Below are 1,152,136 nucleotides of genomic sequence, written 5' to 3'. Positions count from 1 at the left end.
GGTTGCAGTTCCCTGGCCTACAGACTAAATGTAAAAAAATTACCAGATTCCTTCATTCACACTAAACAGCACAGATGGGCAAAACTTCCGCTGAGGCTATTGCATTCTGACAGCCAGCACCAATTACTGTCAGAATACAATGGGTGCTGCCAAACAATAACTGCAGCTGATTGGCTAGAAAAGCACTTTAACATTTTTTATTTCTTCAATACCAAACTTACCTGCTCTGGGAAATCCTGCCCCACCCCCCTCGCTCCCGAGCCGCTTCTTTGTGTGTCCATTCACACACAGAGCATGGCTCAGCTCCACCCCCACTCTCTCCTCATTGGCCCACTGGTTGTGATTGACAGAAGCAGGAACCAATAGCTCCCTCTGCTGTCTCAGCCAATGAGGAGGAAGAGAGCTGGGAGAGCGTTGCTCTTGTGCAAATTGCTGGATCAAGATGGGGCCTGGGAAAGTATTAGAGGGGGCTGGGGGGCTGCTGCTTGCAGAAAGTGTTTTACCTTCAGGGCCAGTTCACACCACATGCAGTCAAGTGTTTTTTTTTTCTGCTTCAAAAATGCATGGAAAGTAGGTTATATGGTTTCCAATGGCATAGTTCACACCAGTGCATTCAGTTCCAGGGCTTTCCAGTTCCAGAAAAAAAGTAGAACATGCGGCATTTTTCCTGCACTGGACTGTACTGGAATGTAGTAAAATACTTCAAAAATGCACCAGAATGTACTGGAATACATAAAAAATGCATACAAAATGCACCAGACAAGTAAAGTGAAAAAAGATGAAAAAAAAGAAGGAAAAAAGTACGTAGAATGCATCCGGAAACGCATCAAAAATGTACTGGAAGGTGCCAAAAAGGCGTTAAATACGCGCATGCAAAAACACATCCATATTGGATTTGGAATGTGTTTTTGTGGTGTGCGGCGGCGTCAGCTCTTGTGCATAGAATGCAGGTAGGTAAAAAACCTTGAGCCTGTAAAACAAAGGGAAGATGGCTTAATAACTATATGCTGGTGTTACGCGCCTGATTGACTGTTACAGAAGGTTTGCTCTTGTATATGGCAATTTGTGCCAAATAATTCTGTCAATATGATAAAATGATGGTACAGGCCACTGCCATCTTTGAACAGTCTTTGTAAAGTGCGTGAAATATAACTCTTGTATGGACATTACTTTACTTTTATGAATATAAAGGCTTAAGGGGGGGGATGTCGTGGGGGGGGGGGAGGGGGGGCTATGGCCAGGAGTTGGGCACTAAATGGCTTCTATCTACCTGCAGTGGTTCATTGTCCTATACTTGAAGAAGAAGGGTGGGGGTGCTAGTAAAATGGGGACAACACCCTGCCAATTGTGATGCCCCTTACAAGCTAGTCTGACTTTTGGTTCTAAGGACATTGGGCAGTAGAGTGGCGACAGAGCTACCCATTGCTCAAATTTAGCTTGTTCATCAGAAACCAGATAAAATGCAATCAGTTCATGCCCAGTTTAAAGTAGAATCAATATCAGAATTTTTGAATTTACGTTGACTACAAAGTACTTGCCCATAATAGATGTATATATTTCTTCAGACTAATTTCCACCACCCTGACTTCTAACATGTTTTTTATACACCCTACATCTGGAGGTCCTCTATAAAGAGCCTCAAACTTCATTTTGTCTATATTTTGGCAGTATTACCTGATTTCCCCAGGTTTTGAAAAAAACTAGACATGTGCAATTAGTCTAGTTCCCAATTCGTTTTTTAACACATTTTGACAAATTCGTTAATTCGGAAATATCCGAATAAACGTAAACCCGTTTAACAAATTTTTCAGAATATTCCTAAATTCAAATATTCGTAAATTTGTAAATTCGTAAATTTGAAAATTCAGAAATTCGAAATTTGAAAACCCAAAAATTCAAAAATCTGAAATAACAACTAACTAATAATAACTTAACTATTACTAGCTATTAAATTATAGTAAATGGAATTTCCTTTCAAATTTGGCTGTTAGTGAACTTAACAAATGCAAATTTATATGAAGTTCCAAATTATCCAAGATAACGAATGCCATATCTAAACAATTGGAACGTAACAAATTAATAACAATAAATAACAATAATAAAAATAAAATGTTTTTATTATTATTATTTATTATTATTATCTCATTCCGTTCCATTTGTTTAGATGCGGAATTTGTTATTTCAGATAATTCGTAACTTTGGATCAATTCGTATTCATTACGTTCACTAACAGCCAAATTTGAAAGGAAATTCCAATGCCTATAATTTAATAGTTAGTTATTATTAGTTAGTTACCGTATATACTCGAGTATAAGCCGAGATTTTCAGCCTCTTTTTTGAGGCTGAAAGTGCCCCCCTCGGCTTATACTCGAGTCATCGCTGTCTGCCTGCTCGATCAGCGTGTCGAGCAGACAGACAGCGGCCATTCTATAATTCAAAAGCCGCGCCTCCGGCTCCGCCTTCGCCTGTGATAGGCAGAACACTGAATTTCCCAGCAGCCTGTGTTCCGCCTATCACGGACATCGTCTCATCCTCGTACTACGGACGAGGATGAGACGATGTCCGTGATAGGCGGAACACAGGCTGCTGGGAAATTCAGTGTTCCGCCTATCACAGGCGAAGGCGGAGGCGCGGCTTTTGAATTTTACAATGGCCGCCGAGGCGCCGACGAAGAGGGCACGGGACGGAGGCAAGGCACGGCACGGCACGGCACGGGACGGGACGGGACGGAGGCAAGGCACGACACGGGACGGAGGCAAGGCACGGCACGGCACGGGACGGAGGCAAGGAGGCAAGGCACGGGACGGAGGCTCGGGACAAAGGCTCGGGACACAGGTAGGCTGGACACACACACACACACACACACACACACACACACACACACACACACACACATGGACACACACACACAGGGATGGATGGATGGATGGAGACACACACACACAGGGATGGATGGATGGATGGACACACACACACACAGGGATGGATGGATGGATGGACACACACACACACAGGGATGGATGGATGGATGGACACACACACACACAGGGATGGATGGATGGATGGACACACACACACACAGGGATGGATGGACGGACACACAGGGATGGACGGACACACAGGGATGGACGGACACACAGGGATGGACGGACACACACACAGGGATGGACAGGCATGTCTCACCCTCGGCTTATACACGAGTCAATAAGTTTGCCAGTTTTTTTGGGGGTAAATTGGGGGCCTCGGCTTATATTCGGGTCGGCCTATACTCGAGTATATACGGTATTCTTTATAATTTTCAGATTTTTTCATTTTCAAATTTACAAATTTTTGAATTTAGGAATTTACAAATTTACAAATTGCGATCATGGCAAAAGACCCAAAAAACAAAAAACAAAAAAGGAATGAAACAAAAACAAACAAATTTTTCGTAGTGCACATGTCTAAAAAAAAAACTTGTAGTGCTGACACATTTAAAAGGTGTAAACGCAACTCAACTTTCTCTTTGGCCACTATCTCCAACCTCAGCATACAAGTAGGATAATAAAGGTCAGTAGAGGATGTGGCAGCAATGTCTGAGGATAGCAAAGTCAATTTTGAAATTCTTAGCCCTTGTGCACAGGGTCAGACATTCCGACAACAAAATCCTTTGGATTTTGTCCGAAACTGGTGTTGCATACACACAGTCGGACAAAGTTGTAGGAAAATCCGATAGTTAGTAACGTGATGATGTTATTTCATTTCGACGGGACTACGTTCAGGCTAGTAGCCAATAGCTTTGGTCTAGGAATTTGATCTGAGCATGCGTGACACTTTGTCCGATCGGACCATGTTGTCGGAAAATTTTATCGCCCAGCTCTAAAACTTTGTCGGTCGGATATTCCGACAGAAACAGGAAACACGGAATGTCCGACCGTGTGTACAAGGGCTTAGTGTATTTGGGTATGGGGGATTTACCAGGATTTAAAAATAAGAAATGTAAAATTTGGAAATTACATCTAGAGCAGCATAAATATGGTTATATGGTGCAGAAAAAGAGATGCACAGGAACGAGAGAAATAACATTTGCTTGTAGGGTAGGAGCTTCCTTCCAAAAGTAATGGAAATACAATATAATTTACCTTTTAGAAAAAAGTCTGTCTTGATTAAAACAAAACATGTGAGCACAAGTTTATAAATCAAAACTTGGGGGTAGTAAGAGCAAAGGGGCCCATTTACAGACATATCAGGGCAGCATATTGGTGTAGTGGCTAGTACTTTCCCCTTGCAGCAAAAAAGGTTGCTGGTTCGAATCACGACCACAACACCTGTGCCTGCATGGGTTTCCTCTGGGTACTCCCACAATCTAAAGACATGCTGGTAAGTTAATCGGATCCTGTCTAAGTTGGCCCTAGTATGTATGAATGTGTTAGGGACCTTAGGTTGTAAGCTCCTTGAGGGCAGGGACTGATTGTTCGCAAGAAGACTATTGTAAATAAAATCAGATGACCAGGACAGGAACGGAGGTGGAAATGCAGAAGACACAGAATCAGTCTTGGCTCTGTGAGGGAAGCAATCAGCACCTTTTTCACCATTATTTTTTTAAATAACAAACATGTTATACACACGCATCCTCGGGCTAGCCTGCATCTAGATACACACAGGCGACCCTTCTGCATCTGTCACTGAGAGGACTATCAGGCATTCGTTCCACTCTGAGGTCTAGTGTCTTCTGTTATATTACCAGGGGTACTGAGCCAAAGGTGTAAGAGATGCCTACCTCTCCATGTCTGGCTCCATCACCAGGTACATGACCCTCTGACTACCACTGTTTTGTTCATGTTAGTCTTGATGTTGATTTTTTTTGTGTATTTGATTATTTATATTAAAAAATAAAGCTGTGGCACTGCCCTTACAACTAATAGTTTTTGTGTAGTTATTGAACAAGAAGGGGCATGGTAGTATATAACATTGTAAATGTGTTAAGTCTATGCTTCTTAGTAATCATGAAAGCTTCCTTTTGAAATAAGTATTCCCGGTTAATCTTCTTACAGTAACAATAATTCCTGTTAAGTACTATTACATCTCTGTGGTTGCAAACGTGATTACATATATTTTGATGTGTTTCCACTGAAATGTTTCACAATGGACACATGGAGCAATGGTAGCTATCAATGTCTCCAATGTCGCATTATAAAATGTTATGTTTGCAGAAAGGTGACATTAACAATAGGAACTAGAAATTTACTTACAAACAAAGATCCAAAAGATCATCAATTAAAAAAAAAATAATAAAAACTTTTTGTTCAAACTTTTATATTTAACAAAATTGATAACATTTTGCTTTGTGTTAACAGTGATCCTCACAGAAAACCTATGCCATTTAAAAAATAGTACTTAGAGAGAATTCACATTTAGTTGACATATTTCATGGTTTACCTAGTGCACAAAAGAATTAATGGAACCCTGAAATTCAACTTTATTTTGTTAGTTTTTTTTCTTCCCCTTCTCACTTTCTACTCAAGGACTTGCATTTGTGCACAACCAAATACGTTTGTATGCAAATTTAACAAGGGGCCCTCAGATCCCCCCCCCCCATGTGAATGGGTATCGGGTACATCATACCCCTACCCATTCGCCAAAAAAGTGTCAAAATGTAAAAACCCCAAGAGACAGTTTTTGACAATTCTTTTAATAAAAAAGAAAAAAAAAGTTTCCCATGATGTACATCCACCATCCATCACACGACCCGACGAACTTGAAAAAAAAACACATCAAACACAGCTCCACCGTGATGGGAGGCCTCCTGCCAACTGCTGTCTCTTCTCTTTGACAGCTGTTATATAGGCAGGGGCGGGGCCATCAGAAGGGATGGGGTCATCCGGTTACGTCACAGGGTGGCCCCGCCCTTGCCAATATAACAGCTATCAAACCGAAGAGACAGCAGTCGGCGGGAGGCCTCCATAGAGCTGTGTTCGTTTTTTTTTGTTTTTCGGGTTCGTCGGGTGGTGTGATAGATGGTGGATGTACATCATGGGACACATAGTTATATAGTTACATAGTAGGTGAGGTTGAAAAAAGACACAAGTCCATCAAGTCCAAACTATGTGTGTGATTATATGTCAGTTTTACATTGTATATCCCTGTATGTTGCAGTCGTTAAGGTGCTTATCTAATAGTTTCTTGAAACTATCAATGCCCCTCGCTAAGACCACCGCCTGTGGAAGTGAATTTCCACATCCTTGCCGCTCTTACAGTAAAGAACCCTCTACGTAGTTTAAGGTTAAACCTCTTTTCTTCTAATTTTAATGAGTGGCCTCAAGACTTGTTAAACTCCCTTTTGCGAAAAATGTTTATCCCTATTTGTGGGGTCACCAGTATGGTATTTGTATATTGAAATCATATCCCCTCTCAAGAGAATAGAGAATAAGTTCAGTGCTCGCAACCTCATATTCCTCATAGCTAATATCCTCCAGACACTTTATCAGCTTGTTTCCCTTCTTTGTACTCCATTTCCAGTAATCCTTCTGGAGGACTGGTGCCAGTACTGGATATAGCATATTCCAGGTGCGGCCTGACCAGAGTCTTGTAGAGCGGGAGAATTATCGTTTTATCTCTGGAGTTGATCCCCTTTTTAATGCATGCAAATATTTAGTTTGCTTTGTTAGCAGCAGCTTGGCATTGTATGCCATTGTCTATCATCTACTAGGACCCCCAGGTCCTTTCCAACCTAGATTCCCCCAGAGGTTCTCCCCCCATTAATTTGTTCAGATCTTTTTCCAAGGTTTCCACATCCTGTGGAGAAGTTTTTATGACAAAAACTGTCTCTTGTGGTTTTAACATTTCAAAATGTTTTTGGTGCATGGGTAGGGGTGTGATATACCCGATACCAATTCACATGGAGGGGCAGGATCTGGGGGCCCTCTTGTTAAAGGGGACTTCCAGATTCCGATAAGCCCCCCACCCGCATACCCCGATAACCACAGCCCAGGGTTGTTGGGAAGAGGCCCTTGTCCCCATCAACATGGGGACAAGGTGCTTTGGGGTGGGGGTGCACCCTAAAGCACATATGCCCAGGTATGGTTCAGGAGGGGGGGAGCTGGCTTGCCCCCTCCATCCTTACCTGCAAGGCTGAATGCTTGGATAAGGGTCTGGTATGGATTTTGACGTGACGTTTCCCTTAAAATGTATACCGTACCCGAAGGACCTGGTATGGACTGGAGAGGTAAGTATTTTTTTTTTGCATTGATTCATGTCCCCTAGGGCATTACCCGGGTCCCTATACACTTTAAATGGCAATAACTTGCATATAAGCCTTTAAAATTAGGATTTTGGATTTTTCATGTTCATGTCCCATAGAGTTTAATGGCGTTCGCATCTTCGCTAGAACTTTTTTCCCCCTGCAGTAGGCAAGTGCCTATTTGCCATGGGTTCAAATCACACACATGGTATTACCTACTTAAAGCTGAAATTTTAATCAGCAGCATATTCTGAAAATAGGCGAATGCCTATTAGCCAATGCCACATCAGCATGGGAATGGTTGTTACCATATTAATGCCTCAAATGCAAAACATTATTGCATAGAATTAAAAGAATCAAACACTAGTAAATGTATTTTCTATGTACGATTGTACTCAACTCAGTAGCCTAGTGATCTGCCTTTTCATTTGGGTAATAGGTTCAAATCCCACACATAGTATCACCTACTGAAAGCTTGCATTGTACTCAGCAGGATATGCTGAAAATAGGAAAATGCCTAATAGCCAATGCCACATCAGTTTGGTTGATTAAAAAATATTAGTTCTTCAAATGCATGCAATGGTATGTAAGTATTCAATAATATTATGTTGTGGAATTTTCAAAAATAACACACTAGTTAACGTGCAGGGTGTTAGTTTATATATATTTTTGTTTTTAATTTGCTTGCCCACTGGAAAAATCAACACAGATATCTTAGAGTCCATTCACACAGGGGCAACACGACTTGTAGGCGACTTGAGTGAGGCAACTTGGACACGACTTGAGTTAAGATCACAGCGCGACTTGGGACGACTTCAACACGACTTGTGCTGACTTCAACCTGACTTGGGACGACTTACAAGTCGCCCCAGGCCAGGCGACTTTTGCCGTGGCCAAGCAGAGAATGAGCTCAAAGGGGAACTCCACGCCAAATTTCTGAAAAAAATTTGGCGTGGGTTCCCCCTCCGAGAGCATACCAGGCCCTTAGGTCTGGTATGGATTCCAAGGGGAACCCCCCTACGCCGAAAAAACGGCGTGGGGGTCCCCCCCAGATCCACACCAGACCCTTATCCGAGCACGCTACCCGGCCGGCCAGGAAAGGGGGTGGGGACGAGCGGGCGCCCCCCCCCTCCTGAGCCGTACCAGGCCGCGTGCCCTCAACATGGGGGGGTGCCTTGGGGGAGGGGGGGCGTGCAGCCCCCCCACCCCAAAGCACCTTGTCCCCATGTCGATGAGGACAAGGGCCTCTTCCCGACAACCCTGGCCGTTGGTTGTCGGGGTCTGCGGGCGGGGGGCTTATCGGAATCCGAGAGCCCCCTTTAATAAGGGGGCCCCCGGATACCGGCCCCCCACCCTATGTGAATGAGTATGGGGTACAATGTACCCCTACCCATTCACCTGTGAAATAAAGTACAAAAAAAAAACACAACACAGGGAAAAAATATTTTATTGCACAGCTCCGGGGGTCTTCCGTCTTCGGGGGTCTTCTCGCCGGACTCCTCCGCTATCTTCTTGTAGCTCTTTTGCTAGCGGAGGAGTCCGGCTTTCTTCCTCGCCGCCGGCCTCTTCTTCCGACTTCGGGGGTCTTGTCCCCCTCTTCGGTTCTTCTGCCGGGCCACCGCGCCTTCTTATAGCTCTTTTAGAGGCGGTGGCCCGGTCTTCTGTCGCCGCCGTCGCCGCCGCAGCCTTCCGTTCTTCTCCTTCTTCTTCTCCTGGAGATGTTGACTCGACGAGCTCTCCGGCCACAATGCCAGGGACGCGCTCCGCTGCCACTTATATAGGGACAATGGGGCGGTGTCACATGGGTTGATGTCACATGGGTTGGTCACATGGGTTGATGTCACATGGTGACCCCGCCCCTTACCATGTGACATCAACCCATGTGACCAACCCATGTGACATCAACCCATGTGACACCGCCCCATTGTCCCTATATAAGTGGCAGCGGAGTGCGTCCCTGGCATTGTGGCCGGAGAGCTCGTCGAGTCAACATCTCCAGGAGAAGAAGAAGGAGAAGAACGGAAGGCGGCGACGGCGGCGACAGAAGACCGGGCCACCGCCTCTAAAAGAGCTATAAGAAGGCGCGTGGCCCGGCAGAAGAACCGAAGAGGGGGACAAGACCCCTGAAGTCGGAAGAAGAGGCCGGCGGCGAGGAAGAAAGCCGGACTCCTCCGCTAGCAAAAGAGCTACAAGAAGATAGCGGAGGAGTCCGGCGAGAAGACCCCCGAAGACGGAAGACCCCCGGAGCTGTGCAATAAAATATTTTTTCCCTGTGTTGTGTTTTTTTTTGTACTTTATTTCACAGGTGAATGGGTAGGGGTACATTGTATCCCATACTCATTCACATAGGGTGGGGGGCCGGTATCCGGGGGCCCCCTTATTAAAGGGGGCTCCCGGATTCCGATAAGCCCCCCGCCCGCAGACCCCGACAACCAACGGCCAGGGTTGTCGGGAAGAGGCCCTTGTCCTCATCGACATGGGGACAAGGTGCTTTGGGGTGGGGGGGCCGCACGCCCCCCCTCCCCCAAGGCACCCCCCCATGTTGAGGGCACGCGGCCTGGTACGGCTCAGGAGGGGGGGGGCGCCCGCTCGTCCCCACCCCCTTTCCTGGCCGGCCGGGTAGCGTGCTCGGATAAGGGTCTGGTGTGGATCTGGGGGGGACCCCCACGCCGTTTTTTCGGCGTAGGGGGTTCCCCTTGGAATCCATACCAGACCTAAGGGCCTGGTATGCTCTCGGAGGGGGAACCCACGCCAAATTTTTTTCAGAAATTTGGCGTGGAGTTCCCCCTTCAGAGCTAATAATTCTGTCAGAGTCGCCTCCGTATAGACGGAGATCCGACTTGGAGGCGATCTCCATTGAAATCAATGGGTACCGGTCGCCTACAAGTCGGATAGAAGTAGTACAGGAACCTTTTCTGAAGTCGGAGCGACTTCAGTAGTGTGCATTAAGACGGCTCTCATTCACTTACATTGCTTTTTAAATGTTGTCCGACCTGAGGCGACTAGGGGCGACCTGAAGTCGGATCAGGAGTTGCCCCTGTATGAATGGACTCTTAGGTGGGTGGTAGTTTGGCTGGAATTTAAACGCATAACCTGAGTGCTTTGTAAACATCAGTGCACACCACCAAACCATTGTGCTAAGTAGACTGAGACCTGCATAGTAGTGTAGGATGATTATAGAACGAACATAAATGATTACTGCTTTATTATCTCATAAAAAACTAAATTAACATAAAAAAATATATATAACATATATGTAACTTGCAATCCCAGGGTAGGTAGAGGGTGCAGGGTCTGTGGAATGAATGAAGATATCTATGTGAAAGATCTATGAGAAACAGACCACATATGGATCTGTATATGTGTTGTGTGTGAGATATATGTGTTGGATATAAATGTAGTGAAGTGACAAAGGGGCAGAAAGGAAACCGTGATAAAACTATCAAACTAACAAAGAACAAAGGCCACCATAACAAAAGAAAAAAAAGGGGGGAAAACAAAATGGGGAGTGAGAGCATTAGGGGGAACTTAATGTGATAGGGTAAGGGAAGTTTGTGTGAAAATTATATGTGAATGTGCTGGGAAGGGGAAGGAAAGGTGTATAGCCCAACCTGTGAAGTGCCTACAATGGAGAACCATCCTGGTTCCAGACACGGACGCCACGCTGGCGACCACACTGCCGGAGAGTGGGACCGCCTTTACCTGGGCGGCTCAGCCGTCTGGCGATTAGCGCCGGTCCATCTCCCCAGTGTGTTCGCTAAGGGATAGCAATCCGACGTCACCAGCGCGCCATGAGGACGCCTAGTGCCCGGCACATATAGCATGACGTCCATGAAAAGAGACCAAGTATCCGCCCCCTCCACGTGACTAACAGGCGGGGAGAGGGGAGGAGATCCACAAAGCATACCTCCGCACATAGAGGCCGGCAATGACGGACAGGTCTGCGAGACCCGAGTCACCGCCAAGGGCCCGCGGATGCAGTCCAAGCGGGATGCATTTGCCTAGTTAAAACTAAATAAATAGTAACAATAGGACCATTTATAACAACAGCCCGTACATACTAGTAAAAATAATGTGCAAACTACTGATGTGTGCTTCCATCCCGGGTATTTGATAAAAATAGAAGGAGGATTTTTGGGACTTTAAATGTTTTACTGGCCCGCTGATGCAGACGTGAGTTGGACGCCTAGATTTCAAATTTAATTATAATTATTCAATTATTCTGCTAATTTTTACCTAATTTATATATTAAATACATTTTGTAGAATTATGCCATGATGTATGCTCCTGATGAGCGGTTGGAATACCGCGAAACGCGTAGAGCTTTTAGCTATTATCATCTACCCCAATCATGGAAAATCAAGATTCATATGATCTTTTTTGATTCATTAATCATTATTCAGGCATTTTTAATTGATTTATTTATTATTCAGTTACCATGGTTATCTTGGCCATTTTGGGTTCAACCACAGCAAAATAATGTATATACATGCATACTGTTTTTTTTTTGTGTTTTATGAGAATGCTTTTTGGATTGTAAATTATTGTGAAATATTAGTCCATGACTCATTGTATGGAGGCTGTATGCCCAGAGCATTTTAGAGGTTGATGCCCAAAATGTTTGTATGACTTATCATGGACTATACAAAATAAATATTCATTGCAGTCACTTGACTTATTCTCTTACTGATGTGTGCTTCATTTAAAGTCCCAATTCTGTTCTCTCCTCTCATATAACATTGATAGGGATGGAGGCAGGCATTCCTTTAGTGCCAGCCTCATTTAAAGTCCCAAAAATCCTCCTTCTATTTTTATCAAATACCCGGGATGGAAGCACACATCAGTAGTTTGCACATTATTTTTACTAGTATGTACGGGCTGTTGTTATAAATGGTCCTATTGTTACTATTTATTTAGTTTTAACTAGGCAAATGCATCCCGCTTGGACTGCATCCGCGGGCCCTTGGCGGTGACTCGGGTCTCGCAGACCTGTCCGTCATTGCCGGCCTCTATGTGCGGAGGTATGCTTTGTGGATCTCCTCCCCTCTCCCCGCCTGTTAGTCACGTGGAGGGGGCGGATACTTGGTCTCTTTTCATGGACGTCATGCTATATGTGCCGGGCACTAGGCGTCCTCATGGCGCGCTGGTGCCGTCGGATTGCTATCCCTTAGCGAACACACTGGGGAGATGGACCGGCGCTAATCGCCAGACGGCTGAGCCGCCCAGGTGAAGGCGGTCCCACTCTCCGGCAGTGTGGTCGCCAGCGTGGCGTCCGTGTCTGGAACCAGGATGGTTCTCCATTGTAGGCACTTCACAGGTTGGGCTATACACCTTTCCTTCCCCTTCCCAGCACATTCACATATAATTTTCACACAAACTTCCCTTACCCTATCACATTAGGTTCCCCCTAATGCTCTCACTCCCCATTTTGTTTTCCCCCCTTTTTTTTCTTTTGTTATGGTGGCCTTTGTTCTTTGTTAGTTTGATAGTTTTATCACGGTTTCCTTTCTGCCCCTTTGTCACTTCACTACATTTATATCCAACACATATATCTCACACACAACACATATACAGATCCATATGTGGTCTGTTTCTCATAGATCTTTCACATAGATATCTTCATTCATTCCACAGACCCTGCACCCTCTACCTACCCTGGGAGTGCCCATTTTGGTGGTTACCTGTTCTGCAGGCTGCCTCGGTGCTTGGCAGCTATGCACTGCGGCTCTTTCTGCGGACCCTGATGCCGTTTTACTGGCCCGCTGATGCAGACGTGAGTTGGACGCCTAGCCTTCAAATTTAATTATAATTATTCAATTATTCTGCTAATTTTTACCTAATTTATATATTAAATACATTTTTTCTTTTCATACATTTTGTAGAATTATGCCATGATGTATGCTCCTGATGAGCGGTTGGAATACCGCGAAACGCGTACAGCTTTTAGCTATTATCATCTACCCCAATCATGGAAAATCAAGATTCATATGATCTTTTTTGATTCATTAATCATTATTCAGGCATTTTTAATTGATTTATTTATTATTCAGTTACCATGGTTATCTTGGCCATTTTGGGTTCAACCACAGCAAAATAATGTATATACATGCATACTGTTTTTTTTTTTTTTTTGTGTTTTATGAGAATGCTTTTTGGATTGTAAATTATTGTGAAATATTAGTCCATGACTCATTGTATGGAGGCTGTATGCCCAGAGCATTTTAGAGGTTGATGCCCAAAATGTTTGTATGACTTATCATGGACTATACAAAATAAATATTCATTGCAGTCACTTGACTTATTCTCTTACTGATGTGTGCTTCATTTAAAGTCCCAATTCTGTTCTCTCCTCTCATATAACATTGATAGGGATGGAGGCAGGCATTCCTTTAGTGCCAGCCTCATTTAAAGTCCCAAAAATCCTCCTTCTATTTTTATTATATATGTAACTTAAATGTTCATAAAAATCCAGTCCATAAAAATAATCTGCCATACAAAACAGGTTATAGGTGGGAAGTGGATGGTGAATGGTTTGCATGGTTCCGGGAATGGTAAGAACCATTTACCATTCCTTCACCAACTACAGCTTATTTGTCTAATTCTGTTGATCCGTAAGGAGGCTATATATAAAATATTTATGTACTTCTTCTCCCTGGTAGGCTGAGCTGTCACAAATAATTTTAAGTTAATCCCAGCTACCAATTTTTTGTTTTTAAACTCTTTTTATTGACGAATAGGTATTGCATCTGTAAATTCAACAAGATTCTCAACGTGAGCACAATAAGGTACAACACATCGTTTACAGACATGAAACAGGTCAAACACATACATGTATAAAAGATTGTTTAGTATACCAAAGTAAAGATCAATACCAAACACTCTCCTGAGCTCCTAAAAGATTTCAATACCAGCAGGTGAGAACCTGGGTCATAATATGTAAAGGTACATCTTCCCCTAGGTCACAGATCAATTATCTCCTTACAACTTTAGTCATTAATTATGGTAAGAGAAGAACACCATGCATCCAAAATCGTATTGTATTTCTTCCTCAATGCTCTATTTCTTCCTCCATCCTCTATGTTCAAGACTGAGTTTTTCGTATGGTAATGTGTAGTTCACCATCTGTATCCATTTCTAAAACAGATGGGGAGTAGGTTGAATCCACCATTTTTTATTTTACAAACAGGCTGACTTTAGAATGCCATGGCAGAGTAATAAAACAACAGTAGAGAAGAACATTAAAAAGAAAGAGTTTAAAAAAATGTCTATCTGGTGTGCTACAAATCAAAAATGCAGCAATGTTTCTACTGTACGTAATCCAATTCTATCATTTTCTATAATGTATAATCCATTAATGATAATAAATACATTGATATTGTGATTCCATTTCCATCGCAATAATCTCTCCTTATCTCTCCCCATAGTATGATGAGCAGTGAGGTCACATTTATCAGTCACTTTATGGCTGTCTGTAGATAAGCAGTTATGACTTTACCAAAGTAAATGAAAATAAGGATATAATAATCAATTATACAGATACTGCAGAAGGGCCAAAAAACTATTATCTCTGTGGAAAACCTATATTTGTCTAAGAGGGTGGGAAAACAGGAAATAACAATATCTAAGATCAAGCTTTGATTATGGGGAATATTTTTTTACTACTCACAGCTGACTTCCTGTACAGTAAGTCATTACAGTAAATTCTTATCAACTTAAAATAGTTTGTAGGTGGGGCAAACACAGTGGTGGTGATTTTAAGGGACCAGTTGAGCCAATGTCTTCTAAGCCCTTGTACACACGGTCGGACATTCCGACGGAAAATGTCCAGTCGGACCATGTTGTTGGATAATCCGACCGTGTGTGGGCTTCATCTGACTTTTTCCGTCGGAATGTCCGACCGACAAAGTTTGAGAGCTGGATATAAAAATTTTCCGACAACATGATCCGATCGGACTTTGTCCGATCGTTTGTAGAGAATTCCGATCGGACAAAGTGCCACGCATGCTCAGATCAAATTCCTAGACCAAAGCTATTGGCTACTAGCCTGAACGTAGTCCCGTCTTAACTAAATAATGTCATCGTGTTACAAACGATCAGATTTTCCGACAACTTTGTCCAACTGTGTGTATGCAACACCAGTTTCGGACAAAATCTGTCAGAAAAAATCCGACGGATTTTGTTGTCGGAATGTCCGACCGTGTGTACAAGGGCTTAGAGTTTTCTGGTTTATGTAATGCTTACTAAATAGTACAACACTGCAGTAATGATCCCAAAGCATCCATATGTACAGTAAGGTACTTTTACAGTTCTGTAACAAGGCAGTTCAAGTAGGAAGACTTAAATGTGGCAGTATGCTGGAGGATTGCCTCTTTAGAGGGATACCAAAGTCTATTTTTTTTATTTCTTTAACCACTTAAGGACCGAGCCTCTTTCTGAGATTTGGTGTTTACTAGGGATGAGCTTCGTGTTCGAGTCGAACGTACGTTCGACTCGAACATTGGCTGTTCGGGCGTTCGGCGAATTCCGAACGTTTGGGCCGTTCGCGTCAAAATTCGAGTGACGCGCACGGACCACAATGCACTGCGGTGGCGCAGTGCATTGCTGCCCCATGATTGGCCAAGCATGCACTGTGACCCCGCATGCTTGGCCAATCGCAGCGCCGGCAGCGAGGAGAGCCATGATTGGCCACAGGCATCCTGCCTGTGGCCAATCATAGCTCAGGCTGTGTAGTGCACGCCCCACACTATATAAGGCCGCCTTTGAGGCGGCTTCGTGTAGTGTGTTACTTAGCATCTGAAGCAGTGGGTGTTCTGTGTACCTTCAACACAGTACACACCAATCGTTTTTGGCTGATTTCCTATCTTGCTGCTGTGTAGTGGTTGTTGTCTGTGCCCTGACTGCAGTATACACCACTATATTCACCTCACCTATATAGCTAGTGATCTAGCTTTAACCACTTAACAACTGCCCATTGCCGATTAACGGCTTCAGGGGGGTTGTTTAACTCTGAGAGGCCGTTAATTAACGGCCTCCCAGAATTCTGCTCTCGCGTGCCCCGAGGTGTGCGCACTCGAGAGCATCCGTGACCGCCGGGTCGCATCACGGATCACGGTAAACGGCCGCTCATAGCGACCGTTTACCACGTGATTGCTCCGTCAAATGACGGAGTGATCACTTGGAAACAAACCGGCGTCATGTTATGACGCCTGTTCCTCCCTCCCCTCTCTGTACCGATCGGTACAGCGGAGGGGAAAGAGATCGGTGTCAGCAGCGATGTGGGCTGCATCTGCAGTGCCCACATCGCTGCTCACCGAATTTAACCCCTCAATTCCCTGCCAATACTCTGCAATACCAGTGCATACTCTGCAGTACCCTGCCATTACTCTGCAGTACCCCGCCATTACTCTGCAGTGCAGTACCCTGCCATTACTCTGCAGTGCAGTACCCTGCCATTACTCTGCAGTACCCCCCATTACTCTGCAGTAACCCCCATTACTCTGCAGTACCCCCCAATACTCTGCAGTACCCGCCATTACTCTGCAGTACCCCCAATACTCTGCAGTACCCCCCAATACTCTGCAGTACCCGCCATTACTCTGCAGTACCCGCCATTACTCTGCAGTAACCCCCATTAACCTGCAGTACCCCCCAATACTCTGCAGTACCCGCCATTACTCTGCAGTACCCGCCATTACTCTGCAGTACCCCCAATACTCTGCAGTACCCTGCCATTACTCTGCAGTACCCCCCATTACTCTGCAGTAATCCCCATTACTCTGCAGTACCCCCCAATACTCTGCAGTACCCGCCATTACTCTGCAGTACCCGCCATTACTCTGCAGTACCCCCAATACTCTGCAGTACCCTGCCATTACTCTGTAGTACCCCCCAATACTCTGCAGTACCCTGCTATTACTCTGTAGTACCCCGCCAATACCCCGCCAATACTCTGTAATACCCTGCCATAAATTGCCATACCCAGCCATACTCAGAGATACCCAGCCATACTCGGTGATACCCTGAAATACCCAGCCATAGACGCCCCCCACCCCTCACTGCCCTCCGGTGCTTCTACCAACTCGCCAGTACGATCAAAGCCAGAATCTTTTTTTTATTTTTTATTTCAGGCTTCCCAGCCTAGAGGTGAGATGTGGGGTCATATTGACCCCCCAGATTTCACTGTAAAGAGGACCTGTCACCCCATATTCCTATTACAAGGGATGTTTCTTGTAATAGGAATAAAAGTGATCAAAAATATATTTTTGGGGAAAAAAATGTCAAACTAACATAAATAAAGTAAAATGAACAATAAAAAAATAAAATAAAAATTAAAGCGCCCATGTCCCCATGTGCTCGCATGTGCCACACATGTGAGGTATCGCCGAGAATGTTAGAGCGAGAGCAATAATTTTAGTCCTAGACCTCCTCTGCAACTCAAAACATGTAACCAGTAAAAAAAAAATTAAAGCGTCGCCTATGGGGATTTTTTAAGTAGCGACGTTTGGCGCCATTCCACGGGCATGTGCAATTTTGAAGAGTGACATGTTTGATATCTATTTACTCAGCATAACTTCATCTTTCACTTTATGCAAACATTGGGCTAACAAGTGGTTAATAATAGAGCTTGCAGTCAGTAGTGTTAGGAGATAGTGCGTGCTGTCTGCGTGCTCTGTACCCAGTACATACCGCTATAATATAGGGCAGGCCCCTACTTTCAAACATCCAACTTACAAACATCTCCTACTTGCAAACGCAAGGAGACAGCAGCAAGTGAGATGAAAAAAGATGGACGACAAAACAAATTATACAGGGGTGATAACCCTTCCCTATGTTTTCCAAAAAGCTTAAAGATAGTTTTTTTGACTGGAGCTACACTTTAAAAATGTACCGGTTGAAAATGACAAACAGATTCAACTTAACACAACAAACCTACACAGTCCCTGTCTTGTTTGCACCGCCTGTATACTGCTGTTCTGAGTATATAGGGCCTGGGGGCCACACGCATTTCCTTTTTTTAATATGGGTACGGGGTTCCCCTTAATATGCGTACAAGACCCAAATAGGCTGGTAATGGGCAGGGAGGGCTACCCATGCCATGTTTCTCAATGATTTTCAACCATATTGCAGGCACCAGATATAACATTAAAACCGCAAGCAGTTTTAAATGGTGTTATTTCCGTTTAATGTCATTTTGTGCAGGGACTGTTCTAAACACGGGAAACACGTGGCACTTCACAGGCATACTACAGACACCCCCCAGGCACCATATTTAAAGGAATATTTCACTTTTTTTTTTTTCACTTTAATCGTCATTAAAATCAGTGCTCCCGCCAAAACGGCAGTTTTTAAAACTTTTTTTTGCAGTGACCCATGTCCCCTGAGGCAGGAGGCAGATCCCCAAACCCTTTTTAGGACACTATCTTGCATATTAGCCGTTAAAATTAGCACTTTCCAATTCGAACGTTCGAGTCCCATAGACTTCAATGGGGTTCTAACGTTCGTACCGAACGCGGGGTCGTTCGCAAGTTCTGGTGCGAACCGAACCGGGGGGTGTTCGGCTCATCCCTAGTGTTTACCAAAGACTAGAGAATAAAATGGCGGTCGTTGCAATACTTTGTCACGCCATATTTCTTTTATATATATTGTGAAAGATGATATTTCAACAAGTAAACTGATATCCAACATGTCACGCTTCAAAATTGCGTCCACTCGTGGAACGGCGACAAAATTTTACCCTAAAAATCTCCATAGACGACATTTAAAAAAATCTACAGGTTGCATGTTTTGAGTTACAAAGGAGATCTAAGGCTAGAATTATTTCTCCTGCTCTAACGATCGTGGCGATACCTCACATGTGTGGTTTGAACACTTTTTTCATATGCAGGCGCCACTCACGTATGCGTTCAGTTCTGCATGCGAGCTCGGAGGGACGGGGTGAGTTTAAAATGTTTTTTTCCGTTATTTATTTAACTTTTTATTTTTACACTGTTCTTTTAAAAAAAAATGGTGTCACTTTTATTCCTATTAAAAGCAATGTAAACATCCCTTGTAATAGAAAAAAAATCATGACAGGACCTCTTAAATATGAGATCTGGGATCAAAAATGTCTCAGATCTCAAAATGCAATAAAAAAAAGAAAAAAAAATGTATTCATTTGGGGAGAAAAAAAAAGAAGTTCCTTTAAGAGCTATGGGCGGATGTGAAGTTTTGATGTCACTTCCGCCCTACAATGATATGGAGACAGGTGGGGGCCATCTTCCCAGTAGAGGGCACCAGAGCACGGCGGGAGGTGTGGCACCCTCACAAATCCACTACAAAGATCACTTTTATCTTAAAGCGGACTGCCCACTAAGGAAGAGGATACGGGGGTTATGACAGCTAGCTGCTGCCATAACAGCGATATTCCTCTTCAAAGTAGCAACATAAAACAACGTCGGGCGGTCCGTAAGTGGTTAAAAATAACAAACATGTTATACTTACCTGCTCTTTGTAGTGGTTTTCCTCAGAGTAACCCTGATGCTCCTCTTCTTGGGTCCCTCATCGGCTTTCTTGGCCCCTCCCTTCTGTCTATTGGCCCCACAGCAAGCAGCTTGCTATTGGGGCACCCGAGCTAAGCTGCAGCTCTGTGTGTCCATTCAGACACAGAGCCGCTGTTTGGCCCCACCCCTTCTCCTGATTGGCTAACTGACTTTGATTGACAGTAGTGGGAGCCATTGGCACCGCTGCTGTGTCACAGCCAATCAAGAATAAGAGTCCCGGACGGGCAGGCACTCGTGCACATCAAAATGGGGCTCAGGTAAGTATTAAGGGGGCTGACAGGGGATGCTACACACAGAAGGTTTTTTATCTTAATGCATAGAACAAAATAAATAAGTGTGTTATCCCACGCTATCTCCTCAGAGGATCCCAAACTTTTAATGTGTGACAGCTGCAAACCAAATTATTGCGTTTACACAACTCAAAAAAGTGTAAATACAGGCATACCCCACTTTTAAGTACACAATGGGGATTATTTACTAAAGCTGGGAAGTGCAAAATCAGGCTCACTTCTGCATTGAAACCAATAAGCTTCTAACCCCAGCTTGCTCAACTACGCTTTGGTAATAAAACCTGGAAATGTATTGGTTTCTATGAAGAAGTGAGCGTGATTTTGCACTTTCCAGATTTAGTAAATAAACGCCATTGTGTACTTAAAAGTGGTGTATGCCTGTACGATATTGTATATTGTAGGGATGAGCCGAACACCCCCCGGTTCGGTTCGCACCAGAACTTTCGAATGGACCCCAAATTCGTACGAACTTTAGAACCCCATTGAAGTCTATGGGACTCGAACGTTCGAAATGAAAAGTGCTAATTTTATCGGCTAATATGCAAGATACTGTCCTAAAAAGGGTTTGGGGACCTGGCTCCTGCCCCAGGGGACATGGGTCAATGCCTAAAATGTTTTTAAAAATGGCTGTTTTGGCGGGAGCACTGATATTAATGACGATTAAAGTGAAAAACAAGTGAAATATTCCTTTAAATATCGTGCCTGGGGGGTGTCTGTAGTATGCCTGTGAAGTGCCACGTGTTCCCCGTGTTTAGAACAGTCCCTGCACAAAATGACATTAAACGGAAATAACATCATTTAAAACTGCTTGCGGTTTTAATGTTATATCTGGTTCTTGCAATATGGTTGAAAATCATTGAGAAAAATGGCCTGGGTAGCCCTCCCTGCCCATTACCAGCCCCTTTGGGTCTTGTACGCATATTAAGGGGAACCCCGTACCCATATTAAAAAAAGGAAATACGTGTGGCCCCCAGGCCCTATATACTCAGAACAGCAGTATACAGGCGGTGCAGGGACTGTGTAGGTTTGTTGTGTTAAGTTGAATCTGTTTGTAATTTTCAACTGGTACATTTTTAAAGTGTAGCTCCAGTCAAACAAAATATTTTTAAGCTTTTTGGAAAACATTGGGAAGGGTTATCACCCCTGTATAATTTGTTTTGTCGTCCATCTTTTTTCATCTCACTTGCTGTTGTCTCCTTCCGTTTGCAAGTAGGAGATGTTTGTAAGTTGGATGTTTGAAAGTAGGGGCCTGCCCTATATGCTCTGCAGAAATGGCGGAACAAGGTGTTGGTTTTGCCACAACATTGTAAGCCCTCAAAGTGATTCTTGGTGGGCGCTGGAGCGCCCTGCTGTGAACGATTATATCAAGAATTGTAATTACATGCCATTGTTGAACAGTGGTAGAAAAATTGACCTTTGGTGGTTGTGGTGCTGGTGTCACAACACTATAAGTCCTCACAGTTACTCTGGGTGGGCACAGGGACGGGCCCTCCTGTGAAATATTATATCAAGAATTGTAATTACATGTCCCTGTTAAACAGGGGCAGAAAAATTGGGCCTTAGGCACTGGTGCTGGTGCCACGACACTGCAACCTCTCCCATATACTTTAGTTTTATTGCAGGAATTAGCCCTGCTGCAAAGCATTGCATCAAAAATTGTAATTAAACGCCCCTGTTAAACAGGGGCAGAAAAATTGGGCTGATGGCATCACCCAGAACCAGAAATGTTCTTCCAACATATCAGCGGAGGAGGAAGAGGATAGACAATCAACATAACAGGACAGTCACTCAGCATCAGCATAGGCAGTCTTGAAGGGATGTGATATTTCAAAAAAAACTATTCGGTTATATCAGCTTCAGGTGCTTGGTAGCTGTGGGTGATCCAAGACTGATTCATCTTGATGAAGGTCAGTCGATCAACTGATTCGGTAGACAGGCGCACCCTGTGATCGGTAACAAAGCCACCAGCAGCACTGAAGGTGCGTCCTGAAAGAATGCTGGATGCAGGACAGGCCAGTAGCTCAATTGCATACTGTGCAAGCTCTGGCCAGTGATCCATCCTCAAGACCCAGTAAGCCAGAGGATTTTCGGTGGGAAAGGTGTCCAAGTCTGACCTTGCCCCTAGGTATTCCTGCACCATGTAAATCAGACGCTGGCGATGGTTGCTGGAACCGATCATACCTTGGGGCTGCGGACTAAAAAATTGTCTGAAAGCATCAGTCAGACGGCCACCTTCTCCACCGCTCCTTCTGACCGATGCCTCAGCAACACGTTGTCCAGGACCAGGAGTTTGTAACCTCCCAGTCTCTGGAAACGCGTTGCACAGACCTTTCTGCAAGGCCTCCCAGAGATGTCTCATCCTCTGCTCCCTCTGCGATGGCAAGATAAGGTCGTCAACCTTACCCTTGTACCGTGGATCAAGGAGAGTGGCCAGCCAGTAATGGTCCCTCTCCTTGATCCGAAGAATACGAGGATCCTTCCACAGGCTTTGCAGGATCAGGGAGGCCATGCAGCGTAGGTTAGCTGAGGCATTCGGTCCGGAGTCCTCTGGGTCACTAAGGACAACATGATCCGCAGCTACCTCCTCCCAGCCACGTACAAGTCCACGTGTTTCTTGGGACTGTAAATCATCCCTACAAGACTGATGCTGCTGCTGCTAATGATGCTGAGTGCCAGCCTTCACCTCCATGCTGACACAATCATCCTCCTCCTCCTCATCCTCTTCCTGTGTGATGGGTGGCACAGCAGGAACACTGTCTGGATAAAGGGGGCCTTGAGAGGCAAAGAAGTCCTTCTCTTTCTGCCTCTGTTCTGCCTCAAGTGCCCTCTCCATTATTCTACACAGCGTATGCTCCAAGAGGTGGACAAGAGGTACAGTGTCACTGATGCATGCACTGTCACTGCTCACCATCCTTGTGGCCTCCTCAAACGGTGACAGGACAGTGCATGCATCCCTGATCATGCCCCACTGGCGTGGTGAGAAAAAACCAAGCTCCCCTGACCCTGTCCTGGTGCCGTAGTCGCACAGGTACTCATTGATGGCCCTCTGCTGCATGTGCAGCCGCTGCAGCATGGCCAACGTTGAGTTCCACCTGGTGGGCATGTCACATATAAGGCGGTTCTTGGGCAGGTTCAACTCCTTTTGGAGCTCAGCCAGCCGAGCACAGGCATTAAATGATCGGCGGAAATGCACACAGACTTTCCTGGCCTGCTTCAGGACATCCTGTAAGCCCGGGTACCTGCCCAAGAACCGCTGCACCACCAGGTTAAGGACGTGAGCTACACAGGGCACATGGGTCAGTTGTCCCTGTCGGAGGGCAGAGAGGAGGTTGGTGCCATTGTCGTAAACCACCATTCCTGGCTTAAGCTGGCGTGGCGTCAACCACCTCTCGGCCTGCCCCTGCAGAGCTGACAAAACATCCACCCCAGTGTGGCTCCTGTCCCCCAAACAAACCAGCGCAAGCACGGCATGGCATCGTTTTGCCTGCGTACTTGCGTAGCCCCTGGAACGCCTACGGAGCACCGCTAGTTCTGAGGACAGAGCACTGGAAGAGGCCATGGAGGAAGAAGAAGAGGAGGGGGTGGAGGAGAGAGGTGTGTCACAACCAATAGTAGCATTTTGGAGGCGTGGTGGCGGAACAACCTCCAACACTACTGCACCTTGTCCTGCATCCTTCCCAGCTGCCAGAAGAGTGACCCAATGGGCCGTAAAAAACAGGTAACGTCCCTGTCCATGCCTGCTGGACCATGAGTCAGCGGTAATATGCACCTTACCACTGACCGCCCTGTCCAGCGAGGCAAGGACATTGCCTTCCACATTCCGTTAGAGAGCCGGAATCACCTTCCGTGAGAAAAAGTGGCGTTTGGGGACCTGCCACTGAGGAACCGCACATTGTACAAACTCACGGAAGGGGGCCGAGTCTACCAACTGGAAAGGCAGCAGTCGAAGTGCTAGCAATTTAGCCAAGCTAGCATTCAACCGCTGGGCATGTGGATGGCTGGGAGTGAACTTCTTTCGCCGGTCCAGCAGCTGGGGCAGGGACATTTGCCTGCTATAATCGGACGTCGGTGTACTGCTAGCAGAGTGCCCGGAAGCACTTGGCTGTGACACACCTAATTCTACACCTTCATTCCTCTCAGAGCAGGTTTCAGAGAGGACTGAAGGTCTAGTGGGGTAGGAGATGCCAGCTGATGAGGAGCAAGGAGAGGTCCGCTTTGTTCTTTGGTGTGGGTCTTTGAGGTACACTTGCCAACGAGCTGCATGGCAGGTCAACATATGTCTGGTCATGCATGTGGTGCCCAAGCGGCTGATGTTTTGGCCACGCGAGATACGCTTGAGACATATGTTGCAAATAGCAGCGGTGCGATCTGATGCACTCGTCTCAAAAAAGGCCCACACCAAAGAACTTTTAGAATAACGCGCAGAGGCAGCGCCCTGCACAGGCGGAGCTCTGCGGTGTGATTCAGTCGGTGTGCTGCCCCTAAGCTGGCCCCCGGAGGGCATCCTGCCTCATTGGACATGTGCCTCCTCCTCCTCCTCTCTCCTACCAGGCACCCACGTGGAGTCAGTGCCCTCATCATCCCCTCCCTCTTCATCGCTGTAGCAAACCTGGCAATATGCTGCAGCTTGTGGAACATGACTGCCAGATTGCTGTCCTTCTTGAGCATCCCCTCTCTCTGCATTCACGCTACTGCCTTCCTCTAGCTGAGTGTCATCATCAGAGCCTACAAAACACTGGGCATCCTCCTGGAGCATGTACCCAACACTGTGCTCAAAGAGTTCAGGAGACTCCTCAGGAGGACGTGGTGGGTCTAGGGAAGGAGTCACTGATGATGACATTGAGAGGAGGGAAGACGATGCGTTGGCAGCTGCTTTGCTAGTACCCTGAGACTGGGTGAGAGAGGATGAGGAGGATGAAGAGGGCTTGGTCATCCACTCCACCAAGTCGTTGGTATGTTGCGGTTCAACATGTCCAGCTGCCGAAAAGAAGGACAAGCATGTCCCATGGCCATGTGCTGATGACAATGCACCGCGTCCACGACCAGCACTGTTGTCTCTAGACACAGAGCCTGCTTGCCCTCTTTTATCGGCTCGCGCCTGTCTGCCTCTCTTTGCTGGCCTTCCAGACATGGTAATGGCCTGAAGGGAGTTGGGTAAAACAGCAGTTGGGTAGTATATATTGTGCTGGAGGCACACAACACCCACTAACTCCTGCAGATGCCTTTATTATAGAACACCAGAGATAAAGGGGTATACTGTAATGGAGTCACACAACACCCACTAAGCCCTGCAGATGGTTCTATTAGAGAACAGCAATAAAGGGTAGATACAGGTGTATATTGTGCTGGAGGCACACAACACCCACTAACTCCTGCAGATGCCTTTATTATAGAACACCAGAGATAAAGGGGTATACTGTAATGGAGTCACACAACACCCACTAAGCCCTGCAGATGGCTCTATTAGAGAACAGCAATAAAGGGTAGATACAGGTGTATATTGTGCTGGAGGCACAAAACACCCACTAACTCCTGCAGATGCCTTTATTATAGAACACCAGAGATAAAGGGGTATATACAGATGTATACTGTGCTGTGCTGGAGGCACACACAACTTCCAACAACTTCTGCAGATGGCAGATGGCTCAAATAGAGAAGAGCTATGTAGGTGGATATAGCAGTGTGTACTGGGTACAGAGCACACAGACAGCACGCACAAGCTCCTAACACTACTGACTGCAAGCTCTATTATAAAAGATAGATCACTAGCTATATAGGTGAGGTGAATATAGCGGTGTATACTGCGGTCAGGGCACGCAGACAACAACCACTACAGAAGAGCAAGATCGAAAATCGGCCAATAACGATCGGTGTATACTGTGTTGAAGGTACACAGAACACCCACTAACTGCTTCAGACGCCAACACACTACACAAGGCCGCCGCGCTGGCGGCCTTATATATTGTGGGGCGTGTACTACACAGCCTGAGCTATGATTGGCCACAGGCATCCTGCCTGTGGCCAATCATGGCTCTCCTCGCTGCTGGCGCTGTGATTGGCCAAGCATGCGGGGTCACAGTGCATGTTTGGCCAATCATGAGCCAGCAATGCACTGCGATGACGCAGTGCATTGTGGGCCGCGAGCCCCACACGAATTTGGCGCGAATGGCCCATAACGTTCGGAATTCGTCGAACAGGCGAACAGCTGATGTTCGAGTCGAACGTATGTTCGACTTGAACACGAAGCTCATCCCTAGTATATTGGTTGGGCTTGTCCACATGACATGATAAATCATCGTAGGTGAATCACAACAACAAAATCCTTTAAAAGTGCGAATATGATGGAATGATCGAAATGTTCATCCAATAACCATTTCTTTTTTAAATATAGTTCATAAGTAATAATAAATTCTTCAAACATGGTGCTCCTAAATTGTGACCTTCAGCAGCCTTCACCCTGCGTGGGTCAAAAAATACATGCATGTTCAGCAATCCCCGACACCTATTCACCACTGCGTTCACCTCAATATTAGACCTATATTAGGTCCAACCTCGCCTTCTCCAGCTGGGGTTTACTGTGGGTTTTAGACGGCTGGTTGATATCCTTCTCTACCTATGCTGGAAAAAAAACAGCCCCCTCCCCTCCTCCCAGTTGGTTAATAATGCACTCCCCTAGTACAAAGACACTTGGCTAGTGGAGCCTTTCCAAGGCTGTGGATAGTTAAAGAGGTTCTAAACTCCAGGAAAAAAAATAAAAAAATCTGCAAAGACATATTGAGCTACTATGCATCACATACTAGCCCATTATGAAATACTTACCTTAGATTGAAGCAGTGGTCCCCACACACCACTGTGACCGGTGTTCTGCCTAATAGAGTCCGGCCATCCATATGTGTCCGCTCCGTACTGCGCATGCGCAGTACGGAGCAGACGAAGCTTCGGAAAATCTCCGAAGCTGAACGGCGCCTGCGCCGTGAGTGGAGGAGGTAGCCCCACTATCCAAGCGGACATAGGGTTTAGAATTTTAGAGGGCCCCTCGCGGGCGAGCTTCGCTCGCCACGCTTCGGGCTCGGCCTCGCTGCGCTCGGCTCTTTTTTATTCTAACTCTATGTCCACTTGGATAGTGGGGATAGAACCTGGACTCACGGCGCAGGCGCCGTTCGTCCTCGGCAATTTTCGGAATCTGTGCTCCTGTGTACTGCGCATGCGCAGTACGCAGAGGACAGCATCTGATGGAGGACCCTATTTGACAAGACACCGGCAACATGTCTCCCGGAGTTATTTCCGGTTTTGCGGGCTCCAGTGCTGTGATTGGCCAGACCTGCGATGACGTCACATGCGCGTGGGAGCCAGCAGTCACGGCACTGCTACTGTAGAAAGGGCACAAGCGGGCATGTGCCGACATGTGATGACGTCGGCACATGCGGATATAGTTAATATTTCCTAAACTGTGCAAGTTTAGGAGATATTCATGGTGCCTACAGTTAAGCCTTATTATAGGCTTGCCTGTAGGTAAAAGTTGTGTAACAGGGTTTACAACCACTTTAATACAGGCACATGTTATTTACAGTTTAATCTTTCTAGCTCAGTAAGTTTATTAAGATCTCCTGGCTTTCAGTAACTGATGTGAATAGAGTGGTTAGATGTACACAGGTCTTCTAGTGTGTTTTTTTTCATGTGATTACAGTCCTCAAGGCCACTATTTATTACAGTATATACTCAGCCTTTTCTGCCTTTGTGCCTCTGCGTGGGCTCAGTGCCTGAAACTGGAAGGTTTTGTTGTGTTGTATATTCATATGCATGTTGAAATACACCAAAATCTAATAAAATGAATTAAAAAAATAAAAATAAATTAGAGACAATGCATTCATTCCCTATTTCCAGTGGGGCTGTGGCTCTGGTTTATTCCCGATGCACTACGTCACCCGACTACACGCAAAACTTATTGTCACTACCACGTCACTTCCTCAGGCTGTTTTTTTTCCAAAATGGTCTGTATTTTTTTGTTTATAGTGCAAAACATAAAAACTGCAGACGTGATCAAATACCACTAAAAGAAAGCTCTATGCATGGGAAATAAAGGGCATCAATTTTATTTGAGTACAGTGTTGCACGTCTGCGCAACTGTCAGTTAAAGTAATGCAGTGCCATATCGCAAAAAATGGCCTGGTCATGAAGGCAGGGCCAAAATAATATTGATTGGACCCTGGGCAAACATTTTCTTGCCCCCCCCCCCCCCCTGTAATTTGGCTCTATACCCCAACATCCTACAAACAGATAAGCATGCACATAGACTTATCTTAAAAAGTTTAATAATGTAAACATAAAGAACTGGTTCACACTCATTGAATGGCTGCTAGAGGTTACTGCACATCCCTACTGCTCACTGATTGGTTGCTAAAGTATACTGCACATCCTTAAAGCTCACTGATAGGTTGCTAGAGGTTACTGAACATCATTACCACTCACTGATTGGGTGCTAGAAGTTACTGCTTATCATTGCCACTCACTGGTTTCTAGAGGTTACACCATATCATTAACGCTCACTGATTGGTTGCTAGAAGTTACTGCACATCCTTATCACTCACTGACTGGTTGCTGCTGGTTACAGCCTTTTATCCATTTTTATAATTTTTTTACAACACATGCCTGTGGTATAACAATAATTACTATACATACACACCAAAACCATGTCAGCAGACACGAAATAGGTACCAAATGTACAGACCAGAAATACGTCCGCAAACACCGACTCAGTTATAGAGTCAGTACCATACTGACACATCAGAAACATGTCCGCAGATATAGAGTCAGTACCATACTGACACATTAGAAACATGTCCACAGATATAGAGTCAGTACCATACTGACATGCCAGAAACATGTCTGCAGATACAAAGTCAGTACCATACTGACACACCAAAAACATGTCCACAGATACAGAGTCAGTACCATACTGACACACCAGAAACATGTCCCCAGATACAGAGTCAGTACCATACTGACACACCAGAAACATGTCTGTAGGGCAGTTTACAGAGGTGATTAGAGTGTAGGGCAGTGTACAGGGATCAGTAGGGCAAAGGACAGGGGATCAAGACAGCACAGTACAGGAGGATCAGCATGGTACAGTAAAAGGGGTCAGGAGAGCGCAGGACACAGTGCAGGGAGCCAGGGAAAAGTATGGAGGGGAGCAGGAGGGCGCACACCACGGGGTCAGGAAAGCACAATATGGGGACTGGTAGGGCACACACCAGGGTGGGTCAGGAGGGAACAGAGGGGGATGGAAGGACAGGCACCAGGGGGTACAGGAAGGCACAGTACGGTGGGGGTGGGAAGGCAAAGTATAGGGTCTTAGAGGGCACAGTACGAGGGCAGGATGACACAAATCAGGGGAGTCAGGAGGGCACAAACTATGGTGGTAGGAAGGGCACATACCAGGGGGGTTGGCACAGAACAGGGATGAGGAGGGCACACACTAGGGGGTTGGAAGGGACAGTATGGGGGCAGGAGGACACAAATTGGGGGGGGGGGTCAGGAGAGCACACACTACGGTGGTAGGAAGGGCACACAACAGGGGGGTCAGGAAGGCACACACCGGGGGGGTCAGGAGGGATCACACTAGGGTGGTCGGGAGGGCACACACCAGGGGGGTTGGAAGGGCATACCTGGGGGCAGTGACAATGCTTTAGTTAATGCTACATGAAAAAGCCATCTTCCCATTTTTCATCCAACAGCCAGCACTTCTATGCTATACTGCAGTAGCTCAGTAGCTCAGAAGACTTATCATAGAGGTGCCTGCAAGCTAAGCCACAATGAACCGTTAGGTGATTTTACCTTCTGGGACACTCACGGGGACCCACTCAATAGCAGAAGTCTGAAGGCTCCACCTCTGGGATGGTCCTTAGTCTTGCTGGAGAGCAGCAGGAAAACTGCTGATGAGCGAGGTAGGGGGAGGTGCAGGCGGCGGAGATGTACGGACAGTGGACAGCACAAATCTTAAGCAACAAAAGAAATGGGTGTAAGCTGTCCAGACCACAGCTCTGCTTTCCGTAAAGCAGCCGGGGACAGGAGCACAGCGGGACAGGCAGCAAGTATGCCTAGTGTGGGCTAAGGAGGCAGCAGCTGCTTTGGGCCCCCAACAGTGACAGGGCAAAGGGCAATTGCACCATTTGCCCTGCGTTAAAGATGGCCCTGCATGAAGGGAGTAAAACCTTCCTAGAGCTTAAGTGGTTAATAACCGGTGGGTCTTTTAATTTTCCTATAAAAGGGAAAAAAAGACCATACATTTTTTTTTGAAATTTTTTTAATGTTCTATTTATATAAAAATGTCAGTTTGAAACCCGCTGAAATTACCCTTTTTTTGTAAAGTAGATACCGCGGGGTGATCTAATTTTTTTAAATAAACAAAATGTTAAAATGACCTGCTCTGTGCAATGGTATTGCAAGGAGTGGCCCCACACCTCCTCTTCTGGGGTCCCCTGCCGCGGTGCTCCTGGCTCCTCCTCATCTCCACACTCAAGCATAGGAAGCTGCTTTCTATGGGGGCACACCTTCGGGCTCACTCCTGAGACACACACAGGATTTGTTTGACAGCAGCAGGAGTCAATGGCTTCTGCTGCTGCCTCTTTGCCCTGTGAGAAGAAAGAGAGACCAGCACAGCTGCAGTCGGGCACAGCGATGGATCGAGATAGGATCCAGTTACATTTAAGGGGGGTGAGGGGGCAATACTTCTGGGAAATTTTTCACCTTAATGCAGGTAATGTGTTAAGGTCAAAAATGTTCTACCTTTAAAAACATTTTTTTTTTTTTTTTGCCTTTAAGTCCACAAGTGCTTTATTTAACCTTACATTTTTATTTTATAAAGACATTTAAAAATAAGAAATAAAATAAATAAAATAAAAAAATAATTTAGAGATTGGAATCAAAACATTTTAGTTCTATACAGTCAGTCAAAAAGAGGGACAGCTGTGAAGGTAAAAGGGGATGGTTCCTAAAGAGGGACAGTTCTTCCAAGTTGCAAGCTGTTATTGAGGCCATTGAAGGACACGCTAGAGATAATATCACTATAATAGTGTTGTGGTCGTGCTGGATGCAGAACTTCCGTACATAAAAATAGCATCTCTGAGATTATGCGGTGCATCTGGATAACATGTTGCAATAACAAATGAGTAAATAAACACAATGCACACAGACTACACAATGACGCCAGCACATACTAAAGTGAAATCTCATGTCATCCTTCTTGGAATTATACATAGCTACTGCTTGAGGGTTCTGAAAACTGGGGCTTAGCATGAGTATAATCATTACCAGTAACCCTGGAAGGAGTATCAATATTTTCCTAATAATGTTATAAACTTTTGACTACAAAAAGCTAACTTATTATGGGTTTACATGCTATTCATTATTTGATTAATGTCTAATTTTTTATTATGAATTATTATGAGGACCTACACTGGAAGCTTTCCCACAATAGGCAGGGGACTAATCACCTGTGCTGCCTGTAGGCTCCATGTAGCTGATCTTTTTCCTTATTACTGGCTTAATATGGCATGTTCTGCATTGTTTTTCTCATAGCTCCCAACTGTCCCTTATTTCAAAACCAAATCCCTCTGTCCCTCATGCAGTCTCAATTTTATATTTTATCAGTCTGCTGTGTACAGTACATCTCTATACAAAATGTACTATTATTATATTACTAGTTTTACTATACCTTAGGTGTTATGCTGCCCTAAACTTTTTATCCAATTTTTATATCCTGCAGTTTGTTATTTTGAAATGGCAATATAAAGGAAAAATAAATAATACTCTACTTACACGCTGCTAAGTATAAATCAAGTATATATGAATCATGAATACATGATAGAACAGCTGCTACCATTGATTAATGAACCAAAACACTAGCTAAAAATAGATAAAGGGTCATATAATGGTGTTCTCTACATATAAATAACACAGTGAACGATTAAATACATAAACCTTCAAATTTCAATGCAATATATACTCAAAAATAAAAACAATTGAAAAAATATATATAAATACAAAAGTCCAAGTGTAAAACAATTAATTCCAGTCCATAACGTGATTTTAATCAGCCATATTCAGTGAAAAATTATATAAGGCACAAAAATATAGATTGAGAAGATGTTGCATCCACCGCCACCAATGGATGAAATGGCCGCTCATCTCAGGTAATGACCATAAGGCCAAACAAAGCTTTGATAGCCAAAAGGATAAATGGACTTTACACTGCACAGCTCCAAAGACTCAGCTGTATTGCTCAACGCCCACAACTCACGGTCCACAAACACGATTCTGCTGCCAGTTGCAGAAATATCTCCCTCCACTTCCTGCAAGTTTTCCTTGCTCGGGGCCCAGCAGATACCCTGTTGGCTTTCAAAGCTTTATTTGGCCTAATGGTCATTACCTGAGATGAGTGGCCTTTTCATCTATTGGTGGCGGCGGATGCAACATCTTTTCACTGGATATTTTTTGCACCTTATATATTTTTTCACTGGATATGGTTGATTTTAATCACATTATGGACTGGAATGAATTGTTTTACGCTTGGACTTTTGTATTTATATATTATATATATATATATATATATATATATATATTTTTTTTTTTTTTTTTTTTGAGTATATATTGTAACTATGGAGTTTGAAGGTTTACTGTATGTGTTCAATCGTTCACTTTGTTATTTATATGTAGACTTAGGAATTTGAACAAGCGCACCATTATACACCCATTTATCTATAAAGGAAAAATAGATGAGAAAAAAAGTCCAGAAAGCTGCACTCTTTGATCACCTTCGATCTGTTGATCCATCTGTATTACAAACGCGGGGGGGGGGGGGGGGGGGGGCACAGAAGCAGCACAGAGATGATCACTAAATCTTGTGAGAATAGTAATCAGAGAGACACAGTGATTTCACACTGCTAATATATAACATGAGGCTGTAGATTCAGCTGTAAGACAAAAACTGAGGAAAATCCCAGATCAACTCACCAACCAGTCTGCTTACCAACCAAATTAACCTGTCTAACAGTCTGCGTTAAAAACAGGGGTATAGTTAGCACACATTTGCAAACGCATGCGTAAGTTGCAAGGCCTCTTCATGGCACCCCGTGTATTGCTTGCAGTCCTAACACTACTGAATTTATGAGAGTCTCCACAGTGGAAGCACATGCATTCTAATGGATAGATAAGGGGCACATTGGACAACCCAGCCCATAGCACAATGGAAGCAAAATTTCCCAGTGTATCCCCTGAGCAAAGTTACACCATGCTTACGCGTGCATTTGTAAATGTGTGCTAACGAAACCCCTGTTTTTAATGCAGACTGTTGGACAGGTTAATTTGGTTGGTAAGCAGACTGGTTGGTGAGTTGAACTGGGAATTTCCTCTGTTTTTTCTTTCAGGCATTTGCCCTTCCATGTGCTTCTTGCTGTGAAGGCCAGTTATAGGTGGGGACAGGGGCCATCTCTTTGTTACTGGTGTAAATGGAGATGTGCCTAGGCATAGCTCACATTCCAGGAAGTGCACTGCTATATTTTGAGGGTACTACTTAATCAAAAGTAACATTTCTAGCTATCTTTTCCAAACTGCCAATTGCCCTGCACTCCATGTAATGGAGATGAAATGTGGACATGTTTCATATCAAAAAGGGGCCTAGGATGACAGCCGTAGCACAGGGACAGGAAGTGGGTTATTTTCAGGATAACCAGGTGAAAATAAAGCAAAAAAAAAAAAAGAAATGAAAACAAATGCAGCCACCACACCAACGACTAGTAATCTGCAATATACCGTATTTATCTGTGTATAACATGCGCTGGCGTATAACACGCACCCCAAGTTTAGGTGGGAATTTTAAGGAAAAAAACTTTTAGGAGGGAAGTTTAAGGAAAAAAAAACTTACATTTAAATGCCCATCAATGCAGCCTTATCAGTGTCCAGTGGAGTCTTGCCAATGCAGCCTTGTCCCCAGTGCAGCCTTGTCCCCAGTGCAGCCTTGTCTCCAGTGCAGCCTTGTCCCCAGTGCAGCCTTGTCCCAGTGCAGCCTTGTCCCCAGTGCAGCCTTTTCCCCAGTGCAGCCTTTTCCCCAGTGCAGCCTTTTCCCCAGTGCAGCCTCATCCCAGTGCAGCCTCGTCCCCAGTGCAGCCTTGTCCCCAGTGCAGCCTTGTCCCCAGTGCAGCCTTGTCCCCAGTGCAGCCATCGCTTGGCTGAATTTAAAATTGGCACCGCCGAGACTTGGAGAAGCGGAGCGAACACCAACGAGATCGCAGGGACTGGGCAGAGCCGAGATACACATAGCCAAGTGTACTCGGCTCTCCACTCAGCACTGTATCTCGCGGCGATCGCTCCGCTCACAGTCAGTGGGGATAGGTGGGATCGGCGTATATAACAGGTACCCACGATTTTCCCCTGACTTTAAGGGGAAAAAAGTGTGTGTTATACATCGATAAATACGGTAATACAATTGTGGCTTTGGGTTTAGATGCGCTTTAAGTCCAATGAGTTTTGCCACTACAGTCCTGTGGCTGAAAACAAATATCCTTTGATTACTATATTGACCTGCGACTATGCACTGTCAAAGGGACCCTCTGAATGCTATGTCCATTGACCCTCTGTGCCCTTTGCTGTGCCCTTTGCCTTTGATGAGAAATTTTCCAAGTCTTCTTCTGGGTTCAGCATCTTTGGTTATCTTGATTGGCCAGCCCAGGATGAAGTAAAACACAAGCTTGCAAACAGGTCCTGGCTTCCAAGATGCACCTCAACATTTCCAAAAAAATAATGCCGGAGGGCAGGTAAGAGATAATAGATAGAGATAGAGTCTCTTCTGCAATAAAATCCAGCCTGCCAGCAATGTATTTACACTTTGTTTCTGCCTACAAGTGTATGTGGACCCCTGCAACAGCTTTGAAGTAAGGTAAGTATTTCATAATGAGCTAGTATGGAATGCATACTAGCTCATCATGCCTTTGTCTTGCAGGTTGTTTTTTTTTTTTTTTTTTTTAAGCGTTTACAACCACTTTAAGGCCAACCATCATAGGAGTGAGTTCTCAAATGCTGAGCTCAGAGCTACTGCACCAGGGATGAGAAAGCTCAAGTGAGGAGGTTTTAATCAGAGTAAGAGCTCACTCTTGTGATGGTGAAGGTGAGCATTAACACTAGCCTTCCCTTAGCAACGTCCTAGAAGCATTCCAGTCAGGCTTCATCAGGAATATAAAGGGCCTGCACCTACAGCAAGGGCAATATTCAATTTTGGGCGAAGCTGCATAACTTGTTTTTATCTATAGATGCATAAAGGTGAACTAACCCTTTAGGGCCAATTTACACTATATACAGTGACAGACAATTTACTTAAGATATGGCCAGACCAGAATTTTTGTAAAGTGGTAGAACTATAAGTTTATCTGTTGAGTAGATACCCTTTATAATACATGCTAAATGTAAGGTAAACCGGACCTCCACCACCAAAAGGCCAGTGTGGATACCTGCTCCTGCTCGCACACATTGCACCTGTGCTAATATTCATAAGCAAAAGACCAACATAATGCCTGCAATGCCAATTTGTCACACACGGCTATGTGTGTGTGTGTGTACATTGTGTGCGCAAACGAGTGTACATGTGCAAGCGTGTGCACGTGTGAACGCACCAATTAGCACTTGGTGCCCAGTGGCCCTTTTTAAACTGCTCTGTCACTGCAAACAAGTGCTGGATGATCTTCAGCTCCTTCCTGACCCTCCAAGTCCTGATCTGTTGTTCCTGTTTGTTTGTGTATGACCCGACTCATCTTTGGACTTCCCCTCTGCTTGCTCCTTTACTCTGTTACCTGGTATCCTGATTTCGGCCTGTTTATTGGACTTGATCTGCCTGCTGATTTGGTACCGCATTGCCTGGCTGTTACCCGACCTTGGCCTGTCCTTTGGACTTACTTTTGCCTGCTGTTTCGGTAACCTCCTGCCCGGTTATTCTTGACTACTGCTCTTCTCCTGGTTTGGCTCCTGTCCATGCTCTGGTGCCCAGCTGCTTCTACTTCCTACTCCAAGGACCGTGACTGCCAGCTCTACCCACCTTCAGAGGGGACATCATCAGCCAGTTACCCGGCACTCATGCCACTCCTTGCCTTTACACTTTCTGCTCCCACCTTCAGGAGCATAGGCAGGAGGAGCAAGGGAGGCCTCCGTTACATTCCAGTCTCCACCAGGTACATGATACTAATAATCTGTTAGCCTTGGTTGCTGCAGCTTTGCATTGCATGCCATTGCTGAGACTATGGTCTACTAGGACCCTTAGATCTTTTTTCCATCCTGGATTTCCCCAAAGGCTTATCCCCTAGCGAGTAACTTGCATTCATATTTTTAGCCCCCAAGTCCATTACTTCACATTTTTCAATATTAAACTTCATTTGCCATGTAGTTGCCCAACCCCTTTCTTTTATTAGGGTCTTCTTATAAGCTTTCTGCTGTGAAGCTATTTCCCTGCTTAGTTTTGGGTCATCAGCAGACACTACATTTGAACTATTTATACCAACCTCTATATCATTTATAAATAAATTGAACAGAAATGATCCCAGGACAGAGCCTTGGGGTAGCCCACGTACCACTCCAGACCATTCTGAATAGAAGCTATTTATCCCCACTCTTTGGACATGCTTTTCTAACCAGAGACATACACTATTGACCATGCCAACAGACCCCAATTGGTAAATTAGGTGCTTATGGGGAACTGTATTGATTGCTTTGTCCAAGCTAGACCAAATTAACTATGTAATAAAACAATACCTGGAGTTCATCCTTAAGGTCTTCATCTAAAAAATAAGAATAGCACATATGATTTAATAGGGCATTTCAATATAACCAGTTAATGAATAATTAAAATATTTTTTTTGTACCAGTTATGTACTAACCACCAGCTCATAAATTAAACTTAATGTGTATTTATACTGTAAGAATAAATATAATAGTATTTGGATAACTTGGTATCATGGGGCCTGTAAACCAACCATAATTAGTTTGTCAAAACAAAGAGAGCAATTACTTTTCTACACTGCTGATCGGAAGCTAACGTAAATACGTAATTGGAATTGGAGAAAGCAAAGATAATATTTTGTCAGTGGTTGGCAATAAATGCAGAAAGGTTCTTGGAAAGGTCAACGAATAAGCCAAAGAGACATGTATTTTTTTTTTGTTTAAATTGAAACTTCCATGAAAATAAAAGGTCTGCTTGTACAAAGGAGGGGTCAGGCTAGAGGCCACTGCCTGCTACATCTAATGCCGCGTACACACCACCGGACTTTTCAACGGACTAGATCCGACGATCTTCCCAACGGACTTTCGGCAGAGTTCCGAAGGACTTTTTACGAATTAACAGACTTGGCCGCACACAATCACACCAAAGTCTGACTGATTCGAACGTGATGACGTACGACCGGACTAGAATATGGAAGTTCATAATAGCCAGTAGCCAATAGCTGCCCCAGCGTTGTTTTTTGTCCGTCGGATTAGCATGCACGCAAACAGATTTCTCGATAGGAACTGGGTCCGGTGGAGCCGAAAAATGTGAAACATGTTCTAATTCTAAAGTCCGTCAGATTTTTAGACAGCAAAGGTCCGATGGAGCCCAAACACAATCACATTTTCTGACGGATTTGTTCCGTCAGATCTTTGCTGATGAAAAATCCAGTTGTGTGTAAGTGGCATAAAGCAGCCTTTTTCATCCAGGGTGCCCAGGCACCCGGGGATACCTTCAGATTTTTTTCAGGGGTGCCTTGGCAAATGTCTAAAACATGGCTAAAAACTGTATAAAAGCCAGCAGGTGGATGAAGCCTGCCTGGATTTTAGTTACACAAAGTCACAGGTTTTCATTGTGCACCATTACAATCTTCTAATCACCAACATCCTAACAACCAATGACCTTGAACATTTATAAGGAGGATGTCATGCTCAACATCCTTGTTTGCACCTCTACTGCCCCTCTCTGTCAGCCCTGAGATCACATTAGCCGAGTGAAGGAGATAGACTGAGGGGAAGGAGAAACTTTGGAATACTAGTCAGTACCAGTATTCAAAGGTGTACTTGCTTTGGAAGAATAAATCACCTCTAATGTTGGGTGATCTATAGAATGATTTTGTGCTTCGTCTAGTTAGTTGCACAGGAAAGTGATACAGCGATCCTATGATCGTTAACCACCCTCTGCACACTTTATTAAAAGCCGCCTCGGCCCCAAAATCAGATTGCCTATGAGGGTGTTTTAAACATAAATCAGTTTTTTTTTTTTTTTTTAAATACTTCAGCCCTGGCTTTTAATGCCTCTGAGAGATGCAGGTTATACCATTGTGTCTCACTGCTGCCTTCTCTGAAGAGCTGGGTTGTTGACCTCCCATGATAATACACCCCAGTCCATTGTTTTCCCAGGAGGCAGTGATGAGGCACAGTGACGTCAACTGCCGGAAGCATCAATAGCTGGGGTCAAGGTACTGTAAGTATATTTTTCTTCTTTTTTTTTATAGCTTTATATTTTAAAACTCATTTGCAGGTAATCTTAAGGGGCTTTTAAAAGAGTGGACCTTCTATTTACATTGCAAGGCCATTTTAATTTCTGTTTTGATCCCCTGATGAAGTCACGTGATGTGATGTCACGCGTAGGGACGGGAAGGAAGCTGACTGTGGATGCACTTTCTGCTGATTACTAGAAAAAGGCTTTTTTCTATCTATTAATGTGTGAGTACCCTGTGTATGAAATTTTTTAATAAATGCTATTTGTGAAATACTACACTATGGTATTCCCTCTCTATTAATCTATTGGGTCCTATGGAGCAATAAGAATACAATTTAAAGGAGAAGGTGACCGAATTTACCAGGAGAGAAGACATATAAAGAAATCTATATACCTCTATGCGAATGCCTCCTTGCTATAGGTAAGGGGCCACTGCCCACTAAAGTGTGATCACAGCGGGATTAAGCACTGAGAGACCCACACCTCAGTTGAATTTGCACAAGTTTGCACAAAGCACTTGCACTTAAAGGAGACTGTTGTTTATTTATGGACTTGAATATTTATATCTTTTTATTTTCTTATTTTTGATGGATTTCAATATGTATATTTAATCTATAGAGGCCGGATTCATTCTGATATAACGTATGTTACAGCCGGCTCTGTAGTGCGTTTACTACTATATATATTTTTTGTTTAATTCTAAAGTTTATTTCCATGTGATCAGGAGAGGGTACCCTCTTTTTGGTCTAGGTATACTCTTTCTTATTTTCTTGTATATCATTTGTTTATTATTAGGGTGGTTCACTTATATCACCTCTGGAGAGTGTTTACTTATTTGCACATTTATAAGATGCACTTGGCACTTTATGATCAATTAAGATCCCTCAAGGGCACCATTCGCACAGGAGATTTGGCCCGGTGTGAATTGCAGAGGCAGGAATCTTCTGCTGCTGTGATCAGATAGCTGAGGTCACTGAGCTGAGGCCCCCTGTGATCTGTCATTTCAGTGAACGGGCTAAGTGGCCGCAGCTAGCCACTCACAGCAGCAGCTGGAATCAGCATATTCCTGCAGCTGCAATTTGCACCAAGCTAAATTGCCAGTGTGAATGTAGCCTTAAAGTGTAACTTAATGGGGTTGTAAAGGTTCGTGTTTTTTCACCTTAATGCACCCTATGCATTAAGGTGAAAAAACACCTGTCAGTGACCGCCCCCCCCCCCCCCCCGTTTTACTTACCTGAACCCTCGAACTTGACCCACTGGAACGCGCTCTCTCTGCCCGGGGTTCTCGGCTCTTGATTGGATAGATTGATAGTAGCACAGCCATTGGCTGCTGTCAATCAAATCCAATGATGCGGGCGTCAGGGGCGGGGCCGAGTCCTGAATTCGGCCTCTATGGACACCAAATGCTGGACACAGGAGCGCGCCCACAAGGTAAGCGCTTCTCCTGGGGGGGTTATCTGATGTGGGGAGGAGCCGCAAGAGCCACCAGGGGACCCCAGAAGAGGATGATTCTGCGCAAAACGAGCTGCACAGTGGAGGTAAGGGCCGGTTCACACAGCGAGGCGCGGCGAGGCGTCTCCGACTTGCCTCGCCGCGACCTGCGGGGACCTCAGCGGCGACTTGCAGAGGACTTCTGTATAGAAGTCAATGCAAGTCGCCCCCGAAGTCGCCCAGAAGTAGTACAGGAACTTTTTTCTGAGTCGGAGCGACTCGAGTCGCTCCTCTCAGAACGGTTCCATTGTACAGAACGGGGGCGACTTGCGGGAGCGAGGCGAGGCGAGCCGTGTCGCCTCGCATCGCCTCGCTGTGTGAACCCGGCCCTAAGTATGGTATGTTTGTAATTTATTTTTTTTATTAAAAAACAAACCTTTAGTGTCACTTTAAAGTTTAGGTATGTCCAAAAACAAAATTGGACAACATAATTGTATCGCCTGTTGACCCATAGAAGTAGTATTTTTGATTTTTTTTTTCAAATAACATTGTAAAGATTAAAATTTTAGTAATTGGGTTTGCATATGATATCCTTTAATGCACGGGTAGGCAACCAGTAGCCCTCCAGCTGTTGTGAAACTACATTTGCCATGAGGCATTGCAAGGCTAGCAGTTACAATTACTCCCAGAGGCATGATGGGACTTGTAGTTCTGCAACAGCTGGAGGGTCCCAGGTTGCTTATCCCTGCTTTAATGGTCGTGATAGAAGCAATTTGCTTACATTTAGCACAGGCATAATAAGCTGGCAAAAGATTCCAAGTGACCATGTGGAGTCTATATTTGAAATTAAAATATCCCTTGTTCACCATGAGTCTTACAAGATAACATCTGGGATGAACAACTGGAATTCTTGTGAAAGGTATCCGATGTAGAGAAATAAAAAATAAAAATAGAAATAATTCCTAGCTGGTTTGTAAATAGCTTTGAGGGATTATTTGAGCCTAACTGTAAATGAAAGAACTCTAAACAGAATAAGGGGAATGCCCCTCGCTTTGGCGTAATAAGATTAATATAAACGAATATCATTGAGCTAACATGCTAAAGGCTAAAATAAGATATTCTTCGTTGCGTGTGTCCGTTTCTCCTTTCCCCCTTTTATATTATTGTGGATATGGTAAGGAATAGTAAGATAGTATTTACCACCACCCGTTGTGTTCCTTTACTATTTTTAGGGTTTATGAGTACAAACATTATATATATATATATATATAGGGATTGGCCTGTTAGGTATAATGAGGAACGAAAAATGTAAACAAACCTGTAGCCCCACCCAGACCAGCTATTGGTTGGAGTCTGGTAATGGGAGGTACAGGCATCTTCAAAGACGTGGGTGTGAGTGTGTGCAGTATTGCTGCTGAGGACGTCTATGACGAAACGCGTACAGCGTCATCACGCACACCACGTCACTTCCGGTGCGCCTGACCCGTTGGAGCGCAGCTGGAGAGCACGCCGCTCACTCAGGGGGATCACTCTCGTATGCTGGCGAACCGGTGTGTTGTTCTTGTATCTTAGCTTCCATTTGTGCAAGGATGCCAAACTTTTATGAGGCTAAATAATAATTTTTCATTCAGCATATAAGTAGCCTTATAGAGCCTGAGATTAGAGCTCCCCACCATAGAAGGAGGGTGTAAATTTGGGGAAATAGGCTTTATATGACTGAGTACAGCGCTGCTTTGTCTATATATAAAAAAGGACTGGATTGTTGTTTTTTTATATATATTTTTTATATTTTTATTTTTATTGTTTTTTCAGATTTTTATTTTTTCTTATTTTTCGAGCTGTATGACTGCTATATATATACAACTTTGCAGATCTGCAGTACAACTGTTATAGATTGTAATTTTTTTTGAAAAATCTTTCTTGTACAAAGTGTCGTGCAGAATTCTTTTTTTGACATATGGAAAAGTTTAATATTTAATATTTTTTGTAATAAAGCATGTTTTAAGTGGCTATCAGTCTCCCACTATATATACATATATATAAAGAAAACCTTTTTTAAACCATAAGAGGTTTTTGCAGCTTGCTCCCCTTCCCCCAACTAAAAGTGTTCAGTGTATCAAAATACTACACCATGAGCGGATTTTTTTCATTTTGAGGAACTACTGATGGACAAAAGAGCCCTTTTTCATCTCCTCTAAAAAACCTGGGAAGGACCTGTTGAAGACAGAGCCAAGCAGTGGAATCCTCAATAAAGTGGAATACAGATTACAGGTAGTGATGGACGAACTTCCGACGGGACGTTTCGCGAACGCGAAATGCGAACGGACCCAAACGTTCGCGAAACCGAACGTTCGCCGCGGGCCCCATTGACTTCAATGGGAGGCGAACTTTGCAAACCTTCATGTCGAATTTGCGGCCACGTGGTAATTATTAGGGGGTAAAACGTAGTCCCACCATCTGGACAATGACATAATACATGTATGAGGTGAATTTGGGATCGATAACTACAAGCATTTTTATTTTATTTGGGAAATTGTTCTAACAATTCAGGACTATGGAGCTAATGAAGGCAATGGAGGAGAGGGAAGGTCAGGGACCAGGGTAGGCAAAGAAGAGGGTGCAGGAGATGATCACCAGCAGCGTGACATACCGGAATGACACATGCACCGTGATAGAGGCATCTGACAGCAGCACCGTAATACAGAGCACTGACAGCAGCACCGTGACATACAGCGCTGACAGCAGCACCGTGACATACAGCGCTGACAGCAGCACCGTGACATACAGCGCTGACAGCAGCACCGTGACATACAGCGCTGACAGCAGCACCGTGACATACAGCGCTGACAGCAGCACCGTGACATACAGCGCTGACAGCAGCACCGTGACATACAGCGCTGACAGCAGCACCGTGACATACAGCGCTGACAGCAGCACCGTAAGCAGCCCCAGGAGGAAGTCAGCACAGCACAGGGATGGTGTGATCCCCTCATAATAAGAACCCCCAGGAGGAAGTCAGCACAGCACAGGGATAGTGTGATCCCTTCATAATAAGAACCCCCAGGAGGAAGTCAGCACAGCACAGGGATATCATAAGCAGCCCCAGTAGAAATATGACACCGCTCAACCTCTTCAAAGAGGAGGGTAGGGGCATATAGTACGGTGTGCTTTTTTGGGTCAAGGAAGTGAGCCAAATGAATTAAGAAGGTCTGTGTGCTTGATTAAAAAAATAGTTTATAGACATATACATGGTCTACTGGTCACATGTGTTGAATTCCTCCGAGATCCATGCCTCATTCATTTTTAGAAATGTGAGGTAGTTAACACTGTGGTGAGCTAGGCGAGTACGCTTATCGGTCACAATCCCCCCTGCTGCGCTGAACGTCCTTTCGGACAGGACACTGGATGAGGGGCAAGCCAACAGTTCGATTGCAAATTGGGCAAGCTCTGGCCAGAGGTCAAGCCTGCCCACCCAGTAGTCTAGGGGTTCATCACTCCTCAGAGCGTCCACATCGGCCGTTAACCCAATGTAGTCGGACACCTGACGGTCTAGGCGTTCCCTGATGCTGGATCCGGATGACACCTGTCGATGGGTCGGCTGAAAGAATGACCTCATATCCGAAGTCACCAACACATCTTCAAACCGGCCTCTTCTTGCAGGCGCTGTTGGATTGGTACCCGCAAATCCTTCTCTGGGAGTGGGAATTGCTCCTCTGCCAGCGCACGCAAAAGCAGAATGCAGCATTTCTCGAAGCAAGGCCTGGAAGTGCTGCATTCTGACAGCCCTCTGCGACGGCGGTAACATTTCCGCCATTTTGTGTTTGTACCGGGGGTCTAAGTACGTTGCCACCCAGTACTGGTCCTTGACCCTCATGCTTTTTATACGGGGGTCCCTATTAAAACACTGGAGCATGAAGGCCCCCATTTGCACTAAAGTGGAAGCGGTGTGGTGGCCTGGCTCCTGCTCATCATCCAGGATAATGTCGTCCTCTTCATTCTCCTCTCCCCATCCTCGCACAACAGGGATCCCAGAAAGGTTTAAAGCATGCTCTTCTTGCTCCTGCTCATCCGCCCCGGCACCATCCTCCTCTGACTCCTCATCAGACTCCTGTTGTTGACTTGTCTCAGATAGAGTAGCCCCCCCTGGGAATTCATCCAGCATTGCGACTTCCTCATCTTCCCGCTCCTGCTCCTCCACAGCCTGATCAATGACACGACGCAATGCACGCTCCAGAAAGAAGGCATAAGGTACCATGTCACTGATGGCGCCATGGCTGCGACTGACCAGTTTGGTGATCTCCTCAAATGGCCGCAGAAGTCTGCATGTGTCGCGCATGAGCAGCCACTGGCGCGGTGAAAAAAAACCCAGCTCCCCAGAACCGTTTCTTTCGCAGAGTTCATACAGGTAGACGTTAACTGCACGTTTCTGCTGGAGCAGCCTATCAAGCATATAGAAGGTTGAGTTCCATCGCGTCGGGCAATCGCAAATAAGACGTCTGACCGGCAGATGGTGTCGCCGCTGAATGTCAGCAAGGCGAGCCATGGCCGTGTAAGATCTTCTGAAATGGGCCGAGATTTTCCTTGCCTGCCGCAAGATGTCCTGGACCCCAGGGTATTTGACAAGGAATCGCTGCACGACCAAGTTTAAGACGTGTGCCATGCACGGCACGTGCGTGATTTTGCCCTGTTTCAATGCGCTAAGCAGATTGGCACCGTTGTCACACACCACTTTACCAACTGTCAAATTGAGCGGTGTTAGCCACTCATCTGCCTGTGAACGCAAAGCTGAAAGGAGTGCCGGGCCAGTGTGGCTCTTTGCTTCCAGGCACAACAGACGCAGCACGGCATGGCAACGTCTCACCTGGCATGTGGAATAGGTTCTGGGGAGCTTGGGCGGTGCAGTGGAAGAGACGCTAGCAGCGGAAAAGGAGGAGGCAGCTGAGGAGGAGAGGGAGGAGGATGGAGTAGGAGGAGGAGAAGAAGAGTCAGGCCTGCATGCAATCCGTGGCGGTAAAACCAAATCTACACGGGTGCCACGGGTTACATGCTTGACGGCCGTCAGAAGGTTCACCCAGTGGGCAGTAAAACTGATATACCTTCCCTGCCCGTGTTTGCTAGACCACGTGTCTGTGGTCAGATGTATCTTGGCACCGACACTGTGTGCCAGAGATACATTCACTTGCCGCTGAACATGGCCATATAGCTCTGGGATGCCCTTCTCTGAGAAATACTTCCTTCCTGGGACCTTCCATTGTGGTGTTCCAATGGCCACAAATTTGCGAAAGGCCTCCGAGTCCACCAGTTTATATGGCAGTAGTTGGCGGGCTATGAGTTCTGACAAGCCAGCCGCCAACCGTTGGGCAAGAGGGTTATCCGGCATCATCATTTTTTTACGCTCAAACATTAGGCCCACGGAAGCCTGCCTTTTTGCAGAAAAATGTGAGCTTGGCGTGATGGAAGGTGGAGTGGAGGACAATTGTGAGGAGAGAGGAGAAGGAGAAGTAGAAGACGAGGCTGGACGGTGAGAGCCTGCAGTGTGGCTTTGTGTGTTCCGTTGCTCCCACTGGGCTCGGTGATGGCTGCTCATGTGCCTTCTTAAGGCGGTCGTCCCTAGGTGAGTATTGGGCTTACCGCGACTAACGCGTTGACTGCAAAGATTGCAGATGGCAACGCTATTGTCAGCAGCGGACACGTTAAAAAAAGCCCACACTGCGGAGCCATGTGCCGGTGTCCTGGGAGCGCCAGATGTGACCGTACATGGTCGATGACTCGCTCCTGATACATTTGCAGTCTGCTTTGTCCCTGCTGTGCAATGTAAGTCATTGCTGCTTCTCCTCCCTATCTGCTGGTCCATATCTCCCTCTGAACTCCCCTCCTCTTCCTCTCTTGTGGGCACCCACGTGACATCACTAGACACGTCATCATCAACGTCACCTTCCCCACCGCTATAAGTAGAGATCTCGGAGTAGGCAGCAACACCGGGGACCAACCTCCTCCTTGGGCTGATCTGGGTACTGGCGTCAGACTGCTGAGTAGCGCTTGTTGCTACCTCCTCTTCCTGATCCAATACCAAGAGTGGCTGCGCATCAGAAATGTCCTCTTGATATGGATCGGAAAATAATTCCAGTGACTCAAGCGGAAGGTATGTGGTGGTGGTGGTGGTGGTCGTGTTGTTGGTGGTAGTGTCTTTGGGGGTGCACATAGCAGAGAGTGAAGAAGAGGGTGCAGATCGAGAGGATGAGGAGGGTGCAGAAGAGTAAGGCTGAGCGAGCCACTCAACCAAGTCTGGTGCATCCTTTAAAGTAATTGAACGCACCTTCTGCAACTTCCCACTTTGGCTCAAGCCTGTTGCTCCTGCCCTACCCCTACCACCCCTGCGGAAGGGCCTGCCTCTTCCTCTGCATGTCATTTTTTAAATGACCCTGTGACAAAACTCTTAGTCCCTATACCGCTGAAGGACTGCTGCAGTATAGGTGAGCGGTCAGCAGTGGTGCACGTCAACCCTATCTATTGTGGACCTATAGCGGTCCTTACAGAACAGCAGACTGTACCGCACTCAAGCCTATGTACCGTAGCACCCTATACCAAGTTACCAGTCCTTATAAGAACTTTTGTGGACCAAGCAGGTTGTGTATTAGTGTTTAGCAGACTGTACGTCAGTCCCTATACCGCTGAAGGACTGCTGCAGTATAGGGCAGCGGTCAGCAGTGGTGCACGTCAACCCTATCTATTGTGGACCGATAGCGGTCCTTACAGAACAGCAGACTGTACCGCACTCAAGCCTATGTACCGTAGCACCCTATACCAAGTTACCAGTCCTTATAAGAACTTTTGTGGAACAAGCAGGTTGTGTGTTAGTGATTAGCAGACTGTACGTCAGTCCCTATACCGCTGAAGGACTGCTGCAGTATAGGTGAGCGGTCAGCAGTGGTGCACGTCAACCCTATCTATTGTGGACCGATAGCGGTCCTTACAGAACAGCAGACTGTACCGCACTCAAGCCTATGTACCGTAGCACCCTATACCAAGTTACCAGTCCTTATAAGAACTTTTGTGGACCAAGCAGGTTGTGTATTAGTGTTTAGCAGACTGTACGTCAGTCCCTATACCGCTGAAGGACTGCTGCAGTATAGGGCAGCGGTCAGCAGTGGTGCACGTCAACCCTATCTATTGTGGACCGATAGCGGTCCTTACAGAACAGCAGACTGTACCGCACTCAAGCCTATGTACCGTAGCACCCTATACCAAGTTACCAGTCCTTATAAGAACTTTTGTGGAACAAGCAGGTTGTGTGTTAGTGATTAGCAGACTGTACGTCAGTCCCTATACCGCTGAAGGACTGCTGCAGTATAGGTGAGCGGTCAGCAGTGGTGCACGTCAACCCTATCTATTGTGGACCGATAGCGGTCCTTACAGAACAGCAGACTGTACCGCACTCAAGCCTATGTACCGTAGCACCCTATACCAAGTTACCAGTCCTTATAAGAACTTTTGTGGACCAAGCAGGTTGTGTATTAGTGTTTAGCAGACTGTACGTCAGTCCCTATACCGCTGAAGGACTGCTGCAGTATAGGGCAGCGGTCAGCAGTGGTGCACGTCAACCCTATCTATTGTGGACCGATAGCGGTCCTTACAGAACAGCAGACTGTACCGCACTCAAGCCTATGTACCGTAGCACCCTATACCAAGTTACCAGTCCTTATAAGAACTTTTGTGGAACAAGCAGGTTGTGTGTTAGTGATTAGCAGACTGTACGTCAGTCCCTATACCGCTGAAGGACTGCTGCAGTATAGGGCAGCGGTCAGCAGTGGTGCACGTCAACCCTATCTATTGTGGACCGATAGCGGTCCTTACAGAACAGCAGACTGTACCGCACTCAAGCCTATGTACCGTAGCACCCTATACCAAGTTACCAGTCCTTATAAGAACTTTTGTGGAACAAGCAGGTTGTGTGTTAGTGATTAGCAGACTGTACGTCAGTCCCTATACCGCTGAAGGACTGCTGCAGTATAGGTGAGCGGTCAGCAGTGGTGCACGTCAACCCTATCTATTGTGGACCGATAGCGGTCCTTACAGAACAGCAGACTGTACCGCACTCAAGCCTATGTACCGTAGCACCCTATACCAAGTTACCAGTCCTTATAAGAACTTTTGTGGACCAAGCAGGTTGTGTATTAGTGTTTAGCAGACTGTACGTCAGTCCCTATACCGCTGAAGGACTGCTGCAGTATAGGGCAGCGGTCAGCAGTGGTGCACGTCAACCCTATCTATTGTGGACCGATAGCGGTCCTTACAGAACAGCAGACTGTACCGCACTCAAGCCTATGTACCGTAGCACCCTATACCAAGTTACCAGTCCTTATAAGAACTTTTGTGGACCAAGCAGGTTGTGTATTAGTGTTTAGCAGACTGTACGTCAGTCCCTATACCGCTGAAGGACTGCTGCAGTATAGGGCAGCGGTCAGCAGTGGTGCACGTCAACCCTATCTATTGTGGACCGATAGCGGTCCTTACAGAACAGCAGACTGTACCGCACTCAAGCCTATGTACCGTAGCACCCTATACCAAGTTACCAGTCCTTATAAGAACTTTTGTGGAACAAGCAGGTTGTGTGTTAGTGATTAGCAGACTGTACGTCAGTCCCTATACCGCTGAAGGACTGCTGCAGTATAGGGCAGCGGTCAGCAGTGGTGCACGTCAACCCTATCTATTGTGGACCGATAGCGGTCCTTACAGAACAGCAGACTGTACCGCACTCAAGCCTATGTACCGTAGCACCCTATACCAAGTTACCAGTCCTTATAAGAACTTTTGTGGAACAAGTGAGTTGTGAATGTTTAGCAGACTGCAGCAGAAGGGCAGCAGTCAAGTATAATATCCTTTCTATATTTGGAAGAAAGAATATTATACATGTACAAGCCTATTACTGTACCACTGATACCAGTCCTGAAAAGAACCTTTGTGGAACTAATAATAACAGCAAGTCTTTAAAATTACCCTCACTGCCTGACAACACTGCTTCCTTCCTGTCCCTATACAAATTGGCAAAAAAAGAGAACGATTAGTGGTTACTGGAACAGCTCTTTTGTGGACCTTGATAGTAACAGCTAATGATGATGATGATGATGATGATGATGAAAGACTAATCTGGCTGTCCCTGTAGCATACACCGTCCTTTCCCTTTCTCTAAACTAACAAAAGACACTCAGGCTGCTGCAAGAATCAGCAGCACAGCAAACCTATCAACACCTAACACCTATACCAGTCCTGAAAAGAACTTTTGTGTACCAAATAGCTAGTGGTTTATCTCTCCCTACTCCACACAGGAACCTGTCCCTATCTTAACAGAAGAAAGAATGTAAAATGGCCACCGGATCGGGTGTATTTATAGGTTAGGGGGAATGTACAAGTGTCCATGTGCTGTCATGTCTCAATTGGCTGTCCTGTATCACATGATAAACGTGTCACCAAAGGTTAAAGTTCTTGTATACATTAAACACGTAAGTCCGCCGCGGCGAACGACGGAAAAAGGCGTTCGAACGTGCGGACCGCGAATGTCGGAAATTCGCCGCGAAACGACCGCCGGGCGAACCGTTCGGCCATCACTAATTACAGGCATATAACCCCCTAGGGGGTACGTGGATTCGGTGAGTGGGGACCCTTGAGGGGGAATGAGCACGGAAGTCACCAATAAGCAGGCATAATCACAAAAGTCACCTTCCTGTTACCTGAAGCAGAATAATTGTACATCTGGGAATACCTGATAGAAGATCTTTTCTGTGGACTATATATACATATATATATAATCTTTTGACATATAATTATATGTTTTTATTCACATTTATTTTTACACAATTTTTTTGTATTTTTGTTTTATTATTTTTTTCTTTTTGAATGAGGTTGCATTTTTCATAACTTTTGGTGTTTCACACGAACCTATTATTTATCAAACCTCGGGGGGTTTTTCAGTATAAATAACAACTAGCACAAGGATTGTGCACGTGCAGTGGAGGTTTAGGTGTTATACCTCCCATATATGGGGATTTTTTTCAGTATCACAGAATAGTTTAAGTATTACTTGGTTATTTTTGATTTTTTGTTTTTTGTTTGTGTTTTTTTTAGCTCTTTGTTGAAAGAAGTGATGAACTCAGTGAGTTTACTTATGGTGATTAATATAAGTGTTGTGTAGTCACATTTAGTTGGATTAAGGATATAAGGGGAAAAAAACGTTTTTTGCATAATCACAGTAATTGGGATATAATATTAAACACGGTCTCAACACATGTATAGTCTTTAGGGATAATAAATGGTTAATGTGGGTTCGAACTTAACATCAGCCTGAGGTAGCGCCAGCAGCCCATAACAATTATTCAATTTAGCACAGGCATAATGGGGCTCATTTATTAAAATTGGAAAGTGCAAAATTTGATGCAGCTGTGCATGGCAGCAAATCAGCTTCTAACTTTAGCTTGTTCAATTATTCTTTGACAATAACACCTGGAAGCTGATTGGTTTCTATGCAGAGCTGCACCAGATTTTTCACCACCCCCAGTCTTAGAAGAGATAGGACTCCCTGATGCCAGCCTATTTCCCTGACTGCCACAGCAAGCCATACAGAAGGCCAAAATATTTCTTTCCATTATATGCTATAATAGATCGCATTAGCCCTTAATAGAGCTTCCCAGAGCATTGGAGGTTAACAAATAGCTAGCAACTTATACTTGGCAGCAACTCAACAAACACGTGGGTTCCCTTGGCATGTATGCATTTTCACAATATTATATTATATGATGTAGAATTTGCCCCATATCCTTTTTTACCCCAATAAAGTGAGCAATCACCAGACAGACTGTTTTGATGCCCAGACACATTTACACATATTCTGATTCAATGAAATACAAGTGCTATGGATTCTGCAGAACATGTGATGGCAGCAGCTCAAGTCACGTATTCATGTTGACACATCATAGATCTTAGTCACAGAAAGCTAACTATTCGAGCTTCATAGCCAATCTGCTAGTGGCTTGTGTGGTTTAGTCACGTTCCCATACACCTTTTCCTGTGACATCATTCTTACTTTTAAGGTTTTTTTAATTAAAAAGAATATTGTGTCATAATGGGCATTTTCCTTACATTAACCTCTTGCTTACTGGGCACTTAATCCCCCCTCCTGCCCAGACCAATTTTCAGCTTTCAGCGCTGTCACACTTTGAATGACAATTACACTGTACCCAAATAAAATTTTTATCATTTTTTAACACAAATAGAGCTTTCTTTTGAAGGTATTTAATCACCGCTGTTGAGGACTCAAAGCCTCAGTAAAGCCTTTGTTTGTTTTTTTAATTGCAGTCAATAAAGTATAAATAATAATAATAATAATAATAATAATAATAACTAAATAAATTAAAAATAAATAAATCAGTAATAAATAAACATTAATAAATAATAATATTTTTTCAATAAGTAAAGAAAATCGCATCATTTTTTTTTCTACTATGTGTGTGTAGTAGTGTAACAAGTACAGGATATTGCGTTATTATGTTATAACTTTGTGTGTTTAACCTTTTCGCGTAGAGCATGCGCAAATATTTGGCCTATCGGCGGCCGGGCCTTGGCACAGATCGGCCACATATTTGCGTGCATTAGCGCCGACAGTGCTTGTGCCGAGAGTGCACTTCCGGCACAGTGATCGGGACTGGACAGTCAATCACGGCGTTCAAGTGGCCATAAGCCCCGCCCTGCCTCCCGGGAAAGGGCCTGCGGTAGTCAGCTCCAAGGGGTTAATGTCACATGCACACTAGCTCTTTGGCCATGTGCATCAAATTCCAACATTTTCAGGTTTCAGAGAGACACAGGTGCAGCATCCATTTCTTCTGCCAGCTGCCTATCAAAATCTTTAGCAGGCTGAAATTCTCAGAGGTTGTACGCTGTACCCAGTGATACTGACATTTAGGGCCGTATGTGTTCTGGGACCTATGGCCACTTGATAAAGCATCTGGATGCTGCACCAATGCCTTCCAGGGGCCCGGAAATGTTGTGATTGATGCACATGGGCCAAAGCGCTAGTGTGCATGTGGCCTAACTGTACCAAGCCTTATATTAGCAGCACGCTGGAGAACTAGACCGCCGCTCTCACAAAAGCTCCCTGAGCAACGTTGCTGATTGGATTACTGTGAAGAGGCATGTCAGACAACTGGAGACCCGGACCACTGCACTTTGTGTGAGAACAGCGATCTGGCTCTCTTGTGTGCTGCTGACTCAGTGCTGCTTAGTACAGTTATCCTCAAGTAGTACAGTTAACACCTTACCACCCAGCCTATAGTAGAATTATGGCCAGGCAGGAGCACTGTTGTTCTGGAACATCATATGACGTCCTCCCAAAATGCACCACAGGCAACCGCAGGATCACTGTACCAGCCTGCTGCCAGTCCCATGTGATCACTGTGACCAATCACAGCAGATCACATGACAATGGTAAACAATAGATGGCTTCCTTTCATGCCATCCATTGTAGATATCGCCCAAATTGTCCTCTCTGCTCCTCCCAAGACCTCCTGCTCTCTAGCTCCCTTGTTACCTCCTCCCATGCAAGCCTCCAGGACTTCCCAAGAGCCTCTCTCGTCCTCTGGAACTCATTGGCCCCAGTATGTCATGTCAGCCTCTACTCTGTCTGCCTTTAGATGATCCCTGAAAACTCACTTATTCAGGGAAGCCTACCCCACCTCCACCTAAGCCCTGTCCCCAAGCCACCTCCATCAGATCACCCCCTGCAGCTATTACCTTTTTTACCACTTCCCTTTAGAGTGTAAGCTCCAGGAGCAGGGCTCTCCTGTCCATTCTGTATTGAAGTTTATTAAACCTATAGTGTCCCCCCTCTACATTGGAAAGTGTTGTGCAAACTGTTGGGGCTATATAAATCCTGTATAATAATAATATACAATTGTGTTGCTAGCTGTAATTGACCACAGTGATCACATGGTACAGATAGGGCCAATCACAACCTATCTGTACCATGTGATTAGGTCTGGCCAATCACAGCTAATCACAACAAAACAAACTGAATGAATCAATTTTTTTCAGTAAATGCTCAATTATAGCAATAAAATTCACTGCTATAAGCAATCAAAATGTGTAAAAAAAAAGAAAGAAAAAAATGATCACTCACCTGTTCTGGTGAGTGATGTACTGTCACCAACAGTCAGTGTCCCTGATCACTGCCACACCACCACCATGATAATGCACTGGTGACAGTATGTAAAAAAAAAAAAGTGTGACAATTTTTTTTTATCTCTTTATTTTCCAAATAATTGTGACAAGAAAATTTTTACTTCAAAAAACTTGCAATGCCTCATACTAAATACCCTGGACTATCTACTTCACAAAAAGGGGTCATTTGGGGTAGTACTGTCCTGGCGTTTTTGGGCTTCAAGAAATAACGTCAGTACATCAGATATATACCATAGTTTGTCGTTTTCCTACAGACTAAATAATAAACACTGATCGGGGTTATTTTTACCAAAGAAATGTACCAGAATATATGTTGACCTAAATGTATGAAGAAAGATTATTTATTTACAAAACAAATTCCAAAACTGCAATTCTGTCTTTTTTCGTTTATTTAGCAGAAAATAAAAACCCCAGTGGTAAATAAAATACCACCAAAAGAAATCTATATTTGTCATTGTCATTCAAAGTGTGACAGCAGGCAGGAAGGAAGAAAGGAAGGGGGTAAAAGTGCCCAGTATTGAAGTGGTTAAATTCAGTTAACCTCCCTAAAGCCGCGTACACACGGTCGGAGAATCCGTCGGAATGCGTCTTATCGGACCGTGTCGTCAGATAATCCGACTGTGTGTGGTATGCATCGGACTGATTCCGTCCGAATCTCCGTCCGACCCAATTTTCCAACATGTTGGAAATATTTCCCGACCAACTGGGCCGGTCGGACGTAATCCGATCATGTGTAGAGAATTTTGATCGGACCAAGTGCCACGCATGCTCAGATCAAATTCCTACATCAAAGCTATTGGCTACTAGCCTGAATCTAGTCCCATCGTAACGAAATTACGTCATCACGTTCTGAAAGATCGGATTTTTCGACAACTTAGTCCGACCGTGTGTATGTAACAGTTTCGGAGACAATCCGTCAGACTAAATCTGACGGACAAAATCCGACGGATTTGGTTGGCAGAATCTCCGACCGTGTGTACAGGGGCTAAGACTCTTGTTTGGACAGATTAATTGATAATGCCCTGTACACACGGTCGGACTTACCGACGACAAAATCCGTCAAATTTTTTCAGACGGATTTTGGCCCAAACTTGACTTGCATACACACGGTCGCACAAAGTTGTCGGAAAATCCGATCGTTCAGAAAGGGGTGACATACAACACTTACAATGGGACTTTAAAGAGGGCAGTAGCTAATAGCTTTCGTCTCGTAATTTATTCTGAGCGTGCGTGGCACTTTGTTGCCGATCGGAATTTAAATGATCGGATTTTGTTGCCGGAAAATTTTAGATCCAGATCTCAAACTTTGTGTGTCGGAAATTCCGATGGAAAAAGGCCGATGGAGCCCACACACGATTTACTTTCCGACAACATGATCTGATTGCACATTTTCCGTCGGAAAATCCGACCGTGTGTACGAGGCATTACAGGTCTACAATATAAAATGCCAAATTTCTATGCAAAACAATTGTACCACTTTGAGATGCAAAAATTTGACATAATCATACCGCCAGGGAGGCTAAACACAAAGATAATAATAATGCAAAATCCCTTTTGTTATGGGACCCGGACTATAAGCAATAAGTAAGGCTTCTATTGAGCTTTAAAGACCAATTCCAGGTTAATTTTGTTTTGGCCAAAGCAGGTTTCTATAATGTCAGGACAGGAAGTGATGGGATGTCTCCAACAGTAAAAAAATAAAAATGAGTAGAGTGAAGAAGGGTTGGAATGCCTAATGCCGCGTACACACGATCGGGAATTCCGGCCAGAAAAAGACCAATGAGAGCTTTTCATTGGAAAATATGACCGTGTGTATGCTCCATCGGAATTTAGCTGTCCCAATTTCCAGTAACCAAACATTAATAGCATGTTCTCAATTTTCCCGATGGAAAAACATTCTATCGGAAATTTCGATCGCGTGTATGCAATTCCGACACGCCAAAAATCACGCATGCTCAGGTCCAACTACGAGACGGAAGCTATTGGTTACTGGCTATTGAACTTCCTTTTTCTAGTCCCATCGTACGTGTTGTACGTCACCGCGTTCTAAACAATCGGAATTTGGTGTGACTGTGTGTAGGCAAGACAGCTTGAGACGAATTCCATCGGAATTCCGTCGGGAAAACCATCAGAGATTTTTCCGACGAGAATTCCGATCGTGTGTACGCGGCATTACAACGATTTTTTTCTATCTGTGCCCGCAATTTCATGTACAGGCATTAAAGGGAAAGGAAGTAAGGAAAACTCTTTCCAAATCTATTCAAAACTAAGAAAACCACTGGGAAAGGAAGGAGTTGGGCTTTATGAAGTGCACTAATAATATACAATTCAATGGTTGGTAGTTACTCAGAGTCATTGATACTGATCTTTGATTTGCCAGATCTTGTTCAATCCAGATCTGGGGATGTATTTTATTGGGCATGATGCATTCATTTCATTTCCTAACGTTTGTCCTTATATGGAATTGACCACAAACACGTCATGTTTGTACCAACAAGTGTACAAATGTCTGCTCTGTCATCCTCTTTCCTCTGTTGTCTAATTTATAGAGTCGTTAAGGAAGCAGTTTGGTCTAGTATTGCCGCAGGGAAATGTTTTCAGCCCAACAACTAGAAGAATGGGACGTATCTCCTCAAATGTTCTCTATGTCTGCAAGGTGATTGTCACTTTTTGGTATTTAAAATATTTTAAATAACAAAGAACTTCTGAAATAGGCCTAGAGGCTACAAGATAACATCCTGAAGATATTGCTGTGTAACGCAACACTCAGTTGTTTTTCAATCTATGTAACATACACTATAACCAAAAGTATCGAGACGTCTGCCTTTACACGCACATGAACTTTAATGTCAACTCTTCTGGGAAGGCTGTCCACAAGATTTAGGTGTGTGTCTATGGGAATGTTTTACCATTCTTCCAGAAGTGCATTTGTGAGGTCAGGCACTGATGTTGGATGAGAAGGCCTGGCTCACAGTTCCTGTGCTAATTCATCCGAAAGGTGTTCTATTGGGTTGAGAATAGGACTCTGTGAAGGTCAGCCAAGTTACTCCATCCCAAACTCGCTCATTTATGTCTTTATGGACCTTGCTTTGTGCACTGGTGCTCAGTCATGTTGGAACAGGAAGGGCCCATCCCCAAACTGTTCCCACAAAGTTGGGAGCATGAAATTGGCCAAAATGTCTTGGTATGCTGCGTCTTAAGAGTCCCCTTCACTGAAACGAAGGGGCCAAGCCCAACCCCTAAAAAATAGCCCTGCCTTATAATCCCCCCTCCACCAAATGATTTGGACTAGTGCACAAAGCAAGATCCATAAAGACATGGGATGAGTGAGTTTGGGGTGGAGGAACTTGACTGACCTGCACAGAGTCCTGAACCCAATAAAACACCTTCAGGATGAAGTAGAGTGGATACTGCGAGCCAGGCCTTCTTGTCCACATCAATGTCTGACCTTACAAATCATCAAACATTCCCATAGACTCCTAAACCTTGTGGACAGCCTTACCAGAAGAGTTGAAACTGTTATTGCTGCAAACGGTGGGCCAACTCAATACTGGACCCTGACTGGGATGCCATTAAGTAATGTGTGTGTAAATGCAGGCGTCCCAATAATTTTGGTAATATAGTTTAAATCAGTAAACAGATAATTCTAGTAGCTCTGAAATCTGGGAAATGGGGGAATCCTGTAAAAATTATGAACCCTATAACTATAGGCTTTCTATAACTTCATAACTACTCACTTTAGAGGCATTATCTAATAGTATTTTGTGTCCATCGCTAATACCACCGCCTGTGGAAGGGAATTCCACATCCTTATAGGTATAGGTATATAGTCCCTTATCTTCCCCTCCAAGAGCTTGCATACTATTTATGTCAAGCTACCTGGTCTGTAATTCCCAGGGATGTATTTTGGGCCCTTTTTTAAATATTGGTGCTATATTGGCTTTTCTCCAATCAGCTGGTACCATTCCAATCAGTAAACTGTCAGTAAAAATTAGGAACAATGGTCTGGCAATTACTTGACTGAGTTCCCTAAGTACCCTCGGGTGCAAGTCATCTGGTCCCGGTGATTTATTAACTACTTCCCACCCAGCCACTGCACATTAACGGCCGGGTGGTCCTTTCCTCATTCTGAGTGGACGTTCAGGAATGTCCCTCAGAACGAGAGCTCACAGTGCAGCCATGAGGCACGATGCGGATCGATCCTGTGAACATTCTGATCACAGGATCCAGCTGAGCAGAGATCGGGGATATGGGCGCTGTGATTGGCCCTCTCAATCACCGGATGGCTGTGTCCAATCACAGCCGATGTAAACAGAGACGCACGTCTCTGTGATAGGTCTCCCCGCCGAGCTCAGTGAGAGCTCAGAGCGGGGTGGGGGGGGAGAGGAAGAGGGGGAATCTGCAGATCTGTGACAGCTCTCTGTGTGAGGATGATTTTACACAGAGAGCTGTTACAGATCACCACATACAAAAGTACACTCATACACCCCTGTCCCTATACACATTTATTGTCCCAATAAAAATTCTGTCTGCCTGATTTGGGTTATTTTTAACAAAGAAATGTAGCAGCATCATTTTTGGTCAAAATGTATCAAGATAAATTACTTATTTGCAAAATTTTATAACAGAAACTAAGAAAAATGCATTTTTTGGGGAAAATTTTCATTCTTTTTTTATTTGTAGCATAAAAAATAAAAACCCCAGCGGTGATTAAATACCACCAAAAAGAATTTGTGTGAAAAAAATGCTAACAATTTCATTTGAGTGCAGTGTTACATGACCGCGCAATTGTCATTGAAAGTATGACAGCGCTAAAGCTTAAAATTGGTCTGGGAAGGAAGGGAGTAAAGGCGCCTATTATTGAAGTGGTTAATGTTAAGTTTCCCAAGTCTAAGATTAATTCTGTCCTCTGTTAACCATGGAGGTGCTTTCTGTGATGTGTCATGAGGATAAACATTGCAGTTTTACTGAAGCCCCCCGATTCACTCATGAAGACTGAGAAGAAGAATAAATTCAATACCTTCACCATCTCCCCTTCCTTTGTAACCAGATGACCTTCCTCATTCTTTATGGGGCCAATATGGTCTGTCCTCCCTTTTTTACTGTTTACATACTGTACTTAAAGAATTTCTTAGGGTTTTTTTGCTTTCCTCCACTATGTGTCTTTCTTGTTCTATCTTAGCCGCCCTAATTGCACATTTACATTTCTCGTTGCATTCATTATAAAATCTGAATGGCAATGATGACCCCTCAACCTTGTATTTTTTGAAGGCCTTCTCCTTTGCTTTTATATGAATTTTTACATTGGAGTTAAGCCATCCAGGACTTTTGTTTGCTCTTTTAAATTTATTATGGATGGGATGCATTGGCTAATGCCCTTATTTAATATGCTCTTAAAGCAAACTCATCTCTCCTCCGTGTTCTTTGTTCCTAAGAATTTATCCCAGTTTATTTAATTTAGGGAAGTTGGCTCTTTTGAAATTCAGTGCCTTTTTATTCCCCTTGTGTTTCCTATTTGTGTGATTTATACTAAAGCCAATTGACCTGTGATCACTGTTTCCTAAATTGCCCTGTATTTCCACATACGTGATCAGGTCTGTATTGTTGATAATCAGTAGATCCAGGAAAGCTTTATTTCTAGTTGGTGTGTCCAGCAACCATCTGAACCATGAAATTGTCCTGCAAGACATTTGGGAACTGGTGAGCCTTAGACATATGTGTGGTTCCCTCCTCCCAGTCTATGTCTGGATTCCACCTCCTCCCTAACTTCCTTAGTGATGTCATCTCTCACATTCACTTGTATATTATTCTTGATATATAGGTATACCCCTCCCCCTTTTTTAGCCTCTCTATCCCTGCGATACAGTGTATACTATTGAATGGTTGCCAGACAATCATGAGAGCTGTTGAACCAGGTCTCTGAAATTCCCACAAAATCCAAATCCTCCTCGTACAACAGTATCTCTAGTTCACCTATCTTGTCCACCAAGCTCCTAGCATTGGTGAACATGCTACGTAGTTTAGACCGGTTGCATACTATCCTCTTATTGGGTGGTTCCGAGATTGCAACTAGGACTTGTTCCTATACTTACCATGGGTTTATGTGCTTTAGTCAACCTACCACTAATGCCCCCAATACTACCCTCTGGAATATGTCCCATGCTGACTATCTCTACCTCTGGGCCCTCCCCCTGTTGCCTAGTTTAAAAACCCCTCTAACGTTTTGGACATTTTTTTTTTTTGTCTTTCATGTTATTTTTTTATTAATTGTACAATGTAGAATTCCAGCTTTCATTTTACTTTAAATAGTTCATTTGTGCCAAGGTTGACGAAACAAACTATGTGGACGCTGTGTGCGCGGCAAAGCACTGTAGCAATAGCTACATATAGTAAGTGGTGCTGTGTTCCAGCAGTACGGACGACTTCACAACTGCTGCCAGGATTTTAAAAAAGTCATCATGAGTGCTTCTCTGCCATTCAGGATAATCCATGTATTTTTAGCAATGAATACAAAGCTTCTTCTGTGCATGCTTCGCAGACTCATCCCTTTTATCCCAACGAATGACAAAGCAGTGGTAGTTGGAACAATCATTAATTCACGACTGGACTCCGCAAACTCGCTTTACATAGGATTACCACAATATCAAGGCTGATAACAGGAAAAAAACCCTGGGAATCCATCTCTCCTTCGCTGAGGAGCTTACATTGGCTAACCGTAAAAAATCGGATCACGTTCAAGACCCTTTGCCTCACCCACAAATGCGTGCATAGAGAAGCTCCGCAATACCTAATGGAGAAAATAAATCATTACACACCAAACCGCAGTCTTCGATCAGCCAACAAAAACCTCCTCCTCGTGCCCAAAGCCCGTTATAAATCCAAGGGGGATCGGAGATTCGCTGTCCAAGGACCGCGGCTATGGAATGCTCTACCAATCGATATCCGCCTGGAAGAAAATCCCCTGGCTTTTAGGAAAAAACTCAAGACCCCTTCTCTTCTAGCTGATGATCAAAGCTCGCCACAGCGCCTAGAGGCGATTCAGTTTGCATTGTGCGCTATACAAGTATTTCATTCATTCATTCATTCTTCTGATTGGCTGAGGTGGAAATCATGATGTCATCCACTTTTTTTTATTTTATTTTTGCATTGATTTATGTCCCTTTTGACAGTGCCCAGTTTCCCATGCCTTTTTCACCAAATCTATGCAGATTCACCTGTCACTGATCATAGTTAAATGTGGTTTTGTGGTTCACATCTCTATTGGGGGACTCAGCCCCCCAGCATCCACTTATCACTAAAATATCACTGCTGAGTAGTCTGACCCTTTAAATGCTTTCTCATCACACTCCGTTTTTGAACAAACCTTTATAATCCTTTTCTTTCCTAATGAGACAATAAACTGAATTAGAGGTATAGTAGAAGTATAGGATTTTAAGATTTCCACAGAACTGCACAATTATAGAATATGTTGTGACTTGAAAAGTACACAAATGAGAAAAAGAATGCTTCAGTTTATAGGATTAGATTGATTGACATTTAAAAGGTAAAGCAAGGGTGAAAGTATTTAGAAAACTGTGATCAGTTTACTGAAAATGAACACATCAGTTTATGAACGTCGACAACACTGGCAAGCTATTGCTTTATAGAGGTGTATCCCTATAGTTCACTTACCGCTAACCTAACCTACGTCATTTCTGAGTTGAACTAAATGCCATTCCCGTATTCTTCCAAAGGTTGTTTGGTAATTACTAATAAATATGGTTAACATGCATTGAAGTAACCCACAAACCTGGCCCTGTTTCTTGGCTTCTAATAAATCACTGTATTGTTACTGAATCTGACCCTTGACAATCTTTATTAATTGCTTTTGGTAAAACAGTAACCCAGTACCTGGCATAGCTGTCTTACAATTCTGTGGTCCAAGTTTATATTTAAAGAGCCATCTAACCAAAAGCGACATGACAAGTTATTTTTTGTTTTTGGGACCTCATTGTTGAAATCTCTGCTTTTGAGCTAATGGGTCTGCATACCAGCCGTGGCCATGGATATTAGTAAAATAAAGATCAGAGATATTTAAAAGGGTTACCTTATAGCAGAGTTTCTCAACCAGGTTTCCATGGGTGGTGCCCAGAAGTTCCAACACGGAGTTGGCGGCGCAGGATGAGGAAAAAAGCGGTTACCGGTATATAGAAGGCGCAAACTGTAAGGAATGTGCAAGGGGACAACTGTGCGCATACATAGTAAGAGGTCCAGATACAACTTTAGTTCATTAAAGTCAGGATTGTAGGAAAGGATTGTAGCCCCTGACTTTTAATGGAAAAAAGTTGTATCTGGACCTCCTAGCAGTGGTGAGGCACTTCAATTTCAATTCTCGTTACATTACACTACAAGTCAAGGAGACTGTGGACATCCTCTGGACTGTAGAAGCTGCCTGCTTGGGAACCAGATCATTTACTAAACATGTGTGCCGTCAATAATTTTGTTTAGTTTCGCTCCGTTCCATATTAGCCGTTAATTCGTATTTCGTAATTCATGTCCGAAATTCAATTTGGATTCGTATGGAATATGAATTTTCGTTAGGTTCATTAACTTTTCATAACAATTACAAACAGTTCGTTATGATGAATTTAAAAAGCAAAAATACCATTCTCAATATGGCAGTCATCGACTCATTATGCTCATTATGAGGGGAACCCACCATCCCTGTGTTGTGCTGACTTCCTGGGTTTGTACCCCTGCTGTGCTCATTATGAGGGGTTCCCACCATCCCTGTGCTGTGCTGACTTCCTCCTAGGCCTGTACCCCTTCTCTGTAATTAACCCTCACTCAGCAGCAGAAGAAAACCTCTGATTGGTCAACAAAACACCAGTCACGTTTCCGCAACGGAATTTGTAACCGAAATTCGGAAGCATAGAAATTCGTATTTCGGATGCTTACGAATTTTTGGAAATTAGTAAGAATTTTCGATTTGTGCGAAACAAACTGCACGTCTATCATTTACGCCAACATCAATACTCTAAGGCCGCGTACACACGCGGGGACTGTTCGCCCAACTTTGTCCGTCAAACAGTTTCAGCAAACAGTCCGCTCAAAATTAGCATGGACGGACATGGCCACACACGACGAACGAACAGTTTGCTGAAACCGTGCGCGATGACGTGAACGGCACGTACGACGGGACGAAAAATACGACGTCCTATACACTGCATTATAACTTTCGGCGTGTAAATCCTTTCTGAGCATGCGCGGGACTTAGTTTGACGAACAAGCCTACACACGAGGGGACTGTTCGTTGAAACAAAGTTTCAGCAGACAGTTTTTCGGAATTTCCCTGATGGGTTTACTTCTTCTTTGTCTACCTGCAAAGGTAAAGTATAATGGGCTACTTTGCATCGCATAGTAGCCCATTATGTGTCACTTACCTGACACAGGAGCAAGCGATGTCACCGTTGTCCCCTGTAGTACGGAGCATCCATCTTCTTCCGGGTATTGCTGCTCCGGCCACTCACGCAGGGCCGGAGCAGTGATGATGTCACTCCCGCACATGCGCACGGGAGCCGCCACTAACGGCATATCGGCGTTAGTAGCGGCATGCTGCCAACGGCAATAGTGCGCCTGTGCAATGCTGTCTACGGCGCATGCGCCGTAGACAGCGGTGACTGTCTTTTAGTAAATATCTCCTAAACCGTGTAAATACTTTATTAAAGTGATATTAAAGGCAGATAAAAAATCCATTAAAAATAACAAACATGTTATACTTACCTGTTCTGTGCTGTGGTTTTACACAGAGCAGCCCCAATCTTCTCGAGTCCCCCGCCGGCGCTCCTGGCCTCTCCCTTCTGCAGAGTGACCCCATAGCAAGTAGTTTGCTATGGGGGCACCCAAGTAGGTCTGCTTTCAAGCTCCTGCTCTGTGTGTCCATTCACACACAGAGTGCACACAGTAAGGCCGCGTACACACGGGCGGACTGTTCGTCCCAACCTTGTCCGCTGAACAGTGTTTGGGCGGACAGTCCGCTCGTGTGTGGGGCTTCAGCGGACAGTTTCAGCGGACAGTTGGACGAACAAGGTCTTACGGAAATTCCGAAAAACTGTCCGCTGAAACAAGGTTTCAGCGGACTGTTCGCTCGTGTGTAGGCTTGTTCGGCCAACTAAGTCTCGCGCATGCTCAGAAAGGATTTCCACGTCGGAAGGTTGCATTGCAGTGTATTGGACGTCGAAATTTTCGATCCGTCGTGCGTGCCGAAACGTCATCGCGCACGGTTTCAGCAAACTGTTCATCCGTCGTGTGTGGCCATGTCCGTCCATGCTAAGTTTGAGCGGACTGTTTGCCGAAACTGTTGGACAGACAAAGTTGGGCGAACAGTCCGCGCGTGTGTACGCGGCCTAAGATAAACAGAAAGCAATGGAATCTTCCATCTGTAAATCACTCATCCCCCCACCCCATGTAATGGAGTTACAACGGGATAGATAGGTTTAAAGGGTTACTAAACCCTTATTTTTGTTTTTGTCATACTTACCTCCACTGTGCATTTGGTTTTGCACAGAGTGGCCCGATCCTCCTCTTCTGGGGTCCCTCAGTGGCGCTAGTGGCTCCTCCTCTTCTCGAATGCACCATCTGAGAAGTGCTCTCCTTTGGGACACCTGTGCGGGCATGCTCCCATGTCCTACTTTTGCGTCTATTGTAACATAAAGCAGGGCTCTGCCCCGCCCGCGGCACCTGTGTCATTGGATTTGATTGACAGCAGCAGGAGCCAATGGCTGCACTGCTATTAATCTAGCCAATCAGGACATGCAACACCAGCCATAGCTTCTTTTTTCTTCGCACGAGAAAGACATGGCTCAGGTAAGTAAAACGGGGTGTCTGGGGGGGCTGAAGCATGAGAGAAGGTTTACAACCCCTTTAAAACTGGGTTCACACTTGCAAATTGGATGGGGGTTTCCCAGCATCCAATTCGCATGACAGGAGAGTGTGACCGGCTCGCAATGGAGCTGGTTCACTTAGCTCTGGGGCAGCCGCAGAGTGCACAGCAGAAGGGTCCTGTGCGTCTTGGGCTCCATTTCAGGTCTGAATTCAGGCAAAAATTCTAACCTAAATCACCCCTGAGGCTGGGTTCACACTGGGTGTGGCAAGGCTCGCAGCAGGGGGTCTGGTGTCCGCTGAATTCGGACCTGAAACTGTGCCAATGACGCACAGGACTCTTCTGCAGTACGCTCCGCAGCCGCTCTGGGGATGTGTGAACCAGTTCCATTGAGAACTGGTCACAATCTCCCATCATGCAAATTGGATGAGGAGAAGCCACATCCAATTCGCAATAGTGTAAACCCAGCCTGAAATGGTGAACAGGGACGCACTGGACCCCCTGCTGCGAGCTGCTCCACACATAGTGTGAACCCAGCCTTAAAGTGTAAGTAAACCCACCTACCGTTTTCAGCCAAGGAAGCTGCCATCTTTGCATCTGTTTAATCTACAAATGCCATGATGCTGCACATGTGATCAGTTATGACACCAGCCATTGGATGGTTTGACAGTTTGGTTGAGAGCACAACGAATGGGAGTGTTACATTTCTGGCACATGCCGTATATGAAACGTTTTTTCGAAACTGGTAAATGGATTTTTCTTCTGCTTTAAGTCCAGGCTGTGTGAGGACCGGGGATTTCTCCATAGATACAGTGGAGTGTGTGACTGCAGCCCCCCAGGGACAGAGAGCGTTTTCTTGACAGAATTACTTAAAAAAGAAAACCAATGCAGTCACCACAGCAAGGGACTGCAATATATTAAAATCTTTTCTTGGGTTTTGATAAACTTTATAGTTTGAGCAAAAAAAAAAAAAAGCGAACCATTGTGCCCTCAATTCTTTTTCTAAAGTGGTTAAAATATGTGTTTATCATTGCAGACGGTAGTTTAGTAAGAAGTAAAATCACATCATCATAACTGATAAAGAACTTGTATTAATGCCTCAGTAAACAGATAACATATCTGAGCACCACTCCTCCCCAGTCAGTACCTGTATATAGTAGACACATTCATACATGAGTCATACATAAGTGGAAAAGGTGTTACTACTGTAAATTTGATTACGACTTAAAACGTCTCTTGGTTGTCAGTGCAGTGTGTGTGGGCCAAGGCTCTTTCTTCTGAAGGCTGCACGTAGCTGCGCGGCTCTCAGTTAGTTCAAGATTAGCAGCGAGCAATCTGACGTATGTAAGATGCGCAACTATAACAAAGGCGCACATTTTACAATATAAAAAGTCTGATCATGTTTCTGCATGTTCTTTAAAAGTATTTTACATAAGAAATACGAAAGGAAGTGGTTTGGGGGTAATTTCCCAGAATTGCTATTAGTACAAAGATATTGCAACTTTGAGTTTATTTTATGTGTCTGTACATGAGTTCTTTATCCACGTAGCCAGTCCTTGGTTCTGTAACGTTCCCCATGCAGAATGACTGTTTCACCCTGAAGCCTGAGAATACTATTACCTGAAGCTCAGGTAAAGCTATGCATGGCAAGCCATTGGATGCCAATGTCTCTGGTCTCTTAAAGTGGTTGTAAACCCTTACAAACCACTTTGACCTACAGGTAAGCCTAGATTAAGGCTTACCTGTAGGTCCAAGCAATATCTCCTAAACCTATATGGTATAGGAGATATTTGCCCGAAAACGGGCACCGCTATCTACGGCGCATGCGCCGTAGACAGCGGCGCGCAGGCGCACTGAGCGCGGCATTTCCAAGAATGGAGCTGCCGCGAGTGACGTTATCGCGGCTTCGCCGAATGACAGCGGCGGAGCTGCGAGACGCCACCAGCAAGATGGATGCGGCGGACTACAGGGGACAGCGGCGACTTCGCTGGCTCCTGTGTCAGGTAAGTGACACATAATGGGCTACTATGCGATGCATAGTAGTCCATTATGCTTTGCCTTTGCAGGGAATGAAAGAGGAAGTAAACCCATCAGGTGGCGGCCCATCCATAGGGGGTGCCCAGACGCCGCCGCACCACCCCCCCCAGACATTCAAAAGAAAAATGTTTAAAAAAATATTTTTTTTTTTTAAACATGTCCCTTTAAAAAAAAATGTTAAAAATGTCCTTATGTGCACTGTGTCCCGGCGCCAGTCGCAGTACAATATAGGAAGCGCCACGTCAATGCAATCATGAGATTGCAGACGAGGCGCTTCATTGGCCCCCAAAAAACTCGCTCTGTGGCGCGGTCGATTGCGCCACAGCTTCTGGGGTGAGGGATCGGCCGGCGAGTGCAGCGCATAGCCTCAGATGCATTGAGCAGCGCTACGACGTCACTCAAGGAAGTGACGTTGGCACTCGTCTGCTCAGTCCAGCATGAGAGGAAGCTGAGCTGAGCCGACGCTGAACTGGTGCACAGACTTCTATAGATGGCAGCAGACTAGCAGACTACTTTGGAGGTTAGACGGCAGCAGCCTCCCCCCCTCGCTTATCAATATCAGTAATGTTTTTCGGAGGTAGGACGGCAGCACATTTTTTTCATGTGCAGCATGTTATTTGTGGAGGTTGGACGGCATCCCCCCGCTTATAACAACCCATTTATGTGCAGCCTGTTATTTGTGGAGGTTGGACAGCAGCACACAATCCCCCTCCCCTGCTTATCAATTCTTTCATTTTCCTTTTTTTCATGTGCAGCATGGTATTTGTGGAGGTTGGACGGCAGCTCACATTAAACCCCCCCCCCTCTCACTTATCAATTTAACTACCAAGCCTGGTATATGATGTGCAGAGCCCGGTGTATAATTTGCAGCCTGGTATATGATGTGCAGAGCCCAGTGTATAATGTACAGCCTGGTATATGATGTGCAGAGCCCGGTGTATAATGTGCAGCCTGGTATATGATGTGCAGAGCCCGGTCTATAATGTGCAGCCTGGTATATGATGTGCAGAGCCCTGTGTATAATGTGCAGCCTGGTATATGATGTGCAGAGCCCTGTGTATAATGTGCAGCCTGGTATATGATGTGCAGAGCCCTGTGTATAATGTGCAGCCTGGTATATGATGTGCAGAGCCCTGTGTATAATGTGCAGCCTGGTATATGATGTGCAGAGCCCGGTGTATAATGTGCAGCCTGGTATATGATGTGCAGAGCCCTGTGTATAATGTGCAGCCTGGTATATGATGTGCAGAGCCCTGTGTATAATGTGCAGCCTGGTATATGATGTGCAGAGCCCTGTGTATAATGTGCAGCCTGGTATATGATGTGCAGAGCCCGGTGTATAATGTGCAGCCTGGTATATGATGTGCAGAGCCCGGTGTATAATGTGCAGCCTGGTATATGATGTGCAGAGTCCTGTGTATAATGTGCAGCCTGGTATATGATGTGCAGAGCCCGGTGTATAATGTGCAGCCTGGTATATGATGTGCAGATCCCTGTGTATAATGTATAGCTTGGTATATGATGTGGATTCTATAAGGGGTGTGGCTTATGAGAAGTGCGCCCCCCATCCTAAAACTTCACCAGCCGCCACTGAATTTGGGTGCCCCCTTTATAGTCCACAAGAGTACACTATTCTCTCCTCATACACACTCAACCATCACTCAACTATATATACCAAAAATGCAGATAAATAAACTGTAAAAGAAAAGCAATATGGGGAGCAGGAAATGCTGAATTGAATGCCCCAGTAGACGACTTTGGGGTCTAAACGCGTAGGGCTAGCGTTTCCCGCTCCCCATATTGCTTTTCTTTTACAGTTTATTTATCTGATCACGTGATTTTTTTGACTTTTATGTATTACAATTTTTAAATAAACCTTCAGTGGTCGAACTTCACTATGCGAGGCATTGTGTTCATGCTTTCCCTTACATGGTGAGTCCCTCTGGAGCCATTTGAGATTGTTGGAGGTCCGTTGAAGCCTGTAGAATTTCACATCCTGGTGAACTGACTGAGAAGTTGGACAGTAAAGAGGGTGACGGCTGATCCAGAAGAGATCCACTATCCAGTGCGTTTGGGTCCTTCGAGACTTTTGGAGCCTTTCTAAGCCTGTATGACACATTTGCTGTATGGTATTTGTGTCCACCATTTCTGGTAAGAGTACCTACCTCTTTCTGTGAGTACCCGGTTGATGTTTGAAAGCTCCCTACAGTTCGGGTCAACGGAACATCAGAACTTATTTCGTTCATTATTCTTATTGTTGGACACTTTTGAGTCACTAGTTTAAAGACTTATTGACACTATTATCATTACTTGTTATCTTCTCTTTTTTCACTATTAACCCTATCGGGCTAATAAGTCACACATTTCAGTCATTCACATTCATATGTTTTTCTAGTGCTGCATTTTTGGTATATACAGTTATTTGACTTGGTTTGTTTGTATGTCAGCTGCTGGTCTGTGTCATTCACTGATTTTATTATATTGTAAGGTTGTGAGGTAGCGCAGTGTTTTCCCCCCTTTTTCCATCACTCAACTATACCCAGTTATACTAGCCCTTTTTATGGTAAATAATCATACTTGAACATTTTTACTCCAATGGGTCTCTCTGCTCTACCTTGGCAGACACCACAAGCCACATTTCCAGCCGCATCATTTTTGACTCTAACTTTAAGATCTATAAGGCACATCCAGATATCTGGCTGATGGATACAACCATCTCTAACCCTTGATGTTCTGGATGGCTTAATACCTTTTGAAACACACTCACTATCAACTGGATCTGCATTAAGGGGAAAATACTATCCTATCTCTCCTCTATAGCTACGGTCTATATAGAGTTATACCACTAAGTTATACAATAAGACCATCCCACAATATATGGACCCCTGGCTGATGTCATTCACGTTCTCTGTTGCTTGTGCGCTGTTCTGACGGACATAGCTTTCTTTTCATTTTTGAGTTATGTTCTTTGCCTTTATGGGTGGAGCATCAACATTTGTGATATAAGCTACAGATCTGGAACCCACAAGCCCTCTGCCCCTGAAGAAGATCTGCATTTTTTTTTCTGAAACGCGTTTGACGTTCTGCCTGTCTGACAAAGCTCTGGGCTTTTCCTTGCAGCTGGTTTCCATTTCTGTTCCCAATATTTGTGTTTGTTGCGTATATCCCCATGTTCATGTTGCTCTATATTATCAATGTGTAATACATTTTGAATAGTTTTTTACCATCAAACTGTTTGTGGCCTGGTTTAAAGTCCCAATCTGAGGAATTCATGTTTTGACTCTCTTCCCCAAAGGACACCCACAGATGTTATGCAAGGTACGTACTGTCATTCTGAGTAAAGTGTGGAGGGAGATGATACCCAACGCTTCAGTGAGCAAGGAGGGGACGGGAGCTTCTGACTCAGGCTCTCAGTCGCTCACTGAGAGCCACTTGGACATTTTCACTTAGGGGTGTACTCACTGTACTCACTTTTGTTGCCAGCGGTTTAGACATTAATGGCTGTGTGTTGAGTTATTTTGAGAGAACAGCAAATTTACACTGTTATACAAGCTGTACTCTCACTACTTTACATTGTAGCAAAGTGTAATTTCTTCAGTGTTGTCACATGAAAAGATATAATAAAATATTTTCAAAAGTGTGAGGGGTGTACTCACTTTTGTGAGATACTATATGTGTGTCATGTACCTGGTGATAGAGCCTAACATGGAGAGGAATGCATTCTCTTGCACCTCCAGTTCGGTACCACTAGTAAAGTAACAGAAGGCATGAGAGCCTGGAGTGAGACGTCTGTGGGCATCCGGATGGCAGGGCTGGCAGGTCACAGGCAGCAGACACCGGACAGGCTGGCAGGTTACAGACAGTAGGCCCTTGGCAGGTCACAGGTAAGATACAGATCAGGGTCAGGCAAGCCAGGTTGACAACTAGCAGGTACGTTAGGAACAGAGCAGCAGGCAAGAAAGTAGTCAGGTTCAGGTTGGAGTTGGCAACAGTAAGCAGGTAGGCAGATACGTGGTCAAAGGACAAGCCAGGGGTCAGTTCAGGCAGAATTCAAGCGTGGTCAGACAGATCAGGATGGCAACAGAAAATCAGACACAGGAGCAGGTAGCAGATTAGCAGAACGCTGTAGACTATAAGGCAAAGTGCTAGTGCAGCAGCAGTGATGTTTAAATAGCCCACAAGGAGCCAATCTAATGGCGGGCATGCAGGTGGACATGTGCGAGGACGCGCATTAGCATGGTAGATATTTACATGCCGTTGCTTCAGTGTGCATGTGCCAATGAAGTCGGCACATGCAGATACAGGAGATATCTCCCAAACCATGCAGGATTAGGAGATATCCGGGGTAGCTACAGGTAAGCCTTATTATAAGCTTACCTGTAGCAAAAAGTGGATAGTAGGGGTTTATAAGCAATCCATATTAGTTTATACTCCAGTCCATCAGCTAAAGACTTACCGTATTTTTCACTCCATAAGACGCACCTGACCATAAGACGCACCTAGGTTTTAGAGGTTGAAAACAAGAAAAAAAAATTCTGAACCAAATGGTGTACTAAAATATTTTCCAGTGCCCATGAAATGCAGAGTGACCATTACCATAGAAAATGCAGAGTGACCATTACCATAGAAAGTATTGGCAGGGTATTGCAGAGTATTGGCAGGGTATGGCAGAGTATTAACACCAAAAAAACAAGTTGTACCGGCGCTCAACCTCCCCCCTTCTGTGCTTAAGGGTCCGCTGCAATCCCAATCCTAGTCCTCCCCCCAGAAAAACCAGGGTAAGTAAATGATGCATATATATATATCTTTAAGGGATTGCGCCTCCCACTCACTATTTTAACTACCCCCTTCTCAATAGAGTATGCTTAATAATACTTATATTCACTAAATAATCACTGTGCCCCCATATTATCCAAAATATATACACAAGACATTAATTTATAATTGCAAAAAATATTGCGTCCTTATTGTGCGATATTTTAATTTCATTGCTCCAACTGTGCCGTCTTAATCACCATTCTTCTTCTAATCAAAAGTCCATTTGTGTCAACTAAAATAACCAAATCTGTGCCACCATCACCAAAAAAAATATTCTGAACCAAATGGTGTACTAAAATATTTTCCAGTGCCCATAAAATGCAGAGTGACCATTACCATGGCTGGACTTACCATTGGGCTTGACTGGGCTCAAGCCCATGGGCCCCGCCCAATGGGGGGCCCCGTGGGCCCTGCCGAGATACATAGCCGAGTGTACTCGGCTCCGCTCCACTCACAGTGATGCTCAGTCCCACCCTATGTTGGACATAACACAGGGACTGGGCGTGACTGTGAGCTGAGCCGAGTACACTCGGCTACTCTCGGCTCAGCTCGGGACTACGAGAGGGGCCAAGAGCCGCCAAGAGCTGCCGAGATACACAGGACTCTGTATCTCGGCGGCGCCATTTTTAAACTTCAAGACTGCAATGACAAGGCTGCAAATGACACTGGGGCAAGGCTGCAAATGACAAGGCTATACTGACAAGGCTGTAAATGACACTGAACAAGGCTGCAGATGGACACTGATCAGGCTGCATTGATGGACATTTAAATGTAGGTTTTTTCCTTAAACTTCCCTCCTAAAAGTTTTTTTCCTTAAAATTCCCTCCTAAACTTGGGGTGCGTGTTGTACGCCGGCACGTATTATACACCAATAAATATGGTAATGTATAGAAGGTAGGGCCCGAAAGTGACTCAAGCCCAGGGGCCCCTACCACCCTAAGTCCTCCCTGACCATTACCATAGAAAATGCAGAGTGACCATTACCATAGAAAGTATTGGCAGGGTATTGCAGATTATTGGCAGGGTATGGCAGAGTATTGCAGAGTATTGGCAGGGTATTGCAGAGTATTGGCAGGGTATGGCAGAGTATTGCAGAGTATTGGCAGGGTATGGAGGGATGGCTGTGACTGCACAGTGCTGTGAGCACTACAGATGCAGCCCACAGCGCTGCTGCCATCCGATCTCTCCCCTCCACTGTACAGTTCTGTACACAGAGGGGAGAGAGGAACCTTCGTCATCATGATGCCGGTTTGTTTCAACTCAGTGGTCTGAGCCGCAGACAGTTGTGCAAATGGGACAGTCTGCAAAAACGCCTGAGTCTCCTGTGCCGTGGCTGACGCTCTGGACGTATATAAGTCTGCATAATACCGTCGAAACAGGTCTGCTACAGCTAGCGGGTCAGATGTCAGGGCAGCATTGTGGTCCAGTAACGAGACCACCACCGGTGGCCTGGCATCCTGATGGGCCAAATAGGCCAATAGTTTCCCAGCCCTTTCACCCTGTTGAAAGATGCGCTGCTTCGAGAAAAAATGCTTACGCCGAGCCCGCTCAAAGTGTAGTTGCTCCACCACGCGCGTTTGGAGTTTAAGTGCCGAGGCGTTGGCATGTGTGGGAATAGACATGAACGCTCTAGTCGTCGATTCTAGTTGTACCGTCGCCTGTCGCAAGGTCTCCCGGGATGCCCGCTTTAATCTATTAATCCGGCTAATTAAAACCGCGCGAGCATGCCGTTTGAACGCCTCCCACACCGTCCCCACCGCGGCTGTGCCCCTATTAACCTCAAAAAAATACTGCCATTCCCCCGCCAGGCCCCCACCCTCCTCCCCCAGCGCAGTCAGCCAAAAGGGGTTGAGGCGCCAGGATCGGGGCGATGCCGGTTTGTTTACAAGTGATCGCTCCATCATTTGCCTGAGCGATCAGATTCCAACCGGCGGGTGCACCAAGATGGCCACTGCTCCGGAGCTAGGCCGAAGCTGCGGCCTTTCCTAAGGCAGAGGCCGCGGAGTGCTCCGGAGCATAGCGGGGGCGGTGCCAAGCGTATATTCGCACCAAAAGACGCATATTTTCTGGGGGAAAAAAGTGCGACTTATAGTCCGAAAAATACAGTAGCTAATGTAATATATGTAGCTAAATGTTTGTGGAAATTTGACCTATACACCTTTAGAGCTTGCTGGACATCACATTACAAAACCATGAGTATTAATATGGAGCTCCTTTTTTGTTTTCCACTCTTCTGTGAAGGCTTGCCATGAGATTCTGCTATGAGATTGTGTTAATAATTATTCTAAAGGTGTTAAATAAGGATGCGGTAAGGGGCCTGTACAGTCTACTTGAGGCCCTCAGCGCCAGATTTGTCATTATGGACCTGGCTTTGTGCACAGTGGACATTTACGAGCAGAAACCTTTAACTATTGCTACAATGATGGAGATTTAAAAATGTTCAAAATATTTTTGTACTCCTTTCACTGAAAGTACCTGAACATAATAAGGCACATAATGTTGGTCATATAGTATATTTATATTTTAACTGGTTTACTTTGCTGAACGTTTTGTAATTCTTTTAATTGCACATTGGATAGTAAATCAGTGCCCCCCACTGATTTACTATCCAATGTGCAATTAAAAGAATTACAAAACTTTCAGCAAAGTAAACCAGTTAAAATATAAATATACTATACTATATATAATATATAATATAAATATACTATACTATATACGATGTTGTCCCAAAAAGCAGACTGATACAAATGGCTGTGATTGGTAAATGACACAATGAACGTGATAGTAAAAGCTGTCATTGAAGGCTTCCAATGCCTTTTTTTTTATTATTTGATAGATTAACAACAGATCACTTGTCATAATTAATGTACATGGATATGATACAATGACAGGCACTCGACGGGTATCTTTGTCATGTTCATTATTGATGACGTGATTAAGAACAACCATACAGTCTAAACTTAGGAAATATGTGAAAATATCTAGAAATTTCGAGTTGGGTCTGTTACTGTGCAGTAACGTCACTAATGCTTGTAAATACTGCCAGAAATTAGCATCTGTGAAGCACGTGACAGTGAATTGCATGCAGCCACTTGCATACCGACTTCAATCCCATCATGAAAAATTCACTTCCCAATGTTCAGCTTAAAAGGGAACTTTAAAACAGAGTTGGACATATGGATATGAGAACTGTTTTAATTGTAAAAAGGTTTGCAATCCTGTCTAATGTGGTGAATTACAAATCTCTCCTTTACTGCACAACCAAGATTGTGACATTACTGTTTCCTGCTAAAGCTCTGTAGCCATCAATGTGGTCAGCAGATGCCATGTCCAACAAGCAGGTGGATACAAATGACTGGAATCTATAAAGACATGATGAACGCAAGAGAGGAAGGACTGTTAGGGAATCAATTTATCTTATGTGATACCTAAAAAGTAGGTTGTCATATTTACCATGCATAGATAAGTCCTGATTATAGGCACTTTGTAATGTCTACAAAAAAATAATGTCTTTAAGCTCTGATGTAACAAGGAAGAGTGCCCCATGGATTTTATGGGCAAGGGATAATGTCAGATAAAGAAGTATAAAGCATATATAAAAAAGTACAAAATGTATTGATTTGCAAAGGTACATAAATTCAGAAATCTCAACATGTTTCGGAAATAGTTAGATTCCTTCTTCAGGGGATGGTTTGATGCAAGCTGTATTATCTATTAACACAACAGCAAAATAGGAATTGTCAAAAGTCAAATACGTATAGGTGTATTACACATAGTATGATAATAACAGAAAATTATACAAGCAACAATCTGGGAAACAGCATGGGGGATATGGAGGACAGGCAAGTATGAATCCAGGGATACATACAGAATAACCAACATTAGTAGAATGAGATACACATGAGAATCCCCTTAGGTCAAGGTCTGCGTCTCAGGTGGCCCCATTGTATGGGTCAGTCACAAGGAGGTGCTCTCTGTGGTGAATAGAAAACATACAAAATGTTCTCTAACCAAACAATGGCAAGTGGTTCACCAAAAAAGTAGTTGCAAAAAAGGAAGTAGGAAAAAGGTGGGAGAGCCTCTCTGCCTGAGACCCCCAAACACAAAAAAGTATATTTAGGGGTCTCATCTTGGCTCTACACTGATCCTCCCGATGCTCTCACCCCTTTTTCTACTTCCTTATTTGCAACTACTTTTTTGGTAAACCACTTGCCATTGTTTGGTTAGAGAAGATTGTGCATGTTTTCTATTCACCACAGAGATCCCCTCCTTGTGACTGACCATACGATGGGGCCACCTGAGACGCAGACCTTGACCTAAGTGGATTCTGACTTGTATCTCATTCTACTAATGATGATTATTACGTAAGTATCCCTGGATTCATAATTGCCTGTCTTCCATATCCCCATGCTGTTTCCCAGATTGTTGCTTGTATAGTTTTCTGTTGTTATCATACTATGTGTAATACACCTATACGTATTTGGCTTTTGACAATTCTTATTTTTCTGTAGTGTTACTAGATAAGACAGCTTGCATCTTATCATACCCTGAAGAAGGAATGTAACAATTTCCGAAACATGTTGGGATTTCTGAATTCATGTACAATTGATCGGCCTCCCACTATGAGACCAGCTCCATGATTCAGAATTTAGCTGTATATTGTTGTAACATGACCATCGCCCTTTGGTTTTAACATTTTCATATGTAAACGTTACCTTTGCAAATCAATACACTTTGTACTTTTTTATACATGCTTTATACTTCTTTATCTGACATTATCCCTTGCCCAGATGTGGCTTGGGTTTCAGCTCACAATCTATAGGTAGCTTCCAACAACAATTTTTAAGCTCTGATGTAGAGATCTCTATAAAAAAATATTGAGAACTAAAAACAATCTTGCTGTCTATAGACTTTTTTTTTGCATTTATATAAGTTTATATAAGTTATAAGTTAGGATAAGGGTGGGGGGGGGGGGGTGTTTATGTATCGAAAGAGCACACCCATATTAAAAGAGGAGTAAGCTAAAGCACACCTTCCCTGGCCACTTTCGATATCTTATCTCTTTCCCCTTTCGATCCGTCCGAAAGATCTTTTTTTTTTCATCTTTTTTTATTATTATTATTCCCCCCACACACACACACTTCCTAGACTTACGCACTGGCAGCCTCCTGTGATACCCATATCACACATTGCAGGAGGCCGCAGGGTTTTCTACTCAGCATGCTCCAAATCCAGTTTTTTTTCTTCCTGGTACTTGCAGCAGGAACATCATCGGGAAGATGACTGCAGGAATCCGTATGAGACAGAATCCCCCCCCCCCACCCCCACCCCCGATGACATCAAAGAAGAGGATGGCAGGGTGGAACTCAGGGTTCAATTCACTAAAGAATATCTCACGAGATATTTGAATCAAGTGACACATTTTTTTCCAATTATCTCATGAGACATTGAAAATGTCAATTCACTATCACCCTATGAGTTATTTACCTCACAAACCAAAAACATGAGATAAATAACTCATAAAACAGCGTTAAAGTCAATTTACTAAAAGAAATGAATAAATATATAAATGCATGAGCTAAATAAGTAGTGGTCCAGGCATGAGGTATGTAAGGTATGTAAAAATATAATAGCCAATTTGGAATAGTCTCTACTTTTTTATCAGTTTCTCAACAGTAATGCATAGAAACCTAAATTTGGAAAAACACAGAATCACCGGGGCTGATATACATAAAGTATGACTAAAGACAACAATTTTTTTTTTGTTTTGGATAGAGTGGAGATGGATTAGACCCCTGTTTTATTGCTGTCTGTGTCCCTGTTAGGAAGATTCACCATCTCTATTTGTCCTGTTTACCATTATCATTGAAAGTGAAAGAAAATAACAAATTTTGGGTTGTCCTCAGAAAAGTAATAGAGGGGAAATCTTCCAATTGGGACACTGGTGACCTGGGAATCCCCACAGGATTCTTTTAATTTGTAGGGATTTCCTCTCACTTCCTGTTTTGGCTATGTGAAAGAAGTGAATAGAAATCTCCCCAATGATAATATTGTATTTTGTATTGCTGGAAGAAGGGTTTTTTATACATGTGTGTGGTTTTTGATACTATTTTCATTCAGTATTTGACATTTATAAAAATATTTTGTATTTACTTAATTTAACTTAGTTGTTTTTGATACGTCACAAGTGTCCTGTTTACTTTGACTGGTATTCCAGTCACCTTTTTTCTTTTATATTAAAGTGGGGTGCCCCCTAAAAAAAAAAAATTAAAAGTCAGCAGCTACAAATACTGCAGCTGCTGACTTTTAATAATCGGACACTTACCTGTCCCAGGGTCCAGCGATGCGGGGGAACGAAGCCCCCCCCCTCGTTCCCCGCTCCACTTGCGGCACCGTCATTCGTACTGTGGGCACCCGGCTGTGGCTTCACAGCCGGGCACCCACTGCGCGTGCGCGAGTGACGCACGGCACCGTGATACGCCGCACAGTCACCTGGGACACGTGACAGGTCCCAGGTGACTGTGTGGCGTGAGAGGAAGTGATGTCACCAGCCCGGGCAAGGAAGAAGGCAGAATACGAGGGACCCCCTAGCAACAGGTATTTAGAAGTGAGTAAAAAAAAATTTTTTTCCAATAATTTAATTTTTATTTTTTTTAAGATTTTTAAACAATTTTGTATTTTTTGGTGGCAACACCACTTTAATACATATGCTGCAGGGATCACACTGACTTGCCTTGAGTTGCCACATTTCTATGGTTTAAACCATTTTACCCCTTTATTAGCTCTAAAAACTGACAAGGGTTCTAATCCTTCTCCACTCTATCCACCTCATTGAATATCACGTCAGGAGATATATATATATAAATACCGCATGGTTTCAAAGTAAAATTCTTCCCATTTGGAAGAAATAACTCATACTTTATTTTAGTAGTGTTTTTTTGTGAATTGCAATTTTATTTCAGATTTTAAGAGGAACAAAAACTCTTTGGGAATTGAATCCTCGGTGTGCTGGGCATGTGAGTATTTTTTTTTGTGGATTAGTCAGTGAAAAATGTATAGGAATTGAGGGAGGTAAAATTCTCTTTAAAGTCAAAACTTGATTTTTTTCTCCCCAAAGGGACACAGACTTAAAAAAAGGGGGATTTTAATATTTTCCCACTCTATCCAAACCAAAAAACAATTGGCTTTAAATTCACCTTAAAGTGGATGTAAACCTTCTCTCTTCATTTCTAAATTACTTCCACAGTCCTGATCTATAAGGATATATATGCCTCCTGCATGTATCCTTACCTGTCTAATATCTCCCCTTTAGCTGTTTGGAGCCATGCAATACTCCGGATTCTGTGGGCGGGTTTGTTTTCCAGGGCTTGGTGGGTGGAGTCCTGATGTCAGTAGACTCCCCACCCACCTCTACATTCCCCTTGACCAGGCATCGATATTTCTTACACTGAATTTCTGCTGGTCTTGTGGATTATGCCCCATGATCACTAACATCCAGTCAAAACCCAGGAAAGTCACCACATGACTTCAGCATGCCCAATCATGCTGAGGTGTAGATCTGCCAATCCTGTGAGAGCTGGAGAAGAAAGTAGGGGGGATGTGAAGTACACGGAATGCCTCTCTCACACTCCTGCATGAGATAAGGAAATCACCTCTCCGTCACAGCAAGGGGGAAGAAATGGACACCTATTTCTATGTGTGTCTGTTTTTTTCTTACTGAATAAAGATAAGAGGATTGCTCAGAGCTGGATTATCTCTTCGTGGCAAGACTTGGCACAGATGAAATGACATCCTCTGCTGTAACAAATATGATTTAAAAATACTTTTTTGGGGTTTACATCCAATTTAAATGCTTCTGCACACCCAGAAATAATAAATTATTCAATTGTTCCTGGCTGAATACATGACTCCCAACTGTCCATCGTTTAAAAGGACAATCCCTCCTTGAGAACCAAAAGCCTCTTTTCCCCTCAGTTCTTCTTTTTGGTTTAATGACCCATATATATAATGTGCTACAATATTTTATTTTACACTAACCCTTTCATCCAATCTCAAAAAAATCCCATTTGTTATTTTGAAAAGCTGACATAATGGAAAAAGGAGTGGTAATAAGAATATATGGGTTCAACCAATAATTTTTGTTGTTTTAACCACTTCAGCCCCAAACCAATTGTCAGCCTAAGGACCAGAGGTCTTTTTACAATTTTGCACTGCACTGCTTTAACTGGTAATTGCACGGTCATGCAATGTTGTACCCAAACTAAATTTGCGTCCTTTTCTTCCCACAAATAGAACTTTCTTTTGATGGTATTTGATTGCCTCTGCGATTTTTATTTTTTGCAATATAAATGGAAAAAGACCGAAAATTTCGAGAAAAAAATATATTTTCTACTTTTTGTTATAAGAAAAATCGAATAAACTCAATTTTAGTCATACATTTAGGGAAAAATTTATTCAGCCACATGTCTTTAGTAAAAAAAATGTCAATAAGCGTATATTTATTGGTTTGCGCAAAAGTTAGAGCGTCTACAAACTAGAGTACATTTTCTGGAATTTACACAGCTTTTAATTTATGACTGCCTATCTCATTTCTTGAGGTGCTAAAATGGCAGGGCAGTACAAATCCCCCCCCCCCCCCGAATGACCCCATTTTGGAAAGTAGACACCCCAAGGAAATTGCTTAGGGGCATGTTGAGCCCATTGAATATTTTTTTTTTGTTCCAAGTGATTGAATATTGACACAAAAAAAAAAAGTTTACAAAAAGTTGTCACTAAATGATATATTGCTCACACATGCCATAGTTATATGTGGAGTTGCACCCCAAAATATATTCTGCTGCTTCTCCTGAGTACGAAGATATCACATATGTGGGACTTTTTGGGAGTCTAGCCGCGTACGGCACCCCGAAAACCAATCACTGCCTTTAGGATTTCTAAGGGTGCAAATTTTTGATTTCACTCCTCACTACCTATCACAGTTTCGAAGGCCATAAAATGCCAAAATAGCACAAAACCCCCCCAAATGACCCCATTTTGGAAAGTAGACACCCCAAGCTATTTACTGAGAGGCATGTTGAGTCCATGAAATATTTTATATTTTGCCACAAGTTGCAGGAATATTACAATTTTTTTTTTTTTGCACAAAGTTGTCACTAAATGATATATTGCTCACACATGCTATGGGAATAAGTGAAATTACACCCCAAAATAAATTCTGCTGCTTCTCCCGAGTACGGGGATACCACATGTGGGGGACTTTTTGGGAGCCTAGCCACGTACGGGACCCTGAAAACCAAGTACTGCCTTCCGGATTTAAATATAAAACGCTACCAAAAAAAACTGTTAGCGATCGCAGGGATCAGGCCTGACTCTGCGAACGCTGCAGTTATGTGTTTAGTGTTTTGTAAGTGACAGTGATCGATCGATACTGCACTTGGGTGGGCTGGGCGGAGGGGCAAAACGCAGGTGCCAGCAGGTATCTGGACTGATCCCGCTAACAATGCGTTTTTTTGGAACCCTAAACTGCTGGGGACGCTAGTATAGATCTGATCAGATCAGATATTGATCTGTTCAGATTTTATACCACTACGGGAGGTTTATGCTTTGCGCGTGGGTGTTAGCGGTACTGGCACTAACCTAGCGCTGCCTGGGGTGACGCAGACCCTGACCCTAAAACCTAATTGATATCACCCATCGGGTGATCAGGGGGTTAAACCTTTATTGGGTAATAAATGGTGGGTGCCCTGATGCTATAAAAAGCAAACTAACTAACCAGAGTCATCCGTAACACTTATACAGTGATCACTGGTGAAAGGGTTAACTAGGGGCAATCAGGGGGTTAAAATCCTTATTAGGTAGTATATGGGGGACCCTGGCGCTATATAAAAACCTGACGGGGAACCTAAATAACTAACTGGCTAACCAGCGTCACCAGTGGCACTTATACGGTGATCGCTGGTGAAAGGGTTAACTAGGGGCAATCAGGGGGTTAAAACCATTATTGGGTAGTATATGGGGGTGGTACCTAGAGCTATAAAAACCTGGCGGTGAACCTAAAAAAATAACTAGCTACCTAGCGGCACTATTGACACTAATGCAGCGATCAGAAAAATGATCGCTTAGTGACACTGGCAAAAGGAGGTGAAAGGGTTAACTAGGGGCAATCAGGGGGTTAAAACCGTTATTGGGTAGTATATGGGGGTACCTAGCGCTATAAAAACCTGGCGGTGAACCTAAAAAAATAGCTAGCTACCTAGCGGCACCAGTGACACTAATGCAGCGATCAGAAAAAGGATTGCTTAGTGACACTGGCAAAAGGGGGTGAAAGGGTTAACTAGGGGCAATCAGGGGGTTAAAACCATTATTGGGTAGTATATGGGGGTACCTAGCGCTATAAAAACCTGGCGGTGAACCTAAAAAAATAACTAGATACCTAGCGGCACCAGTGACACTAATGCAGCGATCAGAAAAAAAATTGCTTAGTGATACTGGCAAAAGGGGGTGAAAGGGTTAACTAGGGGCAATCAGGGGGTTAAAACCATTATTGGGTAGTATATCGGGGTACCTAGCGCTATAAAAACCTGGCGGTGAACCTAAAAAAATAACTAGCTACTTAGCGGCACCAGTGACACTAATGCAGCGATCAGAAAAACGATTGCTTAGTGACACTGGCAAAAGGGGGTGAAAGGTTAACTCTAGGGGCAATCAGGGGGTTAAACCTTTATGGGGGGGGTAGGGGGCTACCCTGGACCTAACACTAACTGCCCTGACAGTTTTTACTGTCACAACTGACACTAAATGCAGTGATCAGTAAATAAATGATCTCTGCAATCAGTGACACTGTGACTGGGAGGGGGGGCAGGGGTGATCGGGGGGCCATCGGGGGGTGATCGGGGGGGGATTTGTGTGCCTATGTGTACCTACATGTCAGTGTAGTGTTGGTGCACACTTACTTTCTCTGTTGTCCTCGCAGTCCGGTCAAAAAGACCGCCCGAGGAGAATGACATCACTTCCTCCCTGCCTGTATTTACTATACACAGCGGGGGAAGCTTCTCATTTGCCAGGAGCGATCGAGAGGGGATGGGCAGAAACCAAGGGCCATCCCCTCATCCCGGATCGCTCCTGAAGCATCCAGCGGGAGGGGGTCCGATCGAACCCCCCACCCGCTGGAAGGCGAGCACGTACATGTACGTGCTTGTGCCTGTCGGTGCCATTGCGCCGACGTACATTGCCATGCAGCGGTCCTTAAGTAGTTAAAGTGGAAGTCCAGGATCAATCTAACTAACATGAAACCTACTCCTGCCCCTTTAGGTAAGGGTTTTACTTACTTACTTACTTATTCTGAGGGCGCTCGGGTCTGGTCACATGATCTGTTCCCTGCGCCGGATTCAGGGGAGAGGAGGAGGGGCAGCCGACGTCGGATGCCCCATAGTAAGTCTATGGCAGGGGTCTAAAACTGGCAGCCCTCCAGCTGTTACGAAAGTCCCATCATGCCTCTGCCTGTGGGAGTCATGCTTGTAACTGTCAGCCTTGCAATGCCTCATGGGACTTTTAGTTTCGCAACAGCTGGAGGGCCACCAGTTTGAGATCCCTGGTCTATGGGTAATGTCACTGCACAGGCATTGCAGCTGTGGCCGGCGATCTCTCTGCTTCACTGAAGCCAGACACTGGGGAGATTATGGGAGCGTTCTGAGAATATATAAGTATAAGCACCTTTCTTTTGCAGGGTAGTTATAAAAGGATTTAGAAAGGGATGGGAGCAGTTTTAGGCTTAGTTACATTGATCCTGGACTTCCACTTTAATTCTGCATGGTCCACTTTATTGGCAGCGTGGCAGGGAGGTGTCCTTTGCCTTTTTTATTTCTTCTATTTCTAAGAAAGATGAGAGGCATATGCATGGAATGTTAGGCCAGTGAAAGAAAGGTGAGCATATGCCTCTGGAAGATTGGTCTTCAAAACAAACATTGTTTTAAAGACCAATAAACCCAATAGAATACCTTTGGGATGAATTAGAGCGGAGACTCGAGCCAGGCCTTCCCGTTCTACATCGGTGCCTGACCCCACAAATGCGCTTCTGGAAGAATGGTCAAACATTCCCATAGACACCCTCCTAAACCTTGTGGACAGCCTTCCCAGAAGAGTTGAAGTTGTTATAGCTGCAAAGGGTGGGCCAACTCAATATTGAACCCTATGTACTAAAACTGGGATTAAAGTTCATGTGTGTGAAGGCAGGCATCCCAATACTTTTGGCAATATAGTGTATGTGTTTATTGATTTTTTTTTTCTTTCCTTGTTCATGTGTAAGACAGATTTTGTCTAGTATTGTTTTGGGGTAATTGGTGGGCTTTTGTTATACCATTAAAATTTGTCACATTTTGTATTATTGAAACTCTTCTATTAAATATATTAAAAAGAAAAAATGAAGAAAAAAAAAAGACACAGTGATAGGCAACTGAAGGGTACTTTTGTTAGGTTCTGATGACATGATTAAGAACAACCACACTGTGTGGAATAAGGAAGTGTTTTAAAAAATTGGGAAAATCCCAGTTGGGTCTATTACTGTTTATTGAAGTCACTAATGCTTGGAATCGCTGTCAGAAATTTGCATCTCTGCAGCATGTGACGGTTAATGAATTGTGTATGGCCATTTGTATGCCAGATTCAATCCCATCCAAAGGCAACGGAAAATTAGACTCATGTAATCAAATTATTTAGACAAAGTCCAGTGGAAAGCTCTAGTGTAAGCATTGCTAGGAAAGATGGGGAATCATGATACAGACAGAGTTAACCTTGGCGTACGTACAAAAAAAAAAAAAAATTTAATCCGCTGTAATTAGTATCTGGTTGATTTCACAAGGACATGTGGGTTAAAAAAAATGTTGTGGTTTGTTAAATGTGGAGTTAAATAAGATCATCTGGGAATACTTTATTCGCTCCAGAATATAAAATAATAAGTGTTACCTACCATGTCCTTGTGCATTTTGTTTAGTTATATACTTCATTTTGGAAATAACCAGTATTATATTTTTAATTCCTTATACGCATTTCATTCCTCCATACTTATGAGGATGGAAATGAGGGATGCCTTCTAGGCCAAAAAAGTTCAGACAAAAACATGCTTTTAACATAGATCCAGTCATATAAACCTTAAAGAGCTCATGAGCAAAAACACATTTTAAAAGATGTAAAGCGCATCCAAACTTTTAAATAAATATATTACAGTTGCATCAAAACAAAAAAAATGCCTTTTATTACAGTTGCATCAAAACTAAAAAAATGTATTTTTGTTTTTTTTATTTGTTTTTAAGTAGCCAACAGGTTGCAGAGAAGAACCCTTGCTCTCTGTGTGGAGGTCATGGTCTCTCTGCAGAGATCCAATACTCCTCCCACTAAGTCAGAGTTGGATCTCTCCAGCATGCAGTGCGCATAAGCTTCATTGATTGCAGAGCTATAAGCAAGGGTCCTTCTCTGCAGAATGCTGGCAGGGAAAGACTTTTCTAATCAGGCTGTGGCTGATTTCTAAAAAAAAAGAAAAAAAAAAAAAAAAAACCTGTTAGAGCCAGTTCACACAGGGGCGACTCATCAGGCGACTTAGCCGTCTGACAAGTCGCGTCCCGTTCTGTGCAATGGAACTGTTCTAATCGGAGCAACTACTTAGAAAAAGGTTCCTGTACGACTTTTGGGACGACTTGCATTGACTTCTGTACAGAAGTAATTTTGCAAGCCGCCGCTAAAGTCGGATCCCGGTCGCCTGAGGCAGTCGCGCTGCAAGTCGTGCCGCCTCAGTGTGAAGCAGGTCTTAGCATAGCTCTTAACTGTCCCTGATCTCAAGGGACTTTCCCTGATTTGGAGCAATGTCCCTCTTTCCACCTCATTTGTCCCTCATTTTGGTCTTAGACATATGCTTGTATATAAAATGCACTTTTTATCTTTTAAAAAATGCTTCCTAATGCTAAACGTTTTACTAATAATTTTTTTGTATAATTCTCTTTAGGGGACGTGACAGGGAGTGTGTCCTATACCTACATATTTATGCTAATAGGTGTCGTTCCCAAAAAGTTGGGAGGTATGTGTTAGGCAGGCCATATGCAGTTTGAACCTTGTATGAGCAGGCTGAATTTACCAAGTTGATCAATGGATTCACTTGGGTACAACCAGCATGCCAGGTTTTACTTGCGATTATGACTAGCGGCTGCTATAACCGCTAGCAAAAATCACGGTCTTCTCCCGGCGGGGACGGCTTCCCCCGCCCCCCCCCCCCCAATCCTTCCAGGAGAAGACAATGGCCCAGCAGGAGGGATTCTCGCATCAACAGTATCTGTGATGATAGGGGAATCTAGCAAATTTCTTTCCTGCAACTCGTGGTTGCAGGAAAGAAATTTGTTCCCTGTATGACTGGCTATAGTCTTTGCACACCTTTTGCTTTTATGGAACTGGAGTGTATTTAGCTGATTTAAACTGAAAAGTTAATTTGGGCTTTAAGGACTTATCTTAGTCTAAAAGAACAATGCCTTTAATTACAACTGTGGGGAAGTTAAACAGGAAGTTTTAGTTCTAAGGACAAATTCACCTTCATTAAAAAAAATTCCCCTCCTTAGCTCCTAAACTATCCTAAGCTTAAATTGCACCCATGCCAGATGCTTACTTATTCCCTCTGTGGGATTCTGTGACATCCATGGACTTCTGAGTAATTCACACTCCTGCCAGACAAATTGAGTGTGTCACTCCCTTTGCTTGTGCAATGATGTTCCATAGACTTGAATAGAATGTACTAGTGAAGGAAAGCCCCATTCAAGTCTATAGGGTGTGTAAGATTGGGGTGATCAGGCTCAAGTGGTAGGTACATTTTCAATGAGTGCAGCAGTCTAAAACTGTATTTTTAAGGGCCTGGTAGCCCACTTTTATTTAAAAGATCAGAAAAGTTCACAAGAGACATCAGTAGCCCACGCGGGGGGTTCCATAATTACTGTATCTTGTACAATCAAAATACTTCAGCCTGCTGGCTTACTCTCTTGCCACACGGCTGCTTCAGGCCTCCAACCAAGGCCTTAGGTCTGCTCCTCAGACTAAAAGAGTTTCTTAGAGTCAAGCTCTCTCCTTGCTTACTCCCAGTCAGTTCCTTGTTACTCTGTCACAAACTACTGCTTCTACTGCTCTGGCTGACCCATGCAGCCTCTGACTCCTCTCAGAGGAATGGCAGTCCACCTGACTCCCATTCACAGACCTCTTGTCTGTTGGGTGGGGCCCTGAGCCATAGTCAGGTCACAACTAAGGAGCCCGGCACACAGCTGCTCAATCAGCGTGCCTCTTTCTCCAAAATCTGGCGTAAACCAGCAATCTTCCAGGTAGCATGGGGTCCCACTGCCACAGGTGTTACTGTGCAGGGGCAGACAGCATTGCAACAAATTTTACTGGGCAGGATGTAAACAACATGGAAGGCCGCTGCCACAGGAGCAGATAAGTAGGCCACTGTGTGGAATATTTCAGCTCAAGATAGCTGTTTGGGCTAGATTGGGGAGGAGGGGGGGTCATTTAAAAATGTATTGTTCTTTGAACTCCCCTGTAGGACCAAGTCCAGGATAGAAGGCCTGTTGAGGTCGACCAGACCATGAACTCTTCTCATATGTCTGGTCAGGTCAATCCCTAAGCCTGGTGTTTGAGTGCTCCTGCCTGCCCCTGGAAGACGTTTCCAAAAATAGAGTAGGTGCATTAGCCACAGGGTTAAAAATATTTATCTGACCTCCGCCAGTCCCTGGGAGTCTGGCTCAGAAGGTGTGGCTGTGGAGAGAATAAATGTTTGGGAGGGTCGGATCTAGGGTGAACAGACGTTCCCAGTTTCTGGGGACAGTCCTTGGACTAAGGACACTGTACCCGGACCATGTTTGTCCCCGGTTTTGTCCCTCGATTCAGGGGCGGCGTTAGGGGGAGTTACAAGCACCAATCTCCCTGTATAATATAGCTTGCAATGAAGAAGCTGACAGCCACTTCTCCTCCTCTCCCTCCTGTGGCTGTCAGCTGCTTCATTGAATGCTTTACAGGAAGATTGATGCATGTAACTTCCCCCACCACCACACCAATCATCCCCAACTGCCCATCAAAATGTCCCTAATCTCTGGGCCCCCCGTGCCCTCCTCCAGTCCCCCTCTGTGCTCCTCCTGTCCCCGTCTGTGCGCCTCCTGTCCCCCTCTGTGCGCCTCCAGTCCCCCTCTGTGCTCCTCTGGCCCCCCTCTATGCCCCTCCTGCCTTCCTCTGTGCTCCCCAAGCTCCCCCTCTGTGTGCCTCCGGTCCCCCTCTGTGCTCTTCCGGCCCCCCTCTGTGCTCCTCTGTCCTCCTCCGGCTGCGCCTCTGTGCTCCTCCGAGCCCCCCCTGTGCTCCTCCAGTCCCCCCTCCTCCTGGATCTATTAAGATGGAGAGCGGAGAAAAGAGCCAGTAAATCTGTGATTTACTGGCTCCTTCCTTTTCCAAATGAACAGTGTCAGTGATCACTGATTGTCCAATCATTACTGAGCATCGTAAACTGTCTTTACAATGTCTCAGTCTATGAATGGGGAGGTGCATCTGAAGATGAATGCAGATGCTGCAGAGAAATGGACTGGGGAATCTGTGTCCTCAGTCCCTGATATCTCACCAAAGCCCCCCCCCCCCCACACCCCAACAGAGATGATAAAAAAAAAGAATTGTAATAAATATATATTTAAAAATTAAATTTTAAAAATAATAAAAAATAAAAAAAAACACTGACACCAGCCACTCCCCCGCCCCCTTCAAAATAAATAAATAAAGCATAGTAAAAAAAAAGTAACAGAAAAATCTAAATTGGAAAATATAAAATTGTAAAAAAAAAAAATTACTGACACCATCCACTTCTCAACTGACACCATGCGCTGCCCGACTGATATGATCTGATGCCAACACCCCCCCCCCCCCCCCCCCAAAAAAAAGAGAATTGTGAAAAAAAAAGAAGTTAATTTATATATATATATATTTGTAAACAATGTATAGCGCCTGCAAAACGCCCTGGTGTGAAAGGGGTCTAAATTCAGTTTCTAGATTGTAAACCGCCAAAAATAAACATATTCACCCCTAGGGAAACAAACTGTGAACAGGTCCATTCTAACATGAATAAACAAAAGAGAGAACAGGATGTCGTCTAGTAAATTGATGTATTTCAGTGAGTCAAACCAAGTCAGAAAATGAAATCAGCATAAGTCTCTGCAAGGAATAAGCAATACCAACAGGCTACCTAGTGGTAGGTTTTATATATATATATATATATATATATATATATATATATATATATATATAATGAATCTTTATTCATTCTGCTCTGCACTGCTTCTCTTTTATTTTCTGCTGTACTCTGAATTTCCTGCTTTGATACTTTACTTAGCTCTACAAAAGCATTTTGCCCAATCCATACTCTGTTATATAGGGTGGCCACTTAGTACCCGGACTGCTAGAGGAGCTAGTTGACCAGTTACAAAAACTGGTCCAGCACTGTCATCAGTGGTGGTGCGTCTATAAGGGCGCACGGCGGCTGACCCCTCTCTCCTGCCACTGCCTCTAGCACCAATAGATAGATTCTAGAGCTGCACGATTGAGGCCAAAATGAGATGAAATATTTTAACTTGAAGCCAACAAATGCCAGAAAAAGGTTTAGTGCTTAAGTGGTTAAAGTTAGACTTAAAGTCTATTCCATTGACAAATTGTTACAATGCTTATACTGTATATAAGTTCAACTGATAAAGAATGTTTTGATTCTTGGCAGACTGCCCAGTTTTTGTCCTTTCTTTTGATGGCTGTGACTTCAGAAGAGCAAAGAGAATTCTTTGCATAGAAAGAATTGTGAAACACTTTAGTCAAGATCACGATAACGATTCTTGAAGATTAATTGTGCAGCTATAATAGATCCATGCATTGCATGAATCTATCTATGGCAGCCGCTGCTCCCCCCTATTCAGGCGGCGGCCCCTTTTTAGACACTGGGCACCTGAATTACAGCGCGGGGGGTGTTCTTGAAGCACCTGATTAGAGCCATAGGCTCTAATAGGCGTCAAAAAAGGTGACCTCCAAGCGCCGTGCTGGGCACTCACAGGTCACTCAGCTGTGTTAGAAAAGTGAATGAATATTCGCTTTCCTAACACTAAACTGCCTCTCCACCAACCAGGTGCTCAGATCTGTTGCCCGTCATTTGACTGGCTGAAATGATAGGCGCTGTGATTGGATTCCATGCATCCAATCAAAGCAGAAGTCGGGAAGAGAGGACGGGAGGAGACATCGAGGAGCTATCCCACCAAGACAGGGTAAGTACAGACAGCGGGCTGGAGGGGGACACATTGGCAGCTTTTTATATGGCACAGTGGCTGCGTTTGATGGCGCACAGTAGGAGCAATTGATGGGCACAGTGGTGGAAATTGATTGGCACAGTGGCTGCGATTGATGGGTTTTTTTCTGAATTTTTCAGTTTGTTTGTGCCCCTCCAAAAATTTGGAGCACCAGCCACCACTGACTGTCATAGTACCCCCAAAACTTTTTACTGCATACCAGCTTTCTCCCTGACCACCCCTGTCTCTCATCTGGTATGTAACACAAGGAGTGTGGCTCTGCCGGTCTTCAAAATAAGAGTGGGAACTTTCTAGAAGGCTCCATCTACTACAAATCATTCCTATTAGTTACTGTTCTCTTCTGTGGGATGTGATTAATGTTGGCCATAGCGTATGCGATTTTCTTTCCATGGGTGGAAGGAAAGAAAATTCCTTGATTCCCCTATCAGCTCAGATGGGGGAATCCAGCTGCTCTATTGTATTCTACCAGCAGGGGGCGCAGGGAGCATTCCAAGATGGCAGAATATAATGGTTACTGCTAGCTGCTATAGCTGCTGGCAGTAACCATTTCTAGAGAAATCCGGCATGCTGGTTGTACTCAAGTCGGTGGATGAATCAACTGATATAATCACCCTGCCCATACATGGTTTGAATCTTGACCGAGCCCTGCTGAACCAGCAGAGATTCAAACCGTCTATGGCCAGCTTTATGTTTATGCATATACCTGCCAGTCAACCACTATCAGGAAATTAGGTTCTTTTTAGGAATGCTATTGTCCCTACCCTGAGATAAACAATGCATTGTGAGCATCTGTCTCTCCCTGCCCCCCCTCTCTGTAGCCCTACACATGAACATTTAGCCAAGCTGAGCTTTATGAGTTTATGTGCATGCCTGTAGAATCAGCTCCTCGAGGTTGGTGAGTTAGTGTCTATATGTCCAATCATCTTCACAGGTCTAATAAGAGTAGTGCTGGCACAAGGTCCCACCAAGGGCAAATAGGCCAAAGCATGCCCCATGAGCTGTGAACTACTTCAGCAGCAGAGGCTTTAAGTCCTGCCCTTTTTTAACCCCCATTTCGACTGAAGCACCCAAGGTACCTGCCTCTTTTGCCTACCCCTTGGCCTGGTCTGATCATGGGGCACCAGCAGGGACCTGGCTCATTGGATTTTCCCAGCATTACAACAAACTCTCATGAAATAAAACAAACATCAGGAAAATTGCCAAAAAAACACATTGCAGATAGACATCTGTATACACTTGTATACACTTACATATATAGCAGAAACCACGACTGTCATTCATTTCCTTTCCCAGCTGTGAATACTAGAAATTTCACAATGTCATCTTCCTTAAACCCACTGACTCCAGGCTGCACATTTCTCATAATGATGACTGAGTGTTTAATAAATAGGTATGTGTATAAGAGGATTAACATAGACAAGTGATATTGCCGTAAAGTTTATGCATCCCTTACAGGCTTGACCGATGTTTATCGTTGTTGTAACTATATAAAGCCACATTCCATTAAGACATTACTCAAAAGTACATCTTTAATGAAATTTAAAGGAATCCAGCCATTCCCAACCAGGGTTCCTCCAAAGATTTCTAGGGGTTGTTTGAGCTGTGGATGAGTGACCTCCCATTTGATTTTCATAGTTTCAGGGCCAACACCACTTTGCAAAGCCAGCAAATTATCTTTTTAGATGTTTGTAATGCCGCGTACACACGACCGGACTTTTCGATGGACTAGGTCCGGTGGACCAGAATCTGTCAATTCGAACGTGTGTGGGCTTCAGCAAACTTTTCTTTCCCAAAAGTCCGACTTTTGAGAAAGAAATCTTTCCGACGGACTCGAGTCCGGTCAAAAAATCTGCTCGTCTGTGTGCTAGTCCAAAAACCGACGCTAGGGTAGCTATTGGCTACTGGCTATGAACTTCCTTATTCTAGTCCGGCCGTACGTCATTGCGTTCGAATCAGACGGACTTTTGGAGTGATAGTGTGTGGGCAAATCTGTTCATTTGAAAGTCCGGTGGACCTCAGCTGCAAAGTCCATCGGATAGTCCGCCGGACCAAGTCCGTCGAAAAAGTCTGATCGGGTGTACGCGGCATTAGGGTGGCATTCTGACCACCACTGTAATGGTTGCATTCTTCCTACTGACGATCAATGTAAGGGGCATTTTTCCCACTGACCCCCATTGAATTGGTTTTATTAAGGGTTATCCGAGATCAGAAATGATTTTAGGAGTTCCTCTAGGGTAAACGGTTGAGAAAGGCTGCTGTAGAACCTAAATAGTAAAAGGATACAGCGCATCATGAATGCTGGGATTGGCAGTCATTGCAAAAATATTGGTTTGGGTTAAAAGGAAATAGTGAAAACAAACAACAATTCTCTGCTGAATGGACCACAAGATGGATGATGGTGAGTAGTGTGCTTACCATTTTTAGAACTAACCATAGCCTTTCTATATGCCGACCGATCAATGCATCCCTTCTTCTAAGGAACATACATAACATTGGGGACCTATATGATTTTGATTCTACTAACTACGAACATAGGCATAATCACCCTGGGAGCTAGGGTATCATCCAGTGTACAGAAGTGTGCAGACCCCGATGGAAAGGGGCCCCACTGTGGCTGTGCCCTGTCATGTACACCACAGATAATCCTTTGTATTTTACCAGCAGCACTGGATCAGCTGCATCATCTCCCCATCTCACTTGTCAGCTGGGATGGGGGGGTGCCTGTGAGCTGGGGGCGGGGGCACTGTACTGTGCCAGTGTGCCAATCCAATCGGCAGTGCCCAGTACAGTGTATAGTATAAACAGGAAGGAGGATGATGAATCTGCCCCTCGCCACACTCCACCCCCTTCTTTGCACACACTGCTCTGAAAGGGCTTGTAATGAAGGTGGCAGATTTAAATATACAGCACACAGCAGCTCTTGATCCTGGCTGCCTGAGCCTTGAGATACACCAGCCTGGGGCCATGATTGTAAATATAAGGCATACTGAACACCTTTCTTCTCTCTCTCAAACCCCCCACTCTCTCTCTCACCCCCACTCTCCCACACCCTCTTTCTCTCCAAACCACAATCTGTCTCTCACCCCCCTCTCTCTGATCCCCCGTCACTCCCCTCTTTCTTTCTCCCTTCCCCCGTCTCTCTCACCCCCCTCTCTCTCTCTCTCACCCCCTCTCTCTCTCTCACACACCCTCTCTCTCACACCCTCTCTCTCTCTCTCACCCCTTCTCTCTCTCTCACCCCCTTCTTTCTCACCCTCTCTATCTCTCTCACCCCCTCTCGCTCACTCCCTCTCTCTCTCACCCCTTTTCTCTCTCACCCTCCCTATCTTTCTCACCCCCTCTCGATCACCCCCTCTCTCTCTCACCCCTTCTCTTTCTCACCCCCTCTCTCTCTTGCTTGCCCCCTCTCTCTCTCTCAGCCCCCCTCTCTCTCAACCCCCTCCCTCTTGCCCTCCCTCTCACACCCCTTCTCTCTCTCCCCCATGTCTCCCCCCCTTCTCTCTCTTCCCTCCTAACTCTCCCCCTCTCTCTCTGCCCTCTTTCTCTCACCCTCCCCCATATCTCTCATCCCCTTCTCTCTCTCACCGCCCTCTCTCCCTCTTTTTCACCCCTTCTCTCTTTACCTACCCCCACTCACCCCCCTCAAAATTTTTGCTTACATTTATTTAAAAGAGAGTGTGTGTGTGTGTGTCTGTATGTGTGTAAAATATACAGTATCTCACAAAAGTGATTACACCCCTTACAATTTTGTAAATATCTTATTCCATCTTTTCATGTGACAACACTGAAGAAAAGACACTTTGTTACAATGTAAAGTAGTGAGTGTACAGCTTGTATAACAATGTAAATTTGCTGTTCCCTCAAAATAACTCAACACACAGCCATTAATCTACTATTTGTGACTAATAAAGTTGGCACTTTTGTGCCTTTTTATTCACTTTTTGATTTTGTTATACCTTATTTCTGCCATACAAAGTCCAAGGGGGCATCTCCTAATGCACTTTGGTGCATGCTCTCCATATGCTTCTAGCAGGCTTCAGCATTTCCCAAGGCTGGGTTCACGCTAGTTCGGTGCGAATTGCAGCTCCGTTCTCTGTGCGAAGATAAAAATAATTAATTCAGAGTTTCTTCTCCGTTGTAGTTGACCTAGGAGAGGGGGGAGTTGTAGGAGGAGGGGGAGAGCATCCCTGTTCAAAAAAGAACACATCTGTGAATCAGATGCGTTCCCATTGAAGATTATGTGCCTGCAATTCCTACCGCACTGCCTAGAAAACGCACACTTTTTTTGTGCAATGCGGAGTGCGGATTCAACGCACATATGTGAACCATACCAACTGAAAATAAAGTTTTACATTTTTTTGCCAATTGGTTGCGGTGTAAGTTGCATACAATGTGTGTGAACCCAGCCTGAAGCTTGTTGAAAGCCTGCTGAAGCCTTCTAGCCGCTTGCTTAGGCTGGATTCACACCTATGCATTTTTAGTGCTTTTTGCATTTTGCAGATTTTCACTACAGAACGTGTTCTATAGGAAACCATGTTAAATGGAATGTAGTGCAAATCCGCAAAATGTCAAAAGCACTAAAAATGTACAGGTGTGACTCAGGCCTTAAGATGGCATCAGCACTCCCATTAGGATCCATGTTCAACATTTACAAATTGGAGTTGAATGGTACTTTAACCACTTTCAGACCGGACTATTTTGCTGGCCAAAGACTAGACCACTTTTTGCGTCGCTTTAACTGACAATTGCGCAGTCCTGCGATGTGGCTCCCAAACAAAATTGGCGTCCTTTTTTCCCACAAATAGAGCTTTCTTTTGGTGGTATTTGATCACCTCTGCGTTTTTTATTTTTTGCACTATAAACAAAAAAAAAAGTGACAATTTTGAAAAAAACGCATTCTTTTTTACTTTTTGCTATAATAAATATCCCCCAAAAGTATATAAAAAAAAATTTTTTTCCTCATTTTAGGCCGATACTTATTTTTCTACATATTTTTGGTAAAAAAAAACTCAATAAGCGATTATTGATTGGTTTGTGCAAAATTTATAGCGTTTACAAAATAGGGGATAGTTTTATGGAATTTTTATTTACCATTTTTTTTACTAGTAATGGCAATGATTAGCGATTTTTATTGTGACTGCGACATTATGGCGGACACATCGGACATTTTTGGCACATTTTTGGGACCATTGTCATTTATACAGCAATCAGTGCTATACAAATGCACTGATTCCTGTGTAAATGACACTGGCAGTGAAGGGGTTAACCAGAGAGTGGCAGTGTATGGGGTTAAGTGTGTCCTGGGGGCGTGTTATTAACTGTGTGGAGCTGGGCTATGTCTTAGTGAACACTGATCTCTGCTCCAATCACAGGGATCAGAGATCAGTGTCACCTGTTTCTAGGCAGAATGGGGAGATGCTGTTTACATCGGCATCTCCCCGTTCAGCCTCCCCGGGAGACAATCACGGGTATCCCCGCAGCGATCGAGTCCACGGGACCCGCTACCGGACTCATGGGGGTCCCGACCGGCACGTGCGCGGTGGGAGGGCGGCAAATACAAATGGACGTACCTGTATGCCAATATGCCTGCCCGTGCCATTCTGCCAACGTACATCATCATGCGCCGGTCAGGAACTGGTTAAAAGCTTCAACAAAGCTTGCTGAAAGCTCTGCAAATGCTTTGTCAAAGCTTGGTGTTCACACTGCTCTTATACAAGCTGAAGCCCATGGGAAACAGGTCTAAGCAACTATTAGCTTCTAAAAATACATGTGGATTTATTAAATGTTCTGCATGGGCAAAGCAATAGGTTCTCCCTAATTAAGAGCTTTGCATGGATGCAAACAATTAATTTCTATTAGCTCATCAGTCGCTCTGTTCAGTTTCAACAGCGAGGCCTGGTTCACACCTATGCATTTTTTAGTGCATTTTCAGTTTTGCAGAAACACACTGCAGTCCATTTAACATGGTTTCCTATGGATCATGTTCACATCTGTGCATTTTATGGAAAGGGCCAGGGACTTTTTTCTGGTTTTTGGTTCCATAGACTTCAGTGGATCAAAAATGTGTATTGAAAAAGGCAAAATGCATCTGGAATATGCAAACTGCAACCTGCATAGGTGTGAAAGCAAAGCCTTGTGTAAATCTCAAGCCCCTGTTCAGACAAGTGGAAATTGTCAAATCGCATGACAAGTCGCATCCTATTGTCGGCAATGGAATTGTTCAAATCTGTGCGGTGCCCTACCAATTTGAAAAAAGTAATTCCTACACTACTTTTGGTGATTTCAGGTGCCACTTGCATAGACATCTGTGCATAAAGTCGCACCAATGTCAGCCAAGTCGCACCTGAAATCACACGGACAAGTGGCTTTGAAATTGTGCAATTTCAAGTGAAGTTGCACGATTTCAAAGTCACATTCAGTGTGAACCTAGACATAGTCAAAGTTTACACAGAATTATGGACTCCTGTGTTCAAAAACTCATTGGCTCAGTGTTGTCATGTAGAGTGAGCCACATGCATAGCTCTCAACTGTCCCTGATTTCGAGGGACTGTCCCTGATTTGGAACAAAGTCCCTCTGTCTCTCTTTCCTCCTCATTTGTCTCTCGTTTGGACTGATCTATATACCGGTAATTGTGTAAATTTCAAAAGCCAATATAAAGAAATAGTAGTGGTTAAAAAAAAGCACTTGTGGGTTTAACTAATCTTTTTTTATATATATAATTCTCCTTTTAGGGGGGAGTGGCAGGGGGTGTGTCCTATGCCTACATACTTTTGCTAACAGGTTTCCCTCGTTTCCATCTCCAAAAAGTTGTGAGGTATGGTCACATGGTCTGTTACGATTTGGGGGTCTACTCATGAGACGTTTGCCCTGGGCCTACATAGTGGGGGTGGTTCATTAAAGCATTTGCGAGACTTTTCAGGTCATATGGACCCTGTGCCTAATTCATGAAAGTCTGAAAGTGACAGTTTTATTAAGAGATCTGATAAGTGTGAAAGATTTAGGTAGGTCTTAGGCCGCGTACACACGCGGGGACTGTTCGCCCAACTTTGTCCGCTGAACAGTGTTTCGGCGGACAGTCCGCTCGTGTGTGGGCTTTCAGCGGACAGTTTCAGCGAACAGTCCGCTGAAGGCCGCGTACACACGCGGGGACTGTTCGCTCAACTTTGTCCGTCAAACAGTTTCAGCAAACAGTCCGCTCAAAATTAGCATGGACGGACTTGCCCACACACGACGAACGAACAGTTTGCTGAAACCGTGCGCGATGACGTGAACGGCACGTACGACGGGACGGAAAATACGACGTCCTATACACTGCATTACAACTTTCGGCGTGTAAATCCTTTCTGAGCATGCGCGGAACTTAGTTTGACGAACAAGCCTACACACGAGGGGACTGTTCGCTGAAACCAAGTTTCAGCGGACAGTTTTTCGGAATTTCCGAAAAACTTTGTTCAGCAGACTGTTCGCTGAAACTGTCCGCTGAAAGCCCACACACGGGCGGGCTGTCCGCCGAAACACTGTTCAGCGGACAAAGTTGGGCGAACAATCCCCGCGTGTGTACGCGGCCGAACAAGGTTTTTCGGAATTTCCGAAAAACTGTCCGCTGAAACTTTGTTTCAGCGAACAGTCCCCTCGTGTGTAGGCTTGTTCGTCAAACTAAGTTCCGCGCATGCTCAGAAAGGATTTACACGCCGAAAGTTATAATGCAGTGTATAGGACGTCGTATTTTTCGTCCCGTCGTACGTGCCGTTCACGTCAATGCGCACGGTTTCAGCAAACTGTTCGTTCGTCGTGTGTGGCCATGTCCGTCCATGCTAATTTTGAGCGGACTGTTTGCTGAAACTGTTTGACGGACAAAGTTGGGCGAACAGTCCGCGCGTGTGTACGCGGCCTTATTTGCACCACTTTTCACAATGGGCTGCTATTGTTTATTTCAGTTAATTATATAGCACCATCAATTTACGCAGCACTTTACATATACATTGAACATTCACATCAGTCCCTACCCTCAAGGAGCTTACAATCTAAGGTCCCTAACTCACATTCATACATACTAGGGACAATTTTAGACAGGATCCAATTAACCTACCTGCATGTCTTTGGAGGGTGGGAGGAAACCAGAGTACCCGGAGGAAACCCATGCAAGCACAGGAAGAACATCCAAACTCCAGGTAGTGTTGTGGTTGGGATTCAAACCAGCGACCCTTCTTACTGCGAGGTGAAAGTGCTACCCACTACACCACTGTGCCACCCAACATTGAACCAACTTCAATCAGAACCTCTAGTTCGTAAATAACACGGCATACAAAGAGAGACCAGAGTGCTCAGAGTGGGGCCAGGGTGTGTATACATAGTTGCGTGTGCCACTACTTACAAGCCCCTCCCCCATCCCCACCTGTTACTGGTTGGTAGGTTGTTGTCAGCTATACAGTGTCACTGGTTGCTAGGACACTGTCGACGGCATCCTAGCAACTAATGACACTGTGTAGCCAACAGTGTCCTGGTCAGTGGTGGCTGGTTCCTCAAAATCTTTGGGGGGGCACAAACAAGCTGAAAAATACTGAACAAAAATGCAGCCATTGTGCCATCAATTGCAGCCATTGTGCTCATCAAATGCAGCCCCTGTGCCATAAATTGCAGCCATTGTGCCCATCAAATGCAGCCACTGTGCCCATCATATTCAGTCACTATGCCCATCATATGCAGCCATTGTGCCCCATCAAATGCAGCCACTTGTGTGCATCATATGCAGCCACTGTGCCCATAATTTGCAGGCACTGTGCCCATAATTTGCAGGCACTGTGCCCATCATATGCAGCCACTTGTGCCCATCATATGCAGCTACTTGTGCCCATCAAATGCAGCCACTGTGCCATCAATTGCAGCCATTGTGCCCATCAAATGCAGCCATTGTGCCCATCAAATGCAGCCACTGTGCCCATCATATACAGCCACATGTGCCCGTCAAATGCAGCCACTTATGCCCGTCATATGCAGCCATTTGTGCCCCTCATATGCAGCCACTTGTGCCCATCAAATGCAGCCACTTTTGCCCATTAAATGCCGCCACTTGTGCCCATCAAATGCCGCCACTGTGAGCCCCGTATCACCCCCGGGTGACGATGGCGAGCTGTGGGATGGCTCCTGTGTCCTCCATGGTTACCCCACCTCTCTTTTTCGGTCTGCTGGGCATCCAATTGAGACGCCTGTTCCTTCAGCCAATCAGGTGACGGGTATTAGACCTGCGCTACCTGATTGGTCGGAGAGGCGGTTCAGTTTTAGAAAAGCAAATATTAATTTGCTTTTCTAACACATCTGGGTGGATTGCGAGCACAATGCTCTGCGCTCCAAATCCACCTTTTTTGAAGCCTATTAGAGCCAAAGGCTGTAACCAGGTGCTTTAAAAATAAACCCGCCGCTGGAATTCAGGTGCCCGGCATCCGAATAGGGGCCGAAGGCCTGAATAGGGAGTGGCAGCGGCAGCTATGGATAGATCCATGCCATGCATCAATCTACCCATTAGTCATAGACTAGGCAGCTGGAGGGAGGGGGTGGCACCCTTAATGGACGGGCCACCCCTGGCCCTGGCAGTGTCCTGGGGGCTGGACATTCACTAAGGACCGATTGTAGTCAATATGGCCTCAGTGCCACCCTCCACTATGCATCCATATGATTAATTCATGTACAATAGTCTGTCACAGGCACCAGTATTTGTTGTGTGGAGGTAAAACACAACTCTAAAGAGTGTCTGCAAAACTCTTTATGACTTTATAGGTGTCTTTAAATGGCTCTGGTGTGAGTGTGTGTGGGGGTGCGTGTATAATACATACAGTATATATATATATATATATATATATATACTGTAACATAACATAGACTGGACCAACATAATCCTAAATCCAAAGCTCTAGTCGCCTTTGTAAGAAGTAGAGTGTATACTGAATGCTAGTTGTTACTATTTATCGCATTGACAATACATATTTGTAAAATGTTTGAAAACCTCTTCTAGGTTTGCTACTACTCAGGATTTGAACTTTTTAATTATATGAATATACTAGAAACATAAGTCTTGCTTGTGTATGGTCAACCAGAATGTGTGCAGAGCAGTGCAGGAGAACCCTGGGACACTTGGCTGAACAATAAGCAAATCAACAGCACCACCAAGTGGTCAAACTAAGAAGTGCTCCATCATTTGAAATTGCATGATATAACACTGTCATTCCGTTTTTATCTACCTGAAACCACAAATACAATTTAATTATCCCATTAATTAAAATGAAGTAGAATTTACTGAATGAGGCCAGTTATCAATGCAGATGTGGTTCAGCAAAAAATAGTAATAGCTGCAAATGAAAAAAATGTCTGGTGCTTACCTACTAACAAGTAGAGGGTTTTCAAATATACCGTATAATACTCTATATTACTAAATATAATACTATTTCTTTTTTTTTTGCTATAAATGGCATTTATATGTAGTGAATGACATTTTGGACAAAGTGTCATTCATGTGTAAATTTAGTTTTTGCCTCAGAACAGTAATGGGGTTCTGGGGGTTAATTATGTAGGTTAACTTTGACATCAGTTTGGCTGGACTATGTTAGAAGTTCTGCTTGGTCACGTGTACAGTGAGGTGGACATGACAAGCCAGAACCAGGCCTGGTTGGACGTTTTGGGTATCAGCTTCCTCTAAACCAATCAGTGGGTGTGCCGGGCCCCGCTGAGGAGTCTGGGAGGGGGTACTTAAGATGTTGAGGTCACTTATTGGGAGGAGTTTGTGAGGCTCGAGTGGTCTGTTCTTGTTTCCTGGACCGGGGTAGCCCCGCGAGGGGTCCCGGTCACGGGATATTCGACATCCCACAACATGCTTCTGTTGGTTACCCCCAATAGACCCGCCTGGTCTGGGTAGGGATCCGTCTGTTCCCGAGTCTCGGAAACCGGTTAGTCCGTGGGGGGAATTATTTGAGGGTGATTGGATGTTACCCCTGCAAAATAAAAACCTTTCAAAAGGACTTTATTGGTGCCAGCGTCCAAGTTGTTGGGTATCAACTCTGGGAACCCCTAGACGTGGAAGAACAAGCCAAGCGGAGGTAACCGGTAAGCCCAATAAGTTAAGGCCGCCCTACAAAGGGTTATGGCCGCTACAAATAGTTCTGCGCATACTGATGCACATTATAGTGCTGCATGACAAAATGCATTTCTATACATCTATTGCATGTATTACATGTACAAAAGACCTACATTGAGACCCAACCAGTTCACACATGTTTAACCACTTGACCACCATGCACTTAAACCCCCTTCCTAACCAGACCAATTTTCAGCTTTTGGTGCTCTTACATTTGAATGACAATTACTCAGTCATGCAACACTTTACCCATATGAAATGTTTGTCCTTTTCTTCACACAAATAGAGCCTTCTTTTGGTGGTATTTAGTCACTGCTGGGTTTTTTATTTTTTGTGCTATAAATCAAAAAAGACAAAAAATTTGGTTAAAAAAAATGATTTGTTTCTGTTAAAATTTATTGCAGAGTATTGGTGAGTATTGGCAGAGTATTGGCAGAGTATTGGCAAGTATTGGCGAGTATTAGCAGAGTATTGCAGTGTTGGCAGAGTATTGCACAGTGTTGCAGAGTATTGACAGAGTATTGCACAGTGCTGTACAGAGTAGCACTACACATCCAGCCCACAGCGCTGCTGCCATCTCCCCCCCCTCCCCTCTCACTGTACCGATTGGTACAGAGAGGGGAGGAAGGAACCAACGTCATGACGTGACGCTGGTTTGTCTACAAGTGATCGCTCCGTCATTTGACGGAGCAATCACGTGGTAAACGGCTGCTATCAGCTGCCGTTTTCCGTGATCAGTGATGCTCATGGATGTTCCTGGGTGCACACCCCAGGGGGCGTGCTGGAGCAAGATTCTGTGAGGATGTCCAACGACGTCCATCCAGAATAAGCCGACCGTGCTGTACCTGTAATTCAGCTATGGCCCGGTCGGTATGTGGTTAAAGACTGGTCAATTTTAATCACCTTTCAAATGCAAAAATTACCAAAAGGATGAATACTACCTATCAACAATTTCTATCAACACCCTGAAAGGGTTGCCTTGATTTGTTTGTTTGTAAGCTGGTTGAAGGTGGTGAAATTGCTTAAAAGTTGCCAGCATAAAATCAGTGTCTTGGTTCACATAAACAAATTACAAAAGACTCTGTTCTTTCCTATATGGTATGTAGCTCCACCCCCCCGGGAGGCCGCTGGAATATGACTGAGCCCAAAGGTTGCCCTGACCTTGCATGCCTCCTGACACCTCTGACACTCAGGTTTTGGACATATTTCAAAGTGATAATGCAATTAGACACACACCAGACTGTAGCAAAGTAAACAAGTATTTTACTTAAAGTGGTTGGAAACTTAGTAGGTACCTGTAACCTAACTGTAGGTATCGTGAATATCTCCTAAACTTGCACAGCTTGGAGATATTCAGTATATACGCCGTTGCCGACGTCATCGGCGCATTTGCACTGAAAAAATTGCTCGCTGGTGCCCTTTCTTCAGGAATCGCGCCGTGACCGGCGGCTCCCATGCGCAAGCACGGGAGTGACATCATCACAGCTCTGGCCACTCACAGCACCGGAGCCACGAACCCGGAAGTAACTCCGGTGGAAGATGTCAACCGTGTACTGACACCGATTCAGGGCATCGATCTAAGGTAAGTATTTCATAATGAGCTAGTATGTGATGCATACTAGCTCATTATGCCTTTGTCTTGCAGGGTGTGTGTGTTTGTTTGTTTTTTGTTTTGTTTTTTCCTGAGGATTACAACCTCTTTAAGATTCTTGAAGCAGATAAGAACAAGAATAACTTAGGTAGAAATCTTTTAGTGTTAAACTCTTACTCTTGGTAAAGATGCAAAGGGTATGCAATGCAAAGAAAATCACAATAAGTCAAACAGTAGTAACCTGTAGGTCCTGAAATAACTTATGAGAACCAGGTATAAAAGGGAATATAATGACCTTTTATGTCAGACTGCTCCCTTCAAAACCTGATGCCACAGGCCCGACAAACTTTGTGGCACGATTATAAAATAACACATTACAAGAAATGCAATACTTAATCTCTGAGTAGCGTTCCCCTTAGTGTGCAGATATTCTTTTAGTGGGGGGAGAAGGGAGAGTGGAAGAGTCCTTGTGATGTAGATGTTCAGTGTCTTCAGCTAGCTCAACAAGGGCCTAGAAGGATTGCTATGCAATGGTGACCAGCAACAGAAAATAGCATGTGCATAGTGTTTCCTTTTTGAGACTTTAATGTAAAGAGATGGGGCAAAGGTGTCTGTATGCAGTGTCTTTGTAGCTGGTACACAGGGTGGGCTTTTGCACGCTCACCAATCCTGATTATACCAAGGCTAAAGAGAATGGGATGTCCTGGAACATGCTCTTGAAGAACCTGCAACCAGTGAAGGATGCCGGGCCGTGCACCTAGCGATGCTGGGATTCAGTTGGGTCTGTATCGGTGACGATGAGAGCGACCCTGACAGTCAGGGAGCTGGCAATGGTGGATCTGCTTGCTCACTCACTAGAGACTCTCCACGCTCTCTAGGCTGTGCTGCCTGCTGGTAGCCCCCAGAGTGGCCTTGTCCCTGCTCTCAGCTGTGGGCCATGGTCCTCCGTAGACCAGGCTATTTATGTCCTCACACAGCATTCTTCTCTCTTTCCCAGCTGGTTGGAACTTTTAGACGTAGCAGTCTGGCTCCAATGCAAGTGCTCCTTGGACCACAAATACCCCACGATCCCTTCCTCTCAGCTGTGGTTTCTGCTTGCTCTGCGTTTCGGAGATGATGACACAGTGTCCAGGCTGAACACTGGAGGGAAACAGGCTCACTACAGCTGGTGTTACGGAATGTCCCACGATGACACACACAGGCAAAGTTAGTCAGTACCTGGCTACAGGTGTAAAACATCAGCAGAATCCCTTTGGCTTCTTTGTATATCTTATATATATATATATATATATATATTTGTATATCTTATTGCCCCAACGGGCAATAATACTGCGGCAGGTCGGCACAATCCCACAAACCGGCATAGCTATACTTCGGCCTCGTAGGATCGGGATAGCAGGCGTGCCCGCTGCACAGCGGGGGGCGCAATGCTCATGGCCAACGGTCACGATGACTGCCAGCCACGAGCGATCATGAGCAGGAGACACAGAACAGGGATGAGTGTGTGTAAACACATACTTCCCTGTTCTCTTCTGACAGGAGTGACAGATTGTGTGTTCCTATTAGCTAGGAACCACCATCTGTCACTTCCTCTAGTCAGTCCCCTCCCCCTTCAGTTAGAATCATCTCCCAGGGAATATAGTTAACCCCTTGATCGCCCCCTAGTGTTAACCCCTTCACTGCCAGTGACATTTAAACAGTAATCAATGCATTTTTATAGCATTGATCGCTGTATAAATGCCAATGGTCCCAAAAATGTGTCAAAATCGTCCGATGTGTCCGCCATCATGTTGCAGTCATGATAAAAATCGCAAATCGCCGCCATTACTAGTAAAAAAAAAATAATAATAAAAAAAAAGGGGGATATTTATTATAATAAAAAGTACAAAATATTGGGGGTTATTTACAAAAGGCAAATCCACTTTGCACTACAAGTGCAAAGTGCACTTAAAATTGCACTGAACTTGGAAGTGCAGTATTGTAAATCTGAGGGGTAGAGCTGAAATGAGGGGAAGCTCTGCTGATTTTATCATCCAATCATATGCAAGCTAAAATGCTGTTTTTTTTTTTTCCTTGCATGTCCCCCTCTGATCTACAGTGACTGCACTTCCAAGTGAACTTTCAGTGCAATTTCAAGTGCAATTTGCACTTGTAGTGCAAAGTGGATTTGCCTTTCGTAAATAACCCCCATTGTGTTTTTTTCAAAATTGTCGCTCTTTTTTTTGTTTATAGCGCAAAAAATAAAAACCGCAGAGGAGATCAAATACCACCAAAAGAAAGCTCTATTTGTGGGAAAAAAATGACGTCAATTTTGTTTGGGTGAAACATTGCACAGCCGTGCAATTGTCAGTTAAAGCGATGCAGTGCCGAATCGCAAAAAATGGCCCGGTCATTCTGCAGCCAAAACTTCTGGGGCTGAAGTGGTTAAAGCAGAACTTAACTGTATCTGAGCACCACAAACTGAGAACGCTATTTAATTAATTTTTAATATTCAAATCAAACTCAACCATCCATCCATGTCTCCATGCTTTATTTTGTTCAGAAATCACTTTGAAAAACACCCTCTTAGCATTTCTTTCAAAAACCTACAATCTATTTATCATTCCTCCTGAAAAACATTGTCTATCCTGCATAAGGGGATTTGAACCATACGTTTACACCAGCCACATAACATTGTCAGGTTTTCCCTTAAATCCTCAATTTGTACAAAAATTCAGAAAACCAATTTTAAAATGATGACAAGGTGGTATCATACTCCCTCTTTACTACATAAATGTTTTCCTAACACCACCAACCGCTGTTGGAGATGCCAGGAGGGACGAGGAACTCTATTCCATATCTTTTGGTCCTTCCCAAACTTGAATACTTCTGGAAAGAAGTGCGGAGAATTGTCCAAAAATTCACTGATTATGAGGTTCTTAATAATTCAGACTTTTTTTCTACATTGTCTTGGTCATGTCAGCAAAAATTTTAAAAAAATCAGTTGTACATCACCTTTTGAATAGCGCCAAGTCCTGCATTCCTCTTTATTGGAAAAGCTCAAAGCCGCCGACCATTAGTCTTTGGCTTCATAAAGTGGAAAAAATAAAAAAAGATGGAGGGCTTAATCCTCATAGCACAACACAAAGGTGAAGAGTACTCTAAAACTATCTGAGTGTAATTTTTAATATAGCAGTTGATTTTTTTTAAATTAAACTACACTATGAAGCTGCCTTTTTTTTATAACATCACTTGGAGGTACTTGAGGTAGCCAAGGAGGGGGGTCCGGAGACTAATGCCGCGTACACACGATCGGACTTTCCGGCAGACTTGGTCCGGCGGACCAAAATCCGTCGGACAATTCGATCATGTGTGGGCTCCATCAGACTTTTTCTTCCCAAAAATCTGATGGACCTAGAAATAGAACATGTTATCCGAGCACGCAGCCCGGCCGGTCAGGAAAGGGGGTGGGGATGAGCGATCGCCCCGCCCCCTCCTGAACCGTACCAGGCCGCATGCCCTCAACATGGGGGCATGGGTGCTTTGGGGACCCATGTTGAGGGCATGCGGCCTGGTACGGTTCAGGAGGGGGGGTGCTCGTTCGTCCCCACCCCCTTTTCTGACCGGCCGGGCTGCGTGCTCGGATAAGGGTCTGGTATGGATTTTGGGGGGGACCCCACGCCGTTTTTTCTGTGTAGGGGGTTCCCTTTAAAATCCATACCAGGCGACCGGGCTCACAAGGTGTCAATCTCGCTGATGAAAGCTGCGAGATTGATTTCCCTTTCTAGTCCTGTCATACCTGGACTCCCGGAAGGGCGAGTCCGTTCATTTTGAAAGTCCGTCGGGAAGTCCGGCAGACTAGATACGTTCATGTGTACGCAAGTCAGCTCGTTTGGAAAGTCCGTCGGACCTCCGCCGAAAGTCCATCGGGATGACCGTCGGGACCTAGTCCATCGAAAAGACTGGTCGTGTGTACGCGGCCTAAGAGGAATTGCCATGATATGCTATAGTATATATGACTATTTCATCTATGGGTTTCCCTATTTAGTGAGAGTCTATTGCATGTGGGTGTGATAAACCAGTGGAAGAAGTGTCAGGAAAATTAGGTGCACATACGGTTTATTTAAGGACATTTAGGTGTTGCCCTTTTGCATTTGTGTGAGCACAATTTCACTTTTTTTGCTGGATTGTTTTGAAATACTACACTACGATTTTGTATTTATGAGAGAAAATAAGAAGTAAAAGAATATTGGATGCAAATATTGAGAAGAAGAGGAGGGACACCTGGTGGCCATTATTGTATTTAACTACACGCCTGATATGACAAGTTTGCTTATGAGGATCTGATCATCCTGTGAGTGACCAATTTTTCTGAATATTGCAGGACATATTGAGGATGTCACATAATTGATGATTTTTAACTGTATTTTTATGGACACTTAAAGTGTTACTATTATTATTATTATTATACAATCCACAATCAGTCTGTATATGCAGTAAAGCATGCTTGTTATACTTACTGTGGAACCTAAGGGGTTAATCCTCTGCATTGTGTAAAAGGTATGTTTGATCCTGTCTCCTCTAATCCTCCCCTTCTTCCACAGTCCCCAAACAATTTCCTGATAGAACAGAGCCTTGGGGGCAAGCTGCACATGCTCAGTTTGGTGTGTATTGCTAGACAGTTATTTTTTACCTTGTGAGGGTACATGTGATCAGCACAGGGCCAATCAGCACTGTCCAGACAGAGGGTCAGGGGTCATGCAGCCTCAAAGGACAATTAGGCGAGAATGAAAACTCCTCCTATAAGCTTTAATCAGACACTGATAGAAGTCACAAGACTGCTCTAACTACTGATGAGAAAAGGTATTTAGCAGTTTATATTTACTAAAACAATTGCATTTCCACGTTCTGTGTACTGTGGGAGACCAGATATAGTGAATGCAGGGTCCTGGGTTTAGTAACACTTTAATATAATTGAAGGACACTCTGGGGAGCCATGGGTTATACCTCCAAGCACTGGGAATAAATAATCTGTAATTGTGGAACCTGTCGGGGGAGATAGGGTGATTTGCTGCTGGAATAATTTTGTATGTTTTGATACCTGACGGATTGGGCTGGTTTTATATTTATATATATAAAAAAAGAATTTGAAGGCAATCTTTTTTTCTGTTTTTTTTTTTTTTTAATTGCTTATAGACAAACACTCCTAATGTTCTAAATTTTTAACATTTAAAAAATGTCTGCCTCAGCTAGGTGCTGACTTGACACATTTAAACCACTAAGCAATCACTTTTATCACCTCACAATTTCTGTTCTGATGCCTTTAAGCCTAGGCATAACGTATTCTCAAACATAATTGTATATTCATATTTTTCAACAGCAGATCTTTTAATTGCTGTAGAACCTCCATCATCATCAAGGCTGGATTTCCATTACTGGCAACTGTAAGCACATAGCTTCTGTCACCCAACACAACTCCGTGCCATGATATCTTCTTTTATACAAAACATTTTCTCACTTAACTAGTCCTAACCTTGTTTGCATGAACGTGACAATATGTAAATATTCTTACAGCCACCTAGATGTTGTACCCCCACACGTGCAACATTTTAGCTTATTGTCCTAAGCAGTTAAGAGATTTCTCTCTCTCTCTGTTGGATCCAGGTTTATATTCTGAAGTGAGAACTATGGACATCTAGATGATTGTTTATCTTGACAATCTGATCATCAAGGCAGCATCATTGGAGAACTGCAGACCAGCATGAAGATCACCTTGCAATGAAGCATTTCTATTGACGCATAAACCTTCAGACCCCCCATTTGGCATATCTTGGCCTGGTCCTGAATACCAGTTCAGCAAGTATTTTCTTGCCTGTGGAAAAATAGAAGACTCTGTGGTTCCCAAGTATGTATATTTTCATGCGGGGCAGATCTCCCCTACGGAGCTTATACATATTCCTTTAGAGGTGTTCCTCTTTGCTCGGTTCACACCAGGACAAGGTCAGATCTGTCTTACTGGCAGAAATAGTGTTAAAGAGCTTCATTCATATTAATATGCCCCTAGGATGTACAGTATATGTTGTACTAGATCTACATCATAAACATCCACATAATCACAAAATCCATATCTACCCCAGCATCACTCATACTACAGTCAACTCTTTCCCTATCCAAAAGCCCAGAAGACAGGAGTGTGGGAATCCCCCAAAACACATTGGCTGTATTTTACTTGACTGCTAATAAAATATTAGATCTAAACCACAGTTATATGACAGTATCAGGGCGCCATACACCGCACATACCAATGTCACTTTGCTGAAGAAACAGAATGCAGATTGGACTCAGAGAGAAGTTGGGGGTCCAAATCCTAGGCCCAATACGTCATGACCATCTAAACTTCCTGACTCATAGGTTTCAACCACAGATACCAACCCAGACCATTAGGTGAAAGAAGGAAAATAGATGTGGCGCTATACCTTATTAAACTCACTAAAAAATGTAAAATGTAATATAATATAAATAAAATTGTACAAATTTTCCAGCTTGCTGGCTAGTATTTTTTTAAAAAACAGCGAGAAACCTTAATGGACTGTATAGTAAAATCAATAGTAAAATCAATAAATAATAAAGTGCTGGGGGTTAGTCCTTATTAAATAGTGAATGCAAAGTGAATATAAATTTTCCAGCCTGCTGGTTAGTAAATGCAATAAAACTGTACGGTCCACTCAAATTAGGTAAAGGTGAATAAATAAATAGTTAAATAAATAATTAGTAAAACTATCATGAATCAATCAATATACAATAGTGAAAACTACTAAAGCTGCTTGTGACTGTGATTGTAGCACAAACAAATGAATGAACACAAGGGGAACAATCAAACCTATATAAACGTGAATACTGGTGGGGTGGTGGGTGTAAACACACTGTGTCAAATCTCAAAACATGCCAAAAATACCACAATATAAAAATAGAAAAATAGAAAATTAAATACAGTTAGGAAATGAAAAATAATAAAAGATTAAAAAGTTTTAGTCCAGAAAGTAAAAAGTAAAAAATCTTGCGGTGACAAGTCTGATATGAAAGTCCAATTGAATAAAGTTTAAAATTAATATTTAAACATGAAACGAATATTTGGTGGTGAAAAAAGTAAGTGAAGAAAGTGACTTCAATATTCGTTCGCAGTGAACGTTTGCAGTGAACGTTTATGGATTTTGCTCTCACCAGAGATATGACCCCGTCCGGGGTGGATCAGCCTCCACAGTATAAGCCACTGTGTCGCTTCTTGGGCTGTCTCTGCTATGCTGCTGGGGAGATCCCTCGTTCTTCCGTGGGGATGTTGTACCTCGTTTACATGTGATAGAAAAGAGGACTGCCCATGGTGTAGTATGTTTGAAACTCAGTTTATTTGAAACAACCTTAAAAATACTCACATTTAGTACGAAAAAAACACGTATTGTATTAAAAGCGTTCGGAACATCCACTCGGCTGACACGCCGTTTGTGCTGAAGGTGTACGTATCTGGCCACGCCCTACGCGTTTCGTCATTCAGACGTCATCTGGAGCGGCCATCTTCATACACCTTTCCACTTTTATAGGGTATAGTAACCAATCGCGCATGTGCGGGGTCACAGCCGCCATGTTTATTAAGGTATTAAGGTTTTTTCGTACTAAATGTGAGTATTTTTAAGGTTGTTTCAAATAAACTGAGTTTCAAACATACTACACCATGGGCAGTCCTCTTTTCTATCACATGTAAACGAGGTACAACATCCCCACGGAAGAACGAGGGATCTCCCCAGCAGCATAGCAGAGACAGCCCAAGAAGCGACACAGTGGCTTATACTGTGGAGGCTGATCCACCCCGGACGGGGTCATATCTCTGGTGAGAGCAAAATCCATAAACGTTCACTGCAAACGTTCACTGCGAACGAATATTGAAGTCACTTTCTTCACTTACTTTTTTCACCACCAAATATTCGTTTCATGTTTAAATATTAATTTTAAACTTTATTCAATTGGACTTTCATATCAGACTTGTCACCGCAAGATTTTTTACTTTTTACTTTCTGGACTAAAACTTTTTAATCTTTTATTATTTTTCATTTCCTAACTGTATTTAATTTTCTATTTTTCTATTTTTATATTGTGGTATTTTTGGCATGTTTTGAGATTTGACACAGTGTGTTTACACCCACCACCCCACCAGTATTCACGTTTATATAGGTTTGATTGTTCCCCTTGTGTTCATTCATTTGTTTGTGCTACAATCACAGTCACAAGCAACTTTAGTAGTTTTCACTATTGTATATTGATTGATTCATGATAGTTTTACTAATTATTTATTTAACTATTTATTTATTCACCTTTACCTAATTTGAGTGGACCGTACAGTTTTATTGCATTTACTAACCAGCAGGCTGGAAAATTTATATTCACTTTGCATTCACTATTTAATAAGGACTAACCCCCAGCACTTTATTATTTATTGATTTTACTATTGATTTTACTATACAGTCCATTAAGGTTTCTCGCTGTTTTTTAAAAAAATACTAGCCAGCAAGCTGGAAAATTTGTACAATTTTATTTATATTATATTACATTTTACATTTTTTAGTGAGTTTAATAAGGTATAGCGCCACATCTATTTTCCTTCTTTCACCTATTTTACTGTTCCATCCATCTGGATGGAAACATAATAGAGGCTGCTCTTACCTATATTATACTACATACTCTCTGTATAACAGATTCCATAGCGCACCCTATCCCTTTGTTTTAATTACCAACCCAGACCATTGTCCAGTCCATACCAACTGAAGACAACAGTCTTTGTTGTACATCAGAGGGTATGCTTAAAAACTTTACTGTAACAAAGTAATACATTTCACAACCTGCTTTGCAACAATATGTCTCTCTGTCCCAGACAGGCACTGTTGCAATGTCCTAAAGAGCAATAACCAATGAGGAGAGGAAATATTCAGTAGTACTCTGGTACATTATCCTGCAATAACCAACAAGTTTGTTGCTAGAAAGGCCGGAGAAAATGCTCACCTGTTTGAGCAGTATCACTCCATCTCCGGCCAAACAAAGGAGGTATCACTCCTTTACTGATGGCAAATCCTGCATCGTCTCAGTCAACCAGCCAGTACAAACTGGTGAGTGCTGTACAAACAGGTGAATATTTTTCCATTCCCTACTGTGATTCTGTTGCTGGTGATTTTTGTCACCAGCAACAGGATCATAAGTGTGAAATGGCCTTTAGAGAGCGAAACGTGTTGGCTATTGCAGGAAAATGTAAGTGAGCGTGAAGGTTCTTGGTGAGTTTTTGCCATCAACAGGATTGCAAGTATGACATCAACCTTAGTCCAAGGCTTTGAGACCATTCCTTCCTTTGAGGTTCACATGCTTCTCCTTTAGTTGCCTCTGTAGCAAAAGGACTTTAGGAGATGTGAATGTACTTTACTATTTAATCTGTATGCTTGTTCACAGCCAATATCTCAAAAAGCATTATAACCAGAGTCAGCCAGGCAAGTGGAAAGGAGGTCAACACTGACAGCTCTTTGTTCCTTTCAGTTCATTTTTATTTTAAGGAAATAATTTTCGAAGGATAACTCCACTTTTGTAAAAATTGTATCTAAAAATATGCAAGTGGTACACAAGCTTTCTTTTGCCATTCAATGTTATTCAAAACATTTTTCTAGTTCAGTATGCAGACAGCTAGGGCTTTCTGAAACTGGAAAAGAAATTAAAAAATGGCATCCTTTGCTACAAAACTCTCCCAGAAATGTATTTTCCTGATCATATGATTGGCTCAATGGTGCTCACAGCTTTTCTCCACCGGTAGCACAGGAGATTCATGTGACTATAGAATGAAGAGCCAATCACTGAGTAAGGCAGGAGGGAGTATAGGAAGTAGTTAGATAGTGGAAGCTCCAATATAAATGGCAGCAGGTATGATTGGAGTGTGAAATGAAATCCTAATAAAGTATGTACCTGACCAGGGAAGAATTTCTCTCACGAAAATTTGAGTTATATTTTAAAGGTCAAAGAGACAAGAGTTGTCAAATCAAGTAGGTAAGAATGCAATGACATAGGTTCCATTTATTATTTTTAATTTATTTATTAGAATTCAAAAACAAGACATATTTACTGTGGACATACCCTTGAACATACACATTTCATATTGCCTCTACACAATAAATGTGGCAATTTTGATAGCACTGTATTGATGTCAGATGTTGGTTTGGTCCACGGTATTATTTTCTCTACTGTGTGTGTTTCACCAGTATTCATTTAATATGAAATATAACCTATGTTACAGCCTCTTTTCAGTTGATTCTATTAGGGCATAGTAGTATACGGGCAGAGCCTTCTGCCAGTAATTGAGCTCATATTGCCAATTTGGCCAAAATACATCCATATAGCTACATTAGAGCTCTATGGACAAAGTTGTAGTAATGTGGAAAAGCAAAGGTTATTTCTTGGGATGGTTCTACCCTCATATACAGTATAACAACCGTAGGTTACTTAAATAAAAGTGGATATTGCTTCTAAGAGAGGTATTACTTAAATCTGTAAATACAACTCCTTATTTCACATCTATGACACCTGCACAGGTCAAGAGGCTGGTTAACAATAAAACAGGCATCTAAGGTGCAAGGAGACATTTCACCAGTATACTGGGTCTGCACAAAAGCATATGCAGATAGCTTAACCTTGGTTGCTTATAATCCAGCAGGTAGGCCATCTTGGGGATGATCATCAGGCAGGAGAGACCGTGACCATTAGCCTAAATTAAGGACCAGTTTTAATAAACAGGCAGAGCAGCTCCCCAAGGGCCATATAAGGGGATGCTATCATTTTTTATAAGCTTCTTATACCACTACACTATAAATAATTATTTTAAGTGGACAATCCCTTTAAATTAAGTAAATTACTCTATCTTATCCTTAAAAATACAGCATGTAGAGTTAATAGTAGAGACAAGAAAAGCAATCAACACATATCCAGATCAGGATTTTCCTGATTTAACCACTAAATAAGGGCAGTTTTAATGACTTGTTTATCTCTTGTTAAAACCCTCCCTTATTAAGGCTTAGCACCCTACAGGACAAGCACCCCTATTGATATCACAAAGTACCTCAAATTGAAACAAGCATGGGAAAAACATGTTATTTCTCAAAATGTGGTACAATAAATATTTAAAAAAATATCCTATAAAGAAACAGTAGCACATTAACATAAAAATTCCTACAGCAAATATATGCTGTATTGGCCCTGCCCACAATCTGTGGAGTTTATTTCCCACTCTGTATATTGCAGGTACTGGGAGTTTTAAAGTTTACAAGTAATACAGAGAGAGAGGCAATTTTGTGGTTGATACTAATATTCAAAAAAAGTTTTACCTGCAGCTAACTAAATATTTAGGCCACGTGTTCAAAGCATGGAGCCTAAATAAATGGGCCAATAAATGCTGCACTTGTAAAAAAGATTTTAAAGTGCACACTTCTGATGCTGTCTGCGTTTCCAAATGTCACTCAATTGAAGACAAAATACTCAACTAACCAAAATCTCTTCTAAAACCGAACATCTCCTGTTGATCCCATGTCCCCACTGTGCTCAATGTTTCCACCCACCAGCCATGGCATCACTACTGTGTCCTGTAATGACATGGTTGGAGGAAGGAACTACAGCACACTGCGGGGAACACAGGAGATTGACACTCCTGGAAGTTCTGATTTCCAAAGAGGTTTCAGAGGTTTTCTTCTAAATTGAAAAGTGTTCCTTTGTGCGAAGGAGGTATTTACTATTTTTATTACAGATGCAAATGTATGTATATAAAGGGCATAATTTCCACAACAGCTAGTCAGGCAGCTAGCCCTCTTTTTTCTATCCTGCATTAAAGTTCACATAAAGCCATTTTTTTCCATTTTGAGGAAGGACTAAAACCCTTATCAGTTTGTTTTTGCTGTTTCATTGGGGAGAATAAAATCACTTCCTGTCCTAAATATTCAACAGGCAATAATTGGAAATCTTCCTAAAGTGATAGAATTTTCCATCTAATACTGTTTCCATCACAACATTTGCGCCCATTGGATAATTTATCCTCCCCTCTTGCTGTAGTGCCAACTTTAAATTTTAAATGTACCCTCATTTTCTGTGAAAATGGTGACCAAGACTAATAGAGAGGGTGGATCTACCTAGTGAGGACACAAACAGCAAACAAAGCGAAAAAGAGGGTTCAATATTTCCCCAAACTATCCAAAATTAAAACAAAAAGCTTTGCCCTTACATACACATTAAACTAATGAAATCTGTAGTCTGATTGCTAATGACAACACCTTCATTGTGGAATGTCTCAATGATGCCTCCAGTTCTCAGGGAATAGTTAGGCAGTAGTCATATAAATATTATGTTCATAGGATGGTTGTCACCACAATTAGTGGATAACACAAACATTTAAAAAAAAGTAACATTAACCACCACGATCACATCTCAGACAAGGGAATGTTATGTTGTATTTTGATTTACTCTTGCAAACCAAAACCGTGAAACCTGTACGAAATATCACTGTACTGTTCAGCTATCCAGCGCTATTTAATATACAGTGTAAGATACACTAAACATAGTCTTATAAAGGACCGCTCAGCAGCCTGCTTTAAGGGGCAGAATACATTCATAGGACTAACACAGGATAGCGTTGGTCTTCATTACACGAGTGACTTTTTTGCTCCATATGCTGTATTCATATTGAAGGGGTCCAGTGAAAAAGTAAATGTAACCTAGAAAAGGAAATTTTAAAATGATTAGAAACCATTCCAAAAGAGACCACTTCCAAACCTAAAACTGCTTAAGTACCCAGTCATAAAATGGTTTTACAGGTTACAACAAATAATCTATAAATGGATTGACCAAAAATATCTTACCACATAGAAACAATTCAGCCACCAAAATCTCAGCCATCAAATACCTGACCATCACACCTATATAAGCTTATTCTATTTCAAAACCATGGACTTTATTATGACTGAACCTCCTTTTGCTGTTTAAACAAACTCCACTCTTCTCGAACGGCTTTCCACAGGATTATGGTGTGTGCCCGTGGTAATTTGTGTCAATTCATCCAAGAGAGCATTTGTGAGATCGGGTACTGATGTTGAACAAGTAGACCTGGCTCACAATCAGCCTTCTAATTCATCCCAAAGTAATCGGTTTGGTTAAAGTCTGGACTCTGTACCAGCCACTTGAGTTTCTCCACACCAAATCTATGTCTTTATGGAGCTTACTTTGTGCACAGTAACACTGTAACAGAAAAAGGGCCTTCCCCAAACTGTGGTCAGAAGGTTGGAATAGCAGAGTTCCCTAACAATAACAGCCCCCTTCACCAGAAACATTTGAACCCAATATTATGGAAAGTTGTCCACAAACTTTTGGCCACATACTGGGTGTAATGTTGAGGTATCCACAAACTTTTGACCATATCGTATATACAGTCAGGTCCATAAGATTCTAATCTTGTTGGCTCTATACACCACCACAATGGATTTGAAATGAAACAAACAAGATGTGCTTAAACTGCAGACTTTCAGCTTTAATTTGAGGGTATTTACATCCAAATCAGGTGAACGGTGTAGGAATCTCAACAGTTTGCATATGTGCCTCCCACTTTTTAAGGGACCAAAAGTAATGGGACAGATTAACAATCATCCATCAAACTTTCACTTTTTAATACTTGGTTGCAAACCTTTGCAGTCATTTACAGCCTGAAGTCTGGAACACATAGACATCACCAGACGTTGGGTTTCATCCCTGGTGATGTTCTGCTAGGCCTCTACGGCAACTGTCTTCAGTTCCTTCTTGTTCTTGGGGCATTTTCCCTTCAGTTTTGTATTCAGCAAGTGAAATGAGTGCTCAATCAGATTCAGGTCAGGTGATTGACTTGGCCATTGCATAACATTCCACTTCTTTCCCTTAAAAACCTCTTTGGTTGCTTTTGCAGTATGCTTTGGGTCATTGTCCATCTGCACTGTGAAGCGCCCTCCAATGAGTTCTGAAGCATTTTGCTGAATATGAGCAGATAATATTGCCCGAAACCCTTCAGAATTCATCCTGCTGCTTTTGTCAGCAGTCACATCATCAATAAATACAAGAAAAACAGTTCCATTGGCAGCCATACATGCCCACGCCATGACACTACCACCACCATGCTTCACTGATGAGGTGGTATGCTTTGGATCATGAACAGTTCCTTTCCTTCTCCATACACTTCTCTTCCCATCACTCTGGTACAAGTTGATCTTGGTCTCATCTGTCCATAGGATGTTGTTCCAGAACCGAGAAAGCTTTTTTTAGATGTTGTTTGGCAAACGCTAATCCGGCCTTCCTGTTTTTGAGGCTCACCAATGGTTTACATCTTGTGGTGAAACCTCTGTATTCACTCTGGTGAAGTCCTCTCTTGATTGTTCACTTTGACACACATACACCTACCTCCTGGAGAGTGTTCTTGACCTGGCCAACTGTCGTGAATGGTGTTTTCTTCACCAGGGAAAGAATTCTTCGGTCATCCACCACAGTTGTTTTCCGTGGTCTTCCGGGTCTTTTGGTGTTGCTGAGCTCACTGGTGCGTTCTCTCTTTTTAACCACTTACTCTCCGACGGAGACTCTTTACCACGTGATCAGTCATGTCCAATCACGGCTGATCACAGTGTAAATAGGAAGAGCCGGTGATCGGCTTTTCCTCACTCACGTCTGTCAGACGCGAGTAGAGGAGAGCCGATCGGCTGCTCTTCTGACAGGGGGGTTCTGTGCTGATCGATTATCAGCACAGCCCCCCCCAGGTGGCCACACTGGATCACCAGGGACGTCACCAGACCACTAGCGGATGCTCAGCACCAGGTATGCCCCCTAGACCACCAGGGATGCCAGCCAGTGCCCATAATGAATGCCAATCAGTGCCCATAATGGATGCCAATCAGTGCCCACAATGGGCATCACTGATTGGCATGCATTATTGTTTGGCACTGATTGACATCCATCCCTACAATACTTTAAATTACAATGCCGCCTATCAGTGCCCATCCATGCCGCCTATCAGTGCCCATCCTAGCCGCCTATCAGTGCCCATCCATGCCCATCTGTGCCACCTATCCATGCCGCCCATCCATGCCCATCCATGCCGCCTATCCATGCCCATTTGTGCCACCTATCCATGCCAATCAGTGCCACCTATCCATGACAATCCGTGCCACCTATCAGTGCCTATTTGTGCCACCTATCAGTGTCTATCTGTGTCGCATATCAGTGCCGCCTATCAGTGCCACCTTATCGGTGCCCATCAGTGCCGCCTTATCGGTGCCTGTCACTGCAGCCCCGTCAGTACCCATCAGTGAAGGAGAAAACTTACTTATTTACAAAGTTTTGTAACTGAAACAAAAAAAAAACATGTTTTTTTTTCAAGATCTTCGGTCTTTTTTTATTTGTTTAGCAGAAAATAAAAATCCCAGAGGCGATCAAATACCACCAAAAGAAAGCTCTATTTGTGGGAACAAAATGATAAAGATTTAGTTTGGGTACAGTGTAGCATGACCGCACAATTGTCATTCAAAGTGCGACAGTGCTGAGAGCTCAAAATTGGTCTGGGCAGGAAGGTGTATAAGTGCCCTGTATTGAAGTGGTTAAGGATGTTCCAAACAGTTGATTTGGCCACACCTAATGTTTTTGCTATCTCTGATGTTTTTTTTTTCGTTTTTTTCATCCTAATGATGGCTTGCTTCACTGATAGTAACAGCTCTTTGGATCTCATATTGGCAGCTGCCAGCAACAGATTCCAAATGCAAATAGCACACTTGAAATTAACTCTGGACCTTTCATCTGCTCCTTGTAAATGGGATAATGAGGGAATAACACACACCTGTATAGCTGAGCAGCCAATTGTCCCATTACTTTTGGTCCCTTAAAAAGTGGGAAGCACATATACAAACTGTTGTAATTCCTACACCGTTCATCTGATTTGGATGTAAATACCCTCAAATTAAAGCTGAACGTCTGCATTTAAAGTGCATATTGTTCGTTTAATTTCAAAATCCATTGTGGTGGTGTATAGAGCCAAAAAGATTAAAATTGTGTTGATGTCCCAGTATTTATGGACTTGACTGTATATTAACCAGGGTGGGGTTTACTAGAAGATAGATCTCAAAGGGGAAGGACTGCGGATTCTTTCTACAGTTCACATTGACATCATTCAAAAACCACCCAGCAGGGGTATTTCAAGATAACTCAAAATGGCCATATTGTGTTATACATAAAAGGATAGCATTGTATTAAGAAACATAAGGAGAAATAATGGGTCCCCATAAAGCATATTACCTTCAAAGTTTTAAAGGGTTTGTAAAAGGTGCATAAGGTACAAAGTAAAAATAAATGAATGGATATATGAATTAATAAATAAATAGAAGGATAGATGACACAGGCAGTCCAATATTTACCATATTTTCTATATGCTGCATCAACTTTCTCTCCAATTCCCATGAAGTCATCTGCAATGGGTCTAGGGAAGCCTTTATCCCAAGTCATACTTTCTTCATCATAACTAAATAGGAACACAAAATCATAGAACATAAATTATAATTTCTAAAAGACACCATTAGTTTACTACTAGAAGAAGGATGCTCACTAATGAAATCTGTATCTCTACGTAAAGAGATTTTTCCAGCTAAATAAACACTGGGTCTCTGGCTTAGACTACTCTATATAGTATCATGTAATTGTTCCTCTCCCACTAAATCAAAAGGCGCCTGTATTTTACTTACCAGATCCTCAGCTCCCACGGGCTCCTCTGCACTGTCAGACCTGGCCCCTGAATTTTCTTCTCCCCTGAACCCTGGTGATCTAAGGTCCTTTGACGTCATCAAGACTGATGCACAGACTATAGCCCTGAACTGGATGAAGGCGCGTTCACTGCCATGGCATAAGGGAACAACATTTGCCAGGGGAGAAGAGGATCAGGTAAGCAAAATTGTTCTTACTGTCCCCTAGACTAAAAAAGCTGTTAACTCATGCGGGTCGGGGGCAGCCCCACTGCAAGGCAGGACTTGTAGTTTTGTAGGAGCTGGGTTGGCCATATATGGGTCAAATTATAATTTCTCAAACTTAATATCATATTATATCACTGCAAGGACTCCAAATAAATAATCACACCGCATGTTGTGACTGATTAATATGTTCAGTTTCAGGTCAAATTATTTTATTATAAGATCTACCTTTTCTATCAGATTTTAAAACGCCAAAGGCAATCAATTTGCTACAGCGGGTAAACAATACATTGATTTGACAAAAGCTATGGAAAATCATAGCCAATGAAGAAACAGTTACCGAAACACTAGAAAAAAAGTCAGCCAATATTTCCTGTTTCAGGAGATCACTAATGGCTGTGTAGCTTGCCTAAATTCATGTTTACTGAACTTCTCCAAGATGTCTCCTTTGTCTGGCCACCCTTAATCCACACAGCAAATAGACACAGCAATGTAAAGAGTGAAAAAGAAAAAGAAAGTAAATGATTGCTTTCCTACCTCCAATATTTGTCCCCTGTAAAGAATAGAGTTTTCCCACTGGCATCATTATGAACAGCCGCGTCTATAGACTTCAATGTCTTTGGCAGTCCAAGTTCATGCAGTTTTTTGGGATATCCATTTACTATATCATAACCGTTTATAGCCCACACTTTTTTTCCTGGAAAATAAAATACAGAATGTAGTTTCTATGAAAACATTGCTTTTTCAGTTAACTTTTAACCCGTTTTCCTATGATGAATCATATAATGGGAAGCAAAATTAATTCAGAGTAACGATTCTTTTCATATTTATATCCTGGTTTAAGTAAGCTAATCACTTGTAGAACTGTTTTCATTTGCATGCCAGCCTGTCCAAATTGTCTTGGGCACTTATCCAATTAGGGTTACTCTGCACACGGGTTCCGTTATTGCCATTAGGCCTACAGGCAGAACTATGATTGGTGTCTTGCATCTTTTGCCCTGTGTACATGACTACAGGAGATTTGTCACTGCTCTTGCTTTTCCACAGGTGTATTGGCATTGAGAGTGTAGGAAATCCTCCTTCAATATTACATACACTCGTTTAGTAAAGTAGTATATACAGCATATATGTGTCTCCGGGGCTTTTTTTTCCTCAGAGAATAGGTGCAGGAACCCCCCCCTTCTGAATCCCCCTTCGTTTCTGCCCCCTACCCACGTCTGAGTACTGTCTCTTGGCTCCATCCCCTACCCACCTCGCAGTATTGCCCCTTTTAGAGAATAAAGAACCAAGTATAATTTTGTGCTACTAAGTAATTTGTATGGAATTTGATAGATCCCACCCCAGCAACAATAGACTCTGACAACAACAACAGACCCCACCACAGTAACAATAGACCCCCACACAACACAACCTTCCCAATGGACCTCCTGCAACAAAATACCATCCCAGCAACAATAGACCCCCAGCAGAAACAACAGATCACCCAGCAGCCAGCATCAATAGACCCTCCAGCAGCCACCAACAATAGATGTCTCCCTCAACAGTAGATCCCTCCCAGCAACAATTGACCCCCCAGCAACATAAGACCAGCAGCGAACAACAATAGACCTACCCAGGAACAATAGACTCCTACAAAAAAAAAAGATCCCCACTAGCAACAATAGATCCCCCAGCAGCCAGCATCAATAGACCCTCCAGCACACCTTGCCATAAAATAAATTCAGTGTTGGAGGTGCCAGAACTGCGTTCCTTTGCGTTCCCGTTGAAAAAAAAGCCCTGTGTGTCTCATAAGCCGCCCTGGTTCAGAATTTAAACTGGAACCATCACCATATTTTATGTCTATCCCTTTAATGGTTAAACTACCCACAAAAAGCACTTAAGTGTAGTTTGGTATTTTGAATCATATGTTAGCATTTTTGAAAGAGTCTGATAGTAAGATATCCTCACCAGAATGCCCAAATCTGCACAACTGCTCTAATAACTACTAGGTTTAACCAAGGTGTTATGTTCCATTCATGAATTTTTCATAATGTATAGTAGATACGCAACCGGACACAGCTGCAATAGACGCTTTAGCCACTTTGTGGAAGTGGATGAAGCCAAAATCAATGCATGAAAATTTCACCACCAAGCAAAAATTCCGTATGGCTGCACACTGGACTAAAAAATCCAAAATTTAGCCTTTATTGATGGCCTCATTTAAAAGCAATAACAGATGTACATGGGGAGGGGTTTTGATGAAGCACTGCTACATTGTGAAACGCGTTAACCTCTTCCCTCCCCTGCTTGTTCATTTGTATTGTTTTTACATGTGGTCATCAATAAATGCAAAATTTTGGATCTTTTAGTCGAGTGTGCAGCCATCCAAAATTTGTGCTTGGTGTTACTACAGTTACGACCGGGCTTGCACCTCGGACTTTACAGACCATACAGCCGAGTGCCGGCACACCTGGAGCAGCAGAATCATGCATTTTGAAAATTTCACCACCTGAGTCTCTGAATGAAATATTATTGGAGCTCACAGCAGGTACATAACAGGACATAGCAGTTGCGATTGGGCCCCATGAACCGATGGACTCGGGAGCTGTTACACCTTCTGCACTTTCTATGGTGACGCTTTAATCATTGACCCATGTTTGACTTCATTCTGCAGGTTTTAGTGCATATTTTAGGAAAATAATTTAATAAAACTAGGGTAAGAGAAACCCACCTCTGAAAATATACACAAGATCCGTCTGTGGGTTTTCGTATGCTGCATCAATTTTACTGGGAAGTTCAGGCCAGAAAGATTTAATCACGGTCAGCTCTGCATCTGTCATCTGTGGGTGAACCCTCCAAAAGAATCTGCATAGAAAAGATATACAACATAATTTAAAAAAGATGTATATGATTACAGGATAGTTTTTTCATACGGTATTTAAAGTGAAGTTTCCCATTCTACTAGCATAAACATAGTGGTATACTCATAACCCCCTCCATCAGCTGCTTCTTATGCATTCCTCCTTTCTACAAAACGTGCAACCCAAGGAGACTAAACAATGCTTTCTAAAATAGAGATTGTAACTTTATTTTGTCAAAAGTCAACAGCTAAAACCCCATTTGCATTTCTAACCACCCCTTTAATGACATATTCAGAGAACAGTGACATGTAACTGTCACAAGAAAGGGTCAGAGATGTCTTTGACACGTGGACTATGACTGACAGCCTGGCTTTTCCTTGTGTAAGAGGCAAGATGGCGGCACCCAATGGTGAAATACCTGGGTACCTAGGATCAGACTACAACACAACAGCAAAACAACAGACTAGAAGTCAATATTCAATGATACAGGCTTATTTACTAAAGGAGTTAAGAATGTCCACTCAACTTCTTTAGGGGCTCATGTACACTGTAGCTCAACAAAAAAAAGCTGCTTTTACATTTGCGCTTTTTTTTCAGCTTGAATAAGCTTGTACTTTTCTGGGCTCTTTTGCACGTTTTTATTGACCTTGTTTGAGCTCCTTTGAGCTTTTTTGAGCATAAGCTTTTTTATTCACAAACCCTCTTTCGCTCTTTTTGGGCACTTAGGCATCTTTTCTGCTCAAAAGCGTCTCTCAAAAACGCAAGTTTGGTGGAGGGGTTTTTCTGCCTGTAAGAGCATATGCCTGTAAACTCCTGAAAAAGTCATAGGGGGTTATTTACAAAAGGAAAATCCACTTTGCACTACAAGTGCAAAGTGCACTTGAAAGTGCACTTGGAAGTGTAGTCACTGTAATTCTGAGGGGTAGATCTGAAATCAGGGGAAGCTCTGCTGATTTTATCATCCAATCATGTCCAAGCTAAAATGCTGTTTTTTTATTTTCCGTGCATGCCCCCCTCGTATCTACAGCAACTGCACTTCCAATGCAATTTCAAGTGCACTTTGCACTTGTAGTGCAAAGTGGATTTGCCTTTAGTAAATAACCCCCATAGTGTGCATGGACACGTTTGGCTAATATAGAGGGGAGTTTCCAGGCAGAAAAAAATGAGAGCTCAAAAAAGCTCAAAAGCCTGTAGGAGTCACTTCTTTGAGCTTCTTTGAGCTGCAGTGTGCATGAGCCCTAGTAAATAAGACTTATTATGTACAGGTCAGTTGCTTATAAGCTGAGAAGTTTGTATTTGGCAGAGGTTTCTGTAGATATAGAATCCAAGAAAGTAACTTTTCTGTGCTCAGGTGTAAAGCTCAAAGGAAGATTATTGTCAAAGCACAGTCTTGCTGCCCTTTCAGGACCATGGGTACCCAAATATATTAAAAAACAAACTAAAACAAGAAAAGGGCGCACCAACCTAGTGCAATTACATTATAAACATTCATTAAAAGATAAAAGAAGATGCTCATAATACTCCACGGCTCTGAGGAAGAGGGTTCTCCCTCGAAACCTGTAAGCCAAGCCACTGTGGACCCAATCTGGTCCCCTTGCACCATTAGAATTTTCCAGCGCTACTAGTGGTGACTTGTCTTCATTTTGCTTTGACATGTGTGTATACATCATATGTTTGTGAGTATTATGTGCATCTTTTTTTATCATTTATAATTTTTATAATGGAATCGCACTAGATTGGTGCAGGCTTCTCTTGTTTTCGTTGTTTTTCTGTAAATATAAGCCAGGCAAGGGATTTTTTTTTTTTATTGTAATTATGTATATGTACTTTCAAAAGACTATTTCTTTATTAACAGTCTCCACTTATATATCCTGGATAATGTGTATTTGTTTACGTAATCATACATGCTGTATATTGGCTTGATTGCAGGCACATTGTTTAGCCTGGTCAAGTGTAAGGCTTTTACATGTAACCTGACCTGTCCTACAAATTGTCGGAGGAATGGCTTAAATAAATATCCTGCCATCATCTGCACTTGGATATCCAGCTTAATCCCTATGGCTGACAGTATTCTCATTCTATAAAATACTTTTGCCTGTGTGGTTGCCCTTTTACACATCCCCTATTCTGACCCCATTGAAGTCTCGCCCATACAGACTACAGCAGAAGATGAAAGAAGGTTGCACAAGACACCTTTTAGGCCATGAGGTTGCACCATGAAGCCTTGTGAATAGCATAGCTGTGGTCTATTTAATTACAAAATGCTCAGTTTATAGTTAAGTTAAATCGACTTCCTGATTTTAGAAGGGAAGTAAATATTTAAAACTGAAACCAACCTGTCTTTAAAGATAAACCTTTCTCCTCTGAGTTCAGTCACAGCATCGATCTCCAGCTCAGGATCACACTTCTCGGGAGTTTTTGGATGGTTGTGGTTGGGGTCTTTGTTTCCAGGTCCTATAAAAAAATATCATAAATCTTTTGATCTGTTTGAGTTATAGTGAGTCAGTGCAACTCGCCAGAAATCCCCTGCCAATAGTATGACTAAAGCAGGCTTATAAACAACAATATCTGATCACAGGGATTACTGTGCTTCAAGTTTTTTATGACTTACCGTATATACTCGAGTATAGGCCGACCCGAATATAAGCCGAGGCCCCCAATTTACCCCCAAAAAAACTGGCAAACTTATTGACTCGTGTATAAGCCGAGGGTGAGACATGCCTGTCCATCCCTGTGTGTGTGTCCGTCCATCCCTGTGTGTCCGTCCATCCCTGTGTGTCCGTCCATCCCTGTGTGTCCGTCCATCCCTGTGTGTCCGTCCATCCATCCCTGTGTGTGTGTGTGTCCATCCATCCCTGTGTGTGTGTGTCTCCATCCATCCATCCATCCATCCCTGTGTGTGTGTGTCTCCATCCATCCATCCATCCATCCCTGTGTGTGTGTGTCTCCATCCATCCATCCATCCATCCCTGTGTGTGTCTCCATCCATGTGTGTGTGTGTGTGTGTGTGTGTGTGTGTGTGTGTGTGTGTGTGTGTGTGTGTGTGTGTGTGTGTGTGTGTCCAGCCTACCTTTGTCCCGAGCCTCCGTCCCGTGCCTTGCCTCCTTGCCTCCGTCCCGTGCCGTGCCTTGCCTCCTTGCATCCGTCCCGTGTCGTGCCTTGCCTTGCCCCCGTCCCGTCCCGTCCCGTGCCGTGCCGTGCCTTGCCTTGCCTCCGTCCCGTGCCCTCTTCGTCGGCGGCCATTGTAAAATTCAAAAGCTGCGCCGCCGCCTTCGCCTGTGATAGGCGGAACACTGAATTTCCCAGCAGCCTGTGTTCCGCCTATCACAGACGTCGTATCATCCTCGTCCGTAGTACGAGGATGATACGATGTCCGTGATAGGCGGAACACAGGCTGCTGGGAAATTCAGTGTTCCGCCTATCACAGGCGAAGGCGGAGCCGGAGGCGCGGCTTTTGAATAGAATGGCCGCTGTCTGTCTGCTCGACACGCTGATCGAGCGGGCAGACAGCGATGACTCGAGTATAAGCCGAGGGGGGCACTTTCAGCCTCAAAAAAGAGGCTGAAAATCTCGGCTTATACTCGAGTATATACGGTAATATTAAACAAGCAAAGCCAACAAATCTATTCTTACTGCACTTTACAATGCAACAATGTACAATTTTAAGGCTCATCTAAAAAATCTTTAAACCCCAAATTGACCAATCAAATCATAACAACTGAACCTGAAAAAGTCCTTCAGACTTTGAGGTAAACAATGCCTCAGACTTAGTGTGGAGTAGAAAATAATGACATAATGCTTGTGGTCAATGGGACACATTGCTGGAGTTAATGAAAGGAAATGTGCCCCGTCATTGGTATCAATGGGAGGAATAATTCTCCATCAGCAGGATAAGTTGGAGAAATAGTACCCCATTATTGGTGTCAGTGGGAATATAATGCCCCATTGTTGGTGTCAGTGAGGGAAATTGTGTTGCATCATTGGTGTCATTGGGAGGAATAATGCCTCATTATTGGTGTCAGTTGGGGGGGTTAATGTTCCGTTGTTGGTGTCAGTGAGGGGAATTGTGCCTCGAATTGTGTGGGAATCGTTGGTCTCATTAAAAGGTACAGTGCCCATCGTTGGTGTCAGTGGGAAGAATAATTGCCCCATTGTTCGTATTAGTGGGGAATATTGTGCCCAATCATTAGTATAAATGGGAGGAATAGTGACCCATTATTGGTGAAATGGGAGGAATAGTGCTCCATTATTGGTGCAATGGGAGGATTTCTGCCCCATGGTTGGTATCAGTGGAAGGAATTGTACCTCAATGCTGGTGTCAGTAGGAGGAATAATCCCTCATTGTGGGTGTCAGTGGGAGAAATATAGCCCCACTGTTGGTGCCAGTGGGTGTAATTATCCCCCATCATTTGTTTCAGTGGAAGGAATAATGCTTTATTGTGTCGGGGGGGGGGGGCGGGGGGATATTGCCCCAAGGGCCAGATAGAAGTAAACAAAAGTGTGCAGTTTGGGGGCCACTAGTTTAGCCAATCAGGGCTCTGAAAATGTGACCTTACTAAGCAATATAAAGACATTTGAAATGTATGTTAATAAATACTTTGTCTGAGCCTGTTATACAAAATGTATTGTCTGACTTTTACAGGCCTTGACTCCTCTGTGCTATGACACAATCCCCACCCTAGAATATTTTAATACAATGCAGGTTTTAGGGAGCAAAAGTAAGGCACCCACATTGCATCATAGGGCACAAAATGTGATTTAAAGTCAAGTGCAGAGTAATAGTTCAAGTTTCGCAGGCGGCAAAAAAGAGAGTAAGAACACATTTAAAGTGGAGCTTCACCCAAAAGGGTGAGCACCACTTGTCTGCCCCCCCCCCTTTTGCTGCCACATTTTGCACCTTTTGGGGGGGAGCGGGTACCTGGTTTTGACAGGTACCCAATCCCTCTTCAGCGAATTGAGACAGAAATGTGCCCCCCCTACTTCCCCCACAACCAGCCCATTCACAAAGTGCAGCACATTTTGGGGATGCACAATAGGAAACCGGCTGGGATTGAAAAATCGGCTCGGGTGAGGACACCACTGGATTCCTGGATAGGTAAGTGCCCTAATATTAAAAGTCAGCAGCTACAGTATTTGTAGAGCTAAACTGGAATTCATAATATTTTCTTATACCTTTGTGTCCTCCTCCTCCACTAAATCAGTAATAGATGAATCTTAGGAGGTGAGCTTTGGATGAGAAGTTGTTGAGGATGGAGGAGAAGTGATCAAACAGGAAGTAAGTCAAATTTCTTCTAATGGATCATGGCAAATAAAGTCATGGTACAATTACTTTACAAAAAAGGACTGCAATTTCATACTTATCATGCGGTTATGTTACCATTCATTTCAATACTATACAATAGAAGGCTCTACTCACCATACAGCTCCTGGATCCCTTGTACATCATCGTCAGGAAGGATGAAGCTACTACTCTCAGCATACGAATAAACTGGATACATAAGCGATCCTGGATCCCTGGAGTGGTCCAGACCGAGGGCATGGCCAAATTCGTGGGCTGCCACAATAAACAGATTGTATCCTGCAAGATAATAGAATATGTTTGCTTATTTTAATAAAGTGAGTTCCTATTTACAATGCTGATGATTTTGCACTAAGCTTATGGACAGAATACATATGATATGCACAATAATTCTTCTCTAATGACTGTAAGCCAGGTTTGTTTTACTACACAATTTAAGCAATTTTGTTCAATATATTTTGTATTCATATTTTATACATTTTGGTAATGCTCTAATTCAGATTTTTTTTTTAGGTACATTTTCTTAAATTACAGTGTCTAATTGCAATGTTGGTTTTTGAAGGCCGGATTTCATTTCTAGTTGTTTGGACTATAGACTAGCTCTGGGCACATTTAAAAATTTCCTTTTTTTTTTTTTTTTAAATAAATGTCCTATACTTAGCAATTCTTCCAACTGATTTTCAAGCTGGGTTCACACCTATGCGAATTGGATTGTGACCGGCTCTCTATTGAGCCGGTTCATATATCTCCAGGATGGCTGCAGATCACGCTGCACAGAAACGCTGTGCGTCTTTGGAATGAAATGGAGAACAGGGACGCACAGCATTCCTGTGCGATCCACGGCCGGTTTAGGTGAGAACTGAGCCTCAGAGTCTTGTGTCATGTATCATTGAAAGTTGATATCTTTTGTAGCTAAATCTCATTTAAAACTCTATATACTATTTTACACCCTTGTGTAGTTCTGACTAGCTTGTGCGTAAAAACAGAGATTTTTTTTTCTTTTTTATGTTTTGGTTTTATAGCTCTCCTCTAGTGTCAGTTTACCCTACATTAGCACTATATTTCCACTAAACTATGCTATATGCAAGTAAGTATTGGGAATTTTGACAATTGGGCTAGGTATTGGCCTGAGAAGGATCATTTGAACACCGTTGGTCAGCTTGAACATTTTTTGTATTAGATGTCAACCAAAAATCCCTGTTTTTATCTAAAAGTTTGCTAGAAATATGTAAGCGTGTATAGCAATCTGCAGATTGTTAATTGTTTCAGTTCTACTAAAGAAAAAAACGTTGTAGACCAAGGCTCTTTTTTTGCACCAAGGAGAAGCAGATTGTAATCAGGACCAAAAATACTTGGTTCTAGTGCACTGATATCTTATAATAATGTTTTTTTGAACTGAGGCCACCAAACAGACAGACCAATTGACACATGATGAGACTCTCATCTTGGCTAATGCCAGGAGCCCACCTACAATATTTACCTTTATAGTCATTGGTGAAATGTTCATCATCATCAAAATGGGTGTCCCCTCCAAGTCTTTCACCAGGGGGGAAAGCATGAGCCAACAAGCCATTGGGGCCATCAAAAGGATAGAAATCTCCATGTTCTAGAGAAAAGAAAGATAAAAGCATGTCATTTCAGGCAATATATTTCAAATCTATATAATGCATCCAAAAATAGTGTGTAGCTCAGATGATTTGGAACAGTGTCATGTATTGGTATACATGATTATTAGAGTTACACTCTATTAGAAGGTACAATGCCTTTATCCAAGACAAAAATGAGATACTGAGGTTTAAAAATGATTGAATGAATATGTTGACTCTATAACCATCTAATCAACTTCAACTTTCCCATGAACATTATATGGACCATGCCACCCAATTTAAGAAGATCTAAAGAAACATCTTTATAAAGCTGCAGTATAGCCTTACCATTGCCATACAGTTGCTTTCAAAAACAAAACTTCACATTTAAAAACACAGCATTGTTTTTACATTGAGTGACATCCACTCTCTGTTATAAACGGAGTCATATGGCCAGGTTCACATTAGCTGCAGCTCGCGGCAGGGGGTCCGGTGTGTCCTTGTTCTCCATTTCTGGTGCGCGTGAGGTCCAAAATTTTAGCCTGAATTCAGGCCTGAAAAGAAGCCAAAGATGCACGGGACCTTTTTCCAGTGTGGACCGCGGCCGTCCTTGAGCTGTGTGAACCGGCTCCATTGAGAGCTGGTCACACTCTCCTATCATGTGAATTGGATGCAGAGAAACCCTCATCTGATTTGCATAAGTGTAAATCCAGCCTTTTCATTAGCTGGACAACTCTGAAAATAGGAGGCAAACCTCTGAGCTTCATGAACTTATTTTTATATTTTTTCTTCAATTATACATATTAAAAGTATATTATTATATTTTCCTATTAGATTTGACCTACCTTTCCTTCCAAAGGATATCATGATATCAGCAGTGCCAGAGCGCAGTCTGGTGAAATTTAAAGGGGTGACATCACTCCATACTTTAAAAGCCTTTTTGATAGCTCTATCCACATCTGCATGGGGTAAATCGGGGGTGTAGTTATTGATTCTGTCAAAACAAAGGAAAAGTAATTTAGGACTAGGCAATAATTATTAATATACATTTTTTTTTTCCTAAAAAACGTTATAGTTAAATGACTGAATTCACAACATAAAGTCCATGCATGTCTACGTTTAAGCTCCTGTTGAGAAAGAGCAGGGACTGGTGAAGGGCAAAGTACTAATTTAGTAAACACCTCCATGCTACAATAAAGCTATTTTAAAGAAAAAGAAAATAAAGATGTGGTGGAAGTGTTCCTATTCCTATTTGCATCTAAAAGAGTTTGGCTGTGTTAGTTGCCCCTGTTAATCACATGAAAGTTGACCTGTAAACTTGTGTACCATGTAATCAGCTATGGGAAATTATGCTCTAACTATAAATACAAAAAATACCTGTATGTGAGATTCAGTCTAGGCCATTTGAGCTTCCGTGGGAAGAAGTTATATTCGCCAATATCAGGAACCCCGCATCTTGGCTGTTTCATGATGTCTAAGGTCTCCTCATCCAGTTTTCCTGTCACTTCCAGGCCGAAAAAAGACTGCATGTCTTTCAGCTGAGCTTGGACAGTTTTAACACCGCTACGCCTCAGAATTCCAGCTGGGTTAGCAGGAGAACTATACAAAGTGCTGAGATATTTCTATAGGAGATGGAAAATGGTTTGTAATTATTTATAATGTACACAAATACATAACATTGGGCATTATATCTGCATGGTAACTATTTGAATGCTGTGCCTAAGTGAATATTACATTGTCATGTATAAGTAACCATAGTTGGCTTTGGGCACCTCAACAACAAATCCAATTCAATCAAATTCGACATTCCTCATTGAAAACTAAGAAAACTTCAAAATTCTTCAAAAGAGATTACCAGGTTTCAGTACACTTTAAATAGTTCAGCTGGGCCAAGCTGGCCCAAACACTACTTCCATTACCAAACAATTTCAATCACTGTGTGCTATTATGTACTGTAGTAGCATTAGCTAGTTGTGTTTTGGCAGCAGTATGAGCAACTTCCCATCTGCTGGTGGGACCAAAGAGAGTCAGGCCGAGTGCTTCTCTGCCATTCAGGAGCATCCTTGTGTTTTTATCAATGAATTGGCCAAAGTGAAGAAACAGGGGATGACATCATGACTTCCACCATCTGATGCAGCCACCATTCAGACAACAATCCCATTGACTCCTCCCCCCTTCATTTTCTCAATTAGAGAATGTCAGGCAGGAGGGGGGCAACTGGACCACTCACTGATAGAATGTTGTCTGGTTCTTCAGGATCCGGCCAAAATTTGCTCAGTGCATGTCCAGCTTAGGTACTTATTTTAGTTATTGTAAGCTTGTCTAAATGTGATTTTCTATGCTCTAGAATTTTATTTGTTGTTTTATAATATATTAAATTATGAAAATAATACCTTTCGAGATGGTCACTCTAGTACATGGGTCTCCATACATTCTAAACCAAGGGCCAGTTTACTGTCCTTTAGAATTTAGGGGGGCTGGACTGTGGCCAATGGGAGTAGAGAATGCCTCAGGCTTAGTGGTCAGGGGGAAGTAGAAAATATTACATAGGTCCTGGGGTCACTAGGAGGAAGAATAGTGCACCATCATTGGTATTAAAGTGAGGAATAGTACCCCATCGTTGGTGTCAGTGGGAGGAATGGTGCTCAATTATTTATATCAGTGAGAGGAATTCTTCCCTTTCATCTGTGTCAGCAGAAGGAATCATGCCCTTTCGTTTTTGTCAGTATAAGGAATAGTGTCTAATCACTGGTGTCAGTGGGAGGAATTATGCCTCGTTATTGGTGTCAGTGGTAGGAATAGTGTTTTGTATCAGTGGGAGGAGCAGTGCCCCAAGGGCAGATAAAGGCAAGCCAATGGCCACATCTGGTGCAATGGCCGTTGTCTGGAGACCACTGGTCTAGTGGTTATCTGTATATAAGCATATTTATTACACTGATGATCTACTGAACTATAAAATAATTTATAGAATAAGTCATCTACAACATTATTCTCTAAACAGGTCTAAATCAAAGGTGCACTAAAGCTGGCCATACATGAATCAAAATTTGGCAGGAGGGACCAGACAAATTTTGATCCATGTATGGGCAGGTTGGATGTACACAAAGCAATCAATTGATTGCCTTGTGTACAACCAACCTGTCAGGCCCGCTGGCTACAACCGGAAACACTGATCATTTTATTCTCAAAGGCTCCTGCTGTCAGAATATAATACCACAGTGGGAAGGTTTCCCCCATCCACATCAAATGTGTGGATGGGGCAATTGTATATCTTTTTTTTTTTTCATTCAAACTGCTGGTTTAATAAAAAAAAAAAATGGCCAATGTATGGGCTGCCTAACTCATATCTAGCCAATTACAATACACCTTGTGCTTGGCTGACTTCAATAGAGTGCATTCTGATTGGTTGTTATGGGTTGCTCTACTTAAGAAATAGAACTTTCAAACAGGAACTCTTTACTAAAAGGGGTCGTAAAGGCTTGTGTTTTTTTTACCTTAAAGCGGAGTTCCACCCAAAAATTGAACTTCCGCTTTAAGCACTCCTTGCCCCCTTACATGCCACATTTGGCATGTCATTTTTGGGGGGGGGGGGGAGTGGGGGCTTCGTGAGGAGAGGGACTTCCTGTCCCACTTCCTCCTTCCGCCCATGGACCGTCAAGGCGACTCCTCCTTTCACCTTAGGCGGCCCCTCCTTCTAGGCGATCTCCTGGGCCACATGACAGGTCCCAGGAGATCGCCTGTCCACTCTGGGAGCACAGCGCGACTCGCGCATGCGCCGTGAAGCCAAAGCTGTCACGTTCGGTTGACCTGAGTGGCAATGGAGCTGCCGGCGGAGAGGAGGGGGAGAAGAGCGGCGCTCCGTTTGGCCGCATCGCTGGAACGTGGAACAGGTAAGTGTCTGTTTATTAAAAGTCAGCAACTACACTTTTTGTAGCTGCTGACTTTTAATAAACATAAAAAACCTGGAACTCCACTTTAATGCATCCTATGCACTAAGGTGAAAAAACTCCTGGCAGTCACGGGCCCCCCAGCCCCCCCATTTTACTTACCTGAGCCCCTTCATCTTCTTCGGCGGGGACGCGCAGTCCTTCTCTCCATGGAGTCCTGGCTTTGATTGGATATTGGCCATTGGCTCCCGTTGCTGTCAATCAAATCCAATAACACGGGCGCCGGGGCAGGGCCAAGTCATACATTCGGCTTCTATGGATGCCAAATGAATGACTCAGGAGTGCGCCCATAAGGTAACCCCCTTGGGGGAGAGCTTCTCCTAAGGGGTTATCTGATGTGGGGAGGAGCCGCGAGAGCCTCCGGGGGAACCCCAGAAGATGATGTTTGGGGCCACTCTGTGCAAAACGAGCTGTACAGTGGAGGTAAGTATGACATGTTTGTTATTTAAAAAACAAAGCTTTAGTATTACTTTAATGTGATGGTTGGTTACAGATTATAACAATTTAGAGATCATGTACAGTCTAAACTGGAATGATTTTGGTCAGTGACAAATTAAAAGTCTGTTGAAAGAGTTAGACCTAAGCTTGCCTTGGACAGTTTTTTTTTGTTCAGCCAATGAATGGAGGAATCCTCCTCGCCAGGACATTATATTCTGACATCTTCACCCACTGCCAAGAGAATTCACTGATCAGCAGCTTCAGCTGATTGGCTGCAGCCATTGATTGAGAAATATTTTCCAACTTTCTCATTTGACAGAAGTCAATCAAATTATCAACTTCTGTGGAGCAGGGGTGGCCACACATTGCTCGAAATTTGGCTGGTCCCTGCTGTGTCGGCCCAGTTTCCATCCATCTATGGCCAGCTTTACCCTAAAGTCGCGTACACACGATCAAATTGTCCGACGTACTTAGTCCGCCATAGCGCATTTCACCGGACAACTCGATCGTGTGTGGGCTTCAGCGGACTTTCTCAGCGTAAAGTCCGGCGGACTTAGAAAGTATTTTTGCAGTCCAATCTTTCCGCCGGACTTGGGTTTCAGCGGACAATACGTTCGTCAGTATGCTAGTCCGGCGGACTAAGAATGACGCATGCTCAGAAGCAAGTACGAAAAGGAAGCTATTGGCTACTGGCTATTGAACTTCCTTTTTGTAGTCCCGTCGTACGGGCTGTACGCCATCGTGCTAGCAAACGCCGGACTTTCTGTGTGTCCGTGTGTGGCCAAGTCTGTTCAGTAGAAAGTCCGCCAGACTATCCGCCGGATTGTTTGCCAGACTAATTACTCCGGACAATTCGATCGTGTGTACGCGGCATAAGATTACTAAAACATAATAAAGGTGTTGCACCACTGAGTAAAGCATACACTTGTTTATTCCTGTATACAATTTTAATTGAACACCAGTAGCCTTGTTACATTTACGCCAGTGTTATCATTTATACTGAGGTTCAAGAGGTGGTAAGATAAGGGTACAGGTTAAAGAATATGTCAACCCAATACTTATTTTTCCTGATTTGTGCCTGCTGTACCATGTACTTGTATGAGAAAGTATCCTGTCCTTTCTGTATTGTTTCCTTTGTGTGAAATCCCTGATGTTCCTGCCAGTCCCTCTGCTTTCCTTTTAATAACTGTCCACACTAGGCATGAGAGCACCGTGTGATCTGTGTTGAGAACTGAACCCGCTCTCCTCCAATGATCAGACTTGTGCTGACACGCCCCCTCTGTGCAGCCATTCACTGGGAAGACCAGTGTACTGCTGTTTCACTTCCCCCAGCTCTCTGAGGTTCTTATTCAACTGAGAACAGTGGGAATGTGATCACTTATAAAAAGGGGGATTAAAGCAATTTATGATGTTTTTATAGCTATACACAAATGTTTTGCCTTTCCTTTCTATTTTAAGCTGAACGAGTTGTCTTACAAGGTGAAGGTTTAAATACTGCATACTTTAAAGTTAAACTAAACAGTTTTAAAAAAAAAATGATATTCAAGAGATTATTATTATTATACAGGATTTATATAGTGCCAACAGTCTGTACAGCTCTTTACAAAGTGAGGGCAAACAGTACACTTACAATACAGTTGAATACAGAAGGAATCAGAGAGCCCTGCTCATTAGAGCTTACAATCTAACAGGGGAGGGTCGAGAGATACAAAAGGTTATAACTGTGGGGTAGGAGCTGATGGGGAAAAGAAAAATACAGTTGGGTGGAGGAAGGATAGACTTCTTTGAAGAGAAAAGTTTTCAGGGATCACTTAAAAGTGGACAGAGTAGGAGATAGTTGGAGAGATTGGGGTAGGGAATTCCATAGGATGGAAGGTGCTCAGGAGAAGTCCTGAAGGTGTGCATGAGAGGGGGTAACAATAAAATTAGAGAGCAGGAAGTCTTGGGAGAAACCAAGAGAATGATTTATATTTCTAACTCAAAAGAGTCCCTTCTATTGCTCTCATCCTCCTCAAAATCGCCAAATTCCCTTTTTGTTGCTGCTAATCTGACATCCTGTCAGAGGGTGGCTATTTTCATTGTCCAGGGTCCTGTTGTATGTAGGGTTGAAGCCACCCTTTCATGGTTGCTACTGAGATGTACTTTGGGTTGTGTAATGTGCATAGAGCAGTGTATGTGACTGCAACTAATGGGCACTGCTCATTTCCAAACAAAGAGAAGTGAAGGGGGAAAAGAGAAGTTTAGGAGCGCACGGAAGGAGGCAGAAAAACACAGTTTAGGAGTTTTCTTGCCAAAGCCCCTGAACTCAACTCAATAATAGCCTATGGGGGTTATTTATGAAAGGCGAATCCACTTTGCACTACAAGTGTAAACTACAAGTGCACTTGAAATTGCACTGAAAGTGCACTTGGAAGTGCAGTCTCTAGAGCTGAGGGGTAGATCTGAAATGAGGGGAAGCTCTGCTGATTTTATTATCCAATCATGTTCAAGCTAAAATGCTGTTTTTTATTTTCCTTGCATGTCCCCCACGGATCTACAGCGACTGCACTTCCAAGTACACTTTTAGTGCAATTTCAAGTGCAATTTGCACTTGTAGTTTGCACTTGTTGTGCAAAATGAATTTGCCTTTTGTAAATAACCCCTATGTGTCTATGTTTTAGGAGTAGCAGAGTTTAGGGGCAATTAAATGTCCCTCTCCTGAGCGCATAAGAATCGCGTTCAAGAGAGGAACATTTTGGCAAAGAACGCAAATGCAGCAAAATCGGTACTGCGTTTAGTGTTTTTCTATTGCCAGGAGAGTTATGTTTAGGGGTGGCCAGTGTACATGTACATATAGCCTAAGAAACAATGAAAAACAGATTACAGGGTCATTAAAGTGGTTGTAAAGGCACAAGATATTTTTACCTTTGTGCATTCTATGCAAGAAGGTAAAAAAACCTTCTATGTGCAGCAGCCCCCCACCCCCCAGTCCCTCTAATACTTACCTTAGCCCCCCCTCAATCCAGCAATGTCCACAAGAGCCTTGCCTCTTCGGAGACTCACCTCTGATTGGCTTTTGGTAGCAGCGGGAGCCATTGGCTCTTACTGCTGTCAATCACAGCCAGTGAGCCAATAAGGAGATGGAGGGGGCGTGGGTCTGGGGCCATGGCTCTGGGGCACGTCTGATTGGATGCCCCCCAAGCAAGTTGCTTTCTGGGGGGGGGGGCACCTGGCAGGATGGAGGGGGCAGGAGTACCGATGTGGGACTCAAGAAGAGGAGGATCGGGGCTGCTCCGTGCAAAACCCTTGTACAGAACAGGTAAGTATAACATGTTTGTTATTTAAAAAACAAGGCTTTAATATCGCTTTAACCACTTGCCGACCACTGCACGCCAATATACGTCAGCACAATGGCAGCGGTGGGCAAATGGACGTACCTGTACGTCACCTTTAATTGGCCGGGCTAGCGGGCGTGTGCATCTGCTGCATACAGCGTGACCATGCCCATGGACTTGATGCCCACTGGTCTCTCGGCGATCGTGTCACAAAGCCGCGAAACGGGGAGATGCCTATGTAAACAAGGCATTTCCCCATTCTGCATAGTGACAAACAGGGATCACTGCTCCCTGTCATTGGAAGCAGTGATCGCTGTTATGTGAGTGGTAGCTCATCCCCCCACAGTTAGAACCACTCCCTATGACACACTTAACTCCTTGATTGCCCCCTAGTGGTTAACCCCTTCCCTGTGAGTGCCATTTACACAGTAATCAGTGCATTTTTATAGCCCTGATTGCTGTATAAATAAAAATGGTCCTAAAATAATGTCAAAAGCATGCGATGTGTCCACCATAATGCCACAGTCATGATAAAAACCGCAGATCACCGCCATTACTAATAAACAAAACAATGATGGGCGGCACAGTGGTGTAGTGGTTAGCACTCTCATCTAGCAGTAAGAAGGGTCGCTGGTTCAGATCCCAAGCAATACCTGCCTGTGCCTGCATGGGTTTCCTCCGGGTACTCCGGTTTCCTCCCACAATCCAAAGACATGCAGGTAGGTTATTTGGCTTCTGTCCAAAATTGGCCCTAGTATATGAATGGGGACCTTGGATTGTGGGCTTCTTGAGGGTAGGGACTGATGTGAGTGTGTGATGTACAGGGATAGGGGCAATTGTAGACACTCACTCAGGTTGAACTGGATGGACTGGTGTCTTTATTCAACCTTGCTAACTAACTATGAAACTATGAATTAATAATAAAAATGGCATAAAATGATCCCCTATTTTGTAGACACTATAATTTTTGTGCAAACCAATCAATATACGCTTATTGCAAAAAAAAATTACCAAAAATATGTAGAAGAATACATATCGGCCAAAACTGAGGAAAATAATTAGTTTTTATGTATTTTTAGGGAATATTTATTATAGCAAAAAAGCAAAAATTATTGAGTTTCTTTCAAAATTGTTGCCATTTTTTGTTTATAAAATAAAAACCGCAGAGGTGATCAAATACCACCAAAATAAAGTTCTATTTGTGAGAAAAAAATGACGTCAGTTTTGTTTGGGTACAATGTCGCGTAATTGTCAGTTAAAGCGACGCACAAAAAGTGCTCTGGTCAGGAAGAGGGTAAAATCTTCCGGGGCTGAAGCGGTTAAGTAATGAATGTGTATTGATTATTTTTTTAAATAATAAGGATATTAAGGATAATAAGGATATTGTATAGTGTCACTTTAAGCATAAAAAAGGTATTCAAAAGATTAATTGACATCTAAGTTATGAGTAGGAAGCCATGACATACCTGTGCCAAGCGAAGGTCATTGTCTGAGAACTCCGCACTGTCTTCCTGAGGAATAGGGACTGAGAGACAACAGCCCAATCCGGCCAGCAGAACTACGACTCTCAGCATTGCGTTGGTCATGTTTGGCTTCTTCATCTGAGACTCTTCTGTGGCTGTTCTGCTACAAACAAGGCTCCTTAAATAGTATGAGGGCCATGAGTCACTCCACTCAAACATGCAGCAACCCCTGACCAGAGCATGGAAATATGATTACTCCTGAATCCTCCCAATAGTCGTTCTGGTTTGTGGTGTGAGACAGAAAAACCTATACATCCGTCCCTTTTTTTTTTTTTTGAAAGGATATCTTAAAGTAAATATGCCCTCAGCAGATTCATGTGTGGGAAGTACGGAGTTGCATAAAGTACCACGCAGGGCTTGGTCTTTATTCATTAGTGTGCAGAAAAATAAACTTCCTACTCCAAGGCTGAAAGGGGAGAAAGAAAGTGCTGAGAATGAGTGTGACGGGCAGAGTGCAGCCTACATGGTGTAGACATGGAGAACCACAAACATGTCTCACACCTGGCCAATTCAAACCAAGCATATGATGAGAACATACAAAGGGTGAGCTCCCTTGCAATGAGCCCTGAAGACCACAAAGATCAAATGATCCAGGGCCTCGTTTTAGGCTGCTGTCACCCCCTCTGCAAACGTGTGGTGGATTGTTTTTCAGAGAGAGCAGTTGGTATGCGGCGCTGCGACACAATGTCACCTTCTCAGTGCCTGTTTTAACTACTTCAATACCGGGCACTTTCCCCCTTCCTGCCCAGGCCAATTTTCAGCTTTCAGCGCTGTCGCTGTATAAATGACAATTGCGTGGTCATGCTACACTGTACCCAAACAGAATTTTTGTTCCCACAAATAGCGCTTTCTTTTGGTGGTATTTGATCACCTCTGCAGTTTTTTTTCCCTAAACAAATAAAAAAAGACCAAAAATTATGGAAAAAAAAAGTTTTCTTTTGTTTCTGTTATAAAATTTTGTAAATAAGTACGTTTGCTCCTTCACTGATGGGCACTGATAAGGCAGCACTGACGGGCACTGATGAGGCAGCACCGATGAGGTGGCACTGATGGGCACTGGTAGGCGGCACTGATGGGTAGCATTGATATGCCGCACTGATGGGCATTGATAGGCGGCACTGTTGGGCACTCATGGGTGGAACTGGTGGACACTGAAAGGCTGCACTGATGGATACTTATGGGTGACACTGATAGGCGGCACTGCAGGGCACTGATACATGGCACTGATGGGCACTGATATGTCGCACCGATAGATGGCATTGATAGGCATCACTGATGGCACTGGCAGGCATTGGGTATGGGCACTGATTGGCATTTCCCTGGTGGTATAGAGTGGCATACCTGGTGGTCCAGTGTGGTGGCATCCCTGGTGGTTCTGGCAGCATCCTAGTGGTCCTGGGTGGGCATCCTGGGGGGGGGGGGTTGCGCTGATAAACATTCAGCACAGACCCCCCCCTGTCAGGAGAGCCGGCTCTCCTCTACTTGCATCGCTCAGACGCGAGTGAGGAAAAGCTGGTCAGTGGTTCTTCCTGGTTACATCATGATCAACCGTGATTGGACACGGCTGATCACGTGGTAAAGAGCCTCCTGTCAGACTGACACACCAAACCACTGATTGCAGCGATGAGTGCCCCCGTGGTCATTCTGGAGGGCTGTCATATGATAGTGGGCAGGCTGCAATTGGTTAACCATGAAAAGGCCAAACCACTCCGCCACAACAGGGCAACAAGCTGTGGAGCGACCCCATTTACTTGAAGGGGTTGCGTTCAGCAGTGGTACTGCCCACCCCATCATGGGGTTTAAAGTGATACTAAAGTCTCCTTTTTTTCTTTGTTAAAAAAAAAAACAAACATGTTATACTTACCTGCTCTGTGCAAAACAAGATCCTCCTCTTCTCGGTTACTCTTTGGTGCTCCTGGCCCCTCCCCCCGTTGAGTGCCCCCACAGCAAGCAGCTTGCCGTGGGGGCACCCAAGCCAAGCCGCAGCTCTCTGTGTCCAGTCCACTCTTCCCTCATTGGCTCACTGAATTTGATTGACAGAAGCGGGAACCAATGGCGGTCGTGCTACCATCTTAGCCAATGAGGGTCCTGCAGCATCGCTGGATCAAGATTGGGCTCAGGTAAGTATTAGACCCCTTTCACACTGAGGCAGTTTTTAGGCGTTTTAGCGCTAAAAATAGGCCCCTATAGCGCCTGAAAAATGCCTTCCATTCATTACAATGGGTGCTTTCACACCCAGGTGGTGCATAAATTTGAAAATTCGAAAATCCTAAATCCGTAAATTTGAAAATCCTAAATCTGTAAATTGGGAAATTTGAAAATCCGGTAATTAGAAATTTCGGAAATTCAAAAATCCAAAAATTAGAAATTCTGAAAATCGAAAACTCGAAATCCAGAGATTCGAAATATTAACTAACAATAACTAACTATTAAATTATAGGTATTTGAATTTCCTTTGAAATGTGGCTGTTAGTGAATGTAACAAATCAAATTTTTCCAAGGTTACGAATTATCCAAAATAACGAATATCGCATCTAAATAAATGGAATGGAACAAATTAATAATAATATTAAAACATTTTTATTATTTATTATTATTAATTCATTACTTTCCATTCCTCTGTTACATTCACTAACAGACAAATTTGAAAAGAAAATTCCAATACCTATAATTTAAGTTAGTAATAGTTAAGTTATTATTAGTTAGTTATTATTTCAGATTTCTGAATTTCCGAATTTTCTAATTTATGAATTTCTGGATTTTCGGATTTTCGAACTTCCGAACTTCCAAATTTTCTAATTTATAATTTACAAATTTTCCAATTTCCGAATTTTTGGATTTTCAAATTTCCACATTTTCAAGCTTCCGAATTTATGGATTTTCACATTTTCAGATTTTTAAACTTCCCGAATTTTCAAATTTACAATTTTTTTAATTTTGCACTTCTGAATTTCCAGATTTTCGAATTTACAAACATTGACAAATTTACGGATTTTCACATTTAGAATTTTTACAAATTTTTGAATTTACGAATTTTTGGATTTTCGAATTTTGCATTTCCGAATTTTTTGATTCTCCAGATTTTCGCATTTTCCAGATTTTCGCATTTACGGATTTTCAAATTCCCTAACTTTATAATTTTCGAATTTAGAATTTCCGAATTTCCAGATTTAAAAATTTTCAAAAATTTGTACCTTGGGGGTTTTCGAATATTCTGAAAAATTTTAAACGGGTTTTCAGTCATTCGGATATTTACGAATTTACAAATTTGTCAACATTCAGACATGTCTAACTCGAACCGGAACTAACGAATTAACATTCAAATGAATATAGCCAATCTTCTGAAAATATCTTCCAAAAATACGAATGGATTCAGAACAAATATACAAAACAAATCTAATTATATGAAATGTATTCCAAAAATGAATCATTCTAACATAACGAACATGACGAAACAAAATGATTTACTTAACCACTTCTGGAGCGTGCCACGCAGATATACTGCAGCAGGGCGGCCCAGAAGCGTGAAATCACTGTACATGATTTCGTGCACGGGGTCCCGCTCCCACTGAGATTGGACACAGCGGGTGCCAATCAGTGTGTCCAGCGGAGGAAATGTCACCGGGACCCGCCAATCCTTCTGAGGAGAGGCAGAAAGTCGGGCTGCCTATGTAAACAAGCACATCCCCACACAGTTAGAAAGCATCCCCTAGGCACAAGCTTAACCCTTTGATCGCCCCACCACTGCTGCACATCAATACCTATCACTGCTGCCCATCAATGCCACCGATCAATGCCCATCAGTGCTGCCTACCCGTGTCGCCTATCTGTGCCCACCTGTGCTGCCTATCTGTGCCCATCAGTGCCACCCACCAGTGCCCATCAGTGCCACCCATCAGTGCTGGCTATCAGTGCTCATCAGTTTCACATCTCAGTGCCACCTATCAGTACCCATAAGTGCGGCATATTCATGCCTCCTCATCAGTGCCACCTAATTAGTGCCCATATGTACCACCTCATCAGCACCCATCAGTGAAGGATAAAAATTACTTATTTACAAAATGTATTGACAGAAACTAAGAAAAAAAAAACCCAGAAGTGATTACATTAAAAATGTCACATGGTTACAGTGAAGCATGACCACGCAATTGTCATTCAAAGCGTGACAGTGCTGAAAGCTGAATAATGGCCTGGGCAGGAAGGGGTGAAAGTGCCTGGTATTGAAGTGGTTAAATAAATAAATATATATATATATATATATACCAAAATTTGACCAATTATTTTTTTTTTAAATGCATGGGGGTCCCCCTAAATTCCATACCAGGCCCTTCAGGTCTGGTATGGATATTAAGGGGAACCCCGTGCCAAAATTAAAAAAAAATATGGCACGGGGGTCCCCCTCAAAATCCATACCAGACCCTTCAGGTCCGGTAAGAATTTAAGGGGACCATCGTGCCAAAATGTAAAAAAAAAAAAAAGGCGTGGGGTCCCCCCAAAAATCCATACCAGACCCTTATCCAAGCTTGCAACCTGGCAGGCCATAGGAAAAGAGGGTGGGACGAGAGAGCCCCCCCCCCCCCCCCCGAACCATATCAGGCCACGTGCCCTCAACATTGGGAGGGTGCTTTGATGTAGCCCCAAAGCACCTTGTCCCCATGTTGATTGGGAGAAGGGCCTCATCCCTACAACCCTTGCCCGGTGGTTGTGGGGGTCTGCGGGCGGGGGGTTTATCGGAATTTGGAAGCCCCCTTTAACAAGGGGGCTTCCTGGTCCCCCCGTGTGAATTGGTAATGGGGTACAAATGTACACCTACCATTTCACGAAAAAAGTGTCAAAAGGGTTAAAAAACACAAGAGACAGTTTTTGACAAGTCCTTTATTCATTTCTTTTTTTTTTCACTTCTTCTTCCATCTTCTTTTTTCTGGTCTTCCTTCAGTGTTATCCTTCTCCATCTTCTTCTTCCTCATCTTCTTCATCATCCTCCGCTCTTCTCGTCCCGCATCTTGCTCCGGCTTATTCTCCGCTCTGTCCGCACAATCCGCCTCTGTGGGAGTCTTCTGCTGTGTGACGCTTCTGTTCTTCTGATACGTTATATAACGGAGAGCGGGCCACCCGGTGACCTCCGCCCCCCCTCTGGTGCACGGGGACTTCCCTATGGCTTTCCCCGTGTGTCAGAGGGGGGCAGGGTCACTAGGTGGCCCCAACCTCCATTATATAAGAAGTGTCAGAAGAACAGAAGCGTCTCATGGTGGAAGACTCCCACTGAGGCGGATCGTGCGGACGGATCGGAGAAGAAGCTGGAGCAAGATGTGGGACGAGAAGAGCGGAGGAAGAAGAAGATGGAGAAGAAGGATAACACTGAAGGAAGACCAGAAGAAAGAAGTTGGAAGAAGAAGTGGAAAGATAAAGAAATTAATAGAGGACTTGTCAAAAACTGTCTCTTGTGTTTTTTTAACCCTTTTGACACTTTGTTTGTGAAATGGTAGGGGTACATTTGTACCCCATTACCAATTCACATGGGGGATCTTGGGCTCCCCTTGTTAAAGGGGGCTTCCAGATTCCGATAAGCCCCCCGCCCGCAGACCCCACAACCACCGGGCAAGGGTTGTGGGGATGAGGTCTTTCTCCCCATCAACATGGGGACAAGGTGCTTTGGGGCTACCCCAAAGCACCCTCCCAATGTTGAGGGCATGTGGCCTGGTACAGTTCAGGAGGGGGGGTGCTCTCTCTCATCCCCCCCTCTTTTCCTGAGGCCTGCCACATTGCAAGCTCGGATGAGGGTCTGAAGGGCCTGGTATGGAATTTAGGGGGACCCCCACATATTTTTTTTTTAATTGTGGTTCGGGGTTCCCCTGTGGGGAAATTCCATGCCGTTTTTATCAATGAACTGTTATGTGTATTGTCGGACCGATTCATTATAGCCATGAGTAGTTTTAATTGTTTTAAATTACTTAGTTTAAATTATTTTTTTAATTACTTTTTTTCCTTTAGAAATGTCGTTTGCTGTTCTAAACACGGGAAACATGCACCCCTTTACAGGCATACTATAGACACCCCTCAGGTACGAAATTTAAAGGAATATTACACTTTTATTGTTTCACTTTAAGCATTATTAAAATCACTGCTCCTGGAAAAACTGACATTTTTAAAACTTTTTTTTGCATTGATATATGTCCCCTGGGGCAGGACCCATGTCCCCAAACACTTTTTATGACAATACCATGCATATAAGCCTTTAAAATTAGCACTTTTGATTTGTCCCATAGACTTTTAAAGCTTGTTGCGCAGCTTTCGAATTTGCCACGAACACCCAAAATTGTTCGCTGTTCGGCGAACTGGCAAACAGCCAATGTTCGAGTCAAACTCAAGTTCGACATGAACATAAAGCTCATCCCTAATCCTAACTACTAAGACTTGAGGTGTGCCTTGGCCTGGCTGGTCAGTATGCCTAAAAGAGGGCAAAAAGAGACACGAAGTAGGTGTGATGTGAAAGCTACAAAGAATGGCCAGCAACAACCATCAGTCCATAAAATGCGAATGCCTGGATAACTACAGAAAAGGGGTTTATGTATGTGGCTGCTAAACACGGAGGATCTCCAGCGCCCCCATGAACCTGATGATAAAGAAGGGACACCCTGTGCAGACCTACGAAAGTTGCCTCTGATCCAGACAAATATCCAGAAAATGGGTTTAACCTGGACATGAGAACAAACCGTTTGTAGTGAGAGAATGCATGGGGAGAGGGAGAAATAGCATACCCAAGGAATGTTGCAGAGAAGGACAAATACTTTAATCCAACACCGTTACTGTGGTACACTAATATAACCACAAACCCCTGGCTTATCCATCTATTCTAATGAAGGGGAAGTTGTAAGTGTGGTAAAAGAGAACTGCCTAGAGCACTAACTGGGAACTGCACCAAGGGTAAGAGATAGGAAGACTGCACCACCACGAAAACATGGCCAGTAACTGGTAGCCGTGCCAAAGGGAACATCCCTGACGTCCCTGAATATCCTTGACGGCTTAGAGAGGGTGAGCTGCAAAAAAAGGACAGACTGACAGGAGTTTGTAGGTCCTAAAATGCTGGTCACGGGCACCTGATAGATACTTGATAGTGTTGGTAGATGAGGCCATATTGCTGAGGCAATATGCAGCAAAAGCCTGAGACATGAACCTATAAAACCTTCCCATCCTTGGTAGAAGCCCTCTGAACACTCTGGATAAATAACTAATCCACGAAAACAACAACACCCCTACGTAGCTGACAAGTATGAGAATGTAGGTGCAGAAATGTCAAGACCAACATGTGAACCTAATGCTGACACAACCCTAGTGTATGTAGTGAGCGAGCCCGAGTAACCTGCAGCGCCAAGACAGGTAATTAAAAATGAACACTCAGGGCTGAGGTACCCACAGACTGTGGTGGGTAGTAGTAAAGGTATGGTGAACGTGCATGTATGACCTATGGTATACGGGCAAGAAGATTGTGGGACGACAATCAATTAAAAACAAAACATCAGCCCGTATGGGTCCGTAGAAATTACAGACCCTGGATGTGAGCCCTAGCTAACAGACATGCTACGAATGACAAGCTATGACATGAATGCTATGAACGAAAATGCTATGACAGAACAACAGAGACAGATAGCAAACAAACCCTCAGGGCTGGTGTACTCACAGACCGCGGTGGGAAGGCGAAAAAGTGTAATGAAATAAGCATGCAACGTATGACGTATGGTATATGGGCAAGAAGATTGTGGGACGACAATCAATTAAAAACTAAATCTCAGCCAGTACGGATCCGTAGGCATGACAGGCCCTGGATGTGAGCCCTGGCTAACAGAAATTCTATGAACGAAATGCAACGACAGAAAAACAGACAGGTAGCAAAACAACCATCAGGCCTAGTGTACCCACAGACCGTAGTGGGTAGACATACAAGTGTAATGAAATGAGTGAGCATTGTATGACGTATGTTATACGGGTGAGAAGATTGTGGGATGACAATCCAATAAAACGAAACCTCAGCCCGTATGGCTCCACAGACTTGACAGATCCTAAATGTGAGCACTAGCTGACAGAAATCTTATGACTGGAAAAAACTACGAATCAAATGCTATGAATGAGAATTGCGGCCAGAAAAAGCTGCAACAGGAAAAACCGACAGAATGCTACGAATGAAAAGCTACGACGACAGAAATTCTACGAATGAAAGCTATGATAGAACATGCTAATGACAGACCCGTTATGATAGAACATGCTGCTTGACCGAGCTGTTGACAGAACACGCTAATGACAGAATTGCTATGACAGAACCGCTATGACAGAACACGCAACTGACAGAACACACAACTGACAGAACACACAACTGACAGAACACACAACTGACAGAACACACAACTGACAGAACACACAACTGACAGAACACGCTAATGACAGAACACGCTAATGACAGAACACGCTAATGACAGAACACGCTAATGACAGAACACGCTAATGACAGAACACGCTAATGACAGAACACGCTAATGACAGAACACGCTAATGACAGGACTGCTATAACAGAACACGCATGACAGAACCGCTATGACAGAACACACTAATGACAGGACCGCTATGACAGAACACACTAATGACAGAACTGCTATGACAGAACATGCTAAAGACAGGACCGCTATGGCGAACACGCTAATGACAGAACCGCTATGACAGAAATACACTAATGACAGAACCGCTATGACAGACAATGGCGTGAGGCATGAAACATCAATTCCCCCACCTGCTTGGCTGCACCCCTCTTCCCCTAGATCTGTAGCCCCAAAGTAGCTAGAACTTGCTCCCCAAGCTCACAGAGCCATGCCAGGACACAGCAAGCAAACATGTAAAACACTAGTAACCGAGAATTCTGGTGTTCCCTGTCATGATGCAAACAACCCCCCTAACATCTATTCCCGGACAACAGCTACACCCCCTCCCTCTGATGACTGGTATGTATGGCTCTCAGACTTGCAAAATGAGCTGTATGTTTTTTTTCCAGACTCCTGAATGACCGCCATAATGAAAGCCTGAGCCTGGAGGAGTGGGAGGGTGGACAGACACCTCCCCCCCAGCCTGAGCCTGGAGGAGTGGAAGGAAGGCCCCCCTCTTGAACTCAGCATGAGCCCGGAGGAGCAGGAGGGTGGACAGACACCCCCCTCCAGCCTGAGCCCGGAGGAGAGGGAGGACGGCCCCCCTCATGAACCCAGTGTGAGTGCGGAAAAGCGGGAGGGTGGACAGACGCCCCCCAGCATGAGCCCGGGGGAGCGGAAGGGTGGGCAGACGGACTGCCCCCCCATGATGCCTGGCATGCGTACTGAGAGAAGCGCCCATACCCCCCCAGAGCTGCCGGATGAGCCCTGGGAAAACATGGACGGCGAGCAACCCCTCTCTGCTGCCAGTATGAGTACAGGAGACATATGTGGATGAGCGGGCGGGTGCTGCCCCTTTCAAGGAAAGAGTCTAGGAAGGTACATGGATGGCTTCCCCCCACCTCCAATGAAGCTCAGTGTCAGCATGGGAGAGGAACCGCCACGAGACTGTTGCGGCCGGCCGCCGCTCAGCCAAACCGGAAGTAACCCAGAAATGAGCCGACGAAGGATCTGATGGAGGAGGAGGAGGGATATAAAGCCCTCAGACTCCTCCTACAAAATCAGGCTAGCCTGCGGCCAGCCTTCCAATATATATTTTTATTTTTTTTATAAACCGTATTATACATTTTCGTTTGTGTCACTAACGGTTCTTTTATATAAACTACAAAGTCTTTTATTATGTGTATAAAGTTGCTCCAGCAGCTGTCTATAATAAAATGAGTCACATGTGAATGATGAAAGGCCATATTACCTCTTACCTCTGGGGATAATGTGTTATTTGTGACCTCGGTAAAGCCAAGGAAATGTGTTCCGATTATTTAGTATCGGATGTAGCCTGATCTTTGTTTGTTTTGCAGCAATGAATGCATACTATAGTGTTGGGTAATTTCTCAGGTTGGCATACCATACCAAAAAAAAAACAGCAGCTCTCAGTCTGATCTTCCTACGTCTGTAACATTGAATATTGATGGCAGAGGGAGGAAAACATTTAATTTTCCCAAATAAATAAGCAGTGGATGATCACTGTATGTCCTGTCAGAAAGCTGTTTACACATGAAATGAATGATTTTTTTATATTCTCGCTTACATTACTTTTTTTATTTATTTTTTCTGAAAATGAGCACACACTTCATTTCACATTCTCTGTACACATTGCCTTACAATATACTCATAATACAGTCATTTTAATAATAGAATATTATACCACATTCATTATATTATACCACTTTTCAGTACATTATGCTATACTTCATTACATTGAACTCCTTTTTAATATTTTGTAACCTCCCTTAGTATAGCCTGTTGGCCTATTGCCCGTTTTTGATATAATTTACAATGCAGCTGGATAGGTCTATTTTTTATAATAATAATAAAAAAAAAGGTTTAGGACAGGCATATTGATCCATACACATAAAATATACCTGTGAGGGACCAATGCACAGATCAGAATGCAGTCCGTCTTTTCTTTTTTTTTTCAAATTAAAATTTTATTAACACCTACCACAGGCAAAAACATGTCAATACAGCCAGTATATATATACACATCAGATAACAATGTAAACATTATATAAATATCCATACAGGCATCTGCAAAAGTATCGAAAAGGGGCATCAAAAAATTATTACTGTTTGCTGCCCTCTGAAAAAAGCTTAAATACAAGACTCAAAGTTGTCCGCATCCATTTTCCTATATTCAAACAACAAACAAAAATAACAAACACAAAAAAAAGGGGGTCATAAACAAGGAGGGATATAAAGGGAAGGGGACTTAATTATCATTGGTTTCCAGGTGCTCAAAAAGGTGTGTTTAAAAATTAACTTCCATTTTCCAGAAGAGTCAATCCTTCTGCAGACAAGACAAACTGTTTCCACAGTTTCCAAGTTATATGATACTTTTCCTGTTGGTGTTGTGTAGTCAATACTAGATCTTCCATTTTGCTTATATCATCTACTTTACATAGCCAGTCCGGCGTCGTTGGCAGTGTCTGTTTCTTCCAATAAAGCGGAATGCAGGACTTTGCTGCATTTAGGAGGTGTCTTAAATTGGATTTTTGATAGCTTTTGGCCGAAATGGTGGGCACATGTAAAGGAAAGAAAGCCGGATCACCAGAGATCTTATAATCCGTAAACTTTTGTGTCACTTCTTGGACTGTCGTTCAAAAATAGGACAGTTTAGGACAGGACCAAAATATGTGAAATAAGGTTCCTCTCCCCCCACCCCCAAACATCGCCAACAGAGGTCAGTAGTGTCAGGATAGTATCGGTGTAAAAGATGGGGGTGAGAGACCATCTAGTCAAAATTTTATAATTAGACTCTTGGATTTTCATACAAACTGAAGACTGAGGCAAATCTTAGTATGTGTTGTATTTGAGCGAGTGTAAATTTCCACCGAAAGTCTTGTTACCATTTATCCAAGAGCGTCAGATGTGGCGGACCCGCTGGACAATTCAATAGAGAGTATGTTTTAGAAAGTACCTGTGTGATGCTGCCTTCTCCGTATTCCTCTAGCTTCATCAAAGACAGAACAAAACGCATTGGGTCAGGCAATGTATCAAAAAAATGTTGCATTCTGCGCCCTGATTGGGCAAAGCATTGCCCAATCAGGGCGCAATGTAAGTTGGTTGTTAAGCAGCAGAACCGGGAAGCCGGCTGCAGTGTCTTTGACAACCGATGAGTCATCAGCTGTCAATGGGTTTCCCCGCTGACAGCTAAACAATAAAACAAAACAAAGTGCCGTTAAAAAAACTAAAGACAAAAAAACAGCGTGGGGTTCCCTCCCCCCAATCCATACCGACCTGGATTTGGAGGGAAACCCCAAGACAAAAATGTTTTAAAAATGTTGTGGCGTCCCCCCATAAGCCATATCAGACCCTTATCCGGGCATGCAGCCTGGCAGGTCAGGAAAGGGGGGCGAGTGAGTGCCCCAAGCCTTCTGAACCATACCAGGCCACATGCCTTCAACATGGGGAGTGGGAACTTTAAAGTAGGGAAGGCTCTGCCCACGTTGATGGGGACAAGGGTCTCTTACCAGCAACCCTGGGCTGTGGTTGTCAGGGGCCATGGGCAGGGGCTTAACGGAATCTGGACAAGGGGTCCCCCAGGCTTATCGGAAACAAGATCCCACCCCTCATGTGAATGAGTATCAGGTACATAGTACCACTACCCAATTCACCGAAAAAAAAGTGTAAAAAAGTAATAAACACAAGAGACAAGTTTTTGACAATTCCTTTATTAAAAAGTAAAAAAAAATTGTGTCCTTTGGTGTAAATCCATCATCAATCACACCACCGAAAAATAAACAAAATCAAAAATGGTCCCGCCCCCTGGGAGGCCTCCCACTGAATGCCTCCTCTGCGCTTTGACATTTCTTATATAGGTAAGGGGCGGGGACAACTGTCCACGTCACCCAGTGGCTCTGTCTCCTTCTGACGTCACATGCACAGCATGCATCAGTCTGTGATGTCAGAAGGGGGGCGGTGCCACCGGGTGCTGTGGCCACCGGGTGATGTGGCCCCATACCTATATAAGAAATGTCAAAGCACAGAGAAGGAATTTCAGCTGGAGGCCTCCCAGGAGGCGGGAGCTCTTTTTATTTATTTCGTTTTTTTCTGGTCGGTGGGTGGCCTGATTGCCACTATTTTTTTATTTTTAATAAAGGAATTGTCAAAAACTGGTCTCTTGTTTTTATTATTTTTTGGTACTTTTTTGGTGAATGGGTAGGGGAACGATGTACCTGATACTCACTCACATAGGGGAGGGGCCAGGATCTGGGGGCCTCCTTCTGAAAGGGGGCTTCCAGATTCTGATAAGTCCCCCACCAGCAGACCCTGACAACCATAGCCCAGGGTTGTCGGGAAGTGACCCTTATCCCCATCAACATGGGGACAAGGTGCTTTAGGGTGCCCCAAAGCACCCTCCCATGTTAAGGACATGTGGCCTGGTATGGTTAAGGAGGGGGGGCTCACTTGCCCCCCCCTTTTCTGACCTGCCAGGCTGCGTGCTCAGATAAGGGTCTGGTATGGATTTTCTTTTCTTTAGAAATGTCAGTTTTATTGCAGCATGTTTCATGCTACAGATGCGCCACTTTACAGGCACATTGAAGGGACCCCCCAGGCACTATATTTAAAGGATTCTTTCATTTTTGTTGTCGCACTTTAAGCATAATTAATATCACCATTCCCGAAAAACAATCGCGGGCACACATTTGGGGCAAAACTTGGATCCGCCATATGACGTTGTCCCAGAACGAGAGCCACCCCGTTCCCCTGTCATTTGTCTATACGTTGGGTGGGAGGCAGTTAATCATACTTACCTAGGTGGATGTAGCATTGGTCCAATGCTACATCTGTCCCCACCGGCTCCAAGACTGACAACTGAGCAATCAAACACTGCTGTTCGCTCGGTTCTCTTGCTCTGCCTCTATCCGCTCACTGGAAAGCTGGGCTGTGGTGGAGGTGGGAGGGGCCGGCTCAGGTTCTCAGAGGCTCACTGAGAGACTGAGCCAGGTGTTGTTCCAGGCATGTGGGTGGATCCCAAATTCATTGTCATGATCTTGCCTGAGCCTGGACCGGCTCTGTCACGTCACCTGACAGCAGGCTTCTGCCCTCTGTGTGCTGAAAACGGGTCACAGGAGTGCAGAACGAACTGCACTCCTGTGATCCACAGGAGAAGTACAGCCAAACAAGCTTTGGCTGTGCTTCTCCTTTAACCCCTTCCTGACCAGCCGCTGCAGTTATACTGCAGGATGGCTCCACTGCGCGAGCCGTTGTAGCTGTACATCAGCTCTTTAAGATGGTTTTCCAGGCGCACCTGCAGCTTATCCTCACGTGATGTTCGCGGGGCACACACGATTGCTCGTGACCGCGAGATCCAGGATCTGTGTGTGTAACACACAAATCCCGGTTCTCTCAGGGGAGAGGAGACAGATCGGTCTCCTCCCCTAGTCAGTCCCACCCCCCCTCCCCAGTTAGAACACACTTAAGGAACACATTTAACCCCTTGATCGCCCTCTAGTGCTAACCCCTTCCCTGCCAATGAAATTTATACAGTAATAAGTGGCTATTTTTTTTTATCTCCGATCGCTGTATAAATGTCAATCCGGTCCGGCTAAAAAAAAAAAAATGTTACCAAAAATATGTAGAAGAATACATATCGACCTAAACTAATGAAGAAATTTTCACTTTTTTTTTTTCATTTTTGGGAAAGCACTGAAAGTGCACTTGGAAGTCCAGTCACTGTATATCCGAGGGGGACATGCAAGGAAAATAAAAAACAGCATTTTAGCTTGCACATGATTGGATGATAAAATCAGCAGGTCTTCCCCTCATTTCAGATCTACCCCTCAGATTTACAGATTTCAGTGCAATTTTAAGTGCACTTGTAGTGCAAAGTGGATTTGCCTTTCGGAAATAACTGCCATAGTATAACTGGATACCAATATTTATAGGTAAAGTTGATCCAGGGAACATTTGATTGCCTTTTCAGGGATCAGGAAGGAATTTTTACCCCTGCTGGAGCAAATTGGATCATGCTTTGCTTGTTGTTTGCCTTCCTCTGCATCAACTGTGGGTATAGGATTGTGTATATAGCATTGTCTATACACACATATTATATATATATATACACAGTATATATATATATATATATATATATATATATATATATATATATATACACACATATATACACACACACAACACACACACACACACACACACACAATGTTGTTGTGGTTGAACTGGATGGATTTGTGTCTTTTTTTCAACCAGACTAACTATGTATACTTGTTTAAGTGTTTAATACTGCGTTTCCATTTTATTGTTTTACTTTGTGTTGCACAAATAAATATTTGCCCTTCAGCTCTGGTGTGTCAGAGAGTATAGCATTGCTGGGAACGTGGTTGATATCCAGAGTCAGGGGATCCAAACATCAGCAGCGACTTTAGTGGTAAGCATTTAAACACTTAAGACCCGTGCATAAGATACGAAAATCGGAAGGAAAATTTCATCTAGCGAAAGATCTGCCAATTATTTGTAGAGCAACCCACTGCTAAAAATTTGCCCAATTCTTCTGAATGGCCAGATTTAGTCTTAGAAAACAGTTAAGAACCTAGCCATTTTTTTTTAAAGTTTTCGATAGTGAGAACAATCGTTAGAACCTTTGTCAGATTCCACTGCTGTCTCAGGCCAAACATTCATAAAATGGTGACTCCTTCACTATACAGTATATTAAAATCATTGATCATTTACCAGCAGTGAATGTTTAGTGAACGTCACACTCATAGCTTTAAATTTGATTTATTCTAATGTGAACCTGTGTACCTACTTTCCTGTATTATACTCCATTATAGTAATAATGTTATACTACATACAGGGGCGGACTGACAACTCATAGGGCCCCTGGGTAATAGGAGATTATGGGGCCCCCGGGCAATAGAAGATTATGGGGCCCCCAGGCAATCAGAGATTATTGGGCCACACGGGATACACACACACACAGTATAAATCACACAGTATACACAGACATGTTTCTATTGGCTGAGAAGGTACTGGAGAGGTGGGGCAGCTATAATCTCTGGATTTTTAGACCAAAAGGATGTTGGTAAGGGACATTTCAGAGACAGGTGTAAAAAAAAAAACACAGATTTTTACATACTGTCCCTGGTTTTACTGAGGCTGGCAACCCTGATGGGGACCCCTAGTGGCCCGGGGCCCTCGGGCAGTGCCCGAGAGCCAAATGGTCATTCCGCCCCTGACTACACAGTACTCCACATGTCCAGCTAACCCATTTTATGAAAAATTATTATACAGTATGTTCCACAAACTCTTTTTTTGTATAATCAATAAAGATAATGCACAATACTTAACAGGCATTACACAACAGGTATGTACAAGACTTAAGAGTGGTTTTAATACAGGCTATGAAAATCCTATAGAACTGTATTACAAAGACATATTTTTAAATATATATATAGTACTGTGTATTGATATGTAAAAAAATAAAAGTGACATTAACATGGGTATTTTTCTGAGATATTTGTGACAACATTTCTTCTAGAGTCATATTCAATCTGTGTTGTTTGATGGTAAAAATAGATGAAACCTGTATGGAAGAAGAATAGGAGAGTATAGGTTGTAATTCTGAGGATAATGTCAGTAATGTATGCTTGTTTGAGATAATTTGAATGCACTAAGGTCACAGTGGCATGCCCGTCCATTATGGGTGCATAGGCGCCGCCACCATAGCCCATGTTTTCTTTTTTTAGCACATGATTAGAGCCAGAGGCTCCAATAGGCTATAAAAAAGGGTGGGCTTGGGGTGCAGAGCACTGTGCTCCGAGCCAAACCAGGTTTGTGAGAATAGAGAATAGAGAATGAAAATTTGCTATTTCCACACTGATTCTCCTCCCAGCCAATCAGGAAGCAGGTTGAGAGAACCATTTTCCGATTGGCCGAAAGGAGACGCGATTTTATTGGCTAAGGGGGAGGAGGGAGGAGATGCACGGCCGGAGAAGAAGTAGGGGAAGACCAACCAATCCAGCAGCCACCACAGTCAGACTCCATTTATGGCACAACATCCAGCACCCAGCTCAGCCATCCAGCACTCCCCGCCTCAGACAGGGGAGGGGAGATTGGAGTCATCCCGGGCAGGATATCTGCATCCTAAGGTAAGGAGGCCGTCCATCTCCCGTGGCAGGGGGGTGTTCCCGGTATTCCCCGCATTCCCTGCATTCATGTCCGTCTACAGGGGGGGCATTCTTGTCTCCCACCAAGGGGGGGTGGGGTTGGTTTGCTGCCCCCCCCCCAAATTATTGAGCACCAGCCGCCACTGGTTTCCGGTCCGATTTCGGCCCATATTTTTGGCTGAATTCAGACCTGAAATGGACCAGAAGATGCACAGGACTCGTGCAATTCGCTCCAGAGCCGCTACAAGGATGTGTGAGCCAGCTCTCAATGAGAGCCGGTCACAATATCCTGACATGCGATTTGGATGTGGGGAAACCTGCATCCAAATCGCAATAGTGTAAACCCAGCCTTTGTTTTCAATTCCAATAAAGAAATAAGGCTTAAAGAGGTCTCTCTCCCATTTTTATTAATGTGTTCTGTTCCCTGGTGGATAAAGTACATGTGCAGTACCTCTTCCTAGATACTGTGTAAGGTTAGCTGTGAGGTCAGACAGAGCACTCCCTACACAGCTTCTGACAACCCAGCTAGCAAGAAGATGGCTAATTTGATTTGATTTGATGTCCACTTTTCTCCATCTCCAAGCACTTGCCTGTAACATTGTAGTTGACAAGCCCTCTCCTTGCTAGCTGTGTTGTCAGACAGTCATATAGGGAGGAAGAATGCCCTGCCCTGCCCGACCTCACTGCTAATCTTATTGAAGCACATAGGAAAATGAGACAAAGTACTACATGTACTTAATCCCGCGAGGAACAGAACAAGCTAATAAAAATTTAAGTGAGACAACTTCAGACACAAAAACCTTGCCATGGTTAACATACAGTGCCTTGAAGAAGCATTCATATCCCTTAACATTTTCCACATTTTGTAATTTTACAATCAAAAAAGTAAATGTATTTTATTGGGATTATATGTGATAGACCATCACAAAGTGGCACATAATTGTGAAATGGGAGGAAAATGATAAATGGTTTTCAATTCCTTTTTACAAATAAATCTGTGAAAAGTGTGGTGTGCATTTGTATTCAGCCCCCCTGAATCAATACTTTGTAGAACTTTCACTGCAATTACAGCTGCAAGTCTTTTTTGGGATATCTCTACCCACTTTGCACATCTAGAGAGTGAAATTTTTGCCCATTTTTCTTTGCAAAAAATAGCTCAAGCTCTGTCAGATTGGATGGAAAGCATCTGTAACCAATAATTTTCAAGTCTTGACACAGATTCTCAACTGGATTTAGGTCTGGACTTTGACTGGGCCATTCTAACACATGAATATTCTTTGATCTCAACCATTTCATTTAATTGTAAAGCGCTGCGTAAACTGTTGGCGCTATATAAATCGTGAATAATAATAATAATTTCATTGTACATCTGGCTGTATGTTTAGGGTCGTTGTCCTGCTGGAAGGTGAACCTCTGCCCCAGTCTCAAGTCTTTTGCAGACTCTAACAGGTTTTCTTCTGAGATTGCCCTGTACTTGACTCCATCCATCTTCCCATCAACTCTGACCAGCTTCCCTGTCCCTGCCAAAGAAAAGCATCCCCCCCAACATGATGCAGCCATCAACATGTTTCACGGTGGGGATGGTGTATTCAGGGTGATGTGCAGTGTTATTTTTCTGCCACACATAGCGTTTTTGTCAGAAACCATGACAGAAGTACAGTTAAATCACACTTGTTTCATAAAAAAAGTAATATAGAACAAGCGTAGTCAAAACATAGCCAGGGTTCAGGAACCGGAATGGATAGACAGACAAGCCAAATGTCAGGGAGCCGGAGGTGAGCGTAGTAAAACAGTAAGCAGTATCTGGAGCCAGAAGGGATGTAAGCCAAGCAAGTCTTTTAACAGGGATGCAGGAGAGAGTCTCTGTGATGTTGACCATCTGTTCAGGTTCCTGAACTCTGGCTATGTTTTGACTACGTTTGTTCTATTTGCTTTTATTATTAACCACTTAACAACCGGCCCATAGCCGAATGATGGCTACAGGGCGGTTGTTTAACTCTGGGAGGCTGTCATATGACGTCCTCCCAGAATTCCGCTCTCGCGCGCCCCCTGGGGCGTGCACTTGGGAGCATCACGGATCACGGTAAACGGCTGCTCATCGCGGCCGTTTACCACGTGATCACTCCGTCAAATGACGGAGTGATCACTTGTAAACAAACCGGCGTCATGTTATGACGCCGGTTCCTCCCTCCCCCTCTCTGTACCGATCGGTACAGCGGAGGGGGAAGAGATCGGTGTCAGCACTGTGGGCTGCATCTGCAGTGCCCACATCGCTGCTCACTGAAATTTAACCCCTCAATTCCCTGCCATTACTCTGCAATACCCAGCCATTACTCTGCAGTACCCAGTAAATACTCTGCAGTACCAGTAAATACTCTGCAGTACCCGCAAATACTCTGCAGTACCCGCAAATACTCTGCAACACCCGCCAATACTCTGCAACACCCGCCAATACTCTGCAACACCCGCCAATACTCTGCAACACCCGCCAATACTCTGCAACACCCGCCAATACTCTGCAACACCCGCCAATACTCTGCAGTACAATTCCAGCCAATACTCTGCAGTACAATTCCAGCCAATACTCTGCAGTATAATTCCAGACAATACTCTGCAGTACAATTCCAGACAATACTCTGCAGTACAATTCCAGACAATACTCTGCAGTACAATTCCAGACAATACTCTGCCATAAATTGCCATACTAGGAGATACCCAGCCATACTCGGAGATACCCTGCAATACCCAGCCATAGTCGGTGATACCCTGCAATATCCAGCCATAGACATCCCTCTCCCGCCGCCCTCCGGTGCTTCTACCGACTCCCCAATACGATCAAAGACAGAATCTTTTTTTTATTTTTTATTTTTTTATTATTTCAGGCTTCCCAGCTTAGTGGTGACATGTGGGGTCTTATTGACCCCATATCTCACTGTAAAGAGGACCTGTCATGCCATATTCCTATTACAAGGGATGTTTACATTCCTTGTAATAGAAATAAAAGTGATCAAAACATTTATTTTTGGGGGGAAAAATGTCAAACTAAAATAAATAACGTAAAATGAACAACAACATTTTTTTTTTTTTTTTAAAGCGCCCCTGTCCACATGTGCTCGCATGCAGAAGTGAACGCATACGCAAGTCCCGCCCACATATGAAAACGGTGTTCAAACCACACATGTGAGGTATCACTGCGAACGTTAGAGCAATAATTCTAGCCCTAGACCTCCTCTGTAACTCAAAACATATAACCAGTAAAAAAAATGTAAAGCATCGCCTATGGGGATTTTTAAGTAGCGACGTTTGGCACCATTCCACGAGCGTGTGCAATTTTGAAGAGTGACATGTTAGGTATCTGTTTACTCAGCGTAACCTCATGTTTCACATTATGCAAAAATTGGGCTAACTTTACTGTGTTTTTTTTTAAGCACAAAACTTTTTTTTCCAAAAAAAAGCATTCGAAAAATTGCTGCGCAAATACCGTGCGAGATAAAAACAATGACCACCATTGTATTCTCCAGGGTGTTTGCTAAAAAAACATATATATATATATATAATGTTTTGGGATTCTATGTAATTTTCTAGCAAATAAATGATGATTTTTACATGTAGGAGAGAATGTCAGAATTGTCCTGGGTGCTCCAGAACGCCTGATGGCGCTCCCTGCATGTTAGGCCTCTGTATGTGGCCACGCTGTGTAAAAGTCTCACACATGTGGTATTGCCGTACTCGGGAGTAATAGCAGAATGTGTTTTGGGGTGTAATTTGTGGTATGCATATGCTGTGTGTGAGAAATAAACTGATAATATGACAATTTTGAAAAAAAAAAAAAGTAAAAAAAATCTTGTATTTGTAAAGAATTGTGGGAAAAAATGACAACTTCAAAAAACTCATCATGCCTCTTACTAAATACCTTGGAATGTCTTCTTTCCAAAAAGGGGTCATTTGGGGGGTATTTGTACTTTTATGGCATGTTAGGGTCTCAAGAAATGAGATAGGCCATCAGTACTTCAGGTGTGATCAATTTTCAGATATTGGCACCATAGCTTGTGGACTCTAGAACTTTCACAAAGACCAAATAATATCCACCAATTTGTACTTATTTTTACCAAAGATATGTAGTAGTATAAATTTTGGCCAAAATTTATGAAGAAAAAATTACTAATCTGCTAAATTTTATAACAGAAACAAAGAAAAATTCATTTTTTTACAGAATTTTCGGTATTTTTTCTTTTATAGCACAAAAAAATAAAAAAACTAGCGGTGATTAACCACTTGCCGACCGCCGCGCGACGATGTACGTCGACAGAATGGCACGGGCAGGCATATGGGCGTACCTGTACGTCCCTGCCTTACCGCGGGTGGGGGGCCCGATCGGGCCCCCCCCCGGTGCCAGCGGCGGTCGGTATCCGCGCAGGAGCGATCCGGGATGAGGGGGCGGCCATTCATTCATGGCCACCCCCTCGCGATCGCTCCTGACGAATGGGAGTGAAACATTGCATCACTTCTTCTCCTGTAATGTAAACACAGGAGAGGAAGTGATGTAATCTCTCCTCCGTGTCGGTATTTTTCGTTCCGGCACGGAGGAGAGAGGATCGGTGAGTTGCACCAACACGACACTTCACAGTAGAACATGCCAGGCACACTCACACCCCCCCTTTACCCCCCGATCACCCCCCAATTACCCCTGCCCCCCCAGTCACAGTGACACCAATTGCATTTTTTTTTTTTTTTGCATTGGTGTCATTTGTGACTGTAATAACTGTTAGGGCAGTTAGGGTTAGCCCCCTTTAGTTCTAATGTACCCCCCTAACCCCCCCAATAAAGGTTTAACCCCGTGATCACCCCCCGTCGCCAGTGTCACTAAGGCTGGGTTCACATTGCAGCGGTTTATGAGAACGGATGTGATTCGCACCGCACTGCAGTGCAAATCACATCCGATCTCTGTGCGATTCGAGTTCAGCCATTCGCCGCACCCGCCGCACCCGCCGCAAATTCGCACGGGACCCTTTTTTTGGTCCGCAGCAGAATCGGATCGCATGGGTGTTCACACCATGCGATCCGAGTTTGCAGATCGCACTGCGATATGCAAACTGATCTGGGGGTGTCATTAACATTTCACTGACACTCCCAGCAGTTCGCATAGGGCAGTGTGAACTGCCGCCGGGAGGCATGCGATGCGGGAACCCGCCGCAGATTCGTGGCGTTCCTGCATCGCTCCAGTGTGAACCCAGCCTAATAAGCGATCATTTTTCTGATCGCTGTATTAGTGTCACAGGTGACGCTAGTTAGGCAGGTAGGTATTTAGGTTCGCCGCAGCTTTTTATAGCGCCAGGGACCCCCATATACTACCGCATAAAGCCCCCTGATTGCCCCCTAGTTAACCCTTTCACCAGTGATCACCATATAACTGTTACAGGTGACGCTGGTTGGTTAGTTATTTTTTTATAGTTTCAGGGCACCCGCCATTTATTACCTAGTCTCACTAGTGTACCCCTAAATTTAGGGGTGTCTACTTTCCAAAATGGGGTCATTTGGGGGGGGTTTGTGCCATCTTGGCATTTTATGGCCTTCAAAACTGTAACGCCCTTAGAAAGCCTGAAGGCGGTGCTTGGTTTTCGGGGCCCCGTACGCGGCTAGGCTCCCAAAAAGTCCCACATATGTGGTATCCCCGTACTCAGGAGAAGCAGCAGAATTTATTTTGGGGTGTCATTTCACATATGCCCATGGCATGCGTGAGCAATATATCATTTAGTGACAACTTTGTGAAAAAAAAATAAAAAAAAATTAAAGTTTGTAATTTTCCCGCAACTTGTGGCAAAATATAAAATATTCCATGGACTCAAAATGCCTCTCAGCAAATAGCTTGGGGTGTCTACTTTCTAAAATGGGGTCATTTGTGGGGGTTTTGTGCCATCTTGGCATTTTATGGCCTTCAAAACTGTAATAGGTAGTGAGAAGTGAAATCAAAAATTTACGCCCTTAGAAAGCCTGAAGGCGGTGCTTGGTTTTCGGGGCCCCGTACGCGGCTAGGCTCCCAAAAAGTCCCACATATGTGGTATCCCCGTACTCAGGAGAAGCAGCAGAATTTATTTTGGGGTGTCATTTCACATATGCCCATAGCATGTGTGAGCAATATATCATTTAGTGACAACTTTGTGTAAAAAAAAAAATAATAATTTTTTTTTGTCATTATTCAATCGCTTGAGGCAAAAAAATAAAATATTCAATGGGCTCAACATGCCTCTTATCAATTTCCTTAGGGGGTCTACTTTCCAAAATGGGGTCATTTGGGGGGGTTTTGTACTGCCCTGCCATTTTAGCACCTCAAGAAATGAGATAGGCAGTCGTAAACTAAAAGCTGCGTAAATTCCAGAAAACGTACCTTAGTTTGTAGATGTGACAACTTTTGCGCAAACCAATAAATATACAGTTATTGACTTTTTTTTACCAAAGACATGTGGCTGAATACATTTTGGCCTAAATGTATGACTAAAATTGAGTTTATTGGATTTTTCTAATAACAAAAAGTAGAAAATATCATTTTTTTTTCAAAATTTGCGGTCTTTTTACGTTTATATCGCAAAAAATAAAAATCGCAGAGGCAATCAAATACCATCAAAAGAAAGCTCTATTTGTGGGAAGAAAAGGACGCAAATTTTGTTTCGGTACAACATTGCATGACCGCGCAATTACCAGTTAAAGCAGTGCAGTGCCAAATTGTAAAAAGACCTCTGGTCATTGACCAGCAAAATGGTCCGGTCTGAAAGTGGTTAAATACCACCAAAAGAAAACTCCATTTTTGTGAAAAAAAAGGACAAAAAATTTCATATAGGTCCAGTGTTGCATGACTGAGTAATTGTCATTCAAAATGTGAGAGCACCGAAAGCTGAAAATTGGTCTGGTTATTAAGGGTGTTTAAGTGCCCAGTGGTCAAGTGGTTAAACAAGTGTGATTTAACTGTACTTCTGTCTTGGTCTGTTTTCATGGTTTCTGACAGTAGGCGAAGACCAAGCTCCTCTGGACTGGGCGGCTTAACCACTTGCCGACCGCCGCACGACGATGTACATCCATTTTTTGAAGAGGGATATCTCGGTAACGGCAGCAGCTGCTGCCACAACCGAGATATCCATCTCTTCAGGCGGCGGTCGGCTGTACGATAACGGTGGTCTCCGCGGTGGATTCGCCGCAAGATCACCGCTATCGGCGGCGGGAGAGGTGCCACCCCCCCTCCCGCCGCCCTCCCGCACCTTCCGCCGCTTACCGGAGCCGTCGGTAGCGGCGGAGGCGATCGGGTCCTTCCGTCTGCTGGGTATAGAGACAAGTGAGGCTAAGATGGCCCCCACTCGTCTCTATACCATAGGAGGGTGGAAGCGACGTCAAAACGTCACTTCCGCCCATACCTCTTAAAAGGTATATTTTTTTTTTTAAATGTCAGATTTTCTTTTTTTTTCTTTTTTTTGCATTTTAGCCCAAATATGAGATCTGAGGACCTTTTGACCCCAGATCTCATATTTAAGAGGACCTGTCATGCTTTTTTCTATTACAAGGGATGTTTACATTCCTTGTAATAGGAATAAAAGTGATCCATTTTATTTTATTTTTTAAAAAGTGTAAAAATAAATAAAATAAATTAAAATAAATAAGAAAAAAAAATTTTTTTTTAAAAACACCCCGTTACGACGAGCTTGCGCACAGAAGCGAGCGCATACGTGAGTAGCGCCCGCATATGAAAACGGTGGTCAAACCACATATGTGAGGTATCGCCGCGATCGGTAGAGCGAGAGCAATAATTCTAGCCCTAGACCTCCTCTGTAATGCAAAAAATGCAACCTGTAGAATTTTTTAAATGTCGCTTATGGAGATTTTTGAGGCTAAAAGTTTGACGCCATTCCACGAGCAGGCGCAATTTTGAAGCGTGACATGTTGGGTATCAATTTACTCGGCATACCATTATCTTTCACAGTATAAAAAAAAATTGGGCTAATTTTACTGTTGTCTTATTTTTTTATTCAAAAAAGTGAATTTTTTCCAAAAAAAGTGCGCTTCTAAGACCGCTGCGCGAATACGGTGTGAAAAAAAGTATTTCAATGACCGCCATTTTATTCTCTAGGGTGTTAGAAAAAAAACAATATAAAATGTTTGGGGGTTCTAAGTAATTTTCTAGCAAAAAAAAAAACTGTTTTAAACATGGAAACACCAAGTCCGAAAAAGAGGCCTGGTCCTTAAGTGGTTAAGTAGGCAGGACTGACAAGCAGGATATCAGTGACAGCTGATTAACTGTGAAGAGATAGGAGCTGGCAATTAGCCGACAGCTGAGAGGTCTGCTCATAGAAGGAAGGGCTGAGCCCAGCCCCGACAGTTTTGCTTTTAAGCCAAAAAGTTCAATTTTGGTCTCATCTGACCAGAGCAATTTCTTCCACATGTTTGCTGTGTCACCCACATGGCTTCTCACAAACTGCAAACATGACTACTTATGACTTTCTTTCAACAATGGCTTTCTTCTTGCCACTCTTCCATCAAGGCCAGATTTGTGGAGTGCATGACTAATAGTTGTCCTGTGGACAGATTCTCCCACCTGAGCTGTGGATCACTGCCGCTCCTCTGGAGTTACCATGGGCCTCTTGGCTGCTTCTCTGATAAAATGCTCTCCTTGCCCAGCCTGTCAGTTTAGGTGGATGGTCATGTCTTTGTAGGTTTGCAGTTGTACCATACTCTTTCCATTTTCTGATGATGAATTGAACGGGGCTCTGTGAGATGTTCAAAGCTTGGGATATTTTTTTATAACCTAACCCTGCTTTAAACTTCTTCACAACTTTATCCGTGACCCGTCTAGTATGTTCCTTGGCTTTCATGTTGCAATTTGTTCACTAAGGTTCTCTAACAGTCCTCAGAGGGCTTCAAAGAACAGCTGTACTTATACTGAGATTAAATTACACACAGGTGGACTATATTTACTAATTAGGTGACTTTAGAAGACAATTGGTTCCACTAGATTTTAGTTAGAGGTATCAGAGTAAAAGGAGGCTGAATAGAAATGCACGCCACACTTTTCACATATTTATTTGTAAAAAAAAGATTGAAAAACATTTATAATTTTCCTTCCACTTCACAATTTATGTGCCACTTTGTGTTGATCCATCGCATAAAATCCAAAATGTCAAGGGGTGTGAATACTTTTTCAAGGCACGGTAGTAATACATTATTTTGCCTCAAAAGCTTGACTGTTTCTTGTGAAAAAAATTGGGAATGCTTTCTCTCAGCTCCTGAGCCTCATAATGCACATATGAATCCATGGATGGCCAAGGTTTACTGCTGTAAATGTTTGCTTGCTGGCATAGACAGATCTCACCAGCAAAACAAGCTCCCAATCATATGACAACGGTGACCGCCAATCACAGAGGCTACATGATCCAGAGGTCCTGCACCCCCTTCCCCGAGCATGAAGACCCATTTAAAGGGATGCTGGGGCTGAGTGGGAAGGAGTTAAAATGCCTATTGCAAGTCCGTTAATTTCCAGTACATGGCCCACTAAGGCCCAAAGATGGGGCATGACTGAAAAAGGTCTGCCGATTGGCATCTGATCAGCTTTCTCACCCGATGGCAGAGAGTGCTGACTGGTGTGTTCTGGCGGGGGGTTGTCCCCCTGTCAGTACACAATAGCTTGGCAGGAGAGACAACTGTACTAACATTGCATGGTTAGTACAGCGCCTCCAACCAAGCTGTCAGGTTATTCTTATGTTCAGCCAGCTGGGTTAAACGAAAAAAAAAAAAACTAGTAGTATGTACTAGGCTTTAGAATGGTGTGTCCAACAAGTCGATACAGATTTTATAGTCAAGTGCTCATAAATCTTTGGGCATGCAGTATATCTAAAAACCCTTATTTATTGGCCAGCTTACCATTATTATGCATATCAGCCGCATCTATTTTTCTCCCAATGCCAGGAAATTGTGCCTCCAGATGTACAGGGAATCCACTGTCCAGCTGCTTTCTGTCTTCATCATAACTAAACAAACATGAGCAAAATATTTTAATATTTTAAAAATCTGTTCTGCGGTTTAAAGTAGAGCTCCAGCGCAAGTGTTTGCTTTACTTCTGGGGGTGACTTGATTCAAAACTGAAAAAATAAGCTGTGGTTGCAGTTGGGCTTTGACTTTTAAAGGTTGGCTCACTGCTTTGTGTCTAAAAACCAAGGATAAAAGATGAGCAGCACTCAAGGGGCGGACTGACCATTCGGCCACTCAGGCACTGCCCGAGGGCCCCGGGCCACTAGGGGGCCCCCCCATCAGGGTTGCCAGCCTCAGTAAAACCAGGGACAGTATGTAAAAATCTGTGGGTTTTTTTTTTTACATCTGTCTCTGAAATGTCCCTTACCGACATCCTTTTGGTCTAAAAATCCTGAGATTATAGCTGCCCCACCTCTCCAGTACCTTCTCAGCCAATAGAAACATGGCTGTGTATACTGTGTGTGTGTATACTGTGTGATTGTATACTGTGTGTGTGTATACTGTGTGATTGTAAACTGTGGGTGTGTATACTGTGTGGACCCATAATCTCTGATTGCCTGGGGGCCCCATAATCTCCTATTGTCCAGGGGCCCCATGAGTTGTCAGTCCGGCCCTGGCAGCACTGTAGTTATTCTGTTTTATTCCAAAGAATATATGTTATGCTAGGGTTCCTTCAGAGGATACTAGGGTTTACTTGAGCTGTGGCTGATTTACCTCCCATCTGATGGTTCTTGCATAGTTCTAGAGCCAACACCACTTGACAGATCTGCATGACACCAATGAGCTTTTAGCTGTCCATAGCATATTGGGTCTTTAAGAGTGTATATCATTCCAAGAATGACAATCACTGTTAAGATTTTATATGCTGTGTTGTATTATAATAGAAACATATTTGTCATGCATTTACCTCCAGCACAGATCTCCAGCAATGAGAAATGTTCTTCCTTTCTTTGCATCATGAAAAGCAGCATCTATTTTCTGCACATATTTCGGGATGCCAAATTCATCAATATCTCTAGGACCTTCATTCAGCAAGGTAGATCCATTGACAGCCCAGAACTTCCTTCCTAGATGCAAGCATTCACAATTAGTGGATATTCAATAACTAGTAATAAATGGGATAATGTATTAATTAGAAATGCTGACTTTTAGGCCTAAAGATCACTTGAGTAAACTGAAATCTGATTGATTGTTCTCCAGTATAGCAGATTACACAATATCATTGCCCACAAACCACAAAAGTACAGAAAAAAAAAAAGTAAAAGGCAGTTTAGTAAATGAATTAACAGACTGACACATCACAAAGTATCCATCTGATTAGAGGGTCTGACTTCCTTAGGAGCTGGTCAGACTCTAGCAAGCATATTTATAGCAAAGAGTGGATATCGCTATCTCTTATGCCCGTACACACGGTCGGAATTTCCAATGGAAAAACTCAGACAGAAGCTTTTCATCGTATATTCCGACCGTGTGTATGCCCCATCAGACTTTTTCCGTCGATAGAGAACATGTTCTATATTTTTCCGATGGAAAAAATTCAGAAAATCCGCTAGTCTATATGCTTTTCCCACGCACCAAAAACCACGCATGCTCGGAATCAAGTCGACACATGCTCGAAAGCATTGAACTTAATTTTTCTCAGCTCGTCGTAGTGTTGTACGCCACCACATTCTTGACGGTCGGAATTTGGTGGGACCGCGTGTATGCAAGACAGCTTGAGCGGAATTACATCAGAAAAACCTTTATTTATTCCGACAGGAAAACCGGTCCTGTGTATAGGGCATTAATGCTGCAGAAAGAACTCCACCATTGGAGGCGAGGCCAACCACATGACTTTGACAGGTTAAGGTGACTGGGCTCTCCTCTTGGCTTTTTTTTTTTCATTTTTTTTTTATATATTTAATAATATCACTTCAGAAGTAAGTGGCGCTCAATGCATATCTGGAAATCGCACTGCTGTGTTTAAGAATTGTGCAGTATGATTTTTTTGCAACCGTGATATGGCTGCAAGTAAGGCCATACCACAGCTTTAGAGATGGAGTAACCAATGACAGGACTAATATAAGGAAATACAGTATATGATAACCAAAATACTTCTCACAGTTTTATAACTTAATAATGTAACAGATATGGAGCTCAGGAGAAATATTATCACTTGAATAATCAGACCAGTCTACAGTGCCTTGATAAAATATTCATACCCCTTGAAACTTTCCACATTTTGTCATGTTACTACCAAAAAAACGTAAATGTATTTTATTGGGATTTTATGTGATATACCAACACAAAGAGGTACAAAACTAGAAGGAAAATGATAAATGGTTTTCAAAAATGTTTACAAATAAATATATGAAATGTTTGGTGTGTATTTGTATTCACCCCCTTTAGGCTGGGTTCACACCGCTGCGGCAGCGAGAACCGGATGTGATTCGCACCGCACTGCAGTGCAAATCACATCCGATCTCTGTGCGATGCGAGTTCAGCCATACAGATAGTATGGCTGAATTCGCATCGCACCCGCTGCAAACTCGCACGGGACCCTTTTTTTGGTCCGCAGCAGAATCGGATCGCATGGGTGTTCACACCATGCCATCCGATTCCTGTCCGAGTTTGCAGATCGCACTGCGATATGCGAACTGATCTGGGGGTGTCATTAACATTTCACTGACACTCCCAGCAGTCCGCATAGGGCAGTGTGAACTGCCGGCGGGAGGCATGCGATGCGGGAAAACGCAGCGGTTTCGCAGCGTTCCCGCATCACTCTGGTGTGAACCTAGCCTTACTCTGATACCACTAACTAAAATCTAGTGGAACCAATTGCCTTCAGAAGTCACCTAATTCATAAATAGAGTCCACCTGTGTGTAATTTCAATCTCAGTATAAATACAGCTGTTCTGTGAAGCCCTCAAAGGTTTGTTAGAAAATCATAGTAAACAAACAGCATCATGAAGGCCAAGGAACACACTGGACAGGTCAGGGATAAAGTTGTGGATAAGTGGCCAGTGCCCACCTGCCCCCTCATCACTAAACACAATTAAAAAATAAGTTCCCCCCGTCAGTGCCACCCAGCAGTGCCCATAGTGCCACCCAGCAGTGCCACCCAGCAGTGCCCACAGTGCCACCCAGAAGTGCCCACAATCTGCCTCAACAAAGGTGATGCACCCCAGTGCCACATATCTGTGCCCATCAGTGTCATCTACCAGTGCCCATCAGTGCCCAGCAGTGCCGCCCATCAGTGCCCAGCAGTGCCACCTATCAGAGCCACCTATCAGTGCCACCTATCAGTGCCCATCAGTCCCATCTATCAGTGGTACCTATCAGTGCCCCTTAGTGCCACCCATCCGTGCCACCCATCTGTGCCACCCATCCGTGCCATCTTATCTCTGCCCATCTTTGCCCATCAGTGCCACCTTATCTGTGCCCATCGGTGCCGCCTTATCTGTGCCTATTAGTGCCGCCTTAACTATGCCTATCAGTGCCCACCAATGCAGCCTATCAGTGCAGCCTATCAGTGCCCACCAGTGCAGCCTATCAGTGCCGCCTCATCAGCGCACTTCATCGAGGAGAAAAATGACCTGTTTGCAAAATTTTATAACAAATTATTAACCACTTGCTTACTGGGCACTTAAACACCCTTCCTGCCCAGACCAATTTTCAGCTTTCGGTGCTCTCACACTTTGAATGACAATTACTCAGTCATGCAACACTGTACCCAAATAAATTTTTTGTCCTTTTTTTCCCACAAATAGAGCTTTCTTTTGGTGGTATTCGATCACCTCTGGGGGGTTTTTTTTTGCGCTATAAATTAAAAAAAGACCGAAAATTTTGAAAAAAAACGCATATTTCTTGGTTTCTGTGACAGAATTATGCAAATTATTAATTTTTCTTCATACATTTTGGCCACAATTTATATTGCTACATATCTTTGGTAAAAATAACCCAAATTAGTGGATATTATTTGGTCTTTGTGAAAGTTAGAGAGTCTACAAGGTGTGCTGCGAATCGCACAAAATTGATCACATCTGATGTACTGGTGGCCTATCTCGCTTCTTGTGACCCGAACAAGCCAGGAAAGTACAAATACCACCCAAATGACCCCTTTTTGGAAAGTAGACATTCCAAGGTATTTAGTAAGAGGCATGGTGAGCTTTTTGATGTTGTCATTTTTTTCCCACAATTCTTTGCAAAATTTAGATTTTTCATTTTTTTTTTTCTCCACAAAATTGTCATTGTAATAGGTTATTTCTCTCACGTGGCATGTGTATACCACAAATGACACCCCCCAAAAAATTCTGCTACTCCTCCTGAGTATTACAATACCACATGTGTGTGACTTTTTCACAGCCTGGCCACATAGAGAGGCCCAACATGCAGGTAGCGCCATCATGTGTTCTAGGAACATAAATTACACATCTAACTTGTTGACTATTTATTACACTTTTGAAGCACCAGGACAATGACACGTGACACTGATGACAGATAGCACTGATACGTGGCAATGATGACACTTATACGTGGCCCTGATGACAGGTGGCACTGATGACAGATGGCACTAATATGTGGCACTGATGACAGATGGCACTAATATGTGGCACTGATGACACGTGGCACTTATACGTGGCACTGATGACACGTGGCACTAATACGTGGCACTGAAGACACGTGGCACTAATACGTGGCACTAATACGTGCCACCGATGACAGGTGGCACTAATACATGGCACCGATGACGCGTGACACTGATGACAGATGGCACTGATAAGTGGCATTGATGACAGGTGGCACTGATGACAGATGGCACCACGTGGCACTGACGACACGTGGCACTGACGACAGGTAGCACTGGGGGCAGGTAGCACTGGGGTGGATGGCACTGGGGGCAGGTAGCACTGGGGTGGATGGCACTGGGGGCAGGTAGCACTGGGGTGGATGGCACTGGGGGCAGGTGGCACTGGGGGCAGGTAGCACTGGGGTGGATGGCACTGGGGCAGATGGCACTGCTGGGGGCGGATGGCACTTCTGGGGGCGGATGGCACTTTTTATTTTATTTTTTTACTCTTTTTTTTTTTTTCTTACTACAGGCAGAACGGCTGCCGCTGCAGCCGTTCATCTCTCCCCTCTCACACTGTCTGTGCGAGGAGGGAGAGCGGCGCTGAGAGATGATCTCATATGTTTACATATGAGATCATCTCCCATTGGACACGCCAATCACGCTGTAAACGGCCGCTGTGATTGGCCGTTTACAGCGATTTGTGTTTGCCTGTCCCCGGGGGACACGGCGAACACAGAACTTCCGCGATGCGCACCCGCGGCGGCGAGCATTGCGGAAGTAAACATCAGGACGTCCAGGGACGACCACCCGGACGAACGCGCCTGCTCTACGGCCGTCATTCGGCCATAGGGCGGGTGCGAGGTGGTTAAACATGATTTTTTTTTGCATCTTTTTTTGTTTGTTTAGCAAAAAATAAAACTCCGAGCTGTAATTAAATACCACCAAAAGAAAGCTCTATTTGTGGGAAAAAAATGATAAAAATTTCATTTGGGTACAGTGTTGTATGCCCGCGCAATTGTCATTCAAAGTGCATCAGCGCTGAAAGCTGAAAATTGGTCTGGGACTGAGGGGGGTTTAAGTGCCCAGTAAGCAAGTGGTTAAAGTAGGGTTAGGTTATAAAAGAAATATCCCAAGCTTTGAAAATCTCACGGAGCAGTATTCAATACATCATTCAAAAAATGGAAAGAGTATTGCACAACTACAAACCTACCAAGATATGGCCGTCCACCTAAACCGACAGGCCGGGCAAGGAGAGCATTAATAAAAAAAGCAGCCAAGAGGCCCATGGTAACTCTGGAGAAGCTGCCAAGATCCACAGCTCAGGTGGGAGAATCTCTGCACAGGACCACTACTAGTTGTGCACTCCACAAATCTGGCCTTTATGGAAGAGTGGCAAGAAGAAAGCCATTGTTGAAAGAAAGAAATCCATAAAAAGACCCATTTGCATTTTGTGAGAAGCCACGTGGGGGACACAGCAAACATGTGGAAGAAGGTGCTTTTCTTCAGCAGGGACAGGGAAGATGGTCAGAATTGATGTGAAGATGTATGGAGCCAAATACAGGGCAATCTTAGAAGAAAACCTGTTATGCCGCGTACACACGACCATTTTACTCTGACGGTTTTCCGATAGAGTTCCGCTGAAACTGTCTTGCCTACACATGATCACACCAAAGTCCGACCGTCCTGAACGCGTTGACGTACAACACGTATGACGGGACTAGAAAAAGGAAGTTCAATAGCCAGTAGCCAATAGCTGCCATCTCGTACTTGCTTCAGAGCATGCGTCGTTTTTGGTCCGTTGGAACAGCATACAGACGAGCGATTTTCCCGATAGGAATTGATTCCGTCGGAAATATTTAGAACATGTTCTATTTCTAGGTCCGTCAGAATTTTTCGAAAAAAAAAAAAGTCAGGTGAGGTCCGCACATGATCGGAATATCCGATGAAAAGATTCCTTCTGACTTTTTCTGCCGGAAAGTCCGACCGTGTGTACACGGCATTAGAGTCTGCTAAATTATTGAGACTGGGGCAGAGGTTCACCTTCCAGCAGGACATCGACCCTAAATATACAGCCAGAACTACAATGAAATGGTTTAGATCAAAGCATGTTAATGTTAGAATGGGCCAGTCAAAGTCCAGACCTAAATCCAATTGAGAATCTGTTGCAAGACTTGAAAATTGCTGTTCACAGACGCTCTCCATCCAATCTGACAGAGCTTGGGCTATTTTGCAAAGAAGAATGGGCAAAAATGTCACTCTCTAGTTGTGCCAAGCTGGTAGAGACATACGCAAAAAGAGTTTCAGCTGTAATTGCTCCAAAAGGTGGTTCTACAAAGCTGAATACAAATGCACAACAAACTTTTTACATATTTATTTGTAACAGATTTTGAAAACCATTTATAATTTTCCTTCCACGTCACAATTATGTGCCACTTTGTGTTGGTACAATATATCACATAAAATCCCAAATAAAATACATTTAAGTTTTTGATGTAACATTAAAAAATGTGGACAATTTTAAGGAGTGTGAATACTTGTTCAAGGCATTGTACACCTACAGATTTTAGTCTACTCAAAAAAACAAAAAAAAAACAAACACAGTCCAAGGCAAAGTGCCCATTTTTTAGGAACAACAGCATACAAGAAGTACTTTCTCATTTTTGAAGTTCCATTGGCAATGAGTTATGATGCTATTAATATTATCTTTACTTACCACTGAATAAATAAAGAGTTTCCTTTCCTGGAGAGTTATAAGCTGCATTTATGGTATTTGGAACATTTTTCCAAAGTGAATTTGTTGAGAATGATTTAGATACAGGAGCATTTGGGTGATGAAACCTTACTTTTCTAGAAATGATAAAAACAAAAAAAAATCTGTTGTGTTATTTTTATACATTTTATGCTATATTTTTGATTTTTTACAGTTCCTTTACCATACTGCGGGGATATGCAATTAGCAGACCTCCAACTGTTGCAGAACTACAATACCCATAAGGCATAGCAAGACTAATGCCGCGTACACATGAGCGGACTGTATGGCGTACTTAGTCCGTCATACAATCCGACGGACAGTCCGTCATACTTTCGACTGAACGGACTTGACCACACACGGATGCACAAACAGTCCGTCGAAAGCTTGCGCGATGACGTGTACAGCACGTACAATGGGACTAGAAATAGGAAGTCCAATACACAGCAAAGCACCCTTCCGCCGTGTAAATCCTTTCTGAGCATGCGCCATTCTTAGTCCGTCGAACTAGCCTACTGACGAGCGGATTGTCCGCTGAAACCAAAGTACGACGGACAGAATTTCGAAAAATCCGAAATTCTTAGTACGCCAGTCTGCACGCTGAAAAAGTCTGCTGAAGCCCACACACGAGCGGACTGTCCGCTGAAATGTGTTTCGACGGACTAAGTACGCCATACAGTCCGCCCGTGTGTACGCGGCATAACAGCCACAAGCATGACACCCTGAAGCAATGTGACTTGTAGATTTGCAACAGATGGAGGTCCACTAATTGCATATCCCTGCCATACTGTATGTCATCTACTGATATAAGGTCTTAAAGCGGAGTTCCACCTAAAAATGGAACTTCCGCTTTTCGGAACCCTTCGGTGTCACATTTGGCACCTTTCCAGGGGGAGGTGGGTACAGATACCTGTATAAAACAGGTATTTGCACCCACTTCATGGCCTAGACCCCCGCAGGGGTCTATGCCACTTCCCAGCTCCCCTGCGATGTCTGCTGGGAGACACCCGAGTCCCAGAGACAGGAGGGACCATTCGGATTGCGCAGTTCGACTCGCGCATGCACAGTAGGGAACCAGGAATTGAAGCCACAAGGCTTCACTACCTGATTCCCTTACCGAAGATGGCGGCGGCAGCATCCAAAGACCAAGGGGCGGTTCGGCCTTAGGTGCTGTCATCGCGGGCTCCCTGGACAGGTATGCTGCATTATTTGTAGCTGCTGACTTTAAAAGAAAAATTTGGCAGACCTCCTCTTTAAGCTTAAAGTGTTTCCAGTCCAGTTTTGTGTTTAGCCCCTGTGTCTAGCATAATTACCATTGTAAGTGGACTGTGACCAATATCTACTCATGCCTTGCAGGTCTCCCTGGAGCCACCCTGACTGACGAGTGTGCTCCGGGCTGGGTCTTTCTTATTTTGTGCATGCTCAGGCTTTATGCAGAAGGTGCGCATGTGTAATGTGGCTGGGCTTCTTCTCATTGTGCTTGCTCGGGTGTGTGCACAGTGAGGTTGAGGTGCTTAGCACTGTGCCCATTTGGATGCCAAGGTGTGCATACACAGTGTGGCTGGTGGCTTTATTGTATTTGGTGCACATGTGCAGTGTGAAGGATGGGCAAGGAATCATAGGACATGTCGTTTTAAAGCATCATTTCAAAGAAATTTCTCAGTGCAGTTTAACCACTTGAGATCCGCGCTATAGCCAAATGACGGCTACAGCGCGGATCTCCTTTTCCGGGACTACGTCTATTGACGTAGTCCCGTGTACGAGCGGCCTGCATGCCCCCTGAGGGGCGCGCGCGGCGCGCTCTGTGATCGGCGAGTCCATGAGACTCGCCTGATCACCGATCCGTGCAAGGGGTCGATCCCGACCCCTTATCACGTGATCAGCTGTCAGCCAATGACAGCTGATCAGGTGATATAACGGAGCCGATCACCGGCGGCCGTGATCGGGACATCAGTCCCGATCACGGCCAGCAATGCAAGAGCCCACCTGCCCCCTGCCAGTGCCCACCTGCCCCCTGCAGTGCCACCCTAATAAAAAGTAAGTGCCCCCCGTTAGTGCCACCCAGCAGTGCCCATAGTGCCACCCAGCAGTGCCCACAGTGCCACCCACAGTGCCCATAATCTGCCTCAAAGGTGCTGCACCCCAGTGCCGCCCATCAGTGCCCAGCAGTGCCACCTATCAGAGCCACCTATCAGTGCCCATCAGTCCCATCTATCAGTGGTACCTATCAGTGCCCATCCGTGCCACCCATCCGTGCCATCTTATCTGTGCCCATCAGTGCCGCCTTATCTGTGCCTATTAGTGCCGCCTTATCTGTGCCTATCAGTGCCCACCAGTGCAGCCTATCAGTGCCCACCAATGCAGCCTATCAGTGCCCACCAATGCAGCCCATCAGTGCCCACCAATGCAGCCCATCAGTGCCCACCAATGCAGCCCATCAGTGCCCACCAATGCAGCCCATCAGTGCCGCCTAATCAGCGCACTTCAATGAAGGAGAAAAATGACCCATTTGCAAAATTTTATAACAAACTATTAAAACATGATTTATTTATTTTTTTGCATCTTTTTTTGTTTGTTTAGCAAAAAATAAAACTCCGAGCTGTAACTAAATACCACCAAAAGAAAGCTCTATTTGTGGGAAAAAAATTAAACGGCAGCTTCCACGCACATGTGCGTCAGTGACGTCCTTAAGGCATCAGCCACTCACACAGCAGGTGTCTGTGAACCCGGAAGAAAGACCGGGTGAAGATGAAAGCCTTAAGGCTTTATTCTAAGGTAAGTTTCACATAATGTGCAAGTATGTGATGCATACTATCACATTATGGCTTGACTTTGCTGGTTACAAAAACAAAAAACAGCGGTTTACTACTTTACTTGTTTGTGGGTCAACCAGATTTGCAAACCAGTTTACTCAACTCATGGTAGACAGCTTCTGTTATCCATTTGTTTAAAAAAAAAAAAATCCTGTCTACTACTAAAAGCTTATTCCATACCTGCCTTTGAAGGTAATCACACTTTCTTCCCAGTGAGCTGAGGCATCCATAGGAAGCTCCTGACTACAGATTGTTGGGGTTATAATCCTTGACGGTTTGGAGCCTGGAACATACGTACAGAAATAAATAATATATTAAATTCACTATTATAACATTTATGGTATTTGGTTAAAGTTTACCTATAGATGTTAGATGATCATCAAGTAATTCATTATTATTATTATACATGATTTATATAGCGCCAACAGTTTGTGCAGCGCTTTGTATTGTCAATGCGCCAACTGTTTCCTTGTTTTTCCCCCCAGACCTGAGCAGACACTGAAATGTCAGCTCAGTGAATATACATGCCCATTCTGGCAGTACAGACGTGTATCTCTATGTAGCAGACTTGAATAAAAAACTGCTTCTGAACCATAAACATGCATCCAGCTGTTATCTCATGTCTATAGCCAGCCTATTTCTACCTTCTTCTAGTTAATGCAATTAGCAGTAATAGATCCTTACTGATCCTTAAAAACAAAGTGGTAAGGACAGGTATGGGTACAATAATATTTTACCATGGACAGCAAATTTAAAGCCCAGTGGCTTCCAATAATAATTGAAATCCTTAATTTAAAAGTCTTACGCCCGAACACACAATCGGATTTTCCAACAACAAATGTTGGATGTGAGCTTGTTGGTGGAAAGTCCGACCATTTGTACGCTCCATAGAACATTTGTTGTCGGACTTTCCACGAACAAATGTTGGCTAACAGGTTCTCACATTTTCCACCAACAAATGTTTGTTGACGGGCTTTCCGATCGTGTGTACACAAGTCCGTCGGACAAAAGTCCACGTATGCTTGGAATCAAGTACGAGCCAGAAGCGATCGGTCTTGAAAAACTTGTGTTCGTAATGGAGATATCACCTACGTCTTGTACGTCACTGCATTTGTAATTGTTGGCTAACATTTGTGTGATCGTGTGTATGCAAGACAAGTTGGAGCCAACATCCTTCAAACAAAAATCCACGGTTTTGTTGTCGGAAAGTCCGATCGCGTGTACAAGGCATAACAGTATATTTGCTTTAAGCAGCAGCCTCAGCCTGAGTAGAGAAGCCTGCCATCTGCCAACATGCTACGACAAAGGACCCTAATGCCCCATACACACGGTTGGACATTCCGACCACAAAATTTTGGCCCAAACTTGTCTTGCATATGCACGGTCGCACAAAGTTGTCGGAAATTTCCGATCGTTCTAAACAAGGTGACATCAAACACGTACGTCGGGACTATAAAAGGGCCAGTAGCCAATAGCTTTCGTCTCTTAGTTTATTCTAAGCATGCGTGGCACTTTGTCCTTCGGAATTGTCTACACACAATCCGAATTTATGCAATCGGATTTTATTGTCGGAAAATCTTAGATCCTTCTCTCAAACTTTGTGCATCGGAAAATCCGACGGAAGAAGTTCGATGGAGCCCACAAACGGTCAGATTTTCCGACAACATGATCCGATCGCACATTTTCCGTCGGAAAATCAGACCGTGTGTATGGGGTATTACTGTCTGTGTGGAAACATTGGTCTCTCTGTAGAGGTCCAACACAGCCACAGCTGAGTCATAACCATTGCTTAATAATCAGATGAGCTTTGCTGATTGCAGAGCTATAGGTAAGACTCAGTAGGGGGTGTGTTGGACCTCCACATGGAGACCACTGCCTCCACACCAAGAATGAACAACCCACTCTGCAGTTGCTGGCAGGGGACACGTTTTTCTACTCCGACTGTGGCTGCTTTCGTAAGAAAACAAACTGTAATGCTTGGTCTTTCCAACAACAAAACCATAGAATTTTGTTTGAAGGTTGTTGGCTCAAACTTGTCTTGCATGCATACACACGGGCACACAAATGTTGGCCAACAATTAGGGACGTGGGAATGTGGTGACGCAGAAGACATACGACGAGCCGAGAAAAAGGAAGTTCAATAGCCAGTGTGGCTCCTTCTGCTTGATTCCGAGCATGTGTGAACTTTTGCGCGTCAGACTTGTGTACACATGATCGGAAAATTTGAGAACCTGCTAGCCAATATTTGTTGGCAGAAAGTCCGACAACAAATGTTCGATGGAGCATACACACGGTCGGACTTTCAGCCAACACGCTCACATCCAACATTTGTTGTCGGAAAATCCGATCGTGTGTACGGGGCATAAGACTTTGAACACTTTTTGGTTTGATACACCTAGAATGCATTTAGCTGATTTAAACGCAAGGTTTGGTTGGGCTTCAGGCTGGGTTCACACCGCAGCACAGAGCAGCTCACAGTAAAGGTCCGGTGTGTCCCCATTCACCGTTTCAGGTCCGATTTCAGTCTCAATTTTTGGCTGAACTTGACCTGAAATGGACCAAAAGACGCACATGACTCCTTTACAATTCACACCGGAGCTGCTCTGGAGATGTGTGAACTGGCTCCATAAAGAGCCGGTCACAATCTCCTGACATGCGAATTGGACGCGGAGAAACCCGCATTCCAATTCGCAATATTGTGAACCCAGCCTTAAGCTGATGAATCGCACTACCACAATTCTAATTATGATGTACTTAAGTGTTTGTTAGGGACAGAAATACAGTATATACAGATTATCTATGTTAGCATCCATTATAAACAATCTTGACAAAAAAAAGCATGCAAGTTTCTATATTAGAGAGATAATTATTGACCAATATTCTGAAATATACTACTCATATATATGACACATAAGTTGAAAAAATATATGGAAACTTTACCATACAGCTCCTGTATTCCCAGGACGTCATCAGCCGGAAGGGTAAAGACCTCTGAACTAAAGTGTGTATAGAAGGGAAACATAAGAGCCTGAGGATTTCCAGAGTGATCCAATCCCAATGAGTGACCAATCTCATGTACAGCCACAGAAAACAAATTGAAGTCTATAAGGAAAATACATGTTTTAAAGGGGACACTAATACTTAAATACTGTATTATACATAGTTTAATATTTAAACTGTATTTGCGTTGATTCTAATGTTTGTTTACTGTAGATAGGTTTTTTAATTGATTGCTGCTTATGAAATCCTAGCCCCCCCCCCCCCCACAATGAACTCTCTATAGGAATATATGAGAAATGTACACTAGAGCTGGATAACGGGAAGTTTAGGTCACAGCAAAGTTTTGCCTGTCACCGTTAGTGAGGGGGCTGTATGCCCAGGCTGAACGAGAGAAGATCAATCATCTCCTCCATAGGATAGGACTCACTTTTTGGCCAATAACTGGCCGACTCACTTGAATCAACTTTTATAGAGCCAGGTGGTGCTTGCAGGGTTACACCTGGCTAGAAGTCTGGGCGATTCATCATTCTCGCCCAGGACAAAAAGTAGAAAGTATGGGTCCAGCTTCTGCAGAAAAGGCATTTAACCCCATAAAAAATGCTTATTGTCCTATTGTGTAATTTGTGAAGGGGGGAGAATTAGACCACACGATCAGGGCAGTCTTTAATATTAATTGGACCCTGGGCAAACATTTTTTTGGGCCAATCTGAACTCTCTTATCAACTATTCTTAGGCAGCGCGGGCTCAAAGGGGCAGCTGCTTTGGGAGCCACATCAATGAATGAGCCCGGGGCAGTTGCCCCTTTTGCCCTGCTTTAAAGATGGCCCTGCACATGATACAATGAAACAATGTGTAATCCCATGCTGTCACCTAAACCTAAAAGTAAATGGTGTGACCCCTGCAAACAAATATTGTGTTCTCACAACTCAAAATGAATAAAATATTGCTTATTGGTTGCGCCTGTCCAATAATGTGCAACATCAGAAAAATATAATACGCTCATCCATTACTAAAAGAGAAGGTGAAGGTACATTTTAATTTAGGGTGGCCACCCGTTTCATATTGATAATTCGAAGAAAACGTTAGAAAAAGATTATGCCTTAACTATGCCTTTTAAGGAGCGTACAAAGAGCACTACAATAAGGATGCCTCATAGCTATAATAAGTAAAGAACCTAAAAATTATTGATGCCACCTACCGGAAACATTTACACTCCATGTCTCTTCATCATCAAAATGGATATCTCCACCAATGTGGTCACCAGGAGGAAAGGCGTGAGCTAGCACACCTGAAGGGCCATCAAAAGGAAAGAAATCCCCATGTTCTAGATGACACCACAGATATAAAATATTTAATAACACGTACAAATATCCATGTCTGTTGTAAATGATATAAATTGCATATACCTCTCACACCAAAGTATATCATCATGTCTGCCGTTCCGTTCTGAAGCTGGATGAATTGAAGCGGAGTCACCTCACTCCACACTCTGAAGGCTTTTTGTATAGCTTTATCTACTTCAGCTGGAGGTAAATCTGGAGTATAATTAAAAATCCTGTAGTGCAGACCAAAAATGTCAATATATGAAGTCTTTCGCTTGAATCAAAATCCAGTCAGAAATACGAGAAATGGCTGGCTGCCACTTTGGGCAGAAATAAGGATTTGTTAGTAGTTGTTTTCCTTGAAATCATTGACTCTTTTGTGCCACCTACATTCCAGGCCCTTGAGAAAGTAATGTGATCTGTGGCGTAGCGCGCCGGAAGGAGCCAGGTGACGTCACTTCCAGTCGCGGCTGAGACCGGAAGTTCCAATATACATCGATGCTGATTGTCTTTTAATGAAATATAAGTTATTATTGTTGAATACATCTTTTTTATACTAAATACCGCACAATGGAGATTTCCTTTATCTCATATGGCCCCCACTGAATGGAGGAGAGGAGGAGTATGACGGCATATTGGTAGAGATAGTAACCATCCAAAGACTGCCGCACTTATTCTATTCTGGGTCTGTGATCTGAGGAGAGGAGATTAGATTGGTGACCAGTTGCTAGATTTTTATATACCGAAAGCGCTGTTAGACCCTTGTGGTCTCTACTTGAGGTGAGCTGCTGGAACATACTAGGTGGACTCTGGATGGTGAAAGGCAGCGTGACCACAACACTCCAAAAAATTACGTTTATTTGCACCTGGATTACCCTTTTTTTTTTATATATTTCACATTTTTCTACCGATTATGGTAATTTTACATGTGCACAATTGATTTGCTATTTGTTAATGGACTGTGTTTTATCTTATTATGTTAATGGCCACTTTTCTATATTATGTCTAATCATGTCATATACTCACTGAAATGCTGTGCGGATTTCACATATAGTAAGGGAAGTTATGTTTGTCTATTCATTTTTTTCCTACTAGAATATTTACACAGCCTACATCTATTAAAGATGCCTAATTGGGGTTAACCAGCTACAGGGTTAGTGTAATGACAATATACATTCTTAACATGGTGCAAGTGATATTTATAGGGTAACTACAAAAAATGATATACATATGAGCCACTATACATAGCATTCCCTGAATATATATATATTATACTTACTGGTAACTTATGATTATGGAGGACCACTTTAAATTCATTTGAATTATTTTATAGCCTGCAACATCAGGGACTCCACATCTTGCCAGATCCTTCATGTTAGCTTTCTTTAACACAAAATCCCAGTCCATGGGTAAGATAGTGCCAGCTTGTGTTCTATGTGCCTGTACAGAAGTAGTTGAAATGACACTATTTATTGGCTAACAGAAAATGCAAGCAATATCAGACATGTTCGGAAGGGTACAGTGTGGTGTTTTCTGGCACAATAGGTGATGTCCTATGCCTGCTGGCTGACTACTCTCAGTTTGGACCTGTTCCAATCCTACTGCGATCCAGATAAGCAATAAGAAATTCTCTCTGCTATGGGGTGACACAGGGGTGGACTGACCATTGGGCCACTCGGGCACTGCCCGAGGGTCCCGAGCCACTAGGGGGCCCCATCAGGATTGCCAGCCTCAGTAAAACCAGGGACAGTATGTAAAAATCTGTGTTTTTTTTTACATCTGTCTCTGAAATATCCCTAATGCCGCTGTGACAGAGCGAGGCTCTGTCCCTATGAAATTAGAGGTAAAGGAGACACAGAGTTTTTGTATATCTGCGGACTGCAGGACTACAGAGTGTAGAGTTTAAATGGAGAAAACTGCTCTGTCAGTTTTCTCCAGGTTTTGCTAGCTCCAGATGGGATTCTGTAGTTTGGAGATCCCTGAGAGTTATGGGTGGGACGGGATCTCCAACCCTGTGTCCGGGTCTTGAGGCTAGCGAGCAGGGTGTGTGCCCAGCTGCACACAGCCCATATAACGAGGGGATTTGTGTAGGATGGTGGTGTGTGAGCAGCTTGCTGCTTGAAGCTGTGCATGTCCAAAGCTGTGTGAAGGACTTGAAGCTGTGTGCGTCCAAGGAGCCGTGTGCTGTGTGTCGAAGGGTTGGAAGCTGTGTGCGTCCAAGCAGTTTGTTGGACGGGGCAAGTACCTATAGCAGCAGTACTGCTGAAGAGTAGCCAGGTGGGCTAGCATTTTCGTTCTGATTTTGCTGTATTTAATTTAAGCTTGGACCCCTGCGTGGGATTACTGGATGGACTAATATTTTGTTTTCTTCTAATAAACGTGGGCTACCAGGCCCTTAACCATACACGCCTGACTGATGTGGACTAAAAAAAGGCATCTACCAATTGAGCTAATTACCCCAATGTCACAAGTGGTGCTCGAATGTGGGCATGTAGACGGTGGAATCCGGGTCCTTGCTCCATGGTGAGTCGCATCAGGAACTACTGCTAGCTGTGTGTGGCAGCCAGGCGAACAGCATTGCGTATACGTTTATTTGATGGACTGTGTTGCATGCGGGTTGTGTACCTGTGAAGGAAGAATCAAACATCAGATTTTTTATTTTATTTTTTCTCTGCTGAGAACTGTTACAAGCTGCTGTGTGCATGTGATTGCAAGGATGGGACGGTCAAAGCAAAAAAAGGAAGCAATCCTTGCTAAAGCCAGGGAGCGGCTATTGTGGCTAGAGGGTATTTCACCACATGCCCCAGCCACACCAGAGAATTTGTCTGAGTCTGACATCGCTGTGATCTGGGGTAAATTGATCATGTCACCCCGAGTTAAAGGAGAAGTAAAAGAGGATGTTGTTCCTGGCAGCCTGAGCCCAAAGGTGCCACAGCATGACGCAAGGAGGCCTCTGCGCTGCATTAGTTGTAGTGAGTGGGGACATGCTGTTGCCCATTGCCCCTTGTCACAGGAATGTTTGTGGAATAACCAAGCTGGATGGGAGGTTGATGAATTCTGGAGCTCATCTACTAATGATTGTGATCATATATATCTGTGTCCCCAGAAGTGGTATCCAATGGCAACGAGTGAGAGCCAGTCATGGAAGAGATGCCAAGAAGTGAGCTCAGCATGGCCTGAGAAGATGTCTCCACCTTGTAGGACCAGTAAAAAGGGGCCAGTGACATGTGAGACAGCGAATGAATGGTTCAAGCGGAATCGCAAAGAGTCGGGTGCACTGCAAGGGGCTGAGATCTTGGCCTCTGACTATGTGCAACCCATGCTGCCTACAGAGGAGGTGGGAGACTTCCTTGTAAGATTTGAAAAAGTTGCTGTAAAGAGAAAATGGCCTAGGGACCGGTGGCCAAAACTGCTGCAAACCTTATTGCGGATAGAGTTCCGGTCGGTTTACCATTTGATGGATGGGGACCAGGATGACTACAGCAAGTTTAAAGAGGAAATTCTTCTTAGAGGAGAGTTCCATCGTATCACGGGCCGCCAGCAATGCTCCAGGACGGGAGAAGTGTCGCCGGAAGACCTAGGATTTGGAAATCCAGAGAAACGTAAAGTTTTCTGTCATGGCCGCTTAGGCAAAGGGGTCAGTCCCGAAAGGAGAGTACATCAGCCTGAATCCTGCATGAGTTATAGCCAACCAGCTTTGGAGCGCAAGTCTGCAGTTACCCCTATCAACAAGGATCTTGTGTTACCTACAGGGGGCGTCAGTGGGTTCAGAAAGGCTGCAGTTTTGCTCCATGGCCACATGGGGGAGTCAGCCTATAGAGACACCACACCAGTGAGACAACGCACTCAAGTGAAGGCTATGACATCAGCTGCAGGAACTGGTAAGACTGTTTCAGTTTATGATGCTGAACCCAGTGAAGTGGGAGTATGTCCAGTGGGGAGATCCGCAGTACAAATGGACATAGACTTTCTGCATTGTGCTACCCAGAGCAGTGGGGAGGCGCAGCGTAAAGCCCAACTAGACGCAGGGCTAAAGACTGAAAAGGACATGGGGACTCTGCATATGCCTGCTATGATCCAGCAGATGGCTGGGAAAATTGAGCTAGGGGTGACCAAAACAGTGCTGGTACCATGTTCCCTAGTGACAGCTGCTGCAGGGTTGCCCAGGGAAACTTCCAAGGAGCTTGCAGTGTTGGAGCAGAGAGTTTCCCAGGTCAGCTATGGAGCTGCCCAAATAGGCAAAAGTGCCCCTTTACAGAGAGCGGGTGCTGTGAAGAGTTGCTCAGAGGTTATGGTGGCTCATAGACAACCCACAAAAGCAGTAGCTATGTCAACACATAATGAGAATATTGATGGTCATGCTGACAATAGTGTTGGCCAATGTGATGTGATTGGTGATTATAATGCTGAAAAATGTGTTTCCTGTAATGTTACGACTGAGCCACACAGTGAGAGAGTGTGGGTGCAGCCCCACAACCCTACGTGTAGCCCAGTAGGCAAGGGGTTAATTCAGCCTGCAAAAGTTGAGGGTACAAAGCTGAATGTGTCTGTAGTGCCACCAGAAAAAGGTGTTCAAAATGGTGTGCTGCACCAAGCTTTAGGTGAAGCATCACCCCAATGCAACGTTGATAAAAGTGTGGTGTTACAAAATGATGTATATAGAAGTGAGGAATGTGCAGTTAAAGCTAATGATTCCCAGGTTTCTGTGCGGCTTTCTACAGCAGGTGATGCAACGCTGTGGAACACCCATGGTGGAACCACAATGGACTGGGACAGCTGGGCCAAACAATTGCTAGCCATGCTGGGTAAGGCTAACTTAAGTAACAAGGGTGTGGACACAACTGCTATGCCAGACAGGGGGATCGCAGAGCCGCTGGTGGTTGAGGGCGTCCTGGTCCCTGCAAAGGTTGCTGCCCTCCCCTCTGAAGAAACAGTTCAGGGCACTGGCATCGCAGATGTGTTGTCCACAGCTCCACAGCTAAATGATATTGAGTATCAAAGTGATAGTGTGACTTGTAATGACCTGCAGAGGCTCACCAACACTGGTGCAGAATGGATAAGTGTGAGACATGTGTCTGACAGCTCTCCAGGGGAACAACAGGCCGTGATGAGTACCTCCAAGGAGGATGAGGTCTCTTCAAATGTCTCACCCTCTCAACCTGCAGTCGCTGAGCCCCTCCATGTCTTGGACAGGGTAGAAGACCCTAGAAAGTTCTGGTGTTTAGACATGGGATGTTTAGAGATGACCGAAACCTTACTGGAAATGCTAGAGTTGGTAAAAATGAACTCGCTGTATACTTGGGTATCTCCACCGCAGTTGGACCAGGTGGTGCTGCGTAGCACCAATGGGTGGAGCCAGGTGGTACAGGCAGTGCTGGGAAACCATGACCAACAGTGGAATTGGTGGGACCAATGGTTAACCATTTGGCACAGGATCTCCAGATTCTCTGTGAGCGTACTTCTAGTTATTGATTGGTATGGAAGGCACGCGAGAGAACTGCTTGAGATATCAGAGGTCTCTCCGTCTGGGGCGGTGACTAGAAAAATCTCTGCTGGTGTGGTCCGAGGTGCGGCGGAGCAGTGGTCAGTAGAGGGCGCAGATACTGCCTTACCCGCTAGGCCTCATGAGAAGGAAGGGCCCAGAATGGACTCAGCAGTAGCAGAGATGCTTTCTGTCACTGGCCCAGGGGTACAAGTTAAGGTGCCCGGAGACACTATGGGAGAAAGTGTTAATGTTGGTTGCCGTAACAATGTAATGTGTACACCTGGGAAAAAATGGTTTATGCTTGGGTCAGGGTAGTTTGTTAGAACAGGTACCCATGGAGTGTTTGACAATGGGTGAGGTGGAGCTGTGCTATGGTCCCGTCGGACGTAGTCCCTCCTCAGGTCTTCTTCTAACAAACACTGAATTGGAAAGCACTGATGATATGGAAAGCTGTGATCTGTTAAGAGTTCGTTCTGTAAACAATGATTTGGTTGCAGTGGGTACCAAGAAAAACTGTTTTGAACCTGAAATACCGATGGTGAAGGGTAAAATGGGTATTTGTAAGTTGAAAGGAGGGCTCAAGGAAGGCAGAGTTCCCCCAAGAAAAGTGAATAAGCCCAGGGACCCCAAAAGAAGAGGAAGGCTGAGTATAGGACAATATAGGAACCTGTTAAGATCCAGGGGGGAATGTTCCTGGAAGCGCACCCGGAAAAAGGGTTGGGCCTACGTGGCTGACAGCCAGCACAGAGGTGTCCCAACCATCATGATGGGTGTTGGTGTTCCTCCCTCCGGATCGAAACAAAGGGGGGGGATATGTGACAGAGCGAGGCTCTGTCCCTATGAAATTAGAGGTAAAGGAGACACAGAGTTTGCATATCTGCGGACTGCAGGACTACAGAGTGTAGAGTTTAAATGGAGAAAACTGCTCTGTCAGTTTTCTCCAGGTTTTGCTAGCTCCAGATGGGATTCTGTAGTTTGGAGATCCCTGAGAGTTATGGGTGGGACGGGATCTCCAACCCTGTGTCCGGGTCTTGAGGCTAGCGAGCAGGGTGTGTGCCCAGCTGCACACAGCCCATATAACGAGGGGATTTGTGTAGGATGGTGGTGTGTGAGCAGCTTGCTGCTTGAAGCTGTGCATGTCCAAAGCTGTGTGAAGGACTTGAAGCTGTGTGCGTCCAAGGAGCTGTGTGCTGTGTGTCGAAGGGTTGGAAGCTGTGTGCGTCCAAGCAGTTTGTTGGACGGGGCAAGTACCTATAGCAGCAGTACTGCTGAAGAGTAGCCAGGTGGGCTAGCATTTTCGTTCTGATTTTGCTGTATTTAATTTAAGCTTGGACCCCTGCGTGGGATTACTGGATGGACTAATATTTTGTTTTCTTCTAATAAACGTGGGCTACCAGGCCCTTAACCATACACGCCTGACTGATGTGGACTAAAAAAAGACATCTACCAATTGAGCTAATCACCCCAATGTCACACCGCGTACACATGACCGGACTTAGGTCTGACAGAGTTCTGACAGAGTTCTGACAGAGTTCTGACAGAGTTCTGACGGACTTTCCGAATGAACGGACTTGGCCACACACAATCACACCAAAGTCCGACGAATTTGAATGTGATGACGTACGACTGGACTAGAATAAGGAAGTTCATAGCCAGTAGCCAATAGCTGCCCTCGCATCGGTTTTTGTCTGTCGGACTAGCACACACACGAGCGGATTTCTCGGTAGGAACTGGGTCCGGCGGAGTTCTTTTGGAAAAATTTGAAACATGTTCCATTTCTAAAGTCTGTCAGACTTTTGCGAATCAAAAGTCCGCTGCAGCCCACACACGATCGAATAGTCTGCCGGAATCATTCCGTCAGACTTTTGATGTTGAAAAGTCCGGTCGTGTGTACACGGCATTACTGACATTCTTTTGGTCTATAAATGCCGAGATTATAGCTGCCCCACCTCTTCAGTACCTTCTCAACCAATAGAAACATGTCTGTGTATACTGTGTGTACATGTATGTGTATACTGTGTGATTGTATACTGTGTGTGTGTGTATACTGTGTGGCCCCATAATCTCGGATTGCTTGGGGGCCCCATATTCTCCTATTGCCCGGGGGCCCCATGCGTTGTCAGTCTACCCCTGGGGTGACAACACTTTGTCCCTGTCCTAATTGTCCTCCTGCATTGTCACTCTGTCACATAGGCTCCCAATGGAAAGTACCAGTCCACTCTCATAGCTCCCAACTGTCCCTGATTTGGAACAATGTCCCTCTGTCCCTCATCCCTCCTCAGTTGTCCCTCATTTTGGTCTGATCTATATAGATGTATATAAAATGCACTTTTTATCTATCAAAAAGTGATTCCCAGTGCTAAACATTTCAACTAATTTCAAAATTGCTGCATTTGCACATTTCAAAAGCCAATATAAAGGAATAGTAGTGGTAAAAAAAAGTCCTTAAGGGTTTAACCAATCTAGTTTTTTTGTACAATTCTCCTTTAAAAGGGGTGTGACAAGGGGTTTGTCCCATGCCTGCATACTTTTGCTGATAGGTGTCCCTCATTCCCATCTCAAAAAGTTGGGCGGTATGCATTGTTGTCACTATCAAGAAATCCAACATGAGAGGAAGAGGTTGCAAAAAAAGGCCGCAGGAGGTCAGCAGCACTGAAATGCAACAAAAGACAAAAAAACCAATGTAAAAACAAATAAAAAAAGAAAACTGTATCAAATACTTACTGTAATTTTCCTGGTGCCAATCTATTGCAGCATACATGTGGTAGTATGCTGTCAGGTTGGTGCTGAGAATATGGAAAATTGTATCACATACTTACTGTAAATTTCCTTTCCTGGTGCCAATCCATGGCAGCTTACTACCACATGTGTGCTGTCATGTTGGTAAAGTGATTTTATTAGATAAAAACATAACATTCATTTATTTATGAAACGCATTGTGAATTTAGAAAACATGAATCATATCAGGCAGACAGCTTAGTGCTTTTAAAAGGGCCTCTTGCCTTCAATTTAATACAAGTTATGAAACTAAAAGCAATAAAACCGAAAACAAAATTGTAATATATTGCGGCTTACCATTTTAAAGATGTGATGGTTGCATTCGTTTCCTTTTTTTAGGCTTTTTTTTAGTTTTTTCATCTGCTGATCTTGACAGTAAATCTATTATTTTTTATCCTTTACCTCACCAAGCTGTCCATCAAAAGTGTCAGGTGGAAGGTTTAAACAAACCATTTACCACCTTACAGGGGTGCTTACAATGATGAGCTTTTATTGATTTATGTAAAGCCTTTATCCCGAAAAGGAAAACTCTGTTGCTGTAATTGTTTAACCACTTCAATACAGGGCACTTAAACACCTTCCTGCCCAGACCAATTTTGAGCTTTCAGCGCTGTCGCACTTTGAATGACAATTGCGCGGTCATGCTACACTGTACCCAAATGAAATTTTTATCATTTTTTTTCCCACAAATAGAGCTTTCTTTTGGTGGTATTTGATCACCTCTACGGTTTTTATTTTTTGCGCTACAAATAAAAAAATACCGAATATTTTGAAAAAAAAAATGTTTTTTTTTGTTTCAGTTTCAAAACTTTGTAAATAAGTACTTTTCTCCTTCACTGATGGGGCTACACTGATGGGCACTGATAAGGCGGCACTGATGGGCACCAATGTGGCACCAATGAAGTGGCACTGATAGGCGGCACGGATGGGCGACACGGATGGGCGACACGGATGGGCGACACGGATGGGTGACACGGACGGACACTGATAGGTGGCACAAATTGGCACTGATAGCTGGTACGGATGGGCGGCACGGATGGGCAGCACAGATGGGCATGGTTAGCGGCACAGATGGGCATGGATAGGCGGCACAGATGGGCATGGATAGGCGGCACAGATGGGCATGGATGGGCATGGATAGGCGGCACAGGTGGGCACTGATAGGCGGCACAGGTGGGCACTGATAGGCGGCACAGGTGGGCACACATAGGCGGCACAGGTGAGCACACATAGGCGGCATTGGTGTTATCCTATAGTAATGGATGCCAATCAGTGCCAAACAATAATGCATGCCAATCAGTGATGCCCATTGTGGGCACTGATTGGCATCCATTATGGGCACTGATTGGCACCCATTGTGCTGACTGGCATCCCTGGTGGTCTAGGGAGGATTACCTTTTCCCTGGTGGTCTGGTGGCGTCCCTGGTGGTCCAGTGTGGGCATCCTCGGGGGGGCTGTGCTGATAATCGATCAGCACAGACCCCCCCTGTCAGAGGAGCAGCCGATCGGCTCTCCTCTACTCGCGTCTGACAGACGCGAGTGAGGGAAAGCCGATCACCGGCTCTTCCCATTTACACTGTGATCAGCCGTGATTGGACACGGCTGATCACGTGGTAAAGAGTCTCCGTCGGAGACTCTTTACCGAGATCGTAGTTGCCGAGTGTCAGAGTGACACCCCGCAACAACGATCGCCGCGATGCGCGCCCCCGGGGGCGCGCAGCGGCTCATAATCCTGATCACGTCATATGACGTCCGGTCAGGATTATGAAACCACTTTGCCGCCGTCAATTGCCTATAGGGCGGACGGCAAGTGGTTAAAACCTGTTAGTTGGAGTTCAGCTTTAATTCGTTAGTCAATTCCATCTGGATCTGCTAGTACACCTAACACTACCATATAACCAGATTGACAATGCTGTCCAAAGGTGTTTCCATTTCTTCTCCATCCAAAATGGAGACACCGTGAGACAGGAAGTGTGTTACTGGTCAGATCACCAGAAAATAAAGGGAAAAGGGCTAAAAAAGAAAAACAAATGCAGCCACTGCACTTAGGGACTGGTAAAGTACAATATATTTCATTTTTGTTTATGGTTTTAATACTGATTTAATTACTGACAAAGGGAATGGAATCTGTGCAAAAGAGACAATCATGAATACATGTTTAGGATAACAGTTTTCATATACACAGCACTAAATATAGTATTCAATCTATTGCAGTGCATTTTATCTTATTCCGATAGATAGATAGATAGATAGATAGATAGATAGATAGATAGATAGATAGATAGATAGATAGATAGATAGATAGAAGCACTCACCGTTGTAGACTTTAGGCGGTCATCCAAATTTTGGTTGGCTGCAATCGGCAAGCCATTAGCGATGCTTTTTACACCCCAAAGTATGAAGTAGACTTTGATTTGGAACATGTTCCTATTTTCATAAGGACTATCATTTGGCATGAAAGCAATCAGCATAATATTATTTATAGCAGGAATCAGAGTGACTTCAACCTCTTATCAGAATGGTTGACATTCTTCATGTATGATATTTCAAAACAGCACGAAACACCAAAATTAGCATTTTTTTTTTTTATTAAAATAAAAATTCTGCAATATTCACTTAGCACTTATGGTTGTTTAGCCCTTATGGACCAAACCATTTCAGCTTTTGGAGTTTTGGCTATAACTTCATCGGGGAAGGGGAGGGGGCAACAAGGATTTTCTTGTTGGCAGTATCAAGGATGATTTTTTAGAAAAATATACTTTTTCCAGGTTTTTAGGAAAGTTTCAAAGCCTAAGATTTTTATTAATTAAATGCAAAAAGTTAATACCCTGACCGAGGTTCTAATCCTTCTCTATTTTACTTAAAAAAGGGCCACAAAATTAAAACTGGGCAGAGATCCTTTCTTTACCCTGTCTGTCTAGAGCAGTGGTCTCCAAACTGTGGCCTGCAGGCCAAATGCAGCCCTTTGCTTGCCTTTATCCTGCCCTCAGGGGAACTATTCCTCTCACTGACCCCAACAAGGGGGCACTATCCTTTCCACTGATACCAACAGTGAGGAACCATTCCTCCCAATGACACCAGCAATGGGACACTATTCCTCCCAATGACACCAGCAATGGGACACTATTCCTCCCAATGACACCAGCAATGGGACACTATTCCTCCCAATGACACCAGCAATGGGACACTATTCTTCCCAATGTCACCAGCAATGGGACACTATTCTTCCCACTGATACCAGCAATGGGACACTATTCCTCCCACTGATACCAGCAATGGGACACTATTCCTCCCACTGATACCAGCAATGGGACACTATTCCTCCCACTGCCACCAGAAATGAGACACTTCCTCCCACTGATACCAGCAATAGGACACTATTTCTCCCACTGACACCAGTAATGAGACACTATTCATCCCATTGACACCAGCAATGGGACACTATTTCTCCCTCTTATACCAGCAAAGGAACACCACCCCTCCCACTGTTACCAGCAATAGGACACTACTCCTCCCACTGACACCAGCAACGGGACACTATTTCTACCACTGACACCAGCAATGGCACACTATTCCTACCACTCACACCAGCAATGGCACACTACTCCTCCCACTGACACCAGCAATGGGACACTACTCCTCCCACTGACACCAGCAATGGGACACTACTCCTCCCACTGACACCAGCAATGGGACACTACTCCTCCCACTGACACCAGCAATGGGACACTACTCCTCCCACTGACACCAGCAATGGGACACTACTCCTCCCACTGACACCAGCAATGGGACACTACTCCTCCCACTGACACCAGCAATGGGACACTACTCCTACCACTGACACCAGCAATGGGACACTACTCCTACCACTGACACCAGCAATGGGACACTACTCCTACCACTGACACCAGCAATGGGACACTACTCCTACCACTGACACCAGTGATGGGGCACTATTCCTCCCACTGACACCAATGATGGGGCACTATTCCTCCCACTGACACCAACGATGGAGCACTATTCCTCCCACTGACACCAACGATGGGGCACTATTCCTCCTTCTACTGACTACAGGCACTGTGTAATTTTGTTACTCCCACTGACACTGGGGAATTTCCTACTTCCATTGGCCATTGAGACCCACCTAAAGTCTGAAGGACAGTAAACTGGCCCTTTGTTTAGAAAGTTTGGAGACCCCTGGTCTAAAGCTAAAAATAAAAAAAATAAAAAGTTTTGTGTGGCATTAGGTTTTAAGAAAGGTTAAGGTTGCACGTTATAAATGTTTTCACTGAAGATTGAATTCAGTTGGAAACTTGGGTAAAAGTTGTGTAAATCTTGTGTGAAAGCATTTATAGACTCCATGGGGTGTATTTCTAAAACATATGCATAGCAATTCGCCCAGTTAAACTGCATGTACATTTGTTCTGATAGATAATATGATATATGTTCTGAAGATATATACATTACATATATTCTATAATAATTTATATATATATATATATATATATATATATATATATATATACACATATACATATACATATACATATATACACACACATACTATGTAATTCTTTGTATATTTACACATCTTGGTCATTTTGATATTTAATTTTTAGAGCGCTTCACTATATTTTCTTTGATTTATGTACATTACTAGTGTGGTAGCAGCTCTATCTATCTTTATCTTTTTTTTTGTTGTTCTTTACATAATAGCGCAAGGATTCTTTTTAAACTTAAAAAACAAACGCTATAACGCTATTCTCTGTGCTGAAAAGATGTTAAAGCAGAATTCCACTGTCATAAACAACAAGTAGACATGATTTTTTATTGTAGAAGAGATACGCAATGCCTCTTCTGCAATAAAAAACACTTACCTACCTTCCCCCCGTCTTCTCCGGTGATATAAACTGAGCTGTGCATGCGCAGTTCTGCCTGAAGCCCAGATCAATCACGTGTCGAGATGACTGGCTCTTGCATAGGCGCAGGAGTGAGGTCATGCCGTGCCAGCTAATGAAGACAACCAAAAACCAGTACACAGCCAGCGCCAGCAAGGGACGCGAACCCTTGGAAAAAAGGTGAATATAGATCCCTTTATTTCCTGCATCTAAGCATAGTGGGTAATGCTGGAAAATGCAGTGTCAGGTGACCAGCCCGAAGACAGAAAAGATGTGTAAAAAAACAAAAACATCATAACATACTTGCCTCAGGGGGGAGGGGGGAAGGGGCAAGAGACACGGGGGAAGCAGGAGCCCATGCAAATTCCATACTTTTAAAGGCTACGTTCACCTTTTACATAAATTGGCCAATGCAGACAAGGGGTCCCAGTAGTCCAAAATGAACTGTATCAGTTGTAAAAAATATTGTTTAATGCAAATGCAATACATGAATGTTTTCTGCCACCTATGAAGCCTGGTTGAAACACTCCCAATTTTGACATTCCTATGTCCTGGCTTGTTTCCAGGACAAGGACTACAACAAAATGGCCACCAAGGCTGATTCTTTAAGAACAGCTAAAAAGACTTACACTTTAGTTGTCCTCAACGTAGAAGGCCCAGTGGCCATTTTGTTGTAGCCAATGTACTAGACATAAGTCAGGACTAGGGATGAGTTCAGGTGGGTTTGGACATGAGTCTGAACCCACCTAAACTATCCTGCCAGGAAGCTGTCAAAGCCGACAGTCAATCATAGGCGACAGAGGCATTCTTTGCCCCGACAACCACCTTTTTATGCTCCCCTTTGTGTGGCTGTGGGGTGGGGAATGACTCTGCCACCTATAAATGGCCGATGGCATTGCCGATTTCTTAACAGGACAGCTCATACTGGTTTGGACTTTTGTCTGAACACCCCTGATCTCATCCCTAGTTAGGACGTAGAAATGTTACCATTGGGTGTATTTCAACCAGTGTTCACAGGTGACAGAAAGTCCTACTTTTATGGAATTTTCAGTATACAATAGTTGAACAAATGGCACCGTGCATTTTTGATGGGGCCCCCAGTCTGCATAGGCCAGCTTATGTAAAAGAGGATCATAGCCTTTAACCACTTGCCGACCAGCCGCCATCATTATACTGGTCGACATGATCCCGCAAGCCGCCGTAGCTATATGTCGGCTCCTTTAAGTGGGAAAGCAGGCACGTGCCTGCCTGCTGCACTCAGGGGGTGCCGATGCTCATGGCCGACAGTCGTGATGACTGGCGGCCATGAGTGATCACTGGCACGAGAGGCAGAACAGGGACCTGTGTGTGTAAACACACAAATCCCTGCTCTGTTCTATGAGAGACAGATCGTGAGTTCCTAATAGCTATGAACCACAATCTGTCATTTCCTCTAGGTCAGTCCCCTCCCCCTACAGTTAGAAACACAGAGGGAACACAGTTAACCCCTTGATCGCCTCCTAGTGTTAACCCCTTCACTGCCAGTGACATTTATACCGTAATCAGTGCATTTTTTATAGCCCCAAAAATGTGTCTCAAAAATGTGTCAAAAGTGTCCGATGTGTCCACCATAAATGTCACAGTCCCGATAAAAATCGTAGATCGCCCCCATTACTAGTAAAAAAATAAATAATAATAATGCTATAAATCTATCCCCTAGTTTGTAGATGCTACAACTTTTGTGCGAACCACTCAATATACACTTATTGTGATTTTTTTTACCAAAAATATGTAGAAGAATACATAATCAGCCTAAACTGAAAAAAAATTGCTTTTTAAAAAAAAAATGGGCATATTTATTATAGCAAAAAGTACAAAATATTGTGTTTTTTCAAAATTGTCGCTCTTTTTTTGTTTATAGTGCAACAAAATGCAGAGATGATCAAATACCACCAAAAGAAAGCTCTATTTGGGAGAAAAAAAGGACATACATTTTGTTTGAGTGCCACGTCGCATGACCGCGCAATTGTCAGTTAAAGCGACGCAGTGCCGAATCACAAAAAAAGGCCTGATCATTCAGCAGCCAAATCTTCCGGGCTGAAGTGGTTAAGCTGTAACAATTGTCACCCTCTCTTAATTTCTCTTTCTGAAGATGTCTCTCACTTTTATTGTATTGCTGCAGGCTGCATGCTGTAAATAGACAGGTAACCACAGACATATTAAGATGACTGTCAGTAAGAATTTGATAAACTGCTCTGATGGGATAGAGATTGGGTCATGTAAGTGAATAACCGCAGACTTGACCTGACACAATAAATGATGTCTACACCCTAGCAGTACAGAGCATCGCCTACTTACTGACTCTCCCTATATTATAAATGAAATATGTTGTTATCAGGTGGAAACTCCCGCCCAATCACTGCATTGTCTACAAAGGTGATACAACCTCCTACACTGTATTGCAACATCATTCAATGAGTTTTATTACAGATGACTGGCTTCTTGCTGACCGGACACCAACAATAGGTCAACAAACAGGAGTGGAGTTCTTTATTCTTCCAAGGAAAGTCCCTTTGAGTATGGGGTCAGTTAGTCATTCGTACAGAAGAAATACCCGAGTGATGTGGGATGCTGTAAAATTTGGGATTTACAAAAAGATACCTATAACGATTCTGAGTCACCTGACACCTACTTTATATACTTGAAAACTAAGCATGAAGTGGTGGTCAGTAATGCCTTTGAAGTGCTGAACAATTGCCAAGTAATTTGATTTACTAAAAATACCCAGTCTGGTTCATCTCCAGATTGCAATGCTATAATGCATCATACGCTCTTAAACATTAACCACCTTCGCGCCTAAGGGTAAAACAAATCTAAATGCCTAAGCCCAATTTTGACGTGTTAGTCATTTAATTTTACCCCTGTACAAATTATTAGTAAGACCTCATCTGGAATATGCAGTTCAGTTTTGAGCACCAGTTCTCAAAAAGGATATCAGGGAACTGGAGAAAGTGCAGAGAAGGGCAACCAAACTGATAAGAGGCATGGAGGAGCTCAGCTATGAGGAAATATTAAAGGAACTGAATTTATTCTCTCTTGAGAAGAGGAGAATTATGGGGGATAGGATCAACACGTATAAATACATAAGTGGTCCATATAGTGAACTTGGTGTTGAGTTATTCACGTTATGGTCATCACAGAGGACAAGAGGACACTCTTTACATAGTTAGTCAGATTGAAAAAAGACACAAGTCCATCTAGTACAACCATAGAACCACCTTTACGCCTGGAGGAAAAGAGATTTCATCTCCCAATACGGAAAGGTTTCTTCACAGTAAAAGTTGTGAAAATGTGGAAAAGACTCCCTCCAGAGGTGGTTCTGGCCAGCTCAGCACATTGTTTTAAAAAAGGCCTGGATTCTTTCCTAAATATATATAGTATAATTGGGTACTGACATTTATAGGTAAAGTTGATCCAGGGAATATCCGATTGCCTCTCGAAGATGAGGAAGGAATTTTTTTACCCTACTGTAAGCAAATTGGATCATGTTTTGCTGGGGTTTTTCACCTTCCTCTGGATCAACTGTGGGTATATGATTGTGTATATGGGGTTGTGTGATTTTTTTATTTATTTTTTTCTATTGGTTGAACTAGATGGACTAGACTAGAACTGTGTAGCTATGTTAGTAAAACTGTACATATTATCACAACTTTTGTGCATCCAGGGGGATTATACCTTGTTTTTTAGGACAAATTGGGTTTTTATTTGGTGGTAAATGGTAATGGATAGCTCCTGATTTTTTTTTCTATTATCAAAGGAAAACTGGCCTAAAAAAGATTTTTTATTTTTTATTTAACTCTATATTTCTTAGTACTACCATAACCTACCACCAAAGAACAAGCCAAAATAAATGTTCCGGCGCCTAACGATCGCAGAAATACCACATATGTGTGTGTTAGTTGTTGTTTGTACCCGTAGTACAGCCTAGAAACAATAGTGCACATTTAGCATTTTGACATGATCTTTTACGAAACAGAGCAAGGTGACGCAATCTTTCACGAAACACGTTGAGTTAAACGCGGCATGTAAACGCAGCAAAAATGACGTTTTTAAACGTTGTTTACTATCTGTCAAGTTAGAAAATTGCAAAAGGGGGTGCCCCGGGGGATTTTATGGGCAAAGGATGTTAACCGGAAAAGGGAGAAACAAGCGTATAAAAATATACAAAATTGATTAAATAGTCTTCATTCTCCCCTGATTGTCCTGTGAGGCTGCAGTACCCCTGACACTCTGTCTGAACAGTGCCGATTGGCCCTGTGCTGATCACATGCACTCTCCCAAAAAAAAAAAAAAAACTCTCTAGCAATACACACCAAACTTAACATGTGCAGCTTGCCCCCAAAGCTCTGTTCTATCAGCAGATAGATTGGGGACTGTGAAAAAAGGGAAGCATCAGAGAAGACAGGATCAAACAGCCTTTTTACACAATGCACAGGATTAACCCCTTAGGTTCCACAGTGAGTATACCAAGCATATTTTACAACATATACAGATTAATCTTACTGTTGCGGGTTTAGTAACACTTTAAGCTGCAAAGGCAATGGACATGATTATACACTGTCCATTGCAGCATGGCAAACATGATCTCTCCCCCATCAAGTTCAACAAATTGGGGCTGCACCACAAGGATTATAATCTCCATCACCTGTCAATACCGTGGCTTGCTCTTTAGAGGGCCCCGCATGTGTAAATGAGCCCCTAATAGTGGCATACATTGATCCCAGAGCCCATAGACTGCAAAGTCCTAGTATTTACAGCTGCTATGTATTTTCCATAAAAGGAACATTCCTGGTACAGAAAATATATATTGTATTTAGCTGAACACAAGCTTATCCACTGACATTAAATTTAGGGCAATCCAATTAAAATATTTGGCAGTTCATCAGCCTTCAATCATACCAGACAGATAATCTTATCTGACTTTTGGAATTTGCTGATCTGGTATAAAGTGAACCATTTAAATCGTTTCTAGGTGAATGTTGTAAAGAATGTGAAATTATAGAGGAAATTGTGCTGATTCTGCTGAACACTTTTCTTTTCATGTTCAAAAGTGTTTACTACAAGTTTGTTCAAATGTTCTTTCTCTCTGCTATTAAAGTACATTACTGTCCTTGCTAAGACCTGCTGGTAAACATTAATGAAATGGAAACATAAGTGAGGTCCAGAGCTGAGGTATACAACCAGTAACATTCTGCTCAAAGTGTAAGTCCAGACAAAAGTTTTTTAACTTTGAATCAGAACCTCTCTCAAGTTTTTGCTGCTATCTGGGAATCTGTTAGAGAAACTTACCTTCACTTCCTGTCCTGGGGACAACAGCTCAGGAAGTGGGAGGCAATCTCCAACAGGGAGCAGGAGTTTTAGCCTTCCCTTACTCTACATGAAGTGCCACCCTGTTCTTTCGGGTCACACATGTGCAGTGTGTACTCTCTTCTGTCGCCTTTCATGAGCTTAGCGGCTGTACCGGGCGAGAGTACACAATGTGCACTCGCAGCCCAAAAGAACAGGACAGTGCTCCCTCCCACAACACTAGGGAGCGCTGTTCCCAACGACTTCTCTGTCCCTACAATGACTTAGGACAGAGCCATCTCTGGCTGCAGGGGATTTATAGAAGCTTTTTCTAAAGGTGGTTGTGGATGTCAACTAGAGGTGGTAGAGATTGACTAGGGACTTTAACAAAGCCATGGCCTGATAAGGTCATGTATTTCTATCCCAGGGGACTTTAAATGAAACCACGGCCTTGTGAGGTCATGTGTTTCCATCCCTATTGAGTTCAAAAAAGAGTGGGGCCAGGTGGAGTTGGGACTTTACATGAAGCACATGGTAGCAAAGGAATAAAATGGTGAACATATAGGAAATCTATTGATTATTACAGTTACATGTACATAAAATGCTGGTATCAATGGTAAACAAGGTGATAGCAAAACAAGGTAATAACATTTGTATCACATAGTAGAACCACAATAAAAGTCCAAAGTTCACCAAAACAAGATGTGATAAAAGCATATTCAAAATAATGCCTACAGGACCAATGGCATCTAGCAACTGTGGGGGTAATGCATAATAGCTTGAGGATCTGGGTAATTTTGATAGAAACACAACATTTGGTAGCTCTATGCATAAAGTCCCAACTCCCCCTGGCCCCCCTCTTTATTTTTTAAACAGAAAGGTGGTCCTGATATTTAGGTTTAGCACACTATAATGCTATACCCATATGGGATAGCATAATGTGCATTAAAGCTAAACTTACACTTTAAACTTCTGGCCGTAGAGTAGTAAAGTAGATGAGGTCCAGTAAACTCCAAGCAAGACAGCATACCTCAGACAAGGTCCCAACTATCCTTCAGCTTCTCAGGCACCTCCAGGCAAAGTTCCTCCATGGTGTTCCAGGGATTGAGAGCTTAGGCCCCAGACTATGGCCTTGTCTCATGAGCACAAAATGGTTGTCCTCTCTAGGAAGCAGGCCTAGGAGGACAAGACATCCAAAACACACTCTCTTAGTCAGGTGCCCAGGGGGAAGGACTTTCCCTAGATATTTATGTTCTCTGCCAGCCTGCACCACCGGCAATTAACTTCCTAATGGTTGGCCAGGGGGGAAATAAATAAATATTCATAAACTAGCATCATTGGGCCCTGGTGCTCTAATGCCAGGGAAACTTACTCAGCAGGCATAAGCAAACGATAACACTGGGTTTTCAGGAAACCACGTGAATATAAAACTATTAAGCTTCATGTTCACTGGATGTTATATAAACGTCAGTAGCGTTAGCTGTAGAAAGCTGTAGAATGAGCTTTGCAGTGTTTTTGCAGTAGTATATTTCAGCCTTATTTAGTGGGGGTTTTTTTTGAATTTTTTTTAGCAAGACTATACTCCCACAAAAGCTTATGGCTGAAAAACTCTGAAAAACATAGAATAGCGTTTATCAGAGTTAAAGCGCTTTTACAGCTGAAAAACTCATCATAAAACCCACTAGTTCTGGGGGGTTCTTCCAGCCAGAAAACAGGAAAACCCACCCCAGAACTAGTGGGTTTTAAGATGAGTTTTTCATCTGTAAAAATGCTCTAATGCTGATAAAAGCTGAAAAATGCAGCTATTCAGCGTTTATCAGCATTTTTGAGCCATAGCTTTTGTGGGATTATAGTTTTGCTAAAAAACAAAACAAAAAAACCCCACTAAACCGAATGAAAAAAGCTACTAAAAAAACGCTGCAAAGCTCATTCTACAGCTATAGCTTTCTACAGCTAACTCTACCGGCATTTTTATAATGAGAAAGCAGCTACCGTATATCTAATTTTCACTTAGCCTTATGCTTACATTTCTCCCTCCTGTCATATATTCTCTCTCACTTTCCTTTCCTTGCATTCCTCTCTCTCTCTCTTTTTCACTTTCTTCCTCCCCCACCACCTTTCCCTACTTGTGATATTGTACCTTCATTCCTGGTTACTATAGTGGGCGGCTTGCACCACATACCGGCTTTTCTGAGTCCCTCAGCATCTTCCTGCCCGCTCTGCGCATGCATGGACATCAGTAGAGGCTCTGTGGGCCGGGCTGGACAGCATAGGTCTTAGTGCCACCGGCTGCACATGCGCAGCCTGGTCTGAGGTCGTGGAGGCCCCAACCAGATCAGGATACAATGCAAGAGGCGAGGGTTCATCCATGAAAAGACATAGGGCTTAAGAATGGGGCTTAAATCCTGAGCATGCAGGGTCATCCCATTACCAGCTAATTGGTCTGCAAAAGCTGTTTTAGAGCCTATGCAGCAGACAAAGAGTCAGAGGGTTAACAGGTAAGCCGTCCCACTCAAAGACGGGCAGGGGATATATAGCTGAACGAGCAATAGCAGTTCTATTTCAGCAATTAGCTCAATATCCTCCAAAGAGATGAACTCTTCCTGGCCCATCCTCGAGAGAATCCTCTCACCACGCAGCAAGTATCCGTCCTAGACATCTGGATGATGGGAGCCATCGGAGGATACCTCAGAAGTGCTGGGCCCTCAGATTTCAACTTTTTCCTAGTTCAGCCCTATGTCCAGCCTGTAAAGACAGCTATTGGCTGGGAGAAAGCAGACACTACATCTAAGTAGTCAAAAGATATACTTCCCATTTCTAAAGAAGCAGGTTTCCTTCTTTCAGCTCAGTTTCCACTAGTGCAACTTGTTATGCGACTTGGGACTGCAAAGTCGCATGACGAGTCGTACCCCATGATTTCCAATGAGCACTGTTTATCTGTGTGATTTCAAGTCGCAGCGACTTCAGAGTAGTCTCTGCACTCCCAAATTGATGCGACTTGAGGTCCATAGACCTCAAGAATACACAGGCATTTTTTCAAGTCGCATCAAAAACATGGCAAAATCGTGCGACTTTCAGGTTGCAATAGTGGAAACATAGGCTTACTCTGATTAATGATATCAGAGACATTTTTGAAGAGGAAAGGGAACAAAAAAATTTTTTTTCCTCTCAATTGCCTAGGAAAACTTTATCCACGGTCGGAACAAGATTCTGCAATGCCAGGCGGTCCACCGGAAGTAGACGCAGCAGTGGTTCGTATAACAAAGAATTTCATCTCACCAATTGATAATTCCACCTCAATTGAGGATCCTTTAGACAGATGAATAAACACCTGGAAGTCAGTAATTGCCTTATCTGTATCCAAAGCCCTGTGGGCATGGACCACATGGATTCATCAAAATGTTCCCAGAGAAAATATAGTCAAGGCTTTGGACAAATTATGGCTCTCAGCAGACTTCACTGGTGAGACGACGATGCATACAATGTCACTACATTATTTCGCAAAATCAATGTCACTACTTGTGATAGCCATATGGGTACAGCATTGTGGTCAGAACTATGTGACACTGTGACAAAACAAAATTATTATAAATACCCTTTTTTTGCTGGTAAATCACCCTTTGCAGAAAGGTTACAGAAAGCCATTTCCCACATCACAGGAGGAAAGTCAGACTTTGATTCCCCAGAACTGCAGAATTAAAGCGGGAGTCCGCGTTTTTTTTTTTTTTTAAAAGCCAGCAGCTACAAATACTGCAGCTGCTGACTTTTAAAATAGTGACACTTACCTGTCCAGCGCGCCCGCGATGTCGGCACCCGAAGCCAATCTCTCGATCGTCTCTCGGGTGCTGCCGCCGCCATCTTGGGTATGGGAATCAGGAAGTGGAGCCTTTCGGCTTCATTTCCCGGTTCCCTACTGCGCATGCGCGAGTCGCGCTGCGCAATAAGGATGGACCCGCTGCCTCTGGGATCTGTGTGTTTCCCAGCAGGCAGCGGGGGACTTTCGGAAAGGGGCGTAATCTACGCCCCTTTCCGCAGAGAGCTATCCCGGAAGTGGGTGCAGATACCTGTACTGTACAGGTACCTGCACCCCCCTCCCCCCTGAAAGGTGCCAATTGTGGCGCCGGAGGGGGGGAGGATTCCAATGAGCGGAAGGTCCATTTTAGGGTGGACCTCCGCTTTAAGCCCCATACACACTATCAGATTTTTTCATTCAGATTTACCAAAAGTCCAAAACCATATAATATATGAGGTCAAACCTTAGGAGTTTCAATTTTTATGCAATCAGGCAGGCCCTTGCACTATATGGTTTTAGTAAATCTGAAGACAACAATCAGCAGAACATCTGGTAGTGTGTATGGGGCTTTAGCTGTACCCGGGGATTTGGGGATGCTTACTTGCACGCACCCATAATACAACTGTTACAGAAGTATCTGAGATTTTTGGGCGACCAGGCCCATCTACAATTCCAGAGTCTCCCCTTTGGGCCCTGCACTTCCCTCAGAGCCCTCACGAGGACTTGGGTCACTATCCAAGCTTCTTTATGAGAGCTGAGTCTCAGTTATTATCACTAACCAGATGATATCCTCCTTTTATCAAAAGATCCAGCCCAGCTGGTGGAACACAGGTGGATGCTTTGGCCTACACTATCAAGCTACGGTTGGATGGTAAATCATCAACGAGTCATCTTTTCTCCATTTTAGGTGCCTTATTCAACACCACAAAAGGGACGGTGTCCCTGCCATTTTAGAATATGTGGGCAATCATTCAGAAAGTAAGGAGAGTGAGGACATAGTCCTACATAACAGCGTCAAGCTAACTCAATTTAATAACCAGGCACCTTATAGCTAGAATTCCTGAAGCAATGGAGCAAACCGTCTAACCCAGCCCATATATCAAACAAGTTTGATGCACTAGTGGACAAAGAGGGAGATGCCTGTAATGCCACTTCCATTCAGGCATGTCTTCTTGACCACAGTTACCACAGACACTAATGCAATAGGCTAGGAGGCACATTGCAACCAGATGTTGGTTCAAGAGAGATTGGCGTTCAAAGCGGCAGACATCATCGTAAATATACTGGAAATCCAGGCGGCTTATCTCGCATCGACAGCATTTGCTCTCTCAGATCAAGGACAAACCAATTCTGATTCATATGGACAATATAGCTGCAATATCATACATACATCACCAAGGCGGAACAGTTCCTTACCAAGGGAAGTGGAGCCCATCTTCACTTGGGCAGAGGGGAATCCAAAGGAACTAAGAGTAGTCTATCTTCCAGCCCACTTAAACACAGACGCCAATCACCTATCCCAAGGATTCCTGGAACCCAAAAAATTGGCCCTACAGCCAAAGTTATCCAGTTGGATTGTGGGCCAGTGCAGGGGCGGACATACAGCTCATGGGGCCCCCGGGCAAAAGGAGAACATGGGGCCCCCTGTGTCTCCGCCCATGTATCCCCACCCACATTCAAGCTACATCCACACAAAGTCCCACCTACATATTGCACTGCCCACATTGCATGCGTTCAAAGAATTTCTCTACACTATGTTCAAAATAAATGTTTATTATAGGTATTAAAGAAAAATAAAACGTACATTAAAGTGCAACAATGGTACATTTCCAAAATAAAGGTTTTCATAAATTAACACAATATAACAGGTCAAACGCAATTTTTTGGGGGCAAAAAATAATATTGATGAAAAAACAAAACAAAAAAAACAACATATAACCCATTTTTTTTAAAAATGTGAAAGATGTTACACCAAGTAAATAGATAGATGTCATGCTTTAAATTTAATTCAATCTTATTTTATTCAGAAAAAAGGATGAGAAAGAGAAGGTTAACAACACAAGCAGTAACAAGATACACCAACAGTATGCTTCTTATGTGCCTGAACAAAAACATGTCTATGGTACATATAAATGGATTGAAAGCATGTACATAAAGCCTACTAGGAAACCGTTAATGATATCAGTCCATGTTTGGGGGAGAAGGGGAAAGGGAGAAGAGAAAGAGAAAAAAAAATATATATTATATATATTATATATATATATATATATATATATATATATATATATATATATATATATATATATATATATATACGTACATATAGACACATACATACAGATAGAGTAAAATAAATACAGCGTATAAGCTAAAGAACCTTTCGTCTTCAGTACTGCCAGGGGGAAGTCATGCTTTAAATTTGTGCACGCTCGTGGATGGCGACAAACTACGGTACTTAAAAGTCTCCATAGGCAAAGTTTTAAATGCCTTTACAGGTTACCAGTTTAGAGTTACAGAGGAGGTCTATTGCTAGAATTATTGCTCTCACTCTGTTTGCAGTGGTACCTCATATGTGTGATGAGAACACCGTTTACAAATATGTGAGCGTGACTTACGCGTACGTTCCCTTCTGTGTGAAAGCACAGAGGGATTGAGACGCTTTAAAAAAAAATATGTTTACGCTGTCCCTACAATTGTTTTTATAAGGATGACAGGTCCTCTTTATGGAGAAATCTGGGTTCAAAAATACCCCAAATCTCTTCTTTACCTTTTTAAGCTAAAAAAAAAAAAATTTGATCTTTTGCTTTAAAAATAAAAATAAAAAAATGATTTACTTTCAGCTGGAACCAGAAGTGACGTCATGACATCAGAGAATCTACTCTTTACTCACCTACGGGATCAGGTGGCCACATTGTCTGATTGTTTCTAGGGTGAACCGGTGGGGTAACCAATGTAAGGGACATTCTTCCCACTGATCACCAATGTAAGGGACATTCTTCCCACTGATCACCAATGTAAGGGACATTCTTCTCACTAATCACCAATGTAAGGAGCATTCTTCTCATTGACCACCAATGTAAGAAGCATTCTTCCCACTGACCACCAATGTAAGGAACATTCTTCCCACTGACCACCAATGTAAGGAACATTCTTCCCACTGGTCACCAATGTAAGGAGCATTCTTCCCACTGGTCACCAATGTAAGGAGCATTCTTCTCATTGACCACCAATGTAAGGAGCATTCTTCCCACTGACCACCAATGTAAGGAACATTCTTCCCACTGACCACCAATGTAAAGAACATTCTTCCCACTGACCACCAATGTAAGGAACATTCTTCCCACTGACCACCAATGTAAGGAACATTCTTCCCACTGACCACCAATGTAAGGAACATTCTTCTACGGACTATCAATGTAAGGAACATTCTTCTCACTGATCACCAATGTAAGGAACATTCTTCCCACTGATCACCAATGTAAGGGACATTCTTCTCACTGATCACCAATGTAAGGAACATTCTTCTCACTGATCACCAATGTAAGAGACATTTTTAGTGTACAGATGACATTGTTAGAGTCCTTTCCCAGTGGGGCGGCGTGGGCGCGCCGGCGGTAATGTGGTGCTATTTTTAGGGCCACTGCACCGTCGTTTTAGCAGCGATATTTGCCTGCTAGTGGGGGGTTTTCCCCCCGCTAACGGCCGAAAAGGTTAAAACCATCACAAAGCAATGCGCTATGCTGGCGGTATAGCTGTGCTGCCCCATTAATTTCAATGGGCAGGAGCGGTGGAGGAGCAGTACATACACTGCTCCTTCACCGCGCCAAAGATGCTGCTAGCAGGACTTTTTTTAGCGTCCTGCCATCGGGGCTTCACACTGGAGTGTGAGGAGCGGCTCTCTCAGGGCACTTTGCAGGCACTATTTTTAGCGTTATAGCGCCTGCAGAGCACACCAGTGTGAAAGGTGTCTTAGGGATAAGCACCCAGTGTATACATTTCAAGTGATATAATATATATATATATATATATATATATATATATATATATATATATATATATATATATATATATATATATATATATATATATATGGAATAACACTCACTTAGCCCAAGTTCACACTGACAGCAGGAATGAAAGTGTGCGAGATCAGCTTAACTCTCACAAAATCTCGCAAATGCCGCATCACACTGATTCAGGTAATGCCATTGCCGGTAATTTGCCATGCAATTTCACATGTTAAATCGCATGCCAAATTGCTACAATGTGAACCAAGGCTAAGTGCTATTCCCTATATATAACACTGATATCTATACACTGAGTGGCATTCAATGTAACAGATATCAGTGTGCACTAGTGAATAGCACCAGGTAAATAGGCACATGGAAAGAGGAAAGGAAAAAGAACACATTCATACTACACTAACTGCTGTGCTGTCATTATCACACTGACCTGCTGCTGCGCACAAGGCAGGTCAGTGTGGGTGGCCAATTCCACGATGAGTTGACTCTGTGGGCTCTGTCCTCTGTGTGCACTCTGCAGGCTCCAGCTCCATATCGACTGTACGGTGCGGCAGTGATGTGTGGCCCCGCCCCCTCTGCTGAATTCCTTGGGGGGAGAGGTGGTCAGAGCGCCTGTCTGTGCAATCATCCCTGCACGGCTGATGGGGCTCCATGATTGGTTGCACTAAGATCTATCCCATTCCTGGCCAGCTCGCTCCTCTCCTCTCCTATAGCTGCATGAGCAACTGCCAGTGCCAGCAAGGATTTGTTCACTACTGATTCCTCGGGGGTATAGTCTTAGTCTCCAATTCTGCATGTTAAGATGCGGGCACCTCAAGGGGTAGACTGAGCCGGGCCCCCCCCCCACCTCGGGGCCCTCGGTCAGCGACCGAGTGACCGAATGGTCAGTCCGCCCCTGGGCCAGTGGACCTTTCCTGAACTGCATCTTTTTGCTACAGCAAGCAATACCAAACTGCTGAGGTTTATTTGACATCTACCTCATTCTTGGGCAGAAGCAACAGATGCCCTGTCTAGTCCTTGGGCATGTAATCTAATTTAGACCTCCTACCTCGAAAATTCTCTTGAGACTTGCAATATCAACAATAAACGGTGATAACAGTCCTGCCATATTTGCAAGGAGACCCATGATTCCCTAGGGCAATATTTCTTAGTGTCCAGCCTCCAGTAAATATTCCTCTGATACCCTTTCTTCTGGCTCGAGGCATCACACCCATCAGAATACTCACAGATTGAACCTTCACATTAGAATGTTAAAATAGGCTTTAATCATTTGGATGTTCCTCCAGAGTACTTTCAACTCTGCTCAAAGCACAGGAGCCTTCGATGACAAGGTTTGGAATACGTTTAGATCTTTCGTAAAAAATTAAATCCTGATGTACCCTCTTCCTCCCAATCCTTGACTTCCTGCAAGCAGACCTTGATTTAGGATTTGGATTAAAGCGGAGGTCCACCCTAAAGTGGACCTTCCGCTCATCGGAACCCTCCCCCCCTCCGGCGCCACAATTGGCACCTTTCAGGGGGGAAGGGGGTGCAGATACCTGTACAGTACAGGTATCTGCACCCACTTCCGGGAAAGCTCTCTGCGGAAAGGGGCGTAGATTACGTCCCTTTCCGAAAGTCCCCCGCTGCCTGCTGGGAAACACACAGATCCCAGAGGCAGCGGGTCCATCCTTATTGCGCAGCGCAATTCACGCATGCGCAGTAGGGAACCGGGAAATGAAGCCGAAAGGCTCCACTTCCTGATTCCCATACCCAAGATGGCGGCGGCAGCACCCGAGAAACGATCGAGAGATCGGCTTCGGGTGCCGACATCGCGGGTGCGCTGGACAGGTAAGTGTCACTATTTTAAAAGTCATCAGCTGCAGTATTTGTAGCTGCTTGCTTTAAAAAAAAAAAAAAAAAAAAATAATAAAAACGCGGAGTCCCGGCGGACTCCCGCTTTAAGCAACATAAGGTTCAGCTGGTGGCAATCTCTGCTGTAACAACACGAGATGGGCCGAAGATCCTTTAATAATCAAATTCTTCAAGACAGTCAAGAAGATAAGCCCACCCATTAATACAAATCTTTCCCACTCTATCACTCTGGAGCCCTTATCTAAACAGCCTTTTGCCCCATCTTATTCAGCATCCTTGCAGAATCTCACTTGCAAACTATTTTTGTTTGTAGTGATGGCATTGGGCTGGGGAGTATCAGAACTTCAGGCTTTGGGGTCAGAAGACAATATTTTTTTTTGTACTTGGATAGAGTGGAACTTAGAACGGTACATGGAATCATCCCTAAGTTCTCCTCTTTCTCCACTATCTCCGAGCCTTGAGCCCTGCCAATCTTTTCAGATCCAATTTTGACCTTCTTCACGAAGATGATATTACTTTGGTACTAAGATACTATCTTCAAGCCACAACTCCCTTCAGAATTTCATGTAACCCATTTGTAATAATCCAAAATAAAAATAAAAGACGGGAGCAAAGAAGCATTATCTGGGGCCCTCCAGCCATTCCAGAACTGCAGTATCCATCATGTCTAGTCATGTCTGAATATCAGAGCTTTACAATACCTCATGGGACATGTGGTTCTGAGGGGAACAGAACCCCCTCTTCAGTTAGGCTGTATGCCACCCGATTTGTTTTCGGCTCGTTGGACGGCCAAAGCAGATGTATCCATCAAAACGATCTAAAGGGTAGCATCAAGGTCATCCCAACATACGTTTCGGAGTAGACTCGGCAGCTTTCTCATCTGTAGAAACTGGCAGACAGGCTATCAGCCTATTTTAAATGATTTAGATTTGCCTATTTTTAATTATGTTTCAAATAAATCTTTTACTATTCATCATCCCACTCATTTCAGCTAGTTATTTGTCACAGGTATGCTGCCATGGAGGCGCCAGGAAAACAGAAGATTGTTTCATGCTTACCATAATTCTTTTCCTGGTGCCTATCCATAGCAGCATACAATCCCACCCTCAGTATACTATATAACATAGAATGCTGGGAGTGCACCAATCCTTTTCTTTTATAATATTCACTGGTCCTGAGTGAGGAGCCAAGGCAGCGCTTGTCACAGGTATGCTGCCATGGATAGGCACCAGGAAAATAAATTACGGTAAGTATGAAACAATTTTCTGTTTTCATTTTGAATAGAGCGGGGGGGGTCATATTGCCTGTCAGATTTATTTTTGCAATCTGTGTCCAATTGTGGAGATTTCCCTCCACTTCCTGTCCCATAGCCAAACAGGAAGTGAGAGGAAATCCCCGCAGATTAAGGGAATTCCTTGGGGACTCCCAAGTCACCAGAATTAGTGTCCACATTGGAAGATTTATCCTCTATTATATTTCTGAGGACAACCCAAAATTTGGATTTTTTTTTTTACTTTCACTTTCAATAATAATTGTAAACAGGACACATAGAGAGGGTGAATCTCCCTAAAGGGGGCACAGCAGTAAAAACTGTCTAAAACAACAACAAAATGTTTTGCCTTTAGTTATTCTTTAAATTCAAATAGGTCAGGGTGGCTACATACTGTATACACAATTTAACAAATCTGAAAGGCCATAATATTTATTGTTGATATAAACATGTGAAGCACAAGGGGCATATCTGTATAGAAAATAACACAGGGTAGCCACATGTGTCTGAGGTTGGCATGAATTATGGTTGTGTAGCACCCTGATGTTTAGGCAGGGTTGCTATTAAATTTATTTGCCAAGTGATAGTTGTCTTGCCCAATTGTTAGGAGATCAATTGATTTCGCTCTACTTCTGGAATTGCTGCACTCCTCTCTTCTGTCGCTGGGTGGCCGGGTATCTGGTGACATTAGATAAGACAAGGACATTGCAAGGACAGATTAGGAATGAATGGAGTGTCTCAGCCAATTGGCAGGGATTTTCTTGGGTCCCTTGGCTTGCTGGGAGAACCTATTTATTTGGGTGGAGTCAGGTGATCGGGGGTTCTGTGCCACCTGGGTGGCTGTCTGGGTGGACGGGCTACTAGACCAGAAATTCACGGCCTATCTGGCTACTAGGCTGTCTGAGGGCCTATCTAGAAGCAGGAAAGCAGCGTAGGGTTGGGACTACGGGCTTGTAGTCCAACCAGAAGTAACGGTTCCGCCGGCCGGGGAACCAGTTGTGGTCAGAGGTAGAGGGGAAGCTGTTGCCACTAAGGGACCATCCACCTTGCTACCGGAGATCACAGTGAGTGAGCTGAGGCCAGTACCAGGGCAGACTCGCCAGCTGGAGACGGTGAAGAAGTGGGAAAACTTCAGAAAGTGCTAAGTCAGGGAGCCAGCGGGACAGCAGAGGTGACACTTGTGGAGTGCCAAGCCAGGGACCTGACGTGTGAGCAGGGGTGAATTTTGAAGAGTATCTGTGAGTGCCAAGCCAAGGAACCAGCAGAGAAGCGGGGTTGACGCTTGAAGAAGATGCCATGGAGGAGATTTACTAAAACTGGTGCATTCAGAATCTGGTGCAGCTATATATGGTAGCCAATCAGTTTCTAACTTTAGCTTGTTCAATTAAGCTTTGGCAATAACATCTGGAAGCTGATTGGTTTATATGCAGAGTTACACCAGATTTTGCAATCTCCAGTTATAATAAATAACCCTATGAGTGCTACAGTGAAAGAGCTCAGGGGATCCAGTGGCTAGTGGATCTGAAGTCTAGTAAGAGAGACTATGTGCTCGTTGAGTGAAGACCCACAGTGAGTGAGTGTAGGGTAAAGAGAACTGTTTGTGTTTCAGATAGTTGAATATCTTTACCGTTAGTAACAGCTACAAGATTGTTGCCATAGGAGACAGCGGTCCTACCTATACAGAAGTGGTGTCCTGCTGGAGACCGTCACCTGTATAGCTGTCTATTTATATAAGTCTCAGTGTCTGCCAATTAACATTGCATCTACCTAAGGGTGTCCTGGCCCTAACCCTCTCTCCCACAGTTCTGTTTAAGAGACAATAAATCTCTTTGCATTCAAAAAGTGTCTGGCGCCCACCTGTTCATCTTGCATTACACCCACCATGCCTCATAACCCACTCTACATTGAAGGATGTCAGCTCTCCCTAACTCTGGAGGTAACTATTAGGCCAAAAGAGGCATGGGACCATGCTACAGTTGTAAGCTTTCTGTGAAATCCCCGAAAAATGACAAGCCCAGTCCATATATTTGGTCAATTTTCTGGAAAGTACAACTAAAGGCAAAACCTTTTTTTTAGTTTTGGAGATGGATTAGAACACCTGTCAGTTTTTATTGCTGTCTGTGCCCCATTAAGGAGATTCACCCTCTATGTTTCCTGTTTACCATTATCAGTGAACGTAGAAGTAAGGCCCCTTTCACACATGCGGATGGTATGTCCGTATTTCATCCATCCGTTTGCGGATGAAATACGGACATACATTCATCCCTATGGGATAGCGGGTGTCTGCGGATGAGCATCCGCAGACACCCGATTTCGCCCGCCTCCGCAACAGTCCGATTCTGCAGACGGAGGAAAATCCTATTTTTCTATCCGTCTGCAGAGCGGATCGGACGAACACGGACAGATGGTCCGTGCTCGTCCGATCCCCATAGAGGAGAGCGGCGATCTGACAGGGCGGTCCCTGCACAGTGTGCGGAGACCGCCCTGTCCGCAGCCGGCTCAGCAGGGACAACGGAGCGATCCCCGCTGAGCGAGCGGATCTTCACGGGGCGGATCTTTACTGATCCGCCCCGTGTGAAAGAGGTCTAAAAGAAAATCCCAAAGTTTGGGTTGTCCCCAGAAAGGTAATAGAGGGGAAATCTTCCAATGGGGACACTGGTTCTGGTGACCTGGGCTGGGCGCCCCCACAGAATTCTCTTAATTTGCAGGAATTTCCTGTGTGACTACAGGACAGGAAGTGAAGGAAAAACTCCACAATGGGGCACACATGAAAAAAAAAAATGACAGTGGTTATAACCTGCCCTTACTCTATCTAAAATGAAAAAAAAAAAGTTTTGCCTTTAGTTCTACTTTAAAGCTACGTCTCCTCTTAGCTGTGTGGTAGTCTGACTCCGATTGTTGTGAAGCTATTTATCCCTTGTGAGACCTCTATGCCTGGCCTGTATAAGATATAATCACTGAGGGCAATCCTCATCAGATAGCTTGAACTCACCAAATATCGATTCAATCCACAGAGGTGCTTTTATTCTGATCAGGTTACAGCAGATGACAGGATACAAACAGATGAATAGGTTGTGGTATTAATGCGGTCAAAAGATGATTTTGTCTGTAGCTCATAATGCAGAATACATGTGTCCTGCTACATGTGGCCTGTTAGCTGCATCCATGACACAAGAAGTACAATCACAGGAAGAAGGGTGGAGCATTAAATACAAAGGAAGTGTGTCATAACATAAGGGAAAACGAACATAAGAAAACAAGTGCATTACCACAAAAGGTCACAAGATGGCAGCATGTGAATTAAATATAAACATCCATAGAAAATGGTTAGGAAAACAATCTGTAAAAATGTTATGCCCCGCTGGGGCGGTGTAGTGTCATATTTTGCTCCCCATCGTAGAATGCTCTGGAAGTGATGTTGCGGCCAAAAATGTTGTACTGCGCATGCGTGGTGCATTCCAAACACTTAAACCATGCGTTACAAAGGATTTGCGGCAATGCAGACCACTGAAACCATCAGATAATTCCCTCCCCGAATCCACATAACGGAGGTAATCCCCTCCCCGAGCCACGGTTACCCGCTCTCTCTCCGCAGCTCTCCACTCCGTCTAAAGTTTAACGTCACTTCCGTGACATTATCTGACGCTTTCACTGAACTGCATTGTCGCAAATCCTTTGGAACGCATGGCGCAAGTGTTTGGAATGCATCGCGCATGCACAGTGCAAAATTTCTGGCTGGAACGTCACTTCCGGAGCATTCTACAATGGGGAGCAAAATATGACACTACAGCGGCACATGTGGCATTACAGTACAAAGGTCACTCAATAGCATAGGGGGTGTGAATTAAGCAAACACGAATGAGCAGTACACCATTAATACATGGTTGCAGAATTTAATTCTAATACAGTGCAATGTTGAGCAAATTGGCCCAATGCCGTTTCTGGCTGCTGTTATAGGGTGGCAATGCTATGCCCCTGGTAGACTCAGCTGCCCATGTGAACATGCCATTAATGTTATTCACTTAGTATTTACATCTCCATTAAAAAAGATGAGTTATACGTCTCGTGGATTACCCTTATTAATGATTAATGTATGTCTGTGCATGCTAACAACCTTTGTATAGACAGGTACCAGAACTGAGTATGTGGATTTTGCAATCCCACGCCCTCTCCCGGGGCTTTCAACAACGATCGTCATATATCCAGCGGGATTGGTGTCTGTGTTTATATAATATAAATGCATTGTCTGCCCACAGTTCAGAATTAATCATCTAAATATTGGAGACTTCTAGTGATTGCTTCTATATATAGCTCAGATTATCTCATTATTATTATTATTATCAAATGTGTAAGAAGGAAGGAGTGATAGGGCATAATATTTGTTCAGTAAGCAAAACACTGAGTAACCGGCTGTGAGAAATACACATAATAGTATATACTGTGTGCTGAAGAAGTGGCCCACTCATTGCCTCCACAATGTCTAATGTGTGCATTAAAGCTGAACTCCACACTTAACTTGTTTCCCCCAATTCCCTGTAAACTCGTGTAGCGCTGGCTCCTGACAAGCAGGCGCTATATTTTTTTCAAAGTTAATTTTCCTGAAACCACAGTTGGGTTTTGGGGGTTAATTTTCTAAATTTCTGGTTTCAGTACCAGTCCAGCTGGGTTGCACTTGGTTCTCCTTGACAGCAGGTGTCGCTGTCATCGCTGGCAAGAGTAAGAACGCAGTTTAGCTGGATTTATTAAATGCCACTGTTTTCTCGGAACCAGCCCAGTGGGAGTGTTCTCCTACTGTGCATTCTGGGAGGTGGTATTTAAGGTACCGACATCACGTGCTTCGGGGTCCCGGAGATTGTTTTCTGTCTGCTTGGTTCTGGTGGTCCTCCTGACCAGCCCCATGGCCCACCTGGCCTGGGGTTCAGAACCATGCATTTCGAATCTCGGGACTGGCTGGCCCAAGGCAACACAACTGCAGGGACAGGCCCGAGTGGATTTCGGGGCCTATTGATCCAAGTGTGGTCCGGTGCCGTCTCATCTGAAGGGAGAGGCCCAGCAACTGAAGAACCCCAGAGGAGGACTCTTCAGGAGAAGGCCGTGTGCAAGGCTTGCTTCTCTGAAGGAGCCTGGAGGCTTAATTGAAGGACGCAACCTGGATCAACACTCATACGGTATCGCCGGATTGGCTGAAAGATACTGGTACAATATGATGGCTCTTTAAATTTGTCTACGTCCCTCAATACATCACAAGTCTGTGGCAGAGACTTTGTCAAACATCCTACGCTCAAGTGTACACCACATTTTCCACTTTCCATTTTTTTGCGTTCTAAAGTACCTGAACTTACTCCTACCTTCTACACTTCATTGAAAGACTGTTTCTATTTCAAATAGATAACCCAAAAGAAGATTCAGTGTCAGTTTCCACATTTCTTTGGGCCATCTACCATGGGAATCCCTAGACGAAGAGGTGGTCAAATTAACAGTAAGCCCAATAAAACAAGCAGCTCCTTCGGGGGTCACTGCGACACTTGCATCTCCACAATACAACCCTTTGCAGCAGCAGCAGCTATCTTCAGCCCACTTATATTTCTTGTCTAATGATTTTGGCCATTCAGTAACCCTCTACCCTCCTGATCTGCACTGTTGTTGGCCTACCTTTCAAAGCTACACTATACTACTAAAAGTATTGGGACGCCTGCCTTTACACGCACATGAACTTTAATGGCATCCCTGTCTTAGTCCATAGGGTTCAATATTGAGTTGGCCCACCCTTTGCAGCTATAACAACTTCAACTCTTCTGGGAAGGCTGTCCACAAGGTTTAGGAGGGTGTCTATGGGAATGTTTCATCATTCTTCCAGAAGCGCATTTATGAGGTCAGGTACTGATGTGGACAAGAAGGCCTGGCTCACAGTCTCTGCTCTTATTCATCCCAAAGATGTTCTGTCGGGTTGAGGTCAGGACTCTGTGCAGGCCTGTCAAGTTCCTCCACCCCAAACTTGCTCATCCATGTCTTTGTGGACCTTGCTTTGTGCACTGGTCCAAATCATTTGGTGGAGGGGGGATTATGGTGTGGGGTTGTTTTTCAGGGGTTGGGCTTGGCCCCTTAGTTCCAGTGAAGGGAACTCTTAAAGCGTCAGCATACCAAGACATTTTGGACAATTTCATGCCCCCAACTTTGTGGGAACAGTTTGGGGGTGGCCCCTTCCTGTTCCAACATGACTGCGCATCAATGCACAAAACAAGGTCCATAAAGACCTGCACAGAGTCCTGACCTCAACCCGATAGAACACCCTTGTGATGAATTGGAGTGCAGACTGCAAACCAGGCCTTCTCGTCCACATCAGTGCCTCACAAATGTGCTTCTGGAAGAATGGTCAAACATTGCCATAGAGGCACTCCTAAACCTTGTGGACAGCCTTCCCAGAAGAGTTGAAGCTGCTATAGCTGCAAAGGGTGGACCAACTCAATATTGAACCCTACGGATTAAGACTGGGATGCCATTAAAGTTCATGTGTGTGCAAAGGCAGGTGTCCCAATACTTTTGGTAATATATTGTCAGTAAAGTACAAAGGGGTATAAAGCTCAGATACTTCAATATGGTTAACTTGGCAAGATAAGGAAGGGAAATGCCATTGCTAAGAGTAACCAAGCACAAGTTCAAGACACAAAGCAACCAGTGGTTAAGTGTAGTGCCTGGTAAGGTGACAGGTCCTCCAGGAGCAAGGGGGTTGTTGTCTGGCTCCCTCCCTAGCAGTCTGTGGCCAATATTTACGAGAACAGAACCCACGTTATGGAGATCCACGGCCTGGTCACATAGGTACAGGAAGTGAAAGAGTTAAAAGGAGAGATCGCATGAGGGCCATGGTATGTGCTCGGAAGGGTCTCATTCTGTTACTGGGAGTGAGGTAACAGAGGTATGCTGGACTGGTGGACTGCTTTAAGGTCTAATGCCCCGTACACACGAGCGGACTTTTCGACATCCAAACTCCGACGGACTGAGTCCGGCGGACTATCCGATCGTGTGTGGGCTGCAACGGACTTTAGCGAAGCTAAAGTCTGACGGACTTTAGAAATGAAGCATGCTTTAAATTTTCCTGACGGAACTCCGCCGGACCCGGTCCCCTTTGAAAAATCCGCTCGTGTGTGTGCTACTCCGACGGACTAAAACCGACGCTAGGGCAGCTATTGGCTACTGTCTATGAACTTCCTACGTCGAATCCAGTCGTACGTCATCACGTTCGACTCCGTCGGAGTTTGGTGTGATGGTGTGTGGTCAAGTCCGTTCGGTCGAAAAGTCCGCCAGAACTCCGTCGGAACTCCAGCGGAACTCCGGCGGAACTCCTTTGGAGGTCTGTCAGACTTAATTCCTCTCGTGTGTACGGGGCATTATTGATTCCTACAACACACTATGGGATGTGACAAACATTTGCACATTTAGAATGCAAATCGCCTTATTTTCTGTATTATACAGTGTGTAGTTCCTATATCGTCAGTGCCACCTGGTGGTCATAATACAATTTTCCTGATTGAGGTATTTATGAAGGGAAAAAAAAAAACATTGTGGCCACTGACATGATTCTCATTCTAAATGTGCGGATGTTTGTCAGTGATGCAGAAGGATCTGGGTATTTTGTATGTCCTAAAGCAGAACTAAACCCTCCTATGGTTTTCAGCCAAGGAAGCTGCCATCTTGGCCTTCATTTGATCTTCATCTGCCGTGATGCTACACAGTGGATCAGTCATGTTTCCAGCTATTTGATGGTTTTGACAGTTTGGTTAAAAGGACAACCAATGTAATAGTTACATTCCTGGCATGAGCTGGGTCTTAACTGATTTTTGAAATTGTTAAATTGATGGGTTTAGTTGCCATTTAAAGCCCAACTTTGATCTCCATGCTTTCCCCCTCCAACGGCCAATTTCCACCACTGCAGCTTCCAACCAGTGGTATTTTATGCTTTTTCTTAATGTATTTAGCTATTTCCATTGTCTTCTGGCCAGTTGTATGACACACCAGGCTCTTTCTTCTCAGGGGTGGGACCATGTTCCCCTGTATTCATAGTATGACCTCAGTCTATCAGGTTTAATGTCACCTTTAAAGACTGAGGACATCCCGTTGTGAAAAAGTCCTTTTAGGAGACAGCTCCAGACTGAAGGTTATTCTAGGGTACATCAACACAATAAAATCTCCTAATTTTCAGTATAGTATAAAAGATGAGGCAGAGTTGTGTAGATCATAAATCTCAAGACTCAAAACTATGCATCCTCGCCACTCAACAACAAAGTACAATGCACAAAATTGTCCATAGGTGACAATTTAAAAGTCTTTACAGATCATATACTTAGCATTAACCATAAAGATGACCCTAGAAATATTTTAATTCTGGCATGGGCAGCTATACCCATCATCACCCATCTTCTGTCCGCGCCTAAATGTTGGGGGGGTGACCTTCTATGCCGTCTGCCCTGGATCAAAGCCATGAGTTGTCATGGTGCAAGCCGGCCAACTGCGAACACGAGTGAAGCAAATTACATGGTGTGCTAGGGCTTCCTTGGTTGTTTTGGTGCTGGTGGCTGCCCACTCACCCAGGGCAAACTGGGGCCTGTGCTTGCCGCACCCCAAGGGAACCCAAATGGCCCCCTGGTTGAGGAACACTGCCATGGACCTTAAAGAACAATTGAATGTAGGCATGATTGAACCACTAAGGTTACTTTCACACTGGATACAAACAAACCAAGGATAAACCGAGGAATAAAAACAAGCTTAATTTACCACCAGCCCACAGATATGTCTAACAGTATGCGTTAAAAGCAGGGGTTTAGTCTGCACACATTTGCAAACGCATGCGTAAGCCACAGAGCCCCCATCAAGGCACCCCAGTATCTGTGGTACCTAACACTAACTTATAAGTGTCCCCACAGTGGAGGCACATGCATTCTGATGGATAGGTGAGAGCAGGTGGACTGAAGGGGAGCCACCCCTTCTAAAAGGTACAGGAGCACACTGAACACCCAGCACAATGGCAACAAAGGTATCAGTGCGATGCCTGACCAAAAAATTAAAAACGGCCGTGATACAAAAAGACGCCACTTGCTCACACCTATAGCTAGCTATCGCAGTAAGAAGCTTGGAAGGCTAACAACAGATACAAACAAACCCAAGGATAAACCGAGGAAAAAAAACAAGTTTAACTTACCACGAGCCCACAAATAACAAAATAACCTGTCTAACAGTATGCGTTAAAAGCAGAGGTTTAGTCGGCACACATTTGCAAACGCATGTGTAAGCCCCGTCAAGGCACCCCGGTATCTGTGGTACCTAACACTAAAGCCGCGTACACACGGGGCAGACTGTCTGGCCAACTTAGTCCGTCAGACAATCCGACGGACAGTCCGTCATACTTTCGAATGAACGGACTTGACCACACACACCTTCTTTTTTTCGTACTAAGTCCGCCATACTATCCGCCCTACTTTTGAAATGAACGGACTCGCCCACACACGCGGAGGAAAGTCCGCTCATTTCGAGCGCGTCTCCAGGTAGGCGGGGCCCACGAAGGAGATGTCGCTGACCCCGCCGCCTGGAATGGACTTAAAGGGGAACCCCAACGCTGAAAAAAATCGGCGTGGGGTCCCCCCCAAGTCCACAACAGACCCTTGTCCGAGCACGCTACCCGGCCGGCCAGGAAAGGGGGGCGAGCGAGCGCCCCCCCTCCTGAGCCATACCAGGCCGCGTGCCCTCAACATGGGGGGTGCCTTGGGGAAGGGGGGGCCGCGCGGCCCCCCCACCCCAAAGCACCTTGTCCCCATGTTGATGAGGACAAGGGCCTCTTCCCGACAACCCTGGCCGTTGGTTGTCGGGGTCTGCGGGCGGGCGGGAAAAGTCCGCTCATTTCAAAAGTACGGCGGACTGGCACACACACGGGCGGATTGTCCGCCGAAATGCGAGTCCGACGGACAGTATTACGGAAATTCCGAAATACTTAGTCCGCCAGACTGCACGCTGAAAAAGTCCGCTGAAGCCCACACACGAGCGGACTGTCCGCTGAAATGTGTTTCGGCGGACTAAGTAGGCCAGACAGTCCGCCCGTGTGTACGCGGCTTAACTTATACTTTCACACTGGGGGAGGGGTGCATTAGCGGTAAAGCTTTACCGCTGTTATAGCCGCACTTTCCGGCTGCCAGCCGGGCACTTTAAAGACCCCGCTAGCAGCCGAATAAAGGGTTAAAAGCACCAAAGTGCCACTGCCCAAGCGCTTTTCAGGTACTTGGGAAACGCTGCCCATTGATTTCAATGGCAGGGGTGGTGGAGGAGCGATGTATACACCGCACCCCCCCAACCCCACCCCCCCAAAGATGCTGCTTGCAGATCTTTTTTTCCTGTCCTGCAAGCGCACCACTCCAGTGTGAAAGCACTCGGCCTTTCACACTGAGGTGGCTTGAAAGGTGCTGTACAGGTGCTATTTTTAGCGCAAAAACGCATGAAAAGCACCCCAGTGTGAAGGGGGTCTAAGATATATAAGCGTACCTCTTTTTATAAGAAACCAATAGGTAGTTTAGCTTTCAAATATCTCCAAAAACTGAAATATTATTATTTTGGGTGGACTGACAATTTAACATGGATGAGTTTTTTTTTTTTTTTTAAGGAATGCAGCTTTGGGTTTAGAAAAGGACCAGCTTGTTTTTCCTGTTGCATACTTTTCACTTTGCTATCTCTTTTTCCCTCACCATGACCTTAAATGTTTCTTGTGTAACATTTCTCTGTTAGTTGCTTCTATTTCATGCACAGGATTTTTATTTACACACACCTGCCTGTGACCGGTTTTAGCTCATTCACCAAAAATATGTGTAACCACATCCCTGCAAAATACATAAATCTAAAAGTAAATCAGAGACTGACCAGACCATACTAAACACAGCACAACACCCGGGAGACTGAAATAGGAATGGTAAATAGATATTACTGTCTATTCAGTTATTACCCTCCTATAGACTGTGTACTACATATATGTGGCGTCAGGAAATATGCGGCCTAATGCCCAGCTGCTGTACATTTGCGTCCATGGCGGTCACTGCTTGCTCACAGCACACTCACCAAACTGTCTCACGCAGCTCTTGGTCATGGCTTCTGATTAGGAACCAGCAGGATGGACTCCCAATCATGTGACCGCTGTAAAGCCAATTGTAATCAGGAATGTGCTCAATCTCCCTGCATTCAAGCCCACTTAAGGGGCTGGGGGGAGGTGGTGCGAAGGGGTTAACCAGTGTGCATCTAAGCCAGTTCTTAAAGTGATTGTAAAGGTTTGAATTTTTTTTGTAAAAAAATAACAAACATATTATACTACTGTGTGTAATGGTTTTGCACAGAGCAGCCCCCGATCCTCCTCTTCTGGGGTGCCCCACCAGCACCCCTTCATTGGGTGCCCCCACAGAGAGCTGTCTTCCATGGGGGCACGCGTGCGTGCTCGAGCCCTGCTGCTGTGTCTATTGACGCAGACAGTGGGACTCGGCCCTGCCCCCCCCCCCCCGTGTCACTGGATTTGATTAACAGATCCAATAAGGGCAAAGACAGTGGCTGGAGCCGCTGCACTCGTGCACATTAATTGAAGGGATGGGCTCAGGTAAGAAAAAGGGGGGCTCTGGGGGGGCAGCTGCAGCAAAGAAGGTTTTTCACCTTAATGCATAGAATGCATTACAGTGAAAAACTTTGAAACTTTACAATCCCCATGGTAATTTTGCAGCAGCTACAGAGTTGCTTACCTTAAAATGGCCATAATCTGTACAATACGATTGTACAATCACCTTTAGATTTGCCAAAACGAATGTAATATGTAATAGGAGGGAAAAAACTGAACAATTCATTCAATTTATATCAAATTAGGTAGTCTATTGCACTACAAAGTTGATGAAAGATATAAAGGAGCTTGTACAATCAGATTGTATAGTTTATGGTAAGCCTAAGCCCACGTACACACGGTCTGAGATTTTGCCAAACAAATCCGTCGGATTTAGTCCGACGGATTGTGTCCGAAACTGTTGCATACACACGGTCGGGCCAAGTTGGCGAAAAATCCGATCTTTCAGAACGTGATGACGTAATTTCGTTACGATGGGACTACATTCAGGCTAGTAGCCAATAGCTTTGATGTAGGAATTTGATCTGAGCATGCGTGACACTTGGTCCGATGAAAATGCTCTACACATGATCGGATTAGGTCCGTCCGGCCCAGTTGGTCGGGAAATATTTCCAACATGTTGGAAAATTGGGTCGGACGGAGATTCGGATGGAATCAGTCCGATGCATACCACACACAGTCGGATTATCTGACGACACGGTCCGATAAGACTCATTCCGACAGATTCTCCGACCATGTGTACAAGGGCTTAGACCTCAGGATCCGCTTGCATGGAGTCCGCCTCTGTCCGTCAGCTCAGCAGGAGATCTCTCCGTTGATCTCCGCTGAGCCAGCGGATGACAGGTCCCTCTCTGCTCACTGAGTGGGGAGGGGCTTGTGGAGCGCCACTGTATTCTATGGAGAGATCGGATGAAAACGGACAGCATGTCTGTTTTCACCAGATCTCCCCCGATCTGATGCACCAGCGATGGATCTGAACGTAGGGCCATCCATCTTCTTTTGGTGGATCGGACAGGGTCGGATGTCAGCGGACATGTCACCGCTGACACCAGTCGCTCCATAGACCAGCATGGAGCGCCTGTTCAGGTCCGCCGTCAAAACTGACAGGCGGACCTGAACGGTCCGACAGTGTGAAAGGGGCCTTAAAGTGGTTGTGAAGGCTTTATTTCTTATAAATTTTTGTTATATTTATGTAGTACCCTCTAGTCTGTTACCAGTGTGAATGCAGACAAATTTATATTTTGGCTCATGTTAACTTGTAAGTCTTTAATCTGAGTCAAACGTTTATTGCAGGTCAGCGCTGAATGATGCATACAGGCCGCTCTCTGTTGCTTCTCCCTGGTTCTGGGAATTTTTAGAAACTTCTAGAAACTGGAAGGCGGAGGCCAAGGGAGTTGATCTGCCTACTTAGGGGAGCTCAGCCAATCCCCAGGCTGCAGGCCTGGCATGGGGTCTGAGTTAGCGCTCATATATGGATGAGTCATACTGGCTGGGGAGACGGGTGGAAGATGGAGATGAAGTGCTGAGGGGACTGTCGGTGACCCTTGAAGAGAACCCCTGCCTGGGGGGCTCTACCTCGTGCCAAAGCTTGGAAGGAGCCTGACAACAGAAACAGTTTGGAGGGAGTATTTCCTGAGAGGCAGCGGGAGCAAGGAGGACAGTGTGAGTACTACAGCATGGTCAGGGACTTACAAGGGGAGAGACTGTGGCATGCAGCAGGTGTCTCTGTAAGATAGCGGTGTGCTTAAATCCTTCTTAACCTTGCCCTTGGAGATCTCTGGAGCAGTCAGAGGGGCTGGTGGAAAGACAGCCAGTGGACTGGTGAAGAAGCAGCCAGGTGGGCTGGCATTTCTTGCAGTAGTAGAGCTGGGACCATCGTCTACAAAGGAAGTTGGAGGTACTCCAGAATACAGTTTACAACACTTTGTGCTACTTTTTAAGGGACTTTTGCATCTGTCATTTATCAGAGACCACCGGTGCTCGGAAGGAGGACAGTTCTGAAGCATGTACATAGGGAGGAAGTTGTCCCTGGTTTTGTGCCTGCCCCTATTAAGTCAAGTTGGGCATCCCATAATTCCCATCCCCATCCAAGTTATTGCCCCCAATAAAGTAACAAACAAAACAAAGACTGTTCCTTGTGTCTAACAGTCTAAAGACTGTTCCTTATTGTCTAAAAATAAAGTGTGAAAAAAAAACCAAGCTCAAAGACTGTTCCTTGTGCCTGGATAAAGTGTGAAAGAAAAAACAAGCTCACAGACTGTTCCTTGTGTCTGGAGAAAGTGTGAAAAAAATGTGTAGCACCCTGGTGTTTAAGCAGGGTTGCTCCTAAATTTACCTGCCAGGTATAGTCACCTTGGCTAACTGTTGAAGATCAATTGTTTTCACTCTAAGTCTGTAATTGCTGCATTTCTCTCTTTTGTCACTAGGTGGCCATGGTACTTGGTAGCATTAAATATGAGAAGGGAAATGCAAGGTCAGATTATGGGTATATGGGTTATCCCAGCCAATGGGCAGGGGTTTTCCTAGATCCCTTGGCCTGCTTGGAGAACCTATATATTTGGGTGGAGTCAGGTGATCCGTGTTCTGTGCCACCTGGACGGCAATCTGGGTGGACGTGTGTTGTATTGTCCGGGCTGCTAGGCCAGAGATTGGGCCTATTCCAGGCACATCTGGCTGCTAGGCTGTCTGAGGGCCTATCCAGAAGCAAGAGAGGGTTGGGATTGCGGCTTTCAGTCCAACTAAAAGTGACGGTTCTGCCGACCAGACCAGTGGTGGCCCATCCATACAGGGCGCAGTGGCGACGCCCCCCTAATCCATGTACCTGGCCCCTAATCTACATGCAGGACGCTGGATGCATGGATTTTAATGGGGGTTTTTTTGCACATGATTAGAGCTCAAGGCTCTAATTGGCTTCAAAAAGGGTGGGACTCGGGGGAGCTGTGCACTGTGCCCTGAGACCACCCAGTTGTGTGGGAATAGCAAATTATTATTGTCTTCCTGATTCTCCTCCCAACCAATCAGGAAGCGGGTCCTGAGACCCGATTGGCCAGGGAGACTTAGGACTCCCGACATATCGGGTCTCAGAACCCACTTCCTGTACGGCCAGGAGGAGAAGCAACGGCCCCAAAGGAGGAGCAGCCTCCCTACCCGTGATCCTCCTCATCTGCCTCCTAACATAAGGAGGCCTCTGATCGCCGCCTTTCCATCCAATGGATGGCGTTGGTTTGCCCGCCCCCTCCAAAATATTGAGCACCAGCCCCCACTGGGTGGGACTGTTCTGGAATAGCCACCCAATGCTCTCCTACCACTCCTGGTGTAAATAGGCCAATAAAATAATTTATGTATGTCACTTACCTGTAAAAGGCTCTCTTCTGTAGATATACAAAAGCCCTGAGATTTCTGCTGGGTGCCACCATTCTGGATATGATGACAGCAAACCCAGCAGACTCACAGGTGTTAGTCAAGTGTCACAAGTGATAATCTATAGTATTCCCTTTACTCCTCCTCCTCCACCTGCAGCTACATACAGTAAAAGGTTATGTAGGGATGTGATGGGAGGGGTGATTTGTCTGAGCTTTTACAAGAAAAAAATTAGGTTGGTGACTCAAGTAGGGTCTTTTTACAAGGTTGATTTTTATTTTGTATTTCTAAACAATTAGGCACCTCTATGTATTATCAGCTTTAGGCTGATGACACACGGATGAGTCTTCCACTAGTGATCCTGCTGCTGATAATTTGCTGAAATCGCCAGCGGCAGGATTGCAAAGAGGCTACCTATTTTTTTGTAGCCAGGAGCTGACTATTATGCTCGCAATTCAGGGACAGTGTATAGTGTTATTCAATGTGGGGTTGTGTCCCTTTAGTGTCGGCTTGAGCTTTATTTGTCACTTCCTTGCAGACTAAACTTAGAGCGGAGCAAAGCATCGTGGGATTTGTAGTTCAGATGCTGAGGTTTCAATTCCAGCAGGATTGTCCTGAACTACATTTACCAGAATGCTGAGAAGACCAAACAGACTGCTGGGAGAGGATATAAAAGTGCTTGGTTGGGCCTACATCGCTCTCTTGGGACGCCGGCTTGGATTCTGCCAGCAGGACCTCTGTGTCAGTGTGAGCCACTGCTGATGTGTGGCTTGCACAGTGGGAAGTCCAACAGCTGCATCTAGAGGGATATCTGTGGACAGCATCGCTTCTCCACTACAGCGGACCGGAGACTGTTCCAAGTCTTCCAGCGATGCCTGCACTCCAGATTTGAGTAGGTCATGACATGTTGTGATGGGGTCAGACACTATTCCCAGAGCCAGGAATCAGAGGTAGTTCCTGCAAGAGCTTTTACCTTCATCATCTGCATCGCTGCCAGAATTTTCTGCATCCAGTGTGGTGAGCAGAGAGATTACATCATCTCTCATTGCCTGTCCCGCATCTCCACTCTCCTGCCCTCACTAAATGTACCCGTGCTGCCAGCCTGCCACCAATGCAGCGACAATGTGCATTTGGTGGCACTGGCTGGTATGGCATGGCAAGTGACAATATACATCAGTTGGCAAGTGACAACCCACATCTAGTGGTAGGTGATGTGGCAAGTGACAATCCGCAAATGGTGGCAGATGACATGGAAAGTGACAATCTGCAAATGGTGGCAAGTGACAATCTGTAAATGGTGGCAGGTGACATGACAAGTGACGATCTGCAAATGTTGGCAGGTGACGTGACAAGTGACCTGGCAAATGACAATCTGCAAATGGTGGCAGGTGACGTGGCAAGTGGCAATCTGCAAATGGTGGCAGGTGAGGTGGCAATCTGCAAATGGTGGCAGGTGATATGGCAAGTGACAATCCACATCTGGTGGCAGGCAACATGGCAAGTGACAATCCATATCTAGTGGCAGGTGATGGTGGCAAGTTAAAAAGTTGCATCTGGTGACAGGCAACGGTGGCAAGTGCCATGCTGCATCTGGTGACAGGAGATGTGGCAAGTGACACGCTCAGGGCTCCCACTGATTCTGCATTATGGTGAGTTGAACCACTTCATTATATATTAGAATGTACCAATAGAAACAATGCGCTTCGATCACCCGGACACCATATCAACCATGGTGTCATGTTGATTGTAACACCAACACCAGCCGTCGCCCGCAAAAAAATTCTTACCACTGGAATGCTGCCCCGCCCCCCGGGCCTGGTGCCATCATGAACACCAGCCTTTGCCTGCAAAAAAATTGCTTACCACTGGCGTGCTGCCCTGCCCCCCCGGGTCTGAAAAAAGTTTGATGACTGCTGCTATGGGCTCTAGCCCCAGATCTTTTGCAGACCTAGCAATGCCCCTGGTGTCAGAGATGATGGAGGATTTGCAGAGTCGGGGCAACCAGTGGGTACAAATTCTATCAGCGGCCCTCACGAGGGTAGCGCTACATTTGTCTCTCTGGAATTACTTCCTCTGTATCTGAGGCTGCAAGATGTCACCAGCAAACTAGATTCAGCAGCGTTCAGACTGGTAAAGCGCAATCATGCTGCATGTGGCTACAGAGGGAACAATTCTATCGGGACATACAGGCAGCCTTTTTAGCTATTTTGCTGCTGCAGGTTTGTCAATGCGACAAAATCTCCCATATATCACCAGCAGAAACATAAATGAAAACAAGATTATTGAAAGCCCATCACTGACCTAGCTAACCCAATTGGCCTCTACAAGGCTATTATATAAATAAATCCAGCTGATTATTCATAGAGGCTCCTGATTACACAGTGTGCGGTTACTGTGATAGTTTTATTATGACAGATTCTGCATTCCTCAGCAGTAAGTAAGGCACATTGCCAGGATTGTAGACCGTTTCCTTTCCATGACTGAGTATTGCAATTCACGCTTTAGGGATAAGCTAAACAACTGATTAAAATGGTACACATAAGGCCCTGGTGTCCAACCCACATCCCGAGGGCCACATGCTGCCCTTTGCTATCTGTTGTGTGACAATCAGGGCTCAACAGTTACATAGTTAGTAAGGTTGAATAAAGACACCAGTCCATCCTGAGTCAGTGTCTACAAATGTCCCTATCCCTGTACATTGTACACTCACATCAGTCCCTACCCTCAAGTAGCCTACAATCCAAGGCCCCCATTCATATACTAGGGCCAATTTTGAACAGATGCCAATTGACCTTACAGCATGTCTTTGGAGTGTGGGAGGAAACCCACGCAGGCACAGGGAGAACATGCAAAATCCAGGCAGGTAGTGTCGTGATTGGGATTTGAACCAGTGACCCTTTTTACTGCTAGGTGAGAGTGCTACCCACTACACCACTGTGCCACAAAGTTGTTGAAGCATTGATTTGTATATAGGCTGAAATAGTGGTGACCTTAACCATTTCAAACTATTTATTTTTTTGTTTCTGTTAAAAATGTTTGTAAATAAGTACATTTTCTTCTTCAATGACAGGCACTGATATGGCTGCACTGACAGGCACTGATAAGGCGGCACTGAAGGGCACTGATAGGCGGTACTGAAGGGCATTGATAGGTGGCACTGGTATGCGGCACTGATGGGCACTCATAGGCGGCACTGATGGGTACTTATGGGTGGCACTGATAGCTGGCATGAATGGGCACTGATAGGTGGGCACTGATGACACTGATGGGTGGCATTGCTGGGCATCACTGTTATTTATTGTGCCACAGAGGTGCCAGCCAGTGCCCATTTGAGGGCACTGAGTGGCATATGTTGGGCATCATTTTTAACATGTGGATTGCCATGGGGGATGTACCTGGCCATCCACATGCTGGGTGCTTCCTTGGTGGTCCTGGCGACTTCCCTGGTCGTCCAGTGTGGGCATCTGAGGGGGGTTGTGCTTATAAACAATCAGCGCAGAACCCTCCTGTCAGGAGAGTCGCCGATCGGCTCTCCTCTACTTGCGTCTGTCAGACGCGAGTGAGGGAAAGCCGATCACTGGCTCTTCCTGTTTACATCGTGAACAGCCATGATTGGACACGGCTGATAACGTGGAAAAGAGTCTCCGCCGGAGGCTTTTTATCAAGATCAGTGTAGCGATGTGTCAGACTGACACATGGGTGCGTGGCAGGACGTCATATGACGCTCAGTCAGGATAACTGAACCACCACCCAGCCGTCATTCTGCTATAGGCCGGGCGGGAAGTGGTTAAAGAGGAACTGCAGTCTGCTTACATAATTTGTAATAAAAAACATCTTTGCCATTCTGAAGCTTCCCTCCACTTTGCATATTATTTCATATATACTGTGATCCTGTACTTGCCAAATATACTGCAGAAATCTCCCTCCACTGAGTCTGGCTGCAATTATTTTAACTGTGGGAAGCTAAAGCTGCTGCCTGTTCACTTCCTGGATTTACACAGAGGCACACCCCCAGCTCTGCAGCTCTCTTAAATAATGCCCTTGCTATAGGTGTAGGCCATGTACCTTCCTAAGCCTGATTGAATAACCCCATTGTGCCTTTTTGATAGGATGATGCTAAGGCACTACCAGCTGATACAACCCCCCTTGCATGCACTCTCTCCCCTGATACGGTAGCTCTGAACTCAGCGATGCTGCAATGGAGGAGATAGCCGACCACACATGTGCAGGGGTTTGAGAGCTCGCTCCTGTGATGGTGGGCGTCAGCAGTAATAGTTGTGAGATTCTTAGCAATGTCTTAGGAATACGGCAGGATGGAATGATACCCTGGGAGTTTTTCGGTCAGGCTTCAGGAGGTATGTAAGTGGCCTACACCTAAAGCATTATTTAACTTAGTTATAGCTGCACGGTCTGTTTTTATCGACAGGTGCCCCTTACCTGCTTTAGCAGTTTTTAGTAAAGTAAAGCAGTCTCTTAAAACATGTTTTCTAAGTTTTTGCCTGTGTGTCCTTCCACATGTCTCCAGTGTCCAAACACACATGCAGTATATTCCTATCTCCTGTAGTATGTCCACAGACATAGGGTCATAATCAAAAGGTCAAGGGAGAAAATAATGAGATGTAGCGTTATCTTATTAATGAACTCTAGGCGCCAACATAAATCACATCCAATTGGGATCCCACGTTCATTGGAGTAAGGAGTCTGAAAATACATTTGCCTTGTGACCCCCTGCTCCAATTAAAGTGGGATCCCCATTGAATGTGACATATTGGCGACTGGAGTTGATTGATAAGGGAACATGGGTTTAGGATATAAGTTTACCAGTTCATTGAGTGAACCAGACCAGGAGAACCAAGGATGGGGTAGTTTGTCTGTTTTTATGTTAAGAGCAGAATAATCTAATCCTTGGTGAGTTCTAACTCATGCAAACCAAAACCACACTGAGATCTCATGCCTTGATACTCCAAGACATAGATGAGATCAATGACAAAAATGAGAAATTACAAACTAATAAATCCACAGACATCCACCCTAATTCTAGCAACTAGTGAGCTCCAAGCTGGAAACGTTTGCATTCATGTGCCTCTATGCTGACTAATGCCACGTACACGCGATCAGAATTCCGGCCAGAAAAAAGACAGATGAGAGCATATGCTCCACGCTGTGTATGCTCCATCGGAATTTAGCTGTCCGAATTTCCGCTAGCCAAAAATTTATAGCATGTTCTCAATTTTCCAGACGGAAAAACTTTCTATTGGAAATTCCGATCGTGTGTATGCAATTCCGACACGCCAAAAATCACGCATGCTCAGATTCAACTAAGAGACAGAAGCTATTGGCTACTGGCTATTGAACTTCCTTTTTCTAGTCCAGTCGTACGTGTTGTACGTCACCGCGTTATAAACGATTGGAATTTGATGTGACCGTGTGTAGGCAAGACAGCTTGAGCCGAATTCCGACAGGAAAACCATCAGAGATTCTTCCGATGAGAATTCCGATCTTGTGTCTTAATTACCTCCAGTTGAGTTATCTTTCTTTTTTCATTTGTCACAGCCACAGCGTCACATTCTTAAAATAAGCGACACATTCACAAATAAGAACTACCTGAATCTGTTGCACATGTCAGAACTGTTAAGGCAACTGTTGTAAGGTTTCCATGAATGTCCCCCATCAATTTGTATATACTTGAGTTGGTTGGGAGGAGTTTGTAAAGTATCAATTGCCACTCGGCACTTTATATGCATAGATACATGCATTGGTTTACACTTGAGTTGGTCAAGTATTTAGTGCGTTGGGGGAAGGGAGTGACCAGTGAAGTTGTTCCTGTGGCTTTTCCCAAACAAAAAATCCAACCGCATGCTAATGAAGCCCACATACCAAACCTGTGCCATCTATGGATAAATGTTCTGGTTTAGCAAAGGCCACTCTGGTTCTCCCCTAATGGTACAGAGGCTGCTCACCACCACAAGCACCAAATTGTACAAGCCACCGCGTGGATAAAGCTTGCCTTTTAGTTACACAAAGCCACAGGTTTTCATTGTGCACCATTACAACCTTCCAGGCGCATTTGTTCTAGCAACTGATGACATCATCAGTTGATAAGAGGGACATTGGGCACCTGTACAGAATCATTGTCTGCCCCTACCCTGCCCATCTCCATTAGTATTGGGGTCACATTAGCAGAGTGAGGGAGAGAAACTGAAGGGGAAGGGTACTGTTGTGCAAAGGTGTATTTGCTTCCGAAGAATAACTCACCTCTAATGTTGGGTTACATGTGTGCATTAAACTAAAGGCAGACTAATGAGCAAAACTAAAGTGAACAGCTAAAGCAATAACCCTTTGATGAAGTCACGTGAGCAGTGACGCAACGCGTCAGTGAGGAGTCAGGTGTCATCACTTACTGTCACGGCCGAGACCAGGAAGTATTGTGTTCAGTGCTGTTTTACCTTTACTTTTGATGTAAGCTTATATATTTTTTACCTATTAAATTTGTTTTAAACTACTGCACAATGGGGATGCTTTTCTTCTTCACATGCCTTTACCTCATCTGCTGAGTTTGAAGTTCCCCATTAGAGATCCATCGTGTGCTGTGACGATCGGAGGAGATCGATCGACTGCTGGCTTACCATTGCCTTCAGATTACAGGCTCATTCTGACCTTAGGGGTCTCCTTTGGAGGTAAGAGGCTGGGATAAAAGTGTAACAATCCACGGATTGCTGGTTTGGAGGAATCTGAAATCAATCACTTTCTACACATGCATTTTACATCTTCTATATGAACTGTTTGATGCAGATTCAGTACATTCACATTTGCACTTCACTGCACTGATTGGACTTTGCACCTTTCCCTTTTTTTGACATTAACTTTTATTATTTTGCATTTCATGTGATTTTTTTTTTTGCACTTTAGCAACTTTTTTGCATTTTATGTGTTTTTTTATGGTTTTGTTTGCACCTTTATGCACTTTAGACTGTCCAATTCCTATTAGATCTTTCTTGCACTTTATGTGAAGGGTTTGGCACTTTATGCGATTTTATGCGACTTTTTTCACTTTATGCAATTTTTGGGGGTAATTGTTACGTTTTGTGATTGCTATCCACTTGCATGCATTTTATGTGATTGCTATCCACTCCTTGCACTTTATGTGAAGACTTTGGCATTATATGCGATTCTAATGCGTTTTTTTTCACTTTATGCGAGTTTTGGTTAATTGTTTTGCATTGTGATTGCTATCCACTCCTATGCATTTTTAGAGCTATATTGGTTACTTTTGATCATTATTGGTTTATTTGATCATTTGGATTTAGTCAGTCTGGTGATGTTACATTGCTTATTTTTTGGTTTATTTATTTCATTCAGCTTGACCACTCACTTTTCCTCACTGCAGTTAGCACCACATATTTATTTTTATTTGACTACATGTGTGGATGTTGCTAAGTTATGTAAAACTATTTGTTTAGTTTTTTACATTTCAGAATGGGATGCCTTGAGATAATTTGAAAGGGTTCCTTGACTGAACAAAAAGGTTGAGAAACACTGGTCTAAGGCCTCACAGCTGTAGACCATAAGTCAATTGCCACTGCAAAGTTGTTGGTACCCGATGCAAATTCTAGGACACACTTTTCTCTAGGCTCACACTCCAGCATTCTGCTAAGGAAAGGGAAATGGGAAGAGCTCTGAGAATCCTATGAGAGCCACCTCAATCCACAGCTACAAATGGCACTTACATCCCCTAAAAGCACGCCATCACCAGGAATCAATTAAGGATCTTTAATCACAAGTCCCCAGGACAGCTGCCAACTTCCACCTTCCTCCAGACACATCCAGTGAGGGAGACAATCCTTCTCCAGACCAAATCACTTTTTTGGTGAAGTCCTACAGCCAACTTCTCAGGAGATCTATCCAGACCCTCAGTCTTGATATCTCTGAGGCCTCAAGAAATGGGCTGTCTCAGGTTTTGGAACCATCTTGGGGAAAAGGAACAATCTCTCTAGAGCTTCAAACTATTTATCACATTTCCAGCTCCCTTCTGGACACTCCTCTCCAGGGACTGACTGGAGCATGATAAATGTTCAAGCTGTTCTGTCCCTATGTTCTGGAAGCTTCTTCTAGGGGTAGGGTGAAGCAATCAGATTCCAAGCCTGTGAAACCCTAAATAGACCAGAATAAGCAATCACTGCCCCTTGACTACAGAAGGAGACAAAAAATAAATTTGCCTAGCATCCTTCACTAGGAGGGTGCTGCACATAAGTGGACGCAGATTTTGCAGAGTTGACCCCCTTTTTGTTCTGCTCCAATTCAGCAGGGAATCTGTTTGCCCTTAAGGCCCATATACACGATCTGACTTTTTGACAACAAACATTCAAATTAGCTGTTTTGGAGCAACATCCGACCGTGTGTACGCTCCATCGGACAAACTTTTTTGGTTTTCATCAGACTTTTGTTGGCTGAGCGAACGGATAAACTTTCTGGCAACAAAAGTCCGATGGAGCAAAGTCTGATCGTGTGTACAGAAAACCATAGGACTTTTGTACAAAGTACAAACAGGCATGCTCAGAACCAATGCAAAAGATCAGACAACAATACAGAAGTTGACCAAAGGTGGCGGTAAAGAGCAGAAAAAAACACATGGTTTGGTGAAAGTTGGCTGAAAAAGTCCTGCTGTGTGTATGCAATACAAGTTCAGAGCCGATGCCCTTTGTACAAAAATACCAAGGGAAAGTTTGTACAAAAGTCCTATCGTGTACAAATAAAGCAAAGGAAGCCCTAAAAATTATTTTTAAACCGCCACCATATCTAAGGACTGATAAGTTACATTATATTACAATTTGTTCTTAGATGTTATACGTATTAATAAAATTGTATTTGTCTTAAAGACCTGCCTCCTTTTGGACAGGCTTCTTTGCATATATTTGCTGGGGACAAAGCCTGTCTCTATCCCTGTGCTTTGTACTCCATTGCAGAAGCCAATTGGCAATTCTCGTTTTCTGTCTCTACTCAACACAGTATAATCAATGTGACCCTTTAGCATTCATCTCTTGTCAAAAACGACATATGACTTGTATTACTCCGGTGACAACAAAGAGTATCATTTCCAAGAAAAGATGGGCTGGGACACCAAAATTACATTTCTCATTATCACCCACTATGACCACGCGGCCGGTTCCAGCTGCGTATTGTCTTTCCTTTACAGTAAAACTGTGGCCAACCATAACATTGCTGTTTGCCATATGACATGCCACATACAAACACAAGACACACTGTAAAAACTTTCCAAAGTTTATTTTATGTTTACTGTTTTTTTTTACCATCACCTCAAAACCTTCAATGAACATCTAAACCCTAACTGGAGTTTGCAAAAGCACTGTTTATCATAAACAATTGTCATGTTTTTCCCATAAATTATTGTTTTCATTTATTTTTTTTAGCCTATTTTGTATTTCAGCACTGCTAATCTCCTGCAACCTATTTCAGCTACTCATTGTCCACATGCACTCGCTCAAGCATCAACTGTTCATCTTTGCTGTGGATCAGCTTCTTGATAGAAATAATCATGAATCATTATTATTATTATTATACAGGTTTTATATAGCGCCAACAGTTTGCTCAGCGCTTTACAACATGAGGGCAGACATTACAGTTACATTACAATTTGGTACAAGAGGAATCAGAGGGCCCTGTTCGTTAGAGCTTACAATCTAAAAAGGAAGGGCCAATTGATACAAAAGGTAATAGCTGTGGAGGGATGAGCTGATGTAGGAAGTAAAACAGTGTTAGTTAGAAGCAGGATAGGCTTCTTTGAAGAGAAGGGTTTTCAGGGATCGTCTAAAGATGGATAGATTAGGGGACAGTGGGACAGATTGGGGTAGGGAGTTCCAAAGGATGGGAGAAGCTCTGGAGAAATCCTGGAGGCAAGCATAGGAGGAGGTGACAAGGGAGCTAGAGAGCAGGAGGTCTTGCGATGACCGAAGAGAGCAGCTTGGTTGGTATTTTGGGACTAGATTAGTGATGTAACTAGGAGCAGAGTTATGGATGGTTTTGTAAATTATTGTTAGTACTTAGAATTTTATTCATTGGGTGAGTGGAAGCCAGTGCAGGGATTGGCAGAGAGGGGTGGAGGACACTGAATGGCTGGTAAAGTGGATGAGTCTGGCAGCGGCATTCATTATGGACTGAAGGGGGGATAGTCTATGTAAAGGTAATCCAATGAGGAGGGAGTTGCAGTAGTCGAGGCGAGAGATGACCAGGGAGTTAGAAGCTTGGTGGTGTCATTAGCTAAAAAGGGGCGTATTCTGGAAATGTTGCGGAGGCTAAGGCGGCATGATTTGGACAGGGCTTGTATGTGGGCCTGAAAGGACAGTTCAGAGTCTAAGGTTACCCCTAGCACCCTGGCATGTGGGGATGGACTGATAGATGTGCCATTTATCTTGACAGAGAAGTCAGGCTAAGGGGCACGTGGAGGAGGAAATATTAAGAGCTCAGTTTTAGATAGATTAAGTTTGAGGAAGTGGTGTGACATCCAGGCTGATATGTCTGTTAGTAGATCAGTGATGGGTGAGGAGATTGATGGGGTGAGTTGAGGGGCAGAAAGATAGTTTTGGGTGTCATCAGCATATAAATGGTAGTGAAAGCCATGGGAGGCTGACCCAGGGAGGACGTGTAGATCGAGAATAGTAGAGGTCCAAGGACAGAACCTTGGGGGACCCCAACGGAAAGGGGAATTGTAGAAGAGGAAGTGGAGTTATAAGTGAGACTGAAGGTGTGATGAGATAGGTAAGATTCAAACCAACGGAAAGTGCAGCCATGGAGACCAAGCAAATCGAGTTTTTTGAGGAGGAGGGGGTGGTCAACTATATCAAAGGCAGCAGAAAGGTCCAAGAGTAAGAGTATGGAATAATGACCGTTGGTTTTGGCTGTTAGTAAGTCGTTAGTGAGTTTTAGGAGGGCAGTTTCTGTGGAGTGCTGTGGTCGAAATCCAGACTGAAGAGGATCGAGAAGGTTATTTTCAATGAGGTGGTTGCTCAGTCGGTTGTAGACTAAACGTTCAAGGAGTTTGGAGGCAAAAGGGAGTAAAGAGATGGGTCTTAAGTTGTTAAGATTGGTGGGGTCTGAGGCCTTTTTTGGTATGGGAGTGACTAGTGCATGTTTTATAGGGTTGGGGAAGATGCCAGTAGAGAGTGAGAGGTTGAAGATATGAGTTAAAGAGTGTAGGATTGAGTCAGATGGTGACCGTAGTATTTGAGAAGGAACAGGGTCCAGGGGGCAGGAAGTTAGGTGGGCATTAGAAAAAAGTTTAGTGATTTCCTCTATATTAGCTGGGTCAAAAAAGGAAAGTATTGTTTGTGCAGGAGGACAGGGAGTGTAAGGTGAGGGAGATGTCTGTAGAGCGGAGATCTCGAGACGAATCGTCTCAATCTTATTTTTGAAGTGATAAGCAATCTCCTGGGCAGTGAGTAATTTAGTGGGTGGGGGTAATAGAGGACGAAGTAGAGAGGTAAAGGTAAAAAAGGGTGGACGGGGACTGCGTGAGAGGGTGTTAATGAGAGTGATAAAGTAGGTCTGTTTGGCAGTGTGCAGGCAGGAATGGTATTTTTGGAGGGCAGATTTATATTGGCTGAAATCTTGCTGTGACGTAGTTTTCGCCACAGACGCTCAAGAGCACGGCTACATTTTTTGAGGCTTCTGGTATTGTCTGTCTGCCAGGGTTGTAGCGGTCGGGCGTCGGGGCCTGATTCTGTGCGTAGTGAGGGGGGCAAAGGTATCCAGGGTGGATGACAGCAAACTGTTGTAGACAGAAGTAGCCAAGTTGGGGCAGGACAAGGATGAGGTTTTGTCGTAGAGACAATCTGTAGCAGAGAAAAGAAGAGAAGGGTTAAGATGGCGAAGGTTTCTACGGGTAATAGTTTGGTAGTTGGAAGGCAAGGAGGAGGCAGACAAGGAGAGATTGAAACTAATAAGGTGGTGATCAGATAGAGGCAAAGGAATATTGGAGAGGGTGTGCGGAGTGCATAGGTAGAAGATGAGGTCAAGGCAGTTGCCAACAGAGTGAGTGGAAGCACTTGTCCATTGTTTTAGATCAAAAGAGGAGGTTAGGCTCAGCAGCTTAGAAGTAGCAGGAGTGTTAAGATTAACAGGGATGTTGAAGTCACCAAGAATGAGTGAATTTCAGAGGAGAGAAAGTAGGGTAGCTAGGCGGAGAAGTCGTCAAGGTAGTTTGATACCGGTCCAGGGGGCCGATAGATCACAGCAATTCTCAATGAAACCAGAGAAAATAAGTGAATACAGTGAGCTTCAAATGAAGATGGGGACAGAGAGGGGGGTGGTTCAAGAACCTGAAAAGTGCTTTGAGGGGATAGGAGGATTCCAACACCACCTCCCTTCCGTCCACTAGGCCTGGGAGAATGAGTCCACAGGAGGCCACCATAGGAGAGAGAAGCAGGAGAAGGAAGGTCAGATTCTTGAATCCAGGTCTCAGTAATTGCAAGTAGGTTCAGGGAGTTAGTGATAAATAGGTCATGGATGGTGGTGAGTTTGTTACAAACAGAGCGGGCATTCCAAAGGGCACAGGAGAAGGGGAGGCTGGCTCTAGGCTTAAGAGGAACAGAAATGAGATTGTGTGGATTGCGGCTGCTAGCAGAGGATGGGTTGTGCCGGGTATGTTGGCCAAAGGTAAATGATTGTGGTCCAGGATTTGGGGAAATATCTCCAGAAGTTAGGAGAAGAAGGGTGAGAGAGGTGCTATGGGAGTGTGACTTATGTGGGGGGGACATGTCCCAGTGGCCTGCAGGCTTTATTGGTATATGGATTTAGAGTTAACAGGAGCTGATGAGTGCAGTAATAAGGTGAAGACAGGGGTGAGGGTGATATATATATATATATATATATATATATATATATATATATATATATATATATATATATATATATATAAGCTGTGGGGTGGAGAAGGTGGGTGAAGGAGTGAGAATTTAAGCAGAGAGGATGTAACTGTGAGAAGGAAAAATAGAGAGTGCATGATACAGAGTGATGAGATTGAGAGAAGAAAAAGTTTGGATAATCGGGTCACCTGTAGTCTGTTTAATGTTCTGCAGAAGTGTGTTGTGTATTTTCGCTTTGTGCAATCGCTGAAGTGCTGAGCGGAAGTGCAATACTTAATCCAATATGAATACTTTATCCAAGGTGATAGTGGCCAATGCAACCCCTGCCTGTGCAAACCCCTGCCTCATGCCTGTGCAATGTGTATAAGCCCCTCCAGGGTTCTGTTCTGGGACCAATTCTATTTAATTTGATCTTAAACGACCTGGAGGATGGTGTAAACAGTTCAATCTCTGTATTGCGGATGACACTAAGCTAAGTAGAGCAATAACTTCTCCGCAGGATGTGGAAACCTTGCAAAAAGATCTGAACAAATTAATAGGGTGGGCAACTACATGGAAAATGAGGTTTAATGTAGAAAAATGTAAAATAATGCATTTGGGTGGCAAAAATATGAATGCAATCTATACACTGGGGGGAGAACCTCTGGGGGAATCTAGGATGGGAAAGGACCTGGGGGTCCTAGTAGATGATAGGGTCAGGAATGGCAAGCTGCTGCTAACAAAGCAAACAGAATATTGGCATGCATTTAAAAAGGGGATCAACTCCAGAGAGAAAACGATAATTATCCCGCTCTACAAGACTCTGGTCCGCCGCACCTGGAGTATGCTGTCCAGTTCTGGGCTCCAGTCCTCAGGAAGGATGTACTGAAAATGGAGCAAGTACAAAAAAGGATAACAAAGCTAATAAAGGGTCTGGAGCATGTTAGTTATGAGGAAAGGTTTGCGAGCACTGAACTTATTCTCTCTGGAGAAGAGACGATTTCAATTTACAAATACCGTACTGGTGACCCCACAATAGGGATAAAACCTTTTTGCGGAAGGGAATGTAAGAAGACACGTGGCCACTCATTAAACTTAGAAGAAAAGCGGTTTACCCTTAAACTGCATAGAGTGTTCAGGATGTGGAATTCCCTTCCTCAGTAGGTGGTTTCAGCAGGGAGCACCGATAGTTTAAAAAAACTATTAGATAAGCACCGGAACGACCACAACATACAGGGATATACAATGTAATACTGACATATAATCACACACATAGGTTGAACTTGATGGGCTTGTGTCTTTTTTCAACCTCATCTACTATGTAACTATGAGATCAATAATTCTAGCACTAGACCTTCTCTCTAACTCAAAACTGGTAAGCTGTAGAAATTTTTAAATGTCGCCTATGGAGATTTTTAAGGGTAAAAGTTTGTCTCCATTCCACAGTTGGGTGTAATTTTGAAGCATGACATGTTGGGTATCAATTTACTCGGCTTAACATTATCTTTTACAATACAAAAAAAATTGGGCTAACTTTACTGTTGTCTTATTTTTTAATTAAAAAAAAATGTATTTTTAAAAAAAAAAAAGTGCGCTTGTAAGACCGCTGCGCAAATACGGTGTGACAGAAAGTATTGCAACGACCGCCATTTTATTAGGGTGTTAGAAAACAATATATATAATGTTTGAGGATTCTTAGTAATTTTCTAGCAAAAAAGACTGATTTAAAAAAAAATACAGAGTCTGAAAAATAGTCCTTAAGTGGTTAAAGTAACCTGGTGTTAGGCTTTAATTTTATCTTGTGCCATTCGCTCTGTGGCAGTATTGGTGAGAAGAGTTCAGCGCTGTACGGTAACAGAGTCTGTGTGGGAAGAAGGGCGTCCTTCAGGCAGAGAAATGAGGAATTCTCAGAGAATTGCAGGTCATGGGTTTTTCAATCTCTGACTGAAGTGCTCCCAAGATGTACACAGATTTCACTTCCAGCTTGTAGTCAGCTCTATTTATTGAAAACATGTGCAGTCATCTGCCGCAGCCTCAGTTTATCTGCTTGTTGTTGTTATTGGAGGTAGTGTGCCAGCGCTCGCTGCTCTGGTATGTATGACCAACTTCCTAACTCTCCTTTCTTCCTTCTTGCTGATTGCGCTCATTTCTTCTTCTTCGCTGACATGTGGCTTCCAGGATTTTGCCTTTCTGGTAAGCTGTGTCATATATTTCAGAATTTATCATTCTGTGGTCATTTTTTTAAAACTCTTTTTAATACCTTAAAAGGAAAGACTGACTATCGGGGGTTAAAAAGTTCATTTGTCGGCTATCACTAATATGATTATTGGTGAAGGACAATAGAAGCTTCCAGTGTTGGATAGATTCCTCAGCTGAGACAGGTTACTGTTATTAACCACTTGATTTTTTTTTTAACAAGAAAATTAACCACTTGCTTACTGGGCACTTAAACCCCCTTCCTGCCAAGACCAATTTTCAGCTTTCAGCGCTGTCACTCTTTGAATGACAATTGCGCGGTGTTGCAACAGTGTACCCAAATTTGATTTTTTTGATTTTTTTCACACAGATAGAGCTTTCTTTTGGTAGTATTTAATTGCTGCTGGGTTTTTTATTTTTAACTAACTAAAACAAAAAACGGCCGAAATTTTTGAAAAAAACTAAAATAAAACAGTTTCATAGTTTGTTATAAAATTTTGAAAACAGGTAATTTTTCTCCTTCACTGATGTGCGCTGATGAGGCTGTGCTGATGGGCACTGATAGGCAGCACTGATGGGCACTGATAAGCACTGATGAGGCAACACTGATGGGTGGCACTGATGATCATTGATGGGTGGCACTGATGGGCACTAGTAGGCACTGGTAGGTGACACTGATAGGCAGCACTGATCTGTGGCACTAATTATGAGTCACTGGTGTGCATTGATGGGTGGCACTGTGGACACTAGTAGTGGGCACTAGCAGCTGATACTGGTGGGCACAGAAAATGCAGTCGCAGCTTTTTGTGTGAGGGACCGATGTCCCTCTGACAGAAGCCGTTGATCGGCTTTTTTTTCCCCCTCACGCGTGAGGGAAAAAAAGTACCAATTACCAAGCTTCTGTTTACATCATGTGATCAGCTGTCATTGATTGACAGCTGGTCACGTGGTAAGGGGCCGGGATTGGCCTTACGATCAGCTGAGTCTCATAGACTGCAGAACGTCCTCCCGGCAATTAAGGCCCACGCTGTAGCCATCTTTATCGACGACTTTACCGGCTATATCGCAGGCGGCAAGTAGTTAAAAGAAAAAATATATCTGCGCTTGGAATCAAAGAATCAAAAGTTCAAGCAGCTGTACACTATAACTCAGGTATCAGGCACATTAAACATATATAAATAAAGTGCAGTGCTAAGCAATTACAAATAAAAAGGCAATAATGTGCAGTAGATTCAATATACATATAAAGTGCAAAACTGTGCAGTCAATTCAATGTAAAAATCCATAAAAAGTCCATGGCGGGTGTTTCAGGCTCCTCAAACCAATGTTATATTACCTGTATATAAGATGCTATGTTTCACAGACAAATTTCAAAATAAAATCCATAGAAAAGATCCCATAGAACAATACTTGCTGAAGGTGAAAATCACAATGCCAAACCGTAATGACAACCACCACGAAGCAATATTTGGAGGCTTACCAGAAAGCCAGCGACCACCCTTACTGGGGGGGGGGGTCAGTCTGCGATTATTCGGATTTATAAACCATTGGGTGAAAGCCCGGGCATTGTCTCTAATGGCAGCAGATGGTGTGCGGTAGAAGACTCACAGTATACCAGGAAGTAGCGTCAGAAGATCTTCAGTGGAGCTCCATGCCAAGATAAAATAAAAGACTCCGTACTGTATCGGTATCTAATTTATTAAAATCATAGTGCCATTACAATAGAATAGTAGAATTAGGCATGAAAACACATCAAATCCAAAGACAGGTCAATTTCCCTTATAAAAGATTGCCGAACATCAGTCACGCATGCGCAGTTGCATGTGTACGTAGCTCCACTGACGCGTTTCATTATAAATTACATCATCAAGGGTAAGTACACCGGTGGGCATTGTGATTTTCACTTTCAGCACAGATTCTTCTATAGGATCTTTTCTATGGACTTTATGTTGAAATTTGTCTGTGCAACATAGCACCTTATATAAACGTAATATAACATTGGTTTGAGGGGCCAGAAATGCTGTTTATGGACTTTTAATGGAATTTTACATTGATATATGCACACTGAATTGACTGCACAGGTTTGCACTTTACATGTATATAGAATTTACTGCATAGTATTGCCTTTTTATTTGTATTTGATTAGCGCTGCACTTTATTTATCTGTTACTATTATTGTTATATGGGAATTATTTAGCACCAAGAGTTTGGGTAGCATTTTACAACATTAACCACATGACCTCTGGAAAATTTACCCCTCTTCCTGACCAGGCCACTTTTTGCCATACAACACTGCATTACTTTGACAATTATGCGGTCAAGCGAAACTGTACCCAAATAATATTGTGTTATGCTCTCTTTTTTTTTTTTTTTTTTTTTGTGGTGTTTGATCGCCTCTGCGTTTTTTTTTTTTTGCATTATAAACAAAAAAAAGACTGACTTTAATTTTGAAAAAAACAAAACTATATTTTTTACGAGTTCCACTCGTTTCTGTGTTTATTAAAAGCTAGCAGCTACAAAAAGTGTAGCTGCTGACTCTTAATAAACACACACTCACCTGTCCCACTGTCCAGGGATGCGACTGTCCGAAGCCACGGCTCTCTCCCCTGCCTCTCCCTTGTACTGGCATCACTAGTGTGGGCACCCATCTGTGACCGCTTGTGACTTCCCAGCCGGGTGCGCAATGTGCATGCGCAAGTCGCACTGCGCGTCCCCAATGGCCGGGCAATCTTCTGAGACCTGTGACGTGTCCCAGAAAATTGCAGGGAGGAAGTGGGAGAGGAGAACTTATGCACGAGTTGCCTAGGCATTGAAAGCAGAAGAGGGAGCTGGCTACCTGTCAAACTAAGTAGAACTAGTTCCCCCACAAGCGGGGTTTTTAGGCAGCAAGAGACAGTAATAGAAGCCCATAGAAGTAGTATAAAAGGTATTTTAATAATAATAATTGGTAAAAACAAACAGGTAAAAACAAACATGAACTTCACCTGAACACTTGGATAACAGACAAAATCATGTATATAACGTACATATAATGTCACATGGAAGTAAAATAACAGACACAACTATGTTACACTGTATGAGTAGATAGCAGTGAGAGCATAAAGCTAACGCGTTTCGACCCCAGAGGGGGTCTTCTTCAGAGATGGTGGTCTGTTAAAAGAAAAACAAGATTACACTGAATGAATGAATCCGGTGTTATACATATTAGGGATACCCAATATTAATTTAAAAATGGTTTACCCAATAATGTACTTCCAGGTAGGTAAGATGGATTGTAGTGCTTCAGAAGAAAGATTCTCCCATAAGGCAATGTCTCAATTTCCTTTACACATCTTGAGTGGTACTTGGTCCGTATGTATTGCCAAGATGCCAGATGGAAGAAGAGGCAGTGTCACACACCCACTGGCGTGACTCACGGGAGGTCACACTATTGCCTTGCCCCCCAGAGGAAAAAACTCCGGGGGGGTAGGTGCGAGTAAGGGTACACCGAAGATATGGGCGGGTCACACCTGCAGCAAAATCCCAACAGTGGCAAAAAATTAATTAATTAAATAATTGAAAGCAAGGATTATTTAATGTTGGAGACATGGAGTGCATACATAATATGGGGATAATGGTATCATATCTTCGTTATGTATGCCAAAGGTTGTGCACATGTACACATATACATATACACACTTGCACCCCCAATTGTCCAAATGTCCATATAACATGCTTTCTAAAGTCCGGACTAAAAGAGAAAGAAGAAGGGGGGGGGGGGGGGGGGGAAATTGAAAAGGAGGTTGTGCTCGTGAAGGAGAAGAGGATCCAAGGGTGGGGGAAAAAGGAGAGAGGTAGATGGCAGGTCGGAGCATACAATCACAAAAAGCCAAGTGGAATTCACCAATCAAGTTGTATAATTCTATAATACTCTTCAAAGTTTAATGGCATCTATTGTCATGTAAATATAAGTCTCTATCAAGAGCCTGAACGGAGCAAATATGCAAACTATAGTAAAATATACATCAATTGAAACGCATGTCAATTGAAACGCATGACAGTTAAACACATGGTTTTTCTAGGTAATTATTGATATAAGGATACATTGCATATACAAAGCAATCCAGAATAATCTGTTGGCGGATACAGAAAAAGAGCCTGAGATGTAATGATGAAGGGAAAAAGGAGAGGCCCGGGTAGGGGAGAGGTGAGGCCCCCACTTCAAAGCAAGGGAGGCTTTTGGATTGTGTATTAATACTCCATTTATAGGCTCGTCTCTCTGAGAAGGCAAATTTATCCCTCCAGTATTTGGACTCCTTCTTGCGTAAAATATTTTTTTGTTATTTATTATAGATGGATAAGTCATCCCGGAGTTTGATCCGGGTTTCTACAGCTAGGGTATGTGACGCATAGGGTTATAAAGCCATTTCCAAGGTGTGAATCTCCCTGTCGAGGAGTTCAATCTGCCTGGTGCACTCCCTGACAAGGATAGTCATCATTTGCTGAGAGCAAACATTTAGGTTGGCCTCCCATTCTGTTTTACATTCATTGCTAGTTAGGTCTATATTTGGAAAAATTTTGGACCCTGAGACCCAATGGGTTAATCTTTTCATTTTTATATCTTTCGAACGATTTGATGTGCCAAAATAGTGCTGATTTTCTTTCAAGTGTTCTCATTAATTTGAAAGTCAAAGTAGTAATCTCAGTATCAACCCGATCATTTTTTCTCAAATTCTGTTTCATACCCTAACATCAACAGATCCCAATCATTACCTTGAAACATATTCATATTTACCATAACAATGTTTGCATAAAAATACACATATAAGGACAAATCAATTCCTCAATGTTAATTATGCTAGGCCAAGCTCATGTTTGACCCTCCTGTGTTCAATTCGGGGGAGAAAAAAGGAAAGGGATCATATCTCTTTTCTTTTCTCTTCATATGATCCCTTTCCTTTTTTCTCCCCCGAATTGAACACAGGAGGGTCAAACATGAGCTTGGCCTAGCATAATTAACATTGAGGAATTGATTTGTCCTTATATGTGTATTTTTATGCAAACATTGTTATGGTAAATATGAATATGTTTCAAGGTAATGATTGGGATCTGTTGATGTTAGGGTATGAAACAGAATTTGAGAAAAAATGATCGGGTTGATACTGAGATTACTACTTTGACTTTCAAATTAATGAGAACACTTGAAAGAAAATCAGCACTATTTTGGCACATCAAATCGTTCGAAAGATATAAAAATGAAAAGATTAACCCATTGGGTCTCAGGGTCCAAAATTTTTCCAAATATAGACCTAACTAGCAATGAATGTAAAACAGAATGGGAGGCCAACCTAAATGTTTGCTCTCAGCAAATGATGACTATCCTTGTCAGGGAGTGCACCAGGCAGATTGAACTCCTCGACAGGGAGATTCACACCTTGGAAATGGCTTTATAACCCTATGCGTCACATACCCTAGCTGTAGAAACCCGGATCAAACTCCGGGATGACTTATCCATCTATAATAAATAACAAAAAAATATTTTACGCAAGAAGGAGTCCAAATACTGGAGGGATAAATTTGCCTTCTCAGAGAGACGAGCCTATAAATGGAGTATTAATACACAATCCAAAAGCCTCCCTTGCTTTGAAGTGGGGGCCTCACCTCTCCCCTACCCGGGCCTCTCCTTTTTCCCTTCATCATTACATCTCAGGCTCTTTTTCTGTATCCGCCAACAGATTATTCTGGATTGCTTTGTATATGCAATGTATCCTTATATCAATAATTACCTAGAAAAAACATGTGTTTAACTGTCATGCGTTTCAATTGACATGCGTTTCAATTGATGTATATTTTACTATAGTTTGCATATTTGCTCCGTTCAGGCTCTTGATAGAGACTTATATTTACATGACAATAGATGCCATTAAACTTTGAAGAGTATTATAGAATTATACAACTTGATTGGTGAATTCCACTTGGCTTTTTGTGATTGTATGCCCCAACCTGCCATCTACCTCTCTCCTTTTTCCCCCACCCTTGGATCCTCTTCTCCTTCACGAGCACAACCTCCTTTTCAATTTTTTTTTTTTTTTTTTTATCCTCTTGAAGATCCCGGGTGGGTGCTTAGGGGGTACCTGGCTAGTCTCGGCTTTTTGACATCGCTTATTTTTATTTTTTATTTTATAAAAACTTTTTTTCTTCCGGTGAGAATATGCCTCCCTTCCCTCAAAATCTCCAATGGTCCTTTGCCGAGTTACAGAGGGGAGGAGGGGCTAATGTGTCTGCACCCTGCTCTGACTCCCCGGCAAAGGCAGGAGGGGTTCCTGCCTGTATATTACGGACAGGCCTCTCCATTGGTTCCCCCTCCCCCCTTGTGGAGGGATGGTGGACATATATTCCCTTGCCGGTGGCATCCTCGGACACTTCCGGGCGCATACCTCGGGCGCGTCCGCTCGTTTGGGCGAACGTGCGTGATATATACTTCGCGCGCGTCCGTTCGATCGAACGGACGTGCGCGACGTTGTGACGCCACGTTTTTGCGACGGAAGTGACGGAATCTCGGGGCCGGTTTCCGGCCTTCCAGGACGCCGGGGCGGCCACACGAGGCTGATCCTATTCAGGCAGCCAACATGTTTGGATACGCCGATTAATTGGTGGGCGTTTGCACCTGCAGCCAATCTCCAGGCTTTATATACGAACCTTCATTCATAGGAGGTGTATACTCATCCAGGAGGAAAGAGACCTGTACCCGTGGATAGGTGAGCACTTATTTCCCCTCTGTACCTGACCTATACTTGGTGATATATTGCACCAAAACAAGCCCTCTTTACTGGCTGTTCAATATGAGGACTGATCTAAACTAATTTACAGATCGGACTTCAGGAAATACGCTGTAGGGACTGCGCCAGTTACCACTTGTGGATTAACGCCTAAGTCGCCGTCCCTCATCTTTACCTTCTGGAACAGTTTCCTATTAGGTCTTACAATTCAGGTAATAACCTCACCACCTGCCTGGCTATTCCAATGACGCTAATACACTGGTGTGGTATTTTTTCACACACCACATTTACACACTTTTCCTATATGTATATATCATCATGCACTTGACACTCTTATTGATCATGTCCCTTATCACTGTCACCTAGCTTAGTGCATCTTGTTTTTGCACACTTTCACATGTGGTGTTTTTTGGTTTGCTTGTTATATGACCCGCATATATTATTATTTACTCATGTTTTCACTTTCTCACAATTCCATTGCGCACTTTTTCTTTCTCTGTTTAAGTGCATACTCACACCGGTTTCACACAGTCCACTTCCCATCACGTTTATTCCTCTTTTTCTTCTCTATTTCTCTTTTTCTCCCGTCCCCCCTTCTCTGTGTATTAGAGCTCACACACTGACACACATTTGCACACCCACTCATCCCAGGCCATTTTTTCCTTTGTTCCCCTCTTTCTTAGGCTCCTTGGATTCCCAGGCGTGGTTTCCTTTTTCCCCCCCCCCCCCCCCCCCCCCCCCTTCTTCTTTCTCTTTTAGTCCGGACTTTAGAAAGCATGTTATATGGACATTTGGACAATTGGGGGTGCAAGTGTGTATATGTGTACATGTGCACAACCTTTGGCATACATAACGAAGATATGATACCATTATCCCCATATTATGTATGCACTCCATGTCTCCAACATTAAATAATCCTTGCTTTCAATTATTTAATTAATTAATTTTTTTGCCACTGTTGGGATTTTGCTGCAGGTGTGACCCGCCATATCTTCGGTGTACCCTTACTCGCACCTACCCCCCTGGAGTTTTTTCCTCTGGGGGGCAAGGCAATAGTGTGACCTCCCGTGAGTCACGCCAGTGGGTGTGTGACACTGCCTCTTCTTCCATCTGGCATCTTGGCAATACATACGGACCAAGTACCACTCAAGATGTGTAAAGGAAATTGAGACATTGCCTTATGGGAGAATCTTTCTTCTGAAGCACTACAATCCATCTTACCTACCTGGAAGTACATTATTGGGTAAACCATTTTTAAATTAATATTGGGTATCCCTAATATGTATAACACCGGATTCATTCATTCAGTGTAATCTTGTTTTTCTTTTAACAGACCACCATCTCTGAAGAAGACCCCCTCTGGGGTCGAAACGCGTTAGCTTTATGCTCTCACTGCTATCTACTCATACAGTGTAACATAGTTGTGTCTGTTATTTTACTTCCATGTGACATTATATGTACGTTATATACATGATTTTGTCTGTTATCCAAGTGTTCAGGTGAAGTTCATGTTTGTTTTTACCTGTTTGTTTTTACCAATTATTATTATTAAAATACCTTTTATACTACTTCTATGGGCTTCTATTACTGTCTCTTGCTGCCTAAAAACCCCGCTTGTGGGGGAACTAGTTCTATTTGTATCTACTTGGGGTGAGCAGCACCCTCCTAGCTTCTTATAGCACTGTGTTCTTATTTGATTGTTAACCTGTCAAACTAAGTAGCCACCAGTGCTGGTGCGTCCATAAGGGTGCACAGGCCACCTCTCTCCAGCCACCCTCTCTACGACGAAATGGATAGATTCATGCATAGCATGAATCTATCCATGGCCGCCACTGCCACCCCCAAAAAGGGACCGGGCACCTGAATTCCAGCGGCGGGGGTGTTTTTGAAGCACCTGATTAGAGCCATAGGCTCTAATAGGCTTTAAAATAGGTGGTCCATCCAGGTGTGTTAGAAAAGCAAATGAATATTTTCACTTTCCTAACACTGAACCGCCTCTCCACCAGTCAGGTCCTCGGGTTTGTTACCTGTCACCTGATTGGCTGAAACGACAGGCGCTATGATTGGACGACTATCAGGAGGAGAGGAGGGGAGGACAGGAGGAGACGCATAGAGGACACCACTCGTCGTCCCCACCCGCTGCCCCACTGAGACAGGGTAAGTGCCAGGCAGACGGCGAGCGGGTGTCACAGTGGCAGCATTCAATGGCACAGTGGCAGCATTTGATGGGCACAGTGCCCCCCCCCCCCCAATAAAAAACTTGAGCACCAGCCACCACTGGTACCTGTCACCCCCACCCACCAAAAAAAAATATGACATGCCAAATGTGACATGTCAGGGGGTCAGGAGTCCTTAAAGTAGAAGATCCATTTTTGGGTGGAATTTCTTCATCAATTTAGGCCAATATGTATTCTGCTACATATTTTTGGTAAAAAAAATCCCAATAAGCATATATATTGATTGGTTTGTGCAAAAGTTACAGCGTCTACAAACTGTGGGATATATTTATTTATTATTAGTAATGGCGGCGATCAGGGACTTATAGCGGGACTGCGATATTGCGGTGGGCAGTCAGACACTAACTGACACTTTTTGGGAACCAGTGACACTAATACAGTAAAAATATCGGCATATAACACGCAGGTACTGTTTACCCTGTATTTTCAGGGGAAAAAAGTGTGTGTTATACGCCGATAAATATAAGTGTATATACTGTCACCAGCGCAGTACAGTGTTATCATTTAACAGGTGCGGTGTTGGTCAGGGACGCTGACTGGTGACAGTATGTAACAAGAAAAATAATTACATGGTACAAATAGGCTTTGATTGGTCCTGCCTGTACCATGTGATCACTGTGACCAATCACAGCTATCAACACCATAGAATACAATGAATGGCATGAAAGGAAGCCATCCATTGTTTATAATTGTCATGTGATCTGCTGTGATTGGTCACAGCAGTCACATGGAACCGGCAGCAGGTTGGTACACTGATCAGCCATCAGCTGTGTCTGATGGGCACAGTTGGTGACAAATCTTGCTGCAGTGCGGCCCTGCACGAGGCACGATCCAGGAGGTGGTCATATGATGTCCACCCGAATCGATGAATGTCCCGCTCAGGTATCATCTTGCTATAGGATCAGGCAGCAACTGGTTAAAACGTGTTCTGCTTAAATTTTTTTTGTCAAGTTCATCTAAATCTGTTAGTCTAATAGCGCGTACACACGACCGAATTGTCCAGTGGACTTAGCCCGCCGGACCGCATTACGCCTGACAATTCGATCGCGTGTGGGCTCCAGCGGACTTTTTCATCGTAAAGTCCGGCGGACTTAGAAAGTAGTTTTGACTCAAAATTTGACCGCCGACTTGGCTTTCAGCGGACAATCCGTTTTGTCAGTGTGCTAGTCCGGCGGACTAAGAATGACGCATGCTCAGAAGCAAGTACGAGATGGAAGCTATTGGCTACTGGCTATTGAACTTCCTTTTTCAAGTCCCGTTGTACGTGCTGTATGTCATCGTGTTAGAAATCGCTGGACTTTCGGAGTGTCCGTGTGTCACTAAGTCCGTTCGTTAGAAAGTCTGGCGGATTGTTTGCCGGAATAAGTCTGCTGGACAATTCGATCGTGTGTACGCGGCATTACACTACCCTCTCCCCTGCTGCTGTCCAAAGGTGTCTCCATTGTCCTCCATCCAGAGTGGAGACACCCTAATACAGGAAGTGTGTTACTAGTCAGATCATCAGGGGAAAAAAAGCCCAAACAAGAAAATTAATGCAGCCCCTACTTTGATAAGCTGCAATATATAGCATTTTTGTATTGGGGTTTAATATCACCTCAAGATACACAGTACACATACAATACAATTAAAGTGGAACTATACTTCTTTTGAGCACCACAGACCAAAAATGCTATTTAATATTCAAAGCAAACTCCTGCATCCATCCATGTCTCCATGCTTTATTTTGTTGAGAAATAACTTTGAAAAACACCACCTAGCATTTCGGACCGTGGACATCTTGAGTAAAGGCAGATGATTAATTTAGCATTTACTTCCTGGAATCCACCTGCTCTTAGCTCAGACATGCAAGTGTGCTTAGCTGAGAAAGTCCCACCTCCCCTCCTGATGACTCCTGGAATGTATGACATCATTTGCCTAGGCATAAAAACCAGAAAGTAACTGAAAAAATCTAAATTTAAGTTTAAAACAAGTAAATACGATATACTTTCCTATCTATTTACTAATGCCAGCAGCATGAGGATTAAAAATAGTCAATGTTGACTGAAAGAGTGAAGCTCCACTTTAAGAGCCCTTTCACACCACGCCGCCTAAGGCGTCAGCGGTAAAGTGGCGCTATTTTTAGCGGCACGGTTTTAACCCCCGCTAGAGGCCGTAAAGGGGTTAAATCCGCCCGCAAAATGCCACCAGATCTGCGTTTTGACTGCGGTATCGCAGCACTGCCCCATTGATTTCAATGAAGAGCAGAGGTGGAGGAGCAGTGAGGTCAACGCTCCAAAGAAGTTGCTGGCAGGACTTTTTCTGGCGCCCTGCCAGCGCACTGCTCCAGTGTGAAAGCCCTCAGGCTTTCACACTGGAGTGAATGGAGCAGCTGTTTTAGGGCGTTTTGCAGGTGATATTTTTTAAACACTATAGCGCCTGCAAAACGCCCTCAGTGTGAAAGGTGTCTTAATACAAGGCGGTTCAGAACGTGCTTACAATAATCACTTATTATTCTATGGAAGTGTTCATTATCACTCAATTATTAACCTCTGGTTGGGCAGGTTACTGGCTTTTAGACATGTGCAATTACGGTAGTTTCGTTCCGAATTAGTTTTTTATTGAATTTCGAAAAAATTCAGAAATATCCGAATTAAGGAAAACCCGTTTAATGAATTTTTCTGAATATTCGTAAATTCGAAAGTCCGTAAATTCATAAGTTCGAAAATCTGAAATACTACCCAACTAATAACTTAACTATTACTATTAAATTATAGATATTGGAATTTCCTTTCAAATTTGGCTGTTAGTGAACATAATGAATACGGATTTATCTGAAGTTATGAATTATCCAAAATAATGAATGCCGTATCTAAATGAATGGAACGTAACAAATTAATAATAATAAAAAACAATAATAATAACTTTTTATTATTTTTATTTTTTATTAATTTATACCGTTCCATTCATTTAGATGCAGCATTTGTTTTTTCGGATAAGTCGTAACTTTGTTACGTTTCACTAACAGCCAAATTTGAAAGGAAATTCCAATACCTATAATTTAATAGTTAGTTATTACTAGTTTGTTAGTTATTCTTTTGAATTTTCGGATTTTCTTTATTTCGAATTTACGAATTGCGATCATGACGAATAACCCGAAACACAAAAAAACAAAACAAACAAAAAAATGAATGAAACAAACAAATTTTTTTTGGCAGTGCACGTCTACTGGCTTTGATACTTGCAACTATATTAAAATATATTATGTAGGGTGATTGTAACTGTTTTAGGGCTTGTAACACCATGTCTGTTAAGCTGCATTGATCTGCATTGGCCACACATTCTCAAGCCAAGGGCACACAAAAAACTATTGTTTTCTATACAGTGGGGAAAATAATTATTTGATCCCCCTGCAGATTTTGTAAGTTTGCCCTCTTGCAAAGAAATGAAGGGTCTATAATTCTTATCATAGGTGTATTTTACATGATATAAACCAAAAATCCAGAAGAAAAAACACACGATACAAATGTTGAGTTGCAGTTCAGTGAGTAAAATAAGTATTTGATCCCCAAACAAAACATGACTTAGTACTTGGTGGAGAAACCCTTGTTGGCAAGCACAGAGGTCAGACATTTCTGTAGTTGGTGACCAGATTTGCTCACGTCTCAAGAGGGATTTTAGTTCACGCTTCCTTACAGATCTTCTCTAAATCCTTAAGGTTTCTTGGCTCTCTCTTGGCAACTTTAAGTTTCAGATCACTCCATAAATTATGTATAGGATTAAGTTCTGGAGACTGGCTAGGCCACTCCATAACCTTAATTTGCTTCTTCTTAAGCCACTCCTTTGTTGCCTTGGCGGTATCCTTTGGGTCATTGTCATGATGTAAGACCTATCCTCGACCCATCTTCAGTGTTCTGGGTAAGGGAAGAAGGTTCTCATCCAAGATTTTACAACACATGGCCTGTCCATTGGCCCCTCAATGCGGCAAAGTCAGTCTGTACCTTTAGCAGAGAAACAGCCCAAAAGTATCATGTTTCCACCTCCATGCTTGACTGTAGGGATGGTGTTCTTAGGGTCGTAGTCAGCATTTGAGTCGAGTTAATGCCAAAGAGCTCAATTTTAGTCTCATCTGACCACAGCACTTTCTCCCAATCCTTCTCTGAATCATTTAGATGTTCATTGGTATGTTTGTACACGTGTCTTCCTGAGGAAGGGGACTCACCGTGTTTGGAGGAAGAAAAATGCTAACTATGGCCCTATGAGCACCATCCCTACAGTCAATGGATGGGGCAATGTATTGTAAGATCTTGGATGAGAGCCTCCCCTCAGCCAGAACACTGAAGATGGGTCATGGATGGGTCTTTCAGCATAAAAATGACCCAAAACATACTGCCAAGAAAACAAAGGAGTGGCTCAAGAAGAAGCACATTAGGGTCATCGAGTGGCCCAGCCAGTCTCCAGACCTTAATCCTATAGAAGATTTATGGAGGGAGCTGAAACTTTGAGTTGCCATACGACAGCCAAGAAATCTTAAAGTGGTTGTAAACCCTTACAAACCACTTTGACCTACAGGTAAGCCTAGATTAAGGCTTACCTGTAGGTCCAAGAAATATCTCCTAAACCTATACGGTTTAGGAGATGATTACTCGAAGACAGCGGTGCAGGCGCACTGGGCAGGGCGCAGATCGCGGCGATATATGCAGAGAGACCCGGAAGCGGCGAAGAGGAAGACGGAGGACCGCTTTGGGGGGCTTCGTTCTCAGGTAAGTTATTCATAATGAGCTAGTATGCTATGCATACTAACTCATTATGCCTTTGACTTAAAGGGTGCGTTTTTTATTTTCTTTGCCTTTACTTCCTCTTTAAGGATTTAGAGAAGATCTGTGAAAAAAGTGGACCAAAACCCATCCTGAGATGTGTGCAAACCTAGTCACTAACTACAAGAAACATCTTACCTCTGTGCTTGCCAATAAGGGGTTCTCCACCAAGTACTAAGTCATGTTTTGCTTGGGGATCAAATACTTATTTTACTCACTGAACTGCAACTCACTTTATAACATTTGTATCATGTTTTTTTGGTTGATATTCTGTCTCTATCATTTAAAACACACCTATGATAAAAATGAAAGACCCTTCATTTATTTGTAAGAGGGCAAACTTACAAAATCTGCAGGGGATCAAATAATTATTTTCCCCACTGTATATTTTTTGTTGTGTATTTATAGATTATTGTCTTTATATATCTGTCTTATATTCTGCCACAGAAGATAACACATCAAATAATTATTTTCCCTACTGTATGCCCTGCTCACGATTTAATGCTGGGTTGAGGTGCATCGACCTGTGCTGTAGAAATATTCAGCATGTCTCCATTTTTATGCAATGCAACACACAGCATTGTATGTGTGTAATAAGTGATGCTGCACTATTGTTGAACTGTTGTTGACTGATGTGTCACAAGATGATGCAAAATAACGATGCTGAAAGCAATACTAAAGATGTGCACAAGGTGGCAGTGTAAACCAAACGTGCAGATGCAAAATCTTCAATAAACAAATTTCTCACAATAATAACATATGGTTTCCATCACAAAGCAAATGACATGTATAAAAAAAGGTGGGTGATTGGGATCAATCATTGCTCATGCGAACAAATAATTAACATAACACTGGATGGTGGGGTAAAGATGTGACAGATGAAAAAGTCTCTGAAATAATCTTGGAATTAGAGTAAAATATAGTGCTACAGTCTTAGCTGTGCAAACTAATAAAAATAAGTAGGTGTCTCTTCATTCCATGCAGTGACAGCTCTGTGTGAAGTGGCCTCTCACCTTACTGCTGTAGGGTAACAGACTGGAAAAACCAAAGATTGCAATCTCCTCTGGGGGTCCTTACATGGATGGCTGGTGGCTTTAAAAAAATCTCAATTTTCTTTAAGGGTCCTCTTTTCGTTGTCCCGAGAAACAATAAATTGATTCTCGGGACAACGACATGCTTTCATGAAAACCCACATTATATAGAGTTCAAAGGTAAAGCACCTAAAATGCAAGTAAAACACTGCAGTGCACAGATGTGAAACAGCTCTGGGTGTAAGAGCACAGTTGTACAATTTTATTTATTTTCTTTTTTTCAGGACAAGCTATTGAGCCTAACCCCCTCTTCTCGGTCCAGGACCACTGATTGGACTAAGATCAAGGTGGTAAACCCCCGAAAGCTTGTCCTGAAACATTAACCACTTTCAAACCGGACAATTTTGCTGGCTTAAGACCAGAGAACTTTTTATGATTCGGCACTGCGTCGCTTTAACTGACAGTTGCGCGGTCGTGCCTCCCAAACAAAATTGATGTCCTTTTTTTCCCTACAAATAGAGATTTCTTTTGGTGCCATTTGATCCTCTGCGGTTTTTATTTTTTGCGCTATAAACAAAAAAAGTGCGTCAATTTTAAAAAAAAAACACTTTTTTTTTACTTTTTGCTATAATAAATATCCCTAAAAAAATATATATAAAAAACATTGTTTTTCCTCAGTTTAGGCCGATACGTACTCTTTTATATATTTTTGGTAAAAAAAAAAAAAAAAATCGCAATAAGCGATTATTGATTGTTTGGCGCAAAAGTTATAGCATTTACAAAATAGGGGATAGTTTTATGGCATTTTTACTAATAATTTTTTTTTTACTAGTAATGGCAGCGATCAGCGATTTTTATTGTGACTGCAACATTATGGCGGACACATCAGACATTTTTGACAGATTTTTGGGACCATTGTCATTTATATAGCAATCAGTGCTATACAAATGCACTGATTCCTGTGTAAATTACACTGGCAGTGAAGGGGTTAACCAGGAGGTGGCAGTGTAAGGGTTAAGTGTGTCCTAGGAGCGTGTTTATAACTGTGGGGGGGCGTGGCTGTGTTTTACAGATCACTGATCTCTACTCCAATCACAGGGAGCAGAGATCAGTGTCACTTGTTGCTAGGCAGAACGGGGAGATGCTGTTTACATATGCATCTCCCCGTTTGATGATCACAGGTATCCCGGCGGCAATCGAGTCCCGTGGTTGGACTCGCGGGGGTCACAACCGGCACGTGCGCACGCCACCACTGGCGTGCATGCGATGGCTGGTCAATCAGGACTCCCGGGGATACTTACATCATCACCCCTGCTAACCAGACCAATATTCCCTACTACTGTACACAGACTTTTATGGCGAGTCGTGTGCCCTGGCACAGTTTGCACTCACACTGCAGTAAACTGTGGACCACAAGTGAACCACGCACAGGATCACCTCTTCCACACCTGGGTCCCAGGTGCGGTTCAGGGCACTCACACTGCACAAACAAACCGGCCAAGGGGGTGAACCATGCCCAGCCAGATCTCCAATCTCAGCCCTAAAGAGCACCTTTAGGCTCCGTTCCCACTAGTGTGACTCCAAAGTCGAGTGATTTGAAGTGTCATGTTGATACAACTTTACACTCTCTGTCACCCAAGTCGCATCAGAATAGTGCAGGAACCTTTTCAAAGTTGCATAGATTTGAACAAGTTCCACTGAAAGCAATGTGCTAAAACTACAAAGTCGCATGACAAGTGGCACAAGTGCAAATGGAGCCTTAGAGTGTATTTGAACACTGATTGCCAGTCTGATTGTCTCATTCAACATCAGTACCTGACCTTACATACAGTGCGCATAAGGAAAGTATTCACAGCGCTTCACTTTTTCCACATATTATTATGTTACAGCCTTATTCCAAAATGGATTCAATTCATTATTTTCCTCAAAATTCTACAAATAATGCCCCATTATTACAACGTAAAAGAAGTTTGAAATCTTTGCAAACTTATTAAAAAAGAAAAAAGGAAAAAATCCACGTGTACATAAGTATTCACAGCCTTTGCTCAATACTTTGTTGAAGCACCTTTGGCACTAGTTAGATCCCAAAGTCTTTTTGAGTATGATGCTACAAGCTTGGCACACCTATTTTTAGGCAGTTTCTCCCATTCTTCTTTACAGGACCTCTCAAGCTCCATCAGGTTGGATGATGAACATCGGTGTACAGCCATTTTCACATCTCTCCAGAGATATTCAATCTGGTTCAAATCTGGGCTCTGGTTGGGCCACTCAAGGACATTCACAGAGTTGTCCCGTAGCTACTCCTTTATCTTGGCTGTGTGCTTAGGGTCGTTGTTCTGGTGTAAGATGAACCTTCGCCCCAGTCTAAAGGTGCAGAGCACTCTGGAGCAGGTTTTCATCAAGGATGTCTCTTTACATTGCTGCATTTATCTTTCCCTCAATGCTGACTAGTCACCCAGTTCCTGCTGCTGAAAAAAATCCCCACAGCATGATGCTGCCCATCATGCTTCACTGTAGCTTTACTATAGTCAGCTGATGAGAGGTGCCTGGTTTCCTCCAGACATGATGCTTGTCATTCAGGCCAAAGAGTTCATTCTTTGTTTCATCAGGCCAGAGAATTTTGTTTCCTGAGAGTCCTTCAGGTGCATTTTGGCAAACTCCAGGTGGGCTGTCATGTGCCGTTAACCGAGAAGTGGCTTCCATACAGGCCTGATTAGTGGAGTGCTGCAGAGGTGGTTGTTCTTCTGGGAGGTTATTCTCTTTCCACAGAGAAACGCTGGAGCTCTGTCAGAGTGACCATCAAGATCTTGGTCACCTCCCTGACTAAGGCCTATCGCTCAGTTTAGCTGGGCGGCCCAATACAGGAAGAGTCCTGTTGGTTCCAAATTTCTTCCATTTACAGATGATGGCACTGTGCTCATTGGACCTGTGCAGAAAGTTTCAGTGCCTCCTAATCCTATCACTACCAGTGCTCATTAGTGCAGCTCATCAGTGCCAGTACCACCTATTACTGCCAGTGTCACCTATCAGTGCAGCTCATCAGTGCCTCCTATCAGTGCAGCCTGTCAGTGCAGCTCATCAGAGCCATCCGTCAGTGCCACCTATTAGTGCCCATCAGTGCCGCTTATCAGTGTTAGTGTTGCCTCATCAGTGCTGCCCATCAGTGCCAATCCAGAATTTGTTAATGGAAAGATTAAAAGAGCTTGACTTTGTAGTTTTGTTAGCTTTTTTTGTTAAGGTTATCTGAAAGATTGGGTTTCAAATGTTTTAACAGGGGTGCAGCTTCAATGCTTGCCATAGGCACCATTTTCACTAGATATGCCTCTGTGTATACTGCACTTCTCTTTTCATATGATATCCCCTATGCAAGGTTATGTTGACCTCCATTGTTTAGTAAAGTAGAGATTGCATATCACCACTGGTCTAATCATTTGGCTGATACCATTGCACATCACTTGACATCACAAACAGGATCAGCCATGCAACTTAGTGGTGAGGGGATTAAACAGTCTGCCATTACTTCCCTATTGCTGGCGGGATTGCTCTCTTAACAGCTGCCTAAGTACACAGGACCAGATCAGTATTTAGATGACCGGATCAGGAGACTTTGAGGCTTGGTCTGGTCATATGGGGTTCCCCCCGCACAGCAGGCAGATCTGGCCATTAACACCCTTGAAGGGAAAGGAAGGAAGTAAATTCTGCACCTTCCAGCAGGGAACCAGAATTCCCTGCATAAGATAATCAGCTGCTTGGAAGCATTCTACACTCCAAGTTGCATTAGAGGACCTTAAGGCTTGCTTTATCAGTAGGAAGCAGAGAGAGGGAGAATCCATTCCACAGGACGATCTGGAATTGCAGTATATAGTAGCTGAGAACACCACAAAGAGAGGTGGTGACTAAGATACCCTGGGTGGAGTGACACAGACAGATAGCTGAAGGATCGGTTTGGTGATGGGCTTCTGTGTGACAAAGTCAGAGAAAAAGTTACGGGAAAAGGACAGGAGTGACCCAAATGTAAAATTCCACAAATTATTAGAGGCAGCGATCCTGTGTTCACAGCAAAGACGTGCCAGCATGGATGTCCTCATGGCCAGCATAGGCGATAAACCATGCAAATTGCTGCAAACTGAACAAACCGCTCCATGGGAGGCGGCCATCCATAAACTTACAGAAGGGATGGCCCAGCTCCAGATGGAACTAGGCATGCTGAGGCGTGAACGAAACAAGTCAAGGGAGGACACTCCCTCCTGGAGGAAGTAAACACCCCCCGGAGAATATCTAGAAGAGAGAGGTCACTCTCCGCCTGTTGGCGCTGTCAGAAAATGGGGTATTGCTTGAAGGAGTGTCCTGATAGAATGCAGAGAGAGACACTAAACCCAGAGCAGCCTGCCGCTAGGAGTCAAGAAGTGGGGCATCCCAGTGGAATGACTCCTCGTCGCACACAAGAGGACATGGTGGTCAATTGCCCTGTGGTGTATGGATAGGAGATAGAGTGCCTCTTTGACACTGGGGCGCAAGTCACTATGCTACCAGAACCTTTCTTCCAGTGGTACTTCCCAAAATAGAAAATTAGTCAGGATACTCCATGGATCTCACTGACAGCTGCTAATGAACTTCCCATAGAAGTGGTCAGAATCACCTGGGTGAAAGTGAAAGTGAATTTGTGGGGGTAAGACCTTGACTAGAAAGGTATGGTGGTCAACTGAGCATCCAGAGAAGGACAACAGTAGGTTATATTGGGCATGAATATCATCCAGGGCCTGAGCTTTTGAAACGTTGCCCTACCTACCTGGGACCACCAAAGGTCAAAAAAATGGTTCATACCCTGGAAACACTAAAGAACTCAATAACTGTAAACATCAACGGAAAAGGCTGAAGTTGTGAGGGTTCCCTTTGGGACAGAAATCATAATTCCTCCCTGCCAAGAGCTTGTACTTCCCCTGAAGTTGGATCGTACCATCAGCTGCAAGCTGTTGCAGTCCTAGTGGAACCCTTACCCTCAGATATGGCACCGTTTGTTGCTAAAACCCTTACAGTAGTTCTGCAAGGCAGTGTTAGGATACGTAGCTGCAAAACTACTCCATTGCGCCTACCCCCAGGGACACACCCTTATTACAGGTGTGATCACTCATAAAGTGGACCACATAGAGCTCCAGAAATTCTGTGGATGATGCCATGTAGCAAAAGTGAATGTTGCCAAATAGTCAACAGGAACAGACCAAGCATGGACAGAACAGATACTCCCACTTCTACAGCTGTCCAATGAGGAACTGTCACCCACTCAAGCGGAAGCAGTAAGGCGATTGGGGGATAGGTGGTCAGAGGCATTCTCACAGGGGGGATTTTGACCTGGGCTTTAGCAATGAAATTGAACATGAGATTTCAACAGGAGAGAGTCTACCTATTCGGGAGCGCTACAGAAGCATACCCCCTCACGTTTGTCAGGAAGTCAAGCAGATGTTGGAACAAATGATGCAACAAGGCGTAATTAAAAACAGCAAGAGCCCATGGGCGGCTCATCTTAGTGCGGAAAAAGGACGGCACGTTCCGTTTCTGTGTAGATTATAGAAGTCTTAATGCGGTCACTACTAGAGACGCTTATCCTCTGCTGTGAATTGCAGAGTCCCTAGCTGCCCTAGGGAAAGCCACCTTATTTTTTCTACGCTTGACCTTGCCAGTGCATATTAGCAAATCCCTGTCACCAAAGCAGATCGCCCAAATACTGCTTTCATTACACCTATGGCAGTTCAAAAGGATGCCTTTTGGGTTGAACAACGCACCGGCTACCTTTTGAGAGGAAAATTGTCTGGGAGACAGGAACTTAGAGAACATCCTGATTTATCTAGATGATGTAGTGGTGTTCTCTGCCACCTTTGAAGAACACCTTGCCCACGTAGATGCTGTGATAGCCCAGCTACACCAGTCTGGGTTGAAGCTTAAACCAAAGAAATGCTATCTGTTCAAACGTGAGATCCAATATCTAGGACATGTCATTTGCTCCCCAACCCAGAGAAGAGCAAGGTCATACAGGAGTGGAACACCCCAACGACTGACTGCAGCTAGAGCCTTCCTAGGGTTAGCAGGGTACTATTGATGGTTCATCAAGCACTACGCTCATGCTGCTCCACTCCAGAAATTACTAAAGGAGTAGACCAGAAAAGGGAGCCACAAGGTGGTGGAATGGGGACCGGAACAGCAAGAAGCATTTGACATCTTAAAGCAGCAGTTAACGTCAGCCCCTGTATTGGCTTTTGCCGATTTCTCTCTTCCCTTCCGGCTACAGACTGATGCCAGTAACCAGGGCCTGGGGGCCGTGCAAGATGGTGAGGAAAGGGTTATTGCTTATGCCAGTCTCCGCTTTCATGCAACCGAGAGAAACCCTGCAAACTACATCTCCTTCAAGTTGGAACTGTTAGAATTGGTGTGGGCCGTCACAGAACGTTTCGCAGAACATCTCACAGGGACTAAGTTTGAAGTCTGGACAAATAACAACCCATTAGTACATCTCCAGGCAGCCAAACTTGGCGCTCTGGAACAAAGATGGGTGGCACTTCTACCGAAATTAGACTTCTCCCTGCATTACCACCCAGGAAAAGGCAACCAGGTGACAAAGGCCATATCACAGTAGCCCTACAGCAAGATAGGATGAGGAGGCGGAAGAAGAGATTACACATTTGATGGGGGCAAGACCCAATAGTAGACAACGGGTGGACCTCACCCACGTATTGGAAGAGTACAACTGGGCAGAAACGCAGAAGGATGACCCTGTGATTGCCCCAATAAAAGAGGCAGTGCAGCTATGGCAGTGGCCTAGTAGATGAGAAAGGTCAGAACTGCTACCATAAACACAGAAACTGTTGTGCGAGTGGTCCCATCTAGTCTTGAGAGATGGTGTATTGTATCACAGGATAATGTTTCTCCATGACTCATCAGTCATGGGGGAACATTAGGCAGGTCGTACTGTCATGGGCCAGAGCCCAACCAGTGGCAGAAAGAACTCATGTGGGAGGACATTGGGGCGTGCACAAGATATTTGCCTGGTTCAAAAGACAAGCCGTGTGTGGGACTCTTCCAGTTGATTGAGCAAGTATGTCAGCACTGTGTGGTATGCTCAGTGACAAAGGGGGCTGAAGGCCAGGGGTCTCCCATGACTTGGAGCACATCGTCCCCATTGGAAGTACTAACAGCTGACTTCCCAACCCTGGACATGAGTGATTGATATTGCCATGTCCGTGTTATGGTGGACCACTTCACCAAGTTTGCAGTAGCCATGACAACTTGTGACTAAAGTGCAAAGAATGCAGCTCAAACAGTATGAAAACACTTCTGTCTCTCTTATGGCTGCCCTCAGAAGATACATTTGGATCAAGGTCTCTGCTTTGAAAGGGAGTTCTTCCAAGAGTAGTGCCGCTCCTTAGGTGTCAAAAAGACATACAACCCCATACCACCCACAGGGTAATGGAGCATGCGAGGTTTAATCATACCCTGATGCAATTGTTGAGAGGACTAGCCCTTGAGAAAATAACCAGATGGACACAGCACTTGGCTGTGATCTAGAAGTCCATCTAACCTTACGGGGCACTCAATGACAGATCGCTCCCCTTACGACGTTATGTTTGGTCACACTCGTGGTGGCCCCACAGACCTATGGGGTGTTGGCCCCACTGAAGAACTAGAGCAGGGATATGCAATTAGTGGAGCAAAACTAGAAGTCCCATCATGCTTTTGGGTGTCATGCTTGTGGCTGTCAGTCTTGCTATGCCTCATGGGACTTGTAGTTCTGCAACAGCTGGAGGTCCGATAATTGCATATCCCTGAACTAGAGTATACTCTAGCATCTTGGATTCGAGAGTGGAGGCAACGGCTGTCAGAAGTCCAACAAATTATTAAGGATGGAACTTGCGTGGAACAAGAAGAGTCAAGAAGAGAGGTATATTACCTGAAACCTGGAGACAGGGTCCTGATCGGTCGCAAACTCAAAACTCCATGGGAGGAAGCTGTGTTACAGTAACCCATTCCAGAAGTGCCAGCCTAGGACACCCAGAAAGAAGATATCCAAGATGGCTGCACCACAGGTTACTTAAGCCCATTAGAAACTACAGAGAGATTCCCGAGATTTGGTCTAGAGGACCAGAAAAACAGGTTCCAGTCAGGATAAAAAAAAAAATAAAAAAAAATAAAAAAAAAAAAAAAAAAATCAGCAGGTACAGTGAGGGAAAAAAAAAAAAAAATAATAATAAAAAAAAAGTATGACCCCCCCCCCCCCCCCCCCCGATGATTTTGTACATTTGCCCACTGACAAATGATGAGTCTATAATTTTAATGGTAGGTTTATCTTAACGTAAGAGACACAACAACAAAAAAAAAAAAAATCCAGAAAAACACATTTCCAAAAAGTTATAAATTGAGTTACATTTTAATGAGTGAAATAAGCATTTGATCCCTTCAGAAAACATGACTTAGTACTTGGTGGAGAAACCTTTGTTGGCAATCACAGAGGTCAAACATTTCTTGTAGTTGGCCACCAGGTTTGCACACATCTCAGGAGGGATTTTGTCCCACTCCTCTTTGCAGTCTCTCAAGGTCATTAAGGTTTGAAGGCTGATGTTTGGTAACTTGAACTTACAGCACCCTCCACATATTTTCTATGGGATTAAGGTCTGGAGACTGGCTAGGCCACTCTAGGACTATCTTCTTCTTGTGCCACTCCTTTCTTGCCTTGGCCATGTGTTTTGGGCCATTGTCATGCTGGAATACTCATCCCTGACCCATTTTTAATGCCCTGGCTGAGGGAAGGAGGTTCTCACCTAAGATTTGACAGTACATGGCACCATCCCTTTGATGCAGTGAAGTTGTCCTATCCACTTAGCAGAAAAACACTCCCAAAAAGCATAATATTTTCACCTCCATGTTTGACGGTGGGGATGGTGTTCTTGGAGTCATAGGCAGCAATTCCTCCCTCCAAACACCGCAAATTGAGTTGATGCCAAAGAGCTTGATTTTGGTCTCATATGACCACAACACTTTCACCCTGTTCTCTTCTGAACCATTCAGATGTTCATTAGCAAACTTCAGACGTGCCTGTACATGTGCTTTCTTGAGCAGAGTGACCTTGTGAATGCTGCAGAATTTCAGTCCTTCATGGCGTAGTGTATTACCAATTGTTTTCTTGGGGACTATGATTTCGGCTGCCTTGAGATCAGACAAGATTCTCCCGTGTAGTTCTGGGCTGATTCCGCAATGTTCTTATGATCGCTGAAATGCCACTAGGTGAGATCGTGCATGGACCCCAGACAAGGGAGATTGACAGTTATTTTGTGTTTCTTCCATTTGCACATAATCGCACCAAGTGTTGTCACCCTCTCACCAAGCTGCTTGGCGATGGTCTTGTAGCCCATTCCAGCCTTGTGTAGGTCTACAATCTTGTCCCCGACATCCTTGGCCAGCTCTTTGGTCTTGGCCATGGTGGAGAGATTGGAATCCGATTGATTGCTTCTGTGGACAGGTGTCTTTTACACAGGTAACAAGCTGAGATTAGGAGCACTTCCTTTTTTTTTTAAAGTGCTCCTAATTTCAGCTTGTTACCTGTATAGAAGACACCTGAAAGCCATAAATCATGCTAATTGATAGGGGATCAAATACTTAATTCACTCATTAAACTGCAAATCAATTTATAAACTTTTTTTAAATGCGTTTTTCTAAATATTTTTGTTTTTCTGTCTTTCACTGTTAAAATGAAACCTACCATTAAAATTATAGACCGATCATTTACTTTTCAGTTGGCAATCGTACAAAATCGGCAAAGGATCAAATACTTTTGTTCACCTCACTGTAATGCAACTGGTCTGAAGATATGAAGAAAAAGTTACTTAGAAAGTATATGTGAATATATAATATTTATTAAGGAAAAAAAAAAAAAAATACATGCAGGGGGAATTGAGAGTTGAGCTTTAGGTCTTAACAGTGGTAGATTAAAAAAAATAAAAATAAAAAAAAATAAAAGCCATGAATGATTCCAAAATCAAGATCTTTAATATGGCATGTAAACTCAAAAAAACAACCGGACAATTAACATGACATTTGCAAAGGGAAAAAAAAAAAAAAAAAAAAAGTTAAGAGCAAGTATAGTAGAAATGGCCCTTTTTTTTACCCACTTGATCCCACTTCAAAATTTCAGGATTACCTGGACCATTTTCAGCAGTGAAATGTTCTTTTTTTCCCCCCCAGGTACAATAAATATAATCTACAAAACTGGAGCAGCAGATTGGCAAACTAGGGGATCTTTAATGACAAGTAGGCTCAACACGTGTTCCACAGACTGATAACACCAGTGTGGATTGAAATCCAAATCCTGGTAATACGGGATGTTCCGTTAAACAATGAATTTGAGAATAATATACAGAACTGTCCTTGACCTGCTTATAGCTCAGATATAGAAAACGACCAAAGAAATTTCATGATCCGAGACAAACAGCATAACATGTGCTACATCCACATGAGGCAGATGTTTGTTGCTCGTTAAAGTGCTGCTCCTTTATGCCATATCTTAGAACGTAAAGTATAACTAAAAGGCAAAACTTTTTTTTCCTGTTTTGGACCGAGTGGAGTGGGATTAGAATCCCTGCCAGGTCTTTATTACTGTATGTGCCTCTGTTAAGGCAATTCAAACAATTTGTCCTATTCACCATATTCAAAATGATGGGTTGTCCCCAGAAAGGTAAGAGGGGAAATTTTACAATGGCGACACTAGTTCTGGTGACCTTGGGACTTCCTTAATTTGCAAGGATTTCCCCTCACTTCCTGTTTTGGCTATGGGACAGGAAGTGAAGAGAATTCCCCCCAACAGGATGCAGATGGCAAAAAATAAAAAAGGTACAGGCGTTCTAATCCTCCCTTACTCTATCCAAAATAATAAAAAAAAAAAAAATTGCCTACAGTTCTACTTTAAAAGTAAGAGAGAAACAATCCACAGTAAAGATTATTACCCATCATTCCAAATGGTCAGCACCAGCCCTTGACATACCCATTCTTTCAGCAGTGGCAATGCAGCTTATCATCCAGTGATAAACATTAGCGCCAACTGTAAACAGTTGTAGTCTCTACCTCATAAAATATGCAAAATTGTCACGTTCGTTTTTGGCACAATGGATATTCTAAATGAGTCCACAGGCACAACTGAACAAAACAGGTAAAGGATGCTATTTACAAATTTTAGGATTTCACTGTCCTACCTTACATTATCACGTTTATGAGAAAGGCAGTGTTACACTTGAAGTGGTAAAAAGCTTTTGATTGAATATCAGAGACTATAAAAATCAGACGACTGAGCTCAGACTGATAAAACTGAGTCGCAGATAAAGATAAGGATTGGGCATGACCTTCAAGCAGCTGCTAGTTACATGGAGGTAGCGACATGGAATTCTGATATATGCAAAAAACATGACCCGTTCAAAGCGGTAACAGATATCCTAAGAACCAACAATTGCCCAATATCAGCAGCTCCTAACACTCAAACTCTGAAGAATATTCCAAATAGGTCAGAATTTGTTGATGACCACAACTGTCTTCCAGCTGTCAGTGGACCCAAGCCCTGGTATACGATGAGAAGTGTGTGTATATATTTATTTAAAAAAAAATATTAATAATATATGGATCGGCTTTTAGAATGCCATGTAGCTATAAAAGAGAACGGTAGTTACCATGTGTTATAACTTATTGCTATTACAAACACAAGATTTCATATTCTAATTTTAAATGGGAAAGAGCAAAAAAGTGTTAGATTTGATAACACATGGTCAAAACGTGAAAAGCAAACAGTATAAATATAAATAAAAATGGATCATGTAATTGTTTAATTCAACTAAATGTACACTTTTGGCCAATGAAACAAAGGGGGAACTAAGGGGAAAACAAAATGTAAAATAGGTCTTGGTCGACGTTTTCAGTTTTTCTTTTTTTTTTTTTATCCAGACTTGCATTTCTTGATGAAAGTCAATCAAGATAAAGGCAAGGGACAGTCAACTGCTGATTTCATTAGCACTGGCAAGACGTCAAAAGATTCTGCGAAGACGAGAGTATTCTTCAAACGCTTCATGTTTAGGGCTTGTGGGACATCTGAAAGTTCATATTTTGTTTCCAGAACAGATCTTGCTATAATGAGGGACGATGTTTATACCACTCAACAAATTCATCAAGAAGAACTGGCCCTGAAAGGATTTAGACAGATACAGATTAGATACATATACCGTAGTACTTTTTTTGTTAAACTTTTTGCAATCACAAAATCTGGTTAAAAACTATAGCAAAAAATAAATAAAAAAATAATACTAAATGTCGTATTGTTGGCCACAGTAACCATTTGTTTTTTTAAACTGATGGCTGGAATAAATTATATATATATATATATATATATATATATATATATATATATATATTATATATATATATATATATATGAAAGTCTTTACATACAAGTGAGGGAAAAAAGTATTTGAACGCCTGACGATTTTGTACGTTTGCCCACTGACAAAAATGTCTTATCGATTTTAATGGTAGGTTTATTTTAACAGTGAGAGACAGAACAAAAAAATCCAGAAAAACGCATTTCAAATAAGTTATAAATTGATTTCCAGTATGAGTGAAATAAGTATTTGACCCCTCAATAAACATGACTTAGTACTTGGTGGCAAAACCCTTGTTGGCAATCACAGAGGTCAGACGTTTCTTGTAGTTGGCCACCAGGTTTGCACACATGTCAGGAGGGACTTTGTTCCACACTTCTTTGCAGATACTCTCCAAGTCATTAAGGTTTTGAGATGGATGTTTGGTAACTCGAACCTTCAGCTCCCTCCACAAATTTTCCATGGTATTAAGGTCTGGAGACTGGCTAGGCTACTCCAGGAACTTAATGTGCTTTTTCTTGAGCAACTCCTTTCTGTGTTTTGGGTCATTGTCATGCTGGAATACCCATCCACAACCCATTTTCAATGCCCTGAGTGAGGGAAGGAGGTTCTCACCCAAGATTTGATGGTGCATGGCCCCGTTCATTGTCCCTTTGATACGGTGAAGTTGTACTGTCCACTTAGCAAAAAAACACCCCCAAAGCATAATGTTTCCACCTCCATGTTTGACGGTGGGGATGGTGTTCTTGGGGTCATAGGCAACATTTCTCCTCCTCCAAACGCGCAAGTTGAGCTGATGCCAAAGAGCAAGATTTTGGTCTCATCTGACCACAACCCTTTCACCCAGTTCTCCTCTGAATCATTCAGATGTTCATTAGCAAACTTCAGACAGGCCTGTACATGTGCTTTATTGAGCAGGGGGACCTTGTAGGCACTTCAGGATTCCAAACCTTCACAAGGTAGTGTGTTACCAATTGTTTTCTTGGCGACTATGGTCCCAGCTGCCTTAAGATCATTGACAAGATTCTTCCATGCAGTTCTAGGCTAATTGCTCACCATTCTCATGATCATTGAAACTCCACAAAATTAGATCTTGCATGGAGCCCCAGACCGAGGGAGACTGACAGTTATTTTGCGTTTCTTCCATTTGCGAATAATCACACCAACTGTTGTCACCCTCTCACCAAGCTGCTTGGCGATGGTCTTGTAGCCCATTCCAGCCTTGTGTAGGTCTACAATGTTGTCCATAACATCCTTGGACAGCTCTCTGGTCTTGGTGAAGAAATTTGAATCTGACTGATTTCTTCTGTGGACAGGTGTTTTTTATATAGGTAACAAGCTGAGATTAGGAGCACTTCCTTTAAGAGAGTGCTCCCCATCTCAGCACGTTATCTGTATAGAAGACATTTGGGAGCCAGAAATCTTGCTGATTGATAGGGGGATCCAATACTTATTTCACGCATTAGCTACTTAAGGACCAGCTGCCAACGTTATACATCGCTACTTTGACGTTAAATACCGTTGTTATGGCAGCAACTATTTAAAAAAATTATGGACTGTCCTCTAAGATAAAAGTGGTCTCAGCAGCAGACAGTCACCACAAGATCACTTTTATAGGGGCGGGAGATGGACCGCCGCACACCGGTCATCTCCGTCGCTTGCTGGAGCTGTCGGTAGAGGCGGAGCCGATCACGTCCACTCCCCTCACTGCCTGGAAGTTGAGTGTGGGAAAGATGGCCCCCGCTGTCACCTCCTCCATGCTCACTAACCAGCTAAACACAATGAGGGTGGGATATTACATGTACACTGATGGAGGCTTCACCTCCCTCTTATTCTAAGACAGAGGCTGCAGGGGCATATCCACCCACACCATGTTATTTTCAAAAAAAATATCAAAAGATTAGGATTTCAAATATATATTTGTATGACATTAGTTGTCATCTTTACTCTGCTCCAAATGCTGTTTTTTTTTTTTTGTTTTTTTACATCTGACCAGCAGCAGAGGACTAAAAGCTCCTCCTGTTTACGTTTCCCTGCAAACAGGCTGGGAGAGAGCTGGGTCATGCAACAGCTGTATATCGATTAGGAAAAAAAATAAAAAGTACATTTTTTAATTAAAATTACCGTGCCATCATCCACATACAGAAATAGAAGGGACAACGTAAAATAAACCGTGTGTTAAATACAGTGCATCTGGAAAGTGTTCACAGCGCTTCACTTTTTTCACATTTTATGTTACAGCCTTATATTATAAAAAATATTTTATATACACACACACACACACACACACACACACACACACACGTACATAAGCATTCACAGCCTTTTCTCAATACAGTACTTTGTTGAAGCACCTTTAATTGGGGCCAAAGCAAAGTATTTTTGAGTATGATACTACAAGCTTGGCACACCTATTTTTAGACAGTTTCTCCCAATCTTCTTTGCAGGACTTCAAGATCCATCAGGTTGGATGGGGAGCGTCAGTGCACAGCAATTTTAAGATCTCTCCAGAGATGTTCAATCGGGTTGAAGTCTGGGCTCTGGCTGGGCCACTCAGGGACAACGAGCTGTTCCGTAGCCGCTCCTTTGTCATCTTGGCTGTGTGCTTAGGGTCATTGTCCTGTTGGAAGATGAACCTTGGCCCCAGTCTAGGCAGGTTTTTATGAAGGATGTCTCTCTCTGCACATTGCTGCATTCATCTTTCCCTCAATCCTGACTAGTGTCCCAGTTTCTTTCACTGAAAAAACATAGCCACAGCATGATGCTGCCTCCGCCTCCATGCTTCACTGTACGGATGGTGTTGGCCAGGTGATGAGCAGCGCCTGGTTTCCTCCAGACATGATGCTCGCCATTCAGGCCAAAGAGTTCAATCTTTGTTTCATCAGACCAGAGAATTTTGATTCTCATGGTCTGCAAGTCCTTCAGGTGCCTTTTAGCAAACTCCAGGTGGGCTGTCATGTGCGTTTTACGGTGAAGGGGCTTCCGTCTGGCCACTCTACCATACAGGCCTGATTGGTGTAGAGCTGCAGAGATGGTTGTTCTTCTGAACGGTTCTCCTCTCTCCACAGAGAAACGCTTGAGCTCTGCCAGAGTGACCATCGGTTCTTGGTCACCTCCCTGACAATGACCCTTCTCTCTAGGAAGAATCCTGGTTGTTCAAAACTTCTTCCATTTACGGATGATAGAGGCCACTGTGCTCATTGGGACCTTCAATGCTGCAGACATTTTTCGGTACCGTTCCCCAGATCTGTGCCTCGATACAATCCTGTCTCGGAGGTCTACAGACCATTCCTTAGACGTCATGGCTTGGTTTGTGCGCCAACATGCACTGTTAACAGTGGGACCTTATACAGACAGGTGTATGCCTTTCCAAATCATGTCCAAACAACTGAATTTACCACAGGTGGACGCTAATCAAGTTGTAGAAACATCTCAAGGATGATCAGTGGAAACAGGAGGCACCAGAGCTCAATTGTGAGTGTCACGGCAAAGGCTGTGAATACTTTTGTACATGGATTTTTTTTTTTTTTTTTTTATAAATTTGGAAAGATTTCAAAGAAACTTCTTTCACCTTGTCACTATGGGATATTTTTTGCAGAATGATGAGGAAAATAATGAATTTAATACATTTTGAAATAGGGCTGTAACATAACAATGTGGAAAAAGTGAAGCCATGTAAATACTTTACGAATGCACTGTATGCTCATTTAGTACTTGTTAAAACTTACATAAAAAGTGGGGAAAGGTAACAAAAAAAAAAAAAAAAAAAAAAAAAAAAAAAAGGAAGGAGTACCCATGTAAAAATGTGAAATCATATTAATTTCCACATTTTATGTAAATTATTTCTAGTCTACTCCTATTAATCTGAATGACACTGTTGTTTGTTAACTTACTTTGTGAAGATCCCCACACATTTACCTCCTTGAATTCTGTGACACGTATTCACTATGCCCAGTCGATAGGCACTGCTGTGTCACAGAATTCACAAAGCCTGTCTTTTGAACTAGAGGTGCTGAGAGGAAGAGTTTCAGGAAGCGGAGTCAGTACAGGAATCACTGCAAGGTACCATGGGATATGTAGTCCTTAGAGATTGAATGTAAACAGGAAAAGGGGAATGCATGAATGTAGGAGGTTGTGGAAAGAGATGGCCTAGTAGACAGAGAACTCACAACATGAAAGGAGATTTTTTTTTGTAAGCTTATAATGGATTGTCAAAAATACCTATTTGTATTGTTGCTATTACAATGCTGATATTATAAAGTGAAAGTGTATATCATGACCAAAGATGTCCTTTAATATTATGTTAAAAAGAAAATTTTGAACAATCTTCAAAAAACAACCTGCAGGCATATTATTAAGGAAAAAAAAAAAGGAAGAATTGCTCAGTAGATTTTCTAAGTATAATTTTCATAAAAGACGCATTACTAGCTTTTCCATCAGACCCAGGGGGTAAACCCTGTGTATGCTATGTTACACAGGATTGATAACCTCCTCCATGTCATAAGACAGTGTTCAGGCCCAAAACTGTTTGTGTAGACCGAAATTCTTCATCCTGGGAGGTGGTCATATGCTACTCCATTATCCAGATTCACCGGCTTGTTAAGGGCACCGAAAGAGTAATATGAAGGAAATGCTATATACAGTTGAAATATATATTTTTTGTCTACAGACCCCTGTTAAAAGATATATAAATGTATGTGTACCAAAAGACACAAACACACAGCGCTACTACAGTGATAATTCAATGCTATACTTAGTGCTATATATACACATGCAATAAAATTCAGATTCATAATAAATGTCCCATAAATCAATATCAATCTTGATCGTAGTGCACCAGTGTTATTATAAAAATAGACAAAAAGATAAATAATAGCAGAACTTGTTCCACCTTTAAATGTGACCTACAAAATATACACCTCAATTGAACAACAAATTTAAATATTTTAGGCGGAGAGAAATAAAAATAAAATCATATGGTTGCATAAGTGTGCACACCCTTAAACTAATACTTTGTTGACGCACCTTTTGATTTTATTACAGCACTCAGTTTTTTTGGGTATGAGTATCAGCATGGCACATCTTGACTTGGCAATATTTGCCCACTCTTTGCAAAAACACTCCAAATCTGGCAGATTGCGAGGGCATCTCCTGTGAACAGCACTCTTCAGATCACCCCACAGATTTTCAATCGGCTTCAGGTCTGGCCTCTGGCTGGGCCATGACAAAACTTGAATCTTCTTCTGGTGAAGCCATTACTTTGTTGATTTGGATGTATGCTTTGGGTCATTGTCATGCTGAAAGAGGAAGTTCCCCTTCATGTTCAGCTTTCTAGCAGAAGCCTGAAGGTTTTGTGCCAATATTGACTGGTATTTGGTACTGGTCATAATTCCCTCTACCATGATTAAGGCAGCTGTTGCAGCTGAAGAAAAAAACAGTCCCAAAGCATGATGCTGCCACCACCATGCTTCACGGTGGGTATGGTGTTCTTTTGGTGATTTGAAGTGCTGTTTTTGCGCCAAACATATCTTTTGGAATAAATGGCCAAAAAGTTCAACCTTGGTTTCATCCGAACATAAAATACATTTACCCATATGATTTTGGGAGGCTTCAGATGTGTTTTTGCAAAATTTAGCCGGGGGGTTTGATGTTATTCTTCATAAGAAAAGGCTTCCGTCTTGCTACCCTACCCCATAGCCCAGACATATGAAGAATACAGGATATTGTTGTCACATATACCACACAGCCAGTACTTGCCAGATATTCCTGCAGATCCTTTAATGTTGCTGTAGGCCTCCTGGCAGTCTCCCTGACCAGTTATCTTCCCATCTTTTCATCACACTTATGCAGCCACATTATTATTTTTTTTTTACTTTTACACCCTAAAAGATTTTAGTTTGTTTTTTAATTGAGTTGTACAGTTATAGGTCACATTAAAAAGGTGGAAAAAGTTCGGAAAGGATTTATCTTTGTCTAATTTATTTACATTACAAAAACCTGACATTTTAACAGGGGTGTGTAGACTTTTAAATGCACTTTATATGGGTCAGGGGTGGGCTTTGAAGAGACTGTCCCTTTGCCCTGAATAGGAGACATGACAGTCACTTTAATACCCTAATTTTGTTTTCTAACCTATGTCCCCACCTCCTGCCAACCAGGTATAACAAAAAAGTGTAAAGGTCAGAGCTGAAGTGAAAATTATCTGCTTATGCTTAGTTGAGGAAAATAATTATACTCGAAGAATGTGGCCCTATCGTCCACGTTTGCATTGCACACACTAAACGTGAAATCAATTGGGAATATCCAACTACTGGAGCCCCAGAAGCCAGGATTGTCAGTCATTCAAATAACAGCCTTGGGTGAGGCAAGGTACAGGAGTCCAATTATTGTAAATTTACAGCAAGCAACATCACCTAAAATTTCTACTTAAAGTTTTTTTTTTTTGTTTTTTTTTACCACTTTAACTGCCGTTTGTATTATCCATCCCCATAGACAAAAAAAGCAAAACAAAAAATATAAAATAAACTGATCATTACTTACAGGCACCATCTTCATCATAGTTACTAAGGTCGGCATTAACGGTCCGGCTGAATTCTAATACATTATACCACTGGTCTTTGTTCATTACTCTGTATTTTGACTGCTGTTAAAACAAGACAAAACCTCATCTTAGCACGTGTTATTTACAGATTCTACAATGCTTGTATACATGAAAACGTAGAAAGAAAAAAAAAAAAAAAAAAAAAAAAAAAAAAAACACAAACAAAAAAAAAGAACTGCTCGTTATAAATGAATGCACCATAACCCCTTCTGGACCGCCCCACACAGATATACTGCAGCAGGGTGGCCCTCCTGCAAGAAATCACATACCTGTACTTGATTCCGTGCACTGGGCCTGGGGCTTGTGTTGGTGGCGGCCCGCTGTGATTGGACACAGCAAGAGACAATTATCTGGTCCGGTGGACCCGATGTTTGTTAGCACCCCGCAATCCTTCTCAATGAGAGGGGAAGGTAGAGATCCATGTTAATATGTTAATGCTTAGCAGAAATCTTCCCCTAGTAAATGCACCCCCCCCCCTTTTTTTTTAGAAAGCACTCCTAGGTACACCTTTAACCTCTTTGATCGCCCCTGGTGTTAACCCCTTCCCTGACAGTTTTTTTTTTTTTAGCACTGATCACTGTATTGGTGTCACTGGTCCCCAATATGCGTCACTGTCAGATTTGTCTGCCACAGTCCCACAAAAAGATTACTAATTAATAATAATAATTCGCCACCATTGCTAGTAAAAACAATAATAAAAAAAAAAAAATAAACATTAAAAATTCCATAAATATATCCCATAGTTTGTAGACGCTATAACTTTTGCGCAATCCAATCAACATACACTTACTGGGATTTTTCTTTTTAACCAAAAACATGTAGCAGAATACACATTGGCCTAAAATGACGACAACGTTTGATTTTTCAAAAAAAAATTTATTGGGCTTTATTGCATAAAGTTAAAAAGGTTTTTTTTTTTGTTTGTTTTTTTGTTTATAGCGCAAAAAAAACAAACAAACGCAGAGGTGATTAAATATCACCAATAGAAAGCTCTATCTGTGGGAAAAAAAAAAAAAAAAGGGACATATTTTATTTGAGTAGAGTGTTGCATGACCGTGCAATTGTCAGTTAAAATAACGCAGTGCTGTATCGCAAAAAATGGCCTGGTCCTGAAAGGGGGGGCAGGTAAAACTTCCAGGACTGAAGAGGTTAAAGCTGAGATAATAGAAGGACAGAAATTATTGCAGGTCTATTTTTATCAATGTTTAAACATATTATTTTGAATGCCAAGAATGTGTTAAGTACCTACATTCGACTCAACATTGACCCCCTGCAATCTACTAATAGTGGAGCTAAAACTGGGAATGTATAAGGTGTGCTGTATGAAACATTATGATATGCAGAGTGCGCCAAGTGATGAGAGAGATAATCAGTCTCCTGCTCTTTAAAGCTAAACTCCAGGTATTATCTTAATTACAGAAATAGATTTTATCCAAGCTGGACCATGTACATACACATATTTCATTCCTGAGGGACCACTGTGGTAGCTGACAATCATTGCTGTAATTGGTGCTACTGCAATGATCGCTAATTTAAAAAGGTCCTGTGCCGATTGGCTGGCCCACTGCATACTGAACACAGGGGGTTGCTCGCTCAGCACCGCTGCCATTCACAGAACTCCTTGCATTTCTTTCAATGGCAATTCTCTCCTCTCCACCTCATCCAATCAAAAAGCCTTGTATTAATTAAAATGTGTATAACATATGAATACTTACTTAGATATATGTATTCCTGCTACAGTCTGCCAGCATAACAGAAATAATGGTGTCATCTGCCAAGCTGTGTAAATGCCAAAAATAAGTGAACTGAAACAAATCCTTAGGCAAGTAAAACCGGTCCGTTTTATGCATTTCCTCTGTGTATTTAGCCTGAAGTTCAGATTTAAAGTGGAGTTCTACCCATTTAAAAATCAGCAGCTACAAAAAGTGTAGCATTCTAACTGTGGTTGGGCATGTACTGCGCATGTGCGAGCCACTCTGGGAATGGCCGGGCAATCTTCTGGGACCTGTTATGTGTCCCCGAAGATGGGGGGTGAACTTCCTTTCCCGCGCCGCGGACCAAGAGGAGGAAGTGTGAAATTGGTGCTCCCCCCCCCCCAATGTGGCATGTCAGGGGGTCACCATCACTCAATGTTCCATTTTTGTGTGGAACTCTGCTTTAAAGTGGAACTTCGGTCAGAAAAATAAGATTTTTTGTACTCTCTGTAAAATCCTTTTCTCTGTAATTCACCGACCGACACAGCTCCTCTCTTAGCCATTGGGTTGTTATGCCCACCACTAGGAAAATACTAGGCATTACTTGTTATTTAACACTCAGAACTCTTCAGTTCCGCCCAGGAGGTGGTCCCTTGGGCGCCTGCCATGCAGTCATCAGTACATCAACAAGCAGTATAACGTGAAAATAGAAAAAAAAAAAAAAAAAAAAAAGGAGGGGCGGGTGCTGTCGGTCGGTGAATTACAGAGAAAAGGATTTACGGCGGGTACAAAAAAAATCCTATTTTCTCTTATATTCACAACCAACACAGCTCCTTTCTTAGCCATTCGGACGTCCCCAAGCAGTGCCAAATAGGGGGTGGGAAAACAGCATAGAAACTTCATCCACCATGGCAAGTGGGAACTAGTGAAACTTTACCCACAAAAAAACAAAAACAAAGTGTGTGGACAAATACACCACAAAACCAGGGTACCCTCAAAACAGGAGTGACTACCCACAACCACACCAAAAACTGAGGAATGTGATGCAATAACTTAACGGTACTGCATTTTTAATAAAAAATAAAAAAATAAAAAAAAACACAGGAAAAAAGAAAATATATTGCATATTCAATTGCAACTATACGGCCGCCTGCAAAACTTTGCGGTCAAAACAGGCATCAGCCGATGCACTGACGTCTACCTTGTAGAACTTGGTAAACGTGTGGACAGATGACCAGGTCGCCGCTTTACACACCTGAGCGACAGACGCTTGTCGGAAGGCCGAAGACATTCCGATTGCCCTTGTAGAGTGGCCCGTGACCGGAAGAGTCCCTTCAAGGCTTAGGCTTGCACTACAATCTGTCTGATCCACCTGGAAATGGTGGCCAACGAGACCGCCATGCCTTTCTTTGGACCAGCCACCGAAACAGTGAGTCTGACTTCCTAAAAGGGAGCAGTGGCAGACAAATACACCTTCAGAGCCTGAACCACGTCCAAAGCATGAAGGGCCACTTCCTTAGGGTGTTTTGGCTTAGGACACAGAGATGGTAACACAATGTCCTCATTGATATGAAAAGCCGAGACCGCTTTCGGCAGAAGAGACGGTTGCGGACGCAACACCACTTTATCCTTGTGGATAACCAGATAAGGCGACTTGTAGGACAAGGCCGCCAGTTCCGAAACCCTCCTGGCTGATGTGATGGCCACTAGAAAGACCACTTTCTGGGAAAGAGTCAACAGGGGAATCTCCCTGATATTTTCAAATGGCGGTTTTTGAAGCGCCGATAACACCAGGTTCAGAGACTACATGTCGCACCCCCTGAAAAGGGTACTCAATAATGAGTGAGATGCCAGGGGTCATTGGGGGGTGCTGGGGAAGACAGCTAAACCTGATATTTGCCCCTTAATGGTGCTCAACGCCAGTCTCTGGTCTACTCCTTGCTGAAGAAACAGCAGGATCCTGGATATAGAAAAGGAGCGCGGATGCCATCCTTTCTCCTCATACATGGAGATGTAAGCCTTCCAGGTACGATGATATATCTTCCGAGAAGAGAAGATTTCCATGCCCTCAACATAGTTGGGATCACCGAGTCCGACAGACCCCGGTTCCTCAACACCTGGCTCTCAACAACCTTGCTGTTAAAGCCAGCGATGGTAAAGCAGGATGGAGAATCTGACCCTGAGACAGAAGGTCCTCTTGTAACGGCAGTCACCATGGGGCGTCTGCCACCTGGCATACTAGATATGCGTACCAGGGTCGCTGAGGCCAATCTGGGGTGACCAGAATCCCTGGGATCCCCTCGACTTTCACTCTGCAGAGCAGACGTGGTAACAGTTTCAGTGGAGGAAAAGCGTAGATCAGCTGGTACTGATCCCATGGAGCCACCAGCCCGTCTGACGTGTCTGCCCACGGATCTCGTCCTTGACACAAATCTCGGCACCTTCCGATTGAGACGGGAGGCCAGAAGATCCACATCTGGTGTGCCCCACCTCAGTCACTGTAGCCTGAATACCTCCGGATGCAACGCCCATTCTCCTGGATCCAGCATCTGACGACTCGGATAGTCCGCCAGCCAGTTCTCCACTCCCAGGATGTAAATGGCCGACAAGGCCGGTACGTGTCACTCTGCCCACCGAAGTATGTGAGCGACCTCACGTTTGGCGGCTGAGCTTCTTGTTCCTCCTTGGTGATTGACGCATGCCACAGCCATGGTGTTGTCTGACTGGATCCTGAGGACGCCCCTGTAGTCTCTTTGACCAAGTGGAGAGACACAGCCTGATTGCTCTTAGCTTGAGCAGATTGATCGGCAACTTGGATTCTTCCACCGACCAGAGGCCCTGAGCCAATTGAACACCCACATCACTCCACCCCTGCCTGATAGGCTGGCATGCGTGGTGATCACTGTCCACTTCAGAGGTAGGAACGACTTCCCGGACTGAATTACCAGGGACCTCAGCCACCAGTTCAGGGAATCTCTGACTGACTGGCTCACCTGGATCTGTCGATCCAGGGACAACTGAGATTTGTCCCATTTTGTCAAAATCTCCTTCTGCGGCACTCTGGTGTGGAACTGAGCATATGGTACTGCCTCGAAGGAGGCTACCATGAGTCCTAGGACTCACATGCAGAAGCAGAGCGACGACCACTTGTGGTTTATCAGCAGTTTTACCGCGGATCTGAGAGTCTGCAGTTTGTCTGAAGGGAGAAAAACTCTTGTTTCCCTGGAGTCCAGCAGCAAGCCCAGGTCCTCCAGATGCCGGGTCGGTACAATCACTGACTTCTTTAGGTTCAACAGTCATCCAAATTCTTGCAGGGTCTGTATGGTGATCGCCACATCCTCCTCTAATTCTGAGGTGTAAGATGCCCTCAGGAGGAGACCGCCTAGGTATCCCACGATCGTGATCCCACTTTGCCGCAGCAACGCTAAAACTGGAGTCAATACCTTGGTAAAGACTCGGGGGGCTGATGCCAGACCAAAGGAAGAGCCGCAAACTGGTAGTGGGCTTCCCGACTGCAAATCGCAAAAACTTTTGATGCCGAAGGCATATGGGTATGTGCAGGTACGCATCCTGGATGTCTAGGGACACCAGGGAGTCCCCTTGATGGAGTGCAGCGACTACTGAGCGAACCGATTCCATTCTGAACCTCTGCACTTTCACAAAGCGTTTGAGGGCTTTTAGGTCCAAGATTTGACGTACCCCTTCCTTCTTGGGAACTACAAACAGATTGGAGTAGAATCCCTGGAAGCGTTCCGATTCCGGAACCGGTACAATCACACCGCAAAACAGCAGGTCCCTTACTGCCCCCAAGAGGGCCTCCCGGTGAACCGGGGATATGGGTATGCTGGAGGGGAAGAATCTGTTTTTGCAGCCAAGAGAGAAACTATCTTGTAGCCTGAAGAAATCAGATCACAGACCCATTGGTCAGACAGTCGAGAGGACCACCGGGCTGCACCCTTTTGCCCACGTGCCGCCTCCATATTGGCAACGAACGAATTGAGGACTGCCGTCAGGGTGTCCAGGGGCACTGCGCAGTCCACAGGCGACCCGGCTGCAATTGCCTGGATTTCGGGGGAAGAAACACCAGTTTATGAAGCCATGCTGACCCTACATTGCCACCCGAAGGGGACTTAGGACAGTGACAGTCCCCCCCTCTTTACTGCTGCTGGCTGAGGGGCTCTTTCCCACAGGACTCACCACCCTAAGGGGTTCTACTACTCAGCAGGTAGTGCCTGTAGTCTCTGTTGGCTCCCAGGTGCAGAGGAAACAGTGCTGTGTCGGTGGAAGCAGCTACAAATGGCGCTGAAACCGCTCTGAAGTGTGCTCAGGCTTCAATAAAATGGCCGTCCAGCACAAGGACATAAAACACAGGGAAAATGGCCATCAGAGCACATGCTGCCGCTAGAGAACACTGAAAATCGTGTTCAGGCTTCAAGAAAATGGCTGCCGGTGTCCTGTAAAGGGACAACCACACGGATAATGGCCGCTGAAGCCCAAGAGAGCATGCTTTCCCTTGCCCACACTTAAGATGGCCGCCGAATGCAAGATCCATGAGGGACAGGGAGAAACAATGCCGGTGAGTACCGCGCAGCACATGACACCAGCATAGCCTCACAGACACCTCCAGGGACATGAAAAACAGGACCCAAGAAATAAATATTGGGTCTATTGATTGGTTTGCGCAAAAGTTATAGGATCTACAAAATAGGGGATAGATTTAAGGTATATATTTTTATTTTACTAGTAATGGCGGTGATCAGTGATTTTTAGTGGGACTGACATTGCTGTGGACCGATGGGACACTTTTTTGGGACCAGTGACATTTATACAGTGATCAGTGATATAAAAGTGCACCGATTACTGTATAAAGGACACTGGTTAACACTAGTGGTGATCAAGGGGTTAAATTTGTTCACTGGGAAGGGCTTCTAACTGTGGGGGGGATGGGACTGACTGGAGGAGGAGAGAGATCGCTGTTCCTGATCACTAGGAACAGCAGATCTCTCTCCACCCCCCTGTCAGAACGGGGGTGTCTGTTTACATTGACAGATCTCTGTTCTGGCTCTGGAGAGAACGCGGGTGGCTGGCAGACATCATGGCCTCCTGCCACGCGCATCGGTTCCGGCGCCATGCGCGCCCACTGTATCTATTGCACGACCGACGTACAGCTATGGCGATTCGCGCAATAGAGACCACCTGCGGCTGTGGTTGGAAGTGGTTATAAAACAAAGAATATTTTTTCTTTATATTAAGTAGCAGAAACAGCAAGCTGGGTTCTCTTACCTCCAAGTACTGGTAGAACACAGAAAATAACGGCCATGTTCTTCCGAGTAAAAGTGCCAACATAGTTTTTGCAGTATCTAGGTCCAGACTCCGCTGGACTTTGTCCTATTATAAAAATACAAAAAAATTCTAGTTACTCCAGTTCATACATTTTCTATTTACAGAAAGTTTTAAGATGAATCCCCTGGGGCAAACTAGTACATGAAATTAAAGGACGTGATAGGACTTGACTATTTTACATGTACAGAGTCTATTGGTTACATATTGGCGATACTTAAAGCGGATTATAACAAATGGTTACAATTTGCAGGAAATGGTAGCCTCTACATTACAGAAAAAGCAGCAAAATCAGAGAGACCCCTCTTTTGTCGCAAGTAAGAAACAAATCTCCTAATTGAGAGCTCAGCAGAAAAGACACGACCACAAGCATATCGCACTGCACATACATAAATGGACAATGGCCTCAATCAGCCAGAAGAAGATTCTCAAGCGATATTTGGGTTATGTATCCAAATATTACATGCAATATTAAAGAGCTCAATTCACTATATTGAGCTATATTTAACAAAAAGTGTTGGATTAGTAGTGGTCAAGTCTAAAGCCCCATACACACGGTCGGACTTGTACAAACTTTTCCGTGGACTTTTGTACAAAGTGTGTTGTCCACAAGTTTGTATTGCATACACACGGTCGGACTTTTTGACAACAAACACGAACGTGGTGACGTCACAACGTACGGACGCCACTTCAAAAGAGGACGTTCAATGACTCCAGCGCCACCTTTGGTCAACTTCTGTATTGTAGTCTGATCGTTTGCAATGGTTCTGAGCATGCATGTTTGTACCTTGTACAAAAGTCCGATGCTTTTGCATACACACGGTCGGACTTTGCTCCATCGGACTTCTGTTGTCAAAAAGTTTGTCCGTTCGCAGAGCCAACAAAAGTCCGATGAAAACAGAAAAAGTTTGTCCGATGGAGCGTACACACAGTCGGATGTTGCTCCAAAACAGCTAATTTGCATGTTTGTTGTCAAAAAGTCCGACCGTGTGTACGGGCCTTTAGAATGAGCTTAAGCGTGTTCACATGGTCTGCGTGCAGAGCCCGCCAGGAAGTCAGTGCAGCGTTGCGTTAATCAAAGGCAGCGAGACATTGCCCGATCTCTGCAGCCGTGCATCGGGGCAAGGTCTCACTGCCTGTGATTAGTGTAGGACTGCGCCAACTTCCTGGCAGGCTCTGCATGTGGACCTTGCGAACACGCCTGAGCTCATCCTTAGTCAAGTCCAATGAGGTGCATGGCATGTTGTGGACTTAACTCTTTAATTTACAGTTTACATATTTTCTGTGGAAGCATAACTATCACTATGCTCCTGCTTCTCTGATCTCAGATCCTAAGACTGTAGAGTAGAATGCAGCTGCTGCGCTATCCCTTCAAACAGAGCACTTTGTATTAAGTGAACTCATTCACAGAATACAAAGTCTTCTGTGAATGAAAAGCAGAAGTGGGGAGCAGTCAGAGATGCCGTGTGTGAGAACACCCCGTCACTCCTGTCGGAGCCCCAAGAGTGTAGGGATAGCTGCTCCCGCAGCTCTGTAATCTGGTCAGTAAATTAAAATGTATATTAAAGAAATGAGTCCGCAAGGTGGCATGCACGCTATTGGACTTAACTCATAGTATGCAAACACATTTTACAAAGTGGATGAATTCCGCTTTAATCTTGAGTCATTTTGTAGATGGCCGCTGAAGTAATGTTATCAACGGAAGAGTTTGGTATCAATTTATTGATGTTTTGAGATGGTTAAGGAGAACTGATCAGTCATATTTACCAGTCTCTTGTTTTAATTTTCTAGTCTGCCATAACAATTAACAGGCACACAAACACACTGGAAAATAGTAAGCCCTCAAAAAAACTAAAACCTTCTTTACTAAAAGTACAGATTTCTACTGCCCCATGTTCTACCTTCATATTATTTAATAGTAAAAAAAAATAAAAAAATAAAAAATAAAAAAAACAACTCTCAGCTGCCAGTGACCAATCTGCATCCCAAATGCAAGCTGACTCAATTGGGAAACTTCTTATATTACATACTGTCAGCCTTGCAGGCTGAGGCCATTCTCATGGTGTGAAAAAAAACTAAGCAGCGAATGAAACTCGTCATGGCTCAAATTCCTTTAAAAAAAAGATAAGTATTTTGTATGTGGACTGGCACTGTCTGCCAAAAGACAACTTGATATGTACTTACCCTTGCAAAATCAAAAGCATATCTGTAAATATTCTTAAAGGCAGTGTTATCGTTGAGTTGCGCCCGAAGATAGTCAAATTTACCCTGTAACTTCTCTGTGCAGTCACATCTTAAACACAAGCATGAAACACAGATTAACATCACAGAGAAATCCAGTTGTCTTTTGCTGCAGAGGCTCCAACACAGGATGAAGAAGCAGTTATAGTTGAACTATGGGTATAATCAAACTACATTATATGATGGGGAATGTCACTAGCATTAACACAGCAGTTTTAGTACCTGTTGACCTGTCCTGCCAGCAGATCCACCAATTCTCAATTTCCTTTAACAAGGTGACAGTGCAACAGAAAAGTCCTAGATGCACGTATAGTTTTAGATTATTTTTATGTAAGTAAATAAAAGCAGTTTAGAGCAAATGATTTGAAAAAAAAGGGCTTAAAACCACATAAATAAAAAGGCAAAAGAAAAAAAGATTGCACATCTCATGAGAAAGATTTAACGAGGAAGTAAAACTCCCCTTGTGTGTTTGTACCTATAGGTAAGCCTTAAAGAGGAAGTAAACCCTGATGAGTTTACTTCCTCTTTCGTTCCCTGCAAAGGCAAAGCATAATGGACTACTATGCATTGCATAGTAGCCGATTATGTGTTACTTACCTGACACAGGAGCCAGCGAAGTCACCGCTGTCCCCTGTAGTCCGACGCATCCATCTTCTCGGTGGGTCTCGCAGTTCCGCCGCTGGTCGTTCGGCGAAGCCGCGATGACATCACTCCCGCGCATGCGCACGGGAGCCGAAACGTGCGGCATTGCGCAGCATCTTCGTTATCGAGGATGCCACGATCAGTGAGCCTGCGCGCCGTAGACAGCGGTGCCTGTCTTCGGGCAAATATCTCCTAAACCATATAGGTTTGGGAGATATTTCTTGGACCTACGGGTAAGCCTTAATCTAGGCTTACCTGTAGGTCAAAGTGGTTTGTAAGGGTTTACAACCACTTTAATATGGGCTTTCCTATAGGTACTGTAAATATCTCCTAAACTTGCAACATTTAGGAGATGTTTACTGTATACTGTGCCCATTACATCATCGGCACATGCGCTCTGAAGGAATGGCCGCCCGTACCGTTTCTTCAGGGCCTGTACCGTGCTCCCACACGCATGCACGGGAGTGACCTCGCGGCCTCCAGCCAAGCACAGTGCTGGAGCCCGTGAACCCAGAACAAACACCAGAGAAGAGGTCGGCCATGTCAGCGGGGTGCTGGTGCCGCTGCAGGGCATCGCTCTAAGGTATTTCATAATGTGCTAGTATGCGATGTATACTAGCTCATTATGCCTTTGTCTTAGCGTTTTTTTTTTTTTTTTAATCTGGGTTTACAACCCCTTAAATAAGGAAAACCAATATTACACTCACAAACAATAAGAGAGGGGGTGCAGTTGGAAGCAGGGTGCTGGAGCGGATGTTAAGTCTGTGCAAGGGATGTCTGACTCCTAGTCTTTGACACAGGCTGGGGAGAAGTGATAGCTGCTGCTAGAGATACACTGCAGGAAAAGATAACAGGAGCCGCCAGGGTCCAGGAACGGTCCAGAAAAACACCTTGAAATTCGTTCCTGTTATCAGGGGAGCATTTAGGTGTACTACAGGTAGTATTAAAACTCCTATGTTAAAGTGTTTGTACCCACCCAGCCCCCCTGAAGCCAGAAGGAGACCGGCCTGCAGATCGATCTAAAACAGTATTTACAAGCTTGGTTTGCATAAAACATTAACCCTGTGTGTTATGACTATTTATAATAGAGGGGCTGGCAGCGAATAATACAATTGTGACAACAACCACTTTAATGTCATTAATAGACTGCATCTTACGCAAAATTTTAGATTTTTTCCCATAGCTTCATTTTAAAAGGGTTTGTAAAGGTAATTTTTTTTTCTGATTTTTGCTATACATGGTACACATCTGTAATCCCCCCGCCCCCTCCAATGTTGCTTTTCAATGTTTTTTACATAACTATTATATGCTCTTCCTCCTTTACATTCCCACAGCTTCCAGTTCTCGGAGCATGATCTCGGCCCCTACGTCATAGCTCATTGTGAACTACAATTCCCGACATGCGCATTGCCACTTTTTCCCATCGCCTGCTTGATCAAGAACGAACCTAGTTCTCAATAGCTAGTAAAGCCTTCTGTACACATACACCTGCCGGTAGCCACGCCCATTACCGCCTGCCCAGCAAGCCCATCTTTTGCTTAATTAAAAATTCTAAATCTAGACCTACTTGGGACAGAGACTTTTGGAGAGGACTGAATGGTAGCCTCTTGCATTGTGATTATGGGCCCCGACATTTGGGGGGGGAACGGTGCTCTTTGTGAGCTGTATGCCTTGGGACCCCTGAGGTGCTGTTACTTTGGGTTCAGTTCCATGTCCCCCCCAAGACACACAGACTCTGGGAATCCTGTATATGCCATATTAGAAATAGTGACTGATTCATAATGCTGGGACAAATACTGTTAGGAGATGCTGATGTCAACTCCAGCCACCTGTCTGTTATAATGTAAATTGGTCTAGTATGACTTGACACAGTTTCTAAGAGTCTTTCACCCATTGTTTGTTCGAATTAACCCTGCAATTGTATGAAGGCATTCTGTGTTTAGATGTTTGATGTGTATTGTATTTAGGGAGTCACATTGTCTGCTTTAAAGGGATTGATTAGCTCATATTAACTTATGTTTCTGGTTAAAGGTGTATAGTTTGAGTAGGAACCTCCTCTTTAACTGTATATAAGACTTGTATTATTGTTCTAATAAACTGTCTGATGTTTCACCCTACACTGAGCTATGACTAGTGAATGGGAAAGCCAAGGGGTCTTGGATTGTGTGGTACCGGACAGAGGAGCGATACGGCAGACCGATTCATCTTGAGTACGGGGATTCCGTCACATATACATACACAAATTAATTTTAATTTTTTTGAATGCTATAAGATGCGGACATCGCTGGATCCCGTGATGTCCTACTACGCTGGACACTGTGATTGACATTGATTTTCGGTGGTTGACATGTGAAGCAAATGACTTCCCTGGACGCCACGATTGACGCTGACTTCGCTGGAGAGGCCACACCCTCAGCTGAGGGGTTCATTCTGGTACTTTTCAGTCACTTTTGTTGGGGTCACATTCTTAGATCTCAGGGGTTCATGCTGGGACTTTACTAGTTGGGGGAGGAAGGGGGTCAGCTTTGAGGGGTTCATACAGGGACTTGTCGGCACTGCTCACACTTTATTTTCTGAAGGCCATGGAGGTACAGGTCCCCCAGGGGTCCAGGAAGGCCACCCCCCCCCCTTTTATGATCATGGAAAACAGACTTTTTCCTTGATGCCACTCTTACACCACCGGCTCTCCCCACCACCTAGCATTGCCCTGCCCCCATCTAGTACAATTATAATGCTGTATTTTATGGGTAAAGACTGTAGATTGTGTACAATTTACAGCTTCCAAACCATCCCACGCAGATATACTCTTTTACGTGACCAGCGCATCTGGGTAGTGTGCGCGCCCGCCCTTTCTGTGCTGTGTTTAGTTGCAACACACGCTGATCAGCGGTTCCTAGCCAATTATTGATCGGCTCAGTGATTCACAGAAGAAAACTGTTGGTAAACCCCTGGATTGCCCCCATATGTTAACCCCTTCCCAACCAGTGTCATTAGTACAGTGACAGTGTATAGTATTAGCTCTGATCACTGCATTAGTGGCATTAGTGCCAGTTACTGTAAACCCCTACCCAGCGTCATTTAGTATCAGATTGTCCGCCACACTGAGTCCCACATTTTTTTTTTTATTTGATCGGTTTTAAAGCAGAATGTATAAAAATGTTGTAATTTCAAAATTTTAGGTCTTTTTTTGGCTATATGAAAAAAAAAAAAAAAAAAAAAAAAAAATGCGTTCAGCAAATATACGTACCTGCGCTGTGCAATGGTTTTGCACAAAGCAGCTCATATCCTCCTCTTCTTGGGTCTCTCGCTGACACTCCTGCCCCCACAACAAGCAGCTTGCTATGAGGGCACCCGAGCCGAGCTGCAGCTCAGTGTTTCCATTCAGACAGGGAACCGTGGCCCTTCTCCACCCCCTCCCTTTCTTCAATGGCTCACTAAATTTTGTCTCAGCCAATGAAGGAGAGTACCGGTCAGCCGAGTCTCTCGTGCAACATCACTGGATAGAGATGGGGCTCAGGTAAAAATTAAGGGGGCACAGAATGTTTATCGTAGTGCTAGAATGCATTAAGATTAAAAAAAAAAAAAACTTCTGCCTTTACAATCACTGTAACCCGACCAGGTCATAGTCGAATGAGGGCTACAGAGTGGTCGGCTAGTTCTGGGAGGGTGTACAGTGACGTTCTCCCTAACTCGCACTTCCCGTTCGCACCCTGGAGCAATCACCCGGGCGTGCCAGTAAGCGCCGGGTGCTCTGGACCCAGCGCATTATGGATTGGGGTAAAGGGTCAATGACAGTGGCTCTTTACCACATGATCTTTCCGTCCAATGATGAAATGATCACTTGTCAAGAAACCGGCGCATGTCTGGTTCTGCTGTCTCATACCAGTCGGTGTGAGGCAGTGCAGCAATGCGAGTGGGCTGGATCTGAAGTGCCCACAGTGCTAATCTGTGCACATCCATTCCTCATCAGTGCTCAACTGTGCCCATCCATGCCAATCCATGTCTCACCCGATCCTCACCTGTGCCACTACAGTGCCCATCCGTGCCTCACAAAATTGTAATAGGTAGTCATGAAATTAAATGTGTAATTTATGTTCCTTATTTTGGGGAGTAATTTCTGTACATGCTATGTGTTATCAATTCTCAATCCACCCAACCCCCACAAACCAGTGCTTTGCAAATTCAGGACATAACAGGCTTGCTGGAAATGACACACGCCACTGCTTATACTTTCCTTCCAAGCTCTCTGCTAGAGCCTAATTGACATACGCTGTACTGTAAGATATGGGATAACACAAGACTCTTCTTGTCTCCCACAGTATAGTGCTCAGTCCCTGGGCTCACAGAAGAATAATGCAAGGAATGGCAATGTCAATATATGTCAGAGAAGCAAGAAGAGTAAGAGGACATCATAGAAGAATAAATAAATAAATTGCTGGCTGGGGCTCAGTCTGCAGTTAGGTTTCAAGGGCTCATGCGGAATAGTATTACTGTACTTGTCTGAGTGCGTCATTATTAGGGATGCACCGAATGGGTTTTTTGGTACCGATACCGAAAATGAAAAATACACTAGGCCGAAAACCGAAACAGCACCGATACCGAAAATGACTGTTTTCAAAAAATATTTTTATACAGGAGGTGGTCAGAGACTGGCGACGCGGTACAGGAGGTGGTCAGAGACTGGCGACGCGGTACAGGAGGTGGTCAGAGACTGGCGACGTGGTACAGGAGGTGGTCAGAGACTGGCGACGCGGTACAGGAGGTGGTCAGAGACTGGCGACGTGGTACAGGAGGTGGTCAGAGACTGGCGACGCGGTACAGGAGGTGGTCAGAGACTGGCGACCTGATAAAAGAGATAAGTGCAGCCAGTGTTGCCCCCTGTGATGCAGCCAGTGTTGCCCCCTGTGATGCAGCCAGTGTTGCCCCCTGTGATGCAGCCAGGTAATCATCATCAGGTACTTACTGTCTTGGTGCATCCCCAGTTGTAGGTGTAATTCTGGGAGGTGATCCTGTGTTTACTAACAGGGAATGTCCGCTCTTATCAATAGTTTTCTTAGATAAACACATCAGTCTAATGTAAATAATCTTATCAATATGTGGCAATGCTGTGAAAATCTCCTTCCTCTGATGCAGCCAGCGATGCCCCTCTGCAGTGAAGAGCGCCGTCTGGTTGAATAGAGCGCCGGGAACATCACAGCTTTAATTTCAATAGCTGTGTGTTCCCCGTCACGCGCCGTCACACACAGCCCCTCCCCCTTGTCCAGGCACTTTGATAGACAGATCACCCGTCCAATCTGGACAGGTGATCTGTCTATCAAAGTAACCCCGGACAAGGGGGAGGGGCTGTGTGTGACGGCGCGTGACGGGGAACACACAGCTATTGAAATTAAAGCTGTGATGTTCCCGGCGCTCTATTCAACCAGACGGCTCTCTTCACTGCAGAGGGGCATCGCTGGCTGCATCAGTCCTGCGCTATTCACCCCCATCATGGGAGGCACCAGGGGCGGGGCGGGGGCGGAGTTCCGCCCCAGGCCCCGACCCATTTTCGGCTCAATTATCGGCCGTTTTTTCCTTTCGGCAAATTGCCGAAAAGGGCATTTTCGGCCGATATGTTTCGGCGGCCGAAATTTCGGTGCATCCCTAGTCATTATAGTGAACCATTTTCAAATTTCAAAAAGTTCTGCCATTTTAGCTATTCCTGGAGTCAGACACCCCAAAAAAACAGTGCGAGACCCCAGCACCAAAAAAGCTAATGCATCAAATTGGTGTACAGTTGAGACAAGTCTGGTGTCAGGAAAAGTGTACAATATAAAAATACATTTAAAAAAATAAAAATTACGCAGACTTTCACCCAACCAGGATTCTCACAAAACGGGGTGAAATCCATGATCCTGTTGATATAGGTTATGCAACGCCATTCACATGCACAGCATTGGGATAAATTAGAAAGTCATTCTTACTGTATAGAGGTCATTCCTTTCAACCACTCCTCTTTTGTGAAAAAGCCCATATTTTCTGCCTCTAATTTCCAGGCAAGAACCAGCATAATTATCTGGGAAAGACAAGAGCAAACAGAAGACAAATAAGACAATACAGAAAAACTAATTGTACAAAATGTACCTCAGAAAAACGAATTTAGTACAAAGGTCTACCGGACTTCAAACAAATTCAATGGATTGTTTAGACAGGCCCCTGCATTACATCGTTTTACTAAATCTACGACCCCAATTCCAAAAAGGTTGGGCCCCTGTGTAAAATCTACATAAAAGAGACAGAATGCAAGGAGTTGCAAATCTCAAATCCATAGAATACCCTCTTTACGACCACTTCATAGCAGATTTACTACTAAAGGGTGGGCCACACTTCTGCGTTTTGGGGCGCGAGCGAGAAAAGCGCCAGTTATGTGTCCGACTTGTCCGCCGCAATATCGCAGTCTGGCTATAAGTCGGTGATCACTACCATTACTAGTTTAAAAAAAAAAAAAAAAAATCCCTGAGTTTGTAAATGCTATAACCTTTGCGGAAACCAATCGATATAAACATATTGGATTTTTTTTTTTTTTTTTTTTTTAACCCAAAAAAAAAAAAAAAAAAAAAAAAGAATACATATTGGCCTAGACTGATGAAGAGATTTGATTTTTTTTAAAAAAAAATGTATTGGATGGATTTTATAGCAGAAAGTAAAAAAAAATTTTTTTTTTCAAAATTGTCGGTCGTTCTTTGTTTTTAGCACAAAAAATAAAAAATGCAGAGGTGATCAAACACCACCAAAAGAAAGCTCCATTTGTGGGGGAAAAAAAAAGAACATTTTAATTTATGTACAGGATCACACGTCCACGCAATTGTCAGTTAAAACAATGCAGTGCTGTATCGCAAAAAATGGCCTTGACGGGAAGTGAGAGAAACCTCCTGAAGTGGTTAAAAATAGAAAACATATCAATTGTTCAAAAGGAGAACATTTACAATTTTAAAGAAAGTAAAAAAATTTAAAAGGTAATTTTGAGAAAGTGCTGGCAGCAACAGGTCTCAAAAAAGTTGGGAAAGGGCCATGCTTACCACAGTGTAGCATCACCTCATCTTTTAACAACACTCTGTAAATGTCTGGGAACTGAGGAGACCAGTTTCTGAAGTTCTGGGAGAGGAACTCTGTCATATTCTTGCCCAAAATAGGATTCTAATGGCTCAACAGTCCTGGGTCTTTTTTGCATCTTTCTATTTCAAGATGCTCCAAACATTTTCAAGTGATGAATGGTCTGGACTGGAGGCAGGCCAGTTAAGCACTTGGGACTCTTCTACTACAAAGCCATTGTTTTCATAGATGCAGTATGTGGTTTAGCGCTGTCCTGCTGAAATATGCAAGGTCTTGCCTGAAAAATATGTTGCCTGGATGGGAACATTTGCTGCTCTAAAACCTAGATATATCATTTAGCATTGATGGTTCTTTTCCACATGTGAAAACTGCCCATTCCATGCACCCCCATACCCTCAGAGATGCAGGCTTTTGAACTTAGCACTGATTAACAAGTCAGAAGGTCCCTCGCCCTATGGCCAGGTCATGTCATACTGTTATGTTCTACTGCATACCTTAAAGAGGTTGTAAACCGTTGAAGAAAAAAAAAAAAAAAAACACCCCTGTAAGAAAATATAATGTGCTAGTATGTATTGCATACTACCACATTATGAAATACTTACCTTAGAACAAAGCCCTTCTAGCAGCGCCCCCGCTCACAGCTGAGACGGCAGGCATCTCCCATGATGTCACTCATGGGAGCCGCCGTTTCCTACACAGGCTCTGAAGGTCTGGCACTGTAAGCAGGACAGTCAGAGCACATACGTCGATGAGATCATCAGCATGCATGCACTCTGAACATCTCCTAAACTGTGCAAGTTTAGGAGATATTCACAGTACCTACAGGTAAGCCTCATTATAGGCTCATAACAGTAGGTACGAGTGGTGTAACAGTTTACAACCACTTTAAATGAAAAATAAATAAATAAAAAAGGAAGGGGAAGGTTCTCCTCTTTAGCCTGCATGACGCGTCACCCACGGCTGCTAAAATGAAGGCCAAATTTAGATTTGTCTGACCACAGAGCAGATTTACACTTTGCAACAGACTATATATAATAAAAAGGTACATACACACAAAATCAGAGTGTACTGTATTTAGACAGCTTTAAGTTGCCCATGCAAATTACCATCCAACTGTACAATTTACTCTATATTTATTTATGAGGGGGTGCTGATAAGTACTGAGCCTTACCCTGAAAAAATAAATAAAAACCTGAGCGAGGAAGCTGTAAATTGCAGGGTGTACTGACCAATTTATCTATATTCAGAAATATACAGTGTACAACATAGGGTGCATAAAATATAAATAATATAAAAAAAGGCAATCAGCGCACACTAGACCCCAAACAGCAGTATTCAGCCATCTATCAGCTCATGAACTGTATGGACTATATTTATCATGTGACAAGTTTTTTGCTTGCTTTTTTTTATTGGGTGTTTTTTGGCACTGTAATTGTTTATGAAATGTATTAATTGAATTTAATTTGTATTGCGCTGCACTTTTACATATTTTTTTTTGCATAAAATATAAGCAGAGTAATATACAAACAGTGGTACTGGCCAAAAGTATCCATATAAATGGGATGGTCACTGATGCATGTCAAGTCCCTACATGTTTCACCAAACAATGGCTTCTTCAAGGGATTATGTAGTCACCAGTATTTAACAGTGGCTCTGATAATAAAACACAATCAATATTACAAAATCATAACAAAAAAAAAAATTTAAATTTTATGCATATAGTATGACAAAATTACAAAAAAATAATACAATTCGAAGATATCCTGGCTTGAACTAATATATTCGTTTCAAATCTTTTTTGTAATGTAGAGACTATTTATTGTTGCCTATATAAAGTGTGTGCGTTCAATCCTGGATATCGTGTTAATAATAGCAGTAGTCCTGAACCTTTTATTCCATCTTGCCTCCCTCTCTCCCACATTATATATCGCCATAACCATTTTACCATTCTGGATTAGGCGATTTGTGTCACCGCATAGCTATACACTTTAGAGTAGATTAATACATGTACATACCCTCTTTTTTTTGACAGACATTTAATAAATTTTGTTTGTTTTCTTTGGAATTGTTATTACTTTTGGTATTTTTTAAAACTCATGTGCAATTATGTTTTGTTTAAATGATTATTACTTTCATGTTTTATTGATCACATGTCAAGATTCATTTTGCCAAGATTGGTCCACGCTGGTTGGTGCACCGGTGTGGTTACCAATACCCATCTTCTGACTTATTCTCCATCCTTTCCTCTTCTCCCCCCCCCCCTGCCTTGGTGGCCCCCAGTTTTTTGGGGCAGACATTGGGCTGTCCACGTTGGCCTTGGGCGGGCATTATGTGTGGCTGCATGAAAGCCCCGGGCGTCTGTTCTTAATTAGGACAGACGCCTGTGTTTGGTTGCCGTCAGCCTTCCTCCTTTTTACTTACAGTGGGTTATATATGGTGAAGTTACAACTTTAGAGTGCTGTTTGGCTTTCCTGGTGCCCCTGTACCCATACTTTTTCTTAGCAGAGCACATGCAAGTACTAAAATGAGGCTATGTTAGCCCATCATATTAGACTGTGTTATGTCCAGTAATGTACATCACTCTTTATTTTGCCTTAATTTTAACATAGCCTGGCACCTGTATGCCCCCTGTGGTCGCAAAAACGAAACCTCCCTTTGCCGTGATTGTTGGGCTGCTTGTTTTTGTGCCCCACTGTGGGGGTCCCTTTGGTAAGTTCGGTGGAATTTATGGAGTGGGAAGGTCTGAGCCATGACATTCAATTTGTGTGTTTTTTAATTTTGTCATACTATATTCATAATATTTCCATTTTTTTGATTTTGTAATACTGATTGTGTGTTTATTATCAGAGTCATTGTTAAACACTGGTGACTACATAATCCTCTGAAGAAGCCATTGTTTGGAGAAACATGTAGGGACTTGACATGCATCAGTGACCACCCCATGCATATGGATACTTTTGGCCAGTACCACTGTCTGTATATTACTCTGCTTATGTTTTATGCACCCTATGTTTGTTGTTCGCTGTAGATTTATGTAACAAAATTTATATTTAAGTAAAAACTGTAACTTCTATACATTGGGCACTGTTATAATCCCTAGCCAACCCACTTTCTTTGTATTTACCATTATAAGGCATGAGGTGCCAGATCTTAAGAGGTCACTTAACCCACACCTTTTACAGCATTGTCTATTGTATATTCAATGGTGCAAAAATCAACTTCCTACTATTTTAACTTATCTTTCTTTTTCTGGTCTAAAGTGAACTTTGCAGCACCTCCAGAAAAATTCAATGTGGAAGAGCATAGGACCATAATCAAGTGCCAGTTTCTCCAAGGGAAAGGCGCAAAGCAAATCCATGATGAAATGTCACAAACTGTGAAATATTGGGTCATCAATTTTAAAACTGGCTATTTCAGTGTTGAAAGTGAGAAACCCAGTGGAAGGCCTGTTTCTGTCTGACTCTGTGCCTGCAAAATGTGAAAGCCATCCTTGACATGATCACGGAGGACCGCCGAATATCATGAGGAACTTGATTATGGTCCTATGCTCTCCCACATTGAATTTTTCTGGAGGTGCTGCCAAGTTCACTTTGGACCTGAAACAGAAAGAAAGAAAATCATAGTAGTGGATTTTTGCACCATTGAACATAGAAAAACTGGCCAGTACACCCTGCAATTTACCCTTCCTCACTCAATTTTTTCTGGGTAAGGCTCAATACTTATCAGCACCCTCTCGTATCAAATACACTATACACCCAAGATTGGAAGACATATGGACATCACACCTATATGCGCTTGCTGGAAATCTCACTCCAAAAGCATGGGCATTCATAGGGAGTTTTGGGGTTTGTCTGTGGGAATGTGTGCCAGTTCAGCCAAAAGATCATTTTTGGTCTGGTACTGATGTTCTATGAGAAGACCTGGTTAGCAAGCAGAATGCTTCTTCTTTTCATAAGTGTTTAGTAAGACTGAAAATCAAGGCTGTGAGCAGGCCTCTCAGGTTTTGCCACATCAAATCTTTATAGTTCTGGCTTTGTGCATGGAGCCGCTGTCATACTGAAATAGTTCTCCCAAAAGTTTGGAATCGCCTAACTGTATGCTATAGCTTTTAAAAAAGGCACCGCTACTGGAACCACCTGAAAATTTGGAGGGGTGTTCAGCCATATACTTTTGGCCATACAGGTAAGGAGTCCAAACACTTTTGATCATATGGTGTACGAAAATGTAAGGTCAGTATATAAACAACCTATTTGACGAATATCCAAATCAGGTAGTCCCTTCACAAACATACACAGAAATAAATAAATTAAAAAAAAAAAAAGGGGGGGGGGGGGGGGATTTTTTTTTTTTTTTTTTTATATTTGTATTCTTATCTCAAAAAAGTACAATTCTATTGCTCCCAGCCGCAATTACCAATTTTTTGCTGCTGTAATCCGACTTCCTGTTAAGGAGTGACTACGTTTGTTCTTTATGTAGGAATGTAGCCACCCTTTCTTGCTCGCTCCCAAGATGGACTATAGCAGGGGTAGGCAACCTGGGGCCCTCCAGCTGTTGCAGAACTACAAGTCCCATCATGCCCCTGGGAGTAATTGTAACTGCCAGCCTTGTAATGCCTCATGGGAAATGTAGTTCCACAACAGCTGGGAGGGCCACAGGTTGCCTTCTCCATGACTATAGGAGGTGCAGTGTTCATAGAGCAATGCACATGACCCCAACATACATGTGCTGCTCATTCCAAACAAATGAAAGTAAGGAGGAGACAGATTTGGGATTTCACAGAGGATGTTACAATGAGACAGAAAAACACAGTAAGAAACAAATTTCACAAAAACAGATTACAGGGCCATTAAATAGTGGATGCTTAAAAGTGTAACGTTCATTTTTTTTTTTTGTACAGACCAACACATATGGCCAGCTTATAAAAGCACAAATTGACATGGTAGCTTCTCATAATAATCATCTGTACCTGGATAAAACAAACAAAAACTATGAGCAGATTTCTTACATTTTCTGGTTCTACGCCTATGTCCTCACAGAATTTTTCCATGGCTTCTGGCCCAACAATTTCATCTGGACCTGTCAAATGAAACAAGTGTTTTATACAAAGCCACAGAGTTTTCCTTAAGAATAGAAAACTTTAGGTACTGGAGGAAATATGGCCTGCAAAAAGAATCCATAAATATAGAAAAAGAGAAGTTGGATGCATTACTCATCTGAATACTGCGACATAACAACGTTGCCCATTCTTCTTGTGAACTGCATTAAAACATGCCCGCTTATGCTCTGGAGCAAAAAGCTGGCCTCACCTGGTATTGAATCTTTTGGTTTTCCTAGCATGCGATATGTATACTACCTCCAACCCAGCCGGTGCAATCTTTACTTCAAGTATTTCTGAACACAGGATTTAAAAAGCCATAGGAAGACAGCAAATACTATTCACCAACTAGAAACAATTGTACTTTTACATAAAAATAGCTACGCAACTTTTTTTCCCCAGGTTTTATTTTGCCGTCACATGACTGCTCAGCATCCCTTTGGGTCTCCTTCCCCATAAAAAGGGGCACTCTTCTACAGCGGGTGGGCTGTGCATTACATCACTATAAGCAGCTGGCCACACACCCTGCCCAGTCCCTGCTATGTTGATTGACAGTAAGGCTCCTGCAGGGGCATGTCCAATGAACAAGAGAGAAATCTTCCAACATAAGGCTCCCTAAACATAACTGTTTACCCACCACTTATCTTTCACAAGATGCCAATCCTGGAATGGATTAAAATCAAGGCAACCATAAAAACCTTACTGGGGATTCTAAACACATGAGATTTCGTTCATCCTGGCTCCTGTTCTGCTTCTGTGCAGGATGCTGCTGAAAGGGGCAACACTCCATTCACTTGGCACTGCAGCTCCTCTCAGCATCCTGGCTCCTGCTCAGCCTGAGAGTTAAGTATTGCTTACCAGTCAGCCCAACATATAAACAAGCAGCATGGACTGGGACAGCAGTAGCTGTCAAGCTGCGGCTCAGAAAGCACTCAGTGCCAGTGCAGAGAGAAAAGAACTGCAGGGCCCTGGCAGCTGTCAAGCCACAGTCCAGCAGGTAAAAGGCTGTGGCCTGGTAGTTGAGAATCATTGTTCTAGAGTACTTAAAGAACAAAAAAAAAAAACAAAAAAAAAAAAAAAAAAAGGGAAGAAGAATCTAAGCAGTATATAGGGTCCAAGCTGTTCAATACTCACCTGCATACTCATAAAACCAGGCCAGGCACTTTTTGCTAGAAAATAGGTCTTCATTTATTATTCTACTGGCTGTCTGTGTTCTGCAATAGCTGTGGGTTAAAAAAAAAAAAAAAAAAAAAAAAAAACCACATTAAAAGCTAGATATAAAAGTATATATCACTAATAAGTGGGGGCTCTCAAACTAGACCTCAGAGATCATAGAAAGGAGGCACTATGGGGAGATTTCAAAGGGTCGATATGCTGTGTATACACTCTTATTCTTTGCATGTAAACAGTTTTCTATTTAAGATACAATAATTTAGTTTATTTAGCAAGAAACAGGGCTTAGTTGTGTAGCATGAGGCTGTATATTCTGCAATATTTACATTTTTGGTAAACTCATTCAACGAATCCAAGCTCTGCAAGCTGAGATAACTTGCACTGCATTGATGCATTCACATAATGGCACAGTAACCCGGAGATGAAACAAAGTTCAGGAATATTCCTTTATCCCATTGTTTTACAAATCTATGTACACTACAAACTGTTTGATTGAATCGGTTCTGTGATCGCCGTTTTCCTAACCTGACAGCTTATCATTTTAAAATCGGAAACATTATGTTTGCAAGTATTAAATATCCCAACTACCAGCAAGAATTAGTCCTTATATTTAAAGTAATTTCAAAACCCATCATCGCAGCGCCTGTTAGCGGGCATCCATTCACCTGCTGCCGCTATTGTCCCTCACCTTGTTGTTCCCGTCTCCTCGCCTACTCACTCCTATCCCTATACAGTTAGAACACGCTGAGAGAACACACAATTAACCCCTTGATTGCCCCCTAGCATTAACCCCCTTCCCTACCAGTGTCATTTACACATTTTTATAGCACTGATAGCTGTATAAATGTCAATGGTACCAAAAAAATCACAGATCACCACTATTACTAGTAAAATAAATAAAAAGCTCTTAAATCTTTCCCATAGCTTGTAGAGGCTATAAGTTTTGCACAAACCAATCAATATACATTTATTGTGATTTTTTTTTTTTTTTTACCAAAAATATGTAGAAGAATATATTGGCCTAAACTGATGAAATTTGTATTTGTAGTAAAAAAATAAATTGGGGATATTATAGCAAAAGCGTAAAAAAATATTGTTCTCTTTTCAAAATTGTTGCTTTTTTAGTTTTTTTTGTTTATAGAGCAAAAAATAAAAAATAAAATTTAAAAATAAAAAACGCAGAGGTGATCAAATACCATCAAAAGAAAGCTCTATTTATGGGGGGTGGGTTTGGGACACAAACTTAGTTTGGGTACAGTGTTGAATGATCGCGAAATTGTCAGTTAAAGTGACGCAGTACCAAAAATTCTAAAAAGTGCTCTGGTCAGGAAGGGAGTAAAATCTTCCGGGCAGAAGCAATTAAAGTAGAACTATGGGCAAACTTTTATTTTGGATAGAGCAAGGGAGGGTTGTAATCCCCCCCCCCAATCAGGTTTTTTCCCCCCCGCAATCAGTGTCCCATTGCGAATATTTGCCTTCACTTCCTGTCTTATAGACAAACAGGAAGTGGGAAGAAATCTCTGCAAATTAAGGCAATTCCTTGGGGACCCTCTGTTCACCAGAACTAGTGTCCTCATTGGAAGATTTCTCCTCTATTACTTTTCTGGGGACAACCCAAAATGTGGGATTTTCATTTAACTTTCAGTGATAATGGTAAACAGGACATAAAAAAAAAAAAAAAAAAAAAGGCGATTTTCATTAACGGTAAGACAACTGACAATTGTTCTAACCCCTCTCCCACTCCATGATCGGTGTTATGCCCCATACACACTAACAGATTTTCTGCTGAGTTTTTCCTTCAGATTTACCAAAACCATGTAGTGGAAGGGCCTGCCGATTGCATACAAATAGAAACTCCTAAGGTTTGACTTCATATTATATGATTTTGGTAAATCTGAAGGAAAAACTCAGCAGAAATACTGATAGTGTGTATGGGGCTTTAGATATGACATGAGTACATGAAGGCTGGAGGCTTTATTGACCAAATAAGTTTTAGGTCTGCAGAGGTCACTGCAGCCCCAACTCCTTCACACCAGTGGCCGAGTTACACGGTGGGTGCTGGTATGTGCTGTGAGGGGAGTGGTGCCAATGCGTTGTAATGACACATCACACAGTTTACTTAAGCGGCCCATACTACAGCCTGCCGTGCTAATCAGTGAATTCTGACGGTGGGGAAGTCTCCCCACTGTCAGATTACAAATAGCGTAGCGGGGAGAATTTCCCCATATCGAGTGAGAGGATGGGGGAATAAAGTCTTTTTTTTTTTTCCGTCTGCTGGTTGAAAAAAAAAAAAAAAAAACCTCATCTATGGCCAGCCTCTTTTTTTCAACTTTTTTGAAAGTCACAAAATTACATTTAATTTATCTTTACATTGTGTAGTTACAAAATAAAAAAATAAAAAGGGAGCAGGCTCTACATTCTGTCAGTGCACACCACTGCAGCACATTACTGCACCAATCCATGTTGTGTAAGAAATACAGCTCAGTTAATAAATTCATTCATTTGAAGCGGTTGTAAACTACGGTTCTTGTAAAAAATAAAAATACCTGCAAGACAATGCCATAATGTGCCAGTATGCATCGCACACTAGCACATTATGAAATACTCACCTTGAAACAAAGCCCTCTAGTGCTGTACTGTCAGCGCTCAGATGGTTGACATGTTCCCCCAGTCTTTCTTCCAGGTTCGCGCGCTCCAGCTATGCGATTGTCTGGAGCCGTGATGACGTCACTCCTGCACATGATGTCACTGGCTGCATGCAGTTTGAATATCTCCTTAACAGTGCACGTTTAGGAGATATCCATTTTACCTACAGGTAACCCTTATTATAGGCTTACCTGTAGGGAAAAAAAAAATGACCAGGCAAGCTTTACTACTGCTTTAAAAGTGTATGACATGGCAAAATAAAATGTCATATTCAGTACCGCACTCCAATACATGCACATTTACCATCATTTTATCGCTTTAAAAACACTGCAAGTGCAGAGAAATACCAGCTGCGCTGCCAGAAATACAGTGTGCACTTAAAAAGGAGAAATCCAGCCTGAGATAATTTGGCTGTACTTCTCCTATGGATCACAGGAGTGCAATTAGTTTTGCACTCCCATGACCCGTTTTCAGTAGAGAGAACACAGGAATCACAGGAGTCACAGGAATCAGTCCAGGCACAGCCAATTAAGTCTGGATCCGCCAGGTGCCTGGACTGACATCCGTCTCAGCCTCTTGGCGAGCCGCTGAGAGCCTGAGACAGCCGCTCCCCGCCCATCAACAGCTCAGCGTTCAAATGAGCGAGGAGGTGGCAGAGTGGAGAGATGCTGATCGACAGTCGGCAGCTCTCTGCTCTGGGAACTCTGAGGACCCAGCCATTGGTGGTGTTCAATCGCTCGGTTCTCAGTGCAGAGGCACCGGGGGACAGATGCAGCATCCCGCTGGGCAAGTATTAATCTGGAAAAAAATAAACCAGACTTGTCTTAACTTCCTGTTGAACTGACAACACAGTGCCTTTGCATTTGACTCCAGAACTTCACTTATGCTCCACACATTTTTACTTCATTCCAATAATATTTTGATTTATTTTCCAGCAAAACAATGCTGCTGCCTTGACTCCCAAGGCCTGTCCTCACAATGCGCACATGGAAATGCCTCCTGCGAGACGTAGTTCTAAAGGTGTGCCTGCATCAATATAAAAAAAAAAAAAAAAAAAAAAAAAAAAAAAAAAAAAAAAAATTAGAGCTCCCAGCAAATCCCCCCCCCCCCCCCCCCAAAATGTTGTTATCTATTCTGATTAATGGAATTCTCAATTAAAGGCACTCCTATTTACAAAACATTCATACCTTGTAATTCTACATTTCTTCACATTCACTTCATCGGCAGTGGATTTTCTCTTTTTTTTCACAGACATTTTAGCAGATGAATGATGAATATTGAAATACACTCTAGGCTCTGGAAAGAAGGAGAAAAAAAAAAAAGAGCAATTATTGTGAGTGAATTCACAAGGTGGGGGAAAATGTAACGGCTGCACATCCCATCACTGCTATGAAATACACAGCCCGATGATGATGATCCAAAAGGAAGTCTCAATTGAAACAGATATTTCTTTTTTGCATGGATGTTAGAATGCTAAATGACATGCCATTTTAAAATGGTGAGATTCTTACACCTGCACATATGTTGTGGCCACTGCAAAATCAAGTCTCCCCATGATGAGGTCTGCAAAATGTAAAATGAGAAAAAAAAAAAAATAACTGGAGAATTTAAAAACGTATATTATACTCACATTTTGTATTCTCCTTTTTAAACCAGGAGGTGGAGCTTAAAGTGATATTAAAGAGAAACTGCAGTCTGCTCACATACATTTCTAATAAAAACATCTTTGCCATTCTGAAGCTTCCCTCCAATGAGGGAAGAGGAGGATCAGGGCTGCCCTGTGCAAAACCATTACACAGAGCAGGTGAGTATAACATTTTTCTTTTTTTGTTAAAAATAACTAACAAAAAGAAGATTTCCCTTCACTTCCTGTCCTATAGCCAAACAGGAAGTGAGAGGAAATTCCTGCAAATTAATTTCTTGGGACCCCCAGGTCTCCAGGACTAGTGTCCCCTTTGGAAGATTCCCCCCTCCATTGCTTTTTTGGGGACAACCCAAAGTTTTGGATTTTCTTTTACTTTCACTTTCTCACAACGATAATGGTAAAAACAGAGAGGCTGAATCTCGCTAATGGAATAACAGACAGCAATAAAAACTGACAATCATTCTAATCCCCCCCCCCCACTCTAAAAAAATAAAATAAAAAATAAAAAACACAAGTTCTGCCTTTAGTTATACTTTAACCACTTTGCACCCGTGCTATAGCTGAAAGACGGCTACAGCGCGGGCTTAAAATGCCAGGATGTACATGAATATCTCCCCGTTCTCGCGCGCTCTGTGATCGCCGAGTTCTGACTCGCCTGATCACTGATTGGGGTAAAGGGCCAATCACAGTGGGCCCTTTACCACGTGATCACCTGTCAGCCAATGACAGCTGATCGCGGAAGTAAACAGAAGCTGGTTATCAGCTTTTTTTCCTCACAATGCTGGCATGAATAAAACAAAGCCGTTAACCGGCTTCTGTTAGAGCAGTGTTTCTCAATTCCAGTCCTTATGGCCCACTAACAGGTCATGTTTTCAGGATTTCCCTCAGATGAAACAGCTGGGGTAATTACTAAGGCAGTGAAACTGATCAAATCACCTGTGCAAAATAATGGAAAGCCTGAAAACATGACCTGTTAGTGGGCCATGAGGACTGGAATTGAGAAACACTGTGTTAGAGGGACATGGGTCCCCTTAGTGCCACCTCATCAGTGCCGCCCCATCAGCGAAGGAGAAAAATTACCCGTTCGCAAAATTTTATAACAAAATATAAAATACCGGTATATTGTTTTGTTTTAAAAATGTTTGTTCTTTTAGCAAAAAATAAAAAACCCAGTGGTGATTAATTATGACAAAAGTAAAGCACTATTTGTGTAAAAAAGTGATAAAGTAATTTGGGTACAGAGTTTCATGACCGTGCAATTGTCAAAGCGTGACAGCTCTGAAAACTGAAAAAAAGGCCTGGGCAGGAAGGGGGTATAAGTGCCCTGTAAGCAAGTGGTTAATGCAGAGAATGCATTAACTTCTTCAGATCCGCGTTACAGCCAAAAGTACGTCTGATTGGCCTGCGCGACCCCCTGCAGAGAGCGCGGCGTGCTCTGTGATGAGCAAGTCTATGAGACTCGGCTGATCACAAAATGGAGTAAGGGGTCGATCCCAAAACAGACGGTAATCGGCTATTTTTTTTCTCCTCACGCTGATAGTGGGAGGAGAAAAAAATAAATAAAAAGTTGATCACTGGCAGCTCCCGCCAGCTCATCTGTGCCCACCGTGCCACCTGCCAGCGCACAACAGTGCCGCCTACCAGTGACTACAGTGCCACCCATCAATGTCACCAATCAGTGCCTCATCAACAGTGCTGCCCATCAGTTTCACCTACCATATTGCCAGTGTCACCTATCAGCGGTGACCATCAGTGGTACCCATCAGTGCCACCTATCAGTGCCCACCAGTGCCACCTCAGCGCATATCAATGAAGGAGAAAAATTACCTGTTTGAAAAATGTTATAACAGACTATGAAACATGTTTTTTTTTCAAAATTTTTCATCTTTTGTTTGTTTAGCAAAAAATAAACTCCCAGCTGTGATTAAATACTACCAAAAGAAAGCTCTATTTGTGTGGAACAAAAAAATGATAAAAATTTAATTTGGGTACAGTGTAGCATGACCGCGCAATTGTCACTCAAAGTGCATCAGCGCTCAAAGCTGGTCTGGGCAGGAGGGGGGGTTTAAGCACCCAGTAAGCAAATGGTTAAAAGTAAAAGCTTAAGTTTCCTTTTCTGTGCTTTAAAACACAACACAGGTCTTTCTGCTCAGCAATTTAAACATTAATAAGGCTGTCCAAAAGGACAAAAGCTAAAACAGAACTAAGAGTAGAATACCCACCTACCTTCACTAACAGGAGCCCATCAACAATTACACTGCAGTCAGTTATTGATGACCAGAGACCGCTTTGCTTTGGAGAATAAGCTCAGTGTTACAATTATTCTGAACTGGAAAAATATACATTGTAGGGCTGAAACAACTAATCGATTAATCAAAACTAATCGATTACTATTTTCATAATCGATTAATAGGCCAGCAACAAAATGGGGTTAAAGTTAATGAGTCTGCTGATATTTACCAGATTGATCATTTAATAGTATCTCTCTCCTCTAATAGTATATGCAGTGTATATCCTCTAGTAGTATATACACTATATATCCTCTAATAGTATATACAGTATCTCTCTCCTATAATGGTATATACAGTATATATCCTCTAATAGTATATACAGTAGAGTATATCTTCAATAGTTTATACAGCATATCTCCTCTAACAGTATATATTCCCTCTAATATACAGTATATCTCTTCTGTCTGTTATTCTCAGAGTGGATTAGATATTTTGCTCCCTAACCATATAGTTGGTTATTTATAGTTACCATTGCATATAGAGATATTTAAGAATAAATTGCCTTTTTTTAAACTTTACATATTAACTAAATTATACACCACACTTTTTTCTAAGGTTATTAGCCGATTAATCAAAACAATAATCGGCCAACTAATCGATTATGAAAATAATCGTTAGTTGCATCCCTAATACATTGTGTTATTAGCCAGTAAAAAATGTAAAGGCCACTATAGGGAAACAATTGTGTTGTGATTAAGGCCATGTGTTGCCATTCCAAAGCTTCCCTCCAACCACTTTGCATATTATTTTATATATACTGTGATTTTGTACTTGCCAAATATGTTGCAGGAATCTCCCTGTCTAGCTGCAATCATTTTAACTGTGGGCAGCTGAAGCTGTTGCCTGTTCACTTCCTAGATTTATACAGACACACACCTCCAGATTTGCAGCTCTCATTGGCCCTCTTATGACTCATCTCCTCTCCCATCCTGGAAAACTCTCACAAGTGTGAGAGAAAGATGTGCATGAGGTCACAAGCCTAGACAACAAACAGGAAGTGGGCTCTATAAGGTATCCAAAGTTAAAGCAACAACGGCAGAAGATTTAATGATGGAAAAGTTGAAAAAAATAAAAAATAAAAATTACTGAAGGTCCCCTTCAACTTTCCAATCACGTGTGGGCGGTCCATGACCAAGTTTTATTGTTTTGACAGCATTAGAGAAAGGTGAGGGCAGAACCTGGCTGTGCCATCTGACTTACCTGGATTAGAAAAAAACTGGCTGAACAGACTAAATATTTGTTGGCATCCAAGACAGTTCTCTTACAGTACACTAGGAATGCATCAGTCTGGCTACATTCTGCGCTAAAAAAAGTGTTTTTAAATGGAAACAATGAAATACACCAGAAATTGTATCTCAGTCCCACACAAATAAAAAGGTACAACAGCAATTAGAGCTTAGAAGGGGGATTGCACTCCTCTGAGAACATGCTCAGTGGAGGAGAAAGCAGGGTGATGATCTCATCAGTGGGTGGTCTCTCCTCCGGGGGCCAATAAGTATATTAAGGTGTTTGTTTCAGAGGTGGCAGTGAGAGCCAAGAACCATTGAAATTTATATTGCTGGCTCAGCGTCGCCTCATCAGTGCAGCCTATCAGCGCCCAACACTTTTATAACAAACTATGAAAAAAATATAGATTTGTACAATCATATGGTTTAGTTAGCCTTGGGATCATCACCACATATGTTACAATCTGGTTTTCTTTTAGGATTTACCATCAACCATGTACTGCAATGCTGGATTGGATAGAATAAATATGTGCTCATATTAGAGCTGCACAATTAATCGTTTAAAAAAAAAAAAAAAAAAAAAAAAAAAAAAATTGTGATCTCGATTCAACCCCTCCTGATGATCTCTATTGCAGTTTGCCGATTCTTTCATATAACAAGTGGAGAGGCTTATCTGCTCACTCAGCTGTCAAAAGAAAACATCAGGGCAGTCTGCCAAGTTTTTAACATGAAACATAACTAACTTCCTTCTTAGATCAAAGGGATAAACTTCTGTGTGTAAAGAAAAAAATCCAGGCAGTCTGCCAAGTTTTTAACAATGTGTAAATGCAGGAAGTTTAACCACTTAAACAAGCATCAGAAAAAGATTTAGACTTTAAGTTAAAATCAATAATTTTTTGCTAGAAAATTACTTGGAACCCCCAAACATTATATATATTTTAGCAGAGACCCTAGGGAATAAAATGGCAATTGCTGCAATATTTTGTCACACTGTATTTGCCCAGCGTTCTTTCAAACGTAATTTTTTGGAAACAAATACACTAGACAATTTTTTGTTTGTTTTAATGCGAAAGATGATGTTACGCCATGAGAATCATGAGAGGATCGTGATCTATCTTCTAAGCCAAAAAAACGGGATTCTCATTTTAGACTAGAATTGTGCAGCTCTTGCTCATATTAAATCATTTTGGTAAATCTAAAGTTCATTGTACGCTCCTTAAAATGGAACAAACCCCTCCTATCTTTTTCAGTCAAAGAAGCTGCCATCTTGGAGTTGCATCTGCAGTTGCCACATGTGATCAATTAGATGGTGTGACAGTTTGGTTGAGGGCAGAAGCAATTGTGACAGTTAGAATTCCCAGCATGCCTTGAATGTAACCATTTTTGAAACTGTTAACCAGTTGCCGCCCGTCCACCGTCAAATGAAGGAGGGATGGTGCAGCTCTCATTCTGCGTGGACGTCAAATGACAGCGCACCCAAATGGCCACACCATGTTGCTAGGACATGACATGACCCTGATCTCTGTAAAGCGTCCCTTTTAACCATGTGATCTGCTGTGTCTAATCACAGCCGGTCACATTTAAATACAGGAAGTGCAAGTAACCGTCTCATCGCCTCACACTGACAGTGTGTGGGGAGGAGAGCCAATCAGTGTCATCTCCTCACAGGGGAAAAGATATGTAAATCAGAGCACTGATCATTGCCCTCATTACACTAAAGCGCCACCAGTGCCAGCAATCAATGCCCACCAGTGCCCATTAGACATACCAGTCAGTGCTGGCTTTCAGTGGCACCTATCAGTGCAGCACAAAAAGTACTTACCGTACTTACAAAATTTACTGGCAGAAACTAAGAAACATCCCCTTTCAAAATTTGGTCATTGGTTATTAAGGGGGCAAATCTTCCGGGGCCTAAGTGGTTAAATACCACCAAAAGAAAGCTCTATTTGTGTGAAGAAAATTATAAAAATTTCACATGGTTACAGTATTGCATGAGCGCACAATTGTCATTCAAAGTGTGACAGTGCTGAAAGCTGGTATGGGCAGCAAGGGGGTCAAAGTATTCGGTATTAAAGCAGTTAAAGCCCGATGTAAAAGGAAAAAAATAAAAAATAAAAAAGAAGGGAAAAAGACCTGCAAGACAAAGGCATAATGAGCTAGTATGCATCCAATACTGACTCATTATGAAATACTCACCTTAGATCACAGCCCTGCAGGGGCGCCCGCACACCGCCGACATCTTTTCCGAAGTTACTTCAGGGTTAGCGTGCTCCCGCGCTGTGATTGGCTGGAGCTGCAATGACGTCACTCTCACGCGGAAGCCACAGGTCACAGCATGGGTCCTTCCTTCAGAGCTCAAGCATTGATGACGTAATAGCCAGCATATACAGTAAATATCCCCTAAACGTGGGAAATATAGGAGATATTTACAGTACCTACAGGTAAGGCTTATCTATAGGTACAAACACACAAGGGGAGTTTATTTCCTCTTTAAGAGCTAGTTTACACTTGCTTCTAAACAAGGCTTCAGACAGGCTTTGTTAAAGCTCTCTGAATGCCAGTCAAAGCCTCTGTCACTAAATAAAAATGGTTAGCTTACAGTCCTGTTTACAGCTTGCTTTTGCTTGGTGCTTCGACGAAGCTTCAAGTGAGCTCTGCCATAGACTTCTATGGAGGCTTTGAAGATGCTTCGAAGCACCACTGAATCTACACGGGGTATAATTTTTGAAGCAAAGCAAAAGCAAGGTGTAAACAGGACAGTAAGGTAACCATTTAATTTAGTGACAGGAGCTTTGACTGGCGTTCAGAGAGCTTTAACAAAGCGTATCCGAAGCCTCCTTGAAGCCGAAGCGTGTCAATGAGCCCTAAATCAGTTTGTTTAGTTCTACTTTTAAAACGTTTACATTCAAAGCATGCTGGCAATTCTAACGGTCAAACCATCAAATGGCCGGTATCATAACTGATCACATGTGCAGCACCATGGCAACTGCAGATCAGAGGCCAAGATGGCAGCTTCCTTGGCTGCAAAGGATAGAAGGGTTTAGTTCTTATTTAAGCTCACCATACACTATACAATCTTCTTTAAGGCCGGGTTCACACTATAGCAAAGCGGGAACGCCGCGAATACGCGGCGTTTACACGCATCGCACACCTCCCGCCGGCAGTTCACACTGCCCTATGCGGACGGCTGGGAGTGTCAATGTTATGTTAATGACACCCCCAGATCCGTCGGCATATCGCAGTGCGATCTGCCGACTCGCACAGGAATCGGATCGCATGGTGTGAACCCCCATGCGATCCGATTCTGCTGCGGACCAAAAAAAGGGTCCCGTGCGAGTTTGCTGCGGGAGCGCTGCGAATTCAGCCATACTATCTGTATGGCTGAACTCGCATCGCTACGGAGATCGGATGTGATTTACTGTGCGAATCACATCCGGATCTCCCCCCGCAGCGGTGTGAACCGGGCCTAAAGCGGAGTTGTTTTTCCCCAGTCATCCCCTCTCACTGCATTAATAACACACATAAATGATATGTGTATATGCTAGTAGATAGTAATCATATATATATATATTTTTTTAAACTTACGATTTAGCTAATCCTCTTCTGGCCGTTGCCATGATGAGTGTGGGCACACGAAGCCCAATTGCAACCTCTGCCTGGATAACCGATCAAGAAGTGCTCGCTGGTTGCCCAGCATGCACCTCTCGGTCTCATACATGCGAGATGCTCCGTCGACCATATCGCCGATTGTTTATCAAGTTGCCATAACAAAAGGGCGGCGACAGAGGAAGGTCCCGCCCAGTTGTTATGGCAACATAGATAGATCCACCTTAAATCGCGTAATTTCCTGTCGGGAAATAAGGCAATTTTTTCACACCGTCCTGCCCACTGACTCACATTTCCCAGGAGCACAGGCGAGGGAGGAAGGGATGCAGAGCCAGAAGTGGCAGATTAGGAGCCACCACCTAGTAACAGGGCACTTCTGGCAAGTAAAAAAAAAAAAAAAAAAATGTTTTCACTCCAAATGTTTTTCATTATTAATCAAGGACTGGGAAAATGTGAAAAAAATGTTTAGGGTGGAACTCCGCTTTAATCATCAACTATGTAGAGCCAGGAGCTGCCTGATTGCAGAGATTAGATGTGTCCTCCTATTGCATAGTTGATGGTTAATCTAAAGTAGATTGTACAGTGTATGGCAAACCTTTATGATCACACTGGTGATTAATTTGTTGGCGACAACCCACCAGTGTCAGGATCGCTGTAGAATACACACCGTGTTTCAAGCTCCGCCCCCTCATTGCTTCCACGCACCAACTTCCAAGCACTGCTTCCAAGACCCCTTCCTTCCACACACACACACCACGTCCCATGCAACGCCCCTACGCCATCATCCAGGCAGCGCCACCGCACCGTCACCTTCCAAGCACCACCCCCTTACCACCTTCCACGCACAGCCTCTACGCCACCTTTCACGGACCGCCACCTTCTATGCACCGCCCCCCTCCATGCGCCAACTTCCACGCAGTGCCCCCTTCCCGCCCACTAGTCTCTTCCATGCCCCCTCACACACACACACACACGCCACCTCCAACACACCACCCCCTTCCACGTACTACATCCCACCCCCTTCCAGGCACCGCCCCTACGCCACCTTTCATGCACTGCTTCCAAGCCCCCTTCCCCCGCACCGCCACACACACACACACACACACACACACACACACACCACATTCCACGCTCGCCACCTCCCACACACCGCCCCCTGGCACCACTTCCCACACACCGCCCCCTTCCACGCACCGCCCCCTGGCACCACTTCCCACACACCGCCCCCTCTTCCCACGCACCGCCCCCTGGCACCACTTCCCACACACCGCCCCCTCTTCCCACGCACCGCCCCCTGGCACCACTTCCCACACACCGCCCCCTCTTCCCACGCACCGCCCCCTGGCACCACTTCCCACACACCGCCCCCTCTTCCCACGCACCGCCCCCTGGCACCACTTCCCACGCACCGCCCCCTGGCACCACTTCCCACACACCGCCCCCTCTTCCCACGCACCGCCCCCTGCCACCACTTCCCACACACCGCCCCCTTCCACGCACTGCTCCCCTGGCACCACGTCCCACACACCGCTCCTTCCACGCACCGACCCCTGGCACCACGTCCCACACACCGCCCCCTTCCAAGCCCACCCCCTATCACCGCTTCCCACACACCGCTCCCTTCCACGCACTGCCCCCTGGCACCACTTCCCACACACCGCCCCCTTCCACCCCTTCCATGCACCGCCCCCTGGCACCACTTCCCACACACCGCCCCCTGGCACCACTTCCCACACACCGCCCCTTCCATGCACCACCCCCCGGCACCACGTCCCACACACCGCCCCCTTCCACATACTGCCCCCTGGCACCACGTCCCACACACCGCCCCCTTCCACGCACTGCCCCCTGGCACCACGTCCCACACACCGCCCCCTTCCACGCACTGCCCCCTGGCACCATTTCCCACACACCGCCCCCTTCCACGCACTGCCCCCTGGCACCACTTCCCACACGCCGCCCCCTGGCACCACTTCCCACACACCGCCCCTTCCATGCACCGCCCCCTGGCACCACTTCCCACACACCGCCCCGTCCGTGCACCGCCCCCTGGCACCACTTCCCACACACCACCCCCTGGCACCATGTCCCACACACCAACCCCTGGCACCATGTCCCATGCACCGCCCCAGGGCACCACCCCCTGGCACCACGTCCCACGCACCGCTCCCTTGCCACCCTCATCGGGGTGATGACATTTGCCTAGGTTTTCACCATGGAGGGATCAGTGGATCTTTCATCCAACCAGCAATGGGACTGATTAATGGAACTAGGGGGGGGGGGGGGGGGGCATTTTCTCTACCACAGTCATGTTGGTGTGACATTGCCTGGTGCCTGCCAGTGAGAAACCGGGTGAGGGGTGTGGAATCAGCCAGTAATGGGGCACACATATGCCGGAACGCAGTATGACGGAATCCTGGGCACGATGCACCCCCTTCCCTCAGGCAGTGTAGACGGCCATGGCTCCCTTCCCTCCCCGGGATCCCTCCATTGTTACCTCTCTCTCCTCCGGCTCTCTACACAGCGACTCACACGGGAGCTCAGTCCGCTACAACGGCCGGTCTACAGATGATAACGTCGCAGCACTGACGTCCTCCGCACGCGCTGATGACGTCACACGGAGCGACTCTCCCGGCATGTGCAATGACTGAGTGCTGAGAGTACCGGTCACCGCACAGAGAGGCCTCACTGAGGGGACATGGACATGGACAGGGATAAGGGACAGAGACTGACACAGCCTGGCCTAGGAATATACACCCAGCTTCCCATAGACCTCATTCCTTCTCATACAGTCCATGGAAACACAGTGAGGGCAAAGCCCCCTGATGATCCTGCCAGTAATCTGGTGACTGATATCTTCTGCTCTCTAAGGGCTCAGTCACACTAGTGGTTGAAAGGGGGGGGGGGGGGGGGGTAAAACCCTGCTGCCATTGAGCCATGTTTTTACTGCCCCTCACAAGGAATTATACCCCCTGTCAGTCTCAGCGGGCCTACCGCCAGCCTGACACGACTCATTCAATTGAATGGGCCTGCACCACAACCGCATTGAATGCACAAATGTAGGCCAGCATTTAGAGGGTTAAAGCAGACAGCGAGGAGGACATACAATGCCTGACAAATCTCTCTGAGAAGAGAAACAAACACAGATCGCTCTTCAGAGAGTAAGGAAAGGTCTAAGGGCTCGTTCACACCAGCGGGTGCATATTATGGAATACTGCAACAACGCATTCTGAATGTGCCAAAAGCTGAACGGCTCCCCCAATGTGCAGCTTTTCAACAGACGTGCTTTGCAGTGCTTAGCCTGTCAAATAAATGGTACAATGGAAGTCTACCGGCAAGATGCATTGTGGGGTCATTCAAAAGTAACAGCACCACATCACACCAACGCATTTAACTTGCATTGTCACATGCGTTACCATAATACCATACTGTGAAAGGGCCCTTGCAGCTGCTTCACATCACAAAATGCTGAGCATTGTGACTCCATCCTCTGACCCCTACCACTGAGTGCTGTGGTTCCATCCTCTGACCCCTACCACTGAGAGCTGTGGTTCCATCCTCTGACCCCTACCACTGAGAGCTGTGGTTCCATCCTCTGACCCCTACCACTGAGAGCTGTGGTTCCATCCTCTGACCCCTTCCACTGAGTGCTGTGGTTCCATCCTCTGACCCCTTCCACTGAGTGCTGTGGTTCCATCCTCTGACCCCTACCACTGAGTGCTGTGGTTCCATCCTCTGACCCCTACCACTGAGTGCTGTGGTTCCATCCTCTGACCCCTACCACTGAGCATTGTGACTCCATCCTCAGACCCCTACCACTGAGTGCTGTGGTTCCATCCTCTGACCCCTACCACTGAGTGCTGTGGTTCCATCCTCTGACCCCTACCACTGAGAGCTGTGGTTCCATCCTCTGAACCCTACCACTGAGAGCTGTGGTTCCATCCTCTGACCCCTACCACTGAGTGCTGTGGTTCCATCCATCCTCTGCCCCCTGCCACTGAGTGCTATAGGTCCATCCTCTGACCCTTACCACTGAGAGCTGTGGTTGCATCCTCTGACCCCTACAACTGAGAGCTGTGGTTCCATCCTCTTACCCCTACCACTGAGTGCTGTGGTTCCATCCTCTGACCCCTACCACTGAGTGCTGTGGTTCCATCCTCTGACCCCTACCACTGAGTGCTGTGGTTCCATCCTCTGACCCCTACCACTGAGTGCTGTGGTTCCATCCATCCTCTGCCCCCTGCCACTGAGTGCTATAGGTCCATCCTCTGACCCTTACCACTGAGAGCTGTGGTTGCATCCTCTGACCCCTACAACTGAGAGCTGTGGTTCCATCCTCTTACCCCTACCACTGAGTGCTGTGGTTCCATCCTCTGACCCCTACCACTGAGTGCTGTGGTTCCATCCTCTGACCCCTACCACTGAGTGCTGTGGTTCCATCCTCTGACCCCTACCACTGAGTGCTATAGGTCCATCCTCTGACCCCTACCACTTAGAGCTGTGGTTCCATCCTCTGACCCCTACCACTGAGTGCTGTGGTCCCATTCTCTCACCCCTTCCACTGAGTGCTGTGGTTCCATCCATTCTCTAGCCCCTGCCAGTGAGTGCTATAGGTCTATCCTCTGACCCCTACCACTGAGAGCTGTGGTTGCATCCTCTGACCCCTACAACTGAGAGCTGTGGTTCCATCCTCTTACCCCTACCACTGAGTGCTGTGGTTCCATCCTCTGACCCCTACCACTGAGTGCTGTGGTTCCATCCTCTGACCCCTACCACTGAGTGCTGTGGTTCCATCCTCTGACCCCTACCACTGAGTGCTATAGGTCCATCCTCTGACCCCTACCACTTAGAGCTGTGGTTCCATCCTCTGACCCCTACCACTGAGTGCTGTGGTCCCATTCTCTCACCCCTTCCACTGAGTGCTGTGGTTCCATCCATTCTCTAGCCCCTGCCAGTGAGTGCTATAGGTCTATCCTCTGACCCCTACCACTGAGTGCTATAGGTCCATCCTCTGACCCCTACCACTGAGCATTGTGGCTCCATCCTCTGACCCCTATCACTGAGAGCTGTGGTTCCATCCTCTAAACCCTACCACTGAGTGCTGTGGTTCCATCCTCTGACCCCTACCACTGAGTGCTGTGGTTCCATCCTCTGACCCCTACCACTGAGAGCTGTGGTTCCATCCTCTAAACCCTACCACTGAGTGCTGTGGTTCCATCCTCTGACCCCTTCCACTGAGTGCTGTGGTTCCATCCTCTGACCCCTTCCACTGAGTGCTGTGGTTCCATCCTCTGACCCCTTCCACTGAGTGCTGTGGTTCCATCCTCTGACCCCTACCACTGAGAGCTGTGGTTCCATCCTCTAAACCCTACCACTGAGTGCTGTGGTTCCATCCTCTGACCCCTTCCACTGAGTGCTGTGGTTCCATCCTCTGACCCCTTCCACTGAGTGCTGTGGTTCCATCCTCTGACCCCTACCACTGAGTGCTGTGGTTCCATCCTCTGACCCCTTCCACTGAGTGCTGTGGTTCCATCCTCTGACCCCTACCACTGAGTGCTGTGGTTCCATCCTCTGACCCCTACCACTGAGTGCTGTGGTTCCATCCTCTGACCCCTTCCACTGAGTGCTGTGGTTCCATCCTCTGACCCCTACCACTGAGTGCTGTGGTTCCATCCTCTGACCCCTTCCACTGAGTGCTGTGGTTCCATCCATCCTCTAGCCCCTGCCAGTGAGTGCTATAGGTCTATCCTCTGACCCCTACCACTGAGTGCTATAGGTCCATCCTCTGACCCCTACCACTGAGCATTGTGACTCCATCCTCTGACCCCTATCACTGAGTGCTGTGGTTCCATCCTCTGACCCCTATCACTGAGTGCTGTGGTTCCATCCTCTAAACCCTACCACTGAGAGCTGTGGTTCCATCCTCTAAACCCTACCACTGACTGCTGTGGTTCCATCATCTGACCTCTACCACTGAGCATTGTGACTCAATTTTGGTCTCATCTGACCAGAGCACCTTCTTCCACATGTTTGCTGTGTCCCCCCCTGAGGCTTTCTCTCATCAATGGCTTTCTTCTTGCCACTCTTCCTTAAAGGTCAAATTTGTGGAGTGCACAACTAATAGTTGTCCTGTGGACAGATTCTCCCACCTGAGCTGTGGATCTCTGCAGCTCCTCCAGAGTTACCATGGGCCTCTTGGCTGCTTCTCTGATCAATGCTCTCCTTGCCCGGTCTGTCAGTTTAGGTGGGCGGCCATGTCTTGGTAGGTTTGCAGTTGTGCCATACTCTTTCCATTTTCGGATGATGGATTGAACAGTGCTCCGTGCGATGTTCAAATTTGGGATTTTTTTTTTTGTGACCTAACCCTGCTTTAACCACATGCTAACCGGGCCATAGCCGAAATACGACTGCAGCACAGTTGGCTTATTCTGGGAGGGGGTCCATGGACATCCTCGCAGAATCTTGCTCCCGCACTCCCCCAGGAACCTCCATGCCCCATTAGACCCAGCGCATCACGGATCATGGGAAATGGCCGCCATTTCACAGAGCGATCACTTCTAAACAAACTGGCGTCACATCCAGTTCCTCTCTCCCCTCCCCATACCTATTGGTCCAGTGCGAGAGGAGAGATCAAGTGCTGCAGCAATGTGGGCTGGATGTGTAGTGTCCACAGTGCTGCTCTGTGCCCAATCCAACCATCTATCCATCCATGCTCACAGAAGAACTCATCCACCCATGCTCATCCATGCTCAGAAGTACTCATCCATTTATCCTATCTATACTCATCCATGCTCAGAAGTACTCATCCATCCATACTCATCCATGCTCAAAAGTACTCATCCATCCCATCAATACTCATCCATGCTCAGAAGTACTCATCCATCCATACACATCCATGCTCAGAAATACTCATCCATCCATCCCATCCACACTCACCCATGCTCAGAAGTACTCATCCATCCATGCCATCCATACTCAGCCATACCCACCCAGCCATACTCATCTATCCACATTCATGGCTCAACCATGCTTAGCCATCCCCATCCACAGCTTATCCATGCCACATCAGTTCACATCCATGCCACTACAGTGCCTCAAAGTGTAATAGGTAGTCCAATTAGATTTGACATTTATGCCCTTAGAACACCTGACAGTGCTCCCTGCATGTTGGGCCTCTCTATGTGGCCAGGCTGTGTAAAAGTCTCACACGTTGTATTGCTGTACTCAGGAGGAGTAGAACAATCTATTTTGGGGTGTAATTATTGCCATGTACATGCTATGTGTTAGAAATATTGTATAAATGGACAACTTTGTGTAAATAAAAATGTGTTTTCATTTTCTTTCCACATATTCCAAAAACTTGTAGAAAAAAAATGACATTTTCAAAAGACTCATTATGCCTCATAGATTACACATTGGGGTGTTTTCTTTTTAAAATGGGGTCATTTTTGGGGAATATCCATTGTCCTGGTGCTCCAAGACCTTCAAAAATGTAATAGGTAGTCAAAAAATTAGATGTGTAATTTATAGACATGTGCATTCGTTTTCGTCCGAATGCATTTTCGTGCGAATTTCAGGTATTTTCGTTATCGTTTCAGAATCCAAAAAAAGAAAGATCCAACATAAACAAATGCTTTATTTTCGTTTTCCTTGTTACAACAGTTTGATATAGAATAGGAGATTCGACGTGACTCTGACAATAACAATCTGTGTCTATAGAACCTGTGGTCGAATGTGCCTAACCTTACCTCTATTAGTCCAAGATTATATAGAGAAAATATTCGACAGAGAAAAAAGATTTGACAGAGAGAAAAGATTCTGCAAGTTACTGTCCTAAAAAGTGTTTGGGGACCTAAGTCCTGCCCCAGGGGACATGTATCAATGCAAAAAAAAGTTTTAAAAAAGGCAGTTTTTTCGGGAGCAGTGATTTTAATAATGATTAAAGTGAAACAATAAAAGTGAAATATTCCTTTAAATTTCGTACCTGGGGGTTGTATATACCCTGTGAAGAGGCGCATGTTTTCCGTGCTTAGAACTGTCCCTGCACAAAGTGTCATTTATGCAGGAAAAAAAGTCCTTTAAAATCACTCGCAGCTATTTTGAATTGTCGGCTCCGTAATACAGAGAACACTCATTGAAAGTCATTGATAAAAAAATAAATAAATAAAAAAGCGTGGGGGTCCCCCATATTCAATCACCAGGCCCTTCAGGTCTGGTATGGATATTAAGGGGAACCCTGCCTCAAATTTAAAAAAAAATTGACGTGGGGGTCCCCCTAAAAATCCATACCAGACCCTTTATCCGAGCACGCAACCTGGCAGGCCACCGGAAAAGAGGGGGGACGAGAGAGCGCCCCCCTCCCTCCTGAACCGTACCAGGCCCCATGCCCTCAACATTGGGAGGATGCTTTGGGGGTCTGTGACCCCTCAAAGCACCTTGTCCCCATGTTTATGAGGACAAGGGCCTCATCCCCACAACCCTGGCCAGTGGTTGTGGGGGTCTGCGGGCGGGGCGCTTTTCAGAATCTGGAAACCCCCACGTCAATTTTTTTTTTAAATTTAACGCGGGGTTCCCCTTAACCACTTGCCGACCGCCGCACGACGATGTACGTCCTATTTTTGAAGAGGGATATCTCGGTAACGGCAGCAGCTGCTGCCACAACCGAGATATCCATCTCTTCAGGCAGAGGTCGGCTGTACGATAACGGTGGTTTCCGCGGCAGATTCGCCGCGAGATCACCGCTATCGGCGGCGGGAGAGGTGCCACCCCCCCTCCCGCCGCCCTCCCGCACCTTCCGCCGCTTACCGGAGCCGTCGGTAGCGGCGGAGGCGATCGGGTCCTTTCATCTGCTGGGCATAGAGACAAGTGAGGCTAAGATGGCCCCCACTCGTCTCTATACCATAGGAGGGCGGAAGCGACGTCAAAACGTCACTTCCGCCCATACCTCTTAAAGGTATATTTTTTTTAAATGTCAGATTTTTTTTTTTGCATTTTAGCCCAAATATGAGATCTGAGGACTTTTTGACCCCAGATCTCATATTTAAGAGGACCTGTCATGCTTTTTTCTATTACAAGGGATGTTTACATTCCTTGTAATAGGAATAAAAGTGGTCCATTTTTTTTTTTTTAAAACAGTGTAAAAATAAATAAAATCAATTAAAATAAATAAGAAAACAAAAATTTTTTTTAAAAAAAAACACCCCGTCACGACGAGCTTGCGCACAGAAGCGAGCGCATACGTGAGTAGCGCCCGCATATGAAAACGGTGGTCAAACCACACATGTGAGGTATCGCCGCGATCGGTAGAGCGAGAGCAATAATTCTAGCCCTAGACCTCCTCTGTAACGCAAAAAATGCAACCTGTAGAATTTTTTAAATGTCGCTTATGGAGATTTTTGAGGCTAAAAGTTTGACGCCATTCCACGAGCGGGCGCAATTTTGAAGCGTGACATGTTGGGTATCAATTTACTCGGCGTACCATTATCTTTCACAATATAAAAAAAAATTGGGCTAATTTTACTGTTGTCTTATTTTTTTATTCAAAAAAAGTGAATTTTTTCCAAAAAAAGTGCGCTTGTAAGACCGCTGCGCAAATACGGTGTGAAAAAAAGTATTTCAATGACCGCCATTTTATTCTCTAGGGTGTTAGAAAAAAAACAATATAAAATGTTTGGGGGTTCTAAGTAATTTTCTAGCAAAAAAATGTTTTAAACATGTAAACACCAAGTCTGAAAAAGAGGCCTGGTCCTTAAGTGGTTAATATCCATACCAGACCTGAAGGGCCTGATAATTGAATTTGGGGAACCCCCACACTTTTTTACTTATTTTTTTTTTTTTTTATCAATGACTTTCAATGAGTGTTCTCTGTATTACGGAGCCGACAATTCATAATCGCTGCGAGTGATTTTAAAAGACTTTTTTTCCTGCATAAATGACACTTTGTGCAGGGACAGTTCTAAGCACGGGAAACATGCGCTCCTTCACAGGCATACTATAGACACCCCCCAGGTACGAAATTTAAAGGAATATTACACTTTTATTGTTTCACTTTAATCATTATTAAAATCACTTCTCCCGAAAAAACTTCAGTTTTTAAAACTTTTTTTTGCATTGATACATGTCCCCTGGGGCAGGACCCAGGTCCCCAAACACTTTTTAGGACAGTAACTTGCATATTAGCCTTTAAAATTAGCACTTTAGATTTTGAGCGTTGGAGTCCCATAGACTTTAATAGGGTTCTAAAGTTCACACGAAGTATGCTATATACTAGCTCCGTCGAATGCTCTTTATACATTCGACAGACAGCATAAGCCTTCAAAGACAGATTCGACTGTAATTCATGTGGATTTTCGGACGAATGCAATTTTTGAACGAAAAACTAAATAAATAAAAACGAATTTCGGGAGTAACTAAATAAATTAATTTTTCGGACGAAAACGAAATTACGAAACAAAATATTTTACTCTGCACATGTCTAGTAATTTATACCCCTAGAACGCCTGATAGGGCTCCCTGCATATTGGACCTCTGTATGTGGTAACCCTTTGTAAAAGTCTCACACATGTGGTATTGCCATACTCGGGAGTATTGCTTTTCAGGAGCTTTGGAAGTGCTGCCCATTCATTCCAGTGGGCAGGGGCGGTGTAGGAGCGCTGTGTTCACCGCCTCAGACATTCTGTTTAAAGGACTTTTCTTCCCGTCCAGCAAGCGCACTGCCCCAGTGTGAAAGCACTTGAGCTTTCACACTGGGGAGTCGCGAGAGGCGCTTTACAGGTGCTATTTTTAATGCTAAAATGCCTGAAAACTTCCTCAGTGTGAAAGGGGTCTTGTGGATAACTAAAGGCAAAGCTTCTTTTTTTTTTTTACTCTTGAGTGGAGAGCCTGTTTTTATTGCTGTCTGTGCCCTCATTAGGAAGATTCACCCTCTCTATGGGGTCAATTCACTAACATTTACTGCTTGCAATAACGCAACTTCCGCCCATAGCTATTTTTTTTTAAATGACTTTTTTTTATTTTTTTTTTATTGCATTTTTGTGTAAATATGAGATCTGAGGTATTTTTGACCCCAGATCTCATATTTAAGAGGTCCTGTCAAGCTTTTATTCCATTACAAGGGATGTTTACATTCCTTGTAATAGGAAAAAAGTGATGCAATTTTTTTCTTTTTTTAAAAAAAAGAACAGTGTAAAAATAAAAGGTAAAAAAAAAAGAAAATGTATATGTGTATATATATATATATATATATATATATATATATATATATATATATATACAGTGTTTCCCTGAAAATAAGACCTTCCCTTGAAAATAAGACCTAGCGTTATTTTCCAGGAGGGCTGCAATATAAGCCCTACCCCGAAAATAAGCCCTAGTTTAAAGTGTTTGTAACATCCTATAATCCACTCTATTACAGTAGTATATAATGTACAATGTGTGTGTTTTCTGTAATATAAATGCAGGGAAGAGAGCTCTGGCGGGTCACAGAAACGCAGAACGGTGCTATAACGAAGGTATTTTTGCACAATTATATTACACACACATTATACATTATATAATACTGAAATATAGTGAATTATAGGATTTTACAAGCATTTGGTTTTTTTTGTTTTATAATTCTTTATTTTTCTTTTATTGTAACCATTTTATTCTTAATCTTACAAAACAGTGGTATACCTCTTTCATATAACAATTCCCATCAATAACATATAATCACCTCATTTAACTCACTTCCATCTCCATATTACTTATTAAGTTGCCTTCTCATTTTACCATTACAAATATATACCTTTATTATTTTTTCTTAACCCCTTCCCTCTCAACTATATCCTGGTACCGCCTCGAATAAACTGTTCTCTAAATTGAAAATATGGGGCCCATATCCTACGATATTTCTCCTCTTTTCCCTTCATTGACTTAGTCAAATCCTCCATTTGTTGTATTTCTGAAATCCTTGCCAGCCACTGAGATCTCGTAGGAGATGTATTGCTTTTCCACAATGCTAGAATACATGCTTTGGCTGCAATAAGCAGATGTTTTACTAATGAGTCTTTATAATTTACGTTCGATGTTGAAGTATCATGTAATAAATAGGCTGCAGGATTTTCTCCCAGAGACACACCCGTGATCGTTTTCTATCGTTATTTCAACCATCTTCCAAAAATCCCTTAATTTTGAGCATCCCCAGAAAATGTGCATCATGGTGCCTGCTCATTCTTCACATCTTCAGCATACATCAGATACTTGAGGGAACATCTGATGTATTGCTGCCGGGTTTCTGTACCATCTCGTAAGTATTTTATACCCTCCTTCCTGATACCTACTTTCCACAGAGGCCTTATGGGCAAACAATAGAATCTTCTCTCTTTGACTCTGTGAGAAAGACACACCTAGGTCTTCCTACCACCGCTGTAAGAAGGGCAGGGTCTTTGGGGTCTCGTCTTCAATCAGTAGGCTATATAAGTGAGACAATGCGTGTCTCACCGGTTCTCCCTTAACCACCTCGCGCCCGCCCTATAGCCGAATGACGGCTGTAGAGCAGGCGCGTTCGTCTGGGAGGCCGTCTCTGAACGACCTAATGTTTACTCCTGCAATGTGCGCCGTCGCGGGCGCGCATCGCGGAAGTTCTGTGTTCGCCGCGTCCCCCGGGGACAGGCAAACACAGATCGCTGTAAACGGCCAATCACAGCAGCCGTTTACAGCGTGATCGGCATGTCCAATGGGAGATGATCTCATATGTAAACATATGAGATCATCTCTCAGTGCCGCTCTCCCTCCTCACACAGACAGTGTGAGAGGGGAGAGATGAACGGCAGCCGTTCTGCCTTGAGAAAAAAAAAAAAGTAAAAAAAAAAAAGTGCCATCCTCCCCCAGCAGTGCCATCCTCCCCCAGCAGTGCCATCCACCCCAGTGATATCCACCCCAGTGCCACCTGCCCCCAGTGCCATTCACCCCAGTGCTACCTGCCCCCAGTGCCATCCACCTCAGTGCTATCTGCCCCCAGTGCTACCTGCCCCCAGTGCCACCTGCCCCCAGTGCCACCTGTTGTCAGTGCCATTTGTCCCCAGTGCCATCTGTCATCAGTGCCACGTATAAGTGCCATCTGTCATCAGTGCCACGTGTCATTAGTGCCACATAGTGCCATCTGTCATCAGTGCCATGTATTAGTGCCATCTGTCATCAGTGCCACGTATCAGTGCCATTTGTCATCAGTGCCACCTGTCAGTGTCACGTGCCATCTGTTGTCAGTGTCACGTGTCATCAATGCCACTTATCAGTGCCATCTGTCATCAGTGTCACGCGTCATCGGTGCTATGTATTAGTGCCATCTGTCATCGGTGGCACGTATTAGTGCCACGTATTAGTGCCATCTGTCATCAGTGCCACGTATTAGTGCCACGTGTCTTCAGTGCCACGTATTAGTGCCACGTGTCATCAGTGCCACGTATAAGTGCCACGTGTCATCAGTGCCACATATTAGTGGCATCTGTCATCAGTGCCACATATTAGTGCCATCTGTCATCAGTGCCACGTATAAGTGTCATCATTGCCACGTATCAGTGCCATCTGTCATCAGTGTCACGTGTCATTGACCTGGTGCTTCAAAAGTGTAATAAATAGTCAACAAGTTAGATGTGTAATTTATGTTCCTAGAACACATGATGGCGCTACCTGCATGTTGGGCCTCTCTATGTGGCCAGGCTGTGAAAAAGTCCCACACATGTGGTATTGTAATACTCAGGAGGAGTAGCAGAGTTTTTTGGGGGGTGTCATTTGTGGTATACACATGCCACGTGAGAGAAATAACCTATTACAATGACAATTTTGTGGAGAAAAAAAAAATGAAAAATCTTAATTTTGCAAAGAATTGTGGGAAAAAAATGACAACATCAAAAAGCTCACTATGCCTCTTACTAAATACCTTGGAATGTCCACTTTCCAAAAAGGGGTCATTTGGGGGGTATTTGTACTTTCCTGACTTGTTCGGGTCACAAGAAGCGAGATAGTCCACCAGTACATCAGATGTGATCAATTTTGTGCGATTCGCACCACAGCTTGTAGACTCTCTAACTTTCACAAAGACCAAATAATATCCACTAATTTGGGTTATTTTTACCAAAGATATGTAGCAGTATAAATTGTGGCCAAAATTTATGAAGAAAAATTTATAATTTGCATAGTATTGTCACAGAAACAAAGAAATATGCGTTTTTTTTCAAAATTTTCGGTCTTTTTTCATTTATAGCGCAAAAAATAAAAACCCCAGAGGTGATCAAATACCACCAAAAGAAAGCTCTATTTGTGGGAAAAAAAGGACAAAAAATTCATTTGGGTACAGTGTTGCATGACTGAGTAATTGTCATTCAAAGTGTGAGAGCACCGAAAGCTGAAAATTGGTCTGGGCAGGAAGGGTGTTTAAGTGCCCAGTAAGCAAGTGGTTAAGCATAATTGTTCAAAGGTCAATAAGTCCTTTAAAACCTCTGAACTTTTCATCTTAGACCGAATATACATACTCAACTGGTTCCTATGCATGAAATCTAACTCTCCTGAAAAGTTTCTTTCAATCTCTCTTATAAACATAACTCGTCCTTCTGTAGAGAAATGAAACAGCCTACTGATACCCCTACTTGCCAGAGCCCTGAGGCAGGGATCCGTCACTCCTGGTTGAAATGTTGGTGTTCCAAGGACTGGAGTCATCAGGGTTGGATCTGGCGAGATACCAGTACTTTTAAACAATCTTTTAACTGTTCGTATAGTTCCACCCACTACTGGGTGCCTCTTCGCCGACTGAGGGATATCTCTTTCTGGGATCCATACAATTCCCTACAGTGGGATGTCAATAGTTGCCTGTTCCATATCAATCCATGTTTTGTTTTGTTTTTTGGACACACCAATCCACCACCCTTGACAACTGAGAGGCCTGATAGTATTTCACTGGATCTGGGACCCCAGATCCCCCCCTCTCCTTTGGTGAAGATAGAATATTTCTGCTTAACCACTACAATACAGGGCACTTTCACCCCCTTCCTTCCCAGCCCAATTTTCAGCTTTCAGCGCTCTCGCTCTTTCAGTGACAATTGCGTGGTCATGCTACACTGTACCCAAATGAAATTGTTATCATTTTTTTCGCACAAATAGAGCTTTATTTTGGTGTTATTTATTCACGACTCCGTTTTTTTTTTTTTGCGATATAAGCGCAAAAATAGCGGAAATTTGGAAAAAAAACTATATTTTCTTTTTTCTATTTGAAAAGAAATCCAATAAAATCAAATTTTGTCATAAATTTAAGCCAAAATGTATTCTGCTACATGTTTTTGGTAAAAAAAATTCCGTTAAGTGTATAATAATTGGTTTGTGTGATCACGGACATATGTACGCAAATGATCATGTACATATGTGTGCAGGTGATCACGTACATATGTGTGCAGATAATCATTGGGACATGTGATTTTAGTGGGACATATGTGGGGGACATGTTTTTATTATTAGGGACATGTGTTTTTATTATTTGGGGACATGTATGTTTTGGGGACATGTGTGTTTTGGGGACATATGTGGGGACTGTGTTTGTACTGTGTGGTGTGTTGTGTGTGTACACTACACTGATGATCAGTGAGTAAAAAGCTGTAAAAAGCAGCCCATACTCACTGATCATCAGCCGGCTGCAGCGATCTGCTCTCTTCTCCTCAGCGGTGACTTCCGTGTGAGGAGAGGAGAGCCGATTGCCTAGCAACCGGCTGTTTGTTTACATCACATGACGGCCGTGATTGGACACGGCCGTCATGTGATCAGGAGGGCCAATCACAGAGCCCTCCTGCCGATCTGAGATGTGCCGTGTCCGGGTGACACGAGCACATCGGGATCGCGCCGCTGCGCGGGCGCGCGCGCGCGCGATCCCGCTGCTCCTGAATGACGTTCCCAAACGTCCTATCAGGAGCAGGCGGCTCCCACCCGGCCGTATATACGCATTGGCCGGGTGGGAAGTGGTTAATCTCATTGATTTTCCAGCCCAAATAAAACTCATAATCTCTGATCTAATCTCCCTCAAGAATTTTATTGGAATTTTTATGGGAATTGTTTGAAAAAGATACAACAACATTGGCATGACATTCATTTTGATAATATTAATCCTGCCAAACCAGGTAAAAGTCTCTCTGTTCCAGTGTCGGAAATCCAATCTGAATTGTCGAGCTATTGGGACATACCGTATTTATCGGCGTATAACACGCACTTTTTCCCCCTTAAAATCGGGGGAAAGTCGTGGGTGCGTGTTATACGCCGATCCCCACTGTCTGTGAGGCTAAAATACTGAGCGGCGCCGAAAAAGACTGAGCGGCGCCAAAAAAGACAGAGCGGCGCCGAAAAAGGCTGAGCCGTCTGCTCGGCTCCGCTCGTAGTCCCGCCTCCCTGCTGTTTCTGGTGCGAGTGCTGCCAAAAAAGACCGAGCCGACTCTACTGTGTGCTCGGCTCGGCTTGCAGTCCCGCCCATACTGGGCGGGACTGCGAGCCGAGCCAAGCCGAATACACAGTAGAGTCGGCTCAGTCTTTTTCGGCAGCGCTCGCTCCAGAAACAGCAGGGAGGCGGGACTACGAGTGGAGCCGAGCAGACGGCTCAGCCTTTTTCGGCGCCGCTCTGTCTTTTTCGGGGGGGCTCGCTCGGTCTGTCTCGGCGGCGGGATATTTAAACACGGGCAAGGCTGCAAACGGCGCTGGGGAGCTGGAAATGACACTGGCAAGCTGCAAATGACACTCTACAAGGCTGCAAACAGCGGTGGGCAAGCTGCAAATGACACTGATCATTCTGCAATTATGGACAAGGCTGCAGATGCACACTGATAAGGCTGCATTGACGGGCATTTAAATGGAAGTTTTTTTTCCCTTAAACTTCCCTCCTAAAACTTTTTTCCTTAAAATGCCCTCCTAAACTTGGGGTGCGTGTTATACGCCGATAAATACGGTAGTTCAATAAAAAAATTCTAGATAACTTCTTCGGTATCTTTATTCCCAAATAACCAAGATGGGATTCTGACCACTTAAAGGAGAATTGTGATCTGATGTTGTAGGGTAGTATCCAATTCCACCCCCATCGCCTCTGATTTTTCATAGTTTATCTTAAAGTTGGACAGATCTCCATACGTCCATATTTCCTGTAGCAGTGTGTCAGGAACCATGAAACAGACTGAGACAAAAGTACAATCAAATCACACTTGTTTATTAATAAAAATAAAAAGGTAAATAGAAAAAAGCATAGTCAAGCATAGCCAGAGTCCAGTAGCCAGATCGGGTAGTCGGCCAGTCCAAAGTTCATAAACCAGATCGGGCAATCAGCCAGTCCAGAAGTCAGGGATTCAAGGAGAGCAACTGCAAGCAGGATAAGAAGCCAGGAGGGATGTCAGCAAGCCAGTCTTGAAACTAACAGCAGGAGATGGTTCCTTGTGATGTGACCAATGCAAAGGCAAAGGAAAGAGTGAGCTGGAAGGCTTTAAATAGGCAGGTCAGACGAGCATCATCGGGAACAGCTGGTAACTGTGGAAAGAGAAGAGAGCTGGCAATTAGACGACAGCTGAGTGGCCAGCCCAGAGGAGGAAGGGCTAAGCCAGCCCTGACACAGTGATGGAAGAGAGGTCAGGGGGGACGTGATAAGAAACATCAGATCATCCGCATAAGCAGCAACTTTATGTTCTCTGTTCTTTGTCCATATCCCCCTGATATCCCTGTTAGCTCTAATCATTCTGAGGAGTGGCTCAAGGGTCAAGATAAAGATAATGGGTGAGAGTGGGCAACCCTGACGGGTCCCATTTAGTATAGAGAAAGGCTCCGACAATATATCATTGATCTTAACTCGGGCTGACGGTTTAGAATATACATTTAATATCCAACTCTGCATTCCCAGCCCAATATGTTGGATCATAGCCATTAAAAATCTCCAGTCAACTCTATCAAAAGCTTTCTCCGCATCAGTGAAGATCAGCACTAGAGGTCTAGGCTGAGTTTGAGATAAATGTATAGCACCCGCTGCGTATTTTCTCTACCCTCTCTATCTGGTGTAAAACCCACCTGATCCGGGCCTATCAGATTAGGGATATGACTCAGTAATCTAGAAGCAATAATCTTTGTAAAAATCTTTAGGTCCACATTGAGCAGGGATATTGGGCGGTAACTGGGACATACAGATGGATCCTTTCCTTCTTTGGCTATAACTGCTATATGAGCTAACCGTGTTTCTGCTGGTATTGTTTGCCCTTCTCGTAGATTTTACAAGCATTTTAACTCAGTTCACACTGAGGATTCCTGTCAGGCAGGGAGAGAAGACAACACATTACATGTTAAGACCTACCCTGAAAATAAGCCCTACTGTGTCTTTTGTTGCCAAAAATAATATAAGACCCCTGCTTATTTTGGGGGAAACATGGTATATATATATATATATATATATATATATATATATATATATATATATATATATATATATATATATGAAAACAGTGTTCAAACCACACATGTAAGGTATCACCACGATTGGTAGAGCGAGAGCAATAATTCTATCCCTAGCCCTTCTCTGTAACTCAAAACAAGCAACCTGTAGAATTTTTTAAACGTCGCCTATGGAGATTTTTAAGTGTAAAGGTTTGACGCCATTCCACTAGCGGGCGCAACTTTGAAGAGTGACATGTTGGGTATCAATTTAATTGGCATAACTTCATCTTTCACAATAGAAAAAAACATTTTGGGCTAACTTTAATTTAATTTAAAAAAGTGTATTTTTTTTTTTTAAATTATATTGCGCTTGCAAGACTGCTGTGCAAATACGGTGTGACAAAAAGTATTGCAACGACCGCCATTTTATTCTCTAGGGTGTTAGAAAAAAATAAAAAAAAAATATATATATATATTGTTATATATAAATATATATAATGTTTGGGTGTTCTAAGTAATTTTCCAGCAACAAAAAAAATGATTTTTAACTTTAACTCTTAATTTGCAGAGATTTCCTCTCACTTCCTGTTTGGCTATGGGACAGAAAGTTAAGGGAAATCTCAGCAATGGGCCACAGATGGCAAAAACCTGTCAGGGTTATAACCCTCTCTTACTCTATCCAAAATGAAAAATTGCCTAAATTACACTTATTTCTGACAGAGTCATAAGAGGAACATGGGGGCTGACATGACTGGGCTGTCTGTGGAAATGCCGGTGATGTGTCAAATAGTGTCCCCCATCGGATAGTGTCTGCCCTGCACTGCGCTTGCGCAGTACAGAGGACAAGGAGACGCTGAAAGTCTCCGTAGATGAACGCCGCCTGCGCACTGAGTCCAGGTGCAAGCCCCTCCATCCAAGTGGACATAGAGTTAGAATAAAAAATAGCCAAGCGAAGAGAGGCCGTGCCCGAAGTGTGGCGAGCAAAGCGAGGCCATGCCCGAAGTGTGGCGAGGGGCCCTGTTATTATGTGCCACCGTATGTCCACTTCAGGGCTGGACTGGGACAGAAATTTCGCCCTGGACTTCATCCAGACCGGCCCCCTTACATCAGAGTGTCCCATCACCAGCCCCCTTACAACAGAGTGCCTCATCAGCACCCTCTTACATCAGAGTGTCCCATCAGCACCCTCTTACATCAGAATGTCCCATCAGCACCCCCTTACATCAGAGTGTCCCATCAGCACCCCCTTACATCAGAGTGTCCCATCACCAGCCCCCTTACAACAGAGTGCCTCATCAGCACCCTCTTACATCAGAATGTCCCATCAGCACCCCCTTACATCAGAATGTCCCATCAGCACCCCCTTACATCAGAATGTCCCATCAGCACCCCCTTACATCAGAGTGTCCCATCAGCACCCCCTTACATCAGAGTGTCCCATCACCAGCCCCCTTACAACAGAGTGCCTCATCAGCACCCTCTTACATCAGAATGTCCCATCAGCACCCCCTTACATCAGAATGTCCCATCAGCACCCTCTTACATCAGAATGTCCCATCAGCACCCCCTTACATCAGAGTGTCCCATCAGCACCCCCTTACATCAGAGTGTCCCATCACCAGCCCCCTTACAACAGAGTGCCTCATCAGCACCCTCTTACATCAGAGTGTCCCATCAGCACCCTCTTACATCAGAATGTCCCATCAGCACCCCCTTACATCAGAGTGTCCCATCAGCACCCTCTTACATCAGAGTGTCCCATCAGCACCCCCTTACATCAGAGTGTCCCATCAGCAGCCCCCTTACATCAGAGTGGCCCACTGAGCCATCGGCCCACCGGGAAACTCCCATTAGTCCCAATGGCCAGTACATGCCTGGTCCACTTGGATGGTGGGGCTTGCACCTGGACTCAGTGCGCAGGCGCTGTTCATTTTCGGAGACTTTCGGAGTCTCCTTGTCCTCCGTACTGCGAGCGATGCGCCTGCACAGTACGGCCCGGACACTATCCGCTGGCTGGAAAGTTTTTGACAGAACACTGGATGTCTGGCTGTCTTCTGGCTTTAATACTTTTCACCTGGCTGGTCCTCGAACATATACATGACCATCTCTGACTTTCCTCATACACACACACACTGCTTTCATGTCAGGGGGGTCACAAGAACAGCCAGGAAACTAACATTTCCAGCCAGAGCTCCTCTTTACATTTCTCCCTGCCAGGAAAAACTTCTTCCACAGCGCTACACGCCACACACAATACAGTGCGCGTGCCCGAGGTTCCGTGTGCGAGCACGTACGGACGCGGCGCTTCTCCAAACTGTAGCGCTTATGGCCGCGTTGCTATGGTAGCGGCCCTTCAACAAGCCGCTGGCTAGTAGTGAGGTGTGGGTGCAGTGCGGGGAACATGCCGGCCGTACCCGAGGACCCGAGGAAACGTTTCCTCCTCACCACCGTGCACAATTACTTCGGGCTGCCGGCGGACGACTGTCCGGAGCTCAACCGGTTCCTGGATGATGCCAGTGAGTTCACCCTGTCCGCCAGGAGGAGCGGGGCCCGGGTCAGCTTCTCCAACAAGGTACAGACGTGGGGGAGGGGCTACACAGTGCCAGCCTTACTGACAGATGGTACACAGTGCTGTTCACCCTCTACCCATCTTCCCCTTCATCCCCTTGTGAACCCTTCTTCCCTTGTGAACCCTTCATCCCCTGCCTCCCCTTGTGTCCCCTTCACCCCCTTCCTCCCCTCGTGAACCCTTCTTCCCCTTGTTTCCCCTTGTGAACCCTTCTTCCCCTTGTGTCCCCTGCCTCCCCTTGTGTCCCCACCTTCCCCTGCCTCCCCTTGTGTCCCCTTCACCCCCTTCCTCCCCTTGCGAACCCTTCTTCCCCTTGTGTCCCTTGTTTCCCCTTCATCCCGTTCCTCCCCTTGTGTCCCATTCACCCCCTTCCTCCCCTTGTGTCCCATTCATCCCCTTGTGTTCCCTTCCTCCCCTTGTGTCCCATTCATCCCCCCCCCCCTCCTTCCCTTGTGTCCCATTCATCCCCTTCCTTCCCTTGTGTCCCATTCATCCCCTTCCTTCCCTTGTGTCCCATTCATCCCCTTCCTTCCCTTGTGTCCCATTCCTTCCCTTGTGTCCCATTCATCCCATTCCTTCCCTTGTGTCCCATTCATCCCATTCCTTCCCTTGTGTCCCATTCATCCCCTTCCTTCCCTTGTGTCCCATTTATCCCCTTCCTTCCCTTGTGTCCCATTCATCCCCTTCCTTCACTTGTGTCCCATTCATCCCCTTCCTTCCCTTGTGTCCCATTTATCCCCTTCCTTCCCTTGTGTCCCATTTATCCCCTCCCTCCCCTTGTGTCCCATTTATCCCCTTCCTCCCCTTGTGTCCCATTTATCCCCTTCCTCCCCTTGTGTCCCATTAATCCCCTTCTTTCCCCTCGTGTCCCCTTCTTTCCCCTCGTGTCCCCTTCTTTCCCCTCGTGTCCCCTTCTTTCCCCTCGTGTCCCCTTCTTTCCCCTCGTGTCCCCTTCCTCTTCTTCTTTCCCCTCGTGTCCCCTTCTTCTTTCCCCTCGTGTCCCCTTCTTCTTTCCCCTCGTGTCCCCTTCTTCTTTCCCCTCGTGTCCCCTTCTTCTTTCCCCTCGTGTCCCCTTCTTCTTTCCCCTCGTGTCCCCTTCTTCTTTCCCCTCGTGTCCCCTTCTTCTTTCCCCTCGTGTCCCCTTCTTCTTTCCCCTCGTGTCCTCTTCTTCTTTCCCCTCGTGTCCTCTTCTTCTTTCCCCTCGTGTCCCCTTCCTCTTCTTCTTTCCCCTCGTGTCCCCTTCCTCTTCTTCTTTCCCCTCGTGTCCCCTTCCTCTTCTTCTTTCCCCTCGTGTCCCCTTCCTCTTCTTCTTTCCCCTCGTGTCCCCTTCCTCTTCTTCTTTCCCCTCGTGTCCCCTTCCTCTTCTTCTTTCCCCTCGTGTCCCCTTCCTCTTCTTCTTTCCCCTCGTGTCCCCTTCCTCTTCTTCTTTCCCCTCGTGTCCCCTTCCTCTTCTTCTTTCCCCTCGTGTCCCCTTCCTCTTCTTCTTTCCCCTCGTGTCCCCTTCCTCTTCTTCCTCCTTGTTCTCGAATACCGTCCCCTTCCTCCCAGTTCCCGAATACCCGTCCCCTTTCTCCCTGTTCCCAAAGTGACAAGAATACCATCCCAACTGTATAGCATGGTGGTGGCTCATGGATGTTTTAGAGGGGTGTGTGAGCTCTAAGGTCACAGTGAATCTTGTGAAAATGAATGGCAAGATGAATGCAGCATGTTATCAGAAAATACTGGCAGACAATTTGCATTCTTCTACACAAAATATGTAAACAAATTCATTGGGGGACAGGGAGGAAGGGGACGGGTATTGGGGGACAGGGAGGAAGGGGACGGGTATTCGGGGAGCAAGGGGACTGTTATTCAGAGACAGGAAACGGGTATTCGGGAACAGGCAGGTAGAGTATGGGTATTCGGGAACGGGGAGGAAGGGAAAGGATTTTTCGAGGATGGAGAGGAAGAGGGTGGGTATTTGGGAATAGGCAGGAAGAGGACGTTGTATTGTGCTCCTTGAAACAACCACACCATCTTTTTCCAGAGCAGCCTGTATTTCTCCTGAGGTTACCTGTGGGTTTTTCTTTGTATCCCAAACAATTCTGCAATCTTTATAGGTCCACCTGACCTTGGCTTGGTATCGAGATACCTGAATTTTCCACTTTCATCTCAATGCATACTATGCATTGAGGTGAAAAACCTCTTGTAGTGCAGCAGGTCCCCCTAGAGCCCCCTTTTTACTTACCTGAGCCACGACTGTTCCTGCAACGGGCGTGAGCACACCTGCTCCAGCTGTTGTCTCGGGTCTTGATTGGATAGATTGATAGCAGCGCAGCTATTGTCTTGCGCTGCTGACAATCCAATCCAATGACACGGGAGCCAGGGGGCAGAGCCGAGTCCTGTTGTCTGTGTCAAAGGATGCAGCAACAGGACTAGGGGGCATGCCTGCACTGGTGCCCTGAGGGGGAGCAATTTCCTGACAGGGCACTCAAGAAGAGGAGGAGCCAGGAGCGCCACTGAGGGAATCCAGAAGAGGCGGATCGGGCCACTCTGTGCAAAATCAACTGCATAGAGGAGATAAGTATGACATGCTTTAAGAAAAAAAACAAAAAAACGAATGTTTACATATCCTTTAATAAGTGATTGAACAGTACTGACTGGCATATTCAAGGCTTTAGATATATTTTTATATCCTTTAACATCTTTATAAAGTTCCATTACCTTGTTACGCAGGTCTTTTGACAGTTCTTTTCTGCTCCCCATGGCTCAGTATGTTGCCTGACTAGTGTATCCTCGTGCACGTGAACGCTAACAAATTTAAGCTGGCCATACACCTATAGATTATCTGCAGATTTTCTATGGTTAGATGGAAAAAGTGGGAGATTTCTCCATCCACACAGTTTAGCTAACATGGAGAAATCTGTTGCACTTTTTCCATCTAACCAAAATTTGCAGATAATCTATAGGTGTATGGCCAGCTTTATTGACTATTTATACACAGACACTAATTGCAATTTAAAAAAAGCCATAGATGTGGGAACTTAACCTTTAATTGCCATTTTAACCTGTATGGTGCCACCTTCTGTGTCTGTACCAAGGTCAACATTCCAGGGGATGGAAACTTTTGATCAGGGCCATTTGGGTTATTTCTCTTGTCATTATGATTCAAAAAGGAGCCAAACAACCATTTGATCATTAATGGCTTCATATGATCGCTATCCAAAAGTGGAACTTCCGTTTTAAGCACTCCTGACACCCCTAGTTTTGACTGAGTACCCAGCTCCCACTTCTGGTCTCGCTGCCTAGGCGACTCCTCCTATCTCCCTCCCTCCCTCCAATCTTCTGGGACATGTCACAGGTCCCAGAAGATTGCCCGGCCACTGAGAATGCGCAGCGCAACTTGAAGGCAGCTGTGAAGCCGCAAAATGTCACAGCTGGGTGCCCACACTTGACATACGGGCGGCGCAGAGAGGACAGGGAGAGGAGCGAGGCTTCGGGAGGGCGCATTGCTGGACCGTGGGACAGGTGAGTGTGTGTTTATTAACCACTTCCGGACCGCCCACTGCAGGTTTACGGCGGCTGTTTGAAGGAGGATATTGTTGTTATGGCAGCAGCTAGCTACCATAACCCTAGTATCCTCCTTTTCAGTGGGCTGTCCGCTACAAGATAAAAGTGGTCTCTGCGGTGGATCCGCAAAATCACTTTTATCAGTGGCAGGAAAGAGGCCCCCCGCTGAGATTTGATGCCCTCCGCCACTTACCGGCGCCGCCGTCAGCAGCGGAGGGTATCCTATTCTCTTGCTGCCTCAGTATGGAGACGAGTAAGAGGAAGATGGCCCCCACCTGTCTCTATACAATTGCTGGGCGGAAGCAACGGCAAAACGTCACTTCCGCCCATAGCTCTTAAAGTGGTTGTAAACCCTTACACACTTTGACCTACAGGTAAGCCTAGATTAAGACATACCTGTAGGTCCAAGAAATATCTCCTAAACCTATACGGTTTAGGAGATATTTGCCCGAAGACGGGCACTGCTGTCTATGGCGCGCAGGCGCACTGAGCGCAGCATCGTCAACAATGAAGATGCCGCGCGTGTCGGCTCCCGTGCGCATGCGCTGGAGTGACGTCATCGCGGCTTCGCCGAATGACAGCGGTGGAGCTGCGAGACCCACCGAGAAGATGGATGCGCCGGACTACAGGGGACAGCGGTGACTTCGCTGGCTCCTGTGTCAGGTAAGTGACACATAATGGACTATGGACTACTATGCGATGCATAGTAGTCCATTATGCTTTGCCTTTGCAGGGAATGAAAGATGAAGTAAACCCATCAGGGTTTACTTCCTCTTTAAAGGGCCATTTTTAGGGCCGCCAAAAATTGCCTTTTCGGCAATTTGCCTAAAGAGAAAAATGGGCGATAATAGAAAAATGGGGTGGGGCCGGGGTGGGGCCTGGGCGCCCCCCACCCTGGTACCACCCATCATGGGGGTGTCCTATAGGGCAGGAGAGTCGCCTCCACCGCCTGGTTGATTAGAGCGCTGGGAACATCACAGCTTTCATTTCAATAGCTGTGTCTTACATGCCGCGTGCCGTCACATACAGCCCCTCCCCATTGTCCGGGGAACTTTGATAGACAGATCACCCATCCCAGGATTGGACGGGTGATATGTCTATCAAAGTGCTCGGACAAAGAGTAGGGGCTATATGTGACGGCACATGGAGGGGAACACACAGCTATTGGAATGAAAACTATGATGTTCCCAGCGCTCTAAACCAGGCGGCTCTCCTCTCTCTTCCCTTCACAGGCTGGCTGCATCTGACGGGCACTGGTGAGGCTGCATTGATCTCTTGTATCAGGTCCCCAGTCTCTGACCATCCCCTGCACCATGTCCCCAGTCTCTGACCATCCCCTGCACCATGTCCCCAGTCTCTGACCATCCCCTGCACCATGTGTAGAAACAGAACGAAACTCTGGATAGCCGCACTCCGGATTGTGTAAAAATTAGATGCCTTTATTTCTTCAAAATGCAAGTGCAAAACTTCATTGAACAAAACGTCACAGCAAAAAGGGAACAAAAAAGGATTTTTGAATAAAATAGCTAACGCGTTTCACGCTACAAACAGCGCTTACTCATAGCTAGCTTATGTTCTGAATAACAAACAAATATATACTGTTCATGTATAAGCACACCACAGTGAAATCAGAGGTAAAACCATGACAGCTGATAAGGCTATCATCATAGATTCTCCACACATGCATTCCACACCCAGTTGTTGGTTGGTGAAAATAACTGGGAAAGGAAAAAAGGGGAAAAAAAAGGTGAACATGTCTGTGTGTTGAGTTGTGTGTCAACACACAGACATGTTCACCTTTTTTTTCCCCTTTTTTCCTTTCCCAGTTATTTTCACCAACCAACAACTGGGTGTGGAATGCATGTGTGGAGAATCTATGATGATAGCCTTATCAGCTGTCATGGTTTTACCTCTGATTTCACTGTGGTGTGCTTATACATGAACAGTATATATTTGTTTGTTATTCAGAACATAAGCTAGCTATGAGTAAGCGCTGTTTGTAGCGTGAAACGCGTTAGCTATTTTATTCAAAAATCCTTTTTTGTTCCCTTTTTGCTGTGACGTTTTGTTCAATGAAGTTTTGCACTTGCATTTTGAAGAAATAAAGGCATCTAATTTTTACACAATCCGGAGTGCGGCTATCCAGAGTTTCGTTCTGTTTCTACACATTTGGCTTATGCAATCAGCCTGCACCTGGAACCCCATTTGGAGAGCTAGCAGCCTGTCAGTGGTTTTGATTTGGAGCGGTGACATCTTTGTTTGTTTTGTCGACTTTCTGGATCTTTTTGCACATCCCCTGCACCATGTCGCCAGTCTCTGACCATCTCCTGTATAAAAAATTTTCAGTTTCGGTTTTCGGCCTAGTGTATTTTTCATTTTCGGTATCAGTTTCGGCACCAAAAAACCCATTCAGTGCACCCCTAGCCATTTAAAAAAACATTTTTTAGATCATTTTTTTCTATTACATTCCTTGTAATTTTTTTTTAAACTGTGAAAAAAATAAAAGGTAAGAAAAATGCTTTTTTTCCCACTTCTGAAGGTGCGTGTTATACGGTATTTAGAATGCTTGTTTTTAGAAAGGATTTACAAGTGTGGTATGCCAGCCTCTAATAGAGGGGCTGGCAGTGACCATTGTAGGTTTGTTTTGTTTTTTCCCCAATAATAGCGTCGGGGGGAGCGGAGCAGTGGAGCAGTGACAGACACAGAGAGTGCAGTGACAGGCATGAAGGAGGGGGTGAGGGAGCAGAGAGGAGAGCAGGGCAGCATGTGGTGAAGGCATGCACTCTGACCACGTGGTCAGGGCTGAGTAGCCCTAGTTATAGTGGTCAGTATAGAGAGGGCATACAGGAAGTGGCAGGTTTAGGGAGGTTGTTTTTACAGTTTAGAGGGGGGCAGATTACACAGCCAAAGCACTGTGCTGTTTAATTTGCTTTAAAGGACCAGGATGTGTATTTATTTTTTTCAGGTTTGCATGCTCCAGCCATCTGACTGGCCGAGCCACAATGACATCATGGCCGCGACATAGAGCTCTGAAGGGACGGCACGCGAGGGATGTCACTGGCTGAATGCAGTGCAAACATCTCCTAAACTGTGCAAGTTTAGGACATATTCACTGTACCTACAGGTAAGCCTTATTATAGGCTTACCAAGTTAAAAAAAAAAAAAAAAAAGAAAAAGACTTTACTTCCCACAAAAAAAAAAAAAAGCGTGCTGCACAATGGTGAACTTTGATCTCTTCCATGTTGTTCCGGCAGGCTAAAAATAAACCACTTTGAAGAAAAATAATGGTCAGTGCCCATCAATGTAGCCTGATCTGTGCCCATCTGCTGCCTTAACTGCGCTCATCTTCCATCAATGCAGCCTGATAACCATCTGCAGGCTCGCCATCTCTCATGCAGGAAATCACCGAGCTGCCATCTCCTGTTGACTCGGCTCTCAGTTGGCAGTCACATACACAGTCCCGCCTCCGCCATTGGCATTGAACCAGCTCCTGTGATTGACAGAACACTGGTCCAATGCTGGTGGTGGAGACGGGACGGTGTGTTTGTCGTCAGAGCCAAGTGAGTGCCGATTATACAGGAGATGATGGCTTGGTGAATTCCGGCGGCGCTTGCCCCCCCCCCCCCCCCCATTATCAGTGTATAACATGCACCTGTGATTTGCCCCCTATTTTCAGGGGGAAAAGGTGTGTGTTATACGCAAATAAATACGGTAGCTATTTAGAGCTGTCTTCAGGCCAGTCACGTGACTGGCGGCCACTTTACAGCTCCGAGAAAGGACTTCTGCGGGAGGAGCTGAGCGTCCACGTGAGCTCCCTGGCTGATGTCAGAGGGAGATCATGGTGCCTCCTGCAGTAGCCATGCATCGGAGCTCAAAGACGGCCGTGAGTCATGTGACCGGCCTGAAGACAGCGCTAAATAACTATTTAGAATGCTTGTTTTTAGAAAGGATTTACACAGTGTGGTATGTCAGCCTCTAACAGAGCGGCTGACGGTTTTTAAGAAATAGGTTTAACAAACACTTTAATTCTTAATGGCTTAGATTCAACAAAGTGTTGTAAACATTCCTCAGAGATTTTGGTCCATATTGACATGATAGAATCACACAGTTGCTGCAGATTTGTCGGCTGCACTTTCATGATGTAAATCTCCCATTCCACCAAAGATGTTCTATTGGATTGAGATCTGGTGAGTGTGGAGGCCATTGGAGTGCAGTGACCTCATTGTCATATTCATGAAACCAGTGGTGAGATGATTGGAGCTTTGTGACATGGTGCATTATCCTGCTGGAAGGAGTCATCAGAAGATGGGTACACTGTAGTCATAAAGGGATGGACATGGTGGGCAACAATACTCAGGTAGGCCGTGGTGTTTAAACAAAGCTCAATTGGTACTAAGAGGCCCAAAGTGTGCCAAGAAAATACCCCCCACACCATTACACCACCACCAGCCTGAACCACTGATACAAGGCAGGATGAATCCATGCTTTATAGTTTGACAAATTCTGACCCTACCATTTTGAATGACAAAAAGGTGAGTATCGCCTCAGATTCACAAAAAAGTTCACTATATAGAAGTACCCTCATCCAAATTCATAGTTTGAAAATATTAAAAGGTATGTACACACTGGAGCAGTTGTTTATGCTGACCCCTGTGCATCCACACCAAAAGGATTGTTTGTATGGACTATCTCGGTACTTCATAGTCAATAATGAATAATAGGTGATAAAAAATATATCAAGTTTAACCACTTTCAGCCCTGGACCACTTCGCTGGCTTAAGACCAGACCACTTTTTGCGTTTTTGGCACTGCGTTGCTTTAACTGACAATTGCGCGGTCGTGCGACGTGGCTCCCAAACAAAATTGACGTCCTTTTTTTTCCCACAAATAGAGCTTTCTTTTGGTGGTATTTGATCACCTCTGCGGTTTTTATTTTTTGCGCTATAAACAAAAATAGAGCGACAATTTTGAAAAAAACGCATTTTTTTTAACTTTTTGTTATAATAAATATCCCCCAAAAATATATAAAAAAACATTTATTGTTGATTTGTTTGCGCAAAAGTTATAGCGTTTACAAAATAGGGGATAGTTTTATGGCATTTTTATTAATAACTTTTTTTTTTTTTACTAGTAATGGTGGCGATCAGCGATTATTATTATTATTTTTTTTTTCTATTGTGACTGCGACATTATGGTGGACACATCGGACATTTTTTGACACATTTTTGGGACCATTATCATTTATACAGTAATCACTGCTATATAAATGCAGTAATTCCTGTGTAAATGACACTGGCAGTGAAGGGGTTAACCAGTGGGTGGCAGTGTAGGGGTTAAGTGTTCCTAGGGGCATGTTACTAACTGTGGGGGGCTGGGCTTTGTTTTAGTGAACACTGATCTCTGCTCCAATCACATCGAGCAGAGATCAGCGTCACTTGTTGCTAGGCAGAACGGGGAGATGCTGTTTACCGCGGCATCTCCTCGTTCAGCCGCCCCGTGAGACGATCGCGGGTATGCCTGCGGCGATCGAGTCCGCGGTACCCGCGACCGGACTCACGGGGGTCCTGACCAGCACGCGAGTGCGCCGCCGGCGGCACACTTGCAATGGCAGGGCAGCATTTAAAAATGGACATACCTGTACGCCAATATGCCTGCCCGTGCCATTCTGCCGACGTACATCAGCGTGCGCCGGTCGAGAAGTGGTTAATAAGGACAAAGACATAAAGATAGACATCAAATAATTTAAAATAGTATACACCGCAGTTAACAAACTACTGGCGGGTTCCCCCATTTTTATTGTTTCATGCAATATTTCTCCAGTGACCATCATATTATATGCAGAATCCTTTAGTGAGATGACCCAATAGAACATGGGGACCAATTTTGTATTTAACGTAGAGTCCAGGGGTGAGGAGTAAGTGATGTAGTGGATCAATAGTATGTAACTTGGAGTTCAGAGATCAGTGGAAAGTGGCACAGAGTTTGGGGGCCATATTAAGTGGCGCAGAGTTTTGGAGGACCTTGGTAAGTGGCGCAGAGATTTGGAGGACTTTAGTAAGTGGCGCAGAGTTTTGGAGGACCGTAGTAAGTGGTGCAGGCTTTGGAGGACCGTAGTAAGCAATTAAAAGAGAAGTGCAGGATTTCAGAATACAAACATACATACTTGCCTAAGTGGATGCAGCATCAGTCTGACGCTGCATCTTTCCCCCGCCGCCTCTAAGACTGAGAACTGAGTGAAAAAATATTGCTGATTGGTCTTCAGTGAGCAGAGAGCCGGTGACAGTCATCGTCTCTCTGCTCCTTCCCCTCCAGTGCTTACTGGAATGCTGAGTTGTTGAGGGGGGGGGGGGGGGAGCTGCTGGCTTAGGAATCTGGGCAGATCCTGGCGCCGGTCAGAAATCTGGGCAGGTCCTGGCGTTAATGTCGGTATCCCTCTGGAGTCTGGGGGAGCTGAGTGACATCAGCCAACAGCGGCAGAACCTGAGACACAGGAGAAATAAGGGCAAAAGAAATCTGGCCCTCCTTCTCCTTCTTTAAAGTTTACAGATCAGTAGTAGGTAACACTGACTTCTGAGTTTATTAGAAAGTAATGTACAGGTCAGGGGTGAGTAACACAGAGGGGTTGATGTACTAAAGGCAGATAGACTGTGCACTTTGCAAAGGGCATTTGCTCTAGGACAAAGTAAATGAGGTAAAGCTTCACTTTGCAAAAAATACCCAATCACGTGCAAGAAACACAAAAAAAACAGCATTTTTGCTTGCATATGATTGGATGATGGAGGTCAGCAGAGCTTCTGCTCATTTACTAAACTCTGGAGCAGTTGCTCTTGCAGAGTGCAACTGCGCAGTCTTTTCGCCTTTAGTAAATCAACCCCAAAATACTTTTACTACAAGACAGTTTTGTTCCTAAAGCAGACCTCCACTCAACTGCAAATGTCATATTTCCCTTCCTCCCCTCCCTGGGATATGAACCTATTTGTTTTTTTTTTTTTTTACATTTAGGACAGTTATTTTTTTTGAGTTTTCCCCAAACATCTGTGCAAAGATATTTTATTATGATGTCCCAAGCCTTTGCGCATGAGTGGGAAATCACATGCACAAACGTGCCAGCCAAAGGGCTCTGCCAAGACCTGTAGGCCGGGCAAAGACCTGGGACACATTTGCGCATGTGCCATAATGTCGCTTTTGGGAGATGGAGCCAATACAAAGAAGTTCTTCTAAGTTTAGATACATTTATAAGCTGGTATTTGGATACTTTGGGGTTGATTCACTAAAACTGGAGAGTGTAAAATCTGGTGCAGCGCTTCATAGAAACCAATCTTCCAGTTTTGTTTTATTAGCTTAGCCTAAGTTCACACTGGATGTGGGTTTGAAAAAACGATTTAATTTTGAGTTTGTGGGGCAATTTCAGAGACATCTGTGCTGTAAAAGTAGTGCAGGAACTACTTTTGAGAATTGGAAGGGCGCTACACCGATTTGGACGGTGCTGTTGCCGGCAATGGACTTTGATTTGGCATGTGAGCTGACATGTAAAACTGGCCTAATTGAACAAGCTGAAGTTAAAAGCTGATTGGCTACCATGCACAGCTGCACCAAATTTTACACTCTCCAGTTTTAGTAAATCGAGGGGGGGGGGGGGGGGGAGGGAGAGGAAAAATCGCCTAATGCCCCATACACACGGTCTGAAATTCAGACAGAAAAAGTCAGATCAGATTATGTTGTGGGAAAATCCGATCGTGTGTTGGCTCTATCTGACTTTACGTCGGAATTACTGACAGAAAATATTTTGAGAGCTGGATCTAAAATTTTCCAACAACAAAATCCGATCGGACTTTTTCCGATCGTGTGTAGAGAATTCCGATGGACAAAGTGCCACGCATGCTCAGAATAAATTATAAGACGAACGCTATTGGCTACTGGCCTCTTTATTTTATAGTCCCATCATACGTGATTTATGTCACCTCGTTCTGAACGATCGGATTTTCCGACAATGTTGTAAGACGTGTGTATGCAACACAAGTTTCGGCCAAAATCCGTTGGAAAAAATCCAATGGATTTTGTGGTCGGAATGTCCGACTGTGTGTACAGGGCATTCGAGTTAATTCCCAAAAAACTCCCACCACATACCATAAAGAAAAAAATATAGAAAAAGGATGCCCTTGGGGGGATTGTGCGGGTGGGAGTATGAGGAGTAAATGTTCTTTGTGATCATATTACCTTCATGGACCCTCTTTTGGAGTCTATTTGTTGATCCAAGAATTAAGCAACGTTATATGCACTGTTATCCTATTTAATGATTTTAGGAATGTTTATAGTATGTTATCATTGTAATTTTGAAATAAAATTATTTAATTTTATGTATACCTTCATCTTTCATCCCTTACTCATACCCGCACAATCCCCCCAAGGGCATCCTTTTTCCATATCAGTTTTAGTAAATCAACCCTACTGATTCTTCTCCAAAGTAGAGAAGACTCTGCCGACTAGGAAAGGATTCTATGTGTAGGAATAACTATTTCAATACATGTGGCATATACAGTATAAGACAACGTCACCTATGACGAAACGTGCGTCGGGTGTTCTCGACTTGTTGACGCCATCACGTGACAGGAGCAATTGGACGCTCGTTTTGCCGGCCGGCATTTAACGCTGTTATTACCATTTTGTTTGTGAGTATGCTATTCAAATTTTAATAAAGTGTTACATATGCGGATTTACACTACGAGAGCTTTTCTTGTCTATACCCTGTGAGTAACCTTGCCAGTGGAGGTCGTTTGGAGAAGTTTTGCTGTCCTACCCTGATGGTCCTTCCGGGAGCTTTAGGGGAATTAGTTGTGAGCTTGGATTCTGTTTCAGTTTGGTAAGCGCGCATTTAGATTGATAATCAGCACACCGGTGGTGAAGGAAGACTTTTTTTGCACTGAAATTTACTGGAAGAATCACTTCTTCTTTAATTCAACGGACTGTTGCACTTTTTTTTTTCTGAAGCACTTTATTGGGCACATTAATGAATTTATTTATTTGATATATCACGGTGGGATTTAATGAGTTTTTATTTATATTATTTATCTTAATTTTATACATTCACTATTATCACGTTTTTTGATAGATATATTTACTTTCTATTATATTACAATTTAAGGTAATTTATGATTATTTATTGCTATATATCACTATTTATATGAGGTGTATATTGATTTTTTTTATATGATTAAGGGACTGGTATTATTTCATAATTAGCATTGATGTGCATACTAAATATTACTGGAGATCATATGTTCATATGGTAATATATGTCATTATAGGTGTAAATTATTTTTTAGGGTAGAAATTTGTGGGATAGCGCAGTTATATCTTTTGTTTTATATTTGTCTTTATATAATTACTTTGTTATATTAGGTGGACTCCAGTGACACAAAAGAAAAAGTTCTTGTATATTTCAAGATACGACCAGATGTTATCACAGAGGACAATCTGCATGAAAATGTATTGGTTTCATCTATGCTGGATTCCCCAATCAATACCCTATACCAGGCTGTCAGGCAGATCTTTGCTCCATTGTTATTAAAGGTAAATTGCTGTGGTGTGTCTTAAATCACATACCTGATGAAGTGCCCCTGTGCAGAACCAAAACATTACTTATCTATGTGATCATGCAATAAGAGCTTTGTCTTTTATCCAGGGCGCCAACAATGTCGCCACCATCTTTAGTAAGGGAAACCAGAAGTGAAGCCACTCCCTACTGCGCATGCAAGACTCGTGCTGCGCGCTCCCACTGGTCCCTGCTGTCTCCTGGGACCCATGTGTCTCCCAGAAGACAGCGGGGGAGGACGGGAAGTGGTGTAGATACCCATGGGTGGCGCGTGTATCTATGCCTGGAAGTGGAAGCTAAATTTCTGTATTAGATGGGTATCTGCTCCCCCCCTAAAAGGTGCCAAATGTGACACCGGAGGGGAGGGGGGGAGAATCCGAAAAGCGCAAGTTCCATTTTTGTGTGGCACTCCACTTTAAATTAAAGTGGACTCGTTTAAAAGTGAAAGTGTCATCTATTTAATTCTTCCCCCCCTGCAATTTTGGCAATTTTTTTCATCTTACAGAGCAGCAATGAGAGATGAGAGAAGGCTTCTCCCACCTGAAAACAGGGAACACATTAACATCCATTATTAAAAAAGAACAGATCACTTATGAAGCCGGGTTCACACTGATATGACAAATGCTCTGATATTGGGAGCTCATGTTGCATGACGTGTGTAAATCAATGATTACCTATGAGAGCCATCTTAACTGGTCCGACACAAGTCGTCAGACTTTGAAAAAGGTTCCTACGCTACTTTGCTCCAACTTTGGTCCTACTTCAGCCCATTGAGTATATTGAGTGTGAACCCAGCCTCAGGCCAGGTTCACACTTGTGCTCCCAAAGTCGAAGCATTTGTCGTTCCCTTTCGCATGACGTTTATAAATCAATGATTCCCTATGAGAGTGTTAGAATATTATTCCAAATTCATAATTCGGCACTTATAGGTGTTATAATATATTTATGGCAAGCTTGCAAAACATATTTGGTTTTATGATTAATCATAATAAATAGTATGTGTGAATGACCTTGATCAAGTGTTCAGTGAAACATATCCTCATCTAAAGCTGAGTTAGTAATACGTTTCTGATGTAGCCAATTTGAGTATGACATATATGGTATCTTAGTACAGAATGTCATGAGAAGACAAAAATAGACATGTGTCTATGTAGCCAAAGCAATGATACATTATGGATTATATCTTGTTAAAATAAGTTTAGAGTAGTCTCAGTCATGTTAATACATATTAGTATATAGTTACTTAATGTAAAGTTGATAATAGCTATTCATATTCTGTAAATGTATAGTTATGACATTATATGAACAGCACATGTCAAGTATGGAGTGTTACATGTGAGCTTGTCAATCAAGCTCCATATGACTCTCTGAGTTAGTATCTACTTTTGGATCGCACATTGCGGAAGTTAGCAGAAATGAATGTGTGCCATACAAGGTTCTAAGTTTGTGAGGTTATGACGTTCACATGTAGCATATAAGCCCATGTTTGATGGAGGACACTCACTGACACTCACACGGACACTCACTCACACTCAGACACCCACACACACACACACACACCCACTGAAGAAATAATGACATATTCACACAGAGACTGATGACTTGGGACAGCTGAATTCTGCCAGAAGTCTAAGAACGTCATTTCCTGTTTCTTCTTGAAGGACACACAAGACAGCGAGGCAGCAACCATTGAAACACACATGCTTTCATAAGCTTATTACAGCTTTATAACTATTCTATTTCATATATTTTTACCTACACTGAACTGAACTATTATACTTTTTACATTGTATATATGATGCCAACTGTGTGATAAATAAACTCACACTTTTTTAAGTCAGTTTGACTATCAATGCTATTGATTCGGAAACGCCTCTGAGATACAAGAATATAGACATAAATAATATTCTTACAGAGAGCCTTCTTAACTGGTCTGACACAAGTCAGACCGACTTTGAAAAAGGTTCCTGCACTACTTTGGTCCGACTTTGGTCCTACTTCAGCCTTTTGAATATCATTGAAGTCAGATCAAAGTCGGATCCTTGTCCTAACCATCCGACATGGTGATTACTGCAGCAGTAAAAGGAATTTATGTCACATTGGGATTGCTTTGATTGGTCAAAGGACAAGTCTGACTATCTCAAAATTGGAGCCAAATCTTATCTTGTTCATTCAAGTCAGATGGAAGTAGGACCGACATAGGATCAATGTCGCAGGGCAAAGTAGGATGACAGTTCTTTTGTGTTTCCTCAAGCCGCTTAGGCCGCTGTGCTAGTTGCAGGGGCCCCCTGGTTCCACTATTGGTTCTACTGAGACAACAGACCAGTGGATAGCCTCGACAGGATTCCGAGGAGAAAATACATCATTTTTTTCCCCTGTCCCTAACACTTTTTTTTTTTTTTTTTTTTTTTTGTACCCACTCCCGCTTTCTCAATTCTCACCTAGATGAGAATGACAATCACTTAGGCATGCTCCCTGCCCATTCCCCCAACCACAGCGCCGCATGATCTCACGCATGTGCAGTAGGGAGGTGACTGTGATTCCTTATGAAGGCTCACATATTCAAAATGGCACTGCCGACCTGCAGCGGTAAGAATAATGGGCACAGCGCTGGACACCAGGCACTGGTAAGTACCCCATTTTTAAAAGTCAGGAGATATATGTATGTGTGTGTGTGTGTATGTGTATGTGTATATGTATATATATATATATATATATATATATATATATATATATATATATATATATATATATATAAATATTTTTTATTATTATTATATATTTTTATTTATTTTTTGCCGTTCTGTGTTGTCATCTCTGATTATCAATGTTTTTTTTCTAAGGATGAGAAATGGAGCAAGGAGTTTGATCCCAAGCTGCAGGCTTTGCTTAGTGACCTAGAGGCTGGTCTAGGCAGTGTGCTGAGAAGGCCCGTCTCTAGCAGAGATGTGTCCAAGTCTGGTGGAGGAGACGACAGCCTGCAAGGTTTGTGTGAATTGCCTTTGTTAATTTATTATGTAAAAAATCCTGTGTAGATAGAAACGCATAAGATGTCAAAAGCTGACCTGTCTCAAAATGTAGAATGCCTCTGAATCCTTGATCATGCAATGATCATTAGCCTGGGGCGCAATTTACACAGAAAGTTATTTAGCCCAGGATTTGGTTTTATAGTGAACATGGACTTTGTCAGTTCAGCTGCTTATAATTTGCTTTTCTTCACTCCCCTGCTACTTCGCTTGCCCATGGTGGCAAAGAGAACTAGCACTATGTAAGCTGCAGGTCTCTCTCCATTCAGAGCTTACACGGAGCTAAGGAGTATTCCTGGGTCCTTGTGAAAGCATTGGTGTGTTATGATTGGCTGCTCACTGCGTTGTTGGAGGAAGGCTTCCTGTCCATGTTTCTACTAAAACTTGCCAACGATTTGCTAATGACTAAAACCAATGACCTTTTATACAGTTAACCACTCCCTCCTATTTAAAAAACAAAACAAAAAAACGATTCCTTTGTACTCTTCATTGGTTCTCATCTTGCCTATCTCGCCACACTTTCAGTAATACTTACAACTCTACCTCCTCCTCTACTCTTGGACCTCTCTTATTTTCAATCTACATCTCCTCCTTGGGTCAGATGATAGCCTCCCATGGCTTCCAGTACTATTTATATGCTGATGACACCAAAATATACACTATATTGCCAAAAGTATTGGGCCACCTGCCTTACACGCACATGAAATTTAATGACATCCCAGTCTTGGTCCGTAGGGTTCAATTTTGAGTTGGTCCACCCTTTGCAGCTATAACAGCTTCAACTCTTCTAGGAAGGCTGTCCACAAGGTTTAGGAGTGTGTCTATGGGAATGTTTGACATTCTGAAGTGCATTTGATGTATACGAGAAAGCCTGGCTCGTAGTCTCCGCTCTAATTCATCCAAAAGGTGCTCTATCGGGTTGCATTCAGGACTCTGTGCAGTCCAGTCACGTTCCTCCACCCTAAACTCGCCCATTCATGTCTTTATGGACCTTGCTTTGTGCACTAGTGTGCAGTCATGTTGGAAGGGGCCATCCCCAAACTGTTCCCACAAAGTTGGGAGCATGAAATTGTCCAAAATATCTTGGTATGCTGACACCTTAAGAGTTCTCTTCACTGGAACTAAGGGGCCAAGCTCAACCCCTGAAAAACAACCCCACACCATAATCCCCCCTCCACCAAATGTTTTGGACCAGTACACAAAGCAAAGTCCATAAAAACATGGATGAACGAGTTTGGGGTGGAGGAATTTGACTCGCTGTTGAAGCTGTTATAGCTGCAGTGAGTGAGCCAATGCAATATTGAATCTTATGGACTAAGACTAGGATGCCAATAAAGTTCATGTGCGTGCAGGCATCCTAATACTTTTGGCAATATAGTGCATCTCTCTACCCTTCAGGTCACTCAATCAGTCTCCTCACGAAATTACTAAAAAAAAATCTGTCTGAATGTCACACCACTTCCTCAAAGTCAGTCTATCCAAATCCGAGCTCATAATATTTTCTCCCCCACGTGCTCCTTCATCTAACTTCTCTGTTGAGATTGTTGGCACAACTATCACCCCTTCTCCGCATGCCAGGTTGCTAGGTGTAATCCTGGAATCTGAACTGTTCTTTCAGCCCTAAATCCAATCACTGTTCAAATCTTACCGCCTCAACATTTCCAAAATACGCCCCTTCCTAACCAGTGATGCCACAAAGCTTCTAATTCACTCCCTGGTCCTCTTCCACCTCGACTGTTGTGACTCTTCTTCATTAGATTACCTTTACATAGACTACTGTAGCCCACCTTTAGTCCATCATGAATGCTGCAGCCAGACTCATCAACATTACCTATCCCTCCATTGGCTTCCGCTCACCCAACAAAAAATTAAAAATACTAACAACAATTTACAAGCCATCCACAACTTGTCCCCCGGCTGCATCACTAACCTAGTCTCAAAATACCAACCTAATCGTTCTCTTTGCTCCCCCCAAGACCTCCTGCTCTCTAGCACCGTTGTTACCTCCAGGACCTCTCCAGATCTCCCTCATCCTCTGGAGCTCCTTAACCAAATCTGTCTGATGATCTCATACTTTGTCCACATGTAGGCAATCTCTTAAAACCCTTCTCTTCAGAGAAGCCTATTGTGCCCCCACCTAACAACTAAACTTTTATTTTCTCCATCAGCACACCCCCCCCCCCCCCACAGTTATTTTTTTTTTGTAGCACTTGACCATCCCTCTTAGATTGTAAGCTCTAACGAGCAGGGCCCTCTGATTCCTCCTGTATTGAATTGTATTGTAACTGCGATGTTTTCCCTCATTTTTTAAAGCACTTTGCAAACTGTTGCTGCTTTATAGATCCTGAATAATAGTGAAACTGCCCATTCTTGTCTTTGCTTCTAAGGGCCAAATGGAGCATTGTGGGGTGGCATGCCAGTTGACTTATGTCAGTTCTCAAAGATCTTATGCCGCGTACACACGTCGTAATGTCCAACAGAAAAAGTCAGACGGGAGCTTTTCATTGTATATTCCGATCATGTGTATGCCCCATCGGACTTTTTACTTAAAAAATTCTGACGGACCTAGCAAATGGAACATGTTCTAAATATTTCCAAAGGAAACCAATTTCTTTCGGGAAAACCGTTCATCTGTTTGCTGTTCTGATGGACCAAAAACAACGCATGCTCTGAAGCAAGTATGAGACGGAAACTATTGGCTACTGGCTATTGAACTTCCTTTTTCTAGTCCCGTCATACGTGTTGTACGTCACCGCATTCTTGACAGTCGGACTTTGGTGTGATCGTGTGTACGCAAGACAGTTTCAGCGGAATTCTGTCAGAACTCCATCTGAAAAACCTTCAGAGTTTATTCCGACGGGAAAACCAGTTACGTGTACAGGGCATAACAAGCCCTAAAATGGTTGCTGCCATATCTTGTCTTTGGCAGCACTGATGGGCACTGATAAGCACTGAAAGGTGGCACAGATAGGCAGCACTGATTGGCAGCACTGATGGGTACCGATAGACATTATACTAAATATCGTCATGCAGCATTAATGAACATCGACAGATTTCAGTTGAGCCCCAGCAAGCCGGTCCCCCCATGGACAATGTACCTGGCTGGTGAGGTACTTTCCCCACCCCTGCACTGATTGGCAGCACTGTTGAGCTCTGATTGGCAGCACTGATGGGTTCTAATAGGCAGTATTGGTTGGCAGCCCTGATGGTCACTGGCACTGATGGGCAGCACTGATGGGCACTGATAGGTCCTCCGCTACACTAACAAACATGGGGTGATTAGGGTGTGCCCAGGCACACCCTGTGCGCACGCCTAAGGATGGCACCATTCTGAAAGGTGCATTTAATTCCCCTTCAAATTCATAATTTTATTGCAGGCTAGGAAATAGAAGCAAATCTGTCTTGAATATTATAGTCAACGTCATTATTAGTTCTTTGCAGTTTTCAAAATTGGGCTTCATTGTGTTTTACCATTGAATGGAAATGTTTTTTTTTTCCCCTGTGTCTTCCAGGTATCATAACCCCCAGTGATGAGTTTAAGTTCTGGGCAGAAGTCGCAGAGAGCAGAAGTAAGCCTAACATCCGGGAAAGAGCGGGGCATTTTATGAATCTTTTTCAAACTATTGAAAAGGTATTCACTTTTTTTTTTCTCTGTGATGTTATCAAAATGTTTGTTATACTGAATGATTGGATGGCCACGCTTAAGGCTGAACTCTAGGCAGATATAAAATACACAATTTGATACAGATTTGCATTCATTAATATATCCACGCAATGGAATGGATAAGCAAAGTAGCTCCAACTTTTGCACCATGTTACATCTTACACCCATATTTAGAGTGTAACATGTAATATAGTGCAAATATGACATCCATGTAACAGCGTGTGAGGGGTTCTTATCCATACAGCTGTGTCATTCGTTCAAGGATCTGTGAATGAATGAACTAAAAGTCCTGTCTGTCACTGAGGCAGACAGATATGTAGTTCTCAATGGCACATGAATATAGGAATATAGTGGTTTCTGCACTTGTAGTCCGTTTACACAAAGTTCACAGCTCAGTACAGACATGGAGCTGGATAAAGAGTCTACAGGTGATTGACATCGCCCCCCATGGTCCACTGATCTTGGTTTGCTAACACAAGTTCCCTCTGCTCAAAGATGAGCCGCCAATGGCTATATGGTCTATGTAGTCTGGGGTGCGAGCCCAGTTGCACCTGTGTTAATCCAAGCAATGAAGATCTATGTGCACCCAACCAAAGATCCAACAATAGCCTTTTTTTGATAATCCATATAAGAACAGTACAGATGTACAGACAGGGGAGGGAAGAGGTTAAAGCATTTCACAATAGAGTAGTGCCTTTTCAAAACCAAAGTGCCCGCTGGACGAGAATTAACAAAAAAAAGCAAGAAAAAAACAAAAAACTTATTTCAGCTTTAAAATGTATTTTAAACAGCAGAGAACCAATCTATGTCAGAACACGAAGCTTTTTCATAGTATATACATTTGTACAACAGTGCCATCTAGTGATTAAAAGTGAAAATTGATTGAGAATCATTCATAGGCTTTTCTTAGCTGGATGCAAAATGGCAGTTCTATTTTTTTTACAGAAAGAAACAAGAGCTTTGACTGTAGTCCTGGTGAGGGTCAAAGCGTTGAAGGGTTATCATTAAACTAATGGGCTTCATGGAGACTTTGATTGAAATATAATGGAATGATCAGAGAAAATCTGTGAATAACTTATTTAAACACAATCTAATGTAATTAAGTGGGACAAAAAAAAGGAAAATAGGAGTTGGCAGTGGCTTTGACGATCAACCTGTTGCAGAAAAGTGTCGTCCTCCATTTTCAGGGAGTGCTTTACAAAAATAAATAAAAGTTGGCATGCAAAGTGTTACTAAACCCACAACAGTAAAATCAGTCTGTATTTGCAGTAAAGCATGCTTGTTATACTCACTGTGGAACCTAAGGGGTTAATCCTCTGCCTTGTGTAGGCTGTTTGATCCAATCTTTTCTGATTCTCCCCTTCCTCCACAGTCCCCAATATATTTCATGAAAATACGGAGCACATGTTCTGTTTGGTGTCTATTGCTAGAGAGTTTTTTTTTTTCTTGGAAGAGTGCATTTGATCAGCATAGGGCCAATAATCACTGTCCAGATAGAGGGTCAGGGGTTCTGCATCCTGATAGTACAGTCAGTGCAGAATGAAAACTCCTACAAGCTTTAACCAGAGACTGCTATGTACTGCTGACGAAAAAAGGTATTTAGCAGTTTATATTTACTAAAGTAATTGCATTTCCACGTTCTTTTACTGTGAGAGACCAGATATAGTGAATGCAGGGTCCTGGGTTTAGTAACACTTTAAGAAATCAAGTGCTGTAGTGTGTACCCTGCCCTCTTATATCCAGCAGTCTTATTCATTCTATACCTCTGTGGATTACAGCACATCTCTGCCTGTCAATATTATGGAGATGGTTAGGAGTGTTCTGTAGTGTTAACGCACTTCCTTACTTGGGGTAAGAACTTTGCTCTTCTGAGATGCAGTACAGTGAGTGTTGTCACCCTAGGATTGGCAGCTTGGTACTTGCAGGATCCACATGTTAAAATAAAGGAAAAAAGACATACAAAAAAAAAAAATGCAGCCACCACTTCTAAGGACTGATAAGATGTGGTATATAACATTTTTGAAAAATAGGAAATTGGGAGGAAGGTCTCCATAGGAGACCATCATTTGGTAGACCATGTAGATCTGGTACCTCATCCTGATTAATAATATACAAAATAATGGACCCTAACAAACTAAATATAAGGACTATAACAGTACCCATTTTTTGTAAAAACGATCAAAGTATTATATGATAAAAATTGCACATGTATACATATGGACAAAACATACAAACCACACAAAAGAGAGATGTAGGAAGACCATCCAATGTGTTTCAATTTTGAAGTTTTTGCCTATTAACCGTAAATGTTCTTGCTGAAACTTTTCCAGAAGCGGGTTACTTCCTGTGCTAGATGGTTTCGGTTATGTTTTATGTGCAGCTGTTGTGTGTTTTGCTGTTATGTATGCAATTTTTATCATATACTAAATTATCCTTCTATTTGTTAGGGTTCATTATTTTGTATATAAAATTTTTGGCCTTTGGTTTAGATACTCTAAACCAGCTTTTTAACTGGTTCCCGACCAGCGCACGCCGATGAACGTCGGCAGAATGGCAGGGGCAGGCAAATGGGCGTACCTGTACATCCCTTTAAATTTGCCGTCCTGCCATTCTGTGCTGGTCGGGTCCCCGTGAGTCTGGTCACGGGTCCCGCGGACTCGATCGCCGCGGGTATACCCGTGATTGTCTCATGGGGCGGCTGAACGAGGAAATGCCGTTGTAAACAGCATTTCCCCGTTCTGCCTAGCAACTAGTGACGCTGACCTCTGCTCCATGTGATTGGAGCATAGATCAGTGTTCACTAAATTAAAGCTCAGCCCCCAACTGTTAGTAACACACCCCTAGGAACACTTAACCCCTACACTGCCACCCACTGGTTAACCCCTTCACTGCCAGTGTCATTTACAGGAATCACTGCATTTATATAGCAGTGATTGCTGTATAAATGACAATGGTCCCAAAAATGTGTCAAAAATGTCCGATGTGTCCTCCATAATGCCGCAGTCACAATGAAAATCGCTGATCGCCGCCATTACTAGTAAAAAAAAAAAAATTATTAATAAAAATGCCATAAAACTATCCCCTATTTTGTAAACGCTATAACTTTTGCGCAAACCAATCAATAATCGCTTATTGCGATTTTTTTTTTTTTTTTCCTTTTTTTTTAACCAAAAATATGTAGAAGAATACGTATCGGCCTAAACTGAGGGGAAAAAAATGTTTTTTTCTTATATATTTTTGGGGGATATTTATTATAACAAAAAGGTAAAAAAAATGTGTTTTTCAAAATTGTCGCTCTATTTTTGTTTATAGCGCAAAAAATAAAAACCGCAGGGGTGATCAAATACCACCAAAAGAAAGCTCTATTTGTATAATACATATTGCACAGAGAAAACGATCATCTAGTTAGGGTTTAGGCAACCAAAATATTTCATTGTGGTCATTCTGATAGATCTTGTGCAGTTGATAATATAACTAATCTTGTGACGTTATGTTATGTCTATTTTGTTCCAGTATTATAATAGTCTGGATAATCTGCCCATGGCTGAGGTGGTGGAACTGGTAGAAACTACAAAGGAAGCGGTGGATGATGTGTGGAGACAAACGGAGCATGAGCCATATCCTGAGCACCGAATGAAGCACCTGTTGGAGATTATTGGTAAGTATAACGACACTGCATGGGTTTAATTACACAGTGAAATGCAGTTAAGTAATATACAGAATCAAGCAACTGGAAGGGGCCACATCTTTGAACAGGTCCTATGCAAGGATTCTTGTCTATACAGGCAAAGGTGCATTTTGCTGCTTGCCCCTCCTTGCCACCACCCCACTGTCCCCATCGGCCACCACCCCACTGTCCCCATCGGCCACCACGTGCCTGTAATGTGATGGGGCACAGTGTTAATGTTGTCACGCAACATTTGAAAATTTGAGCTGTGCTGAACGGCTACTAAACGGCAGTGTGTAATGAGTGGGTGGGGTGAGGCAAACTAAAACTTCCATGCTGCACCTAGTAGGAAAAGGGCAGAGTTGGAACGGAAAACCTTATTTTTTTTATTTTTATTTTCATTCCGTTCATGACGGAGGGTAAAACAAATCTTAATGCCTAAACAAAATTTTGCAACTTTGGCCTGAGTTTGTAAAAACTGTACATATCATCACAACTACTTGGTCTATCCAGGTGGATTATACATTGTTTTTTTGAGGACAAATTGGGCTTGCAATTATATTGTTATTGTTGTTATTATTATTATTATTTATTTTTTTTTTTTTCTGTATATTTCTTGCTGTTATCATAACTTCAGTATCTAAAGGGGAGAAGAGCTATTAATAAGTGATAAATAGTGACATGATTTCAGAAAGCAATGTGTCCATAAATATAACATAATAAACTCGATATCAGAAAAAAACAGTCCATGAAGTCAGAGGGGAAAAAAGAAAAAAAGTTCAATAATAAAGGTTTTTAATTTTTTTTGCAAATAAATGTGAAAAGTGTGGCATTTATTTGTATTCAGCCCCCTTTACTCTGATACCCCTAACTAAAACCTAGTGGAACCAATTGCCTTCAGAAGTCACCTAAATCGTAAATGGAGTCCACCTGTGTATAATTCTATCTCAGTATAAATACAGCTGTTCTGTGAAGGCCTCAGAGGTTTGTTAGAGAACCTTAGTGAACAAACAGCATTGTGAAGGCCAAGGAACACAGACAGGTCAGGGATAAAGTTGTGGAGAAGTTTAAAGCAGGGTAAGGTTATAAAAAAAAATATCCCAAGCTTTGAACATCTCACGGTGCACTGTTCAATCCATTATCTGAAAATGGAAAAGCATGGCACAACTGCAAACCTACCAAGCCACGGCTGTCCATCTAAACTGACAAGCTGGGCAAGGAAAAGATTCATCTGAGAAGCAGCCAAGAGGACCATGGTAACTCTGGAGGAGCTGCAGAGATCCACAGCTCAGGTGGGAGAATCTGTCCACAGGACAACTATTAGTTGTACACTCCACAAATCTGGCCTTTATAGAAGAGTGGCAAGAAGAAAGCCATTGTTGAAAGAAGAGACTGAATACAAATGCACTCCACACTTTTCACATATTTATTTGTAAAAAAAATGTTTTCCCACTTCACAATTATGTGCCACTTTGTGTTGGTCTATCACATCACAACACAAAATCCCAATAAAATACATTTTGATGTTTTTGGTTGTAACATGACAGTGTGGAAAATTTCAAGGGGTATTTTATCTAAAACCACTTTCTAGATTGCTATTTTCAGGACCCCTTTTGATGTTTATTGGCTCCACATCCCTCAGTGCAAGGTTTTCGAATACCAGCACTGAGGGAGATGGTTTTCCTAGGGGTTAAAAAGAGAAGCATTGAGAGTGGTATGTACATACCCATTTCTCTCAATGTTACATGTTTGAGTAGGGTTAGAAACTATATCTTTTGATGTTCAATTTCCTGATATATCTTTGAATGTCCATAAAGGTATCGAATTTATTCAGTGTCTTTTGGGGGGGGGGGGAGCAATTTTAAACCACGATTCCGCACCTATTTTTCTTCAGTAGTGAATGTGGCTTTGGACAGGTTAAATATTCCCACATCTTTTAAACCTACCTTTTTTTTTTTATGGACCATGTATGCCTCCCCCCTTTGGGGCCTCTCTAGGTTCTATGCCCTTCTTTTTTTTTTTACCTTCATTGTCTCTGGGAAAAACCCCCCGATTGGTAACCTCCCTCTTGGTTATAGTCTTGTTGATAGTAATTAGATCCCGAGTTAGTATAAGAATTATATTGATTTTGTCTGTGGTTTACATTAAAGTTTCTTTCCCTATCCCAACTCCTGTTCAGAGTATTAAGCGGCTGGCGGGTAATTACCCTATTTATAGGAGGGAGAGTCCATGATTTCACCCTCCAAATGTCACTTTAAACACTAATCCAACCAATATGTATAAAAGAACTACAAACATTAATGGGGCTTTTGAGGAAGGTATCCTAAATAAAAAAAAAAAGAGATTGTATATCATTCCAATGGCCGCACATTTATCAGTTTATATATTTTCTTCCGAAGGTACATAGAAATCTAGTTAAGCCGCCGGGATGCCCCATCATTAGTGGCATTGATTCCCCCACCTCTAGAATTGGGAAATATGTAGATGAATATTTGCAGCCACTTGTGTCTAAGATGCCTTCGTATTTGAAGGACACTTCCCATACTTTAAATTTGATATAGGATATCCATGGAAAAAGAGTTATATTATGGCCCCAGCAGATGTGGCATCCTTGTATACGATTATTTCCCATCAACAGGGTTTGGAGGCAGTAAAATGTTATTTGGATGTAGATGTTCCCTTACCGGTTAAACAAAGGGACTTCATTTTGACCCTTCTGGATTTTGCTATGCTTCTTTGGTTTGGTGGTTCTTTTTATTCAGAGTAGCAATGGGAGCCAAGTTTGCCCCCAACTTGGCGAATTTATTCATGGCCAAATGGGTGGAAGATATCATCATGAGTGATCGCCCACCTCAGCTGATTTTTTTTTTTTTTTTTGGTGGAGAGATGGCGACCAGCTCTCTTTCAATATGTATTTACAGGGATAGAATTTGAATAATGGGACATCAAGTTAGATTGCACTGCTAGTAACAGGCAAATTTCCTTTCTGAATCTAAACCTGATCATTAGGGATAAGAAGATACCTACTACCACACATTTTAAGGAAACTGATTGTAATGGATTCATTCCAGTTGATAGTTATCGTCATGCTTCTTGGCTAAAAGCAATGTATGCGCTTGAGGCAAAATTGCTCTCTTGCAGGCAATTTTCTTCTGCAGGCTCAGGAACTGAAATCCAAGTTCATGGACAGGGGTTATGATGAAAATGACCTAATGTCTACTATCAGGGAAGTTGCCCTTATTAATGGGAGATATTTGCTTAGTAATAAATGTAGAGATAATCCTAATGAGTCTTTTAAAAGTTATTTTATTACTACTTTTTCTACTCCACATTATGTTTTAAAAATAGTTTTTCAGAAGCACTGGCCGGTTCTCAAAAATGACAGTGTACTGGGACCTTTATTTCCAGAACAGCTTTGTGTTATTTTCAGAGGTGTACCATCATTAGGACATAGAATTCCTCACAATGTGATCGACCAGCGAAGACCATATTTTTTCACGATTTAAGTTTTTTTTTTCCCATGTCACAGATGTAACATCTGCGCACTTAATTTTTTTAAAGGGAGAAGAATATAAAGTTTTTGGTCCCAACAAACTGGATGAATATACCATCAATTCCTTAATTTCTTGTTCCACTAAAAAAGTGGTTTACATGTTGCAATGTAAATGTGGGAAACAATATGTGGTTCGAACTATTAGAGCTTTGCAAGTTAGACTAGGTGAACATGTTGGTAACATCAAAAAGGGTTTCCCTAGTCACAATGTGTCTAAACACTATGACAAAAGCCATCAGAGGAACCCTAATAATACCTTGTTTGTTGCCATTGATAAATTTACCCCAAGTGAGAAGAGAAATCTCTCTTGTGTGGAGACACGCTGGATATACTACCTAAAATCTTATGTCCTTTTTGGACTAAATGTCCAGTGGGACGTAAATAGTTTTATTAATAATAATTGATGTTTGGAATTTTTAACACAATTTTTCTTTTATATTATATCCTTTTTATAATTTTAAAATTAATTTATTCAAATGTTCAAATATTTATCTATGTTCTCCCTTTTTTTTTTTTTTTTGCATAATCTTGTGCTGTGATACTGTGGAGTGCTGTACCTCTTTGGTGCATGGACCCTGCTATATATATTTTTTCCGTCAGTACCATTTTAATTTTTGTTATTATTTTTTTTCTTTTCTTTTTATCACCACTAGATGGCATCTGGATATGTACCTTACTTCGTTATGGTGGATAGGTTGTTTTTGATTTATTCCTGATGCATAAATTATATTTTTATATGAATGTCCCTCTTGTGTTTGTTATAATCTTGTATATTTTGTCCTTTTTATTATTTGGATGGTGGTTGTGTTTTTCTCCTGTCGATTTGGAGAAGCCTCACCATTTTTTGCCCTTTAGCCGACTGGTTCCCCCTTCGCCCCTCTCTTTGTAGTATTTATAGCGTGGTGCACGTCTGGTAACCACGCCCCTGACGACCTAAACCATATGACAAAACGCGTTGGGTGGGACCAGACGTGACGTCACCATGCTTCTCCGGCCGCTCGTACTATGCTTATGGCCATCGCTGTAGCCTTGTATATATGATTATATGCTCGTTTTTACATATGGACTTGTGAGTGCATCTCTATTCGTACAATAAATCGCCTTTCTTACAGTATTATGCTATGGTCTTTTATATTTATTTGTATGCATTAATCAGGAATGAAATCCTGAATTGGAGCACGTCAGGACCACCGATACCACTGTGGATGTATTTTGGGAAAGTTATTTCCCTGTAGCTTGTTTGGCCCCATTAGTTTGGAGGCCAATACCATCTGGTATAATTTATATAAATCAGATATCATTATATAACAATAACATGTAATAAAAACTTTCAGCCATTGTCATATCCAGAGGACATACATACAACACGTAAGTACAACTACCTTGTCGGCATGAGATTATCCCCACATGGAGATCTCCAAGATAATCGTCAATCACAATGTAGATAGAGAGAGGCAGATTCTAACAATGCTAGTAACCATATACTGGGCTGTAATGGTCACTATAGTGGTCTAAATTAGTACCAGGAGATGCCATATTCAAGATTAAAAGTGATATAGGTATATACAGAAGCATACTTGATAGCACAGAAGTATAGATATCACTTCATACACTTCATGTTATTGTTATATAATATCTGATTGATTTGATTTGTTTTATATAGTGAGACCTGTTTTTTTTCAACTACCCCCAAGTGTGTCCTAATGAAGCAAAATGGTGAAACGCGTTGACACACAAGGGCTCACTGCTGTCTATTTGGTGCCAACTTTCTGTTCACATCATATACTCACAACCATCATGTGTTTATTGTATGTTTTTAATTCTTTTTCTACTTGACTTGTCTGTTATGGCTCATTGTTAATAAAGTATCAATTCTACTATACTCTCATCCATTTTGCCTATAAAGTTCGATCCAGTGTCCTTTTGGCTCTCAATTTTTAGACAGTTTTATAATGGGGAAAGCAAAGGGACTGGCAGGAACACCAGGGCTTTTATACTAAGGAAGCAATGCAAAGAAATACAAAGAGAACAGGATACTTTCTCATACAAGTACATGGTACAGCAGGCACATATCAGGAATAAGAAATGCAGAGGTAACAAACACTTAAAACGAAACTGTGAAGTTTCCGGTATAGAAAGGCAGATACCCCTGTGATTAGTGATCCTGAAGAAACACTTGCTAATCTGTCTTGGCAGTGTAGGTTTATTGTTTCTGGACTTCTGCTACAAATGGAAATTAACCGTGTATGCCTAATGCAGTCAAAAATTCCAGCATGTCTTCTCTGATTAATTCTTTCAGACCCTGTGCTTCATTTTTACACTCGGGGTGGCCTGGCCATTTTTGCAATTTTTCCCTTACAGCTTTCAGAGTTTGTTAAAGACCCCCAAACCATATATTTACTGAAAGCACATGACCAGTAGAATACAGATAAGGTGTTACTGATTTTTAGGGCACAATGATAATTGCGCATATGTTTATCAAAACAATATTTAAAAAAGAAATAGTACATTTTACAAAATTCCTACTAGATCTAAAAGCTTAACCTATATTGAGTTAGAAAATAACAAGTATTTGCAATTTTTAAATGACACCTTATTGCAAAATGATAAAAACTGAACGTACGCAAAAATGTAATTAACTACATTTCTCCAAAAATCTTAAGATTTTCATTGTTCCCATACAGCTTTCAGAGTTTGTTAAAGACCCCCCCCCCCCCCCCCCAAACCATATATTTTCTGAAAGCATAGAACCTGTAGATAAAAAAAAAAAAAGAGCTACTTATTTTTAAGGCCCCACTAAATTTGTGCACAATATATTTGCTAAAAATCATTTTTAGCAGATATAAACACAGCAAATTTAATTAAATTCCTACTAAATTCCTACTATATATATATATATATATATATATATATATATATATATATATATATATATATATATATATAAAGCTTAACCTGTTTTGAGGTAATAAATAACAAATATTTGTATAGGTTAAATTACGCCTTTTTGAGAAATAATAAAATTCAGACGTACGCAAAAATTTCTCTAAAAATCTGGAGGTGTTCCTTTTTCACGTACATACATTATTCAGAGTACTAAAAGACCCCCCCCCCCCCCAACCATATATTTTCTGAAAGGACACGGCCAGAATAAAAGAAGGTGCTACTGATTTTTAAGGCACAGCAATATTTGCACAAATATTTATCCAAACAATATTTTCACTAAAAAGACACTAAAATCATTAATCGTGGATTCATACATGGCAAAATATACAAAATTCCTGCTAAATTCCTAGCAAATATAAAAGTTAAAACTGTATTGAGTTGTACATTTTAAAGCGGAGTTCTATCCATATAAAAGTCAGCAGCTACAAAAAGTGTACCTGCTGAATTTTAATAATCTGACACTCGCCTGTCCCACAGTCCAGCGATGGGGGCGAATGAAGCCTCGCTCCTCTCCCCCCTCCTCTCCTTGGTGCCGGCATTGTGACTGTGGGCGCTTGGCTGTGGCTTTACAGCCGTGCACGTACTGCGCATGCGTGAGCCGCGTTGCTTGCTGTGATTGGCCGGGCAATCTTCTGGGACCTGTGACGTGTCCCAGAAGATTGCATGGAGGGAGAGGGGAGAGATGAACTTCCTTCCGGCTCCACGGAGCCCCGGGAGGAAGTGTGAGCTGGATGCCCCTAAAAAGGGGGTATCCGGTGCCCCCAAAAAATTACATGCTAGTTGTGGCTTGTCAGGGGGTCACCTTCACTTAAAGTGGAAGTTTAATTTTTGGCTTTAAATTGCACCTTTTTGTGAAATGGTGAAAACTTGAAGGTACACAAAACTGTAAATAAAAACAATTTACTCAAACTTCGGAGGTTGCCATTTTTCACTTACAGGTTTCAGAATTTTAAAAGACCCCTCAAACAAACTAGATATTTTTTGAAAGCACGTGACCTGTAGAATAAAAGAGTGGTACAGATTTTTTTGGGCCCTGCAATAGTGGAATGTTCATCATATCGCTATTTTCACTAAAAGTACAATACATTCATTGATGGTACACATAAACACAACATAACTTACAAAATTCCTGCTAAATTACTACAAAAGCATCGTTCACATATGGCATACTAAAATGTATGCCCATGGAGGACCATGGGGGGGAGGGGGCATGTTTACCCGCACGGGGATGCACAGGTGTTCCATGCATCCCTGTACAGGCAGTCCCATCTATGGCAATTTGGATGCAACGGCTGCACAGGCATAGCTGCTGTTCCCAATCTGACATCTGTGTGAGTGCTTTACCCTGAACGCAGACCTGTAAGCTCAGGGACATAAATGCGGACCTACATGGATGTAAAATTGGGAGCAATGGCTCTGTTTGTGCAGGTGCTACATCCCAAATTACATCAATGGGACTGCCTGCACAGAGATGCATGGAACACCTGTGCATCACTGTAAAGGTACGCTGTGTATGCACTGTGTGAACAAGGCCGAGGGTCACTTTCACACAAGCAGACCAATCGGATCTGCCTGTCCGTTTTTCAAGCGGGCCCAATCAGACAACCCATTGTTCTCTATGGAGAAGTTTGTGTAAATGTACATGTCTGTTTACACCCGCTTGCATCCAATCTGATCTGCTAAAAACAGACGGATGAGGATCCCATTCCCCATCCATCTATAGCAGACCGGATGGTATCCGATTAGAAATAGACAGGCAGTACGTTTCCATCTGACTGCCCCATAGAAAACAGTGGGCTGTGTCCGTGTCTGCTTTGTACCAGCACAGCGGGCGCTAGCCTGTCACCCGCCTGCTCAGCAAGAATCAGCAGACAGATCCCCCTCTGAGCAGGCGGATCTGCTTGACAGGGTCCACTCCATGTAACAGGGGTCTTACCAGGAGCGGTCGGTCCATTGAGGGTGCAGGGGCACCGCCCCCCTGCAGGGATCTGGACTCATATGTTTGTATGATTTCATTTTCATTTTTTTTTTTTTAAAAGGTTGGGCTCAAGGCGCAGAGTGCCCCAAACCCACCAACTTGTGACAATAGTGAATTATTATTCACTGTTGTCTTCCGGCTTCTCCCAGCCAACCCGATCAACCTCCTGTCTTGATTGGCCGGGAGAAGCCGGAAGACATGGGGGGGTGAGCGTGGGAGAGGGGGAGACCGTCACCTTGGAGAGGCTGAGTGCGGGCGGTCCTGGGGGTTTGCCGTCCCCCAAAAAAGTCACTGGGTCTTACTATGTTTTGTTGGTTTTTTTGTTTGTACCTTTTTAAAAAAAATGTTTTATATTTTTAAATGGTTTTTGCTCAGATATCAGAGGTCTAAACAGACCCTCATTACTTTTTTTTTTTTCTTGAGACAGAGAAATTCTGAAATAAAGGAATCTGTATAGAGATTCCTCATTCATTCATAAAATGACAGTCTGATACATGGTAACACTCACGGTTTACTATATATCAGCTGTGTATAGGAGCGATCTATAGTGAACATCTACACATGTTTACCAAGCCCCAACTTCACCCCACCCGCACCGCTATTCCCCCGCGCTCCCCAGCCTGAGAGATCGCCGGGGCTTAGTGCAGGCAGAAGCTGCAGGAGGGAAGGAGGGATGCTGCTCTGAGCAGTGATGGGTCCGGGGTGCGGGGGCACGCAGCATGGGGGCAGGCATGCAGCACCTGAAGCCGGCGGAAGTGGCAGAGGAGGGATGCTAGTTAATGATGGTAGGTGCAGGGGGTCAGTTTGGGTGGAGGGGGATAATCTGTGCTAAGGGGGGTGAAGTGGATTGGAAAGGAGAGTGGGGAGGGGGTAGTTTTAGGTGGAAGGAGGTGGAGAAGCAGGGGAAAGGGAAGTGGTGGCATGGGTGTGGGGGAGCGGTCACATTTGAGGTTAATAACTCTGATCAACGAGTTGTAATCTACTGATCCGAGTTCTAGAACTGTTCAGCAGAGTCTGCTGAACAATTCTGCTATATGTTTATGGTCATTGAAGTGACCATGTGCTTATAGGAGAGGGAGAAATGAGGTCCGTACGGTGTAGGTACAGGCACTTCTGTAGGTCCATATATAGCGTACCGACCTGGTAGTGAAAGGGTTAAACCTTAAGGGACATATGAGGTTGGTAGTTCTACAAAAGGTTCTATCAGGTTATAGAGTAACTCTGTAAAGTGTACAAGAACACAATAAGTTTGACATAATGTGAAATATTATGGTCATTACTATAGCTTTTATCCAATGCACTGGTCTCAAGTAGTCTGACTATACTGACAGCTTTCCTGTTGCCTCGCATTGATTTAGGCATACTTTCTATTAAGATCAATGACATGTTTTGTCCCTGCCAAATTCTACAGAGACATTTAACCAGGGAGCCACTTCAAAATGTTGCTATGCGGCCTCGTGATTCCTGTTTATGGCCCAGGCTGTAAATTGTTGCCTTAAGTCTTAAAGAATCTGTGCATATGAAATGGTTGTTTTTAGGGCAATCTGAGGCAAGGCAATTTGCTTCTTGTGGGGAAAGATATCCCTTATCTCTTCACCATAAAGAAGAGTAAAACATCCTGGTTTAAAAAAAATGTATATTTAATTTCTTAGAAGTTAAGTTAGAATTGCTACATAATTTTTCAGCTTAAACAGTCCTAATTTTGACTCTGGTGACGATCATTTTTTGTCTCAGGAAATGCTTTGGGCAGAAGTGTTCAGAAGAACCTTGGAGCGATGAACCTCTGGGTGGACCCGTTTCCTGTAGTGAAGGAGAACCTGCGGGCAGGGATCAGTGTCTGTGAACGGTGGACAGCAGCATGTGGATACCTTACTGGTCAGCTGTGGCAACGCTACACTCCACACCCCTGGAAGAATGAGAAATATTTCCCAGAATTCCTTTGCAAGCTAGGCAAACGCCTGGAAGAGGTATTTTGTTCTTGTATCAGGATACTTGTCTAAAGAGCAACTCCAAGCTCCAAAAAAATAAATAAAATCAATGGGTAAATCGATGATGTTATCCAGGGAACTTGGATTATCAAATTTCAAGCTGTATTGATAATCCAATTTTCTGAAACCAGGCTGCTGTATGTCGTACCAGTCATTCTATGCTATGCAACCATCTACCCAACATTTATATATAATAACGTGTAAATATTCAATTTCTAGTTAATTTCGGTACCCTTTCTTTTTCAGCTAGCGCAGAGGTCTCCAAACATTTCAAGCATGGGCCAGATTAGTGTCTCTCAGACTGTGAAGGGGCCAGACTTTGGCCAATGTGAGTAGAAGTTGCCCCAATGTCCATGGGAGTAAACAATGCCCCATCATTGGTATCATTGGAAGGAATAGTGCCCCATCATTGGAAGGAATAGTGCCCCATCATTGGAAGGAATGATACTCCAACATTGGCATCAGTAGGAGGAATAGTGCCCCATCATTGATGTCAGTGGGAGGAATAGTGCCCCATCATTGGTGTCAATGGGAGGAATAGTGCCCCATTATTGATGTCAGTGGGTGTAATAGTGCCCTATCCTTGGTATCATTGGAATGAATTGTGCCCCATCATTGGTATCATTGGAGGGAATTGTACCCCATCATTGGTATCACTGGAAGGAATAGTACCCCATCATTGACGTCAGTGGGAGGAATAGTGCCACATCATTGGTATCATTGGAAAGAATAGTGCCCCATTGTTTGTACTGTTGGGAGGAATAGTGTCGCATCATTGGTGTCAGTGGGAGGAATAGTGCCCCATCATTGGTGTCAGTGGGAGGAATAGTGCCCTAACGACTGAATAAAGGCAAGCAAAGGGCCTTTATCCAGCTCCCGTTTGGAGACCACTGATCTAGGGCATGAATAATTAGAATTAGGTTTTCATGGAGTTTGGTGCATGGTAAGACACATGCTACCTGTATGCTTCACATGTGTCTTTGATAGGTATGTTTAGTGTTCTTTGTTGTACCAGTCTGGTCTTTAATTTTTACCACTTTGGTGCTTGGCCATTCCTTCCTTTCTTGGAGATCAATGATCTCTGCTTATGCCATCTTGTGTAATGGAGTTATTTTAATTGGACAAAAAATTGGACAGAAGTGTATGGGGATATCATTGCTTATCGCTGCCGATATGCTGTGCATCTCCAGCTTCATCATGTCCTGCTTCTTTTTTTTTTTTCTTGCCGTTCCTGGGATCTCTGACAGCTACAGCCATAATCTCCTCTGCTGGGTATGGTGAGAGGACTCCTTGTCAGCAGAACGCACACAGCATCTTAAAGAAGAATTGCTTAAAAAAAAAAAAATGTATATAATATAATATAATATATATATATATGTATATGTGTGTGTGTGTGTGTGTGTGTGTGTATATGTATGTATGTATGTGTATGTATATATATATATATATATAATTATTGTTCTTACCTATTTTTCCATTCTTTGTTGCATATCAGCACAACCCTGCTGATCTCCTGCAGCCCCTTTTAAGTCTGTCTTCATGCATGCACTCTAGCAACTGCTACATAACATTTCCTACAACAGTGGTCCATGCCTGTACAGTATGAATCCTCACAGCTGCTTATAGACTTAGAGAGAGCATGTGATAGGGTGACAACACAGACAACTTTGGAGAGAAATGAATAGTTGCTGTTGTTGCCCTTTAGTAGGACGTGTTAGCAGAAGGATCTCTATGGCAGAATCATTAGGTATTCTTTAAATAAAGGCTGCAGATTTAAAAAATATTAAAGGATTTAACATGTTAAAGACTATGGGGGTTATTTACGAAAGGCAAATCCACTTTGCACTACAAGTGCACTTGGGAGTGCAGTCGCTCTTAAATTTAAGGGGTAGATCTGAAATGAGTGGAAGCTCTGCTGAATTTATCATCCAATCATGTGCAAGCTAAAATGCTGTTTTTTTATTTTCCTTACATGTCCACCTTGGGTCTACAGCAACTGCACTTCCAAATGCACTTTCAGTGCAAAGTGGATTTGACTTTAGTAAATAACCCCCTATGAGATTTTGGAGACTGGGTTTTAATATACTGTAACCCTTTAGGTACAGCTTATACAACCGTACAAATCTCAGAAAACAAACCCCTGGGATAGGACTTTAAAGGCAATTTGGAGCACAACAAAGTATTAAAAAAAACTATATTTTATTATACGTAGAAAACAACATAAAAATAGATATTTCCACATAAATGGACATGATTAAAAACATGTATTCACATCTGGGTTACCCCCAGGTGGCACATACTGGTCTTGAGGGTTTGTCAAAAGGGCCTTGCTTTTATTCTTTTTGTGTTTGACACTGCACTCAGGAATGTACTATTCATGGGCTTATACTCTGTGCCTACTTGGTTCAAATTAGCAGTGGTTCCACCGATTACCACGTATTATTTATCTAAACGGATACATCTTTTTGTGTGCAGCCATCGATCCCTCTCTATGCTTGGCCATTTGAATTTATGGGAATCCTAAAATAAACGTTTTGACAGTAGCAACTTTTTGTATACACCTGACTACGTGTGGGTCAGACTGCTTGCCTTGTATCATTGCCCCAGTGCTCGCCCAGGAAGTATTTTGTGTGCATGCTCACATCCAGGCAAGTGAGGCCTGTGTCATCCTTCTGTATGTCCTGAGGAAGCAAATCAGCGAAACGCGTTGACGCACAGGGACTCCCTTTTCTGCTACTACACAAGAAAATGAATTTGACTACAGTGGTAGGCTGTATTTTGTGCAATATGTGAATACATGTTTTAATCATGTCCATTTATGTGGAAATATCTATTTGTATGTTTTTATATGTATAATAAAATATATATTTTTTTAAATATTTTTTGTGGTCCAATTTGCCTTTAAAGTCTAATCTAATTAGTGTATTAGGATGTGGCAATGAAGTTATTTCACTACTTACATAAACAGTACCAATCTATAATGAATTTTATATTTAATAAACAAAGAATAACTATTGCTCCTTATAGGTGTTCACTATAAGAATCATGCATGAAAAGTTGGCCTATCTCCTGCCCAGCGGTGAAGATCGTACTCAGCGACATGGGAAAGTGTTTGAACCTTTTTCTGGATTGAACCCAGTGCATTACAACCCATACACAGAGGTAGTACAAAGCTGAGTTTATGATCTGTTGTCTGTGTGATGCTGAACATGGTTCTGATGATTGTGTTTAACATTCTTCCAGCCTCTCTGGAGAGCTGCAGTTTCACAGTATGAAAGAATAATTGAACCTGCGGAGGAGAAAATAGCCAGCAAACTGAAATCCTACTTTTCTGAGATTCATGACAGTCCACAACAGGTTGGTATATGTGGCTGAAAATGATATAAATAGCAACTGGTAAGAGAAAAAACATTTATCCTTTTGAGTGTGATTATATGTCAGAATTACATTATATATCCCTGTATGTTGTGCTCGATGAGGGGCTTATCTAATAGTTTTTTAAAACTATCTATGCTGCCCGCTGAGACCACCGCCTGTGGATGGAAATTCCACATCCTTTCCGATCTTACAGTAAAGAGCCCTCTACGTGGTTTAAGGTTAAACCTCTCTTCTTCTAATTTATATGAGTGGCCACAAGTCTTGTTAAACTCCCTTCCACAAAAAAGATTTTTCCCTGTTGTGGGATCACCAGTACGATATTTTTTAAATTTAAATCATATCCCCTCTCAAGCGTCTCTTCTCCAGAGAGAATAAGTTCAGTGCTCGCAACCTTTCTTCATAACTAATATCCTCCAGACCCTTTATTAGCTTTGTTGCCCTTCTTTGTACTCGCTCCATTTCCAGTACATCCTTACTGAGGACTGGTGCCCAGAACTGGACAGCATACTCTGGGTGTGGCCGGGAGTGGGAGAATTATTGTTTTATCTTTGGAGTTGATCCTCTTTTTAATGCATGCCATGCTTTGTTAGGTTTAGCAGTGGCATGCAATGCCAAGCTGCTATCAACTACTAGGACCCCCAGGTCCTTTTCCATCCTAGATTCCCAAAAAGTCCTCCCCCCAGTGTATAGATTGCATTCATATTTTGCCACCCAAATGCATTAGTGTACATTTTTCTACATTTAAACCTAATTTGCCATGTAGTTGCCCACCCTATTTGTTGAGATCTTTTTGAAAGGTTTTGGACATCCTGCGGAGAAGTTATTTCCCTGCTTAGCTTAGTATTGTCCACAAATACAGAGATTGAACTGTTTATCCCATTCTCTGGGTCATTTATGAACAAAATAAATAGGATTGGTCCCAGCACAGAACCCTGGGGGACCCCACTACCCACCTCTTACCATTCCGAGTACTCCCTATTTATCACCACCCATTGAACTCGCCCTTGTAGCCAGTTTTCAATCTATGTACTCGCCCTATGGTCCATGCCAACTGACCTTATTTTATACTGTAAACTTTTATGGGGGACTGTGTCAAATGCTTTTGCAAATACAGATACACCATGTCTATGGGCCTTCCTTTATCTAGATGGCAACTCACCTCCTCATAGAAGGTTAATATATTGGTTTGGCAAGAATGATTCTTCATGAATCCATGCTGATTACTGCTAATGATACCATTCTCATTACTAAAATCTTGTATATTGTCCCTTATCATCCCCTCTAAGAGCTTGCATACTATTGATGTTAGGCTAATTGGTCTGTAATTCCTAGTGTCTGCACCTCTTTGTCTCCACCCGCCTCTGTGTTGGCCCCTGCCAGAACCTGCCGTGTACATCATATAAATGCAATGTCATTGTTAAAACTGCACAGTACTGGTGCAAACCTGGTATTTTTTTAAAATAAAAACTTTCTGTTCTTTAATTACGAGTCCATTAAATATTCTTTCATTGGCTCCATGCTGACTTGAAAGTGGGAGCAGTTTGCTATATGGCCGAGACAGACAATGACTGTCATTTTTAACACTAACTCATACAACAAACACTTTCAATGGTATATTTAAGAAACCCAAGGGTGAAATAAGAGGTTCTTCTTTAAAGTGGTTGTAAACCCTTATAGACCACTTTGACCTACAGGTAAGCCTAGATTAAGGCTTACCTGTAGGTCCAAGAAATATCTCCTAAACCTACACGGTTTAGGAGATATTTTCAAATGACAGGCACCGCTGTCTGCGGCGCATGCACCGTAGACAGTGGTGTGCAGGTGCACTAAGCATGCGGCTGCTAACGGCAATCATGCTGTTAGTGGCGGCTCCCACCCGCATGCTTGGGGGGGACTTCATCGCGGCTCCGGCCAGTCACAGCGCCGGAGCCGTAATACCCGGAAGTCACTCTGGGTATCATGACGGCGTCGGAGGATGGCGAGGGTCGTTTTGGGGGCTTCCATCTCAGGTAAGTTATTCATAATGAGCTAGTATGCTATGCATACTAGCTCATTATGCCTTTGCCTTGCAGGGTCTATTTCTATTTTCATGTTTAGTAAGGCTTTACTTCCTCTTTAAGGTTTACTGTATCAATACACCATTGCACATTTTGTTTACTAGGGCCCAGTATACCTATTCTAGTCACTGTAGACTAATATCAAGATGTTTACCTTTATACTGTAGCCATTCTAAAATTCTGTTATATGGTACTAATGTACAGAGGCTTCAGCTGACACCTGGTGCTGTCAGCACATCCTGGAATCTCATGGATTACCAGAAGCCTCTCTGAAAAGCAATAAAGTTGTATATTCAGAAAGGTGTCACAGTGACGCAACCTTCACAAACCTCACCAAAATGAAAAAAACTTCTGTGTTTCTAACCCTTCCTTGCTTTTTCAAAAGTAAATAAAAAAAAGTTTTAATCGACTATGTCGATTTAAAAATAAAAAACCCCTTCCTTCTTTTTTAGCACTGGCGCCTCCACAGGTCTTCAGCATTTCATACTTTCAAGAATATTGGATGCCTGTACTTCCCGCTGCAAATTGTGGTTGCATTTTCTGACCCCTGTGTCCTAGCTGAGTCCTTTAGTGACATGGGGGGGGGGTCATAGAATGGAACCACAAGCATCCAAAACTACTGGAGGTTTTAAATGCTGAAGAGACAGATGGAGGCTCCAATGCTGGATCGGAGGGGAGGTTGCAGAAGAGGTGAGTGTGTTGCTTATCTTGCAGGATGCTTTCAGCTAGATGTGGTAGCTGCATAAAGTTGAATTTGTTCATGTATTCTTCTTTTTATATATAAGTGAAGTTGGAGTTTGCATAGAGTACTTCCCTAGATCACATGTAAATATTCTCTTTTTTTTTATTATTTATTTATAATTTTTTTTTTAAGCTCCTGCAAGCTTTTCAGAAACATAAAGAAATGGTCAAGAGACCAAATATTGGGAAACAGCTCATTACTGAAAGGGAAACTCTGCTGGCAAGACTCTTGGATTATATCAAAGGTAATGACGTGTTTTCAGTCATCCAGGCATGCTGTTTTTTTTTCAGTGCTTGCCACAATGGTAACTAAAACCAGCACATTTTATATGTGGTGCATCTATGATGTATTAAAGTGATAAAGCATTTTATCCTTATTGTACAGTACAGGACAAACACAGGAATCAATTCGTAGACCATGGGTTATATGCTGCTACCTTCAGGTGCTTGGACCCTCTAGTGTATAACCCCACTCATTTAGTAATGATCCAGTGTTTTTGTTTGTGTCCTTTTAGTGAATTTCTTACTTTTTATATCTTGTCACCAGATTTATTTTACCTTCTTTGGCTGAAACATCTATGAACAGTGAATGCATATGCAGCTTGGTGTACGTTTTGGCAGTGCCAAGATGACTGAACTCCCACACATGCACAGGAGTAACGCCATCTTGGCCTGGCCAATGAAAATGTCTGGAGATTGATATCTGGAAGCCGCCGAGCTCTAGATTTTAGTGGCCAGCGGGGAGCTCAGAGATATCACAGTGCTGGAGAGAGGGTGGGTATAGTTTTGCTTTAAGGGTTCATTCTCACAGGTACCTTGGCTATGTGAAAAAGTGATTTGTTCTTGGGGATGGAGCTACGTTTTAGGCTTGGCTCATACCTACAGGTATGACCAAGTGCATTTTTGATCACTTCTCGCACATGGGGCAGCCTGTTTATTTCAATAGGCAGCCATACAAGCAAAAACGTGGAAGAGAAGTGCCTGACTGTTTACAAAAACATGCTGCACTGAACTGCATGGTGCTGTAGAACGATGCGGTTTAGTGTACACAAAAACCCCCAAGATTGCAGATGCATGGGGGTGCCATTAACAGCTGGTGGCACAGCTGTGATTCTGTTAATTGGCTGCATGTTTCTGTGCATGTTAGATGTGAATAGATCATAGATTGGAACTTGGGCTTACTCTATGGGGACACAGCAGCTGTACGAACACAGCCGCAAGTCCTAATTTGGCAGGTGTGCAGGTGCACACTGTCTGTGTTCGGGGCTGTACACCTGCACCCACACGTCTGGGGGGGAAGGGGAAACCCTTCCCGGGGAGACTTACAGGTCCCATGATTCCTAACAGTAGCCCTGATTGTTTGCATTGTGAGTGCCAGAACCTGCATCCTGAGAAGGAAGCTGTAAAGACACTAGAGAAAGGGGAACATACCCCTTAGTAATCAGCGTTTGTGCCTCCCATTGGTGGTCAGTGTCTGCGTCCTCCTTGGTGGTCAGAGTCTGTGAACAGGGGGTGCTCTTTCTTAATTACCATCAATGTGGTAAAAAAAAGGCGGTTAAGAGGTTAAAAAAAGGGGTAGTTAAACACACCTCTCTCAAGAACACTCTCAAGAGCTTGGAGCAGCAACATCCAAGGAAAAGGCAACAAGATTATATAGATTTGAAAAAATTATTATAAAATACGGTATGCAAAACAGAACACTTTGGGAGCTAGAAGAGGATTTTACCCGTGTGTATGCATACACACATTTACATGCATTTATGTTTCTTTACTTGCACTTATGCACTTGCACATCTTTACTCCAGATCTTTCTTTCAACAATTAATGATGACGTCCATGTTCAAGGGGCCTAGGACTCCTAGCTGCACACTTCTCCCTGCTATTTTCTGCCAGCAAAGCAAGCTGATTATTTGCACCCCCCCCCCCCCCCCCATCTTCTGCTGGATTCATCACTCATCAGAGGCACAGCATTGAAACTTGGTTAGCTCTTAGCTCCGGGGTTATTGCCATTTTCTTATACTGGACATGCTGAACACCCTAAATCCACATCCATTCTGTGGGTACCACGCAGGGAAAGACCCTCACTTAGCAATTGAGGATTACAGGCACTTGGGATGAGCAGGAGCACACAGGACAGACAGAGGGGAGTCTGCCACAAGCTCAGAGGTTACTCCAAGTTTCCCTCAATTTAATAGTATAATATAATATATAATAATATATAATAATATAAAAAGGGATTTGGCGATTGCCTGCTTTGCTCAAGTCTTATCTCCAGTTTCCAGAATCTCTACATCCTTGCCCAGTGATTTCCTGATATCCATCAATCCCACATATTCCTTGGTTTGGTGCATCTCAACCTTTTAGTTGTATGCCACCTTTATTATTTGGCCATGCAGGTAATTTTCCCCTTGCTCGGTATTCTCTTGTAAGATGATTTCACCTAGTGGGCTGTTGGGAAACCTCATTCTTGGGTTTGTGCACGTATCCCATCCTATATATCCTTCTGCCTAGTACTGCTTACGACATGCCACTTGGTAGCCTGTAGGTTTTGTTTGACCTTTTAAATCCTCTGGCCATACATTATAACATTTTCTTATTCGTTTTACTTAAAATTTACCTTCAACTATGTAGTGCAAGGCCTGATTGCATACAAACTGAAAGTGTTCAGTTTTTGCCTTTTGCCTCATATTATAATGGTTTTGGTAAATCTAAAGGAAAATTGTACCAGAAAATTGTATAATGTATGGCCAGCCATCGATGTGGTTGTCGCTATATATAGAAGATGCATTCCCTGTTAACATGTTCATTGACTTAATTGGGTAGCATTCACCACCATTCAGTCTATATGTGGCCCATCCTTTTTTCCATGGGAGATTTGAGTCTTGGTAACATTCAGCATATTTATTATATGACCAATGATGCATTAGCCAGCAGAAATCATTTTCAGACATTTCCCTTTCAAATGGCATAACATTCATTATATCAGTTGCTCCCCATTGTATTTTTTTTTTTTGCTAGAGACTCAGTGCACCCAACTCCCTGCTATTGTCCATATCCAGCATTGTGAATGAGGATTCCAGCCTAAAATCCTCATCTGCGTATTCTGTATTGAAGCAGATCACCACTAGCTAGTATGTAAATAGCATTGACAAACAGTGGATTCATACCTATCCAGGAAAGCGAGTATGTCTGGATTTCCACGCTTTTTATAAATGTGGTATGTGCAGTACCTCTGCGCCAGCCAAGTGAAGGAAAAAAGGAGGAAGATGGGATACTGCTGCATGCACTGAAAAAGGGTTAACTCCTACCCAGTAAGATAAATGTATATGTGTGGTAGTGCTGTAATTCTCTCTTTTATCCACTCCTATTCTACATTATCTTCCTTCCCCTCCCCTTGATTTCCCCAATCTATATACTGCGCGGCACTACCACACATATACTTTTTATAAATGTGCTTAACCATACAGCAGGGGTGCCCAACCTTTTGAAGAGCGAGGGCCACTTAAGCGACTTGTGACTCACGGCCACAATGAGCAGAACGGGTGGATGACAGATCCCTGTTCACTCTGCATATACATAGCAGACAGACACAGCCCACTCTAAATTTGGGCCCTCTGATCTGCCCAGATGGAAGGGGACAGATCCCCGTCTGTTTTTTTTAAATTTTTTTATTGGATTCAAAGTAGATGGGTATAAAAAGACCATCCGTTTACATCTTCTGCCCTATAGGTGAATGGAGGGTCCAGTCATGTGAAAGGGGCCTAAGGCTACTGATGTGATGCATTTTACCTGTACAGCCAGTGCAGTACAGTGCACCTGTGGCTTTCCTGCGGGTTAGCTGCACTTTGCTATAGACTAATGCAGGTGTGGTGCACTTTCTGAAAGCGCTCCAAAACTCCTGCATTATTGCCCACGGTAATAAGAGAAGTCTATGTCTCAGTGCAGGTAACCTGGAAGTACAATGTGGTGTGGTGGATCAGTTTCAAAGCAGCCAAGTAATCACTGCACAAGAGAGATGCCCATATATACACTGTGATTTTAGAATATAAACTGACCTTTAAAAATAATTTTCCATTCAGGATTCTTCCTTGCTACAGGTATTGCTGGCTGTTGCTGTCCCAGGCGGAGTGCAATTGGTATCACTCCTGTGACAAGAGCAGGCGCTATATGGGACGTATTGGCTTATGCGGCTCTTCTCCCTTTGCAGCCATGCTTTTTCTAGCACTGGCTCCATTCAGAACACTGATGCTTTGGGATGACGGGTCGGGAACTCGCGATCTGGGCTTGCTGAACCGCCATCCTAGAGCAAAAGGTCATGGGCCACATTAGTGGCCTCCAGCGGCTGGGCTTCCCTGGCATTCAGCATATAAATTCAAATGTTCTTTTTAGAAATTTGACAGCCAGTGACAGTTTTTGCATTTGGCCACTGGATGGTGCCAAAGAGTTGCTTGCTCTGAATGATTTTTAGTTATAAAATCAGAGGTACACTTCTGCCTAATGAAACAACAAAGTGTATCTCTAGTGGAAATTACACCTTTTGTTTCTCATGCAGGCATAGCTGTATGGGACCAGTCCTCCCTACTCCTTTTGTCAGTAACCTAATGATCTGGGAACCCATTTTTCCTTTTTGTTTTGTTTGTTTTGTTTTTTTTGCAGTGCAGGCATTTCTCAAACATGGTCCCTACAGGCGCTCACATATGGAAAGCCTGATCTTTGAAAGTGTCAGCACTAAGTTCAGTATAGCCATTTCATCACAGCCCCCAATAGTGTCTTGGAACATCATGTACAGGGATGTAGGCTCTCCCCCACTCCACATGAGAAGCTCTCTGAAATCGCATTGCAGTAGTTACAGAGATCTCAGATTACTGAGCACCTGCGGTCCTATTAAATTTGTCAAGTTGGCACTTAGGCTGGGTTCACACTACACTGACACGACTTCTGATCTGACTTTGCCCTGCGACTTAATGTCCGACTTCCATGCAACTTCAATGAACGGGTTCCACCTTTGGACTTTGAGGGGAAACCCCACTCCAATTTTTTTTTTTAAAACACACCAGACCTTTATCGAGCATGCAGCCCAGCAGGTCAGGAAATGGGGGGCGGGGGGGAGGTGGGCACAAGTGAACGCCCCCCCCCCCTTCTGGACCATACCAGGCATGTGGGGGGGTCAACATGGGGGGTGGTGGATGCTTTGGGGTGGTGGTTGTGGGGGTATGCCGGTAGGAGTCTTATCAGAATCTGGCCCCCAGATCTTGGCCCCCCTAATGTGAACCTAAGGGGACGGGGTCTCCGGTTGTTGTCACCGGATGGCCACTCTCCATAGCTATATAAGAACTAGCAGACAATGGAACTGACACAACGGCAGGAGGCCAGCGTCGGAGGAGGACCGCTTTATTTTTAGCAAGTCAGCGGTGGCAGAAAACATCGGCAGAGGGAGAGGAACGGAAGAAGAAAGCGGTGGTGGAACCCAAGAAAGAAGACACGGAGCTACGACAGGGGCATTCTTTATTTTTAATAAAGGACTTGTCAAAAATGATGTCTCCTTTTTTTTTTTTTTTTTTTCTTATTGATGCTTTTTTGGTGAATGAGTAGTACAATGTACCCCATACTTATTCACATGGGGGGGCACAGGATCTGCACTCACCTCCCCATGTTGACCCACCTCCCCATGTTGACCCCCCCCCCCCCCTTTCCTGACCTGCCAGGTCCAAATTGAGCCAAAAATTCGGGCTGAAATCGGACCTGAAACGATGAACGGAGAGGCATTGGGCTCCTGCTGTGAGCTGCTGCATGCTGTTGTGTGAACCCAGCTTTAGACTACATTCTCACAGGCGATTAGGACCAGTGTGAATAGTAGCGGCAGGTATTGGAGATTTCTGCTGCAACTCCCAGCAGTCTGGTGTGGCTGCCGGACCCGTTTACTATAACAGGTTGCCAGTGGCCACATCTAGTGTATTCATGGCTCTCTGCACAGTCAGCATTTACCAGTGATCACTGCTGAATGCACTTTGTGCAATCACCGCAGGTAATTGCTGGATGTGCATAGTGAACAGGGCTGGCAGCCACAGCTAGCCTCTGAGAGACGGTCAGGAACTGCCACGACAATTCACACCAGCCTTAATGTGAATATAGCCTAAGTCCACTTGAGGTAAAAAAATAAATAAAAATACGTGTGCCATGATTCATGGCAAAATTTGCGCCCGCTTACATGATCGTGTCTCCAAATATAACAAAATCTGGCAGCCATGGATAGATAACTTTCTTCCAGTTGACTTCGATTCCATGCTGCTTAAACAATAATGATGCACTCCTGACTTTTGCTTCCACTATTGGCCTTTTCACATTGACATTTACCCTCATTTTAGTTCTCAATAACATTGGGGATCAGAACAATTAAAGTGGGTGAATCTCCCTAATGGGGACAAGTCTGTGGTCCGGGCATTTGTTCCTGAATGCATAGAGCGCCAAATGCGAGTACCACTTGGTACGGTATTCAACCACAGCCTGCCATAGAATTTGACAGACTGCAGGCTGGGTGCTGCACCTGTCCCTACTCAGCGGCCGGTGCACCAAAGCAAAGGAGGGACATACCAAAGAGGAGGGCACAGCAGCTAGACACCCTCTGTGCAAGGTGCCTTCAGGTGCATAGGAATTTAAATGGCTCCTTGGGATTCCAGAAGAACCTTTTAACTAATCAAAATATATATATTTTTTTTTATTGTCTAAAAAATGGTCCCTCTTTAAATATAAAGTAAAATAGTAAAAAAATAAATAAATAATTAAAACAGTAATAAACACAGTTCTGGTCATACAAGTGTAACATTTACAACAGGTACAATGAAGGCAGAACACTCAATCCATGTGGTCTAAACTCCTAGTGTACTATAATAATTACATAGATAGATAGGATCAGCCAATTGTGAATTATAACCATAAATCACCAGTATCATATCATTAAGATCACTAACCATTTTCCAGATTTTTGTTGGTCAGATTGTACATTGAGCCTTTTACCATTATATTTAAAAAAGTGCTGTGATGTAGAGTCTGGGCATTCCTTATACTATTCAATTTTAAATTTCAATAAACATGGGTAAAATGAAACAGAATCCTGGTACGTGTACTTATTCACCTATTATGTGACCCTTGTATTATCAACAAGTGTATAAGATCTTTTGTTACAAAAGAAAGGAGCAGTGAGCTTAGCCCAGTAATCTGTCAAGAATTAACTGCATAGGGGCTAAGCCAAAGATTTCCAGCCAGTGATTCCAAATTTCAACCATTTGTTTAAAAAAGACCAAAAAGTTGCAGTGCTATGCTAAAACAATATGCCAAGATCAACCCGATCTTACATAGGGGAGAGCGGCTCTGTGACAGGCCCGTCCCTGAGCAGTGTGCAGAGACGGACCTGTCCTCTGTCTGCTCAGTAGAGATCGCTCCGGCGATCCACGCTGTGCAAGCGTATATCCAACTGATCCGCCCCGTGTGAAAGGACCCATATTGTCAAAAGTATTGGGGCACATGACCTTTAATGGCATCCTAGTGTTAGTCCGTAGGGTTCAATATTGAGTTGGCCTACCCTTTGCAGCTATAACAGCTTCAACTCTTCAGGGAAGCCTGCCCACAAGGTTTAGGACTGTGTCTATAGGAATGTTTAACCATTCCTCCAAAAGCGCATATGTGAGGTCAGGCATGGCTCACAGCCTCCACTCTAATTCATCCTAAAGGTGTTCTAATGGGTTAAGGTCAGGACTCTGTGCTGGCCGATCAAGTTCCTCCACCCCAAACTTTCTCACCCATGTCTTCATGGACCTTGCTTTGTGCACTGGTCAATCATTTGGTGGAGGGGGGATTATGGTGTGGGGTTGTTTTTCAGGGATTGGGCTTGGCCACTTAAGGCATCATCATACTAAGATATTTTGGACAATTTCATGCTCCCAACTTTTTGGGAACAGTTTGGGGATGGCCCCTTCCTGTTCCAACATGACTGCGCACCAGTGCACAAAGCAAGCATGGGCCAACTCATTGTTGAACCCTACAGACTTAGACTGGGATGCCATTAAAGTTCATGTGTGTGTAAAAGCAGGCATCCCAATACTTTTGACAATATAGTGTATGTTAATGTGGGTGTGCACTTTTATCTTAATAAAATGGATGGTTTTAAAAGCTGCTACACTATGGGGTTGTATCCTTTCTTTTCTTCCTATTTATTCTTTTTTTTAGTACTTTTCTCCTGGTCAACTCAAAGGATAAAGCCAGAAACCGAGGCATTAACCTCAAAAGTTCTGACTCGTTTTCAATAATGATCATACAGTATTAATCTGGTAAGCAGTTTGGATGTGTTGGTTGGCACAGTGCTGAAAATAGTTTCACTCACTGGCAAGCACAGACTGAAGTTTGGAATATATGTACAGCTGCATTCACTTGTGTGGTCTTTTGATGGACACTTTTTTGATGGCACAGTTTTAAGTGGATCTGAATTCACCAATTGTTTAATGCTTGTGCAATTTTTACCTGATTAGGGTTTTCAATAAAGGTTTTTTGTGGTTACTTTTATGAATATTTTAGTCACTTTCGCACATGTTTAATATGTTTGAATTATTTATTTGCACAGATATTTTTCTGCTAAGTCTTGGCATAATTTTTGTAGCATAGCGCTGCACCTTTTTGGTCTTTTTTCTTTTTTGCAGATTGTTTGTTGGGTATTAAAAATATTGGTGCCGGCAGCTTTGTTTACTTGATTTTACCCAAGCACATTGGCTTTTAGGTTTTTTTATTTACTATGTGTTTCCACATATAAGTAGGAGCTGTTGGTGAGATCCATTTTTGAGCAATATGTGCTACAAATAATTATCAAGTAATGGCAGTGTGCACATATGGAATAAACTGCTGTTCCTCATCTAAATAGCCTAAATACTTATCTCTTAGGTTCATATTGTAGATTAATGGAAAAAAGGTATTGATGGTGTTCAGAATGCGTATCCAGTATTGAAAAAGTTTTGGACATTTCCAAAGCATATGGATCATTGTACCCGTGTCTACCGCAAATCTCATGCAAAATAACAGTACACAATGATCAACTCGAGAACCAGCAAACCGACAGAATGTTTTTCAACCTGTTGACTCCTGAAAAAATGGTCACCCCCTGCAAAGAGCCTGCACCCCTTCTAGCCAGGCTGTCTGGACTATGTAGAGCGAGATTGAACATACTGTCACCCGTGGGCGCTCTCTCCCCATACTCAATCCTGGATCTTTTGATGTGTTACTAGAGGGCATATATTTGGAGCCCACTGGTTATTATACAGATGTCATTTGGAGTGGGGGAGGTCTTTCATTCTGGGTCTTTGGGCATGATAGTGTGGGAGGATAGGGTTGTCTGGAGGGGCTGAAGGTCTTTCAGGGTGGGGGGTGTCCGCGCGGGTGGTCTGTCAGTGTAGGGGGTGAGGATCTTTCATTCTGGGTAGGTGGTGGTCCATCAATATGGAGGGGTGGATGGCTATTAGTGTGGAGGTGTCCATTTTGGAGGGTCTATCTGGGTGTCAGTCTAGGAGGCTGGGTGGGGGGTCTGTCAATAGAGGGATATCAGTCTGGGATAGTGGGGGTGTCTGTCTGGAGGAAACGATACACAGCGATAAAATACACGCACAAAAAAAAAAATACAAAGATCACTAAGCGCCGGTTTACACCAAAACACGGTGTGGGAGAGGTATGTTTCCCACACCACAGGTGACACTGCTGCCCTTGCGATTTGCATGTGAGTGCCAATGTATTGGTAATGGCACCCCAAACATGAGTTGCAAACTCAGCACCATGCAGTTGCAATGTGTTTTGAGAAAGTAGTGCTTGCACTTATTTTTTCATGTTCCAATGTGATTTTCAGCCTCTTAAAATTAATGGGCTGTCAAAATCGAACCACACTGGAACGTGCAGGATCGCACGGGATTGCACATGTTCTAGTGTTAACTGGCCCTAAACAAAAAAAACGAAACTGCTATAAATACACTCCCTAAATAAACCTTCTCTAAATATAGAGGTAAAAAAGACAAGGTCAATTTTTGTGTTTTTTGTTTTTTTCTCTAAACAGTTTTCTCTGAAGCAGCCTAAGGCTCGGTTCACACAGTAGGCGGCACGACTTGCAGCGCCGCGACCTCAGCGGCGATTTGCAAAACGACTTCTGTATAGAAGTCAATGCAAGTCGCCGCAAAAGTAGTACAGGAACCTTTTTTCTAAGTCGGAACGACTTGAGTCGCTCCTATTAGAACGGTTCCGTAGTACAGAACGGGGCGCAACTTGTCAGGCGGCGAAGTCGCCTGGACAAGTCGCCCCTGTGTGAACCGAGCCTAAAGAGCAAACTGAAAGTTTCTGGACAGCCTAATTTTGGGATGATATCGGTTTAACCAAAATCACTCCATTCATTGCAAGCTGAGATGAAAGGCTTAATTAGAACATCATGGTCATCAACATAACCAGCCACAAGCTAGAGAGTTTATACAGGCAGAGAACAGTAGAGAACAGTAGAAGAAGAGGGGTGGGATGGGAAAACAGGGACACTCTGCGAAGAGAAGACATTTAGGTAAAATAGACCTTTGGCACATTCCTATATGCTAGAGATCTTCATACTTTATGATGATCCAGGATTTTTTTAATTTAGTAACTATAAATCGACTTCAGATAAGCTGTGGCAAACCCAGATGGCAGAAAAAAATAAATGGCATACATTTCTGGGAAGAATTCAGGATATCTAGGATTATTTTATTTAAATGAAAATTTCAATACATTTTTAGGTGAGTATTTCTCTGTTGTGTTGTCCCGTTTACCAGAAAGTAATTTTCGTAAGTCATTTTTGTGACTTGCCATATTTTGCTTCATGTCAGTAAATCAGTTTATGTGAAATCCTAATACAGGTTGATAAGAATATTTGCATTCAGCTGATTGCATTAACTTTAGACCTTTAAATAGATATGTTTTAACGTGTAGAGCAGCGTTTCTCGACCTTTTTGCAGTCACCACACCCTTTAAAAGTATGCACGATCATGAGGCGCCCAGTCTAAGTAAAAAAATATAACTGCTACTTATCAATCGGAAAAAATAGCATTAGCGTATTCCCATCACAGAATTATCTCATCCCATTAGAAGGCCACCCTTCCCCCTCAGAGCTCATCCCAATCACATCAGAGTTCTCATCACAGAGTAACCTTTTTTCATTAGAGCCCTGCCTTAATCCAGCAGCATGGCAGAGGGCACGAGATGGAGCAGGTCTGGATAGAGGCGCACTTCTGTCCTCTTCTGATGGCTGGATCAGTGTCCGGCGTAGCCATGGTGTAGGCAGGACTCTGTTGTGTCCTGGCCCTAGAGGTTCATAGGTTGTTATGATGCTGGTTGCCAGCCCACCTTTACCAGGGCAACCCATTACACCGATTTAGGGAAAATGTGTCCTATGTTAACTGCTCCCCAGTGAGAAACTGCTGGAATAGAGGTTTATGCCTTCAAATGAAGCATGCTTTTTGGTGCTTTCATGAAAAATGGCTTTTACTTTAGGTCAGTTTGAGACCTGTTTAAAGTGGAGCTAAATTTACCTTACTTTCAATGGTCTTCTGGGACTGTGCTAGCAATGTAAGCTGAGCTGCGTATGTCTCGGAAAAGAGGAATAAGCAGTCCGGCATTGTGTATATGATGACTGCACAGGCCCACCCACATTTTGGGAGCATCGGAAAGTGAGGAAGAGCGCTAACTACTGGGGGGCGGGGGGGGGGGAGACTAAGGTAAATATAGCTTATGGGCAGTGGCGGCTGGTGCTGGAAGATTTTGGGGGTGCACAGGTGGGCCACTCCAGGTCCACACTCCCCTACAGTGGTGCCCTCCAGCTGTCACGGCTCCCCTGGTGCCCGACACTGCTCCTTCTGTCTTGACCCGGTCTTCTTTCCAGGTTCTGCGTCTTCCTGTCCTTATTGGGCAGGAAGCCGCTGGTAGTTACTGTTATGAGCTAGGGCTCAGGGTGCAGTGCTCTGCGCCCTGAGGACAATATGAAACTGGCCAATTGGGGCCTCGGGATGTGGTCACATACCTGTGAGGGGGTGACGGACCTGATAGAGACCTGTTGGTCCGGCGCCCCACACAGTGCATGGCCACATAGATGGGATGGGGAGGAGGGGGGCTGCACCCCTTGTGGACCGGCCGCCACTGCTTATGGCTGGTCCATTTTTTTTTTTTTTTTTTAAATAACCTGAGGTTCAGCGTTTAAATGTGCATTTGTCCTTTTTAAAAGAAACTATAATCTTCTTAACCACTTGAAGACTGGCTTGATGCATCTCCTTAGTTTCTGTTAGAAAACGTTTCAAATAAAAAAAATCATTCTTGATAAATTTAAGCCAGTCAGTATTCTGTTACATTTCTTTGGCCAAAAACAAGCAAAAAAATTCATAAAATAAGTGCATATTATCTAGTCTGTGTGAAAGGGCCTACATAAACTATGGTGTAGATAATGTACTCAGTGAAGGGACTGGCCTCAGGTGATACACAGAGATGAAACAAATCCTCCTATCCTCTACATCCATTCAAATTGCTAAATTTCTAAGCTTGTCAGAGATTTCCGAAAAAAATGGGTGAAGAGCTGAAGTTACACTCTGCAGATGTCAGTGAGGAGAACTCTGAGAGCTGATTGGAGAAGGGACACGCCCCCCTCCATACAGCACACAGGACAGAGCTAAGGCTGTGAATGAGCTAGAGGTCCCTCCCATTGCCATTTTTCTCTTGGTGTCAGGAAAACTTGTCAGAAGTGATTCATGCTGATAGCAGAGGAATGAAGCAGCAGACAGAAATTACACTTTGTGCTCTTAATTGAGACAAATACACACTATAGAGGCACATGCTTTGTTCATATTTCATGTCTGGGGTTGACAACCACTTTAGCAACCCTGATGTACTGACTACCTATCTCATTTCTCAAAGCCCCAAAATGCTAGGACAGTACAAACGCCCCCAAAATTAGCCTTTTTGTAAATTAAACACTGCTAAGTATTTAGTAAGATGCATGGGGAGTATTTTGAAGTTGTAATTTTGCCACAATTGTTTGGGAAAATTGAGTAAACAACATTTGAATTTTTTTTCACGAAGGTGTCTTTTAACAAGTTCGTTTTCACACACAGAAGGGGCATACTTAGTTGTACCCTAAAACACATTCTTCCACTCCCATAGAGTATAGGGATTCTATATAGGAATATAGGAAATTCTAAAAAGATTTCCGCACGTCTGATTTCCTGTCTACCTATCACATTTCATAGTTACATAGTCAGGTTGAAAAAAGACACAAGTCCATTAAGTTCAACCAAAATAAATAAATAAATACAATCCTATATACACAAACCTACACCCACAGTTGATCCATAGGAAGGCAAAAACCCCCAGCAGAGCATGCTCCAATTTGCTACAGTAGGGGAAAAAATCCCTTCCTGATCCCCCGAGTGGCAGTCTGATTTTCCCTGGATCAACTTTACCTATAAATGTTAGTACCCAGTTATATTGTCTACATTTATGAAAGAATCCAGGCCCTCTTTAAAGCAATCGACTGAGGTTGCGGAACAGAGAGTTCAGACTAACATACCTTGCATTAAAAACGATCGGGGGGACATTCTCACAGATCCGGTGGCTATCTTGGACACTTTTGTGGACTTCTACAGAACCCTGTATGCTCCTCTCCCGGCTTACAGCTCACTGGAGCTAGACGGGCTGTTGGCGTCCCTGGATGTCCCGGTGCTGTCTGAAAGGGACAGGGACATGTTGGACGCTGATATAACTGAGGAGGACATTGAGAGGGCCATTAGGTCCTTCCCTCCACATAAGTCTCCGGGTCCCGATGGTTTCTGTGTTGAATGGTACAGGGCACATTTAGAGGACTTGGTACCCAGGCTAAAGTGTCTCTTTCACTACTGTATTGAACATAAGTGTCTTCCTGACTCCCTATTAGAGGCGCAGGTTATTCTACTGCCAAAGCCGGGTAAGGATCCCCTGTCATGTTCGTCTTATAGGCCTATAGCACTGCTGAATCAAGATTTGAAAATCTTAACCAAAATTTTGGCTACCAGACTTTCCCAAGTCATCACTACCTTGGTGGACATAGATCAGACGGGATTTATTCCGCAGAAATCTACGGATACCAAATGCGCAGGCTGTTTACTCATCTGCAGGTCGAACATGACAGGACAGGCGAGAGAGTAGTGGTCTCCCTCGACATGGCTAAGGCCTGTAGACTGGCAGTATTTGCTGGCAGTTCTGCGGCACATGGGTTTTGGGGAGGTTTTTGTAACTTGGATTGCCCTACTTTATAGCAACCCCCGGGCGGTTATCAAAATAGGTGCCTTGATCTCCTCTCAGTTTAACGTGGGCAGGGGCACGCGTCAAGGGTGCCCGCTGTCTCCATCCTTATTTGCGTTAGCAATAGAGCCCTTGGCTATAGCTCTGTGGAGGTCCCCTGAGGTTGGAGCTTTGGAGGTAGGGGGTATCAGGGAATGCCTAGCGTTATATGCGGATGATATGCTTCTATTTCTGCAGGACGCGGGGCCCTCCTTGGAGGCTGTGTTTGGGGTGCTTGACACCTTTGCCACATACTCCGGGCTCCGGGTTAATTGGGAGAAGTCGAATGTCATGGCTATTGACGGGGGGCTCGTGCTTTGGCGACCACTAATGTCCCCATTGCATGGGTGCAGGAGTTCAGGTATTTGGGTGTGAGGGTGTCCCCAAGAGTAGGTGATTATATGTCTCTCAACCTTCTTCCATTGCTGGCCAAGGTGAAGGTACAACTGGATGCATGGAAACATTTGCCGCTGTCCCTGATTGGTAGGGTTAACCTACTGAAAATGAAGGTTTTACCAGTGTTTTTATACTTTTTGCGAAACACGCCAGTTTGGATCCCCTGCTCCTTTTTCAGGAGGGTGAACAGTCTGTTCAGTTCGTTTTTGTGGGCCGCTGCACATCCCAGGATAAGTCTCCGTGTTTTACAGGAGCCCTGGGGTCAAGGTGGCTTGGCATTACCGGATCTATTTAAGTATTTTATAGCTGGACAGATGGTGGTCGCCAGGAGATGGTTAACAAGGGATGATGGGGATTCCGCCACGGTACTAGAGGCAGCCCTTATGGGCTCGTATGAGAGCTTATCATACCTGGTGTATAGGGGTCCAGGGGCCTCTCCTTCCCTGACAGTCTCCATGCGAGTAACGATGCGAGCTTGGGACAGGGCGCAGGTCTTGATGAAGCACGGAGGGGGGTGCTGGTCGCCGGACGCCCCTCTCTGGTTCAATCCCAGGCTGCCGCATTTTGGTGCGATTCCTGACCCGGTGATATGGGCCAGGGTTGGCATCAAACAACTCAAGCACATAGTGGGGGGGACTAGGCTATACTCCTTTGATCAACTGAAAACGCAATACAATCTACCGAACTGGTATTTTTTTCGCTACCTCCTGTTGAGACACGCCTTCCTTACCCAGTTCGGTTCTGATGCTTTGGAGCTGGGTGTGTCTCCCCTGGAGAGGGTGCTGCGGACGGGGGACCTTTTGAAGCCCTTGTCCGCGGTCTACAAAGAGCTGTTCGTTGATAGACCCAGTGTGGTACAAAAATGTAGGGACACATGGAGCGCTTTGGTGCCGGACTTTGGGGGGGGAGGACTGGGACGACATGTGGGCCTATCCTTTCCAGACTCTGGTGTCGGCCAGAGATAGACTAATTCAATATAAAATTCTATACAGGGTACACTACACACCTGCAAGGCTAGCTGGAATGTATGGTACGGGTGCGGCGGAGTGTTGGAGGTGTACGGAGGACCGAGCTGGTTTTGATCATATATTCTGGCAGTGCCCACAGATTAGGGACTTTTGGAGGGGAGTGACGGACACCATACAAACAGTCCTCTTGGTGCCGATTCCTCTTACGGTCGCGGTTTGTTTGCTGGGGCTGGTGGAGGAGTTGGCTCCTAGAAGGGCACAAAGGACTATGATATCTCTGTCTTTGTTCTATGCGCGTAAAGCCATCCTGCTATATTGGAAAAAGCCTGAACCGCCTACTGTGTCCTATTGGAAAAGCCTGATCAACAAAGCACTTCCACTTTACAGGGCCACGTACCTTAGTAGGGGATGCTCCAAAAAATTTGAGAAGGTGTGGCAGGGCTGGCTGGACGCCAAAGATACTTTGAATTAGTTTGCTGAGTGGGGAGTGGACTCCTGGATAGCCAATGGGTGCACGGGGCAGTGTGATGCTATGAGACCTATGGGTCTTTCTGTTATACATTCGAAGTCAGGGTGCATCATTACTTTTTGGGGAGCCAGTTTTTCTCTGAGGGATACGGCTGATGTATATGTTCTGTGATTTGCATTTGACTGGGGGGCTGCACAGGGGTATGGGTGGGAGGGGGGGGGGGGTTCTGGGTCATATGTTTATATGTGTTGTTTGTGTTGAAAAACTGTTAATAAAAATAAATTTACAAAAAAAAAAAAAGCAATCGACTGAGCTTGCCAGAACCACCTCTGGACGGAGTCTATTCCACATTTTCACAACTCTTACTGTGAAGAAACCTTTCCATATTTGGAGATAATTTGGAGTATTTATAGACGTAAATAGTGCCCCCTAGTCCTCTGTGAATAATAAGTGAATAATTCAACACCAAGTTCACGATATGGAACACTTATGTATTTGCTAATGTTGATCACATCCCCTCTTAACCACTTGTCGACCGCCGCACGACGATGTACGTCCTATTTTTGAAGAGGGATATCTCGGTAACGGCAGCAGCTGCTGCCACAACCGAGATATCCATCTCTTCAGGCGGTGGTCGGCTGTACAATAACGGTGGTCTCCGCGGCGGATTCGCCGCGAGATCACCGCTATCGGCGGCGGGAGAGGTGCCACCCCCCTCCCACCGCCCTCCCGCACCTTCCGCCGCTTACCGGAGCCGTCGGTAGCGGCGGAGGCGATCGGGTCCTTCCGTCTGCTGGGCATAGAGACAAGTGAGGCTAAGATGGCCCCCACTCGTCTCTATACCATAGGAGGGCGGAAGCGACGTCAAAACGTCTCTTCCGCCCATACCTCTTAAAGGTATATATTTTTTTTAAATGTCAGATTTTCTTTTTTTTTTTTTTTTTTTTTTGCATTTTAGCCCAAATATGAGATCTGAGGACCTTTTGACCCCAGATCTCATATTTAAGAGGACCTGTCATGCTTTTTTCTATTACAAGGGATGTTTACATTCCTTGTAATAGGAATAAAAGTGATCCATTTTATTTATTTTTTTTAAAAAGTGTAAAAATAAATAAAATAAATTAAAATAAATAAGAAAAAAAAAATATTTTTTTTAAAAAACACCCCGTTACGACGAGCTTGCGCACAGAAGCGAGCGCATACGTGAGTAGCGCCCGCATATGAAAACGGTGGTCAAACCACATATGTGAGGTATCGCCGCGATCGGTAGAGCGAGAGCAATAATTATAGCCCTAGACCTCCTCTGTAATGCAAAAAATGCAACCTGTAGAATTTTTTAAATGTCGCTTATGGAGATTTTTGAGGCTAAAAGTTTGACGCCATTCCACGAGCGGGCGCAATTTTGAAGCGTGACATGTTGGGTATCAATTTACTCGGCATACCATTATCTTTCACAGTATAAAAAAAAATTGGGCTAATTTTACTGTTGTCTTATTTTTTTATTCAAAAAAGTGAATTTTTTCCAAAAAAAGTGCGCTTCTAAGACCGCTGCGCAAATACGGTGTGAAAAAAAGTATTTCAATGACCGCCATTTTATTCTCTAGGGTGTTAGAAAAAAAACAATATAAAATGTTTGGGGGTTCTAAGTAATTTTCTAGCAAAAAAAACTGTTTTAAACATGGAAACACCAAGTCTGAAAAAGAGGCCTGGTCCTTAAGTGGTTAATCTCCTCTTCTCAAGAGGGAATAGATTCAGTTTCTCTAATCTTTCCTCATAGCTGAGTTCCTCCATGCCTCTTATCAGTTTGGTTGCCCTTTCCTGATATCCTTTTTGAGAACTGGTGCCCAAAACTGAACAGCATATTCCAGATGAGGTCTTACTAATGATTTGTACAGGGGCAGAATGATATCTCTCTCTCGCTCTGGAGTCCATACCTCTCCTAATACAAGAAAAGACTTTGCTCGCTTTGGAAAGTGCAGCTTGGCATTGCTTGTTTATTATTGAGCTTATGATCCACCAAAACCCCCAGATCCTTCTCCACCATTGATTCCCCTATTTGTACTCCTCCCCCCCCCCCCTAGTATGTATTATTTCTTGAGGCTCTAATGTGCCAGTACAAGAGAAACACCCACAAAATTACCACATTTTGGAAAGCAGATATATGTCCTAATAGACATGGTAAGTCTTTTGAAGATCACATTTTTTGCCACAAGTTTTTGTAAAATGAAGAAGAAAATTTAAATGTATTATTTTTTACACAAGTTAGTCAATTTAATAAGATATTTCTAAAACAAAACATGGGAAATCCATGGCTTTCATACGCATATAATTTTCTGACTACCTGCACTAGGCTGGAGATACTGGCACTAGTGTGGCTAGTGATCAGGGATGTGGGAACACTAGATAGTTCCGTAATGGTGACACCCAGCTTACTCCCCGTCAGCATGGTGACCTCACTGGAATAACTTCACCTTATGTGTTGCGTCCTTACAGGACTTTACCATAGGTTTACTGGACCTTGGTCTCACAAATTGTGATAACCACTGTCCTATGTGATTGCATATGGCAAATGCCAGGTTTATTTTTATTTTTTTAAAGATATACAGGTAAAAGACATCAGCTGCATGAAAATTATCAATATATGTTGAGATATTTTAAAACCTTATTCTGTGTAAAGTAAGTAAATATAATGTACATAGTGGCAGCCATGTTTGCGCTCTAATTTTGCAGGGCCACACAGTGGTTGTACTTTACTGATTTTTCTCACTGTGCAAGCCAATGAGTTAGATGACTGTGTGAAGACCATGCACACTTTCTGTGACTGATGTCTTGTCTTAACGGTTGTTAAAGTGACTCTAAAAAAAGTAAAAGGCAGTGAATGCTTAACTGTTCTGTTGCCCACGCCAGCAAACTTTACTTCTATAAGGATAGAAACTTTGCTTGAAGAATGTTCAGTATTTAACTATTTTATTACTTTATAAATGTATAAAGGACACAATTGTCTTTCTTGGGTTTTCTTTTTTTTTTTTTTTAGAAATTCTATTGGATTTTGAAACACATTGTCATGGCTTACCTGGAGAATCTTCTGGTCCACTGTCAGGCAAGAACCTCCCTGAAGTTGTGAATAATATTGTGTGGGTCCGCCAGCTGCAATTAAAGGTAACATTTTTTCCTAAATGGCCTCTAAACAGTCACATTTGGCTGTCAGGGAGTCCTGTGTCTTGGGTATTGACAACACAGTATGCTGAATATTTTATAATCCATGAAGATGGCCAACTATTTTAGAATTAGGTAGTCTCTGTTTGTGGAAAATATGTGTTTATTGAAGGGGTTGCATAGGCAATATTCATTGATGGGGTGCTCAAATTTTTTATTTTTTTTTACATATAATGCAAATTGTACATTTAGGGAGGGGACCTGTACATGAGCTTATTATTTGTGGGGAATACAGTAGCCTTTTATGCTGATAATTTGTGGACACCTTAAAGTAGTACTAAAGCTTATTTTTGTTATTAGAAATACTTTGATATAGACCCAGCTAGCACAATACAATAAGTGATTACTTTTAACACGGTCTATAAAAACATATATTTTGATATTTTTCCAATTGCATCCTCCTGCTTACTCTGCGAGTATCCACAAACTTTTGGTTGCGGATCACATACACCCTCATAACAACATCATCATCAGTCACTTGTTGCATTACTTGGAACTACATGTCTCATTATTCTTTGTGCTGGGATGCATTCAGACACACCAATATGCACAGGCGGCCCAAGTACTACACACTTGTCAAGCCTCTGCTCCTCCTCCAAGGAAAGTTAATTAACTGTGACTCCCAATGCAGCACTGTCAATCATGTCCTTTAGAAAAGTGTCTTCAGTGTGTTGTCCTTTCAGGCTGCCTGCATGAGTCGGCGCAGGCAGTTTTCTTATGCAGTCCTCTATTGGAAGCAATAGACAAACAGGTGTCCAAAGAACTATGCGAGGTAATGTAGCAAATCTCAAACAGAAAAGATGGTAGCAGACTAATTTTGAAGAAAAGAAAGCTTAAACAGATGGGCATTTAATCTACTTAGCGATATCCACAGATGAAAGGCATAACAAAAGTAGGGTTTAACATCACTTTATTGAGAAACTCTAATGGATTTTTGTGGAGTAACTATTTTGAGATATTGTAAAGTTTACCCAAAAGTCTTTGTTTGCATTGTCCTATTTTATGACTGTATTTCATCTAATAGTTTGAAGATTCTTCCACTCGTGACTATCTGTATATCCAGCTGCCCAATTAATTACTATCCTTGTGAAGAAATGCTAAGTATAAATGCAAAGGCAGACAGAAATTGCCCATTCATTGCTTTATTGGCTTTACCTGTATGCAACAGTTTACAGTTAGCAGCCACACACAGTGTTGGCTACTAGCTGTCGAAGGGGGAATTTATATTTTAAAGTGACCCTGTTTTCAGGACTTCAAATGACGAAACACACTGCCTAGAAAGAAGCTGTTAAAAAAACGTAAATTTCCTGCTGTTTTTGCTACTGTTCTCCTCTGTATTCTTAAGATGCCAATGGCTTGAAGATTCTTCAACATCTTGCAGACTAATGGTTGTGTTGGATGCTGGCCCTCCTCTGCAGGTCTTTCCATCCGCTCCCGTGTCACTATTGTGTCCTGTGGTGATATGGGGGTTGGCAGAAGTATCCACAGAGTGTAACGGGGACGTCAACATCTTACACTCCTGGATATGTTGACTGTTGAAAAATTTTCAACCAGACTCCAATTCTCCTGTTACTACCGGGCCATGAGGCTGGAAGGGAGACGAGTTGGAAATAGGGGGGTGGGGGTTCTTTTTGCTGGTTATAGTTGGTCTTTGATATTTTTTAGATACAGGTATAAGTTTTTAAGCATTGTGAATCTTGTATGGCCCTGCGTGGCCTTAAATATAAGGCAGCGCTTTGTGATAAGCTGATATAAGCCAAGTTGTGATAAGCCTGCATTTTTGCTCTTGTACTTCTGCAAAATGTTCAATCAAAAGAAAAAAAAAAAAAGACTTTTTAACCAGAGGGGTCGCATGAATGCAGGGAAGAACAGTGAGACAGACCGCAACACTGGTGAGACAGCAACACTGGTGAGTATTAAGCAGGTTCTTTTCCAGGCAGTATGGTTTTTACAAGTACAGATGACAGGGTTGCGTAGTGCAGGGGTATTGCTTGCAGGTGGAAGCGGTTAGTTACTTAAAGCGGAGTTCCACCTAGCAGTGGAACTTCCGCTTTAGGTTCTTGCATTTAGCATGTCATTTTTTTGGGGGGTACCCAGCTCCCACTTTTGCTTGGCCTGCCTAGATGACTCATGTGGAAGTTCTCCTCTCCCCTTCCCTCCCTGCAATCTTTTGGAACACATCACAGGTCCCAGAAGATTGCCCCACCATTCAGGATGCGCAGCATGACTCGTGCAGTGCGCACTCGGCTGTGAAGCCGCAAGCTGTTACAGCCGGGTGCCCACACTAGTGATGCCAGACCCAGGGAGAGGCGGGGGAGAGAAACGAGGCTTTGTGCGGCCACATCGGTGGACCATGGCACATGTGAGTGTGTTTATTAAAAATCAGTAGATACACTTTTTGTAGCTACTGTCTTTTAATAAACACAAAAAGAACTGGAACTCCGCTTTAACCATCTACATTTCTTCTTCTTAAATCTTTACCTTTATCTGCATTTTTCTCATGGCTTTACAAATGGAGCATAATAGAATGCGTTGTCTATACCATTTAGAAAATCTTTAACCAGTGATAGGGCTCTTCTATCAGCTGTTGTCATATTGCATTTGGATTCTTCTACTTCTAGTCTCTGGGAAGAATTGACTAGTCGCATGGTGTTTCCATATACCGAAATCCTGTAAATGCTGCTACAGACTGCAGCGCCAGGACTTTGTTTGTCCTGCTTCATATGTGCATTGTATATAGACGACAGGTAACTGACTCACCAGATGATGTTCCTGCCAGAGGTTTTATTCAGATACCAGAAGTGAAAGGTAACATGATGCTGGTTGATTAAGCTCCCTATTTCGGTTTCCCTTATTTCAGTTCTATTCACATCACCAATTTCACGCTTTATGCCACAGTATAAATATGCCTCTAAAGTCAGATAAAGGTAAACATTTAAAAAAAATTACCAGTGTTAATTGAGAAAATAAAGCCTTGTGCCACTTGAAGGTTTTTTTTCCCTTTTTATTAGTTCAGTGAGAAAATTAAACCACTTGTACTGTAGGACACTTACTATGCTTTAGCACTCTCTCATTGTTTTCTGTATCTTTCTTTTGAAATAAGGTGGAAGATTCAGTGAAGATAGCGGAAGCCCTTCTGTCTGACTTGTCTGGATTTCAGTCCTTCCATAAAAAAGCTGCAGAGCTGCTGGAACAGTTCAAAGAATATGAACAAGAACAATTTAATGATTGGTCGAGAGAGATTCAGGCTGGGTTATCCGACCCTAAATCGGGTTTCTGGTCAGTATTTCTGGAAACAGTGGGTATATGACTGTGCCATGATGCCAAGCCATGAATTTTAGGGGAGAAGTTATGGGCGTGAAGTCTGATATGACACATCAGCCTGGGTATACTAAATTCTAAACTCATTTAATTTTTTTATTCTTTCTGTCCTGTTAGTGCTTTTTAAATAAAGGGCGATCAAAAACTATATGTGAAAGATTTGCTTTTAAGAATAAAATGCCTTTTGTAAAAAAAAACAGAAAAAAAAAACAGCTTTTGCTGCAAGGCTTGCCTTTAGTTCAGAGCAGCCCCCACAGTATTAAAAGCCCACCACACAGTTGAATGATGGCCATTGTCATTTCACTTTGAGTTCAGTATTTCAAGGATCCTTCCTCTGAGAAGACATCGTCGTGCAGCCTGGTGTAGGAGTACTCCATATGGTCATAACATGCAGTAACGTAATAAATGAACAGCTCAGTCCCGGAGGAAGAACCAGCCACCCTAACCCACAGAGACTGAAGCGTAAGGACTCTTGACACCACCATCACCTAATCTGCAGACTGCATGTCATAAGTATAGCATATTTGAAAAAAAAATATGAAGAGAGCCTGAGATAGGGATTGACAGGAAGCTAGACTTCCATTTTAAAGAGGAAAAAAAAACCTAGAGGAGACTTGGAAACAAAAGATGTTGACTTGAGATTTATAGCAAGTGTGGTGCAGTCTATGCAAATAATACTCTTTGCTTTTTAGATACCATCCAATGTATTTTCTATCAATAAAAGACTACAAATACTTTCCCATAAAATGTTATAGTCCTTGTCCAGTGTGATTGCACAAATTAGAATAACCTTTCCAAAAAGTTTCCTATAGTGGCCGTGGTCAATGAGACCAATTATACACTTTATGGCCAAAAGTATGTTCCTTCTGGTGTTTCCAGAGAAGGACATTGTTAATGCTACAGCATACAAAGGTATCTGAGAAAATTGTGCGTTTCCCATTTTGTGAGGTGATATAGATGTGGTGGTCAGGTGTCCACAAACATTTGGCTGTATAGTATAGAAATACATTTTCATGGGTCTAGTAGCCCCAGAACTATACTTTTGTCCTAAAAGAGTAACACTAAAAGTATCCACCCAGTGTGTTAACAATGACTTGATGTCCTGTAGTATCCAAAATGCATGTGTGGAAAGTACGAAAACCACTAACTAGACCCAAGAACCAAATTTAAGTGGAGTATACCCTCAAAATGGATTTCTTTTCAGAGAAAGATATAGCAGTTGACGTGTATTGTCTTTATTATTTTTGTGCAGCATCCAGCCCAACAATCTGGTTATGGAACTAGATCACTCTAATGGAGCATTGCAAATCCACTATTCTGACCGGCTGGTAACTCTGTTGCGGGAAGTTCGCCAGCTTTCAGCGCTCGGATTATTAATCCCAGCTAAGATCCAACAAGCAGCTAAAACTGCTGAGAAGTTCTATAAACCTGCAATGATTCTTAAACAGGTATTTAAAAGAATGTATCAACCCAACATTTCATATTCCTGATATGTGCCTGCTGTACTTGTATGATAAAGTATCCTTTTCTCCATGTATTGCTTTCTTTGTGTGAAATCCATGGTGTTACTGCCAGTCCCTCTGCTTTCCTAATAAAAAATGACCAAACTAGGCATGAGCATAGCCTGGTCAGTTTTCTGGCTGTGCTGGGAGCTTATCCAATGATCAGGCTTGTGCAATGATCACGCCCCCCTGCATTCACTGTGAAGATGTAATGCTTTTTCTCCTCCCCTAGCTTTGATGCAGCTGAGAACAGATGGTATGTGATCGCTTATAAATGCATACACAAATGTTCTGGCTTTTATTTCTATTTTAAACTGAATGGGTTGTTTTACAAGCTGAGGGTTTACATGTTCTTTAAAGAGGAAGTAAACCCTGATGGGTTTACTTCCTCTTTGATTCCCTGCAAAGGTAAAGCATAATAGTAGTCCATTATGTGTCACTTACCTGACATAGGAGCCTAGTGAAGTCACCGCTGTCCCCTGTAGTTCAGAGCGTCCATCTTCTTGGTGGGTTTCGCTGCTCCGGCGCTGTGATTCGCCAGAGCAGCGATGACGTCACTCTCGCGCATGCGCACGGGAGCCGACACTCGCGGCATATCGCCGCGATCTGCGGCTTACCCAGTGCGCCTGCGTGCCGCTGTCTATGGCGCATGCTCAGTAGACAGTGGTGGCTGTCTTCAGGTAAATATCTCCTAAACTGTATAGGTTTAGGAGATACTTCTTGGACCTACAGGTAAGCCTTAATCTAGGCTTACCTGTAGGTCAAAGTGGTTTGTAAGGGTTTACAACCACTTTAACCACTTGAGATCCGCGCTATAGCCAAATGACGGCTACAGCGCGGATCTCCTTTTCCCAGACTACGTCTATTGACGTAGTCCCGTGTACGAGCGGCCAGCACGCTCCCTGAGTCCATGAGACTCGCCTGATCACCGATCCGTGCAAGGGGTCGGTCCCGACCCCTTATCACGTGTTCAGCTGTCAGCCAATGACAGCTGATCAGGTGACATAACGGAGCCGGTAATCGGCTAGTATTCCTCCTCGCGCTGACAGCGCGAGGAGGAAAAAAAAAAGCCGATCACCGGCGGCCGTGATCGGGACATCAGTCCCGATCACGGCCAGCAATGCAAGCGCCCACCTGCCCCCTGCAGTGCCACCCTAATAAAAAGTAAGTGCCCCCCGTCAGTGCCACCCAGCAGTGCCCACATTGCCACCCAGCAGTGCCCACAGTGCCACCCACAGTGCCCACAATCTGCCTCAAAGGTGCTGCACCCCAGTGCCGCCCATCAGTGCCCAGCAGTGCCGCCCAGCAGTGACACCTATCAGTGCCACCTATCAGTGCCCATCAGTCCCATCTATCAGTGGTACCTATCAGTGCCCATCCGTGCCACCCATCCGTGCCATCTTATCTGTGCCCATCTTTGCCCATCAGTGCCGCCTTATCTGTGCCCATCGGTGCCGCCTTATCTGTGCCCATTAGTGCCGCCTTAACTATGCCTATCAGTGCCCACCAGTGCAGCCCATCAGTGCCCACCAGTGCAGCCCATCAGTGCCCACCAATGCAGCCCATCAGTGCCCACCAATGCAGCCTATCAGTGCCGCCTAATCAGCACACTTCAATGAAGGAGAAAAATGACCCGTTTGCAAAATTTTATAACAAACTATTAAAACAGGATTTATTTATTTTTTTGCATTTTTTTTGTTTGTTTAGCAAAAAATAAAACTCCGAGCTGTAACTAAATACCACCAAAAGAAAGCTCTATTTTTGGGAAAAAAATGATAAAAATTTCATTTGGGTACAGTGTTGTATGCCCGCGCAATTGTCATTCAAAGTGCATCAGCGCTGAAAGCTGAAAATTGGTCTGGGACTGAGGGGGGTTTAAGTGCCCAGTAAGCAAGTGGTTAAGTAAAACCCTGCTGAGATATTAGTTATATCTTTCTTTGGTCGTAAAAATTATAAACCGCAAATATATGTGTGTTGGATGCATCATATTTTCAGTGTTAATCAAAGCTGAAATTGTCTATGTTTATGACACGTGCAGTAATTCAGCGTGATGCAATTCCTGCAATTTGCCTCTGTGCAGGAGCTTCCTGTAATAAAGACCTTGTGGAGGATGACTGGTCTTGTCTCCGCTCCCTCCTGTAGTTTTCTTCAGGCAGCCTGTAGTCTGCGGTCCTGCTGGGTCCCTCCCACAGCTCTCCATTCTGTACAGCACAGTAATGTCACCACTACATTTTACAAAATGATAACTGGGTTTTTACAGGCATTTAATACTTACAAAGTGAATGTATATAATTTGTGACTTTAGAGTAGGGGTGTCAAACTCAACTTCATTACGGACCGCATCAACAATATGGTTGCCCTCCAAGGACCGGTTGTATCTGTGAGACTATAAATGTATTTACACTTTATCATATTAAATAATTGTGTCTGCATTTGAATATTATCGGTCTTGCAGCAGATGATGAAAAACAAGCTCTGGACTGCCGCACTCTTCAGAAGACCAATTTTATTCATAATGAATAAGCACTACAGCTACTGCGGAACATCAGCAATTTTTCCTTGTTCGCTGTGTTTGTTGAGCTGTGATGTGATTTTCCAATAAAAGAAAGTGGTCTTCTGAAGAGTGTGGCAGTCCCGAGCTTGTTTTTCATCTGTTGCTAGTGGTAATAGCCAGCACCTGTGGCTTGCCATCTGAAGAGACAGTTTACAGCCTGCATGTGTGCTCCTGGAGCGGTGAGATCCCTTCTCCTTGCAGCAGATGATGCAAGTCTGAAAACGAGGGTCACACACTGCTGGTATCGTCAACAAAAAACTTTGTTGGCGACTGCCAGAACAGGGTCTGGCCATGGTGTTCTGTCTAAGCAGTCTCCAGTAAAGTCTTTGTGGATGATATAAGTGGTGTGCAACCCTCCTTTTCAACTATAATGGTATTCTTCTCATAATAATTATAAGTAGATGTCCAGACCACCTTTCAACCCTTACATCAAATGTCAAGAGTCCCCACCCTCCCTTAAATCACAATGCACCCCTTTAACCTGTGTTGCTGTCGGGAAAAAGATGGGGTGGAGCTGTGAAGCAGAAAGTGAAGGGTCTGTGGGAGGACCAGGGGAGGGCTGGAGTAAGCTCCTGGAGTCTACTGAATGCTGAGACAAGGGGAGGTGGAGATGAGAAGATGCTGTGGCTGCATAGAGAGACACAGGATCTGTAGGAGGAGTAATGTCCTCCTCTCTACTGTCGACTGCCGGGAGGGGGGGCAGGCAGAGATGGGCCTCTCCACAGCTGCGCGGTCATTGGGATTGGAGAAAAGCCAGTCATGTGTGTCTTGAAATCTCCTGCCATTTTGTTTTTCTTACTCAATCATTCAGTAGTATTGCACTGTTGAAGACTTTGGACTCTTGAAGCCAGCCAGGGCCATCTTTATTGTGGGGTAAAAGGGGCAGCTGCCCTGGAATGAGTCATAGTTGTGGGGCCTAAAGCAGCTGCCCTTTGAGCCCAGGTAAATACTTTTCCAGGTGTAGCAGGTGCAGCCAATCCGCCTCTTGCTCTCCTGGCTGGTTAATTCAAGTGGCCACACCATGACGAGGAAGAGGCTCAGCTTTGGGCTGTATGTGCTAGAGCCTGAAAGTCAGTCTTCTCCCTTTTGTTAGTACCAGAATGGCTGTGACAGGGAGTGAGGCAGAGCTCCCCGCTCACCCCCCCCCCCTTCTCCAATCATCCATGCAGAGATAAAAGATGCACAGAGCGGGCTGTGTGTGTGGATTAATAAAGCAGCGTCAGGCCCCAGCAGCTTGCAGAGGAGGACACTGTGAGTTGCAGGCAAGCAGTGAACTGTAATAATGTGCCGTAACCTCGAGCAACCAATGGTTGAGTGTTGATGATGTGCAGTAACCGCTAGCAACCAATGGGTGAATGGTAAGGATGTGCAGTAACCTCTAGCAACCAGTGAGCCTAGACCAATCAGTGAGTGCGGACCAGTGTGTGCATCTTTATGTTTACATAAGTAAAGTTTTTTTTTTTTTAAATAAAGCCAGCAATAGAGATTTGAACCATGTATGGGCAGGCTGAATGTACCCAATTTGATGGATCAATCAACTTTGGTCCAACCAGCCTCACAGATTTTACATACGATTATCGCTAGTGGCTGTTATAGCCCCTAGCAATAATTACTGTGTTGATGGGAGAATCAAGTGATTTTCTTTCCTGCAACCGTCTATGGCCAGCTTAAGTCTGTGTTGGGGGGCCCAAGAAAATGTTTGCCCAGAGTCCAATCAATATTAAAGCTGTCCCTAAAACTAACAGAGTGCAAAACACCTCTGTGCTTTAAACATTTGCAGTGTTTTTGAAGGGAAGGGTCATCTCTCCAGTGGTACACGGACAGAAATGTATAAACTGACAGGGGTTTTAACCCTTCTTTACATTGGCCACAAAAAAAAGTGTTTTAAATACATCCGTGTGAAAGACCCCTGGGACTGTATACATTTTACCTTTTATGCTTGTGTGTGTAGGATGTATATCTGATATAAATGATGAATTATGTTGTCTTTAGGTTGCCCATTTCTACAACACAATAGATCAGCAAATGATACAAAGTCAGCGGCCCATGATGTTAAAGTCTGCACTGGCTTTTGAGCAGATAATAAAGGTGAGTTTAAATGGGACTAGCAATAAATTATATTATAGAAATAAAATAAATGTATATCTTTTAAAGAGAAGATCACTTGAGGTGCTACAGTAACATCCTTCTGCAGAGTCTGTGCATTGCCTACATGTTAAAATGTAATACATGCATTATTTGCAAAAACATATCATGGACTTTAATGGTAGGTAAGTTGTATATATACAAAACATAGTTTAAAAAAAAAAAATGGTACTAAAATGAATAAAATCAAATGAAAATAATCAAATCTAAGACAACGTATGACTCAGTCTACTAGCTGTTTTTTTCAACCTTCTGCTTGCTTAGCCCTTTACCTACTTGTTCACTAATTCAACAAAATTTTATGTTATCTGACACATTATCATATTATATATGATAAAACAGTGGGATGAGGCTAACTTTCTCTATGCATTCTATAAAACTAGGATACCCCACTTCTTTAGGAGGGCCTCAGAGATAAACGTATGTATCACATCCTCAATTTTGCCAGAGTAAAGCTGCTCCCAGGATGAGCTCATGGGCATAGGAGGGAAAGGCCTCAAAGCTGATTGTAATCACTGGCAGGGGCTGCTTATATTTGAAGCTGGGAGTAGTCTTCTTCTCTTAAAGTAATACTAAAGCCTTGTCTTTTTTTTTGCTTAAAAATAACAAACATGTCATACTTACCTGCTCTGTGCAGTGGTTTTGCCCAGAGCAGCCCAAGTCCTCCTCTTCTTGGGTCCCCCACTGGAGCACCTGGCCCCTCCTTCCTGTCGACTGCCCCCACTGCAAGCAACTTGCTATGGGGGCACCTGAGCCGAGCCGCTGCTCTGTGTGTTCATTCAGACATGGAGCCGCGGCTCAACCCTGCCCCTCTCTCTCCTCATTGGCTCAATGACTTTGATTGACAGCAGCAGGAGCCAGTGGCACCCACTCTGTGTCTCCAATCAAGAGGGAGAGTCCCAGACAGCTGAGTCTCTTGTGCAACATCGCTGGATCGAGATGTGCTCAGGTAAGTATTAGGGGGGCTGCTGCACACTGAAGGTTTTTTTTAAAACCTTCTGCCTTTAGAACCAAATTTAAAGTGGATCCAAACCTATAATTAAAAATAATTACAAGCGGACGGCTCTTTTTTTTGTGGGCTCTTTATATATTGTCTGCAATACATATGGTAACCCAAGAAAAAAAATGTTTTTGCAAGTAATTTATGTCATATTTAGAATGGGGAACCAGAGTTGATATTATCAGCGATGTAATACATGGATCCTCGATCAGCACCAGGAGCTCTGTCTCAATACCACTGAAATATGCCAAAACTGATTGATTTCTGCGATTTGTTGCTTATCCTCCAAGACTGTGAACATATACACAGATTTTGTGTTTATTTTTGTGTCTTTTTTTCTCTTATTCCTTTTGAGATGTATTAATGTTCATGCTTTCTGACAGAACTCCAGGGCAAATTCTGGTGAGAAGGATAATAAGGCACATATAACATGGGACAGTCCTAAAGAGCTGCAAAGTTATATTGAGAAGCTCCAGAGTGCTGCTGAACAGCTATCCACTGAGAACAGGAAACTCCGGAAAAAGCACTTTGACTTCTGTGAGAAGGTAAACTGTCACTTATGACTTGCAGAAGGCGAGAGGAAAGGCAATCACCTCATTAGAACTTTTGTACATTTAATATTCACTGATAACTGGTAACAAACGTAAATAAAAAGTGATTCTATATCAACCTTTGGAGGTTATACACGGTTCTGGGATCTGATGCCCATCTGGCCCCGGCGGATGCAGTATCCTCCCTGGATGCTGAAAAAGCATTCGACTCTGTCGAGTGGGAGTATCTTTGGGGGGTTCTGCTCCGCTTTGGCTTTGGCCCCAGATTTGTTTCCTGGGTGAAGGCTATCTACGGTGCCCCTAGGGCACGAGTACGCATTGGATCGGTCATCTCTCCCCCTTTTCTCCTCCGCAGGGGTACTCGACAGGGATGCCCGCTCTCTCCGGCGCTTTTTGCGTTAGCTATAGAACCAATGGCCATCATGATTAGATCTTCCATGGTGATCCGTGGCATCCCCTTGGGCCCTGTGGAGGAGAAAATTTCTCTTTATGCTGATGACACCCTTTTGTACCTCCCGGGAGGTGTCCACGTCACTGGAGGAAGCCCTCTCCTTTATCAATACCCGATACTGATATTGGCAGGTACTCAGGGGTTCGAGTAAACTGGGACAAGTCTGTCCTGTTTGCGCTTCACCCCTTGAAGGCTGGGCTCCCGATTAGAGCCCCACTGCAACTGGTCACCCAGTTTAAATATTTGGGGGTAATAATCCACAGAGACCTGTCCCGATTCATACCCCTTAACCTTGACCCGGTTCTGTCTTCACTGACGCGACAGTGCTCGGGTTGGAAGACTTTGCCTCTTTCGCCAGTGGGCAGAGTTAACTCGATTAAGATGACGGTCCTGCCCAAGTTCACCTATTTGTTTTCGGCAAACTCCAGTGCATATTCCCCAGGCCTTCTTTCGGAGGCTAAATAGTCTGATTATTTCCTTTATCTGTGGCAGCCCGAGGATAGCGCAGAGCACGCTTCAGCTTCCGCTCTCTTTGGGGGGTTTGGCTTTACCGTGCTTTGTGAAATACTAGTGGGCCGCGGTCTTGGTAACAGTACGGTGGTGGCTGTCGGATGAGCCGGCAAACGCTGCGGCTACCCTTGAGGCGGCACTCTTGGGCTCTTACTCCAAACTCCGGGGTCTGGTCCACAGAGGCCCTAAGTCCAATCCCGGGGTTACCTCCTCGATGCGGACCACACTGAGGGTTTGGGATATAGTTAGGGCTAGAATAGGGAAACCGCATAGTTTGTCCCCCGATACTCCGCTGTGGGGGAACCCACGGCTGCCCCACTTTCTTTTTTTTTTTTTTTATAAATTCTTTTTATTCGTTTTAAAAGAAAAAGTACAGAACAAAGCCTCGGGGCATTCCCCGGCTCAAACAATACAATACAACACAACAGGTAAGGCAGAACACCAAAAAAAAACTATCCGCCTAACCCAAAGAACATACAACAACCAAACCCCCTAGCTTGCTGCTAAAATTGACAGGAGCAATGTAAGTCTCAGTAATTAACATTAAGCGTAATGATGTACCATAGGCAGTCTACCAACAGAGATCTACAAGTGGGCGTCAATCGGATACTTAGGCATCCCAAACGCTACCCCAGAGAGAGCTTACCAGAGGAGTTGTCTACTGGATAGATTAGGTTGATAACCCAACAGGGCTGTCCCGTTCCCCAATCGTTGTCTCAGACTCCAACCAGATATTCCAAACCTTCTGAAACTTCTGAGGGCAACCCCGGATGGAATATGCTTCTTTGTACAGTGGTATTGCAAGGTTAACTAATGATTTCCATGCACTCAGGGTGAGGGTCGCTCTAGGGGCCCTCCACCGAAGCACAACAAGTTTCCTCGCATAGAAGAGCAGCAGCCTCAGCAATGTGCGGACTGCCCGCGAGGGAACCAAAGCATCCACCAACCCAAGCAGACATATCTCCGCCGTCTGAGGTATAGGGATCGTTGTCAGCTCAGTAATAAAAGAGAGTATGCTTGACCAATAACGTTGAACCACGGGGCAAGCCCAAATCATATGAATATACCCCGCCAAATCCGCTCCACAGCGCCAGCACTGTGACGAAGAGTCAGGGTAAATCCTATGAAGTCTACATGGGGTGTAATAAAATTTATGTAGTATTTTAAATTGAATTAGCCGATCTCTTGAGGAAATCAAATGTCTAAAGGGGGAGTCCCAAATGTCCTCCCAGTCCTCCCCATCCAATCCCGGCAGCTCCTCCACCCAGAATTCCCTAAGTTTTTCCAATCCACTATGAACCGAGGGCTGCAAAGCCTTGTATATCGTGGATAATGGTTTAAGCAGCGACTCCTGACGTAGAAGCGTCTCCATACTAGACTGGTATAAGGTCAGGGGCGAACCACCAAACTGAGTCCCAAATGCATGACGAAGCTGCAGGAATCGGAAGAAGTACACATTGGGCAAATTAAACCTAGATTTAAGCTGGTCAAATGTCAGCAATGCACCATTCTAACAAATGTGGTGTAGACACCGAACGCCCCTCGACGCCCACACAATCGGATCCGGAATAGAGTAGAATTCAGGTAGGGAGGGATTGAGCCACAATGGAGTATGGCTGCCCCACTTTCGAACCATTCCGGACCCGATGTTGTGGGCACGGAGCGGTATCAAAACCTTGGCGGATGTTTCCTTGGCGGGTTGCTTCCATATGATGAACTGAAACGTAGGCACGGGCTACCTAACTGATTTTTAGATACATTCAGCTCCGGCATGCCTACCGCACACAGTTTCCATGTGCTATTGCTCTGGAGGCATCCCCTGTGGAGACCCTTCTGACCCTACCAAATGAAAAGAAAAAGCTGTCGACCCTATATGCGGTTCTAAATAGTATTGATACATCTGTTGTCTCCCGTCTGTTCTCCAGATGGCAGCGGGATATACCGGAATTGGCGGAGGATGATTGGGAGGAGGGTGTCCAGCAATATCTACCCCTTATCTACCCCTTATGATCTCCTCTAGAGACAGATACACCCAACTTATATTTCTCCACCGAGCTTACTACTCCCCAGACCGTTTAGCCAGAATTTATCCTAATAGAACTGGTACGTGTCCTAAATGTGGCTTGACCTCTGGCACGTTCTTCCATATTGTCTGGTCCTGTGTGCATCTACAGACCTTCTGGAGGGGGGTGGTGTCGGAGATCGGCTCTATAGGCCGATTCGATGTCCCCTGTGATCCACTACCCCTTTTATTAGGGATTGTGGACACACCCCCAGCCCTGCAGGCTAAAAAAAGCTAGGAAAGCTATCCTAATCAAATGGCAGGACCCTAGCCCCCCAATGGTTTCCCAATGGAGAGCCCTGATCGATGCGGCCTTACCGCTCTATAAGTTGACGTACCTGGGAAGGAACTGTCCCAACAAATTTGACAAGATATGGTGCCCCTGGATCAAAGAGAAACCACTCCCTTAATCACTGGGCTCCAGACGGTGTGGGAATCTCTAGCTGGGAGGGTGGTAGCGGTGGGGAGGGCCGGGGATTCTGTCTGCCCTTTTAAGTTGTGTTGGGATGATTTGTGTTTGCTATAAATGTTGGTATCCCACTGTGCTGATGAGCGGCCCATGGATCTTACTCTCTGAGTGCAATTCCGGCTTACTGGACACACTGCCTGAATGTATGCTGTAATCTGATATGTTGCTATGCTGCTTTGCCCCGATTTGACTTTTTTATTTCTCTTAATGTACCACTGTAAACTGCCATAATTATCATTGTTGAGATTGTATCACTGTTCTGACATGTACTGTGAAAAATTTAATAAAAACTTTATGTAAAAAAAATAAAAAATAAAAATAAAAAAAGTGATTCTGTTGATAAATATAAATATTCAAAATAAACACTTTTCTGCAAAGAAAAACATTAATTAAAGCTGGCCATACACCTATAGATTATCTGCAGATTTTCTATGGTTAGATGGAAAAAGTGCAACGGATTTCTCCATGTTAGCTAAACTGTGTGGATAGAGGAATCTCCCACTTTTTCCATCTAACCATAGAAAATCTGCAGATAATCTATAGGTGTATGGCCAGCTTAACATTAAACATTAACTAGTCATTGCTCCCACACTTCCAGAAGTGTCGGATTGCTGGTTCCCCACAAGTGCCGTCATTTAATCTACTGGACCCCATGTCACTTTGTCTTTTATTGATATAGAGGCTGCAATATTAATACTGTTACTTTTTTTTTAACTAGGATTTTGCACTTGTGTGCCTTGCTTAAATCAACCAAAATGGTGGTCACTTACATCATTACTAACTGACCATCCATGTTCCTTTTGTAAAAACCAAAATACAGGAAGTACTCCCCTGTGCTCCACCTATCCCAGCATTTGTTGAACCATTGAAAACTTGCTTCCACTCCTCCTCTGTTTGTCCCATCCATCTTTTGGCTGATTGGTGGATATGCTGGCAAGTTTTGACAGCATTCACTTGTTCACCACTCGCTCGCCTAAGCAGCTCTGATTGGAAGAGTAATATGCTTGTCTTTTGGGTGACACTTGGGGGAAGCTTGCAATAACCAGTAAGCAAGCATGATTTGGCCAGCTGGTTAACATGTACGAGGACATCATTTGGTTGTATTGATCATAAGGCAATTTATCTCAGTTTCTCTTTTTTTTTTTTATGCAGGTTGTTGATCTTATGAATGTTGATTTACTCCGTCAACAGCAGCGATGGAAAGATGGCCTATTGGAAATGCGCACCGTTTTCTCTGATCTTGAATATAGGGTAGGGCAAAAGTCTTCTATGGGTCAAAATTAAAGCAACATAAGTCATTAAACCCATTTCATAAGCAATACCTTTTTAAAGTGACCCTGTCATTAAAATGAAACAATCTTCAAACAGATATACTTGTAAAAGAAGACTGTGAATACTTGCCTTTTCCACTGCCCACGTCATTAGAATGCCTCTCTCTTCATGGAAAAAAAAAAACACCCTGGGTTCCACCTGGAAAACAAAACTTTGGAGTGTGTCAATGTTCCCTGGTCCCCTGCAGTGCTCAGTGGTTTCTCTTCGCAGCTTCCATATCACTACAGGATACAGGAGAGATGTAGAAGTCTGTAGGATGAATCGCTGAGCGCTGTGCGAGAACTAGGAGAGCGACACTCATAGAAGTGTGAGTTAGGAATGTGAGGGAATGACACTAACCAGACAAGCCAGAATTTTGCCCATCAGGGCAGCTTGTATTTGGACGAAGCAGAATGTGCCTGCGGTTTATACCTATCAGTAGGGATGAGCCTGATGTTAGAGTCGAACGCAAGTTTGACTTGAACATTAGATGTTCGTTTGTTCGTAGAACAAACAAACATATGGGGTGCTTGCAGGATGTTCACCTGCTGACGAGCGCCCCATAATGCACTGCAAGATTGAAGGCTGCTGATTGGCCAAAGCATGCACATGACCTGTATGCTTTGGCCAATCACAGCACGATGTGCTGTGAGAGCCATGATTGGCCAAAGGCAGGGTGCCTTTCGGCAATCGTGGCTCAGGGGCTAAGTCCACTCCCAACACTGTATAGGCCTGCTTACACAGCAGCTGTGTATAGTGTATATAAATGGAGATTAGGCAGGGTAGTTGCTGTATTGTGTGGTCAGTCAGTGTAGAGTATATAATACAGTGTAGTGTAGAAAATATATAATACAGTGCAGCATAGAGTGTATGTATGTATGCGTGTGTATGTGTGTGTGTATGTATATATATATATGTATATATATATATATATATATATATATATATATGTGTATATATATATATATATATATATATATATATATATATATATATATATATATATATATATATATGCAGTGTATATGACACAGTGTGGTGTGTGTGTGTGTGTGTATATAATACAGTGTAATGTGAATAACAGTGTTGTGGTGCTACTGAAAGTTCACTAATCTTACAGGTAATAACAGAAGTCTATGGCTCAGTGTAGATAACCCACAGGTGTTCTGCGCTGCATCTGCGGATCAGTTTGAAAGCAGCCCAGTAACCACCGCAGAACAGATATGCCCATATATACACTGTGATTTAAGTAATAAACTTACCGTTAATAACAGTTTTCTATTCAGGTATTGCTGGCTGTTGTCCCAGGCAGATCGCATTTGATCTCACTTCACCTATGATAGGAGTTGGTGCTATACAGGAAGCATCGGCTTTTGAGGCTCTGCAGCCGCTTGCTTCCTCTACCAGTGGCATTTTTTTTAACATAAGCTCTACCAGTGGTTTTATTCACAACACTGATGCTCTGGGATGGCGGGTTGGCAACCCACAATCTGGTCGCGGGCCACATAAGAGGGCTCCGCCGGCCACATGTGGCCCCCGGGTCACTGGTTGGGCACCCCTGCTCTACAACTTTCACAAATAATATCCACTAATTTGGGTTATCTTTACCAAAGATATGTAGCAGTATACATTTTTGCCCAAATGTATGAACAAAAATTACTTTGCAATATTTTAGAATAGAAACTAAAAATGTTCGCTCTTTTTTACTTATATTGCAAAAAAGAAAAAATCCAGTGGTGATTAACCACTTAACCAGTTCCCGACCGGCGCACACCAATGTATGTCGGCAGAATGGCACGGGCAGGCACGTCCAATCGTCAATGCCGCCCTGCCATTGCGAGCGCGCCGCCGGCCGGGACCCCCGTGAGTCCGGTCGCGGGTCCCACGGACTCGATCGCTGCAGGCATACCCGCGATCGTCTCACGGCACGGCTGAATGAGGAAATGCCGTTGTAAACAGCATTTCCCCGTTCTGCCTAGCAACTAGTGACGCTGATCTCTGCTCCATGTGATTGGAGCAGAGATCAGTGTTCACTAAATTAAAGCCCAGCCCCCAACAGTTAGTAACACACCCCTAGGAACACTTAACCCCTACACTGCCACCCACTGGTTAACCCCTTCACTGCCAGTGTCATTTACACAGGAATCACTGCATTTATATAGTAGTAGTTGCTGTATAACTGACAATGGTCCCAAAAATGTGTCAAAAATGTCCGATGTGTCCACCGCAATGTCGCAGTCACAATAAAAATCGCTGATTGCCGCCATTACTAGTAAAAAAAATAATAAAAAATTATTAATAAAAATGCCATAAAACTATCCGTATTTTGCAAACGCTATAAATTTTGCGCAAACCAATCATTAATCGCTTATTGCGATTTTTTTTTTTTACCAAAAATATGTAGAAGAATACGTATCGGCCTAAACTGAGGGAAAAAATGTTTTTTTATATATTTTTGGGGGATATTTATTATGACAAAAAGTAAAAAATAATGCGTTTTTTTCAAAATTGTCGCTCTATTTTTGTTTATAGCGCAAAAAATAAAAACCGCAGGGGTGATCAAATACCACCAAAAGAAAGCTCTATTTGTGGGGAAAAAAGGACGTCAATTTTGTTTGGGAGCCACGTCGCACGACCGCGCAATTGTCAGTTAAAGCGACGCAGTGCCGAAACGCAAAAAGTGGTCTGGTCTTTGACCAGCAAAATGGTCCGATCTGTAAGTGGTTAAGCCCTGGACCAATTTTCAGCCAAAGGACCAAGCCCCTTTTTGTGATTCGGCACTGCATCGCTTTAACTGACAATTGCGCTGTCGTGCGACGTGGCTCCCAAACAAAATACGCGTCCTTTTTTTTTTTCCCCACAAAGAGCTTTCTTTTGGTGGTATTTGATCACCTCTGCGGTTTTTATTTTTTGCGCTATAAACAAAAATAGAGCGCCAATTTTGAAAAAAATGCAATATTTTTTACTTTTTGCTATAATAAATATCCCCCAAAAATATGTAAAAAAACATTTTTTTTTCCCTCAGTTTAGGCCGATACATATTCTTCTACATTTTTTTGGTAAAATAGGGGATAGTTTTATAGCATTTTTATAAATTTTTTTTTTTTTACTAGTAATGGCGGCGATCAGTGAGTTTTTATTGTGACTGCGACATTGCGGTGGACACATCGGACATTTTTGACACATTTTTGGGACCATTGTCATTTATACAGCAATCAGTGCTATTTAAATGCACTGATTCCTGTGTAAATGACACTGGCAGTGAAGGAGTTAACCACTAGGGGGGCGGGGAGGGGTTAAGTGTGACGTGTGTGTGTTTTTTTTTTTTTTTTACTGTTGGGGGTGTGGCTTGACATGTGATGTCACTGATCGTCTTTCCCTATAACAGGGAACAGACGAGCAATGACAGCCACACTAGGAAGCACCTGGGAGAGGTTTGTTTACACAGACCTCTTCTCGTTCTTCAACTCTGTGACCTGATCGCGGGACACCAGCGGCGATCGGGGCCACGGTCACAGAGCTTAGGACTGGGTCGCGAGCTAGCAACCCACGGCTGGGTAAAGACTTAAAGACTTAAACTTAAAGAGCAATGTACCTGTGCCCAGCTGTGCCATTCTGCCAACGTAAATGTGCAGGAGGCGGTCCTTCAACGGTTAAATACCACCTAAAAAAAGCTCTATTTGTGTGAAAAAAATGAAATGAGATTTTGTTTGGGTACAGTGTTGCATGAGTGAGTAACTGTCATTCCCTTTGGGTCTGGTATAGATTTTAAGGGGAAATCCACGGCAAAAATAAAGAAATAATGGCTAATCGCTGCCAATGAAATTTTACTTACTGGTCCTGTTTCTTCAGAATCTGTCCTGCAAAACTCTAGTGATGTCACCGGTGCATGCCCAGTCCATCTGTTCTTTCACGGCATGCTATGTGTGCCGTTTCTGTATTCTCAGCATGTTGTGTCATTTTTTCCCCCTGTAAATGGCACAGCAGGGAAGCATCATGATATGTGCCCTTCTCTTCAGCTTCCTGGTTCTTCCCTTGTGACCGTATGAGACGTCACACGGCGGGGGTAAACCAGGGCATCACAGAGCAGGCAGCTGCAGCTATTCTAATTCTAAGAACCATACAAAAGTTTATTTCTGAATGGAAGTAAAGCAATGTTTTTTCTATGGAAATGAAGCTTGATTTTAGAGATTTAGGCAGGGGGCCAGGGGGGCAAAGGAAGGGTGGAACTGACGTCCACACAAGAGACATAGATCAACAGTAAAGATGGAGCTGCCGATTCCCGGAAGAAGAGATATTTTTTTAAAGTCAAAAAAGGTATTTGCAAAGAGGATTTTAATCATGTTTAAAGGTGCAAGGCATGTACACATATAGTAAAACTATAATATTTAAAAAAAAAATAGTAAAAAAAAAAAAACAGGGTTTACTTCCTCTTTAAAAATATGACAGCATCCAAAATGGCCAAACCTGGCATTTTGAATGTTTTTAAGTGCAAATGAGGGATTTGGGGTCTTTTGGCCCCGAGACATCTCCATAAAGAGTACCTGTCACTGCCTATTACTGTCACAAGGGATGTTTGCATTCCTTGTGACAGCAATAAAAGTAATCCAAAAGTGATTTTTAAACGGACAGTGTAAAAAAAAAAAAAAATTAAGTGCCCCACCCCTCCATGCCCGTGCGCAGAAGCGACCACATGCGTACGTCGCTCCTGCAAATGTAAACATAAATAGTGTTCAAACTACATGTGAGATAGTGCCACAATCATTCATTCTCGCACAAGACTGTCTGTAATTCTAAACATGTAACCTGTAGAAATTTTTAAAGTTTCACCTATGGAGATTTTTAAGTACCGTAGTGTGCCGCCATTCCACGCATGTGCGCAACTTTAAAGCATGGCATGTTAGGTATGTATTTACTTGGCTTAACATCATCTTTCAGGTTATACAAAAAAATTGGGCTAACTTTACTGTTTTATTTTTATTTTTTATTAATGAAAGTGTATTTCTTCCAAAAAAAAATTGCATTTGAAAGATCGCTGCGCAAATATAGTGTGACATAAAATATTGCAACGATCGCCATTGTATTCTCTAGGGTTTCTAGCAAAAAATACAGATTTTAATCTGTAAGCAACAATTGTCAGAAAAAGGCTTAGACATGAAGGGGTTAAAATGGTTACAGAGCTACATTAATCTGTGCTTGGAATGCAGCTTTAACTCATATGTCCGATAGATTGGAGTAATATATATATATATATATATATATATATATATATATATATATATATATATATATATATATATATATTATGTGTGTGTATATGTATGTATGTATGTATGTATGTAAACATTGTCTCACTATTCTCATGCAAGCTGTTTTTGATTGTATTTTTCTCTTCATTTTGCTATTTTGGGTTTCAGGGGATGCGGTCAAGCGACATGAAGGCCTGGCGCCAACACTGGGATCATCAGCTTTACAAGGCTCTCGAGCATCAGTATCAAATGGGCCTGGAGGCACTTAACGAAAATCTCCCAGAAATTACCATTGATCTGACCTTTAAGTAAGAAACATTTTCTGTCTTGAAATAGATGCAGAATAGCACAAACATCAGCTTATGGTACTGATGGCTGATCTATTGCAGGCAAGGAAGATTACAGTTTAAACCTCCCTATGAAGAAATCCGTGCCAAATATTACCGAGATATGAAAAGGTTCATTTCTATTCCGAACCAGTTCCGGGGCCTGAGTGAGACCGGCGAAGAGCCAATTTTTACTGCAATGCCTGACAGGAATGCTAATGGCCTCATCACCGTGTTCAGTAAAGCAGAGGATTTGTTCCGAAGGTTATCTGCAGTCATGGATCGATTTAAGGTGCGCTCTGCATTTCAATAGGGTTTGTCTAGTATTTAAGGCTGAGCTGCACTCTACTGCGGTGACTTTTGCTGAGAGCAAATGGTAATGGGTACTCTTCCTTTTGTAGCTCTGGTCCATGACCTGCAGTGTCTTTTGTTAGGAACAAATAGTAATAGGTTTGTAGCAGAGGCCCCTGACCTTTCTTGTGAGATAGAAAATAATATCAAGTAAGGAACAGCCATTGACTTCTTTTAGTGAAGTTGTTCTTTAAAAGATCACCACATCACTTTGCGTGTATGTTCGCCAAAACATTTTTTTACATTAGCCCCCCACTCTGCCTCAGTATGCCTCAGTATTTTGCTAGCCCCTTGGAAGGATCGATGCCTTTTCTTTTTCTCTGCCATGTTAAAGACTAACCTATATTTGCTAGCACCTTTTTTTTCAATATTATTTTTTTTTCAATCAAGACTGCTATCTGGCATGTCATCCCTTGCCTGGCTTTTGGAGTACCTCATCTGAACCCGTCTGAATTGCACATTGTTTCTGGTAGGTTGAAGGTGATTTTGGGCACAAGGTTAATGCCTCAGGGGCTGCTTGCTGCATGCCTGTTCGACTGACTCCTGTTGAAGGGACATGTTGGAAACCTTTTGTCGATCAGTGGTTGACGCCACTGATCAGTTTATTCTGACAATGATGGGTTCTGATGTCAAAATACAGTGTCCGGTGGGCAGGAGTCCTCCATCTGCCTTGTTTAAGTAGATGGCGAAATCTATTATTTCTTTTTTCATTCTGCCAAAACTGACTATCTCTGGTCAGATTTAGAGTTTTTTCTGTCTTTGGAGACCTCTTAAGGTTTGTCCTTTGTGAGTGGATCCTCATCTCCCTCGGCTGTCTACTATAATAGAGATTTGGAAAGCACCAAGTCAGAGAATGGAAGACATAAAGAAAATAAACTATAGAGTATAAAGGTATATCACCAAAACAGCTGGATGGAGTTGGTGGAAAAGATAAAGCACATCTTCATCTATTTTCCTTTTTATTTTTTTATTTTTATTTTTTCACTTCTTCCTACTCCATACCACTACAGCTTCTTTTTTACACATTACTATTAACATACAGTGAACCTGGCAAGCCTGGAAATCGTTAAATCTTGGTTTGAACAGACAGCTCTACACATGTAATCATGTAATTGACAAATGATAATGAAATCAGCCAGCACAGCACAGACAGGGTTAACTGTGGCAAACACAATTCCTAACCTCCTTCTAGACCGGAAGAATTAACGTGATTGTATAGTCTCGTTTTTTTTTCCTATAATAATAACAGACATGTTATACTTACCAGCTCTGTTGCAGTGGATTTGCACAGAGCAGCCCCGATCCTCCTCTTCTGTGATCCTGGTCCCTTTCTACTATTCAGTGCCCCCACAGCAAGCAGCTTGCTATGGTGTCACGAGCCGAGTCACAGCTCCCTGTGTCCATTCAAACAGGAAAGGAAAGGAGCACAGCCAAGGCATGTGTGTCCATCCCCCTCCAGACTGCCATATTAGGTTAAGGGGGAGATAAAACCACTAATTAACCACCTGGTTTTACTCCCTCCTGCTCACAAGTGTAAATGAGTAGTTGTTATCCCAACTTGACTGCAAAAGTAGAACTATACTTTAATAATTTACTTAAATGTATGTACTTAGGGAATTTCTAGCGTGTGTGTGCGCACATCTGGAGGTTGCAGATATGTTTTAAGGTAAAGCGCACAGCACAAGGCTGCAATTGCAAATTGACTTTTAACCTGTTTGCATTTGTTTGCAGGAATGGATAGTAATTGGTCGAGTAGATGTGGATGCCCTGATTGAAAAACATTTACGCGACATTCATGACTGGGAGAAAAACTTTAAAGCCCTTAAAGTGCGAGGAAAAGAAGCTGAACGACTACCTAGGTATTTTATTCCTGTGCATCTCTTTTTCTGATACTGCTCTACCAATGAATATCTAAAAATAAAACACTAAGAAAGACTATAGTTTCCTTTTTACCTGTCTGAACTGTGTCACAAATACTACCAGCTCATTTTGAGTTTCAAGCATATTTTCAGACAAATGAAGATACAGGGCTCAAAATTTCAAGTCCTGAACTAGCCAGGCTTTAAGAGTTACTCGCCACCAGTCGCCCCAGCCAACCCCTACCCTGCCCCCGCCCCTAATTCCACCCCTAAACATAACACCTCCCAGCATTGGTGCCAGTGGATCTGTTAACCCCCAGCATTGATGTCAGTGGACACATTAATAACCCAACACAGTTATCAGAGGATACATTAATAACCCAACACAGTTATCAGAGGATACATTAATAACCCAACACAGGTATCAGAGGATGCATTAATAACCAACACAGGTATCAGAGGATACATTAATAACCCAACACAGTTATCAGAGGATACATTAATAACCCAACACAGGTATCAGAGGATGCATTAATAACCAACACAGGTATCAGAGGCTGCATTAATAACCCAACACAGGTATCAGAGGATGCATTAATAACCCAACACAGGTATCAGAGGCTGCATTAATAACCCAACACAGGTATCAGAGGATGCATTAATAACCCCCACCGCTGATGTCAGTGGATGCATTTATAACCCCCAACACAGGTATCAGAGGACGCAATAATAACCCCCAGTATTGATGTCCGTGGATGCATTAATAACGCCCAGGGTGGTTAACATTCACTGCGGTTAAGACCAATGCATGGGGGGATGGGGCTGACTTTCACTGCCTCCCCCCCATCCCCCGCTTGCATTGGTCAACCTGCTCCAGTCCCATTACTCTAGTCAAGTGCTATGGTTCTGGACAGGGAGCAGGAGCAATGAAATCAAGTACAGACAGCTGAGCTTATCTCAGCTCACACTCGCTCCTGGTAAGCTCACATCTCCCTTTCCAGGATTGCAGGCTTGGCAGGTGGCCGGATGGATGGGCGGTTTAGGCAGGCAGCCGAGCGAGTATGCAGGCGGGCTGTTCAGGCAGGTGGGTGGGCAAGCAAGCGGGCTGGATCTCAAAACCTGGCTGCCTCCCCATCCCACCCACACAGCAAGTGACCAGCGCCAGAGCTAGGAAGTAGGCAGAGGAGATGCAGTCCCAAAACTGGAGGGAGGGGGAGCAAAATCCTCCCTCCAGCAACCATCGCAGCCTGCACTGTGTGCTGTTTGTAATGACAGGAGTGACGGCAGCATAACTCCTGCCATTCAGGCAGCTGGAGAGCTGAGCGCTCATCTGCTCTCAGCGGCCCCTTGCCACTCTCCCTCGCCACTCTCACTCAGCTTATTTACGCTTGCCAAATGCGAGCAGGCGAGTGGAAATTTTGAGGGACAATAGATAGAAAGGATAGATTAAATATAGATTTCAGTCATCAACTTTTGTGCTACACAATATAGCCAAAAGTATATGGGCTTGAGGTCAGGTGTGTCCAGTGAAGGGTATTCTTAATGCTACAGCATACAAAGACATTTTATACAATTGTTCACTTGCATTGTTGTGGCAAGAGTTTGCAAAATGGCTTGCTGAAATATCACACATTTACTTTTGTTGAGCCGACAGGGTAATCCATGGAATGAATTGCAGCGGCTTCAGCAGGGATCCATGTATTGTCAACTTAAAGCTGAAGTTTAGGTGTGGCAATTTTTACATGGTTGCCGTACCAATGAAAGCATATATGTTCCATACCCGTGGGATCCCCATGGACTCTGGAAATCACTGTGCCAGACACCCCTAATACATCTCTAGCTTCCATGTCTTGTACCAAGCGGCTGCACTGCTCACTCGGCATGGACACCCTTCAGAAAACATTTGCGTTTTCTAAACGTGTAGATATGAAGTTTAGATTCCAGACAGATAAAAATCACTGAGATCGCATTGTTTCACTATTCTTGTGCTTGATGGGTAACAGAATGAGTGCAATGGAGATTTGCCCTCAAATACCCTGGTGCAATATTAATTTTGGCAGCAAATTTCGATTTAGTTTTAGTCCCATTTTAGTCTTCTGCAAGTGTTTTAGTTTTAGTCGTATTTAGTAGACTAAATCTCCAGTACATTTTAGTCGGCTAAAATCCTTTTCGTTGACTAAAATCTAATGGATTTAGTTACATTGTAATGCATTATTTAAGCATTTCTCTAAAATTTCCAAACTTCTTATATATTCCTGTAGTGAAAAATCGAATAAGTTGATATTTATGGTATTAAGGTTTGAATGTGACACAGATTTAGTCGTTATATAAGGTCTTTAAGGTAAACCAAGTTTTGTTGCAAGAACATTGCTTTTTTGACAGAAGCATAATGTTAAAATAATAAATAAAAACTCTTTGCGTGATGATACCACCAGGCAATATATATTTACATGAACTTGTCTGCTTTAAGAAAATATATAATGTTTGTGGGGTGTTTATGTACTATTCAGGCCTAAATTGATTTGTTAAGCATGGGTGCAAAAACACAAATCAGACAATGTGCTGCTTTCCTGTAGTGGACAAGCTGTGAAGCCTATTGACAGAGAGCAGGTCTCCTTCAGGGGGCCTCTCAGGGCTTGCCCAAGACATTGTGCTGCCTGGGTCCAAGAATAAAAATGTTGTCATTGGCCCTTTACCCTGATCTGTGATGCGCTGGGTCCTGCGGACCCAGTGCATCATGGCCACATCAGAGAAGTGCGAGACTGGGAGGCTTCCCAGACCTAGCCGGCCGCGCTGTAGCCGTCAATCAGCTATAGCACGGTTGTCAAGTAGGAGGGGCTTGCCCTGAGCTTAGTAAACATACATAGAGCAACCAATTAAGCCAGCCTGCCACTCGCATTACCTAGATTTACTATGAACATAGAACTCACCAGCTGGCAAAGTGATACCTGAGCCTCTTCTTCCATCTTGCAGCACTGATGGTGTCGGTGATGAGCGGGTACTTGTGCTGTGCTTTGCTGTCAAGTGATGTGCTCCTGGCCTTCCAGCCAGAAACCCGCTCTTCTCCACTCCCTAACCCATGCAACGCTCTGGCTCTGCCGCACAAGCCATGCCCACCCTACGCCGCTCCAAACCAACGCCGCTCGTTCTGCTCCCCAGCAGCAATGTACACAGGAGTAGGAGGTGACACAGACACTGTATGCTGGTCTGGAGGCAGAGACTGTACCATGCCAGTGGTATATTTTAATGCTAGCTGCCTCTTGTACCCACCCAGCCCGCAGCCTCAAAACTGAGGCTGAGCGCTAATGGCATTACTGGGTGGCAATTAGCGATACTTTTCTTCTTACACACACACAGTGGTGTCACTAGGGTTGTTGTCACCTGGAGTGGTAAAACATGGTGTCACCCTCCCCCCTTCACCAACTATAGTCGCCCCTCACTCACTACAGACCCCCCCTCCACTAAATATAGACCCCCCTCCACCAGTATAAACCCCCCCTCTACTAAATATAGACCCCCCTCCACCAGTATAAACCCCCCCTCTACTTGCACAGACCCACCTCAGGATAACCCCCCATTAGTACAGACCCCCCTCAGGATAAATCACCCCCCATCCATCAATACATTGTCCTCTGGACAAACCACCCCCTCCTCTATTAGTACAGATCCCCCCCAGGACAAACCACCACATCCTCCATTAGTACAGACCCTCTCAAGATAAACCCCCCCCAGGATAGATCACCTCCACCGCTCAGGATACCCCCCCCAATTAGTACAGAATGAATCTCCACCCTCCATCAGTACAGACCCCCCTCCAGGGTATATCTCCCCTGCCCATCAGTACAGACCCCACCTCAGGATAAATCCCCCCCCCAATCAGTGTAAAACCCCTCAGGATAACCCCCCGCCATCATCAGCACACCGGAAAGGCGAGTGGAGGAGTATCCAGTGGGGTTCAGCCTCCTGGAGAGTTGCTTGCTCAGACTGTTGCTCCCTGAGGGGCATGCTTGTGACAGGTCAAGAGGCAGCTGCATCAGTAGAGAGAATGAGGAGTCTCACTCAGAGCTAGCGTGGCGCTGGCACGTTCCAGCTTAAGAGCCCGGCCTCCAGGACCCACCGCTGCGCTTGGGATGGTGTCCCGCCCTCCCGAGACACCACAACAGTGACTGCACACACACACCTGGGACCCATGGACCCACCGGGTAGGGCCAGCCCTGGGGTCTCTATATATCAGTATGAAGTGGGGAGTGTGGCAGTGTGTGAGAGGATTAACTACACAGCCCAGCCCTCGCCATCCTAATAGAACATCCCCCTTAATGCTGCAGATAACATACATTGATAGGAGGCTGTCTGCAGAAAAGTTAGACTATCTACAAATGCCGGGCTCCATCCAGAGGAAGCAGGAGCTCCGTGGAAACCCGGAAGTTCTGGGAGTAAACGTCCCTCCTTCACATTTTCATTTAGTTTTCATTCATTAATGAAAACGGAAATGAATTTTCGTCATAGTTTTCATCAGAGGACGAAAATGTGGTGTACCTGTCTTTTTTTAGTTTTTGTAACTGTAAAAATGTCGCTGACGAAAATTATGATGAAAAACGTTTTTGTTGATGAAATTAACACAGCCCTGGAGTAATTTTTTTCCCATATATAATCGTGCAGAAATTTTTCAACAGGATGGTTAAACAGAAGTCAATCAATAGATGACTTCTGTTCAACCTCAGTGCCCATACAGGGATCAAAATTTGGCTGGTCCTTGCGGAATTGACCAATTTTCAATCTATGTATGGCCAGCTTAAGGCCCGGATTCCTTTTGATGTGTCCAGCTCAGAGTTCTGTAGGTAACACTTGTCACGAAAGCTGTGCATTGTATGCATTGCTTTTCAGATTTTACTCTTTAGCATCACTAGTTAATCTTTTAAACCCTCGTGTTTTTTCACCTTAATGCGTCCTATGCATTAAGGTGAAAAAACTTCTGACACTGACTGGACACCCAGCCCCCCCCCCCCCCCCCCCCGTTTTACTCACCTGAGCCCTTCGTTCCCTCGGCAGAGACGCACTCTTCCTTTCTGCCCAAGGTTCACGGCTCTTGATTAGATAGATTGATAGCAGCACAGCCATTGGGTCCCACTGCTGTCAATCAAATCCAGTGATGCGGGTGCCGGGGGGTGGGGCCCAGTCAGGCATTCTGTGTCTATGGATGCAAATGCTGGACTCGTGAGCATTCCTGCAAGGTAACCCCCAGGGAGAGCTCTTCTTCCAAGGGGTTTACCGATGCGAGGAGGAGCCATGAATGCCGCCGGGGAACACCAGAAGATGATGATCAGGGCCACACTGTGGAAAATGAACTGTACAGTGGAGGTGAGTATGCTATGTTTGTTCTTCTTTTTTTTTTTTTTTTTTTAATAACATAGGTTTACAATTACTTTAATGTTGCTCGATTGATCTACTAACATGAAATACCAGCATTATACGTTTTTTTGCTAATTTATTTTCCAGCACTATGAAGATAGACTGCATGACTATTAACTGCAATCCAGTAAAGGCAGTCATAGATGATCTCATTCAGAAGTTGTTTGATTCTCTAGTAATATCTTTAAAAAGATCCATCCAAGGTAAGAGACACCAGTACAAAATGGAAAACTCCAGAACAAGTTTTATGGAAGAGATTACTCCATACAGATACAGTATGCAAAATTTTCACAATTTGTGACATTTTATTTAGAACTGTTATCATGAATTATTTTAGAAATTCCACTTAAATGTGCAATTTAGTAAATACATTTTGCCAGTCTTATTGGAAGAAGTTTTAGTAGAACATTTATCTGCAAAGATTGTTTACAAATGACCAAATTACAATCAATTGTTTATTGTTATGTGTATGGTCATTATTAGCCCTATAACAGTAGTATGTATTTTCTGGAGTAGCTAATACATTGCAACACTATTTAGAAAATTAAACTCTTAAAGTTTTTATATGAGGCGCGGTTCATACTGGTGCGACATGCGCTCCGACTTTGAGAGCACATGTTGCATTACATGTATAAATCAATGATTCCCTATGAGAGCCGTTAACTGGTCTGACTTGTGTCGGTCTGACTTTGCAAAAGATTCCTGCACTACTTTGGTCCAATTTCAGCCCATTGATTATCATTGAAGTCATATCCAAGTCGGATCAGCATCTTAACTGATCCGTCCTGTGACATATGACTTCTGCTCAGAGGCAATGTTAGCACTGCAAAATGTATTGGAAAAAAAAAAAAAAATCTATACCAGACCCAAGTTGCACTACTCTCAAGTCAGATTCTGTTCATTAAAGTCTGACCGATGTCTAACCGATTTTACAGGGAAAAGTCGGATCGAAAGTCGTGGGACATTCATGTCGGAGCAATGTGAACCTGGCCTAAACCAGCAATCTTTTTTTCTTTTTCATGCATCATGGGACACAGAGTTAGGCTAATATTCATTACCTAATGGGTTATACACCATCTCTAGGTGAATGGACACTGGTAGACAAAGTCTTAGGAAGTGATCACCTATAAAACCCCTCCCATACAGGAAGTACATCAGTTTTTTACCACTGTCTGCAAGGTGGATGGGCACATTTGTTTGAGCTCTCTGAGCTGCAGGTCTCTAGTCCCACAAATGGTTATTAAATGAATCCAGGTATTGACTGATCGGATCCATTTGACACAGGCTCTATATCAGGGGTCTCAAACTGGTGGCCCTCTAGCTGTTGCGGAACTACATGTCCCATCATTCCTCTGCCTGAGGGAGTCATGCTTGTAACTGTCCGCCTTGCAAAGCCTCATGAGAGTTGTAGTTTCTCAACAGCTGGAGGACAACCAGTTTGAGACCTCTGCTCTATATGCTTAGATAAATGGTGTCCAAGCCTCGCAAAGAAGACTCAAGATCCTGCAAGGTTTTGCCTGTAATTCGACCTCCAGGCGCTGGACCCTGCAAAGTGGAATCCTGGACACCACAATGCTAAGGCATTCCTGCAGGGTGCTGTACAGGTCCAATGAAGTGCACCCTAAACATGAAAAGGGTACCCAGTCCTTGAAGGACCTCAAGTGACAGGAACCCGTCATGATGGGTAAAGATTGGGCTTTTAGTTTCTAAGCTGCCCCGTGCCTGGACGGGTAAGTGAAACCCCTTTATTTACTATTGTGGGGTGTCCCAGTGATTGTAACAATCAGTCAAGCTAGCTAGAGGCTGGACACCTGTGTGCTGTGACCATATGGGGGAGTTTTGGGCTAGCTGTGGGTGTTTGCAAGGTGTACCTTTTTTTTTTTTTTTTTTTTTTTTTTTTTGCTTGTATCTGGCTGTTTCTTACCTGTATGATGGCACACGACGGTGCGCCATTTTGTCTCCTGGTTTGCCATGGCGCACATGCATTCGCAAAAGTGCTGCTCTGTTCAGAAGTTTGGTTGTTTTTGTTTTGTAGCCATGGCACACACGGCAGAGCCACATATGCGCTGTAGCCTTTATCTTGGCGCGCGTAGATTCACTTCATACGTGAGTACAGTCGCGTCCGTTCGCCAGCACCGCGTGCGTGCACAGAATGTTCCAGCGCACAGCCCACTTATTCAAAGAGGCTGTAAAGGTTCATGTTTTTTCACCTTAATGCCTCCTATGCGTTATGGTGAAAAAACATTCGGCGATTGCAGGCCCCCCAGCCCCCCCCCCCCTGTTTAGTTACCTGAGCCCTCAAAAGTCCTGCGTCCAGTAAGTACTTGATGCAGGCCGGTCTTCTCGACTGTTCTTGGCTTATCATTGGATAGATTGCTAGCAGCGCAGCCATTGGCTCGAGCTACTGTCAATCAACTCCAGTGACACGAGGGCCAGGGGGCGGGGCCGAGTCCTGTAGTCGGCGGCTAATGGACGTCGGATACAGAACACAGGAGCACGCCCGCAAGATAACCCCCTTGGGAGAGCGCTTCCCAGAGGGGGTTAGCTGATACGGGGAGGAGCCGAGACAGCCGCCGAGAGACCCCAGAAGATGTGGATTGTGGCCACTGTGTGCAAAACGAGCTGCACAGTGGAGGTAAGTATGACATGTTTGTTATTTAAAAAAAAAAAAGTGAATCTTTACAACCCCTTTTAAGCTGTGTATGCCAAGCATGCAGTGCTTCTAGAAGGCAGCTGGCTCTGAACCAGGCATTTGCAGCAGTTCATTTCTCCTTACCCGGGTCACCAGGTGTTGCTTGGCAGGCTAAAGGTGCTTAGCAGGATTGTTGCATAGGGGCTTGGTGAGCCCTATTAAAGGGTCTCCCTTCTGAGATAATACTACATTCAGGTGCCCTCTTTTTGTGGCTTGTAAATGTCTTCAAAAAAGAAAAGCGGGACTAACTACAGGGAAGGACGCTCCTATGTCGTCAGTAGTTCATGATGAACCTAGTCATACCCCTAATGTTGTATTCCCTGAAAGACCAGAGATTTCCAGGCAATCTGAGCCACTACAACTATCTGGTATTGTGCCTACAGTAAATGCTGCTGCTTCACCCTTTATCAACAAGAATGAACTGTCCTCGACCCTACCTGGGTTAGCGCACAGGATTGTCTCTATCTTGCAGGGTTTCAAGAAGCGTGACAGATCCCCCTCCCTGGAGCCTCCTAGTTTGGAGCAGGAATGGGTTGAAGATGCGGAAGAGCTAAAACTCAGGATTCTGTGGAGGGCCCGGCGGATGAGTCTGCTTCTGAGCAATCTGGACAAGAAGATATCCAGTTTACGCTTTTGGTCCAGACAGATTGTTCGTTCTGCCTTTAAGTTGCCTCTTGCTGAGGTTACTGAGCCCACCTGGTCCTCTTTGGGGTCCCTGAGGCCTCTTCAGGCGACACAGGCTTTCCCCTTACACTGTGGGTGGTTTATGCTGATAGGAGGAACAAAAATCCCGTCAAGATGTTCCCAAAGAGGTTTTCCCTTTTATAGCCCATGGATGAAAAGTTTGTTAAGAAGTGGAGCATGCCAGCCATAGATTCAGCAGTCTCTTTCTTAAACAAGAACTTAACTTGTCCGGTGTATAACGCAAAGGACTTGAAAGACCCAGTTGACAAGAAATTGGAGTCGTTATTAAAGGCTTCCTTTTCTTTGGCCAGTTCAGCTATTCAGCCAGCTGTTGCAGCAATTGGTATCTGCCAGTCCATAAAGGATGAGGTCAGACGGTCTGACAGGTCTAACCAGGATGATGATCTGGCTGAAAATAAGACAGATATTCCTTGAGCGCTATGCTTTGCTGTTGATGCCTTAAAGGATTCAATACAGCAGGTTTCTTGTTTGGCTCTCTTATCTGTACATATGCGCAGACTTTTGTGGCTTAAGAACTGGTCAGCCGAGCTTCCTTGTGAAAAGCTATTGTCAGGTTTCCCCTTTCTTGGGGAATGTTTTTTTGGTGATCATTTGGACAAATATATTCAAAAGATTTCCAGAGGGAAGAGTTCTCTACTTCCTGTGAAGAAAAGCAGCAGGCGTCCCTCGTTTAAAACCTCAGGAACTGCTTCTTCAGGTGTCTCAGCGCCAAGGCAGTTCAGCCGCCAACAGGTCGCTAGAGCCAGGGGCAGAAAAAGCCCTGGCTCTAAAACTCTTCTAAACCCAGCACCAAGCCCTCCATTTGAGGGGCTCTATTGGGCGGGGGGTGAAGCATGCTGCACTTTGTGGACATTTGCAGAACAATGGTTCAGGACAAGGGGGTCACCTCAACTATATCCCGCGTTTACAAGCTGGAATTGGGGGGGTTCCCCCTCAGGGGTTTCTAAGATCTAGCGTTCCCTCGGATCCTCCAAAAATAAGCTTATTGTTTCAGGCACTACATCATTTAGTGCATTAAGGAGTGATTGTGCAGGGGTGCAGGGTTTTACTCAAACCTGTTTATGGTTCAAAATCCAAACAGGGACACAAGGCCCATTTTGTATCTAAGATCCCGGAACCAGTATCTACTAATCCAGTCCTTTCTGATGGATCCTATCCGCTCAGTAGTAGCCTCACTCCAGATGGGAGACTTTATAGCCTGCATTGATATAAAAGTTGCGTATTTACACGTACCCATCTTTCAGCCTCATCAGAGGTTCCTGCGATTTGCAGTAGAGGAACGTAATTTTCAGTTTGTGGCTGTACCCTTTCGACTGGCCACAGCTCCCAGGGTGTTAACAAAGTCCTAGCACCAGTACTGGGTATCTTAAGGGCCCAAGGGATCTTGGTGCTTGGGTATCTGGATGACCTCCTGCTCAGAGATCACTCACTACAAGCTCTAGAACAGGGCATAACCTGCACAGTGCAGTAATTGGAAAGCTTAGGCTGGCTCGTAAAATACCGAAAAGTCAGCCTTGAGACCAGCTCAAAGTCTGAAGTATTTAGGTCTGATCCTAGATATGGTCCAAACAAAGGTATTTTTGCCACCTGTAAGAATCTGTGCCCTGAAGAATCAGGTCCATCAGATAAGGGGGACCAGACAACCCTCCATTCGGCTCTGTATGAGTCTTCTAGGAAGGATGGTGTCCTCCTTTGAGGCAGTGCCCTATGCCCAGTTCCATTCCAGACCTATACAACAAGACATCCTGTTGGCTTGAAACAGAAGAGGACAAGCCCTGGATTATCCATTGTTCTTATCTCCTCGGGCACGGTTACGCCTAAACTGGTGGTTGCAGGATCAGAACCTGCAAAAGGGAAGATCCTTCCTCCTCGTAACTTGGAGATTACTGACCACAGATGCCAGTCTCTCAGCCTGGGGAGCAACCCTAGAGGGGCTCACAGCTCAGGGGAAATGGTCAAGGACAGAACAGATCCTGCCCATCAACGCCCTGGAGTTATGGGCAGTACGTCTGGCCCTACGGTCCTGGACAGTGGAGCTTCAGAACTGCCCTATCAGGGTTCAGTCTGACAATGCCACTGCAGTGGCCTATATAAACCACCTAGACTATACAAGGAGTCGTTCTGCTCTGAAGAAGGTGAACCACATACTAGCCTGGGCAGAGGAACATATGCAGATTCTATTGGCAGCCCATATCCCGAAAGTAGAGAACTGGAAGGCAGATTATATCAGCTGCCGGCAAATTTGCCCGGGGTAATGGTCCCTACACACAGGGGTGTTCCAGGAAATTTGCCAGCGTTGGGGATGGCTAGAGGTCAACCCATTGGCATTCAGGTTCAACAACAAGCCACAGCAGTTTGTGTCACGTACAAGGGACTCTCTGGCAATCGGAGCAGGCGCTCTAGTAGTTCCACGGAACCAGTACTCCCTGGTTTATGCTTTCCCCCGGTCTCTCTCCTTCCACATTTGTTGCGGAGGATTCGGAGAGAGGGGGTTCCACAATCTCCTTGTTCTTTGAGATTGCGAGACTGACAATAGTTGGGCCATGGACGCTTCCATGTCGCCTCTATCTACTGTCTCAGGGTCCTATATTCGACCCCAATTTAAATTCTCTAAATTTGACGGCATGGCTATTGAAGCTAGGGTGTTGGACTGTGACATCTCGGGACCAGTGGTGTCTACCCTAGTGAATGCTAGAAAAGCCGTCACTAGGAAGATCTATCATAAGGTCTGAAAGGCTTATATTGCTTGGTGTGAAGCCAAAAAATTGCATCCTCGGAAATACGCGATTGGGAGATTTCTCTCTCTTTTCTAGTGAGCTGTGGAAATCAGATTGGCTTTGAGTACAGTCGGAAGTCCGATTTCGACCCTGTCAGTATTCTTCCAAAGACCTTTAGCCTCCCATTTGCTGGTCAAAACCTTTATGCAAGGGGCAACTAATTTTGCTTCCCCCCATTAGGTCATCTATGTGTCCTTGGGACTTGAAGTTGTTGCTGTCTGTGTTACAGAAACAACCATTTCAGCCTATCAAGGAAATTCCATTAGACTTGCTGTCACAAAAGCTAGCCTTCCTGATGGTCATCACCTCAGCTAGAAGGGTGTCAGAGTTGGCGGCCCTTTCGTGCAGGGAACCATACTTGATCCTTCACCATGTCAAGGTCGTGTTTTGACCTGTTCCATTCTTTTTGCCAAAAGTGGTGTCAGGCTTTCATTTAAATCAGGACATTATTTTGCCTTCTTTTTTTCTCTCAGCTTCTTCGGCGGAAGATAGACAACTGCATTCCTTGGACATTGTCCAGGCAGTCAAGGTTTATTCGTCTAGATCTGTAGAGATCCGAGGATCAGACTCCTTTTTTGTTTTACCAAAAGGACCTAGGCAGGCAGCTCCCATTGCCAATTGGGTCCATCAATTGGTCACTCAGGCTTATGGTTTGAAACATAAAGCTCCTCCCTTTGGGGTGAGAGCTCATTCTACCAGTGGTGTAGGAACCTCTTGGGCTTTTCGCCATCAGGTATCTGGGGCTCAGATTTGTAAGGCTTCTACCTGGTCTTCAGTGCATACGTTCACAAAATGTTATCAGTTGGATGTTCGAGCAGCCAAGTATTCGGCTGCAGTGTACTGTGGGCTGCCGTATAAGGTCTGATGGCTTTTGTTTGGCAGGGTGTCCCCCTCTTTTCAAGGCTATTGCTCTGGGACAGTAGGTAATGAATATTAGCCCGACTCTGTGTCCCATGATGTATGAAAAAGAAAATAGGATTTTTTCATCATACTTACCTGTAAAATCCTTTTCTTCAAGTACATCATGGAACACAGAAATCCCTCCCCTCTTTATTGAGGATTCAATGCTTGCTACAAAACTGATGTACTTCCTGTATGGGAGGGGTTATATAGGGGATCACTTCCTTTGTCTACCAGTGTCCATTCACCTAGAGATGGCGTATAACCCAGTAGGTAATGAATATTAGTCTACTCTGTGTCCCATGATGTACTTAAAGAAAAGGATTTTACAGGTAAGTATGACGAAAAAAATCCTATTTTCAGTACGTTTGGCATTATTCCCCATTGTATATAGTTTTTATTTTGAAATGTGTTGCAACGTTTCTTACCTGGAGATTCTGCCAGTACCTGCTGCAAGCAGTCAACACTAAGCCACTGTCACTCAGTTGGCAGCAGCATTGGGCTGCTTAACTTATAAACCTGAGAATCCATAAAGAGGTGTCAGACCAAGAAACTCTAGTGAAGTGATCCCTACCCTACCTGAGAAATATTAAAGTAGAACTCCACGGAACACACAACAAAATCCTGATGTATCTTATTGTACAGTGGAGAAAATAATTATTTGATCCCCTGCAGATTTTGTAAGTTTGACAACTTACAAAGATATGAAGGGTCTATAATTGTTATCATAGGTGTATTTTAAATGATAGAGACAGAATATCAACCTGAAATCAAGAAAAAACACATGATACAAATGTTATAAATTGAGTTGCAGTTTAGTGAGTAAAATAAGTATTTGATCCCCTACCAACCAACAAGAATTCTGTCTCCCACAGACTGGCTACAGTTTGTGGTCATGTGGTATACACATTCGTTTTTTGTCAATTTAAGAAGGTGCTCCTAACGACAACTCTTTATGTGTATAAAAGACACCTGTCCACAGAATCTTTCTTTCATTCAAACCTCACCGTCATGGGCAAGACCAAAGAGCTGTCAAAGGATGTCAGGAACAAAATTGTAGACCTGCACAAGGAGACAAATATGCCGCCATGGATTGAAATCTTGCAGCACCCACAAGGTCCCCCTTCTCAAGAAGGCACATGTACAGGCCAGTCTGAAGTTTGCCAATGAACATCTAAATGATTCCGAGAAGGATGGGGAGAAAGTGCTGTGGTGAGACCAAAATTGAGCTCTTTGGCATTACCTCGACTCGCTGTGTTTGGAGTAAGAAAAATGCTGACTAAAAGACCCTAAGAACACCATCCCTACAGTCAAGCATGGAGGTGAAAATATTGGGGCTTTGGGGCTATTTCTCTGCTACAGGCTTTGCCGCAATGAAGGGTCAATGGACAGGGCCATGTATTGTAAAATCTTGGATGAGAACCTTCTTCTCTCAGCCAGAACACTGTAGACGGGTCGTGGATGGGTCTTCCGAGGCAACAAATGAGTGGCACAAGAAGAAGCACATTAAGGTCATGGAATGACATAGCCAGTCTCCAGACCTTAATCCTACAGAAAATGTATGGAGGGAGCTGAAACTTTGAGTTGCCAAGCGACAGACAAGAAACCTTAAGGATTTAAAGATCTGTAAAGAAGAGTGGACCAAATTACCTCCTGAGATGTGTGCAAACCTGGTAACCAACTACAAGAAACACTCTTGCCTCTGTGCTTGCCAACAAGGGTTTCTCCACCAAGCACTGAACTGCAACTCAATTTCTAACATTTGTATTGGGTTTTTTCTGGATTTTGGGTTCATATTCTGTATCTATCATTTAAAATACACCTATGATAAAAAAAATTATAGACCCTTCATTCCTTTGTAAGGCCGCGTACACACGCGGGGACTGTTCGCCCAACTTTGTCCGCTGAACAGTGTTTCGGCAAACAGTCCGCTCGTGTGTGGGCTTTCAGCGGACAGTTTCAGCGAACAGTCCGCTGAACAAGGTTTTTCGGAAATTCCGAAAAACTGTCCGCTGAAACTTTGTTTCAGCGAACAGTCCCCTCGTGTGTAGGCTTGTTCGTCAAACTAAGTTCCGCGCATGCTCAGAAAGGATTTACACGCCGAAAGTTATAATGCAGTGTATAGGACGTCGTATTTTTCGTCCCGTCGTACGTGCCGTTCACGTCATCGCGCACGGTTTCAGCAAACTGTTCGTTCGTCGTGTGTGGCCATGTCCGTCCATGCTAATTTTGAGTGGACTGTTTGCCGAAACTGTTTGACGGACAAAGTTGGGCGAACAGTCCCCGCGTGTGTACGCGGCCTAAGTGGGCAAACAAAATATGCAGGGGATCAAATAATTATTTTCTCCACTGTACATATTTTGTTGTGTATTTATAGATTATTGTCTTTGGAAGTATTTCATATACAGTATCTCACAAAAGTGATTACACCCCTCACATTTTTAAAATATTTTATTATATCTTTTCCTGTGACAACACTGAAGAAATGACACTTTGCTACAATATAAATTAGTGAGTGTACAGCTTGTATAACAGTGTAAATTTGTTGTACCCTCAAAATAACTCAACACACAGCCAATAATGTCTAAATCTCTGGCAACAAAAGTGAGTACACCCCTAAGTGAAAATTTCCAAATTGGGCCCAATTAGACATTTTCCCTCCTCCGTGTCATGTGTCTCAGGTGTGAATGGGGAGCAGGTGTGTTAAATTTGGTGTTATCACTCTCACTCTCTCATACTGGTCACTGGAAGTTCAACATGGCACCTCATGGCAAAGAACTCCCTGAGTATCTGAATAAAATAATTGTTGCTCTACATAAAGATGACCTAGGCTATAAGAAGATTGCCAAGACCCTGAAACCGAGCTGCAGCATGGTGGCCAAGACCATACAGCGGTTTAACAGGACAGGTTCCACTCGCAACAGGCCTCGCCATGGTCGCCCAATGAAGTTGAGTGCACATGCTCAGCATCATATCCAGAGGTTGTCTTTGGTAAATAGACGTATAAGTGCTGCCAGCATTCATGCAGAGATTGAATGGGTGGGGGGGGGGGGTCAGCCTGTCAGGGCCCATACTATACTGCATCAAATTGGTCTGCATGGCTGTCATCCCAGAAGGAAGCCTCTTCTAAAGATGATGCACAAGAAAGCCCACAAACAGTTTGCTGAAGACAAGCAGCCTAAGGACATGGATTACGGGAACAATGTCCTGTGGTCTGATGAGACCAAGATAAACTTATTTGGTTCAGATGGTGTCAAGCGTGTGTGGTGAGGAGTACAAAATCAAGCTTTACTTACCTACAGTCAAGCATGGTGGTGGGAGTGTCATGGTCTGGGGCCGCATGATTGCTGCCGGCACTGGGGAGCTACAGTTCATTGAGGGAACCATGAATACCAACATGTACTGTGACATACTGAAGCAGAGCATGATCCCCTCCCTTCAGATACTGGGACGCAGGGCAGTGTTCCAACATGATAATCCAAACACACCTCTAAGATGACCAATTCCTTGCTAAAGAAGCTGAGGGTAATGGTGATTGACTGGCCAAGCATATCTCTAGACGTAAACCCTATTGTGCATTTGTGGGGCCTCCTCAAACGGAAGGTGGCTTTGCGCAAGGTCTCTAACATTCACCAGCTCAGTGCTGTCGTCATGCAAGAGTGGAAGAGAACTCCAGTGGCAACCTGTGAAGCTCCGGTGAACTCCATGCCCAAGAGGGTTAAGGTAGTGCTGGAAAAGAAGGGCAGTCACACAAAATATTGACACTTTGGGCCCATATTGGGCATTTTCACTTAGGGGTGTACTCACTTTTGTTGCCAGCTGTTTGGACATTAATGGCTGTGTGTTTATTTTGAGTTATTTTGAGGGGACAGCAAACTTACACTATGATACAAGCTGTACACTCACTACTTTACATTGTAGCAAAGTGCAATTTCTTCAGTGTTGTCACATGACAAGATATAATAAAATATTTACAAAAAGGGGGGGTGTACTCACTTTTGTGAGATACTGTATCTGTCATATCTGTTGTGTGTTTTTTTTTTTAATACTGTTGTAAAGTGCCACAGAAGATGAGAATGCTACATACATCAGTAGTAATAAAGTGCAGCACAACCACAATACAATTAAAAAACAAAACAAAAAAAACCTATTAAAAAAGCTTTAATGAGTGGTCTGCAAAACTTAATACATGTTGTGTATATACAATAAAGAAAGCAATGGATTTGTATGGTTGAGATTCAGACATTTTCACATTCATCATTGACAGAGTAGGTAGATGCTTGGTCTAGCCACCTGTCTCAAATCTTAGAATATTTAGCTGGGCATGTTCTGTAAATGTAAATTACTTTCTTGTAAGGAAGTATAAGATTGACAGCAGCAATCGCTTCCTAAACTGTTGGTGGTAGAGCCCTAAGCCACACCCTAGTTATCATCATCCTAGCAATAAAAAGAGTTTCTTGTAGGAAAATGTAAAGGTATTTATCACTGTTCTGGTCAGTGAGTAAACCCAGCTGACACTGTTTAGAACATAGGGTTAACAGGGAGCCCATGCGATCATGCAAAAACTGTACCACCAGTAGCCAGTAATCTTGGATGACTGGGCATGACTATAGTATGTGGTAGGTGGTAAAAAGAACGGCTAGGTTCACCACACTTAAGACAGGAAGGGTTATGCTTCCGACAATACCTAGATAAATTGAGAGGAGTTAAATAGGCCCTGTGCAAAAGGTATTGATGAGTGAGTTGGTTAGAATGTTTTGGAGAAACTAACTTGCAAGATTGCAGGGCATCCTGCCGGTCTTTGTCCAGCACCTAAGGAGTTTTCAACTGGAAACCTAAAGCAGGCAATTATAAAAGGTAGACGTCAACTTTTTAGGGTCAGTTCCCAAAAACACACCGAATGGGTAGAAGGAAGCTTGAGCTGAAGGTAATGAAAAAACAGAATTAGATAGGTCAAATTCCATTTTAAGCTCTTGAAATGGTCGAATACCACATCTGGTGTATAATTGGGACAGATATAGTACTCCTTTTGTGACCCACAGCTCAAAAGTGGGTATGATGAGTAATTCTGGTAGACGGGAATATTCCCACAGCGGTGTGACCGTTTGATATTTACAGTAAAAACATTTTGTGACAGTAATTGATTTGGGGTATAAAGTGTTAACTGTATAGTTAAAACAGAACTTCACGTTGCTTTGAGACCTCCTTCCTCCCTCCTCCCCCACTTTTGGAGGTTTTCTTTTTGGGGGTGGACATGGGTACTTTGTTTAACCTGCTCTCACTTCTGCTCTGACTGGATAGGTGATCAGAGCGGAAGTTCTCCTCCCCCCTTAAGCCCCCCCTTCCTGCAACTTTCTGGGACACATCAAAGGTCCTAGAAGGCTGCAGGACCATTCATACAGCACAGCGTGGCTCATGCATGCCCAGTGGGGAGCTGGCTTTGGAGCCCCAAGAACTGGACCCCGAACAATCAAGTGCCCTTTTTTATTTATTTTTTTAAGACTGAAGATCATCTTTACCATACTCAGCGATGATCACTCTCAGTCTGCTGGCACTGAGATTGTGGTCCTTCAAGCTGGAAAATCTTTGTGAAGGGTGAGGCTGAGAGTGCCATTGTCGTGTATCAGTGACAGCATGGTTTGAGTTTGAGCCATTTGTCACAAGTTGGTTAAGGTGGCTGTGGTCTGACACCATGCCTGTCTCACATGTCTAGAAATAGTACAGTGAAAATGTATTAATCTTGATAACAAGTCAGTAGATACACCCAATGTTTGTTCAGGGATTCACAAATCCACCTTCATTAGGGTTTTTTTCTAGCGGTGATGGGAGGAGATACTGGACAATAAAAACAAAGATTGTGGACAGTGTGGTTGCTAGACTGTGAGCTGGCATTCACACTTTTAGCTTCAGAAGCCTAACTCCAGCGCTTGCCAGCCCTTTAAGAGGTTTAGAATGCTGGGGGGTGTGGCAGGGCTGGGCTTCGGGCAATCAGGAGCTTTCCGTTAGCCGCTGGTAACTGTGCTAGGAGCGCGCAGGGCGTACACTCTCGGCACAGCTCTATTTCCACGAATGCACGCAAATATGCGGCCATTCAGTGCCATGGTCCACCCGCTGAAGGGGCTGCATATTTGTGTGCTCTCACCGCCAAGCGGTTATATTAACCACTTTCAGACCGGACCATTTTGCTGGTAAATGACCAGAGGTCTTTTTACACTTTGGCACTGCGCTGCTTTAACTGGTAATTGCGCGGTCATGCAATGTTGTACCCAAACAAAATTTGCGTCCTTTTCTTCCCACAAATAGAGCTTTCTTTTGATGGTATTTGATTGCCTCTGCGATTTTTATTTTTTGCGATATAAACGTAAAAAGACCGCAAATTTTGAAAAAAAATGATATTTTCTACTTTTTGTTATTAGAAAAATCCAATAAACTCAATTTTAGTCATACATTTAGGCCAAAATGTATTCAGCCACATGTCTTTGGTAAAAAAAAAGTCAATAATTGTATATTTATTGGTTTGCGCAAAAGTTGTCACATCTACAAACTAAGGTACGTTTTCTGCAATTTACGCAGCTTTTAGTTTACGACTGCCTATCTCATTTCTTGAGGTGCTAAAATGGCAGGGCAGTACAAAACCCCCCCAAATGACCCCATTTTGGAAAGTAGACCCCCTAAGGAAATTGATAAGAGGCATGTTGAGCCCATTGAATATTTTATTTTTTTGCCTCAAGCGATTGAATAATGACAAAAAAAAAAATTTTTTTTTTTTTTTACACAAAGTTGTCACTAAATGATATATTGCTCACACATGCTATGGGCGTATGTGAAATAACACCCCAAAATAAATTCTGCTGCTTCTCCTGAGTACGGGGATACCACATATGTGGGACTTTTTGGGAGCCTAGCCGCGTACGGGGCCCCGAAAACCAAGCACCGCCTTCAGGCTTTCTAAGGGCGTAAATTTTTGAGTTCACTTCTCACTACCTATTACAGTTTTGAAGGCCATAAAATGCCAAGATGGCACAAAACCCCCACAAATGACCCCATTTTAGAAAGTAGACACCCCAAGCTATTTGCTGAGAGGCATGTTGAGTTCATGGAATATTTTATATTTTGCCACAAGTTGCGGGAAAATTACAAACTTTTTTTTTTTTTTTTTTTTTCACAAAGTTGTCACTAAATGATATATTGCTCACACATGCCATGGGCATATGTGAAATGACACCCCAAAATAAATTCTGCTGCTTCTCCTGAGTACGGGGATACCACATATGTGGGACTTTTTGGGAGCCTAGCCGCGTACGGGGCCCCGAAAACCAAGCACCGCCTTCAGGCTTTCTAAGGGCGTACATTTTTGAGTTCACTTCTCACTACCTATTACAGTTTTGAAGGCCATAAAATGCCAAGATGGCACAAAACCCCCACAAATGACCCCATTTTAGAAAGTAGACACCCCAAGCTATTTGCTGAGAGGCATGTTGAGTTCATGGAATATTTTATATTTTGCCACAAGTTGCGGGAAAATTACAAACTTTTTTTTTTTTTTTTCACAAAGTTGTCACTAAATGATATATTGCTCACGCATGCCATGGGCATATGTGAAATGACACCCCAAAATAAATTCTGCTGCTTCTCCTGAGTACGGGGATACCACATATGTGGGACTTTTTGGGAGCCTAGCCGCGTACGGGGCCCCGAAAACCAAGCACCGCCTTCAGGCTTTCTAAGGGCGTTACAGTTTTGAAGGCCATAAAATGCCAAGATGGCACAAACCCCCCCCAAATGACCCCATTTTGGAAAGTAGACACCCCTAAATTTAGGGGTACACTAGTGAGACTAGGTAATAAATGGCGGGTGCCCTGAAACTATAAAAAAATAACTAACCAACCAGCGTCACCTGTAACAGTTATATGGTGATCACTGGTGAAAGGGTTAACTAGGGGGCAATCAGGGGGCTTTATGCGGTAGTATATGGGGGTCCCTGGCGTTATAAAAAGCTGCGGCGAACCTAAATACCTACCTGCCTAACTAGCGTCACCTGTGACACTAATACAGCGATCAGAAAAACGATCGCTTATTAGGCTGGGTTCACACTGGAGCGATGCGGGAACACCACGAATGCGCGGCGGGTTCCCGCATCGCATGCCTCCCGGCGGCAGTTCACACTGCCCTATGCGAACTGCTGGGAGTGTCAGTGAAATGTTACTGACACCCCCAGATCAGTTCGCATATCGCAGTGCGATCTGCAAACTCGGATCGCATGGTGTGAACACCCATGCGATCCGATTCTGCTGCGGGCCAAAAAAAGGGTCCCGTGCGAATTTGCGGCGGGTGCGGCGGGTGTGGCGGGTGCGGCGAATGGCTGAACTCGAATCGCACAGAGATCGGATGTGATTTGCACTGCAGTGCGGTGCGAATCACATCCGTTCTCATAAACCGCTGCAATGTGAACCCAGCCTTAGTGACACTGGCGACGGGGGGTGATCACGGGGTTAAACCTTTATTGGGGGGGTTAGGGGGGTACCTTAGAACTAAAGGGGGCTAACCCTAACTGCCCTAACAGTTATTAGTCACAAATGACACCCGCCGGGTGATCAGGGGGTTAAACCTTTATTAGGTAATAAATGGCGGGTGCCCTGAAACTATAAAAAATAACTAACCAACCAGCGTCACCTGTAACAGTTATATGGTGATCACTGGTGAAAGGGTTAACTAGGGGGCAATCAGGGGGCTTTATGCGGTAGTATATGGGGGTCCCCGGCGCTATAAAAAGCTGCGGCGAACCTAAATACCTACCTGCCTAACTAGCGTCACCTGTGACACTAATACGGCGATCAGAAAAATGATCGCTTATTAGGCTGGGTTCACACTGGAGCGATGCGGAAACGCCGCAAATCCGCGGCGGGTTCCCGCATCGCATGCCTCCCGGCGGCAGTTCACACTGCCCTATGCGAACTGCTGGGAGTGTCAGTGAAATGTTACTGACACCCCCAGATCAGTTCGCATATCGCAGTGCGATCTGCAAACTCGGATCGCATGGTGTGAACACCCATGCGATCCGATTCTGCTGCGAGCCAAAAAAAGGGTCCCGTGCGAATTTGCGGTGGGTGCGGCGGGTGTGGCGGGTGCGGCGGGTGCGGCGAATGGCTGAACTCGAATCGCACAGAGATCGGATGTGATTTGCACTGCAGTGCGGTGCGAATCACATTCGTTCTCATAAACCGCTGCAATGTGAACCCAGCCTTAGTGACACTGGCGACGGGGGGTGATCACGGGGTTAAACCTTTATTGGGGGGGTTAGGGGGGTACATTAGAACTAAAGGGGGCTAACGCTAACTGCCCTAACAGTTATTACAGTCACAAATGACACCAATGCAAAAAAAAAAAAAAAAATTACATTGGTGTCACTGTGACTGGGGGGCAGGGGTAATTGGGGGGGTGATCGGGGGGTAAAGGGGGGGTGTGAGTGTGCCTGGCATGTTCTACTGTGTGTGTAGAGTGTTGGTGCAACTCACCGATCCGCTCTCCTCCGTGTCGGAACGAAAAATACCGACACGGAGGAGAGAATACATCACTTCCTCTCCTGTGTTTACATTACAGGAGAGGAAGTGATGTCACGGGGGATTCCTATTCGTCGGGAGCGATCGCGAGGGGGTGGCCATGAACGAATGGCCGTCCCCTCGTCCGGGATCGCTCCCGCACGAATACCGACCGCCGCAGGCACCGGGCGGGGGCCCGATCGGGCCCCCGACCCGCGGGAGGCAAGGGACGTACATGTACGCCAATATGCCTGCCCGTGCCATGCTATCGACGTACATCGTCGTGCGGCGGTCGGCAACTGGTTAAAGTAGAACTAAAGTTAAAACTTCTTCTTTTTAAATTTTGGATAGAGGTAGGAGAGAGATAGTTATAACCCCTGTCCTTTTTTTTTTTTCTTTTGCCATCTTTGTCCCATTGGGGACATTTTTTTTTGCTTTCTGTTCAATAGCCAAAACAGGAAGGGAGAGGAAGTCACGTCAAAGTGAAGGAATCCCTGATTGCATAAGGGTCACAAGAACTAATGGAAGACTTGTTAGAGAGCGGTGGAGCCATCATCCTAATCCATGCTCGCGTCCCCTAATCTACATGCAGGGTGCTGGACGCATGGATTTCAATCGATTGGCTTCAAAAAAGGGTGTGCTCTAAGTGCAGAGGACTGCGCCATGAGCCCACCTAGTTGTGTGACATTAGCAAATTAATATTTGCTAATGTGTTCCTGCTTCTCTACCCGGCCAATCAGGAAGTGGGTCTTGAGACAAGATTGGTCAGCCAACAAGTAAGATAAGGACATGGATGGCCGCCTTCTGGTCCAACCTGTCTGGGCATGCGTGGGGGGAGGGGATTGTGTGAGTGAGGGGGCCAGGGGCAGCTTTCAGGAATCCAGGAGCCTTTACCACTTCTGATCATGGCCCACTGTCCAATCACTGCCCTCCCACCCGCCTCCCGTGGGTGGGGGGTTGTGCGAGTGAGGGGGCAAAATATTGAGCACCAGCCTCCATTGGTAGAGAAATAAAATAGATTAAATAGAGAGAGTAAATCCCCATGGGTTTGCAGACAATAATAAAAACCTGACCGGTCTTCTAATCCCACGCCACTCTACTCAAAAAAAAACATGTTTTGCCTTTAGTTATACTTTAAATAATCTTTTTCCTATTGAGTATTGAACCATTGGCCATTGGAAACAAGATAAAATGTTTTGCTTAGGTTGGGGCTTTAGCTGTTACTGACCTCTTTATGGCTATCTCTTTTCAGCGCAATTGCATGAGATTGATGGTTTTGTGTCGGACGGAATGGAGATGTTGTCCAGCCGGCCCCAGAGTATTGAAGAGATTGGGGAAGCCAACAAAAAACATGGAGAGTTGAAACTTAGGAAACCCGAGGTACTATTTTTTTACCCTCATATCAGTCATATTCACAGATAATATGCCCTGCTTCCTGTAAAAGCTCTATGACAACTTACCTATTAAGATAGACAGATAGATAGCTTTATACATTCTGGACTTCATCTGACGTCTTCTCTTCTTTACATCAGTTCAAACAGGTATAATTTATGTAGGAGGATTTGTTTTATATGTGTATCACCTGAGTCCAGTCACTTCACTGGGTATATGTAGGCTTGACCCTGCCTGCCTTGAATAAATTTCCATCTTCAGATTCCGCTGGACACACCTAGGTTTTGCAGAGCCTACGTCTCTGGGAAGTAGGATTCCTCTGCTGGATGATGCTGAGAGTATTAGCCTCGCTCGAACAGTCTTACTGAAGGACATTGCCTTTGAAATTAGCTCTCCTCCACCCATAGCGTCTATGCTGAGACGAGATGTTTGTGCATAGGGGTGCACCTTGGATCCTGCACGGTATGCAAAAATTGTCACTGGAGAAGAGAACGCTGTACCTCTCAGGATTGTCAGCATGGGGATTACCCTAGCTTGGTGCTGCAGGTAGTCTCTGCTGGGGTCAGTATGTGTCTAGAAGACTTTGTGGGACCTCTTCTCCTTGGCTGATCAGCAGCCTTCTGGGGAAGAACTTCCAGATACCTTTTCTGTCCTGTTCTTAGGCATATGCTCTTAGTGCTTTGGCTGAGATCTCTGTCCCTTGCTTAACATCTGATGCTTTAGTGGACCTGGTGGGATCAGGAGCTCCTTAGAACCATGGCTGTGTTTGGGATCAGGTGGCTCTGCAGCATTCTTCTGTAGGCTGCAGTGCCATCTAGGGGTGTTAGAGAGGGTATCATCCCCCATGTCTTTTGGTGGTACCCATTTTACCAGTCTATGGCCAAGGCCTAATTATCATTCCTGCCTACCCTGATGGTGGTGTATTCCATGCACCCTCTTTCCCCCATCTCATTGAACGTGTGAGATTGCACCCTTCGGGAATCTGGAGGGCTCATGGGGGCCCTTAAGACCCTTGTGGGTTAGAGATACTAGTCCCTTTGCCTTTCTGTGTTAGACCAGTTAGTCTTTCTTGTTTGGACCTTTGTTTTTTTTTTGTTTTTTTTGGACCTGTTCCTCCTTGGGCTTATACCCAGTTTGTTGTTCAGTTGATCTCATCTTGTAGCGGGTCCATTTTTTCCCTGTTGGCTATTTGTACTTGCCCAACCTGTGTAAATTTCAGCTTGAGCTGCTTCACCCTGTAAACAAGCTGATCTGGTAAATGGGAAACTGTTGATGACATCTTATTCTCCACCTTGTCCAATCAGAGAACGTTTTTCATTTATGCATTTTCATTATTGCAAAGCATTATCCAAATGGTGCCTGTGCTGAATGACCGACCTCCTCTATTCACAATGTAACAGGCAAGCCTCTGATCACAGGACCAGGAAGCTGTTATGCATTGTGCATCAAGAATTGCCTGAATGATTAATTTTGAGTAATTTTAGACAAGTAGAATTTCTTTAGAATAACACATAATTGATGTGAATACATACTGAATATAGAAATAAATTTATATTTATTCACCAAGTCAAATATTCACAATAAATAGTTAGATTAGTGGATGTACATAAAAATAACAAGGTAGTATATAACACATATAACAAATTCTACCCGTGGACAAAATAACCATATATAACTATCAGACAATAGTCTGTGGTTTACGAAGTCCGACAGTTATTCCCCTGCAGAAGGAATAAGTGTTAACCTACGTAAAAAATGTATGCTGTTGTAGTGCAAAATGGAAAAGAATTAAAATTGGAAAAACAAAAATAGAATTAAAGAAATTTAAATGGTTGTAATATCCATGAAGATCAATCTGGGTATCACAAGAAATAAATCGATAGGCTTATCAAGCTAAGCAATGAATCAGTAGTGTCAATATATTATAATTACCCTTTTAAAATGGCTGCTGGCTTACAATGGTCGTTTCCTGAGTCTTCTAAAATGGCTGCTTTTCCAAAAAGCGCCTTGCTAGGTGGGAGCAACGTCTTGGTGTACCTGAGGTGTCAGATGATGAGGCATGATGATGCGTGTGCTTCTGGATGGACAGCTGACTGGATGGATAAATTGTGACCAAATGGGTGTGTATCCTGTATGGATTAAGTCCCTAACGGCCTCCCTACACTTGTCCTATATTCAGTTCCGAACAATAAGGTTATAACAATTTTAATAAGCCTAGCCCAGAAGGTGAAACTTCTTTTCATTGGTTCATCCGGTTAAACATTGACTCGTTTGTTTAAAGCGGGAGTAAACCTGTTGAAGTATTTTTTTTTGACCTGCAAAGGAAAAGGCATAATGAGCTAGTATGCGGTGCATACTAGCTCATTATGAAATACTTACCTTAGAACGAGGTCCCAACGTCTGGCCTGATCCACACCGAGGGAGCTGACATGTTCCTCGGCATGTCTTCCGGGTATCGTGGCTCCGGCGCTGTGAGTGGCCAGACCTGCGATATCGTCACTCCCGTGCATGGTCCGTCTACCGGACTTTCAGCCGAGAATTCCCTGTGCGCATGCGCCGCTGCAGTCAGCGGCGCATTGCGAGGGGAATATCTCCTAAACCATACAGGTTTAGGAGATATTTTTTTTACCTACAGGTAAACCTTATTATAGGCTTACCTGTAGGTAAAAGTGAAAAAAAAATTACTATACAACCACTTTAAGCATTGCCTCTGTTCACCACCAAGTGTCATTCTAAGAGACGGAATGTCTGTTCTGATTTAATGTAAAATAAAAAATAGGAATGTTCACTTTCTCATAATATCAAGCGTGGCCATGTGACTGATTTATATATATATAAAATCAATCACTCTTTAGGAGATCTGGTAACTGCCAATGTATAAGTAATGTATAAGCAATATTTAACCACTTGCCGCCTGCCCAACATCATATGACATTGCAGACTTTGAGTCGGGATATCTGAATGATGTCTGTAACTGCAGGCATCATTCAGATATCTTCTTTTACAGCCAGCGATTCCCTTCACTGTAAGAACAATCATAGTGGCAGTTCAGCTGCTTGATCACTCTTGCTTGCAGCCGGAGGGGGCGTTCCCTCCCACCATCCTCCGGTGCTCCCATCGGCTCGAGAGGGGATTGAACGGTTGCGGATTTTGTCCATAGAGATTTCCTGGCAGACCCGAAGTCTCTATGATCGTTCAGAGGCTGGACGCAATGTTATGATGTCACACCCAGCCTCTGCATTTGAAAAAAATGCCGCCACCTCGACTAGGAAGCTGAGATCGTTCTTTTTTTGATTTCATGCTTCCCAGTCTAGAGGAGAGATGTGGGGAATTATAGACCCCAGGTCTCTGTAAAGTGGACCTGTCATGCCCTATTCCTATTACAAGGGATGTTTACATTCCTTGTACTGTAATAGGAATAAAAGGGATAAAAAAGAAAATATCAAAATATAAAAATAAATGTAAAAAAAAAATAAAGCGCCCCCCCGTCCCCACGTGCTCTCTCGCAGAAGTAAATGCATGCGTAGATCTCTTCCACATATGTAAACAATCTTTAAACCACACATGTGAGATATCGCCACAAACGTTAGAGCAATAGTAATAATTCTAGCGCAAGAGCTTCTCTGTTATTCTGTAAAAATGTTTGTTCTCTGTAACCTGAATTGTGCGCAATTTTAAAGCATGACATCTTAGGTATCTATTTATTCGGCGTAACATCATCTTTCACATTATACAAAAAAATTAGGCTAACTTTTTATTTTATTTATTTATTTTTTTAATGCATAAAACAGTTTTTTTTTTTTTTTTAAACACATTTGAAAAATTGTTGCACAAATAATGTACAAGATAAAAAGTTGCAACAACCACAATTTAATTCCCTAGGGTCTCTGCTAAAAAAACAAACAAACATATATATAAAGTTTGGGGGTTCTGAGTAATTTTCTAGCAAAAAAAGTATGATTTTTACATGTAGACGTGTCAGAACTGGCCTGGTAGGCAAGTAGTTAACAGTACAAATTTTTGATTATCAGGTGGTGGAATTTCATATACAGCAATTGTAATTTGTAAAATACTTAGTATACTTTAAACTACTAATTGAATATAGTTACCTCACAGCACACATTTCCCTAACAATATTGATTACAGATAAACAAACTGTTGTCATATTACCACCCCTTTTTCCAGCAATGGAATATCTTGCCAGGATAACATATTTATGTACCCTTCCAACATGTATACTGTGTTACGGTTTACAATCCTATGAATATGTCCATAATGTTTGTCAGTTAAAATAGCTTATAATTCCAATAGCTTGTAAGATATATCTATAATATCTCACAGAGGGTCCTGATGATTTGCAGTATAGAGTTTGTGAAATGATTTCTATTATATGAATGCTTTGAGCTGGTGAAATTGTTGCAAGGGGAAAAAAACGTTCTTTCTGTGAGGGGGGTTCTCTTCTGTGTTTCTTTCTCAGAGCTAAGAAAATGGTTGATTACTGTATACCAAGCCTTGCTCATCAAGTCTACCTGAGCGTACGTAAAATTTTCACATTCCATATGCGTGCTAACATCAGTCAGTTTGTTTATTATCCCAGGTGTGTGAGTAAATCATAAACCATTGTTTCTATCACCAGTTCTGTAAGCAGGGTTGTTGACAGACCCCCAGCAAATTGAGAAAACCCCAAAATGTCTCTGTGTGACACTAGCATGACTTCAGACCTGGAATTAACCTTTTAATATCTCGGCCTATTAAATCCAGAAATCCGGGGTCATATTTTTAATTAATTCACCATTGCTCTGACAAAGAAAGTGGAGATTACTGAAGTTGGCGTGTCCACTTCAGTTGTTTCCAGCCTACTCATTCCTTGGCCAGTTATGGTAAATATGTAAAACTATACCTTGTCTGAAACTCTTCTTTAAATACTGTTATTTCACTTTGCGTGTGTGGTAGTGGATTGGGTTTTGTTTTTTTTCTTTGTTGCTATAGATGGCATGATATTCAGGTTGAGTTTTACTCTATTTTAGACAATTATAAAGCCAGAAGGAATATCTCCCTTTTCTTGCATATTCCATAAAGTTAAATAAGTTTGTAACAGCAGACTCTAGCAAAGATAGCCCAACTGTCTTCTTCAAGAAGATGAAGTCTCAATGTTAAAATATGTTTTATTTTGCAGATACTTCCTTTATTTAAAGATGCTGAAGACAAAAACCGGTTACTGCGCTCAGTGGCAGGAAGTGGCTTGGATACCATTAGTAATCTCAGAGCAAAGTGGGATAAATTTGAATTAATGATAGAGAGTCATCAGCTAATGGTGAAAGAGCAGGTACGATCACTCTTCCTCATCACTCTTCCTTCCTACTATTGCTCCTTATCTCACTTCCTGCCTTCTATTCCCCCCATCTCACTTCCTCCCTCCTATTCTTCCTAATCTTAGTTCCTCCCTCCGATTCCTTCCCATTCTACTTCATCCCTCCTATTCCTCCCCAACTCACCTCCTTACTATCCTTCCTTCTCATTTCCCTTCCTTCCTTCTCATTTCCCTTCCTCCCTCCCATTCTTCCCTATCTCACTTTCTCCTTCCTACTCCTCTGTCTCACTTCCTTCCTCCCATTATCCCAATATCGCTTGCTCCTTTCCACTTCTTGCCATCTCACTTCTTCCTGTTCGTTGCTTCCCATTTCACTTCCTCCCATCCTTTTCTCCAAATCTCACATCCTACTTCTTATTCCCTACATCCCTACACCTCCTCTCATTCCTCCTCATTCCTTTCCGCACTTCCTTCACTTGACATCTCACGTCTTTGTTCCTATTCCTCCTAATCTCATTTCATCCCCCTTATTCCTCCCCATCTCGTTACCTCTCTCCCTTTCCTCCCCATTCTACTACCTCTCTCCAATTCCTGCTAATTTCCCTTTCTTCCTCCCATTCCTCACCATCTCATTTACTCCTAATCTTACTTCCTCCCTCCGATTCCTACAAATATCACTTCCTCCCTCCCTTTCATAATCCTCTTTCTTCCTCCCTACCATTCTTTCCCCCATCTCACTATCTTCCTTCTTCCCATTCCTCCTCATTTTTTCTCCTCCCTTCCATTCATTACTTCCCGTCTCTATCCCCCCTCCCCATTCCTCCTTATCTCACCTTATCCCTCCCATGCCTCCCGATTTCCTTTCCTCCCTCCCATTCCTCCCGATTTCCCTTCCTCCTTTCCAAACCCCCCCCAACTTCCTTCCTCCTTTTCATTTCTTCCAATCTCTCTTCCTTCTTCCCATTCCCCCATCTCATTTCCTTCCTCCCATTCCTCCCCATCTTGTTTTTTCCATCCTGTTCGTCCCCATCTTACCTCCTCCCTCTCATTCCTTTACATTCTCTCTCCTCCTTCCCATTCCACTCAGTCTCACGTCCTCTTTCTGATTCCTTCTCATCTCGCTTACTCCCTTTCACTCCTCATTTTCCCTCCTCTCTCTCATTGCTCCTAATTTTCCGATATTCCACTTATTCCCCCCAATCTCATTTCCTCCCTCCCATTCCTACCCACATTTATAAAGAGACAAAACATGAGTAAATTTGCATGTATCACAGAGATGTATTGAATATATTTTTTGAAAGGCATGCAACAACAGAATATTTTCCCATTTTTGATTATCCATGTTGGGAACAAGTCCAGCCATAGCTCTGTTTCTTAACTTCCTAAATGTGCTTCTACATATAGATTGAAATAATGAAAGAAAATGTGAAGACAAGAGTAACGATTTACACCCAAGAATTAGAAAAATTCAAAGCCCGTTGGGATCAGTTTAAACCTGGTGATGATATCATTGAAAGTGGAAATGAAGACATTTTACAAAAAAGTGCTCAGTCTATAAAAGAAAAGAAAATGGAGTTTGATGAGCTTGAAGCCATAAAGAAGAAACTGATGTAAGCCTTGGCTATTTTATGGAATGTCTATTTAAGAACATTTGGCAAAGCCATAACAAAAAGTTCACTTAAATATTGGTCAAAATAGTTTCATGACAGAGTTTAGATGTTGAAGTTTATCCTTTCTTCAGTATCTAAACTGGATTCCTGGATGCTTTTCCTATATATATGTTTGCAGCACAAAGCAGATACATTCTTCTATTTTTTTAGGGATTCAGGTTGGAAAACTTCTAGTATAAGATAACAACTGTGTCATGCAACATCCTGGCTATCTGAGCTCTGGATAATAAAGTGGACCTTGCACTAAACGACTCCTTATCCAGGCTAGATTCCCTCACTTAATCAAAACCGAAGGTTTCCTTTTGGCGCTACTGAATTCCTCCCTAACTTCCCCCTGCCACCCTTATAAGATTTCCGACAATACCTAGTAAAGTTGTTACTTGCATCTTGCCCATGCTCCTGATGTACCAACTGTTTGGTTCATTGATTGGCTGAGTTTCTCAGTATATGGGAGTGCGGGGGATTGTCAGGTCTTTCTTTTTTTCCCCATGTGTACTAGTAGCAATGGAGAATGGGATGGTAGTAGCAGAAAATGGGACAGTGAACATCAGTAGTAAAGGTGAGGTGAAGTTGGATGGGTAGATTTAGTCGTTTAGCTCTTGACACAATGTTTCAGTTGTAGATATATTGGCAAAAAAGTTTTTACTGCTATCAGGGGCTCTGTTGGCAATACCTAGAAAAGCTGTTTCTTGCATATTATTTCCATATCCTTAATATGGTTATTAGGCCTGCCAATTGGCTGCTCAAGTTCCCAACACTTCATTATGGGAGAGCAAGAGAGTATCATGTGTTTTTCAGTTAGGCGCTAAAATTGTTTCACCGGACAGGAATTGAGGCAAAAAATCTAATGACAACACAGATCGCAGTACACGTTTTTTTTTTTCAAATATAATTTTTTATTGAGCCCAGAAAGGGCAGAACCAAGTCATTACATTAATAATGTAAAAACACTGAAAACGTCAATCATGTAACATAAAAAATGTCCAGCAAATAAAAAAAGTAAAAATAATAACAATAAAAAAAGGAAGGGGTGGGGGGGGGGGGGGGGGGGGGGGAGAGATGGAAATGATGCAGCATACCAAAGGCAGTCAGTCAATTTGACTTGTTATAGTATTTATGATCCGAAAAGGGCCTTACCCTCTTCAGAGAGTACAAACGGGTTCCAAAGCCCAGGTTTTAGACTATTTCTCACGTTTATGCTGTGCTGTAAGTATCAAGTCGTTCATCCGATTTATGATCTCTACTTTGGGAAGCCAACTCGCAATGGTCGGTGGTAGTTGTTGTTTCCAGTGAAGCGGGATACAGGACTTGGCATTTAATAGGTGTCGCACGTTGGATTTTTTCTGTATATGTTAGCTGGAATATTTGAAACGTGTAGCAAGAACGCAGTACAAATTTAGGGGGCATTCTAGTCTTCTCTCTCCCCTACACAAAAAAGAGAAAAAAATCCTGGATATTCCCTTACTTTCTGTCGAATGAAACCATTGCCTCAGTAACGGTAAGAGCTCATTTAGAACACACACCGTGTGCATTATTGTGCACATAATATGAACTGCCATGCACTGCAGTCCTTGTTGTAACACATTGCAGTTTTACTTTTTTTTTTTTCTTTCTTTTTGAACTTCTATGTCAATTTACGCCCATCAGTATGTTGCGTTACAGAACATGTCTTGTGAGACTGCGTTAAACAGCGCTGCCCAGTTCAAACCAAAAGAGCTAGTGTGAACTAGCCCTAAGTGAGGGGAAGTATCTGCAACCAAGCTCTTGATACCTGTAAAACTTGACTGGGGTTCTAACCCTTCCCTACTCTCTCTATCGAAATCTAAAGACAAACATTGGACTTGCACTTTAATATTAAACACTAAGCATGTCCTTTGCTGCTGCCTCAGTAGTAGCCCAGAAAAATGTTATTGGGTTGGGCTATCCACTTGAAAAGTAGAAGTCTGCTTAGGGACCCATTTACACCAGGCAGTTGCAGTAGCATGTGCTTCAAATAAATGGACTGTCTTAATGCAACTCACGTTATTGTGTGACATATTGCAAATGTGTTAGGCTCACACTTTGGACACATAGTCACATGACAAGTCGCAGCCCAGTGATTGCAATGGAACCCATTCAAGTCTATGCGACTTAAAGTCGAAGAAACTTTGAAAAAGTTCCTGCACTACTTTTATGTGACTTGAGTGCCAGAGAGTGTAAAGTTGTATCAGTCGTACTCGAAATCCTGCAACTTGGAGTCGCATTGGTGTGAACAGAATCTTGAATGCACACTGCACCAGATCGTATAGGTGTCACTGAGCATCCAGCCATAAATACACAGGTCTATTTGATTTACATCTTCAAGAAACTCTGCGTGGCATGCGTCAAGCAAGATACTGACAAATTAATTTACCTATCTAGTGCAAATGCAGCTGCCTTCCATTTAGCAAGCATTTTGGGGTTTTTTGCCTTTTAACACTGTACTTGCAGTATTGGTCATCCAACTTTAACAGTTTACACATATTTGAATTATATTTATCATTTTAGAGCAGTTTTTTTTTTCCCTCATAGTAGTCATATGGCATGTTTTATATCGGTTTGGTGCTACTTTGTAGCTACTGAGGGGATCATTTATAAGCCCTGCTTCACACTGATGGGAATCTGATTAGATTCAGATGCACTCCAGAATGCATAGATTTGTATGTCAAGTGAAATAACCTTGTTTTTTTGAAGGCCATTCACATCTATGCAGTGTGAATATGATGCAGTTAAAAAATGTTCCTATGTGTGTTTAGTGCAATGCGATTTTAAGCTCCATAGACTATTAAAATTGCATTACAATTGCAGCTGTCACGCGGAAATCGCACAACAAATTTGCACTCCAAGCCGCATGAAAATCACATTGCATCGCAGCACATCCAGTCACTGTGAACCTAGGCTAAATGATATTTTAAGAAATGTATTTCAAAAGATATGGCATTGCTACAGTTTTGTATTGCTGTGTGGCAAATAAGCTTCTCATATTTTTAATCCTCTCACTTCATACCTCCAGTGATGACTGTCTGCACTTTGAACTGGAGGCTCCAGACTTCTCCATAGCAGAGGAGATATGGCTTGATATTGATGGCTGTATGAAAACCTGGTCTCTGTATGAAGAGTTCTATCAAGTATTTAATGAGAAGGCAAGGGAAGACTGGATCTCCTTCAGGTACACTAGCTGCTTAAAGCAACCCAATCACCACCTAAATGTTAAAATGTATTTTCCGTAGCATTTTGTAAAAATTCAAACAGATCCAGGGCCTTAAAACCAGGCTAGTGCAACCAACTTGTATAATACATTTTTTAATAATGTATTCAATTACCATATGCTGCTGCCAACATTATTATGTTTTAAGAAACTGGTAGAAATCTAGATGAGGTAGCTTACTGTAGACTTATATCTTTGTTAAATATCCAATTTAATATCATGATATGGTGCAGCATTTGATTAAAGCAATTAGAAGCCCAATATACACAGTGAATATAAAAGTCTACATACACCTGTTAAAATGTCAGGTTTCTGTGATTTTTAAAAATGACACATAATCATTTCAGAACTTTTTCCACCTTTAATGTGACCTGTAAACTGTACAACTAAATAGAAAAAAAAAATGGAGGGGTGCTGGGGATAAAAAAAGAAAATGTGGTTCCATAAGTGTACACACCCTCATGTAACTGGGGATGTAGCTGTGTTCAGAATTAGGCAATCACATTCAAACGCATGTTAAATAGGAGTAAGTACACACCTGTCATCATCTGTTCTAGTAGGTCTTTCCTGACATTTTCTTAGTCACATCCTACAGCAAAAGCCATGGTCCACAGAGAGCTTCCAAAGCATCAGAGGGATCTCATTGTTAAAAGGTATCAGGATAAGGGTACAAAAGAATTTCCAAGGCAATACTTATACCATGGAACACAATGAAGACACTCATCACCAATTGGAGAAAATATGGCACAACAGTGACGTTACCAAGAGCTGGACGTCCCTCTAAAATTGATGAAAAGACAAGAAGAAAACTGGTCAGGGAGGTTTACAAGAGGCCTACATCAACATTAAAGGAGCTGCAGAAATATCTGGCAATTACTGGCTGTGTGGTACATGTGACAACAATCTCCCATATTCCTCATATGCCTGGGCTATGGGGTAGAGTGGCAAGATAGAAGCCTTTTCTTACAAAGATAAACATCAAAGCCCTGATACATATTGCAAAAACGCATCTGAAGTCTCCCAAAAGCATGTGGGAAAATGTGTTATGGTTTGATGATACCAAGGTTAAACGTTTTGGCCATAATTTCAAAAGATATGTTTGGTAAAAAAACAACACTGCACATCACCCAAAGAACACCATACCCACAGTGAAGCATGGTGGTGGCAGCATCATGCTTTGGGACTGTTTTTCTTCAGCTGCAACAGGGGGCTTAGTTAAGGTAGAGGGAATTATGAACAATTCCAAATACCAGGCAATATTGACATAAAACCTTCAAGCTTCTGCTAGAAAGCTGAACATGAAGAGTAACTTCATCTTTCAGCATGACAACAACCCAATGCATAAATCCAAGTCAATAAAAGAATGGCTTCACCACAAGATTAAAGTTTTGGAATGGCTCAGCCAGAGCCCAGACCTGAATCCAATAGAAAATCTGTGGAGTGATCTTAAGAGTGCTGTGCACAGGAGACACACTCACAATCTGACAGATTTGGAATGTTTTTGCAAAGAAGAGCGGGCAAATATTGCCATGCTGATAGACTCATACCCAAAAAGAGTGCTGTAATAAAATCAAAAGGTGCTTCAACAAAATATTAGTTTAAGGGTGTGCACACGTATGCAACTATATTATTTTAGTTTTTTTTTTTTTTTCCTTCCCTCAACCTAAAAGATGTCAGTTTGTTTTTCAATTGAGTTGTACAGTTTAAAGGTGGAAAAAGTTCTGAAATGATTTAACTTTGTCTAATTTTTTTACATCCCAGAAACCTGACATTTTAATAGGGGTATGTAGACTGTTTATATCCACTGTAAAACTTACTCTGGGCCATGCGCCCCTAAAAATGTAAGACAGCTAATTGTAGCAGTTGATTATTTAGTCTGTCAGATTACAGCGCTGGAGGGGCCTCAATCTGAGGCACTGATCTTCTTGGAAGATGCCGAAAAGGTCCTAGATGGTAGTATTTTTTTGAGAATATATTATAAGGACCCTAATGAGACTTGAGTTAAAAGAAAATGTCTTCCTCATCCACTGAGGGACACAATAAGCCTTAAAGTGGATGTAAACCCGATTCATGAAATTTGAGCTGGGCATAAATATCTGCAGTGTTTTGTTATCACTCTTCAAAGCCCTGTGTCTCATAGCTTTGTCCTGCTCAGTTCGTCTGTTATCGGCCTGAGAACTTTTGACAAGCTCTCCGAGACCCAGCGATAGAAGTGTGTGTTGACGGAGATTGCTATGAATTAGCAGACTGCTAAACTATAAACCTTATATCAAGGTAAAGACAGAAGATATATTTGTAAAATATATGGAGGGTTTACATCCATTTTAAACTTTCAGGTTATACTGCTGCTTTATACTATACCGCTGGTGACCAAAAAAAAATAAAATTGTAGGTAAACCCAGGGTATAATTCCTACTTCTACTAGCATGCTTCCGTTTTTTGCTAGTGTCCTAAGAGGATGAACATCATTTCTTCAGCTCTGCTGTTGTAAAGACTAACTTATTTACTAGTACTTTCGTACTAGTACTTCAAGCAAGACTCTTCTCTACAGTGCGTCCAAGGCTTTCCCTTGGTTTGGCAGCTATCTGGTGCTGTCATTTCCTGCCTGGACTTTGTATATGGACCTGCTGACTAAATGTTGTGTGACTTGCCTGAAAGTGACCTTTGGGAACTGGGTTCCTTGTGGACCTTTTTCCAGACTACGTTTTTATTAGTTAGCTGTGTGGTGCTTTGCAGGTCCAGAGGCCCTGGCACTGCCTCTGTGATTTCGCTTGTATTTGAAGACTTGCTTAGTAGGCAAGTCAAGACAAGTGACTAGGAAGCCAAGGTGCCAAGGAAGAATCTTCTGCTGCTCATGCTCGCAGAACCACATGAAACATTGACCTGTTGATCCCACAGAGACTTTGGTCACCTCTGAGGATCAGCCTGTTGCTTCTACCAGTACCCCAGTACTGCTTCAAGTCTTGAGTCATTGAGTCATTTAAGACTCCTAAGGCTACAAAGATGTTCCCCTTGTACCCACTTTTTCAGCTGTTTCTCCATGGAGATTGAAAACATCCTGACAAGTTGTTTGCTCCTCTTAAACGCTTACTGGCTTTGTATCTTTTTTGTGAGTATTTTGTTCAGAAATGGTCCATTCCCATGTTAGATCAGGTAATGCCTCACCTTTAAAAATGCGATTAGCATACCAGTAGAGGATCCAACTGCAGAGGATACACCTGCTTTTAAAGACCCAATGTATGTATGTTCCAGAGCTCTGTTCTCACTGGCGGTTATACCCTGGGCTAGCCTTCCTATTTTTTGTTTGCCAGTAAGTGTCCAATCCTGTAGGCAGCAGTATTACAGGAAGCTTTGTACAAGTCCCTTTTGGCCTGTCCCACCAGCAATGATCTGCCTGATTTAGATAGAAAAGTTCAAAGACCCTGTGATGACATCACTGGCTCTAAAATAAGGTATGTAATGAAAACAGGTTTCATTTAGGATGGGTTCACACTTATGCGTATTGGATGCGGGTTTCCCCTCAAGAGACTGTGACCGTCTCTCAATGGAGCTGGTTTGCACATCTCCGGGGTGGCTGCGAAGCCGATTTCACAGGGGTCCTGTGCATCTTTGGCTCAGTTTCAAGTTCGAATTTAAACAAAAATTTGAGCCTGAAACGGAGAACAGGGATGCACTGGACCCCTGCCATGAGCCAGATCCAAATTAAGTGTGAACCCAGCCTCAAAAATCGAATTAGTATCGGAGGGTATAGATGAGGGGCACAGGGAGAAATGAGGGAAATCAAAATGTAAGTAGAATAAACTTCGTCTTTAACACAGCAGTTTTTGTTTTTCTTGGTCTCCCCTGTAACATAGTTTTATTACCTATTGATCCTGCCGGTAGAATCAAAAGGTGACTATGCTGTTCAGTTCTGTGGTGAAATAGCAGCGTGGAAAGGGTGCTTTTAGATAGACATGTAGATTTAAATAGGATTTAAGTAACAAATGAAAGCCTACCTCAGTTTAACATTTTTTATGTTATAGCAGTAGGATTTTGGACAGCTTGGCTTGTAAATAGGGGAGAAACATACAAATACAAGTCTATAAAATGGAGAAAAAAAGGAATTCATATACAGAATACTATCAGTACAGGTTTTAACATATATAGTTGCCAACATTGTTCCCTAGAGTGGGCCTTTTTTAATGTGACTCTTTCTTGTAAGCAGTCATTTTACAGATTTTGGTTCATTGATTTTCAGCAGGGAAAACTGAAAAAGCCATAGCAATTCTCCTAGCACAACTTGAGCAATCATGGTTTCTGGAAGTGCATTATACTCCATGATCAGTTTACATAGACCAAGTATTTCTCTGTTGTGGATCAGACAACTCTGATTACCCACCGAGCCCAAAACAGCTCAACCGACACTGAAAACAGCAATTGAGATACATTTATTGATGTCAGCAATTTCTTAATTTGAGTTGAGTTCTGCTTTTTAATTGGAGCACAGTTGTTCTTTGTTCTGATGGAAGACGAACCATTTCAACCATCTGTTTCATTCCCAGGAGCAAATATTACAGCTTTGAGGAGTTTTTGCTGTCTTGGCATGACAGACTGAGGAAAATGGAGGAGCACACTACCATGTCTGTGAAGTTACAGGCAGAAATTGACAAATACAAGGTATATTATGTGTGATTTTGAAGTCTTTTCTATCCAGCCTGCCGAGATCTGTAGAGAGCAGCAGATGGCTCTTTTCTGAGCGCAGTTTGTATTGGAATCTAATTGTATTGTAAGTGTGTAATTACTTTTGGATTAAGGGAACTAGAGCCATTATTAGGGTAGTTTAGTGGTTGAAATGGGTTCAGATGTTTTCTTAAAGTTACTGAACATCAACCTATAGACAAATTAAAGGTGTAGTGAGGATATTTTACTTTTTTACTGATTGCAGAAAAATGTGGTACATTTAGGGTATATTTTTGATTAAAACCCTTAAATACAATAAATGTGTGCTCATGTGCAAAACTTTGGAAGAATCATTGTTTGCCACTAGTCAGCCAACATTAATGTTGCCAATATCCTGTTCCATCCCAGAGTTTACATTTTTTATTTTTTTTGCTGCCTTTAACTAAAAAATGATGTACTGATTATCTATTACCTTTCTTTAGAATCCTAAAGATTTTCTGCATAAATGATGAATATATACTGTAGCTTTTTACATGCAACACCTGACCTCTTAGCCCTTGTACACACGGTCGGACATTTCGATGGAAAATGTCCGATCGGACCGTGTTGTCGGATAATCCGACCGTGTGTGGGCTCCATCGGACTGTTTCCGTTGGAATATCCGACCGACAAAGTTTTAGAGCTGGGCTATAAAATTTTCCGAAAACATGGTCCGATGGGACTTTGTCCTATCGTTTGTAGAGAATTCCGATGCCACGCATGCTCAGATCAAATTCCTAGATCAAAGCTATTGGCTACTAGCCTGAACGTAGTCCCGTCATAACGAAATAACGTCACCACGTTCTGAATGATCAGATTTTCCGACAACTTTGTCCGACCATGTGTATGCAACAAAAGTTTCGGACAAAATCCGTGGGACAAAATCCGACGGATTTTGTTGTCGGAATGTCCGACCGTGTGTACAAGGGATTATAGAATTATGTGCTCTGAAGGCATTAACAGTCTGATAATCCATATCATAGGTATACAGACACACATGCTGTACTGTATGCAGTAGGGTAAGTTTAAGCAGATACCTATTAGTATTTTTTTGCTCAAGATACTAGGTAGACAAAAAAATCTTCATGCAGCTAAAGCCTTTTGGGCAACTTGCAACCAGGGTGCAGTGTCTTTCATTTTATTATGCTTTGAGTTCCAGTTGGAACAATGTCATCAGTTCAGTAAAATAAACATGCACAAATATGCACTAGTGTTTGTTACAGTCCATGTATCATTTCATTAAAGTATCATAAAAAAGTGGTTTCTTGTAAACTACAGTATATATAAAGATCATTTATAAATCCATTTTTGAATGTTTATTTTAGGTTTATAAATATCTTCAAAGTTAAGTTGACATAGTTCTTCAAAAATTTTAGACCTGGGAATGTTTGTCGGTGCACCATGTGTAATTTAGCTCTAGAAAAAAAGCATCATAAATAAGAGTCTTTCTTCATTTAAAAGGATTTTTAAACATTTTTCTTTCTTGCCCATTGAGGGACATTGGCCATCTTTCACCTTCGCAAAAGATTCTAGCCCAAAGGCGCCCCCTGAGCTGTACCAGGCCGCGTGCCCTCAACATGGGGGGTGCCTTGGGGAAGGGGGGGCCGTGCGGCCCCCCCACCCCAAAGCACCTTGTCCCCATGTTGATGAGGACAAGGGCTTCTTCCCGACAACCCTGGCCATTGGTTGTCGGGGTCTGCGGGCGGGGGGCTTATCGGAATCCGTGAGCCCCCTTTGATAAGGGGGCCCCGGATCCTGGCCCCCCACCCTATGTGAATGAGTATGGGGTACAATGTACCCTTACCCATTCATCTGTAAAAAAAAAAGTAAAAAAAAAAACACAACACACAAGGGTTAAAATAGTTTATTGCACAGTTCCGGGGGTCTTCTTCCGTCTTAGGGGGTCTTCTCGCCGGACTCCTCTGCTATCTTCTGCTAGCTCTTTTACTAGCGGAGGAGCCCGGCTTTCTTCTTCGCCGCCCTCTTCTTCCGACTTCGGGGGTCTTGTCCCTAGGCAGCTAGATAGGGAAATATAAGCATTACAATCAGTCTCCTTGAAATATGTGGTAGTGATTAGATGGTCATCTCTGACAGTAATGTTAAGATCAAGGAAATGGATCTGTGAGCAGCTCATCCCATACTGCAAGGAGATATCAGAGGGGTTAATCTTCCACCACCATCACCGGTCACACAGTCTACTCACCAGAATATAGTGACTCCCATGACAGGAGTCAAAAACGCTTATTCAAAAGTGCCAGGAAGATTGCCACGGCCACGGCTGGATCCAAATGCTGTGTAGTCAAAAGTGCTGTAACTGCATAGACACTGGATGGACTTGTTTGTGGAACCCTCAGTGCGGAATTGGTCAATAAAAAACCATCAATGCCATAGATTGGGAGAAAACTTTAGACTTTACCCAGAAGTTATCCAGAACTGTTTATTTGGAACACTTTTTATAATAATTTGATTATTTGTTTATCACTAAACACCTATGTGGCGTTTTCACAATTAAATTTTTATATTTTTACAGCATTTACTGATTTTTTGCTTTAGCATTTTTCACTATTTCTGTATTAAGAGATCAATGTTTTTTTTTACACTTGCACTTTATAGAAAGCACGGTTTTAATTCATTATTTTTCGTTTAGTTCTTATACAACGTGCTGCTCCTATGTAAATTTCACGTATATTTTAAGGTTTCCATCTGTGTGGGATGGTGGCATTTACCATCTTTTCTTCTGCAAGGAGATCTCCCTATCATTCCGATTTGAGTTTGGCAAAGAACATCTCGAGAAAAGATGAATTGCCTTCCCAAAGGAGGAGGACATCTTCAATGTACCTCCTCCAGAGGCATAACTCTTTTGGGGGGTTAGGATCAATTACCTCTTTTTCCCAATAAGCCATAAATAAATTGGCTAAGCTGGGCACAAATTTAGCGCTGATCCCCTCTGTTGGGTCTGATAAAAACCACCAGGTAAGTGGGGCTTGTTACCATTTTTCTGGGTTTAGGTCTAGAGGGGGAATGGCCCCTCTGTCCATTTGGAGGAATATATCCTCTCTGCCCATTCATAAAGTTTCCCCTTTCCTGTGAGGGGGATGGGGCCACTGTATTAGCAAATGGAACTAAGAGAGGTTGATGTAAAGAGGTGGAAGGCATGACTCTACCCTCACTGTCCATAGGCTCATCAATTTTAATCTGCCATTTAAAAACCACTTTATTGAAATAATCAAAACAATGAAAATCCCCTATGATGAACTTTAACCACTTCAGGACCGCCGTATTGCCATTGTACGTCAGCACAATGGCACAGGCAGGCAGAATCACGTACATCTACGTGATTGCCTTCCAGCGGGTGGGGGGTCCCATCGGACCCCCTCCCGCTGGATACGGCGGTCCGATTCGGTCCAGCAGCGATCCGTGATGAGGGGATGGCCGTTCGTTTTCGGCCACCCCCTCTGGATCGCTCCTGGCCAATGAGAAGCTTCCTCCCCTGTGTATTGTTTACACAGGAAGGAGGAAGTGATGTCATTCTCCTCGGGGCGGTCTTTTTGACCGGACTACGAGGAGAAGAGTAAAAGTAAGTCTGCACGAACACTACACTGACATGTAGGTACACACAGGCACACAAACCCCCCCCGATCCCCCCCCCCGATCGCCCCCCGATCCCCCCCCCGCCCCCCCTCCCCCCCCAGTCACAGTGTCACTGATTGCATTGATCATTTCTTTACTGATCAATGCATTCAGTGTCAGTTGTGACAGTAAAAACTGTCAGGACAGTTAGTGTTAGGTCCAGGGTAGCCCCCTATCACCCCCCAATAAAGATTTAACCCCCTGATTGCCCCTAGAGTTAACCCTTTCACCCCCTTTTGCCAGTGTCACTAAGCGATCATTTTTCTGATCGCTGCATGTGTCGCTAGTGTCGCTAGGTAGCTAGTTATTTTTTTAGGTTCACCGCCAGGTTTTTATATCGCTAGGTACCCCGATATACTACCCAATAATGTTTTTAACCCCCTGATTGCCGCTAGTTAACCCTTTCACCCCCTTTTGCCAGTGTCACTAAGCGATCGTTTTTCTGATCGCTGCATTAGTGTCGCTACAGTCGCTAGGTAGCTAGTTATTTTTTTAGGTTCACCGCCAGGTTTTTATAGCGCTAGGTACCCCGATATACTACCCAATAATGGTTTTAACCCCCTGATTTCCGCTAGTTAACCCTTTCACCCCCTTTTGCCAGTGTCACTAAGCGATAATTTTTCTGAACGCTGCATCAGTGTCGCTAGTGTCGCTAGGTAGCTAGTTAACTAGGCTCCCAAAAAGTCCCCCACATGTGGTATCCCCGTACTCGGGAGAAGCAGCAGAATTTATTTTGGGGTGTAATTTGACTTCTGCCCATAGCATGTGTGAGCAATATATCATTTAGTGACAACTTTGTGCAAAAAAAAAAAAGTTTGTAATATTCCCGCAACTTTTGGCAAAATATAAAATATTCCATGGACTCAACATGCCTCTCAGTAAATAGCTTGGGGTGTCTACTTTCCAAAATGGGGTCATTTGGGGGGGTTTTGTGCTATTTTGGCATTTTATGGCCTTCGAAACTGTGATAGGTAGTGAGGAGTTAAATCAAAAATTTGCACCCTTAGAAATCCTGAAGGTGGTGATTGGTTTTCGGGGTGCCGTGCGCGACTAGACTCCCAAAAAGTCCCACACATGTGGTATCCCCGTACTCGGGAGAAGCAGCAGAATGTATTTTGGGGTGTCATTTCACATATAACCATGGCATGTGTGAGCAATATATCATTTAGTGACAACTTTTTGTAAAAAAAAATTTTTTTTTTTTTTTTTGTCATTATTCAATCCCTTAGGACAAAAAAAATAAATATTCAATGGGCTCAACATACCCATCAGCAATTTCCTTGGGGTGTCTACTTTCCAAAATGGGGTCATTTGGGGGGGATTTGTACTGCCCTGCCATTTTAGCACCTCAAGAAATGAGATCGGCAGTCATAAATTAAAAGCTGTGTAAATTCCAGAAAATGTACTCTAGTTTGTAGACGCTATAACTTTTGCGCAAACCAAAAAATATACGCTTATTGACATTTTTTTTACTAAAGACATGTGGCTGAATAAATTTTGCCCTCAATGTATGACTAAAATTTAGTTTATTCGATTTTTCTTATAACAAAAAGAAGAAAATATCTTTTTTTTTCAAAATTTTCGCTCTTTTTTCATTTATATCGCAAAAAAAAAAAATCGCAGAGGCAATCAAATACCATCAAAAGAAAGCTCTATTTGTGGGAAGAAAAGGACGCAAATTTAGTTTGGGTGCAATATTGCATGACCGCGCAATTACCAGTTAAAGCAGCGCAGTGCGAAATTGCAAAAAGACCTCTGGTCCTTAAGGTGTTTATTGGTCCGGAACTGAAGTGGTTAAAGGCACGCCTAATTCAAATTAAAAAAATGTTTGAGAGTATTTCAGTGAGAAATGTTACTAATTGTTAAACACGTTAACTAAAATATGCATATGAAGATAGAATGTATTGTCAGTTAATAACATTGTCACCTTATTCTAAAATGACAGCTTTGATCCTCTTGCACCCAACAGATTTCTCCTTCAGGAGACGAGTGTGGTGGATACTTGTTTGCTGAATGTCAGAACGTGCTGTTGTCTCTCTGAAGTTGCTAGTTTAAGTTGAGCTCAGCTCTTCTACAATAGAGCCTCTCTCCTGCCTTGGCTTATTGTCATCTCCAATATTCAGGATCTCTTTTTTTTTGACCCCAGCGAGTTCCTCTGGTCACACCCCCTCTGGGGGTTATAGAGGGAGTGGAAAGTCGCCTAACTGGGATATATATATATATATATGTACTACACAGCCTTAAAACCTCCTTTGATGGTTATGCTATCAAAGTAGAAAGTTAGCAAGCACAGTTCCCCCTGGTATATATATATATATATCTTTCTTGTTTTTAAATGTCACCCAAAAAATGTATGTATATTTTCCTCTTCAATATACACATCTGAAGGAGAAATCTGTACTCCGAAACGTGTTAGGTGCAAGAGGATCAAAGCTGTCATTTTAGAATATGGTGACAATGTTATTAACTGACAATACATTCTATCTTCATATGCATATTTTAGTTAATGTGTTTAACAATTAATACAATTTCTTACTGAAATACTCTCAAACATTTTTACATTTAATTAAGTGTGGCTTTAAAGTCCTTCATAGAGGATTTTCCTTGTTTTGTTTCTAATACTGGATGTGGCACCACAAACGCATAGGCTTACCACTCTGTTCCTTTTCTTTATTGGAACAATCAGCAAAGTCAGCCAAGTCATGGTTATGTTTTTTTTTTTTTTTTTTTTTGGTCATTATCCCTTTTTTCAAGGAATTGTTTTAATTGGTCAGATTTTTGTTTGTAGATTTCTTGATCTCTAAGTGAGCTCAGTTTATCTTTAACTATAATGATTTCTTCATTAAGGGTTCTAAGTTTATTTTTATTTTTAGTCACAAAAAAAAAATGGAGAAACTTAATCCCTTGACTAGGGAGAATTTCTAGCTTTGGTAGAAATCGATGATGCGTACTTACATGTCCCAATCTTGCCAGTGCATCGGCATTTCCTACACTTGCTGTGGGACCTCTACACTGCCAGTTTGTGGCCGTGCCCTTTGGCCTCTTTTCTGCTCTCGGGTGTCCACAAAAGGTGCTGGCCCCACTACTAGCCCTGCTTTGCTCTGGTGGCTTCCCCATTGTTGGATATATGTAAACTGGCCATAGACAGTTCGTTTGATTATGTTCAGCCAGCAAGCTAAAAAAAAACTAAAAAAAAACAAAACAGCTGCATTCACGCAAACAAGATAGATGAAGGAATCCCCCCACCCTGGGATGTAGTTGAGGAAGCCGTCAATGCAGGCTTTGTCACCTAATGTGACTTTGACCATCCAGACAATACAGCGGTTTGGATGGATCCTAAAACTTTAGATATCATTGCTGAAACCAAATTATCATTTGGACTATTTGGGTTTAGTCCTGGACACATTGTAGGCTAGTATGTTTCTTCTCCTGGAAATATTCAGACTCTCCAGTCTAAGAGCCAGTGTACTCTTCAGATTTGCATGGGAACCTTGGGTCTGATGGTAGCCTCCTTTTGAGGCAGTCCTGTTTTCCCAGTTTCAATTCAGACCTCCACAACACATTCTTTTGTCATGGGACAAGTCATTCAAGTCCCTGGAATGACCGTTTTGACACAGAAGGTGGGCTATTGGCTTGGTGGCTCAGGAATCTGTCTCTAAAATTGGAAAAGTCCTTCCTTCCTGTCTTTTGGAAGATCCTCACAGCCTGTTGGCTGGGGAAGAGCCCTGGGCACCTTGTTGGTGTATGGGACTTGTTTGTCAGAGAAGTCTTGTCTCCTAATCAACATTCTGGAACGATGGGTGATATGGCTGTCTTTGCAGCATTGAATTATCCTGCTGGAGGTTAATCAAATCTAGATTCAGTAGGATAGCGTCACGGCGGAGGCATACACCAGCCATCTTGCAGCTGCAAGAAAGGTAGATTACATCCTGCCCTGGGCAGAACTTAATTTTGCAACCTTGTCCTCCAAGTACATCCCAGGCATGAAAAACTGGTGGGCAGACCTCAGCCGGCAAAGCATGGACTTAGGAGGTGTGGTCCTTACACCTAGAGGTGTTCCCAGACACTGGATGTTCACCTGCTGGACTCCAGGTTCAACAACTAACTGGACCGAATTGTCTCCAGGTCAATTAAATCTCTTCCTGCTCTGGTGACTCAGTGGGATAGTACACCCTGATTTATGCCTTTCCTCTCCGGCTTTGCAGGATCAAGATAGATATTATTCCAGTGGTGCTCATTGCTCTGGACTGGCCCAGGTGAATGTTGCATATAAGACTCCTGGCGATTGCCTTGTGGGCTCTACCAGATTGCCCAGATTGTCTAGATTCTTTCTCATGGACTGATTTAGCATTCTGCTCTATTGTCACTTGTTTGAAACAATCTCTGTTCTGAGAGGTTCTGAGTGAGCGGGGCATCTATTAATTGGTGTTTCCTACAATTTTAACAGCTAAGAAGTCTATTTCCTGCAGATTCTATCATCAGACATAGAAGGCATACTTCACATGCATATTGGAACTTCCACCCTAGCAGATTCTCCATGGGATGAATCCTCTCATTCTTACAGCTGGGCCTCGTAACCGCGCACTGGCTTCTTTTTCATCTCCATCTCCTGGTGGCTCATACAGAACATCATTTAGGTTTATGGTCTCACGGATCGGGTTCCACCCTTATCTTTCAAGGCACACTCACTTGATCTGTGAGTGCATTTTGGGCTTTTCAGGACCAATAAACTGTTTCCCATATTTCCAAGGCTGCCATCTTGTCTATTCTTCCTGGTGAACATTGCTGTCTCATCTGATGGAAGGTTTGGACATTGGGTCCTTCAGGCAGTTCTTTGAGTTGCAGATAGTCCCCAGTTTTCTGTTGTTTTCTTGGGCCTGTTAGCATTTGTTTATTTTATTGCCCATCCCTCAATTAGACTGCTTTTGACGTTCCAAAGGTCAAAGATTTCCTGTGTCTTAAGTGGATGAGAAAGAGAACTGGATTTTTGTAATCACTGTAAAACATTTTTCTTTGAGTCCATTGAAAGACATAAATCCCCACTCTCTGTGTTACTGGTACTGCTTTGTTACTCTTGGTATTTCTGTGTTACAAAGGTGAGGCATGCTGGTAGGAGGAGGCATTATCCTGGGTCAGGGTATAGTTTTTGTTTTGTTTCCAGTGTTCAGTCCTTCTGTGGACTCCAAGAAAAGGATTTCATGGTGAGTACCAGTATCCTTTTTTTAAATTTGATTCACATGTTTTAGACTCAGTATAACTTATGTTCCTAAAAGACAAGGAACTGAAAGCCAATCTTCTGTTTTTGCAGGGCATGCTGCCTCTGGGGTTGAAGTAAGGCTCCTCTGCATATGGGGATATAGGAAGGTGGAGTTGTTCAGCACCTACTTTGTTAATGCATGGTTCTTAGTCATATGCTGAATGAATTTAAAAAAAAAAAAGTGTTTGAAAAGTAGGTTAGGAAAAGGAAATATATTTTTCATATACTCCCAATTATAACAAAGATCAATCCACATCCATGTTGCTGTACGCTTTTCAGTCTTTACAAAATGTATTCGGCTATATACAATAAATCTCCCATGTTCTCCACTATATGTGCCCTTCTTGTTTTTGCAGCTCATTAGAAATCGATTGGTGTAGCAAGTTCTTTTGCAGTTTATAGTGCTATTCACTATGTGCCGATAAGCCTTCTGGAAACATTTTAGACATTTGGGCATTGGAGCCCTGCCTGCAGCCCTCCAGCTGTTGCGGAACTACCCCCATGAAGTCCCATGAAGCATTGCAAGGCTGACAGTTACAAGCATGACTCCCAAAAGAAAGGAGCATAATGGCACCTGTAGTTTGCCCACAACTGAAGGGGAACAAAGGTTGGGCACCCATGCGTTAGGGCAAGGACTTCTAAAGTCTAAAAAAGATCTAATTGCAGAGTTGATGGCAAAGAAAAACAAGCCTAATAAGATGCATTTACATGCCAACAGCTGAGTCTCATCAAAATTATGCAGCAAAATTGTGTCAAAACACTCAAGTATAATGCTCTATACCAGTGGCGGCTGGTGGTATATTTTTTTTTGGGGGGGATGGTGGCAGGCCCCGGACTTAACCTATCTAGACTGCGGGCTTGTTAGATTAACTATTGTGCTGGTCTTTTCACAGATGGTGGTTCCTGTCCTCAAGTATGTTCGTGGCGAGCACTTGTCACAAGACCATTGGCTTGACCTCTTTAGACTTCTCGGACTTCCAAAGGGAACCACTTTGGAAAAGTTGCTGTTTGGAGATTTACTAAAAGTATCTGATATGATAATATCAAAAGCTTCAGAACTCAAAGTGAGTATAACCTACTTTGGTGGTTGGGTCATTTCTACACATCTGTGATTAGCTTAAATTGGGACAGTAGTAAACACTGTTTTGTATTTGTTAAAGTATTTGTTAAAGTGTCCTTACTGTCAGTTTAACTGTGGTAATTGGGTTGCAGGTATTCAATTTAGAGACCTAGAGGTACAAGCAAGTGTACACACACAGATGCACAGTGCCCTGTTGGCTCTGAAACTCAGGGAGCTCTCCAACAGCTCCTGTGGTCAAGGGCTCATACCCGTACCATCTTAGTGACCAATGAAGCTGCCCATTTATAGATGTGATGAGCAAAGGACATGAGGATCCGGGGCTGAACTTGTGAACACATGAGCTATGTGAGATTTGCATAAAAATAAAATCTCAAGTTTTGGGATACAAAGCATTGGCATCTCTAAAATGACTACAGGCTCAGTTTAAGAAATGTCTTAATTTATTGTAGTTACTCACTTTGGAATTACATGATCACACCTATGTGTAAGAGAGACAAAAAGTTACAAATCAGAGATGGATAGCAAGCCTGTATGCACTGAGGGAATCTGACTAAGGGCCTATGTTGATGGCATCAACTTGAGATTCTTCTGATATGCATTTAAATAATTTACAAGTGTATTTTACCTGCAGTTGGCCTCCTTCTGACCTGCATTTGACCCATTATAAGCAGCTTTTACATTCCCATAGACTTGTATGGGAATGGAAAACTCACTTGGCGTTAACACAGGTCCTAAACATGACTGTTTCTATTTTTTTATTTTCCTATTTACATATTGTCACAATTAATTTATTTTTACAATTGCTAGGATTTGAATAGCCGAGCCCAAGGAGAAATAACAATCCGAGAAGCCCTGCGAGAACTCGACATATGGGGGACTGGTGCAGTGTTTACCTTAACAGATTATGAGGACAGCCATAAACATATGATAAAGCTGATTAAAGATTGGAAGGACATTGTCAATCAGGTGGGAGACAACCGCTGTCTCCTCCAATCTTTGAAAGACTCTCCTTACTACAAAAGTTTTGAGGATAAAGTGTCCATTTGGGAGAAGAAACTGGCAGAACTGGATGAGTATCTTCAAAATCTCAACCAGATCCAGAGGAAATGGGTCTACCTGGAGCCCATTTTTGGTCGTGGAGCCCTTCCCAGAGAAGAAGCTCGCTTCAACAGAGTTGATGAAGACTTTCGGTATATTGCTGTTTGCACAGTAGAATGTTGCGCTGATCTATTTACATCTAATATACCTCTAAATATGCTTAGCTACATTTACTGATATCCATCTGTATTGGCTATTTCAATATCAAGCTTGGCTTAAAAATCAAATTGCTACAGTTTAGCCAGGCTACTCACGACAAAACATGTGTGACTGCTATATTACCCTATACATTATTTATCGGTATCCAGGGCTTTTTTTCTCTCTCAAAGAATAGGTACAGGAACCCTTCCCCCCCCCCCCCCCTTTCCAAGTCACCCCTTGTCTACACCCCCTACCCATTTCTAAGCACCACTCCTTGGTTCCACCCCATACCCACCTCCCAGTACTGCCCCTTTTAGAGAATACAGTACCAAGTAACATTTGTGATATTTAGTAATTTGTATAAATATTGTTAACCGATAACAAGAAAAGCAGTAAACTAGATCCCCTGCAGCCAGCAACAATAGATCCGTCCAGCAACAATGGACCACCCACAACAAAATACCCACCCAGCTACAATAGACCCCCAATAGAGGCAGCAACAACAAATCTACCGGTATCCAGCATCAGTAGACCACTCCCACTTCCCATTGACAAAAAAAAAGCCCTGTCAGTATCCACCCTTCTTTGAAAAATATATGTTCCTTCTCACTTCTGCATATGTTGTAGTCCTGATGGGAAACTGAATGTAATTCCTGATATCACATCCACCTCCCCTTATATAGCATTAAAGTTATAGCCACCCAAACCCATTTGTTTTCAAAATCAACACTGCCAAACATAATTATTGGTCTCACACTTAAAAAAAAAAAAACAAAACAAAAAAAAAAAAGTAAATTCTCTGTGCTTATTGTTTATATTTGTATCAGTCACTGAGATTGGGTTGGGGGGCCAAAGCTGCTACCTTGCACCCACATACAGTACATGTGCCTTATAATTCCAAGCCAAGTTTACAAAGAAGGTTTAGAAAGCATTAAGGCTAGATTCACAAAATTCCAATTAAGGAAACGCACAGCAATACCCACTATGCATGTTAGTACACTGCTTTTCCATTCATTCTGAATGGTGCCCTAACAGGCCTTTCACAATGTACTCGTGTTGTGCACTCCATTGCTAAAATAAGTGCATGTGCCTTTTTTGGTTTGTTTTGGTCCTTTAGGCCTGTTTAAATGAATGAACACAATGCGCAGTTATGCGTGTCATAACACACGTTCGCACGCTACAACTATGTAATTGGGCAATTTAAGAAAAAGTGCACTTTCAGACAAACATCCCTTTTGCCTGTCCACATATATATATATATATATATATATATATATATATATATTTACAGAGAAGTCACAGACGTCACTGTTTTATATCCAGCCTGTAAATCCTCAGCATTCTGGCTGCACCCTCACAGTAGCTTCTCAAAAGGTTCTAGAGGGCCATCTTCTGAGAATCTCCGTCTGCAGGAGACAGCCCTATAGAACCACATAGGAAGGCCAGAGCCCTAAAGAGGTCTTGATAAGGATCTAGGGAGGGTGGTCTAGTTTAGTGCAGTGAAGGGGGCAAAAAAAAAGGTAAGTGCACTTTGTTTAAAGAGTAACTCCACTTTTGTTGAGAAAAAAAAAACATTTCTCTCTGGGTGATCTATATACATTGCAAGATTTTTAACAAACGTTGTTGCGGATCCTATCCTATCTTTTGTTGTTCTGAAATAATCCCCATGTGTTTCTCTGTGTCCATGTGGTAAGTGAATCTAATGGCAGTGGTTTCATAATTATCAATCAGCTGCTGCACGTGCAGGGCTCTGAGGAAAGCTGCTGGGTCTGCATCCCTTTAGACATGATTTCCTATTGGGATTATCTTACCAAAAATGAAATTTTTGTTGCAGGGGATGCCTGAAATCTGACTTGTATCTTAGTGTAGACTTCTGGTAAAATCAGTGAGCCAATAACACAAGCAGGAAATGACATTGGGGGAGGGGGGCGTTCTGTACCCCATCTTTGTACAGAACACCTCCAGGTAGTCATATTACATTGCATTATACAGAAAATGGCAGAGCTGCAGAATGAAAAGGAAAGGTAATTTTTAATAACATTCAATTACAATATGACTTGTGTCGCAGTTGTATATGTTATATTTTTTTATTTGCATTTTTTTTCCCCACGAAAGTGGAGTTACTCTTTAAGTGCACTTATCCCTACCTTATTTACTTTAGGCAGCAGACTTATATATTTAAATGAAAAAAAAAGGATAAAAATAGACCATTTGATTGTGATACATACATATTATTAATATAAAACTTTAGTGGATCTTTGATTTTATAACTTGCATGTGTGCAACTTAGATGATATTTTATTTCACATTTTGTTGGCATTTGCTGAATTTTTAGTCTTGAGGGTTTTCCTATAATAAACAAGAATGGTAGGTGCTGTAATTTATGTGTTCTAAAGGAAGAAAACCTTCCCTCCTTGTTTAGTATTAGACTATTCATAGTGACACTTGAGATTTATATGTCCCCACAGAGCTTGTTATGCCTGATCATAATGCCACTTCTTGCTCTCTATAACTCAAGATGAAGATGCTTCTATGTGACTTTCAAATAAGCTATTATACGTGAATTTTATATAGAGTATGCTGTATATTTTTTGTGTAGATTAGCATTGCTGCATTTTGATGAAGTGCTGCCAGCTTGTTGCTGGTTTTCACGTGAAACTCTCATTGCAGTGGTATGCATACACAAAAGTTGGCAATAGATGAATATTATTTTTTTGCTTAGCCAGCGGGTTGACGAAAAAAAAAAAAAAAAATAAACCAAAAAAAAATTAACAGATCCCTCAAGGTGGATGGAGGAATCCCTCCGGCCGGTGTGTTCCGTCAGAATCGGCGACCCGTCAGAATAGGTAACGGAAGTGACGTTCCGTCAGCTGCGCTTGTGTTCCACCGCTACCAGGTTTGCTAATCTGACAGAACACTTGCGGTCAGAAGAAATGTCAGCGAACATCTTACTGCACCCAGCTTAGTCTTTAATATCACAGTAATTTCAGCAATAAAGAAAGCGTATATAAATAAATATAGTGTGTTGACATCTGTGATGCTGTTTGGATGTTATGTTTTGAAAGAAGCTGGATGCCAGCAGTGGGAATATGTGGTGGAGACCATATTGGTGCACCCCCCACTACTCAGCGCTAAACCTTTTAGGCTTTCAAAATAAAACATCCAAACAGCACATCACAGATGTCAATATACTATCTTTATTTATATACGCTCACTTTATTGCTAAAATGACTATGAAATTCAAAACATAGCTGGGTGTACTAAGATGTCCGCTGCTGCCTTCTGACTGCTGATGTTCTGTCAGATGAGAAAACCTGGTAGCGGTGGAACGCATGCTCAGTTGACGAAACTTCCATTCCGTTGCCGAATCTGATGGGTCGCGGACTCTGACAGGACAGCGGGTCCCAGTGCTGTCAAATATGCTCATCAGAAGTTGCAGTCGACTGGCAATCTTGTGCCCAGACTAAAGTATTTACATATTCTGAACAAGCATTCAAAGTACTTACTAAAGTACTAAAAAAAAAGTACTGTTGAAAGTACTTACTAAAATAAGCCCTTGTTCCCCTATGTAGCTATAGGCATTATAGAAAAGTTTGTCTTCAAAATTCTCAACAGAGGCACAGAAGTTGCAGCTCTATTCTTCACTTTATATGGAAGCAGAATCTTTATGTAACCCAACACCGGGTGTTCGTAAGTTGTAAATATGCAGTGTTATTTTGTCACAATACCTTATGTTTTATTATTATTATTATTATAAACAGGTCTATAATGTCAGATATAAAAAGAGACAACAGAGTGACAATGTTAACATCTCGGGTTGGAATAAGAAACTCTTTGATAACTATCCTGGATCAACTTCAGAGATGCCAGAAATCCTTGAATGAGTTTTTGGAGGTATGACAAGCTCATGTTTGTCCCACATACAGTGCCATATTATCCCAGAACATGCTTTCATTACTATGTGCCCCTTGTTTTGCCTTAACAGGAAAAGCGTTCAGCCTTCCCCCGATTTTATTTTATTGGAGATGATGATCTGCTCGAGATACTGGGCCAGGCCACTAACCCCACTGTCATCCAGTCGCACCTCAAGAAACTTTTTGCCGGTAAAGTCATTGATGGATACAGTAGATTATTACAATTGATAGCTGATTAATTTTACCTATTTTTCTTTTTGGTCATTGGGGGATACAACAGACCTCGGGCTATATGTGCTGGTGGCTATAAAGATAAGAAAGTTGGCATTGAGATTTTTTTATGTCAATGATAATCGCTTATATATCTATGGTTATACCTTCAATTTATTTGTTGGTCAGTTTTGACAGAAGGGTAACAGAATAGTAAAATGTCACTTTAGTTACTATAAACCATTAAAAAGCTTTCATTGACATAGAACTACTTTATTTGAGAATATTCCATGTTAAACCTGTTTTTTTAGTTCTTCATAAAGCCCAGAATGGTTTCATTACTAAAGCCTGACTTGCAGTAAAGTGGCAAAATGGACCAAAGGGTCCTTCATAAATATACAAGGTACACCAATTCCTTACAACTAGCAATGTTAGCACTTCCATCACAATTTTTTTTTTAAATGTAACTACTTCAGCCCCGGAAGATTTGGTCGTTCAATGATCAGGCCATTTTTTGTGATACGGCACTGCGTCACTTTAACTGACAATTGTGTGGTCGTTAAAGTTATTGTAAAGGCTAATTTGTTTTATTTTTTAAAATAACAAACATGTTCTACTTACCTGCTCTGTGTAATGGTTTTACACAGAGCAGCCCTGATCCTCCTCTTCTGGCATCCCATCGCCGGCACACCTCTCTCCCCCCTTCTGAGTGGCCCCATGGTGCCCCCAAGTGCTTGCTATAGGGGCACTTGTGCATGCTTGATCCCAAGCCCCACTCTGTGTTTCTGTAAGACAAACACAGCAGAGCATGGCCCAGCCTCCTGCTCCTTTGTCACTGGCTGTAATTGACTGTATCTGAGCCAATGAGGAGGGCACATCGCTGGATCAAGATCGGACTTAGGTATGTATTTAAGATGGGCTGCAGGGTGGCGGCTGCTGGCAGAAGTTTTTTTTTTTTACCTTACTGCATAGAATATGGTAAGGTTAAAAACCTTCTGCCTTTACAACCACTTTAATAAGTGCCATGCAAATAATTACATTATGCTTCCTAAACTTTTATACAGATTTCATCCAGCTGGTTCGGGCTTGTTGGCACAAGTCAAATACGGGTTGTGAGGTGTATAATACATGATTCTGTAATTTTAGGCAGTATTTGTGTTGTAAATTAGTGGTAATAATATACCATATAAACATATACCCAGTGAAGAGACTGTCCTCAGGTGATACACAGATATGAAACAAATCCTCCTACATAAGCTGAATCTGTTTATCTGCAGCCATCTCTTCTCTACTTCTCTTCAAAGTCCAGCATTTATAAAGCTTCTCTGAGCTGTCAGAAAACAGGGAGCAGAGAGCTGAAATTACACACTGCAGAGCTCAGTGAGGAGAGGTCTGAGAGCTGATTGGAGGGAAGGGACACCCCTCCCCTTTTCACACAGGAACAGAACTGAGGCCATCAGTCACAGGCTGTGTGCTGGAGCTCCCTCCCCATCAACTTTTTTCTCTTGGGGTCAGAAAAACTTGTCAGAATTGAATCATGCAGATTGCAGAGGAACAAAGCAGCAAGCAGAAATGACAATTAGTGCGCTGCATTGAGACAAGTACACACTATAGAGGGATATTCTTTGTTAATATTTCATATCTGAGATTTACAACCATTTTAGGTTTTTAGATCCATACCATATCCCATATCCTCATCTTTGCTTCACTATTAGTTACTTACTGACCTGGAAATGTGTGTATAAGTAAGATTAAAGCACCCATTTTGCATGCTTTCCTGGGTCAGTGTATTTGTTAGTAAAGCAAAGGTGGGGATGATTGGTTAAATATATGCCCATACAACTGACAGGGCCCCTTTAAATGGGTTATGAAAAGTAGGGGTTTTGGAACTTTGGGTGAGGTGGGTAGATGATGCCAAAAGATCAGTTACCGTTGAAAAAAAAAATCATTTTATTGGTAAAAATAGATAACATAACAAACCAAATGTCGGATAACAGTCACATAATGTATATGCAATAATAGATACATTGTGAACAAGGTAACAACCCATATATGATGCAGGGCAATGATCCATAATAGATGATAAAATCATTCTAAAATGCGCATAATCACAGAACTGCTGGATAAAACCATACTGGTATAAATTAGAGAAATGGTTATTTTGGTGCATGTTGTAAGCCTGGCGCGTTTTGTGCATCGAACACTCTTCAGGGGCAGTTTGCACCAAAATCTACAAAAATAATATATATAGATTGATGGAGTGTGCGTTGTGAAAGGGGAGGATATACATATGGGGGAAGAGAAAGAATAATTGTCCCCAATGCATTCTTACATGCCAATGGAGTGTAAACCACATGGGGTCAGTAGCTGCAGGCCGCCAAATAAGTTGGGGGATCAGACGGGTTTGCCCTCCGTGCATCGGCGTCGCACTCCCACACCATGCACGTGATGTCCGCTGGATGATCCGGAGCTGGCATTAAGTTTTCTATTTGGGCAAACGTGGATGGTGGCATCTCCAGCTGCTGTGGGCGGTGGCTGATGCTGTGGGTGACGGCTGCTGCACTGGATTAGGCCTCCTTCCTGTTTGTGTTTGCACCGCGTGACGCTGGGTGGAGCCTGGGGGGGTGGCTTGGCGCATTCCGTGCTAGCCTGTCTCCTGGCAGCATGTTTTGGCTAAAGGCAATATACTTTGCCATTACATATTACTGCATAAGGTAGGTGTTTCTCATTCAATCATTCAATCCATGGTTCATGCTTTTTGATCTTTTCACGTTTTCACTTTACACCCTACTGTTATCTGTTTTTTTGTTTTTTGTTTTTTTTCTTTCTCTATGGATTTGGCCTCTTCCTCTCTTCTTTTCTTTTTCTTTTCTTTTTCTTGACATTGGACATTCCACTGGCACTTATGTTAATATTTCTGATTTTGGGTTCTAGTAACTCTTTAGTTGTACTTCATACATATTTATATTACATTTTAATTAATCTTAGAATCCATATCACTACACATCACCAGTGTGGACTATCGCCAGCACACTTCATGTGAATTTCTTTGTGTGCCTGGCCTTCCCTTGCTTGGCTCTTCCCTCAGCTCCCGGACTTGACTTATTTGGCAGCCTGCAGCTACTTACCCCATGTGGTTTACACCCCATTGGCATGTGAGTATGCATTGGGGATGAGTGATTCTTTCTCTTCCTCCATATCTGTATACTCTCCTTTAACAATGCACACTGTACTCCATTGATCGATCTATATATATTATTTTTTGTAGATTTTGTGCAAACTGCCCCGGAAGAGTGTTCAATACACGAAACGCGCCAGTTTTATAACAAGCTCCAAAATAACCATTTCTCTAATAAGATCCTTTATACCAGTATGGTTTTATCTAGCTATCCAGCAGTTCTGTGATTATGCACATTTTAGAATGATTTTATCATCTATTATGGATCATTGCCCTGCTCATATGGGTTGTTACCTTGTTCACAATGTATCTATTATTGCATATACGTTATGTGACTGTTATCTGACATTCGGTATGTTATCTATTTTTTTCCAATAAAATAATTTTTTACAATGGTGACTGATTCTTTGGCCCCGCCTACCCACCTCATGCAAAGTCCCAAAACCCCTCCTTTTCATGCATTTAACAGGGATGGAGACCTGCGTCTCATTTAAAGTCCCAAACTCTGTTCTTTAACTTTAAATGAATTATAAACCTTAAATACCTTATACATTATTTATTTTGCTGCTAAACATTTTATTTTTCCTATTTTCCACACAGGTGTGAACAGTGTTGATTTTGATGCTGACTTCAAGCACATAGTTACCATGAAATCTCTGGAGGGTGAGGTTGTTCCATTACAAAACAAGGTCCTGGTCACTACAGATGTTGAGGTGAGATATAAAAAATATAAATACCCCCAAAGAATATTAATGATACAACTTAATGTATCAGACCTGGTGGAAGGAGAATGACTGTGTTGCCCTAAGGTAAAAGCCAGATCCCATTTGTCTTCTTTCTAAATGATAATATGAAAGCTTTAAAGAGACGTGCCACCCATTTCTGTGTTTATTAAAAGTCAGCAGCTACAAAAAGTGTAGCTGCTCACTTTTAATAAACAGACGGTCACCTGCCCTGCTGTCCAGCGATGCGGTCCATCCAGTTTTGGCTGGACTGGGTAATAATTTTTTGTCTATCGAAAAATTGGTCAAACGTTGCGATTGCCATTCCCCCCTCTCTACCTAATGACAGCACTGCTCCTTAATTGCCTTACAGTAAAAATTTGATCCAGCGATGTGCACGAGAGCAGCAGCTCTCTCCATTGTCTCCCCCCTCCCTGAGCCCATTGGCTCCTGCTGCTGTAAAATGCTTTGCCAAACAAGTGGGGGCAGGGCCAAGCCGTCTGCTCTGTGTCAATAGACGCAGACAGGGCAGCTCGCCCACACGGGTGCCTCCATGAAAAATGGCTTTCCATTGGGGCACTTGCCAAAGAGGAAGAGCTTGGAGTATCGGTGGAGGACCCCAGAAAAAGAGGATCGCGGCTGCTCTGTGTAAAATCATTGCACAGAGCAGGTAAGTATGACATGTTTGTTATTTTAATAAAAAAAAAAAAAAAAGAAGTTTGTTGGTTTAACCTTCATGTATCTGTGTGCTGGCAGACTTTGATGCCTTAAGGCAGTTAGATCATACACAGTAGTATACATTTGATCACCCCCTACCTATTGACACCCTAAAGCTGGGTACACGCTATAAGAAAATCAGAAAGAACATTCCATATTCGGAACGTTAGTTCGATTTTCTTATAGTGTGAACAATACTTTCAATAGCTGATTCTGACTGTTCAGATGAAAATTTTCGAAGGAACAAACTAGAAAAATGTTCTTGTTCATGAACAGTGCTAATGATTTTAATTTAAAGAGGTTCTGCACCTAAAAAGAAAATATGAAAAGCCAGCAGCTACTAATATTGCAGCTGCTGACTTTTAATAAATGGACATTTACCTGTCCCAGGATCCAGCGATGTCGGCGGCAGATAACGAGAGATCGCTCATCTCTCTGCTGCCCCCGCCGCCATCCCCTGTCAGGGAATCGGGAAGTGTGTCCCCGCTGTGTCCTGGGAACTGTATGTTTTCCAGAACACAATGGGGGGGGGGGGGGTGTCGCATCTGTGGCGGTCTGTCCCGGAAGTGGGTGCAGATACCTGGATTATCCAGGTAACTGCACCCCCCCTCCCCCCTGAAAGGTGCCGATTGTGGCACCGGAGGGGGGAGGGATCAGATTAGCGGAACTTCCCCTTTAGGGTGGAGAATCGCTTTAATGTATTCTGTTTTTATACAACAAAAATCAAATGAGAAACTCTATGCATGATCTGAAACAAATTACGATCCGGAAGAACATCTAACAAAAATAATTGTTTGTAAATATGAAAGAATAATCATATGCTTAATAATAAAGAGCTACTCAAAAGACATTTTAGCGATTGAAAAGGAGTATAAAGCTCAGATAAAATCATTATGGTTCTTATTTGTATATTAAACATGTTTAGTAAAAGTTTATGGTATATATTAAATTCTGAATGTATATACTGGTACGAAAGATCTGTAGACCATAAAGAATGATTGAACGATCCACAACACTCCAAACATATGTTGCAGAAAGATGTGTCTAATCTACGCTACAACGTACCTACGTAAAGGCAAATAATGCCTTTGTTGTTCGAGAATTTTCTTACCATTACTACCATTCTCGCATTCATCGTGTTTTGAACAATGGAGGAAAAATTGACAATTGCTCGTCCGATTTTCTTCTAGTGTGTACCTAGCTTTAGTCCACCCATGAGCACTGAGTTGAGTTATCGTGCTTTAGATTATGAAAAAAATTGAGACTGCAGTCTCTCTTGTGATGATTGAGGCAAGTGGTCATGGTTATTCAAGTGTGCAGATTCGTCTGTCATAGTTGAAAAGAAAGCAGTGCTGATATCCAGCTGACCACACAGCCATTTTCCTGCAGGTTCCATAAAGCAGCCCCATAGTACTTGATAAGCTGACTGCAATGTTTGTGTCTCGTAGGTCTGGCTTAGTAGTTTGGCCTCCCAGATGAAGTCCACCTTACAGACATTACTGGTGGAATGCGTAGCATCTGGCAAGAAGTCTCAGGGTACCATAGATCCCCTTTGCTTTCCTTCTCAGGTAAGTGTCCTTGGAGTTTCCATTGTTTTCCTGATTTATTGTTTTGTGATTTTAATGAAGACTTTTTTTTACTTTAAAAAAAAAAAAAGTTTTAAAATGTTTTGTTTTGTACATCACTTCAAAACTGGGCCAATTCTGACATTTGACCACTTTTACCATGCAGGGAATTGCCAGCTCTAAAAAAAAAAAGATATATGGATCATGGCTGCAACTGCCATGACCGACATATTAGCACCACTTCCCGATGACATAAATATACGTCAATCCAGAAGTGGTTAAAGCTAAACTCTGGGCACAAAAACGTTCAATTTACATATATTTTTTAATAGGCACAAAAACGTTAAATTTACATATATTTTTTAATAGGCACAAAGACTATAAATCGACTTTGTATGCACCAAATTCCTTTCCTTAGATACAAAACCAGTCACCCTATACAAGGAGTGAGAACAGCAGTGACCGGTCCAGATACAGGAAGCTGCTGCACAGAGGCATGTTTCATGCTGTATTACCCACTTGCCAACTACGCACTGTAGTTTTATTGCTGCAGTATGTGTGTGTGTGTGTGTGTGTATATATATATATATATATATATATATATATATATATATATATATAATGTGTGTTATTTCCCATTTATGGGTAGGGGGCGTATGCACTTTTTTCCACCCACCAGGCTGAGCTGTCACTGGCTCCAGCACTTGCTGATCACCAGTTCCTGAGCAATGATCTATGGCTGGGACCCACCGATCAGTGGAGTGTGTGACAGGAGAGAGCATTGTGTATGTAAACCAGGGCATAAAAACTGGCACATCCCTTAGTAAAAGCACCACACAGTAAACACTTTACACATAGGCACACATTTAACCCTTTAACTGCCCCAGATGGTAACCCCTTCCCAGCTAATGTCATTCGTACATTTTCAGTGTATATTATTAGCACTGATCACTGTATTAGGCTTCATGTACCCTAGAAGCTCCTAAACTAGGAGCTGCAGCCGTTAGGCGAGATTCAACCTCCCTTAACTTCTCCCTCCTGAACTTTTGCCATTTACCCGGCTACGGTAAATGACGACCAATGAAGCCATATGCCATATGCCCTGTACACACGATAGGACTTTCCGACAACAAAACCGTGAAATTTTGTTCGAAGGTTGTTGGCTCCAACTTATCTTAAGTACACACGGTCACACAAATGTTGGCCAACAATTACGAACACAGTGAAGTAAAAGACATACGGCGAGCTAAGAAAAAGGAAGTTCTATAGTCATGTGATATCTCCATTACGAACGCTAGTTTTACCAGACTGAGCGCTTCCGGCTCGTACTTGATTCCAAGCATGCGTGAACTTTTGTGCAACGGACTTGTGTACACACGATCGGAAAGTCCGACAACAACGTTTTGTTGGTGGAAAATTTGAGAACCTGCTAGCCAACATTTCTTGGCGGAAAGTCAGACAACAAATGTTCATTGGAGCATACACACGGTCGGACTTTCAGCCAACAAGCTCACATCCAACATTTCCTGTCAGAAAGTCCGATCGTGTGTACGCGGCATAAGAGTCACTGGTAATGTCAGTGTCAGTTAGCGAGTTCCCACAAAGTGTCAGTTAGTGTCAAATTGCTCACCGTACTATCTTAATCCCGCCATAAGTTGCTGATCATTTTACCATTACTAGTATAAATAATTAAAAATTTCAGTATATATCTCATAGTTTGTTGACGGCATAGCTTTCATGCAAACCAATCAATATACACTTATTGGGATTTTTTTACCAAAGATGTAGCGAAATACATTTTGACCTAAATGCATGAAGAAATGTGATTTTAAATTTTTTTGATTGGACATTGTTTTATTTATAAATGAATAATAATTGTATCTTGGTCGGGACAGGTCACAATTCATATAAACCATATATATATATATATATATAATGTATGTATGTATGTGTGTGTATATATATATATATATATATATATATATATATATATATATATATATATATATATATATATATATATATGGTTTAAATGAATTGTGACCTGTCCCGACCAAGATACAACAATAGCATGCCTCCATCCCTAATTATGTGAAAAAAAGAATTTGGAATGGGACTTTAAGTGAGGCATGTCAATTGGTAGTTAAGTAATTTTCGACCTAATTGGTAGATTAAATTAAATTCCATATCAAACACCAAATGAATGGTCCATAATGTCAAAAATTATATCAATAAATCAATAATATATATAATAATAATCACAACATTTACATAATAATAATCATATAAAATATTTAATATACTCACTGGACATGATGGTACAATCGGTAAAAAATAAATCAAACAGTAAGCATAATTAGTACAGTTAATACAAGAGAGTGTACATAGGAGAATACAACTGACAATTGATGGTTTGTTGAGTGGTTAGGGCATCCTTTAGATGTTAACTCATCCTAATGAGACAAGAACCCTAAAATTGATCATCGTGAAAGGTGAGTTTGGACACTTTCGAGCAATATGAATATTATTATGTAAATCTTGTGGTTACGTTATTATATATATATTATTGATATAGTTTTTGACATTATAGACCAGTGATGGCGAACCTTGGCACCCCAGATGTTTTGGAACTACATTTCCCATGATGCTCATGCACTCTGCAGTGTAGTTGAGCACCATGGGAAATGTAGTTCCAAATCATCTGGGGTGCCAAGGTTCGCCATCACTGATATAGACCATTCATTTGGTGTTTGATATGGAATTAAATTATATTAAATTTGGTCAATAATTATTTAACTACCTTTTGACATGCCTCACTCATATATATATATATATATATATATATATATATATATATATATATATATATATATATATATAATATATTTATATATATATATATATATATATATATATTTTTTTTTTTTTTTTATTTAAAGACCTGTTGTATTTAGATGGTATTTTCTCATCCCAGAGTTTGGCATTTTCCTCTGTCACAGGACAAATACATTTTCATTTTCAGGGGACCCTGAAATCTTAGTTGATTATAAAATATCCTGCTTCAGAAAGAAGGATCTAATTAATTGTAAATAGGCAAAAAAAAAAAAATGTCTGATGCTCTCACTTTGCCATTCAGCTGCACAGAGAATGTGGCATCCCCATGAACAAAGCACTATCCTATTTAGAAGTACAAAGGCTTTTGGTGTTCTTCTTCTCAAGCAGTGAAATAGACCTCAGCATTTGGTATTCATACATGGGGTGCTTTTAGGTGTCTTCAAAAATTTGAGTCTCCAATGTCTCCCAGTTAAATAATGTTTTTGTGTGTACCAATGTTGGCGTACCTATTGCATCCGAGGCAGGTCGTTTTTGTTTTAGCACTTCCTGCTCCTGGACAAAATAATTTTCAATAATAATCTTGAAGTGAGACTACAAAGAAAAGTATGACCGTGACAATTGTAGTGCTCTTATATTGGTTGCCAGTGGGAAGATTAGATCCTTTTCTGACTAATAAGATAATTAACCCCCTTACAAAGACCCACTTCAGTGAGACCACATATCTGCATAATTATGTTTGTGCTGGGGGCGCACTGCACAGTGTGCTTCCAGCATGCAGATTGTGCTGTCACCAGCAGCTCCGGGTCTCATATAAAAGAGATGCAGCTGGGAAAAGTGGCTGCCGATCATGTGATTGCTGTGATAGCTATCATAGTGGTCACCCCTTATGCAACCCTTCCCTGTGCTCTTTTTACTCGTGAATGTAGAAAGAGATGCATTGCATCTTTTTGTCTTTGCTAAAAGGGATTTATGTAAAAATAAAAAGTAAAAAAAGCCTAAACAGAGTTTTATCTAGGTCAGTGACAGGGTTAGGGTAAAGATTACAAACAAATGGCCACTGCCCTTACCTATAATTGGCCTTTTAATGCAAGGAGCACATGGAAGGGCAATGCAAAACAAAACCCAGGGAAATTCCCAGCTCAACTTACCAACCAGCCTGCAACCAACTGAATTATCCTACCCTATACAGTAGGCATCAAAAACAGGGGTTTAGTCTGCACACATTTGCAAATACATGCTTAAGCTACAGAGCCCCGTCAAGACACCCCAGTATTTTCTGTAGTCCTAACTCTGAATTTGAGAGCCTCCAAAGTGTTGTTTGGCATGCTTTGCCCTTGCATGTGCTCCTTGCTGCAAAGGCCAGTTATAGGTGAGGGCAGTGGCCATTTGTTTGTACTGTTAATATATTGGTGAGGGGATGCACCGGGCACCTTTGCTGCCATAGTGCTATGTGTTTGGTGTCCAGTGTGTCCCTGTGCCTTTAAGAAGGGTGGGCTCCTTCCAGACTCACCTTCCCTCTGCCTATCCATTATAATGCATGTGCTTCCACTGTGGAGGCTCTCAAGATTTAGAGTTATGACTACAAAAAATACTGGCCTGCGTTGACGGGGGCTCTGTAGCTTATGCATATATTTGGAAATGTGTGCAGACGAAACCCCTGTTTTTAAAGCATACTGTTAGACAGGATAATTCGGTTGGTTCAAAGCTGATCTGTAAGTTGAGCTGGGAATTTCGCTGGTTTTATTAGGCTCCATGCACACTGGCTTAAAAAACATGGCTTATACAGGAGTTTTGTGTAATGCCTGTGTTATCCTATGTGTACATACACATTAGGACGTTAAGAGGCATATTTTGAGTTTAACATTTAGAGGCAGAAAAAAACCCTTCTGGTTCACTTTTCTGATTGGAGCTTGGAGGCAGAAAAAAATGTAAAACTCTCCTAAACTTGTCTATACATTTTACAAAAAATGCTCTATATGCACGTTTTTTACTCCCGAGAGAACAGACATTTTTTTTAAAGCCCAGTGTGCATGGTGCCTATGAGTAAAGATTAGCATCAAAGCTCACAATCGGTGTGTTTTAGGGATGATTATAAAAATGCGAAAATGTGTACTATTGTTTCTGGGAGCTACTACATGTACAAACAACACATACGGTAACATACACATATGTGGTATTACTCTGATCGTCAAGAGTAGGAGAAATTGTTTGGGGTTGTTATTGTATTGTTTGTTTTTTTGTATTAAAGCAATTATACATTTTTTGTGTGTTCTATGAATGCACCATGCATGTGTGACTAGCATGTTTCACTTTAGAGGATAATAAGTCCACTTTGACTGAGCCTATTAAATATTAACAACATTTTCTACTCTTAGATACTTTGTCTAGCAGAGCACATTCAGTTCACAGAAGATGTTGAGAATGCCATACGGTCCCATAATCTCCATGAGGTGGAATTGGTGCTTACTGCTAAACTGGAACACTACACCAGTATTGATGACACTTCAGGTTCAGGTACAAGAAGAGTTAGGGCTTGTGTAGCTGGTCCTTTAAGAGCACAATCAAGCTCCCTATGTATTACATTGACTTGTCAAACACTGTGCAAAGTATCTAAATAGGACATGTTCTCGCTAAGATACTACTTCTCATAGGAAAGCTTGAATCTCAAAAGATGCACCTGACCATAAGGCACACCTGGGTTTTAGAGGAGAAAAACAAGAAAAAAAATATTCTGAACCAAATGCTACTGATTTGGCGCACTGGAGAGGATGCCACATCCCCAATTAATATACTATAGTTTGTAACTTACACAACTAATCAAAGCTGATGCCTAAAAATAGGCATCTATCAAGTGTGCCAGATAGCTTCCAGGCAGCAAACAAATCGCTCTGTCAACAAATCCAGTCTATATACAATTCATAGGAAATATCACCGTCTTATAACAAATTCACCATGCAGGCTGTGAGTAAAGAACTACAGGTGCAGTCTGATAAAGAAAGACCTGAGAATGACTAGATTACCTCACAGATCGCATGGTCACTCGAGCAGATGACACGCTGGAGATGCCGGCCTCTTGTGTCCCCCGCTCGATTGTCGCCTGACGTCCCCGATCGAGCAGGGATGAAAAATCGTCACTGCATGTGCGCCAGTGACATGTACCCCAGCCAGCCTACAGGACCCAGAAAGCATAGCAGGGAAAAGAGAGGGGAGGTGCCCGATATTGTAACAATGCATCGGCTGGTCAGTATTTGCTCCATAAGACACACAGACATTTCCCCTCATTTTTTTGTGGGGGAAAAAAGTGTCTTATGAAGCGAAAAATATGATGGATAACATAGTGTCTACACCTTTTTTTTTTCTACATACCTATTAACAAGGGAGGGACAATTTGTTGAATTTTAAGGGGCTACCAAGGTGGCTTCTTACTCTTGCTACAGAAGTACACATTCTTTGGCAGGTAAAACTGCTTCAGCTCAAGTTTAAATTTAACCACTTAAGGACCGCCCTGTAACAGATATACTGCTACAGGGAAGCCCTCCTGTGCAGAATCACAGATATATCTGTGATTCTGCACTTCCGCTCACATGTGTTGCTGGCGGGCCTCTTCTGCTGTAAATACTCACAGTAGAATCCGATCTGCGGGATGTCCGCCGGCACTGCCAATCATTGGGCAGAGACACAGAACGGAGATCTGCCTATGTAAACAGGGCAGAGCTTCTTTCTGATGGGGAGAAGTAACTAATCTTCTTTCCCTGCAAAGCTGGGAATAAAATCCATCACTTTGCTCAGTAAAATCAGCACATAGTACACAAAAACACTGACTAGACATACGGTTAACCCTTTGATCACCCTAGATCAGTGATATGCAATTAGCGGACCTCCAGCTGTTGCAGAACTACAAGTCCCATGAGGCATAGCAAGACTGACAGCCACAAGCATGACTCTCAGAGGCAGAGGCATGATGGGACTTGTAGTTTTGCAACAGCTGGAGGTCGGCTGATTGCATATCCCTGCCCTAGATGTTTAATCCCTTCCCAGCCAGTGTCACTAGTACAGTGTCAGTGTATATTTTTATCACTGTATTAGTGTCACTGGTTCCCACAAAGTGTCAGTGTCCGGTTGTCCACCACAATATCACAGTCCCGCTAAAAGTCGTTAATTGCCGCCTTTACTAGCATACATAAAACTAAAAATGACAGTGTGTGTGTGTGTGTGTGTGTGTAATATATATATATATATATATATATAACTATAGTTTGTAAACACTATAACCTTTTCGCAAAAATAAAACACGCAGTGGTGATCAAATACCACCAAAAGAAAGCTCTATTTGTGGGAAAAAATGACTTACATTTTATTTGGTTATAGTGTCGCACAGCCGTGTAATTGTCCGTTAAGGTAATGCAGTGCCTTATTGCAAAAAAAATGGCCTGGTCAGGAAGGGGATAAATCTTCCGCAGGTCAGTTGGTTAATAGGGAACTAAACCCTCCTATCCTTTACAGCCAATGAAGCTATGATATTGGCCCTCAATTTGATCTGTAGTGCTGCACAAGTGATCAGCTATGACACCAAATATTTGTAAGTTTGGTTAATGGCTAACTGTAAACCTGCCCACAGTCTGATCGAAATTCAGCGTGTTCAGCTGGAACGGGACATATTTTGATCCATATATGGCCACTCCTGCTGGTACCATTCTGTTATTGCTTCTATGTAATTCTATGCTTGTTTGACATTTAGATATTTCTGAGACATTACATTTTGTCTGTGTCGTCATAGAGAAATAATGTCATCTCCATCTGATTTGTCTGGCACCTGGAGAGGAAGTGAGAACATACGGAAATGCCAATAATGGCTTTAAACCTTCACTATTACTGGAAAATGTGGTTTTATTGCTACCCTTTCCCCGACTTTCCTGTTTTGTCTGACACCCAAAAAATAGACTGAAACTGGGAAGAAATTTTAATAAGGGGGGCATAGACATCAAATAAAAAAACTGTAGGCTAGATACCAATTTTTTGTGTATTTATAGCTATAGATGTTCATAGTCCTGCAGAATAGTGCTTTTGTAACCCTTGTAAGTGTATAGGCTTCTTGTGATTTGAAATAAAATCTTATTCTGGGCTTTATTCGTGGATTGATGCTTCTATTTTCTCAACAATACCATTTTTCAGAGATGCAAATTCTTCTACATTGTATCTAATGCTAAAAAAGAACATGTTTTCACTGCAGTTAGACTTTAAACATGCAATTTTTAGCTTCTGTATTGCTTAAAGTGGCTGCTGATTTCTGTATGAGTTTATCCACCCCTGACCCCAATACAATCCAGTTCAGTAAATACAGAAATTCCGCCAGTTCTATTGCTGTTGGTATTCTTTTAAAGGGAAGAGATTAATGTTCTTGAACTTGATCGCCTCTTGAAAATAAATTTCCCCATCCATCCTTCTTGTGTATATTGTAGATGATGCAAGCATACTTGAATTAAAGCTGAAGGCTCTTATCCTGGATATCATCCACAACATCGATGTGGTAAAGCAGCTGATCCAAACCCAGGTATACAGCACTGAAGACTGGGCATGGAAGAAACAGCTGCGATTCTATATGTCACCTGCCAAGAAGTGTTATGTGCAGATGGTCGATGCTCAGATTGAGTACACTTATGAGTACCAGGTATTTATATTCTTTATTTTTATTTTTTTATTTAGAGGATTTCAGCAGATAACAAGAAAAATATTGACTCCATATACGTGTCTAACATATGTGTTCCAAGTCATTGTAGGGTACATTTCCAAAAAAATCCACAGAAGGGTACAGCATTACATACAACCAAACATAGTGAGAGGATTTGGTTAAAGTTGTATAGTAAGGCCTCTGCGATTCTGATATTGGCCACAGGGTAGGGACCTGAGCCCAGAAAACTTCAGAGCACAATATACAAAAAATGTACATGTAGCACTTACTGCCGAAGGAGCGGCCGAATTTGATTCGGGCTTACCGATTACCTCCTCCAGCTCATACTCATTGTCCTTGTCTAGGGGTTCCCAGGGTTGATAACCCAGTAACTGTAGAGACCGACACTTAAATTCCTTGTTAGGATTTTTATTTTGTGTAAAACGGTTGAACAAACTCAGTCTCTAAGTTGGGAATAGAGGGTATCAGGGTAGAGTTTAGCTCAGGTGCTTGGAACTGTTGACTTCGAATAAGTCTCTCTCTATGTACACAGTCCAGGGAACAGCCACTCGCAACTGGACTCTTTAACTGTTGGATAAATCCTTAAGTTTTGGGTTTAGCAGCCAACAGGTAATTCTAGCTTTTCAAAGTCTCTCACGCAGACTTGGTTGGAAACTTCGTTACAACTGGAAGGGAACTTTTCTTACTGTACCAGAATCTTTCAGCTGGTCCGGCGATATCGTAAGAATTGTGGATTCAATCAATGTCCATGGAAGCTCAACTTCCAGGCTCTTAGTGAGCAGCCAGCCTCTTACCGAAGCATCCTCCCCTGGTCGCATGTAGAGTTGCTGGGCCTCTCCAAAACCTGAGACGGCACCGGAACACCTTAGAATCCTCCTTCCAGTTACTGAGCCTTGAACTAGCCAGTTCTGAAGCTTGGAAATGGATTGATCTGCATCCCAGGCCATGAGGGCCCCTGGGGGCTGATCAGGAGGACAAGGACCCCGGATTCGGCAAAAACTTCTAGACTGGAACCCCAAACCACATGACTTCGGCACCTTAAGTACCCCTTTGCGGATTACGAAGTGAGACAAGCTACCACTGATTGGTTCCGAGACAGAGATTGATACCCAATGCGTTCAACCAGACTGTGTTCTATAGCCTACCACAGGTGTACAACTCCACCTATGACCTGCAGAACTTTTATACAGCCCAGCCAAACTGATGCCAAAGTACAATTTAGCACAATTAGCCCCAAAACTCATTAAAGTTTTGGGCAAAAACTAAATTTAACATATAGCACGTACTCGTTAAGAGTACCGGCGCTACATACAAAAATCAAATATGTCAATGCCTGCCTGAATCCGTGCACATCCAAGAAAGTTTTTGATATAATACAGAAGAAGGATAGAATGAAAGAGAAGGAAAGCGAGAAAGAGAAAAAAAAAAGGGGGGGGGGTGTTGGTATGGGAGAGGGGAAAAAATGTCAACACTGGGGGAGCCCGAGAGATCTAAATCATCCCGTGACCCAGTAGAGAGCTGGCACAAAGAAACTGTGTGGATAACACATATTGCAGGTATTCATCAGAGAAGTAAAGGAGATTCCAATAGAACTACTTGGTCTAAATTTAAAGAACTTTCTCCCAAGCTGCTCCTCGATACACTGCAGACATATGAGCATAAGAGCAAATTAATATGACACATTAGGCCCAATGCAGGGGCTAATACATTCAGACCAGGAAGGTTGATAACTCACACACAAACGACTCTACAGTGTACCCTACTTCATCTATCACGCTAATATTTCATTATATCTATGGTTGCTTTCTTTCGCCCACAATGTTGCTTTGTTGCACAAAAACGTCCTGTCTTGGATAAACGTCATGACTGTACCCTCTGTAAAGCTGCTTACTTCTGTAATGTTACTTATTGAGCTGTTACTTCCCTTTTTTTTTCTTCAATAAAATATTCATGGAAAAAAAAAAAAAAGAACTACTTGGTCTTATGTTTCCCAGTCTTGTCTCGAAGGGCCGAGATCAGGTCCTCCAGTTGTTCAATATTGTTCACTCTTGCGAGCCATTGTGAGACTGTTGGAGCAGATTGTTGTTTCCACATGCTAGGGATACAAGCTTGTGCTACGTTTAACAGGTGCTTAAGCAAAGCTTTGTGGTACTGCTTATTTGATAGTGGAGTGAGATTAAGCAATATCGCAGTAGGGTCATCCTGCAAGAAAATGGCAGTAAATTTTGCAAATAAGTTGAAGCACAGGTTGGAAGCACAGGTTGCCAGAAAGTGCAAAGCTCAGGGCATTCCCAAAACATCTGTAAGAGTGCACTCAGATGAACCACATCTCCAGCAGCGATCACTTTGTTGAGTCCGAACTTGGCAAGGACCGACGTAATTCTGTACCAAAGAGTCACTATTTTGTAAGTGGTCTCCTAGTGACTGCTGCAAAGGCAAGATTTGTGTGCAAAAAAAGAGTGTACTCTGATTTTGAGGGCCAGAGAAAGTTACTCCTAGACCTCTGTCCCATTTAACCAGGAAGGAGGGGATAGACCAAGTGTGAAGTTCCAAAAGATATTTATAAGAGGTATATTCTTTTTTCCTATTACCTTTAACTCTTCTGATGGGCCCGATTTTGGGTTTGAGTACTGCTTGGACCTTGAAGAAGGGGACGGACATACCCCGAAACCTTGTCCTGAAAAATTGTATGTTAGTGCAAATAAAAAAAGTATCACGGACAGTACTCAATTTTCTCTGGGTTTGATTTACAAAGAAAACCTATAGGAAACACAGGCGCGTGCTCCTTTACAACCAGTCCGATACCAACTCTCACTTGCAGCTCTACACCACCACTAGCCCACCCATTTACTTCTCCTTTGCTTCAGGCTTTACAGTATAATTTTATCAGGGAATTATCCAAAGGGTCAAAATATGTTCTTTAATTCTTAAACTTAAATCAGTTAACTTACCAGTATTTTGGTATGAGCACTTTGGAAAAACTATGAGGAAGATTTACTAAATGGTTTTAGAATGTTCCCACAAAAAAATGGTGAATGTTTGCTTCAATTATCAAATCGTGCAGTATGTAATTAGGGACTTTTTTAATTTATTTTTTCCTCAAAAGAATGGAAAATTCAAGGAAATTTTTACACACATCTTAACATTCTTAAATACTTTAGAAAATATGCCACAATGCATGCATAGAGAATTCTGTCGGGTCAGTTCTGAATGCAAGTTGAAAATGCTAACCACTGAGTCACCATGAAAAAAAACATGCATTTACAAAGGCATTTTGTTTTTCTTCCAGGGCAATGCACCCAAGCTGGTATACACTCCTCTAACAGATAAATGCTATCTTACACTGACTCAGGCCATTAGGATGGGGCTAGGAGGAAACCCATACGGCCCTGCAGGAACTGGGAAAACAGAATCTGTGAAAGCCTTGGGTGGTCTACTTGGACGGCAAGTTTTGGTTTTCAACTGTGATGAGGTAAAATGCTATTTATGTCTACTAAAAAATGTTGGAAAAGCTTATCACAAATATTGCTTGCTTTGAAATAGGTTGCCAAATATAACAGAAAATGCCAGAGCTTGAATCAAAATGATTGATGAATAAGATATTTCAAAAAGGTTGGATCCTTCTTAAAGTGGAACTGAATTGTATTTGAGCACCACAAACTGAAAACTCTTTGTAAAGTGGTTGTAAAGGCTAAGTATTTTTAACCTTAATGCATTTTCTGCATTAAAGTGGAACTTTAGTAGGAAAAGTCCTGCTAGATCACTTCAGATTGCCCACTTTTTCAGGTACAGCTATGTAAAACATGAAAATAAAGTGCCTATGTTGTTTAAAATCCAGTAATAGGCTGTCTCACTCTGCTCTGCACATGCTTAGTCGCTCTCTATTTTTAGGCACTGCCACATTTTTAGAAGCAGATCTGCTGACAGCCTAAAGATTTACTGCTGTTCAGGGGCTCTAGGCTTCAGAAAAATGCCAGCCTCTGGCAATAAGAAACCGAAACAATGCTGAAGGCAATTTACAGCACACACTAATTTTGGCAGCATAATTAATAATGTGGGATGTATGTTATCTGCTATTTTTAGCAAGTTGTTATGGTTAAAGTTCCACTTTAGGGTAAAACATCTTCCTTTGTTAGCTCACTCCCCACAAATATTTGCCTGAGCCCAATCTCGATCTGGCACTGTTCCCCTTTAGCATCGGCGCTGCTCTCTCTCTCCCTCCTCACTGGACTCATTGAGAGCAGCAGAAACCATTGGCTTCTGCTGTTGTCAATACATTTTAGTGACAAAGACTTCCTGTGGTGTCACATAAAGAGGAGGATAAGCCCAGAGTGTCAGCAGAGGACCCCAGAAGAGGAGGATCGAAGATGCTCTGTGCAAAACCATTGAACCGAGCATGTAAGTATGACATGTAAATGAACATATAGTATACCTTCCTATCTATGTACTAATGCCAGCAATATACAAATTAAAAATATTTAATGTTGATTGAGAGCAGGTAATTCCACTTAAGGTCTTATGTAGACAGGTGTTGAAATCCCGCATTTCACACATTTGAAACTTGCACCAAATGCAGCTCAGTAGATTGGATGACTGTTCTAAGGCTTTGTTTGCTCTGCTTTGCACATTTACATTCTGGATAGAGTAGGTAAGTATTACAAGCCCATTCAAGTTTTCTTTGCTTTCTTTGTCCTCTCTGCGTATAGCTACCCTCTCTATTAATTCTGGTGACCATTGTCACTGAGACAAAAAAGTGTTGGGAAATTTTGTAATAGTCACCTCTATTCAAGTGACAACTTTCTAAAGCCAGTTACACATGAACCGAATGTTGGGAGACATTTGCCAGTTTAAAAAAAAGCCAGACGTTTGGCCCATGTGTATGTCGGACGAGCATGCTGGAAAACCAGCAGCCGACCGACTCCATTTCCCCGATGGTACTACAAGAAATGAACTGTTAGGGGTTTTAACCTTTCTCTACTCTTTCTTAAACAAACAAAAAAAAGTTTTGGTTATACATACACTGTAAGAGACTTATTTTTCAGCCCTGGTATAATTATGAGCCTGGTTGTGCCCCAGCCTGAGTTGCTTTGCCCCTTTGGTAAAATATGCTACATTGTGTGATGTTTGAAGGACCTCTTTGCTACTGTAACTTGGATGAGGTGTTTGCGTCATTCTCTACTATGCATTAAGAAGTACAGCTGCAGGAACTTGGTTATATTTTATACAGTATGTGCTACGCCACGGAAAGTGATTTTGAATAGTTTGAGTATCTAAGCCAGTCATGCTTGTGTATAGTTTTTGTGATATCGATATATAAAAGGAAGGGCCATAATATGTTCCTTTCTGCATGTTTCTCTCAGGGTATTGATGTAAAATCCATGGGAAGGATCTTTGTAGGGTTAGTGAAGTGTGGAGCTTGGGGTTGCTTTGATGAATTCAACAGGCTTGAGGAAGCTGTGCTTTCTGCCGTCTCCATGCAAATTCAGACCATTCAAGATGCTCTTAAGAATCAGAAATCTTTCTGTGAACTTCTAGGAAAAGAGGTAATGTTCAGTTATCATTGGATATCTTTATTCACTAGCAGATGCTTAGGTGTGTGTTTAACCATTTTTATTTTCTTTTTAGGTGGAGCTAGATTCCAATTCTGGTATTTTTATAACTATGAACCCTGCTGGAAAGGGTTATGGTGGGCGCCAAAAGTTACCAGATAACCTAAAACAGTTATTCCGGCCTGTCGCCATGTCCCGACCTGACAATGAGCTTATTGCCGAAGTCATCCTCTACTCAGAAGGGTTCAAGGAGGCCAAAGCACTTGGCAGGAAGCTAGTGGCCATCTTCAACCTAGCTAGGTAAATATCCTTCAAACCTAATAGCAACAGCTCAAGAACTACCCCTGAAATCCAATTTAAAGCTAATTTCAAGCTGCATTCCAGGTATAGCAATTTTTACATACTTACATTGGTCCAGGTTAGACCAAGTATGTACGTGCCATACCTGTGGGATCCCCGTGTAAGTTCGAAATCACTGTAGTATGCACCGCTTCTACAGTGATCTCCACTTGCTTCTGGGTCCAATGCCAAGCAATTACCCTGATGTATTGTGAAAATAGTTGTTTGTGTGGCATCGGCACCATTCAGGGAACACTTTGAATCCTCTTGGTGACTGCAAAGTGTTCTCAGATTGGACAAGGTGGAGAGGTGAGCTGGTAACATCTCACCCTATTAGAGGTTAGGATATGTAAACTTTTACACGTGTAGCACTACTCCGAAGGAGACGCTTGGTAATTTCGGTTCTCTGTTCTGCGCCTCAACTCCAAGAACGATCTCAGCCCCAGACTTAAGACCAGTAATTAGACACAAGACTGTTCAGTGGTTATAAACTCAATGTAGTTGTATTGATTAGGATAAATGATGGTATGGGCATAAATGAACACGCAGGGGATAGATTCAGACACAGTCCACTATACAAGGTAATCTCTATAGCAAAGTGACTTTAAATAGAGTTCTGTACCACTAGATTGGGTTCAATGCATAGATCAGCAAGAAACAATGAGTAAAAACATTACCTGTGCAATAGATATACTGTAGCTAGCTTAGGATGCACCCAAATGGAGTGACTAGGTCCTGTCAAGTGTTCCCTGGGGAGAACCTCTAAACTAAGCAACTAGAAAAAGGTCTTTGGGTGTAAATGGGCAGTCTATATTCCTAAATCTTCAGCTGGCTAATGTTGGGGCCCAATTGTACCATTGGTGCACATAAGAACAGTCACAACGAGCCCTTCAGGAAGTAATAGGGCTATTAGCTGTGTAGTCGGTTCCTAAGGGCTCAGTCTCTCTCGTGGCAACAGGTCATGGCGGCAAGGCTCTCTCACCAGACCCAGAGACTCAGCAGCAATGGTCCCTTTGGTCAGATGTCCACGCACTTCTGGATTGCCTCGGGAAACTCCTGTATCCTGGTTTTGGCTCAGTCCCTCAGCACACAGGTCCCAATGGATCTCCTGGGATGTGAGCACAGAGCGCTGCAGCAGGTCCTTGCACTCTTGCCCTACACTGTTCTGCTCTGCTAGGAGTGTGCGGTGTGCAGAGTGTAGAAGTCAGGAATGCACAAAGTGCAGAAATCATAAGTGCGCGGTGTAAAGAGTGCATGGTTCAGGAGTGTGTGCTACATACAGAGTGTAAGGTCTAGGAGTGCGCGGTTTACAGAATGCAAAGTTTAGGTGTGTACAGAGTGAAGGGTTTAAGAGTGCATGGTGTACAGAGTGCAGAGATCAGGAGTGCCCGGTTTACTGAATGCAGAGTTTAAGTGTGCGAGGTGTACAGAGTGAAGGGTTTAAGATTGCATGATATGCAGAGATCAGAAGTGCACGGTGTAAAGAGTGCAGTGTTCAGGAGTGTGCTACGTACAGAGTGCAGAGGCACATGCTATGTACAGAAGGCACAGTTTAGGAGTACATTTCTCACTTGCCACTTTAAATCAAAAATGACTACTTTCTCAGCTCTGTTACACTCGGATGACAAGTGGAAACTGGTAGGAGAGATCCTGTGGGTGGCAGCAATCGCAACAGGCAATGCCTGGATGGATGCCTGGCACTAGTGATGTCATTGGGGCTCCAACTGTACATTACACCAGCTGCACCTAGGCGGGGACGGTTTAGTGCAACCACCCGCAGAGTTGTCCTGTCACTTCTAAATGCATTTAGAAGTGACAGCAGTGAGCAGAAAGCACAGGGCTAGCGCCTAAAATATAAGCACGTTCCAGCTTAAAAAAAAAAGGCTTGAATGTATGTAGCCTCATGTGCATATAGTATACAGCACTGTGTTCCTAGAACATTATAGAGTTAAGCTAAGCTTTGTATTCTATGAATGGATATGAAGTTTCTGATGACTGAGGCGGAGTTTGTGATGTCATCAGCCCACCTCTCCAACTCAGGCAGTCAGAGGAGGCTTTGTATTTATTCATAAAATACAGAGCTTCCCATAAATTACTAAAGAGCACTCAGCCCAACTCTGTTTTGTTCTGGGAGAGGGACAGTAAGTTTCCATCACACTGCTGGACCACACCAAAGTATGCTATATGCAGATTTGGTTGCATACCATTAATACAGTGCACCCAGCAAGCACACCTGTTGGTGAAGTAAGTAGTCTGTTTGGCCCTGTTTAACTTTTTAAAGAGACATTAAACATAGAGTTAGGCGTTAAAAAAAAATAACAAGGGAAGTTCAGCCTGTGTATAATAAGTAGTGTCAGTACCTGCATTTTACTTAGTATCAGCCTCTTGCTGTCCTTGTGCAGCAGAGCTCAGACTGGAGAGACAGCGTGCAAGGAGCCAATTAGTTGTTTTACAATACAAGCACCATGCTGATAGGAGAAAAGAACAAAACTAGAAAAAAAAGAACTTATTGGTTTGTGTATTCTTTTCACTGTCCAGTCATAGGCAAGACCTGTATGTGTTACTTAAAGTGGTTCTAAAGCCTATACATTTTTACCCTAATGCATTCCCTGCATTAAGGTAAAAATGTTTAGGTAGTAGTATGCCCCTCAACCCCCCATTATACTTACCTGAGTCTTCAATCGATCCAGCTCTGTGTCTGACTGTAGCGGCTATCCCTGTTCTCACAGACCTTGCTGAGGCAGCAAGAGCCATTGGCTTCCACTGCTGTCAGGCAAATTCTGTGAGGAGGGGGGGCAGCACATCTTGGGAGCGAGTCTGCAAGTGTGCCCCTATAGCAAGCAGCATGTTATGGGGCACATCAAGAAGAGGAGGAGCCAGGAGCACCCGTGGGGAACCTGAGAGAGCAGGTAAGTGTAAACCTGTTATTAAAAAAAAAAATAGTGTTTACAGTCACTTCAACTGCAGCAAAAAAAAAAAAAAAAAGGTCTCTTGTCCTGCCAGACAGAGCTTTGTAGTGTGGCAGAGCTGTTCAAATCTCAGAGACCGCTGGCAGGTAAATTGGCTCCCTAATAAGCATGCCATCTCTTTATTTATTTGTTTCTCTGGAGTTCAGCTTTAAATGAAACACATCTTTCAGAATATAATTGAAACTTTACTTTTACAGGGAGCTCTTGACACCTCAACAGCATTATGATTGGGGATTGCGTGCACTGAAGACTGTCCTCCGAGGATGTGGGAATTTACTTCAGCCATTAAAGAAAAATGGAATGAAAACGAAAAGTAAGAAATAACATGTACAATTCAAGTGTCTCTAACATGGAGAACAGCAGTTAACACACAATATTTCAGAAGCTCCACTTTGGTGTGTGCTGTGCAGTGTAGTGCCTTGTAGTAACGTCCTTCCTTGTTGTTAAATCATTTTTTGGTTCAATATTATTTGTTTAAGGGGAAGTATTAGTCAAAATTGTATTACCTTGAAAGAAGACATGGCAAAGTCTCCTGGACAACTGTAGCATATCATCTACAGGTGCATCTCAAAAAATTAGAATATCATCATAAAATTAATTTATTTATTTTTAATTCAATTCAAAAAGTTAAACTCGTATATTATATAGATTCATTCCACACATAGTGATATATTTCCAGCATTTCTTTTTTTTTTTTTATTTGGATGATTATGGCTTACAGCTAGTGAAAACCCCAAATTCAGTGTCTGAGAAAATTACAATGACCGTTGTCCAGAAGATCAATGACATCCTTCATAAGGAGGGTACGTCACAATAGGTCATTGCTAAAGAAGCTGGCTGTTCAGAGTGCTGTATCCAAGCATATTAATGAACCGTTGAGTAGAAGGAAATGTGTGATTGAAAAGAGTACACAAGCAATGGGAATAACTGCAGCCTTGAGAGGATTGTGAAGAAAAGGCCATTCAATAATTTGGGGGAGACACACAAGGAGTGGACTATGGCTGGTGTCAGTGCTTCAAGAGCCACCACACACAGACATATCTAGAACATGGGCTACAACTGTCAGATTCCTTGTGTTAAGCCACTCCTAGACCAGAGAAAACGTCAGAAGTGTCTTACCTGAGCTAAGGATAAAAAAAAGAATTGGACTGTTGCTCAGTGGTCCAAAGTCCTCATTTTTTGGATGAAAGTAAATTTTTACATTGCACTTGTAAATCAAGGTCCCAGAGTCTGGAGGAAATGTGGAGAAGCACAGAATCCAAGTTGCATGAGGTCCAGTGTGAAGTTTCCACAGTCAGTGATGATTTGGGGAGCCACTTCATCTGCTGGTGTTGGTCCACTGTGTTTTATCAAGTCCAAAGTCAGCGCAGCCCTCTACCAGGAAATTCTAGAGCACTTGATGCTTCCTTCTGCTGACCAGCTTTATGGGGATGCTGATTTCATTTCCCAGCAGGACTTGCCACCTGCCCACATTGCCAGAAATACCAATACCTGGTTTCATGATCATGGGATCACTGTGCTTAATTGGCCAGTGAACTCGCCTGACCAAAACCCCATAGAGAATCTGTTGGGTGTTTTCTAGAGGAAGATAAGAGATACCAGACCCAACAATGCAGATGAACTGGCCGCTATCAAAGCAACACCTCGGCAGTGCCACATGCTGATCACCTCCATGCCACGCTGCTTTGATGCAGTAATTCATCCAAAAGGACCCCCGACCGAAGTATTGAGTACAAACCAGGGCTTTTTTCTCAGTAAATAGGTACGGGAACTCACTCCTTCCAATCAACCTTTTGTCTCCACCCTCTACCCAACTCAGAGCACCGTTACTTGGTTCCACCCCCTACCCACCTCCCAGTGCTTCCCCCTTTCCCTTTTAGAGAATACAGAACCAAGAATAATTTTGAAGTGCTAAGTAATCTGTATGGAATTTGTTAATGATAACAAGAAAGGCAGTAAGATAGATTCCATGTGGCCAGCAACAATGAACAGCCCCAGCAACAATGGATCCACCCCAGCAACAATAGACTCCCAATAGCCAGCATCACTAGACCCTCCAGCATCCAGCAACAATAGGCTCTCCCTCAACAGTAGATCCCTTCCAACAATGATTATCCAAAACAACATGAGATGGATACCAGTCGGGGGTGGCATCTCCTACTCAAAGTGCTTCACGGCGGCTTCTGCTATGTCTCCTCCCTCCTCCTCCTCGGCGGCCAATAGGATTGCTTCTCTTATCGTCCTCAGGACCCGCTTCCTGATTTGCTGGGAGCCTGGCAGGAGAATCAGGAAGGCAATAGCAAATATTAATTCACTATTGTCACACAACTGGGTGGGCTGCGCCCTGAGCCCACCCTTTTTTGAAGTCTATTAGAGCCTATGGATCTAATCATGTGCTTCTAGAAAAAAAAACTAAAAACATTGGAATCCATGCGTCCTGCATGTAGATTAGGGGGCCGGACGCATGGATTAGAGGGAAGGTGCCCTTGCGCGCATTACGGGCTACCACTGTCTCCAGTACACTCCAGCACCCCTTGCCATTACATACATTCAGTGCTGGAGGTTCCAGGACTGCTCCCCCCCATTCTCACTGAATAAAAGCCCTGGTGTAAACTATACTGTACATGGACACACTTTTCAGTAAGCCAACATTTCTGTATTAAAAATCAATTTTTTTATTGGTATTATGTAATATTCTAACGTACATCTATAACCTATCTTGATAACATTTTAGTTTGCTAAAACACAGTGTATTATAAATTATTACCATTTTTTAAAAAATACTTTTTTTTTGTAATTTTTAATCCTATTTTTTTAAATTAGCGCTGCTGACTTCCCTGCAGCTTCATTGCAGCACTTCCACATGCATACACTTCAAGAACTGTGCACACCATTTCTCTGGACAGGTTTCTTGACAACAGTGGAACATTCCTGTGCATTGTGAGCCATCTTGGCTACATGTAGTCTACAGTATATTGAGAGAGTGTGTGACAGGGTAACAATACAGGAAAACAATCAATACATAGGGAAATAATTCCAATAACAAAGTGCCTCCCCAATGACTTGTACAGCAGGGCCACCAAGTATAATTTCATTAAGAAAATTGCATATTTAATAATGTTAAAAATGATACAGTAAGACTTTTCTGATTGGTTAATGTATTACTTTAACCACTCTTATGCTGAAGAACCCCTTTCAATGCAGGTTGTAGAAACATTTTGCCCTCGTATTAACTGTTCTCATTTGCCTTTTGTACAATTTTTGGTTTGAAGTACAGTTGTCAAATAATTTTTTTCTGCCCATTCATTGTCATTTCTTATCCCCCTTAACCACTTTCAGACCGGACCATTTTGCTGGTAAATGACCAGAGGTCTTTTTACAATTTGGCACTGCGCTGCTTTAACTGGTAATTGCGCGGTCATGCAATGTTGTACCCAAACAAAATTTGCGTCCTTTTCTTCCCACAAATAGAGCTTTCTTTTGATGGTATTTGATTGCCTCTGCGATTTTTATTTTTTGCGATATAAACGTAAAAAGACCGCAAATTTTGAAAAAAAATGATATTTTCTACTTTTTGTTATTAGAAAAATCCAATAAACTCAATTTTAGTCATACATTTAGGCCAAAATGTATTCAGCCACATGTCTTTGGTAAAAAAAAAGTCAATAATTGTATATTTATTGGTTTGCGCAAAAGTTGTCACATCTACAAACTAAGGTACGTTTTCTGGAATTTACGCAGCTTTTAGTTTACGACTGCCTATCTCATTTCTTGAGGTGCTAAAATGACAGGGCAGTACAAAACCCCCCCAAATGACCCCATTTTGGAAAGTAGACCCCCTAAGGAAATTGATAAGAGGCATGTTGAGCCCATTGAATATTTTATTTTTTTGCCTCAAGCGATTGAATAATGACAAAAAAAAATTTTTTTTTTTTTTTTTACACAAAGTTGTCACTAAATGATATATTGCTCACACATGCTATGGGCGTATGTGAAATGACACCCCAAAATAAATTCTGCTGCTTCTCCTGAGTACGGGGATACCACATATGTGGGACTTTTTGGGAGCCTAGCCGCGTACAGGGCCCCGAAAACCAAGCACCGCCTTCAGGCTTTCTAAGGGCGTAAATTTTTGATTTCACGCCTCACTACCTATTACAGTTTTGAAGGCCATAAAATGCCAAGATGGCACAAAACCCCCACAAATGACCCCATTTTAGAAAGTAGACACCCCAAGCTATTTGCTGAGAGGCATGTTGAGTCCATGGAATATTTTATATTTTGCCACAAGTTGCGGGAAAATTACAAACTTTTTTTTTTTTTTTTTTTTTTCACAAAGTTGTCACTAAATGATATATTGCTCATGCATGCCATGGGCATATGTGAAATGACACCCCAAAATAAATTCTGCTGCTTCTCCTGAGTACGGGGATACCACATATGTGGGACTTTTTGGGAGCCTAGCCGCGTACGGGGCCCCGAAAACCAAGCACCGCCTTCAGGCTTTCTAAGGGCGTAATTTTTTGAGTTCACTTCTCACTACCTATTACAGTTTTGAAGGCCATAAAATGCCAAGATGGCACAAAACCCCCACAAATGACCCCATTTTAGAAAGTAGACACCCCAAGCTATTTGCTGAGAGGCATGTTGAGTCCATGGAATATTTTATATTTTGCCACAAGTTGCGGGAAAATTACAAACTTTTTTTTTTTTTTTTTTTTTTTCACAAAGTTGTCACTAAATGATATATTGCTCATGCATGCCATGGGCATATGTGAAATGACACCCCAAAATAAATTCTGCTGCTTCTCCTGAGTACGGGGATACCACATATGTGGGACTTTTTGGGAGCCTAGCCGCGTACGGGGCCCCGAAAACCAAGCACCGCCTTCAGGCTTTCTAAGGGCGTAATTTTTTGAGTTCACTTCTCACTACCTATTACAGTTTTGAAGGCCATAAAATGCCAAGATGGCACAAAACCCCCACAAATGACCCCATTTTAGAAAGTAGACACCCCAAGCTATTTGCTGAGAGGCATGTTGAGTCCATGGAATATTTTATATTTTGCCACAAGTTGCGGGAAAATTACAAACTTTTTTTTTTTTTCACAAAGTTGTCACTAAATGATATATTGCTCACGCATGCCATGGGCATATGTGAAATGACACCCCAAAATAAATTCTGCTGCTTCTCCTGAGTACGGGGATACCACATATGTGGGACTTTTTGGGAGCCTAGCCGCGTACGGGGCCCCAAAAACCAAGCACCGCCTTCAGGCTTTCTAAGGGCGTTACAGTTTTGAAGGCCATAAAATGCCAAGATGGCACAAACCCCCCCCCCCAAATGACCCCATTTTAGAAAGTAGACACCCCTAAATTTAGGGGTACACTAGTGAGACTAGGTAATAAATGGCGGGTGCCCTGAAACTATAAAAAAATAACTAACCAACCAGCGTCACCTGTAACAGTTATATGGTGATCACTGGTGAAAGGGTTAACTAGGGGGCAATCAGGGGGCTTTATGCGGTAGTATATGGGGGTCCCTGGCGCTATAAAAAGCTGCGGCGAACCTAAATACCTACCTGCCTAACTAGCGTCACCTGTGACACTAATACAGCGATCAGAAAAACGATCGCTTATTAGGCTGGGTTCACACTGGAGCGATGCGGGAACGCCACGAATGCGCGGCGGGTTCCCGCATCGCATGCCTCCCGGCGGCAGTTCACACTGCCCTATGCGAACTGCTGGGAGTGTCAGTGAAATGTTAATGACACCCCCAGATCAGTTCGCATATCGCAGTGCGATCTGCAAACTTGGATCGCATGGTGTGAACACCCATGCGATCCGATTCTGCTGCGGACCAAAAAAAGGGTCCCGTGCGAGTTTGCGGCGGGTGCGGCGGGTGCGACACGAATTCAGCCATACTATCTGTATAGCTGAACTCGAATCGCACAGAGATCGGATGTGATTTGCACTGCAGTGCGGTGCGAATCACATCCGTTCTCATAAACCGCTGCAATGTGAACCCAGCCTTAGTGACACTGGCGACGGGGGGTGATCACGGGGTTAAACCTTTATTGGGGGGGTTAGGGGGGTACCTTAGAACTAAAGGGGGCTAACCCTAACTGCCCTAACAGTTATTAGTCACAAATGACACCTGCCGGGTGATCAGGGGGTTAAACCTTTATTAGGTAATAAATGGCGGGTGCCCTGAAACTATAAAAAAATAACTAACCAACCAGCGTCACCTGTAACAGTTATATGGTGATCACTGGTGAAAGGGTTAACTAGGGGGCAATCAGGGGGCTTTATGCGGTAGTATATGGGGGTCCCTAGCGCTATAAAAAGCTGCGGCGAACCTAAATACCTACCTGCCTAACTAGCGTCACCTGTGACACTAATACGGCGATCAGAAAAATGATCGCTTATTAGGCTGGGTTCACACTGGAGCGATGCGGAAACGCCGCGAATCCGCGGCGGGTTCCCGCATCGCATGCCTCCCGGCGGCAGTTCACACTGCCCTATGCGAACTGCTGGGAGTGTCAGTGAAATGTTACTGACACCCCCAGATCAGTTCGCATATCGCAGTGCGATCTGCAAACTCGGATCGCATGGTGTGAACACCCATGCGATCCGATTCTGCTGCGGGCCAAAAAAAGGGTCCCGTGCGAATTTGCGGCGGGTGCGGCGGGTGTGGCGGGTGCGGCGGGTGCGGCGAATGGCTGAACTCGAATCGCACAGAGATCGGATGTGATTTGCACTGCAGTGCGGTGCGAATCACATTCGTTCTCATAAACCGCTGCAATGTGAACCCAGCCTTAGTGACACTGGCGACGGGGGGTGATCACGGGGTTAAACCTTTATTGGGGGGGTTAGGGGGGTACATTAGAACTAAAGGGGGCTAACCCTAACTGCCCTAACAGTTATTACAGTCACAAATGACACCAATGCAAAAAAAAAAAAAAAAAAAAAAAAAATGACATTGGTGTCACTGTGACTGGGGGGCAGGGGTAATTGGGGGGGTGATCGGGGGGTAAAGGGGGGGTGTGAGTGTGCCTGGCATGTTCTACTGTGTGTGGGATGTGTTGGTGCAACTCACTGATCCGCTCTCCTCCGTGTCGGAACGAAAAATACCGACACGGAGGAGAGAATACATCACTTCCTCTCCTGTGTTTACATTACAGGAGAGGAAGTGATGTCACCGGGGATTTCCATTCGTCGGGAGCGATCGCGAGGGGGTGGCCATGAATGAATGGCCGTCCCCTCGTCCGGGATCGCTCCCGAACGAAAACCGACCGCCGCAGGCACCGGGCGGGGGCCCGATCGGGCCCCCGACCCGCGGGAGGCAAATCACGTACATGTATGTGATTATGCCTGCCTGTGCCATTCTGCCGACGTACATCGGCGTGAGGCGGTCGGCAAGTGGTTAAAGTATAACTAAAGGGAAAACGTTTAGTTTACATTTGGATAGAGTGGTGGGGAGTTAGAACCAATGTCTGTTTTTTATTGCTGTCTATTTCCCTATTAGGAAGATTCACTCTCTTTAATTTTCTTGATCACAAATGTCACTAGGAATGAAAGTAATAGTAAAACCAACATTTTGATTTGTCACAGTACATAATTCAAGGGCCAGGCTTCCAACGGGGACAGTTGTTCTTGTAGCAATTGTCTAGTAAGGGAAAAAAGTATTTAAACCCCTGCTGATTTTGTATGTTTGCCCACTGACAAAGAAATGATTAGTCTATCATTTTAATGGTAGGTGTATTTTAACAGTGAGAGACAGAATAACATTAAAAATATCCAGAAAAATGCATTTCAAAAAGTTATAAATTAATTTGCATTTTAATAAGTGAAATAAGTATTTGATCCCCAATCAATCAGCAAGATTTCTGGCTCCCAGTTGTCTTCTATACAGGTAACAAGCTGAGATTAGGATCACTTTCTGAAAGTGAGTGCTCCTAAACTCAGCTTACTGCCTGTATAGAAGACACCTGTCCACAAAAGCAATCAAACAATCAGATTCCAATATTTTCACCATGGCCAAGACCAAAGAGCTGTCCAAGGATGTCAGAGACAAGATTGTAGACCTACACAAGGCTGGAATCGTCTACAAGATCGTCGCCAAGCAGCTTGTTGAGAGGGTGGCAACAGTTGGTGTGGTTGCAAATGGAAGAAACACAAAATAACTGTCAATCTCCCTCAGTCTGGGGCTCCATGCAAGGTCTTACCTCATGGAGTTTCAATGATCATAAGAACGGTGAGGAATCAGCCAAGAACTACACGGGAGAATCTTGTCAATGATCTCAAGGCAGATGGGACCATAGTCACCAAGAAAACAATTGGCAACACACTACGCCATGAAGGACTAAAATCCTTTAGTGCGCGCAAGGTCCCACTGCTCAAAAAAGCACATGTACAGACCCATGTAAAGTTTGCTAATGAATATTTGAACGATTCAGAGGAGAACTGGGTAAATTGTGGTCAGATGAGACCAAAATCAAGCTATTTGGCATCAACTCAACTCACCGTGTTTGGAGGAGGAGGAGGAAGGCTGCCTATGACCACAAGAACACCATCCAAACCATCAAACATGGTGGTGGAAACATTATGCTTTGTGAGTGTTTTTCAGCTAAGAGGACAGGACAACATCACCGCATCAAAAGGACGATGGACGGGGCCATGTGCTGTCAAATCTTTGGTGAGAACCTCCTTCCCTCAGTCAGGGCATTAAAAATAGGTCCTGGATGAGTCGCCCAGCATGACAATGATCCAAAACACACGGCCAAGGCAACAAAGGAGTGGCTCATGAAGAAGCACATTAAGGTCCTGGAGTGGCCTAGCCAGTCTCCAGACCCTAATCCCATTGAAAATGTGGAGGGAGCTGAAGGTTCGAGTTACCAAACATTAGCCTCAAAACTTTTAATGACCTGGAGTGGATCTGCAAAGAGGAGTGGGACAAAATCCCTCCTGTGATGTGTGCAAACCTGGTGACCAACTACAAGAAACGTCTGATCTCTGTGATTGCCAACAAGGGTTTTGCCACCAAGTACTAAGTCATGTTTTGCGAAGGGTTTAAATAATTATTTCACTCATTAAAATACAAATCAATTTATTGAAATGTGTTTTTCTGGATTTTTCTGTTATTCTGTCTCTCACTGTTAAAATAAACCTACCATTTAAAATTATAGATTGATCGTCTCGTTGTCAGTGGGCAAACGTACAAAATCAGCAGGGGATAAAATACTTGTTTCCATCACTGTACCTCACATTAGAAAGATATAATTTCACTTCCTGTTTACTCTACAGGACAGGAAGTGAAGGACCCCCCCCCCCCCCCCCCCCAGTGAGACACTGATAGCAAAGAAACTGACAGCAGTTTTAATCATTCTATCCAAAAATGACGAACAAAAAGTTTTGATTTGACATATACCTTAATTTGGTTCCCTCACTTTGAAACCTTTCCTGGTTTCCTATGTGTGTTTTTGTCCTAAAAATGGGAATTTCTATTCTTGCCTTTAAACACTAATCTGAAGAGCGTTAGATCTGGCATGAAGTTACAAAGCATTTACTAAGCAGATTTATTGAAGTCCATAAGCACCCTTCACCTCTAGTCTAGGAATGTTAATTGCAAGTCTGGCTGTAGCTTTAAACATGTTTTTAGCAAGTTTTAAGCACTGACACAGTGCTGTTAAGATTAACATTGACAAGCCAAAATTAATTAATACCTATTTGTATGAAGCTTCCCATTGTGGTACACATTGCTCCTTATTCAATAGGTTGTAAAAGACTAATTATCCAATTCCCTTGCTTTTCTAATGTTGTTTTACTGATGAACCTTTAATAATGAAAAATGATTGTCTGTCTTCTAGTCAACGAAAGCCATATTGTGGTCCAGGCCCTGAGGCTAAATACTATGTCAAAGCTGACATTTGCTGACTGCTCCCGCTGTGATGCTTTGATTAAAGACGTCTTTCCAGGAATTGATTTTAAAGATGTAGAGTACTTGGAGTTAAATGCAGCTTTGCAGCAGGTCTTTGAAGAGGCAAATCTAGAAATTATACCAAGTCAGGTATGTAAAATATAATATCAGAATAAGTTTTAACTTAAAAGCTTCTGTTTTTATCTGGTTTTACCTTTAATCTGGGTTGGGGGGTTGACAAGTCTAACAAGCCAGCCCAGCCCACCCTTCTTCCAATCTCGGATGTAAACTGTTTTTGGGAAATTCCTTAAAGTTCCTAGTTTTAGAGGGAAGTTGTGACGGAACCGATCCCACAAAGTGTTTTCTGTCTTAAATTTTATTTTATTTTTAAATTAGAGAATGTGGTATTTCTGTAAAGACATTGCTTAAAAGCGGCAATTCTGTCCCCACAGCATTTTTCCACATTAAGCAGAACTCATTAACTTAACTCTCAACCAAACTGTCAGTCTTATAGCTTGTGTCATAACTGATTACATGAGCAGCTCTGTGGCAACTGTAGATCAGAGGCTAAGATGGCTGCTTTCTTGGCGGTAAAAGATAGAAGGGTTTAATTCTGATTTAAATTTTGGTTTGCATTTAGCTGCTCATATTTTTAGTATTTTTCTGTAATATATTATTATCATGCTGAGTTTTAATCCACATAATTTTGTTTCACCAGCAAGTGTCATGACGCATTGCTATTTCTTCCTTGTCTATTAAGGGATGCGAGAAGACCTTAACTTTTGGGTTATACTGCTGTCTACACAAGGCTTGAACACTGCCAAGCTAACAAAAAAAAAAAAACCTGTAGGTCAGTCCTTGGATAGCCCCTTATTCTACCAGCACATACCAGTTTCATGTTGGTGTCTTAGAAGGAAGGATGTGTTTTCTGAGCTCTACTGATTCAAAGACTTGGCTTACTTTTTCTAGTAACCTTTTATTTGCTTAAGTCGAAACTCATCTCCCTGTAGCTGCCGGAGATCTTGTCAGCTTGCCGAAACTACCTGGCATAGGTGTTCTTAGTCTTCATCTTGGGTCTTATAGATGACTGGACCTCGGCTGGATCAGACGTTGCAGTGAAGGTCTGAAAGTTACCTTCGGGCACTGGGCACCACTTAAGCATTTGGCAAGCTGGTGGTTTCCAGGTCCAAAGCCATAAGCATTGCCTCTGTGTTTGCTCTTTCTCTGTTGATTCACTTCTGTGGGTAGGCCATTTAGGTCTGGCATTGTGAGCTTTCTCAGATTTATTAGTCACTAGACACCTTATTTGTATTTCTCTGTTTTCCTGCCAGCTTGCAGCAGAAGGATTTATGCTGGGATGGAGCAGTGATGTCATCCTGCTGGGTGGAGTAGGCAGATATGCTCACAGAAGCATTTTCCTGTTGCTGCTCCTGCTATGAGGGGCACATAGAACTTTGATCTCTGATCTGCTCCTACTGCCTGTGTTCAATGACTTTACTTCAAGGCCTATCCTCCTACTTTTAGCTTGTACAGTGGAACTTTGGATTGCGAGTAATGCAGTTAAGGAGTGATTCACAACACGAGCAATTATTTTTTTTAAATACTGACTTGGTTTACGAGTGTTGTCTTGCAAAATGAGCAGGATTCAAGCCTCTGTGATATGCTTTACCGCATTTGGCCAGAGGTGCGGGGGTGCCGGTGACACTCAGAGCCATTCAGAAATACTCGTAAACACTCAGAAATACTCCATTCCTAAGTGTTTCAGAGTGCATCTGAGCGGTCTCCGAGTATTTGAGTCTCTCTAGTGCCCCCCACCTCTGGCCACATGCGGTATTGCATGCAATAGAAGTCATTGTGGAACAAATTATCTTTGTTTCCTTTTAACTTCTATGGGGAAACTAGCTTTGATATGCGAGTGATTTGGATTACAAGCATTCTTCTGGAACGGATTATGCTCGTAATCCAAGGTTCCACTGTACATTGCTTATTGCACCTGTGGCTGCAGCATCCATTTTCTTCACTATGCCCTCAACTTCCTTGTTGAGACTCCCCAAGCTTGGTTCTCCGTCCACTCTCAAGTCTTGATGTTCCAAGTCAGCCAAATCCACTGACCAGTCCTGTTCAGCATGAAGGTGCCACCCCTTCTTTCCAAAGTGGGCAAGGTCTTTTGGCCTTCAGAACGTTTGGAAATCTTGCATACATGATGACTGGGTGCAAAAGGTTTTGACCCAGGGTTAGAAACTCTCCCTGCCTTGCCTTGCTTTCTAACCTTAAAACCTCCTATATCTCCTTGCCACCTACCCAATCACCACCAAGGGGTCAACACCCTAGTCTCTGCTACTAAACATTATCAAGGGTTTTACTTTTACTCCAACCTCTTAATTTCTCAAACCCAAAGGGAGGCTTTCACCCATTCTGGACCTCAAGGCCTTAAATGTGTACATTTGTGTCCAAAATTCAGTAAGGAATCAGTGAATTAGCCTGTACATTGCTGTACTCATTGTCTCTCTTCATCAGGGGGAGTCTCTGACCTCAGTGCAAATAAAGGATGGCCACTTGCACCTCCCCTCAGGTGCCAACCATGGTTCTGCGTCCTGTGTTGGATCTCTTAAGCTGGCCATAGACTAAACTTAACTGAACCACTGGGAGTTATTGCTGGTTCCAATCCTCCACATGGAATGTTTTGGGCAGATCCTGGACACATAGAGGACCAGGGTTTTTTTCCCCTGAATTCATACTTTTCGCTTTCAGGTTTGTTCGCTCCAGTCCAGGAGTATTCTGACCTCAGCTTCTGCATTAAAGTCTTAGGACTGATGAGAGCCTCCATCGAGGCAAATTCTATTTGGCCAGTTTCATCCAAGGAATCTGCAATGTGACATTCTGTCATTGCGGGATAAATTGGCAAAGGCTGTTTCCTAACTGGTGGATTCAGAATCTGGCTGTAACGTTGGTAAGACAGTTTCTTCCACTGTTCTTGAAGATTGTGATGAAGAGTGCCATCCTGTGGGGTTGGGGAGGTGTCCTGGATGCTCTGTTGGTGTGAGGTTTGGGAAAATGGACTTGAAAGAATCTCATCTCCTGATCAATGTCTTGGAGCTTCGGGAGATTAGTTGACTCTCCAACGTTGGACCGATGTACTGTCAGAGGTCATCCACTGCAGATTCAGTCAGACAATGCCAGGATGATGGCATACATTAATCAAAAACAAGAGGTATTGCTGCTGCAAATGAGGAAGAGCAAATCTTATCTTGGGCAGAACATCATGCTCCATCTCTGTTCACCATGTCCATCCCTGGCGTAGATAATGTGCACTCAGATTTTTTTTCTTCCAGCAGCGTGTGGATCTGGGAGAGTGGTCTCTGCACCAGGACTGTTTTCCGGGACCTTTGTCACAGGTGCAGAATGCTAAATGTATCTAGGTTTGTAGGTTTGTATCCAGATCTAGGGAACCGCTGGCAGAAGCTATAGATGCTGTAGTAGCGTCATGTGGTTTGTACAACCTGATCTTTGTTTGTTCTTTCCCTGTGGTTTTCCTGATCCTGGATAACCCAAGAAAGCATAAGCCAGCCTGGTCAGACTTCTTGCAGATACATTGTGGGCCATGTCTAGATCCGCTGTCCCAAGGACTGATGTACCACCCTGCTTCTCAACCACTGGCTTTATTGACATGGCTGTAGAAGCCAACGTTTTAAGGGACAGAAGCATCTCTGAGAGTGTTATCCCTACAATGCTAAAGCCTAGGAAGTCTGCTTCTTGCAAGGTCTTTCACTAGACATAGACATACTTTGCTTGGAGTGAGTCCAGGGGCTTCACCCCTGGGACAGATCATTTGTTTCCTGCAGCTGTGTCTGGACCAACCTTTTGCCATTAATACCATCAAGCACTTGTTGCTTTGCTCCACAGACTGTTGGCTTCTCATTTTCTAAAGAGGACTTTTGTACAGGGAGTCCTGGTCAAAACCCCTCTGGCTCCATAGTGTTTGAATCCAGTCCTCTTGGTACTTCAGAAGCCCTGATTGAACCTATCACCATTTGAACCTTTCTGCTCTGACCCCTTAGTTAAGTGCGTTTCTGAGCTGGCAGCTTTTATCCTGCAAGGATAGGGCTTCCTTCCCACAGCAGTCTCTGCATTTCACCTTACCCAGGGTATTATCTTTCTGTCCTTGTGTCCAGCTCTAAATCAGCAGAAGGAGGTCCCCCTCCATGGTTTGTATGTGATCCAGACTGCCATCCTGGATGGGCGGGATGGGTACCCTGGCTTTTTGTTCCACCATTTCTCTGTGGTTCAAGAAGATCATTGTTCAGGCTTATGGTCTTACAGATTAGATTTTCTCTTTCCAGATAACGCTCACTCTACTAGACTGTGAGCACTTCTTCGACAATGTGGGCATCATGCCTCAGTTTTACAGGTTTGTAAGGCCACTACCTGGTCTTGTTGGGCTTATTAGCTGTTTTGGGCTGTGCTACCCATTCCTAAGTTGGACTACTTTTGGATGTCCCAAGGTTTTAAGACTTCATATGTCCCTCAATGGATGAGAAAAAATAATTATTGTACTCACTGTAGAATCTATTTCTTGGAGTCCTTTGAGGGACACATATCCCACCTATCTGTGTTTATGATCATGTTCTTTGTACTGCTTTGCTTATAAACTGAGGATTGCTGAATACATTGAAAAGAACTAGGCCGAACACCAGCCCTTGCGGTATATCACTGCTAATGTTAGCCCAAAGTGTTTTTTACAATTTCCCCTGGTCTTCTGTCTGTAACTAGTTCTTAAAGCAAACCTGTTTGCTTATGCAGGGGAAAGGAACATTTTTACTCTGTTGTTGTCCTCCCCAACAGCACATGCTAAACTTTTCTTTGCACTCCTGCCACTTCATTAGGCCGCCAGGAGGAAGCAAATTACCCAGTGCTTCTGGGTATGAAGCAGCATGTGCCTGACTCCCTTTCCTGTCAGGTGACAGTACTGATACTCATCTGATACTGATGCGGAATGGCTCATCATTGTCACATGGGGGTGGGGAGACAGTCATTTGTACAGTGACTTAGTTGTAGGGTCTTAGAGCTTACACCGGACCTCCTATCCTAGATTCCAGGCAGTAGAATGAAGCAGCAGGGAAACAAAGGAATGTTAAATATGTGCTTTTAGGGAGCAATTATTAAAGCAAACATGTTGCTTTGCCCTGGATGGGCACGGGTTTGCTTTAACCTGTGTACAAACATTCTGCCTAAATTCTTGCATCCTTAACATCTGTAAAGGAGGAAGTTGTTACAGACACATGGGGAAGATTTACTAAAACTGCTACACAAAGAATGTGGTGCAGCCGTGCATTGTAACCAATCAGCTTCTAGCTTCAGCTTGTTCAGTTAGGCAATTTTGACAATAAACACACATTCACATTGGGCTGATTTGGCATTCGATATTGCATGCCAAATCGGCGGCTATTGTTGGAAATGGCACCATCCGAATCGGTGCGGCGCTGCACCAATTCCCAAAAGTGATTCCCTTAGACCCCTTTCACACCAGGGCGTTTTGCAGGCGCTATAGCGTTAGAAATAGCGCCTGCAATCTGCCCTAAAGAAGCTGCACCATTATGTGTAGTGTGAAAGCTCGAGGGCTTTCACACTACAGCGGTGCACTGGCAGGACGTCAGGGAAAGTCCTGCCAGCAGCTTCTTTGGAGCGGTGAAGGAGCTCCTCCACCACTGCTCTCCATTGAAATCAATGGGGCAGCGCTGTAATACCGCCGGCAAAACGCAGCTATTGCGGCATATTGCCGGCGTTTTTAACCCCAGCTAGCGGCCGAAATGCGCTGCAAATTCGTCGGTAAAACGTCTATGGGCGGTGTGGTGTGAAAGGGGTCTAACTACTTTTGGAGACTTCGGGGGCAATTTGAATAGACATCTGTGCATGAACCCGCACAGATGTCTGTCAAATCGCCCGCAAAGTCAGACTGCATTGTCGATTTGAAATCGTGCGAGTTCAGCAATTTCAAACCCGCATCAGTGTGAACCTAGGCTGAAACCTAGAAGCTGATTGGTTACTATGCACAGCTGCACCAGATTCTGTGTGCATCAGTTTTGGTAAATCCCCCCTCAATGTGTGCACCTTATTTGCTTTCACATCACAAGGAAAATGTGGTTAATAGATTTTATTTATTCATGTCAACGACTTCTTTTTAAATAATATCATGCTTCTTTGCTTTGTCTTCCTGGTCTAGATTAAAAAAGCACTGGAACTCTATGAACAGCTACGCCAGAGAATGGGTGTGGTCATTGTTGGGCCCAGTGGTGCAGGCAAGTCCACCCTATGGCGCATGTTAAGAGGAGCACTTGGCAAAACTGGGAAGGTTGTAAAGCAGTATACCATGAACCCTAAAGCAATGCCAAGACACCAACTGTTGGGTCACATAGACATGGACACACGAGAGTGGTCAGATGGAGTCCTAACCAACAGCGCTCGTCAGGTTGTCAGAGAGCCTCAAGGTCAGTCATTTCTGCATTTCATTTTGGTACATTGGTTAAAAAAAACATCTGACAGTCAACATATAAGCAACATATAAGGAAAACTGATTGAATGAAATGATTGTAGGGCACCTTTACAACATATACTCTTGATTTACTCATCCCAGTTTGTAATGTTTGGCACTTGTATTGTTTTAAATACAGCATAATATTTTTGATACAATTTGAATATTGGATTTGTCTTTAACCACTTGAGATCCGCGCTATAGCCAAATGACGGCTACAGCGCGGATCTCCTTTTCCGGGACGACGTCAATAGACGTAGTCCCGTGCATGAGCGCCCTGCGCGCCCCCTGAGGGGCGCGCGGCGCGCTCTGTGATCGGCGAGTCTACGAGACTCGCCTGATCACCGATCCGTGCAAGGGGTCGATCCCGACCCCTTATCACGTGATCAGCTGTCAGCCAATGACAGCTGATCATGTGATATAAAGGAGCCGGTAATCGGCTATTATTCCTCCTCGCGCTGACAGCGCGAGGATAAAAAAAAAGCTGATCGCCGGCGGCCGTGATCGGGACATCAGTCCCGATCATGGCAAGCCCTGTTAGTGACCACCTGCCCCCTGCCAGTGCCCACCTGCCCCCTGCCAGTGCCACAATAGAAAAAATAAAGGGCCCCCCTGTCAGTGCCACCCAGCAGTGCCCACAGTGCCACCCAGCAGTGCCCACAATCTGCCTCAACATAGGTGCTGCACCCCAGTGCCACATATCCGTGCCCATCAGTGTCATCTACCAGTGCCCAGCAGTGCCGCCCATCAGTGCCCAGCAGTGCCACCTATCAGAGCCACCTATCAGTGCCACCTATAAGTGCCCATCAGTCCCATCTACCAGTGGTACCTATCAGTGCCCATCCGTGCCACCCATCTGTGCCACCCATCCATGCCACCTTATCTGTGCCAATCTTTGCCCATCAGTGCCGCCTTATCTGTGCCCATCGGTGTCGCCTTATCTGTGCCTATTAGTGCCGCCTTAACTATGCCTATCAGTGCCCACCAATGCAGCCTATCAGTGCCCACCAATGCAGCCCATCAGTGCCCACCAGTGCAGCCTATCAGTGCCGCCTCATCAGCGCACTTCAATGAAGGAGAAAAATGACCTGTTTGCAAAATTTTATAACAAACTATTAAACATGATTTTTTTTTTTTTGCATCTTTTTTTATTTGTTTAGCAAAAAATAAAACTCCCAGCTGTGATTAAATACCACCAAAAGAAAGCTCTATTTGTGGGAAAAAAATGATAAGATGAGCATCCGCAGACACCCGATTTCGTCCGCCTCCGCAACAGTCCGATTCTGCAGACGGAGGAAAATCCTATTTTTCTATCCGTCTGCAGAGCGGATCGGAACGAACACGGACATACGGTCCGTGCTCGTCCGATCCCCATAGAGGAGAGCGGAGCGCTGACAGGACGGTCCCTGCACAGTGTGCGGAGACCGCCCTGTCCGCAGCCGGCTCAGCAGGGACAACGGAGCGATCCCCGCTGAGCGAGCGGATCTTCACGGGGCGGATCATTACTGATCCGCCCCGTGTGAAAGAGGCCTTAAGGTATACGTACACGTCAGTATTTATATGTTTTAATTAAGCTGTACATTACCTTCAAAACAAGCCCTCACTGAAATGTAGTGGCAGGCATCCTAGCAACCCCGCAGTGGTTGTTCTGTCAACAGCTTAGTTCACTCTGCTGCCTCCTAGCAGTGCCTTGGCAGCTCAGCTCCTCCTGCTCCCTCTCCTGGCAGCCTTCTGGTCTTATAATCTCTAACATAAAAACAGAGGAGAGGAGCTCTGCGAGGGGGGCATAGGCAGTTGAGCAGCTGGGAGAATGACTTGAACCATTTTTGAGTTTATGCTGTGAACTCTGAGAAAAAATAGCTTACAGCCACTGGGGTCAGTGAAGCTTTTGTTTCAAACTCATTTAGTGGGCGGCACAGTGGTGTAGTGGTTAGCACTCTTGCCTAGCAGTAAGAAGGTTTCGCTGGTTCATATCCCAAGCACGACACTACCTGCCTGGAGTTTGCATGTTCTCCTTGTGCCCGCGTGGGTTTCCTCCGGGTTCTCCGGTTTCCTCCCACACTCCAAAGACATACAGGTAGGTTAATTGGCTTCAGTTCAAAATTGACCCTAGTATATGAATGGGGACCTTGGATCGTGGGCTCCCTGAGGGTAGGGATAGGGACAATTGTAGACACTCAGGTTGAACTGGATGGACTGGTGTCTTTATTCAACCTTACTAACTATGTAACTATGTAGTTCTTGTTAGGAATATAGGGATTTTTGATTGTCCACAGTCTGGTGACAGACTCACAGCTAGGATAACTAACATATGACATTTGGTCTACAAAGTACGTATGGTTGAGAAGAAATACAGTCAAATGAGCAGCGACTGGTTCAGTGTGAGTCTTCACATTACAAACTCTTTGAGTGCTCTGATCCAAGTTGTCTAAACTATAAGCACATCGATATTGACAAGAAACTCAGCATAGTGATAAGATTGATAAAAAGAGAGAAGTACTAAATGTCTGTGAACAGATGTACAGAAGAGGAACAAGTACCATGTGCCAGACACCATTTGGAAGTGTCATGAGAACTAATACTTACGACCATGTTATAAAAACTGTGTGGGCTCTGTCAAAAGCTTTTACTGCATCAGTGACCATCGGGTAGGGTACTTTTTCTGGCCCGTGCCTTGCCCAGTTCAGAATATTGAGGGCTCTAATGGTGTTATCACATGCTTCTCAACCTAGAATGGAACCAGTTTGATCAGGGCGACCTACAGATGCAATATGGTCTAGCAGTTTGGAAGCCATGCGTTTGGAAAACATGTTGGTATCTGTATTTAATAGGTAGATCGGCCTATAATTTTAACAGCAAGGTAAAATAGCTTCTTTAGGTAGGGGATTACTATAAACCCGCTTTTAATTCAAATCTTTATTTGTATTGTTTTTAATAGAAATCAATTCTTGGATAATCTGTGATGGTGATATTGATCCAGAGTGGATTGAGTCTCTAAATTCTGTACTTGACGATAACCGGCTCCTCACCATGCCCAGTGGAGAGCGAATCCAGTTTGGTCCCAATGTTAACTTCATCTTTGAAACACACGATCTGAGCAGTGCCTCTCCAGCCACCATATCTAGAATGGGAATGATTTTCATGAGGTAATCAAACTCGCACTCTACCAAGAGCACCTTTTGATCATCCATTATTGCATTTCTTGAAATAACTTTATTTGATTTTCTTATGTAGCGACGAGAACACTGATCGGAACTCTTTGATCCGCTCCTGGCTCCGGGGACAGCCAGAAGCGCACAGACCTAATTTGGAGAACTGGATCGGAGATTATTTTGAGAAGGCATTAAATTGGGTTCTTAAACAGGTACATTAGTGAGTAATATGTGCTGTTCTACATTTTTATAGCTTTTTCTGGGTCATCGGCAGTATATTACATTCCCTGTTGGCAGCAGAGGAATGAAATACTGGAGTTTGATGTGTTCTATGCTTGGGGCACTGACTGAATTACACAGTGTGATCCATTCCAGGCATGTGTGCGAGTGGAAAAAATAAGCGGAACTTTATGTTTCAAAGCCGTAATATTGTAATCAAATGAGCAGCTCTTGCCTGCTGAGGCTTATATTACTGTCCCTGTATATCATGTACTGCCTCCAAATTAACAGTCAGCACTTCCCTCATAGATAGTACAGAAAAGGTGATTTCTGAAGTTTGGGAACTGATATTGGCTGGAGGTGAAACTCTAGAGTTAATGAGATTTTTTGCCAGAAGCTATACGTTTTGCAGTTCCATGATATGTTAAATAGTGTTGTACGGTAGACTTTGCAGTTTGAATTCCAATCATTATGCCATTGGATAAATGCTATGCTAACATACATTGCATAACCAAAAGTTTGTGGACACCTGACCATCGCACCTACACAGTGGGGTTTATTTAATAAAACTGCAGAGTGCAGCGGTGCATGGTAGCCAATCGGCTTCTAACCTCACCCTGTTCAGTTAAGCTTTGACAGAAAACCTGCAGGCTGATTTTTGTGCAGAGCTGCTCTAGATTTTGCACTCTCCAGTTTTAGTAAATAAACCCCTATAAGTCAAAGTTAGGTAGACACACTTTCAGATTATTGTGTGGAGAATATGGTCAATGTCACAGCATACAAATACATTTTAGACAATTGGGTCCTTCCAACTATTTAGCCACAGTTTGGGAGGTGCTCTTTTCAGTTCCAGCATGACTATGCCTCTTTGAATTAAGCCATCTCCGTAAAGACATGGTTTGACTAGTTTGGAGTGGTGGAACTCTAGTGTCCTACAGAGAGCCCTAACTTTAAATGTATTGAACACCATTGGGATGAATTGGAACACAGAATGCAAGCCAGGTCTTCTTGACCAACATTAGTACCTGATCTCACAAATGTTCCTTAGGCAAAATTTGACAGATTTCCTCAAATTTGGTGGGTATTGTTATAGCTGAAAAAAAGCATGTGTGTGTGGGTGGAGGAGAAATTCCAGATTATTGCCCGTGGTTTTTGAATGGGATGTCCAACAAGTTTATACAGTATATGCATGAAGGTATAATATTCACAAACTTTTGGCCTTCTAGTGTAACACTGAATTATATTTTAGATTAGGTGTTGTTCGCTAAGCACTGTTTTCTGCTAAACTGGGCACAAAACCCCAATGAATAAATATATATATGTATAATATGTGTGTGTGTGTATATATATATATATATATATATATATATATATATATATATATATATATATATATATATAATATGCAGTTATAGGGCGAGTGACTCCCTTTTTGTATCCAAGTCCAACAAGTGGAGATGGTATCAATAGTGGGCTCCAAAACATCATCCATCACCAATTATGTATCAAAGACGGATACAATCTTCAAAATTCTTTACTTCAAATTATAGTTTTCATAACTGTTACAAGCAATGTAGCGACTGTACAGTTTCAAGCAACCCTGTTCTTCATCAATTTGTGAGGAAGGCTCCTTTCTCATGGGCGTCTCCGTGCAACATATTCTGCTTGCTCAGCGGGGGATTGCTCCACTTACCTTCGCTGAGCGTGGGGGGATGCCACGTCCTGTCCGCTCCGCTGTGCAGAGCGGAAACAAAGCCCCACTCTCCTCTATGGGGAAATTGTATGGAAACGGACCACCTTTCCGTTTTCATCTGATCCTTTCCCATCTGATCCACCAGATGGATGAAAATAGATCCACCATCCATTTGGATTTTGTGGGCAGATTCAGATCGGATAGCGGCAGATGTCAGCGGACATGTGCAAGGTCCGATCAGGTCCACCTGAAAAACTGACATGTGGACTTGATTGGACAGCCTGTGTGACAGGGCCCTACATGTTTACTACACAAGTACACATCTAAATACACACACGGATGTATCCCAGTCACCAATGAAACCTCAGTATTTGTACACCTTTAACTACAAAACATACATTACTCTTAGCCATGACCAATATCATGTAATAATAATTCCATTATTATACTGTCCCAAGGATGTAAGCCTTCATTCAACTCCGATTCAGTTCATTATTCATATCCTAAAAGAAGAGCATAACATTGTATATAATAAATGAGTGGTCAATTTCTATGTCCAGAATCAAGAGTAGTTAAAGAAACAAATAGAGTATCGTCTCTAAACCTTAGGAATGCAGTGTATTTAATTGGTTAATCCACTGTACCTCCCTTTGTTTTAGTTTTAGAATTCTGTCAACCCCTCCCTTGGTATTTCTTCTAAAATCATGAACCTCAATTCAGTGTCTCTGATTGCGTTCCATAAAATGTTTCCGTACTGGTAAACCTGGTTGTTTGCCTCAGATGGAGCTGCGATGTTTGGATATGCAGTCTTTAATCTTTTGTGTGGTTTCCCCCACTTAAATTAAGTTACAGGGGCACATCCAAGGCAAACAACCAGGTTTACCAGTACTGAAATATTTTATGGAACACAATCACAGAGGCACTGAATTGAGGTTCATAATTTTAAAAGAAATACCTAGGGACAGGAAAGGGGGTGACAGGATTCTAATACTAAAACAAAGGGTGGTATAGTGGATTAACAAATTAAATACATTCTATCCCCATGGCTTGAATAGAGACTATAATCTCTATTTGTTTCTTTAAATACTCTTTATTTTGGGCATATAAATTGACTATTCATTTATTATACAAATTTTATTCTTTCCTTTTCAGGATATGAATAATGAACAGGATCAGAGTTGATAGAACAATGAAGGCTTACATCCTTGGGACAGTATAATAATGGGATTATTAGTACATGATATATGTTATGGCTAAGTGCAATGTATGTTTTGTAGTTAAAGTTGTATAAATATCTTTGTTCAAATATATATGTATCCTCTCCCCCATGTCAGGCAGTCATTTGCACTTAAAGTGGAAGTTCCATGTTTGGATGGAACGCCGCTTTAATGTCTGAACCGATGGCAACAAAAGTGAGTACACCCCTAAGTGAAAATGTCCAAATTGGGCCCAAAGTGTCAATATTTTGTGTGGCCATCAGTATTTTCCAGCACTGCCTTAACCCTCTTAGGCATGGAGTTCACCAAAGCTTCAAAAATTGCCACTGAATTCCTCTTCCACTCCTCCATGATGACATCACGGTGCTGTTGGATGTTAGAGACCTTTCACTCCTCCACCTTCCGTTTGAGGATGCCCAACAGATGCTCAATAGGGTTTAGGTCTGGAGATATGCTTGGCCAGTCCATCACCTTTACCCTCAGTTTCTTTAGCAAGGCATTGGTCGTCTTGGAGGCGTTTAGGGTCATTATCCTGTTGGAATACTGCAATGCGGCCCAGTCTCCGAAGAGAGAGGATCATGCTCTGCTTCAGTATGTCACAGTACATGTTGGCATTCATGGTTCTCTCAATGAACTGTAGATCCCCAGTGCCGGCAGCACTCATGCAGCCCCAGACCATGATATTCCACCATGATTGACTGTAGACAAGACACACTTGTCTTTGTACTCCTCACTTGGTTGCCGCCACAGACGCTTGACACCATCTGAACCAAATAAGTTTATCTTGGTCTCATAAGACCACAGGACATAGTTTCATTAATCCATGCCCTTAGTCTGCTTGTCTTCAGCAAACTGTTTGCAGGCTTTCTTGTGCATCTTTAGAAGAGGCTTCCTCCTTGAACGACAGCCATGCAGACCAATTTGATGCAGTGTGTGGCGTATGGTCTGAGCACTGACAGGCTGACCCCCCATATCTTCAACCTCTGCAGGAATGCTGGCAGCACTCATACATCTTTTCCCCATAGACAACTTCTGGATATGACTCTGAGAACATGCACTCAACCTATTTGGTCGACCATGACGAGGCCTGTTCTCAGTGGAACCTGTCCTGTTAAACCGCTGTATGGTCTTGGCCACCATGCTGTAACTCAGTTTCATGGTCTTGCCAATCTTGTTATAGCCTAGGCCATCTTTATGTAGAGCAACAATTATTTTTTTGCAGATCCTTGGAGAGTTATTTGCCATGTGGTGCCATGTTGAACTTCCAGTGACCAGTATGAGAGAGTGGGAGCGATAACACCAAATTTAACATACCTCCTGCCCATTCACACCTGAGACCGTGTAACACTAATGAATCACATGACACCGGGGAGGGAAAATGTCTAATTGGGTGTACTCACTTTTGTTGCCAGCGGTTTAGACATTAATGGCTGTGTGTTGTTATTTTAAGGGGGCAGAACATTTACACTTATACAAGCTGTACACTCACTACCTTACATTGTAGCAAAGTGTCATTTCTTCAGTGTTGTCACATGAAAAAATATAATATATTTACAAAAATATGAGGGGTGTACTCACTTTTGTGAGATACTGTATATGTATGTCTATACAGTGCCTTGCGAAAGTATTCGGCCCCCTTGAACTTTTCAACCTTTGCCACATTTCAGGTTTCAAACATAAAGATATAAAATTTTAATTTCCCAAGTGTTCTTCCAGGACAGCCCTTGAGAGATGGAGCTCCTCCCATCGACACAGGAAACACATTGTCACAGTTCAAAAGGCGGTCCCTCAGGTCCCTGGTCAGTCATTTGTGTTTCCTCCGTCGGAGGAACATGTTGCCAGGAACCTGGAGGCCCCTCTCAGGGGCTGCCTGAGAACCTGTAAGCCATAAGGGACCGGGTCCTGTTTTTTGGCTGCAGTTTGGGTCCATACCTTTTTTCTTGTGGCTCGGGTACCGTCCAGCTGAACCGGAGCAGACCCGTTACCCTCCTCCTTCCAGTGCCGAGGTGGCCAGGGGCAGAATGACGCCGGTTTCCCCCAGGAGCGGTGAGTGGAACCTTCCATCTCTGCTCCTTGTTGCGGTGGGGTCGGAGACGCCGAGCGTCATTTCCGGCGGAACCGCGTCATCACTGTGTGCCGAGACTTCCGGTTCCGGGTCTCTAGGGTACAAGGAGGAGAGGGAGAGCCAGCGCTGTGCCTGTACAGTCCCGACCAGCGTCCAGCAATACCGGACTAGCGGCGGGATCCGGAGCAGCAGAGGGGGACCATGGAGGCTATTCCCCAGGACACTCCGGCGGAGACAGGCACCAGCCAATCCCAGGTAGGCTGCTGGGCATGCTATTACTCTGGTGGAGTGGTGGTGTTTGTAGGCTGGGTTCTGTAGTGCCCCATGGTGGTGGTTAACTCACAGTTAAGGATGTATGCAGTTGGGTGATTCTAAGGAGGGACATGGAGCTGACGCTAAAAAATTCTTTGTCTTCTTATTTTCAGGCTAAAGAGCTACCAAAGAAAGACAAGGCAGGCCGCAAAAAGTGCCCTAATTGTGGGAATAGGTTGTCCTCTGGCTCTAACAAAGCCCTATGCAAGCAATGCATTGCAAGCTTGCTTAAATCTGAGGCAGATTCCCCCTTAGCAAAATTGTTGGGCTCCTTTAAAGAGGAAATGGCGTCGACCTTTAAATCCCTCCGGGAGTTAATCACTGACGTAGGGTCAGCTGCCTCCACGAGTAAAATAACTGCAATCTCCTCCTCACCATGCCTTACAACACCCAGCTCAGGGGAGCCCCGTATGGTCAGGGAGCCTAGCCCCACGTTGATTAGCCCCGATTTCTCTGACACAGACTCTGATCAGGAAGAGGAGCAAACAACATCTAAAGCCTCAAAGTATAGATTGTCTCTTGAGGAAGTGGATGAGCTAATGGGTGCTATCTATGATACACTGGAAATTGAGGAGGAAGAAACTCAGTTATCCAGACATGATCAAATGTATGAGGCTCTGTGGAAAAAGAAAGCAAGGGTTTTCCCTATACCTAAGGTGCTTTCTGACCTTGTCCTTAAGGAGTGGTCTGAACCAGATAAAAAGGTTTTCTTTCCTAAATCCCTTAAGAGAAGGTTCCCTTTTGATGAGAGCCCAAAGGCGGTCTGGAATAAAAATCCTAAACTAGACGCCCCTCTGTCCAAAGTCTCAAAGCAGGCTGATCTGGCCTTTGAGGATATGGGGCACCTGAAAGATCCCATGGACAGGAGAACATTGTCTTAAAGAGGGCCTGGGATGCCTCTATGGCAGGCTTAAAACCAGCTCTAGCTACTTCTTGTGTAGCTAGAAACCTGGAGTTCTGGTTGTCTCAACTACAGGAACATTTAAAAGCAGGCACTCCTAGGGGGGAGCTTCTGAAATCCTTCCCTATGCTTTTTAAGGCCACCAGTTTCATCTTTGACGCCTCCACGGACTCCGTAAAATTTACGGCTAAGTCAGCAGCACTTTCAGTGGCAGCAAGGAGGTCAGTATGGATGAAAACTTGGGGGGGAGACACGGCGTCTAAAACCCGCCTGTGCAGCGTCCCTTTTACAGGAGACTTAGTCTTCGGGCCTGAATTAGATTCCGCCTTAGAAAGGACGGCGGATAAAAAGAAAACCTTTCCCGCAAAAAAGAAACATTTCCAAAGAAAAATTTTTCGGCCCTTTAAGGAACCCTCTAAATCAGAGAAGAGTTCAACCCCCAAAAAACATTGGTCGGGACAGAAAGGGAAAGGGAAAGGGTGCATACTGTTTAGCCGCCCCAATCAGGATCCCAAACACCAGTGACGTCAGGGTTCCTGTGGGAGGAAGATTAAGCAGGTTTCTTCCTCAATGGGAAGAGACAACCTCGAACGAGTTTGTCTTAAATATAATAAAAAGGGGTCATGCGCTGGAATTCCACAGCAGCCCTCCCTCAAGGTTTTTGGTGACAAAGCTCCCAAGTCACTCAGAAAAGGCCAGGGCCTTACCTTTACTGATAGGGGAAATGGTGGATCAAGAGGTATTGACACCAGTCCCTATTCAGGAACAAGGAGACGGTTTTTACTCGCACATTTTCGTAGTAAAAAAACCGTCAGGGAAGTTCAGACTAATTATGAACCTCCGACCACTGAATCGCTCCATCCGTTACAAGAGATTTCGGATGGAGTCCATTTATTCCATAAAGAATCTTCTCCAGAAAGAGATATTTATGGCCACCCTGGATCTAAGGGATGCTTATCTGCATATTCCAATAAGGGAGAAATGCCAGAAATTCCTTCGGATGGCAGTGCAGATAGACACAAAAGTTTACCACTTTCAGTGCAGAGCGCTCCCCTTCGGTCTGTCATCCTCCCCGAGAATCTTTTCCAAGGTTCTCGGAGAGGCTCTAGTTCCACTGAGGCTTCAATCAGTCTCAATTATTCCCTATCTAGACGACCTGCTCCTAACAGCACACTCGGAGAGTCGTCTTTCTCAGGATCTGGAGTTGACTCAACTCAGCCTGAGTCGATTAGGGTGGATTGTCAGTCAGGAGAAATCCAAGACAACCCCAACACAGGAGATCCTGTATTTGGGTTACTGGATCAAGTCGGTGGACCAGAAAATTATACTGCCGGAAGAAAAGATTTTGAATCTGTGGCAGAGAACATCTTTTCTTCAATGCAGCCCCAAATGTACGGTGAGGGAAGTAATGTCGGTCTTAGGTCTTATGACGGCAGCCATTCCAGCCGTACAATGGGCCAGGTTCCACCAAAGAGACCTTCAGGGATTTCTGTTGGAACAATTAAAGGGCAGAGATCTGGAGGAGGAGGTATCGATCCCCTCAAAGATAAAACGCTCCCCCTGGTGGTGGAAGGACAGGGAGAACCTAAACAAAGGGGTTCATTGGGTCCTTCCTGTCACTTCAACACTGACAACGGATGCGAGCAGCTGGGGCTGGGGAGCCCACCTCGGCTCAAGCTGGGTCCAGGACAAGTGGACCCCGGAAGAGAAATGTTTCTCTTCCAATTGGAAGGAGCTAACAGCGATCCTAAGAGCTGTTCTAGCCTTTCACCCCACAATACAGGGTCACCATCTACAAGTCCGTTCAGACAATATGACGGCTGTAGCATACATAAACAAACAAGGAGGTACCAGGAGTCCTCGTTTGATGTTGGTAGCCAGACGCATTTTCCAGTGGGCAGAAGCCAATCTGGAATCCATTTCTGCAGTTCACCTGAAAGGGGAGCTGAACAGCACGGCGGACTTCTTGAGTCGACAAAAAGTTTCGAACCAAGAGTGGTCCTTACACCCAGAGGCATTCAATCTCATAACAACTCACTGGGGAAAACCAGAAGTAGACCTTTTTGTGAGCAAAGAGAATGCAAAGGTTCCCAATTTTTGCTCGCTAAACCCAGGAGATCAGCCCCTGGCTGTAGATGCCTTGCAAACTCCATGGACTTTCAGTCTGGCCTATGCATTTCCCCCTCTTCATCTCATTCCGAGGGTCCTAGCAAGATTCCTCACAGAAAAAACCTGTTTGATTCTAGTAGCACCATTCTGGCCCAGGAGACCATGGTTCACAACGTTGCTACAATTAACAGACTGTCCGCCTCTAAGGCTTCCCTGCAGACAGGACCTCCTGTCGCAGGGACCTCTTTATCATCCACAGGTGGCCACACTGAAGCTTTCAGCGTGGTTACTGAGGAGGAAATCTTAAGGAGTAAGGGCCTGACAGATGAGGTAATTGCGACCTTACTACAGAGTCGCAAACCAGTCACGAGGGCTATTTACAAAAAAGTCTGGAAAAAATGTAATAGCTGGCTGAATAGCCGTGACATAAATACGGCTAATATTCTACAGTTTTTACAGGAAGGTGTAAACAAAGGGTTAACCCTAAGTACTATTAAGGTACAGATAGCTGCCTTAAGTGTGTACCTAGATGAACGCTTACAGGAAAATCCTTTTGTGGCTAGGTTCTGTAAGGCAGTCGCTAGACGTAAGCCGGTCAGAGTCAGCAAAGTCCCATCCTGGGATTTAGCAGTCGTACTAAAAGCTTTCTTGGGGTCACCCTTTGAGCCTATCTCAGAGGCCTCCCTAAGGCTTATTACATTTAAGACAGTACTCCTGGTGGCAATCACTTCAGCCCGTAGGGTCAGTGAAATCCAAGCCCTTTCCATCAGGGAACCATTTCTACAGATCCTAGAAGACAGAGTCATACTAAAGACAGACCCTGGGTTCTTACCAAAGGTAGCTTCTAGCTTCCATAGGTCCCAAGATATTGTCCTCCCCTCATTTTGTCAAAATGCAGCAAATGAGAAAGAAGAACGTTTTCATTTATTGGATGTGAGGAGGTGTATCTTAAAGTGACAAATCCTTTCAGAATCTCTGACTCCCTTTTTGTCCTTTTTTCCGGGCAGCGTAGGGGGCAAAAAGCTTCAAAAGTAACCATAGCTAGATGGATTAGGCTAGCTATAGCAGAGGGGTATAAGGCCTTGAATAGAGATCCTCCTGAGGGTGTTAAAGCTCACTCAACAAGAGCGTTGTCTGCATCCTGGGCAGAAAGAGCTGGTGCCACCCCGGAGCAGGTATGTAAAGCAGCCACATGGTCAAGCTTTTCCACCTTTACAAGGCATTACCGACTGGACCTAATGTCTAGTCAGGATCAGGCCTTTGGGAGGAAAGTCCTCCAGGCCGTGGTCCCCCCCTAATCTGGTAAGTACTTGGGGATCCTCTCAAGGGCTGTCCTGGAAGAACACTTGGGAAAACTGGAGTTAGTACTTACCGGTAACTCCTTTTCCGGTGGTCTTCCAGGACAGCACGATCCCACCCTTTATTTGATTATAGTGATGTACTAATGTTATTACCTGTTATGGTTTATATGTTTTTTCAGTTCCATCCTTCGGTTCTTGGTGAATGACTGACCAGGGACCTGAGGGACCGCCTTTTGAACTGTGGCAATGTGTTTCCTGTGTCGATGGGAGGAGCTCCATCTCTCAAGGGCTGTCCTGGAAGACCACCGGAAAAGGAGTTACCGGTAAGTACTAACTCCAGTTTTTTTGTGAAGAATCACCAACAAGTGGGACACAATTGTGAAGTGGAACGAAATCTTTTGGATATTTTAAACTTTTTTAGCAAATAAAAAACTGAAAAGTGGTGCGTGCAAAATTATTCGGCCCCTTTACTTTCAGTGCAGCAAACTCACTCCAGAAGTTCATCGAGGATCTCTGAATGATCCAATGTTGTCCTAAATGACTGATGGTGATAAATAGAATCCACCTGTGTGTAATCAAGTCTCTGTATAAATGCACCTGCTCTGTGATAGTCTCAGGGTTCTGTTGAAAGCGCAGAGAGCATCATAAAGACCAAGGAACACACCAGGCAGGTCCGTAATACTGTTGTGGAGAAGTTTAAAGCCGGATTTGGATACAAAAAGATTTTCCAAGCTTTAAACATCCCAAGGAGCACTGTGCAAGCGATCATTTTGAAATGGAAGGAGTATCAGACCACTCCAAATCTACCAAGACCTGGCCGTCCCTCTAAACTTTCAGCTCAGACAAGGAGAAGACTGATCAGAGATGCAGCCAAGAGGCCAATGATCACTCTGGATGAACTGCAGAGAACTACAGCTGAGGTGGGAGAGTCTGTCCACAGGACAACAATCAGTCGTACACTGCACAAATCTGGCCTTTATGGAAGAGTGGCAAGAAGAAAGCCATTTCTCAAAGATATCCATAAAAAGTTTCGTCTAAAGTTTGCCACAAGCCACCTGGGAGACACACCAAACATGAAGGTGCCCTGGTCAGATGAAACCAAAATCGAACTTTTTGCCCACAATGCAAAACGATATGTTTGGCGTAAAAGCAACACAGCTCATCACCCTCAACACACCATCCCCACTGTCAAACATGGTGGTGGCAGCATCATGGTTTGGGCCTGCTTTTCTTCAGCAGGGACAGGGAAGATGGTTAAAATTGAGGGGAAGATGGATGCAGCCAAATACAGGACCATTCTGGATGAAAACCTGTTGGAGTCTGCAAAAGACCTGAAACTGGGACGGAGATTTATCTTCCAACAAGACAATGATCCCAAACATACAGCAAAATCTACAAAGGAATGGTTCACAAATAAACGTATCCAGGTGTTAGAATGGCCAAGTCAAAGTCCAGACCTGAATCCAATCGAGAATCTGTGGAAAGAGCTGAAAACTGCTGTTCACAAACACTCTCCATCCAACCTCACTGAGCTCGAGCTGTTTTGCAAGGAAGAATGGGCAAGAATTTCAGTCTCTCGATGTGCAAAACTGATAGAGACATACCCCAAGCGACTTGCAGCTGTAATCGCAGCAAAAGGTGGCTCTACAAAGTATTAACGCAAGGGGGCAGAATAATTTTGCACGCCCCACTTTTCATTTTTTTATTAGTTAAAAAAGTTTCAAAAATCCAATAGATTTCGTTCCACTTTACAATTGTGTCCCACTTGTTGGTGATTCTTCACAAAAAATAAAAAATGTATATCTTTGTTTGAAGCCTGAAATGTGGCAAAAGGTTGAAAAGTTCAAGGGGGGTGAATACTTTCGCAAGGCACTGTATGTATATATTTGTGTGTGTATATACAGTATATACAGGGAGTTTTGTCATCATCCCATTGTGTTCAATATTTCATAGTTATACAGGTCTAATTCAGGAGAATGAAATCGTTGGGCCCCTTGTTGCAACTAAAACGTTCCGTTCACGTAGGCAAACCCCCAGAACTACATCTTTGCTTACTCTACACAAAATTGTTTGGATTTTGGATTTGGCTGACAACACTGTTTGGATTTTAGTGCAACATATGCATTGTTGTCAGTCAATAAAGAGGAGTTAGCAGCTCACTGGATTTCTATCAGGAACAGTTATTTTTCTGTACTTGCAGTATTTTTAAAAAGAAATGTGCATGCTGTACTGTATATGTTTGTTCCCCCCCTAGACATACACTTTAATTTCTCTAATGTTCCCTCCACAGAATGATTTTGTAGTGGAAACCAGTCTCATTGGAACAGTTATGAATGGATTATCTCACCTTCATGGCTGTACTGATCGCAGTGAGTTCATTATCAGTCTTATTCGAGGCCTCGGAGGAAATCTCAATATGAAGTCTAGAAATGACTTTGCTAAAGAGGTACTTAAACCAAAACCTGCATACATTTATGTAACTAAACATCATGTCTGCTATTATGTAACAATTTAAAACCTGTACATTTTTAGATGATACTTCTTCAAAGAGTTTAGAATAAGATCTAAAAAAGCTAAAATCCTTGTCAAAGACACTTTTTTTTTTTTTATGATCAATCTAGAAAATTGTATTTGGTAACTGCATATAGTGTCTAGCTCTTATCGAGGGGTCCTGAGCAATGTGAGACTGGTTTATCAGTCAGAAATTTGTGTTAGCCCTTAAAAGGCACACTTATGTAATTTTAAGGATATTGCTGGAATAAGACTGAAGATGCATCATATTTATCAACAGATGACTAGTATTGGATTTTATTCTGGATAGAAATTTGCTACTTCCACCTGATGCTTTTTCCATGAAAACCAATTTATTTTATGTTTATTTTTTTTTCTGTTGGATAGTAATTTCATCATGTGTGGTTGGTTGCTTTATTTTCCTATTTTGCTCTAGGTCTTCAGCTGGGCTAGAGAATCTCCACCTGATCCACGCAAACCACTGGAAACCTATTATGACCGTAAAAGTGGACGCTTACTGTCCTACAACCTGGAAAAACCAGATAACTTAACTATTGAAGACTTTAGTAATCCTCAGGCACTTCCAGTCATCAGAACTCCTGACATCCAGAGAGGGCTTGACTATTTTAGACCATGGCTTGGCGCTGACACCAAACAGCCCTTCATACTGGTTGGACCAGAGGGCTGTGGGAAGGGGTGAGTGTGATCTTCCTTCATAACAGCATCAGTTTAATCGGTCAGACTGAAAGTTAGGGTTTAATTTAACCTTTGTTTTAATATTTGCCTCTATATCTGAAAGTAGCATTCTTGGCACCACTCTATAATTGCACACGGCAGACATTCAAATTGGTCATGTTTATAAAGATGAAGTATTGCCCTAAAATATAAGACAAATTGTGAGAAGAAGAAACTAATATTAACTCAAATGGGCTTCATACGCAAGAGGGGGAGCGCAGACACACCATTTGTGAGGGTTTGCTGTTTGCATATTAGTTGGTTTCCCATTGCAAAGAAAGTATGTCAGTGTATTATTTGGTCATATTTATACTAAGTATTTATTTGTGTAGTGATGCCTTGCAGTTGCGCGTTCCTCATAATAAATGTTGCTGCAATTTTTCTTCTCAGAATGCTTCTTCGTTATGCATTTTCTCAGCTCCGCTCGACGCAGATCGCTACGGTTCACTGCAGTGCTCAAACATCTTCCCGCCACATCTTACAGAAACTGACACAGACCTGCTTGGTAATCAGCACCAACACTGGCCGAGTCTACAGGCCAAAAGACTGTGAACGGCTTGTTCTCTACTTAAAGGATATCAACCTCCCCAAACCTGACAAGTGGGGGACAAACTCACTGGTAGCATTTCTACAACAGGTGAGGAAGATATTATAATTAGTTACATGTTCGGGTAAGTTTATTACTTAAACGTGGAGTAAGCCAAGAGTATCCCAGAAAAGCGTCAGTGAGGTTGTTTTGGGCATCTGACTGGATGGCTTCAGTTTAAGGTGTTCAACATCAATCCAAAATGGAATGGAATAATTGAATTGTATGTAGTACTGACCCCCGAAGGAGCGGCTGATTATTTTTGGGCTTACCATTACCTTCTCCACCTCATGTACATTTAGGGGTTTCCCGAGGTTGCTGACCTAATAAACTGTAGAGACCGACGCCTGAATCCACTTTAGGGATTTTTATTTGCAAAACGTTGAACAGAACACAGTCTCTCAGTAAGGAATAGAGGGTATAGGTAGGAAAGCTCAGGTACTTTTGAAACTGCTGACACTTGAATGTCTCTCTCTATGAAATCCGGGGAATAGCCATTCACAACTGGATGTTACAGCTATCAGATAAATCCCCTTTTTGTGGATTTAGCAACTAACAGGTGACTCAAATAAATATAGTCTCTGCCACAGACTTGGTTGTAGAACTTTAGAATAAGAAAAGTCTCTGCCACAGACTTGATTGTAACTGAAGGATGAAATTAGGAACTCTCATACGGTACCAGTATCTTGCAGCCGGTCTGGCGATACCGTAAGAGTGTGGATTTACCTGGTGTCCTTTCCAGCTTAGCTTCCAGGCTCTTACCGAGCAGCCTGACCTGTGCGTGGCCCTCTTCTGAAGAGTCCTCCCCTGGTTGCGTTTTCAGTTTCTGGGCCTCTCCAAAAACGAGATGGCACCGGACCACCTTGGAACCCTCTTTCTGGTTACCGTGCCTCAGGCTAGCCAGCTCCGAGACTGGGAAACAGATGGATCCGCGTCCCAGGCCATGAGGACCTCTGGGCTGGTCAGGAGGACCAGGACCAGGGAGTCAGTACATACTTCTAGACCGGAACCTCGAACCACGTGACTTCAGCACCTTAAGTACCCTCTTACGGAATACACAGCGAGACAACGCACCCACTGATTGGCTCTGAGAGAGAGATTGGTACCCAATACGTCTAACCAGACTGCATTCCAATGCCTGCCAAAGGTGACACCCACACCCATGTCCAGGCAGAACATAATACAGTCCAGCCAAACTGATACTGAGACCATAATTTACCACAATTAACCCTAAAACCCAACTATGGTCTTAGGAACTTTTAAATTGACAAAACATAGCGCGTGCTCTTCAAGAGCCTGGCGCTACATGTACATCCTATATTATTTTATTTAGAGTTCCATTGTGCTTCCAGACCAAATTTTATGGGAAAGCAAACCACAGTCTGGTTTAACCAGTCTAGCCTTCTGTTCTTGCAGCCCTATTAGGATCAGATAAGAGGATGGCATAAAAAAGAAATGAAATCAAGGCTATCGCTAAAAGGTAAAAGACTAAAGTGCACATCCTGCCAAACTTATTTAGTTCTGTAAAGAGTGAAGGATTAGAGCCTCTGTGATGTTTTTACTGTTATCCAAGACTCTAGTATAGATGTGTTCTCTTACTTACTGTTCCAGTGACAATGGTTTCACCAGACAGGACAATCTCCAGCATTTAGTAGAATTTGGGAAAGCTGGAACCTCTGTCAACTTTTTATAATTGTGTCTCTGTTGCAGAATTTCTCTTATTTCCTATCTGGTGGAGCTGTTATCATCCTTACAGTAAGCGAGGGAAAATTTCCTTTAATGGAGCCCCAAATAGCAGTGAAAACATAATAGGGATCTAATCCTTTTCAAGTTGATCCAGTTTGGCTGGGCTTGCATGGTAACAGTAACTAGAATTCTGACTTTTTAACACTCACTGAACTAAACAAAGCCTGACTACATACAACTCCATATGCCCCTTATTCACTGGGGTTCTTTTCAGATCTGTGGGTATTGGCTTAGCCTAGAACACTTTGGACATGTCAAATCCTCCTGTATTATGAGTTATATACCCTATATAGGTACTATGCAGTTCAGTTACCAGCTTAGTGTCTTATAAGATGACAAATTAGGCCCTGTGGTCCAAAGTTTTTTCTTATTTTCTAAATGAAGACGGACGATAGAAAATTAAATCATTGTGCCCAGCAATTCTTACAGTTGGAATAAAACACAGGTGCTTATTCCGTTTTATCCTCATGTAAAATAGCATTATTTATGCAAACATATGAATGTGTTACTGCAAGGGGAAATATGATGTAAGTATTTTTAGAAATTACCTGCCTCCTCTGGAAAGAAATAATAAAACCATGTATCCTTTTTTAACTCCTGTTGGTCAATTTCTGTGATGGGCATCCTCACTGGCCAGTAGTAATTTGTTGGAGGGGTGGACAAGAAAGGGAAACACGTGCAAAAAATGTGTCATAAGGGACCACACGTAGGTCCTAACATGTTCCAAGGTGAATAATCCAAAAATAAATGACAGTCACAGAAATCTTGGGTGAGCATCCAAGGGTGATAATAGTGACATAGAAAATCCACCACCAGAAACACCAGTCACTTACCGGAGAGATTGGACTTATACAGGTCTACACCTGATGAGTCAATCACGCTTTAGGAGATGACCAGAAGGTTCAGGCTCACTGTATAGACACAACCTCCAGACAGACTTTCCAAACCGGTGGATGCAGCAGGTTAGTAGTACACGGGTAAATCAGCCCAACCAAGAGGACAAAAAAGAGGAAGAAGGGGGCACATAGCATAATTCCATGAGGAATATTTATTTATATAAACATAATAATTGCACTTACATTTCCAAGATAAAAAAACAAGACAGTAACAATGGGATCAGCATAACCTTCTGAGGCGTTTTGCCTTAACAGGCAGATGATTGGGAATGTAAGTGCGATTTTTATGTTTATATAAATAAATATTCCTCATGGAATTTACGCTATGTGCCCCCTTATTCCTCTGTATTTATTAATAGTCTCTCACATGTCAATCTTATTTTTAATATTGATCATCTGTTAGCGCTGCACATTTTTTACACTTGTTTCCATTTATTTCTACACCACTGTGCTATACTTTGTATATACAGTGGACAAGAAAGCGCTTGACTTCATGAACTGATGTGTAGATTTGCATTATAAAGCTCCTGACGCTCTGGAACCTACTCTTTTTTATTGGTAATCTGGATACCTTAAAAGTGGCTCCTTGTGATGCTGGAGCACCCTCCTCACACTCAGCCCGATGTTAAAAAATACCAGTATTGGGCATCACACAGCAAACAATCAAATGAAATCCTGTCTTGTAAATGTCTTTGAATATTAATAGAAGAATCTAGTTGATCCCGCATTTCAGATGATGTTAAATGCAGAATGAATTTTTTGGTTTTAAATGGCTGTATTTGAAACCAAACTTCAGTGTTCCGTTTGGTGATCAGAGTTAATTTAGTCGACTAAAACGAATAAAACATTTTAGTCAAAATGACTAAAACATTTTAGTTGACTAAATTAATACTGTTTTAGTCAACTAAAATATGGCCAAAACTAAAACAATTGAGATGACTAAAATACGACTAAAACTAAAAGCCATTTTAGTCAAAAGACTAAAATGAGACTAAAACTAAAATGCTATTTTAGTCAAAAGACTATGACTACAACTAAATTGCAATTACTGAAATGTACTGGAGATTTTAGTTGACAAAAATGTATTGGAGATTTAGTCGACTAAATATGACTAAAACAATTGCAGAACACTAAAATAGGACTAAAATGGCATTTTAGTTTTAGTCCCAAGACTAAAATTAGCACTGTTGGTGATTCAGATTTCCAAAAAGCTTCTGGGAGAAAAATACTGTTGTGTTATTATATTCATGATAATTATCATGTCCCAGTTTGTTAAAAAAAACATGACAGGATCCTATTATTTGAACTAATCACTTAAACCTTTTTTGTATGTTGTGGTGTTTTAGGTTTTAACATACAATGGCTTCTATGATGACAATCTTGAATGGGTTGGCTTAGAAAATATTCAGATTGTGGCATCCATGTCTGCTAGTGGCACCATTGGGAGGCATAAACTGACAACTAGATTCACTTCTGTGGTCCGTATTTGTGCAATAGAGTGAGTATATTATCCTCATAGTATTTCACATATCGTGTCTGATGTTTGATTTGACCCTTTGCAGGGACAGCTACATTTTCTGTTTTATTGAGGTAGTAAAAGGGAATGAGATGCGATGCAGAAGAAAAACATAGGAATAGTTAAGGGACAGTGGGGATATGAGGAGTAGTAAAACATCCAGGCACAATGGAAATGACAATAAATTAACATATTACACAGTGCTCTATCCGATAACTAAGCTCCAAATGAAATAAAGGGGTATATGAAGAGTATTATTATTATACATGATAGTAGATAGTACCGTTACAAGTAGATAGTACCGTTACAATACAGGAGGAATTAGAGGACCCTGCTCATTAGCGCTTAAAATCGAGAGGGAGGGTCAAGTGATACAAAAGGTAATAAGTGTGGGGGATGATCTGATGGAGAAAGTAAAAGAAGAGTTGTTAGGTGGGGGCAGGATTTGGGCTTTCAGGGATCGTCTAAAAGCAAGCAGAGTAGGAGATAGTCAGACAGATTGGGGTAGGGAGTTCCATAGGATAGGAGAGGCTCGTAAAAAATTCTGGAGGTGAGCATGGGAGGAGGTGACGAGGGAACTAGAGAGCAGGAGGTCTTGGGAGGAACGAAGAGGTTCTAGCAGGACCTAATATTCTGACTAAAGTTCCACTTTAAAGTGGAGTTCCACCCAAAAGTGGAAGCTTTGCTTATCTGCCCCCTTGGGTGCCACATTTGGCAACTTTGGGGGGGGATAACTGTTTTTGATGGGTACCTTCCCCCACTTCAGGGAGACCTGGCTGTGGCAAAGTCCCCCAGAAGTTCAGCCCCCCTCCTCCTTCCCTCGCTGCTGGGCCAGTCACAAAGCACAGTAGGGAACCAACTGTGAAGCCACAAGGCTTTACTTCTGGTTTCCCATACAGGCAATGGTGGCTGCAGCACCCGAGAGCCAATGGAAACATGGGCTGGGGTGCCAACATCACTGGATTCCGGGACTGGTAAGTGTCCTTAAATTAAAAGTCAGCTACCACAGTATTTTTAGCTTCTGGCTTTTCATTTTTTTCATGCGGGGGGGGGGGACTTCCTCTTTAAGTGAGATTTCTTCGAGGAAAATAAATATTACTATTAATTTTTGTGATTGTTAATTTATTACAGCTATCCTGAAAGGGACCAACTACAAACAATTTGCAGTTCCTATTTAGAGCCTGTTCTTCAAAAGAATCTAAAGAAAGACCCAGTGTGGAGCTCTGTGTCAAAGATTCACCAGCTAGCAGGGTCTATGGTTCAGGTCTATGAACAGGTAGATATTGGACTTCTAATAAATTATATTCTGCTTATAATGAATCATCTGACTATAACTGTCTAGCATTCCCACTCTCTGTGTAATTTTAGAGGGAATAAAATGGTATTTCATAAATGAGGGCCTGTTAAAGGGAACAAAGTCCCACAAACTCAAAACGTGGGGAGCATCAGCCCGATAAATAGTAAAAGAGAAAGTGTAAGAAAAATGGGCTTTTAAATGGTGGGCCCCATGGTTGAGGGATATCATATATATGCAACCGTTATCTTTATTATGGTATACAAAGTTTATTATTTTGTACATACAATAGTCATACAATAGGCTATGCGCTATATCAGTAAGGTGAAGCATCTTTTTGGTCTCCCCCTAGCTTGAACACATCCAGCACCGCCCCCTCCCCCCCCCCCATGTGTCCCCACTCACCAAATCACAATGACACCTAGATTTTCAGTCTGGGAGTCAATACAGGCTTAGAACGATATCCTGAAAATGACACAGGATGACAGGTTCACTGATGAAATGTAAATACTCAGAAAAACAGGTACCCAGAAAGGAAGAAAAAAAGGGACCAATAGTGAAGTATGCTAAGAAAGCAAATTTATTGCACTTAAAGGGTATACTTACAAAAGTAAGCAAAAAAACAGGCATTGAAATTGTAAGAAGATGCAGCAAACACCATTTGGAGCCTTCCTACGAGACCGTAAGATTTTCTTTCTTAGCATACTTCACTATTGGTCCCCTTTTTTCTTCCTTTCTGGGTACCTGTTTTGTATGGCTGAGTATTTACGTTGAAGGATCGTCTATCATCTTATCAGTGAACCTACCATCCTGTGTAATTTTCTGGATATTGTTCTAATGCCCAAATTATATAATTTCATATGATTTTTATATTGTTTTGAACACTGTTATGATATTGCATTTTTCAATAAAATATATATTTTTTCTACTTTCCTATTTGCTTCCATGCCTTAAAAGTCTGACCTGTTGATATCTATTTGGTATCTTCTTTGTTTTCCCTTGATACATTACGGATGTGGCATTGTGGGTGCTCCCTCCTCCCTATTTCTCAGTACGTATACACAAATGCCTTATGGTAAACATGGGTATTTGCCATTAAAGGCTCTTTCATTTGGGGCGGATCCGTGCTGATCCGCCCCGTGGACATCTGCTTGCTCAGCGGGGATCACTCTGTCGATCCCCACTGAGCAGGATGACCTGTCAGAGCGCCACTCTCCCCTATGGGAGATCGGATGACGACGGATGGTAGAGTCCGTCGTCACCTGATCCGATCTGCAGATGGATGGAAAAGTAGGTTTTTCCTCCGTCACACTTTTTCGGATCTGAGCCGGGGGTGTATGTCAGCGGACATTTCACCGCTGACATCCGACGCTCCATAGAGGTCTATGGAGCATCCGTTCAGGTCTGCCTAAAAAACTGACGGGCGGACCTGAACGGATCGTCCATGTGAAAGAGCCCTAATGCTTTTCTTTAGTCTGTGAAATGCTATGAAGGATTTGGTACTGTTATATATGTTTATTTTATTGTTTTGTTATCAGAAACTTTTCTTTGTGATACACTTTTGTTTGTGTATTTGTATTGTCAAAACAAAATTGATAATAAAAATGACTTTATTAAAAAAAAATATATATATATATATATGACTTGGAATCAGCCTCTTGCAATCCCTGCACAATAGAACTCAGAGGGACAGGGTGAAGCAGCACAGGGGGGCAGACAGTGCTAATGTTGCTAATGTACTAACAAGGAACATACTGATAGAAGGAAAGCAGAATAAAGAGAAGTGGATTTGCCACTTCTCCATCACTGTCTGATCACTGGTGGAAGGATGGACAGGACCGGTCAGTGTTACTGAACTGTATCAGAAAAAGAAATCCGGACTCCTGCTTTGCTGGACATCGCTGTGCACTATGCCAGGGCTATGAAATCTCAGAACTGGGTGGACACAAATACAAACCTATTGGCAGATAAAACAGCTCCATAATATCTACTTGATCTATGTGTTTGGCTGCTTGCTTGGAGATCAGCTTTGACAAACTAATATTAATTCCACTCTCTACGTTTTAGGTTCGTGCAAAGTTTTCAGTTGATGATCATAGCCACTATCTGTTTACACCATGTATCCTGACTCAGTGGATTCTGGGGCTCTTTAGATATGATTTAACTGGAGGTAGGTGCTTACTGTGGTTGTTTTATAGTTTTTTTTTTTTTTTTTTTCATTACTGGTGCTATTACTACTGCTCAAAATTTAGTAAAGATATTTATTTTATCGTACATCATGGGACACAGAGCAATAGTAGTTACTGTGTGGGTTATAGGCCACCTTCAGATCAGAAATAACCTTGCCCATTAACATTCTACAGATTTGGACAGAGCGCTTGGTCCTGAGGGCCTGGACATTTAATTTACAGAGCTATCCTGTCGGGATCCAATCCAACAATGCCACAGCAGTGGCCTATATATAGATCACCAAGGGGGCACAAGAAGTTGTGCGGCCCAGAGAAAGGTGAATCATATCCTATCTTGGGCAGAAAACGATGTACCTTGCCTATCGCAGTTTTTCATTCTAGGGATAGAAATTTTGCAGGCACTCTATTTTGAGTCGCCAGCAGTTGTTCCTGGGAGAATGCTTCCTTCACCCCAATATCTTTCTGACAATAGGCCAAAGATGGGGGATCGCAGACGTAGATCTGTTTGCATCCAGGTTCAACATAGAGTTTGACTGTTAACAATGTTAAGAACAAAGGAACTGCTAGCTTGCGGAACAGGTGTCTTGGTGTTCACATGGAATCCGTTTTACTGATTTATGCATTCCCTCCTTTTCTGGGCCCGTCCACGACTTCTTCGCTGGATCAAGCAGGAAGGGAAGTTGGTGATTTTTGTGGCCCCGGTGTGGTCCAGAAGATATTGGTATGTAGAGATCATAAGGTTGGTGGACCACATCCAGACCTTTTCACGCAAAGGTCCAGTATTCCATCTTACCTTCCAAACGCTAAATGTAATGGTTTGGCTATTGAGACCCACACTCTGGAAGCGTGGGCTGTCAGCTTCAGTGGTATCTACCTTGGTTAAATGCAAGGAAGCCACCCTCCATAATTATATATTATGGAGTCTAGGAAGCATATGTCTCCTGGTTTGAAACCAGGGGCTAGCACCCCTGGAAATAGGTCATAGGTAGAATCCTTGACTTTCTGCAGATGGGGTAGGATATAAAGTTGACCTTGAGTACTTTCTAAGGACAGGCCTCGGCCTTATTGGTATTATTTCAATGACCACTTGCTTTGCATTCTTTGGTTCGTAACTTTATTCAGGGGGTAACAAGGCTTAATTTCCGGTTAGATCACCCCTGTACCCTTGGGACTTGAATTTAGTTTTGTCGGCAGTACAATTTTTTTTTTTTTAACCAATACAACATGTTTCCTTGTCAAAAGGGACCAAGGGAATAAGTTTTTCTGGTAACCATATCTGCTGCATGAAGCATATTCGAATTGGCTGCTCTTTTTTGTAAAGAGCCATATTATTATTGTTCACAAGGATAAGGTAGTATTGCGTCCTCATCCTAACTTTTTACCTTTTATTTTTTCCAGAACCCTGTTCTATGGAAGAAAAATCACCACATTCTCTTGATGTGGTGAGAGCAGTCAAATTCTACTTAAATGCGACTGATCAGATTTGGAAGACAGATGTTTTATTCATATTGCCTGGAGGTCCTAAAAGGGGACAGGCAGTATCGAAATCTACCATTTCTAAATAGATTCGACAAGTAATCATTCAAGCTTATGGTTTAAAGAGGTAGATTCCACCCTCTCAAATCAAAATGCACTCCTCTAGGGCTGTTAGTGCTTAGTGGGCAGAGCATCACTAAGCCTCCATGGCTCAAATTTGCAAGGCCGCAACTTGGTCTTCAATCCATACATTTACCAGATTTTATCAGGTAGATGTAAAATGGCATGAGGATATCGCCTTTGGGTGCAGTGTACTACAGGCAGCAGTATAAGTCCTCTGTTCTCATGTTGCCCTAATTCTGTTGTGTCTCCCTCCCCTCAGTTAGCATTGCTATGGGACATCCCACATAGTAACTACTATGGCTCTGAGTCCCGTGATGTACGATTAAAGAAAATAGGATTTTTATAACAGCTTTCCTGTAGATTCCTTTTCTTTTGAAGTACGTCACGGGACACAGAGGTCCCGCCCCTCTTTCTAGTATACACGTGTATTGCTTTGCTACAAGAGTGAGTTACTCCCAGTACTGGAGGGGTTATATAGGGAGGGAACTTACTGTTTAGGGTGTGCAAGTGTCCAGCACCTGAAGATGGCCTACAACCCACATAGTAATTCTGTGTCCCGTGATGCACTTAAAAAAAAAAAGAAATTTACAGGTAAGCTGTTAAAAAAAAAATCCTATTTTTTTTTGTGCCATTGTTTATGTAATGAGTTTAGATATACGGAAAAAAAAAAAAAACCTTGCTTACAAGATTTTTCCCAGTATTTCAGAGTAAGCATTACATATACAGTATAATGAAAAAGTGAAAATCCGTAGCCTAACTTGTTCAGCATGAATCTACATGCTGAATAAAAGGACACAGTTTGGTTTACAAAGAGATTTCAGCTGTCATTCTCACTTTAAAGGATAACTGCATATTACCTTGAATATCACCCTTCTCACCAAAATAATAAACACTGACTGAAAATCAGATTTTCCCATCTGTTGACCTCCACTTTTTATTTTCCTTGGTCTCTGCAGACCTTCCTGTCTTCCTGTTTATCACATGAACCTTATTGCAAAGCCTGCCACACCTACAGGGGTTGAAGATGCTATCTGTACAGGTCATGCAAATGAGAGGTGAATGAGGCCATGGTGGTTATTTACAAAAGGCAAATCCGCTTTGCGCTGTAAAGTGCACTTGGAAGTGCAGTCACTGTAAATCTGAGGGGAAGCTCTGTTGATTTTATTATCCAATCATGTGCAAGCTAAAATGCTGTTTTTTATTATCCTTGCATGTCCCCCTCGGATCTACGGCGATTGCACTTCCAAGTGCAATTTCAGTGCAATTTCAAGTGCACTGTGCACTTTTAGTGAAAAGTGGATTTGCCTTTAGTAAATAACCCCCCACGCCTCGATGCAACAGTATACGATGGGTGTGGTTGTGGTGTGGTGAATTGAATGAAATCTCTCTTCAAACAGGTATTTGGGAAGCAGTATTTTCAATCCTGATTGCCTGCTATCTGCAGGCCAGTTACTGCTGACAAAGTGATTCACCATAGATTCAAGTCAGCAACTAGGTCCATATGAAAGAGGCCGTAGGCCCAGTTCATACTGATGTGACATGGGATCCAACTTGTGAGCGCACAAGTCATGACATGTCAAATAAAAATGTTTTCTTGTGAGTGCCGTCTGAACTGATCTGACACAAGTCGCTCCGACTTTAAAAAAGGTTCCTGCACCCCTTTGGTCCGACTTTGATGCAACTTCAATGCCATAGAGTTTAAAAAAGTCACATTAAGTCGGATCAAGGTCAAACTGAAGCTGCAGGGTAAAGTCAGATCGGAATTTCATTTTGGAGCAGAGTGAACCTGGGTTTTATGTTACAGCTTTATTTGTATGAGTTGAAATGGAAATTTTACTTGATGACTCTCTCTCTCGTATTTTCTGAGAGGCTCTCAAGATTTGTGCAAAGTGTCTGTCCAATCTATCCCTAAAGTATATGTGTGCTGCAGAGAGGTTTCAGAGAAGTAATGAAAACCAGCCTTAGCAAAAGGATAGGGAAGTTTTAGTTCAATATGGTTTTTACATCTGTTTTTGACAGCTGTTACAATTGTGATTGCGATAATGCTGAATAATTTTCCAGTGTGCCGCCTGATGACATGGTAAGCTGCAAAACTGAAATAGTAAATAGTGGTGTCACTCTGCTAAATGTGTGAATTATAAGACTGACTTAACAGATTAATGAATCCCTTTGGCTGGTAAGAGACTTCACATAAGTGCTTGTCATTAATAAATGTCATGATGACCCATAAATTCGCAAATAAGTTTCGGGATAATCAGCATGTGTCTGAATGCTCTTAGTGTGAGCGTCTTGGCTATTAAGATGTTAAAACTTTACATGACCTTCGCTGACAGTACTTTTAACAGCAGAATGTTCAGTTTTGTGGCTTAAAGTAGTTCCGCCTAAAACTAACTCTGAATATACTGGCAGCCACATTCAAAGACTAATCTATCTAACCATGTAAAACAAAAATTGCTATACAGTACATACCCTTTCTGCATATGATCCAGTCCGTCCCACGCTGAGCTGTCAGTGGCGGCTTCTCTGTGTAGGCGTGTACAGGAGAGGCAGCTGACAGCGGAAGCCCCATAGAAAGCCTATGGGTGATATAACTTGCCTGACATTTCCCAGCCATTGTCGACTGTCTTTTCTACAAAGCATTCAGCGCCGGATGACCAGACCGGATCGGCTGCAGAAAAGGTATATATGTCAATTTTTGCTTTAGAGGGTTAGATAGATTATTCTTAAAATGTGTCTGCCAGTAGATTTAGAGTTAGTTTTAGGCTCAACTTCTACTTTAAGAACAGTGGTATTGTGGCTTTTGTCTGTCATTTACCCAGCTGTTACATTCAGTCACATGCTATTCTAGCTGGCCAAAAGATTGTGGACCCTTGACCATCACACCCATGTAAACTTATTGGACACCCCATTCCAAACCCATTGCCAATAATAAGGACCCCCCACCCCTCCCAGCTGCTATTACAGCCTCTAATCTTCTGGCTTTAAATAAGATTTATGAAAGTTTGAAAATTCCGCCACAAGAACATTGTAAGGTCAGGTTTTGGACAAGTAGACTTGGCTTGCAATCTGTGTCATAATTTATCTTTATAAAGCTGGCCTTGTGCACAGGGGCACACATATGACAGAACAGAAAAGGGCTCACCTCAACTGTTCCCACAAGGTTTGAAGAGCACAATTTACAATTGTCTAAATTGTATTTTTTGTGTTGTATCATTATAGTTACACAGATTGAAAAAAAGACTCAAGCCCATCTACCTATAGTTCAACCAATAGAAAAAAAATAAATGGAAAACCTCCATATACACAATCCCATACCCACAGTTGATCCAGAGGAAGGCAAAAAATACCATATGAATCCTGGTTTTGGTTTTTCCAGCAAGGGGAAGAAAAATCCTTCCTGATCCCCCAGGAAGGATTAGTACATTACTTTTCACAGGAAACACCTCTACTTTTGGCCATATAGTAGGTGTGGTGGTCAGGTGTCCACAAACCTTTTGCCACATAGTGTATTTTTTTTCATATGTCACATCACAGCTCCAGTGCTTAAAAAAATTGAACAGTGCAGGTGACTGAGATATCTTGCTCTTCCCTTTTAGATTGTAAGCTCTCACGAGCAGGGCCCACCGACCCTCTTGTGAATTGTATTGTAACTGTACTGTCTACATTTATTTTGTAAAGTGCTACACAGACTGTTGATGCTATATAAATCCTGTGTAACAAAATAATTATGTAAATTCAGCTGTAAAGAAAATTTTATTTTATTGTGCATTAAAAACTTACAGTATAAACCCCCTATGTAAACCTGCAGCTAATTGGTTTGTCTGTTTTGGATACATTGCATTATTTACTTACTATATACATGAAAATATATGATTGTGTCTATTTTCTGTGTGTGCAACTGTGAATGTTAATCCTCTCTCTTTCCTGCCTCCCTATACTCTGATCATACTTGTGTTACCTTGGTAAGTTCTTTCTTCTTCTAATCCATCACTATACATGTGCTGCAGCAGTCTGGTGTTCTAACGGTGTATAATAATTGTCTTCTTGCTGTTTAGGTTCTGGAAAAAATTCTCTAGACCACATTCTGGAAGTTGTGACATATGAAGCCCGTAGATTATTCCGTGACAGGATTGTGACGCCTAAAGAGCTCAATGTCTTTGACAATATTTTAGTGTCAGTGCTACAAGGAGATTGGGGTTCTGATATCCTCGACAACATGGCAGGTGATAACAATGTTGCTTTTCATCCTTTTTTGTCACCAGATACGCAAGCATTCTTTTAGGAAGTTGTATCAAAATGATTCAGAGTTATAGCCCTACAAATATCACATGCAAAGTGTTGCAAAACAATTCTCAGTGGATTAAAATTCAGTGCACATTTTTCTTGTTTTTTTTTTTTTTTGTCACAAGTAGGCTTACCAAGTTGCAACAAAGACACAATGGGGTTGATTTACTAAAGCTGGAGAGTGAAAAACCAGCTTCCATGTTTTTTTTTGCCAAAGCCCATAACAGATTCCCCCCCTCCATCACAGATTCCCCCTCCCCAATCACAGATTCCCCCCCTCCATCACAGATTCCCCCTCCCCAATCACAGATTCCCCCCAATCAGAGATTACCCCCATTACAAAGCCTCCCCCCCCATAACGGATCCCCCCATCATATCGGTATTACATCTCAAGTGGCATTACATTTCCCCTTCTATAACATCGCAGCACCCCCCCCCTCTGCTACCTTACCTTAATCACAAAAGACGCAAAGCATGACAGGTTCGGAAAAAGGGCAGGACTTTTCAAGTGAGAAGCAGATGATTACTGGCACCGCCCTGCTGCTTCTTAACTCAAAAGGTCCTGCCCTTTGCTCCGGACCCATCATGTTTCTTGTCTTGTGTGATTAAGGTAGAGAGGAGGGGGAGTGCTGCAATGTTAAAAGGGCAGTCCACTGGCTGGGTAGATTACCCTGGTGGGCCTTAGTTTGGGGACCCCTGAGCTAAAACATGGTTAAGGCTAAATGCTTTTGTATAGTGCAAAAGCAACAAAGAGAACTTCTTAAACACGGGGTTGCCATCCATTACTTCGTATGCTAGTCAGTCATCTAGCTGTCTCAGGCTTCAGTCATTGATATGGAACAAGCATGCAGCCCCTGAAGTCAGAAATTATATATATTTTTGGTCCAGGTGAATGAATCAATAGTATCAAACCTATTTGGTTAGAATAACAACCAGGCAAACCAACATGTTCTGAAGGAAGTCAAAAAGTAGCAGCCTATGTGCTTCTGTCAGTTAATGTCACTAAGCACCACCCTAGCTGCATTTACCATAATGGGTCAATACTTATGGCAATAGGGTTAGAGAGGGAGGGAATGTATATTTTGGGCTTCCTGTGTCATTCCATTCTGTACATTTGTGGCAAGAGATCTGTAGGAGGGACAAGGGTGCAGGAGATGCTGAGAGGTGACAGAAGACCCTTAATAGTTTTAATATATGCATTTTTTAATTTGTATTCCTTTAGTGCTTTTCCAGTGCTTTTCTAGGCTCAAAGAGCTTAGTAGGTGAGACAGCCATTTGGGTGCACTCAACTGAGCCAATTAACCTATCACATGATGGGAACCCCTCTCTCATTTCTCTTTAGAAAAACCACGGCAATTCTATATGTTTACAAATATATTTGCAAGCATCCATAAGCTATGGCCCTACTCTAAACTATGGACAGTTAGTCTGTGCATAGCAATAAACAAACTGAGAAGTTAACCTGGGGATTAAAGATCCAGACTTAAACAGGACAGCAGAGAACCTCCCGTGTGTGATTTGCCCCTTCCATATGCACTGCAGTGGGTACCATATTTTTTTCAATCTGCGATTGGCCATAGATTGGGTATTTTTAGATACTTTTTTGGGTGATTTGTGATTCACAGTTTTCATTGAATATCTAATTGTTGGACCACACAAATCACGACCTGAGATTAAGCTATGCCTAATTGACATTGAAAAATAATGATGAATCACAATGTATCTAAGTGTCTAAAAAATTTCTGAGGTTTTTAAATTTTTGTAGGCAGATAAAGAGAAAGCGGGATGTCCTGCACCGTTTGCTGTCATTATATCTCCCATGTGGATCAGGGGAATAACTTTATCACATTGAAGTTTTTGTTTTAATTTAGATAGAATGAGGAAATAAGGAGAATTAAAGCTTCTCCAGTTTTACTGCTATCTGGGGCACTATTAAAGAGATTTATCCTGACCCCTTTACAACCAGAAATAAAGTAAAAAGAAAATCTACAACAGAGACACTTGAAGTTAAAAATGTAGCTGTGTTTCTAAACTTCTCCTCTATATTAGTCATTATATTTGTCTATGAAGTCATTTTTATTTTTGTCTGTTGCTGTTAAAGAGTTCCCTCATTTCTTGTTTGGTAAAATGTTGTCATCAGTACAGAAAGTGAGAGGTTCTACCTTTCCGCACTCTATCCAAAGCCAAGAACATTTTTGTCTGGCAATACATTTTAATATATGGGTAAGCAAAGCCCCCTAATACCCAGTTAAATCTATGTGCACTGCATATACAGTGTATGAAAAATGCAGTCTTGTGTGTGTAATGTTTACTTTTTGCCATCTGTAGACTTTTTCAATGTCACATGGGGTGCACCGCACGAGGCAGGATCCACACTTGCCCCGGGACAGCCTTTACCTCCTCATGGGCGACCTCTTGGAAGGCTGAACTCTGCAGACTTCAAAGATGTCATTAAGAAAGTAAGTGACTATTTTGTTGCATGAATTTCCAGTGCCAAATTTACTATTTAACACAATAAGCAGCAGAGCCAAAGTGGCAATTTTTCCTTGTTGATTTGATGACAACATATTTTTTTCCCATCTTTAAAAATTCAGTCATGTAATAAGCTAATTTACATATTGTCCCAGTGTCCTAAATTATATTAGGACCTTGTGTGTGTGTGTATACGTGTGAAAAAAACAGTGGAGTGAACGAATGCTCTTATTAACTCTTTGTCCTTTTTTGAGATAGTTTGCCTCAAACATGTTAGTGTAAGCCAGCTACTCACAACCAGAGTTCTCTGAAACCCTAGGGTTCCTCCAGAGGTTGTTAGGGTTTTTTTGAGCTGAGACTGATTGACCTCCAGTTTGATGGTGCATGCCTAATTCCAGGGCCAACACCAGTTGGCAGAGCCAGGTGCATGACACCAATGATCTTTTTAGTTGTCTGCAAGGGAGACATTCTTCCCATTGACCAAGAATCGTGCTTCCCACTAACCCCCAATATAAGGGCCATTCTTCCCACTGACCTCCAAGGTGTAAGGAGCATTCTTCCCACTGACCCCCAATATAAGGGTCCTTCTTCCCACTGACCACCAGTGTAAGGAGTATTTTCTCATAATAGAGGAATGTCAATACCACCAACATCACTACATAGCTCCAGGAATAGTGAATACAAAAGTAATGCTCAGCTATATGTACGGTATTGGATGTTCTACTTATTACTTTTCTTTTGGATTGCTGATTAGTCTTATAGATTATATAGATATATTCAAAGAAGTGTAGGAATTGACACAAATAAGGAGTAAGAAGGACTATCTTTATTTCATTAAACATATATAGAAAGTGTACAACTAATTAAATAGGGCAATATGTACATTTGTGGATCTAGCACATACATACAGTACCGTATTTTTCGGACTATAAGGCGCACTTAAAAGCCCTAAATTTTCTCACAAAATCGACCGTGCGCCTTATAATGCAGTGAGCCTTATATATGACCTGTTGACATCGCTGGAGTTCTTTGGTTAATGCACCCGGAATGATGGCAAGCACCGAATAAGTTTTCTTCACTTGGGCTTTGACAGTATCTGTCAGATGGGCGCGCATGGAGTCACAGATCAATAGGGATGGAGATTTGTGGAAAAAGACACCCGGTCTCTTACCGTAAACCGACGTACCGTAAACCTCTCACAGGTTGTTCTACTGCGTGACTGATAGCGATGAGTTTGAAATCCGCTTCGTAAGCATGTCTCTTAACAGGAGCCATTTTTGGGGCAGCGGGTAGACCGTAGAAAATGAACGAATGAATGCGCACACCTCCTGACTAAGATGGCCGTAATGCCCAATCCAAGCAGTGCAGCTTCGTGGGATTACCAAAGTTTTGAGTTCAGAGTTTTGTTTCATTAAATGCGCCTTATAATCCAGTGCGCCTTATAGTCCGGTGCGCCTTATATATGGAAATATCCCATTAGCAGGCAGCCATTTGCTAGTGCGCCTTATAATCCGGTGCGCCTTATAGTCCGGAAAATACGGTATGTGTATCCCTTAGTGTATATTGTATTTGTCAGCTCTATAACCAAGTGTAGTTTGTATATACTGTTCATCCTTTTAGTTTAGTAAAAACTCATTAATATTGTACCATCTTTTGCCTTGGACTTAGCCAAAATGCAAAACACTCCACCCTGACAAAATCTTAGAATAAAAAGAATATTTTTAAGCCCGCAGGGTAACACACCAGATGATGGCATTTTACCTCTTGACATCCCAGAGCAATATCCTTGAGGGGTGGGAGACACCCTGCCAAACAATAGCCATCTGACCTTATACGGCAGCCCACAGTACACTGCGGCTGAAAGCCGAATCCTTGGCTGCTTGAACATCCACTTAATAAAATTTTGTAAACGTATGCACTGAAGACCAGGTAGCAGCCTTACAAATCTGAGCCACAGATATCTGATGGCGAAAATCCCAGGAGGTTCCTACACCCCTGATAGAATAACCAATAATGAGTCTGATCCTCGAATCTTTGCAGTTCTAGACAAATAAACCTTGATTGCCTGAACAATGTCCAAGGAATGCAGTCGTCTCTCTTCTGCCGAACGAGGCTGAGAGAAAAAAGAAGGCAAAATAATGTCCTGATTTAAATGAAAGTCTGACACCACCTTTGTCAAAAAGGATGGAACAGGTCGTAACACGACTCTGTCGCAGTGAAAGATCAAGTATGGTTCCCTGCATGAAAGGGCCGCCAACTCCGACACCTTTCTAGCCGAGGTGATGGCCATCAGGAAGGCCAGCTTGAACGACAGCAAGTCTAATGGAATTTCCTTGACAGGTTCAAATGGTTGTTTCTGTAACATAGACAGCAACAAGTTCAAGTCCCAAGGACACATAGGTGACCTAATGTGGGGGGGGAAGCAAATTAGTTGCCCACTGCATAAAGGTTCAGACCAGCTAAAGGAGTTTGGAAGAATACTGACCGGGCCGAAATCTGACCTCTGTATGGAAAGCCAATCTGATTTCCACAGCTGAATGTAGAAAAGAGAGAATTCTCCCAATCATGTATTTCCGAGGATGCCATTTTCTGGGTTCACACCAAGCAATATAAGTCTTTCAGACCTTATGATAGATCTTCCAAATGACAGATTTGGAGGGTTGTCTGTTGCCCCTTATCTGACGTGCCATATCTTTAAGGCACAGATCCTTACGGGTGGCAAAAATAACCATTGCTTGGACCGTATCTAGGGTCAGACCTAAATACTTCAGACTTTGAGCTGGTCTCAAGGCTGATTTTTTATCGGTATTTATGATCCAGCCTAAGCTTTCCAAATACCGCACTGTGCATGTTATGCTCTGTTCTAGAGCCTTTAGTAAGTGATCTCTGAGCAGGAGGTTGTCCAGATACCCGAGCACCAATATCCATTGGGCCCTTAAAAGACCTATTACTGGTGCTAGGCCCTTTTGTCAATATCCAGGGAGCTGTGGCAAGCTCAAAGGATAGAGACTCAAACTGAAAATGATGTTCCTCTACTGCAAATCGCAGGAACCTCTGATGAGGCTGAAAGATAGGTACGTGTAAATACATGTCTTTCATATTGATGGCGACTAGAAAGTCTCCCATCTGGTGTGAGGTTACCACTGAGCGGACAGACTCCATCCAAAAGGACTGGATTAGTAGATACTGGTTCAGTAGATCAGGGATCTTAGATCCAAAATGTGCCTTGTGTCCCCGTTTGGTTTTTGAACCGTAAATAGGTTTGAGTAAAACCCTGTGCCTCTTTCGGGTACAGGAACCTGTACAATCACTCCTTGATGCAATAAATTATTTAGTGCCTGAAACAATAAGTCTCTTTTTGGAGGACCCGAGGGAACGCTGGATCTTAGAAACCTCTGCGGGGGAACCCCCCGCAACTCCAGCTCGTAACCACGGGATATATTTGAGGTGACCCACTCGTCCTGAACTATTGTTCTCCAAATGTCCGCAAAGTGCCTTCCCCCTACCCAATAGAGTGGGGGCATCCCTTCAAAAGGAGGGCTTGGTGCTGGATTTAGAAGCGTTTTGGACCCAGGGATTTTTCTGGCCCTGGCCTTGCAGCTTTCCCCTGGCTCTAGTGCCCTGTTGGCAGCGGAACTGCCTTAGCGCTGAGACACTTGAGGAAGCAGTCTCTAAGGTTTTAAACAAGGGACACCTGGTGCTTTTCTTCACAGGAAGTAGAGAATTCTTCCTCCCGAAATCTTTTGAATATATTTGTCCAAATGATCACCAAATAAACGTTCCCCATGAAAGGGGAAACCTGCCAATAACTTTTTACAAGGAAGCTCGGCTGACCAGTTCTTATGTCATAAAAGTCTGCACCTATGTACAGACAAGAGAGCAAAACGAGAAACCTAATGTATTGAATCTTTTAAGGCGTCAACAGCACAGCGCTCGAGGAATATCCAACTTATTTTCAGCCAGATCATTCTCCCAGTTAGGCCTGTCAGTCCGTCTGACCTGATCCTTTACAGACTGGCAGATACCAATTGCTGCAACAGCTGGCTGAATAGCTGAACTGGCCAAAGAAAAGGAAGCCTTTAATAATGACTCCAATTTCTTGTAAACAGGGTCTTTCAAGCCCTGTGCATTATCCACCAGACAAGTTAAGTTCTTATTTAAGGAAGAGACTGCTGCATCTATGGTTGGGTATGCTCCACTTCTTAACAAACTTTTCATCTGGGTTATAAAGGGAAAACCTCTTATAAGGAACAACAATCCTGTCAGGATGTTCCCTATCAGCAAACACTGCCTGTTCCAACAGAGCGTGTAAGGGGAAAGCCTGTGTGGCCTGAAGAGGCCTCAGGGACCTCAAAGAGGACCAGGGGGGCTCCATAACCTCTGTAAGAGGCAACTTAAAGGAAGAATGAACCATATCAGTAATCATACAGGTAAAAAACAGCCAGACACAAGCAAAAAAAGTACACCTTGCAAACACCCATAGCTAGGCCAACCCCCCCCCCCCCCGTATGGTCACCGCACACAGGTGTCCGGCCTCTAGATAGCTTGAGACCCCACAATAAGTAAATAAAGGGGTTTAACTTACTTGTCCATTGTGCATGGCAGTTTAGAAACTAAGAGCCCAATCTTCACCCATCACAGCGGGTTCCTGTCACTTGAGGACCGTCAAGGACTGGGTAACCCTTTCATATTTAGGGTCCACTCCCTTGGACCTGTACAGCACCCTGCAGGAATAGCACTGTGGTGTGCAGGATTCCACTTCGTAGGGTCCAGTGCACGGAGGTTGCATTACAGGCAAAACCTTGCAGAATCTTGAGTCTTCTTTCCGAGGCTCGGGTACCATTTATATAAGCATATAGAGCCTGTGTAAGATCAGCCAATCCCTTGATTCATTGTGGGACTAGAGACCTGGAGCTCAGAGAGCTCAAACAAGAGTGCCCATTCACTTTGCAGACATTGGTAAAAAACTGAAGTACTTCCTGTATGGGGAGGGGTTATATATTCCAGTCTAAAGACCTTTGGTCTACCACTTTCCATTCACCTGGAGATGAAGTATAACCCTGTAGGTAATGAATATTAGCCTAACTCTGTGTCCCATGATGTACTCAACGAAATGCCACTGGTTGCCTTCATTGGAAGACCATGTGATAGGGTGACAATGCAAGAGCACAGCTGGAAAGAGACAAAGCACTGTCCCCCTGTAAGAGGAATTGCCTAAACAAGGACCATTAAGGAAGGATCAACAGTTTTTATTTTATTAAAAGATGCGTATTTAATAATATTGAAAATTACTTCTTATAACATTTTAATGAGAGTTTACTGTTTGTGAACATAGTGTTATATGGTTATAAGCCTTGGTTTAAGTATCTGGACTTGGTAAGATAAGTTAGGTTAAATGAGTTGGTTTTACACCTATCTGAATATTTTAAAGGAAGAGTCCACACTAAGATGTTGGTCTGTAAATTTTGAGTTGATGCTTTTGATTTGAATCGACTTCTGAGTTGAGAAACTCTGAAGTCAGAACTTTAAATTATAGGAGTCAAAGTTTTCTTCTTTGTTCATCCTAAAGGTGTGTGAAATATTAATGCATATATTAATGACCTTCTAAGCCAAAGGTATAAGGTGAAGAGCAAGCCACTTGTCTTTCCGAAAAAGTCACTTTATTACATTGAGTGGCATGTACAAAGTACAGTGTTTTACGCTTTTTGCCAATAAGCCTTAATCAAAGCTTTGTGAAACCTCTCTGTTGATTCCCAAAGAGACAGAAGACTCTGGTGGTTTATCCATATGGCTAATGCCACGTACACACGGGCGGGACTGTATGGCGTACTTAGTCCGTCGAAACACATTTCAGCGGACAGTCCGCTCGTGTGTGGGCTTCAGCGGACTTTTTCAGCGTGCAGTCTGGCGTACTAAGTATTTCGGATTTTTCGAAATTCTGTCCGTCATACTTTGGTTTCAGCGGACAATCCGCTCGTCAGTAGGCTAGTTCGACGGACTAAGAATGGCGCATGCCCAGAAAGGATTTACACGGCGGAAGGGTGCTTTGCTGTGTATTGGACTTCCTATTTCTAGTCCCGTCGTACGTGCTGTACACGTCATCGCGCAAGCTTTCAACGGACTGTTTGTGCATCCGTGTGTGGTCAAGTCCGTTTAGTCGAAAGTACGACGGACTGTCCGTCGGATTGTATGACGAACTAAGTACGCCATACAGTCGGCCCGTGTGTACGCGGCATAAGATACACCCAACAACTAAAATATATATTTTTTTGTTGATTTGGTCTTTGTGCTATAAGTGAGCAATGTGCTAGCATCTTCTGTCTGAACTCTGGGGTTGATTTGCAGGCAAATAGACTGTGTTCTTATCTTGTGAATTCCTCAGAACTTTGTAAATTGAAGTTCTGCTCGTTTCCATCATCCAGTCATGTGCAAGCAAAAATGCTGTTTTTTTTTTTTAATTTTCCATGCACCTGATTGGGTATTTTTTTTTAAAGTTTACATTTACGAAACTCTAGGGAAAATGTGTGCAAATGTACCTGCAAAGTGCCTAGTTAATTTGCCTTTAGTAAATCAAGACAAAAAGGAAGTTAGATTGCGCTATGGGTTACTTTTAAAATACTAACGGGTATGCTGCCTCTACTAGATGCCCCACCCTAAAGAGGGGGGGTATGCTAGAAAGGAGAAGAAAAGTAGATGTGGCACTATACCTTTAAAATCCTTAGAATGGTATAATTAATAGCCGGCAGTTATTATGAAATATGGATTGTAAATAGAAAAAGGCGGAGAAAAAAAAAAATATATATATAATATGTATATATACACCGACACTATACGTACATAGGTAATTTGCTAAATGCTTGTGCCACACTAATAAATATAGTTAATGTACGCGTTTCGTCACTACGTAACTCCAGAGGATGTCGTAGTGACGAAACGCATAGGGCGTGGCCATAGTAGGCACTCTCTCCGCCTTAGAATGCCACGGCGGACGGCGGCTGTATTTTGCTTTGCAATCTGATACATTGTGTAAATGTGAGTAAAATTTTGATACAATAAAGTGAGTTTTGAGATGGTTTTACACTATGGATGCCCTTCTCTTTTTTACTGATACTTGCCTGAGGTACCCCCAACTGACCAATTAAAGGAACCCCCCAGAGGAAAGCCAGACAGCGACACAGGGGCTCACACTGTGGCAGTGAGTTTACCCCCAAAGGGGGAAGGTGATCTGGTGAGGGCAACAAGAGCACTTTTTGGATACACGAGTTGGGGGATCTATATCTCTTTCTTTGAAGTGGAAACACTCTTTTTCCTTGCACTGCTTGGACTGATTGGATAATCCTGAGTTGGACTAATTATTTTTTCTTTCAACACATTATATTTCACTATAGTTATTAAAGAGGAAGTAAACCCTGATGGGTTTACTTCCTCTTTTTTTCACTGCAAAGGTAAAGCATAATGGACTACTATGCATCGCATAGTAGCTCATTATGTGTCACTTACCTGACACAGGAGCCAGCGAAGTCGCCGCTGTCCCCTGTAGTCCGCTGCATCCATCTTGCTGGTGGCGTCTCGCAGCTCCGACGAATCACAGCGGCGAAGCCGCGATGACGTCACTCCCGCGCATGCGCACGGGAGTCGCGTCTCGCAGCTCTGCCGCTGCCATTCGGCGAAGCCGCGATGACGTCACTCCCGCGCATGCGCACGGGAGTCGACAAATTAGGCAAATCCATTCTTGGACTTGCCACATTTAGTGCGCCTGCGCGCCGCTGTCTACGGCGCATGCGCCGTAGACAGCGGTGCCCATTTTCGGGCAAATATCTCCTAAACCATATAGGTTTAGGAGATATTGCTTGGACCTACAGGTAAGCCTTAATCTAGGCTTACCTGTAGGTCAAAGTGGTTTGAAAGGGTTTACTTCCTCTTTAACCCTTAGTGGATTTGGTCACTATTTTTATAATATATTTTTCACTATCACGTTTTTATTACTTTTGGGGGAAACAAAATTTATTCATGTCACATTTTATGGATCATCACACGAGAAGTTGTTTATTGCATGTACATTAACTATATTTATTAGTGTGGCACACGCATTTAGCAAATTACCTATGTACATATAGAGTCGGTGTATATATACATATTACCGGTATATAATTTTTTTTTCTTTTCTCCGCCTTTTTCTATTTACAATCCATATTTCATAATAACTGGCGGCTATTAATTATACCATTCTAAGGATTTTAAAGGTATAGCGCCACATCTACTTTTCTTCTCCTTTAGTAAATCAAGCCCTATACCTTCAAAAAACCTTCATGCTGATTGTTTTGTTCCCTGTAGGGCCTAATCCACTTTAGCCGAGATAACCGGGAGTTGAATGTCCTCCTCTTCCACGAAGTACTGGACTATATTTCCCGTGTAGACCGTGTTTTAAGCTTTCCTGGTGGCTCTCTTCTGCTGGCAGGAAGATGCGGTGTTGGTCGTAGGACTGTCACTTCACTAGTGAGTCATATGCATGGAGCTGTACTCTTCACTCCTAAGATCTCCAGAGGATATGAGCTGAAGCAATTCAAAAATGATCTGAAGCAGGTGAGTGAAGTCCTTTGTCTAGGTGTAGCATACAGTAGCTATCTTTGTATAATCTTATGTTATTTTTCAGTTTTTTTCAATAGTCCTCTTTGCGTGGTTTTGTAATTTCACTCTCTGTCAAGATATGCCTATCTTTTTTATTTCCTGCCTCCCATGTAATTCTAATACTGCAAATTAAAAATTCATTTTAACTTCTATGGTTCTGTCAGTTACACCAGGCCACAGAAGTATAATGACATTCCCATCCAAACCAATCTGTCCTGTTCAGCAGAGCTTTAATTTAAGGTTGCGCATTTCTGTCCTCTAAGTCCTAAGATTTACATATCTCTGTCAAATGGCAAATCCAGGAGGATGACACCACTTTCTCTATAACAATGAAAGGCTAAGTTCAACCTTTTCAGAAAATAGCCTATGTAGTCAAGGGGCTCCAGTGGGGATTACAAAATTGCGCAGCTTTGTATAATGTTCACTAATTTAATTGTCATACCCAGTTAGCAATCCCCACACCCTGCTTTGTTGCTGGGAAGCAAAGACCTCTAGATTCCACTTCTGTAATGCTAGGGATCGGTCTCCCAATTGATTTTGTCCTAGGAACAAGGCAGGATGTGGTGGTTGCTAACTGGGAGTTCTTCGGCAAGGCTTCCAGGGGGGCCCAGATGACCGACAGGTATGGCAACAAAGTTATTAAACATTTTACAAGGCTGCACAGCTTTTATTACCTACTGGGGCCTATTAACTGCATAGTTTTTTTATTTTTTATTTTTAATCAGCACATTTACATTTAATACACCTAACTGCCCCTTGGTACTGCCTCTCTCTAACCCAGTCTGGGTGCTGATGTACAGGGATTCATTTTTGACTTGTATATCTGCATGGAGTTCAGCTTTAAAGACAAAAGTGGCCAAATAACCCTTTTCAGACATTGACATTTTTGATAACAGACCTTTCAAAGTGAGCTACTGATAAGGTGTGTCATTTAAATCAGTGCTTTCCTTTAGCAGCTACTCTGGCATATGAAGAATTCTTTTCATTTACTATGTAAAAATCAGACAGATTTGTACTTCTTATGGTTATAGTTTACTTAGCTATTTAAGGTTCTGAGCCTTCAGCCACAGCAGTTGTTTGCATTGGGCTTTCCATCTGTCTTTCCCATGAATGTGTGCAATTGTCATTGCTGCCTTGATGAATTAACCAGGCTCTTTGTCTTCAGGTCATGCAGATGGCTGGCATTGAAGGGCAGCAAGTAGTGCTTCTCCTTGAGGACTATCAGTTTGTCCATCCAACATTCTTAGAAATGATCAACAGCCTGCTTTCATCAGGTACTGTCAGTAGATGTTTACAGAGCAATCCGTCAGCCCTTGGCTTCAGGGTTACTGTATTCTGTTTATGGCTAAATGTATTGACACCATGTCACCACTAACTTATTATGTTTGCTACTGGACTTAGTTTCAGGACTTTTTTTCTAATCAAATTTATGCAAGGACATGACTATTTAAAACATTGTGCAGTATAAGGTACTGTAACATTTCAATTTATGTTCAGTATTAAAAAATTTCTCAAAGCATATCTATGGGCAGGAGGGGAAGGGCCTAAACTTACTGAATGGCAAGATGGCTTATGCCGCGTACACACGATCGGACTTTGCAACGGAGGTCCTTCGGACTTTCCGAACAAGCGGACCTGCCCACATGCGACTGGACTTTTCCTGCTGACTAGGTCCGACAGAAATACCCGCCAGACTATGGCGGGAGTCCGCCGGACTTTTGAAATGAACGGACTTGCCCACACACGGAGAAAAGTCTGTTGATTTTGAACGTGACTCCAGGTAGACGGTACTAGCGCAGGAAGTCAATGTCGCCGCCTCTATCGGCGAGATTGACACCTCGCTAGCCCCGTCACCTGGTATGGATTTAAACGGGGAGGCTTAAACCAAAAAAAGTCCATAGCAGACCCTTATCTCAGCACGCAGCCTGGCCGGTCAGGAAAGGGGGTGGGGACGAGCGACATAGGGGACGGGGTCACCATTTGACATTGCCTGGTGACCCCGCCCCTTGTCCCTATATAAGTTGCCGCACAACGCATCCCTGCCATTGCGGCCAGAGATAGCATTGTGTCAACATCGGAAGGAAGAAGAAGAAGAGAAGACCCCCCAAGACGGAAGAAGAGCCCCGGAGCTGTCTAATAAATTATTTTAAAAACGTGTGTTGTGTTTTATTATTTACACTTTTTTCACCAGGTGAATGGGTAGGGGTACATCGTACCCCTTACTCACTCGCATAGGGTGGGGGGCCGGGATCTGGGGCCCCCTTATTAAAGGGGGCTCCCGGATTCCGATAAGCCCCTGCCCACAGACTCCAACAACCAACAGCCAGGGTTGTCGGGAAGAGGCCCTTGTCCTCATCAACGTGGGCCCAGAGCACCCCCCCCCATGTTGAGGGCATGCAGTCTGGTGCGACTCGGGGGGTGGGTTGGCGCTTGCTCGTCCCCATGGACTTTGGGGGTCGACATTGACTTCCTTCGCTAGTTCCGTCTACCTGGAGCCACATTGAAAATTAACGGACTTTACTCCGTGTGTGGGCAAGTCTGTTCATTTCAAAAGTCCAGCAAACTAGCACACAGACTGGGGCTGTTCAGCGGACAATTTTGAGTCAAAACTTCTTTCTATGTCCGCCGGACTTTTGGGAACAAAAAGTCTGCTGGAGCCCACACACCGACGGATTGTCCGGCGGATAGTCCGATCCTGTGTACATGGCATTACAGGTTTTGTCCCTCTGCCTGTAGTTAGAGAGTGAAAGGAGAAGGGGCAGATTGATGAGGTAATTTCTCTTTCTCTCTGCTCTCTCCATTATCAGCATGTCCCTTGTTAGCACTTGAGCACTGCAGCAAACCTGATTGGCTTCTTGTGCTGTTTCTTCCTCTCCCAGCCTGATCTTTCCTGTTCCTACATTGCAAGGGGCGGATTCATTCACTGCTATCATTTGGAAAACACATTTAATGTTGTATAAATGAATACAAAGCTGCATTAATTTGTGCATTTCATATCTGCCTGAATTTGAATCTTATAGGAAATCTGTCAGTAAGCTTAACACCTGTTTGATGGTGAACTGCATGCTAATTCCAGGGCAATAAAACTTCTGTTCGTCATCACTGACAGCGAGGTGATATCCATGGAACCAGCTTGCAGGTTGTAAGACAATGGTGGTTAGAAGGCAGATATTTAGTTTAATGACAGACGCTTTAAAAATGAATGGAAGTGGAAGCAGAGCAACAGCTGTGTGAGTTTCATTTTACTAAGCATCATGTTCTTGTGAAGTTAACAGCTGCTGAATTAGGCTTGTGGCAGGCTCACTTTGTTTTAATTACCTACCCAAGCCATTCGCTTGCATGCAATATGAAAGGTGAGGGGGTGAATATTTATAACTAGACTATTAAAGCTGATTTAAGTGAGAGTAGTGTGGGATAGGCCAAAGCAGGCACATCTGGTATCTGCCAGGAGTGGTGTGACTTGGATATCAAAGTATATGTAAACCCTCACCTAGTAAAACAGCCCATTCAGTTTAAAATAGAAATGAAAGGCAAAACATTTGTGTATAGATATAAAACAAAACATTTAAAATATTTTATTTCTACATACCCTCTCTTCTCCACCGCATATGGAGCTCACGGAGCTAGGGGAGGAGAAACAGCAGGACACTGATCTTCCCAGTGAAGGTCTGTGTGAAGTTGGGGGGGGGGGGGGGGTCAGGGCAAGTCTGATCATTGGAGGACAGCAGGCTGAGTTCTGAGAACAGCTAGAGCAGTGGTCATCAACCCTGTCCTCAGGGCCCACTAACAGGCCAGGTTTTATGTATTACCTTGGGGAGATGCAGACTAGAATACTGCAATCACAGAGCAGCAAATGATATCACCTGTGATGTATTTCAGTTATCTTGCAAACCTGGCCTGTTAGTGAGCCCTGAGGACAGGGTTGATGACCACTGAGCTAGAGAACCGACCATGCTGTGCTCTTATACCCTTTTTTTGCCCCAAAAACATTTGTTTGAAAATAGTTGCTCTACAGAGGGTAAGCTTATGTTCACCTAACAACACAGATCCAAAATATCAAGTTCCATAATACAAAATTAAAGATATACGGTACAATAAAATGTCCAAGTGCAGAGAGCAGAAAAAACATTTACTAATTAGATAATAAGAGAATGTAAACCAAACAATGAATCGGGGTCTCTCTTCCCCTTCAAGAACTATGGTCAAAGGTAGCTGAGGCAATGATCTACCTGAAGGGGGGGGGGGGGTGATATGAGGGGGCAACGTCTGCCGTCACACTCCTGAATGAATAGGATAGAGCATGAGAGGACACTGGGAGGGAGGTAGGTCCTGGAAGGTATATTCATTGTGTAAGTGCTATAGTCAAAGTCCTAGCTGGCCACCCATCAGCCAAGGGTCCTAGGAGTTGAGGTCTAGTGAAAGAAACGGGGGGGAAAAAAAAAGGGGGGGGGTGAGGGAGGACAGGATAGAGAGGGAGTCCACCTTTATCCCTATCGGAAAAGAGCATGCAGCCAGATAAGCACCTCGGATCAAAAGGTGGAAAAGTTAGGGGGTTGGGGACCATATGTGCCCTGCTAGGTGTCCATTTTACTGATTTTATGTATTCGAGTGACATATTCTGACACAGATGGTCCCGAAAGCACCAAGATGCAAAGCTTAGCAGCATTCGCTATGTGCATCACAAGTGACTTAAAGTAGGTTTTCTGAGAAAGAGACATGCGATGTAATAGGAATTGTGCTGGAGAGTAATCCAGAGTATATGTGGTCACCTGAGATATTATGCTGTGGACCTCTTTCCAAAACTGTTGGAGGAGTGGGCACATCCACCAGACATGTTATAGCGTGCTGGACGCTATTATGCGTAGTGTGGTCAGTTTTTAATAGGAAAGCAGAGGGGGACTGGCAGGATCACCAGAGATTTCACACAAAGGAAGAGATACATAGAGAACGGGATACTTTCTTATACAAGTACAGCACATATCAAGTTGGGATTACATATTATTTAATAGGATGCTTTGATTGGTACTGTCTACAGTAATGTGTAAATATACATGGCATATTTGGACACCTAGCCATCACACCTAATCTATGGCCAAAAGTATGTGGATATGTGTGGAGTCCTTGGCAAAAATTTTAACAGGCACACTACAAAATCTTGTGTAAATCCCCCTGAAAATAGTGAAGGCTGTTACAGTTGAAAAAGGGCAGGGGTGCACTCTATATTAATACCTATGAATTTGGAATAGTTTGTCCAACAAGCTCATGTTTAAATGTCCACAAACTTAGCCATACATTTTATTAGGACTACTTCATGAAAACTGACACAATAGAAGAATGACACTGCCTTTCTTAGATAGCCAGTCAAAATCTTGCTTTTTTTTATCAGCTAAGTAGTATTGGGAAAATGATGCATGAAATGCGGTTGCATGGTATGGGCATATGACAGGAGGCCTGACGTGTCAGAAACAAAAGTATGGACAGCACCTCCATGTTTTCTTCAGTTTTCCAAAATCACTGACTATATCACTGTGTTGTTGTAATTGTTTTAGGTTTTTTTGGTCATGATTTTAGTGCACGCAGTGCGTAGATTTACTAAAACTGGAGAGTGCAAAAATCTGGTGTGCATGGTAGTCAATCATCTTCTAACTTCAGATTGTTCAATTAAGCTTTTCCAAAAAAAAAAACCTGAAAGATGATTGGTTTCTATGCACAGCTGCAGAAGATTTTGCACTCTCTGGTTTTAGTAAATTAACCCCAATGTTTTTTTTTTATAGCTGTAGTCTCAAAAGCCACACAATATAACATACATTTCTGGTGCTCAGTCTCTTATATTTGTGTGATTTTTATAAGTGGTATTCTGTTTGATATACCTTGTTCCAATATATATTTTCTGTTGCATAGGTGAGGTTCCTGGTTTATATACTACAGAGGAACTGGAGCCGCTATTGTCTCCACTGAAAGACCAGGCATCAGAAGATGGCTTTACTGGACCAGTGTTTTCCTATTTTACCTACAGTAAGTTTGACTAGTGAAACACAGCATTCATAGTTTGCTCAGGCTTGCCAAGTGTTTCCTGACACAAAGTCCTAATTAACCACTTCAGCTCCGGACCAATAAACACCTTAAGGACCAGAGGTCTTTTTCCAATTTCGCACTGCGCTGCTATAACTGGTAATTGTGCGGTCATGCAATATTGCACCCAAACGAAATTTGCGTCCTTTTCTTCCCACAAATAGAGCTTTCTTTTGATGGTATTTGATTGCCTCTGCGATTTTTTTTTTTTGCGATATAAATGGAAAAAGAGGGAAAATTTTGAAAAAAAAAGATATTTTCTTCTTTTTGTTATAAGAAAAATCGAATAAACTAAATTTTAGTCATACATTGAGGGCAAAATTTATTCAGCCACATGTCTTTAGTAAAAAAAATGTCAATAACCGTATATTTTTTGGTTTGCGCAAAAGTTATAGCGTCTACAAACTAGAGTACATTTTCTGGAATTTACACAGCTTTTAATTTATGACTGCCTATCTCATTTCTTGAGGTGCTAAAATGGCAGGGCAGTACAACCCCCCCCCAAATGACCCCATTTTGGAAAGTAGACACCCCAAGGAAATTGCTGATGGGTATGTTGAGCCCATTGAATATTTTTTTTTTTTGTCCTAAGGGATTGAATAATGACAAAAAAAAAAATGTGGAATTGCACCCCAAAATATATTCCGCTACTTCTCCCGAGTATGGGGATACCACATGTGTGGGACTTTTTGGGAGTCTAGTCGCGCACGGCACCCCGAAAACCAATCACCACCTTCAGGATTTCTAAGGGTGCAAATTTTTGATTTAACTCCTCACTACCTATCACAGTTTCGAAGGCCATAAAATGCCAAAATAGCACAAAACCCCCCAAAATGACCCCATTTTGGAAAGAAGACAACCCAAGCTATTTACTGAGAGGCATGTTGAGTCCATGGAATATTTTATATTTTGCCAAAAGTTGCAGGAATATTACAAACTTTTTTTTTTTGCACAAAGTTGTCACTAAATGATATATTGCTCACACATGCTATGGGCATATGTGAAATGACACCCCAAAATACATTCTGCTGCTTCTCCCGAGTATGGGGATACCACATGTGTGGGACTTTTTGGGAGTCTAGTCGCGCACGGCACCCCGAAAACCAATCACCACCTTCAGGATTTTTAAGGGTGCAAATTTTTGATTTAACTCCTCACACTTCTCCCGAGTACGGGGATACCACATGTGTGGGACTTTTTGGGAGCCTAGCCATGTACGGGACCCCGAAATCCAAGCACCGCCTTCAGGATTTCTAAGGGCATACATTTTTTATTTTACTCCTCACTACCTATCACAGTTTTGGAGGCCATAAAATGCCAAGATGGCACAAAACCCCCCCAAATGACCCCATTTTGGAAAGTAGACACCCCAAGCTATTTGCTGAGGGCCATGTTGAGACCATTGAATATTTTTTTTTTGTCCCAAGGGATTGAATAATGACAAAAAAGAAAAAAAATTTTTAATTTTTTTACAAAAAGTTGTCACTAAATGATATATTGCTCACACATGCCATGGTTATATGTGGAATTGCACCCCAAAATATATTCCGCTACTTCTCCCGAGTATGGGGATACCACATGTGTGGGACTTTTTGGGAGTCTAGTCGCGCACGGCACCCCGAAAACCAATCACCACCTTCAGGATTTCTAAGGGTGCCATTTTTTTTTTGTTTTCAAATAAATTTTTATTAAGTTTCACAAAGGATAACAATGAGAAACAGAAAGTACATTTCCATCAGTTACAAACATAACATAGTAATAATAGAAAAGCCATTAAGAACAGTAGACTTGGTACATTAAAATAATTATTTTGCATAAAACAGGAAATGAGATAAAAGGTTTGGTGGTGTACCAAGTACTAAAGGAAGTAGGGGTAGTAGAATAGTATGTATGACAGAAGGGGGGGGGGGAAAGGGAAGGGAGGGGGGACTAGGAAGGGATAAAGGTCTTGAGAATAAGGTTGTGTGGTGAGTTGTCTTTCGATTGCAGGAACAATAGCAATAAAAGGATATAAGTCATCAAGTGCATGTTCAATCTATCTTAGCTTTATACTATCTGTGCCATGGGATCCATTTGTCCCGAGTTTTAGCGTATGAGGCTAGGCCTCTTGAACCGAGAAGTTCGTAGGTAGAGTGTGAGTGAACCAGCGTGGTGACGTCATTGATAGTGGGTACATTAGGTGATTTCCAGTTTCTAGCTAGAAGTAGCCTTGTAGCTAGTAGAATGTGGGTGATAACCGTGCGAAGTGTGTGGGGGATAGCTTCTGGTATAATATTGAGTATGGCCAGTTGTGGTGATAGGGAAAGATTTAAGGGTGCAAATTTTTGATTTAACTCCTCACTACCTATCACAGTTTCGAAGGCCATAAAATGCCAAAATAGCACAAAACCCCCCAAAATGACCCCATTTTGGAAAGTAGACACCCCAAGCTATTTACTGAGAGGCATGTTGAGTCCATGGAATATTTTATATTTTGCCAAAAGTTGCAGGAATATTACAAACTTTTTTTTTTTTGCACAAAGTTGTCACTAAATGATATATTGCTCACACATGCTATGGGCATAAGTCAAATTACACCCCAAAATAAATTCTGCTGCTTCTCCCGAGTACGGGGATACCACATGTGGGGGACTTTTTGGGAGCCTAGCCACGTACGGGACCCCGAAAACCAAGCACTGCCTTCCAGATTTAAATATAAAATGCTACCAAAAAAACTGTTAGCGATCGCAGGGATCAGGCCTGACTCTGCGATCGCTGCAGTTATGTGTTTAGTGTTTTGTAAGTGACAGTGATCGATCGATACTGCACTTGGGTGGGCTGGGCAGAGGGGCAAAACGCAGGTGCTAGCAGGTATCTGGGCTGATGCCGCTAACAATGTGTTTTTTTGGAACCCTGAACTGCTGGGGACGCTAGTATAGATCTGATCAGATCAGATATTGATCTGTTCAGATTCTATACCACTACGGGAGGTGTATGCTTTGCGCGTGGGTGTTAGCGGTACTGGCACTAACCTAGCGCTGCCTGGGGCGACGCAGACCCTGACCCTAAAACCTAATTGATATCACCCGCCGGGTGATCAGGGGGTTAAACCTTTATTGGGTAATAAATGGTGGGTGCCCTGATGCTATAAAAAGCAAACTAACCAGAGTCACCCGTAACACTTATACGGTGATCAGTGGTGAAAGGGTTAACTAGGGGCAATCAGGGGGTTCAAATTTTTATTAGGTAGTATATGGGGGTCCCTGGCGCTATATAAAAACCTGACGGGGAACCTAAATAACTAACTGGCTAACCAGCGTCACCAGTGACACTTATACTGTGATCGCTGGTGAAAGGGTTAACTAGGGGCAATCAGGGGGTTAAAACCATTATTGGGTAGTATATCGGGGGACCTAGCGCTATAAAAACCTGGCGGTGAACCTAAAAAAATAACTAGCTACCTAGCGACAGTAGCGACACTGATGCAGCGATCAGAAAAATGATCGCTTAGTGACACTGGCAAAAGGGGGTGAAAGGGTTAACTAGGGGCAATCAGGATGTTAAAACCATTATTGGGTAGTATATCGGGGTACCTAGCGCTATAAAAACCTGGCGGTGAACCTAAAAAAATAACTAGCTACCTAGCGACAGTAGCGACACTGATGCAGCGATCAGAAAAATGATCGCTTAGTGACACTGGCAAAAGGGGGTGAAAGGGTTAACTAGGGGCAATCAGGATGTTAAAACCATTATTGGGTAGTATATCGGGGTACCTAGCGATATAAAAACCTGGCGGTGAACCTAAAAAAATCACTAGCTACCTACCGACAGTAGCGACACTAATGCAGCGATCAGAAAAATGATCGCTTAGTGACAGTGGCAAAAGGGGGTGAAAGGGTTAACTCTAGGGGCAATCAGGGGGTTAAATCTTTATTAGGGGGTGATAGGGGGCTACCCTGGACCTAACACTAACTGCCCTGACAGTTTTTACTTTTACAACTGACACTGAATGCATTGATCAGTAAAGAAATGATCAATGCAATCAGTGACACTGTGACTGGGGGGGATCGGGGGGGGGGGGGGGAGAATGACATCACTTCCTCCTTCCTGTGTAAACAATACACAGTGGGAGGAAGTTCGTCATTGGCCAGGAGCGATCGAGAGGGGGTGGCCAGAAACCAACGGCCATCCCCTCATCACGGATCGCTCCCGGAGGGAAACGGACCGCCGTATCCAGCGGGAGGGGGTCCGATCGGACCCCCCACCCGCTGGAAGGCAGGCACGTACATCTACGTGCTTGTGCCTGCCTGTGCCATTCTGATGACGTATAATGGCAATACGGCGGTCCTTAAGTGGTTAAGTTCAGTATAACACACACACATGCTAACACATGATCACTTTGTGAAACTGTGCACTGATTCTAAGACCCCTTTCACACTGGAGGCATTTTTCAGGCGCTACGGCACTAAAAATATGCCTAAAAAAAGCCTCAGTTACAAACCCAGTGTAAAAGCCTGAGTGTTTTCACACTGGGGCACTGCGCTGGCAGGGCATCACAAATAGTCCTGCAAGCAGCTTATTTGCAGCGGTGTAGGAGCGGTGGATACACCACTCCTGCCCATATAAAAAAATGGGGCAGCGCTGCTATAACGCCGGCAAAGTGCAGCAGCATTTTGCGGGCGGGCGGATTTAACCCTTTTTCGGCCGCTAGCGGTTGGTATCGCTGCTAAATCAATGGTAAAGGGGCGCTTTCAGTTTGAAAGCACTCTAAAGGAATTTGGTCAGCGTCTGACAGGTTTGACACTGCCATTCATGTTACATTTCAGACACAGTCGCAGTTTCTGACAGTGGACTGTTCTCCAGTTTAATTTTATTTCCAAGATCAACTATGTCAGTGTCGGAAAATGGGGCAGATCTCCCTTTTCTCATTAAGTAGCAGACCAACAGCAGGTTACACCTTGAAATGTGTGGGTACACAATAACATTCTGCAATAATGTATATTTCTTTTCTTACATCAGGGGACACAGAGCCATAGTAATTACTATGTGGGTTATATTGGACCGACAGGTGCTGGACACTGACACGCCCCTAAGGCGTGTACTTCCCCCATATAACGCCCGGATCCATTCTGATGTCTTTGTATTGGGCTAAATGACTGGTACCCGGGCCTCGTAATCCGAAGAAACAAAGTTTTGCTTGCAAGTGCTTCTCTTTGAGAGCTGGGCTCCCCCCCGCCATGCTGCAGGATGCCGTTTGCGTGGGAAAAATCAGCTCCTTTGATAAAGGCAAGAGGGGGGGGGCTGTATTCCGCGTGGGGGGCCGTGACTAACGGTGTCAGATGCCATTATCCCTTTAACGTCTGCTCCACTATTTTGGTGGAGCACATTTTTGAGTCCTGCTAATTCATTAAAAACAATGTGGATTTCTAAGGGTTAAGGAACAGTTTGTGAGATACCTGAGATTCTGCCTCATCAGCAGGCCCAGCAATGGGCTGGTGTATCTGACGCTCTGTCTCACAGATGCTATGAAAGACTCTATCGTTTAAAGCGGTAGTAAACCCGCTGTTTTTTTTTTTTTTTCATACCTGCAAGGGAAAAGGCATAATGAGCTAGTATGCACTGCATACTAGCTCATTATGTAATACTTGCCTTAGAACGAGGCCCTGACATCTCGCCCGATACACGCTGAGGGAGCTGACATGTTCCCTCGGCGCACCTTCCAGATATCGTGGCTCCAGCGCTGAGTCCTCGGAGGGGCAATGTCGTCAAAAAGTAAAGGTGAAAAAATAGAGTATACAACTGCTTTAATCCTTATGACTTATACTTGGACTAGTGCATTCTCACAGAGTTCCGTGGCTGAACTATTGATCAGCTGAAGCGCCATGTGAAAACTCTTATCCAGTTTGTGTCCCTTCCTGGGGTACAGTTATTTAGAGTGGACATCCAAAAGGGTAAAGCTCTCTTTACCAGTAAAAGGAGATTCAAACATTTCTCCTTTAATCGTGCTGCCTCTCCTATGCCTGGGGCATTTGCCTTTAGGCAATCTCGACCACCTCAATCGTCAGGTTCAGGGGAAAGTCCTAAGGGCAGCACCAGGATCTTGGGGGCATAAAGCCCAAGAAGCAGAATGCTAAAGCCTTCTCATGAAGGAACACCCCCACTTGTTTGGGTGAGGGGAAAGGTCCTGTGAATCTCAAAGTTTTACAGGAACAATGTCAAGAGCAGAGGTATTTCTGCAATTTTTTCTCTAGGTTACAACTAGAGTTCCAAGAGCCCGGATGACTCAGTCGGTTTTTGATCTGAGGGTCCGGGGTTCGGGTCCCTGTTTGGGTGCTGCCTGTGGGGTCCTTGGACTGCTGATGCACGAGTCTTTATGCAAGAGTTTCCCTATCCTCGGAGTATGTTCCTAAGGATCCAGAGAAAAAAGAAGTCTCTCTTTCTGGCCTCTGGATCAGCTGTTATCCCAGTCGGTGATATCAGAGATTCCCTTAGTAGAACAGGTGATTCCCTTAGTAGAACAGAAAGGTAAGACCCATTCTAGATCTTGAAGATCTGAATCGGCACTTAAACATGTGATCCTTTCATAATTTGATTGGCTGTGTTCATCCTGCAAGGAGGGGAGTTGCATTTCTCCATGTGCCAAAGTTTCCCGCTTACCAGAAATTTCTGCGTTTTGAAATATAAAATAATTTTTTCAGTTGTGGCCCTGCCATTCGGCTTAGCCACAGGACCACGAGTGTTCTGAAAGATTCTGGCACCTCCTTTAGCCAGGTTAAAGTCTGATCTCAGCCGTAAATATCTGAAATCTCTAGGTTGGATTCTCAACCTAGGAAGATTCTCCTTAAAACCATCAAGGAGATTACAGTACTCGGGGGCTGGTTATAGATTCCATACAGAAGAAGGTATTCTTACCCCAAACGAGACTCAGTTCCATTATAGGATTAATTCAACCTATCAAAACAAAGGAAAATTCCTTCATTTGGCTGTGCAGGAGAATTTTATTGGAAATTGTGGCTGCCTTCAAGGCCGTCCCTTATGCGCATTTTTACTCAAAGACTGCTTCAAGACACCATCCTGTCTGTCTGGAGTAAAGAAGATTCAGACCTTGTTTGTTTCCAGTACACTTGGCTCCCAACATAGGCCAGAGTCTAAATTGGTGGTTGTTATCCAGCAAAAGGGAAAATCTTTATCCTGGAAGGTGTTAACAATAGATGCCAGCCTTCTTGGCGGGGAGCAGCCCTGGAAGAAGATTCTGTCCAGGGGAGATGGTCCAGGTTGGTTGCCTATCAACTTTTTTGGAAGTTTCAGGCAGTACATCTGGCCCTAGAATCTTGGCGATCAGACTACGGGACTGTCCTGATAGGATTCAGTCTGACAAGGCCACGACGATGGCTTACATCTATCACCAGGGGAGGCACAAGAAGTTGTGCAGCCCAAAAAGAGGTGAATAATGTTCTAGCTTTGGCAGAGCACAACATTCCTTGCTTATCGGCAATTCAAATTTTTCAGGCGTACTACTTGAGACACCAACAATTATTTCCGGGAGAATGGTCTCTTCACCCTGACATTTTCCTAGCAATAGGTCACATGGGGTGTTCCGGACATGGACCTATTCGCGTCCAGATTCATTAACAAGGTCGACAACTTTATGTCGAACAAGGGGTCTGCTAGCAGGCTGAACAGACGCTAATGCTGATCTATGCATTTACTCCAGTTATGCTGCTTCTGCGCCTTCTCCGCAGGATTAAGCAGGAACAAAAGGAGGTGATTCTGGTGGCCCTAGCGAGTCCCAGAAGATTTACTGAGATCATAAAGATGGCAGTAGGAGTCCTTCTGACTCTCTCTCATTATAGCTAGACCTTCTTGCACAAGGTCCGGTATTTCATCCTACCTTACAGACAAAAAATTGAACAGGTATGACTGTTGAATCCCACTCTATAAAAGCTTGTGGGTGATCTACTTTGGTAGTGTCTACTTTGATTAATGCCAGGAAGCCGGCTTCCATAATCTCTTATTACAGAGTCTGGAAGGCATATGTTTCTTGGTGTGGATCCAGGGGTTGGCACCCCAGGAAGTATGTCATAGGCAGGATTCCTGATGTCCTGCAAATGGGATCTGAAATGAAGCTGGTCTTGACTTCTGTCAAGAGCCAGATCCTGGCCTTGTCAGAGTTTTTCTTATGGCCTTTTGCTTCCCACTCTTGATGTATAACTTATTCAGGGGGTAACACATTCCGCATATCAAGGCACCTCTAAATCCTTGGGATTTAAGATTGGTCTTATCGGCTTTGCTGAATCAGCCGTTTGAATCTGTATGAGAAATTTCCTTGATTCTTTGACAAGAAAGATAATCTTTTCTGGTTGCCATTTCTTCTGCTAGAAGAGTATCGGAACTAGCGGCTCTGTCTTGTAAGAGCCATATTTCATCATGTATAAGGATGAAATGGTTTTATGTCCTCATCCTGAATTCTTACCAAAGGTGGTAACAGGTTTTAATTTAAACCAATATATTACTCTTCCTTCTTTCTCCCCAGAGCCTTAATCTGGGGAAGAGAAAGCACTACATTCTCTTGATGTAGTAAGAGCAATCGGAGTCTATTTAAAGGCGACAGCTTAGGTTCGCAAAACACAGGTTTTGTTTGTACTGCCAGAGGGTCCAAGATGTGGACAAGCAGTGTCAAGATCCACTATTTTCCAAATGGATTTGTCAAGTGATTATTTAAGCTAAAGCTTAAAGAAGAAATTTTTTCCTTCTCATGTTAGAGTACACTCATCCAGGGCGATTAGTGCATCTTGGGTGGTGCATCATCAGGCCTCTATGGCTCAGACCTGTAAGGCCCCCAACTTGGTCTTCGGTTCATCAGATTTTATCAAATTGATATTAAAGGTCATGAGGATATTGCCTTTGAGCACAGCATATACTGCAGGCTGCAGTACGAGTTCTCTGGCCTCCTGTTTTTTGTTCTGTCTCCCCCTTTTCGGTTGCCATTGATATGGGACATCCCACATAGTAATTAATATGGCTCTGTGTCCCCTGATGTAAGAAAAGAAAATAGGATTTTTAAACGGCATACCTGTAAAATCCCTTTCTTTGATGTACATCAGGGGACACAGAGGTCCCTCCCTTCTTCTTATACATTTGTATTGCTTGGCTACAAAACTGAGGACTCCCAGTATTGGGAGGGGTTATATGGGGGAATTACACGCCTTAGGGACGGGCCAGTGCCCAGCACCTGTCGGTCCGATATAACCCATATATTAATTACTATGGCTTTGTGTCCCCTGATGTACATCAAAGAAAAGGATTTTACAGGTAAGCTGTTTTAAAAATCCTATTTTCAGTTTGCACACAAGTGGGTTGAATTATTCACTTGCTTAATAATCTTGAGGATTTTAGCAGTGGGATATTCTGTTTAGATTTCCTGGCTTTACCCCTGCTGTATGTATTCTAAAACCAAAGCGAGTCTACTTCTAAATCTTCTTTGTCATGTAAATGGTGACTTTGACAAGAACAAGACTCTTGACCTTGGCAGGTGGGTAGAGATGAGAGAACTTGCAGTAAAATGCCCCAGGAGACTTAAGTTGTTGATGATTTGTCATGACAGCAACCTTTAAAAGCTGACTTATCAGCTTTGGGTTGTCTGCTTACAGACCTAAAACTTCTTTAGTAAATGTCTGCTGTTTGAAAACCTGTGACAGGGATTCTGTCATGAGGGAAGTATGGGGGCTGACTTATGTACTTTTTAATCTGAGACCCAGGACATGTATGCTTTAAATGAATGGTAGAAAAATTGCAGAATTGCTTATCTCTATACTTGTTTTGGATAAGAAATTCAGACAGCATTGAAACCAAAGCATTAGCGTGACAGCCAAATAGTAAGCATTCCAGAAGGAGAGTTCGGCAATGGTATCCTTATTCTATCTTTGCATGTGCCAATACACTGCACTTGTGTTTATATCAGCAATGTCTTATCCCATGAATGGCTGCATTCTAGCTTATAGAGTTTGTGTGATGGGCTAAGAAGCCCTAATCTCATATCTTTTCAATTCCAAACATTGGTTGGATGTAAAGGCAAAGAGCCAAAAAATACCAAATTGTGCAATCCACTAAGTGACAAACAAAAGACCTGCCTGCAACATCTAACAAGTGCAGTCAGAAAGTGTATACACATGTAGGAAACACAACCTGGTGGAAGTCAATTGATATTATTGAAGGAAAATCAAATAAGGGGAACGGAAATAAGGTAAATAGGAGAAACTATAAAAAAAAGACCTCTATAAAGCAAATCTTGGCATGCTGGTGAAGATAAGAAAAATACAAGAGTGAAACACAACCTTCATCTCTGTCTAGAATAGTGTGACATACATAACCAGTATCTATCGATCTATCGATCTATCGATCTATCGGTCTATCGATCTACCTATCTATCTACAGTGGGTATAGAAAAGTATCAACCCCTTTAAAATAATCACATGTTGTTGCTTTGCAGCCTGAAATGAGAACAGACTCAGTTTTTTTTCTTCAGCTGTATTTACTAGTGCAACGTATAACAGTCAAATAAAAGATTTCACACCAACATGTCAGAAAAAAAAAAAATCAAAAACAGAATCACTGAGTTGTAAAAAGGATCACACACCTTATGACAGTATTTTGTTATTGACGTCGTCCCGTGCACGTGCAGGAGCAGCCTGCGATCCCCCTGTGATCGGCGAGTCTATGAGACTCGACTGATCACCGATCCGAGCAAGGGGTCGATCCCGACCCCTTATCACGTGATCAGCTGTCAGCCAATGACAGCTGATCATGTGATATAACGGAGCCGGTAATCGGCTATTATTCCTCCTCGCGCTGACAGCCTGCCCCCTGCCAGTGCCCACCTGCCCCCTGCTTTGCCACATAAATAAAAATGTGTCTCCCCTGTCAGTGCCACCCAGCAGTGTCCATAGTGCCACCCAGCAGTGCCCACAGTGCCACCCAGCAGTGCCCACAGTGCCACCCAGCAGTGCCACCCAGCAGTGCCCACAGTGCCACCCAGCAGTGCCACCCAGCAGTGCCCACAGTGCCACCCAGCAGTGCCCACAATCTGCCTCAACAAAGGTGCTGCACCCCAGTGCCACATATCTGTGCCCAGCAGTGCCGCCCATCAGTGCCCAGCAGTGCCGCCCATCAGTGCCCAGCAGTGCCACCTATCAGAGCCACCTATCAGTGCCACCTATCAGTGCCACCTATCAGAGCCACCTATCAGAGCCACCTATCAGTGCCACCTATCAGTGGTACCTATCAGTGCCCCTTAGTGCCACCCATCCGTGCCACCCATCCGTGCCATCTTATCTGTGCCAATCTTTGCTCATCAGTGCCGCCTTATCTGTGCCCATCGGTGCCGTCTTATCTGTGCCTATTAGTGCCGCCTTAACTATGCCTATCAGTGCCCACCAGTGCGGCCTATCAGTGCCCACCAATGCAGCCTATCAGTGCCCACCAGTGCAGCCTATCAGTGCCGCCTCATCAGCGCACTTTAATGAAGGAGAAAAATGACCTGTTAGCAAAATTTTATAACAAACTATTAAACATGATTTTTTTTTTTTGCATCTTTTTTTGTTTGTTTAGCAAAAAATAAAACTCCCAGCTGTAATTAAATACCACCAAAAGAAAGCTCTATTTGTGGGAAAAAAATGATAAAAATTTCTTTTGGGTACAGTGTTGTATGCCCGCGCAATTGTCATTCAAAGTGCATCAGCGCTGAAAGCTGAAAATTGGTCTGGGACTGAGGGGGGTTTAAGTGCCCAGTAAGCAAGTGGTTAAATACCACCAAAAGAAAGCTCTATTTGTGTGAAAAAAATATATAAAATGTCATATGGATACTGTGTAGCATGACCCCACAATTGCCACTCAAAGATTGACAGAGCTGAAAATTGGCCTGGACAAGAAGGGGTTTTAAGTGCCCAGTAAGCAAGTGGTTAAGTCTGGCTCTGACTAAGCCATGCAAGGACATTCACGTTTTTCTCCTTCAATCACTGTGTGGTAATTTTTGCTGTGTTCTCTGTCTCTTTGTCATGTTGGAAGGTAAACCTTCTTCCCATTGACAACTTTCTGCAGAGGGCAGCAGATTTTTTATCAAGAATTTGACGGTATTTTGCCCCATCCATTTTTCTTTTTATCCTGACAAGTGTTCCAGGCCCTGCTGCAGAGAAGCACCCCCATAACGGGATATTACCACCTCCATGCTTTACTGTAGGAATGGTGTTATTTGGATGGTGAGCTGCATTGGATTTCCACCAGACATATTGTTTGGCGTTAAGGGCCAAATAATAATTTTAGTCTCATCTGACCAGAATACCTTTTTCCATGTGGCCCCAGAATCTTCAAGGTGTGTTTTAAGGTGGTTGGATGAGACTAAAATGTAATTATTTGGCCTCAACACCACAAGATATGTCTGGCGGAAATCCAATGTGGGTTTCCTGACCTGATCAGGTGGGAGGAGCAGTCACTTAGTTGGCTGTCGTAGAGTCCTTACTTATTCCTAGTTGAAACCCAAACATCATCAGTAGCAGTAACCATATTTGTCCCCATAAAAACATTTTTTTGTGTAATAACTATGCAGCAAATACAGAGGTTGTTTGATGCTGTGTTGCATGGAAGTTATTGATCTCACCTAATATGTTTTGGGTATTCTTTGTTTCAGGGGTTCAACAAAATCTGCATATTGTCCTCATCATGGATTGTACAAATATTAATTTCACCATAAACTGTGAAAGCAATCCAGCTCTGTACAAGAAATGTTCTGTGCAGTGGATGGAAGGCTGGTCTGACAGAAGCATGAAGAAGGTAAGATAATTATGCTGTGTGTGTGTGTGGCATTTCACCATATTCCTGTTTGTACTGAGAGGGTCCTTGAGGACTTGATTTGAACCCTTTCCACTCAAACAGGCCAAAAAAAAAAAATCTAAGAACTGTCAATTGTGCATGCACAATCTCAATGTACTCCTTCCCAACCTGGAACTCTTTGGCCACACAAAAACTTCTTATTTAGACTCTGGTGCCAGAAAAAATATTATTTAAAAAATAAAAAAATAACAGAAGTTGTAACCCTTCCAGACTCCTTCCAAAAATAAAGCAAAAACACAAATACTTTTAATTGGAGCTCATCAATATGAACAAGAAGCCACAGCCCTGAGAAGTGCAAGAATTTCTGCATTTGTTCTTAATCATTAATCTGTATTGTTATAACGGTGCATATCTTTCTCCTCAAGGCTTGGGTTTCCTATTCCTTGGGGTGACCTTCATGTCATTGTTTTTTCTGCAGTGACATGACATGGTGGGAGAAGCCATTGTGAGATGCAGGGGACCATGTAGATTGACGCAGTTTAAAGTGGTTGTAAACCCTTACAAACCACTTTGACCTACAGGTAAGCCTAGATTAGGGCTTACCTGTAGGTCCACGAAATATCTCCCAAACCTATACGGTTTAGGAGATATTTGCCCGAAGACTGGCACCGCTATCTACGGCGCATGCGCCGTAGACAGCGGCGCGCAGGCGCACTGAGCGGGGCATCGTCGATGACGGCAATGGCGCCAGTCTCGGCTCCCATGTGCATGCGCGGGAGTGACGTCATCGCTGCTCCGGCGAATCACAGCGTCGGAGCAGCGAGACCCACGGAGACCCACCAAGAAGATGGACGCTCGGAACTACAGGGGACAGCGGTGACTTCGCTGGCTCCTGTGTCAGGTAAGTGACACATAATGGACTACTATGCGATGCATAGTAGTCCATTATGCTTTGCCTTTACAGGGAATGAAAGAGGAAGTAAACTCATCAGGGTTTACTTCCTCTTTAAAGCAGTATTAAACCCAAAGCAAACATTTTATTATATTACAGCTTACCAATTATTGGATGTGATGTCTGCATTAGTTAACCTCTTTGAATGATTGTGACTTATGGTGTGTTGTCTTCTTGCTGCCCTTTTGGGTGCTTTTCTCTTCTTTATTTGTATACCATATGTTTTTGAAAAATGTAAATAAAGAGTATTTAAAAAAAAAAAAAGTGGAGTCTGTTGGGCTTAGTCTGCCGCTGGCCTTTTATATCTTCACCTTACAATAGTTTCTTGCTCTTTTTCTGCCCACATCGAGGTGTTCCCATTTCTCCTGTTGCATGCACCATCCAATGAACTGAATCACTCATTGAGGAGAGTCAACCTTTTTAGGCTTTCTTTCTTCTATTTTCATCTGGTGATGCAGCCAGCAAACCTGTTGTTTTTCGAAAGAAAAAGCTCTCCAGCAGAATGTATCAGATTAAATGGGTGAGACAAACCACTTAACACTGGCGGGGATGATTAAAATTATCAGCTTGTATTTATTCATGCAAAACCTTTATCCCACAAGGATAAAAAAACTGTTGTAACTGATTTCTTTTTCATACATCATGGGACACCGAGTCAGGCTAATATTCATTACATGTTGGGTTATACTTGATCTCCAGGCTAATGGACACTGGTAGACCAAAGGTCTTTAGACAGGAAGTGATCCCCTATACACCTCCCACTCAGGAAGCACGTGAGTTTTTTTACCTGTGTCTCCAAGGGGGGTGGCACTGTTTGTTTGAGCTCTCTGAGCTCCAGGTCTCTAATCCCACAAATGGTTCTTAAATGAATCAAGGGATTGACCGATCAGATCCATTTGACACAGGCTTTATATGCTTAGATAAATGGTATCCAAGGCTCACAAAGAAGACTCAAGACCCTGCAAGGTTTTGCCTGTAATGCGACCTCCGGGCGCTGGACCCTGCAAAGTGGAATCCTGGACACTACAGCACTAAGACATTCCTGCAGGGTGCTGTACAGGTCCAAGGCAGTGGACCCTAAACATGAAAAAGGTACCCAGTCCTTGAAAGTCCTCAAGTGACAGGAACCCACTGTGATGAGTGAAGTTTGGGCTCTTAGTTTATAAGCTGCCCTACGCTTGGCGGATAAGTGAATCCCCTTTACTATTGTGGGCTCAGTGATTGTAACAATCAGTTAACCTAGCTAGAGGCTGGACACCTGTGGTGACCATACGGGGGAGTTTTGGGCTAGCTGTGGGTGTTTGCAAAGTGTAACTTTTTTTTTGCTTGTGTCTGGCTGTTTGTTACCTGTATGATGGCGGAAGACGGTGTGCCATTTCTCGGTTCACCATGGCACATGTGCGTTCACAAAAGTTCCGCTGGACTTAGCAGTTTGTTTGGCGGCCATGAGGCACGCGGCTTCACCGCACATGCACAGTTCGCCGGAACCACGCACGTGCATACACACGCACGTGCATGCGCATGCATGCACAGAATGTTCTGGCACACAGCCAGCTTATTTAAGCTGTATATGCCAAGCATGCGGTGCTTCCATAAAGCAGCTGTGGGACACAGAGTAGACTCTGAACAGGCACTTGCAGTGGTTCATTTCTCATTACCCGGGTCACATGAGTCACCAAGTGTTGCTTGGCAGGCTAAAGTGCTTAACAGGATTGTTGCATAGGGGCTTGGTGAGAGGTTTTTATACCACACCCAAGTACTCTCTTTTTTGTGGCTAGTAAATGTCTTCATAAAAGAGGAGTGGGACTAACACTGTAGGGAAGGGCACTCCTATGTTGTCATTCGTTTCTGATGAACCTAGTCATATCCCTAGTGTTGTATCCTCTGAAGGACCAGAGGCTACCAGGCAATTTGAGCCGATGTGCCTTTCTGGTATTGTGCCTTTGGTCAACGCTGCTGCTTCACCCTTTATCACCAAGGATGGACTGTCCTCGGCCCTAGCCCAGTTAGAGCACAGTATTGCTGGCAGGATTGCCTCCATCCCGCATGGTGGCAAGAAGCGTGACAGATCCCCCTCCCTGGAGCCTCCTAGTTTGGAGCATGAATGGGTTGCGAATGGGGAAGAACTGAAAGCTCAGGATTCTTTGGAGGGCCTGGCGGATGAGTCTGCTTCTGAGCAATCTGAACAAGAAGATATCCAGTTGATGTCTGCATCTCAGTCGCAGAGGCTTTTCATCCTGACTCTGACCAATATGGTTCGTTCTGCCCCCATACACAGATTTTCTGCTGATTTTTTTGTCTTCAGATTTACCAAAACCATGTAGTGCAAGGGCCTGCCTGATTGCATACAAATTGAAACTCCTAAGGTTTGACCTCATATCATATTTTTTGGTAAATCTGAAGGAAAAAATCAGCGGAAAAATCTGATAGTATGTATGGGGCTTAAGTTGCCTTTGATCTACTTGGGATCCCTGAGGCCTCTTCAGGCCGCACAGGCTTTCCCCCTACACCCCCTGCTGGAACAGGCGTTGTATGCTGATTGGGAACATCCTGACAGGATTTTGTTCCTCTTAAGATGTTTTCCCTTTTTAGACCCCATGGATGAAATGTTTGTTAAAAAATGGAGCATGCCAGCCGTAGATGCAGCAGTCTCTTCCTTAAACAAAAACTTAGCTTGTCTGGTAGATAACGCACAGGGCTTGAAAGAACCTGTTGACAAGAAATTGGAGTCATTATTAAAGGCTTCCTTTTCTTTGGCCAGTAAAGCTATTCAGCCAGCTGTTGCAGCAATTGGCCTGATAGGCCTAAGCAGGAAGATGATCTGCTTGAAAATTAGACAGATCTTCCCCGAGCACTGTGTTTTGCTCTTGACGCCTTACAGGAATTCAATACAGCAGGTTTCTTGTTTGGCTCTCTTGTCTGTACATATGCACAGACTTTTGTGCCTTAAGAACTGGTCAGCCAAGCATCCTTGTGAGAAGTTATTGGCAGGTTTCCCTTTTTTATTTATTTTTTATTTGGTGATTATTTGGACGATTTGGTGATTATTTGGACGAATATATCCAAAAGATTTCTGGAGGGAAGAGTTCTCTACTTCCTGTGAAGAAAAGCACCAGGCATCCCTCCTTTAAAATTTCAGGGACTGCTTCCTCAAGTGTCTCAGCGCCATGGCAGTTCCGCTGCCAACAGGGTGCTAGGGCCAGGGGCAAGCCACAGGGCCAGAGCCAGAAAAAGCCCCGGGGTCCCAAATTCTAAACCCAGCACCATGCCCTCCTTTTGAGGAGATGCCCCCACTCCATTGGGTGGGGGGGAAGGCTGCTGCACTTTGGAGACATTTGGAGAACGATAATTCAGGATGAGTGGGTCGCCTCAACTATATCCTGCGGTTACAAGCTAGAGTTTCAGGTGGGGTCCCCCTCAGAGGTTATTAAGATCCAGCGTTCCCTCGGATCTTCCAAAAAAAAATAAAAAATAGAATTATTGCTTCAGGCACTACATTATTTATTGCATCATGGAGTGATTGTACAGGTTCCTGTATCCAAAAGAGCAAACCTGTTTTATGGTTTAAAAACCAAACAGGGTCACAAGGCCCATTTTTGGACCTTAGATCCCTGAACCAGTATTTACTAATCCAGTCCTTTCAAATGGAGTCTGTCCGTTCAATTGTAGCCTCACTGTAGATGGAAGATTTTTTAGCTTCCATCGATAAAAAAAGGCGCATATTTACACATGCCTATCTTTCAGCCTTATTAGAGGTTCCTGCGATTTGAAGTAGAGGAATGTCATTTTAACTTTGTGGCTCTACCCTTTGGGTCTGCTGCAACTCCCGGGTGTTCAAAAAGGTCCTAGCACCAGTACTGGGTCTTTTAAGGACCTAAGGGATCCTGGTGCTTGGGTATCTAGATGACCTCCTGCTCAGAGATCACTAATTACAGGCTCTAGAACAGAGAATAACATGCACAGTGCGGTATTTGAAAAGCTTAGGCTCAAGGTCTAAAGTATCTGTTTGGCTCTGTATGAGTCTTCTAGGGTGGATGTTATCCCCCTTCGAGGCGGTGCCCTATGCCCAATTCCATTCCAGGCCTCTATAACAAGACATCTTGTTGGCTTGGAACAGGAGAGGGCAAGCCCTGGATTATGCAATGTTCTTATCTCCTCGGGCACGCTTAAGTCTAAACTGGTGGTTCCCTGATCAGAACCTGTGAAAGGGAAGATCCTTCCTCCCGGTAACTTGGAGAGTACTGACTACAGATGCCAGTCTCTCAGGCTGGGGAGCGACCCTAGAGGGGCTCACAGCTCAAGGGAAATTATCAAGGACAGAACAGATCCTGCTCATCAAAGTCTTGGAATTACGGGCAGTACAACTGACCCTATGTTCATGAACGGTGGAACTTCAGGACTGCCCTATCAGGGTTCAGTCCGACAATACCACTGCATTGGCCTATATAAACCACCAAGGCGGTACCAGGAGACATTCAGCTCTGAAGGAGTTGAACCACATACTAGTCTGGGCAGAGAGATGTGACGATTCTATCGGCAGTCCATATCCTGGTAGTAGAGAACTGGAAGGCAGATTATCTCAGCCGCCAGAAGATCTGCCTGGGGGGAATGGTCCCTACACCCGGGGGTGTTTCAGGAAATTTTCCAAAGTTGGGGATGGTCAGAGATCGACATAATTGTATACAGGTTTAACAAGCTTCAGCAGTTTGTGTCCCGAACAAGTGATCCTCTGGCAATCAAAGCAGATGCTCTGGTAGTTCCATGGAGCCAGTATTCCCTGGTTTATGCTTTCCCTCCGATCCCTCTCCTTCCACATTTGTTGTGCAGGATTTGGAGAGAGGGGATTCCAGTCATTCTGGTGGCACCAGCCTGGCCCAGAAGGCCCTGGTTCCCGGAGATTGTGAGACTGACAATAGACGGGCCATGTACGCTTCCACAACACCCCGATCTATTGTCTCAAGGTCCTATATTCCAACCCAATTTACAGTCTCTAAATTTGATGACATGGCTATTGAAGTCAGGGTGTTAAAGGACTGTGGCATCTTGGAACTAGTGGTGTCTACCCTAGTTAAAGAGGAAGTAAACCCCTTCAAACCACTTTGACCTACAGGTAAGCCTAGATTAAGGCTTACCTGTAGGTCCAAGCAATATCTCCTAAACCTATATGGTTTAGGAGATATTTGCCCGAAAATGGGCACCGCTGTCTACGGCGCATGCGCCGTAGACAGCGGCGCGCAGGCGCACTAAATGCGGCAAGTCCAAGAATGGATTTGCCTAATTTGTCGACTCCCGTGCGCATGCGCGGGAGTGACGTCATCGCGGCTTCGCCGAATGGCAACGGCGGAGCTGCGAGACGCGACTCCCGTGCGCATGCGCGGGAGTGACGTCATCGCAGCTTCGCCGCTGTCATTGGTCGGAGCTGCGAGACGCCACCAGCAAGATGGATGCGGCGGACTACAGGGATCAGCGGCGACTTCGCTGGCTCCTGTGTCAGGTAAGTGACACATAATGAGCTACTATGCAATGCATAGTAGTCCATTATGCTTTACCTTTGCAGGGAAAAAAAGAGGAAGTAAACCCATCAGGGTTTACTTCCTCTTTAATGCTAAAAAAGCTATCACTAGGAAGATCTATCATAAGGTCTGGAAGACTTCTATTACTTGGTATGAAGTAAAATAATGGCATCCTCGGAAATAAGCGATTGGAAAAATTCTCTCTTTTCTACAGTCGGCTCTGGATATCAAATTGGCTTTGAGTACAATAAGGCCGCGTACACACGCGGGGACTGTTCGCTCAACTTTGTCCGTCAAACAGTTTCAGCGGACAGTCCGCTCAAAATTAGCATGGACGGACTTGCCCACACACGACGAACGAACAGTCCGCTGAAACCGTGCGTGATGACGTGAACGGCACGTACGACGGGACGAAAAATACGACGTCCTATACACTGCAATGCAAACTTCGGCGTGTAAATCCTTTCTGAGCATGCGCGGAACTTAGTTTGACGAACAAGCCTACACACGAGGGGACTGTTCGCTGAAACAGAGTTTCAGCGGACAGTTTTTCGGAATTTCCGAAAAACTTTGTTCAGCAGACTGTCCGCTGAAACTGTCCGCTGAAACTGTCCGCTGAAAGCCCACACACGAGCGGACTGTCCGCCGAAACACTGTTCAGCGGACAAAGTTGAGCGAACAGTCCCCGCGTGTGTACGCGGCCTAAGAGATCAAGTTTTGGCCCTATCAGTATTCTTCCAAAGGCCTATAGCCTCCCATTCACTGGTCCAAAACCTTTATGCAGGGGGCAACTTGTTTGCTTCCCCCCATTTGGTCACCTAAGTGTCCTTGGGACTTGAACTTGGTGCAGTCTGTGTTACAGAAACAACCATTTGAACCTATCAAGCTAGTCTTCCTGATGGCCATCACCTCGGCTGTTCGAGCAGGCGAGGATTCAGCTTTCGGCCGCAGTGTACTGTGGGCTGCCGTATAACTTCTGATGACTATTGTTTGGCAGGGTGTCAACTTCCCCTCAAGGCTAATGCTCTGGGACGTCCCAGCAGGTAATGAATATTAGCCTGACTCTGTGTCCCATCCATGATGTATGTAAAAGAAAATAGGATTGATCCATCATGGGACACAGAGATCACTCCCCTCTTTTTTGAGGATTCAGTGCTTGCTACAAAACTGAAGTGTTTCCTGTGTGGGAGGGGTTATATAGGGGATCACTTCTTGTCTAAAGACCTTTGGTCTACCAGTGTCCATTCACCTAGAGATAAAGTATAAACCAGCAGTTAATGAATATTAGCCTGACTTTGTGTCCCATGATGTACTCAAAGAAAAGGATTTTACAGGTAATTACGATAAAATCCTATTTTTAAAGTGTGAGCTGGAATTTGGCTTAGGTTTGTTAGTGTATCTAAATCATACATTTTAACATTTAACATTACCCCCTTCCTTAGACTGACAATGCTACTTTCTGCTGTGCCTCCTATTCTTATTCCTTCTGAGTTGTGTCCTGCTGATAGAAAGAAGTGTGTTGCTGGCCAGATCGTCAGGTGAAAACGGAGGAAAAAAAAAAAGGAAAACTGATACAGCCAACACCTCTAAGAGTGGCAAGCTACAATATAATGCATTTGTGGGCTCCGGCGCTGTGCGTGCGGGAGCCGCCATTCACATCACAGGGCTCAGAAGGAACGGCACCCATGGCCGTTCCTTCAGAGAGCATGTGCCAGTGATGTCACTGGCTGCATGTAACTTATCTCCTAAACTGTACACGTTTAGCAGATATTTACACTGCCTATAGGTAGAGCTGCATGATTAATTGTTCAAGAATCTAAATTGCGATTCAACCCCCCTCGCAATCTTAACACAAAATGTACTCGATTCAGTGCAGAGAGTTCTCTGCTCAAGCGTACAGCTGTCAAAAAAATTATAAAATAAATCAGGTAGTCTACCAAGTTTATCACATCGCTCAGGCAAGATAAAGGGAAACATTGTAACATTTCATTTGTTTAGATCAAAGGAATAAACCTCTGTCTGTAGCTGAGGTCAGTTTAACCACTTAAAGAGGAAGTAAACCCTGATGAGTTTACTTCCTCTTTCATTCCCTGCAAAGGCAAAGCATAATGGACTACTATGCATCGTATAGTAGTCCATTATGTGTCACTTACCTGACACAGGAGCCTGCGATGTCACCGCTGTCCCTTGTAGTCTGGCGCATCCATCTTCTCGGTGGGGTCTCGCTGCTCCGCCGCTGTCATTCGGCGAAGCTGTGATGACGTCACTCCCGCACATGCATACGGGAGCCGACACGCGCAGCATCTTCGTCGTCGACGGTGCCGTGTTCAGTGCGCCTGCGTGGACAGCGGTGCCTGTCTTTCGGCAAATATCTCCTAAACCGTGTAGGTTTAGGAGATATTTCTTGGACCTACAGGTAAGCCTTAATCTAGGCTTACCTGTAGGTCAAAGTGTGTTGTTAGGGTTTACAACCACATTAAAGACTAAACCTTTTTGTGATACTTGTTGCTTACAAGTTAAAATCAGTATTTTTTTCTAGAAAATTACTTAGAACCCACAAACATTATATATATTTTTTTAGCAGAGACCCTAGAGAATAAAATGGCAGTTGTTGCAATATTTTATGTCCACTATATTTGCGCAGCGGTCTTTCAAACACTATATTTTTGGAAAAAATAAACTTTAATGAATTTTAAAAAAATACTAAACGGTAAAGTTAGCTCAATTTTTTTGTATAATGTGACAGATGATGTTACGCCATCAGAATCGTGATCTTTAGTCTAAGCGAAAAAAATTGTGATACTCATTTTAGCCAGAATGGTGCAGCTCTACCTATAGGTAAATGTCTGCAAAGGAAGTTTACTTCCTCTATAAAGTGTTGGTTTTCCAGCAGACTTTGGGGGATCTGTTCTCTGCAGCAGAGTAGTATTAAGCAGGGCAGGAGAGGGAAGTATTCAATTTCTTTTTTACAGGTGTGTGCTTTGCTGCAAATGTTTTATAGTGTAACATTGCCTCTCAAAGGTGTAAGGACTTTAAATAAAGCTAAGAATGTATATGGGGGCATATGCAGAGAAGATTTAGAAACTGAATAGATATAACTGGAATGAGCCATGATAATGTAATGTATTTTATTCCAGATTCCTAAAATGTTATTTTCTGACAAAAGTCAAGAAAAGGGAAAAGACCCCGAACACAAAAAGTCTACTTCAGGTAAGCTCCTTATTTTCTAGACTTTTAGGCTTTTCTCTGAGATTCTGATAAATGGAGCTAACCTTATCAACCAACAGTTCTGATTTTGCTCAGGTGAATGAGATATAGCACATTGTTATGGATTTTTCCTGGCTCAGACAATGAAAACAAAACTAATAATGTAACTGCAGAGAACGCATATAACAGACTGTGTTAAAGCATATGTTTAAGTTTACGTTTAAGTTTATTTGTCACATCTTATTTTATACCCAAGCTGAACAATGGGATGGTGTGAGATGTTATTAAAACCCAGAGAATAATCTCACGTTTCATATGTCAGCAGCTTTCTCTAAGCCTGGGTTCACACTAGCGCGATCTCTGAGATTGCATGTGATTTGCACTCGCACCACAGGTGCCGATCACATGCGATCTCTGAGCAATGCGAGTTCAGCCATACAGTTGTATGGCTGAACTCGTATTGGATTTGCACAGAAAATAATGCAGGGACTTTTTTTGCCTGCACTAGAATCGGATCACATGTCTTTCTCACCCATGCCATCTGATTCCTGTACGAGTTCACTCTACGATCTGTGAACTAAACTTGGGGGTGCGACACCCGCAGCAGTTCGCACAAGGTATTGTGAACTGCCTGCGGGAGAGGAGTGATGTGGGAAGCTCCACTGCACTCACTAGTGTGTACCCAGGTTAAAAGTTGTGAAACTAAAACCTTGAGAAGGGAGGTGAGAGAGATAAAACATTGTAGGAAAAGTCTCTGTACAAGAAGCCTATTCTGCCTCTTGTGCTTAAATGAACAATACAGTGAAGGTCTTTTTCTTTTTCCAACTTTTTTTTTTATTTAACACCAGGGCTTTTTTTCAGCGGGAATGCAGGGGAACACCGTTTCAGCACCTCCAACACTAAATGTATGTAAGGGGTGTGGGCTGCGCTGAAGGGTCTATTGATGCTGGCTGCTGGGGGATATATTGTCACTGGTGGGATCTGTTTTTATGTGAAGGTCTATTGTTGTGGGGGGTTCTTATGTTGCTGATAGGAATCTACTATTGAAGGAGATGTCTATTGATGCTGGCTGCTGGGGGATCCGTTGTTTCTGCTGGGGGGTGTAATGTTGCTGGGGTGGATCTTTTGTTGCTGGGGTGGTATTTTGTTGTGGGTGGTCCATTGTTGCTGTATGTATGTGTGTGTGTGTGTGTGGGGTGGGTTGTCTATTGTTGTGTGGGGGTAACTATTGTTGCTGGTGTGGAGTCCATTGTGGCTGTGGTGTCTATTGTTGTGTGAGGGATCTATCGTTGCTGTGGTGAGGTCTATTGTTTCTGGGGGGGCCTGTTGTTGCTTGGTTGGGGTCCATTGTTGCTAGGGGAGTGTATTGTTGTGTTAGCGATCTATTGTTGCTAGGGTGGAATCCTATTGTTGCTGGGTCGGGGTTCATTGTTGCTAGGGGAGTATATTGTTGTGTTAGTGATCTACTGTTGCTGGGGTGGGGTCCATTGTTGCTGGGGAGAGTCTATTGTGTGAAGGATCTATTGTTGCCGGGGTAGATTCTATTGTTACTGGGGGATCTATTGTTGCTGGCTCCAGGGGATCTATTTTACTGCTTTTCTTGTTATTACATAAGTGCAAATTCCATTCAAATAATTTAGCACCACAAAATGATACTTGGGGAAGTACGGGGAGGTGGGTAGGGGGTGAGCATAGGAGCATAGGGTGCGTAGACAAGGGGGAACTTAGAAGGGGGGGAGATCCTGCACCTATTTTCGGAGGAAAAAAAAGCCTGGTTTAAGCTACCAGCAGCGTTCCGCCAACTGCTGGTAGCTCCCGCTACATTGGCGCAGAATGATGGTGTGAATGAGTATGGGGTACCCAGGGAAAAAGTGTCAATAAAAAAAACAACACACTACACAGGTTTTTAAAGTAGTTTATTATTATACGATGTACCCCATACTCATTTACATAGGGTGGGGGGCCCCCTTATTAAAGGGGGCTCCCGGATTCTGATAAGCCCCCCTGCCCGCAGACCCCGACAACCAACGGCCAGGGTTGTTGGGAAGAGGCCCTTGTCCTCATCAACATGGGGACAAGGTGCTTTCCCCAAAGCACCCCCCCATGTTGAGGGCACGCGGCCTGGTATGGTTCAGGGAGGGGGGGGGGGGGGCGCTTGCTCGTCCCCATCCCCTTTCCTGACCGGCCAGGCTGCATGCTTGGATAAGGGTCTGGTATGGACTTTGGGGGGACCCCCATGCCATTTTTTCGGCATAGGGGTTACCCTTAAAACCCATACCATGCGACGGGGATTGCGGGGTGTCAATCTTGCTGATGGAGGCGGCGATATTGACTTCCTTCTCCAGTCCCGTTGTACCTGGAGTCACGTTAAAAATGAATGGACTTTAGTCCGTGTGTGTGTGGTCATGTGTGGGAAAGTCTGCTCATTCAGAAAGTCCGGCGGACCTCCGCTGGAAAGTCTAGCGGATTGAATAAGTCCGCCAGATAGTCTGATCGTGTGTATGGGGCATTAGTGATTTCTGTTAATTTTCTATGGAGACTGTGTTTGAACCATTTAGTAAGTTAAAAGTCACTACTGTCATAGATATCATTCCCATTTGGGCAGTATATACAAACATATCCAGCAGTCACTAACATTGCTATTGGTTGCAGCATTTGGAATTAAGTGTTATTTTCCAATGCCTCAATTCGTACTGATATCAGAAAAAAGAAACATCATTTTTATTTTAAATGATATCATCATTTCAAGATTTTCTCACAATAACTGGTGTGAACCCAGGTGGGGCTTCCTTCCAACTTTATAGCTGAATCTGTTGTCAGAAGCACTCAATGCCAATTACTGTCTGATGTGTTTGATCACCACTCAATCACCTGGTTGGATTCTGTGAACACCTGAAAGAGAATCTGGGTCAGACATATTGTAAACACCCTTATGCACTTTGTTTCTTTGAAAATTTTGATCATATTCCAGCAACGTAGAGTAAAAAACTTGTAACTGTTGGGGGAAATATAGCCCTGTTTTTGGTGCCCCCCAAATAAAATTTGACAGGATGACAGTCCTTGTGGTTGCCTAGAGGTAGTTTTTACATAATACGGGGCTATTGGTAAGGCTTTTACCCATCCTTTTCCTATTTCTGCTTTAATTTTTATCCATCTGTTTTTCAAAATTTCAATGAGTCTCTCAACTTTACCACTATTTTTTGGATGATGTGTAGTATGGAAAGCTTAGTGTATATTGAGGGCTTCCATGACCTCTTTCTTCACTTCTCCAATGAAGTGCATTCCTCTGTCATTCTCTCCAGTTTCCAGAACTCTATATCTGCAAACTGTTTAATTTTCCACAGGCAGAATTTAAAACTTCTTCTAATAGACTACTGACCGCTTAGACTACTGTAAGAGTGTACTATATGCTAAAATGTGTTTCAGAATGTCATATTTAGTATGAACTATGTCAGAGACTAACATCTTAGTGACAATTTATTTGTTGTCCTAGCCTAAGTTTAATTGGCTTGGACTCAACCAAATCAGTAAAGGTCCTGGTTAGGCCTACTCCAGGGAACAATTTTAGATAATTAACCTGGCGCTAAATCCTTTATATTAACCACTTCCCGACCAGCGCACGACGATGTACGTCGACAGAATGGCACGGGCAGGCATATTGGTGTACAGGTACGTCCAATATTCAATGCCGCCCTGCCATCGGGAGCGAGCCGCCGGCGGCGCGCTCCCGCGCTGGTCGGGACCCCCGTGAGTCCGGTCGCGGGACCCGCGGACTCGATCGCCGCGGGCATCCCCCCCGCATCCCCGCGATCGTCTCACGGAGCGACCGAATGGAGGAAATGCTGTGTAAACAACATTTTTCCATTCTGCCTAGCAACTAGTGACGCTGATCTCTGCTCCATGTGATTGGAGCAGAGATCAGTGTACACTAAATGAAAGCCCAACCCCCCCACAGTTAGTAACACACCCCTAGGAACACTTAACCCCTACACTGCCACCCACTGGTTAACCCTTTCACTGCCAGTGTCATTTACACAGGAATCCCTGCATTTATATAGCAGTGATTACTGTATAAATGACAATGGTCCCAAAAATGTGTCAAAAATGTCCGATGGGTCCCCCACAATGTTGCAGTCACAATAAAAATCGCAGATCGCCGCCATTACTAGTAAAAAAAAAATAATAAAAATGCTATAAAACTATCCCTATTTTGTAAACGCTATAACTTTTGCGCAAACCAATCAATAATCGCTTATTGCGATTTTTTTAACCAAAAATATGTAGAAGAATACGTATCGGCCTAAACTGAGGGAAAAAAATGTTTTTTTATATATTTTTGGGGGATATTTATTATAACAAAAAGTAAAAAATAATGCATTTTTTTTCAAAATTGTCGCTCTATTTTTGTTTATAGCGCAAAAAATAAAAACCGCAGGGGTGATCAAATACCACCAAAAGAAAGCTCTATTTGTGGGAAAAAAAGGACGTCAATTTTGTTTGGGAGCCACGTCGCACGACCGCGCAATTGTCAGTTAAAGCGACGCAGTGCCGAATCGCAAAAAGTGGTCTGGTCTTTGACCAGCAAATTGGTCCGGTCTGAAAGTGGTTAAAGTGGATGTAAACCCACCACTCACCCAGTATAAACTAATGGCACTGTATTAATGTAAATATACATGCAAGCCTCCTGAATGTATCCCTACCTGTTAAATGTCACCCCCTTCAGCAGTAGGAGCCCCGCAAAACTCTGGAATCAGTAGGTGGGTCTCTTTGCCGGAGCTGATGATGTCACAATACTCACCACCCGCCTCTACACTCTCCTACTCTCCTATTCCTGAGTTTTGTGTAACCAAAAAAGAAAAGAATTTAACAAGTGGTTTTGATAATAAAAATAGTTATTTGACTTTTACAAAGTGATTGTCCATTCTTGCTGCCAGAAAACCCCACGGGGAATTATTTTTTTCTGTTTTTAATACAGTTACGGGGTGCACAGCTAGCTCAAATTTATGTTTATGTGCCTCCTCTTGGGAGTTTTGTGTAACATCCAGTCAAAACTCAGGAAAGGCACCATATGACTTCAGCATGCCCAATCGTGCTGAGGTGTGAAGCAACCAATCCTGGGAGAGCTTGAGAAGAAAGGAGGAGGGATGTGAAGCTGGATCTCTCTCTCGCTCTCGCTCTCTTTCGCTCTCTCTCGCTCTCTCTCGCTCTCTCGCTCTCTCTCTCTCGCGCTCTCTCTCTCTCGCGCTCTCTCTCTCTCTCTCTCTCGCTCTCTCGCTCTCTCGCTCTCTCTCTCTTCTCCCCCCCCCTCCCCTTAGATGAATAAATCAGATGTCAGTCACAGCAGTGGGGGATGAGGGGACACAAATTTATCTTACTACAAAAAGACAAGAGGATTGCTCAGTTCTGGATTAATTCTATGTGGCAAGACTGGTCACCAGATGACTTGACATCCTCAGAAGTAGAAGTCTTCATAAATTTTTTATTTTCTTTTTTCAGGTTTACATCCACTTTAACCACTTTCAGACCGGACCATTTTGCTGGTCAAAGACCAGACCACTTTTTGCGATTCGACACTGCGTCGCTTTAACTGACAATTGCGCGGTCGTGCGACGTGGCTCCCAAACAAAATTGACGTCCTTTTTTTCCCACAAATAGAGCTTTCTTTTGGTGGTATTTGATCACCCCTGTGGTTTTTATTTTTTGCGCTATAAACAAAAATAGAGCGACAATTTTGAAAAAAACGCATTATTTTTTACTTTTTGTTATAAATATCCCCCAAAAATATATAAAAACATTTTTTTCCCTCAGTTTAGGCTGATACGTATTCATCTACATATTTTTGGTTAAAAAAAATCGCAATAAGCAATTATTGATTGGTTTGCGCAAAAGTTATAGCGTTTACAAAATAGGGATAGTTTTATAGCATTTTTATTAATAATTTTTTATTATTTTTTTTTACTAGTAATGGCGGCGATCAGCAATTTTTATTGTGACTGCGACATTGTGGGGGACCCATTGGACATTTTTGACACATTTTTGGGACCACTGTCATTTATACAGTAATCACTGCTATATAAATGCAGTGATTCCTGTGTAAATGACACTGGCAGTGAAAGGGTTAACCAGTGGGTGGCAGTGTAGGGGTTAAGTGTTCCTAGGGGTGTGTTACTAACTGTGGGGGGGTTGGGCTTTCATTTAGGGAACACTGATCTCTGCTCCAATCACATGGAGCAGAGATCAGCGTCACTAGTTGCTAGGCAGAATGGAGAAATGCTGTTTACACGGCATTTCCTCCATTCAGCCGTCCCGTGAGACGATTGCGGGTATGCCCGCGGCGATCGAGTCTGCGGGTCCCGCGACTGGACTCACGGGGGCCCCAACCAGCGCGGGAGCGCGCCGCCGCCGGCGTGCTCCCGATGGCAGGGCGGCATTGAAGATTGGACGTACATGTACGCCAATATGCCTGCCCGTGCCATTCTGTCGACGTACATCGTCGTGCGCTGGTCGGGAAGTGGTTAAACAACTTTGCATTGGTTTCTAATAAACAGGTTACTTCTGTTTCTTCACCAGGAAAGGGGAGCACTAGTAGCAATACTTTTACTCTTGCCTCGGGACCATTATCCCCTTTATTAACCACTTCCCACCCAGCCAATGCACATATACGGCCGGGTGGGAGCCGTCCACTTCTGATAGGACGTTCAGGAATGTCCTTCAGAAGGAGCGGGATCGCGCGTACCCACGCAGCGGCGCGATCCCGATGTGCTCGTGTCACCCGGACACGGCACATCTCAGATCGGCAGGAGGGCTCTGTGATTGGCCCTCCTGATCACACGACGGCCGTGTCCAATCACGGCCGTCATGTGATGTAAACAAACAGCCGGTTGCTAGGCAATCGGCTCCTCCTCTCCTCACACAGAAGTCATCGCTGAGGAGAGGAGAGCAGATCGCTGCCGCCGGCTGGTGATCAGTGAGTATGAGCTGTTTTTTACAGCTTTTTACTCACTGATCATCAGTCTAGGGTCAACACACAACACACCACACAGTATAAACACAATGTCCCCACATATGTCCCCAAAACACACATGTCCCCAAAACATACATGTCCCCAAATAATAAAAACACATGTCCCTAATAATAAAAACATGTCCCCCACATATGTCCCACTAAAATCACATGTCCCAATGATTATCTGCACACATATGTACGTGATCACCTGCCCACATATGTACATGATCATTTGCGTACATATGTCCGTGATCACATAAACTAATTATTATACACTTAACGGAATTTTTTTTTACCAAAAACATGTAGCAAAATACATTTTGGCTTAAATTTATGACAAAATTTGATTTTATTGGATTTCTTTTAAAATAGAAGAAAGGAAAATATTGTTTTTTTTTCCAAATTTCCGCTTTTTTTGCGCTTATATCGCAAAAAATAAAAAACGGAGTGGTGAATAAATACCACCAAAATAAAGCTCTATTTGTGCGAACAAAATGATACAAATTTCATTTGGGTACAGCGTAGCATGACCGCGCAATTGTCACTGAAAGCACTAGAGCGATGAAAGCTGAAAATTGGTCTGGGAAGGAAGGGGGCGAAAGTGCCCTGTATTGTAGTGGTTAAGCAAGCATTTTCCTGGGTCTATGGCCAAGTATTTTAATACAATTCTGATTAATATTGGCAAAGCCTTCATACAATTTATTTGTAAACATTTTGAATAGTTTTTTTTTTTTTTTTTTTTATCTAATGCTAATTGTCTTCAGATCGTTTTCAGAATATTAGCCAAATCCAACTTGGTAGGTTTATATGGGGCTTTTAAACTTCTATTCTGTACTATATTGTACAACTCATCTATTGTGTGTTGCATATAATCTGGTGCTTGTGTGTTTATGAATGGACCGCCTAAAACCAAACTGGCAGCCACATAAGGTGGGGTCCTCTTCTACACTGTCTTCTGGCTAGACATAATAGATTTAGGCAGTACTTTTAATAAACACTTCCGCCAGGACAGTTTAATTTACTAAATAAGCTACTGTCTCCCATGTGCAAGCTATTCTCCATGTTCCTTCACTGTACAGTAGGGGGCCATAATCATGCAGAAAAGTTTGTCATGCTTGTAAATCAAATTTCCCTTCAGATTTTAAAAGTTTAGCTTTCCTTTTTGTCCATTCTACTCATTTATCTAGGGTCTCAGTATAAGTAGAACTGTACCTTCGGTTCATATATTCTCTAGTACTCCTCTTGTGCTTGGCATTTTCTGAGGGCCTCTTACCCTCTATTCTCTTAATTATAGTGACCAAGCCAGCCTTTTCTCTTCTCTACTTGTACCGATATCCTCGTGCCTCTAAAACAAATAGTACAGCAAACCTACCGATTTACACATGTAGTCTTCGCTTATCTATGTTGATAGAAAGGGTTTATGACAATAGACAAAACATTCGCAAAGAAACCCTCCTGGTTTCTTCTCCTTTGGGTTTTATTCTGATCCAACCATGCACCTCTGACCTAGGTAGCCCTGCGGGATCAACGCAGGGAACTGCAGAGGAGTAACCTTGCTCACTCTTGGTCTAGCCTGTGAAGGGGGACACAAACACATTCGCACACATTCGCACACATCCACACACATTCACTCACACACACACATTACCCAACCAGAAGGGGGGAGGGGGGGTAGAGAACATTCTAGGAAACTTCAGTCTCCGAAACGAGAAGGACATTGCAAGCAAAATGGAGTTTCTTGTGCATAAATGAACACTACAGTGAAAGTCTTTGTCAATGTATCTGCAGGAATAACGTAAGTACTTTGGAAGGACGGTTCTTAATTACAGTAAATGATAAAATGAATACCTGGATCCTACAGAACCTACCTGCTGTTTAAATTAGGAAAATGGTTTTAAAATAGAAGACCTCTTTAATCCATTTAATTGTGATTTTTTTTTTTTTTTTCTTTTTTTTCCCTGCTGTGCTTTTAAAGGTGAAGCCAACTTTTATAACTCTTTTCTGATGATCCATGAGTCTTGCAAAGCACACTGTGCCACTCCAAGACGATACATGACCTTCCTCCAAGTATATGAGGCACTTTTCAACAGCAAAAGGACAGAGCTGACCAAAAAGCAAAAACATTTACAGGTACGTAAAAAAAAAACGATTAGGCTTAAAGTGATACTAAAATCTTTTTTTTTTTTTGCATTTTATTGGGTTGTGGCAGCTCATTCGTTTTTGAAACTAATGTGCACTGCAACGTACTGTATATGTGTGTTGGGATTCAGTTTACAATAAATAACAGTGCACTGCACTACACATATACAGTTCAATGCCATAATGTGTTATGATGTGCATCATAATGTGAGGAACCCATACTTCCATGATACAGTGCTGGATGCCTAAATAGTAAATACTTTAGACACAGGTGCTGTGCGAAGAGAGCCCATAGACCTATACACAATATTCTTCAGCAAGAACAGCTTAGAGTTTACTTAGGGCTTCATTCCTTCTCTTTGAAGGGCAACTGAGCAGCAGGAAAGTGAGTATAAGGAAGTGATGGGGTAGTTTTGGAGTAAGACTGTTGCTGCAACCTACGTGTGCAAATCACAGGTTCGTTATCAGTTAGCAAATATAGATGGTGCAAAAAGTAGGCAAAAACAGAATCCACAAGGTAAAGCTGGAAGAGATCAAATCCAACAGTGGTGATGAATCATAAACATAAGCAGACTCAAAAGGCAGCTCCTGGAAGATATGAAGAAATCTCCGGTGCAAAAAAAACCCCAGAGCGGAACAATTCTCTTTACCACTTAACCACAGTAAATTAGGTTCTTTGTAACATTCACACATTAAAATGCCAGAGTATGACAGCATTTGAATTGTTTTCTAGGTTTTCAGTCATAGACATTCATTTTGACAGTTGAATTAGCAATGTTAAACAGGCCAGATTTTAATTGCAGAATGTTAATATTTAATAATTTTATTATAAAGCCAACATAATTGGGTAATTAGGATAGCAAATTAATAATAAGAGCCAAGTTTTCATCACATATACTGGTTATCAGTTTGTTGAACTGATACAGGAATGAGGAGGTGGAGAATTGCTGCCAGGACCCTTATTATGTTGAGACTGACAATAAATGTCTGGATACATCTGGGTCTTACATCTCCCTCTGAATCTCTCATTGTTGCCCATTGAAGGGGAACTGCCAGTACATCATCATGTTTTTCTAATCTGATACTTTATTGTGTAGGCTGGTGTATCAAAGCTGAATGAAGCCAAGTCTTTGGTAGATGAGCTGAAGAGGAAAGCTGGAGAACAAAGCTTATTGTTAAAAAACAAACAGGCTGAGGCTGACTCTGCACTCCAGGAGATCACCACTTCTATGCAGGTAATGATGGAATATGTAATCTGCAGCCCATCGTGATTGTGGATGAATATGAATGATAGAGTAGAAATACAGTATGTGCCTGCTAATTAAACTATACAAACAATATCGAATAACAAACTTGTCAAATCTGCCTTTCTGTTTGGCTGCCAAATACAAACTACCTAAAAAAGCAATAGAAAAATAGCTTTTTTAGGTTTTTACATAAAATACTGTGAGATAAGCAGACCACATTTATTTTCTTAGATCAGGGGACACAGGGCCATAGTACTTACTATGTGGGTTATAGGGCCACTGATAGGTGATGAACACTGCCACACCCTAAGGCAAGAAGTGTACTCCCTATATAACCCCTCCCACTACTGGGAGTCCTCAGTTTTTTCGCCAGTGTCTAAGGTGTTGGTCACAAGTAAAGATGGGCTGTGCTGAGCTCCACTGGAAGCAATCCTTGCTGGGGCTAGCCATGCTGACCGGATCCGTTCAGATGTCCTTTCATGGGCTAAAGGAATGTTACCCGGGCTTTGTGTCCGAAGAAACAAGGCTTTGCTTGCGAATGCTTCTCTTTTTAGTGAGCTATACCCTGGGATCCAGTACTATTTGGTAGTAAGGCCATAAAGTTTTACTGGCAGGGTGCTGTTGCAGGTCCAGGATTGTGCGTAACCCCTAGGTTCCCCTGTTCCTTTAGGTTCGTTCAAACTTTTTTCTGCCTGCAGCGCAGGCTCTTGAGGAACCCACCTCTAATTTGGGATCATTAAAACCTCCTCCAACTGGGGATGCTTTTCCTATTCTTGCATGGCAAAATAAGCTTATGTATTCTGAATGGGAAAATGATCCCCCTATCAAGGCACCACTAAATCCTTGGGATTTAAATTTGGTCTTATCGGCTTTGCAGAATCAGCCGTTTGAACCTTTACTGGAAATTCCCTTGGTTCTTTTGACTTTGGTTCCAAAACCAAATGGAGAGGTAAGACCCATTCTAGATCTCAAAGATCTGAATCGGCACTTAAACATCCGATCCTTTCGCATGGAGTCAATCTGAACGGTTGTTTCCATCCTGCAAGGAGGGGAGTTTTGGGCTACAATCAATATCAAAGATGCATAGCTCCATGTGTCAATATTTCCCGCTCACCAGAAAGTTCTGCGCTTTTAAATAGAAAATCATCATTTTCAGTTTGTGGCCCTGCCATTCGGTCTAGCCAGAGCATCACGGGTGTTCTCAAAAATGCTGTCACCTCCTTTAGCCAGATTAAGGGCTCAAGGCATAACAGTCCTAGCCTATTTAGACAATCTACTTTTAATAGATCATTCAGTTTCAGATCTAAACCAGAATCTGGTCACAGATGTTAACTACCTGGAATCTCTAGGTTGGACATTCAACCTAGAAAAATCCTCCTTAAAACCATCAAGGAGGTTACAGAACTTGGGGCTGGTCATAGATAACTGTACAGAAGAAGGTATTCTTACCCCAGACAAGAATCAGTTCCATTATAGGACTAATTAAACTTATCAAAGCAAAGAAAAATCCTTCCATTCGGTTGTGCAGATTGTTGGGGAAAATGGTGGCCTCCTTCGAGGCCGTCCCTTACGCGCAGTTTCACTCAAGACTGCTTCAAAGCACCATCCTGTCGGCCTGGAACAAAAAGGTTCAGGCCTTGGATTTTCCAATACGCTTGGCTCCTGACGTACGTCAGAGCCTAAATTGGTGGTTGATATCCAGCAACCTCCAAAGGGGAAAATAGTTTCTACCAGTTTTCTGGAAAGTGGTGACAACAAATGCTAGCCTTCTAGGCTGGGGAGCAGTCCTGGAAGAAGATTATGTCCAGGGGAGATGGTCCAAGTTAGAGAGGACCTTGCCTATCAACATTTTGGAGATTCGGGCAGTACGTCTGGCCCAAGTCTTGGACGGTCAGACTAGGGGATTGTCCTGTCAGGATTCAGTCCGACAATGCCACGGCTGTGGCTTACATCAATCACCAGGGGGGCATGAGAAGTCGTGTAGCCCAAAAAGAGGTGAATTATGTTCTAGCTTGGGCAGAACACAACATTCCTTGCCTGTCGGCAATATTATTATTATTATACAGGACTTATATAGTGCCGACAGTTTACACAGCACTTTATAAATATTAATTCCAGGAATAGAGAATTGGCAGGCAGACTACTTGAGTCACCAGCATTTATTTCCGGGGGAATGGTCTCTTCACCCCGACATCTTCCTAGCAATATGTCAGAAATGGGGTATTCCAGACATGGACCTGTTTGCGTCCAGATTCAACAACAAAGTCGACAACTTTGTGTCAAGAACGAGGGATCTGCTAGTATGTGGAACAGATGCATTAGTCTTCCAATGGGATCGTTTTTCACTGATCGATGCTTTTCCTCCAGTTCTGCTACTTCCGCGTTGTCTTTGCAGGATCAAGCAGGAACAAAAGGAGGTAAATCTGGTGGCCCCAGCGTAGCTCAGAAGATCTTGGTTTGCCGATATCATAAAGATGGTGGTAGGAGTCCTTTGGACTCTGCCGTTATGGCCAGACCTTCTCGCACAAGGTCCGGTATTCCATCCTACCTTACAGGTGCCAAATTTAACAGTTTGGCTATTGAGACCCACATTCTAAAGGTTCCTGGGTTGTCTCTTTTGGTAGTGTCTACCTTGAATAATGCCAGGAAACCGGCTTCCAGAATCATTTACTATAGAGTCTGGAAGGCATATGTTTCTTGGTGTGGATCCAGGAGTTGACACCCCAGGAAATATGTCATAGGTAGAATCCTTGATTTCCTGCAAATGGGATCAGAAATGAAGCTTGCTTTGAGTACTATCAAGGGCCAGATCTCGGCCTTGTCAGTATTTTTTCAACGCCCTCTTGCTTCCCACTCTCTGGTGTGTAGCTTTCTTCAGGGGGTAACACGGATTAATCCCCCTATCAAGGCACCTCTAAATCCTTGGGATTTAAATTTGGTCTTATCGGCTTTGCAGAATCAGCCGTTTGAACGTTTACTGGAAATTCGCTTAGATTAACTTTCTAGTCGAAAGAACCTTCTGGTTGCTATTTCTTCTGCTAGAAGAGTATCGGAACTAGCGGCTATTTCTTGTAAAGAGCCATATTTGATCATGCATAAGGTGGTTTTACATCCTCATCCTGATTTCCTACCAAAGGTGGTGACAGGTTTTCATTTAAACCAGGATATTGTTCTTCCTTCTTTCTTCCCAGAGCCTCTATCTAGGGAAGAGAAGGCACTACATTCCCTTGATGTAGTTAGTGATCAGAGTCTATATAAAGGCGACCGCTCAGGTTCGCAAAGCAGATGTTTTGTTTGTGCTGCCAGAAGGTCCAGAAAGGGGACAGGCAGCATCAAAATCTACTATTTCCAAATGGATTCGTCAAGTCATTATTCAGGCTTATGACTTAAAGGAGAAAATGTTTCCTTTTCATGTTAGAGCACACTCAACCAGGGTGATTAGTGCCTCTTGGGCGGTGCATCATCAGGCCTCTATGGCTCAGATCTGTAAGGCTGCAACTTGGTCTTCAGTTCATACATTTACCAGATTTTATTTAATCAATGTTAAAGGTCATGAGGATATTGCCTTTGGGCACATTGTACTACAGGCTGCAGTATGAGTCCTCTGGCCTCCTTTCTTTTTGTTGTGTCTCCCTCCCTCCAGTTGCCATTGCTATGGGACATCCCACATAGTAAGTACTATGGCTCTGTGTACCCTGATGTAAGAAAAGAAAACAGGATGTACACGGCTTACCTGTAAAATCCTTTTCTTTGATGTACATCAGGGGACACAATGGTCCCTCCCTTCTTGGTATACACTTGTATCGCTTGGCTACAAAACTGAGGACTCCCAGTAGTGGGAGGGGTTATATAGGGAGTGCACCGGGCCAACGTTTGTAAAAGAGCTAGAAGGCGGCGCAGTGGCCCGGCAAGAAGAACCGAAGAGGGGACAAGACCCCCGAAGAGGGGGACAAGACCCCGGAAGTCGGAAGAAGAGGGTGGCGGCAAAGAAGAAAGCCGAGCTCCTCCGCTAGTAAAAGAGCTAGCAGAAGATAGCAGAGGAGTCCAGCAAGAAGACCCCCGAAGACGGAAGAAGACCCCCGGAGCTGTGCAATAAACTATTTTAACCTTTGTGTGTTGTGTTTTTTTTTTTTTTTTTTTTCACAGCTGAATGGGTAGGGGTACATTGTACCCCATACTCATTCACATAGGGTGGGGGCAGGGATCCGGGGGCCCCCTTATTAAAGGGGGCTCCCGGATTCTGATAAGCCCCCGCCCGCAGACCCCGACAACCAACGGCCAGGGTTGTCGGGAAGACACCCTTGTCCTCATCAACATGGGGACAAGGTGCTTTGGGGTGGGGGGGGGGCACGCGGTCCCCCCTTCCCCAAGGCACCCCCCCATGTTGAGCGCACGCGGCCTGGTACGGCTCAGTAGGAGGGGGCGTTCGCTCGTCCCCCCCCTTTCCTGGCCGGCCGGGTTGCGTGCTCGGATAAGGGTCTGATATGGACCTAGGGGAGCCCCACGCCTTTTTTTGGCGTAGGGATTCCCCTTTAAGTCCATACCAGGTGACGGGGGCCAGCGAAGCTTCCTTCGCTGGTCCCGGCTACCTGGAGCCGCGCTCAAAATGAGCGGACTTTTCTCCGGACGGGAAAACTCAGTTCATTTCAAAAGTGCGGCGGACTGGCACACACACGGCCGTAATGTCTGCCGAAATGCGAGTCCGGCGGACAGATTGATGTGCAAAACTCTAATCTTAGTCCGCTGGACTTTTGGGTAAAAAAGTCCGCCGGAGCCTACACATGGGTGGATTGTCCGGCAAACTTGAGTCCGCTGGACTTTTCCACCGAATTGTTTGATCGTGTGTACGCGGCATAAAAATCCTGTTTTTTCAAACTTTTAAAGAAAGAACCCCACCAAACAATGATTTTCTCTTATCAGGGTCCTTTTGTTCTGTTAAATACCACTGAAAGTGTTCTGTTATATCTGTCAGATGTGATGTTAAGCCCCATACACACTATCAGATTTTCTGCTGATTTCTTCCATCAGATTTACCAAAACCATATAATATGAGGTCAAACCTTAGGAGTTTCAATGTGTATGCAATCAGGCAGGCCCTTGCATTACATGGTTTTGGTAAATCTGAAGAAAAAGATCAGCAGAAAATCTGATGGTGTGTATGGGGCTTTAGAAGTACAAACCTGTTGCTCTTTGCCTCTGCTGACTCTTGGCACTCTTCCCAGTTCTGTTTGTGAGTTACAGAGCACCTTCCACTATGATATGGAAAATTGGATGTTGTAGACCACTGTCTGATAAAATATAATTCAAGTTCATTGAGTATATATTTTTCAATTCAACAGTAAACGGAAAGTACTAGATTTTTTACATTTCAGTTAGAGTATATGTTTAGACTATTTTGATTTATTCAATCAGTCTGATTAACATTTGCTGTAGGAAGGATATCATTATCATCAATTTCTGTTACATAGCCTATCTGTGGAATTTAATACTTGATCGTGGAATGAGTGGCCCTTCACCTCCCAAGTTTTTATGCTAATTTCCTTTGGCTATGTACAGTATTCATTTTTGAACTTGGTTATACTGACTTTTTCTAATGTCGATATGTCCAAGCCTTTTACTCCAATTTTTTTTACCCCCAGGCATTGCTTCCCTCTGGCTTCTTTCCCTGCATCTCCTCCACCAGCCTCCATGGGCAATGGGTCTTAGATTCAGTGTGAAAATAGTGAATATTTATTCGCTATTGCTACACAACTGAGTGGGCTTGGAGCACAGTGCTCTGCACCACAGCCCACCATTTTTTGAAGCCTATTAGAGCCTCTAGCTCTAATCACATGCTTCACACCCTCCCCCCCCCCCCGCTATTGGAATCCATGCATCTGGCGCCCAGAATGTAGATTGTGGGCCACACACATGGATAGCGGGGGGTGGGGCCTGTGCGCCCCAATGGACGGTTTACTTCTGTTCCTATGCCTATTTCCACAAACTACACTCAAAGCTAGGTCTACACCAATATTGGCTGCGGGGGATGAGTTTTTCCAGTGCGTTTTGTGTTTTTTACATGAGTGTTTGACTCGTTTTTAATGCGTTATTTAATATGTTGTGTGTTTTGCATTTATGGGAGGTGCCTTTGTCATGCGGGAGAAAACAGCAAAAACACAGCAGAAGCATTGCATTTTGATGCATTTTTTTTAATTTTGTGGTATTTGACATATACCATAAAATGCAAGTTCACAGAACATGTAAGCAGTATAAATGAGCATGTGTACATTCAATTTACAGGTATATCCTGCCATAAAAAAAAGATCACTTGGAGCAGTTGTCAGAGGATGAAACTAAGTGTGGACAGATAGCCCAACCAACCACACAAGTGTATTAAGGTTCAGGTACCCAAACGGGCGGGTTGTAGAAATGCCTACCCTGCAGTGAAGAGGAGTTCCTCCAACTCCTTAAAGAAGTTACCAATAAAGCATTTTTATGCGTTTCTGCTGTGTTTCCATTGAAGTCTATGGAACCGAAAATGCAGCCTGCTGTAGGAAAAAAGTCCCTGACCCATTCTAAAAAATGCAGATGTGACCATGACCCATAGGAAACCATGTAAAACAGACTGTATTGCGTTTCTGCAAAACTGAAAATACACAGCAGAACATAAAGGTGTGAACCTAGCCTTAAACACATGCCCATACTCTTGTTTATAAGGTTAAAGGCCTTATAAAACAACCGGCAATGACAACTAAGCCTGTAGCCTGACTAAAGCCATGTCAAAAATTCTCTGAAAAGGAGAGGGAAAGGTGTTCTGCATTCCTGTCCTAGGTTTTTAGGGCTGCACCTCAATAGATTCTGCACAGTAAGTTAGCATTGTCACCCTGAGGCAGAAAGTGTGTTAGGATCATTGGAGAAAATAAAGGTAAAAGAAAAACTTGGAAAAAGAAAAATAATGCAGCCATCACATCTAAGGACTGGTAAGCTTTTGTATTGTCTTAGTTAGTCACTTTAGGTGTCGTGATTTTTGGTGTATATAGTTGTATACATTATACTATATGTAGATGCACTCTGTTGAAAGTAGAATTTAAAGTGGACCTTCAGCAATTTCTTTCAAATTTCCATCTATTAAATCCCCTGCCCTTGTTGTTTTAGCTTTGAATAGTAAAGCATTTTTTTTCTGCCAATAAATGTCTGAAAAAAAGACTAGGCTTATGACATCATGCACAGCTCTCTCTCTCTCTCTCAATCTTGTGAGAGTTTGTCAGGAAGGGAAAAGGGATGAGTCATAATAGGGCCAAGGAAAGCTACAGGCCTGCAGAGCCTCTTTATGTCTTTGTAAATCTAGGAAGTGAACAGGCAGCAGCTTCAGCTGCCCACAGTTAAAATCAATGCAGCCAGACTCAGTGGAGGGCGATTTATGTGGCATATTTGGCAAGTACAGAATCACAGTATATAAAATAATATGCAAAGTAGTTGGAGGGAAGCTTCAGAATGGCAAACATGTTTTTATTACAAATTATGTGAGCAGACTGCCGTTCCTCTTTAGAGCCGGTTCACACTGCGGGCGATGCGAGGCGACATGACTCGCCTCGCCGCGCTCTCGCAAGTCGCCCCCGTTCTGTACAATGGAACCGTTCTGAGAGGAGCGACTCGAGTCGCTCCGACTCAGAAAAAAGGTTCCTGTACTACTTCTGGGCGACCTCGGGGCGACTTGCATTGACTTCTATACAGAAGTCATCTGCAAGTTGCCGCTGAGGTCGCGGCAGGTCGCTGCGAGGCAAGTCGGTGTCGCCTCGCATCGCCTGCAGTGTGAACCGGCCCTTAAGGAGTAACTTCTAAGTTTGCTCCATGCACAGTTGTAGTTCACTAGACCAGTGGTATGGTTACTTCTGCTAGATTCAGAAGATATTGATTACTTTGAGTCTCAAGGTAAACTCTATGGATTAGTCTGAAATTTTACTAAACAAAAATTACACAAAGACAATAGTTTTAGTTTTTTATTGTTTTAAAAGTATAAAAGATTGTTTAAAAAGCACTGATACCGGGGGCATGGCCAGGAGCAGCATGTGAGCGGACGTGCCTCACAGAGCTCCCTGTAAGCATCCTGCAAAAGATCCTTCTCCTGACCGACCCAGCGATACAAACTGGCACCGGAACACATTGGCAGCTCCCGGAACACTGCAGGCTCACTCTGAACCCTCCGCCAGCCGTGGAACCACCATGCTGAGCCGTAAACAGCAGAAGGGAGAAGAGCTGATGCCACAAGATATCCAAAATGGTGCTGCACCGGCTCAGCGTGCACGAGGTGACCGGAAAGACCAGGGTAAAACAATACCCAAAAGACCCAAAGACCAGGGGAAAGATATGGTGTATTACACACAAAAACTGAATGACATAGCAGGGCCCCGGTCAGATGAAGAGCTGGATGCTACTCCTGACATTTTTCACATGCAGCAAACAGGAGAATCAGACACAGCATTATGCATCAGAGCAGCCTACCCCAGAGATAGCGGTGGAAGAAGAGAGGGAAGACATTGAACAGCCCACCCTAGCTGAAATTCTAAGAACAGTACAGACACTGCAGGAGAATTTGGGGGGATTAAAGGAGTAGATGGGACTGATCTGATACCATATTCAAAAAATCAGAGAGCGCACAGCAGCATTGGAGGGCCGTGTTAGCGAAATGGAGGACAGAATGGCACTAATGGTCAGAGAAATGCAGATCACTAGAACTGCCACTGCCAATGAACTTAAAAATGAGGACATTGAGAATCGTCTAAGAAGGAGCAATATTCGTATTGTGGGACTACCAGAAAAGATGGAAGGCAGAGACCCCACTGAGTTTGTAGAAAACTGGCTGCTGGAGGTTTTTGGCAAGGAGACATTTACTCCCTTCTACTCGATTGATAGGGTGCGGAGGGTCCCACCCAGACTCCTTCCACCAGGTCATCCACCACACACCATGCTGGCCAAACTCTTTAACTTTAAGGACAAGGAGATCATACTGTGCCTAGACAGGGAGAGTCGAAATATACAGTATAATGGCATGAGAGTATCCTTTTACCCCGATTTTTCGGCCGATGTACAGAGGCAAAGAGCTGAATTTGGGATGTAAAAAGGAGGCTGCAACGCTTCCGGGCCAACTATGCCATGTTATACCCTGCTAAACTTCGGGTGATAGCAGGGGGAAGGGCACAATTCTTTGACTCGGCAGCGGAGGCCTCTGCGTGGCTGGACGCAAATGACCATCTCTCGCCAAGCAGGAAGAAACGAGGAGGAGGCAGAATTAGCCCTACGTGAATATACTTAGCCGCGGCTTCTGAAAGAATTCTGTGGATTACAAATTCCCTGTGAAAGGGGTTTCAATTCTATTGGTTGCCTTAAGGCCACACGGTCGGGAGACACACACACCGGTGTTAGCAGGAAATGAGCAAAAAAATTTCCTATGCAATTAGTACAACCACTGGAGTACAAAACACGTTGCGAGACTCTGGTTACTGTATGCCTGTTGCGACAGAGTCCGGCCTGGGTTCTTGTTTACACCCAACAGTTACAATTAATTTAGTTACTGAAGTACATTTTTTTCTCACTTACAGAAGACTCTGCTCCCGCATGGAGCAGGGCAATATCAACACAGCATTATGGCCCATTGGTAGAGATACAAGCAACCAGACATGCCTGGCAAAGAGAACCCTGGACTGTCTCTATAAAGAATCGCCCTGGACAAGATAATATTCCAGTCCCGTGGGACTCCCATTTCACTACAGACATGGAATGTACCCAACGACATCCCCGAGTAGGAGGCAGAAGTTGGCCGCCGGGATAACCAGAACTGGTTTTGTATTGCACAATCTACTATGCTTTTAAGGTGTGGCGGATGGGGAGGCCCACTGTGTACCGGAATGAGTTGGTGTGCAGCCGTGTTGACTCAACTACTATACAGTACTTATTATAGTGATGTGACATGATGGCTTGCACCCCCATAGTTTCATGGAACGTGAGGGGCCTTAGTGACCCCCTCAAGCGTACCATGGTTTCCACATCTATTAGAAAACATCTTCCAGTTATTTGTGTGTTAAAGGTAACCCACTTAACACCAGACACACTGTCATGGCTGGGGTTTGCCTGGGCAGGGTGGACGTATCATTACACTTATACCTCATACTCAAGGGGGGTGAGTGTGTTGGCGCATCATACCCTGGATTTTCAATTGTTTGACTCAAGAGTTTACCAGGAAGGGAGATATGTGTTTTTGTTGTGCAGAGTTGCACAGTTAACATTTATTCTTGCAGCAGTGTATATACCCACTGTTTAATCCTATAGTTCTATGTGCCCTACTGACATTTCAACTGGCCAATCCTGGGACTCCCTTATTGATAGTATGAGATCTTAATGGCATCCTAGACCCAACTCTAGATAGACACCCTCCTCCGTCAGAGGGCCCCATAAAGATTAAACCGGCCTTAGCAAAATTTATAGATGAAGTAGGATGGGCAGACCCCTGGAGAAATAGTAACCCAACAGAGAGACAATTCTCGTGCTTTTCCAAAATGCACATGTCCCTATCTAGAATTGATCTATGCCTGTGCTCGGCATCAGCGTCCTAGCATGTAAAGAAGGTACAATACTTCACTAGAAGCATTTCTGATCATTCCCCTTTTTTAATGCACCTGAAGGTCAGATCAGTGTCTAGCCTGCCGAGAGCCTCATGGAAGCTCAATGCCTTCTGGTTAAATCTTTTCCCTTCTCACACCAAAATTGAGACAGACATTGCGGCTTACTGGCAGAGATACACAGACTATCCTGACTCGAATGCCGCTTGGGATGCTTTCAAAGCTTTCCTGAGGGGAATTTTATATCTGAGGTCAATGCCATTAAGCGTAATACATCTGCTCAGAGGGAACAGGCTGATCGGTTGGAGAGACGACTGGAAGCGGAATATATCGCAATTCGGATAAGGGAGGTGTGGATAGCCGCACAGGATGCAATCAATAGATTTGACGCCTCAAAAGAAGATAAAAAGAGGTTCTTCAACAAAATGGCCTTTTATGAGGAAGGTGAACTGACAGGCAAACTCCTAGCCACAATAGTACACTCACAACAATCATCCCCATCTATTGGGGCACTACACAATAAATTGGGAAGGGTGGTTATACAGGAATTGGTGGACTTCTACTCGGAGCTTTACCAATCCAACAGACACACTCTATAGATGAGGTTCAGGATTTCCTACAGGGGATAGAGCTACCGTGCTTAACAGAGTCCCAGGTGGAATTTCTTGAAACCTCCATTACGGTAGAGCAGATGCATATAGCCACCAACTCATTTCCCAACTCCAAGGCCCTAGGAGACGACGGCATCCTGATTGAGGTATATAAACAGTATGGGGATATAATATTACCACAATTACTCCGTACCCTAAACTCCGCTAGGGAGTCACAATACCTTCCGGATTCTATGAGACGAGCCAGCATTGTATTGCTTCTCAAACCAGGGAAAGACCCATTGGATCCCGGCTCGTACAGGCCGATATCACTCTTGCATAACCATATCAAAATCCTTGCTAAAGTGCTAGCCCTGAGACTTAAAGTGGTTCTGCACCTAAAAAAAAAAAAAAAAAAATATTTAAAGCCAGCAGCTACTAATATTGCAGCTGCTGGCTTTTAATAAAATCACACCTACCTGTCCCAGGGTCCAGCGATGTCGGCGGCAGATGACGAGCGATCGCTCGTCTCGCTGCTGCCCCCGCCGCCATCCTCTGTCAGGGAATTGGGAAGTGAAGCATCGCGGCTTCACTGCCCGGTTCCCTACTGCGCATGCTCTGTGTGTTTCCCAGAACACAATGGGGGGGGCGGGGGTCTGCGGCGGTCTGCCCGGAAGTGGGTGCAGATACCTGGATTATCCAGGTAACTTCACCCCCTCCCCCCTGAAAGGTGCCGATTGTGGCACCGGAGGGGGGGAGGGATCAGATTAGCGGAACTTCCCCTTTAGGGTGAAGAACCGCTTTAATACGGTGATATTGTCCATTATCCATCCAGATCAATCTGGTTTCATACCGGAAAGATCAACGGCCATCAACCTTTCTTTGATTATTCCTTAACACGCAGTCCCGCATGGATAATGCAGGTAACAGGGTGTTGCTGTCACTTGATGCACATAAGGCATTTGATAGCATAGAATGGCGTTATCTTTGGGCGACTCTTACAAAATTTGGGTTTGGGCCTGGGTTCCTATCATGGGTACAACTTTTATATAATTCCCCTTCGGAGGTCATTAGAGAGGCAGGACAGGTGTCCTCCCCTTTCCCACTATACAGAGGGACCAGACAGGGCTGCCCCCTGTCCCCTCTACTTTTTGCCATCGCCATACAGCCTATGGCAGCCCTAGTGTGTTCTAACCCCCTTATAACTGGCTTCAAATATGGACAGATACACAAAACTCTAATGCTATATGCCGATGATACCATGCTGTTACTGGGGGATACGTCAGGGTCCCTGGGAGAGGCCATGTCGGTGGTTAAAAAATGGGGGTCGTTCTCGGGTCTAGTGATTAATTGGACCAAATCAAACATTATGATATTGGATTTTACAACTCCACAGGGCCCCACACTTCAAGACATCCCAGTGTCAACCAAATTTAAATACATAGGGGTATGGGTCACACCACAGCCCCGCAAATATATAACTTTGAATCTTTACCAATTATTAGCCAGGATTAGGGACAAAACTAAAATATGGGCTAAATTGAAAATGTCATTGGTAGGCAGAATAAACCTCACCAAAATGATCTTCATGCTGTAATTATTGTATATCCTTCTTAACACCCCTATGGTAATCCCACTTAAAATATTTAGAATCATCAACTCTTGATTTAGAGCCTTTATCTGGCTCAACAAACCCCCTAGAATTAGATTGGAACAGCTTCAGAAACCTAAAGAGGCAGAAAGACTGGGCCTTCCCAACCCATGGCTATATTATTTAGCCGCTCAACTCCAACATATTGCTCGAGCCATATCAAGCGGAACAGAGACAGGGGGACGAGATCCCACAACTGCCCTCTTAAGGCATACCACGGGTTCAGATAAGGTGGTCACAGGTCTAGAGGCCTTATCATTTGCCAAGTCGAAAAAGCTCTTCCCCACATATGCTCTGATCCAGAAAATCTGGAATAAAACGCGTCAAATACAAGACGTAAAGGGCTTCACAGGACACAGCCCGATATGGAACAACCAGTATTACGAGGAGCTGCTTCTTTTGACTTGTGCGGAATGTTGGAAACATTATGGGGTCACCCATTTAGTTCACATTTTTACTAGGGGTAGATTGTTCTACTTTGCAGAGTTGCAGGAAAATTATGGAGTACCCCAATCAATGTATTTTCACTACTTACAACTGAGGCACATAGTCAAAGCACAAGCAGGAAACAACCCATGGATACAATCCCCCACCCCAATCTTTCACTTTATGACAGAAGTTTCCAGTTATAAGGGCTTCATATCCAGATCGTATGCTATGTTACTCACTGCATTTTTGCCAGGATTCCCAGCAAAGGTGACTACCTCATGGGAGAGGGACGTAGGAACAATTGAGGAGGATCAAGGGGCAGAGGCCCAACAGGCAATACAAGGGTATTCGCTTAACACGGCACAATGACTGTCACATTATTGTAATGAGGGTACACCTTACGCCGGTTAGACTGCTTAAGATGGGTATTGAGTAAAATGACCAATGCACCAGGTGCGCTAGGGATCATGGAGATCTCATTCACTTACTGTGGTGATGCCCCAGTAAGATACTGGAGGGGGGTCATCAAAACTATAAATTGCATATTCACGGTAAAGGTCCCACAAAATAAATCAAAAAAATGTGATCTATTGTGGGCTTCATGGCTAAATACCCCAGGGTTATCCCCCCTGGAACTGGTTATGGACAGATTGCTTCTCTAAGAAATGAGCTGATGAGTCAGAACTGAGGGTATAAGTGTATAAAAATAGAGTAATGTAAGGGAATGTCTGGGTGCAAAAGTGTTGAGGCCTAATTGGCCATATAACCTCCATAAGTTGGAGTGCTGTATGCAAGTGAAACAATCTCATTTATGTAATAATGGTACACTGAATTGATGTGTGCGGTTTCTTTTTCTTTTTTTTATGTTCTGTTTCTTGAATGAACATGTATGTCACCTTTTTTTGTACCAATAAAAATCCTTTTTTGTGAGAAAAAAAAAAGCACTGATACCAGTTTAGAAGGTGTAGATGAACACTTGTAGGCTTCACTACAGTTTAGCATTGCTTTGTTATGCAATATTCTGGTATTTCAGGAACACCATTTAGAAAGTCGGGGGCATTAGAGAAGCTTTTGATAGCACCAATCATTGCTTGTTTATTTTGGTTTTCATTACACAGCCCAACTGGAGGCATCCATTATTTATTATTATGCCCTCGCTAATGCAGTATTAGAACATCACTAAGTCATAAGCCATGAGATAATAGGGAATAATCTTTTCACAAATGCCTGTGAATGTAACTACAAATGTTCTGTCAGATGAGTTTATTTCTCAAACAGCTCATGTGTTGAGGCAATGGCATGCCTGGCAGCGGGACGAAACAGAAAAACAGTCATGGCAGACATCTGCTCTTGGTGCGCTTGTTGTAAGTGAAGTACTGAGCAATATGCTCTTTTTATCTTCCAGAATGCCAGCGATCAAAAAAATGAAATGGAGAAAATAAAGCATAAAATAGCAGAGGAGTCTGCCAAGATTGAGGAGAGACAAAGACAAATTGATGATGAACTAAAAGACGTTCAGGTAACAAAACAGAACCTAACTTATGAAGCAATAAAATACAAAAGGATATATAAAGGATATTTGCCTCTTCACTGCCAAGCAGACCTATTTTATCACTCTCATTAACACTTTCTCATCCAGTCCCCATCAACTCTTCTCTACCTTAAACTCTCTACTTCTTCCTCTACTGCCACCTCCCACTAACTCATTCACTGCCCTGGACATCGCCAACCACTGCGCAAATAAGATTGATTAAATTTGTGATGAAATCTCCACTCTACAGCTATCCCCCCCCCCTTAACACCCCATGTCCACAGGTACAATCAACACTCCCCTTATTCAACCCTGCTACTATAGATGAGGTTGCTAAACTTATTTCCAATGTCCCCTGGCCCCAGTCCCTCTCAAATACCAAAATCTTCAATCTCTCCCTCTCTTCTGCCATCTTCCCCAAATCTCTAAAACATTCAGTAGACGCCCCCTTACTTAAAAAAGCCTTCCTTGGACCCCACCAAGCTTAACAATCAGCGTCCCATCTAATTGCTTCCCTTTTCCTCCAAGCTCCTTGAACGGCTGCTCTGCAACCAACTGAGTGACCACCTCGTTAAGAATAACCTTCTTGATCCCCTTCAGTCTGGATTTCACCCTCAACAGTCCACAGAAACTGCTCTCCTAAAACTCAAATGACTTAGGCCGCGTACACACAGGCGGACTGTTCGCCCAACTTTGTTCGTCAAACAATCCGACAAACAGTCCGCTCAAAATTTGCATGAACGGACTTGACCACACACGATGAACGAACAGTCCACTGAAAGCGTGCGCGATGACGTGAACGGCACGTACGACGGGACTAGAAAAACGACGTCCTATACACTGCAATGCAACCTTCGGCCGTGTAAACCCTTTCTGAGTATGCGCCATACTTAGTCCGTCCAACTTGCCTACACACGAGCGGACTGTCCGCTAAAACCAAGTTTGGAAGGACAAAACCAAGTTTCAGCGGACTGTCTTACGGAAATTCCGAAAAACTTTGTTCGTCAGACTGTCCGCTGAAACTGTCCGCTGAAGCCCACACACGAGCGGACTGTCCGCTGAAACACTGTTCAGCGGACAAAGTTGGGCGAACAGTCCGCCCGTGTGTACGCGGCCTTACAGCAAAAAAACAATGGGCACTATTCTCTACTCTTACTTCTAGACATTTTGGCTGTTTTTGATATGGTCAACCACCCCCTGCTTCTCAAAAACTTTACTCCTTTGGTCTCTATGACTGTGCTCTTCGTTGGCTCTCATCTTACCTATCCCACCGCACCTTCAGTGTCACTTAAATTTATAATTCCTCCTCTGATCTTCCTTTCTCCGTCGGGGTCCCCCAAGGTTTCTGTTCTTGGAATTCTCCTCTTCTAAGTCTACTCATCCTCCTTGGGTCAGCTGATAACCTCCCAAAAATCATTTCTACGCTGATGACACCGAAATCTATCTCTCTAACCCTCAGCTTGCTCTATCAATCTCCTCGCGCATCTCTAATTTACTAACAGACATATCAGCCTGGATATCACGCCACTTTCTCAAACTCTATCCAAAACTGAGCTCATAATATTTCCTCTCCCACGTTGCCCCTTCCCCAGGCTTCTCTGCCAAGATCAACAGTGCAACCATAAAACCACTCCCCGCATGGCAAGGTGCTAGGTGTTATCCTGGACTGAACTCTCATTTAGGCCCCACATCCAATCATTTTCTAAAGCTTGCCACCTCAACCTCCTCAACATCTCCAAAATATGCCCCTTCCTAACCAATGACACCATAAAGCTTCTAATTCACTCCCTGGTCATCTCCCACCTCGACTATTGCAACTCCCTCCTCATTGGTTTACGTTTAACCTCCCTGGTGGTACGATTATTTCAGATTTTAGGTGCTGAAAGCGGTACCATTATTTTGCATGGAAATTTGGCGTTTTATATTGTAGGCCTGTAATTCTTAGAAATAATTCACTTAAATCTGTCCAAAAAAGAGTCTAATAGACATCCTGGGTATGATAAAATTTGAAATATGAAATCATAAATTATAATATATATATATATATATATATATATATATATATACAGTGCCTTGCGAAAGTATTCGGCCCCCTTGAACTTTTCAACCTTTTGCCACATTTCAGGCTTCAAACATAAAGATATAAAATTTTAATTTTTTGTGAAGAATCACCAACAAGTGGGACACAATTGTGAAGTAGAACGAAATGTATTGGATAATTAAACTTTTTTCGCAAATAAAAAACTGAAAAGTGGTGCGTGCAAAATTATTCGGCCCCTTTACTTTCAGTGCAGCAAACTCACTCCAGAAGTTCAGCGAGGATCTCTGAATGATCCAATGTTGTCCTAAATGACTGATGGTGATAAATAGAATCCACCTGTGTGTAATCAAGTCTCTGTATAAATGCACCTGCTCTGTGATAGTCTCAGGGTTCTGTTGAAAGCGCAGAGAGCATCATGAAGACCAAGGAACACACCAGGCAGGTCCGTAATACTGTTGTGGAGAAGTTTAAAGCCAGATTTGGATACAAAAAGATTTCCCAAGCTTTAAACATCCCAAGGAGCACTGTGCAAGTGATCATTTTGAAATGGAAGGAGCATCAGACCACTGCAAATCTACCAAGACCTGGCCGTCCCTCTAAACTTTCAGCTCAGACAAGGAGAAGACTGATCAGAGATGCAGCCAAGAGGCCCATGATCACTCTGGATGAACTGCAGAGAACTACAGCTGAGGTGGGAGAGTCTGTCCATAGGACAACAATCAGTAGTACACTGCACAAATCTGGCCTTTATGGAAGAGTGGCAAGCAGAAAGCCATTTCTCAAAGATAGCCATAAAAAGTCTCGTCTAAAGTTTGTCACAAGCCACCTGGGAGACACACCAAACATGTGGAAGAAGGTGCTCTGGTCAGATGAAACCAAAATCGAACTTTTTGCCCACAATGCAAAACGATATGTTTGGCGTAAAAGCAACACAGCTCATCACCCTCAACACACCATTCCCACTGTCAAACATGGTGGTGGCAGCATCATGGTTTGGGCCTGCTTTTCTTCAGCAGGGACAGGGAAGATGGTTAAAATTGAGGGGAAGGTGGATGCAGCCAAATACAGGACCATTCTGGATGAAAACCTGTTGGAGTCTGCAAAAGACCTGAAACTGGGACGGAGATTTATCTTCCAACAAGACAATGATCCCAAACATACAGCAAAATCTACAAAGGAATGGTTCACAAATAAACGTATCCAGGTGTTAGAATGGCCAAGTCAAAGCCCAGACCTGAATCCAATCGAGAATCTGTGGAAAGAGCTGAAAACTGCTGTTCACAAACGCTCTCCATCCAACCTCACTGAGCTCGAGCTGTTTTGCAAGGAAGAATGGGCAAGAATTTCAGTCTCTCGATGTGCAAAACTGATAGAGACATACCCCAAGCGATTTGCAGCTGTAATCGCAGCAAAAGGTGGCTCTACAAAGTATTAACGCAAGGGGGCCGAATAATTTTGCACGCCCCACTTTTCATTTTTTTATTAGTTCAAAAAGTTTCAAAAATCCAATAGATTTCGTTCCACTTCACAATTGTGTCCCACTTGTTGGTGATTCTTCACAAAAGACACAAATTTTATATCTTTATGTTTGAAGCCTGAAATGTGGCAAAAGGTTGAAAAGTTCAAGGGGGCCGAATACTTTCGCAAGGCACTGCATATATATATATATATATATATATATATATATATATATATATGTGTGTGCATATGTATGTGTATATGTGTATATATATATATATATATATATATATATATATATATATATATATATATATATATATATATATATAAAAAATAAAATAAATAATTATAACAAATAATATAATAATAATAAAAATTATTCAATAATGTAATCAAATCAAAAACACTGAAATGTGCTGAGTTGCAGAATTGTCATTATCATTACTTTTAGTGTTTGATGATGAATTTCCCCACAAATTACTATCGCTCAATTCTGCGAGTGATTCTAATTTGTTATCGCTGTTTCCAGGCATAAAGAACAGTATAATATAAAACTGTATGCAGGACACTGGACAAACCACTAGGGACAAAGGGGATGTGTAATTATTTGATACAGTTCTGTAATCTGTAAGATTACAGTATACTGTATGTATACTGTGTTTTTTACTTTTGAATTTGGCGCAGAACTCCGTCCCCGTGCATCGCCACGCTCTCAGGGAACGGAGCTTGGCAATGTGATAGATCAAGTGGAGGACGGCTCGCAGGTCACAGTGCAGGGAGACCTCGCTGGATCCAGTGGACAAGGTAAGTAACCCCATCCATGGATCCAGCAATGCGGTCCCAAGTCTGGCTCGGGAATACCGTTTATGGTATTTAAATCTTACCCCGAACCAGACTCGGAAAATACCGCCAGGGAGGCTACACCCCCCTTCATGCCATCATGAATGCTGCTGCCAGACTCATCCACCTTGAGGACTGCTCAGTGTCTGCTAATCTGTCCATTGGCTGCCACTCACCCAACTAATTAAATTCCACATAATAATAACTTACAAAGTCATCCACAACTCTGCCCCCAGCTACATCACTAACCTTGTCTCAAAATAACAACCTAAACATTCTCTTCGTTCCTCCCAAGACTTTCTGCTCTCTAGTTCCCTTGTCATCTCCTCCCATGCTCACCTCCAGGACTTCTCCAAAGCCTCTCCCATCCTATGGAATTCCCTACCCTAATCCGTCCGATTTATCTCCTACTCCATCTACTTTTAGGCGATCCCTGAAAACTTTTAGAGCAGCCTATCCTGCCTCCACCGAACAACTGTACTTTTATTTTTTTCCAGCAGATAATCCCCCACAGTCATCACTTGACCCTCCTATTTAGATTGTAAGCTCTAACGAGCAGGGCTCTCTGATTGTAACTGTATTGTATTGTAACTGTACTGTTTGCCCTCATGTTGTAAAGCGCTTGCCAAACTGTTGGCACTATATAAATCCTGTATAATAATAATAATAATAATAATAATAATTTAGAGGAAATATTTACAGGGTTATGCATTTTTTCAGAATTTCTATCTGATGATTTTAGCTGCGATCAGGAGGCAGTAGGCTAGGTTTGGCTGAGGCTGAGTTTATCCTTGGCAATTTCCAACTAGTTCTAGGACATCCAGAAAGTAAAATATATGGCCCCATTTAAAAATGTACATTGCAAGAACTTTTGAATGGGACCACCTCCCATTTTGCTAGCTAACCCCAATGCACAAGCATTTCAGTGCACCACAGCACACAAATATGTACCATATTAAAAATGCACAGGTTGCCTAAACTCAGTGCTTCTTAACACATTTTAATAAATTGTGTTTTTTCTTCTTTCCACATCATCCAACATCAGCTTCTTTATTGGCTCTCAGCATTCAGCCATATGACATCTCAGAGCTGCAAAGGAAGTATTTTCACTCGGGGTTACCTGTTCAACACAACTTATTTGTACTGGGTCAGTGGGAAATGCCCACCAGTCCTCGCCTGGACCGAGAAAAGCCCCTGCTGCAGCCTCTCAACCTTGTGACTTGCTAAAGAGGGCCCGTGTTGATGGGCAGATGCAGTGACACTTGAAAGATTTTCCCTGTTCCAGCATTTCCATAGACTTGTATGGAAAGAGAAACAGTTTAGCACAAAAGCCTGTTGACACTGACCCATACAAATGTTGCAGTCTGATCACCAGAAGGTACAAGGTTGAGGATATGCTTTCTCCTGCCTGCAGCAGACTGATGAAATTATCTTAGCCTAGGCAAAGTCAGTTGACCGGTGCTCAAGGGTAGCATGACTCTTTAGCAGCCAAATCTTCCAGGGCTGAAGTGGTTCAGGGGGTTGTAAAGGTACTTGTTTTTTCACCTTACTGTATTCTATGCAGTAAGGTGAACAAACATCCGACAATACTGGTCCACCCGTTCTACTTACCTGACCCCTCGAAATTCCCACGCTCGCCCCGACATCCTCTTCGCCACTCAGCCTAGGTGTTCATTGGTTACAGTGGATGGATTGAAAGCAGTGCAGCCATTAGCTCGTGCTGCTGTCAATCACATCCAATGATGTGGCGTGCCGGGGAGTAGGGCCGTGTGATACAGTGAGCGGCTATGGCTGTATCACGGGAGCGCTTCCCACCATGCAAGGGAGCTTGCATGACGGTGTTGAGTCCTTGCGGGGGGGAACCGAGGCAGCCGCTGAGGGATCCCAGAAGACCAGGTTCGGAGCCACTCTGTGCAAAACAAGCTGCACAGTGGAGGTAAGTATAACATGTTTGTTATTTAAAAAAAAAATATATATATCTTTAGTGATCCTTTAACTGACAATTGCACAGTCGTGCAATGTGGTCGTGCAATGCTGTACCCAAATAAAATGTATTTCATTTTTTCGCCACAAATAGAACTTCCCTTTGGTGGTATTTGAGCTCCACTTGATCACCATAAAATTTAAAAAAAATAAAAATTCTTCATACATTTAGGCCAATATGTATTCTGCTACATGTTTTTGGTAAAAAAAAAACAAAAAAAAAACAATAAGCATGAAAATTGGTTTGTGCAAAAGTTATAGCGTCTACAAACTATGGGATAAATACTGGAATTTTTAATTATTTTTGGGGGTCAGTGCAACTAATAGTGATCAGTACTAAAAATATGCACTTTCACCGTACTATTGACACTGGCTGGGAAAGGGATAACATCTAGGGCGATCAAAGGGTTAAATGTGTGCCTAGCAAGTATTTCTGTTTACTATGTGTGCTGTTTTTATTAAGGGAAGTGATGGATTTTGTTCCCTGTTTTGTGGTTAAAGAAGATCAATCACTTCATCCCTGTCAGAGTGGAACTCTACCTTGTTTACATAGGCAGCGCTCCATTCAGCCTCTCTTCTGAACGATTGGCCGGTGTTGGCAGACATCTATTTGCCTGTACAGGCTAACCGGCTTCTGCTGCGATTAGTCATTAGTCAAGCGGCACACCCCTTAGACGAAATTGCCAAATCACGTATACAGTTGTGCTCATAAGTTTACATACCCTGGCAGAATTTAAGATTTCTTGGCTATTTTTCAGAGAAAATGAATGATAACAAATTTTCTTTCACTCATGGTCAGGCCGCGTACACACGCGGGGACTGTTCGCCCAACTTTGTCCGTCAAACAGTTTCGGCAAACAGTCCGCTCAAACTTAGCATGGACGGACATGGCCACACACGACGGACGAACAGTTTGCTGAAACCGTGCGCGATGACGTGAACGGCACGTACGACGGGACGAAAAATACGACGTCCTATACACTGCATTATAACTTTCGGCGTGAAAATCCTTTCTGAGCATGCGCGCAACTTTGTTTGACGAACAAGCCTACACACGAGCGGACTGTTCGCTGAAACAAGGTTTCAGCGGACAGTTTTTCGGAAATTCCGAAAAACCTTGTCCGTCAAACTGTCCGCTGAAACTGTCCGCTGAAAGCCCACACACGAGCGGACTGTCCGCCCAAACACTGTTCAGCGGACAAAGTTGGGCGAACAGTCCGCCCGTGTGTACGCGGCCTTAGTGTTTGGCTGAAGCCATTTATTATCAATCAGCTGTGTTTACTCTTTTTAAATCATAATTACAGCAGAAGCTACCCAAATGACCCTGATAAAAAGTGTACATACCCCAGTAATTAATACTGTGTATTGCCCCCTTAAACATCAATGACAGCTAGAAGTATTTTGTGGTATTTGTGGATGAGGCTCTTTATCTTCTCAGATGGTAAAGCTGCCCAATCCTCTTGGCAAAAAGCCTCCAGTTCTTGTAAATTCTTGGGCTGTCTTACATGAACTGCATGTCTGAGATCTCCCCAGAGACTGAGATGGCCACTCCAGAACCTTCACTTTATTCTGCTCTAGCCAATGACAGATCGACTTGACCTTGTGTTTTGGATCACTGTCATGTTGGAATGCCCAAGTACGTCCCATGTTCAGCTTCCTGGCTGATAAATGCAAATGTTCCTCCAGTATTTTTTGATAACATACTGCATTCATCTTCCCATCAATTTTGACCAAATTTCCTGTGCCTTTGTAGCTCATACATCCCAAAACATCAGCGATCCACCTCCGTGTTTCACAGTAGGAATGGTGTACCTTTCATCATAGGCCTTGTTAACGCCTCTCCAAATTAAGTGTTTATGGTTGTGGCCGAAAAGCTCAATTTTGGTCTCATCACTTGAATTTGTGCCAGAAGGTTTGAGGCTTATCTCTGTGCTGTTTGTCGTATTTTAAGTGGGATACTTTGTGGCATTTGCGTAGTGATGGCTTTCTTCTGGCGACTTGACCAGGCAGCCCATCTTTCTTCAAGTGCCTCCTTATTGTGAATCTTGAAACAACCACACCACATGTTTTCAGAGAGTCCTGTATTTCACCTGAAGTTATTTGTGGGTTTTTCTTTGTATTCCGGAAATTTTTCCTGGCAGTCGTAGCTGAAATTTTAGTTGGTCTACCTGGCTGTGGTTTGGTTTCAGCAGAACCCCTCATTTTCCACTTCTTAATTAGAATTTGAACACCGCTGATTGGCATTCTCAATTCCTTGGATATCTTTTTATATCCCTTTCCTGTTTTATACAGTTCAACTACCTTTTCCCACAGATCCTTTGACAATTCTTTTGCTTTCCCCATGACTCAGATTCCAGAAACGTCAGATGCAGTAAGATGCAAGGGTCTGTCAGGAGTCCAGAAACTCATTGACCTTTTATAAACACACACTAATTTCAAGTAAACAGATCACAGGTGAGAATGGTTCCCTTTAATAGCCATTCAAACCCCTTTGTGTCAACTTGTGTGCATGTTATCAGGCCAAAATCACCAGGGTATGTAAATGTTTGATCAGGGTCATTTTGGTAGTTTCTGTCATGATTATGATTTAAAAAGAGTAAACACAGTTGATTGATAAGAAATGTATGTGTGTGGGGTGAATGACGCTGATTATCACCTGAAGAGTGATCCTCTCCTATAACTCACGCCTCCAAGTGAGTATACAATAGGTATGTTTTTTGTTGCTATAAAGTGTCCCGTGACCTGAAGGGTGACTCCACAAAGTAAGTCACTCTTCCTAGGTGAGTATGCAAATGAGTAACTGGTGCCTATTCCCATGACCTAAAAAGGTGATTGCCCACTAGATGACTTTTACAAAGAGAGATTAAAAGGTGTGTGCTTAACCTGTAACCTATATTAGGTAATGTGCTAATATGGCTCTATTCTTCATGCTATTGGAAACTTTATATCCAACACCTACTTCTGAAGTGTTTGTGCAAAAAGTGATGCTAATATCATCAATTAATCTAATACAGGCAATATTCATTCCTAGAGATACATACTTGTGCAAATTCATATATAATAAATTGATAGTAAATTAATTATGATATTAAAGAAAAATATTCAAGAAAAATGGCTTGTGTGAAATGGATCACTCTTCAGGTGATAGGCAGCGCCATTCACCCACACATATACATTTCTTATATTGGAGCTTTAACCACTTAACCCCCGAACCATTTGGCTGGCCAAAGACCAGAGCACTTTTTGCCATTCGGCACTGTATCACTTTAACTTGACTATTGCGTGGTCGTGCGATGTGGCTCCCAAACAAAATTGACGTCAAATTTTTTCCCCACAAATAGAGCTTTCTTTTGTTGGTATATTGCTTTTTGCTGTAATAAATATCCCCAAAAAAATATATAAAAAAACATTTATTTTCCTCAGTTTTGGCTAATACGTATTCTTCTACATATTTTTGTTAAAAAAAAAAAAAATCACAATAAGCATTTATTGATTGGCTTGTGCAAAAGTTATAGTGCCTACTAAATGAGGGATAGTTTTATGGCATTTTTATTAATACATTTTTTTTTCTGCTAAAAATGGCGGCGATCAGCAATTTTTATCGGGACTGCGAGATTATGGTGCACACATCGGACACTTTTGTCGCGATTTTGGGACCATTCACATTTATACAGCAATTAAAAATGCATTGGTTAACTACTACTGGTTAACTACTAGGTGGTGCTGTAGAGGTTAAGTGTGTCCTGGTGAGTGATTCTAACTCTGGGGGGAGGGGCTATGTGTGACACGACACTGATCACCACTCCTGATCATAGGGAGCTGTGATCAGTGTCACTAGGCAGAAGGGGGAAATGCTTGTGTACATTAGCATTTCGCCGTTCTTCCTCTCCAAGAGACGATCGTGGGTATCTCCATGGACATCGAGTCTGCTGGACCCGCAATCACACGGAGATCGCGGTGGGCGCGCCCGTAGGCTGCTTATTAAAGTGCAGTGTACAGGTACATGATTCTGCTTGCCCTTCTGCTGCAGTATATGTGCGTGAGGCGGTTGGGAAGCGGTTAATCAAAGCACCTCAGGGGAGGCAGCAGCCTTTTTGAACCTAAGTGCGGAATATAACAACTTAAATAACAGTTGATAATAAATGGCTTTAGCCAAGCACTAACCATAAGTGAATGAGTGAAAGAAAAGTTTTTGTGTTATCATTCATATTCTCTGAAAAATGGCCAAGAAATCATAAATTTTGTATTTTATGTAAACTTATGAGCACAACTGTATATATGCGATACTGCACAGACCAGCAGCCCTGTAGCAGTAAATCTGCTATGGGGTGGTTATTATATTTCATGATTGTTACTGAAACATTATTTTCCTATAGAGCAGGGGAGTGTTAAATCTTCTCTGGGTGTCATGTATGCTACATACACTACACTTTATACTCTTTTATGTATTAAAATATATATATTTTAATATATATATATATATATATAAATTTTATATATATATATATATATATATATATATCTTACTGAACATGCAAATGTTCCGTAGGCTAGAGAGCAATAATTTAGCAGGGGTTCCCCGAGACATGAAAACTATTATAAGGGTTCCTCTGTATTAAAAAGGTTGAGCAGGGCGGAGACTGTTCATACAAGCTGACATTATTAATGTTCTTTTTTACAGCCTCTGATTGAGGAAGCAAAGCAGGCAGTCGGGAACATAAAGTCGGAGTCTTTGTCTGAGATTCGTTCATTACGCATGCCACCTGACATTATCAGGGACATTCTCGAAGGTGTGCTAAGACTCATGGGCATTTTTGATACTTCTTGGTTTAGCATGAAAAGGTAATGTTTATATTCTTTACAAACAAATGTATTACAATTTTTTTTTTAGTTATTAACATCAGTCGCAAAGGCATTGTAGTTTTTCTTGGAACATTTAGGCTACATCCACACTAGCATTTTTTTTTTTTTTTTAAGCTAAAAATACGCTGGATAAAAAAAAACGCCGGTAATAGCTTTTTGTAGCAGTGTTTTATGAGTGTTTAAGAGCGTTTAGCATTTTATTAGTGTTTTTGCAGTAAGGCTCCATGCACACTAGCGTTTTTTTAAGCTCCTAGAACAGTGATGGCAAACCTCGGCACCCCAGATGTTTTGGAACTACATTTCCCATGATGCTTATCAACACTACAGAGTGTGTGAGCATCATGGGTAATGTAGTTCCAAAACATCTGGAGTGACCAGGTTCGCTATCACTGTCCTAGAAGCTGTGGCATTAGCATTTTTTTCTGCTTCTAGAAGCTAAATAGTGTTATCCTATGTGTCCATGCACGCTATTGGTGTTTTTTAAACTTTCAGCATGTAGGAGCAGAAAAAATATATATTTTATAGGGTTCCTTGGAGCATTTTTCCAGCAGAAATGCACCTAAACACTACTAATAGCGTTTTTTTGAGCTTTTCTCTTCTTTTACAGCAAAAATACCAATAAAATGCTAATGCTCCTAAACACTCCTAAAATGCTGCTAAAATGCTACTAGAAAAAGCTGATATCAGCGTTTTTTTGTCCAGTGATTTTTCCAGCCTTATTTTTGGCATAAAAAAAACGCTAGTTTGCATGGAGCCTTAAAGGAAAATAAAAGCTAAAGAAATGCTATCAGGAGCGCTTCTGCTGGAAAAACACTTTAAGAAACACTACAAAAACAGTTTTTTTTTTCTGCTCCTAGACGCTGAAGCTCAAAAAAACACTACTAGCCTAATGGTAGTGTGTATGGACACATAGGATAACACTATTTAGCTTCTAGGAACATAAAAAATGCTAACAAGAGCTTTTAGGGGCTTAAAAAAATGGTATGTTAGCCAGTAGAGCTGCACGATTAATTGTCAAGAATCGTTATCGCAAATTTTTTTGCGATCTTGACAAAAGTGTTTCACAGTTCTTAATATGCAAAGAATTCTCTCTGCTCTTCTGAAGTCACAGCCGTCAAAAGAAAGGAAGAAAAAAGCGAGCAGTCTGCCAAGAATCACAACATTCTTTAGCAGTGGAACTTAAGTATACACATTGTAACAATTTGTCAAAGGAATCGATTTGTGTGTAAATGAGGAAAGTTAAACACTAAAAAACACTTAAACACCAAGCCTTTTTCTGACTTTTTTTTTTTTTTGCTGGAATATTACTTAGAACCCCCAAACATTATATATTTTTTTAGTACAGACTCTAGAGAATAAAATGGTGGTTGTTGCAATATTTTATGTCACACTGAATTTGCACAGCGGTCTTTCAAATGCAATTTTTTTGTAAAAAAATTACTTTAATGTTGCCTCTCGCTGTTCTGATTGGGCCTTCCATCCCACTGGGAAACCTAATCAATGATCCGGCTCTTCCAGCGGCTAGTGACAGACTGGAAGGAAGCCGGAAGCCTGATTGTAAACCCTGAAGCGATGTCACAACGGCTGCCAATGGCGCCGGTTTTAAAAAAAAATACAGTATTCTGAATCGGCGAAAACAGCAATCTAAATACTTTGAAGTGCAAAGGAGGGATTGGGGGTCTTTTAGACCCCCGATCCCACCATAACGAGTACCTGTCACCACCTATTACTGTCACAAGGGATGTTTACATTCCTTGTGACAGCAATAAAAGTGATCAAATTATTATTTTATTTTTTTTAAACACAATTTAATCATATACATTTAAAAATTCTAAAGCGCCCCGTCCCCGCAAGCTTGCACAGCAAAGAAAACGCATACGGAAGTCGCACCCGTATATGTAAACAGTGTTCAAATCACACATGTGAAGTATCGCCATGATCGCCAGAGCGAGAGCAATAATTCTAGCACTAGACATCCTCTGTAACTCAAACCTGGTAAAAAAATGTTTAAAGCGTCGCCTATGGAGATTTTTAGGTACCGTAGTTTATCTCCATTCCTTGAGTGCGTGCAATTATAAAGCATGACATGTTTGGTATCTATTTACTCAGCGTAACTTCATCTTTCACATTATACAAAAAAAATGGGCTGACTTTACTGTTTAGTTTTTTTAAAATTCATGAAAATGTCCCTTTTCCCAAAAAGTTGCGTTTAAAACACTGCTGCACAAATACCGTGTGACATAAAATATTGCAACAATCGCCATTTTATTCTCTAGATTCTCTGCTAAAAAAAATATATATATATATATATATATATATATATATATATATATATATATATATATATATATATATATATATATATATAATATATCCACTTAAGCCCTGGACCAATTTACAGCCAAAGGACCAAGCCCCTTTTTGCGATTCGGCACTGCGTCGCTTTAACTGACAATTGCGCAGTCGTGTGACGTGGCTCTCAAACAAAATTGGCGTCATTTATTCCCACAAATAGAGCTTTCTTTTGGTGGTATTTTATCACTTCTACAGTTTTAATTTTTTGCGCTACAAACAAAAATAGAGAAACAATTTTGAAAAAACTTCAATATTTTTTACTTTTTGCTATAATAAATATCCCCAAAAAATATATAAAAAAAAACATTTTTTTCCTCAGTTTAGGCCGATATGTATTCTTCTACATATTTTTGGTAAAAAAAATTGCAATTAGCGATTGTTGATTGGTTTGCGCAAAAGTTATATCGTTTACAAAATAGGGGATAGTTTTATAGCATTTTTATTAATATATATATTTTTTTTACTAGTAATGGCGGCAATCAGCGATTTTTATTGTGACTGCGACATTATGGTGGACACATCAGACATTTTTGACACATTTTTGGAACCATTGTCATTTATACAACAATCAGTGCTATTTAAATGCACTGATTCCTGTGTAAATGAGGACAAGGAGTTAACCACCAGGGGGCAGTGTAGGTGTTATGTGTTTTTTTTATTGTAGGGGGGCATGGCCTGGCATGTGATGTCACTGATCGTCCTTCCCTATAAAAGGAAGCAGATGATTGGTGACAGCCACACAGGGAAGCACGGGGAGAGGTTTGTTTACACAGACCTCTCCTCGTTATTCAGCTCTGTGACCCGATCACAAGACACCAGCGGCGTCCCGCGGCCACAGTCATGGAGCTCAGGACCGGGTCGGGAGTGCGCCGCTGGCGGCGCGCTCCCGACCCACGGCTGGGCACTTAAAAAGCAACGTACAGGTACGTGCTTGTGCCCAGCTGTGCCATTCTGCCGACGTATATCGACGTGAGGCGGTCCTTAAGTGGATATATAATGTTTGAGGGCTCTAAGTAATTTTCTAGCAAAAAATATGGATTTTAACTTGTAAACACCAAATGTCAGAAATGGGCTTAGTCATGAAAGCGTTCATCTGCTTATGAGTTGCCTTCCTGTTCCCTCCCCACTCCCCAGCATACTAATTAAATTTTTACTAAAACCATTTCATTTTCATAAATTTTTTTTAGACCCATGTCATCACTCGGCTTAATTATGCAATGCAGGCAGATCATGGATGGTGCGGAAGGCTGGCAGGGCGCTGTACATAGCTTCTTGAAAATATTACAGTACCCTTCCTCAGTACTGCTCTCAAGACCCCTCATCCCTGACATAGGCAGTGGGCTGACTCTTGGGAGAAGTTATGCAAATATCAAAATATGTTGATGGGTATAAGTCAGCCTGCCAGACCAGACAACTACCTTCTTATGTCTGTAGGCAATTTAATGGCAACAAAATCAGTTTAAAGTGTATGTGCTGCAAAAACGGTTTCCTTTTAACCACTTCAGCCCTGGAAGGGTTTACCCCCTTAATGATAAGGCCATTTTTTGCGATACTGCACTGCGTTACTTAAACTGACAATTGCGTGTGCATGCAAAGCTGTACCCAAATAAAATGTATGTCTTTTTTTTTTTTTCCCACAGATGGAGCTTTCTTTTGGTGTTATTTGATCACCTCTGCGTTTTTTTTTTTTTTTGCTCTATAAACAAAAAAAGATCAACAATTTTGAAAAAAAAAATAAAATGTTTTTCTTTCAGCTATAATACATATCCAAAAAAAAAAAATATATATTTATATATATATACCGTATATATATCATTTTAGGCCAATATGTATTCTTCTACATATGTTTGGTAAAAAAAAATCCCAATAAGGGTATATTGATTTGTTTGTGCAAAAGTTATAACGTCTACAAACTATGGGATAGATTTATGGACTTTTCATTTTTTTTTATTGTTTTTACTGGTAATGGCGGCGATCAGCGATTATTAATAAGTGTGCGGTGGACAAATCTGACCCTAAGTGACACTTTTTGGGGACCAGTGACACCAATACAGTGATCCGTGCTAAAAATAAATGCACCATCACTGACCGGAAGAACACAGAGATCCCAGTTCCTGATTACTAGAAACAGAAGATCTTTGTGTACTTCTTTGTCAAAACGGGGATCTGCCTTGTTTACATAACAGAACCCCGTTCTGCCTCTCTGTGGCATGATCGCTGGTGGCCGTCAGGTCCTCCAGACCCATGGATTCGCTCCTCCTCTGTGCAGCAGGCACAGTATCTAGTGCACAAAACAAGTGTACAGGTATGTTGTTTTGCACAATAGAGCTGCTCTGCCGCAGTATATATGCGGTGGCTGGTCTAGGTGGTTAAAGAGTAACTCCGCTTTTGTTCAGAAAAAACAGTCCCCTCTGGGTGATCTATGTCCATTACCAGGATTTTAACAAACTTTGTTGCCGATTCCTACTTTTTGTTGTTCTGAAGAAATCCCTGTGTATTTGTCTGTGTCCATGTGGTAAAGTGAATCTAATGGGAGTGGTTTCATAATTATCAATCAGCTGTGCACCTGCAGAGCTCGAATGAGGAATGCTGCTGGGCCTGCATCCCTTTAGACGTGATTTCCTATTGGGAGTATCTCACCAAAAATTACATTTTTGTTGCAGCAGATGGCTTAAATCTGATTTGTGTCTTAGGGCAGATTTCTGGGAAAATCAGTGAGCCAATCACACAAGCAGGAAATTATGTTTCTGGGGGGCGTTCTGTACACATTCTGTATACAGAACACTTCCAGGTAGCCATATTGCATTGTATTTTACAGAAAATTACAACTCTGCAGATTGAAAAGAAAAGGTCATTTTTAATAACATTCCATTGCAATATGACTTGTGTCGCAATTGTATACACTGTTATTTTTTCTTTATTTGCATCCCCCCCCCCCCATGAAAGTGGAGCTGCCCTTTAAATTTGAAATGAAAGCATCAACGTCACTTTTGATATGTGTGGCTCTGTGGGACTCCACCAGTACAGCTGTGCCATTAATTGACAGATATGTGAACGAATAAACTATAAGTCGCATATTCCTTCACAACAGACAGACTTGTAGTTCTCAATGGAACACAAGTGCGGTGATCACTACGCTCGTGGTCCATTGACACCTCCTCCAGCTCTTCAACTGAAAGCCCTCACCTCAGTACAGGCAGTCAGCTGGAGTAAAAGTCTGCAGGAGCTTGCCATTGCAACCATGATCCACAAATGCAAAACATTTCAGGCTTCTTCTTTGTGATAAAAAATATATATTTTTTTAAAGGTAGATTTAGCCTTTAAATACGTTAATTTCAAATGTTTGACTACATAACACCTATCTGAAAGCACACATTTATGTTATTATTTGTTGCATTTCTTCTGTAGCTTTCTTGCCAAAAGAGGAGTACGAGAAGAGATAGTGACATTCGATGCTAGAAACATCTCAAAAGAAATACGTGAAAGTGTGGAGGAACTCCTCGAGAGGAATAATACATCTTTTGAGGCCAAGGTACCTTGCTCCATATTTACAGGATCCCTGTAGTTCTTCTTACTTTTAGATTTGTTTCACTTCTTAAATTACATTTAGTCTGCTGTCACCTGACATTCTTTTGTACCCTGGTAATGGCTGAGCCTGTACAGAGGCTTGTGGTGCCTACCTAGTGATTTTGTAGTAAGACTATCTCTGATCATAAACCGGTATACTGTGCGCATTCCGTCCTATTTTGGCAGTTTGCAAGCAGAGGATAAGAACTGAGGCTGGGTGTGATGACAGTTAGATATTTCATTAACACATATTTTCCAGGGGCCTTGTACTCATTTACACTTGCTTCAGCTTCAACACTCATTAATGGCTAGTTTACACTTGCTTTAATACAAGGTTTCGGACACGCTTTGTTAAAGCTCTCTGAACACTAGTCAAAGCCCTTGTCACTAAATAAAATGGTTAGCTTACACTCCTGTTTACACTTTGCTTTTGCTTTGCTTCGGCTTTGTTTTAAAAATGATACCCCATGTAGCTTCAGTGGTGCTTCAAATCGTCTTCAAAGCCTCCATAGAAGTCTATGGCAAAGCTCACTTGAAGCCTCATTGAAGCACCATGAAGCCTCACTGAAGCTCCACCAAAGCCTCACCGAAGCCCCACAAAGTTTCATCGAAACACCAAGCAAAGATGTAAACAGGACTGTAAGCTAACCATTTTATTTAGTGACGTGGGCTTTCACGGGTGTTCACAGAGCTTTAACAAAGATTGTCCGAAGCCATGTTTTGAAGCAAGTGTAAACTAGACCTTTAAAGTGATTTTAAAGTTTTATTTTTTATATTTCTATACAAATAATAAACCTGTTACACTTACCTGCCCTGTGTAGGGGTTTTGCACAGAGCAGCCTGAAACCCCCTCTTCTCAGGTCCCTCTTCGGTGCTCCTGGCCCCTCCCTCCTGTCGAGTGCCCCCACAGCAAGCAGCCCCCTCTCTCTCCTGATTGGCTAACTAACTTTGACAGCAGCAAGAGCCAATGGTGCCCAGCTGCTGTGTCTCAGCCAATCAGCAGGGAGAGTCACGGACTGCCTTTGGCACTCTTGGACATCCCTGGAGGAAGATGGGGCTCAGGTAAGTATTAGGGAGTGCTGGGGTGGCTGCTGCACACAGAATGTATTAAGATAAAATACATTCTGTCTTTACAACCACTTTAATGTTTGAAAATACAGTAAGTGAAGTTTTAATTCCCCAAACAACCAGTAACACTACTCTAGATACAAGAAAGTAGCACATCATTTTTAAAGTATATTTACCCTAAAAGAATGACATTTGCTTTGTTAAAGCACACTGTACCTTAGTCCACTGTCTTTTTTCCATCCATTATTGCATTTCAGTTGCGCTGATCACCTACGGCGGGGAAGGTCAACCGGTGGCCCATGACCTCCTGCTCTTGGATGTCGGGTCACCAAGCCCAGATTGCGTGTTGTTGACTTGCCATCCCAGAGCATCAGAGTGGATGGAGCCGGCACCGGAGGAAGCAAGTGGCTGTGGAGGGTGCAGGAGCCGCATAAGCCAATGCTTCTTTTTTAGGGTCCTCTATGAAGCCTATGAGACAGGATAGCAACGCAGGATCTCATTTGGAGGACAAGGACAGCGTATGATCATCCTATTACAGGCTCCTTACAGGGTACCCAAGTGTTATTTTAATGAAATAGCGTATTTTTTGCTCTATAAGACGCACCTGACCATAAGACGCACCTAGGTTTTAGAGGTTGAAAACAAGAAAAAAAAATATTCCAAATGGTGTATTAAAATATTTTAACAAACAAATGCAGAGTGACCATTGCCATAGACGATGCACAGTGACCATTGCCATAGACGATGCACAGTGACCATTGCCATAGACGATGCACAGTGACCATTGCCATAGACGATGCACAGTGACCATTGCCATAGACGATGCACAGTGACCATTGCCATAGACGATGCACAGTGACCATTGCCATAGACGATGCACAGTGACCATTGCCATAGACGATGCAGAGTGACCATTGCCATACACGATGCAGAGTGAAGGTTGCCACAAACACAGCCTTACCTGATGCTATTATCCCTTCTGCCTAACAGAAGACAGAGCAGCCCGAGTGGCCGAATGCTCTGTTTTCTGTCTCAGGAACCAGCCGGAAGATTGCCCGGCGCCCACGCGGGTTTTGGAAGTCTGTCCCACGCTCTCCTTCCTCTTTTCCAGTGGTAGCGGCGAGAGGCGATGGCAGGGGGCTGTGCTAGCGTGTAAAAGTGCGTCTTATAGTCCGAAAAATACAGTAATTTAATTTATAAATACATTTTTAGTATATTTTAAATAAACTGAACACGGTAAAGCTTACATGATGTTTGTACTTTAGGACACTTTTTTACTATGAAGACCTAAATTACACAAACTGTGTTTATTGAACCTCTGTCTGATCTTTGTCCCGCATTCAATGTACAGAATGCCAAAAGAGCCAGTGCTGCTGCAGCACCTCTTGCTGCCTGGGTGAAGGCCAATGTCAAATATTCCTATGTTCTGGAGAAGATTCAACCCCTGGAGAAGGAGCAGGCTGTGCTGCAATCGTATGTATTCTTTACAATCTAATACAATCTTCCAATCATGCCTAATAAGACTGCATGTTCTATTATTTTAGAGAATATCCTATCTTGACCTGCAGGCGCTCACATGGAGTAACATTTTTCTCAGTAATTGAATTAAATGATCCCAGCACAATCTTGTAACAGTCTGAGAAAGCTTACTGTATAAGTCACTGCAATGAAGTTTTGATTGGATGGCTTAGAATATCTTAGAATATAGAGTCCTTGTTTGTTTTTAATGTCCCAGTTATAACTAAAGCCCCATACACACTATCAGATTTTCTGCTGATTTTTGTCTTCAGATTTACCTAAACCATGTAGTAGAAGGGCCTGCCTGATTGCATACACATTGAAACTCCTAAGGTTTGACCTCATATTGTATGGTTTTGGTAAATCTGAAGGAAAAAATCAGCAGAAAATCTGATAGTGTGTATGGAGCTTAAGAGTAAATTACATGATATGTCCTAAAAAGTGGATGACCATGGCAAGCAAAGAAGCCTCCCCACCTAATGATTAGTTGATTAGACAGGTTATGGTGAGAAGGCCAAATACGATCCAAAAACACTCAGCTAAAATATAATCAAAAGGCTTTAGGCTTGCATAGAAGACTCCTCACCAGGTACTAATTTGTTTTCATATCTTGTTGCTACCCCATCAAAGATGTCCTGTTTGTACATTGCATGAAGGGCACGGCCCAAAAAAAAAAAAGTGATAATTGGCTAATGTATTTTATATTATTGGCCGTGAACTGGATAAAGAGTCAACCACTGGGGCATAAAAGGAACAATTGCATGCCCATGCTTTACTGTTTTTAAATGAACAATAAACTCCTTGTTCTGTAAATTTGTGATCTAAGTGTCATTGGATCAATAAGGGGGCTGCCATTGCTTGACTTCTGAAAACTCTAGTTTGCTGTTTATTTATGACTAGTTTACCTCTGAATTACAGACCTGGAAGGTTGTCAGTCAGCTTTCCTTATCTTAGTATTTGTTCTGGATCCGTGATTCAGAATATATTGAAGTCGTGACATTTTGATGACAACCAACCTTTTTTTTAAGGCTAGGTCAGCCATGGCAGCCTACACACTTCTCACATGACAGGTCCTTTATGAAGACAGCGCTGTGCTTGTAAATCAGTACTTATTGTCTTTTTGTAACATTTCTAGAAATTTCAAAAGAACAGAAGAGAGGAAGCAGAAACTGGAGGATCAGCTTAATACAGTTGGACAGAAAGTAGCAGAGCTGAAGGATAGGTAAGTGTCCCGTTCCTTGCTGTGTCATAAAAAATGGTTGTTGAGATTGACTATGGAAAATAAAAAGCTGCAGCATGTGTATTCAATCATACTGGTACAAAATGATGTGTTTTTTTGCTTTGAACAGAGTAGAGAAGAGATGCAGTATATCTATTTTAACAAGATTTTCCCTCATTCCTGTTTTAGGAGTGATGGGGAATCTTTCCACTGCTGATACTAACTTCTACAAAATCAAGCTTTGGCTGGAGTAAAGAATCTTGTATTGCAATTAGACATGATCAGTTTTTACCTTTAATAAATCAGGTTGAACCATAGAGAATAGCGCACACATACACAAAAATCTTGCAAGGCTACTTAAAAACACTTGATCTTAATAAGTAAATGTGGGGATTTAGTTACCCCCACTCTTCCACACCAGTACTGTATTATCAGTGTCCACCAGTAAGTAGTTATAGGAAGAGTGCCTTTTATAGTGCAGTTTAAGCAGAGGAATCTACAGCTAGCACACTCCTCTCATGTAAGGAGTGCATATGCCCCATGGTTTTGAGAAGTGGGATTTAGCTTTCATTCCATGAATAGTGTAGGACCCACTGAAAAGGGGGTACTTTGACACAGTAGTGGGCTTAAGTACGGTATGGCCATATGGTGTGACGAAATCCCCATTTTTACTTATTAAGATCTGGTGTTTTTAACTAGTTGCCGTCTGCCCACCGTCAAATGATGCTGGGGCGGTGCAGCTCTCGTTCTGGGACACCGTCATATGACCGCTGTCATAGGACACAGCGCGACCCCGATCTCTAAAGAGCCGTGTCCGCGGCTCTTTAACGATGTGATTGGCTGTGTCCGATCACAGCCGGTCACATGTAAACACAGTGTGGCGAGGAAGCCAATCAGCGGCATCTCCTCGCGGTAGACATATATACATGTAATCAGACCACTGATCATCAGTGCCCTGATTACAGTAGCGACACCAGTGCCACAAATCAGTGCCAGCGATGAGTGCCCACCACTGCCCATAAGTGCCACCAATCAGTGCCCATTAGTGATGCCAGTCCGTGCTGGCTATCACTCCTGCCTATCAGAAATGCTGTCCATCAATGCCCACCATCAGTGCCACCCATCTGTTCCCATCAGTACCGGCTATCCATGCCATCTATTAGTGCCCATCAGTGCCACCTATCAGTGCCCATAAGTGCGGCACATTGGTGCCTCCTCATCAGTGTCCTTAAGTGCCACATCATCAATGCACACCAGTTCAGCCTGTCCGTGCCCATCAGTGCCGCCTCATCAGCACACATCAGTGAAGGAGAAAAATGACTTAATTACAAAATTTACTGACAGAAACTAAGTAAAAATTTATTTATTTTTTCAATAATTTTTTGCACTTTTTTTTTTGTAAAAATTAAAAAAACCTAGCAGTGATTAAATACCACCAAAAGAAAGCTCTATTTGTGTGAAGAAAATAATAAAAATGTAATCTGCCCTGTAGTCAAGTGGTTAACTAGCCTTGCAAGATTTGAAAGCAACCTTTTTTTTTGTGTATGTGTGCGCTATTCTCTATGGTTCAATTTGTAAATTGGTCTTTATAGCAGCACCAACCTTAGAAATGTGAGTTTAGGGTGTGCCCGTCAACCCTTAGTTTGTTTAATAAATCAGGGGTGCAGCCCATCTGTAGCAGTGATTTTAATTTCACCCTGATAAACCCTAGCTCCTATTTTGTCATGGTCATGTGATGGTTAATGTTTTTGAGGGTTGTATTCGATATGTGCAAAGAGATATCACACAGATACCTAGAATTATAACATTTATTCATATTTATTAAAAGTAATGACAGATAATAATAGAAAACAAAACAAGAGTACCTAAAGGAGTTGTAAAGAGGTACCCTTTTTTTGCATTCTATGCATTAAGTTAAAAAGCCTTCTGTGTGTAGCAGCTCCCCTAATATTTACCTGAGCACCCTCTCTGTCCAGCTATGTCCACGAGTTCCTCGCCCATCTCTGACTCTCCCTCCTGATTGGCTGAGACACAGCAGCAGTGCCATTGGCTCCCACGGCAGTCAATCAGTCAGCCAATCGGGAGGGAGAAGGGGTGAGCCAAACGGCAGCTCTGTGTCTGAATGGACACATTGAGATGCATCTCAGGCCCATGTGCCCCCATAGCACGCTGCTTGCTTGTGGGATCACTCGACAGGAGGGAGGGACCAAAGAAGGGCTGCTCTGTGGAAAACCAACAGCACAGAGGAGGTAAGCATAATATGTTACGAGACTTTACAATTACTTTAACTAAAGATGCTGTTTCGTCACCGTGTCCCCAACCACTTTTCATCGTGTGGCCAACACATGGCTAATGGCAGCTCTGAGATTGTTACTCCAAGCTTTTCCTATGGTATACAGTGCCTTGAAAAAGTATTCATACCCCGTTAAATTTTCCACATTTTCTCATGTTACAAACCAAAAACCTAAATGTATTTTATTGGGATTTTATGTGATAGACCAACACAAAGTGGCACATAATTGTGAATTGGAAGGAAAATGATAAATAGTTTTCAACATTTTTTACAAATAAATATCTGAAAAGTGTGGTGTGCATTTATATTCAGCCCTCTTTACTCTGATACCACTAACTAAAATCTAGTGGAATAAATGGCCTTCAGAAGTCAACTAAATAGTAAATAGAGTCCCATCTGTGTGTAATTTAATCTCAGTATAAATACAGCTGTTCCATGAAGCCCTCAGAGGCTTGTTAGAGAACCTTAGTGAACAAACAACATCATGAAGGCCAAGGAACACACCAGACAGGTCAGGGATAAAGTTGTAGAAAAGTTTAAAGCAGGGTTAGGTTATGAAAAAAAATCCAAAGCTTTGAACATCTCACGGAGCACTGTTCAATCCATCATCTGAAAATGGAAAAAGAGTATGGAACAACTGCAAACATCCACCTAAACTGACAGGCCGGGCAGGGGGAACAGCGCCTAGAGGCGATTCAGTTCGCATTGTCATGGGGATACTTTTCTTCAGCAGGGACAGTGACGCTGATCAGAGTTGATGGGAAGATGGATGGAGCCATATACAGGTAAATCTTAGCCCTTGTACACACGGTCGGAGATTGCGACGGAATGTTTCCTATCGGACCGTTTTGTCGGATATTCCGACTGTGTGTGGTCTGCATCGGACTGTTTCCGTCAGAATATCCTATGGACCAACTTTTCCAACTTGCCGGTAAAATTTTCAGACGAAATGCTCCGATCGGACATACTCCGATCATGTGTAGCCTACTCCGATGGACAAAGTGCTACGCATGCTCAGATCAAATTCCTAGACCAAAGCTATTGGTTACTAGTCTGAACGTAGTCCCGTCCTAACGAAATAACGTCATCACGTTATGTGCAATCGGATTTTCCGACAATGTAGTCCGACCGTGTGTATGCAACATCACTTCCGGACCTCTTCTGGAATTAATCCGTCGGAATTACTCCGACGGATTTGGTTGTCGGAATCTCTGACCGTGTGTACAAGGGCTTAGAAGAAAACCTGTTAGGATCTACAAAAGACTTGAGACTGGGGCGGAGGTTCACCTTCCAGCGGGACAAAGACCCCAAACATACAGCCAGAGCTACAGTGGAATGATTTGGATCATAGCATGTGTTCGAATGGCCCAATCAAAGTTTAGCCCTAAACCCAAATGAGAATTTGTGGCAAGACTTGAAAATCGCTGTTCACAGACTTTCTCCATCCAATCTGACAGAGATTGAGCTATTTTGCAAAGAAGAATGGTCAAAGCCGGTAGAGACATCCCCAAAAAGATATGTACCTGTAATTGCAACGAAATGTGGTTCTACAAAATATTGACTCAGGGGGGCTGAATACAAATGCAGACCACACTTTTCACATATTTATTTGTAAAACAATTGGAAAAACATTTATTATTGTCCTACCACTTCACAATTATGTGCCACTTTGTGTTGTTCTATCACATAAAATCCCAATAAAATACATTTGTTTTTGGTTGTAACATGACAAAATGTGGAACATTTCAGAGGTATGAATACTTTTTCACTTTATATACAGTAGGACTTGAATGTAAGGAAATGGTCGACCCACCCCCACTGGAACAAAATGACCACCTAAGGAAAATGGGGCATGCCTGAAAGGAGATTAGTGGGCTGGCTTGTCCATATGCTCAGTTTACAATAACATCCCTATAGCTAGAGTGCTGTATAACATGCTTTAAAGCAACAGGATCTATTTTTTTTTTTTTTTTGGGTTACAAGCTCTTTAAAGCAAAACTTTTTGTTTTGTTTTGAGTAGATTGGAGAGGGATTAGAACCCTTGTTAGTTTGTATTGCTGTCTTTGCCCCATTTGTCCTGTTTACCGTTATCATTGAAAGTGAAAATGAAATATTTTTTTTATGGGGATTATTTATTTAAATATGGTTTATTTGTTTGTATGTAATGTTTAATAAAAATTAAAAAATATATATTTGATTAAAAATATAAATAAAAATAGAATAAAATTTCAAATTGTTGGTTGTCCCCAGAAAAGTAATAAAGGGAAAATCTTCCAATGGGGACACTAGTTCTGGGGGGTCCTCAATAGATTCCTTTAATGTGCAGGCATTTCTTCTCACATCCTGTTTTGGCTATGAGACAGGAAGTGAAGGGAAATGTCCCTAATGGGACACAGATGACAAAAAATAAACTGATACGGGTTTTAACCCTACATTACTCCATCCAAAATGGAAAAAAAAGTCTATAGTTCTATTTATATTATGACTGATGAAGACAGTGTATCTATCTGAGGGATGAAAACATTTGTTTAAATCTAATTGGAATCACAAAGGCATAAAATACTCGCAGGTATGAAGGGCTTAAGAATACATATGTAACTCATTGGCTGTGTTTAGTAAAATATAGTAAATTTTTTTGTTCCTAAACAGTAGAATGTGTTTTACAGGTTTCAGACGCGAACAACTGAAGCTGCTAAACTTGAAGCTGAATTGTCGAGAGCTCAGGAGATAATTCAGTCTGCTGAGCTGCTGATAGGCCAGTTGGATGGGGAGCACAAACGGTGGAATGCACAGGTCTGTATCTGCTGTATCTGATTGGACTATCTTCACAGAGAGCTAGTGACCCCCAAAAAATATTGTGTAGTTGAAAAGAGTGTTTGGCTTTACTACTACTACCACCTAAACAATGACTGTGAATTTTATATTTTCTTGACTTGCTATTTAAAGCCTAATTCTGTGTTTTAGTGAACTTTAAATAAGATGGACCTATCTGGTCCAAACAAACTTTTTCTTTACAACGGTATTAAAACCAAAACTGTACTATGTTGCAGCTTAGAAATCATTTGATGTGGTGGCTGCATTTGTTTTCTTTTATTGGGCTTTATTCCCTCTGTTTTCACCTGGTGATGTTGGCAGTAATATGCCTCTTGTATTAGAGTGCCCCCCACTCTGGATGAAGGAGCACAGGGGGTACCTTTGGACAGCAGCATTGTCAGTCGGGAGGAGGTGAATGTTGGATGTACTAGTAGATTTAGATACACTAAAATAATTGAAGCCAAACCCCAGCTCACACTTTATAAGCAGTTACAGAAAAAAGTTTTTTTTTTTCTTTTCAGGATAAAGGTTTTGCATAAATAAATAAAAACTGATCACTGTAAGCACCCTTGTGAATGGTAAATTGTTTGTTTCTTCCCTGTCACTGTTACATCTGCAGTAGAGCTTGTTCTTTTGAAAAACAATAAACTTACTGGCCAGATAACCAGGTGTAAATAAAGGAAAAAAGACTAAAAATACTAATGCAGCCATCACATCCATGAATTGGTAATCTGCAATATAACAAATGTTTTGGATTTGGTTAAATATGTCTTTCTATGACACTGTCAGTGCAATATGAAATGTGTGTAGCCTCAGCCTCAGCTACATACAGTGCACAGCTCTGTGTTCTGGCAACAGTACGGCACTTCCTGTCCCACTCCAGGATCAAAATTGAGTTAGCCATTCACAGGAAGCTTTGTATTTTCTGAATGAATACACTGCTTTCTCTGATTGAAGATGGTGGCATCATCTACCCGCCTCTCCATTTCAGACAGTCAGAGGAAGCCTTGTATTTATTCAAAAAATACAAAGCTTCCTGTGAATGGCTGAGGAATGCAGGAGTGGGACAACATCCCACTGCTGGAACACAGCACTGTATACTGTATGCAGCTGAGGCTACATACAGTTCATACAGCACTGACCAAGTGTACTGGACTTTAGTGTTCAAGATCCTCCCTAATGCATGAAGCCAAACAGAGGCTACGTGCAATGGAGCAATTATACTGACCCAGTTCAGCACTCCCGAAGGTTCTCACCTTGAGCTCTCACCCCTCCGCTATCCTCTAAACCAGGGGTCTCAAAACTTTCTAAACAAGGGGCCAGTTTCCTATCTTTCAAGCTTTAGGGGACTGTGGCCAGTGGGGGTAGAAAATGGCCTGGTGTCAGTAGGAGTAAACAACGTCCTGTCTTTGGTATTAGGGGGAGGAATAGTGTCATGTCATTGACATTAGGGGGAGGAATAATGCCCCCATCCATTGTGTCAGTGGGAGGAATAGAGCCCCATTCATGGTGTCACTGGGAGGAATAGTGTCACATTGTTGGTGTCAGTGGGAGGAATAGTGCCACATTGTGTCAGTGGGAGGAATAGTGTCCCATTATTGGTATTAGGGTGAGAAATAGTGCCCCCACCCATGTTGTCAATGGGAGGAATAGTGCCCCATCATTGGTCTAAGTGGGAGGAATAGTGCCACGGTGTCAGTGATAGGAACTGTGCCCCACTGTTGATGACAGTGGAGGGAATAATACCCCAAGCGTCAGATAAAAGCAAGCAAAAGACCATATCCGACCACTGCTCTGAACTATACTGCCCCCCTTCTTTTTTTTTTTTTTGCTTGATGTTATGTTTTTGGTTTTATACCAGCCCCCTTTGCAGTCATACAGATTTTACATCTTTAGACATAATTTTAGCTCACTGTAGGCTCTGGAACAATTAGGACAATGTACATACTTAGTTCGTTGTTTCCCTCTTCAACCTGACAATACTCGCAGAGAATACCTAACACTGCAGTGATCACCACATCTAACACTCATTTGTGAAAGATTATTGTATGTTATACGGTTCCAAGATGGTATATGTCAGTGAATACATTGTCATTGTTCATGTCTGCTTGTCTGTACCCTTAAAAAAACTGAAAACAAAGAATAAAAAAAAAAAAAAAGGAAATCCTGTAGGACGCTCTTATACTGCTGGTCTCTTCTATATCCCCAATATCAAGGTTAAATAGGGTGAAAGCGAATATGTGCATTCATGTGTATAATTTAATGTAATAAGTGTTCCTTCTGAAGATATGATTTGGCGTATGTACAGCTTCAGTGTCACCACTCGACTGAAGTAAAAGTGACGCTATTCTAAATCTCCTAAATGTTCTATTCAAGCATGTGTTGCATAAACAGAGACCGTGTATAACTGGATGTCATATAAAGCAGTAGCCTGCCTCTTAAACATTTCGAGGGGCTGTTGAACTTGAAATGATTTAAGCATACTTTTTCTTTTTCAGGTGGAAGAAATAACGGAAGAATTGAACTCTTTACCAAAGAGAACCCAGCTGGCAGCTGCTTTCATCACTTATATATCAGCCGCTCCTGAAGATCAGAGGAAGGACAGCATAGAGCAATGGATGAAAGCAGTGAATCTGGAAAGTAATAGCTCATTTTATACTAATTAATTCAGTACATCTACAAACTTAGCTATATATTTTAATAGCAAAAAATGTGAAATGAACTGGTGTTGTATACAGGTTAATGTGCAAGCTGTTATTGTGAAAATATTGTTTACTTTGATTTCAGTCCACATAGTTAAAGGGTTCTTTACTGTAAGAGCTGTGAAAGTGTGCAGTGATTGTCCACAAGAACCATGTTCTAACAGATTCAAAAGTCTTCAAAAAATTGTTTAATAGTCTGAATGGACAACATAAAAGGTGCTATTCATCTGTTTATACATTGATCAGCCATAACATGACCACTGACAGGTAAAGTGAATAACATTGATTATCTCATAACAATGGCACCTGAAAGTGGGTGAGCATATATCAGGCAGCAAGTGAACATGTTGTCTCTGAACTTGAGTAGTTGAAAGCAGAAAATATGGGCAAGCATAAGGATTTGAGCAACTTTTACAGGGGCCAAATTGTTATGACTAGGTGATTGGGTCAGAGCAACTTCAAAACTGCAGCTCTTGTGGGATGTTCCCAGACTGCAGTGGAAAGGACCAACCAAAAGTGATCCAAGGAAGAAAAACTGGCAAACCGGTGACAGGGTCATGGGCGACCAAGGCTCATTGATGCATATGGGGAGCTAAGGCTGGCCCATGTAATCCATCCCAATAGAAGAGCTACTGTAGCTCAAATTGCTGAAAAGGTTAATGCTGGTTCTGATAAAAAGGTGTCGGAACACACAGTGCATTGCAGTTTGTTATGTATGGGGCTCCGTAGCTGCAGACCAGTCAGGGTGCCCACTCTGACCCGAATATACAGTCAAAAGTGCCTACAATGGGCACATTAGAACTGGACCACAGAGCAATGCAAAAAGGTGGCCTGGTCGGATGAATAATGTTTTTCTTTTACACCTTGTAGATGGCTGAGTATGTATGTGTTCCTTTATTGGGGAAGAGATTGCACCAGGATGCAATATGGGAAGAAGGCAAGCTGGCAGAGGCAATGTGATGCTTTGTCTAGTGGCATCCATGCCACAATGGGTCAGGGCTCTTTTGGTGGAAAAAAGTGGTATCTACTCAATGTTAGATGGTTAGATATAATGTTATGGTGGGTTGTCATAATGTTATGGCTAATCAGTGAATTTTGGAAATGGAGACAACAACAGACAGATATGGTGCCGGGGTCGCTTTTTTTTTTTATTGTTGTTACATTCATCATAGTTGAATGACTGCTGCGAAAAAATCAATTACATGCTAATCTACTTGTGAATTGCGGTAAGGTGCATCTCTAAACTCTAAGTTTATAAAGCTGTAATATGTTGGCAATATTATTGCTACTGTGTGTGATTTGATTTTAGTAATACATATGCACATTTTTGCCTCCCTAACAAAGTACAATTAAGGTCGGTTGACCTGTGAATTGCAGAATTAATTTATTGTCTTCTCTGCTAATTAGCTGAAAGAGGAAAGTAACAGATAATGATTTTCCTGTTTTGCCAGCATTTGATTTAAGGCGTTTTTTGTCCACGGAAAGTGAACAGCTTATTTGGAAGAGCGAGGGGCTGCCCTCTGATGAGCTGTCTACAGAGAACGCTCTGGTCATTCTACAGGTAAGCTCTGCATCTTGAATGGCTTTCTGTACAGATTATTAGTCTTTGTTTACCTTTTATTCGGAAGTCTATGGAACGTATTACTTATTATTTTAGAGTGTTGACATATTACACCAGCCTTTCTCAACCTTTTTACCCCAGGGGAACCCTTAAAATAATTTTCAGGTCTCGGGGAACCCCTAATAAACCCATTCATTGGGGGTCAGTGGGAACAATTCCCCTTACTTTGGTGGTCAGTGAGAAGAATGCCCTTTTTTACAGTGGTGGTAAGAATGGCCCTCTTACAGAGAGCTATAAAAATCATTGGTGTCATACCACTGGCTCCTACAAGTGGCATTGGCTCAGAAGTATGTAGGCACCATCAAACAGGAGGTAAATCAGCCACAGGTCAAGGAACCCCTAGCCACCTCTGGAGGAACCCTGGTTGAGAATGGCTGTATTACACAGTGCTTTACAGAGTACATAGAACCATTCTTATCATGGTAGCGGTACATTTGCTGCATTAATACTTACATGCCAAAGAGAAGTGGTCTATTGAATTAATGCAGTTAACAGATAGGGGATGATTTCCTAAAACTTGAGAGTGCAAAATCTGGTGCAACTCTGTATCACCCCATAATGTGAAAGGGCTGTGTGTGCAAGAGGGCATGGTTGGGTGAGATTAGTAAGATATATTCACTTACAGCATATATGTATGTTTGAAAATGGTAAAGTAGATCTTTTAGTAACTTTACAAACCTGTATGACTAAATTACTGATGTACCATAATCTACGGCAACACTATCCATAATAAAAAAAAAAAGCTGTTCCTTTTATCATCAAAAAGCAGTCTGGTGACTTTGTCTAGATTGAGATGATGTCATCAGTCTACTGCCAGCAGGAGGAAGCATTTTCTCAATCTCCTCTTCTGCAGAGATCAGACTGTACACTACAACTTTGTAGTAAGGCACAAGGTGAGACGCTTAAGCATGGGCTGATTTATGTCAGACTTCACTAGGATTTACATAATAGGTGTCATGTAAGAGCCCATAAGGCTATCCTTACAATTTTCAAATATCGTCCGGTTCAGCAGCAACTGGCCGATATTCGAACCATTAATGGGCAAGCTGAATGCACCAAGTTGATTGATTTGGGTACAACTTGGGTACAACCAGCCTGCCGGATACTGCTGTAGCCACTAGCGATGATCACTGTCTTCTCCCAGTGGGGATGGCTTCCCCAGCCTGCCTCCCTGCCAGGAGAAGACAATTGCAGACTTCCCTGTCAGTACTGCCTGTGTTGTTGGGGGAATCGTGTTAATTTCTTTCCTGCAACCCACGGTTGCAAGAAAGAAATTTTCATTGTGTATGTAGGGTGTTAATTCACCTTCTCATTTTTTCTGTAAAGGTGAATTACCCTTTTCAGGGTGCACTGCTAAAATCCTGCATGTCACCAATAAGATAGCCTACCCTGAGAAAGTAGTTACAAGAGGCAGGCGGACATTCTAGGGTGTCCTAACTGCTTGTGCCTTTGTCTGGTAGATCTTAGTATCAGTGCTGGGAGATGCCAGGTTGCCTGCAGAGCATGTACAGTCCTATAAAAATTCAGCATTTTGTACGTTTGCCAGATTGTTCTCCTTTTAGGTAGAAGGTTCCCTCATAGGCAGACCCTTGCATTTAGCTGAATTGTATGCATTGCGTTTTGTTTATTTCAGGTACTTATATAGCAATGTTAATTTACACAGTGCTTTACATATATATTGTATGTTCACATTAGTCCCTGCTCTCAAGGAGCTTACAATTTATGGTCCCTAACTCACATCAATGCATACACCTACAAGGGAGCCAGTTAACCTACCAGCATGTCTTTGGAGATGTGGGAGGAAACCAGATAAAAACTCATGCAGGTAGTGCTGTGGTTGGGATTTGAACGACCCTAGTGCTGCTAGGTGGAAGTGCTTGTGCATCTTTCCAGCGTAGGTGGGTTTTGATGCAAATATAAACTATAAAAATAGAACATTTTCTTTTTTCTGCATGGATAATATCATTGAAAATAACTTTTGACTGAATGACCTGCAGGAAATAATATTCTTTTATTTGTATTCTCATTACATCTTTTATTTAAATATCATGAATCTTAATGAAATTGGGTTTTACTACATTTCACTGCATTTTATATGTATTCATATTTCCTTTTTAACGTATAATTAACTCATTTATAGGGGGGAAAAAAAGAATATTCATGTTTTTTTTTTTCTTTTTTTTTCATTGACTTTGCTGCATTAGATCTATTGTTTGAAATCATCGGTAAGAAATTGTGTACCTATCTCCACATCCTACCTAAAACTTCATGGCTTTATTACCTGATGCCTTATCTCTTATTTTGTCTCTAGGGAATCTGGTTGTAGAATTCTTGTTAGTTTACATGTCTTGCACCAGTTCTTTCAGATACAGCTCAGTGTGACTGCTTGTGGACTGCTCTTTGAAAATGATTTTAATTTATATTTTTCAAACATAAAAAAAAAACCTGTAATACTATATTCAGTAAAACCTTGAATTGCGAGCATAATTTGTTCCGGAAACATGCTTGTAATCCAGAGCACTCATATCTCGTATATTATTTAGTCATAAGAAATAATGGGAACTTGGATGATTTGCTCCACAACCATTTATTCATAAATGCTTTGGTTTATAGTCCATATAAAAACATTATAGCAATGTTACCAGGTTGTGTAACCAAAAAATGTCCATCCACAATTGAAAGCCTCCACAAGGGTATTAGAAACAAAATCCAGCAGGAGCAACAGAGTATAAAAGAGAAGAGAGGTGTCTCTAATGCCCCGTACACACGTTCCGATTATCGTAAGACAGATCGTTCACATTTTGTTGTATACAACCAAGATTGAATACAACAGTGCAAAATGTGTGTAAGACTTTTGTCGTACGATTCTGGAAAAATCTTCCGTCGTGCGTAGCTACGTATTTTAAATGATGTCAAAAACGTGTGACCTGTGTGTCCTTCTGGTTTATTTTCATGTTTCCGATCATGCGTGGTGTTTGTCTAATGACTTTTATCGGACGCATACTGTACTGACTACACGACTGTCGTACGATGGGCTGTCATCCGACCAAAGTTTTCCTGTTTGTTCCTTCGGATTTAGTTGGACGGACTGTCGTGATCGGCTGTCGAAAGCTGCGTACTAACGATCAGATTATCGAACGATCTGTCCGAAAGCGACTTTTGTGGTCCGATAATCGGAACGTGTGTACGGGGCATTAGTGTAGCAATATGGTTACATTTAATGAAGGCACAACATTTAGCAACTCACATGGCTGATGATTAAAAGAGGCACATCTAAGGCTTCATGTACACTGCTGCTGGTAAAGGGATGTTTAGGAGCAGTTGGGCGTTTTTTTTTTTCAGCTGCCCCTGAATTCGCCTTTATGTTATTTTATCAGTACATGTATACAGGGTCATTTCTAGGCAGTTAAGTTTAGAAGCATTTTTCGGAAAGCAAAAAAAATGCATTCTGAATGGATATTCAGAGGCATTTGAAATGCCTGTAACAGCTTGTAAAAGTGTGTAGCCGCGGTTACTCGGGTTTAGCCACGTTTCATTTACAGCAGCGGTCAACTTTATGGATCTAGGAAGCCTCAAGTGTAGCCCCGACATCTCCAAAGGACCACACATAATATTCAGTGTTATGCCGCATACACATGACCAGACTTTCCGGCAGAAAATGTCTGACTGAATAATTTCATTGGATATTCTGATCGTGTGTGGGCTTCATCTGACTTTTTTCTTCAAAAATTCTGAAGGACCTAGAAATAGAACATGTTTTAAATCTTTCCGACGGAATCAATTCCTATTGGGAAAACCGTTCGTCTGTATGCTATTCTGACGGATTACGACACAAGGGCAGCTATTGGCTACTGGCTATTGAACTTCCTTTCCTAGTCCCGTTGTACGTCATTGTGTTCGAGACTAATGGACTTTGGTGTGATCGTGTGTAGACAAGTTTGTTCAGTCGGAACTCCGTCGAAAATACTGTCAGACTTTATTCTGACGGTAAGTCTGGTCATGTGCACGCAATATTAGAATCAGTAGACACACAACATGATTTTGTCAATGGTTATGGGCATGACACAAGAGTAGTCATGCTACAGGAGATGGCCAGAGACTGCGGAAATGCCACAGGACATGGTTAGGGACCACGACCATGCTACAAAAGACTGCAAAAATGCTATAGGATATGTTGGCATCTAGGGACAGGCTTCAGGAGTGATAGACTGGAGACACAGACTTGTGGCTACAGGAGCCCCAAGGGCCGCATAAAAAGTGCCAAAGGGCTACAGTTTGGCCACCAGGGCTCTAAGAGAACCAATTGGGACAATTGGTAACCAGAGGCTTGAAGCTTGCTCTGCTTTCCCTTTCCAAACCATTCCATTTCCCCTTTTCAACCTTTCCTTTTCCCCCTTCTCAACCTTTAATTTTCCCCCTTCTCAACCTTTCCTTTCCCCCCTTCTCAACTTTTCCTTTCCCCCCTTCTCAACCTTTCCTTTCCCCCCTTCTCAACCTTTCCTTTTCCCCTTTCTCAACCTTTCCTTTTCCCCCTTCTCAACCTTTCCTTTTCCCCCTTCTCAACCTTTCCTTTCCCCCCTTCTCAACCTTTCCTTTTCCCCCTTCTCAACCTTTCCTTTTCCCCCTTCTCAACCTTTCCTTTTCCCCCTTCTCAACCTTTCCTTTTCCCCCTTCTCAACCTTTCCTTTTCACCTTCTCAACCTTTCCTTTTCCCCTTCTCAATCTCTCCTATACCCCTTCTCAATCTCTCCTTCTCCCAATTCCCCCATCTTACCCTCATATGGCTATGACTTATATTACCCTCCTTCCTCCTAAATTCTTCCTATATCCCCAACCACTGGCCTCTATCCCTTCCTTCCCACCCGTAAAAACATTCCACCCATTTAGGGAAATGCACAAAACTCACCTTACCTCCTTCCCAAACACTTGAAAAAAATATCGGTGCAGCTGATATGCAGACTTGGAAATTTAAGCACGGAAACCACCACCAAAGGACCTAAGAAACACACAGATGATGTAACTCTCCTGAGTGATCCAAAAAGTGAAATATTAATTTTAATTTGTAGTATCTGTTCAATTTGAAAGTCTGGTGCATATCATGTCTGCTCTAACCTGGGTCTGCGGTGACTTCTCTAGGTTTAAAATGTTCTTTCTTTATTACTTTGTGGTTCTGGAAGGGTATTTTATTACATTTTTTATTTCTTAGTCTCCGTAACTTATGTCATTCAATAGTTTATGGTAAGTGATCAAGATGACTTTGTACTTGCACTAAAATATTTGCATTGCAAGACTATGTAAAATAATCTCCCAGCATTCTATCATACAGGCAGCCTTCATTTAAAGACATCATAAATAAAGTAAGAAGAATACATAAAACTGAATATATCGCTAGCACAATTTTATCATATCTACATGTCCATTTTTGCTGTAAAACTAACTCACTGTTCCAATTAATAATACTAATAATAATAGTAATAATAAGCCCAGTCTGTGTCTACTTAAATAAATTAGATGTGTCATTGTGATAAAAGGTAGACAGCAGAGGCAGGAAGTAACTACTTTATCAGATATAATTGTGAGCTCTATAGGTCTGGCCTGCAGGTCTCTTTGCATTTGCACAGGTGGCTACATACATGAATATTATAGGAAAACTCAAACCAAAGGTATAATGTGATTGGGTGAAGGCAATATGAGGTCAATGCTTCATTATTCACTCATTCAGGGCTGCTGTTCGAAATCATGGTGCCCAGTACTACCTAACAGTCCCCCTTTCCCCACCCGAAAATACAAGAACAATATTTTCATTAAAAATACACTAAAATCATGACAGCAGCATCCCTCCTCTCCACGTCACCTGAGAACGCTGATTAGGTTTCACCAAGCTGGCCCATTGCAGGTATGCAAAATATATCATCATTGGAGTTCAGCTTTAAACTGTATAACACTTATGTGTAAAGTAAGACCATTCTTCCAGAAGCACGTTTGTGAGGTTAGGCACTAATATTGGATGAGAACGCCTGGCTCACAGTTTCCACTCCAATTCATTCCAAAGGTGTTCTACAGGGGTTGAGGTCAGGACTCTGTGTAGGCCAGTCAAGTTCCTCCACCCCAAAATTGCTCATCCTTGTCTTTATGGACCTTGCTTTGTGCACTGGTCCAAATCATCTGGTGGAGGGCGGATTCTGGTGAGGGGTTGTTTTTCAGGGCATTGGCTTGTCCCCTTAGTTCCAGTGAAGGGAACTCTTAAGGCATCAGCATACTAAGACATTTTGGACAATTTCGTGCTCCCGACTTTGTGGGAACAGTTTGGGGATGGCCCCTTCCTGTTCCAACATGACTGCGCACCAGTGCACAAAGCGAGGTCCATAAAGACATGGATGAGGGAGTTTTGGGGACAGGAACTTGACTGGCTTGCACAGAGTCCTGACCTCAACCCGATAGAATGCCTTTGGAATGAATTAAAGCGGAGACTATGAGCCAGGCCTTCTTGTTCACATCAGTGCCTGACCTCACAAATGCGCTTCTGGAAGAATGGTCAAACATTCCCATAGACACACTCCTAAACCATGTGGACAGCCTTCTCAGAACAGTTGAAGCTGTTATAGCTGCAAAGGGTGGGCCAACTCAATATTGAACTCTACAAATTAAGAGTAGGATTCCATTAAAGTTCATGTGCATGTAAAGGCATGCATCCCAATACTTTTGGTAATATATTGTGTTTGAATAATGCATTCACATTAGATGCTCCAACTAGTCACCATTCACATCCCGCCACTTTTGTTTTCGGTGAACTACTTCATGAACAACATTGAATTGCGGGAATCTACGGGAATTGCTGTACTTGATGTTTCAATTACTTCCCATAGTGCAATCCATGTAGGTGGTTTAGGTGTAGGTGGTTTTCTGTGATACACCACATCCTTTAGTATTTCCCACAGATAGAAAATGAGGGGTGTTAAGTCTGGGGAACGTGGAGGCAATTCTGCAGCACCTTTACATACTATCCAATGTCCTGGCAGAATGCCATCGGGATAGGCTCTCGTGTCTCGGTGGTAGTGAGGTGGCGCGCCATCATGCTGGAAGTAAAATTACACACAAATCGCACAAATGGCCGGTAATATGACTTCAACAATGGTGTGACTACTGACATCTTTAGGGGAACACATAATACTACATATTGCTTCCATAATTCAATTCAGGTTTTAAGAAAGGGCATAGATAGCAACTGTTGAAGTGTGTATACATTTTTGTTGGGCCGCTCCGTATATATTTTGTGAATGGTAGTAGCAAGGGGGACAGGTGAGCTTCAAGTAAACCTATGGCCAAGCAAACATGTCTCAACCAGCAGTAATTAAGCTTTGACACAGGCTGTCACTGACCTCGGTAGTAGCAGGCACAGTTGAACAATTCATTCACAAAATTTACAACAGCACCACTAAAGTTATTCTCGCATCAGCCCAACTCCCACTGCACCCTCTCTCATTAGTGACTCAACAGCCTGCTAACCTGTAAAGTAAATACAGAGAAAGGGGCTGGGCCACCACTTGGAGAAGGGAGTAGGGTAAGTTGCGGAGTCACTGTTGGTAAGGGGGAGCAGGGTGAGCTGAGCTACTGAGTGACTGCTGGCAGGAGGCATGGGGTGAGTTGAGCTGCTGAGTCATTGTTTGGAGGTGGGAGGAGGGTGAGCTGAGCTGCTTAGTCACTGCTGGGAAGGGTAGCTGAACTACAGCCACTGCCAGTGCAGGGGTATCTGAGCTGCTGAGCCACCTCCAGGAGAGAAGCTCACGGTGAGCTGCGCTGCTGACAGTGCACTTGACTGATTTTAATCCTCTTGCTGTTAACATTAGGGATGAATTGCTGTACAGTGCCAGCAGAGGTCAGTCAGATCATGTCTTAAATTTCATTTACTGTGTATTAAAAATATGTAAATTCATGAATTTAAATAGCCTCGCAGCAGATTCACTTTAAAGTCATTTTTTCAATTTAGGTTACTTGTAACCTCCTGTATGATCTCTAAGGCCGCGTACACACGGGCGGACTGTTCGCCCAACTTTGTCCGTCAAACAGTTTCGGCAAACAGTCCGCTCAAAATTAGCATGGACGGACATGGCCACACACGACGAACGAACAGTTTGCTGAAACCGTGCGCGATGACGTGAACGGCACGTACGACGGGACGAAAAATACGACGTCCTATACACTGCATTATAACTTTCGGCGTGAAAATCCTTTCTGAGCATGCGCGCAACTTTGTTTGACGAACAAGCCTACACACGAGCGGACTGTTCGCTGAAACAAGGTTTCAGCGGACAGTTTTACGGAATTTCCGAAAAACCTTGTTCGTCAAACTGTCCGCTGAAAGCCCACACACGAGCGGACTGTCCGCCCAAACACTGTTCAGCGGACAAAGTTGGGCGAACAGTCCGCCCGTGTGTACGCGGCCTTACATGCATTTTTGTGTTGCTGCCCACAATATGAACATAAATCCTAATAAAACATTCAGCTTACTGCTCTTTTCTTTGTTATCCAGAGTCAAGTTTGTCCATTTTTAATTGATCCGTCTTCCCAAGCTACGGAGTGGTTAAAAACACATTTGAAAGAGTCTCGTCTGGAAGTCATCAATCAACAGGTAAATTTGAAGGGCGCTAACACTACTTGTCAAATGATTTCTAAGGCAGTGCTTTAGGCATGAAATATATTCAGAAAAATTGGTGTCTTAGTGAAACTTACTCCACGTAGCCATATAATCTCTATTTGTTTCTATACTGAACACATGATATCATTTTAGATGCATTATTTTGGTGAAAGGTGGCTTACTATTTCTGCCATGTTCATGTCTGTAATTGATCTTGTTGATGAATTTAAAGAGAGCCTGTCATCAACTTAAGGGATAAGTTCACTTTTTTTCAAAAAAATTATTAATTCACATTTTATTTGCAGGTAAAACATTTTCATTCATTATGTTTTGTTGCAGGAGCCTATAAATTGCTTGTACCTCGTACGAGGACAGGAAGAATGAATGGACTACCATTGCGCTCACGCCGCTGTGGTAGTTCATTGAAAACTACAAGCCAACAGTGGAAAAGGCTGCCGAACCTTGTCGTTTTCCCATTCACAGGACACTGTGAATGAGTGACACAGCTGGGTGGGCGGGGCCCCACTCTGCCGCTTTTTTTTTTTTTTATTGTGTCATCTAGCGGGGAGAGAGAAGTTCCCCGCTGGCTGTCAGAGCAGGGGGGTGTGGGGGCCGGTCCGTTTGTAACATGTTACAGCCTGAATATGGGTGTAACATGTTACAAACCGTGAACTTATTCTTTAAACAAATTGCAGGTAAAAGCACTGAAAAAAACTGCTTTTTTAAATACTTGCTTGCAGCGATTTTCCTTTCCACAAATAATTTAATTTATTCATTAGCAGTGTGCCTTTAAACTTGCTAGCAAATTTGACTTCTCCAGTAGAATCCGTATCCGAGCACAGCCCCCCTCCCTCCTTGCATGTCTGAGCCAGAGCTGCTGTTAAAAATTAATGCCCCCCCTTGCCCTGGAAATATCAAATGATCTTTTTTCTAAATAAAATCATTATTATCGAGAACAACATAACAAAATTCCTTCTACATCTAAAAGATAAAAACTGTATTGAGTTAATAAACAAATTGCTGTGTGTGAATGAGGTCTTGGCGGTTATTCACATGGACGCTGTGACCTGTACAGTGTAAATCAGTGGTTTGTTTATGTGGCTGGAACCACCCGGAGCTGTGTGCAGGCAGCCTGTGTTAAGCTGTGGGAACACAGCAGCTGTATGAATGCAGCCGCAGGTCCTAATTGGACAGGTGTGTGGGAGCAGGTGTACAGTCCTGAACTTAGACGGTGTGCATTCAAGGCCACTTACCCAAACCTGTCAAACTAGGACCGGCAGTTGTGTTTCGTACAGTCGCTGCTTCCCCATAGAGTAATGGGCGGTTTTGGACGCATGAACAAACCACTCATTCACATGGTCAGAGTACCTGTGTGAATGAGCCCTTAGGGCTTGTTCACATGTAAGGTTAGGGGGCTGTAAAATCCCATGGTTGAGCTATTCTTTTACCCCCCCCCCCAAGAGCTACCCCCGTAGCTGCAAAGGCTGGGGCTGGGGTGTACACATGTAGCAGCCGCAATACTTTACTTCTTAGCTGGTACAGGAATTATACCCCCTGCAACCCATTCAAGTGAGTGGCACTGCATTGGAAGTGCACCGCAAACCCTCAGTTGAGGCATGCTAGTCCTTGGTTAAAGCAGGTGGTGAGGAGGCGATATGCCTCCTCATCGCCTGTCAATTTCTCTTTGAAGAGCAGCCCAATGCTGATTTGCACGTCAGAATTGTATTATTTAGTTTCTATTTTTATTTTTTAAATTTTTTTTAACTGCTCTGTTGGGGCTTTGATGAAATATCAGGGGTGTAAACAGACCTCTGATGTCTCACATTTGAGACAGAGAAAGAGAGGACATAGATTCCTCAGTCTTTCTCTGCAGCCTCAGTTGCACTGGTGATTATTGAACAGGGGGCACTCTAAGGCTTTCTGTTTATTCACAAACTGAAGCATAGTTATCACAGTTTACTATGCTTCTGTTATGAATAACCACAGTATCATTCAGTACCGATCACTCACTGGGTTCATTAAGGAAAGGGGGGGGGCAGTAAATATGACCTATTTATCAGCTTCCCTTGCTCTCCATCCTGAACCAATCTCTCTGTGTACCCTGCAGCAGTTGCAGCTGGCAGAAGGGAGAGAAGGAGAAACCAGGAGTGATGTGGAGGGACAGAAACGGGGGCATGGACAGCAGAAAGCATGGAGAAGAGGGCTGTGGGGGATGATTAGAGTGTTGGGGGATGGGCGGGTGCAGATATTGGAACCAATCTCCCTGTGACTTCCCCTGCAAGTGGAGCCACAGGAGGATTGGTTCCAGTGATAAGGCAATATAGCCAGTTCTCCTGTTCAGTAGGTGCCTGGTCCCCCCTGTTGGGCTGATGGGGCCCAGTGCAGGAGGGCTGGCTACACTACCTTATTGGTGACCCTAGTCATAGCCCTCTATTTTTCTGTGAGTGTCTACTCTTCGCTGATGCAAAACTAGTAGTATAAAGAGTCACTTAAGTGTCACCTCAAAGTCTGCTGGACCTGCTGACATCACATCCAATATGGTGGCACCCATCAACAGTCTCAGGGTTTTTGTATGTCTACACTGGCGAGATGTATTTGCAGGTAAATAACATACAATAACATACAATAGCATACACACAGAATATGTAAAATGCACATATAACCTCTGTTGAAAGTGGTCTGGCAATAGGGTCTCTTTAATTACATAGGAAGCTTTTCCTCCCGTGTCTCATGTGATGATGTAATGTGGAGAAAGCGCGCACACAACACATTCCTCTGACCACCATGGATCTTAAAATAGGGCAGGCACAGACAATAAAATATCTAGGTTTCTGGCTCAAAGTAAACCTTCCCCCCCAACTACCACCACTAACCTCACCACCAGCATATACTCACCATTCTTCACTCCTTCGCCACTGTGTTTGACTTCCGGTACTGAAATGAAATACCCAGCATGTCTTAGTATGAGTGAGCATATGACCCTATCCCCCTTAATCATATAACACTATGGGGGTTATTTAAGAAAGGAAAATCCACTTTGCACTGCAAGTGCACTTGAAAGTGCAGTCACTATAAATCTAATGCCGCGTACACACAATTGAATTGTCCAGTGGACTTAGTCCGCTGGACCACAGTACGCTGGACAATTCGATCGTGTGTGGGCTCCAGCGGACTTGTTCATCGTAAAGTCCGGCGGACTTAGAATGTAGATTTGACTCAAAATTTGTCCGCCGGACTCGGCTTTCAGCGGACAATCCGTTCGTCAGTGTGCTAGTCCGGCGGACTAATAATGACGCATGCTCTGAAGCAAGTACGAGATGGAAGCTATTGGCTACTGGCTATTGAACTTCCTTTTTCTAGTCCTGTCGTACGTGTTGTACGTCATCGCGTTAGAAATCGCCGGACTTTCGGAACGTCTGTGTGGGGCCAAGTCAGTTCATTATAAAGTCCAGCGGATTGTTTGCCGGACCAATTTCCGCCGTACAATTCGATCGCATGCACGCGACATTAGGGGTAGATCTGAAATGAGTGGAAGCTCTGCTGATTTTATCATCCAATCATGTGCAAGCTAAAATGCTGTTTTTTTTATTTTCCTTGCATGTCCCCCTCGGATCTACAGCGACTTTACTACCTCAGGGCAATTTCAAGTGCACTTGCAGTGCAAAGTGGATTTGCCTTCAGTAAATAACCTCCTATGTGCCTTGTGATTTTCCCCATGCTGAAGGAGTCCATAACCCTTTGTGAGCTCTTACAAGTTGGTTTGGAGTCTTACACAGAGCTTTCTTTCTCCACCTATGGCAGTCAGGCAGAGCAGCAAGGGAGCAAGACAAATTGAATATAAGCTCCTTGTCAAAAGGAAAAATTTACTCTAAGAGGTGATTTTTGCATAATTGCCATTCCAGCTTCAGAAACTGAAACAAAGTTGTTAGTAAGTTACATTTTGAGATCTAAACCGTTTGTGTACAGTGTGGTACAATAGGATCTTGTATAAGTAAAAAAAAATAATGATGCCAGCCTCTAGTCCAAGGTCAAATTATAAATTAAATTTTAGGCTTTTTTTTTTCCAAAACTTCTTGGAAACGTCTCTAGTTTTCCCTGCAAGAACGATATATTTTTTTATCTAAAACAGCAGCTGGATCTCACAGCTGTGAACATTCCAGTCTGCACTGTAGGATTTTATGTCTCGCTCAATTCACACTGACAAAAACAGCTCAGGGGCCTTGTGAATGTCTAGGGGGCCCGGCTACAACCTTCATTCCCCACAGTTAAGCAGGGAGAAAGAGAACTGGCCAAAGCTGTGTACCTGTCACACAAGGGAGGATGTGTTTGTAGGCTGGACCCTGGCAGTACAGACAGCATGACATGGGTGTAATTGTAATCCTTATCAATGCCACTGAAAAGGGATGGGGGGCTTTTTCTGCCTGAGTGCCTGTTCACACCACAAAAAATGTCCTCAAGATCCATTCTGGATGCGTTTCTGCATGCACGTTTCGGTTGAATTTTTGTTGTGTTTTTGATGCGTTTCTGGATGCATTCCAGATGCTTTTTTTCTTCTTGTTTTTTTCCCCCATTGTACTGGGGTCCGGTGCATTCTTTTTTAGTTTTTTACAGCGTTCCAGTACAGCTCTGTGCAGAAAAAAAGCAGCAAGTAGGTCATTTTATTTTTTTTTACAACTGAAAAACACCAATCCCATCTTCAATCTCCATGACTGTACTCTTCATGGACACTCTTCCTACCTATCCCAGTGCACCTTCAGTGTCACAATTCTACTTCCTCCTCTCCTCTTCCTTTCTCCGTCGGGGTCCCCCAAGGTTCTGTTCTTGGATCCCTCCTATTCTCGATCTACACCTCCTCCCTGGGTCAGTTGATAGCCTCCTATGGCTTTCAATACCAATTCTACGTGGAAGAGTGGAAGACACCCAAATCTTTCTCTCTAACCCCCCCCCCCCCCCCCAGCTCACAACATCAGTACCCTCACGCATCACTAATTTACTAACAGACATATCATCCTGGATGTCACATCACTTCCTCAAACTCAACTTGTCCAAAACCAAGCTCATGTTTTCTCCCCCACGTGCCTCTTTCCCTGACTTCTCTATCAAGATCAATGGCACAATCAACAACCATCAACCCATCCCCCATGCCAGGGTGCCAGGCGTAGTCCTAGACTCTGAACTCTCTTTTAGGACCCACATTCAATCACTTTCTAAATCTTGCCACCTCAACCGCCGCAACATCTCCAAAATACACCCCTTTCTAACCAATGACACCACAAAACTCCTAATCCTCTGCCTCCTCATCACTCACCTCAACTATTGAAATTCCCTCCTCTTTGGCTTACCTTTAAATAAGCTACCCCCCTTCAGTCCATCATGAATGCTTCTGCCAGACTCATCCACCTTACAAACCACTCAGAGCCTGCTACTCCTCTCTGCCAATCCCTCCATTGGCTGCCGCTTACCCAACAGATTTAATTCAAAATACTAACAATTACTTAGCCATCCACAACTCATCCCCAAGCTACATCACTAACCTAGTCTCAACCAACCAGATCATTCTTTGTTCCTCCCAAGACCTCCTATTTTAGTTACCTTTTCACCTCCTCCCATGCACACCTCCAGGACTTCTCCAGAGCCTCTGCCATCCTCTGGAACTCCCTACCCCAATTTGTCCAACTATTTCCTGCTCAGTCCACTTTTAGGCTATCCCTGAAAACGTTTGTCTTCAGAAAAGCCTATCCTGCCCACACCTAACAACTGTACTTTTATTTTCTCCATCCGCTCATCCCCCACAGTTATTACCTTTTTGTATCACAAGACCCTCTCTTTTAGATTGTAAGCTCCAACAAGCTGGGCCCTCTGATTCCTTCTGTATCGAAATTGTATTGTAATTGTAATTTTGTAAAAGGCTGCACTAACTGCTGCCGCTATATGAATCCTGTATAATAATAATAATAACACACTTCACTGATGTGAACTATGTAATTAAAACTCATATAACCTACTTTCCATGCAGAAAAAAAGCACTGCACTGTATGTGGTGTAAACAGACCCTGAATTCATCTCTGGTTCAGGTAATAGTTTGGTTATGTGAGGATACGAGTTAAGTTAGTTGGGTACAGGTCCAGGGATAGGTTCCTTGCCTTGAATAGGCAAAGCAACTCTTTTATGGGTTCATTTCTCAGAGTTAGTTTAGAAATCAAATATTAGCGTCGCAAGACAGTTAAGCCCTGGTTTGTTTGTACCTATAGGTAAGCCTATAAAAAAGGCTTACCTATAGGTACTATAAATATCTCCTAAACTTGCACCATATTGAAGATATTTACTGTATACCCCACCGATTACATCATTGACGCATTTGCTGTGAAGGAATGGCCGCCCATGCTGTTTCTTAAGAGCCGTGTGCCTGTGACCGGTGACTCCTGCACGCATGCGCGAGTGGGATGTCATCGTGGCTCTGGCCACTCACAGCGCTGGACCCTGCGAACCCAGAAGAAACACTGTGGAAGATGTCAGCCATCTCAGCGGTGTGCTTTTTTTTTTTTACAGGCAGCATTTTTGCTTGCACATGATTGGTTGATGGAAATCAGCCGTGCTTTACCACATCTACCGAAGCTCTGGGGAATATGAGTGCAACTGCACTTACAGAATGCACTGTCTGTTTCTCTTTAGTAAATTCACCGTTATGTGTGAATAGACTTGAATAGTTGGCAGAACATGGCTTATTACAGTAAAATTCACATTTCTTAATTGCACTTGAAGTTATGCTTCCAAATGTCCCGTGCCTGTTTTAAAGTACTGAAAAATAATATACAGTGAGGGAAAAAAAGTATTTGATCCCCTGCTAATTTTGTATGTTTGCCCACTGACAAAGAAATTATCAGTCTATAATTTTAATGGTAGGTTTATTTTAACAGCGAGAGGCAGAATAACAAAAATACCCAGAAAAAAACACATTTCAAAAAAGTTATAAATTGATTTGCATTTTAATGAGTGAAATAAGTATTTGATCCCCTATCAATCCGCAAGATTTCTGGCTTCCAGGTGTCTTCTATACAGGGAACAAGCTGAGATTAGGAGCACTCTCTTAAAGGGAGTGATCCTAATCTCAGCTTGTTACCTGTGTAAAAAACACCTGTCCACAGAAGCAATCAGATTCTTCAGATCCTTCAGATCTCTCCACCATGGCCAAGACCAAAGAGCTGTCCAAGGATGTTAGGGACAAGATTGTAGACACAAAGCTGGAATGGTCTACAATGATCTAATAAATGTTTTTAAAGTATCACAATATGGATACTTTTCTATCCTTACATGGGGATGTGTGAGTACCATCTGTATTGTGGATACCTTGAACGGGATGTCTGGGAACATCTAACTATCCAAGCACAGAGACCTGGGGCTGGGGAAAAAGCCACAGGCATTTGTGATCTCCCTAAACAAGAGATCTTGAAAGCTTGTAAGCGACAGTAATAACATTGGTGGAGGATCTATCCTGCTATACCCTGTCACATACTCCTGGGTGTCGTTATTTAAAGAGGAAGTAAACCCTTCCAAACAACTTGGACCTATAGGTAAGCCTAGATTAAGGCTTACCTGTAGGTCCAAGCAATATCTCCTAAACCTATATGGTTTAGGAGATATTTGCCCGAAAATGGGCACCGCTGTCTACAGCGCATTCGCCGTAGACAGCGGCGCGCAGGCGCACTAAATGCGGCAAATCCAAGAATGGATTTGCCTAATTTGTCGACTCCCGTGCGCATGCGCGGGAGTGACGTCATCGCGGCTTCGCCGTATGGCAGCGGCGAAGCTGCGAGACGCGACTCCCGTGCGCATGCGCGGGAGTGACGTCATCGCGGCTGCGCCGCTGTGATTCGTCGGAGCTGCGAGACGCCACCAGCAACATGGATGCGGCGGACTACAGGGGACAGCGGCGACTTCGCTGGCTCCTGTGTCAGGTAAGTGACACATAATGAGCTACTATGCGATGCATAGTAGTCCATTATGCTTTACCTTTGCAGGGAAAAAAAGAGGAAGTAAACCCATCAGGGTTTACTTCCTCTTTAATGTCACTAATGATTAGAGGGTTGAGGAATCTTCATGGTGAACTGTCACTTTTGAACTATATTTCTTATGGAACATCTTTTTTGTAACCCATTGGAATGGATTGGACATTTGGATAATTTTTGCAGCCTTCATTGTTTCAGTTTTTTTTTGCACACTTCAGTAGTGTAGTGTTTTCATTTGATGCAATGCTGGGTTATAAGGAGAGTTTATATCTGCATTGTGTTTGATATATTGTTTTTTAGTCACTTTATTTGGTTCCACATTAATTATTTCAGCGCAGCTTTTTCTTTTTCTTATTTCGATTATTGTGCGTGTCTCACATTTTAGTTGCAGCTGTTATTTCACATTTGATAACACTAGTGACATTGGGACAGTGCAGTGAAATATTTTTTTTCCATATTTGCTAATGAATATCTGAATGATTCGGAGGAGAACAGGGTGAAAGTGTTGTGGTCAGATGAGACCAAAACAAGCTCTTTGGCATCAACTCAACTCGCTGTGTTTGGAGGAGGAGAAATGCTGCCCATGACCCCAAGAACTCCGTACCCACTGTCAAACATGGAGGTGGAAATATTATGCTTTGGGGGTGTTTTTCTGCTAAGGGGACAAGGCAACTTCACTGCATCAAAGGGACAATGGACGGGGCCATGTACCATCAAATCTTGGATGAGAACCTCCTTCCCTCCGACAGGGAATTGAAAATGGGTCGTGGATAGGTATTCCAGCATGAGAATGACCCAAAACACACGGCCAAGGCAACAAGAAGCACATTAAGGTCCTGGACTGGCCTAACCAGTCCCCAGACCTTAATCCCATAGAACATATGTGGGAGGGGCTGAAAGTTTGAGTTAATAAACGTCAGCCTCAAAACCTTAATGAGGATCTGCAAAGAGGAGTGACACAAAATTCCACCTGAGATGTGTGCAAACCTGATGGCCAACTACAAGAAACGTCTGACCTCTGTGATTGCCAACAAGGGTTTTGCCACCAAATTCTAAGTCATGTTTTGCAAAGAGGTCAAATACTTATTTTACTCATTAAAATGCAAATCAATTTATAACTTTTTTGAAATGCGGTTTTCTTTTTTTTTTTTTGTTCTGTTACTCAATGTCAAAATAAACCTACCATTAAAATTACAGTATATACTGATCATTTCTTTGTCGGTAGGCAAATGTACAAAAACAGCAGGGGATCAAGTACTTTTTTCCCCTCACTGTAGCAATAAACAATGAATTCAGGTTCTAACTCTCTCACTGTACTAAATACCTTTTATTTTTACTGTTTGTTGTCCCTCCTGGTAATATTTCTTCTCGCTGTCTGCTGTCCTAAAGGCCACAATCAGTCGGTGCACAAAATCCTAACAAAGATTCTGACTTTTCCTTGTTCTCTCCAACAATTGGGGGTGAGAGTTCTACTTTGAAATCTTAAAAGCTGGCAGGATAAATGATAATTGCTAAATATACTGCAGAGAATTAACACAATCCTGAAGTCTTATCAGGCGCAGAACAGTGGATCGGGCTGTTTCGTAATTTCACTTTGATTTGAAAAGAAATAAATGGAAATAGTTTCATGCTAGAGAAGTTTCTGGATCTCCTTACCTTACCAGAGAAACAATGATTTTTTTTTTTACTCACACAGTTTTCATTAAAACTGAACTCCGGGCACAAAAACTTTTATTTCAGGATAGTCTTTAATACCCACAAAAGATTTAAATCTGCCTGTGTGCACCAAATACCTTTTCAAACTGAGATATTACTGTACCTTGTAAAAGCAGCAGTAACATCATCACTGTTCTGTACAAAGTCTGTCCAGAGCGCAGAACTGTGGAAGGACCCCACAAGGCCCACCTGCTACGGGCTGCCTGTAGGAAACTACAGGGGGGTGGAGACAAGACCAGTCACCCTGCACAGGATGAGAGAGCAGCAGTGTCCGGTCTTTATTACAGGAAGTTCCTGCACAGAGGCAATGTTTTGCACTGGATTACTGCAAAGATCTGGTAGAAATACACAAAGGACACCAAGATTTAAGTAAGAATACATAGTCCTCTTGTATTTAGACAATATTTGCTTATCTTCTGCATAGAGGTTTGTCCTGCATAATTTTACTGATACATAATGAATGAATCTCTGCTATTATATACTAATACTGGAGCAAAACAAAAGGGTTTCCGAATTTACAACAAAAAGAGAAATTCCAGGCAGCAAACAAAATGCAATCCACCAATCCTTTGCCAGATATATTGAAATTGTGCTAAAGTCGAAAAGTCAGTTTTGCAACATCTCAATTTATCTAATGGAGCCAGGTTTCAGTGGAAGAAACAAGGGAGATGGGGAAAGAGAGCGAGTAGTTTTTTGGTTTCTCATCACATAACCCTCTGGTTTTCCAAACCAAGGGGTCGCAGGAGCAGGGTGGCAATGTTGAGGAGACAGGAAGGGAATGAAGCACCAGGTTAGTGTTTGGTAGTAGTCAGGAAGGGCATGAGAGTAGTCTGGATCCAAGCAGAAGTCAAGGTAGATGACGAGCAAAAGAATAGTCAGGGTGCATGCATAGGGCAAGGCAGGTAGCAAGCAAGAAAGCTGCAAGGTCAATCTAGGTCAACAACAAGTAAGCCAGTATTATTACACAGTTAAGTATTATAGCCATTCAGCTAATAGATAGCTGCAAGAAGACATAGGATCACTTCAAAGGCTGGACCCAGAGGCCTTTGGAAGTTTGGGCAGGGATTTTGCGAGTACCATTAGAGGCACTGCAGGGATTCTTCAAGTACATTGGATGTCCTAGCAGGGATTCTGCGAGTACCCATAACATATGGTGAGCTACTGTATGTCAGGAGTGGTTGGTAGGGTGAGAGATATACAAAAAAAGTCCTAAAATGCTGATATTGAAATAACGCCCAGTATTGGTGCATTTTGCATATGGAGCAGTCAATTTTAAGAGATCTGATATCCACAGTATGCGCGTATATAAATTACATGCACATAAACAGTATAACATGCTTGCCTGTTAATCTAAAAGAATGTTATGTGAATGTTTTTAACATGCAGATATTTTTTTCCTGTAGACTTTTCCCAGCATCATCAGGTTTGTGCTGTATTTTATTCATGCATATCAACAATTTACTCTGAGCTGCTAGTTCAGTAATCTGGAGCTTGCAATGTTGTATTTTATGTATACGCAGGATGCAAACTTCATTACAGCTCTCGAGTTGGCTGTCCGATTTGGCAAGACACTTATTATCCAGGAGATGGATGGAGTGGAACCAGTGCTGTATCCGTTACTTAGAAAAGATTTGATTGCTCAGGGTAAGCTAGCTGCCAGAGGAAATTCAGCTGTGTCACTCATTCTACCCTACTGCTGATAAATACTATAAATTGGAAGTATAGCAAGAGTGTGCTTTGATTAATGCTGACCATTGTAAATTGGAGGCCTCATAATCCATCTTTAGGACTTTAAGGATTATTTTTGAACAGCACTGAGATGCACAGAGATATCTCTATGATTAAACCTTGTTTAAGAGTGAAATGTGTAGGAGGTAAAGATTGAGGCGGGGAGTATGTGCTGATCATCTTGAAAAAAAATTGTCTTAAAATACGCTTGTATTGGTGTGCGGTAATTTGCCATATTGATGTTGCTATCAGGGATCATGAAGAGCAGGGATGGGCTCACCGATTTGACCGATGCCTGTGTGTGTGTCAGTTTGTTGTTGTGCACTGAGATGAACAAAGTGTCAATAAAATGTGCATAATTGTGAATGTTTGTACAAAATTATAAAAATTTAATTTTGTAATATTTCACCATAACTGGAAAGATCTTTATATTAACGGATACCTTACCATGACTTTACTGATTGATTTCACAGGCCCTCGCTATGTTGTCCAGATTGGTGAGAAAACAATAGATTATAATGAAGACTTCCGCTTGTTTCTTGCAACCCGTAATCCAACTCCATTTATACCACCTGATGCATCATCAGTTGTTACAGAAGTTAATTTTACTACCACAAGGGCTGGATTACGAGGACAGGTAATCAGACAGATGGTCACTATAACTTTAGTTGTTAGTATTTTGTTTTCTATTTTCTGATCCATAGCTACTCCTTCTTGGATTAATACATTTGACTAAGCTTTGTTATACCTAAAAGATTTATCTTAATCGTACAATACAGAACACAGGCAAATTATTAATAGACCCTGGATTATAGGCCTATGCCTTCAGGTGATTGGACATTAGCAAGCTTTTGAAGACACACCCATTAGCGTTTCCCCTGTAATCATACACTGCTTTAAGAATCCTCCGTTTTGTGCCTTTTCTCCTTGATGGAGAAATCACTCTTAGTTTAACTACTTTTTACGTTTTCTTTTTTATTTTAGCTTCAGATTCTTCAGTCAACTCCTCACTGTCCTCTAATGCCACAAGTATTGTTTTTCTAAATCGACACAAATTCTGTAAACCTTGGGAACTTTACACGGACCCCACGCTGTGGGGACAGGTTGTAATGTTGATTTGAGCACTGAATCTTGCATAGACTCTCCTATTGGCACTTACTTCAATGTGTGTAGTCAGCCACAGGATGCTATACAGTAGGTTTAGAAAAAAAATAAAAAATAATAATCACATTGTGTTTCTTTGCCGCCGGAAATTAAGACAGACACATGTTAGAAAAAAATAAAGAAATTCAAAATCATTATCACTGAGTTGGAAAAATAATCAATCCCCCCTTATGTCAGTATTTTGTGAAACCACCTTTTGCTTTAATTACAGCCTCTAGCCGATTGAGATATTGCTCTACTAACTTTGCACATCTAGGCTTTGCAATATTTGCTCACTCTTCTTTCAGAATTGCTCAAGTTCAGTTACATTTGATGGTGACCAATTGTGGACTGCAGTCTTCAAGTCATTGCACAGATTTCCAATGGGTTTTAAGTCTGGGTTCTGACATGGCAATGCAAGGACATTCACCCTTTCCTCCTTCAACCACTGTGTGGTCATTTTTGCTGTGTGTTTTGGGTCGTTTTCATGTTGGAAGGCAAACCTTCTTCCTATTGACAACTTTCTGTCAGAGGGCAACAGATTTTCCTCAAGAATTTGACGGTATTTTGCCCCATCCATTTTTCATCTATCCTGACAATTGCTCCAGTTTCTGCTGCAGAGAAACATCCCCATAAGAGGATATTACCACCTCCATGCTTTACTGTAGGAATGGTGTTATTTGGATGGTGAACTGTATTGGACTTCTGCCAGACATATCAGTGTTGAGGTCAAATAATTGAATTTTTGTTTCATCTGACCATAAGACCTAAGGTGGTCAGATGAGACTAAAATTTAATAATTTGGCCTCAACACCAAAAAATATGTCTGGCAGAACTGCAATACAGGAACTGGAACAAGCATGCACCTTCTTTTAGCCCTACCCATGCTTCTGTCCAGCCAAGCAAGGGATTCTCCAGCACGGTGGATCTCCAGTTCTGCTGTAATGATAAATATAGGTTTCCTTACTTATTACTGGAAATTGATAACAGCAGATCAAAAACATAGCGCAGTAGAGGAAAGCGGTCATTCTCATTGCACTGAACTGACCCAGAAGAACCTGGTAAACAGACATACTCTGACTTCTAGCAAATTACACCTGGCCATATCTGCTAGATATGCTGTCTCAGGGCCTGGCATGGCTGCTGAAGCCTAGGTCTTAAAAGATAGAGGTGTCTGTGAGTCTTACTCCAACCTTGGTGAAAGCAACAAAAGCCACTTCCAAGAAGATCTACTTGTATCTTGAAATCCTTTCTTGTCTAATGGGAACACAGGCACTTCAATTCCAGAGATTACTCTGATGTGCTTCACATTCTGGCCCTCCTAAAATCAGGTCTTGACCAGAGCTTGGCCCTAAGCTCCCCTTCTCCTTGTAAAAATATATCTTGAAGGTACATCTTACATTTAGCCCCTATTGCGGCATCCTGTCCTTCATTGGAATCTCAGTTGGTTCTCTCTGCCCTGCTAAAACCACCCTTTATACCCATAATGGATATTCCCTGCCCTGCAAAGTAGCCTTTTTACCTAATATCACATCTGTCAAATATGTCTGAGTTGGCAGCTCTCTCTTGTAAGGGGCTTTTTTTTATAGTTCACAAAGACGAGGTTGTCTTTTACGCCAAACATATCCTTTCTTCCCAAGATGATGTCAGTCCTGGCATCTTTTTTTATACACTTTTCCAATAGCATCCAAAGGATGCCTTGACATAGAGACATTAGGGCCTACCTCAAATATACCATTTTGATTAGACAGGCAGATTCCCTGTTTGTCCTGTCCTCAGAACTTCACATAGGGGCACCCTTCCTCCAAGTCCATTATCACATGATGGATTAGAAATCTGGTCATTAGAGCTCACCATCTCAATGAAAAATCAGCTCCTGAGCTTTTATGTGCTTATTCCACCAGATTCTGACAGTTTCCTGGGTATTTGGGGGACAATGCCTCTATTCCTGCTTTTTAAAGCCACCACCCTGTCCTCTGTTCATACTTTTTCAAAGTTCTACCAGGTGAATGTCCAATCTTTTGCGGATGCAGCTTTCAGCTGCAGGGTTCTTGCAAAGGTACTCTGAAGTTGGATCTCTTTGATCCTTGCTGTTGTTTGGCCTATTGGCACAGTTTTGTTTGCCTAGTTGTTGCTCACCTTCTTATTCATTGCATTTTGGTATCCTAGGTTATATGGAAACTTTGCCTGCGTTCTGTACTGTACAATTAAGATAAGAGGAATTTTGGCTTACCTGTAAATTCCATATCTTTGATTACAGTACAGGACACAGGTCACCCTCCCTTCCATTCCTTGGTTACTCTACATTGCTTGCTATAATACAGAGGATTTATAAAATGGGACAGGGTTATAGGGGTGGTGCCCAGTGAGCATGTCCTCCTAAAGCTTCCCAGTATCCAATCACCTGAAGGTACAAGCCTATAACCCAAGGTCTATGAATATATTGCCTGTGTCCTGTATTGTACTGCACGATAAGGAATTTACATATAAATCAAAATTTCTCTTTTTTCCATTGCACCTTACATTGTTGTAATCTTTATGCTGAAAACAAGAAATATGTAGACCATTTTTTTCTGTTGCATTCCTTTTTTGTATATAAATATACATTGACATACTCTGGGGTATAAGCTCTGCCCTGGGGAGAGGGATAAATAAAAGGACTAAACCCCTCTGCACAGGGGTGAGCTTAGTTTAAACTGTATGCATGTTCCCAATAGTGAACCTTTCTTAGTTGCTCCCTTTTGGTCTGTTAAATATACCTTTGATAATATTTTTGTATATCGGTTGATCCTGCCAGAAATACAGAGCTGTTGCCTTGCCATGTTATGAGACAAGGGGAAGGAAGCCCCTATAGGCTGGGTGCAGGTGGCTCCAGTTTCTCCTGTGCTCATCCACTAGGATGGTTTAGATTTAAGGTCCCAGATGCCACAGCCTCCTTCCACTGAATGCCACACCACCTCAATTATGGCACTGCATTCTCAACTCCCTTCCCCTTCACCCATACGGATCTTACAGATAGATGTTAGCAAAAGCCAAAATCAGGTATGATTCATGGAAACGTTTTTCTTAATTTGTTCTGTTACCCAAGGGACAAAGTAAATGTAGTACACTGTCCCATCCTGCTAGGGGCTGCTTAAGGCTAGCTTAGTCAAATGGGTGCCCAAAAAGAATTTCCAGACAAGAGGCAAGTGCTTTCAGACAAAGTACTATGTGGATTTTGAACACATTAACAAAACAGAACACGATAATACAAATCAAAGAGGGGCTTCTAAATTAAAATGAATATGCATCCTAAAAAGTTGTCACAGAAGCAGGTGTTCCTATTGCAGGAATTTCCATCACCTCTTTCATCTGGTGACATCAGAATTTTTGGATTTCTCTCACTTTTTGTCCCGGTAATAATGGTCACCAAAATGAAGAGCATGAATCTCCAAGTGGGGTCTAATACAGCAATGACAAATCAACCAAGGGTCTAACCCAGCCTTTCTCGACCTTTCCAACATAGAGGAACCCTTGAAATAACCTTCCTGCTAAAAATTCCTATATCTACAACTCATAATACATTAGTGTGATGGTCAGTGGGAAAAATGCTCCTCACACTTGTGGACATTCTGAAGAATTGCCCCTTACTGATAGCTAAAAATATCACTGGTGTCAGTGGTAACTTATCTGAGAGGCGGAAATTGCTCATTGCTCAAGGAACCCTTAGCAATCTCTGAAGGAACCTTAAGATTCCATGGAACCCTGGTTGAGAAACCCTGGTCTAACCCTTCCCTACCCTTTTAAAATGCAACAAAACTTTAATCAGTGAAAGGAACGCTGTCTCTACCTTTTGCTACCCTACTACTTCAAAGCATTATATATTTTATTTAATACATTTTTACAACAGGCGTAAAGAATGTGACATGCATGTCCACCGCATCAGAGCTTCCTAATTTCTTCATATTAACCATTTAGGTTAGCAGAATGCAGATAATAACTCTTTCTACCAAATTGTGTGTTATGTGCATCTTCATATTCACTATTTGGGTTAGCAGAATACAGATAACTCTTTTTACCAAATTGTGTGTTGTGTGCATTTATTTACAAATTGCTTCTCTTAGGTTCTACCTAAGATATTAAAGCTGGACAGCCGTGTAACATTATTATAAGGTCATACAACGAAAGGGTGGGGATAGGGCATCTTTCCTGGAAAATAAAGAGGAGATATCATGTCCTAAATGTGTTTGTCTTACAATCCTTTGCAAAATAGAGCCTCCTCTATGGTACTCCTATTCCCTTTATCCATACCAAAGGGAAAGAAATATAAGAGAAAAAATATTATACAGTCATTTTGAAGTAAAAATAAAAATGTTGAGAGGTCAACTAAGGTTTGGCTACCTAGGCCTCCAGAGGGCTAACTTCACTGTGGACATTGCAAAACATGCTCATTCCTGCCCACAGTGAAGGAGTTTATAAACTCAAAAGATGGCTTAAAATTTCAATTGAGTTCTTCATCAATTTTAGCGCAATGGGAGTCAAGTGTGTCGCACAATGTTCCTGCCCTTTGCTGTACATGGGCAAAACCATAAGACCGGTAAGGAGGAAGATCTTGGAACATACAAATACAAATTACATCCATTTAAAGAAGGACAAGTCAATACCAAGACACATGTGGGAAAAGTATGGGGAAAAACTTGAGTGCCTTCAATTGGAGAAAATGGACTCGATTAAAGGGGACCTGAATTCCAAATTGCATTCTAAAGCAATATTAATTTTTTACATTGAATTTTGCAAAAATTAATGGTCTAAATAAGGGTTTCACTTAACTCCCCTTTGTGTTAAGGTATGACTATGAGGTGGACATTGAAAGAAAGATAAACTAATGGCTATTTTGGATTGTGCATATAAAAATACAATTTAAAATGAGGTAGATAGAAATTAAAAGAAAAATATAGATGCAATTATGTTTACTTTCTCAGTTCAAAAGAATTATATCGCTCATAAAAATTCTGATCAAATACTGCCACTTAGGAATAATTATTAGCCAGCTATAGTGTTGAAGAGTAAAAAATATAGATATATGCAGCTTCTCTTTCTGGGTGCCTTCCGTTTTTGAATTATGGGAGCTTTAGTTCATATCACATATTGTGGGGACGCTGACTTGTGACATCATGGCACACATACAACATAATGATGTCATTGTGCATGTGAGACATGATTACATCATCCAGGGGTGCTGAAAAATGAGGGTCAGACTATAACTATAAAAAGTGGTCTGTTTAATGGTGATAGCCTTTTTAAACTATTAAAGTGTAATTAAAGGGAAAGCTTTGTTTTTCCATTTTGGATAAAGTAAGGAAGGGTTATAATTCTTTTTTTCTTTTTTGCAATCTGTGTTACATTGGGGAGATTCCCCTTCGCATCCTTACCCACAGCATATTCATTACACCTCTTGTAATTTATATGCTAATGTGGATTATTCTTAGTATGTTACTGATGATTTTTTCATCTTTTTATATATATTTTTTTTTTATATTAACCACTTGCCGACCGCCGCACGACGATGTACGTCCATTTTTTGAAGAGGGATATCTCGGTAACGGCAGCAGCTGCTGCCACAACCGAGATATCCATCTCTTCAGGCGGTGGTCAGCTGTACGATAACGGTGGTCTCCGCGGCGGATTCGCCGCGAGATCACCGCTATCGGCGGCGGGAGAGGTGCCACCCCCCCTCCCGCCGCCCTCCCGCACCTTCCGCCGCTTACTGGAGCCGTCGGTAGCGGCGGAGGCGATCGGGTCCTTCAGTCTGCTGGGCATAGAGACAAGTGAGGCTAAGATGCCCCCCACTCGTCTCTATACCATAGGAGGGCGGAAGCGACGTCAAAACGTCACTTCCGCCCATACCTCTTAAAGGTATATTTTTTTTTTAAATGTCAGATTTTCTTTTTTTTTTTTTGTTGCATTTTAGCCCAAATATGAGATCTGAGGACCTTTTGACCCCAGATCTCATATTTAAGAGGACCTGTCATGCTTTTTTCTATTACAAGGGATGTTTACATTCCTTGTAATAGGAATAAAAGTGATCCATTTTTTTTTTTTTTAAAGTGTAAAAATAAATTAAAATAAATAAGAAAAAAAAAAATTTTTTTTTTAAAAACACCCCGTTACGACGAGCTTGCGCACAGAAGCGAGTGCATACGTGAGTAGCGCCCGCATATGAAAACGGTGGTCAAACCACATATGTGAGGTATCGCCGCGATCGGTAGAGCGAGAGCAATAATTCTAGCCCTAGACCTCCTCTGTAACGCAAAAAATGCAACCTGTAGAATTTTTTAAATGTCGCTTATGGAGATTTTTGAGGCTAAAAGTTTGACGCCATTCCACGAGCGGGCGCAATTTTGAAGCGTGACATGTTGGGTATCAATTTACTCGGCATACCATTATCTTTCACAGTATAAAAAAAAAATTGGGCTAATTTTACTGTTGTCTTATTTTTTTATTCAAAAAAGTGAATTTTTTCCAAAAAAAGTGCGCTTCTAAGACCGCTGCGCAAATACGGTGTGAAAAAAAGTATTTCAATGACCGCCATTTTATTCTCTAGGGTGTTAGAAAAAAAACAATATAAAATGTTTGGGGGTTCTAAGTAATTTTCTAGCAAAAAAAACTGTTTTAAACATGGAAACACCAAGACCGAAAAAGAGGCCTGGTCCTTAACCACTACAATACAGGGCACTTTCACCCCCTTCCTTCCCAGCCCAATTTTCAGCTTTCAGCGCTCTAGCGCTTTCAGTGACAATTGCGCGGTCATGCTACACTGTACCCAAATGAAATTGTTATCATTTTGTTCGCACAAATAGAGCTTTATTTTGGTGTTATTTATTCACGACTCCGTTTTTTGTTTTTTTGCGATATAAGCGCAAAAAAAGAGGAAATTTGGGAAAAAAAACAATATTTTCTTTTTTCTATTTGAAAAGAAATCCAATAAAATCAAATTTTGTCATAAATTTAAGCCAAAATGTATTCTGCTACATGTTTTTGGTAAAAAAAATTCCGTTAAGTGTATAATAATTGGTTTGTGTGATCACGGACATATGTACGCAAATGATCATGTACATATGTGTGCAGGTGATCACGTACATATGTGTGCAGATAATCATTGGGACATGTGATTTTAGTGGGACATATGTGGGGGACATGTTTTTATTATTAGGGACATGTGTTTTTATTATTTGGGGACATGTATGTTTTGGGGACATGTGTGTTTTGGGGACATATGTGGGGACTGTGTTTGTACTGTGTGGTGTGTTGTGTGTTTACACTACACTGATGATCAGTGAGTAAAAAGCTGTAAAAAGCAGCCCATACTCACTGATCATCAGCCGGCTGCAGCGTTCTGCTCTCCTCTCCTCAGCGGTGACTTCCGTGTGAGGAGAGGAGAGCCGATTGCCTAGCAACCGGCTGTTTGTTTACATCACATGACGGCCGTGATTGGACACGGCCGTCATGTGATCAGGAGGGCCAATCACAGAGCCCTCCTGCCGATCTGAGATGTGCCGTGTCCGGGTGACACGAGCACATCGGGATCGCGCCGCTGCGCGGGCACGCGATCCCGCTACTCCTGAATGACGTTCCTGAACGTCCTATCAGGAGTAGACGGCTCCCACCCGGCCGTATATATGCATTGGCCGGGTGGGAAGTGGTTAAGTGGTTAAAGTGGCATTCCACTGATTTTTGAATTTATTAAAAGTCAGCAGCTACAAAAAGTATAGCTGCTGACTTTTAATAAACAGACACTCGCCTGTCCCATGGTCCAGCGATGCAGCTGCTCGAAGCCTCCGTTCTCTTCCCGCCTCTTCGCAGCACCGACATTGTAAGTGTGATCGCCCGGCTGTGACAGTTTGTGGCTTCACAGCTGGGCATGCGCTGCTCTCCGTCAATGGCCAGGCAATGTTCTGGGACCTGTGACGTGTCCCAGAACATTGCCGGGAGGGAGTGGCCACCTAGGCGGTCGGAAGGAGGAAGTGGAAGAGGAAGTCCCACTCCAAACCAAGTACCCAGCCCCCCCCCCCAAAAAAAAAGACATGCCAATTGTGGCATGTCAGGGGACGAGGAGTGTTTAAAGTGGAAGTTCCACTTTTGGGTGGAACTCCGCTTTAAGTAGCAGCACGAATAGTGATCTCACAGAGTAATGCATGGGATTGTTTTTTAAAGAGTGTGGGGGAATTTAGTTATTAATTTATATAGTACAGTGAGGGAAAAAAATATTTGATTCCCTGCTGATTTTGTATGTTTTCCCACTGACAAAGTAATGATCTGTCTATAATTTTAAGGGTAGGTTTATTTTAACAGTGAGGGACTGAATAACCACAAAAATATCTAGAAAAACTCATTTCAAAAAGCTATAAATCAATTTGCATTTTAATGTGTGAATTACGTTTTTTATCCCCTGTCAATCAGCGAGATTTCTGGCTTCCATGTGTCTTCTATACAGGTAACGAGCTGAGATTAGGAGCACTCTCTTAAAGGTAGTGCATCTAATCTCTGCTTGTTACTTGTATAAAAGACACCTGTCCACAGAAGCAATCAATCAGATTCCAATCTCTCCACCATGGCCAAGACCAAAAGCTGTCTAAGGATATGAGGGACAAGATTGTACATCAACACAAAGCTGAAATGGACTTCAAGAACATCGCCAAGCAGCTTGGTGAGAGGGTGACAACAGTTTGTTTATTTATAACGATTATGCGCAAATGGAAGAAACAGAAAATAACGGTCAGTCTCCCTCGGTCTGGGTCTCCATTCAGGATCCCACCTCGTAGAGTTTGTGATCATGAAAATGGTAAGGAGTCCGCCCAGTTCTACAGGGAATAATGTCAATGATCTCTACCCAGCTGGGACCATAGTCACCAAGAAAACAATTGGTAATGCACTAAGCTGTGAAGGACTGAAATTCTGCAACGCCTGCAAGGTCCCCCTGCTTAAGAAAGCACATGTACAGGCCCATCTGAAGTTTGCTAATGAACATCTGAATGATTCAGAGGAGAACTGGGTGAAAGTGTTTTGGTCAGATGAGACCAAAATCAAACTCTTTGGCATCAATTCAACTCACAGCATTTGGAGGAGGAGGAATGCTGCCTATGACACCAAGAACACTATCCCCACCGTCAAACATGGAGGTGGAAACATTATGTTTTGGGAGTGTTTTTCTGCTAAGGAGACAGGACAACTTCACCGCACCAAAGGGATGATGGACAGGGCCATGCACTGTCCAATCTTGGGCGAGAACCTCCTTCCCTCAGCCAGGGTATGGAAAATGGGTTGTGGATGGGTATTCCAGAATGAAAATGACCCAAAACATATGGCCACGGCAACAAAGGAGTGGCTCAAAAAGAAGCACATTAAAAAGCACATTAAAAAGTGTTTCTAAACCCAATAATATGAAAATAGTTAATCTGTCGACCCCTCCACCCACAGCGCCTACAGGTTTATAAATCTTCTTTTTACATTAAAATATTGCCACTATATACATTTTTGGCTGATCTGTATACTACAGTTGCACGATAAACTGCACCGTTTCTCCAGTGCTGGGAGGTCGGGTAGGAGGAGATTTCCACTTCAGCCTGTATACCCGCCCACATGTGTGATGCCAATATCATGTGACCTGGCTAGTTCAGCTCAACAAGGAAATATTCTCTACAGCATAAAAGAAGCAACTGAGCATGTACAGGTTGGGAAGCCTGGCCATGTTAGCTGGCTTTCCCCAGATAGACAGTGCATGAGGGGGAGGATTTGTGCATACAGGATAAAACAGCAATGCAATTACACAGTGCAGAGGATTAACCCCTTAAGTTCCACACTAAGTATAACAAGCATGCTATGCTGCAATATACAGAAAGATTTTACTGTTGTGAGCTTAGTAACACTTTAAGGTCCTGGAGTGGCCTAGCCAGTCTCCAGACCTTAATCCCATAGACAATATGGGGAAGGAGCTGAAGGTTTGAGTTGCCAAATGTCAGCCTCAAAACCTTAATGAGGATCTGCAAAGAGGTGTGGGACAAAATCCCTCCTGAGATGTGTGCAAACCTAGTGGCCAACTACAAGAAATGTCTGACCTCTGTGACTGCCAACAAGGGTTTTGCCACCAAGTACTAAGTCATGTTATGTGAATAGGGATCAAATACTTATTTCACTCTTTAAAATGCAAATCAATTTATAACTTTTTTTTTTTTTTTTTTCTGTCTCTCACTGTTAAAACCTACCATTAAAATTATAGACTGATCAGGTCTTTGTCAGTGGGCAAATGTACAAAATCATCAGGGGATCAAATTCTTTTGTCCCTCACTGTATGTTGCTAAAATGTAAATTCTCTGCTATAGAATGATTTCATTATTACATATACATTTTAGGGAGCAAGGGAAGGAAGCGCATATCTGACTATACCTAGCTTTGTTGGCTTCTTCTTTTTTGTATTTTTTTTGTTTAGAACATTGTTATGTAGATATGGTTGATTCTATTGTTAGAAATGCAGAATGTGTATCTAGCTTGTAATAATTACTCCTTTGTGCTTACATCTTACAAGTTTGCACTGGAGAAATACGTCACATGTGGTCACCCTTGAGAAATCAGACAATCATATGCTGCAAATGTATTTGGAAAACCAAGGGCTTCTGTGAAAAGAATGCAAATTATTTGATGTAGTACTTTAAAAGAAGTAGGGAAAGCATGTGTTGTAATTACAAAGCGTGCTGCGTAAGGAATTTCCTGATTTATTGTTGTCGATGGTACATATGTGCTAATTCATGGAAATTTTGTGTTTTAGCTTTTAGCCTTAACCATTCAGCATGAAAAACCGGACCTTGAAGAGCAGAAAACCAAATTGTTACAACAAGAAGAAGATAAGAAAATTCAGCTGGCTAAGCTGGAAGGGTCTCTCCTGGAGGTAAAATATGTAGAAGCGACTTCATTTACAGCCAGTGTTTATTTTATGTGGGTCCCGGTGTGATTTGTGGGCTGCTTTAGAACAGAAGCGAGGGTTACCTTGCTTGGTTCTGTTGAACGCTCTTTTTAATCTACAAATGTTGCTGAGAAAATGTAATCTGTTAAAAAATGAACATCTAGATCTGAGAAGACTGAGTTGCACAGAATTCTTTATAGCTTTTATAATATGTTGTTGTTTTTTACAGCTGTAACTAAGCAACCCTTTAAAATATAAAACTAACCTTTAATCAATGCCAGTTCTCCAGTTTATTGCTGTTATGGGTTTGCTTAGAAATACGGCAGTGAAAGTATAAAAAGGTATATAAAACAAAATTACAGTATATGAGTAGCATGTGCTAGAAACAATCCTGAAAGCTCATCTAAAGCCAAAACCAAAAATGTATTATAGTACAGCTTACCAATTCTTAAATGCGGTGGTTAAAATTTTTAAAGATTATTTTTTTTTCTTTTCACTTGGTGATCCGGTCAGTAACGCACGTCCTCGTATATATGGCAGCGCAGTGCTAAAAGGGGAATATCAAGTCAGAAATTTAACACAAATTACCATAAATATATAACATATTATGGCCATAAAAGTAAATGGCAACTATGTATGACTTCATTTCCTTACGCCTTGTCGGACCATATGTTGTAATTCAGTGGTCATTTACATCTGGTAAGCAGTGTGTGTCGCTAGGTGCGGAATTGGATCTTCCTTTCACAAATTACTTTCCTTCACCCATCGTAATTGTTGCACGGAACACAAAGGAGGCTTTTGACACCTTGGTTTTGTGGACTCTTCCTACATAGTTGCTATTTACTTTTATGGACATTATATGTTATATGTATGGTAATTTGTGTTCAATTTCTGACTTGATATTCACTTTTTAGCGCTGCACTGCCATATATGATTATCTTGGAGTTCCTTGACTTTGAGTGCGAGCTGCTCTTTTTCTTTCTTTCTTTCTTACTCCAAGTGCTGTGTTTTTTTTTTTGCTCATTATTTGATAGTAACACACTTCCTGTCTTAGGCTGGATTCACACCTATGCATTTTTAGTGCTTTTTAACATTTAACATGGTTTCCTATGGAATACGTTCTGTAGTGCAAATCTGAAAAAAGGAAAAAGCACTAAAAATGCATAGGTGTGAATCCAGCCTTAGGTTGCCCCCACTCTGGATGGAGGAGCAACGTAAACACCCAGCAGCAGCATTCTCAGTCTGGGGAGAGGCTAGCTTTAGACTTTTAGATTTAGATGGACTTAACTAACAAATTAGTGCCGAGCTCCAGTCAACACAGTTTTAAGCAGTTACAGCAACATTTTCTTTTCTTTTGAGATAAACGTTGTACCTAAAAGAATAAAGGCTGACCACTATAAACACCGCTGCCGGTGTTAAAAGGCTTGTCTCAACTCTCTAACTGCCAATTTTGGTGGACAGCTTGGCCTGTCAAAGAAGTTTAAAAAAATAGGGCCAGATCACCAGGTGAAGGAAAAGGAAAAAGTGTTTTTTATGCTCAAAAGCATCTCCTGAACATACAAATGGTGGGGTTTATTTCTGCTTCTAAACTTTTGTAAATGCCTATAGTGTGCATGGACACTTAGGCCGCGTACACACGGGCGGACTGTCTGCCCAACTTAGTCCGCCGAAACACATTTCAGCGGACAGTCCACTCGTGTGTGGGCTTCAGCGGACTTTTTCAGCGGACAGTCTGGCGGACTAAGTCTTTCGGAATGTTGGAAAGACTGTCCGCTGGACTCGCATTTGGGCGGACAATCTGCGGACAATCCGCCCGTGTGTGTGCCAGTCTGCCCAACTTTTGAAATGAGCGGACTTTTCCCGCTCATTTCGAGCGGGTATCCAGGTAGGCGGGGCCCGCGACGGAGACGTCGCTGGCCCCGCCAACTGGTATGGACTTAAAGGGGAACCCCGAAAAAAATCGGCGTGGGGGTCCCCCCTAAGTCCACAACAGACCCTCGTCCGAGCACGCTACCCGGCCGGCCAGGAAAGGGGGGCGAGCGAGCGCCCCCCTCCTGAGCCGTACCAGGCCGCGTGCCCTCAACATGGGGGGGTGCATTGGGGAAGGGGGGGCCGCGCGGCCCCCCCACCCCAAAGCACCTTGTCCCCATGTTGATGAGGACAAGGGCCTCTTCCCAACAACCCTGGCCGTTGGTTGTCGGGGTCTGCGGGCGGGGGGCTTATCGGAATCCGGGAGCCCCCTTTGATAAGGGGGCCCCCGGATACCGGACCCCCCCACCCTATGTGAATGAGTATGGGGTACAATGTACCCCTACCCATTCACCTGTGAAAAAAAGTACAAAAAAAACACAACACAGGGTTAAAATATTTTATTGCACAGCTCCGGGGGTCTTCCGTCTTCGGGGGTCTTCTCGCCGGACTCCTCCGCTATCTTCTTGTAGCTCTTTTGCTAGCGGAGGAGTCCGGCTTTCTTCCTCCCCGCCGCCGGCCTCTTCTCCCGACTTCGGGGGTCTTGTCCCCCTCTTCGGTTCTTCTGCCGGGCCACCGCACCTTCTTATAGCTCTTTTACAGGCGGTGGCCCGGTCTTCTGTCGCCGCCGCCTTCCGTTCTTCTTCTTCTTCTTCTTCTTCTTCTTCTTCTTCTTCTTCTTCTTCTTCTTCTTCTTCTCCTTCTCCTTCTCCTTCTCCTTCTCCTTCTCCTTCTCCTTCTCCTTCTCCTTCTCCTCCTTCTCCTCCTTCTCCTCCTTCTCCTCCTTCTCCTCCTTCTTCTCCTTCTCCAGGAGATGTTGCCTCGACGATCTCTCCGGCCGGAATGCCAGAGCCGCGCTGCGCGGCCACTTATATAGTGACAATGGGGCGGTGTCACATGGTATATGTCACATGGTATATGTCACATGGGTTGATGTCACATGGGGACTATGACATCGTAAGGGATGACATCACCATGTGACACCAACCCATGTGACATATACCATGTGACACCGCCCCATTGTCACTATATAAGTGGCCGCGCAGCGCGGCTCTGGCATTCCGGCCGGAGAGATAGTCGAGGCAACATCTCCTGGAGAAGAAGAAGAAGAAGAATGGAAGGCGGCGGCGACAGCGGCGACAGAAGACCGGGCCACCGCCTGTAAAAGAGCTATAAGAAGGCGCGATGGCCCGGCAGAAGAACCGAAGAGGGGGACAAGACCCCCGAAGTCGGGAGAAGAGGCCGGCGGCGGGGAGGAAGAAAGCCAGGCTCCTCCGCTAGCAAAAGAGCTACAAGAAGATAGCGGAGGAGTCCGGCGAGAAGACCCCCGAAGACGGAAGACCCCCGGAGCTGTGCAATAAAATATTTTAACCCTGTGTTGTGTTTTTTTTTGTACTTTTTTTCACAGGTGAATGGGTAGGGGTACATTGTACCCCATACTCATTCACATAGGGTGGGGGGCCGGTATCCGGGGGCCCCCTTCTTAAAGGGGGCTCCCGGATTCCGATAAGCCCCCCGCCCGCAGACCCCGACAACCAACGGCCAGGGTTGTCGGGAAGAGGCCCTTGTCCTCATCAACATGGGGACAAGGTGCTTTGGGGTGGGGGGGCCGCGCGGCCCCCCCTTCCCCAAGGCACCCCCCATGTTGAGGACACGCGGCCTGGTACGGCTCAGGAGGGGGGGGGGGGGCGCTCGCTCGCCCCCCTTTCCTGGCCGGCCGGGTAGCGTGCTCGGACAAGGGTCTGTTGTGGACTTGGGGGGCACTCCCACGCCGATTTTTTTCGGCGTTGGGGTTCCCCTTTAAGTCCATTCCAGGCGGCGGGGTCAGCGACGGCTCCTTCGCGGGCCCCGCCTACCTGGAGACGCGCTCGAAATGAGCGGACTTTCCTCTGCGTGTGTGGGCGAGTCCGTTCATTTCAAAAGTAGAGCGGATTGTATGGCGGACTTAGTCCGCCGTATTAGTCCGCTCAAAAAGTGCCGTGTGTGGGCAAGTCCGTTCATTCAAAAGTTTGGACGGACTGTCTGTCGGATTGTCAGACGAACTTAGTTGGGCAGACAATCCGCCCGTGTGTACGCGGCCTTAGATTAACATGGAGAGGAGTATAGAGGGAGAGAAAGTAGAAATCTCATATACCTGTGAAAGCAGTATTTTAAGCTCAAGTTTGCATGAGGCCTAATGGACTGGTAACCTGCAATATACTACATTTTTGCTTTTGAATTAAACTTTTCTTTAAAATACGTTGAATTAATATTATGAAGCAGGGCTTTAAATATGGTTGGACCTTGGGGACTAGTTTTTTAGATGTACATTGTTTTGTTCTGAGTTTACCGTATACTATTGGGCCTAAATATTCCAGAGTTATGACAAACTATTAATGTAAGGGTTTTCCTACCATTGCTGCGCATACTGTGCCTTGAAAAAGTATTTATACCCCTTGAAATTTTCTACGTTGTCATGTTACCAAAAACGTAAATGTTTTTATTGGGACCAGCACAAAGTGGTACATAATTGTGAAGTGGAAGGAAAATGATAAATGGTTTTCAATTTTTTTTTTTATAAATATGTGAAAAGCGGGGCATGCATTTGTATTCAGCGTCTTTCTGATACCCCTAACTAAAATATAGTGGAACCAATTGCCTTCTGAAGTCACCTAATTACTAAATAGAATCCACTTGTGTGTAATTTAATTTTAGTATAAATACAGCTATTCTGTGAAGCCCTCAGAGGTTTGTTAGAGAACCTTAGTGAACAAACGGCGTCATAGAGGCCAAGGAACACACCAGACAGGTCAGGGATAATGTTGTGGAGAAGTTTAAAGCAGGGTTAGGTTATTAAAAAAATATCCCAAGCTTTGAACATCTCACGGAGCACTGTTCAATCCATCATGGAAAGAGTATGGCACAACTGCAAACCTACCAAGACATGGCCGTCCACCTAAACTGACAGGCCGGGCAAGGAGAGCATTAATCTAAGAAGCAGCCAAGAGGCCCATGGAAACTCTGGAGGAGCTGTACAGATCCACAGCTCAGGTGGGAGAATCTGTCCACAGGACAACTATTAGGCCGCGTACACACGCGGGGACTGTTCGCTCAACTTTGTCCGCTGAACAGTGTTTCAGCGGACAGTCCGCTCATGTGTGGGCTTTCAGCGGACAGTTTCAGCGAACAGTCTGCTGAACAAAGTTTTTCGGAATTTCCGAAAAACTGTCCGCTGAAACTTTGTTTCAGCGAACAGTCCCCTCGTGTGTAGGCTTGTTCGTCAAACTAAGTTCCGGGCATGCTCAGAAAGGATTTACACGCCGAAGTTTGCATTGCAGTGTATAGGACGTCGTTTTCTAGTCCCGTCGTACGTGCCGTTCACGTCATCGCGCACGGTTTCAGCGGACTGTTCGTTCGTCGTGTGTGGCCAAGTCCGTCCATGCTAATTTTGAGCGGACTGTCCGCTGAAACTGTTTGACGAACAAAGTTGAGCGAACAGTCCCCGCGTGTGTACGCGGCCTTAGTCATGCAATCCACAAATCTGGCCTTTATGGAAGAGTGGCAAGAAGAAAGCCATTGTTGAAAGAAAGCCATAAGAAGTCCCGTTGGTAGTTTGTGAGAAGCCATGTGGGGGACACAGCAAAAGTGGAAGAAGGTGCTTTGGTCAAATTTAACTTTTTGCCCTAAAAGCAAAACGCTATGTGTGGCAGAAAACTAACACTGCACATCACCCTGAACACACCATCCCCACCGTGAAACATGGTGGTGGAAGCATCCTATTGTGGGGATGCTTTTCATCAGCAGGGACAGGGAAGCTGGTCAGAGTTGATGGGAAGATGGATGGAGCCAAATACAGGGCAATCTTAGAAGAAAACCTGTTAAAGTCTGCAAAAGACTTGAGACTGGGGCGAAGGTTCACCTTCCAACAGGACAACGGCCCTAAACATACAGCCAAAGCTACAATGGAATGGTTTAGATCAAAACATATGTATGTGTTAGAAGGGCCCTAAATCCAGTTGAGAATCTGTGTCAAGACATGAAAATTGCTGTTCACAGACGCTCGCCATCCAATCTGACAGAGCTTGAGCTAATTTGCAAAGAAGAATGAGCAAAAATGTCACTCTAGATGTGCAAAGCTGGTAGAGACATCCCCAAAAAAAACTTGCAGCTGTAATTGCAAGAAAAGGTGGTTCTACAAAGTATTGACTCGGGGGGGGGGGGGGGGGGGTGAATACAAATGCACGCCACACTTTTCACATATTTATTTGTAAAAAAAAAATTGAAAACCATTTGTCATTTTCCTTCCCATTCACAATTGTGTGCCACTTTGTGTTGGTCTATCTCATAAAACCCCAAGAAAAATACATTGATGTTTTTGGTTGGAAATCTGGAAAATTTCAAGCGGTATGAATATGTTTTTAAGGCACCGTATTCTTCATCTGGTTGTTGTTTGGGCTCACTCTTGCTTTTAGCTTCCTCCTAGTTCTGTAGTAAAAACCTTTTATTTAGAAAAATAAAGTGACAATGAGGATCTTAATACCAAGTTTTCACAAGTTTCCTATTTTTTATTTTTTTTGTAGATAATGCCAAACACAATTAAATGAATCCATTGCAGAAAACATGGTGCCCTTAAAGGTTTATTTAAACAATGTCAGATGCATTAGTCCAAATTCCTTACAGGCAACTTTATCTTGTTCCTGCATAATCTCTTTAATACCAAGATCATATGGTTGGCCTTGATGAAGGTGACCTATTGTAATGTGTTTGGATCTTTTTTTCTAACTCTATCAGTAAACCATAAGCACACTGCGATTTCCGCTGTATATTTTTTTTGACTGAGGGGTGGTAAAACTTGTCAAAACTTGGCATGAGCGTGTGTGTGTATGTGTGTGTATATGTATGTATATATATGTGTATATATATATATATATATATATATATATATATATATATTGGTAGTACCAGCAACAATCAATCCTAGGTCATAGGTCTGCCAAAGGAAAATAGAAGTGGTTGTAAACCCTAGGACACAAAAAAAAACCTGCTAGACAAAGGCATAATGAGCTAGTATGCATAGCATACTAGCTCATTATGAATTGCTTACCGGAGATCGAAGCCCCTGCAGCCGCCCTCGTACACTCAGTGTCAGGAAAATGTGTTAGAATTCAGTCATGCTGATAGAATAAGAACTGGACAGTAGAGATAAATTACACTTAGTGCCTTATACAGAGGCAAGTAAAAACTATAGTAATATATGCTTTCTTCAGATTTCACATTTAAGGTTTACAACCATTTTCAGCCCTGGTTCACACTTATGCGGTGTGGCAAAAATTCTGCGAATCCTGTGCGTTTCCTGCATTGCATTGCAATTGCACAGCGTCCATGAGATCTGCGCTGGGTTTCAAGTTTATCCAAACGACACCCCAAAACAGAGCGCAAAACACAGTGTGATTCCCGGAATTGTATTGCATGGGTGTGAACACCCTTGCAATGCAATTCTGGTGAGGGGGAAAAAAGGATCCTGCACCATTTTGGTGCGGATGTGATGTGATTTCAGCCAAACAAAAAATGTATGGCTGAAATCGCACCTCATAGACATTGCATATGATATTCACAGGAATGTTGTGCGAATCACATGCGGTGTCTACATCGCACAAATGAAAACCCAGGCTACATTTGTTTTGTTTTGTTTTTTACAATACATAGCCTTGAGAAATATGGGCTGTGACCTACTGAAACATTACTTCTATACTCTTTTGAAAGACCTATGAGTGCCAACTATATTCAGTGTTCATTATTATATTATATTATATATAGATATATAGATAGCTAGAGAGAGAGAGAGGGAGACACATCTATCATGTAAATACAGTGATGGCTCTGACACTGTGTGTGTAGTGTGTGTGTGTGTGTATATATATATATATATATATATATATATATATATATATATATATATACACACACAAACATACACACAAACATATACAGAATAATTGATTATGTGCTATAATTCTGATATTCCTGTTCTTCCAGACACTGGCAACTTCCCAAGGAAACATTTTGGAGAATAAAGAGTTGATAAACTCCTTGAATCAGACTAAAGCGAGCAGTGCCCTCATCCAGGAGTCTCTTAGTGAATCAAACAACCTGCAGGTTTCTCTAGATCAGGTACTATCATTATATGCAGTCACTTATATAATAAATATTTTTTCGGGACTTCATTTAGGTTGTAATCGCACTTTGTGAACACAAGAAAAACTCAATGGAAGAACACAATGAAGTTTTGTTAAAAAGACAAAATACTCATAAGTTTCTTGACTAATTTCCTTGCAATGATAGAATGTCTAATATGGAGCCCAGAACTTGACACACTGTTAACACGTTCAAGCCTCTTTACATCAGCAGATTTAACACAGATTATAAAGGGGGCAGATTTGGTTATTTCGGTAGACCTGACCATCTGTGACATCCTAGGGAAATGTGGGACTACACGCAGATTCCAATATTGAAGTTATTCCTTTATCTATTCTGACCTATTAGGATAGGTGTAAATTGTTGATCTGAGGCCACCCAAGTCCTAGCAGTATCTAACTATATCTGAAGTGGAACTTGCAGTAATTTTACAAATCTTTATTTCTGACATGTTCCAGTATACAGTTTCAAGCTGGAACTGTATCATGAAAAAGCAGCGCTTGTCATGCCTTAAGGCCCGATCAGAAAATCAGGTGAAAAAAAAAGTTTTCGAAATTGAAACGATCATACGAAATTATCCAAAGAGACAATCATGAAAACGTTTCTCATACGATACCAGAGCGTATGATTTTCGTTTAACCACTTCCCGACCGGCACACGCCGATGTACGTCGGCAGAATGACATGGGCAGGCATATTGGCGTACAGGTATGTCCAATTTTAAATGCCGCCCTGCCATCGCGAACGCGCCGTTGCGCTCGCGTGCCGGTCGGGACACCTGTGAGTCCGGTCGTGGGTCCCGCGGACGCGATCGCCGCAGGAATACCCACGATCGTTTCACAGGGAGGCTGAACGGGGAGATGGCGATGTAAACAGCATCTCCCCGTTCTGCCTAGCAACAAGTGACTCTGATCTCTGCTCCATGTGATTGGAGCAGAGATGAGTGTTCACTAAAACAAAGCCCAGCCCCCCACAGTTAGTAACATGCCCCTAGGAACACTTAACCCCTACACTACCACCCCCTGGTTAACCCCTTCACTGCCAGTGTCATTTACACAGGAATCACTGCATTTGTATAGCAGTGATTGCAGTATATATGACAATGGTCCCAAAAATGTCCGATGTGTCCGCCATAATGTCGCAGTCACAATAAAAATTGCTTATCGCCGCCATTACTAGTAAAAAAAATAATAAATAAAAATGCCATACAACTATCCCCTATTTTGTGAACACTATAACTTTTGCGAAAACCAATCAATAATCGCTTTTAGCGCCGCTTTACCGCTGGGCCCGCACCGCCCCAGTGTGAAAGGGGCCTAATAAAATTTGTTACTTAGAATAAGTGCTAAAGCCACATTCTCCAGTCTTATTCACTCTTTATCTTGGACCACAATACTTTCTACATTTATTATTTCTTGTACCTAATTTCATGTGAATAACAGCACAACGCTGTATATATTGGACTGTATTATATAAACACGTTCTAAGGACATCTATATACACGTGTCATCTGTTACTTTTTCTATGCTAAAACAAATAAACATATTGAAATGCAAAAGCAGCGCTTGTGCTCCATACAAGTAATTTTGTGTAGGTTGTCATCAGTTGGCTACATCCAGGGAGGGGCATTTCCTAAGTCAGTCAGTACTACAATCGGACTACAGTGGTACCTTGGATTACGAGCATAATCCATGCCAGAAGCATGCGTGTAGCCCAAAGCACTCATATATCAAAGCTAGTTTCTCCATAGGAATCAATGGAAACTCAGATTATTTGTTCCACAGTGACTGCTGGTGGACGCAGCACTGTATGCGGCCAGAGGTACAGGGGCGCCAGTGTATACAGTACTGCATGTGGCCAGAGGTGCTGGGGCATCTCCGAGCATCGCCGGCGCCTCCGCACCTCTGGCCAAATATGGTACACCCCAGCGGCTTGAATCCTGCTCGTCTTGCGAGACAACGCTCACAAATCGAGTTAGAATTTTTCTTTAAAATGGCTCGTATTGCGAAACACTCGTATACCGCTTTACTCACAATCCGAAGTTTCACTGTGCAACATTTTACATTTGTAGAAAATCACCAATTTAGAGGTTAAAGAGGGCTGATCTTTGTGAGACCATAAGTGTATATACAGCCAGGTAACTGCACAGGCACCAGGATTTTCATGTAAACTCTAATCCAGCATATTATTCCTGGAAGTACAGTAGTTACTTACCCTGAGTGATGCCTGAACAAAGATGTACTTCTAGTAAGAAAAGCAGATGGAGGCGCTGTCAAGGAGAGTGCAATTTTGGCATTCACTTTTGCCATTACACTTGAGTGCAGGAGATTGTTTATTTTTTTGTTTGCGGAGTACTCTGAATGCTGTGACAGTTAGCAAATAATTGTGAGTGTTCTAATTACACAATACTTAGCTTGCCCACACTTAATATGGAAAGATTTATGTGAGGCTTGGTCTACCATAATGCAGTCTGAACAGGACTATAGCGGAATGCCTAGCTGATGTTCTTGGGGATCAGCAAATTCTGTAAGCAGCAATTTCAGTTGTAATTGGCAGTTCACTAATGTCACAGGCACACAAAGGACATCTATTCAGCTGAAATACTTTGCATGGTGCCAAGCAAAAATGCCTGCTAAAAGTGGCTGGATGGAAGGAGCTTATTTATATTTTCTTTTCACTTGGCGCATACAGATGCAACCAAGGGTTTGGTTGCTTAAAGTGGATGTAACCCCTCATATATACCCAGGGAAGTGAACAGCCTCAGATGATACACAGAGATGAAACAAATCTCCCTACATAAGTTTTGCATGTATATCTGCTGTCTTCACATTTATATATATATATGTTTAGAAAGTGCACATCCTTTTAGAATGTTCTCTTCCTGATTCACATGTGGGTGTGGATTCTTGTCATACACTGTGAGACAGATAATTGGAGGAAAGGCACCCCCCCCCCCCACACCATATTGTGGAGCTGTGCTGTAAATAGACCAGTTCTCTGCTAATCTGTTTATAGCACCCACCCTGACACAGAATTCAGCCTGGTTTTATCACAGTTGTCAGAGAACTTGTCAGAAGTTATCAGGCTGATAACAGAAGCAACAGAAGAATGGAACAGGAGAAAGCCACTTGACACAGGGCTTTGAAGAGAGATAAGAAAACACTACAGATATATGTGCCCAGCTCAAATTTCATGAATCGGGTTTACATCCACTTTAAGTATCAGCAATGCTTTCACTCATGCTGTCACATGCCCGATGATGGAGCCTGATATGCAGAGGACGGCCTCTCTTACAGCTCTGACTTGGAGCCCCTGATAGAGCTGACAGGGAGCGCCGAGATGCAGAGTCGCACGAGTGCTTGGCAGGATCGCTGAACCTTGAGCTGGATCGGAACTCCGGGCCAGGCTGTAGAGATGTCTGTAGGATCCCAAGAACAGTAATAGGCAGGAAGCTGGAACAAGCAGGCATCAGGACCCCACAGGCGGAAGTGCTGAAGAGAAGAGAGGGCAGGTACAGGCAGGCTGGGTCATACACAAGCGGGCATGTCAGGAACAGAGGCTGAGGCAGAAGCGGAGTCAGGATACAGGCAGGGTCATCAACGGGCTGGCAGCGGAGTGGCAGAAGGAACAGGCAGATGCAGAGTGGAGGACAAGCCAAGGTCAGATGCAGGCAGCAAACAGTAACGTCAGGAAGCAAGCCGGGTCACAACAGGAACGGAAGTCAGGTAAGTAATTGCAAGCCATCAGGGAACGCTGTACAGCAGGCAGGACTGAGTCCAGGTACTGACCCTGTTTAAATAGGCATTTTGGTGCCATGGCTGTTACAATTAGCGTGTACGCACAGATGCGTGCGCGCAAGCGCACCCTCTGCAATCTCCCCACGGGAACCAAAATTCTGTCACCACCATCTTGGTTGCTGGCATGGGCTTCCTGACACATGCCTTGGTACTTCTCTTTTGACAAATTGGACACAGTGAAATGTCTGCCTTGTTTTAAAGATCCAATTACTTAATGCTGCTGAGACTCAGGATTACACTTGGAACTCTTACCATCCAGGCAGTTGCTTCAGAGACTTCAGGCTTTCACCCTGGCAAGTGTAATGGCCCGTTTCCAGTGCTTGATTATATTGTGTGCAATCTCATTTTAGGTTTGTGTTGTATTACAATGTGGCCATCAGCCACTTGTATAACAGTCAGCAGTGGTTGGAACTGCTGTATCTCTACTACAGCTCCGCTCAGGCTAAGTGCAGCACAGTAATTATAGCACCACTACTTTTACTAGGTAATACCTGGGTTTATAAAGGTATTTGATGCACACGCATTCAATTTATACTACTATTTGTGGCTATTGAAAAATAGATGTAAATATAAGTTTATTTGCCTGAAGCTCAGTGCTAATGTCTGAGCTGGGGAAAGAGTAGAGAGGTTCAGCAGTCCTCCTAGAATTTATAGAAGGGAGGGCGTGAGGTGGGGGGAGGGTGTGAGGTGGGGTGAACGCACTAAAATGGACAAGTTAGTTTTTTCTGAAGCGCTAACCAAATAGTGATTTGTGCTGAAATAAAAAGGTTTGCCGTACATCAAACTGATTGTTGAGTGAGATATTTTAAAAGTGACAAGTGCATTTGGATTTTTTGTCAACTTTTTTTTTTTTTTTTTCTTGATTGACCATTAGATGGCAGTAAAAGCCTAACATGTGATTTCATCCCATGTCTTCTCTTTCTGTCTGCAGGAGCGGAATGCCTATCTTCCTCTGGCAGAAAGTGCCAGCAAGATGTACTTCATTATCTGTGACTTATCCAAAATAAATAACATGTACCGCTTTAGTCTAGCCGCTTTCCTGAGACTTTTTCAACGAACTTTGCTTAGCAAACAGGTATGTTTCTGTTGTCAGCCACATGGCATGTTCTCTACTCAATTAACTGTTCTAAAAGCAGCAAGGTGAATAATTTGACATTCAAGCTTCATGCCTCATTATGCAATATGACAACATATCATTTAGTTATGGGCACACAATTTAAAGTGCTTTGTAAAAACCAGTACCTGATGTCTTGACAAGTAGAATTCATCTTTCACACTGTCCTGAAGAAACTTGTCACTATGAAAATAACTTTATTCGTTTATATAAAATTACAGTGGATATAACAGCATTTAAGTTTGAGTAAATTTTCATGTCGGCCAAAATACATTTCTGAGATGAACCGGTGCAATTTTGACAGTTTCAAGTCGCACCCTATCGATATAGTAAGACACTCGCGCCTTGGTGTATGTAGCAATAATATGGGGCCGCTGCTATCCAGTATTGTCCCCACTATGGGGCAAGGTGATATTGACATAGAATATGGACTGCATCTGCTTTTCCTAAATGCTGATGATTTTCTATGACTATACTCATATAGAAATCCTGTTGTTCTCTATATACTTGCATGATCAGTGTGACATGTGACTATATAACAATATCAGTAGTACATTACAAACATATGCTAAATGAACCAAATGCAAATATAAGTTAAATTAATGATATATCAATATAATAAAGTGACTGTAATTTTAAAGTGAATATAGTGATAATTTGCTCAAAACAGAGTCTTTTCTTTGTGCAAAAATATTTGCTATAGTGCTCAGTGTCCCCTCGGTGTCAATGCATCCACCTCCTGGTGGTAGTATAAAGATCCACACTCACCAGATGAGTTGGACTCCTCTGCCTTATAGCAAAAAGAGTCTACCGTGCCTGTTGTGGATGAGCCCATGGTTCGAGTCGAACATAAGTTGGACTCTAACATTGGGTGTTCATTTGTTCTAAAACTAACCAAACATTATGGGGCGTTCGCAGAACATGCGAGCGCCGCATAATGCACTGTGTGATCGCAGTGCATTGCTGTATGATGATCGGCCAAAGCATGCATCTGACCTGCATGCTTTGGTAAATCACAGCGTGCCCTGCTGAGAGAGCCATAATTGGCCAAAGACAGGGTGCCTTTGGCCAATCATGGCTCAGGGAGACTATGACCACGCACCACACTATGTAAGGCTGCTTACAGAGCGACTGTGTATAGTGGACAGAGAGATAGCTTGAATTAGATTAAGCAGGCAGGTTATTCAGTTAGTGGCAGTGTATTTGATATAAATATACAGTCAGTCTAGTATATATATATACTCTGCATTTAGCATAGACTATATATTCAGTGTTTATTCGATATTCAGTCAGTGCGGGCAGTGCATGTGTATGTGTGTGTGTGTACATATGTATATACACTCTGCATCCAGTGTAGCCTATATTTACAGTGCATTCTGTGATGTACCATTTCTCATACACTTCAGGCGGTGTATAAAAAAAAATATATATATATATATATATATATATATATATACTCTGCATTCCATGTTACCTATATCTACAGTGCAGGCGGTGTACACAGTATCTAATACAGTGTGTACAGTTTCTAATAGAAACCAGGCACTGTATTAAATATATGCTCTGCATTCTGTGTAGCCTATATCTACAGTGCATTCTGTGGTGTACTGTTTCTAATACACTTCAGGCAGTGTACACAGTATATAATACAGTGTGTACAGTTTCTACTACACTTCTGGTGGTGTATACAATACAGTGCAGCCATTGTACACTTTCTAATACACTTCAGGCGGTGTACACAGTATCTAATACAGTGTAGTGTGGCGTTGCAAAACAAAAAATACATCATGTCCGGAAGGCCACCAAGGAGAGGCAGACACCCACTAAAAGAGGGCAAGCAGCCTCTGGTCATGGACATAGTGCATCCTCTGCAGGTGGCCGTGGGGCACGCTTGTCCTTTTTTGCTGCTACTGGCCCACAACATGCAAAAGAGTTGGTGGAGTGGATAACAAAGCCATCCTCATCCTCTGTCACCCAGGTTCAGAGTAGTTTGCCTTCCAACGCAGCTGCCAGAGTTGCCTATTCCACCTGCTCCTTGTCCACATTTACTCTTTATGTTGCCCCACCATCATGCACGGAGGAGTCTCCAGAATTATTCAACCACAGTGTCGTTTATATGCTGCTGGAGGATGAGCAGCAATTTTAAGGCTCCGATGTTGGCTCCCAGGTTGAGGAAGGGAGTAACGTGAGCCTAGAGAGAGGAGGTGCCACATAAGGACAAGAAACTGGCAGTCATTTTTCACAGCAGGGCCTGTTTCTGCGCCCAACAAGAGTATCTGTGCGGGGGGTCACAGTGTTGTGGCATCACCACCACCCAAGGTCCAATTTCTCTGCCCCTGTTTAACTGGGGTATGTAATTACAACTTTTGATATATTTCACAGAAGGGCCCAACACAAGTAACTGTGAGGGCTTGCAGTGTTCTGGTACCACCAAAAGCAGCACTTGTCATGCCTTAAGGCCTGTACACACAATCAGAAAATCCGGTGAAAATCAGGTGAAAAATACTGCTTTGAAATTGAAGCGATCGTACAAAATTATTTGAAGCGACAATCGCAAAAAAAAGTATCGTATGATACCAGAGCATTCATTTTTAATTTAATCAATACAGTTTTCATCCAAAAATACAATACAAATGCAATTCAAAGCATAACATCACTTCTGAATTGTTATACAAGAATATTTGTACTTTAATAACCTCTTCTTTTTTTAAATGGAGAATAGCATGCAAAAAAAATAAAAAAAATAGTAATTCGTTCCATAATCTCATCGTGTGTACTAGACCTTACTCTGCATTTCTCCTTACCTTCTCCTCCTCTCTGGTGTCTTCTGGTGTCTCCTCTATAGTGGATGTCCTCCATTGCTAGCTTCTATTATTTTTATTTTATTATTTTTATTATTATTATTTTTATATTATTTCCTTCTTATTTTATTGTATTTTTATATTTATTTTTATTTTATATTTATTTTATTTTATTTCTATATTTTTATTTTTATAATATTCACATTTACACATTTTTCACAGAGGTTTTCATAAATACATTTTTATTCATATAGGGAAGTGGAGACAGCCCTCCAGTACGGGGTCCATGCACTATCAGTTCAGACGGGGCTCTTTATATACCTTTGGGTGCATACACAGTAATCCCAAGGGCAGTGGCTCCCAGCAAAATAGAAAATTCCTATGTCCCCATCCATTAAATAGCAGGGGCAGGGAACAGGAAGTGGGCTATATACTAATTTTGGGGAGCAGGTAGAGTAACACTCATTGCCACGGCTCCTGACAAGTAAATTTGAGTTCCAGCCTTTTCTTCTATATCAATTCGCCAGGACGAGAATTGGGTAGAATTAGGGTATTTGTTGTGTTATTTAGAAACATAATTATTTTCAATATGCATTATTTCTTCCTTTAAAAAGCTTTGTTTCCATTTTTATCACCGCCTTTCATGTTGGGCACACAGAGGCAGCAGTAGTTTTCTGCACATTATACACCGTTATAAGTTTTTATAGTTGACCATTTCAGGGAATTTAACATTAAAGGATTCTGGCCATTGTCTGTGTGCATTTATTGTGCTGCAAAGCCATCTGTGAAGCGAATTTAAAATTTCCATTTTAACAAGTAAATTATTTAAAAGTAGGACAAACATTGTGCCACCTTTATTGGATCAAAAGCTCTGCCTGATATTTCCACTTGCTTCTTTTCCCATCCTTTGCGAGAGTCAGCAACACCTCAAAAGACTATCAAGAAAGAAAATGTGCCAGGGATAAAACCATTTAAAAAGAGCAATGGCTCTGATGACTTAACATTTCAGACAAGAGGTTAAGTACACGTCATGTACACTGTATGAATTTTTTTTTTTTGCCTCTTAAAATGCAAATAAGTATTTTCAAAGTTCTTTTGAAGCATTCGGACCGGCCTTAAAATGTTCCTTACTTAAAGTAGAACTTAACTGTATCTGAGCACCACAAACTGAAAACGCCATTTAAATAATTTTTAATATTCGCAGCAAACTCACCCATCCTCGCATGTCTCCAAGCTTTATTTTGTTTAGAACCCCCCAAGCATTTCTAGCCGTGGCCATCTTAGCCCTTGTACACACGGTCGGGCATTCCGACAACAAAATCCGTCTGATTTTGTCCGATGGATTTTGTCTGAAACTTGTGTTGCATACACACGGACAAAGTTGTCGGAAAATTTGATCGAACGTAACGTGACGACATTATTTCGTTACGACGGGACTACGTTCAGGCTAATAGCCAATAGCTTTGGTCTAGGAATTTGATCTGAGCATGTGTGGCACTTTGTCCGATCGGAATTCTCTACACACAATCGGACAAAGTCAGATCGGATCATGTTGTCGGAAAGATTTATAGCCCAGCTCTAAAACTTTATCCGTCGGATATTCAGACAAAAACAGTCAGATGGAGCCCACACACAGTCGGATTATCCGACAACACGGTCCAATCGGATATTTTCCGTCAGAATGTCCGACCGTGTGTACAAGGGCTTAGAACAAGGGTTGCAGAAAATAAAATTTGAGTCCCACATCAGCACAGACCGTGTTGACAGTGAAATCCCGGAAGCTGTCTCTGCTGGGAGAACACAATGACTATTGTTAGCAACTATAAAAGCCGCTTGTAATAATCGCATGTAAAATCCGGCAGGCTGGTTGTACCCAAGTTGATCGATTGGTCAATATTGGTACATCCTGCTGAACTTGCCGAGATTCGAACGGTCTATGGCCGGCTTAAGAGTAGATGATTCATGTAGCATTTACTTCCTGTACTCCATCTGACCTTTGCCCAGACATGCAGGCAGGAGGGTGTTTTTAGCTGAGAAAGCCCCTTCTCTAGAAGACAAAAAAATAAGTCCATGAAGACTCCAGGGAATGCATGACATTTTTTTGGAACCAATTGAAGAAATGTAAAAAAAAAAAGTTAAAACAAGTAAATGTAATGTACTAAGGCTAGTAGTATAAGGATTGAAAATAGTTAATGTTGATTGGAGAGTTTAGTTTTGCTTCAATTGCGCAATTTAATAAAATAATACAAAAATAAACCAATAATCTAAAAAATATGTGGTAAGAGCATATAGGTGGGTGTGGCAGCAATAACAAATACAGGCTGGGTGCAATGTAAAGAAATTGTATTGAAGTAAGCAGTCCACATGAATAAATGCATGAAAAAAGAATATTGGGACTTTAGATGAGGTATGCTACTGCTAAATAAAACATGTATATGGAGTATGTATATAGTAAAACCTTTTATTTATCAGACACAGTTCCTTTGGTCTAGAGCTGCATGATACAGTTTCCAAAATATAAACACGCATCTCTGGCTCTCACAGCACAAACTGTTAGATTTCTTTTGTTCGGAATCTTTGATCCATACTGAACAGCTTACATAGTTACATACTATAGTTAGTCTGGTTGAAAAAAAGCCACGAGTCTATCTAGTTTAACCATTAAAAGAGGAAAAAAAAAATCATACAATCCTTTAAACACAGCTGATCCAGAGGAATGCAAAACAAAAAAAAAAAAACAATAAAGCATGATCCAATTTGCTCCAGCGGGGGAAAAAATTCCTTCCTGATCCCCCCGAGAGGCAATTGGATATTCCCTGGATCAACGTTACCTATAAATGTTATTATCCAGGGCTTTTTTTAAAGCAATCTACTGAGCCAGCCAGAACCAGCTCTTGAGGAAGTCTAGTCCACATTTTTACGGCTCTTACTGTGAAGAAAATTAGATTAAATCTCTTTTCCTCCAGACATAAAGAGTGCCCCCTTGTCCTCGGGGATGATCTTAAAATGAATAACTCAACACCAAGTTTATATATTGATCATATCCCCCCATTTATCTTCTCTTCTCAACAAATTCAGTTCCTATAATCTTTCCTCATAGCTGAGTTCTTCCATGCCTCTTATCAGTTTGGTTGCCCTTCTCTGCACTTTCTCTAGTTCCCTGATATCACTGATTTTTCTTTCTGTGAACTGGTGCCCAACACTTAACTGCATATTCCAGATTAGGTTTTACTAATAATTTGTACAGGGGCAAAATGATATCTCTCACTCTGCTGTCCATACCTCTCTTAATACAAGAAATGACTTTGCTGGCATTTCTATTAAACTTATGATTTATCAAGACACCCAGATCCTTCTCCACCATTGATTCCCCCAGCTTAGATCAGTGGTCTCCAAACTGTGGCCCAGCTCTTTGCTAGCCTTTACCCAGCCCTTGTGGCACTTTTCTGACACTTATGATGGGGCATTATTCCTCCCACTAATATCAATAATTGGCCACTATTTCTTGCACTGATACCAATGATGGGGCACTATTTCTCCTCCTAGTATCAATGGTGGAAAACAAGTAAACGTCCCAAACACTTAAAGCTCTATATTATTACCCAATGAAAAGTCCATGAGGTATAAGGTAGGATACAGTCCATACACTAAGGGCCACCACATAGGAATAGAAGCCAGATTCCAGCGGAGCTTAAAGTAAATGAGGAGATGAGCCTCTAAGTGTAGGAGTTAAAAGCACTTTATTAGGTCATACAAATGGCAACTCACATGTGAAGATTTCAAAGGGCACATCTGTAGGTTAAGCATCCCAAGAACTGATAAGGTGGGCAAGTCGAGATGTTTCCGTTCCTCCACTCTGGTCTCTGTCCAGCACTGTAGTCCCCGCTTGGTTGCCATTTAGGTTGGAGAGATGGCCGTACAGTGTGGAGAAGCCAAAGTGAGGCTTGGTGTGCAGGTGGCGGAACGGTGAGGAGGGATGACTCATGCGCACTGCGTGTTGTGTTGCAGCAGCCACGCTCCTTTCTCAAGCAATACAACTGGGATAGACGGCTAACAAAAATCGTGAAGCCTGCCACCCCCAATAGAACAGAATCCTTGAAAGTCACGGTACACTAGACTTGCTTTTCCGTCTCTCCAACCTTAACGGCAACCAAGCGGGGAACTGCAGTTCTGGACACAGATCAGTGCGGAGGAATGGAGACATTTTGACTTGCTCACCTTATCAGTTCTTGGGACGCATAACCTACAGATGTGCCCTTTGAAATCTTCACACATGTGTGTTGCCATTTGTATGACCTAATAAAGTGCTTTTAACTCCTACACGTAGAGGTGCCTCTCCTCCTTGTTTAGTATCAATGGTGGGGCACTTTTCCTACTACTGATACCAACAATGGACCACTACTAATTGCATTGAGACCAATAATGGGGTACTATTCCTCCCATTTATACCATTATGAGGCACTATTCCTCCAACTAATACCAATGATGAAGCATTACTCCTTTTCCTACTGACCACTGACCCTGAGGCCATGTTTATCCTTACTAGTGTTGGGCTTGGGACATTTTCTACCCCCACTGGCCACAATCTAGCCCCCCTAAAGTCTTAAGGACTATACACTGGCCCTTTGTTTGAAAAGTTTGAAGATCCCTGGCTTAGATGAATGAATATCCCTGCTGGATAGCTGTCATCTGATTGGATGCAGCCTCTGTTCAGCTGAAATATTTCCAGCAGGCTAACGATTGAACGATCAACTTTTGTCAGATTGGGCAGGGCCTACCACTGTGCAAATTTTGCTCAATGCATGGCCAGCTTTACAGTAAGCAACTTTTTCCTGCAAAAGAAGTGTTGGCTGATGTCAGAGAATCATTTTTAACATAGTGTGTATTACTAGCAAAATTATGACTATACTGCAAATTTCTTTATGAATATGGCCCATAGTCCTCATTAATATGGTGCATAAAACTATATGTGGTTTCCTTGACAAAAGGACAGGCGATAAGTGCTTTTAAAAGAGATTTTTAAGTGCTTTTGTCTGTGTCATATTGCTAAACACAAGCCACTGCTATTCACTAATGCACAGATGGGCATCTCTATTTTGTTCAGCCAGTGGGTCACATACGGTTTGAAATTCGACCAGTCACTGCAGAACTAGTTGAATTTCGATCCATCTGTGGTCACCTTTAGGTTGCTAAGCTATGAATCCTGCAGGGGGATAAGCAGGAACGTCTTGCTTATAACTTCCTGTATTCTTCATTTATGGGATGGAGAATCCATGGGGAGAGTATGACACTTTGTACGTCACTTGGCTTTGTTAAGGCTGCAGCAATTTAAAAATGCAGGACTTGTACAGAAAAATATTTTGAGATTTGAGTTGCCAGCACAATACGAGTCTCAGGTCGAACTAGCTTTTAAAGCCCAACTACCCACTCTCAAGATCCCCCCCCAATATGTGTTTTTTATGTATTTTTAAGAAGACCGCAGAGGCCAGGCATGTTACATCTACAGGGTCCCCTTTACTCCTGATTTGGTGCTGGACAGTCCTCATGATGATACAATTAAAAGTTGAATTGAGCATAAATGTCTTGCTGCTGCTCTTGTGGACCCTCTTTCTCTGTTCCTGGCTTAATCATTCCCTTTGCATAGCTATACAGTAATATGCTTGTGTACTTGTTTGTGATAGAAGCAGATGGAGATGTAGACTGGTGAAATCAGGCCTGCTTTAAATATTTGTAAACTCATCTTTAAAAAGGGCTCCATTAGATTGGAATGACCTTGACAGCTGTCTTCTCTGATCAGATGTATATTTCTGGAGAGTCTGAGCTCTTCTAGGGCTTGCATATCGGCATTTGCACATTATTTCCACACATACATAATGAAGCAGTGTGAATGGAATAGCAGTGACAGGCCGTGGCAATTTATTTATTTACTGTCAACCTTTTGATTTGTCATGGAAGATTTATCATATGGTAATCAGAGTCAAAATATCTGACTAGCCATTGATGTTTTTCATTTTTCTTTATTCATTTAAGGGCCCATTCACATTTGTACGTTGCGGCAACAAGCTGCAAAATTTGTGCGTTACTGCATTGTACCTGCTCTGTGTGGTTGGTTGTGGTACTGTTTATTAAAGAACAAATTTAGAACATGTTTGCTGGGTTTAGAAAAGCTGCACACCCGAAGCTGTATTAGGAAAAAGATATAGAGACACCCCCCATGTGATTTTTCAGCAGCAAATGAGAGACATTGATAAAAAGTTTCAAAATGTTTTATTATTATTATTATTAAACACTAAGTGATGGGTATATCACAGTGAATTAGATTAAAAAATCTGAGCTCTGGTGTAGCAATACAGATCTGTAAATCTCTACACAATACTGTTTATTAGGAATGGCACTCCAACACACTGTACAGAGTGTAATACACAACATAGAACCCCTGAAATTACATATTGTAAGTGTTGTGTGCTACATTGCTAATATAGGGTAATGTGAATTATTTGAGATTAGCGAATGGTGACAATAAACTCATTTTTTTTACATCAATCGTTCTAAAATATGAAGTATGCCATGGCTCTTCTTTTTTTTTTTTTAAAGTCTCTTACCAATTTTTTTCAGGCTTCTTTTTTGTCATGTGCATGCTCCCTATCCTCCAGTGATGCAACTCACAGCTACTAGTGTAGAGCGAGCAGTGCCAGTATTTTCTATTCACGTGATCCATTCTATATGTACTACAATTACCATGGAATTGCAAGTAAATGTGTAGTCTATCTCAGGGACTGAACAGGAAAGGTTGACTACATTCCCATTTACAAGGAAGGCATGGAGGACGAATGTAGCCACCCTAGAACAGGAAGTCTGAGAACAGCAGAAAAAAACTTGCATTTGGAGAAGGAAACAAAGGGGAAGAGAGATGGGGGGGTGCATTCTACACATATTTTAACATATTGCGTGTTTTTATTTTATGACACGCTAAGTTTAGTATTGCGTGTTAATGTACGTGCAATAATGCACTGCAACAGATCGCTAATGTTCAAATCAGCTGTAAATCAGTAAATGGTTTATCTGGTTGTATAAGGAATAACTTCTTAGCCTTATTGAACACTTGAGTTGGATGTGATTGTTATTGGACGCGGAGAAAATCTTTGATAATGATCAGTAAATGTTCTGTTTTCTCATTACCTAGAGGAAAAAAACTCCTCAGTTCTTGTCTCATTCTGAAGTCGGTAAAACGGTCTTAAAAAGACAGCCAGGTCTCTATCCTACTATTGTTTTTTAGATATCTACCTATATATTGTATGGCCAGCTGGCCTTATAGATGAGCTTATTCCTAGACTTGTTTCCCCACTATGAATTTAGCTCTACCTCCCAAATAGATGAGCCTATCAGTAGACTTGCTTCCCCAATATGAATTTAGCCCTGCCTTACAAAATAGTGGAGAATATGCATATCTGTTGGAGAGTAGTACCACATAGATAAGAGTTTCATTGTCTCTTATGCTGTCAAAAAAATATATATTATCTGCATTTTAAACATGGTCAAGCGTCCACATTTGGTACACTAATGGAATTGTAAATGAATGGACCACTATCCTGAAACAGTTATACTCTGATAACTGTATTGGGTTAATCCACATACAGTATACTTTTGAAATGCCATATAATAGTTTCTGTTTATTTCATATGTCTTTATTTTTATTGTATTTTTCCATATTTACTGTTCTGTATTCATACCCCTTGAAATTTCCCACATTTTGTCATCTTACAACCAAAAACATAAACATATTTTATTGGGATTTTATGTGATAGACCAACACAAAGTGGCACATAATTGTGAAGTGGAAGGAAAATGATAAATGGTTCTCAAATAAATATGTGAAAAATGTGGTGTGCTATGTGGTGTATTTGTAGAATCACTACAAAGTATAGACTCAGGGGGGTGGAATACACCACCACCTTTCACTGCAATTACAGCTTTTTGGGTATGTCTCTACCAGCTTTGCACATCTAAAGAATGCCATTTTTGCCCATTCTTCTTTGCAAAATAGCTCAAGCTCTGTCAGATTGGATGGAGAGCGTCTATGAACAGACATTTTTAAGTATTGCCACAGAGTCACAATTGGATTTATGTCTGGCCTTTGACTGGGCTATTCTAACACATGAATATGTTTGATCTAAACCATTCCATTGCAACTCTTTTGCAGACTCTAACAGTTTTCTTTTAAGATTATCCTGTATTTGGCTCCATCCATCTTCCCATCAACTCTGACCAGCTTCCCTGTCCCTGCTGAAGAAAAGCCTCCCCACACCATGTTTCAGGGATGTTGTGTTCTGGGTTATGTGCAGTGTTAATTTTTCGCCTCATAGCATTTTGCTTTTAGGCCAAAAAGTTACATTTTAGCCTCATCTGACCAGAGCACCTTCTTCCATATGTTTGCTGTGTCCCCCATGCCCTGTGGGAGGACGAAATGTTGACACTTTCCGGAAATACTGACGTCAGTTCTGGACATTTGGAACGCATGCTACTAACAATGGTTTCATACAATCTGTTCCAAGCTTAATGCTTGTTTAATCACTTTGTTTTGTAAGTACCCATCTTTTGTTCAAATAAATTTTTTGATGGTACTTCACTATTAGTTCCCCCTTTTTTTACTTCTGGGTACGTGTCTATTGGCTCAAACTCTTCATTGGGGAACCCTGGATCTGCTGACCTGGCTTTCCACACACCATCCTAAAGACATCCATACCAAGCCTTAACTGACCCTCCAGACTGAAAAGCTGGGGTCATGTGGATCTGATGAGTGGGGAGTCCTAAGGGGGTGTTGTGCACCTGAAGTTTTTATTCATTCACTTTAGATTGGAGCACCTTCAGTGATTTGTTTTGGGCTTTGTGTCGGTTTATCTTATATATAACTTTTTTCACATATATTTTTTTATTTCCATTCAGTATGTTTGCGAGCACTGTATTTATGTCTTATAGTGTCCCCCATATGGCTTCTTGCAAACTGGAAACTGAACTTCTTATAGCTTTTTTTCAAGAAAGGCTTTCTTCTTGCCACTCTTCCATTAAGGTCATATTTGTGTAGTGCATGATTAATAGCTGTCATGTGAACAGATTCTCCCACCTAAGCTGCGGATCTTGGCAGCTCCTCCAGAGCTACCATGGGCCTCTTGGCTGTTTCTCTGATTAATGCTCTCTTTGCCCGGCCTGTCAGTTAAGGTGGACAGCCATGTCTTGGTAGATTTGCAGTTGTGCCATACTCTTTCCATTTTTGAATGGTGGATTGAACAGTGCTCTGTGAGATGTTCGAAGCTTGGGATATTTTTTTTATAACCTAACCCTGCTTTGAACACTTCCACAACTTTATCCCTGACCTGTCTGGTGTGTTCCTTGGCCTTCATGTTGCGGTTTGTTCACCAAGGTTCTCTAATAAACCTCTGGGGGCTTCATAGAACAGCTGTATTTATACTGAGATTAAATTACACACAGATGGACTCTATTTACTATTTGGTGACTTTCGAATGCAATTGGTTCCACTAGATTTTAGTTAGGGGTATCAGAGTAAAGGGGGCTGAATACAAATACATGCCACACTTTTCAGATATTTATTTGTAAAACATTTTGAAAACCATTTATCATTTTCCTTTCACGTCACAATTATTGGTCTATCACATAAAATCTCAATAAAATTATTTTGTTTTTGTTTGTAAAATGGCAAAATGTGGAAAATTTCAAGAGGTATGAATAACTTTTCAGGGCACTCTACACACCAAGCTATTCATCAAAGTGACAGGGGCAGGAAAAAATGAAACTCTTCTTATTCATCCGCTCAAACAGTAGTACTTGAAAGTGTAACTAAAGCCTAGTATTCTTAACATCCCTGGAAGCTGACATCTTATGCTGTGTACACATGACCAAACTTTCTGGCAGACTAGGTCCGATGGTCTTCCCGACTGACTTTCCGAACGAACGGACTTGCCCACACATGAACGGACTAAGTCGGTTCCAAAGGCCATTCGTTTTGAACATGATGACGTAAGACGGGATTTAAAAAAGGAAGTTCAATAGCCAGTAGCCAAAAGCTTCCCTTGCGTCATATTTGGTCCGTCCGACCACCATACAGACGAACGGTTTTTTCCCGATGGGAATTGAGTCCGTCTGACAGATTTGAAACGTGTTCCATTTCTAGGTCCGTCTGATTTTTAAAACCAAAAACGATCGCATTAGCCCACACACGATCGGAATGTCCGGACTGATTCCATCAGACCTAGTCTGCCGGAAAGTCCGGTCTTGTGTACGCGGAATTAGCCTATGTAGATCTGTTGTTTGTTGATCTGCAATTTTCATCATGCTGCATGCTTAATCAATTATGACATCAGCCATTGGAGGGCTTGGCAGTTTGGTTGAGAGCACAAGCAACTGTGACAGTTATTCATGAATGAAGAGAAAACAAGAAAGGAAGCCACTAAACTTCCAACATTCCAAGATATGTTTATTAATGAGTTAGGGAGCTTAGATTGTGAGCTCCTTGAGGGCAGGGACTGATGTGATCGCACAACACAATGTATATGTAAAGTGTTGCATAAAGTGATATATCACTACCTGTAATAAATAATAAAGAAATATATAATGTCATCCAATACAGGGGAAAGCAATCCATTGGCTCCTCTTACATGTTTCACTGCAACAGAAGCTTAACCATAGTTTCAGTGTTGGAGTGGACCGCCCCTGGCTTGGATGACATTAAAAACATATAATGGACTTGGAAACGGAGCAGATCCATCCTTGTTTGCTTTTGATTTATGTTGGCAAAGCATGCACCATCCTATAGCCTGCATCCTTCAATCAGCGGAGCGGTGAGGGGAGGCTTATAGTGAAGTAGTTTGATATGTTTTACAATAGTTACCATTCATGACAGTCCTTGAATTCAAGGATGCATTAAGATAAAAAAAAAAACCTTCTGCTTTTACAACCCCTTTAAGTGCTGCATCCACCCCACTACCATTTTTAATTTGGTTACAGACTTCAGTCTTAAACTGGAACTTTACTTTCTCAATCAACATTGACTATTTTTAATGCTTAAAAAAAGGTATGTATATCATATTTAATTCTCTGAACTTTTTTTCTTTTTACATTTCTTAAACTACTTCCTGGTTTTCAGTCCTAGGCAGTTTATGTCATACATCCCAGGTGCCTTCAGGAGGGAAGGAGAGGTTTTCTCAGCTAAGCACACCCTCCTGCCTGCATGCCTGAGCTAAGGACAGATGGATTCCAGGAAGTAACTACTACATAAAACATCTACCCTGAATTTAATGGTGTTTTTGGTGCTCAGGTGCAGTGTAGTTCCGCTTTAATATACTGTATTTCTTCTATAGTTGGCTATGTTCTCATTTTCCGTTACATCTTTTTCTTCAGGAACAAGGCAGCACTGAATTGAGGATCACATCACTAATAAGCTCATTAAAGCACATGGTCTATGAGTATGTATGCCGCTCACTATTTAAGGTACGTCCGTTTTTTTTTAACATGATAAAGAGCATTTTACAGTGTATTGCTATAAACAATTGGGCACAATTCCTCCCACTGACACTAACAATGTAGCACTATTCCTCCCATTAAAACCAATAATGGTGCACTATTCTTCCTCCTAGTGACCACAAATGCTATTTCATTATTTTTATCCTCCCATTAACTACCAAGTCTACTCTCATTGATGCCTGGGCATTCTCTACGCCTACTGGCCACAGTCTGGAGCCCCTTAAATCAGAAGGACAGTAAACTGGACAGTACAGTGGCTAACTGGTTATCACTTCTACCTGGCAACACAAGGGTTGTCGGTTCAAATACCAGGCACTACCTGCCTGGAGTTTGCATGTTCATTGTGTGCCTGTGTGGGTTTCTTTCAGGTACTTTGTTTACTCCCAAACTCCAAGACATGCTGGGTTAATTGGCTCCTGTCTAAATTCACCCTAGTATGTGTATGTATGAATGTGAGTTGGGGGCCTTAGATTGTAAGCTCCTTGCAGGCAGGGACTGATGTGAATGTACAGTATATACAGTATGTAAAGTGCTGTGTAAATTGTAATCACTATAGAAGTACCTATAAATAATCTGAACTCTTATTTAGAAAGTCTAGAGACCTCTGGGATAAAGTATTATTCCCGCAAAGGCCTCACCGTCCCTAATTTCAGGGCCAAACCCCTCCCACTAGCAATGCCCTACCCACCCAACATAACCGTATTCTATCGTACTGCCTCAATAACCAATATCTTATTAGTATGATGGAAGGCAGACAGTGCTTAGCTTCGGGTGTGGAGCCTAGACCGGTAACAGAGTGCAACTAGAATCAGAGGGGTGCACAGAAGTGGCTTCTCTGACTAAATTTACAGACTGCTTCTATGCAACACATTAGTTCAGCTTTTCTCAATGTTTTTACCCCAGAGGAACCTTTGAAATAATTTTCAGTTCTTAACGGAAACCCCTGCCAGGATTAGTCTGTTGGGGGTCATTGAGAAAAAGCCTCTTACATTGGTGGTCAGAATGAGAATGCCAGCCAGTCAACTGAAAAGATCATTGGGGCCACCTTGCTGGCTCTGCCAAGTGGTATTGACCCTGGAACTATGCAGGCACAATAAAATTGGAAGGTCAATTAGCCACAACACAAGGAACCCCTAACAACTCTTGGATGAACCATAGAGTTCCATGGAACCTTGGCTGAGAATCACTGCTTCACTTTCTAAGTTTTAAAAGGCTTACACATTTGCTTCTATTTAGTGACTCCGAAATTTAGATGACATCTTTTGACCTAGAAGCACTGGAAGATGATATTTATATACGACTGGTGGAACCCAGCTCCAGACAACAATAGAAATCATTTAGTGGCTCTATTATTGAGCTCAGCAGTGTTTTAGGCTTGCTTCATTCTTTGTTTTCTGGCTTTTTTTTTTTCTTTTACCTAAAATATATTTATTTTTTCCACGTTGCATAGTTTTCTGTTTATTTTCGTTTTCTTTTTATATCATCACACAGGGACCAAGCGGTAGATTTATTTATTGTAAATTCTCTTCGGCGTGCCAACTTAAAAAGCACGCTGGGGAGTTTTTCATTTCCCACCGGAGAGTTCCAGCAGGGAGTTTTCTCTACCACTCCTTTTCATAGTTTTGTCTAACGCTATACGGAATACTAAAAATAAAACAAGGCATTCAAAGCGAGCAGCATGTCCTTCCTGAGCAAGGGCATCTGTAAACTTGGCTACCAGGCAGGAAGGATCACCAGCATTCCACATCCACTGGCTCCAGCCTTAGATTTCAAATTAATTGAGAATTATGTTTCTTTTGCATGTGTAATTAGATGATAAAGCAGATGTCAAAGCTTAATAGAAGCAAAATGGGAGCATTTTAATTTTCATTAATAGTACACTTTGGCAAATAATTTTTTTCTCTCAAGTGGAATAGTGCTGATTAAAACGTCGTTCACTCAGGGATGCGTTTCCCACACTGCTCAAGGTCAAGGTCAAATTAATGCAAATCCTATTTTTTTTTTAAAGATATGTTTATGACTGTCATAAGCTTTATGTAATGATATTACTAATGTGTTAATATATAAAGCTATCAGTTTGAAAAGTGCTATTTATAGAGTGTAATTATATATGTTCATGGGAGCAGCTGTGTTTGCTCATTGCATATGCGTGTTGGGTTCCTTGTAGAGCATATAAAACATAATGGTTTTGCCCATCCAGGGATTATATGCTGACTTCTCAGACAATGGGATCAATTTCCTAAAGGCAAATAGACTGTGCACTTTGCAGTTGCCCTAGAGCTTAGTAAATGTGTTAAGGCTTCACTTTGCAAAGAGTACCCAATCAGGTGCAAGGAAAAAAAAAAAAATGCATTTTGCTTGCACATGATATGATGATGGAAGTCAGCAGGGCTTCCCCCTCATTTGCTAAGCTCTGGAGCAACTGCAAAGTGCACAGTTTTTTTTGCCTTTAGTAAATCAACCCCAATGGGTTAATTTACACCATGTTCATTGGGGTGATTGATAAATGCAGGCTCAACAAAATGGCACATAACGATCATTGTTTTCTATGTGTCCTGTTTATATCAGGCATGCGCATTGCATAAACAAATTCGTCTTTCCCCCTAAATTTTTCTACTCTTTTCTATCTCGATTGCTCTTTCACTTTGCCTAAACAAGATACTGGTCAAAAAACAGTCTAATAAGATTTTGTTAAGGCACTTGAATACAGGGGGTAAGCCACACCTACTTTACCACTAAGGCCGCGTACACACGAGCGGACTGTATGGCCTACTTAGTCCGTCATACAATCCGACGGACAGTCCGTCATACTTTCGAATGAACGGACTTGACCACACACGGATGCACAAACAGTCCGTCGAAAGCTTGCGCGATGACGTGTACAGCACGTACGACGGGAAAAGAAATAGGAAGTCCAATACACAGCAATGCACCCTTCCGCCGTGTAAATCCTCTCTGAGCATGCGCCATTCTTAGTCCCTCGAACTAGCCTACTGACGAGCGGACTGTCCGCTGAAACCAAAGTATGACGGGCAGAATTACGGAAAATCCGAAATACTTAGTACGCCAGACTGCACGCTGAAAAAGTCCGCTGAAGCCCACACACGAGCGGACTGTCCGCTGAAATGTGTTTCAACGGACTAAGTTGGCCATACAGTCCGCCCATGTGTACGCGGCCTAAGAGGCAGCACGGAATGTACAACTGCTCAGTTCTTGGGTCGCTTGGCACCCTACTAGTCTGGGTGCCCTCCAGACACTTCCCTAGGGGCCTAAACAAGGGGTTCCTTAACCCTAGGCTGGTCAAGTTTTGCCTTTTTTGCAGCTTTGTGGGGGATGTGTTCCACCCCTAGTTTTATTCTGTTCGCATTTTTGGCTGTTAATCCTATCCTGTGCATTTGTATGTGATTTTCTCATGTCTCACAATGGTTTACTAACCTGTTGGCATTTCTACTCATTTATATTAATAAACATTTTGAACAAGAAAAAAAATTGCATGCCATTTTTATGCAACGTACAATGAGTTACACTGCACAGCAGAGTGACTCAAAATGCTGTTATGCAGAAATTTTAATGAAATGTTAATTACCATTCAATAAAAATAATAAATAAAAATGTAAATATGTGTGACGGCATGGATGCACAAAACACACTGGAGGGCATGTATTATGTACAGCCTAATGCACACCCACAGGCGTGAACAAGCCAGCTCAGAATTTGTCCCAGAACAAAATCGTTCTACCTTATCCTGGAAACTGTGGATGCGCATGTCTATTGATGCTGCAATATGAATGCATGAAGAGACATAGGGGTTATTTACTAAAGCTGGATAGTGCAAAATCAGGCTCACTCCTGCATATAAACCAATCAGCTGCCAGGTTTTATTGCCAAAGCTGAATTGAACAAGCTGAGGTTAGAAGCTGATTGGTTTCTATGCAGAAGTGAGTCTGATTTTGCACTCTCCAGCTTTAGTACATACATCCCATTGAATACTGTGGAAGAGTAGTGTACTGAAGTTTTTTTGCTCAGGTTACACAGATTGAACTACAATATACAAACTATTTTCCAGTGGCTGTTTTTTACTGTTTCTGTCTATATGAGAGTTTGTGTCCGTCAGCAGTGCGCATCTTTTTCAGTGCCTGGTTGAATTGCCATCGACAACTTCGAAGAACCTCAAGCCTGGAAAAATGTTCTACATCTGCACACATATCTGTACCTATATTAACCTCCCTGGCGTATGATTATTTCGGATTTTAGGTGCTAAAAGCGGTACAATTATTTTGCATGAAAATTTGGTGTTTTATATTGTAGTCCTGTAATTCTTAGGAATAACTCTCTTAAAGCGGGAGTCCGCCGGGACTCCGCTTTTTTTTTTTTTTTTTTTAAAAGCCAGCAGCTACAAATACTGCAGCTGCTGACTTTTAAAATAGTGACACTTACCTGTCCAGCGCGCCCGCGATGTCGGCACCCGGAGCCGATCTCTAGATCGTCTCTCGGGTGCTGCCGCCGCCATCTTGGGTATGGGAATCAGGAAATGGAGCCTTTCGGCTTCATTTCCCGGTTCCCTACTGCGCATGCGCGAGTCGCGCTGCGCAATAAGGACGTTCCCGGAAGTTATCCCGGAAGTGCGTGCAGTTACCTGGATTATCCAGGTAACTGCACCCCCCTCCCCCCTGAAAGGTGCCAATTGTGGCGCCGGAGGGGGGGAGGGTTCCGATGAGCGGAAGGTCCACTTTAGGGTGGACCTCCGCTTTAAATCTGTCCAAACCAGAGTCTAGCAGACATCCCGGGTATGATAAAGTTTGAAAAATGAAATCATAAATTATAATATAATAAATAACTATAAATAATTGTACCAAATAATAATATAACAATAATAAAAATGATTCAATAATGTAATCAAATCAAAAACACTGAAATTTGCTCAGTTGCAGAATTGTCACTGTCATTACTTTTCAGTATTTGATGACGGATCTCCCCACAAATCGCTATCCCTCAATTCTGCGAGTGATTACAATTTATTATCGCTGTTTTCTAGCTGGTCTAAAATCATTTTTAATGTAAAGGGACAGTTTTGGTTGCTATGGACAATCTCCAGTTTCCAGGCAGAAAGAACAGTTTTTATAATATAAAACTGCATGCAGGACACTGGGCAGACCACTAGGGACAAAGGGGAGGTGAAATATTTACATACAGCAATGTAATCTGTAAGATTACATTATACTGTATGTATACTATGTGTTTCACTTTTTGAATTTGGCGCCGATCTCCGTCCCCGTGCGTCGCAACGCTCGCAGGGAGCGGAGATCGGGTCCGTGATGGATCGAGCGAGACACGGCTCACTCATACAGCGGGGAGACAACGCTGGATCCGAGGGAGAAGGTAAGTAAACCTCCTCCTGGATCCAGCGATGCAGTCCCGAGTCTGGCTCGGGGATACCGCTTCTGGTATAAAAATTCCACCCCGAGCCAGACTCGGGAATACCGTCGGGGGTTAAAAGCTCTTTCACTTTATTGAAAAAACATGGCAGGACAATTAAAGTGAAGCTCCTGTTTTACCTTGCATTGTTTAGGACCATGTCTAGTCCTAGTCCATGTCTAGTCCTTTAATCAAGCTAGGAGCAACCTGCTTCTGTATTGCCATGCTTTTGGAAAGTGAAAGAGCTTTTAATATGGAAAACATCCTGTGTGCAGATGTGCTACATTTTTGTATAGGAGAGTTTGTGTGGCCAGTGCCTGCACAAGGTCATCTAGAGCCCAGGGCAAACATGCCAAACTGCTACCCCACCCACCCACCAGGATTTATGAGCATTATATATCAGAAAACATCCCCCCCCCCAAAAATAAATAAAATTGAGCACTAATCTGCATGCTTACCCCCTAAGCATAAATCCCCCTCCTCCCATTACCAATCTGCCCCCTGCTAAAATCCCCCACCACACAGAACAAATCTTTGCCCCCTAAATCCCAAAATCTCATCAGCATAAATGCCTCCCCCAAAAACAAATCATCTACCCCTCAAATTTCCCCTCTGAGTACACATCCCACCACTCAAAATTTTCCTCCCAGCATATATTCCCCCTCAATACCCCCTCCTAGCACAAATCCCCCCCCTCCAATTTTGCCCTTCTAGCACAGATACCCCCCAATCACCCCCCCCCCACTACCTTATCACCTTTTCTAGCACAAACTCTCCAATTCTCCCCATCTAGCACAAATCCTCTTCCCCCATCCCCCTCCCAATACAGATCCCCCAAGTTTCCACCCCATAACAATTTTTACTCCCTGCCCCCCAATCTCCTTGCAGCACCCCCCCCCCCAAACAAATTAAAATATATATTAAAATGTTCAGTCAATTTTTGTTTTGAAAAAAAAAATATATATATATATTAATATATAATATATATATTAGCTGTGGATAGAGTTGAGAAGGGCTAAAATCCCTATTGTGGTGGGGTAGGGGGGTTTACTGCTCTGTAGGGCTTCATTAGAGTAATTTACTCTCATTTCCTGTCCTAGTGACAATGGTTTCACCAGACAGGAAGTAAGGGTGAATTGCCACAGGGAAACAGACTGCAATTAAAGCTCACAAGCATTCTAGGCCTCCTCTACTCTATTTAAAAAAAAATGGATCCTGTTCCTTTAAAGCATGTTATACAGCATGAAGCTGTGTAATTTGGCCTTTTCTATCACCTGAAATACCTGGCTGATCCTGCCTGGTTCTGTCCTCCACCCTGTAAACTGACCATGGTTTATCGTGGCTGCTGAGCCCTCACACAGTGGTCACTTTCTGTGCCTCCGTCATCCACTGTCTCTCCTCTGTCCTCTTCCCCCTCCCCCCCCCCCCCCTGCCTGTCAGCTCCATCCCCTCCCAAGCCCTCCCCTCCTGCTGTTAAAATAACTGTTTTCTTTCTATAGTTTCCTTTGTTAGACAATATGATGTTCCCCAGTGTGTGTACCGTATTTATCGGCGTATAACACGCACCCCAAGTTTAGGAGGGAAGTTTAAGGAAAAAACCTTACATTTAAAATGCCCATCAATGTAGCCTTCCACTGTCTCCCTGCAGGCCTACACTGTTCTTTTGCAGCCTTCCACTACACTGTCCCCCTGCAGCCTACACTGTCCCCCTGCAGCCTTCCACTGTCCCCCTGCAGCCTTCCACTGTCCCCCTGCAGCCTTCCACTGTCCCCCTGCAGCCTTCCACTGTCCCCCTGCAGCTTCCCACTGTCCCCCTGCAGCCTCCCACTGTCCCCCTGCAGCCTCGCACTGTCCCCCTGCAGCCTCGCACTGTCCCCCTGCAGCCTCGCACTGTCCCCCTGCAGCCTTTCCCAAAATTGCGGCATGTTAGTTTTAAATTTGCCACCGCCGAGATCTTCGGCTCCTCCCGCCACCGAGATCTTCGTCTCCTCCCGCTGCCGCCGCCGCCGAGATCTTCGGCTCCTCCTGCCGCATCGATATTCGGCTCCTCCCACCGCCGACATAGACCGAGCCGAGCGTACTCGGCTACTCGGCTCTGCTCGCAGTAACGCCCCCGTCCCGCCCCTTGTCCTGGCTCCTGTGATGGACACAACACCGGGCCAATGGCGGGACGTAAAGGCTAGGAGGCAGGACTGGGCGTGACTCGGAGCGGACCCGAGTACACAGTACACTCGGCTCGGCTCTGTAAATGTCGGCGGCGCTCCACAGACAGCGCAGATCGGCGGGAGGATTGGCGTATAACACGCACCCATGATTTTCCCCTGATTTTAAGATAAAATCTTAAATACGGTAAATTAATAAAAATATGCTGCCTAATACCTTATTTCAATGCACCGCTCTACGCTCACATGACTGCCTGCCGGTCTCCTCCTCTCCTCTTCCCAGCTGATGTCATTGGGGAAATCTCAGCACTTCCCCCTGCAACTGTCAGATCAGGAGAGGAGACCAGCAGGCAGTCATGTGAGCGCTGAGCTTGGCGCTCTGAAATAAGGTATTAGGCAGTATACTTTTATAAATCACATACACTGGGGAACATCATCTTTTCTAACAGGGAACTATAGGGAAAAAATGGCTTTACAACCACTTTAAGCTTGCTGTACACTGTTCGTTGTTTTTCGTTCAGCCTGCTGGTCTCACAGACAAGCTGGATAGAGGAATCCTCCTTGCTGGGACATTGTAATACAGTGCCTTGCAAAAATATTCATACATTAAGTATTCCAAACATTTCCACATTTTGTCATGTTACAACCAAAAATGTAAATATGTATTTTATTGGGATTTTATGTGATGGATCAACTCAAAGTGGCACATAATTGTGAAGTGGAAGGAAAATTATAAATGGTTTTCCACATTTTTTACAAATATGTGAAAAGTGTGGCGTGCATTTGTATCCATCCCCTTGAGTCAATACTTTGTAGAACCTCCTTTTGCTGCAATTACCGCTGCAAGTCTTTTTTTTGGGTATGTCTCTACCAGCTTTGCACATCTAGAGAGTGATATTTTTGCCCATTGTTATTTGCAAAATCCCTTAAGCTCCATGAGATTGGACAGAGAGCATCTGTGAAAAGCATCCCTGCAACATGATGCTGCCACCACCATGTTTCACGGTGGGGATGGTGTGTTCAGGGTGATGTGCAGTGTTAGTTTTCTGCCATACATAGCGTTTTGCTTTTAGGCCATACAGTTCAATTTTGTTCTCATCTGACCAGAGCACCTTCTTTCATGTTTGCTGTGTCCCCCAGACGGCTTCTCACAAACTGCAAATGGGACTTCTTATGACTATCTTTCAACCATGGCTATTTATTTTTTTGCCACTCTTCCATCAAGGCCAGCTTTGTGGAGTGCACAACTAATAGTTGTCCTGTGGACATATTCTCCCACCTGAGCTGTGGATCTCTGCATATCCTCCAGAGTTACCATGGGCCTCTTAGCTGCCTCTCTGATTAATGCTCTCCTTGCCCAGCCTGTCAGTTTAGGTGGACGGCCATGTCTTGGTAGGTTTGCAGTTGTGCCATACTCTTTCCATTTTGGGATAATGGGTTGAACAGTGCTCCGTGAGATGTTCAAAGCTTGGGATATTTTTTTATACTCTAATGCCACGTACACATGATCAAACAATCCGGTGGAAAAGTCCGGCAAACTCAAGTCCGCCAAACAATCCCCCTGTGTGTAGCCTCCAGCATACTTTTTTGACCCGACAGTACGGCGGACTTAGAATTTCGTGTTGCACATCAATCTGCCCGCCGTACTCGCATTTCGGCGGAAAATCCGGCCGTGTGTATGCCAGTCCGCCGTACTTTTGAAATGAGCGGACTTTTCCCGCCCGGAGAAAAGTCCGCTCATTTCGAGCGGGTCTCCAGGTAGGCGGGGCCCGCGAAGGAGACGTCGCTGGCCCCGCCGCCTGGTATGGACTTAAAGGGGAACCCCCAACGCAAAAAAAAATCGGCGTGGGGGTCCCCCCCAAGTCCACAACAGACCCTTGTCTGAGCACGCTACCTGGCCGGCCAGGAAAGGGGGCGAGCGAGCGCCCCCCCCCCTCCTGAGCCGTACCAGGCCGCGTGCCCTCAACATGGGGGGTGCCTTGGGGAAGGGGGGGACAAGGGCCTCTTCCCGACAACCCTGGCCGTTGGTTGTCGGGGTCTGCGGGCGGGGGGCTTATCGGAATCCGGGAGCCCCCTTTAATAAGGGGGCCCCCGGATACCGGCCCCCCACCCTATGTGAATGAGTATAGGGTACAATGTACCCCTACCCATTCACCTGTAAAATAAAAGTACAAAAAAAAAAACCACCACACGAGATAAAATACTTTATTGCACAGCTCCGGGGGTCTCCCGTCTTCGGGGGTCTTCTCGCCGGACTCCTCCGCTATCTTCTTGTAGCTCTTTTGCTAGCGGAGGAGTCCGGCTTTCTTCCTCGCCGCCGGCCTCTTCTCCCGACTTCAGGGGTCTTGTCCCCCTCTTCGGTTCTTCTGCCGGGCCACCGCGCCTTCTTATAGCTCTTTTACAGGCGGTGGCCCGGTCTTCTGTCGCCGCTGCCGCCTTCCGTTCTTCTTCTTCTTCTTCTTCTTCTCCTGGAGATGTTGACTCAACGCTCTCTCCGGCCACAATGCCAGGGACGCGCTGCGCGGCCATTTATATAGGGACAAGGGGCGGGGTCACATGGCTTTATGTCACATGGGTTGGTGTCACATGGAGACCCCGCCCCCTTACGATGTCACAGTCCCCATGTGACATCAACCCATGTGACCAACCCATGTGACATAAAGCCATGTGACACCGCCCCTTGTCCCTATATAAGTGACCGCGCAGCGCGTCCCTGGCATTGTGGCCGGAGAGAGCGTCGAGTCAACATCTCCAGGAGAAGAAGAAGAACGGAAGGCGGCAGCGGCGACAGAAGACCGGGCCACCGCCTGTAAAAGAGAAGACCCCCGAAGACGGAAGACGGAAGACCCCCGGAGCTGTGCAATAAAGTATTTTATCTCGTGTGTTGTGTTTTTTTTTTTGTACTTTTATTTTACAGGTGAATGGGTAGGGGTACATTGTACCCCATACTCATTCACATAGGGTGGGGGGCTGGTATCCGGGGGCCCCCTTATTAAAGGGGGCTCCCGGATTCCGATAAGCCCCCCGCCCGCAGACCCCGACAACCAACGGCCAGGGTTGTCGGGAAGAGGCCCTTGTCCTCATCAACATGGGGACAAGGTGCTTTGGGGTGGGGGGGCCGCGTGGCCCCACCTTCCCCAAGGCACCCCCTATGTTGAGGGCACGCGGCCTGGTACGGCTCAGGAGGGGGGGCGCTCGCTCACCCCCCTTTTCTGGGCGGCCGGGTAGCGTGCTCGGACAAGGGTCTGTTGTGGACTTGGGGGGACCCCCACGCCGATTTTTTTCGGCGTTGGGGGTTCCCCTTTAAGTCCATACCAGGCGGCTGGGCCAGCGACGTCTCCTTCGCGGGCCCCACCTACCTGGAGACAAGCTCGAAATGAGCGGACTTTCCTCAGCGTGTGTGGGCGAGTCCGTTCATTTCGAAAGTACGGCGGACTTAGTACGCCGTATTAGTCCGCTGAAAAAGTGCCGTGTGTGGGCAAGTAGCCCGTTCGAAAATTCCGACGGACAGTTTGGCGGACGTCCGCCAGACTAAGTACGTCGGACAGACGGCTACGTGTGTACGCGGCTTTACCCTGCTTTACACTTCTCCACAGCTTTATCCCTGACCTGTCTGGTGTGTTCCTTGGCCTTCATGATGCTGTTTGTTCGCTAAGGTTCTCTAACAAACCTCTGAGGGCTTCACAGAACAGCTGTATTTATACTGAGATTAAACTACACACAGGTGAACTCTATTTGCTAGTTAGGTGACTTCTAAAGACAATTAGTTCCACTAGATTTTAGTTAGGGGTATCAGAGAAAAGGGGGTTGAATGCAAATGCACGCCATGCTTTAAAGGTATTTATTTGTAAAACCATTTTCCTTCCACTGCACAATTATGTGCCACTTTGTGTTTGTATATCACACAAAATCCCAATACTTTTGATTACTTTTTCAAGGCACTGTATATTAATAAGCAGCTGCAGAGGCTGATCAACAATGTTTTTTTTTTTGATGGACTTCTGTCAAGCAGTTGCACACATTGATCGAAAATTCATCCAGTCCCTGCTAAACTGGGTAAATTTTGACCAGTGTATGGCCAGCTTAAGAACTTTTTTTTTTAATGTCTGTCTTTGTAGCAGTGTTGGACATTGATCCTGTCTGTCATCGGGAAAGTAAGTGAGGGGAAATCTGAAACCCATGGCTCAAGATGGTGCATAGAAACTAATCAGCATCCGTCTACGTTCACATTGGGCCAATTTGACATGTCAAATCGCATGCCAAATCAGAGCCTATTGCTGGCAATGGCACCATCCGAATAGGTGTGATGCCGACTTTGCGGTGATGCACTGATTCCCAAAAGTGGTTTCTGCAGTACTTTGGGGGCAATTTCAATAGACCTCTGTGCATGAACCCGCACAGATGTTTGTCAAATTGCCCCTGAAGTCGGACTGAAATAATGATTTGAAATCGTTCAGGTGAACTCGCACGATTTCAAACCCACATCGGGCTTCAGTTTTTTTCTGGCTACCATGCCCAGCTGCACCAGATAGTAAATCAACCCCAGTATATGTATTTGCAAAATTAAAAACATTTGTATATAGTGAATCATATATGTGCACATGGGAAGCATTCAACTTTTTTTCCTGGATTGTAAAGATTATGTACGTGGCACTTCAATGCAAGATGTATTTATGACAGAATTCTGCTCCCTCAGAATATACCATACCTTAATTGATTTCTAGAGATGTGAATGAAAATAGTAACATTTAATGTGTGATACATTCTGGCCTGCAGCTTATTAATGTGTTACCGTGTGATTCGCATGTTTTTAATCTCTCTATTAAGCTTTAGTCTATGATTTCGAATCATGGACCTTAAACAATAAGAAATGGATTTTGACACAGGCGTTCATTATTTAATTGCCTTAATTTATTTTGAAATGAGGAGAGAAAAAGAGCTTATGCTGGGGTGGTGTATAAATATCTTTTTTAATATTTGAAAGTGTTCAGCTGTGTTTTCTTGGCTTGGTTTAGAAAGCTGACTCAATGCTTAGTGAAGGTTATGGAGACCTAGCTGAGTAATACATTTTTTCATTTTAAGCCAATCTCCAGCCAAAACTTTTCCATAGTTTGTAATGGAGTGAGGATACGTTAGAACTTCTGTTAGCTTATTTTGACTCCATTGAGGATATTATCTTTCCTTTCTATCCCATGACACAAGGACAAGAATGAGGGTAAGGAGGGTCAATGAAAAAGGATACTAGGGCACAAGCAGCAAAGTGATCCTGAGAGAAGTCATTGGAGAAATGTCCCATAACTCCATGATTCCATATAAATTGGATAGAAAGTGAGAGAGCAAATGAAAAATGTGACAAATGTTCTAACCCTTCACCATCGACTTGACTAGAGTTTGACTTTACAGTTAAACTAAACTCTGGTTTTAAAAAAAAATATTTTCGGGGGGCGTGGCTTGACCGGAGCCAAGATGGCAGCTTAGCACCGGAGCTCCGACGCACAGCGGGCGAAACTAGCGGCTCACGGACCACAGCGGCTTCCTTTTTCAGCCCCACTTTGGCGTTCTGACTTGGGCACCTCTCGCCAACATGACCCGTCGCAAAAGAACGGAGAAGAAGCCCAGAAAGCTGACGGCGTACTTCGCCCAGCCACCCAGACAGCATGCTAAAGATGGCGCCGATGCGGCCTCCACTCCGCTTCTCCCGCACAAACCCTGGGATCATCAAGAGGTACCGAGCCACGCTAGCGGCGAACTCTCCCCAGGCGACTCGCGGGCGTCCACCCCGCTGAGTAGGAGCCCAGCTAAGGCCAGAAGCAGAAGGGAGTGCTCGGAAACGCCGCTCCAGGCCGAGGTGAGATCCCCCACTGACTCACAAGCAGACACGAGGGAATTTCATGATTCCATCACTTCGTTCCCCACCACTAACCAGCCAGTGTTGGACACTACTCTTAAAGACATGCTTGTCTCATTACGCAGCACTATACACACAGACATGATGTCCTGCATGCGTAGCTTTGGTACTGAGCTTAAAGAGGTGGGGGAAAGGGTGAGCCATATTGAAAATAAGATGGGGGAATATGCCACTACCATCAACGACCTGATTGACGCCCACGATTCGGTCGATGAGGACCAACAGTGGATCAAAGCCAAATTAGCAGAACTGGAAGACAGGGCCAGGAGGAATAATATGAAGCTGAGGGGGATCCCTGAATCTGTGACCCCGGCGGAGCTCCGTTCCTATGTTACTAAGCTTCTATCCACTCTCATGCCGGATCTCTCACAAATTGAGATGTCCATAGATAGGATTCACCGGATCCCTAAACCGTCCTTTATTCCAGAAAACATCCCTAGAGATGTATTGTTCCGGATGCATTTTTTCCAAACTAAAGATCGCCTGATGCAAATGACCAGGCGAGGGGAACACCGCAACACAGAATTCTCTAACCTGCAATTTTATGCTGACCTTTCGCAGCACACCTTAATGCTGCGCAAGAACCTGAACAACATTACTAAAGTCCTACGAAACCATGATATCAACTACAAATGGGGATTCCCCACCAAACTGGTTATACACAGAGATGGGTCCAACTACGTGGTTTCCACGCCGGATAAAGGTCTCCAACTACTCAGAAAATGGAAGATTCTTCCTGACGATTCCTCCTCCCCTCCTGATGTACACAGCCCTAAAAGTCGCTCATCTGCTGATTGAATGACTTCCCTCACTTCTGTTTTCCACAACCTATTTTGATGCTAAATGCCGAATGTGGTATCTCTTTCGATTGTCCCTATTGGGGCCCGCCTGATGGAGCCGTGCTTTGTTGGTCATTGCAGACCCCATTTACTTGAGCAGATAAGATCTGTACACGGGTTATGATGACCCTCCTTTTATTCACTTTATGTTTTTTTTCCAGTTTTCTTCCCCCTGTTTTGTTTTTTTCCCAGGAGATTGCCATGTTTTATCAAGAACCAGCTGCCATTCACCTTGAACTTTCTGCGAGCCTCATACTTGATGGTAACTTGAAAGAGTCGCTCCACCTAATGCACCTATCTCCCTGCTTGCCACGACAGCACCAAGTCGCACTGTTATGTGAGTACCTGTATACACCTCGATTCAGCTTTCAATCTTTGAGTCCCAATGCCTTTAAACATCTTATCTATTAATGCTCATGGTCTAAATCACCCGGCAAAAAGATTCTCCTTGTGGAAGGAGTCTGAATCTTCGAAATGTGACATACTGTGCGTCCAAGAGACACATTTTTGCAAGGTCTCCCCCCCAAGGTGTTCGGCTAAGGGTTTTCAACACTATTTTTACTCTAACGCCCACAAGAAGAAATGTGGGACCATGATAGCGATTAAAGATACCATCGCTTTTCAACTGCATTAGGAATTGATAGACCCCAACGGTCGTTTTATAATTCTTGTTTGTGATGTCAATAATGTGCGTTACACGCTGGTGAATACCTATGTTCCCAATGTACATCAGATTCGTTTTTTGAACAGACTTATGATCAAAATTTGTAAAATTAAGCAGGGAGCTTTGTTGATATGCGGAGATTTTAATGTTGTGCCCGATCCAGCCATTGACTCAACATGTACTTCTATTAGAAGATCTCAAGCCCTGGGTAACTTTCTTCGCAAGAATGATATTTTTGATGTTTGGCGGTGTAGACATGCCGGTGAGAGGGACTACTCATTTTACTCTCATAGGCATCGCTCATATAGCAGGATTGATCTCTTTCTCTCGGACAGGTGGCTCCTCCAAAAAATCACACACTCTAAAATCAACACTATTACCTGGTCAGACCATGCTTCCGTGCTGGTCACCATCGCAGATGGCAGCCCCTCTACCGCCGCTTATCTATGGCGTGCCAACTCCAGAGTAATCCATGACACCACCACCAAACGTCTTCTTGAGGACCACCTGTCCGAGTTTTTTCGATTCAACGCCACCCCTGAGGTCACTCCTGCTATAACATGGAATGCGCATAAGGCATTTATCCGTGGTATTTTTATACAACAAGGAGCGCGGCTACGGAGACAGAGGCAGAGGCAGATAGACGACCTCCTGAGCAAAATTACCACTCTAGAAAGTTTGCATAAGTCCAACCTCACCCCGGCCCTTCATTCTTCCTTGAGCACTTTGCGACATGAACTTAGATTACTACTACTCCATAAATTTGAACAGGTTGAGAAAAAGCTTAAATTATCCTTCTACTCATCAGGCAACAAGGCCGGTAAGGCCTTGGCGCGTAGACTCCAGGGCCAGAGGTTTAAATCCAAAATTCCTTACTTATTGAACACCAAAACCCACTCAAAGACATACGATCCACAGCAGATCGCCGACTCTTTTAGTGAGTACTATAATTCCCTGTATAATTTACATTTGGACAACTCCACTCCACAACCGACTAAGGAAGACATATTGAACTTTCTTGACTTGATGAAGCTTCCCAAGCTCTCTGATAATCAGGTAGAGAACCTCAATAAGCCTTTTTCGATTGATGAGTTATACAGGGCCATAGACACCCTTCCACTCAACAAATCACCGGGGCCTGACGGGCTAACTGGGGACTATTATAAGTCTTTCAAAATGATCCTGGGCCACCATCTTCTCAGGGTCTTTGAGAATGCCGCTGCCTCTGCTCTCTTTCCGCATGAAATGCTGGAAGCTGTTATTGTCACGATTCCCAAACCGGGCAAACCCCCGGAGATACCTCAAAACTTTAGACCTATATCCCTGCTCAACAATGACTTAAAGGTATATGCCAAAATGCTTGCTCTCCGTCTGATGCCGATACTACCTAATCTTGTTCATGCTGACCAGTCGGGTTTTACCATGGGGAGACAGGCATCGGATGCCACTAGACGCTCGATTGATGTTATCCATTTGGCACGGGCCCGGCGAACGCCTTCTCTGCTCCTTGCTTTGGATGCGGAGAAGGCGTTCGACCGGGTACACTGGGGATATATGGAGCAGGCACTAAAAACATTTGGTTTTACAGGCTATATTTTATCGGCTATATTGGCTCTGTACTCCGTCCCTTCGGCTAGAGTTTACTCTTCTGGGATGCTGTCGAGACCCTTCCAAATTACGAACGGTACCCGCCAGGGGTGCCCGCTGTCCCCTTTGATTTTCAATTTGACTATTGAACCTCTGGCGGCGTACATTAGACAGGACCCTAAGATTAGCGGCTTTGAGGTGAACAACCACAAGCATGTCATAGGCTTATTCGCCGACGACGTGATCCTTATGCTTACTAAACCAAAAACCTCACTAGCACAAGTCGCCAGCACCCTAGAACATTTTAGTAAGGTTTCGTACTATAAGGTGAACACAACTAAGTCTTACGTTCTCGACCTAGGATTACCCCTTCATGATAGGAAATTACTACAGGCTAGCTACCCTTATATTTGGAAAGACTCTGGAATATCTTATCTGGGGATCACTTTAACTCCCTCCCCTGAAAAACTTTTTAAAGCCAACTACACTCCTCTTATAGATAGATTGAAGTCGGGCCTTTTATCTCTTAGCAAGCATATTCTCTCCTGGTCAGGGCGACTGGCGGCGTTTAAAATGCAATTACTCCCTCAGCTACTGTATATTTTTTCAGACAGTACCCATACCAGTCCCTAATTCCTTCTTTAACAACCTTCAATCTTCACTCTCACGATTTCTCTGGGAAGGCAGGAAGGCCAGGAGCGCTTTTAAGAGATTGAGTAAAACTAGAAGAGCTGGTGGCCTTGGCCTTCCTGTGCTAATAGACTACTATAGAGCAGCTATTTTAACGCAAATGAGGGATTGGTTCGCTACTGCGCCGACCTCACTCTGGGGGGACATAGAGCGTCACTGCACACCCAGTGGCAGTTTGCTCAACCTGGCACTGGCGTTTCCTCTTTTGGAGCGAGTCCCGCCAGACCTCCCACTCCCCATAGTAGCATCACTGCACTCCTGGAAACTATTGACCTCCACACACCCGCACAGCACTCCAACCTCTCAATTGGCAAGGCCTATCTCAATGATGACCTGGCTAATCCCAGAGCTGTCCCTACACAGGTGGCATGGCTCGGGATTACAATGGATCTCGGATCTTTTTGATGGCCCTCGAATCAAATCGTTTGCCCAATTGCAGACGGACTATGGTCTACCTCATTCAGAATATTTTACCTACTATCGTATACAATCATATCTTAACAGAAAGCCTATCCCCCCTTGCGTGGTCCACTGGCGGGTTAAACAATATCTTAATGCTCAATGTACGAAAAAAGGTGGTATTTCCCTGTTCTATGAAACTATTAATGACAAATCACTTTTGGTAAAGACAGAGCCCATGTTGGCATGGGAAAGGGATCTTGAAATTTCGATCCCTGAGGCTCAATGGGACTGGGCCATCCATTACACTTATGCTGCTACTAAGAGTACCTCTCTTTGGGAGCTAGCTCACAAAACCACACAAAGGTGGTATCTGACTCTCTACCGTCTCGCCAAGTTTAATTCCTCAATATCACCTCTCTGCTGGAGGGAGTGCTCCCAAAGTGGCACCATATTTCATAGCTTATGGTCATGCAGTAAGATAGCTGACTACTGGAAGGGTGTATTTCTGATCTTTAGACAGGTGACGGGTATAGCGATCCCCCCCACTTCAGCCTTAGCTCTTCTCAACGTAGGAATTGAGGACATTCCCCCTTCATTTAGGCAGTTTGTAACCCACTTATTTCTAGCAGCCAAGCTTTCCCTTCTCAGAGTTTGGAAAGCTCCTCGTCCCCCTGAAGTCCAGGAGGTTATTAGAATCCTTTCTACCCATTACACCTATGAACTTATGCTGGCGACGCTCTCGGGGAGACGCTCTGCCTTCCAGAATAACTGGCAACCTTGGTGCGATTGGTACAAAACTAACATACAACACTGACTGATACGCCACACTCTTTTCTATGTTTAAGGCTCTAGTTACACTTAGGCAACTAAAAGACAATCTCCTTATACAGGACCTGACTTGAGGTCCTTCCCCCTTCTCCCCCCTCCCTTCCCCCTCCCCAGTTATAGTTTTATGTTTTTCTGTTTTATTATTGTTCATACATCTCTTTCGCATTCATGAACGTTTATACTTTACAACAATGCGGTACTCAATGGGCCACTCTATACAACCCACCTGATAAGATTTTGTGTGGCCGATTTTTCTGCGGCTTAGGGTCTTCTAAAAGGTCCCGTGCATGTCCTTCCTCGGGGGTGCAGCTAGCTCCCGGAAGGGGCGCCTCCGGGGGGGATGCGGTGCGGACCCCGGCCGCAATGCAGTTAACTATGTAGACACATACTCTGATATCAGTTTATGTTGTAACCCTATGAATCTCATTTTGAGCTTCTCTCGACAAGCCTGCATTGTCTCATGTTATTGTCGACTGGTTGTATTGTCTACTTCAGATTTAATGTTCTATTTTTGTACCTGTTTATACTTTGTAATCCTGAAAAATTTCTCAATAAAAAATAATGTTTAAAAAAAAAATATATATATATTTTCAAGTATGTATTCTTAACTCAGGAAAGTATCTTCTATTGCTCTCAGCCTCCTCCAAACCTCCAGATTCTTTATTTTGCTGCTGTGATACAACTTCCTGTTAGAGGGTGGCTATGTTTCCTCTCCATACTCTAGGTGCGGCCGGACCAGAGTCTTGTAGAGCAGGATGATTTATTAATGTTAAGTTCCCCAAGTCTAAGTTTAATTCTGTCCTCTGTTAACCATGGAGGTGTTTCCTGTGATGTGTCATAAGGATAAACACTGCAGTTTTGGTTACTGAATTCCCCGTGAAGACTGAGGAAAATAATAAATTCAATACCTTTGCCATATCCCCATCCTTTATAACCAGATGTCCTTCCTCATTCTTTATGGGGCCAATATGGTCTGTCCTCCCTTTTTTACTGTTTACATACTTAAAGAATTTCTTGGGATTTTTTATTTTTTTTGCTCTCTGCTATGTGTCTTTCTATCTTAGCTGCCCTAATTGTACCCTTACATTTCCTGTTACATTCTTTATAAAGTCTGAATGCTGATGATGATCCCTCACCCTTGTATTTTTGAAGACCTTCTCCTTTGCTTTTATATGCATTTTTACATTGGAAAACGAAAAATATACTAAGCCGCGCTAACTTATATAAACATCAAATTGTGCAACAATTGAAAAATTGTGAACAGTTAATATCCTCTACACGTAAATTAGTGTACACTTGTGTCATAAATAACAAAATACATATATAGATTATAAATGCAAATCACTCATTCCTTGCGGTATAGAGTCACATAACATATGCCTATAATAAGATAGGCACTAAAAAAACTCTACACAAAACACACACCCAGTGTATAAACAATAAGTCCAAGTGTATAAATCACAGCAGACTACTTTTTTATAGAAAGCTGTGAACAAAACTCCTCCACAAATAAAACATAAAGAATCAAAAAAGATCCATTGCTGGGTCCATTGCAATAGTGCTTGAGCCACCACCGAAACACAATAAAATTTGCCGCTTACCAGAAGGGCATGACCCCCCACTACAGAGGGTCACAAAAGGCCTTTAGATATGAGCACGTCTTCCAGCATGGCGGGGTCCTTAGTGTTCTCCCTGCATCACCACTCCAAATAAGGGTTGTAAAGTAAATACTCCCAGGGGTCTTTCTTATAGATCCAAAAGGACTCGGGGTGGAGACATCAAATCCATAAAAGAAAGATAGAACTCCAAATAGTGTAAAACCCTGTCTGCATGTGTTCATTTCTAGAGAGTCTCTAGAAATGAACACATGCAGACAGGGTTTTACACTATTCTCGAGTCTCTAGAAATGAACACATGCAGACAGGAGACAGGAGGACTTTTGTTCACAGTTTTCTATAAAAAAGTAGTCTGCTGTGATTTATACACTTGGACTTATTGTTTATACACTGGGTGTGTGTTTTGTGTAGAGTTTTTTTAGTGCCTATCTTATTATAGGCATATGTTATGTGACTCTATACCGCAAGGAATGAGTGATTTGCATTTATAATCTATATATGTATTTTGTTATTTATGACACAAGTGTACACTAATTTACCTGTAGAGGATATTAACTGTTCACGATTTTTCAATTGTTGCACAATTTGATGTTTATATAAGTTAGCGCGGCTTAGTATATTTTTCGTTTTGTTTTCCTGTAGTTATGTGACACAGTTAACCACTTTCAGACCGGACCATTTTGCTGGTAAATGACCAGAGGTCTTTTTACACTTTGGCACTGCGCTGCTTTAACTGGTAATTGCGCGGTCATGCAATGTTGTACCCAAACAAAATTTGCGTCCTTTTCTTCCCACAAATAGAGCTTTCTTTTGATGGTATTTGATTGCCTCTGCGATTTTTATTTTTTGCGATATAAACGTAAAAGGACCGCAAATTTTGAAAAAAAATGATATTTTCTACTTTTTGTTATTAGAAAAATCCAATAAACTCAATTTTAGTCATACATTTAGGCCAAAATGTATTCAGCCACATGTCTTTGGTAAAAAAAAAGTCAATAATTGTATATTTATTGGTTTGCGCAAAAGTTGTCACATCTACAAACTAAGGTACGTTTTCTGGAATTTACGCAGCTTTTAGTTTACGACTGCCTATCTCATTTCTTGAGGTGCTAAAATGGCAGGGCAGTACAAAACCCCCCCAAATGACCCCATTTTGGAAAGTAGACCCCCTAAGGAAATTGATAAGAGGCATGTTGAGCCCATTGAATATTTTATTTTTTTGCCTCAAGCGATTGAATAATGACAAAAAAAAAAATTTTTTTTTTTTTTTACACAAAGTTGTCACTAAATGATATATTGCTCACACATGCTATGGGCGTATGTGAAATGACACCCCAAAATAAATTCTGCTGCTTCTCCTGAGTATGGAGATACCACATATGTGGGACTTTTTGGGAGCCTAGCCGCGTACGGGGCCCCGAAAACCAAGCACCGCCTTCAGGCTTTCTAAGGGCGTAAATTTTTGAGTTCACTTCTCACTACCTATTACAGTTTTGAAGGCCATAAAATGCCAAGATGGCACAAAACCCCCACAAATGACCCCATTTTAGAAAGTAGACACCCCAAGCTATTTGCTGAGAGGCATGTTGAGTTCATGGAATATTTTATATTTTGCCACAAGTTGCGGGAAAATTACAAACTTTTTTTTTTTTTTTTTAACAAAGTTGTCACTAAATGATATATTGCTCATGCATGCCATGGGCATATGTGAAATGACACCCCAAAATAAATTCTGCTGCTTCTCCTGAGTACGGGGATACCACATATGTGGGACTTTTTGGGAGCCTAGCCGCGTACGGGGCCCCGAAAACCAAGCACCGCCTTCAGGCTTTCTAAGGGCGTAAATTTTTGAGTTCACTTCTCACTACCGATTACAGTTTTGAAGGCCATAAAATGCCAAGATGGCACAAAACCCCCACAAATGACCCCATTTTAGAAAGTAGACACCCCAAGCTATTTGCTGAGAGGCATGTTGAGTCCATGGAATATTTTATATTTTGCCACAAGTTGCGGGAAAATTACAAACGTTTTTTTTTTTTTTTTCACAAAGTTGTCACTAAATGATATATTGCTCACGCATGCCATGGGCATATGTGAAATGACACCCCAAAATAAATTCTGCTGCTTCTCCTGAGTACGGGGATACCACATATGTGGGACTTTTTGGGAGCCTAGCCGTGTACGGGGCCCCGAAAACCAAGCACCGCCTTCAGGCTTTCTAAGGGCGTTACAGTTTTGAAGGCCATAAAATGCCAAGATGGCACAAACCCCCCCCAAATGACCCCATTTTGGAAAGTAGACACCCCTAAATTTAGGGGTACACTAGTGAGACTAGGTAATAAATGGCGGGTGCCCTGAAACTATAAAAAAAATAACTAACCAACCAGCGTCACCTGTAACAGTTATATGGTGATCACTGGTGAAAGGGTTAACTAAGGGGCAATTAGGGGGCTTTATGCGGTAGTATATGGGGGTCCCTGGCGCTATAAAAAGCTGCAGCGAACCTAAATATCTACCTGCCTAACTAGCGTCACCTGTGACACTAATACAGCGATCAGAAAAACGATCGCTTATTAGGCTGGGTTCACACTGGAGCGATGCGGGAACGCCACGAATGCGCGGCGGGTTCCCGCATCGCATGCCTCCCGGCGGCAGTTCACACTGCCCTATGCGAACTGCTGGGAGTGTCAGTGAAATGTTACTGACACCCCCAGATCAGTTCGCATATCGCAGTGCGATCTGCAAACTCGGATCGCATGGTGTGAACACCCATGCGATCCGATTCTGCTGCGGGCCAAAAAAAGGGTCCCGTGCGAATTTGCGGCGGGTGCGGCGAATGGCTGAACTCGAATCGCACAGAGATCGGATGTGATTTGCACTGCAGTGCGGTGCGAATCACATCCGTTCTCATAAACCGCTGCAATGTGAACCCAGCCTTAGTGACACTGGCAACGGGGGGTGATCACGGGGTTAAACCTTTATTGGGGGGGTTAGGGGGGTACCTTAGAACTAAAGGGGGCTAACCCTAACTGCCCTAACAGTTATTAGTCACAAATGACACCCGCCGGGTGATCAGGGGGTTAAACCTTTATTAGGTAATAAATGGCGGGTGCCCTGAAACTATAAAAAAATAACTAACCAACCAGCGTCACCTGTAACAGTTATATGGTGATCACTGGTGAAAGGGTTAACTAGGGGGCTATCAGGGGGCTTTATGCGGTAGTATATGGGGGTCCCTGGCGCTATAAAAAGCTGCGGCGAACCTAAATACCTACCTGCCTAACTAGCGTCACCTGTGACACTAATACGGCGATCAGAAAAATGATCGCTTATTAGGCTGGGTTCACACTGGAGCGATGCGGAAACGCCGCGAATCCGCGGCGGGTTCCCGCATCGCATGCCTCCGGGCGGCAGTTCACACTGCCCTATGCGAACTGCTGGGAGTGTCAGTGAAATGTTACTGACACCCCCAGATCAGTTCGCATATCGCAGTGCGATCTGCAAACTCGGATCGCATGGTGTGAACACCCATGCGATCCGATTCTGCTGCGGGCCAAAAAAAGGGTCCCGTGCGAATTTGCGGCGGGTGCGGCGGGTGCGGCGAATGGCTGAACTCGAATCGCACAGAGATCGGATGTGATTTGCACTGCAGTGCGGTGCGAATCACATTCGTTCTCATAAACCGCTGCAATGTGAACCCAGCCTTAGTGACACTGGCGACGGGGGGTGATCACGGGGTTAAACCTTTATTGGGGGGGTTAGGGGGGTACATTAGAACTAAAGGGGGCTAACTCTAACTGCCCTAACAGTTATTACAGTCACAAATGACACCAATGCAAAAAAAAAAAAAAAAAAATGACATTGGTGTCACTGTGACTGGGGGGCAGGGGTAATTGGGGGGGTGATCGGGGGGTAAAGGGGGGGTGTGAGTGTGCCTGGCATGTTCTACTGTGTGTGTAGAGTGTTGGTGCAACTCACCGATCCGCTCTCCTCCGTGTCGGAACGAAAAATACCGACACGGAGGAGAGAATACATCACTTCCTCTCCTGTGTTTACATTACAGGAGAGGAAGTGATGTCACCGGGGATTTCTATTCGTCGGGAGCGATCGCGAGGGGGTGGCCATGAATGAATGGCCGCCCCCTCGTCCCGGATCGCTCCCGGACGAAAACCGACCGCCGCAGGCACCGGGCGGGGGCCCGATCGGGCCCCCGACCCGCGGGAGGCAAGGGACGTACATGTATGTCCTTATGCCTGCCCGTGCCATTCTACCGACGTACATCGGCGTGCGGCGGTCGGCAACTGGTTAAGCTGCAGCAAAACTTTTCTTATCCAGAGCTTCACATATGATTGATTTTTACGTTTCACCTTAGCGCAGTTTTTTTCTCCCTTTTTTTCTATTTTTACATTGGAGTTAAGCCACTCAGGACTTTTGTTCGCTCTTTTCAATTTATTACCCAATGGGATGCATTGGCTAATGCCCTCATTTAATATTCTCTTAAAGCAAACCCCTCTCTCCTCCATGTTCTTTGTTCCTAAGATTTTATCCCAATTCATGCCTTCTAGCAAGTTTCGTAGTTTAGAGAAGTTGGCTCTTTTGAAATTCTTGTCCTTGTATTCTTATGTTTCCTATTTGTGTGACTTATACTGAAGCCAATTGACCTGTGATCGCTGTTTCCTAAATTGCCCCATATTTCCACATCTGTGATCAGGTCTGTGTTGTTGGTAATCAGTAGCTCCATTAACCCTTTATTTCTAGTTGGTGCATCTACCATCTGAACCATGAAATTGAAAATTGTCCTGCAAGACATTTAGGAACTGGTGAGCCTTAGACGAATGCGCAAACTTTGTCTATGTCCAGTCTATGCCCAGTCTATGTCTGGATAATTAAAATCTCCCATTATAATAACACTTCCCATCCTTGCTGCTAATCCAACTTGTGATAGGAGATCCGTCTCCCCTCCGCCCTCAGGTTAGGGGGCCCATAGCATACTCCCAGTATTATTTCCCCCTTACCTTCATCCCTTTGGAGCTCTACCCATAAGGATTCCACCTCTTCCCTAGCTCCCTTAGTGATGTCTTCTCTGACATTCACTTGTACATTATTCTTGATATATAGACATACTTCTATCCCTGCGATAAAGGGTATACCCTTAAATGGTTGCCAGCCACTCATGAGAGCTGTTGAACCAGGTCTCTGAAATTCCCACAAAATCCAAATCCTCCTACAACAGTATCTGTAGTTCATTCATCTTGTCTGCCAGGCTCCTGGCGTTGGTGAACTTGCCACCTAGTTTAGACCGGTCGCATACTATCCACTTATTGGGTGTTCTGAGATTTAAACTAGTTGTTAATATACTTACTTTGGGTTTATGTGCTTTAGCCAACCTACCACTAATTCCCCCAATACTACCCTCTGGAATATGTTCCGTGCTGACTGTCTCTACCTCTGGGCCCTCCCCCGTTGCCTAGTTTAAAAACCCCTCTAACTTTTTGCCCATCTTTACTCCATTTACTCCCAGCTGACCTCATTTAGGTGCAGTCCGTCCCTTCTATAGTACTGGTGAATGACTGAGAAGTCGGCCCAGTCCTCCTGGAACCCAAACCTCTCCTTACTACACCAGCTCCTCAGCCACTTGTTTACTTCCCTAATCTCTCTCTGCCTTTCTGGTGGGACTTGGTGTACCAAAGTATTCCTGAGAACACTACCTTGGAGGTCTTTTTCCTCAATTAAGCTCCCAAGTCCCTAAAATCGTTCTTTAGGATACTCCATCTGCCTCTGACTCTGACTTTGTCATTGGTGCCAACGTGCACCATGACAGCTGGGTTTTCCCCAGCCCCTCCCAGTAATCTGTCCACCAGATCCATGATGTGCCGAACCTGAGCACCCGGTAGACAACATACAGTTCGGCACTTCAGGTCTTTGTTACAAATTGCCCTCTTTGTCCTTGAATTGAGTCCCCTACCACCAGAATCTGCCTTTCCTTTCCCTTCGCTTCCCCCTGACTCTCACTGGAGGAGTTCTTCCCCCGGCAGCTAGGAGAGTCCCTCAGCTCCAGCAGTGCTGGTCCCTGACTGGTTTCACCAATTTCACTCAATGGAGCATAGGTATTGGCATGCTCCAGCCCTGGATCGGTCTCCCTGACACTTCCCCCTCTACCCTTCGTGCCTGTTACCCATCTACTCTTTCCTAGTGCCTCTTTGTCTCCACCCGCCTCTGTGCTGGCACTTGCCATGTACATTCCTGGCTTTCCTTTAGTATGGAGGGTCTTCTCAGTGCTGACAGTTGCTTCCCTAGATTCGGAACCTGGGCTTCCAGGGAATCAAGGTGCTTACATTTTTGCACAGCATTATTCACCCGCGATTGGATAATTGAGGAACACATACATGCCACAAGATGTACACTGAGTCTCATCTCCGCACCCGCTGGGCATTGTACTTACTAATTTAATGAGGATTGGGGATTATACTCTGTCCTAATTACCTAACAACTAGCTTCCTGACACTAATACTCAACAAGACAATACACAGGTACTCGCTGACCCACGTGCACTCTCTGACCCACATACACACAATACACAAGTACCAACGATCCACACACACTACTCAGTCAACACTCAGGTACTCACAATACACAGGTACTACCTGACAATAATACTCAATACAGCCCATGTGCACTCGCAGCAATCATGTTCTTACAATACACAGGTACACACTCACCCTACACAAGTACTTGACCCCTGTTATAACCTCTTGTTATCAACTCTGGTTTTTTAACTCACCACTTAATCCAGTTCCACTAACTCTGGATTTTTTAACTCGCCACTTAGTACAGTTCCACTTGGTCTAAGTTCCACCAAGCTCAAAGGTGAGCAGGCTCACAATGAGTTCTACAGAAAGTTATATAGGCCTCAAGCACCTGTGACCAATTAACCACTCCACCTAATTAGTAGGCTGAAGGAAGCAAAGGAAAAAAAAAAGTCTGTTTAAAAAGTGACAGAAAAAGGTGTTTAAAAAGCTACAAGGAAAAGCCCCAAAAAGAACCTAAAAATGCAACTCGGTAATCACCAGCAGTCAAAAGCAAAACTTGTTAACACTCTCCACTCAAGGTCCCCACTTTTTAGCTTCCAATCAGCAGTCTGGCCTTCCAAACAGCAGTTCTTTGCTGTTCTTTGGTAATTGTAACTGAAGTTATCATTAGTCACTTTGCGCCCTGATACTGCTCTGAAGTCTCTAAACATTCCAGCAACGGGTGCCTGCATCTCAGATCTATTACCTCCTACTATAATCATTCACTGCGTAATGAAGCCACAAACTACTGTTTCAAAAGAGCTAAAATCAACTTGTTGTTCAACCACAAGAGAGAATACTCCACTCAGCTCCTCCTCCTGGCATGTTTCACCCTCTAGTAGGGTTTAATTATAGTGATTAAGTCCGATAGGGGGTGAAATGTGTCAGGGAGCTTGGGTGGAGTGTTTTTTCTTCTGCTCCAGCAATAAAGTTGAGCTTAGCTCTGTGGAAACAGCAGCATGCAACCTCATTACATGCTATTAATTTAAAAGATCTAAAGTTAACGTTTTGCTTTAAACCCTGTTGTATGGGACTACAAGAGGGACATACCACATTCAACCCATCAAGTGCCATAAGGTGGAGGATTCAGGGGTAGATTTTGTGTAACTCCTGGAATTCAGCTTTAAATTGCTGAAATGTGCGACACAATTTTTTTGAAAAACGAAAGACTCTAGGATAGACCTGTTGACATACAGAAAATGTGAAATGTGCAGTTTCATACTGTGCAGATGCACACAGGATTGGCTTCCGTGAATGGCCATGAAGCCATGGTTAATAATGCAGCCAGCAGTCTATCTGAGGATTCCCCAGTGAATAGAAGCTGAAAAAACTTCTTCACTTACCAAGTAATAGGCAGCATTTTTCATGATTTAACACCATGACCCGAATTACTGGGAAAGTAGCTTTATGTTTTGTAGAAGCCTCCTGCACGATTACAGTAATTAACTCCAATCCAAAGCAATGAACAGCTTCTCTTATGTGTGAGCATAGCCAGAACATCCTAAAAGTTACTTATTTTCTAGATGCACAAAACTGAATATAGAACAAGTTGCTGGGAATGCTTTTAAGATAGATAATTTCTGACATCTATCTAGTTTTTGCATTTTTGTTGTGCTTTTTGATCCTTCTAGGAACATTAGGGGACCACTTTTAATGCAGAGCAGATAACGTGATCTGCTCACACCCGGACACCTTAGTGCTTACGCCACACTGCACCCTACCTTTTTATGATGTAGTCATTTTGAAAATGCAGACTACAATGTTAAGCTTGCAGTGGCCTATTGGAGTGTTCTCTCTGTAATACTACAGTGGGCACTTTGTGATAGAATGAGAGCCTCGTCTAATGACAGGTCATGTGACTTCTCCTAGAACCTTCTTTTTAAAAAAATGTATTGAAGTAAGTGGGGCTTTGCTTGCTTCAGTACACTGAAATACCCTAAGCGTATTTATAAACCACATATACATGCCTTATAAAGATGTTTTTATAAATTCACATGGCCTTCAGAATTATGTGACCACGCTCTTTTCCACTGGCACTTATTTTTCCAACCGTTCACTGAAATAGAGCTTTGCTTGCTTTTGCGTACACAAGACCGGTTTTTCTGTCAAAATAAACTCTGATGGTTTTTCTGACAGAGTTCCGCTGAAACGGTCTTGCCTCACACCAAAGTCCGATCGTCTAGAACGCGGTGACGTACAACGCGTATGACGGGACTAGAAACAGGAAGTTCAATAGCCAGTAGCTGCCCTTGTGTCGTTTTTGGTTCGCCGGAACAGTATACAGACGAACAGTTTTCCCGATAGGAATTGATTCCATCGGAAAGATTTAAAACATGTTCTATTTCTAGGTCCATCAGAATAAAAAAAATAAATAAAAAAAAGTCAGATGAGGCCCACACAGGATCAGAATATCCGATTATAAGATACCGTCTGACTTTTTCTGCCAGAAAGTTTGACCGTGTGTACATGGCATCATTGGGTATGTATATGCGTAGTATGCGTTTGTTTTTAGCTTTATTAGTAGCGCTATGACCCAAATAAGATGTTGCCACTGCTTTATAAATGCACCCATTACCTCCAGAATTTTTTTTTTTCTGTCAATAGTTTTTATTGTAAACAATAAAAAGTATTACAAGCATTTCACTTTAAGTAGTTAACAAGGGAGTTACATTAAGGAACATTTGCTTTAGAGGTCTGTATCCTTGAAAAAGGATTATCAATATCTAAGGACAGAAGGCAAATGGCAAAACTCTTGGCAATACATTTGTCTTTCAGTGCTGAAAAAGTATATCCATCGTATATAAAGAGACTCATTAACACCCATGTTTTTTACGCGAGGTGGAACCCCTATGACAAGGTGTAAGAGCCCTACCTCCAGAATTTTATATATATATATTATTGAAAACGTTTAACTTCAATGGACATGGTTTGCGGGCCCATTCAAACCATTGGGAAACAGGAGGAAGGGTGTTGCTTACAGTTTTTTGGCATGACTATGTACATTGCAGGGAATTGGCCTTACATTTTTAGTGGGCATTCAACACACATCCACAGACCAAATAAATCTACCTGATGTGTTTTTGATAGAACTATATAGTATTTGTTTAAGTAAACAATTCCAACATACCACTTTTCTAAACGCAAGCTTATAAAACATGTCCTCTTGGCTTCATTTACTTAATCATGGGGCAATTCTGATCTGACTTCCTTTCTGACCCGAAAATCTGGGCCTTTCTTGAAATTTCAATTCTCATTATATCCAGTTCTTATATATTCAAATTCCATTTACTCGCAGAGAACTGGTTATTTTTAGCAAGTCTCTATACTACTTGTTTTCTTTTCTGTTTCACTCATTTTATTGGATTTTTGTAGGAATAACAAGTATGCCCAACGCAGGGACTAAAATATCTGGTAAAAGTAACTGATAATATAAATACAGATTCAGGTTTGTATGGAAGCAAATTAACAGGGCCCTAACCCCTGTCTCATCTGAGGGTCTTTTGAGGACTTGATGGCATTGGCTAGCTGAGCAAACCTCCATGGAAACCCATGGATTCAAATGGAGTAGAAAAGCAGGGGAGGGGAGACTCTGGGAATTATTGAGAAAGGGAAGTTAGGAAAACTCCTAGGGGTAAAAAATGGGGCAGGGGAGTCATGCATCATGGGTAAGGGAAGGGGACGGAATCTGTGGGGGGGGGGATTTGAGGGGGGGGGATACATGAGAATAAGGCCCCCTCGGACTTGGGGATAAAACCTAATAAGTATGGTACAGGTAATTTAGGCTAGATTGATTCAAGGCTTGTAGGTAGGCAACGGTCCTCATATTTTTATACATTTTGTTTGTGAATTATTCAAGATACTGGATAATTTCCCATTAAATATATATGCTCTTTGACTTCTTGAAAGCAGATTTCTATCAACCTTGGGCCATAATTTGGATAGCGGCCAAGTATAAGTATGTAGCCAATTTCTGTTGATGTAAATGAGTTGGAACTGTATGGTGTAGAAGGGCCATCTTTGTGTACTTTCCAAAAACTATGTAGAATAAGGGTTGGGGGAGACCAAATGTGCCTAGACGTGAATATGGTCAAGTGTTTACTTTTAGACAGGATGCTGATTAAGGCTCCATGCACACTAGCATTTTTTTAACCTCTTAGAAGCTGTATTAGCTTTTTTTTTTTTTTTTTTTTTTTTTTGCTCCTAGAAGCTAAATAGAGTTTTCCTATGTGTCCATGCACACTACTTTAGGCTATTAGCATTTTGTGAGCTTCAGCATCTAGGAGCAAAAAATAAATTATTTTTGTACAGTTTTTTGGTTTGTTTTTCCAGCAGAAAGAAATGCCGAACACTACTAAAATGCTCCTAACAGCTTTTTTTTCTTAATGTACTGTTAAAAAGCAAATAAAATGCTAATGCTCCTAAATGCGCCTAAAAGCTACTTAAACGCTACTAGAAGCCAGCACCAAAACGCTATTATCAGAATTTTTCATCCAGCGTTTTTTTTCTAGCATTTTTTGTGTTTATAAAAAACGCTAGTGTGCATAGAGACTAAAGCTTATGTCAGTGATGGGAGTGATTAGCCAGCAGAAAAAAAAAGCTGAAAACTCCTAACCACTGCTAACTGCTGCTAAAAGCTGGTACAAAAACAATATCTTCCACTTGCCGACCACCCCATAGCAGATTTACTGCAACAGGGTGGCTGCGCTGAGTCACGTATACATACGTGACTCTGCATTTTCGGGTAGGGAGTGCGCAGTGTCTGCTGTGAATTGTCACAGCAGAAGCTGGTCAGCGGCTACTGGCCAACAAATGTCCGCCGGCACCAGCCAATCGTCGGCAAAACACACAGAACGGAGCCTTGACTTAAACAAGGCAGAGCTTCGTTCTGATAGGGGGGGGGGAAGTGATAGAGGTTAAATCCAACACTTCCCTTTGTTTTAACACCACAAACAATACACACAAACACTGGCTAGGCACACATTTAACCCTTTGATCGCCCTAGATGTTTATCCCCTTCCCAGCCACTGTTATTAGTACAGTGACAGTGCATATTTTTAGCACTGATCACTGTATTAGTGTCACTGGTTCCCACAAACTGTCAAAAGTGTAAACAAAAATCCGTCCCAATATAGCACTCCCCTTATAGGTCGCTGATCACCTCCATTACTAGTTAAAAAAAAATAATAATCCCAGTATATATCCCATATTTTGTAGACGCTATAACTTTTGCACAAACCAATCAATATACGATTATTGTGATTTTTATTTTTTATTTTTTTAACTAAAAATATGTAGTATAATACATATTGGCCTAAACTTATGAAGAATTTTTATTTATTTGTTTTTTTATTGGATATGCTTTATAGCAGAAAGTAAAACATTTTTTTTCAAAATTGTTGGTAATTTTTTTGTTTATCGCGCAAAAAAAAACGCAGAGGTGATCAAATACCAACAAAAGAAAGCTCTATTAGTAGGAGATCAAGTGGTTATGAAGGTTTTTCATCCAGCATTGTTCTGCCATTGGTTTAGCTTATAGTGTGCATGGAGCCTAAAGAAGAACTATCACTGTGTTTTTTTATTTTTTATTACTGTTCTGCTCACTATAGGGCATAGTGGATGTGGTAGTTTGTCCCATATTGCTGGGTGCTTCCTAACCCTTGCTATGAGGTCCGACCTGCCCCCCTCTTCTCCTGCCATGACCGATCTGATAACAGCTAGGAAGGAGAATGCCTAGATATGCTAGATAGCTCTGGCTGTTCAGAGGGGGTATTGAGTAGTGTATATGCTTTGGAGAGGACCTGAGAAAGTGGTTCTAGTCCTGAGCAGTATTCCTCAAATGTAGTGAGATGTCCCGCATATGCCTGGGGGTCTTTTAAAGTTTGAAGGAAATTATGTATTTGTACTGCAGGCCCGAATGTGAGTTGGTAGGGGCCTGAAGAGACCATCAATTTCGCAATGGTGGGCCATCTATCTCCTGTCACAAACTTGGATGCAATGATGTTTCCAGATTCATGTAAAGTCTGAAAGTGAGCAGATGACATACCCGGGTGAAATTTGGGGTTTCCTAGGATTGGGATCAAAGGTGATGTCTTGGTCATTTCCTGTATTCGTATAGTGGTTTTCGAGCATTGTTTCAGGGTGTTCCCTATAAAAGGGTGTGTTTTTAGGTCGGGTGGTATAGAGTCCCAACACCAAAGTGCTCCTCCCAAGGGGATGAGAGATTGTTCTTGCTCTATCTGCGCCCACAATTTCAGTTCGCTTTGGTGTTGCCAGTCAATGACTCTGCCTTCGATGAACTGCTAAATAATATCTCCTGATGTTTGGAGAAGTGCAAGGCCTCCATAATGTTTTGGCAGTGTCAATTGTGTGCGTGGGATTCAAGGTTTTTTGTGGGCCCAGACAAAGCGTGTAAACAGTGTTGACTATTATTTATGATTATGTGCATACACCTCAATCATTGTAGTAGTATGGACAAATACATATCTAGATCTGAGAGATCTTGTACAAAAGAGGTAGTTCAATCAGCAATACACATTTATTTATAGGGTTACATAATATATACAAATTACACATCAGACAGTATTTACAACACAATGTACAGTGTAGGTCCCCTGGCTTACATGATATTTACAAATTACTCACAGAACCATATTTACAATACAATATAAGGTGGAAGTTTAGAGTTAGATTACCTGTTAACTTCAGGTCAGCCCATGGTGACTGCCGTGTGCTCCCACACCAGAGTGAGTTGGCTTGCTCACAAAGCATTATATCCCCCTCCTACTTTTTGTAGTGTGGCTAATCTAATTCTCCCTAATTGGTCACTGTACCTAGTAAATGTATATTGGGAACAGCCTGATTGGATGAGTCAACGAAAGCTGTTGTTTACTTCCCAGGTGAGATGTTATCAGGGAAAACAAAAGGCCAAGCTTTGAAGTTGAACTAATTACAGTAACACCAACATAACACTCAATACTTTAACCACCTCAATACAGTGCAGTTACAACCCCTTCCTGACCAGACCAATTTTCAACTTTCAGCGCTCTCACACTTTGAATGACAATTACTCAGTCATGGAACACTGTAGCCATTTGAAACTTGCGTCCTTTTTTTCACACAAATAGAGCTTTCTTTTGGTGGTATTTAATCACTAGTGGGGTTTTTTTTTTGTGCTATAAATAAAAAATGCCGTAAATTTTGTGAAAAAAATGCCTTTTTCTTTTTTTCCATCAACATTTTTTGCAAATTAGTAATTTTTCTTCATAAATTTTGGCCAAAATTTATACTGCTACATATCTTTGGTAAAAATAACCTAAATTCGTGTAAATTATTTGGTCTTTTTTAAAGTTATAGAGTCTACAAACTATGGTACCAATCACTGAAAATTGATCACATCTGATCAGGCCTTCAGTACATCAGGTGTATCTCATTTCTTCAGACACTAACAAGTCAGGAAAGTACAAATACCCCCCAAATTACCCCTTTTTAGAAAGTAGACATTCCAAGGTATTAAGTAAGTAGCATGATTATTTATTTTTTGTTGTAATTTTTTCCCACAATTCTTTGCAAAATGACGATTTTTTTTTTTTTTTTACAAAATTGTCATATTAACAGGTTATTTCTCTCACAGAGCATATGCATACAACAAATTACATCCCAAAATACATTCTGCTACTCTTCCCGAGTATGGTGATACCACATGTGTGGGACTTTTACACAGCCTGGCAACATAGAAAGGTCCAACATTGAAGAAGCATCTTCAGGCGTTTTACGAGCATATATGACACATCTCATTTCTCAACCACATATTACACTTTTGAAGGCCCTGGAGAACCAGGACAATGGAATTGCCTCCAAAATGACCCCATTTTGGAAAGCAGACACCCCAACGTATAATCTATGAGGCATAATGAGTCTTTAGAACGATTCATTTTTTTCCAGAAGTTTTTGGAAAATGTGGGAAAAAATGAAAACGCATTTTTTTTTACACAAAGTTGTCCATTTATCAGATATTTCCAACACATAGCATGTACATAGCAAAAGATGACACCCCAAAATACATTCTGCTACTCCTCCTGAGTATGGCGATACCACATGTGTGAGACTTTTACACAGCCTGGCCACATACAAAGGCCCAACACTGAAATAGCATCTTCAGGCATTCTACGAGCATAAATGACACATCTCATTTCTCAACCACCTATTACACTTTTGAAGGCCCTGGAGCACCAGGACAATGGAATTGCCCCCAAAATGACCCCATTTTGAAAAGCAGACACCCCAACGTATAATCTATGAGGCATAATGAGTCTTTAGAATGGTTCATTTTTTTCCAGAAGTTTTTGGAAAATGTGGAAAAAAATGAAAACACATTTTTTTTTACACAAAGTTGTCCATTTATCAGATATTTCCAACACATAGCATGTACATAGCAAAGATGACACCCCAAAATACATTCTGCTACTCCTCCTGAGTATGGCGATACCACATGTGTGAGACTTTTACCCAGCCTGGCCACATACAAAGGCCCAACATCCAAGTAGCACCATCAGACATTCTAGGAGCATAAATGACATATAGTTTCCTGGCAACCTATCATTTTTGAAGGCCCTTCATATTTCTAACACATAGCATGTACATACCAAGAATTACAATCCAAAATAAATTCTATTGTGGAAAGGGTTAAAAAAAAGCATTACCTGTGTAGTATCCACCAGAGCGCTGGTCCAGGCAGCAGGCAGGGATGTGCTTAGCAGCGGCAATGGTAATTATCAAGGCAGCCGGCAGGAATATTGTCTATAGTCAGCACAAGGATATTGTCCGCACGGCAGTCCATAGAAATTGTCCAGGCACAGACAGCCAGCACAGCCATAATATTGGTCCTGGTACACTGTTACCTGCAGACACTCATTATCGCACCGCTCTCCAGCCCTTCATAAACACACTGCCTCTTGCTACAGCTAATTATTTTCATAGTCCAGGTAGCGGTGTGGTCCATTCATGCGGCAGGCAGAGGCATGGTGGCAGTAAGTCAGTGGCAGGCTGAGGGCCGCAATCACGTAAGACCTGTGCACATGGGCACAGGGGTAGAGGCTTCGACCCTCCCAAATCTCTATGAAGCCTCCGGACTCCAGACCCTATTCCGAAAACCGGAAAAAACAATAAAAATTGTTTCCTCCATCCGGAAAAACATTTCTGGAGCCCCTCACATGTGAGACCCCTGTGTCCTAGAGTAGCAGATCAATAGATCAGTCCAAGCGGTAGGCAAACGCATAGTCCATAAAACAGGCCAGGGTCAGATGACGTGAAAGCAGTCCAAGCGGTAGGCATAAGCGTAGTTGGTAAAACAGGCCAGGGTCAGTTTACGTGGAAGCAATCTAAAACGGTAGGCAAAGGCATAGTCACAAAACAGGCCAGGGTCAGTTCACGTAGAAGCAGTCCAAACAGTAGGCAGAGGCATAGTCAAAAAACAGGCCAGGGTCAGTTCACGTAGAAGCAGTCCAAACAGTAGGCAGAGGCATAGTCAAAAAACAGGCCAGGGTCAGTTCACATGGAAGGCAGTGGCATGGTTATTTGGGGAAGCATGAAAAATGGTCAGCACAGATAATGAAAATGGGGAAATGGTTAAAAATATGGGCTAATATTTTAGGGATGTATGATAAAGTTTGAAGCATTCACCAATGCAAAGGCCAGGTTGGGAGGGACAATCGGGACAATGGTAGCTGGTATCTTTTCGAAACCCTTTTTTGGTGCACACACGACATTTTTTTTGCCGTCTTCGGCCTGTTTCAGATGGTGAAATAATGAAGGGGAAGTGGCGCTCACGAAGTCGGCAAACAGCCTCAGAGCGAAGGTCTTCTGGGGGGGGTCTTTGGTGATAGATGAGGGACATGACAACTTCTTCGATGAATTTTAGGAAGGGGGTGGGGCTTTCCATGGATTTGGTGTAGACTATGTTGGAATTATAAATGGCCAAATGGATTAGATAGATTGCTACTTTCTTGTACCAGAATCGGGACCTCCTTATTGACAAATAGGGCTGAATCATTTGATCGTTGAAATCCACTCCCCCCATGTAGAGATTATAATCTTGGACACATGTAGGCTTTTCAATGGGACCTTGTCGTCTTTGAACCTCAATTGTAGAGTCCTCATGGATGGTGGACATCATGTACACGTCCCTTTTATCCTTCCACCTCAAGGCCAGCACTTCGTTGTATCTCAGTGATGCTCTTTCCCCCCTTTGCAGCTTTTTGTTTGCCAGTGATTGTGGGAAGCCCTTTCTATTTTTTCGGCAGGTTCCGCAGGCCAGGGTTTTTGCAAGGTTTAAGTGTCTGAAAAGGGGCAGGCTGGTGTAAAAGTTATCAAGGTATATGTGATATCCTTTGTTCAGAAGTGGGTATGCCAGGTCCCATACAATCTTTCCAGTTGTGCCCATGTAGGCCGGGCACTCAGGGGGCTGGAGCTGGGAATCTCTTCCTTCATATATGCGGAACGCATACAGATATCCCGTGGCTCTCTCACACAGCTTGTATAATTTTATTCCATATCTGGCCCTTTTGCTAGGTATATATTGCTTTATTCCTAGCCGGCCTGAAAAGGGTACCAGGGACTCATCGACACATATATTTTGATCGGGGACATAGAGTTCTGCAAATTGTTGGGAAAAGAAATTTATCAGTGGGCGAAGTTTACATAATTTGTCATAATTTGGATGATTGTGGGGAAGGCACTCGGTGTTGTCGCTAAAGTGAAGAAAGCGCATTATCTTCTTGTATCTGGACCTGGACATTTCGGCAGAATAAATAGCCATGTGGTGGATGGGTTGGGTGGACCAATAGGCATGTCCTTCATTTTTTTTTTTGTAATACCCATGTCCAGGGAGAGGCCCATAAAAATTTTGAACTCCTCCAAATTGAGATCTCGCCACTCAAAGGGACTGGCATATGATGAGTGGGGGTTATTGGCAATATACTGCTGGGCATATAAATTTGTCTGGTCCACAATTAATTTCAGAAATGTGTTGGGCAAAAACAGATGAACAAAATCGATCTCTGAAAAATTTTGGGTGTTGGTCTGCACACCTGGCTGTGCTGTGAAAGGGGGAATAATTGGTGATGCCGAGTCGGAAGGCAGCCATGTTGGGTTGGCAAGACCATCTGGCATAAATGTAGAGGCCCTGGCTCTTGGGGGATGTGACACTCTAGTAGTTGGATTAGAATTTCCTGTGCTGCTCAGGCGTGATGTGCCAGCACTGGTACTGGGTCTGGGCAATTGTTGGTGGGGCCCATCGCCGGCGGCAAAGCTGGTACTAGGCATTTGTTCCCGGGGCCTAGCGCTGACAGCAGCGCTGGTACTGGGCCTGGGAATTCGTTCTTGGGGCCTATTGCTGGCAGGAGCTCTGATACCGGGCCTGGGAATATAATCCTGGTTTTCAGAGGGCCTTGCCCTTTTAGGAGGGACCCATTCTTCCTCCGAATCATTTTCCGATTCACTATTCGGGTTAAATGCCGAATTTGATTCGGAATCAGAATCGGAATTGGAATCTGATGAGAATTCCCCGTTGCTCTCATCGGTCATGGAGAGGATCTGGAACGCCTCCTCACTGGTGTATAATCTTTTGGCCATGACGCTGATGGCTGTGTGACAGGTGACGTTCACTGATGGGCTGTGCGATGCGTGGCAGGTGATGACGGTGTGACAGGCCACGGACTGTGACGGGTGATGGCCACTGATGGGTGATGGTCACTGATGGCTGGTGGTCACTGATGGGTGATGGTCACTGATGGCTGGCAGTCACGATGGGTGGCGGTTGATGGCTGGCGGTCACTGATGGGTGACAGGTGACGAGTGATGGCTGGCGGTCACTGATGGGTGACAGGTGATGGGTGACGGCTAGCGGTCACTGATGGCTGGCGGTGACTGATGGGTGACGGGTGATGGTTGGCGGTCACTGATGGGTGACGGGTGATGGTTGGCGGTCACTGATGGGTGACGGGTGATGGTTGGCGGTCACTGATGGGTGACGGGCAATGGCTGGCGGTCACTGATGGGTGACAGGCGATGGCTGGCGGTCACTGATGGGTGACAGGCAATGGCTGGCGGTCACTGATGGGTGACAGGCAATGGCTGGCGGTCACTGATGGGTGACAGGCAATGGCTGGCGGTCACTGATGTGTGACAGGCGATGGATGGCGGTCACTGATGGGTGACAGGCGATGGCTGATGTGTGACGGCTAGCGGTGGCTGATGGATGGCGGGTGAAGTCTGGCGGTCACTGATGGGTGACGGTTGATGTCTGGCGGTCACTGATGGGTGACGCCTGGCGGTCGCTGATGGGTGACGGGTGACGTCTGGTGGTCACTGATGGGTGACGGGTGACGTCTGGCGGTCACTGATGGGTGACGGGTGATGTCTGGCGGTCACTGATGGGTGACGGGTGATGTCTGGCGGTCACTGATGGGTGACGGGTGATGTCTGGCGGTCACTGATGGGTGACGGCTGGCGGTGGCTGATGGGTGACGGGTGACGCTGACGGTGGCTGATGGGTGACGGATAACGGCTGGCGGTGGCTGATGGGTGACGGGTGATGGCTGGCGGTGGCTGATGGGTGACGGGTGACAGTTGACGGTCACTGATGGGTGACGGGTGACAGCTGGCGGTCACTGGTTGGTGACAGCTGGCGGTCACTGATGGCAGTCTCCTATGTGACAGGTTCACTTTATTGGGTGACTGTGGTGACTGTTGGGTGACAGATGACAGTGGGGGGGGGGGGTGATCTGATCAGTGTGGTGTTTGTGCAGACACTACAGAACACAGATCGATAACTCACTGCTCCAGGCTCTTCTCTCCTCACACTGGAAACGGTGTGTGAGGAGAGAAGAGCTGGTAACAGGCAGTTACCGCTCTGTGTTTACATTTAGTGATCGGCTGTGAAAGGTTCACAGCCGATCACATGGGTAAACAGCCAGCCAATGGCTGTTTACCGGCATCGGTGACGAGCAGTGTTCCCGGGGAACACGCCGCCACCGATGTGAACGAGCAGCGCGCTCCCGATCCCGCGCATGCATCGTTCTCACAATGCGAGCACTAGCTGTGATCGGCCGTGACTTCATCACGGCCGATCACGTGGTAAACAGCCATGACCAATGGCTGTTTACCACCCTCGGTGGTGAGCGGTGTCTCCGTGACATGCCGCCACCGAGGGAACGGGGATGCGCGCGCGCGATCGCGCGCATTCCCTGTTTAAAGGGGAGGACGTCATATGACGTCCTCCCGCCACAAGAGCTGCGCTGCCCGGCCGTCATTTGACGGCCGGCGGTCAGCAAGCAGTTAAATATATATTTCCCTCTAAGGGAAATATATTTCTAATTACAATATTGTACAGGTATTAATGGAGATTTCACATAAACTCATAAGGCAACAATAGAGATTGTACTTGTTTGAAGGACACATTTGGTATTATGACTGGTAGGGCTTGAAATAGGTATTTTGGTATTATGCACATTTTGAGTAAATTACACCTCCCAAACCAAGAATGAAGGTTTGTTTGCCATTTGTCTAGTAACATCTTAGTTTTTGTGAGCAGGGGTGGGAAGTATAGATCATATATTCGGGAGAGGTTGGGCAGGATGTTCGTGCCTAGGTAAGTAAGTGCGGTCGACGTCCACTTAAATCGAAAATCTGAGTACATAGACTGGAGGGTGCTCGATGGCGTAGCTATTCCCATTGCTTCCAATTTTGCAAAATTTATCTTCAGGTTAGACAAATTTCAATAAATGGCGAATTGTTTGAGTAGGTTTGGCCCTGATATTGCTGGGTTTGTAAGTGAGAAAAGTAGGTCGCCGGCATAAGCCGAAACCTTATGTTTTGTCTCATCTACTTTTAACCCCTTTATATCGGGATGCAATCTGACCATGGAGAGGAAAGGTTCTAGGGAGAGGGCAAACAATAGGCGAGATAATGGGCAGCCCTGTCTTGTTCCGATTGGGAAGGGGTCTGATAATACACCGTTAGCTTTTACCTGAGCGGAGTGGTTAGAATATATTCCAGCTATCCGACTTAACATCACCTCTCCCAGTCTAATATGTCTGTGGACGGAAACCATAAATGACCAGTTCACCCGGTCAAATACCTTCTCTGCATCACAAGACACACAGAGTGCCTTTGGTCTGAGCTACGTGTATGAGATTTAGCCGTTCGTTTGCCTGGACTTCTCCTTTAAAGCATAACTAAACCCAAGAACAAAACAATCTTGTATATCTTCTGTAAATTACTAATAGTATAATTCTGTTGAAAAGAAACGTACATCGGTGAAGCACGGAATAGTGGCGACGGTCGCAGTACATGAGCAGAGCGTGAGACTGATGTATATTCCGATATGCCTGTATACTAATCCTTGTTGTAAGTAGAATTTATATAACACTCTTGAGCTTTTAACTGGATGTTGCACAATGAGGTGTTTCCTCTTTTTCCTGACATATGGCTTAATTGGATCTGAGGCTTCTGGGAGATAGATAGACACGATATTGATGTTCCCTATAATAGGTGGAAACACCTGGGTATACCTGTAGTGAGCGGTAACAACTCACTGATGCATGTATCGGCCTTGAAAGGTCATGATATCTGGTAAGAGGATATCTTTACTTTAATTACCTCCTGGGGAGCACAATGTTTAACACCTGCAGTTGATTTGGAAGGACATCACTGTTTTCTTTCACAATGAGGACTTTTTGGTGTTTTGGATCTTGTTTTTCACTTCAATTATCACTACGTTTTGTGGATCACATGAATGAACTTTCATTGTTCATAAATATTGATTTTTTTGCATATTAATTTTCATTATCACAATAATGCTTATTTTACTAATACCATCATCCTACATGTAATGGAGATGAACAAAGCCTGACTTGTTTAAAGTCCAGCCTGGGTGGCTACAACAGTCTGACATCTTCTGAGTGCTGGTCTTCAGGTCTCTTCATTGGCGATCGGGGGGGAGATGTCACTCCTGTACATGTGCAGTCAACATCAAAAAACAAAGATTTCACTGCCGTAGTGACCAATAAACAGTATAAAATCCGTGATCTTATCAAATGCTGTACACAGGGAGTTGTCTACATGTTAGAATGTGACTGTGGCCTACAGTACATAGGCAGGACATCTAGGCCACTCCATGTTAGACTGGGAGAGCATGTGAATAATATAAAAAAAGGATTAAAAACCCACAATGGTTCCAAGAATTTTAGACTTTCATAATCGAGACTCTAGAGGCCTCAGATTTTGGGTTATTTAAAAGGTTAAGAAGCATTGGGGGGGGGGGGGGGGGGTTAATTAGGCAGTTAAGCCACAGGGAGTCGTTCTGGATATTTGAGACCAAGGTCATTGCAGGCTTAAATGACGATTTTGACCTGAATTGTTTAATTTCAGATCGTTAGGTTTATTCGTTTTGAAATGGTTTTAAATGTTTGTATAAGATGGTCACACTTCAAGTCTTTTAATGTTTATGTTTAATACTATTTGAGATCTCATTCAATTGAGTATGTAATAAAGTCTATTACTTTAGAGATTTATTTTGATGTTGAGTAATGGTGGAGTCTGTCTCAGCTGATTACTCAGCGAATTACTCTGTGATGGGTCAGTATTGGCTCAAGCTGTAACATCTTGTATGGGAGACAGCGGTAGCTCTTTAGTCCCCAGCGGGATGACATGTGTTGCCACTATCAGTTCCTGGTTTCCAGGTAAGAATGGTTGGTCACCATGGCTGTAAAATGAGGGGAGGCATTCTGCCCCTTCATTGATTAGGCAAGACTATTTAGAGGCGGGTGTGAAGCATGTCTCTGTACCCGCTGGTGACGTTCCCAGGATGTAACGCGTATAGGAAGGAGTCATGTGATATCTCCCATGGTCATCTCTTCGTGACTGTTTTAACAATCGCTAATTTGCTTTCACTTAATGGAAGTGCCACCTTTATTGTAAGTGCTTTCCTTTTATTGTTTTGGCAATGAGCACTATGTTTTTCTCATTTATTTCATAACTTTGGAATACTGAATACTGGTGGCCAGCTTTATGCTGGCCTCAAGGAAAGTCTGTTTATCTGATGTGACATCCAAGCGTGGCTATACCTATTTGGAATGTGCGCTGTCAAAAGGAGGATATCTCTGCCTGCAGGCTTAGGATTTTTACCCTATTTGGGCAATTTTTTTTCTCACCCATCTGTTAATTCAGGGGTCCTGTTTCTGAGTCTGTGGTGGAGACTGAGCACTGATTTTGGAGTCACATCTTCACAGTTTCTGGAACCTGTGTGTTCTATCTTCATCCATGAACTATTTTGTTACTTATTTGTAGCGCTGCACTATTTGTATTTTATATTGATCTGAGGTGTTGTAAATTTTACCTTGAGTGTTCAGCTGCTACCCTTTCACTAGTAGAATCTTTTTACGTACTTGCACTAGTTTTATTATTCATTGTGATGCATTTTACTGCAGGCAAGATGGTGCATGTCTCTTCTGCAATAAAAGCCTGCCTGCTAACTGTTTCTTATAACAGAACTTTAATTTAGCTTTAAGCGAACTGCATTGGAGATTCTTGCCTTGTTCTGGGGTCTGAATACATAAAGGGTATGGACTATCTTCTTGAGACTGCTAAGTGGGAGCATTATCCTGCTTTAATAACACAATCAGTCGTAGTGTTATAAAAAGAGAGGTCCTACATATTTTTTCTCCAGATGTGCAGTACAAGTAATATTCTTGCCAAATATCTCCCCAAAGATAAAACTTATTACAGCATCCAACGATGATCTGATGGTGGGGAGAGCGAAGTGAGATACCTGTATTAGGAGCTTGGCACGTTCCTGTTTTTTGGTGTTTAATCAATGGGGAGCTGGACTCACTGGTGATGATTATCTGCAGATTCTGAACACTGATCACATCGGACTATTGCTTTTGCTTTCACCACTGTCATCTCAATCGTCTGTGAATACACACTTGATGGACTATCAGTGTTTGGTCTTTTTGAATCACATATGGTTCTGCTATGAAAGTGATTGTAAAGGCTCTTTTTTTTTTTTTTATAACAAACATGTTATACTTACCTCCTCTGTGCAGTTGGTTTTGTTACTACTGTGTAGTAGCCTGGATCCTCCTCTTCTCGGGTCCCTGTTTGCTGCTCCTAGCCCCTCCCTACTTTGAGTGCCCCCCAGACAACAGCTTGCTATAGGGGGCACCCAAGCCAAGTCAGAGCTCCATGTATTCATTTAGACATGGATCCCTGATCTGGCCCTGCCCCATCTTTCCCCCTGATTGGCTGACTGACTTTAATTGACAGCCGTGGGAGTCAGTGGCGTCACTTCTCCATCTCAGCCAATCAGGAGGAGTGTCCTGGATGGCTGAGGAGATTGTGGACATTGCTGGAGAGAGATGGGGGTAAGGTAGGTAATTAGGGGAGTACTGGGGGGGGGGGGGGGCTGCTACATACAGAAGTTTTTTTTTTTTTATCTTTATGCATAGAATGCATTAAGATAAATAACTTTCTGCCTTTACAACTCCTTTAACTAGATGCTGACCCCCGGCCGTCAAATGACGGGCAGGCGGCGCACCTATTGTGGCAGTCCTCCCTTTTAAACAGGGAATGCGCACGATCGCGCGCATCCCTGTTCCTTCGGTGGCGGCATGTTACGGAGACATCGCTCGCCACCGAGGGGGGTGAACAGCCATTGGGCATCAAGTGATCAGCCGCGATGAAGTCATGGCCGATCAAAGATGGTTCCACCCCAACTGTACACGGCGCGCGAGCACGCTGCGTGTGCATGTCGGTGGCAGCGTGTTCCCGGGAACACTGCTCGTCACCGACGCTGGACAAGGCAGACCGCGCTGTTCTGTCAGGGAGTAAAAGAGAGATCTTGTGTTTCAGCTAAGCTTAAACACGGGTCTCTCTTTTCCTCCAGTGCATCCACTCAGTTAGAAAGCATTCCCTAGGAGCACCCTTAACCCCTTGAACGCCCCTGGTGTTAACCCCTTCCATGCCAGTGTCCTTTATACAGTGACAGTGCATTTTTTTTAGCACTGACCACTGTATTGGTTTCGCTGGTCCCCAAAGAGTGTCAGTGTCAGATTTGTCCACTGCAATGTCACAGTCCCGCTAAAAACTGCTGATCGCCACCATTACTAGTAAAAACATGCTTGGATAAGGGTCTGGTATGGATCTGGGGGGTACCCCATGCCATTTAAAAAAAATAATAATAATTTGATGTGGTGGCTACGTTACTTTTCTTTTTCTTAGGCTTTTCTCCCCTCTGTTTTCACATGGTGATCGGGCTGGTAACACCACCTGTGTTAGTATGCTACCACTATCGATGAAGGAGCACAGCAGACAGTAGCATTGTTTGGGGGGGGGGGGGGATATTAGATGGACTAGTAGATTTAGATACACTAATGCCCCTGTACACACGATCAAACTTTCAGACAACAAAACCATGGATTTTTGTTCGAAGGTTTTTGGCTCAAACTTGTCTTGCGTACACACAGTCACACAAATGTTGGCCAGCAATTATGAACGTAGTGACGTACAAGATATATGTGATATCTCCAATACGAACGCTAGTTTTACAAGACCGAGTGCTTCTGGCTCGTACTTGATTCTGAGCATGTATGAACTTTTGTGCAACGGACTCGTGTACACATGATCGGAAAGTCAGACAACAAAATTTTGTTGGCGGAAATATTGGGAACCTGCTATCCAACATTTGTTGGCAGAAAGTCCAACCCTAATTGTTCGATGGAGCATACACACAGTCGGACTATCAGCCAACAAGCTCACATCCAACATTTGTTGTCGGAAAATCCGATCGCGCGTACGGGGGCATTAGACTTCAGTTAGAGTTGCGGTTGGGGGGGAGCGGCATCACAAATGCTCATTTGAGCCACGTTTTTGCAGCCCGCCAAACCCCCCTCCCCCTTAAACTGCAATAGGCATCAGACAGGGATTTTTACTTGCCACTGTCGTGATGCTCCGCGCCTGCACCAAAGTTTACCTGGCATGTAGCTACACATTAAAGCAAACGGGGAAGTGCTGCCACACTCTTAACTCATACATTTACAGGACATCTTGTTCTGTTGAAAAACAACAGACTTACTGACCAGATCACTAGGTGAAAATGGAAAGAAAGCCTAAATGCAGCCATTATATCTAAGAAAAGCTGCAATTTAATAAATGTTTGCTTTTGGGTTGAATACCACTTTAATTGCAACCAGTGAAATCACCTTAATTTGGCTTGGTATTACTGGGAGCAACTGGGTGCTGCTTTGTATGTGTGGTGGCAAGGAACGTGCTGACAGGAGATAACAAAGTGAGGAGAGGGATGAGCTTATTACTCTGCTGCTGATTCCTTACTGCCCACTCACAGGCTAGGTGGCAGGGAGGTGATCAGGCTGTATTGCTTTATTGGAAGTAGAGAAAAATTAGTCCTTAGATTTTCTGTATGGCAGAGCTCAGGACTAGATAGGCAGAGAAATACAAATCTTTCGGAAGGTAAAATAGCTTCTATGTATGTATTTCATCTATGTATTTTACTGTTTGTCTGGAGTTCAGCTTTAGTACTAGCCATTGTATAGTAGGAAACCATACTGGAACGGGTTTGTTCCTCACCCAGGGCTAGGATGTGGAACTGCACCCCCTTCCTCCACTGCTCATCCATGACATAGAATGGGTGTACTGCCCTGTGCCCATTTTCTGCCCATTCTTTGACTCCTCCCAGCCCTTTAAATGAGACACAAGGACCTCTGTATTGTACAAAACATCAGATAGACAAAACCATGTATATTTTTTTTTATAAAAAAATAGGTTTGCTTGATTTAAAGAGGAACTACTCTGCATCTGAGCACTTCGAACCAAAAACACTATTTAATTAATGTTTAATATTCAAAACAAACTCCCCCATTCATATCTCAATGCTTTACTTTGCTGAGAAATCAATTTGAAAATTGCCCCCCTAGCATTTATGGCTGTAGCCATCTTGGGTGAGGGCAGATGATTCATGTAGCATTTACTTCCTGGAATCCATCTGCCCTTTGCTTAGGCTTGCAGGCAGGAGAGTGTGCTTAGCTGAGAAAGCCTCTCCTCTCCTCCTGAAGACTCCTGGGATGTATGACATCATTTGCCTAGGCCTGGAAATCAGGAAGCAACTGAAGTAATGTAAAAAAAATGTAAAGTAAAAAAAAGAAAGTGTAAAACAAGTAACTACACTATACTTTTCTATTTACGTCCAAATGCTGGAAGCATATGATTTAAAAATAGTCAGTGTTGTTTGAGAGAGTGAATTTCTGCTTTAATATTCTTGTTATATAGTTATTTTGTATATATGAAGTATACTTCATGAAATCTTTTTTTTTTTTTTGTTTGTTTTTTTTACTATTCTATTTCACTTCTAAATAATATTTTTAGTCATTGTTTTTTGCACTGGTAACCATTATTCATTATGTAACTGCAATCTTTTTATGCTATATAATAATTACTTAAATATAATTTTGTTTTTAAGGCTGACCAGCTGATGTTTGCTTTACACTTTGTGCGTGGCATGCATGCTGAGCTCTTCCAGGAGAATGTAAGTATCCATGAATTCTATCACACTGTGCTGTCAGAGTTCCAAATGGTCCCCAGATTGTCCATTAGGCTTTTAATTCCACTGAGCTTATTTGGGAAGCACACAAGTTCTGGCTCTAAAAAAAATAAGAATGGAAGCTTTAGAAAACATGACTTTGGATTTTTGGCCATCCCTGTAAATTAGTGGTGGTGAACTTGCTTAGATATATCTATCCTTAACTATTGCTCGTTAGGCCACCAATGGGCTATACATTGATAATCAGCTTCTGCAATACTGTAGAACAGGGATATGCAATTAGCGGGCCTCCAGCTGCTGCAGAACTACAATTCCCATGAGGCATAGCAAGACTCTGACAGCCACAAGCATGAAACCCAGAGGCAGAGGCATGATGGGACTTGTAGTTTTGCAACAGATGGAGGTCCGCTAATTGTCTATCCCTACTGTAGAAGATGTTGGGGTCTGCAGACATACTGCAGGAAACATTGAGAGAGAGTGGATGTTCCACGGGAGCCAGAGAGCATGAACATGCTACAGGAGACAACTGAACTTTTAGAGGAGACAGATTGCAAACAGGTTACAGGAGTCTGTCAGATACTGATGACTTGCTACAGGTAAGAAGGATTTTGGACAGGCTCAGGAAACATGGTTCCGGTACTGCATTCTCACCTGTATGACTGATGCTTGCTCTGTGAAGGCATTGGTACTTGAAGGAAAAGACAGAAATTCTACACACATTGGCATTGGTTACCTGTCACTGTAAGGCAGGGTTAGGCAACCTCGGCACTCCAGCTGTGGTTAAACTACAAATCCCATCATGCCTATGCCTCTAGGAGTCATGCCTGAGATTTGACAGGGTCTTGCAATGTCTCATGGGACTTGTCATTTCACCACAGCTGGGGGGCTGAGGTTGCCTACCCCTGCTGTAAGAGCCGGTACACACAGGGGCAACACAACTTCCAACGCGATTTTTGGAGGCAACTTGGACACGACTTGTCAACATGACTTGGGGCGACTTACAACGCGACTTTAAGTTGCCCCAGGTCAGGCGACTTTTGCCGTGGCCAATCAAAGAATGAGCTCTCAAGGAGGAACTCCACGCCAAATCCGGGAGCATACCAGGCCCTTAGGTCTGGTATGGATTTTAAGAGGAACCCCCTACGCCGAAAAAACGGCGTGGGGATCCCCCCCCCAGATCCATACCAGAAACTTATCCGAGCACGAAGCCAGGCCGGTCAGGAAGGGAGTGGGGACGAGCGACCCCCCCCCTCCTGGACCGTACCAGGCACGTGCCCTTAACATGGGGGGGTTGGTGCTTTGGGGAAGGGGGGCGCCCTACCCATTCACCTGGGGAAAAAATGTCAATAAAAAACACAACACAAGTTTTAAAAGTCCTTTATTAAGCAGCTCCGGGGGTCTTCTTCCGACATGGGGGGGGGGGGGGGTTTCTGACAACTTCTCCCGGTGTCCGACGCCTTCTCCCGGCTCCTCCGCTGTCTTCTTGCAGCTCTTTTACTAGCGGAGGAGCCCGGTCTCCTCCGCCCTCTGTCCTTCTTCTCTCTTCTTTCTTCTTTCTTCTTCGGTGTTGACCCGGCGCTGTCTTCCGCTGTACTGGCTTGTGCGACGTGCGCAGCAACTTATATAGGTATGGGGCGTGGTCTCCGGATGATGTCACATGGTGACCCCACCCCTTTATGACGTCACAGTCCCAGGGCATGTTCCCTCTCGAGAGCTGATAATTCTGTGAGAGTCGCCTCAATATAGACGGAGATCCGACTTTCATTGAAATCAATGGGTACCAGTCGCTTACAAGTCGGATTGAAGTAGTACAGGAACCTTTTCTGAAGTCAGAGCGACTTCAGTAGTGTGTATTAAGACGGCTCTCATTCACTTACATTGATTTTTACATGTAGCGTGACTAGGGGCGACCTGAAGTCGGATCTGAGTTGCCCCTGTGTGAACCGGCTCTTAGGGCTAGAGTCCAGTATGGACAGATCTGAGCACTGGAGAGAATGCAGTGCAGGTGGCTACCATTGCCATCATATTATACATATAGTGCAGCGCTACTAATAAAGCGCAATAAATTATATTACTAATAGAATACAAAAAGTGTAAACACAAATGTCCAAAAAATTGAAAATAAAAAGAATGTCTCTTTAAATTACATCAATCCAACAAATGTGCAAAAAAATATATTTGTGCAAAATCAAAAAGAATTTGTGCAAAGAATGTTCCTCAGTCAGTGATCTTCATTTATATTTAATCCTTTCTCTCAGCAATGTGCCACCTCCACCATTTTCGATGTACCTTCACCTTAATACAGCAGATAATAAGCCTTTAAGAATTTTCCTTTTCCATATATAATGATCCTTACTAAATCACTTTACTGCATGCCCCACACTCCTCAATCTGCATAGAACGATCTCCAGCTTAATAGCTCAATTCGATCATGCAAAATAAGAGGGTATGCTATAGTGCTTTATGGTTTTAAAAACCTATTATTTATAAAACGTGCCAAAATGAACATTCACATTTACATCATAAACCACAGACATGTAGTGTATAACAATGGCCGGATGGTTACTTGCCGCCAGTCCTGCAGTACCGACAGTTAGCAACCTTGTCCGTGCCTTGTACAATATCCTGAACCTCTCGTAATCCTGTCTACGTCAGTCTCTCAGGTCCCTCCTACATGTTTTGTCACATCACGTGACTTCCTCAGGGAGATATGATAGGCTGACGCTGTTCCAATCATATAGTTACATAGTTAGCAAGGTTGAATAAAGACACCAGTCCCATCCAGTTCAACCTGAGTGAGTGTGGGTGTGTGTCTACAATTGTCCCTATCCCTGTACATTATGTCTCATTAGAATGCTCATCTATTATATTATTATTTATTTAAGTTACCCGTATAGCGCGGTCAATTTAAGCAGCGCTCCACACATACATCGCATACTCACATTGGTCCCTACCCTCAAGGAGCCCACAATCCAAGGTCCCCTACTCACATTCATACATACTAGGGCCAATTTTGGACAGAAGCCAATTAACCTACCTGCACGTTTTTGGAGTATGTGTGTGTGTGTGTATGCATGTATGTATGTATGTGTGTGTATATATGTATGTGTATGTGTGTATATATATATATATATATATATATATATATATATATATATATATATATATATATATATATATAGTCCCAGAATCCTCCATTTTCACGTAGTCCATTGAAATATATGCGGATATCCCTATGTTCCACTTCTCATATATCAACCATATATATATTGTTCTACAGCCCTATAACATCTATTCACCCTCATATAATGATCACATCCAATATTAAAATACAAAATAAATGTAATAATACATTGTAAAGCTCTGCATAAACTGTTGGCACTATATAAAAATCATATATATATATATATATATATATATATATATTGTAGACATGTCACTGGAGAAGTGATCGAGGGGGTGTACATCTCACCTAGGTTGCTACACAGTGTGAGATGGTAAATCCAGGATGGTTCAGTTTCTCAGCAGTGATATGCTGCTGAATTGTTATTTAATTTTGCCGGGCCTGGGTTTATATGGAATGGCAGGTAGGTTTAGTAGAGGGACCTGTCATTCCACATCCCCCGATCCAGTTCTGGGTTTGGGATCAGGTGAGCTTGGATCCTAATTAGCCTGGGAAGCTAAAGGCTCTGTAGGGTCTGCAGGTGATTGCTCCCAGCCAGGGAATGAACAGCCTGTATGTTGAAGGAAGCTGCAAGCACAGACACTGCTGGAGCTAAAACCCACCCTGCGATATCCAGACGAAAAGACGCTGTCTTTATAAATGTCAGATAGGTGAGAAGAACCTGTTAGTAAGCGCCCAGCCGGGCTAGGTCTTTTGTTTATTTTGTTGTACTTAGAAAGCACGGTGTTGCTGTATGTTTTGTTTGCTGGACTGTTTGTACCACGAATAAACGCCAAGATCTGCTTCATATATTCCAAGTCTGCTGTGAACTGTGTCCAAACACACCCTACCCCGGGAAGATCCCTTACAATTGGTGGAGGTAGCGGGCAACGCGGTTGCTAGGGGCAACGGTGTGGACAGACTTGGCTACAGCTGCTGATGTCCTGGGTGAAAGCTGCAACTACACTCCAAAAACAGTCCAGCAACATGGAGGAGATGCTGAAGCAGTTTATGCAAGTGAGTTTGCAACAACAGCAGGCTCAGACAGAGGCCAATAGACGACATGAACAGTCCATGGCTGAACAACAGCAGATGATGGCTGCACAACAGCAGGCTCAGACAGAGGCCAATAGACGACATGAACAGTCCATGGCTGCACAACAACAGTCCATGGCTGCACAACAGCAGATGATGGCTGCACAACAGCGGATGCATAAGGAAGAGTTGCAAGCTTTGCGCCAAAGCCAACAACAACTTATCGAGCACCTGATAGTAAATCGAGAGGCGCCTGTGGTTACTAATCCACCCACAATGGAGGGAGCCGCTCCAGAGATTTTTTTTGGGAGAAGGACTGTGCAGAAAGCGCTGCAAAAGATGACTGCTGAGGACGATGTTGAGGCCTTTTTAACAGTATTTGAGCGCGTGGCTGAGCGAGAGAAGTTACCAGCTGCTGAGTGGGCAGAGGTAATTGCACCCTATTTAACAGGTGAACCCCAAAAGGCCTACTATGACCTCAGTGAGCAAGAGGTTAAGGACTATACTCGGCTAAAAGAGGAGATACTTGCCCGACTAGGAGTTACTACTGCAGTCCGTGCCCGGAGGGTACGCAACTGGAGCTACAGTCTGGACAAATCAGCGAGGTCCCAGATGTATGACCTAATCCATTTGGCAAGAAAGTGGTTGGAGCCAGACACTTCTACTCCTGCACAAATCCTAGAGAAGGTCGTGATGGATCGCTACCTCCGAGCGCTTCCTACTGACCTGCAACGCTGGGTGGGACAAGGTGATCCTAGGGACGCAAACGAACTTGTCAACCTTGTGGAGAGGTTCCAGGCGACTGAGGACTACCTCCGCGATGTTCCTGCAGCATCTTCACCTCCCCGGAGCGCCAGATCTGTGCCGTCAGCTGGTAAGAGACTTCCATCTGTTGGGGGAGTGTGGAGGGGTGCTGATGGGGGGAAAAGGGCTCAAGTGGTGTCTCAGGGACAAAAGACTGGTGATGGTCCCGGGTGGCTAAGGGGCTCTGAAAAGGACTCCTTGCCAAAGAGACCAGGCCCTATCCAGTGTTGGAGATGCCATGAGGCGGGACACGTGTCTGCCCATTGCCCTCTTACCTCTGAACCCATGGAATGTGACGCTAGCCGGCGTCAGTCGCTATTTGCGGAACCATCTTGTGCTGCAGTTCCTGGACTAGAGACTGAACCGCAAATCTGCAACATCACAATCAATGACTTTCCTGTTAAAGCGTTAATGGACTCAGGAAGCCTCGTAACCTTGGTGCATGCTAGTCTGGTGGCTGGGGACTTAGAGCCTAACAAGCATATGAGTGTTGTGTGCATACATGGTGATACAAAAGTGTACCCTATAGTGCGGGCTAAAGTCGGGACTAAACAAGGCACCGTACAATATGAAGTGGGTGTGGTTAAAAACCTCATGCATGATGTAATATTGGGCCGCGATTTTCCGTTATTCTGGGCTCTCTGGGAAAAAAGAGAAATCCCCAAAAGGAGTGAGGATACCTCTAAGGAGGTTGCCTTGTCCGCTGTGAATGATAAAAGTATGCAGGATGAAAATGATTGTTTTCCTTTGCAGGTCCTGGTTGGGGAGGAGGATCCTCCCACTGAGCAAAATATACTAGACTTAGAGGTGTCTAGCGATGATTTTGGGACTGCACAATTACAGGACCCCACTCTCAAAAATGCGAGAGAGCAGGTTGCTGTTATGAACGGGGTACCTCAGGAACCAGATGCTGAAAAAAGATTTCCACATTTTTCGGTGACTAATGATCTTTTCTATAGAGTCAATAAGGTTAAAGATGAGATTGTGGAACAGCTTCTGGTACCTAAGCCGTACCGGCGTCAGGTGCTTGACATGGCACATAACCATGTTCTTGGGGGACACTTGGGGACTGACAAAACGCGAGAGAGGGTTCTCCAGAGGTTTTTTTGGCCAGCCATATATGATGACATTAAAAAATACTGTGAGTCGTGCCCCACATGTCAGGTTAGTGCCCCAGTGTCACATTTTCGCAGTCCTTTGGTTTCGCTCCCTATTATAGAGGTACCTTTTGAGCGTATTGCCATGGATTTAGTGGGTCCCATTGTAAAGTCAGCTAGAGGACACCAGTATATTTTGGTAGTCCTGGATTATGCGACCCGCTATCCTGAGGCTGTACCCTTAAGAAACACTGCATCTAAAACAATTGCACGTGAGTTGTTTTATATGTTCTCTAGGACTGGGATCCCCAAAGAAATCCTAACTGACCAAGGTACGCCATTTATGTCGAAAGTAATGAAGGAATTATGCAAACTATTTAAAATCTCACACATCCGTACCTCTGTGTACCACCCCCAGACGGACGGATTGGTGGAGAGATTTAATAAGACTTTGAAACATATGTTGAAGAAAGTGGTGGCAAAAGATGGTCGTGACTGGGATCATTTATTACCCTACCTCATGTTTGCTATTAGGGAGGTGCCCCAAGCGTCCACAGGGTTCTCACCATTCGAGTTGGTCTATGGTCATCACCCTAGGGGTCTACTGGACATTGCAAAAGAGACATGGGAGAATGAGTCCACCCCATACAAGAGTGTTATTGAGCATGTAGCACAAATGCAGGACCGTATAGCCACTGTAATGCCCCTGGTAAGGGAACACCTCCAGAGGGCTCAAGAGGCCCAAAGTAGAATTTACAACCGGTCCGCAAGAATCAGGACATTCAACCCAGGCGATAGGGTCCTTATACTAGTCCCCACTGTTGAGAGTAAATTCTTGGCGAAGTGGCAAGGTCCTTATGAAATTGTTGAAAAGATCAGTGAGGTGAACTACAAGGTGCACCAACCAGGTAGAAGGAAGCCTTTCCAAGTTTATCACATAAACTTGATCAAGCCCTGGAAAGACAGGGAATCCTTGGTGGCGACAAATACTGTTAATGATTTGTCACAACCAATCCCTCCAGTCAAGGTAGGTGATACTCTATCAGTGTCACAGAAACAGGAGGCTCAGGAATTTTTACAGAAAAACAAAAAAAAGTTCTCTGACCTCCCAGGGCGTACACACCTCATCCATCATCACATTGAAACTGAGCCTAGAAGCAGAGTAAACCTTAAGCCCTATAGGATACCGGAGGCACGTAGGGAAGCCGTATCTGCCGAGGTAAAACGTATGCTTGCTCTGGGGGTAATTGAGGTGTCACAGAGTGAATGGTCCAGCCCAATTGTGCTAATCCCAAAGCCCAATGGAACTTGGAGGTTCTGTAACGATTTCAGAAAGTTGAATGAGATCTCCAAGTTCGATGCGTATCCTATGCCCAGGGTAGATGAGTTGATTGAGAAGTTGGGTAACGCCAGGTACATAACCACTCTCGATCTCACAAAGGGCTACTGGCAGATTCCACTTTCTGGTGAGGCTAAAGAGAAAACTGCATTCTCCACCCCTGATGGGCTATTCCAGTATGTAGTGATGCCATTCGGGTTACATGGAGCGCCTGCAACTTTCCAGAGGTTGATGGACTTGATTCTGCGACCACATCGTGATTACTCAGCTGCCTACCTCGATGATGTGGTCATTTTTAGCCCTGATTGGGAAAGTCACCTCTGTAAGGTACAGGCCGTGTTGGATGCCATAAGTGATGCGGGGTTGACCATAAATGCCGAGAAGTGTGCTCTAGCCCTAGAAGAGGCCAAATATCTAGGCTACATTATTGGGAGAGGGTTGATTAAGCCACAGCTAAATAAAATTGAGGCAATACAGAATTGGCCTAGACCCCTGACAAGGAAACAGGTTAGAGCTTTCCTGGGTATTACGGGGTATTACCGTAGGTTTGTGCCGAACTTTGCCTCAGTTGCTGCTCCACTAACTGACTTGACAAAGGGCGGAAAGACAGCAATGGTCACGTGGACCCCAGAGGCCGAGAAGGCTTTCCAAAGCCTTAAGTCTGCCTTGTGCCAACCACCTGTGTTAGTTACCCCCGATTTCAAACGAGAGTTTCTGGTCCAGACAGATGCCTCTAACACAGGCTTAGGTGCAGTACTCTCACAAGTAGTGAATGGTGAGGAGCATCCGGTGACGTACTTGAGTAGAAAATTAACCCCGGCCGAGAAAAATTATGCCATTGTGGAGCGAGAGTGTTTGGCAGTAAAGTGGGCCCTAGAATCGTTAAAGTATTACTTGCTAGGCAGGAAATTCAAGTTGGTGACAGACCATGCCCCCCTAACATGGATGAAGTTAAACAAGGAGAGAAATGCAAGAGTGACTAGATGGTTTCTCTCCCTACAAAACTTTAATTTCACTGTGGAACACAGGCCAGGGAAATTACAGGCAAATGCTGACGCATTGTCGAGGGTAAGTTGTCTGTGGGGACAAAAGGCTCAGCCCTCCGGTCTGAAAAAGAGGGGGGGGATATGTAGACATGTCACTGGAGAAGTGATCGAGGGGGTGTACATCTCACCTAGGTTGCTACACAGTGTGAGATGGTAAATCCAGGATGGTTCAGTTTCTCAGCAGTGATATGCTGCTGAATTGTTATTTAATTTTGCCGGGCCTGGGTTTATATGGAATGGCAGGTAGGTTTGGTAGAGGGACCTGTCATTCCACATCCCCCGATCCAGTTCTGGGTTTGGGATCAGGTGAGCTTGGATCCTAATTAGCCTGGGAAGCTAAAGGCTCTGTAGGGTCTGCAGGTGATTGCTCCCAGCCAGGGAATGAACAGCCTGTATGTTGAAGGAAGCTGCAAGCACAGACACTGCTGGAGCTAAAACCCACCCTGTGATATCCAGACGAAAAGACGCTGTCTTTATAAATGTCAGATAGGTGAGAAGAACCTGTTAGTAAGCGCCCAGCCGGGCTAGGTCTTTTGTTTATTTTGTTGTACTTAGAAAGCACGGTGTTGCTGTATGTTTTGTTTGCTGGACTGTTTGTACCACGAATAAACGCCAAGATCTGCTTCATATATTCCAAGTCTGCTGTGAACTGTGTCCAAACACACCCTACCCCGGGAAGATCCCTTACAATATATATATATATATACACACACACACACACAATACTAATTAATAAAAATAGAAACAGAAAATAAAAATAAATAATATAAATGAAATAATATAAAAAAATAATAAAATACAATGACATTTTTTTTATATTTATAATTAAAATCTAGAAATTATTTATAAAACAATTAAGAACAAATCCTCTATTCAAGCCCGTCGGCACCATTGACCCCCAATTCATATATCCATCAGGATCCACGTTTACTGATGCCACGTACACACAACCGCAGTACGCCGGACAATTCGATCGTGTGTGGGCTCCAGCGGACTTGTTCATCATAAAGTCCGTTGGACTTAGAAAGTAGATTTGACTCAAAATTTGTCCGCTGACAAGATTTGTCAGCGGACAATGCGTTCGTCAGTGTGCTAGTCCGGCGGACTAAGAATGACGCGTGCTCTGAAGCAAGTACGAGAAGGAAGCTATTGGCTACTGGGTATTGAACTTCCTTTTTCTAGTCCCATCGTATGTGCTGTATGTCATCGCGTTAGAAATCGCCGGACTTTCAGAGCGTCCGTGTGTGGCCAAGTCCATTCGTTATAAAGTCCGGCGGATTGTTTCCCGGACCAATTCCGCCAGACAATTCGATCGTGTGTACGCGGCATTAGAGTTCTGATTTTATTACTGCCCCTCCAATTACTTTTATATTTTTACACACCCCGTCAGTTGTTCATTGCTCACATTGGTATGAAACATTGCTGCTTTAGCAAAGGAAGAATTCATTCCATAGTGTTGCTTCTGTATGTGTTCTCGGTAGCAGCTCTTGGCACATCACAACTCTGCCTCCCTCACAGGGAACATTAACTCGATGCCTAGAACAGAAGTGGCCTCCTATAAAAAAAAAGCAGCTGGCTGATTCACATATTTATATTTGTTTTGAATAATTTTGCTTGGTTGTAGACCATACTCAGTGCTGCTCACTTCAGAGGCCATTAAATGTGCACCTGTCTTGGAGGAGTTTAGATACAGTACGTCTGACCTAAGACTCAAACAGTAGATTACTTATTTGGTTGCTGGTAGGCCAATTCCCCCACATTTATGCTTGCAATCATTATGTTTGCCATTATAATGATTTTTATGTTTCCCTGCTATCTTTAGTAATGCATTGAAAGTATCCTAAAATAACATTTCTATTGTGGTGCAATTTTCTATCTCTGCTACGTCTGCTAACCTTGTTAAACTCAGCACTTTTTCTTTTGTTTAAAGAAGAAAAAGAGGAGAGTAAAGAAATCTAAATAACTGAGAAATACTTAAAGCTTGTATTGTTATTAAAGCAATTGCGCCACCAACATGTGCAAATAGTCTAAACATGCAATTCCAGGGTGAATCTCTTTATTGAGGATATGCAGGATAGTTACTATAGACACAAAAGGGGGGGGGGGGGGGTGGTGTTACTAATATTGGTGCACACAGAATCTGGTAATGGAAGTCGCCTCCATGTCAGTTGCTCATTTTAATTGATGTGATTTTGATCCGACATTACAGGAAGATTACCCAGGCATTCCCTGAAGTTGCTTTAAAGTCGCTTCAAAGTCGCACCAAATCGAATTTAAGTTGCACCCAAGTCGTCTGGCAAATTTGCACGACTTTCAGGTCATGGCAGTGTAAATTTTCCCCAAAAGAATGTTCTCACGATGCATCCAATTACTCTGGTGTCTGTACCTCCTACTTGGGGCACCAGCCAACTTACTTTAGCTGATTGATGTTTTTTCTGATTGAAAATTGGATATTCAAGTGGTCTTCCTACCGCCTTCATGGGTCAAACAGGGCTCAGGGAGGACTGGGATGGGGGACAGGAGGAGGAAATGTGTTTTTTTTTTTTTAGTTTTAATATTATAGGTTTACTCTTATTATGACCATCTAGAACTTCCAAAGCTGACAATATGATCCCTAATCTATCTGATTCTGTCCAATCTGTGGTTGGACAAATAAAGGAAGGAAGCCTGTTGACCTCCATTTCCCAAGATGCTTCTAGTCAACCTAGGCAGTCTGTAACAAGGATGTTGTTTTATATTTACCTTCACAACCGTATGTTTTGTAGCTTTTAGGCTTTTTGTTAGGTGCATTTTAAAGGCAACCCCCTCTTATTCCATACAGGGCAAGGCAACAGAATTGCACTCACGCCACCCTCCTTTACGTATTCACCTTACTTTAACCCCTTGCCACCCCATTCAGCTTCCTGGAGTGATGAAAGGAAGCCCTATGTTAGGTCCATTAAAGAGTTTGTTAACCCCCAAAAAATTGATCCTGCTCCTTTAAAGCATGTTATTTGAAACAGTCCTTGTGCTGTGTCATTTGCCCCCCCTCGTAATATCTAAAAAACCTGGCTGATCCTGCCAGTTTCTGCCCTCCGATGTGTAAACTGACCACAGTTTATCATGGCTGCTGAGCCCTGACACTGTGGTCCATTTATGTGCCTTCATCATCTGCAGCCCTACTATCTGTCTCCTCTCTGCTTCTGTGTCCTCCTCCCCCTCCCCTCCCTGCCTGTCAGCTCGTGACCGTGCCACCCCCCCTCCTGCTGCTTGCATAACTGTAATGTGTATGCACCATCAGTGCTGTCTCCTACTCCTATTGTAGTGCCCCTCCACCCCCCTGTGTGTGATTTAAAAAAAAATGCTGTAAATTATTTAAGAGCGGTGATCTGCGATCACATAACTGCCTGTCTCTCTCCTCTCCTCATCCTTCCCTCCAGACTGACGTCAGCGGACGAATTTCAGCCCCTCCTGCTGTATCTGTCAGAGGAGGAAAGAAAAGAGCTGGCAGGTCATGTGATCAGGGATCTCTTCTCTGAAATAAGATATATTTACAGCATTTTTTTAAATACATCACACACAGAGGGGACATTACAATATGAGACAACGATGATGGTGCATACAAGTTAGAATGGCTTAACAACCACATTAAGCACTCTCATTAGAGCTGACATAGGACTAAGCCCGCCCCCCCCCCCCCACCCCACGTGTAACAGCACAGGGTCAAGCCCCAGCTCCTGTCACATAAGCGGAAGGAAGTGAGATGTATGCTGCATTTTACCTGGGTGTTTTTTTCACTCCTAGCAACCGAGTGTAATAACGACACAGCAAGTGCTTTGTCCTGGGTCATCAAATCACATTTTTTTTTTAAAGAAATTTGTGACACTTATTTATGCTTCACAGGAATGGGATGTATTCACTGGTGTCATCATTGGGGATATGTTCAAGAAATCGGTAAGTAAACATTTTCTGCTGACACATTGTTAAAATAAGATTGACATTATGGCTGACCCATAAATTGTCAAATGTGGTTGTTTAAAGTATAACTATAGTCAATGCATTTTTTCTCCTTTTGGATAGAGTAAAGGAGGGTTATAACCCCTGAAAGTTTTTTGTTTGTTTTTTGGCATCTGTGTCCCATTGGGGAAATGTATTTTCATTTCCTGTCCCATAACCAAAACAGGAAGACCCCTTTCACACTGGGGCGCTTTGCAGGCGCTATATCGCTAAAAATAGCGCCTGCAAAGCGCCCTGAAAGAGCCGCTGCTGTGTCTCCAATGTGAAAGCCCCAAAGGGCTTTCACACTGTAGCGGTGCGCTGGCAGGATGCTAAAAAAAAGTCCTGCTAGCAGCATCTTTGGAGCGGTGAAGGAGCGGTGTATACACCGCTCCTTCACCTTTCCTGCCCATTGAAATCAATGGAGCAGCGCGGCTATAACGCTGGCATAGGGCTGCTGCAGCAGCGCTTTGTGGTGGTTTTAACACTTTCGTGGCTGGTTTTTAACCCTCTCTCATGGGGCGGTGGGTGCTTTGGGGAAGGGGGGCTCCCTGCGGGCACCTACTGTGTGTGTGTATATATATATATATAGCATTATTTTTTCCCTTAGGCGAAAACTCACAGATAGTGATCTGTATGCCTAAATACAGTATGTCATTACAATTTCTTTCACATTTGTATTTGTTGTTCTATATAGCAACAGTACACACCTGGATATAATATCTTTTTCTTTTACTGTATCTGGTGTTCAGTTTTAGGCTGGTTTCTTGAGCTCCACTTTAACAGCAAACCAAAGTATGTACTTAAAAGGGTAACCATAACATTTTTTAAAAAGTGTGTATGTATACAGGTGCATCTCAAAAAATTTAAATATCATCAAAAAGTTAATTTTAGTAATTCAGCTCAAAAAGTGAAACTCGTATATTATATAGATTGATTACACACGGAGTGATATATTTCAAGCATTTCTTTCTTTTAATTTTGATGCTTAAGGCTTACAGCTAGTGAAAACCCAAAACTCAGCATCTCAGAAAATTAGAATATTGTGAAAAAGTTTAATATTGTAGACTCATGGTATCACACTCTAATCAACTAATTAACACCTGTAAAGGTTTCCTGAGCCTTTAAATTGTCTCTCTGTCTGGTTCAGTAGATTACACAATCATGGGGAAGACTGCTGACTTGACAGTTGTCCAGAAGACAGTCATTAACACCCTCCACAAAGAGGGTAAGTCACAAAAGGTCATTGCTAAAGAAGCTGGCTGTTCACAGAGTGAACTGTCATATTCCTTGCTTCAAGACACTCCTGAACCGGAGACAATGTCAGAAGTGTCTTACCTGGGCTAAGGAGAAAAAGGACTGGATTGTTGCTCGGTGGTCCAAAGTCCTCTTTTCGGATAAAAGTAAATTTAGCATTTCATCAAAATCAAGGTCCCAGAGTCTGGAGGAGGGGTAGAGAGGCACAGAATGCAGGTTGCATGAGGTCCAGTGTGAAGTTTCCACAGTCAGTGATGATTTGGGGAGCCATGTCATCTGCTGGTGTTGGTCCACTGTGATTTATCAAGTCCAAAGTCAGTGCAGCCCTCTACAAGGAAGGTCTAGAGCACTTGATGCTTCTCTCTGCTTACCAGCTTTATGGAGATGCTGATTTCATTATCCAGCAGGACTTGACTCATGCCCACACTGCCAAAAATACAAATACCTGGTTTAATGATCATGGTATCACTGGGCTTGATTGCCCAGTAAACTCACCTGACTTAAAACCCATTGAGATTCTGTGGGGTATTGTCAAGAGGAAATTGAAAGACATCAGAGTCAACAACGCAGATGAGCTGAAGGCCGCTATAAAAGCAACCTGGGATTCCATAACACCTCAGGAGTGTCACAGGCCGATCGCCTCTATTCCACGCCGCATTGACACAGGAATTCATGCAAAAGGAGCCCCGACCAAGTATTGAGTGCATACTATAATGGACATACTTTTTAGTAAGCCAACATCTCTGTATTAAAAAAAAAAAATGTTTTATTTGTCTTATGTGATATTCAAATTTTCTGAGATTCTGAATTTTGTGTTTTCACTAGCTGTAAGCCATAATCATCCAAATTAAAAGTAAGAAATGCTCAAAATATATCACTCTGTGTGTAATGAATCTATATAATATATGAGCTTCACTTGAATCAAATTGCAAAAAAAAAAAAAAAAACTTTTTCATGATATTGAAATTTTTTGAGATGCACCTACATATTAAAAAAATATTACATATACAATTGCCACAAGCCATATTATAATATCATGTCATTAAAAATCATCTTTTCAATTTGCAGCCCTGTAATTTTCTGTAAAATGCAATATGGCAACCTGGTGGTGGCATGCCTCCAAAAATGTAATTTTCTGCTTGTGTGATTTGCTTACTGATTTTCCTAGAAGTATGCACTAAAGTACACATAAAAGGCATCTTCTGCAATTGGAATGTTATTTTTTGTGAGATACTCCCTAAGGCTGGGTTCACACTGCTGCGGCTAGGAGACCCGGATGTGATTCGCACCGCACTGCAGGGCAAATCACATTCGATCTCTGTGCGATGCGAGTTCAGCCATACAGATAGTATGGCTGAATTCGCATCGCACCCGCCCCAAACTCGCACAGGACCCTTTTTTGGTCCGCAGCAGAATCGGATCGCATGGGTGTTCACACCATGCGATCCGATTCCTGTCCGAGTTTGCAAATCGCACTGCGATATGCAAACTGATCTGGGGGTGTCATTAATGTTTCACTGACACTCCCAGCAGTTCGTATAGGGCAGTGTGAACTGCCGACGGGAGGCATGCGATGCGGGAACCCGCCACGGATTTGCGGCGTTCCCGCATTGCTTCAGTGTGAACCTAGCCCAAGGGCTATTTACTTCTACAGGGATGCAGACACTTCAACTCACCACATTAGTACCTGACAATATATCAGCTGATTATATTGAACACTGACACTCCCATTAAGAAAACACTTTTCCCAGGACACAGTGGAACACACAGCTTTTTTTATTTTTTTTTAAAGTACAGAAACAGATAGAAATTAGAGCTGCATGATTAATCGTTAAAAAAACGCGATCTTGATTCACCCCCTCTGACGATCTCTCCCGCTGAGAGTAGGTGATTCTTTTATAGAAACAAGTGGAGAGATTATCTGCTCACTCTGTCAAAAGAAAGCATCCTGGCAATCTGCCAAGTGTAGAACTTGAAACATTTTAACTAACCTTTCTTCTTAGATCAAAGGGAAAGAACTTCTTGTGTAAACAAATAATCTGGGCAGTCTGCCAAGCTTTCAACCACCTGTAAATACAGGAAGTTTAAACACTTAAAGTCTAAATCTTTTTCTGACACTTTTTTCTTAAAGCGGTTGTATACCCACTGATGTGTGTTTTTTGTTTTGTTTTGTTTTTTACTCACCTGCAAAGGAAAGGGCATAATGAGCTAGTATGCACCGCATACTAGCTCATTATGAAATACTTACCTTAGAACGAGGCCCCGACATCTGGCCCGATCAACGCCGAGGGAGCTGACATGTTCCCTCGGCGTTTCTTCCAGGCTCAGGCTCAGGCGTTTCTTCTGGCTCCGGCGCTGTGAGTGGCCGGAGCCGCTCACAGCGCATGCGCGTGGGAGATTTCTTCCTGGCAGGGTCTGGCGTCTGCCAGACTTTCAGCTGAGAATCCCTTGTGCTGCAGTCAGCGGCGCATTGCCAGGGGAATATCTCCTAAACTGTACAGGTTTAGGAGGTATTTTTTTTACCTACAGGTAAGCGTTATTATAGGCTTTCCTTTAGGTAAAAGTCCCAAAAAATACTATACAACCACTTTAAGTTAAAATCAATATTTTTTGCTAGAAAATTACTTGGAACCCCCAAACATTTGATATATATATATATATATATATATAATTTTAACAGAGACCCTAGGGAATAAAATGGCAATTGCTGCAATATTTTATGTCACACAGCGTTTTCCCAGCAGTCTTTCAAATGCAATTGTTTGGAAAAAAAAAAATACACTTCAATAAATAAAAAAAAAACGAAACGGTAAAGTTAGCACAATTTTTTTTTTTTTGTTTTAATGTGAAAGATGATAGAGAATCGTGATCTATCTTCTAAGCAAAAAAATCGTGATTCTCATTTTAGCCAGAATCGTGCAGCTCCAGTAGAAATCTGCTACAAAGTTTGTTAAAATCCCTGCAATGTACATAGATCACCCCAGAGGGGTTTTGTTTGTTTTTTTCAACCAAAGTGGAGTTTCTCTTTAAAACGGTAATAAACTGCCCCCCGAAAAATGAAAAATTGGGCCACCTGCAGGTTTATGGCATAATGTGCTAGTATGCTCTGCATGCTAGCACGTTCTGACAGACTTGCCTGCACAAACATCCCTCCAGCGCCATGCTCTCATGGTTCCCCCGGGGCTTCCATCTTCACCTGGTCTTCCTTCGGGGTTTGCGGGCTCTGCCTGTATGAATGGCGATGATATCACGCCCTAGCCCTGGTGCGGAGCTCTGAAGGTACAGTGTGGGTATGCTGTCCCTGCAGAGGGCATGTGATGGTGATGTTACCGGCTGCATCCAGTGTAAGTTTAGGAGATTTTCACTGTACCTATTGGTAAGCCTTATTATAGGCCTTATTATACGCTTACCTGTAGGTACAAGTGAAAAAGTTGACTTTAGTTCCACTTAATTAGTGTAATATATACACTGACTTTCTCATCTTGGACTAGTGTAAATTTGTGATTATGCCTTTCTGCTGTAAATATATCGTGTTTGGAGAACACCATTGTAATTAATGTCATTTCTTCTATTTTCTGACATTGAAAGGACTCTCAGAAGTCTCTGCGAGATCAGATCCCATCTTGGATAGAGCAGGAAAGAGCCTGGGCTGTGGCATTGTTTAAGGTAGTTCAATCTGTTCTTTTTCAATATTCCAAATTGCTGAATACTTACAATGGCAGCAAAGAAAACTAGACTGCGGGACTTATTCTGCTGATTCAGCTTTCCTGTGATTATATTCTATATATAAGTCCCCATATGACCATGATCAAGTGACTTCATTCTTTTCACTCTTATCTCATCCCTCATACTCCCTGTCCAAAACAATTTATTGCTTAATTAAAATCACTGTGCATATAAAATATGTTTCCAGCCATTTAAACATGAACCGAGTGTTTTATCTCGCAGGCCTCTCTGCCGGCTCTTTATCAGAGCCTAAGCCTGGAAGATTCAAATCTGTGGAGTCATTTCTCAAAGAGCTCGGTGTGCGAGCAAGAATTCCCAGCAGCCATTGCCAAGAAACTGTCCTTGTTCCAACAGGTAATTTGTTATCACTAACATTTCTAATGAACTGTCCACTATCTGGCTTGATAAACTGTTTTCAGCTCTGTTTGCATGTTGGTGGTAATGAGAGATGTTGAATGTACAACCCTAACTTTTTATTTTCATTATTAAAGCTAAGCTCCAGACAAACGTACACATACACAGACTAAATACATACAGTATCTCACAAAAGTGAGTACACCCCTCACATTTCTGTAAATATTTTAATATATCTTTTCATGTGACAACACTGAAGAAATGACACTTTGCTACAATGTAAAGTAGTGAGTGTGCAGCTTGTATAACAGTGTAAATTTGCTGTCCCCTCAAAATAACTCAACACACAGCCATTAACCAGTTGCTGACCGCCGGCCGTCAAAAAACGGCCAGGCGGCGCAGCTATTGCGGCGGGAGGCCGTCATATGACGGCCTCCCGTTTAAACAGGGATGCGCGCGATCGTGCGCGCGCATCCCTGTTTCTTCGGTGGCGGCGTGTCACGGAGACACCGCTCGCCACCGAAGGGGGTGAACAGCCATTCGTTATGGCTGTTTACCACGTGATCGGCCGTGATGAAGTCACGGCCGATCACAGATGGTCACACCCCCTACGTGCACGGCGCATGCGCGCGATCGCGAGCGCGCTGCGCGTGCACGTCGGTGGCGGCGTGTTCCCCGGGAACACTGCTCGTCACCGACACTGGTAAACAGCCATTGGCTGGCTGTTTACCCACGTGATCGGCTGTGATCCTTTCACAGCCGATCACTAAAAATGTAAACAAACCGCGGTAACGGGATGTTACCGGGTTCTCCTCCTCACACACTGATCGTGTGTGAGGAGGAGATTGCGGTAACATCTCGTTACCGCCTACAGTACACATCAAGCACACTGATTCCCCCCCCCCCCAATAAAGAGGACCTGTCACCACCCCTCATAATACCTGTCAATCACAGTCCATCAGAGTACCTGTCACAGTCCATCAGAGTACCCGAGTACCTGTCCCAGCCCATCAGAGTACCCGAGTACCTGTCCCGGCCCATCAGGGTACCCGAGTACCTGTCCCGGCCCATCAGAGTACCCGAGTACCTGTCCCAGCCCATCAGAGTACCCGAGTACCTGTCCCAGCCCATCTGAGTACCCGAGTACCTGTCCCAGCCCATCTGAGTACCCGAGTACCTGTCCCAGCCCATCTGAGTACCCGAGTACCTGTCCCAGCCCATCTGAGTACCCGAGTACCTGTCCCAGCCCATCTGAGTACCCGAGTACCTGTCACAGTTCATCTGAGTACCCGAGTACCTGTCCCGGCCCATCAGAGTACCCGAGTACCTGTCCCAGCCCATCAGAGTACCCGAGTACCTGTCCCAGCCCATCAGAGTACCCGAGTACCTGTCCCAGCCCATCAGAGTACCCGAGTACCTGTCCCAGCCCATCTGAGTACCCGAGTACCTGTCCCAGCCCATCTGAGTACCCGAGTACCTGTCCCGGCCCATCAGAGTACCCGAGTACCTGTCCCGGCCCATCAGAGTACCCGAGTACCTGTCCCGGCCCATCAGAGTACCCGAGTACCTGTCACGGCACATCAGAGTACCCGAGTACCTGTCACGGCACACCAGAGTATCCGAGTACTTGTCACGGCACATCAGAGTACCCGAGTACCTGTCACGGCCCATCAGTGTACCCGAGTACCTGTCACGGCCCATCAGGGTACCCGAGTACCTGTCACGGCCCATCAGGGTACCCGAGTACCTGTCACGGCCCATCAGGGTACCCGAGTACCTGTCACGGCCCATCAGGGTACCCGAGTACCTGTCACAGTCCATTAGAGTACCGAGTACCTGTCACAGTCCATTAGAGTACCGAGTACCTGTCACAGTCCATTAGAGTACCGAGTACCTGTCACAGTCCATTAGAGTACCGAGTACCTGTCACAGTCCATTAGAGTACCGAGTACCTGTCACAGTCCATTAGAGCACCGAGTACCTGTCACAGTCCATTAGAGCACCGAGTACCTGTCACAGTCCATTAGAGTACCGAGTACCTGTCACAGTCCATTAGAGTACCGAGTACCTGTCACAGCCCATCTGAGTACCCGAGTACCTGTTCCAGTCCATCTGTGTACCAGAGTACCTGTCACCGCCCTTCAGAGTACCCAAATACCAGTCACCAAACCATCAGAGTACCTGTCACCAGGCCATCAGAGTACCCGAGTACCTGTCACCAGGCCATCAGAGTACCCGAGTACCTGTCACCAGGCCATCAGAGTACCCGAGTACCTGTCACCAGGCCATCAGAGTACCCGAGTACCTGTCACTAGGCCATCAGAGTACCCGAGTACCTGTCACCAGGCCATCAGAGTACCCGAGTACCTGTCACCAGGCCATCAGAGTACCCGAGTACCTGTCACCAGGCCATCAGAGTACCCGAGTACCTGTCACCAGGCCATCAGAGTACCCGAGTACCTGTCACCAGGCCATCAGAGTACCCGAGTACCTGTCACCAGGCCATCAGAGTACCCGAGTACCTGTCACCAGGCCATCAGAGTACCCGGGTACCTATTTGCAGCCCATGTCTCATAGAATATACGTTGGGGTGTTTACTTTCCAAAATGGGGTCATTTTGTGGGTAATTTCACTGTCCTGGTGGTCCAGGACCTTCAGAAGTGTGATGGGTAGGAATGAAATAAGATGTGTCATTTATGCTCCTAGAACGCCTGAACGTACTACTTCAATGTTCGGCCTCTCTATGTGGCCAGGCTGTGTAAAAGTCCTACACATGTGGTATCGCCATACTCGGGAGGAGTAGCAGAATGTATTTTGGGGTGTCATTTTTGCTATATACATGTTATGTGTTAGAAATATCTTATAAATTGACAATTTTGTGTAAAAAAAAATGCGTTTTAATTTTTTTCCACATATTCCAAAAACTTCTGGAAAAAAATTAACCATTCAAAAGACTCATTATGCCTCACAGATTATACGTTGGGGTGTTAGCTTTCCAAAATGGGGTGATTTTATGGGAAATTCCATTGTGCTGGTACTCCAGGGACTTCAAAAGTGTAATAGGTGGTTGAGAAATGAGATGCGTCATTTTTGCTCGTAGAACGTCTGAAGGTACTACATCAATGTTGGTGCTCTGTATGTGGCCAGGCTGTGTAAAAGTCTCACACATGTGGTATCGGCGTACTCGGGAAGAGTAGCAGAATGTATTTTGGGGGGTAATTTGTTGTATGCATATGCTGTGTGTGAGAAATAACCTGATAATATGACAATTTAGTAAAAAAAAAAAAAAAAAAAAAAAAAATCTTCATTTTGCAAAGAATTGTGGGAAAAAATGACAACTTAAAAAAACTCACCATGCTACTTACTTAATACCTTGGGATGTCTACTTTGTAAAAAGGGGTCATTTGGGGGGTATTTGTACTTTCCTGACTAGTTAGAGTCTCAAGAAATTAGGTACACCTGATGTACTGAAGGCCTGATCAGAAGTGATGAATTTTCAGTGATTGGCACCATAGATTGTAGACTCTATAACTTTCACAAAGACCAAATAATATATACTAATGTGGGTTATTTTTACCAAAGATATGTAGCAGTATACATTTTGGCCAAAATTTATGAAGAAAAATTACTAATTAGCAAAAATTTATGACAGAAACGAAGAAAAAGGCATTTTTTTCACAAAATTTACGTTTTATTTTATTTATAGCACAAAAAATAAAAAACCCACTAGTGATTAAATACCACTAAAAGAAAGCTCTATTTGTGTGGAAAAAAGGACGCAAGTTTCATATGGATACTGTGTTGGATGACTGAGTAATTGTCATTCAAAGTGTGAGAGCGCTGAAAGCTGAAAATTGGTCTGGTCAGGAAGGGGGTGTAACTGCACTGTACTGAGGTGGTTAATGTCTAAACCACTGGCAACAAAAGTGAGTACACCCCTTAGTGAAAATGTCCAAATTGGGCCCCAAGTGTCAATATTTTGTTTAGCCACCATTATTTTCCAGAACTGTGTTAACCCTCTTGGGCATGGAGTTAACTAGAGCTTCACAAGTTGCAGCTGGAGTCCTCTTCCACTCCTCCGTGATGACATCATGGAGTTGGTGGATGTTAGAGACCTTGCGCTCCTCCACCTTCCGTTTGTGGATGCCCCTCAGATGCTCAATAGGGTTTAGGTCTGGAGACATGCTCGGCCAGTCAGTCAGTTTTACCCTCAGCTTCTTTAGCAAGGCAGTGGTCGTCTTGGAGGTGTGTTTGGGGTTGTTATCATGTTAGAATACTGCCCTGCAGCCCAGTCTCCGAAGGGAGGGGGATCATGCTCTGCTTCAATATGTCACAGTACATGTTGGCATTCATGGTTCCCTCAATGAACTGTAGCACCCCAGTGCTGGCAGCACTCATGCAGCCCCAGACCATGACACTCCGACCACCATGCTTGACTGTAGGTAAGAGACACTTGTCTTTGTACTCCTCACCTGGTTGCTGTCACACACGCTGACACCGTCTGAACCATCTTGGGCTCATCTGACCACAGGACATGGTTCCAGTAATCCATGCCCTTAGTCTGCTTGTCTTCAGCAAACTGTTAGTGGGCTTTCTTGTGCATCATCTTTAATAGAGATAGGCCATGCAGACCAATTTGATGAAGTGTGCGGGGTATGGTCTGAGCACTGACAAGCTGCATTCCCACCCCTTCAACCTCTGCAGCAACGCTGGAGGCACTCATAAGTCTATTTCCCAAAGACAACCTCTGGCTATGACGCTGAGTGAGACCTGTTCTTAGTGGAACCTGTCCTGTTAAACCGCGCTATGGTCTTGGCCACTGCTGCAGCTCAGTTTCAGGGTCTTGGCAATCTTCTTATAGCCTAGGCCATCTTTATGTAGAACAACAATTCTTTTTTTTCAGATCCTCAGAGAGTTCTTTGCCATGAGGTGCCATGTTGAACTTCCAGTGACTAGTATGAGAGAGTGAGATTGAAGAGACCAAATTTAACACACCCGCTCCCCATTCACACCTGAGACTTTGTAACACTAATGAGTCACATGACACTGGGGAGGAAAAATGGCTAATTGGACCCAATTTGAACATTTTCACTTAGGGGTGTACTCACTTTTGCTGGCAGCGGTTTAGACATTAATGGCTGTGTGTTGACTTATTTTGAGGGGACAGCAAATTTACACTGTTATACAAGCTGTACACTCACTACTTTACATTGTAGCAAAGTGTAATTCCTTCAGTGTTGTCACATGAAAAGATATAATAAAATATTTACAAAAATGTGAGGGGTGTACTGTCTTTTGTGAGATACTGTATAATGGAGTTTTTTTACCTAGCAAAGAATTTTAATTTATGTCCATCTGAGCCTGAGATTTACACAGCCCTGTCTGACAGTGCAGAATACCTGATTTTTCTCTACTGCAGTTTAAAGTTAAACTAAAGGGAGCTATACTTACCTTTCCTTTAACGGTTCCCAACCCCATCGACAGCAACATCTTCTCCTGCGTGGCGGTCTTCAGCGACAATTCATTAGCCAACATGGGTTTAAGTCACTTGCACATGTGTAGGAGGCCATCATCCTGGCGCACAGGGACAGTGGCAGCAATGTAAGCTGAGCTGAGCTGTGCATGTGCAGCTCAGTTTATATCGCCAAAGAAGACAGCAAGCATTAGGTAGGTGTATTTTATTGCAAAAGAGACATTGCTTGTCTCTTCTGCAATAAAAAGTGTGCCTGCTTGCTATGTGTAACAGCGGAACTTTAGGTCTGCTTTAAGTAACACCTAAAGGTGTTGTTCCTACCTCAGCCTAGGACTGGACAGGGAAGGAGAAGCAAAAAACTGATGAGCTTATCCCCCTATCACTCTGCCATCTTCAATAAGTGAGTTCCTTTTATAGCAAACGAGCACTGCAGCACACCGTATTGGCTCGTTGTATTACTTCTCCTTCTCTCAGTCTAAGCTCTATTGTACAGGAGGATTGCAAGAGGCCATTACCAGATCAAAGTCAGGTACTTATACTGTGACTGCATTAAAAAAAAATACATCTAATGATGTATTGATGAATTTTGTGTCTTTTGTATCAGCTTTAAAGGAAACCTGTACAGAGAAGAGTATATTGGCTGCTATTGCTGACCTCTTCATGAAAGAACTGGGTGCCTGGTTGTCTCTGACTGTAAAATTATCTAAGTCACTAACTGGAACAAGTATGCAGCGAGCATATCTGGATTAGGGACTAGAAATTCAAAAGTTTAATGCTACACACGGCAGTATGTTGCAGTACTTAATAGCGTCTCGCAATGCTCTGTGAAAAAATGCAACTTGCCCTGTGGTTTTTCAGCACACACCAATGCCACACATTGGTGTGAACTGAATCAATAAGACATAAGGCAAATTGCCTTGTCTGTGCATTGGGACTGTGTTGGACAACGCTGCTTAGTATAGCCCAATGGGGCTGGTGCGAACAAGCCCTAAAGGGTTAGCACCCTAAATATATATATATTGGCTACCGCTGCTGTCAATCAAAGTCATTAAGCAAATGAGGAGAGAAATGGGGAGGGGAGTGTCTGAATGGACACACGGCGCTGCAGCTTGGCTCGATTGCCCCATAGTAAGCTGCTTGCTGTGGGGGGCACACGGCAGGAGGGAGGGGCCAGGAGCGCCAGAGGGGGACCCGAGAAGAGGAGGATCTGGGCTGCTCTGTGCAAAACCACTGTACATAGCAGGTAAGTAGGACATGTTTGTTATTTTTAAACAAAGAAAAACAAGTCTTTAATATCACTTTAAAGGGTAAGTTCACCTTTTACAGAAAATCTTTAAGGTCAACTCCCTGTGGCTTAATCTCCTAAACGTACCTTGTATGTTTCAATGATTTTTATTAAGGTTTACAGAATACAGATCATACCGTTCTCAACATCTCTTTTGGTATTACTCGTTGATTATTACAAACATACACTTGCATTGGGAATCCTTCTTGAGTGTCTCTAATCATCGGTTTAGCTTTCATTTTCCTCTGTTTGGTATTGTGCAACCGCAAATCTTTGGCTAGTAGGAAAGAATGCACATTTAACCGAAACGTACCTTGTAAAGGTATGTATAGGAGGCATTCTAATTGGACCAATCAGAACCCGCGTAGCCCATCCTGTCAGTACTCAAGGTCAGCAGGAAAATCTGTGAGGTGAACTTACACTAGACCAGGTCCAGTGTAAGTTCACCTCACAGATTTTCTGTAAGACCCCTAAAAATAGCACCTGTAAAGCGCCTGAAAAACGCCTCAGCTGCAATCCCAGTGTGAAAGCCCGAGTGCTTTGACACTGGGGATCTGCGCTGGCAGGACGTCAAAAAAGTCCTGCAAGCAGCTTCTTTGCAGCGCTTTTGGAGCGGTGAATACACCGCTCCTAAAGTGCCCCTGCCCATTGAAATCAATGGGAAAGGCGCTTTGCGGGCGGTTTTAACCCTTTTTTGGCTGCTAGCGGGGGTTAAAATTGCCCAGTAGCTGCCGAAAAGCGATGCAAAAACTACAGTAAAGCGCTGCTACAAATTGCGGTGCTTTACCGCCGATGACCGGGTGCTGGCAGTGTGAAAGTGCCCTAAAGGTGAACTTATGCCGCGTACACACGGGCGGACTGTATGGCGTACTTAGTCCGTCGAAACACATTTCAGCGGACAGTCCGCTCGTGTGTGGGCTTCAGCTGACTTTTTCAGCGTGCAGTCTGGCGTACTAAGTATTTCGGATTTTTCGAAATTCTGTCCATCGTACTTTGGTTTCAGCGGACAATCCGCTCGTCAGTAGGCTAGTTCGACGGACTAAGAATGGCGCATGCCCAGAAAGGATTTACACGGCGGAAGGGTGCTTTGCTGTGTATTGGACTTCCTATTTCTAGTCCCGTCGTACGTGCTGTACACGTCATCGCGCAAGCTTTCGACGGACTGTTTGGGTATCCGTGTGTGGTCAAGTCCGTTCAGTCGAAAGTTTGACGGACTGTCCGTCAGATTGTATGACGGACTAAGTACGCCATACAGTCCGCTCGTGTGTACGCGGCATTACACTCTAAGCTTTGCCAATAAAACGTAGAAGCTGATTGGTTACTATGCACAGCTGGAGCAAATTCTGGGTGCACCAGTTTTAGTAAATCAAGCCCAATTTGCACAACCAAAATTAAAGGGGAAAAAGGCATCAAGTGATTAAAGTGACTCATCCATGAGGAAAATATGGGCCTTCTTCTATTGACCTCTCCTTTGAGAGTATAGAGATAAGGAATTGTGACACTAAATTATAGCATGCTTATTTCAGTTGAGTGTTGAAGCCAGGCATAACAAGGCTACTAACTACCAGCAATAGCAGTCCCAATACTTTTTTCATTACAAAGTCACTTTCGTACACTCAACTGTAAGAGGATAAAGGTAATACTTCTAATTTGGATTAGCATGGCTGCATCATACAGCGCCTTGAAAAAGTATTCATACCCTTTGACGTTTAAAAAAATTTTTCATGTTAAAACCAAAAATGTAAATATATTTTATTGGGAATTTGTGTGATAGACCAACACAAAGTGGCACATAATTGTGAAGTGGAAGGAAAATGATAAATGGTTTTCAACATGTTTTACAAATAAATATATGAAAAGTGGGGCGTGCATTTGTATTCATCCTCCTTTACTCTGATACCCATAAATAAAATATAGTGTAACCAATTCCCTTCAGAAGTCACCTAATTAGTAAATAGAGTCCATCTGTGTGTAATTTAATCTCAATATAAATACAGCTGTTCTGTGAAGCCCTCAGCGGTTTGTTAGAGAGCCTTAGTGAACAAACAGCATTATGAAGGCCAAGGAATGCACCAGACAGGTCAGGGATAAAGTTGTGGAACAGATTAAAGCAGGGTTTGGTTATAAAAAAATATCCCAAGCTTTCAATATCCTACAGAGCACTGTTCAATCCATCATCCGAAAGTGGAAAGAGTATGGCACACCTGCAAACCTACCAAGACATGGCCGTCCAGCTAAACTGACAGGTCAGGCAAGGAGAGCATTCATCAGAGAAACAGCAAAGAGGCTCATGGTAACTCTGGAGGAGCTGTCGAGATCCACAGCTCAGGGGGGAGAATCTGTCCACAGGACAACTATTAGTCCTTGCACTCCACAAATTTGGCCTTTATGGAAGAGTGGCAAGAAGAAAGCCATTTTTGAAAGAAAACCAGAAGAAGTTCTGTTTGCAGCCATGTGGGGGACACAGCTAACATGTGGAAGAAGGTCCTCTGGTCAGTTGAGGCCAAAATTGAACTTTTTGGCCTAAAAGAAAAACTCAATGTGAGGGGTAAAACTAACACTGCACATCACCCTGAACACACCATCCCCACTGTGAAACATGGTGGTGGCAGCATCATGTTTTGGGGGATGCTTTTGTTCGGCAGGGACAGGGAAGCTGGTCAGAGTTGATGAGAAGATGGATGGAGCCAAATACAGGGCAATCTTAGAAGAAAACCTGTTAGAGTCTGCAAAAGACTTGAGACTGGGACAGAGGTTCACCTTCCAACAGGACAACGACCCTAAACATACAACCAGAGCTAAAATGGAATGATTTAGATCAAAGCATATTCATGTGTTAGAATGGCCCAGTCAAAGTCCAGACCTAAATCCAATTGAGAATCTGTGATAAGACTTGAAAATTGCTGTTCAGACGCCCTCTATCCAATCTGACAGAGCTTGAGCTATTTTGCAAATAACAATGGGCAAAAATGTCACTCTCTAGATGTGCAAAGCTGGTAGAGACATCCCCAAAAAGACTTGCAGCTGTAATTGCAGTGAAAGGTGGTTCTACAAAGTATTGACTCGGGGGCTGAATACAAATGCACACCACACTTTTCACATATTTATTTGTAAAAACTTTTATGTGCCAAATTGTGTTGGTCTATCACATAAAATCCCAATAAAGTACATTTACGTTTTTGATTGCAACATGACAAAATGTGGAAAATGTCAAGGGGTATGAATACTTTTTTAAGGCACTGTATGTGAAGTATTCTTTTTTTTTTTTTAGTACTCAAACATGACATTATTCCCTGAAAATCAAAACTATAAACCTTTTGATATGGGGCCACACACGTTATATTTGATCATAGTGGATTTATCTTTACATCTGTGGAAAATCCCCCTGTATTTTTGTATAGAGAATAAAGAAATATGTTAGAGGTACATTAATATTTTCTCAACTGCTTCACTGATGTATTGTTTATGTTTTTTAGGTCTTATTGGTACAAGCCATTCGACCAGACAGACTGCAGAGTGCAATGGCGTTATTTGCATGTAGGACGTTAGGTAAGATTAAAATGCTAATAGAATTGTTTATTAAAGTGGTTGAAGAAAGAGCATATCTTAAAGGAAGGATAAGTTCACCTTTGAAAAAAAAATAATAGCACATCTTTTTGCAGGTAAAAAAAATGTGCATTTATTATTGTTTTTTAATTGGGAGCATCAAATCATTGCATCCATGATCAGCAGATCGTGGGTGCTATGCAGGGCTCCTAAAGGCTCTGTGTGTGAGCTGTTTGGCCATACATCATATGACCAAGCAGTTACACATTAACAGGAAGCATCAATGAACTACCACAGCGCTCAACAACGCCGCTACTGGATCTTGTTGTTTTCAATTCACAGAGCTCTGTAAATAAGTGACATGGCCGGGTTGGCGGAGCCCCGCATGGCTGTGTTCTCTGCAGATGCTGACAGAGAGCGAGGGCGTTCGTGTATACACACGTGGGACACTTGCATAAAAAAATATTGACACAGGTAGTTGAAGAACGTCGAGGAGACTTTCCCAAAGCCTAAAAAAGCTGACAAATGACATCTCTATTAGATTACAAGCTCTCATGAGCAGGGCCCTCCTAACCCTCTTGTAATGAATTGTATTGCAACTGTACCTTTTCTCTTATATTGTAAAATGCTCTGGAATCTGTTGGCGCTGCATAAATCCTGTATGATAATATAATCTGTATGTTTTAACCCTCACTGTTGAAGACTATTTATACAACTTTGTAGGATTTGCCATAGACTGTCATAAGAGGGTTTATAATGATTAATAGTCTGTGTAAAAAATATTTACACAAAATATCTAGTCCTGGCAAATGTTTTTTCTATTTGTTTGTTGTTTTTTTGCCTGGATTTTCTCCGGTGAGATCTGCAATCAGCTGCCAGACTGGGCGAAGGCTGGCCATGCGAGTTAAACGTCGTGCGAGGTCAAATAAGACTGGGTCTCGGCTCGAGTCACAGTGTCCCTAATGGCCGACAGCCCCCCCCCCCCCCCACTTCGGTGGCGAGGAAGTTCTGTCTGGAGCAGTGCCCTCCTGGTATGGTGAGTAAATGCCCCCCCTTCCCTTGGTGAGTTTGCGGTTGTCACAGGCCCCTCCCCGGGGTGGTCGGTCCTGCGGGTTTCCCTCCGCCCTTGCACCTTCTTTTCCTGGGGTGAATTGTCCCTGGAGGTCTCCTTTCCCCCTCCCTCCTCTATATGGGGTAGTGTGTTGCCATGATGGATCCTAGGGGATGGGGTTGAGTACTGGTGGGCAGGGGGTGCACGCCGTCAGGTGCAATGCTTACCGGGGGGGAGGGGAGGCACTGGGCACTCCTGGGAGTCCGATGCCCAGATCCTCTTTCTTTCTTTCAGGGGCTTTCCTGGGGTTTCTGTCAGCCACGTGTAATTCGGTGGTGGCCTTTTTGGCATAGCCGATGTCTTTTCTCCCTAGTGCCTGCTGACTTCCTATGGCTGACGACTGTGTTTGTGTAGCTTGGCGGCCATGATTTGGTGTTTTTTTTGCACTCAGGCAGTGGCGGCCATTACTATGTAGCCCAGATGGCATTTTTAGCAGGTGGAAACTCCTCCTTTTAACCCGGTGCTGACTCCTGTGTTATCCTCTTCCTCAGATGCTACGTTTGTGCGGATCTACACCGGAGGCAGCAAGGGCTATGCCGGTGGGGTGGTGAGTCTAGTGGGGTCCCTTCCTCTCTATGTTGCATGCTGTCCTAGTGTTCCGTTACAGCTACCGATGTGGGGGGTGTCCCTTTGCAGTGGTCAGATCCCGAATCTGATTTGGCTGCCATGGACCGGGACCACCCTGTGGGGTCTGCGGCCAACCTCCTTTTTTTTTCGGACTGGAAGGATCTGCTATCCCAAGGGCCAATCTTCCACCCTGCTTTACCGTCGCTGGCTTTAATAGCCTGGCTGTTGAAAGCCAGGTGTTGAAGGATAGAGGCTTACCTGCGTCTGTGATTCTGACACTACTCAAAGCTAGGAAGTCTACCTCCAGGAAGGTATATCATTGGACGTGTAAAGCGTACATTTCATGGTGTGAGTCAGTGGGGTTTGACCCACGTTCCTTTTCGGTGGATCCGATTTTGACTTTTCCAGCCAGGGTGCGTTAAAAATAATTTGGCTTTGAGTACCAACAAGGGCCAGGTGTTGGCTTTGCTGGTTTTCTTTTAATGCCCCCTGGCTTAGCATTCCCTGGTGCGTACCTTCATTCTGGGGTGTGACATGTTGTTCCACTTGTGCGATCTCCCTTGACACTGTGGGGCTTGAATCTGGTGCTTTCGGTTCTACAGAAGCCTCGGCTTGAAAGTATTTGAGAAATTCCCCTGCTCACTCTGTCACAGAAGGTGGCCTTCTTGGTGGCTATCACCTCTGCTTGCAGGGTGTCGAAATTGGCTGAGCTATCCTGCCGCATGCCCTACCTGGTGATTCATAAGGACAATGTGGTTCTTCGACCTTGTCCTTTGTTCCTTCCAAAAGTTGTTTCTGATTACCATTTAAATGAAGACATTGTGTTGCCTTCCCTATGTCCCAGGCCACAACATCTGAGGGAATTTGCCTTATACACCTTGGATGGGGTTCAGGTGATCAGGGTGTATTTGGCGGCCACTGAGTCCTTTCAGAGGTCAGGCTCCCTGTTCGTGATCACAGAGGGGCTGTCTGCTTCCTCTGCGACCATTTCTAAAGGGATCAGACAGATGATGACTCAGGCCTATTCTGTCAGGGGTCGGGTTCCTCCCTTCTTGGTGAAGGCGCATTCTACTCAGGTGCTGAGTTCCTCCTGGGCCTTCTGTCATCAGGCATCAGTGACGCAAGTGTGCAAGGTGGCCACCTGGTTGTTGGTGCACACTTTCACAAAATTTGTGGATGTGCTGGCATCTGTGGGTGCCTCTTTTGGCCACAAGGTTCTGCAGACTGCGGTCTAGAGGATTTTTTCCGTCATGAAGGGGTTAAGGTTGACTTACCGTAAAACCCGTTTCTCTGCGTTAATTGACAGACAAAGCACCCACCCCTCTATGGAGTTTTTAATGCTTCTGACACTGCTTTTGACAAAACTGAAGGCCTATAGCAGAGAGGGGGGTGTATATCACCTAGGACTGCCCATGGGCGTAGTGTCCTACTCCTGTAGGGGGCAATATAACCCTATGGTTCTGAATAAGGAAGCGCTGTGTCTGTTAATGAACTCAGAGAAGCGGATTTTACGGTAAGTCAAAAATCCTATTTTATTTATATACGATGTATGTTTAGTAGTCTGTGTGTAGGTGAAAATGCTGGCTATAAGTCATGGAGTTTCTAGCACTGGGGGGGAAATGGCCTTGAGCGCAATTTAGGAGTTACATGAATGATGCAAAAAACAGCAGCCTTTAGTGATTCAGTTAGTTTTTATTGGTGTAAATGAACATTCATAGAGCATGAAATCGTAGGAGGTGAACGTCTAGACTGCATCTTCTATCACCATGACAACACTGTCTCTGTGGTCTCCACTTCTACGTATCATGCTGATAAATACATAGGATAGCAAAGCAGTTAATAGATAAATAGAGTGCCTACAAATTTTCTCATATGTGATTTGACTGCTAACTACCAAAACACAAATCTACCATGCAGAATTTTACAATGAAATAAAGATCTGGCTCATAGGCAGTGTACAAAGTGCATTAATCAGCATTCAACTGCCACCACTATTTATGGTGCTTAATATCTTCATTCTGATTGGCAAACTGGGGATACTTGCTCATCTTTGTATTACATTATTCATTGAAGAGAGTCCCTACAAAATGTGAATTGCTTTTGTATCGAGTTTGACCTTTGTCAGGTTGTTATAGTTCTTGAGATCAGACAGCTTCTTCGCCTTCTTCTTCTTCTTGCTTCAGCCATGACATATCTCACTTTAATACAAGCAGCCATGTACATAACTGAGAGTAACAAAGTGAGCATTGTGATACAGAGTTTCAGTTTAATGCCAAGCAAATCATGTCAGGGTTGTACAATGTTTAAGGGTAGCTTTTCCCACTAGGGCCCTGCTTTGGCTTCTGCCACTATGGATGATATACTATACGTCAAAGTTGACCCGTCCTTTAACTTATTGTGTTTATCAATCAATTTGATAAATTGTATTTTTTTTTTCTAAGCTTCCTCATTCTATTGTAACAGCCTGACTGCTGAGCATTTGACCCATGGTGTCCACTTTTGGACATTCCCCCCTTATTTGTTTAATGCAATGACCAATTAAAATACAGCAGGAAGAGGATGAATAACAACTGATTAGTAACATAAAGGTTCTAGCAGAAAAGATCTCGTTTTGCTCCTAAGAACGAGGGAAAGGAGAAAGAAAACTGATGCAGAACAAGTTTATATGGGAAGGTTTTGGGATAAACCTAAATCTATACTCAAACTCAGACAAAAAAGTTTAAGCCCAACTCCGGGCAAAAAAAAAACGTTTTCCCATGCACTGGGGCTGTGCCCACATTGGATGGGTTAGTTGCTCATTTTTGTCTAGGGGTGAACACAGAGCCTATACTTACCCGATCCTTCAATCCCCTTGAAAACGGTGCTCCCCCGCAAGCTGGTCTGTGGGCGTGATGACGTCAGGAACTGTCCACCACACAAGACCACTAGAACACGCAGGGGGCAGGAGCCAAAGGGAACAGCCTTGCACTGGGAGGACTGGAGCATTAGGTGAGTAGATGTCAGGTCCCTGAACCCCTAGACAAAAAAAAATAAAAAAATTACAAAAACATGTATAAAACAAAAAAAAATGTTATGAAAAGAATTGGCTTTGCCAATTACAATCTATGTTCAATAAAGTATATTAGAAGTAGAAAAACTTGTAGATAACTGAGTAAATGATATGAAATAGTTTGGCATTGTTAGGCTTTTAAGTTATACTTTTAATGCTGACAGTCATGACAATCATCCTTGACATGGAATAGAAATTGGAGAGTCTGGTCCCCAACCAGAGCCTCAAAAGGAGAGTCCTTGACATCTCCTTTTGAGTGTGGAAGCAACAGGAGTCACTATTACAGCACACCTCGTGAACTCATCAGTCGTCCTCGTGAACTCATCAGTCGTCCTCGTGAACTCATCAGTCGTCCTCGTGAACTCATCAGTCGTCCTCGTGAACTCATCAGTCGTCCTCGTGAACTCATCCGTCATATGTTCAGTCACAGCCCCTACACTGTGTTGAAGGAGTGGGCCAGGTATTGCATTTTCCTGGATTGGTCAAAAAAAGAATTCACAAGCAAGTGCCTAGATTAGCCACATCTTGGCCACAGGTTGGACTATATGTTGTCTTCTTATCCTTGTCCTCCTTGTATAAAATATTTTATATATATTATTTATATATATTTATATATATTTTATAAGACAAGCTCAAAGTAAACCTAATTAAGCAGGCCAATTTAGAATTTGTCATATTTAAACCTACAAACTTAGTTATTCCAATTGTTGTACAAGCCTAGTTATGTCTGCTTCTCTTCAGGTAATCCTGCAAAGAACTGCAATTTACTCAAATGCTCCCTAGTTTCCTGTAACAGAACAGTGCTGGTGAGCCGACTGGATTTGATACAGCTGCAGACTGTGCATTAATGGTGTACTGGAGACATTCTATTGAGAGAGTTCTGTGACAGGACTTATATATATACAACATTATATGCCATCCCTACATTAGGAAAGAATTAATAGCTTTGCAGTAGCTGATTCTCCTGGGATACTATTGGCTTTTCTGCTGACATTTACAAAGGAAGTGACAGTACAAGATGGACACATTAAATGGTTAGAAATTGCTGCTGAAACTTGCAGACATTTACTATTCTCCTTATGTTAATGTTCTAGAAAGGATCATTTCCATAAAGACAAGCAAGGAACATGCAGAAGGCAGTTCTGCTTGTCGGCATCAGGAAAGAGCTTTTCTCTTGAAGGAAATCTGCATTCTTCTATTTCTCAGCTATGCATGTGGATGTGATTTGCTTAATATAATCTTATCAGTATACATCAATAACTGAATAATCATGCTCCGCGATTGTGTTTAAAGTGTCACTAAACCCACATCATGAAAATTATAACTAAATGGTGTATTACATGCTATTAATACTCAATCAGTCACTATGACATTCGTTTTCTGTATCCTGCAAAAAAACTGGTTGATTCTGCTGCTCTCTGTCTCCCCTTTCTGTCCATGTCCCCAATTTAGCTAGCGATTTTGCAGCTGTGGTGGCAACTCTGCACATGCTCATTATTCAGTCAGTTTCTATGGTGAGCATTTCCTCCTTATTACATCTGAGCAGCCCATGTGACTATAGAGTCACATGTGGTAAATGAAAGCCCACTCCCTCCCCCATGCCCACTAACCAGCTAAACCCAATGGTGGCGGGATATTGTATGTAGATTATTGGAGGCTTCACCTCCCTCTTATTCTAAGACACATGCTGGAGGGGCATGACACACCCTGTGACTGGCAGAAATCCACACATTCCACGTTATTTCCAAATCATAATAAAGATTTAATTTCAAATATATATTTGTATGCCAATTTAAAACCATTTATTGATATTACTTATTTATTTTTATTCTGTATGCCAAAGGCTGTTTTTTTTATTTTGAACATGTGACCAGCGGCAGAGGATTAGAAGCTCCTCCTGCTTACGTTTCCCTGCAGCCAGCCTGGGAAAGAGCTGGGTCATGTGACAGCTGTATATCGATTATAAAAAAGGTACTTCAATTTTTTATTTAGTTAAAATAATTACAGTGTCATCATCCACATACAGAAATTGAAGGGAAGATGTAAATGAATGAGTGTTTATTATCTCTTTAAGGCCACATTTAGACTTGCACAAATGTAGCACACTTTTGCACATGTTTTCATGGACATTAAAGCGGAGTTCCACCCAAAAATGGAACTTGCGCTTTTTGCAATCCTCCCCCCCTCTGGTGTCACATTTGGCACCTTTCAGGGAGGAGGAGGGAGCAGATACCTGTGTAATACAGGTATTTTCTCCCACTTCCGGGCATAGATCACTGAGGTGATTGTAGTGACCTACACCACGTCCAGTGCCTACTCCGTCCACCCCACTGTCTTTTGGGAGACACACAGGCCCAAGAAGATAGCAGGGACTAGAGGAATCGTGCAGCACGACTCGCGCATACGCAGCAGGGAACCAGGAAGTGAAGCCGCAAGGCTTCACTTCCTGATTCCCTATACCGAAGATGGTGGCACCTCCACCCGAGAGCCGAGGGAAAGATCAGCTTCAGGTGCCCACATTGCGGGCACCCAGGACAGGTAAGTGTCCATATATTAAAAGTCAGCAGCTGCAGTATTTGTAGCTGCTGACTTTTAATTTTTTTTTTTTTTCGGCGAAACTCCGCTTTATTGTGCGGTATATTCATGTTGCCGTGTGTTTCCATTCATTTTCATTGTTTGGCCACTGTGCTTTCTGAGGATGAAACTTTAAATTCCAGGATGCCTTTACTCATTTTGTGCCTTCACCCCTCCTATGAAGTATTGACATGGCACAGTTTTGTGCAGCATTCACCTGTAAGCCCAGGATGGCTTATGTGCCCCCGTGGTGTAGGCCCTCGATACGCTGGTTTCTCAGAAAGTGGGTTGAATGATGCTGCGTATCATTCAACCCTGAAGAAGAGTTGAATCTTGCTCTAAGGCACTGGACCTTGGAGCAGTGAGTCTGCAGGGGACAGTACCAGAGGGACAAAGAGTATTTCATGGGGGGCTTTTTTTTTTCTTAATAACACCAGAAGCCGCCATTTGTGCAGTGATGATGTGAGGAGATGGTTGAGCTCTCTAGATGCAAGTAGTAATGGTCACTTCTTGGGGCCCAAAAGCAATGGCAACCCTAAGATTGCCACCATTCACCTTTCACATTACAAAAGTGTAAGAGTAAGCTCCGTTGGTATGACAGCAGACGCCAGCCAAAAAGATAATATTCTTCTTTGCTGCTTGCTGGGAAACCCTGAATTTTGCAAGCCGGTGATGTCACAGGCAGTAACAAAAACTGTTTCTCCCTACGGGAACAAGATGAAAGCAAATAAATAAATGTATTTCCAAGACAGATGTGGTGACTAGCACTTCGGGGAGCTCCAAGTGCAATGCAATCAGGCCGTCCCATGGTCCATATACAAAAAGTCCAAGCAGGACTGCTACATTTAACATTTTATAAATAAACATGGTTTATTTCATGAATTTGAAGTGCAGCAATCCTGCTTGAACTTTTTACATACTGTGACATACTACAGAGAGGAGAGAGAGAGATTTAGAGGTAATTTGGGTCATGCCTATACAAATCCATTCATTTTGCATTTTTTGTGATCTGACTGATTTGCATTGAAGTACATCTGCGAAGACAGAATGATACCCTCCCTTTTACCAGACAAAGCGTATGTAGCACTTTGTCCCATTTTTCTAGGTGTGTAAATGCTGAGACAGCGTGGTCATCAGCACATCCACCTCTGTCCAACAGGGAGACCAACAAAAATGAAGGAACCAGTATATATATATATATATATATATATATATATATATATATATATATAAAAAAAATTGTGGTCATGAGAGGTCTCCTTTAAAGTAGTTGTAAACCTTATACATGAAATATTAACAAAGCATATCTCCCTATAGTGTGTACTTGTCTCAATCCAGGGCAGCAAGTGTAATTTCACTCGGCTGCCTCATTCCTCTGCTATCTGCATGAGTCACTTTTGCAAAGTTTTCCTGACACCATGAGAAAAAAAATGACACGGGAGGGAGCTCCACCACACAGCATTTGTTTGAAAGCCTCAGCTCTGTTCCTGTGTGCAAGGGAGCGTGTCCCTTTCCTTCAATTAGCTCTCGGCTCTCGTCACTGAGCTCTGCAAAGTTTTACTTCAGCTGTCCACCCCTGCTTTCTGGAAGCTCAGACAAGCTTTATAAATTCTGGACTTTGAATGGATGTAGGTAGAAAAGACTGCAGATAAACCGGTAAAGCGCATGTAGGAGGATTTGTTTAATCTCCCTATCACTTGACGCTGGTCACTTCACTGGGTATATGTGCGTATTTGCAACCATGTTAAAAGGCTTTATTTTATTCTTGTATACTTGTTTTAGGTCCATGACGTGCTAGGTAGTGAAGGTGGGTTTGTGATGATAGGCCTGGGGTCTGCACCTTTAAAAACAAATCAGCAGTCTCAGTTGACATTTTTCTGCACTCACAGGTTGCCATTACATTTCATTTTTATCGTCAAATAATAACTTGTTTTATTTGTCTGCTCGGCAGCCTTTGCTTTTTCAGTAATAGCATGCCAATTATTTATTTTCCACAATAAATAATTGTGATTAAAAATTGTATCTGGCCTGTACATTCAAAACATACATTAGCCAATTCTGGCATAATGTATTTAATGTTGTATTTTAATTATTTTTATGTAATGAAATTTCTTCCCATCCACAGCTAATTTTTACCTAATTCGGCAATTAAGTGTTTTATGATATTTAAGGTCCATGTCACAATCTGTTTGGAGATGTGGTTTCCATTGAAACATTATTGCATGTGGTTGGGGGCTGTTTATAGTGACAACTAATTGAGGTTCTAAAGAATTTCACGTTATTAACCAGTGGAATGTTACAGATTGCTTATAAACAAATAACGGAAATTGCACTTTGTATTCTTTACTATCCCTGAGCCAGTGACAGAATATTCTATAAATCGACTAGCAGGCCTAAGCTTTAATTCAGTGTTCTGTTAGGCCAGCTTTATTGTGCCTCCATATGTGATTATAGAACTGTCTCCCATTTGTCTTCCATTCCTCATTAAAAATTGTTTTCTACACAAAATTGGCTGGTTATTATTATGTAAGAATACACAAAGCTATTTAGTAGAGTAGAACAATACCCCGATTTCTCTATCCTATGTCTGTGTGGATTAGAAGTGTTAGCAATCCTCAGGAAAACCAAATCTGTCTTCCTCTTTTTATGTCTAATCTGTAAATCCCAGTCACTCTGACATCTTCTCAGCCCCTGGTATATGGATTTGATGTTGCAGAATCTCAAAAGCTTTGATCTACTGTAGTAAGATAAGTGGTTTCCATATATTGAAGTTCAATGTTTTTTTGTTTTGTTTAACTATATGCCCAAAAGTATGCAAGTAGTCCTCCATATTGGGTGCCCTAGTCAGGTGTTTTTATTAAAAGTCACAGTTAATGCTACAGCACAAAAAGATGTTTAAAAGGTTGTGTGCTTTTAACCTTGTGGCAACAGTTTGGTGAATTTCTGTTTTTGTTCCAGCTTACTGTGCCCCAGCACACAAATCCAGGTCTATAATGACGTGGAGGAGCTCACGTGGCTTGCACAGATCCCTAACTTTAACCTTACTAGACACCTTTGGGAGGAACTGGAACTCCAAATGCAAACCAATTCCTTTCATCCAACATCAGTACCTGAGCTCACCAAATCTTTTTTTTTTTAAATCTGATGAGGAGCACAAATTTCCACAGGTACATTCAAAATCCTTGTGAAAAGCCTTCCCAGAAAACTGAAAATTGTTGTAGCCGCAAAGGGGAAGCCTAGCTCCATACAAATTCTCATGATCTTGGAATGGAATGTCCAACAAGGTTAGAGTATATAGATGTGATGGTGAGGTGTCCACAAATCGTTTCGTCTTACATTGCAGTTTAGGCTGCTCTCAAATCAAAAAGGCAACTATGAAACACTTTAGATAAGTCATTTGGAAACTGTAACATGAGTGCAAAACCAAATTCAGGGCTCAAATCCATTTATTTAGAAAATACTTTTCAATGTTTTGGTGAATATAATGCCGCGTACACACGATCAAACAAGCGGGTGGAAAAGTCCGGCAAACTGAAGTCCACCAAACAATCCCCCCGTGCGTAGCCTCCGGCATACTTTTTTGACCCGAAAGTACGGCGGACTTAGAATGTAGTTTTACACTCCAATCTTCCCGCCGGACTCGCATTTCGGCGGACAATCAGGCCGTGTGTATGCCAGTCCGCCATACTTTTGTAATGAACGGACTTTTCCCGCCCGGAGAAAAGTCCGCTCATTTCGAGCGGGTCTCCAGGTAGGCGGGGCCCGCGAAGGAGACGTTGCTGGCCCCGCCGCCTGGTATGGACTTAAAGGGGAACCCCAACGCCGAAAAAAACCGGCGTGGGGGCCCCCCCCAAAGTCCACAACAGACGCTTGTCTGAGCACGCTACCCGGCCGGCCAGGAAAAGAGGGGCGATCGAGCGCCCCCCCTCCTGAGCCGTACCAGGCCGTGTGCCCTCAACATGGGGGGTGCCTTGGGGAAGGGGGGGCCGTGCGGCCCCCCACCCCAAAGCACCTTGTCCCCATGTTGATGAGGACAAGGGCCTCTTCCCGACAACCCTGGCCGTTGGTTGTCGGGGTCTGCGGGCGGGGGGCTTATCGGAATCCGGGAGCCCCCTTTAATAATGGGGCCCCCGGATACCGGCCCCCCACCCTATGTGAATGAGTATGGGGTACAATGTACCCCTACCCATTCACCTGTAAAATAAAGTACAAAAAAAAACACAACACACAAGATAATGTTGAGGGCACGCAGGCTGGTACGGCTCAGGAGGGGGGGCGCTCGCTCGCCCCTCCTTTCCTGGCCGGCCGGGTAGCGTGCTGGGACAAGGGTCTGTTGTGGACTTTGGGGGGACCCCCACGCCGATTTTTTTCGGCGTTGGGGTTCCCCTTTAAGTCCATACCAGGCGGCGGGGCCAGCGACGTATCCTTCGTGGGCCCCGCCTACCGGGAGACGCGCTCGAAATGAGCGGACTTTCCTCCGCGTGTGTGGGCGAGTCCGTTCATTTCAAAAGTAGGGCGGATAGTACGGCGGACTTAGTACGCCGTATTAGTCCGCTGAAAAAGTGCCGTGTGTGGGCAAGTAGCCTGTTCGGAAAGTCTGACGGACAGTCTGGCGGTAAGTCCGCCAGACTAAGTACGTCGGACAGACGGCTACGTGTGTACGCGGCTTAAGGCTACACCCTTCATCATAGCTGTGGACAATGAGAAGAAGAAACAGGCTGAATGGGCCTTGATAACCAAATTAATGATATGATGGCAGCAAAGTGACGGAGAGTCTTTGCCACACTTTCATGGTTAGTCTGGTCTTTAATCAAAGCTCAATCAGTCCAGTTCTCCTTTTTTAGATTTCACAGCCCTAATGAAGTATTGCCCTTATGATTCCAAATATGTGTCGATTGAATAACAATAAAGAGCCTTTACATTTAGACCTTTAAATTGGTTTGGCATCCTTCGGTTCACTTCCTATATCCTCTAGATCACGGGTCTCAAACTGGTAGCCCTCCAGCTGTTGCGAAACTACAATTCCCATCATGCTTCTGCCTATGGGAGTCATGTTTGTAACTGCCAGCCTTGCAATGCCTCATGGGACTTGTAGTTTAGCAACAGCTGGAGTGCTGCCTGTTTGAGACCCCTGCTCTAGATAACCACATCCTCGATATCCAATTTATTTTTATGGCCAAAGCTTTTTTCATGTCTCCCAGAAGAACAGTTCGCCCACCAAAGCAGCAAAAGTATTCCAGTTGTCTATTCTTTAAGTCTTTTGTGGTTACTGATAAAATGGCAAGTAGAATATTGGATCTGCCTTCCACTGCTCAATGGTTAACATAAATCTGTAAATGATTGATTTCTTAATGAATCAACATTGTTATTACTTGCAAATCTGCTGGTGCTTCCTATAATTAACAAAGTAGGAATGTTTAGGATGGATCGTACACTGGGCCTCCCTCTCATAACTCATAATTGCCATGTTATTATTATTATTATTATTATTATTATACAGGTTTTATATAGCGCCAGCAGTTTGCTCAGTGCTTTACAACATGAGAGCATACATTACAATTTGGTACAAGAGGAATCAGAGGGTCCTGCTCGTTAGAGCTTACAATTGAAAAAGGAAGGGGCAATTGATACAAAAGGTAATAGCTGTGGGGGATGAGCTGATGGAGGAAGTAAAACAGTGTTAGAAGCAGGATAGGCTTATCCTATTGGATCTGCCTTCCATTGCTCAATGGTTAACAGAAATCTGTAAATGCTTGATTTCTCAATGAATCAACATTGTTATTACAGTCAAATCTGCTGGTGCTTCCTATAATTAACAAAGTAAAAATGTTTAGGATGGATCGTACACTGGGCCTCCCTCTCATAACTCATAATTGCCATATGGGCTGCTGTTATTGTACCTTTAGAACTGATTTACAATTGCAGACATATTCTTCACTCGTTTGATATCTAAATGCAATGAAACTGATATTTGGGCTTGTTTAACCCTCCTCTGTTTTGGTGTTTTTTTATTTTGTTTTTTAGGCCTGAAAGAATTGTCTCCCGCACCTCTAAACTTAAAACGTCTCAGTAAGGAAACACTAGCTATTGAACCCATTCTCATTATTATATCTCCCGGAGCTGACCCATCCCAAGAACTACAGGAACTAGCCAGTGCTGAAGTTGGCAGAGAATGTTATCGTGAAGTAAGTATATGAGACTACCTGATTCATTTGTTATGTTTGGCCTTCAGGTTTTTAATGTAAAACTCTACGTGAAGCTATTTTATCATCTAAAATGGGGTTTCATGGGTAAATATTATGTTAATATGCTGTGAGCTGTGCTTGCTGGTCAGATCCCATTGTTTTTTTATAGGTTTATTCTGTTGAAGAGGTTTATTTTCATGTGTAATACACATCTTAAGTGTTTTTCAGTTATTCCATGCACAGTGAATAACGTGTACCTGCGGTTCAGGAGCAAGCCGTATCAAAGGAGGATAGGAAAAGCTGTTGCTCACTTTTTTCCTAAATGCAAAGGTTTAATGAATATTAGGGGAATAGCTAAACCTTGACATTGCATCTGTACCAGCTAAGATCCTGATTGTTTAATGCTGTTTCCCCTTTGGCACGTTCATAACACCATGGCAGCAATGGGGAGATTCATTTGTGTAGGAGTCTGGTGTTAGTAAACACACTGTAATTATACATTTATTGTGATTATCAGGAAATGTGAGGCTACTTGTAAGTGTTGGCTGTATTGTCTGGCTTGGTGAGGGCAGACACAGGTCTCTTACCAACATGCATAGGCTTTGAGTTTAACACCACACAGACCCTTTTTTCATTGTTGGATAAAGTAGACCAGTGCTTTTTCCCCTATGTTTTTGTTTTAGACAATGACCCTGAGAGTTGAATTTCCCACCCTGATCGAGCAGTGACAACCAGGACTCTAAGTTTAATTTTCTTGTTTCCCTCTCTGCAGTGCACTGTATAATGCTTTTTTGACTACACAAAAGTTCTAAAGATTCCTTCCATTATAATGTCAATAGCTGCTACTTTATCTACTAAGAATAAAGTAGTCCAAAAAGCAATTGTGAAGTAGAATATGCTGCCAAGATGGCTGCCATGGCAGGATTAGTGGTGAGGGTAGATCTTATCAGGATCACAAGCCACAAAAAACACTTGGCATAAAGCCACACTCCAAATACAATTTTATTTAACTTTAGGCCCCTTTTACACTGAGGCGCGTCTTATCTGCCAGTAAAACATTTGAGCCCTTTTGAAGAGCTTTCCATTAATTTCAATGGAGAGGAGCGTTTTTTCACCACCCTGCCAGCCCACTGCCCTAGTGTGAAAGCATTATTTAATTTTGATGGAAATAGGTTTTCATGAGCTTTTCAGGTGCCTTTTTTAGCATGAAAGAACCTCAGTGTGAAAGGGGTCTTAAGGAAGACCTGTCCACCCATCTGCTGTGAAGAAAACTGTTTTATGCACTTCTTTGTCAGTTTCCTGTAAAGCGGATCTGTACTCAAATGCTAACAAAAACTGTGTCAATTGGCATGCTGTGATGGATAAAGCATAAGAAAAAGTGTGATATACTGCAATTTCCTGGAAAAAAAAAGGCTTATTCTAGTTCTAGCCAAATATCTAAAGGCCTAGGCTTTACATTGCAGGCCAAACGTGGAGACCTAGTCACTTAGTTTTGTAATCTTAAGATAGAGTCTAGTCTAGTCTGGTTAATTACAAGGCCGTATCACTACATGTACAAACATATCCTTACTTCTCTTGATTGGGATTTTATAGGCACAAAATACTCCAATATCAAAAAAAAATTCTTAGTGTGTGAAAAGATACACAATTTTATTACATCATTGTTAAAAATCATCATACTGTATATAAAGTAACATAAACAAGTTAAAGACATAATCCACAAAGAGATCACCATGCTATAAAAAAAATCGGCAATTGTAGTGCCTCAATATTGTCATGAAAATAAGCATCAACGTGTTCTATCAGGGGGACATGAGCATGGTGGGATAGAACATAAAACATCAACTGCTAGAATGGGTGTGTAATCACTTGGTAATCCACAGTGTATAGCTGAAGATGTATAAGATGAAGCATTACAATTTCTGGTTTGTTATAGCATGGTGATCTCTTTGCGGATTACATCATCAACTTGTTTATGTTGTTTCTTATATGATGATTTTAACAATGATGTATATGTTTTTAAACGCTAAGAACTTTTTTTGTAGTAGTAGTATTTTTGACTATACAATCCCAACCAAGAGAAATAATATGTTACTTTTGTAATTCTTGCTAGTCATCAAAAGGGAGGACCAGATTGACTAATTTCTCTCATCAGCAGAAAACATGGGAACAAATGAGTAGGTCTTTATTGTGTGGGCACCACTAATGCCCCGTACACACGAGTGGATTTTCCATCGACGGAATTCCGCCCAAGCTTGGCTTGCATACACACAGTCACACAAAAGTTCTCTGAACTTTTGTCCGTCAAGAACGTGGTGACTTACAACAGTACAATGAGCCGAGAAAATTAAGTTCAGTTCTTCCGAGCGTGCGCCGAATTGTTTCCGAGCATGCGCAGGAATTTTGCGCGTCGGAATTTGTACAGACGAATGGGATTTCTGATCTGAACTTTTTCTGACCGAAAAATAGAGAATTTGCTCTCAATCTTTGCTGGCCGAAATTCTGCCAGCAAAAGTCAGATGGAGCATACACACGGTTGGAATTTCTGACCAAAAGCTCACATCCAACTTTTGCTGGCAGAATTTCTGATCGTGTGTATGAGGCTTAAAGTTAGCCTGGGGACAAGCAGTTTCTTAAGAAAAGATACTTGTGATAGTTAGTTGATACATTTGTTATCTAACCTTTTTAGCCAGAATACCATCTGAAGACATCCCCGCTGTAATGCCACTGTAATGACATGTTGAACTTAATAGTATTAGCTTCTCTTTGACAATACATTGCACAATGCCTATTCCATCTCATGGTTGAAGTGCAATGCAAACAGGATAATGTAACTAGTAGAGTCTTTCAAATTGAAACAATGTATAGATGAATGCCTTCTGCAAGGAATTCGAATTTCTCTTCACTTATAGTACAGTAAAACCTTGGTTTGAGAGTAACTTGGTCGGAGAGCGTTTTGCAAGACAAGCATTTTTTTAAAATAAATTTTGATTTGATATACAAGCAGCGCCATGTCACAACTGAGAATAAAAGAGAAGAGAGGCGCCTCTAAGTGTAGCAATATGGTTACGTTTAACCGGTTCCCGACCAGCACACGCCGATGTACGTCAGCAGAATGGCACGGGCAGGCATATTGCCGTACAGGTACGTCCAATCTTCAATGCCGCCCTGCCATCGCGAGCGCGCCGCCGGCGAGTTGGGACCCCCGTGAGTCCAGTTGCGGGTTCCCGCGGACTCGATCGCCGCGGGCATACCCGCGATTGTCTCACGGGATGGCTGAATGGACAAGTGCCGTTGTAAACAGCATTTCTCCATTCTGCCTAGCAACTAGTGATGCTGATCTCTGCTCCATGTGATTGGAGCAAAGATCAGTGTTCACTAAATGAAAGCCCAACCCCCCACAGTTAGTAACACACCCCTAGGAACACTTAACCCCTACACTGCCACCCACTGGTTAACCCCTTCACTGCCAGTGTCATTTATACAGGAATCACTGCATTTATATAGCAATGATTGCTGTATAACTGACAATGGTCCCAAAAATGTGTCAAAAATGTCCGATGTAAGGGGGGGGGGGGTGTTTTATGTGGCGCTAACTAACATATCACTCAATGTGTACTATCAAAACAATATAGATAATATAGATATATAAATAAGAAAATATAGAGAAATATATATAATACATTAATATAGTGCATAAAAAGTATTAAAACTAGTGCAACACAGTAAAGTGCATAAAGTATCAATACCAGTAATAAAGTGCATCAAACATAACGATATGACAAAGTTGAATCAATCAATAAGTCCATGCATTGGTGCAAAAACTGCAAATCGTATAAAAGGTGTTTTTGCCAAAAAACAATCTTAAAAATTCCGATAAGTTAAAAAATCCAGTGCGAAGTGCAAAAAATATAAAAATATAAACAGTCCACTCAAAAACATGTGCAATCAGTTCCACAGATGATGATAATCATGCAAAGTGAGTAATGAGTGGAATATACACCGTTCCTTAAACCTTCAGTGCTTTAGGTGCACCCCTTGTTTCTACCAGCCTTTCACCTCTAATACAGGTCCCTAAGGACCGGATCACGCTTGAGGGGTGGTGGGTAAACAAACTTCCACCTCTTATACAAACAACCTCCGGACCATCAGTTGTCTCCTCCAATATCCGCACTCCGGTTCATATATAAGAGAGTAAGGGGGGGCCGCCAATGAGTAGTACAGTTAATTCGCTTTATTGATAAAAATATCCACACTTACATTTAAAAGTAGAGATTCACAAACATAAACAGCGGTGCTTCCGGTCTCAGCCGCGGCCGGAAGTGACGAACGACACCATAACTCCTCACTAACGCGTTGCATCACATACCATGTGACTTTCTCAAAGGGTCAAAAATGTCCGATGTGTCCACCATAATGTCGCAGTCACAATAAAAATCGCTGATCACCGCCATTACTAGTAAAAAAAAAAAGAATACAAAATTATTAATAAAAATGCCATAAAACTATCCCTATTTTGTAAACGCTATAACTTTTGCGCAAACCAATGAATAATCGCTTATTGCGATTTTTTTTTTACCAAAAATATGTAGACGAATACGTATCAGCCTAAACTGAGGGAACATTTTTTTTTATATAAAAAATAAAAGTTTTTTTTTCAAAATTAACGCTCTATTTTTGTTTATAGCGCAAAAAATAAAAACTGCACAAATAAAAAAAGAAAGCTCTATTTGTGGGAAAAAAAGGACATCAATTTTGTTTGGGAGCCACATCGCACGACCGCGCAATTGTCAGTCAAAGCGACGCAGTGCCTAATCGCAAAAAGTGGTCTGGTCTTTGTCCAACAAAATGGTCCGGTCTGTAAGTGCTTAATGAAGGTACAACATTTAGCAACTCACATAGTTGATGATTAAAAGAGGCACATCTAAGTATGCAGGCATCCGGGGGGAAAGATGTCCACATAGACCATCCCCCACACCACCACTCACGTCGTCCCTTCCACACTGCGCTCCACGAGCCTCGCTTTCAGATCGCTCTACAGCAGGGTAGTCTTCCTGGTCACAATTGCAGACAGCTTTACCCCGGAAGCCTGCATACTTAGATGTGCCTCTTTTAATAATCAACCATGTGAGTTGCTAAATGTTGTACCTTTATTAAATGTAACCATATTGCTACACTTAGAGACACCTCTCTTTTATACTCTAGCTCCTGCTGGATTTAGCTTCTATTTGTGGATGGACATTTTATCATTTCACAACCTATCACATTGCCATATTTTTTTTTTTATATGGACTATAAACTGAAGGACTTATGAATAAATGGTTGTGGAATAAATCATTTGATTTTCCATTATTTCTTATGGGGAAATGTGCATTGATATACAAGTGCTTTGGATTACAAGCATGCTTCTGGAACGAATTATGCTCGCAATCCAAAGTTTTACTGTAGTTTCTTTCGGGGCTTTTATTACTACCTGTATCCCCCAGCCATCGTCAGTTATTATACTTAGAGCCTTTATATCACAATGTAACCAAGTGCCATCCATCCTGCCATTGGATGTCACCCAGGCATTTTTAGAATGTCCTTCATGTTTTTTTTTCCGATATAGTAGTTTTTGCACCAATTGCTGTATGTGGAGGTCCATGTATTCAGAAAGGCTTGATGTTTAAGACCAGACTCCTGAAACTATGGATTTCCGGGTGGGGTCGAGGGGGGGTTATTTACTCTGCTATTCATTTTCCAAATCAGTTTAAGGACTACTTTTAAAAAAAATAAAAAATTGAGGCTCTCCCCATTAACTTCAGTGGGATTAAAAAAAAGGCTTGTGCCTAAAGGGGATCTCTCTCTATATTCTCACTTCTTTCAATAGGGTTTATTGGAAATATTTTGTTAATGTGAGTTTCCTAATTGGAACGAATTGTAAGCCTTTATAGGAAAGATTTCTTTCCTCTGTCCAAATCCTGAATCTGGGGTAATAAAAAAACAAATATATATATATATATATATATATATATATATATATATATATATATATATATATATATCCTAATTTTAGTTTTACTAAGTTTCCTCATTTGAGCCTTCTTTCCATCCCTCACTTCCTTGTTTGGGAACTAGATCTTCTTAGGGACCCCTTCTACTCACTTCATCCACGAGTAGTTTTTGTAATTACATGTATTCCAGATGGAGAGGAAATATTTCAGATTGAACAGTTCTGACAGCTGAGTACAATACCAATCGAACCTTTAAAGAATTGTTTGTTACGCAGGTTCCTTTAAGTGGAAAGTGATGGTTAGCTACAATATCTTTAATACAACACTTTAACCATGAGATGGCATAAGCATTGAGCAGTTTATCATTAATGCAGACCTTCAGTAATTTTTTCATCTTTCCAGCTATGAAATCTTCTGCCCTTGTTGTTTTAACATTGTATATTAAAACATTTTTTTTCTGCCAGTAAATACCTTATACAGATCACTTCCTGTTTTTTGTCTGCTAAAAAGCCTAGGTTTATGACATTATGTACAACTCTCTCTCTCTCACTCTTGTGAGAATTTGCTAGGAAGGGAGGGGAGTATGAGTCTTAAGAGGGTCAATGAGAGCTGCAGAGCTGGAGGTGTGCTTCTGTATGTCTGTGTAAATCCAGGAAGTGAACAGGCAGCAGCTTCAGCTGCCCACAGTTAAAATGGCTGCAGCCAGACGCAGTGGGGGGAGATTTCTACAGCATATTTGGCAAGTACAGAATGACATTATATATAAAATAATATGCAAAGTGGTTGGAGGGAAGCTTCAGAATGGCAAAGATGTTTTCTTTACAAATTATGTGAGCAGACTGCAGTTCCTCTTTAAAGCAGAGTTCCACAAACTTTTGAGAGGTGGTCTTAAACAAAAGACCATCTCTCCACCCCTCGTTTTTGGATATTGATATTTTTTTTTTTCCAATAGTACAATTTTGGAAGTACAAGTGTACTTCCGATTCGGCCGGGCTACAGACCAGAATGTCACATCCTCTTCCTTGGCGAGCACCCACGTTGTCTTCTGGGACCTGTGTGTGTCCCAGAAGACAAGCTGACCATCTACAAAGTGCTGCGGGACTCGCTCATGTGCAGTCGAAAACAAGCAGGGGAGCCGCACGTTGTAATGGCAGTGCCTGCACGTGATCTGATGGACGGGATCGGCCTTGGGGGGGGGGGGGTGACATTGTGTGCTCCCTGGACAGGTAATTGTCCTTATTAAAAGTCAACAGCTACAGTGTTTTTAGCTGCTGACTTTAAAAAATAATAATAATTTGCGGCTGAAACACCGCTTTAAGAGCAACTCATATAGGGATGTTTGGTGAGTATCTTTATGTTGCATTTGGAGTCTAGAAGCACTCTTTTTCTTATTCGTTTTTGAAAGTTTAAACCTCGGGATGGAGAACTTTGAGAGCTGGCTTTAAGGGTGAACACAAATATCCACTTTTTTTATATTTTTACTAATCTATTTGTACTTCATGCCACAGTGGTTTCCCTAGTTTATAGCAAATTGCTTAAATTGAATTCTCTGCATTGAAAATCCTGCCTTTACTGTGTCTAGAAGATAGCTACACTTTATAACCATACACTGACAGCTATGTGTAATTGTTAAGAATTTGCTGACTTGAGTACAAAACTGTCTTTGTAGGTGGCGATGGGACAGGGCCAAGCCGATCTGGCTGTCCAGACATTGAGAGAATGCGCTCGGGAAGGGGAATGGCTTTGCCTCAAGAATCTGCATCTTGTCATCTCTTGGCTGCCAGTCCTGGAAAAGGCAAGTCGACAAAAATATTTCTTAAATTATTCTAAAAGTATTTAAACATATGTTTTTCTATTTTTTTTATTCTTTGTTTACTCTCATTCATGAAAGTGACATCATCTCAAGAACAACACGTATATAGGTCTGAAGCCTGGTAAGCTGTGTTTTAAGCCTAGTGTTGGATGTTACACACCTGTAGTTCCTTTTTTGGCATTAACAGGTCTTAATTTGAACAACATGTCATTAGTGGAGATGGTGACATTATGACTGTTTACTATCAGAACTTAACAAGCTGATCTGTGTTTGTGTTTAATAGTCTGGACCACCTAGCCAAACTATTTATTAAAGCTCGTCAAAATCAGTTTTCGTGTAAACCAAAATTTATCTATTTATTTATTATAACTGGCAGACTGTGTAATGTAGAGTTTCCTATAACAAAGAGTTATGATTCCTAGTATTTTAAAGGCGGTGGATATTTGTCATAATGAAGTCTCTCCTCCAGCACTGAAGGCTGTGGTTGCCTCAACCATGTAAACAATGCAATTTTTAATCCAGTAATCTTTATTGCAAAAAAAAATAAATAATTCTTGCATCAGTATATCTAACACATTTCACATTCATATTATCCAGATACAGCAAAAATACATATTACATTCAATAACCCCACAAAAAACACTCAAAAAAACAAACAAACTTACAAATCAAATAACCCCCCATCTCTTTCTCCTCCTCCTCCCACCCTGTCCTCTCTCTCTCTAAAGGAATCCAACCCCCCATTCCCCATCTCAAACCAGCCAACTGATGTCTCCCCTCCACTGGCATGTCACATTTCAGGGCCCAAAACCTCCAACCAGCCTTTCCAAATAGCCTCAAATTTCCCTTGACAACTTCTATGTAGAAAAGTAAATTTCTCTTTTAATATAGTTTCTTTTATTTGCATTTTCTTTTTCTCCACTGTCGGTAGACAAAGGGAGATCCATTTCAACTTCATTTTTAACTAGCAAACACTGCTAGTTAATGGGACAGGCTGATCACTGTGTAGGATGATGCAGACGAATGCAAGGAAGAGCTGGTTGCACACCACTCCAAAGCAGCCTGCAAGATCCCATACACTGCTGTGAGAACCCGGGTGCCTGCCTGGTACACAGCCAAAACAATTTGTGGAGAATGAAGAAGGTGGCGTCACATCCAGAAAGTAAAATCAACTTCTTTATTGACTATCCATTAAAAGATGAAACATGACAACCGCAAGGTCAACAGATGCTCAGTAGATGCGTTTTACACTTCCGCGGTCTCTCATTACTAATTGTCACAGGTGTACTTGTTTGCTTAAGACTACAAGCCAACAGGTGGGCTCAATCAATGGACGGGGTGAAAACCACCCACCAAGGATGATCACAACCCATACAGCCCGGGTCTGCAGCAGTAAAATCACAAGAGAGAAACATTAAATTATTTCCATACAATGTAAGGAATGATCAAGAAGGAAAAAAATTATGATGCATCATATATATTCTATAAAAATGACCCAACAATATTCCCACGTAAATAAACAAAAAAAGGTCTACTAATTGTCGGGTGATGATAGAAAAAATAAAGCATAAATAAAAATGCAAAAGAAAAAGGAACTGTGATATAAAAATATAATGACTAAACCATAAAAATAAACGTGTAAATATATCATGCATCCCTAAATATGAATGTAGTAAAAAATAGCTAGTCACTCCCAGCCACAAATATTACTGCAGCATTACTGACCTGTAAATAAGAAGAATACTTTGCTGTAGATCTAGCATCACTTCAGGGATCAGGGTAATGGAAGCTTCCAGCAACAAACAGGACCTTAAGCTTTGGCGGCTGACAGCTGTTTTTTTTTTTTTCTCTTATTAATTTACAGTGCCCCTTATTATTAATTAATTGACAGTCACCCAGAAAAAATGCTTCATTCACAGAACAAGCCACAAACAAAATGGACGATATTGGCCAAGATATCTCACCCCTAACATTTGATGTTTTTACTACTATGCAGACGATTAACCATTTGGTAAGAAGATGTAAATACTTAAAGTATTTACATCTTCTTACCAAATGGTTAATCGTCTGCATAGCAGTAAAAACATTAATTGTTAGGGGTAAGATATCTTGGCCAATATCTTCCATTTTGTTTGTGGCTTTTTCTGTGAATGAAGCATTTTTTTGGGTGATTGGTATCCTTTCTGTTACCTATTGGAGTGGTCCCAATTGGTGTTTTCAGTTTGTTTCTGCTTTTCTTTCTACTTTAGGGAGTGTATCCTTTTTTTTTATATATCATAGTTTATCTTCTCCATAATCACTTTCAGAAATAAAGTACTTTGTTGGTTTCATTTTAGTGTATACTCTAACAGACAGATCTTTGTACTCTAACAGGAATTAAACACCCTTCAACCAAAACCCGGATTCCGTCTGTGGCTTACTGCTGAAGTTCACCCCAAATTTACCCCAATCTTATTACAGTCAAGCTTGAAGATAACCTACGAGGTAAACTTCTTCTAATTTAAAATGTCACGTGTGCTTAATCAAAGTGAAATTATGTTAAAGGGAATTTGTAGTGGTTTTGTGTATATTTTCTTCATTGCATGTACATAATTTAAATCTTCACAGGCAGTGAGCAGATGGAGCTCTCAGTTGATTTTATATATTTTTTTTATTTTTTCTCCATGCTACCCTTTGTAAAAGCCTATTTACAAGGCTTAATTGTTCAAACTGTAATTCACACATAAATTTCAATGGGTATGAGCAGTGGCTCATCCTTTATTAGCTAGCTCCATTTGAGGTTTCATTGAGAGACATTATGCCTTTAAAAGAAAGCATTTGAGCTATGCTCTTGGTCAGTTCACACATAGTTATGGGAAGCCTTTATCATGTGTTAAAGAAGAATTCTGGTTATGTCAAACAAAAGCAAAGAAAATTCCCAGCTCAACTTACCGACCAGCCTAAAACCAACAGAATTATCCTGTCTAACAGTATGTGTTAAAAACAGGGGTTTTGTTTGCACACTTTTTGCAAATACATGCGTAAGCTGCAAAGCCACTTCAGGCACCCCAGTATTATCTGCAGTCCTAACTCTATACATTTATGAGTGCCTCCACAGTGGAAGCACTTGCATTATAATAGATAGATGGAGGGCAGGTGAGCCTGGAGGGAGCCCACCCTCCCTTAAAGGCTCAGGGACACACTGGACACCCAGCATATAGCACAATGGCAGCTAAGGTGTCCAGTGCCTCCCCTCCTCGGTATTCATACGGTACAAACAAATGGCCATTGCCCTGCCCTATAACTGGCCTTTTCATCAATTCTGGTTTATGCCATTTTTTACATAGATTTTTTACATAGATACATTGGTCCACCTGTAACTATACATATACCATGTCTGTGGGATCCCTCTAGAAGCTGAAAATCACTGCAGTAAACAGTGCTATTCTAGTTATCTCCACTAGCTTCTGGATTCCATGCTGAGTGGCTGCCCTGCTGTATTCTGAACACAGGAGGTCTGCCACTCAGCACAGGCACCTTTCAAAGAATGCTTAGCATTTGTTCAATGAATTGGATGAAGTAGAGAGCATAACATTTCCGCCCTGCCTCTCCACCTTGTTTTATCAGAGAATGCTTTGCAGAAGCTAGTGAAGATCACTGGCGTAGCAGTGTCTACTGTGGTATGGTTATATGCTATGGTTCCAAACTGGACCAATGTAACTATGTAAAAAATGCCATACCTGGAATTCTTCTTTTCACACTTATCTGATTTCCTGCAGAAACAGTTCATACATTTTATAACATGGAAATGTTTTTCTAGTAGAAATCCATTTCTTTCCTATGTGGGAAACTGTAAGAGCGAATTACCTACATGTGTGTATTACCATATGTGTATAGGTGTGATTGAGTTCAAAATGTTTATTTGTAAGACAAAAGAACACTGTCGTTTTTCTTCAAAGCATAAGTGCCAATTTAAAGGCCAACTCTAGTTTATCTAAAACTTAAAACAGAAGATTCAGCACAAGAGACATAGCTTCAGTAGAAATCCTAATGTTTTTTTCTACCAGCACCCCCCTACACCCCTACCCCCCCCCTGAATTACGTTGCATCCAGCATACAGTAATCCTCTGGCATGGTGGTGGTTAATACAACTAGTGGGCTGTCAGCTCTCACCAGGAGACACAGCAAGATTTCTGCTGAGAGCAGAATAATTCAGCCAATGAACACATCATACTAATTGTAAGTTATGTTGCTTTTGCCGATTCTTCTTCTGTTTTTAATTTTACCTAAACTTAGGCTTTAAAAAAAAAATGTAAACAAATAAATATGGAAAATTGTGTATATATACAGTTCTGCTCATAAGTTTACATACCCTGGCAGAATTTATGATTTCTTGGCCATTTTTCAGAGAACAATGATGACACAAAAACTTTCACTCATGGTTAGTGTTTGGCTGAAGCCATTTATTATCAGTCAACTGTGTTTACTCTTTTTAAATCATAATGACAACAGAAACTACCCAAATGACCCTGATTAAAAGTTTACATACCCCCGTTCTTAATACCGTGTATTGCATCAATGACAGCTAGAAGTCTTTTGTGGTATTTGTGGATGAGGCTCTTTATCTTCTCAGATAGTAAAGCTGCCCATTCCTCTTGCCAAAAAGCCTCCAGTTCCTGTATATTCTTGGGCTGTCTTGCATGAACTGTACATTTGAGAGCTCCCCAGAGTGGCTCGATGACATTGAGTTCAGGAGACTGAGATGGGCACTCCAAAAAGCTTCACTTTATTCTGCTGTAGCCAATGACAGGTTGACTTGGCCTTGTGTTTTGGATTATTGTCATGTTGGAATGTCCAAGTACGTCCAAAGCGGATTCCTGGCTGATGAATGCAAATGTTCCTCCAGTATTTTTACTGCATTCATCTTGCCATCAATTTTGACCAAATTGTCTGTGCCTTTGTAGCTCACACATCCCCAAAACATCATCCACCTCCGTGTTTCACAGTAGGAATGGTGTACCTGTCATCATAGGCCTTGTTGACACATCCCCAAATGTAATGTTTATGGTTGTGGCCAAAAAGCTCACTTTTGGTCTTATCACTCCAAATGACTTTGTGCCAGATGGTTTGAGACTTATCTCTAAGCTGCTTGGTGTGTGTTTGGTGTATTTTAAGTGGGATACTTTGTGGCATTCGCGTAGTAATGGCTATCTTCTTGTGATTCGACCATGCAGCCCATCTTACTTCAAGTGCCTCCTTATTGTGCATCTTGAAACACATTTTCAGAGTCCTGTATTTCACCTGAAGTTATTTGTGGGTTTTTCTTTGCATCCCGAACAATTTTCCTGGCAGTGAAGTTATTGACTGAAGTGACAAAATGTATTTTTTTTGATGATTATGACTTACAGCTAGTGAAAACCCAAAATTCAGTATCTTAGAAAATTAGAATATTATGTAAGACCAATAAAAAAAAAAAATCTTTTTTAATACAGAGTTGTTGGTTTACTGAAAAGTATGGCTATGTACAGTATAGTATGTACTTGGTCGGGGCTCCTTTTGCATGAATTACTGCATCAGTGCGTTGTGGCATGGAGACGATCAGGCTGTGGCACTGCTGGGATGCTATGGAAGCCCAGGTTGCTTTGATAGTGGCTTTCCACTCAACTACATTGTTGGGTCTGGTGTCTCTTATCTTCCTCTTGACAATACCCCACAGATTCTTTATGGGGTTTTGGTCAGGCAAGTTTGCTGGCCAATCAAGCACAGTGATACCATAATCTTTAAACCAGGTATTGGTACTTTTGACAGTGTGAGCAGGTACGACGTCTTGGTGGAAAATGAAATCAGCATCTCCATAATGTTGTTGACGGAAGCATGAAGTGCTCTAGAATTTCCTGGTAGAGGGCTGCGCTGACTTTGGCCTTTATAAAAAACAGTGAACCAACACCAGCAGATGGCATGGCTTTCCAAATCATCACTGACTGTTAAAACTTCACATTGGACCTCATCCACTCCTCCTCCAGACTCTGGGACCTTGCTTTCCAAATAAAATGTAAAATATTCCACAGTCCGTGATGATATGGGGAGCCATGTCATCTGCTGGTAGTGGTCCACTGTGTTTTATCAATAACATCTTTATTAAAGATCCTTTTTTTTATTGGTCTTATGTAATGATCTAATTTTCTCAGATACTTAATTTTGGGGTTTCACTAGCTGTAAAGCCCCATACACACTATCAGATTTTCTGCTGACTTTTGTCTTCAGATTTACCAAAACCATGTAGTGCAAGGGCCTGCCAGATTGCATACAAATTGAAACTCCTAAGGTTTGACCTCATATTTAGACATGTGCATTAGTTTTCGTCTGAATTTCAGGTATTTTCGTTTTTGTTTTGGCAAACGATAACGAAAGTGCAGATTCTGAAAAACGAAAGATCTGACGTAAATATATGCTTTATTTTCGTTTTCGTTGTTACAACAGTTTGATATAGAATAGGAGATTCGACGTGACTCTGACAATAACAATCTGTGTCTATTGAACCTGTGGACGAATGTGCCTAACCTTACCTTTATTAGTCCAAGATTATATAGAGAAAAGATTTGACAGAAAGAAAATATTCCACATAGAGGGAAAAGATTTGACAGAGAGAAAAGATTCTGGAATTGGGTGGGGGAAGTAAAATAAAAATAATGATGATGATGAATGTTATTGGCTGATTGTAACCAAAGAGGAGGAACAGTAAAACAGCTAGAACTAAGTACACACGTACAGCCAACTTACTTTCACTTACAATTGCTAGCAGAGAGAGACACACACACTGAATCATCTCAAAAGACAGTCAATCTTAGCTGGTCCGTTTGAATTGTCACTTGTCAGAGAACCCGAATTATTATTATTAAGCATAAGCACAGCAGCAGAACAATAGTGAAGCAAGCTACAGTTCAACTTAACTTTTTCATAATAATCTGCTGCTATTGTGTTAGTGTGAGAACCTTATAGTGATACTAGTGTTGCTGCTAGTGGTGTTGTGATAGCCTCGGAGGCTGCCTGTGTCGTGGGGGGGATTTATTATTATAGAATCTTGTTACCTGTCTGATCAATGATCGCTATCACCAGTCCACCAGTTTCCGTTTGAACGAGTATATAATATATATACAGAAACACTTGTAGATGGCCCAGGAACGTCCTCCAATGCCTCCATGTTGCTCTCACAATGGGTTGCCGCCATATTCGTTATTATCAGTCACTCACTATCTGATACCTGACACTGTGAGACTTAGACCATTCATTCAACATGAACGACGGAGATTTGACAATGCAACGGAAAACACACACGTTTATAATAATATTCGACGGAGCATCGAAACTGTACAACGCTGCAATCGTACATTTCCGGGGCCAAATGCTCTGCCTATAGGCTATATAGAGTTTAGCAGCTCAGTCAAATCTTCTTTATACATTCGACAGACACCATAAGCCTTCAAAGACAGATTTGACCGTAATTCATGTGGATTTTCGGACAAATGCAATTTTTTGAATGAAAAACGAAATAAATAAAAACGAATTTCGGGAGTAACTAAATAAATGTATTTTTCGGGCGAAAACTAAATTCTGAAACAAAATATTTCACTCTGCACATGTCTACTCATATTATATGGTTTTGGTAAATCTGAAGGAAAAAAAACTACAGAATATCTGATAGTGTGTATGGGGCTTTAGCCATAATCATCAAAATTTTAAAAATGAATACTTGAAATATATCACTCTGTGTGTATCGCATCTATATATAAATTATGAGTTTCACTTTTTTTAACTGAATTACTGAAATAAATTAACATTTTGATGCTAATCTAATTTTTTTTTAAGATGCACCTGTATTTCAGTTGTTTTCATATCCAAAGCTCCCCAGGCCAAGTAGAAAAGTTTCTACTATATCGTACATCATGGGACACGGAGCCTTAAGTAATTACTTAATGGGTTATAGGCCACCTTCAGGTGATGGACACTGGTATACCCAATCCAGGAAGTTCACTCCCTATATAACCCCTCCTCCTTCCAGGTGCACATGAGTTTTTTCACCAGTGTCTAAGGTGTTGGTCATGAGTGAAGATGTGCTCTGAGGAGCTCCAGGAGGGATCCATGCTGGATTTAAATAGCCTCCATAGACCAGATCCATCCAAAGTGCCACTGAGGCCTAAGTGGATGGTACCTGGAGCCTCGTATCCGAAGCACAAGGTTTTTGCCTGTAACGACTCTCTTTGTAGGGCTGGACCCTGGGAACCCAGGGCTTAGGTCTTGCTACATTACCTAAAGCTTTCCTGGTGGGGTGCTTTACAGGTCCAAGGGAGTTGGAACCCTGATAACTAGGGACCCGGTCTTTGAAGGTTTTCTAAACGCAGCCCGCCGTAGTGGGTAAAGGTTGGATTGTCTGTTAATTCAGCAAATCATGCGGCGGGGGTAAGGGAAGAAACTTGGGTACTAAAAACACCTATGTATTCTATTAGGGACATTTTTTTGTCATGCCTTAATTCTCCACTAGAGGGAGTCTATGCACATACCTTACTCTGTTGTCTTCACTGTAAAGTGCAGTCAGTCTGTTTGTGGCCGCAGCAACGTGTGCAGGGGGATTCCTCTCAGGTAAAAAAAAAATCTGCCAAATGTTTTCTCTCTCCCCTCTGAAGGGACCAGAGGGAAATCAGAGGTGTACCCCCTTTATAGGGGGGGTGCGGAAGTCCCACTGGTACTGCTAATAATTTTACTTTTGACTGCTGTTACTGTTTTGTGCCTGCTGCTAAACAGGTCTCTGCCTCCCCCCCGTGTTGGGTCTGTAGACCTGAACCAGACCAGATTTTCACCTGAACCAAGATATTGTCCTGCCATCATTTTTTTCCCAAAACCATGTTCCAGGGAAGAAAAGTCACTACATTGTCTTGATGTGGTGAGAGCAGTGAAAATCTATTTTAAAGGAAACTGCTCAAATTCGTAAGACTGATGTTTTATCTATTTTACCAGAGGGTCCTAAGAGAGGACAGGCAGCATTGAAATCCACTGTCACTAAGTGGATTCGGCAAGTTATAATTCAAACTTAACTTGAAAAGGGGGAATCTTACCCCTTAAATTCTAAGGAGCACTCTACCCGGACTGTTAGTTTTTCTTGGGCAGTGTGTCATCAGGCCTCCATGGCTCAGATCTGTAAGGCCACAACTTGGTCTTTAGTGCATACATTCACAAAATGTTATCAGGTGGATGTAAGGAGGTATGAGGATATTGTCTTTGGGCGCAGTGTGCTGCAGGCAGCAGTATAAGTCCTCAAGTCTTGGGATACCCTGCGGGTTGTCTCTCCCTCCCTTCAAGTAGCATTGCTATGGGATGTACAATTAAGTAATTACTTGGGCTCTGTGTCCCATCATGTATGATAAAGAAAATATAATTTTTATTACAGCTTACCTGTAAAATCCTTTTCTTGGAGTACATCATGGGACACAGAGGTCCCTCTCCTCTTTTGGGATTTAAGTATATTGCTTTGCTACAAAAAATGATGTGCTCCTGGAAGGAGGAGGGGTTATATAGTGAGTGTACTTCCTTGATTGGGTATACCAGTGTCAACACTACACCACTGACACTTAAAGCTGAATTGCAGGATTGATCTTTATTGCATACTTTGCCTAGCTTGCCACAATGAATATTTGCACCTCTCATACCCGATGGGCCACTGGGGAAGCTGACAACCACTGTCATCCTTGCCCTGTGCTCACAATGTAATGATACAGAGAACGGAACCAATGTCATTGGATTATCTCTGCCCATGGCAGGCATAAGTAAAAAACACTGCTAATCATGTTACCAGACTAAAGCCATCTGGAAGAAGATAGGTATAACAAAAATTTAAAGCTGAGGGGCCTCCAAAGAGGTAGGGAGGACCTTATGGGTGGATGCATGGCAGAGCCCTGAGTTGGGTTTTGTAGAGATGTGATCGCATTGCCCATTCAAAGTTGTATGTAATTTTTGCATTGAACTTGCATTGTTTTTTTATTTTTTATATATTTAAATATGCTGGAGTAAAACAGCTGGAGGCGTGGGCCTTTCACTGTCATGTGGTTTATTTTGACTCTGTTAGAGGTAAGGAATGGGGACCACGAGTCAAGACCTGGGGGTTAGATGCTACAAATGCTCTGATGACAATTTTTAGGTCCAAGTGTTCTCTTCTACTGTTCAGTATTGTGTAACTTTTGTACATGAATAAAGTCTCCATTTAATTAAGATCATTGTTGTTCTGAAGTTCTCCCTTTTCTCTGTAGCAGTACTTATTGAATGTTTTATTAGATTTAATGAACAAATTCCTAGGTTTCAATAGCCATCTGCTTTAAAAGTGTCACAAGCATAAGATCTTATAAACGGCCTCAGATACTAGAAAAGTCTAGATGAAAAGTATATTGCTGTGTTAACCAGCTGCTTACATTTCTTCCAGCTGAGAAGTGTTTATAAATGTTTCTGTTACATAAGCAATGCTTATTCAGGGCATAAAATATTGCTAATTTCTGGGAAAATTAAGGGCTTTGCATAAGCATTCTTTTTTTTTTTTTTTTCCTTAGACACACAGCAGTTTTATTGTAAGGCTTGTAACGGCAATATCTTCAGGCTAGCTACTGATTTTAGATAGTGGTCAAAGGTTGATTGATTTTGTGGTAGATCTCTACATTACCCACAGGATACACACAACCACATGTATGCCAATATCCTACAATTGTGTGTAAAACAGGAAGCCCAGGTGCTTTTCAATGAAGATCAGTCTGTCAAAAACAGACAACCTTTTGAGTGCCATATCCTGAGATATCTGCTAAAGTCTGTTGTGCTCGGGGGTCATAGCTGAACTTGGTGACTTCAGAAGAGTAGACATGTAGTAGGGTTTTCTCTGTATTTATCAATGATTGTGCTTTTTTTCACTTTTTTGGGGCTTTTTTTCTAAGCCCACTTCATCAAAAATGAGTATAGGCATTTGGAAATAGAAACAGGTGACCCAGCCTACCTATCCCTGACTTTTGTTTTTTATTATACAAAGTCCTTCAGCTGCATATAATTATCTGGTTGCCATTAACCAAGTGTTCTGGGAATGCCTAGTCCTCAGCCTGCGATTCCACCCTGAATACACACAATAGGACTTTGTACAAACTTTCCCTTGGAAAGTCCGATGAAAACCAAAAAAGTTTGTCCGATGGAGCGTACACACGGTCAGATGTTGCTCCAAAACAGCTAATTTGCATGTTTGTTGTCAAGTCTGATCGTGTGTATGGGCCTTTATTCTAAACTGTTTAAGTATTTAGGGCTAGTTCACACTTGACTAAATTTCTAAAGGCCCGTACACACGGTCGGACTTTTTGACAACAAACATGCAAATTAGCTGTTTTGGAGCAACATCCGACTGTGTGTACGCTCCATCGGACAAACTTTTTCTGTTTTCATCTGACTTTTGTTGGCTGTGCGAACGGACAAACTTTCTGGCAACAAAAGTCCGATGGAGCAAAGTCCGACCGTGTGTATGCAAAAGCATCGGACTTTTGTACAAGGTACAAACACGCATGCTCAGAACCAATGCAAAAGATCAGACAACAATACAGAAGTTGACCAAAGGTGGCGCTGGAGTCATTGAACGTCCTCTTTTGAAGTGGCGTCAGTACGTTGTGATGTCACTACGTTCGTGTTTGTTGTCAAAAAGTCCGACCGTGTGTATGCAATACAAACTTGTGGACCACGCCCTTTGTACAAAAGTCCACGGAAAAGTTTGTACAAAGTCCGACCGTGTGTATGAGGCTTTACTCTTAACAAATGCTCCTATAGTGTTAATTCACTTTAGTATGTGTGTTAAGGCCCATACACACGATCAGACTTTTTGACAACAATCATGCAAATTTGCTGTTTTGGAGCAACATCCAACCGTGTGTATGCTCCATTGGACAAACTTTTTTGGTTTTCATCTGACTTTTGTTGGCTGTGCAGGTGGACAAACTTAAGCCTCATACACACGATAGGGCTTTGTACGAACTTTCCCTTGGATTTTTGTACAAAGGGCGACGGCCCTGAACTTGTATTGCATACACACAGCAGGACTTTTTCAGCCAACTTTCACCAAATTATGTGTTTTTTCTGCTCTTTACCGCCACCTTTGGTCAACTTCTGTATTGTTGTCTGATCTTTTGCATTGGTTCTGAGCATGCCTGTTTGTACTTTGTACAAAAGTCCTATGGTTTTCTGTACACACGATCAGACTTTGCTCCATCGGACTTTTGTTGCCAGAAAGTTTGTCCGTTTGCACAGCCAACAAAAGTCTGATGAAAACCAAAAAAGTTTGTCCGATGGAGCATACACACGGTCGGATGTTGCTCCAAAACAGCTAATTTGCATGTTTGTTGTCAAAAAGTCTGATCGTGTGTATGGGCCTTTACTGGCAACAAAAGTCTGATGGAGCAAAGTCTGATCGTGTGTACAGAAAACCAAATGACTTTTGTACAAAGTACAAAGTTCTCGGCCGACGCCCTTTGTACAAAAATCCCCAGGAAAGTTTGTACAAAGTCCTATCGTGTGTATGAGGCTTTAGACTCACGTTAATGAGCTTTAGAATAGGTGTTAAGCCCCATACACACGGTCGGACTTGTACAAACTTTTCCGTGGACTTTTGTACAAAGTGTGTTGTCCACAAGTTTGTATTGCATACACACGGTCGGACTTTTTGACAACAAACACGAACGTGATGACGTCACAACGTACTGACGCCGCTTCAAAAGAGGACGTTCAATGACTCCAGCGCCACCTTTGGTCAACTTCTGTATTGTAGTCTGATCGTTTGCAATGGTTCTGAGCATGCGTGTTTGTACCTTGTACAAAAGTCCGATGCTTTTGCATACACACGGTAGGACTTTGCTCCATCGGACTTCTGTTGTCAAAAAGTTTGTCCGTTCGCAGAGCCAACAAAAGTCCGATGAAAACAGAAAAAGTTTGTCCGATGGAGCGTACACACAGTCGGATGTTGCTCCAAAACAGCTAATTTGCATGTTTGTTGTCAAAAAGTCCGACCGTGTGTACGGGCCTTAAGACTGGTGTTTTACAACCGTTAATGATGCTTTAAAAACACTCTCCAAACACCATATGCACTGATTTGACTCCTTTGATGCACTTTAAAACAAACCGCTCTGCAAGCGCCTATTTTTTAAAGGGAAGTGACATTACAGGAAATAAATAATTTGAGGTGTGGCTTGTCATGCTGATTGTTTTCTGTACATACTCCATTAGCAGGGTAGGCAGCAGGCTGAATTCCTTTGCTATGCTTTATCTCATGTTTGGCCACCTGCAGATGATGCTGATCTACGAGCGATTGGCTGAGCAGAGGAAGCGGAGTGGAAGAAGAAGTAAATATAGTAGTAAGCGACAGTACATGGAAAAGATTAAAATACTGTTTCAAAATTCCTCTTTTATTCCTGTTAATGTGGCAATTTGTCACTTGCTGCAAAGCGCACTGTACAATGGTTGGGCGAAGCAAGCAGGAAACCTCTAATGGATTTTGCAGACTTTACTTTAGAAGGTTCTTAATCTTCCTTTTTTTGTGGTTGCCCAGCACTGATTGGCACTATTGTAGTCACTGGATGTCAGTCCCAAAGCTGGAGTCACCCACAAGCTGATGAAAAAAAAAGTCACATGCTGCAGATTGAATCTGGAGAAGGAGAAAGTGATTAGCTCTACTATAGAAAAATAGCAGAAGATCAGCTGCTTTTACGTTTCCAGGTCCCTGGAAATAGCAGGATCAACTAGGTATTTACCAAAAAAGAAATATTGAAGAATGGAAAGATTTAGACCATAGGTAGAGGTGATAATTGTAAATTAATTAGCATGCAGAAAATGTCTGCATTTATTAATACTTTAGGTAGACCGTAACAGAGCAAGTTCATGGTCCATCCCTCTCCTGTTATGTAAGCCCATTGTAGTTCAGATAGATCATATGACGTCCCACCTTCAATCTGACCCTTATGCAGAATCCTGTAACTTATTGTAGATACAGAAGAAACTAATATAATCTGGGATTTGTTTATTTAAGGCACCCCCTGGATTAAAGAAAAATCTGCTGAGAACTTATGAATCGTGGACACCTGAGCAAGTCAGTAAAAATGGGCTTTCGGCTCGGGCACAGGCTTTGTTCAGCTTGGCATGGTTTCATGCTGTGTGCCAGGAAAGAAGAAACTATATTCCTCAGGTAAATACTCCATATTGCACTTTCACGGTATTTGCCATATTGCATGTCTCATTGCTCCGTCATGCTGATTGTGATATAGTGATATGTTTATTTTTCAGACCTCTTATGTGTCCCTCAAATTAGTATGATGAGTTTATGTAAGGATTATTAGTTAAATGCAGTAGCTGTGGTTTATCTCCTCATTCTGGGTGCTGCAAATTCAGATTGATGATTTACATTATGATGCGATCCCATAGAAAAGGACATTTCAAATCCACAGGTTTTGTTCTCAATTATTCACTGTTCTACATTTTAAACCTGTCAGCCCTCGGCAAACTAAGGCCTCACGGGCGGATTGTCTGCCCAACTAAGTTCGTCAGACAATCCGACAGACAGTCCGTCCAAATTTTGAATGAACGGACTTGACCACACATGATGAACAGACAGTCCGCTGAAAACTTGCGCGATGACGTGTACAGCACGTACGACGGGACTAGAAAAACGACGTCCAATACACTGCAATGCAACCTTCGGCCGTGTAAATCCTTTCTGAGCATGCGCCATACTTAGTCCGTCCAACTTGCCTACACACGAGCGGACTGTCTGCTGAAACCAAGTTTGGACGGACAAAACCAAGTTTGGACGGACAAAATTACGGAAATTCCGAAAGACAAAGTCCGTCAGACTGTCCGCTGAAAAAGTCAGCTGAAGCCCACACACGAGCGGATTGTCCGCTGAAACACGGTTCAGCGGACTAAGTTGGGCAGACAATCCGCCCGTGTGTATGCGGCCTAAGCCTTACCTCCCAATTTCCTGAGATGGGAATGAGGGACACTTATTATCAAAAGTATCTAGACATAGGACACACCCCTTGTCACGCCCCCTTAAAGGAGAATTGTACAAAAAATGATTGATTAAACTCACAAGTGCTTTTTTTTACCATGACTATTCCTTTACATTGCCTTTTAGAATTAAATAGAAATGTGGAATACAAATGCAGCAATTTAGACATTGGATTAAAGGTTTAGCACTGTAAAACACTTTTTGAAGTAGTGCATTTTATATTCTACTATATAGATCAGACCCAAATGAGGAAGAAAGAGGAACAGAGTTCAGAATAAGTGACAGTCCCTAAAAATCAAATGCTATGACTAAACATGTCGAGTGTGAAGGTGCTTACTTAAATGAAAACTAACACACTGTCCTTTTGGATGCAGTCCTTCTCAAAGAGTAGATATGTATGGGATCTGGTTTAGATACCCAGGAGGACAGGGACAAGAGACCAAGCAGATATTTGAGTTGCAGAATAAGAATATAAAATTGAAAGATATGGTGCTATGCAGTGTACGTGGATGGTACATGTATGACTCAGACCATTTTTCAGGTTCCCAACAGTAATAATTATAGTAGTTAGCTATTCATTGAAAGTCTTTTCTGTAAATGTTCCTCAGAGCCAAGGAATGGTTAAGCAGAAGCAAGTAGTATTAACCAGTAAATTAATGATGACAGCGCATCATAGTGCAAAGTAAGTAACTTTAGTGCAAAACCTGTAAGGCAACAATAATATTTCAACATCATGGGGGCCTCCTTTATCGTGATGACATAAAGACAATCAACAACATAAAGACAAAACTTGACTTTTGGAAGGTTTTACCCCCTTCATGACCAGAGCAGTTTTTGCTATTAAACACTGAGCTACTTTAACTGGAAATTGCATGGTCATGCATACAAAAAGCTTTATCTTAAAGTGGATGTAAACGTTTTCCTATACCCAGTGAAGTGAATAGCCTCAGATGACAAACAGAGATGAAACAAATCTCCCTACATAAGTTTTATGCCGTATACACATGGCCAGACTTACCGACAGACTAGGTCCGATGGAATCAGTCCGTCAGACAATCCGATCGTGTGTGGGCTAATCCAATCATTTTTCATAAAAATCTGACAGACCTAGAAATAGAAACAAGTGGAGTTGTCAAGGAAAAGATCCACTTGTGCAGTGTGCCTTCAATCGACAAAACAAGTGATGATGTGATTCCTTCACCAATAAGCAAGATGGACTCTCACCTCAAAATATGGACCCCTGATTTAACAGACAGGTCAGAAAACGCATGTTCCCATCATGGGTAAATCACAGCATTCAGTAGATATAGCGGTAGTGCTCAAAGATTGGATCCTTTTCAGTATCCTCAAGTTAATATGATTCCATATAAAAACATAAAGAACTAAATCTAGTGCTCTCCGTTTAAACGAATTTATTTTAAAACAGAAGTAAAAGAGATACACTCACATTCTGGTGCACTGATCTCCAGTGCTGAGTGCTGGGCATGAAAACAAACATAACACGGCGTCCATGCATGGATCAGTATAGCAGCTTGCGGATGACGTCACGGCTTAGGTGACCTAAGCCGTGACGTCATCCGCAAGCTGCTATACTGATCCATGCATGGACGCCGTGTTATGTTTGTTTTCATGCCCAGCACTCAGCACTGGAGATCAGTGCACCAGAATGTGAGTGTATCTCTTTTACTTCTGTTTTAAAATAAATTCGTTTAAACGGAGAGCACTAGATTTTGTTCTTTATGTTTTTATATGGAATCATATTAACTTGAGGATACTGAAAAGGATTCAATCTTTGAGCACTACCACTATATCTACTGAATGCTGTGATTTACCCATGATGGGAACATGCATTTTCTGACCTGTCTGTTAAATCAGGGGTCCATATTTTGAGGTGAGAGTCCATCTTGCTTATTGGTGAAGGAATCACATCATCACTTGTTTTGTCGATTGAAGGCACACTGCACAAGTGGATCTTTTCCTTGACAACTCCACTTGTTTTTCTTTGTATCTATGGACTTTTGTTTTTAGATGCACTAATAGAGTGTCACTTTATTATTCACTTATATTATTTATCTATGCGCTGTACTGTTATCTTTTTTACTTTGTATTGTGGGATTTTGTATTTTGACCTATAGTATTCTAGCTGCATGTAGTTTATTATTTCATTTATTTGTTGTGATCAGCGCTGATTGATTTTTCGTTTTATAGACCTAGAAATAGAACATGTTTCAAATCTGTCTGACGATCTCAATTCCTGTCGGGAAAACCGTTCCTCTGTATGCTGGTCTGACGGACCAAATCCAACGCGAGGGAGGCTATTGGCTACTGGCTATTGAACTTCCTTTTTTAGGCCCCTCTTACGTCATCATGTTCAAAACAAACTAACTTAGTCCGTTCGTGTGTGGGCAAGTCCGTTTGACCGGAAAGGTCAGTCGGAACTCCGCTGAAAGTCTGTCGGGAAGACCATCGGACCTAGTCTGCTGGAAAGTCTGGTCGTGTGTATGTGGCATTACATGTACAGCTGTGCTTGTGCTCATAAGTTTACATACCCTGGCAGAATTTATGATTTCTTGGCCATTTTTCAGAGAATATGAATGATAACAAAAAACATTTCTTTCACACATGGTTAGTGTTTGGCTGAAGCCATTTATTATCAATCAACTGTGTTTACTCTTTTTAAATCATAATGACAACAGAAACTACCCAAATTACCTTGATAAAAAGTTTACATACCCTGGTGATTTTGGCCTGATAACATGCACACAAGTTGACACAAATGGGTTTGAATGGCTATTAAAGTAAACCATCCTCATCTGTGATCTGTTTGCTTGTAATTAGTGTGTGCATAAAAGGTCAATGAGTTTCTGGACTCCTGACAGACCCTTGCATCTTTCATCCAGTGCTGCACTGACGTTTCTGGATTCTGAGTCATGGGTAAAGCAAAATAATTTTCAAAGGATCTGCGGGAAAAGGTAGTTGAACTGTATAAAACAGGAAAGGGATATAAAACGATATCCAAGGAATTGAGAATGCCAATCAGCAGTGTTCAAACTCTAATAAAGAAGTGGAAAATGAGGGGTTCTGTTGAAACCAAACCACGGTCAGGTAGACTAACTAAAATTTCAGCCAAAACTGCCAGGAAAATTGTTTGGGATGCAAAGAAAAACCCACAAATAACTTCAGGTGAAATACAGGACTCCCTGAAGACATGTGGTATGGCTGTTTCAAGATGCACAATAAGGAGGAACTTGAAGAAAGATGGGCTGGATGGTCGAGTCGCCAGAAGAAAGCCATTACTACGCAAATGCTACAAAGTATCCTGCTTATAATATGCCAAACAGTACAGAGACAAGCCTCAAACCTTCTAGCACAAAGTCATTTGGAGTGATGAGACCAAAATTGAGGTTTTTGCCCACAGCCATAAATGCTACATTTGGAGAGGAGTCAACAAGGCCTATGATGAAAGGTACGAAGGTGGATCTCTGATGTTTTGGGGAAGTGTCAGCTACAAAGGCACAGGAAATTTGGTCAAAATTGTTGGCAAGATGAATGCAGTATGTTATCAAAAAATCTTGGAGGAACATTTGCATTCATCAGCCAGGAAGCTGCGTATGGGACGTATTTGGATGTTCTAACATGACAATGATCCAAAACACAAGGCAATGTCGACCTGTCATTGGCTACAGCAGAATAAAATGAAGCTTCTGGAGTGGCCATCTCAGTCTCCTGACCTCAATATCATTGAGCCACGCTGGGGAGATCTCAAAAGTGTACAGTTCATGCAAGACAGCCCAAAAATGTACAGGAACTGGAAGGTTTTTGCCAAGAGGAATGGGCAGCTTTACCATCTGAGAAGATAAAGAGCCTCATCCACTAATACCACAAAAGACTTCAAGCTGTTATTGATGTTAAAGGGGACACTACATTGTACTAACAACTGGGGTATGTAAACTTTTTATTAGGGCCATTTGGGTAGTTTCAGTTTCCATTATGATTTAAAAAGAGTAAACACAGTTGATTGATAATGAATGGCTTCAGCTAAACACTAATCATGAGTGAAAGAAAAGTTTTTGTGTCATCATTCATACTCTCTGAAAAATAGCCAAGAAATCATAAATTCTGCCAGTGTATGTAAACTTATGAGCACAACTGTATATCTGCGGTCTTCAGCTTGTTCTTCCTGTTCCAGCAGTGGGAGAGGAGTCTTGACATACACTGCGTGACAGTTTATTGGCAGAAAGACACACACCCCCCTCCACATAGGCAGAGGAACAGAGATACTTGTAGAGCTGTGCTGTGAATAGACCAGCTCTCTGCTAATCTATTTATAGCACCCACCCAACACAAATTTCCAGCTGTTTTTATCTCCCGTGTCAGAAAATTTGTCAGAAGTCATCATGCTGATAACAGAAGTACAGAACAGACGAGAGAATTAGGGCTTTGGAGAGAGATAAGTAAACAATACAGATATATGTGCCCGGGTCAAATTTAATGAATCGGGTTTACATCCAATGTTATTTGATCACCACTGGGGTTTTTTTTTTTTTTTTTTACAATATAAACGAAAAAAGACTAAAAATTTTGATTAACCACTTGCCGCCCGCCCTATAGGCAATTGACGGCGGCAAAGTGGTTTCATAATCCTGACCGGACGTCATATGACGTGATCAGGATTATAAGCCGCTGCGCGACCCCGGGGGCGCGCATCGCGGCGATCGTTGTTGCGGGGTGTCAGTCTGACACCCGGCAACTACGATCTCGGTAAAGAGTCTCCGACGGAGACTCTTTACCATGTGATCAGCCGTGTCCAATCACGGCTGATCACAGTGTAAATGGGAAGAGCGGTGATCAGCTTTCCCTCACTCGCGTCTGTCAGACGCGAGTAGAGGAGAGCCGATCGGCTGCTCCTCTGACAGGGGGGGTCTGTGCTGAGAGAATATCAGCACAGCCCCCTCGAGGATGCCCACACTGGACCACCAGGGACGCCACCAGACCACCAGAGAAAAGGTAATAAAGGTCATAATCCTCCCTAGACCACCAGGGATGCCAGTCAGCACAATGGGTGCCAATCAGTGCCCATAATGGATGCCAATCAGTGCCCACAATGGGCATCACTGATTGGCATGCATTATTGTTTGGCACTGATTGGCATCCATTACTATAGTATAACACCGATGCCGCCTATGAGTGCCCACCTGTGCCGCCTATGAGTGCCCACCTGTGCCGCCTATGAGTGCCCACCTGTGCCGCCTATCCATGCCCACCTGTGCCGCCTATCCATGCCCACCTGTGCCGCCTATCCATGCCCATCCGTGCCCATCCGTGCCGCCCATCCATGCCGCCCATCCGTGCCAGCTATCAGTGCCAATTTGTGCCACCTATCAGTGTCCGTCCGTGTCGCCCATCCGTGTCGCCCATCAGTGCCGCCTATCAGTGCCACTTCATTGGTGCCACATTGGTGCCCATCAGTGCTGCCTTATCAGTGCCCATCAGTGTAGCCCCATCAGTGCCCATCAGTGAAGGAGAAAACGTACTTATTTACAACGTTTTGAAACTGAAACAAAAAAAAACTATTTTTTTTTTCAAAATTTTCGGTATTTTTTTATTTGTAGCGCAAAAAATAAAAATCGTAGAGGTGATCAAATACCACCAAAAGAAAGCTCTATTTGTGGGAAAAAAATGATAAAAATTTCATTTGGGTACAGTGTAGCATGACCGCGCAATTGTCATTCAAAGTGCGACAGCGCTGAAAGCTCAAAATTGGTCTGGGCAGGAAGGTGTTTAAGTGTCCTGTATTGAAGTGGTTAAAAAAAAAAAAAAGAATCCAATATGTGTTTATTAATTAGTTTGTTTGAAAGCTATATCGTCTACAAACTATGGTATACAAGTGTGTCTCAGAAAATTAGAATATCATCAAAAAGTTAATTTATTTCAGTAATTCTATTCAAAAAGTGAAACTCCTATATTTTATATAGATGTTTTACCCATAGAGTGATATATTTCATGCATTTCTTTCTTTTAATTTTGATGATTATTAAGTTCATTTATTTCAGTAATTAAATTCAAAAAGTGAAACTCATATATTTTATACTTATATATTTTTATTTTATAAATTTCGTGCACTTTTTTTTTTTTTTTTTTTTTTATGATTATGGCTTGCAGCTAGTGAAAACCCAAAATTCAGTATCTCAGAAAATTCGAATATTACGTAAGACCGATAAAAAAAAATATATATTTTTAATACAGAGATGCTGGCTTACTGAAAAGTATGGCCATGTACAGTGTAGTATGTACTTGGTCGGGGCTCCTTTTGCATGAATTACTGCATCAGTGCGGTGTGGCATGGAGTTGGTCAGCCTGTGGCACTGCTGGGATGCTATGGAAGCCCAGGTTGCTTTGATAGCTGCTTTCCGCTCAACTGCATTGTTGGGTCTGGTGTCTCTCATCTTCCTCTTGACAACACCCCACAGATTCTTTATGGGGTTTTGGTCAGGCGAGTATGCTGGCCAATCAAGCACAGTGACCCATGATCATTAAACCAGGTATTGGTACTTTTGGCAGTCTGGGCAGGAGCCAAGTCCTGCTATAAAATGAAATAGGCATCTCCATAAAGCTGGTCAGCAGAGGGAAGTGTGAAGTGCTCTAGAATTTCCTGGTAGAGGGCTGCGCTGACTTTGGACTTGATAAATCACAGTGGACCAACACCAGCAGATGACATGGCTCCCCAAATCATCACTGACTGTGGAAACTTCACACTGGACCTCATGCAACTTGGATTCTGTGCCTCTCCACTCTTCTTCCAGACTCTGGGATTTCTAAACGAAATGCAAAATGCGTCGACAGTGACCCTTCTCTGCTCCAAGTGGTTATTGTCTCCAAAAAGAAATATAAGATCAAAGACAATAATTTATACATTGCCTATTAACTGCTTATGCCTGTGCATTAGAAAGCAGAACACAGGCTCAAGTGCCTACCATATGGAATACAAGATATAGCACATGTATAGAAGTAAATAGAACCCTGTTGCTGTGGTAATAGGCATCACTTCAGCACCCTCCTTGACCAGTTTTTGTGTTTGTGTATACCAAGTAACCAAAGATGCAGCATCAGGGAAAAAAACATGTAAACCCCCTGGCTTTGAAGGCTTAAAGTGGATGTAAACCCTCACATATACCCAGTGAAGTGAATAGCCTCCAATGATACACAGAGATGAAACAAATCTCCCTACATAAGTTTTACTTGTATATCGGCTGTCTTCAGCTTTCTACACTATTTAGAAAGTACAGATCATGTTACAGATCTTCCTCATTCAGCAGTAGGTGGGGAGTTTGGGCTTACACTGTGTGAGAACTGATCGGAGGAAAGGCACACCCCCCATATAGGCAGAGGAAGGAAGAAACATGCAGATCTACAGTGTAAATAGAACAGCTATTTGCTAATCTACCTCTAAGCTCCCTCCCCGACACACATTTTCAGTTGCTGTTTAATGTGTCTGAGAACTTTACAGAAGTGACACTGCTGATAACAGAGGAAGGAAGCAGCAGAAAGACACAGCACTTGGAGCTTTGGAGAGAGATAAGTAAACACTACAGATATATGTGCCTAGGTCAGATTTCATGAATGGGGAATATCTGATGCCAAAACATTTTGGATAGAGAATCTTTCCAGCAGGAACACAAACAGCAATAAAAACCTGAAAGGGTTAATCCTCTTTCCTCCAATTTTTTTTTTCGCTTTAGATACACTTTAAAGCAGAACTAAACTGTACAAATATTCACCCCTCTTAATCAATGTGAGGTCCCTAGTCAGTGTTAACATCTTCCCCCCGGCTTCCTCTGGGAGCAGAGCCTGTGGCCGACTTAATTGGCTGGCCAGGGAATGATTTAATGATTTTATTTCAGAGAGGATTGGGAACATGCAGGTATGTTTTTAGGCACTTTTAAATTTAAAATGATTTCCGCGTTAGTAGCAGTAATGGCAAAAAAAAAAAAAAAAAGTCCTCCCAGAAGATCCGTAAATGATGTGATATTCTAAAATGTAAACTGATTGTTTCTACAGTAGTGCAGACTCTATAACTCAGACATTGATTTCCATTTACATCCTATAGTCACTAAATTGCCTTCCTATTTCACTTTAAGAAATTGTCGATGTTGAATTTTCCATTCCGAATGAGACTTATAAGCAGTCAGGCATTTTTTTCTCTAGAAAAAATAATTTCATTTCATTCATTTTTTTTTTTTTTTTTTTGCTGGCCTAAATGTTGCAATATAACATTTTATTATTATTTTTTTTTTAATCTTGCAAAATCTTACTGTCATAACATTATTGGTAAGTTGGCTGTGCCATCATTCACTGTCACTCTATATTATATGGGTTCATTGTTGAAAGAAAATGTACAAGAACATCAAATGAGCAAACTCCTGTTTTCCTTTAGGCCTCCTTTGCCCAGGTGGCAGCCCTTGCCATCCCTCTGAAAAGCAGTAGATAGCTTTCAGAGCACAGTTAAAGTGGTTGTAAACCCTTACAAACCACTTTGACCCACAGGTAAGCCTAGATTAACCACTTCCCGACCAGCGCACGACGATGTACGTCTACAGAATGGCACGGGCAGGCATATTGGCGTACAGGTACGTCCAATATTCGATGCCGCCGTGCCATCGGGAGCACGCCGCCGGCGGCGCGCTCCCGCGCTGGTCGGGACCCCCGTGAGTCCGGTCGCGGGACCCGCGGACTCGATCGCCGCGGGCATCCCCGCGATCGTCTCACGGAGCGGCCGAATGGAGGAAATGCTGTGTAAACAACATTTTTCCATTCTGCCTAGCAACTAGTGACGCTGATCTCTGCTCCATGTGATTGGAGCAGAGATCAGTGTACACTAAATGAAAGCCCAACCCCCCCACAGTTAGTAACACACCCCTAGGAACACTTAACCCCTACACTGCCACCCACTGGTTAACCCTTTCACTGCCAGTGTCATTTACACAGGAATCACTGCATTTATATAGCAGTGATTACTGTATAAATGACAATGGTCCCAAAAATGTGTCAAAAATGTCCGATGGGTCCCCCACAATGTCGCAGTCACAATAAAAATCGCAGATCGCCGCCATTACTAGTAAAAAAAAAAATAATAAAAAATTATTAATAAAAATGCTATAAAACTATCCCTATTTTGTAAACGCTATAACTTTTGCGCAAACCAATCAATAATCGCTTATTGTGATTTTTTTTACCAAAAATATGTAGAAGAATACGTATCGGCCTAAACTGAGGGAAAAAAAATGTTTTTTATATATTTTTGGGGGATATTTATTATAACAAAAAGTAAAAAATAATGCGCATGCACAGGAGTTTCGTCATCGCGGCTCCGGCGAATCACAGCGCCGGAGCAGCGAGACCCGGAAGTCACTCCGGGATACATGGCAGCGGTGAAGATAAAGGAGGAGGACCGCTTCGGGGGCTTCATTCTCAGGTAAGTTATTCATAATGAGCTAGTATGCTATGCATACTAGCTCATTATGCCTTTGCCTTGCAGGTTGTATATTTTTTTTTTTTTAAAGTGCCTTTACTTCCTCTTTAACAGATGGCTGGGAGGCGATGTGTCATCCCTGAAAAGGCCTCGCTGAACCATGTGCATTGCATAGCAGTTGCAATAGGGCCCCATTGACTTAATAAAGCCTTGTTCAGTGGTGATACTACTCAAGGGGTTTCATTTGCACAGCCTTGAGTTGCTTAAGGTTCTCTCCTTTAGGTGGGCAGTCGTGGATAGTAAAACTGCAGCTAAACCACCTGCTTTTACCACCCCAAGCCGCCCGTGTGAATGAGGCATTACTGTATGTATATGTTTAGGTTGCTTATAGGTGGCTAGATCTATGCGCCTACAAGATATCCGTTTCCTGGAAGAGATCACCAAGCACCTTTTTGCAGTTGCTTCAGTTACATCCAAACCCCAGAATCAGTTGTGCCATATGCTATTCACACCTAAATTGTGTCGAATCGCATGTCAAAACAAAACAGCCCTATGTGAACGTGGGCTCAAGCTACATTTAAATGGGAGATGAGGAGACACTGGAGTTACACACACATCTTGATACAGACTTGTGTTAAAAAAACTTCCTTTATATTCACACCAGTTATATATAAGGGAAACATTAGCGGAAAGATGATTATACTCACTTTTCTTTAAGATGAACTTACTGAAGAAACACACCCATACACGGGGACCAACTCTTACCTTTGTGAGATAATCATGCTTAGTAACATGGTCAAATGGGCACTTGACCATCACACCTAGATTAACTTGGACTTCCTATTCTGAAATCATGGGTATTAACCACTTGGTGCCCATACTACGTCATATAACGTCATGGGCTTTGTGGCGGTATATCTGAATGATGCCTGAGGCCACAGACATCATTCAGATATCAGCATTTTCAGCCGGCGATTCCCTGCACCATAAGAATAATCATAGCGGCTGTTCCACCGCTTGATCGTTCTTACGGGCGGCGGGGGGGGGGGCGTCCCTCTGGTGCTTGTACCGACTCACCGCTTCCATCGGTGAGTCGGTCACAGGATCTGCCAGCCCCCTGAGGATACCATAGAGATTTCCGGCAGACCAGATCGTCCCCAGAGTCTCTATGATCATTCGGAGGCCGGGTGCGATGTTATGACGTCACGCTCGGCCTCTGCACTCAAATTAACGGTGTCGTTTTGGCTGGGAAGCCAGGATCTTTTTTTTTTTTTTTTTTTATTTTAGGCTTCCCAGCCTAGAGGTGAGATGTGGGGTCTTATTGACCCCATAGCTCACTGTAAATGGGTCCGATCGTGCCATATTCCTATTACAAGGGATGTTTACATTCCTTGTAATAGGAATAAAAGTAATACATTTTTTTTTTGTAAAGTGTCAAACTAAAAAAATGTAAATAAAATTAACAATAAAGAAAAAATTTAAAATTAAAGTGCCGCTGTCCCCGTGAGCTTGTACGCAGAAGCAAACGCATACGCAAGTCCCGCCCACGTATGAAACGGTGCTCAAACCACACATGTGAGGTATCGCCACGAACATTAGAGCGAGAGCAATAATTGTAGCCCTAGACCTCCTCTGTAACCCAAAACATGTAACCAGTAACAAAATTTAAAGCGTCGCCTATGGGGATTTTTAAATACCAACGTTTGTAGCCATTCCACGAGCGCGTACAATTTTGAAGTGTGACATGTTGGGTATCTATTTACTCGGCGTATCTTCCTCTTTCACATTATGCAAACAAATTGGGCTAACTTTACTGTTTTTTTTTTTTTTTTAAAGCATGAAACTGTTTTTTTTTTCTGAAAAAAACGTGTTCGAAAAATTGCTGCGCAAATACCGTGTGATATAAAAAGTTGCAACGACCGCCATTGTATTTTCTATGGTCTTTGCTAAAAAAAACATATATAATCTTTGGGGGTTCTATGTAATTTTCTAGCAAAAAAATTATGAATTTTATATGTAGGAGAGAAATGTCAGAATTGGCCTGGATGCAAAGTGGTTAATAAGATTCCCTCCCTTGTGGCTATAACATGCACCACTCATTTGCAAAATCTTACCACAAATATATGGAGTGCGTCTGTGAAAATTGGAGCCAATTTAGCAAAAGGGCATTTGTGAGGCCAGTTACTGATTTTGAATGAGAAGACCTGGCTCACAGTTGACATTCTAGTTCATCCTTAAGACAGAGCAGTTGAGGTCAGGGCTCTGTGCAGGCATCTTGAGTTCCGCCAAAGAAAACTGGTCATACTACATTTTTAGGCTTCTTTCACATGGGGTTCACCTTGTATAATAGCAGTCTGAACAGCAAGCTTTAAAATAGTGTTTGCTGAGCTTTCAGCATGCTTTGTTGAAGCTTTTAAAGTACCATTCAGCTCCAGTTTGTAACTGTTGAACACAGATCCTTGAGGGTGCTGATTGCCACTTTAAACCAGATGCTAGCAGGCTTCAGAACTTCTTGAAGATTATTGAATGCCTGCTGAACCCTGCTAGCAGCTTGTTTAAAGTGGCAATCAGAACTACCATTAAGATCTGTGTTCAACAGTTACAAACTGCAGCTGAATGGTACTTTAAAAGGTTCAACAAAGCTTGCCAAAAGCTCTGCAAATGGTTTGTCAAAGCTTGCTGTACATACTGCTCTTAACAAGCTGAGGCCCATGTGAAATGGGCTTATGGAGCTGGCTTTGTCCACTGGGACCTAATCCAACTGGAATAGGGCCTTGGTTGGAAGTTGGAATTGCGCAATTACCTAAAATGTCATTTTATGCTGTAGTGTTAAAGTGTTTGGGAAGTCACATTGTGACTTTACATGTATCCCCTCCAGATTATGCTGCCAATAACAGTGTGTGTGTTCATTTAAATTAAAAAGGCTTTTTGTCACACCGCAGCTGTGCGGTCAATTGATCCTCTCTGCTCTTCTTACCCAATATATGGAGAGAAGCTGCTGAGATTCCCTTGTGACGGCAGCTGGCCAGCAGAGAGGGATCACCTGACTGCACTTCAGCGGTGTGGGAACAGGTATTTAGTCTTTAAAAAAAAAAAAACACACTGCAGTTATTTGCAGTGTAATCTGGAGAGGATACATGTATATTTGCTGCATATTGCAGCTGAATAGCAGCAAATGGGATGGGGAGAAGAGACGTTCTCAAGCTGAGAGGCAGGGAGGGAGGGGGAGAGATTCAAAGCAGAGAGCGGGATGATGGAGGCATGTAACCTGACCACGGTATTATGGCTCAACAGCCATGATTACCGTGGTCAGCACAGGCAGGATCAACCAAGCATATTACAACATAGGAAAGGACAAATTACACAGCACACGCACTGTGCTATAGATCATGCTTTAAAACAACAGAATTTTTTTTATTTTTAGGGTTACGACCACTTTAACTGTACATTGTTCACTGGAAACACCTGAACGCAATCATTTGGAAATGTGTCCACAAACCTTTGGCTATATAGTATGTGTCTACAAACTTTTGCCCGCACCATGTGTTTTATTCGCACGTTTATTAGTTAACACATTTTTTCATAAGTTAATACAATTTAACATTAATATGAGCCCCCCCTTCCAGAAAGCTTCTTTTACCTTTTATTTTCCATTATATGAAATGTAATTTTGTCTATAGCGATTATTTCTCACTTATCCTTGTGCTTAGCTGTGAGTTGCGATAATGCTAATTTATCCTGAGGCCGCATGGCAATAAATTACTTAGCACCTTAACACTGTAAGCCAACCTCATTTATCCTCCTGGCTGCCTGTGACACACAGGGCCAAGGATGGGCACCTGGGAGAATTTACTGCGCCTTGCTGGAAAGGCTATTATAGTATGTAGATTGACTGGAGATGTAGCAGCATACGGTCCTTCATTTTGTGCTTTCACATTTATGCATTTTGTCTCAAGATGTTCTGCTTGAGACCAAATACAGATTTTTACCTTTCTCATGAATTCTTCACGGTCATATCATCAGTATAGGAGGAACTGCATAGATTTTCATGTGGCTTAAAGGCATACTATCAGGTATCATAAATCACATGTGAAAATAAAAAATGTACTTATTGCTATACATCTAAACTTGATAACACACCTTGGGGTTGACTTACTAAAATTGGAGAATGCAAAATCTCGTGCAGCTGTGCATAGAAACCAATCAGCTTCCAGGTTTTATGTCAAAGCTTAATTAAACAAGGCCAAAGTTAGAAGCTGATTGGCTACCATGCACAGCTGCACAAGATTTTGCACTCTCCAGTTTTAGTAAATCAAACCCACAGCCTGCTTAGTTTGTTCATATAGTTCCACAGTGTGATTACCCTGGCACCCTACATACTTGTCCAGTCCACCCCCTTTTTTAATGCACAGCACATCTTTTGTGAACTGCAGAACAGGTGCATTGCAGACTATTTTACTTGTGTGTTGGGGTGCCATCGCTACTGGAAAAATCTCTGAATGCAGCAATTTGAGACTTAGGGTCCTTTCACACGGGGCGGATCAGTTCTGATCCGCCCCGTGGATGTCCGTTTGCTCAGCGGGGATCACTCCGCCGATCCCCGCTGAGCAGGGAGATGACAGCTCCGTCTCTGCACACTGCGCAGGGACGGACCTGTCACAGCGCCGCTCTCCCCTATGGGAGATCGGATGACGACGGACCGCAGTGCCCGTCGTCATCCGATCCGCAGACGGATGGAAAAATAGCTTTTTCCTCCGTTACACTTTTTCGGATCGGAGCGGGTCGGATGTCAGCGGACATGTCACCGCTGACATCCGACGCTCCATAGACCTCTATGGAGCACCCGTTCAGGTCCGCCTGAAAAACTGACAGGCGGGCCTGAACGGGACGTCAGTGTGAAAGAGGCCTTAGGGTTTTTTTTTACTAAAGGCAAATAATGTACACTTTTGCAAGCGCAGTTGCTCCAGAGCTTAGTAAATGAGGTGAAGCTCAAAATACTCAATCACATGCAAGGGAAATTAGCATTAGAGCTTGCTCATGATTGGATGATAGAAGTCAGCAGAGCCCCCCCCCCCCCCCCCCATTTACTAAGCTCTGGTGCAACTGCACTTGCAAAAGTCCATAGTCTATTTGCCTTATACTGGATCTATACACGATTCATGAAATTTGAGCTGGGCACATATATCTGCAGTGTTTTGATATCTCTCTTCAAAGCATAATGTCCCGTAGCTGTCTCCTGTCCCATTCTTTTTTTATCAGCCTGATAACTCCTCACAAGTTCTCTGTTGCATATATGTGTTGGGGAGGATGCTATAAATAGATTAGCATTGAGCTTAACTATTCAACAATCAGAGCTGAAAGTCTCTACCTATGAGGAGAGGGAGTGTGTGTCTTTCCTCCAATCAGATGTCTTGGTTGCATGTCCAGGCTTCACTGCAGTGTTAACCAGGAAGAGAAAATCTCTTAACATGATGTGCACTTTCTAAACCATATATAAAGATGAAGACAGCAGATATACATGTAAAACTTATGTAGGAGGATTTGTTTCATCCCTGTGTACCTGAGGCTGTTCACTTCACTGGGTATATGTGGGGATTTGCATCCACTTTAACTACTTGCCGACCAGCCGCCGTCTTCATACGCCAGGCTGCTGCTGTATGTAACCAAGCTACTTATGAAAAATATTCAAGCTATACAGTATAATGCGCATTTTTCAAATTTTTCTAATCTATGCAAGAGAATACCTTTTAGCCATTCAAAACAAAATTTAGGTAATAAGATTTAGCAAATACCATGTGCGTTGTGCATTAGTAATTTTGACCCCTTAACTGTACACCTTAGGGGCTTGTAATCTGAATGATACATGTGTTTTCATCAGTAATAGCCAAGAGCCAATCAGCATAATTTCTGGTAATGTGATAACGGCTACAACCAAGTAGCCAAATTGAGAATACTCCTTGTAAATAACCTTGGATCTCACTCTTGCCCTAAAGCTGGCTTCACACATATACACTGCAGTAATGTGATTTTAGAATGGTGACCCAATGCAAAAAGCACAGTAGGTGTCAGCGGACCATATTGGATATGCCATGCATTATCTTGCACTGCTTTAAGTACAAAAGAAACCTACAGGTTTGGTTTTTAGTCCATTGCTGTGCAGTGCCAGTCAATGCTATATTCATATTTATTTTAAATATATATATATATATATATATATATATATATATATATATATATAAAAACTTTTTTTCATATTTGGCCATTTTACCTTAAATAAAAGAACAGTTTTTTTTATATAAACTGTCAGATTCTCTCAATCCTAACCCTAGGTTCACACCTATCCTTTTTTTTAGTGCATTTTGCAGTTTGCAGAAACGCACTACAGTACATGTACCATGGTTTCCTATAATACAAGTTCACACCTGCGACCTTTTGCAGCTGTTGCATTTTTGAAAAGGGTTGGGGGCTTTTTTCCCATGATTTATGGGTAATAGGCTTACCCACTGAAAGCTGAATGTAAAAAATAAAAATAAGTTGCCGTCAAAAAAAAAATGCGAAAAAAATGGTGTGTGGGATTCCCTCCTTAGGTCCATACCGGGACCTTTGGGTCTAGTGTGGATTCAGAGGCGCCCCCATGACAACATTTTAAAAAAATGGCATGGGTCCCCCCAAAATCCCTACCAAGCCATAATCTGGAAGCCCCCATTAACAAGGGGGCCCCCAGATCTCACCACCCCCATGTCAATGGGTATTGGGTACATCGTATCCTTACCCATTCACCAAAAAAAACTGTGACATGTTAAACTACAATAGCTGTTTTTTGACAAGTCCTTTATTAAATAAGAAGCCCGGAGCCATCTTCTCCCCGAACCTTCATCTCCCGGTGTCATCATCTTCTTGTGCTGTCTTCTTCCTCACCACCACTGTCTTCTTCCTCGCCGTCAGTTACCCGATAAAAATCAAAAAAAGCCGGTCTTGTCCAGAAGCTGTCTTTCTCCGTTGTGATGTCCCTGCTGTCCTGAACCTCTATAGGCATGGGGCATGGCCATCCAATGACATCGCCCGGAGAGCCCACCCCTTTTGCCTTTTTTTTCGGCAATTTAATTTATTTTTTAGATTCAGCTTTCAGTGGGGAAGCCCGCTGACAGCTGATAACCTCCCGGCCCCCTCCTTAGCAACCAGCTATATACAGTCTGTATACAGTGATGGGAGAAACCCCACACCTTTTTTCTCGCCGGCAACTCTTTTTTTTTCAGCTTTTAGAGAAGAAGCCCGCTGACAGCTGATGACTCATTGGTTAAGGATGCAGCGGCCAGCTTCCCTGCCCCCTCTTTAGCAACCAGCTATATACAGTATGTTTACAATGTGTTTAAAGAGAAAAAAAATGTAAAAACGCATAAAAAAGCACAGGTTTAAAACGCATTGCAAAATGTGCCTGAAAAATGCATCAAGTGCAGCTGCATAGATGTGAACCCAGAACCTTCTTTGGTCATGAGGGCCAACATGCTTCACATGAAATGTTTAATAATTCTTCTATAGACGTCTCACTGCTTTCCTCCTAAAATAGTCAACTCCAGGCAGAAGCTCAGGACATGTTTTCAGTTGAAAAGGTTTTCTTGTTAGATGCTAAATGTTTTATTTTTTGTTAAATAGTTTTTGTTTTTATCTAATAGAATCTAATTAAATAATCCTCTTTTTATTTTTTTTTATTTTTTTAGGGTTGGACAAAATTTTACGAATTCTCTCTGTCAGATCTGCGTGCTGCGTATGATATTATTGATCGGCTGTTTGAAGGTATGTGAAATTTTAACCTTACAATTTTTTTTTTCTGGTAAATAAAGTAAATGTATAGCTTCTTCGGTTTGTTTTGTTTTTTTTGTTTGTTTGTTTTTTTGTTACTAAAGGCAAATAGACTGTGCACTTTGCAAGTGTTTTAGAGGCAGGAAAAAAAATCCATCGCTTGCATATTCAGGAGGGGAGATTTTGTCTGAATGGACACAGGGAGCTGTGACTCGGCTCTGGAACCCCCATGGCAAGCTGCTTGCTGTGGGGGCACTGAACAGGAGGGAGTGGCCAGGATCACAGAAGAGGGACCCAAGAAGTGGAGGATTTGGGCTGCTCTGTGCAAATCCACTGCACAGGGCAGGTAAGTATAACATGTTTGTTATTTTTATAGAAAAAAAAAGGGACTTTACAATCACTTTAACCTCATTGGCTGTAATCTCTAGTCTGGCTCGGGCTGGGATTTCAGTACCACGAGCGGTAACCCCGAGCCAGACTCTGGATCGCATCGTTGGATACAGGGAGAAGTTACTTACCTTGTCCCCTGGATCCAGCGATGTCCCCCCGCTGTGTGTGCGAGCTCCTCCACTTGATTCACACAGTGCCCGAGTGCCGCTGAGCTCCGTTCCCTGCGACGTTACGACGCACGGGAGCGGAGATCGGTGCCAAATTCAAAAAAGTAAAAACACACAATACACATACAGTACTGTAATCTTACAGATTACAGTACTGTATAAAAAAAAGACACATCCCCTTTGTCGCTAGTGGCCTGTCCAGTGGCCTGCATGCACTTTTATATTATAAATACTGTTTTTTTTTTTTCTGCCTGGAATTTGGAGATTGTCCATAGCAACCAAAAACTGTCCCTTTATGTCAAAAGTGATTTTAGACCAGCTAGAAAACAGCGATAATAAATTAGAATCACTTGCACAATTGAGCGATAGCGATTTGTGGGGAGATCCGTCATCAAACACTAAATCTAATGACAGCGACAATTATGCAAATTAGTAAATTTCAGTGTTTTTTGATTTGATTACATTATTGAATAATTTTTATTATTATTTGTTATCATTATTTATAGTTATTATATTATAAACTTTATCATACCCGGGATGTCTGCTAGACTCCGGTTTGAACAGATTTAAGAGAGTTATTCCTAAGAATTGCAGGCCTACAATATAAAATGCCAAATTTCCATGCAAAATAATTATATCGCTTTCAGCACCTAAAATCAGAAATAATCATACCGCCAGTGAGGTTAATTAAACAAGCCGAAGTTAAAAGCTGATTGGCTACCATGCACAGATGCACCAGATTTTGCACTCTCCAGTTTTAGTAAATCAACCCCAATAGCTTTTAATCTGCTGCAAGTTTCCTTGGCCAACCACTGCGGTTTCAGTAGTCAGCTTTGTACTTCTGCAGAAGAGCTTAGACAGCACGTCTTAAAAAAAATGTACGGTATTCTTGAAATTTCTGGCTGTTGTTGACCTAGTTGATTCAAGAAAACAACCTTGGGTCTGGATGCTGTTCTCAGTCTTACCATTGTGTAACAAAAAGTGCAGCGAAACTATAGATTACAACATAAATAACGTATGTGGATATAAACAAACCTAAATGTTATAGCGATAGCATCACTTAATCTGAAAACACCCTCAAAGGTAAGGCTAAACAAAAGTCTCACTTAATCGTGCTCTACACCACTGTGTAAAAAGTGATTTCAAATATTCTATCTTCACTGTGTGTCCAGTGACCTCCACCTCTGGGTGAAAAACCTGCTAACCTCCACTTTAGGCCCCACTACAGAGTCTCATTTGCCTGTAATGCTCTCCGTTCGTGAGGACATCAGATTCACACCATTCCTCCTCCTAGTCAAAAATATACCGTGTGTCCCCTCCTCATTCAATTGCTCAGTCATCAAAGTGACACCATGATGAAAAACACAAGAGGAAGAACCATAGTGCTCTCTCTCTCTCTCTCTCTCTCTCTCTCAATATGTATTCATATCTCAAAAAGGGATTAAAACACTACAAGCTCATTTGTTTACACATCAGGTAGTAAGTGGTGAGCGGACGTGCCAGCTGGACGGTCAAGCTGGAGAGTTTGTTACAATGAGACAGCCTGGCCCACCCAGGGGTTCGCATAGCTTTGCCACCATGGAGCAAACACTCTGCTTTTGGGTGGCCCTGGTATGGGTGGTGTGTGGGGTGAGGTTAGTTGGAGGCCTATAGTTGCCCACCCCTCTCCACCCAGGAGACGTTTAAACTTCTTAGTACACCATAATTAGTTGTTGTTTGGAAAGCTGACTAGTCCACTTCCACATTACAACTCCTCCTTAGGGACACCTAAATGTAGAAAACGAGGGAGGTTGGTGCTCCCCTCACTCCTATAAGGGAGAGTGCCCTGCCGCTGTCTTGTTGCATAATTGCTAAGACTTTTACACTTCCAATTGTACTACCTATTCTAACTATATTGTTCATGTTTTACATGCTTTATACTTTGATATATATGACTTGTGCAACATTTGCTTCTTATGCCAATGGCACTGCTCATTGAGATGGAAAGATGGAATGCCTTGTTTTTCACAAATAAAGATTTTACAAAAACAAAACAAAACACAAAATCTTTAACCACTTGACCACTGGGCACTTAAACCCCCTTCCTAACCAGACCAATTTTCAACTTTTTGTGCTCTCACCTAGAGTATTGCACAGTGTTGCAGAGTATTGCGCAGTGTTGCAGAGTATTGCGCAGTGTTGCAGAGTATTGCGCAGTGTTGCAGAGTATTGCGCAGTGTTGCAGAGTATTGCACAGTGTTGCAGAGTATTGCACAGTGTTGCAGAGTATTGGCAGAGTGTTGCAGAGTATGGGCAGAGGATTGTCACTGAGCAGCGCTGTGGGCACTTCACATCCAGCCCACAGCGCTGCTGCAATCTCTCCCCCTCTCCGCCTCTCCCCTCTCACTGTACCGATCGGTACAGAGAGGAGAGGGAGGAACTGGCATCATGACGTGACACCGGTTTGTTTACAAGTGATCGCTCCGTCATTTGACGGAGCGATGGCGTGGTAAACAGCCACGATCATCGGCCGCTTTCCGTGATCACGGTCACAGATGTTCCCGGGTGCCTGCCCCAGGGGGCACGCGGGAGCAAGATTCTGTGAGGACGTCCATGGATGCCCTCCCAGAATAAGCCGACCGCGCTGTAGCCGTCTTTCGGCTATGGCCCGGTCGGGATGTGGTTAAATAAGGATGTACTGAAATATCCTCATAACCCTTGGCTCCCCACACAACCTCGGATGGCCACGGTCTGACGTCACAAAAAAGATGGTACAGAATGAATGAACATTCTCTTCACAAGAAGTCAAGTACTATTGTGTCAATACCTGTGATATCCAAGCCTACGAACATCAGATATGATAGTAGGGAATCTTGCAGTTAGTAAAAAATACAAAACATGTCAAGAAATATACGCAGAGAAAATCCAATAACAATTGTATTTGAAGGAGCCTGTCCATAACTAATTGCAGTGGGGCTAAACCTGGTATATCCAACCAGCTCTGCCAAACCAACTCAAACTTGCAAAGTGCATTGCGGTGGAAATCAGTATGTTGTGTCGTCAGAAGTATTCTATCTATTACTTACATGTCAGAAAGGTAGGTGAGGATTACCATTTCTTTACTGTAATCCCAAAGCCTACTTTTAAAATAATGCCCCAAAATATATGAATTTTAACCACTCCAAAACTGCTCTATAACACATTTTTTTTTTCAGGTGGCAGAAACTTTCAGTGGGAGTTTGTGCACGGTCTCTTAGAGAACGCAATCTACGGAGGACGTGTAGATAACTATTTTGATTTACGAGTTCTTCGCTCCTATCTGGAACAGTTTTTCAATTCTCATGCTGGAGGATTAAAGGGAAGCAAGATGACTTTTCCATTGTCCGTATCTCTGCCAAATACCTGCAGCATTATGGTAAGTGTTTTTTAGTTTTTTATTTATTCTCTGAGTTCTGTTTTTACAATCAGTGTTCAGGCTTGTAGGGACCCATCAAGCTCACCACCAGAATTATGTAGTACTGCACTACTTTTTTTACATGTCATCTCTTTCTTCACAATGCCGTAGGAAAAGTAGTCGGTATTGCATATTCGCTCCCTCCTGACAGTTGATATGCAAGTAGTAAGTCATCAGGCGATAAAATGTAGAGACTGGAGTAGATATAATACTACATTCAAGTCTAAACATCTAAACCAAAAAAAAAAAAAAAAATTTCTATATTGCAGATTGACAGCCCTTAGATGATGTGCCTGTATTAGCTATCTATTTACTTGGTAATCTTGCAAATAATACACTTCCTGTGTGTGGGTGGATAAGTTTACTCCTCCGCTAATATGCTTACAGGTAGTGAGAAGAACATTGCATTTCTGGCAAGATCAACAAGTATTTTCTGTACTTGCTGTAAATGTACGTAGCCTGAAAAAATGAAAAATGTATCAAAGGACTCAATATATTACAAGTTTTTACATTCTAGATACTTTTAGAAGTGTATCCTATGCCAAAACATTTTTTGATTGTTTTGGATTTAGGTAGGGCAACTTCTGTCAGGTTTTTATTGCTGGCTGTGCCCATCCTACGTAGATTGCCTTCTCGGTTTATCCTGTTGACCATTGAGGAAGCCTAGTGCACACAGCTCCAATATTAACTGTTTCCGGCTAAATTGGCTGAAATTTGTGTTGTGGGTGGCCAACCAAAGTTGACTAAACTCTATTGAAAGATCAGCTGACTCTGGTGGAAAATTTTGGCTAAACAGAGACGGCATCCAATCAGAAGCAGGTACTGTTTGGGTATTAAAGCAGCTGCATACAATAGCCTCCAGGGTAACATACTCAAAGAGATCCTGGTAACTGTAAGACTTGCATGTGTAGTCAGATGAAGAAAAACTTCAAACAAACTGAATAGCTCTGGTGAGGCAGCTTCCACATAACAAGCCTTCCCTATATGGGCACCCAAAAGTTACTTAAACTATAGAAAACAGAAAGGAGTGCTAGACATAAACCAAATGAAAGAGTCTAAGATAATTTTAATTGTTTTTAAAAAAGTAATGTAAAAGAAGACAACACCCCCCGCTTTGTATTGGAATGGTTCAACGTAGGCTAAAACATGGATCAACTCGGAGAGCACAATGAGTTCACAGATCTATCTTGACCAGTATTGAACTCTCCACATGGAGTAACAACATGACGGCAGTTGCTGAGCAGCAATGGTCTCAATGGTAGAAACAGAGCTAGAAATAGCATAGTTGTAGTGAGATATAATAATGTTAAAGATTCAGGTGTTTCTTTATTTGACATATGGGTAAATGTAGAGTAAAAGAAAAGCATTATAGGATGCTTAGAAGCACATATAGGATGTGACAAGAATTTGCAAGTTAATATATTTATTATGGTACATATATTTTTTACTGCATGCATGCCCATTTATATTTTATGTGCCACAAGCAGTGTATGGTCTCTTTAACCCTTTCGCTGCCATACATTGTATGGACCTGGGATTATACACACACCCAGTGGCGACAGCCCCCCAGTAGTGTGTGTATATCTGACAAGCTGACTTCTAGCTGTCAGATGAAAGCAGTTTGCCTCCACAGCCACCGAATTGCTTTCAAACCCCCTGGTAACAGGCGCCCCCTGCCATGTATCCCAGGCTGCACTTGACCATCTGCAGGCCCGGGACCAACATGGTGGGTGCCACCGGGTAGAGGGGAGGAAGCTGAGTGCTGAGAGGCTGAGCCAGTTGGTGGTCAGGCGTCTGTGTGGATCCAGACATTATTTTGTGTTTCACAAGCAGTATGGTTGGTCTCTTTAAAGGGCAAGTGTGGGAATAAGAAAAAAAAGACATATACTCGCTTCATCACTGTAATGCTGCAGCTTTCCTCTGCTGACTCTAAGCCTGAGAACTGAGCGATTACTAGACCACTGATTGCTCACTTCTCGGTCTGCTCCGAGCAAGGAGCCATGCAATCACCGCTCTCTGCTCTACCCCTCCAGCACTCATTGGAGCCCCAGGCTGGAGAAGGGCGGGAGCGGCTGGCTCAGGCTCCCAGCAGGGTGCTTAGAGATGGAGCCAGTTACCAGGTAAACTTCTGGGTGGGTCCTGACATTGTCAGGATCCTTCCAAAGTCTGGACCGGTTTTGTGAGATCAGCTGACAGTGGCTTTAGCCCATTGTCTGCTGATTCTGGGTCAATAGGAGATAAAAAGCAAATGCACTCCTGTGACCCACAAGAGAAGTATGACCAAAAAAGCTTTGGCCATATTTCTCTTTTCAGAGATCTCTTTTGTATCTGTTGTATCCTTCATTTGCCTAAATATTTCACTTGAATATCAAATTGATCATGCTATTTAATCACTCCTCCATCGGACCTTCCTCATCTCTATGACTAAGCCTGTAAGAGTGAAACATGTCAGAGTGGGGGTGGTCTCAAGGGCAGGGATGAGTTGTGTTGCTTGGGTGGCTGAATAAAAATTTACAGGGCCAAGTGACATCATGAGTGTGTGGCTTTGCTTTTTATGTCTGTGCATCTTCACAAAATGAGGACAAGCACCCTATCAACTTTGCAGCAGTGACTCTTGCAAGACTCGTGGCTCTGGGATATATCATGCATCTCCACAGCCTGAATCTGCAATGTGAGCTGATGAGTGGGTATGCTTTATCACCCAGACAAAGGAAGATTTTATATATATATATATATATATATATATATATATATATATATATATATATATATATATATTTGGACACAGGCACAATTTTCATACTTTTGGCTCTGTATGCCACCAGAATAAAAATGTAATTACATTGAATAAAACTTTCAGATTTAATTCAAGGAGAAGAACATAAATATCAAGGACAAATTTTAGGAACTGCAACCATTCTTATACACAGCCCTATCCACCACTGTTGTCTTCCCTGGCCTTCAGGGCCTTATTATGTTGCTGAGCTCACCAGTGTGTTCTTATTTACTCAGAATGTACCAAACTGTTTATTTTGCCACGCCTAATGTTGCTGCTATCATGCAGATGGATTTGTTTCATTTTTGAAGCCTTACAATGGCCTGTTTCACTTGCATGGACAGCTCCTTTGAATGCATGATGTAGGTTCACAGCAATAGATTCCAAATGCAAATACCACACTTAGAATCAACTCCAGACCCTTTACCTGCTTAATTGATTAAGAAATAATGAAGGAGTAGCACACACCTGGCCGTGAAACCACTTTTTGATTCAATTTTCCAATTACTTCTGGTCCCTTGAAAAAGGGGGATGGCTATTCTTAAGAGCTGTAATTCCTAAAACCTATCTCTGATTTGGATGTACATATCCTCAAATTAAATCTGAGCATGCACTTTCAACTCATATCCATTACAAAACTATAGCTTGATAATGTAGGGTTATGTTTTGATAAATACCTAAAAAAAATGTGTGCCTGTGTCCAAATATTTATGGCCCATACTGTACCTCTGAAGTCCATCAGTAGCCAATCCTTTAAGCCCTGTAAGTTGCAAGGTGGGTCCTTCATGGATCAGACTTGTTTTAAACTGAGATCTGGAGAATTTGGAGGCCATGTCAGCACCTCAAACTCATTGTTGTGTTCCTCAAACCACTCTTGAATTCATTAGACCAGGCCACCTTTCACCATCTCTGGGGAAGGGGGGATTAGAATTAGACAGATGTTGGCACCAATTTGTACAGTCCTGCCCCACTTCTTTGATAGAACACCTACTTGCCTTCATTTGTGGCCACCATATCGGACACAGGTCTTGACAGAGATCTGCACATGACATCCCTGGCCAGAGGCCTTAGTATTCAAAATAAAGGAATGTCCACATACAAATGTATTTTCAGAACTTTACTGCAGCTTTAAATCTTCACAATGCTTCTCGTGACATGTCACATTTGACATACTATCAGAACCTTCAGAGCAGAACGCCATCTGCAAACTTAAACATTCTGTAGCAACCCCTTCAGTTCAGAGCACAAGTACACATCTGCAAACTTAAGACATTTTCCCTCTCCTACATACAGTATATGGGCACCAACTCTAGGATCTAGTGGCAGACAAGCTAACTGCACCTGCCAACACGTGGTCCCGCTCTGTTGCTCACATGCCCATTGTAGGCGCTTTTGGCTGTGGACACAGGTCAGCTGATCGAGTGCACATGATCGAATGTACTTCCTCCAGCATGGGCACCCTGACTGGTGTGCGGTTATGTAACCCAATACGCGACAATCTGCAATGCCCTGTGTGTTCTGACACCTTTCTTTTGTTACCAGTATTGACTTTTTTTTAACAATTTAAGCTACATTAGCTATTCTATTGGATTGGAACTACAGGGGCCTGCCTTCGTGCATCCATGAGTCTTGGCTACCTATGACCCTGTTGCCGCTTCACCAGTTTTCCTTGCTTGGACCAATTTTGGTCAGTCCTCAAATCCTTATGCTTGCCCAATGTTTCTGCTTTCAGCACATCAACTTCAGGGACAACAGGTTCACTTGCTGCCTAATATACAGTGCTCAGCATAAAGGAGTATACCCCAAAAGATTTTTCAGAAAACCTTTCCTTTCCTTTCAGAATCAACATTTTCTATGGGACACTATACTACAAAATACTCCCACAGATCTAGGCCATGATTGCAACCGTGATTTGTTAATTTGCACACACAAAAAAAGTATTTTTCCTAACAAATTCATTTAAGATTGGAATACACCCCAATGAAATTTTTATGCCGGCCATACACGGTTCGAATTTCGAAATAATTTTCTTTCAAAAATCGTATCTAAGAATTTTTGTACGAATTTCGCACCATTAGTGGGCTGCAGCAACAGCCAATTTTCGTGCGGCAATCAATCGGACATGTTGGAGATTTTTTGAAAAACAAACGATTTCTAATCAATGATGGGAGACTTGTGCGAGAAATAAAATAAGAAAAAAAAATGTGCATGTGCAAGAAAATAAAATTTACTGAGAGAAAAGAAGATTCCCGGCCACGAAAATGCTTTTCTGTAGCAACATGAGGTGAAATTGAAGGCTTGGTTGACCGAATTTTGAAAATCAATGGTGGCATCATCGGATCACAAAAAAACCTGCACTTTCTGATTTTGAAAAGAAAATTAATTCGAAATTCGACCATGTATGGCCTGCTTTAGGAGTAAAGCCACATTTTAGACAACAAAATCCTAATAAGAATTCAACTACAGGTGAGTCTAATTATTCATTAAACAGGTGCCCAGCAAACGGGTGATTATAAAAGGGTGTTACTTAACAAAGAAAACCCCTTCCCATTTCATGCTGTCAGCAATGACACCACATGGAAGAGAAATGTCACAAGACCTGAGAAAGAAAATCATTTCTTTACACAAGAAAGGTGAAGGCTACAAGAAAATCAGCAAAGCTTTATTTATCAGTCAGAATACTGTAGCAAATATAATACAAAATTTAACAAAAATGGAACCGCAACCATCTCACAGAGACGTCCAGGCCGTCAACAGAAGTTAACACCTCAACAGGAGTGTATTTTGTTCAGTTTCTCTCATTCTTATTTGTAGGACCTCTCAAGCTCCATCAGGTTGGATGGTGCGCATCGGTGCACAGCCATTTTCCGATCTCTCCAGAGATTTTCAATTAGGTTCAAGTCTGGGCTCTGGCTGGGCCACTCAAGGACATTGAGTTGTTCAGTAGCCACTCCTTTGTTATCTTGGCTGTGTGCGTAGGGTCGTTGTCCTGTTGGAAGGTGAACCTTCACCTCAGTCTGAGCTCCAGAGCGCTTTGGAGCAGGTTTTCATCAAGGATGTCTCTGTACATTGCTGCATTCATCTTTCCCTGGATCCTGACTAGTCTCCCAGTTCCTTCTGCTGAAAAACATCCCCACAGCATGATGCTGCCACTACCATGCCACTGCAGGGATGGTAGTAGCCAGGTGATGAGCAGTGCCTGGTTTCCTCCAGATATGATGCTTGCCATTCAGGCCAAAGAGTTCAATCTTTGTTTCATCAAACCTGCAGTGTTAATTTTGGCAGCAGATTTTGATTTAGTCTTAGTCTTAGGACTAAAATGGTATTTTAGTTTTAGTCCCATTTTAGACTTCTGCAGTTGTTTTAGTTTTAGTCGTATTTAGTCAACTAAATCTCCAGTACATTTTAGTTGACTAAAATGTCCTAAGTTTTATTCCACTAAAATCTCCAGTACATTTTAGTCGATAAACTACCGTATTTATCGGGGTATAACACGCACCGGCGTATAACATGCCCCCCAAGTTTAGGAGGGCATTTTAAGGAAAAAAGCTTTAGGAGGGAAGTTTAAGGAAAAAAAACCTTACATTTAAATGCCCATCAATGCAGCCTTATTAGTGTGCATCTGCAGCCTTGTCCATCATTGCAGAATGATCAGTGTCATTTGCAGCTTGCCCAGCGCTGTTTGCAGCCTTGCAGAGTGTCATTTGCAGCCTTGCAGAGTGTCATTTGCAGCCTTGCAGAGTGTCATTTGCAGCCTTGCAGAGTGTCATTTGCAGCCTTGCAGAGTGTCATTTGCAGCTTGCCCAGTGCCGTTTGCAGCCTTGCCAGTGTCATTTGCAGCTTGCAGAGGGTCATTTGCAGCTTGTCAGTGTCATTTGCATCTTGCCCAGCGCCGTTTGCAGCCTTGCCCATGTTTAAATTTCCCGCCGCCGAGACAGACCGAGCGAGCGCCGCCGAAAAAGACTGAGCCGACTGCTCGGCTCCGCTCGTAGTCCCGCCTCCCTGCTGTTTCTGGAGCGAGCACTGCCGAAAAAGACCGAGCCGACTGTACTGACAGACCCTTGCATCTTTCATCCAGTGCTGCACTGACGTTTCTGGATTCTGAGTCCTGGGGAAAGCAAAAGAATTGTCAAAGGATCTGCGGGAAAATATAATTGAACTGTATAAAACAGGAAAGGGATATAAAAAGATATCCAAAGAATTGAGAATGCCAATCAGCAGTGTTCAAACTCTAATCAAGAAGTGGAAAATGAGGGGTTCTGTTAAAACCAAACCACGGCCATGTAGACCAACTAAATTTTCAGCCACAACTACAGGACTCTCTGAAGACATGTTGTGTGGCTGTTTCAAGATGCACAATAAGGAGGCACTTGAAGAAAGAGGGTTCTGCATGGTCAAGTCGCCAGGAGAAAGCCATTACTGTGCAAATGCCACAAAGTATTCTGCTTATAATACTCCAAACAGCACAGAGACAAGCCTCAAACCTTCTGGCACAAAGTCATTTGGAGTGATGAGACCAAAATTGAGCTTTTTGGCCACAACCATAAATGCTACGTTTGGAGAGGAGTCAGCAGGGCCTATGATCCAGCTACTGTGAAACACGCAGGTGGATCGCTTATGTTTTGTGGACGTGTGAGCTTCAGAGGCACAGAAAATTTGGTCAAAATTGATGGTAAGATGAATGCAGTATATTATCAAAAAATACTGGAGGAACATTAGCATTCATCAGCCAGGAAGCTGCACATGGGACATACTTGGACAGTCCAAAATGACAATGATCCAAAACACAAGACCAAGTCGACTTGCCGTTGGCTACAGCAGAATAAAGTGAATGTTCTGGAGTGGCCATCTCAGTCTCCTGACCTCAATATCATTGAGCCCCTCTGGGAGATCTCAAACGTGCAGTTCATGCAAGACAGCCTAAGAATTTACAGGAACTGGAGGCTTTTTTCCAAGAGGAATGGGCAGCTTTACCATCTAAGAAGATAAAGAGCCTCATCCACAAATACCACAAGGGACTTCAAGCTGTCATTGATGTTAAACGGGGCAATACATGGTATTAAGAACTGGTGTATGTAAACTTTTGATCAGGGTTATTTAGGTAGTTTCTGTTGTCATTGTGATTTAAAAAGAGTAAACACAATTGACTGATAATAAATGGCTTCAGCCAAACACTAACCATGAGTGAAAGAAAAGTTTTTGTGTTATCATTCATATTCTCTGAAACATGGCCAAGAAATCATACATTCTACCAGGGTATGTCAACTTATGTGCACAACTTATATAAAGTATATATATATATATATATATAACATATACAATTGTTTATTCAAAGGTCGGGGGTCAGGTTCTCTAGCAAGCTTTGGAATTTGTTCCACTAACTACAGTATATTTTTCAGTTGTCTATCATACTTGTTGGACTTTTTTTTTTTTGCATGATATTTGAATGAACTGAAAAAAATGAATCTGCTCATTATTCTATTTTCCTACAGGACTATCGCACTGTGATTGAAAGTCTCCCAGAGGATGATAAGCCTGCTTTCTTTGGTCTTCCCGCCAATATTGCACGTTCATCACAGCGCATGATAAGCTCACAGGTACCTGCTATAAAGTAATAGTTTGTCCTAATAGCTTGAAGCAAAGACTATTATATTAAATAACAAACTGTGTTAAAGAATATCTTGGGAAAAATTGTTTTTATCTTAGGATGGGATACAGCAGGGAATAGTTAGTACCCCTTTCAGTTTTTTTTTTTTTTCTTTGTCCTGTTGGGGAAATGGGAGGAAATATTTTCACTTATAAATCATTCCCATCTACTGTGAGAGTTGCATCACTTTCTGGCCCAGTGATAATGCTTGGAGAGAAGTCTCCCCAGCAGCGATAAAAACTTCATAGGGGTTCAGCGCTTTCTCACTCTATCCAATTCAAGAAAAAGTTTAGACATTCTTTAAATTTGCTATATACAAAGTGCCATATTCATAAGTCTTTTAAAGTGAAGCTCCACCCAAAAGAGCCCGCTTGTTTGCACCCTCCCTGCCTCCACTGCCACATTTGGCACTTTTTTGGGAGGAGCGGGTACGTGGTTTTGACAAGTACCCACTCCAACTTCCTGCTCAGATCACCGTGGCGAACTGGGTCGGCAGTTTGGCCCCCTCTCCTTCCCCCGCAGTCTTCTGGGACACATCACAGGTCCTAGAAGACTACGGAACCATTCACAAGACACAGCACGAGTCACACATGCGCAGTAGGAAATAGACTGTGAAACCGCAAGGCTTCTCTTCCCATTTCCCTTAATAGAGGTGATGATGCCTGCACACAAAGCAAATTGAAGAATCAGCTCAGGTGAGGATATCACAGGATCCTTGGACAGGTAAGTGTCCTCATATTAAAAGTCAGCAGCTACAGTATTTGTAGCTGCTGACTTATTTTTTTCTGAAAGAGCCTGGAGCTCCTCTTTAATTAGCATTAAGGACATAGCAAAATGGAGTTACTAGAGGCAGGAGGGGATGAGTGGTTACATTAGGACGGTCCACCATCTAAATGCACATCCACAAATAGCCATGCTGGTGGTGTGAGAACCCATATAAAAACAAATATAATGGCGCACTATATTAAGATTACCAATGTGATGTGACACATAAAATGCATGAATATCTTCGTGCAAACCGTGCATGATATTAAACATAATAACATATAATATATGAAATGTCCATTGTGCCTGTGATGGTGCTCCAAAGTTGACAAGGTGACAACAAACTTGTGCATCCCCCTGTGTGAATTTGCTCACCCCAAGGCATTTGACCCCACACCTAAGTTTGGTCAGAAAATGCCTGTGAACCACCCCTGGGTTCTACGTGAATGAAGCTCTTTGGGATCCTGAGATGTCCAGCAGTAAATTCCTCTGTCCGTATATACATTGCTCAGAAAACTCCGGAGCTCAAACTCCTTCCTCCCCCCCCCCCCCCCGTGACAGGGACCCCAACTCCACCATGATTTACCTTTGCTAATATCTCTTATATAATTGGATCCCATCCAATGTGGTTTTGGAGCCTCTAGCCCCCAACATTGCATCCCCTCTGTATTCCTTGATGGTGTAGGTGTGGTTCATTTTGGGATTGGTGAACAATTTGAGTATTTTTATGTTCTTTGGGACTCTCATGCAGCTGTAACATCTGCCTCAGCCATTAAATCCCTTTATTTACTAACAATTTACTAACAATTTTCTCCACGTCTTTAGTTTGTATGTTGTAGTCCAAAACCAAACAGGTACCTGTATCCATATTGTTAGCTCTACTGCTAGTCCTATCTTCTAATAAACTCGACCTGTCTAGATCTCAGATCTTACATTGTGCTTGTTCCAAAAATGCCCCCTGATACCCTTTGTCCTCAACATCTTAGTTAGTTGGTCTGTACTTGAAAGTCATCCTCTCATGTAATTTCTCGTTCTGCGCATGTATTGTCCTTTAGGAATATTAGTTATCCTGGTTTGAAGTGGCAGCTATTAGTGGGAATATATGAATTACAATCTGTCTCTTTAAAAAAAAAAACATTTTAGTTACCATACCTTGGGGAGTATTAAAAATCTCTCAATCCAAAAAATGTATGTGATCTCTGTTTACATCCCATGTTAAGACAACATTGTGATCATTATTGTTCATAGATATAATCAAAGATTCCATTTAATAACTGTTGCCCCTCCACTTGAGAATTAAATCATCAATCAAGCATTTATATATCACAATTCTTGGGTCAGGGTGTGACATTATACCCTCCTCCTGACAGCGCCATTATGCCAAAAATAATGTTGCCGCAAACAAAAACCCTAACATTTTAAAATAAATTTCCGGTGTCTGCGATTTGTATATTGGTACTCTGTTTTAATGTCCAACTGACTGCTTTCCTGGCCCCCTGGTGGTGAGTGATAGTATATAATGATGCCACATCGGCTGTGGCCATCACCATATCCTGTTCTCCATCACAGTCTTTTAATAACTGTAATAAATGTTTTGTGTCCTTAAGATAAGCTTTCATATCCTTCACTAATGTCTTCTTCAAGCCTAGAAGATAGGTACTCAATCCCACTAATTATGATACTCCCTGGAGGATTTACTTTATCTTTGCTGATCTTGAGTATATAGTAAATAACAGGAATCCTATAGGCACTGGCTACTAAATATTGTTCTTCCTTTTTATTCAATTTTTTTTTTTTACCCCATATTGAATCAATGATTCCAACTCTTGTTTTAAAATGTTTAGTAGGGTTAGAATTTATTTTTTTATTTGTATCCCTATCTTCCAAAATACAGGACACTTCTTGCTTATACTGCTCCGTTGACAACACCACAATCCCCCTCCACCTACCCCCCCCCCCCCCCCTCGGTCCGCCAGAGAGATTACAATTGTCATTTTGTTCATGCACCTTTTTTAAGGGCAGTTGCTCTTAAACATGTCTACATATGTATTATTTGCAAGTATAGGGTTAAAGACAGAGTTATTCTTCAGTGTAGATGTCAATGTAGCGCGTAGCCTTTCACTCCACAGAGACAGTCCTGACCCCTTCCTCCTGCCCTCTGCTGGTGACATCATGTCCAATCTGGTCTGCATGGAACTGACTACTTCCTGGTTTTCCTGAATGTACAGCTATTCAGCACAACATCACACCAGAACTTTTCCTAGCTACCCAGATCGTGCGAGGAGCCTGTGGGACGCAGTAGAACTGCCAGGACTAAGTACTTATGATGGGCATGACTCCCACTTGTAAGTGTTTTGGCTCCCCCCTCCACTTGTTTCCTTCTCTAAAAAAAAGGATTCCCATATTGGTTATCCTGTTGATCTTCATACAATAGGTTATATCTGTTGTAGGTATGTACTTCATATGTGTGTGGTGGGGGTCTGTTAAATCCATATCGCTGTGGCTTCGGTGAATAATGATGATCCCCCTATAGGGTGGTGGCCCTCCCTGGGGTGCCGGTTGATACCCTTGTTGATAATACCCTCCCTGTTGGGGACCTCTATGGTAGGGGTCGGATCTCTGTTAATATCCTCTATTATAAGAATAATTGTTTGGATAGCCTCTATTCCAATTCCCTCTATTATGGGGATGACCTTGATAATAGGGTGATCTCCTCCCTCCATTGAACTGACCTCTGTTGTCATATTGATAATGAAAGGGTTTTCCATTGTTATATGGGACTCCCTGTGTGTCCCCTGATTCCCAATTGGGGTAGGTTGGCTGTGGGTAATCCCTATGGGCTGTTGAAGTGCCATGCTGGGGATGTGTGTTCTGTCAGGGAGTGTGATTGGGAGTTTTAAAACCAACATTTTTATCTCCTATATTGTCATCCCTCCGTGGGGATTGCTGTGGGGAAACGGTGCTAGTCGTGACGATATTGGTCTGCCATCTAAAAACCTGTTTCTTCTGGTAGTCACTTAAATCCTGAAGATATTTATTTTTCTTTATGTTCTTTTTTTCCAAATACTTTTTTTTTTTTTGCATGGTTTTATGAAGCGCCACCATCTGTTTAACATATTCAGTGGTTTCTTTAATCTTATCCCTGAGCTCTTTTATCTGACTATCTATAAGTTCTAATTTTTCTCTGCTTCCTTTTTATTAAAAAAGCCATAACTTCTTTCCCCTTCCCTTTTAAAAATATACCATTCTTCAATATCATCCTCTCCCATTAGACCATCATTGATGGGAACATCCCACATAAGTTTCCTTGGAACTAGGTCGTCTTTTAAATATTTCTCCATGGTGTATAAATCCCACCATATATTGCTCTTCTTGTCCAAATGATGACCTAGTTTCCTAAATAAATGGGTAATATCGTTATCTTTATTACATGTCTCAGAGAAAAGATCCTCCAGATCATTCTCTCCATTTTCAAAAAATGACAATACATCCATGGTTGATACTAGCGAGTGTATGAGATAGGTATTAAGGTGATAAACTGAATAAGCTTGCAGCAAACCAAACTAATGACTCAGAACCTTCTTAAGTGATACAGCTGCTGGCAATTATCACAATCTCAAAAGTGCATAAATGTATTAAAAAAATTGAGTAAAACCCAGTTGTCTATTACATTCTGGAACAATCCAGATATAAAAATCAAAGAGTAGGGAAGCATAAAGGAAAAAAAAGAAAGGCAAAAGGAGAGTAAGGGGTGCATAGAGAAAGAGCATAGACACGGAGGGGGTGGTAAGTCAGAGAAGTTAATTGGTATTTATGAAGATGAGAGAATATGATTGGCCCAGGGGTCCCAAATTGCATCAATTTTCCGAACTGTATCTTGGAGAATACTAATTTACTTTCTTGGGTCATTATCTGAGAAATCTTCAGTTTTGCTGTCAGAAAGGCACAGCTGGTTGTTTCCAGGCCTGGGTAATGATTTTAGTCCCCAAAAAAACAAAAAAAGTAGATACATTTTTTGAGAGCATATGGTTATCTTGTCTACCTTTTTCATTTAACAGGGCAATTAGCAGTGATTTAGGGATAGCCAGTCATGTGGCTTTCCAAAGAAAATGGAAAATATTGTTCCAGAAACCCCTTATGCAGGGACAATGCAACCAGGTATGGAAGAGATTGCCTAGGAGGCCCCCCCTCCACATCCCATTCATAGGCAGAATCACTGCCCTCAAAATTACAATGCTCCCCCGGTTACTGTACTTGTTCTGCTCCCTTCCAGTTAGACTTTCCAAAACATACTTACTTAATATTCAGGCCCATTTGAACTGATTCATTTGGAATGATAAGACCTTGAGATTCATTAGGGATGTTCTTTACCGCTCATCAAAAAGAGGGGGCTTGGGTGTCCCGCAGATGTGGCTATACTATCTGGCCAGTAGATTCACGCAACAAGCCCAATGGAACATTGGGAACTCCAAGGTCCCCTGGGTCAGATTCAAAAGTGACTCAATCATTCCCCTACACCTCCCTGGACTTATGTGGTCCTCTAGCCCTCCCATCCCCGAACTGTCCCTTAAAAATCAAGTGGTTGCAATAGGTCTAAAATTTGTGGAATCAATATAAGTATAACCTTATCTCACAAACTCCCTTGGGAGCCTCGTTTCTGGGAGACCCAAGATTCCCCCTGGCATATGATCATCCGGAATCATTCCAAGCCTGGACAGAATGCAACCTGACCAAACTGGAGGATATCCTAGATGAGCGGAAGTTCTCCACATTCTCTGACCTACAGACTCACTATCATATGCCAGAAGGAGAATACTATAATTTTCTTCAAATTCGCCATTTCTTTAAACAACACTATCCCAATCCCCCTTCAGAGTCTAGGACATTATTTGAGGAAATATGTCTATTCTCTCCTCATAAAAAGGGCCTGATTTCTGGAATCTATAGGTCCTTAGAATCTATTGTTGTGAAACCCTCTGTGACATATAGATCCCAATGGGAATGAGATCTTGCCCAGGGAGAGGAAGACCTAGACTGGTTGAAGGGTTAGCAAAACATGAACAAATGCTCGAAATCGCTATCGATCAGAGACGGCTATAAAATTGACAACACGCTGGTACTACACCCCCGTTCGCCTCAATAAAATTGTCCCACAAACCTCACCCAGGTGCTTTAGGGGTTGCACCCACTTGGGCACATACTCACACATATTCTGGGACTGTGAAAAACTGTAACCCACGTGGAAGGAAGTCTTTAAAATGATTGACAAATTAGCAGGGAACCCCATCACCCTCTCCCCACAGCATTGCCTCTTGTTTCAGGATCTCCCTGATACCTCCAAACCCATGATGACATTAATTCACTCAATCTGTATTGCCATGCATTGGACGATTGCACTAAATTGGAAGTCGTCCTTGGCCTCTTGTGCACAAGTCGTATCACGCATAGACCACATGATGATTGCCGAAAAAATCTTCCACACCCTACATGATTCTATTCCTATATTCAGATAAATCAGATGGGGGCTTACCAAATCACCAGCTGCTGGCTGTAAATCTCTCCACTATATCCAGTGCTATCCTTCAAACAGTCACAAATTCAAAACATTCAAAAAAGCATCTGCTCAGTCTACGTCTGTGAACTTGAGAGCAACCCCCCCCCCATTATGGAGATAAGGGGGGAGGCGTTCTGTAGTCATGACAGACTTCCTGTCCTAGGGTGACAGCACTAGAGGAACAGTATTGTCATCCTAGGCTAGGAAGTATACTATCTCTCCTTTCTTTTTCAATATATCAGGGATGGAGATTTATGTATAGATTTGTATACCGCCTCATATAAAGTCCCAATGCTTGTTCTAGGTTAGGAAGTATATTAGATCTACTGAATTCCTCCCACTTCTTTATCTCCAGGTAAACTAGCCTAATACCATTGGTTGGGATTTCAGTGCAGCACATTTATTTTATGTATTTATTCATTTGCAGCATTTTAAAGAAACAATACACAAGTTTGCATGTTTTGGAGAGTTATGATATAGCTGGTATATGGAAAGAATGCACAGTTACCGTTCTTAGCAAGCTTAAGACTTGGTTAGAAATTTGCATTGCAAATAACAAAATCCGGTGCTTATTAAAATATAATTAGAAATATATAATATAATACATGGTAACCCAGCAAGATCTGTGAAAACAAAAGCTCTGTGCAATTGATATACAAGAAGTGTGCAAAATGAATGCATTGTGAAAATAAATTGTATAGAACCCCTGAATAGGGATTAAAGCTTATCGAAAGCCCAATTTTTAATTGTTTTTTTTTCCGGATAGAGTGGCAAGGAGTTAGGACCAAATATGAAACACAGATGGCAAAATAGATAGGTGTTTAAAGTTCCCTACTCAGAATGGGGAAAAAAAATTGTTTGGGCTTTAGTTATACTTTAAGGTAAGTTAGACTTCAGAAAATCTAACTACCAGTGGAGTGGAGGTCGAATTATAGTGACCCCACATTTATAATGGCAAAAAAGACTTCCTCAGGTGTGGTGTTCCATATTGAGTCAACATGTAACAATAGTATTTAAAAGTAGTTCTTTCCAACTGTAATCCTTTTATACCACATTTTAACATCAAAGCACAAAAGAGCTGTCTGTGAATCAGTGTGAAAGCTTGAAAGTTTTTATCCACAAGGTCACTAGAAGCTTATATGCATCCTTTTCACATACTGTTTGTTGCCATTATCACTCTTAACTTATGATGGGATTTGCAGAGTACGGCCCTAAAGCCTTTAGGAAAAGTTAAAATGTGTGAGTTATTGACCAACAGAGAGAGCAAGACATGAATATTAAAGCAGTACTGAGGCACAGATGACGCAAAAGTGTTTATTTTCACTTGATAACAGCGAATTGTTCATTCAGTCCTATAAAGAGCAACTTCTATCATTTTCATGTGTAGTCAGAGGAAGTATGAACTAAAATTGGCCATGAGCAGTCAGATCTATTATCTGAGCCTAAGTGTTTGGGCATCCAGATTTATTATTATTATACAGGATTTATATAGCGCCAACAGTTTACGCAGCACTTTACAATATAGAAGGAGACAATGCAGTTACAATACAATAAAATATAAGAACATTAGGAGGGCCCTGCTCAGAAGAGCTTACAATCTAATAGGGTGGTGCAGGTGGTACAAAAGGTTATAACTTTGGGGAATGAGCTGATGGAAATGGTAGGAGATTAGTTGGAGATATGATAGGCTTTCCTGAAGAGATGAGTTTTCAGGGATCGCCTGAAGGTAGCGAGAGTAGGGGATAGCCGGACCAGTGGAAGTAGCAAGTTCCAGAGGATGGGAGAGTCTCTGGAGAAATCCTGGAGGCGAGCATGGAGGAGGAGACGAGAGAGCTTGAGAGTAGGAGGTCTTGAGAAGAGCGGAGAGGACGATTTGGGTGATATTCGGAGACACGATTGGTGATGTAGCTCGGGGCAGAGTTGTGAATGGTTTTGTATGTTATAGTTAGTATTTTGAATTTAATTCGCTACGTGATTGGGAGCCATTGTAGGGATTGGAGGAGAGGGTTGGCAGACACTGAACGGTTGGTAAGGTGGATAAGTCTGTCAGCAGCATTCATGTTTATTAGAGAACTCTAGTCTAATTATCATTGTATTTAATAGGACATAATGGATCAACACATGGATACTGTATGCTGGGGCAAGGAAATAACTGTGTTTAGCACCTGGGTTAATATAAGAAACCCTATTTCTCTTGAATTAAAGCAGATCTTCACTACATCTGAGCACCTCAAACCAAAAAAAAATGTAATTAATTTTTAATATTCAAAGCACCCCCCTATTCTTACCTTGTCTCCATGCTTTATTGTGGTGAGAAATCACTTTGAAAAACAACTCCCTAACATTTCTGTCTGTGGCCGTCTTGAGTAGAGCAGATGATTCTTGTAGTATTTACTTCCTGGAATCCATCTGCCCTTGGCTTAAGCATGCATACAGGTAAGTGTGCTTAGCTGAGAAAATCCCTTTTCCTCTCCATCCCTCCTGAAGACTCGTCGGATGTATGACATCATCTGTTTAGACAGGAAACCAGGAAAAGCCTGAAGAAATGTAAAAACTTTTTTAAAACAAGTAAATATGGCATACTTTGCTATCTATTTACTAATGCTAGCAGCATGAGGATTAAAAATAATACATGTGTAACAGGATTCCCCTCATTGGTTCCCCAAAACAAACAGGCAGCGCTTGTACCTTTTTAGTGTTCTGCCAGAACTCACAGCAGAGAGAGAGAGAGAGAAAGCCTTGAGCTTCTCTTTCACGTTTCCTCTCTATAACAGACACAAATCACGTATCCCCTCACCATGTGAGAAACTTAGATGACACATATTCATTATCCACAACCATGCCAGCCAGTGCCTCACATAATATCATACATTGCCTTGAAAAATTATCCATACCCCTTGAACGTTTCCACATGTTGTCATGTTGCAGCCAAAAACATAAATGTATTTTATTGGGATTTTATGTGATAGACCAACTCAAATCGGCACATAATTGTAAAGTGGAAGGAAAATGATAAAGGATTTTCCACATTTTTACAAATAAATATTTGAAAAGTGTGTCGTGCATTTGTATTCAACCCCCTGAGTCAATACTTTGTAGAACCTCCTTTTGCTGGAATTACAGCTTTAAGTCTTTTTGGGGATGTCTCTACCAGCTTTGCACATCTAGTGGTTGATATTTTATCCCATTGTTATTTGCAAAATCTCTCAAGCTCTGTCAGATTCGATGGGGAGCATCTGTGAACAGCAATTTTCAAGTCTTGACACAGATTTTCAATTGTATTTAGGTCTGGACTTTGACTGGAGCATTCTAAGCCCCTGTACACACGGTCGGAGATTTCGACAACCAAATCCGTCGGATTTTGTCCGTCGGATTGTGTCCGAAACTGTTGCATACACACGGTCGGACTAAGTTGTCGAAAAATCAGATTATTCAGAACATGATGACGTAATTTCGTTACGATGGGACTACATTCAGGCTAGTAGCCAATAGCTTTGATGTAGGAATTTGATCTGAGCATGCGTGGCACTTGGTCCGATCAAAATTCTCTACACATGATCGGAGTATGTCCGATCGAACCAGTTGGTCGGGAAATATTTCCAACAAGTTGGAAAATTGGGTCCGACAGAATCAGTCCGATGCATACCACACACAGTTGGATTATCCGACAACATGGTCCGATAGGACACATTCTGACGGATTCTCAGGCCGTGTGTACAAGGGCTAACATGTGAATTTGCTTTGATCTAAACCATTCTATTATAGCTCTGACTGTATGTTTAGGGTCGTTGTCCTGCTGGAAGGTGAACCTCCGCCCCAGACTCCAACAGGTTTTCTTCTAAGATTGCCCTGTATTTGGCTCAATCCATCTTCCCATCATCTCTGACCAGCTTCCCGATCCCTGCTGAAGAAAAGCATCCCCACAACATGATGCTGCCATCACCTTGTTTCACGAAGAGGGTGATGTGTAATGTTCGTTTTTCCGCCACACATAGCGTTTTGCTTTTAGGCCAAAATGTTCAGTTATGGTCTCATCTGACCAGAGCAACTTCTACATGTCTGCTGTGTCCCCCACATGTCTTCTCGCAAACTGCAAATGGGACTTCTTATGGCTTTCTTTCAAAAATGTCTTTCTTCTTGCCACCCTTCCATAAGGCTGCATTCACACCTGAGCTTTTCCGCTCATAAAACACTCATCTCAAAAGTTCCGAAACCCCTAACAAGCAAAATCCCATTCATTTAAATGGCCCCTGTTCACATCTGAGCATTCTGTCGCCTGAAGTAAAACGCCTAAAGTTCAAAAAAGTACATGAGCTTTTTTTTAGGCAGATTACAGGAGTTTTACTGCTTTTTACATTGGTGACCTCTGAACCTCAAAACTCCTGTACAGAAACGCTGCAGAAATGCCTGAAAAAACACCAGAAAATGATACACTCAGGTGGGAATGCAGCCTAAAGACCAGATTTGTGGAGTGCACAACTAATAGTTGTCCTGTGGACAGATTCTCTCACCTGAGCTGTTGTTCTCTGCAGCTCCTCCAGAGTTACCATGAGCCTCTTGGCTGCTTCTCTGATTAATGCTCTCCTTGCCTGACCTGTCAGTTTAGGTGGATGGCCATAGCCGTAGACAGCGGTGCACTGAGCATGCCGCTGCTAACGGCGATATGCCGTTAGTGGTGGCTCCCGTGCGCATGCGCGGGAGTGCATCAGCACTGCTCCGGCGATGTGAGTGGCTGGAGCAGCGATACCCAGAATGAAGTGGCATCGCTGGCTCCTGTGTCAGGTAAGTGACACGTAATGGGCTACTATGCAATGCATAGTAGCCCATTATGCTTTACCTTTGCAGGGAGATAAAGAGGAAGTAAACCCATCAGGGTTTACTTCCTCTTTAAAGTGTGTGAAGGTGTGGCCCCAAAGAAAATGAGCAGATGGCGTTTTTGGAAGCGCACCCATAAAAATGAACAGGGGAATCCTTGTAGTACCCAAGTCAGTGTAGGAGGGGGACACGGTGAAAGTCACCTGATAAGACTGGGTGTGGCCCTTGTGGGTGATAGCTGACACAGAGGTGCCAATTTAAAGAGGTTTGGCTGGTGTGTTACGCCCCCTCCGGAGTCAAAACGGGGGGAGGATATGTGGTAGAGTGTTGCCCTAGGGTCTAGAAGGAGGATGTGACCCAGAATTCTCAACCAGGCGGGTCGAGCGGCTCCAGGGAGCATGTAACATGAAGAGGAACCTGGCCTTTCAGTTTCCTCAGTGTTTTGCAAAGTCCACGTTGGGACCTGGAGCTCAGGGATTTCTGAGAGATCCGGGTGGGGTGAAATCCCTAGTCCTGGGTCCTGATTTTGAGAACAGCCAGCATACTGATTGGTCTGTTGTGTGTTGGGCTTTTATTAGTAACCTGCCCATGGTTCTGGGCTCCACCCCAGAAGATAGGAAGTCTGAGTACCAGGAGTCAGGAGGGCTCCACGTGGGAGCCAGTGCAGTGAGAGGCTGCTAGCTATATGCACCAAGGTGGTTGGTGAAACAGTCTGTACGAGACAGATAAGGGCCTGGAGTGTAAGGCCAGAGCAGCAGTGCTGCAAGTGAGAGGCAACTAGGCTGAATGTCATTTTGTTGTTGGAAAAAGAAATGCTGAAAACCCCTACGAGGGAAACTTATGTTTGTTTGCTGAACTCGCTTTTAATAAAAATGGCTAAAACCCTTACAAAGAAGAACCAGTGAGTAGCAGTGTTCTTAAAGCTCTACATTTGACCCTAGTCCCTTACAGTGTATGTGTGTGAGTGTGTGTATATATATATATATATATATATATATATATAAATGTGTGTGTATATATATGTGTATATATATGTGTATATATATATATATATATATATATACACATGCAGCACATTTCCTGGGGAGTGTGTTGGAGTGTGGATTAACTTGTAGTCATGCCTTAAGAAGAGACCCTGAAACATTTTTCACTCTGCATGAACCATTTGCCAATCTATATCTAATAGATCTCATCATCCCCATTACCCTTTTTTGTGCTCCCACATCTAGCATCTCTTCTCCGCTTTGTTAAATTGATTAGCCAAGGTTTTCCACTGCCAAGAGCAGCACGGACATTTCTTTTGTTCGTACTTAACCTTCAGCAAGCTTTTTAAATGCGGCTTTGTAAAAAATCATGTGTGCAGTAGAAAGATGTTGCGCTGTGACAGATAGTGTTAGTATACGGGATGAAATGATGCAGTACAGCTCTGAAAACAGCCTGCAACAAAGTGACTCATCCTCTTTCCTTTAGAAATCAGTGGAACCCTGCAGCAAAATGCAATCTAACAGACATTCATATCTCACCATGTAGATAGCAAATCCCTTTACTTGATATTTTAACTTGTTTTTCTATGAAAACCTCTTACAGTGCTCTAGATTGGTTAAGCCAAGATTTTGATCAGTTAACATTAATCATTTTTCTTTGGGATTTAGTCAGGAGAACTGCATTACAGATACTAGTCATCATAAGGGAATAGGAAGGGGATACAAAATTGTCCCCCAATCTAAAATAAGGATTAATCACGAACTCCGGATAAATGTATGGCTTGCATTTAGTCCTTATATTTGTGGAAACATCTCTGTTTAGTACCTTTAAGATTTCTATGTTTTTTTAATAGGGTTGTATAGATAAAGGTTGTATAGCCAGCATTTACAAAGTTTTGACAAACTTTGAGGACCTTTGCTGCATCCAGCACCACCTGGCTCTGATGTGGAATTGTTAAACAGATCATAATAAGTTCTGTCACTTGAATCACTTGCTTACTGGGCACCTAAACCCCCTTCCTGCCCAGGCCAATTTTCAGCATTGTCACTCTTTGAATGACAATTTTGTGATCATGCTACACTGCACCCATATGACATTTTTATAATTTTTTTTCACACAAATAGAGCTTTCGTTTTTGTGGTATTTAATTACTACTGGGTTTTTTATTTTTTGCTAAACAAACAAAAAAAGACCAAAAATTTTGAAAAAAATAAATACATTTCATAGTTTGTTATAGAATTTTGAAAAAGATAATTTTTCTCCTTCATTGATATGCGCTGATGAGCCTGCACTAATGGGCACTGATATGCTGCACTGATGGGCACTGATAGGCTGCACTGATGGGCACTGATAGGCTGCACTGATGGGCACTGATAGGCTGCACTGATGGGCACTGATAGGCTGCACTGATGGGCACAGATAAGGGGGCACTGATGATGAGGCACTGATGGGCACTGATGATGAGGCACTGATGGGCACTGATGATGAGGCACTGATTAGCAGCACTGATAGATGGCACTGGTGGGCATTGATAGGTGGCACTGGTGGGCACTGTGTAGTGCTAATATGCACTGGTAAGTGGCACTGATGGGCACTGCTTACAGACATTGGGTCTGGAGTGTGCAGGACCGATGTCCCGTTTACTCCAAATTGTAATCAGTTTTTTTTATTTTTCTCCTCATGGTGTCAGCGTGAGTGAAAAAAAAAAGCCTATTACTGTCTCTGTTTACATCACATGATCAGCTATCATTGACTGACAGCTGATCTCATGGTAAGGGGCCGGGATTGGCCCCTTATGCCGACCTGTGATCGGCCAAATCTCATTGACTCACTGAGCGAGCCGCGAGCACATGCACGGTAGGACATACATGGAAGCTCTGCCAGCAATTTAGGCCCTCGCTGTAGCCGTCTTTCAGCTATAGTGTGGGGGTGGCAAGATGTTAAACAAGCTTCTAGCAGGCTTCTGTAGGTTTCAGGGCTCCTTAACCACTTCCAGCCAAGGCCAATTCTGGCATTCCTCACCTACATGTAAAAAAACATAATTTTTTTGGTAGAAAACAACTTGTATATACATTTTTAGCAGAGGCCCTAGAGAATAAAAGGGTGGACATTACATATTTTTATGTCACAATATTTACAGTTTTTCAAAAGCAATGTTTAAGGGGAAAAAATACACTTGGATTTTAATGTACAAAAATACAATATAATACCCAATTGTTTGGTAGAATATAAAATATGTTGTTAAGCCGAGTAAATAGATACCAAACATGTCATGCTTTAAAATTACGTCTGCCCATGGAATGGCGCCAAATTATGGTACCTAAAACTCTCCATAGGCAATGCTTTAAAAGCCTTTAAAAGTTATCCGTTTAGAGTTACACAGGTGGTATGGCGCTAAATAAAATGATTGCTCTCGCTCTGACGTTTGTGGTGTGATCACCGTTTACATATGCGTGCAGGACCAGCATGCGTGTTCTCATTTGCACGTGGGCACTTTAAAATTAGTATGTTTTTTTTTTTTACGTTTTATTATTTATTTTTTAACATTGACTTTAACTTTTTTTTTTTTTTTCAACTTTAATGCTATTACAAGGGATGATTGACATCCCTTGTAATAGCATGGGCCATGGCAGGTACTCTTTCTGGAGAGATCTGGGATCTAATGTACCCCAAATCTTTGCTCTGGTATGCAATGCAGCCGATCAGACACAGATCGATCTGATCGGCTGTTTCCCTGGCTGTTACTGTCAAGGTATACAAAGAACCAAAACAGGAAATGGCAAAATCCTTGTCGCTTCCAGTTTCTGAAGTCACACAGTAGGAGGAACAACATCCATACCTCTCAGTGTATGCTTAGAGCTGGATGCCACCGGTCACATCCTTACTTGGCTCTCTGTTTACACGGGAAAGCCCGGTATAGGTGGAGGCAGCGGAAGGGGGTTGTAACCCCCTTCTGCCACCTGTAAAAGTAATCCAGCAGGTCTTGAGCTACTCGGATTACTTTTATTTTGTGCAGAATCGCTGGCCCAACAAAGCGAGATCTCGCTCATTGCGGCAGAGATGACCAAGATATCACCCTTCCCGTCCGAGGGTGGTTATAAACGTATTGCGGACATGAAGTAGTGTATCTTTGATCAACATTTTAAATCACTATACTCATTTCCACATTGGATTTAAATTATTTCAAGTAAGCTTATATTGGATTGTCAAAAATAACTATTGTGTGTGTGGCTGTTTTAATGTTGATATTGTAAAATAAAAGTTTATACTGTGGCTATAGAACTTAAAAGTTTTTTTAAAGCTACTAGCTGCTTGTTTAAGCTAACTGCATTCCCATTAGGATTCGTGTTTAACATCCCCATACTGGAACTGCAGTTCTTTTAAAGGCTTCAGAAAGCTGCTAAAAGCTTTTCCAGTGCTTAGCAAGAGATGGCTAAATGCACCGCTCTTATACAAGCTAAATCTCATGTGAAAAATGCCTAATGCTTAAAGTACATCTAACAGCTCCTCTGATTATATGAAAATATCTCCAAAAACCTTTTGTAAATCTAAATAAGAAAGCTACTTTATTTAAAAAAAAAAAAGATAATCCAAAGTTAATTACCTACCTCTATATGTAAAATCCACCTGGTATACTATCTCACGTGATCCCACTTTCAGAGAATACAGGTCAAATTGGAAGGTTTCTACAATGCTTCCATGTCATTTTTTTCTATGACTGCCAAGCTGCCACGTACATTACAACTCCAATGACCGCTTGGGCATATTGAGTGCATAGGGTAGCTGGCATAGCTAAACGTGGCCTACTGACTGATTGACAACCTACAGGCTTGTGGATACGCTGTGACATTTCCACGTCTAGTGATCTCAAACCCCCTGACCAGTGGGCAAAGACAGTGCACATTAGTCAGCTGTCCTTTTATATTGTGAGGGCTGGTCATCTCTTTCCATAACTTACTGGATTCCCTGCATGCTCTGCAGTTTCTCCTCTGCTGTTTACTTGCAATTTCTAAGGACTTTATATGCCATTGTACAACCTTGCTGCCTGCAAACTGTGATTCCTGTGCTGACTTTTCCTCTTGAAAATCCTCCTCTTAGCACATTTGTAGTTCAGAAGGCAGGCAATGTGAATTCTGTTTCCAGTGCCTACTCACGGGACATACTAATTAAACTGATTGTAAACCCTCACTTTGTAAAACAACCTTTTCAGTTTAAAATGGAAATCAAAGGCAAAACATTTGTGTATAGATATGAAAAGAAAACTTGTAAACACTTTTTAGTTCCCCTCCTTTTCTTTTTTTTTTTTAAGTTCACCTTCAAAAAATGAAACAAATAATTGCACATCTTTTTTGCAGGTTTAAAATGGGCATTTTTTTTTTTTTTTTTTTTTTTTACTTGGAGCCTGTAAAGCATTGCATCAGTGATCAGCAGATTATGAGTGTAATGATGGCGCACATTGAGCCCATGAAAGTTGAAGGCTGCTCCTTGATTAAGTACATTTCTAACCACCTATATGTAAAAATCACATTAACATGTAGGTTTCTTTTGTTTACAACTAAACTGATGCAACAACTGCTATAACTTGGAAAATACATGGTGAACAGACTGTACATATACATAGCGTCACCAGATCTTTTTATTTGGATGACAAGCAATGTAAATTGCATCAAGTGAGCCTGGATAGTGCTTGAAAGTGCTTGTTAATCTTTAAAGGTTGTCCCTGGCCTGGTAGTTAAGAAATCTGACCCTGGAATGAGGAAACTCCTTCCTTCCCATCTTTTGGAGGATCTCTTAGGACAGACATCATCTTGTCAGGCTGGGGAGGAGTCTTGGGCACTCTATCAGTACAGGGGACTTGGTCATTGTAGGAATCTTGTCTCATAAACATCCCGCAACTTCAGTTTGGCTGATTTTACATCATTAGACCATCCTACTGAAGGGTTATCTGATGCAGACAGTTAGACAGTGCCATGGCATTGGTGTACAGTAATCATCAGGGAGGAACCAAAAGTGTTTACTGTGGCAAAAGAGTTAGATCAGAATGGTCTGTACTTCTGGAGGTCACGTAAGGTACACCGGATTTGAACCACCTAGCCCACAAGTACAACAGTAAACTGGACAAGTTACAAAAATCTTTTGGTGGAAGCAAAGGATGTTCTGGTGGCTCAGCGAGATCAGTACACCCTGATCTATCCTCCCCTTAAATTAATTCCTCATCTGCTTTGCAGGATCGAGCCGGGGGAATTCCAACAAGCCTTATTAATCGGGGTTGGCCAAGATGGATGTGGTATACTGACCTGGTAAAACACCTAGCAGATGCTTCTTGGGCTCTGCTGTATCATTAGGGTTTTTCCTTTTCCATGGTTGGATTTGCCATCCTTTTTCCTGGTCGCTAGCTTTCTCTCTGGGTTGAATTCCCCATTTCCTGCAGCTGGGTCTATGCTAATGACTGCCTGTCGGCACTATCAAGGGTTACATTTTTGCCCTTTCTATTCCATTTCTGAATCTGTTGGCTTCTTACTCGTTGATGAAGGCCTTTGTACAGGGAGTCTGCCATGTAGATCCGCCCATCTTTAGAAATTGCTGTTTGAACCTATTAGAGACAGTCTCTCGCTACTCCCACCCACAAGGTGTTGTTTCTTGTAGCCACTGTAGCCTCAGTGTCTGAACTTTCAACCTTACCTTTCAAGGAACCCTTTCTGGTTTTGCGCAGGGACAAAGGGGTGTTGACTCCCAGGACTTTTGGTCTTCCTAAGGTCATTCACCACATCAGGGACCTAATGTAGATTGTAAGAGTCTGACTCTCAGATACTGCTTCTTCACAGAAAACAGATTCATTTTGTGTACTACTGGATAGACCTTGTAATGCCGCGTACACACGGTCGAACTGTTTGACGTACTTAGTCCGTCATACAATTCGACGGACAATCCGGCGTACTTTCCACTGAACGGACTTGACCACACACGGATACACAAACAGTCCGACGAAAGCTTGCGCGATGACATACAGCACGTACGACGGGCCTAGAAATAGGAAGTCCAAGACACAGCAAAGCCCTGTAAATCCTTTCTGGGCATGCGCCATTCTTAGTCTGTCGGACTAGCATACTGACGACCGTATTGTCCGCTGAAACCAAAGTACGACGGACAGATTTTTGGAAAAACCGAAATTCTTAGTACTCCGGACTGCACGCTGAAAAAGTCAGCTGAAGCCCACACGAGCGGATTGTCCGCTGAAATGTGTTTCAACGGACTAAGTACGTCAAACAGTTCGACCGTGTGTACGCGGCATAAGAGTGTACCAGCTTCTCATTTTACCATCTCTAGGTGGAAGTATAACCTGAGTGCACCAGCTTCTCATTTTACCATCTCTAGGGAGAAGTATAACCTGAAGGTTAAAGACTTCCTTCCCCCCCCCCTCCCCCAAAGAACTCCAAAGAAAATTATTTTTCAGTAGGTACAACAAAATCCTATTTTATTGATCATACATCACGGGACACAGTAGCTTCATTACATAGTGGGTTATATAGTCACCTCTGGTGATTGGACACTGGTTGACCCCAATTAAGGAGAATTCCTCCCCTATATAACCCCTCCCATATGGGAGGCACCTCAGTTTTTTCGCCAGTGTCTATGGTGGTTGGTCACGTAAAACATGTGCTATGAAGAAAGCTCTGTGCAGGTCCCTGCGGGGGCCTAAGGACTATAACAAACCGGATCCATATCTCCGGCCGATATTTTACTCCCAAGATGGTATGGTACCCGGGCCTCGTCAGCCGAAGAAACGAGGTTTGACCTGTAAGTGCTCTCCTATTGGAAGACTGGGCTCTGGGAAAACCAGACTTGGTGTACTGTTTACACAGAGCGCACGAAAGTTTCTGGCAGAGTCTTTTACATGGTCCAGGTAGGAGGCTCTTCTGAGAAAGAGCCCCAGATAAACCTGAAGGTTGGCACAACTCTGCCCGCCGTGATGGGTGAAGGCTGGAATTTGTCTGTTTCAGCAATTCCTGCGGCGAGGACAGGTAAGGGAAGTTAATCCTATATATAATTATATGATGGATTTCTTCATTTGAGTAGTTGTATGTCTTACCTGGTTTCCACCACTAGAGGGAGTAAGAGCAGCCTGATGCATACTTACATGCCTTTCAGTACACACGCTCAGTGAAGCCTGGTTCTCCAGAGGTCTCATGTCTCCATTGCAGTCCCTGCCACAACAAGGTAATACAGGGGTCCCTCATAGTCTGGGGGTCCCACGCAGCTCTAATGAGACTCCTTTTCCCCCCCCTGGATTCCAGCGGTCCTCATGCACGCGCGCCGCGCGCGCTCATGGGCTAATGGAGGTGGGGGGAGTGTGGTTGTGAGCCGTGCACATTGGTGTGCACGGCACTGTACTGCGCAGGCGCCAGGCGGCAGATTTAAGAAGCCCAGAGTGTCAGGGGACTGTAAGTGGAGACACAGGAGCTGTGAGCAGTAAGCATCCCAAGGGATTGGATCCAGGCAATCCTTAGACACCTACTCAGCATCAGGTTGTGCAGTATTAAGCATATATACAGTGCCTTGCAAAAGTATTCGGCCCCCTTAAACTTTTCAACCTTTTGCCACATTTCAGGCATCAAACATAAAGATATAAAATTTTTAATTTTTTGTGAAGAATCACCAACAAGTGGGACACAATTGTGAAGTGGAACGAAATCTATTGGATAATTTAAACTTTTTTAGCAAATAAAAAACTGAAAAGTGGTGCGTGCAAAATTATTCGGCCCCCTTTACTTTCAGTGCAGCAAACTCACTCCAGAAGTTCAGCGAGGATCTCTGAATGATCCAATGTTGTCCTAAATGACTGATGGTGATAAATAGAATCCACCTGTGTGTAATCAAGTCTCTGTATAAATGCACCTGCTCTGTGATAGTCTCAGGGTTCTGTTGAAAGTGCAGAGAGCATCATGAAGACCAAGGAACACACCAGGCAGGTCCGTAATACTGTTGTGGAGAAGTTTAAAGCCGGATTTGGATACAAAAAGATTTCCCAAGCTTTAAACATCCCAAGGAGCACTGTGCAAACGATAATTTTGAAATGGAAGGAGTATCAGACCACTGCAAATCTACCAAGACCCGGCCGTCCCTCTAAACTTTCAGCTCAGACAAGGAGAAGACTGATCAGAGATGCAGCCAAGAGGCCCATGATCACTCTGGATGAACTGCAGAGAACTACAGCTGAGGTGGGGTCCATAGGACAACAATCAGTCGTACACTGCACAAATCTGGCCTTTATGGAAGAGTGGCAAGAAGAAAGCCATTTCTCAAAGATATCCATAAAAAGTCTCGTCTAAAGTTTGCCACAAGCCACCTGGGAGACACACCAAACATGTGGAAGAAGGTGCTCTGGTCAGATGAAACCAAAATCAAACTTTTTGCCCACAATGCAAAACGATATGTTTGGCGTAAAAGCAACACAGCTCATCACCCTCAACACACCATCCCCGCTGTCAAACATGGTGGTGGCAGCATCATGGTTTGAGCCTGATTTTCTTCAGCAGGGACAGGGAAGATGGTTAAAATTGAGGGGAAGATGGATGCAGCCAAATACAGGACCATTCTGGATGAAAACCTGAAACTGGGATGGAGATTTATCTTCCAACAAGACAATGATCCCAAACATACAGCAAAATCTACAAAGGAATGGTTCACAAATAAACATATCCAGGTGTTAGAATGGCCAAGTCAAAGTCCAGACCTGAATCCAATCGAGAATCTGGAAAGAGCTGAAAACTGCTGTTCACAAACGCTCTCCATCCAACCTCACTGAGCTCAAGCTGTTTTGCAAGGAAGAATGGGCAAGAATTTCAGTCTCTTGATGTGCAAAACTGATAGAGACGTACCCCAAGCGACTTGCAGCTGTAATCGCAGCAAAAGGTGGCTCTACAAAGTATTAACGCAAGGGGGCCGAATAATTTTGCACGCCCCACTTTTCATTTTTTTATTAGTTAAAAAATTTTCAAAAATCCAATAGATTTTGTTCCACTTCACAATTGTGTCCCACTTGTTGGTGATTCTTCACAAAAAATAAAAATTTTATATCTTTATGTTTGAAGCCTGAAATGTGGCAAAAGGTTGAAAAGTTCAAGGGGGCCGAATACTTTCGCAAGGCACTGTATGTTATTGTGAGACTTTTAGCACAACAGTGATTGTACTAGTACCTCTGCTTTGTAGCTTAGGACTATGTCTCCTCGTAAGAGGGTTTCAGAGGGAGGTAAATCGCCGCCTAGGTCCAGGGGTTCTAAAAATGGCTGTAAGTTACCATCCCCCCCTGCAAGACTGGAGCCAGCCTCACAGAACGAGTCAGTGCCCCTGTCAGGTTTTGCAGCCTCTCCTAATGTCCCAGCCCCTGTATACGTCACTGAGGACTCCCTTAGGTCTACATTGGAGGGTTTGAAGGGAGAATCATGAATTTTATTTCTGCTTCCCTGTAAGATAGCAGGAAAAGGGGTAGATCCCCTCCCTCTGCTGAGATTCCTCTTTCAGATGACACTTCTGACAATGAGGAGAGATCCCTATCTTGGGACAGGGATCTTGAGCAGTTGGAGGAATCAGAGGAAGAGGAGAGAGTCCCCTCCTCCCAGGCGCTCAGAAAACAGGTGCAGTATTATACTGAATTGGTGCGTACCACATTCAGAATGCCTGCTGCTGAAGTCGCTACGTCCTCTGTTTCTTCCCTAGGAGTCAGGAAAATCCCGCAGACTGCTCTTTCCTTCCCAATTCATCCCTTAATGGATAAATTGATGTATGAGGATTGGGGACATCCCGATAAACTGTTTACTCCTCCTAAAAGGTTTTCTATGCATTATCCTCTGGATGCTTGGCCTCCTTCCCAGTGAGGAAGTGGAGAATTATGCAGAAATACCTTAAATTCTGTGTTTCATGATTGATGCGATTTTGGATTTTGGTCCAACAAGCATCTCGTTTATCTCTCCTGTTGGTACACATGCGAAGGGCCCTATGGCTAAAGAATTGGGCAGCTGAGCTATCATGCAAGAAGCATTTGATTGGGTTCCCATTTAAAGGGGAACGTCTGTTTGGAGAAGAATTAGACAAATTCGTACAAAAAATTTCAGGGGGTAAATCTACTCTCCTTCCAGTCAAAAAGAGCAAACGTCCATCATTTAGGCGTTCTCTCTCCCCCGGAGCATCAAGCTCTAAGCAGTGGCGACGGCCTTCTCAACCCTCCTCAACAGGAAAGGCTCAGGGCCGGGCCCAAGGGCAGAAAAAGACTTGGGGGGCGGAAGCCTGCCAAGCAAAGCCCGAAAGCTTCCTTGTGAAGGGGCGCCCCCCGCTCGGCCGAGTGGGGGGAAGGCTTCGGCAGTTTGCGGAAGCCTGGTGGGAAGAGGATCCCTAGGGATCCAGTAAAGCAAAAACCGCTATTTCTGGCCTTGGACCACTTGCTATCCCAAGGGGTGATAGTAGAAGTGGACCCAAAAGAACAGGGTTCAGGGTTTTACTCGAATCTCTTCACCGTTCCGAAGCCAAATGGAAGTGTCAGACCTATCCTGGATCTGAAGGATCTGAACCGGTTTTTACGCATCCGGTCCTTCCGAATGCAGTCAATTCGCACTGTGGTCTCCTCCCTGCAAGGGTGAGAGTTTATGGCACAGCCTCGGTATACATCACTGAGGACTCCCTTAGGGCTACATTGGAGGGTTTTGAAAGGGGAATCATGAATTTTATTTCTGCTTCCCTGAAAGATAGCAGGAAAAGGGGCAGATCCCCTCCCTCTGCTGAGATTCCTCTCTCAGATTATTCTTCTGACAAATGAGGCGAGATCCTTGTCTTGGGACAGGGATCTTGAGCAGTCGGAGGAATCTGAGAACATCAAGGATGCATATCTCCATTTGCCAAATTTTCCCGCACACCAAAGGTATCTAAGGTTCGCGGTAGAGCGGCGCCATTTTCAATTCGTGGCCTTGCCGTTCGGGCTTGCTACAGCCCCTCGAGTCTTCACAAAGATTCTGGACCCTCTCTTGGCAAACCTAAGAGCTCAGGGTATAGCCGTCATGGCTTATCTAGATGACTTGCTTCTCATGGAGAAAACAGTAATGTTCCCGAACCACAGTGTTTCCAGAACACTGGAACACCTGGAACGCCTAGGTTGGATTATAAACCTAGAAAAGTCGTCCCTACAGCCTGCTACCAGGTTGGAATACCTGGGTATGTTTATCGACACCACTCAGGGCAAGGTGTTTCTTCCAAGCCCAAAAGCCTTGGCCATCGGGGATCTGGTGCGCCTAATTCTGGGCAGGAGATCTTCCCCCTATTCGGTTATGCATGAGACTGTTAGGGAAAATGGTCGCCTCCTTCGAGGCCGTTCCATTTGCCTAGTTCCACTCAAGGCCTCTGCAAGGATGCATCCTTGCGGCCTGGAACAGGAAGCCCCAATCCTTGGATCTTCCTATGCGTCTATCCCCAGGGACACGCAGGAGTCTCGTCTGGTGGTTACAAACCGAGAATTTGCTGAAAGGCAAAACTTTTCTTCCTCTTCCATGGAAGGTTATTACGACAGATGCCAGCCTGACAAGCTGGGGAGCAGTGTTAGAGGAGACATGCTCGCAGGGGAAATGGTCTGCGATCGAGAGGCTATTGCCCATAAATGTCTTGGAGATCCGGGCAGTTTATATGGCTCTCATAAGGTGGTCTTCCAGACTAGGGGGTCTCCCTGTTCGGGTTAAGTCCGACAATGCCACAGCAGTGGCCTATATCAATTACCAGGGCGGTACCAGGAGTCTGGTAGCGCAAAAAGAGTTGAATCGCATACTTGTCTGGGCAGAAAAGCAGGTTCCATGCCTTTCTGCAGTCTTCATTCCAGGAGTGGAAAATTGGCAGGCGGATTTTCTGAGCCGCCAGCAGTTGTGCCCAGGTGAATGGGCTCTGCACCCCGACGTGTTTTTGGACATGTGTCACAAGTGGGGCTACTCCAGACGTAGATCTGTTTGCGTCCACGTTCAACAGAAAACTGGACAAATTTGTGTCAAGAACAAGAGATACACTTGCTCAGGGGTCAGATGCTCTGACAGTTCCCTGGGATCAGTACAATCTGATTTATGCTTTCCCCTGTGCCCGCTTCTGTCGCAGAGTCATGAGGGAAACAAAGTCGGTCCTTTTAGTAGCCCCGGCTTGGCCCAGGCGACCATGGTACGCAGAGATCATGAAGTTGGCCGTAGGCAGGCCATGGATCCTCCCTCTCCGGCCAGATCTGCTCTCACAGGGTCCAATCTACCATCCTGTTTTTACACAGTCTGAATTTGACGGTTTGGCTGCTGAGACCCACATTCTGAGAGATCGTGGGCTTTCGTGCCAGTCCTTTCTACTCTGGTTAATGCCAGAAAGCCGGCCTCCAGGCTTATTTACTACAAAATCTGGAGGGCATATGTTTCCTGGTGTGAACTCAGGGGATGGCATCCTAGAAAGTATGTCATTAACAGGATCTTGGCCTTTCTCCAGTCAGGCCTAGAAATTAATTTGGCCGTGAGCACTATCAAGGTGCAGATTTCGGCCTTGTCAGTATTTTTTCAGAAGCCACTTGCATCGCATTCCCTGGTGCGGGCTTTCATCCAGGGGGCTATGCGGATAAGGCCGCCAGTCAAACCTCCGGTATGCCCATGGGATCTAAATTTGGTTCTCTCGGCTTTGCAGGGGCAACCTTTTGAACCTTTGCATCTGGCTTCATTAGTTCTTCTGACCAAAAAATTGGTTTTCTTGGTAGCCATTTCCACAGCTAGAAGAGTGTCAGAACTAGCAGCTCTCTCCAGCAAAGAGCTGTATCTAATAGTTCATAAGGACCGGGTGGTCATGCGACCCAACAGGTCCTTTCTACCTAAGGTGGTTTCAGGATTCCATTTGAGTCAAGACGTAATCCTACCATCCCTTTTTCCGGACCCACAGTCCGCAGAAGAATCCTTGCACACTTTTAATGTGGTTAGGGCAATCAGTATCTATCTTCAAGCAACGGCTCAGATAAGGAAAACTGATTGCTTATTTATTTTGATGAAAGGCCCTAGGAAGGGCCAGGCGGCATCAAAATCCACTCTCTCAAGGTGGATCAGACAGATTATTTCTCAGGCCTATAGTGTTAGAGGGAAAATCCCTCCTCTTCAAGTGAAAGCGCACTCTACTAGGGCTGTAAGTGCTTCTTGGGCAGTGCATCACCAGGCCTCCCTGGCTCAGATCTGTAAGGCTGCAACTTGGTCATCAGTCCACACATTCACCCGATTCTATCAGGTGGATGTCAGAGAGCAAGAGGATATCGCCTTTGGGCGCAGTATACTGCAGGCTGCAGTTTAGGTCCTCCGGCCCATGGCGGTCTATAATTATGATCTGTGTCTCCCTCCCCTCAATCTGAGCATTGCTTTGGGACATCCCACTATGTAATGAGCTCCTGTGTCCCGTGATGTATGATCAAGAAAATAGGATTTTTATATACAGCTTACCTGTAAAATCCTTTAGAGTACATCACGGGACACAGGGCTCCCACCCCTCTTGGGTTTTACGTGGTTTCCTATTGCTTTGCTACAAAACTGAGGTGCCTCCCATATGGGAGGGGTTATATAGGGGAGGAATTCTCCTCAATTGGGGTCAACCAGTGTCCAATCACCAGAGGTGACTATATAACCCACTAAGTAATGAAGCTTCTGTGTCCCGTGATGTACTCTCAAGAAAAGGATTTTACAGGTAAGCTGTATATAAAAATCCTATTATTGCTGTTTGCATGGGGTTTTAGCAGACTTTTAGACTTTGAAATCCTTTGCCAAAACAGACATGTGATGGCAAACCACATAAGTGAATATTAATCTGACAGTGGATTTTTCTTATTATAAATTACAATTCATAAGATTCATCAGTTGTGTTGGTCTGTGACAGGGATTAATTTGGCAAAACAAGGAGTGGGGAAGATAGATATATGTACTGGATGGGAGGACGTTTTTCACTGCAGGCGGAAAGCGATTTGATTTGTTTTGCCTTTAATGGCTAAAAGAAGGAGATTTTGTTCTCCACTATAGGGATAAATTGGAAACTGCTTATACAGTATAAGACCAGACTGTACCACATACTGCACTGAATCTTTCAATATGAAATCTGGTTGTCTAATGAAGAAGAGCTACATGAAGAACTGGTGCAGATCATAAAACAACTGGAGGACAACTTTGATGTTCAGGCCTGCTACTCCGTGCCGCATCATACTGACTAAATCAGGTTAGGTGACCTAGCTAGCTAAAGGAAGATAACAAGCTCATGAACATTTTTGTTTAGTTTCATGTGACATTTATTAATGTATTAAACCTTTACTGAGGCAATGACCCCTGCTAAATGGTAGCTGGGTTTCTAGTCTGCACAGTAAGTAGCAGCAGGCATGAGTATGTTTACATTTCATGGGGAATTCCTCAGCCAGCAGCAACCTTTAGAAAACCAGGACTGTTTCTGAAACGTGTGTGTGTGTGTGTGTGTGTGTGTGTGTGTGTGTGTGTGTGTGTGTGTGTGTATATAGTTTCTTTAATGTGCCTTTGTATTAGAAGATGTCTTGAGAATGAGAGCTTCAATGAATGTAGTTTAGTCTCGTAGAACAAACCTTGTTTGTTTTCAATGTACAGGTAGGTGGCACTAGAGCACCTGATAAAACCTCAATTTAAACCAGATCATTAAAACTAGAGCAAGATTAAACTAAATAGTTTGGGTTTATTAAAACTTTCTACAGTTCTTTTATTTAAATATGGTATTGTAGAAAAACAATTAAAAAATAAGAGGACATTTTATGTAGAAAAAAACATTGTTCCATGGCCATTAAACATTCATTTGTGGCAATTGCAGTGCACTGAATTAATGTTAAGGTTCATCATGTTACCTTGAGACAAAGCTAAAGGTGCCTTCTGACAAATTCACACAAAGGATAGTTTAGATATACAGTATCACACATTTTTTGTAAATATTTTATTATCTTTTGTGACAACACTTAAGAAATGACACTTTGCCACAATGTAAAGCAGTCAGTGTACAGCTTGTATAACAGTATACATTTGTTGTGCCCTCAAAATAACTCAACACACAGCCATTCATGTCTAAACCGTTGGCAACAAAAGTGAGTACACCCCTAAGTGAAAATGTCCAAATTGGGCCCAATTAGTCATTTCCCTCCCTGGTGTCATGTGACTGTTACAAGGTCTCCAGTGTGAATGGGGAGCACTCTCTCATACTGGTCACTGGAAGTTCAAAATGGCACCTCATGGCAAAGAACTTTGATGGTCTGAAAAAAAGAATTGTTGCTCTACATAAAGATTGGCCTAGGCAATAAGAAGATTGCCAAGACCCTGAAACTGAGCTGCAGCATGCTGGCCAAGACGATACAGCGGTTTAACAGGACAGGTTCCACTCAGAACAGGCCTCGCCATGGTCGATCAAAGAAGTTCAGTGTACGCGCTCAGCGTCATATCTAGAGGGTGTCTTTGGGAAATAGCCGTATAAGTGCTGCCAACATTGCTGCAGAGGTTAAAGGGGTGGGGAGGGGGGTTCAGCCTGTCAGTGCTCAAACCATATGCTGCACACTGCATCAAATTGGTCTGCATGGCTGTCATCCCAGAAGGAAGCCTCTTCTAAAGATGATGCCTAAGAAAGCCCACAAACATTTTTCTGAAGACAAGCTGACTAAGGACATGGTAGCCACACAAAATATTGACACTTTGGGCCCAATTTGGACATTTTCACTTAAGGGTGTACTCACTTTTGTTGCCAGAGGTTTAGACATTAATGGCTGTGTGTTGAGTTATTTTGAGGGGACAGCAAATTTGAAATGTTATACAAGCTGTACACTCACTACTTTACATTGTAGCAAAGTGTAATTTCTTCAGTGTTGTCACATAAAATATTTACAAAAATGTGAGGGGTGTGCTCACTTTTGTGAGATACTGTATATCCAAAATATGTTTTGTGTGAATTTGTCAGAAGGCACCATTAGCTTTGTCTCAAGGTAACATGATGAACTTTAACATCAATTTAGTGCACTGCAATTGCCACAAATGAATGTTTAATGGTCATGGAACAATGTTTTTTTCTACTTAAAATGTTTGTGAGATACTGCAGATGTAATAATTAGTGAATTAGACATAATCCCAAAGAGGAACTTATGTATAACTGCATATTGTACAGATATCTAAATGGATAACATAAACATGCTTAGTTTGCCATGTGCCTGTATTGGTTTAGCAATATGAATATTAGGGCTTATTAACAGTGTTCTTGGATGTACAACTTAAAGTGGAAGTCCAGGCTATTCCGAACTAAGCGTAAACCTGCTCTCACCCCCCTTCGATCTACTATTCTATCGACCCTGTGCACGTAAGATGAGTATATTTTACCTATTCTGAAAGCTCTCTGGTCCAGTCATGTAATGTGCCCCGCGGCCGGCTTTAGGGGAGGGAAGAGATCACCAACAACGGCTAAAATGCCTGTGCGGTAATGTCACCTATAGGCCCCTGACTGCTCCCTCGCTTCCTGTTTTTTTCCTATTTAATCCTCCACTCTGCCAACTAAACTGATAACCTGAAGGAGCGTGACCCCAAAACATGTAGTTCCTCCTGTTGGCAGTGTGGGATCCTCCTTGCTTTTCTGCCACCAGTGATATCTGATCAGCCCCAGCAGCAGGGTTGTGCCCATAGTTTCTTGATCTCCTCAGCTGGCTTCCACCAGGCTGTGACGTCACTTCCAGGCATTGGACACAGTCCAAACGGCCGTTGGATACCGATCCCTAAAGTTCTTATGGCTATAGTTGTGGTTCCCTCTCCAACGGACGGGAGCACCCTTAAAGTAGGTGAGTATACACATCTTCCTTTGACAGGGTAGTTAGAATAGGAGATAGAAGGGGGCGGGAGCAAGTTTAAGCATAGTTAGGAAAAGCCTACACTTCCACTTTAAGTTGTACATTCAATAACACTGTTAAGCAACCCCCATGTAAGATAAGCAATTTCTGCTTTTGAGTTTAGATACGCCATACGGTATAATTGTTACCAGGCTATGGAAAACAATATTTACATATTCTTAAAGCATATCTAAATCCAAAGGCAAAAAAGTAATCTATTGTCTCTTACCAAACTGATGTGGCGGCTGCCTTAGTTTTATTTTATTTTAAGCATTTCTCCTTTTTTTATTTTTTTTTTTTTACATGGTGATCCAATCTTTTCTGACACTTTTTGGTTACATGTAAGAATCTGTATTTTTTGCTAGAAAATTACTTAGAATGCCCAAACATTTATATATTTTGTTAAAGCAGTGGTTCTAGAGAATACAATGGCGGTTGTTGCTGTTTTTTATGTTACATGGTATTTGTGTTGCAGTTTTTTTTTTTTTAACGCATTTAAGAAAAAAAATAAACTTTTTTTAAAGTTTAATGCAGAAAAAACACAGTCTAATACCCAATTGTTTGACAAAATATTAAAGTTGATGTTACGCCGAGTAAATAGATACCAAACATGTCACGCTTTAAAATAGCGCACGTCTGTGCAATGGCGGAAAACTACGTAGATTTTATTATGCATAGGCAACGCTTTACCACGTGTTACCAATTTGCATTTACACAGGAAGTCTGGTGCTGGAATTTCTGTCTTCAATCTGTCGTTTGCTGGGATACCCCAGATCTCTCCTCTGCCCTAAAAGATCCAGATCATTTCAAAATGGTATGCTCCAATGCTTTGTTCAAACCACTAAGACCCCTTTCACACAGGCTTTCTGATCAGGTCCGCCTGTCAGTTTTTCAAGGTGTACTCGATCAGACGCTCCATTCACCTCTATGGAGCGGTGGATGTCAGCGGTGACATGTCCGCCGATATCCGACCCAATCCTGTCTGTGAAAGCCAGATGAACGATGACCTAATTTTCCATCCGTCTGGAGGATCAGACCGCATGAAAACGGACAGGCAGTCTGTTTTCATCCCATCTCCCCATAGAGGAGAGAGTTCTGACAGATCTGTCTCAGCACAGTGTCATCTACATGCTCAGCCGGGATCAACTGATCGATCCCCCGCTGAGCAAAACGGAGTCCATCGGGCAGACCGCCTGTGTGAAAGAGCCCAAAGGGTTTTCATTTACAAGAAAGGCGCACACAAGGGTCAGCGTTTATTTATTTATTTATGCAAAATGTTTATCCCAAAAGGAAAAAAAAAGTTTCTGTAACTGCTTAAAAAAAGTTAGCTGGAGCTAGTCTTTCATTTGTTAGTCATATTCGTAAAGTCTACCTAAATCTTCTAGTCCAGGGATATGCAATTAGTGGACCTCCAGCTGTTGCAGAACTACAAGTCCCATGAGGCATAGCAAGACTCTGACAGCACAAGCATGACTCGCAGAGGCATGATGGGACTTGTAAAATAAAATATAAAAATGTAAAATACTGCAACTTATCACATGGCTGCTTTGGCTGCTTTACTTTTCCCATTTTTTTTATTTTTTTTTTATTCTTTTTTTTTTTTTCACCAGGTGATCTGGCCAGTGACACACTTCCTGTCTTAGTCTGGCTCCTCAATCTAGGGAGGAGCAACAGAAACACCCTTGGACAGCAGCAATGTCTGGAGAAGGTAGTGTTAGACTAGAACAGAGATATGCAATTAGCGGACCTCGAGCTCTTGCAAAACTACAAGTCCCATCATACCTCTGCCTCTGGGTGTCATGCTTTTAGCTGTCAGAGTCTTGCTATGCCTCATGGGACTTGTAGTTCTGCAACAGCTGGAGGTCCGCTAATTTCATATCTCTGTTCTAGTCTAACACTAGCTTCTCCAGACATTGCCACTGTCCAAGGGTGTTTCTGTTGCTCCTCCCTAGATTGAGGAGCCAGACTAAGGCCTCTTTCACACGGGGCGGATCAGTAAAGATCCGCCCCGTGATGATCCGCTCGCTCAGCGGGGATCGCTCCGTTGTCCCCGCTGAGCCGGCGGCGGACAGGGCGGTCTCCGCACACTGTCAGCTCTCCACTCTCCTCTATGGGGATCGGACGAGCACGGACCGTCTGTCCGTGTTCATCCGATCCGCTCTGCAGACGGACAGAAAAATAGGATTTTCCTCCGTCTGCAGAATCGGACAGTTGCGGAGGCGGACAATAGCGGATGTCTGCGGATGCTCATCCGCAGACACCCGCTATCCCATAGGGATGAATGTATGGCCCGTATTTCATCCGCAAACGGATGGATGAAATACGGACATATCATCCGCATGTGTGAAAGGGGCCTAAGACAGGAGGTGTGAAAAAAAAGGAAGAAAAAAAAAATGGAAAAACTAAAGCAGCCATGTGATAAGTTGCAGTATTTTACATTTTTATTTTTTTGGTTTAGATATATTTTAAGGTATCCTTTTCATACTCGCAGATTGTGATTTGCCAGCTCACACCGTGTAATTTCCTGCGCAGGAACAAGCTGATGTTTATTGCTGTTTTAATTATTTCTCCCATATTTCTGTACTCGGCAGTGAGTTCAGAACGATTATATCTTAATATGTGTTTACACTAAAAACACACTCGTTTTACTGTTCCAAATGATTTTAATTTACTCATCACTTTATTGTTTCTTATTAAGTTCAAGATCTGTAATACCGTATATACTCGAGTATAGGCCGACCCGAGTATAAGCCGAGGCCCCCAATTTACCCCCAAAAAACTGGGAAACCTATTGACTCGTGTATAAGCCGAGGGTGAGATATGCCTGTCCATCCCTGTGTGTGTGTCCATCCATCCATCCATCCCTGTGTGTGTGTCCATCCATCCATCCATCCATCCCTGTGTGTGTGTGTGTCCATCCATCCATCCATCCATCCCTGTGTGTGTGTCCGTCCATCCATCCATCCATCCATCCCTGTGTGTGTGTCCGTCCATCCATCCATCCCTGTGTGTGTGTCCATCCATGTGTGTGTGTCCATCCATGTGTGTGTGTCCATCCATGTGTGTGTGTGTGTGTGTGTGTGTGTGTGTGAGGCCTTGTGTGTCCAGCCTACCTGTGTCCCCAGCCTCCGTCCGGTCCCGAGCCTCCGTCCGGTCCCGTCCCGTCCCGAGCCGAGCCTCCGTCCGGTCCGGTCCCGTCCCGTCCCGAGACTCCGTCTGGTCCCGTCCCGTCCCGAGCCGAGCCGAGCCTCCGTCCGGTCCCGTCCCAGGATCACCGCTCTTCGTCGGCGCCCATTTTCCTGTTCAAATGCCGCGCCTCCCTGTCTGTGATAGGCGGAACACAATTTCCCAGCAGTCTGTGTTCCGCCTATCACGGCCATCCTTTCATCCTCGTCCGTAGTACGAGGATGAGCGGATGTCCGTGATAGGCGGAACACAGGCTGCTGGGAAATTCAGTGTTCCGCCTATCACAGGCGAAGGCGGAGCCGGAGGCGCGGCTTTTGAATTAGAATAGAATGGCCGCTGTCTGTCTGCTCGACACGCTGATCGAGCAGGCAGACAGCGATGACTCGAGTATAAGCCGAGGGGGGCACTTTCAGCCTCAAAAAAGAGGCTGAAAATCTCGGCTTATACTCGAGTATATACGGTAATTAAATATTAAGACTATTACTTTTTCAGTGATTTTCATTAGGCTAAATTGAGTTTGCCTGCACAGTCTAAACAAAAGAAATCAGTTACTCCAATTATAAAAGACTAAAGTGTGCCTATGTCCTGTACACACCTTCTTTGTGCGTTTGACATCAGGAATTACCTGAACGATAATTATATTAAGTCATTTTCACCAATCAAATTTCTTTTTTCACAGATCAAATATGAATATGAATGCGGAATCACTAGACATGTATTCACAATAAATAGTTATGGATGGACATAAAATCTTACATAAAATACAAAATTATTCGCTAATGGGTTTTGCTATACAATATGAATAGAACGAAAAGAATAATTTCTCCCCGTGGACAAAATAACTATGTGTATGTGTGTGTGTGTGTATGTGTGTATATGTATATGTATATATATATATATATATATATATATATATATATATATATATAATATAAAAACGAACTACAAGACAATAGTCTGATTTACACAGTCTAACTTACCCTCTTGCAGGAAGAGAAAGAGCTAAACTATGTAAAATATAACAAATGGTACGCTACTATAGTGCCAAACAAAAGATATCAAAAATTGGAAAAACAAGAAAAAAGTTAAAGAAAAATCTAAAATGGTTATTAAATCAGGGGGAATAATAATCTAAATATTGCAGGAAATCAGTAGGTATTTACAAAAAAATCTATGAATCAGGAAAGATTAATGTAACAATAATTACCCTTCCAAAATGGCTGCTGGCTTACAATGGTCATTACCAGAGTTCACTAAGATGGCTGACTTTCCCAAAATGGTGTCTCGTTAAGGAGGAGCTGCGTCTTACATCCCTAAAGTATTAAATTCTGAGGTCAGATGATGAGGCATGATGATGACCTGTGAATGAAGAGCCTGAAGTGTGTGGAGTGTACTATGTTTGAAGTGAAGTGTTCTACTGGCGTCATCTCCTGGTCCTATATACCAGTGTTTCTCAACTCCAGTCCTCAAGGCGCTCCAAAAGGTCATGTTTTCAGGATTCCCATTATTTTGCACAGGTGATTTGATCAGTTTCACTGCCTTAGTAATTACCACAGCAATTTCATCTGAGGGAAATCCTGAAAACATGACCTGTTGGGGCGCCTTGAGGACTGGCGTTGAGAAACACTGCTATATACCGTTCTTGACAATAAGCTCATAAAAATTGTAATAAGCCTAGCCCAGGAACTTCTTTTCATTGGTTCATGTGGCTAAATATTCTGTTATTTATTTAGGCATTGCCTCTCTTAGCCACCAAGTGTGTTCTAGGAAAAGGGATATATTTGTTCTAAATTATTCTTATAATTTGTTATATGACTGCCTATTTTCTCATGGTACAGGCATGGCCATGTGATATTTCAAATCATTTGTAATATACACTATATTACCAAAAGTATTGGGACACCTGCCTTTACATTCACATGAACTGTAATGGCATCCCTGTCTGTCTGTTGGGTTCAATATTGAGTTGGCCCACCCTTTGCAGCTATAACAGCTTCACCTCTTCTGGGAAGGATGTCCACAAGATTTAAGAGTGTGTCTATGGGAATGTTTGACCATTCTTCCAGAAGCGCATTTGTGAGGTCAGGCACTGATGTTGGAGAGAAGGCCTGGCTCGCAGTCTCTGTTTAATTCATCCCAAAGGTGTTCTATCGGGTTGAGTTAAGGGCTCTGTGCAGAGTCAAGTTCCTCAACCCCAAACTCACTCATCCATTTCTTTATGGATTTTGTTTGTGCACTGGTGCGCAGTCATGTTGGAACAGGAAGGGGCCATCCCCAAACTGTTCCCACAAAGTTGGGAAAGTGAAATTTTCCAAAGTGTCTTGGTATGCTGATGCCTTAAGAGTTCCCTTCACTGGAACTAAGGGGCCAAGACCAACCCCTGAAAGACAACCCCACGCCATAATCCCCCCTATACCATATAATTTGGACCAGTGCATAAAGCAAGGTCCATAAAGACATGAATGAGCGAGTTTGGGGTAGAGGAACTTGACTGGTCTGCACAGAGTCTTGACCTCAACGCATTTGGGATGAATTAGAGAGAAGAATATGAACCAGGCCATCTCGTCAAACATCAGTGCCTGACCTCACAAATGGGCTTTTGGAAGAATGGCCAAACATTCCCAGAGACACACTCCAAACCTTGTGGACAGCCTTCCCAGAAGAGTTGAAGCTTTTATAGCTGCAAAGGGTGGGCCAACTCAATATTGAACCCTATGGACTAAGACTGGGATGCCATTAAAGTTCATGTACATGTAAAGATAGGCATCCCAATACTTTTGGTAATACAGTGTATCTTTGTAATGTTTAAGATCTGGTCTTGCCTGAAAGGATCCTGAAGACTTGCCTGAAAGGATCCTGAAGGGATACAGACTTGTTTCCAAACTGGTTATCTCAGAAAAGTGGAGAGAAACTCAATTCAAGATCACCCATAGAGCCTACTACCCGTTCCGTACTACCACTAAGGAGCCCTCGGAAGCCAAATGCCCCTGGTGCTCTCAAGATCGACCTACCCTACTACACCGTTTCTGGGACTGCACTTCTATATCTACATTTTGGGATTCAGTCTTGGACTACATCCACTCGGTTACCGGGACACTGATACCCAAAGACCCATTGATTTGCCTGTTTAGCTGCGACCCTCTACCCGAGTCGCTAACCTCTCCAAGTCCGCTCACCCTCTCGCATTGGTCCCACCTATGCCTCCTGGCGGCACGCAGGACTATTATGAATTACTGGATTTCCACGACACCACCAAGTCTAACTGGGGTTCAACAAACCCTCCTTTCGCTGTTCCACATAGAACGACTTGATGTTATCTCCTCCCAATTTGTTTCCACTCCCCGCTTCTTTACCAGATGGAGAGCTTATATCGAACGATCCTTTACCTCAGAGGAAATTAATAATATCATTTCCCCCTTTCGCTATACCAGCTGGTACTTGCAACGAGACATAGGCAATGCATTGGGGAAACTCAAGCTGACATCATTACCGGACCATTTACCTCCCTCACAAGATGCCGCTCTTTTACTAGCTCAATTATCGTCGGACGGGTCTGACCCTACCGTTTCTGCAATGGAGGAACAACATCCCTCAGCTCAACCTTCCACATCTCAATAATTCTTCGTAGACTGGGACCCCGGACTAAGCCAAATATTACTGTCCCCTTGTGATCCTCAGAGTAGGAGATTTTCATTTCTGTACTTCTGTATGTATAGATGATATTGTTTCTCATCTTCAAATTCTATTGTGATACCATGCAGCACCTAAACTGTGATGCGATCCTTGTCCCCCAGGGTGTTACCCCCTACCCCCCTATCTCCTTCTCGTTTCTCTTTCTTTCTTTTCCGTTTTCTCCTCTCAACTTCCTTCTCCGCTCTCTTCTTTCTTGAAGGATTAAACTGCCTAATATTTTGGCCCTTGGGGTCGATGGAGCGTTTCGCTCCTTCTATTTTAAGCTGCTCTGATGTTTCATGTTGTTACTGCTTCAGAAAGATACTGTCCACTTCAACTGTCATTTAATTGTTTACACTTATCTTGTTTGTTCAATAAAAATATATTTAAAAAAAAAAGATCTGGTAACGCCATCAAATTAGCATACATTTCTGATACAGAAATATTTAACAGTACAAATTGTTGATTATCAGGTGTTGGAATTCCATATATAGCATTTCTAAAAAAAAAAAAAAAAAACCTTGGAAAATATTAAAACAACTATTACTTGAATATAGTTATGTCACACATAATATAGATTTCCAATAAACAACTGTAGTCCTAATAACACCCTTTTTTCTGTCAGTATAACATATTTTTGTACTCTTTGAATATGGATATGTTCAGTATGTTTGTCAGGTTAAATTGTTTATAATTCATTGGCTCATGCAGTGTCTCACAAAAGTGAGTACACCCTCACATTTTTGTAAAGATGTTCTTATATATTTTCATGCGACAACACTGAAGAAATTACACTTTGCTACAATGTAAAGTAGTGAGTGTGTTGCTTGTATAACTGTGTAAATGTGCTGTCCCCTCAAAATAACTCAACACACAGCCATTAATGTTTAAATCACTGGCAACAAAAGTGAGTACACCCCTAAGGGAAAATGTCCAAATTGGGCCCAATTAGCCATTTTCCCTCCCCAATGTCATGTGACTTGTTGATGTTGCAGGGTCTCAGGTGTGAATGGGGAGCAGGTGTGTTAAATCTGATGTCATTGCTCTCACTCTCTCATACTGATCATTGGAAGCCCAACATGGCACCTCAAGGCAAAGAATCTGGAAAAAAAAATGTTGCTCTACATAAAGATGACCTAGGCTATAAGAAGATTGCCAAGACCCTGAAACTGAGCTGCAGCCCAGTGGCCAAGACCATACAGTGGTTTAACAGGACAGGTTCCACTCAGAACAAACCTCACCATGGTCAACCAAAGAAGTTGAGTGCGCATGCTCAGCGTATTATCTAGAGGTTGTCTATGTGAAATAGATGTATGAGTGCTGCCAGAATTGCTGCTGAAGACAAGCAGACTAAAGACATGGATTACTGGAACCATGTCCTGTGGTCTGATGAGACCAAGATAAATGTATTTGGTTCAGATAGTGTCAAGCGTGTGGGGCAGCAACCAGGCTTGTCTTGCCTACAGTCAAGCATGGTGGTGGGAGTGTCATGATCTGGGGCTTCATGAGGGCTGCCGGTACTGGGGAGCTACAGTTCATTGAGGGAACCATGAATGCCAACATGTACTGTGACATACTGAAACAGAGCATGATCCCCTTCCTTGGGAGACTGGGCTGACCCAAAACACACCTCCAAGATGACCACTGCCTTGCTAAAGAAGCTGAGGGTAAAGGTGATGGACTGGCCAAGCATGTCTCCAGTCCAAAACCCTATTGAGCATCTGTGGGGCATCCTCAAATGGAAGGTGGAGGAGCGTGATGTCATCATGGAGGAGTGGAAGAGGACTCCAGTGACAACCTGTGAAGCTCTGGTGAACTCCATGCCCAAGAGGGTTAAGGCAGTGCTGGAAAATAATGGTGGCCACACAAAATATTGACACTTTGGGCACAATTTGGACATTTTCACTTAGGGGTGTACTCGCTTCTGCTGCCAGCGGTTTAGACATTAATGGCTTTGTGAGTTATTTTGAGGGGACAGCAAATGTACACTGTTATACAAGCTGTACACTCACTACTTTACATTGTAGCACAGTGTCATTTCTTTAGTGTTGTCACATGAAAATATATAATAAAATATGTACAAAAATGTGAGGGGTGTACTCAAATTTGTGAGATGTGTGTGTGTGTGTGTGTGTGTGTGTGTGTGTGTGTGTATATATATATCACACAGGGTCCTGATGATTTGCAATATGGAAACTGTGAAGTGACTTTATATTATATGAATGTCTTTAGCTGGTGAAATTATGACAGGAAAATTAGTTTCATTCTGTGAGGTTTCCGTCTGTGTTTGCAGTGCATCTGGAAAGTATTGACAGCGCTTCACGCTTTACACATTTTGTTATGTTACAGCCTTAAATATTCAAAGCCTGCGTGCTGAAAATTTTCCGTCCCCAACTACAATTGCACACTGCTCAGCGCTTCAGGATGAGATCTAATTTAAGAGAGTTTAACACCACTAAACCCCTGGACCAATGATTATGATCCCCAAAAATTAAAATAATAAATAAATAATCCAAATTAATCAGAAAAATAATAATAATAGCTGCTGCTTATTTAAAACATAAAAAGATATAAAATTATATATATAAAAAGCTCAAATCTTAAAACAAGAGTCCACTAATTATATATAATTATAAAGATAGAGACCACCTTCCACCTCACGTTCCACCTTTCGGTGAGTGCACCCCCAAGGGGGGCTCTTATTTTGAGAGCACGAAAGGTGGAACGTGAGGTGGAAGGTGGTCTCTATCTTTCTTCTCATCACGAGCTGGACTGTATCACCACTATTTCATGAGCACAAATGAATGGCATCTGAACAAGGTTCTGCACGTTTTGAGCGCTGCTATATATAATTAGTGGACTCTTGTTTTAAGATTTGAGCTTTTTATATATATCATTTTATATGTTACAGCCTTATTGCAAAATGGGTTACGTTCATTATTTTCCTAAAAATTCTACAAACAATACCTTATAATGACAACATGAAAGAATTTTGTTTGAAATCTTTGATTTATTAAAAATAAAAAGCAAAAAAATCATGTGTGCATAAGAATTCACAGCCTTTGCTCAATACCTTGTTGTCACCTTATGCACCAGTTACAGCCTCAATCTTTTTGAGTATGATGCTACAAGCTTGGCATACCTATTTTTGGGCATTTTCTACAATTTATCTTTATAGTACCTCTCAAGCACCATCAGGTTGGATGGGGAGTGTCGGTGCACAGCGATTTTCAAATTTCTTCAGAGATGTTCAATTGGGTTCAAGTCTGGGCTCTGGCTGGGCCATTTGAGGACGTTCACAGAGTTGTCCTGTAGCCACTCCTTTGTTATCTAGGTTGTGTGCTTAGGGCCGTTGTCATGTTGGAAGATGAACCTTCACCTCAGTCTGAGGTCCAGAGCGCTCTGGAGCAGGTTTTCATCAAGGATGTCTCTGTACATTGCTGCATTCATCTTATGCTCGATCCAGACTAGATCTCTCAGTTGTTGCCACTGAAAAACATCTCTACAGCATGATGCTGCCACCACAATGCTTCATTGTAGGGATGGTATTAGCCAGGTGATGAGCAGTGACTGGTTTCCTCCAGACATGACACTTACCATTCAGGTCAAAGAGTTCAATCTTTGTTTCATCAGACCAGAGAATTTTGTTTCTCATGGTCTGAGAGTCCTTCAGGTGCCTGCTGGCAAACTCCAGGTGGTCTCTCATGTGCCTTTTACTAAGGAGGGTCTTCTGTCTGGCCTCTCTACCATACAGGCATGATTTGTGGAGTGCTGCAGAGATTCTTCTGGAAGGTTCTCCTCTCTCCACAGAGAAATGCTGAAGCTCTGTCAGAGTGGCCATCAGGTTCTTGGTCACCTCCCTGACTAAGGCTGTTCTCCCCCAATCGCTCAGTTTGGCTGGGTGGCCTGCTCTAGGAAAAGCCCTGGTGGTTCAAAACGTCTTCCATTTACGGATGATGGAGGCCACTGTGCTCATTGGGACCTTCAATGCTGCAGAAATTACCATTTATTGTTAACAGTGGGACCTTTATATAGACAGGTGCATGCCTTTCCAAATCATGTCCAGTCAACTAAATTTACCACAGGTGGACTCCAATCAAGCTGTAGAAACATCTCAGAGATGATCAGTGGAAACAGGATGCACCTAAGCTCAATTTTAAGTGTCATAGCAAAGGCTGTAAATACTTATGTACATGTGATTTGTTTTGTTTTTCATTTTTAATAAATTTGAAAAGATTTCAAACATCTTTCACATTGTCATTATAGGGTATTGTTTGTAGAATTTTGAGGAAAATAATGAATGTTATCCATTTTGCAATAAGGCTGTAACATAACAAAATGTGGAAAAAGTTAAGCGCTATGTATACTTTCTGGATGCACTGTATCTTTCTCAGAGCTGAGACAATGGCTGGTCATTGGATAACTAGCCTTGCTTATCCTTTCTGTCCGTAAGCCTATCTGAATATACATAAGGCCTTGTAAAATAGTTCTGACAAGTCAGTAGCAATGAGATCGAAGTCTGGTATTTAATTTGATCTCTTATGGGAGAAAACCTTGGGGGGCTCCAGCTGAGATGAGGTAAAAGAGGCAATAATTGGTTTTATAGAAATTGTGAAAATGAGGTGTATTTTGGAAAACGAATTAAGTTACACTTACTGTATACCGGCAAAGAACAACTTCACTGAAAATGTACTACTTCTTCTGGATGGTGTGGGCAGAGCTTAAACTCTCATTGGGTCTTCCCTTTTGTTCCCGAAGCCTGGTGGCAGGATTGCCTATGGTACCAGCTGTGATACATAGTTGGTAGGTTGGGCTGCTTGTTATCAGTGAAGTCAGCTCTTTCTCAAAATATATGTATATGATATAAATATGAGAGAGAGAGAAGGCATGCTGTACTGGTATTTTCGGACCATGAGTGGCCATTGCTTCGGTCTTGTTGCTGTCACTAGTTTAAGAAATGTAATTACTGAGTCTCCAGCCATTTTCTGGAATATAAAGTCCTCACTGCCTTACAACATTTTTGAGCTGAATACCTATATTTTGGAAACTTGAAGCTGACTTACAGCTGAGAACCTACAATGTATGGAATTGCCACCGGTGTTCGCTCTTTGATCTGGTTACGGATACCCATGCGTCCTAATTGGCAGTGCTTTGGGGCTTGGATCTGAGGGGGTGGCATCTTTTTCAAATTTACTGACTTATGTTTGAGAGTGGCATACCAAAGAAATACTTTTATCTGAAGAAGAGTTATAAGAAATAAATGTAAACGCGTTGGGTCTCCTGGCTAGGAGTACTAGATTAAGACATTTTATTGTGGATAGTGTATATGCTTTAACGCACCTGTGGTTATATGGGTATTAAGATAACTCAATGTCACACTTGTCAGATTAGATGTATCATGATGTCAGAACAATTTTTGTTTTAATGTAAAGATTCATTTTAAGCATTTTTTGTGAAAAATGTAATATTTATTTTTTATATCATTCTTCTTATGTGTTAAAGTCCTGGGGAAGAAAATCAAATTGTAGAGTAATGATCTGCACAGTTGTGTAGTCCTCAAAATGAATTGAAGCAGAGTCCCACAAACATATCATCATCATCTATTTGATGTTAGCTAACACAGCACTTAGTTTAATTAAAAATATGAATGCTGCTAATGTTTTACGGAGAGGGTTTGCCCTCCAGCTTGAAGTGCCTGGCATTGTCATCCACCAGAGTAATGACAGCTGTTGTCATGGTGGTAAGTTAATACCAAAACACCTGTCAGCATGATGAATCGTGTAGAAAGCAGATCAGTGGCACTCAGGCAATCAGCTGGAGTGATTTGAAAATTATAGTAACTTTCTTGTTTTACAGTTTCAGTTAGAACGTGTCAGGGCTGCTAACCGTCAGCAAGAACCATCTGAGTTATCTGATCCTTTTAAAGATAGACACATACTTAATATGATTGTAGCCATATTAGTGCAATTAGTACTCAATTTTCTCTGTCATAGATAGACGCAAACATTCATATTATGGTAGGTGTGACGGAAGTAAGCAAACAGCTTATCAGTAAAACACTGTAAAGTACAACCTTTTACACCTCAAGTGTTCCATGTGTGACTGACGTAACTTTATTGCCTTTCTATAACCAAAGAAGTAGAGGTGATATCTGTGGCATGAACTAGTGATCCTGAATTCATAGTTTCCTGTTGGGTATTACAGTCAACCGGTGCCAAGGCTGTGAACATTAACTACTTAACCTCCCTGGCAGTATGATTCAGTCTGGAATAAGGTACTGAAAGCGGTACAATTATTTTGCATGGAAATCTGGCTTTTATTTTGTAGTCCTGTAATTCTTAGGAATAACGCTCTGAAATCTCTTCAAACCAGAGTCTAGCGGACATCCCGGGTATGATAAAGTTTATAATATAATAAAGAATAATAAAAATTATTCAATAATGTAATCAAATCCAAAAAAAACTGAAAAAGGGACATGTTTTGGTTGCTATGGACAATCTCCAAATTCCAGGCAGAAAAAACAGTATTTATAATATAAAAGTGCATGCAGGGCATTGCACAGACCACTAGGTACAAAGGGTGTGTGTATTTTTTAATACAGCACTGTAATCTGTAAGATTACAGTACTGTGTGTGTTTTGTGTGTTTTTACTTTTTTGAATTTGCCGCCGTTCTCCGCTCCCGTGCGTCGTAACGTCGCAGGGAACGGAGCTCGGCGGCATTCGGCACTGTGAATCGAGCGGAGGACAGCTCGATCATACAGCGCGGCGGACATCGCTGGATCCAGGGGACAAGGTAAGTAACTCTCCCTGTGTCCTCCCCTGCATCGAGCGATGCGATCCCGAGTCTGGCTTGGGGTTACCGCTTATGTAATTAAAATCCCAACCCGAGCCAGACTCGGGATTACCGCTAGGAAGGTTAAGGACCAAGCCTCTTTTTGAGATCTGTTGTTTACAAGTTAAAATCATTTTTTATGTTAGAAAATTAATTAGAATCCCCAAACATTATATATTTTTTTTTTCAGACACCCTAGAGAATAAAAGGCGGTTGTTGCAATACATTATGTAACATAGTATTTGGGCAGTGGTCTTGCAAACACAATTTTTTGGGGAAAAAATACACTTTTTTTTTTAATTAAAAAATAAGAAAACAGTAATGTTGGCCCAATTGTTTTTTATATTGTAAAAGATGATGTTATGCCGAGTAAATTGATACCTAACATGTCATGCTTCAAAATTGTGCCTGCTCGTGGAATAGGGGCAAACTTTGACCCTTAAAAATCTCCATAGGCGAGGTTTAAAAATTCTATATGTTGCCAGTTTTGAGTTACAGAGGAGGTATTTTGCTAGTATTATTGCTCTCACTCTAACGATTATGGCGATACCTAACATGTGGTTTGAACACCGTTTTCATATGCGGACGCGACTTGCGTATGCGGTCACTTCTGCGGTGGGACGGGGCACTTTAAATTTTTAAAGCGGGATTGCACTGTGGAAAAAAAATATTAAAAGCCAGCAGCTACAAATACTACAGCTGCTGACTTTTAATAAATGGACACTCACCTGTCCCAGGGTCCAGCGATGCCGGCAGCCGAGGCCGATCGATCGCTTTCGGCTCTCGGCTGCTGCCGTCACCATTCTAGGTGAGGGAATCAGGAAGTGAAGCGCTGCGGCTTCACTTCCCGATTCCCTACTGCACATGCGCGAGTCACGCAGCGCAATAGGAATTGTCCGCGCTGTCTCTGGGACCCGTGTGTGTCCCAGCAGACAGCGCGCAGGGACAGGAAGAGGCATAGACTCCCGTGGGAGTCTATGCCCGGAAGTGGGTGTAAATACCTGTCTTTGACAGGTATCTGCACCCCCCTCCCCCCTGAAAGGTGCCAATTGTGACACTGGAGGGGGGAGGGTTCCGATCAGCGGAAGTTCCACTTTAGGGTGGAACCCCGCTTTAACAGGACCTCTTTAATGTGAGATTTGGGGTCAAAAAGACCTCAGATCTCACATTTACATTTATATGCAATAATTGTTTTTTTTTTAATGTCCCCTTTAAGACCATTTGGTGGAAGTGACGTTTGACGCTGCTTCCGTCATCCAATGGCATGGAGCCAAATGGGGGCCATCTCTCCCTCACTCTGCTCCATGTTACTGAGGGGAGAGGACCCGATTGCCTCTGCCACTACCAATGGCTCCGAAGACCACCGGGGAGTGGCATAATGGGGGGCACCTCTCCCACTGCCAATTAAAAAGTGATCTGTGATCCCTGTGCTCAGTCTTGCTATGGTGTATGACCTGTGACATACAACTGCCTTCCACAACCTTACCTTAGTGGCAGAGTTTGGCTGTTTCTCACCCAGTTTTAAGCCTCCTACACAGCTTTTTCTGTTTCAGGTAATGGTTTTTCAACCTACATATACAATTAATGATTGTTTGCATCTACTTGGTGTGATTGGTTAATCATATACCTGACTCTAATCCTACAAATTCCCTGACTTTATGCAAAATGTGTAAGAATTGATACTGGCTTGAAGCCAAAAGGGGTAGACCAGATATTGATATGATTTAATTTTTTCTTCTGTTCACTCAGTTTGCATTTTGTAAATTGATAAACAGAAACAATTAAAATATATATATTTTTAAAGCATTCTTACTTTACAGCATTTCTTTACATCTGCCTAAAACGTTTGCACTGTACATTATAACTTTGTAGCATCTCACAAGAGTAGAGGCTGCAGCTGGGGCTGAATTGTGTAATTTGTGAACACAGCCAAGAGCTTCCCCGACACCAGGGTTTGCATAATTAGATAATCTCTAAGTCAGCAGTCTAGAAAGTAGATGGTTATTTTGCAAAATGCTTGAAGAAAGGTGGTGCTGTACTTCTCTAGAGAAGAGCAGATATCAGCAGAAGCACTGTGATCTCTGCAAGAGGTCATCATTTCTCATAAATGTTACCCTTCTTAGATAGCAAGGATAACTTGCCACAAATTTGTGGCAGTGTTGAATTGTAAGTCTGTTAACCTGCTGCACATTTTCACTGACAAGTTGTACACTTGCAGAGCACTTAAAGCACAAGTTCTAGCAAGTTCTTGTATTGTATATATAACAACTTCTATTGTAGCTCTGGCTGTATGTTTATGTCCTGCTGGAAAGTGAACCTTCACCCTAGTCTCAAGTCTTTTGCAGACTTTAAGATTGTAAGATTGCCCTGTATTTGGCTCCATTCATCTTCCCATCAACTCTGACCAGCTTCCCTGTCCCTGCTGAAGAAAAGCATCCCCACAACATGATGCCGCTACCACTATGTTTTTACAATGGGTTTGTTATGTTCATGGTGATGTGCAGTGTTAGTTTTCCACAAGACAGTGTTTTGCTTTTAGGCCAAAAAGTTCAATTTTGGTCTCATCTGACCAGAGCACCTTCTTCCACATGTTTGCTGTGTCCCCCACATGGCTTCTCGCAAACTGCAAACAGGACTTCTTATGGCTTTCCTTCAACGATGGCTTTCTTCTTGCCACTCTTCCATAAAGGCCAGATTTGTGGAATGCACGACTAATAGTTGTCCTGTGGACAGATTCTCCCAAATGAGCTGTGGATCTCTGCAGATCCTCCAGAGTTACCATGGGCCTCTTAGCTGATTCTCTGATTAATTCTCTCCTTGCCCACCCTGTCAGTTTAGGTGGACGGCCATGTCTTGGTAGGTTTGCAGTTGTGCCATACTCTTTCCATTTTCGGATGATGGATTGAACAGTGCTCCATGAGATGTTCAAAGCTTGGGATTTTTTTTTATACCCCAACCCTGCTTTAAACTTCTCTACAACTTTATCGCTGACCTGTCTAGTGAGTTCCTTGGCCTTTATGATGCTGCTTGTTCACTAAGGTTCTCTAACAAACCTCTGAAGACTTTGCAGAACAGCTGTATTTATACTGAGATTAAATTACACACAGGTGGACTCTACTAATTAGGTGACTTCTGAGGGCAATTGATGCCACTAGATTTTAGTTAGGGGTATCTGAGTAAAGGGGGCTGAATACAAATGCACGCCACACTTTTCAGATATTTATTTGTAAGAAATTTTGGAAGCCATTTATTATTTTCCTTCCACTTCACAATTATGTGCCACTTTGTGTTGGTCTATCACATAAAATCCCAATAAAATATATTTACGTTTTGGTTGTAACATGACAAAATGTGGAAAATGTCAAGGAGTATGAATACCTTTTCAAGTCACTGTATTTGCCTAACAAAACCTTTACTATGTTGTTCACATGTATGGTGTGCCTTGCAATACCTTAGTGACCCTGATGGCTGCATTGTTATGCTGCCTGTTGAGTCGTATTGCTGAACTTGATTCTGGCAGATGTTAAAGTCGCTATGCTCTGTGCATTAAAAAGGCACATTTTACCCACATGCATGTACAGATTCCACTGTTTAATATTCAGCCAGTGTCATACTCTTCAATCGCTACATCTAGAGACTGGAATTCCAGCAGTCCAATGCTCTATACGTGCATTCAGCACATGAAAAGTGTAGCAATCCAATCCATTCAGCCTGAGCACCACAAACACCGGTCACCCATTCATTCTGCCATCAACATTTTTTAACCCGTTGCTAATTGCGCTGTTGTTGTGGTATGAAAAATAGAACGTATCATTTTGTTATTAAAGCTGGGAAGTAATTTCATGGTTGACTGGGAAAAAGGCACATGAATAGCGAGAAGCCCCAGAATCTTCACTTGGGCAAGCACTTAATTAGAACCATCTGTCAACTGACAAGCGCTGATGTTATTTCTCTTACTATATTATGCTTTTTATATACACATCATAAGGGTATTTATTTTCCTGTGCCTCTCATGTTTAAAAACATAGCTGTTCTGACATAGGGTTCGCTGTCGTGGGAAAAAAATTTACATTTGCCACAGGTATCATGTATTCTGCATAGAATTTTAAACTGTCTGAAATAAGATTAAATTAATACGCATTGCTTCTTGTTTGATTAAATAATAGTTCTCGCTGACAGCATTGTAAAATATGAATTGAGCGTATTAAAAAGAAAAAAAAAATCCAAAATCGTTTCTCCTGGTCTCTTGCTTTAAAAACCTATAGATCTGCATATCTATAATGTTAAAATCTCTTTTCACTGAACCACCTATTCAGGACTAAGGAAGTCTTTATTTATTTCCATACAAGCCAGCAAATACAGTATATTTCCAGTCCATGCTTGCACTTCGGTGGGTACAGCAGTTCTTTTATGGACTGTTATTTGGGCAGGTCATGTCTTTTGACAACACTGTAGATATGATGCAAATTATTTTTTTGATTACCATTAATCTGTGTTTTATATTATCCATTGCTGCCAAATTCAGGAGGCTTTTTTCTTTTTTTTTCTTGATAGGACTGTAACTTTTTTTTCACATAGTTCTGTCCCATACAGTCCCTCTCCCATGCTCCTGTATGTGTGAGGGGGCCTGACTGCAGTAGAAGGCATTGGTTGAACCATAGAACATGGTGGTTTTCATTGTCCGTGTGCAGGAAAATATTAGTTGCCATCAAATATATTCTCTGCTGAACATCCACTGAAAGATTTACATATTCATCCCTAAGGACTCATTTACACCTATGCTCTTTATAACATTCTGGTGTGAGATGTGAAGGGGCAGGTCAATGCATAGTTACAAGGCATTTCACTGTTTACCTTCTTTTCCCTTGTTTTACAACTTTATTGAAATGACACAAAATATTCAACTTTATGCACCACAGTTCATGGTGTGGTGTACTACGTCACAACATGCTATGCTGCATAAAAAATACATTCTGTCCTACATTTCTTCAGCACCCACCAACGTAGTGCATTTCTGTGAACTAAAACAATAGGACAAAAGGCAAATTGTCTTAAATATGGGTTGGGGGTGAATTGGGCAACACTCCCCAAGGCAGCCCAATGTATATGGCATAAATGGGCCATTGTTATCAAAGTGTTAATCAAACCACAACCAGATATAGTGAATGCAGGGTCCTGGGTTTAGTAACACTTTAAGGCCAGCCCAAGACTAAGCAATTTTCTTTCCTGCAACCACCATTTCTTATGTAATCTAATTATGTTATCTAATCATATGTAAATTCCGGCAGGCTAGTTGTGATGGTTCAAATCTCAGCCGGTTACTTATGAACCGGCCAAGATTCGAACGGTTTATGGCCAGCTTAAAACCTGTTAAGGACTTTCAGCTCCAGCATGGGGATGTAAGAGCACCTACCAACAGTTGATGTTTTCTACTCTCAGTATTCGCAATCATCCCTAACAGATAGCAGAGTGTTCTCAACACGGCATCAGAAAATAAAAAGCTAGAGAGAGGGAACATAAGCAAGAGAAAGGAAAATTCTTGACAAACACTCTACCCCCCCTCCCTCTACTGAACCCTTAAATATGTACCTCTCCAGTTTGACCCCAACATTCATAATAGGCTGTTGAAAATAACTCCGGAAGTAGCATGCCTTTTATCACTACTAATGGAACAGTTCCTGTTTACACCAACATTTTTACTGCTTTCTAGTTTTTCGTCTGGAAGAGTTCACCTTATCTCCCACCCAGGTGACAAGGCACAGGCAGTGAGTGTAATGCCTAGTACACACAGTCGGACATTCCGACCACAAAATCTGTCTGATTTTTTCCGACACGGATTTTGTCTGAAACTGGTGTTGCATACATACGGTCGGACAAAGTTGTCGGAAAATGATCGTTTGGAATGTGGTGACGTTCGTTGCGTACGACGGGACTATGTAGAGGCTAGTAGCCAATAGCTTTGGTCTTGTATTTCGATCTGAGCATGCGTGGCACTTTGTCTGTCGTAATTCTCTACAAATGACCGGAAAAAGTCAGATTGGATTTTTTTGTCGGAAAATTTTAGATCCTGCTCTCAAATTTTTTTCCGTCAGAATCTCTGACAGAAAAAATTGGATTTTTATATACAGCTTACCTGTAAAATCCTTTTCTTGAGAGTACATCACGGGACACAGGTGCTTCATTACATAGTGGGTTATATAGGCACCTCTGGTGATTGGACACTGGTTAACCCCAATTTAGGAGAATTCCTCCCCTATATAACCACTCCCATATGGGAGGCAACTCAGTTTTGTAGCAAAGCAATAAGAAACCACGTAAAACCCAAGAGGGGCGGGAGCCCTGTGTCCCGTGATGTACTCTCAAGAAAAGGATTTTACAGGTAAGCTGTATATAAAAATCCCATTTTCTTGATCATACATCACGGAGCACAGGAGCTTCATTACATAGTGGGATGTCCCAAAGCAATGGTCAGATTGAGGGGAGGGAGACACAGATCATAATTATAGACCGCCAGGGACCGGAGGACCTAAACTGCAGCCTGCAGTACACTGCGCCTGAAGGCGATATCCTCTTGCCCTCTGACATCCACCTGATAGAATCTGGTGAATGTGTGGACTGGTGACCAAGTTGCAGCCTTACAGATCTGAGCCAGGGAGGCCTGGTGATGCACTGCCCAAGAAGCACTTACAACCCTAGTAGAGTGCGCTTTCACTGGAAAAGGAGGAATCTTCCCATTTACACTATAGGCCTGAGAAATAACCTGTCTAATCCACCTTGAGAGAGTGGATTTTGACGCCGCCTGGCCCTTACTAGGCCCTTCCTAGGGCCTTCCGGCAAAATAAACAAGCAATCAGTTTTCCTTATCTGAGCAGCTGCTTGAAGATATATACTGATTGCTCTAACCACATCCAAAGTGCGCAAAGATTCTTCTTCTGCGGACTGTGGGTCCGGAAAAAAGGATGGTAGGATTACGTCTTGATTCAAATGGAATCCCGAAACCACCTTAGGTAGAAAAGACCTGTTGGGACGCATGACCACCCGGTCCTTATGAATAATTAGATACGGCTCCTTGCTAGAAAGAGCTGCTAGCTCTGATACTCTTCTAGCTGTAGATATGGCTACCAAGAAGACCAATTTTTTTGGTCAGGAGAAGTAATGAAGCCAGATGCAAAGGTTCAAATGGTTGCCCCTGCAGAGCCGAGAGAACCAAATTCAGATCCCATGGGCATACCGGAGGTTTGACTGGCGGTCTTATCCGCATGGCCCCCTGGATGAAAGCCCGCACCAGGGAATGCGATGCAAGTGGCTTCTGAAAAAACACTGCAAGGCTGAAATCTGCACCTTGATAGTGCTTATGGCCAAATTCATTTCTAGGCCTGACTGGAGAAAGGCCAAGATCCTGCTAATGACATACTTTCTAGGATGCCATATCCTGAGTTCACACGAGAAAACATATGCCCTCCAGTTTTTGTAATAAATAAGCCTGGAGGCCGGCTTTCTGGCATTGACCAGAGTAGAAAGGACTGGCCCCGAAAGGCCACGGTCTCTCAGAATGTGGGTCTCAGCAGCCAAACCGTCAAATTCAGACTGCGTAAAGCAGGATGGTAAATTGGACCCTGTGAGAGCAGATCTGGCCGGAGAGGGAGGATCCATGGCCTGCCTACTGCCAACTTCATGATCTCTGCGTACCACGGTCGCCTGGGCCAAGCCAGGGCCACCAAAAGGACCGATTTTTTGTCTCCCTCTTGACTCTTCCCAGGAACCGCGATAGAAGCGGGCTCGGTGGGAAGGCATAGATCAGATTGTACTGATCCCAGGGAACTGTCAGAGCATCTGACCCCTGAGCAAGTGTATCTCTTGTCCTTGACACAAAATTGTCCAGTTTCCTGTTGAACCTGGATGCAAACAGATCTACGTCTGGAGTACCCCACCTGTGACATATGCTCCGAAACACGTCGGGGTGCAGAGCCCATTCTCCTGGGCACAACTGCTGGCGGCTCATAAAATCCGCCTGCCAATTTTCCACTCCTGGAATGAAGACTGCAGAAAGACACAGAACATGCTTTTCTGCCCAGACAAGTATGCGATTCACCTCTTTTTGGGCCACCAGACTCCTGGTACCGCCCTGATGATTGATATAAGCCACTGCTGTGGCATTGTCGGACTGAACCCGAACAGGGAGACCTCGTAGTCTGTAAGACCACTTTATGAGAGCCATATAAACTGCCCGGATCTCCAGGACATTTATGGGCAATAGCTTCTCGATCGCAGACCATTTCCCCTGTGAGCACGTCTCCTCCAACACTGCTCCCCAGCCTGTCAGGCTGGCATCTGTCGTGATAATCTTCCATGGAAGAGGAAGAAAGGTTTTGCCCTTCAGCAAATTCTTGGTTTGTAACCACCAGATGAGACTCCTGCGTGTCCCTGGGGATAGACGCATAGGAAGATCCAAGGATTGGGGCTTCCTGTTCCAAGCCACAAGGATGCATCTTTGCAGAGGCCTTGAGTGGAACTGGGCGAATGGGACGGCCTCGAAGGAGGCGACCATTTTCCCTAACAGTCTCATGCACAATCGAATGGGGGAAGATCTCCAACCCAGAATTAGGCGCACCAGATCCCCAATGGCCAAGGCCTTTGGCCTTGGAAGAAACACCTTGCCCTGAGCGGTGTCGATGATCATACCCAGGTATTCCAACCTGGTGGCAGGCTGTAGGGACGACTTTTCTAGGTTTATGATCCAACCTAGGCGTTCCAGGTGTTCTAGCGTTCTGGTGACGCTGTGGTTCAGGAACGCTACTGTTTTCTCCATGAGAAGCAAATCGTCTAGATAAGCCATGACGGCTATACCCTGAGCGCTTAGGTTTGCCAAGAGAGGGTCCAGAATCTTTGTGAAGACTCGAGGGACCGTAGCAAGCCCGAACGGCAAGGCCACAAATTGAAAATGGCGCCGCTCTACCGCGAACCTTAGAAAATTTTGGTGTGCGGGAAAAATTGGCACATGGAGATATGCATCCTTGATATCTATTGATGCCATAAACAGTCCCCCTTGCAGGGAGGAGACCACAGTGCGGATTGACTGCATTCGGAAGGACCGGATGCGTAAAAACCGGTTCAGATCCTTAAGATCTAGGATAAGTCTGACCCTTCCATTTGGCTTTGGAACGGTGAAGAGATTTGAGTAAAACCCTGAACCTTGTTCTTTTGGGTCCACTTCTACTATCACCCCCTGGGATAGTAAGTGATCTAATGCCAGAAATAGCAGTTTTTGCTTTACTGGATCCCTGGGGATACTTGACCTTAGAAAGCGAGAAGGTGGAATCTTCTGAAACTCTAGCCTGTAGCCCAGAGATACCGAAGAGATCACCCACTTGTCCCGGATCTCTTCCCGCCAGGCTCCTGCAAACTGCAGGAGCCTCCCCCCCACTCGGCCGAGCGGGGGACGCCCCTACACAAGGAAGTTTTTGGGCTTTTGCTTGGCAGGCTTTCGCCCCCAAGTCTTTTTCTGCCCCTGGGCCCGGTCCTGAGCCTTTCCTGTAGAGGAGTGTTGAGAAGGCCGTCACCACTGCTTAGAGCTTGATGCTCCGGGAGAGAGAGCACGCCTGAATGAAGGACGCTTGCTCCTTTTGACTGGAAGGAGAGTAGATTTACCCCCTGAAATTTTTTGGACGAATTTGTCTAATTCTTCTCCAAACAAACGTTCCCCTTTAAACGGGAACCCAATCAAATGCTTCTTGCATGACAGCTCAGCTGCCCAATTATTTTCAGTGAAATAAACTGGGGCTGGGACATTAGGAGAGGCTGCAAAACCTGACAGGGGCACTGACTCATCCTGTGAGGTTGGCTCCAGTCTTGCAGGGGGGGGGGATGGTAACTTACAGGCACTTTTAGAACCCCTGGACCTAGGCGGTGATTTACCAGTGCCTTTGCTACCTCCCCCTGAGACCCCCTTACGAGGAGACATAGTCCTAAGCTACAAAGCAGAGGTACTAGTATAAGTGCAATCACTGTTGTGCTTAAAGTCTCACAATAAATATATATGCTTAAACTGCACAACCTTATGCTGAGTAGGTGTCTAAGGTTTGCTTGGATCCAATCCCCTCGGATGCTTACTGCCCACAGCTCCTGTGTCTCCACTTACAGCCCCCTGACGCTCTGGCCTTTTTAAATCTGCCGCCTGGCGCCTGCGCAGTACAGCGCCGTGCACACTGACGTGCACGGCTCACAACCACACTCCCCCCTCCTCCATTAGGCCGGGAACGCGCCCATGGCGCATGCGCGAGGACCGCGGGATCCAGGGGGGGGAAGGAGAACTCCACCGGAGCTGCGTGGGACCCCCAGACTACGTGGGACCCCTGTGTTACCTTGTTGTGGCAGGGACTGCAGTGGAGACGTGAGACAGCTGGAGAACCAGGCTTCACTGAGCGTTTGTGCTGAAAGGCATGTAAGGATGCATCAGGCTGCTCTTACTCCCTCTAGTGGTGGAAACCAGGTAAGACATACAACTACTCAAAATGAAGAAATCCATCATATAATTGCATATATAGGATTAACTTCCCTTACCTGTCCTCGCCACAGGAATTGCTGAAACAGACAAATTCCAGCCTTCACCCATCACGGCGGGCAGTGTTAGCCAACCTTTAGGTTTATCTGGGGCTCTTTCTCAGAAGATCCTCCTACCTGGACCATGTAAAAGACTCTGCCAGAAACTTTCATGCGCTCTGTATAAACAGTACACCAAGTCTGGTTTTCCCAGAGCCCAGTCTTCCAATAGGAGAGGACTTACAGGCCAAACCTCATTTCTGCGGCTGACGAAGCCCGGGTACCATACCATCTTGGGAGTCAAATATCGGCCAGAGGTATGGATCCGGTTTGTTGTAGCCCTTAGGCCCCCGCAGGGACCTGCACAGAGCTAAAGTTTTACGTGACAAACCACCATAGACACTGGCGAAAAAACTGAGGTGCCTCCCATATGGGAGGGGTTATATAGGGGAGGAATTCTCCTTAATTGGGGTTAACCAGTGTCCAATCACCAGAGGTGCCTATATAACCCACTATGTAATGAAGCTCCTGTGTCCCATGATGTATGATCAAGAAAGTCTGATAGAGCCCACACACGATTTTTCGACAATATAATCCGATCGGACCTTTTCCATCAGAATTTCCAACCGTGTGTACAGGGCATTTTTCTGTAACAGGCATATAAAAAGCAATTAAAACACTTTTCGTAATTGCCGCTTGTGTCCCAACTGGAGATTTCTCCTCGTTTTACATCCTATTGAAAACTGTGTCCCCGGGACAGGAAAATAGGACAATTCTCTATAAAACTTGGACAGAAACTCTAACAGAGGCTAGAATTATATTTTATCTCATTAAATTGTATGTAAAACGTTTCTTTTCATTTTGGAAAGAGAAGGAAAGAGTCAAAACCTCTATTAGGTTATTTTTTGCCCTCTGTCTTGTTGGGTAGATTTTCCTTTACTCCCTGTCTCGAGCACCACAAACTATGGGGGATTCCCTTATTTTACAGATCTCACCACAACAGGTACCCACATGGCACATTTATCCCTTGCCTCCTGTTCTGGTGCCAATTCTAAAATGTTGGATTTCACCTCACTTTGCTTTGATTACAATGATCACCAAGACAAATAGAGGGGACACTGACAGTATTGAAAATGAAATAAAAATACATTCAATAATATAAAATAGCCAGTACATACACTCTAATATCCAACAAGGGGTTAATACATGTCTGTCACACATTAATCCCTATTTAGGACTGTGTGCTTATTCCCACCATGACTAGTATAGATTACATTCTAAGAGGGAAATCTTTGTATACCACAACAGGTTACAGTACATAAGCATATGAAATCAGATCATAGTCCACTAGTGTAGATCAGAATACCAAAGAATTACTGATTTGCTTGATGAAAACTCAACCGCAGCCTTGACGTTTTGGTGGCTGGAATTTCAGTCTATGCCATGTCAGCCCATTACATTTTTCTGGGATATTTTCAAGGCTTTTTTTAGATGGAATATTATCTCCCATGTAAATGCTGCCAAAATAAAAATTCATATGGAAAATGTTAAATCATTCTAAATCCCCCATATATATGTATACTAACTTTGCGTTTGCACCAGATGTATGCAATTGAGCCCATATGGTTCATTCCAAAAAAGAAAACATGAGGGGAGACCATCTGATAATACCCATTGATGTGTTTTTCAAACAAGGCAACATAGCAGCCAACATTTTAGCTAGCCTGGCTAGTGTAAAAAAAAAAAAAAAAAAACAATTCTAGAATTAGGCTACTTTCACACTACTGCATATTTGGAATGTGTGCAAAATTGTGCAGTGTCTCGACACGCAGAGAAACCCACTGACCTTTAGCAGAAGGGTGGTGGTGCCATCAATTGGTAATTGCACCCCATGCTTCTGCTAACGCCTGCAATTTTGTGCTCACCAAACCGCATAGTACTGTAGCACCATGCAATTTGGTGCAGGGACTTCCTTTTTTGCATTTCTTGCATGTAGGGCAGCCCGTTAAAATGAACAGGCTGCCCTACACGCGATGCATGGAAACACGCCCATGTTCGGTCGCACCTGTAGTTGTGAACCTAGCATTAGAGGGTTGTGTGATAAATCGGGAAACATTCGCTTAGACCTACATTTTACAAATTTATTAATAAGAATATGAATATCAAATAGTTGATAATCATAGTCTATAAAAAAAAAATCAATGGGGTTCTGTAGTCCTAGCACCAGTCCATTATTAGGATGATAATACTGCTCCTCCATAGGTGTGAGTCTTGTCATTCTAGGACCGGAAGTGTGCTACAAGCACGATCAGCACATAAAGAAAATAAGGCCGAAAAAGGAAAGAAAATGCAGCCACTACATCTAAGGACTGTTAAATGAATATAGTATATTTTTGTTCTTGGGTTTAAATACACAAGATAAAGGGACACAAGACTAGTCGTCCTGCACATGGACGTAGAGGGACACAGAGGCAAATTTTCACGCAAGATTACTGCACAGATCTGGAAAAAAATTTACAAAGCACAAGAAGATGGATGCCGCACAGTTGCTTAGGGGTTAGCACTCAAGCCTTGCAGTACTATGATCTTTGGGTTCAAATGCCAACAAGAACACTATCTGCATAAGGTCTGCAAGTTCTTTCTGTGTTTGTGTAGTTTTCCTCCGGGTACTTCAGTTTCCTCCCACATTCTAAAGACATGCTAGTAGGTTAATAGGTTCCTGTCTAAACTGGTCCTAGTATGTGTATGTATCTACCACTGGGGAGATTTTTTTTTCCTTCTGGTGGCATTTTTACAAGACATGGGCAATGCATATGTCGCCAAGCCAGGAAGGCTCAGACAGCATTCAAGCATTGTTAGAATTTCTATGCTTTCACACTTTCTACTAAAAATGTGTGTTTGTGTCCCAGCTGGGGGCTATTTCCCACTACTTCTGGCATGACGTGAGGGTAAAACTTTCTATACTATCCAAAAGTTTTGTTTGGAGTTGGCTATTAAAATGTGAATGTGCTGATATATATATATATATATATATATATATATATATATATATATTTAATAGAGCGTTCTTTGAATATAAATCTTACTTGTTTTTATGTTTTATGTCTGTGTTCTGCCCAGGTGATATCGCAACTGAGGATTCTAAGCCGCTTGGTAACTGCAGGCTCCAAGTTTGACCGGGAATTGTGGTCTAATGAACTGTCTCCTGTCCTCAACCTGTGGAAGAAGCTCAACCAGGTGCAGTCATAATCATAAATATGCAATATATGTTCTGAAACCTTGTACAGTTTCCATTTTTCCTACAAACCTAGAAGAAGCAAGAAACCTAGGTATTTCCTTTAGAATGCATCATCAGGCTCTATTCCACTATTGAAATTACAAGAACTTTCATTATACTACTAAATAAATATTGAAGTAAGAATAAGCTATAGGGCCAGTTCACACTGCGACGCGAGGCGAGGCGACACGGCTCGCCTCGCCTCGCTCCCGCAAGTCGCCCCCGTTCTGTACAATGGAACCGTTCTGAGAGGAGCGACTCGAGTCGCTCCGACTCAGAAAAAAGGTTCCTGTACTACTTCGGGGCGACTTCGGGGGCGACTTGCATTGACTTCTATGCAGAAGTCCTCTGCAAGTCGCCGCTGAGCTCCCCGCAAGTCGCGGCGAGGTAAGTCGGAGACGCCTCGCTGCGGCTCGCTGTGTGAACCGGCCCATAAACAAAAATAAATTTAGTGCAGTACTGGCTGCAATTTAGCTCTAATGAGAAAAAATACATGATGAGTTTGTGAAAGGTACAAAAAAACTGTACTTGGTGGTATGAATAAAGGGGGAAAAAAGAAAAACCCAAGTCTGAGTCCAGTCTAAAGCCGGGTACACACAGCACGAATGTCGGAAGACAATGGCCAGTTAAAAAAAAAAAAGTCAGACATTTGCCCCACGTGTGTGTGTCAGTCTGTCCGATGCCATCTGGCTGGCTTATGTCAGACATGCATGCTGGAAAAGCCGACTTACTCCCAATTAGTGCTCTTAGCCAATGGCAGAGAGAGCTGATAAAAGTGTTCTGGCTGGGGGGGGGGGCTTCGTCTACCTGTCAGAACACAACAGCTCAGCTGGGGGAGCTCGCTGTACGAATATCGGTCTGTTAGTACAGCGTCTCCATCTCCGAGCTGAGAGTTGTTTTGTTTGTTTTTTTCGTTCAACCTGCGAGGTTGAATGAAAAAAAAAAATCAATAGTATGTACTAAGCTTAAGCATAAAGTAATACGGATATCTAGTAGCCAATCAGTTTCTAACTTCAGTTTGTTCAATTAAGCTTTGACAAAAAAAAAAATATAAAATGGAACCAGATTATCTATGCAGAGCTGCACCAGATTTTGCACTCCCCAGTTTTAGTAAATCCTCCCCATAGTCTACCATTTGTTTGCCTGTTTATTGCTTTATAATGTTGACAAATTTTCTACTTCTTGATGAGATTTGTTTGTAACCAGTTGATATGTTATTTCATGGTGTCATGGTCAGGGTGAAAATAGGATTTCAGTATAAGGAAAATCACATCAGGAAAGATTGGGATTGTAAGATTACTTATTAAAAGGTGATATCTATCTATCCTATCTATGACAAATAAAAATACTGTTGATGCACAATTTTTAAAGCGGAGGTCCACCCTAAAGTGGACCTTCCGCTCATTGGAACCCTCCCCCCCCTCCGGCGCCACAATTGGCACCTTTCAGGGGGGAGGGGGGTGCAGGTACCTGTACAGTACAGGTATCTGCACCCACTTCCGGCGTAGATTCTGCAGAAGGTACGCCCCTTTCTGCAAAATCGACGCCCCTTTCCGAAGGTCCCCCCACTGCCTGCTGGGAAACACACGGATCCCAGAGATAGCGGGGACCATCCTTATTGCGCAGCGCGACTCACGCATGCGCAGTAGGGAACCGGGAAATTAAGCCGAAAGGCTCCACTTCCTGATTCCCATAGCCAAGATGGCGGCGGCAGCACCCGAGAGACGATCGAGAGATCGGCTTCGTGGGCGTGCTGGGCGGGTAAGTGTCATTATTTTAAAAGTCAGCAGCTGCAGTATTTGTAGCTGCTGGCTTTTAAAAAAAAAAAACGGCGGAACTCCCGGCGGACTCCCGCTTTAATATGTTTACTCTTGACCATTGCCAAATGGAGAACAGCATTTTACAGCATCCCTTTATTTAAAACATTACTATTCAATGAAGGAGCACACTTTTGCTTCTGTAGTATATAGAAGATCTGCGCAACATCACAAGGGGCCATTCAATGTATTTATTACGTGTATTTGTATTGCACTTTGCATATATTGTATATTCACATCAGCCCCTGCCCTCAAGGAGTTTAAAATGAAATAGAACTATGATACCGTGAAGTAATATGATTTAGCTTGTGAAGCTTTTTGCCCCTCTTTTATCTTTTAAAGGAAGGCAGTAATGTGTTTTTAGTAAATAAGAGATTAAAATCATCCTTGTAGCTTTTCAGACTATTGAGATAAACTCAGCACAGTCATTATGCACTACTGCAAAGCAGGCAACATAGTCTGAATATGTAATGAGCAGATATGTCTCCCCTCGTGTAAATATATAATTACAAACGAAACCTAGAAAATGTGTGTGTATATGCGGGGGGTGGGCTCAATTTTTTTTTGGGGGGGGGGGGATTTTTTGTGCTTGGGTGTAACTTACATTTTTTACAATTAATAAAAATCTTATTTTAATTAACATTTTTTGCCATCACATAGGGGGCAAAAAGTCCCCTATGTGATGAATTCTTTGTGAAAGGTGAGACATGCAGGGTCCAAAAGACCCTGCATGTCTCCCCTGAATTGAATGCAATGCACATCACACTGCATTACATTCTTTCCTGGTCTTGATGGCAGGGGAAACTGTTCTTGGGGACTCAGAAATTATGTCACGTGTCACCTCCAGGTCCAAAACTAGAAGGGGAGGAGAGCAGAGGTGTGTCCACTCTCCTCCCTCCCCCCAGCCCCTTGTACCCGGTGCCACCTGCTGTGCCAGTCCCACAGAAGGGCAAACGGAGCCCGGGGTACCCCATGAGCCCAGTGGCCCACGGGGTGTGGGGAGCATTTGGGTGGAAGGCAAGGCACCTGGTCGAAACTTCTGGTCACAGTGGCGATCTGGTGCCTGGGGTTTGTGGAGCCCTGCCATAGATTGTGAGATCCTTGGGGACAGGGACTAATGTAAATGTACAATATGTAAAGCGCTGCCTAAACTGTTGGCACTATATAAGTACAAGAAATAAAAGCTTTTTTTTTTTTTTTTTTTTTTTAAATGACACAAAAAAAATAACTTGTCCCTCAAATGTAGGTTAGCCATGTACCGCTGTGTCCTGAGAACTATAGTTCTGGCATTTGTATTTTATAGCAGGAAATTTAAGGGCTATATGTACCAACTTTACAGTGATCATTATATCATTATTCAACCTTATCTGCTGGCAGTGAGGTGCACACATAATCTGGTGCAGCTGTGCATAGTAACCAATCAGCTTCTAGGTTTTATTGTCAAAGCTTAAAAGGATTGTAAAGTAAAAAAAAAAAAATAAATAACAAACATGTTATACTTACCTCCACTGTGCAGCTCGTTTTGCACAGAGTGGCCCCGAACCTGGTCTTCTGGGGTCCCTCGGCGGCTGTCTCGGCTTCCTCCTACAGGTGCTTCTCACGTTCATACGAGCTCCCTCGCATGGTGAGAAGCATCTGCGGGCGCGCTCCCGTGACACAGCCGGCGGCTTTAGCCGCCCGCTGTATCACACGGCCCCGCCCCCCGGCGCTTCGCGTCAGTGGATGTGATTGACAGCAGCGCGAGCCAATGGCTGCGCTGCTTTCCATCCATCCACTCCAGCCAATCAGCGGCCAGGCGGAACGGTGGAAAGGACGTCGGGGGACGAGCGCGGGACTTTCGAGGGGTGAGGTAAGTAAAACAGGGGGCTCGGGGCGCCGGGACTCTCAGATGTTTTTTCACCTCAATGCATAGAATGCATTAAGGTGAAAAAACATTTACCTTTACAACCCCTTTAATTAAACAAGCTAAAGTTAGAAGCTGATTGGTTACTCTGCACAATTGCACCAGACATAGTGTGCAACTATTTTAGTAAATCTCTTTCTGACTGTTTACAATGTCTGGTTTGTCATTCTTGTCCTCCTTAAAGCAACACTGATGTAAAATTGGAATTACCCAAAAAGCTCTTGCTGAGAAAAAAAAAAAAAGATATCATCCCTTGAAGTGAGTGCCATTCTCCTGGTTTTCTGCTGAACTCACTTCTTTCTCCTGTCATCTGCCACATCACTTCTATATCCTCTAGTGACATGGTGGTTAGTGGCTAGTTATAAAACATCTGGGGTGCCAAGATTTGCCATCACTGCCCTATTATTATTATACAGGATTTATATAGCGCCAACAGTTTACGCAGCACTTTACAACATTAGGGCAGACAGTACAATTAAAATTACAATACAGTTCAATACAGGAGAAATCAGAGGGCCCTGCTCGTTAGAGCTTACAATCTAGGAGGGAGGGTCCAGTTGTTCAAAAGGGTAATAGCTTTGGTGGATGAGCTAATGGAGAAAATAGTGCAGTTGTTAGATGGAGGCAGGATAGACGTCTCCGAAGAGGAAAGTTTTCAGGGATCACCTAAAAGTGGATACATTTGGAGACAGTCTGACAGATTGGGGTAGGGAATTTGTTTACAAAAGCAACTCCCCGTTCTACCATCCCCATGCAGGCCCGCGGTCATGGAGGAAGCGCCGACACGTGTGCCCAAAGCACAGCTTATTAAAGGGGATGTAGCTGTATGCCCTTTTTCCCACTAGTGCCATTCTGCCGACGTACATCAGTGTGCACTGGCTGGGAAGCGGCTAATGAGTGTTTCTTGATGTTTTATTATCTTTTATTTTGTATAATAACTTTTTCATACATACACCTTATACTATCATGGTTCTAACATTCTGATTGGTGTCTGCAATTCTATCTATATCTATCTGGTATCTGTCTCATATAGAGCACTGCTATGTGGAAGGAAATAATACTAGAATATAGGAGAATCCGCCTATAGAAATGTACCATCCATTATGTGATACACCTCCGATCCAGTCGTTTCTCTATATAGACCTACCACAGCATACAGGCCAGTTTTTGTTTTTCAAGGCTCTGATGAAGCGGAAACCCCTTGAAACATGTTATCTGTTCATTTTAACCTTTTTATGGGCATCAATTTTTACAACTTATTTATTCATGAACACATAGTATTTTTATTTGTATATACCAGTGATGGCGAACCTTGGCACCCCAGATGTTTTGGAACTACATTTTCCATGATGCTCCAGTACACTACAGAGTGTCAGAGCATCATGGGAAATGTAGTTCCAAAACATCTGGGGTGCCAAGGTTCGCCATCACTGGTATACACCAATTTGTTTAGAATCTTGATGCATGCATTAGGTCATGTGCCTTTTTTCTTCTTTCATACATAGCCTTTTGGACTTCCCCTAGTCAGTTTAGGCAGCAGGACACGCATGGTAACTTTATATTTATCATATCATTAGAAAATACTACCATCTTTTACTAAGGCACTAGCACAGGAGAATATGTTTTTCTGTTTAAACCCTCCATAAAGAGTACCTGTCACTGCCTATTGCAAGGGATGTTCACATTCCTTCTGACAGCAATAAAAGTGATCAGTGATTTTTTTTTTTTTCAAAGGGACAGTGTAAAAATAAAATAAGAAACCAATACGCATGCCCGGCGGGTGCGATGACCGCCGGGCACTTGCGATCACTCGTGATAGAGTGAGAACCAGGATCTGTATGTGTGTAAAACACACAAATCCCAGTTCTGTCAGGGGAGAGGAGACAGATTGTGTGTCGGAACAACGATCTCTGTCCTCCTCTAGTCAGCCACATCCCCCCACAGTTAGAACACACCTAGGGAACCCCTTAGTCGCCCCTAGTGTTAACCCCTTCCCTGCCAGTGACATTTATACAGTAATCAGTGGCTATTTATAGCACTGATCACTGTATAAATGTCAATGGTTCCAAAAAAGTGTCTGATTTGTCCATTACTAGTAAAAAAAAAATATTTTAATAAAAATGCCATAAATCTATCCCCTATTTTGTAGATGCTATAAGTTTTGTGCAAACCAATCAATATACGCTTATTGCAATTTTTTTTTTTTTTTTACTAAAAATATGTAGAAGAATATATAAAACTCTTTTTGGATATTATAGCAAAAAGTACAAAATATTGTGTTTTTTTGTCGCTTTTTTTGTTTATAGCGCAAAAAATAAAAACTACAGAGGTAATCAAATATCACCAAAAGAAAACTCTATTTGTGGGGAAAAAAGGACATTTGTTTGGGCGCAACATCGCACAACCGCGCAATTGTCAGTTAAAGCGACGCAGTGCCGTATCGCAAAAAATGGCCTGGTCATTAAGGGGGAAAATCTTCCGGAGCTGAAGTGGTTAAGGTCTCTGAGTTTTCTTGTGTTGTGCTGTATATCTCCATTATGTCTTTTCCTTACCTCCTGTGCAGATACACAACAGGAAGTGAAAAAGAATCCCATCTCCTCTCAAAGTAAGGGCCGGTTCACACTATTGCGATGACAGACATCGCATGTAATTCGCAGCGCACTGCTGTTCACATTACATGCCATGTCTGTGCGGGTGTGATGTCAGCCATGCAGATAGTATGGCTGATATCGCACTGCATTCGGTGCAAACACGCACAGGACCCTTTTTTCTGTTCGGACCAGAATCGAATTGCATGTGTGTTCACACATATGCGATCTGATTCATGTCCGAACTGTCATTTCACAGTGCGATATGCGAGTAGAAATGGGGGTGTCGTTAACATATAATGACACTCCCTCAGCAGTTTGCATATGGCAGTGTGGGGTACGATGCGGGAACCCGCAGTTGATTAGCAGGGTTCTCGCATAGCAATAGTGTGAACCGGATCTAAAGGAAAAAGCCCCTAAAACATCATTATCACTATAATAGATGGCCCAATTGAACAAATTGTGATACATAGTTACCTTACATTGCTTTGACACCTCCCAATTCAATGTGCTAAATAAATTTCCTTTGTTTTAGAAATGATACATACTGCTAACTGACAGCCATCACCTTTTTATTCACCTTTGAAATTGGATTTGTAACGTCTTCCATTGTCATATGGTGTTTGCACTATTTTGTCAGCTCCCTTCCCAACAGTATGGTATACTCTGCACACCTTGGAAATCATTGACGTGTTATTGGAGAGAGAGAGAGAGAAACATTCCCTCGGTCTTTATAAAACATAACCCATGTATCCTCAAAATGAGAGAAACTTATATGTTTGTAAAGGGAAAATTAGGGGACAAGATTCTTACCCTAGCAAATGTATATTGCCCCAACAAAAACCCTATAAGATATCTGAAGATAGTGCTGGGGAAGTTAGAGGAATTTAAGATGGGGGATGTGGTCCTTGCAGGAGATTTCAACTTTTGTATGGATCCATCTTGGGACAGTACGTCCTGTGCTAGGGGGTTAAACATGAAGGCTCGGAAGATGATTAAACTCTGCCTGAAACAACACCAAATGATGGATGTATGGAGGTTGCAACACGAAAAAAAAAAAGATTACACCTTTTTTTCCCACGTACACGGGACGTACTCCCGGTTGGACCACATACTAGTTGACCACAGATTGATGGATCTTGTAATAGAATCCAAGATTGGAATAGTTACACTGTCAGATCATGCTCCGGTGTCAGTGAGGATGAGGATACTCGATATGCAGAGGCTTCCGTTCACGTGGCGCTTGAACGAGAGCCTTTTGCAGGACGAGAAAATTGCGGAGGCAGTACTAAGGGAAATTGAATTTTATTTCTCTGTTAATGATACAGAAGAAATATCGGGTGCCTCTCTATGGGAGGCACACAAAGTATATATTAGGGGTATCCTCATCTCCATGGGCACAAGGAAAAAAAAAGAAAGACTAGAAAAAATCGAAAGTCTAAAAGAAGAGGTCTACAATCTAGAACAGGCCCATAAAAAAACAGGGGGGCAACAGCAGAAATATTTCCATCCTCTGGTGACTAAACGAGAGGAACTTAAAGATATGATGGAACAGGACTCAAAAAGGACATTGGATAGGAGAATCAGAGAGAGGTACTATCAGGGAAATAAAATAAGTAGATATCTAGCTAGGCAGTTGAATAGGAAGAGTGGGAATAATTTCATAGACAAAATTAAAGATAAGGACGGTAAGATGACCCACACATCCAGGGAGATATCGGAAGTGTTTAAGCAATACTACGATGCTCTGTACAATATAAGCCAGAAAGGGGCAAAAGATGTAGGGAAAAAAGATAAAACCAAGGAATTTTTGAACAAAGTGAAATTACCGACTTTAGACGAGAATGATAGAAGCGACCTAGACAGACCCATTACAGAAGAAGAGATTTACAAGGCGTTGAAAGATACTGCCACTGGGAAAAGCCCGGGACCAGATGGTTTCACGATTTCTTATCTGAAAAAATACAAAGAGACGCTGGTCCCTAAGCTTTGTAATTACATGAATGGTATAGGTAAAGATTTTGCGTTGGGAGGTGAGGCCCTGCGGGCTTCAATCACGGTACTGTTAAAGGAGGGTAAGGACAGTACATTGTGTTCTAGTTATAGGCCAATAGCCTTACTAAACGCTGACACCAAATTATTCGCCAAAGTCTTAGCATCGAGGCTGAAGGATAGGATGCCCGACCTGGTGCACCCGGACCAGGTCGGATTTATCCCTGAGAGGGAAGGTCGGGACAACGGAATACGCTCGCTGCTCCTGCTACAGGCCTTAAAAACGAATGGGTCCCCAGGACTACTCCTGTCGATAGATGCTGAAAAAGCATTCGACAGGGTAGACTGGGGATTCATGTTTGAAACTCTGAGAGTGATGGGCCTGGGCCCAAGGCTGATCCAATGGATCAAGGCGCTATATAATCACCCTCAGGCTTCAGTGAAAGTGAATGGGCTGTCTTCCTCCCTTTTTCAAATGGAGAATGGCACCAGACAGGGGTGTCCGTTGTCCCCCCTTTTATTTGTCCTGTCTATGGAACCATTACTGGCCTCTATCCGAGAGAACCCAGACATAAAAGGGGTCACGGTTGGGGAGGAAGAGCACAAACTCGCAGCTTATGCGGACGATGTGCTGTTCTATATCTCCAACCCAAGGATCACGATTCCGAACCTGTTGAGGCTACTGGAAAAATATGGGGAAGTCTCGAATTTAAAAATAAACCTCAACAAGTCCGAAGTCCTAAGTATCAACATTGAAGGACAGGAAAAGATTAGACTCCAGGAGGAATTTAGATTTCCATGGCGAAAGGAGATTAAATATCTAGGAGTCTACCTCTCCAATACTATTAAGAAAATATATGTTAATAACTATATACCCCTATTAGAGGAAATGAAGAGAGAATTAAAAAAAATCACAATTAGCCACCTCTCCTGGTTAGGGCGGATCAATGCGGTCAAAATGGTCTTGACCCCAAAGATTCTATATAAATTTCAAATGCTGCCTATATCGCTCCCCCCAGCTTTCTTCAGGACCTTAAAGGGACTGATTTCAAGGTATATTTGGCAACATAAAAAACCAAGGATAGCCTTCGCGGTATTGAGTAGAGAAAAAAAAAAGGGGGGCCTGGCCGTCCCGGATTTCAAAAAATACTATAACGCGGTAGTACTTACTCGAGTGGTAGAATGGGGAAAAGAGGTAAACAATAAAAGGTGGGTAAAAGTAGAAAAGGCAATGAGTCAAGCACAGTTAGGACGAATTATTTGGAACCCCCCTCAATATAGGTCAATAGGGCCAAATACACACGTAATAACACGGATTGCTCTTAGATTATGGGACAGGACACATGCACAAAATAAATGGAGTTATAATTCACCTTTGATTTATTTAAAAAACAATGATTTTTTTATGCCGGGGAAACAGGAGGTGGGGGGAAACTGGATAATAAACAACAATGCACAAGTAAAAGATATTATTTATAGAGGTAAAATAAACACGTTTCCAGCACTAAGAATGAACACGGAACTTATGAGTATAGACACTTGGAGGTATCTTCAATTAAGACACTTTATATTAAAATTGCCCCATCCAATTAGAAGCGAGGAAGACTATAGACCTCTCGAGCGGCTTTGCCGTAGAGAGAAATCAAAAAATAACATAGGTCAAATATACAAAATCTTATCTGCGGGGGTAGAACGGGAGGGCCCGCCTTACATTAAAAAATGGGAAAGAGAACTGGGGACTCGATGTTGCACTCAGACATTGGAGAAAATAATGAAACTAACACATAGTGCGACGGTTAACCACAAGCTGATCGAATTAAACTATAAGTGCCTCGCAAGGTGGTATGCGACCCCAGACAAACTAGGTAAATTTGTAACCGCGCAATCCTCAGAGTGTTGGCGAGGGTGTAAGACAATAGGGACCATGGCTCACATCTGGTGGGACTGCCCGAAAATTAAAAAGTATTGGAAGGAGGTGTTAGAGCTAATAAAAGTTGTGACAAATAAAGAACTAGTAGAAGACCCCTGGACGGTACTGTTTCACGGGACCGAAAGCTCTGTGAGACAGTATACGTCTTCTTTAATTCCCATACTGCTCAGTTCCGCAAAAAGTCTAATCCCTAAAAAATGGGGGGAGACGGACAGTCCCAAAATACGGGACTGGATACTTAAGGTAAATGAAATACAGAACATAGAATGTACAGAGGGAGAGGAGGAAGATTGGGTAGTTGGGGAGGGGCGTAAGGATAAATGGGTAGCATGGTTAAAGTTTAAAAAATCCTGGAGGTATGTGGAAGAAATGGTAAAATAAGTCTGGGTAAGATAAATATAGGGTTGACGAGGCAGGATATTTCTCCAAACCCTCTGCAAGACAGGGAGGGGGGGGGGGGGGGGGGGAGGTGGGAGTGGGTAAGGAATTGTTTATTTTTGTATGTATAAGATTTTAAGAAAAGAATGAGATATAGATTGAATGTATTTTCACTGTACCCTATGTCTTATTCTATGTGTAAAGGGAAACAAAAAAAAGAAAACTAAATAAAGAATTTAAAAAAAAAAAAAAAATGAGAGAAACTTTACAAAAGTAATAACAAAGATTAAACCTGCAAGAATTTTCCCTAATTTTCATTACTTTCATTATACATCAGTGACAAAAATGTATCTTTTTGTGCACCGCAGAGCGTTTCACGCTCCATCCTTGGAATAATATTGCCAATTAAATGATACAATGCTCTTTAAACCAATGTCTGTCTTGTCTACTGGTTTTATATTGTTTCCGCTGAAGCGCTGTGAGTCCATTTATTATAATCAGTTATGCTTCAGAATAAAATAATTGAAAGTGTGTAGTGACCCGTTTATCTTCCCTGGCGTTCACTATATACCTCTGTAATTAATGTCAGAATTTCTATTAATTAAATTTGAAATAAGTGTGCGTAGTGTCATTGCAGAAGTTTAAATGAGGACATTGTCACGTTTGTAGACATTTTAGCACGTAGTGCGGTAGCAATGAAGGGCTGGGATCTTTGGGCCAGCAGAGAAATCGCAACCCTTTCACAGCAATTGGTGGACTTAGCCAGGTGTGGGTGTAGTTTTAAAGGGCAAATTTTTTCTGACCAACACCTTTTCAGATGGAAATTCATTATATATGTTTAAGACTAAATTCACCTTTTTATGCAGGTAAGAAAAATGTGCATTTAATGTTTTTTTTTGTAGGAGCCTGGAGGCATTGCACCGGTGATCAACAGATCGCTGGTTCCAAGCAGGTCTCCCGCAGACTGTGAGCATAAGCGTCTTGTCTATATTCCCATCGCATTAGTTCCTGGATTACAAACTCATTGGTAGGGGATGCTGTAGCGATTACCAGCTGCACACTAGATATAGCTCAGATCAGTACACATGTTCACCAGCACACCATGGATCTTCAATTGCAGTCCAAAACTTTATTGCAGAAATATCACATCACAAAAGAATCAATGCAACATTTCAAAGCTGCTTAGCAAGGGTGTTTTGTGATATGATCTTTCTGCAATAAAAGTTTTTGGACTGCAATTGAAGATCCACGGTGTGCTGGTGAATATGTATACTGATCTGTGAGTGTAAGCTGTCTGCCCATACATCGTACTGGTGGGCAGTTTCACACTGACAGGAAGAATTAATGAACTACTAGAGCGCTCAAATGCACCGTGGAAGTTTGAGAACTACAAGCCGACATCCGCAAAGGATGTCGGTACTTGTAGTTCATTCACAGAACTCAGCCACGCTCTTTTTAAAAAGTGACAGCTTGTACGGGGAACTTCTCCAGTGGCGTTGCTAGGCAGGTGCGGGCCGCACCCAGGTGACATCCGCCAGAGGGGTGACACCCGTGGGTTAGTGGCACCACCAACACCGCCTGCTGCATTGTGTACCGCGCCGCGCTTGTGTCCCTCAGCGGAGCGGAACTAAGCCGCCTCCCCCTCCTCTCTGTTTACATCCACAGAGGAGGAGGAGCCAAGCTCGAGGAACACAACGCTGTGTGTGTATGATTACTGCTGTTCTGAGGTCTGTAAGGGGTGGGGGTCTGCACAGAGGGGTGTCTTCACTGGGGGGTGTCTGCACTGGGGGGTGTCTGCACTGGGGGCGGTCTGCACTGGGGGCGGGTGTCTGCACTGGGGGTCTGCGCTGGGGGCATGTGTGTGCACTGGGGGGTCTGCACTGGGGGCAGGTGTCTCCACTGGGGGGGTGTCTGCAATGGGGGGTCTGCACAGAGGGGGGTGTCTGCACTGGGGGGTGTCTGTACTTCTGGGGGTCTGCACTGGGGGGGTCTTCACGGAGGGGGGTGTCTGTACTGAGGGGGGTGTCTGTACTGAGGGGGGTGTCTGTACTGAGGGGGGTCTGCACTGAGGGGGGGGGAGTCTGTAATGCTGGGGGTCTGCACTGAGGGGGGGAGTCTGTAATGCTGGGGGGTCTGCACTGAGGTAGGGGTGTCTGTACTGAGGTGGGGGTGTCTGCACCGATGGGGGGATCTGCACCGAGGTGGGGGTGTCTGTACTGATAGAGGGGTCTGCACTGAAGGGGTGTCTGTACAATATATGCAATCCCCAGAAGCTAGCTACACTATCATCCCCCCCCCCCCCGCCCCCGACTCCCCCCCCCCCCCCCGGGCAGGTTAAAAGATGCGTATAATTTAAAAAAGAAAAAACACCCCGGGGGCCACCTATAAAGAACAGAGAGAAATAAGTGTGTTTTCCCTGTATGTTTGTAATGAAGAATGAGTATTGTTATTGCAAGTACTAATTAAGCAATTAACAGAGAAAGTTAATTGCATGGTGTAAGCTACATCAACATATTTAGGATGTCATGTATAACACACCAAATAATACCCAAGACGACGTACTGTCTTTCTACGTATGCATGCTTTGGCAATCATTAGTTCTGTTTCTACAGTTCATCAACTAGCAATGCCAGATTATAGAAAAGAGGGAGAGAAAATGCATCAAGATTCAACTGTAGAGTGTGTCGGGAGAGAGAAAAGGCAGGGAAAACAGATTGTGAAGTGTGGGGAAATAAGAGGTAGTTAGGCTAGACTTATAAGGAGTAGAAAGGAGGCGTTGAGACTGGATTGTAGAGGAGAGGGAGAGAAGAGTCAGAAGAGTCAAAACTTTTTTTTTTTTTCGGTTAGAAATAGAATGGGGAAGAACCTGTGTCGAGATGTTTTCGGTCCCCATTGTGGGAGACTTTCCTTTACTTCCTGTTCTTCCAAAAAGTGAAAGGAATATTTGCCAATGGGACATGACATAAAAAAAGCGTGAAGTTCCAACTCTCTCAACACTATCTAGAACTAAAGAAAAAAAAATTGTCCAGAGTTCCACTTCTTGTTGCATGTCAATTATCTCATATTATCTTGCTCAGTCTTTACAAAACGTATCGTCATATCATAGTTACATAGTTAGTCAGGTTGAAAAAAAGACACAAATCCATCTAGTTCAACCACAAAAAAAATAAAAAATATCATCATACAATCCCATATACCCAATTCTATACCCACAGTTGATCCAGAGGAAGGCAAAAAAAAACCAGCAGAGCATGATCCAATTTGCTAAAGCAGGGGCAAAAATTCCTTCTTGATACCCCGAGAGGCAATCGGATTTTCACCAGATCAACTTTACCTATAAATGTTAGTACCCAGTTATGTTATGTACACTTAGGAAACAATCCAGGCCCTTCATGTATAACTCAAAACAGTACAGCTGTAATGAACAAGTATAGACGGCCATGGGTCTGTTACAGCTCTGTGTATAAGAATGCATAGTATAGTTGCAGTATGTGAAACGGAATAGCTGACATATGGGGAGTCCATTAGCTCGTTTACCTTTTAATTATCACCTATCAAGCAGTCACAGAGGAATGTTTCTTCCCTGGAATTAGCGTGAAGAGACTCGGGCACAGATCTTAAATATAGACATGCCATTTTTTTCCTCTCCCTCCGCATGGATTAATTGAATGCTGAATGTATGTAAATAGTGCTTGACTCATTCCCCATATTTTTTATTAAAACTGGGGAAAAAAATGATAATAATTATTAGGTTCTAATTTTTCCTTTGCTTTTATCAGAGGCAGCATGCTGATATTATATAAGGTCTGAGGAGGTGGGTCCTTGTCACTTTCTGTGCACTGAACCCATATATCAAGCAATGATGATATCCTTTCAGTCAATCTCTAAACTACAAAATCCACCCCATAAAGAGAGGAGGATGTGTTTGCAATGTAAATCAAGAGAGCATCCTAGTGTGAGTGAGTTGTCACCCTAGGACAGGACGTGTGTTATTCACAGGATTACCAGGGGAAAATAATGGTGGGAAAAAAAACGCAAAAAATTGAAAAAGTAATGCAGCGACTACATGAGAGGACTGGTATACCACAACAAATTAAAGTCCACCCCTAGGCACATCTAGTTACATTTTTTGAAGAGCTCCTCAAGTAATAAACAAAAAAAAAAAACGAGTGGTAATATGAGAATCCAAAATGTAAAAAAATAGCTGCACTTTTGGTTGGGCTTTAAATTTTTGTTTTTGGGTTTAGATAATATTTAAGCTCCATTTAAAGTGTATGTAAACCCAGTCACTAAAATATCATATACTAAAAACTTTAAAACCAAATTCCTTTGGTCTTTCAAACCAGACAAGAACCAATGCATGAGTCTACGGGGTACAATAAGCTGTTTTTTGTTTGTTTTTGTTTTGTTTTTCTGAAGTCATGGGCAATAGATTTAAAAGAAAAGTTCAGTAATTTAAAAAAGAAAAACAATTATACTTGATCCATGCTGCATCTATCCCTCCACCTGCTCTAAGACTGAGAACTGAGCAATCAAACACCACTAAGTCTTGGTCTTCAGTTTGCAGAGAGCCTGCTGTCTGCTTTGCCCCTCTAGTGCTCACTGGAGCGCCAGGCTGTGGAGGGGGTGAGAGCATCTGGCTCAGGCTCTGGCTTTCAGTGCCTTGCTGAGACCTAAGATTAAATAGTTTTCTGCCAATGCTAGAGTCACCATTCAAAGATTTGTATAGTGCAATTATATCCCTTCCTAAGCGCCTGTTCTCTAGGGAGAATATATTTAATGTTTGTAGTCATTCCTCATAACTGAGGTCCTCCAGTCCCCTTATTAGCTTTGCAGCCCTTCTCTGGGCTCTCTCCAGTTCAAGGACATACTCCCTGAGGACTGGTGACCAAAATTGGACAGCGTGCTCAAAATGTGGCCAAACCAGAGTTTTTGGTAAAGTGGTAGAACTATAGTTTTATCTCTGGAGTAAACTCTCTTTTTAATGCATGCTAATCTGCTGGTCTTGTTTGCTGCATTGCATGCTATTGCTCAATCCGTGATCTGTTAGGACCCCCAGATCCTTTTTCATCCTCAATTCCCCAGAGGGTCTTCCTCTGGCAAAGTTGATGGGTTTGGCTCCCATAAACCATCAGGCTCTGCTCTCTTCTGCAGGTTTAGGACTAAATTCACACTAGCCTCTTCCATTTAAATAAACCAAATGCAAGAGGCTAGTGATTTATTTGTAACGTATAAACAAATGCTGTGCTTTTCAGATCATGTTCTGCTCAATTTATATGTATTTGCGTTTAGAGTATCTAATCTGCCTCTGTACAGAATTAAATTTCCTCTAAACGCAGCTTAACTGAATGCAAAAACACAAGGTTCACGATTTAAAATTCATTTAAATGTGTTTAGAAATGTCTTCTAAACATATACAGTTTAAATGCATATATGTCATTGCTAGTGTGAATAAGACCTACAAAATGTTCCGCTTTGGTGCATTATTGTTTTCTCAAAAAACAAATCTAATGCCGCGTACACACGATCGGACTGTCCGGCGGACCGGAATCCATCGGACAATTCGATCGTTTGTGGGCTCTAGCGGACTTTTTTTTCCCCCCCAAAAGTCAGACGAACCTAGAAATAAAACATGTTTCAAATCTATCCGACGGACTAAAAATTGGGAAAACCGTTTGTCTGTATGCTAGTCCAACGGACCAAATAAGACGCAAGGGCAGCTATTGACTACTGGCTATTGAACTTCCTTGTTTTGTCCCGTTTACGTCATCACATTCAAAATGAACGGACTTTCAAACGCACTTAGTCCGGTCGTGTGTGGCCATGTCTGTTTTGTTCAGAAAGTCAGTCGGACCTCTGTCGAAAGTCCATCGGGAAGACCATCGGACCTAGTCTGTTGAAAAAATCCGGTCGTGTGTATGCGGCATAAGGCAAGATTTTGCATCTGTGCATTTCAGTAACTACTACACGTGGTAACAAATTACGCTCATTGCATTGCATCCATTTCAAACGGCACCCTAATGTACACTTCAACACACCACAATCCCCATTACACCACATTATCTGCATGTTGTAATGTACTATTTTGAAAAAAATAAAAAAAGTTGCAGGTCCATTGAAACCAGCATGAACAGCCCATTCTGAATCTGACCTCAATGTCTGAAGAAACTATTTACAGCTGAAATCCAGGTTAAGTGAAAAAATAGCAATTACAATGAGGCCACCATGCTCTTTGACCCCACAGGACATGGGTGGGCCCTTGCTGTCTTCAGGTACAATGCAGGACTGATAGTATGATGTTAGATTTCCTACCACTAGCAGAGTGGTGAAGGTAAAAGGCTTTGTACAGCTGCTTGTTCCTTTCCTCCTAGACAAGACTAGCAATTTAGTCCCTGCCCATGTGAGGGTCCCAACTGAAATTGTATTTTTTTTTTACATAACCCAGGGTTCAGTGTAAAGTATATATTTTTTCCCCAAGAGTTTTAAAGACAAGTGGAAAAAAATAAGACCTTGTTCCTGAGTGTGTGTTTCCAATTTGTCCCCTCTGACAGGAAGTAATTGAACATTGCCTCAGAAATTAATCACAACAAAAATACTAGAATCTCCCACTTTGGCCCTGTGTTAATATCATTAATCTGCAGCACTGAACTGATTTCACAGCAGTCAAGGTCAAGGAGGGCAGATTTCATAGGTCCTCTTATTCATGTGAAATTTTGGAAATGCAATATTTCCATTAACAGCTTTACTGCTAAGAGCAGAAGATTAGAGCCTGTCGGATCACAAGGGAGCTTCAAAAGAGAAGAAAGGCTGGCTGTCCTTAACTTATATGATGTGAAATATACATACTGCATTCCCAGGTATAAATAAAATATACAAAATGGCCTAACTAAATTAGATCAAGTCTATTTTGGCTAGTGTCAAATACTATGGATTTTTTTTCTGTAAGGTACATATCAGACTTTACTTTTTCCTTGTTAAAGCCCAAACTAATTTTTTTTTTTTATTTGATCAGAGCAAAGAAGTAGCATATAGCCTCTGTTGGGTCCTCTTATGGCTGATTTCACCTGCCAAAAAGAATGTTAATGGGGACATAAAGTCAGAAGAGAACTACATAAAAGGGAAACGGACAGTAATAAAACCCTGCAAAATTGTTAACCTATAATTCCTTTATTATAATATGTCTCCATTTTCCTTAAAGTGTAACACCACTTCCCCTCTGAGTGGTTTAGATGCATTGCAAAGGTTTTTTTTGCATTGCATGCGCCCCCTAGTGGCCGTTTATGCTACCGATGTAGCATAACGGCGATTTGCGCAGCCGAACCATGCTGCCACAGTACAACTGCAGCGGTTGGTCGGTATGCGGTTAAAGTCCACTATACACAATGTGCAAACAGTGGGGTTGATTTACTAAAGACAAATCCACTTTGCACTACAAGTGCACTTGTAAGTGCAGTCGCTGTAGATATGAGGGGAAGCTCTGCTGATTTTATCATCCAATCATGTAAAAGCAAAAATGCTGTTTTTTATTTTTCCTTGCATGTCCCCCTCAGATCTACAATGACTGCACTTCCAAGTGCACTTGTAGTGCAAAGTGGATTTACCTTTAGTAAATCAACCCCAGTATTTCACTGTGTATATAAGTGAAAAATAAGTATCAGTTCTTCCACTGATCTATCATTTACTTCTGTGTGAATATCACACATATACAGGTGGAATTCCAACGTGTCCTTGCTGAATCCTTCACCATAGAGTTCGTAAAAGCTCCAGCTGTGTAGATCCGTCCACAGTTTAGAGAGATTGCAAACCCACTGCAATGATATGCAGTTCAGATATACAGTAGAACAGTCATATGAGCTTGTTACACAGTATCTTCCATGCTATCTCTCTCCCATGATGGTATGGTAAAACTGGACTTCACCTCTCCACCAGGGGTAATACCAGCACCTCTACCTGAAGCCAAATGCTTTCACTGGCCACCGCTAGTTAAACGTTGGTAAAGACACCTAAAGGCAAATCCACTGAGCATTACAAGTGCACTTGCTGTAGATCTGAGGGGGACATATAAGGGAAATAAAAAAACTGCATTTTTGCTTGTACATGGTTATATAATAGAAATCAGCAGAGCTTCCCCTCATTTCAGATCTTCCCCTCAGATTTACAGCAACTGCACTTCCAAGTGCACAGGGGATTTGCCTTTATTAAGTCAACCCCAAAATCATCTTATCCTTTTGAGCCTTTATTGGACACATGTATTTTTAGGTCAAAAATTATTTTCAGATCTTTAAGAATCTGTGTGACACTCAACTGTTTGAAACAGTTGCAAATTCATCTGTAACAATATTATTCTCTTCAACCATCTAGTAAATCATATGGGTTTGGGGGTTAAGTAATTAAGTAGGCCAATACGTATTCTACATATTTGTATAATATATTTTTATAATATAAAAAAATTGCAATAAGCGTTTATTGATTGGTTTGCACAAAAGTTATAGTGTTTACAAAATATGGGATAGTTTTATGGCATTTTTATTAATATTTTTTTTTTACTAGTAATGGCGGCGATCAGCAATTTTTATCATGACTGTGACATTATGACGGACACATTTGACATTTTTGACACATTTTTGGGACCATTGTCATTTATACAGCAATCAGTGCTATACAAATGCATTGATTCTTGTGTAAATGACATTGGCAGTGAAGGGGTTAACCACTAGGGGGCAGTGTAGGGGTTAAGTATGTCCTGGGGAGAGATTCTTACTGTGGGGGGGCATGGCTACGTGTGGCACATCACTGATCTCTGCTCCGATCACAGGGAGCAGAGATCACTGACACTGTCACTAGGCAGAAAGGGGAGATGCTTGTTTACATTAGCATCTCACTGTTCTTCCTCTCCATGAGACGCTCGCGGACATCGAGTCCACGGGATCCGCGACCCGATTCAGGGAGCTTGCCACGGGGCACGCGTGTGCCCGCAGGCCGCCTCTTAAAGGGCAACGTACAGGTATATCGGCATGAGGTGGTCGGCGACTGGTTAAACACATTTTTTTATTTTTGTTAACTGAGAAAAAAAATTCTGATCACTTTTATTGCTGTCTGAAGGAATGTAAATATCCCTTGTTGACAGTAATAAACAGTAACAGGTACTCTCTATTAGGGATGAGCTTCGTGTTCGAGTCGAACATACGTTCGACTCGAACATCGGCTGTTCGCCCGTTCGGCGAAGTCCGAACGTTTTGGTCCGTTCGCGCCAAATTCGTGTGGCGCTCACGGCCCACAATGCACTGCGATGGCGCAGTCCATTGCTGGCTCATGATTGGCCAAGCATGCACTGTGACCCCACATGCTTGGCCAATCGCAGCGCCAGCAGCGAGGAGAGCCATGATTGGCCACAGGCAGGATGCCTGTGGCCAATCATAGCTCAGGCTGTGTAGTACATGCCCCACACTATATAAGGCCGCCAGCGCGGCGGCCTTGTGTAGTGTGTTGGCGTCTGAAGCAGTGGGTGTTCTGTGTACCTTCAACACAGTACACACCGATCGTTTTCGGCCGATTTTCGATCTTGCTGTTGTGTAGTGGTTGTTGTCTGCGTGCCCTGACCGCAGTATACACCGCTATATTCACCTCACCTATATAGCTAGTGATCTATCTTTTATAATAGAGCTTGCAGTCAGTAGTGTTAGGAGCTTGTGCGTGCTGTCTGCGTGCTCTGTACCCAGTACATACCGCTATATCCACCTACATAGCTCTTCTCTATTTGAGCCCACTTGCCATCTGCAGGAGTTATTGGAAGTTGTGTGTGCCTCCAGCACAGCACAGTATACATCTGTATATACCCCTTTATCTCTGGTGTTCTATAATAAAGGCATCTGCAGGAGTTAGTGGGTGTTGTGTGCCTCTAGCACAATATACACTACCCAACTGCTTTTTTACCCAACTCCCTTCAGGCCATTACCATGTCTGGAAGGCCAGCAAGGAGAGGCAGACAGGCGCGAGCCGATAATAGGGCAAGCAGGCTCTGTGTCTAGAGACAACAGTGCTGGTCATGGACGCGGTGCATTGTCATCAGCACGTGGCCATGGGACACGCTTGTCCTTCTTTTCGGCAGCTGGACATGTTGAGCCGCAACATGCCAACGACTTGGTAGAGTGGATGACCAAGCCCTCTTCATCCTCCTCATCCTCCTCATCCTCTCTCATCCAGTCTCAGGGTACTAGCAAAGCAGCTGCCAACGCATCGTCTTCCCTCCTCTCAATGTCATCATCAGTGACTCCTTCGCTAGACCCACCATGTCCTCCTGAGGAGTCTCCTGAACTCTTTGAGCACAGTGTTGGGTACATGCTCCAGGAGGATGCCCAGTGTTTTGTAGCCTCTGATGATGACACTCAGCTAGAGGAAGGCAGTAGCGTGAATGCAGAGAGAGGGGATGCTCAAGAAGGACAGCAATCTGGCAGTCATGTTCCACAAGCTGCAGCATACTGCCAGGTTTGCTACAGTGATGAAGAGGGAGGGGATGATGAGGGCACTGACTCCACGTGGGTGCCTGGTAGGAGAGAGGAGGAGGAGGAGGCACATGTCCAACGAGGCAGGATGCCCTCTGGGGGCCAGCTTAGGGGCAGCACACCGACTGAATCACACCGCAGAGCTCTGCCTGCACGTTATTCTAAAAGTTCTTTGGTGTGGGCCTTTTTTGAGACGAGTGCATCAGATCGCACCGCTGCTATTTGCAACATATGTCTCAAGCGTATCTCGCGTGGCCAAAACATTAGCCGCTTGGGCACCACATGCTTGACCAGACATATGTTGACCTGCCATGCAGCTCATTGGCAAGCGTACCTCAAAGACCCACACCAAAGAACAAAGCAGCCCTCTCCTTGCTCCTCATCAGCTGGCATCTCCAACCCCACTAGACCTTCAGTCCTCTCTGAAACCTGCTCTGAGAGGAATGAAGGTGTAGAATTAGGTGTGTGACAGCCAAGTGTTTCCGGGCACTCTGCTAGCAGTACACCCACGTCCGATTATAGCAGGCAAATGTCCCTGCCCCAGCTGCTGGACCGGCGAAAGAAGTTCACTCCCAGCCATCCACATGCCCAGCGGTTGAATGCTAGCTTGGCTAAATTGCTAGCACTTCAACTGCTGCCTTTTCAGTTGGTAGACTCGGCCCCCTTCCGTGAGTTTGTACAATGTGCGGTTCCTCAGTGGCAGGTCCCCAAACGCCACTTTTTCTCACAGAAGGCAATTCCGGCTCTCTACCGGCATGTGGAAGGCAATGTCCTTGCCTCGCTGGACAGGGCGGTCAGCGGTAAGGTGCATATTACCGCTGACTCATGGTCCAGCAGGCATGGACAGGGACGTTACCTGTCTTTCACGGCCCATTGGGTCACTCTTCTGGCAGCTGGGAAGGATGCAGGACAAGGTGCAGTAGTGATGGAGGTTGTTCCGCCACCACGCCTCCAAAATGCTACTATTGGTTGTGACACACCTCTCTCCTCCACCCCCTCCTCTTCTTCTTCCTCCATGGCCTCTTCCAGTGCTCTGTCCTCAGAACCAGCGGTGCTCCGTAGGCGTTCCAGGGGCTACGCAAGTACGCAGGCAAAACGAAGCCATGCCGTACTTGCGCTGGTTTGTTTGGGGGACAGGAGCCACACTGGGGCCGATGTTTTGTCAGCTCTGCAGGGGCAGGCCGAGAGGTGGTTGACGCCATGCCAGCTTAAGCCAGGAATGGTGGTTTGCGACAATGGCACCAACCTCCTATCCGCCCTCCGACAGGGACAACTGACCCATGAGCCCTGTGTAGCTCACGTCCTTAACCTGGTGGTGCAGCGGTTCTTGGGCAGGTACCCCGGCTTACAGGATGTCCCGAAGCAGGCCAGGAAAGTCTGTGTGCATTTCCGCTGATCATTTAATGCCTGTGCTTGGCTGGCTGAGCTCCAAAAGGAGTTGAACCTGCCCAAGGACCGCCTTATATGTGACATGCCCACCAGGTGGAACTCAACGTTGGCCATGCTGCAGCGGCTGCACACGCAGCAGAGGGCCATCAATGAGTACCTGTGTGACTACGGCACCAGGACAGGGTCAGGGGAGCTCGGTTTTTTCTCACCACGCCAGTGGGGCATGATCAGGGATGCATGCACTGTCCTGTCACTGTTTGAGGAGGCTACAAGGATGGTGAGCAGTGACAGTGCATGCATCAGTGACACTGTACCTCTTGTCCACCTCTTGGAGCATACGCTGCGTGGAATAATGGACAGGGCAGGAAGAGGAGGACTTCCTTGCCTCTCAAGGCCCCCTTTATCCAGACAGTGTTCCTGCTGTGCCACCCATCACACAGGAAGAGAGGAGGAAGAGGAGGAGGAGGAGGAGGAGGAGGATGATTGTGTCAGCATGGAGGTGGAGGCTGGCACTCAGCAGCAGCAGCAGTCTTATAGGGATGATTTACAGTCCCAAGAAACACGTGGACTTGTACGTGGCTGGGAGGAGGTAGCTGCGGATCATGTTGTCCTTAGTGACCCAGAGGACTCCGGGCCGAATGCCTCAGCTAACCTACGCTGCATGGCCTGCCTGATCCTGCAAAGCCTGCGGAAGGATCCTCGTATTCTTCGGATCAAGGAGAGGGACCATTACTGGCTGGCCACTCTCCTTGATCCACGGTACCAGGGTAAGGTTGCCGACCTTATCTTGCCATCGCAGAGGGAGCAGAGGATGAGACATCTCCGGGAGGCCTTGCAGAAAGGTCTGTGCAACGCGTTCCCAGAGACTGGGAGGTTACAAACTCCTGGTCCTGGACAACGTGTTGCTGAGGCATCGGTCAGAAGGAGCGGTGGAGAAGGTGGCCGTCTGACTGATGCTTTCAGACAATTTTTTAGTCCGCAGCCCCAAGGTATGATCGGTTCCAGCACCCATCGCCAGCGTCTGATTTACATGGTGCAGGAATACCTAGGGGCAAGGTCAGACTTGGACACCTTTCCCACCGAAAATCCTCTGGCTTGCTGGGTCTTGAGGATGGATCACTGGCCAGAGCTTGCACAGTATGCAATTGAGCTACTGGCCTGTCCTGCATCCAGTGTTCTTTCGGAACGCACCTTCAGTGCTGCTGGTGGCTTTGTTACCGATGACAGGGTGCGCCTGTCCACCGAATCAGTTGATCGACTGACTTTCATCAAGATGAATCAGTCTTGGATCACCCACAGCTACCAAGCACCTGAAGCTGATGTAACAGAATAATTTTCTTTGAAATATCACATCCCTTCAAGACTGCCTATGCTGATGCTGAGTGACTGTCCTGTTATGTTGATTGTCTATCCTCTTCCTCCTCCGCTGATATGTTGGAAGAACATTTCTGGTTCTGGTTGATGCCATCAGCCCAATTTTTCTGCCCCTGTTTAACAGGGGCGTTTAAGTACAATTTTTGATGCAATGCTTTGCAGCAGGGCTAATTCCTGCAATAAAACTAGAGTATATGGGAGAGGTTGCAGTGTCGTGGCACCAGCACCAGTGCCTAAGGCCCAATTTTTCTGCCCCTGTTTAACAGGGGCGTTTAATTACAATTTTTGATGCAATGCTTTGCAGCAGGGCTAATTCCTGCAATAAAACTAGAGTATATGGGAGAGGTTGCAGTGTCGTGGCACCAGTGCCTAAGGCCCAATTTTTCTGCCCCTGTTTAACAGGGACATGTAATTACAATTCTTGATATAATATTTCACAGGAGGGCCCGTTCCTGTGCCCACCCAGAGTAACTGTGAGGACTTATAGTGTTGTGGCACCAGCACCACAACCACCAAAGGTCAATTTTTCTACCACTGTAAAACAATGGCATGTAATTACAATTCTTGATATAATCGTTCACAGCAGGGCTCTCCAGCGCCCACCAAGAGTCACTTTGAGGGCTTACAATCTTGTGGCAAAACCAACACCTTGTTCCGCCATTTCTGCAGAGCATATAGGGCAGGCCCCTACTTTCAAACATCCAACTTACAAACATCTCCTACTTGCAAACGGAAGGAGACAACAGCAAGTGAGATGAAAAAAGATGGACAACAAAACAAATTATACAGGGGTGATAACCCTTCCCTATGTTTTCCAAAAAGCTTAAAAATAGTTTTTTTGACTGGAGCTACACTTTAAAAATGTACCACTTGAAAATTACAAACAGATTCAACTTAACACAACAAACCTACACAGTCCCTGTCTTGTTTGCACCGCCTGTATACTGCTGTTCTGAGTATATAGGGCCTGGGGGCCACACGTATTTCCTTTTTTTAATATGGGTACGGGGTTCCCCTTAATATGCGTACAAGACCCAAAGGGGCTGGTAATGGGCAGGGAGGGCTACCCATGCCATTTTTCTCAATGATTTTCAACCATATTGCAGGAACCAGATATAACATTAAAACCGCAAGCAGCTTTAAATGACGTTATTTCCGTTAAATTTCATTTTGTGCAGGGACTGTTCTAAACACGGGAAACACGTGGCACTTCACAGGCATACTACAGACACCCCCCAGGCACCATATTTAAAGGAATATTTCACTTTTTTTTCCACTTTAATCGTCATTAAAATCAGTGCTCCCGCCAAAACGGCCGTTTTTAAAACTTTTTTTTGCATTGACCCATATCCCCTGGGGCAGGAGCCAGGTCCCCAAATTCTTTTTAGGACAGTATCTTGCATATTAGCCGTTAAAACTAGCACTTTTAATTTCGAACGTTCGAGTCCCATAGACTTCAATGGGGTTCTAACGTTCGTACGAATTTGGGGTCCGTTCGAAAGTTCTGGTGCGAACCGAACCGGGGGGTGTTCGGCTCATCCCTACTCTCTATGGAGGGATCTGGGGTCTATAAGACCCCAAATCCCTCCTTTGCACTTAAAAGTATTCAAAACGCCAAGTTTGGCTGTTTTGAATACTGTAATTATTTAAAATTTGGGGCCTTTAAGTCTTCTGTAAAGCGGAAGTGATGTGAAGACATCACTTCCGGGTTACTAGATCCTGGCCAGCCAGTGGATGTGTTGGCTGGTCGTTCGGGCCTCCTGGTGGAATGGGAGAGCCTGGGCGAGCTGCAGAAGATGGCAGGAGGGGGGGACGTCCCCTCCTGATGCTTGGGATAACCGAGCGGCTTCTTAGATGTATCGGTTGTTATCCTGAGCCAACCGCCATCTCTAAAAAAAAAAAGTGCCTGGGTGCTGCGTGCAGCTGCAGGCATCACCCTGGTATACCCAGCATATTTGCGTATGGTTGGTGTCAAGGGGTTAAACAATGACTGTGGTGCATGTGCAGTGTACAACCTCGGCCTGTTCTCGGGAATATGAACTGGGTGCCTGGAAAATGTTGGTCCCATACACAAATGCGCTAGAGTTACTTCATCCGTTTCAACCAGTAATTGTAGATGGGAAACCCAGCAGCAGGCCAGGAGGAAATAGCAGTAATGGAGGGGGGAGGGTCTTTACATCTCTGGGGGAGGTGATAAGTGTGGCATAATGTACATGTATGCCATGCATACTTGCATATGATAGACTAAGCTCTAGAAACTGCAAAATAATTCCACTACCATTGTGTCTGTGAAAATCGTATCTTCAGTGCTAAATCTTTCTCAGAATTTGGCAAATCTGTCTTAAGCCAGCCATAGACGGTTTGAATCCCTGCTGAACCAACCAAGGTTATTGGGCAGGCTGAATGTTCTCAAGTTGTTTGGTTTATTAGCAGAACCAGCTTGTTGGATTTTAGATGCGATTATTTCTAGCAGCTGTTATAGCCTCTAATAATAATCACTGTGTTCTCCTGCCGGGGATGGCTTTCCCTGCCCCCCTGCAAGGAGACTACAGTGGCTCAGTGGGAGGGACTCCCACATCAACATTGACCCATGGTTGCAGGAAATAAAATTGCTCTAGCAATGGCTGGCTTTAATTGGCTGCCCAGAATTCCAGCCACAGGGGCTACAAATACACAGAAAAACCATTGCATATGCTTTGCTAAATGAAAAGCACCTAGTTTGCGTCTAATTGTGTCGCTAGTTTGCTTTACAAATGTCCCCCAAGGTATGTATTTAACACCAAGTTGACACACAGCTTGTTCCAAATTTTTTATGTAATTATTGTACATGTATGAACCCATCACATATATTAGTCTAAACCAGGGGTGGCCAGCCAGTGGCCCGTGGAGCCCTCTGATGTGGCCCGCGACCTTTTGACACGATCTGTTCCGGCACGATCAGAACCTCCGTTCACCTCTATTGAACCACAGATGTAAACAAACTTGTGCCCATTTACACCCACCTACCTTCAATCCGATAAACAAAAAAAAAAAGACAGACAGAAAGGGGGATTCCTTCCATCTGGGCAGATCTTATCTGACGGCCCATAGAGTTTACCGGGCGGTGTCTGTGTCAGCTCTGCATATGCGGAGTGGACTTGGACCTGTTATCCGCCCGCTCATTGTGGCCCGTGACTAGTTACCAAGTTGCTTAAGTGGCCCTCGCTCTTCAAAACGTTGGGCACCCCTGGTCTAAGCCATACTAGCTGCTCTTTTGTTTAGTAAATATTAGGTTGTTCTAGTGTGTAGTTGCTCTTTAATTCTATCACATCATGCTTTACTATTTAATACAGTATATCAGCCATATTAGAGCAGAATTGGTGAACATTGTAAAATTGTATGAATATTTGTTTTCAGAGCTCCAACCTGATCCATCAGAAGGTGTCCCCTCCTACAGAGCGGCATGGGTCACCCATCTTGTCATTCATCATCCTGGAGCAGTTCAGCGCTATCCGCCTAGTACAGAGTATTCACCAATCTCTGGCGGCTCTCAGTAAGGTCATACGGGGAACATCGTTGTTGAGTTCTGAAGTACAGAGTCTCGCAAGTGCTTTACTAGAACAGAAGGTAAGTGAATATTACAGGGCTTATTAATAAAATCACTTCACTGTTTTTTATGTTTTGTTGTTATTGCCAAATGAAAGACTGGCAATTTTTTATTTCAAAGCCCTGTTCCAATGCATTTAACATTGGATTAATTATCAGATTGAATGAAACAATTATGCGTAACTACGTATTTGTATAAAAATTGCAATTGAACCATGACTGTAAATAAGGCTGCATGTTTATTTATTATAATACTGGTGTTGTAATGGTGTTTTTAAAGAATTCTGCTGTGATGATGTCACCAGTATTTGGTTTACAATGAATAATAACCTCAATGACACTGTTAACTGCAGGGTAACTGAACAAAAAACAAACAAACAATAATTTCATACATGTGTATAATATATATTCTATACCATATAATGCTCACTGAACCATTCTGACCAGACTTTGTCCCAGTTCAGAGTAATACAAAAACTTAGACCCCTTTCACACTGGAGGCATTTTTCCAGTGTTTTAGCGCTAAAAATCCTGCAAACAGCGTCTTTGGGCCCGTGGAGGAGCAGTGTATACACCGCTCCTCCAATGCCCCTGTTCATTAAAAAGAATGGGCACCGCTGCCGAAGCTCCTGCAAAGCACTTCAGCAGCAGCACTACACGGGTGCTATTAACCCTTTCTTTGGCTGCTAGCGGGGTATAAAAACGCCCCGCTAGCAGCCGAAAATCGCTGATAAAACGACCGCAGCAGGCGGCTCAATGTGAAAGGGCTCTTATGGTAAAATATGGGGGGATTTACTACAACCGGAACAGACAAAATCTGGAACCGCTGTGCATGTAACCAATTTGCTTCTATTTTCTGCTTATTCAGCTAAAGTGGTTGTAAACCCTTACATATACCCAATGAAGTTACTGGTGATATGTAAATTAAACAAATTCTCTTACATAAGTTGTAATTGGAATTCAGTGTATAAAAATCCAAAATTACAGTAATCAGTCCAAAAGAGAAATCCAAGACGAATAAGAAGTCATTGAATAATCATGTCTCAAAGATACCAACCGAATAAACCTGGAGTGCACCTTCCACCGTGATGACAGAAAAGTTGTGCCCTTACCAGATAACTAGTTATAGGAGGCAGGTAAAGAATGGGTTCATACAAGAAATCCGTCCTCTGGATGTAGACAGAATGATAAAAATATCAATTCTACTGGTTGCTCTCTCTTTCGCTCCCAGGTGATATTCAATAAGGAGGAAAACACCTTCATAGCATAAAACAGTGATGGTTTATTGAATAACACAAATCCAATCAAGCATGAATAGAAAGTTTCAGAATAAAAACAATCTGCAGATCACATAAGAACTAGCGTGCTGATACTAGGCATAGCCTCAACCCTACTAACTTAGTCATAACTGACTTCATAGGGGGTGTGAAGTGCATGCCTGAAACCATGCAAATTATCAGGTCCATTGTGGAGCTCATTGAGTACTCATCGCCTCGTTTAGCCACTATTGGTCAAAATGAGTGACTCAGAAGGGTTAATGACAAGATGAATTAGTCATGGGAAACGGCCACTCATGTTTAACAACAGGGTGGCGAACCTATACTGTGAGAGGACGCGACCCCAGCAGTAAATACATACCAAGCCTCAATTTGAATCAGGAAGAGACACCCATGCCTCATTCTCGATCAAACGAGGTAGAGTAAACAGCAGATCTCAGTATCAGAGGCAGGAAGTATCCAAGCTTTGTTTACATGAAGAGACAAGTCACTCCAGAAACAACATTTCGCATTGTTCCAGTGAATGATCTCATATGGATGACAGAAAACGTAAAAAAATATATATATATTAGTGAATACTATATTAGAAAATGACAGCATAATCATTACAGAAAATGTGTATAAAAAATATATATATTAAATTAAAGAAAAAGAAATCCCTTAATTGTTACTTACCGGTAAGTGAATTAAAAAGGGAAAAGGATGCTATCTTCTTACTGCAATGGACCACTATAGTAAAATATCAGTACATAAATAATACAGCAATAAATTCATAGAAAATATAAAACAGAACATCAGGAATTATTTATAAATGTGTTGATATCCCAGTCAACATTAATACCGAAAGGACTATAGGATTTGAAATCATAAATCCACCTAACTTCTATTTAAGAAACGCCTCTTTTGGTGGACGCTCCTCTCCAAGGTGGCACATATGTATCAATCACCACAAAAGAGGTACCAGTGGGATCTCTATTGTGGTGGCACTATGCGAGAAAGGATTAAATCCAGCTGGAAAAGGGTTAAAACCACCCGCAAAGCGCTGCTGCAGCAGTGTTTTGCCAGCGGTATAAAAACAATGGGCAGGAGCAGTGGAGGAGCGGTATACACACCGCTCCAAAGATGCTGCTAGCAGGACTTTTTTTTATCTTCCTGCTAGCACACCACTCCAGTGTGAAAGCCCTTTGGCTTTCACATGGGAGAGACAGGATGGGCTCTTTCAGGGCGCTTTGCAGGTGCTATTTTTAGCACTGTAGCGCCTGTAAAGTGCCCCAGTGTGAAAGGGGTCTAACTGTACGTCCCAGATATTACTCACCACATGAACATGTGAATAAGATAAACAATATCCTTTGTGGTACAGGTAATGAAATAAAATGTATGTTTGGATATGTTTTACCTGTAACAGTTGAAGAAAAAGTACTTGTTTTTTTTCCATTAATATCAATTCAACATACCTCAAATTTTTTTGCAAGGATAAAATCCCACTAGAAGACAAAGTTGTGCATTCCGGTGGGTCCAAGATGGTAGGTGCCACACTAGACTGTAAGAAAGGCAACCCCCTGAAAATAACCCCTGGTTTTATCAGGGAGTACGGGCCCCAAAATTCTATAATTTTTAACTACAGGCCAATACTCTTTGAAAATCTTTTTATTTTTATAGTGTTGTCCTTAGAATGTTGTAAAAAAAATGCTGATTTACATTTCTGAGATGTATTAGGTTTGACTTTATCTATTAGTAGAGAATTCCTATAAAGGCTTTGAACCTGATGTCTGGGTGTCAAAGTCATCAATCAGACTAAATTGTACTATAAGTCTGACATATAGACTATGAAGGCACAGACTGAAGCTATGTTTTATGGTGGCATCTGTCAGTGGGTATATAAGAGTTACAGTCCGTGGTCTTAAAGGATGTACTTGTGATTTGTTTATCATCCACTTCATCCACTACTCAGATCTCAAGATTTAAAAAATGAATTCTTTCAGAGTGGGCTTCATAAGTAAGGGTTGGAATTTAAAAAAATTCATAAATTGTTCCAACGAATCACAGTTTCCCCGCCATAGGAGGAGGGAGGATGTAATCTATGTACCTGACCCACAAAACAATTTCTAGTCAGGCACAGACAACATTCTCCTCCCATTTAGCTATAAATAAATTGGCCAAACTGGGGGCAAACTTTGCCCCCATAGCCATAAGTTGGCTATATAATTTGTACCTGTTTATCTGCAACCCTTTATTATCTTCATCTGTTCAAAGTCCAGATATTATAAAGTTTGTCTGAGCTCTCAGAAAAAGGGAACAGAGAGCTGAAATTACACACTGTAGAGCCCCCCCCCCCCCCCCCCCCACACACACACACACACACACACACACACACACACACACACACACACACACACACACACACACAGCACACAGGAACAGAGTTGAGGCTGTCAATCTGCTAGAGTTCCCTCCCCGTCACCATTTTTTTCTTGGCTGAAATGACACTTCGTGCTCTGGATTGAGGGAAGTACACACTATAGAGAGATATGCTTTGTTCATATTTCATGTCTGTTTACAACCACTTTCAGTCTTGAAAATGAAAGCTAGAAGCTGATCCATACACTGATTCTGTGGATACTGGCTGCTCCAAGCTTAGTAAATTCCATTCATTGTATAAAAACATAATAATGTTAAAAGCATCTCTGTCAATTAGGCCTTGCTTACATTGGTGCTTAGGCCTGTATTCCATGGAGAGGCCTTTTTTTTTTCTTCATATCTAGACTTCAGATGCTTTAAGCAGGCAGCCAATTCAAATTTATTAGGACAGGGCGACTGCATGGACACAGCCACTCATCCTAACATGACAAGTATGTGGGTTCACATTAGGACTCTGCAGCCTTGGCATCCTAATGAACTTGAAAAGGCTGCCTGCACGCAGCACCTGGAGTCTACAGACACTGAAAAAAAACCAGCCCATTCATGGTATGTGGGCTTCATCATCTACAGTGCCTTGCAAAAGTATTCACCCCCTTGGCTTTTTACCTATTTTGTTACATTACAGCCTTTAGTTCAATGTTTTGTTTTTTTATCTGAATTATATGTGATGGCTCAGAACACAATAGTCTAAGTTGGTGAAATAAAATTTGAAAAATATAGGCATAAAACTATTTTTCAGAAATAAAGAACTGATAATTGGCATGTGCGTATGTATTCACCCCCTTTTTTATGAAGCCCATAAAAAGCTCTGGTGCAACCAATTACCTTCAGAAGTCACATAATTATTGAAATGATGTCCACCTGTGTGCAATCTACGTGTCACATGATCTGTCATTACATATACACACCTTTTTGAAAGGCCCTAGAGTCTACAACACCTAAGCAAGAGGCACCACTAACCAAACTCTGCCATGAAGACCAAGGAACTCTCCAAACAAGTAAGGGACAATGTTGTTGAGAAGTACAAGTCAGGGTTAGGTTATAAAAAAAAATATCCAAATCTTTGATGATCCCTAGGAGCACCACCAAATCTATCATAACCAAATCGAAAGAACATGGCACAACAGCAAACCTGCCAAGAGACGGCCACACACCAAAACTCACGGACCAGGCAAATAGGGCATTAATCAGAGAGGCAGCACAGAGACCTAATGTAACCCTGGAGGTGCTATAGAGTTCCACAGCAGAGACTGGAGTATCTATACATAGGACACCAATAAGCTGTACGCATCATAGAGTTGGTCTTTTTGGCAGAGTGGCCAGAAGAAAGCCATTACTTTCAACAAAAAACAAAATGGCACATTTTGAGTTTGCGAAAAGGCGTGTGGGAGACTCCCAAAATGTATGGAGGAAGGTGCTCTGGTCTGATGAGACTAAAATGTAACTTTTTGGCCATCAAAGAAAATGCTGTCTGGTGCAAACTCAACACATCACATCACCCAAAGAACACCATCCCCACAGTGGAACATGGTGTTGGCAGCATCATGCTGTGGGGATGTTTTTCAGCAGTCGGAACTGGGAATTGAGTTGAGGGAAAGATGGATGGTGCTAAATAGAGGGATATTCTTGAGCAAAACCTTTACCACTCTGTGTGTGTGTTTTTATTTTATTTTTTTCTCTTTCATTTATTAGTGCTCCACTTTGAACTCCTGAAGTCAGAGGAATAGTAACCACACTTGTGAAGCGCATTGATGTGCTTTATTAATGTTTTTTTTTTTTTTTTAAAGCAGTGGAATGGCCATGGAAAGGCCATACCAATGATTTTTTTTAACAATTTTTTCAATACGTGCTTTCCACTGGGCTTTGTTGTCCTCTCCTATAGGCTCCTTTTTCCATATAGGTTGTGGTACAATGGGTTACAGTGTGCTGCATGAAAAAAAATGCTGTGAGGACATGTTTTTATCTATTGCCCTGTGCTGGCAGCCCATTCTAAATTTATTGTGCTCCCATAACGCAGTGCAATTTAATGTACAAAATACCACGTTGATGCGCCTGTGGTAACAAATCACAAAAGAATGTAAAAGTGTGAATGGGTCTCTTAAAGGAGCAATATGAAATAAAAAAAAATAAAAAAGAAACATGATTACCCACTTCTATGCTCCAGCATCTGCATGATGCTGCGTGATGCTATAGAGATGTCATTTACACGCTACTCTTTTCTCATCTGATTCCTCCAATCAGCCCTAAGTGGAGTTTTCCTTAAAAAATACTGTTGTGTAGACTGAAGGATATTTCTCTGGAATATATTGCGCTATGAACACTTTTATATACACATCAATTATTGCAACCCTAACACCGCCTGGTTAAATTGTAGAACATCGTTCATAGCACAATTAAATGCCTGCAATCTCCTTTTCACATAGCAGTCGTTCCTTTCATTCCCTCGATAAATCTGCCCCTCTGTAGTTAATATAAATGTGTGCGTGTGTGAACAAGGCCCCTAAGCTGGGATGAAATAATGCCGATATGCTCTTGCCAGCCTAGAGAAGAGCAGAATGGAGCCATAAATAACATGATGACTTTTAATGGACCGATATATCGTACTGTTTACAAGCTTTCCAATATCGCAGAGCTCTGGGAAGCTTGATTTTCTAAACGTACAACATTAGCATTGATGCAGTCACAAGTTCTGTTTATTTTTCTATTTTTTGCGACGAGGAAACCAGAAATATCGTGTCCTGCACTCTAGCAATGATCAACTTATACACATCTAGATGTAGAACTGTTTAATGGCTTGCAATAAAACGTAATAAACACAAATTTTTTACTGCATCGTTGTAACGCATAATTCATGGTGTGGTGCACTGAATGGGCCTCCATGTACCTTGCAAATTAAAAACCTCAGTGGATGTACAATTCAGCACACAAGGCGCCATGCACATGGGAATCGTTGTGTTACACTTCATTGGAAAAAGTTTCCGGTCCAATTTTTCATGTATTGTGGTGTGCTGGCAGCTCATTTTTTGCCTGAATAAATAAAAGTTTATCCTTGTAAGCACCTCTGCCAGTGTTAAATAGTTTCTCATCCCTGTAAACTGATGCAGCTAGAAGATGGCTTTTTCTTTTGAAAAACAAGACTGGCTGGATCACCAGGTGAAAAAAACAAAAAAAAAACAAACAGCCATCACATCTAAGACTTGGTAAGCTGTAATACAAGGTGTGTATAAAATGTTTAGTAAATGGTCCGATATCTCAACGGTAACGTGGCTATCCAGAGACACATTGAGAAGCACCACCTAATGTGGAGTACACATGACCGTAGGGGTAAACCCATTGTGGGCCGAAGTCAGTGTGAGAGATAGTGTCATAGTGCAATGGAGGAACGAGTGAACATCAAGTTTTCTGCTACAAATTGGGGAAAGCGGCGATGGAGACGCATGAAATGTTGTTGCAAGTGTACGGGATGGAAGCCTTGAGCAGAAAATGTGTTTACGACTGGTTCAAATGCTTTTGTGGCGGGAAGGAAATGATTGTCAGGAACCATGAAGACAGAGACAGAAGTACAATAAAATCACACTTGTTTATTAATAAAAAATAAAAAGGTAAACAGGAAAAAGCGTAGTCAAGCAAGCCAGAGTCCAGTAGCCAGATCGGGTAGTCAGCCAGTCCAAAGTTCATAAACCAGATCGGGTAATCAGCCAGTCCAGACGTCAGGGATCCAAAGAGAGCAACTGCAAGCAGGATGGAAGCCAGGAGGGATGTAGCAAGCCAGTCTTGAAACAACAGCAGGAGATGGTTCCTAGTGATGTGACCAAACGTGAAGACAATGGAGAAATGAGCTGGAAGACTTTAATAGGCAGGCAAGACGAGCATCATCGGGAACAGCTGGTAACTGTGGGGAGAGAAGAGAGGATCAGCGACTTTTGGCTGTTGACCAGCAGAACCCCAGATATGATCAAGCGAGTGTGACAAACGATGGCAAGAGATCAACATCTTACTCTTTAAGGGCTAACTATTATTAAGCAAATTGTAGTAAAACATAAAAATATTTTATTCAAGTGTTAAAAGCATGTTGGTGCAAAAGATTACCATAATCGTATACGATATATCGTACACATTGAGTACCACACTCATGAGGAGCTGGAGAAAATTGGAGCGAAAGCTTCTCCTGTATACAGTATACAGTTCAGAACATCAACGGGGCCTATGTGTAGAACATAGCAGCCATGAAAGCACTTACATACCAGTACTGTCATAGAATGAAAAATTCCTTAAAAAACAGGCTGAAGCTGAGCAAGAAAAAGAAATAACGTTTTTTTCCTGTTGGAGAAACGATCAAATCTGTGGAAGGCCCCCAAAGCCCAAGATGTCCCACACAAGGATCCCCACACAGGGGTTTCTGCAGCCAACCCAGTGAGCACGGGGTAGAACAATACCTGTGGTCTGATAGGGAGACCAACTGGCACAGTGATGGGGCATTAGGCCTACGGGAAAGAAATATAAATGCATAATAGTAATGTATAGAGGCCAATCGATCTGGTGTTGAATATTGTAATGAAATGGCATATAACGAGCCAATAATATAATAAACATTATCAAAGCTATGTATAGTAACCCTATGTATATACATATGTGATGGCATTGTAGAGTCGCTAGTATTTACTCAAACCATCATATAGTTCCCAGTAAGATGCTAAGAAATTAAACGTGCATTGATGATCCTGGCCGGTCAGAGGGAAGATATTCCTATACCTGCATTGAATAGACCAATGGAAGGTCATTGTTGTGAGGCCAAAATATGCATAGACAGGAAGGGAAAAGGGAGCCCCATGTAGCAAAAAGAAAGATACCGAGTCTAATGGTGCCTACCTTAGTGGTGTCGTTAGAAATGATGTGCCGGCAGGGTCTCCGTGAAGGTTTCCAGAGCAGCACCATCCGCACTAGGCAGATGCACCATCTGGGATTATAAAGAGATGCCCGCGCATGCGCAGTACTTACGTCAGTCACGCCGTGGCGCAACGCGTCATCGCTTGCATGCTGACGTCACGCATCACCACCAACGTGATGACGCATGAGGGGGGATGAGACAAACATTGAGGCGTGTATGAGTGTGGGTGTCTGCACTTCAGGGTGGCTGACTATTGTTAGGTAGTTTATTGGATCTTAGTTTGCATTAAATGATACAGATGCTATTAGAGAAATGATCTTAGTTTTATATTTAATTAAATTGTTTTTATGTTCATCAGTGTCCACTCGCCTGGCAAAGCAAATGGGAAGGTCCAGAAGATCCTTTACAGTACCTAAGAGGGCTGGTAACACGAGCAGTAGCAATTCAGGTACAAAAAAATATGTTCCAACGTATATCATGTTTGTTTTTAAATTTGTGGGGAAGGGTTATGGTTGTCTGTTTCCCCTCGCTTTTTGTTCTATCAGTTGCCCTTGAACTTATCAAGATGGGTGGATAGATTGCAGGGTTCACATGTTCCTTAACTCCACAACTGGACACAGAAGTTCTCTGTTCTATTACCACATTATGGTCTCTGGTCTCTGACCACATTAAAAACTGGACGAATAGCATTTTGACATGCAAACAGCCTGTCCAGGGCCAGTCAGAAGCTCTATTCACATGTAACCACTGATATGAGAAGTTTATGCAAACAGCAGCAATGCCAGACAGCCTTTGATTTGTACGGGGTACAAACGTGGCCATGACTTCTTAAAGCAAGGTATGCATAAGGCTACTTTCTCCACCTACAAGAGTTCAAAGGTCACCATGCTAAAAAATTTTTACTTCAGATAGGCTTTTAAGTGTTTATTGCTGCATATACAAATATCACTGTACGATTGTTTAGCGACTGATATTTTCATAATCTCCTGGAATGTATTGATAGGAGAAGGGTAGTATTGCCTATTTTTCTGTCCTTCCCACCTTATTCTGCAAGAAGCCATTAACTATATAATGCCTTTCTGGACCAGTTACTGCCAGACTCTGCTCCTAGTTTGATAAAAAAATAAATAAAAAAAACCCATATCATTTGTACTCAATCCCTTATCCATTACGTCTCAATTCAAGTCTCATTAAAGGAGTATTCCCTGATCCCGAAATGCATTGGATTTGTGTTAAAGTCTTTTATCTTAGATTGAAACAGATATTGGTGTGGCACTTTGACTTTAGATTTTCTCAGTCACAAACCAAGGAGTCAGTGGAGGTCCTCAGGTGTCAAGAATCTGCCGGCCCCAGGAATCCAGACATCTCAGTTAAATACTTTTGTACCCATTATAATATTAGGATTACCATAAGGTTCCAGGGCTACCCTTCAAATCTCTTTCCTGAGTTAACTACTTAATATTAGTCACTGACAAACTGCTATTGTTCTGCTTGTACATATTTTGGTTGGTTTTCCTTTTACTTGTTCCAAAGTAAAGATGTAATTATATTCTGCATTCTGTATAAGGCCGGGTTCACATATGTGCGGCCATGGTTCACAGCATGGGGTCCAGTGCGTTTCTGTACACCGGTTCAGGGGCGATTCAGGGCTGAATTTTTGCCTGAATTCGCACCTGAACCAGACCCAAAGAAGCACAGGACTCTTCTGCAGTCTGGACCACAGCCGTCCCGGACCTGTGTGATCTGGCTCCATTGAGAGCCAGGCACACTAGACTGTCATGCAAATTGGATGTGGGGAAACCCGCATCCAGTTTGCATATATGTGAACCCAGCCTGAGAGAGAGAGAGAGAGGGACATCATTTTGAACCTGTATAAAGCACTAGTAAGACCTCATCTGGAATATGCAGTTCAGTTTTTCACACCAGTTCACAAAAAGGATATCCGAGAACGAGAGTAAGTGCAGAGAAGGGCAACCAAACTGATAGGCATGGAGGAGCTCAGCTATGAGGAATGATTAAAGGAACGGAATTTATTCCCTCTTGAGAAGAGGAGATTAAGGCCTTGTGCACACTACTGCTGTTAGACTTTTATGTTTTTGTGAGTTTGAGTGTTTTTTATTAAAAGCCCTTAAACGCCCCTCTATGTTATCCTGTGCCTGTACATACATAGGCGTTTTTAGCAGTTTATTATCGGGGGAGTTTATGTGCTGTTGTCTGAACGCCCTAAAATCACATTCAAGAGCAGATCTTCTGACCACAAAAACTGCTGAATGCCGAAAAAAGCTTGTAAAAGCCATAAAAACATTCATAAACATGCATAAACTGTAGGCACTTGTCACTTCAGCAATTATTTATTTCAATGGCCAGATTAAATAAAAATTCTGGCCAATAAAATAAATAAACTCTCAAATTACAAATTCGGTTAAACTCCTTTGAAAAAATACAGCTTAGATGAATTTATAACACTGAAATATATATATCATCATGTTACGTACAGTGTAACCTTGGTTTACGAGCATAATCCGTTCCAGGAGAATGCTAGTAATCCAAAGCATTCGCATATCAAAGCGAGTTTCCCCATAGAAGTCAATGAAAACAAAGATCATTCCGCATTGACTTTTATTATATGCAATACCACATGTGGCCAGAGGTGGGGGGGCACCGGAGAGCTTCGGAAATACTCGGGGACAGCTCGGAAAGCCTTGGGAACGGAGTGTTTCCGAATGGCTCCGAAATGTTCCAAGTGTCTCAGGCGCCCCCGCAATGTGGTATTGTGCTGCCCTTTAGCTTGAATCCTGCTTGTTTTGCGAGATACCACTCGCAAACCGAGTCAGAATAAAAAATAAAAAAAGTTGCTCACCTTTCAAAACACTTGTTAACCGCGTTACTCGTAAACCAAGGTTCCACTGTATACAAAAGACATCTGGGTGGGAACATCTCTGCCCACCAATCAGATACAAATATAATGCATATACATATTATGATGAGTGCATTTCAGATGACAGATTTCCTTTGCTATAAGGAGAAGACCGCCTTTATTCATTTAACCATTCATAACGATACACATATCACAACATATTAATTAATCATGATCTATAGAAGTCTTAACCTAACATTTTCCTTTACACAGTTTCCTCTGGTTGTCTCACTCCTAGGCTATTCTTGACTTTATAACGTTCTCAAATATGCTTAGAACAAACAGCTTCCAAACAGAACCTAAAGTAGCACTCTACAGCCTGAAATATTATTCGTAATTATATTAAACAATTATTTGACCCTTCACCAAGTTACTGGTTTCTCTTGGAGTGCAGCAGGAATTTTCATTTTCCTTGGCACATGTTCCTAACACCAGCAGCTCTAAAATGACGTGCCATTAATGCCGCTGTTCTTTCTTCACAAGGTGCCCCCTTGATGACTGTTAACAATGGGACTGAGTAGCCAACCCTCTTATGTATGGGCCATATCTATAAATGCAGCAACAGTGGAGGAAAGAAATAACACATAATACAGGACTCTTCAGCATGGAATTGAATGAGATAATTAGCATCGCAGAGAATTATATGAGAAACAAATATACTTCTATTCTTGGGAAATGTTCCTGTGAATTTCTAACAATGCAGCTTTTAATTAACATGATTGTAACAAAGCGGTGAAATTCCTTGGAGGTCGGGGTGAGACACGTTGCCCTGAAGTGCTGCACTGCTCTGAATGGGATTTTTTACATTTTGTCTCTTGTCCTGAAAACCTTTAAAGATTAACTGCTGCTACACAAACAATTTAATTAGCAGCTTTATGGAAAGTGTAAATGAACAAAGCTGTGTTACGTTCACGAGGACATCCTGCTGATCTGAGAGGTATCTCTTAATGCTTGTAGTATATGTATGGTCAGTTAATGCGTCAATCTGCCCCCCAACTTGTTGGTTGATGCTGGTGAATTGAATGGCCTAACTGTTGCTTTTATCACTAAGCCCATGCTTACACTGCTGCGGGTTCAAATTTGCACGACTATGAATCTGTCATCCCTGCGCAACTTTATTGCCGCTTGCATGCAACTTCTTTAACAGAAGTCCATGCAAGTCGTTTGAGTCCCACCAAAAGTAGTGCAGGAACCTTTTTCTAAGTCGGAGCGACGTTCCGGGAATGTTACTGTTTTTGAAACCTTTAAATCCATGGGTTTAGTTCCACTTTATGATTTACCGCTGTTCAGGGGCTCTGGGCTTCAGCAAAATGGCAGCCTCCAGCAAGAAGAACTGGGAGCAATGCTGGAGGCAATTTACAGCTCACACTAATTTTGGTAGCATAATTATTCATGTGGATTGTACTTTATGTTCCTTGCTAAAGAACCTTATTTTTTATAGAGTTGTTATGGTTATGCTTTAAGGGTTCAAGTTGTGGGATCTACAGTATGCTTTGTGTTTCCATTTTCTCTCACATTTCCTTGTTAGATTTTTTGTTTTGTTTTAAGGATGGATATCGCTTTTTGGTATTCATTATATTCTACATGGCTACTCCAGACTGATTGTCAGAATTTTGTGGTCCATTTATAAAATACAGGTTGTGGAATAGAGCTGGTGGTGTCCTGTGAAGTTTCTTCTGCTTGATACAGTAGAATGGACTCCATGATTGGAGAGAAATGGTTACCTGACTGGGCTCTCCTCTTAGCTCTTTTTTTTTTCTCTTCTCAATAATTTTTATTCTATTCCCATGGCTTCAGACTCAGAGAGCAATGCACCTTCCAGAAGCTCGTCGCTGTGTGTTAAACACTTAACCCCCGGACCATTTGACTGGCCAAAGACCAGAGATCTTTCTGCAATTCGGCACTGCGTTAACTCACAATTACGCGGTTGTGCGACGTGGCTCCCAAACAAAATTTACGTCTTTTTTTCCCCACAAATAGAGCTTTCTTTTGGTGGTATTTGATCACCTTTGCGGTTTTTATTTTTTGCGCTATAAACAAAAAATAGCAACAATTTTGAAGAAAACGCATTATTTTTTACTTTTTGCTATAATAAATGTCCCCAAAAAATATATAACATTTTTTTCTTTTCCTCAGTTTAGGCCGATATGTATTCATCTATATATTTTTGGTAAAAAAATCACAATAAGCGTTCATTGATTTGTTTGCGAAAAAGTTATAGCGTTTACAAAATAGGGTTATATGGCAATTTGTTTTATATATTTTTATTAGTAATGGTGACGATCAGCGATTTTTATCATGATTGCAACATTATGGCGGACACATCGGATACTTTTGGCGCGATTTTGGGACCATTCACATTTATACAGCAATCGGTGCAATTAAAAATGCATAGATTACTGTGTAAATGTGGCTGGCAATGAAGAGGTTAACCACTAGGTGGCACTGTAGGGGTTAAGTGTGTCCTAGGGAGTGACTCTAACTGTGGGGGGGAGGGGCTTTGTGTGACACAACACTGATTACAGGGAGCGGTGATCAGTGACAGTGTCATTAGGTAGAACGGGGAGGTGCTTGTTTACAGAAGCATCTCCCCGTTTTTCCTCTCCGTGAGACATTAAGTCCACGGGACCCACGATCGCGCTCACGAAGCCCCCGGCGGGCATGCGCCCGCAACCTGCCTCTTAAAGGGCAACGTACAGGTACGTGATTCTGCCTGTACGTGCCCTTCTGCCACAGTATATCTGCGTGAGGTGGTTGGGAAGCGGTTGATGTGCTGCCGTTTTTGTTTTTTTTCATCAGTGTAGCGGTATAGATTTGATAAGGCCATACCGCTGCTTTTTAATGAATAGACAATGGGACATCAGAGGGGTGATAACCTTCAGACCATTCCAGATACACTTGTTGCTGTCCAGTTGTGAGCCCTGTTGGCTTCTTTTGTCGCTTCAGGTTTTCTTTAAAGTAGAGCAGCTAAATGATGCTTCTTCTATTGTGGTGAAATAGGACATATGTATGCAAGGCATTTTGTTGGGTTGTTGTATAGATTTACAATGGGAAACCAACCACATATGCTAATAGTGACCTTTCCAAGTACTCTGTGTATCATTTCCAAATAACAGAACACCTTTGTTTACATTTTTTCAATCATTTCACTCAGAAGCTAAATCAGTGCAAACATGCCTTTATTCCATGTAGAATGTAGATCAGGCAGGTGAGCTAGAATGAGACTCGCAGACAGCAATCTGCATTACAATGTGTTCTTAATGGAAAGCTGGAGTCCTTTCATTGCAGCCACCCTTTCTCTCCATATCCTCACATCATGTCCTCAATGCCATTGCGGTTTGCTATCTTTTTATTTTTTATTTTTTTTTATGTCCAGTTAAAATTTGCAATAGTGATTCTTTTGTGTGTGTGTGTGTGTGTGTGTGTTTTTTTTTTTTGTTTTTTTTTTTTAAGCCAGTGAATTGCAATCAACAAATTAAAGTGGTATTGAAGGTTTGGCTTTTAAAAAAGACAAACAACCTTGTTGTGCTTACCAGCCCTGTTGAGTGGTTTTGCACAGAGCACCCCCGATCCTCTTCTTTTTTTTTTTAGGTCCCCCACCGGATCTCCTTCCTCTTGACCAGTGCCCCCAATAGCAAGCTTCTTGGTATGGGGCCACGGGTGCGTGCTCACTCCCAAACTCTGCTCTATGCATCCATGAGACACATAGAGCCACAGCTTGGTCCCGCACCCTACTCTCTACTCATTGGATCACTGGCTGTCAGGCCAGGAGAGGGAGTTCCGGGACAACGGAGACTCTCATGCACATCACTGGATCAAGAGGGAGCTCAGGTGAGTATTAGGGGCAGGGGGCTGTGGAGGGAACAGCACACAGAAGCTTTTTTTTACCTTCATGCATAGAAAGGTAAAAAAAAAAAACTTCAGCCTTTACAACCAATTAACCTCCCTGGCGGTGATCCCGAGTCTGGCTCGGGCTGGGATTTCAGTACCATAAGCGGTAACCCCCGAGCCAGACTCGGGATCGCATCGCTGGATACAGGGAGACTTACTTACCTTGTCCCCTGGATCCAGCAATGTCCTCCACGCTGTGTGATCGAGCTGTCCTCCGCTCAATTCACACAGTGCCCAAGTGCCGCCGAGCTCCGTTCCCTGTGACGTTACGGCACACGGGAGCGGAGATAGGCGCCAAATTCAAAAAAGTAAAAACACACAAAACACACACAGTACTGTAATCTTACAGATTACAGTACTGTATAAAAAATTACACACCCCCTTTGTCCCTAGTGGTCTGTCCAGTGCCCTGCATGCACTTTTATATTATAAATACAGTTTTTTCTGCCTGGAATTTGGAGATTGTCCATAGCAACCAAAAAGTGTCCCTTTATGTCAAAAGTGATTTTAGACCTACTAGAAAACAGCGATAATAAATTAAACACTAAATCTAATGACAGCAACAATTCTGCAAATGAGCAAATTTCAGTGTTTTTGGATTTGATTACATTATTGAATAATTTGTATTATTATTTATTATCATTATTTATTATATTATAAACTTTATCATACCTGGGATGTCTGCTAGACTCTGGTTTGAACAGATTTAAGAGAGTTATTCCTAATAATTACAGGCCTACAATATAAAACGCCAAATTTCCATGCAAAATAATTGTACCGCTTTCAGCACCTAAAATCAGAACTAATTATACCGCCAGGGAAGTTAAATCAATACTTTCCTATTGAACCCTATTCAAACATCAGATCATGTTCACATTTGAATGGAAATAGCAAGGATTGTTGGTCTTTTTTTGTTTATAACACAAAAAAACGCTCGATTGTTGGTTAAAGCAACGCAGTGCCGTATTGCAAAAAAAAATAAAAAATGGCCTGATCATTAAGGGGCAAATCCACGGGGGACATTAACATTCTCTATTTGTCCTCTCATGTTAGAAAGGTCAATACAACAAGAAGTGAGGAAAATTCCTCCAATTGGGACACCTGCTCCTTTGGCAACTCTCTAAGGCCGCGTACACACGCGGGGACTGTTCGCTCAACTTTGTCCGCTGAACAGTATTTCAGCGGACAGTCCGCTCGTGTGTGGGCTTCAGCGGACAGTCTGACGAACAAAGTTCCGTAAAACTGTCCGCTGAAACTTAGTTTCAGCGGACAGTCCGCCCGTGTGTAGGCTTGTTCGTCAAACTAAGTTCTGTGCATGCTCAGAAAGGATTTACACGGCGAAGGTTGGATTGCAGTGTATAGGACGTCGTATTTCTAGTCCCGTCGTACGTGCCGTTCACGTCATCGCGCAAGTTTCAGCGGACTGTTCGTTCGTCGTGTGTGGCCAAGTCCGTCCATGCTAATTTTGAACGGACTGTCCGCTCAAACTGTTTGAAGAACAGAGTTGAGCGAACAGTCCCCGCGTGTGTACGCGGCCTAAGTCTAGGTTCACAGCTATGCAGCTATGCTTCATACATTTTTCAGGCACGTTTCGCAATGCGTTTTGCATTTTTAAACCCTAATTTTTTATGCGTGTTTGCATGCACTTTTCATGCACTTTGCGTTTTCCTTTGTTTTTTTCTCTTTAAACACACTGTATATAGCTGGTTGCTAAGGCGTTAGCCGGGATGCTGGCTGCCATGTCCTTAACAACTAATGAGTCATCAGCTGTCAGCGGGGTTCCCCGCTAATGGCTGAAAAAAAAAAATTGCTGTCAAAAATAAAATTGTGAAAAAATGGTGTGGGGTCCCCCCATAGGTCCATACCCTTCGGTTCTAGTATGGATTCGGAGGAGACCCCCCACGATATTTTTATTTTTTTAAATGGCGTGGGGTCCCCCCAAAATCCATACCAGACCCTTATCCAAGCATGCAGCCCAACAGGTCAGAAAAGAGAGGGGACAAGCGAGCGCCACCCCCTCCCACCTGAACCATACCAGGCCACATACCCTCAAATTGGGAGGATGAGCACCTTGCCCCCATGTTAATGGGGACAAGGGCCTCTTCCCAACAACCCTGGGCTGTGGTTGTCGGGGTCTGCGGGCAGGGGGTGCTGTCTTCTCCCGGAGCTGTCTTCTTCCTTGCCACCAGTTACTAACTAAAAGCAAAAAGCTGCTCTTCTTCTAAGGCTGTCGTTGTTGTCCGCTGTCTGCCACCTCTTATATAGCCATAGGGCGTGACCATCCGATGACATCACCCGGAGAAACCGCCCCTTGTTACATCACGTATCATCACAAGGGATGGGCTCTCTGGGTGATGTCATTGGATGGCCACGCCCCATGGCTTTATAAAAGATGCCAGACAGTGGGCGACAACACAATGGAGGAGGACAGCCTTCGAATAAGAGGGACTTTTTTTGTTTTTAGCAGGTAACCGGTGGCAAGGGAGAAGGCAGCACCAGTAGAAGACAGCTCAGAGCTTCTTTTTTAATAAAGCACTTGTCAAAAGCCTTTTTTATTTATTTTTTATTTTATTTTATTTTTTTATATTTTTAACCATTTCACAGTTTTTTGCAGTGAATAGGTAGGCGTGCAATATACCCATGTACAAAGGGGGGTTGGGATCTAGGTGCCCCCTTGTTAAAGGGGGCTTCCAGATTCCGATAAGCCCCCAGCCTGCAGACCCCAATAACCACAGCCCGGGGTTGTTGAGAAGAGGCCCTTGTCCCCATCAACATGAGGGTAAGGTGCTTTGGGGGGACAGAGAACCCATGTTAAGGACATGCAGCCTGGTTATGGTTCAGGAGGGGGGCACTCTCTTGTACCCTCTCTTTCCTGACCTGCCAGGCTGCATGCTCGGCTAAGGACCTGGTATGGATTTGAGGGGACCCCATGCCATTTTTGAAAAAAAATGTTTGTGTGGGGGAGTCCCCTTTGGAATCTATACTAGATTCAAAGGGCCTGGGGGGACCCCACGCCATTTTTTTCTTCCAGCATTTTTTTTTTTTGTACATTCAGCTGACGACTCATTGGTTGTTAGACGCAGCGGCCAGCTGCTTTGCCCCCTCCATAGCAACCAACTGTATACAGTGTTTTAAACAGGAAAATAAAAACTGAAAAACACATCAAAAATCGCATCACTAACACAACACTTGCATTTCTGGTGCAATTTCTTTGAAGTCTATTACATGGGGGAAAAAGTCCCAAACCCTTTCCAAAAATGCACTGGCCACAAAACGCATAGATGTGAATGTGTACCATAGGAAACCATGTTAAATGGACTGTAGTGTGTTTTTGAAAACTGCAAAAAGCACTAAAAGTCGCATAGGTGTGAACCTAGGGTTAGATGAGAATTCTGACTTCCTCTCATTTCCTATTGCATTTCTGGACAGGAAATGGATCACAGACAGCAAAGAATAGCCTCATAGGGCTTTTAACCCTACCATACGAAAATGAATGTGACTTTATTCTCAGTTTAATGGTAGGTTGGCTTTGTTTTGATCTTTTTCCCAATCGAAAGCAGGTTGGAAATAATCTGAAAATTTCTATTTGTATAGCAAATATAAGTCCTGATTAACTGCCCCACAGCTTGCACTTTAATGTCTTTTAGCCCACGTTTGCACAGGGCCATCTTGACATGCAATTTGACATGTCAAATCGCCGGCTATTCCCGGCAACGGCACCATCCGAATCGGTGCGACGTTGACTTTGCAGCACCGCACTGATTGCCAAAAAGCATTTATGTAATACTTTTGCCGAATTCAGGGGTGATTTGAATAGACATCTGTGCATGAACCTGCAGAGATGTCTGTCAAATCGCCCCCAAAGTCAGATTGAAATGCCGGTATGAAATCAAACCCGCCCTCAATGTGAACGTGGGCTTAAAGGCATTCTTGATAGTCAAGGTGCATGAAGGCGGGGAGGGGCTTTGCCCAGAAGTTATGCTGGCCATACACTATATGAAAAATCGGCCGAACCCATTTTCGAAAAATGAACATTCAGCCTTGAGAGCAAACGATGGGTCCATCATGTAATAACCGATAAATCTTTCAGTGGACATAATGAATCCATTTTTTGTTAGGTTTTTTTTTTTTTACATATACCTAGTGCAAACAGTTCGGATGGGAAACACATTAACCTTTCAATTTATTGTTTGTTTGCCAGAAAATTTCCAAACTCGCCCCAATGATTATCAGTTTTGTGACCATTAACTGGCAGAAAAACGAACGAACTGTCTAAATGACTGAATTTCGGCCAATTTTTCGTATAGTGTATGGCCAGCATTAGGGAAGATAAGTCTCTTGTAACAAGGTAGAGCTAAATGAAGCCCACAGAGAAGGGTTTTTTTTTCTGGCTAATTAAAAAAATAGCAAGTGGTTTGAGATTCTTTCTCATAGAATGGCATTTTATTGTTCACAGGCTTACTTTAGAATAGATTCTTTATCTCTGGGTTAAATTCTTGTACTGCTGCAAATTAAAACGAGAATTCCAGGAAAAAGCATTGCATTATAACACAACTGTTGATTTTCCACAGTATTCAAGGCCTTTCAGGTCCAAACCACTACATTTGGCATGTATTTGTTCTTAACCTTTTCTCTTCTACAATTTGTAGATGTCTGTGCAGGGAGAATGACCACTAGCAGTTGACACTGTGTGTAGCTGCTAGCTGTCAGACCTGGCTGTCACTGACAGCCCTGGTCCCCCACAAATGATAGGGAAGCAATCTGCATAGCTTCCGATCACTTTGGTTGGTTTGTAAACAGCACTGTGCACAGATAACAGATACAGTAGTTTTTTTTTTTTAAGTTTAAGTAAAGGTTTAAGCATTTTTTTTTCAGTTTTATGTGTCCTTTAAAAAATGAAAAAAATTATTTAGGTAGGCAAACTAATTACTGATTTATTGCCATGTTCAGCAACACATACTGACACTGCTTCATTTTGTACATCTAGTCATTAATAAGTATGCAGCAACCTTCGGCATGTCTGGATGTCACTCCACTTCCTCAAACTCAATCTATCCAAAACCGAACTTATAATTCTTCCTCCCCCATGTGCCCCTTCCCTTGATCTCTCTGTCAAAATCAATGGCACTATAAGCCCATCCCTGCATGCCAAGGTTCTAGGTGTAGTCCTGGACTCTGAACTCACCTTTAAGCCCCACGTCCAATCACTGTCCAAATCTTGCAGCCTCAACCTTCCGCAACATCTCCAAAATATGCCCCTTTCTAACCAATGACACAACAAAGCTCTTAATTCACTCCCTGGCCATCTCTCGCCTCGACTACTGCAACTCCTTTACCTCTACATAGTCTATCACCCCTTTAATCCATCATGAATGCTACTGCCAGTCCACCTTACCAATCGCTCTGTGTCTACTACTCCTCTGTGTCAGTCCCTCCATTGGCTGCTGCTCACCCAACAAATTAAATTCAAAATACTAACAACTACTTACAAAGCCATCCACAATTTAGCCTCCAGCTACATCACTGGCCTAGTCTTTAAATACCGACCTACTGGTTCTCTTGGTTCATCTCAAGACCTCCTGCTCTCTAGCTCTCTCATCACCTCCTCCCATGCTCGCCTCCAGGACTTTTCCAGAGCCTCTCCAATCCTATGGAATGCCCTACCCTAATCTGTCTCCTACTATATTAGCTTTTAGACAATCCCTGAAAACCCTTCTCTTCAGAAAAGCCTACCCTACTCACACCTAACAACTGTATTTGAATTTTTTTCTCCACTTGATCATACCCACTGTTATTACCTTTTGTTCCACTTGACCCTGCCTTCTAGATTGTAAGGCCGCGTACACACGGGCGGATTGTCTGGCCAACTAAGTTCGTCAGACAATCCGACAGACAGTCCGTTCAAAATTTGAATGAACGGACTTGACCACACACGATGAACAGACAGTCCACTGAAAGCGTGCGCGATGGCGTGAACGGCACGTACGACGGGACGAGAAATTCGACGTCCAATACGCTGCAATGCAACCTTCGCCGTGTAAATCCTTTCTGAGCATGCGCCAAACTTAGTCTGTCGAACTAGCCTACTCACAAGCGGATTGTCCGCTGAAACCAAGTTTGGACGGACTGTCTTACGGAAATTCCGTAAGACTTTGTTCGTCAGACAATCCGCTGAAAAAGTCCGCTGAAGCCCACACACGAGCGGATTGTCCGCTGAAACACGGTTCAGCGGACTAAGTTGGGCAGACAATCCGCCCGTGTGTACGCGGCCTTAGATATAACGAGCAGGGCCCTCTGATCCCTCCTGTATCGATTTGTATTGTAAGTGTACTGTATGCCCACATGTTGTAAAGCGCTGCGCAAACAATTGGCGTTAGATAAAACCTGTATAATAATAAATGTAATTACTAAATAAGAAACTACACTTAGATATTGTGGAATTACTGTACTGCTGCTTATTGGCTGCCTTGTGAGTTGCCTGTGTGCGGATGCCCTTTTCTTTTGTTTTTCTTTTTTTAAACTGAATTCATATTGCAGAGGTATTTACTGGGACACATGACCGCTTTGGGCCAGAGGTAGCATTACTCAATAGAAGGTGAAAAGAAAACACAAACAGGTGAATTGCTGTTTCAGGCCTGGTTCACACCTATGCATTTTTTAGTGCGTTTTCAGTTCTGCAGAAACACACTACAGTCTATTTAACGTGGTTTACTATGGGCCATGTTCACATCTGTGCATTTTATGAAAAAAGAGCAGGGATTTTTTTTCTGGATCCAAAATGTGTATTGAAAAATGCAAAATGCACCTGGAATATGCAAACTGCAACCTGCATAGATGGGAATCAGGCCTTAGTAGATTTAGCTTTGAGTTGTAGTTACTCATTTTGCTTCGTACCATAGTTAGAATTTCTCCAACATATACAGTTTGTTTGCTCTTAACAGGATTCCATTGTCTAAATATGCATGCATTTGTTCTTAAAATGACCTCTGTCTGCGCTAAATGTCTATCATTACTCTTATTATAGACTTGTTTGAGGTGCTTACAATGACTGCATGGATTTCTAACCATAAAACCAGAATGTAGCTAGTACATCTTTTGAATGTTCATTTGGCATTTTCTCAGCAATACCACAAGCAAATCATACATTTCACATGCCATATTTTTTTCAAAAATGTTTTACCGCAGAACAGTTCATGAGCTGTTTAGTGTCTGCTTCTGTCCAGCCACAAAGGCTTGCATGCTGCTACTTTTCTATGTGCTCTGATCTGTGGTGCACATGTATCTCTAGTCTGAATTCAAAAGTACATAAAATGTATACTAAATACTGCTCATGTACATATAATTATATACAAGTGAGCAGTCATTTGATTGCCTAAAACAAGGTTTTGTATGAAAATGGTAAAGAAATAATTTTGTTTGGACATGCACTTTAACCCCTTTTACCTTATTTTTTTTTTATAAGACATATGAGCATATTCCCAAAACCTAATGTAGTGGCGGCTCCTGAAGAGCACGCGCTATGCGGTTTTTCCAAAGTTAAAGTTTGCCTAAACTACAGTTTGGTTTGGGTACAATTGTCTAAATTAGACTTCAGCATCAGTCTGACTGGACCGTGAGATGTTCAGCCTGGCCACAGGGGGCACTGTCTCTTCTGGCAGGCATGGAACTATGGCTGGTTAGGTGCTTAAGTTACTCTCTCTCGGAGCCCGCCCAGTGGGAGTGGCGTTCTCGCTGTGCTTTCTGGGAGAGGGTACTTAAGATGTGGACGCCACGTGGTTCGGGGTTCTGGTCCAGAATGATGTACTGACTTCATGGTCCTGGTCCTCCTGACCAGCCCCCAGGAAGGCTATGGCCTGGGGTGCGGATCCACCCGACTTTGAAGTCTCTGGGCTGGCTAGCCTGAGGCAAGGTAACTAAAAGAAGGATTCTGAGGTGGATGGGTGCTGTCTCTGGTTCAGGAGAGACCCAGTGACTTCAAACATTCCAGGGGAGGATTCTTCAGAAGAACACCACGTGCGGTTGGTTTCTTAGCAAGAGCCTGGAAGGGCTGAAGTAACCAAGAGAATCCGGTCTTGTGGATATCGCCAAGCTGGCTGAAAGATCCAGGTATCCTACAAGTGTTTCAAGTTTAGTTTTCCTACGTGTTCTACAACAACGTCTGTGTCAGAGACATTATCTTGTATGTTCTACAACAATGTCTGTGGCAGAGACTTGTTCCTAAAGTAAGCACCTTGTTGGCTGCTAGGCCGTGAGAGAAGGACTGTCCAACCTGAGTGATCATCCAGTTGCGAGTGGCTATTCTCTGGATGCAGTCAAAGTAAGCAAGTTCTTCAGCAAATTTGACTTTGACACTGAGAGTACCTGAACTCCCTTTTCAACCCTCTGATCCCAATTCAAGAGACTGTTTCATTGTCTACGTTTTTGCAAATAAAATCCATTCAAGTGGATCTGTTGTCAGTCTGTAAGTTACTGGGCCATCTACCACGGGAACCTCTAGACGTACAATGAGGAGAACGGGAGGTAACGTTAAGCCCAAATCTAACCAGCAGCTCCTTCGGGGGTTAGTGCTACACTTACAACATAAACTATGTTCAGGTTTGCCACTATATTCTTCTGGTTGATGGCACAGTTCACAGAGAATCAGGCCTGGGAGCTCACCTTTTTTTCTTATTTAAATCCTTGGGGATATCGTGACACACAGCAAAAATTTACTTTTGGGCACATATACTGTTTTCATACATCTGCATTTTAGTACAGCACTTTAAAATCCAGCCTGTTGCATCTTTGGTGTCATTTTCTGAAAAATAATACCATAGAGGTGATCGGTAATCCAATGAATAAAAATATGAACGTGTGAATATAGCCTTAGAGACTTGGGAGACATAAGGGGGTTGATTTACTAAAATTGGAGAGTGCAAAATCTGGTGCAACTCTTAAGCCCCGTACACACGAGCGGACTTTTCAACATCCAAAGTCTGACGGAATGATTCGTGTGTGGGCTGCAACGGACTTTTGATTCGCAAAAGTCTGACAGACTTTAGAAAATGGAACATGCTTCAAATTTTTCCGACGGAACTCCGCCGATCCAGTTCCTACCGAAAAATTCGCTCGTGTGTATGCTATTCCGACGGACTAAAACCGACGCTAGGGCAGCTATTGGCTACTGGCTATGAACTTCCTTATTCGAGTCCAGTCGTACGTCATTACGTTCGAATCCGTCGGAGTTTGGTGTGATTGTGTGTGGCCAAGTCCGCTCATTCGGAAAGTCCGTCAGAACTCTGTCAGAACTCCGGCAGAACTCCTTCGGAAGTCTGTCGGACATAAGTCCTGTCGTGTGTACGCGGCATTACTAGAAACCTATTCGCTTCCAGGTTTTAGTGTGAAAGCTTAAAGGGTAACTCCACTTTCGTGTGGAAAAAAAATAGCAAATAAGGAAAAAAATAACATAGCGCATACAATTACAACACTAATCATGTTGTAATCAAATGTCATTAACCACCTAAACCCCGGACCATTTTGCAGCTAAAGGACCAGGCCTCTTTTTGCGATTCGGCACTGCGTCACTTTAACTTACAATTGCGCGTTTGTGCGACGTGGCTCCCAAACAAAAACTTTTTTTTCCCAGAAATAGAGCTTTCTTTTGGTGGTATTTGATCACCTCTGCGGTATATATTTTTTGCGCTATATAAACAAAAATAGAGCGAAAAATTTGGAAAAAAAATGCAATATTTTTTACTTTTTGCTATAATAAATATCAGTTTAGGCCGATACGTATTCTTCTACATATTTTTGGTAAAAAAAATCGCAATAAGCGTTTGATTGGTTTGCGCAAAAGTTATAGTGTCTACAAAATAGGGTATCGTTTTATAGAATTTTTATTAATATATTTTTTTTTTTACTAGTAATGGCGGCGATCAGCGATTTTTATTGTGACTGCGACATTATGGCGGACATGTCAGACAATTTTGGGACCATTGGCATTAATACAGCGATCAGTGCGATTAAAAATGCATTGATTACTGTAAAGATGTCACTGGCAGTGAAGGGGTTAACACTAGGGGGCAGTGTAGGGTTAAGTGTGACCTAATGTGTGATTTTAACTGTAGGGGGCGTGGCTTGGCATGTGACATCACTGATTGTCTTTCCCTATGACAGGGAACAGACAATCAGTGACAGGCTCACTAGGAAGCACGGGGAGAGGTTTGTTTACACTTACCTCTCCCCGTTCTTCAGCTCTGTGACCCAATCGCGGGACACCGGAGGCGATCAGGTCCGCGGGTCCCACGGTCACGGAGCTTATGCGCGCGCGATCCCCGGCTGGGCTCTTAAAGGGCAACGTACCTGTACGTGCTTGTGCCCAGCCGTGCCATTCTGCCGACGTATATCGGCGCAAGGCGTTCCTTAAAGTGGGGTTCCACCCTAAAGTGGAACTTCCGCTCATCGGAACCCCCCCCCCCCCTCCGGTGTCACAATTGCCACCTTTCAGGGGGTGCAGATACCTGTCATAGACAGGTATTTGCACCCACTTCCGGGCATAGACTCCCACGGGAGTCTATGCCTCTTCCTGTCCCTGCACGCTGTCTGCTGGGACACACACGGGTCCCAGAGACAGTGCGGACAATTCCTATTGCACTGCACGACTCGCGCATGCGCAGTAGGGAACCGGGAAGTGAAGCCGCAATGCTTCACTTCCTGATTCCCTCACCGAGAATGGCGGAGGCATCAGCCGAGAGCCGTGCGATCGATCGGCCTCGGCTGCCGACATCGCTGGATCCTGGGACAGGTGAGTGTCCATTTATTAAAAGTCAGCAGCTGCAGTATTTGTAGCTGCTGTCTTTTTTAATATTTTTTTTCACAGTGAAATCCCTCTTTAAGTGGTTAGAAAATTGCCTTTCCTTTTCAATCTGCAGCTCTGTAATTTTCTTAGAATGCATTGCAATATTGCTACATGGAGTTGCTCTGTACACAGCGTGTGTACTGACCACTCTCCAGAAACATCATTCCCTGCTTGTGTGATAGGCAGACTTCAAGGAAAGTTGGCGAGCCAAAGATACAAGTCAGATTTCAGGCATCCACTGCAACAAAAATTAAATTTTTGGAGATATACTTTCAATAGGAACACGTCTAAAGAGATGCAGGCCCAGCAGATTCTCTCATTAGTGCTCTGCAGCTGCACATCTGACAGTTAATTATGAAATCACTCCCATTAGACCCACTCAGAACAGATGCACTGACAAACACATGCATTTCTTCTGAAAAACATAGGTAGGAATATGCAACAAAGTTTGTTATAATCCCTGCAATGTACATAGATCACCCAGAGAGGAATGTTTTTTTCTCAACAAAAGTGGAGTTGCGATTTAACTGAACACTCTGATGTTAGAAGCTGACCATGCTACCATGCACAGCTACACCAGGTTTTGAACTCCCCAACCTCAGTAAATTAACCCCAAAGTATTGTATACTTTATAGAGAAAATGGAAAGAATGAGTACTGTATATGGAAATTCCAGTATAGGATGAGAGACAACATGCCAGTGGTGTAATGATAAGGAAAGAAGAGAACAGGGAAAATAAAGTGCATTTTCTGCAATTTTTTTGTCCCCAGCTTTTACTTTCCATCCTGTGCCTCCAGTTTCTTCCAGATTGATTGATGCCCAGCATCATTGAACCCACTTCCTGTGAGTCCATGGGCTTTCATGGACACACCCCCAGGTAGGAACTCATCTCGCAGCCTGGTCTCTTGGTTGCATGATAGTAGAGCCAATATACTTCCCTTTTCAGAAGGCTAGCTGTTAAAACTGCTTCCCGCCCATTGCAAGTATTCCATGATTCCCAGTGTTTGGAATACCTGTTCCCCTGCCATATGCATTGATTTCTCCCACCAGCTCATATGTCACCACAGTGCGTATGAGACATCTAGAGGAACCACCACATGTGAGGGCAGCAAAGATGCTATGTTTCAGCAAGCAGACTACTGCAAGGGTAAGTTTTTGTGCGTGTGTATATATATATATATATATATATATTCTGTTGCAGGTGGGTTTTTACATATGAGGTGACCATGTGCTGATAAAGTCAAGTTAAGTGCTGTCATATGAAAAAGTTGGTACACTCTATAAAAATTGTTGACATTTTTAATATATGCGAATAGGCAAACATTATATTCTCTCTACAGATAAAGGTGATATATTTTAACCAATGGCATGACATGGTGTATTCATTCTTAAAATTTAAATGATCAAAAATGCAGATTTGTCACCTGGAAAGGTAAGTACACCCCTACGTTTACCACCACTTCAAAACTATGAAATTAGAATTGAGTGTTCCAAATTAGGTGGCAATGATTAGAATCCATTTAGGGAATATGCAGGTAGAACCTGTTTTATTAAAACCTCAGATAAGTAGGGTCTGGTGTTTTATCCTGTTGACGTGTGCCATGAAGACCCTGGAACTTCCTATTTTTGGGTGACAAAGCTCTGTCCCTATCTCCCAATCGTGCTTCTGGCATGTCACTCTGTTGCACATGTTTCCGATGGAAACTGCAGGTGGCTGTTTCAACAGACTTTACACAGGCACTGCTGAATTTGATTAAAAAAGTAATAGCCCACAGTGATATAAGACCCCTTTCACACTGGGGCGTTTTTCATGCTATTTAGCGTTAAAAAAAATGCCTGAAAGAAGCTGCAACTGCAATCCCAATGTAAAAGCCCGAGTGCTTTCACACCGAGATTCCTTTCACACTGGGGCGTTTTTCATGCTCTTTAGCGTTAAAAAAAGCGCCTGAAAGAAGCTGCAACTGCAATCCCAATGTAAAAGCCCGAGTGCTTTCACACCAAGGCGCTGCGCTGGCAGGGCGTCAAAAAAAGTCCTGCAAGCAGCTTCTTTGCAGCGCTTTTGGAGCGGTGGATACAACGCTCCTAAACTGCCCCTTCCCATTGAAATCAATGTGAAGCGCCTGAAAAACGCTATTGGAAGCAGCGTTTTGTGGGCGCTTTTAACCCTTTATTTGGCCACTAGCAGGGGTTAAAAGCGCCCCAATAACACTCCAAAAACGCTGGTAAAGCGCTGCTAGTTTAAGCGGCGCTTTACGAGCGTTTTTCGGGCGCTGACATTGTGAAAGGGCTCTTAAAGCACTCGGGCTTTCACATTGGGACTGCAGATGAGGCTTCTTTCAAGCGCTTTACATGAGCTTTTTTTAACGCTAAAGTGCCTGAAAAACGCCCCAGTGTGAAAGGGGTCTAAGTGCTTGTAATTCTTCTACTGTCAATCTCACCATTCAGTGCCAGAAAACACTTTATGTGATAAGTGTACCCTCCACTGGATGTGCTCTCTCACCTGGGATATATGACCGGACAGTTAAGTATGGGCTATAAACACTTGTGTCCCACCAATGAGGACTCAAAATGATCTTTCTTGATCCTTGGATATCTGACGTATCTGTGATATCCAAAGATCCAGAAAGATAATTTTGAGTATTTATTGGTGGCACACAAAGGTTTATACGATAACTGTACGGTCATATATCCCTGGTGAGAGCACATACGGTGGAGGGTGCATTTATTGCATGACATGTTTTATGGTAGTGAATGGTGAATTGACAGTAGAAGAATTACAAGCACTTATATCACTGTGGACTATTACATTTTTATCACATTTAGCAGTGATTCCTGGGACTAATTTGTAGTTTTTTATGTGTTATGATTCACGTTTAAGTCATATTTTCTTTACTTTTTTTAAGTTTGAGTTGCATTATTACAGTGTATAATTTGAGGAGGCAATATTGTGCAGCGCGACACCAGTGGGTTATTATAAAGATGTGAACAGGTAATTTATAAAGAAAAAAAAAAATCTGCAATTGTTTGCTATACAGTGCTTTACAAACTCCATGCTATTCAGTTGGGGTTCACATCTTGTTTAAGCGGTTATAAAGGTATATTTCATTTTTTTACTGTATCCGCTCTGTGCATTGCACAGAGAATCCCCTTACTTCCTCTTCTGGGGTCCCCTGCTGGTGCTGTCTGCTCCTCCTATTCTCTGAGGGCCCCCATAGCAAGCCGCTTGCTGTGTGGGCACTTGTGCAGGCACGTTTCCAAGCCATACAAAACATATTACAGCGCACATGTTCAAGAATGACATTTCCTGCAGGCTAGCTAAAAACACTGGAGCATATTCAAAACCTACAGAGGTTTGGTCACACTATATGGTTATATAGTGGTTAGCCCACTTACTGCATCAAAGTACCCCGAATTAGTGGGTACTACCCTAGTAATAGAATGAAAGATCCTGCTTCTCAACCATGGGAGCCAAACTCCTCTATGTAGGAGAACTGAAGGGATTCCTCCTATGCACTGGTGGCCACTAAATAAGAGGTAATGAAGAGGGGGAGGGGTGTTCCAGCCCAAAAAAAAAAGGATCAGGGTCTATTACAATATACAAAAAACATATTTGGGGGGCACACCCTAGCCAGGCAGTGTACATCCATAGACACACAGTGCATCTCGGCCATGCACTCCTTCCTCAAGGGATTTGGTTGACAGCAATGGCTTCTGCTGCTGCCTCTGTTTCCTGTGAAAAGGAGAAGAGAGCAGCAATGCTGCAGACAAGCACAGAACTGGATCGAAAGAGGAGCCAGGAAAGTGTTTAAGAGGGCTGGGGGGAGCTGATATTAGAAGGCTTTTACATTAATGCAGAGAATGCGTTAAGGTAAAAAAACCTTATGCCTTTAGAACCACTTTTAGGAAAGCAGCGCTCCATGCAAGTTCTGTCGGGTATGGGTTATTATTGAAATATATTCACTTCCAGAGAGTAAAAATCATCTTACTCTCTTCATCATCCCTGAAAGATGGAAAATTAGCCAGCAAATAATATGCTTCATCATTTAGAACATAGTTGTGTTATCTTAATACTCCAGATATGTTCCATACCAGTGTGAATGGAAAAAAAAAAAAAAAAACACTTGTTGCCATGGGAACCACGGTCCCCTATGTATTTTTTACCAAACAGCTAAACACCAGTTAATTTAATGCCCTACATTACAGTCTATAGATCAGCATTTAAATGGAGATGCCGTTACAAAGTGCTTGAAGACGGTGATTAGACTCCTGAAGGAAGTTAATGATATTCTCATTTCACATGTGACAGGGGTCACTTATTACAAAAGTTAAATTGGATACAGTCATTCTGAAGCATGAAAATAGATTTTCTGAGCCCAGAAATCAATCAGCACAATTGGACAAAGAGCAGCTGTAGCCAGGCGAGTTTCATTCAAAGAATGGCTGGGTTTCCTGGGGAGAGGAGGATGTCATCCAGCCTGTGTATTCTACATTCAGAAATCAATGTTAACTTCTGCTTTCCACTACAAATTTAGTAACCGCAAGCTAAAGTGTTTTCTTTTGCTTTTTTTGTTATGCATGCCCTAAAAAGTGTCCAAGTTTATTTTTAAAAAAAGTATACATTTATGTTGTAATTTGTTAAGGAGATCGCCAGCTTTAAACCTCCGCTTCCTTCCTTCAGCGATTTTTTTTTTTTACTTTTTTTTAACAAATGCAATTATCATGCAATGGTTCATTGACAGACATAACTTACATACAGTTACGTAGTTGGTGAGGTTGAAAAAGGGCACAAGTCCATCCAGTGGTGCTTTTATGTTAAAGGGGTTGTAAAGGTAAATATTTTTTCACCTTAATGCATTCTATGCATTAAGGTGAAAAAACATCTGAGGCCGCGTACACACGGGCGGACTGTTCGCCCAACTTTGTCCGTCCAACAGTTTCGGCAAACAGTCCGCTCAAAATTAGCATGGACGGACATGGCCACACACGACGAACGAACAGTTTGCTGAAACCGTGCGCGATGACGTGAACGGCACGTACGACGGGACGAAAAATACGACGTCCTATACACTGCATTATAGCTTTCGGCGTGAAAATCCTTTCTGAGCATGCGCGCAACTTTGTTTGGCGAACAAGCCTACACACGAGCGGGCTGTTCGCTGAAACAAGGTTTCAGCGGACAGTTTTTCGGAAATTCCGAAAAACCTTGTCCGTCCAACTGTCCGCTGAAACTGTCCGCTGAAAGCCCACACACGAGCGGACTGTCCGGCCAAACACTGTTCAGCGGACAAAGTTGGGTGAACAGTCCGCCCGTGTGTACGCGGCCTGACAGTGCCGGCACCCCCAGCCCCCCTGTTTTACTTACCTGACCCCTGGAAAGTCCTTCACTTGCCCCCGATGTCCTCTTCGCCACTCAGCCTGGCCGCTGACTGGCTAGAGTGGATGGATTGAAAGCAGCGCAGCCATTGGCTCGCACTGCTGTCAATCACATCCAATGGCGCAGCGCGCTGGGGCAGGGCCAAGTGATACAGCGAGCGGCTATAGCGGCCGGCTGTATCACAGGAGCGTGCCCGCAAGTGCTTCTCACCATGTGAGGGAGCTCGCATGAACGTGAGAAGTACATGCTGGGGGAAGCTGAGACAGCCGCCGAGGGACCCCAGAAGAGCAGGTTCAGGGCCACTCTGTGCAAAACGAGCTGCGCAGTGGAGGTAAGTATAACATGTTTTTTATTTAAAAAAAATTAACTTTACAACCCCTTTAAAAGTACATTGTATACCCATGTATGTTATGGTCATTAAGTAACCCATCTAATAGTTTTTTGAAATTATCAATGCATCACGCTGATACCACTGCTTGTGGAAGAGAATTCCACATCCTTATGTGGTGGAGATTTTGAAATCCATATTTATATCTTCAAGGGAACTCTCTAATAAAAGGACTCTCTAATAACATTACCCATTGAATATATATATATATATATATATATATATATATATATATATATAGATCTATAGATCTGTTTTTACAGGACTTTATATATTTTGTGATATTAGGTTGAGCCCAGCTTAGATTTTAAAAATACTTCTTTTTTTTCCTGGTTCTCAAAAGCTGTTGAATGTTTTAGGCAGGTGATAATGAAGTTACTCTTCAGACTTTGTGTCACCACCTGGCTCATTTCCAAACTGGTCATATTAAGATTAAAGAGGGCTAACTGTTTTAAGGCAGACATAGGAGGCACCAGAGAGAGTCTAAACATGATGTTTAACTGGACTTGGAATTACAGCCAATCAGAATTTGAGGCAACTCTGAACCACTGAACATTTAGAAGTCTTCAGGGGTAGCCAAGCAGGATTCAATGCCACTTCTGAACCAATGAGGTGATCCTGAGTTTTGATTGGTAGGAATGGGGTAATCTAACAGCATAAAAACCAAAGCCTAGAGATGCTAGCTCTCTTCGGCTCATGGTCTAGATGAAACATGCTAACATAAGGGCTGTCTAGGTAATGTATCTGAATTATCTATATAGCTCTTCTCTTCTCTCTAACTTTTGTTCTATCCTAGGTAATAACGTGATAGCATGTGTATGACCATTATAACAATATTTTGTATCATTGGTAACATCTTTGTTTTAAGGTTGTATTGTTTATGTTGGTTGCTAACCTCAAATTAATTCAAGTTTCTTTTCTGTACAATAGTAAGTTTAAATAAATTAGGTTGTTATCCTTTTCCCACAAGTATCATTCGTTCTTGATTTCATGGGTTATAGATGCAACCGAATGGGTTGATTCATATAGATAAAAGGTTTTAACCACCTATGTTAGGTATCATTAAGCATATAAATGAGGTAGGTAAACATAGCCTTATCACTTACCACTCTGACAGCAAAGAACCCTTTATGCCAGGGATATGTAATTAGTGGACCTCCAGCTGTTAAAGAACTACAAGTCCCATGATGCATAGCAGAATTTTGACAGCCACAAGCATGACACCCAGAGGCAGAGGCATGATGGGACTTGAAGTTTTGCAACAGCCGGAGGTCCGCTAATTGCATATCCCTGCCGTACGCAGTTAAAGGTGAAACCACTTCTCTTCTAGTTATAGTGAATGTCCGCATGTCTTTTTAAATTGCCTTTCACTGAAAAAGACTTTTCCCTATGCCAGCGTCGCCAGTACGATATTTGTACACTGATATCATATCCCCTCTCAAGCGTCTCCTCTCCAGAGAGAATAAGTTCAATGCTTGTTGTCTTTCCCCATAGCTAAGATCCTCTAGTCCCTTAATTCGTTTTGTTACCCTTCTCTGGGCTCTCTCCATCTCCAACACATTCCTCCTGAGCGTGATCTTATGTATGAATCAAAGTTTTATATAGTTTATTCATAAACAAAATAGAGGAGTACAAAGAAATAACTATGAATTCATACAAATTAGGTTACAAGATATTCATTAAAAATGAATTATGCCCATACAAGGGCAAACGATCAAGGCGGGCTAACGCGTTTTAACGTGTTCCCTCTTTATCAGAGCTTTGGAAAGTAAAAAAGTCTGTAGAATGTGGTAGATATACATGGAGAGGGGTGCCTGATTAGGAGATGTATCCAATAGTGGGTGGTGTATTCTCCTTTAGGCTGGGTTCACACTGAAGCGATGCGGGAACGCCGCGAATCCGCAGCGGGTTCCCGCATCGCATGCCTCCCGGCGACAGTTCACACTGCCCTATGCGAACTGCTGGGAGTGTCAGTGAAAAGTTAATGACACCCCCAGATCAGTTCGCATATCGCAGTGCTATCTGCAAACTCGGACAGGAATCGGATCGCATGGTGTGAACACCCATGCGATCCGATTCTGTTGCGGACCAAAAAAAGGGTCCTGTGCGAGTTCGGGGCGGGTGCGATGCGAATTCAGCCATACTATCTGTATGGCTGAACTCGCATCGCACAGAGATCGGATGTGATTTGCAGTGCGGTGCGAATCACATCCGGTTCTCCTAGCCGCAGCAGTGTGAACCCAGCCTTACGCTAGAGGTATCCATATCACATTGTGGTTTGAGGCTATAATGGACTTTAATGGTACCATAATACTTGGGATGCAGAAGTAGATAAAACAAGTTGAGCTTTATTAAATTTACAAGAGCATATTAAAACATAGAGATTTAAAAAAGCTCTGTCAGTTCAAACATATAAGGTGCAACTGAGAGGAATGGTGATACCAGTTCACCCTGTAGTAATCATTTTGACATTCTAGACGTGTTTTGTTGTAATTCACTGCTTCTTCAGGAGATTTATTTGTGTGTGTGTGTGTATATATATATATATATATATATATATATATATATATGATGTTTATGGAACAGAGAAAATATTACTACAAAAATAGAGAAAAAATAAATATCATACTTATCATAATGATAACAATAAGACATCATTTGAAATTACCAATAATGCCATTATAATGATATGTGCTTAAAATAATTAAGCACAAGATGTATGTGTGGAACCCGTCTTTGTGACTACAGTTTGGTGTCTCTGGTGTTATCTTTGTTAAGCAAAATAAAAGGTAATCGGAAGTTCTGGATGTGCAGCCATTTCTTTTTTCTTTCCAAGTTTCTCATGGAGGTGGGCGGGGCTAGCACTCTGTAAGATACTCCAATCAGCCTTATCTTTATACACCTGGAGCAGCAGTTCTTTTTCTTGTATACATGGTATACATGTATACAAGCCGTCGTCACCCAATCTCCCATAGGGGACAGCGGCGCTGTGACAGGTCCGTCCCTGCGCCAGTGTGAAGAGACGGACCTGTCCTCTGCCTGCATAGCGGAGATCGCTCCGGTGATCCCCACTGAGCAAGTGGATATCCACGGGGCGGATCAGCACTGATCCGCCCCGTGTGAGAGGACCCTTAGGGAATTTATCAAAACTGGAACAGACAGAATCTGGAGCAGCTGTGCATGGTAACCAATAAACTTCTAACTTTAACTTATTTAGCATTGGAAATTAAATATAGAAGCTGATTGGTTGTTGTGTACACAGATGCTCAAGTTTTGATAAACTCCCCAAATTGTGTGTTATTACAGGGACCATTCACATCCCTCTCTTACCCTTTTTAGTAATAATAATATAGATTGACTCAACGCTACAAACAGCAAACAATTGTACAGTACATCTGTAAAGTATTCACAGAGCTTCACTTTTTCCACATTTTGTTATGTTACCGCCTTATTGTAAAATTCATTAAATGCATTATTTTCCTCAAAAATCTACAAACAATACCCCATAATGACAACGTGAAAGAAGTTTGTTTGAAATCTTTGCAAATCTATTTAAAAAGAAAATAAAAATATAAATGTACTTAATTATTCACAGCCTTTGCTTAATAGTTTGTTATAGAACCTTTGTCACCAATTACAGCCTCAAGTATTTTTGAGTATGAAGCTACAAGCATTACACACCTATTTTTGGCAGTTTTCTCATTCTTCTTTGCAGGACCTCTCAAGCTCCATCAGGTTGGATGGGGCGTGTCTGTGCACAACCATTTTCAGATCTCTCCAGAGATGTTCCAACAGGTTCAAGTCTGGGCTCTGGCTGGGCCACTCAAGGACATTGACAGAGTTGTCCTGTAGCCACTCCTTTGTTATCTTGGCTGTGTGCTTAGGGTAGTTGAACCTTCATCCCAGTCTGAGGTCCAGAGTGCTCTAGAGCAGGTTTTCATGGAGGATGTCTCTGTACATTGCTGCATTCATCTTTTGTCCAATCCTGACTATTCTCCCAGTTCCTGCCGCTGAAAAACCTCCCCGCAGCATGATGCTGCCACCACCATGCTTCTTGGTAGGGATGGTATTGGCCAGGTAATGAGTGATTACTCAGTTCAATCTTTTTTTCATCAGACCAGAGAATTTTGTTTCTCATTGTCTGAGAGTCCTTCAGGTGCCTTTTGGCAAACTCTGGGTGGGCTGCCATGTGCCTTTTACTGAGGAGTGGCTTCCCTCTTGCCACTCTATCATACAGGCCTGATTTGTGGAGTACTGCAGAGATGGTTGTTTTTCTGGAATGTTCTCCGCTCTCCAAAGAGAAACGCTGGAGCTCTGTCAGAGTGACCATCCGGTTCTTGGTCACCTCCCTGACGAAGGACATTCTCCCTTGATCGCTCAGTTTGTCTGGACGGCCTGCTGTAAGAAGAGTCCTGGTGGTTTAAAATGTCTTCCATTTATGGATGATGAAGGCCACTGTGCACATTGGGACCTTCAATGCTGCAGACATTTTTCTGTACCCTTCCCCAGATCTGTGCCTTGATACAATCCTGTCTGAGATTTACAGACAAATCCTTGACCCTTATGGCTTGGTTTGTGCTCTAACATGTGCAGCACAGTGGTGTAGGGGCAGCACAGTGGTGTAGTGGTTAGCACTCTCACCTAGCAGTAAGAAGTTCACTGGTTCAAATCCCGACCATGACACTACCTGCCTGGAGTTTGCATGTTCTCCCTGTGCCTGCATGGGTTTCCTCCGGGTACCTCAGTTTCCTCCCACAATCCAAAGACATGCAGGTAGGTTAATTGGCTTCTGTCCAAAATTGTCCCTAGTATATGAATGGGGTACCTTGGATTGTGGGCTCCTTGAGGGTAGGGACCAACGTGGGTGTGCAATGTACAGTGATACGGACAATTGTAGACACTCACTCAGGTTGAACTGGATGGACTGGTGTCTTTATTCAACCTAACAAACTATGAAACTACTATGAAACTATGTACTGTTAACAGTGGGACCTTACATGGACAAGTGTGTGCCTTTCCAAATCATGTCCAATCAACTGAATTTACCACAGGTGGACTCAAATTAAGGTGACCAATGGAAACAAGAATCCCCTCAGCTCAATTTTGAGTGTTATGCAAAGATTTCAAACAAACTTATTTCACATTGTGATTCTAGGGTATTGTTTGTAGAATTTTGAGGAAAATAATGCATTTTATTCATTTTGTAATAAGGCTGTAACATAACAAAACGTGGAAAAAGTGAACCACTGTGAATACTTTCCGTATGCACTGTATTTATTAGGTAAAAGTACATGAATACAATTGTAATATTAACATGTTTTTTGTAGAACACTTTTTGCTTTTCGTCAAAGTAGTACATTTCCCTTCAGGCTAGGTTTACACTGGAGCGATGCGGGAACGACGCGAATCCGCAGCGTTTTCCCGCATCGCATGCCTCCCGCCGGCAGTTCACACTGCCCTATGCGGACTGCTGGGAGTGTCAATGAAATGTTAATGACACCCCCAGATCAGTTTGCATATCGCAGTGCGATCTGCAAACTCGGACAGGAATCGGATCGCATGGTGTGAACACCCATGCGATCCGATTCTGCTGCGGACCAAAAAAAGGGTCCCGTGCGAGTTTGCGGCGGGTGCGATGCGAATTCAGCCATACTATCTGTATGGCTGAACTCGCATCGCACAGAGACCGCATGTGATTTGCACTGCAGTGCGGTGCGAATCCTATCCGGTTCTCGCTGCCGCAGCGGTGTGAACCCAGCCTCAAACACATAATATTTGTAGCCTATTCTTGGAAGGAAAAAGTCCATATAAAACAGGACACTAGGAAGAAATATATTTTCCATGTGCCAAAACCATATTATAAGAGTGCTTTGCTCAGGAACATGTCAAGATTGTGGGATTCGGACATTTCTATGTGATGGTGAGCTTGAGAACACTCTCCATTCTGTATCGTGGTTTAGCTTTGGAATGTTTTTCTCTGTAAGTTTTTCTTAAATATTTTGTAAGGATTTGCTTGGCATCCACAGATGTGTTTCTGGGATTATTTGTGAGAGCTTTGGGGATTAATTATATTTTAAAATGAACATGTAATAAATACAATTGCATTCCAAATGGTAAAATGTTCTTGTGATGTAAGTACATTTTTATATTGTGTAGCTAATGAATGCAATATTGTCATGTCACCTAGAGGCCTACACATAAAAGGTCAAGTGCCTTAAAAGATATTTCCAGATGCTATCAATGTTACCTACGCAACTATACACACAGAAGATATCATTGCTGATGTCACTAAATTGAGTACTAGAAGCTTGTGGAGTTGGTCCAGTGTGGTGGACAATGGCTGCAACCATAAGATCGTAAGGCATTAGTGTCCACTGTGAGCCATTCTTTCAGAAAATGTGTAAAGAGAATGTAGGTTTCTATTGATAATCGCCTTAAAAAAAGTTAAAACATTCTAGGTGCTTGGTTGTCATGCAGATTCTTTGGCTTCATTTACTAACCTGGAAAGTTTATGCCTGCAAGGAGTTCTGCCTTCAAAGAGCATTTTCAATGTAGGGCCAGTAATAGCCCACATAATTCTCCTAGAGAGAATTGACCATATTGCAATGTGTTTTGTACCTTATGGACATTTGACTTTCAGCACCAGATCAATATTTGCAAGAATGAATCACAATCATCTGTTGTCTTTTGGCAGCTTAAAGAAGAAGTCCAGTCAACAATTAAGACCAGCTGAATATATATATATATATATATATATATATATATATATATATATATATATATATATATATATATATATATATATATATATATATATATATATATATATATATATATATAAACAATAGTATAAAAATAAAACAGTCCAATTCCTGTAAATTCCAATACTAAAACAGCGCTAAATTAAGACAATGATCTTGTAAACAAAACCATAAATAGTAAAAAAAAGTCCTTTGTGCAGCAATGAAAAAGATAGTGGTCCAACCAACGTTATAGGTGATTATTCTAAGTGTTGTTACAGCACCATCCACCAGAATTCCACAAATTTCAACACGTGAGGCACACACCCCTCAGGGGGTTAAACTCACCAGAAAATGCTGATAAACAAGCCTTTAGGGTAGTTGTCCCTCAATAGGTTAACACTGCATCGTCATCATCCACAGGGATCCAAGTGACATAAGTGCTCCAAAAACGTCATAAAATACAAAGGAGAGCTGCACATAGCGTAATCCTATTTTATTGAACGTTTTTCACATATGCCAAAAAAGACCCCCTATAATAATCTACGTACACAAAAGATAACATTAATCTAGCATTAAAAGTATTAAAGTATGGCTCTGTCACCGTTTCCGCCATCCAGTGCGTCAGCGTGCGTCTCCCTGCAGACACTGAGAGACACTTCCTGGACCTGGTCGTCGGTGGAGCGCAGTCGTCACTTCCGGGAACGTTGTGCGGGTCACGCCCTTACGCGTTTCATAATTTCTGACTTCAACAGAGGGGCGTGACCGCATGACTTTCAGGCAAGCTTATATCACCACGCCCTCTAACACACAAGCCAATCAGGCACCAGCAGCCACCAATGAGGGTGCTTGTCACCATGGTCACCGAACGCCATAAGCTCTATGCGCAACAAAGGGCAGAGGAAATAGAATCATACAGTGTTCTGCCTATATGTATCAATATAACATGGCACTACCTACTATAGTAACAATGTTGTGGTGGAGCATCCATACTAAGAACAATAAAATAAAGTGGTGACAAATATACAGTGCATTATCTAATATAAAATTAAATAGCAAGAATATTGAGTTTTAAAATGACTGGGTAAAGATCACGTTTCGCCCCAATACTTTTGCAATGCATCAAATCATCATAGACATTCTGCATATGAATATCAATATGTTCTCCATACATTGTGTCATAATCACCAGAGACACAGTGTATAATCATTCTAAAGGAGGTATAAATATACAAATAAAAAAAAATATAAAAAAATATATATGGAGGATACACAACAGATGTATGTAAAAACCGGGGGAAATTAAAATTATATATATAAATCAATATACAGAGCCAATTTCCTAGAGAGAACATATTCACATCCACTATAAATATAATAACATTCTATATTGATATAGTGAATCTATAAAGTGAATATAAACAGTGTATAAAATAAAGTCATACATAAATATATTAAGTAAAAAGGGGTGAATTAATAGTCGCTAATAAAACAATTTATGTCTAGATCGACATTTAACCCCTTCGACACCAATGTGTCTACCAAATATATTCATTCTGTCTCACGTTTAGATAGCTCTCGCACTAGATTTGAGCCCCTCCAGAAGGGTTTCAAGTGGTCAATGCCCCAACACTTCAGTCCAGATGGGTCCTGGTTATGGTGGATTTTAAAGTGCAGGGACACATTGTGATCTTTAAAGCCCAATTTGATATTGGCTATATGCTCTGCTAGTCGAATCCCCAGTAATCTTTTTGTGTGGCCTATATAAGAGTCTTTCCCTCTTATGGAGTTTACTTCACAGTAAATTAGAAGGGATATCTTATTATACTGCTGATTAATTGGGTGACTGATTTTGCCGCTGAGTGGTGTATTATAGGCCGTTAAATATACACCTTTTACTTCAAAATATGTATATATATATATAAAATCTTGAAGGATGTTTGTACTCTTATATGTGTAGCATCCTCCTAGGTAGGTTGCTAAAACGAAAGGTAAATATATTTTTTTAACTCCTCTTTGACCATTGGAACATCTGTTTGATTTCTCTGGGCTGTTCTGAATCTCAAAGGCTGTAGGTTTAATTGCTTCCATCTGCATTCTAGAGGTTTCTAGAACATAGAGGGCTGGGAGAGTCAAATGGCCAACTTAAATATTTATTTTGCTGCAGCCAATTCCTGAGGTCTGCTCAGTAAGTGGCTGGGGGGGCATAAATAACCTGGGTCTTGTCCTGCTGGAGAAGTTTCAGCTTCAGGGGGCTAACTAGGCAGTTTCACCTAAGGGTTTGGTCTGGAGAACTCACTGAAGAATGCTTGTGGAGGTTTTAAGGTATGTAGCTGCCCCATCGTGAGTACTGACCTGAGCTAACAATCCTAGTGACTGTGCTGTTCTACTTTTGGGGTGCCAGCAGTTGCTCTTATAGGGTCTTAGTTCTGGCCTCCCCTTTGTTTCTGGTTTAAGGACTGTTCAAATAAGTTTCACCTAATTTTTCACCTAGTGAAGTGTGTCCTCCTGCTGCAAGTTAGTATTTTTGGAGTATCCCATACCAACCCAAACCCTCTCCTGTTTTACAAGCTAGAAGTCATAAAAAGACATCCCTTAGACTGTTGGAGCCAGAACGAATGGACTGTTGCCTGTGTGATTGGTAGCCTCTGCATGGTTTGGGGTAGAGCCAGTTAAAAATCAATGACTCTTATGGGAGGTAGCAATACATATGTAAAAAAAAATCTTCTTGTATTGGCAAAGCAGCAGGAAAGCAAGATTACGCTTTGTCAAGCTCTCTTTGAAGAAAAAAGGCAGTTATTGCAGCATGAAACTTGTAAGTCTTCATGTCACCTTGCTTATCAAAGAAGATTTTAAGCATACTAGTTTGATCACCCTCTGACATGCAAATTTAAATTGTAAATCAGCCAGTTTGGCACATTGGTGGATGTGCAGACCAACTTTGAGCTGTTATTTTGACAGTAAAATCAGTCAAATAGGACTTTAAACGTGTTGTAAACCCTTGTGTTTTTTCACCTTAACCTCCCTGGCGGTATGATTCAGTCAGGAATTAGGTGCTGAAAGCGATACAATTATTTTGCATGGAAATCTGGCTTTTATTTTGTAGTCCTGTAATTCTTAGGAATAACGCTCTTAAATCTCTTCAAACCAGAGTCTAGCAGACATCCCGGGTATGATAAAGTTTGTAATATAATAAAGAATAATTAAAATTATTCAATAATGTAATCAAATCCTAAAACACTGAAAAAGGGACACTTTTTGGTTGCTATGGACAATCTCCAAATTTCAGGTAGAAAAAAACAGTATTTGTAATATAAAAGTGCATGCAGGGCACTGGACAGACCACTAGGGACAAAGGGTGTATGTACTTTTTTAATACAGCACTGTAATCTGTAAGATTACAGTGCTGTGTGTGTTTTGTGTCTTTTTACTTTTTTGAATTTGCCGTCGTTCTCTGCTCCTATGCGCCGTAACGTCACAGGGAACGGAGCTCGACGGCATTCGGCACTGTGAATCGAGCAGAGGACAGCTTGATCACACAGCGCGGCGGACATCGATGGATCCAGGGGACAAGGTAAGTAAGTCTTACTGTGTCCTCCCCTGCATCCAGCGATGCGATCCCGAGTCTGGCTCGGGGTTACTGCTCCTGCTAGTAAATTCCCAACCCGAGCCAGACTCGGGATTACCGCCAGGGAGGTTAATGATCCTATGCAGTAAAGTAAAAAAACACCTGGCAGTCACTGATACCCCAGCCCCCACCCCCCATTTTACTTACTTGAGCCCCTTCATGTCTTCGGGGACACGCTGTCCCTCTCTCCATGGGGTCCCACAGCCATTGGCTCCCACTGCTGTCAATCAAATCCAATGACGCGTGGGACGGGGCTGTGTCCTGCATTCGGCATCTATGGACGGCGAATCCTGGACTCAAGAGCGTGCCCGCAAGGTTATCTGATGCGGGGAGGAGCCACGAGAGCCGCCGGGGGACTCCAGAAGAGGATGTTCGGGGGCCACTCTGTGCAAAACGAGCTACACAGTGGAGGTAAGTATGACATGTTTGTTATTTAAAAAAAAAAAAAAAAAGATCCTTTACAATAACTTTAACTATGGAAGTTGTGTCCAGAAAGGCAACCAAAGGGTAAAGGGCTAGTCTTTGGTATTGGCCTCCTGCAGCTTATCTTTTTCCCATTACTGAAGTAGCTTGCCTTGTTCCACCCTGTATTTCTCCCTGTATGGAGGTAGTCATCCTGGAAGTATAGTAAATCTTTTCTTCCTGATTGTCTCAGCTGCCCCCCCCCCCCCCCCCCCCCCAATGACTGGAGATCTGATGACTAATGAAGGGATAATAAAGCAGCAGCAGTACAGAAAACAAAGATCCACAGAATGAAGCAAAAGCAGGAGTAAGCTTGTCTGCAGGTCCTCAAGTACAGGTTCCTATCCATTTTTCTGGGTATTACTTAAAGCAGAGCTTCACCCAAAAGGGGATGTTTTGCTTTTAGGCCTCATCCCCCTCTCCCAATTAACAAATGGCACTTTTTTGGGGGGGGGGGGGGGAGCGGATACCTGATTTTGACAGGTTTTGCCTAGGCGATCTGAGCGGAAGTTCTTCTCCTCCCCTCCCATCCCGCAGTCTTCTGGGACATATCCAAGATCCCAGAAAACTGCAGGGCCATTCACACTGTGCAGTGGGGTTCAAACATGCGTATTGTGCACCCAGCTATGAAGCTGCAAACTATTACAGCTGGGTGCCCACAGTTAAGATGCCACCCCGGAGACCAAAGATTAGTGGAACAAAGGGCTTAGGTGAGCACAGTGCTGAATCCTAGGACAGGAAAGTTTCTGTCAGCAGCTACAGTTTTTATTGTAGCTGCAGACTTTTAAATTTTAAAAACTAGACAAGCTCCTTTTTAAGAACATTTAACATCTGTAGATGTGCCTTCTACCACAGTGAATTTTCACTACTGAACTCTAGCTTCATCTGGAAACCACATACTTAAGACCCCTTTCACACCAGGGCATTTTGCAGGCGCTATAGCGTTAGAAATAGTGCTTGCAATCCGCCCTAAAAAAGCTGCACCATTGTCTGTAGTGTGAAAGCCCTGAGGGCTTTCACACTACAGCGGTGCTCTGGCAGGACGTCAGGGAAAAGTCCTGCCAGCAGCTTCTTTGGAGCGGTGTGTTTACCGCTCCTCCACCGCTGCTCCCCATTGAAATCAATGGGGCAGCGCTGTAATACTGCCGGCAAAACGCTGCTATTGCGGCGTATTGCTGGCGGTTTTAACCCTTTCTCGGCCGCTAGCAGGGGGTAAAAGCGCCCCACTAGCGGCCAAAATTCGCAGCAAATCCGGCAGTAAAACGCCGCTAAAAATAGCGGTGTTTTACTGCCCACACTATGGGCGGTGTTGTGTGAAAGGGGTCTAAGAGTCCACTTGGTTAATTTTTAGGCTGGGTTCACACTATTGCAAATTGGATGTGGGTTTCCCCACATCCAAATCACATAGGAGATTGTGAATTGTACAGGAGCCCTGTGCGTCTTTTGGTTCATTTCAGGTTCGAAATAAGCCAAAAAATCAGGCTGAAATGGGACCTGAAACAGTGAATGGAGACGCACCGGACTCCTGCTGTGAGTCGCTGCGTTCTCCTTATTCTAAAGCTGGCCACAGATGGATCGCAATCCACACATGCAGCAGGGACCGGACAAATTTAAATCCATCTATTGCCATTCCTGCTTAACAGAAGTCAGTCTAATGATCGACCTCACTTGAATCAGACTGTTAGAAAATTGATAAGTGTCTACAGCCGATCAGAGTGGTCCCTGCTCTCAAAATACAATTGCACAGCGGGGAGGAATCCTCCATCTACCTTGCTTGAGTGGATTAGTGAAATGATGCATGTATGGTAGAGCTGCATGATTAATCATCGAGAATCGTTACCATGATTTTTTCCCCATTGCGATCTTGACCAAGTATTTCCTGATTCTTTCTATGCAGAAAATTCTCTCTGCTCTGCTAAAGCCGACATCCTTCAAAAGAAAGGAAAAAAAAAAAATGGAACTTAAGTATAAACATTGTAACAATTTGTCCTTTACATCAAAGGAATACACTTTGGTGTGTAAATGAGGGAAGTTTAACCACTTAAAGCGGGAGTCCGCAGTTTTTTTTTTTTTTAAAGCCCGCAGGTACAAATACTGCAGCTGCTGACTTTTAAAATAATGACACTTACCCGCCCAGCGCGCCCGCGATGTCGGCACCCAAAGCCGATCTCTCGATCGTCTCTCGGGTGCTGCCGCCGCCATCTTGGGTATGGGAATCAGGAAGTGGAGCCTTTCGGCTTCATTTCCCGGTTCCCTACTGCGCATGCGCGAGTCGCGCTGCGCAATAAGGATGGTCCCCGCTGTCTCTGGGATCTGTGTGTTTCCCAGCAGGCAGCGGGGGACCTTCGGAAAGGGGCGTACCTTCTGCAAAATCTACGCCGGAAGTGGGTGCAGATACCTGTACTGTACAGGTACCTGCACCCCCCCTCCCCCCTGAAAGGTGCCAATTGTGGCGCCGGAGGGGGGGAGGGTTCCAATGAGCAGAAGGTCCACGTTAGGGTGGACCTCCGCTTTAAACACTAAACTGTTTTCTGACGTTTGTTTCAAGTTAATTTTTTTTGAGAATAAAATGGTGGCTGTTGCAATATTTTATGTCACACTGTATTTGCGCAGCAGTCGTTCAAATGCAATTTTTTGGGAAAAAAATTACACTTTAATGAATAAAAAAAAAAACTAACCAGTAAAGTTAACCCAATTTTTTTTGTATAATGTGAAAGATTTTACGCCGCGAGAATCATGATCTTTTTATTCTAAGCAAGAAAAATTGCGATTCTCATTTTGGCCAGAAATGTGCAGCTCTAATGTATGGACAGCCTAAAATTTAAATAATCGGCCACATTCAGTATGCTTCTGACAGCACAGCTAGACACCCTCTTGTTGTCATATTGTTTTGCATTCTCCAAGCTCCTCCTTATGCTCTTGTGTGTGTGTGTGTACATGATGAGGAAGCGCCACCAGAGAATGGGTAGTGTCAAAACCAGTGAGGTTCTGCATTCTCCCAAACTCAAATTAAGAGATATTTGTTAGATGAACATACTAGCGGCTATAGGAATTTAACTTAAAATGAGTGTCCCCTGTGTCAGTTTAAAATTTTTGGTGCTAGCTTTCACAAATGGAAAATATATTTAACTTGGAAGACTTTTAAACCTTAAAATGCACCAAGGCTGTCATTAATTTAGTGTAGAAAGTACTATTGGCCCTCACATTCCATATACATTACATGTCCAGGCACTTGTGGGGCAGCATATGTCCATTTATAATTGATTGTTCATCTAAAATAGAAGGGACACTGAACAGGACACGTGAAGTAATACCCGCTTCATATGTTTAAAAGCACTGATTAAAAAAAAGGTTTATTCCAGTGGAACTATTATGGTGGCTAGAAAAGAGAAACCTTGTTTACAGATGTTGTTCAGAACATTTTGGACTTGAATTCCATTCTTTATTTCCTGGCTAATTTCAAAACTTCAGAAAAGTGCCAAGAGTTGATGTTCTAACCACATGTTCTGGAAACCATTCAGAAGAGCTGGAAATGTGCAGTGCTCGGCAGTTTGAGCAACCAAATTTTTGTAAACATGCTGGTTCATTTCATATCACCTATTTTATTCTTTAAGGTGGAATGTCTCATTCCAAGTAGTTAGGAAGTTTCGGACTCCTCAGCCATTTTCCTTGTTTTTATCCATTCATTTGAAGCTGAACTGAAATGTCACCCAAGCCTCACTGCTTCATGATTGCTTGAAATCTGTCATCTGACCTGGACTGTGCCTGTGTCCATATTCTGTAGGTGGCCCAAAAGTGACAACAGTCCAGGTGCAGACTTATGCAAACCCAACTTCACATCATTGTACCAGTTACTGAAATGGATTGTGATACTGTTGTTAACTCCACTCTCCTGGTCTTTTAGTACATTCCATAATGGCTTGAAATGTGTTCTGTTCACCCACTTCTGGCCTATCTATAGCTGCAGGCAATGGATAGTTGAGCAAGGGGTGGACACAGAAAAAATCCTTGCCAATGAGGTGTCTCAACTGCAAGGATAGCGCAGAGACAGATATCACATTAAGGTGAAAGATGGACCCTCGCGCTATTAAGTGCTCAAACGTGCAGAAATGACTAAATACGTGTCAAAAAATGGAAAAGTAAAAATTATAGCAATACAAAATCCACAGTGAAAGTGATACAAAAGTGCAAGTGTTGCTAAAAAATGCAGCGGGACAAAATAGTTAACACCAACTATCACATAAGAATAAACAAAGTAAAAAGTCCTGCGCAAATGGTGCCACTAAAAAATAAATATATAAAGAAATATAAATGTATAAAAAAATATAATATAAAAAGTCAATAAATCAAGGTGAACACACCGATGTGTGAAAACAGTGAAAAATAGGAGAAAAGGCGGGACCAGCTGTTCCAAAATAGATAGATCCAGGCTCTCAGAACTCTCACCTCAAAGATGGAATAATCAGGCAAAGTAACATAACCCCAGAGGATTCTCCTTAATATTTCTCTATGTAATATCCAAGGAATTATAGATGAAGCCTATAGTACATCCTCCTGCCACTAGAGGGCCATTTCCAATACTTGAATACAACACTGCAGCTTGTAATTCCGTGGTATAGAGCTTGAAAAAACACAGAGGAGAGGGGGAGAGGGAGAAAGAGAGGGGACTCCAATAGTGTAGTAGTTGAATGAATGGACAAATTTATTAAAGCACAAAAAATGGACTCTCACATAAGCAAAAAAAAGGTAACACAGAGAAGATAAAAATGCCTATCACTATCCCCATTGAAGAAGTCACATGACGTGACGTAACGCGTAGGGAGTGGCCATAGGACAACCGGAAACAGCGTAAGACTGGCTGAAAACGCCAGGTCTTCATTTTTATCTTCTCTGTGTTACCTTTTTTTTTTACTTATGTGAGAGTCCATTTTTTATGCTTTAATAAATTTGTCCATTCATTCAACTATTACACTATTGGAGTCCCCTCTCTTTCTCCCTCTCCCCCTCTCCTCTGTGTTTTTTTCAAGCTCTATACCACGGAATTACAAGCTGCAGTGTTGTATTCAAGTATTGGAAATGGCCCTCTAGTGGCAGAAGGATGTACTACAGGCTTCATCTATAATTCCTTGGTTATTACATAGAGAAATATTAAGGAGAATCCTCTGGGGTTATGTTACTTTGCCTGATTATTCCATCTTTGAGGTGAGAGTTCTGAGAGCCTGGATCTATCTATTTTGGAACAGCTGGTCCCGCCTTTTCTCCTATTTTTCACTGTTTTCACACATCGGTGTGTTCACCTTGATTTATTGACTTTTTATATTATATTTTTTTATACATTTATATTTCTTCATATATTTATTATTTAGTGGCACCATTTGCGCAGGACTTTTTACTTTGTTTATAGATATCACATTAAGGTGTCCCTTTTATGAAGCAGTGATCAGCAGTGATCCCCAGGATCACCGCTGATCACAGTCCATAAACAGTTTATGAGATCATGGGGGGAGAGGTGTTTGAACTTGTTCTCCCGACGATGTTCTCCGCACACTGAGAATCCTCATTGACTGACACAGTAACGGCCAGTTTATGAAGCTGCGATCTCAGCTCTTCACTGGTGATCTGTGTCAGAATTCACACTCCCTGATTCCCCAGTTCAGAGGTGGAGAATCGGGGAGTGAAAAGGAAATCCCAGGGGATCTGAGGGGGAAGGAGGAAGATTTTTAACTACCTTCTACCTCGTTCAGACCCCCAACACTGTAAACATGTCCCCTGTCATATTTATGTGTGTATATAGGTATATACATATATGTGTGTATATATATATATATATATATATATATATATATATATATATATATATATATATATATGGTGTGTGGGTATATATATATATATAATGCAGGGAGACTCATTATTTTATTAACATTAACCACGCTGTCTGTCCGTGTACTATCAGTGCTTAATAAACTGACATCTCAGTGTTTCTGTGAATTTCTGGTGCTGTAATCTCATAAAGTCTTACGAGATTTCAGTTCTCAACTGTTGGAAGTGTTTGTAGATCGCTTCACTCCTCCAAAGGTTAAGCGATCTACTCTGCTTCATAAACTGGATCTCCTCTGTGAATGGCAGAGAATTAAGCAGTGAATAGATTTCACTGCTTCATAAACGGACACCTAAACAAGAAGGGTGGGGTAGAAAATGGTGGAATGCTCTTGTAAAAATAATTCAGGCACATATGGCCACCATGACGACATTCTGACTGTACCTTTATGGAAATAAAATAACTGTAGCTGCACACTGGCAATATTAATTTAGTAGTGGCTGAGATGGCTCCATCTGGGCAACATGGTATCACTGTGGATAACATGGCTCCATCTGTGCAACATGGTATCACTGTGGATAACATGGCTCCATCTGGGCAACATGGTATCACTGTGGATAACATGGCTCCATCTGAGCAACATGGCATCACTGTAGATAACATGGCTCCATCTGGCCAACATGGTATCACTGTGGATGACATGGCTCCATCTGTGCAACATGGTATCACTGTGGATGACATGGCTCCATCTGGGCAATATGGTATCGCTGTGGATGAGACAAGACTCCACCGAGAAATGTGGCATTATTTTAGCCATTATATGGTGCATTTGGGCAAAACCTTATTACTGTGTTTGTGACCCACCCGAGTCACAGGGCATTGTTACAGCTGTGATCTGATGCCATCTAGGCAAAAAAACATCACTGTAGTGGAGACATGGCCCACCTAAGCAACTTTATTAAGAGCTTACTCATGACATGATCATGGGTTGTCAGAATAGCATTTGCATAGCAATTTTTTTTATAAATTGCTGTTTAATAAGTGTTTAGACAGCACCAGTAACAATTATCGCCTGTATTTTGCCTGATATGTTTATTTTTCTATGATCATTGGCTCCATCTAGTGGCCATGATGCAGTATTTTCTTGACTTGGGTATTTCAGGTAAATACCTCATTGTTCCACCAGATGGAGCTGAGAGCCATAGTAGATACACATATCAGGATAAATATGGGGATTATTTCACATCATCTCGTAATGTCCTACATTCTGAAGTGTTTGTATTGCACTGGTTTGAACTGCTGAGAAACTACTTACAGGGTGTTTAAAGTGTTACTAAACCCACAACAGAAAAATCTGTCTGTATATGCAGTAAAGCATACATGTTACGCTCACTGTGGTACATAAGGGGTTAATCATCCACATTGTGTAAAAAGGCTGTTGGATTCTGTCTTTTCTGATCCACCCTTTCTTTTACTTTCCCCAGTCCATCTCCTGATAATAAAGAGCCTTGGGGGCACTCTGCACATATGCCGTTTGGTGTGTATTGCTAGAGAGGGTTTTTTTATTATATATTTTGGGATGGCGCTTGTAATCAGCACAGGGCCAATCAGCACTGTCTAGATAGAAAGTTAGGGGCAATGCAGCCTCATAGGACAGTCAGAGGAGAATGAAAACTCCATCTGCAAGCTTTAACCAGACATTGATAGAAGTCATAAGACTGCTCTATACTGCTGATGAGAAAAGGTATTTAGCAGTTTATATTTACTAAAATAATTGCATTTCCATGTTCTGTGTACTGTAGAAGACCAGATATAGTGAATGCAGGGACCTGGGTTTAGTAACACTTTAAGTTTTGTTGCTTAGTATTTCTGAAAGGAGTGTAGGAACCAGTATAGGCAGTATAAGTGGCTTCTCCAGCTGTTTAACTTCAGGTCTTTTGACAGTTTTTTAAAAGGTTCATGAAGATCTAATCACCTTGTACCGAGGAGGTCCTATGTCAGGCTCCTGTCTAGCACATTCATTGTGCATCCCATGGTTGGATGACTTCAGGTTGAAACAGTCACTTGCTGTGTTAGTTTAAAGCTGGTAAGAAGACAAAATAGATATCTCGAAAAGAATATCATTTTCTTCCTGTGATATAAAGCATGGCACTGTTCAGTCTACAAACATGCCAATTTTCTATTGTCAGCCATTTAACAAGGTCTTGGCTTCAAAAGGAGAAAGTTTTATACAAAGGCTTGTGCAAAATAAAATGACGTTATAAAGATTTTTCTCCCTCCCTGTGACAATACAATGGTTTTTTTTCTGAGTTTTCCCTGATCTTTACTGCTAGCGGGGCTTTTTTCTCTTATTTATTTTTGCTCTGACCCATATGAGATAAAAGTTATGTTCTTAACCAATTCAGACCTGGAAGAATTGGCCCCTCAATTCTTTTCTAATGAGCAGGGCCCTCTGATTCCTCTTGCACCAAATTGTAATGTAACTGTAATGTCTGCCCTTGTGTTGTAAAGCACTGCGCAAACTGTTGGCGCTTTTTTACAATGTGGCACTGCGCTGCTTTAACTGATAATTGCGCGGTCATGCAATGCTGTACCCAAACAAAATTTGCCCCCTTTTATCCCATAGTTTGTAGATGTGATAACTCAAAAATATAAAGCAGAATACAAATTGGCCTAAATTGATGAAGAAATTAAATTTTTTTTTACATATTTTTATTGGATATGTTTTATAGCAGAATGTAAAAAATATATACTGTATTTATCGGCATATAAAGCTCACTTTTTTCCCCTTAAAATCAGGAGAAAATAGTGGGGGCGTGTTATATGCCAATCCCCCCCGATTGTGAGACTCTGGGTGGTTTTCGGCAGCTTTCGCCTGTTCTCGGCGACCGAAAGCTGCTGAGAGCGACCGAGGACATCCGGCTCTGTATCTCGGCGGTGCCATTTTTAAACGCCAAAGCCGAAAATGACACTGCATGACAAGGCTGCATATAACACTGACAAGGCTGCATATGTCACTGACAACGCTGCAAATGACATTGACAAGGCTGCACAACAAGGCTGCAAATGACACTGACAAGGCTGCACAACAAGGCTGCAGATGACACTGACAAGGCTGCACAACAAGGCTGCAGATGACACTGACAAGGCTGCACAACAAGGCTGCAGATGACACTGACAAGGCTGCACAACAAGGCTGCAGATGACACTGACAAGGCTGCACAACAAGGCTGCAGATGACACTGACAAGGCTGCACAACAAGGCTGCAGATGACACTGACAAGGCTGCAAATGACACTGACAAGGCTGCACAACAAGGCTGCAAATGACACTGACAAGGCTTCAGATGGACACTGATAAGACTGCATTGATGGGCATTTAAATGTAAGTTTTTCTCCTTAAAATTCCCTCCTAAATTTGGGGTGCATGTTATACGCCGATAAATACAGTATTTTTTTTCAAAATTGTTGCTCTTTTTTTGTTTATAGCACAAAAAATAATAATTGCAGAGGTGATCAAATACTACCAAAAGAAAGCTCTGTTTGTGGGAAAAAAAAGGCATCAATTTTGTTTGGGTACAGCGTTGCATGTCCACCCAATTCTCAATTTAAAATAACGCAGTGGCGTATCGCAAAAAATGGCCTGGTCATTAACCTCCCTGGCGGTTTTCCCGAGTGTGGCTCAGGGTTAAATTTCAGTAGCTGTAACCCCAAGCCACACTCGTGATTGCATTGCAGGATCCTGGGGCAAACAAAATTTGCATCCTTTTTTCCCCACAAATAGAGCTTTCTTTTAATGGTATATGATTGCCTCTGCGATTTTTTTTTTATTTATTTTTTTTTGCGATATAAATGGAGAAAAAGACCGAAGATTTTGAAAAAAAAAATGATATTTTCTACTTTTTGTTATAGAAAAAAAAATCCAATAAACTCAATTTTAGTCATACATTTAGGCCAAAATGTATTTAGCCACATGTCTTTGGTAAAAAAAAATGTCAATAAGCGTATATTTATTGGTTTGCGCAAAAGTTATAGCGTCTACAAACTAGGGTACTTTTTCTGGAATTTATGCAGCTAGAAGTTTAATCTCATTTCAGGTGCTAAAATGGCAGGACGGCACAAACCCCCCCCCCCCCCCCCCCAAAATGACTCAGTTTTAGAAAGTAGACACTAGACACCCCAAGGAAATTGCTGAGAGGCATGTTCAGCCCATTGAACTTTTTTTTTCTTTTTGTCTCAAGTAATTGAAAAATGACAAAAAAAAATATTTACACAAAGTTATCACTAAATGATATAATGCTCACACATGCCATGGTTAAACTCAGAGCTGCTTCCCCTGAGTACGGGGATACCACATGTGTGAGACTTTTGGGAGCCTAGGTACAGGACCCCAAAAACCAAGCACCGCTTTCAGGATTTCTAAGGGCGTACATTTTTGATTTCACTCCTCACTACCTATCACAGTTTTGAAGGCCATAAAATGCCAAGATAGCACAACCCCCCCCCCCATGACCCCATTTTGGAAAGTAGACACCACAAGCTATTTGCTGAGAGGCATGTTGAGTGCATGGAATATTTCTATATTTTGCCACAAGTTAGGGAAAAATACATTTTTTTTTTGCTTTTTTTTTTACACAAAGTTGTCACTAAATTATATATTGTTCAAACATGGCGTGGTTATATGTGAAATTACACCCTAAAATACATTTTGCTGCTTCTCCTGAGTATGGGGATACCACGTGTGGGACTTTTTGGCAGTCTAACCATGTACAGGACCCCGAAAACCAATCACCACCGCCTTCGGGCTTTCTAAGGGTGTACATTTTTGATTTCACTCCTCACTGCCTATCGCAGTTTCGGAGGCCATGAAATGCCAAGATAGCACAAAACCCCCCTAAATGACCCCATTTTGGAAAGTAGATACCCCAGTTGACAAAAAAAAACAATAGGTACACTTCTGTCATAAAGATCCTACCTCTCAGCCATTTTTTGTTTTCAAGTTTAATTTCACTCGAAGTGCCATCATTACTGTGTCTACAACATAATCATCTTTTTTATACAACAAAAGAGATCCAAGAGGCCTATTATATTTTCTGATGTTTGAAAAAATCTATTTTATGTGATTATTATTGTGTGCCTTAATCTTTGTTTATAAGTCTGACCTTCAAACTTCCAGGCGTTGGTCTGTAGTTTAATTAGAAAATACTTTTTCTTTTTGAAGACAGAAGGCGACATATGGTGTTTAGAAGGTATGTTACATAGCAAAAGGGTTTAGATTTATTTTATTTTGTTCTATAAATGTATTAACTTTGACAGTCCAAAGACCAGCCTCAGCTATATATATGCTCACTGATTTTATTTTTCTTCCATGATCCTGCACTGCAATCCTATTTTCAGAAAAGTAGTTTTTTCCTTCTTTCTCCCCAAATCTCTTGAATCTGGTTTTCTGAGCACCACAAATGAACATATATATTGGCTAATATATTTTTATATGAAAAGTATGTACAGGGTAATTTATTTAAATGTTCTAATGTGGGCAACCTCAGTTGTTCCAACTTTTTAATATGACAAACATTCCTCTGATCTTTTCTTATTATGTAATCCACTTCTTTTTGGTGCAGTTGTAGAGGTGTGCTAAGGCCTGGTTTACACTGTTTCAGGTTGCAGTTTTTTCTGGATCCATTGACGTCTATGGAACCAAAAGCCAGAAAAAGTCCCTGGCCCTTTCCATAAAATGCACAGATGTGAAGATGACCCATTGGAAACAGTGTTAAATGGACTGTAGTATGTTTCAGCAATACTGAAAACACACAAAAAATGCCTAGGTGTGAACCGGGCCTTAGAAGGTTTTTTGGGCTTCTGCCAAGTGCCCCTCCTGAAAACATGGGGTTGATTTACTAAAACTGGAGAATGCAAAATCTGGTGCAGCTGTGCATGGTAGCCAATCAGCTTCTAACTTCAGCTTATTCAATAAAAGTGGAGTTCAGCTCCCCTCTCCCCTAGCTCCCCCAGCCTTCTGACTTTTACTATTAGGGCACTTACCTGTCCAGGCATCCAGCGGTGTCCTCAGCTGAGTCGATTCTTGAATTGGCTCTTGAGTGCCGGCGCGGTCATCTTGGCTAAGGAAAACCAGCAGTAAAGACCTGCGGCTTCACAGCTGTTTTTTTACTGCACATGTTTGAATCGTGCTGCGATCTGTGGATGTGCTGGCTGGGAAGGAGGGGGGGGGCAACTTCTGTCTCACTTCGCTGCGGTGAAGTGAGCCAATAGTGGGAGCGGATACCTGTCAAAACCAGGTACACACTCCCTCCCCCAAAAGGTGCCAAATGTGGCAGCAGAGGAGAGAGTAGGCCGACAAGTGGAGCTTCTCCTTTTGGGTAGAACTACACTTTAAGCTTTCACAAAAAAATAAATAAAAGCTGATTGGTTTCTAGTAAATCAACCCCAATGTATCAAACTAAGCTGAGCATCCCAATTCACACGTGTTTGCTGGCACTGCAGTGCGAAGAACTGACTTCTACAAGCAGTGGCTGCTGTCTCTTCTATTGCTTCACCTTAGGTATCCCTACTGGGAGAGCAATACAGTTGTAGCTTGTGAGTTGTTAGCTAAACAGGAAGAGATATAGAAAATCTTTCACTGAGGCATTTAGTCCAGTGACAACTAATAGTTAATTGTCCTTACTTTGGTTGTATTTCCTATCTTTTCTTATTGTATCTACAGGAAAGGAATAGAACCAATAAAGAAAAGCAAAAAAAAAATAAAGAAGGCAAAAAAATGACAGGTTCAAATGTGAATGGTGTAGCGCACATTTGTAAATATTAAACAATTTATACAACCAATCTGTGTCTGTGCCATATGGCGTGCCTTTGTTCCCACTTCCTGTACTTTACTTGAATAATGAATACTCAACTTCAGTGTTGCAAATTTCACCTATACTACACATAAAGTCTTGATGCCACAGTCTCAGTGCTATAACACAGCAGTACTCCATTGCAGTCACATTGAATGACAAGTATAGAGATAACCAAAAGACATTCTAAATATAGTGATTTAATTACTTAAATTACAAAAATAGACTACAATTGAAACCAAAATTCCAGTACTTCAAGAGAAACAACGTATAGTTCATTTAACCACTTGCCGACCACCTACCGCATTTTTACTGTGGCAGGTCAGCTCTATTGCGTGAAACGACATACCTGTATGTCATTTCTTGCAGTAGACACTGAGGGGCGCACACGTGTCGCCGGAGGCACGATCGCACGCTGATTGGCCACAGGATTCCAGTCTGCAGGTCCGGCGGATCGTTCCCCAGAGAGGCAGGATGGCGATCTGCCTATGTAAACAAGGCAGATCGCTGTTCTGATAGGGGAGAAGATAGAGATCTTGTGTTTCTGCAAAGCATTCAGTCAGAGCAACCCCCACACAATTAGCAATCACCAGCTAGGCACACATTTAACCCTTTGTTCACCCCTGATGTTAATCCCTTCCCTGCCAGTGTCATTAGTACAGTAATACTGCATGTTTGTAGTACTGATCACTGTAATAATGTCACTGGTTCCCAAAAAAGTTTCAGAAGTGTCATTAATGCCGCGTACACACGACCGGACTTTCTGGCAGACTAGGCCCGACAGTCTTCCTGATAGACTTTCGGCTGAGTTCCGACGGATTTAATGAACGGACTTGGCCACACACAAACGGATTAAGTCAGTTCGAAAGTCCGTTCGTTTTGAACTTGATGAATCACTTCCCTTGCGTCGTATTTGGTCCATCGGACCAGCACACAGACCAACGGTTTTCCCGATTTTAGTCCGTCGGAATTGAGTCCGTCGGATAGATTTGAAACATGTTCTATTTCTACGTCTGTCGGATTTATCTTTCGAAAAACGCTCGGACTAGCCTACACACGGTCAGATTGTCCGATTGACTAATCCCTTCGGACCTAGTCTGCCGGAAGGTCTGGTCGTATGTACGCGGCATTAAAGAGGAGGGCCGGTTATACAAAAAAAAAAAAAAAAAAAAGTCGGCAGCTGCAAACACTGCAGCTGCTGACTTAATCAACACACTCACCTGTCCAGGGTGCCCGCGATGTCGGCCCCCGAGGCCGACCCGTCCCTCGGCTCTCGGGTCCCGGTGCTGCCATTCCTTGTAAGGGAAACAGGCAGTGGAGTCTTACGGCTTCACTGCCCGTTTCCTACTGCGCATGCGCGAGTCCCGCAGCTACTGCGCATGCGCGAGTCCCGCAGCGCTTTCTGAATGGGACGCGCTGTGTTCTGGAACACACAGTTCCCAGAACACAGCGCGACTCATTACCCAGAAGACGCCGCGACGAAGACAGAAGACAGAAGATCTCCGCGGAAGAGGAAGATTAGGAGAAAGTGCCTAGCAACAGGCATTTCTGGTAAGTATGTTTTTTTGTAATTTTTAATATTTTTTTTTGTTTTCAGGGTGGCCCTCCACTTTAAGTGTCCGATTTGTCCGCTGCAATGTCGCAGTCCCACTACAATTCACTGATCGCCACCATTACTAGTAAAAAAAACAATGCCATAAAAATCCCATAGTTTGTAGATGTATTAACTTTTGCGCAAACCAATCAATATGCACTAATTGGGATTTTTTTTTTACCAAAAATATAAAGCAGAATACAAATTGGCCTAAAATGATGAAGAAATTTGATTTTTTTTACATATTTTTATTGGATATGTTTTATAGCAGAATGTAAAAAAAATATATTTTTTTTTTCAAAATTGTTGCTCTTTTTTTGTTTATAGCACAAAAAATAAAAACCACAGAGGTGATCAAATACCACCAAAAGAAAGCTCTATTTGTGGGGAAAAAAAGACATCAATTTTGTTTGGGTACAGCGTCGCTTGTCCACACAATTCTCAATTTAAAATAACAGTGCCGTATCGCAAAAAATGGCCCAGTATTTAACCTCCCTGGTGGTATACCAAGTGTGACTCGGGGTTAAATTTCAGTAGTGGTAACCCCAAGCCACACTCGGTATTGCATTGCAGGATCCTAGGGTAGGTTACTTACCTTATCCCCAGGATCCTGCAATGCCCCCCTTTGTGTCTGCGGGCTGTGTCCTCCTCCCGATACAGATTACATTACTGTATGCAATAATTTCACATCCCTTTTGTCCAGTGCCCTGCCTGCAGTTTTCTATTATATATATATATATATACTGTTCTTTCTGCCTGCAAACTGGAAATTGTCCATGGCAACCAAAAAGTGTTCCTTTATATCAAAAGTGGTTTTAGACCAGCTAGAAAACAGCAATAGTAAATTAGAATCACTTGCAGAATTGAGCAATAGTGAATCGTGGGGAAATTAATTGTATTATTATTATTATTTTTTATAATTATTTATAGTTATTTATTGTATTATAATTTATGATTTCATGTTTCAAGCTTTATCATACCCTGAATGTTTACTAGACTCTTGTTTGGACAGATTTAAGTGTGTTATTACTAAGAATTACAGACCTACAATATAAAACACCAACTTTCTATGCAAAACAATTGTACCATTTTAAGTTGCAAAAATCTGACATAATCATACCGCTAGGGTGGTTAAGGGGTTATCATGATTACCAGATTATCCATAGTTTAACATGGAGGTTAATCCATGATCCTTGTTATTCATTGATCGTATCAAATATAAGTGTTGTAGTGTACCAGTCCACTACCTTGTATTAATCATACCATGCAATTATGCTCCACCTCTGTGCAAAGTGAATGCTTGCCTTAATTGGAGACCCATACTCTCATATAGGTCATATAACTCCTGTGTTTATTACCTACACATATGGATGCACTTAATCCTCGTGAATAGCGGTACTTGAAAAAATAAAAAGAAGAACTGCCCATGGTGAAATAAGCCTCATAAAAAAACTTTAATAATAAACGAATGCCACTCACATCAAACACATTAATATTTCACTTCAATCTACGATTAGAGCGATATGCCCACTAGCCTTCCAGTCTCGGCCCGACCGGAAATTATGTCACCCGGCTTTACCTGACACGTTGCATTACAAATAATGTGACTTCCTCCCTGAGGAAGTTTGCGCTACACCATTCAGATTCGGGTCAGTTATTTTTTCAGTGTGGGGATACATATTTAGTTGTTGGCAGCAGCTTACGCTCATCATTCCAAAGCACATACGTTTTTTCTTTTTTAATAAAAAATTGACAGGGCTTGTAACCATTCTCTACTCTTTGGAGTTTGATCATACCTTAATATAAAAAGTTCTTGTGTAATAACCCATACTAATCCTATACTGGTCGAACAGCTGGATTTTGTTTGCTAGGCGTTATTGTACTTAGGGCCAGTTCACACCAGACGCAGTTCCGTTCATTTCCGTGTTCTTTTTTTCTGCATTGAAAATGCATGCACAGCATTTTCCATGTATTCCAATGGCTCTAGTTCACACCATGCAGTCAGTTTCTGGTCAGTTTCCGGTGCAGAAACTGACCGGAACTGACTGTATTGCTGCAGAAAAAACTAAATTGCACGGAACTGCATGGAACTGCATCTGGTGTGAACAATCCCTTAAAGTGGTTGTAAAAAGGTTTTTTAACTTAATGTATTCTCTGCATTAAAAAAAAAAAACACCACACTACTTGTTCTACCCACCCCCATCTCTAAATACTTACCTGGCTCCTGTCACCACATCAGCGCTGTCTTAGCTGCAACACCGCTCCCCTCACTTTCACAGGAGACACCAAGGGCAGCAGGAGCCTTAGGCTGCTGCTGCTGTCAGTCAAACTCCTGTGAGGAGGTAGCAGGGGCATGGTTTACCGGCGCTGTGTGTGCCTGACCTGGACATTTTATAGGTAGGCAACTCCTATCCTCGTATTGATTAGTGGTTCCAAATTAATAATAACTACTGCAGTAGGGAACAGACACAAAAGATTCACTCATCATCTTTCCAAAAAACTGCTCAGTTTATTACGACGCAGTTGAAAGTTTTTATACACTCGTAAGTAGGTACATGATACATAGGTATCACATTAATATCACAATTGTATGTTTATGGTAACAAGGGGCGTTACATAGGCAGGCTAATTCTAATCAGGACTCAAAAGAATGCAAACATGTACTGAAAACATTATTAGTGTGGTTGGCACAGTGAGGGCAGTGTGCAATACATGCAAAATAGAATACAATTATATACAAAACTTACAAAACTTCCTTAACAGTCTCCTCTCTTTTGATCAATATTTTGATCAATAACCATACCTGCTATCACCTTTAACCTGGAACCTCCACATGCTTAGGTGGAGGTAGTCCTGGCCAAAGAGGCAGAAACTCCATTGTGGATAAAATAATAGCTAAGCAGCTTTTTCATTACAAAATTACTTTTCATTGTGAAAAACAAATGTTTGATAAGTCATATTTACAGAGTACTGGCTGTTCACTCCTGTGGCCATAATGGCATTCTAGCTTAATTGATGACATGATGACTTATCAGCATATATAAAAACAGACAATTCGACAAGATGTGCAAAAGACAAATATGACATCAACATGGCTAAACTACTTTTCAAATCACATTATATATATATATATATATATATATATATATATATATATATATATATATATATATATATATATATATATATATATCCCTTACAATTAGTATTTGAATAAATAATACCCTAGACCATGATTCAAAGAGGGAGACAAATCAAACACAGATATTTCTTTAATTTTGTAATTTTTGCAGTGTCTGGGGTGGATCCAGGGGACTTTTCCTTCAAGTTTTGCACAACTGTACATGAAATAGATGTTGTATTGAGTCTGCAAACATTTCCTTATATATAAATGTCTCTTAACAATCCAAAAGTCACCTGGCTTTAGTTTTAGATCTTTCCAAACTGTTAGGATATGGAATTTGGGAGAAAACATATAAATGAGTTTGTCAAAAACCTTAAAAAATCAGCAACATTCTCTGACAGTGATGGCGAACCTTGGCACCCCAGATGTTTTGGAACTACATTTCCCATGATGCTCGACTACACTGCAGAGTGCATGAGGATCATGGGAAATGTAGTTCCAAAACATCTGTGGTGCCAAGGTTTGCCATCACTGCTCTATGAGATCCGAATGGAGGACTTCAGCTGCTGAGACAAAATATAAGCAAGTGAGTAGCACACTCGTAAAACCAAATCCCATAGCTAGAGAGTCCAACATCCTCTTAGGGGCTTGATAAAATATAAAAAAACATTCAGACAAAAGTTTTCTAGTTTCTTACTCTACTTGTGTTGCTACATTGTAGACAGTAGGGGGTGTAAAAATAAAACCTCAAAACGTCTAGTAAGGACTCTCCTATAAAAATTATTTCCTGTTACTCTCTATAGATTGTGTACTCTGTACTTACAAACTACTTCTGATAACACTTTTTACTGTGGCCTTTGCAGTAGCATTTGCCACTGGACATCCAGAAAACATGTCCATACAAACACAATACATACTCGTAAGATCCTGACTTGGGCATCTGGATATATATTTTTGTAATCTCTGGAAGGGATGTTCAGCTTTTGGCAACACCTTTGGTAACAGGTGAAACAAGAAGTGATATGTTATAAAAAAAATAACTGTGGAGAACCCTGGCTCTATCCCACGCTCATTTACTAAGGCAGCCAAAACTGCTTGTGACTGATGACACGGTCCATGTGTCAAGCTGGAGGGAAAAGAGTGTCTGGCAGACATAAATTATCACTTTTTCCAAAGTCCTGTTTCATAAGAAGTTGCCCCTGTGGACCACTTGTTCTTCTCTTTCTGGGGTCCTTAAAGTTGAATTATTAATCCCAGCTATATTGGGACAGTACTAGGGTGGAATCTGTGAGCTGCACAGACCCAGCAAGTGTCTGGAGCAGTAATGCAGTATCTTTACTCACCTGGTCTGCTTCCATGTGTGAGTTTTAATGTTAGTATGGCTACCTCAGCAAGAACCTGGAAGCCTGAAAACAGCCAATAAAATTAACTTAGCATACTTGATTGGTTTAACTGCTGAAGTAAAAACAAACTTCTGGCCCTTCAAATGGAACCAAAAGCTCTCTATATTTAACCACTTGGGATCCGCGCTATTGCCGAATGACGGCATTAGCGCGGACCTAGATTGCCGGGACTACGTCTATTGACGTAGTCCCGGTTACGAGCGGCCTGCGCGCCCCCTGAGGGGCGCGCGCGGCGCGCTCTGTGATCGGCGAGTCCGTGAGACTCGCCTGATCACCGATCCGTGTAAGGGGTCGATCCCGACCCCTTATCACGTGATCAGCTGTCAGCCAATGACAGCTGATCATGTGATAAAACGGAGCCGGTAATCGGCTAGTATTCCTCCTCGCGCTGACAGCGCGAGGAGAAAAAAAAAAAGCCGATCGCTGGCGGCCGTGTTCGGGACATCAGTCCCGATCACGGCCAGCAATTCAAGCGGACACCTGCCCCCTGCCAGTGCCCACCTGCCACCCGCAGTGCCATCCTGAAATAAAGTAAGTGCCCCCCTGTCAGTGCCACCCAGCAGTGCCCATAGTGCCCACAGTGCCACCCAGCAGTGCCCACAGTGCCACCCAGCAGTGCCCACAGTGCCACCCACAGTGCCACCCACAGTGCCACCCAAAATCTGCCTCAAAGGTGCTGCACCCCAGTGCCGCCCATCAGTGCCCAGCAGTGCCGCCCATCAGTGCCCAGCAGTGCCGCCCATCAGTGCCCAGCAGTGCCACCTATCAGAGCCACCTATCAGTGCCCATCAGTCCCATCTATCTGTGGTACCTATCAGTGCCCATCCGTGCCACCCATCCGTGCCACTTATCCGTGCCACCCATCCGTGCCATCTTATCTGTGCCCATCTTTGCCCATCAGTGCCGCCTTATCTGTGCCCATCGGTGCCGCCTTATCTGTGCCTATTAGTGCCGCCTTAACTATGCCTATCAGTGCCCACCAGTGCAGCCTATCAGTGCCCACCAATGCAGCCCATCAGTGCCCACCAATGCAGCCCATCAGTGCCCACCAATGCAGCCTATCAGTGCCGCCTAATCAGCGCACTTCAATGAAGGAGAAAAATGACCCGTTTGCAAAATTTTATAACAAACTATTAAAACATGATTTTTTTTTTTTTTTTTTTTTTTTTGCATCTTTTTTTGTTTGTTTAGCAAAAAATAAAACTCCGAGCTGTAACTAAATACCACCAAAAGAAAGCTCTATTTGTGGGAAAAAAATGATAAAAATTTCATTTGGGTACAGTGTTGTATGACCGCGTAATTGTCACTCAAAGTGCATCAGCGCTGAAAGCTGAAAATTGGTCTGGGACTGAGGGGGGTTTAAGTGCCCAGTAAGCAAGTGGTTAAACTATCTATCTATATAAATATATACTCTTTTTATAGCTTACAGGCTTTGCTAAAACATGGAGCTCTGCTTCTTGAGCTGGGGAAAAAGGATCCAATGACTCTGAATACAGAGTATCCTCCTGGGTGATAAACTGCATCTTCAGTATAAAACGGGAATAACTACAAAACAATTAAATATTTGGGTCTTCAGGGAGTGTGTCCTGCACTGGGCTCACAGCAACTGATTCCTACGTCATCAATTTAATACATGTGGTTTTCCTGTCTCCAGCCTCCTCCAATAGCGGCAATAAGGTGGCTGGATTCAAATATACATATTTTTCATTGTTAGATTTGTACGTAACCGGTTCCCAACGAGCGCACGCCGATGTACGTCGGCAGAATGGCACGGGCAGGCATATTGGCATACAGGTACGTCCAATCTTTAATGCCGCCCTGCCATCGCAAGTGCGCCGGTGGCGGCGTGCTCGCGTGCTGTTCGGGACCCTCATGAGTCTGGTCGTGGGTTTCGCGGAGTCAATCGCCGCAGGCATACCCATCATTGTCTCGCGAGGTGGGTCAATGAGGAAATGCCGTTGTAAACAGCATTTCCCCGTTCTGCCTAGCAACTAGTGACGCTGATCTCTGCTCCATGTGATTGGAGCAGAGATCAGTGCTCACTAAATTAAAGTCCAGCCCCCAACAGTTAGTAACACACCCCTAGGAACACTTAACCCCTACACTGCCACCCACTGGTTAACCCCATTCACTGCCAGTGTCATCTACACAGGAATCACTGCATTTATATAGCAGTGATTTCTGTATAAATGACAATGGTCCCAAAAATGTGTGAAAAATGTCTGATGTGTCCACCATAATGTCGCAGTCACAATAAAAATCGCTGATCGCCGCCACTACTAGTAAAAAAAAAATATATTAATAAAAATGCCATAAAACTATCCCCTATTTTGTAAACGCTATAACTTTTGCGCAAACCAATCAATCGCTTATTACGATTTTTTTTACCAAAAATATGTAGAAGAATACGTATCGGCCTAAACTGAGGGAAAAAAATTTTTTTTATATATTTTTGGGGGATATTTATTATAACAAAAAGTAAAAAATAATGCGTTTTTTTCTAAATTGTTGCTCTATTTTTGTTTATAGCGCAAAAAATAAAAACCGCAGGGGTGATCAAATACCACCAAAAGAAAGCTCTATTTGTGGGAAAAAAAAGGACGTAAATTTTGTTTGGGAGCCACAATGCACGACCGCGCAATTGTCAGTTAAAGCGACGCAGTGCCGAATCGACCAAAAAGTGGTCTGGTCTTTGACCAGCAAAATGGTCCGGGGCTGAAGTGGTTAAACAAACAAAAGAAACTCATATTTTTAACCTTTCATTAGACAAACATTTAGTTAGCTGTATATTTGCTGAGCAGAATGTGGGACCATTAAAAATGAAATATTTGACCAAAATAATGTCTAACTTTGTCTAATAGCACCTTTGCATGAAGCTACAGCTCTGATATATCGGGGTGAACCCTTCGTTACTAGGTCCAGCTTGCATAAATATATTACAATGGCTTGTTTTCTATCATGCTGTTTGTGTAAGAACTCCAGTTTCATGTTTCAAAAAGACAACTTTTTCCTGGCAATATTATAATAAATGATAACACCCTGCGGTCATGCAGAGATGTCCATAAATCCAAAATATTCTTCTGCTTATACCACTGTACTTACAAGGAAAAGGGGTACATCATTTCACAATCCACACATTCTGCTTTGGATTTCAAAAATAAAAATAAATAAAAACAAAGGGACCAACAATCTGTATATAACAGAAAGCTCTCAGTCACATCAAAAACTATACAATTGGCTGCAGGTGGGATCTATCCTAACAGGGTGTGTGGACTTGATGTGATGGGTCTGTTATTTAAAAATTTAATTTATTATTGCTCTTACATCATGGACCACACATCAAGTTATTATCAGACCTTTAGATTTCATTTTTGTAGAAAAAAACTTCTTATGTATCCCATCCATCTTGGCTTTGTTAAATATTATGGCAGCTGTATTCCAAATAACAACCTCATCTTAATCTTTCCCCAATAACCTGGATTTCATCACATCATTACATCACATTGTTTATCATTAGATTAATTAACCCAGCACATTTTGTTATAAATGTTTTTAAGAAACTGAAATTGGCATGGTGTCCTTGCAGCTTATGACTGACCTCTCATCCCAGCCACATTCTTTCATGAGAGCGCAAAGGAGGGGGTCACATCTGCATAAATGACACACACAAGAGATAGAACTAAAGGTTCCAGCATTCACACACACATCTCTCTAAAATCACTTACATTTTTCCCATGTACACAACACATGCATATCATTCTCTCACTTTCTTTTAACTCTTTAATATTACCCTGCTTAAATTCTGCTTACCTTATTTTGTTCATATATCCTTTGCATCCCATGTATTGTAATCCCATACTTCACATACTCTAGCTTCTATGATCAGATGGGCAGCCATAGTGCTCATCCCGTCTTCCCTCTCTGACAACATATAAAGTATTCTATTTTGACTCTCATTTCTGTTTTAACTTAACTAATTGGAGTGCTCGACCCCAAATTCATCCCACAACTTAACATCAACATGTCCCTGTCTGTCTAGTGTTAATTGTCACCCTTGATCCATCCTGCTCACATAGATAGATGTTTCTCTAGCTTTTTACTCTGCATGATTCTTAGTCCCTGTGGACTTTGGTGGTAACCCAGTTACCCATTGTGGATCCTTGTCCACTCTAACCATTAATCTAGGGCCTCAGTATAGCGGAACCGCACCTTCGGTTCATATATAGCACTCCTCTTGTGCTGGGCATTTTTGAGGGTCTCTTACTCTTCATTCCCTTACTTAATTTAATGCCTATAATGACTGGCCAGTCTTCTCTACGTGTGCCTATACCCTCTTGCCTCTAAACTACTTTATCTAGCAGATGTACTATATATACCTGTGAACAGCACTATTCTTCCCTTTCTTATCTATAACACTCCGATGGACAGTAGATAGTAACAACATAACATATAACCACCAATCAATACAGTTCGATTAAGGGGAGTAAAATAGGTACCTTTTGTCCCAAAAATGCCTTGCCGATCAAGGAAGTCTGATAACTCAAATGTAAGCAAAAGGCTTACCTCAGCTTACCTTATCAGAAATTCCCAGATCGTCTCAAACTCCTCGTTTCGGATTCTCAGGGTCACCTGTAAATCCTCTCCTAGGCAACGCTCGCCACCTGACCTGGACATTTTATAGATAGGCAACTCCTATTCTCATATTGATTAGTGGTTCCAAATTGATAATAACTACTGCAGTAGGGAACAGACACAAAAGATACGCTCAGCATCTTTCCAAATAGCTGTTCTGTTTATTATGACCCAGTTGAAGGTTTTTATACACACGTTATCACATTAATATTACAATTATGGTATCAAGGAGCATTACATAGACAGGCTAATTCTAATCAGGATTCGAAAGAATGAAAACATGTACTGAAAACATTATTAGTGCCGTGGGCACAGTGAGTGCAGTGTGCAATACATGAAAAATAGAATACAATTATATACAGAACTTACAAATTTCCTTAACATGACTATGGTCACACACAGCCCGGCTCAGGAGTGCACGCACACAGGTGTCTTCTTAGCACTCGGATTGCCGAGGAAGGACCTAGAGAAGGGAGGAGCAGACAGCGCCAGCGGGGGACTGCCAGAAAAACCAATAAGAGAACTCTTTTTTTTTTTTTTTTTACCCCGCCCCCCAAAAAAAAAAAAACATACACACACCCTTTAGTATCATTATAAGAATCGGCACTAAAAATCGTGCAAGGTGACTTTATTGAAGTTGGCTATTTTTGCATGTTCCTAAATCTTAGGCTATATTTTTTGTCAACAAACTGCTATATTGATACAAGCCTGCTTTTTTTTCTTTCTGTGCTACTTTCAATGGACTTCCTGACTCTCTTGTACATTACAGCATAAACATATTAGTGTAATAGATGTCCTATTCCTTTTTTATTGCTTTAGATATTTCAGTTAACTGAGAGGAGAGTACAAGGAGAACGAGGCCCCAATGACACACTACTTCACTCTACCTCGCCACAAATTCCTAGTAATGTTACCCTGCAGATCCCAGAACTGCTTGTAACCCCTAATGAATTTTCAGCCGGATTGTTGAACTCCACAGATAAGATCATTTTAAGTAATGCATGTTGGATCTGAAGACCTATTTTGAGAGAACTCTTATCCCTGTATATTCATTTTGATATCCTTATGCCAATATAAAATATACTGACTTGGGTCTATTCTCTGAGTAGTACAAACCTTGCTACGTATTTGCTACATAAAAAAATGCGCTGTAATTCATAAAAAGGACACTATTTTGACATTTGCTTAAAGTGCACATGAAGTTTGGTGTGATATAATGCTGCAAAGTAGGAAGGTAGGCACTTGGTTTTATTTTAAAAAAAAGCCTAACTTTGGGGGGGGGGGACTTTAATCCAGAATAACTCCCACCCCCTCTTAATTATATTTGAAATTAAAACTGAAACCAGATTTCCTACTGAAATTGTGGTTATGTGATAGACTAGGTCTTGGTTCCTTTTTCTGGACTGCAGCGTGGGAAGGTCATTCTTTGAGTGCCCATGTCACTCACATGGACATTTCCCACTGGCTGTAAGAATAGTCCATCAGAGAGGTCCTTGCATTGGGATAGCATGATACAAGGAACAGCAATAAAATTGATTGTATGCCTGGATACAGCCTAGAGTCACTAAACTGATGCAAAAGTCTTTAGAAGTTTTTTTGCTTTTTTTTATAAACTGGGTTTTATTTTGTTAAATATATTTAAAATGGACTTTAACTGTCTATATTGTACATGTATCTTATATCTGGTTGATTTAAAGGGAAAAATTGCTTTGATATGGAAGATCCATTTGCTGTTCATAATTTTTCAATAATGTCAATGTTTTAATACTTTTTTGTAGTATATTAAAGATTCTGCTCTAACCTTGTGCACGCTGTTATATACCCTTACATTATTCAAATAATTGTTTGCATAAAATACAGATTTTTATCTCACATATTATTCAATACATGTTCAAGCTGGACAACCACATCAAAGCAATTTCTCTTTGTCCCAGTCCTGACTCTACTGTGAAAAATTCTAAATACTTGTTCATAGAACACTTTAATGGACATACTCTATAGTGCCAATTAAGGACAAACAGAACTAAATCCCAGGATATTTTTTAAGAAAAGGGTAGCATATACCATTCCAAGGCCATGTCACCTCAGTTCTGATTGTGATGATCTCTCAAAGCTGCCCTTCTTACCTAGCTAAGACCAGTCCTATTTCCGCCCCTTTCTCTGACACTATCATGACTTGTGCAGTACTAGCTATCATGCCATGGAATGTGGCCACTGGTAGGAGTGTCCATCCACCTTCCCGGGGGGGGGGGGGGGGGGGGAGTAGAAGACTGGACCACAGGTTAAGTGTTGCGGTGTCCCCCACCAAGTTATAGATCCCATTCTATGGACAGAGCCATATGATGTCAGCATCAGTTTTTTTTTAAAGGAAGTGTAACCCTTGACAATCTCGTGGAGCATAAAAGTTGGTTCTGTTAGCTCACCTGTTCTTTGATGGTTGCATTATCTCTAATAGATGAGTTTTCATTGCATTGACAGCTGTTGGTTCTATTTCTTACAGGCCTTGTGGCCCCTTTAATCTGCTGAGTATTATCAATAATCTATTTAAAGCTGTTGATGACAAGTTGTCAATTTTACTTCATGGCCTTGTTTTTATTAATTTTTTACATGGTTTTACTTTATCTCCAATATGTAATGACTTGTTCGTTATGGTTTGACATATTGTATTTGAGAAGCTTTGCCACAATAAAAGGAAGTGGAAACTTCTCAGCAAGAAATATAATCATCAATAACTGTTAAAAAAAACAAACATGTTATGGCTTCATTAATTCATTTATTTATTTTTTACAACTAGTTCTAAAAGCATCCTAGTGTAAGTTTTTTGGGGGTTTTTCTTGGGGGGGAGGGGGGGGGGGGTTGTGCATTATTGACCTTTCTTTTCTGTATTGAAATCAAATATATAATTTTTTTCTTTTCTTTTATGGAAATAGTGAATTGTTATTTTTTAATTTTCCACATTAAACAAATCTCAGTGTATACAATGTTTTCTTGGTCCCTTTTCCATTGTAATGTGTAAATACTGAGCGCATTGTGGCTACATGTGAAACAATATTAGAATTTTCCATTATGCATCTTTTCCTTATTTATAGTTCCAGTTGCCTGCGCTGTGTCAAGATGTACTCTGTATTTATATAAACCCAATATTTACTTGGCATGGCACTAATAAAACGTGAGCCTAAGCCAGGATATTAAATTATGCACCTTATTAAGTCCACGCTGAAAGTTTCTCCATGATTATATTTGTGCTGTTGCACAGAGTTGCATTCGTTTTAATAGTGGTCTCTGCTTAGCAAATGTTGTAAAAGCATTCCATATCACAGTGTGTTTTCAGTTATTAGGCTGCAATCAGATAGTGGGAGCTCCATGTTCAGTAGACCTTATCCAGCATATAAAAACATTGTGTACAATTATGCTTTTTTTTTTCATTTAGAAAAAATAACAGGTGAGTATTTATTGCCTTTTTGTACACTGATAAACTTCATTTTGAACTTTGTAATCCCTCTCTTCCCCAAGTCAACACCCACCTGGAATTTTTAGTATTACTATTATGTAGTATCCTATTAGTAATTTTAGTATTCCTATTATGCTGATGTCTTTGGTCTAGTCACATGATAGATGGCTTACTCTTCCCTGTTGTGCATTCTCTAGTTGGATGGGTCCTGAATGCTATTAAACAGTCACAATGTGACTTTGTCATTCATTAGCATGTATACAGTCACCAAACTCACCGGTTAAGAAGAACTACAATACAGGTTGAACAAAAAGGACTTAGTGAGACAGCTTCTTAGGGTGCACTCAGACTAGCATAGTTCAACCCCTTGGTCCGGTTTCTTTGTGTAGTCTCAGGGACTGGTAAATCAAACCACAAACCACTTGGAACAGGTGGTACATGCCAGTACAGATCTCTCCATAGAGAGCTGTGTAACGAATCTGGGAGCACTGGCCTGACTAGAAGGGGAGTGTGCCCAGTAACACTTGAAAGTATTCTCTGTTTACATGGAGTACTTGGTTCCTGGCACTCTATTATTCATATGCTGTAGGATTACGATTGTACTACTATTTCATTTGAGTGGTCTTGTGAATTGGTATTGTTACCTATTGTTCATTTCCTAAGTTCACCATAATTTTGTGCTCCACATTTACACTTTCGCTTAAAGTGATTGTAAAGGCAGAATGTTTTTTATCTTAATGCATTCTATGCATTCAAATAAAAAGCCTTCTGTGTGCAGCAGCCCCCCCCCCCCCCCATAACTACCTGATGCCCCTGTAGATCCAGCGATGTTGCAGGAGTGTCTCAGCTGCCTGGGAGCACGACGCCATTGGCTCCCGTTACTGTCAATCAGTCGGTCAGCCATTGAGGCGAGAAAGGGGGTGGGGCCAGGATGCAGCTCCATGTCTGAATGGAAACAGGGAGCCGTGGCTCGACTCAGGTGCCCCCATAGCCAGCTACTTGCTGTGGGAGCAAGAGGAAGGGGCCAGAAGCACCGAAGGGGGACCTGAGGAGTGGAGGATCTGGGCTGCTCTGTGCAAAACCACTCAACAGAGCAGGTAAGTAGAACATGTTTGTTATTTTTAACTAAAATAAAACTAGACTTTACATAACTTTATGCTCTTTTACGATACTGATACTTCAGTGTATTGTATTTTCTTTACTTGTGATGTTAGAGTGCTTTGTACACCGTGTATTTTCTGAAAAATCTTTAATAAAAAGTTACCTAAAAAAGATAGTGTTCCCTGAAGCACTTCCTTATAATCTAGCAGGGGAGTAGAAAGTTGGGACAAGTGGACCCTGGCATGGTAAAATAGTCCCAATATAAGCATAGCCTTATTCCAGAGATCACCAGGTACATTTGGGTCCTCCAGGTTGCTAGCTCTTTCCTTCTCACTCCCACAACTCACTCTGAGGTTCCCGGCTATTTGATATAAAAGAGAAAAAGGTTTAGCAGTTACCATTAGCTCTCCTCTCTGGTTTTCTTGTTTTCGGGTTCAATGCAGCAGCCAAGTAAGGCTGGGTTCACACTATTGCGAATTGGAATGCGGATTTGCCCGCATCCAATTTACATGTCAGGAGATTGTGACCGGCTCTCTATGGAGCCGTTTCACACATCTCCAGAGCGCCTGCGGAACAAATTGCACAGAAGTCCTGTGCATCTTTGGCTCCATTTCAGGTCCGAAATTCTGCCAAAAATTTGGACCAAAATCGGACCTAAAACAGTGAACAAGGACACACCGGACCGCTGCTGTGAGCCGCTCCATACAGCAGTGTGAACCCAGCTTAAAGGCTTACACTTTAACAGTCACAGCATGTCAGAGCACGGAAGCATGTAATTAACAAATCCCCATGGTGTATTAATTTCTATTGAACATTGTAAGACCAAAAACGTGTTTAGAGAGCTACAGAGGATGATTAGGCGCCTGCTAAAGAGCAACAAACAGAAGATTTGTAATTGATGTCAGTCCGGTGGATCATATCTGCTAGAAAATGACTCCTGGGATAAAGTAACATAAGAACAAGCAGCAAAAAAATCCATAAAAGCGCTTTTATGGATTTTTTTTTTTTTATTTCTTATCCACATGTTTGATCCAATGACTAAGAGGCTTTTCCACTAAATGCTTATTGGCCTACCTGTATGGTGGTCCAGTGTATCCATTGAGTTTGGTGGCTGAGGGATTGTTGGAACAAGCATATCCATGCTTATGATTTGAGGCAGCACCATACTGATTACGGTAATTCATCTGTTCCAGGTGTGGGGTATAGAAGATGTAATCATATCCTGCCCTATTTTAACTGGTAGTTGTGCGGTTATGCAATGCTGTACACAAACAACATTTATATGTATTTCTTCACACAAATAGAGCTTTATTTTGGTGGTATTTGATTACCACTTTTTTTTTGTTTTATTTTTTTTACTTTTTGTGATATAAACAAAAAATAAATCTAAAATTTGGAAGAAAAAAATATTTTTTACTTTCCTTCTATAAAACATATCCAATTAAAACATTTTTTTTCACAAGTTTAGGCCAAAATGTATTTTGCTGCATGTATTTGGTATAAAAAAATCCCAATAAGTGTATATTGATTACTAACTAAGGTATATATTGGAAGTTTTATTTTTATTTTTTATTCTACTAATGGTGGTGATCAGCAACTTATAATGGGACTGCAATCATGTAGTGGTCAAAGTGACAATAACTGAAGCTGCGGTGGGGGGGGGGGGGGGCGCGACTGACTAACTGCCACTGACCTCACCAGTGACACTTATACAGTGATCAGTTCTAATGATATACACTGTCACTGTATGACACCAGCTGGGAAATGGTTAACATCTAGGGCAATCAAGGGGTTAAATGTGTGCCTAGCAATGTTTACTGTGTGTGCTGTTTTTACTAAGCAATGTGTTCTCTTTACTCCCTGCTTTGGAGAGAAAAATTGGCACATCGCAACTGTTAGTAGAGAGCCCTGTGTTTACCAACACTGGGCTCTCTTCTGTCATTCACTCTGTCAGTTGGTGGGATTCCGGCCAAAGATCAATGGTCGGAACCTGCAAAAATCACGTACATGTTTGTGATCCAGCACAGCGGGGCGGCCCTGCCGTAGTAGAACTGCAGTGGGTGGTCCTGAAGTGGTTAAACCCAAAAACAAAATTGTATATTGCAGCGTACCTTTCTTAAGCTGTTAATGCTAATTGTGTCCCCATTGCAGATATTCTTCTCTCTGGTATAAAATATTTGTTTCTCAGATAAAGAGATTTCCCTTTCTTCTCTTTCTGACACCTGCCCTCTTACAAAAAGTAGGCGAAATCAACCTAACTGGGATACAGACAGCAATAAAAAAAACCTACAGTTTTGTAAACCTTCCTGTGTTTTTTGTGCTTGCTGTGTAGGAGGTTTCCTTTAATTTTCTGTTTGTGTGTAACCCATCATATAAAAAATAAGAAGAAACTTCCCAAACGGGGGCAAAGATATGAAATGTAAAGTTGGCTGAAGTTCTAACTTCCCCCCACTTCATACAAAACTGACTGCATTTTGTAGGGACACATTGTAGAGATGCTAGCCATTAATATTATTACTATTATATTGGATTTATTTAGCGCCAACAATTTGTACAGTGCTTTACAACATGAGGGCAGACAGTACAATTACAATACAATTCAATACAGGGGGAATCAGAAAGCCCTGTTTGTTAGAGCTTACAATCTAGGAGGGAGGGTCAAGTGATTACAAAAGATGAAAGCTGTGGGGGATGGTCTGATGGGGAAAGCAAATGTACAGTTGTTAGGTGGGGGCCAGATAGGCTTCTCTGAAGAAAAATGTTTTTAAGTATCGTCTAAAAGCAATCAGAGTAGGAGATAGTCAGACAGATTGGGGTAGGGAGTTCCACGGGATAGGAGAGGCTCTGGAAAAGTCCTAGAGGCGAGCATGGAAGCAGGTGACAAGGGAACTAGAGAGCAGGAGATCTTGGAAGGAGCAAAGAGAATGAGTAGGTTTGTATTTTGAGACTAGGTTAGTGATGTAGTTGTGGATGGCTTTGTAAATTGTTAGAATTTTTAATTTAATTTGTTGGGTGAGTGGAAGCCAGTGGAGGGATTGACAGAGAGGGGTAGCAGACACTGAGCGATTGGTATGGTGGATGAGTCTGGCAGCAGCATTCATGATGGCCTGAAGGGGGGAAAGCCTATGTAAACCAATGAGGAGGAAGTTGCAGTAGTTGAGGCGAAAGATGACCAGGAAGAGAACTAAGAGCTTTGTGGTTAGGAAGGGGCGTATTTTGTAGATGTTGCGGAGGTTGAGATGGCAAGATTTGGAAAGCCATGTGATTACTCTCCTCCCCAGCTCAATCTGAGCCTGTTTTTTTATAAAGCTGTGAATATAATAAACTGCAATGGAAACATTGTGAATAGTTATTGAGAAATTGTTGCAAATTTTGTTCCTGCTTTCACTGTAGAAGTGCAGGTATGAAAAAAATGGGATTATATATCTAACAGAATAAGTAAATATGTTTGACTGTGTAAAAATAATGACCGATTCACACCAGCACCGCAATATAGTGCACAACCAATGGTGTGCCATGTGAATGAGTAATGTGGGGTAGTGCATTTCTATTTTACAGCTTTAATTTTTTTTTTCTTTTCTTTTGCAACTTTATTTAAAGGGTCACAAAATGATATTCAAGTCTCTGCACAACAGCGCATTGCAAAGTGCTGCAATTCCCTCACGCGTGCTGCCATAAAATGATGCCTGCAATGTGGTGCAGCACACACCAAAACAGCACATTGTTGTGAACAGGCCTATACAAAGCAAACTTTTGCCTTGTCTTTGCATTCCACCTGAGTGGGGAAATGCTACACAATGGTGTTAAGCAATATAAATACAAGTATTAAGAGTATACAAATATACACTTTTGTATTATATAATAATTATTATTGTATGGGATTTATATAGCACCAACAGTTTGCTCATCACTTTACAACATGAGGGCGAACAGTACAGTTACAATACAATTCAATAGAGGAAAAATCAAAGGACCCTGCTCGTTAGAGCTTACAATCTAAAAAATCTAAATATTAGTTGTTTTCACTATTGTAATATAATAGCTGATCTAGAAAACAGGTAACGTAATACAATGAATAGAACATTGGCAAATGGTAATAAAGTATATAAAAAAAAAATACACTAAACCTTTATAATAATAGGTATAACTAATGAAAAGTTAGGCAGTGAAAATGCAAAGGAAAAGGCCCATCTTTTTATCTACTCAAGCTATCCTCAATCTCATAATGTCTTTAGCTAGTGATAGGTCAAGCTTCAGTTTATAAATACATGACTCTTCCATACTGGATATGATTAAAGGACTGAAATCATTATATTGGAACAGCTGGAGCTCAGTATTTCATTTACTCGCAAAGTAGGACTGTGGTTGAGACAAGTTCTTGCAAATGGCAAGTCTTGGCTCACACTGACATGTTTACGGTGTTGTAGTGTTCCTTCCCCTGCTTGGTGGCTGCTCCACCACAGAAAAGACTGCAGCCCAGGCTCCAGAAGTGAGACATCTTATTTGCCACAACCTGCCGTGCAGCTTTGGAGTCCCAGAAAATCTGAGATAATACCTTGTTGAACTCAGTTTATTCTTTCAAATAAATGTGCTAAAATAGAAGCTGAAAACATGGCAGCTGAGATAAGAAAATCAATAAAGTGCATTTTGGAAAGAAACACCATAGGAATAGAAAACATAAAAGTAAATTAAAAAAAAAAAAAAAAAAGAAAGAAAGACATCAACCACGATTGTTTTAAAAGGTTTCCGGAAGGTTGGTGGATGCTGGCAGCAAGTACGCTTATGAAAGTATATGATTTAAAATGAAATTTAAGCATGTAAATTGTAGTACTTCATGCACATTTAGTTGGGCTGAGTACCTATGCATTTATAGTAACAACTTTTTAAGATGGTCTGTACTGTTTTGCCCCGCAAAAGCTAAGCAGAGGACAAAAGACGAATTAATCAGTATTGTAAAGATATATGGGTACAACGCTAAACACATTTTAACATCTAGATATACATACAGTGAAATCAGAATTGGTGAATCAGTGAAAAGACTTTGAAGAAAAATAAAAAATATTTTATAGAGCTAAATTTGCAAGAAGAAACGTAAATGTGAAAAAGTGATACGCAAATAAGAGACAAATCAAAAGTCCATATATCAAAGTGTATAATAAGTCCACCAGTTCCTAAACATATATTGCATAAATTCCTCCTTAACTTCATTCAAAATGCGTGAATTACAGCCGTGGCCAAAAGTTTTGAGAATGACACAAATATTTTCACAAAGTCTGCTGCTTCAGTGGTTTTTAATCTTTTTGTCAGATGTTACTATGGTATACTGAAGTATTATTACATAATTGCATAATAATAAGTTCATGCAAAGAGTCAGTATTTGCAGTGTTGACCCTTCTTTTTGAAGACCTCTGCAATTCACCCCAGGATGTTATCAATCAACTTCTGGGCCATGTCTTGACTGATGGTAGCCCATTTTTGCATAATCAATATTTGGAGTTTGTCAGAATTTGTGGGGTGTTTTTTGTTCACCTGCCTCTTGAGGATTGACCACAAGTTCTTAATGGGATTAAAGTCTGAGGAGTTTCCTGGTCATGGCCCAAAATTTTAAAGTTTTGTTCCCCAAGCCACTTAGTTAGCACTTTTGCCTTATGGCCAGGTGCTTCATCATGCTGGAAAAGGCATTGTTCATCACCAAACTGTTCTTGGATGGTTGGGAGAAGTTGCTCTTGGAGGATGTTTTTGTACCATTTTTATTCATGACTGTGTTCTTAGGCAAAATTGTGAGTAAGCCCACACATTTAGGTCTAAAAGGGCTTTTTTTCTATCCATTCATGGGTTAATCTTTGGACTTTGGATGTTTACAGGTGCCTCTACGATTACTATTGAGTCATACACATATTTTATTCATTTGTTTAATTGTATGGGTGTGTATATAGCTTTGTATGTATATTCTGCACATTAGCTATGACTAAGCACCGTGTTTGGTGTGAAACATGTCAGCGGCTGTGCAGTTAGTCTGTACATTAGCCTGGATGCTATGATTTTAATCATATTTTTGCAATAAAGTTGAATACTTGTGGCTATCCAGCTACATTTTTTCACCCTTTCACTACATAGTTGAAGGAAAATCTAAAGGAAATCTAACAACAAAAGCTGTATAGTGTGTATCCAGCTTTACTCAATCAGCATTACAGAGTGATTTTACAGCCCTGTCCTCATCAACACTGACACCTGTGTTAACAAGAGAATCACTGACATGCAGGGGCGGACTGACAACTCATGGGGCCCCTGGGCAATAGGAGATTATGGGGCCACACAGTATACACACACAGTATACAATCACACAGTATACACAGACATTTTTCTATTGGCTGAGAAGTTACAGGAGAGTTGGGGCAGCTATAATCCCAGGATTTTTAGACCAAAAGGATGTCGGTAAGGGACATTTTAGAGACAGGTAAAAAAAAAAACACAGATTTTTACATACTGTCCCTGGTTTTACTGAGGCTGGCAACCCTGATGGGGGCCCCCTAGTGGCCCAGGGCCCTCGGACAGTGCCCGAGTGGCCAAATGGTCAGTCCGCCCCTGCTGACATGATGTCAGCTGATCCTTTTGTGGCAGGGCTGAAATGCAGTGGAAATGTTTTTTTTTTTAGGATTAAGTTAATTTTCATGGCAAAGAGGGAGTTTGCAATTCATCTGATCACTCTTCATAACATTCTGGAGTATATGCACTTTGCCATCATAAAAATGGAGGCAGCAGACTTTGTGAAAATGTAAATTTGTGTCATTTTGGCAAGGGCTGTACACTGTAAAAATCCACTGTACCAAAACCACCACCAACACTCCACACTCACCAGAACATGTGGCTGCCAAAAATTATATGCAGCAACAGTGCTCTTTGTAACCACCCAGACTACTACAGCTCTTTTATGGAAACAGTCCCTTTACAAGGATCGTGGGTTGTGAAATGGTAAAGGCTAAAGTACAATAGTGACAATAAAGTGCTCAAGTGCTTGATATGACAGGTACCTTAATAGTCAATGCATACTGCACTTGAGCGCTTTATTGTCACTATTGTACTTTAGTGCCCCCTTTACCATTTCACAACCCACAAAGGCAAGTTTCTTTGCACTTTTGAGGGAAGCAGCTTATATATTTATTCACTATTTGTAGTCCAAGCGTGGGGTATTCCAAATTTCTTTTGATTTTTCTTTATTTACAAGGATCTACTGACCAGATCTCCACAGTCCAGGGTGCATGAATATAGAGTGTGGCTGTATGGAATAGATGCTCACCAAACAGTGCCAGATATAACTTCCATAGCATAGTATTTCTTTAAAATCTCTGAATACAGTTCAAAACATAAGTTAAAAACAAACAAAAAATCTGCAGCACTTACAAATATGGTCGCCACACACAATTCATGTGGCAGAGGGATGTCAGCACTCTAAACTCCATCCAACGCATTTCACGCTCTAGCACATCCTCAGGGGTCCTACACTCAAGCGTAACATTTTCTATTTTTATTTTCCGCCTCTGTACTTATTGCTATATTACAGATCTTTATGCAGCTGTGTGCATTGTTCAAGAGGCCTAATAGGTGTGAATCTGTCTGCACCAAATCCAACAAGCAAAGCAAAAATGGCAACCAATCAATTTATAACTTTTAAATTAGGATGCATATGGACAGAATTTTTTTTTCATCCCAGAGGATTTTTTTTCTTGTAATTTTATATTCCCAATTGCCTTAAAGTGTAATTAAGTGTAATTAAAAAAAAAAACTGGTGTAATAAAAGGGTAACTCCACCTTTTACACCATCTTACATACTAAATATGGGTGTAGGTATAGTCAGATATTGATGCAGAATCAGCACTGGCACATTTGCATGGCATGGCACAGTTAATGCCTATTGAGAGTTCATATGCACTGAACTGTAAAGAAAGGGGATTCTAAATAAATAATCACTTTCATACCTCATCATGAATTTACAGCTTTATTTCTTTTATTGTAGTCAGTGCAAAACTATTTGACATGACTGATGATAAATAAACAGAACCTCTGAAATGATTATAGTTGGAAATGCCATATAAAAATGCAGATTGAGTTCTGTGTGCTAGGAGATTGCTGGTAGTGACCACCCACTCTTGTGCTTTAATTGGCTGTCTCAGAATGGACTCTGAATATCTGAGATGCAAAGCTCTTCCATCTCTTATTAAAAGCAATCTCACAGGGATCTACAATCAGTCCAGCAAGCAATTAATTTCAAAACAAAACCTGAGATGTGCGCTTGAACTTAAAATAGTTTTCGCCTCCCTTGAGTTCTTAATTACAGGAACGCTGTGATCGCTGTTGTGACAGGTCGCTGAGGAGCTGGCGTTATGCTACTTTGACAGCAATCAGTCTTCCTGGATTTAATGTGAACCTTCTCCAGAGATATATATTTGTATCGCACAGCTGGATTTTAGGCTAAATATAGCAATTATTTTTGTTTTATTTGCAATGCTAAATAGGGCTGTTTAGCGTTAAAGTAGATGTACACCAATGATGGATTGACACATAGTTTGCAAAAGCCTTGTGTATCATAAACAATTGCCATCATTTTCCTAACTAAAGTTTTTTTTTCATCCTTTGCGGCATCTCTGTGTGTTTGATCTCTTGCAACCTTTTTGCTGCGACTTCATGTCTGCATACACTCCAGGGATGGCTGCATGGAGATGGCGACAAAAATATACTATGCCTGTATATTAAAATGGGCACTTGTAGTCTCCATTGGAAGCCCTGGTGATAGGGTGACAACTCAGGAGCACAATTAGGAGAGAGGGAGAGCAGAACGTTGTCTTATGCTGGGTTCACACTGCCGTATGGAGCGGCTCACAGCTGGAGTCCGGGGGATCCCTGTTCACCATTCCGTGTCCAATTTTGGTCTGAATTTTTGGCTGAATTCAGACCTGAAATGGACCAGAAGATGCACAGAACTCCTGTGCAGTTCACTCCGAAGCCAAGCCAGAGATGTCTCCTAACATACAAATTGGATGCTGGTTTCCCCGCATCCAATTCGCAATAGCAATAAACCCAGCCTAAGTGTCTAAATAAGGACCTTCATGGCAGGATTCATTTTTTTAATGAAGGTTGCTGTTTTAAATATATTGACATTTACTTTTGAATTCACATTAGCATGGTAACGTTTGTATGAGGTTTTAGTGATCGGATTTACCTATCTAGTCTAAAGACAATTTTTTGCAAATACACATTTCTGCTTTTGAGTGGAGCAGGGTTTAATTGTTCAGTGAGTCTACATTGTTGCCCAACAGCTGGATGGAGAGATCACTCCCAATGCCAAGATGGCCCTTCAGGGTGTGATTGGCTTTAAAGCGGAACTTTACCCAAAAGGAAGTTCCGCTTGTCCCCCCCCCCCTTCCTCCTCTTTAAGTTTTGGCACTTTTTTGGGGGATGAGGAGTACCTGGTTTTGACAGGTACCCGCTCCCACTTCCAGTCGGATTGTCGCAGCAACATGAGTAGAAGATCGTCCTCCCCCATCTTGCTCCACAGCCTTTTGGAAAACGTCACAGGTCCCAGAAAGCTACAGAACCATTCACAAAGTGCAGCGTGGCTCATGCATATGCAGTTGGAAGCCAGCTGTGAAGCCACAAGCAGTTACAGTTGGCTTCCCAAAGTAAACATGGTGGCACCTAGACCCGAAGGTGGCTGAAGAGTCAGCTCGGATGAGGACGGTGCTGGATCCTTGGACACTTAAGTGTCCTATTATTAAGAATGACTTTTTAATTTTTTTGTTTCTAGGGGCAGAGTTGTCACCAATAATTATTTTTATATTCCAGTGTAGAGTCCATTAGAGGGCATGTGACCACAGAAATGCTCCATCTATATATTATATAGTGTTAGCATGGGTGATACATTGTCTGTCATAGCCTTGTCAAAGGGGCAATTTAACATATTGGTGGGCCACATTTAGCAAATAGCTTTGCGTAAAAGTTTAAATACATGCTGAAATAAACATATATGTATTACTGTCTATCTGTGGATTTATCTTAAGTTAATATTTTAATGGGGTTACAATCAACTTGATTCCGAGAGGTCTCTCAATTTCGTAGAGCAGCAGGAGATCAAGATTAGTATCTGTTTACTTGGTAAAATGTATGTTCACCTTGCAAAGTGAATGTTGATAAATAAGGTAAACCAGTGTTTTGTTTTTTGTTTTTTTGTTCTTTTTTTGTTTTTGTTTTTTTAATCTCAGCCATGTACTAGCAGAAATCTTTTTTTTTTTTTTTTTTTTTTTTTTTTTTTACTTCCTTTGCCCATTATTGGGTACTCAAGTTCACCTTATTTACCAACATTAACTTAAAGTAGAACTATAGGCATTTTGATTGAGTAAGGAAGAGTTATTATAACCCTTGTCAGATTTTTTTTTTCCATCTGTGTCCCATTGCAGAGATTTACATTCATTTCCTGGCCTATAACCAAACAGGAAGTGAGGGGAAATCCCAGCAAATTAAGGGAATCTCTTAGCTCTTGTACACACGGTTGGACATTCCGATGGAGAATGTCCAATCAGACTGTGTTGTCGGATAATACGACCGTGTGTGGGCTTCATCTGACTTTTTCCGTTGGAATGTCCGACCAACAAAGTTTGAGAGCTGGATATAAAAATTTTCCGACAACATGATCCGAACGGACTTTGTCTGATCGTTTGTAGAGAATTCCGATTGGACAAAGTGCCACGCATGCTCAGATCAAATTCCTAGACCAAAGCTATTGGCTACTAGCCTGAACGTAGTCCCGTTGTAACTAAATAACGTCATCATGTTACGAACGATCAGATTTTCCGATAACTTTGTCCGACCGTATTTTTACAACACCAGTTTCGGACAAAATCCGACGGCTTTTGTTGTCGGAATGTCCAACCGTGTGTAAGGGCTTAGAGACCCCCAGCTCACCAGAACTAGTGTCCCCATTGGAAGATTTCCCCTCTATTGCTTTTCCGGGTGTTCTAATCCATCTCACCTCTATCCAAAATATTAAAGTTTTGCCTTTAGTTATACTTTATTTATACTTTGATTAGGTTACCAACATCTACTCCTACTGTACTTTAGTAAATCAAACCCAGAGATTATTGCATCCACATAACTGACAATCAACCCTATTAAGCTTAAAATGTATCTAATTATTTAGTTTTGGATAGAGAATAGAATAATTAAAACCTCTGTCTAGTTTTTATTGTTTTCTGTGTGGTTATGGAATGGGAACTCCAACAACCACATGTAGGTGTGATACTCAGGTGTTCACAAACATTGAGTTATAGTGTATTCGTGTATATGGGAACTATGTATAAAGATACACACTCTTAACACCCTTCTTTGCAGACTTTCACCATTCTCAGGGGGGCATTTATTGATTCTTTCACAGCCATGCAATGCTATGCAGGAGCAGTGAGGCAGGTTTGTGATAGATTCATTATACTTGGGCAGGTTAGTTTATACATTCTCCTATAACTACTCTAAAATAGCACTGCAATAGAAAATAGAATAAAGCCTACGCCTGACCACACCATAAAAACGGTCACATAGACGTTAATTTGTATTTAAACGTGTTGCTAATTTGTCCCGCCCAGTGTCTCTTTATTGACATAGGATATCAAAGAGGTGCCACTAACACCCCAGGCATCAAAATTGAACTGTTTGTGGTAATAATATGTGTAGTTTCCATCAAGCAAAGAGCTGGATACTTACTCCTTTTGGTTACCCCTTGAAAGGACATAGCATAGGAACTGAGTGGATATAAAGAGCAAAAATAGAGCAGACTAACCAAAACTGCTCCACTATTCAAAATAACAGCTGGATCTTGAGATCATAACTGATGGTTTATAGTGCCACTTGCAAAAGTAGGATGCTAGGTACAAACAAAGAAAAAAGCCTAGGGGTGGCTTCTGCTAGTGGCCATAGCCCTCTCCCCATCTGGAACAAACAGGTTTTTAAAGGATTGAGGACCTAGTTTCCCTGCTGGGAATCTTGTTCTCTTATTTTAGATGGAAAACACATTTCTTTTGTATATTTTTACACTGTGGCCTTCAGCCATGCAGCTGGCTGGATCACAGGTGGGATATATAGATCATGGTAGTCTCTCCAATTGTAGCGTCGATACGCATGCACTTCATGCGGTTTTGATCCTAAAATCCAGCTTCAAGTCCTTCAGTGAACACAGATAAAAGGATTTTACGGTGCATCCAAAAATCCTATTATTCCACTCACAAGTTAATATATCTATACAGTTGATGTTGCAAGTTGTCCAAACTTGGTTTCATTCTTAGCCGCTCAAGGGCTGTATTTCGCATTGTTAGTCTTTTATGCCCTTCAACAATACCATGTGCACCGAGCAAAAGACACAGGAGGCAAATGCCCTAGATACCTGAATCTGCCGATGCAAGTTTTTTGGTGGAGAGTAGCTTTACCCTTTTGCCGCAAGAGCAGTTTTTGTGTTTTTTGCACACGTTAAAATATTCATTTTAGGCCTGAGACCTTGGTTAGTTAAAACCCATAAACCGTATATATTTTCGTAAAAGCAGAGGCCCTGTAGACTAAAATAGTGGTAGTTCCAATTTTTTGTCACAAGATATTAGTGCAACATTTTATCAATCACAAATTTTCAGTAAACAATACACTAAAGTTAATTTTATGGCACACAAATGCAATATATTACCCAGTTTTTGGTAAAAGATGAGGTTTCACAGAGTAAATAGATACCCAAACATGTGAAGCTTTAAAATTGCACATGCCCCAATTTTTGTCATTTTTATAAAAACTTCATTTTTATTGTTTGCAAAGACAAAATATTACAGACAAGAGCAAACCATGCTCACATATAAATGACAAACAACACAAGAGCAGAATTTCCATTCAATATACTGTTAGCTCATATGGAAGGACCATATACAGCAGCCATTCTCAACCAGGGTTCCTCCAGGGGTTGCTAGGGGTTCCTTGAGCTGTGGCTGATGAACCACTTTTTGATAGTGCCTACAGAGTTCAAGGTTCAGCATCACTTAGCAAGCCAGCAGCATGACACCAAATATTTTTTAGCTGTCTTTAAGGGTGGCATTCTAAGCACCACTTTAAGTGGGACATTCTTCATATCGGCCATCAGTATAAGGGGCATTGTTCCCATTGACCCCTGATAAATTGGTTTTAGTAAGGGTTCGAGACCTGAAAATTATTTTTGGGGTTCCTCTAGGGTTAAAAATTTGAGAAAGGCTGATATACAGTATGAAGACATAATTGGGGTCAGCACATGCAAAATGCAGAGAGATTAAAAAACAATGAGGATATAACTACAAAGTATCCATGAGTCATAAACCACATAAACGGAATATGCATTTGTCAAAACCAGTGTGAAACAAGAGTATCCTGGTCTTAATATATAGCGTAACCATCAGGTGATATAGTTTGCTCAGATTCTACCCAGAGAGACAAGATTTTGTGTAATTTCTTAGGACAACCCCTGGCTTCATATGTCAATCTATATAGTGGAATTGCCTCAAGTAATCCCCAAATTTACAGTGGGAGGGATCTGTGATTTCCAATGCATTGCTATAGATTTCTTGGTGTAAAAAAGGACCAAGCACAAAAAAGTTTTGTGCACCGAGGGAGACTATTGTTGTTTATATAGCTGAATAGGCATTGTAAGGGATTAAAAATATTAAGCTGTTGTGTAAGCAAGCTAATAAAGGCAGTAACTGCAGACCAAAAGGCTCAAATAGGTGGGCTCTCCCAGACCATATGAGAATGTGCCACCTGCAGATGAGCATTTAGAGCGAACAGCGAAGGGCAATTTACCCAGACATGGAGTATAATATGATCAATAGAGGAATTTGGTCTGGACAGCCTTATCCCCAGATGAGATGACCATGGAAACTTGTAAAGGAAGGATTTCCTGCCACACCACCTCTCTGAGATCCGGATGATCCGCTCTTCAGTGTGATTCAGTACTTAGAAGGCAGTCCGGTTTAGAATAAAGTAAAAAGAAGTATTATGTGAAAATAAGTTTAGAATGTGAAGGGTCACATAACATTTTTTCCAAAGCAGAGGGTTTCAGAGAAATGTTAGTCAAGCCAAGTTGTGTCGCTACTGTGTGTCATAATTGCAAATATCTGAAATAGACCATGACAAACTTAATATCCAAAATTGTCCAAAGGCGATGCTTTAAAAGCTCCTACAGGTCATCAGTTTAAAGTTAACCATGAATAATGGCCCTAGAATTATTGCTCTCAGTCTGGCGTGTGCAGCTATATGTAACATATATATAGTGCAGTCAATGTATTTGTATGTAGGTACCCCTGATATGTGCATTTATGTACATGTGTGGAGACAGGGAGGGGTTAAAAATGTTAGCAGTGGGTTTAAATGCTTGGATGTACCTTCAAATTGTCCATTTATTCACTTAAAGCATAACTCCACTTTTGTTGAGAAAAAAAGCAGATCGAAAAGGAAAGGTCATTTTTAATAACATTCAATTACAATATGTTGTGTATCGCAGTTGTACACAATATTTTTATTTTTTTTATTTTTGTGCTATTTTTTTCCCCACAAAAGTGGAGTTACCCTTTAATTTTATTGCTATCGCATAAGGGACCAGTAGAAGAATCTGGGGGTTTGTGGAAGCGACTTCTATCTGAAAGCCGATAGTGTGTGCAAAACCTCACACTGCTGCCAACATATGACATACATCAATGGTAGTGAAAGGCTTAAACCTATGCTGCCAGCTACCAACCTGTAACATGCACCAATGTTGAATAAATAAGGTCTTCAAATGGTACCGTACTTCACTGTTACTAAGGGAAATCTGTCCATGCAGGCTCTGCATATATCCAAAGGCCATATATGCATGCAAAATATAAACACAAAATAGAGTGCACCAGATCGAGCGGATAAAAACACCCTTTAATGGGAGTGTGAAGCACATGATCTGAGCACTGACAGGCTGACCCCCACCCCTTCAACCTCTGCAGCAATGATGGCAGCACTCATATGTCTATTTCCCAAAGATAACCTCTGGCTATGACGCCGAGCATGTGCACTCAACTTCTTTGGTCAACCATGGCGAGGCCTGTTCTGAGTGGAAACTGTCCTGTTAAACCGCTGTATGGTCTTGGCCACCATGCTGAAGCTCAGTTTCAGGGTCTTGGCAATCTTCTTATAGCCTAGGCCATCTTTATGTAGAACAACAATTCTTTTTTTCAGATCCTCAGAGAGTTCTTTGCCATGAGGTGCCATGTTGAACTTCCAGTGACCAGTGTGAGAGCTATAACACCAAATTTAACACACCTGCTCCCTATTCACACCTGAGACCTTGTAACACTAACGAGTCACATGACGCAGGGGAGGGAAAATGGCTAATTTGGCACAATTTGGACATTTTCACTTAGGGGTGTTCTCACTTTTGTTGCCAGCGGTTTCGACATCAATGGCTGTGTGTTGAGTTATTTTGAAGGGAAAGAAAATTTACACTGTTATACAAGCTGTACATTCACTACTTTACATTGTAGCAAAGTGTCATTTCTTCAGTGTTGTCACATGAAAAGATCTAAAAAAAATATTTACAAAAATGTGAGGGGTGTACTCACTTATGTGAGATACTGTACCTTGTTCATAGTTCCTACAGTGTCCACTTTAGAGTTTACCATTACTGCTAGCATCTCTCCTTTCACCAGCTTCCTTGTGGGAGTGTTTTTGACATCTGTTGGTGTGACCTGGATTACCAGTATAATGGTTATTCCTCATGATATGCCCACTATAACCGCTCCAGCCCCGGAAGATTTTACCCCCTTCCTGACCAGAGCACTTTTTACAATTTGGCACTGTGTCGCTTTAACTGACAATTGCGCAGTCATGCAATGCTGTACCCAAACAAAATGTATGTCCTTTTTTTCCCCACAAATAGAGATTTCTTTTGGTGGTATTTGATCACCTCTGCAGTTTTTATTTTTTGCACTATAAACACAAAGAGCGTCAATTTTGGAACACAAAACAGTATTTTTTTGCTATAATAAATATCCCCATAAATGTTTTTAAAAAACACATTTCTTCATCACTTTAGGCCAAAATATATTCTTATACATGTTTTTGGTAAAAAAAAATTGCAATAAGCGTATATTGATTGGTTTGTGCAAAAGTTATAGCATCTAAAAATATGGGAAATATTTATGTAATTTTTATGACATTTGTATTTTTTTTTTTTTTTTACTAATAATGGCAGTGATCTGCGATTTTTAGTGGTACTTTTGACACATTTTTGGGACCATTGACAATTATATAGTGATCGGTGCTATAAATATGCACTGATTACTGTGTAAATGTCACTGGCAGGGTAGGGGTTAACACTAGGGGTGATCAAGGGGTTAAATGTGGGTTCCCTCAGTGTGTTCTAACTGTATGGGGATAGGACTGACTAGGGGAGGAGACATATGATTGTTCCTACTTTGTAGGAACAAACTGATATGTCTCCTCTCCCCTGACAGCACAGGGATTTGTGTGTTTACACACACAAATCCCCCTGCCTGGCTCTCATGCACACGATCGCGCATGTTACCTTAAAGTGGTTGTTAACCTCAGTGTTGGAATCGAAACAAAGCACATACAGTATATTTGTAGTGTTTATTTATCTCCAAAGCTCTAAGTGTCTTTTCTCTCTGGTGCTTCCTTCTTCTGTTATCACCATGAGTCACTTCTGACAAGTTTTCCCGACATTAAATAAATTTGTGATGGGGAGGGAGCTCAGCGCTGAACTTGTATATACAGAACACAGTTCTGTATTCTTCCTTTGCTCCTGTTTGCTGGGGGGGAGGGGGTGTGCCTTTCTTCCAATGAGCTCTCATACACTGTAATTGTAGCTCTCCACCCCCTCCTCTCTGCTCCTCACAGATGCAGAAGGATTTTTACATGATTCTGCCCTTTTGAAGGGGTGTAGGAAATAGAAGACTGCAGATAAACAAGTAAACCCTATGTAGGAGTCACTTCACTGGGTATATGAGAGGCTTTACAACCACTTTAACCACTTGCAGACCAGACCATTTTGCTGGTCAAAGACCAGACCACTTTTTGCGATTAGGCACTGCGTCGCTTTAACTGACAATTGCGCGGTCGTGCGACGTGGCTCCCAAACAAAATTGACGTCCTTTTTTTCCCACAAATAGAGCTTTCTTTTGGTGGTATTTGATCACCTCTGCGGTTTTTATTTTTTGCGCTATAAACAAAAATAGAGCGACAATTTTGAAAAAACGCATTATTTTTTACTTTTTGTTATAATAAATATCCCCCAAAAATATATAAAAAAACATTTTTTTCCCTCAGTTTAGGCCGATATGTATTCTTCTACATATTTTTGGTAAAAAAAATCGCAATAAGCGATTATTGATTGGTTTGCGCAAAAGTTATAGCGTTTACAAAATAGGGATAGTTTTATAGCATTTTTATTAATAATTTTTTATTTTTTTTTTACTAGTAATGGCGGCGATCAGCGATTTTTATTGTGACTGCGACATTGTGGGGGACCCATCGGACATTTTTGACACATTTTTGGGACCATTGTCATTTATACAGTAATCACTGCTATATAAATGCAGTGATTCCTGTGTAAATGACACTGGCAGTAAAGGGGTTAACCAGTGGGTGGCAGTGTAGGGGTTAAGTGTTCCTAGGGGTGTGTTACTAACTGTGGGGGGGTTGGGCTTTCATTTAGTGAACACTGATCTCTGCTCCAATCACATGGAGCAGAGATCAGCATCACTAGTTGCTAGGCAGAATGGAAAAATGCTGTTTACACAGCATTTCCTCCATTCGGCCGCTCCGTGAGACGAGTCCGCGGGTCCCGCGACCGGACTCACGGGGGCCCCGACCAGCGCGGGAGCGCGCCGATGGCAGGGCGGCATTGAATATTGGACGTACCTGTACGCCAATATGCCTGCCCGTGCCATTCTGTCGACGTACATCGTCGTGCGCTGGTCGGGAAGTGGTTAAAAATACAATTGTCATAATAATGTGATTTCTACATAAGCATGTGTATAGAAAAAAAATTTAATTGCACCAAATAAACAGAACAGTGATTTGGAAAGATGCTGAGTGTATCTTTTTGTGTCCGTCCCCTACTGCAGTCGTTATTATTAATTTGGAACCACTGATCAATATGAGGATAGGAGTTGCCTATCTATAAAATTTTCAGAACTGTTTCTATTTTGAAAATATAATCATTGTAGATTTTTTTTTTCTGCATTTTAATTTTTGTTTTGCTATTTGAAACAGAATTGGGTGGAGAAAGCAGAAAAACAGAGTCTTTTATCCGACACCTTAGACCTGTCAGAACTTTTCCATCCGGATACATTCCTGAATGCTTTACGTCAGGAAACAGCAAGGTAAATCTGTACATGTTATGTATGTCTCTATTTGTTTAATGAGTGTAAAGCAGATTTCCAGACAAAAAATGGAGGTTAGCAACAGGTGAAAAGTCATTTTCTGTTGTGTAAGATTTTTGCTATTGTGTGTAACAATTTGTACAAAAAATGCAAATGTAATGTAAAGCTTTTAGGTTGTAGCAAGGGAAATCTGTCCGTATTTTTTAAGCCGCTACAAACTATTCTCTAATGAACACTCCCTGTGCAAACAGTCAGTTTAGAGGAGATTTCACGGCAGGCATTGCTACAGCTCATAATGAAGAACTTATACACGTAGCCTAACATTGTGTAGAAACTGCAATTTTTTTGTCGCTGGTGTTTGAAAAAAAAAATCATATTTTTACATGGCATACAGTAAGGGAAAGTGGACTTTTTGCATGAGTTCACACAATTAGTCTGCTAAATTTTGCTTGGTTTTTGCTGTTCTAAAACCATGAAGATTACCCTTTTTGTTTAGAGTGTCAGTATGGTGACAGGTACTAACAACTACTTTCTGAAACTGAACTGCAGTTTCCAGCAGACAACGCCATTAGCTTCCTATTTTAAATTGGCCAGTAAGTAGTAAGACCAGTATGACAGCCAGGAACCAACATTTTTAGAAGGGTGTTAGAAATGGCAGTGTGGGTATTTTTCCCCATGGCGGGTTCTTTTTAAAGTGGTAGTAAGCTCCGCGTTCTCACTTTTACCTACAGGTAGGCTTATAATAAAGCTTACCTGTTGGTAAAATGAATATCTCCTAAACATGCACTGTTTAGGAGATATTCACATGTTTTGTGCATGCACACTGTGCTCTCAGTTCAGGACACACTGAATGTGCTGTCAGTCCAGAGCGCTGTCTTGCGACCATGACTCCTCCTGTGCTCTGCATGGAAGTGACGTCATCGGGGATTGGCCATTTAAGACCGGGTGAAGATGGAATTCCTGATAGCACGCCATTGGAGGGTCTTCCATAATGTGATGCATACTAGCACATTATGACATTATAGAAGGAAAGGGATCTTTGGCATGATGCCAAAAATACTCATAAATAAATATACAGTATCTTACAAAAGTGAATACAACCCTCGCAATTTTGTAAAATATTTTTTTCTATCTTTTCATATAACAACACTGAAGAAATTACACTTTGCTACAATGTAAAGTAGTGAGTGTACAGCTTGTATAACAGTGTAAATTTGCTGTCCCCTCAATATAACTCAAGAGTAAGCCATTAATGTCTAAACCGCTGGCAACAAAAGTGACTGGCATCCAGTTCGCATGACATGCGAGTGTGACTGGCTCTAAATGGAGCCAGTTCACACATGTTCGGGATGGCCGCGGGTCCTGTGCATTTTTAGGTTAAGTTCAGGTGCGAATTCAGGCAAAAATTCAAACCTGAATGGCATCTGAACTGGTGAACAGGAATGCACTGGCTGGAAACCGCAGCCGCACATATGTGAACCCAGCCTCAGACACAAGCAGTAATAATAACCTTTAGAGTCCTACTCCCCATATTATGCAAATAAAACCCGTCCAAAACTATAGAAAATTTTTTCTGTTAAAATAATAGAAGATAATTGTTAGTGTTGTTTTTTTGTTTTGTTTTTTACCAAATTCTTGGTATTTAATATTTTCAATATTTGCAACTGCAAAACAGAAGTAACAATTAGTTACAAGTTAGAAAAAATAAGACAGAAGAAAAAATACAATATCAGACTCAGCAATAACATACCAACAGTATGGTATACCAATACACTGGCCAGTTACAGTACAGCAAATGAAACTACTTGTATAGTACTAGAAAAATGAGAATTATTCGTTTTCTCCCTAATCAATACCCAATCAAGCATACCAAGTGCCCTTTTAGTAAAGAAAAAAAGAGAGCAGCTTTTGGGCAACTATCATACTAAAACAGAGAAATGATGAGTGAACAGTATAAATCTGCAACCGTATCCGAGGAGGCGAGCCAACCACCCCACACTTTATCAAACTTGGTAAAAGCTCCCCGATTGGAATAAGTTGCTTTATATAAAGGCACGGCTTTGTTCACTAATGACTACTAGGATGCTAAGGTCGGTGGAGATGTTTTCTTCTAGGACAAACTAATTGATTTCCAAGCAATTCAAAAATAGTGTGAGGAGAATGCGTATAGAGTTGGTAGTAGCTAAGGAATCCAAAAGGCTTAACAGGCATGTTTCCTCAGAAATGGGGACAGAAATACTGGTGATTGAGCATATAGAGGTCATAACCTCCCACCACAACTGTACAATAGCCGGACTATCTCAGAATATATACATAATGTCTTCATTAGGTGTGGAACAGTGCCAGCATGGAGAGTTGATCCCTATATATTTTTGCCAGTCTGGTTGGCCTAAAGTAAACCCTATGTAGAAATGTATAGTGTACTAAACAGTCTCTGCGTGGAATGTGTCAGATTTGGCTTTTTGTTTCTCCACGTTTTTGTGTCATACTAATACAAACAAAAGAAATAAATATGAGAATGTCTAAACATTTTGTAATTGCAGTAGTTTTCTGGGCAAAGTGGTGCATTGTTTGACAGAAATGCAGGGGTGCCAACATTTTTGGCCATGACTGTAAATGCCAGTGGTCAATACATTTGTGTATTCAGAGAACATAGCTGTCCTCTTGCTGAATTTTGTTCGCTTAGTTAAAATAAGCATACTACAGTTGTAAGCTTTGAATACGTTTCTTGCGTCTTCCTTTTAACACTGCATTTTCTGTCCTACTAGAACAATGAACTGCTCAATGGATAACCTCAGATTTGTAGCATCCTGGAAAGGACGCATTCATGATGCCAAGCTCCAAGTCAAGGTAATAAAACACACAATAAACATCACACGGCACAATGAAAACGTCATGTTCAGACAAGATGGTCTGGTCATTGGTATGCAGCTCAGCTCACTACATAATAAAACTCCTTTAAAACTCCATTGTGATTTACCTTTGCCGTGTTTTCCTATTAGTCAAACAGCCCGTTATGTTTTCCGTGTTATTTGGCATAATTTGCAAACAGCGCGCAGTTGTATGTGACCTCTGTAGAAGTCAACAATTAAATTAACAGCCCACGGGATGGTTTATAATGGCTGCTGTCTGGCACAATTTTGTATTATAGAATAATAAGCTTCAGAACTTTACATGTCAGCAGTTTTTCCTGCTGCAGATCTGCTTTGTATAATCACACTTATTAAAAGAGGAATGGCGTGGGTCGCAGCCTAAATATGGATCTGCATTAAATATTTATGAAGTATTTCATTTTGATTAGAAATACGAGTTAAACTGAAAATCATACCTCTTTTTAAATGAGTTTGTCCATTTTTTTCATGGCTACTGACTTGTTAAATTACTTACCAGCACCTTGTATCTGTTTAATACCAGAGATGACATATGCATGTCCAACAGCATTCTCATACACCAAACTGCTACAATCACTTCCAAGGCCAATGCTGCATGACCATGACCCATTAGTTAAAGTGATTGTAAAGGCAGAAGGTTTTTTTTTTTTCCTTAATGCATTCTATGCATTAAGATAAAAAAAAAAAAACACCTGTGTGCAGCAGCCCCCCTAATACTTACCTGAGCCCATCTCTATCCAGCGATGTTGCATGAGAGGCTTGGCTGCCCGGGACTCTCTTCCGCCATTGGCTCTCGTTGCTGTCAATCAAAGTCAGTGAGCCAATGAGGAGAGAGGGTGGGGCCTAGCCGGGGTGTCAGGGAACCTCCGCAGCAAATGCCCGTTCCCATGCACTAATCACCAACCTTCGTCCCTCCAATGCGAACACGCGTGCGCCAAGTCTCAAGCGAGTCCCTGATCCAGTACACGCACTGGCACATCCACCTGAACAGATATGCGCATTGGCACATCCATCGGAATAGATATGCACATTGGCGCATCCATCGGAATAGATATGCACATTGGCGCATCCATCGGAATAGATGGGCGCATCCATTGGAATAGATATGTGCATCAGCGCATCCATTGGAATAGATATGTGCATCGGCGCATCCATTGGAACAGATATGCACATCGGCGCATCCATTGGAATAGATATGTGCATCGGCGCATCCATTGGAATAGATATGTGCATCGGCGCATCCATTGGAACAGATATGCACATCGGCGCATCCATTGGAATAGATATGTGCATCGGCGCATCCATTGGAATAGATATGTGCATCGGCGCATCCATTGGAACAGATATGCACATCGGCGCATCCATTGGAATAGATATGTGCATCGGCGCATCCATTGGAATAGATATGTGCATCGGCGCATCCATTGGAACAGATATGCACATCGGCACATCCATTGGAATAGATATGTGCATCGGCGCATCCATTGGAACAGATATGCACATCGGCACATCCATTGGAATGGATATGCGCATTGGCGCATCCATCGGAACTGATATGCACACTAGGCACATCCTTTGCACTGGTATGTGTGCGCATGCGCGCACGCCAACGAATCACGGTGCACGCCGCCTTATTTAAATGAGGAGCCACTTGGTGTCAGTACTGGATTGTCTCAGCTTGTTCCTGTATACCTGCTGTTTGTTACCTTGTTTGTCTTCTCCTGATCCTGAAAACCTGGCTCTCCCTGACTACTCTCTTGGATTACCTCTGCAACCTTGTCTGTCTCTGTTTACCTGCACTGACCCCGGCTTGAACTTCTGACTACAGCTCTGTCTTCTGATTTTGTACTTCGCTGCCTAGCCTGTTGCTGACCCCTGCCTGTCCTGACCACGAGTCTGTCTGCCGTTTGTGTACCTCTCTGCCAGCCCGTTGCCAACTCCTGCTTGTTCCTGACCTGCTATTTACCTGCCTACAGGCACCTGCACCCTTCCGCTGCCCTAGCAGTTCCTGTCTCCGCCTCCAGGGGTGCTAGGACCGGGACCGTGCAAGAGGCCGCCCTTGTCATTTCGGACTCTGCTGTAGGGTACATGACCCAGGGCGTCATGTGTCTGAATGGTCACACGGAGCTGCGGCTCAGGTCTGTTGCCCCCATAACAAGTTGCTAGCTGTGGGGGCACTTGTCAGGAGGAGGGGCCAGGAAAACCAAAGAAGAGGGACTCAAGAAGAGGAAGATCTGGGCTGCTCTATGCAAAACCATTACACAGGTAAGTATAAAATGTTTGTTATTTAGAAAGAAAAAAAAAAACAAGACTTACAATCACTTTAAAGCCTTGTGGAAGAGGATAGAAACACAAGGTGAGACATAAACTACTGCAAGAAAGCTTTATCCTCTAAATCGTGCCATACATGGCTCAAATTTCGATAAACCCCTGACAGTACCACCCAACTCAACAGAAGTCCTTGACTTTTGTTGAAGCAGCTGGGTGGAAAATTGTCCTCTGAATAGCGACTTTGTCAAATCAGATGCAGCCAAATAAGTATTCTGACCACAGCGGCTGGCAGAATACAATAAGTGGCAAGGGAGATTTGCCCATCCACATTGTTTAGCATATAAGTCTATGTCAGGACCAGGTTGTATCTGGGCACATATTGCATACCTTGAGGCTTCCTTCAGTGACCACTGCATGTTAGAATAATAAGTAGTAGCAGAGTTAAAGGCAGCATCATTTTTAAGCAACCCCCCCATGCTACCTGTAATAGTAAAGCTAAGTCCTTCTGACTTCTGAGCCTCCCTATTAGTATCTTGGAAGGAAAATGAGGTCCGGCCATATTTTGTTTTTACAGAACAAGTTAAAATTTGCATATAACTCCAGCCTTAAATCAAAGGCTTCATATGCCTTGCTTATAAATATTGTCAACATATGCTCAACATGAATTACCCGGTATTGTCACATATTTGTTTTAATGTCTATGTTTACTGAATATTTCCAGTGTATGTACTGCATGTACCAAAAACTGAGCATGTTACACATTACAGCCATATTTAGGGTGTAGCATGCTCTAGCACCTCCCACCACACCTCCCCCACATCCGTGGCCACATCATTCATTCACAGCAATCTTTGAATAAAGAAACTACAAGTTCCGTTGCGGCAGACGGTACTTATTTGATGTATACCCTGAAAAGTGATGGTTGGTGGATTTACTATCATTATAGATATTCCAATCTTTAAATCTCCCTGATCAGGTCTAGTCTGATCATAAAATTGTAAGCCTAGCCAAAACTTTTTTTATCTTAAAAAGGTTGTAAGCAGTTTGTATGTTTTTTTTTTTATTTTTTTTACGAATAAACATGTTATGCTTACAATGGTATTATACGGAGCGGCTCCAAACCTCTTCTTCTGGGGTCTGCGCTCTTAGCTCCTCTGTGCAAGCCCATAGGAAGCTGCTTCATATGAAGATGCACCTGCAGGCTTGCTCCCAAACCAGGCTGTGTGCATCCATAGACACATACAGCATGAATTGATTCTGCCCCTGCTCCCTCCTCACGCAATTTACTTGACAGTAGTAAAAGCCAATGGCTCCCACTGCTGCCTCTCTGTCCTATGAGGATTCTCACCCAATTTAATTGACAGTAGTAAAAGCCAATGGCTCCCACTGCTGCCTCTCTGTCCTATGAGGAGAGAGAGAGACAGGAAAGCACTGCTGTGGATGGGCACATCACTGAATCGAAATAGGGGTCTGGTAAGTATAAGAGGGGTGAGGGGGCAATAAAACATCTGGGACTGCAGGGAATGTATTAAGGTAAAAAATGTCCTGCCTTTACAACCACCTTAATCATACAGTACAGGGCACTGTAGATATTCATGAACACCCGGGTTTATAGGCCCCTACCTTTTTTGGTATTTGGGCACTGGCACCCTTAAAATTCTATCCCACTCTGTGAGACCTGTGAGTTTTTTACTCATTGTGCCTATGTCCTTAGGGGGTTCAGCTCTTCTTCTCTCTGGAGAAGTTTTTCTATGCTTAAAGTGGTTGTAAGCCCTTACAAACCACTTAGACCTACAGGTAAGCCTAGATTAAGGCTCACCTGTAGGTCCAAGAAATATCTCCTAAATCTACACGGTTTAGGAGATATTTGCCGAAAGACAGGCACCGCTGTCTACGGCGAGCAGGCGCACTGAGCACGGCGATGTCAACGGCAATATGCCGCGAGTGACGGCTCCCGTGCGCATGCGCGGGAGTGACGTCATCGCGGCTTCATCGAATGACAGCGGCGGATCAGCGAGACCCACCGAGAACATTGAGGCTCCGGACTACAGGGGACAGCGGTGACTTCGCTGGCTCCTGTGTCAGGTAAGTGACACATAATGGACTACTATGCGATGCATAGTAGTCCATTATCCTTTACCTTTGCAGGGAATCAAAGAGGAAGTAAACCCATCAGGGTTTACTTCCTCTTTAATTCGTTTTCTTATTTTGGATTAAGAAAATCACCACCAGCAAATCGATGTCTTTTGAGGCTTTGGCATGTCATGGTTTTATATAATGCTTTAATGTAATGACAAATAGACTTTAAAGTGGTTGTAAACCCTTACAACACACTTTGACCTACAGGTAAGCCTAGATTAAGGCTTACCTGTAGGTCCAAGAAATATCTCCTAAACCTACACAGTTTAGGAGATATTTGCCGAAAGACAGGCACCGCTGTCTACGGCGCATGCGCCGTAGACAGCGGCACGCAGGCGCACTGAGCGCGGCACCGTCAACGGCGAATATGCTGCACGTGGCGGCTCCCATTACTCTGCCTATATATAGAAAATGTTTCTTACTTGAAGGATTCTGCAGACAGAAAATCGAAGACGCTGTTAAAGTGGTATAAAACCCAAAACCAGGTTTAGGTTTTTTTGCCCTCTGTTTTCACCAGATGATCTGGTCAGTAGTACACCTCCTGTATTAGAGTGCTCACCCTCTGGATCAAGGAGCACAGGGTCTTTGGACATTCTAGGGGGAGGGGTCTGTTAGATGGACTATCAGATTTAGACACAAATAATTTGAAGCCAAACTCCAGCTAATACTTTATAAGCAGGTACAGCAACTATTTTTTCCTTTTGGGATAAAGGTTTTACATAAATAAAAGCTGATCATTGTGAGCACCCCTGTCAGTGTGCTTTGTCTCAGCTCTGTACATCCTAACTCATACATCTGCAGAACAGCTTGTTCTTTCTGTTCTTCTCTTCTCGAGATGTTGCCTCATCGCTCTCTCTGATCACTGGGACTGTGACATCATAATGGGCGGGGACATCATCCGGTGATGTCCCTATATAAGTCGCCGCACGCTACTTCTCTGTCATTGTGACCGGAGAGAGCGACGAGGCAACATCTCCAGAACAGAAGAACAGAAGGCCAGAAGACAGCGGCGACAAAAGAGCTAGAAGAAGGTGTGGTGGCCCGGCAAGAAGAACCGAAGAGGGGGACAAGACCCCTGAAGTCGGAAGCAGAGGGCGGCGGCAAAGAAGAAAGCCGGGCTTCTCTGCTAGTAAAAGAGCTAGCAGAAGATAGTGGAGGAGTCCGGCGAGAAGACCCCCGAAGACATGCAATAAACTATTTTAACCCTTGTGTGTTGTTTTTTTTTTACTTTTTTTCACAGGTGAATGGGTAGGGGTACATTGTACCCCATACTCATTCACATAGGGTGGGGGGCCGGTATCCGGGGGCCAGTATTTTTAGCGGCGATTTACCGTCAGATTTGTGGCGCTATTCGGCCACAGCAGGACAGTTTTATCCCCTGATAGCAGCCGAGAAAGGGTTAAAAACCACCACAAAGCGCCTCTGCAGAGACGTTTGGCTGGCGGTATAGTCACGGTGCCCCATTGATTTCAATGGGCAGGAGTGATGGAGGAGCGGTGTATACGCTGCTCCTTCACCGCTCCAAAGGTGCTGCTAGCAGGACTTTTTTTACCATCCTGCCAGCGAAACGCTCCAGTGTGAAAGCCCTTTCACATTGCAGACAAAGCGGCGGCTGTTTCAGGGCGCTTTGCAGGCGATATTCTTAGCGCTTTAGCTTTAGTAACATGTTACACCCTGAATATGGGCATAACATGTAACAAGTGAGCTTATCCTTTAATAACTATACAGGTATAAGGATTTTACACACACACATTTGTGCATGGTATTTTTTAGCTCTTATATATCATTATCTTTGAAATGCATTAGTCTTATTACCTCTGCTTTGTAGTCTTATCACTTTGTATTACATGCAGTAAAGTGGTTGACAATGGCAGGAACTTGTCTATGAGAACACACATATAGAGTCTGTACTGCAGCTGATTCCAGAACCTATTAAACTGTACGGTCTTTCTACTGTTGAATAGGGTACCACCAAATGACTTCCTGTGTTATATTCTACAGAGACCTTTCTCCAGGACAGAACACTTGTTAAATGGACTTCACCACTTATATGACGTGAATAGCACTTGAGAAAAATGAAAGGCAAAATTTAGCTCTTATTAAACTCCAACCATCATATTGTTTAATGGACTTCTGTACTGTAACCATAACTGCAGATGGGAGTCATTTAGATAGCAGCTGCCTGTTGATTGCTAGTAGGTCTCCATTGTTTTTCAGTGGGTGTAATATTCCCCTCGCTGATTTTATTTACTTTGGCCTCATTTGTGTTTGGGTTGAGCATTTTTCAGCCACACCAAACAGTGTTTAACGATGTTGTTCCATTAAAGTACGCCTAGCTTTGAATAGCTGGATTTGTATTCAGAACAATTAGAGAATAATTAAAGGAAGTTGATTGATGATAATAGCAGCTTGTTTAGGTGTCTTTAATTTGCCATTATGTTTAGGCGTTTATATTAAAGCGAAACGGGTGTGCACTTGCCACTTATATCAGCAGGCCACGTAATGAGATCCATTCATTCCCTGTGATCTTCACTGGTAACAGGATCCGTTAATACAAAAGAAAACTCTCACTCAGGCTACATTCACACCTGAGAGTTTCAAAGTCGCATGATTTTACTGTGATTTTGCCATGTTTTTGACCGCGATTTTGTTCAGGTCACCAATGTAAGAAGGGAGAAAAATGCCTGTAATCTGCCCCAAAGCTCATGTTCTTTTTTTGAGCTTAGGGCATTTTTCAGGAGTTTTGCTTCAGGTGGGTGTTGGGTGTTTTCAGGTGTTTTTTCTGGCTTTTTATGAGCTTAAAATGCTCAGGTGTGAATGCAGCCTAAAGGTGGGTACACGCACAGCCTTTTTTTATTTTTTTTTTATTTTTTTTTTTTTTTTCACCCCCCCTGCCAGAATACAGTGATCAGCACTCCTGGCTGCAAAGGCCAAGCGTTGATCGAATGCTGGTTTTCTAGCAGGACTATATGACAGAAGCCAGTCATTAGACTGGCTACTGTTGAAAAGACAGCTGTACAGGCAGTCTTAACCCTGGTACACACTAATAGTTATTCTTTTTTTGTTTAACCCAGCAACGTTTGTCCAGCAATCTCCCCCACTGAGCCCCCACCGCCAGTAAACTCCGGTAAGCACACTCTGCCATTGGCTGATTGGGAGCTGGTCGGCTGCTTGTTCTCTGGCGTGCTCGTCTGACAGAAGCTGGCCAAACGTCCGGCTTCTTTTGGGCTGGCTGACACACACATGGGATGGATGTCGGCCGGTTTTTATTGAAGCGGCCGATATCTCTCGACATTCAGCCCTTGTGTACTAGTCATTAAGCCTTGTATGTTTAAAATAGAAATAAAGGCACAACATTTGTATTCATTTTGCCTTTAGCTATACTTTATGGTTAAATTATTTTCATATATTAGTTTGGATACACATTGACTGCTGTATTTTCCTGAAGTTCTTATTTACGCAATTGCAAATAAATGCCCCAAAATTGTATGAATTGCAACCCCTTCCTTCTTTTTGGCTTTTACCTCTTTACTATTATTTTTTTTTCACTTAAAGTTAACCTACAGCCCTGCAGTTGAATAGGCACTTTTTCTTGGCAAAAATCCTTGTACCATCTTCCCACCATGTACATAGCTGGCACAGTTTTAGGAGCTTTTGACATTATTGATGTTAGATGGGGTTCAGAAGGCACGTACCAGAGCAATGCAGCCTCACAATACATAATGGCCGACAAGAACCCAAGCTTCCCATTCTCACCTGCCTGCCACCCATAACACCAGAGAGGTGCCAGTACTATGCCAGTCCCTTTTTTGCTATGAAAAGCTTACCATTTAAATTGGTAGTCTACCAGCGAATTAGTTCTCAGTTACAGGGCTGTACAGTATTTAAAAAAAAAAAATACACTGATCTTTTTATTTTATGCTTTGTCAGTGAACTACTCATACAGCCATTGTATGTTGTTCATATGACTGTGTACTATTTCATCTGAATAGACAAGCCTCAGTACAAAAGTCATTTTGGGTAAATTGTGATATTGAATCTATTGAAAGTTCAAATGTCAGGGGTATGTAGAAGTAAGGCTTTCTGTTTGAATTGTTAAATCATTTTATTCATGAATTGTTGGGTTCTGTGTGCCCTACTCATCTAATGTCTTGTTTATGCAGAGATCAGCTTATAACAGAACAATGTGGTTGTTTTTTTAGATACATTTTACATTTGCTAACACTAGGTGATTTGTAATCGGGCAGGAATGCCGGGCAATTTGAGCAGACCTTCCTTTTTACTGTATTGTCTGCTTTAAAGTGATAGTTCAACATTTTCAGTCACTGATTTAATGTTTATTTTGTCGTGCTCAATGTGGTAGACTAAAAAATAAATGTTGAGGGTTTAATACTACTTTAGGGTATAGGGGGCCTCAACTGTGGCCCTTGAAAACACAAAAAGGCTGCACATAATATAAAATATTTTTAAATCAATCTAAAACTGCAGGCACACTACAGGAAATAATGTTTAGAGCCTGTAGATATTCTGCAGCTGTTTTTGGAGATTGGAAACCTGCTGCAGAAGGAAGTCAGAGATTGGGGATGTGTTATGTGAGACTGCGGGGGATCAATATCATTACAGTCTCTTATTATACTCCCACTAGTGGGCTCTGCAAAGGACCACAGATTGGGTACAGGGACTTTAAAAAAAAACACTCAGTTCCAGTATTGTAATGTTAAACATGCATGTTAATGGAACCACACCATCATTGTGCACATTTACCACAGTGCTTTACAAGGACCCTAAGCCCTGTTGCACATCAACCTGAGAAGTGGGGGTGGGGGTATGCATTTTGTCTAGGTGAGAAAGATGGAAGTGCTGCATAAAAACCTTATGATATTAGAGAGTGGGAGGGGGGGGAAAGCAGGGGAAATCTTTTTTGTGCTGCTTTAATGTTTTAGGCATGTCCCACTCTGCAGATAACACTGTATTATTAGATTCCTAATTAAGGTCCCACATTTCCAGACTACTCAGACTGGGTGAGTAGTAACCTCACAGTTGTAGATCTTCACGGCAGGGAAGTACGTACTCATCAACATACTCAAGAATACACAACTAGTTTTAGATGGGTTTTGTAAATTTGGATAAAAGTGTACTAATATTTAACACACTTTATCAGACCTGGGAAGTTTTGATAAATGTTCAAGATGTCTTTTGACACTACTGAGCAATGCAAGAAGCTTCCTCTTAAACAATACCACCTACTAGGCTTTGACTTTTCCACATGGTTTTTATTGCAAAAGCAAATTCCAGTCCCCTAGAAGCTAACAATGAGGAATAGTTGAGGTGTTTGTTTTGAAGTTAGATTTCCTCTTCTCACACATCACAGTGCATTCCTTGGCTTCCTGTTATTTACATGTGTGTCTGAGGCTCCAGACCCCGCCATTCTGTTGGTCACGAATATATAGTATGCATCTAAGGCAGCATTCTGCAGTTGATGATCTCTTGTGTTTGTGTTGTTAGATCAGCGGACTACAGCTGGAAGGATGCAGTTTTGATGGAAATCGACTTTCAGAAAACCAGCATGACTCTCCGAGTGTCTCTATGGTACCACCTTGTTATATGGCCTGGATTACACAGGTACAGTAGTACACAATCAAGAGCCAACCACCAATGTCAGCACTGTTCAGCTGTACCCAATCTTCTAAGGAGCCATGAGCTGTACACCCTGGCTTTTCTTCATGCCACTGGGAGTAATCTGAGGATTTAAAAAATTACTCCTGTGCTGATGAAAGCTTCTAACAATCGCTGCTATCAATGCATTTTTGGAACCCCCCCCCCCCCACAGAAATAACATGCAAAGCCAAGGTTATAAGTGTTAATGTTTCAAATGTTAACCACTTTCCGCCCGCCCACAGTACATTTATGCTGGGTTCAGACATTCTGCAGCCATGGCTCACAGCAGGGGGGGTCTAGTGCTGTTCTCTGATCCAAGTGTGAATAAGGGTCGGATTTCTGCCTGAATTTGCACCTGATTCAGAGCCAAAGACGCACAGCACCCTTTACACCGCCCCAGAGGTGTGTGAACCATCTCCATTGAGAGACGGTCACACTCTTCTGTCATATGAATTGGATGCGTGGAAAGCCACATCCAATTCACATAAGTGTGAACCCAGCCTTACTGTGAGTGGGTTGCATCTGCAGGCTTAGCAGCGTACTAGTACATCACTTAGCACGTGCACATTGGTGCGCCCCTTGAGGCATGCAGAGGTGCGATCCTGTGAAAGCTGTGCTCGGTGGAAACAGTGGATCAGGATGCTCAGTACCCAGCTGCTGTGAGTGGCCAGGGTATCATGTGACTGCTATGACCAATCGTAGCGATCGCATGATTACAATGTAAGCAAAACAGTCATGCATGGCTTCCATTCATGACTACTTGCTTACTATTGTGATGCTGTGATTGGCACACAGCTATCACATGGTACCTGGGCCAATCACAGCCAAGCACAGCACCTTGTACTATGTGATTAGCTGAAAGAGATCACAGTGGTAAGTAAGCTGTCATGAATGACGGTTAAAACTATTGCTTATAACAGTGATCATCACTTTATATGCAATAATAGTGTAAAAAAAAAAATCTTGATCACTATGATGTCACTGAACTACTCCGATGAGAGTATGTAAAAAAAATCTTAACGTACTCTCAACAGTCAGTATACCTGATCACCGCCACACCAGTCATTTGATGATGTTGTACTGCACTGATGACAGTATGTAAAAACAAAGTTGTGGGGAAAAAAAATGTTTTATTTAATTTCTGCATTTTCCCCAAAACTTGCCATGCCTCTTACTAAATGATTTGGGCTGTGTACTTTCCAAAAAGTGGTCAGTGGGGGTGGGGGGGGGGGGGGGTACTTGTACTGTCTCTACAACTAACTAAATAATATACACAAATTTTGGTTATTTTTAACAAAGAAATGTAGCAGAATGCATTTTGGCCTGAGGCCTCTTTCACACAGATGATCCATTTAGGTCCTCCTGTCAGTTTTTTAGGCGGACCTGAATGGACACTCTATAGACCTCTGTGGAGAATCGGATGTCAGCGGTGACATATCCGCTGACATCTGACCCACTCTGATCCGAAAAAGTGTGACGGAGGAAAAACCTACTTTTCCATCCATAATCGGGTGACGACGGACTCTACGATTTGTCTTCACCTGATCCCCCATAGGGGAGAGCGGCACTTCACAGTGTTCAGAGAAGGACCTGTCATCTGCCTGCTCAGCGGGTATCCAGGTCCCAAGTAAACTCCTTATTTAAATATTAATTTTAACCTCACATATATTAACATGACCTCATATATACTAACATAAGTAAACCGTGGATACTATAAAGGAAACTGTAAAGATTGTGGCATGCTTAGATTATCTGCCACCCAAGAGGTGGGGTAATACCCCTGCTCTACAGGACATAATCACTTTCAGTAATATTAATGAAATTAAACAAATAATAATAATGGTCAGAAAAGAAATGCAGACTGTGAAAGTTGTAGTCCCCAAAAATGTCCCCTTAGATTTGTGGTTAGCAAAGAAGTGACCCCCCCCATCCTTACATTGGTCCTCACTCCTCAGTGCATAAATGTCTTCTGGTACTGGTGGTTAGTGGCAAAGCACCCCTTAAATTGGTTGCCAGTGAAAGAATACTTCCCTTTACATTAGTAGTAAAGGTGACAGCTGCTCCTTTACATAAGTATTTGGTGGGAAGAATGCTCAACTAAGAGACAGCTAAAAAAAAGATGGTTGATGCCAGTGGCTATTTACCTCTGAGGAGAGGGTCCACTGGTGCCACACTGTTGGCTCTGGAACTGTGCAGGCACTTTCGGGCAGGAGAACAATAATCTGTTACCAAATTGTTGGTGAAATGCCAAGCAAATGTTTGACACTGGTTGAAAAAGGCTATGTTCGAGTGCTGCGACTGATAGCTCTATACGCGACTCACTTTATAAACAGATATATGTAGATCCTGAAAAATGTATCGAGTGCTAATTTTCCTGAGAAAAGACTGAGCTTGTCAAAGATACATATATAATCTTTTATAGCAGTGGTCGCCAACCTTTCAGACCTCACAGATCACTAATCATCATTGCATCTCACCTCCTTATCCAGCCATGTGCTCAAGCTATGTGCTCCCTCCCACATTCTGTGATTGGGGCTGCCATTGTGGAAGTCCCCTCTTTCTTCACCTCCTGCTCTTTGCACTTCTCCCAGCGCCTTCCTCTGAGTTCCCAGGAGCCAGAACTAGGGAAGAGGCATCTGGTATCAATGCGCCAACAGTATTGAATGTCAGCGCACATTGAGAACAACACTGGAAACAACATCGGGGCGGTATACATCTGCCACAATGTTGATTTGCAGCAGAACCCCTGGGGACCACTAAAATTTTCTTGTGAACTATCAGTGATCCACAGACCACTTGTTGGTGGCCACTGTTTTAGGGTACCAACCAGGAAGCAGATCCAGAATGTGTAGTAAGGTAATATGGCTGTCCTCAAATAGATAGTTACAAAGTTATGCAGATCTTGTTTTTTTTATACATGAACACTCTTGTGTTAGGATTTTAGCCTACCCAGAAACATAAAAACAAAACAAAAAAATGTGTCCTTGTAACAACTGCAGACTACAAAATAGCAGGATGACCTGAATGGTTCATATTAACAGATCACCTTTTTACTCCTATAGATTGTAGCTACACAAGGGATGAATAATGCTGGCCATACACTATACGAAAAAGCGGGCGAACCCAATTTCAAATAACGAACGTTCGGCCGTGAGCACAAACGATGGTGCCATCATGTAATGACCGATAAAACGTTCAGTGGATATAAATAAATACATTTTATGTTTGTTTTTTTACATATACCTAGTGCATACAGGTCGGATGGGAAACACATTAACCTTTCAATTTATCGTTCGTTCACCAGAAAATTTACAAACTTGTTTTTTTTTGGCTCAAAAACGTACAAACAATTATCAATTTTGTGCCCATTAACTGGCCGAAAAAATGAACGAACAGTCTAATGACTGAATCTGGGCCGATTTTTTGTATAGTGTATGGCCAGCATAAGCTATCCAGATTAAGCCCACAATGGGGACAGTGAACCATTCACCTTTGTGCAATCCCAAATGGCATTTATAATCAATTCACAATATTCTCAGATATCTCTACAGGCTACATTTTATACTCAATAACATTACTACTACAATCATACACAGTACAGCTACAGTATGTTCTTGGGTTTTTGAGAGGAAATGAAAGGAATTTGAGGAAATTAGAGTACATATTTACAACTGTGCCTGAGGTACATCACCAATCTTGTCTCCAAATATCACCTAAATGTCCTTTCCACTCCTCCCGAGACCTCCTGCTTTCTACTGTTCTCCTTCCATGCTCATCTCCAGGACTTCTCCTGAGCCTCTTCCATCCTTTGCAGCTCTCTACCTCATTCTGTCTGGTTATCTCCTACTCTGGCCACCTTTAGGTGATTCCTAAAAACTCTCTCTAGGGAAGCCTATGCTGACCCCAACTAATAACTAAACTTTTAACTCTTCCATCAGCTTATTAACCTTTTGTACCACTTACCCCACACTATTAGATTGTAAGCTCGTATGACCCTCCTAACCCTCTTGAATTTTATTGTATTGTAATTGTACTGTCTCCTTTTATATTCTAATGCACGGCGCTATAACAAATCCTGCATAATATTAACTAAGGATACCTACACTGATATAGAGGCCATATACAATACAAGCCCCATGATGGCATTGTGTTCATGGTAACGAAACTAAAGAACCTAAAATCTATGTCATTTCACCAGTGCCAGGATCACTAGAGAGGCCAAAAGGCCATACACCAAAATGTACTCACCTGTTTCAATAATGCTTAGCAGAATTCTTCTATAGCTAGTGTTGAAAAGCAATTGTAAATAGATTTCACATCCTTAGGCCTGCGGTTCAGGCAAGCCAACGCCATTATCATCTATACAAGGACACTGCTATTGCTGACCCTTTATGCTTTATTGTGTCAACAGAGTACACCTGGTATCTATTCTCCGGAGGAATGCATTTCTCTGCCGGTATACACCAGCGCTGAGCGGGATCGAGTTGTGACCAACATTGACATACCATGTGGCGGAAACCAGAATAAGTGGATACAATGCGGAGCTGCACTGTTTTTGAAAAATCAGTAGAGGAATTCAAGAACATATAACGGCAATGTGATATATTTCCTCCATGCAATATTTATATACGGTTAATATTTTGTAATAGTTGTTTATTAATGTTTATGTTGCATTATATGTATGAAATTGTTTTATTAAAGGGTTTCCTGAATTTCTAAAAATTATACATGTAATCTGTTTAGTTTTTTTGCCACATCTCACATAAATCTATGATTCCTCCTCATATTTCACATTTTCATTTGCAGTGATAAATATGATTTCTGCTTTTGGCAATAATTGGTAAATAGGGGGGGTATGGCTCACTCTCTCTCCATATGCTTCTCAGGTTCCTGCAGATCAGTTAGAAGTTGCTTAACATCTTTAATTGCATCACACTTCCGACATTGGAAATCCACTGATTATAAATTAGGGTATTTATAGAAAAGGGCTTCATCAGCAAAGGAGTGAACTTTGAAGAGTGTGGGCTTTGAAATATAGCTTTCCCAGAGGGAGGTTTACTGTAAGCTGATAATTAAAAAGAAACAAAAAAAACAGCACCTTTGAGTAAAGCCGAACAAATGAATGTAGAATTTAGAAGCTCAGTTTGTTGTGGGAATTTTTTTTTTTTTTTTTAACAGATACCTGACCTCCATTAGTCAGTGAATCCCAATTCCAGATACCCTATATTGTCAAAAGTATTGGGACACCTACCTTTTTATGAACATTAATGGAATCCCAGTCTTAGTCTGTAGGGTTCAATATTGAGTTGGCCCACCCTTTGCAGCTATAACATCATCAACTCTTCTGGGAAGGCTGTCCACATAGTTTAGGAGTGTGGGAATGTTTGACCATTTTTTCAGAAGCACATTTGTGAGGTCAGGCACTAATGTTGGATGAGAAGGCCTGGCTATATTGGCCTAAATTGATGAATACATTAGATTTTTTTACATTTTTTTATGGGATATGTTTTATAGCATATGTAAAAAGGAAAAATATAACACAATAAGGGAGCCCCCAAAGCTGCATAACCCATAAGTATACAACAAAAACACAGGAAAATTTCCCCAGGGGTTTTTTAGCAGCAGAGAGTTGGTGTGAAAATAGTTGATGTAAAAAAATAATTTATTTGACAGACAATAGTAATTCCAAATGAACAATAATACATCATCCATATAGGTAGTACGACAAATACAAACATGGAACATCACTCATAGCAAAAAACTCTATGTACAAGCATGGTTTGCCAATTGTATTCGTAACATATGTATCCACATGAAAAACCCCGATGCATTTCGACCCTTGCAATTTCCGGTCTCTTCAGGGGGTTTATATTCTAGGGGAATGTCAAAATATCTAATTAAAGACTTTGAACAATATAGAAATATATATATATAGGTATAATATTTCAAATTAAGCAAAAAAATATGTCTCCATGCATATAGAGATATAGTTACCAATGGGTGTATGAGGACATGAGGACGTGTCGCATGAACCGGCATTGCAGGATTATAGCCATCCAGTGATCCCATCGCTGCCACATGTTCCCCTCGCGCCCTCTGGGTGGGTACATAGTCCACTGAGCTTACAGGGGGCCACGTTATGGGACCCAGAGAGGAGGATGGGGGGTAAAACACCTGCAGATGGACATGCAAAAAACTTTTTGTAGGTCATCATTAAATATTAGAGGGAATATATAGAAGTGCTTGGCAGTTAAAGGCTTATTACTTGGTAATTAATGAATTCATATTGTAAAATAATTAAACTAGTTATATATAGCATGGCGTAGTTTCTTCATTAGTTATATTAATTATAAGAGGGATTAGCTGACAGTGAGAAAAGGTGGGTGAGGGATAGGGTGTGAAGATGTGATGGGTGAAGTGAAAATGCATGATGTGAGGTACACTGATGACGGGGCAGGGGGGGGGGGGGGGGTGAAAGTGAAAACAAAAACAAACTACTGAAAAAGAAAACTGAAACAACAAAATTGGAAGTGTGAAAAGAATGATGCATGCGTGTATGTGTGTGTGTGAGAAAGAAAAGAAAAAGGTGGACAATTGAATAAGATGGTGAAAGTGAGATGGATCAAGGTGCCAAACATGAGAGATATGACACTGAATGCTAACTGCATAAAGTGAGGGAGTAGGATTATGATTATATTACTAAGAAATAATATTGTGTAGGTTAAGTAGTAATGTTAATAAATGAATGGGTGTCACATAAGTACAAGGATTACCCAGTCATAATCATTCCAAAAGCTACACTTACCAAGCACTCCATCAGTCTTGTATTGGTGTATGACAGCACTACCAGGGAACACCTCAGGATCTCCTGGGAGCTGTGGGATTTTAAAGTATCTGCACGATTTGTCCATTGTCTGCAGGTGTAGGACCCCACCCAATCCACCCTCCCACAGGTGTTTTATAGCATAAAGTAAAAATATATATATTTTTTTTTAATTTATATTTTTTTTATTTACAAAGAGTTTGTATTCAATGAATGTAAAAATGAGTACAACAGTAGCGTCAGAACGGATTTGGCATACAGAGTGAGATAAAGTTTACATATACAGGATGGGATATAAAAGGTTAGTAGGTACAGAAATTGGTCTGAAAGGGTAAAAAGCAAGACAAAAACTGAGGGGTGGAAGTTTGGAAAACATACAAGGCATTTATAGTAGTGATGTGTTCCAATGTTTCCATTTATCATCAAATAACTGCATAGTGTCGAATAAAATATGGTGGATGCGTTCAGATAACTTAATAGTTTCCATTCTTGTCATGACTTGTGCCCAAGGAAGAGATGGAGAACGCCAGTTAAAAGCAATAACCCAATGGATCGCTATAAAGAGTGTGTAAATAAGCTTTCTACAGTGTTTTGGTATATTAGGGATGGAAGAAAAACATAGGCAGGTTTGCATCGTAAAGGTAATAGGATGGCCTACTATGGAGGAGACCACGGCCGAGGCTTTCTGCCATATTGGGGAAAGGCGGCTACAGCTCCAAAAGATATGTGATAGTGTGCCTTTAAATTTATATTTTTGTTGTTTATAGCACAAAAAATAAAAACCTGCAGAGGTGAGCAACCAACAAAATAAAGTTCTATTTGTGGGGAAAAAAAAGAACATGCATTTTATTTGATTACAGTGTCACATGACCTCGCAATTGACAGTTAAAGTAACGCAGTGCCGTATTGCAAAAAATGGCCTGGCCATGAAGAGGGTAAAACCTTCCAGGGCTGAAGTGGTTAAAATCCTTATAATGCAGGCATTTTGTTCATTAAGCAGCCATTTTATTTACCACCTCAGTTTAGGCAGCAGCAGACAGATGCACAACTCAAATGTTTTTTTCTTTTCCAATTCTGTTGCCCAGCATGTTTAAAATTAAAAAGCAGCTTTCACTGCAATCCTCACCATATATAACATTCCCCCTGCCTAGGCAAATTCACTGCATTGGAACTCAATGATGGCTATTTAAAAAAAAATGTTGCGTTTTTGGAAAAATTATATTGCTTCTGTATATTGTAGCATCTTAAGAATGTATTCACGCAAGAGTAAAGTTATTGATTCACTTTAAAAGCGAAAACTATTCGGGTGGCATTGCCAATATTAAAGTGCTCATTGCCTGGCAATCATGCTGATTCCTAGAATTTGACATTTTCTTGGCTGCATCACTCAGAAGGTATTAAAGTCAGAGAATTGGCATAATATCCAGATAAGTAGCACTTTAAGAAGGAAATCTACACAAAAGGCTGCAGTATGAAAATATATATATATATAATTATATGTACATATATATGTAATCCTGCACTTTTGCCTGCAGGGGGCTGCTTCTGCTGTGACTACGCACAACAGAAGCCAATCTGCGGGTGCTGGGAACTGGATATCCGCTGGCACCCGCTGATCGTTGGTAAAATATACAGAGCGGGGATCTGCTTATATAAACAAGGCAGATCTCTGGTCTGACGGGGGGGGGAGGGATGGATTTTGTTTCTGAAAATCAGCGAACAAATTCTATCTCTTTCCCTAGTAAAAGTAGCACATACAGTCCAAAAAAACCCTGACTAGGCACACATTTAAACCTTTGATCGCCCTAGATGTTTAACCTCTTCCTAGCCAGTGTCAGTATAGTGGCAGTGCATATTTTTTACCACTGATCACTATATTATTCACTGGTTCCCGCAAAAGCATCAGCTAGTGTCTGATTGTCTGCCGTACTTGTGCTATATAGCGGGATATAGCACAATCCCGCTATAAGTCACTGATCGCCGCCATTTCTATTATATACATTTGAATGAGACAGAAGAATAGTTAAATCACACTTGTTTAATAATAATAAAAAGGTAAACAGAGTAAACGTAGTCAAAACATAACCAGAGTTCAAGAACCAGAATGGATAGTCAAACAAGCCAAAACGTCAGGGAGCCAGAGAACAGTGTAGTAGAACAGCAAGCAGGATCTGGAGCCAGAAAGAAAGTCTTTAACGGGAACACAGGAGACTGCCTCTAGAGATGTGACCAAGGCAAAAGCAGAGATCATCTGGGCTGGATGGCTTAAGTAGGCAGGACTGACGAGCTGGATATCATCAACAGGTGAGTCACTGGAGAGAAAGGAGCTGGCAATTAGCCAAAAGCTGAGAGCCCAGCCTTGACAAATATATACCATAGTTTGTAGAAGCTATAAGGTTCACGTAAACAAAGCAATATACGCCTATTGGGATTTTCTTTAGCAAAAATATGTAGCAGAATACATATTGGCCTAAATTTATGAAGAAATTATATTTTTGAATTTTTTTTATTAGATATATTTTATAGCAGAAAGTAAAAATTATTGATTTCTAAGGGATGCTTTTAAAATTGTCAGTCTTTTTTTGTTTATACGGTAGCACAAAAAATTAAAAACCCAGTGGTGATTAAATACCACCAAAAGAAAGCTCAATTTGTGGGTAAAAAAATGACATTGATTGTATCTGGGTACAGTATTGTCAGTTAAAATAATGCAGTGCCGTATAACAAAAAATGGCCTGGTCATGAAGAGGGATAAATCTTCCACAAGTTAAGTGGTGGAAAGAATCTTTAACGCTGATCTCCAGTAGACATGTGCACTACCGAAAAATTTGTTTATTTTCGTTTTATTCGTTTTTTTTTTTTTTTTTCCATTTATCGGATCATTCGTTATGATTGGCATTCATTACTTTGGATTATTCGTAACTTTCAGATGCATTCGTTTTCGTTCCGTTCCATTCGTTTAGATGCGGCATTTGTTACTTCGGATAATTTGGCATTTCGGATGCTTTCGCATTTGTTATGTTCACTAACCGTTACTTTGAAAGTAAATTACAATACCTATAATTTAATAGTTTATAATAATAAAAAATTCTTATTATCGTTCTTTTGGATTTTCGTTACGTCAGATTTTTGTTCTCTCAGATTTTCTGAAAATTAGTTTATGTATGCATTCTTCAAAAGAGTCTTTCGTTCATTCAGAAGCATCCGAATGAACAAATATGCAGAATTTTGTCCGAAAAAGCTTACATTGGTCCAGCTTGGTTGCATCTAACTCTATATAGCTCACATCTGAAAGGCTGTTGGGGAGGCAGAAATTTCCGATAATAGCCTGTGCTGCATACAGAGTTCATCTCCTCTGGTTGCTGCTTGAGCGACTTGCCTTTTATATGCTGAACATTCAGAGAATGCCTTGTATTTTTTCATAGGATGCAAGGCTTGCTCGCATTGGACAAGGTGGAGATCGTTATGTCACCCGTGCCCTCCCAACTCGTTGAAAGAGGTGGAAAGGGATGTTTTTTATAAGCTCTCTTTTTCGAAAGGTGAACTTGTTCCTCAAATTATAAACGTCTTATTGCACCGTGCACACAATATAACACAAATCCCCTCTGTAAAAACATCTCTCCCATTCTCTCCACAAACACTCATCCGTGGTAGAAAAGCATGCAAAGCATATTATATTAACGCTTGTATTAAAAGATTATTTAAAAAATCCCAAATATATGCTCACATTATAAAAGGGTACTTGGCATTACAGGTAACACACTGGACAAATGTAAATATATAAAAATAAAGATATTTTTTGGAGTTTAACTTTTTTTTTTTTTTTTTATAAATTCTGTTTATTTGTTTCAAAAGAAGGGTAGTGTTACAGAACAGAGCCTCTTGGCATACCCCGGCTCGAGTGGGTATAAAACAATGAAAACCAAACATACAACACTTCAACAACCATACTAAGCTAAGTAGAAACCCCCTGTAGCTTGCTGCTAGTATGTACCAGGATGAAGTTATTAGCCTGTGGTCCACAGACCCAGAAGATCCATAGATAGTACCACTCATGAATGTATCAATGGTAGCTGAGCAGTCAAGAGCAAATGTTCAACCAGTATGCACAAAGAGACCTTGGAAGAGAATTAGTCTGTTTCCCCTACAGGGTCTTCCTGTCCCGAAGTGGTGGTTTCAGATTCCAACCAGACCTTTTGAAATTTTAGGGGGCATCCCTTACTAGAATTTGTTTCCTTGTATAAAGGCACTGCCAGGTTAACTAAAGATTTCCATGCATTCAGGGTAAGAGCAGACACGAGGGCTTTCCATTTGAGAACCACAAGTTTCCTGGCGTAAAAGTGGAGTAACCCCATTAATGTACGGATTGCTCTAGAGGGGGCCAGAGCATCCATTAAACCCAGCTGGAGTTTAACTTTACAGGGAAAATGAATAGATTAGGGTCACTTTTATTATACATTTTGGGGGGGTTTGTAAGTTTTTAAACAATTTTATATCTATTTTTTTCCATAATGTATGTAAAATCTTTAAAGGGTAACTCCACGTTCGTAGGGAAAAAATAGCAAATAAAGAAAAAATAATATAGCGTAAATAATTGCGAAACAAGTCAAATTGTAATTGAATGCTATTAAAAATTACCTTTCCTTTTCATTCTGCAGCTCTGTAATTTTCTGTAAAATACAATGCAATATGGCTACCTGGAGGTGATTTACAGAATGTATACAGAGTGCCCCCCAGAAACATGGTTATATAGTTACATACTAGGTGAGGTTGAAAAAAGGCAGAAGTCCATCAAGTCCAACTCATGTGTGTGATTATATGTCAGTATTACATTGTACAGTATATCCCTGTATGTTGCGTTTGTTATGGTGCTTATCTAATAGTCTTTCTAGCAATGCTCCCTTCTCAGACCACCGCCTGTAGAAGGGAATTCCACATCCTTGCCGCTCTTAGCCCTTGTACACACGGTCGGAGATTCCGTCGGAATGTTTCCTATCGGACTGTTTTGTCGGATATTCCGACTGTGTGTGGTCTGCATCGGACTGTTTCCGTCGGAATATCCGACGGACCAATTTTTCCAACTTGCCGGTAAAATTTTCCAACAAAATGCTCTGATCGGACATACTCCAATCATGTAGCCTACTCCAACGGACAAAGTGCCACGCATGCTCACAAATTCCTAGACCAAAGCTATTGGCTACTAGCCTGAACATAGTCCCGTCGTAACGAAATAATGTCATCACGTTATGTACATTCAGATTTTCCGACAACTTAGTCCGACCGTGTGTATGCAACATCACTTCCGGAATTACTCCGATGGATTTGGTTGTCGAAATCTCTGACCGCGTGTACAAAGGCTAACAGTAAAGAACCCTCTGCGTAGTTTAACCAGTTCCCGACCAGCGCACGACGATGTACATCGACAGAATGGCACGGGCAGGCATATTGGCGTACATGTACGTCCAATCTTCAATGCTCCCGCGCTGGTCGGGGCCCCCGTGAGTCCGGTCGCGGGAGCCGCGGACTCGATCGCCGCGGGCATACCCGCAATCGTCTCACGGGACGGCTGAATGGAGGAAATGCTGTGTAAACAGCATTTCTCCATTCTGCCTAGCAACTAGTGACGCTGATCTCTGCTCCATGTGATTGGAGCAGAGATCAGTGTTCACTAAATGAAAGCCCAACCCCCCCACAGTTAGTAACACACCCCTAGGAACGCTTAACCCCTACACTGCCACTCACTGGTTAACCCTTTCACTGCCAGTGTCATTTACACAGGAATCACTGCAGTGGCGTAACTAGAACCTTCAGGGCCCCGATGCAAGAAACCATGAAGGGCCCCCCTGAACCCCAGCCAGGGCCCTTCCCTCCGAGTCTGGCGGTGGAACTCCAGGGCGTGGTCACAGGTATGACCTTTGTGAGCCCTGTAGTTCCACCACTGGTATCAGTAGTTTTTTTTTTATAATTTTTATTTTTTATTTTTAGGTGCCCCATTGGGGGACTGTCCCTAGGCAGGATGGGGTCCCCGTCCCCAGAAGAGATGAGGCCCTTTTCTCCAGGGCAGAAGTTACTGCCCCCAGGTGAGAAGGGGTCCCGGTCCCCAGGGGAGGTGGGGGTCCCTGTCCCCAAGGGGAGAGGGAGGGGGTATGTAATGGTGTGTGGGGTCCTCTCGCTCACCATGACCAAGCTGTAGGTCGCGCACTCATCCATGTTGGCCTGGGCTCCATCCAGTGTGCTGGACGGACGATCAGCATATCGCCCAGAAAGACCTTTCATCATCTGTGTATGACAGGGGAGGAGGGGCGCTGGCAGACAAGCCTGCAGTGTCCTCCGGGGAGCCGGCTCTCATAGGGCTGCACTGCATCTGTGTGCTTAAAGTTTGTTTACCCGGGAGAAGTATGCAGTGCAGTGTGGGCCGGACTCGGGGGGGGGGGGGGGGGGCAGAACAGACATCGGACTGAGTGGCAATGCATGGAGCCAGGATAGGGGTACTCTGAGGAGCCTGATGGAGCATGCATGTCCAGGCCGTCTCCTGAGGACACCGACTCCTTGAACATCGGACCCAGGGCACCACAGCTACCAGCACTACCCCGATTACTCTGACCATTCCGAGGGAATACATAGAATAGACCAAAACACCAACCATCGGTCAAAGAGTCAGATGCCGGAAAACCCTGCCTTACAGCCCTGCGAGTCGTCCCCATGGACATACGGATGAAACATTACATCTCTGATGTGCCTTTACACCACTAATTTAATGTGAGTGTTTTTTTACCATTTTTAATAAATTTGAGTAACTTCACTGCTGCACTTAGAGGGCGCTGTCTCTTTCTCTATTCCATTGTTTCCTAGAGCTACTTCTTGCTTTAAGACTGGCAGCCCTTTAGGGTACAGCCTGTACTGCTGATCCCCCTCACGGACCACTTTGACGATCTACATAGACCCTGAACTTCTCATCGTGGATACTGGTGTGTGGATATACCCAAAACCCACACAAAAATCGATATACTTTGGCTATATAAATACGATCAATTTTTATACTAACATTCTGTGATCATACTACAATATTTTTGGGATCCCCAGCGAGCACCATATTACCCTCCTCTGCTGTGGTACTCTGAGGAGCCGCCTGAGGACACAGGTCATGCAGGGAATGCACAACTAAAGAGCAGCCAGTGCGATAGTCGAGCATGGAGCTCTGCTAGTCACCCTCCACCTCCAGCCACCCGTGTGCATGGTGCACTGGTACCCCTAGCTGCCTATGCTGCTGCCGGCCATATGTAGAGGGGGCTGCATGGGCCCCCTGCATCACAGGGCCCGGTTGCGGTCGCGACTGCTGCACCCCCTATAGTTACGCCCCTGAATCACTGCATTTATATAGCAGTGATTACTGTATAAATGACAATGGTCCCAAAAATGTGTCAAAAAATGTCCGATGGGTCCCCCACAATGTCGCAGTCACAATAAAAATCGCTGATCGCCGCCATTACTAGTAAAAAAAAAAAATAATAAAAAATTATTAATAAAAATGCTATAAAACTATCCCTATTTTGTAAACGCTATAACTTTTGCGCAAACCAATCAATAATCGCTTATTGCGATTTTTTTTTACCAAAAATATGTAGAAGAATACGTATCGGCCTAAACTGAGGGAAAAAAACGTTTTTTTATTTATTTTTGGGGGATATTTATTATAACAAAAAGTAAAAAAGAATGCGTTTTTTTCAAAATTGTCGCTCTATTTTTGTTTATAGCGCAAAAAATAAAAACCGCAGGGGTGATCAAATACCACCAAAAGAAAGCTCTATTTGTGGGAAAAAAAGGACGTCAATTTTGTTTGGGAGCCACGTCGCACGACCGCGCAATTGTCAGTTAAAGCGACGCAGTGCCGAATCGCAAAAAGTGGTCTGGTCTTTGACCAGCAAAATGGTCCGGTCTGTAAGTGGTTAAGGTTAAAACTCTTTTCTTCTAATTTTAATGAGTGGCCTTGTGTCTTGTTAAACTCCCTTCTGCGAAAACGTTTTATCCCTATTGTGGTGTCACCACTATGGTATTTATAAATTGAAATCATATCTCCTCTCAAGCGTCTCTTCTCCAGAGAGAGTAAGTTCAGTTCTCGCAACCTTTCTTCATAACTAATATCCTCCACACCCTTTATTAACTTGGTTGCCCTTCTTTGTACTCGCTCCATTTCCAATACATCCTTCCTGAGGACTGTTGCCCAGAACTGGACAGCATACTCTAGGTGCGACCGGACCAGAGTCTTGAAGAGAGGGAGAATTATCGCTTTATCTCTGGAGTTGATCCCCTTTTTAATGCATGCCAATATTCTGTTTCCTGTGTTAGCTGCAGCTTGGCATTACATGTCATTGCTGAGCCTATCATCTACTAGGACCCCCAGGTCCTTTTCCATCCTAGATTGCCCCAGAGGGCCTCCCCCCAGTGTATAGATTGCATTAATATTTTTGCCACCCAAATGCATTATTTTAAAATTTTCTACATTAAACCTGATTTGCCATGTAGTTCCCCACCCCATTAATTTGTTCAGATCTTTTTGCAATGTTTCCACATCCTGCGGAGAAGTTATTGCCCTGCTTAGCTTGGTATCGTCCGCAAATACAGATATTGAACTGTTTGCCCCGTCCTCCAGGTCATTTAAGAACAAAATAAATAGGATTGTTCCCAGCACAGAACCCTGGGGGGATCCCACTACCCACATCTGACCATTCCGAGTACTCCCCATTTGTCATCACCCTCTGAACTCACTCTTGTAGCCAGTGTTCAATCCATGTACTCACCCTATGGTCCATATTTTGTACAGTAAATGTTTATGGGGAACTGTATGAAATGCTTTTGCAAAATCCAGATACACTATGTCTACGGGCCTTCCTTTAACTAGATGACAACTCACCTCCTCATAGACGGTTAATAGTTTGGCAAGAACGATTCTTCATGAATCCATGCTGATTACTGCTAATTATACCGTTCTCTTTACTAAAATCTTGTATATAGTGCCTTATCATCCCCTCTAAGAGCTGGCATACTATTGATGTTAGGCTAACTGGTCTCTAATTCCCAGGGATGTGTTTTGGGACCTTTTTAAATATTGGTGCTACATTGGCTTTTCTCCAATCATCTAGTACCATTCCAGTCAGTAAAAATTAGGAACAATGGTCTGGCAATTACTTGACTAAGTTCCTTAAGTACCCTCGGATGCAAGCCATCTGGTCCCGGTGATTTATTAATGTTAAGTTTCCCAAATCTAATTTTAATTCTGTCCTCTGTTAACCATGGAGGTGCTCCCTGTGATGTGTCATAAAGATAATGACTGCAGTTTTGTTTACTGAAACCCCTCAATTCCCTTGTACAGACTGAGGAGAAGAATTAATTCAATAAATTCGCCCTCTCCCCATCCTTTGTAACCAGATGTCCTTCCTCATTCTTTATGGAGCCAATATAATCTGTCCTCCCTTTTTTACTGTTTGCATACTTAACCGGTTCCCGACCAGCGCACGCCGATGTACGTCGGCAGAATGGCACGGGCAGGCATATTGGCGTACAGGTACGTCCAATCTTCAATGCCGCCCTGCCATCGCGAGCGTGCCGCTGGCGGCGCGCTCGCATGCCGGTCGGGACCCCCGTGAGTCCGGTCGCGATCGTCTCACAGGGTGGCTGAATGGAGGAAATGCCGTGTAAACAGAATTTCCCAATTCTGCCTAGCAACTAGTGACGCTGATCTCTGCTCCATGTGATTGGAGCAGAGATCAGTGTTCACTAAATGAAAGCACAGCACCCCACAGTTAGTAACACACCCCTAGGAACACTTAACCCCTACACTGCCACCCACTGGTTAACCCCTTCACTGCCAGTGTCATTTACACAGGAATCACTGCATTTATATAGCAGTGATTACTGTATAAATGACAATGGTCCCAAAAATGTGTCAAAAATGTCCGATGTGTCTGCCGCAATGTCGCAGTCACAATAAAAATTGCTGATCACCACCATTACTAGTTAAAAAAAAATAATAAAAAATTAATAAAAATGCCATAAAACTATCCCCTATTTTGTAAACGCTATAACTTTTGCGCAAACCAATCAATAATCGCTTATTGCGTTTTATTTTACCAAAAATATGTAGAAGAATACGTATCGGCCTAAACTGAGGGAAAAAAATGTTTTTTTATATATTTTTGGGGGATATTTATTATAACAAAAAGTAAAAAAATAATGTGTTTTTTTCAAAATTGTCGCTCTATTATTGTTTATAGCGCAAAAAATAAAAACCGCAGGGGTGATCAAATGCCACCAAAAGAAAGCTCTATTTGTGGGAAAAAAAGGACGTCAATTTTGTTTGGAAGCCACGTCGCACAACCGCGCAATTGTCAGTTAAAGCGATACAGTGCCGAATCGCAAATAGTGGTCTGGTCTTTGACCAGCAAAATGGTCCGGTCTGTAAGTGGTTAAAGAATTTCTTGGGATTTTTTTTGCTCTCCTCCGCTTTGTGTCTTTCATGTTCTATCTTAGTCGCCCTAATTGCACCCTTACATTTCTTGTTGCATTCTTTCTAAAGTCTGAATGCTGATGATGATCCATCAACCTAGTATTTGCTTTTATATGCATTTTAACATTGGAGTTAAGCCATCCAGGACATCTGTATGATCTTTTAAATATATTACCCAATGGGATATATTGGCTAATGCCCTTATTTAACCACTTGCTTACTGGGCACTTAAACCCCCTCCTGCCCAGACCAATTTTCAGCTTTCAGCGCTGATGCACTTTGAATGACAATTGCGCGGCCATACAACACTGTACCCAAATAAAATTTTTACAATTTTTTTCCCACAAATAGAGCTTTCTTTTGGTGGTATTTAATTACAGCTGGGAGTTTTATTTTTTGCTAAACAAACAAAAAAAGATGCAAAAAAAAAAAAATCATGTTTAATAGTTTGTTATAAAATTTTGCAAACAGGTAATTTTTCTCCTTCATTGAAATGCGCTGATGAGGCGGCGCTGGTGGGCACTGATAGGCTGCACTGGTGGGCACTGATAGGCACAATTAAGATGGCACCGATAGGCACAGATAAGGCAGTACTGATGATAGATGGGACTGATGGGCACTGATAGGTACCACTGATAGATGGGACAGATGGGCACTGATAAGTGGCTTTGATAGGTGGCACTGCTGGGCACTGATGGGCGTCACTGATGGGCACTGGTAGATGACACTGATGGGCACGGATATGTGGCACTGAGGTGCAGCACTGTTGTTGAGGCAGATTGTGGGCACTGATAGGTGGCACTGTGGGCACTGATGGGTGGCACTGTGGGCACTGATGGGTGGCACTATGGGCACTAATTGGTGGCACTGATGGGTGACACTTTTCCCATACTTTAGGTGGCACTGGCAGGGGGCAGGTTGGCACTGATGCACTGGCCCCAGCTCGCCGTGATCGGGAATGAAGTCCCTCTCACGGCCGCCGGTGATCGTTTTTTTTTTCTCCTCGCGCTGTCAGTGTGAGGAGGAAAAATATCCGATTGCCGGCTCTGTTGTGATCACATGATCAGCTGTCATTGGCTGACAGCTGATCACGTGGTAAGGGGTCGGGATCGACCCCTTGCTCCGATCTGTGATCAGGCGAGTCTCATAGACTCGCTGATCACAGAGCGCGCCGCACGCGCCCCTCAGCGGGCGCACAGGCCGCTCGTGCACGGGACAACGTCAATAGACATAGTCCCAGCAAAGCAGGTCCGCGCTGTAGCCATCATTCGGCTATAGCGCGGATCTCAAGCGGTTAATATGCTCTTAAAGCAAATCCATCTCTCTCCTCTGTGGTCTTTGTTCCTAAGATTTTATCCCAATTCATGCCTTCTAACGAAGTTCGTAGTTTAGGGAAGTTGGCTCTTTTGAAATTCAGTGTCTTTGTATTCCCCTTATGTTTTCTATTTGTGTGATTTATACTGAAGCCAATTTATACTGAAGCATAATTTCCTGCTTGAGTGATTGCTCACTGATTTTACCAGAAGTCTACACTAAGATACAAATCAGATTTCCGGCATCCCCTGCAACAACAATGTCATTTTTGGTGAGATAATCCCAATAGGAACACATCTAAAAGGATGCAGGCCCTGCAGGTGCATAGCTGGTTGATAATTTTGAAACCACTCCCATTAGACTCACTCAGAATGTGGTAACAGAGGAACAAACAGTGATTTCTTCTGAATAACTAAAGCTAGGTATCTGCAACAAAGGTTGTTATAATCCTTGCAATGTATGTAGATCATCCAGAGGGGAATGTTTTGTTTTTTTTCAACAAAAGTGGAGTTACACTTTAACATACAAACATCAATTGGATGACAGACTCCCCAGTATAATAGAGGTTATTTTGAATGGCTGCATTGCGGCTTGCTATATCTGATTGAAACCTCAGACTGGCCTGTCTAATAAGGAATGAGTCACTCCTCTGATTTATTTGCTTGTTTGTTAATTTAATCTTGAGCTATTGACCTCAGCAACCAAATATTTACAAGCAGTAGCGAGAAACTGCAAAACATATAAAGTAGCCCAAAACTCCACCTGTTTGTTGGCAGGATACAAAACTGCACAGAATGTGTATGCAAGATTTCATATTTACGTGAATAAAATAAAAGTAAAACATTATTTTTTAATCCTAAGCATATTAAATAAATAACTACAATATATTTCAAATCAGTGTACATTCCAAAAATACTTTGTTACAATAGTTTTTATTGATTTTTTTTTTTTTACAAACATCACAAGATAGAGCGGCAAACAATGCTTGCCATGTTCAAATCATTCAACAATACAGGTACATAAGGAACAAAGGGGAGGGGGAGTGAGGGGTGGGGGAGGAGGAGAGAGGGAAATATAATCGAGACTCCAATAAGTCAGATCAACATTGGTGACCAATATAGGCACAAGCAAGCATGAGGATCCGACCTTAAGTAGGTGGTTGCATAAAGGGAGCCCACAAGGCCCCCGCAGGTGGAAGAGGGGGCCCTCTTCGCAGTAGCCCTATGGATCCGTTCACTATACACGTTCATAAACCTAAAGACTTTGAACAACAATATCACAAAACCTTTATGAAATATTCTTTAACCACTTCAGCCCCTGAAGGATTTACCCCCTTCCTGACCAGAACACTCTTTGCGATGCGGCACTGCGTCGCTTAAACTGACAATTGCATGGTAGTGCGACGTTACACCCAAACAAAATTTACATCCTTTTTTCCCACAAATAGAGCTTTCTTTTGGTGGTATTTGATTACCTTTGCAGTTTTTATTTTTTGCACTAAACAAAAAAAAGAGCAACAATTTTGAAAAAAAAGCAATATTTTTTACTTATGCGCGTCAACAATGCCGCAATTTAAAGTGGACGTACCTGTACATCCATTTGCCCAGCCATGCCATTGTTCCGACGTACATCGACCTGCGCTGGTCGGCAAGTGGTTATACAATTAAATTTTATCTTATGTTGTAAGCTGCATTTACTCTCTCCATGGTCAGAACACAATGCAGTCTTTTATTTGAAATGTAACTCCCACTACTGATCGTTTGTGAAATATAGGTAGGGTAACTGTTCCTGGAGGCAGCAACTTATGTCTGTTATGTCGGTTGCAATGGCAATTTTGGCCGCCGGGAACATGAAATATATTAAGGTCTGTGTGTGCCTTGGGACGTTTCGGACTGGTTCATTCAGTAGGGCAATACTCGCATCTTTATTAATATTGACCGACAAAATTGAAGGAATAAAAGAGTGCACTCTCATGCAAAAATGACACACTTTAGGACAAGTCCACCATTTATGTAAAGGTGTGCCTGTCTGGCCACATCCTCTGAAGCAGGAGACCGACGAGCCTGGAAACATTTTCGAGAGGTGTTCCTGTACCAGGTACCATCTAGCATGCACTTTATAGCTAGCCTCAATCAAAGCCAAGTTTAAAATGCCTTTGTGATTAAAAAAATATTTTCTATCCCTCTTCTCATTAAAGAGGAACTTCAGTTGTTTTTTTTTTCCCTGTAAAAATACTGTAGCTGTTGACTTTTAAAAATCATGTACTTACCAATGGAGTCCAGTACTGTCTTCCTGCAGCTGGTTCTTTTTACCGCTGCAAGTGCCAGGTGTCTTTGATACAGTAGCCAGCTGTGGCTTCATGAGAAACCGCTGCCAGCTTCCCACAGAGCATGCAAGAGCTTGCATGGTGCTCTGTGAATGGTCCTGCGGCCTCCTGGAATATGTGACGTGTCCCAGGAAGCTGCAGAGGGGAGGTTGAGAGGCAAGCAACATTTTTTGAGTAAAGTTCTGCTTTAAGAACAGGGAAAGACTGGCTAGGTTGTAGAAATATATCCGTGTTTGATAATGCAGCACTGCCCCCTTGGGGGTTGCTTATAATTGCATGTTCACCTGCGCCACCTTGACCCTGTGAACTTTCCAGCCCTCCTGACACTCTAGGTTGAGACATGTTGTGTATGCCTTTAAATAACACACTGACACAATGCAGATTGATTAGCTCTCTCTGGTTTAACTTATTCAAGAGAAGAGTCTTGTAACAGGATATTAGTCAGCTAAGTCCTGGATAAACAGCCAAGACTCAGTTGAAAAGGTCCCCTAAGGCAATTAAATGACAGTTTCAAATCACAGATATAGAATATTAATGTACATAGAACAGACAATAAATGAATGTCTCTCTAAGGCCGCATACACACGGGCGGACTGTTCGCCCAACTTTGTTCGTCAAACAATCCGACAAACAGTCCGCTCAAAATTTGCATGAACGGACTTGACCACACACGATGAACGAACAGTCCGCTGAAAGCGTGCGCGATGACGTGAACGGCACGTACGACGGGACGAGAAATTCGACGTCCAATACACTGCAATGCAACCTTCGCCGTGTAAATCCTTTCTGAGCATGCGCGAAACTTAGTTTGTCGAACAAGCCTACACACGAGCGGACTGTCCGCTGAAACCAAGTTTCAGCAGACTGTCTTACGGAAATTCCGAAAAACTTTGTTCGTCAGACTGTCCGCTGAAAGTAAGTTGGGCGAACAGTCCGCCCGTGTGTACGCGGCCTAAGAAAGGATACTGGTTGCTGTCTATAATGCCACTACTAAAGAGGAACCCCAGGCCTATTACACCTTTAATCCCAATGAAAGATGTGATTGATGCAAGGCCTTGCAATGATCTTCACCGGCAAGTTGGAGCTTAAAGATCAAGAATTCTGAGTGTGGCACAATGACATGTAGTCAAGGCAAAGCAGCTGAGTCTGGCCAGCAGTAATCCTTAAAGCAATTCCAGCTGTAAGGTGTCTGTATACAGTGTCCTGTGAAATATGACAGTGGCAGGGATTGAATTGGTTTGCAGATGCCCTTTTATCAAACTGGAGAACAGTGTAGGAACCTCCCGAAGAGCGACCCAAGTCAATACTTCCTTCTGCAGAATGGGTGGAGATGACATTCTGGCTGCTGGGACCGTGAGTCATCTGATCCTGCTGTTTACAGCGACGCTGCAGTGGTGTCCCTCATGTAGCAAGCGGCGTTGGACCCGCCTGGGTCGGAGCTGGGATTTCTGTGTTGCCGCATTGTAGGCCGCAGTCCTCTCACACAGCAGCGGATGGGTGTCTACTTGATGAGATTTGGGAAGCAAGAGGGCTTGGGTCTGCTCTGCTGAACCTTTTGTAGCCTCTCCCAGAGTTATTTCCTGGGGCAGATGGCCTGTTAGAAGATGTAGTCCAGGGATAGTACTGCTGACCGAGTATGTCTGTTCAGGAGACTAGAGTTCCCACAATGCTCTCTGCTTGGCTCAGGAAGATGATGCATGTAATCCAGGCCCAGCACTAGAGAAACACAGAGACAGTCCAAGAAAGGAGAAGGTAAGTCTGCAGTGCCAGATAACTGTAGTCCACTGTCGGCTACAATAACAAGTACTTTCAACTTTGGATGCAGGTATTAACGTCTACTGAAGGATGTCTAAACAGCTTGAACCCTACCCATGTAATAGAGCGAGGTTTATATGGACAGACTTACATTTTGAATGTAAGATATTTGTATTTTTTAAGCATTCAACATTAAAAAAGTAGATTGTCAAAACGGATTGCAATATGCATGGCCACCTTAACACCCCTTTAATGTTCCAGTGTTGATTATAACAGGCTTCTGAATCACGTCCTAAATGGTAAGCTTAATCACTTCTGAGACACAAAGGGCCTATGCATCAAAGTGTCACTACTATGAACTGGAGTTAATTCTGCACAGCCACCAATCAGATCAAATCTGCCCTGAGACTTTGAGTTTGATTGGTGTCTCTGGGGAAATAACTCCAGCTCTTAGTACTGATACTTTGACATATCAGGTCCATAATGATGAATTGAGTTTTAGAACCAGCATTTCTACACTATAAGCTCTTATTAAGGTCCATTAATTACTTTTTTTCAGCAAAGGAATGATTAACCTCCCCGTTTAAAATGCAGCTTGGTAATTGCTCATCTGTCGCTACCCCTAATAAATGATCATATAAAAATGTCATAAATATTACACAGTCCTATTCATTTACATGTATATGCATCAAGCTTAAAAAGCAATCTGAGGAATTGGGTTAGAAACAGAACTAGCTGCCATTTTATGGCCCCCTGGAATTGTGACATTACAGCCTGACTGGGCTGCATTTTTACCTTGGACTGCAGAGTTTGACAGCGGCACCGCCTGTTGAATTAGCCAATGGAGATCAATGGTGCCACGCTATAACCGCAAGCCAAAACGCTTGACTTGTAGTTGCAGCATGGTTCCAGAATGTAAAATTGCCTCTGCCAATTAAAAAAGGAGTAAAAAAAAAAAGGGTGTCAGGAAGCAGTGGCAGCGAATCGCTTTTCTGAAGGCGGTTTAAATTACCATCAGTGTTAAAGAGCCCTTAAAGTGTCTAAACCCCAGAACAGTAAAATCAGTCTGTATATGCAGTAAAGCATGCTTGTTATACCCACTGTGTAACCTAAGGGGTTAGGTGTCCGTTTATGAAACAGAGATGAGCTGTGATCCTGCGGATCATAGCTCATCTCTGACCATTAGTGGTTTATGAAAGTGAGATCAACAGAGAACATGTTCTCCGTTGATCTTCTCAGAGTGCAGAGAAGTTGTCATTAATGTGCACAGAAACGGGCAGTTTATGAAGTGCCGATGTCAGCACTTCACTGGCGATCTGTGCTAGAATTCACACTTCCCAATTCACCAGCCCAGAGCTGGTGAATCAGGGAGGGAGGAGAGAATTCACCCGAGAAATCAAGAGGAAATAGGATGTTTATGGACTTCCTCCTTCCACCTTGCCGGCAAAAGAGCTAGGAATTACATCTCCCCTGTGTTTCACCAACCCCCACATAAGCTGTACATCAGGTTAGACACAGTGTATATGTATATATATATATATATATAGAAAAAAGGGAGTAAACTGCGCTATTAGAAAAACCCTCCCTTTAAGCAGCAACTCAAATCGTAATACTCCGATAATATGCACACTAAAAAAGAAAAAGCTGCGATCAAAACCAAAAAAATTAGTGCTAAATACAAACTATATGCAATTAATAGCGTGAATAATTAAATATATATAAAACGTGAATATCAGATAATAAATAATTTGCTTAAACACATAAACCATATGATAAAAAATTATTATCTTACAAGAATAATCCCCTATACCATAAAAATCTTGTGTGGTCAAACTAATCAAAAATCTGAAAATGCAGAAAAGTGAAGGACACTAAAATTAATATGTGTGCCCTCATATAATTCCACTTCTAAAATCTTAATCTCCAAAAAGCTCAAATGGAAGGTGAATACAATATCAAGTGAATCAAAAAAGGAAGAAAAAAATAGTCCCATTAAATCCCAAAAATTGATGTTAATCAGCAAGTGATATAAGTTCATGTAGAAAAAATGACATCCACATCCCTTCGTGTAAAAGATAATCCAAAGGAAACACCTTCACCGATAAGAAGAATGAATTGTGGCACCTTCGTTTTACCAACTGGTATCTGCATTGAGGACATTCCGCTGTGGCTCCTGTGATGGTTCAGCCAGATCTCTCTATTTGCTCTTTTGATCTCGGGTAACACTGAGATCTTAAGTTCCCGTAAGCGACCCCCCCTTCTCTTCTTATCAGTGAAGGTGTTTCCTTTGGATTATCTTTATATCTGGCCTGTCAGCTTCTCCAACTTTTCATCCCTCTGACTGCGCTGCAGGGGGGATCAGTTCTATTATCTGCCACTCACCCTCTGCTGTTTGGGCCCTCCTGTGTGCCCCTTTCCCCTGCAGTATTGCTGGCTTCCCTCCTCTCCTCTCCCACCAGCAACTTTTGAGGGCACACAGATGATTGTTTCGGATGGAGAGCTTGGCATATATATATATATATATATATATATATATATATATATATATATATATATGCATATCAATCATATATATGTTCTATTTACCGTCTACTTTGTTTCATGAATGAACACTTTGAGCGGTCACTACCAATCACTGACTATGTCCAATCGTCACTGAAGCTTAGTAAACTGTGTTAACTGTGGGGTTTTTCCTCTATGAAGAGCAGTAACTATTTGGCTTGCATATCGCCTCCTCACCACCTACTTTAACCATGCAGTTGTGCACTGCAAATGTGTGCTTTGCATGTGGCTGTGGGACACTTGCAGAGCAGCTCTATTCACTGGAATGGGTCTTGTTCAATGGGTTTATAATTTCTTCCATGCTGTGAAGCTTTGTTTCTTTCAATGTGGCTTGGACCCACCTGTTACTGTATGGGGATGCAGTATCTATACCACAGGTCCTAATTTGGCAGATGTGCAGGCATGCATGAGTAGCCACAAATGTACCGTGTTTGTGTTTGGGATTCTACATGTGTTTGAACAGCTGCTGTGTCCCCATAGTGTAATATAGACTGCCAGCACCCAGCTCCAGTCACATAAATAAATCACTGGTTCACGCTGTACAGGCCGCAGCACCCTTGTGAATGAGCCCCAAGACCTTCTCCACACTTTATTAACTTAATACAGTTTTAAATTTTAAAATTGTTTTATTTTTGCCCACTACTAATGAGCTTAGTGTATTGCCTGTATTTTAATAAAATCATTTGATATTTTCTTAAAGGGGGTGTGGACCCTTTCAGCTAGGCCTTACAGGACCCCATGATTTCGGACAGCAGCTCTGGTCACATGAGTGTAATTATTTGTGCTCCTGTGACCTGAATCAGCTGAGAGCAGGCTAACGTCTGGTGTTGGCTTATATCTGTTAAGTCTCTGTAAGGAGACACCCAGATCCCTGCCGGCATGTGGCTCAGTCTTTCATGGCACTACTGAGAGCCAGAGTAGGCAGCTCACTCCCACTCCATATCCCGTTGCTCCAGTGAGCGCTGGAGGGGGCGGAGCAGAGTGAAGTGATTGGCAGTCACAGCTTTCTGTTTGGGAAGATTGTGAACTGAGTGATCAACTGTCACATGATCCCTCACTATTTTGCATTGAAGCCATTGGGGGATTGATGCAACACCAGATTGATGCTTCAGCAGAAATGTTGTCTTCTTTTTTATTTTTTTAAATTACAGCTCCTTTCATTTTTTTATTTTTTATGTTTATGTTATTAGGTTGATTTAACAGTACAAGATGTAGTGCTGTATAAGCAAAGGCACAGCTTGAAGCTCGTGGGCCCCCCAACTACTTCCAACGTACGTGCAGATACCACCACCGCACACCAAGAGATACCCAAAGTGGCTTAAGGGTTTTGAGTTCCCAGAGTTCTTCTTTACATCATAGGATAGGGATTACCACTGTAGAATCAGAGGCCCCTGGCAGGTCACTTGGCAGAGCTCCTTTCCCATCCCAGCACAGTATACAGACACACACACACACACACACACACACACACACACACACACACACACACACACACACATTACATAGGGCTGAAATCACATTCCTTTACACACAGTCTGTCAGTCTTCACAGGGTGTATCTGGCTTTTATGTTGTCCTTCTGACCTGTGAAATTCTCTGGTCGCAACGGCAGTGTAGTTGCAGTAGGCAGATACACCCTGTGCAGATCATGGCTAACTGGCTGTGTTGTAAAGGAATGTGATTTCAGCCCTGCGGAAGAGGAACAATATAGAGTGCTGTAATGGGAAAGGAGCTCAGCAACTGGGTATAGCATCTAGGGTGGAGGGGGTGGTCCGCGGGCTTGGGGGGGCAACTTAGATCTGAGAGGGCAAAGCCATGTGACACAATATCTGGAGTCTGCAGCCCTTCAGGGCCCCCTTGAGGAGGTGTTAAGGGGTTTGTTTTTAGCAATTTCTGAAGGTTTCTCTGTCAGTGTTCGCAGGTGTTGGGGGAAGGTCTCCTCGTGGAGGTGTGTGTCTTTTCCCCAGTTGTCAGGGAAGTGGGGTAAGTAGACATCCCCGGGTGGGGGGGTGCAGTGAATCCCAGCTGGTGACTAGGAGACACTGAGAGGTGTCATACCTCACCAGTGACATCGGTCTCATTGTGACTACAGGATGGCACTCTCCTCCTCTTGTCTCGCTGAGCTTGGTTAACATTCCATGTTGCCAGCAAACAGCATAGACACTTCCCCATCTTAGGCTGTTCTCAGCTCGTGCTTCTCTCCATTTAGGAAATGTCTCACAGCTTCTCACCAGCCAATGGGAACAGAGGGGTGTGCACTGTGGAAGCCCAGTACTGGAGCGTGGCTTTGGGGCCCTAGTGCAGTCTGGAGCTGGATTTTGTGGAGGATATGATAGGGAGGCTGCAGGGGCCCCCTGGAGCTAGGGGCGGGGTTGCAATTGTGAACCCTGCAACCCCTCATGCTACACCCATGCATTTAAGTATAAAAAGATATGCAAACACACAAATATATATTATATGCATGATAGTTAGCAAAATGAGCCTACATTTTGAAATCTTATATATATTATTATTTATTTCAGACAGCACTAATGAACATTGAGAAGACTATCCTACTATTAACTGTAACAGCTGTCACAGCAGCAGCTGTGCATCACACAGGATAGAGAGGCCCGCAGTGGATGGACTGAAAGGGAAGTAAGGAAGGGCCGGACATGACAGGGTGGATAAGGTCTAAGGGGTTAAGGTGCAGAGAGAGAGGCTATGGGGGAGGAGCAAGTGGAGAATGTAATGGAAGGGGAGGAGCGCTTTAAAAGGAGGAAGGGGCGGAGCAACGGGCAGTGCGAAGGAAGGGACAGCGAGAGGAGGCAGTTTTACACCACTGCTCCTCGGTGATGGCGGACTTTGCAACACTCCTGGCGGGGCTGAGGCGACGGACGGACGGACGGACGGACGGACGGACGGACGGAGGAACGAGGGCCGGACGGGCTGAAGGAGCATCTCGGGTGGCTGGCGGTTGCGGCGGGACCGGACTACAGGAGGGGTGAGAGTCTGCAGCGCACGTGGCGGTCGCGGCCTTCGGCGCTCTTTTGGCCTGGGCCTGCTACTCGGCCACCTCGTTTAGTGCGGAGCCCTGGGGACGACCGATCGCTCCCCCCGGCGAGGGGGACTCGGGTGGACTTTGCGGGCCTCGGGCGGTCATCATGCCGCCGGCCTGTGTCGTGGGGCCGGGCCGGCATGCCACGAGGCGGGGGAGCTTCCTTGTAGTATGAGGGTGGGGGGGGGGGGGACTCTGCAGCGGGGCCCTGTTCTTGCCTGGGCCTGCTACTCGGCCACCTCGTTTAGTGCGGAGGGGGGTGGGGTGGGCATGCCACGAGGCGGGGGAGCTTCTTGGTAGAATGAGGGTGGGGGGAGGGGGGGGGGACTCTGCAGCGGGGCCCAGTTCGGCAGGAGGGATGGCTGCTCGGGCTGGCTCTACCGGGGATCAGGGGGACAGCACTTCAGCCTGGTCAGGAGCGGGGATCACCTGCAGGCTGCTCCAAACAGAAGGCCAGCAGGGGCGCCCGGGTGTCTGCTTCCCCAGGGGCTGGCAGGTCTGGTCCGCATCGCCAGTCTGCCGAGGTGGTCTTGGCCGGAGGGGTGACGGCACCAATGCGGGTTGTGGCATCGGCCTCCGGGGTCTCTTCCCCTGGGGGGCTTACACCCCCCACCTACCTGGGGACAGGATGATCGGTCCGAAGGAGAGATTCCGGATGATGAGGTACCAGATCCAGCAGGGGATGTCACCAGTCCGGCTGTGGGGGGCGTTCCTGGACAAGCCAGGTGAGTCACAAGATGCTTTCTTATAGTCTGCGGCATTGCGGGGTACAGGCAGGCGCGGGGAGGACAGTGGTGCATGTGGGGCGGGCCTCAGCGTGGGGGGGTTCAGGCGGCGGGACTGGGCAGCGAGGGTGCTGAACCTGCCGCACGGTTGCCAGGTTTTGCGGGATGGGATGCGGGCCTTGGTGGGGCGGTTTTACTGGGGGCTGGCGCGGCCGCCGCCGGTGGCCCCGTGGGGGGCTCCCCTGGCTGGGGTGCTTGGGGGGGTTCTTGGGGGCATGGGGGGTACACCGCCATTGGCACCTTCTGTGCCGACTCCAGTGGGGGAGGGGCGGTGGGGGCACCAGTGGTGGACGCGACCATGTTAACATATAGAATTAAACGAACAAGCGGCAGCGGCGGTACGGTCGGACATCGTTCGGGTCGCCGACGCGGCGTGGTGGGTGGTGTACAGGTGGTTCGTGGGGCCGCTGGGGGCCCACTGGCCGCAGGAGGTGCGGGTAAGGCTCGGGAAAGGGGAGTAAGGGGAGACTTTCTCGCCTCTCCCATTTGGTGCAGTTTAGAGTGGATGGGGTCAGGCCCGATGATTCCCCGCAGGAGGATGAGGACGAGCGGTAGTTTTCTACCGCGCAATTTCCTAATTGGTTACGGGCGTTTGCCATTTTGCCGAGCGGAGCCCCGAGCATGGCTTGGTGCTGTTCTGCTCTATGGCTCGATCGGGACGGCCCATAGGGTGTATGGGGGGGGTGGTGGCCCCGGTATGTCGGGCAATTCCGGCCGCACATAGCAGTGCGGCCGGCGTTGCACCGGGACCGCTAGGACATCAGCTTCTGGATGAGGCTTATGTCGTAGGCGCGGCCCCGCCTGTTTCCTCGCGGGGGGACCGGGTGTGCGCCTACCTCTGGGCTGCCGGCCGGAAAGGAATGGGGGTCTGGGGGCAGTTCGACGAGCGAGCATGCCAGTTCGGGGGAGCGTGCGGGTTACGGCGTGAGTGTTCCGGCTGCGGTGGAGCACACACGCTGTCTCGGTGCTTCCGGATAGGGGGTGGAGTCGGGGATGCTGCTCGGAAGCGGGTGGACGCCGGTGATACGGGCGTGGATGCTTCCTTTTCTGCGTAGGTATCCGGAGAGGGCGGCGGCGCGGGTGCCGGCGTTGTTTCGACAGGGCTTCAGGATTACCGGTCGCTGCCAGCGGTGCCGCTGGTGGCGGAGGAGTTGAAGTCGGCATTGCAGCGTCCGGGGTTCGTGGCTGACAGGCTACTAGGGGGGTGGCGGACGCGGGGGGCCGTTTGGGGTAGGCCTTGGCCCAACTGGGTGGTTTTCCCATTGGGGGTGGTCCCCAAGACGCAAGTGGGGAAATGTTGACTCTTCCATCGCCTGTCGTTTCCGATAAGGGGGCTCAGTACACGGTTATTGACCCAGCGGTGCACGGTGTCCTACACGTCGTTCAGCGCGGCAGTCCGGTGGGTGCGGCGGTGGGGTCAAGGGGCACTGATGGCCAAGGCCGATGTGGAATCGGCATTCCGGCTGCTCCCTGTTCCTCATGGGAGTTTTTGGCTTTGGGGTTCCACTGGCGCGGAACTATGGTTCAGTTGCGGAGGTTGCAGTCAATCCGGGGTCAGCTGCGCTTCGCTGGTAGGATCATTCCCATGGGAGGGATTTTCCGCGGGCGGCTGTCGGTGGCTACGGGGAGGGTCAGCGTTCTGACGCACTTAGTGCGCCTGGGTAGGGGCCATAGGGAGGATTTGCGGGTTTGGCATGAGTTCTGGGCTTCCTACAATGGTAGGACAATGGGATGGCGGGCCCGGTTAGCGACTTTTACGTGGCCTTGGCCACAGATGGGGCGGGTTCTACCGGGTACGGGGCGTTTTTCAGGGGCAAGTGGAGTGCGGGGCCTTGGCCAGAGACATGGGAGGCAGCGGCTTTCCTGGGGAATCTGGTTTTGTTGACGCTATTTCCGGGGGTGTTAGCGTTGGAGCTGTGGGGGGAGGAGTGTCGGGGTTTGAAGTTGCGCATTTACGACGACATGGGTGTTGAGCAGGTGGTTAGCCGCATGTCAGCTACTTCCCCTCCGGTTACACGGCTGATGCGGTAGTTCGTTTTTCGTTGTTTACAGCTGCATGTTTTCTTTACGCTGTACGCATCTCGGGCGTGGCAATTGAGCTGGCTGACTCCCTGTCTCATTTTTCAGGGGGACAGATTCAGGGGGCTTGCTCCGGGCGCGGAAGCGGGAGGGGTCCCTTGCCCGGGGTGGATTAGGTGGCTGCGGGATGGCTCGGGCAGTTGGTGAGCGCGTCTAGGTGGGCGGCCTTCTTCACGGTTTGGGCAAAATGGTTGGTTCTGGTTCGGGAGCAGGGGTCGGTGATCGGGGACGCGGTAGGCGGCGGTTTGTGCTCTACTTTGTGGCCAGAAATGGGGGGCGAGGGGTGTCGGTTTCCTCGAGTGGCCGGAAACTGGCGTGTTTTGACGTTTTGTTTAGCTCGTGGTGGGTGGATGGTAATGAATATAAAAAAAAAAAAAAAAAAAAAAAACACTAAGATTTCTGGGTGCGACGGGCGGTAAAAGGTTATCGCGTGCAGGGCTGGACGGGGGATGCGCGGAGGCCGGTCCCGTTTACGAACCTGCCGGCGATCTGTTATCGGCTGGGGTTTGTTTGCTCTTCAGGTTACGAGGCGCGGCTGTTCACAGCAGCGTTTTCTTTGGCTTTTATGGGGCGTTTCGGATCGGGGAAGTGGGGAGCCCGACCGAGAGGGTGACTGGGGGTCTGTTTGACGGCATGGTGCGTTTGGACGGGATCGGGTGGGGCTCTGGCTGCGCAGGTCCAAAACGGACCAGCAGGGGAAGGGGGTGCTGGTGTCCCGGTTTGCGTTACCTGGTTCCAGGGTTTGCCCCGTGGCAGCGGTTCAGGGTTTTTGGGAAGTGTGCCGGGGGGCCTTTCCTGTGGGTGGAGGAAGGGTCCTTTTTTGATCGGGTACCAATTTTCGGTGTTCCGGAGGTGTTTGCGGGAGGTGGGTTTGGATAGCAGGGGCTTTGCGTCACACTCCTACCGCATCGGGCGGTCACTGAGGCTGCCCGGTGTGGGCTGGTTGAGACGGCAGTTCGCTGGATTGGGAGATGGGAATCTCGGTGGTTTCGTACGTATGTTAGGCCTCAGTTGGTGGTGGTTTGAGTGGGTTTCTATAAAAAAAAAAAAAAAAAAAATAAATAAATAAATAAATAAATAAATAAATAAATAAATATATAAATGGATAAGTGGACACGCATGCACAACACAAGTGGAAGTTATTTACATATGTGCAGGGTGGTGTGGCTGTTTTCCTGTGGAGGTGGGTGCAATGGTGGTAGTTGACGGCTGGTTTTGTGCTGTTGGTTTTCTTTTCAGATGGAGGTATGGCTCGCCTTGTCTGGATCGTGGGGCACTCCTATGTGTGTTTGGGGGATAGGAGAGGAGACCAACGTCCTGGGGGCAGGCAACTCGGTGTTTCTTGGAGTGAGGCTTGCTTGCGGGGGTTGGGGGGTCCCGGGGGTGAAGTGGGAACGTTTGTTCGGGGAGGTTGAGCGTCATATGTTGCGGGTATAGTGGTGGGCTGATCAGACATTTTAGCCGGGACGGTATGGCGCTGGGCTCGTTTGGTCGGGGGCATCATTGGACCCGTCTGAGGGTACACAAGGTGGTGGGGTGGTTTGGGGCCCAGCATAGCGGGTTCGTGGTTCGGCACCGGGTGCTGCCGTGCGATGGGGTATGTGCGTTGGACGGAATGGGGTTGCACTTAGCCGAGGTGGGGATTGATGGGTGGTCCTTGGGATTGCAAGACGGTATTCTAAGGCCTTGTGGGGGTGGGGTGGCCCTTAAGGGTAAGGGAGTCACCCTTTCGGGCTGTGGCGGTGTTTGTCTGGTGGTCTTTGACGGTTGGCGGTAAATCAGAGGTCATCTGATAAGGGGTGGGGGGCCCATTGCTATTATGGGTCCCTCCGGTGTATTCCTGAACGTTGGATGGAATACCTTTATGGTTATCACTGTCGGAAGTTGTCTCCGAGCGGTCACAGCTGGAGGCCTGGTTAAGTGGAAGTGGGTACCGCAGTGAGTTGGTTGTTTGGTAAAGTATGGGTCACCGTCAGAGATCACCAGACCGGGCATGTTATTTATATGCTATTCGTTATACCTGATGTTGGTTATGGTTAGACATATATATTTGGCTATTTATATATTGAGATATATATTTTGATTGGAGTGTTTGAGTAATGGTAATAAAGGCTGTTATGGCCATTTTACTCCAAAGCAAGGTGTGGTCTCATCATTCAGGGTTGTGGTAAAAGGGGTGGGGGTTGGAGTGGAATTGGTAACAGGTAAAAGAGGGACCTTTAGACTACCCTGGTCAAGAGAGGCCCGCAGTGGATGGACTGAAAGGGAAGTAAGGAAGGGCCGGACATGACAGGGTGGATAAGGTCTAAGGGGTTAAGGTGCAGAGAGAGAGGCTATGGGGGAGGAGCAAGTGGAGAATGTAATGGAAGGGGAGGAGCGCTTTAAAAGGAGGAAGGGGCGGAGCAACGGGCAGTGCGAAGGAAGGGACAGCGAGAGGAGGCAGTTTTCCCACCCTCCCTCCCTATTGTTAGGTTGCTGGGGTATTTCGGTTGTTGTTTTGTTCTATTTCAGGTGGCAAGGATCGGATGTCATGACAGCGGTGCAGATGGAACTGGGTTGGCGGTGTTTGTCTGGTGGTCTTTGACGGTTGGCGGTAAATCAGAGGTCATCTGATAAGGGGTGGGGGGCCCATTGCTATTATGGGTCCCTCCGGTGTATTCCTGAACGTTGGATGGAATACCTTTATGGTTATCACTGTCGGAAGTTGTCTCCGAGCGGTCACAGCTGGAGGCCTGGTTAAGTGGAAGTGGGTACCGCAGTGAGTTGGTTGTTTGGTAAAGTATGGGTCACCGTCAGAGATCACCAGACCGGGCATGTTATTTATATGCTATTCGTTATACCTGATGTTGGTTATGGTTAGACATATATATTTGGCTATTTATATATTGAGATATATATTTTGATTGGAGTGTTTGAGTAATGGTAATAAAGGCTGTTATGGCCATTTTACTCCAAAGCAAGGTGTGGTCTCATCATTCAGGGTTGTGGTAAAAGGGGTGGGGGTTGGAGTGGAATGGGTAACAGGTAAAAGAGGGACCTTTAGACTACCCTGGTCAAGGATCACAAATGTCAGAGAGCCTTGTGTGTTCCGGAGATGTACAGTCCTGGATGAGCTGTCTGACAATGATGTCAAGGACATGTTTCGGCTGAATCGTCAGGGGGTCATGGAGGTTTACCACCTCATATCAGAAGAAACTGATCCCCTGACAAGGATAACCCATGCAATCTCTGCCATTGTCAGGTTATTGGCTGTCTTGAATTATTTAGCTATGGGTAACTTTCAGCCGTCATGTGCTTGCATCATTGGAATTGGTCGTCCCAGTCTTTCTAGATTCCTGAAACTGGTTCTGAAAGCTATCAAGAGATATATGGATAGGTACATCCATTTCCCTAGCCGATGAAGAGTGGCAAGAGGTGAAGGTTGGATTTGTTCAGACAAGTAGGGATGCCAAATTGCCTGGGAGCCATAGACTGATGTACTCATATTCCGCTGATGCCACCACATAATAGGGAGGAGCAATTCCAAAACAGGAAAAGTTACCACTCGTTAAATGTGCAAGTGGTGGTAGACTCCATTATGAGTATCAGATCTGGGTTTCCCAGAAGTTGCCCCGACATCCATATCCTGCGGCAGTCAGCTATCTTTGAACAATTCGAAAGGAGACAAATGCCAGAGGGCTGGCTTGTGGGTAAGCAAATTTATCCATCATTATTTATGTCAATTAATTGTTAAATATTACTTATGATATTTTCGTTTGTTATTCTAGGAGACGCAGGATATGGATGTCAATTTTGGTTGCTGATGCTTCGGTTGAATCCTCAGACTGTGGCCGAAGTAAGATATAATCGTGCACATATCCGTACCCATTCAGTTATTGAGAGGACATTTGGAATGTGGAAATCCACATTCCGATGCCTATGGAAAACTGGTGTGTTTTTACAGCAGTCTCCGAAACTGGTGTCAGATATCATTATTGTATGTGAAGTTCTACACAATATTGCTCTTGCAAACAATGTAGACTTGCACATCAATGATGATCTGGCACCAGAAATACCGACACTCCCGGCTGCCTCTGAAAATTTCTCAGACCTAGGGAATCATGTCTGTCAGAGACTTATTCAAAACTATTTCAGTGTAATTTTGTGATATTTTACATGTAAATGTATATGTTGTTGTAATGTGCTCTGTTTTTTAAATTATAATTTAATGTTATGCTTTCTAGGATCTACAAAGGACGACCAATTAGTGATCTGGGATTCTGTGATCCTATCCTGTCTAAGTCTAATATTTACAATGATTTCTTTATTTCATTTTTTACTTTAGGATGTAGCAGGGGGCAGGGCTTAGCCACTCTCTGTGTGTCAACGGACACACAGAGCTGGCTCGGGAGCAAGCACACATGAGTGTCCCCATAGCAAGTGACTTGCTATAGGTGCACTCGGTAGGGGAAGGTGCCAGAAGTGCAAGTGGGGTAACCCACAAGAGGAGGATCATGGCTGTTCTGTGCAAAATCACACAGAGAAGGTATAACAGTTTAGTAGTGCACTTTGTTCTGCACCCCTGTGACCCGCATTCACCTGACAACGGGCTATAGTCCGCTGTCGGTGAATGTCACTGGGCCATTTCATACTTTGGAGGTATCCCGACTTCTATGTCGGAATCCACCAAGATTCAGTAGCAACAGCTGGCTTATTCTCTCAAGAGACTGAACCAGCTGCTCACGACCCATCCACTGCTTGGTGCTCTAGTGAGAGCTGGAGGGGCAGAGCAAAGAGCTGGTAACTGACAGTCACCACTCTCTGCTCACAGAAGAGTGAGAACTGTAAGATCAACAGTCTTCGATCACTCAGTTCTCAGTCTTATAAGGGGACAGATGCCTCATTGGACTGATGCTGCATCCACCAAGGTGATTATGATTCACTTTTATTTTTTTTAATTGTAAACTTTTCTTTTAATGTAGTCATGTACTGTTAAAAATGTAACAATTACATAATAGAATTTATGTTTAGGTTACAGAAGACCGTAAAAAAATGTATCATTGAAAGACAAAGTATGACCAATCCTTTTTTTTCCGTCTCCTGGACTGCCATTGGATGACTCTCTTGTTTGTCATAGGAGGCTGGACTTTGTATTAAAGAGGCTGCTGAGTAAACAAGACATTTTCCTGTACGTAATGTGTCGGCGTTCATCCCGCCCCCTCTCTGTCCCCTCTGAGGCTGCAGATGGGCATCAGTCAGGCTGCACTGATGGCAATGGTAAGGCTGCAGATGGGCACTGATTAGGCTGCATTAACGGGCACTGACCCTTATTTTGCTTCACAGTTCTTTATTTAAAATTTTAGTTTTTTTCCTGAAACTTCCCTCTTAAAGTGAAGGTGCGTGTTATACACAGATAAATACAGTATATCCAATTAACACGCCCAAGCTCATCCTTAGTCCTGAGCAGTGCTTGCGGATTAATTGGAGGCCACGAAAGATAGATATATATATCCAAATAACATGCCTGAGCTTATCTCTTCACCACACACAGCAACAAAGGCATGAGAATTCTTGTTGGGCAGTGTATTAGTGCTCGTATGAACACACAAAAAATGTCAGGCAAAATGGTTGGCTCTCATGCATGTTCACTTTATCAAATATGGCCCTCTTGGAAAAAAGTTTGGACACCGCTGCTCTATAGCCTTTGTATGGATCCCCAAAAAAATAATGTTTTGCATCCATCAAGAGGATAGATCAGCAGCTGGATTAGCCTCTACACTTGACAATTAATTAACAATGAATTGTCATGTCAACATTAATTTCTTGACCGTGGAGCTGATGGGGAACAGATGATATATTTAACTGATGTTTCAATATGCAAAAGAGTATAAATGTCATATTTAAAATAAAATATTTTACCTTAATGTTAATATGTACTATATTATGTTATTAAATATACAGATACAGAGCAGTTGAGGAAGATGGCAACATCAGAACCCATGCACATCAGCCACAGCGAGAAGGAGGGCCCTTTACTGCTTGCACCTACTGGGCTTTGCTGTCTGATGCCCATTTCACCGCTCACTATGCTGTGGAGCGGGCGCACCGTGTTCCACCTAAACCTGGACCTCCTGGAGCACCCCCTGGACCCTCATCCTGCACTTGCTTAACTTTCGGGAATCATCAGAGCCTCCAGGCTGATTAGCGACCTACGCTTTCAGAACAACAGTCTGTTGATCTTACCAGGCTTCCTGATGACAAAAATTATATTGCAAAATGCGTAGAGGCTGCTGGGAAATTCTCTTGTCACTTCCGAGATTGAGACTCCCCTCCCCATATACACAGCTGGATTTGCTTGGTGCCAGCATAGAGGCACTGAAACATGTGAGTTTAACTGTGTGTTTTTTAAACTTTTTTAATAAAATAATAGTTATATTATTTTATTATTTACTAAAGGAAAATCCACTTTGCACTGCAAGTGCACTTGGAAGTAAAGTCTAGACACGTGCATTTGTTTTCGTCCGAATTTCAGGTATTTTCCTTATTGTTTTAATAAACGATAATGAAAGTGCAGAATCCGAAAAATTAAAGATCCGACATAAACAGATGCTTTATTTTTTCGTTTTCGTTGTGACAACAGTTCGATATAGATAGGAGATTCCACATGATGCTGACAATAACAATCTGTGTCTATCAAACCTGTGGTCGAATGTGCCTAACCTTAACGCTATTAGTCCAGGATTATTCTACATAGAGAGAAAAGATTTGACACAGAGAGAAAAGATTCGACATAGAGAGAAAACATCGCTGCTGGAATTGAGAGGGGGAAGTAAAATAAAAAGAATGATGATGATGAATGTTATTGGCTGATTGTAAGCAAAGAGAAGGAGCAGTAAAATAGCTAGAACTAAGTACACACGTACAGCCAACTTACATTCACTTATGATTGCTAGCAGAGAGAGACACACACACTGAATCATCACAGAAGACAGTCAATCTTAGCTGGTCCGTTTTTCAGAGAACCTAAATTATTTAGCAATTAAGCATAAGCACAGCAGCAGAACAATAGTGAAGCAAGCTACAGTTCAACGTAACTTTTTCATAATAATCTGCTGCTATTGTGTTAGTGTTGTGAACTTGATAGTGATACTATTGTTGCTAGTGTTGTGATAGCCTCAGAGGCTGCCCGTGTTGTGGGGGGAGGGGGGGATTTTATATTATAGATTCTATATTATAGATTGAGATTCTATATAGATTCTATATACCCTATCTTGTTAGCTGTCTGATCAGTGATCACTATCACCAGTCCATTTTCTGTTTGAACTATATACATTCAACACGAACGACAAAGATTCGACAAAGCAGCGAAAAACATACAAACGTTGAATCTTTGGCTTATGGTGTCTGTCAAAGTTCTAAGAAGATTTGATGGAGCAGCTAAACAATAGGAAGTCATACAGTTTAGCTCAGGGATGCCGAACCTTTTTAAGAGCGAGGGCCACTTAAGCAACTTGATAACCAGTCGCGGGCCACAATGAGCGGAGCGGATGGATGACAGGTCGTGGCTACTCTATAGGCCCTCCGATCCACCCAGATGGAAGGGGACGAATTCCCTTCTATTTTTTTTAATCAGATTTTTAGGATCGGATTGGAGGCAGGCGTGAGTAAATGGACAAAAGCTTGTTTACATCTGCCGCTCTGTAGAGGTGAATTGAGAATCCAATTGGGTAGGGCCGATCGTGTGAAAAGGGCCTAAACTGCTTTCACACTGATATGCTTCAGTTTAACCACGCTGCGGGTGCAGCGTAGTGCACCTGTGTTTATCCTGTGGTTTAACTGAACTTTGCCATAGACTCTGCCTGTGACAAAAGCTGGCGCTGTACAGGAAGCATTGGCTTATGGGGCTCTGCTCTGCTCTGTTTTTCCTCTAGCACCAGCTTCATTCACAACACTGATGCTGTAGTATGACGGGTCAGCAACCTGCAATCTGGGCTTGCTAACCTGTCATTCCAGAGTAGGAGGTCACGGGCCACATCAGAGGGCTCTGCGGGCCACATGTGGCCCCTGGGCCACTGGTTGGCCACCCCTGGTTTAGCTGCTCTTTAGCAAATCTTCTTTGAACATTTGACAGACACCATAAGCCTTCAATGACAGATTCGACCTTAATTCATTTGGATTTTCGGACGAATGCTATTTTTAACGAAAAACAAAATAAATAAAAACTAATTTCAGGAGTAACTAAATAAATGTATTTTTTGGACGAAAATTAAATTCCGAAACAAAATATTTCAGTGTGCAGATGTCTAGTAAAGTCACTGTAGATCCAAGGGGGACATGCAAGGAAAATAAAAAACAGCATTTTAGCTTGCACATGATTGGATGATAAAATCAGCAGAGCTTCCACTCATTTCAGATCTACCCCTTAAATTTAGAGCAACTGCACTTCCAAGTGCACTTTCAGTGCAAAGTGGATTTATTTGCCTTTCATAAATAACCCCCATTTTATTCTGACAGCAGGGCTCCTTCACTGCCATAATATACTGATCGGTAGCTTCAGGATCTGCTCACCAAACATTTGCCAACATTCCTGATCGATAGAAATCATCCGATAATCATTAGATGGATTGAAATTGAGCCAGTCCCTGATGAATCAGCTAAATTATTTTAGGTCCACTTGAACTGGTTCTGTTCTCTACTATTTATAAAAGGTCACCCCACCTCCTAGAAAACTCACTGGTATCACCAGATAGATGTACAAAATAAAGCAAAAATAAAAAATATGACATGTGTCTAGTAAATGTTTAAGTTCCATGAGATAGAGGGGTTGATTTACTAAAGGCAAATAGACTGTGCACTTTGCATACTACAGTTGAACTCTACAAGTAAATGAGGTAAAGCTTCACTTTGCAAAAGGTACCCAATCGCATGCAAGAAAAAAAACTAAAAATGCATTTTTGCTTGCACGTGATTGGATGATGGAAGTCAACTTCTCTTGCAGAGTGCAACTGCATTTTTAAAAGTGCACAGTGTATTTGCCTTTAGTAAATCAACCCCAGAATGTTTAGCCCTAGTTTACACAGGCTTCATGAGAGAAAATTTGATGAGTATTTTAGCTTTAGTAACAGTCACCAGATGATTCCCCTTTTCTTCATGGTTAAGGCTCCATTCACACGTGAGTGACTTGTCATGCAACTTTGGACATCAAAGTTGCATAAAAAATTCCTTTCCCCATATTTTCCAAATATAACCATTCATATAGGCATGACTTAAAGCAGGAGTCCACCGGGACTTTTTTTTTATTTTTTTAAAAACCAGCAGCTACAAATACTGCAGCTGCTGACTTTTAAAATAGTGACACTTACCTGTCCAGCGCGCCCGCGATGTCGGCCGCCATCTTGGGTATGGGAATCAGGAAATGGAGCCTTTCGGCTTCATTTCCCGGTTCCCTACTGCGCATGCGCGAGTTGCGCTGCGCAATAAGGACGGTCCCCGCTGCCTCTGGGATCTGTGTGTTTCCCAGCAGGCAGCGGGGCACTTGCGGAAGGGGGCGGGCACTTGATTATGCCCCTTTCCGCAGAGAGCTATCCCGGAAGTGGGTGCAGTTACCTGGATTATCCAGGTAACTGCACCCCCCTCCCCCCTGAAAGGTGCCAATTGTGGCGCCGGAGGGGGGGAAGATTCCGATGAGCGGAAGGTCCATTTTAGCAGTGTAGTTCATACTTTGGTCTGACATTCATGCAACTAGAAGGCCATAGACTTCAATGTTCACTCTCAGAAGTGAAGCGCATGAAAGTCGTACCTGAATGTTATACAATGCAACTTGTGTGCAACAGTTGTCCACTATCACTGGTCAAAGCCAAAGTTGTATCCAAGTGGCACCCATCCAAAGTTGCACTTCAAAGTCGGCGCAACTTTGGAGTCATACAAGTGTGAATAAAGTCAAAGACAAACAAATTTGTCCAAACTGGATGCTAAAAACCACTTACAAAGCTTTTCTAGAAAACTTTGTGATCGCAAAGTAATGAGATTGATAAACTTGAAAATAACATGTGGGAATGGAAATACTTACAGCCTAAGTTTAGTAAAAAAAAAAAGATAAATCAGCACAAGGGACATGACTTACTATATTAACCTCCTTGGCGGTATCCCAGCGTGACTCGTGTTTGATTTTTTCTTGCAGGAGCGGTAATCCCGAGTCTCGGGGTAACATTGCAGAGCGGCCAGCGGAGATCTTACCTTCTCCTGGCGCTCCAGCGATGTTCTCCGCTGTCCTCCCCTGTGATCGCCGACACGATCACCGGCATCTCACTTCCTGGTTCCGTTCCCTGCGAGCAGCAGCGGCGCATGGGAGCGGAACTGGGCATGAATTTCAAAAAAGTAAAAGAACACACAAAAAGAGGTGATACACTGTAATCTGAGAGGATTACACTGTATCATCTATTTATCTGACTGATAACTGTACAGTGCCCCTTGCCTCCAATAAAATAATCTAACATGGCATCAAAAAAGCACCACTTCGCTACAAAATCGTCTTTGGGCCAGCTGAGTGACAGCGGCATCGACACAGAGTGGCTCGCAGAACTTAGCGATAGTGAGTCGTGGGGAGAATTGTCGTCTGACACTGACACGGATCTGGCAAGTGACAGCAGTGATGATCCTGCACCTGACCTAAGCGATGTGCGCACTTGGTGCCCTATCAACTGCGATACGGACCAGGTAGCGCCGCCAAGATTCCCCTTCACTGGATCACCTGGGATGAAGGTAGATGTCGAGCGTGACAACCCCCTGGCATACCTGCAATTATTCCTAATTTATAAAATTGTCACAGAGACAAATCGCTACCAAGAACAGCAATCCACTACGCTGCGTGCCAGATTTTCCCGAAGCAGAAAGTGGGAACCCGTGACCAAAGAGGACATCTGGCAGTTTCTGGGACTCATTATTCTTCAGGGGGTGGTGTGGAACCACTCCAGAAATGGTACTGGACCACCAATAAATTACTGGCCACTCCCTTTTTGTTGGCGCCGTGATGTCCGAATACCATTTTTCCCTCATCATGAAGTATTTCCACTTCACGAACAATGAAGAGTTTGATGAGGCCACGCATCCTGCACCCAAACGAAATAAAATCTAGGAGGTATGCCAAATTATTGTGACCAGTTTCCAGCAGACCTACGTGCCAGAAAGGGACGTCTACGTGGATGAAAGCTTGATGGCCTACAAGGGACACCTGAGCTGGATACAGTTTATTGCATCCAAAAGAGCACGGTTTGGCATAAAATCCTACATGCTCTGCGAGTCATCCACCGGGTACATCTGGAATTTGGTAATTTACACCGGTAAAGGCATGAAGTTCAACCCCAGGTACAGCGGCTATGGGATGGCCACATCATCAGTCCTTCCACTGCCTGAGCCATTGCTGAATCAGGGATATTGTGTGACCATGGACAATTTCTATACGTCTCGGGAACTGTTTGAGGTTTTGCTACAAAACAAGACAGATGCGTATGGTACTGTTAGGCCTAACCGACGTGACATGCCATCTATGTTCTCCAAGAAAAAGCTAAAAACCGGAGAAATGGTTGCCTGGCAGAAGGGTAAGATGATGGCAATGCGATGGCGAGACAAGAAGGACGTGTCTCATATGAGCACTGTGCACAATACCTCCACTGCCATGGTCCACACAAAAGGTGGGAAAGATGTGCTGAAGCCGCAAGTCGTGATAGACTATAATTGTACTATGGGAGGGGTCGATAGAGCCGATCAGGCAATGACATTTTATCCGGCTATGCGCAAACAGCAAAAAAAATTATAAAAAGATTTCCCGGCATCTTCTGGAACAATGCCTCTGCAATTCATATGTTCTATACAGAGCAAAGAGTGACAAGCCTCTTATTGCTGATTGAATGCTGATTTTATCTGGAAGGTGGCTGAGCAGATTATTGTCAAACACCAGACACCATCAGGAGCTGTGAACAGACCTGGATGACGTGCTGTTGACGTTGCCAACCCAGAACGCCTAACAGGTTGTCACTTTATGCACTACATACCACCAACCGCAAAAAAGGCAGCACCTACCAGGATGTGCGTGGTTTGCTGTTCAAAGAGAGATAGCAATGGAAAAAAAGTCCGAAAAGAAAGCAGGTTCTATTGTCCGGATTGTGATGTTGGACTGTGTGCTGTACCTTGTTTCAAAATTGATCACACTCAGGCCGCGTACACACGGGCGGACTGTTCGCCCAACTTAGTTTGTCAAACAATCCGACAAACAGTCCGCTCAAAATTTGCATGAGCGGACTTGACCACACACGATGAACGAACAGTCCGCTGAAAGCGTGCGCGATGACGTGAACGGCACGTACGACGGGACGAGAAATTCGACGTCCAATACACTGCAATGCAACCTTCGCCGTGTAAATCCTTTCTGAGCATGGGCGAAACTTAGTTTGTCGAACAAGCCTACACACGAGCGGACTGTCCGCTGAAACCAAGTTTCAGCGGACTGTCTTACGGAAATTCCGAAAAACTTGTTCGACAGACTGTCCGCTGAAACTGTCCGCTGAAGCCCACACACGAGCGGACTGTCCGCTGAAACACTGTTCAGCGGACAAAGTTGGGCGAACAGTCTGCCCGTGTGTACGCGGCCTCAGGATGTTTATTGAATTTTTTGTTTGTTTGACAAATTTCATTATTTCGCATTACATTATTGAATAAAATTATATTATTTATTAGATTATAATTCATGATTTTGTGGTTCAAACTTTATCACATCTGGGATGTCTACTAGAGTCTTGTTTGGTCAGGTTTAAGTAAGTAATTACTAAGAATTGCAGGCCTGTAATACATAACACCAAATTTCCATGCAAAATAATTGTACCGCTTTTGATACAAAATTCCTGACAAAATCATACCGCCAGGGAGGTTAATCTAATGTGACCCTTATTCTATGAATGAAACATAATCTATGAATGGAGGGGAGCGGATCTTTCAACAATTTGGCTGCACTCAATTCACAGATTGTATTTCAATAATGGAAGCTGTAGTATGGTTTGACTAAACTTAGGCAGGCCAAAGATTATGCCATTTTCTTTACTGAGTTGGAAACTTGGGTACAGTCAGCCTGTGCATAGATGGTTTGAATCTTGGTCGGTCCCTGCTGAACAACCTGAGATTCGAGCCAACTATGGCTGGCTTTAGGCTTTAATGTATTAGGCTTTTGTGTGTTATCAATATTAAGATAACTATCCATATGTTTTTTTTTTGTTTTTTTTATTAAATTGAGTAAGGAAAGAAAAGTTGAGGAAATTTTTCTTTAACCCTCTTCAACAGAGACCTTACGGGGCAACCCATCGGTAGTTTTTTAAACTGCGGTGTATATGATTTTAATATTATGAATGCCGTGTTGTATATTTTTTTTGTCTCTAATAAACATTTTGTAATTTTTATAATTAATTTTCTCTGTGTATTCTCTACCAAGTACCGTGATAGTCCATATAACAAAATCCTTTGGGTGTGGATGCCAAGGGAGCAGCTTCAGCAACTGCCCCGGCATTCCTAGAACCCTAATTTCTTGACAATCATTAATTGGGATGATAGTACTTTTATATGAATGAATGAATGAAATACTTGTATAGCGCACAATGCGAACTGAATCGCCTCTAGGCGCTGTGGCGAGCTTTGATCATCTGCTAAAAGAGGAAGGTCTTGAGTTTTTTCCTAAAAGCCAGGTGATTTTCTTCCAGGCGGATGTTGATTGGTAGAGCATTCCATAGCCGAGGCCCTTGGACAGCGAATCTCCGATCCCCCTTGGATTTATACCGGGCTTTGGGCACGAGGAGGAGGTTTTTGTTGGCTGATCGAAGACTGCGGTTTGGTGTGTAATGATTTATTTTCTCCATTAGGTATTGCGGAGCTTCTCTATGAACGCATTTGTGGGTGAGGCAAAGGGTCTTGAACGTGATCCAGTTTTTTACGGTTAGCCAATTTAAGCTCCTCAGCAAAGGAGAGATGTATTCCCAGGGTTTTTTTCCTGTTATCAGCTTTGCCGCCATGTTTTGGATCAGTTGTAATCGCGCAAGTTGATATTGTGGTAATTCCTATGTAAAGCGAGTTTGCGTAGTCCAGTCGTGAATTAATGATTGTTCCAACTACCACTGCTTTGTCATTCTTTGGGATAAAAGGGATGAGTCTGCGAAGCATGCGCAGCAGATGGTGAGATCCACTGACTACTGCTCCTATTTGCGCATCCATTGACATTTGTGCGTCTAAAATAACCCTGAGACTCTTGGCTTTGGTCTTTGGGGAGATAGTCTGCCCAAAGACGGTTGGTGGAGACCAGGAGGTTTTGGTTGCGGGTTTATGATTTGGGTGTAAGATCAGAAGCTCTGTCTTTGATTCGTTCAGCTGGAGGGAGTTAGTGGTAATCAAGTCCTCTATTGATTTGAGACAGTTTTCAAGTTGTTGTTGGTGATATTTTTTTCCATTGATCCGGAAATAAAGTTGCATGTCGTCAGCGTAAGAGTGGGCATCTGATGATTTGAAGGAGTGGGCGAATGTAAATGTTGAAGAGAACGGGTGACAAAGGAGAGCCTTGAGGGACTCCGCAGGTGACTGCCCGAGTTTTGGAGAGGAATTTTCCTAGTTTCACTGTCTTTGACCGATTACCTAGGAAGGACGCAAACCATTGGAGATCTATGTGTTGGACTCCGGCTACTTCTGTGAGGCGGACGAGTAGAGTATTGTGATCTACTGTATCAAACGCTGCACTTAGGTCTAGCAGTACGAGGAGACACGGCTCTCCGTCATCTGCTGCTTCAAGGGCATCATCCCAAATCTTGAGGAAAGCTGTTTCTGTTCCATGACCCGGGCGGAAGCCTAATTGCAGCGGGTCCAGGAGTTTGTGAGTATCCAGGTGGAGTTGTAGCTGATGTACTACAGCTTTCTCCATGATCTTAGAAATGGTGTTGAGGCTTGTAATTGGCCTAAGGTTGTTTGGATCCTGAGGATCCAGGTTTGGTTTCTTGAGTAGAGGTTTGACGATGCCTTGTTTGAGGATGCTGGGAACAATCCCTTCATTGAATGATCGGTTTATGAGGTGGGTTATAATTGGAGCCATGATGTCGGAGCATTCTTTCAGTAGTTATGTGGGGATGATGTCAATAGGTGCGGTACTGTCACGCAGTTTTTTAATGATGTTTTTTGCGGTGTCTACGGTAATTGGGGATAGTGAAATATGAATTGTGTTCATTATTTACTTGAGGCTATACTCAGTTTATGGCCTTATTAAAGTGAGTAATGAAGGTTAGAAGCTTGGTCAGAGTTTTAATATTTGTGTCCACTTTGGGAAGATCAGTTAGTATATGTAGCACCCTCTAGTGTGTTCTACTAGTAGTGAGAGTAGGAAAACTATACTATGACTCATGTTTAGCTGGTGAGTCTGTAATTGGGTCAGGGTTACTAGAGTTCAGGGCTAGATAACTCATCCTGGCAGCTCTCTGGTGCCTCCCCCTGTTTCTAGAATGTTGGAGAACGTTCTAGAAAATAGTGGGAGGATGCTAGGAGGGGTTGCCTTGAATATTCATGGGTCTTCAGCCAATCCCCAGGAGTGAGCCTGGCAGGGGGACTGAGAAGCCCATATATAGACATGGGTCATGCCAGCAGGGAGTCGGGTGGAGGGGAGGAGTTTACCTCAGGCTGGAGCTTGTGAGGCTGGCCTGGAAGGATCCCACCACTGGAGGCAGTTGGAGGAATTCAAGCCAGAGATGCAGCAGGAGAGAGCAAGCAGAGACAGTGAGTAGATCAGCATGGTAGATCAGCAAGACAAGGGAAGAGACTTCAGCTGTAACATTGCTCTCTTGAAGACCGCGGAGTGCCAAGTCTTCATCTAACCTTGCCCTGAGGAATCTCGATGTGTGTGTGTGCCAGTCGGGAGGACTGGGGCAAGCAAGCAACCAGATGGGCTGGAGGCAGCCAGGTGGGCTAGTATTTCCTGCAGTGGTAGAACTGGGCTCAGTGTCTACAGGGAAGCAGAAGATAATGCCGTTCACTCCACATGTGCTACTTTAACCACAAAGGGACGGGAAGTTCCTAGCCTGTAATGGGCTGTTGTTGAATTAACAAGCAGACTGTCAATTCCATCCAGGAGTGATCAGCAGGTGCTGCATATAGTGAACCAAGTTCATGCAGGAGGAAGGAAGAAGAGGATTTCTTTGTAAATAGGGAGGACGTTGACCCCTTTTGTTCTGTGTTCCATTTTCAAGTTGGGCATCCCATGATTCCCAACCACATCCAAGTTATCAACTCCTAATAAAACAACAAAAACAAGCCAAGGACCTCTTCACTGCGTTTGAGTGAACGAAGAAAATGCTGTGTGGCGGGCTGTGCCTCAGTGCGGACCCTGACATCAATGATGCCTACGAGGGTAGTGCTACCTATATATTCAAAGACCAACTGGTTAATACACTGACACTGATTACATGAGAGGACCCCAGGGGTGGTTTACCTTGAATAGGTGCAAGAGGCAGCTCCATTGAAAGCAATAAAAGGCTTCCAACTCTCAGCTAATTGTGGCCGATTCCATCTAATCACTCATGTAGAAATCACCTGACTGACACAGTTTTGTAATACTAAATTAATATTTCAATTTGTTAGCTTAGAGTGTACTGCAACCACACATGGCATTCTCAGTAAAAACGACTGTAGAGAAAATTGTTATTTGTGTCTAAGCAGTACCCAGTATAATGTACCCTTTGTATGACATTCCTCCTGATTCCTCCCAGTACCTGAGTGCCTTGATACACCTGTGCCCACAGCCTCATAGCTGTAGGAAACATGGAGAGAGATTTGGAGATGTCACTAGTGTGCTTCATACTGTTCTCTTTGCTGGAAGCTCTATGGTACAGAAGAAAAGCTCTGCCTCTAACAAGATGGCCACCTTCACCCAACAACAAACTACAAAATAAGTAAGTCCGTAATGGAAAAAGATCAGCTGCAGGTAGGCCACAGTCTATCATGGTGACTAGTCCTTTGCCCTCTGCCTGCCTTTTTTTGAACACAGTCTACTGTGCTCCAGTGGTCTCCAGTGATCACTGGAGATCACTTCTCCAGTGATCTCCACTTGTTTCCGAGTCCTGAGCTGAGCGGCTGCCCGGTTGGCTGATGAAGTGCCATTCAAGGAACACTTTGCATTTTCTCAATGAATGCAAATAATTCTCTGATATGAGGAGGTGGAGTGGTGAAGTAACGATCTCCACCTCGTCCAGTCAGAGGACACTTTGCATTTAATGAGAAAATGCAAAGTGATCTTTGAATGGTGCCCGTGGTGAGCAAGCAACATTCTCACAATACAGCAGGGCAGTTGCTCAGACTGGGTTCTGGAAGGAAATGGAGATCACTGGACTGGCAGTGCCTAGTAAAGTGATTTCCAGCTTCCAGGGATATCCCACAGGTATTCTACATCCATACTTACATTGGTTGGAGCTGGTCCAATGTAATTACTGTGTGTAAAATATGCCACACCTAAACTTCAGCTTTAAACTTGTAAAATATTTGCAAATGTATCTTTTGCAGGTTTTATATTGAAAACCTGTTCAGTATTTTATGATTTGTAGTGCTGATCTGATAATCCAGTAGTTCACATGAAGGCCTGTTATGAATGTGCAATTTACTGTCTGGAAAATAAAAAAGAAAAATTGGTGTCAGCGGTGCAGTCCACACTATAATGTTGTACAGAGAGGTGCAAAAAAATCTGCTCCACTTTGACTGTATTGCTGATACATCTTCCATTACCTTTTATGAAGGGTGTTCTCAGTGGATACATCTTACTAAACTGTCAATTTCAAACAGTAAGCATATTTTAATGTATGGTTTTCCAGGGTATAGAAATGAACCGATATGCCAAATAAAAAAGGGAATTTAAAGCTGAGCAGGCAGACATTCCGCTAAATACACAGATGAAAAAAAAAAAAAAAATATATATATATACACATTGTGTGTGTATATATATATATATATATATATATGTGTATATATTCACAAGCGGTGGCTGGTGCTCAACATTTTGGGGGGTAGCAAGCAAACCCCCCCCCAGTGGGAGAAGCCGGGAGAGTGGTCTTACCTTAGATATCGAGGACGAGGTGTAGGGCTGTTGCTCCTCACTCCAGCCAAGGGAAGAGCCGAGGCTTCTCCTCCCTGGGCGAACAGACGTTGCTTTCTCCTTCTGGCCGAACAGGAAATGGGTCCTGAGACCTGATTGACCCAGAGTCCTAAGATTCCCTGGCCTATCGGGTCTCAGAACTCCCTTCTTGATTGGCCGGGAGGAGAATCAGGAAGACAATGGTGAATATTCATTTGCTATTGTCACACAATTGGGTGGGCTCAGGGTGCAGTGCTCTGTGCCCCAAACCCACCCTTTTTTTAAAGTCAATTAGAGCCTCTGGCTCTAATTATGTGCTTCCAAAAGCAAAACAAAAAAAAAAACATTGAAATCCATGGGTCTGGGGCCCTCCATGGAGATTAGGGGGTGGCAGCCCTGTGCCCTGCATTACATGCCACCACTAATAATTAATTATTTTAGGGAGGATTATGAGGAATGGCCCTCCCCAAACAAAATATTGCGCTAAACCTGTAGGTAAATAATAAAAAAAACAGAACATTTGCTAAGTGGAAGAGTGGGTTTGTTAAAAAAGTTGGCAGTGTCTCCATCCTGGACAGGGCCTCTGTAAACAGAGGGAAATGAACCAGTAATCTAAACAAATTAATTGAAAGCAGAACTACGGCAACTAGCATATAACATTTAACCATATAACCATATGCATACAATTATAGAAATAACCCAAGCTTTATGTAAGAAAAGATTAATAACAGTACATATATCCAATGTACAAACAGGTGTTATCAGCAAAGGGCCTGATAGGAGGCCTGGTGTAATTTTGCACATATAGCTTGGTATATATATCCAGTAATAGAGATACCTACAGATGAATGTTGCAGCAAAGTCCAGTTGCAGGGGCCCTTGAGGGTGATACGGCATCTGTTTTGTGCCAGAGACCCAAAGACAAGATCTGCTGTTATGGGGAGATCCTCCCACTGTTGTCCAACCAGCCTGGAATGGAGCTTCGCACCTGCAGGAACTGTGGTGTGGCACTGGAACAAATTTTTTTTCTGCCGTTTAGTCCCTCCATGGTAGTTTATAATAGTCTCTTTTGGTCCAGGATTTTGCAGCATGGACAAGATATGTAATATCTGCAGGCAATATGTAATATATCTACAGACATTTACAAATCCAGACAGTAGAGGGCAGCAGATCTATATATATATATATATATATATATAAAGTCTGCACACCCCATTAAAATGACAGATTTCTGTGATGTCAAAAAAATGAGACAAATATAAATAATTTCAGAACTTTTTCCACCTTTAATGTGGCTTATAAACTGTACAATTCAATTGAATAAAAACTTAAATCTTTTAGGTGGAGGGAAGTAAAAAAATAAAAATAAAATAATATGGTTGCATAAGTGTGCACACCCTTAGGCCAATACTTTGTTGAAGCACCTTTTGATTTTATTACAGCAATTAGTCTTTTTGGGTATGAGTCTATAAGCATGTCAAATCTTGACTTTTGTCCACTCTTCTTTGCCAAAACACTCCAAATCTGCCAGATGGCGAGGGCATCTCCTGTGCGCTGCCTTCTCCAGATCACCTCACAGATTTTCAATTAGATTCAGGTCTGCGCTCTGCCTTGGCCATTCCAAGACTTTAATCTTCTTCTGGTGGAGCCATTCCTTTGTTGATTTGGATGTATGCTTTGCGTCATTGTCATGCTAACAGATGAAGTTCTTCTTCATGTTCAGCTTTTTAGCAGAAGCCTGAAGGTTTTGTGCCAATATTGACTGGTATTTGGAACAGTTCATAATTCCGTCTACCTTGACTAAGGCCCCTGTTCCAGCTGAAGAAAAACAGCCCCAAAGCATGATGCTACACCACCCTGCTTCACAGTGGGAATGGTGTTTTTTGGTTGATGTGCAATGTTGTTTTTGCACCAAACATATCTTTTGGAATTATGGCCAAAAAGTTCAACCTTGGTTTCATCAGACCATAACACATTTTACCACATGCTTTTGGGAGACTTCAGATGTGTTTTTGCAAAATTTAGCCAGTCTTGGCTGTTCTTCTTTATAAGAAAGAGCTTCGGGCTTGCCACTCTACCCTATAGCCCAGATGCCCAGACATATGGGAGATTGTTGTCACATGTACTACACAGCCAGTACTTATCAGATATTCCTGTAACTCCTTTAATGTTGCAGTAGGCCTCTTGGCAGCCTCCCTGACCAGTTTTCTTCTCGTCTTTTCATCAATTTTGGAGGGACATTCTTAGTAATGTCACTGTTGTGCCATATTTTCTTCACTTGATGATGACTGTCTTCACTGTGTTCCATGGTATATCTAATGCCTTGGAAATTCTCTTGTACCCTTTGGGGTTATTCAGAGGTACTTTAAATTATGGCGGGTGTGTGCTGACTCCTATTTAACCACTTCAGTCCTGCGCATTTCCACCAGGCCCAGGCCAATTTTCAGTGCTGTCACATTTTTTCCTCAGTTTAGACCGATATGTATTCTTCTACATATTTTTGTTAAAAAAAATTGCAATAAGTGTATATTGATTGGTTTGCACAAAAGTTATAGTGTCTACAAAATAGGAGATAGATTTATGCCATTTTTATTATTATTTTTTTATTTTACTAGTAATGGCGGCTTTTTTTTTATCGTGACTGTGACATTGCGGCAAACACTTTTGACACTATTTTGGGACCATCCACATTTATCACGGGTGCCTGGCAGACATCACGGCCGCCGGGCACGCGCACCAGCTCCCGAGTAACAGGTCAGGCGCCCCCTAGACGTATGGGAAGCCCAGAATGTCATATGCCGCCCGCCCAGGATGGGAGATCCCTCCTGCGGATGTAATTTGACAATAGCCGAGATGTGAAGTGGTTAACATGAGTTTGAATGTGATTGCTTAATTCTGAACATAGCTACATCCACAGTTATAAGATGGTATGCCCACTTCTGCAGCCCCATTATTTTTTTTATTTTTTTTTATTCCCTCCTAAAAGATTTCAGCTTGTTTTTCAATTGAGTTGTACAGTTTATAGGTCATATTAAAGGTAGAAAAAGTTCAGAAATTATTTATCTTTGTCACTTTTTTTACATCACAGAAACCTGACATTTTAACAGGGGTGTGTAGGCTTTTTATATCCACTGTACATATTGTGAAAAAATAAAAACCAGACTGAGATCAATCTTAATATGCAAATGCATAATGTATCCCTAAATGCATGTGTGTGCATAGGCGACCCAGGAGTTGCCTGACACATGTAATAATTAAGAAAAGTAAGTTTATTATAATTGGCCAATTATTAAAACCCAACCCTGGCGCTGCAGGAAAATTGTGTAAACACCCCCCCCCCCCCAAAAAAAAAGATGAATGACATTTGTCTCTGAAGCAGTCGGCGCCTCCAGAATTGCTCCCATGATGCTAGCTTCTGGGATACCTCCTCCCCTATATCTTCCATCCAGCTTCTCTGGATATGGACTTCTAGACCACCACTTTCTAAAAGAGCAAGCTTGGACTTTTCAAGACCCACATGGATGGCTAAGTACTATTTTATCTACTTGAGTATTATATGGCTTGGAGATGTTTCCTGATCTAAAATGATGGCTCCATACTGGGTAACTATGAACTACATACTACACAGTTGGAGGAGCTCTCCTGTGTTGATCTACAGTAGTTGCCAAAAAAGGAAGAGCTATCAGCTGGGAGTTTTCCAGTTTTGCTTGATACATGTGCCCTAACTCACTATGGCTGCACATCGCTCATATGGGGTTGGTCTTAAAACACATTTCATACACTGTTTATCCTGGCAGGAGATAATCAGCATTATAAACTCACCTAAAATACTTTTTCAAAACAGTTTAGGTGAGTTTATCAGAGCTTAGCAGAGTTTGGGAGTTTATTTCATTGGCCATAATTGTAATTTATTCTTGCCATTGAGATAAACAAACACTGAAGTGCTAAATGTGCCTAGAGTTTATGTGTGTTTATGCACATTTATGAGCGTTTTTCAACATTCAGCCTTTTTGTGGTCAGAAGAACTGCTTTTGAATGCGATTTTAGGGCGTTCAGACAACAGCCCATAAATTCCCCTGCTGATAAACTGCTAAAAATGTCCATGTGTGGCAAAAAATGCCCAAACTGTGGGGCGTGGCCATCTGGAGTGGAAGATGGACGCCTAATACCAGAGCTTCGCAGTGAGGGAGCATACCGGCGCAACTAAGACCGACCTGAGGCAGAGATATCGCCCTACGCTAGCACAGCTACCTCCGGTCACCGCGGACAACGATATCCCGCAAGCGGAGGGGCGATCACAAGCCCAAGAAACTCACCGCTCTGATGTTTCCACCGGAGGACAAGGCCAGTTATGCCCAAGATGGCGGCGACCTAGCCGCGCCACGGGAAGCCTACACGGATCTTCCCGACGAATATCAGGGAGAAATCAGCCAGGAGGCAGTACCCAGATCCCCCACACATGACACAAGTGCAGATCTGGTACTGAACAGCCCAGCCAAAGCTAAGATGCGGATGGATGTGCGGCCGTCACGGCAATCCCAGACATCGCTCGAGGCTCAGGCCTTTAACCCCCTGCAATCGAGCCAGGCGCTACACACCTCTATGGCATCCTTCCCTACATCAGGTCAGCCAGTAATGGACACCACATTAAAAAACATGTTAATGTCCCTATAGAACTCCCTGATGACAGACCTTTCAACTTTATTTAATAAGCTTACTTCGAATGTCAGCACCCTGGGTCGCAGAGTGTCAGTCATTGAAAGGGGCATGTCTGCTTACTCATCTACGGTGAATGACCTCATAGACTCGTACGATGAGGTGAAAGAGGAACAGGAGTCGGTCCGGGCTAAGCTGGCGGATTTGGAAGACCACTCTGGGCGTAACAACGTCAAGCTGAGGGGGTCCCCGAAACGATCACTCCGTCAGACCTGCTCAAATATGCCAAATACCTTATACGCACCATTTTACCTGATGCAGCACCCCATGACATCATTATCAACAGGGTTCACAGAATTGCAAAACTCTCCCACCTGGCAGCTTTGGTACCCAGAGATGTGCTTATGAGGGTGCATTTCTTTCACATCAAAGAGAAAATGATGTATGAAGCCAGGGCCAAGGGCCCTCTACCTCATCTGTATGAAGGCATCCAAATATACCCAGATCTCTCCAAATACACGCTGCAACTAAGAAGAGAACTGAACCCAATCACTAAAGGCCTCCACAACCATAAAATATTGTACAAGTGGTGATATCCGGCGACTCTGCTCGTCACAAAGAATGGAACAATGCACACAATCAGCAATCTTCAGAATGGCATCCGCCTTCTAAAGGAATGGGGGATCATTATGGAACTCCCTAACGAAGATGTCCCACCTCTACCACAGCAAACCCTCTCTGCAACGCCATCGCAATCAGGGGTACAGGGGCCACCAATCACAGCAAGCCTCAGGATCTTAATAGGTCTACAACCTACTTGTTGATTGCTCCCTCATGGAAGTGTGTTCTATCGTCCGCTCTACTGGTTATTAACTGTTTCCCTCAATAGCAGCAAGCTGCATTAGGCTTTTTTTTATACATGCCGCCGCTTGTCTTTTACTAATATAGCCACTCTGCTTGTTACTGGTTGCTTTTTACATTGACTTTCCTTTTGCAGAAACAGTGCGAGTGCACCTTCCTCCCGACGTTACCCTGCCTGATAAGCCACAGCTTAAGGATTCGATCGCTTGCCCCACAAGCTATCTATTACTCACTAACAGTAAGTGTTTCTGTCGTTATTTTTTTTATTTTTTGTTCTTCAAGACACCCTGTGGCCACAACATCACCTATGCCTTTCAAAGTAGTATCTCTAAACACCAAGGGCCTAAACCATCTGGCAAAGAGACACTCTCTGTGGCACACAGCTGAGAATCTTGGCAGTGACATTCTTTGTGTCCAAGAGACACACTTAACACCAGTGACAGCAAACCTGTGCTATAACAGTAAATTCCCTCTTATATATCGCTCAAACTTTACCTCTAAAAAGAGAGGAGTCTTCATTCCAATCAAAAGAGATACAGACTTTCAACCGATACGAGACATTTATGATCCCAATGGGGCCAAGTACACGATACTGAACTTATACGCCCCTAACTCACGTCAAACAAAATTCATCAAGAAAACTATCTCCAAAGCGATTTCTGTACATCAAGGACATCTCCTGGTTTGCGGAGATTTCAATCTAGTGTTGGATGTACTTATGGACACTGCCTCAGCAGGGAAAAGGAGATCTTCTCCCCTTAGTCAGCTCCTGACTTTGTTTGATTTGTATGATGTTTGGAGATGTCACCATGGGTCAGAGAGGGACTATACCTATTTTCCCCACATCACAGGACCTATTCAAGGATCGACTTGTTTATTACTGATAAATGGTTGCTACAAAATGTAAGCGCATATACTATCCACACCATGACGTGGTCAGACCACAACCCGATATCAATTTCCATTAATGACACCTCACCCCAGAGGAACACCTTTCTCTGGCGTGCCAACAACTACACACTACAACACCCCTCTTATTTTAAAGAAATTGCTGATCAACTAAAAGAATACTTTGAAGTTAACAACGACAACGTGGGGGATCCCACCATGATGTGGAATGCGCACAAAGCAGTTATTAGAGGTATTATTATGAAACTAAGCTCAATCTGTAAAAAGAAGAGGACACAGCAAATTGAATTACTCACCTCCCAAATTGTCAAACTGGAAAAAGACCACAAGACCAACCCTGACCCCACTCTTTTAGCCCAACTACTGATGCTTAGAAAGGACCTTAGGGCACTTCTTCAAATTTAAAGCCACCTCCTATTCTACCTCAAATAAAGCCGGTAAAAAATTAGCACTACGCGTTAAAGGTGAAAGAATTAAATCTAAAATTCCCCATTTATTCCACCCTCACGCAAAAGAAAAATTGTCCACCCCCCAAGACATAGCGAATGCCTTTAGCGACTATTATAGTGACTTGTACAACCTGAATGTGGACACATCAACACATCAACCATCCCCTGAGGACAATGACGAGTTTCTAAATCAGATCAACCTGCCTACACTAACGGAATCTCAGTTGGCCTCCTTAAACCATTCTCTGAACCAGAATTTCTCGCTACCATAGTCATTACCCCTGAGCAAGGCACCAGGCCTTGACGGCCTTATGGGGGAGTATTTTAAACAATTCTCTACGTACCTACTTCCCCATTTGACCAGCCTTTTCAATACTGCTGCCTCCTCTTCAACTTTTGCAAGAGAATCTTTGGCTGCTCTCATTATCACGCTCCCAAAACCCGGTAAAGAACCGACCTCCCCCCCAAAATTTTAGACCGATCTCCCTACTCAACCTAGACCTAAAGATTTATGCCAAAACCATCGCCAGATGCTTGATGACAATTATGCCAGAGCTGATTCACAAAGACCAATCAGGTTTCATTAAGGGGAGACAGGCTCCTGACGCAACAAGACGCATGATAGTTTTGATATACCAGGCGGAGGCCAGCGGAACGCCTTCTCTGCTTCTATCATTGGATGCAGAGAAGGCGTTTGACAGGGTCCACTGGATATATTTACAGAAGGTGCTACTTAAGTTCGGGTTTAAAGATCATATCTATAGGGCTATCATGGTGCTATATACTAACCCCTCAGCACAGGTGTTCTCAGCCATAATGCTATCCCAGCCATTCAATATCACAAATGGTACCCAACAGGGTTGCCCCCTATCACCACTTATCTTCAACTTAGCCATGGAACCATTGGCAGAACACATTCACACAAATCCTAGGATATCAGAGATATCCATAGGATCCACCGCACATAAAATCAGTCTGTTTGCGGATGATGTGATACTGATCCTCACGGATCCCACCTCATCTCTAGCAGAAGCTCATAAAACATTAGATTGGTTTGGACGAGTATCATATTACAAACTGAATACCACTAAATCACACATCCTGGATATGAAACTAGATGCCACTACAAAAAAACTTGTTGCAAGCTCAGTATCCCTTTGCCTGGCCTGACCATAGTATCACCTATCTGGGAATACAGCTCACGAGATCTACTAAACATCTCTTTTCGACCAATTTTAAACCCCTCCTTGATAGGTTACGCAGCAGTTCTCAAAAAAATGCTAGGTTGGAGTTATCGTGGTCTGGTTAATGAGCACATCATTAGGCTCTAAACTGTCCAAAACCCTGGCCCCCACTATGGTAGCGACAGCCAAAGCATGGCAGCAGCTAACCCAGGCCCAACACCATGGCCCGAACACTCCGCAAATACTGATTCCAATCGAAACCTTCCATCATCTCTCACCTGATCTATCGCTGACAAATTGGGCCAATAAAGGGATCTCTTCTATCCACCAGTTGTTCCAAGACTCTTCCCCAAATCCTTTCACGGTCCTCCAAACCAAATTTGGCCTGGTTCCCTCTGACCTCTTCACTTATCTCCACGTGAAACGTTGTCTTGATAAACTCGGACCTCCTTTCTACACAATCCCAGCAGCAGCATGGGATTATATAAATTCTCCCTCCCCTAAAATGAAGGGAATATCCCTCATGTATAACATCCTACATCTAAAACGCCACTTCCTGAAATCAGCATCCCACACACATTGGGAAAATTACCTGGAAACATCTTTTACAAAACTACAATGGGAACGAGCTTTGAAATCCATCTATACAGCCACGAAATGGGAACTCACTCCAAAGCTGTCCCTTAGATGGTTAGCTTCATATGACCCCAAGATACCCGACAACTGTTGGAGGTGCAACTCTGCGAAGGGGGATGTACTCCATATTTTCTGGAATTGTAAACGTGTTCAGAACTTTTGGAATACCGTATTCCGAATCGTTGCTGAGGTAACACGACTCCATATCGCCCCAACCCCGAGCCTAGCACCTTTGAAACTGAACATAGAAGATATTCCTTACCCTCGTCTACATGTAACGACTCACATACTGCTAGCAGCAAGATTGTCCATAACCAGACTATGGAAAACGGATAGGACTCCCTCCACTGCCCAGCTTCTAGAATTAATCAACCTTGACTATGTTTATGAATTAATGATGGCCTCAAGTGAGGGACAGTTGCCCAAAGAAAAAAGTAGGTGGTCGCTGTGGGAACAGTGGTTGGGAGACACTGATTTCCTATGATATCCACCATTAATACCTTGATATATTCTTACTGTGACCTCAGGCGATTCATTACATGTTTTACTTATACATATGAATGTAGAAAATATGCTATACTTAAGTTCCACAACACCACCCTCCCCTGGAGCACAGTTGAGTTCCCATTGGGGTGTCTAGGGGAGGGAATAACGAAGTAAGACTGTATATCCGTGGTGATAGCATATTGGTGTAAACATTCGTTGGTTGTACTGTTTCTGCTATATATGTGTTTGACCAATTATAAATGTCGATGTATGTTAACTTGTAAATCATTATGCAATGTACAAATTGTATTTCCTTTTGTTTATTTTCAAAAACAATTTATTTAAAAAACGATTGATCATAAAAAAAATTAAAAATGCCCAAACTCACAAAAAAGTGAGTTTAACAGCAGAAGTGTGCATGCGGCTTTAAGTAACATCCTCACGGACTGTTATTTAGCCACATGAAGTGGCCCATCAACACCGTTTATATGTGGGTTGGTCTCACTCTGCAGTCTATCAGAGGCTCCTTTAATGAACTTTGAATGACATTCAGCCATATGCCAGTCCCAGAATATATCCTACCAAATAATCCTTTCAGGAATTCTGAAGAACACCCAGTTACATGCAGTATGGAGGAGAAGTTCCCTGGGGTGAGCACACTTTTAGGCACAGATACCAGTTCAATGGAGTAGAAGCAAACAGTGGTGAGTTTATTGGTGCTTTATATCTCCTAACTCAGCGCAATGGTGTAAAAAAGATTTAAACAAACAAAGCAAATAAACAAATATAAGTATTTGTCGCGTCGGTAGGCCACACCCTTTGATAAAGTCATGATGATGAAACGCGTCAGAGCATTACCTAGCGATGAACGAAAGTGAGGCACATGCTCCTTGCATTCCAAGAGGCTGAGTGGAGAAACCGGAAAACCGGAAGTGGCATCGGGTGATGAGAGTTGAGGTGAGGTGTGCTGCAGCGTCTCCTGAAACTGTTCTCCTCAGCATTAGGCTCCAACAAATAACGCATGACATCCAATTATTTTGCCTAACTAGAACAAGGACTGTTGCATTATTTAAAGAGTACAAGTTGTTTTAAATTGTGGAGTTCTAATAAAAGTTGTAAAGCGGAACTGGACTATGTGGAACCTTATTTTTTTCCCATATGGTTGGTCTGACTCAACTCGTTTATGGACTCTGATGGGAAAGAGGTATAAAGAAGCAGAGCTCTGGGATGATTATGCAAGGTCCATTTGATTTGGAATTGCAGTGAGTTTGAACCCCAGAGGGGTGTGTGACCCACGTGTGGAGTAATCTGGTGGAAGGGTGCACATTCGAGAGACAAATATTGATATCATCATCTGTGTCTGGACTCTCTCTTTCTCTTAATCACCATCTGATATTTCTATCAATAGTTGATTATCTAGTTGTTTATTTTAAATCTGGGAAGTTTTATTATAATTATTAGCCTGATCATTTTTAATTTGACAGGAGCGCCGCTAATGATGAATGACATTTGATGATTTGTAGATCTATATGTTGCATTTATCATAGAGAGGATACTGTATATACAAATCTATTTACAAATGCTGTATACTGAAGTAAACAGAAAAACAGTTAAAAAACGTACAAAACAAAATCCTAGCTGTGTCCCTGGACTAACTACACAAATCACATACCTGACTATGAGGTTGTCCAAGCCTAATGCTTATCAGCCTCCACATACACAGCTTATTTGTATTTCACCAACCTTGCAGATCTAACCTGTCTATTCCCTAGAATCTGAGTACTGACTGCAGGTTCAATGTAAGTAAATTGCTCCCACTGCTGTCAATAAAAGTAAGTGAGCCAATGAGGAGAGAAAGAGGGCATGGCCAGGCCACAGCTCCGTGTCTGAATGGATACAGGTGCCCCCATAGCAAGCTGCATGCTGTGGGGGCACTTAACAGGAGGGAAGGGCCAGGAGCAGCGAAGAGGGACCAGAGAAGAGGAGAATCCAGGCTGCTCCATGCAAAACTAACTGTACAGAGCAGGTAAGTATAACAGAGCAGATAAGTTATTTTCAACAAAAAAAAACAAAAAACTTTAGTATCACTTTAATCCCATTGAGAACTTGTGGTCAACCCTCAAGAGGTGTGTGAACCAAAAGACCCACAAATTCTAACAAACTCCAAGCATTGATTGTGCAAGAATGGGCTGCCATCAGTCAGGATGTGACCCAGAAGTTGATTGACAGGATGCCAGGGCGAATTGCAGAGGTCTTGAAAAAGAAGGGTCAACACTGCAAATATTGACTCTTTGCATAAATCTAATGTCATTTTCAATGAAAGCCTTTGAAACTCATGAAATGTTTGTAATACCATAGTAACATCTGACAAAAAGATCTAAAAACACTGAAGCAGCAGACTTTGTAAAAAATGTATATTTGTGTCATTCTCAAAACTTTTGGCCACGGCTGTGTATGTCTATCATAAAAATCCAAAAACAAACAGGATCTTCTTGTTTTTTCTTTATTCCAACTTACATGTCAGAAGCAAAATGTGTATAGGCATGGGTAAATTGACTGCCTCTTTAAAATATACATTTTCTTAAAACCTTCTAGGAAGTGAGGTGCAGTCACACCCTTTTTGGCAGGATCATTTATAAACTCTATGTGGATCTTAGCCAGGTGCAGTAGGCTGATGGAAAGAGAGAAGCCTGGTAAGAGAGATGCACTGAAGAACTAAAGCAAATAAATTGAAAGTCCAGGATGGGAACCCCTAATGCCAGGTATTGCAAGGTACATTGCCTCCTTAAAGAGGATCTGCTGTATATCACTGTGTTGGAGATTATCCGTTACCAAAGACTGATGTACTGAGCCTTTGGCTGCATTGGAGTGATTGAAAGGGATGCCTTCTATCCCTGAAGGTGTGAGCTGGGAAAGGACATTGTTGGGCCATAGTGCTGGACTTGTGCATCTCATGGAGGGACACACTGTGGCATACAGGATCCAGAGGAGACAATTCTAGTACAAACCTGGCTGGGTTGGGGCATGTGGAGGATAGGGGATGATGTCTCCCTCTTGTCTGGGAGGAGCTGACTCCCTCCATGTTGCACATGGCAAGTGACCTGGGCCCCTATGTCACTTGGGCTTCAGGTGTTTGGCAGACTGTCTGAGCCCTATCCATTAAACAAAAGGAAAGCCGCAAGGCCTTGCACAAGGGATGCCCCCAACCATCAGTGGATCATTGCTACGGTCTTGTGTCTATTTCCTGGTACTAATTCACAGCCAAGTCAAAGGTACCTATGCTTGTGTTCTATTAAGTGCTTGCAATGACTTGTATTCAACCAAATGTGTCAGAGGGGATAAGGGTGCTCTGGAAGTCGAGGCAGAGAAAGGGAAATCCAAATTACCAAGCCAGGGTAGCGCTACACTGCACATTTCTAAAGACTAAAAATTACTTTTGAAATTGCATTAATATATAAAGCTTATCTATTTTAATAATTAGGTTTACATATACTTTCTCTGTTATTTAGTTGCACCCACCTAAACTCTGCACCCTGCACCCATCTAAACTCTGCATCCTGGACCCACCTGAACTCTGCACCCTGCACCCACCTGAACTCTGTACCTAGCACCCACCTGAACTCTCCCCCACACCCACCTGAACTCTGCACCCTGCACCCACCTGAACTTTGCACAAAGCACCCACCTAAACTCTGCACCTTGTACATAGCACCCTCCAGAACCCTGCACTCTGTATGTAGCACCCTCCTGATATTTAATGCCTCTTTAGAACCCTCCCATGCGCAGTTGCTCTGGCAAGCTCAACCCCCCACCTCCTACGCTGGGAAAAGGTGTGGGGCATGGTTGAGTTCCTGCACCTATTCTCTGAGAACAATGCCCTGGGTGACACTAACAAATAGCACTGTGGCAAGCTTAGGGGTGGAATCAGTGCCGATCCTGACCTCCCTGGGGCCCTAAGCAAAATTCTGCTGAGGTGCCCTCTACCTGACCTGTGATGCCGTGATCCCCATAGAGCCTCCCCTTACATCAGGATCCCCAGAGAGCCTCCCCTTACATCAGAGTCCTCAGAGAGTCTCCCCCTACATCAGGGTCCCCAGAGAGCCTCCCCCTACATTAGGGTCCCCAGAGAGCCCCCCTTACATCAGTGTCCTCAGAGAGCCCATCCTTACATCAGGATCCGCAGAGAGCCTCCACTTACACCAGGGTCCCCTGAGAGCCTCCCTACTTACACCAGGGTCCCCAGAGAGCCCCCCCTTACACCAGGGTCCCCAGAGAGCCTCCCCTTACATTAGTGTCCCCAGAGAGCCCCTCCTTACACAGGGTCCCCAGAGAGCCCCCCCTCTTACAATAGTTTGCCCAGAGGGCCCCCTCTTACATTAGTGTCCCCAGAGGGCCCCCTCTTACATCAGTAGCCCCAGAGGGCCCCCTCTTACATCAGTGTCCCCAGAGGGCCCCCTCCTACATCAGTGTCCCCAGAGGACCCCGTCCGTACATTAGTGTCCCCAGAGAGCCCCCCTCGTACATTAGTGTCCCCAGAGGCCCCCCCTTACACCAGTGTCCCCAGAGGGCCCCTTCCTTACATTAGTGTCCCCAGAGAGCCCTCCCCTCTTACATCAGGGTCACCAAACAGCGGAATCCCCCCCCCCCCTTGCAGAGGTTCCCCTGTACCTGGCTGGTGGAGGTGGGAGGTGGCGATCGGCAGCTCTATGGTTTCCACAGCCGGGGGATCTCCCAAGGTGTAGTAGTTCTATCTCCGAATGTATGTTGTAAACATTAATTGATGCACTATGACTCAAGGGGGAGGCGGGTAGGGGTGCTATCTTTTCTTCAAGCCAAACCAAAACACTTTAGCAGCACACAGCATTTATTTTATTTTTTTAGATCAGCAGTCAGCACCCCCCATTAGAGACCCCCATTAACTCATATCAGTGCCCCCCTCCCCCCATAGAGACCTCTATTAGAGAGAGACCCCTCTTATAGCGTCCCATTCTGTTGTATTGTCTAAGTTTTACCGGCAGGAGGGACAGTCACTAGAGCCGCGGTGTGAGTGGTAACCGGCCAAAGTTAGGGAGGAAACTGGCTAAGTGTGTCTGAACTGGCTGGATTTAGGGGATGGAGCTGAATGGGAGGTGGAGTGGAAAATCCCATGTGTGTGCACAGCGGAAAATGTGTCATTGGTTGCTAGGACACCGGCAGACCTAGCAACCAATGACTGCAAAGCATTCACAGGCTGGCGGGGGGGTGGGGGGGGGGGTTGGGGCGTTAGACACCCCATGGGGGAGAAGGCAGAGGCACAGCAGAGGAAGCTGCAGCCAGCAGGAATATTTACTGAATTCATGGATACCCCCCTCCACTGAGTTCCCGCACTGGCTCCATCCCCAGGACAGATACCTGTCAGCTCGCTGACCACATGCATTGCTTTAGTATTCTTAGCTCTGTCAGGGTTGCAAAATTTTTTGCATCTTCTGCCGGCTTCTATCCCCGCCCACCACCTGTAGCACTTCCCTAGACTATATTACACAGGTCTGATAAAGGGTGGGTGGGCCAGTGGGCGTGGACAGAAGATGCGGAAAATGCAAAAGAGAAAGTTCCCCCAGTGGATAAGGACCCGCTAGTGCAGTACGAATGACTACGGAGCCACCGAAAGTCTCAGAAGATGAACAGCTGATGGTCAGCTCTACAACGGTGCCTGCGCACGACATTCTGCCCTATGTCCAGGTGAAAGCCCCACCATCCAAGTGGACATAGAGTTAGAATATTAATATGCTGAGCGCAGCGAGGCTGTGCCTGAAGCGTGGCAAGCGGCCTTGTTACAGGTGCCGTATACAACTGACTCACAGGTGGTCAGCTTCGGCTATTTTTGGCGGCTCCGTTGTGGTTCGTACTGCGCAAGCGCTGCACCTGCGTAGTACAGGGGGTCATTATCTGCCGGGGGGAACTTTCTTGGCAGAACACCGGGACTCAAACTAGACAGAGCTAAGAATTCTAAAGCAATGCAAATGGTGGACGGGCTGGCAGGGGCTGGCAGGCGGGGTGGGTGGAATGAGGTGCTAGCCTGCTCAGTGCCTTACTGCCTGTATCGTAGCGAGTGACACCAACCCTAGTGACGCTACTGCAGTTAGATTTGTTTGTATTCTAAAGATGCCACAGCGGAATCTAAGTCAATAAGTGTTCTGCTTTAAGCACCCCAAACCTAAACAAGGCCCTATATCAACACAAAAAAAACAATATACCCTCAAATGTAATAAATCCTCCCAAATAGCAGCCCCTGAAACAGGACTCCTTTTTTTTTTATTTTTTTTTTTTTTTAAAGGAAAGCTTTGCAAAAAAAAGCAGTTTGTGTTATCTCTCATGTTAGCATTCACAGAATGCACAAAAAAGTGCATATGGCATTTTCAACAATACAGCACAACACAATGCGCTGAAATGCATTACTGCACCTTGTAGTGTGCTGCAAGACAGATGTGTTGTGAAGGTGTTTTGGTACCATGGTAAACAAATGGCAATGCAGCGCACCAGTGCACATAATATACACAGTCATGCACAATGGTAATGCATGCTTTACCTTAACGCAATGATGTAAATCCACCCTTAAAAATGTGTTAATTATTACAGAGCTGTGTTACTTTGTGCCTTTTCTCTTTTATTTATTTATTTTTAAGTTTATTTATAGGATTGTCTAGTGCAGGGGCAGGCAACGTTGGCCCTCCAGCTCTTTTGAAACTTCAAGTCTCATGAGACATTGCAAGACCCCAACAATCACAGGCATGACTCCTAGAGACTGAGGCATGATGGGATTTGTAGTTTCACCACAGCTGGAGGGCCGAGGTTGCCTACCCCTGGTCTAGTGTATTTCATAAGGTGTTCATTGTAGGTGTTTCCCTTTTTTGTGTATTTAATTATTTGTGTTCACATTTTTTTTCTTACTGATCTTAAAGCGGGGTTCCACCCTAAAGTGGAACTTCCGCTGATCGCAACCCTCCCCCCTCCCCCCTTCCGGTGTCACAATTGGCACCTTTCAGGTGGTATTTACTGAATTCATGGATACCCCCCTCCACTGAGTTCCCGCACTGGCTCCATCCCCAGGACAGATACCTGTCAGCTCGCTGACCACATGCATTGCTTTAGTATTCTTAGCTCTGTCAGGGTTGCAAAATTTTTTGCATCTTCTGCCGGCTTCTATCCCCGCCCACCACCTGTAGCACTTCCCTAGACTATATTATACAGGTCTGATAAAGGGTGGGTGGGCCAGTGGGCGCGGACAGAAGATGCCGAAAATGCAAAAGAGAAAGTTCCCCCAGTGGATAAGGACCCGCTAGTGCAGTACGAATGACTACGGAGCCACCGAAAGTCTCAGAAGATGAACAGCTGATGGTCAGCTCTACAACGGTGCCTGCGCACGACATTCTGCCCTATGTCCAGGTGAAAGCCCCACCATCCAAGTGGACATAGAGTTAGAATATTAATATGCTGAGCGCAGCGAGGCTGTGCCTGAAGCGTGGCAAGCGGCCTTGTTACAGGTGCCGTATACAACTGACTCACAGGTGGTCAGCTTCGGCTATTTTTGGCGGCTCCGTTGTGGTTCGTACTGCGCAAGCGCTGCACCTGCGTAGTACAGGGGGTCATTATCTGCCGGGGGGAACTTTCTTGGCAGAACACCGGGACTCAAACTAGACAGAGCTAAGAATTCTAAAGCAATGCAAATGGTGGACGGGCTGGCAGGGGCTGGCAGGCGGGGTGGGTGGAATGAGGTGCTAGCCTGCTCAGTGCCTTACTGCCTGTATCGTAGCGAGTGACACCAACCCTAGTGACGCTACTGCAGTAAGATTTGTTTGTATTCTAAAGATGCCACAGCGGAATCTAAGTCAATAAGTGTTCTGCTTTAAGCACCCCAAACCTAAACAAGGCCCTATATCAACACAAAAAAAACAATATACCCTCAAATGTAATAAATCCTCCCAAATAGCAGCCCCTGAAACAGGACTCCTTTTTTTTTTTTTTTTTTTTTTTTTTTAAAGGAAAGCTTTGCAAAAAAAAGCAGTTTGTGTTATCTCTCATGTTAGCATTCACAGAATGCACAAAAAAGTGCATATGGCATTTTCAACAATACAGCACAACACAATGCGCTGAAATGCATTACTGCACCTTGTAGTGTGCTGCAAGACAGATGTGTTGTGAAGGTGTTTTGGTACCATGGTAAACAAATGGCAATGCAGCGCACCAGTGCACATAATATACACAGTCATGCACAATGGTAATGCATGCTTTACCTTAACGCAATGATGTAAATCCACCCTTAAAAATGTGTTAATTATTACAGAGCTGTGTTACTTTGTGCCTTTTCTCTTTTATTTATTTATTTTTAAGTTTATTTATAGGATTGTCTAGTGCAGGGGCAGGCAACGTTGGCCCTCCAGCTCTTTTGAAACTTCAAGTCTCATGAGACATTGCAAGACCCCAACAATCACAGGCATGACTCCTAGAGACTGAGGCATGATGGGATTTGTAGTTTCACCACAGCTGGAGGGCCGAGGTTGCCTACCCCTGGTCTAGTGTATTTCATAAGGTGTTCATTGTAGGTGTTTCCCTTTTTTGTGTATTTAATTATTTGTGTTCACATTTTTTTTCTTACTGATCTTAAAGCGGGGTTCCACCCTAAAGTGGAACTTCCGCTGATCGCAACCCTCCCCCCTCCCCCCTTCCGGTGTCACAATTGGCACCTTTCAGGTGGTATTTACTGAATTCATGGATACCCCCCTCCACTGAGTTCCCGCACTGGCTCCATCCCCAGGACAGATACCTGTCAGCTCGCTGACCACATGCATTGCTTTAGTATTCTTAGCTCTGTCAGGGTTGCAAAATTTTTTGCATCTTCTGCCGGCTTCTATCCCCGCCCACCACCTGTAGCACTTCCCTAGACTATATTATACAGGTCTGATAAAGGGTGGGTGGGCCAGTGGGCGCGGACAGAAGATGCCGAAAATGCAAAAGAGAAAGTTCCCCCAGTGGATAAGGACCCGCTAGTGCAGTACGAATGACTACGGAGCCACCGAAAGTCTCAGAAGATGAACAGCTGATGGTCAGCTCTACAACGGTGCCTGCGCACGACATTCTGCCCTATGTCCAGGTGAAAGCCCCACCATCCAAGTGGACATAGAGTTAGAATATTAATATGCTGAGCGCAGCGAGGCTGTGCCTGAAGCGTGGCAAGCGGCCTTGTTACAGGTGCCGTATACAACTGACTCACAGGTGGTCAGCTTCGGCTATTTTTGGCGGCTCCGTTGTGGTTCGTACTGCGCAAGCGCTGCACCTGCGTAGTACAGGGGGTCATTATCTGCCGGGGGGAACTTTCTTGGCAGAACACCGGGACTCAAACTAGACAGAGCTAAGAATTCTAAAGCAATGCAAATGGTGGACGGGCTGGCAGGGGCTGGCAGGCGGGGTGGGTGGAATGAGGTGCTAGCCTGCTCAGTGCCTTACTGCCTGTATCGTAGCGAGTGACACCAACCCTAGTGACGCTACTGCAGTTAGATTTGTTTGTATTCTAAAGATGCCACAGCGGAATCTAAGTCAATAAGTGTTCTGCTTTAAGCACCCCAAACCTAAACAAGGCCCTATATCAACACAAAAAAAACAATATACCCTCAAATGTAATAAATCCTCCCAAATAGCAGCCCCTGAAACAGGACTCCTTTTTTTTTTATTTTTTTTTTTTTTTAAAGGAAAGCTTTGCAAAAAAAAGCAGTTTGTGTTATCTCTCATGTTAGCATTCACAGAATGCACAAAAAAGTGCATATGGCATTTTCAACAATACAGCACAACACAATGCGCTGAAATGCATTACTGCACCTTGTAGTGTGCTGCAAGACAGATGTGTTGTGAAGGTGTTTTGGTACCATGGTAAACAAATGGCAATGCAGCGCACCAGTGCACATAATATACACAGTCATGCACAATGGTAATGCATGCTTTACCTTAACGCAATGATGTAAATCCACCCTTAAAAATGTGTTAATTATTACAGAGCTGTGTTACTTTGTGCCTTTTCTCTTTTATTTATTTATTTTTAAGTTTATTTATAGGATTGTCTAGTGCAGGGGCAGGCAACGTTGGCCCTCCAGCTCTTTTGAAACTTCAAGTCTCATGAGACATTGCAAGACCCCAACAATCACAGGCATGACTCCTAGAGACTGAGGCATGATGGGATTTGTAGTTTCACCACAGCTGGAGGGCCGAGGTTGCCTACCCCTGGTCTAGTGTATTTCATAAGGTGTTCATTGTAGGTGTTTCCCTTTTTTGTGTATTTAATTATTTGTGTTCACATTTTTTTTCTTACTGATCTTAAAGCGGGGTTCCACCCTAAAGTGGAACTTCCGCTGATCGCAACCCTCCCCCCTTCCGGTGTCACAATTGGCACCTTTCAGGTGGTATTTACTGAATTCATGGATACCCCCCTCCACTGAGTTCCCGCACTGGCTCCATCCCCAGGACAGATACCTGTCAGCTCGCTGACCACATGCATTGCTTTAGTATTCTTAGCTCTGTCAGGGTTGCAAAATTTTTTGCATCTTCTGCCGGCTTCTATCCCCGCCCACCACCTGTAGCACTTCCCTAGACTATATTATACAGGTCTGATAAAGGGTGGGTGGGCCAGTGGGCGCGGACAGAAGATGCCGAAAATGCAAAAGAGAAAGTTCCCCCAGTGGATAAGGACCCGCTAGTGCAGTACGAATGACTACGGAGCCACCGAAAGTCTCAGAAGATGAACAGCTGATGGTCAGCTCTACAACGGTGCCTGCGCACGACATTCTGCCCTATGTCCAGGTGAAAGCCCCACCATCCAAGTGGACATAGAGTTAGAATATTAATATGCTGAGCGCAGCGAGGCTGTGCCTGAAGCGTGGCAAGCGGCCTTGTTACAGGTGCCGTAAACAACTGACTCACAGGTGGTCAGCTTCGGCTATTTTTGGCGGCTCCGTTGTGGTTCGTACTGCGCAAGCGCTGCACCTGCGTAGTACAGGGGGTCATTATCTGCCGGGGGGAACTTTCTTGGCAGAACACCGGGACTCAAACTAGACAGAGCTAAGAATTCTAAAGCAATGCAAATGGTGGACGGGCTGGCAGGGGCTGGCAGGCGGGGTGGGTGGAATGAGGTGCTAGCCTGCTCAGTGCCTTACTGCCTGTATCGTAGCGAGTGACACCAACCCTAGTGACGCTACTGCAGTTAGATTTGTTTGTATTCTAAAGATGCCACAGCGGAATCTAAGTCAATAAGTGTTCTGCTTTAAGCACCCCAAACCTAAACAAGGCCCTATATCAACACAAAAAAAACAATATACCCTCAAATGTAATAAATCCTCCCAAATAGCAGCCCCTGAAACAGGACTCCTTTTTTTTTTTTTTTTTTTTTTTTTTAAAGGAAAGCTTTGCAAAAAAAAGCAGTTTGTGTTATCTCTCATGTTAGCATTCACAGAATGCACAAAAAAGTGCATATGGCATTTTCAACAATACAGCACAACACAATGCGCTGAAATGCATTACTGCACCTTGTAGTGTGCTGCAAGACAGATGTGTTGTGAAGGTGTTTTGGTACCATGGTAAACAAATGGCAATGCAGCGCACCAGTGCACATAATATACACAGTCATGCACAATGGTAATGCATGCTTTACCTTAACGCAATGATGTAAATCCACCCTTAAAAATGTGTTAATTATTACAGAGCTGTGTTACTTTGTGCCTTTTCTCTTTTATTTATTTATTTTTAAGTTTATTTATAGGATTGTCTAGTGCAGGGGCAGGCAACGTTGGCCCTCCAGCTCTTTTGAAACTTCAAGTCTCATGAGACATTGCAAGACCCCAACAATCACAGGCATGACTCCTAGAGACTGAGGCATGATGGGATTTGTAGTTTCACCACAGCTGGAGGGCCGAGGTTGCCTACCCCTGGTCTAGTGTATTTCATAAGGTGTTCATTGTAGGTGTTTCCCTTTTTTGTGTATTTAATTATTTGTGTTCACATTTTTTTTCTTACTGATCTTAAAGCGGGGTTCCACCCTAAAGTGGAACTTCCGCTGATCGCAACCCTCCCCCCTCCCCCCTTCCGGTGTCACAATTGGCACCTTTCAGGTGGTATTTACTGAATTCATGGATACCCCCCTCCACTGAGTTCCCGCACTGGCTCCATCCCCAGGACAGATACCTGTCAGCTCGCTGACCACATGCATTGCTTTAGTATTCTTAGCTCTGTCAGGGTTGCAAAATTTTTTGCATCTTCTGCCGGCTTCTATCCCCGCCCACCACCTGTAGCACTTCCCTAGACTATATTATACAGGTCTGATAAAGGGTGGGTGGGCCAGTGGGCGCGGACAGAAGATGCCGAAAATGCAAAAGAGAAAGTTCCCCCAGTGGATAAGGACCCGCTAGTGCAGTACGAATGACTACGGAGCCACCGAAAGTCTCAGAAGATGAACAGCTGATGGTCAGCTCTACAACGGTGCCTGCGCACGACATTCTGCCCTATGTCCAGGTGAAAGCCCCACCATCCAAGTGGACATAGAGTTAGAATATTAATATGCTGAGCGCAGCGAGGCTGTGCCTGAAGCGTGGCAAGCGGCCTTGTTACAGGTGCCGTATACAGCTGACTCACAGGTGGTCAGCTTCGGCTATTTTTGGCGGCTCCGTTGTGGTTCGTACTGCGCAAGCGCTGCACCTGCGTAGTACAGGGGGTCATTATCTGCCGGGGGGAACTTTCTTGGCAGAACACCGGGACTCAAACTAGACAGAGCTAAGAATTCTAAAGCAATGCAAATGGTGGACGGGCTGGCAGGGGCTGGCAGGCGGGGTGGGTGGAATGAGGTGCTAGCCTGCTCAGTGCCTTACTGCCTGTATCGTAGCGAGTGACACCAACCCTAGTGACGCTACTGCAGTTAGATTTGTTTGTATTCTAAAGATGCCACAGCGGAATCTAAGTCAATAAGTGTTCTGCTTTAAGCACCCCAAACCTAAACAAGGCCCTATATCAACACAAAAAAAACAATATACCCTCAAATGTAATAAATCCTCCCAAATAGCAGCCCCTGAAACAGGACTCCTTTTTTTTTTTTTTTTTTTTTAAAGGAAAGCTTTGCAAAAAAAAGCAGTTTGTGTTATCTCTCATGTTAGCATTCACAGAATGCACAAAAAAGTGCATATGGCATTTTCAACAATACAGCACACCACAATGCGCTGAAATGCATTACTGCACCTTGTAGTGTGCTGCAAGACAGATGTGTTGTGAAGGTGTTTTGGTACCATGGTAAACAAATGGCAATGCAGCGCACCAGTGCACATAATATACACAGTCATGCACAATGGTAATGCATGCTTTACCTTAACGCAATGATGTAAATCCACCCTTAAAAATGTGTTAATTATTACAGAGCTGTGTTACTTTGTGCCTTTTCTCTTTTATTTATTTATTTTTAAGTTTATTTATAGGATTGTCTAGTGCAGGGGTAGGCAACGTTGGCCCTCCAGCTCTTTTGAAACTTCAAGTCTCATGAGACATTGCAAGACCCCAACAATCACAGGCATGACTCCTAGAGACTGAGGCATGATGGGATTTGTAGTTTCACCACAGCTGGAGGGCCGAGGTTGCCTACCCCTGGTCTAGTGTATTTCATAAGGTGTTCATTGTAGGTGTTTCCCTTTTTTGTGTATTTAATTATTTGTGTTCACATTTTTTTTCTTACTGATCTTAAAGCGGGGTTCCACCCTAAAGTGGAACTTCCGCTGATCACAACCCTCCCCCCTTCCGGTGTCACAATTGGCACCTTTCAGGGGGGAGGGGGGTGCAGATACCTGTCAAAGACAGGTATTTACACTGACTTCCGGGCATAGACTCCCACGGGAGTCTATGCCTCTTCCTGTCCCTGCGCGCTGTCTGCTGGGACACACACGGGTCCCAGAGACAGCGCGGAAAATTCCTATTGCGCTGCACGACTCGCGCATGCGCAGTAGGGAACCAGAAAGTGAAACCGCAGCGCTTCACTTCCTGATTCCCTCACCTAGAATGGTGGTGGCAGCAGCCGAGAGCCGAGCGATCGGTCGGCCTCGGCTGCCGGCATTGCTGGACCCCGGGACAGGTGAGTGTCCATTTATTAAAAGTCAGCAGCTGCAGTATTTGTAGCTACTGGCTTTTAATATTTTTTTTCACAGTGCAGTCCCGCTTTAATGCAGCCCGTTGCTTTTATTGGGCCTGTACACACAGTTTCCTGAATATCTATAAACTAGTGTCGCATTTACATCAGTAAAAGAAAATTTGCATCAATAGTGTATCATCTGCTGTATCATCTGCTGCCAACTATTGTTGGGGCCCTTTAATAGGAGTTGGTGCACTTTATATTTATTCCAACTAAATTGTATAACGAGGATGCATGTAGTAGTGGTGAAGTAGGCTTTTCACTAGCTGAGGATAAGATACGCCTCACCAGGGATAGTTCAGCACAATAACGGGTTTGAAATAGTATAGATGCAATGCTGGTTTGATAGACATGCGGGAGCAATCTAAGGCGATGCAGTGGTAAATGTAATTCACATCCTGCACTCAAGTACACAATTGTGCAAATAAAAACACAATTGGACCGATAGCCCTCTCACCACACTAGGATACAGCTAATGATGCACTTCACCTCAGTCTCTCCCCAAAGCCTCCGGCGAACAGTGATGTGGGTGGTGATGAACAGTATCCCCAGCACTTCCGTAGCAGCAACATGCCTACTGCAGGTGGTATCCAAACCTGAGCTGCAGTGACTTTGGGCACTGTTTGCCCCTTGACTGAGTTCTTGATGGGCTGCAAGTTCTGCAACAGAGATCCTTTCTCTCTCCCCACCCAACACCAAAAGCCCTGAATCTCCCCAGGCAGATCGATAAAATGATGCACCTCTCCTACTCCTCAGCGTCATGGCCCATTGGGGCATGCAGTTCCTATTCCTCGCACAGTGCTGCAATTCTATCTCTTGTGAGTGCAAAGCGATAGTCCTGCCCTCATCTGCAGCAAGTTGATCAGTAATCACTGCTAAGGAGCAGTAAGTGGGGGGAAGAGAGTCCCCACATACACAGACTGCCCACTACTATTGTGGGCATCTCAAATACAGTGGCAGTGGAGAACCTGAGACTGTAGCCATTGACACCCTGCTGCATTAATCAGTATTGTATGTGCATATGAAATTAATACAAGTGCAAATAACACCCCTACCCAGAATATAAAAGTGCGTAAACACTATATGGACCATTCTTGTGTTTTTTTTTACATAGAAACTTTATGCCAGGAAGATCCGGTGTTCATACATCTAAATGTTCTAACTTTTTTTTCTGCTGTGTGTTTTCCTTCTGTGAAAAAAACCACATTCATTTCAATGCATTCCATTAGGATAGAGAATTTTTCACAAAAAACTTTGATGAATCATCCACAGTATGAAATCAGAAAATCTATAATGGGGAAATTGCCCCTTGAAAAACAAAATGCACTCATGTTATAGTTAAATCTGTTTTTAATAGAAGCAATCCAAAGGAAATGAACGATGGTCACCACAGTTAGAATGGTAATGAATAAGACATAAATGGGGTAATTTTGTACACCAAAGAAGTGTTTTGTGTTTTATAAATGTGTAGCACAGACCCCAGACCGGTGTGGCAGTTTTGTCCCAGGTTCTATTCCCTATGAGGTACATGGTAGGGAGGCGCATAGCAACTCTACAGTCTCACAACTTAAAAAACAGACATTGCATGTGTTTTTGTAGTTTAACACTGGTTAAAATTGGTTAGGGTTCAGGGTGGGCCTTGCGATGCTCCAAATTTAGTGCAAAGTACAACAGTGGACACTCTCTGGCTATAACTGAACTCTTTAGGGTGAACCCCCTTTGTGGCTAGTGATAGATGAACATATAGCTCAGGATGCGCCAATGCGTAAGCAATCCTACGGCAACAACTCTGGAGCATTCTCTCTAAAGCAGTGTTTCTCAACCTTTTTTCAGTCAAGATACCCTTTAAAAAATGATGGAAAATCTCAAGGTACCCTATTCGAAAATGTAAAAGCTATTCTAATGGTTTTACATAATGCAGCAACATCCACAAGTCCAAGTAGAACACCCACCATCATTAGAGGTGATTTAAGCCCCATACACACTATCAGATTTTCTGCAGATTTTTTTCCTTCAGATTTACCAAAACACTGATGGAGAGAGGCAGGGGAGGGTCAAACAAGAATGCTATACAAGCGCCTGACATCCTCCTTATCAACTAATGATGCCAATGGTCATTAGGATGCCGGCAGAAAAAATGTTGTGGTGCACAATGAAAACCCATGACTTGGCGTAACTATAAAGCAGGCTTCATTCACACTCCGGCTTGTATACAATTTTTGGCAATTTTTAGGCATTTTTTGCCAAGGCACCCCTGAAGAAACCTCAAGGCACCCCAAGGTACCTGGGCACCTCGTTTGAAAAAGGCTGCTCTGAAGGTTAACAAGGACAGTCGCTAGGATTTCTCTCTCTCCCTCAGGCTTACTTGGATGTGTCCCTCCATGTACCAGCTAGATTCTTTATTGTGAGCCTCCAGGCCAGGTCCTCAGTGAACTTCCTCCAAACAGTTATAGCAACTCTAGAAATGGGTCCCTCCGCTGTTGTTGAGCTGGGACCCTCATATCCTCCTACAAACTCCAGTTAAGTGACCCAGAGGGCCACATCCTTCCAGGCTGGGTCTTCTCCACCAGGACAAGGACCGTGCTGCTCCAGGCCCAGGCCTATTTATACATACCCAAGCCCCCTACTGGCCATTTTCCTCCCAGGGATTGGCTGGGGCTGTATGAATATAAATGTCCAGGGTCTGCCTGTTCCAACACACTTAATTCTAGAATTCACTAGAAACCAGGCGGAAACAGTTGAGCCTGCAAACAGCAGAACTGTCAGGACTGGCTTAGCCCTTCCTTCTCTGGGCTGGCTGCTCAGCTGTCGGCTAATTGCCAGCTCTCTTCTCTCTCCACAGTTACCAGCTGTTCCTGATGATGCTCGTCTGACCTGCCTACTTAAAGCCATCCAACTCACTTCTGCCTTCGCCTTGGCAAACTGATCCATGCGGTGATCTTGCTCATCCAATCTGGAAAAAATATTACCAGGTATTCATAATGGCCTGTTCTGGTATTAAATGCAGTTTTACACTCGTCACCCTCCTTAATGCGCACGAGGTTGTATGCCCCTCTCAACGCCATTGAATTCCGTATTCTGGCAGCAGAGGTTGCTTGGTCACATCACAAGAAACCATCTCCTGCGGTTTGTTTAAAGACTGGCTTGCTGACATCCCTTCTGGCTCCTTATCCTGCTTGCTGTTGCTCTACTTGAATCCCTGACTTCTGCCCTGGCTGACTACCCGATCTGGTTATTGAACTCTGGCCTGGCTGACTACTCGATCCGGTTACTGGACTCTGGCTATGCTTTGACTACGCTTTTTCTATTTACCTTTTTATTTTTATTAATAAACAAGTGTTATTTAATTGTACTTCTGTCTCAGTCTGATTCATGGTTTCTGACAAGAAACCAGAACAGCCAAAAACAATCAACCTTTGCTCCACTTGCTACAAAGGAGAAACAAATGTAATTTGTCTTAATCCTACTAGCAACTTAACTAGAAGGATGTAACAAATAAATGTAACTAAACAACTTCAATGGAAAAAAAAAAAACACTCAAAGAAGGCAGATGTTGGAAAAAAAAGTTTTATTGTCTTACAATATTGCAATGTATATTCAGTAAAACGACACCGGGTAAAATGAAATGGCTGTTACATAAATTGGAATCATTTGTATATTAATGCATTTGGGAGCTTGCCATTGTAAATGGAGTGCATTTAGCAGAATGTATGATGTTTTTGCAATAAAGAGCCTCTTCATAAATGCTACTGGATTAAAAATTAAAACATGGTTTGTGAACTGAAATGTAGTTGCTTTCATAAACACAAAATGTAAGTAACATACACATGCTAGGTATTCCTGTAATCAGGACAAACAGGGAAATATGTGTATCTGCTGTCCTCTATTGCTAACTGCTAATATTATAGGGTTATGTATTATTTTGTATTAGCACTTCCTGTCTCTGGGGGTCTGGCTGTGAAAAATAAAAAGAGGAAATGGAGAGAAACGGACACCACATGTCCACGTATTTTATAGGAGCTGCATCACTGCAATACTGTATTTTATCCAGAACAGAATTGATTTATTTAGGGTTGCCACCTGTCCGGGATTAACTCAAACAGTCCGGGTTTTAAATCATGTGTCCAGGTTTCAGTCTGCCTGAAACCCAGACACAATATTTAGACAGGAATGTGGCTCAGGACAGGGCCTAACAGGAGGGTGAGGGGGCACTATGCACGCCGCATTACTATTCTCTTTGGAGAGTCCAAAGGTGCGTGGATGTTGGCGCAGGCGGCATCATATTGTCAGATTGGAGTCTTTCTCTCCTGGGATTGCACACATATAGGTAGATCCATAGGACCTTGGAAGGCAACAGAGCCATCCAAAAACCTGAAACCCAGGGCATTGATCTCTGGACCAGCTCAAATAAGGAGGACATCATTTTAAATAAGGAGCAGCACATAAGGTAAGTAGTGAAGTAAGCTACTAAATTCATTTTAGTATTTTAAGGTATTATAACACTTTAGGTGAGTTGTGTTTTGTTGGTGCCCTGCCCTATAAAATGGTATAAAGAATTGATGGCTGGAAAATCTCACGCTAGTGATGAGCATTTTACATACAGTTGAGTTTACAGTGCTAAATGAAGCATTGGATATGATAGGATAACACCAAAGGACCCGTTGAAGTGATGTGGCATCCCAGCTCCTATATGGTTCTAAATATCCTTGGCTGTTTGACTCCTGATTGGCAGAAACCATGAACCAGACCGAGACAGAAGTACAGTAAAATCACACTTGTTTATTAATAAAGGTAAAAAGGTAAACAGAGTAAGCATATTCAAAGCATAGCCAGTCCAGAAACTGGATCGGGTAGTCAGCAAAGCTAGAGTGGGTAACGCTGGAGAGAGATGGGAGTTGGCAATTAGCAGACAGCTGAGCGGCCAGCTCACAGAAGCAAGGGCTGAGCCCAGCCCTGACCGTACCCCCTCCTCAACAACCCCTCCCCCTCGGAGGACCACTGGGCTTGAGGGAAAAATGTCTATGGAAATCACGGAGGAGGACAGGGACATGTACATCCGAGGATGAGACCCAAGAGCATTCCTGCGGAAAGTACTCCTTCCAATGCACCAGGTAATGTATGCTCAGGAGTCAAGAATGGATTGTACTTCATACTCCTCATGGTTCTCAACCTGTATAGGGTGAGGACATGGCACTGAGGTGGTAAAGCGGTTGCAGACCAAAGGTTTCAATAAGGAGAAATGAAACACATTTGAGATGTGCATACTAGGAGGAAGGTCCAAGGCATAAGCAACTGGGTTAATCCTGCGAAGGATCCGGAAAGGCCTTATAAACCGAGGTGCGAACTTCAAAGAATGGAACATGAAGTCAGAGGTTGCGAGATGACAGCCAGACTCTGTCCCCAACCTAGTAGGAAGGCACAAGCAGGCATCTGCGGTCAGCATGGAGTCTGTACCTATCGTTAGCATGTTGCAAACCCTCCTGAACTTGTACCCAAGTGGAACGAAGACCACAGAGATGCTCCTCTGATGCAGGAATACTCTGCAGAACAAACGAGTCAGGCAACATGGAAGGTTTGAAACCATAATTCGCCATAAACGGGGACAATCGGGAAGCAGAATTCAAGGCACTGTTGTGAACAAACTCTGCCCATGGTAATAGGTCTGACCAGTTGTTATGATGGTCAGAAATATAGCAATGTAGGAATTGCTCCAAGGACTGATTGGCTCATTCTGTGGCCCCATTAGACTGCGGGTGATACGCAGAGGAGAAAGAAAGCTGAAGCCGGGAGACAAACTGACTACCCCTGTCCGAGACAATCACCTTGGGTAGCCCATGTAAGTGAAAGATCTCCCGAGCAAAAATCGAAGCCAGTTCCTTAGAAGTGGGCAACTTCTTAAGTGAAATACAATGACACATCTTAGAGAACTGGTCAACCACCATAAGGATAACAGTGTTGCCATGGAAGTTGGGTAACACAATGAAATCCATAGACAGGTGGGTCCAGGGCCTCTCTCCATTGGGTATGGGTTTTAGGAGGCCCACTGGAAGGTGTCAAGGAGTCTTACTCTAAGCACACATGGAACAGGCAGCTACAAAGGCAGTTGCATCAGCCTGTAGACTAGGCCACTAGAATTGTTTGGAAATGGCCCAAACAAGTTGATTCTTCCCAGGGTGGCCAGCTGCCTTGGGAGAATGGTAAGTCTGGAGCACGGCAGTGCAGAAACTCTCTGGGACAAAGCAGCGGTCACAAGGTTTCTCAGGAGGAGCGTGGACCTAAGCAGAAAGAATTTTGTCACCCAAAGGAGAAGTAAGGCTGGTGTGAACCGTAGCCAGAATACAATCAGGAGGAATCACAGGAACCAGAACCGACTCCAACTTGGAAGTGGAGGAAAATTGTTGTGACAAGGCATCAGACCTTACATTCTTAGTACCGGGTAAGAATGAGACAATGTAATTAAAACTCAACAAGAAAAGAGCCCATCGCAGCCTTCTGGGAGAGAGGCACCTCAGACAAGAATGAGATTCTTATGGTCAGTAAGAATGAGAACCGACACAGTGGTACCATCGAGGAGATGTCTCCATTCTTTCAGGGCTAAAATTATTGCCAACAGCTCTCTGTCACCAATCTCGTAATTGCACTCTGCAGGGGACAATTTCTTGGAAAAGTAGCCACATGGATGCATACACTCTCAAAGTTAGGATGTTGAGACAGAAGGGCGCCAACTCCAGTCTCAGAAGCATCAACTTCTAGGATAAAGGGCAATGTAGGATCAGGATATGCCAACACAGGAACAGAAACAAAAGAAGCCTTGAGACACTCAAAGGCCTTAATAGACTCTGGAGACCAACTCTGTGGGTTACCATCCTCTCTAGTCATATCAGTCAGGGGCTTGACCAGAGACGAGTTACAAATAAACTTCTTATAATAGTTGGCAATGTTCAGGAAACGCTGCAGAGGACATAAACTCACAGTTCGAGGCTGCTGTAGGACTGCCGAAAGTTTCTCTGGGTCCATCGAAAAACCAGCAGTGGAAATGACAGACCAGGAATTTAACCTGCTCACGATGGAACACGCAATTCTGCAGTTTACAATAAAGATTGTTCTCTCTTAGTTTCTGAAGCACACGACAGACATCTGTGTGGTGGCTCTCCAGGGACTTGGAAAATATGAGGTGTGAGGGGTTAGCTCGGCAGCGGGTGTGTGTGACCCCCTGGATGGGTTCAGAACACAAAATCAGGCACAGCAGACAGCGTTGTAGGTGGAAAAAACAAAAGGTGCGGTTTATTTATGCTACATGCAGTGAAAAATATAACAGCCAAACAAAAGAAAAACATGAAAATAAATCCTGGTCAGCTTGACCTCTAATTACACACATAGATTCCCTGTCTAACAACTGAGTGCAGCCTTGTGCTGCACCAGTCCCTGTCTCTGTCTCTGTTGTAGAGGTTTGCCACACAGGCGTTAACTCACCGCACAGAACAGGTGTCACACTCCCCAGTCTATACAAACACAAAACTGGTTCCAGGACGGAGCATCTCCCTAAGCATGCTGGGGTTTTTTTTAGAGGTCTTAATGAGCCCACTTACTTCAGCTGGGCTCATTAACTCTTTCCCTATAGGACTCCCAGCACTCCCCTCTAGTTGTACAAGTCCACATAAAGCCTGAATCTAGGGCATACATATCTTCCATCCTGGATACAACCAGGTGATTTTACCTGCGTGCTGCCACATACCCCCCCTCTTGTTTCAACCTTGGGGTTGTAACACAAGCAGTCAGACACGCATGTATCCGAGACAAAGCATCCACATTCCCCATTTTAACACCAGGGCGATGCTTAACTGTAAAGTTAAATTCCTGTAGGGCCAGGAACCACCTATTTACCCTTCTATTGGTCTCCTTGTTTTGAGCCATCCACTTTAAAGGAGCGTGATCAGTCACCAGGTCAAAGTGCCTACCTAGCAGATAGTACCGAAGGGAATCTAGAGCCCACTTCACTGCTAAACATTCCTTCTCAATCGTGGCGTAATTTACCTCATGGGACTTCAACTTCCTGCTGAGGTAAATGACTGGGTATTCTTCCCCGTTCAAGACCTGGGATAACACTGCTCCTAACCCAAAGTCTGATGCATCAGTTTGTACAACGAAGTCCTTAGAGAAGTCTGATGAGTACAACACTGGCTGGCTACATAAGGCTGTTTTTAAGGACTGAAATTCTTCTTCAGCCTCTGGGGCCATTTAACCATGACAGACTCTTTCCCTTTTGTCAGGTTGGTGAGGGGCACAGCCTGAGAAGCAAAATGGGGAATGGATCGTCGATAATAGCCAGCGATTCCCAGAAAGGTTTGTACCTGCTTCTTGCTATTGGGACGTGGCCAACTCTGTATGGCCTCGACTTTATTGACTTGGGGTTTTATCACCCCCCTCCCAATAGTGTACCCAAGATATTTGGCCTCCTCCTGTCCAATGGTACACTTCTTTGGATTGGCCATAAACCCAGCTTCCCGGAAAGAGTCTAGGACTGCTTGTACTTTTGGCAAATGTGAGTCCCAGTCTGTGCTATGGATAATCACATCATCCAGGTAAGCTGCAGCATATTTCTGATGGGGCCTCAGAATCTTATCCATTTTCTGCTGGAATGTTGCCGATGCATTCTGTAACCCAAACGGCATTCTCTTATATTGGAATGCCCCATCTGGGGTTACAAACGCAGTTTTCTCCTTGGCCGACTTGGCCAGGGGAATTTGCCAATACCCTTTGGTGAGATCAAGAGTTGTCATATATCGGGCTGTTCCCAGCCGGTCAATCAACTCATCTATACGCGGCATGGGGTAGGTGTCAAATTTTGTAACTTTATTCAATTGTTACAAAACCACCAGCTCCCATCAGGTTTGGGCACTAGTATGATAGGACTGGACCAGTCACTCTGGGACTCCTCTATCACACCCAATTCCAGCATTCTTTGAACCTCCCCACGTATTGCCTCCCGCCGGGCCTCTGGTATTCTATAAGTATTTTAGTTTTACCCTTTCTCCTGTCGGGGGGTGATAATGTCATGCTCTACGCCAGATGTTTGTCCCGGCAGCTCAGAGAAAATCTCTTTGTTACTAAGTACAAACTCTTTAACCTCCTGTTGTTGGGGTTTCGATAAGGTGACTGCTATTCCAACCTCCGGAACTAAGCAATCAGACTGGGCTTGTGACAAAGTCTCTACGACTAGGGATTCCCTATCCTTCCAGGCTTTCAGCAGATTGACATGATAGATCTGTTCCGGCTTTCGCCTTCCTGGTTGTCTAACCCTGTAGTTCACCTCACAAATTTTTTCAATTACTTCGTATGGACCTTGCCATTTGGCCAGAAATTTGCTTTCAACCGTAGGGACTAGCACCAAGACCCTATCCCCCGGGGAAAAAGTACGGGTCTTGGCCCCACGGTTGTACACTCTTTGCTGTGCTAACTGCGCTTGGGTCAAATGTTCCTTTACGATAGAATTGCACAGGTAATGCCAATCTTGCATCAGGGCGACATGCTCAATCACACTCCTGTGAGGAGAACTCTAATTTTCCCAAGTTTCCTTGGCGATATCCAGCAGCCCTCTTGGGTGTCTCCCATAGAGCAACTCGAAGGGTGAGAAACCCGTAGAGGTTTGGGGTACCTCCCTAATGGCAAACATCAGATAGGGTATTAGACAGTCCCAATTCTTTCCATCTCTATCCACCACCTTCTTTAACATTTGTTTTAGGGTTTTGTTGAATCTTTCAACCAACCCATCTGTTTGGGGGTGATACACAGATGTACGCAATTGTGTCACTTTGAACAACTTGCATAGTTCTTTCATAACCCGGGACATAAAGGGTGTACCTTGGTCCGTAAGCAGTTCCTTACAAATACCCACGCAGCTAAAAACAAGAGATAGCTCTTTGGCAATGGTTTTGGCCGAGGTATTTCAAAGAGGAATTGCTTCCGGATAACGGGTGGCATAGTCCAATATAACCAAAATGTACTGATGCCCCCTAGCAGACTTCATTATCGAACCTACCAAATCCATTGCGATCCTCTCAAAGGGGACCTCAATGATAGGAAGAGGTACCAGCGGGTTACCGGAAATGTGGCATAGGTGCCGACTTCTGACACACAGGGCAGGAGGAACAATAATTTTCTGTTTCCTTCATGACCCCAGGCCAATAGAATCTCTGCAATACCCTCTCTCAGGTTTTCTCGGTCCCCAGATGACCTCCCAGAATGTGCCCATGGGCCAATTCTAACACCAACTTCCTGTAAGGTTTGGGCACCACAAGTTGCTCAATGGTTTCTTCTGCCCTTTGAGCCACTCGATACAGCAGGTCCCTTTCCATAGTGAAGTACGGGTAAGTGCAAGTCTTATCTGGGTTCACTAACTCGCCATCTATTTTCACCACATTTTCCCATGCCTTTATTAGGGTGGGGTCTTTTAACTGTTCTGTGGCAAAATTTTCCCTGTGAACCTCAAGATCCGAAAACTCCACAGACGGCATGTTTTCATCTGAGGATGTTGGCTCCTCCCCAGTTTCTCGAGTTTCCCCCGCCAATACCGACAAGGGAAATTCAGGAGAGTCCTCACCACTCCCAGAGGAATTCTGGTCATCTTCCTGGTCTATAGGGGCACCAGTGGGGGGCTCAGGACAATCCCAGAGTTCCCAGAACTTTGGAAAATCCCTTCCCACAATAGCATCATGTGGTAAGTGAGACACTAACCCCACCTGATGAGAGAGGTTACCTTTGGGGGTCTCAAAAAACACTAGAGTTACAGGATACTCTCGGGTGTCCCCATGCACACAAATAACAGCCACCTTGTTCTTCCCAGAGACCTCTGTAGTAACTAATTCAGCTTTTATCAATGTTACCAGGCTACCTGAATCCAGAAACACATCAACATTTCTACCATTAATAACATTTTACATAAATGTTTCTCAGGTCCCCGAATGGCAGTGCATGCAACTGTCGCAAACAGCGACTGACGTCTCTCCCTTATAAAGTCACATTGCATAGGCTCATCCACAACTGGGCAATTGGCTGCAATATGTCCCTCTTGCCGGCAGCGGTAGCAAATAATCTTTTTCGCTGCCTCTTGCAGCCTGGGCTTCCCATGCTGCTCCCGCTAGACCTTAGGTAGAACTCCCACCCTCTCACTCTCTCCACCCTCACCCCTTGGAGTCATCTTACCCGCCACTGGGAATGATCTGGTCTTAGGGTGAAAAGTCCGTGAGTCCCTGGAAGAGGTGGTCAGGTTCTCTGTAGTCAAGTACCTCTCAACCAGATCCACAAGTTTATCTGCATTTTCTGGGTCTCCATGGCTTACCCATTTTTGGATGGCAGTAGGAAGAGCTCTCAGGAAACGATCCATAACAACACGTTCCACAATGTTTGGTGCGGTCAAAACCTCTGGCTGCAGCCACTTCCTGCTCAGGTGAATGAGATCATACATTTGAGACCTGGGGGGTTTTCCAACCTGAAAAGTCCAATTATGCACACGCTGAGCCTGGACGGCCAGGGTGACACCCAGCCGTGCCAATATTTCTGTTTTTAGCACCACATAGTCTTTTGCTTGGTCAGGCTCTAGGTCATAATAAGCTTTCTGCGATTCCCCAGTTAACAGAGGGGCCACCAGTCCAGCCCATTGCTCCTTAGGCCACTTTTCCCTTTCAGCAGTCCTTTCAAATGTGGTCAAAAACACCTCCGGATCATCCTCTCCAGTCATTTTTGTCAGTAAACGGCTCACACCAAAGGAAGCAGTATTAGTGTAACCACTTGCCTCATTGGTCTGCGGACGTTGCTATATTAATGTCTCTATTTGCTGTTGAAAACTCTGCTCTTGCTTCTGCAACAGGCCTATGAAGCGGGCTTCAGATTGCTGCTGGGCTTGTTGCTGAGCTTCCAGACTCTGCTGCAAAGTTGCATTTGTCTGCTGCTGATTTGCATTTGCCTGCTGCTGGGCTTGTTGCTGAGCTTTCAGACTCTGCTGCAAAGTTGCATTTCTCTGCTGCTGATTTGCATTTGCCTGCTGCTGGGCTGCAAGGCTCTTTTGTAAACCCGCATTTGTTTGCTGCTGATTTGCATTTGCTAGAGCCAGCTGTCTCAGTATCTCCTCCATGCTGGCCTTAAAAGAAAAACTGCCCAAATTCTCCACCAACTGTGAGGGGTTAGCTCGGCAGCGGGTGTGTGTGACCCCCTGGATGGGTTCACAACACAAAATCAGGCACAGCAGACAGCGTTGTAGGTGGAAAAAACAAAAGGTGCGGTTTATTTATGCTACATGCAGTGAAAAATATAACAGCCAAACAAAAGAAAAACATGAAAATAAATCCTGGTCAGCTTGACCTCTAATTACACACATAGATTTCCTGTCTAACAACTGAGTGCAGCCTTGTCCTGCACCAGTCCCTGTCTCTGTCTCTGTTGTAGAGGTTTGCCACACAGGCGTTAACTCACCGCACAGAACAGGTGTCACACTCCCCAGTCTATACAAACACAAAACTGGTTCCAGGATGGAGCATCTCCCTAAGCATGCTGTTTTTTTTTTTAGAGGTCTTAATGAGCCCACTTACTTCAGCTGGGCTCATTAACTCTTCCCCTATAGGACTCCCAGCACTCCCCTCTAGTTGTACAAGTCCGCATAAAGCCTGAATCTAGGGCATACATATCTTCCATCCTGGATACAACCAAGTGATTTTACCTGCGTGCTGCCACAGAGGATATCATCTAGATAAACCACCACACATAACTGCAACAAATCTCAGAGGACATTGTTAATAAATTCCTGGAAAACTGCCGGGGCGTTACAAAGGCCAAAAGGCATTACGAGGTACTCATAATGGCCTGTTCTGGTATTAAATGCAGTTTTCCACTCATCGCCCTCCTTAATCCGCAGGAGATTTATGCCCCTCTCAAATCAAGCTTCGTGAAAAACGTTGCTCCCTTGAGGCGGTCAAATAACTCTGTAATCAACTGAATCAGGTAGGCATTCTTAATCGTGAAACAATTGAGACCAATATAATCAATACAAGGTCTCAGTTCACTGCTCTTCTTCACAAAGAAGAAACCAGCACCAGCAGGAGATGAGGATTTGTGGATGAAACCTCGAGAAAGTGCGTCTGCAACATACTCATCCATGGCCTTATCCTCCAAGACCGACAAAGCGTAAACCTGGCCACGAGGGAGTATAGCACCAGGTTAAAGGTCAATTGCGCAATCATAAGGCCGGTGTGGAGGCAAACTAAAGGCTTGACCTTTGTCAAAGACATTGCTAAAATTGCGGTACTCCTCCGGCAGGAAGGAGAGTGAAGAGGTGCAAAGGACCTTGGCTACCTTCTGGAAACATGTCTCACTGCATTGTGGTGACCAGGAGAGAACCTCAGCATGGAGCCAAACAAAAGAGGGGTTGCGCCTCTGTAACCAAGGATAACCAATTACCAGCAGAAACCTAGGTGAGGAAATAACTTGGAATTGGATTATCTTATGGTGAAGAGCCCCTACGACCATGGACACCGGAACCATCTCATGAGTCACATGGGCAGGCTTTAGAGGTCTCTTGTCAAGAGTTTCAATGGCAAGTGGAGTGTCACGGAGCTGCAGTGGAATCGAATGCTGCGATACAAAGGCAGCATCAATGAACAGGCCTGCAGCCCCAGAGTCGATTAGAGCCTGTATCTCGATGGATGACTCAGCCCAAGAAAGGGTGACCGAAAACCAGGGACTTATCCTTCTGGATAACTGGGGATGAAACAACACCACCTAAGGTCTGTCCATGACAGGACCTCAAGATTCGGGCGTTCCCTGGACGGGTAGGACAAGACTTCAAAAAGTGACCTGCCTGGCCACAATAAAGGCACAATCTCTCCCTCCTCCTAAAGGCTCTCTCATCTGCAGAGAGACATGTGAAGCCCAAGTGCATGGGTTCATCTTCACTAACCGACTTGGTACCAGGATGCATGTGAGGTGAGGGAAGCACGGGTGGGACTGCAAAGCTCGGAGGCAAACAGTTTTTCTCTGAGTCTGGAGTCAATGAGGGTGGCAAACGTGATCACCCTCTCCAGCTCAGTGGGTATATCTCAGGCTGCTATCCTTGATGGAATCCGAGACCATAAGAAAAAGCAGCCATGAGGGCCTCATTGTTCCAAGCAACCTCTCCTGCCAGAGTACAGAATTTAATTTCGTAGTCGGCAACAGTTCTCGTATTCTGATGGACATGAGGCACTTGGCAGCAGAAGCGGAGTGTGCGGGAATGGCAAATACCCTTTTAAAGGAGGCCACAAAGTCAGGGTAACGCAAGACAACAGGTTTTTGCATTTCCCATAGAGGGTTTGCCCAGGCCAAGGCTCTCTCAGAAAGCAAAGATATCACGAAACCTACTTTGCTTCTGTCCATGGGAAATACCTGGGGCAGCATCTCAAAATAGGGTGCCTGCACAGAGACTGGTGCCACAGCAGGAATGGCCTGCAACCCAAGTTGTACCGGAGCAGCCACAGTGGGAGTTTCCAGGTGAGCCATGTGTAACCATATGCAGGGCTGGTGCAAGGATCGTTGACACCCTAGGCGAAACCTAATTTTGCTGCCCCCCCGTCTGCGCCCATGACTCCACCTTACCCTGCCCTTGCTACACCTGACCTATCTGACCCCTACACTGACCCCTTGACACATAAACTAATCCACTTGACTCCTACTTCCTGGACTACTCACATCACACTGACCCCCTACACTGACCTACCTGATAATTACACGACCTACCTGGCACCTACACTAACCCACCTGACACCTACACTGCCAATTACACTGACACTGACCATCACACTGACACATACACTGAAAACACATACACTGACACATCACACTGACACATACACTGAAAACACATACACTGACACATCACACTGACACATACACTGAAAACACATACACTGACACATCACACTGACACATACACATACCCTGGCACTGACCATCACACTGACACATACACTGACCATCACACTGACACCTACACTGACCATCACACTGACACCTACACTGACCATCACGCTGACACCTACACTGACCATCACGCTGACACATACCCTGACACATACCCTGACACGTACACTGAAAACACATACACTGACACATCACATTGGCACTGACACATACCCTGACACTGACACATCACACTGAGACATACACATACCCTGACACTGACACACACACTGACACTGACACATACACTAACACATACACTGACACATACACTGACACATACACTGACACATACACTGACACTGACACATACACTGACACATACACTGACACATACACTGCCACTGACACATACCCTGACACTGACACATACACTGACACATACACTGACAAGGACACATACACTGACACATACACTGGCATGACACATACACTGACACATGCACTGACACATACACTGGCACTGACACACTGACAAGGACACATACACTGACACATACACTGGCATGACACATACACTGACACATACACTGGCACATGCACTGACACTGACACATACACTGGCACTGACACATACACTGACAACGACACATACACTGACACATACACTGACAAGGACACATACACTGACACATACACTGACACTGACACATCCACTGACACTGACACATCCACTGACACATGCAGACACATGCACTGACACATGCAGACACATGCACTGACACATGCAGACACATGCACTGACACATGCACTGACACATGCACTGACACTGACACATACACTAGCACATATCACACTGACCTACCTGACTCCTACTTCCTGCATTACTCACACACAAATCCCCTCCATACAGCTCAATGTAGATCGGGGAGGATCCACCCTCCTCCTTAACTCTGATCTTTGATGCTGCCTTCAGTGACCATCATCCGGGCCTCTCCGACTCCTCCTCACTGTGTGTGCAGAATTGTTCAGAAGTCCACTCCAGCACCGTCCACCCGCTCCGCCTTCACGATGTCCCCGCCGGGGCCACGCCAGCGCCGTCCACCCGCTCTACCTCCATGATGTACCCGCCGGGACCAGGCCAGCGCCGTCCACCCCGCTCCACGATGTCCCCGCCGGGCAGGAGGTCAGCTGACTGACCTCTCAATGCTCCCATCTCCGCAGAGCCCCGCCCCTCTGGTGCACTCATACAGACACACAGCGCCGCTCCAGAGGGACAAAGGAGTCCCAGAGCGGCACTGTGAGATAAACCCGTGTGAGCACAGTGGGGCGCTCAGCAGGAAACATGGGGGATTGGTGGCGCCGGCGGCATACCACGGGGGGGCGAGAGATCAGGAGAGGAGCTCACACTGGACAGAGGCCGTGGTTGTGCCTACTTCGCCTAGTGGTAGCGCCGGCCCTGACGATATGGCAAACTGATCCTTGCAGTGATCTTGCTCATCCAATCTGGAAAAAATATAACCAACAAGTGGATTGACTGTATCTTCTGAATTCTTGGCCTTCGCATACTGTCAGAAACCATGAACCAGACCGAGACAGAAGTACAATCAAATCACACTTGTTTATTAATAAAAATAAAAAGGTAAACAGAGTAAGCCTAGTCAAAGCATAGCCAGAGTCCAGAAACCGGATCGGGACAGCTGAGCGACCAGCTCAGAGAAGGAAGGGCTGAGCCCAGCCCTAACACTGGCTACCAATGGGTTTTGAGTATCCCTGCCCTGTGCAGCTCCTGAATTGCCCCGCTGACTGTGTCCTGTACCTTTATGCCTCCTATGTCTGTTGCGCTTTGAGAATCTCTGCATTGCACTTACTAGAGCAACCCAATCTTCATAGGAGCACTACCAGCAAACACTATTGGTATCAGTACAGCCCTGTACTTGTTTGAGGATTTGGTTGCCAGCAATATGCCATATGCAATATGCTATATTCTCAGAATAAAGTAAGCACATTAACTACGTTAAGTGTCTCTGGACAGTTTCAAGGTGAGGAATCCCCTACATTGAGAGATGGTTAATTGCAGAGAAAAACATTTCAGATGGATGCTTTTGGAGGGGAAAAACCTTTTAATAAACAGAATTTTAAACAATTTAAGAAAGAATCTATGTTCTGGAAGAGAGAATAAATGTGATTTTTTTTAAAAGCAAGATATGTATTATCTTAAGCAAAAAAGCAAATACTAAATTAGCACCCTCTAGTTTGTGCTAATAGAAGTGAAAATAGGCAAACTGTAAGTCTGGCCCAGAGATAAACCCGAGTCACTGAATCTGGGTCAGGGTTATTAGAGATCAGGGCTGGATGACTCATCCTGGCAGCTCTTTGGTGCCTCCCCCTGTTTCTAGAATGGTGAAGAACATTCTAGAAAGTAGGGGGCAGAAGCTAGGAGGGGTAAGTAATTCAGGAGAACTGGAAAGCGGAAGCAGCCAGGTGGGCTGGCATTTTCTGCAGGCAGTAGAACTGGAATCAGTGTCTACAAAGAGACAGAAGGTCGTGCAAGATGCTGTGCACTCCATATGTGCTACTTCACAAAGGGACTGAGAGTTCCTAACCTGTAATGGGCTGTTGCCGAGCTAATAAAAATACTGTTAATCCCCCCAGGAATAAGCCAGCAGTTCCGTACAAAGGGAACCAAGTTTGTGCAGAAGGAAGGGAGAAGAGGAATCTGCAAATAGGGAGGAAGTTGTCCCTTGTTCTGTTTCATGGACATTTTCAAGTTGGGTATCCCATAATCCCTTATCCCATCTAAGTTATTATCCCCTAATAAAATAACAAAAACAACCCAAAGGACTGATTTTTGTGTCTGATGAAAGAAGGAAATGCTGCGTGACTGGCCGTGCAGCAGTGGGGAACCCTGACTTCAGCAACTCCTACAGGGGTAGTGCTACTGATTAAAATAGATAACATTTTGGGTTTCTGACCCTTCCCCCGACTTGTGAATGAGTATAGAGCACATAGTACCCCTGATTAGTAATTTCTCAAAAAATGAAGTAGTAAATAAACACACCACACATTTGACAAAGTCCATTATTTAACAGAAAACAAACATAAACAATGCCCCTCAGTTTCAGTACATTGTCAATCAAATTGTAGCAAGGTAGATCGCTGTCAATCACAATGAAAGATGCCTGCCGCAAATGACATTTCCTGATCCACAGCATGAATGTAAACAAAAGGGTGCGGTCCTGGGTGATGTCATGTTTGGTAATTTGTTCAAAGTAATGGTGCAGATATAAATACTATGCGTGTTTCAGCTTGGCTCCTGATGTGTTTATTAAATCATGAAAAATTTCAGGAATGGACTTGTGGTTTGGTGCATTTTACGCTGTTGTGTCTACTGTTCTGGTAAGAAAATCCAACAGAAAAAAAGGAAACGGGAGGCAGAGAGGGGGAATATGGAGCAAGAACAGAATCAAATTAGAGAGACATAGAGAGGGAAGAGAGACAGAGCACCCTGGGGACCTGAGGTGCTCTGTTATATAAATGGAGAATTAAAGTGTATTTAAATCCTAAATCTATTTCTTAGCATATTTGGCCTAATAATGCCAAGCATTCTAAGAATTTTTTTTTATTAATATAATAATTTTAATGATGAAAATTAGTGTCACTAAATCCATGTTACGGAAAACTATCAATAAATGGTGTATTACATGCTGTTCATGCTCAGTCCCTATGAGATTTGTTTTCTGTATTCTGCAAAAAAACCTGGTTGATCCTGCTGCTCTCTATCTCCCCCTTCTATCCATGTCCCCAATTCAGCTCAGGATTTTGCAGTTGTGACGGCAACTCTGCACATGCCCAGTTTCCTCCCTATGACATCTGAGCAGCCCATGTGACTATAGAGTAGATTGAAGGAGGCTTGACCCCCCTCTTATTAAAAGACATAGGCTGGAGAGGCATGACACAGCCTGGGACTGGCAGAAGTCTGCCCATACCATGTAATCGCCATAAATGTATAAACGTTTGATTTGAAATATATATTTGTATGATAATTTCTAACAGTTTTTTTTTTAAACCAGAATATGTTTTTATTAAGAAAACACACAGTACAGAAAAAAAAAAGGAAAGAAATTCAGTACAGCCTGTCAAACCAGTAAAGCAAATATATAGTCATTTACAACTTTCGCAATTTAGAAACATCACTTACAAAGACATATCACGCCTGTAGCCAGCCCTATCTAACAATTCCCATCTCCGCATCTGCTAAAGCATTCGGCACTAACAAACATGTGGGCAGCAAATTATTAGAACAAGTGACTGTGGGAAGACTAAAGGAGGCATACACATCCCAGCCATGTATCCAGGAGTCTCCCGTGACACACTAATCCACGGAACACTGCAGAGCTCTCATCAGGACAAGGAGTATTGAGCCATCCCAGGAGCATTGAGCCAAGGAGACCACCGTTTTTCAAATGTATTCAATCGGCCTCTGTGTTGATACATATATCTCTCCAAAAGGAGGGCACCACCCATGTTTTAAATAAGGGAGAAGATGCTGACTTCCACCCCAGGAGAATGACCTTCCTGGTCTGGAACAAGGCCCTAGAAAATGCTATCCTTGTCATCTCCTCTGGGATGACCTCCTCAAGAATTCAGAGCAAACAATGAATAGGGTTCAAGGGAACAGATACTTGGAAAATTCCATTAAGTGTTCCATTACGTGTTCCAGCAGTGGTGGAGCTTTGGGCATTGCCAGAGGAGATGGACAAGATCCCCTGCCATTCCTTTACATTTACCACACAACGAGTCAGGTAGCTTTTTTTAATTAGGTTTCTTTTCCCAGCCAGGGATAATTTTATGTGTCTTTCTGTTTGTCCATACCACACATACAGCGTTTAGGCTGAGGGTATCGTGCACCATCTTGGACCTCCATGCCTGCCACGACTGCAGCTTCCTTTTTACCCTTGCAGGTCATCATCCACACCGGGAGGAGTGTGAGTGGATCTGGGTGACTCCAAGGGAAACTCACCAGCGGTGGGGGTAAAGGCCTAAAGAGGCATTAAATATCAGGAGGGTGCTACATACAGAGTTCAGGTTTCTGGAGGGTGCTATGTACAAGGCTCTCTGTGGACCCTGTGTAAGGAGAGGCTCTCTGGGGACACTAATGTAAGAGGGAAGGCTCTCTGGGGACACTAATGTAAGGGGAGGCTCCCTTTGGACCTTTGTGTAAGGGGGAGCTCTCTGGAGACCCTGGTGTAAGGGGGGGCTCTCTGAGGACCCTGATGTAGGGGAAGACTCTGGGGACCCTGATGTAAGTAGGGAGGCTCTCTGGTGACCCTGATGTAAGAAGGGGCTCTCTGAGGACACTGATGTAAGGAGGGGCTTTCTGGGGACTCTGATGAAAGGGGAGGCTCTCTGGGGACCCTGATGTAAGGGGAGGCTCTCTAGGGACAGATAGCCTGATGGATGGCAGGAGGAAGGAGGAGCGAAGATGCACAGCGGGAGCTCTGATTTGCGACCGCTCACATGCTGATGCTGGCCACGCCCCCTATAACAGTTTATTGATATTGATTATTTATTTGCACTCTGTATTCCAAAGGTTGTTTATTTTTTTATTTTTTTAACATGTGACCAGCAGCAGAGTGCTAGAAGCTCCTCCTGCTTATGTTACAATGCAGACAGGCTGGGAAAGATCTAGGTCATGTGACAGCTGTATATCGATTAGGAAAAAGGTACATAGATTTTTTTTTTTTTATTAAAAAAATTACAAGACCATCATCATCCATATACAGAAATAGAAGGGACAATGTAAATTAAACAGTATGTGTTTATTTTCTATTTAAGAAATGAAAGGTTTGGGACTTTGAATGAGGCATAAAGTCAGGACCAGCAAGCAGTCAAGGTAGAAAAAAATATGTTTTATTTTTCTAGAAGCACAAATGGCAAAATTGTAGTATCATAAGTGGATAGAAACATGGAAAGCATAGTAGTAGAGAAAAACCATGTGGATAATCATACTGCATGTCATCAATGTCATAACATATTGCATGGTAAAAATAAATGAATAAAACTGTCCTCCATATCAACAGATCAATGGGGTAACATACCACAACATTAAATTACAGTCTTACAATATAGTACAATTGAAACATATGGAACTAACAGAAGAGCATGTAGCGTCAGTGTAAGCCCGACACGTTTCGTGGGATAATACCCACTCTTCAGGGGCAGATGCTGCATAAATCTATAATAAAACATAGAATAAATATAACAGTATTCAAATAGTTGACCCTGGGAAAGGGGGATGATTGAAGCAGAGGACAAATAACATCCCTGGATACTTACGTCGGCCTGGTATGTGTGGCTAGATGGCGAGGTATCGGGGCACAGGAAGAAACAGGGAAACACTTAAAGTCCCCAAAGAAGATGTCCAAGTGGTAATGAGAATGGGCTCCACTATCTGTGGATATAAATGTGTAATGTGTAACTATCTATGATAGTATATAAAAAAAGAAAATGGGATGAGCCCATAACCAAAGAAAGAGGAGTAGAAATCAATAGTGTGTGGAAGTGGACATAGGGCCCAGAACCGTGACCATTAAGTAGAAAAAGGCTGGGAAATATAGAGCATAGTTATGTGGTATACCACATACCAGGGTTAAACCAAGATTGCACAGTTGAACCAAGTAGTGCAAACATCGGGATCAGGAAAACTCACAGTGAAAGGACCTTGAATTAGCAAGGCTGGGATACAGAACCAAAATAAGTGTGTGCATGGTGAGCTCCAAAAGGCAGTGTACTGCCAAGTGAGCTTGTTAAAGAGGAAGTAAACCCTTATGGGTTTACTTCCTCCTTGTCTCCTTGCAAAGGTAAAGCATAATGAGCTACTATGCATCACATAGTAGCCCATTATGTGTCACTTACCTGACACAGGAGCCTGCAATGTCACCGCTGTCCCTTGTTCCACGGAGTGTCCATCTTCTTCCGGGTATCGCTGCTCCGGCCACTCACAGCACCGCATCAGCGATGACGTCACTCCCACGCACGCACACGGGAGCTGGCACTAATGGTATATCACCATTAGCAGTGGCATACCCAGTGCGCCTGCGCGCCGCTGTTTATGACGCATGCGCCGTAGACAGCGGTGCCTGTCTTTTTGTAAATATCTCCTAAACCGTGTAGGTTTAGGAGATATTTCTTGGACCTACAGGTAAGTCTTAATCTAGGCTTACATGTAGGTCAAAGTGGTTTGTAAGGGTTTACAACCACTTTAAATACTCCCTGTATGGCCTGCGTCCCACCCAACGTCACGCTGACATGACGTTGAATAGGAGGCGTCCTCGCGAGAGCCGCCCACCGAGGGTTGGACATCTCCTCACAACGTCAGTCAAAGATGGGTAAACACACGTCGGCAATATGACTCCCATCAGGCCTTAATCATTTGGCCTTGCAGAGCCACATGGTCAAATTTAAAGCAAGACATTTCTAAGAAGATAAATTGTTTTCATGGCAAAATCATATTTGGTCTGGTCCTGCACTCTCCCAGGCTCTATCCAGCACAGTTAATTTGAACTGTTAGTACAACTTTGGAAACCAAACCAAAAATCAGCAGAGGATATTGTTTTTAGTTAATAAAAAGAAAGTAAAATGCCATCTTGTGAGATTTCACACAATTCCTAGGAGGATTTTTGAAACTGGAAAAGATCATTGCTAAATCACACAGAGCACTGAAGAGCTGCTCTTGCTGGATGGAGCATGACAGGAAGAAAACCTGGCCTGATGATGTTTTGTAACATGAATACAGAAATGTCTCTGCAGAGCACCTTCTTCTTTCACAGCCCTACACATACACCTTTTTTTATATTTCCGGTGTGTTAAGAAAAGGGCCAAAATATCTGTAGCGCAGAGTTATGGCTGCTTGATAACAGTCAATGGATGGCTTTAGCGTGCAGCTATCATATTGAACCAAACAATATGCTTCAAAGTAGGGCTGGTAGGGTGCACACTACTCTTTTTTTAAATTCTTTATTTATTCAATTTTCGGAAAGGACAGGGTAGTAAGTACATAACCACCAAACATAATACAAGCATACAGGTAAGAGAAAATCTAAATACATGTAAAGTGTTTCAGGCATGATAATACAGACTGAGAGCATATAACATTGCTGCCATCATAAATAGGCTGGTTGGTGGTTTGATTCCCACCTGGTCCATTTACCAGGTAGAAGAAAGAGAAAGCCTAGGAAAAAGAAAGCTTAATCAGGAAGAAAAAAAGAAGAAAGGAAAAGGGTGAAATAAATGGAGAAAAGAGGAATTTGGAAGGGAAAGGGGTATCCTGGTACATCCCATTTCAGACTGAAGGAAGAGGGTCTAGATGTCTCACTCCTCACCTGCCAGGAGCATTTAATATTTCCGAGAAAATCTACCCTTTCCTCCCACCTTTAAAGTAGCTGTGATATTTTCGATGTAATGAACTTCAGTAATCTTATGCCGCGTACACACGATCGGACTTTCCGGCGGACCGAAATCCGTCAGACAATTTGATCGTGTGTGGGCTCCAGCGGACTTTTTGTTTTCCCCAAATGTCAGACGGACTTAGAAATAAAACATGTTTCAAACATGTGATCAGCACAGGGCCAATCAGCACTGTCCACACAGAAGGTCAGGGGTCATGCAGCCTCACAGGACAGTAAGAGTAGAATGAAAACTCCTCCCACAAGCTTTAACCATACACTGATAGAAGTCACAAGACTGCTCTATACTGTTGATGAGAAAAGGTATTTAGCCGTTTATATTTACTAAAATAATTGCATTTCCATGTTCTGTGTGCTGTGGGAGACCAGATATAGTGAATGCAGGGTCCTGGGTCTAGTAACACTTTAAGGTTTATGTAAACCTGTAATTCTTCTTTAGTATGTCTGCAATCATTGTACACTGTATGGCTTTTGTGAATCTTTGGCAAAGTATGGAGATCTTATTAGTAACAGGGCTTCCTGTTACAGACTGACAACATCCAGATAGGAAGTCCAACGGACACCTGGAGGAACAACTCAGACTCCAAATTCCATGGCAGTGGCTTAGTGTTGTCACAAAAAAATATTATCTTAAGAAGACTGTATACAGTGAGGCATAATGCCAATCTCTGGGTTTACATACCCTTATATAACAGATCACCTCCAGTATTGGACCCAGGGTGCCTCTTTCCTCCTCTCTCTCTCTCTCCCTATCCCCCCTCTCTGCCTCTGGTTTCCCTTTATTTCTGTTGGATTTCTTACCAGAACACAACAGTGGAAAAAATGTACCAAACCACATGTCCATTCCTGACATTTTTCATGATTTAATAAACACATCAGGAGCCAAGCTGAGAAATGCATATTATTTATATCATCTCCATTACTGTGCACAAATGGAACGCAACTAGGTGAATACAATGCTCTGCAAGGGGTCTGATGACGTCAGTATGAGTATGGATTGTAGACAGAGAAAACTGTTTGCTGAAGATTCATGTAGCTGAGCTGATATACGTTAACATGTGAATGTCCGCACACCATATAAAATGCACAATAATAAATATAACTAAGCCTGGGTTCACACTATTGCGATGCGGGAACCAGCGTGATTCCGGTGAGGGACCCCGCATCGCATTTCCCCTGCAGGCAGTTCACACTGCCCTCTGCTAACTGCTGCCGGTGTCAATACAAAGTTAATGACACCCCCAGACCGGAGCGAAGATCGCAGTGCGAACTGTGAATTCGGAAAGGAATCGGATCACATGGGTGTGAACAGCCAATGCGATCCGATTCTAGTGCGGGGGGGGAAAAAAGGTCCCGACACCTTTTTCGTGCTAATCCAATGCAAGTTTAGCCATACAACTGTATGGCTGAATTTGCATTGCACAGACATTACATGTGATTGGCACAGCAATTGGTGCGAATCACATGCAATGACATCACGATAGTGTGAACCTGGGCTAAATGTTAAAAAAAAAGAAACCTGATCAGCCCATGGTAAAAAAATAAAATAAAAGCATGCCATGTATAAGTCAGAGAAAGGTGGGAACATCAGGTATGTATACTTTTACCAGGTCAGTGATTCAGAAATGATTGAAGCCAAGTCATCAGCATGACAGCCAAGAAACTGGCATTTTTAAATGGAGAGGTCGGCAATGGCTGCTTACTTGCATGCTATATGACATGTTTTTATTTTAGCATAAATGCTATCATATTTAGTTATTACAGGTACTTATTTAGCGCCATCAATTTACACAGCGCTTTTACCTATCTATTGTACATTCACATCAGTCCGTGTCCTCAAGGAACTTACAATCTATGGTCCCTTAAGCCTAGTTCACACGGGCCAAATGTTCAATAGAAACCGCGCAACATTGGGCCCGTGCAGGGGTGGACTGACAACTCATGGGGCCCCCGGGCAATAGGAGATTATGGGTTCCCCGGAAAATCAGAGATTAGGGGGGCCACACAGTATTCAATCACACAGTATACACATACATGTACACACAGTATATACAGACATGTTTCTATTGGCTGAGAAGGTACTGGAGAGGTGGGGCAGCTATAATCTCAGGATTTTTAGACCAAAAGGATGTTGGTAAGGGACATTTCAGAGACAGATGTAAAAAAAACCACAGATTTTCACATACTGTCCCTGGTTTTACTGAGGCTGGCAACCCTGATGGGGCCCCCTAGTGGCCCGGGGCCCTCGGGCAGTGCCCGAGTGGCCCAATGGTCAGTCCGCCCCTGGGCCCATGTGAATGGGAGCCGGTCAGGACCGAAAAAGATCTACCAACTGGCTCCTCTTCAGCGCTCTCAACCAATGACTGAGAGTGCTGACCGGAGTGTTCTGGTGATGGGGCCGTCCCCCTGTCAGAACACAATAGCACAGAAGGGGAGATTGCTGTTCTAACGTTGGATTGCTAGTACGGCGGCTCTGACCGGAGCTGTCATCTTTTTTTTTGTTCGACCCACTGGGGTGAATGAACAAAAAACTAGTGGTGTGTAGCAGGCTTAACTCATATTCATACATACACATACTAGGGCAAATCAGCCTACCAGCATGTCTTTGGAGTGTGGGAGGAAACCCATGCAGGCACAGGGATTGCGTGCAAACACCAAGTAGGCAGCATCATGGCTGAGGTTCGAACCAACAACCCTAGTGCTGCCAGGCAAATGTGCTAACCACTTAGCCACTGTGCTGCTATTTATTAATAACTGATTAACTGATTAACTGATTAACTGATAAAAAGGTTATTATTGATCAATTCCATATATACTTTATATATATATAAATTGTAAGGGGAACAGGCTGAATTGGTATTGGAACAGTCCAGACAGGTTTGTCCTGCACTTGTATTCAGCAAGCCAGTTAACAAACATTATTCAATGCAGGAAGACTTTTTACAACAAGCCAATAGCATAAAAATTGCTATAACAGAGTGCCCCCTTATAGGTTCCCCTAAACAAGCAGTTCTTGTACCTTTTAAAGTCCCATGAATAGGGGAGAATTAATGCTCAAAATATGCTGTTTTTTTCTGCTAGAACTAGGCAGAAAAAATGCTTCTATGTACGTGCGTTTAATGCGTAAATGGCATTGAGCGTAAATGCATTCTACTGGTCAGAATAGTAATTTATACTGGCCACTGGAATAAAGCAGTCAAATCAAGCAATTGATGTTGGAGATAATGCCCCCGGGAGGGCACATATTTACACTTATGGTGGTATTGTCCCAAGAGCCACACATATGTAGCACTAACCCCCGAAGGAGCTGCTGGTTTGATTTGGGCTTACCGTTACCTCACCTGCTTGCTTCTCCATTTTGGGGATCCCGTGGTAAATGGTCCAAAGAATGTTGAAACTGATGCTGAATCCTCTTTTGGGTTATTTATTTAGAAAAAACTAACTCTTAATGGAGGGTAGAGGGTTAGGGGTGAGTTTAGGCACTTAAATTGCAAGGTGAAAGTATTAAGAGAATCCAGAGGATAAAACTGTTTCACAACTGGATTCAACAACCCCCGGATAGACCTCTCTCACTAGGCCTAGCAGCCGGTGGGATGCTCGGTAAAGTCTCTGCCACAGACTTGTGAGATACACTTGGGCGTTACTGAGGGATGTGGATAAATTTAAAGAACTGACATACGGTACCAGTTTCTCACAGCCGATCCGGCGATACCGTATGAGTGTTGATCCAGGTTGCGTCCTTCAACTAAGTCTCCAGGCTCCTCCAGAGAAGCCAGCCTTGTGCACGCCCTTCTCCTGAAAGAGTCCTCCCCTGAGGTTCTTCAATTGCTGGGCCTCTCCCTTCTGATGAGACGGCACCTGACCATCCCTGGATCAGTAGGCTCAAAAATTCGCTCAGGCCTATCCCTTCAGCTGCGTCACCTCAGGCTAGCCAGCCCCGAGACACAGGATGCATAGTTCCGCACCCCAGGCCAGGAGGGCCATGGGGCTGGGTCAGGAGGACCACCAGAACCAAACAGATAGAAAGTACTCCCTCGCCAACATGGTGTCGGTACCTTAACCACTTCCCACCCGGCCAATGCACATATACGGTCGGGTGGGAGCCGTCTACTCCTGATAGGACGTTCAGGAACGTCCATCAGGAGGAGCGGGATCGCGTGCGCGCGTGCCCGCGCAGCGGCGCGATCCCGATGCGCCCGTGTCACCGGGACATGGCGCATCTCAGATCGGCAGGAGGGCTCTGTGATTGGCCCTCCTGATCACATGACGGCCGTGGCCAATCACGGCCGTCATGTGATGTAAACAAACAGCCGGTTGCTAGGCAATCGGCTCCTCCTCTCCTCACACAGAAGTCATCGCTGAGGAGAGGAGAGCAGATTGCTGCAGCCGGCTGATGATCAGTGAGTATGAGCTGTTTTTTACAGCTTTTTACTCACTGATCTTCAGTCTAGTGTAAACACACAACACACCACACAGTGTAAACACAGTCCCCACATATGTCCCCAAAACACACATGTCCCCAAAACATACATGTCCCCAAAAAATAAAAACACATGTCCCTAATAATAAAAACATGTCCCCCACATATGTCCCACTAAAATCACTTGTCCCAATGATTATGTGCACACATATGTACGTGATCACCTGCACACATATGTACATGATCATTTGCGTACATATGTCTGTGATCACACAAACCAATTATTATACACTTAACGGAATTTTTTTTTACCAAAAACATGTAGCAGAATACATTTTGGCTTAAATTTATGACAAAATTAGATTTTATTGGATTTCTTTTAAAATAGAAAAAAGAAAATATAGTTTTTTTTCCAAATTTCAGCTTTTTTGCGCTTATATCGCAAAAAATAAAAAACGGAGTCGTGAATAAATACCACCAAAATAAATCTCTATTTGTGCGAACAAAATGATAAAAATTTCATTTGGGTACAGTGTAGCATGACCGCGCAATTGTCACTGAAAGCGCTAGAGCGATGAAAGCTGAAAATTGGGCTGGGAAGGAAGGGGGCGAAAGTGCCCTGTATTGTAGTGATTAAATACCACCCCCCAGAATGCACAGCAGGAAACACTCCCACTGGGCTGATTCCGAGAGATAAGTGGCATTCAATGCATCCAGCTAGACTGCATTTCTACTCTTGCCGGCGGTGACAGCGACACCTGCGTTCAAGGAGAACCCAGTGCAACCCAGCTGGACTGGTACTGAAACCAGAAATTTAGAGCAATAATCCCGAAGCCCAACTGTGGCTTCAGGCAAGTTAACTTTACAAAAACAATTGCGCCTGCTTGTCAGGAGCCAGTGCTACACATATTTGAAAGCGATCTCCCCATGGATACAGAAAACTACACCCAAACCCATTGAATTGACCGCTTTATACTACCTTTTCCATGCCCCCTCGCCCAGCTCCTTAAAATCATATAAGCAGAGTGTGACACCTTTCCTTTTGAACGCCTCAAAGAGTCTTAATCCCAGATTCTGGAAACAGAGCCGATGCCCTGCTCTATGGGATTGGCAGGGGGACGTGAACAAAATCATGGAGGCAGATAGATGGGTTCATGTTATTAGTGATAGAGAGGAACAGTTTTGGGACATCTAGACTAGTTGGATGGATTTCTCTCTTGAAATTGCTAAACTTGTTTGAACACACCCTGCCATAGATGAGATTCCATGACCTTCAGGTGGCAACAGATTATTCGCTATTGCAGGATAGCCGATGCTTACATTTCTCTTATGATCTATACACCTCTGGCTCTCAGAGTGCTGAGCGAGTATTGTTAGACCAATGAACCACTGTTACCACTGCTTCAGTAACGTTGTGTTATTGTATTCTGTCTTTCTCCTTTACTGGAAAGGGCGGCACAGTGGTGTAGTGGTTAGCACTCTCACCTAGCAGTAAAAAGGGTCACTGGTTCGTATCCCAACCATGACACTATCTCCCTGGAGTTTGCATGTGCCTGCATGGGTTTCCTCCAGGTACTCCGGTTTCCTCCCACACTCCAAAGACATGCAAGTAGGTTCATTGGCTTCTGTCCAAAATTGAGCCTAGTATATGAATGGGGACCTTGGATTGTGGGCTCCTTGAGGGTAGGGACCAATGTGAGTGTGCAATAGGGACAATTGTAGACACAGTTGAACTAGATGGGCTGGTGTCTTTATTCAACCTTATTAACTATGTAACTACTATGTAACTGGATCTTGTTCTCTATTCCCTGTCCGCTGTCTTCCATACAAGAAAGCCTGCTACGTGTGTTTGTTACTTTCCCATTATATCCAAAACTAGAGTATGGTAGTGTCCACCATATTATTTCTATCTTCCCCGACCTTGTGAATCTTGCACTTCACCCATGACACATAAGGAAGTTATGTATGAAACATGGGAATACTTCTTACAACTAATTTTGTATTCTGTATTATGATGTGGATACTGTATGCTGTGTAACCCATGACATTACTGATATACCTTCTGATTGCTGAAGACGTTTTATTTATTTTTTCTGTTCTTTCCCTGTATCCTATTCTTTTTGATGAAACATTTCAATAAAAAGTTGATTACAAAAATAAAAAACAAAAAAAGTGGCACAGTTCAAGTTAAAAACAAGTAAAAAAAATAACTTAGGTTTAGAAGTTAATGGCTGTGTGTTGCGTTATTTTGAGGGAACAGCAAATGTACACTGTTATACAAGCTGTACACTCACTAGTTTATATTGTAGCAAAGTGTAATTTCTTTAGTATTGTCACATGAAAAGATATAATAAAATATTAGCAAAAATGTGAGGGGTATACTCACTTTTGTGAGATACTTTACATCACTTTCTGTCCCTGCTAGTCGTGTCAGAAACCCCAGAATGGAGGACTCTGATATCTTTATAAAGGGTAGTAGACAAAGCAAGAACTGAGCCGCACGTCCTGTCCATGGCATTTCCACTGTTGTAATTCCACCCAGACCAGAAGAGACTATTATGCGCATATTCCTATGATCGAATAGTTTAAATGCAGATGCAGACTTTATAACTAAATCTTTAGAACAGAGTGTCTCTGCCCTGACTTTATTATTATTTTACTTGCACATTGCCAAATAGCTAGATCTATGCTGCTGTATGTATGTAGTGGTCACCTTCAGGTATATTAGTAGATGATACTTTTTATTGCAATATTGTTTATATACTGCCCTTTTTTTTTTTTTAGAAATGATTAAGGAGGGACTAAGGTGCAGAGGCTGATTCTGAGTTCCAGTGCCACACCACAGTTCATGCCAGTGAGAAGTCCCATTCCAGGCTGGTCAGGCAACATCTGGAGGATCCCCCCACAACCATAGAGCTTATCGTCAGGTCTGTGACACACAAAAGACAGATGCTGAATCATCCTCAGGGGGCCCCTGCAACTGAACTTTGCTCCAACATTCATCTGGTGGTATTTCTAATAATAACTATACTATATATATTCAAGTATATGAGCACACTTCCACCAGGGCTCCTTGAAGATGAGTGTTTCCTAATATCCCATAATAAACGAATAGCTGAATTGTGTTTATTCATGAATACCATGCTATAACAGCTCCTCTACTGGATTTAACACCCTCACAATCAAATGCTTTGCTTTAGAAGTATATTTCTTTTTTTGCCTACTTTTAAGACTTAAACGCAGAGTCTAAGCATCATAAATGTAAATGTTATGTTTGGCTGCAAACTTAGTACTTAGAGGCTTGTTAGCTCAGTGTGAGTGACTTTATGATCCTTTAATAACTGAAAATTTGCTCATTCAAAGTAATTTGAATTTTGAAGCCTTCTCTTCCATAGACAGACGTGTGATAATTACAGCTATTGATATTTGCAAACTGATTTACTGCCCACAGATGCATCCACTAGCAACTGGAAAGCTAAGACTTCAGGTCTTTAAACAATCTGTTCTCTAGTATTATTTTAAACAGGAAAAATACATAAAGAAGGTTTATTTAATCCATACAAGAATACATAAAATAACTTGTTAGGTGTACAGTTACAGCTGTATTTAGCATGCAAGCTTTCAGCTACAGGCAGGCTAATCTTATATATATATATATATATATATATATATATATATATATATATATATATATATATATATATATACTATATATATTTTCTGCATTAAAATAAAAACACCCTACTAATTAGTTCCTCCTCTCCCTCTCTAAACACCTACCTGAATCCTCTATGGATCCAGTGCCATGCCTAACTGCAGCTCTTCTCCCTCCTCTTCCTGCTCTCACAGGCTTCACTGAGAGCAATTGGAGCCATAGGCTCCTGCTGGTGTCAGTCAAATCCTGTGAGGAGGGAGCATGGGGCGTTGCCGTGTCACACTGTGTGTGCCTGTGGATGCACACAGCCCAGCTCAGGAGCGCTCTCGCAGGAGCAGCAGCAGGCTTCCATTGGGGGCACTGACAGAAAGAAAAAGAGGAGAGAGCACCAGCGGGGGGACCGCTAAAAAAGAAGTAAGGGAAAAATGTGCAATATCATTGCACAGAGCAAGTACAGTGAGTATAAACCTCTTTTTTTATTTGAATAAAAAAAAATAAAAGGAACCTTTACAACTATTTTAACTGAATTTTGTTATCTTCTGCTCAAAAACATACTGTCTTTCCTTGACAGTGTGGTCATACTGAGAATGTGATTCAATATGTGCAGTGAGCTAAGCTGACCATACAGGATTTGAATTTTGTCCTACTTTTGCTGAATTGGCTGAAATTCAAAATGTGGGTGGTCCTGCTGGCACCTCTTGGCTTCACAAACCTAAATCGAAAGATCGAAGGAGTCAGGTGGAAAATTGTTGGTCAAACAGTGACTGCAGTATTCAAGAAGCCTTGGGTGCTGGTTAGTTTGTATTAAGCGATCAGGTTTCTCTCATTCAGTCTGCGAAATTATGCATGATTGATTAACCTTAGTATTATCTTCTTTCTGGTATGAGCTCCCACACTTGCTTCTAATAGTTATCCCATGCTGTATCCTTAGGCTACTTTCACACTGAGACGTTGGGGGCGTCGGCGGTAAAGTGCCGCTGTATTTAGCGGCAATTTACCATCATTTTAGTGGCGCTATTCGGCCGCTAGTGGGGCACTTTTAACCCCCACTAGTGGCCGAAAGAGGGTTAAAACTGCGCAGCGGACTTTACCAGTGGTTTGGCGATTCTGCCTATTGATTTCAAGGGTCAGGGGCACTTTAGGAGCGGTGTGTACACCGCTACTACAGCACTGCAAAGATGGGCTTTAACACTGGAGTGAGAGGAGAGGGTCTTTACAGGCGTTATGCAGGTGCTATTTTTAGCGCTATAGCATCTGTAAAGCTCCTCAGTGTGAAAGCAGCCTAATGCCCTGTACACAGGGTCAGACTTTCCGACAACAAAATCCATCAGATTTTTTTCCTGACGGATTTTGGCCTAAACTTGTCTAGCATACACACGGTCGGAAAATCTGATTGTTCTGAACGCGGTGACGTAGAATGCGTATGACGGGACTATAAAGAGGGCAGTAGCCAATAGCTTTCGTCTCGTAATTTATTCTGAGCATGCGTGGCACTTTGTCCATCAGAATTGTCTACACACGATCGGAATTTAAACAATCGGATTTTGTTGTCTGAAAATTTTAGATCCAGCACTCAAACTTTGTGTGTCGGAAATTCTTGATGGAAAAAGTCAGATGGAGCCCACACACGATCGGATTTTCCGACATCATGATCCCATTGCACATTTTCAGTTGGAAAGTCTGACCATGTGTACAGGGTATTACTCTGCAATTTTCTACCCTGCTCCACTAAAGTGTCCATTGATATTGACCGCTTCAACTGCTGCTTTTTAACACATCTGCTCAGATAAACTTACTATTGTAAATTTTACTTCTTTCATCCTACATTCTTATTTTCTATTCAGACCAGACATTCAGCTTCTCTACAGAGTTCAGTCCTCTGACTTATTGTTTGATGTTACACCTTCATACTCTTTCCACTTATTTGCTTGTTCATTTCATATCTTTCGTTCGCTCTCACAATTTTCAGGGCTCGAGTCTTTAGTGATAGTTTCTCAGTCTGATCCAATTGAAATAAATGTCTCTTAGTCGTGGGCAATTCAAAGGGAATATGAGATGAAAAAGACCTTCAATGAAGACCACGTGAAAACTTGTTCAGTAGATGAAGAGATAGGCAGCAGATATTTTCTGGAAGAGTTGAGCTTGGCCTCACTTCACCCACCTCCTAAATCACCCTATTGGTAATTGGCAAGGAAGTCTCACAGGATTCCCCCATCCACACACTCCGTCATTTTTTTTGCTCAACATGCTGGTTGAAAAAAAACAAAAAACGAAGAATGTATGAGCTGCCTTAGTCTTACCATCCTTTCCTCATTCCAACCATTCTACCCACCCTACACAAGTTCTATTACCAACCCTATTCTAATGGCCCTGGGTCTAGCTCTGAACCCCCCTTCTAGATAGACATGAAGATGTCCTTATCAATCACCATACAATAATAGAGTAGGGGCTGACCCCCCGCCCCCCCCCCCCCCCCCCTCCGAACCATCCTTTCCAAGACCAGATTTAAATGTCTGAGAGTACACTTGGGGAAAGCAGTAGAGCCCCCATGAGACCCATACTATGGCCTTACTTTTTCCTTACTTGTTTATCGTTGTTCCTTATTGTTTATTGATGGTACCACTAAGATGTTTAAACATGATATGTATATTTCCATGTAGAACTTGCCTTGTGCTTCTTTAAACATCTCACTTCTAGAGGAGATGATAAACTGGAAGCATTCTTTATTATACTCTATTTGTGATCCTGGTTTTTGGTGTATTACTGTAAAGTGGCATATTAACTACATCAGTATCAGCACTTTTACCTCTTTCCTGCCCAGGCCAATCTTCAGATTTCAGCTCTGTCACATTTTAAATGACAATTGCGTGGTCATACAACACTGTATGCAAATTAAATGTTTATCATGTTTATTAGGCAGATAGAGCTTTCTTTTGGTAGTATTTAATCACCACTGGGGTTTTTATTTTATTTCTTCTTCACTGATATGCCCTGATGGGCACCGATGAGGCTGCACTTATGGGCACTAATGAGGATGCACTGATGGGCACTGATGAGGAGGCACTGACAAGGCGGCACTGATATGCTGCACTGATGGGGCTGCACTGTTAATCAGCGCACTGATGACTAGTGCCCTGATTATCAGTGTAAATGCTGTACTCACTGTGCCCTGTCAGATCTGCTCTCCTTTTCCCACACACGGTTGCTGTGTGAGGAAAGGAGAGCCGATACCAGCCGATAACCAGCAAAGTCTATTTAATCTGTAACAGCTGTGATTGGACACAGCTGATTACATGGTAAAGAGCCACTGTGATTTACCCTTTACCTCAGTCTGTGATCAGCTGTGTCCAAGGTAGTAATCACAGACACTTCCCAATGCAATGTACACCCCAGGGATTGTCCATGGACACCCTCCCAGAACTGAACAGCCACGATGTAGGCGTCTTTCGGGCTATAGCGTAGGCATGAAGTAGTTAAAAGTGGAAGATATATATTAACTGATAAAAGCTGTGTGATTTGTGAATATATACTCTAAGCCCTTGTACACACGGTCGGAGATTCCGACGGAATGTTTCCTATCGGACCGTTTTGTTGGATATTCCGACTGTGTGTAGTCTGCATCGGACTTTTTCCGTCGGAATATCCGGCGGACCAAGTTTTCCAACTTGCCGTTAAATTTTCCAACAAAATGCTCCGATCGGACATACTCCGATCATGTGTAGTCTACTCCGACAGACAAAGTGCCACGCATGCTCATATCAAATTCCTAGACCAAAGCTATTGGCTACTAGCCTGAACGTAGTCCCATCGTAACGAAATAACGTCATCACGTTATGTACAATCGGATTTTCCGACAACTGAGTCCGACCGTGTGTATGCAACATCACTTCTGGACCTCTTCCGGAATTAATCCGTCGGAATTTATCCGACGGATTTGGTTGCCAGAATCTCCGACCGTCTGTACAGGGGCTAACAAAGATAAATTAATTCATTGCAAACTTGGGAAGTGTCACAGATCAGCAGCAAAGTTGATCCCCATGTAACATCTTATACTACAACTGGCTCTGATCCACAGTACTGGGATTCCACCTGCTGATTGACATAGCAGCTACACGGCCAGTCCTTAACTATCCTGACAATCAAGCTCACTATTAAGCTGTGTAATGATTACACAGAAGTATTTGTACAGTATGATATGCGGTTTGTAAAGCAACAAAGAACGGCTTTCCCAACACGTTTCGAATAATGCATAACATTTCTTCTTCAGGGAAGCCACTCTATCTCCACCCCCTGGTTTCAGACAAAATTATCCTTCACCACGGCCACACAGCTTTTGAAAGGTCTCATTATAAAATCGCCGCAAAAAGAGCCCATGAGTCAAAAAAAACTCTTTGATAGATGTACAAAATAGCTCCACTGCGAATGTCTCCAGTCCCTGATATACAAAAATTATACCCTCCACAACATAGGCAATATAAGCCCCATATAAGTGGTGGGTTCCCTCAAATCCCTCAAATCACTGGTAGATGCCCCCCAGGAGACATTTGGTCAGCTTCATATATGTCTCCTGGGGGGCATCTACCGGTGACTTGAGGGAACCCACCACTTATATGGGGCTTATATTGCCTATGTTGTGGAGGATTTAACACCCTGTATCCTGTCTTTTGTCTTTTATGCCCCTCATACCCGGATATAATTTTGGTATATCAGGGACTGGAGACATTCGCAGTGGAGTTATTTTGTACAGCTATCAAAGAGTTTTTTTGACTCATGGGCTCTTTTTGTGATTTTATAATGAGACCTTTTCAAAAGCTGTGTGGCCATCGTGAAAGATAATTTTGTCCGGAAGTAGGGGGTGGAGATAGAGTGGCTTCCCTGAAGAAGAAATTTTATGCATTATTCGAAATGCGTTGGAAAAGCCGTTCTTTGTTGCTTTATAAACGCATATCATACTGTACAAATACTTCTGTGTAATCATTACTGTATGTTTTAGCATTTTGTATTAATAAATATTTTTGTATATAAATATGAAAAATTATTGTCATTGACATTGCCTTTAAAATCCCACTGTAGATGTATTTAAATATTTTGTACATTGAGGGATGATGGCAATAACATGCTTTTCCATATGAGTCTATGTAATTGCTACATGTTCATTTCCTAGCCCAAGGCTCGTTTGTGCTCTTCTGGTTACCAAGTTCAGCTTGTATTGACTATGCTTGGTCCTTGCCCATTGTGACCTTTTGCCTGTCCCTGTATGTGGCTGCCGACTTTGTACCTTGCTATGTTTCTAACTGGTCATCTACCATATGCACAGGTGTGCGTGAGGGCTGCAACCCAATACACCCTCCAATAAAGTCCATCTTCCCTTGCTCTGGTGAAGATCTGGAGGTGTGCGTAGTTTAGAAAGACATTATCACCTTGTTCACACATGGCAAAGTGACTGGGTCCCTAGAAAGGGCATACCTGTATTTACTCATCTGGGGAAATGTGACATCACTGTGTTGGTCATGTTACAGTGCTTGGAATGAGTGATTGGTTGCTAGGCCCTGACATCATTACAGGGGAGCAGGTTACATGCTCCCTCATAGGTATCGGTCATTGATATTCTCTCCAGCTGCAAAGGGAGCAAGGAGCTTCAATGGGGCACTGGTAAGGTGAGAGAATTAGGGGGATGCCCTTAGTTGGGACACTGTCAGTTTTCATGGGAAAGGTGACAGTGTCTCTTTAAGCAATTTTATTTTTAGAGGCACTTCAGTAAAATACCACCATTTTAAGCCCTAAAGGACAGTCTGTCCATCCTTTTTAATGCTGTATTAATTTTAAGCAAATATGTACTGAATTTAAACTGTTCCAGGACATAAAATTTTCAAGAGAGGTTTTCCTGTCTAAAAAAAGAAAATTAATAGAGCTTGCAGTTGAATTTCCCCTTGGTGGAAAGCTTTGCAATGCCAAGGTGAAATTTAAATTGATTGAAAATGTAATAGAAATAAAGAACACTTAATCCACTGCTTTGAGAAGCTCAGGAAACTTGTTAAATTACATTAAGAAGTTATATTGTGAACACAGCTTCACTGCTTACATTGCTCCACTAGTTTGTAAAGTTTTCTTGTAGGCAGTTTATATGGCTAACTTACTGGTGCCTAAAAAGAGAAACTCATTGCTTATTCCGGGCATAGTGTCAGTGCAAAAAAGATGGCCTCTTCAAAGCAATGCCTCTGTAATTCAACATGCTATTATTTTCCGGCCTCACTACCCGCACGCCAGTTCTGACAGTGGTCTCCCACCTGACTGCAGATCATTTGTACAGTAGGTGGGGCCTATGCCTAATGGACCTAATCAGGGAGAGACTACACACAGTCTTTGAGTGTTGGAATTATCTTGCATGTTGTATATACTGTAGATTAGCGGTAATGAATAATGAATGATGGCAGATCTTGAAGGCACTGTTACAAGGCATTCCAACTGTAGCCAGGTGCTGGGCTACAACAAAATGGAGAAGGAGACATTGCCTTTTATTCTTCTCTCCCTCTACTGAGATACTGATCTTATGCTGCACTATTCTTCTCTGGCCAGCAAGTGGAGAGCTAAAGCTAGAGTGCAGAGATCCCTGGTGGCCGAGACTGGAGCAGCCACTCACACTCTGCTTTGAACACTGAGAGGTTTTTGGGGAGAGACCAAGGGGGTCTCCTCTTCTACAGTGAGAGGTTTCCCTAGCACCCCAAGGACTGATGATAGGGCTATATCGCACATTGCTGATACTGCTAGCAGGGACTGAGACACTTAGAGCAGGACACCAAGTGTACCCAATCCAAACCACACCCATACTGTACCCTATACCACACTTATTCCAAACCTAGACTGCACCTATACCAAACTTATACCACATTATACTGAACCTTTACTGTATCTGAAACACATTTACAGTACCTTGCACCTATGCTGAGACTATACCATACCTATACTGTACCCAAACTGCATATAGATTAACTGGAACAGTCATTAAAGTGGAGGGCCACCCTAAAATAAAAAAATACATTAATATTAAAAAAAAATATATATATATATATATTTTTACTTTCCTGAAACCGCTGTTGAATGAATGAATGAATGAAATACTTATATAGCGCGCAATGCGAACTGAATCGCCTCTAGGCGCTGTGGCGAGCTTTGATCATCTGCTAAAAGAGGAAGGTCTTGAGTTTTTTCCTAAAAGCCAGGTGATTTTCTTCCAGGCGGATGTTGATTGGTAGAGCATTCCATAGCAGAGGCCCTTGGACAGCGAATCTCCGATCACCCTTGGATTTATACCGGGCTTTGGGCACGAGGAGGAGGTTTTTGTTGGCTGATCGAAGACTGCGGTTTGGTGTGTAATGATTTATTTTCTCCATTAGGTATTGCGGAGCTTCTCTATGCACGCATTTGTGGGTGAGGCAAAGGGTCTTGAACGTGATCCGATTTTTTACGGTTAGCCAATGTAAGCTCCTCAGTGAAGGAGAAATGGATTCCCAGGGTTTTTTTCCTGTTATCAGCCTTGCCGCCGTGTTTTGGATCAGTTGTAATCGCGCAAGTTGATATTGTGGTAATCCTATGTAAAGCGAGTTTGCGTAGTCCAGTCGTGAATTAATGATTGTTCCAACTACCACTGCTTTGTCATTCTTTGGGATAAAAGGGATGAGTCTGCGAAGCATGCGCAGTAGATGGTGAGATCGACTGACTACAGATCCTATTTGCGCATCCATTGACATTTGTGCGTCTAAAATAACCCCGAGACTCTTCGCTTTGGTCTTTGGGGAGATAGTCTGACCAAAGACGGTTGGTGGAGACCAGGAGGTTTTGGTTGCGGGCTTATGATTTGGGTGTAAGATAAGAAGCTCTGTCTTTGATTGGTTCAGCTGGAGGGAGTTGGTGGTCATCCAGTCCTCTATTGATTTGAGGCAGTTTTCAAGTTGTTGTTGGTGATCTTTTTTTCCATTGATCCGGAAATAAAGTTGTGTGTCGTCAGCGTAAGAGTGGAAGCAGAGATCTGGGCATCTGATGATTTGAAGGAGTGGGCGAATGTAAATGTTGAAGAGAACGGGTGACAATGGAGAGCCTTGAGGGACTCCGCAGGTGACTGCCCGAGTTTCGGAGAGGAATTTTCCTAGTTTCACTGTCTGTGACCGATTTCCTAGGAAGGACGCGAACCAATGGAGATCTATGTCTTGGACTCCGGCTACTTCTGTGAGGCGGACGAGTAGAGTATTGTGATCTACTGTATCAAACGCTGCACTTAGGTCTAGCAGTACGAGGAGACACGGCTCTCCGTCATCTGCTGCTTCGAGGGCGTCATCCCAAATCTTGAGGAGAGCTGTTTCTGTTCCATGACCCGGGCGGAAGCCTGATTGCAGCGGGTCCAGGAGTTTGTGAGTATCCAGGTGAAGTTGTAGCTGATGTACTACAGCTTTCTCCATGATCTTAGAAATGGTGTTGAGGCTTGTAATCGGCCTACGGTTGTTTGGATCCTGAGGGTCCAGGTTTGGTTTCTTGAGTAGAGGTTTGACAATGCCTTGTTTGAGGATGCTGGGAACAATCCCTTCGTGGAATGATCGGTTTATGAGGTGGGTTATGGTTGGAGCCACGATGTCGGAGCATTCTTTCAGTAGTTTTGTGGGGATGATGTCAATAGGTGAGGTACTGTCACGCAGTTTATTAATGATGTTTTTTGCGGTGTCTACGGTAATTGGGGATAGTGAAAATTTTGGCGGTTGCGGTATGTTGGTGCGGACATCCTCTTTATGTTTTTGCTGGCTGAGGTTGGATGTTTTCTTCTGACAAATTGTTTCCCTGATGGTTTTGACTTTATCGATGAAAAAATCCGACAGTTTGTCACAGTAATCCTGGGATTCGCTTTCTGGGGGTTCTAGGCACACCGGATTCATTGATTGATTAACCAGTTTAAACAGTTCCCGTGGTTGGTTTGCGGCCGTTGAGATTGTATATGAGAAGTGGTCCTTTTTGGCTTTGAAGATTGCTTTCCGATAATTCTCTGTCAGACCTTTGTAGTTAAATAGGTTTTCCTCGGTGGGATTTCTTCTCCATGTTCTTTCCGCTCTTCTGCTGTTGCTAGGCAGTCTTCCTAATCTGCCTCTTCCTATTCCGCGACGCTTCCTCCTCTTTGGCGAAAGGCCCCGTTGCCATCTGGGACATGTGTGTGTCCCAAAAAAACAATGGGGCCATTCACAAAGCGATGCGCGATTCGTGCATGCGCAGTAGGAAATGGGCAGTGAAGCCACAAGGCCTGTTTCCCTTCATTAAGATAGAGGCGCCGGCAGCTGATTCGATGGATGGATCAGCCTCAGGCGGCCGACATTGCGGGCTTGCTGGACAGGTAAGTGTCCTTATTAAAAGTCAGCAGCTACAGTGTTGGAACACCATTTTAAGTGCACCAACGCTCTTATAGGGCCCCAAGGATAGCTGGCAGAAGAACATCTCAAAGGACTGCCCCCCTGTAATAAAAAAAATTCTGCGAGCCCCCTTTGTTCCCCTGCCCCATCTGCTACCATCCGCCTTTTCTTTTGACCAGTGTATACCCAGTAGCTCTAAGACTAGCATCATCGCCATAAATGTGCTCTGTCATTATAGTTCCAGCACTCAGTAGATTAAACATTACTACTGCTCACTGCTGCACTTGAGGAGGCCTTGCTACTGTTTATGCTGATTTGGAAGCCAAATGTCATCCCATGCCTAGTCTGTACTGTTGATCACTTTGCTAAATTATGTTATTACCACTGTTAATCCATTTTTTTCTTACACTGTTACCAACCATATTGGGTGACAATATATTTATGTTTATAGCGCAGGCCTTTAATACCTGGTTTGGTGCCTGTTTTCTATAATATAGAACTACTGTTGGTTTCAGCACACCTTGGTATCAGGATAAAGCACAGGAAACAAAAAAAACTAATTACATTGTTTAAACTTTAACTCTGACTTTTAAAGTGTAAAAGGGTTAGAACCTTGTAATTTTCTTTAATTCTGCCTGGGTCCCCATTTCACTCACACCAATAATGTTAGGAAAGTAAGAAGTCAAAAAATAATCAATTTGGACAGAGGCAGCAATATAAATCTGACAAAGGTTCTAACTCTTTGCCACTTAAAGAAAAAATATTTTTGCCTCTGTGTGTGTAGTAGAGCTGCACGATTCTGGCTAAAATGAGAATCACAATTTTTTTGCTTAGAAGATAGATCACGATTCTCTCACGATTCTCGTGGCGTAACATCATCTTTCACATTAAAACTAAAAAACGTAATTAAGTTAAAACTAACTTTACTGTTTGTTTGTTTTTTTACTCATTGAAGTGAATTTTTTTCCCAAAAAATTGCATTTGAAAGACCGCTGGGCATAAACATTGTGACATAAAATAATGCAGCAATTGCCATTTTATTCCCTAGGGTCTCTGCTAAAATATATATAATGTTTGGGGGTTCCAAGTAATTTTATAGCAAAAAATATTGATTTTAACTTAAGACAGAAGTGTCAGAAAAAGATTTAGACTTTAAAGCGGGAGTCCACCGGGACTCCGCGTTTTTTTTTTTTTAAAAAGCCAGCAGCTACAAATACTGCAGCTGCTGACTTTTAAATAGTGACACTTACCTGTCCAGCGCGCCCACGATGTCGGCACCCGAAGCCGATCGCTCGCTCGTCTGGCGGGTCCTGCCACCGCCATCTTGGGTATGGGAATCAGGAAATGGAGCCTTTCGGCTTCATTTCCCGGTTCCCTACTGCGCATGCGCGAGCCGCGCGGCGCAATCCGGACGGTCCCCGCTGCCTCTGGGAGCTGTGTGTTTCCCAGCAGGCAGCGGGGCACTTGCTGAAGGGGGCGGGCGCTTGCGGAAAGGGGTGTAACGTACGCCCCTTTCCGCAGAGAGCTAGCCCGGAAGTGGGTGCAGTTACCTGGATTATCCAGGTAACTGCACCCCCCTCCCCCCTGAAAGGTGCCGATTGTGGCGCCGGAGGGGGGGGATTCCGATGAGCGGAGGTCCATTTTAGGGTGGACCTCCGCTTTAAGTGGTTAAACTTCCTGCATTTACACGTTGTTGAAAACTTGGCAGTCTGCCCATTTATTTACACAGAAGTTCTACCCCTTTGATCCAAGAAGGAAGCTTAGTTACAATGTTGTAAAAAAAAACTTGGCAGACTGCCCAGATGTTTTCTTATGACAGCTGAGTGAGCAGATAGTTTCTCCACTTGTTTATATGAAAGAATCGGCAACCTCTGCAGGAGAGATCGTCAAAGGGTGTGAATCAAAATCACGATTTTTTAACGATTGTGCAGCTCTAGTGTGTAGGCAGGTGCAGTTTACCCTCCCATCTGTAGCTGCTTTGTAACTCTGAATCCTCTATAGGTGTCATCAGGGAAGCAGATGTCCGTGCTATCTTTAACCACTTCCAGACAGCCCGCCGCAAATATACTGCAGTAGGGCGGCCAGACTGCGTAAAACAAAATACCTGTATATTGTTTTGTTTTCCAGGCCTGGGGCACACGCGCGTGCCGCCGGAGACCATCTTCTGCTGTGATTGGACACAGTGGGAGCCAATCAGTGGGTCGTTCGCTGGAGAGCCAGAACGGCGGTCTGCTTATGTAAATAAGGCAGACTGTCATTCTGTCACAGAGGGAGAGAGAGATGTTTTGTTCCTGTGAAACAGGAACACAGATGTCTCTCTTCCACTAGTCAGTCCATCCCCCACACAGTTAAGCCCCATACACACAATCAGTTTTTCTGATGATTTTTTTCCTTCAGATTTAGCAAAACCATATAATATGAGGTCAAACCTTAGGAGTTTCAATTTGTATGCAATCAGGCAGGCCCTTGCACTACATGGGTTTGATAAATCTGAAGACAAAAATCAGCAGAAAATTTAATACAGTGTATGGGGCTTTAGAAAGCATCCCCTAGCAGCACACTTAACCGTTTGATCATCCCTGATGTTAACCCCCTTCCTTTCCCTTCCAGTGTCATTTACACAGTAACAGTGCATTTTTTAGCACTGATCACTGTATTGGTGTCACTGGTCCCAAAAAAGTGTCACTTAGTGTCCACAATGTCGTACTCCCGCTAAAAATCGCTGATCACTTTACTAGTAAAAAAATAAATAAAAATAAGGCTGTAAAAATATTCCATATTTTATAGATGCTATAACTTTTGCACAAACCAATAAATATACGCTAATTAGAATTTTTTTAATCAAAAACATGTAGCAGAATACATATTGGCCTAAATTGATGAATAAATTAGATTTTTTACATATTTTTATTGGCTATGTTTTATAGAAAAAAAATTGCTTTTTTAAAAAAAATTGCCGCTCTTTTTTTGTTTATAGTGCAAAAAATAAAAATGCAGAGGTGATCAAATGCCACCAAAATAAAGCTTTATTAGTGGGAAAAAAAGGACATCGATTTTGTTTGGGTACAGTGTCGCACAACCGTGTAATTGCCAGTTAAAGTAGCGCATTGCCGTATCGCAAAAAATGGCCTGGTCATTAACGGGATAAAACCTTTCAGGGAAGAAGAGGTTAATGAGGGCAATGCTAAAAAATAGCACTGTCGCACTGCGATTGGAGTGTATTTGCAAAGTAAATAGAATAGGGAAAGTATCCCCGCTGGTTAGGGACAGTCTATTTAGTGTTAGGGAGAGGTTCCTGTCGAGGAGGGACAGAACAGGGATACTGCACTCTGGGGAACCTATAGCTGAGACAAAGATCTTCTTATCCGTCTGCTAAGTTTGCCCACATCACTGCTCTGCCTATCAGCCACCCCCTTCACTCAGATCCTGCTCTGGTAACATAAACATTATTAAAGTTATACCTCAAGTGCTGGAACTGTGTTAAAGTACCGCCAATATCGCTGAGAACTTTTGTACCCAAGTCGCCTGTGTTATCAAGACACAGAAGCCATATTGTTTTGGGACAGTTAAAGTAGAACTATGGGCAAAAGTTTTTTTTCGTTTTTTTTTCATTTTGGATAGACCAAGGGAGGGTCTTAACCCCTGTCAGATTTTTTTCCGGCATCTGTGTCCCGTTGCAGAGACTTCCCTTCACTTCCTGTCCCAAAGCCAAACAGGAAGTAAGAGAAAATCCCCGCAAATTAAGGGAAATTCCTTGAGGACCCCCAGGTCACCAGAACTAGTGTCCCCATTGGAAGATTTCCCCTCTATTACCTTTCTGGGGACAACCCAAAATTTGGGATTTTCTTTTGCCGCGTACACGCGACTGGACTTTCCGGCAGACTAGGTCCGACGGAATCAGTCTGTCATACAATCCGATCATGTGTGGGCTACTCCGATCGTTTTTCACATAAAAAATCAGACGGACCTAGAAATAAATCATGTTTCAAATCTGTCCGACGGACTCAATTCCTATCCGGTAAACCGTTCGTCTGTATGCTGGTCAGATGGACCAAATATGAGGCAAGGGAAGCTATTGGCTACTGGCTATTGAACCTCCTTTTTTAGTCCAGTTTTACGTTATCACGTTCAAAACTAACGAACTTCCGAACTGACTTATGACCTGTACACACGGTTGGAAATCCTGACGGAAACGGTCCGATCAGATTATGTTGTCGAAAAATCCAATCGTGTGTGGGCTCTATCGGACTTTTTCCATCGGAAAGTCAGATGGAAAAAGTTTGAGAGCTGGATCTAAAATTTTCCGACAACAAAATCCGATCGTTTGTAGAGAATTCCAACAGACAAAGTGCTCAGAATAAATTACAAGATAAAAGCTATTGGCCTCCACGTAGTCCCATCGTATGGAAAAAATCTGACGGATTTTGTGGTTGGAATGTCTGTCCGTATTCCCCTGCACACCTCCCCTGGCAGTTGCATAAATGGTTATGTAGTGGATTGAATGGAGGGGTACAGTAGCTGGGCCAGCACAGACAGTAAGTAGACACCCCCAGAAGATGAGAGAGCTATGATATGCAAGGAAAGATGCGGCTGTGCTAGGAAATTGACTCTTCCTTTTCTAGAAAGTTTAAAGGTAAATTACAAATAAATAAAAATTTACAGAAATGGAAAAACACTACAAGTAAGTAGTTAAAATACTTGCTTCTAATAGGCTTTGATCAGCATTTTTTTAAAGTTTATTAACCACTTCCCGACTGCCTCACGCAGATATACTGTGGCAGAAGGGCACGTACAAGCAGATTAACGTACCTGCACATTGCCCTTTAAGAGGCGGCATGCGGGCGTGCCCGCCGGGAGCTCCATGAGCCTGATCGCGGGTCCCGCAAACTCGATGTCTGCGGGGATACCCGCGATCGTCTCCCGGGGAGGAGGAACAGGGAAATTCTAATGTAAACAAGCATTGCCCCATTCTGCCTAATGACACTGACACTGACCCTGTGATCAGGAGTGGTGATCAGTGTCGTGACATGCCCCTCCCCCCCACAGTTAGAATCACTCCCTAGCCAGCCACATTTGCATAGTAATCAATGCATTTTTAATTGCACTCATCACGGTAAAAATGTGAATGGTCCCAAAACCGTGCCAAAAGTGTCCAATGTGTCCGCCACAATGTTGAAGTCCCAATAAAAATCACTGATCGCCGCCATTACTAGTAAAAAAAAAAAAATTATAATAAAATGCCATAAAACTATCCCCTAATTTGTAGACGCTATAACTTTTGCTCAAACCAATCAATAAACGCTTATTGCGATTTTTTTACCAAAAATATTTAGAAGAATATGTATCGGCCTAAACTGGGGGAAAAACATTTTTTTAACATATTTTTTGGGGATATTTATTATAACAAAATGTAAAAAATAATGCATTTTCTCAAAGTTGTCGCTATTTTTTTGTTTATAGCGCAAAAAATAAAAACCGCAGAGGTGATCAAATACCACCAAAAGAAAGCAAAAAAGGACGTCAATTTTGTTTGGGAGCCACGTCGCAGGACCACGGAATTGTCAGTTAAAGTAACAGTGTGCCGAATCGCAAAAAAAACGCTCTGGTTTTTGGCCAGCCAAATGGTCCGCGGCTTAAGTGGTTAAATCACCATTGCTGCAAGACTTGCATATTTATGCTAAATTTTAATAAGCAATCTTGATTATGTAGCGGTCTCCCTGACTTCCAAAGGCCTGATGGTGGCCCCCCAGAGGCAGGAAGAACTAAAATTCCTAAAATAATTTATAGTAGAGGTGCATTAAAAGTGCAATTTCACCTTTTATTCACTAGTCCTGACTATCATCTTATTATCTAATTACAATAACTTTTCATCGAACGATTCCGTTGTTTCATATCCAAATATCTATATGCATAGGAAACAGTATATATAAATAATTTACACAACATGGTGCTTCATACACTGTGCAGTTTATTCTGGCTCAGGTAAGGTGTTAAATATGGATGAAACATGAGCGTTACCGACCACCTTCCACCAATAAGGGGTACATATTCAAATGACACATTTCCTTTTTAACATACAATCAACCAATCATAGTCATTACATTTTTATCTAAAAAAAAAAACATCATGTCACATTATACCATCTTACATCATATTATGTCACCCAGACAGACATAATTCAAGACGATATCATGACACATACGTCACATCCCCATGTCTATTTTCGTTTTCAACACAAGACCCATCTTACACAACAATATATATTTACTTTAATCAGCAAAATGCTAACTTTTAAAGGAACAGTCGTGTATTAGACTGCAAAACACAAGGGAGCTTTTTCCTTGTCAAAAGTTTTTATTAATTGTATGTTCAATGACAAGAATAATAACAGTATATAGTAGAGAATATTAACAACATAAGAAAGCTGATTAATGTATAAACTGTGAATATAAAGATATGTATGTAATAATTATACAAACATTTGATTATTCAAATAAGTCTGGAGGTTTAGTATGGGTTTAAATACCAAAAAAAAAAAAAAATGCATACTGTAATATTCAGTAAAACCCTTTATATATATATATATATATATATATATATATATATATATATATATATATATATATATATATATATATATATATATATATATATATATATATATATATATATATATATATTATAGTTATAGTATAATATAAAATATATTATAGTTTAATGGGAAATAATATTTATATTTGATAGAATAATGAGTTTTAAAAGAAAGATAAAGTACGAAAAGTGAAGAAAGAAAGAGGAGATAAAAGATGAAGAAGTCCGCAGGGTCGACCAAACAAGGGGGCCTTTCAGCCATTATATAATAACTGCAATAATTATTCATAATAATATTTATCTCTACCACCCATTCCGTATTTCAAGCCCGAACCAGCATGACCGTAAAAAATTCTGCCTTTTTTTATCAAATCACTTGATTTATCAGAGTCGGCAGCTTCGAAGGTTATACCAATCATGGCAACCCCATTCTCATGGTATTTCTTAGCACCGGCAAGTGGCATTTCTCAGAGAAGCAAAGATGCTTAAGTGAGTAAGTGTCTGCAGTGAAAAGGGACAAGACCTATAAATAATGCATTTGCTGGGAAATGTTTTCACAAACAGCTGAACAAGAATAGAAAATGCAGCCTAGAATGTGCTATTTCACTAGAGTGTTATGACAGCTCCAATCTTCCTTTATGATGTACAGAACTATTCCCCTCTGGGAGAGCCACAGTGGTGCTCAATCTGATAGATGACTCTTACTTTATTGTAACATGGTATATTGACAACCAAATCAGCATTCCTGCAAGACTTGCATATTTATGCTACATTTTAATAAGCAATCTTGATTATGTAGCGGTCTCCCTGAATTCCAAAAGCCTGGTGGTGGCCCCCAGAGCCATGAAGAACTGACATTCTTCCTCAGGGTGCGGGTCATTGGGCATAGTGGGTGTAATACAAGTTAGAAACATGGGCACCAGTCACTTTTTGAATGCAACAAATAAGATTTTGTTGTCTCTTAACAAGAACTGGGGGAGAGAGGGTATAGGGCCAGGACACCCTTCAGCAGATGCAATAACAATTGGCAGACTCCGCAGACCAAAAATAGTAATAGGCAGACAGCGATACAGGTAGAGGGCTTTAAGGCTGAGTGCAGCGCAATGTATTTTGTGGAACTGCTGTCTCCTATAGCAACTGAACTTTCATCAGTCAATACAGATCTGCACACGTAACTCACAGTATCCCATTGTAGATCTTCTCTCACATCTCATAGTATCCGACTGAAGATATTCACGCTGATCTCCCAGTCTCTCACTAGATTTCCAAGTTCCCAGCCACCACTGGATCCCCTTAGCTCTTCCACAGCTAACCCCCTATATACTTCTCAAGCTTCACCTACGCTACCCGCTGGGTCCCTGACTCTGCTGAAGTTTTCCCCCTTCTTCACCGTCCCCGGCTAGTGAAAAAGGCTGCTCTGGTACATCTTCAGACTTCATGCACTGGCCTCTGATAACAGGAGAGGTTGTCCCTTGGTGGCAACTGCTTCCCCTTTACCTCTGACCTTGATCCACATTTGCCTCTGCTAACAGGAGTGATCATCCCTTATGGAAACTGCTTCTCCTTCCCCTCTGACAACATTTGGCTCCCCGTCCGGCTGAACCTCTGCAGCTTGGTTACCTGACCCGACCTGAAGCCCTAACCCCGCACTGCTTCTCACTGTCCTGGATAGGCCTCAGACAGCCTAGCAGCCAGGTGCTCCCGGATAGGCCTCAGGCTTCTGGCCTAGCAACCAGGAGCAATACAACACATGTCCACCCAGACAGCCATCTGGGTGGCACAGAACCCCGATCGCCTGACTCCTCCCAAATAAATAGGTTCTCCCAGCACTCCATGGGGCCTAAGAGACTCCTACCAATTGGCTGGGACAACCTATCCCCTCCTAACCCGAACTCACTATGCTCTTGTTATTCTAAAGCCACAGGCAGCAAGTATGTAGATCACCCTAACAATTATCCAGGCTACTTGTCACCTAGCAGACTAAATTTAATGAGCAGTCCTGTTTGGGATCAGGGTGCTTCAATTATTTTAAAATACGTCTTTGAGAAGAACCCTAACTCTTGACTCGTTTGCTTGTTTAAAGGGGTTGTAAACCCTCATGGTTTTTCACCTCAATGCATTCTATGCATTGAGGTGAAAAACCTCTTGTAATGCACCAGCCCCCCAGAGCCTCCCTTTTACTTACCTGAGCCTGATCGTTCCGGGGATGAGGACACCTGCTCCAGCTATTGTCTCGGGTCCTGATTGGATGGATTGATAGCAGCGCAGCCATTGTCTCCCGCTGCTGTCAATCAAATCCAATAATGTGGTAGTCGGGGTGGAGCTGAGTCCTGCTGTCTGTGTCAATGTGCCCGAGAGAACAATTCTCTGACGGGGCACTCAATAGGAGGAGCAGCCCGGGGCGCCACTGAGGAACCCCAGAAAAGGATGATCGGGGCCACTCTGTGCAAAACCAACTGCACATAGGAGATAAGTATGACATGTTTGTTTGTTTTGTTTTTTTTAAAGAAGGAAGGTTTAAATATCCTTTAACCTCCCTGGTGGTATGATTATTTCAGATTTTTGGTGCTCAAAGCGGAACAATGTTTTGCATGGAAATTTGCCGTTTTATACTGTAGGCCTGTAATTCTTAGGAATAGCACACTTAAGTCTGTCCAAACAAGAGTCTAATAGACATCCCGGGTATGATAAAGTTTTGAAACACAAAATCATAAATTATAATATAATAAATAAGTATAACAAATAATAATAATAAAAATGATTCAATAATGTAATCAAATCAAAAACACTGAAATTTGCTCAGTTGCAGAATTGTCGCTGTCATTACTTTCAGTGTTTGAAACGGATTTTACCATGAATCACTATCGCTCGATTCTGCAAGTGATTCTAAGGCCGCGTACACACGGGCGGACTGTATGGCGTACTTAGTCCGTCGAAACACATTTCAGCAGACAGTCCGCTCGTGTGTGGGCTTCAGCGGACTTTTTCAGCGTGCAGTCTGGCGTACTAAGTATTTCGGATTTTTCAAAATTCTGTCCGTCGTACTTTGGTTTCAGCGGACAATGCGCTCGTCAGTAGGCTAGTTGGACGGACTAAGAATGGCGCATGCCCAGAAAGGATTTACACGGCGGAAGGGTGCTTTGCTGTGTATTCGACTTCCTATTTCTAGTCCCGTCGTACGTGCTGTACACGTCATCGCGCAAGCTTTCGACGGACTGTTTGTGCATCCGTGTGTGGTCAAGTCCGTTCAGTCGAAAGTATGACGGACTGTCCGTCGGATTGTATGACGGACTAAGTACGTCATACAGTCCGCCCGTGTGTACGCGGCCTAATTTATTATTGCTGTTTTCTAGCTGGTCTAAAACTGCTTTTGGTGTAAAAGGGCCACTTTTTGGTTGCCATGGACAATCTCCAGTTTCCAGGCAGAAATAACAGTATTCATAATATAAAACTGCATGCAGGGCATCACCAGGGACAAAAGGGAGGGGAAATTATTTGATACAGTAAATGTAATCTGTAACAGATTACATATTACAGTGTACTGTATGTGTTGTGTGTGTTTCACTTTCTGAATTTGGTGCCGGGCTCCATACCCGTGCGTCGCAACGCTCGCAGGGAACGGAGCTCGGTGCTGTGATAGATCGAGAGGAGGACGGCTAGCACACACAGCGGGGAGACATCGCAGGATCCTGGGGACAAGGTAAGTTGCTGTACCTGGATCCTGCAATGCGATCCCAAGTGTGGCTCGGGGTTACCGCTTTTGGTACTGAAAATCCACCCAGAGTCACACTCCGGAATACTGCCAGGGAGGTTAAGCTAGGAAAACTGACTTACATGGGACCCAACTGAATGTGTCATTGATGGATACAACACTCTAGAGCAGTCTTTCTCAGCCAGGGTTCTGAGGAATTCTAGGGTAACCTAAGGCTCTCTTGAGCAATGAGCAATTTCTGCCTCTTAGAAAAGTAACTACTGACAGCAGTAATACTTTTTAGCTATCTTTAAGGGGTACATTTTTCCTACTGACCACAGCTCTGTATGCATATTTCCCACTGACCACCATGCTACTGTGGAGAGAACTGTGGATATAATAATTCGTGGCATGGGTTCTCTGAGACCTAATTTTTTTTTCAAGGCTTCCTCCATGTTACAGTAAAAGGTTTGAGAAGTTCTCCCCCAACCACAGTATTACAAGATACTTTATCTCTCCCTAAATTATTCAGTTAACACCAAGACCTAGGAAAACAACTACAAAATCCTATCCCGATGGTACAGAACGACATATGTCCTCCACAAAACTTACCCTGAATTCCCCAACACCTGTTGTCAGAAAGACAAAGGCACGCTTTTGCATATTTTTAGGTGCTGTCCAATTCTTCTGGAATAAAGGTAGAGAACTAGCACAAAAATGCACTGACTTTAAACTTCCTGATGATCCTGCCTTCACCCAATTACACCATATCGCTATATTTCTTAAAATCTATTAAAAAAAAGCAAACCCACACCACCTATTGAATGCAGCCAAGTCTTTTATTCCAGCCTACTTGAAAAACACATCCTCACTCCTATCCAACTGTGGCCATGTAGTGTAGACAACATTCAATGCATAGAACCCTTGATTTCTTCTGCCCAAATCAAATGTGAAGTACATAATGCTACTTGGTCCTTCTGGAATGCATTCTCTTATTCAGATGAGGGAAAGGCCACATTTCAACATCTAAACCCATTTCCTGCTATACGTGCATAAGAATCCTATTTAAACCTCGCCTGTGTTGGATCCACCCCTCTCCTTTTTTTCCCCTCTACCCCCCCCCTCTTTGCTCCTACTCCCCTTTCTCACTACCCCCTGTCCCTACACACCATTCTATAACCCCATGAACGTGTTTTCAATGCCCCCTTCCCACCCCATAGGAAGCATATTGGGCAGTGATGGCGAACCTTGGCACTCCAGATGTTTTGGAACTACATTTCCTATGATGCTCAACTATACTGCCAAAACATCTGGATTGCCAAGGTTCGCCATCACTGATATAGGGTCATAAGCAGGTTGGACCACCCCATCCTGTTTTCATAAAACATATCTTTGTTGCTAACTCTTAAAAACCTTTTGTTGTCATTTATTACTGTTCAACAACTGCAGATTTATATTGTTCTTTATCCCTTTTGAAAACCTAAATAAAGAATTTACCATCATAAAAAAATAAAAATAGGCTGAGGACTGTCCCCTAAAGGGACTTAATGAACATTTGCAGAAGGTCATCATGGTTTTAAAGCAGACCTAATCTCTAAAGTAAATTATTACAAATTAAAAATTGCACCAATTTATAAGAACACTGTGATATTTTTAGTTGTTTGGCCTTGGGCAGTAAGGGCCAAAACAGCTATATATTGGGTTTAATTTTTGGCCACTTTTATTCATTAGTGTTTTTGTAATGAAGTTTTTGTGATTAATTTGTTATGAAGTTACAAAGTTTACACTTTTATTTTGCCTGATCATTTAACAAAATATAGGGCAATATAAATATTCTGCATACAACCAAGTTAGCTATTATTTCCTACAAAAGCTTAAAAAATACTTCACATTTTTGGGAAAAATAAAAAATATGGAGCCCATGAGTTTTAAACATAAAAAGCAGCTTTTAGTGTTATACTCACCTGTAATTAGCCTCTGTTCCCTGCAGAAGATCTTCCCCTTTGCCGGATATATCTAAGTAGAAAGTCAGCACACCTACAACAATCTGGTAAAAATGTAGGTTGCATTAAAAGTATTTATAAAAAAGATATGATAACATTGATTGGATCTGGGACATATCACATATAATTCTAACATACATGTACTTACAAACTATACATTCCACATACATTAGTAACATACAATACATGAGTGATATAAATACTGTACATCAATATCATACCAAAGTAATAGAACAGTGGCCATGATAGTCAGGCAGAACAAGTGAGGTCCCTAAAATTGACATTTTGGGGTGAAAACATTACTTTCTCAAGGAGGACCTCAACTATCTATGCTCCTCCACTTGTTGGTTGAAGCAGTAAGGAAGACCACTGCCACCACCAGGCAACAAAAGGACAGGCCGGTTATTTAGCTGCTCCAACCAGAAGACCATTGAAAAAAAAAATACATACATTAATAATTTTAAAAAAGGGTCTGGGTTTTAGAGAGGGAAAGGTTTGGGGGTTGGCGGGAGGGTCATTTAAAAAAGGAGCTCTCTGATTGGTTCCATGTCTTTTTTCCTAACTTTTTTAAATCACATTTTCAAAATGGCATTGAACAAGTTAATAATGATAGAACTTATTATGCTTTAGTGTCTCAGACTCATCTTTGTGTTATACCACAGTTGATCATTATATTAATGATGTTGCAAAAGATTACAGTCTAATTAGATGTCAAGTGTATGGGATAGCTGCACATACATTTAATAGGCTGCATAGTAGGTTTAATTATGGAACATTGATGCCAAGTGAACAAGGAGAGTTAGATGAACAGTGACCTTCCTGCCCTCTGAATCAGTTTGCAGTGAAGACATCCCATCAATTATAACTGTCTGCTCTACAGAAAATTCCAGTCAGAATAAAAATCACCAATATCCTCATATAATTGCCAGTCATGTGCACTCGGAATGTATTTTTGATTATGAGCTGCACTAGTACCTGAGGTGAAGGTTCATTGTAACTGATTGTTTGGCTCTACAGAACTTCTATTATTTTATCCCTTTTGGTCTGTTTAATATACCACGAGCATAGAGGAAATGGTTTGAGACTTTATATGAAGCATGCAGCCGGAATGGCAACATGAACAAGGAGCGTCGGATGTATATTACAAGGTATCATCATCATATTCTGTCAAATCATAGCTTTATATCATAACTAAGACAAAGTATATAAAAAATATAAATGTAGTTTATTACATAGATATCACAATGTAACATAGTAGCATAACAGCACGTGAATTGATGAAATTGACATTGTAAAAACTCCAGACTCTAGAATCCATGTTCACATTGTTGCAACAGAACCATATTACCTTGGTACAGGCCAGTCCCTTCACTATGGGTTCCCTTTGATTGGGATACACTGCCTCACACAATTTAGGAACCATTTTAGCTACAGTTATTATAGGCTCGCTATTAAGATACCATTATATTTATGTTGGTAATAGCATACCATAGTATGTATTGAAAATCATGTGACTTTTTCATATATAATCACACTAACATTTTATACTATTATAGATACATGGTTATGTGGTCATATCACTTTTCGATTATTTCCAGGGATGTCTGTTTCCTGTCAGCATTCCATCCCATTGCCTTGGGGTTCACCGCCTCAGCTCCCGGGGCTGAGAACGTTCCTCCCTCCCCTTACTGGCCCCAGCCCCTGGTGCATCTTACCCAGACTTCTAGGTTTTGTAAGTATTACTAGGGATGAGCCGAACACCCCCTGGTTCGCGGCAGAACATGCGAACAGACCAAAAATTTGTGCGAACACGCCAACCCTGTTAAAGTCTATGGGAATCGAATGTGAAAAATCAAAAGTGCTAATTTTAAAGGCTAATATGCAAGTTATTATCATAAAAAGTGTTTGGGGACCCGGGTCCTGCCCCAGGGGACATGAATCAATGCAAAAAAAAAGTTTTAAAAACAGCCTTTTTTTGGGAGCAGTGATTTTAACCACTTAAGGACCGCCTCACGCTGATGTACGTTGGCAGAATGGCACGGCTGGGCACAAGCACGTACCTGTACATTGCTTTTCAAGTACCCAGCCGTGGGTCGGGAGCACGCCGCCGGCGGTGCGCTCCTGACCCGGTCCTGTGCTCCGTGACCGTGGCCATGAATTCTGCTGGTGTCCCATGATCGGGTCACAGAGCCAAAGAACGAGGAGAGGTCTATGTAAACAAACCTCTCCCCGTGCTTCCCTGTGTGGCTGTCACCGATCGTCTGTTCCCTTTTATAGGGAAGGACGATCAGTGATGTCACATGCCAGGCCACGCCCCCCCCTACAATAAAAAAAACACATCACGTCATACATAACACCTACACTGCCCCCTAGTGGTTAACTCCTTCACTGCCAGTGTCATTTACACAGGAATCAGTGCATTTAAATAGCACTGATTTCTGTATAAATGACAATGGTTCCAAAAATGTGTCAAAAATGTCCGATGTGTCCTCCATAATGTTGCAGTCACAATAAAAATCGCTGATCGCCGCCATTACTAGTAAAAAAAAATATTAATAAAAATGCTATAAAACTATCCCCTATTTTGTAAACGCTATAACTTTTGTGCAAGCCAATCAATAATATTTTTACCAAAAATATGTGGAAGAATACGTATTGGCCTAAACTGAGGAAACAAAAATGTTTTTTTTATATATTTTTTGGGGATATTTATTATAGCAAAAAGTAAAAAATAATGAATTTTTTTCAAAATTGTCGCTCTATTTTTGTTTATAGCGCAAAAAAATTAAAACTTCAGAGGTGATCAAATACCACCAATAGAAATCTCTATTTGTGGGAAAAAAAGGACGCCAATTTTGTTTGGGAGCCAAATCGCACGACCGCGCAATTGTCAGTTAAAGCAATGCAGTGCCGAATCGCAAAAAGGATCTTGGTCCTTTGGCTGCAAATTGGTCTGGGGCTTAAATGGTTAATAATGCTTTAAGTGAAACAATAAAAGTGAAATATTCCTTTATATATCGTTCCTGGGGGTATCTATAGTATGCTTGTAAAGTGGCACATTTTTCTGTGTTTAGAACAGTCCCTGCACAAAATGACAGTTCTAAGGGAATAAAGGTAATTTAAATCTGCGGCTGTAATGTAATGTTACCCCCCCCCCCCCCAGCCCATTACCAGGCCCTTTGGGTCTATGTGATAGTGATAGTGGTGGTGGCACAACACTGTAAAGCCTCACAGACACTTTTGTTGAGCTCAGGAACAGGTCCTCCTGTGAAATATTAGATCAAAATTTTTAATTATGTGCCCCTCTTAAACAGGGGCATAACAATTGGGCCTTAGGTTGTGATGGTGGTGGTGTTGGTGGCACAACACTGTAAAGCCTCACAGATACTCTTGTTGAGTGCAGGAATGAGGGCTGCTGTTAAATATTTGATAAAAAAATTGAATTACATTCCCCTGTCAAACAGGGGCAGAAAAATTGGGCCTTAAGCAGTGGTGCCCTGAACCGAAAATATTCCTAGAAGCTATCATCATTAAGATTGAGAAGGAATAGGATAGTCACTCAGCATAATAGGATCGTCACTCAGAATATGCAGTCTTCAAGGGATCCCACATCCATATAAAACTCAATTGGTTACATCAGCATCAGGTGCTTGGTAGCTGGTGATCCAAGACTGATTAATTTTTATGAATGTATGCCGATCAACAGAGTCTGTGGACAGGTGCACTCTGTGATCGGTTAAAAAACCTCCAGCAGCACTGAATGTACATTCAGAAAAAATACTGGATGCAGGACAGGCCAGTAGCTCAATTGCATATTGAGCAAGCTATGGCCAGTGGTCCATCCTCAAGACCCAGTAACCCAGTGGATGCTCTGTTGGAAAAGTCTACAAGTCTGATCTGGCCCCTATATATTCCTGCACCATGTAATTCAGACGATGGGGATGGTTGCTGGAACTGATCAGACCTGGGTGCTGAGGACTGAAGAATTGTCTGAAGGCATTGGTCAGCCGACCACCTTCTCCACCGCTCTTTCTGTGGCTGCACGAAGCCTCAGCAACACTTTGTCCAGCACCAGGAAATTGTAACCTCCCAGGCTCTGGAAACGCATTGCACAAACCTTTCTGCAAGGCCTCCCAAAGATCTTTCATCCTCTGCTCCCTCTACGAAGGCTGGATAAGTTCTGCAACCTTACTGTTGTAACATGGATCAAGAAGGGTTTCCAGCCAGTAATGATCCCTCTCCTTGATACCAGGCTTTGCAGGATCAGGGAGGTCATGCAGTGTAGGTTTGCAAAGGCATTCGATCTTGAGTCCTCTGGGTCACTAAGGATGACATGATCCTCAACCACCTCCTCCCAGCCATCTACAACTCCATGGGTTTCTAGGGACTGAAAACGATCCCTTGAAGACTGCTGCTGATGCTGAGTGTTATCCTCCACCTCCATGCTGACACAATCATCCTCTTTCTCTTCTTCTTCCTGTTTGATTGGCCTGCAGGAATAATAGTATCTGGATAAAAGGGGCCTTGAGGGGGAAGGAAGTCCTTCTCTTCCTCCCGCTGTTCTGCCTCAAGTGCTCTGTCCATTATCCCACAAAGTGTGTGCTCCAACAGGAAGACAAGAGGGACAGTATCACTGATGCATGACTGTCACTGCTCGCCATCCTCGTGGCCTCCTCAAATGGTGACAGGACAGTGCAATGTCAATTTCATCAATTCACATGCTGTTATGCTACTATGTTACATTGTGATATCTATGCAATAAATTACATTTATATTTTTTATGTACTCTGTCTATGTTATGATAAAATGCTATGACTTGACATTTTGTGATGATGATACCCTGTAATATCTGCCAGACACTCCTTGTTCATGCTGCCAATCCAGCGGCATGCTTCATATAAAGTTCCAAACCATTTCCCCATGCTAGTAGCAAATAGGGATGGAGGCACTCGACGTTCTATGTCTTGGCCTCATATAAAGTCCCCAATTCTTTTTTTTCCTTAATATACCATATGAATAAAATTTTCTGTTTCAAAAAACAGTAAAAAAAGTAAAAAGTACAAATAACCTGTTGATCAGAACTGTCCTGTGCACACTTCAAAGAGCCGTTGAGTTCTCGTAATTTTTATTTTACACCTGAAAGTCAATTAGTGCCTTGCTTTGGAGCTTATGTGCCCTCTGTGCCATGTACTTGTAATAAAAGGGGAAAAATCCGGGATTACAAACCTTTGTATCAAACCGCATGGCAAACAGATCTAGGGGATACAATTGAGGAGGAGGTGTGGACAAAATGGTCGACCATGGTGCACAAGGGCATACTTAACACTTCCCTGGTGGAGGCCAATTATAAAGTGCTGTCCCACTGGTACCTGCTTCCGGACAAGGCTGGCAAAAATATATCCTGGTACCTTGCCCTTATTGTTTTTGGGATGCGGACAAGAAGGTGATATGTTTCATGTCTGGTGGTCCTGTCTGAAGGGCCGACACTTCTGGATTAGGATATTTAATTTGGTCTACTCAGTGATGGGACAGAACATCCCCAGAGGCGCTAAAACAACGCTGTTTGCTGACCTATCGAAAGAGATCCCCAGACATCTTTGAACACTGATATTTTTCATCTTTCTAGCAGCTAAAATAACCACGAGGTGAGTGTGGAAATCACCCGTCATTGATGTCACATTGGTGAAACTTAAAATATCTTGGATTATGATCAATGAAAAATTGGCCAGCACTGCATAGATATGTAAATAAGAAGTGCAGTGCTAAAAATACACTTATAATATATAACACAATGCATAGAACAGGTGCAAAGATTACTAAAGTGCATTCAGTGCAATCAATGTGTTAGAACAAGATAGAAAATCAATAGCAAAATATTGCATAAAAAGGAATATGCAAAAAATAAAATAAAACATGTACTAATTAAAGTGCAATAAGTGGCATCAATTGTGAAAATAGATTCAGCTAGAGATTAATTTCAAGCATAAATATCAGTGTAATATACAAAAAGGGTGCAGATCTCTGCAAAAAATCAGAAAAAGGAAATAGACCAATTGCTAGGCACATACTTGAAAAACATGGTGGTAAAGCTGAGGTATTCAAAGTTTGGGCAATAGAACAATTTCAATTGGGACCAAGTAAAGGTGACCTGGATAAACATGTTTTGAAGTTGGAAGCGAGCAGTTGCGGCCCGTCCATAGGGTGCACCCGGGCGCTGCCCCCCCCCCACCCTCCAGGCAGTCACAAAAAAAATTTAAAAAAGATTTTTTTTCAAATGACCCTTTAAAATTTTTTTTAAAAAAGTCCTTAAGTGCACTGTGTTTGAGCGCTGGACACAGTGCCCTATGTGAAGCGCCACATCAATGCAATCACAAGATTGCAGACGCGGCGCTTCATTTGCAGGGTTATAACCCGCCTTGTGGCTCAATGAAAAGTGCCGATTGGCATCCGCCCGGCACCCATAGGATTACTATGGCTGTGTGCTTTGAGTGACAGACTAGTTAGTATGTCACTTCCAGTTTTTTCTGTCAGACCAGTGCGCCCGAGCAAAGGAGTGAACTTCTGCACTTGCCGCTGTGAAACTCCAGAGACAAAACAACAAGATAAATGCTGGAAATCCGCAGGAGGGGGCAGAGCTGAATGATTCCACTGACACAGCCAAACGAGACACAGCAACACCAGTTGAGATATTAGAATCACTGATGGTCAACACAAGGCTGGCCTTCTTATTTCTACAGGATGGATGGATGGGGAGGCTTCACACGGGCTGTGTGTTTAACAAGTGCTGATCGTCAATGCTTCTATTATCTCCACTGGTGTTGCTGTGTCTCGGTTTGGCAGTGTCAGTGGTGGCACTTGTTAAACACACAGCCCATGTGAAGCCTCCCCCACCCACCCATCCCTCTGTCCCTGATCCATCCCACCCACCATTTCTCTGTCCCTGATCCATCCCACCCACCCATCCCTCTGTCCCTGATCCATCCCACCCACCCATACCTCAGTCCCTGATCCATACCACCCACCCATCTCTCTGTCCCTGATCCATCCCACCCACCCATACATCTGTCCCTGATCCATACCACCCACCCATCTCTCTGTCCCTGATCCATCCCACCCACCCATACATCTGTCCCTGATCCATCCCACCCATCCCTCTGTCCCTGATCCATACCACCCACCCATCCCTCTATCCATGATCCATCCCACCATCCCTCTGTCCCTGATCCATCCCACCCACCCATACCTCTGTCCCTGATCCATTCCACCCACCCATCCCTCTGTCCCTGATCCATCCCACCCACCCATCCCTCTGTCCCTGATCCATCCCACCCACCCATCCCTTTGTTCCTGTTCCATCACACTCACCCATCCCTCTGTCCCTGTTCCATACCACCCACCCAGCCCTCTGTCCCTGATCCATCCCACCCACCCATCCCTCTGTCCATGATCCATCCCACCCTCCCATCCCTCTGTCCATGATCCATCCCACTCTCCCATCCCTCTGTCCATGATCCATCCCACCATCCCTTAGATAGTTGCAAGATTAATTGGCAGACTCTGAGACTTCAATAGGAGGACAGCCATGCAGGGAAAAGCATCATGGCAAAACGGAACATCTGCATGTGCAGGAATGCTGTCCCCTATGGCAACAGTTTTTAACAGTTCCTAACACAAAGCATAACAGTTTCTTTCACTTCCACTACAATCACTTCTTGTAGTTCTTCAGCCCACTGAGCTTCTGGTCTCTCACTAAACTCGCTGATTCACTGCCGCTGAAACCCTTGAGCTCCTCCAATCTTCACGGTGGCCACCCCCGCTTTTCCACTGGGTCCCTAGCTTGGCACTCAAGATACCTCTCAAGCGTCACCGCACTGGCCTGCTCGGTCCCTAGCTTGACACACAAGGCGTCAAGCGTCACCTCCGCTGGCTGGGTCCCTGGCTTGATACCCACTGAAGTTTCCGGATTCTTCACTGTCCCTGGTTGGTGAGACTGCTGCTCCGGTACTTGCTTCAGTTACTCACTGTGGTCTCTTGTAATTAGGTGGATAGTCCCTTTCTGGCGACAGCTTTCCCTTTTTCCTATGACAGGTTCTCTAGCTGGCTTACTGTCACTTTTGGTTGGACTGCAAGCCGCGGTTCCAACGCTGCGCTGCTCTCTTGCTTCTGGAAAGGCCCTCAGACAGCCTAGCAGCCAGAGGTGCCCGGGATAGGCCCCATCTCTGGCCTAGCAGCCAGGGCAGTACAACACACGTCCACCTAGACAGCCGTCCAGGTGGCATAGAACATAGCTCACCTGACTCCACCTGAATATATAGGTTCTCCCAGCAGGCCAAAGGATTCAAGAAAATCCCTGCCCATTGGCTGACCTTGCGTTGCCCTCCTCGTATCTAGTACCACAAAGTGCCCAGCCACCTAGTGGTAGAATAGAAAAGTGCAACAAGGCTAAACTCAGGGAGAAATCAATAGATCTCTAACAATCAACAGGGATAATTATTCCTGGCACCCCCTGCCCACACAACTATGTCTCGGAGTTTGCAGAAAAATAATTGCTTTTTAAGATCTCAAGCCTGAGAGTGAGTGTCCTGGGAAAAACTGGGATGGGTAGGGAAAACAGGAAAGGGATGACAATATAACAATATAACAATGTTTATATATATATATATATATATATATATATATATATATATATATATATATATATATA

General features: G+C 43.1%; 4 protein-coding genes and 1 long non-coding RNA gene across 7 annotated transcripts; 1 reads left to right on the top strand and 4 right to left on the bottom strand.

Annotated features, from left to right (window-relative positions):
* Window positions 1-112,062: 112,062 nt before the first annotated feature.
* On the bottom strand, window positions 112,063-138,170 carry LOC143984064 (collagenase 3-like). Its single transcript, XM_077484361.1, has 10 exons — window positions 137,888-138,170; window positions 130,100-130,344; window positions 129,568-129,716; window positions 128,617-128,742; window positions 127,254-127,415; window positions 124,174-124,291; window positions 121,708-121,841; window positions 119,535-119,694; window positions 118,452-118,555; window positions 112,063-114,749 (listed from the first exon to the last, which is right to left on the bottom strand). The coding sequence occupies exons 1-10, from the start codon at window positions 138,101-138,103 to the stop codon at window positions 114,652-114,654; spliced, it is 1,512 nt and encodes a 503-aa protein (XP_077340487.1). The 5' UTR covers window positions 138,104-138,170; the 3' UTR covers window positions 112,063-114,651.
* A 15,716-nt stretch (window positions 138,171-153,886) lies between these two features.
* On the bottom strand, window positions 153,887-219,780 carry LOC143984501 (collagenase 3-like). Its single transcript, XM_077484643.1, has 10 exons — window positions 219,718-219,780; window positions 180,481-180,641; window positions 179,286-179,434; window positions 179,078-179,203; window positions 177,820-177,981; window positions 175,060-175,162; window positions 172,031-172,164; window positions 165,673-165,832; window positions 164,658-164,764; window positions 153,887-154,174 (listed from the first exon to the last, which is right to left on the bottom strand). The coding sequence occupies exons 2-10, from the start codon at window positions 180,606-180,608 to the stop codon at window positions 154,083-154,085; spliced, it is 1,161 nt and encodes a 386-aa protein (XP_077340769.1). The 5' UTR covers window positions 180,609-180,641; window positions 219,718-219,780; the 3' UTR covers window positions 153,887-154,082.
* A 45,316-nt stretch (window positions 219,781-265,096) lies between these two features.
* On the bottom strand, window positions 265,097-309,835 carry DCUN1D5 (defective in cullin neddylation 1 domain containing 5). The gene is made up of 9 exons (XM_077484360.1): window positions 309,678-309,835; window positions 299,600-299,708; window positions 295,728-295,816; window positions 294,504-294,574; window positions 288,370-288,461; window positions 281,711-281,819; window positions 279,470-279,574; window positions 272,432-272,534; window positions 265,097-265,696 (listed from the first exon to the last, which is right to left on the bottom strand). Exons 2-9 carry the CDS (start codon window positions 299,665-299,667, stop codon window positions 265,641-265,643), a joined length of 693 nt encoding a protein of 230 aa, XP_077340486.1. The 5' UTR covers window positions 299,668-299,708; window positions 309,678-309,835; the 3' UTR covers window positions 265,097-265,640.
* Window positions 309,836-327,904: 18,069 nt separating this feature from the next.
* Window positions 327,905-1,022,358, top strand: DYNC2H1 (dynein cytoplasmic 2 heavy chain 1). Of its 3 annotated transcripts, none has more exons than XM_077484358.1 (90): window positions 327,905-328,166; window positions 341,112-341,282; window positions 344,148-344,289; window positions 347,843-347,961; window positions 351,508-351,652; window positions 361,873-362,105; window positions 365,154-365,288; window positions 365,370-365,483; window positions 368,436-368,547; window positions 387,519-387,643; window positions 390,804-390,979; window positions 392,274-392,469; window positions 397,070-397,165; window positions 398,606-398,767; window positions 403,418-403,516; window positions 408,994-409,133; window positions 409,215-409,443; window positions 411,234-411,361; window positions 416,858-416,973; window positions 434,636-434,763; window positions 439,952-440,101; window positions 441,491-441,696; window positions 444,788-444,943; window positions 449,524-449,638; window positions 459,461-459,631; window positions 460,456-460,838; window positions 464,649-464,781; window positions 464,873-464,990; window positions 468,790-468,902; window positions 471,077-471,196; window positions 476,404-476,542; window positions 479,488-479,696; window positions 483,007-483,189; window positions 485,078-485,260; window positions 485,343-485,566; window positions 488,772-488,887; window positions 498,443-498,642; window positions 504,713-504,977; window positions 507,960-508,167; window positions 508,256-508,385; window positions 520,281-520,436; window positions 520,938-521,197; window positions 521,627-521,873; window positions 525,811-525,962; window positions 527,112-527,256; window positions 529,342-529,444; window positions 535,139-535,285; window positions 537,675-537,805; window positions 546,153-546,401; window positions 547,612-547,720; window positions 552,348-552,461; window positions 565,180-565,322; window positions 574,925-574,997; window positions 583,975-584,129; window positions 585,236-585,373; window positions 600,056-600,169; window positions 611,188-611,348; window positions 617,133-617,256; window positions 619,711-619,832; window positions 621,013-621,099; window positions 626,056-626,182; window positions 628,702-628,843; window positions 630,357-630,466; window positions 632,731-632,751; window positions 639,057-639,155; window positions 650,404-650,527; window positions 651,085-651,248; window positions 662,556-662,675; window positions 670,674-670,808; window positions 675,560-675,703; window positions 689,956-690,045; window positions 737,289-737,354; window positions 749,736-749,786; window positions 754,674-754,751; window positions 755,034-755,165; window positions 765,400-765,472; window positions 778,795-778,955; window positions 786,618-786,743; window positions 789,135-789,245; window positions 800,824-800,979; window positions 818,989-819,064; window positions 822,822-823,021; window positions 831,329-831,433; window positions 887,846-887,962; window positions 915,272-915,481; window positions 924,402-924,491; window positions 1,004,565-1,004,674; window positions 1,007,443-1,007,524; window positions 1,017,481-1,017,597; window positions 1,022,045-1,022,358. In XM_077484358.1, the coding sequence occupies exons 1-90, from the start codon at window positions 327,996-327,998 to the stop codon at window positions 1,022,201-1,022,203; spliced, it is 12,885 nt and encodes a 4,294-aa protein (XP_077340484.1). In that variant the 5' UTR covers window positions 327,905-327,995; the 3' UTR covers window positions 1,022,204-1,022,358. The 3 variants fall into 3 exon arrangements, with proteins under 3 accessions (XP_077340484.1, XP_077340482.1, XP_077340483.1); XM_077484356.1 differs by having other exon boundaries at window positions 535,118-535,285; XM_077484357.1 differs by lacking the exon at window positions 632,731-632,751 and having other exon boundaries at window positions 535,118-535,285.
* Window positions 922,717-954,818, bottom strand: LOC143984062 (uncharacterized). Its single transcript, XR_013274707.1, has 2 exons — window positions 954,539-954,818; window positions 922,717-923,047 (listed from the first exon to the last, which is right to left on the bottom strand). It is a non-coding gene; the product is annotated as an uncharacterized LOC143984062 (long non-coding RNA).
* Window positions 1,022,359-1,152,136: the final 129,778 nt, after the last annotated feature.

Source organism: Lithobates pipiens, unplaced genomic scaffold, assembly GCF_037356315.1.
Source record: "Lithobates pipiens isolate NorthernLeopardFrog02 unplaced genomic scaffold, aLitPip1_a1.2 Scaffold_16, whole genome shotgun sequence".
Classification (NCBI taxonomy): Eukaryota; Metazoa; Chordata; class Amphibia; order Anura; family Ranidae; genus Lithobates; species Lithobates pipiens.
The sequence above is the reverse complement of the archived record's forward strand: the minus strand, read 5'-3'. Positions and strand labels throughout refer to the sequence as shown.

Coding starts and splice junctions, on each gene's coding strand:
- DCUN1D5 (XM_077484360.1), bottom strand. CDS start 299,667: ATGTCTGTGAAAAAAAAGAGAAAATCCACTGCCGATGAAGTGAATGTG. Junction 295,817..299,599: donor AAGAAATGTAGAATTACAAG/GTATGAATGTTT, acceptor TTTAACCCACAG/CTATTGCAGAACACAGACAG. Junction 288,462..294,503: donor TAGGCGTAGAACCAGAAAAT/GTAAGAAATCTG, acceptor TGTCTTTCCCAG/ATAATTATGCTGGTTCTTGC.
- DYNC2H1 (XM_077484356.1), top strand. CDS start 327,996: ATGCCGGCCGTACCCGAGGACCCGAGGAAACGTTTCCTCCTCACCACC. Junction 409,444..411,233: donor CAGTCATGGATCGATTTAAG/GTGCGCTCTGCA, acceptor ATTTGTTTGCAG/GAATGGATAGTAATTGGTCG. Junction 737,355..749,735: donor CTGAGCTCTTCCAGGAGAAT/GTAAGTATCCAT, acceptor TATGCTTCACAG/GAATGGGATGTATTCACTGG.
- LOC143984501 (XM_077484643.1), bottom strand. CDS start 180,608: ATGGACTGGGATTTTGTGTTAAAGAAAGCTAACATGAAGGATCTGGCA. Junction 175,163..177,819: donor GGGAATACAGGAGCTGTATG/GTAAAGTTTCCA, acceptor CGTATGTTCCAG/GCTCCAAACCGTCAAGGATT. Junction 164,765..165,672: donor GCTGGAGATCTGTGCTGGAG/GTAAATGCATGA, acceptor ATGTTTGTTTAG/TTATGATGAAGACAGAAAGC.
- LOC143984064 (XM_077484361.1), bottom strand. CDS start 138,103: ATGTTTGAGTGGAGTGACTCATGGCCCTCATACTATTTAAGGAGCCTT. Junction 119,695..121,707: donor TCTTGTGTATATTTTCAGAG/GTGGGTTTCTCT, acceptor TTTATTTTCCAG/GAAAAAAAGTGTGGGCTATA. Junction 118,556..119,534: donor ACAGGGGACAAATATTGGAG/GTAGGAAAGCAA, acceptor GTTCCTATTTAG/TTATGATGAAGAAAGTATGA.